Below are 1,153,433 nucleotides of genomic sequence, written 5' to 3'. Positions count from 1 at the left end.
GTGGTTACACCCACTTCCCTTTGTCCAGTTTCGCGCCAGAGCTGGGGCTGGAGTGCCCCAGCGCCGGTTTGAACTGGACTATGCAAGGAACACCTTGTGTGCCCCAGGCATGTCTCATTCCTTTCAGCCCACCCTGCCCCAATACACTAAAGGCTGTCTGGGGAGGTGCTAGCACCTCCCCAAGCAGGAAACCTATTGTCCAGGCCTCCCTGGCTGGGATCACTCCCAGCAGCAGGAGGTCAGACTTGTGTCTGTGGCAGCAGCATCCATTTTGTGATGCTGAGGCTCTGGTCAGAGTTAAACAGCAAAGTAGGATTTTAACATGTCTTTCCCTCTAGAAGGGGGGAATAATATTCTCATGTCCAGAAATGGCATGGGGGTATTATTCCACAGTGTTAGACACCTTACACGACATGTTTCGATAAAGCCAAACCATAGTTACCATAACCGTCTAAGATTATAAGGCACTTTAAGAGTATATGGTAGGCTATATCATAGAACAGCTATAAGGACAAGGTTCCGAAAGCTGCAGACAGGCTCAGCTCATGCTAGAGCACCATCTCACATGTTACCAAGCACTCTGCCTCCAGGATTGTTAAGGCCTGCCATAGGAGTGACTGATAGGTACACATGTGTCTATATATAAGGGTAGATATAGGCATACTATATCTAAGCAAGGGGTGATTACACGACCTTGCCCCAGCTGAGTGATCAGCCAGTTGTGTCTGCTTGGAAGGCCCGACCAGGGGTTGCATAATACATGCTGCAGCCCCTGGGAGGCCTAGGGTACACCTATGCCCTGGGTACCTAGGGTACACTGTACAGGGTCCAATAAGGTGATCCTTACCAATTGGGAATGTACCTAGGGTACATGGAGTCCATTTTAAAGAGAGAGCAGACAGCCGGAGACCCTGAATGGCAGGATCTCAGGCCAACTAAGTCGAAAAACCAGCTAGACACTAGGCAAAAAGTTGGGGGTAACCATAGTCAGATATCCACCTTCCTACAACAGTGGACAGCGGCCACATGTAAAAAACATGCAGGATTGCCCAACAGCTGAGGGGTCCGGGCTGTGTCTGACCTGTGCCACGGCAGGATTTGGGGGCCCGCCGCATTAGTGCGAAAAGGGTTGGTTGCTCTTCACTCTGCCCGGTCTTCTGAATTTGTGCCCCCCTGATGATTTAAGGGCTGGACCACGGGGATGGGACTCTACGCCATATAACTGAAGTGGGCATTATCGGAGACACTGGTTGCCGCCCTGCGCCGCTGCAGAAACACTGCTCACCACGTGGGCTTCATATCCTGGTGCTGCGTCTCCTGGGCCCAGCGTCTGCTCAACCCGCACTCAGAGGCTGAATATACCGGCCCCCTGTGGAGTAAGATACGGAGGGGCCTATTGCGGCAGCATTGAGCGCTACAATCTGACAACGCAGTCAACAGACTTCTGGTGTGCGCTCTAAGTGCGCAGCCGCCATCACGAAACTTGCAGAATTGTGTTCCACCTACGCAGGGATTCTCAGCTGGAGTATACACGATGGGGAAACCGGAAAAAAACCAGCCACGGCTCACGTTTGACTTGCGGAAAGGTGGTAAGTCCACTCTTAATGCGGCGTCGGACTCTGAGTTAGATGCGACATCTCAGGCCCCTACAGCACTCGAAAAATCGCTGGCTGCTATCCAGGCCAGCTTGCAGGCCATAGATGGCAAGATTTAAGCTCGTAATCGAAGAATGGACCATTTTTCAGCGAAATTGGATAGGCAGGCGGTGCGACTTGGAGAAGCCGAGCAGCGCATCTCTGATGCTGAAGATGGACTGCAGCAGGTTGTCACGAAAACATCCGACATCACAAAACTGCTTGCTGTTATCCAGGCGAAGAATGAAGATATTGAGGCGCGGTCCCGGCGCAATAACGTGCGCGTTTTGGGCCTTCCGGAGTCCACCAATGTGGGGCGTTTAGAAGACTACATGGAGACGCTGTTGCGGGACGTCTGTGGCACCGAGAACTTCTCAATCATGTTCGCTGTGGAGAGGGCTCATAGATCCTTGGCGGCGCGCCCCTCGCCTGGCGCTCCACCGCGTCCAATCATTGCCAGGCTGTTAAATTTTAGAGATCGTGATACTGTGCTGCGCATCACACGTAAAAAAGGCACGATTAACTATCAGGGTAATGTTCTCTCATTTTATCCGGACTTCACGGCGACAGTACAAGCGGCCTGGAAGGAATTCCAGAATGTGAAGAAACTACTAATGAAAGAGCAGATCCCGTACGCGATGCTTTATCCAGCGCGGCTGCGCATAGGAGAGGCAGGGGACGCCAAGATCTTCGCCAACCCTAGGCAGGCCATGGACTACGCTAGATCCCTGCTTCGGAGGCGCAGGTCCCCGGCCCACACATCGGATGTTGACAACTGAGTAGTAAGGGGCTTTGAGCCCACTGAATGCATTTTGGATGTTTGTATCTGTGTGTGCAAAGACAATGCCCAGAGACGCGCTACATGTTGTTATGGTGATGCTTACAGTGTATACTGCCTTCACATGACCTGTCCGGAGTGAGACACCCATCCAATCCTTGGCGTACTGATGTGGCCAAGACTGTTAGTATGATAATATGTCATGATGCTACTGGTGAGATCGCGGGGAAGGCCACGTCCCCCCCGTTTCCGCTATGCTTTGCGTGGGGGTACCGTAGAGATCATGAAAGCACCCCGCACAAAGAACTACATTACCCAGCAGGCCCTCAACGAGCCTCAGACGCACCCAGAGCAAGATCGCCACCCAATTGGATGGCTATAAAAGCCCCGCCCCTTCCGCAACACGGGGTTGACAATTTACCACGTACTTCCGAATCTTTACGAGCGCCAGGCGGATGGTGCTTCCCCGCCGGAGGTCGGGCGTTTTGCTACACATTGCTTTCCTCAAGCCGGCCCGAAACCTTTCCAGAGTGTCGTCCTGATTTGCCGAAAAAGCGCCAGGCGGATGGTGTTTTCCCCGCCGGAGGTCGGGCGCCTTCCTGCTACGGATCTCTCTCTCTCTTGCTGTTCCCACACGTCGCACCTGGGATGGTACCGGTGCAGGTAACATTCCGTGCCTAAGCGGCACGCTCTGAATTACTTTGTGATCGCGACCCTTGCTTTCCGGAGTGGTAGCGCTCTCGCTACCTTTCTTTTCAGTTTTGTGATGACCCCATAGTTCTCCCCTGCGCTCAAGGGGCGACACGCCAGGACTAAGCTTCCTCACACATCGTTGTGACGTCAACAACGAGGGGGAAGGACAGACTAGAACTATACTCCTGCCTAATACGGACCCCGTCCCCCAGAGGCACTGGAAAACGATGTCACGTGGCATAGTCCACTTTACAGTTGTGTGTCTAAACTATTATTTCTACTCATAGCATTGGAGACTATTACAGCTTTATCACCAGTAAGTGGGGGAACCAACAGAAGAGAGGGATACTGGGAAGCCTGGGGGTCCTTCTGTTGGGTAATTCATGTTGCTTTCTTTCGCTACAGTTCCTCCGATGAGTGAGACCTAGAGCAGTGATCTTCCAGTGCTATCCTTTCACCACAGTCCAGAGGGGTCGCTCTGTTTAGCCGTCTTCGTTTTCTCCCCCTTCCCTTTTTCCCCGGGGCAACATCGAACGGAGTGGTGTGTATTTCCCTCTGTGAGAGGCGCTCTTCCGGGACGAGGGGAACGCTCTACGAACCATCGCCCCTGCTGCCGTTCCTACCAGGTTAGTGGTTTCTTCCTAGTTGTACCGCTAAGTGGTGCCCTGACATAATGTTGCCAAATGGGGCAGTATGGGGCTCTACCGTAATGTGGTGGATGTGGTGGGATATACCTAATAGTGTGTTGTTGGGACTGCAGGTTTCTATATATACTTGATGCCCTGCATTATATCCCTTGTACAGATCCGGTGGATTGGCTATTGATAGAAGGGCAAAATTGATTAGCGGCGGCCCCCTCCCACCTAGATCTGGGAGTAGACTTCGCCGCTGCGACCCCCCAATGGGCATTCCCCACTTGACATGGGATAAGTTGTGGCTGTTGTGGGGTTGGTTTTTTCATGAGGGTCTTGTCTTTGGCAAATTGGGGTTGCTGAAGTGGGTGGGGCGAGGACTGGGCGGCTTTGGTTTACTACATTGGAGGTACCTCGATTGGAAGTGCAATGCTACTTGTATTGTGTGTAGATACGTGTGCATGTTCTGTATAATATCACGCGCTATAGGTCGCCTTGCTTCTAACTACAGATGACAGGGACAATGTATAAATGTATAACTTGGAATGTCCGGGGGTTAAACACCCCAAAGAAGATTAGACAAGTACTAGCACAACTGGATAGGCACGCTGTGGCGATCGCTCTTTTACAGGAGACCCGCCTGAACAAATACACAGAGGACAAGGTGGCGTGTAGATGGGCAGCCTATCGGTTGGCATCATCACATTCTACCCACTCAAGAAGTGGCCTTATTCTTATCAAAAAGGGTGTATCATTTCAACCTATACATACCTGTGTTGATACGGAGGGCCGATGGGCAATGGTGCAGGGAAAGCTGGGAATGGCGCTGGTGACAGTGGTGAATATGTATGGTCCTGTTGTAGATGATGCAGCGCCTTTTCTGCAAATGCTTACTACACTGCGCACTTGGCCCGAGTCGGCGATCCTTTGGGGAGGTGACCTGAATACCCATCTCAATCCTTTAGTAGATAAATCTAATCCAGCAGGGGCACAAACTCAGAAGGCGGCACAGTGTGTGAGGGACGCCATGGAAGAGATGGGGCTGGTGGACGTGTGGCGACTGCGTAGTGAGGGAGTGCTGGAAGGGCACGCACATAACTCCTGCGTTTAGCAGCTGGTCGCGTTTGGACTACTGGCTGCTGAATGATGAGGCCAATGGGTGGGTGGAAAACGTTTACACACTCCCGCATACATTGTCTGACCATAACCATGTTGTGCTTGATGTGCACATTCCCACTAACCCGCACCGCCCCTTTACGTGGAGGTTTAGTGCAGAGGCTTTGTTAGATCTGATTTATAATGACACTGTTAGAAAGGCTATTGCACAATACTTTAACATAAATGTGGGCTCTGTGGACAGTCAGGCGACTTTATGGGAAGCCTTCAAGGGGACGATTAGAGGGGTGTGTATAGGTACCTCAGCGGGGATTCTTAAGGACCTTAGAGGGCAGTTGTCCAAGATAGAGAGAAAGCTAGGAGAGCTTGAGAAACAGTACCAGCGAGTTCCGACTGCGGCTATATTGCCGCAAATCCACGAGCAATTGGAGGAATATAGGAAATCAGCAGATAGGGAAGTGAGGTATCTCTCTAAACGACATGTGGCCAGAGCTTATGGGGAGGGGGGGGGGGGAGTGGAGACCGGGTAGGAATTTAGCTGGAAAATTGCGTTCTAGAATTGATAATCCCCCAATCAACCACATTATTGACTGTAACGGTACGACACACTACACTCCTCATGCTATAGTGGAACAATTCCAAAGTTTCTATTCAGATATCTATGCCACGCGTGGCGGCATGGATGATGCAGCGATTAATGACTACCTAGAAGACACGGCCTGTGCATGGCTCTCCGACACCCACAGAGAATATCTAAGCCAGCCCATTGATGAGGCCGATGTCAGAGAAGCTATTCTCTCCCTATCCAACAATAAAGCTCCAGGGCCAGATGGCCTGACGGCGGAGTTTTACAAGGCCTAAGCGGACCTCCTCATAACACACTTGCTAGAGATGTATGCGGAAGCTCATGAATCAGGGATTCTCCCTCCTTCCTTGCGCCAGGCCCTAATTATCACTCTCCTTAAGAAAGATAAGTCTCCTGCGCACTGTGACTCATATCGTCCACTCTCACTGAATAACGTGGATGCAAAAATCTTAGCAACAATTCTGGCCACTAAAATACAGCCTTTGATGCCACTCTTGGTGCTCCCAGATCAATCTGGGTTTATTCCGGAACGCTCCACTTCCCATAATTTGCACACCCTCTTTGCCATGTTCCATGTGCTTAACCCTGATCTGTCGGCTGTGGCAGTTTTGTTGGATGCTACAAAAGCGTTCGATTCTATAGAATGGAAATATATGATGTATATTTTACACAGAATGGAATTTCCCTTCATTTTGACTCGCTGGATACAGGTTCTTTACACGGACGCCTCAGCGAGAGTTTGAGTGGGCGGCCTCACTTCAGAACCATTTCAGATAGAACGCGGTACTAGACAGGGCTGTCCCCTGTCCCCCCTTCTCTTTGCCCTTGTATTAGAGCCATTAGCGTGTAAAATAAGGCAGAGGCATAGGGATGCTGCCCTAAATTTTAATCATCGGCCGGTCGGGATCTCCCTATATGCGGACGATATTGTCCTTTTTGTTTGTCAACCCCAGCGTTATCTATCCCAGATTATACGAGAATATATCAAATTTGGCCTCTTTTCAGGGCTACAAATAAATTGGGCAAAATCTGTCATCATCCCTCTAACGCTAGCTACGGCTCCACCACAAGCGGAGTACCCACTGATATGGTCAGAAGAACCGGTCAAGTACCTTGGTATATGGGTGCACCGAGACCCTGAGGTGGTGGTCACGGTGAATTATGGGCAGGCTTATAACACCTTAGTGCAGCAGGTTGATCGGTGAGCCCGCCTGCCTTTGTCCTTGGCAGATCGTATAGCTGTAATCAAGATGGGTCATCCTCCTTAAGTATCTGTATCTTTTTTGCAATATTCCAATCCCACTGACGCAACAATTTTTTTAAACGGTACAAACTCAATTATTGAGGCTAGTATGGGGGAATAAGCAGCCTAGAATTAGCTGGCATACTTTACGCTGACTTATGAGAAGGGAGGGTTTACTGCTCCAGACTTCTATGTGTATTACCTATGCGCGCAGGCGCAGTATGCATATTACTGGTTTAAACCTCATGACTATATTCCACATGTGGCTGTTGAAGACGGAGATGCTCACCCTGTGCCTTTCAGGTGTGTCATCACACATACTCATAGACAAACGCCCAGGACGGAGATCAACACAATAGATACCACTGTCAAGGCCTGGCAGGCGATTGGTAGGCGGACATACAAGCTCCCTTTGTATGCGCCGGCATTGCCTATTGAGGGGCATGTGGCAATATCCGTGGCATGTGAACCTGGGCCTATAGCCGCTCTCAGGGAGGCAGGAATCACACATGAGTGACCTTTACACTGGGGGAAAAGTACATCACGGAGGACAACTTACACTACATCCAAAATCCCACCCCGCTATTTCAGTACACCTGCTATAGATTGAAACGGGCGATGAGGGACCATTATACCACTTTTCCTGCTGAGCTGGCACCACTTAAGGCTCTACAATCCCTGATAGTAGCCCCAACGAGGAAGAATCGGATCACTAAGTTATACAAAGCGGTTCAGGGGGACACAGTCCATAGACCAGACAGGAGTCTGGAGCGCTGGAACACTATACTAACTCCCCCGATCACTGATAGGGAATGGGAACAGATCTGTGCGCTGATGGGTCAGCTGACCTCCAACAGTAATCTGAAAATCATTCACTTTAAGTTTTTGCATCAAGTGTACTATACTCCTGTTAAGTTGCATAAAATGGGTCTTAGGGACTCCGACCCTTGCAGGAGATGTAGACAGGGTGGTGCGGACTTCTTTCATCTTGCATGGCAATGTGCTCCGGTATTCCAGTATTGGGAAGTTGTTGTTACTACCATACATGCTATGACGGGACAGGTTTTACGATGTATGCCATTGGAGTGCCTCCTGGGCTATGTCCCCCAAATCAAGGCTGCGATGGGAAGGTTTGTGCGAGTGGCCCTCTTACTTGCAAGGAGGCGAGTTTTATTTACATGGGAAAGCAGGTTGGTTCCAAAAGTTGATGGGTGGATAAAAGACATGATATATTGTCGAGACCAGTTGGAATTATATGCTGAGGAACTGTCGTCAACTTCCAGACCTACAGATATCTGGACACCTCTGAGAGAATATTTATTGGCACAAAATGATATAGATGCTGTATAAGATGTAATTGTAGGGCAAGATTAATGGGGAACCACAACCTCCAAGACTGGCAGTTTTATTTCTGTTGTGAAGAGAGCAAAGCAAGTCATGTACATGTATGCTATATACTAATCAGAAGAAGGTACCTACCACTTTATTTTTCTGTCTTCAATTGTTATGTTGTTCTTTGAAGCGAGGAATATTATAGCAGTGTATCTTTGGACTGTGATTATGCTGTATAATGTTGCAAAAAATCTCAATAAAAAAAAATAAAAAAAGAAGTTACATGCATAGAGTATTGATTCAAATATACTTCATTTTTCAATCGAATTTTAAGTCAGGACCAGAAGAGAGCATTACTCTTTACCGTCCCCGCTTTAAACCATATAACACATCAACAGGAACCATTATGAGTCTTAACCAAAAAACTTCCTTCCCAAAAATACCCAAGAAGAGAAGACCAACAGTTTTATCCAGTCACAGTTCAGCCACTTCAGCACAGTCCTCTGTGAATGCTCTATGGCCCCTTTTTCTTTGGTGCTCCAGCAGCCAAAAATAAGTGTCTCTAATCAGTCTGTCTTGTCCAATTAATAACGCTGTCTGTTATGTACACATTTTTCAAAAATATCTGCTGAAATGTGCTTTACTTTCTTATACAAGCTGCAGGAATGCTCAGTCCTAACACGGCTAACCCTGCTGACATTTATTGCCTCAAGCGGAACCGCCAAGTGTAGCGCTGTCCTCGGACTGCCTGAAGAAGCTGCATGCACTACTAGAGTCTCACTCTCATTGCTCCAACTGGCGTACAACGTCATTAAACTCCGAGGAGGTCTTAAAGTGGTGCGCACCTGTCATGCTGCACTACTGCCCACACTCCCACTACCGAATGGAGACAGACGCCACAGACGGGGCCCATATTATTGATTCTTCTCTGTGACACCCGTTATTGTCTGTAAAAGTACAACTCACCGTGACTGGGGTGGCTACCCTGATAAAATCAAAGGGGCATAAAGGTCTTCGGGCAAGTTACCCTAATTGAGATCCCAGGACTCCTTGCTCCTGTCCCGAGGACACCCACATCACAACACTGCACCAGTGCTACATAGTTATCTAACATGTAGAGATCAGGTAGTTCTCTCTGTCCTTCCTTCCTTGGGCCGATGAATTCTATGAGGCAATTGATGCCTTTTCATGGAAGCCGGTTTCAGAGGCCATGCCCCCACTTGAAAAGAGATTAATTGGGCAGCTGATAGAATGGACAGTTGCTTTCCTCCCTTGAAGGTAGGTAGTAGAAACAAGTTTTTTTAGACAATTGTCCATAAAACATTATAAAAACATATTTAACAATTGACATTAATAAAAGGGCCCCACCTTAACTACCCGACATCCCCTTCCCACTACAATTCATCATTAAAACTGTTTAACAGACCGTAAAAACTAAGCAATTCCAACTGCCACCTCTAAGTAACGCATTTCTGATAACAGGTCCAAAACTTTCCTCCTATGGAGAGTATCATATTTAAAAAACAAAGGTCTTAAAAACTCAATTAGATTTGGGCAATAAAAAACGCAGTGCATAAGTATATGCAGTAAGGAGCATTTTGCATTCATTGGGCAGGGGCAGAGACCACTGTTATCCTGAACCCTGGCCCAGAATGGGTGGGATTTATAGATTGGATTATATCCCACCCAGACCCTTAATATTTAATTTTGCAACCCCGGATCTGGTAACTGTGACAAGTATGGAAAAACTGTGTCCTGGCCCAGAGTAGAGATTGAGAAACTGATATATGGTTTCTTTCTCAGGTAGAATAGGTCACTGGATTCTGACACCAAAGCAACACTCTTTCAATGCATGCTTGCCTGAGATGTGATTGTACCACTGTCTGAATGGAGGTTCCTAAAGCAACTAATCTAGTTCTTACCTCCTTTGCCCACCTTCTTTCACTACCTTGAATCTCTTCCCAACACAATTTGTAGACTTTAGACACCTCATCATCCTCCAAGAGTGTATTAAAATATCTTAGGGACCAACTAAAGGCATCAGGTTCTGGGAGACCAGATTCCACTCTCCTTATGGCCTGAACCATGGTGCCTTGGGGGAGTAATAAAAGCCTCCTAAGCACTGCCCCTTCTAATCAGTGCCATTCATAGGTTGGATCAAGGAAAAAAAACTCTCCTCCATAGAAACCCAATGGAGGTATCTTCCCTTCGTAAGCCCTTAGTAGTGGAATATGGGAATATGGGAAAGGCCCCCAAATCTACTATTAAATCTTGATAGACAACTGGCCTGCAGTAGGACCTTCTGCTTAGTGCCATCCCAATGCGTGCTCCAGTTCAGGTTCCTCCTGAAGGTCAAATCAAATCAAATCAACTTTATTCGGTTTTACAAATATAAAACCATAAAAGTTGAGAGTTAAAAAAATATCCAAGTTACATCAAAATACATAATTCCATAGATTGACAAATCGAATAGACACATGGTTGGAATACATAACACATCCTCCCTAGACAATCACTGTAAAAAAAAAAAAATACAAGGTTCAATTTCAGATGGTAACACCTTTCAGTCAACAATTTTCATTAAAAATGTATCCCGACCCACAAACATACATATCAGTAATGGTCTAAAATCATTATCCTAAAAGACTACAAGTCGAGACAAGCCCTAGACTTCATCGTGGATTTCAAATAACCAACAATAAATAAAGTACAATCATCCTTCAACAGTTGGAGGTACAGGAGAGCTGGACGAGCCTGCTTAAGCAATAGAAATTTGCGGACGCTAGGATTCCGCAGTTCCAGCTCTTCCCTTTCCAATTTCCTTAAACTGAAGAAGGATTCCCTAGCTATCCCCACATCCTTTTTTATAATTATTTCGGGATTAGTGAATAGGTCAGCCCGCCCAAACTTTTCAAAGCTACTCTTTATATATCTTATGCAGGGTATGCTGAGCGCATTATCAAGGGACATGCACTCTTTTGAAATCAGCGGACTTAATGCTAATACCTTATTCAGCTGGCTGTTTAACCAAAACATGAGGGGGCGCAGTGCCAACGTATCGCTTAAGTAAGACACCCCCAGTACCTCATGTACCAACATGTTAGACGTACCACGAGGAACACACAACAGGCGCTTCAAGAATGTATTTTCAGCCACCTGTAAAACATCTGTAGGGACATGCCCCCATATTTCACACCCATAAGAGGCTAAAGCTTTACTCTTTGCTTTGTAGACTTTCAGCAGGGCAGCAATAGGTCTATTCCCTAGTTTTAAGGCAAAGTTAAAAATGCAGCGTTCACCTGAGCCAGGTCCCCCTTTTTTCTTTGTTTTAGGGGCCCCCATCTCATTTGATCCTCCAATATAACCCCCAGGTAAGAAAAGGCATCTGTGCAGGGAACTTTAGCAGGGCCTACTCTAAATTGAAAAGATTTTTTCGGACGTATCCCCACCTGCATTATGTATGATTTGATGTTGTTGATAGAAAGATCTCATTCCACCATAAAGTTGGAAAAAACGGCCCCTAGCAGTCCTCGGTATAAGAACTGCATCATCCGCATATAGTAAGACGGGAAGACCATGTCGCCCTACATACGGATAATCTACCCCTGTAGCTATTAAAACTCTATCTAGGTCATTTATGTCGAGATTAAACAGAAATGGAGCCAGGAAACATCCTTGGCGTACACCCCTTTTTATATCGAAATTCCGTGACACAAAATGGTCCTGAGAAAATCTAACGTTAGCCTTGGTTGCTCTGTGAAGGTCCTCTAGGAAATTAACGATTTTGTTATCAACCCCGATGTACTTCATGGACTGCCACAATTCTGCCCTATTCACACGATCAAACGCAGAGGACAAGTCCATGAAGGCTAGATAGATAGTGCCAGAGCGTGCAACCATGTATTTGCTAAGTAACATGGTTAGGTTAAGGTATTGGGCCACAGTAGATCACCCTGGTCCGAACCCAAACTGGACATTTGAGATTATATCGTGTTTCGCTGCCCAGGTGGACAATCTTTCCAGTAATACTCGGCCCACCACCTTAACCACTGAGTCAGTGAAATTGGCCTACAGCAGTGTGCTGTTACGATCCCCCTTTTTAAAAACGGGAACTATGGTCGAGATGGCCCAGGACTCAGGGCATCCTTTCCGGACCACTGCGTTGAGTACCGCCACAAGTACCAGGGCCCAAAACGTAGGATAAGATTTAAAAAGATCCAGGGGGATGCCATCCGGTCCCGGTGCTTTGTTGCTGGTTAGCCCAGCAATACCCACCTCAACCTCCCCCTGTTCAAAGACTAATACGGGGGCATCTACCTCTCGGTCTAACTGCGAGGTATGCTCAGGTGGGATTTCAAACATGGATGTAAAATAAAGCACCCATTCGTCCTCGGTGATATGCGTGCCCGCTTCACTACCTACTTCATGCTCTAAAAACGGACTATTCATAATACTCCAGAACCTAGAGCTATTCCTCAGGGTGCTTGTCTCAATCAACTACCGCCAAGCCTCCTCCTTCAGGACAGACTTACGTTTTGCCAGTGTCAGGTTTTTACTCTTTTCGGCAAGCTCTAACCACAGTTTGATTTCTCGGGTTACCATTAAGGGCTTCCCTCAACTTTCTCGCTGCCTGTGCGCAGGTCGAGTCAAACCATCTAGGGGTTGGAATGGCTAATCTACGCGCCGGGGCACTTGAGAGTTTGCCTACTTTAGTTGAAACGATGTTAAAAGTGCTGATAACCTCCCACAGGGATTTGCCTGGAGCGGTACACAGCGTTAGTTCAGGGGCACAAGATTCTTTAATTGTTTGGTAAAAGGCATCTGGGGAAAACTGCGTCCTTCTAGGTCGGCGTCTATCATCTGTTGGTCTTATCGTCCCATTATGCTCCACTCTTTTTTTACTTGTCATAAGCGGACCACACATTTGGGCACAGAGCGGATTATGATTGCTGTAAACGCTTTCCAATATGGTAAATCCGCGAAAAAAAGATTGTAAAGGGGATGAAATTAAAATGAAACCTATAAAAGAGCCACTACCTCTCCCTTTAAGGGAGGGGATAGATGCCTTACTGTGCAGGTCAGATAAAGACATGAGAGACAAGAGGTCGAATTCCTGTAATAGGTTAGTCAATACTTCTCCCTGTACAGAATGTTCAAAATGAACCCCACTCACCCGAGGGCAGCCTAGATCCGCAGTGCTAGTAATCCTTGGGTCTGCGCAAGGGTGGACATTAAAATCCCCCAAGACCATAAGATGTTGTAATTCTGCAGTGCAAAACTGCCTTATAAAAGAACTCAACAGTGTGATGTTACAGCTACCAGGGGGACTTGTTACAGAGTTATAGAAGTTTATAAGACCCCCCCGTCTTAAGATCAGAGATTGTAGGCCAGGACTTGATGACGGCAAGACCTGTATCTGGCAATCTACCGCGAGCGATATATAAATGACAAGACCGCCCTTGGGCCTGCCAGCCGTAAAAGGGGAGGCTGGAACAAAAAAACCCTTATAGCCTTCCAAAAATAGGTTACAATCCACCAACCATGTTTCCTGAAAGCAGATCACCCAATATTGTTTCACAAATTGCGTCCAGGTAGGATCAGTAAACTTATTGGCCACACCTGCAATGTTCCAGGATAATATAATGTTATCAGATGCACAAGGGCCCCCTTGTTCTGCACTGGATGAACCTGCTGGGTTGACACTATCTCTGAGCTCCTCGATGGTTAACTGATAAGTCAATCGCATGCCTCCATCGTTTCTAGAGGGGAAAATCTATTGGATAACTCCAAAGTGGGAGGGACGGGGTACTGTCGACCTGGGAGCAACTGATTTGGGTGAACTGGATGTAAGAATCTATCTAACAGACCATCAGGAGGGGGCCGAGGTGTTGATGCTCCTATGAGTGTACCCTGGTAAATCAGGTTTATAGAAACACCCAAGTGGAAGGACCACAACAGACGACCTGAGGCCGGAAGGAGTGGAATATGAGTCCGTAAACAGGATCCTTTCAGCTAGATGAGGTCTGTTAAAGTTAACAATAACACAATCACCCGAGCCTGATTTACGCAGGCTACCTATCCAGCTAACTCTGCGAACCATGTTGATATTGTTTTCCACCCTTGGACCCAATGTGGTGTTATTCGATAGCCAGTGTAACACTTTGTTCTTCAGCTGGAAACAATCCTCTTTAGTACTCTGTGGGAGAGGTGGATCATTCCCCAAAACCACTACGTAAGGGGTGGATTCCGGTGGTAAATGAATGACTGGTAGGCGCTGCAACTGGACCTCACTTCCCCCCTGAATCCGACTGCCTAGATAGAGATTGAGTCTGTTCCGGAGCCCGAGCCTGCATAGACGTCTCCCTACTATTAGTTAGGCCATGGCTGGTTGTGACTTGCCCCCCCCAGTACTTGAGGCTGTAACTGTGTTTGCTCCCTGGTGGTATTAGACGGGTTTGCCAGGGTGAGGGAGTCTATTACAACACTCTGTCCCGATTGAACACTTATCCCTCTCGGTACAGAGGGTAAAACATTATATTTAAAGGCTGATAAACCTTTCTCTATCAGTGTCAGCCGATCAATTATGGGGCTCAATTTTGAGTCCAGCAAGCTTAACATCGCTGCCTGGAAGGATTCCAACACACCCGTCAAATCCGGAATAGGGGGTAAAGGAAAGGTTGCCGATGATTTAAGGGCCATTTCGAGTCTTAATTTCTTAGCCCTCCCCCCGGTTACCTGAGATTTCCTTTTTGTATCTACACCAGACCGTGACCCCCCCTCCTCGACCAGAGATAGGTTCACATTCCTAGTAGCTGTGGAAGTTTCCGGTTGCATACTGACTATAACCGGGTTCGGTTGTGCTAAAGGAGCTTCTGTACACTCCTTGTTTCTTAACAAAACAATTGGAGAGAGGGGCAAGGGCAGGGACGGGTGGTGGTCTATTGGGTGGCTAGATTCCCCAGCGCTGTCCTGCATGCCCTCAATATACCCAGTATTATTGTACCGGCTCGAAGGTTCATCGCCAGCCCCCAAAAGGGGCTCTTGTGTAACAGCAAGCAGTGGATAAGATGCATTAGTTGGTGACCTGGAGAGGTGTCTATTAACCAACTCGATCTCCTTGTCTAACACCGCTGCCGTCCGCTGTAAAAAGGAATCCATAATAGTCACTGAAGCTTGAACTGTAGTACCAGTCTTAGACCTTGCAGGTGCTAGAGTATTCTTACGCCTGACCATTTCTCAACAGATAATAATCCAATAAAGGTTCAACAGACAATTAAATACGACGTTACAAGCTGTATGATATAGCTCCAAAATTGGTCCGTGGATAACGAAATGACAGTCCGAGATGAGTGTATCAGGTTAGCTTGCAAGGATACACAGAACACCCACGCTGATAAGATCAAAGCAGATGTAAACAAGAGACAGTAAACAACTCCGCCCGTCCTACCTCCTCAGTCGTTGTAGGAATCACAAGAACAACAACCACTACTGGAGAGGTACAAGGCTTCCTCGAAAGGGTGAAACAGCTGGCCTTTCTTTTGAGGGAGGATCAAGTGGACGACCAAGAGGGTAGGCCCAGCCCTGCCTCATCCGGACTCGGATGGGCGCAGAGGGACCCGCCCTTGGCCCGGGCACGCCCGCACGCATCCCGCGCAGCGGGAGCCCTGGCGTTGCTTTAAGCGCCTCCTGGCGCGTCTGGTGACCGGTGCGGCGAGCGCGCCACTAAGGCTGCCGGTAAATGAAGTGCCCGCTCCGCTCGTAGCTCTTGGAAGTAAGCGGCAAGGAAAGCGGGCTTAACAACTGGTGGGCGTCCCGGTAAATAAAGCAGCAGGTAAATGCAGAATGAGCTCCCACGCAGCGGGAGCCCTGACGTTGCTTTAAGCGCCTCCTGGCGCATCTGATGACCGGTGTGGCGTGCGCGCCGCTAAGGCTGCCGGTAAATGGGGGGGCGTGGCTTGGCTGGCTGCAAAAGAGCCGCACTCTAAGTGGGTTCTGCCGGCCAAGCTAAACATCCGACAGAATCCTGCAGACCACAGCATTTATATTGCCTACAACCAGAGTTTCCGGTTGAGTCTTTACCTGAGGCATCGACCGGTGCTGCTCCTGATCCCTGGTGATTCGTGAGAGCTGAGAACTGCTGCCCGATCGCGGTGCCGGGCCCACACCTCGCGGTTGGCGAGGCCCGGCCCTCCTTCCCCTGCTGTCGGGCCGGGTCGCCTGGGGCTCTGTGTCGCCTGAAGGACTTCGGAGGATTCAGAACTGCTCTGTCCGGTGAGTGCCACTGCCGCTGGGGCCCTTTGCGGTGGGACTGGGGACCCACGTGCTGTACCGCCCGGCCCGGGCCTTTCACGATTCCGGCGCCACTTTCCTCTCCTTCTGATGCTCACTCTGACTGCTCCGAATGCGGGGCGGGAGCGGCGTGCCCCCCGCATCTCCCCGCAGCGATTGCCCCAGACTGGCGCGCGCTCCCAGCCACCTCCCCGCTGTGTTGTGCATGGAGCCCTGAGCCCGCACTCATCCCTGCTGCCTCCTCCTACGGCCCAACACGCCTCTACTGCATCGCCCCGGTCTCTGGTGACTGGTGTGATCCCCGCTCCTCGGACGTGCCTGGTCCTGGGCCCCAGCTGCTGCTGCATCCTACCTCGGGCCTGCTCTCCTCTGTCGGCTTTGGGGTCTGCTCTGCGCCAGCGGGTGTGTGCCCCTGTATGGCCCCTGGACGGCCTGCCTGGATTCCGTGAGTCTGCCTCTGCATATACATACCGCAGCGTCGCTTCAGCGCCTTCAGACATCTGGTGATATTTTCTCACTGCTTACATTCCTATGGTGGTGGCTTCTGCAACATAGCCTGTGAATCGTGTGGCGCGCAGTGTGTTCCCCTGCGCTCCCATCCTACTTTGCCACTAGTCAAGCCCTGTGGCCATTGGTCCCGTGGCGCTGGCCCCACGCTGGATAATTGACTGCCCTTCTTGGTGACCTGTGGGCTACTTTGGTGTCCTCTCTGTCTCCAGCCTACAGTGCTGCGCTCTCCCTGCATCACCCTGCTGTGCTGCCGCCCTGGTGCCTTCGCCATCTGCCACGTCCTTTCATCGCCTAACTGCGCACATTACTCGCAGAGGTTGACCGCTGCAACTCACCTGTACTGGTGACCCTGCCATGTTTCCTGTTTTGCCGGTAACTGCTGTGTGGTTGTGGTTCACCTGCCGCGCTCTTTGACGCTGTTCCCATTGGTCGCTATCTCCCCCTTCTGATCTCTGGTGGTATCTCCTGTCTGACTAACCGCCATGGGGGAGGCCTGACCCTAAACAGCCCAAAATTGCCTTTGATCAGCGCAGATCGACACGCCAGGAAGGTGCGGGTTCGGATGGTGGCGACCCTGCGGCCATCATGGAGGCACCCCCTGCACGTAAAGATGGTCTGAAGGCGATTATGCTGGATGTTAAGTCCACGGTCACCGGAATCGCGGTCCAACTCGACCAGTTGTCCGCCCGCCTGGACTCAGTTAATGCCCAAGTGGACTCTCATGACATTCGTCTCCTGCACGTTGAGACCAGGGCCTCCGACGCTGAGGACGCCGCTACTCAAGATTGTCAAAAATTACTGCAGATGGACAAAATACATGACATCATTCAGAATAGAAATAAAGATTTGGAGGCGCGTTCCCGGAGGAGCAACCTCCGCATTACGGGAGTACCTGAATCCACCAATATTTCCCACATGGAGGACAACGTGGAGCAGATCGTCAGGGACCTCTTTGGTGACATCCTCTCCTCCGTCTTCATTGTTGAGCGGGCGCATCGCTCTCTTGGCCCACGCCCTGGCCCCAGATTACCAGCCCGCCCCATCATCGCAAAAATTCGAAATTTCAGAGACCGTGACGCCATTCTTCGGTGCAGCACGAGATAGGGGTAAAATAAATCATCAAGGCAACTCGCTCTCATTTTAGCCTGACTATACTATCGCGGTCCAGGCAGCTCGCCGTGAATTCCTTCCAGCAAAGCGGATGCTCCAAAAACACGAAGTCTCTTACTCATTGGCTTATCCAGCGAAGCTGAGAGTCCGTCAAGGCGCAAAAACGCTTGTATTTCCAGATCCTAGAGACACCCTTGCTTTGCCAAGAAACTCGATAAATCACTTCGTTCCTCACAAGTCTGGCTCTCAGGCCGCTGCACCTGACCACCTCAGTGACAATGATTGACTGGTTGAGTTTTATTGGCTGACTACTATTTGAACGTTGTCTGATGTACTTGCAGCTTGGCCACCCTGCTTCACTGCGGGGGAGTATGCTGAGCTCTGCCATGCCCTCACGGGATAATTCCCTCACTCAACATGGTTTCCCCCCTTCCAAGTTGCAGGTTCCTGGGGTGGGAATGGGTGGTATCTCAGCCTGATTGGGGGGTTGGAGTGGGTGCGGGGTGGTGGGTCTTTCGGAAATGTATTTTGGGATGAGGGGGTGGTGGAGTCGGTGGGGGGGGGGAGGTTGGGGATTGTTGGCCCCCTCTGGGGCTCTGATGGTTGCTTTGACACTGCTTAATGTTCTTGGCTCCTCTTTGACACACACCTATTTTTACGTAGTATTGATTTCCACACCTGATGGCCTTCTCATAGCAATTTCCCTTGCAATGGCTCTGTTTACCGCTCGGAAGTGGACACTGCGCAGTCCTTTCTTGTACCCTCTTGCAGGACCTTTTTTTTTTACAGCATAGGATATGGCACCACCCTGAATAGTCTAGCTTTTCACACTGACCTCACCAATGCGCAACTTGCTACAGCACTCCTCACTTGGGCATACACCGTTTCTCTCCCCCTTTGCCCTGTTCTGTACTTTCCACCTTAATGTAGCATCATGAGTGAGACTGTCCTTTGGCCTTGGAATGTCCGGGGTCTCAACGACCAAAGTAAGGCGCGACTGGTCCATGCTCACCTTATTCGTCACAAAGTGGACATTTGCTTCCTGCAAGAGACCGACCTTACACCCGCCTCCTCCATAAGACTTCTATCCCGACATTGGGGAGAAATTCATTCCTCTTTTTACTCCAATTACTCCCGGGGGGTGTCTATCCTGCTGCGCAGGGGGCTCCCGTGGCAAACCTCACAAGCGATTGTTGATCCTGGGGGAGGCTTTGTAATTCTCCACGGCACACTTCACGCCCAGCCTCTGACACTTATTGCCCTGTATGGTCCCAACTGTGATGACCCTGATTTCTTCACACTGGTCTGGCATCATATCTCTGCTTTTAGCCCTGCAACGCTCCTCTGGGGTGGGGACTTTAACATAACACTCTCCCCCGCCATCGATAGGTCCAGTCCCCGCACTCTTCACCCGCGTGCCACCGCCATTCTTAACTCAATTCTTACTGATAAACGCTCTATATGACGCATGGCGGCACTCCCACCCCGACGCGCGCAAGGGCTCCTGTGTTACAGGCTCCCGTGGCTGCTGGTCCTGTCCAGATTTTTGGATCACTACCCCAGACGCTTTAGCCTGGCTCACCTCTATAGATCACATGGCCCGCACCCTTTCCGACGATGCCCCCGTTCGATTGGGCCTTCGCCTTCCACTCTCCCCTTGCCGTGCTTTTACTTGGCGGCTCCTTCCTAATGCCCTTCGCGATTCAGTATTTTGTGATGCAATTCAGACTGTTATCACCAATTTCTTCGAGACAAACGAGGGCTCAGTTGACTCGCCGTCCATAATGTGGGAAAGTTTTAAAGTCGTGATTCGCGGTGAGTGTATCTCCAAGCAGTCCAGTGTCCTTCGGTCCATACGCGGGACTCTCGACAAATTAGAAAGAGAGATCAAAAATCTTGATTCTTCTCATGCCCAGGATCCCAGCCCAGATAAACTCGCGCAGATCCGGGAGAAACTGACTGAATTCACCGACGAGGCCGATAGAGAGCTCGCCTTCCTCAGCAGGCAAGCTCGGGCGTGCCGTTTTGGTGAGGGTGACCATCCGGGAAAAACCTTGGCCAACTTGCTTCGCCCACCGCGTGCGGCTTCATGTATTAGCGCCCTCCGGGATGGTGGCGCTGATAGGACTACCTCGCCCGAGGAAATTAAAGCGCGCTTTATTTTGTACTACACTTAACTCTACAAGGCTAGCTCAGCTCCCCCGCAAGAGGTCCTTGACGAATATTTTGACACTCTCCAATTGCTTTGTCTGGACAACCACCATCGGGAGTTCCTCGACGTGCCGTTCTCCAAAGAGGAGATACTTGCTGCAATAAATGGCATGCCCGGTGACCAAGGCCTTGATGGCCTGCCAGCCTCCTTCTACAAGGCTTCGCCACTATTCTGGTCCCCACCTCGCCGCAATGTATAATGAGTCCTTTGAGACTGGACAACTCCCTCCATCGCTCCGTGAGGCCTCACTTAATTTACTTGTGAAAGCTGATAAGCCGCCCGAATCGCGGGACTCGTACAGGCCCATGTCCCTCATAAGGAATATGCTACTTACCAGTATGCATCTGTTCTTGGCATGTAGAGCTGCAGATCTATACACTGTGCATAGATCGCCATCTGGTGTTGGGCCCGGATGTTTGCAGTTTGTTTTTCTTCTTGGACAGTCTTTGGAAGTCACGAGTTCGGTGACTCCTCCTTCGGTTCGTACTGCGCATGGGCTTCGGCTCCATCCTCAGATTGTTTTTCGCCAGCAGGGAAAAGATGGAGCGTAGTGATAATAGTAAGAAACCCATGTGTGTTGTATCTAAATAAGATAGACCGGAACGGATACAGGTAGCCGGGGAGGCGTGTATAGATCTGCAGCTCTACATGCCAAGAACAGATGCATACTGGTAAGTAGCATATTCCGTTCGAGGCATATGAGCTGCAGATTATACACTGTGCATAGATTATATAGCAGTACCCAACCCTAGCGGCGAGCACCGGTATCTGTTGCAGTGGTTTGAAACAGTGTCTTTAGTACAGCCTGGCCCACACTAGCTTGTTGTTTGGAGTGCACGTCTACACAGTAATGTTTTGTGAAGGTGTGCGGTGTTGACCATGTGGCTGCTTTGCAGATGTCATCTAAGGGTATGTTCCCTAGAAAAGCCATAGAAGCCCCTATCTTTCTTGTAGAGTGGGCTTTAGGTGGAACAGATAATGTTCTTTTTGCTTTGTGATAGCAAATTTGTATGCACTTTACAATCCACCTAGCTATCCCTGATTTTGAGATGGGGTTGCCTTTATGCGGTGGAGAGAAGGAGACAAACAACTGTTTAGTCTTTCTGAAAGGTTGCGTTCTTTGTATGTAGTACAGTAAAGCCCTTTCAACATCAAGTGTATGTAGAGCCCTTTCCGCAACAGATTGAGGTTGCGAGAAAAAAAACGGTAATTCCACCGATTGATTAAGATGGAAGGGGGAAATGACCTTGGGCAGAAATTTTGGATTTGTGCGAAGTATCACCTTGCTGTGATGTATCTGTAAAAAGGGTTCTTGTATAGTGAACGCTTGTATCTCACTAACGCTTCTAAGGGAAGCGATAGCTACGAGGAAAGCTGTTTTCCAAGTAAGGAACTGTAGCTCACATTTATGCATTGGTTCGAAAGGCGGACCCATTAGTCTTGTAAGAACTACGTTTAGATTCCACACAGGTGAGGGTGGTGCCCTGGGTGGAATTACTCTTTTAAGGCCTTCCATGAAGGCTTTAATAGCAGGTACTCTGAAAAGTGATAAATGCTGTCTGTTTTGCAGGTAAGCAGCAATTGCTGCTAGGTGTAGACGCATGGATGAGTACGCCAGGTTACACCTTTGAAGATGGAGCTGATAGCATATGATGTGCTGTATGGATACATCTAAAGGGATGATTGTATTGTTACGGCAGTAAACAACAAATCTCTTCCACTTTGCGGCATAGCATGCTCGAGTGGTAGGACGTCTGGCTTCCTTGATAATGTTCATGCAATCAGGGGGAAGGTTAAGGTATCCAAATTCTAAGATTTCAGGAGCCAGATCGCAAGGTTGAGCTGAGCTGGGTCCGGGTGCCTGATTTCTCCATGGTTCTGGGTTAGGAGGCATGGGGACAAGTGCAGTTTTTGATGTGGTACCACCGAGAGCTGTAGTAGTGTGGTGTACCACGGCTGCCTGGCCCATGTTGGAGCTACCAGAATGAGTGTGAGGGAGTGCTGTTGTAGCTTCCTTACCACTAATGGAATTAGCGGGAGAGGTGGAAAGGCGTATGCAAATTTGCCTGACCAGTTCATCCATATCGCATTGCCTTTGGACAATGGGTGTGGGTATCTGGCGGCGAAGCTTGGGCATTTTTTGTTTTCGTGGGTGGCGAAGAGGTCTATCTGAGGATGCCCCCACTTGTGAAAGAATGGGTGAAGAACTTGTGGATGCAGTTCCCATTCGTGCATTTGCTACGTTTGTCTGCTGAGCAGATCTGCCATGGTGTTTTGTATACCTGGGACGTGTTGCGCCAGGAGAAAGATTGTTTGTGGGATTGCCCATCTCCATATGCTCTGTGCTAAGCGAGAGAGCTGGGGAGAGTGTGCCCCCCCCTGTTTTTGAATATAATACATTGCAGTCATATTGTCTGTGCGAATGAGGACTGCCTTGGCTGAGATTTGTTTCTGAAACGATTTCAGGGCTAGAAAGATCGCCAATAACTCCAGATGGTTGATGTGGAGTAACCTCTGTTGTGGCGTCCATACACCTTGCACTGTGAGGTGTAATAGGTGCGCTCCCCAGCCGGAGAGCGATGCGTCTGTTGTTAGAATCACCTGAGGAACCGGGTCCAGGAATGGTCGCCCTTTGGAAAGGTTTGTGGTATTCCACCACTGCAGAGAGCGATGGGTGCGACCGTCCACCAACACCAGATCCGTCAGCTGTCCCTGGGCCTGGTTCCACTGGCGTGCTAGGCACTCTTGGAGTGGACGCATGTGAAGTCTTGCATGAGACACTATGAAGATGCAAGATGCCATCATCCCTATTAGTTTCATGAACACTCTTGCTGGGAGAGAGTGCTGAAGAAGGAATCTTTGGCGCAAGGCTTGTATGCTTGCGATTCTGGCTGAGTTGGGCTAGGCTATGGCTCTTGAGGTGTCTATAGTGGCACCGAGGTATTGTTTTGTGTGAGACGGTATCAAGTGGGACTTTTGGTGGTTCACCGTGAAGCCTAGCTGGTGGAGTAGTTGAATGGTAGTGTTTGTATGCTGCACACACTGGCGGTAGGACGCGGCTTTTATGAGCCAGTCGTCCAGATAGGGGAAGACGTGAATGTTCTGTCTTCTGAGGTGTGCCGCCACTACTGCCAGGCACTTGGTAAACACCCGTGGTGCGGTTGTGACCCCGAAGGGGAGAACCTTGAACTGATAATGTTGGCCGTCCACCACAAATCGGAGGTACTTTCTGTGAGCAGGGTGTATTGGAATATGAAAGTATGCGTCTTTCAAGTCCAGTGTAGTGAGAAAGTCGCCCTGACAGAGGAGTGGGAGAACTTGTTGGAGAGTTACCATGTGAAAATGGTCTGAATGGATATATGCATTTAGAGGCCGGAGGTCTAGAATGGGCCGTAGGGCCTTGTCTTTCTTTGGTATTAGAAAGTACAGAGAGTAGACCCCTAAATTTTGCTGATTGACGGGGACCTGCTCTATAGCTTGTTTTTGCAGGAGGGAGAGTACCTCTTGTTTCAGAAGTGTGGTATGTTCTTGTGACATCGCACGGTGTCTGGGTGGAATATTTGGGGGGGGGGGGTAGAAGTTAGTTCGAGACAGTACCCTGACCGAATAATTTGGGTCACCCATTTGTCTGATGTTATGGTCTCCCAGGTTTGAAGGAAGTCTTGTAGTCTGCCCCCGACCGGAGTGGAATGGTCTGGGGGGAGCGGGGGAAAGTCATTGTGTGGGTGGTGTGGCAGAACGGGCGGTGTTGGTTTTGCCCCTGCCTTTATTATTGTTTCCTCGATATCCACCTCTTTGATAGCCCTTTGTGAAGGTATTTTGAGGAGGGGACTTATAGGACGTGGAGGCGTTATCGGAAGAGTAACCTCTGCCAGAGCCTTGAAAGGAGGAACGGCGAAAGGAGCGTCTAGGGGTGTGTGATTGTGGTGCTCCCACAGACCCTATCTGTATCCTTTTTCATTTTTTCCAGGGCTTCGTCTACTTTTGGGCCAAATAAGTGTTGTTGGTCAAAAGGGTGGTTTGGTATAGACGCTTGGGCCTCTGGTTTAAAGCCTGAGATCCTGAGCCAGGCGTGGCGGCGAAGCAGAACACTGGTGTTTATAGCCCTGGAAGCTGTGTCTGCTGCGTCAAGTGCACATTTAATAGAGGTGTTGGTAATAATCTTTCCCTCTTGTATCAGTTCATTAGCCTTATTTTTATATTTCTCTGGGAGATGTTGCATAAGAGCCTCCAGCTCATCATAGTGTGCTCTGTCGTACCGCGCCAGCAGCGCTTGCGTGTTGGCGATGCGCCATATATTGGCAGCTTGCGAGGCAGTGCGTTTGCCTGACGCGTCTAAGAGCTTGGACTCCTTATCGGGTGGCGGAGCTTCACCAGATGACTGAGAATTGGAGCGCTTCCTAGCTGTGGATACCACTAATAAGTCTAGGGGCGCAGGTCCTTTAATATAGGCAGGATCTGTGGGGGCTGCCTTGTATTTCTTTTCTATTCTGGGGTTTAAGACCCTAGCTCTGACGGGGTCTTTGAAAACCTCTGTCGCATGTTTGGTCACCCCTTTAAGCATGGGTAATATAGCGGTAGAATTGTCTGCTATGTCAAAAGTGTCAAGTAGGAAGTCTTCCTCAACTGGATCACTGTGTAACTCCACCCCATGATAATGTGCCGCCCGTTGTAAGAGGTGGTGGAACCCTAGGGAATCCTCTGGTGGAGATGGCCTGGATGGATAAAGATCATCCTGAGGCACATCTGGGACATCTGGATTGTGATAATCCTCCCATGGGTCAGGTGTTCCCGGAGGAGTGGGGTCCTGCGGGGCATCTGTTGGATCATAGAATGGATCACCTTGGTCATCAGGGTCTGGAGATGGGGTTGGAGAGCGATGAGGCAAGGGTGGAGAAGGTGGGGGCGGAGATGGAGGGAGTGGAGGAGGTGGAGGTGGTGGAGAGGGTACTCTGAATGGGGATGTGGCAGAGTCCTTCCGTTTTGGTGGTGGAGGAGGAGTTGGCTTGTCTAAATGTCTTTTCTTGGAAGACAAAGTTAAATGTCCAGTCTTTGGATCCTTTGTTAAAGTCTTTTGAAGAGGATCTGGCGTGAAAAGCTCCTCCGGCACCGATTCCTCTACCGGTGCCGATGTTTTCGGAACCGAGGGCTTCGTTGGTTTATCCGCGCCATGCTTTCTCGGGGCCTCCGATTTTTTGTTTGGCGCCGAGGCAGGCTTCGACACGGAAGCGTCGGTGCCGAGGGACTTATGTTTGGTCGGCACCGAGAGGCCAGGTTTCGACACCGATGGTTTCGGAACGGAGCTTGTTTTCTTCGGTGCCGAAGGGTGTTTTTCGGCGCCGCTAGGAGGCTGGCTCGAGCCTGAGCCGCCAGGAGACTTGTGATGCTTTTTCACCGGGCCCGAAGATGGGGTGATGGAAGCGGTATGCTTGGTTTTCCCTAGGCCCGGAGGTGAAGGGATAACCGGAGTCTCTTTCGGCATGGGCGCGGGAGCGGGAGGGGGTAGAGTACTCACGACCCTCTGCGCCGGTGTGATCGCCTCCACGTCGGAGTCGTCGGCCTCGGAAGCGCTGACGACGTCGTCCTCCTGTTCGGTGTGCTGCTGTCCCGAAGCTCCGGTGTCTTCTCCGAAGATGTCAGGTGGAGCCGAGGTCGATGAGTGCGCCATGGTGCGTCGAGCTCGTCGATTCCGAATAGTCTTTTTCGATCGAAAAGACTTGCAGGCGGGGCAGTCTCAGGCCTCGTGTTCGGGAGAGAGGCAGAGGTTGCACACCTGATGGAGATCGGTGTGGGGAAATTTAGACCCACATTTTGGGCACTTCTTGAAGGGAGTCCTTTCCATCGGCCGAGACCGGAGTCGAGATAGGCCCGAAGGCCGCTGCCGATGCCTGGAATCGAGGAAGTGCCGAAGAGAGAGATGAAGAAGCTGATTTTCGTCTGAAGAATCTCGATGGACGAGGATTTTTCGTCGAAGGTCGAACTGGAAAGGTTCGAAGCCGGAGCACGAAGTATTACATCCGAGCCCGATGGCGGAAAAAAACAATCTGAGGATGGAGCCAAAGCCCATGCGTAGTAAGGACCGAAGGAGGAATCACCGAACTCGTGACTTCCAAAGACTGTCCAAGAAGAAAAACAAACTGCAAACATCCGGGCCCAACACCAGATGGCGATCTATGCACAGTGTATAATCTGCAGCTCATATGCCTTGAACATACAGATAATAAAATCTTTGCCAAGCTGCTCGCCTCGCGCCTTTAACCTCTCATGCCACACATTGCGCGCCCGGATGAGTCTGGTTTCATTCCTGGCCGCTCCACCTCTCATAATCTGTGGGGCATCTTCTCAGTCCTCCATCAAATAAACCCAACCCTCCCGGCGGTAGCTGCCTTGTTGGACGCTACCAAAGCCTTCGACACCTTAGAAGGCCATACCTCTTTTATCTTCTTCCCCGCTTGAGCTTCAATCCAATGTTCATACGAAAAGTGCTACTTCGCTACACTCTTCCCACTGCTCGCCTCCGGCTCAATGGCCAGGTCAATGACCTCATCCCCATTGCGCGTGGCACTCGGCAGGGCTGCCCGCTGTCCCCAATGCTCTTCGCTATCGCAATGGAGAATCTAGCGGCTCGGTTGCGCCAACATCACACCCAGAGGGGCATTGGCTTTGCGGCCCGTGCTCTGCTTATCTCGATGTATACAGACGATATCACCCTTTTCGTCAACCATCCCATGAGAATCTCAACCCTCTGGTCCGGGAGGTGATACGTTTTGGCGGCTACTCCGGCATCCAGGTCAACTGGAATAAATCCGTGTTATTCCCCCTCACTGATGCCACAAAACCATTTGACCCGGAGTATCCTTTCGTGTGGGCGACTGAACCCACCAGGTATCTTGGGATTTGGCTTAGTAGCAACGTTGATGAGCTCTGGAGGGCCAATTTCGGTCACGCAGTGGATTGGTTGGAATCTAAAATTCCTCTTTGGAACCACAGCCAAACTGCAGAAAAGACTCCAACGTATCCAGAACGCCTCCGCACGACTCATCCTGGACATCCCCCGACACAGCCACATCTCCGGACACCTGAAAGACCTTCACTGGCTCCCCGTCAGCAAGAGAATCACGTTCCGACTGCTCACCCACGCACACAAAGCCCTCCACGACCTGGGCCCCAGGTACCTCAACAACCGCCTGACCTTCTACACTCCCACCCGCCAGCTACGATCGTCCAGCCACGCCCTCGCCGCCGTTCCACGCATTCGAAGAGCCACCATGGGAGGAAGATCCTTCTCCTACCTGGCAGCCAAGACTTGGAACTCCCTCCCCATCCACCTCCGTCTTACCCAAGACCACCTCTCCTTCAGGAAGCATCTCAAGACCTGGCTGTTCGAGCAGTAGCGGACCCCCCTTCCCCTAGCACCTTGAGACCCTCCGGGTGAGTAGCGCGCTTTACAAATATCTTGATTGATTGCTTGATTGATGGTTTGCCACTATCTCTGGCCGGACGCATAGCCGTTGCTAAGATGGTGGTGCTCCCGAAGTTCCTTTACTTATTTGCGAACATCCCCATCCACCTCACTGCTCATTTTTTTCGCAGACTCCGTTCTTTAATAATTGCTCTGATCTGGGCCGGCCAGCAACCCAGGATTGCATATGATGTCTTAACACTTCCTATGTCATTCGGTGGCCTCGGCGCCCCTGATTTTAAACTCTATGCCCTTAGCGCCCAGGCCAGCTTTCTGCATTTCTGGCTCCACCCCACCCCGTTTCAGCCTCATGTTGCAGTCGAGGCTGATCTAGCTGCCCCTTGGCCGCTCTCTACTGCTTTATTTGCCCCAGCACTTCCCCCCGCGCGCTGAGATCGACACGGCCGAGACCCTGTGCTGGGCTTGGGACGGGCTCCGGAAAGTTTCGGGCCTGGACTTGCTCTCCGCAGCTGCGATGCCTATTGCCCAACATCCCGCTTTTCCTCCTCTACAATCTTCAGGGAACGCGAAACATGCCACTCATCTCGGGATGTCCACTGTGTCTGATCTTTACCCTGAGAATAAATTCTACACATTGGCTGCTAACTCTGACCCTAGGGACACTCTGCATTATTATCAGTTGAGGGCGATCTGCAGAAAGCTCCATCCAGCTTTCCCCCAGCCCACCCCTCGTTGACCACTCTCAACTTCCTTTATACGTCCTCCTCCTCGCATAAACTGATTACCAGAATCTATGCTACCACGCTGGCGGTCTCCTCCATCTCCACTGACAGGGCGCGTGCCGCATGGGAGTCGGACCTGGATATCACAATACCCCAAGCCGAGTGGCTTTACTGCTGCTTATCCATTTCAAATATCTCCACAGGCTCTACCGGACCCCCATGCAAAATTCTGTGCGGATGCCTCCCGCAAACTGATTGCTATGCTGCTAGTCCTTGCGCGGCGCAGGATTTCCATGTGCTGGGGTCGACGACTCGCACCGAGGGTGGCCCTCTGGTTGGAGGATAATTCCCGTTGCCAGACTCACCTGTCCGAATTCTAGGACTTAATGCCCGCCAGATCCCGCCTGCTAGACATCTGGGGTCCGCTTGTGTCCAATCTTCTAAGTCACAATTCCCAGCACTCAGAGGCCTCTCCCACGCTCCTGCCGGCGATCCGCCGGCGACGGCCGCCGGTGCAGGCCCATGAGTTACCTCCGCCCGGCTTCTCTATCGCCCCCCTGCCTACATTCCCCCCCCCTTACTAGGAGTAGTGCCCTCTCTGATAATTTCTTAGCTGTGCTTTTGGAGAAACTCCGATTCATTTCATGGTCGCCATCTATTGCTGTGCATGTAACCAGCTGTCCCTGATTCTATGTAGCATATGGTATTGCATAAGATTTTGCCATGGTGTCACTTTGTATCTGTGCTGTGTTTAAATCTTCAATAAAGGTTTTTGAAAAATCAAAAAAAGGCTGCCAGTAAATGAAGTGCCCCCTCCGATCGTAGCTCCTGGAAGTAAGCGGCAAGGAAAGCGGGATTAACGTCCCGGTAAAGAAAGCAGCAGGTAAATGCAGAATGAGCTCCCCCGAAGGTCAAACCTAAATATTTATATTAGTCGACTTGCTCCACCTCCCGTGTGTCTAAGTACCAGATGAAATTCTTTACTTTTTCCCCCAAAAACTAAATCTTGGTCTGTTCCAAGTTGATGTGAAGCTGGTTCTGCTTACTATAAGTTGCTAGGGCATCTGGTTTCCTCTGCAGACCAATTGGGGTACAATCCAGTAATACTAGATCATCTGCATAAAGCAGACAGCCAATGTGCTGTTTCCCCACTTTAGGGGAGGAAGACTTGGATTGGGAGATGTAAATGTAAATGTAAATGTGTATGTATTTATATAGCGCCGAATCACCCCTAGGGGTATCTCAGCGCTGTACTCATACCGCTGTAGGAACCCTTCCTGGCTATCCGTGTGAAGTGTCCACTCCTGGGCACCCCCACGGTGAAGCCAGGCATCCCAGCGCTGTTGGGGCCGTTGTGGAGATTAAGCAAGCTATTGCCCAGAGTTGCAGCGTGGGACCCATGATTAGAATAGGCACTGAGGCGAGAATGTCAGGTCCGAGGAATTTATAGCCCGAGACCCTGCCGCGGCGGGAATCGAACCCTGGTCCCGGACCAGTGCTCTACATCGAGGTCTGCCGCTCTAACAATTGAGCCATTGAGGTGAGAAGGTCAGCCAAAAATAGACTAAAGAGCAGGGGTGCTAAAACGCACCCCTGCCGGAAACCATTCTTGATGGAAATTCTTTGAGATAATCGACCCGACTTTTTTAACTCCACCTGAGCCCAATTACCAGAATGCAATGATTGAAGGACACTAAGGAGGTTTGACGGGAGCTCCCAGGCAACAACTTTTCCCCATAGGATATACCTACCACAGAATCAAAGGGTGTTGTGAAGTCTACAAAACAACATCACAGCCTTTGATTTACTTCCAGGGCCTTCCAAATAATGGCATATAATGCAAAGCAATGATCTATGGTGGAGTGACCCTCCCGAAAGCCCCCCTGTTCTATTGGTATTCTCTTGGTTTCAATAGCGCAGTCTTCAAGTTTGGATACATAATTTTAGAAGAGATCTTTAGTGAGATATCAAGAAGGCTAATTAGCCTATAATGTATGAGGCCTGTACCACTCCCTTTTTTTAAAATAGTTTTTACTATTTCCAAGAAAAAGGGTAAAGGCCGGAGGTGGCAATCCAACTAAACAAGGAAGAATAAGCTGAAGCCCACCAAACACTGTTCGTCTTAATTATCACGGCTGGCATGTTATCAGGGCCAGCATCTTGGGAGAACTTTACTCTCTCGATGACAGCTTTTACTTCCTTTATTGAAAAGCAAGTAACAGGGATTTTGTGTCCTAGAATTCTCTGGGGTCTATCTGAGCCAGAAGGTCCTCTATATGGGTCTGTCAAATAAGTAGCCCACTTATCTTCCAGGATCAAAAAAATTAGAGTGCCCCTATTTAAAGCACTAAACTCGTTGACCTTTGCCCAAAACGTTTGCTGATTCTTGAGGGGATAATTTCCTGCATCTCATCCCACTTACTATGGTAGAAGGCGGCTTTGTTCATCTGCACCAGTGATTTATATTGTAGTTTAAGCTTAGCCCGGGCCTGGGAGGCTAAAGAACCTGGATGACGTGTGGCACTTCTCGCTCTCCGTCTCACCAATTGCTTAAACTCTTGGCAGGCAGAATCAAACGAGACCCCCCACCCCCCTTGAGGTGAAGGTCTGCTCGCACACCCTTCTCACTTATGTTTACTGTGATACAACCCAAAACTTGGTGTACAATTCTATTGTACCACACAATAATAATCATTGACATAGATAGGGAGTATATCGATCTTTTCCTCTAATTGAAAGGCGGCTAAATGTTGGAGATGAATAGGATCCAAGCGTGTTGAACGCCTAAGCGGATAGGACATTCATAGGGGTAATATCCTCTCAGGGGACTTCGGCTCGCACAGGTAAAGGACTGTGGTTGTTGTCCAGTGATCACTATCCTCATATTTTGCCACCTCACAATTCTTAAAAAGGTTGAATTGCCAAAGGACGTGAATATATAATCAATGGGGTCTGAAGACAGACACTGCCGGAAAGTTGCTGCTGCTGGTGAATCATTTTTATATTGTATGTTTAAATAAATCAGACCATGATTCGCCAGCCATTGACTGAGCACTTTAGCCACCATTTTAATAACACCAAAGGGAAACTGTGCTGGGGGAATGTAATAAAATTCCAGGACTTCCTCCAGCTGCAGGTCCAACTGTACAGGAAAAAGACGAGTATTAACATATCCAGCCAATATTATGACTGCTTCTGGATATTTTGCTACCAGATGATGTAAGGGGGATTTCGGAACCAATCTGTTTATTGCTAAGGAGTCAGTATACAATAAAACAGCCTCATGCCTACATCCAATAGCCGGCAGAGCACATCTCAAATAGCAATACACAGCTTTTCTGGCCATACCCCGGAGGCCGGCAGCATTGTGGCCCGAATGGCCCCTTGCCTCAATTATAGACTTCTTACTTTTCATGAGAGAGAAACATATTAAAAGAACAAATAGAAGAACACAAAGAAAAAAACAATCCCATCCCTAACCCCCCCAAATCCCCCCAACCGTATTCCACACCAGTCATTGCCTACCTATCGGATCTAATACCCCTGAACAACAGTGTTAATGGGGCGCTGATCCAACATGGTATTCGGCAGGACAGCAGCCTGCGCGTCCTGTGGTAGTAATTTAAGGATTTGCAGATATTTAGGGCAACTGACTTCAATCATGTCTTTAGACAACAACTGCAGAAATGGCGCCCATAATTCTGCGTAAACCTCCCACTTCCCGTCCATAACTAGGGACATACGCTCCATAGCCAAAACATACCACAAGCGGTGTAGCCAATTCGCTACTTCAGGAATGGTCTGCAAACCCCATTGGGCTAAAATAGCTTGTCTTGCCGCTAACAGGGCTAGCACTATTTTCCTACCTTGCATGGAACGTAATGGGAAGACTCCTGAGTGTGAGAGACCAAGGAGAATGTTTTCTGGAAACCGGGGTAAGGTGGTGCTGAACGCTTCGTCAATGTTATTAAGGACCTCAGTCCAGTAGTGCTGGAGTTTGGGGCAATGCCATAACAAGTGTGATAGGGTGACGTACATCCCACAGCCCCTCCAACAGAGTTCAGATTTGCTCTTGTCCCAACTGTGTATTCGCATAGGGGTATAATACCAATATGATAAGACTTTAAGGCGGATTCTGCCCCAGCAGTGTTGTGTGGTGTGATCTGTAAAGTATATGATCCCATTCCTTGGGAGTTAGTGGTCTACCCAGCTCGCTCTCCCAGAGGATTTACGCCTTTGTGCACTGCTCAGTGGGACGTGCGGTAATCATAGCGTATAGTTCAGATATAAGTCGTCGATCGTCGTTTTTGCGAAGCAGCCATTTTTCAAATGTGGTAAGGGGGAGAGACATTTTGTTGTAGTGGGAGGGCATCGTGATCCAGTGATACAATTGGCGGTGGGAATATTCATCAGTCGCTAGGAGATCATAGTCTTTTCTGAGCTGCGCAAACGGGGCCAATCCTTCTGTGTCAAAGAGAGATCCCACCCTCTTGCATCGCACCTCCCGCCAGCGCTGGAACACCACTGAGGCCTGTCCTGGGGGGAAGTCTGGGTTATCCATAATTGGAGTCATAGGTGAAGGAAAGGAGGTCCAGCCCTTCTTAATCGCCATCATATCCCAGACCTTCAGTGTCAGGGAAGTGACAGGGGAGACATATAACCCCCAGGCCCTATGCTTGCAGTGCAACCAGAGCTCTCTCTATATATTAATTCCCGCTACTGTCTGGTCCATAAAATTCCAGTGCTTGCCGGATAGAGGTCTATTCCATTCCACTATGTAGCGAAGGCAGGACGCCTGGTAATAGGCACTAATCAAAGGGAGACCCACCCCACCTGCACTCTTCGGGCGGACCATCTGAGTTACCGAAAGGCACGGCTTTTTCCCCCCATACAAACTTATTGATAAGGGTCTGTAATTGTGCACTTGCCTGTGGCGAGGTGTCATGGGGATCGTTTGAAATATATAAAGAATGCGCTGAAGAACTGTCATTTCACCGCCGCAATCCTCCCAAACCACGTTAATCGCAGTCGCAACCAAGCGTCCAGCGCTTTGGTTGAGTGTTCCAAGAGAGTCGTATAGTTTAAACCAATCGTCCGCATGATGGTCGGCGCAAGGCGGATGCCCAGGTACGATATGTCGTGCTGAGACCATTGGAACGGGAACTGGTGCTGGAGATCATCCACTATAGCTGGGGAGATAGACAAGTTCAGTATGTTTGATTTGCTCAGATTAACTTTAAACCCAGACACCTCTCCAAAGGCGAGCAGTTCTTCAAGGAAAGCCGGTAGGGTCGAGTGAGGATTGGTGAGTGATAGAATCACATCTTCTGCATATAGACTGATCTTGTACACGTCAGCCCCAACTTTCAGACTTTATATACGCGTATTTGCTCGTATACAGTGGGCCAAAGGCTCCATATAGAGCGAGAATAAGAGGGGGGATAGAGGGTCACCCTAGGCAGGTCCCCCGGGATATTGGGAAAGCGGACGATCTGTTGCCATTTACTCTCACAAATGCCTCGGGAGCGGCATAAATGCATTTAATCCACTTGAGGTAGTTCTCCCCAAACTTGAAGCAGCACAGGGTATCAAATAAATAGGCACAGCCCACCCTGTCGAATGCCTTTTCGACATCAATAGAAAAGGAAAAAGGCCTGCCGACCTGATCTGTGTACACTATCCATGAGGTGGAAGAGACGTTTTGTATTGTCTCCCCCTTGTCGTGTGGGGATAAAACCCGCCTGGTCAGGGTCTATTAAGTCTGCCATAAGGGAATTTAAGCGCACCGCTAAAATACTGGCAAAGATCTTCGCATCTATGTTGAGGAGGGATATGGGCCTGTTGGAGCCGCAGTCTCGTGGATCCTTAGTAGGTTTGAGAATGACTGAGATAGCAGCTTCTGACATGGATGGCGTTACTTCCCCCGTCTCCAAAAAGGAATTAAACAATTTGGTTAAAAAGGGAGCCAGCTCTCTACAAAAGGTTTTGTAAAAGGAGGCCTTGAATCCGCCAGGGCCCGGTGATTTGCCAATTTTCGATCTGGATATCACCGTAATCACTTCCTCTATTCGAATGGCAGAATCAAGTAGTTCCGCTGAAGATTTAGAGAGAGGGGAGATCGCACAGGTGTTCAAACATAAAAGAGGATCCCGTGCCGGCGGGTCCTGCCCAGTGTACAGGGTGCGATAGAATGAGCGGAAGGCTTCCACTATGTGTACATCAGCGCTCTGTTCCTCCCCGTTGTGATCCCTGATTGACTGAATCAGAGCCGTCTGCGTTTTAACCTGCAGTTTTTGGGCCAGGAGCCTACCGCATTTATCACTGCTAAGGTAGAATTTATGGCGGAGGCAAAGAAGGGCATACTCTGCTCTACCGAGATCAAGACGCTTCAGCAGGCGTCTACGGTTCTCCAACTTCCTCCATATCCTCGGCGCCCCAGTTCTTTTGTTCCTCTACCCCTGTCTCTAGTTTGCTGCGCTTCTCTTTCCGCAGTTTGTTTTTGGCTGCAGAGATGGCTATAAATTCACCCCTTGCGACCAGTTTCACGGCCTCCCACACCACAGAGAGCGACGCCGAGTCCAAATCATTAAGCTGTAGATAGTCCTCCAATTTTTGTTTAATGTGTTGTATCGTTTCAGCAGAATGCAAGAGACTCTCCTGCAGACGCCACCCCGGGGGGGGGGGATCGCGTGTGAGGTCTGTGGAGGGACATGTACCGCAATGAGAGCGGGATGCAACAGGGAGCGGGGTTCGATCGTGGCAGTGTACAGTTGACACGCCAAGGGAGTGGAAGCCAGAAAATGGTCAAGCCGCGCGTAGGTTTTGTGGGCTGCCGAGTAGTAAGTGTAGTCCCTCACCCTGGGGTGTTGGGAGTGCTAAACATTCTGAAGGCCATTGTCAGTCAGCCATTCCCGACCCTGTGGAGAAAACGCCCCCGTTTGATGTGATCTTTGGCCAGATCTGGCCAGCTCTGTGTACATTACCAGGTTAAGGTCCCCTCCTACCAGAATCACTGCATCTGGCATCGCAAGGATCTCTGTGAGAGCGGTGAGAATGAAGGCTTCTTGTGTGTTTGGAGCATAGAGTGAGGCCAATGTTAAGTGTAGACCCCCCCACTGCACCCTGAGCGCTAGCAGGCGCCCCTTGATTTCTGCCACAGTTGCAATGACTTTGCCTGGAAAGTGAGCACCAACCAAAATTGCTACCCCATTTTTCTTGGACGGACCCGCCGACCAGAATTGCTGCGGGGAAGTGCCTATTGCGCATACGGTGGGTGTCCTTGGAGAGAAGGTGCGTCTCCTGGAGAAGACAAATATCCCCCCCTGAGTTTTCTAGCAAGGATAGGACTGCTGATCTTTTCACAGGGTTGTTTGGCCCCGGACATTAAGGCTAACTATCTGAAGGGCCCTCCCCATTCGATGGGTATAGAGGTGCAACGAACTGCTTAGCCAGTATCCCACTGTCTAGACCTGCAGAGATCCAAAGGCCCCCTTCCTTGTCTCAACGGGGAAGCTGGACGGAAGGACTGACTGGTGTGAAACCCCCCCAAAAAAAGGAACAACAACCCAAGATGTAATCAAAGAGAAAACAAATCTCAGAACAATTACAAAGAGCACAACAAAGACCAAAGTTCGTCTGGAATGGAAAACCAAGGAGGTCATGACTCATGCAGCAACAAAGAGCATGGGCCACCTGCAGGCCGAGAGATTGTCAGCGAACAGCAGTGACAACCACCCGGCTGCCTATCACTTTACCCAATCCGGTGCAGTCCAGTTGTGCAGATCATGGGGTAACCGGGCGTTCCAACGGCTGTGAATGGGAGGAGAGCACCACCTCCCGTTCCTTGGTCATCGTTGCCTGGTCGGGCTTCAGGGTGGAGGCCGGTCTGCCAACTCGCTGCCATTTTGTTGATCGACGAGAAGGACGTTCCCTAGGCTTCTCTACCGGCTCCACTTTCGTCGTGCTATCGAGGCCAAGTACCTCAAGGGCCTCAGTGAGAGAATGGATCTGGTGTAGTTTCCCTTGCAGTTTAAATATGATGCGGAAGGGATGACCCCAGGAGTAGGGGATGCCTTGCTCACAGAGATGGGAAGTGACTGCCCTGAATTCACGCCGTTTGAGCAAAGTGGAAGCTGCCAAGTCCTGGAAAATAGCAGGCGTCTGGCCCCGGAACTGGATGGGGTGGTCCTCCCGCGCCCTCCGAATTATATTTTCTTTCAATTGGAAGTTGGGACGCACACAAGGATATCCGGCGGTGGTGCTTTGTTTCCTCAAGGAAGGCCCACTCGGTCCATCTGTATGTCAGTAGCGTAGTCTTCGCCCAGTATCTGCTGGAACAGAGCCCCGATGTAGGCCCTTAGATCGTCCCCTTACTCTCGCCATGGTACACCTCGGATCTATATATTATTCTGCCGAGAGCCGTTCTCGAGATCTTCGGCATGTGTCTGTAGATCTAAATGCTGCTCTTGGAGACGGAGCATGTCTTGTTGCAATTGGTGAAGATCCTCCTCTCGGCTGAGGTCGTGCTCTTTTAACGTGGCCACACGTTCTCCTACCTCATCTATGTCCCTCCGCACCTCCCAGAGGTGGGCGAAGAGCTGGCCCTTAAGTTCCTGTATATCATCTTTTATGGCAGCAAAGGGTTCCATCATAAAGGCCTTAGTGGCCGGGCTGTCCCCCCTTCCAAGGCCCCATCGGGTCTCTCGCTGGCAGGAGTAGTGGACCCAGATTGCTTCAGAAGCATGTCTTTCAGCGTTTTGTCTTTTTTGGTGCGCGCTGCCGCCATTATGCAAATGCGAAGTGACCGTGCTCCTCTCTCTCCGAGACAGTGACGGAAATCCCAAGTTCACCGGACAGCAGGCGGTAAGAGGATGTTCAGCGCCAACCACCTACTGCGCGTCACCGCCTCTCTACCAGTTTGCCGGCGTCCACCAGTGGGGTTTATCGCAGGGGAGCAGAGCAATCCAGGCTGGGGCTGCGCCACAGAACCCACAGGGACCCCTACGCCGGATGCAGACTCAGTTCAAGCTAGGCTGGGCAAGCCTCAGGGTAACCCTCCAGCTTCTTCGTGTCGTGCTGCTGGGCTTCCCTCCCTCTCATGCATCGGGCTTACGGCTGCTCTGGGCGCAAGCCTTGCAACTCCGCAGGGGCTGTCCAATCACCTCACCATAGAGGAGCAGCGCAGAATCGACTTCACCCCTCACAGATCCCGGCGGGCCCACCCCGCCTCCAGGGCCCACCAGGTACGAATTGGAGTTCTAGGCTGGGCAGCGCTGCTAGACGGCTGGCGCCTCCGTCAGCATCTCCAAGGGGCTATCTCATCAGGGCCCAATGCTCGCCTCACCGCCTCTCCTCACCTCTCTGGCAGTGAAGAGCTACGGGGTCCAGGAAGTCCAGCACACCTCCCGTTCCTTGGGCGCAACCGAGCTCTCGTCCCCTTTCAGTGCTCCGCTGAAAGGCCCCAAATCAATGTTTAGCACCGGGGGGCTCCCACCGCTGTCTTCTGCTGGGAGAGGTCGCCCCCCCCCCACTGAGGTGAACCAGTGACCCACGTCGTGGTGGAGTCTTCTCTCCGTCCAGGTCTCCAAACGAATGCTCTGAGATGGCGGGTCTCCTAAGATGGCGGATCCCGCGGAGCCCTGCGCTCCGGTCCCCACACAATGGCCGTCTCGCACCTGTTTCGGAGCAACGGCTCACTTCGTCTCAGCTCTCAAGGCCCTGCGGGCACCCCCGCATTGCACTGCATCCGACGTCTACACCGCGGCAGCTTCCTGCTCTTCCACCACCGGGCCACACCGCTTAGAAAGCGCCACCTGGCCGCAGGCCGCTCGCTCCACTCGCCGGGCCGTCGCTCCGGCCTCCGATTTCGGCACCAGCAGGGAGCCGCAAGTCGTTGGATAATCAATAGACAGGTGCAGCACGGATCACTGAAGCCGCCTGATCCCGTCACCGTGCACCATGAAACCGGGAATGGGCTCAATCACAAGGCTATAAGGTGGCGGCGCTGGAGGGACACGATCCCACGTCCTATCTAGCCGCCATCTTGGCCACGCCCCCCTGGAAAGGGGATTCAAATAATTCCAGCCAGCCTTTCATTTTTCAATGGTCTTCTTTATGAATATAGACATTTATAAGGAGGAAGTATCTAAGAATGTTATTGCTCAAGCCCATTTCAGCCACAGAAAACTGCAGGCCACTTGACACATTTATAACCTCCAATGATCTCTTAATCACCTTGGTAGATACTAGTGTTGGGACACCTGCAGATGCTCTCTCCTTACCCCAGCTCCAGCCTTCACTATTCAGTGCAATAAAGCCTTCTACTGTATGGTCCTCTCTCAGCCACGACTCCTAAAGGAATACCAAATGAAAGAGTATCGAACTTTCTTTCAGTTCACCACTGTTCCTCAAAGTGTTCGAACCCATGGATATTCCAACCCAGGATTCTCGGGATTAGAGAGGGCCCCTCATTCTAGTGGGAACTGGGCCTTGTATTCCAATCACCATCCTCCAAAAGGTGCTGTAAGGAAGAGAAACTATTACTCTGACCCCATACTAATTGCTCGGCCTGCATGAGTGGTCTATCATTTACTATAACCACTCTTCGATCTTTTGGCGGCTGGCTACTTTTCCATGTACATTCAGGCCTTACGGGCAGTTTATAGGGTATAAACCACTCCCATTGGGTGGAAGATAACCCGCTGTGAATATTTAACATAGCAGCAGGAATAGGAGCTGGAACTGGGGACTAATGTGGGGCAGGCTCTTTTTTTAGAGGGCAGAGGGTTTGTAGTCCTGCCTTAGCTAAGTCCTACTCTGCCTTAAGCACTAGCTGCGCAATACAGGGCAAAATAAAAGAGACTCTAGAAACTTCCTCCCTTGTTCGTCATGTTGAAACCCAACTGAAGTTATATCCAACAAAGATAGCCCTGAAAGGGACGCAATTTGATGAAATATATGGAGAATTAATGAGCGATTCAAAGGTCGAACTTTCTTTGCTTTTTCCCCAGCTGGTAATATCCAACAATAGTTCTAAAGGCACCAACTGTGAGCTGGGGGGAAAATTCAGAAGCAAAAGGGAGTTCTTCATGAGATTTATTCAGAATATAAGGCTTAGTCACCTTGCTACAAGCTAATGTTAGGCCTTTATTATTTGAGGAGGGGAGAGCAACCAGGGGTGAATGGGATCCGAGCTAATTTAAAAAAAAGGTTTTACCTTTGGTTTTGCCTGTTTATTTGAGGACACATCTACATATCTACTACCTGGGGGCCTTGAGTATTGACCTTGGGGGCAAGCACCGTTAATGGCTTTTCCCTTCGTACCCAGGGCCTCCTTTTTGCCTGCACATGGGGCATAAAACCCAGACAATCTATGATGAGTACTTGCCCTCTGTGCACAGCAAAACCTTGAGGTAAATTTAAAAGAATTTAAACAATGGTGCTTTTTCCTCACAATCATAGGGCATTTGGAAATATAAACAGATCCTTCCGAATTTAATTGACATTCACTTTTTCCTGAAAGGGCATTGTAGCCCCCCTGAGACTCAGCGACCGTTACTGCAATGGGTGGCTGGGTGATCAAGGTTTCGCCTACATTGTTTTTAAAGTGCTGAAGTTCATGTTGAATGTCTTTCAAAAATTTTGATTGCTCCACCTGATTTGATCTTATCGACACCAGCATTTCTAAGACACCATGTAAAGTGGTTTGCATAAGCAGCATAACATCCAACAAAGATGACAAGGCGGTAGACTGAATTGTTATGGACCTTCCCTTAGATCCAAAGGTAGAGTTTGGTTCCCCTACCCAGTGGGGCCTTATAGGGTGATGAAATAACTTCATACAGATTGTATTCTCTGCAATTCTGCTGAGAAAGTTCAGGATCATCGGAATGGGAAGATGATAAGGAGATATCCGAACGGGGGGAGGAAGACAGTCTTGGGCCCCTGCCTGTAGTCACAATTGTAGGCTGTGAAGAAGACACCATTGCTGAGCACAATGCGTCTGTTACCCTCTTGAAGGGGAAGACCGACCTAGAACCTCAATTGTCCCTAAACCTCAATGGCAACTGAGAGCCTCAACGTCCAAAATGGGCTACAAACGAAAACTAACCCAAGAGGTTGACTTAAGACGCCTTCAACAGACTCAAAAATGCCTTCATATAACACATTACCGACTCAAACCCTCCTTAGCAAGCAATACATGTGGGGGCCCCATATCCCTGTGTAGGAAAGTGCCCCTTTTTGCATGGTTGCCCCTACTTTTTTGCCTAATGTTGATGTACTTTGACTGAGTGTGCCCTGAGTTCCTGGCAATCAGGGATCCAGGGCGTATGTTCTTATCCAAAATTGCAGTGTTGCAAAACCCAATTGGCAACTCTCTGGCTACATGTAATTCCCTTGCAAAAGGTACCATAGGTACCAAGGGCATTGTGACCGGGGAAGACATCTAAGGGCAGGAGCCCTTATTCAGCCACCCTTAGAGGCCCTGCACCTGTATACACACACACACACACACACACACGCACACACACACTGTCATTGCAGGCTGCATGTTTTGGTGAAGAAAAAAGGGAAGAGTCGACATGGCATACATCCCTGTTTACCATGCCAAAAACCCACTGACCTGGCATAGGTAAGCCACCCCTCTAGCTGGGTGCACTAAACCAGTGGTAAGGGTACAGCTGCATGAGCCCTGTGCCCCTACAGTGCCTAAGTCAATTCTTAGACAATATAAGTACAGTAATGCCATAAAGAGTGTATGGTATGAGATTCTGTCACCACAAACTCCACAGCACTATAATGGCTTTACTGAAAACTGGGAAGTTTGGTATCAAAAGTCTCAGCCCATTAAACCCACAATGATCCCAGTCTGGGATTTAATGAAAAACGACCTAACTCTAGTGTCTTGTCTGAGTGGCTGCTCGCCAGATTCCACCACCGGACATGTTTATGGGCCCCTGGGTCAAGAGCGCACATCCTGGGATGAGGTGCCAAGCCTCCTCCCCCAGGATGGACAGTTTACACGAACGAGAAGCTTCAAAGGCCTACTGCCCTTGTGAGCTACCCCAGCCATTTGCTGCTCCCAGCAACTGGCCCCTACCAGTTCTGACCCCCACTTTGGGTGGGAGAATCAGCAGGAAATCAAGACAGGAAGAGAGGTGTGTCAACCTTTGCCAACACCCCTCCTCCGGTGGGGGAGGCGAGGTGAAGCACAACTCTCAGTCTCCACCATCTTTCAGATGGGGGGACCCAGCCAAGCAGAGTGAGGCTTCTGCCCGCCTCCCACTGAAGAGTGGCATCAATGGGAGTGTACCCACCCCAAGGAAGGGATCCATTGGTCCCACCTGTATCTACCTGTAACACCCTTAAATTCAGTATTTTGGGGCAACACGTAACCTTGCCTTCTCAGACCAGAGCCGAAAATAAGAAACAAGAAGAAGAAGGACCGGTCAGCCGTGCGGAGAGAAAAGGAGGAGGACACTAACTGACTTAGCCCCAGCCCTACCAGCCTATCCCGACCACAGACTCCTCCAACAGAACCTCGGGTGTTCTGCAGCCAGCAGTCCTCGAAAATCCAGAGAACCTGCCCTGCAACTAAAAAGGACTTTCTGGCACATGCATCAACAATGCCATTTGCGATTCCTTATTGGCGAAAAATAAGGATTCACTAATAAGGAATAGCAAAAGGCTATGCATGTAGAAATCGCTTAAAAATAGCGATTTCTAAACATTCCTTAATTGGGACTCGCAAATTGCGAGTTGCAATTAAGGAATACCTCCCCATTCATTCCTATGGGCCAAGAGGCCCATAGGAATGAATGGGAAGACATTCTCAATTTGCGATTCACAATTAGAGAATCGCAAATTGAGAATGCAATTTCAAGAGTGCCAGGGGGTCATAAGGACACCCTGTTGTACCCCTGAAATCTGCATATGAGTTCATCTTGCACACATACATGCCCCAAGGGCATGTGTGTGTGTAAAAGGGAACTTTGAAAAATGCACTTTAGTGCATTTTTCAAAGTTTTTGCAAATTACCATGAAGTTCAACTTCATGGTAATTTGCTCCCCCTATTAGCGAAATCGCTAGTTTCTTTACTTTAATGCATTGAATTTAAGGAATCTCAATTAGCGATTCCTTAAATGCAATGGCAATTTAAGTAATCGCAATTTAGAGATTACTTAAATTGCAATTTTTGCATTTTTGATGATGCATCCCAAATGCAAAAATACCGGTAGCAAAGGGGCAGATTCTGAGAATCTGCCCGTTTGCGACCGGTTTTTGCTTTGATGCATATGGGCCTTTGTCTCCTGTGAGTACCGGGCATGCTCACAAGTAACCGACTCTGACTCCGGCCGACTCCGTGAGTCTCCCCCACTCCGCTGCCGGCGCCATGAGCTCGAGTGAACCAACACCCTAAGGAGGTCCACTCAGCGATTCTAGACTGGATCCCAGTGACTCCTCAACCTCAACAAGCTCCCAAATCAAACTTGCAGCCAATAACTGGAAGGTCCCCTCAACTGCGACCAAAGGCGACACCCTGGCCGACTCCATCACCAAAGCGGTACAGAAAGAGCAGCCGCGTCCGTCCGTCCGTCTGACTCCGTCACTGCACGCTTGTGGTCACAGGACTACGACTCCCAAAGCTTCATTTGCCTCAACAGCAGTTGACCAACTCTGAGGGAACCGCGACCGAATCTACAGAATCAGCCAAGAGCGCATCCTGGCCGTCCCTGTGCCGTTGGTTGTGTAGTTCTTGTGTTGACCATTGGGCCCTACAGTGCTGACCTCGAACCTAGGAGCTTTTTGTTCCCCTATCTGGTGGCCTGCTCACCGCAGTCCCCAAGCCTACGACCGTGCTTAGCCCGTTGGCTAATGCATGGTCCCTGCACTCTGCACCTGGCCACCTCTGTGCCGCTGGCAGTGCGACTGGAATGCCCATTTGACTGAACCCTACCAGCGAACCCGTAAACTCAGTTCTGCCTTTTCAGGACTAAATGTATCTCATGAGTAATACTGTAAACCTGTATTAAGTATGCAAAACGCATTGACAGATGTTTCTCTTCCTCAGTAAATGCACCATCCTTGTATCTAGAGATACCTGGCTGGTAAAGAAAAGTAATTGCAAAGTAATTCTGACAATCTGAAAATACAAATTAATTCGACTGTTACTAATTCTGTCTTTATTTATCCGTATTTATTTTTTGCACATCTGATTGGTATTTATCCATATTTATTTAGGTCGGAGTTCAGTCCTTGAGTGTGTGAAATCATCTCTTGCCTTAGTTGTACAATAAATGCTTAGCACTAACTACCCTCTAATAAGGCATTACTGCTCGCCCACACTACCAAAAAATAGAGATTAAGGTACTGACTACTTTAACCTCTGCCTACCTTTAGGGATCCACTGGACTCTGTGCACACTATACCTTACTTTGTATAGTATATACAGAGCCAGCAACCTACACCCTGCCCATATCCCCCCTCAATACCAGACAGGCTAGATGGTAATGACTCTCATGGGGATTCCAATGGGGATAAGACTCCAACCAAACCTTGGCATCCTGCCGGTGATTCCCTCCCCTAGCAACAGAACCAACCAACACAGACAAACCATCCGACATTTTGGATACAAATGATATTCTCCACCCGCGACTCATCTGAATAGGCTCCGGCAGACAAGGTTGCTGCTTATGTGGCATGTAGTCTACGCAAATCCCTTGACAAACTGATGCAAAGCCCCCTCAGTGTGGATTGCCCCTTGCTCTCTCTAGATGGGAAGTCAACCCTAACACCAAAAATAAACACTAAGATGACCACCTTCTTGGTGAAATATGTAAGGGACCCGAAGAATCCTGCCAAGATAAAGTCTTGGATATCATGGCCCCCTTACAAAGAAAATGGACATGGCCGAGGAGGCCAAAGAATCTGGATGCCTAATATCCACGTAAATCCTGTCTGGCTTAGTTACGAATGTTATAATCTTCAGGGGAAACAACAACTGTGGTCTCTTTACTGAGAGGCGCTGGTCACCCTTGATCAAGGTAGTCCCTAACTTCAGGATCTTGCCTCTTCAGAAGCTTGCTGTAGCCCAAGGAGACTTATTCGGGGACCCCTTTATAAAAGAATTGGGGACATTTGTCATTCCTTAGATAAAGCACAAACATCCATCAAACCTTTGACCCTCATTTTTTCGAAGGAGCCGGCTGTGGCAGAGGCCATTCAGCTAGCTATTTCACCTCTCAACTTCCCTCAAGGGGTCAATGCTCCAGGTGCGTCCAATGGCATGACCAGGCCCAAGTTGGGGCTCTTTTCCCATCCACAGGCCCAAAGAGACAGAAATGAATGAGAGGCAGCTTCAGGGGAAACTAGTAAATTTCATCCACAACTGGCACGCACTGACATCAGATGCCCCGCAAACAGGGATTCCGGATAGAGTTCTGTGGATCCCTACACCTGAGGGTGTGCGCCCCCCCCCCTACTATCATTCTCAGACAAAGACATTCTGAAACTCTGAATCCAATGGACGCGTATCTCACAATTCATATCTTCCTCCCATCACTGCAGATTTCTGCAGTTCATATGAAGGCACCAGACCTTTGGATTCACAACGCTTCCTTTCGGCCTGTCACAAGGGTTCTGAGATCACTAATGGAATACATGATGTGCAGGGGCACATGTCTAATAATATATATGGACAACATTATTTTGATGGACCAATGTCCCAAAACTCTCTTCTTCATCTGCACACAACGGTAAACCTACCCAAAGGCCATGGATTCATCATCAACAAGAAGAAGTCTATGCTGATTTCAGCTCAGAAGACCAAATTACTGAGATTTGTGGTGGAGTCAACGCAACACTGGGTCTCTGTGAGAAATTGGGTTATTGGGTTATTGGTTGGGTGGGTGGGGGGGAGCTAAAACCCTACTCAAGCAACAACCACAAACCTTGTCAGGGTGAACCACAAAAAAATCACTAAATTAACCTGTGCTTTAACCTCTTGTAGCTTGTCCTCAAAGGTTTAACCTAGAGGCAACATGTATAGTATATGCAGCACTTAAACAGCACAAAGGTAAAAACAAAACACAATAAAAATCCAAGTCCAATTCAAGAATGGTATCTTACTCAGCTTTCTAGAATGTTCCTAAATTATGTGTTCCATAATGCATCGAAGCCTATAAAAGCATAATAACGGAGTAATACCCTCTTAGTGATGGGCAGGAATTAATTTCGATCTGAAAACTGTATAAAGCAGTCTCCTTCCTCACCATTGTCAGGGGGCTTTGTTGGGTAATACAGGAAGCTAGCAATGATACTAGAATGTTTGGGGCACATTTAACTCGAGGAGCTATGGCCTCAAAGATATTTTCAAAAGGTGCTCGCTTGGAAGATATTCTAAATGCGTCAGATTGGTCTTCGAATGCCACATTTAAAAGGTTCTATTTCAAACTGATCCTGGATGTGGCTACTGTTGGGTAAATAAGCTTTGAACTAGTGTAATCCTTGCGTCTGGTACCAAGATAGAATGAAAAGTTTCCTAGCTTCATGATAAAGAGTTTTGATTCTATTAAGGACACAGAGGCGAGGATTATCCCACCCTGTGATAGCACATTGCACAACCCTACCCGGGAACATACTCAAATGGTTACAGGACAAACCTAGTGACGGATCTGGTTTGTAACTAATTTACTCTTTATATGGCTACAATTTGTATGGTAGATGTGAATGTTATTATGATGAATTGCCATGTGACATGCAAAGTATGGAATTGTGCTTACTTGGTTCCTTTTTATTGCAAGAAATGATACTTCTAACGAAGAACAAGATGGAGTTTACCATTTGCATCTGTCGCACAAGCAAGAGGAGGCATAGAGCATAACAGAGGAGTACACTGAATAGACTGAACTGTGACTGAATAAAACTTGATCCTCCATTCCAGGGTGTTTCTGGGAATTATAGTTTTTTTGGTTAAGACTCAAAATGGCTGCTATTGATGTTTTATACAGAATAAAGCAAAGAAAGTTAAGCATAATCCTTGCTTTCCTTTATTTACTAGAGTTGAAACCTTCCGTTATGAAAGCTACGAATTTTTTTATTACATTCTGATGGGAGACGTCGTTTGCAACGAATGTGCTACAACGCATTACATTACAACGCAGTTGCTACAATGACTGCATTGTTACAACGCGAACCATTAAATCGTAAGTCATTACAACAACTTGCTGTCCAGCGCGCCCCCTACAGCAAGTCGTTGTAATGACTTGCGATGTAATGGTTCGCATTGTAACAACGCGGTCATTATAACGACCGCGTTGTAATGCAATGCATTGTAGCGCATTCGTTGTAAAGAGATATATTCCTTTCTGATAGCTACATGCAGGTAAAGTTGGCAGATGGTAATAGTTTAACTCCAAAAATAAAAAACAATTGCAATGCAATAGGTCTTGCCATTGTGTCCTTATAAGGATGTAGTAATGCAGCATATTGTGCAGCCTTGGAGCTTTCAGGGTGCCGAGTCGCTTATGAGCAAGATTCTTTCATGCACAACCCTGCTGTCGCACCAAGTTTAAAGCACATTTCCAAACTTCACATGACTCCCATACAAGTCTTACTACAAGGAACACCATTTTATTATTATTATTAGGAGTTTTATATCGCGCACGGTTACCCTTGGGCATCCCAGCGCTTGCATTGGGAACCCGTCCTGGTTTTTCCCTGTGAGATAATCCATACTGGGCATCCCCAAGGTGAAAGCCAGGCATCCCGCCGCGGGGGGGCCGTTGTGGAGATTAAGCAAGCTAGTTGCCCAGAGCTGCCTAGTGTGAACTCATGCTTAGAGTAGGCACCGAAGCGAGAATTATCAAGTCCGTGGACAATTGGGCTCCAGACCCTGCCGCGTCGGGAATCGAACCCTGGTCCCGGGTCTGACCTCTGCTTCAGGGTATGCCTGCTCTAACCAGTGAGCTACACGCACTCCGGACGGTGTCTTCCAAACACTTAATACCAGAGCAGCTGAGAAACTGTCAAGGGCATAAGTGTTAAATCTAGATTACAATATATTTAAAAATGGCATAGGGTGAACAGGCTGCCACGAGCAGGAAACAAGACACAATGGTTAAAATGAAAGCAGCGTCCTGTGATTTTGGGTAAATCGCTTAAAATACAAGCAACAATGTCAGCGGGGTGGTGGGTGCAGGGTGAAGTGGTAGGGAGAGTCGGCACAGGGCAAGCAGGCTGCCACAAGCACGAAACAAGAAACAATGGTGAAAATGAAAGCAGAGTGCTGTGATTTTGGGCAAATCACTTAAAATACAAGCAGCGATCTCGGAGGGGTAATAGGTGTGGGGTGAAGGGGTAGGGAGCAACATAACAGGGCTTGCAGGAAACCAGATGCGATGGTGAAAATGAAAGCAGCGAGGGGTGGGGAGGGACGGCACTCAATGTGACTGGAACAGCATTTGAGCTTATAAATGACCCCATCTGACAACATTTAAAAAACAGCAATGAAACTGCATCAAACATGCTGTAAGGACGTGCGGTCAGTGCTGCCGACTTGGGAGTTTGAGTCTCAGCGTCAGCTCAACATCCTATGATTTTGTGCAAATTACTTAAAACAGAAGCAGCCATTTCGGAGGGGTGGTGGTGGCGGATGAAGGGGTAGGGAAGTATGGAACGGGCAAGCAGACTGCCGAAAGAAGGAAACAAGACGTAATGGTGAAAATGAAAACGGTTTCCTGTGATATTGGGCAAATCACCTAAAATACAAGCAGCAGTCTCAGAGGGGTGGTGGGTACAGGGTAAAGGGGTAGGGAGAGATGGCACAGGGTGAGCAGAAAACAAGACGCAATGGTGAAAAGAACCGCAATGAAATGGCATCAAACATGATATGGAGGACGTGCGGTCACAGCTGCAGACTCGGGAGTTTGAGTCTCATCATTGGCTCAATATCTTGAGATTTTGGGCAAATCACTTACAATACAAGCAGCGATCTGGGAGAGTGGCGGAGTGAAGGGAGAGATGGCACAGGGCGAGCAGGCTGCCACGAGTAGGAAACAAGATGCAATAATGAAAATGAAGGTGAGCACATTGTTTAGGGGGGCACAGCCGCCAGAGTAAAACAATCATTAACCCGCAATACAAATGCCGACTGAAACATCAAGCACAGAGTCCGTGAAGCTGGCGCTGATCTGATACACAAGCTGAGGCAAACAAGAAATTAAAGTGGTCACAACTGAACCTATATAAAACCCAGCATTTGCACATGGGACAAATAACAAGAGCAAACCAGGGGAGCCCAAGAGCAGGGGAGTAGAGCGAGCAGGCCAACAAACAGCAGAGGAAGCAAGGCCACCGTGAATCTGGACCGTGCTGTGTGAAGAGCTGTTCATAGTTCCTGAGCAGAAAGTGAAACAAGTGTTTGCACATGTGAAGAGCAGCTGTAAAAAGAAATAAAAAGTCCCTAACCAGAAAGTAAAAAAGCGGAAGCAGACAAGTCCTGCGGCAATACTCTAGAGCCCACAAAGTACAAACAGATCTTCCTGCAGCGTAAGCGCTGTAGGCTTGACCTAAAAATGGTGAATGGTCCGAAACAGGTATGAATCTTAGTCCGTTTATTATTTTCTTTATACAAGGCTGACTTGCCAGACTTCCTGAATCACACGAACGCATTACCTTCAAAGAATCAAAAAGGATAACTCATCTGGCGTATGCTGCCGACCTTGTTAATATGTGAGTGACCAAGATCTGCCTTCAAAGACAACTAAACTAACTACATAACTATAATATTGACAAATGTCTTCAGATTCATTTAGCTACGACTATAATAATCCCTATCAGTTTATCTCAACCTAGTTTTAAGTGGAGAATTCATTCTCTCACCATTGAACTATCTACACTGCTTACTATCCACACTAAGGGGTAATAATTAACAACAAATTAAGTTGGAGATGCACGTTTTGAACACCATAGCACTTTCAAAAATATTGCAGCACCTACGTGCTTTCTTGACGTTTGTTTTTTCAAACAGGAGTCTTTCTTCAGCCATTTATTCCGGCACTATGAACTTTTTGATTGCCAAAGAACTTTGGAAATTATTATGGTGCCTACTTCCAAGTCTGGGCTGGTTGGTTCTTTCGTTTCTCAATCAAGCCCTGTCTTTTCAAATGGAGTCTTTCTTCACCCGTTTATGACATCTTAGTTAGGTAACCTTCATACTTTCTCTGTTGTAGTACAGTAAGGAACATGACCAGCAAGAGGTCTTTAGGAGTGGGGGTGGTGCATGGAGGCAAGCCTGTCAGCACCCGTCCTTATCTTGACCGGGGCTAGGGCCACACATGCTGACAGTTTGCCTTCTAAGGTTAGTAAAGAACTACTTCTATCACACTATGCTCCTACCTATTACAGTCCTCCCTGCCCTGATCTTCAAGAAATCCTCACTATTTTTCCGTTGGGCACAAACAAGATTACCCCAGCCACATTAAAGGACTCTTATGAGACATTTGAACCTGACTCTTGTAGGCCAAGAGTTAAAATGTGCACTGTTCAATGCTCAAGCGTTGGTTAGGCATCCAAGTCCATTGTTGTTTTGGACACAAATACCACCTCAAATCAGCCCCAGCCATATGCAAATCATCCTTGATCCTGTTCCAGTAGGAGCAGTCCAGCCCGAACTGTCAATCCAGGTCCTCTCTGAAGCGGAACACAAGCAACCTAAGACTGGTTTCCTTCTAGCTGGGGCTCATAGACCAGTGCCTTTTGATTCTAGAGGCAAAGTGAGCACAGGATCAGTTTCTGGGCAATCCTGTCACACTTAGGGCGTTGCACTGAAGTACACATAAATGTGGCAGATGGGATAGTCTCTGCACTGGTAATTACTCGGGTCGCATCCCAGTCCACCATTTTTTTGCCCACAGTGCCACCTCAGATTGGATCCAGCTATATCCAAATTAGCCTTTATCCTGTTCCTATAAGAAAAGTCAAGCCTGAACTGACAAGTCAGGTCCTCTCTGAACCAGAACACAAGCTGTCTAAGACCAATTTCTCCCGAGCTGGGACTCATCAGTCAGGTGCAGCTTGGTTCCAGTGTTAAAGTGAGCACAGGACCCATTTTTTTTTTTTTGAAAAACTTAACCGCAGCTGCGTCTTTTTACAATGTACGTTCACTAACCAAAGTGTCGGATCAGCGAGACAAAGACACACATGTCCGGATGGTGAGACACAGCCATTCAGCCGGCAACCCGGAGGTCCGGCGGCGATATACAGGTGAACATTTGTATAGGAATCAGGTGCGTACATTGTGTAAAAGTGAGTCTATGGTGCTTTTCTGTATTTTGTTGTGGTGCATCTGAAGCGCATTACCTGCAATAGAGGATGGCGCTGTGTTCCAGCCCACATTGCGGCGCCTTCGGTTGACACCCAGGCCCGTAGCGGGAGTCGCACAAGGCACCAAGTTTACCCCCAAATGCCAAGGTCTCCGGGCAGCGGAGCACTGGTGTCCTGTTCATGGTGTAGGCTGGAGCGCGACAAGGAGGTTGCAGTATAGCTCACAAAGACATATATGTCAGCGTTTATATCCGACGAGCCCAGTGTGCAGCTTCGCAGTTCAGCTCTATGTGCGCGGTACGTGGCGCGCTATCGTCCCCCCAGCGGTGTGCTCCCCAAGCCGCCGAGTGCCTGAGTATGTCTGGTATGCAACGCTGTGCGCTTCGAGTGGGATCGTTCCGTGTTTTCCGGGCGTAACCGCCTCCTGCGCGTAGTGCGCGCCATTGCTGCCTCATCAGTATTATTCAGGGCACGCTAGGTAGGGCAGCGCCTCGGGGGCGCCGGATAACACTTCCAACAATTGTTTTCTGTGGTTGGATAGGGATTCGGTCAGGGAGCGTAACCAACAACCAAACTGCTCCCTGTGTGTGTAGTACTATGGGAGGGATCAGGATTAGGGTCGTAAACTCGGGTGGGGTCAAGGGTAAGGGGGGAGGGGGGAGGAGGAGATCATTCTGCGTTAGAGTAGGAGGGGACAGCAGCGCCATTGCCCATAACGTGCAAATATTGGATGACGGTATGCGTCGGAGGTTCCGCCGCCATGTCTCCCCAGGAAGTCGTGAGCGTGTGCATGAGGGAGGCATGTAGGAGGAACTGCCCCGCCGGGAGAGCCGTATCTTCAGCCAGGGCGGCGAACGTAAGCAAGTCGCCATCTACATACAGATCGCTTAGCGTGTCCACTCCCGCCTGTTCCCATCCAGCCAAGTGGGCCTCCGTGAGCAGTCCCATCGGGCCGGGCATGCCCAGGAGTGGCAAACCCGGGGCGTATGGTTTAGTCGCGCGCGTGAGGCGAAGGCACCGCAGGAAACATCTGCGCGCCACCGCCAGGTAGACCTGGGAGGGGCAGGGCGTGCGGGTTATCGGGTGAAACAGTGTATTAATTTGTGTTCGCGTCCAGGCAGCCGCATGCGAGATAGTGTCCTCAAGCTGCTTGCCGCACAGCCATCCCGCCACCCATTGCATCTGCGCCGCGAGGTAGTACAGCTCCATATTAGGGACTGCCAAGCCCCCGGAATCCGTGGGCATGTATAGTTTAGCCAACGCTACTCGCGGTCTCCCCTTGTTCCAGATGAGGCCGCGCAGCAACACCTCCAGGTCGCGGAACAGCTTGGCGGGAACATACAGAGGCAGATTTGCAAAATAATACAGTAAGCGGGGCAGCACTATCATTTTGGTCAGTGCCACCCGACTAGGCACATTAAGGGGTAGGGTGTTCCAGAAGCCAACTTGTGCTCGAACAGATGCGATTGCTCTAAGGAGGTTGCCGTCCAAAACGTCTGCTGGGGTTCTGTAGATTCTGATCCCCAAGTAGCGGAAGGTGGTGGGATGCCACTGCAACCTGTCCCCTCCCAGCCGGACGTCGCATTCAGGCGCCGTTGGGCCAAAGGGATAGGCTCCCGACTTGGCCCAATTAACCCTCAGGCCCGACATCTCCTCAACGGTGCGGAAGACGTCGGTGAGGGAGGCGGGGATGGCAGTTATGTCCCTGACGTACAGCAGCAGGTCGTCTGCATATAGAGATACCGCATGCAGGCCATCCGCCAATGGAATTCCCCATTCCAGTCCGTGCGCCCTGAGAGTCGCTGCCAGTGGTTCCATGGCCAGCGAAAACAGCAATGGCGACAGCGGGCAGCCCTGGCGGGTGCCTCTGCGGACCCGGATGGCATCAGAGAGGAGGCGGCCCGTACGGACTCGGACAGTCGGTCTGCCATAAAGTAGGTCAATCATGGCGTTGTATCCCCCCCCCAGCCGGTATTTCTCTGCAACCGCCCTCAGGTACGGCCATTCGACGGAGTCGAAGGCCTTCTCCAGGTCCAGTATCAGACATCCCGCCCTCGGCCACTGTTGCGTGGCGTATTCCTGTACCCTAAAGAGGCGGCGGATGTTGTAGGAAGTGTGGCGTGTGGGGACAAATCCATTTTGGTCCCGGTGCACCAGGACGGGTACATGAGGGGCCAGCCTCCTGGCTAACGCAGAAGCTAGGATTTTATAGTCCGTGTTCAGCAGGGCCAACGGACGGTAAGAGCCCACTCGCGTGCTGTCCTTGCCTGGTTTAAGAATAGAGACCAGTGTGGCCTCATTTAACGTTGGGGGCAAAGCAGCTCCCTCCGCCGCCGCTGCGTACATTCGCAGTAACTCCGGGACGAGGATGTCCGAGCCAGCCTTGTAAAATTCAGCCGGTAGCCCGTCCGGGCCCGGGGTTTTGCCATTGGATAGATTAAAGATGGCTTCTCTGAGCTCGTCTGTCTCCAGCAGGGCTCCAAGCTCGTCTTGCTGCGCAATAGTCAGTTGCGGTATTGGCAGGGGGGAGAGATAGTCGGCTATATCAGAATAAGGGACTGATAGGCGAGAGCGATACAATGCGTCATAGTGGGTAGTGAAAGCGTCATGTATGCCAAGTTGCGTGTACACTAGTTCCCCCCCCCCCTCCCCCTGCACGGCCGTCACCGGGGTTGAGCAGGCGTCCCGCGAGATCAGCCACGCTAAGAGTTTGCCTGGTCTGTCGCCTAGGTGATGTGTTCTCGCCGAGTGCGCGGCGTAGTTGACAATCCGAAGTCGCTCCAAAAAGCGCGCATGCTCCGTGTGAGCCTCGTGTAGTGGGTCCCCGTCCCCATCCACAGCCCCCTCCTCCCGTGCAAGCAAGTCCGATTCCAGCCTAGTTAAGTCTCTCTCCAGCTGGTGTCTCACATGCCCCTGGGCATGCAGGAAGTGTCCTCGGATCACTACCTTGAAGGCGTCCCACTCCACCCTTGGATTGGCTGCCGTACCGGCATTATCCTCAAAATATTGCGCGGCGCGCTCGAGCAGGGCATCACGGAAAGCCGCGTCCAGTAACAGCGCAGGCTGTAGGCGCCATGTAGGCACGGGGGGGGTGTGGGCGGGCCCAGGCTATGGACATGATGTGTGGGTTGTGATCCGAGTGCGTGCGGCCCATGTACTGCGTGTCTATCACGTGGGGCAGGAGGTCAGCGGACGCCATGAACCGGTCCAGGCGGACATGCAGGTCGTGGGGGCCAGAGTAATAGGAGTATGTCCGCGTCCCAGGATTGTGCTGCCGCCAAACATCATGTAGATCCCATTGTGCGGCCCATTCCAACAGCGCTTTCGTGGCTCCCCTGGTAGAGGCGTTAGCCGGGGGCGGGGAGGAGCGATCCAATGTGATGTCTAAAGTGCAGTTATAGTCACCCCCTATTATCCACGAAGTTGCATGCCAAGTCGCCATGGTCGCTGATAGCCGCGCCAGGAAGCCGCCATGATCAACATTTGGGGAATAGAGGGATATCAGTGTAATAAACTGGCCATCCAGCCTGCCCTGCGCAGCTGCATATCTGCCCTCCCGATCCACTATAGTGTCAGTGGCTTCCCACGGGGTCCCTGGGCGGACCCATATCAGTGTTCCGCGAGCGAATGAGGAGTATTCCGTAGCATACAGTTGCCCTCGCCATCTACGATGGAGCGCTCGCACCTCAGCTCCGCTCAAATGGGTTTCTTGGAGCAGCGCTATGCTGACTTTATGCCGCTTTAGGTATGAATAGATATGATAACGCCTAGCCGGTGTGTGCATCCCCCTGACATTCCAGGTGCATATTTGTATATTAGCCATAGCGGTCGCGTGTGTGCGCATCTCCCTCATTCCCCCAGGGCGTGGCCCCCATCTCAAGGGTCCCCCAGGCCCAGCAGTCCACTCCCATCGTGCAGCTAAGTTGAGTATTGTGTGCGCAGTGTCTTGATCTCCAGCAGAGTAGGGGGAGAGGGAAGAAAGGGAACATATAAAGCCTTAACATGGCAACAACAAGGTCCAGAATACCAAAAGGTCGGCTGCACAACGGGTCGCCGTCCAAACACTCGAGTGAGCTCATGAACTATACAGTCTTAGGGGGTTCGTGTGGTTTATCTCTTAACAGTAACCAAAACAGTGCAGTCCTGGAAGTGCCCTACATTCCTCCCGGGTGGGGTGTGCATGTCACTGCTGGCCGGCGGGCGTCTAGTGTCTGTTGTTCAAGGCCGTAGCAGCTGTACGCCCAGTTGTCAGTCTAGTGTGGGCGGGGGTGCCAGGGGGGGCATGCCCCCCTCCGAATGGTGCCTGTGGCAGCGAGCCGGTGATTAAGCACCGTGAGGCACATTTGCATGTCTGTGAAGTGGGTGAATGAACCACATGTTTATAATTGGAGAATGTACTTACAGTGTCCAGCTCCGTGGGCGAGCCCCCAGAGTATCGACGGTATGGGCGCAGGGGGCCCCAGGCAGGTCTAGTGGTATGAGGGGCAGCCAAGCAGGAGCTCAGGTAGGCCAGTGTCACGTAACAAGCGGCAGTTCACCACTGGGCCCCCTCAGCCAAAGAGGTCCGCTGTTTGTGGTGTGACCTCCGGGGGCCCCCCAGAGCCCTGCGTGTCCGGGATGCCATAGATCGCCTCATCATCCGTTGAGGACACCGCCGGGCTAGCGTCCGGACGGATCGACGGCGCCAGGGAATTGCTGATTTCCGCCACCCTGCGCAAGGCATCCCGCTGTTCCTGCTGAACGAGGTCCACCGGTGGGGAGTGGCTCATCGCTCCCCGGACCGGCGGCGGCGTGGGCGACCTGCGGCGGTGCCGTCGTCTTGATCCTCTTACACTCTCCGCTGCGGCAGCTCCCAGCGCCCGTCGCGGCGCGTCCGGCATTCCTCCATCGAGCCAGGCCTCCGCTTCCTCGGGACTCGCGAAGAAGTATGTTTTGTCGCGCGCCACCACTCTTAGTTTGGCTGGGAAGAGTAGCGAGTACTTGAGGGCCGCTTTGCGCAGTCTTCGTTTTATCGCCAGGAAGGAGTGCCTCTGCCCTCGCGCCGTGTAGTCAGGGAAGAACATCACCGTTGCGTTGTCAATGGTGATTTCCCCTAGGTGCCTGGCTTCGCGCAGTATGGCATCGCGGTCTCTATAGTTGAGTACCCGAAGTAGAAACGGTCTAGGGTTAGAGCCCGGGGGGAGCGGTCTCGTGGGCACGCGGTGGGCTCTCTCCACCACAAAGTGCGGGGAAAGCGCATTGTCCGGTAGCAGGTCTCGCAGCCAGTCCTCAACCCTGTGGGTAGGGTCCGCCCCTTCCCATTTCTCCAGGATGCCCACTAGGCGGATGTTATTTCTTCGTGCCCGGCCCTTCGCATCTTCAGCCCTACCCTCTAATAATTCCACCCTATTCAGGAGGTCTTGCACCTTTGTTTCCGTCCGTTTCGTCGCTGGCTCAATATCCGCCATGGTGTCCTCCAGCGTTTTTGTGCGTGTTTGCAGTTTTTTATGGTCAGCTCGGAGGTGGGTTAAGTCTATTGCCACGCTATCAATTCAGGTCTCCAGGGAGGTGCGTGTCTGCTGCAGGGACTCTTCCATCCTCTCCATGGCTGCCAGAACGCTATCCAGTTTCGCCGGTACGTGTTCGGTATCCATCGAGGGTGCTGCTTTCTCGTGCTTTCCCCTCTCCGCTGCAACTCCCGGTCCGGTGCGCGTTCGCGCCCCTCTAGGCATGGAGCCGGTGGCGTGTGCAAGGTATTCCTCCCTGTCGCAGAGGAGCAGGGGCCCGTTCCGCGCGGCGAAGCGGCTCCGCGTCGTCCAAGCCTTCGTCGTGGATCCTATCCCACTCCAAGGGAGAGGAGTGGCTCACTTCTCCACCTCAGCGCAGCGCCGGGCTCTGTCGCCCCAATCTGCCAGGCCACGTGTTGTACGTCGCAGTCACCGTGGATCTAGGGGTCCCAACCAGCGACAGGTCCAGCTGCAGCCGGTATGGCGCTCGATGACTCCCTCCAAGGTGTGGGTCGCGCCTGCGTCCCTTTTCCACTTCACGTTCGTGGTCGCCCCCCGCAGCGGCCAGAGGCGCAGGGGTTGTGCTGCGTGTGTCCAGAGGGCCCAGCCTAGCGCTCCGGCAGTGGTCTCAGGGCCCACGGGTGGCGGCGATATGTGCTGCTATGCCTTTCAGCGATGTAGCCTCCATCCAGTGCAAGTCCACCCCCTGCGGCTAAAGGCCTGCAGGAAGCCAGGAGAGGGAAAGGCGCCTCAATTCAGCCGCAACCAGGCGAGAGCGCGGGGGGGAAGGCAAAGCCCGTGTGTCCTTTCGCAGGCCCGGAGCCCTCCGTTGCTGCGTGCCAAAGTCCTTCTCAGCCCAATAGTAGCTCGATGGCAGTCTCTTACGTGCGGTAGCGACCAGGCACCGCACCCCTCCGGGTCCACCCCGCCGCTCCCAGGGCCTCAGGCATGCGACTCTCTCTTAATCCGGGTGCCGCCAGCAGCGTCCTCGCGTTTCCTCCGGGTCGTCCCCAGCTTGCCACCACCTTCCATTGGCTCTTCATGGGGGAGGGGGGGCCCCCAGGTGTCCCCAACTGTGTCGTCTGCCTCGCCGGGGCACCCCCGCAGTGGTCGCGGGCCTCCACTCGGCGCCGCAATAGCTCCCCCGCAGGCCGCAGAACGAGGCCCAAGGAACCAGTCAAAGCCGCGGGTTCGCGTAGTCGCGGTCCCCGGCCCCGCGCTCAGCAGGGCGGCCTCAGTCCCGCCGTCAGGGTCGGTGCGGCGCTCCGCCGCCGATGCACTTCAAAGTCGGCCAGGACACGGAGAAGGTCCCGTAGCAGGCCCGCCAGCAATAACGGGCAGTGCGGAGGAGTTTTTGGCGGATAAACGACCCGGGGCAGGAGGGCTCAAACGGGAGCTCTACCCGGGCACGTCTGCTTCCATCGCGTGCTAAGCCACGCCCCCCGTGAGCACAGGACCCATGATTGGGAATACCTCTTGCACTTAGGGAGTTGGCCTGAAGCACAGAAAAAAGTGATGTATAGGATGCTTGAATTAATCTCTGCCACTGGTAATTCCTTGGGCTGCATCCCAGTCCATCATTTATTTGTCTACAATGCCACCTCAGATTAGACCAATTCATATGCAAATCAGCCTTGATCCTCCCCCAATAACAACAAGCTACACCTGACTGAAGAGCCCTAACTAGTGTGAAACTGGTCTTGGGTTACTTGTGTTACGGATCAGAGAGGACCTGGCTTGGGAGTTTGGGCTGGATTGTTCCTGATGGAGCAAGACCAAGACTGATCTGCATATATGGCTCGGCATAATATAAGGTGGCATGGTGGCTAAAAGAACACTAGTTGGAATGCTACCCAAAGCGATTGCCAGTGATTAAACAAATTGCAAGCATTACTCCTATCACCTTTTGTGTGTTGGATATAATCACCCTTTTTAATAATTGTATACCTATTTTCTAGTCAGATCACAAGCTTATTCTTTTTTAAAATATACTTCAAGGATACAGTATTGTTTATTCGAACCTCATGGAAACACTGTCGACCATGGGCCAAATGGAACATGGAGTTCTGGGACAGCAATCTGAACAATTCAAGCCCTTTACTATCTAACACAGATCCATCATCCAATTCCAGAAGATCAATTGATGGTTAACCTCATCCTAGGATACTTCTATTCCTTTCAAGCATACATCACTCAAATGAAGTCACAAGCAGTCCTATTGTATACAGAGGTACTCTGGAAAGGCCGTGGCGAAAAGACTATAATTTAAAGCACCAGGTGAAATACAAAAATGAGTTACACCACTACTATAAACTGGCCAAAAGAACCAAAGCTGCCTACTTTCACAAGTTTATCTCAAACTCTGAAAACCTTACCAAAGAGGAGTTCACATTGTATATAACCATGGCATGCCCACTTGTAGATGCAAATCATATTGCCACATCCCAAGAATAATGTACCACTTCATCCAATTCCTTTCAAAATAAAATGATGTGTTTAACTACTGTCCCATTTCTTTACTGCCGTTATTTGGAAAAATTAAATGAAGCAGTGATTAATAAATAATTCATTAGCTTTTTAAAAGCACAACTTCTTCTCCACCCTGCTCAGTCTGATTCTGAAAAAGTCTGAGCTGTTTTGGCTAATGCCACAAATTACATCCAGCTTATTCTGGACAACTAAGGAGCAGTAAAGCAGATTTCATTAGTTCTATCAGCTGCTTTTGATACTAACTTTCACTCAATTTTACTTGATTGACTTACCAACACTGGTATCGCAGAGACCACTGCCTACAAGTGGTTTGCTTCCTTCCTGCAGGACTGCAGACAATCAGTTTCCCTGGCTAACTATAGGTCCCCTGTTAACATTCATTCTTACAGGTGTAGCTTAACTATCAACCCTTAGCTCTAAGCTTTTTAATTTGCATGTTGCTCCTCTAGTCAAACTCATTTGACTCTTATGGGCTCAGTGTCTTTGCATATTTTTTTTGTCTCATATTTTTTGTGCATTTTAGGTAACACATACATTTTGTAACTCTGCACTGTCGCACAACATGATTTCTCATCATATAACAATCTCATCTCCCCTCGTCCTCCCTCCCCCTTCCCTCCTTACATTGACAGTACACACAATGGTTTCCAGTAATGTCTCATCAACATTAAGCATAGCAAGATCAATACATATAATACTCCTGTAGGCTTTCCACTGGTTTCAAATTTTACCCCACATTTTGGGATATCCTCTGCTCTCGTAAACCCCCCATTTCAGCTAGCATGCACCAACCCATTTCTCATTTCCAATCCTTGAGCAGCGGGGTCTGATCAGCTCCCAATAGTCGCATTTTATTCCTTTTAGCCACCGCCAGGCCCAGCGTCATCCAGGTTTGTTGCATGCCCCCTCTATATGTTTCTCCCCAGACATTTACCACACTCTATTTTGCAGAGACAGCTATAAGACCCCCACCCACAGCCCCTATACATTCGATTACCGCCGTCCAGTATCCTTGTATCTTTGGACATTCCTATAGGATGTGAAAAAACGTTCCCATCAGTCCACATTCCCCACCCATCTGCAGTCCTCCCCATCTTCATCATTGCTGTTCAGGCATAGTAAGAACGATGGAAATCCTTTAATCATACCAGGCAGAAACCTGCCCTTATGGCCACCCCCCTAGGGGATGCCAGGGTTTTGGCCCATTCATCATCCTCCAGTCCCTCCAGGTCTTGGGCCCATTGCTCCCGCAGGTACTGCAGTGCATCAGGTGTGCTGTTCAACACCTTTTGTATGACAATGAGGTGACCTTCCAGGGCATAAACTGTCTAGGAGTCTATCTTCTAGGGGCATCCGAGAGGATTCCAGCGGATCAGTTTCTCTGGGCAACACCACTCGAAGTGAATGAAGGAGCTGTATGAAATAGTAGGTTCCAGAAGGTGCTAGCTGCACTGTGCTCCCCTATCCTTTGCAGCATGCTAGGAAACTGGGAATCATACTTCACTGCTAGCTTTCCTTCGAAGAGCACATCAAGACTCTCTCTAGCACCTGTTTTCATTTACTGAGAATCATCACGAATGGTCTTCCCTTTTTTGCTGCCTGTTCTAAGAAATGTCTGGCACTCCATCTAATAATTGCTAGATTAGATACTGCAATTCATTGCTAGTGGGTCTTCCAAAATATCTACGAAATAAGTTGCAGGTTGTACAAAACACTGCGGCACGTACAGTTTTAAGATTAAACAGAAGTTCTCTCATCTCTTTACGCTTATGTCATTTCCAATGGTTACCTAGTTCAAAAAGAAGCCTATTTAAGGCACTTTGGGCCAGATGAACATAGACTTAGGTTTGCGATTACATAAAAGGACCTTTTGGTGACTCGCTATTAGTAAACTGCAAACAGCTATGTACAACAGTGTGGTTTACACTGTTTGCGATTCACAGTGGGTCGCAAATTGACCTACCTCATTAATACTCATGAGGTAGGTCTCCGTTTTGGTTACCATTGGGAATTGCTAAAATAACAAGGATGGAGGCGGAGCTAGCCTAGCCGTCCATTAGGAGACTCTGCCGGCCGGAGAGAGGATCTGGATTTTATCCTGTATACGCAGAGGTAGCGGGCCGTATGCATAGCAGCATCGAACCAGATACGGCACCTGTTGTCCGTGGATATCTTTTGTGACCTTGGTGAGGCGACCGGGCCTGTGTCACAGTTGGGGCTTTGCGGAGGTCGCTTTTTCTGCAAGGTGGCCGCCACAGACTGCTGATCGGATGGCCACGCTGTGAGCTCTCCTGTCTGCGCTGACTTGTGCGGCTACCCCCTGGGAGTGTGCCACTACGGACCCTGAGGTGCCCAGAGACCTGCTGAACGTGGATACCCTCTGAGGTCCTGCTGAGGTGACCAGGCCTCTGTCACGGACTGCGCTTTGTGGTGGCTATATCTCCCACATGGGGCTGCCGCAGACTGCTGATCGGGCAGCTGCGCTGTGAGCTCTTCTGCCTGCGCCGACTTGCGGGACTGCCCCCTGGAGGTGGGTGTGCCACAGTGGGTCCTGGGGCGCCCGAGGACCTTGAGGGGTGAGTGATCCTGTGGGCCTGGCTCACGCGGGAATGGCCTCTCACTTTTGCCATCTTGCCGGCTTCCCCGGGCTGCGCTGTGTGCCCTCCCCTGCTAACCCCAGGTTCTGCGGCCCCCACTGTCTGCTCCTGTCCCCTGCCACCTGACTCCAGCCCTGGCTGTGTGGTGCCTTCTGTCCCCTATTTGGCCCAGTCGACCAGCACTGATTGGGTCCACAGACTTGAGGAGTTTGGGCCTGGGCAGACTGCCCTCCTCCTGGAGTTGTGACTGTGGCATGAGGCGACCTGGGGCTGTGGGGGGAGGGAGGGGGTCATCACTGGATGCTTGAGTATCTGTCCCTAGCTGGCGACCCTGCTGCGGGACCGCTTGTACCCCCCTCCCTGGGGGTGCACCAGGGCACACGACCCCCATTTGGTTTAGAAGTTGGTGACTCCCCAACACATCATCCTTGCTTGCTGTGTACCCTGGATCTGTCTTCTAAGGTGAGGCTGCCACTGTGGGACCCTATTTCATCAACCCAGGAGTTTGACACTGCGCCCCTTGGTCATCTGCTCGAGTGCGCTCCACACTGTTCCTCCTGGCCTATGCTTCCTATATTTGAATGCTGCTGCAGGCCCAGACTGTGCCCTCCGGTGCGGCCCAAAGTTGAGGAGAGGACTGCTGTTGTTGTCTCCCTTTACCCCTCCAGCCTCCTTTTGAGCATGGATTTGTTGCCCTAAATTCAACTACAGAGACAATGGGGAAATCTGACATTAGTCAGTATAAGCTGGCATCTGAATCTCACAAATCGACACGCTCTGCAGAGCCTGTGAGGGAGGGTTCTGCACGAGATTCTGGACCTGAAGATGACCCAGCCACTGACCCAGATGTTCGCTCCATGCTCTTGGACTTTAAGGAGAGCCTTCACACCATTGACTCTAAAATTGATAAACTGGCTGACCAGTTTGACCGCCTAAAAGAGAAGGTGGACAGACATGAGGAGCGGTTGGACCAGCTAGAGCACCATACGTCTGAAGTGGAAGACTCCCACTCTTCAGCAGGAGAGAGACTAATCCCGATGGAAAAGGTACTGGAAGTCATTTGTGCAAAGAATGAGGATTTGGATGCGTGGCTCGGCACAATTACATATTTTGGGGGTACCAGAGTCGACTGCAATGGGCCAAATGGAACACTTTGTTAAAAATTTGTTACGGATACTCTTCAGAGAGGAGCTGTCCCCATGCTCATTGTAGAGAGAGCACATAGATCAATGGGTCCCTGCCCTCTGCCCGGAGGCAACGGCCAGGCTTCTCACCACTAGGTTACTGAATTACCAAAATAGAGACACTGCATTACACCTTGCCAGAGAGTGCCTACCACTTCAGTTCCAGGGTAACGAGGTTACTTTTTCCCCAGACGTTACCATGGCTGGTCAGTCCATGTGCCATGATTTCCTCCAGGTGAAACATATTTTGCAAAAAATGGCGCCAAATAATCCCTGTTATACCCGGACAAGCTCTTCATACAACACCAGGGCATATCTCATGTTTTCATGGATTCTAAGGAGCGGCTGACAAATTTGCCAGGAGTCTCCCGGCTGCTGGGACTTCCTCCTTCTTCTTCACCTGTGGCTCATGGCCATCTCAGTGACAATGACTGAGTGTTCCAATTTAATCTGCATTGGTGATGTTGATATATGGTGCTTCTGAGCCCTGGAGACTCGATCTAGTACTTTTTCTGCCACATGTTTAACACTTTTATAATTCATGATACTCGGGCAGCCATTCACCACTGCTTAGACTGGTTGGACTCTCGAGCTTTCAGCAATCCTCACCTTTGTTGTTTTTCTCCTCTGGCCAGCCGGCTCACCTGAGCTGGGAGAGTGTTGGGATGTGTTTCAAAGGGGTGTGCAGTTCCTAGGGAAAGGAGGAAGGGAAAAGGGGGTCTTTCTTCCTGATGCCCTCATACACACCGGAGGATGTCATGCTTCATCATTGGGCCTTGCTCCTCGTCGGGCCGACCGGAGCAACTAAGTGCTCTGCCTTTCCTCGTCAGCCTTTGGCCATCCGTAACGCTGGTCTTTCACACCCTAGGACAATTTCCAACTGGGGTCCACTACCGGGTCTGGCTACCCTACTATAAATTGATCGAACCAGCCCCACGGTAGTGCACACCAACAGCACAATTTCACATATGGTCCTGAAGAAGTGCCACTAGACCCGTTAGGAGCTCAACAGGCACAAAACATGTCAACCGATCACACTACTTTAGCCCTTTAGGAACATTACACACTATCAGAGGCTTATTCACATTTTAATTAGGCTAGAGCTACCACAGGAATAAAATACATTCAAGGTGGACCGCTCTAGACTTATTTTATCTCTCTAACCCAGTGAACTACCCAGCCCTCACACCCGCACACACCCAACAGCTTCTTTAAAAGATCTCTGCCAAAGATCCCCCTTTCCCTTCCTCCTTTCCCTAGGAACTGCACACCCCTTTGAAACTCATTACGCCCTGGAGCTTGTGTGCAGAACCTCCCTAAATATAGCTCCTGGATCCCCCTATTTTTGCGACAGAATGTGGGGATGTCTCATTTCTCCCCATGGGATGAGTCCCTTACAGACATTGCTAATTGTTCCTCAGTGTTCATTGGGCGGGTGGGCTGGTCAAACTTGGCCCAATTGGGGTGCCATAGTGGGAGTTGGGGTCTGGGAATGTTCTTTGACATTGTTTCTTGCCTATTTTGCCCCTTGTTTGTTCTGCGACTGACAAAGATCCTTTGTGCTATGTGACTATAATGATAGCTGCTATTATAGGGCTGACTGTTCACTCACCACTCCTTCTGATAGGGTCCATTAAATTTCTGACATGGAATATTAGGGGCATGAATGACAGTCATAAGGCCCGGCAGGTCCTATCCTATCTGCAATGCCATGACATCGAGATTTGTTTTCTGCATGAACTACACTTGAGGACCTAGACAAGTTTGAGGGCCCATTGGCTAGCTGAGAAGAATATGGGTTGCTACTCCAAGTATGCCAGGGGTATGGCTATAGTTCTAATTAGTGATCTGCAGTGGCGAACTCGTTCAGAGTTCTGCGATCCTCTGGGCCGGTATGTTATACTTTCCAGGATCCTTCATGGCCACCCATTCATACTAATATCGGTATATGGTCCTAACACAGACGACCCTGCCTTGTTTGGGGAGGTATGGAGGCTGACAGGCACCATGGAACGCGGTGCTGTGGGGGGGTGACTTTAATGTGGTGCTGGACGCTTCTGCTGACAAGTCTACTGACACACGCTGCCCGCACCCCCAGTCCGCTACGTAGCTCCATACAATCGTAACTGACTGTGATTTGACAGCTATCTGGCGAGCTCACAACACTAATAGCATGGAAGGGACCTGTATTACTTCCACATATAATACATTGTCCCAAATAGACTATTGGGTTGTCACTAAAGACGTCGTTTCCTGGACTCTGGGCGTTCGACATCTTGCTCGGACGCTGTTCCACGTTCCTTTACTTGACAACTACCCCCTCGTGCTTTGCATGACCAGTGATTCCGAGATGAAGTTCGAGAACCTATCATAAAATACTTTGCTCTAAATGCGCGGCCGGTAAAACCCCCCTCCAGCCTCTGGGAGGCCTTCAAGGTGGCCATCCGAGGAATATGTATTGCCAAAAAGGCTGTCCTTTTTAGGGAAATTCGAACGACTCTATCCAGAATCAGAGATCCGTGATCTTGAGCACCGGAAATTTGACTCTGGGCGACCAGACCTTCTTGCACCTATTCCGGGTAAACTGGTGGAATATGAAGAGGAGGCTGTTTGGGAGACACATTATCTGGGAAAGGAGGCTCGGGCCAGATGCCTAGGTGAGGGAGAGAGGGCGGGTAAAACTTTAGCAGGCTTACTCCGCAAGTCCAGGGAGAGTGCTTATGTGGTTGAATTAATTGACGAACACCAAAACCTGAAGGTCGGAAACGCGGCAGTACAGCGCACCATGTTAGATTTCTACGCTGACCTGTACTCTACCTCTCAGTTCTCTCCTCTAGCTGAGCTGGTCGCCTATTTAGATTCTGTCCAGCTATGCTAGCTGGAGGAGTGCCATCCACTTTTTCTTGATCAGCCCTTTACGATCGAGGGGATAACAAAGGCCATTGCGGGATTGCCCGGTGACAAGGCCCCTGGCCTTATAGGCCTTACGGCTCCTTTTTTCAAGGAATTAGCGCCTCTGTTGGCCTTGAACCTACTTGATATGTTCTAGGACTCCATGCAATCGGGCATCCTTCCCCCCTCTCTATGTGAGGCCCTTAACGATTACTATTCACAAGCCTGATAAAGACCCTTTAAAGTGTGATTTCTACTGACCGTTTTCTATGATTAATATCAATAATAAAATACTGGCCAAACTCATCTCCTTGCGCCTTTACTCCCACATATGGTCCGCCCAGATCAATCTGGCTTTGTTCCCGTCCTTAATTTGCGTACCTTTTTACCTTTTACCCTTAATCCAGATATACAGACTGCGGCTGTATTCCTTGATGCTTCTAAGGCCTTCAACTCGCTTGGCTGGCCTTATTTTTTTTTATCTCCTTGAGCGCCCGTCGGAAATTCATTCGCCTAATACGCCTACTGTATATCTCGCCAGCTGCGCGCCTACGAATTAACTGGATGGTATTGCCCCCCCTTCCGGTGGACCGAGGGACGCAGCAAGAATGCCCTTTGTCCCCCATCCTTTTTGCTGTCAAGATGGAGCTGATTGCCGCCCGGTTGCGACAGCACCAGTCCTATCCAGGCCTTGCGTTCTGGCCTCGACAGGTCCTTGTCTCTGAGTACACAGACAATATGACCTTATATATTCAGAATGCGTCTATGGCCCCTTTGGCCAAACAAATGCTTCACTTCCTACTGGAAGATGGAGAGGGGGTCCTTTGTCAGCTGCCCTCCTGGTGGTGGAAGTTGCAGCAGAGTGGAAAGAAACGGATGAGCGTAGCCCTGATGTATATTTTGGAGGACCCACTTGTCTAAACTGATAGCCTACCATATTTGAAGGAAATAGCGGAACCTTCCTACAACAGAGTGGCTGTGTGCCGGCAAGGACACACTAAAGCTGTTTTGCATTCCTTTTGAGAGAACCTCAGCATCATCTGATAAACTGGGCATGTGATTCCTGTAAGCGAACCACACTAAGCTCATGAGCATCTTTCATGGATCTCCTCCTATTACAGGAAGGTAAAGACACACACAGTGAAAACATTTGTTTGCAGTTATGAAGGAAAGGTAAAGTACAAAACCAATTAAAGTCACTTTCCCAGTAAAACATATTTTGAAATAAACTGAGTGGTGTGAAAAGTAATTAAAAAGCAAGAAAGATGTAGGTTCAGAAGGGCATATGGACAGAGCCTGGTGCAGCTGGATACTTTTCATGGGAGCCAGAAGAGAGAACTGAGACCATATTGCAGTAGTGGGAACTTTGGGACACAGGATGTGCTGCTTCCATTAAATTTACAGTGCTCATTACCAGCTTAACAAATATGCTGCCTATCTAGCCCCATTTATCTTTGTTTATGTTGCTTACTTTTCAAAAAGAAATAATGATTTAATGGATAAGCAATCTGAATCCTTTAAAAGTATTTTGGGTACTTGCTTTGGGAAGCATACATTACATTTCCATTTAATGTCAGACCTCACACATGGACAACTAAATGGCAGTATTATGACTGTCAATGTAAATCCCAGTTGCAGTATCAGTAACGCCATAGAGTATGTAAGTTACACCTGCATGTGAAATGCAAGGAACGCAGGGTAGAACTTCGATCCCGGGTTATACCAAAGCGTGAGAATACAGTGAAAGGTGAGAATGATTCAAGTTGCAGAAGCCCTGTGTAGTAAAATTGACCTAATTGCTCCGGGCGACCAATCCAACAGTGAAACACAAGTTTCAGGAATGCAGTTAACCAGAGATCGATGGGTCTGCAATGTTGCAATAAAGTTCAACGACATACCTAGATGTGAAATACATAGAACAGTGAGCAGTACCAAGGTCCTAGAAATTCGCCTACAATAATGCGGACACAATAACCACCTCAGGATAAACACAGAAGTGAGTCGCGGGCATGAGAGGGTCATTGTGGCCACCCAACTTTGTTGGTCTGTGTTTGATAAAGTAGGGAAAATGCAGGCGTAGCTTTATAACATTACATAATTGCATCAGTCATAAGCCATTGGTATGTTGCAGTAACTTGCTCCTTGTAATAATGCGCTAGAAACTGTTACTTTAACATGTTATTGGCTTCTTCATATGAGTAACTGGCAAATGCAGGACCCTGTCAGCAGGTCATGAACAGGGGACGAGCAAGATTGTGTAGCACTAAGAGGGAATCTGGGCAACCTCTAGAAGCCAAAAGGAGCAAGCACCATGCAAGGACATCTATATTTTAAATCGACACCGAACAAAGAAATACAGCAAAAACACAGTTCACCATCAGCTGCTGCAAGTGACAAAAAAGACTGGCACATAATACACAGAACCCAAATCAGCAGAAAACTACAAATTGTATTTGCCTTTCTCAATTTTTAGTCAAATGCACCCTGGTACCAATTGAGCATGGAGTAACAACCTCCTTCATGGATCTGTAAATAAGACAAACAACAAAACGAGCATTGACCTTTTTTGTATCACTGATGGGTGTAGACACTCAATAAGTCATCATACACACTCTCTGTCACTCATCTTCACACTCATGCATCTGTTCAGCAAACAGCAGACTCTTCCTCCCATTTATTCACCCCCATAAAACACTCAAATTCAACAACATGTGCTGGATAAATTAAAATACAAATAGAAAAAAAAGCATGTTGCCTTCTAAACATGACAGTCACATGTTTGTAGTAACAAAACTAAACGTAGCAGCGGGTGTTCATCTTGCAAAGGCATTGTTAACAGTCTATCATTGTTTTAACCCATTAGCCAACACTGGGGAGGGCTTTCAAGCAGCCTTCAGTGCTTGCTCTTGAGGATTTCTTTTTAGGTTGAGCCTGGCTAGCACATGCGCTGCTCTGCGAGGCATGCTGTATTTGAGTATGGACTTAAAGCCCGCCATATTTGTCATGGGCTTGTGTCATTGTCCTTCCTAAATGCTGCCTTCAGACAAAGAGGTAGAGGGCACAACACCTACTGGCAACAACCCTGGCCAAACACATACCAAGGTGGACACATGAATTACCAGGGCCAATTCCCTCCGATACCACCACAGATGGCTCCTCCTATGCTCTATGGCTGGAACCCACATTTTTCTCAACCACCACCTCAATACGGTACCCCCAATCAGCGGTTTCCTTTTTTAGGATCAGGCCGGAGAGGACGCGGGAGACGACCCAGAAGAGGACAAGTACATTGGGAGGAAGATCTGAACCCGAGCGCCAACACACGAAGCAAGACAAAGGAACCCCAGGCGGGACCGAGAGGAAACAAACACTAGTCACGAACCTGTCGGATCATATCCTTACAGAAACAGAGCTAGACGTACTTAACAAAGGCCTAGGCTTTTCACCAACTGCCAAACTCGACAAATTTAAACTTCACTGCGAGCTATCAGAATTCTTTCGGAAGCTAAGACTAAAAGCTTTTTTTGAGAACCAAAGGCGATACCACCCTGAAACTCAAATCTACCTTCAACCCGCCACCACATACAACTCCTGTGGAAATATTAACCTTTGAACAGGCTATCTATAATGGGATTGAAAATACCACTGAAAATCACAATTTCAAAAATACAAGTGCCAAACAGCTTGCCGCCATAAAAGAACTAAAAAATAATGAGGCCATAATCATAAAACAAGCAGACAAGGGAGGGGGCATAGTTTTACAAAACAAAAATGCCTACCATACTGAATGCTTGTGCCTCCTAGATGACACGAAAAATTACCGCAAATTGGAACATGATCCAAGCCTCACCCTCAAGACCAAAATACACATACTGGTAAATGAGGCAGAATCCAATGGAGACATCAGCAAACAAGAAGCTTCTTTCCTGACATCAGGGGGCACCAAGATACCATATTTCTACACAATCCCAAAGATTCATAAGAACAAAATTCCCCCACCTGGCAGACCTATTGTATCAGGAATAGGCTCACTTCTCGAACCACTGTCCCGCTTTTGTGATTTCTTTCTGCAACCTTTGGTCCAGGCAACCCCTGCTTACTAGAGAGACACAAAAGATTTGCTAAACCACATAAACAACCTTCAATTCAACCCCACAACATCTATCCTGGTAAGCATGGATATTGAAAGCTTATACACCAGCCTACCTGAAGATGACACACTTGAGGTATTACGCACCTCACTTGACAATACAGAATGGAACTACAAAACCCCAAAATCATTTGTCCTAGAGTGTGCTGAACTAGCACTAAAAGGTAATTTTTTTGAGTATGAAGGCACCCTATTTTTACAACAATATGGAACTTCGATGGGCAGCACGTTCGCGGCCGAGTGTGGCCGGACTCTAAGTGTCAAATTTTGAAGAAAAACACATTCTCAATCCTCAGTCACCTTTTACAAATGATATAACATTCTACAAGAGATACATGGATGACGTCCTTTTAATTTGGTCCAACACTGAACATAAACTACATGATTTCTTGGAATGGATAAACACCTTAGATCCCAACCTAAAATTCACACACGTCATAAGCCGAGAAAGCACCACCTTCCTGGACCTAGACATAGAGGCACTCAATGGCGGTTTGAGCACAAAAACCCATTTCAAACCAACGGCAAAAAATTCCCTATTGCGCTTTGAAAGTTTCCATCCTAGACCACTGAGGGAAAACTTACCTTACGGCCAATATCCAGACTGAGATGGAATAAAAACTTCCAAGTCACAATCAGAATCACTCTCTTCAAAATTGAGGAATAGAGGATATCCTAATCATATAAAAAAAAAAGCCCAAAAAAGAGCTAGAAACCAGAACCGGGAAAGTCTACTGGAAAGCAGAGAACAAACAGAATCCACGCTCCCTCTAACCTGTGTGACCACATACAATTCTATCTCAAACAAAGTCACCAAACTGATCCAGAGTAAATGGATAATTATCACGTCTGGCAAATTGCAATGGGAAAAACCACTTTTTTCCTACAGAAGGTCACAAAACTTACGAGACAGTTTGGTTTCAACACGTTCCAAAAAGCAGATCCCAACAAACAACACTGTGCTGAATACCTGGGGTCTACCAAACGTCACAGGTCATTACCCATGTGGGAACTGTAGCGTCTGCCACCTAACAAAAACAACGAAAGTCCTACATCTGGAACAAGGGAAAATATGGAACATCAGAGGACACACTAATTGCAACTCGGAAAATGTGGTCTACCTTATTACATGCCCATGTCAACTAAGATACGTAGGCATGACAAGTAGCAAAATAAAGACCAGAATATGTGAACATCATAGCAATATCCGCTGCAAACGCAATAGCACAAAACTGACAGACCATTTCCTAACTGAAGGACACACTACCAATGATATGACCTGGGTTGTCATAGAACAACTGGACTCAAAAATAGAAAACATACAAGATCTGTTGCTAGAAAAGGAACAACGTTGGGTATATAGACTCTCAACACACATCAATGGGCTGAATGATAATGTGCCATGGAATAGCATACAGCGAAAATAGTCAGGCCATGAGATACATTCAGCGAGTGTCTCTTTTTCTCCTGCTAAATCATACTCACTCAAAATAGTTCTATAAACCTCAGAGTACCCCAATTCTAACACACTTGCCAGTGGTTCTTAAATAATCCCTTTAGAAGCACCTACTATTATCCGGCTGGATATTCACAATAGACTCCATGGTGCCCACTCATTTACATTGTCTGTTACAAGACCGACTGCAAATATTTAAATTCATGGCAATGCCCCGCTATCTGTTACCCTGACTACATAACTAATTTAAAAAAAAAAAATCTTTATTGACACACCTCTATTTCATCTAACGGGAGTGCGCATGTACTTTCAAGTCACATATCCAACCTAGGGAGGTCAGCGCACTAGAGTGAGGAAGGAACCTGCTTCCTAGCAGCATTTGACGAATATATTAAAATGCGCCCGCGCCGTGCACCAACAATACCGCAAGTTAGCGCACTAGTACCACGTATGTACTCATGTTCCCACGTGACCCTACTTGTACTATCCACACCTACCGCATCCCACAACGGCGGGATCAGGACTTCAACGTAGGTGGACATGTTTTACAGCCCAGAGACAAATGTGAGTAAATCGAGGCGTTAGCCTCCAAAAGGACACGATTTTGTCCTCGGTTAACTCTCCTCATCGACTTTTCTTCATTTTAACACCCGTAACGATTCCCGCAGTTATTTCCCCGGTACCTTTGTATTTTCCAGGGTCTAAATACGGGTGTAACATTGTAAATCGGATCCATGAGGCAGCTAGCTTTCAGAACTAAAGTGAGGCCACTTCATTTGTTTGTTGTCAGTCAATACGTCCTGTATGACTCTCCATGTTGTATGTGTTCTTTGGACATATAACGCGCTATCACGAGTTGCGTATTTTTTAATAAAAACACACGATGTGCCATAACGCGAACCATTTCTCTGAGCAAAAAACTTTAATGCATTCTGAGTACATAGTGATAAATCTATTGACAGTTCACCACTGCATAAAACGTATTCATCACTTTCATATACCAGTTTGGTGGTCGTATTGTCTACCAAACACTACTGGGGCACATTGTAGCCACGCTTGGTTATTTATCAATAGCCATCATACATGCTTCCACAAAGTCACATGCATGATACTTCCTACAGACCAGTCCCTACTATACGCACATAGGAGCGCTACTTAAGCAAGACATGCATGATATACCTACAGAGAATTAAAGATGTGACAATTCAAGTTTTACTATGTATTTTCTCCTTCACAGGTATTCGCTGCATAGGATCTGTAAGTAATAAGATCCCACTACACTCACAGCGCACTGTAGGGTGTGCGTTGATACTCACACCAACGTGCCCCCTCTTTTGGGTAACGCACTCTTGGTCCTGACGAAAGCCTCTTGAACATTTCTGAAGGCTGATACTGGTAGACCTACACCTTTTTTAAATAATGAGATATAGAGGTTCAATTTAAAAAACCTCCAGTATATGCTGATTACATTTTTTACTCATGTCCTAGGAAACTTTTATTAAAGCTTTCACAAGGGAATTTCCTAGAGACATTTTTAGCACATAATTTCACTGCACATAGCACTGTACACTTTTCACACAAGAACCCGCTCCACTGTAGTTCAGGCGTTGAAGCACAGCTGGATTACACTCAGTAATCCAGGTGGACCCTGATGATGAAGCATGCCACCTACTAGGTAGGTGGGTGAGCAGTGTGGTGTGGCCGTACCTGTTCAGGGTGTTGAGGGGGTTTGGCTTGGGGGACGATTTTGTGCGCTGGACCGGCTTGTTGCATGCCTCCGCTACAGCTAGGGTTCGCACGGGACGTACTATCTCAGCAGCTTGTCGGGTGGAGAGAGGCACTCGTCAGGGCTGCTCCCTCTCCCCACTTTTGTTTGCGCTGGCGATCGAACCTCTTGCGGCGCATGCCCGACGGGGGCGGTTATTTGAGGGTGTTTCGCTGCGTGGGGAGGTCCATCACATATCCTTGTACGCAGATGACCTCCTGTTATATTTGGCTGACGCGGGGGTTCCCTGCAGGGCGCCAGAACTCTGCTCCGGGAATTTGGTACTTTGTCGGGGTTGCAGGTGAATTGGGCTAAGACCTGCCTGTTTCCTTTGTCCCTTGGAGTGCCGGCGCCGGCGACGCTGGGCGACCTGCGGTGGGAACCTGCCTGCCTGCCGTGTTTGGGGGTCCGAATATTTCATGCTCCCGCCGATCTGTTCGAGGGGAACGGGAGAGGAGCGTTGAGAGGGCTCAATGGTAGTATGGCGTTTTGGCGCACTCTCCCTCTCTCGGTAGCCGGGCGGGTAGCGCTGCTGAAGATGTTAGCGCTGCCACGATTGCTTTACTTTTTTCGTACTTTGCCGATATGGATCCCGGCCCCCTTTTTTAAGATGCTGCGGACTTTGATGACAGGGTTTATTTGGGGGACGGGCAGACGGCGGGTGGCTCTGGCCACGCTGATGAGACCCCGAGAGGAGGGGGGGCTGGCAGCCCCAGATTTTGAATGGTACTATTTGGCGGCTCAGCTGCAATGGTTTACACAGGCCGTGGCGCGTGAGTTTAGAGGTCCTGATGGCCCCCAGGGTAGGGTCATCCCTCGTCACGTGTTGTCCTTTATTTTGCTCCAGCAGCGGCTCAGGTTGGATCAGCTTACCCTCGAGGAGCGCACCCTCCGGCTGTGCTGGCTTCGCAGTCAGAGACGGGCAGGCTTTGCGGTCCCATACGCCCCGGAAATTCCTCTGGGCATGTGCACGGCCCTCCCGCATGGTGGGGATTGGTCGGCGTTGGCTGGTTGGGAAGAATGTGGGGTTCATATGATCGGGGATTTATACAGGGAGGGTGTCTTGCTACCTTTCCAGGATTTACAGGAGGCTTATGATTTACCAAGGGGGGATTATCTTTTACACGCCGCCTTGGTGTCGGGGATTCAGAAGCACTGGAAGATGGGCCTGTCGGAGCCCATGACCTCTTTGGGGTGCCAATATATCACTATGGCGGCGGGTACGTTCAGGGCCATCACTTGTCTCTATAGGCGTTTATCTATGGAGAAGCTTCCGCCCTTGGATGCCTTGCGGGGTAAATGGGGGGGTGATCTTGGTAGGCCCATTCCTGAGACGACTTGGCCCCAGCTGCTGCGACGGGCCTGGAAGGGCACACGCAACGCTAGATTTCAATTGGTTCAATTCTTCAATCTTCACAGGGCTTACTTAACTCCGGTAAAATCTTTGCGGTACTTTGGAGGTTCCCACTCCTCATGCCCCCGGTGCAGGGCGGACGGGGCTGATTTCGGCCATATGTTTTGGTCCTGTCGGGGATTGGGCTCTTACTGGACGGATGTGGTGGCGTGTCTGAATCGAGTGACTGAGCGCGAGCTGGATGTGGAAATGGGGACTTGCCTCCTGCTTTGGTTTCCGCACACTCCTTGTACTAAAATCACGAGCAAATTCTATGATCTGGGTTTGATAATGGCAAAGAGGGAGCTCACCATGCACTGGAAGGCACAGGCCGGGCCGAGCTTTCGGAGGTGGAAGGCGAGTTTCTTGTCCTGGGCGGGGAGCGAAGGGACGCTTCGGCTGCAGCTAGCCCAGCGGGCGGCTAATGATAAGGCGCTGGATGCGGCTAGGACATGGGGAGCGCTAGTGGAGGGGCTTCGTGCTTTGGTGGAGTTGGATGAGAAGCACGGGGATCCTGTAGACGTTGGCCGGGGTCTGGGACCCGGGGCGGGGCCCTCTAGGACCGCGGGGGAGACTGCATCGAATGAGGCCCCTTCAGCGTAGTTGGGAGGGGTCTGTGTCTGCACAAAGTATTGAGGTGCACGTGGGTGGTCAGGGCGGGAGCATGAAGTGTATATGGCGGGGGACATGGAGCCTCAGGTCCTTTGAGATTATTCCTGATGTCTTTTCCGTTGCTTAGAGCTGGGCTGTGTCGGACCTCGGGGTGCTTAATGTCTCAATTTACAGGGGTTGGACGCGGGCACGCTGACAGGGGGGGGAGGGGGTAGAGAGGGTTGTAGGGGGGGGGGGTTAGGGTAGAAAATGTTGACGATCTGGTTTCTCCTGATCTGTGCACTGATGACTGGGTCTTATATAGGATACTATTGTATGCAACATTGGTTTATTGGTTCGACGGTTGGAAAACCTCAATAAAATATTTTCACACAAAAAAAATGATAATAAATAAATAAATAGGTAGGTGGGTGAGGGGTTTCCTTAAACAACAAACAGTTGTATACGCTCCTCCTGCGTAGGTACAGGTCACGAACTATGACCTTTACACCTACCGAGGACTTGTCCAATTTGTTTATTCAGTGACTACTCAGGGAACGGGACAAGTAGCCTTTCTATTTTTCCTTACTCTCTTTTTGTTTTGAAGTGGACTTAAAGCCCGCCATATTTGTCATGGGCTTGTGTCATTGTCCTTCCTAAATGCTGGCTTTTGATTCGTTAATAGGCTTGTTAGTCCCTCCTTAGTACCCCCTTGTTTTCATTTGTAACCTCCATAAGGACTGGTCCTTTTAAATTCGGTTGTTACACTGTACTCTTATTTAGTCTATAAGCACTATTTTCTTTAATGAGTTTCTCCTACTGCAGGCTCGACATGCTTTCCTGCAACATTCAGTGGGCCATGCATGCTTTCACTCTTCCACTTTCCAAGCTGCCCGGGACAATGGGGGCCGCTTCTTTGAAATGCAATAGGTCTCGCATTTACAAGTGTATGAGCTATTGGCATTGTAAATGACAGTGCCATTTATTTATGTGTTAGTTATTAAAACAGATAAATAAAAGTCATTGTCATTTACAATTCCAATAGCTTAAACTCTCGCAAATGCAAGACCTATTGTGTTGCAAATGCTTCGTTTTTATATTTGGCATAGTGGCTGTTCAGCTCTACTAAAGGAAATTTGCACTGTATAATACTGTTGTTGAGTGATACATTGTGCTGACCAGATAGGAATCGCGTAATTGCTGTGCATTCGTCTTCACTCCCTTCATACAGTGTGCACCTTTCGTAGGCTGAACCGGTGAGATTGTCCTCTCCTAGTCAGAGGCCCCCTTTTCCGCCTCCTGCTTTCTGATTGTTCACACTGCATCCTGCAGTAACCCGCTTTGGTCATTATGCTGGTTCACGCTATGTCAAGTGGCTTCGTAATTGATGAATAGTTTGTTGATGTAATTGTGTCTTAGGAGCCAGGACTTAGCTTTGATGCAAAAGCATGAAATAGGCCCATTGCTCAAAATTTTCTAGGAAGGACTTAGCAACTTCTTCTCTAAATTGAGTCCTGTAGACATTCTGTTCCTGGAATTAGCAGGACGAAGAAGAGGCTACACTATCAAACACTATTTGACTTGGCGTGCAACACTTTGGAAATAATGGGAAGACGCATTTAGCAACACAAAACCATGGTTGGTCGCACACGTTACCTGCTGCAATAAATGTTTAATCACTCTCAAGCTTGTCGCTAGCAAAGAGCAGTAGAATCTCCTGTGGGTATCTGACCAAAACGGGGTGGGGAAACAAATGGTGTAAAAGTTGATCAGTGGGAAATAATTTGCTATAACGTCAACAGTCTGTAATGTTTTATTCTAAATTAAGGGTGAAGAACGTGAATGTAGTATACATTAGCAGGACGTCATGACAATATTGACAATACCAAAATCGTATGTAAAAGTTCAACGCGTAATTATCCCTTTTATTTTACAGTTTTGTCATTGGAGGCTTGTATTTTATCCCCTAATTTGTCTGAAATTAAATATAAATTAGCATTTCAATGTTTTAATGTTTTTGGTGCACCTTCAGCTTCTGTACAGATGTTGGAGTTTTGGAACTTAATCAAATGCATAGAACTTCTGGTTTGTGTGAAACTTCAGTGCAGTCCAAAGAATCGGATGTTTATGCATTCTGGCCACCTGTCCTCCTGTCTTCCTCTCCTCCCCCAACCTTCCTTGCTCACTGTAAGCAGAGTCGGTATGTGTGGAGAGTAGTGTTGGGAGATGAGAGCTTCGGCCAGAGAAGTTCATTAAATGTTCATGAAAACACATGTACTAACAGAAACAGGTCTACAGAAGTTTCCATCACAGCATTCCCCATTCTGTGCATTATTGGACTTACAAAAGGGCTTAGAGGCTACTCTGTGTGCACCTTATAAAGTCACTGTCTATCACTTAAAATAATAATGCGCTCTAGTTGCAATTAATGTTGATAACGCAGTTTGACATGTCAAGTGTTGTGCAGTGTTGCTCCACAGACATATCTCTTGTCTTTGTCTCAGTGTCCATTTATGTCTCCTTGCATAGGTGCTTGACCAGTACCAAGTGAACTTTCAAATGTACACCAAGATGCACAAATCTCCTGCTGCAAAATGGTCCAAAGATCCCAGAAAACATTTTTTTGTGTTTGGACCACACGCTCCATTCAATGAAGGAAAGCTTCCAATGCATGAACTGCGCCAAGACTGAGGTTCTACCAGTTAGGAAAACTGAGCTCTGTTCACTACCTGATCATTGACTGTTGTGTTACCCATCCATCCATTTCTCAAAAGGTAAGGAATCTGTAGATCCCCATTTGATACCAGTGTCACTTTTGCTCTTCACGTCAATGGCAACATGTGTAAACATGCAGCTCTCTTCTGCAGTCAATATGCACTCTTTTACAGAGAGAACCCAGAGTTGAACAGTGTGGGGCCCTCATCCTGGCACACTTTAACCTTTACATTATCTACTGCAGTCTACCTAACAAACTCTTTGCCATGAGCCATAAACTTCAGAAGTAGGCAGTCAGATGAACCTTAGCCTCCCGACGAGAGACCACATCAAACCTGTACTCAAAGCCCTTCAGTGGTTACCAGTAGACTCTAGGATGAAATATAGGGTTTTGTGCACTCTCCATAAAGCATAGTGGGGCAAAGGTCCTGTAGAAACAGACCCATCACTGCACTCTTGTCAAATCTCTCTCCTCAGGGAGCTGATTACCAGTCGTTAAAAAGAATGAAACACAGGAGCAGTACACTGCGAATATACCAATATAGACTATGAATGACCTCAAACCACTTGAGATGTGAACCCGCTCACCTGTGGTTCAAGAAACCTATGAACACTGAGCTGTGATTTCTCCAGAGGCTCAGCCGAAGTGAATGTCTAATGCTGCTAGAATTGCGATATTTGCACTTTGATTTTAAAAGTTTTAAAAAACGGTTCTTAGTTGCTGCTATTAGTTCTCTTCCCCTACCTGTACTCTACTATTGGCACTCCGTAATCCCGAGCAAAGGTACAGGCAGTCCTGCAGTGGGAGCGTGGGTTCGCCATCTTTAGTCAGTCTCTGGGTCAGCGGGCTAGGCTTTCTGGACCCAGACGATATTTAAACTCAGTCTGGCACGAGCGCACAGCGGACGCGCGCACCGGCGGTGCGCCGAAGGCACGCCAAAGGCAAGCCAGTCTGTGCCCGTCCGTGCTCATTCCGCACTCAGTGCCAGCCCCCCTGCTCAGGGAGCTCAGGTAATCATCTTAAACTGCACTATGATGGTATTTTCTTAAAAAGTCTTAATTTTAATACTAGGGCCCACGTAAGAAAATTGAAGAGTGTTTACACTCCAAATATCGGTTGCACTGCGAAATCCCACCAGTGCATCACAGATGTACCAAGGTAATCCAAATTTACTCCTTTTATTTCAGGTAATCCAAATACTCAACACACTTCATCGTGTTACATGGTAGACTTAGTAGTATGGATAGCTTCTACACGGCAGCTGTGCCTCAAGCCTCTTACTGTTGCATGCCCCATACATAAATCATCTCCTTAGTGGTTCTTCTTGTCCCAATGCATTTCGGGCTCATTCTGTAGCCCTTCTTCAGGGGATCACTATAAGTTTAAAAGACATAGTCATTAGGCTATGCCCCGCCTAAATTAAATATTCAACAATTCATCATTTTGTATAACCCAATTCTCTAATCGACATTTTCCCGCTATGCACGATATCATGCGCAACGACCTCACGCTTAAACCAGGTTCCCATCACTGTCACTAGGTCTTTTTACAGCGTTATGGAAAAAACACATTTTATCACATTGCTCCCCATACTTATGTATTTGTAGTTTGAACTTCTGACTGCAACAACCTGTTTCTACGATTATATCACCCTTAATTTCTTCATACCTTTTAACGTAGTCATTACGACCTCTCGTTTTCAAATCTCATGCTATTAACATCCTCGTTTTTAACTAATGCTCCTCAAAGCTCCTCCCCTCGTTGTGAACCAATGGTAACACCCTGGCTGGTGCGGCCCACTACCCTTTTCAACTCCAACTCCCATAATGCAATGTGTCAATCTGCGCTTCCAACGAAGCTTTAAAATAAATATTGGTCATTCTTAATTTAGACATAATCCAGGTTGGGCGGGGTATACGAGTGAAACGCTTATACAAGGGGTAAGGTAAATTTAGAATGACCGGTATTATTTGGAAAGCTTCGGTGTAAGCGCAAATTGACACATTGCATTATGGGAGTTGGAGTTGAAAAGGGTAGTGGGCCGCAACAGCCAGGGTGTTACCATTGGTTCACAACGAGGGGAGGAGCACTAGTTAAAAACGTAAGATCATTGATCAAACAGAGCACAGAGTGTGCTTTATTCATAGAGGATGAAAACATTAAGATTGCTTTTATCACAGAATTCTGGACTAATAATGCTTCATGCCCGGACCTGGTTAAGGCGACGCCTCCCAACTATGTATGTTATACTCTGAACAGGCCTATCGGAAGAGGAGGCGGATTAGCGGTTATCTACCATTCCTCTCTTATCTCTACCTTTAGTCTCGGTGAGGTGGAAGGCTGCGAGGCGTTAGACTTCTCCTTCTGCTTATCTCTTCATTATACCTTTCAAGGCTCTCTTGTCTACAGACCACCAAGCCCTAGAGGCCACTTCATTGAGCAGGCGGGCAGACTCATGGAAACTGGTATTATTGCCAGCTCTTACACTATTTTAGGCGATTTTAATTTCCATTTGGAAGCCTTCCTAGACCCGGACACAGCCAAACTGCTAGATTTAATGAAGTGAATTGACTTAGAGCAACTGGTGACTGATGCGACTCATCAGGCAGGACATATACTTGATGGTATTTTCTCTAATATTCCCCAGTTGCTAATTACCAATATCAGTACGTTACTCTGGTCTGACCATAAAGCTGTTTTATTTAACCTCACTATCCCCGATCGCCACACTCAGAAGCCAGTTAAAAAAAAAAAAACTGGTGAAAAGAGCGTGGAACAAAGTAGTGGCTGAGGAGTTGTGTGATATTCAACCTCACTATCCCCGATCGCCACACTCAGAAGCCAGTTAAAAAAAAAAAACTGGTGAAAAGAGCGTGGAACAAAGTAGTGGCTTAGGATTTGTGTGATATCCTCAATAAGACTGTAGTCACACCCCCTTCAAATCTTGAAGAAGCAACGCGATCCTACACTAGCTGGCTGGCTAGAAACAGCAGGAAATAATCGAGCTCCTAGAAAAATGTGCTATCCCACAAGACGGCTGCCCTCCACCCCTTGGTACTCACAGGAACTTAGGGAACAAAAACTGATTTGCAAACATCTGGAGAGAAGTTGGAGAAAGGAGTACAAGGATAGTGATAAGGAGGAGTATAAACGAGGCCTTGCCAATTACAAACAGCAGATTCACCACGCAAAGCTTTTATTTTTTTCCACTACGATTAACTAAGCAAATACCTCAGCAAGGGAACTATTTAACACAGTCACTAGTTTGGCCAATCCAGTGGCCATTACATCTACGCCTAGTCAGGAACTCTGTGAAAAACTGGCCAGATTCTTCTATGGGAAAGTGGATGCTATTTTCTCCACTTTCGCTAATGTAACACCTAAGATTACCGTGGGCCAAATGGATGACTTAAATATAGAAAAGAAAGCTCAACTGGACAAATTCGCCCAGCTTACAGTTACAGAAACCTTTAATCTTCTTATGCAGGTTAAATTTGGCTCCCCCTCTGATCTTTGCCCGATAACGATATTAAAGTTAGCAGCGGAACCGGTCTCCCGAGTCTTGGCCCCCATTATTAATACTATGTACTCAGAGGGGTATTTTCCGTTAGAATGGAAAAAACCTCTATTTTGCCCCTTCTAAAGAAACCGAATCTTGACACAACAATTTCAGGCCGATATCCAGACTCCCAGTACCTGCAAAAATTGTTGAGAGAAATTTAAACATGCAACTTAGCCAATTTTTGGAGTTTATGCAAGCTTTGGAGCCAACCCAGTATGGCTTTAGGGGGTCATAGCACCGAATCTGCTCTCTTGAAATCTACTGAAGAGATCCGGACTATTTTAGAACAAGGGGGCAAGGCTGCTTTGATCATGCTAGATCCCTCTGCAGCATTTGATACGGTCCATCACGATTTGCTGATGGACCGGCTGCAGGAGATTGGAGTACAGGGCTCCGCTTGGAGACTTCTAAGATCTTTTCTGTCAAACCGGAGTCAGTTGGTGTCTCTGGGGGAATTCTCATCCAAACCTTTTTAATTGCCATGTGGGGTCCCTCAGGCGTCCTCATTGAGTCCGACACTATTTAACATATATGTGTCCTCTTTGGCGCCCCTTATTCAGTCACTTGGGTTTAGTCTTACCTCTTATGCGGACGATACTCAAATCGTAGTGTCACTTCTACCAGCTGAGTTGAGGAGCACGGCAGTCCGTTTTAAGGACTGTATGAAGGCCGTAGGGATCTGGACGGCCCAAAACTGCCTCAAGCTGAACTCCGGTAAGACGGAGGTGGTATGTTTTGGCAACGATCCTTATTTCTGGACTCCGGAATGGTGGCCAGACACTCTGGGTCCTCTCCCCTCACCCAGCAGGTACAAAACCTAGCTGTGTGGGTGGACCAGAAGCTCAGTTTCAGAAACCAAGTAAACTCAGTGGCCTCTGCTACGTCCTTTGCTCTCAGGTCCTGCAAGAAAATGTTGCCGCTGTTACCTAAAGAATGCCGCAAAACAGTTATCACAGCCCTTACTAGGTCTAGGCTGGATTACTGTAATAGTTTGTATTTTAACATCCACGAAGGTTTAATGCAGAAGTTGCAACTCCTGCAGAATGCGGCTGCTAGATTGGTGTCGGGCATCTCAAATTACGCACCAATCTCGAAGGAGATAGGGAAACTTCACTGGTTGCCAGTTAGGAAGCGTACCCAGTTCAAAGCTCTGTTTCTGGTTCACAAGGCACTTCATGGATCTGGTCTGGCCTATTAAAAAGAGCGACTGTATTGGTATACTCCAATTAGACTATTACGCTCATCTGATGCCAAGCTGGTCTATGTGCCATTTGTAAAAAAGGCCACCTGGGGTGGGAGAAGCTTTGTTGTCAATGCAGCCAAGGCTTGGAATAAGCTTCCTCTATACCTCAGAGGCATGACCAGCTTACTGGTTTTTCGAAAAGCGTTAAAAACTTGGCTGTTTACATGTTAGTTGAACCTCGGCTGTGAACTTTGGGCAAGATTTCACATAGCGCCAGGACACCTACGGGTAACAGTAGCGCTTAACAAATGTTATAATAATAATATTCATATTGGCCATAAGCTGAATTTGGCACAGAAAAGGGGTCGTGGGCCATGAATTTCACACATAGTTATCTTACCGTGTCTGACCTGCCCTCCTATTAATCAAATTTAGCTCTGTCTTGCTCTTGAAATAACTGAAAAGTGACACACATCGCTTTGTAAAACAGATAGATAAAATACATTGTTTTCATCTCGCGCAAGGGAATGGATACATCCAGGTGAAGGGTTTGATTGTTAGTTTGGTGTTCTACATCACCTCTTTTTAGTCTTGAGCTATCAAATATACTGCGTCTTCATTTTAGCTTAATAGACCACATACACTGCACAACCTGATTCAGTGTTTTTGGACTTAAAAAAGTGCATTTAGACTGTGATTGTCGAGCTTGAAAACCAACCCCGAGCGATCTGCTTTCAATGTGATCTCTTGGGGGCAATAGGAAGAATGATTGAATGTCCTTAAAGCTAGGATACTGCATCCCTGGTGATCAAGGCAGTATGCATAGCTGTGGAAACATGTAATATTTGATATTAGCATAAGCAACAGTCATTTTTGCTGTGGTGTCCATTTCGTTTCCTTCGTAATTCTTCCGTCCTCTGCTGCTCGTCTTTTTCACTCTGCTTGTGTTTTCTATTTTAGTTGACTTCCTGACTCAGCTAAAGCAATGTACGTGCTGGAGGTTTTTAGCTGATAGTGCACCTGGTCATAGATGTTAACTGTTGGCCATTTACTGCTGCCATAAGCATTCCTGCTCCCCCTCCCACTTTGCTGACCAAGTGGTTATTCATATGCTCTTGTTTGCGGATAGTGTTTTCTAAAACTGTTCTTTCCATTTCTGTTCACATGCTTACACTGCAACAAAATGGTATAAAAGGGGCGATGGTTTGTGAATTCAGTGTACTACCTCCTGCAGCACTTGAGAGTGTTGTGTGGACATGGTCCCACTCATGAGTGATTAATAAACTTGTTATTTATTCCAACTCCAGTGCCGATCTCTATTTTGTTGGTCTTTGGACCCGTGGACGAGAGGGTCACCCTGCACCAGTGTGCCCACTTTTAGGCACATTTCCACAGTTGGCGCCTGACACGTGGGACCCCATCGGAGACGCGGCCGTCCGAAGAAGTGGTCTCGATGGAGGATAGAAATATTACCGAGGAAGCGCACTGCATGAGGAGATCCTAGTCTTTGCAGGCCGACGTGACTTTTCCGGTTTTCCAGATTTGACCCTCCGGGTGGTGGCCAGTCTCGACTGGGGTTTTCTTTGGCGTAATTTTGCAGTGACCATTAGGTCAACCTGAGATCGGCAGGTGGGAGCTGTAGTGGCACTCTTGAGTTGTTTGGCCTAGGTCTTTTGGTTTGGATTTGTTATTCACTTTTTGCAAAAATTGAAGACAGGAAACGTGGAAATTTTTCTCCTTTTGGAATATTTGTTTGGAGTAGTAATATTTTATAAATATTTGTAAAACATGCCTCTTCTCAGCACACTCCGTAATTGGTGTTTTTGCTCGTGTGGTACCAAAGTGAGCTTGGAACAAAGTCAGCCGGCACCCCCAGAGGGGACACCTAATAGAGACATGTATGTCAAATATGGTATTTCTTTCATAATGTACGGTACACTGTGGAACAAATACACAAAGAAAGATTCTGATCTGCAATGGCCAGTAAATGGGTCATTCGACTCTAAAAAGGTTCAATATGTAGAGCAGTGTTTATTTAAAACAAAAAGTAGACAGGATATGTTTGATTGTGTGCGTATGTGGGAGAAAGAAGTGCGAGAGAGCGAAAAGAGCAGAAGCTATAGCAGAAAAAAACAGCGGGAAACGATATATCAAAAAGCGCTAGAATTAACAAATAAAAAAAAAAAAAGGAAAAAATAGAAAAAGAGGCTAGAGAACGTCGATTAGAGGTAAATGGCCAGCATCCTATTAGGCGCCTTCTCTATTCCCTACTTGATACGTGTCGGGATGATTGCATCCTATTAGAAAGCCTCCCACCCCCATATAAATTTCCCACTCCAAGTTCCCCTGAGGAGGTTTCTGACGACGAGCACTTGTCTTCAGACGAAAAAGAGCAAGATCAGCAAGGTGGGCGGCAGATTCGCTCTACTTTGACTGAAGCAGAAAAGGATAAATTAAAAACCGCTGCTAGAGAGGAGGCTCGTCGGTCTCACACTGCATCTTTCATCGTAGCTATGGTTCAACAGAGGCAAAATATAGAGCAATTTTATGTTGTACAAAAATGTGTTTGGGAAGTAATATTTGATTATAGACAAATTTCTCAGGAATTAGAGCCAAAGGATATAAATACTGATTATAAACGATTAACAGATGGGACTTTCCCTTTTTCGGCCTTATCTGATATGATTAGACGAGTGGTTAAAATACGAGACGCAAAATTGCGTTTACGAAAAGAGCAAGAATTATCTAGAAAACAGAAAGGTGTAGAAACAGTTCAATCCCCAGCACAGAAAGTAGATGCTCCGGTGTATGAGGTTGCACATGTTAGTATTACAGTTGCTATGAAACCTATGCATGAAGCTGCACCCCTGTATGTTCCTCCTAAGGGTGTGGGAACAAATGATGATAAAACTTCGGATGATGCAAAGGGGTATTTTATATATAATGGGGTTTATACTCCTTGGAGTAGAACAGATGAGATGGCTCTTAAGGCTGCTTTTCCCGACCCTCTGGAAAATCCTGCTGCCTTCTATGAGGAGGTGGAAGGAGCCATTAGCTCATGCACTATGACCTTGACAGATATTGATATGTTCTTTGGGTTTATTTTGCCCCCTGATATGTGGAGAACAATACGTAAAATAGATGACAATGTAGCATATGGTGATACCTGGGCACAATTAGAACAAATAGATACGGAAAGGGAGCCTGCGCAGAAACCTCAGGAGGAGATATTATGTAAAAATCTGTTTTATTAAAATTTTTCTCAGGGAGTGCAATAAAAGCATTACACAAGCAACGTGCATTGTAAATACTTTTCGCCCAACTATACAGTTCGCTATTGAAGGATACAGTTTTTGCAAATGGTCCGAGGCGAGTTAACGTTGAAATATACCACAGCATCATCGTGGCATGTTGCTTTCATACCTCTGCGTCTGCATAACAAGCTAACCTCCCTCGAGAGGAACAAAAAAAAGGAAACTTAATTGTGCCTAAGAGAAACTAAAAAAAAAAAAAATCAACTGTGATGTCATGGTGCTATGTTAAGAAAAAAAGACATAAAAGGAAAGACAGAAGGTGAGCGCGGGTAGTGAGTCACCAGGCCTCTACTCAGGTGATCGCCGTGTCAATCGGAGAACCTGCCCGTTTGGTGTAATTAGATAAGGAACAGGTGGAGGGCCCTGAGCCTCCGGTTGCAAGCCGTCAAAAGAAGCCCCTCTGATAAATAGGTGACCAGCGGGGACCAAATGTAATCAAAACTTTTCCTGGTGTCTTCAATTATATCAGTCATGTGCTCCAGAGCTAAAACCCTCCACAGTCTCGCATGCCATTGGGTTAAGGATGGGGCCCCATGTTTTTTCCAGGCCGCAGCTACAGCCATTTTGGCGGCCTCCAAGCAAAGCCACATCACTGATTTGTCCTCCTGCGCCTGTCGTTTCAACGTGGGATCTCGGATCCCAAGTAGAACGTGTTCCATGGAGCTGGGGATGGGGTAGCCTAAGATAAGCTTGATTTTAGACAAGATTTCCTTCCAGAAAGGTTTAATGGCGGGACAGTCCCACCATATATGCCTGAAATCGCCTAACAGCCCACACCCCCTCCAGCACCTATCCGACGAGCCAGGGAAAATCTTGTGAAGTTTCTGTGGGTAGAGGTACCAATCATACATGATTTTATAGTTTGCTTCCCTGAGATAATTTGAGCGGTTGAATTTCACAATGTCCCTACCTCAGTGTTCCCATTGCTGGTCTTCCAGAGGAGCCCTTATAATAGCATCCCAAAAGCGTTTGTAACGCGGCAACGCTCTGGGACTCATCGATTGGATGAGAGCATATAGATAGGAGATACATCCCTTGGAAGAAGATTCAGACTGAGCAATCTTCTCTATAGGGAGCAACTCCCTGGTGGCGGCCAGCCACACCAAGGGCTGTAGCACCCAGTGTTTCAACTACAAGTAGTGGTATTCTTCTTTGGCGGATAATGCAAATTGCTTCTTGCATTCCTGAAATGTGAGGAATTCTCCTGTGTCAAAAAAATGAGAGATCATGTGACAACCGCCCTCCCTCCATGCCTCAAAGGGCCCATATGAAAGTGCGGGGGGAATGCTGCGTTAAAATGTATGGGCGTGTGAGGGGAGGGGAAGGTCGTGAGATGCAATCTGTTAGTAAGGATATCCCAAACCTTAAGTGTGGTGGACGTGGGTGTGCTAAGGGAAGCGTTGAGAGGTCTGTCTTGCTTCGGCTTCCAGAGAAGATCCCAAATGGTGCGCCCTGTAATCTGTCTGTCTATATGAAGCCAATGTTTCTCCGAGGCCCGTAACGACCATTCCGTGATTACTTGCATTTGTGCCGCTCGATAATAGGACTGAAAGTTCGCTAAAGCCAGGCCTCCGTCTTTGCGAGGTCTAATAAGCAAATTATAGGGAAGCCGTGCTTGTTTCCCCAGCCAAATAACTTTGGTGAGCATATGCCGCAGCTCCTTAAAGAGCCCTCCCTCCACCGGAATAGGCAGGCCCTGGAAAAGATAAAGTAAGCGAGGGAGAACATTCATCTTAATGGCATTAATCCTGCCTAACCAGGTGATATAAGCTATACTCCATTTTCCCAAGTCCGACTTTAGTTGTCGCAGGAGAGGGGGGAAGTTGGCTTTGTATAAATCTCGTATTCGAGGAGTAAGCTTCACCCCTAAGTAAGTGATCTCCCTACTAGTACAACAAAACGGTGATCCCTCCTCTATCCGTCGCCATTCGTCGTTTGGAATTGTGAGATTCATAAGGGAGGATTTGGTCAAGTTGACCTTGAATCCCGCCACCCGTTCAAACACCTCCAACTCCGCCTGGACAGCCGGTAGAGAGACAGTAGGGTCTGACACTGGCAGAAGCACGTCATCGGCAAATAACGAAATCTTATGATCTTCGGTGCCAAAACTTATTCCTTGGATCTCTTGATTCTTTCTGATCCTGTGGGCCAGAGGTTTTATGCTCAAGGCAAAAAGGAGGGGGGATAAGGGGCAGCCCTGTCTCGTCCCGTGAGCCAGTCGGAAGGAGGAAGAAGCCACCTCGTTGACCAGGAGCCGAGAGCTGGGAGAATGATAATTAGCGCGTACCATCCCAATATAAGTTTTGTTGAAGCCAAAGCGCTGGAGCACTTTAAAGAGAAAAGGACCCTTCTACGCGGTCAAATGCTTTCGCCGCATCTAATGAGAGAAGCGCTGCTGGGATATTTTTCTTGTGAGCCTTTTCAATGATATGGGTGATATGCCGCAAATTGTCGTGGGTTTGACGTCCCTTAATAAATCCGGACTGATCCAGATCTACTAGACCCGGGAGAATTGTTTCGAGATGAGTGGCCAGGATTTTCGAGTACATTTTTGCATCAAGGTTGAGAAGAGCAATCGGGCAGTAAGCCGAGGAGGCTGAGGGATCCTTACCCGGTTTGGGAATCACTGCCACAATGGCTTCCCCCATGGAAGGAGTGACTTGTTGCATGCTGGCAATGATATTAAGTAAGGTAGTTAAGAAGGGAACAAGTTCCGGTGCGAAAGTACGATAAAAGTGGGCTGAAAAGCCATCCGGCCCTGGAGCTTTCTAGAGTTTGAGAGAATCGATTGCCTTCTGTACTTCTTCAGCTGTTATGGGTTTCGCCAATTCGTCATTGGAGCTAGCCCCTACCTGAGGGAGATATGGAGAATCCAAATACTCTGATGGATCATGCATCTCTGGAAGCTCTGAGGTGTAAAGAGTTCTATAGAAATTCTCAAAGGCCCCTGCTTTCCCCTCCTCTGACCTGTGAGAGAAGCCCCTCTCGTCAACTATTACTTTAACATACTCTTTCGCCTGCTTGGCCCTTAATTAGCGAGCCAACAAGGATCCCACTTTATTCCCACCCTCATAGCCCCAGGATTGTAAGCGTAAGATGGTTTTCTCCGCCCTGTTGGTGTAAATAGCCTGTAGTTTGGCCTTTAGGGCTGTAACTTTCCGTAGGGCCGGAGCCGAGGGGTTGGCCTTATGGGTCTGCTCGGCTGCTGTTAGTTCTCGCTCCAGTTGGAGGCGGTCGGCACATTGCTGAGCTCATAAAGTAGTGGCCAGTTCAATGCACTTGCCTCGAACCACTGCCTTAAGAGCGTCCCAGGTAGTCGCATGGGAAGTAGCCTCAGGGACGTTTAGCTCGAGAAAGTCTCTAATGGCCGTTCTGAGGTCGTCGCGGAGGAGACTATCACTGCAAAGGAAGTTAGGGAAATACAAATGAGCTTGTTTCGGGCGCGGATTGGGCAAAGTGATCGACACCTCTAGGGGGCGTGGTCCGACAGGCAGATTGGGTGAAATTGGGCTTGCAGTACAGAAGGGAGCAAGGTTTGGCTCATAAAAATATGATCGATACGGGAATAAGTCCTGTGGGAGCGCGAGAAGAATGAGTAATGTCACGCCGTTGGATTGGTATCTCTCCAGACATCAACCAACCCCATTAGCTGGAGCTGTGAACGCAGCGCCTTTCCAAACGCCCCTCCCGGAGCCCTGCGTGAGTGTGTCATGTCCATGTCAAGATCCAAGACTAAATTGAAGTCCCCATGAGAATTATGACTCCCTGAGCAAAGATCTCCAGATTCATAAGGAAGGAAAGAACGAAGTCTTGTTGACCTGTGTTAGGAGCATAGAGAACAGCGAACGTACACTGGCGGCCTCTTAGTTCTCCCTTAACCATTAGTAACCTCCTGTCAGAATTCTCAGTTATATTTCTTCAAGAACGTCATGGACATGAAGAAGGGTCCGCGACCTCCCCAAACGACCTATTGCACCCAACAAGAAGTCAAAGTGGCAATGGTAACCTGGGGAAGAAGGGAAACAAAACAAGGAGAGACAAGGGTCCTCGTCAACCTCAGGCTGCAACAAAACCAGGCCAATACGGGGCTATTTCTGCTGTAGACAGAGAGAAAAAACAGAGAAAAAATCTTCTCTCAAACCCCTGTAAAACAAGGTGCTACGCTTCTCCTCGGGCCACCCAGACTCAGCTACCAGTCTATTGAAGGTGGAAATGTATGTGGTTAAATCTTTAGTTCCCTGCTTTAAATTCAAAAGCTCAGTGTCTACCGACTGTGTAAATGTGTGTCTGTCGAATAACTTCCTAAGTTCTCTTTTGAAGGCATTATAGTCCAGTAGCAGGGGATCGTTCCTTTCTAGTAGAGGGATGGTCCAATTAGCAGCAGTTCCCCCTAAATAGGATATAACAAATGCCACCTTTGCTTGGTCTGTTGGGAAGCAAGCAGCCTTACGCAAAGTGAAGCTGGCATTGACTGATGAAGGCTGCGAATTTAGTGGGGTCTCCCAAAAAACGTTCGGGGGGGCCAAGGGAATGGATGGTGGTGCAGAGACTTGAATGACCGGAAAACTAGTATCAGTATTCTGAATTCCTACCCCGGAGTCAGACCTCATGCCCCTCTGCATTGCATCCACCCGTGCTGACAAGGCTTGGGTTTCTTTCTGAAGATTACCCAGCATGTGGGCTAAATCTGCTAAGGACACCTGACTCATCTCCATGGCGCTCAGGCGAAAAAGAAAACTTTTTTTTTTGGGCTTCACGTTCTGTCATAATTCTCAGTTATATTTCCGCAGGAACGTCATGGACATGAAGTAGGGTCCGCGACCTCCCCAAACCACCCATTGCACCCAACAAGAAGTCTAAGTGTCAATGGTAACCTGGGAAAGAACGGAAACAAAACAAGGAGAGACAAGGGTCCTCGTCAACCTCAGGCTGCAACAAAACCAGGCCAATATGGGGCTATTTCTGCTGCAGACAGAGAGAAAAAACAGAGAGGTGGTAAGTATGTAGAGTGGTGTACTGTAATCCCTATTCCTCTGAAGGTGCTATCTCATACCTTAGGCTTCCCTTCTTCTAAGTTATACAAAAGACTGCAATAATAGGCGTATGTCTGAGTCTGGAGGAGGAAACAAAGGCTACCTAGTAAAAGGATGGTCAAATAAGGCATGTAATAATTGAACCCCTGGCGGCTCATGCCCGACAGGGGCAGTGTTACGGGGGCGTCCGACTGCGGGAAGAGCTACATCACATATTACTATATGCGGATGACCTCTTGATGTTTCTGGCCGATGCGGGGGGCTCTCTGCAGGGCGCCAGAACCCTACTTCGGGAGTTTGGTCGATTGTCGGGGTTACAGGTGAATTGGGCTAAGACCTGCCTGTTTCCTCTCCCCTGGCTCCCAGCTGACTTTGGAGCCCACGGACTTGAGGTGGGAGCCTGCCTGCTTGCCGTACCTGGGCGTCCGTATATTCCATGCCCCAGCTGACCTTTTCGAGGGGAATGTGGGCGCTGCGCTGAGGGGGCTCAAGGGTAGCATGGCGTTCTGGCGCACTCTTCCTCTATCGGTAGCTGGGTGGGTCACGCTGCTGAAGATGATAGCGCTGCCGAGATTACTGTACTTTTTCCGTACCCTGCGGTATGGATCCCGATCACCTTTTTTAAGACGCTTCGGACTTTGCTGACAGGATTTATATGGGGAACTGGGAGGCGGCGGGTGGCCCTGTCCACCCTGATGAGGCAGAGGGAGGAGGGGGGACTGGCGGCCCCGGACTTTGAATGGTACTATCTGGCGGCGCAGCTGCAGTGGCTGACACAGGCCGTGGCACGCGAGTTTCGGGGCCCGGAGGGCCCGGGGGGTAGGCTCATTCCGCGGCATGTGCTGTCCTTTATTGTGCTCCGGCAGAGCCTCCGGCTGGATCAGCTTACCCTCGAGGAGCGTACACTCCGCTTGTGCTGGATTCGGAGTCAGAAGCGAGCAGGCTTCGCAGCCCCGTATGCCCCGGAGATTCCACTGGGCATGTGTACGGCCCTTCCTCATGGCGGGGATTGGTCGGTGTTGGCTGGTTGGGAAGAGCGGGGGGTGCACATGATTGGGGATTTATATAGGGATGGCGTATTGTTGCCGTTCCAGGACTTGCAAGGGGCGTATGATTTACCGAGGGGGGATTATCTTCTGCACACCGCCTTGGTGGCGGCGATCCAGAAACAGTGAAGGATGGGGCTTTCGGAGCCCCCAATTTCTTTGGGGTGTCAGTATGTCACTATGGCGGCGGGTACGTTCAAGGCTATCACTTGTCTATATAGGCGGCTGTCCACGGAGAAAGTGCCGCCTCTGGATGCCCTGAGGGGTAAATGGGAAGGGGATCTGGGTAGGCCCATTCCTGAGATGACGTGGGCGCAGCTGGTGCGGCGGGCCTGGAAGGGCACGCGCAATGCCAGATTCCAACTGGTCCAATTCTATACCTTACACAGGGCTTACTTAACTCCGGTTAAACTCCTACAGTACTTCGGAGGCTCCCAATCGCCGTGTCCTCGTTGCAGAGTGGAGGGTGCTGATTTTGGTCACATGTTTTGGTCCTGTGTGGGACTGTGCTCTTATTGGGTAGATGTGGAGGCGTGCCTGAATCAAGTGACGGAGCGAGAGCTGGAGGCGGAGATGGGGACTTGCCTGTTGTGGTTTCCGCACACCCCCAAAACCAAAATTACAAGCAAGTTTTACGATCTAGGATTGATAATGGCGAAGAGGGAGCTCACTATGCACTGGAAGGCTAGATCTGGGCCGAGCTTTCGGAGATGGAAGGCGAGCTTCTTGTCCTGGGCGGGGAGCGAAGGGACGCTGCGCCTGCAGATGGCCAGACGCACGTCTAATGACAAAGCGCTGGAGGCGGCACAGGCGTGGGGAGCTCTGGTGGAAGGGCTTAGATCCTTGGAGGAGTTGAATGAGGAGGATAGGGATCCTGTGGACGGGGATAGGAGTGTGGAACCCGGGGTGGGGCCCCCTGGGGCGACTGGGGAGACCGCCATCAATAGGGCCATTCAGGTACACCTGTGGAGGACTCAGCGTTTGCACAATGTATTGGTAACTGTCGAATAGTTGTGGTGGGCGGCTGGGATCTGGATGGGGGGCGGGGGGGGGGGGGGTCTCCGGTCTCTTGAGAACAGTGGACAGGCTCGTTTGATTGCCCTGGGCTCGGATTTCCTGGACCCCGGGTCCCTCCCAGCAGCAGTGAAGGAGGGGTTGACGCAGGCACACTGGCAGGGGGGGATGGGGGTAGAGAGGGCGGAGGGTTGGGGCATTAGGGAGGAAACGCGGGAAGTACGGATTTCTCCTGATATATATATTGAGGATTGAGTCCTTTATTTTCTTTTCTGTTGTTGGTTTCACTGCACTGATGGAAATTTAATAAAAAATGTTTAAAAAATAAAAATAAAAAAAAATAAGGCATGTAATGAAACAGAAAAAACACTTATATTTACAAGCCCACCTTGTTACATTATCTGCATAATTCATGTGAATCCAATTGAAAGTGTCAATAATAAAAAAAGAAAATAATGTCACCTTATCTTCAGGTGTAAATAACTAATGTTCTTCTAAATTTCCTTTATATCAGGTAGCCAGCCAAACAGGAAGAGCGGAGAACCACAGCATCAGGATAGCCAAATCAGATAAGTATACTCGGGGCACTAAGAACAAATAACTTTGTCGTGTTACCGTATATACAGTCATGCAGCTTTCTTGTTATCTTCTTTATGTTGTAGGTACAAAGGAGTCCAGGACAACATGGCAGATGCAAGTCCTCTGCCCCATCCATCTCTCCAAGTCTTCAGCCATATGTGCACTTTGGAGGGGAATGGTGGGCATGACCACTGCAAAGCGGCGACGTGATCAGTCAGAGGACACTCCGGGCGAGAGCTCATCTAAAGATGCGAATCGAAGGGCCCATGAGACCCTCGTTTGCTCCTGCCCACTGTCCGCCATTGACCCCTATTGCGTCGTTCTGGTCGATCCTTCCCGACTGTGTCTGATGAGGTTGTGGAGAGGTCCAAGCCCAGCAGATCAGCCACTTCTGATAGTTCCACACAGTGGTGTTGTTTATTGTGCCAATGGAGAGCGATTACAAAGGGGTATGTCCAGATGTACCTGACTTTCTTCTCCCGCAAATGATCGGTGATTGGGTGGAACTGCTGGCGTCGCTGTAGGGTGGCCTTGGCTATGGCTTGATACAACGAGCAGGTGGTATTCTGGAAGGTGAGTGTGTCGGAAGCCCTCGCCTTCTGGAGGACCAGTTCTTTGACTTTGAAGGGGTACAAAAGGGGGTGGTGATGGAAGGAGCATCAGAACCAATCAAACACTCACACCCAGTCAACAGATCCGGGTTTGATCCATCACCGTTCTTTAGCCCACTCTGCCACTCCAGTTCAGACATGGCCATATGCAAATCAGTCTGACCCTGTGCCTCATGGGAACAGTCCAGCCCGAACTGCCAAGCCATGCCTTCCCTGGACCGGAAACAAGCTTCCTAGGACCGGTTTCTGGCATTTCAGCCGTCTTCAGCCAGGCTTGCTTGAATCCAGTGGCAAAGTGAGCAAGGGACTCACGTCTGAGCATACCCTGCCAACTTATGGCGAACAAAGCGGTACAAAATGGGGTGGCGATGGACGGAGCATCAGAACCAATCAAACACTCACACCCAGTCAACAGATCCGGGTTTGATCCATCACCGTTCTTTAGCCCACTCTGCCACCCCAGTTCAGACATGGCCATATGCAAATCAGTCTGACCCTGTGCCTCATGGGAACAGTCCAGCCCGAACTGCCAAGCCATGCCTTCCCTGGACCGGAAACAAGCTTCCTAGGACCGGTTTCTGGCATTTCAGCCGTCTTCAGCCAGGCTTGCTTGAATCCAGTGGCAAAGTGAGCAAGGGACTCACGTCTGAGCATACCCTGCCAACTTATGATGAACAAAGCGGTACAAAAGGGGGTGGTGATGGACGGAGCATCAGAACCAATCAAACACTCACACCCAGTCAACAGATCCGGGTTTGATCCATCACCGTTCTTTAGCCCACTCTGCCACCCCAGTTCAGACATGGCCATATGCAAATCAGTTTGACCCTGTGCCTCATGGGAACAGTCCAGCCCGAACTGCCAAGCCATGCCTTCCCTGGACCGGAAACAAGCTTCCTAGGACCAGTTTCTGGCATTTCAGCCGTCTTCAGCCAGGCTTGCTTGAATCCAGTGGCAAAGTGAGCAAGGGACTGACTTTGAAAGAGCTGAACTTAGCCAGGACATCTCTGGGGCATCGGTTCTCCCCCGGCATTCGTAGACCCACTCTGTGAAATCTCTCCAACCGGACTTCAGGGCCATCGTCCCCTATGACTGAGGAGAAGTGGCCCACCATGAATGCCTCCAGGTCCGGGCCTTCACAGTCCTCCATTAGGTCACGGACCCTTACGTTGTCGCGACGAGAGCGATTTTCCAAATTTTTGCACTTGAGTAGTGATTCCCTTAGTTGGCCACGCATTTCCGCGGCTTCGTCTTCTAGAGACTTATTCTTGTCAGACACCTCCTGTTGCTTCGCATCCAGGGAGAGGGCACAAGTACCCACTGAGTCGACATCCGCATGAACTGCTACCAGTTTCTCTCTCACTTCAGCACGGAAAGTTTCAAAGGAGGCCTCCATGTCTGCCTTGATGTCCGCCCTTAGCTCTGACCGCAGCTCCTGTTTGAATTCGCGAAGGGAAGCCATGAGGTCATCACGAGTCAGCGCCATATCTGCCGGTCTTGGCATCGCCTCTCCGTCCGTCTCCTCTGCTCCGGCCGACGCGAAGTAGTTGGAGACCTTGTTATTGGGGGTCTTTTTGGGTGGCAAACGGGGAACCCCCACTCGGACAGCGCTCTGCCGCCCCTACAGATAGTAGGCACCAATACACCACGGCTATCCACTTCTGGGGCCCTTCACCGCTTACTTCGCCGCTCTTGGGCCCCTGGTTCACCTCTCCTCCAGGTGCTCGTCCGGACCCCTCCGACCTGGGTGCCCCCTAGGATGACGGGCACGGGGAGGGCGCTTCCGCCAGATGCCCACTTGGTGCCAGCCAACAGGCGCTCTTGTACTCTCTGGTGGTTTCCCCCGCGATCTCTGCATCCCTCGGATCAGGTCCCTCGTGGCCTCTGCAGGTCGGAAAGGAGTGACTCAGCGGTCATGTTCGGGTCAGACAGCGCTCAACAATTCTCAAATGCGTGGGCCTCCGACCCCTCCACCACCTCCCGGGTCGCTGGCAATTTACCGTACTGTGACTGAATCAGGGAGAGGGATGCATACCTCAAGAAGCAAAAACGTATCTCTCAGTCATTCTCGGGTGGCAGAGCTGGCAAAGAGAGGTCAACGGCAGCCTACTACCTATCTTCCCCCATCCAGGCAGGTGATAAGCTCAGAGCAGGAGCGATAGTCTCTAACAGAGGCGGGCCGCCAGGATCGAGGCCCCCTTCTCTTACAGATTGCAGCCCCCACTCACCGGCAGCCCACCATTTTGCTTGGCGCCGCGTCTGGACCAGGATGGCCCCGTTACGCCCTCCGTCTTACGCCGACGACAGCAGGGGGGCCACAGCGACCGGGTGTGTTCCCCCAGACTGCTCTCCAAAGACCCCGGGGCACCTTTGAAGTGGGGAAATGCCAGGACTCAAAGCCTCCGCGCCTCAGAAGCCGTCACCGGGCGGCCGCCATTTTCTATCCTGTACCCGCTTCGCCGCCTTCCTCGCATTGGAGCCCCATCCGCCCACACTCCGAGACTCTTCACTCGGCGAGCAGCCTGTTTGTTGTCAGCGCCTCCTGGGCAACGCTGGGCAGCGTTTCGGAGGCTGGTAAGATGCCTTGATTCGTGAGTTTCAGCAGGGCCTGGGAAGGAGCCGATCGGATTCACGTCCGATCGGCCATGTTGGTTGGGCACGCATCCCAGAAGGAGATATTAGATCTTCCTAAAGCTATTGTGACTAAGTTAAAGACTCTCATACCCCCTAAGAAAATAGATTGGACTACGTTAGCGTCCTGTAAACAGAAAAAGGATGAGTTAGTTTCTGATTTCTTTTCAAGATTTGAAGAGACATTCCATATTTTAGTGGTCAGTCATTGGCCGATGATACGAGTAAGCATTTGTTTGTTGACAAACTTGTCGCTAATATTTTACCAGAACTAGCTAGTCGCTTAAAGGCCAGCGAGAGTTCTTGGACCACGTCTTCTCCAGTTTCCCTTTTTTCTATGGCCCAATATTATGAACAAAAGGAACAGGAAGCAAAAGGCAGGGAGGATAAGAAGGTTAAAGAATTAAAGACAAAAGTTATGTTGGCTCAAGTAAATGGGGCAACGTGTTCGTACGCAGGGGAAAACCCTGCGCAGGGGTTGACTGATCATCTTACAGTTGCTTATTTGTGTATTTGGTTGCTAAACGAGTACCAATGAGATGAAATCTTTGCCCGCGCAGTATTATCCTGTTTTCAAATCACAAAATATTAAAGTAATACTATAAAAAAATAGTACAGCATTATGCCTGATAATTTGCCTTTTCTTGCTGCATAATTTAGTCAATCCTGCTGCATAATTTAGTGCTCTCCCACCCCATGATTACAGTTACTCTGGGGAGAGCACTGCGAGTTTTCACAAGAAGAACGCCTGTGCACAAAGTTGCTAGGGCTGCTATGTGAATGTCTGCTTCTTAAAGGTAAAGGTAGATTTTTGGTTTCAGAAAATTAATTTTATGCTAACAATGGTGCAGCAGCTCCCCCAGCAATAACGTTTTGCATCAGCCATGAAAGAATAATGCTGTGGTATGTGGCAAGGTGAAGAAATACGGTTTCTTTTTTGTCTTTTATTAGTCTTTGAAGAACTTGCAGCTGCATCCAAAAAAAAAAAAAAAATGTGTCCATTTACTGTTGCACACATCTCACAGACACTCACTGACTGGTTTAGAGCTACACTTCTGCTTTTTACGTAGGACAGCTTCAGCAGAGATGGTGTCTCGTTGGATGATTGCAGCACAGGCCTTAATTCGAGGAATGAAGGATGGGTCTGAGGCAGGATCAGATAGTGCAACAGCATCTGAGGGAGAGGAAAAGGGAGCAGAATCTGGAAGTGAGTTTTCAGTCGGCGGCGTTCCATCCCATCACTAGTCTGACCAGCGAGTCGGATAACAATAGTCATGACAGTCATGATGTCCCTTTGCTAGCCCAGTCTGAGCAGGGGAGCGATCGTAGCAGGGTAGGCCAAACCCTGAGAACAGGCACATGCTAGGGCAAGCACAGAGGGGGTGCTCTCTTGGCAGCCTCCCAGTTTAGTGGAGCCCTGTAATCCTACCTGGGTTTGCGCTGGTGACTTTTCTTTCTTCCCGCTGTGCCTGGTTCCATGCTCGTCCGGTCTCCCGCCGCCGCCTTGACATCCTGAGCGGCCTCGGAGCGGAGACCAGACCACATCCCCCAGTGACCCCAGCGGCCGGAAGACGCCGCTGACGCCGTGCAGCGCGCCAGGAGGCGCATAAGAACTCGGGCAGTCTTCAGTGGAGCGGAGCCCTTTAATCCTACCTGGGTTTGCGCTGGTGACTTTTCTTTCTTCCCGCTGTGCCTGGTTCCGTGCTCGTCCGGTCTCCCGCCGCCGCCTTGACATCCTGAGCGGCCTCGGAGCGGAGACCGGAGACCGGACCACATCCCCCAGTGACCCCAGCGGCCGGAAGACGCCGCTGACGCCGTGCAGCGCGCCAGGAGGCGCATAAGAACTCGGGTAGACTCCCGCGTCGCGGGACGCGCGCGGGCGACGCCGGGAGAAGCCCGGGACAAGGGCGGTCCGTCTGTGGCCGTCATAGGCCGAAGGAGGCCGGGCTGGGCCACATCTTTTGGTCGCGGACACTGGGCCAGTTTGGACTTCTAATCTTCACAGGTCATTAGATTCTTGTTTTTACATGTAGTACTCAGCCATAAGCTGCGCATAGAGTGTTCTATCTTTTAACAAATACTGTTCGTTCTTAGTTACTTGTTGCATAGGGGTTTCTATTTGCACTACACTAGTCTGTTAGTCTGCACCTGAACTATGGGGAAAAACTCTAAACCTTCATCGAGTCGCCCTATGACTAGACAACTCGCCAATTCAAATCCCCCGCTCCCAAGTCTTACAGCTATAGATAAAATGCTGCAGAAAACAATTGGGGTGGTCGCTACAGCCATTGAAAACACGGAAAGACGGCTCTCCATTACCCCTGCATTTACTATGGCACCCCCTTCTGATGGTTTGGCTGATTTGTCTTCATATCAGGTGGACCTGGAAGCTATGTCATCCATGTTGCCCTCTTTTACCCAGCTACCTTGTGCACAGGCGATATTAGACGAGTCTGAGCAAGTGGAAGTTGGCCCATTATCTTCCTCCTTTGTTTCTATAGTGGCCCCCAAGAAGCAGGTAAAGCCAAGGAAAAAAAAACAGAAAACCAAAAAAAGGAGCATACATCCCGCCCCCCCTGCAGCTGGGCATGCCCTTCCAGTTCTGGCCCAACACCCTTCCATTTCTAACCCACCGGTCTGGGCTTCTAATTTAGTAATAGATCTACAGTCGCATATAGACCACTCCCTAAACCTTCTTTTAAAAACCCTGTCATCTAAAATCGACAGGCTGGTATCCTTAATCAATACCAAAGGTATTGGGAAAAAGCAGCCAAATCACGATCTTCTGCATAATCCTGGTAGTATGGAGGGTGCTGGTACCCAAGCCACGATTAACAATGCTACTTTACAGGGTCAGTCTACTTTCTCCTCGCATCCTACCCCTTCTGCTTTAGCTCAGCCACCTTTGGCGCTGCTAACTGCCCCCCCGCTCTCTGCTGGTCCCCCTACGCCCCCGATTATCCCCCGAGTTCCCATTGTTTCATCAGCATGTGTTCAGTCCCACAGTAATAAGGATCATATTCCTCGGAGCCCTGGTGGGGGTAGGCTTCTCTCTAATATGGGTGGGAATTCAGCTCCACGGAACCTGGCCGATTCATCTCCCCTTGTTCTGCTCCCTCCCGAGGCAGCTCCCTATGTGATCGTGCTCACAGGAGTTCCTCCACTAACAAATGCTAAGGGGGAAACATACTATGAACTAAAAAATAAAGTCATCCACTGGTTGTCTAAAAATAGACCATTGAATGGAGTTGGGAGAGGGGAGATCCTCTTTGTTCGCAGGGTTAGCTGGCTAGGGACTCGACCAAAGGACATTGGTGGGGATTGTGTCCTGATTAATTTTAGGGACCTTAGAGTAGTCGGACATATACTGGACCTGGGTGGGAAGTTTAAACTAGGATCCATTGACACCTCTCATTTGGGGTATTTCTTTCCCCATTCCAATGTTCTGAACCCTGTGGAACTTCCCTACTTCTACCAAGCCTCTCATAATTCCTATTTCAATATCCCGGTTGTCAACCGCTTTGATGTGCTCAGGTCCGTGGATTGACCATCATCCCCGAGGCATAACAAGGGAAGGCACATGCATACGGGGGGAGTTTGGGCAGGGATGGCTATGGTGTGGAGATGGAACTCTCCTTGGCTGTACCTGGTACCGGGAGAGGACTCACTTCCACCTCTTCTTTGCTTCTGTACAACAGCTCTACGGAAGGGTTCCCTGAGCTGGGCCCCCGTGAGCATATTGCTTCGCACGGTTCCCCCACCTCTCTCCCCCTGGTGGCTAGTTCCCTCCGCATACCTACACGTAGACCGTTAGTAGGGTCTTGGAATGTGGCTGGATTGGAGTCCAAACTCTCTGACCCTGAGTGGGGAGAGTTAATGGACAATTATGATATTTGTCTATTCCAAGAAACATGGCTACGGCACATTCCAGTGAGGGCGGGCTACGCATCTTTTTTTGTTCCTGCGGTCCAAGGGGCCAGGGGCAGACCCTCGGGGGGGTTAGTTGTTTGGGTTGCAACCCACCTAGGTTGCTCTGTAAAACCCATAGATTCAAAGTCCCCTGATATCTTGTGTCTGTTACTTACCTTCCCTGCCGGTTATTCGCTGGTAGTACTAAATGTCTACCTGCGTCCTTATCCGGGACAGCTGGGTCTGTCGATTTTGGGTGCCCTAGACGATGTATTACATTCCCTTCCCCCTGCGTGTCATAAATTAATAGGTGCGGATTTTAATTGTCACTTTGAACCCCTCCTTGGGATCCCCACGCCTACTTGTGAGGAGGACGAAAACTATAAAATCCCTGATCCTACTATCTATCCTGCCAAACGTCTTCTCCCACTAGCCCTTGAGATCAACAAGCTTGCCATTGCGCATTCCTTGAGGGCTTGCAATGGTAGACTTTGTCCTGATATACCGGGTTCCTTCACCTTTAATAGACCTGGGAGTTGTTCGACTATCGACTATATTCTGGTGAACGTGGAATTTTGGGGCTATTTAACAGCTTTTTCTGTCATTCCGCGGGTCGATAGTGATCATAACCTACTGTCATTGGAACTGGTAAATAATATTGGTGGCAGTGGAGTCCCACGGGGCCTAACACCATCAAATAGTGAGAACTTGGTGCTAGCTGCAGGAGGTAGACGGATTAGGTGGGCAAGGGTTGTGACTGACGAGATAAAGCTTGCAGCATTATATAGTAGTGTCACTCGTTCTCTGGAGGCGGTTTCCTACTTTTTGAGCCCCAATGGGGATATCCGGCAGAACCATCTCCCAGATTTTCAGAATATTCACAAGGAACTCCTCGGCGGCCTGGTTGGCTTTTTCTACAGTTCTACTGTCCCAAGGCTAAGGGCTTCAAGGCCTGAGCATTGGTACAATGGTTCTTGTAGGCTGGCCAAGGCTGCCCTGATTAAAGAGGTAAAAAAGGGCACACAGTCTAGTATCCAGGCTGCGAGGGCCTTTTACAAAAATCTGATTAAGGAGGCAAAATCTGAGTTGGAGGATTTAAGGTGGCAAAATATGAAGCAAGCATTAGCAGATCGTGATTCGAGGGCTTTTTGGAACATCGTTCGAACTGGTACGGCAGCATGCAGCCCCGCTATTATTCCCAATCTTAGCGAGGAGGTCTGGCTTGCCCATTTTAAACCCCTTTACTCTCTTAGTAACCCTAGGGGAGGTTTTGACCTGGTAACCCCGCCTAATGATACTGTAATGAATCAAATGGACCTGGAAGATTCAGTGAGTCGATCCTTCTCCCTTCCAGAAATAGAGTTGGCCCTTAGTACCCTACCAGCAGGGAAAGCTCCGGGGCTCGATAGGATCCCTGGTGATCTGTATAGAAGCGAATTAAAAATTTGGGCCCCTTACATTCGGGTATACTTTAATGCCATTCTGCAGGGCCTTGAGATCCCGGATACCTGGTTGGGAGCAGACATTATACCCATTCATAAAAAATCTTCCCCTTTGGATCCAGCCAACTATCGCCCTATAAGTTTGATTGATGTCCTACAGAAGCTGTTTGCCCGAGTCCTTCTAACAAGACTGCAGACCTGGATGGAGGACCATCAAACCCTAACCTCCCTCCAGGCGGGGTTTCGAGCAAAGGTTTCTACTATTGATCAATTGTTTAGGCTACAGTTGATTTATTGGAAGACAGTCAGTATGGGTGCTGGCAATCTTTACTTGATTTTTGTGGACCTTCGGTCCGCATTTGATATGGTCCAAAGGGAAAAACTATGGGTCTTATTACTAGAGATGGGTGTTCCCCCTACCTTTGCCATTTATTCAAACGTCTGCATGAAGGCACTTATGCAAAGGTGAGATTTGGGAGATGTGGGGAAATTTCAGGGCCATTTCCGTTTGAAAAGGGTGTGAGGCAGGGCTGTGTCCTGGCCCCCACTCTCTTCTCCCTCTTTATTAATGGGTTGATTGAGCATCTCTTGTGCGCCGCCAATCTGGATTCCCCTATCCTAGCGGGGCGTAAGATACCGGCCCTAATGTTCGCGGATGACACGCTCCTGTTGTCTAAATCTTACATGGGCATCCAGCGCACATTAGAGGCCTTTTGCTCTTTCTGCAAAAAAAGGGATCTGGAACTGAACCTATCTAAAACAAAATTTATGGTTTTCAGCTCTAATTCAACCAACTGTCCCCACCCTAAGATGGGAGATGTAGAGCTTGATAGGGTCTCTACTTTTGATTATTTGGGGGTGACCCTTAATGACAAAATGAAATGGGGGTCTCACATGGCGAAGGCAAATTTGAAGCTAGCACAATTAGTGGGGGGTATCCTGAAGGTTTTTAATAACACCTCTTCTAAACCTCTGGGCCCCCCCATGGAAATTTACAAATCCCAAGCAAGAGGGGGTGCGCTTTACGGCGCTGAACTCTGGGGATATTGTACTTGTGCTACCTTATCGTCAATTGAGAATTCTTTTATTAGGCGATTGCTAAAACTACCTGCAAGTACCCCTTTAATTCCCTTGAGATGGGATCTAGGTTTAGTTCCTATAGAAGAGATTACCCTGAATCGCCCTCTCCTGTTCTGGAGACGACTCTGGTCAACGCCCGAGCTTGCAAGCTATAGGCATGATCTCGGTGATATACTGTCAAAAGGGAAAATTGGAAAAAATTCCTTGGTTAACATATGTAAAGAACCTCTGTCATTCCATAGGGATGGGGGACCTATGGTCCGCACCGGAAGAGACTAGCCGCTCACTATCTAAGAAATCACTGCGGGAGGCTTTACAATTGTATCGGAAGGAAATTTTACTGCATTCCTCTCTGGGTAGGCTTACTGACACCTTTCTGGAGATTAAGATTAGTCCCCAGTTTGAAGTTTTCTTGGATGTCATCCAACCCCCTTTGGCAAAGAAACTTTACATTCAGTTTAGACACGGTTCGTTACCATTGAGGGCTTTTACATACAGATGGTCTAATGCATCTGATCCCTTAAGCACGTGTCCTGTATGTATTGATATTTGTGAAACAGAGCTCCATGCTGTTCTTTTCTGCCCCCTATATAACAAGGCAAGGAAGAAGTGGATCATCCAGCTCTGCAAGTCTAGGGGTCTTAGGGACTATCAGGAGGTGTTTAGAATTCTGAAGTATGACACTACCCCATTGATAGTGTTTGCGATGGCCAAATATCTTCTCTCTATGTGGTTCACCCGGTCCAAAAAAATGCAATCTGCCACATAACTCTTTCGATCCTAGTATTGTTATTACTGTTACTATAGAAGTTTGTGGTGTAGCGAGAATTCCTTGGGCCTTGGATACAGTTTCAACAATATGTTTTTATGTCGAAAAATGTTGTTCTTATTTGTCCGTGTAATTTTTTTTTTTTTTTTTTTACTACAAAAATTTTTAATGTTGTGATGGATTATACTCTATGCAATGTCTATTTAATCATGTTTTATTGTACATAATTATTTATGTCTTTTTATGGTATTTTACCGAAATAAAAGCTTTGACTGACTGACTGACTGGCATCCCCAAATTCTCCCTTTCACTTGAGATGTTAGATGTAGTCGCCACAGCAAATGTTTTGCCGATTGACTATATCGATCTCTTTTCAGAGCTTGACTTTCTTGAGGAAATCGTGCAGCAAACAAACTTACCTGCAGAAAAAATTCTGAGGGAGCATGGAGGCACCCTTGGGTCTCATTCTAGAGCACACCTCTGCACTCCCACTTCACTTGAGGAGTTGAAGACATTTGTGGGCCTTATACTCAAAATGAGGTAAGTGCACAAATCAAGCATGCAGCCCTAGTGTTCTAGTCACACAGTTCGAGTAACACCCATCTTTGCACCGTACATGAGCAGAGATGTTTTTGTTATTGCAAGATATTCTGCATTTCATGAACATTTGTCTGCTAGGTTTCCAGAGATGTATACACCTGGAAAGAATATAGCCATTAAAAAGTCCTAGCTCCTATACAAATGAAAGCGGCTGTTCAAGCAGTACATACTAAGCAAAATAACTTGCTATGGCATCAAGTTGAACATGCTGTGTGAGAAATCTCCTGGCTATGTATACAGCTTGAGAGTATGTACAAGGAAGGACACTGCTCTAAACCTTGTAGGGAGCCCTTCCACACAAGCAGCCATGGCAAAGACTGTATGGGAGCTTGTCCAGCCCATCTTTCATAAAAGTTATAACTTTAAGTGGACAACTTTTATACAGGAGTAGAGCTGTTCAGTGGGCTGTACAAAGCTGGCACTGTGGCATGCATTCTAGTTCGATGTCACTGCAAAGGATTCCCACAGGGCATGGTTTGTAAGAAGCTACAAAAATCCCAGAGCACTGCTTTGGGTTTCAATTAACTGCTTGCAGTCAAGTTCTCTGATACACGTGAAGGCTAAATGCTTACTACAATCAATGATGAGAGCACCTCTCCGTCAAGATTTGGGGTCAGTTGGCCGAAGTACACAAGCCCACCTCTATGCTTGATTACAACAAGGACATGGGCGGAGCGGATATGAATGACCAGATTCTTCAGCCATACAATGCGAATCGTAAATCTTGCAGCTGTTGTAAGAAGCTGATTACCCACTTGATCCAAATAGCAGCATACAATGCATATGTTATTTATCGTAAGACCACCAAGGGAAGACCCATACTTTCAGTTGATTGTCATTGAAAGTCATACTGCTACAGAAGCTGCAGCCTCCACTTCATATGCTTTGAAAGACATGGCAAGGCTGCAGGTTCGACACTTTGCCGACCGCCTTCCTGTGAAGCTAGAAAGACTCGACTAAGTTGTTGCTGCAGAGTGTGTTTTAAGCAAGGAAAGAGGCAGGAGACTTGTTGTTACTGTTCCCAGTGCCATCTCAGTCAGCCCTATGTTTTCGTACTAGCTTTGTCTTGTAACATACAAATGTGTAGTATTTGGAAAATGACTAAGGTGGAACTGCCATAACATATATATTTCAATGGATGCGCATGGATACATACCTTCCATGGGTCACTACTTCAATAGGCAAGCAGACGTACAAAATGTTTTCCTCTACTTGAGGAAATCATAGGTTTGCTTATGGCCTGTTTGACATCATTACCCACTGATGAAACATGGTAGGCATTCTGTTTGTTGTATTACAAGTGCATTACAGTCACCACTCATAACAGTAGAAGGAACTTAAGCCAAGTTGTCACGGAGTACCCTTTGTGTGACAAAAATGTAAACTCTTTAGTAGTTTTTGAAGTACTCTTTAGGGAATTTAGAAGGGTATTTCTCAGCATTTTTACCTTAGTTTCAAAGGTTGATATGCTCCCTCAGTTCAGGGAATGCAGGCCTTTTAAGGCAGTTTTGGACAACCCCCCAGCTTGCATCCACAAACTGGAAGGAGTTGAATTTAGCAAAGTGAGTGCTCTAATGGCCATGAAAGACTCATCTTCCTGAGCCTTCTGTGGCTGTCAGGCTGTCATGGGAGCCATTAGTAAAGGTTCAAATGCACATGTTCAGTAATGCACAGAATGTTGATGGAGGCGGATACTTGACAGGTAGTCAAACTTTTTTTGGTTTGTGAAAGTTGCTGATGCGCCAACCGTCATTATCTCTGACCACATAAGTGTGGAGGTTTGCTTGTGAACGTTTTGTATGCAAGTAGGTTGATGAGGGAGCGACATTTTGTTTGATTGGGGACTCTGTCCTGTCGCATATCAATGTGATGGACCTTTGAATGGCGGCGGTATGTTGCTGTGAGTGCACTGATGTGCTGGATTGGGCCCATGGCTGGCAGTATGAAAGTCTTGTGTGTGATGCGTAAATGGCATGTGAATGACCGATAAAGAGGTTGGTGTTCTGTCGTGGCTTTATCACTCACCTTCAGTAGTCTTGGTTTCAATAATTTAATACTGTGATTAAAATCTGTTATTTTAAGCTAGCACTTCTGGAGGTACCAAAACCAGCCTATATGAGGGGTGGTGTATTTTGGAAGTTCAGTAAAAAAGCCTCATTTTCTTTTAAACTGAACACTCACAGGTTTCCAGGGTGGTGTAACTTGCATTGATCCCACTCACTTTCCCATAATGGCCTGCAAAACTTGACTGTTTGCGTAAATGGCCAAGATCAATCCTTTGTTTACATTTTGTGATGGACATTACTGAAATCCGTTATGGTCCACAAATTGCACAACCACACAGGGTTTCCACATATCTCCACATCAAAATGAAAATGAATCCCAATTTTTGTGGCTGGCCCTATCGATCACAATTGGAAAGTGCTAAAAACATGAACACATCACATTTTTCAACTGAAACCACACTGTTTTACAAATGTGGGTAGCTGTGGATTTTGGGCCCTTACTCAGGTAACACCTAGGGAAACCTAGCAAACCTGACTATCCACACAGTTGAGGTGCTATTTTTATCAGACATGGGGGAATATAGAATAGTAGAACATTTGCGATTATCAATTGAATGTTGCTGCATTTGTGCCTTTCAAATGTAAGGCAGTGTGCAAGAAAGAAGACATTTTATAAAATGCCCTCTAATCACATACTTGTATGGTGTCCACAAATTCAGAGATGTACAAATAACCATTGCCCCTAAGCACCACATCTTGTGCCCATTTCAGAACTACATAGGTTTTCTTGATACCCATTTTCACTCTACATATTTTACCATATAAATTGGTCGATACTCAGTACACAATGAAAAACCATGTTACGGTGCAGCCCAGTTGTTGGCTCCGGTGTACCTTGGGTTCTTAGACAACCTACAAACCCTATATATACCCACAGCCAAAAGAGTCTACATGGTGTAATGGTATATTGCTTTTGTAAATCAGCCATTGTGACAAAATGCTACAGATGAAAACATTGTCACAAATGGCTGTTTTTTTTACCTACTAATTTTCAATATTTCTTTATTTCAACAGTTAGTTTCTTTGGGAAACCCTTGAAGGATCTACACATCTTACCTGGATCACCCCAGGGTTTCACACCAGATTCCACCACAAACTGGAAGTAGGTTGAAAGCAGAATAGGAAAAATGGGCTACCTCTTTGAAAAATGCCATAACTTTGGTAACAAATAGTTTTTTTTTTTATCACTTCTGCATGTTGCAGAAAGCTGGGAAGATGATGACTTCAGCACCGCAAATGTTTTATTGATGCCAATTTTAGGGGAGAAAACACAGACACTTTTTTACAGAGCATTTTCTTTACCTATTCCCCCCCCCCCCCCAAATCACAATTGAGTTATATTTTGCCTATTTTCTAGGTCCCCTCCAGGGGTATCCCTAATCCCTGGGAACAGGGTCGGCTTTAGGGCTGGTGGCGCCCTGTGCGGCAATGTTTGTTGGCGCCTCCCCCAAAGACCCCCTCCACTATGGATTCTCTCACTAGCACCCTTTAACAGTGACCATGTCTCCATAATCACACTCTCTCAGATGCTTTGAATTAGTTATATAGCGCCAATCATACCAGTGTAGGGTGTCCGAGCACTTTGCATCACACAAACATTACACAATCAATCATATGTGTGTAAATCAGTGTATAGGAAATGTTACATAAGCCAAATGACTAAAAGTGTAGGAGTCACATGTCATCCATACTGGTAGGCAGTATAGTTTAAGAGTGCTTGGTGTGGAAAAGCACAAACTCAGTCGAAAAAGAAACAGCATAGTTTGGAGTCTTCTTTAATATTAAGAATCGATTTCTAGTCAAATTAACCTTTTATGCAACATTAATCAATGTTCTAATGTATACTTTGCAGTGTGTATGCAGTTCTATGATGAAAGTTAATAGCTCACTGTTGAATATTAGGATTTTAAGTTATAAATTGCAAGTAACAAAAGGATGTTTATTTTAAAAGCAGTAACCTGCTGACCTGTTTACATTATATGCACGCTGTAATCTACTTGGTACACGTTCTTTGCAGCAGGCATATTAACCCGCTGTACTAACTTCACATAAGTCAAAACCTCAACTATACAAAATGCCGATCTCCCTCTGGGGAAGATAATTAATCACACAAGTTATCTTGACATTTTTGTGAGGCCTGGTAATTGCCAGAGGCTGCAGCAAGTGCTTCAAAAACATAATAAACTTGCAAACACGGCACCCACAGGAACCCAGCACCCGGTGCGGGCACACCGGTCGCATAGCCCTAGAGCAGGCCCTGCCTGGGAACCTTTACAATCCCCTGGATATTGTAAAACAGAATGCAAATTTGGTATGGATACCTTATGCTGAAAAAAACGTCATAGAGGCCTAAGCTCAAAGTACCCCAAATAGCCAAAAAAAAGGCTCAACACTGGGGTGAAAATAGCCTCAGCAATTAAGGGGTTCAATTTCGCAGAAGGCTGACACAGTTAGAACCAACGTGTTGGCCATCTTGGAATGGCAAAACAATTATACATTACGGACAACAGCATTCAATAATGATCTCCTGGTCACGTAGAATGTGGTGTACTGCTGATGAAATGAGCAGCATAGCACTGCCTGAAGAACTGTTGTATTATCTTAAGAAACATTAAAATAAAAAGAAGAGAAGCAAAGAAGTCAAAGAGGTTTTTAAATGGACAAAATTCAAAACTAAAGAACTGGCCAACAAGCCGTGCTACCAAAGAGCATTAATTTCCAAGTGGATATGCACACGTTATCACAAAATGCCATCATTCACAGGGCAAAGGAGCAAATGACCGATGCAGAGTGAACCATTACCCCATGCAGTTCGCTGTTACGGACGTAAGCAGTGTGGAAAATGACACACGGACAGACCAATAGTATAACAGAGTGGACCTAAAGGCCTTTATGTGTATCTATTCGGATATATGTTTTTATATATATGGATGCATCTACTATTTAATGATTTATTTTTCAATACAAGATCCTGGCAGACATCTAAGAAGACATTCTAGCAAGAAATATTACAGCACTAATTTTCTTCCCTCTGGTTTGTCAGAGGCAGTAACAAAACACTAAAATCATTCCCTGCAAAGGTAATGTCACATTTTGTATAACAAAATACCTATCTATTGGCTTAAATACAGAAAAATACCAATATCTATAGGCTTTAATACAGAAAAATAACAATCCACCCTTAAGTGACTGTTGGTTTCAACTTGTGCTTATCAAAATATCAAGCCTAATGCGCTCATCATAACTTTAAAAAAACAGATCAGATAACAATGCATCCAAAAATGCCTATTGACTTTAAAATATGCTTTTCACAATCAATAAGTAAGGCCTACTGCCTTTCTTGTAACTTTTCATTTGAAACAAACTAGTATATAGCTCAATTTAAGCTCATTGTACCGAGCGTAAGCTTTTCACAAGGTACCATCCGACCTACAGTCATAAAAATGCAAACGTGTGCAAAATTCCAGTCGGCAAAGCAAAATACTATCTCTCCCTAGAAAGCCTAAAAATGATTATGGTAGACATGCGAACTGTGGGAACTGACCTAAGGCTGTGTTGGGAAGTGCCTGCTTTCTCCTACTGGGGGACTCCAATGCCCGCCGCACATCGCCCAACCCAATGCGCTCTTAAGCGCGATGTTGCCCAGCGGCGTGTGTTGCCGTGCGAACTGTGGGAACTGACCTGAGACCGTGTTGGGAAGTGCCTGCTTACGCCTGCTGGGGGACTCCAAATCCTGCCACACATCGCTCCACTCAATGCGCTCTTAAGCACGACGTTGCCTCGTGGCGTGGGAGGCGCGCTGGCACGTGCCTGGGCAAAGCTCAAGCCAAGGGCAGGCCCGTCCACACCCGGAGGAGGCTGGGCTGGGCCACCCCCCTTTAGTGTGGGCTCTGAGGCTCAGGCACTTGCTCAGCGGACATGGGTAAGAGGAAAAACAAACCTGCCGTACCAGGAGGGGAGTTCATAACCACCTTGGACCCTTGAACTCTTTCCTGATTAGAACGGCAGATGTCCTCTCCAAGGAGATCGAAATTGAATTGGAATCGAATGCAGTTCGGTAACTGAACCCCCCGGAAAAAGGAAGCAGGAAGAGACATTCCAAATATAACCGTCATACCAGCAGCACCCCCTCCCCCTAGAGGATGTTATTTGCCAAAAAATAGAGAAAAGATATTCACACTGCATTACAGCCAATCTAAGACAGGCTAACGAAGATAGAAGAAAGCCTCCAGCTCCTCTTGCAAAAAAGATCAAAGATATGTCCAACCAGACCATCGACGATTACCTCATGGTAACACTGGTCCCTGTGACCCTCAAAATGCTCTAAAGAGCCATGAGGATATAGACTCTACTCAGATGTTGTCATCTAGAGCCCAAGACAGATAGCTAGCAGATAATCCCTTCTTGAATTGCCATTGTGAGGGTGTCACTAATCACCATACTGCACAAGCGCCCTCCCTGTGAGGAGAGGGGAGATGGGGACAGGAGAGGCATGGATCCAACCATGAAGAGAGAAGGAGAACCATCAGAGGTAGCAACGCAGAAACAATTACAGATGATTTTGCGGCAATTGAAAGAGCGAAGTCCATATCGCAAGGCGAGCACCAGGCCTTACCTCCGGCTTCATACCCGTATGTAATTATCTTGGCCAACACGCCCAAACTCAAACTGCACCAGTATGAGTCAACAACACAACTAATGGACAAAGCCCTGTACTGGCTTTTTAAATTTAGCATGGGGAATCTCAGGTTTTACAATCACATCATAGTGGCTAGTCGAGTAAAATAGTTGGGCCATGGCACAAAATCTATTGGGAGGGACTGTGTGGTTATAAATTTCAATAACCATAGGATGGTGGAATATCTACTGAACGTACTGCCAAACGCCCCTTGTTCTGAATTTTTGCATTACCACTTGGTTTCTTCTATAAACCATCAGGGAACATTAATATTTATCAAGGCAGGCCCACCCCCCAATTTAAATCAAAATCGCCAGTCTGACGATTGGTTAGCAGTTCCAACGAAAAACAGATGTGAGCTGCTAATTGACTTAGAAGCCTGTGGATTGGCTTTCCATCCAAACTGTACCACAGGCCCCCAACACTGCATCCACTATTAATATAACTGCCACTCCGGGCCAGAGCAGCACAGCCTAAAAATCATCTTGTGGGAAATAGCGGGATACATGCAGAAAACTCAGGATAATGAATGGCTAACACTTGTAGAAAAATATGATATTCTCGGTCTACAAGAAACATGGGAACCCAACACGATTAGTATAGATGGCTTAGTACCTTTGGGACACCAGCAGTCCCATCCAGAGCAGGTCACGCAAAAGGGGGTCTTGCCACTTTATTAGCATGCAAAGTTGGTGTCAAGGTAAGAAAGTTTATAAATATATAATCATGCTACCACATTCTTTTATGTGAAGGCAGGAACGGAAGGGATTAGCTCTTAATCAATCTGTAAATTAATAACTATGAATGAGACATGGCTGGGGTGATAGAATTGAGAAATGTATTGACCGGCTACAGGAAAGCCACCACATCCCTCTAGATATTTTATGGATGGGTTATTTTAACATCCATGTTTGCAATAGGATAGAGCATCCTGTCTGTGGTATGATGGATGTTCTTGGTTAGCTAATTTCCCACTTCATCCATAATGGCTATGGCACTGCCATAAACAGATTATTACTGATCCACAACCTGGAGATAATAAATTCAGTAGATCCTAGTACAGGACAATTAGATTATACCTTTTTTGCTCAATCCTACCAGTCAACGATTTACTTTATCTTAGTCTCTGGATATATAGGATCATAGGTTTCCTCTTCCAAGACAACAATCCATGCATTTAGTGATCATGCAGCAATTTATTGTCAAATACCTTGGGGTCTGAAGATTAATACGCCGGGTGAACGTGTCCCCAAGCCGACAATTGCAAGGAAGAACGGCATCATTTTGAAGTGGGACAAGCTGGACATATCAAAATGTACCCACAGTATTGTCTCTACCATGTCCCAGGAAGTTTTAAGCTGTTTAGACCCACTGTTATAGCCATAGGATTCCCTCACAGCCTTTGAGCAAATGTTAGCCAAAATTACAGCAAATCCTCTAAGCCCTTGTAAAAGCACAGCCAGGGCCCCAGTATGCTGGTTTAATGATAGCTGTACCAAAGCTTTTAAGAATCTCCGTATGGCCCTGCGAACAAAACTGAGAGATATTCCGCTGGTAAAATCCCTACGCTTCATTAATAAAACAGAAAGAGAGAACAGATTAAAGGCTCTAAAAGAAGAGGAATGGGATAAACTAACTGAAGCAGCTAAACCAAAAAAAGCAGGGATTTCTGGCTCATAATACATTTTCCGTTCCTCAAAGATGAGACAGACTCCCCTTTAGATCAGCATGTGACGGAGGACGATTGGGTGAGCTACTTTATGGGGGTATTTGGTATAGAAGGGGAGGGCCCTGTAGCAATACCACCTAGTCTGACTCGCCCAGAAGGAGCCAAACTATTTTTTACCCTTGATGAAATGAAAATAGCATTAAATCAATCCAGTAGTTTCAGGGCAGCTGGGCCAGGAGCTCTGGGCCCCGAAACTCACCAACAGGTTTAATGCCATATCTGAAACGCATTCTTTACTTTCGTGGAAAAAATCTGTGATCATACAGATCTATAAAAAGGGGGACAAAGCACTAGCGAAAAATTATCGCCCAATATCGCTGCTGCATAGTACGGCAAAATTAATGGTCCGCCTCCTGTTAATTAGGCTAGAGGACGGGGCTAAGGAAAATAAGATATTAATTCAAACCCAGTATGGTTTCAGAAAGAATATAAGGACAGTGGACCAGTGCCTTCATTTAGACTTGCTGATTGCCAAATATACAGCAGCTAATGAAGGCCATTTGGACATGGCTTTTATGGACCTGACAGCCGCTTTCGACCGAGTGTCCCATATGAAGCTATGGTTTATAATGGCCGACATGGGTATAGACCAAACAATAATACGTTTTATCCGGGAGTTGTATTCATCAGCTGTGGCCTGCGTGAGTTTGGGGAGAGAGGGAGAGTGTTCCAGACCCTTACCCCTTGCTCGCGGTCTCAGGCAGGGGTGCGTACTCGCACCTATTTTGTTTTCCCGCTATTTGAATGAGTGATGTTCCAATTGTAATTTCTGCTCCTGTGCCTTTACTCCATTATGCAGATGACACTGTATTGCTGGCTCAGACCCGCAATGTGCTTCAGACGCTTATAGACACCTAAGTAAGATTCATAAATAACTTAGGTTTGAAAGTAAATTAAACTAAATCATTTGTGTGCTTGTGGCAGGAGCGAGATTGAGAAATCCACCTAGTTGGCATATCGAAGGGAGGAAGTTGGAAGAGGTGGAATCATTTTGTTACTTGGGGGTACTTTTCGATTGCAAAAATACGTGGCATAGCATGGTGTCCAATAAAGGTCTTATGATGGAAAGAAGCATAGGGGCAATTTTTTACTTTGGCAAGAAATTGGGGTCTAAACCAATAGAAACAATAAAAAAGATATAGGAAGCGAAAACAATCTCTGTGGCAACATATGGAGAAGCACCTTATCCAGTCTCCAATCTATCGAGAACAAATTTTGGAAACGCTTGATAGGTGTTCCCCAATCTTGCTCCTCCTATAACTGCCACTTGCAACTGGATGTCCCCTTTAAACTGAGCAAATTCATGCTGCCCCCCCCCCCCCGCTTCTGTAGCATTTAGTATGGAGGGGGGAAACTCTGAAATTAACAAACAAAATCCTGTTGGATTGTTTGAAACTCAATGGGTTTTGCAGAATAAAATGGTTGCAATTTGTCAAGAACAGTCTGTATACTATTTGACGACCCAATTACTTGCACTACCATCTCTAGATTAGAACTTAAAAACCTTCTAACTGCAAAACAGAGGAAAACAAGATGGGAAGCCAACTGCTCCAAACCAAGGGTGAGACCATACCACCTAGACCCCAAAATAAATTCTCCTGACCTTAATTATGTATTTGTTGTGACTAACAATCACCATAGATTTTTGTTAACAAGGTCCGAATGAATTATATACCCTAATGCTTGGTTATCCTTCCAATACTTATTCTTTGAATGCCTTGTTGCCTTGCCCATGTGATTCCTTATCAACCCAATGTGATCTTCATCTCTTATTCTTTTATACATTTTATAGTGAGGAGAGAAAGAGATTTGTTTGTTCAATCCTGTGCACTTATGGGCTGAGGCAATGTCGACCAGCACTATTCCTTCTAAAACAATTACCTGATCTCTTTAAGTGTTATTGCTTGGTTCTGTTTTTTCATTGTGCCTTAAATAAACGCAGGCATCGCCTGTAACTAAAAAAATTTACTGCTAGCTCCTTTTCTACTATGCTTTAACTGTTTTATAGCTTTTATTGTAATTTATTTTTAGTATCGGCTTAAAGCATACTATGATCTTAATCTATGTAGAATACTTTTTATGCCGTTTTTATGAACTGGCAAAACAAAGTGATTTTGACTGACTGACTAATTATTGTAGTGCATATCTTCTACCCCCACAGTTTGTTCACATAGATCACCAATACCAAATCCCTTGCCAACTAGAGTAATCTGTGAAATTCTATTTAACTAAGTAACTGCCTACAGGCATTAGCACAGTGTTATAACACTGCATCCCTAAAAGACTAATGTCTTTAACATATGCCTTTCACAACAAGTAAGCTAGGTCTACTGGCTTTGTCATAATGTTTTATATTAGACAGATCAGACCTATGAAATCTGGCATGCTTTTTCAAATTAACTTATGAAGCCTTCACCCTTTAACATTGGCTTTACACTCTAGCCCAACCCCAGCATTTTTAAGTGTACATAAACTAGCAACCATCATGCATACAGTTATAAAATTACAAACATGTTGAAACATACATCTTGCAAAACAATATACGTCACAGGAATCATGACAGTGAAACCACCAGGAATTGTCAGAGTGGGTGGCCAACGTCTTAGAGGTCCATTAGTATGGCGGGCGGATCGCCACCGCCCAAATGGCGGTGGCAATCCGCCTGCCACAAATCACCGCCCACATAGAAATTACCCCCCGCCATATCAGTATGGCGGAGGGTACCGTGGTGGACGGGAAGACCGTCCTCAACTTTTCCGCCCGGTCGATGAGTCAACCGGGTGGAAACGGGTTGAATATGGTGGCGGTGTCTGCTAGACACTGCCATCCATAATATTATGTGGGCGGTAAGCAGCCTTTCCGTGGCGGCGTTGCCGCCACAGAAAGGCATGCAGAGTTTGAAGTTGGGGGCCCGTTGCGGTCCCCCAGGATGTTGGGGGGGTGGGGCACATGTGGGGTACCCAAGGTACCCCCCTGCATTTGCATGCACAACATGGCAGGCACCGCGCGGTGCCTGCCACGTTGTGCATGCAAATGCACAACATGCATTTTTGACATTGCGGGGGGGCTGCTGAAAGCACCGCCCGCTGCAATGTTAATAATGTGGGATGCGCCCGCCATGCTAATTTCACATGCGGGACCGCCGCATGCATTGCGGGCGGTCCCATTTCCCGGGGCTATGGCAGGCGGACAAAGTCCGCCTGCCATACTAATGGACCCCAAAATATTTGCCTGTGAAATTCCATGCAACAAAATTACAAAATATAGGCTTCAATATGGAGTAATTACAATTCACACTTAAAGGTCATGAATTTAGAATGCTACCACTTTAGCTGATCATCAAAGGGCTGTGGTAAAGTTGCAATTGATCACCAGGGAGTTAACCAGCAGTCTGCTGCTGGTGTTGAAAATGCATGTTTCAATTTGCATGTCAAAATGTTTTAATAAAATGGATTAGGAAGATATTTGAGAACTCATTTAAAATGTGTCTTAATTTTGCTTTCTACATCACTAACCATAATCTCTATGACAAAATTATCCCCCTCAATGTATTCCTTTCTAAATGAAATGTTTTAAGTTTTACCATTTTGATTCAATCAAGATTGCTTCAGGACTGCCACACTTTTGTCCAATGGCGGCTGCCATGTCCTGAGGGTGGTGAGGCGGATGGCAAAAACAAAAAAATAATAACATTAAATAAAATTGAAACACACATACCTTCCTGCAACGAGCGCAACGTTTTCAAACATCTTCTCTCCTTGAGGCAGGCTCCCAAGCCAACCCTGGCACTGCTCTCGTGGTGAGGAGAGCAGCGTCCTGAATGGAGGGCGCGGCCTCTGTCTGCTCTACTAAGGGGACTGGATGCCTGCACTTACTCTCAAGCCAGCTGTTTTAAGACAGCTGAGTTGAGAGGTTTAAAGTGCGCATGGTTGGCTGGCGGTCGCAAGATGGCGGGCCAAAGAGACCTGTGCACATAAAATAGGTGCAAAAGGCAGCTCACCCTCCTCCCTGCAGCTGCTGCCTTTCAACAGGCCCCACTCCATTCGGAACAAGGTGATGGAAAATAAATTGGTAATGATTTAACTTCATTACCATTTTATTTTTAGTCTCTGGGGGCATTTCAGTGGGGGGATGCTTATCTGCTATAACAAAGGAGCCTCCCCTGCTTTAGTAATAAGTAAGCATGTAAGCACTCTAGTTGTTCTTTAGTTGTTAATACTCAGGCCGACTGCAGTAGAACATAGGGTAATCAACTGACTGGCTGCTGCTGTTGCTGTTACTCAGAGTGTGAGACTTTACTCTCACATGGCTGAGGAAGATAGTGTGAATTTAAAAAAAATATGCTGTCATTTTACCTTCTGGAGCACCTTCCATAACCTTTATGAGAAAGTAATGAAAGAAAACAGTCTTCTCTCAAATATTATTCATGAAATCCCAGTACAGAGTCAGCATTTTTCACAGGGTAAAATCACCAGAGAACACACCACAATTCCTAAAATTAGTGTGGCACTACCAACAAATGATTTATATTTAACTAAATTGTGTTTTCACCCTTTATACGTGCTCCTTTTTATGACCCTCAAAACCTGCCATTCCCTACAATGCTTTTCAATAGGGACCATGTCCCGGAGGCCTGTAAAGGCTGTCACACCATGTTGTCCATGATGTGGCCAGCCAATAAAGGGGGGTTCCTTTGGAACCCCCCACATACCCTTTGGGGCCCGGTGTGTTGACCCTGCCCCCTTACATATTTTTCTAAATTAATTTACACACACATGCCAACAATTTAGAGTAAGCAAGGGGGAGATTTAAAAAAAATAGTTGGGAGAATATTTATTACCCACTGACATATTAAAGCAGAGACAATTTGCCTGAATAGGGTCTATTGGTATGTATAGTAAGAGACAATCATCAAATGCACAAGAATTTTTCGTTTTGGGACCTCATTCTTTTTCTCTGCCCCCCACCGGATGGATCACCACAGAACTTTCATTGAACAGTTTAGGTAAAGAAGAGCCTTTAAAAAAAAAATGTCATGAAGATCTGTCACATGGCGCCAAAGTCAATTTCTTATGGAGCCGCTGTACACAGTGGTAACTGCCACTGTGTAACACATATATATTCAACCATGAAAAAGCTTCTAATATAGTTCACCGAGATGCCCACAGAAAAGTTACTTACAGGCAGATAGAGAGCTACCAGTAGCTCACAAGGTAATCATGGGAGAAGCTTGCACTAAAGAGTTAAAACTGCTTCTGCATGTCACTCAACAGGGGGAGTGAGTAAGTAGAGCCTAGAGATGCTGTTCTAAGGAGAAGGGTGAGACAGGACTGTCAGCAGCAGCACTTTGTCGCTGTTCACCAGAGCCTTTCCATGCTTGGCCACAGGGTACTTCGTGAGCCTGCACAGTATTGTATGGTACTTTAATTGCATTGATTTAGAACTTACTACACATGATGAGGCGTTGAAAAACTTCATGCCGAGCAGCACCCAACTTCATAAGCAAAGGCTAATGGTTTGTCTAGTGGTTATTAGGATTAGTCTTTTGCACGCAAAAAAAAACATTCCAAGCATTTACTCCAGAATATTTGTAGTGGAATAAATGAATAGTAGTTTGATGTGATCATTAATTAGTGAGGGGTTGGAGAGTCTGAGGTGGTGTTTATGTGCACCTGAATAGGTCAGGTCAGTACAGGGAAAGTATGAAGCCAATGTTAAACATTGAAGGCTTCATCAGTTCATTGGGAAAACCATGCCACATTGCAAAGGTATGATCTGCTTATTATGAAGCGATACGACAAAGCCAGTAGGCCTGACATACTTTTTGTGAAAAGCATGCATTAAAGATAAAAGGCTTTTGGGGATGGATTGTTATTACACTGTGCTAAAACCTGTAGGGATCTACTAAGGGCCCGATTACGATGACGGGGAGACTGCCACCGACAGGCTGTCTCCCCGCCATCCTAACCAAGTTTACCACCAGCCATATTACAATGGCGAGTAGATGTTTAGCGGTCGGAATGACCGACCGCCACGGGTACGACAGTCGGAATAATTCCAATTGCCTGGCAGACCGCTCTCCATCCCAAGAATGGCGGCGGTGCCCGTCAGGCACCGCCGTGGGGATTACAATATCTCTTTCCGCTGGTCGTTCTGCGGTGGTCAACCCGCTGTGAAACGGCTGGCAGAAATGGATTTGGGGGCCCGTAGCAGGCCCCCCTTACCCAATGAGGCTGGTCTATCGGCCCTGGGGGGCACCTATGGTGCCCCTCTACATATCCCTGTACCGTGCGGCAGGCACTGCATGGTGCCTGCCACACAGTGAAGGGATATGTAAACACCCTGATTATTGTATTGCGGCAGGGCTGCTGACCACATCCCCGCTGCAATACAAAATATAGGCAATGCGACCGCCGTGGTGGCAGTCAAATTTTAATTTGAAATGTGGGTTGGCTGCCTCATGGGCGGCCAGTCCCCATTCCGAGACGAAGTCCGTCTGCCATTGTAATGAGGCCCTTAGTTTCATTTCAACCTGAAGGTAGGTGGGGTTACTAGAGGATGTTAGGTATGGGTAGGTTGAAGGTATGAAGTTCAGTGACAGAGAGGTTATTTTTGGAAGTTCTGGAACGAAATAAGGGCAATTTGCAGAAATACCCTAATAAAAATTAAAGCAATCATGCATGTGACTTAAGGTAAATGCAAACAGAACTGATGGATGGAATGCTGAACAATTTCAAACACTCACTCCCATTCAGAGATCTGGGCCTAAATCCATCGTTTTTTGCTCACCACACCATTCCAGTTTGGACCCACCCATATGCAAATCATTTAGTCATTCAATCAGGGGTGTTAAGCCTGTGTGACCCTGACCTATGGCCTCAAAACTCTGACATATAACCTTTTGCATTGTAAAATTCCAGATAACAAAATTACACTTATGTTTTCATACTACCAATTACATTAGTTCTACCTATATGCCATATTTGCATATTAGTGATGCCGACTATTGCAATCCATACAGTAAGCTAGGAGACCAATATAAACGATCTTGGACACAAGTGTATTTCTTGTCCATTGTGTCGTGCTAGGTTCTCACCACATGTCATATTTAAAAGGTCGTCTGCTCACACATCCCACTGATGACTAGTGCAAATAAAGCACAATCTATTCATAACTCGGGTAGACTATTAAAATGATCAACATGGTGCCAACAAAAGCCTTCTTCTGAGATATTTTGAAAAGCTCCAAGTAATCACTAGGGTTTTGTTTTTGGACTATCAACACTAATTGCTACTTATTAAGGTAGGGAACATTACAAAATAATAGGTCAACAATTTTTGTAGGGATCATGTAGTGTTCTGGAAGACAGAGACAGAGTGTCCCTATAGCCCTGATGAACTGAAAAACAGTTTAGACTGTGTGGACTGAATTGCTTATATGAATGCATTCCTTAGTAAAATATTATTAATTTAACAAGCAGTTAAAAATCAACGTACCTAAAGTGGCGCCCGCACCTTACAGTTAAGAGTACTCATTGTTTTCTTGAAGACTTCTCAATCCTGTTAGAACACAATTTACAAAATTAGGACAATATGCAATTGTTTAATAAAATATTTACAGAGTTTCACATTTTCCAAGAATGGTTCGTTGGCCCTTTGTTTTACTCTCTTCTCACATAAAGAAGGGTCCACGCCTGCTAAGGAACACCAATGTAAGAAAAGTTTTAGAAAAATATTGCTGCAAACTCAGATGAAAATAAAAATATCTTTAACATAATCTGACATCAATAAAAGCCTATGTATGCAAGCCACTTGAGGAAAGCACTTACAATGTAATTAAAGAAGCTAAGAAAGAGCGGGAGATTGTGATATCAATAGATAGGATAATATTTTAGAGGTGGAATAGGAACAAAATCAATATGAATACTACTCTGACTTCATACCACAGAACAAAAATATTAATAATAAAAAAAGGGTCGCTCAATATATTTATTTATTGACAGATAAGGAAATTTGTAGGACCAGTTACCATTCATATCAGTATTATACCCACTTCGAAAAGGGTGACAAAAAAGCATCTCACACAGGGAAGCTTTATGTTTCAAGTAAAGTCTCTGAAAGTGAATGCTTTCGGGGTACACTCACACAGGTTTGTTCTAACACCCTCAGCATATGGCATAATGAAACCTAGAGCTGATCAGAGCAAGATAGGACACAACATATATTTCTTTAATTGTAGTTATTAAGATGCAAAAAAAATGATGAAAAACACACATATATGATCAATGCCGTAGAACAATATTAATTATGTGATCCAGCCTGGTGGGTAAGTAGGTTTGCCCCATCTCTCCATACATTTACATATATCGAGCCTATCAAAGGACTCCAAAATTCTCAAACTGTATTATTTCTTTTACCAGAAAATAACACAAATGGATATCCCATGCCAAAATATGAGGCTTTCCTTGTAAACAGCACCCTGCCAATATCAAAAGAAAGACAAAAAATGATTTTCTTTTATTAGATCCTCAACCACTCAAGTAGGGGCATGCTTCATCACCAGGTCTCATCATGATCCCTAAAACACCAAGATTGGCTTGACTGTATTTCAGTGTGCAATTAGGATATTGCAATTAGTATTGGAGTACCTAAAAAGATGACAAATACCTCAAACAAACCTCGGTTTCCCTATATTAATGGTTGTTTGGGTATGGCTACAAAAATTCTCAGTAGGGGGTAAGGATATTATGGTCATGTAACCCTACCAACTCGTCGACATGCCTCAGACCCTACATTAAGGCCACTTGGGTCCAGGGCTTTTTTATCAGGACATCACATACACACTGCCCCAGACACATAATCACTCTACTCGTAAAGCACGAAGCTCTATCTTGCATGCAAGACGAGTTATTACTCGCTTTTCAACAGCCCTAATAGGTTTTGATTCCTATGATAAAGAAAACCGCTGTTTACCAGCAACAAGGTATATTTAAAAAAAGCTACGGCTTGTGTTTGTTTGTGATCTTTCACCATAGGTGGTGATTAACCATTCCATCTCATTCCGTGTCAATACTTTACTTCACTTCAACTTGTATACATGCAATCGTGCAAACAAATAATATCCACGAAAGTTTATTTCTGTGAATACTTCATGCTTCACACTTTGTGTGCTTTCTTGTTTCATACAGCGAGCTCACTCGTTCATACGATGGGACTTATCCTACTGGGGAATCCTAAATTGTCATATGAAGGGAGGGTACCAGTGGCGTAACGAAACTTGAGGGGGCCCCCCTGCAAAACACATGGAGGGGGCCCCCCCCCCGTGGTCCGGACCACTTTGCCCGCCGCCCAAAAATCTGCCATATTTCGATTTGAAACCTCCAAAATGTAAATGAAATACCTCTACATTGTCTTTCTCAAAGTTCTAATGAGAAAGTGGGAAACCCTCTTAACATATAAGCTACGCCATTTGTAACAATAATGTCAAAGGCAGATTATTTAACTGAGGCAGCAATCAGAACGATGCCAAGGAGCGATCCTATTGTCTTAGGAAATGCAGCAATCCGAACAATGCCAAAGAGCGATCCTATTGTCTCTTGAACTGCCTATGGCTGAAGAATAACTATGAATGGTCAGTATTAGAATTGACATTAATGGACAACAACATGAAACTTTGAAAGCCTAACCCAAACCTGGAACTCCATAAAAACTCGACTGACAACCAGTGGTGGCTGGTGACATTTGAAAATGGTGAAGCGTAAACGTTGTGTGGCAGAGCACTATGGCGAGCGAGCGAGCTTGTACCAGTAAAGGGGAGTTTGTGGCGGGTTCTCCCCTGAGAAAATTTTGAAAAAAGAGTGGGTAAATGGTGCATTTTCAAGCAAATGTGAGAAGCAAGAAGGTTAATAAAGAAATTGTGAAAGTGCTGTTATTACATTAATAAAGGCATGTCATGTAACAACAACATGGTAGTTGCTTATTCAGTATAACCACAGAGCTTCATAACAGACTTCAAGATACAATGCAGAGAACCTCACAGATTTAATTTAAACTGCAAACAACTAAACAGAAACATTCAAGAAGAAATATTATGATTAACGTATTGTTCACTTTCTATAGACAAAATCTAGAGAAGTAGTCACTCTGCACTTCAAAAAGTGTTAATCTTTATATAGCGGGAACGCGACCCGAAAGTATTAGCGTGCCAATCAGTACACACGGAGGACACAATCGGTATCAGTCAGTGTCCTCCCTCCAGTCCTCAAACACACAAGCACTTCAAAGAGTGTGTTAACAAAAAAGTATTTAGTTAATTTCATCATGGACTTTGCAAAATCACTAACATTGTTAATAGTGAGTTTGCAAAGTCCACGATGGAACAAAATACACAGGGACTCGGTGTAAAGAACTACATACTTTTTTGTTAGGCACGGGGAGATTAATGATTTTTCCCCAATCCCCAGTATCACAGGATGTTGAGCCAACGACACCACACCGACCTGCTCGAACCACACATCACAAATATTGAAAAAAGCGAAGGAAAGTTGTAAACCAATCTGTTCAAGAATCATTTAATGTCATCAAGGCTAGACTCTACAGAACAGAGCTGAAAGTCTGGGACCCTGGGCCGGAGCCCACTTTGCCCATGCCTCAAAACGTCTCTGGTTGGCATCTGACAGTCTTTTTTGGCGCACCCTACCTCCTCCTTTTCCATGAATTCCCTCACTACCGCTCACCAACAATGCACCTCATCTCTCTATAGCACCTTTCTGACAAACATTTCATTTTTTATAGCTCTACTCATAGTTTACTCACACTCAGTTCTGTGATCTGCATGATACATGTTTTTGTAGCAGGCATATTAACCAAATGCGCTTTGTGGGTGGTTGGAGTGCCCATGTGAGTGCACGGTGAGTGATGAGACAGTGTGAGAGTAGGGTAAGAGGAGTGACTGCAGGGTGAGTGAGGTGACCATATGAATTTGGGTGCAGATGTAAGTGCATAGTGGGACGAAGGAATGCATGGTTAGTGATGGGCTTGTTTAAGTGAGTGTGCAGAATGAGCAGTGAGTGGGACAGCTGAGTGAAGTGTGACATGAGTGCAGGGCGAGTAGTGTGCTCATGTGACTGCAGGGTGAGGTACAGGGTGAACAGCGCAAGTGCATTGTGAGTGCAGAGTGATCACTGTGAGTGCAGGGTGAGCGGGTGAATGGTGGGAGTACATGGTGATCAGTGAGTGGAATGTGATTGCTGTGAGTGCAGGGTGAGCGTAAAAGTGAAGGGCGAGAATGAGGAGTGAGTTGTCTGAATGCAGGGTGCATTCCCAGACACTTGAAGTAACTCAGCATGTTATTGACAGCGGCGTAGGGTTTTCAGATATAAGTTAAACTATTGCTATTATGATGTTAATTAGGGATCAAAGGTTGAGGAAATAAATCATGTGCTGATCCTCCAACAAACTTCCTGTCTTATGATTAGGGTTGCCAGCTCATTATTTTGATGGCCCAGACGGGACAAAAATAAGCAGTCACCTAAAGCTGTATTTTCAGCACCTATCTGTTCATACTTCGAACAACAAATATAAATAGAAAGCACTTTTAATTGTGTTCTAGGGCTGCCTGAATGATCCATGACTGATCATTAAAGTGAACAAAGACAGGAAAGTCACATTACAAATCAATACATACTTTATTTATAACGCTATTTAATGTCAAGACGAGGTCTTTCCAAGTTCTTTAAGCAACACATTGCTGGCATTTTTATTTTGGCAACCTTACTTTATATTCCTTTTCATGAAATGCATTCTCACACTATGGCAGTAAATGTAAAATACAAATGTAAGAAATAGGCAGAAGGGAGGCCCAGGGGGTACTGGAACCAGAAAAAAACTAAGCCTTGGGAACCAGTTTACAAAGGTATGTAAATATGCAAAAGGTCTCTGGCCTCGAAGCAGTTGCCTTCAACCCTCTTGCTTCTGGGCCTGGAAGCTGAGGTCACCTGCACCCACCGCACACGGCACGCACCATTTAATTTATGAGGTAGGACTGTTAAGAAGCAACTCACTGGTGCAACCAAAGCCGGCAAGAGAGTGTAGTGCTACCTGTGTGTGCTACAGTACTGATGGGGCCCCTGGAGGCTGGAAAACGGGGGCTGCTGGGGGCATAGCTGCCAAGGTTTCAGATTGCTTATGTGTGTCATTTTCATAATTTCAGTGTAATTATGAGTGACATTTCAACGACTAGGAGTGACACTTTCTAGTGTGCCAAATCAAGCAATGAAGAAGAGGAAAACATATAAATATCAGAAATTACACCCATTAAAGCAACAAGAAACTCTAAGAAGAGCTTAAAACTGCTACAAAGCACCAGAAATGTAAGGGCACTAACCTAGTGCCCTTACATAGGAGTGCTACATGGAAGCTGTGCTTTGCTGCAGCCAGGTCCCAGAGTCAGTGGTTTGAGGAAAGCGGGAGGTGTGAGAAGGCTCCATGCATTGGGTTGCTACCTGGAGACTGTGTGTTACTGCAACTATGCCCCAGATTCTGGGGTTTTGAGGGAAGCAGAGGCATGTGAGAAGGATACATACACATAGCTGCCAAGTTTTCAGATTGTGACATCACCATGGATTCAGTGCACTTATGAATAAGCCTCAACTGCCAAACGTGAGACACTTAGTGTGACATTTTCCTGCAAGCAAAACCAAGCAATAAAGTGCAACGAAATAAATAAATATTAGAAATTATACTCCTTTGAACAATGAAAAGCCCTAAAATATCTTTCAACTGCTTCAAAACCATGAAATGGAAGGTTAAAATACTGATACAAAACTATTTGTCTACCAAGAACATAGAAAAGTAAAGCAATCATCACCATAAAATGTCTTACATCCAGATGCTATTACATTTTATTACGTCCTATTAGTACAGTGGAGTACATGCTGCTGAGATCGAAAAAACACAGGGTTGATGTGTTGATGTCCCAGCCAGTAAAAGAAAAAGAAAAATCACAGCTGGTACATATTTTGACCGTTTATCTGTATACTTCACACATATAAATAGAAAGCACGCTTAAATGTGTTCTGGCCAACTGATATTTAAAGTAAACAAATACCGAAATTGCACATTACAAATGACTAAATAAGATTTTGTTTCCAGTTAGTATGTAAATGTAAATTGATACTTGTATAGCGCACTACTCACCCGCAAGGGTCTCAAGGCGCTTGTACGAATACCGCTGTGGAACCCATCCTGGCTTTCCCTGTGAAGTGTCCACTCCTGGGCACCCCCAAGGTGGAGGCCAGGCATCCTTAGCGTTGTGGGGGCCGTTGTGGAGATTAAGCAAGCTATTGCCCAGAGTTGCAGAGTGGGACTCCATGATTGGAATGGCACCGAGGCGAGAATTATCAGGTCCGTGGAATTTTTGAGCCCAAGACCGGCCGAGGCGGGGAATTGAACCCTAGTCCCGGGCTAGATCTCTGCATCAGGGTCTGCCGCTCTAATCATTGAGCCACACTTCTCCAGTATAAGGCATGTCCAGGATCCAGGCCTTTGCAGACTCTTAAATTAACAATTAATGGCCGGGAAGTTTCTCTTGGAAAGGTGTGAACTCTGAATGCATGATTCACCCGAGTGCTGCCATTCCAGAGCTGCAGTTTAAAGCTGTCTCAGAGCACACGGCAAGCCACTGGCAGCTCTGCTCAACAGTGCTTGCTCTCGCTGGTGGCAGTTTTCAGTGATTTAAAGATCCCCCTGAATGATGTTTTTTCGGCGGGCCCGCCTTAAGCAGCAGTGATGCCTTCCTGGGGGCAGGCAGGATAGCAGTGGGTTCCAGTTCCTGTCAGCGTGCCAACGACCCTGTGATGGCTTGTTTGTTAGCACAAATAATGCATGTGACCAATAGTGTCACGTGGACTCTCTTGATCTGCGGCGGGCGTGCGCACCATTTAAGTTATTAAGAGGCCAGGCGTGCGCATGAAGAGGCCTGCCATGGCTCCTGCCTCACGCCGGCATCCGCGTGAGGACATGAACGGTGCCTAGCGAGGGCCGAAATCTTGCCCATTGTGTACTTGGCTCAGATGTCTGAAGATGGAGGACGGAGCAGGTGCAGCTCGTCCCCCTAAAGCCCTGGCTACCACCAACTGAGAAGCCTGACCATAGAGGGGACTCCCGATTGCCACGAGAAGACAAAGACAGGCATCAGCGGGCTGGTAGCGGCAGGGCCTATAGGAATGCTGAGGCCTGCTAACCGGGCCCAACTCACAGGACACATGACCTTTGAAGCGAGGCCTGCGCGTCAAAAGCGAAGAGCAGGAGAAATCACGACGGTGCTGCCCGGACACGGCAGTGATTGTATTCTCCCAGCAGCCGCGTGAAGGGGGCACTCACCAGGCGCGCAACACCCATTGGGCTCACCGGGCTTCAGCCCCCCCGTCATGTGTGTCAGCCCGGCTGAGACAGCCTTGCGGGCTGGCGTCCGTCTAATTGCAGCCGCACCAGAGTACTTCACGGGTCTTTACTTTAAAAGACCATTTACTCGTTAATGAGGCTTTTGTTGTATTTTCACCCCTTTTTACAGCCGCTCTGCCTATGGCTGGAAGACTTAGCCCCCCCCCCCCGAAATTTTTTCAGCCCTCCCCGAAATTTGGCTTTAGTTGCCCGCCCGGCACTCACTGGGCAGCGCCTATAGGTAGGCACCTGGTGCGAGACTGAGCTTGGCCAGAGGGATGTGGAGCTTGTGACCTAGAGTGGGGGACAGAGCAAGTGGAGCTCACCCCCGAAGCTTGAACTACCGTACAGCCACCTAAGGTCACTGGAGGGGCACATGAGTCTCATTTAAGGCCTGCGGCCCGAAACAGGATAACACATAGAGCCAACTAGGGCCTGCAGGGACTTACCCAATGGGCATCATACTAGGCTGTGCTTCCACCCTGGATTTGATGCTGGTGGGGCAGATGAAGTGTGGGGCCACTTCCTGGCCACTATGTGATATATAACAAGAGGCCTCCTGTGCTCCTGAGATGCTTGCAATGCGGCGGACAGGTTGCACCCTTCTTCCTTGTCTCACAACAGTAGTTGCTATTTGTGTAGACAATATGAGAGACAACGGGGTGCTCAGCTACTGCACTGCGAAGAAGAGGAGTGTCCCTCAGCGTAGTCTCAGTGTGTGGGGAGGGTGCTCTGGGGGCCTCCGAACAGCTATCACTAATGGGAGTGCACGGGTGAGAGACTGTGGAGGCGGTACTCTTGCTGGGGCTGTGCACCTAGTGGGTCTCCCTAAGGGAACAGAGGGAGGTGGCATGGAGGCATACCTGAAGAAGTGGAGGCAAACAAAGGTGGCCCCCAACACAGCTTACACCCTTCTTTGCCATTAAACAAACACATGGGGTTCTGGTGCCGGGACACACACCTAGGCCTGTGGTGGCCAAACTGTTGCACTATAAAAACTGAGATGTCCTACTACAGCATGTGAGAGCTGGGGGCCCACTTCAGGTTGGCAATAGCTGGGTGTCTCTGTTCCCAGACTTTACTGCAAAGGTACAGGCCAAAAGGGCATCCTTCGTAGAAGTGAAGAAAGCACTGGTTGCGGAGGAACTCCAGTATTCTCTACTGTGTCCAGCAAAAGTAAAAATCATACTGGATGGAAATACCCACTTCTGCTTTGATCCCATGGAGGCTTGAGAGTGGCTGAAAACCTACAGAGCATGGGGGTGGGGGCAGACAGACTGATGGGCAGGCGATCCATCACAAAGCCATGAAACGATCCTGTGAAGCTGCCCGCAGACAGACTAGCAAGAAACCGACCGACTCCAGGCTGACAAAGACATAGTGGTAGCAATCCAGACAACTGCAGAGCGCACAGTGACAAGGCCCTCAGACTAGGAGGGCAGTATCACTTCGGGGCACCACTCTGGGGACTCAAACTCGGATGGCACAGTGCTTGGCAGGGACAAGCTGCCGAGCATAACCCCCCAGACTGCAGATCAACTCTTATACGTTGAAAAGGTCAAATGGGCCTCCAGTGTGTATTAGGAGAACCATTCCTCCCTAGCCAAACATGCTCTTCTATACTGCTGATTTGACTTACATTCTCAACGTTACTGACTCCATGTCTCATGAGGAAATACATAGTACCAGGGACCTGAATATCTTCTACATGCAGATTTGACAGCTATGTCTGCTCAAGACAGTTGAGCCACTATATAACTCAGGCAGAATATCTAGGCAAAGAACTGAGGGACATAGACGGCGTAGTACACAAGCTAGATAACAACCTGGGCACTGACCCAGGGGCTCTCACCAAGCTTTTGGAAGCAAAGGAAAAATATGTCACCCTGGAATACTTGCAGCAACATTATCACAAAGAAGACATTAACAGAGCACATGAAGATTAGGATAGCCCTGGCTACAGCGATTACCCGTCTGTTTACAGCGGAGGGCACCACGTTTTATTCCTCAAAAGATAATTAACGCAGTCCCGCCTGACACCCAGCACTCCTTACTGAGATGGCTCCCATTCCGTACCCTTCCGTCGGAGAAAGCCAAGGAATTGAGGGGGCCCAGTCACTGCCCACTCGAGCTGAGCTGACAAAAATACGATGATCGAGACCAGCGCTCTGGGCAGATGCTGCTCGGGGGAAATGAAGTACCAAGGCACCTAATGGGTGCGTGAAATGGACTCTCTCTCTGGTGCTAAATAATGTATATATAACGCTTCATTCTGTTGCGTAGGTAGCTAGGAAGCACTCCTATACATATTTGGCCACGTTCTAAAATAAGAAGACGGTAAAAAGGAAAGCAAGATGGAACGTTACTCCTGTGTTTCTCTATACTAGTCATCCAACGACGTCTATTACCTGTTTGGTGGTCAGTACTTTGCCCAGATGGTCCACCTCCACATTGCCGTACCGCACGCACAGCGAGTGCTTGGGCTTCTGGTTCACGTGCGTGCGCGCAACAAGAAGTGAAAGTCCCTGGTGGCCCTGCCCGGGCGTGCGCATGCGCACCACCATTACCGACCAATTAGAGGCCGCGGTACCAAAACGGCACCATTTAAATAATGAAAAGGCCGCCTGCCGTGGCGTGCGCGGCGCACACCATTTAATTTATGGGGAGGCCGCCGGCTTGCGCACCATTTAATTCATGATTGAACTTCAATCATGAATTAAATGGTGCGCATGGGCGCACAGACTTGAGGCTTGCATGATGGCAGTGAGGGGGCCCCTGGAGCGGGGGGGCCCCCCCGCACCGCGGGGGCTGCGGGGGCCTGTGTTACGCCCCTGGAGGGTACCGGGGTAACGTTACCCCTGTCGTCACACACTATAAAGAGTTTAGCGTCATCTGTAGAAGAATGTCACGGAGACCCCATATTATGAAGAGTACAAAGAAGATAAGACAGAAATCCGAACATCGGGTTACTAGAATCTAGAGCAGTGATACTCAAAGTACGGCCCGAGGGCCGCTTGCGGCCCTCCTGACCTTTAGATGCGGCCCCTGTTCGAACAGCAGCAGTAGGCTTTTCTTTACAAAGCACTAATACTCTTAAAGAAATTAAATAAATGGCAAGCACTTATTTACATTCGAACTGAAATAAAAAAAGAAGCTGTTCTGCACCACTTAACTTTAAGAGCATTTTAATTTTTAAAGACATCTTGCAACAAACGTGTAAAATCTGATAAGTCCCTTCAAAATTCAAAAAAGCATATTTCACTAACCTGCTGAAGCATTTCACCTTAGTACATACAATTGTAAAAGTGCATTGCATTTCTTTTTTAAAGGAACAATTTCAAACATGAATTTAGAAACATTCATGCCCCCCCCTGACAACAATGCCAATAGGAAAAGTGAAATAAAACAATTGCCTAGGATCACACAGTTTGGTCACGTGTGGAAGCTGGGATTTATCCTAGGTGCAATGAAACCACTAGATCTCCATGTGTAGCTTCCCCTACGCCCACTTTACACCTCCCACGCACTACCGCCACTCTGCTGACATCAATGCGGCCCTCAGTCACAGCACAGATTAACTTTTTGGCTCCGAGGAAAATGTTTGCGAGTACCAGGGATCTAGAGTAACCAATACCCGATAAATAGGGGGTGCCGCACTTACTTCTTCAAGGAGTAGCATGCTGCTTTTTCACCTGCTTGGAAGACCTGGTCGTTCCGCTGTGTCAAAGACCCGGCATTTAAGTCTCCCTGGCTGTGTCTGTGAGTGCAACATGGAGCACACCCGATGACGTGATAACGTCCACAGCGTGGAGAGAATCATGGGAAATGTAGACCAATGTCCTTCCCTCTTGAAGTGGCGAGTCATTCCGTTCAAAATATAAATGTATGTACTCGAGAAGGCCGTATGAAGCACTGACCTTATATATTATAGTGCACGTGTTGATAATGTCTATATTAGGAGATTCATAAGATTTTACAAGGCAAAAAATTAACTCCAAGTAGGTGTATTGATGATGACCAAGGTACGTTCTTACGTAATAGTTATTTTGTATTCGTGAGAAAACCACCGATATTCTGCTGACAACAAATGTTACAACAATCACTAATACTTGGACGGTTAGTCAACTATTCCCATTTTTACTAAAATTCTACATAAGATGAAAGGTTTAGTAATGCAGAATATATATGGATGGACGTATTGACCATTCATAATTAGTAGTGAGGTCTGTGTAGGATTATATAAAGTACCATTGATTATGTCATGGGACAGGCATGACCTGTAAACACATTTTCATTATAAGTTTTTGCTTCCTTAAGATGTAGGATATCCTGTCCCCCAACTCTGCATGAACATACTATGAACGTCCTCAAGGGAACACCAGCTAACAAGTACAAGACACCAGGGGGCATATCAACAAGGGCTTTATCTCTGCTTTTTTGGCTTTAAAAGCCAAAAAAGCAGAGATAAAACTAGCGCCCTATCAACAACAGGGTGCTAACACGCAAATTTGCATGTTAGCACCCTTTTACTCTACGCTTCCCCTTGCATCTCTAATGAGATGCAAAGGGGGCGTTCCAGAGTAAAATAATAGGAGAAATGTCGCTAAGCGACATTTCTCCTATTATCAAGAATGTCGCTAACCCTGTTAGAGACAAAAAAAGCAGCGCTAACCGCGGTTAACGCTGCTTTTTTACGTCTGCTAATTTTCAGACTTAGCCATGATATCCTATGGAAGGAGGATATCATGGCTAAGTTTGCCTGTCCCTATCAACAAGGTAACGTGTGATTATCGCTGGGTTTCCAGCGATAATCTCACGTTAGCCTGTTAGCGTGTAGATTTTTATCGCTATTGAGATAAGCGTTGCTAATAGCACGCTATCTCAGCGATAAAAATTCACGCTAGCCGGCGATAATTATCCTCACGCTAAGAGCGCTGAGCGATAATTATCGCCGGTTGTTGTTGATATGCCCCTAAGTACCTCTAACTTAAAACAAACCTATGTCTCCTGTGCCTTTCTTAGTGTCCTAGTAATATTCAGAAATCTAGCATTCGGAATTCAACTGATTCCACAGGATCACACCAGTGCTGTTCTTTTTTAAGAGAGTCCAAGTCATTTTGTCACTTTTTCTATTTTGGTCCTATGTATCTCCCAGTCCTGAAGTTCTTTTTCAATATGGTGCACTTTCAGTCTGGTCTTTTTACAACAGATGGTGCTTTGGTGATCCACGATTCTATATCAGGACACGAGGCGAGGATTATACCTTCTTTCTTCACTTTTATTTTAACAGCAGCCATCATTTAATAAGAAACATAAACTGCGTTTCCAACAAACACTTGGGAAAAACTAGTCAAAAACATTGAATAAGGAAAGTCCTGCGACCTCCAATCAGGGGGCATATTAGCCCAACATAGTCTGCCTTTACTTGCAATTCTCCCTCTTTCTTCGCTGCTGTGCAGCCGAGATAAGTACCCCTATCGTGTGATTTCTATGACTGTTTGATTAATGGTATTGTGCTTTGGTGTTATTCTGTCATTGATACATGTAGTGTCTTGTTCATTTGTCTTTTGCTTGGCAGCGTTTTTCGCTGACTTTTCCAGCAGGACCACGGGAACGCTCGACGCTCCTACGTGGCCGGATTTGGAGCGACTCATGCGTCTAGACCTCCCACTGCCAGAGGACGTTGGAGGCAACGCGAGACTGCGGCGCTCCTGTTTGAATTCCCCACAGAGGAGTTCAACTGTTCAATCTGTTTGCCGTAGTCCAGGAGCCATGCCGACCTGAAGGAGACGCCAGAAGGGGGCTGTACACCGATTGTGCCGTTCAGGAACAATTAGAGGCCAATCGTGCTTTACAAAGAGTTAAATGCTCTGCTGCTAATTACAAAGAACAACTTGGCAGTTTTTAGGTCTCGCCTGAGCCAGCGCTTTAGCGCTGCTCTGGCGGGAACTATAGAAGGCGGGATTTGGAAGTGCAGACTAGTGGCTTTTCAGGCCTCCAACTACAGTGCATGTGCGCCGGGCGCGCGCACCATTTGTCAGCCTACTGATCACTTTCACGGCCGCTTTGATGTTCTCAGTGAGCCGCGCGGCCACTGAGAACATCAAAGCGGCCGCAAAAGTGCACACCATTTGCCAGCCTGCATGTTGCTTCTCACATCCACCCCTCAAACTTCCCTGTGTTGCTTTAGCACTCACCGCCCCCCCCCCCCCTTCCATGTTACCCCGTGTGGCTCACTTTATCTTTCATGGCCGCGCGGCGTTAATTTCACTGCCGCGCGGCCAATGCTTCTTCCAGTTGGTCGACAGAAACCCAGATTGCAGTCTCTCTCTCTCCTCTTGCTTTCTCTCTCTCTATTTCTCTCTGTCTCTCCCGCTCTCTCTTTCTCTCATGCTCTGTCTCCCCATCTCTCGCTCTCTCTGTCTCTGTACCTTATGTTTTACGTTAAAAGTAAAGCTCGCGGCTCTGCATCCCGACGTTCATATGTTAAGTCATCAAAACAAGACTTGCGCTTACAGTCCCAGCCCGTTAAGATTTCCTTTAACTAATGTTTACATATATAAAACCCGTAACTCACAGCCATGACATCATTACACTGAATTATGGGTTCTCGGTCAATAATAAACATAAAACGCATGCAAACGTCCATTTCTACCAAACACAGCCAGTAAACAGCAGATAAAAACACTTAATCCATTTACGTGAATCGCAAAAAGTATATTTACATAAACCATCGTTTGGTTAATATCACATCAAAATTATATTACAAGTAATGGAATATCCTAGACCCACATCGAAACCGCAGGGATCTGGTGACATTTATTACAAAAAACTCAAACACTGGAATCGTGGTTCGTCCTGCCGTCCGAAACTTTAGGTGACTTTATAGTCCCTGTCATACCGGATTGTAATTGAGGTATTTTACATGTTTTACAGGATTAAAAAAAAAACAAAAAAAACAGGTGCATCTTTACATAGTACTTAAAGTGAAGGGCGCATTTATGCTACAGTTGCTGGGTTTGGGGAAGAAATAGCTTAGTCTGGAACTCCATTATCTCCATTGGGGTTACAATGGAAGAGCTCCACCGTAGACACGCAGATGTAGTCTGGGAAGGCCGGGATCGATAATACAACAATGCATTTTATTAAGATGCCATTGAAATTTGAAGACTTTTTCGTAGCCCAAATATCTCAGGCCGGTATCAGTAAAGTGATGGATCAGGTTCAAGGCTCATAGCATCCAAACCAACTGTCTAGGCCTGTCTAGGCGCTACACTTGTATTTCATAACCACTGAAGTTGGTGGGTGCGACATTGGGCTGTTAACAACATTAAGGCAAAGTTCAGAGCTGGGGTGCAGCTATCAATGGTGCAGCAGGTTGAGTAGCACAGGGGCCCATGGCTTCGAGGAGCCGCCTCCCAATTGCGGCATTTTCTTCCTTTCCTTAGGACCCACGACACCCTTGCTATGGCACTAGTTCAGAGGCATGGATATACTCGCATGAAATTTTGCGCTGGAGTCTGACAGACCTACCAGAGGCGTCTTTGACTTTCTGCTGGCGATTGGAATGGCCAGTTTTTTTTTTTAATTATGTGCAAAGATTCGATATCTAACTATAACTTTATTTTTAGGTCTGGCTTGACAGTGCATCAGTTTATAAGACCTATGGTTAACAATTCTCTACCATATACATAGAAGGGGTCTTTGTCTCTGCCCCACAGAAGTACGGTCAGGACTGTTCAGTGGATCATTTCGCCTCCTATGGGGTGCTTAGACCGCAGTGCAAAAGGGACTATTCTGCATCTTAAAGGGAAATTGAATCTTCAGACATTAAACTGTTTATCTCATACATACGTTGACATGAAAAGCAATTGTTGCATTCTTTGTATTTTCAGCGTAGCAATCATGGGCTCCAAATGCAAGTCAGGCCTATTGGCTTTGTCAATGCTCATTAACAAAATAAAAGTACCTCACTCATTTGCCTTTGTTGCAGATGTTTACAGAAGACTAGTGCAATGATGACTCTGGATGAATATTGTGTACAAACTGTACTGTTGGATGGTCAGTCACAATGTCACTTTTCACTGGTCCAAAAGAGCAGAATTATCTAATCGAGACCACTGAAACCATGCGTGAAACAACTGTAGCATGAACATAAGAGACAATCCGCAGTGTTGTATCAGATGTGGCAGAATGGCAGACCTTGTGAAAATCAATCTTCTGACATATATGTTCGGTTCGGTGTCAGTTTTGTAATTTCTAATTTCCCAGCCCTTGGAAGATTTTCAAGTAAGGTTTCATCCCAGTGACTCACTGTCGGCTTTGCTTTCTGCGATAAATGCAGCCCTTTCCCCACTGGTTTAACGATACAGACTATGGCGCAGCAGAGGAAGATACCATTTATCAAAGATCACAGGGAGAGGGGAAACTAAAGATCAAGAGCCTCGGACAAATGGGTGTCTGCAAGTAGAGGAAGCAGAGAAAAACAACTGAAAGCAGAGAGCAGGAAAGATGAAAGCAACCTATACAGGCACATCAAAGACAGCAAGGCCGGACAAGGGCAGTGGATGTGGTGACTGCCAGCTTTGTCCGACATGCCCTGCGGCAAACACAGAACACAAGTCCGACTCCAGGCCTGCCACAGCCCACTGGAATGATACAGAGGGTCTCGTGACAGTTCCCATGGCTTTACACCGCCCGAGGTAGTAACTCCACACTCCTTTTATAGGTGCAATGATAGATATCGCACAAATGATAGTCCCCGCTTCCCAACAACACACACAACCACACACACAACCACAACCACACACACAACCACACACACACACCCAACCACACAAAAACAAGCACACACACAAGAACACACACAACCACAACACACACAACCCCAACACACAACCGCACACACACAACCGCTCACAGACACAACCACACACACACACAACACACACAACCACACATACAACCACACACAAAACCACACACACAAAACCACACACACAAAACCACATACAACCACACACACAACCACACCGTCAGTGCACACTTTCACCAGGCACAGACACCATCAGTCAGTGCACGCTTTCACCAGGCACAAACACCACCAGCCGTCAGTGCACGCTTTCACCAGGCACACACACCACCAGCCATCAGTGCACAGTTTCTACAGGCACAAACACCACCAGACATCAGTGCACGCTTCCACCAGGCACACACCACTGGACATCAGTGCACGCTTTCACCAGGCACACACACCACCAGCCGTCAGTGCACGCTTTCACCAGGCACACACCACCAGCCGTCAGTGCACGCTTTCACCAGGCACACACACCACCAGCCGTCAGTGCAAGCTTCCACCAGGCACACACACCACCAGCAGGCAGTGCACACTTCCACCAGGCACACACACCACCAGCCATCAGTGCACAATTTCTACAGGCACACACACCACCAGCCATCAGTGCACACATCAATTGTTAACGCATCCACAATTAACTATTGTAGCAATCGCAGTATGGCGCACTTTACTTTTAAACATATTCATCTAAAGCGCAGCATGCCACCATTGATACAAAAATAAATACACATTTTTTTGGCCTACAATTTATAGGCTTTTGTTGCAATTGGTGTTGCAATATTTAGCAATGCCAATAGCTCAAACTTAATTAATGCGAGACCTATTGCATTGCAAATGCTTGTTTTGTTTGATTTCCTTTTTTGGTTTCCTGCCCTACATGCAGCTCTGCAATCTAGGTTATTGTAGCTCACCACTGTATTGTCTAGCTGTTTCTTCTTTTAATTAACAAGCAACAGAATTGCCAAAAGGTCTAGCTCATGAATTAAAGTGCCATTTTTGTCATTCATGGGTTTAGGCACTCAATAAGTCATCATTTATGCAATTTGTCACTCACCTTTGCATCTATTCATCCATATTCTGACTCATTCTTGTATTCAACCTATGACACAACTTTAAAACATACATTCAAACTCAATAACATATGCAAGGTATATTAGGAGAACACAAGTAGAATACAAATGCTGTCATCAAAACACAGCGGGCATGTGCTTGCAATTACAAAATTAATAGCTGCAGGTGTCTTTCTTGCAGTGGTACTGGACATAGTCTATCTTGTTTTAAAGTTTCAGCTTGGCCGCAGCATTAAAACTAATATGTTTGCTATCTTTGATTGGTATAATAAGGACATACTATGGACGGCAGTATTCCATGATGGTCACCTGGTTTAGAGGAAATAGCCACACTAGATGTGGCACACTGCAGATTAAATGCATGGAAAGCAAGCAATGAATTATCCGTATTCTCTTAAGAAAAGATAACAAGCATTTGCAATGCAATAGGTCTCGAATTGGCGCAAGTGTGAGCTATTGGCATTGTAAATGGCACTGCCTTTTGTTTATGTTTTGGTTTTTAAAACATAAATGGCCATTGTTATTTACAATGCAGCACATGGGGAGGGGGGACATCATGTTTTGACAGGAAAGTGCTTGCGTCCATGTGTGATAACGACAAAAAGGAGGTTTGATAAAATTAAGCATTTGCCTAAGATCACACAATTCGGTGATGCACAGAAGCCTGAACTGATCGTAGATTTCCCAATTTCACACTGTGCAATTCAGTCCCTAAACGGGTAGCTCTTCTGACTTCAAAGATTCATGCGTTGTTCTGACTTCCGTAAGGACAATACTACAGAATGGGTGATAGGCAGAATCTGTTATATTTTTGTCAGTTTTACATAGCACAAACTGTGCCCAAGGATTTAGGATCACTTCACAGCAGACTACGTTGCACCTTGTTTTTTTCAGTAAAGGTTTCTTGTTCATTATCGTATACGAAAGTACTTTCAAGTATATGAGCACCACTTGTATGAAAGTATCCCCTTTAGTGAGTACTTCTTTGTGTAGTGGTATGATGTGCCCTTTTAATGTCAAAGACTCCACATGTTAAAGAAATGCACTTTTTGAACTTTAGACAATGATATTTTACGTGATGTTTGTTGCATGGTTCGATTAACGCATTTTCAGGGTTTGGCTCGTGCATGGGCTCTGGGAGCCGAGCTAGACCCTTGGCTCGGCTCTCCCTCTTACTCTGTTGGCTCGCCGACCGCTAGAGGTGCCCCCACCCCAAGGGTGTCTGCTGCACCCCTTATGCTTAAGAGTGAAACAATATTTCCTTTTGGTAATGACTGTGCTGTCATTGTGTTTTATTGCTTGCACGCCACAGTATCAGGGTGACAACATGGATGTGACGGACAGTACCACTAAACGTTGTCTCGATAAATAAATGTTTGTTTTGTTTTCGGTGGCAGACACAGGCACTCTATCTGAACGGGGAAGGCTGGTACGGACTCCTCGACATTGCCACTTCCTGGAAGTCTGAAACGGGCATCGGCTGCTGAGAGTGAAGTGTTTGGCAGGAGCTATGCCAACACAAAAACACTTCAATAAGTTATGATTTGTTGAGCAGGAAACATTTTGTAATCTGATGAAGTGCAGAGGGTGAATTATGAAGCAAACACAGTAAAGGGCAGAGACCCTGCTTGTAGAAAAGAAATGAATTTATATTTCCAGGTAAGTTGTGACGTAGTTGATAACACGCTATGGTGCAGCTTTTATTACACTATGGTGTAGGTTTAGTGGTGTAAGGTTGTACTCTTTGGATATCCTACATTGTTTCAGCTCTTGCTATAGCTTCTGTTGCTCTATAGGTACTGTCCTACGTCCTATTAAAGGTCGCTAGGTTAACGGCGTGACATATGCGGTAGCAGATGCTTAGCGGCGCTTGCACAAAGCAGTGCAGCAAACGAGGAGCAATGGAAGGAAGGGAAACTTGGCGTTATCTGGCCAGTATCTTAACGCGGTCTTTGTGCAGCGCCTCAGAGTGCTCCAAAGCGCTGTAAATTCAACATGAAACAGAGGGAGTACTGTGGAGAGGCAACGAACAAACAGGAGAAAGGAACAATCAGCTGCAGGCTGAGGAAAGACTGGATAAGATCCTCGGTGGGGAATATACACAAACGCGCACACACACACAGCAGGAGCTTCTGAAGGAAATAGAGATACAGGGGCTAACGAGGGTAAAGAGAATGTCTCCGTGAGCCTTGTGCTCGGCTGGCGCCTTGGGGTATGTTTACTACGGGAACACATGGGAATGCAAAGCCATTAATCAAGCAGGATGGCTCTGTCTCCCTTCACGCCCAGGGAGGAGGGAGATGCAAGCAGAGCATCAAAGGGCTGGGTGAGAAGGGAGGGGGGAATGCAAGGGTCAAAGCGGCGAAAGTGAAAGTAATCGAGCAGAGCATCAAAGGGCTGGGTGAGAAGGGAGGGGGGGATGCAATGAGCAGAGGAGCAGCTGTGCACGTGCATGTGATCGTGCACTCAAGGTTTAGGCCAGCCAAAAGACTGTGGGTAGCACTTTGAAAATCCCACATGTAAAATGTCTCTTCGAGCCTTTGGCTCAGCGAGACCTAAAAAGGGAGGCAAAGAAAATAAAGGGGAACTATAAAAGGAGAAAATGTAAAGCTAAAGGACTGGCCAACCAGTAAAACTGAAGTACACTCATTTTCAGGTGGTTGTGCACCTATGGTTAGAAAAGGCTGTCATTCAAGTGGCAAGAGAGAGCCAATGAATGATGCGTTCTGACTCATTACCCCTTGAAGTATACGGTCATGGATAGAAGCAAAGTGTAAATGACACGTCGTCAGACAATGACAGAATAGAGCTGACCCAAAGTCCCCTCTATGTGTCTACGTGGATATATATCGAATATATGGTTATATTCATTATTAAATAATTTACTTTTTTTTATTGCAAGAACCTAGCCGACAGCTACTGCAGAGATGTTAGCAAGAATTATTACAGTGCAAATCTTTTACCCAAGGTTTCTTTTGCTCAAAATTTGTTTATTGAATTTTAAGAAACATCAAGAACAAGTACCAGTCGCTTAATAGTGTATACAAAATCAGTTGCTTAAGAAGCCCATGTAAAGGACTACAGTACAGCACAAGCAAGCTAGAAAAGAGGGACACAAAAAAATGGCCTTTAGGAGAGATTGAGCACTAAGAGTCAATACATGAGAGGGGTGTCCTCCAAGATAATTCTTTTTTAAGAAGAGAGTGGCAAATACTGTATTTGAAATCAAGGTGGTTTATAAAGCACATTATGGCACACTTTTTATTTACGGACCGCTACAAGTCATGATCGGCTGTACTATTCCCAAACTCAGAAAGCTTACATTTTTACAATTGCAGAGAATTTGAAAAGAGCACTGGACAATGTCAAACCCATATCATTCTTACAGCCTCTTTGAATTTTGCATATAATATTTTTGTTTTCAGCATTTTGTTTTTGATTCTACAATTTAATAAGTGGTTAGCTGTCTCAGAACTCCAAACCATAGTGTACAGACACAGAAAATCAATGAGTATAGCAGCAAAGACAGAGCAGGGGACTGAAGGGCTGTCATGTATAGCACTGGACAGAGGAGGAACGACTTGGTAGAACTGGTAGTACAATATCTCAGCATTCATTCATCTTGGTGAAGCCCCAGCCCCCTTTCTAATGGTGCATAATATCTGCAATTGTACTGCGAGCTGCATCATTCACCCCCTCCAGCATCCTTATTAGATTCATATTTGCAAGTATCATTTTCTTCAAGATAGATGTGCAGTGCAATTTATTTTCATAGGAATGGCTTAATGTGATAATAATGCTTGCGACTGACATTAAGGCATTCCCTGGACGCAGACACCCAGTGAACACAAAGCCCTGCCTGCCTTTCATTCTTTAGTAAAATTGCGTGTCTAATATAATACTCACTGACATGGGAAACGTGAGCTGTTGTACTGCTCGATTTTCCCGGCCTTCCGGTGTTGCAGAGCAATCCATATGACTTCAGTCTCTTTCCATCCGAGTCTAAGGACTGGAGTAGTGAGTAGGGCCTATCTATTAGACACTTGTGACACCATCCCGTGCTCCTACCCTTAGCTCAGGGCCTATATACATAGCCTAGGGAATAGATTTGTTAGCCTTGAGGATAATTTGCCCTATAGTGAGGTTGTTTCATGGAGCTGTGTTGAATTCAGGCCTGGTAGGCCTCAAACGGGAGAGACTCCATCTTTCTTTCTGCTCCGGCAGCCCGGGACCTTTCCAGAGGGAGGGGGATGTTTTAGTTATGAGGTGTTATTCGCTCGGAGAGAACCGGTTCAGGCCGGCCCTTATCGAAGGATTGTATTTTTCTTCATGCCGAAGACACTACATCAGGCCGGCCGGCTGGGAAAGTGTCCTTGGTACGGGGAGGTACAGGAATTTGGTGGGCGGCAGGTTTCGAGCTGGAAATTTCCATGAGGGAATGCACTTCTATATTAGTGAAAGTCTGAGTGAGATAAGGGCACTTGCTTCTAGACCATAGGCGGCATCTGGCCGTTAGCAGAAGAGCTATTACTTATTCCAGGGAAGACTGATGATGAACTTGAATCCAAAGAGGAGAGAGTAGCCGATAAGGACGAGGTTCCAGTGACTCGGAGAGGGAGAAGGGAGCAGACCCACAACTGCAGAGGGGTGACTTCCAGGCTAAGCCGAGGCATAGACGAGAAGGGAACCTAGATGACCATTGAGCACGGGCTACGTACCATAAAGGTGAAGTCGACCCCTTTTTCTTTAGAGTATACAACTTAACCTTTCACTTTCCTTGCAGGTTGTCTATATATATAATGTATTCTGCGAATGTGCATGTGGCATTTAAATAAAGTATTTAGCTTGTTGTACGTTAGCATGTGTTGTGTACTTTTGTATAGGAGGATAGCCTATTCTTTAGTCAGAGTTGCCTTAAAATGAACAGAGGTTAATCCTGGTCAGGTAAGTGGTAACTGGATGAGGGGGAAAACAAGCCCCTCGAACTAGAGAACAGGTTGTGCTCAACTAATAGTCTTTGTGTGATCTGATATATGGTAACCCCGATTCCCCTGTTGTGTACCGCAGTAATAATAGGATGAGCTCGTGCTAAGGCTGCCGTGTAGGTAGGAGATTCTGGGTCTGACTGAGGCCGCGAGATCGTGTGTGTGTCGCTGCCGAATGGGTAGGAGATTCTGGACCTGACGGAGGTCGCGAGACTTTGTGTGTTGCTACCGGATGGGTAGGAGATTCTGGGTCTGACTGAGGCCGCGAGATCGTGTGTGTGTCGCTGCCGAATGGGTAGGAGATTCTGGGTCTGACTGAGGCCGCGAGATCGTGTGTGTGTGTCGCTGCCGAATGGGTAGGAGATTCTGGACCTGACTGAGGTCGCGAGACTTTGTGTGTTGCTGCCGAATGGGTAGGAGATTCTGGACCTGACTGAGGTCGCGAGATCGTGTGTGTCGCTGCCGAATGGGTAGGAGATTCTGGGTCTGACTGAGGCCGCGAGATCGTGTGTGTGTCGCTGCCGAATGGGTAGGAGATTCTGGACCTGACTGAGGTCGCGAGACTTTGTGTGTTGCTGCCGAATGGGTAGGAGATTCTGGACCTGACTGAGGTCGCGAGATCGTGTGTGTGTCGCTGCCGAATGGGTAGGAGATTCTGGGTCTGCCTAAGGCCGCGAGACTGTGGTTGCTGAGATTGCGAGGCTGTGAGGTCTTGATATATATATATATATATATATATAATAGGAATTCCCTGTCCTTAGGTGGTACGTATATATGTGGTTATTTGGGTGTAAAAAGACCCTAGGGAGGGGGTAACGTTCTGTTTTGGGTCAGAAGGGCTCTGTAGAGCGGGTTCCACCCGATCCGAAAACCCAAGCAGAACATTTGGCGTCACGAACTGTTTACGTAACCTGTGTGCGTTGTGGTTGTCTTGTGTTTGCTTTCGGCGTGTGCGTGATTTTCTTTTTTGTATATTTGCGTGTATACTTTTTCTTTCTCTTTCTTTCTCTCTTCCTTTCTTTTCTCTGCGTTTCTTTTTCTTTCTTTTTCGCGATGTTTTCTAGGAAATCGAAATCTACTCTTAAATTGTCCGTTGATATTCCCGGATGGGATTCAACGCCTTATGGTGCCTTGGCCCGAGAGTGGGCTGATTCTACTGGTCTGAGTGAAAATTGGAATTCTTCTTTGGAGTCGGCGGAACCGGCTGACGTGGTTACTTGTTTGCAGACGGCACCTGTCTTGAAGGGTGAGGAGGTTCCCGCTTTGGGGCGCAGAGGTTGGGTTATTCTGTCTGCGTATCGGATTCTGCATGAGAGGTTGCTGAAATTGCAGATCTCTTTTAAGGATGCGGAATCACACCTTGTTGAGATTCAGAATTCTAACACTTTATTGCGGTGTCAAAATAAGTTGCTTTCCGACAAACTTGACACTTACCAAACGGTTGCCGAAAGGGCGGCTGTGCGGATTGCTCGTTATAAGTACAAGAACAGGCGTGGTCGTGTTTCGTCGCGTAAAGTGCGTCTGGTCGTGGCGAAAGCTGGACTGGATTGGAATCCTGATGAATGGGATGGTAATATCTGGGACTCGACTACGTCTTGTTCCTCGGGTGAGGAATGTGCTATGCATGAGCTTTCTCGTTCCCGTCCTGACAGTAAGTCTACTTCTCGCACCTCTGATGGTGCACCCCGTGATTGCGCTCGTTCTTCGGGCGGGATTGATACTTTTCACACTGACTGTCCCTCTACTCGTACTGCTCGGGCTCCTTGTGATGCTCGTCCCGTTGTTTCTGCGCACCCGGTTTTTCGTCGGAAGTTGCAGCAGTCTCCCAATGCTCCGCAGGGTGTTTCTTTGGACTGTTTGGAAGATTTTACCCAGCAAGAAATTAGTGATATTTTGCAACGCTTTCGGCAGCGGACTGGTGAGGCTTTGCTCACGTGGATGGTGCGCCTTTATGAACTAGGCGCTGCTGGTATTATGTTGGATACTGGCGATTGTTTGAAGTTTTGTTCTTTGAGTTTGGATTCTACTGTGCAAGATCATTTTCGTAACTATAATGGTGGTGGTCAAATTTCTTTGCTCCAATTGGCAACTGAAGGTTGCAATTTGAAGTATCCTACTGAATCTGACTGGCCTGTCAATGACAAGCCGTGGTATACCTTGCGTGATGCTGCGCAACGTCTTAAGGAGGAAGTGATGAAAACGGCTATTTTTCTGGGCACTGCTGACAGGTTGCTTGATGGGTTGTTGACTTCTTCGGTGCGGAATCGTATCATTCGCTCTTCTCCTGTTGCCTACAAGCAGGTCATGATGACTTTGTTGATTAACCAGACTGGTAATGTACTATCTACGGTGTTGGAGTCGGTACGCCAACTCGGTGAGTTGGGTGAGTGGTTTAAACCTGAACGTCAGTCTCGGTCTGACACTCGTACTCCTGGTGAATATAAATTTACTAGACGTGATATCTTTACTGGTCTTTTGGCTGATGGTGTGCGTCGGGAGGATATTGATGGTGAGACTACTGCTCGTTTGTGGGAAATGTTTCGCAAACGGGGCTTGGACCGGAAGGAGGGTGCCCGGCGTGTTCGGACGACTGAGTGTGATCGTGGTTGTTCTGATGGTAGCGGTGATGATGATCGCCGTGGGCGCTTTGATCGTCGTGATGATCGGCGTCCTGTACGTGATCTGTCCCCTCGTCGAGAGCGGGACAGGGAGAGAGAGGGGGAAAAGGAAAGGGGGAGAAATGATCATGCTTACAGCAGACGTAGAGATGATAGGGATCAATCCCCTGAATTGAGAAGGAGGGAGGATCGATACAGTTTGGCCGATCGAAATTCGCAGTACAATGTAGAGGACAGGAATCCATTTCGTAATAGAGATGGATATGAACAGGAGGTACCGATACCTAAGAAACGTGAGAGTCTTTATCCTGATTTGTCCTGGTACACAGAATGCAGTAAGAATGACTAGGAAATAGGTCAAGCTCCGGTACACAGATGGGCTCACAGAGATAATAGACCCTATGTAGATATTGATATTTTTTGGAGACATCGTAATATCCAAAGGGCCCGAGCATTAGTTGATACAGGAGCGGAGGCCACTCTTATTCATGGAAAATCAAAGAAATTTACAGGGCAGCCTTTCACTATTACCGGATTAGGAGGAAAGGAAACCCCTGCAGTTCAAACTTTGCTTGAAATGAGAATAGGTAGAATCCCTAGAAAGGAATATTCTGTATTAGTGGTGCCACTTCTAGAATTCATAATTGGAATTGATATTTTGAAGGGAATGACATTGCATCTTGATGATGGGTGTTACCAATTTGGAACGACGCATTATATCTCGTCCAGACCTATACGGGTTGGTCGTTTAAGGATGCCCCCCATACAAGTTCCCCAGGCGACCAAAGTGGTTTGTCAGAAGCAGTATCGTATTCCGGGTGGTCATGAAGAGATTAGTACCACCATTCAGGAGTTGGTTGATGCAGGCGTTATAACTCCAGTTACTTCTGCTTGGAATAATCCTGTTTGGCCGGTGCGTAAAAGTGATAATTCTTGGCGCATGACTGTTGATTATCGAGAATTGAACAAACACACGCCCTCTTTGACTGCTGCAGTACCGGATGTTATCACCCTGATTGAAAGAATCCAAACACATCCAGGTACCTGGTATGCGTCCATCGATATTGCTAATGCTTTCTTTTCTATTCCAATTGCCCCTGAGTGTCAGGAACAGTTCAGTTTTACGTGGAACGGGCGTCAGATGACGTTCAGAAGTCTTCCTCAGGGCTATGTGCATAGTCCTACGATTTGTCACCGGCTGGTGGCAGAACACTTGACTGAGGTACCAGCTCATCCCAAAATTCAGATATGTCATTATATTGATGATGTTTTGATCCAAGGCGAAACACAAGAGGATGTTCAGACACAATTAGATAGAGTCATTGAGTGTCTGCGTGGGAAAGGTTGGGAGATCAATCCGGACAAATTACAAGGTCCGTCTCAAGCTGTAAAATTTTTAGGTATTAATTGGCATGAGGGACACCGCGAGGTGATCCCTCAAGTTAAACAGAAGATTCTTGATTTTTCGGTTCCGAGGAATAGGAAGGAAGCCCAGAGCTTCATTGGTTTGTTCGGTTTTTGGCGCCAGCATATTCCTCATTTGAGTCAAATATTGGCCCCTTTGTACAGAGTTACACGTAAAAAGAATGCATTTGAATGGGGTAAGCAACAGCAAGATGCATTTAGTCTGGCGAAAGAGGCAATTCAACATGCTATGGATCTCTGGCCTGTACGTGATGGTGATGTGGATTTGAATGTGTCTGTGCAAGGCCCTTATGCAAACTGGAGTCTGTGGCAGAAACAAGGCAGGTGCAAAGTACCATTAGGGTTTTGGACCAAAAAGCTACCTGATGCTGGTGAGCGTTATACACCCTTTGAGAAACAGCTACTTGCTTGTTATTGGGCTTTGGTGGATACCGAGCAATTAACATTGGGACATGACATATTCTTGCGTCCTGAAATTCCTATTATGCAGTGGGTTTTGAGTTCACCAAAAACTCATCGAATTGGGCATGCTCAGGAGGCGAGTGTGATTAAATGGAAATGGTACATACAAGACAGGGCACGTGTGGGTCCGAAAGGAGTTGCGTCTTTACATGAGCAAGTGGCGCAAGCACCATCGACTGAGACTGAGAGTGAGTGTTCTGTACCTTTAGAACAGGAGTCTCCTGTCAAGTGGGGTAAACCTTTTGATGATTTGTCCGTCGAGGACAGGAACCATGTGTGGTTCACAGATGGGTCAGCAAAATTTATTGGAACTACACGGCACTGGAAGGCGGTGTCTTATAATCCGATCGCACAGAAACTGTTGAGCACAACTGGTGAAGGGAAGAGTAGTCAGTTCGCAGAGCTCTATGCCGTTTATCAAGTTTTGAAACAGGAGTTACCTGGTGTATGCCATATTTTCACCGACTCCTGGTCCACTGCCAATGGACTGGCCGTTTGGTTACCGACCTGGCATTCCCATAATTGGAGGTTACACTCCAAAGAGTTATGGGGAAAAGAGTTATGGCAAGAGATTTGGGAAATGCTCCCACAGAGTACTGTTACCATCTTCCATGTGGATGCTCACACCCCAATAGATTCTCTTGACAAATTTTTTCATAACATTGCAGATGAGCAATCTAAAATTGCCGAGGCAGTGGTGGACAGACAAGATCCTGATATTGCGGGATTGGCGAAATGGGCACACCAGAAGGCAGGACACTTTGGAGAGAAGGCCACTAGCAGGTGGGCTGCTGATAGAGGAATTTATATTCCCCTGGACCTAATCAAAAATGTTATTTTACATTGTCCCGTCTGTCAGCATATCAGACAGCGTAAAGTACCCCAAATTGTTAGAGGTCATTTACATCGCGGGAAATTGCCCGCTCAAATCTGGCAGATTGATTACATCGGACCCCTTCCCATGAGCAGAAATTGCCAATATGTTTGCACAATTGTCGATACATATAGTGGTTTGCTAGTAGCTTTTCCATGTAAGCAAGCCACCCAATTGAATACCATTAAAACATTAGAATTGATTATGATGTATTATGGTGTGCCATTCCAAATTCAATCTGATAATGCATCCCATTTTCGTGGAAGATTGGTACAGGAATTCTGTGCGGAAAATAATATCGAATGGATCTTTCATATACCTTACTACCCGCAGGCCTCGGGCCTGGTGGAGAGATTGAATGGCCTGTTAAAGGATCAGCTACGCAAATTAACAGATGACAAGTATAAAAATTGGCGAGACTTTTTACCCCAAGCACTATTAATCCTGAATAATCGTCCTTTTTTAAATGCTGAATCTCCACTTATGCGTTTGTTCCCCCCAAAGGTTGAGACTATGCCTAATGTAATTAATGAAACTGTGATGTATTGGGAAATTACTTCCGGAGCTCTGGCTCCATGCAGAGCGACCCCAGGGTCGGCAGGCTTAGATTTGCATGCCATGGATGACACCGTTCTAAAAAGCAAAAATCGGGTCATCATTGCTACCGGTGTTGGTATTCATATACCACCGGGGAATTTTGGATTGATCGCCCCTAGATCGGGGCTGGCTGTAAAAGGCATCCAGGTACTTGGAGGGGTAATTGACAGCGACTATCAGGGAGAGATTAAGGTACTTCTGCTAAATAGCAGTGAGAATGACTTGCTGATACACCGCACCGACCGAGTGGCTCAATTACTCATTATGCCTGTTTTCAGTGGTGAAATAATGAAAGGCACTGCCCCAACTTTGCTAACTGTACGAGGCCAGAAAGGCTTTGGCTCTACGGATAACCCTGGAGCCAAGATTTGGGTGCAATCGCCTAAGAATCCCCCTGAACAAGCAGAGGTTATTGCCACCGGTCAGGATAATACCATTTTGGTTATGAGGCCAGGGAAAGATAGCTGGGAAGCTGTCCCAGCTAATAAATGTTATTTACGAGAATGATTAATGCCTGTGTTTGGTTCTTTTTCAGATCATTCTTTGGATTGTTGCTGCAGGATGTGTCGGTACTGGACACCGTTCGGTCTACTTCGGAGAGAGAGAAGGGATCCCATTAACCCGTGATGAATTGGGAACCAGAGTGTTGCGTTCCTTCAATGCGTGGGACTCGTCATCGAACTTTTGGACACTGCTGGCGAAAAGAGTAACTGATGCCCCTCACTTCTGTTTGACACCGATGAGATCTGTGCACGATATCTTAGCGACGTGCCTAGTTGCTGTCCCCGCCTCGCTGGAGACGTTAATAAGCATCTTTAATGTTTCAAAGGCTCGTCCGAATATTATTCTGGGTGATTTTGCTACCCATGCATATTGTCCTTTATGTACTGAACTGCCGAATGAGCAACTTCCCATCCAATCCCAAATAACTACGTATAACATTACACAAGGTGATCTATGCTTTTTCCTCACATGTAATCCTAATGCAATTTCTGAATGTCTACGTCTCAAGTTAAGAGGCGCCACTGTTTTCACATCTCATGAACGAACTCTGTGTTTCCAGAGGACACCGACCACATGTGTTTCAGTCCAGAACAATATGACTTGCAATAGTTTGGTAGTTACTCCCAGTCACTATCGTGCAATATTGCTACCCGCCGGATGGCTTTTCTCATGTGGTAATACTTCCTGGCCCTATGTCCCTGCGAACATTTCCGGAGGCCCGTGTGCCATTACTAGACTCAGTTTACTTATGTTCTCATCACATCCAAATGCCAACTCTCGTGTGCTCCGAGATACAACTACGTTACAGGAGGATTGTGACTCATCTTTGCATTTATATTCCAAGTCTGAATACCTTAGTCTAGCTGTTTCAATTATTGGTGTCCCTGCTTTGGCGGTTTATAATGCTAAATCCATTGGGAAAATGGCTTGCTGGATGGTCAAATCTATTAATCATACTTCCACAGTCTTATCTGACTTACTATTAGACGCCCAGGGTGAACGTAGAGCCATCTTGCAAAATAGAGCAGCCATTGATTATCTTCTGCTTAAACATGGACATGGATGCTCGGACTTTGAAGGCCTCTGCTGTTTTAACTTATCTGATCATACACAATCCATTCGTGCACACATAGATAAATTGCATGACCTAACTAATGAAGTTAGGAAACACATTAATCAGAGCTGGTTTGACTGGCTCTTTAACTGGTTGCCAGACATGAATATGCTACGCCACACATTAGGTGGCATTTTGATTGCTCTTGTTGTTTTAATTTCTATCTGTTGTTTTATTCAGTGTATCCCTTCACTGCATCAATTCTGCACATCTGGTACTAGACATAGATCAGTTAGTTTTGTTTCATATTATTCTTCCACAGATGTTAGTTCCATTTAGTATATATATAATAGACTGAAGTCAAGGGTGGAATGTACTGCTCGATTTTCCCGGCCTTCCGGTGTTGCAGAGCAATCCATATGACTTCAGTCTCTTTCCATCCGAGTCTAAGGACTGGAGTAGTGAGTAGGGCCTATCTATTAGACACTTGTGACACCATCCCGTGCTCCTACCCTTAGCTCAGGGCCTATATACATAGCCTAGGGAATAGATTCGTTAGCCTTGAGGATAATTTGCCCTATAGTGAGGTTGTTTCATGGAGCTGTGTTGAATTCAGGCCTGGTAGGCCTCAAACGGGAGAGACTCCATCTTTCTTTCTGCTCCGGCAGCCCGGGACCTTTCCAGAGGGAGGGGGATGTTGTAGTTATGAGGTGTTATTCGCTCGGAGAGAACCGGTTCAGGCCGGCCCTTATCGAAGGATTGTATTTTTCTTCATGCCGAAGACACTACATCAGGCCGGCCGGCTGGGAAAGTGTCCTTGGTACGGGGAGGTACAGGAATTTGGTGGGCGGCAGGTTTCGAGCTGGAAATTTCCATGAGGGAATGCACTTCTATATTAGTGAAAGTCTGAGTGAGATAAGGGCACTTGCTTCTAGACCATAGGCGGCATCTGGCCGTTAGCAGAAGAGCTATTACTTATTCCAGGGAAGACTGATGATGAACTTGAATCCAAAGAGGAGAGAGTAGCCGATAAGGACGAGGTTCCAGTGACTCGGAGAGGGAGAAGGGAGCAGACCCACAACTGCAGAGGGGTGACTTCCAGGCTAAGCCGAGGCATAGACGAGAAGGGAACCTAGATGACCATTGAGCACGGGCTACGTACCATAAAGGTGAAGTCGACCCCTTTTTCTTTAGAGTATACAACTTAACCTTTCACTTTCCTTGCAGGTTGTCTATATATATAATGTATTCTGCGAATGTGCATGTGGCATTTAAATAAAGTATTTAGCTTGTTGTACGTTAGCATGTGTTGTGTACTTTTGTATAGGAGGATAGCCTATTCTTTAGTCAGAGTTGCCTTAAAATGAACAGAGGTTAATCCTGGTCAGGTAAGTGGTAACTGGATGAGGGGGAAAACAAGCCCCTCGAACTAGAGAACAGGTTGTGCTCAACTAATAGTCTTTGTGTGATCTGATATATGGTAACCCCGATTCCCCTGTTGTGTACCGCAGTAATAATAGGATGAGCTCGTGCTAAGGCTGCCGTGTAGGTAGGAGATTCTGGGTCTGACTGAGGCCGCGAGATCGTGTGTGTGTCGCTGCCGAATGGGTAGGAGATTCTGGACCTGACGGAGGTCGCGAGACTTTGTGTGTTGCTACCGGATGGGTAGGAGATTCTGGGTCTGACTGAGGCCGCGAGATTGTGTGTGTGTCGCTGCCGAATGGGTAGGAGATTCTGGGTCTGACTGAGGCCGCGAGATCGTGTGTGTGTGTCGCTGCCGAATGGGTAGGAGATTCTGGACCTGACTGAGGTCGCGAGACTTTGTGTGTTGCTGCCGAATGGGTAGGAGATTCTGGACCTGACTGAGGTCGCGAGATCGTGTGTGTCGCTGCCGAATGGGTAGGAGATTCTGGGTCTGACTGAGGCCGCGAGATCGTGTGTGTGTCGCTGCCGAATGGGTAGGAGATTCTGGACCTGACTGAGGTCGCGAGACTTTGTGTGTTGCTGCCGAATGGGTAGGAGATTCTGGACCTGACTGAGGTCGCGAGATCGTGTGTGTGTCGCTGCCGAATGGGTAGGAGATTCTGGGTCTGCCTAAGGCCGCGAGACTGTGGTTGCTGAGATTGCGAGGCTGTGAGGTCTTGATATATATATATATATATATATAATAGGAATTCCCTGTCCTTAGGTGGTACGTATATATGTGGTTATTTGGGTGTAAAAAGACCCTAGGGAGGGGGTAACGTTCTGTTTTGGGTCAGAAGGGCTCTGTAGAGCGGGTTCCACCCGATCCGAAAACCCAAGCAGAACAGCTGTACAATAGGTGAATCTTTTCTTAAATCTCGCAGTACTTTCTCAAGTGTGAATATAAAAATAATATGAATTGGTAACAAACACTTTGTGAGTGTAAAATATTTCCGCATAATCCTTCATCGGTGGTGTGTGAACGGAGAACGTGTGGGGCTTCCTGTCGAAAATTGTTCCTAAAGAATGCTCATTTTCTAGCTTCCTAACCATCCCCAGAATCTGTATTTCATATTTCCTTACGCGGTCTCTCACCAGACTTTAGTTTACTAACTCATGCATTTGATACTTCCCCAAATGGATCATGACGACTGCTCATTGTGGGCAATGAAACGAGCTAAAGCAGAAAGAACACAAACCCCTTTTATCTACTTCTCTAGGAAAAGTTGTTTAATAGCATCACAGTGGCATTTGTGTGACCTTAAAGAGAGAGCTGCATCCATCACAGTGGCATGTCTGTGACTGAAACGTCAGACACAATAACTTCGCTTGATAAAGAGCCTGGTCCAGTAGCAGGATAAACAAAAGAGCACATCGAATGGAGGGTAAGCACTCTTTCCGTGGAAGCTCACAGCTTTTGACCAATCAAAGGCAGTACTTGGATGAACCAACATCTGGGTGGAACCACAGGCCCTCTTTGTAGCACCCCTTAAAACTCTTTTGTTATTTTTAAATCACATATGGTCCAGCGCAGGTGCACTGTCAAGCCAGATCTAAAAATGAAAGCATGTGCCACTTAGACGAAAATAAAGTCTTTCATATGAATAGATTTCTTGCTGAGTGTGGTTGGAATTGCATATTCTTTCACTCGGGTTGTTGTTTTGCGATCTTACCTTACGACAGGAGTGATCTGTATTCTTGACAATATACCAGTGGATTTGTTTGCCTTTTTGAAATGATTTGTACTTTGCCGAGGCGAAATTAAAATTATACCGCTGTAATTTGTGTAAGAATGCAAGCAGCTGTTGTTCCGGCTGTTTGTTTTTTTTTGTAACATTTTTTTTTCGCACGAAATGCATCCTTGGTTAAAAAATGGATGTGAGAAAAACTTTTGTTTTAAACTTTTGTAGTAAGGGGCGGATTTGCATTTCACATTATTTTGCCATAGTTTGGCTCAATTACACACAACAGCAAATTATTCGAATTTCGGACACTCCTAATTTATACCCCCAATTTTACTATAAGCAAGTCATTCTAACATGCATCCTTGAAAAATGAAAAGGAAGGGACTGTTCATGATTCCTGCTGCATACCCTAGGTATGGTGTACTTTCACGCGTGCAATTTCCTTCCTTTGAGAATTGCCCCCTAAAGTCTGCAGAGCTGGATTGAGGCAAAATATTCTGGTCAGAGCCTGCCACCCCAACTGTCTGCAGGACTGATGCCAACTGTGGCAGGAATCCTTTTTACTAAAAGATCAGGCTGCCTCATAAAAATATAATTTAGTACATTGCTTTACACTCAATAGCTGGTGACCAATTAACTCATTTATTCAATTGGACTAATCGTACCACATCGTTAATTTGTGATGCTGACGGAAAGCAATCTCTCGATCCATAGAATCCAGGTTGTGCTGTTCTTTTCTGATTCCTCAGACAGGTCATCTCTGTGCTGATTCTGTATATTTCCTGTGGACACAGTTAACGTCATAACAGTAGGCCTAAAGCCAAGGTCTGAAAGTTGAGCATGTTTATTTCAATGCGACTGCCTCCTAGCACCATGAAACCCTCAAAGATTATTGTGCGAGCAGCAGCTTAAACCTCACTCGATGTGGTGAGGAAAGTGTGGGTTAGTGTGCCTGCGGTCAGTCAACAAACACACAGTGACTTAATATAATGTATGAGAAATTGTTGATAAATACGGTGACAAGAATAAAATCTCTTGCAGGCTAAAGCTTTCCTTCAACCAATTGTTGGATGAGAAATATTTCCCATGTTATCTGCTGGCATGGAACATAGTTTTTCATTATATGCTCAGAGTGCATACAAATTTGCTGGTGGATAATTTCACTTACAGATAAATTTAGAATGCAAAATGTTACCTAATTTCGGCAGTTGACTTGGGGTATGTTCTGCATACTAAAAAATATTTCTACAAGGAGGCAGATTTGTTGGTTTAGGCAGGTTTTGCACACCTTCCTTTAGATGCAGCACAGTCTCAAATTAAGACCACTCTGAAAAGGATTCTTAACAAATGGAAATAAACTTTCAAATCGTCAACAGTTTTCTGCGCTGAATCTATTACCACTGCCATTCTAGAGTTGACAGTCAGTGCTAATTGTAAAAAATAAAATGCATCTCGTCTTTCCTACACCATGAACCGACTCATGGGCAGAAGACATGTTGTGATGATAAAAAGACGAAAGGATTACGACAGTTTTCCTAGTCATGAGTTTACAACGAACACAAATAGCATGACCAATGTAACCACCATACCATCCAATGGGATAGTGTTCTAAAATAAGGATTGAGCTCTCCTGGATAGAAGAAACGTTGCAGAGAGAGGTGTTCTGGTTGTTTAAAATCTCAGAATTGTGCTTGCCTACCCCTCAGCTCAAAAAATCATTAGAGTTCTACAAAAATCACATAGTGTTTCTGTTTTCAGAATCAAAAGTTGCTACATTGCAATATTTCTACAAATTCGGTAAAGCAAATGACTGAATTCCATCTACAGTTGGCGATGTCTTGTATATTTGTTTAACATCTTGAAAATATTTAACTCAGTGCAGTTCAATAAGAGGTTGAAACCTATCCCCCCCTCATGGGAATAAGCCACTTTTTCCATTTTCAATCAATCAATTCAAAACTTTATTCGGCAGCATTGTGGCAGCCATAAAAGTTATTCACAAACAGAAAATGATAAAAACATTTTACATCATGATATTTTAAATTAAGATGTAACCAATACATAAAATGCCTCTGCTAGACGGATAAAATATCTCAAACAGTACCACATTTTAACAGCAATTCTCATCAGTGCTTTGAAGTTTGTGCCAGCCTTTAAAAATGCACCCACATTAAAAGACACTTCATCATTATGCAATAGTAATAAGAATCTTAGAGTGGGTCGGCATTGACTTAGGCCGTAACAATACTTCTTTAAAATGGGGAGTTTCCATTTTATTTTGGTTTGGAAATATTAAGTGCTTGTGCATCAAAATATTTTAATGATAAACAGGCCCAGGCAGAGCAGGGCTTGGCACTTTCTCCAGTGGGCTTCTACTGCACCGTAATTAGATCATGGCGGGAGAAGACCCCAGAAGAACACTCCTCCAACCCATTAGGATCCACCTAACTCTAGGTGGGTAGGGCAAGGTGGGTATTCTACCAATCAGTGATGGGGGCAGCTGAACAGCAAAGAGGGATATTTACCACAGCCTTCTAATAGCCACTTGAGTTGGCCTTTAAATGGAGAAGCATGAGACAACACAACCTTGACTGTCATATGTTTTTTTCTTCAGCAAACAATTTTTTTGAAGGAAAGATATGGTGAAACACACCATAACACTGACCGCTAAGATGGTCAGATGGAATTGCTTGGGACTTTCTCTTGATTTTTCTTCCCTCCAGTATTGTTAAGACATTAAGATGTAAAGGGAGGATATTGAGTGAACCATAGAATTAAGAATGGAATGCCAGTCCGCTACTTTATATATTTGAATCAACCTGCCCTGCAATCCTTTAACTATGTTGGTGCCATCCAGCATATTCAAACCACTTCTCAGCTCCCTCGTTCTTTCTCTGAATTATCTATTTCAATGATCCGTTAGTTGTTCTGCCAAGAGCAGACAGATTTTTCATTTGAAAAAAACAACTTTGTTCTGAAGGGGGTGGGGTTTTAAGGAGGTCACTTTTAAAATGTTTACATTTTCTTTCTTTTTTTTATTTTTTCCCCCAGAAAAGCAGTATTTACAAAACTTTGAGTGTTAGAATTATATAATGTATAGTTGACCATATATTTGTTCTTACATAAGAAAAGAAGGGAAAAGCAGAAAGAAAAAAAAAAAAGAAAAAAAAAATCGATGGAGATTATTGGAACCAGCATTTCCTTGAACCTATTAATAATACATTCCAATCTTCATTACAACAAGAATATAACAAGTGTTAAGAAAAGAACAGAATAAATTTATTTCTCAAACCAAATCCATCAACGGGCCCCAAATTTTCCTACCCTGTTTCCTCGCCCTTAGTCCTTTACAGTTATACAGTGCGATTTCAAATCTATATATGCAAAGCAGTGTGGCGTACCATGCTTGATACACCGCAGGATCGGTGTCCTTCCACTTTAAAGCAATCAGCAGTCGTACTACTGCCATTGCCATAAAACAAAAATATACCTGTCTTGATCCTAATTGAGCTCTTTAGTCAAAACCCAATAACATCATGGTTGGGGGAAATAGGCACTGCCTGTCCTAATACCTTATACAGAAATGTTTCAATACCCTTTTTCAATGTGTCTGATATAGCACACTCAAAAAACATATGAACTAGATCTGCTGGGTCCAGCCCGCATCACGGACAGTGATCATTTTCCCTTTTTTTCCCAGCTAAACAGTTTTGCCGGGGTGAAATATAAATGGTAAACTGTTTTGATATGTTGGGCCTTCAGGTTCGCGGAGAGAAAGACCTTCTTAGCGAGAGCCAGGGACCTACTTAGATCCACATCCTGATTCCATACCTTGCCTGCCCAAACAGATTCAGTTTTTACTAGGTCATCCTGAGAAGCTTCTATGAAAAGGCAATATATATCCTTAATTCGGGGGCTTTTATATAAGATGGTTTCTAGCAGCTGGATCCTACCTATGGAGATGATATTAGACAAGAAGTGTCTGATGGTTTCCCCGATTTGGACATACTTAAAATACGATCTTGGGTCAATTTTATACTGCCGCTGTAGCTCTACAAAAGGAATCATTCCATTCCCATCTAAAACATCCCCTATTCTACTGACGCCTGCCTGCACCAATGTTTGCCCATAACATCAAAAAGAGAGGCCGAGAAAACCGGGGAGCGACACAGGAATAGATATTTCTGGAGCCTGGGGATATTTAAGAGCTTAGAAGCTGTGTGCCAAACACTCCAAGCAGCTATAAGAGGCTTGAACCGTGTTTTATTTTATAATATCTGGCCTCCAGCTGCCTGAGTAGGACCCCTGATGCAGCTCCACCTATAGCCAACTCAAAAATTGAGGGGGGGGGCTTCATATTCCTGTGTACCCAAACTGTTAACTGGCCTCATATTAGATTTAAACAAGATAGCCATTTGTTGCAGTGTTATGGCCCAATAGTTAATTGGGGACCGCCCAACCCCCACGATCTTGGGGTAGAGTCAAGAATTTCAGTGATCGCCTAACCTTCTGATATTGCCAGATAAATTGAGAAAAAATTCCGTCCACTTTTAAAAAAAACGCTGGGTCTGGCTCCAGTGGGATGCAACAAAGTAGATATAATATTTATGGAAACATGGTCATTTTGAGTACATTACACCTACCTATTATAGACATGTGTAGTTTATCTATTCTTTTTAGATCTTGACTAATCCTATCAGTATGGGGAGCCAGGTTCGTTGTCCAGATAGAACCCACATCCGCAGAGATGTCGATCCCGAGATAGGTGGCTATCTCGGTCCTACGGGGATCCTACCAAGTAATATTTTTTGTGCAGACAATCCTAGTTTTGTCGGCATTCAAACGATATCCCGATTGCCTACCAAACTCTTTAGCCAAAACTTTGATCCTCGCAATTGCTCCCATTGGGTATGGGGTGACAACAGCTATGTCGTCAACATAAGCTAAAACCTTTGTATTGTAGCCCCTGACCTATTGGTTTAATTAACTGATCTTGCATGATTGACCTAATTAGCGGGTCGATGTATAAAGCAAAGAGAATTGGTGAACAGGGACATCCCTGTCTTGTCCCTCGAGCTACTACAATCTTTTCAGACTCCCTGCTCATCAATTGTATTCTTGCGTATGGTTGTACATACATAGCTCCTATAGCCGATAAAATATGAGGCCCGAACCCATTAGATTTTAAGTTGTTCCATAGGTATGCCCACTCAACTCGATCGAAGGCTTTTTGGGCATCTAGGAGAATCAGAGCCATCTGTTCTTCAGAGAGATCCGCTTAAGTCAAACAGGGAGATTACCTGGCGTATGTGATCGGTGGTGTCTCTCCCTGCGATAAAACCATGTTGCCATGGGCTCACCAATGAGGCGATGACTTTACCTAATCGGAGTGCAAGAATCTTCGAGTATACCTTCTCGTCAGCATTGATCTGGGAGATGGGGCGGTAAGAGGCCGTATCCTTGGCAGGTTTACCTGTCTTCAGAAAAACCACTATGTCAGTGCCTTGCCAAGATTGAGGTGGGAGCCCCTTCTTTTGTACAGCTAAATTTGCTTTCTGTTGTCATTGCTTTCAAATATTTTTTGTGATTCACAACATAAATTACTAAATAATGTTCCTGCTTCCAAGTTTATGATAATTTGATGATACATTTACTGACTGCTGTTCTCTGGTGATGTTATGTCTTACTTTAAATGTGGTCCATAAAATGTTTTTTCTTTTGGCGAAATATTTCTGAAATAGGTGAAGTTGAAAATATGTCAGCGAAAGCGTATAGACTTTGAGTTCACTCACATTATAATTTTTTAAGACTGAACTCCCTACGTTTCCTCAATTGGTTAAAGAGGAGGTTATTGAAGTTGCAAGCTAAGTTAAATCAGGTTCTCCACTTCACCCTGCTCCAATAGATATTCTTTTGAATGGGGGAGATGTTAAGCTTTCTACTTTGACAAATATATGTAATCTGTCCCTGAAAAATTGCAGTGTCCCAGAAGAATGGAAACATGCCATTATTTGTCCTTTACTTAAGAAACCCATACCGGACTCTGAGGTGATAGAAAACTACATACCTATATTATTACTACCTGGAGTCCGTAAGATAGTGGAGAAGACAATAAACAGGCACCTCACAGAATACCTGAAAGCCAATAACATCCTTCACCCCACTCAAACAGGTTTCCTCTCAGACTGCAGCACAGAAACAGCGCTTTTAAAGGCCACTGAAGATCTTAAAATGGTCTTGGATCATGGTGGCTCAACAGCTCTGATTCCCCTTGATCTAAGTGATGCATTTGATAGAATCTCCTATCCTATCCTGTCGCACTGGCTGGAAGGAGTAGGCATTACAGGGAACACCTTAAAATGGTGTGCCTTATTTCTGGAAAAGCGAACTTTTCAAGTGAATGGCCTTTCCTCTCGACTAGTTAACCATTGAATTGTGGGGTGCAACAGGGCTCCTCTTTGAGCCCTACACATTTTAATTTGCATGTCCGCCCTTTGTCTGATGATATGTGCTCTTCTGGCTTTACAATGGTATCTTAGGCAGACAATACTCAAATGATTGTGTCTCTATGGCCAGACATAGGCTCCACCTCCATGAGGTTCAACAGTTATCTAGAGAAGGTCTCCAAGTAGATGGGAGCTAGCTGCTTACAGCTTAATGGGGAGAAAACAGGTATTGGTGGTTGGCAACAACCCAACACTCTGGGACCAGATAAGTTGGCCTCATTCTCTAGGAGAACGCCCACCCCTTAAGCTGGAAGTCAAGAGCCTAACGATCACTTTGGACCAGCATCTCTCCATGGCATCCCAAGTAAAGAGGGTGGCTGGCAGCTGTTTTGGCCTCCTTAAGGAAAACTCTGAAATGGCTCCTGTTGGAGCCACAAAGAACTGTGATTCAAGGATTGATTCTCTCTAGCCTTGACTATGACAGTCCAGTATCGGTCATTAACAAACTTCTAGTCATTCAGAACGCTGTAGCTCAAATATTGTTCGGCATTCCTAAAATAGTGTCAATCCATGCAGCGCTTAAGTCTCCATTGGCTGCCGATAAGTTGTCAAGTACATTTCAAGGAGTTATGCATCACAGTTCCAGCAAAACATAAAGTGGGCCCACAAGTTTTCCATCAGCTGGTCACCTCCCACCAGACCAACAGGGCTCTTGGGTCCAACAATCTCAAGCTTCTTGCTGTTCCCAGAGTTAAGTGAGCTAGCAGTGAAGGTCGTTCCTTCACATTTCTGGCACCCAACCTCTGGAATTTTTTGTCTATCAGCCTGAGAATGGATGACAATTTCATGAGTTTTAGAAAGAAACTAAAACCTTACCTGTTCCCCCTAATCACCATTAATTACCTACACTCCAGTCAGTACTGATAGCGCTGGGGAGCCCGTTGGCGGATACTCATGTGCTTTATAAAACAGGTGAATAGAATAAGATATTTATTTTTAATTTACTATGCACAAATGCAGTAAATAACATCAACAAAAAACACAAGATATGTCATCGATGTCCACCGTAGCAAAAACAGTGAGTGCGGTTACTTAGTACAGACAACCATTCAATGCATGCCCCAGCATAGATCTAGCCATTGTTTATCACAGGTCCTTAGGGTTTACAGACATTGCAGGCGAAGTACCATTTTTATGATTACTCTCCTCCCATGACCGATAACGGCAGGGTATTTCAAAAGCATATTGAATTCTGCAGTCCCTTCATCACCTGTCCCATTTATTAATAATATTGCCTATCTGCTGCTGAAATCACATTTATGCCTAGGTATCTGAACTTGCCCATTTCACACCTGAGCCCCAACTCCAGCTGTTGCACCATTGGGCACCTAGCTAAAATACCCAACTGGTAACAAGAGACTTCTGTCTGTTGACCATGAGCCCTGCTGTTACTCCAAAAGCTTCAAAATGTGACATAAGTTGAAGCACCGATTCTCTGGGTCATTTCAGGTAAAATAATGTATCGTCTGCATATAGGGAAACTATAGGCATGGTGCTCCCCATTCTGAGCCCTAACTCCCTGCTGACTCTTATCGCCAAGGGCTTGAGGGCCAAAGCAGAAAGGGGGCATCCCTGTTCACATAATGTTAATTAAGATTCTACTTGCACAATTTAACTTGGAAGCTGTGGTTGTGTCTTAGTCCTTTATTTATTTATGTTCGAGGCATATGAGTTGCAGATTACACACTATGCATAGATCGCCATCTGGTGTCGGGCCCGGATGTTTGCACTTGTTTTAGTCCTGGAAAGTCTTTGGAAGTCACAAGGTAGGTGACTCCTCCTTTAGATCATAGTACGCATGGGCATCGGCTGCATCCTCAGATTGGTTTTTTTCGCCATCGGGCTCGGATGTGTTTCACGCGCTCCAGTTCGGAACCATTACCGGTTTTCTCTTTCGACGCGCAATCCTTCCCATTTCGACGGTATTGTCTCGATCGCGCTCTCCCAATCCACGCGACTCTCAACAAGTCTTCCGGTCGTCGACGAAGGCCTTCGGGGCTACCTGGGCCTTGCTGGGCCTTCATGGAAAGGACGCCATTTAAGAAGTGTCCTCGATGTGGGTCGAAGTTTCCCCACATCGACCTGCATGAGGTGTGCAACCTCTGCCTCTCACTGGAGCACGAGGCCAAAGACTGTCCAGCTTGCGCCTCTTTCCGCTCCAAGAAGACGATTCGGGACCGACGAGCAAGAAGAACCATGGCTCGCTCGTCATCTTTGATCCCCGATGACATCTTCCAAGAGGGCGTCGATGTGCCAGAGCAGGGGCGGGTCGAAGAAGGCCTCGTCAGTGCCTCCGAAGCCGATGACTCCGACGTCGAGGACATCACTCCAGCACAGAGGGTCGTGCGTACAGACGTCGACCCCGACCCCAACCCCTCCTCGACACCATATAAAAAGGCTTTGGTCACAACTTCACCTTCGGGCCCAGGTGCACACCGAGAGACTGCTTCCCATGCCCCGCCTCCGGGCCCGGTAAAGAAGCCTACTAAGCCTTCAGCTGACTCGGGCTCGAGCCTACCCTCATTGCGGAAAAACATACACAGGCACTGAAAAAGAAGTCGTCCTCTTCCACATCCACGCCGACCACTGCTTCGACATCCAAGCATTCTGTGACGAAGACTGGCACCGGCTCCACGACACCGACAACACACTCGAACCTGCCACTAAAAACTGCCACCAAAGGACCCGACTCCCATGCTTCGAAGCCGAAAAAGACCTCGGAACCGAGGAAAAAGGTTCCATCAGCCAAAGACACTGCAAAATCGCACGGTTCCAAACCCAGAACCACTACCGAGTCGGCTCCGAAGAAGCCTACCGTACCAACACCATCGGTACCGAAGGATCTGCCTCCCACAGAAGAACTGTTTCGTCCAGATCCTACCCAAAAAACTCTTGTAAAGGATCCTAAGACTGGTCATTTGATGCTTAGCTTCAAGAAGCGACCACTAGATACGCCTGCACCGGCTCCACCACCTAAAAAGAGTGACTGCTACCTCTCCATTAAGGATCCCTTCTCCTCTTCCTCCTCCTCCTCCCTCCCTCCCCCACCACACCGCTCTCCTACACCCTACCCATCTCCAGTAGATGATGATGATGAGAACACCTCAGATGATGCAGGGGGAGGTGCGGACGATCAACAACTAGGGGACCCTACCCCTACTGGCTCCCCAGACCCCTGGGGTGATTATAGTATCCCAGACATCCCTTACATCCCACAAGAGGACATCTATCCCTCCAGGCCTTCCCCTCCAGAAGACACTATCGGCTTTAACCAGCTCCTCCACAGAGCTGCCCAGTACCACGGGGTTGACCTACACACAGACCCCGTGGAGGAAGATTTTCTCATGGACACTTTTGACACCACACAAAAGTGCACCTCAATTTTACCCATGCTTAAAGGGGTCATTAAGCATGCACCAGAGGTATTTAAATACCCGGCCAGGGCTCGAGTCATCAACCATAGAATCGAGAAAAAGTATAAGGCCGCCCCTACTGATCCAGCCTACATTAAAGGCCCGCACCACTAGACTCCCTTGTAGTCTCCAATGTGCGAAAAAGAGCCAATTCCCAATCCTCTAAGTCTAAACTTCTGGACACTTCTGGCAAACGAACGACGTCACAGGCGGCAAACATATGGCGCATTGCCAATACTCAAGCGCTGTTAGCTAGGTATGACAGGGCACATTATGATGAGCTTGAGTCCATAATGCAGCACCTCTCAGACAGGTACAAAAATAGGGCCAATGAACTCATACATGAAGGTAAAACCATTACTAACACCTCCATCCGTTGTGCCTTAGATGTAGCAAATACCGCCTCTAGGGCAATAAACACCAGTGTCCTTCTGCGTAGGCATGCCTGGCTCCATTCTCAATCAACCATTTGATGAGCAACACCTATTTTACCCAAATGGTGACGTATACCTTGAAAAAATGAAGAAGGATACCGACACAGCTAAATCTAAGGGAGCCTTGCAGTCGCAAGCTCCCAGACGTTCTTTTCGTCGCTCATCCTTCAGGAGCACCCCCAGAGGCTACTCTTCGGAAAGCCCCTCCACTTCTTACAAGGCTCCCACCCAATCCACCTTTACTAGAGGTTACCAAAGAGGTGGTTACAGGGGGAACAACAACAAAGGCAGAGGCACGACCAACAACTCCCGCTCTGCCTCCACCCCCACCCAATGACTTCCCTCCACTTCCCCCAGACCATTCCACTCCAGTCGAGGAAAGACTCCAACAATTCCTTCCTGTCTGGACCAACATCACCTCAGACAGGTGGGTGCAACAGATAACTCAATCAGGTTACTGCCTCGAACTAACATCTACCCCCCCCAAACATACCACCCAAACAGCGTCCAATATCACAAGAACATTTGTTACTGCTAAATCAGGAGGTAATCTCCCTCCTACAAAAAAGTGCAATAGAACCAGTTCCCCTGCACCAACAAAACAAGGGAGTTTAGTCCCTGTATTTTCTCATACCAAAGAAGGACTGCTCTCTAAGGCATATTCTAGACCTCCGACCCCTAAACATATACATACACTCAGACCATTTCCACATGGTCAAACGCCAACAGGTTCTTCCTCTGCTTTCAAAGGGCGACTTCCTTGCTACCCTAGACCTCAAGAACGCCTATTTCCACATTCCCATTCCCGCTGCTCACAGGATGTATCTCAGATTCGTAGTGGACGGTCAGCACTATCAATTCAAAGTACTCCCATTTGGAGTCACAACAGCACCACAAGTGTTTACCAAGTGCCTAGCGGTGGTCGCAGCACACCTAAGAAGACAGCACATTCACATCTTCCCATATCTGGACGACTGGCTCATAAAAGCCAGCTCATACAGCCAGTGTGTACAACACACTCACGCCACTATCCAACTACTCCACGACTTGGGGTTCACAGTAAACCACACCAAGTCCCGTCTTCAACCGTTCCACACACAACAATACCTCGGTGCCACAATAGTCACCTCAAAAGCGTTAGCCTACCCCAGTCCCGCCAGGATAGAAAGCATACAGGCTCTTCTCACCAAATTTCAACCGCAACACTCTCTTCCAGCACTAGTGTTCATGCAACTCATAGGGTTGATGGCCTCCTGCATATTCTAGTGCCACATGCAAGACTCCAGATGCGTCCTCTCCAAGAGTGCTTAGCACGCCAATGGAACCAGGCTCAAGGTCAGTTAACAGTTCTGGTGTTGGTAGACGGTCGTACTCATCGCTCTCTGCAGTGGTGGAACACCAAGACCCTTTCCAAAGGGTGACCGTTCCTAGAGCCGGTTCCTCAAATAGTTATGACAACGGACACATCACTCTCTGGCTGGGGAGCTCAACTACTACATCACACCATGCTGGGCAGGTGGACACCTCAACAAAAGTTACTCCACATCAACCACCTGGAGTTACTAGCCTTGAAAGCATTTCAACAACAAATATCAGGCAAGACTGTCTTAGTCCGCACAGACAACATGACAGCCATGTACTACATACAAAAACAAGGCGGGACACACTCTCCAGAGCTCTCTCAGCTAGAACAGAACATATGGAGGTGGGCTATACCTCAGAACATTTTTCTCCTAGCCCAACATGTCCCAGGAGTCCAAAACACCATAGCCGATCTGTTGAGCCTTCAAACACAACAGATCCACGAGTGGGAACTTCATCCGCAAGTTCTTCAACTGTTTTTTCAAATGTGGGGGCAACCACAGATAGACCTCTTTGCCACCCACAAAAACGCCAAATGCCTAACCTTCGCCACCAGATATCCACACCCATTGTCCAAAGGCAATGCGATATGGATGAACTGGTCAGGCAGATTTGCGTACGCTTTTCTGCCTCTCCCACTCATTCCACTAGTGGTGTGCAAACTACAGCAACATTAATTGACTCTCATCCTAATTGCTCCAACTTGGGCCAGACAACCATGGTACACCACATTGCTGGAACTCTCCGTAGTTCCGCACCAGAAGTTACACTCTCTCCACGCCTCTTAACCCAGAACCATGGAGAGATCCGGCACCCAGACCCAGCTCTGCTCAACCTTGCGATCTGACTCCTGAGGTCCTAGAATTCGGTTACCTTAACCTTCCCTCTGACTGTATGAATTTCATTAAAGAAGCTAGATGGCCCACCACTAAGAGCATGCAATGCAGCCAAGTGGAAACGTTTTGTAATATATTGTCATAACAACAACACCAATCCTCTAGATGTGTCTATCCAACACATCATCGGCTATTTACTACACCTCCAAAGATGCAACTTAGCTTACACTTCAATTAGACTGCATCCTGCTGCCATAGCAGCACATCTACAAAATAGACATCTATCACTTTTCAGAGTACCTGCCATATAAGCCTTTATAAAGGACACCAAAAGAATAATTCCCCCCAGAATACTACCTTCACCTGTGTGGAATTTAAACATCGTTCTCACAAGATTAATGGGTCCTCCATTTGAACCTCTACATAAATGTGAGCTACAATTCTTAACATGGAAAGTTGCTTTCCTAGTAGCCATTACTTCTTTACAAAGTGTTGGCGAACTACAAGCACTAACCATTCAGGAACACTTTCTGCAGATGCATCATAATAAGGTTGTTCTCCGAACTAATCCTAAATTTCTTCCTAAAGTCATTTCTCCCTTCCACCTCAATCAATCTGTGGAGATGCCTGTATTCTTCTCGCAGCCACAAACAGTCGCAGAAAGAGCTCTTCATACCTTAGATGTCAAAAGAGCATTGCTTTACTACATTGAGAGAACACAACCCTTTCGTAAGACGAAACAACTTTTCGTGTCTTTCTTACCACCACACAAGGGCAACCTCATACCAAAATCTGGGATAGCTAGGTGGATTGTCAAATGCATACAAATTTGCTACCACAAAGCAAAACGTAAATTATCTGTTCCTCCTAAAGCCCACTCTACACGAAAGATAGGGGCTTCAATGGCATTTTTAGGGAACATTCCCTTAGATGATATCTGCAGAGCAGCTACATGGTCTACACCACACACATTCGGAAACCACTATTGTGTAGATGTGCAAACTAAACAGCAAGCTAGTGTGGGCCAGGCTCTACTCAAAACACTATTTCAAACTACTGCAGCAGACACTGGAAGTCGCCGCTAGGAGGGGATATTGCTATACAATCTATGCATAGTGTGTAATCTGCAGCTCATTTGCCTCGAACGGAATATGCTACTTACCAGTATGCATCTGTTCTTGGCATGTAGAGCTGCAGATCTACACATGCCAACCCGCCTCCCCGGCTACCTTTATCTGTTCCAGTATTATCTTATTTAGATACAGCATACATGGGCATCTTTCCTGTTTTCTTACAAAACTCCATCATTTCCCTGCTGGCGAAAAACAATCTGAGGATGGAGCTGGTGCCCATGCGCACTATGATCCAAAGGAGGAGTCACCTACCTCGTGACTTCCAAAGACTTTCCAGGACAAAAACAAGTGCAAACATCGGGGCCCAACACCAGATGGCGATCCATGCATAGTGTGTAGATCTGCAGCTCTACATGCCAAGAACAGATGCATACTGGTAAGTAGCATATTCCTTATGCAACTTTCTTTCGTGCTGCAATTTGTTTCTTAAAACTTCAGTTGAATATGTTAAAGATACTGCTTTAAAAAAGATACCCTTTCTATGATACTCCTTTACACTTCAGAGGAACACATCACACGAGGCAGGTCTTTTCAAATGTGTTAACCTGTCATTCCTGCAAGGGGTTGAAGCAAGCTTATTTTTCTGCCCACGTATGTGCTAGCTAATGATTTAACAGTACACTGGGAATGAGGTGTGACCCCTTTAGCCCTCAGGCTAAAGGAGGGTAGCCGAGAATGAGTAACTGCATGTAGAGAAAATTAAATGAAATTTTGTGAATCGCAATTAAACTACACAAACATATCATACTGGATTATGAACACAGTGCTGCCATGTGTATTGGACAGCCTTTCTGTCCCCACTAAGACGGCTGACAGGAAGCAGAAGCAGTATCACACAACTCAGCAAAGATGGGCATCTGAGCTCCCACAGAACGTACCAGAATGCCTTTAAGAAAAATGTTAAGAGATGCAGGAGTTTTCTGAAACTGGAAATCGGGGGAGGAAAGTGTGATTGCCATTGATAGGAAAGGAGTTGTAGGTCAGGTGTCACAGAGACCTTTGTTAGCCGCAAGACACAATAGCAGCAGGTACTCAGTTGCAACATCATAAAGAAGCAGCTTCATGGCATGAATCGGGCAATACTGAGCTTGCCGGGATTGCCTGCACTGCCATAGTCCCTCATTGAAGGGCCACCCGATAGTCTGCTGCTGCTGCTATGGAGCGAATCTTCTCTCCTTGGTTCTGAACTTCTTGTGCCCCTGGGTTGGTGGACAGATATCCTGAGTTTCTCCTTGACACTGGTGCACAGTAGTAGAAGAGTTAGGTCTAGCGTTACTGTAAGACAACTGGTAAACACGTAGAAAATGCCAGCAAAAAATGGAATGATAAGAAATGTTCTCCTTCTGGTCATTCGGATACCCCAGCTACGGATGCTAGAGTACTGTTCAAATGCTACAGCAGGGGAGTCTGTTTTTTGTGTTTTATATCAGCAGCCTGAAAATGAAGCAATGTTGCTGCACAGTGTGCACTTCTCATGTGCATTATTACATTATGGGGCTGCTTTTAAGCCCAGGTCACTCCATGGGTAAAAACTTGGGATGGTGACCATGGGTGCTGATGTGTGGTAAAAAAAACATTTAGTGATGTTCTGCATTATTGTAGCTGACCTTGGCCAAGCTAAATCTGAAGTTCCCAATTGTTTGGGTCGGTCTTGAAACATATCAGATATTTTACAATTTTTGGTTTGCTCTTTCTGTCTGCCTGTTTGTTTATCTGGTTTACAACACACAGTCCAGACATTACTGTTGAACTTAGGTCCTGGAGTAATATCTATTGTAGTTGGTACTCTGTGAAGATGTGCAAGAAAAGGTTACTTGTTTGTAAAGTGGCTGGCAACACTTTGGTGTGAATAAAATTCACAATTTAGGAATGCATCCCTACCTCTATGATATCGTACGCCTGTACCTCTAGGGAGGTCAGCAATGAGTCTAATTATTTGTACTGCCGGGATTCAGTTAGGATTTCTTTAGACGCGGCTTGTCTACAGAAAGGGGCACGGCCTCCATGAATGTGAAAGCGCCGCATGGGCGCTAGTAATTTGCAGTGCAATAGGTCTCGCATTTGCAAGAGTTTAAGCTATTGCATTTCCAATAGCTCAATCTCTCGTAAATGCGAGACCTATTGCATTGCAAATGCTTGTTTTTCTTATGCCCTGACAGGGTCTGTATTGCTAGGCCTTTGAGGCCTGTTCTGACACGATCCCAGGTCGTCCCCATACATTACTGTGCACCAGGGTGACGTGTCCCAGGGCTTAGACCCCCTGCATAGCGAGTCCCTTGCACACAATATCCGGCTGAAACCCAGCCCCACTAATTAAAGCCTTCTCCAGGAGAGCTCACAGTAAGGCTTTTAGGCTGGCACCCAGCCCCCCTCTGATTGTACCATCCCCAGGTACCCATGGTGCCCTTATCTCCTTTTATAATGGATTATGAAGATGACTCACAAGGGATGGAGGGCCCCCTGGCCAACCTCACTTGGGATAATGACTTATATGATGCGGTGGACGCATCTATCCACAGGGCATTATCGGAGGCCATGGCCCCTTTAGAGGAGCGGCTGTCATGCCAGATAGCCCAAGCATGTGCAAAGATATCAGCTCCCCCCACAGCTCCAGCTCCCCCTTCGGAGGCCCCAGGGGTTCCCCCCTCCGGATCTAGTTCCAGTCCCTGCCAAGCGCCCCCGCAAATCTGGAATGGACTTGGATGCCTTTGACAGGCTCAAGCAGGCTTTCTTGACCAGCCAACCTCCCTTGCCAGTAGGGGATGAGGGTTTCGCGATGCTAATGCCACAGGTAATGATGCAGGGGACCCTGATAATGAACCTGGCCCTTCTAGACCATGGCTCCTCTCCAAGCCACCCAGGGCTCACAGAGTACCTCAGACATGCATGACCCAGATGAAATTAAACATCCCGCTCTTCCAAACGGGCCCTAGCTGACAAGGACGCAATGTATGTGGCGGGCGCATTTGGAGGTCGCTGGAAAAAGAGGCCCGTAATTGCCTCCGGGCCAAGTGCCCTTGCCCCTCCCTCGAGGGGAAAGCGGCTCTCACCCCGGAAATTGACACTCGCATGGCCTCCTTCCTCTAGAAGTTCATGAAAGATCCCAAGAAGTGGATTGATAGGTCCTGGTGGGCATGCCATGATGAGCTCCTGGATACCCTAGGCCCCCTCACAAAAACTCTGGACAAGGCCGAAGAGGCCAAGCTAACAGGTTCCCTTATCTCCCCAGTGACATTATCAGGGTGGGCACAAAGAGACGTAATTTTTTTGGGCAATACAAATTTTCCCTGTCAACAGAGAATCGTCGCTCTCTCCTAATTAAAGTGGACCCTAAGCTGGGAGATCTTGCAGACTCAGAGGCGCGCGCCATTGTCCAGGGAGGCCTTTTTGGAGAACCATTTGTTAAAGAACTTGGCAAATTTTTCAATACCTTTACCTTCCCTGATAAAGTCCAGAGTTCCATTAAAAAAGTTTTCCCTCGTGCTTTCCACGGGGCCGGTCGAGGTAGAAGCCGCTCGACCGGCCGCCTGTCCAAATATTATCCTCCAAGAGGGCAAGGCTCCAGACAAGGCCAGTTCCAAGACCACTCCCGCTTCGGGAATTTCTACTCCATGAGACGTCAACATGGCAGAGGCAGAGGATTCCGAGGAGCGACAAACTCCTCAAGTCCCGGTGAGTCTTCCCTTTTAAAGGTAAGATGGCAAATTATTTTCAGACTTGGACTTCCATCACAGGGGATGCTTGGGTCCTGCAGACAGTACAAGGGTTTCAGATAGAATTTTTGGGCGAACCTTAACAAGGAGTAAGGCTTGTCCCATTCAGTTCTCACAGAAAGAAGCCGCCCTGGTGGACGAGGAAGTCACGTCCCTCCTCACCCAGGGTGCAATTTCCCTCTCAAACCCTCAACCCGGGGATTCATCAGCAATATCTTTCTGGTTGACAAGACCTACGGGGGCCAAAGACCAGTGATAAACCTCAACGAATTCAGCGAGTGGCTGGTTTACTGCCACTTCAAAATAGAGGGTATTCACCTACACAGTGATGTCCTACGACCCTTGGACTGGGTGGTATGGCTAGATCCCAAGGACACCTACCTGGTCATTCCAATTTTCCTGCCTCATTGCCAGTTCCTTCAGTTCATATGGTGGCTACAGACGTACAAGTTCACCGCTCTTTTTTTTGGCCTATCCTCAGCCCCTTGGTGCTTCACCAAGGTACTCAAACCAGTGGTGGAATACCGGAAGGCTCGAGGTATACGAATGATAGTGTATCTGGATGATCTGCTCCTGATGGACCAGTACCCACGCCAGCTGTCCTCCCACATCCAGAGGGCGGTGGATCTCCTTCAGAGCCTAGGCTTTGTAGTGAACAAGAAAATGTTGCTCCTAACACCTGCTCAGAGCTTGACATTTCTAGGATTTGTAATAGACGCCACCACATCCACTCTAAGTCTACCATCCAGGAAGGTGTCAAAGATTCGACACGAGTTGAGGCGCACTCTCATCAGACAACAGGTGTCTCTCTGGCAGCTAGCTCGGGTATTGAGCCTCCTCTCCGCATCGATCCACGCCATTTTTCCGGGGCCCCTCCACTATCGGGCTCTGCAGCGTCTGAAGGCCGCATACCTATGCAGAGGGTTTCCCTACTCCCACAAGGTGGTACTTTCCCAGGAGGCCCGAGAGGAAATCCAGTGGTGGTTAGACCATATGGACTCCTTGAATGGCCGAGCAATCTTCGGATCAGCCCCAGACTTGGTCATAGAATCCGAAGCTAACAGGGCAGGCTGGAGCATCAGATGCAGCGCTTTCTCTACGGGAGGATTGTGGTCTCCAGAAGAACGAAAGTTACGTATCAACTGTTTGGAGATACAAACAGGCTCTTTTGCAGTCCGTTGCTGGACAAAGGATTCCATCCAGTCATGTGTCCTCCTAAAAATGGACAACATCTCGGCGGTCCATTACATTAATCACTACGGGGGCGCTTGTTCCAAAGCCCTCTCGGACCTCAACGCCAGCTTTTGGCAGTATTGCCTGGAACATCACATATCAGTCATGGCAGAGTACCTGCCCTGCCAGGAGAAGCAAGTGGCCTACTTTCATTCCCACAATTTCAGGGACTCCAGTCTTTGGAGGCTAGACCCAGAGGTCTTTGCGATATTGTACGACCGTTGAGGTCCTTTCTTGGTGGACCTGTTTGCCTCGAGATTAGACCGCCAACAAGGGATGATAGTAGGTCTCGGGCCTTTTGAAAAAGGTTGAAGCCTTCATGTACAAGGCTAGGGCTGACAGCACTGTCAAAAGATACAGATCTGCATGGGGCAGATGGTCCAGTTGGTGTATACGATGGAGTCTTAATCCCATGGATGCAGATGTAGTGCACATTCTTAATTTTCAAGCACACTTGGCTTCTAGCGGTTTAGTTTACAGATCAATAAATACCTTCCAGTCAGCCATTTCAGCTGGCATGTGCCGCTAAACAAATGTGGCGATTGGGGATTCTGGGTAGGAAAACGTTGGGGGACCCATGTAAGCCATACCTCACTGAACTCCCCCGGGTGTCTAGTATTCAGAAATGTTTGGGTTTGGTAGTTTCCCAAGATGGCCGCCGAGCCCGGGGACAAAAACCCAGGTTACCCCCCTTGCAAAACCAGGTTGTTTTGTGATAGGTTTGCTAGGTTTACCTAGGTGCCAGCAGAGCTACGGTTGAAAATCAACAGCTAGGCACATTGCAAAAAAAAGGGTCAGTATTCACTGTGAAACTGTGGTGTGTCCAAGTTGTCTTTTGGGATGTTTCCTGTCACAGGCACTACGCCTACCTACACAAGTGAGGTCCCACTTTCTCGGAAGACTTTGGGGAACGCGGGGTGGGTGGAAATTTGTGGATCCACGCAGATTCCAGAACTTTCCACCATAAAAATGTGAGGAAAATGTGTTTTTTGGACACATTTTTAGGTTTGCAAGGGATTCTGGGTAACAGAACATAGTGAGAGCCAGTCAAGTCAACCCATCCTGGGTTTCCCTGCATGTCTTGTTTTCAAAAATGTACAGGTATGCTAGGTTTCCCCTATGTGCCAGCTGCGCTAGGTCCAAAATCCACAGGTAGGCACATTGCTAAAAACAAGTCCGTGCCTACTCATCTTTCTGCCGCCCTGGGGGGGTGCATTGGGGGGTGGGGTTGCCCCGAAATGCCCCCAAGGGGGCAGAAACACTGTGGCTAATTATTTGGGGTGGTGGGGGCATTGGCATGCCCATTCTGGGCAGCCCCCACGCATAAAAAAATCCAGCGTAATGGTTGGCATCTAGTTGGCTTTTTGCTCCCCCTCGGGGGGTAGATTGGGGGCTACTACCCCATATGCCCCCCAGGGGGGGCAGGAAGTCTGTAGTTTTTGCGGGAGGGTGGGGGCATTGGCATGCCCGTTTTGGGCAGCCCCCACCCTAATTAAAATTTACCCAAAAAATCCCTGGCGTCTAGTGGTCTTTTTACCACCTCCCGGGGGGGGCAGATCAGGGGCTACTGCCCCATCTGCCCCCCGGGGGGGCAGAAAGGCTGTCATTTTTGAGGGGGAGAGGGTAGGGGCATGGGCATGCCCATTTTGGGCAGCCCCCACCCTAATTCAAATTTGCCCCCAAAAAATCCCTGATGTCTACTGGGCTTTTTGCCCCCCCCGGGGGGTCAGACTGGGGGCTCATGCCCCCATCTGCTCAGCAGAAAGCCTACTAGACGCCAGGGATTCTTTTGGGCAAATTTTAATTAGGATGGGGGCTGTAAAAAATGGGCATGTCAATGCCCCCACCCTAATTAAAATTTGCCGCAAAAAATACCTGCCGTCTAGTGGTCTTTTTACCCCCCCCCCCGGGGGGGGCAGATTGGGGAGTACTGCCCCATCTGCCCCCCAGAAAGGCTGTAATTTATGGGGCGGAGGGGCATGGGCATGCCCGTTTTGGGTAGCCCACACCCTAATTAAAATTTGCCCAAAAAAAATCCCTGGCGACTATTGGGCTTTTTGCCTTTCCGGGAGGGCAGATTGGGGGCTGCTGCCCCATCTGCCCCCCGGGGGGGCATAAAGCCGGTAATTTTTGCAGGAGAGGGGGAGGGGCATGGGCATGCCCGTTTTGGGTAGCCCCCACCCTAATTCAAATTTGCCCAAAACAAATCCCTGGCGTCTAGTGGGCTTTTTGCCCCCTCGGGGGGGCAGATTGGGGGTTAATGCCCCCATCTGCCCCCGGGTGGCAGAAAGCCCACCAGACCCCAGGGCTTCTTTTGGGCAAATTTTAATTAGGGTGGGGGCTGCCCAAAACGGGCATGCCAAAGCCCCCACCCTAATTAAAATTTCCCCCCAAAAATCCCTGGCGTCTAGTGGGCTTTTTGCCCTTCCGGGAGGGCAGATTGGGGGCTGCTGCCCCATATGCCCCCCGGGGGGGGGGGCAGAAAGTCTGTAATTTTTGCGGGGGAGGGGGTAGGGGCCCGGGCATGCCCGTTTTGGGCAGCCCCCACCCTAATTCAAATTTGCCCCAAACAAATCCCTGGCGTCCAGTGGGCTTTTTGCCCCCCGCCCGTGAGGGCAGATTGGGGGCTAATGCCCCCATCTGCCCACCGGGGGGGGGCAGAAAGCCCACTAGACGCCAGGGATTTTTTGGGGGTGGGTCATTGGCTTGCCTTTTTAGGCAATTAAAAAGGCAAATTTGCTTAATTAAAATTTGTTAAAAAATATGCCTGGAATCTAGTGGGCTTTCCCCCCCCCCCGGGGGGACAGATTGGGGGCTACCACCCCCATCTGCCTGGCAGAAAGCCCACTAGGCGCCAGGGATTCTTTTGGGCAAATTTTAATTAGGATGGGGGCTGCCCAAAATGGGCATGCCAATGCCCCCACTCTAATTTAAATTTGCCCCAAAAAATCCCTGGCGTCTAGTGGGCTTTTTGCCCCCCCGGGGGGCAGATTGGACGCTACTGCCCCCATCGGCGGAGGGGTGGGGGCATTGGCATGCCCATTTTGGGCAGCCCCCACCCTAATTCAGATTTGCCCAAAAAAATCCCTGGTGTCTAGTGGGCTTTTTGCCCTCCCGGGGGGCAGAAAGACTGACTTTTCTCCGGGGGGGGGGGGGCATTGCCTTGCCCTTTTTTGGGCAGCTCCCACCCCAACGTCAATAAAAAACAAATACCCTGGTTTCTAGTGGGCTTTCTGCCCCCCGGGGGGGCAGAAAGACTCTAATTGTGCATGGGCGGTGGGGGCTATGGCATGCCCATATTGGGCAGCCCCCACCCCTGTTTTGTAGTAAAAAAAAAATACCTGGCTTCTAGGGGGCTTCCGGGGGCTACTGCCCCATCTGCCCCCCGGGAGGGGCAGAAAGACTGAATTTGGCCAAAAAAACATGGGGGGAGCAAAGGCCCATGCCCAAGGGGCCGCTCCCCCATCCCTGGTGCTAGTGGGTGAATCCCTGCTTGGGGATCGTCCTCCTGGGGTAATCCCCAAGCAGGGATCCACTAGGGAAGGGTACCATTGGAAATGGGAGATTCTCCCCTTTCCAACGATACCTCTCCCAAGTGTTTCGGTGCTCGGGGGGCTGAGATAGCCCCAAGAGCACTGAAACACGGAACACGGAAACACGGAAACTGAATCAATGACAATAGCGCGCCATGCGCGTGATCGTCATTGCAACAAAAACTAAAAAAAGGCCTGGGGAGGTTGGGGTAGCTCTTCCCCACCTCCACAGGCAAAAAAAAAAGGGAAATCCCTCTGCTTCCTGCAGCAGTGGGAGTCTCTGAGCATGTGCTCATGACGGAATGGTTCCGTCATGAGCACTGAAAGGGTTAACAGGATTCGTGAAGGTGATCCAACGGCTGACTTTCGGGCAATCAAAGAGGGAGAAGGGTCTGTAATGATGGACTATGTTGGGCCAATATGCCCCCTGATTGGACGTCGCAGGACTGTTCCTTATTGGAGGTTTTTCACTATAGTTTTTCCCATGTGTTCATGGGAAATGTAGTTTGTTTCTTATTAAATGATGGCTGCTGTTAAAATAAATGTGAAGAAAGAAGGCCTAATCCTCGCCTCCGAGTTCTTAATAGAACTGAAAATTTCTGTTACGATAGCTAGGACATTTTTCATTCTGATCTTGTTTTTCTCGTAGTCATTCCCACGTATCATAACTTATAGGGGCACTCAATCAGATAGACAACATTTTCGAGTTACATTTAGTGTGTGTGCGTTGCTCCCATATTCACATGCCTAAACCCAAATTCTTTGAATAACTAGTAAAGAACAGGCCGTACACTGACCACAGGGATGATGGCCTGAAACAATAGGGAGATTGCAGAGAGTATTTTGTCAAGGGAGGTTCCTTCTTACAGGTCTAGTATGGACCAAGATGACTCTGAAACGCTTATTATTTTTGGACAAGAAAAAGGTTTTTTGTAAGATAGCTAATTGGATTTCAGGTAATGCCAGTGTTTGTTTATGATTTTCTTAACTTGACTAGAGGAATTATTATATGTGCTGATGAAAATTAAGGCTTTCTTCTCATTTCTCTTACAATCCTCTAATAGAGCCTCTCTCTGATTGTTCGGAGATCATTTCTTTGCCTTCTCAATGATCTGTCTAGGGTATTAATGTTCCAGTAATTTCTCTGTGAGGTTCTCTGCTTCCTTCTTGAAGTTGTTGATCTCTGAGAGATTTCACCCTAATGCATAAAAACGGGCCTACTGGGAGTTTCTCCCTCAGGGCCCGTGAGTGTGCACTTTTGAAATGTAGAAGTCTGGTTTGGATTATAATCTTGTAGAAAACTTGCCATTCTTTGCTCAGATAGTTAAATCCAAGAATGATGCTTTATGATTATTAGAGGTCATCGTGAACTTCAGGAAGTGGTTACGATCATTCAGCCAATGTAAGAATGCTGCTGCTTTTCCATTCCATTACTTTATTTCGGTCTCATGGACCATAAAAGTACATAATCATAACATTTCTCCTAGGGGGATATACACAAATGGATCATAAATAGTACATAACCATACAGTTGATTCATATAAATGAAAATATACTAAAAAAGTGTCCCAATAACAAGAGCTGTACAGTTTGAAACATTTAACGATAATAAAGTGCATTTTAGGTTCTTCCAAGGCATGAGCCTAGGCGTATAATATAGTACAGTGCGGTCACAGTCGCTTTTCCCTCGTCCTCTCCTCATGTCCAATTATGAAGATGACATCAATATATCAACGCCAGAGACGTATTTCTTCTGCCAAGGGGCTGTTGGTCCAAATGTGCTTCTCTTCAAATTGGTGTACATACAGGCAAGCTAAGCTGGGGCAAATGTGCTCCCCATCGAAGTCCCATGTTGTTGCAGGTAAATCTTGTCTTCACAAGCAAAGTAATTTTTTGTCAATGCCAATTCTGCCAATTTCATGATCTACTCAGTAGGGGAGATGAAATTAAATTCCTGTTCTTTTAGAAGGTTGTAGATTACCCTAAGACTTTCCTCTTGAGCGATCCTAGTGCACAGTGCCTCCACAACCAGGCATAACATAATTTTTCTTTGAGGGTCATAATCCTGCTCACTCAAGCGTTTCAGAAGTTGTTTCATATTTTTAACACACAATTTCATTTTTACCACAAGGGGTCTTAAGAACCAATCAACAAACTGGGATAGAGGTTCCAAAATCAATCCTATGCCAGAGACAATAAGGCGTCCTGGTGGCGGTAGTTGCCCTTTGTGTATTTTAGGTAATGTGTAAAACAGGGGTCTTCAAACTGTGGGGCGCGACCCCCAGGGGGGCCGAGGAGCGATGCAAAGGGGGTTGTGCATTCCCAGTCACACTTCTGCCCAGGGCCAAGGGCTTCAGCCCCCTCTTCCCCCGTCCTGTGTCTCAGCCTGGGCTGCTGCAGTGCAACTTGAGCTGCTGAGGGCTCAGCTGGGCAGTGTCTGGAGTCTTATCTCCAGCATGCCCGTCCGAAGTTTTTAACAGGTCTTTAAAGACCATTTGCATATTTACATACCTTTGTAAACTGTTTACAAAGGCTTAGTGTTTTGTTCTGGTTCCAGGACCCCCTGGGTCCCCACTCTGCCTATTCCTTACATTTGTATTTTACATTTACTGCTGTAGTGTGAGAATGCATTTCATGAAAAGGAATATAAAGTCGGGTTGCCAAAAGAAAAATGCCTGTGTGTGTTGTTTAAAGAGCCTGCCGAGACCTCTTGACACTAAATAGACTTATAAATAGAAAAGTATGTATTCATTCATTATGTGACTTTTCTGTCTTTGTTCTCTTTAATTATCAGTCATGGATCATTGAGGCAGCCCTAGAACACAATTAAAAGTGCTTTCTATTTATATTTGCTGTTCGAAGTATGCACAGATAAGTGCTTAAAATACAGCTTTAGGTGACTGCTTACGTTTTGTACCGACTGGGCCATCAAAATAATCTGCTGGCAATCCTAACCATAGGACTGGAAGTTTGTTGCAGGATCAACACATTATTTATTTCCTCCACTATCCATCCCAGAGTAATGCCATAATGGCAATAGTTTAACTTAGATCTTAAACCCTATGCCGCCGTCAATAACATGCTGAGTTACTTCCAGTGTCTGGGAATGCACCCTGCATTCAGACAACTCACTCCTCATTCTCGCCCTTCACTTTCACGCTCACCCTGCACTCACAGCGATCACAATGCACTCACACTGATTACCATGCACTCACACCATTCACCTGCTCACCCTGCACTCACAGTGATCACTCTGCACTCACAATGCACTTGCACTGTTCACCCTATACCTCACCCTGCAGTCACACAAGCACACTACTCATCCTGCACTCATGTGACACTTCACTCACCTGTCCCCCTCACTGCTAAATATGCAACTCACTCAAACAAGCCCAGCAGTAATCATACATTCATTTGTCCCATTCTGAACTTGCATCCGCACCCAAATTCATAGAGCCACCTCACTCACCCTGCAGTCACTCCTCTCACCCTACTCTCACACTGTTGCATCGCTCACCGTGCACTCACATGGGCACTCTTGTCACCCATACAGTGCAGAGGGTTAATGTGCCTGCTATAAAGAATATGTACCATGCAGATCACAGAAATGAGTGTGAGTAAACTATGAGTAGCGCTATAAAAAAATGAAATGTTTGTCAGAAAGGTGCTATAGAGACATGAGTTGCATTGTTGGTGAGTGGTAGTGAGGGAATTCATGGAGAAAAAGGAAACGGGGGTGAGGCACAAAAAAAGACTGTTGCACCGTGTGCAACCAGTGTTAGGGCCAGCCCTGGCTGGGTGTGTTAGCCCCCCTGAAATTCTGGTCTAGTGGCTCCCCTGCTTCTGCCTGTTTTTATTATTTACAATTGTATTGAGCTACTGTTACCAAAAGATGTCCTTGGGATAATAACCATCTGCTGCCTGAAGGCAAATGAGAAACACACAGAAGGAGAACCAGCCAAATGGGGTAACCTACAGAGCATAGAGAAAGGTTTTTATATCTTCCTAAAGGATAATAAATTCTTGGTGGAGCGAAGCAAAGGAGGGTGCAAGTTCCATAACTGCGTGGCCTGCACCAAAACAGCAAGGCAGACAACTCATGCCTTCTTGAATTAGGGAACAATAAGCAGAGTGGCACAGGCTGAGAGGAGCATACGGGTCCGACCCGTATGCTTTGTGAGGAGAGATGAGAGGATGAGAGAGGACAGCAAGGGAGTGAGAGAATTTGATTGAAGAGGTCGGGGATGAGGAGAAATGTGAAGTGCTGAAGAGAAGTGTGGACACGTAAGAAGTGAGTGTGAGCCAAAGGTGAGGGCTTCTGTTAGAACAAAGGGGAGATGTGAAAGATGAATGAAGGGACTGGAGAGGTGTAAGATACAAATAGACAAAAATGTGAATGGAGAGACGAGGTGAATGAGAAGTGCTGAGGGGCACAGGAGGTGACGGGCCAGAGAGGCCATGAGATTAATGCGAGAGACTGTTAGAGATGAGGGCAGTGAAAAGACAGAATGGCAAGAGGCGATTAAAGGTGAAGTGAAAGGTTGAATGGGGAGAGTTCAGAAGTTGTAAAAAGGGGTGAAAGAAAATGGCCTGCAAAGTGAGAGAGGGATCCGGGGTTGGGAGAGGAGCGAGGGATGGAAGGGAGGGGGTGAGAGGAAAACTGCATGTGTAAACTGCTTAACTCTGCACAACACCGCCAGGGTTTTAAGGGACCCCTGCTTCTCCCGGCCAGGGCCATGTGAGCTTCCAATGTAGCAGCACGTATTCCTGCGGAGTGGAAGGCTCTTCACAAAGGTTGACTAGAAATCTTTCTGATTTTAATTGCTGTATTTTGGTTATAAACAGGTACTGATGGGGTGAAATCTTTCCTCAGTGTTACTGTGTGTAAAAAATGAATTTCAAAATAATGAAGCAATGCTATCCCAAAATACGGGGCATCACATAACATCATTTACATTTTCTTCCCAGACAATTTAGTCAAGCCTGTCGCGTAATTTTGGTCCTCACCTGCCTCATAATTCCAGTAGCCCTGCCTACAGGTTTAGACATTTTTGTCAGGAGGTGGTCCTTACTCCTAAAAATGTTGACATGGGGGGTCTCGGCATCCAAAAGTTTGAAGACCTCTGGTGTAGAACAAGGCATTATGGGTTTAGCTGTAATCAGAAACTCAGCCTCTTTTCTGGGTATCTAGTTGTAGGATTTGGCCCCTTCTACCATACAGTTTATAATCTCTTGGAGTCTTTTAGTAGGAGCTGACTGGAGTACCCTGTATTTTCTCTCGTCCCTCGAAGAGATAGGCAGACTTCTTGGTAGTCGTCTTCCTTCATCTGGATGACTAAGGCGCCACCTTTGTCTTTCGATTTAATGATCAAATAAGTCTTCCTATGTAGGGATTCAAGAGCACCTTTCTCCTTCCTACTTAGGGTCTGGAAGGAATCTTTTCCTTTCTTTTGACACTGGCAGGGGATAATCATTTGTCTTTTTTCTGGTTGATGTAGGGAGCCTGTATCCCCTGGTCTGTTGATTACCCTACCTGAGTAGGGCCCCGGCGTGGACCTTGCCTCAACTCTGTTGGTTTAGAAGAAATGAGTTTCTTTACCACCATGCAACTTTCTGATTGGCCATCTACATTGGCAACATCCCTTAGGAGAAATATGTTTTGTTCACTCTATTTTTGAAAGTTGCTGAGATACACAGCATGATTTCAGACCTTCATCTACTAGGCATCAATAAAGGGGAATTTGGAGACTTTCCGCTCAAAGATAAAAATCCTGGCAGCCAGTCGTAGGTGTGATTTCAATCTACCTCCAGGTAGCTCAAGAATTATAAAACGTTTGGTATGACATCGCCTTCCAAGAACACGGATAGACTCAAGGCCCACAAGCTCTTAAATTTGAAAGACAATTTCACTTCAGATGATCTCTACCTTCAGGTAGGACCACAACATGTATTAACACAGAACAAGCTCCAAAAAGTAACTTTGAACAAACTTTGGTATTTCCCTAAATTACACCTCTTCTATAAGAAGTCAATTGCCATGGCAGTGCTTGCAGAGATCTTTCTGCAATTTGTACATATAAATGATCTACCAGCCCTCACCAAAAATATGTTACCACAACACATTCAGAATCTCATTGCGTGTTTCTGAAATCCATGTGTCCACATGCCTATAAGGTTGGAGTGGCACCTGCATAGTATGCTTTAATAAGAGAGAAGAGGCTCTTGCTCACAGTGCCAACTCAACAATTTGCTCACTGTGGTGAGAGTCCATTTCTTTTGGTTCTAACTTATTTTGAATGACACACTGGCTCAAATGCAGGTAATGGAGCAAGTTCGCCTCATCAAGAGTCAATTCAGTCTTACAGGACTAAAGTCAGTTTTAGTCTGCTTCATACATAGCCATCACACAGTGAGATGCCCCGCACCCTCGACAGTTCTGTGGGTTTTCAGGGATTTTGTAAAAATTTGGGGTACTTATATATTGTGTGAGTGGCAAATATTATGCTGTAGCAAGTAGGACCTAACCCATTTGCCCCTGGATCACAGGATAACTATGTCTCTGTAAACATCACATCACTTGCTTTGCTGCATTTCTGCCACAAAATATCAGCTGGTTCAATGCGTACCTGTCCCATCAGTCTAGCCCCTTTCCGTCTATGATGAATTCAAATTCACCAGAGTTAAATGCTGATCCTCCTCAATACCTGCTGGACGAACGTCATCCAATGGCTTTTAAAGTATTTTCGTTTCATTTCTGAGACATTTGACATTCCAAATATGCGTTGTTAATACGTTACCTTCTCTGTTTCCCCTGTCTTGTGAACTAGCAGATCCAACGAGACAGCAAAAATTGGCGAAGAGAGCCAGTAGCACTGACGTGTGCTCCTGCTCTGAGTGACCAGTAAAATTCAGGCAAATCTAAGTAGAAAGTAGGGAATAATGAGCTTTCTTGAAGCATCATAATAGAAATTTATCACAGAACCAGTCCTCTGTAAGACTGTAAATACACACTCCACCCGATTGCAAGCCTTCGCCAAGGCCCTGGATAAAAAATATCATAAGAATTCGAGGTCAAGTCACAAGATTTAGAGAATTCAAGAGCCCTCGGACTCCAACTTATTCCCATGCTTGCTTTTTGTGATTAAAATCTGGATGCGCATGTATGAAAAAAAGTTGAGGGCCATCTCTTCCAGGCGTTAGAGAGAACTTTGCTTATAGCTTCCAATCACAATAGCAGAAATAATTAAAAGCCCTCCCTAGCTATGCTTTTAGCAGGGGAAAATGCATTGCAGAAACAAACAAACATTCTGAAATGGCTATTGTTGGGGATTGTTAGAGATGCAGGACTGGGCAGAGACAGATTTCTTTATTAAAAAAAAGATATTTTTATAGCTTTTTTTGCTTCTTCATACAAAAAGGATCAAACACACAAACAAAGGGGAGACTTTAAATGTAACAGAGATGATGAATATCGCGCCCTTAAGATGGCATATGTGTCCATGGTTACATAATAACAAGTCATGTTTATAAACTGTACTTAACAGCGGATGAAAGAATTATTGTATAAAAAGAAGACAGGAATCAAATAATATCATAATATGTATATAGCGGTTGGGAGGAGGCAGGTTGGAGGATGAGGGATGGTAAGCATATGACCACTTGAGGCATTGTTGTTTAATCGGGGATTCAACTTTCCAATAAAGAAAGTTAGAGTCCAATTTACCCCTTTTTTGTGGGAGGCAGCCCTTTCTTGAGACTCGTATGGGACGTCCCGTGGCTCGGGGCAATGGTGCGTTGGCGAAGTTTGGGGAGTATGGGGGATAGTGTTGTGTTCAGAGGTTTGGAGTGGGGAGGATGTAGTGGAATAATGTTGCAGAGTACGAATATAGGTTCAGATATCCTTTGGACGGGAGGTGGGGGATTGTAATGAAGAGTAAATCTCAGTTTGCATGTCGCAGTACGCCATGCTGTGGAGCCATGCCTCCTTTGTGGAGCGTAGACGGGCCCCCCAGAGCACTGCAATTTCCCTGCTAGCCAGCAACAGTGCAATAGCTGTGAACCAACGGTAGCAGACTGGGATGTCAGGGTTGATGCCCAGCAGTGCCAGCTTGGGGGAATGGTGTGAGGGTATAGATATAATATTTGATAGTACCTGAAACATTGATGTCCAGTAAGTGGATATGACGAATATGTGACGATACAATGTGTGGTGTTACCACGCAGTAGGTAACAACGCGATCGTTACAACAACAGCGTTGTTACCACGCGTGGCTTTACATCGCAAGTTGTTTCTACGACTTGCGCTAGATGGCGCGCTGGACCTAGGAATAGTATAAATTACTAGTCCTACTGCAGTTAGCGCAACAGCAGGGAATGTGTTGGATTTAAAATCCAACATATTCCCTGGTTTTGTACGCCACCTAGCGCAAGGCGTAAAAATGACTTTCGATGTAAAACCACGCGTGGTAACAACGTGGTCGTTGTAATGACCGCGTTGTTACCTACCTGCGTTGTAAACGCTGTTTTCTGGATATGACAGAGCATGTGCAGGTCATGTGGGAGAAGCCTGCTCTTATGTGGTGACATTTAGGGCATTGCGAGGTTTTAGAGGAATCATATTTGGCCAGTTCCGTGGAGGTGATATAAAACCTATGGACAAACTTGAGGTGTATTAGTTTTTGTCGGTGGTTAGGCGAGGCGTGCTTTATTGCACTACTGCAGGCCCAGTCCTTGTCAGTGAGCGGGTATCCCAGGACCTCCTCCGAGTGGCACCGCGCTCTCCTGTCTAGGACATGCTTCAGGGTCATTCATGAGTGATAGAGTTTAGTGACCAAATGTGAGCCGTCATTATCTGCTATGAAGAAAGTGAGTGGTGGGAATTCCTCTGGAGGAAGGGGAAAGGACAGGAGTACCACTCAAAGGGCGTCACACAGTCTAGTGATGATAAATCTGTACATAAGGGATAGTTCCATGTGATTAGAGAGATCTGTGAGTGTTCTAATATGTCTGTCTGAGAAAAGATACCCGAATATGTGGAGATGGAGCTTTTGTAAGGTGTGTTGTACCAATTTCTCAGACGTTAATGGGATCTAAGATTTGTGAAGCACTGGGAGTTTGGCAGAATACAACGAGCCAGGTCCCAAAAGTCGGCTAAGTTTCCGCCAGGCCCAGCATGTAGTGGAGAGGGTTTTGTACATCAGTGGGGTCTATAAGTATGCCTTGCGGGAGTATTGCAGTGAGCGGAATAGGGTCCGCTAGGTCCTGCTCGGGCTTGATATAGGGTATACGGGCATCAGGGTTCAACCAGTTGTATGTGAACTGGGCCTGTGTAACCAAATAATATAAATTGCAGTCAGGAACCACGAATCGTAGGGGAGTGTGAGTGTATCCCATGCTTTACACGGTCTACGGCCAGCCCATATCATGCAGAGCAATTGGCCACGGAGCTGTGAGAAAAACTTCTTTGTCAGAGATTTGGGCATATTTACAAAGAGATATAAGAGCGGGGTAAGACATTCATCTTGATGAGGGCTATGCGGCCGGCCATAGACAGCAGCAGACGGACTCACCGGTCCACTTGAGTAGACAGCTTATTCATGGCGGCCGTAATTCAGACAGATTAACTGATCTTTATTTCTATGGAGTGTGATCCCTAAATATTTAGTGGTATCGGTCGCCCAACGTACGGGACATGTGCTGCTGGAGGGGATTGTTGGGTCTGTCATGGAGAAAAGCTCGGACTTGTCCCAATTTATACGCAGGCCCGACAAGTCTCCAAAACGGACAATCTCATCCATAAGGGGGTTAAGGTTTTCAGCAAGGTGCCTTATGAATAGCAGAATTTCATCAGCATACATGGATATTAAAAGAGGCCCAGGGTGGAACCGAAGGAATATGTGGTGTATGTGGTTCTCCTGCAAATGCCTAACCAGGGGTCCATGGCTATAATGAAAAGTAGCAGAGATATTGGGCAGCCCTGATGCATGCCTCGAGACACTGAGAAGGGGTCTGAAAGAGAGCCGTTTACCTGAAGCCTAGCGCGATAAAATTGTTGGGTATGCCTAATTTGCGAAGTGTTGCAAAGGGGAAGGGCCACTCCAATTAATCGAAAGCCTTCTCAGAATCAAGCAGCGCCACGGGAGTTGAAAGCGATACCCTGTGCAACAGCAAGAAGACAGTTCTGAGGTTGAGTGTGGTTAACCTGTGTGGGATAAAACCGGCCTTTACCGGTGAGAGGATCTGATCTAAAAGTAGTAATAGCCTGTTAGCCAACATCTTGCCCAATATCTTATTGTCAAAGTTTAACAGTGACAATGGTCTATATGAGGCGCATCTGGCGGGGTCCTTACCGAATTTCAGCAGGAGAGTAATTGCTGCCTCCTGCATTGTTGGCGGGAGTATGCCGTTATCAAGGGATTTGGAATACACGTCAAGCAGGTGGAGCATCAGTGTCTGTTTAAATGCTTTGTAGAAGGTTCCGGACAGGCCTTCCAGGCCAGGTGCCTTTGAACCACCGGGAAAGTCTATTGCCTGGCTGAGCTCCTCAGTGGTAAAGGCTTCGCTGAGGAACTGAGCCTGCCCCGTGGTTAGCCACTCCATCGCAACCTCCTCTAAATAAGCCAGATGGGATGCGAAGTTTGCAGGCAGTTTAGTGGTCTTGTAGTATGTTACTAAATCCCTGAGTATATCCACAATATCGGTGGCAACTGTGTCATTCTCCCGGCGCAGGGATGTGATGTGTCCCGCTCCTCTGGGAGGGGGGGCGCAGAAGACGGGACAAGTCCTACCAGGGAGTTCTCCTTTCCTGTATCTGTGTGCTGCCTGGTATTTGCCTAGCAGCGTGGCCTCCCTATCTGCGAGGTCGTTGAATTCTAATTAAAGAGATTCACATTTAAGGGATGTATCTACTGTGCAGTTGGGATTATCTATGGCCGTCACCTCACCTTCCAGTCGGGCCAGGCTGCCTCATATTGCCCACAGCACCCCTGACTGTTTAGAGATGCAGATGCCACAGATATACGCTTTGAAGGTGTCCCATTGTACGGAGTGCTGCATCACTGAGCCTGTATTAAGAGTGAAGTACTCAAGAATTGCGTTGTGTAGCTCCGACCGGAACAATTCGTCCTCCAATGCAGTGGCTGGGAATGTCAATCTGCATTCCCAGCCTGTAGAGTATGGGAACTCAACGTGAAGAAGTACAGGTGCGTGGCCAGAGAATGCAGGGCTGTGTTTCTCCTTTGCGTATCCACTGACATGAAGATGCGTCGCCAAATCAGTAGTCAAATGCATGTCCACACCGAATGGGGGGCACAATGAAATGTGTAGCCTGGGTTCCACGGGTGTCGTGTGCACCACGTGTCATGAAGCTCCGTTGAATCTAGGAGATCCAGGAAGGCCCGCAGGGCCTGAGGCTTGTCACCCTGCCCCGTTCCGGACATGTCACGGCTGGGGTCTAGCCATAGGTTTAGGTCACAACTGATAATGAAGGTGTCGGAATCGTGATGGTCAAGTAATGTAAGTATTCCAGTAAAGAAGGAGGGGTCATCTGTGTTCAGGGCGTATATGTTGAGAAACAGTTTTTCCCCCCAGAAGTGTCCCAGCCACTAGAACGTACCTTCCCTGATCGTCAGCTTTGGTGGAATGGTGCGTGAAGGGGAGGCTGTGATGTACTAGTATACACACTACCCTTGAGTATGTGCTATACCCAGCGAAGAATCTATGCGGCCCCCCAAGAGGCGGCATATGGAGGGGGAGTCTGTGGGGGTAGGTTAATTTCCTGTAGGAAAGCTAACTAAATATGATGTCTGTGCAAATTAGTACAACACCAGCTTACATTTTAGGGGGTTATTGAGGCCAAGGACATTCCAGGTCAGAAGCCGTGTCTCAACATATTTATCAGGGGCTCCCGTCATGTAGGTGAAAGAGTGAAGTTGATCTGGATACGATTGCTGAACGTGTTATATGTCAGGGGGAAAGGTGCGTACAGGAGGGAACGGGGAGAGGAAACAGAAACTGTCAGGTTTACTCACGTTTCTGTTGGAGCGCCATGCACTTGATGAAAGTTCCTCAACCTCCCCATGTCACCTTTTGTACCCAACTAAGTCTAAGTACCAATGGTAACCCAGTGAAAAAGGCAGAAAACAAGGAGGGAAAAAACAAAAGGTTCCACGTTACACCCAACTCTGGGACAGGACCAGCCAGCCAAGAGAAGTCTCTGTTAAGAGAAAGGACAGAAAATGAGGTAAGTATGCAAGATATTTCTACTCCTAGATTTAAGTCTATTCTATGCGTGCTGATATCTACCTGAATTACTCCCTTTTTCCAAGGTTTCTGGTAACTGATGAAAGAGAAAACGACCTGTGCGTCTAGAAAAATTATGCAGAAGAAAAGGTGTACAGAAACTCACCTAAAAATATGCGGTGGCTGACAATATATATTCCAACATAAGATTCTCTATCATGCAATATAATGCATTTTGCGACATCCACCTTAGCTTCAGGTAGACCTAATTATTCCTTGACCTTTCAGGAATCTACAGAACTATATAGAAACAATGTGAGAAATATTAATTAGAATACTCGGCGCTAACGCGCTGTTGCCATAAACGAATTATGCAGCTTTCATCTGTTTAACCTTTGATTTCAGGTAAGGACTTCACCAGAAGCTGCAGCTGATCTAAGCAGGGGCCAGAGAAGAAGTATGGAGCCAGGAGAGGAAACGCCGATCCGATGAGAAGGGCGCTAACGCCGATTCAAGCAGGGACCCAGAGAAGAAGTACGGGACCAGGAAAGGAAAAGCCAATCCGTTGAGAAGGACGCGAACACCGATTCAAGCAGGGCCCTGGAAGTGCAGGTGAGAACCGGAAGAACTACTCTCTATCCCGAAACAGCAACGTGAAGCGACTCTGCTCGGTCGGGATCCACCAGTATTTGGGCTCCCCGTCCGGCTCCCGTGCATGCGTGTTTGCGGGAGCCGGCCATTTTTGTAGCTCGCCGGTTGTACACAACTTGCAACTTTGACAGAAACTTAAGTTAGAGAGAAAGGTGAACCCATCTTAATTATCCCACCCATAACAGGAAGGGAAAACCTGGCAAATTCCGATTGCCTAGTTCCCAAAAACTAAAAATGCAACAGCATAACAATCGGGAGTTATCCGTGGGGTCGGGCAACGCCTCAGGGGACGGGACCCTAAGTACGGATCTACCTGAAAAAAGGGATTAAAGGAGGGTAGCATTTGCATAACAGTTCTAAACATAGGATCGAATTTCAAACATGTAGGTGTTCATAGTAATGCTGATTACAGTGTACATGTACTTAGCAAGTTGAGCTGAATGGAGTGAGAAAGAGCAATCGCTATTCGGAGGGGAAGAGTTCTGCACTGGAAGCCAGCTGTCTGTCCGGCGATGGGTGACAGATGAAGGACGGAGGCTGAGGCAATTGTTATCTTTCTGTGTTTTGCAGATAACCATGGTGTACGCGAGCGAGTCAGAAAAGCGGGGTTCATCTCCTATGCTCACATGCAGTCTTGCTGGGTAAAGTAAGGCATATTTAAGGCCTAGTTTACAGAGCTGCACCTTCACTTCGGTATATTTTCGCCATGCTTCCTAGACTGCAGCAGTGTGATCAGGATAGATGGAGAGTGTAGAGCCTTGGTACTGCAACGGGGTGTTCTCTCGGGCTAATTGAAGAACAGTGACACAATCCCTATAATTTAAGAGTTGGGCTATGATGGGTCAAGGAGGGGCTCCGGGGATGGGGGGTGCGAGGACCCAGGGACCTGTGTGCACTCTCAACAAGGAACGCTTCGGAAAATTGTTGAGACCCAAACAAGTCAGTCAGAAGGGTCTCCACAAATATCTTGGACGCCCTAGATTGGTTGATTCAGCTAGCCCCAAAATCCGTACATTGTTTCTCTGGAATCTGGCCTCTAAATCCTCGCTTTTGACTGCTACCACTTTAAGTAGCCGCTCTGTCTTTTCCAATCAGCGTGCCATGTCTCTCACTCAATCTTCATGTAAGAATATACGTTCCTCGGCTGCGTCCAAGCTGGTGTTGTGTACATCCAGCCGCACCCCCATTCTGTCCAGCCGTGTGGCAAGAGTGTCTAATCTAGTGTCAATGGCCAGGAATCCCTATCTAAGTTCCGCCATGATGGCTGCCACTCCCTCGAGCCATAGGGGGGGGACGCATCCAATCCCATCTCGCCATCTGGATCAAGGCCCTGTCCCGGTTGATCTGTTCCGCCAGGTCAGTCAAACATTAGTCTTCTCTGCTGATGGTCACCTCGGCCCGTGCCTGCTCTGGGGGTCCGTCAGTGAATGATAACCAGGCACCTGGGGGCGGGATTTCGTCCGATGACGGAAGAGAGCGAAAAGGGTGCCAGTGAGGCAACCAGTAGCCCGTAATTGCGTTTTTACTGTAGGGTGGTCTGGTCCCGCTCCTCCGCTGGAAACAGGGCCGCTAATCTCCCATCTGCAACCCCGGCAGGGATAGGTCCCCGCAGGCACCAGCAATGCCGCAGCAAGGCAGACTGAGGGCAGGGTGGTGTCCTCAGGCATCTGGGGCCCAGTCCAATTCTATACCAGCTGCACTGGGCGGTCTGCACCAGCGCGGGGGATCCAAGCTGTGCAGATCAGGTTCCCGGCCCAGGCACCACCCCGCCGCCGCAGGCTCCAAGTACACGAGGCGGGTCAGTGCTAGCCCCAGACCCAGGACCTCACGTAAGAATGTCGCAGTTCTCAAGGCGCGTTTCTTGCTGCCCAGCAGCCAATGATAATCAGTGGTGTAGGTGGTAGGAAGCGAGGGAGCCCAGTGTGGTTCCGCCACCCCTGCCTCAGGCTCACCCGTGGCCCCTGTTACCACAGGGCCTCCGAGGCGGGCTGGGTCAACTCTCCCCCTCGCTGTAGGCAGCTGCACCTTAAGCTGTACCCGACTAGGGCCCCAGAGGCGTCAGGGATGGTTCCCACCGCTGGAGAAATCCCATGGGCCGAGGGAAGGTAATTCAAGGGCCAGCCCCAGCTGTCACAGCTCCCAGCACCTACTGCTGTTTGATGTGGTGGAAGCCACGTCTCAACCAGGTGAGTCGGAGCGCTGCGGTGAACTCCTCAGGCGCTTGTTGGCCCGCCGCGCCAAACGGGGGGCGCAGGCGACGGGGAAGTTGGATCCAGCAGCATCCCACAACTACAGTCCCCTCAGCCACAAAGGATCCAGGTCGAGCGGCGCCCGGTCGAGTGTTCAGGCGAACTACGCTCTCCATCGTGTCAGGCGGGTGGGGGAAGGGTCCAGGGGGAGCCAGCGAGGTCTGCATTTAGAAGTATGTGCCGGTGCAAGGGGGAAGGTGACCACCTAGAAGGCCCCGCAACCGCAGTCACTCATGCCTCTCTCTACCAGCCGGCGGACCACAGCTGCGGCTCTAGGCCTCTCACCTCGGTCAGTCCTCAGCTCTGCCCGGCTTGCGTTGAGATGTCTCCACAGTCCCCCGACCGCCCATCAGGCTGGCATCAGCAGTGGTGATCGCTCTGTGTGGAAGAAGGGGAGGTCGGGCCCTGCGGGGCACTGCAGCAACGGCCTCAGGCTCGCCAGCAGCCACTGTCGCTGCGGGGCCTCCGAGGCAGGCTGGGCCGCCTCCCGCTCTAGCAGCGGCCAACAGCGGCTCGGCGGCACGGAGACCTGCATGGTTGGTGCCTGCACAGGATGCTCACTCTTTCAGCAAGGGTGCATGAGGATTTGGCTTGCTACCTCCAGGATACGGGTGGTGTGCTCCGGAGCTTCAGTGCCATGCGTTCAGTTTGGTCGACTGCTAGGCCTAGGCCCCCGGGCAGATACACATTTCTAACCGTACACTGGATGTGGATGGCCCCTTTAATCTCCTCTGTCGTTATCAGCTGCACTAGTTTCTCAATCTCTCAAAATCATATGTATTATGCAACAGAAACTCCACACCCTCACATATAAGCAAGTCCATTGTGGCAAAAAAACAGGGTACGCTATCTGAGAATTAAGACCAATAAAACGCTATAGCCCTGACCCCTCTGATGCAGCTTACCAAGGAGATTTTGTTCTTGGGAAATACCTACCCTGCTTCTTGGCCATGAGAATGTAAGTCAGTATTATATCAGCTTTGTTTCCTTCCTTTTCTTAGTACATTTCTTTAACAAGAAGTAATTTCTTGGAGGGATGCTTACTTATTTTGGCCATTTCAACGCTGGTGATACAGAGTTACCTGTATAATTGCCTTGTCAGTGACCGTGCTCTTCAAATTTATTAATCTGATTCCCAAATCACTTTACTTCTCATACCTGCACTTTTACTGCTGATATGATCATGGCTTTGTATCCTCTATTCGCTGTTTTGGCACATCCCGGACTGTATTCTCTGGCACCTCTACCATAATATTATTGACAAAATAACTTAAAATTATCTCTGTAATACTTTGCAGAGATCCATGGTCTTCAGGGCCTGTTCATTCAACCTCTTTGTTTTAATTGGTCATAACTTTGAGCAACATTTGCAGAAAAAAACAAATCACTGTATGATCTCTCAAAAGAGCATCATCAATCTTACTCGGTTGTTTTGTAATCTTTGATGCAATAAGGTGTCTGGAACAGAGAAGCATTGAATCGATTCTGTGAGAATGAGAAAAAAGGTGAAGTTCCTCAGTGATGACTAGATCTCCCTCCAGCTATCAATCAATTTAAGATTTTTCATGAAACCAATCAAGGAGGTTGAAGGACTCCTGCTATGTGTATGTGTTGAATTAAAACTTCTTTAAAACTGAATTGAAGTAAAACTAACTGAGGTTGGAGAAACTAAGCAAATACCTCCTCTCAACACTCACTGGGAGCTTTCAGTAAGAATGGTAATCGCTTGTTTCTCAAACTCTTTTCGCCGGATCATCTGCTCCATTCCCCTAAAAATCACTTTCCTCTGTAAATGAATCTCGAAACCAAACAGGATATCCACCGCTATAAATATATCTTGAATGGAGGAGTGGAATTAAAGGGGAAATATCTTCAACCTAAGCCTATGTCCATATCACTGATGAGCTGTGTCTCCCGCATCAAATATCAGATTCTTTGTCAACCGCTGAATCCTTTCTAACATAGACCACCTCTTCATAGGCCAATTTGGCTCCTGTACATCCAAGGATAAAACCTTTACAGCAGGCATATTATTTAAGGTATCCGCATTACTTCTTTTCTAAAATAAGTAGTGAACAAAAAACTCCCCATCTTTTATTTCTGAGAGAACAGACTTACAACTTCAATATCCATAAGAGTTATAGTAGATTAACAACTATAACAAACCAGTAAAGTGACCGAAACTCTACATGACTGCTTCATTCTTGTTTTACCTATGGTGTTACCAAGAAAGACAAAATGCACCGTACTAATTTAACACCCAACACTTTGCCCCTGGTGTCTCCTTCCCAAAGTCATAACAATCAATATCTCACCCCCATGTATCCCAACTACTCTGCCAGAGTCTTAACATAAGATGTGAAGTCAATGAACTGGCAAGACACCTCTTTGCCCAAAATCCTAAAAAATCACCAATGGAACAAAATAATTTACCACTGGACTGGTGATGGACCTTGGAAAATGTCAACCCTAAGTTGCTCAATAGGAGTTTGGGCCTAGGGAGATCAACATCTGTAGGGATGTCGAGTATAACATATTTGGTGTCCATAGGTATCTGCGCCTCTAGTATATTGCTAAGTTCCTTTACTATTTGTGACCAGTAGCTTTGTACATGTTGACATTCCCATAACCTGTGTATGTAGGTGCCTCGGTCTGTTTTACAGCGTAGACAGTTGGGTGTTTCTGCTCTTCCAAATGTGTGTAGTCGAGCCGTGTCATAGTATACCCTGTGGAGGACTTTAAATTGTACCAACCTTAAATGGGAGCTTAATCGCCACCTCTCTTGGGTGCATCAAGGCCCTCTCCAGTCGATGTCCTTGCACGATATTCTTGACTTGATATCCATGTCACTCGATATTTCTGCTTCAATAAACATGTTAACTAGGTCTTTGGCTGTGGGAACCTTAGGAAGTGGAATGAAGTGAGCCAATCCAGAGAAAAGATCAACAATCACTAGAATGTTGGTATGTCCCTGGTCTATCAGGAGATCAGACACAAAATCGATGCTTATAGTGTGCCATGGACAGGAAGGTACTGTTAACGGTTGTAGGAGACCTGTAGGGGCAGTGTGTGAAGCTTTGTTAGCAGCACCAGACCTGACAGCATCACCTCCCCAAAGGCTGACAGACAGGATGGGTCTTAGTGGGGTTGTGAGAATGGAAAAGTCGCACAAGGAAGGGTGAAGGTACATTCTCTGAAGGTTCCCAGGAGCATTCCTCAGAAGGATAACCCTTCAAATTGACCAGGTCTCCCCTGTCTCCTCAGTGAATCCAGAATATGGTTTACTTCATACTTCTCATGGTTCTCAACCAGTATTGTGGGAGGTGGTGGTAAGGGATTGGCAGAGGGAACAAAGAGCTTGAGGAGGGAGGTATGAAACACAGGGTGTATCTGGTATTTTGTAGGTAGTTTGAGCTTCATGGCCACTGGATTTATGATCTTTATTATCTACACATAGCGGGGCCAGAACTTCTTAGATCCTCTAAGCGCAGATGTATACACGCCAACCACACAAGAACGCCGAGGGAATAGGAAGGGGTAGGTAGTCGGTGTTTATCAGCCTGTGTCTTCATGGATTCTTTTGCAGCCTGTAAACATGCCGGTGCTTGTTTCAAGACATCTATCAAAGTTGTACACAGACTGTCAACTGCAGGTAACTTGTTTGTGAGCTAAATTGGTATGGTTTTAGGGTGAAAATCCATAGAACAGAAAAAAGGGGATATGCCTAAGACTGAAAAGTAACTATTGTTATAGGCAAACTCAGTCATGTGTAATGTCCTAACCCAACTACTGGTAGTTGTGGGCAACAGACAACGCAGATACTTTTCCATAGTCTGATAGGTAAGCAGATGATAACCGGAGTTCCATTTTCAGCTCAGAACATACCTTCCTCCAGAATCTTGATACGGATTGAGGGCCACAATCAGAAATCGTGACTGAGGGATACCATGGGCTCCTATTATTTATTGAATAAACATGTTAACCAGGTCTTTGGCTGTGGGAACCTTAGGAAGTGGAATGAAGTGAGCAAATTCAGAGAAAAGATCAACAATCTCTAGAACGTTGGTATATCCCTGGTCTTCCAGGAGATCAGATACAAAATCAATGCTTATAGTGTGCCATGGACAGGGAGGTACTGATAACAGTTGTAGGAGACCTGTAGGTTGTGAAGCTTTGTTAGCAGCACAAACAGAGTAGGCCCTTACAAGATCCTGTACATCACGTGTAAGAGAGTCCCAACAAAACCATCAGGCACAGAGCTCCCTAGTCTTCATGATACCTGGATGACGGGATTAAGATAAGGAATGACACAAGTTCAATACCTGATCTCTATATTCAGGTGGGATGAACATCCCATTCTCATGATACAGGAGTCCCTCCGTGACAGAATATGATGGATCAGAGAGCCATGTGATGTGGTCTATGGTTTCTAGTTTCTTCTTTATTTTATCAAGGAATACATCTGTGGAACAATTATTGATCACCCTCTCAGTGGAAATCATGGGTCTGTTGTGTCTTTCTTGTGTGCGAACTATCAATATGAGACAGAGCATCAGCCTTCACTTGTTGTGCCGCTGGAGAACATGTAACGAGAAAGTCTAATTTGTTAAAGAACAAAACCCACTGCATCTAATGGGGTGTCAAATCTCTTGCCGAGCGGAAAAACTGCAAGTTCTTGTGGTCAGTGTAAATGGTGATCAGGTGTCGAGCCCCCCTCACCCCCCACAAATAATGTCTCCACTCATGGAATACTAGTTTAAAAGCCAATAGCTCCCTTTCCCCGATGGCATAGTTTTGTTCTTCTTGCAATAATGTTTTGGAAAAGTGAACTATAGGATGGATCAGGTCAGATTCTTGGTCTCGTTTCGACGGCACCCTCCAACAGCGTACTGGGATGCGTCAGCCTCCACATAGAAAGGTAATGCAAGGTCTCAGTGTTTTAGGACCAGAGCAGAAGTGAAGATTTCAGAAGATCAAAGGCGTTTTGGGCTTCGGTGGACCAATGAAAGAAAACCCCTTTTTGAGCAGTTTGGTCATAGGCGTTAAAATGTCTAAAAAACATGTAATAAAATGCCTATAAAAGTTGGCGAAGCCCTATAGGGCCTACACATCCTTCACACAGGTGGGTGTAGGCCATGTTAGCATGGCGTCAATCTTGTAATCCATCTGGATCCCAGCAGAAGAAATAAAGGCCAGAAAGTCGACCTGAGTGAAATCAAATCATACTTTTTTCAAGTTTTACAAACAATCTGTGGTCTTGTAGTTTCTGCAAGACTTTTTTGCGTATTGTTTGTGTTACTGTGCAGTATTGGAGAATGTCGTCTATGTAGACAAATACAAACAAATCAACGCACTCTCTAAGACCCTCGTTAATGAAAAACTGAAACGCGTAGGGGAGTTACATAGTCCGAACAGCATCACTAGGTACTCAAATAACCCAAACTTGGTATGAAATGCAATTTTCCACTCATCTCCCTCGCAGATAGGGATAAGATATTATGCCTCACAAAGGTTCAATTTAGTAAAGTCTGTGGCGTGTCAGATTTGGTCAAGTAACACTGGTATTAATGGTAAAGGGATTCTTTATTATTACCTTTTGAGGGCCCTATAATCGATGCACAATGTAAATCCCTCTCCTTTTTTGGCACAAAAAAAGGGGGGATGTAACTGGGGGCGAGGAATGTCTTATCAATCCACAATCCAACTGTCATCCAGATAGGTTCTCAAATGGTGGGTTTCTGACTCCGAAAGTGCACTGATCCTACTGCATGGGAAAGAAGCTCCTGGCACAAGATCTATTCTGCAGTCAAAACTGCGATGGGGTGGTAACTATGTAGCTTTCTTCTTATCAAATACGTCAGCATATTGCTGATAAGGATAAGGGATCCTGGGACTTCCTAAGGTGACACAGGATGCGTACATGAGAGGGGAAGCCCAGCCAATGGTTTCCTGATAACAATGCTGTAAACAATGCTGAGAATCCAAGGTTACAGAACGGGATATCGTAATACAAAGAGAATTAGGGACCGGGAGCGAAGTTAGAAAAAAGGGAGAGGTCCAGTACCCGTGCTCCCACAGGATACAGTGTATGTACTTAGGGGGTAGCTGTTCCTCAGAACTCAAAAGAGATACCAAAGGATGGTGTGAAAGTTTGTCGTGAGGTTGGGTCAGCGTGAGTAGAAGGGGAATTGCTCCTTTAGAATATAGTGCCCTCACACACCCTTGCGAGTGTCATGCTTCATCATCGGGCGCTGCTCCTCATGGGGGTGGCGCTGCAGTCCCTCACGGGCCCCGCAAGAGGGCTCTTTGGCAGAGATCTTTTGAGGAGACGCCGCAGTTGTGCATGGGGGGTGTGGGCCTAAAAAAAGGAAGGTGAGTGAGTGTGTTAAAATTGTTATATGGAACCCAGAACCAAGGTTTTTATTCACGGGTCCATATGGCAAATTAAAAGGAAGTGGATCCTGGAGCTCCTCTTTGGAAAGAATATGGAGGGCAGATGTGTAACTAACCGCTGCTCTCAAGATGGGTGCTGTGGTGAAAAGTCCTACTAAAATGGGGTCAACATGTTTCGTGCTCGCTGTTGGTGCCTAAGGGATCCAGTGGCGCTTTGTCAGGACCGGTATAAAGGTTAAAACAAAGTGAGACAGGTTCCAGGAAAGAAGAGGCCTGTGAACCGGTAGTACCTTAATATTAAAGGAGTTAAGCGTCCAAGCGCTGATAGGAACTCTTTCTGTAAAACTGGAAAACTTTACAATCATTAAGGAAATTACAGATTAAGACAGCCCTACATGCCTTAATAATGACAGAGTACCTCAGGGCAAATATAGCACCTAACGGCCTTCTAGTTACCCTCTCACCGAGAATCTTCTTAGATGACCTGACCTTCCGCACAGAATGGTCCAAAATTGCATGGAAATGCACACGAGACTGGCTCGTGTTGATTATCAACACGGCCAAACGCGCCTCAGACGAACTTCTCATACAGATCACGATAGCTGAAAACGGCCTTAAAACTGGGATCTCAATTACTGCATTCAAATCCAGGCTGGCAGAAATCAACGAAGAAATGAACGAGCATAAAGATTTTCTTACTGAACAGAAGATCACTAAATTACAGAAGGAAATGAAACGCTTCAACAAAGAGAAGGTGTATCCCTACACCAAAGAAGATTACGTATTCCAGAACTACGACACCTCTTCTGATGAAGGAAGCAGCAACCAATCAAGCAGATCAGGATCCTTTGGCAGTGATTCAACCTATGAAGGCAAAAGATACACACCACATGCAAGAGGAACGCAACAACAACCACGCCCTCCACTATTTCAGAATTTTCCACAACAACCCTTCCCACCACCAGTCTACCCAGGACAACGGATGGGACCACCACCGATGTGGAACATACCACCGGCACATCATCTTCAACCACCACATTTTCACCAATTCCCGAACCCCGCTTTTCACAACAGAGGGAGGGGCAAAGGAAGAGGCAGAAGAAGAGGAGGCTACAAGACGGTCCAGTGGCAAGACCAAGAACCGATGACATTACGGAGCCAGACGAGGGGTCAGAGACCTTAGTGGTCAACCTATCATCGAGACAACTTACAACTGGAGAAACAAAACTTTTGGAGAAAGGTTTGGGGTTTGTCCCCACGCCTAAAGAAGACTCTTTTAGGTTACACCAAGAACTGCACCAATTTTTCCGCAAAGTCAGACTTAAAGCTTTCTTCCAAGATAAACCTGATACCCCACCGACGGAAACTGGCCTTAAAAAACAATCGAAGTTCACCCCTACAGCAGCCATGACACCACATGAGATCCTTACATACGAACAGGCCGTCCTTAAAGACGTGGCAGCAATGAACCTGAAGCGACCATTCAACAACCTCTCTAAAGAGGAAAGGACCATCCTCCAGACCATCAAGGAAGACACTGATATCATCATGAAGCCAGCAGGCAAAGGCGGAGCAATCGTTATTCAAGATACCGACATTTACAAAACAGAATGCTCCCGCCAACTGGCTGACATGACATACTACGAACCCATCACTGAGGACCCAACTAAACCCCTGATCACTCGAATAAAGAGTATGATCAGCGAAGCATCTGCAGAAGGCTGGATCTCATGCCAAGAAGCAGACTCCCTTACCAATGAAGACCCACGCACGCCCTATTTTTACACACTACCGAAGATTCACAAAGGGATCAATCCCCCTCCGGGTCTCCGATTGTGTTTGGCATTGATTCAGTCCTGGAACCACTCAGCAAGTTCTGCGACTTTTACCTACGCCCCTTGGTGAGCAAAACTCCTTCATATCTCAGGGACACCACAGAGGTTCTCAACCTCAGAGAAAATGCTCCTGAACCAGACAACATTGACTTTCTTGTCACCATGGACGTAGAAGCCCTTTATACAAACATTCCTCAGGACGCCACACTTGAGGTACTAGAAAATACCCTACGAAACATCGAACCCTGGCCCTATGTAACACCAGTATCATTCATCTGCGGCTGTGCTTCTTTAGCACTCCCCAAAAAATTATTTGCTTTCAAATCACAACTCTTTCACCAAATACAAGGTACCAGCATGGGAAGCACATTCGCTCCTAGTCTGGCCTGCCTGTCCATGGCCCACTTTGAAGAACAACACATTCTATGAGAGACCAACCCATTCGGCCAACACATCTTGCTTTGGCGACGTTATATCGACGACATTGTCCTGTTCTGGAGAGGGGACGAAGAACGTTGCATCTCGTTCTGCGACTGGGTTAACACTCTAGACCCCTTCCTTAGATTCACAAGTACCAGATCACGACATGAGATTCCCTTCCTAGACCTTCTCATCTCTTTGGATAATGGCTGCTTACACACTACAAACTATAGAAAACCCACAGACAGGAACAGTCTCCTTACTTATGAGAGAGGGTAGATTTTATATCATAGGGGGCCCCAGGCCCGTTCTGTCCACACCTGAAGTATGAGACCCTTGTCCTTGCCCTTCCAGCCTAATTTGTAGGCCGTATTAAATTGACTAAATTGACCAGCGGGTCCTGTGTTACTATATGACAAATTCCCTGGGACATCCTTACCACTCAGCCAGCATAAAACCCCTGTGTAGGCCCTTCTGTTCAATATGTAGGCCTCTTTGTTAAATTGACCATAGTTCTGCCATTTTACTGTATAGCAGGCTGAAGGCAGGTCTGACTCAAATCATATATCCAGCTCCTCTTTCTGTGAGGCCTCCTGCTCCAAACTAAGAGCCCCCACCCTACCCGTGTGCCAAGTGCACTAGCGCAAAGTTTAACATCCCCCTGTTCTTTCGACATGCAGCAGACTGCTTTCTGGGCTGGTACATATTTTAAGGAAGTGGCCACTGCAGATGTGTCAAGCTAAAGAACACAGGAGATTTATACATGTATATATAGAATTCCCGTACAATACCCATTTTTCTGCTTGCACATGCAACTTACGACAAGCGATTGGCCTGAGAAACTGACCTTTTCACCTAGTTTACGGTCAGCATTAAGTGGGTAAATGACGAGACGTCTGGTAAAAATTGCAGACAAAGCTTTTTGGGGTAGCCTGACGTAGGTAGAAGTGACGTGAGATGACGTTATTGTAGGCGCTTCTCATAGCCTAGCCTAAAAATCATATAAAAGGGGAGACCACAGAGACATCATTGGACTACCTCGCTGACTGTATGTAGATAACAGGCTGTGCAGGTTTTTCCCCAAGAGCTAAGAGCTCTTGTCTTCTCTTGCTCAAAATGTCTTGCTCTGCTTTGCTTGAAGTATCTTGTTCTATTTTACCTATATGAAATGTCATGTTATGTTTAACCATTGTTCTCTTCACTTTTGCATTTAAAATATTTTGTATTGTAATTGCAGGATTGCTCACTCTTGGGTAAACGTGAATGTTCCTAGGTAGAAGTGTTGTACATTCTGAGAACATTTTCCTTGATGTAATTTATGTTTCTCATAATCCATTTATAAATGTGTCTTTGAGGTTTAGACTTTCGCTCTCTCAGACAGTACAATAGTTTTAATATGGAAATACCAACTAATTCATGTGACTATCTGGATTCTGTATTTTGTATTTTTATGTTTTTTTCTTGATGTTTCTTGAAGTTGCACCTTCTAAATAAATCTGTTAGACTTTCAGCCTCAGTTTCCATGGCTCACATATCTGTTTCCTTCGTTTTTAGAGCGAGCGTTCCCAGACACCCCGGCTCAAATTAAGGTGCCCCTTTTGTCCCTAACTCACTCCCTCGCTCACTCCGTGAAGGCTCCCGGGGCTCTGCGCACAGCCCCCTGCCCTCTTGACCCTTAATAAAGCTTCCCTCCAACACTTACGATAGCCATCATCCCAGGGCACTCAGGAACAATCTACCGGTGGGCCAATTCCTCCGCCTCCTTAGGAACTGTGATACTCTCAAGGAATTTGAGAAACAATCAACTATCCTCAGAGACAATCTAAAAAAACGCCATTACCCCAGTAATATCATTCGTCAAGCACAAAAAAGAGCAAGGAATAACCCTAGGGCCGCTCTCCTAGAGATTAAAGAAAAACCTAAATCAGACATGATTACATGTGTCACCACATTCACGCCCAGTTCCAACAAAATACAAAAAGTCATCAGGAAACACTGGGAAATATTGAACTCAGGTACCTCCCCACCCGCCCCCCCCCCACTCTTTGCATTCAAACGTACTCAAAACCTAAAAGATCACCTAGTGCACACCGGACCCAAATCACAGCTAATACGACAACCTACATTATGGGCCTTACCACCAGTAGTGGGTCACTACCCCTGTGGTTCATGCTCCACATGTGCAGAAACCACCACCTCAAAACAGATTGACTTGGATTTAACCACACCCTGGCGCCAAACTAGACACACCAATTGCAACACCACTAATTGTGTCTATACCATTCTTTGCCCCTGTAAAAAAGATATGTCGGCATGACCACCAGAGCAGTGAAGATAAGAATTGGTGAACATAAGAGTACAATAAGATGGGGTAGAGCCAACACTAAATTACTCACTCACTTTTTGGAGCAGAAACACACTGCAAATAGTTTGAGGTGGACAATCACTGATTCGAACTCCAACTGGACTAAAAGAACCCTGTTCAGGCAGGAACAACGATGGGTCCACAGATTGAAATGCGACACAGTGGGACTCAATGATGAGATCCCATGGGTCGAATTAACCTTCTGACATAATACACTGACGTACCCTAGGAAGCTGTCGCATCTCACCATACTTACACACCATTTTCTGGGCTAATACTTTGAGATAGGTGTGTCCTCCTTCCTGAGTTTCATACTTCTCTGTAGGGCACTCCACCCCTCTCTCCCTTTGTCCATCTCGTGGCATTTTACATCGTCTCCTTTACATGTACAGGAACCACAGCAGAACTGAGCATTTTTATTAGTACGTGCTCTCTCATAGCTGCTCATGCATATCAGTAGCTCCCGTTCAGTGAATTATCCCGTGGGATTCTTTACAATGTGTTACTGTTCGAGAGTCACAAGACAACTCTCTTACTGCATATAACCCCTTCTTCACTTATTTATCACCGCCTCAAACTCGCAGATGAACGTCAATCATTCTGATTTGATTACATGGCACCACATCATCATTTATATAAACAAAGAGGGGGACCCAGGAGCTAATAAAGGTCCAGTATCCATGCTCCATATGCCAATATCAAAACCAAAGGGGGGATACTGTTCCTATTGCATGGTGCAAATAGTCACCATTGCATCAAGGTGCAAAAAGTCACCTATTGATTAAAAAGGAAAAATGAAAGAAGTAAAGGAAAAGGAAAGAAATCCTAGGAAAGAGGGACCCACCAGTGAAGTGAAAGGACACATGTAGTCCTCTGTTGCCCTCACACACCCCAAGGAGTGTCATGCTTCATCATCGGGCGTTTGCTCCTCGTGGGGCCTGTGCTGCAATTCCCCACGGGTTCCCCGAAGGGTCTCTTTGTCGGAGATCTTTTAGGACTGCCGGATGGTGCATGCGGGTGTGTGGGGTGGGGGTCTAATGAGGGTCAAGGTAGTGCGTGCATAGTGATGAGTCGGTGTATAAAGGGTAAACGGGCAGTAGTGGTAAAGATTGTCTACCCTTCACAGACTAGACTCCTGTGTAAAATCTTGCCCCTGCAGCGTATTATGTCTGGGTGTGAGCAAGGTCGTAGGTCAACATGTTTCGCGCCTTTGTCGCCCATGTGGTCGTTGGCGCTTCCTCAGGACCAAAACTGTAAAGTGCACGTGAAATAATAATTATTAAAATGCCCTCTAAATAAGACAGGGCGGGCAGTGAGCCTGTATACCTATAAGCTGGCTGCAACTGCATGATGTATACCGCTCCTGGTCGATGCCTAGGAAAAGAAAACATAATGAATCACAGGAATGAGCATCAGTAACAACTTGATGCTACAGGGTATACCACAGTTGTGTGTATAATAGTTACATAGAAAAACAGAGAGCACATGAGACAACACAGTAAAACATAGATACTCAATGGAACCCGTGTCTAAGGTTGGGTGACTGACCAGGGATGCGGATTTCGTAATTCCAGTGACATTATACTGAGCCTCGCCTCTTCTTTTAAACGTTATAATGATAGGATTTGTAAAAAATCTCCCCCTTGAATTATCAAGTACTGGCACCCCCTTCTCAGCCTCCTTTATTACCTGGATAGGCTGAGGTAGAACACAATATGTCCAATTGGACGCTTACACAGTGATTAAAAAGCGATTAGTTATGGGGTGCCCATTACCTCGAGAACACCATGCTTTTAATTTGAGGAATTTGCTGGCAATACATCGAGGTGTACGTATTGTCCACACCAGCATCCATCTAGTTAATTCCTCAGCAAGGTTCTGCGCAGGGCATGTAAAGTAGTCTTCCACATTTCAGCACATGCGCACTGTACTCCTCCCCTTACGCATGCGCACCTCTCCCCACTCCGTCAGGTTATTCCGGAAAGGGTTACCGCCCATACTCCCCCTTATTAGTACCGCGTCCCACTACCTTTTGGCTCATAACTGGCAGACGCAGGGACGGGGTAGGTGGACAGGAGTCAACATCCCGGCAAAAAATGTAAGTCCCTTAACCTAGTAGGGAGTAGCGTTGGCTCGCTAGCATGTATTCTACTTCTTATCATGTCCATTTTTAATTGCTTTCCAGCCCGACATTGCGCGGGCGTCCATAGCTCGAGCCAGAGAAGAACTACTTTTGTCAGTGGAAGGTATGTGCCCGTGGAGACCCAACAGTTTCCATTAGTGTTTTGATATCGAGCATACACGTTACTTTATTTTCAGTGGAGCACAAATTGGCCGGTTTTTAACGGTGTGCAGCCAGGACACGTTACATACTCTTACTACGTTGCCAGAACTCTTTGCTTATCATGACTACTTTGATAGGACACGGTCCACTTACTTCTGGGGTCTCAATTGGACCTGGTCAGTCACCCAACCTTAGACACGGGTTCCATTGAGTATCTATGTTTTACTGTGTTGTCTCATGTGCTCTCTGTTTTTCTATGTAACTATTATACACACAACTGTGGTATACCCTGTAGCATCAAGTTGTTACTGATGCTCATTCCTGTGATTCATTATGTTTTCTTTTCCTAGGCATCGACTAGGAGCGGTATACATCATGCAGTTGCAGCCAGCTTATAGGTATACAGGCTCACTGCCCGCCCTGTCTTATTTAGAGGGCATTTTAATAATTATTATTTCACGTGCACTTTACAGTTTTGGTCCTGAGGAAGCGCCAACGACCACATGGGCGACAAAGGCGCGAAACATGTTGACCTACGACCTTGCTCACACCCAGACATAATATGCTGCAGGGGCAAGATTTTACACAGGAGTCTAGTCTGTGAAGGGTAGACAATCTTTACCACTACTGCCCGTTTACCCTTTATACACCGACTCATCACTATGCACGCACTACCTTGACCCTCATTAGACCCCCACCCCACACACCCGCATGCACCATCCGGCAGTCCTAAAAGATCTCCGACAAAGAGACCCTTCGGGGAACCCGTGGGGAATTGCAGCACAGGCCCCACGAGGAGCAAACGCCCGATGATGAAGCATGACACTCCTTGGGGTGTGTGAGGGCAACAGAGGACTACATGTGTCCTTTCACTTCACTGGTGGGTCCCTCTTTCCTAGGATTTCTTTCCTTTTCCTTTACTTCTTTCATTTTTCATTTTTAATCAATAGGTGACTTTTTGCACCTTGATGCAATGGTGACTATTTGCACCATGCAATAGGAACAGTATCCCCCCCTTTGGTTTTGATACCACATCATCATTTCCCTTTGAGTTATACTACCTACTCCATTGCCTACTATCCATTCCAAGATGGCCGCCCGTTCTACATTGTGCTCACAACATTATACTGAAGCGCCTTTCACACTACGCTCCAGCCCACACTGATTCGTTGTACGAATGCATCATTACGCATTGACTCGACGCTTAGTACCGCCCAGACCATACGGACGATGTCACTTAGGACGAGTATATATCAACCATACTCAAAACCCCCCTCTCCGATTCTGGCACACCATGGAGGAGGGGTAGGTTTCCATACCCGTGACAGGCAAGCACATGTGAGTACTCGTTGCACTGACGCTGTTGTTTTTTCAAAAGACATTTTGTCAACGGGTTCCACTCCCGGCGGCATTCACTACTTTCTGACACTCAGCTTGTAACCTCTGAGGTGCCGACGGAGCCCAATCCCCGGACTATAAGGGTAGGCGCGCTGAGACATATGTGTGTGTGTGTGAGTGTGTATGCACAAACGGTTCCACCACGGCCGTTTTCCTGCCATCACGAGCGAGTTACGAACTAACTCTTGCACAGCCCATTTATAACCTGTAAGCGGGATTGATGATATCCGACAGACCCGCCACACCATCACTACCTGCCCACCAAACGAGACTTCGCTCTGCGAACACTAGCGTTAATAGCCCTCAACTACGCTGTTCTTCTACTTAACTCGACCCCCCTTTTTTTAATCTAGATGACACTAGCCATACAGTTGGCAATATGCGGGGATAATTTATAAGGCACACTATCACTGATAACGCCTATAGATAATATCCCACTGCACAATGGTCAGCTGCACAGGGGTTACTATACCGCTCCATCAGGTTGAATTAATTGCATGGATAGACAGTGTGCATGCTTGATTAACATAGCACACTTCTGTGTTTATTAGCAATATGAACACAACATGTTAATTGTATTCGACCAACATACTACGACAACTTTATTGTGTGTCTGTCTTGTTTTTTCTCTCTCCAAACTTGTTTTTATTTCAACAGGCTGGGCATAGGTTCCTACAGAAAGAGTTTCTATCAGCGCTTGGAAGCTTAACTCCTTTTAATATTAAGGTACTACAGGTTCACAGGCCTCTTCTTTCCTGGAACCTGTCTCACTTTGTTTTAACCTTTATACCGGTCCTGACGAAGCGCCACTAGATCCCTTAGGGACCAACAGCGAGCGCGAAACATGTTGACCCCATTTTAGTAGGACTTTTCACCACAGCACTCACCTTCCTTTTTTTAGGCCCACACACCCCCATGCACAACTGTGGCGTCTCCTCAAAAGATCTCCGCCAAAGAGCCCTCTTGCGGGGCCCGTGAGGGACTGCAGCGCCACCCCCACGAGGAGCAACGCCCGATGATGAAGCATGACACTCGCAAGGGTGTGTGAGGGCACTATATTCTAAAGGAGCAATTCCCCTTCTACTCACGCTGACCCAACCTCACGACAATCTTTCACACCATCCTTTGGTATCTCTTTTGAGTTCTGAGAAACAGCTACCCCCTAAGTACATATACAGTACGGGATACCCAATCAATCCTTGGATTGTGTAACTACACCCTAAGTACTCCTAAGATGGCGCCAAATGTGGGGGTATCAATCAGATCAAAACCGATGGACTCAGAATGTCCATCGTCAAATATTAGGGTGATGAGTTTAGCATGAACGGTAATCAATCCTGATGATAATTCCAGCCCATCTACTGCTTGGACTGTTTCATGTTACTTCTTATGTAGACAAGGTATACTCAATGTCCTGGCTAATGCAATATCCATAAAGTGAGAGGTTGCCCCACAGTCCAACAGGATGGGTAGCACCCTTCAGTGGGAGTTGTTAATGACCATGGTAACCGTGATGGTGAAATGCCTTGGAACATGAGTAGCTATGTTGGCTGGAACACCAAGACTATAACTAGCCGTAACCCTTGGATGGTCGTCCGCACCTATCTCCTTTCCTTCTGTGGTGCCCCCAACATCCACCATGGCTATGGATTGCTTAGGAGGAGGGATCTTTGATTTAGCAGGACATTCACAAGCATAATGCCCACCATTACCACAATAAAGACAAAGATTGAGAGTAAGTCGCTTGTCTTTCTCTTCTTTAGTGAGAGGCCCTTGTATCCCTCCTATTTGCATATGTTCTGGAATATTACTGGATTTTTGATCCTCCTTTTTATCCCTTCGAAACAAATACACCCACGAGATATCATGCCTACTCTTTTTTCCCCCCGGCATTCACTTAAGTGGTTTAGTTTCACTCCCAGATCGATAAAGTCAGAACAATCATCGGGGGGGGGGGGGGGGGGGGGGGGACTACCACTTGTGACAGGATGTCCTCCAATTCTTCATATAGTCCTCGATAGAACAAGGAGGCTCTCTTTTCTGAAGGCCAATGTGTTCCAAACACTAATCTATTGAAATTAGTGATGTATGTCAACAAGTCATTTTTTCCCTGTCGAAGGTTTAGGAGCTCTGTATCGCTAGCCTGCATGAACTTATGTTTAGCAAACAGGTATTTCATTTGATCCTTCAATGCTGTGAAATTGTAGAGAACCGGATCATCCTGCTCAACCAGGGGACCAACCAGTCAGCCACAGTACCAGCTACATATGAGATAAACAGCACCTTTGCAGTGTCTTCCGGGAAGGCTGTGGGTTGGCATAGAGACTGTAGGTAGCATTCGTTCATGAAGATACTAAATTTGTTTCTAGCCCAACTCAACCGTTCAGGGGTGGCTAAAGGGACAGGAACTGGGGTCACCACTTTGAGGCTAACAGGAGGACTGACACTAGTGGGTGGGGTTTTATCTAGTAGAAAAGTAGCGGTTGTAGGATAGGCTTTTGTTTTTTAGGAATGGCACTAGATGGATCACCCAAAGGTTCCCCCTAAGTTTATATCTAGTTATTTCCTCTTTTAGTCTTTGCAGTGAAAGTTTCTTTAGAAACTGGGAGAGAGTTGTAGAGGCCCGCTGTATGTTCCACAAAGGATACACTATTGACATAGGACTTACTGAAGCAAGCGATGATCAGAAGTAGACCAGTCTGGATCTGGGCGGCATTCATGGTGCTGGCTGCTGAGTTTGTGCTGTAAGAAGACTAATCTTGGGCAATGGATGGCCCAGCAGGCGACACAGAGTGCCGCAAAGGAAATATGATGGACCACATTTAGCCAATGAAAATCTTGAAGGTAGTGGTAATATGAAGTAAAGTGATCATCTGGTGTCACATGGTCAGGATAGGCCTAGTTAGAAACGCTGACATTTTACACGCTCACGTTTCTTATGTTGCCTTCTCTTTTTCACACAGTAACTTTTGAAATACATTTGTGTGCATGACCATACAGGATAACATTCTCTCAATCCACATTGCGTCTATTTCCACTTCCTCTTTGTAGGTACTCTATCACAATACCTTGAACGTTTAGTACAAGGGATGCATTTTACAGCGCAATTGTTATTTATGTTACTGTCCAAAAAAACGACGATCCTATGCAACTAGAATAAACAATTACAGCCCGACAGAGTTGCGACATGGCCACAAGAGTTCTATTGTTATAAATATACAACCACTTCCTTGTTTAGACATAGGAGCACTCAGCTGACACTATGGGTTCCATATGTCGGAATTCTAGCTCATCTGATTTCCGCATACCAACACGAGAGATGTCCAGCTCTACACTAAGACCGACAACCTGATGACACTTACCCACAGGTAACAGGAAGTTAGTACACCCTGGCAAGGATTTGGCTAATCACCCACCCTAGGAAATACTGAGTTAGGAAGCGCTAGGTAGGACTATACACAGTACTTTTATGTTTCAGATATTCACTGTCTTAGTGCAATGGTGGAAATGTTCATCTTTTTTACTGTTCTTGTAATGCTAATTACTCTAATCTGTTTAGTTCTACTAATTATTGCAGCACACGTATCGCAGCTCATTAAGTTTTTGCAAGAATCACAGCTCTACAATAGCTATTGAAAAGCCTTGCTAAGTATTTCTTGTGTACTTCTTTGGGTATGCATGAGAGTCCAAATGAAAAGGTTCTAGATCTGTTACCACGGTTTCCTTGAGGAATCAGAGTTGCAATGTTCTGAGGTTGCACACACATTTGTTGCTCTGTTAGGTTAGGGGTACTGATGGTGCACTGTGGCTAACAGGGACATAGGCCAACATATCCTGAAGGTATGCATGGAATCAGTCTGGCACAATCCTGATGTTTATGTTGTCCAACAAATGCACAGTTTTAATGAGGGAGATACAAACTGTACGACATGGCGCTGCCAAAGTTACAGTTTGGGCTCTGATGTAATAGATTGCCGGAGTAGTTTTCTTTTGTATACCCAAAATCCTCTACTCGCCTCTTAATAGGAGACATCTTTGGTGTTAGGGAAAAATCCTCCTCAGCTGAGTAGGATAGCTATGCATTGGCTGTAGGTTGTTCATCTTGAACATTTCGAAGGATTTCCCATAGGAGTACCCTCTCTGATTCTACGTATCCAAAAATGTCTGAAACTGTAGACAAAGCTATCAAAATACCAGGTTACTGCAGACATGCGGTTACACAAATGTTACAACGTGGTCTGCGACAGATGAGTGGAAACGTTACCTTTGTGGTGGAGGCCCACAACGCATTCAGGACAGAGTTATTCTATTCATGGGTTACATTCCCAGTAGTAAATGCAATTACAAGACTGTTTCACACATACACTGAAGACACAGTACCTAACACCGAACTACACAGCTTATGAAGCTCTAGAAGTACCATTAACTTACCAAAAACATCAAAATTGGTTTGAAGGTACCCTACCACATACATATAGCAATGTTAAACTAGGTCCCCTTAGTAATGAGGGAGTAACATGTTCAAATTTAGCAGGTTACACACCATATCCAGATTTAGATAGACTGGATACTCCAGAACTGCGTGCATTGTACACAGATTTGGTCCAGACATATAGGGCCCGATTAAGATGTCGAGCAGACCCCCACCGACAGGCCGTTGGTATCGGTCCGCCCGACAGACAGGATAGCGGTCCGACAGCCGCATTAAGATGTGGTCAGTCGGAACGCAGTGGTCGGAGGGACTGACCGATGCTTCCGACAGGCTCGAGGAGCCCGTCGGGACGACAGTAATCCCTACAATGGGGTGGTGCCTCCACAGGGATTATAAAGTCCCTTTCCCTCTGCCTTTACATGGCGGTCCGACCGCCACGTAAAGACAAACGGAAAGGGACTTTCAAGGCCCCTAGCAGGGCTTTTATGCCCGTAGGCCTCCGCTATGGGATCAGGGGGCACATGTGGTGCCCCCCCAACATCCATGCACTGTGTACCAGGCACCACATGGTGACTGGCACACGATGCATGGATGTTTGCAAAATGCCTTTTTCCATTGAGGCTTGTGCTGCAGTCCTTTTCCGGTCTACAGCACAAGCCACAATATAAAAGTAAATGTTCACGTTCGCCTACACGGTGGTTGCATCATAATTTGGTGAGAGGAACCGCTGACTACATGTCGGGTGGTTCCATTCCTGCGGTGATGGTGGTCGGACACTCGTTCAATCGCAATCAGGCCCAATGATGTTTAACACAATTTTTCATGCAAACAATGACAGTAAATCCTGTGAAGGCTGCTTAAGCAGCACAACCACAATTGGCTACACCATGCACTAGTCTACAGACTATCATTGCTATTATGGGTAAGATTCCTACCAGATGAGAGGAAATTCTGTTCTGGATTGCACAAAAAACAAAATAGCTTGAAGCAGTCTTTCCCCATATGGGACCTCTGGAAAAACAGAGAATGCTTACCATTTGCTTGCCAATGGGGGTGGCTCCCCCGGTGGATGACTGCACCAAATGCGGTACAGTCTTTGTTGCAGTGCATACCAGAACTCCTGGTACAACCTAATTAGCTGTTTTGCCAGAAGTGCTTAAACAGGATTCAAAATAAGTACCGAGCAGCCCATGCCCTGGATTTGGGGATAAAGCTGATGGACAATTTTGCTGCAGTCTCCACCATTACGTTAAGTAATGTTAAAGGAGGGGCATGGCTAGCCGTCTAAGATGGCGGTCGAGTCCTGGTAGAGCTCCGGACCCTTGGGGGGGTTTACGTATCCTGAGCCACCTTCCCCGGCCACCAGACGACCGGGGACCACGAGACGGACACACCAGAGTCCCCTGCTTCACTGAGTGCCCGGGAGGGGCCACCGGGCAGGGGTGCGGCGGAGTTGGAGGCCGGGCCGGCCCACCGTGGTGCTCGGGCAGGCACCGTGGCCTTGAGTGCAGGGCGGGCTCACACGCGATGCGACCAGCCCGGCGCGCTGTGGGGTGAGGCCCGCCCACAGAGCGAAGTCATCGTATGAGTGGAGGGACCGGGCAGAGCGCGGTGCCGGCTGAAGAACACTGCCCTTAATCGGCACCCAGCCTCTTGTGGGGCCCGAGCTACATTGTGGAGGCACTGTGGGAGGACTGACGAGCTGCGCGGCGTCTTCCGCGAGGCGATCGCGGGTGGCGTCGCGGCCTGGGCCCGGATCGCCCCCTGAAGCACCCGGCAGTCTGTATATCTCACCGGTGCTCCAGAAGGACCCATCAGGATCTGGCTGGTGAGTGGCAACGCTTGCTGTGGCCCGTGTTGGCGTGAACACTCTGCCCCCGTGTTCTGTGACGGGGGATGCCTCTGAGTCCCGCTTTCACGCTCGGGGGCCGGGGGCAGCCTCGTGGTGCTGCGCGTGGGCCGACGGCCCCGTTCGGAGTGACTGTGTGCCCTGGATTTCGCCCCACTGAAACTGATGATTTCTCACCCCTTCACAACAGGCGACTGGGGCCCTGCATCGTTTCAGGACTGGCCCGCTGACCGCGTAAGCGCGCGCCCGGAGCTGGGGCCTACATTGCCGCGGCTGGGACTCGGTGCCGGCTTGAGCACACAAGGGAAGCCCCGTTGCACACCCCGGGCTGTGTGCATGGGGGGAAGAGAGCGACTGGGTTGGTCGACCGGCGTCATCAGAGGGAGGCCCCTTTCGGGCTAGTGTCTGGATCTGAGACCTGCACTGGACAGCTGGACATTGCCAGCTATAGCGCGTTACCTTGGCCGGTAGCTCAGCTGGGGGTGCACCCTCACCGCCACCCCCGTGGAACCTTCCCAATTGACTCCAGCGGGGGCTTGAACCTCTCCCCATAGTCACACAGAGCACAGCTAACACCCCCTTCTGCTCACCCACCTGGAGGAGATTACCATACCCCAACGCTGTAGAATCGCATGGGTCAAGGCCAGGACACTAGAGGGCCAACGGGGACCGGGCCCCTCCTCTGCCACGGCGGGGCCCTCCGGCCGGCCTGCCTCACCAAGGGCCGTGTCTTCGGAGCTCATGGAGGGCGCTCCTGACAAATTGGATCTTATTCTCAAGGAAATCCGCGATTTCAGGGCTGCACTTGAACTACAGATTGGTACGCTCACCACGGGTCTTACCTTAGAGCGGACCACGGAAAATTGGCCGACACCGTCAAGGACCACGGACAATCCCTCACGGACTTGGACCCCTGAGTCACTGTGAACTCCACGACAATCCCGCAACTACAGCAACAGATGACTGGCCTCCTGGACAGGGTGGAAGATGCGGAGGGCAGAAATAGACGCAACAACATCTGCGCCCTTGGTTTGCCGGAACGTAGTGAAGGTGCCAGGGCGGCAGACTTCATGGAGGCATGGTTCAGAGACAATGTGGACTCTCCACTTTCTTTTGTGTTGAACGGGCCCACAGAATACCAACCCGACCCCCCAGACAGGGCACGCCACCTTGACCATTGTTAGACTCCTGAATTATAGGGACCGCAATGTGCTGTTACAGAAAGCAAGGGAAAAATCCCTGATCCAGTTTGAAAACCACCGCATTTCGTTGTATCCCGATTACACCATCCTGGTTCAGAGGCAGAGGTCATCCTACCAAGAAGTAAAGAAGAAACTCCAAAATGCGCAACTCAAATATGCACTCCTGTACCCTGTCTGGCTGAAGGTTATTTACGACAAAAAGACTCACTTCTTCGAGAGCCCCGCTGATGCTGAAGAATGGCTCGAGGTTATGTGCATTGGATCTAGTCAGCGCAGCCACTCTGAATCCTCCTCGCAGGGCTCCGGCAAACTTTCACGCCCGGAATCTCGCCGATCTCAGACTTCAAACCAGGGTAAAGGGAGTGCAAGGACCTTCACAAGAACAGCAACGTCAGGACCAGAAAGAGGCTCTGGCTGTTGCCGGGGCTTTACGTGAAGACTCCAATAAAACCCCTATGGACTCGGATGACAGCGCCCTGAATTCGGATTCCGAACACAGTATAACTCTTTTCCCCACAGTCACCCCCAGGGCAGCGGACGATATCCTTGATAATTGATAGCCACAGTGTTCACCCGACGATCTTGGAATACTCCCTGAACAGCCTCGACATGTTCTTATGCAGATGCCATAGAACGCAACTCCCAGGGTCCACCATATCCTTTTTCTCTGAACTCCTTCATTTGATCACTGTCATCATGTCATGTCAGAAAAGCTTTATTCGATTTTCAACGCAAAATAATAAAAGCATACATTAAAAAGTACAGTAAACATTAAATACAATTAAAAACAGTCGGCTGAGTTGAGAGTATTATTAATATAAGTGTCATGTATAAGTCATAAAAATTCATTTAAGAAAAAGCTAAAATTCCTCGAGGAGGAACAAAGTCTAAAATGTAGGGTTAGTACTCAAAATGATTGCATTGAGTTCCGAAACCTGATGACCAGTTTTAAGAAGCTAGTTACGGCAGAGATGACAGATTCGTTTTCTAGCTGTAATAGCCTGATCATAGCTGGTCTACTCGTACGGATGCCCCAAGCCTTTAAAATTGGTTTCAGAAGAGCCCCCCTTGGTATCTGATAAAATTTACAAAATAAAACACAGTGGATATTTGATTGAGCAGAGATATCGTCACAAGGGCATGCTAAGATTTCATTTGACCAATTGTTGCAAACAGGAAAGGTGATCATACGAAAGAAAGTGCCTAATCTAAGACGGGTCAATAACATTCGGGCATAGCAACTTGGCTGAATCGACAGGTACCCTTGGAGCCCTTCATGAACAGTTATTTGCTGGTATTCAATGACTGTATTTTTAGTTTTTTCCAGATTCCACCTGATATTTGATAGATGGTTAAGGGCCAGGTCTCTTAGCGACTTTCTGGACACCATGTCCATACTTGATGGCCTCACAAAAAACTCTGGATGTCCGAGGTCCGTTAACATGTTCTTTACATAAGAGAGCCATTTGATGTTACTTATTCCATCAAGTTTGAGGCAGTCAGTGATTAAATCTCTGTTCAAAGAAGTCTCAGGGGTAACCCAAATTTTATGCCACAATAATATAGGCGTGATTTTAATAACATCAGAAATATACAATAAACCCAGCTCAATATGTACGATGTAGGTAGCTGATGATTTGGGGACCCCTAATAAATAGCGAAGGAACTGATTTTCAGTTTTTTGTATCAATTGTGGGTTTTCAATGCCCCAAAGGCCAGACCCATAAATAGCGGTAGAGATACATTTTGCTTTGTAAATGGAGATCAGTTCTTTCACGGGTCTACCACCTAGTTTGGCTGCAAAGTTTTTCAGGGCGCCTATTGCTCGGGTGAAAGCTAGATGTCTGACATTTATTGCTGCATGCCAGTTACCCTTCCTATCGAAGTTTATTCTGAGGTAAGAAAATTGATCCTTGGTCTCAATCCTCTTGCCATCAAGGAAAATTGGACAGGGTGCTTTCTTTGTCCCGGGACCACAAGCCATGGTGTATGTTTTTGTAATATTAATTTTTAGCCCTCTGTCTCTCATGTAGTTAGCAAATTTCAGGACGGCCCTCTGTAGGCCTATCCTAGTTCGGGACATGATGGCGGCATCATCAACATAGAGGAATAGTGGTGCCGATGTTCCCAGGATAGTTGGGTAATCGTGCTGTGACTCCTTTAAGTATTGACCGATGGAGTTTATATATAGGGTAAAGAGAAGGGGTGCTAAAATGCACCCCTGTCGCACCCCTCTTTTAATAGGAAACTTGTCAGAGCACTCACCCTTATTGCCATAACGTACCCTGGCACCCGCATCTCTGTACAGTGCTTTTATGAACTGGAGAATATTAAAATCTATACCCATTTCCGATAATGTGGACCATAATTTCTCATGGTCCACACAATCGAAAGCAGAACTCAGGTCCACAAAAGTAACAAGGAGGTTTCCCTTTTTTGCCTTAGTATACTTAGATAAAACTAAGGCCAAATTTAGTCCCTGCTCTATGGTGCCTTTACCCGATCTAAATCCGTACTGTAAATTTGATACTACGTTATTCTCTTCTGCCCAAAGTTGTATCCTATTTAAAATTACCCGGCCAGCTACCTTCATTAATGCATCTAATAGTGATATTGGCCGGTAGCAGGTGGGGTAATTTCTGTCTCCTTTTTTAAAAATTGGAAAAACTATAGCTTCGGACCAGGACGATAAAAACCCATATCGATTTGAATGGTTAAAAACATTTGTTAACAAGGGGGCCCAAAGGTTAATCTCAGCTTTATAAACGTCTATCGGGACTCCGTCCGGGCCCGGTGCTTTACCTGAAGGGCTATCTTTAATTGCCTTAGTGACCTTCCTACAAGTAAAAGTTATACCTAGGGGGAATATATTCAGTAAATTTATAGTATGTTGGGTACCTGTCCCATCAATCATGGGGTTAACATGGTCAGAATAATTAACTTTGTCATACAGATGTTTAAAATGGTTAACCCAGATTTCCCCGTTAATGGCTGTATCTATAATGTCTGTTTGTCTATTCTGTAGATAAGGAGCATTTACCGCTTTCCAAAAAGCTGTATTGTCCTTAGATTTAGAGGCTTCATGCAGGGCCGACCAAGCCTCTTTCCTCAGGGCTAGTTTCCTTAATTTTACAGCCAGCTGATATAGCTTTCTGGCTTGGCGAATCTCCGCAGGGCATTTTGTTGTTGCACTGTCATCATGTTTTGATCTTTATAAATACTGTTGTGAGTTGAGAGCGGGGTTAAGAATGCATAACCAGATTACCTCTATCTACAGTCCAATGCGTTTTGCTTTGCAGGGACTCCGGCTTTAGTATAGTTTCTATATGTTCATTTACTGCGGAACTACTGTCTATGACAGGTCTAATTGCACCCCCCCCCGATTGGGCACCGTAGAGCCGCCAGGCAACCGCTCTTACTGTAAACACGTCCATGACCGGTGGTGATGACCCCCCTAACAGCGTATGCACCGTTATTTGTTCTATGATTTTTGTGATTTGTTGTTGGGCCCAGTGTAGTTCAGGCGATGAGCCATGTTTTGTTTTTGTTCATAGGGGAGGGGGCTCCTGGTCGATATCGGTTTACTGGCTCCATACACACGGGAGCCGCTTCCTATACACAGTACCACGCCAGGTACAAATACCACCTTACAACCTAATTATGTGGAATGTACGGGGGTTGGGGGCCATCCAGAAGCGACATCGGGTCCATGCGTATCTCCTTAGGCGTAGTGCACACATAGTGTTTCTACAAGAATCCCACTTAACCAAATCGGAAACACTAAAAACTCGGGAAAAATGGAGAGGACAGATTTACTCCACTAACTACTCGCCATTTGCCAGGGGAGCGACTATTTGGGTACGCCATGGGGTCCCATTCGTTGAACTGGAACGCCGGGTCGATGACCAGGGGAGGTACATACTGCTAAAGGGCACACTAGACGGTTCCCTGGTGATCCTAGGCAGTGTTTATGCCCCTAACTTTGAACAGGACCGCTTCCTACACCGGCTAGGCGCTGCACTGGTAGACTGGGATGGCATCCCCTGGGTGTTGGGGGGAGATTGGAACGCTACATTGGACATTACCCCAGACAGATCTCATCCTCCCCTTCACGGTACGAATGCCAGTAAACTGACTGAACTGTTTGCTACCTGGGCTGACGGCTGGCCGCTCACAGACGTGTGACGATGTCTACATCCTACTCATAAGGAATACTCATTTTGTTCCCCAGTACATGGTCTCCATACGAGAATTGACAGAATCCTCTGCTCTAGATCCCATGTCATTCAGGCCAGCCAATCCACATACTTAGCTAAGACCTTCTCAGACCACAACCCCCTAGAGCTTACACTTAACTGGGGTACGGTGCCCACTCCTGTGCCCACCTGGAAACTACACCCGCAACTACTAGATATCCCATTTCGAACGGCCCTTTCTAACACCAACACAACTTATATAGCTGAAAACATGAACACGGCCTCCTCTATTTTGATCGAATGGGATGCATTGAAGGTAGTGGTACGGGGAGCATCGATTGGACAATTAGTAGGGGCCCGACAGGAAACACACCAAAAATTACTCAGGGTCGAAAACCGGATGGCTACGCTAGAACAGGAAGCAGTGAGAGACCATGACAAAAAGGAGGAATTGCAGGCCGCCCGTATTGAACATGACGAAACTCTCGAAACATTACGAATTATTGATCATAGGGCTTTCCTGCAACGCAAACACACTGAGGCTGATAGGTTTAGCACACTGCTAGCCCGTATAGTTCGTGACAGGCTTGACCCACCGGTCATCACTAGCATCCGCACACCTAATGGACATAAGGCCCACACCCAACGAGAAATAAACTCAGCCTTCCATGATTACCTTAACATGCTTTATTCCGCACCCACACCTGTGGAACACTCCTCCATTGAGGACTTCTTGCAGGATCTACCTATTCCAGTACTTGCCGACGAGATACAAAAGGGTATAGATGGTCCCATAACACAATCAGAAATTGGTGCTGCGATAAAAGGACTAAATCGTAATGAAGCGCCTGGGATAGACGGGCTACCTATTGAATTCTACCACACATATTCGGAGGCCCTGGTGCCCACACTGGAATTAGTATATAAAGCCTTCGAAGCTGGCCATCTCTCACACTCCACCATGCAAACACTGGTCACATCCCTACCTAAGCCTGGGCGCGATGGCGTAGAATTGTCCAATTATAGACCCCTCTCCCTGCTAGCGACAATATAAAATCTTAAGTAACGCCCTTGCCAATCGCATACAGCCCTACCTCAAAACACTCATACATACTGACCAGTGCGGATCCCTGCCGAACCGTAGCACGTCTCTCAACATCAGACGACTGCATTATGTAATGACGGCCACTCCACAAGCATTTCAGTATGCGGGATGCATAGCACTAGATCTCCGACAGGCCTTCGATTCTCTCTCATGGGACTTTATGTTTGCGGCTCTCCAACGGTTTGGGTTCCCAGACACATATCTTAAGTGGGTACGCCTATTATACACCGTCTGAGCCCGTACGGGGCGTTACATCTCTCACCAATATACGATCCATAGGGGCACGCAACAGGGATGTCCGTTATCTCCTTTATTATTCGTTCTTGCACTGAAACCCCTGGCAGTAGCGCTCAGGAGGTCAGCGGAACGGCTTGGCATACCTATCGATGGTGAGACCCACCTAACTTCCATTTATGCTGATGACATCCTTCTGTACCTAAGGAACCTGACAACCGAGAATGCTCCCCTTCCCGATATTTTTACCACCTTCGAGTGTCTCTCGGGTCTGGCCATAAACCCGGGAAAATCTGTGGCCTTTTTTTTCAGGTGAAGAAAACGGGGCCCCTCTAGAGCCCCGAACCAGATGCACTGCCGAATTACGCCAATTTTTGGCAACCGTTTATTCTTTTCCCAAGTTTCTAATGCCCAACATGTGTCGATTCGGACCTCTTTAGTTGAACACGACTGAGGCAATGGTTCATAAAAAGCAGTGTTTTATTCCGAAAATACCCAATGCATTTCGGGCTTCAAGCGCCCTTCGTCAGGGGTCACTGCCGTGAACGTTAAAAATCAACCCTCTTTGTCGGTATTACAGCAAGGAATCTTTTTTTCAGGGACACACAATACAATTCAGTGACTATGCTTTGCCAGTGGCCCCCACCACCTTTAAATACTTAGGTATCCAAGTTTACAGAACACAGGCAGACCAAATAGAAGGTAATATAGCGTGAGCCATAACAGCCTTTCGTGCTAGTGTGGCCTTCTGGTCATCCCTGCCATTGTTGGTGATGGGATGTATTGCTATTTCAAAGATGGCGATGCTCCCTCGCCTATTATACTATTTTGTAAACTTGCCGGTGATGGTCCCGCAATCTATTTTTAATACATTGAATACCTTACTGGTAGAGCTTATCTGGGGAAAGAGCCGCAGACGACGAAGCCTACGGAAACTCCAACTGGAGGCCGGCGGTGGTGGCCTGGGAGTTCCTGACTTTAAGGCCTACTATTATGCTGGTCAACTCCAATGGCTATCCTTCTGGACCGCTGGGAGAAACTTAGGAGAAATTGGGTACACACCGAGGGAACTAGACCAGGGAGCACTACACTCCCTACTCTTACCTAAGGCCAAAATGCCCATGGCATGCCCCCCCCTATTAAAGACGGCCCTGCACTGTTGGAAGAAGGTGTTATCTTATACCTCCTTGACGGTCCCCTACTCGACTAATATCCCCCTCCTAGGTATCCCCACCCCACAAGGTAGACTCACGAAGACCAGGATACAAGATTGGATAGAGTCGGGAGTGGAGGACATTGGGGCGTTCTTTGTTGACGTGGTCTGCTAGACCACGACTCCTTTTTACAGAGTACTGGCGCACTGACACAACTATATTTATTACACGCTACCGTATCCCATTACATAAAAAACACATGGGCCCCACAGCGCAGCGAACCCCCACAGCACAACCTAGTACACCTCCTATACTACATGGGCAATGGGGGACACCTGGTCCACTGGCTATATACGGGTATAAGGGCACACGCCGCGACCACACTTACTTCGCTTCGAAGACAATGGTCACAGGACTCCACCACCGAAATCACAGATAAAGCATGGCAGGGTATGCTAAAGTACCCAAAAAGAGTTTTCCGTAATGCTAAATTAAAGTTCATTCAGGCTATGATCCTTCATAGGTCATATCTCACCCCCAAACGGATACACCGCATGTTCCCAGGCGCTTCACATTGCTGCCCCCGCTGTAAATGGGACGAGGCGGACTTTCTCCACATGCTGTGGTCCTGTCCGTGTCTCCGGGACTACTGGGAGGGAGTACGCAATCCCTGAGCGAAGTCACACAGCTCCCCGTACCGGATGATGCCCTGACCTGCCTCATGGGCCTCCGTAGACGCTCGAAGGTCAAGAAGGTACGACTGAGGTTTGTGGATCTAGCCCTCATCTTAGCGATACGAGCTCTCACCATGAGGTGGAAATCCCCTAGATGTCCAGCGGTATCCAGCTGGCAACATTACATGATTCAATGGGGAAAGGCCGAAGGTGCAGCCCTTCCGAGGGAAGAAGAGAGGGGGCTCCGTAAACAACACATTTCACTGGAATGGGAGGCCATGCTGCATGAGCTTGAATCACTTGACTTATTACCCCCACAGGGTACCCCAACCTCATAACACAGAGTTCATGCGTGACTCTTTCATAGTAGGTTTCAGGACTTAGACCCGTACATTGTACTCCATGCTCACTACGGATCCCCCAGTACGGCACTGCTGGCATCCCCCATTAGGTTACAATAGACACTGTAGACACCGACCGACCAGGAGCGGGGGGGTGGGTTAGGGAAGGCGGGGACATGGTTGAACCTGTTTAATGTTTTATGATAAATGGAAATATTACTACTTTGTGATGTACATTCATCTGCATGACTGCAATGATTTGAAATTTACATTGGCTACTGAGACCATTTATTCTTAGTTTCCTGTCCAATTAAGGAGACTCACTAAACGTATATGTTGTATCCATTATAAGGAAAAAAAGACTGTTTACTTTGTAATTTTCATTGCATCGGCTTTGATATGAAGGTCACTAATAAAGTATGTTTAAAAAAAAAAAAAGTAATGTTAAAGGGGAAGCAGCAGCGTTGGCTATATGCCAACATCTACGGGATACGGCTCCGCGATAACAGGAGCGTGAATTATCAAAAAAATTAACGCATCAAAGGGTAGAGATAATTTGGGAGCCAGACCAAGTAAACCTCAAATAACGAGTAATTCTGAAAAGACATGCACCTGACTCTTCTACGAAGAAGTGAGATAATAAGAAACATAAAGAAAAGACGGAGGCCCTGATTACAATGGCGGTTGACCGCTCACCGACAGGTCGTCAGTGACGGTCTGACTGTCCTTTGGTCTGACCGCTGGATTACAATACCGACAGTTGACCCACAGTGGTTGGGGGGAAGACAGCCGCTCCCGCCAGGATCTGTGATCCCAGTGGGTCAGCAGTTGGAATTGTATTCCTGAACAGCGGTGGTACAGCGGCAGGCACCGCCATCGGGATTACGATATCCCTTTCCGACACCCATTTCATGTCAGGAAGACCACCAAGCAAAGGCTATCAGAAACGGAATTTGGGGGCCCCATCTGTTGTGGGCCACTGTAAAGTAGTCCTGGGGGCACATGCAGTACCCCCATTCACCTCCATGCACTTTGTGACATGCACGACATGGTGCATGGCACACAGTCCATGGAGGTACAGGATGTGCTCCTTATCACGGCGGCTTGTGCTGCGGCCCTTTGTCTTGGCCGCAGCACAAAGCATTGTGATAAGGAGAACTTTCCAACCGCCAGCACAGTGCTCCCATCATAATGTGGAGTGGGACTGCTGACTGCCACATTAACGGGCGGCGGTCCACCCGACCCCCATCTTAATCAGCCCCTAAGTCACGGGTGGATCTCCTCAAGAGGAGGCTACTGAAAAATGCTACAAGCAGTGTAACCGCAATAATATTAAATCACCTGACAGGTATCAGAATACTGATACGCTTTCATCTCGTTCCTTTCAGGATACATCCGAAAAATGCTCGGAGAGAGGTGGACGGTCAGAGTGCAGATCAGAAGAGTACGTGCTGTATACTATGGTGGCGTCTAAGTACCCTGAAGAATACTCCAAGTGTTGTTTTAAGAGGGTATCCATGAGTCTTTGAAAACGAGCGGGGGCACCGTGCAGGCCAAACGATAGCACAGTGAAATGATATGACCCGTCTGGAGGGGAGAAAGAAGTTTTTTCTTGGTCATCGTTAGGTCGATTGTGGAGATATAACGAGCCTCGCCCAAGCATTCGATCAGCTCTAGGAAGGGGGTACCCGTCTTGTTTGGATATGCGGTTTACGGCCCTGAAGTCAATACAGAAACGAGTACTCCCGTCCGGTTTTTGGCACCAGGACAATGGGAGAGCACCAATTACTCTTGAAGGGCACCACCACACCTAAATCTAGCATCTGTGCGACTTCTTTCTGGAGGGCAACCCTACGGGCTTCGGGAACCCTATATGGTTTCTGCTTGATGGTGACCCCCTCTATGGTGGGTATGGAATGGATCGCCAAATGGGTTTTACCGGGCTGGTCTGAAAATATGTCAGAGAAGGAATACAGAAGGTTCGTTAGCTCCTGTTTTTCGTCTGTTGTCAGGTCAGGACTAAAGAGAGTGACAACAACTGTGTTAGCGGAAACGGTTGCCACAAAAACCGTACAGGGTTTTCTTTGGGGTGGACCCAATATCTTTTTCAACAGATTGACGTGGTACATCTGGGTTTTTGTTGGTGGAGGCACAATATGTAAGTGGTTTTCCCTATCTTCTTTGTGATCTCGTACGGCCCTTGCCACTCTTTTTTTAACGTATGGGTAGATGAAGGAAGGAGGACCAGAACCCATTCGCCAATTTGGAATTCTCTCCATCTTTTACCTTTATCGTAATGGTATTTTTGCTGGTTCTGTGCTCTTTCTAGGTTATCATGGGCGAGGGACCATAGTTTGTGGAGACGCACCTTTACTTGATTGGCGTAGTCCAGTAGGGCCTGGGCTTCTGTTATTCCCTCCTTTTCCCAGCTCTCTTTTGCGATCACTAGAAGGGTGCGTGGTTTCCGCCCAAAGAGAAGCTCGAACGGAGAAACACCCAAACTGCTTTGGACTGTACTTTGGATGACAAACAAGGCCAACAGAAAGAGCTGGTCCAAGTTCTTTCCGTCCCCTGTTAACAGTTTTTTTAGGGTGAGTTTTAGATTACTGTTGTACCTCTCCACAAGGCGGTCCATTTGAGGATGGTACACAGAAGTTTTGATATGCCTGATATCCAACTGTTTGCACACTTCCCTCAGTCAAGATACGAATGGAATCCCTTGATCCGTGAGATCTCACGTGGAAACCCCATGCTGGAAAATACCTCAATTAGCCTCTGCGCTATGGTTGTAGTGGTGGCTGTTCAAGGGAAGGGCCTCGGACTATCTGGTTGAGTAATCCACAATCACTAGGACATATTGGTAACCCCTGGAAGATTTAGGGTCCATTCCTATTCTCTCAAACGGTTTACCCATTATGGGCAGGGGTTGTAAGGGTACCTTTGGAGGGAGGTATGGATTCCGATTTTGGCATATAGGGCACTCCTGGCAGTATTTTTTTATCAGGAGATAAATACCTGGCCCAAAAAATAGTTCAGAATCGACTGACTGGTTTTCTCTGGTCCACAATGGCCTGCCGAGAGGTGGAAATGGGCAAAGAACAGGATTTGCTCCCTAAAAGCAGGCGGGACCAGTAGCTGGGGTTCTGCTCCTTCTTTGGCTATACGGTAAAGGGGGCCGTTGAACTCCAAAAACAGAGATAGGTTTTTCTGGGATTGTCTTGTCTCCCGGGCGCTCTGCCAGGCATTACTAAGGATACTGTGGTTTATCTGGGCTGCCCTGAAGTGATTGTCCATTGCCCACGGTTCGGAAGTCAGCAGGCTATTGTGGGTCGTCCTTTGTAGGGAATACACCTTCAGGTTGTTGACTAAGAGACTAGAGAAACAGGGGTTATCTACACTTAGGATGAGCTGTTCTGGGAGAAAAGGTAGAACCCCTACGTCTGCTGTGGTTTCTAGGCCTGTTTCGGTTCTAAGGGTTAGCCGGGCTACAGGATAGTCTTTAACATTTCCATGTACACAACATATACTAACGGTCCTCTCGGGGATGATATGGGACACAGGGACTACCTATCCCCTTGCTACCGAGTATTTGCAACCTGAGTCAAGGAGAGCTGTCACCGTTTGGTTATTTACCCTAAGACTTACATAATAAAAGGGTCACATTTCTGTGTATAGAGAACAGGTCTGGTGCATAATTAACATCCATTGGTTCTTCTTCTTGTTCTTCCTTTTTTTTTCTGCAGAACCTGGTGATATGGTCCCACTCACCACACTCGAAGCATTGGGGACCAGATGAAGAAAACCCTTCGGTTCGTCCTATTCGAGCCCTAAAAGGCTCAACAGATGTTTTTACCGGTTTATTCTCATTTCTTGCCCTTTTGTACCCTCTCTGGCTCCTTAAGTGTATTACGGTTTTGGGCCGTGTATAGGAAGTGGCCATCTTCACCGCATGGTCCAGGGTCAGGCCCACGTGTTGACGTTGCCACCTCTGAGTCCCATAGGGTAAGGCGTCAAGGTATTGCTCTAGGTAGATTTTGTTCATTATTTCTTCTTTGCTGGATTCCAATGGTTTGAGCCACAGATCGGTGGCGTCCTTCATTTTGTAGAACAGGGTTTTGGGGGTATCTCCTGGTGCTCCCCGCTCTTGCCTAAATTTAAGATGATGGGTTTCGTCCTCTACCCCTAATCGGTCCAATATATACTGTTTCACCAGGCCATAGGCAGAAGTACCATCCTTATTGACGACCTGATAGGCGGCTTGTGTATCACCTGTGAGTAAGGGGGCCATATAAAAAGGCCAGCAATCCACGGCCATGCGCTAGCCCTTGCTGCTCTCTCGAAATTCAGAAAGAATGGTATGGGATCCCCTCCGGGCACATACTTTTACAGGGGGATTACTGTTCCAGGAAGTACAGGCCCCTCCCTTGCCCTAGGCCCATGAGGAGCTGCGTCTGCCCTTCCATTAATTTGGTCATGTTGTCAGCTTGGGTCTGGATGGCAGAGGAAAAGCGCAGCCCATCTCTGCTTGGTTCGTGCTTTTCTCCATGGCCCATTCTAGCTTGCTTTGTCCTTTTTTCAGCTAATATACAAGGTTTTCCATCCTGTATCGGTTGGGATATCCCTGCATTCTCCACTACTTTTGTCACAGGACCTCCTTAAACAGCTATACCGTCGCGTTAATAAGGCTATGGAGACCAGTTATTTTTAGATGCTATGAACTGTTTCTTTATTTGGGTTACACGATGGCACAACAGTCAGTTGATTTATCATTTGGCTCTTGGTTAGGGCGCTCCCGTAGTCACCAAGGATCCACAGGGGGTAGGGCAGGTGCACTTGCTTCCAGCGTTCTCCTGTCGTATGAAACCGAAAGAAAACAAAACAAAGCTAAAGTCAGGGGAAGGAAAATAAAACATTCATTGTAGAGGGTAGGGATTGTGAGGGTAGCATCACCCGGTTCCAGCACCTTGTAAAACGGCGTTTTGTAAACAAACATGACCTCCCTCTATCTCGTACCCGACCCCTCCCAGTGCCCTGAAAAGCCCCGCAGCCTTGCCCGTCCCTTGTCTAGCCACCCTCCTTCAGGAGAGTGGCGGGGTGGTGCGCGGTCTCGTTCGCCTCCTGGCATGCGGTTCTCATCTGGGACGGGGTGTTCGGCTACGGTTTTCCTCTCTTTCTGGAGGCTTGTTCCACCTGGTAGCTTCGGCGTCTTGCGCTTCTCTACTTCCGCCTTTTCCTCCACTTCCCGATTCATCACGGCGTCGACCCCTGCCTGTTGCGGTCCTCCACTGATAGGGCCGTCAAAGCCAGCGTCATCGGCCACGCCTCTCGGGGCTCCTCCTGGTGGTTGCTGGGGTGATTCTTAAAGGGCTCCTCCACCGCCTGTATACGGAGTGACAGTACGCCAATCATGTTATCGATAGGGGAGTAAGGTACAATAGTCAATTGTTCTTCTTCCGTCTCCTGACAAGCACGCGGTCGTGTTCTCACACTGCACCTGTCCTCCGTGGAGTCCCTACTTACTCACCTTGGGTGGTTCCTTGGGGTCCCAGCGTTTCTACATCCTCTGAACACTGTCTTGACTCGAGTCGTGATTCTTATACCACTATTTTAGTCTATGGTTTGGTCTCCCCCTGGAGCCCACTGTGTATTAGTGCTACTTACAATTGTTTCTGTGCTACAGTATTGTGTGCTTTGTGTTTATCAGCATGTAGCAGATACTGTGAGGTATACAAGGTGTGTTATATTAACAAATCCATATTTTTATAACTACTGTGTGGTTCTCCTTTCATTTAACCAATACAATAAGGTTGCATTCTGGTAAAATAAGCTGCTTAACATTCCTTCAAGACTAAGCCTGAACGCTGCTCTCCACAGCTACCACTTGGATAGCTTTTTAAGGTTATCTTTGACCTCTTAAATCACCATAAGGGTTTTTTGGATTGGTGCAATGTGCCCACTTTAATTAGTTGACATCATATAACAGGCCAACTTCTCACAATTGCCCAAACGGGGAAACAGTAATTTTACCTGCCTTCTCCGACCTTATTCCAGAATCAGTTAAACATTCATACCCCAAGGAGTGGGTGTTAGCGCTAGCTACTGCGTTAAACCACGTGGGGTGGAATGATGGTTCCCCTTATAATGAAATACCATTGAGGTCAGCACCACAACCTCAAAGCAATACCCCATTAAAAATGAGGCTAAAAAACAAGTTAGAGAGATTCTCCCACAACTTGAATAGCAAGTGATAATAGAGAGTTGCACATTTTCTATGAATAATCCCTTGTTTCCAGTTATGAAACCTATTCATATTGTCTAGTATTAGATTGTAGACATTAAAACACAGCTACACATACATTTGCAGTACAAAATGTGCACAGCGCAGCACTGGTGAACAATATAGTGTGTAAAAAATACAAAACAACACTAGATATCTCAAATTAAGTTTTCTGCCAAATATAGCACCTGGAAGCAGGTATTTGACTGCAGTTTCCACGATGGGCTCTCAGAGACAGTTCTGTTGATTGCCCCACGGGTATAAGAACAAACCGGGGTTGTTTTCAGCCCGGGTTACAAAATTTCTACAGGAATTCGACAATAAGGCATTGGCCTATGTTGATGACATTTATTTGATGGATGATGACCTTTCCACACAGTTGATAAGAGTAGATCGCATTGAACTGCGATTTGCTCATCTGAGCTACAAATTTAACTTTAAAAAATAAAAAATTGCCCATCTCAATGTCCTGTTTTTGGGACACGAGCTGTCAATAGAAGGCAAAAGCCTTGTGATGCACTTCTTAGAGAAGTGTGCGCAGCTGCAACCACCAAACACATTGAAAAAAACTTCAATCCATCATGGAATTCCCTATTTTTGGCAGAACATACATTCCAGATTACACAGAATGAGTTAAACCACTTTGCAACTTTATTCATCCAGACTTTTCACGTACACATTTGAGACCAATACACACAGGGCCCGATTCACAGAACAAACTTAAGACAAAATCCTAAACTTAGTACCATTTTGGTATTCACAGAATGCACTTACTAATTCTGGTATTCACAGAATGAACTTACTATTTTTGCGATTCACAGAATAAACTTACTACTTTTGCTATTCACAGAATGGATTTACGACTCCTAACTTTACGTCCGCACTCGGGCCGGAATTTCCGGCCTGGAGGCGGAGCTTCCGGCCTGGAGGCGGAGCTTCCGACCCGGAGGCGGGGCTTCCAGGCCGGAGGCGGAGCTGTCGGCCCTGAGGTGGGGATTCCGGCCAGTGGCGGATCCGCCACTGGCCGGAATCCCCACCTCCGGGCCAGAAGCTCCGCCTCCGGCCCGTAAGCCCTGCCTCCGGCCCGTAAGCTCCGCCTCCAGGCCGGAAGCTCCGCCTCCGGGCCGGAAATTCCGGCCCGAGTGCGGACGTAAAGTTAGGAGTCGTAAATCCATTCTGTGAATAGCAAAAGTAGTAAGTTTATTCTGTGAATCGCAAAAGTAGTAAGTTCATTCTGTGAATACCAGAAGTAGTAAGTGCATTCTGTGAATACCAAAATGGTACTAAGTTTAGGATTTTGTCTTAAGTTTGTTCTGTGAATCGGACCCACAGACTTGAGTGTACAGCTGATAAGCTAAAATACTAGCTTCATAACACCTACATGCATATGTACACACCACAAACCTGGCCATACGTATCACTGTGGGTGCATCAGGGTACCTGTGTTACATTCAATGAAGGTGACACTGTACCAATTGCATATGAATCGCATTTATACACCAATGCTGAGATGCGTTTTGCACAGACAGAAAAAATCTTGGCTATAACAACACAAAAAGATGAAGGATGGAATGCTGAACATCGTCAAACATTCACCCCCAGTACAGAGATCCGGGCCTAAATCCATCGTTTTTTTGCTCGCCATGCCATTCCAGTTTGGACCCAGCCATATAAAAATCAGTCTTGAACCTGCTCCTCATGGTAACAGTCCAGCCCGAACTGCTAGGCTAGGTCCTCCTTGTACCAAAAACAATCTTCCTGAGACCATCATCTTTTTGCTTTATCAGGAATAATCCTGAGGGCGGTACAGACTGCTGTGGTGAGAGAGAGAGAGCATTGGCTAAGGGAAAACAAATAATTGTTGTGACTCCAGTGCCAGCCTTAGTGGCTGTCATGAAGGCTAGCGTTCTTATCTCAAAAGGATCAAATCTGAGATGGATACAGGGGGCCAACTCTCTCACCGCAACAGATGTAGACTACAGATTTGACTGTACACTACAAACACAAGCATTTCAGCATTATGAACAAGAATATCCTCTGCCTAATGAAGTCATGCCTCTTGATCAGTATGATTACATCATCTATACTGATGGTTCTGCCAAGCCTACAGAGGGGACAAAGCACCAATACTTGGCAGAGTGTGCTGGCGTGAAGTGTTGCATGCAGGATGGAGAATTCCACCCTGAAAAACCTACACATAGTCACCCAGTGATTGCACTACACAGCTGGCAGAAATCAGGGCTCTAATTCTGGCACTGGAGAATACAAATCCCGAATTCCCCACATTTATTGTGTGTGATTCGTATTACTTTGTCCAGTATTATAACAAGCATCTACACTATTGGAGCCAGAATGTATTCACAGATTCCAAAGGGTACACTATTCAGCACAAAGCGCTTTGGCGAAAAGTGGCTAAGCTGAAAGAGTGCTTGCCACAGACTCATGTGATTCACATATCGAGTCATAAGCATGTAGGGATACACACTGTAGGGAATTTCATGGCTGACGAAGCCTGAAAAGCAACAGTACAATTACTCATGTCAGTACAAAAGTAGTTAGAGACATCATGATGGCTGTCAACAGTGCACATGAAGACACCCATTTGCCAAAAGGCTTTCCAGCAAGTACTCCTACCAAATAAGTGCACAAAACATACCATTTCCTCATATTCTCGAAGTGGGGATAGAGAAATACCAAATTTAGTTTTCAGGTTAGTTTTGATCCCAGCAGCACATGAGGGCCAGGCATCTGCTCATGCAGGAGTGGCAGCTACAATTTAATTACTGCAGCAATGCTACTGGTGGCCAGGTCTTTACAAACAGACTACAGACTTTGTCCTTAAGAGTGAAATCTGACAGCAGATGAGGGATTCCACCATTGTGTGGCCACCACAGACACCTCTTTTGAGCCTCTGGCTTGTGTTTAATTGGAACACAGTGGCCCCATACAATTGGATGGGGCTTACAAATACATCTTGGTTGCAGTAGATTCCAACTCTCGATTCCTATGGGTATGGCCACAGTGATCCGCTGACGCCCAAACTGTTATCAAAGACTTGCGGGGCGTGTCCGAGCCTGCCGTGATGGCGGACACTTCTGCCTAAGGTTCCGTGTGTCATCTCAACCATCGCCATCCATCTGCACTGGTGGGGCCTCATGGAACAACAGTCTGATGGGAGAACACTAGCAGCACACCAGCAGAACCCCCAAAAACTGTCGGTGCAGGGCACATGAGAGGCTCCATGATGTGAGGCGATAGCAGCAGGGAGCGCAACCGCATCCAACATGGCGGCGCCCGGGAGCCAGCCACCCACACCCCGAAAAAGAGGCAGTAAGCCGAGGTGCACCGACCAGCATACCTGGACCCAGGAACAGGGCAGGTACCTTGGCAGAGTAGGGAAGGCAGTACCGAGACTGGCACGGGAATCTGGTCGACTCGTGGAGGCAGACCCCGGTGATGGGAGGCCCGTAAGATGGTGTCAAGTTACTCATGTTTCCGCAGAAATGTCATGCAAGGATGAGAGGCCCCAACTTCCCTAGGCCACTGCTATACCCAACCAAGTCAAAGCACGACAGTAAACCGGGCGAAGAAGGGAAAGTAGGGCTGAAAAGAAAACGTGTCCCATGTCGTACCACACTCAAGGACAGGAACATGCAACCAGGCAAAAAGCCCTACCTGAAAAAAGATAAACAGTTTAAGTTACAATGTTCAATGTGTAATGTAAAACTTCTATAAACAGTTTACGATCAATAAGTACCTAATTGTTCCCTCCTTCCGCTAAATGATAACCTTTTCGGCAGCGTGCACTAGTCTGGGTCTAAGACTAATAACTCTGCATTCAGGAATCGTGAACTGAAGTCTTCTTAATGCCCCAATACCTGAGTTACTAAATGTATACACCAGCTTTAGTATCCGTAAAACAATTCAAATGATAATAATGTGGTATTCCTTTTGTCTGCAGGAACACAATGGGTCAAAGTAAACAGAAAAGAAAAAACAGATCTCCAGGGACCTGGTTCCCATCAGATGAGTATAGTTCACTTATAACACAAGTACTACTCTTTAGCATGAAAGCTGATTTTCTCTTACTAACTAATTAACTTTTTCTTTTATGGCTTCAGTGAATTGAGAGTTCAATCCGCAAGAAGGAGGCAGAAACCTACTGCAGGGCTCGTGCACCCCTGAGGGACTCGCAGGATCAACGCGAGCAGGAGACTCCGGAATCTCGTACAATGAACCGGATGAACAACAGGAAGGACCTGGAAGTGAGGTAAGCAGAATCCTGAACACTAGAACGCAAAGCGTCCTAGTCGAGGATCAGATGCACTTTATACTCCTCTGCCGGTACCCCCGATTCTTCACAATGGGACCGGCAAGCATGACAGATGGCGGCCTAGCCATGAACACTAGGAGCGGCCTGCCCCACACGGAAGAATGAGGCGGCGCATCGCGGGAGGCGGGGCAGTCTATATCAACCGCGTATCATGCCACCCAGTTCACCAGAAAGCCCCCACTGTGATCCGACCCAGGGAAGAAGCCACGGTTGGAATTACTCAGACCTTCTCCCCAGGGGCCGGTCTTCCACCCCCTGGGGACAGCAGACCTCCTCCACCAGAGTGGTCAGGCGCGGGCCCACACAACCGAGGGAGCTCAAGAGACGACTTTGAAAGATTAGCCCAACACCCTCAGGCCAACGGCTTGGCACTGGGCCTCGAGGTGGAGGGAGGAGAATTGAGGCCCCCTAAAGACAAGAACTGAGGAGCGGGGTTCCCAAGAGGGAAGACCCGGGGACTCATGACTCCACTCCTCCCCCACATAGACGCCCTTAACCCTTGCATCCTTGGAGCGGAAGGCCCGAACATAATCACCGATACCACACAGGCAAAGCAATAAAGGAGACTCCCTAGGCCGGACGGGACCACCAGGGTAGAACCGACCCACCCACAAACAAGTCACGAGACACCGGTCCTCCCCCCACGGCGATGCAGCATGCAGAAGAGCCTGAATGCAAGTGTGACCCCTCACCGAGGATTAGGACTCCCAGAAGAACTCCGTGCAGAGACTGGGCCCTGGCATTCCCCCTGAACCGGCTGCCACCCCAGAGACCCTGCTCATTAGTAGCATGAAACAAGCAATACGATACCCTCCATGGGAAGAACCAGGCCCAGCACCTCAAGCCAGTGAGGGGACACTGTCAGAGGGCATTGTGCCAGAAGACGGAGTGCCCCCATCAGTGCTGTTACGCAAAAAACCGCGTCGCTCGGACCCACATGGGACGGCTACTAGCAACCAGGTCCACAGACACTGCATCGGAAAAACCACCCAACCCATCGATAGTGACTGGCGCGCAGGCTGGGAACTCGGCGCTCAAAGGGTCAACCGAAAGCAAAGGGCCCACCCCGGGAGAAAGGAGTGCGCTTAAAAGCAGTAGAGCATCGGCGAATAACTCCCCTGCATCCTCCGCAAACCATAGGGAGACTGCGCTCGAATGTGGGACTGCAGACATCAAATTCAACACAAAACTCTTCCCCAGCAGCCGATGATCAACTCACGGATATGGGAACCGCTACCACCCTCTCAATGTCTGGCAAACTGGACAGGGTGCTGGCCGCAGTGGAACACACTCAATGGCCACCATGGAGGATCGATTTGAAGCCCTAGCCACAGACCTCAATCTATTAAGAGACGACCATCACAAGCTGGCAGACAATGTCGCGGACAGGGAGAAAGCCCTCTCCACGCTGCAGCCCCTAGCTAAGAGACAGCAGGAAACCCTGTGAGATATCCAGTCCCGGGTCTTGCTGTTGGAAGGGACAGCGGACGATCTGGAAGGGTGCTTCAGAAGGAGCAACATCCGGCTGTTGAACCTGCCTGAGGGGGTGGAGGGGTCAGACCCCCATTAGCTATGTGGAGACCTGGCTTAAAACATTCAGACCAGCCTCAGAACTAACAACCTTCTTTTCCACGGAGAGAGGAAATGAGTACCGGTACGGCGGTCACCCCCGGGGTCCCATCCTCAGCCGCTGTTAGCGAAGCTCCCCCACTTCCAAGACCGAGACGCTGTACTGCGAGCTGCTAGGCAAAACGGGCCCATTCACGTGGAAGACAAGCATGTTATGCTCTTTCCTGACTAATCTCGGGCAGTGCAACGCCAACGATCATCATTCCTAGAAATAATGCATCATCTCTGCCAAAAGGGGATACAGTACTGCCTGATATTCCCAGCGCACCTCAAGATAATACACTAAGACGTCACAACCTTCTTTACGGACCCAAAGGAGGCGTACGACTGGATGGAACTTTATCAACAAGATAAACCACACCTGGAGACCACTCGGAAAGCACGAGCGTGAGAATCCCCTGAACAAACGCCACAACAGTAACAAAACCCAACAACGATCCAAGTCTCAGCCTCGTGGCTCAATCACAGGGTCCTCCAATCTGTAACAAATCATTGCAGTGTGCAGGAGGGCACTACAGGCGGCTGCGGGCCTGGGTCCCGCCACAGTGATCTCAGATGAGGAGAGAGGTCCCTATATCTACATGTCCAAAGAGGACCCTAGCGCCTCAATGTACCTCTTGTGCGGAAGTAGTGACCCCACTATTGGTGGCCCCACAAACAGCAGACACACTGTGAGAAGGTGGCTTGGTATTTGGGGCACTCTTATGTAAGAGGGCATCCTGCACCAATTCAGCCTACCCTTATGGTGATTTTAGTCGTATTAGACAACCTTAGAAAGCTCTCTAAGGGGTAGCTGTGGAGAGCAGCCTTCAGGCTTAGTCCAGAAGGAGTGTAAAGCAGCTTGTTTTACCAGAACATAATCTTATTGGTCTAGATTACGTGAAAAAGAACCACACAATGTATTTATAAAAATATGTATTTATTATACGACACTCACTAGCACATACAGATATCTCCTAGCTGGAGAAATACACAATTCACACAATATTTTTCAATAGAAACAGGTAAGTGGAACGAATACACAGTGGTCGACAGGGGGATACCAAACCATATACTAAAATAGTGGTATGCGAACCACAATTCGAGTCAAGACTGTACCCAGAAGACAAAGAAGTACCGGGGACCCAAGGCACCACCCAAGGTAAGTAATCAGGAACCCCACGGAGGCCGTGTGCAGAATGGGAACATGAGCGTGGGCTCAATACAAGTCAAGGGGTAAGTCGCAGTTGCAATTTTAAAGAAGGACGCTTCACAGTGGACCCTGAAGAAACCCTGTGGAAGACAGATGGTTGGAGAGCCACCCCACTCGTGGATACCCTAGAAACCATGATACCTAGACCAGGGAAGCAGGAAGATGCCCTGCTGGAGAAGGTGAAGGTGTCCGGTGGAATCCAAAGGTGGATTCAAGTTAAGAAGTACCTGCAAGCATAGGAGAAAGAGTCTATGCCACTCAGGAGTTACCAGGAGGCACGCCCACCAATGTGGAGTGTTGCAGGAGAGCTGACGGTGACCTTGAAACTACAGCTGTGCGGACCAGGCGACCCTGTGGAAGACCAGAAGCTGTGAACGAGCTGTCCCACGTCGGATGTCGAGAGTTGAGGGGTCGGTGTCTGTCGGAAGCACCAACAAGCCTTTGCAACTGCAACCAACGTAGAAAGGTACAGTGCTAGGACCAGCAAGGTCCAGGTGACTCACCACAAGCAGGGGAGTCAGGGCAGGCCCTGAGCAATCAGTTGAGCCTGCTGAAATCACAGGAGACCCTCAGGAGGACCCACAGGCACTGGAGTCGCAAGAGGACCTCGAGAGGCTCACCTAGGAAGCAGGCCCACAGTGCAAGTGATGCGGTGAGGACGAAGATCTTGGTCACAGGAGATGCTTGAGGTTGGGGCTACTAGGAGCCCGAAGATTTTGGTGGTAGGAAGCCAACAAGCCTTGCTGCAGCAAGCTGATGCGGCTACAACGAGATATACTGGCCTCAAACTTGGTGAGAAGACAGGGCAGGCCTCGAGGATGTGAAGAACCACCACTTGTGTTACTGAGCTTTTCGGTGTCCGTGGGAACCCCAGATCAGTAGACCGGTCAGCTTAGTTGCGGTGCCCGTAGATGCAGGGAAGTGACCCCTTCACTTCAAGGGAGATTCCCTGAGGTGTCTTGGATGCCCACAGGCCTTGGAAGGTTACTGTGTGGAGCACAGGTACGGATATTGCAGCAGACGGGCAGGGCGACTAGATCAGGAGTAGCAGGAGTCTTCCCAGTTACAGCCTTAATGCCCAGAGCGAAGTCCAGAGAGCCCAGACGGTTGAAGAAGTGGTGTCTTGAAATTAATTTTGTCCCGCAATGAATCTAGGGACCCACCCTCAGGTAAGCCCTTAAGTACCCTAAGGAAAGGGTTGTGATGATTCAGTGTTCTCTCCAAGTGGAGGGGTGGGGCAGTGAGGAGGATACTCCGGTGTCCTTTGTCCAGTTTCACCCCAGAGCAGGAGCCAATGGCACCCTGAGCTGGTTTGAACTGGACTTTGCAAGGAGGGCCCTAAATGTGCCCCTCAAGCAAACTGAGTGTCGCTAAACCCTGTCTGGGAGGTGGTCACACCTCCCTGTGATAGACTACCTATTGTTCTGCCTTCCTCTGCTCGAGCTTGATACAGCAGCAGGAGGGCAGAAACAGGTCTCTGGTCGGCAGCAGCCAGCTTGTGCTGTCCGGGTCTTGAAGACTGGTGCTGGGAGCACTGAGGGCTTTCCGGAGGAGCTTTACAGTGCATGGAATCATACCTCTCAAACCGTTTACAGTGTGGGGGTATGATTCCAACATGTTTGATACCAAACATAACAGGGTTCGTTACAGCCAGTTTGGAGATGGTCATCGTGCAATGACGCATGGCCACTCTAAGTATCGTAATGGCTGATGCACTTAGAACCCGGGAGAATGGACTCCAAAGGTTGTAGGGGTGCCCTGCTCATACAGGGGCACCTTCACACTTAGAACGGATCACCCTGCCTCCAGGATTGAAAGGCCTGCTTTAGGGGTGACATATCGTTTTTAAGGGAAGTGACCTTAGATATAGAGAAACCTATATCTTTCGTAAGTGGTGCTAGCACCAACTTACACAGGCTGCAATGGCAGGCATGTAATTATAGTTGGAGTGATCTCCCATGGGTGGCATAATACATGCTTCAGCCCATGGGGGACCCCTGGTGTACTTATGCCCTGGGTACCTCAGTACCTTATACTAGGGACTGATAACGATACACCAGTGTCCAGTCTGGGATGTACCCAAGTACTTACCATACCAATTTAGGGCAGAAAGCACAGAGACTGGTGTCCTGGTTAGCAGGATCCCAGTCAGACTAGTCAGAAACAGCATAGCACCAGGCAGAAAGTGGGGGTAACCACAAAAGCAGATCCTACTTTCCTACACAACCCCCCACAAAACGTAAGGAGATGAGACTAACCTTGCCCAGTTGAGTCTTCATTTTCTAAGTGGAAATATCTGGAGAGTCCATCTGCATTGGCATTGTTACTCCCAGGTCTATGTTCCACTGTATAGTCCATCCCCTGTAGGGAAATGGACCACCTCAAAAGTTTGGGGTTTTAACCCTTCATCTGTTATAGCCATAGGAGGGGCTTATGGTCTGTCTGAACAATAAAGTGAGTGCCAAACAGGTATGGCCTCAGCTTCTTCAGGGCCAGACCAACATTTCTCTCTGGGGGTCAACCTTCTGCTGATAAAAGCTACTGGTTGATCCTAACCCTCTGCATTAAGTTGTGACAACACAGCCCCTACCCCCAACTCAAATGCATCTGTTTGTACCATATATTGCTTGGAGTAGTCAGCACTCTGTAGAATGGGAGGAGTGCACATGGCCTGATTGAGATAATCAAATGCCTTCTGACAGCTAACTGTCCACTGAACCTTCTTGGGCATTCTTTTAGATGTAAGATTGTTCAAAGGAGTCACTATAGACACATATCCTTTCACAAATCTGTAGTACCCAGTCAGGCCTAAGAAAGCTCTGACCCGAGTCTGGGTAGTGGGAGCAACCCAGTCCATGATGGTCTGGATTTTGCTCTGTAATGGTTCAACATGGCCTCTACCCACAAGGTGGCCCAGGTACACATGTATACACAAGAGGCTATTGAAAGATGTTTTCATTGCCTAGAGGGTGGAGAGGATTCTGGGTCAGAGTAATTCCTCCCAATTTTAATTAGTTAATCACACACAAATTACTCTAACTGACCATCCAGTGGTCAGTGTAGGTGCACTATGATGGGAAGATGTGAAGGATATAGTAAGGGGATGTTTGACTTCACCAATAGGTGAGCAAGGAAGCACTTCCTTTTGGTTTAGTTACCCTCACACACCCTAGTGGTGTCATGCTTCATCATCGGGTCACCCCGACGCCTATAAGTCGGAGTGGGCTCGACCACAGTGTTGGGAGCTCTTTGAAGAAATTAGAGACCAGGGGGGGCTGAAAGATTAAAAAACCTCAGGCAGATCCCCAATTTCCCTTTATTTTTGGGTCTGTCCGGGTTACTAAAATTACTTAAAATATGGGTCTTTTTGGGAGTATTATGGTCCTAAGACCCTGGTGCCAACACGTTTCAGTCCGTGCGAGGCCGTAAAGGTCCAGGACTTTCTTCAGGGCAAAATAGGCCACCCTGGGTAGCAGAAGTGGGAATTCCCTATCCTGTCTGTGAGACAAGGGCAGAGTAGCTGCTCCTTGTGTAAGTGACTGATTATTTAATCTGTCATACGTCGTACTCCATCCGAAATTCGGAGAGTTCCCGTGTCTCAGGGGACCGCAGGGCTTGTAGGGGTAGCTCTATAGTCGAACCTTCGTCAAGAGTCCTGCCCCGCCTGTCCACCTAGTTGGTTACGATCCCCTGGCCCAGGTACACAACCTTGTTCTGCCCTATCTGTCACTTAGTAGCCTTGATAGTGATGCCTGCTTTCTACAGAGCCCCCAAAACATTCTTCAGGTGGACCAGGTGATCCTCCCAGGTGGAGCTAAAGACAGCTATATCATCAAGATATGCTGCACTATAGGCTTCCAGGCCTGTAAGGACTTTATTCACCAGCCTTTGGAATGCGGCAGGTGCATTCTTCAAACCAAAGGTCATTACAATAAATTGATAATGCCCCTTTGCAGGAAACTTTTGGGTATCCAAATCTCTACCCCACAATATATTTGCCACAGAGAACTCAACCTTAATTTTATATCGGATTTTATACGTGCCCGTCCTGCCCTTTTTTGGCTATCGGTATGGAAGAACCAGGCTGCCTCCCTCACTAGCGAGATTATTAATGACTGCCTTATGTGTGAGAAAGGGATGGAAATTCCTTGGTTGAGTGGAGTACACCGAAGCCTTTGCAGTGTTGACAAAGAAAGTATTTTCTCAAACCCAAATATAGCTGACACCGTGCCAAAAAAGGAGCTTAGGGATGCTCTTTACTCTTTATATAACATAGAAAGGATTGGTCAGGAATCTAAGAAATCTTCTCTTCTTAGTTATATGTCTATTGAACAGCATCACCATCCCCTACCTATATATCTCACCCTACGCATGAGCCATTGGGAAAGGAGCCTATTATTCCGTCTTAGAGCAGGAACTGTCAGATTAGCATTGTGATTTCCTCTTGGCTACCACCCTAATCTTGATCACGTACCATGCCCTTGTGATGGGGTGAGTGGCCAATCAATTTTACATTTTTTATTTTTTTTGTAAGCATTACATAAAATATACAAAGTGGCTTTTAAATCCATTTTTTAAAAAGAGAAGACCCATTAGCCTGGACAACGCTTATTCATGCTTAGTTTCCCTGGCCGATGAAGAGCTGATTCTCCGCATAAGCACCTTTTTGAGAATCGCCACCAGAGCACGTAAGACTATGCCCGATCCCTGAGTTCTTATTTTTGATTGACTATCTCTGTGTAATTGTTAGTTGACAATGTTTTACTAATAGTAAATTATTTATTTATTACCAATGAAGTTCTTTTTTTAACTGGTCACTAAATTTATCAAATGCTATAGTTATATCACTACAAATGTCTTATCACCATGTACTGTCAACCCTCCATTTGTTATTTACTTTGTTATGATGTTGTGCTTTTATGGGTACCAAGTTACCGGATTATGCACTGAACTGAACTGATAATGCCCACTAGGGGTTGAAAATGTTGTTTTTGGTTTGGCATCCTCACCTAGTCTGATTTGCCAATAGCCAGCAGTGAGGTCAAATGTGCTCAAGAACTTGGCTGAGGCCAAACTGTCAATAAGCTCATCTGCCCTAGGAATTGGATGAGCATCAGTCCTAGTGACTGCATTGAATTCCCTGTAGTCAACACAAAACCTCCCCTCTCTTTTACCAAGACCACTGGACTAGCCCAAGGGCTATCTGAGGGCTCAATAACTCCCAACTCTAGTGTTTTTTGGACCTCAGTCCTGATGCAATCTCTGACATGTTAAGGCTACCTTTAAATATTATTTTTTTTTTGATAAACAAATTTATTGTGTTTTGCAGCATAAAGGACAATATCAAGAAAGATATACAACAGTGCATTGAACATGGCATCAGTACCTGCAATCAGGAAGGTATCGACAAACGAATGTAAACACCCCCCCTTCCCCCCCAGCCCCCGTCCCCACCCTCTGCGCCCCCACCCCTCAAAGCAGTCCCCCCAGCCATTTCCCCCATATTTTGCGGAATTTTTTGGGGCAGCCCCGGGCAGCGTACAACGACCGCTCTTGGGCCGCACACCAATCTACCCCTCTACTCCAGGTAGCCCTTCTGGGCGGGTCTGGCTGCGACCATGCGGCTGCTATGTCCCTCTTGGCCACCATTAGGGCAGTAGTGAGGAAGTACTTGTCGTTACGGGACCCATCCATCCCGTCCGTGATGCCCAGCAGGGCCATTCTAGGCTCATGGGGGACCTCCCATCCCAGAACCTCCGCCAGGTCGGCTTCAATCGCTGCCCAGTAGTCTGCCAGGCGGGGACAAGACCACACCATATGGAAAAAATCCGCCGGAGCCATCCCACAGCGGGCACAGGAGGCATCCACGCGGAGGCCCGCACGGTATAGGCGGTCCGGGGTCAGATAAGCGGTGTGGAGGTAGTAGAGTTGGATGAGCCGCAACCTAGCGGAGGTGGTAAGCGACCGAGGGGCCATAAGGGCGTCCCTCCAGTCCGCGTCATCTAGGGGTCCCACCCAGGCCTCCCATCGCTGTTTTAGTCCGCTCCAGTCTACCGGGGTATTGTTAATCAGGGATTTGTAAATGCGGGATATGCCCCCCTTCCCCAGACACCCTAACATCACCTGGGCTTCAGGCGGGCTATGGGAAGGCAATCTAGAGTCAAGAGGGACGTGGGTCCGGACCGCATGGCGCAATTGAAGGTAGAGATAAAATTGAGAAGGCCGCAGCGAGAAGCGGGCCTGAAGCTCCTGGAAGGAACACATGTGGCTCCCACGCCATATATCGCCCAGAGTGGAGATCCCGAGAAGATCCCACTGCCGAAAGCCCACCAGTCCCACCACCTCCCGCAACCATGTCCCGTGCCAAAGCGGTGTGAGTTGCGTGTTCGTCCCCGACCACCGGGTGTGCCTCAAAGCCGCGCGCCACGCGAGGAAAGGGGCCCGCACGACGCCGGGGAGCGACAGGGGAACCGCTGCTCCATAGAGCATGTTTTGGATAGAGGAGAACCCGAGGCAATGCACCTCGAGTCGATAAGCCGGATCGCCCCATCCACCCGAGAACCAGTCGTGGATCACCAGTAGCTGGGTGGCCAGATAGTAGAGATATAGGTTTGTCATGCTCAGGCCGCCGTCGTAGGAGGGGACTCTGCAGCGATCTAAGGCCAGCCGGGGCCTGCCGCCGCCCCAGAGAAATTTAGTCACCATCTTATCCAGTTCCCGGAACCACGGGCGCGGAAAGGAGCACGGAGTGTTTTGCAGCATGTATAGAAATTTGGGGAGGACCATCATTTTATAGAGGGCAACTCTCCCCAGCGGATTCAATGGGAGCGATTGCCACCGGAGCATGTCTGATCTGGTCTTGTTGACTACAGGAGCCACATTGAGGGCCCAACAGAGTTCCGGAAGGAGGGTGACCCAGATCCCCAAGTATTTAAAGGAGAGTCTCCGGAGGGGAATATCCGATTGCCAGTCGAAGCAGTCCCGGGACGGGTGCAGCGGGACTAGAACGGACTTTTTAGGGTTCAGGTGGAGACCCGATGCTTGGCCAAACCGGCGGAGAATCCGGCGGACCTGGGGTCCCGAGGTCGCTGGATCAGAGAGATAGAGGAGGACGTCGTCCGCGTAGAGGGCGATCTTATCAGGGGCCAGGCCTGGCCAATCCCATCCGCGAAGAGCGGGATCCGAGCGAATCAGTACCGCCAGGGGTTCCATGGCCAGAGCGAACAGGAGGGGCGAGAGCGGACATCCCTGACGCGTACCTCGACCGATGGGAAACGGGCGAGACAGAGCCCCATTGACCAAAACACGGGCCCGCGGGCTCGCGTACAGGACCGCAACCATGGCACGGAACCGGGGGCCGAAACCCATGTGCTCAAGGACCTTACCCAAGTATGCCCACCCCACTGAGTCGAAGGCCTTTTCAAAGTCGACCAGCAGGAGGGCCAGATAGGGGGAAAGGCGGCCGCGGTGCGCCATCGCGAGGTGCAGGCGCCGCAGGCAGTGCCTGGTCCCCCGGTCCGGCATAAATCCGCATTGATCCGGGTGGACCAGAGAAGCAAGAGATGGGCGCAACCGCTGTGCGAGGACCGTGGCATAGATTTTGATTTCGGTGTTGATGAGGGATATTGGCCGATAGTCCGAGCAGGACCGCGAGGGGGGCTGCGTCTTGGGGAGGACAACTATGGTCGCTGTGTCCGTTTCAGGCCGGAACGAGCCCGTCTCCACCACGTCCGCGAACAGGTCCCGAAGCCTCGGGGCCAGAGTCTCACGATAGTGAGCGTAGTACTCCTGAGGGAACCCGTCGGGTCCCGGGGTCTTCCCGGGCGCCAGGCAGCCGATCGCCTCCTCAATCTCCTGCAGCTCTATAGGTGAGTCGAGGCTCTCAGAGACCGCAGGTTGCAGCCGCTCGAGCATCTCCCCATTCGTCCCTAGCAACTCCTCTAGGGAGAGCGTGGACTTCCGGAGTCGGTACAGCCGGGAATAGTAGTCGGCGAACGCCTGGGCCATCGCCACCGAGGCTGTGTGGAGGCCCCCCGTCGAGTCCGCGATGGCCGGAATGATCCTACCTGCCCGGGGGTAAGTAGCCAGCCGGTGGAGAAGCGTGCCATTTTTGTCTCCCCAGCCGTATACACGGGCCACCGAGGAGCGCCACAGAGTCTTTGCTGCCTCCAAGGAGTGTTAGCGAATCTCTTCCCGCAGGAAAGCCAGGCGACGAGACCGTGTGTTGTCGTCCAACCCCCCCAGGTTGCGCTCCAGGTCCAAGGCCTGAGCCTCGCAGTCCGCGAGCTTCTGAGATTGGGCCCGCCGTTGCCGTTGCAGATGCCCCTTAGCGGCGCCCCGAATAGTCGCCTTGCCAGCCTCCCACAGGACGGCAGGGGAGGGGACAGAGCCCTCGTTGTGAGAGTAGTAATCGGCTATCTCGCCCCCGACCACCTTCCGGAAAGCCTTGTCGTGGAGGAACCAGGCGTTCAAACGCCACATCGGACGGGCGGAGAGGGGGGGGGGCCAAGAGCAAGGAGTACTGGTGAGTGGTCCGAGAGGCCCCTCGGGAGAATGCGCGCATCCTGCACCCCTGCGCAGTCGGTGGACGGTACAAAGATGAGGTCGATCCGGGCATGGGAGTGATGGGCCGCCGATGTGTGGGTGTATTGGCGAGCCTGCGGGTGCCAGATCCTCCATACATCGCAGAGGCCCTGAGATTCAGCCCAAGACGAGAGCTGCTTCGCGCGGGCGGCGCGGGCCGGGGATATCGGACCCGTCGAGTCCAGATGGGGCGTGTAGACAGCGTTAAAATCCCCGCCGAGAATGAGGGAACCCGCCGGAAGCGTCGGGAGGAGGCCCGCGGTGTAGGAGAGGGCCGACGGCAGGAGGGACGGCGCCGCGTAAAGGGACGTCAGGGTGAGGGGTCGCCCCTCAAGAGTACCACACACCACCACTACCATGCCCTGGGGGTCCAAGTGCACCTGGGTCAGGACAAAGGGAAAGGACTTGCGGAGCAGAATAGCTACCCCCCGGGATCCCCTTGTAAAACCTGAGTGCCACACCCTGTCATAACCATAGCGGCCAAGAAAGGGACAGTTATTGCCCAAGAGGTGAGTCTCCTGGAGGAGGAGTACATCAATCCCCGCACGTTGCGCGTATTTGAGGACCGCCATGCGTTTGAAACGGTCCAGAAGACCATTGACGTTCCAGGATAATATGCGCATGGCGGCCCTAGGGACAGGAGGGTCAGCCATAGCCCAGGACAGAAAAGGGGGCCAGTGGAGGCGCGGCTAAGCAGGCCCCCAAAGAGGAGGGACAACGGGACATCGGGCCAGGGAGCAGGTCAAAGAGTACAAGATGCCGTGGTACAACAAATAAAGGGGAGTCACCCCCAACCAACAAAGCCTCCCCAACGAGGAAGAAACAACCCCAAACCAACCCCAATCCCCCACCCCCCACCCTATACTTCGAAAACAGAAGCATCTGTCGCCCGAACCAAATGGAAGAACCACCAAGCTAAAACGCTCGGGCTTGAGTGCTAGTGGACCCCTGGTACAATTGAAATCACGCCTGAATCATCTGCCCTGGCCAAGAGCGACACTGACAGCGGGGCATTCCAACCCCCAGCCCGGGCGTCCCCCACCCCCCCCCCTCAAAGAAACATAGAGAGTCAAATGTTAGGGCTGCGAGAGAGGTCCGAAGTGTCCACCAATTTGGCCGGCTGGGTTGCAGGGCCTGTGAGCCGGGGGGACATGGCCCGCCGCCCGTCAGCCGCGGGACTGGCGTGTGCGGCCGAGGAGGCCGAAGAAGCTCTCGATCCCCGGCGCGGCCGTCCCCCAGAGCGCGTGGTGACCGCCTCCTCTGCCGTGCACTCCCGGGGTAACGTGCGATGCCGCCGGCGGGTCCTCGATGTCCGGGGCCTCCCCCGTCCCCCCCGTGCCCCCGTGGGCGAACCGCGCCCAGAGCGGCGCAGGGGGTGCTCCTCTGTCAACCAGGACCAGGCCGCACGTGGCGTATCGAAAAACAGTGTCTTATGCTGGAAGATGACCCGGAGGCGGGCCGGGAACTGGAGCTGGTATTGGAGGCCCAGGGAACGTAGCTTTTGTTTCACTTCAGTGTAGGAGCGGCGTAGTTCCTGGACCTCGCGAGTGTAGTCCGGGAAAACCATGATTTTGTGGTTCTGGTAGTGGAGGGTTTCCGTGCGCCGGGCCTCGCGGAGAATAGCGTCCCTGTCTCTGAAATTCAAGAGCTTGAGGATGAACGGCCGGGGGGGCGCACCGGGGGGCCTGGGGGCCAGGGAGCGATGGGCTCTCTCCACCACGAACGAGGCAGATAAGCTGTCCGCCGGCATCCAGGATCGGAACCAGCGCTCCATAAAGTCGTCCGCCCGGCCCGATTCGACTCCCTCCGGGAATCCCACGAGGCGCAGGTTGCTGCGCCGAGCGCGGTTTTCTGCATCTTCGACCCGGCGGTGTAGCTCCTTAGAGTGGGTGGTCAGCTCCCGAACCTGGTCCTGTAACTGGCGGATGTCGTCCTCAGCAGTGGATATCCGGGATTCGGCTTCCGAGATGCGGGCGGTGGCATTCCGCAGATCCTGCCGGAGAAGCGCCACATCCACCTTGACCTCTCCCACCATGCCCTCGAGGGAGGCGCGGGATGAGTTGATGGCCTGCAGGATGGCGGCAAGGTCCGTAGCGGGGGTCGGGGCCAGTTCGCCCGTGGGGCCGGACCCCTTCTCAGAGGTCGTGAATTTGTCCATCCTGGTTTGGGTGGCCCCGGACGCCGGCTTCGTGGCTCTGTCCTTACCCATGTCTGGAGTGGCAGTCAGCTAAGCAGGGCAACAGGGTGCGAGACACTCCTGCGGGATGTCAACGGGTGTTCGGGCTGACAGGGACTCCGCAGGAGGTATGGCCAGGGGGTCCCACGGCTGGAAATGGTCGGGCGCCACCAGCCCCCGCGGGCAAGCTCCGGCGGGCCACTCAGCAGGAACTCCAGTCCAGCCCTCGGCCACAGTCGCACCCACAGCCTCCCACCGACACTGCGAGGTCCAGCAGCGTGGAGCACGGTCCCAGGTCCCTGGAGAAACTTCCGAGAGTGCCTCAATCGATAGTCGCTAAGGCCGCAACTCCTGCGTGCAGCCCGCCTCTCCGAGGGTACTGTCGGCGCACTGCCCGATGTGGCAGCCGGTAATCTCAGGGGGCCGTCACCAACCCCCAGCCCCGGTCCTGCAGGGAGGTGCGTCACCCTCCGCCGCACACCGCAGCCAAGGCTAGGTCTCTCCGCTCCAGCCAAAATCACGGGGCACTCAGCCAAGCTTCAGGCCTCCTCCCGGTGGGTCCGCCGCCACCACGGCTCGTATGCAGCCCGAGACCGCGGGCTCCTAGGGCAACTCAGGTCAATCCTCCCCTGGGGGTTCGGGCAGCCGCCCGCTCAGCACCCGGAGCGCCCTAGGCGAAAGGGGGGAGGAGGGGGGGGGGAAGGGAGGCCGCACACCCCCCCGACCGCCGGCCTGCGGCCCGATCCCCACAGGTGGCTCCGCACCCACCAAGGCGTCCCCGCAGGCCGAAGAGACCAGGCCCGGGGTCCGCGATGTGGGCGGGGGGGGGGGGAGGGGGGGAGCCGGCCCCTGACCGTCGACACCCGGCCCGATGGGGGGGCGTCCCCACCACCTCCAGTCCCCCAACAAATCAAGGAGCCCTGCTGGTGCGCTTCCCCGCTGCCGCACTCACCGCCTGTCATGCGGCGCAAATCGGATCCTCTGGACCAGCCCCGCACCTCCACGGACTCCACAGGATGGCCTCAGCAAGGGGCCTCCGTTTCTCTCTCGGGGGGGGGGGCCGCAACCGCAGCAAAGACGCCTCGTGTAGGTCGCCGGCAGATCAGGGCCCAGACACCTCGTGGGCGCCGCGGGCTGGAGTGGCAGCTCGCCCGCGCCCCAGGACCGGGACCACAGCCTCCTCCCAGCGGTCAGCCACCGAGACGCCGGGACGAGCGCCGAGGGGGCAGATTCGCTCCGGATCCACGCCAGGGAGAGCAGGAGGGTTCCGGGCTTCAGCGCGCCCGGGAAAGCATCGGCCAGGGCAGCTGAGGACGGAGCAGGAAGGATTGGCGGGGTCCGGCGCCCGGAGCTTCACCGCGGAGCGGCCATGCTGGTCAGGCGCCACCTAGCGCTCCTTAAATATTATTTTTAACAGGTAGACTCTCACCTGTGTCCACTTCTTGGGTATACCAGGTGGTCTGACTAGGAGTCAGAGAGAACATGTGCCTATTTGATTGAGGACCTTCCTACAATCAATCTGCTGTTGGTCAGTGAGGCTCCCTGCCAAAGCTACACCATCAACTGACCCATCATCAGGATTCTGAAAGAGGAGACCAGGGAGAGGGTCACTCTCTTCTTCCCTCCCTCGTCAGTTGCCATGAGAAGGCCATTGTCAGTCCTTTCTATGTATGGCTTGAGCCTGTTCACATGGAGCACCTTGTGGGGGCTGCAGGGAGTACCAAGGTCCACCAAGTAGATGACCACTCCCTTCTGCTCAAGAATGGTAGGGGGTCCTCTCCACTTGTCCTGGCGAGCTGCTGGAGCCACATGCTCCAACACCCAAACCTTCTGCCCTGGCTGATAAACATCCAGCACAACCTTTGGTCATGCCAAGCTTTTGCAATTCTTGACTTACCTCAAGGTTTTTACAGGCCTTCTTCATGTACTCAGCCATCCTGGAGCAGAGACCAAGTATATAGTCCACTATGTCTTGTCTAGGAGGTTTGAGAGGTAACTCCCATCCCTCCTTCACCAAACACAAGGGACCCCTAACTGGATGCCCAAACAGAAGTTCAAATGGACCTCTCTGTAGGCAAAGGGAAGGCAGGGCAATGGGACATCTCATTTTCGCCTAAGATTTTCTGGGAGGCCTATGATTATGCCCTTGAGGGTTTTGTTGAACCTTTCAAACAACCCATTGCATTGTGGGTGATAAGGTGTGGTGAATTTGTAGTTCACTCCACACTCCTTCCACATAGCAGTGATGTAACTTGAGATGACGTTTGTACCTCTGTCAGTTAAGACCTCCTTAGGGAAACCCACTCTGGAAAAGATTCCCTGAAGGGCCCTGGCCACCACCAGAGCTGTGGTGGTTCTAAGGGGTATGGCCTTTGGATACCTAGTGGTATGGTCCACTACCACTAGTATGTAACTGTGTCCAGATGCTGTAGAAGGGTTCATAGGACCAATGATATCAATCCCAACCCTCTCAAAGGGAACCCCAACCACAGATAGTGGTATGAGGGGGGCCTTTGTGGTACCACCTGACTTACCACTGGCTTGACAGGTGGTACACGAGCAACAAAACTCCTTTGTGTCCTCTGACATGTGAGGCTAGTGAAAGTGAGGGACAAGCCTGTCCCAAGTCTTACTTCGGCCTAGGTGTCCTGCTAAGGGAATGTCATGTGCCAAGGTGAGTAGGAAGCCCCTAAACTTCAGAGATATGTCCAACCTCCTGGTGGCACCAGGCTTGGGGTCTCTACTCTCCGAGTACAGGAGTCCCTCAACTCAATAGATCCTGTGGGATCCACTGACACTTCCAGCAGCCTCAGCAGCAGCTTGCTATCTGAGGGGTTCAAGAGAGGGGCAGGTTTGCTGCTCTAAACTCAGGTCTCCCCTGGAAGGGCCCCCTGTCCCCAAGAACTCAACCTGATCAGGTTCCAGTTCTTTCACAGGGACGGCGATCATCTCCCTAAAGAGACCGATCTTCACACTGAGTCTGGGGGAAGCCACAGCCTTACCCCTCCTGCTCTTTCTCTGTGAAAACCCTTGGTCCATTGTTGCAGGCTCCAGGGCCTGTTCAGTGTTAGCCAGTTTGGCCTGTGACCTGGTCACAACAAACACATCTGCAGTGATGCCCAGCATTGCTGCATGAGTCCTTAGTTCCACCTCAGCCCAAGATGAAGTTTCCAAATCATTGCCCAATAAACACTCCACTGGAAGGTCTTAGCTAACCACTCCCCAGCTGAAATTAACAAATGCCAAGGAATGATCAGTCCTGACCTTGTTACAATTGGTCACTTGGTACACTTGGTACATTTCTCAATGTATGATTTGGTCCTGTGTCCCTGTATGCCATGGCCTCCTTACCACTGATCAAAGGCTGCTGTTTGTATTTGCCCAGGTTACTAAGACTGACGAATAAGGTGGCAAGATCCATGCCACCATCACAGACAAGCACAGCCTGAGCTGGAATTCTGACTAGGTCAGAACCCATCTCAGAGCCCAAGGTTAACCCTACTAATCCCTCGTTCCCTGTATCACCACCTGTACTTGTGCTAGGGGGCGCAGTTGCCTTAGGGGCAGTGGTGGTAGGAGGATTTTCCTTGGCTTTTGGATAGTCAGCATCTCTTGTCCAATGTGTCTTCTGTTTACAGAGATAACACCAAGGTTTCTTTTTGCCTTTACTTTTGTTAGATTGGGACTCCCCCCCAGATGCAGGTTTTTGGGGCCCTGATGAAGACTTCTGATCTTTACCCTTGTTACCACTATTGTTCTGATTTTTCTGTTTCACCCTGGTTCTGACCCACTTATCTGCCTTCTTTCCCAATTGTTACAGAGACGTCAGATCAGAGTCAACCAGGTACTGATGCAACAACTGATTTTGGCAATTATCAAGGATCTGCTCCCTCATAATCAAATTGTACAATCCTTTGAAATTATTCACTTTGCGGCCAAGCAACCAGCCTTCCAGAGCCTTCATGGCACTATCCACAAAGTCTACCCAATCCTGATTCTGTGTCTTCTGGGTGTCTCTGAACGTAATCCTATACTGTTCAGTGGTTAAGCCAAAACCATCAAAGAGAGCACTCTTCAAGATTGAGCCGTTGTCAGCATCCTCTGTTCTAACAGTGAGGAGCTTATCTCTACCTTTGTCAGCAATTGAGAGCCACAAGATAGCTGCCCACTGCTCTTGAAGGACCCTCTGAACTTTACAGGCCCTTTCCAAAGTAGTTATCCACTTACGGATGTCATCTCCAACATGGTTGGGAGGGACAAACTTGCTCAGGTGCCTATTATCAAAGGAATTTTTCCTTAATTCTACGGACACTGTTGCTGCCACCATGGGACTCTAGTCCCAACTATTTTTCTAGCTCTCTGGACTTCTAGGGACTCTATATCAAGGGCCAAATACTCTTGCCTGAGAGTAAGCCTAAGCCTAGCTTTCTCAAGTTCATGCGATTGGTACTCCCTATCATAAGAGTGGTCCCTCTTGCTGGATACAGAGGTCCCTACAGACTGTGATTAGACTCAGCAGAGGGAGCTCTAGATCTCCTTGGTAAACTCTGTACTCTTCCAGGACGAGTAAAGAGAAGGCCTTCCTAGCCTCCTCCATCCTTCTCTTTAAGATCGGAGTTATACAGGTGAGAACTATCAGGTTCTCCCTGGTCAGGGTTAGATTCCAGGTCATAAAAGGTGACACCTCCTAACCTGTCCTCATTCCCTGTCCCACCCACTCTGTCCTGCTCATCTGAACCAGGAGTCTTCCTTAGGTCATCTAACAGTGACATCTCTATCAGACGTTGAGTGTTGGCACTTCTCCCTGTCTTCAACTATCTAGAGGAACACAGAGCTTTCAATTCTTAGAATGAAATCTCAGGGCCCGATTCACAGAACTAACTTAAGACAAAATCCGAAACTTACTACCATTTTGGTATTCACAGAAGGCACTTACTCATTTTGGTATTCACAGAAGGCACTTACTCATTTCGGTATTCACAGAAGTTAGGAGTCCGAACTTTAGGACTCCTAAATGCCTTCTGTGAATACCGAAAGTCTTAAAATTAGGATTTTTTTCAGTTTAGTAGTAGTATAGTTAGTACTCCTAACTTTAGGACTCCTAAATGCCTTCTGTGAATACCGAAAGCCTTAAAATTTGGATTTTTTTCAATTTAGTAGTAGTAAAGTTAGGAGTCTTAACTTTAGGACTCCTAAATGCCTTCTGTGAATACCGAAAGCCTTAAAATTAGTATTTTTCTCAGTTTAGTAGTCCTAAAGTTAGGAGTCCTAACTTTAGGACTCCTAAACTGAGAAAAATCCTAATTTTAAGACTTTCGGTATTCACAGAAGGCATTTAGGAGTCCTAAAGTTAGGACTCCTAACTTCTGTGAATACCGAAGTGAGTAAGTGTCTTCTGTGAATACCAAAATGAATAAGTGCCTTCTGTGAATACGAAAATGGTAGTAAGTTTAGGATTTTGTCTTAAGTTAGTTCTGTGAATCGGGCCCTCACTGTATCTAGAAGGCAGAGCGCCACTGGCATCTCCTTTAGTAGACATACTAAAGAGTGTGCTAACCCTTGACTTACCCAACCCTAAATTCAGTAGAACTTACTTATTCTAACCTAGTATTATATGTACCTAGTACATAGTGGTTTTCAGTTAATCAATACAAAGATGTATCTGGTAAAACAATGCAAGCTTGAATCCCAACCACTGCACACCAAAGTGAGAAGTTGGCCTGGTATGTGCTGTCCACTTATTTAAGTGGGCACCTTGCACCGGTCCAAACTACCCTTGTGGTGATTTAAGAGGTCAAAGATAACCTTAGAAAGCTATCCAAGTGGTAACTGTGGAGAGCAGCCTTCAGGCTTAGTTTTGAAGGAATGTTAAGCAGCTTGTTTTACCAGAATGCAACCTTATAGTATCGGTTAAATGAAAGTAGAACTACACAGTAGTTATAAAAATATGTATTTATTAATATAACGCTCTCTATTATGACACAGTATCTTCTACACGAAGATTATCACAAAGCACACAATACTGTAGCACAGAAACAATAGTAAATAGCACTAATACACAGTGGGCTCCAGGGGGAGACCAAACCATATACTAAAATAGTGGTACAAGAACCCCAACTTGAGTCAAGACAATGTCTAGAGGATGTAAAATTGCTGGGACCCCAAGGAACAACCCAAGGTGAGTAAGTAGGGACACCACGGAGGACGGGTGCAGTGTGGGAACACGACCGTGTGCTCCGTACAATTCTATGTAGAGGTCGCAGTTGAAGTTTTAATGTTTAAGGACCCTTCTCATTGGACTTTGAAGAAACCCTGTGGAACTTAGGAGGTTGGAGAGCCGCCCCACCCGTGGATACTGTAGTACCAGAGTTACCTATCCCAGGGAAGCCGGGTGCATGAGGCTGAAGTGGCGTCGGAAACCGCTGTCGAACCCAATGCAACCTTATAGTATTGGTTAAATGAAAGTAGAACCACACAGTAGTTATACAAATATGTATTTATTAATATAACACTCTCTAATATGACACAGTATCTTCCACACGAAGATTATCACAAAGCACACAATACTTTAGCACAGAAACAATGGTAAATAGCACTAATACACAGTGGGCTCCAGGGGGAGACCAAACCATATACTAAAATAGTGGTACAAGAACCACAACTTGAGTCAAGACAGTGTCTAGAGGATGTAGAATTGCTGGGACCCCAAGGAACAACCCAAGGTGAGTAAGTAGGGACCCCACGGAGGACGGGTGCAGTGTGGTAACACGACCGTGTGCTCCGTACAATTCTATGTAGAGGTCGCAGTTGAAGTTTTAAAGTTTAAGGACCCTTCCCATTGGACTTCGAAGAAACCCTGTGGAACTTAGGAGGTTGGAGAGCCGCCCCACCCATGGATATTGTAGTACCAGAGTTACCTATCCCAGGGAAGCTGGTGCATAGGTCTGAAGTGGCGTCGGAAACCGCTGTCGAACCCAATGGAGGACTTCGAAGAAGAGCCGCTGCTGAAAGGAAGAAAAGTGTAAGTTGGAATCCAAAGGTGGATTCTTGTTGAAGAGTACCTGAAAGCAGAGGGGACAGAGTCTGGGTCACTCAGGAGTGACCAGGGGCTCGGTGGACGAATGCCCACCGATGTCGGGTGCTTCAGGTGCGTTGAGGGGGTTCGTGAGTCTGCAGCCACAGGGATCAGGAGACGTCGAGGATGACCAGGAGCCGGATGCCAGCTGTCCCACGAAGGCTGTCAAAGGTTGAGGGATTGGTGTCCGGCGGTAGCACCAACAAGCCTTGGCAACAGCAACCCACGCAAAAGGTTACGGTTTGGACCAGCAAGGTCCAGGAGACTCACCAAACACAGGGGAGTCAGGGCAAGCCTGGAGCAACCAGGGGAGCCCAAGAAAAGCAGAGTTGACCCTCAAGTGTACCCACAGGCCGGAGGCACAGAAATCACAAGGGGACCTCGAGCAATTTCACAAAGCAGCAGCCCATGGAGCACTCGGTGTAAGGAGGCTGGAGTTCCTTGTAGGAAATGGTGCCAGAGGTTGGGGCCACTTGGAGCCCAGTGCACTTGTTCAGGAAATGCCAACAAGCATATGCATTTGCAAATGATCGCGGTGCACAGGGGTACGGGTATTGCAGCCCCAACGAGGGATTCTGGCCTCAAACTTGGTGAGAGGGCAGATTGGATCTTCGAGGGACTTGGAAACCCACCTCCTGTGTTGCTGGGGCCTTCGGAGTCCGTAGGAGCTCAGGAGCAGCAGACCGGTTAGTCGAGATGCGGTGCCTGCGGTTGCAGGGGAGTGACTCCTTCACTCCAATGGAGATATCTTTGGATGTCCTTGATGCTCCATAGGTCCTGCACGGAGCCTGTATGGTGCACGGGTACAGATGATGCTTCAGACTGAGAGGGAGACTAAGTCGGGCCCAGCCAAAGTCCAGAGTGTTCAGACGATCGACGTTTAGTGGTTTCTGCTTCAGAAACTTGTCCACGTCAAATCTAGGGTCCTACAGCCAGGTAATACTTTTTTACTCACTGGAGAGGGTTGGACCGGTTCAGGAGACCCTCCCAGGGTAGGGTGTGGACAGTGGGGCGGTTACTCCCATGTCCTTTGTCCAGTTTCGTGCCAGAGCAGGAGCCAACGGTTTCCAGGACTGGTTTAAACTGGACTATGCACAGGGACACCAAATGTGCCCCTCATGCAGACGTTCGGTCACTGGCAAGCGCACCCACCCAGCCGTAATACACTAAATCCTGTCTGGGAGGTGGTCACACCTCCCTGTGACAGAATGCCTAGTGTTCCTAGTGCTCAAGCTTGGCTCAGCAGCAGTTGGGCAGAAACGTGTCTCTGGTCGGCTGCAACCATTTTGTGCTGCCCGGGACTAGAAGGCTGATACCGGGAACACCAGGGACCCCACGAAGCTCGCTTCTGAGGGGTGGAATCATGGGGGTATGATTCCACAATGTTTGACACCAAACACGATAGGGCTACTTTCAGTCATTTTACAGTTGGTCATCACGCGGTAGCATAATGCCACTCTATTTGTCGTAAATGGCTGCTGCACTAACAACCTGGGAGAATGGACTCTGTAAGCTGCAGGGGTGTTCTGCTCATGCAGTCGCACCCTCTCACTTAGAACCATGCACCCTGCCTTCAGGATTGTCAAGGCCTTCTATACGGGTGACTTATATGTTCTAAGTGTAGGGATCCCTAGATATAGTAAACCTATATCTTAAGTAAGTGCTGCGTGTACCACCTTACATAGGCTGCAATGGCAGGCCAGTAGTTCCATTTTGCATGGCCTCTCATGGGTGGCATAATACATGCTTCATCCCATGGCAGGCCTCTGGGGTACCTATGCCCTGGGTACATAGGTACCATATACTAGGGACTGATAAGGTACCCCATTATCCAATCTGGAGTGTACCTAAGTACATGACATAACAGTTTAGGGAGAAAGCAGATAGACTGGGGTCCTGATTAGCAGGATCCCAGTCAGACTAATGAAAAACAGTATTGCATGAAGCAAAAAGTGGGGGTGACCATAAAAAGCAGGTCCTACTTTCCTACACTGGTCTTTTCCTTAAATAAGTGGAGGCCAATAAAAATCTGCTGACACCAAATACAATAAGTTGTGAGCTATCCGATTTCAGAATTCGCAATGCCCCTAGATAATTCCTAATTTTTAAATTCTTACATAACGGTCTAATCCATTTTCTTCTGTGCCTTACGTATGCCGGGCAAAAAAATAAAACATGTGCAATATCTTCATTTGTGCCTAACGAACATAATGTACACTTGGAGTTTCTTCCCAAAACCTGACAATTGGACCACTTAGATGTCAAAGAATTAATCTGCTGCGTCTTGTATCTGAATTTCAGGTAAAGCGTCTTTGCTAGTTGGGGTTCAATCTCGTTCAAGTATGGTTCAAAACTCAGGGTCATTTCAAAGGACAGAAATTGTGTGGTAAGTCTCCCAGACGCACAACTTAAAGTGAGTTTGTGCAAAATGAAATTCCAATAAGTGTACTTAATCTCTCTCTTTGATTCTGGCGTCAGTAGCTGGGATTTACCCCAAACCTACTCAAGCCCAGGTCCAGGAGCCATTAACGGATGTGGGCGAACCAGAGAAAAGTGAGCTGGACATCAAGTTCCTGCCTGTATATTACTAATTATTCAGTGGTCCAAATTCTGACCCAATAGGACAGGCATCTCTAGATTGCCAATTGTTCCAATCTTTTTATACCAATGTCATATGTTAGCAGGGTCACTGTGGTATTTTGGGGGAGAGAATTAAACATTCCCAAAAAGTTGTTTTCCCCAACAATTAAGGGCTGCAGAATTTCACTACCCCATAGCTCATAGAGCCATAAAGGGCAGCAGTTTGGGCCCTAAATTTGTAGACTTCCAGGTCAGGGGAGATGGCCTTGGACACAGTAGAATGTTGTTTCTTTACAATAGGAACAGAATTTTGCATTAAAACTGTCTTCGACTTGTTTAATTGTGGCTTCCATGACAATTTTAGATATACAAAATTAGAAACACACTCCAATGGCACTTCATTCAAGACAATTTTTTTTAACCCCTTCGATGCTCATGACGGAACGGTTCCGTCATGAGCATCGGTTGGGCTGTGCTCATGACGGAACCGTTCCGTCATGAGGACAGCCCCCGGGGGAAGCGCTGGCGCTCCCCCCCTTGTGCAGCGATCTTCACCCCCTTTACGGGGGTGGCAGCGGAAGAGCTTCCGCTGCCACCCCCGAGCCCCCCCGAGCCCCCCCACGCTTTCTGATGACGTCAGCGCGCACAGCGCGCGCCGGCGTCATCAGGAAGCGTTGGACGCGCTGGAATCCATTTCTTCCAGCGCGTCCAAGGGAGCAGAGGTAGGTGTTTGTAGTCCGGTGGGGGCCGCGGCGGTGAAATCTGTAGTATTGAGGCATCGGGGGAGAGGAAAGAGTATTTCCTCTCCCCCGATGTCTCAATACAGGGCATTCCTGCTCCACGATCGCGCACAGCGTCGCGATCGTGGAGTAGGGATGCCCCACTAGACACCAGGGATTTGGTATTTCGAATTTGGGAAGCGACCCCTTGGGCAAGGGTCGCTTCCTTGGGGATAAAAATTTGGCGAAGTCTTTTCTGCCCCCCCTGGGGGCAGATCGGTCCGCTTTCTGCGCGTTTCTGCCCCCAGGGGGGGCAGAAAAGCCCACTAGACACCAGGGATGTCGTTTTTACTATGTAGGAAGCGACCCCTTAGGCAAGGGTCGCTTCCTTGGGGGCAAAATTTTTAGAAGTCTTTTCTGCCCCCCCTGGGGGCAGATCGGTCCGCTTTCTGCGCGTTTCTGCCCCCAGGGGGGGCAGAAAAGCCCACTAGACACCAGGGATGTTGTTTTTACTATGTAGGAAGCGACCCCTTAGGCAAGGGTCGCTTCCTTGGGGGGCCCAATAATTTGAAGACTTTTCTGCCCCCCCTGGGGGCAGATCGGTCTTCTTTCTGCCCGTTTCTGCCCCTAGGGGGGGCAGAAAAGCCCACTAGACACCAGGGATGTCTATTTCGTTATGTAGGAAGCGACCCCTTGGGCAAGGGTCGCTTCCTAGGGTGGTAAAGTGATTAGAAGACTTTTCTGCCCCCCCTGGGGGCAGATCGGTCGTCTTTCTGCCCGTTTCTGCCCCCAGGGGGGGCAGAAAAGCCCACTAGACACCAGGGATGTCTTTTTCTTTATGTAGGAAGCGACCCCTTGGGCAAGGGTCGCTTCCTTTGCGGCCTAATTATTTAGAATACTTTTCTGCCCCCCCTGGGGGCAGATTGGTCGTCTTTCTGTCCCTTTCTGCTCCTAGGGGGGGGGGGGCAGAAAAGCCCACTAGACACCAGGGAATTAGTTCAATTAGAAATAGAAGTGACCCCTCGCTTCCAGGGTGCAATTTGTTATATGTATTTGGCTCACCTGCCCCGGGACTGAATAGCCTTTTTTTTCCTGCTGTTTTCTGCCTGACCTGGCACACAAACCGATTGACCATTTGGGTAGTGACATGGCATGTTATAATGTTTATTGTTATATTTTTTGTGATTTCCAATTGTAATGTTTTTTTTGTTTACTTTTTTGTTCTAGGTGAAGGCTTTTCTTCTGTTCACGGTGACGTTTTGGTTCTGGTGGTTTTGCTGTTTGTGTAGTTTGGTAAGAGACTGTTTTTTTGTACAATGCAAATGTGTTTGATTTCTCTGCCTGTTTTTTTTTGCAAATGGTGTAATAATAGCAGTATGTTTGGTTTTTGAGTTTCAAAAACTTTTTGCATTGGTGCACGATGTGTATTTTGTTGTCTTGTGAGTAATTTGTTTTTTTTTCTTCTTTCTAGTTTGATATCGTTGGTCTTTGCTGTGTCACTGCAGAGTTTGTTTCTGGTGAGTGCAGCTGTCTCTTTTGATTTTGGATTGTATAGTTTTTGAGTACATTGATCTTATTGATATAAGGTACACATTTCTTTACTTACTTGGTTTGCACATTGTTGGTTGTTGTTGACTTGTTTGTGCAGTATTCTATCTTAGTAGGTATAATGGCTAGCCGCAGGATGACTGCTCAGCAGGTTGTTGGTTTGCTGTTTGAGTCTTCCTCTGATATTGGGTCAGAGACTGACTCTGCTTCTGAGGGAGAGGGGGCAGGGGACGATTCTGGCAGTGAGTTTTCTCTCCGTATGGGGTCATCGGATGATGAAGATACTCTTAGTGCGGATGAAGTGCCTGTGTTAGAGGAGGAGACTGATGTGCCGATAGTGCGGCAAGAGGCATCTGGGCTGCAGCCTGCGGCTGCAAGGCTTCCCGTTGGTGTAGTGCGGCAAGAGACATCTGGGCTGCAGGCTGGGACTGCAAGGCTTCCCGTTGGTGTAGTGCGGCAAGAGGCATCTGGGCTGCAGGCTGGGGCTGCAAGCCTTTCCGTTGGTGTAGTGCGGCAAGAGACATCTGGGCTGCAGGCTGGGGCTGCAAGTCTTCCCGTTGAAACTGATGACCTCTGGGTTGCCCCTGGCATGGTGCAGCCGGAATTTCCTGAGTTTACTGGTGTTCCAGGGTCTAGAGTGAATACCGAGAACTTTTTGCCTGTAAATTTTTTTCAGTTGTTTATGGACGATGTGTTTTTGGCAGAGATTGTTGAGCAGACTAATTTGTATGCCGAACAGTTTTTGAGGGACAACAGTGCCAGTCTTAAGCCACACTCTAGAGCTACCCGGTGGACTCCCACAAATGTTGAAGAGATGAAGAAGTTCTTGGGTTTAACTTTTTTGATGGGCTTGCTAAGGAAGCCATCATTGGCTTCATATTGGTCTAGCAGTCCCTTGATGGCAACGTCTATTTTTCCGGCAGTCATGACTCGTGACAGGTATTTGCTTCTGCTTCGGATGATGCACTTTGTAGATAATGGTTTAGCGTTGCCACGAGATCACCCTGATTGTGACCGTCTTTTTAAGATTAGGCCTGTCCTTGATCACTTTGTTGATCGATTTTCTGAGATTTATGCCCCTGGTAGAGAAATTGCAGTGGATGAGTCTTTGGTGTTGTTCAAGGGCCGCTTGGTTTTTAGGCAATACATTCCTAGTAAGAGGGCACGCTATGGAATAAAGCTGTATATGCTGTGTGACAGTAGGACTGGATATGTCTCTAATTTCAGGGTGTACACCGGTAAGGAATCTAGGTTTAACCTCCCTGGTTGTCCGTCCACTTTTGGAGTGACTGAGAAAATTGTTTGGGAACTTGGTAGAGGATTTTTTAACAAAGGCCACCATTTATATGTAGATAACTTCTACACTGGTGTACGGTTGTTCAGGGAATTGGCCAAAGTGGACACTTTTGCTTGTGGCACAGTCCGCTGTAACCGTAAAGGTTTTCCGAAAGAACTTGTTTGTCAAAAGCTTGTGTGGGGACAGTGCGTTGCGTTGCCAGGAGCTTCTTGCTGTGAAGTTTACAGACAGGAGAGATGTCTACATGCTGACTTCCATCCATGATGAAAGCACTGCACCTGTGACTGTTTGGGGTCAGGTCACTGAAGCGCGCAAACCTGTATGTGTTTTAGACTATAATAGGTACATGGGTGGTGTTGACAGAGTAGATCAGAGGTTGGAACCTTACACTGCTCTTCGTAAGGCTTACATTTGGTACAAGAAGTTGGCTATCCATCTTTTCCACTTGGCAATGTTTAATGCTTTTGTTGTGTTCCAGGATTCTTGCCCTGAGTCAAAGATGACTTTTGCTAAGTTTCAGGAGTCTGTAATAGGCAGCCTTGTTGTAGTGGAACAGGCAAGTGTTCCTAGAGTTGGACTGGTGGAGGATGTTGCTAGATTGAAAGAACGCCACTTTCCAGATCACATTCCTCCCACACCCGCAAAAGATTTTCCCAGTAGGAGATGTAGAGTCTGTTGGCGAAGAGGTTTGCGGAAGGAGAGTCGTATGTACTGCCCCGATTGTCCCTCTCATCCTGCACTGTGTCTCTCTGCTTGTTTCCGAGCGTACCACACGCGTAAAAACTTCTGGGAAGATTCATGAGTGGTAAAGTGAACTGCCTGGTCTGTATTCTTTGGAAAATATGATTCTGTTTCAAGGTTGGTGTTAGTGCAATGTATTTAGTTGCTGATTTTCTGTTAGAAGATTTGTATCTATTTGCAATTTGTTTGTGTTTTTATTTTTTTCTAAAAAAATCCAAAATGTGATGGCGGTGTGTGTAGGCTTGCGCTTGGCTGTTGGTGTGTGTGGACTGGCACTTGGTTGGTGGTGTGCGTGGAATGGTGCTTGGCTGACGGTGTGCGTGGACTGGCGGTGTGCATGGACTGGCGGTGTGCGTGGACTGGTGCGTGGCTGGTGGTGTGCGTGGAATGGTGCTTGGCTGGCGGTGTGCGTGGACTGGTGCGTGGCTGGTGGTGTGCGTGGAATGGTGCTTGGCTGGCGGTGTGCGTGGAATGGTGCTTGGCTGGTGGTGTGCGTGGAATGGTGCTTGGCTGGCGGTGTGCGTGGACTGGTACTTGGCTGGCGGTGTGTGTGGACTGGTGGTGTGTGCGGACTGGTGTTTGGCTGGTGGTGTCCGTGGACTGGAGCTTGGCTGGTGGTGTCCGTGGACTGGAGCTTGTCTGGTGGTGTGTGTGGACTGGAGCTTGGCTGGCGGTGTGCGTGGAATGGTGCTTGTCTGGTGGTGTCCGTGGACTGGAGCTTGGCTGGCGGTGTAGGTGGATTGGCGATTGGCTGCCGGTGTGCCTGGACTGGCGATTGGATGGCGGTGTGCCTGGACTGGCGCTTGGCTAGCGGTGTGCGTGGACTGGCGTTTGGCTAGCGGTGTGTGTCGACTGGTGCTTGGCTGGCTGTGTGTGAGTAGTGACTTTCTGCTGGTCACTACACACACTGCTAGCTGAGTGCCACTCCACGCAATCCTTCAGCCTGTGTAGTTGCTGTGTCTGGATTGTGGGCGTGTGAAAGTGATGGGCCCTTGAATGGCGCTGTGTGCTGGTGTGAGTTTTGTTATGTGATGGGCCCGCGGCTGGCGGTGTGAATGGTTTTGTATGTCTCACACGTATGAAAGGTGTATGAATGGCCTGTAAAGAGGTTGGTGCCTTGTCGTGGCTTTACAGCTCACGAGCTGTGAGTCAATGGTTCAGTTTCTTGCCCTTTCAATTATTACCAGTGCATTTCATGTTTTGTGAAATCACTTGGTAATACAATTTTATCTACTGAACCATCACTCACCCTCGTGCCAAATCCAACCAGTATGTGTGTGTGCTTGCGGGTTAGATGACTGTGCAGTAATATTTGTCTTTCTGAAGCAGGGTGTACCTTGTCCCTTTTTGGTGATTTTTGTACTGTGTTGCTTTTGTACCTGGTGGTGCGAATGGTCTTGTTTGTATCACGTATGAAAGGTGTGTGAATGGCCTGTAAAGCGGTTGGTGCCTTGACGTGGCTTTACAGCTCACGAGCTGCAAGTCATTGGTTTGGTTTTTTGTGAATTTAATTATTGACAGTGCATTTCATTTTTGTGAAATCTCTTGTTAATAAAATTTAATACACTGAACCATGACTTGCCCTCGTGCCAAATCCAACCAGTATGTGTGTGTGTTTGAGGAATAGATGGTTGTGCAGGAATCTTTGTCTTTTGTTTCTCTGCCAAGGTACACTTTCCATGTAAGAATAACCCACCAACTGTAGATATTGTCGAAAACCCTTGGGAGTTCATGGTGATGTCTCTCTAGTGATTTGAAAAATATTTTTTATCCCCATTGTCCTGTAAACCTCAAATTGTCTGCCACATTTTCTTTGCAGTATTATTCCTAAATTCTCACGCTGTAGTAACAATAGGTAATCTGGTTTTGCAAGGGGGGTTACTTTGGTTTTTTGCCCAGGGCTCGGCGGCCATCTAGGGAAACCTTTCCAACCCACGCATTTCTGAAAACTAGACACCCGGCGGCTTCCAGGGAGGTATGGCTTGCGTGGATCCCCCAACGTTTCCTTACCCAGAATCCCCTGCAATCCTCATTTTTTGCCCAAAAAATCACTTTTTTCACACATTTTGGGGTGGGAAAGTAGTGGCATCACCGGGCTCACACAAATTTACCACCACCCAGCGTTCCCCCAGGTCTCCCGGTAAAAATGGTGCCTCACTTGTGTGGGAGGCCCAAGTACCCGCGGCAGGCAAGGGCCCCAAACGTAGTGAGGCGACATCAAGATGGCCTATCGCCAAACCACCTGGTTTTGCAAGGGGGGTCACTTTGGTTTTTGGCCCGGTGCGCGGCGGCCATCTAGGGAAACCTAGCAAACCCAGGCATTTTTGAAAACTAGACACCCGGCGGCTTCCAGGGAGGTATGGCTTGCGTGGATCCCCCAACGTTTCCTTACCCAGAATCCCCTGCAAACCTCAAATTTTGCTCAAAAAATCACTTTTTTCACACATTTTGGGGTGGGAAAGTAGTGGCATCACCGGGCTCACACAAATTTACCACCACCCAGCGTTCCCCCAGGTCTCCCGGTAAAAATGGTGCCTCACTTGTGTGGGAGGCCCAAGTACCCGCGGCAGGCAAGGGCCCCAAACGTAGTGAGGCGACATCAAGATGGCCTATCGCCAAACCACCTGGTTTTGCAAGGGGGGTCACTTTGGTTTTTGGCCCGGTGCGCGGCGGCCATCTAGGGAAACCTAGCAAACCCAGGCATTTTTGAAAACTAGACACCCGGCGGCTTCCAGGGAGGTATGGCTTGCGTGGATCCCCCAACGTTTCCTTACCCAGAATCCCCTGCAAACCTCAAATTTTGCTCCAAAAATCACTTTTTTCACACATTTTGGGGTGGGAAAGTAGTGGCATCACCGGGCTCACACAAATTTACCACCACCCAGCGTTCCCCCAGGTCTCCCGGTAAAAATGGTGCCTCACTTGTGTGGGAGGCCCAAGTACCCGCGGCAGGCAAGGGCCCCAAACGTAGTGAGGCGACATCAAGATGGCCTATCGCCAAACCACCTGGTTTTGCAAGGGGGGTCACTTTGGTTTTTGGCCCGGTGCGCGGCGGCCATCTAGGGAAACCTAGCAAACCCAGGCATTTTTGAAAACTAGACACCCGGCGGCTTCCAGGGAGGTATGGCTTGCGTGGATCCCCCAACGTTTCCTTACCCAGAATCCCCTGCAAACCTCAAATTTTGCTCCAAAAATCACTTTTTTCACACATTTTGGGGTGGGAAAGTAGTGGCATCACCGGGCTCACACAAATTTACCACCACCCAGCGTTCCCCCAGGTCTCCCGGTAAAAATGGTGCCTCACTTGTGTGGGAGGCCCAAGTACCCGCGGCAGGCAAGGGCCCCAAACGTAGTGAGGCGACATCAAGATGGCCTATCGCCAAACCACCTGGTTTTGCAAGGGGGGTCACTTTGGTTTTTGGCCCGGTGCGCGGCGGCCATCTAGGGAAACCTACCAAACCCAGGCATTTTTGAAAACTAGACACCCGGCGGCTTCCAGGGAGGTATGGCTTGCGTGGATCCCCCAACGTTTCCTCACCCAGAATCCCCTGCAAACCTTAAATTTTGCTCAAAAAATCACTTTTTTCACACATTTTGGGGTGGGAAAGTAGTGGCATCACCGGGCTCACACAAATTTACCACCACCCAGCGTTCCCCCAGGTCTCCCGGTAAAAATGGTGCCTCACTTGTGTGGGAGGCCCAAGTACCCGCGGCAGGCAAGGGCCCCAAACGTAGTGAGGCGACATCAAGATGGCCTATCGCCAAACCACCTGGTTTTGCAAGGGGGGTCACTTTGGTTTTTGGCCCGGTGCGCGGCGGCCATCTAGGGAAACCTAGCAAACCCAGGCATTTTTGAAAACTAGACACCCGGCGGCTTCCAGGGAGGTATGGCTTGCGTGGATCCCCCAACGTTTCCTTACCCAGAATCCCCTGCAAACCTCAAATTTTGCTCAAAAAATAACTTTTTTCACACATTTTGGGGTGGGAAAGTAGTGGCATCACCGGGCTCACACAAATTTACCACCACCCAGCGTTCCCTCAGGTCTCCCGGTAAAAATGGTGCCTCACTTGTGTGGGAGGCCCAAGTACCCGCGGCAGGCAAGGGCCCCAAACGTAGTGAGGCGACATCAAGATGGCCTATCGCCAAACCACCTGGTTTTGCAAGGGGGGTCACTTTGGTTTTTGGCCCGGTGCGCGGCGGCCATCTAGGGAAACCTAGCAAACCCAGGCATTTTTGAAAACTAGACACCCGGCGGCTTCCAGGGAGGTATGGCTTGCGTGGATCCCCCAACGTTTCCTTACCCAGAATCCCCTGCAAACCTCAAATTTTGCTCAAAAAATCACTTTTTTCACACATTTTGGGGTGGGAAAGTAGTGGCATCACCGGGCTCACACAAATTTACCACCACCCAGCGTTCCCCCAGGTCTCCCGGTAAAAATGGTGCCTCACTTGTGTGGGAGGCCCAAGTACCCGCGGCAGGCAAGGGCCCCAAACGTAGTGAGGCGACATCAAGATGGCCTATCGCCAAACCACCTGGTTTTGCAAGGGGGGTCACTTTGGTTTTTGGCCCGGTGCGCGGCGGCCATCTAGGGAAACCTAGCAAACCCAGGCATTTTTGAAAACTAGACACCCGGCGGCTTCCAGGGAGGTATGGCTTGCGTGGATCCCCCAACGTTTCCTTACCCAGAATCCCCTGCAAACCTCAAATTTTGCTCAAAAAATCACTTTTTTCACACATTTTGGGGTGGGAAAGTAGTGGCATCACCGGGCTCACACAAATTTACCACCACCCAGCGTTCCCCCAGGTCTCCCGGTAAAAATGGTGCCTCACTTGTGTGGGAGGCCCAAGTACCCGCGGCAGGCAAGGGCCCCAAACGTAGTGAGGCGACATCAAGATGGCCTATCGCCAAACCACCTGGTTTTGCAAGGGGGGTCACTTTGGTTTTTGGCCCGGTGCGCGGCGGCCATCTAGGGAAACCTAGCAAACCCAGGCATTTTTGAAAACTAGACACCCGGCGGCTTCCAGGGAGGTATGGCTTGCGTGGATCCCCCAACGTTTCCTTACCCAGAATCCCCTGCAAACCTCAAATTTTGCTCAAAAAATCACTTTTTTCACACATTTTGGGGTGGGAAAGTAGTGGCATCACCGGGCTCACACAAATTTACCACCACCCAGCGTTCCCCCAGGTCTCCCGGTAAAAATGGTGCCTCACTTGTGTGGGAGGCCCAAGTACCCGCGGCAGGCAAGGACAACAAACGTAGTGAGGCGACATTTGGGATAGGCAATGTTGATGTTGTCTCACTACGTTTGTTGTCCTTGCCTGCCGCGGGTACTTGGGCCTCCCACACAAGTGAGGCACCATTTTTACCGGGAGACCTGGGGGAACGCTGGGTGGTGGTAAATTTGTGTGAGCCCGGTGATGCCACTACTTTCCCACCCCAAAATGTGTGAAAAAAGTGATTTTTTGAGCAAAAAATGAGGTTTGCAGGGGATTCTGGGTAAGGAAACGTTGGGGGATCCACGCAAGCCATACCTCCCTGGAAGCCGCCGGGTGTCTAGTTTTCAAAAATGCCTGGGTTTGGTAGGTTTCCCTAGATGGCCGCCGCGCACCGGGCCAAAAACCAAAGTGACCCCCCTTGCAAAACCAGGTGGTTTGGCGATAGGCCATCTTGATGTCGCCTCACTACGTTTGGGGCCCTTGCCTGCCGCGGGTACTTGGGCCTCCCACACAAGTGAGGCACCATTTTTACCGGGAGACCTGGGGGAACGCTGGGTGGTGGTAAATTTGTGTGAGCCCGGTGATGCCACTACTTTCCCACCCCAAAATGTGTGAAAAAAGTGATTTTTTGAGCAAAATTTGAGGTTTGCAGGGGATTCTGGGTAAGGAAACGTTGGGGGATCCACGCAAGCCATACCTCCCTGGAAGCCGCCGGGTGTCTAGTTTTCAAAAATGCCTGGGTTTGCTAGGTTTCCCTAGATGGCCGCCGCGCACCGGGCCAAAAACCAAAGTGACCCCCCTTGCAAAACCAGGTGGTTTGGCGATAGGCCATCTTGATGTCGCCTCACTACGTTTGGGGCCCTTGCCTGCCGTGGGTACTTGGGCCTCCCACACAAGTGAGGCACCATTTTTACCGGGAGACCTGGGGGAACGCTGGGTGGTGGTAAATTTGTGTGAGCCCGGTGATGCCACTACTTTCCCACCCCAAAATGTGTGAAAAGGGTGATTTTTTGAGCAAAAATTGAGGTTTGCAGGGGATTCTGGGTAAGGAAACGTTGGGGGATCCACGCAAGCCATACCTCCCTGGAAGCCGCCGGGTGTCTAGTTTTCAATAATGCCTGGGTTTGCTAGGTTTCCCTAGATGGCCGCCGCGCACCGGGCCAAAAACCAAAGTGACCCCCCTTGCAAAACCTGGTGGTTTGGCGATAGGCCATCTTGATGTCGCCTCACTACGTTTGTTGTCCTTGCCTGCCGCGGGTACTTGGGCCTCCCACACAAGTGAGGCACCATTTTTACCGGGAGACCTGGGGGAACGCTGGGTGGTGGTAAATTTGTGTGAGCCCGGTGATGCCACTACTTTCCCACCCCAAAATGTGTGAAAAAAGTGATTTTTGGAGCAAAAATTGAGGTTTGCAGGGGATTCTGGGTAAGGAAACGTTGGGGGATCCACGCAAGCCATACCTCCCTGGAAGCCGCCGGGTGTCTAGTTTTCAAAAATGCCTGGGTTTGCTAGGTTTCCCTAGATGGCCGCCGCGCACCGGGCCAAAAACCAAAGTGACCCCCCTTGCAAAACCTGGTGGTTTGGCGATAAGCCATCTTGATGTCGCCTCACTACGTTTGGGGCCCTTGCCTGCCGCGGGTACTTGGGCCTCCCACACAAGTGAGGCACCATTTTTACCGGGAGACCTGGGGGAACGCTGGGTGGTGGTAAATTTGTGTGAGCCCGGTGATGCCACTACTTTCCCACCCCAAAATGTGTGAAAAAAGTAATTTTTTGAGCAAAAATTGAGGTTTGCAGGGGATTCTGGGTAAGGAAACGTTGGGGGATCCACGCAAGCCATACCTCCCTGGAAGCCGCCGGGTGTCTAGTTTTCAATAATGCCTGGGTTTGCTAGGTTTCCCTAGATGGCCGCCGCGCACCGGGCCAAAAACCAAAGTGACCCCCCTTGCAAAACCTGGTGGTTTGGCGATAGGCCATCTTGATGTCGCCTCACTACGTTTGTTGTCCTTGCCTGCCGCGGGTACTTGGGCCTCCCACACAAGTGAGGCACCATTTTTACCGGGAGACCTGGGGGAACGCTGGGTGGTGGTAAATTTGTGTGAGCCCGGTGATGCCACTACTTTCCCACCCCAAAATGTGTGAAAAAAGTGATTTTTTGAGCAAAAATTGAGGTTTGCAGGGGATTCTGGGTAAGGAAACGTTGGGGGATCCACGCAAGCCATACCTCCCTGGAAGCCGCCGGGTGTCTAGTTTTCAAAAATGCCTGGGTTTGCTAGGTTTCCCTAGATGGCCGCCGCGCACCGGGCCAAAAACCAAAGTGACCCCCCTTGCAAAACCAGGTGGTTTGGCGATAGGCCATCTTGATGTCGCCTCACTACGTTTGGGGCCCTTGCCTGCCGCGGGTACTTGGGCCTCCCACACAAGTGAGGCACCATTTTTACCGGGAGACCTGGGGAAACGCTGGGTGGTGGTAAATTTGTGTGAGCCCGGTGATGCCACTACTTTCCCACCCCAAAATGTGTGAAAAAAGTGATTTTTTGAGCAAAATTTGAGGTTTGCAGGGGATTCTGGGTAAGGAAACGTTGGGGGATCCACGCAAGCCATACCTCCCTGGAAGCCGCCGGGTGTCTAGTTTTCAAAAATGCCTGGGTTTGCTAGGTTTCCCTAGATGGCCGCCGCGCACCGGGCCAAAAACCAAAGTAACCCCCCTTGCAAAACCTGGTGGTTTGGCGATAGGCCATCTTGATGTCGCCTCACTACGTTTGGGGCCCTTGCCTGCCGCGGGTACTTGTGCCTCCCACACAAGTGAGGCACCATTTTTACCGGGAGACCTGGGGGAACGCTGGGTGGTGGTAAATTTGTGTGAGCCCGGTGATGCCACTACTTTCCCACCCCAAAATGTGTGAAAAAAGTGATTTTTTGAGCAAAATTTGAGGTTTGCAGGGGATTCTGGGTAAGGAAACGTTGGGGGATCCACGCAAGCCATACCTCCCTGGAAGCCGCCGGGTGTCTAGTTTTCAAAAATGCCTGGGTTTGCTAGGTTTCCCTAGATGGCCGCCGCGCACCGGGCCAAAAACCAAAGTGACCCCCCTTGCAAAACCAGGTGGTTTGGCGATAGGCCATCTTGATGTCGCCTCACTACGTTTGGGGCCCTTGCCTGCCGCGGGTACTTGGGCCTCCCACACAAGTGAGGCACCATTTTTACCGGGAGACCTGGGGGAACGCTGGGTGGTGGTAAATTTGTGTGAGCCCGGTGATGCCACTACTTTCCCACCCCAAAATGTGTGAAAAAAGTGATTTTTTGAGCAAAATTTGAGGTTTGCAGGGGATTCTGGGTAAGGAAACGTTGGGGGATCCACGCAAGCCATACCTCCCTGGAAGCCGCCGGGTGTCTAGTTTTCAAAAATGCCTGGGTTTGGTAGGTTTCCCTAGATGGCCGCCGCGCACCGGGCCAAAAACCAAAGTGACCCCCCTTGCAAAACCAGGTGGTTTGGCGATAGGCCATCTTGATGTCGCCTCACTACGTTTGGGGCCCTTGCCTGCCGCAGGTACTTGGGCCTCCCACACAAGTGAGGCACCATTTTTACCGGGAGACCTGGGGGAACGCTGGGTGGTGGTAAATTTGTGTGAGCCCGGTGATGCCACTACTTTCCCACCCCAAAATGTGTGAAAAAAGTGATTTTTTGAGCAAAAAATGAGGTTTGCAGGGGATTCTGGGTAAGGAAACGTTGGGGGATCCACGCAAGCCATACCTCCCTGGAAGCCGCTGGGTGTCTAGTTTTCAAAAATGCCTGGGTTTGCTAGGTTTCCCTAGGTGCCGGCAGGGCTAGGGTACAAAATCTACAGCTTGTCACTTTGCCAAAAAAAGGGTCATTTTTCACTGCAAAACCACGTTGCGTTTTGCGCCGTTTCCTGTCGCGGGCACTAAGCCGACCCGCACAAGTGAGGTACCATTTTTCTCGTAGGACTTTGGGGAACGCAGGGTGGGTGGAAATTTGTGGATCCACGCAGATTCCAGAACTTTCCATCACAGAAATGTGGGGAAAATGTGTTTTTTTTGTCAATTTTTTACGTTTGCAAGGGATTCTGGGTAACAGACCATGGTGGGAGGCAGTCAAGTCACCCCATCCTGGATTCCCCTGGGTGTCTAGTTTTCAGAAATGTATAGGTTTGCTAGGTTTCCCTAGGTGCCGGCAGGGCTAGGGTACAAAATCTACAGCTAGTCACTTTGCCAAAAAAAGGGTCATTTTTCACTCCAAAACCACGTTGCGTTTTGCGCCGTTTCCTGTCGCGGGCACTAGGCCAACCCGCACAAGTGAGGTACCATTTTTCTCGTAGGACTTAGGGGAACGCGGGGTGGGTGGAAATTTGTGGATCCACGCAGATTCCAGAACTTTCCATCACAGAAATGTGGGGAAAATGTGTTTTTTTTGTCAATTTTTTACGTTTGCAAGGGATTCTGGGTAACAGACCATGGTGGGAGGCAGTCAAGTCACCCCATCCTGGATTCCCCTGGGTGTCTAGTTTTCAGAAATGTATAGGTTTGCTAGGTTTCCCTAGGTGCCGGCAGGGCTAGGGTACAAAATCTACAGCTAGTCACTTTGCCAAAAAAAGGGTCATTTTTCACTCCAAAACCACGTTGCGTTTTGCGCCGTTTCCTGTCGCGGGCACTAGGCCGACCCGCACAAGTGAGGTACCATTTTTCTCGTAGGACTTTGGGGAACGTGGGGTGGGTGGAAATTTGTGGATCCACGCAGGTTCCAGAACTTTCCATCACAGAAATGTGGGGAAAATGTGTTTTTTTTGTCAATTTTTTACGTTTGCAAGGGATTCTGGGTAACAGACCATGGTGGGAGGCAGTCAAGTCACCCCATCCTGGATTCCCCTGGGTGTCTAGTTTTCAAAAATGTATAGGTTTGCTAGGTTTCCCTAGGTGCCGGCAGGGCTAGGGTACAAAATCTACAGCTAGTCACTTTGCCAAAAAAAGGGTCATTTTTCACTCCAAAACCACGTTGCGTTTTGCGCCGTTTCCTGTCGCGGGCACTAGGCCGACCCACACAAGTGAGGTACCATTTTTCTCGTAGGACTTTGGGGAACGCGGGGTGGGTGGAAATTTGTGGATCCACGCAGATTCCAGAACTTTCCATCACAGAAATGTGGGGAAAATGTGTTTTTTTTGTCAATTTTTTACGTTTGCAAGGGATTCTGGGTAACAGACCATGGTGGGAGGCAGTCAAGTCACCCCATCCTGGATTCCCCTGGGTGTCTAGTTTTCAGAAATGTATAGGTTTGCTAGGTTTCCCTAGGTGCCGGCAGGGCTAGGGTACAAAATCTACAGCTAGTCACTTTGCCAAAAAAAGGGTCATTTTTCACTCCAAAACCACGTTGCGTTTTGCGCCGTTTCCTGTCGCGGGCACTAGGCCGACCCGCACAAGTGAGGTACCATTTTTCTCGTAGGACTTTGGGGAACGCGGGGTGGGTGGAAATTTGTGGATCCACGCAGATTCCAGAACTTTCCATCACAGAAATGTGGGGAAAATGTGTTTTTTTTGTCAATTTTTTACGTTTGCAAGGGATTCTGGGTAACAGACCATGGTGGGAGGCAGTCAAGTCACCCCATCCTGGATTCCCCTGGGTGTCTAGTTTTCAGAAATGTATAGGTTTGCTAGGTTTCCCTAGGTGCCGGCAGGGCTAGGGTACAAAATCTACAGCTAGTCACTTTGCCAAAAAAAGGGTCATTTTTCACTCCAAAACCACGTTGCGTTTTGCGCCGTTTCCTGTCGCGGGCACTAGGCCGACCCGCACAAGTGAGGTACCATTTTTCTCGTAGGACTTTGGGAAACGCGGGGTGGGTGGAAATTTGTGGATCCACGCAGATTCCAGAACTTTCCATCACAGAAATGTGGGGAAAATGTGTTTTTTTTGTCAATTTTTTATGTTTGCAAGAGATTCTGGGTAACAGACCATGGTGGGAGGCAGTCAAGTCACCCCATCCTGGATTCCCCTGGGTGTCTAGTTTTCAGAAATGTATAGGTTTGCTAGGTTTCCCTAGGTGCCGGCAGGGCTAGGGTACAAAATCTACAGCTAGTCACTTTGCCAAAAAAAGGGTCATTTTTCACTCCAAAACCACGTTGCGTTTTGCGCCGTTTCCTGTCGCGGGCACTAGGCCGACCCGCACAAGTGAGGTACCATTTTTCTCGTAGGACTTTGGGGAACGCGGGGTGGGTGGAAATTTGTGGATCCACGCAGATTCCAGAACTTTCCATCACAGAAATGTGGGGAAAATGTGTTTTTTTTGTCAATTTTTTACGTTTGCAAGGGATTCTGGGTAACAGACCATGGTGGGAGGCAGTCAAGTCACCCCATCCTGGATTCCCCTGGGTGTCTAGTTTTCAGAAATGTATAGGTTTGCTAGGTTTCCCTAGGTGCCGGCAGGGCTAGGGTACAAAATCTACAGCTAGTCACTTTGCCAAAAAAAAGGTCATTTTTCACTGCAAAACCACGTTGCGTTTTGCGCCGTTTCCTGTCGCGGGCACTAGGCCGACCCGCACAAGTGAGGTACCATTTTTCTCGTAGGACTTTGGGGAACGCGGGGTGGGTGGAAATTTGTGGATCCACGCAGATTCCAGAACTTTCCATCACAGAAATGTGGGGAAAATGTGTTTTTTTTGTCAATTTTTTACGTTTGCAAGGGATTCTGGGTAACAGACCATGGTGGGAGGCAGTCAAGTCACCCCATCCTGGATTCCCCTGGGTGTCTAGTTTTCAGAAATGTATAGGTTTTCTAGGTTTCCCTAGGTGCCGGCAGGGCTAGGGTACAAAATCTACAGCTAGTCACTTTGCCAAAAAAAGGGTCATTTTTCACTGCAAAACCACGTTGCGTTTTGCGCCGTTTCCTGCCGCGGGCACTAGGCCGACCCGCACAAGTGAGGTACCATTTTTCTCGTAGGACTTTGGGGAACGCGGGGTGGGTGGAAATTTGTGGATCCACGCAGATTCCAGAACTTTCCATCACAGAAATGTGGGGAAAATGTGTTTTTTTTGTCAATTTTTTACGTTTGCAAGGGATTCTGGGTAACAGACCATGGTGGGAGGCAGTCAAGTCACCCCATCCTGGATTCCCCTGGGTGTCTAGTTTTCAGAAATGTATAGGTTTGCTAGGTTTCCCTAGGTGCCGGCAGGGCTAGGGTACAAAATCTACAGCTAGTCACTTTGCCAAAAAAAGGGTCATTTTTCACTCCAAAACCACGTTGCGTTTTGCGCCGTTTCCTGTCGCGGGCACTAGGCCAACCCGCACAAGTGAGGTACCATTTTTCTCGTAGGACTTAGGGGAACGCGGGGTGGGTGGAAATTTGTGGATCCACGCAGATTCCAGAACTTTCCATCACAGAAATGTGGGGAAAATGTGTTTTTTTTGTCAATTTTTTACGTTTGCAAGGGATTCTGGGTAACAGACCATGGTGGGAGGCAGTCAAGTCACCCCATCCTGGATTCCCCTGGGTGTCTAGTTTTCAGAAATGTATAGGTTTGCTAGGTTTCCCTAGGTGCCGGCAGGGCTAGGGTACAAAATCTACAGCTAGTCACTTTGCCAAAAAAAGGGTCATTTTTCACTCCAAAACCACGTTGCGTTTTGCGCCGTTTCCTGTCGCGGGCACTAGGCCGACCCGCACAAGTGAGGTACCATTTTTCTCGTAGGACTTTGGGGAACGCGGGGTGGGTGGAAATTTGTGGATCCACGCAGGTTCCAGAACTTTCCATCACAGAAATGTGGGGAAAATGTGTTTTTTTTGTCAATTTTTTACGTTTGCAAGGGATTCTGGGTAACAGACCATGGTGGGAGGCAGTCAAGTCACCCCATCCTGGATTCCCCTGGGTGTCTAGTTTTCAAAAATGTATAGGTTTGCTAGGTTTCCCTAGGTGCCGGCAGGGCTAGGGTACAAAATCTACAGCTAGTCACTTTGCCAAAAAAAGGGTCATTTTTCACTCCAAAACCACGTTGCGTTTTGCGCCGTTTCCTGTCGCAGGCACTAGGCCGACCCGCACAAGTGAGGTACCATTTTTCTCGTAGGACTTTGGGGAACGCGGGGTGGGTGGAAATTTGTGGATCCACGCAGATTCCAGAACTTTCCATCACAGAAATGTGGGGAAAATGTGTTTTTTTTGTCAATTTTTTACGTTTGCAAGGGATTCTGGGTAACAGACCATGGTGTGAGGCAGTCAAGTCACCCCATCCTGGATTCCCCTGGGTGTCTAGTTTTCAGAAATGTATAGGTTTGCTAGGTTTCCCTAGGTGCCGGCAGGGCTAGGGTACAAAATCTACAGCTAGTCACTTTGCCAAAAAAAGGGTCATTTTTCACTGCAAAACCACGTTGCGTTTTGCGCCGTTTCCTGCCGCGGGCACTAGGCCGACCCGCACAAGTGAGGTACCATTTTTCTCGTAGGACTTTCCATCACAGAAATGTGGGGAAAATGTGTTTTTTTTGTCAATTTTTTACGTTTGCAAGGGATTCTGGGTAACAGACCATGGTGGGAAGCAGTCAAGTCACCCCATCCTGGATTCCCCTGGGTGTCTAGTTTTCAAAAATGTATAGGTTTGCTAGGTTTCCCTAGGTGCCGGCAGGGCTAGGGTTCAAAAACTACAGCTAGACTCTTTGCAAAAAAAGTGTAAATTTTCAGTGTGAAAATGTGGTGTGTTCACCTTAGGTTTTGAGCCACTTCCTGTCGTGGGCACTATGCCTACCCACACAAGTGAGGTACCATTTTTCTCGGGAGACTTAGGGTAGTTCAAATTTGTAAAGCAACTGTTATTACCTATTGATTTTTGATGCATTTCTCCCTTCCAAATGAAAGACATTGTGTAAAAAAAAAGTCATTTTGAAAAATGACCAATAATTGTCATGCAAATATGAGTATTCCCAATTTCGAAAATGTGCAAATATGCACTGTTTCTGAACTCTGTAATTTGTTCCCATTTCAGAAATACATAGGTGACTTTCATACCGATTTTTCCAAGTATACATTTTCCCACAATAATTGCTATATACCCGGACCAAAAAAAAAAAACATTACAAAATGCTGCTCATTTTTCTACTCTGGGTTCGTTGGGCTCTTGGTGAACCTACAAGTCCTATATGTCCCCACAGCCAGGAAGGTCTACCGGATGTAACGGTACATTGCTTTCAAAGAGATGTCATAATTCGAAGAAGTTACAGGTAAAAACGTTGACTCAAGAGGCTGCTTTTTTCAACAAATTTTTAATTTTTCCTATATTTGCCTGTAAATTTCTATAAAGAAACCTTGATGGATCTACGCAAATGACCCCTTGCTGAATTCAGAATTTTGTCTACTTTTCAAAAATGTATAGCTTTCCAGGATCCATTATTGTTTTGTTACCCTTTTCTACCGTTAACTGGAAGGAGGTTGAAAGCACAAAAAATAGCAAAAATAGGGTATGTCCCAGAAAAATGCCAAAACTGTGTAAAAAATGTTGGTTTTCTAACAAAAGTCTGTCATTCCCTAAAAGCTGGAGAAATTGTGATTTCAGCCCCACAAACCCTTTTTTGATACCATTTGCAGAGAAAAACCCAGAAGCTTTCATTTGCAGCCCGTTTTTCACATTTTTCACAAAAAAAAAAAAAAATTGCTGTATTTTGACTAATTTCTGGGAACCCTCTAGGAGAATCCACAAACCCTGGGTACCTTTAGAATCCCCAAGATGTTGGAAGAAAAGGACGCAAATTTGGCGTGGATACCTAATGTGGTCAAAAAGTTACAGGGGCCTAAGCGCGCACTACCTCAAATAGCCCAAAAAGGGCTTAGCACAGGAGGGGAAAAGGCCTAGCAGCGAAGGGGTTAAAGCTTTTATGTGGTCTGATGGCCATATATTTGGTTTTAGCGGGGTTTATCTCAAGGCCCTTTTGTCAACAATAGTGGCTAAAGCTATCAAGTAGGTTTTGTAGCCCCTCTTGTGTTTGGGACAGTATAATTGTGTCATCCGCAAATGTTAAGGCACAGATGTGGGTCCCTCTGAGTTTTGGTGAATCATTTTTTTGGGGGGGGATTTTTTTATTAGTCCTCATTCTACAAAATATGCTCTTAATTCAAGAATATAAAGATGGTCAAACCGAAAGATATAGCCCAGTATGAAAGAAAAGAAAAGTAGTCTGTCTCTTCTCATTGAAGAAAAGGTGGATGAGACCTCCAAGCAGTGCCTTCAATCGGGCTTATCGGAATTAACCAAAGCTCAATCCCTTTGGTGGTCGGTTCTCAAACTAACCATAGCTGCTTTCTCATCACTTCGACCGGGTGAGCATATTCATAATCATTGGACCACTGGAAAAAAAAAAAAACACCAATCTAGACTAATTAGCCACTGAGAGACTTGAGGCAAAAGCTGAAAACCAGCTATCCCATAGGTCCCAGAATTTTGTTTTTCTACCCCTTTTGCTTACTCAATCAAGGGTTGAAATACGTTGGACTGAGTTTATCCATTCTGATTTAGTGGGTGGGACGGGTGGGATCCATTTAATGCAAATCTCTCTTCGTGCCAGAAGAATCAAAACAAAAAGAAGTGTCTTTTGATTTCTTGTGAAAACTGAGTTAACTGTTTCACTTTCAGGAGTCCCAAAAATGACTGTAGATGGTGTGAGCTCAACCCTACTGCATAAAATTTCAGCCATAATATCAGTCACATAATCCCAGAAAAGCTTAATTGAAGGACACTGCCAGAACATGTGTAGTTCATTTACGTTGATACCATTACATTTCGGGCACTTCTTTGTCACTCCATTCCCTAATTTAGAAAGTTTCAATGGTGTCCAATACGCCTTATGGACAGTAAAAAGATGGTTTCTTTTTAAGGGGGGGGGCGCTTTCACATACGACCAGGGATTAGACATTGATGCTCGCCCGAGAATTTCGAGGTCAACACCCGGCATGTCCTTCTTCCAGCTATCAGCAAATATATTTGATTTTTTGTCTCCAGCCTCGATCATTTGCCAATACCATGCTACTACTTCCTTTTGTGAGGATCTTATAGAAATTGCTTTTACCACATCCCCATTTTCAACTGTTTCATGATTAATTGAGTTGGTCCAACCGAGGATTTGCAAATATTTGAATTTCGATATCGAATTGTTGGCTAGAGCATAGAAGGATTGCCAGGGAATTAACTCATTTCTACTATTAGCTCTCCCCATCTTACTATCCCAGCTCTACGTAAAGGTAGAGACAGGGCATCTTGTAGACATGCTGGAGTACCCGGGGAATCCCAAATCGGCGTTTCTTCATTATAAAAGGGTATGCCTAGTCGTGACCTCACTTGAACCCAAACTCTGGCGGCCGCTTTGAGAATCTTCAGCCTTATCTTTTTAAAGAATTTGGGGTGGCCAAATTTAAGAAGGAAGAAGTCAGCTTGCGTTTTATATATCTGGGTTAGGGCATTAAAAAGAGATGAGTATATCTGTCTATTGTTTAAAAGTTGTCGAAAATTTTTAAGATGGAAAGCACAATAGTATAGATAGAGATCTGGCGTAGCTATACCACCATTAGGTTTTCTCCTCCTAAGTTTTTTCTGAGAGATTCTGGGATTTTTTCTGCCCCAAATGAATGAAGAGAATAGCCCTTGGGCTTTCTTAAACAAAATTTTAGAAAATTCCAAAGGAATGGTGTCAAATAGGAAGGTGAACTTGGGTAAAATACACATTTTCAACAGGTTAGATCTACCTATAATAGATAGAGGGATAGACTCCCAAGCTTGTAGTTGCTGACGAACACTGACCAGAGTCTTATAAAAATTTAGCTTGGTTATCACATCTATATTCTTAGTAATTTGAACCCCCAGATATCTTATTTGCTGTTTTTCAAGATCGCTTTTATATGGAGAGGTCCATAGCATCAGCTCAGTTTTCTGCTGGTTTATAGAATAACCTGATATTTTCCCGAAGTTCTCCAACTGTGACCAGATCTCTGGAAGTGCCTGTTCTAGATCCCCTGTCAGAATCATAAGGTCGTCAGTATATAGGCCAATATTTTTTTCCCAGCCCAGACATTTAAAAGAGGAAATAATCTGGCACGATCTTAATTTGCATGCAAGAGGCTCGATATATAAATTAAAAAGAAGGGGCGAGAGGGGGGGCAGCCTTGCCGGGTCCCACGGGAAATTTTAAGTTGTCTTGTTAAGTTCCCGTTAACAAGGATCCTAGCAGAAGGGTTTTTATATAAAGCCTTTACTGCCTCCACAAATGTTTGTCCCAGATTGGAGCGTTGGATTACTTCTATTAAAAAGGGCCAATTGACCCTATCGAAGGCTTTAGCAGCGTCGAATGTTAGTACTGCCAATGGAACTTGATAGTAGTTTGCCAAATCCATTGCTCCAATGAGATCATGGGTCAATTCCTTCAGTTGCCTCCCCTTCATAAATCCCTTTTGGTCAGGGTGTATTATAGTGCCAACGACTTTGTCTAATCTTTTAGTGAGAATTTGAGTATAAAGTTTGTGGTCGCTATTTAAAAGCGAGATAGGTCTATATGATTCACAGTTAGAGGGGTTTTTATTTGGCTTCAAAATTATAGTAATTGTGGCCTCATTCCAGAATACTGGTAATTCCTCAGCAAAAATATAGACAGAGTTAAAAGGTTGGAGTAAGAATGGAGCTAATTCATCCTTTAGGATAGTATATATTTCATTTGGGATGGCATCCGGGCCAGCGGCTTTCCCTTTTTTCAATGTTTTAATGGCTTGCAGTATCTCCTCTATTTTGATGTGATCGCTCAGGTTATACCTGTCAACTACTGATCGTGTAGGGAGTTGGAGATCTCGGAAGAAAGCCTCTGTATTTTCCTTAGATGGAATTAAGTCTTCAGAGTATAAGTCTGAGAAAAAATTAACAAAGGCGTCTTCAATCTCTGAATCTTCCTCAATAGTCTTTCCTGTATTTGGACATTTAAGACTCTTCACAGTATTTCTAACGTGATCGGATTTAGTTTTTCATGCCAAGAATTTTCCACAACTCTCTCCATAGTCATGATGAGCAAGTCTACTTGCTTCCCATTTTTTTGATTTATTGCCTCTAAGTGATCTGTTAAATTATTTTTAGCTAAGGAAAGTTGTTGTAATTTAATAGGATCCGTAGGTGACTGTTCTAGCACTATAGATTTTTGGGCAATTATTGCTTCCAGTGCTATAATATCTTCCTTTGCTTTCTTATTTTGTGCTATGGAGAGGGAGGTTAATAGGCCTCTTAAAAAGGCCTTATAAGAGTCCCATACAATATGGTGGGCTGCTGAGTTTAAATTAAACAGGAAAAACTCTTTTGTGGCTTTTTTTTATTTATCGATATTTGCGGACTCAAGGAGTATTACACGACTCAGAGTCCATCTTCGCAGAGTGAAAGACTGAGGAAGATTTATTTCTATGAGAACAGCGGAATGATCAGAGAGATGTTCTGGTAAATGGGTGATTTGGAGCGTGTTTTTACTAGTCCTGCGGTTCACCAGGAAGAAATCAAGCCTTGAACGGTGATTGTATTTCTTATTATGATAGGTAAAATTTCCCCCTGCTGACCCCAAAACATGCTTTTTTTCTGCCCATATATCCAGAAGACCGCTGTTTGTCATAAGCTGTTTCAGAATTTTTCGAGATTTTTGAGTAGCTCCCATGGCTTTGTTAGAGGAAGAGTCATGATTGGGGTTTAAGACTATATTAAAATCTCCTCCTATTATTATTTGATCGTTTACATTTTCCATCTGCAGGAAGAGAGACTGGAGAAGGGACGGGTCATCAATATTCGGGCCAACCAAGGCGGATAACGAGAAGGGCTTGGAGTGGGCGAGGGCCTGGGAGATGATAGTACAAGCTCTGCAAGACTACCGGCTGGAGCGTACGGAGCACGAACGTTCGGAGAGCGGGGTTCCTTGAGGCTGGGGAGACTACATGCAAACCCCGATGAATGGCAAACATTAGCGTGAGAACCCACAATTATGGCCCACATCAGCAGCAGTTGGGGGGTGGGTAGGGTGGAGGGGAGTTACTGGGGTATTGTTGTAGTGTTAAGACGAGTGCCGGCAGGAAAGATCTATGATTGCTGACCATTGGGGAACGGGGCTCCTGGGCAGCTCTCCTTGGGCACCTAGAAGGTGATGACTGATAGGCCTTAGGCACTGCTAACACGGGAGGGCGTTGGTGTGGACGGAGGCTGTGGACACGGACAATACTAGTGCCAACCACTCTGAGTGGTTGATTCTGTCTGGCGGTATTTTTTTTTTTGGGGAGGGAGTTTGATGGGTATAAATGCAGATACTATAATAGGTTGTGGACCTGGCATCTCTATGAGGTGATCACCATTATACTCTGAGTCACTGTTCTAGTACGCCGCCCGGCCCCCGGGATGTGGGCTGAACGGCTGTGTGCATTGTTACAACGATGGATGTGATTTGAGACAACAAGCGTGTACAGGTTGACTTAATGGATGCTTTGTTCATAATTCTGCAATAAAAACATGTTTTAAAAAAAAAAATCAATATTCGGGCCATAGTAGCTGACAAAGGTGACCCAAGTTAAGTTAATTTTTGCCCTGACCAATACCCATCTACCATGAGTGTCTGCCAGTACATTCCCAATAACTGCTCTATTATTCCTCCTGAAAATAATGGCCACACCTTTTGTCGGGACTGTCTGTGTTGAACAGAAACAATGTTCTATCCACTTATAGTTTTTTAATATTTCTTCCCACTCTTCTTTTGTAAGATGCGATTCTTGAATGAATATAATATCATAACTTGTGAGGTACAGGTATTCTAAAATCTTCTTCCTTCTGGCAGGAAACCTAAGTCTGTTCACGTTCCAAGATAAAACTTTTAAAACCAGTGGACTAGCCATAGTTATTTGCCGAGCCACATCGATTAAGGGTACTTTTATACCACCATAGCTTCATTTCTAAAGCTGCATTTTGTGAATGAGGACATTTTTAAAAAATTATTTTCCCCCAATGCTCCCCCGCCTTGTGATTGAAAATTTTTCCTTTTACATTTTTGATAAACTTAGTCCCCCTCCCTCCCCCTCCCCCTTCCTCCCTGGGGAACCCTCCCTCATCTCTAGAGGCAAGCTGGAGTGCCTCTATTCTTTGGGCTCTCACCCTCTCTGGGCGGATAGGAACAATAATTGTGATTTTTTAGCGCTAATTAGATGTGCCTTTAATCTGTTGAATCCAAAGGCTAAGCTCTTCCCGATCTCTGAAGTTAAGCATTTTATTCTTCCACATGACCTTCAGGGAAGCAGGGAATTGGAGTTTTGCAGTGGCCCCTAAGCTTTCCAGCTCCTGTATCTGTTTTCCCAATTCCCACTGCCTGTCCTGTGTGGTGCGTGAAATGTCAGACCTAATACGGAAAGACCAGTTCCCTATATTGTATACCCCTCTTTTTAATCCTTGTGCTAAAACAGCTTCTTTTATGGAATATGTTTTAAAATATACTAAGATTTTCCTTGGGGTTTTCTTTCCTGATCGTCTATTGAAAGGGTCTCGGTGAACTCTTTGGATATCATTTTCAAGGGTAGATTTCTCAATCTCGGGATGGAGATCTTTTAAGAGATCTATTACAAAGGATTTAATATCCCCTCCCTCAAGATCTTCTGGGATGTTTAAGATTAGAATATTATTTCTTCTGCCGCTGTTTTCCAAGCTCTCCAGTTTGTCTGCCACTATTCTATCCTTCATTTTCAGTCTCTTGATCTCTGCAGAACTCTCTGTGACTTGCCTTGGAAGATCTTCTACTGAAGCTTCTACTGCCTCCACTCGACCCATTATATCGTTTAATTTTACCTCCAGTAACTCACAAGTCCCATGCTGGTTATTTTCTGAAATTGTGAATTTTTCTCTCATTTCTGTAATCAGATTTAGGAGCAAATTCTCTGTGGTGGAGCTGGCCGTCGCCTGGTCCACTAGACCCTCTCCCTGATTAACAGGCTGTGTCAAAGGATTATCTGGGGTAAAGTCAATTCCAGGAGTAAAGTTAGAAAGCGAGGTGGTAGCTACAAGATTTTGCTGCCCTAAATCTTGTTGAAGGGGGTTGTCTGGTAGTGCAGTAACAGCATCCGTCATTCCTGCTTGGCATGAAAAACTATTCTCCGAAGTCATTTAGTTTCTTTTCTCTGGATCTCCTAGCTCCCCCCTAGATCCTGGGACCCCAATATTGATTCCCTCCAGTACCTCGGGATTTTGCTTATTCTGCGTGGTGGAGGCTTGGGTTAAGGCTTGTATTTTAAAGTAAGTACGTAGGGAAGGGGTGACGCGGGAGCTTACTGAATTGGTGGAGTTAACTTTTTTACTTTTTTCTTTTATAGCTTTTTTCCCCTCTAAATGGGGTCGAACAGACACTTTCCCCACTTCTATTATTTTCGATGAAATATGGTCTGAGAGACTTCCCGTAGGTGGCGGTTCCTGCCCCCAGATGTTTTTGCTGCGAAGAGTGTATCTATTGATACAGTTATTTGATTGGGGGTTACTGTCTCCCCCCTTTCCAGCTACAGGCTCAAGCTCAGGCCCCCTCAATGGCTGTAATGACTGAAATAGTCTATCAACTCTTAACTTGCTCCCACAGGGCTCAGACTTAATATTATTGCCTTCTAATGAAAACCCCCGCACCCCCTTCTTCTTCCTCCTTACCGGAGACATCCGCGGCAGACTGTCATTTCCTACCGTACTGGGCTTCTGCCGGCTCGCCGCTGCTGTTGAGATCAACGCTGAAAGAGGGCTTCCCCCTGTGGGGAAGCCGATTCTAGCAGCCACGCGCCGACCTCTAGAAACCCGCAGCGCCGCCTCTGCCCAGATACCGCCTCGAAGAGGCGGCTCGATAACTCCGACATTCAGCGCTGCAGCCACCGCGAAAGCTTCGTCCGAGGACCCAGCGTTGAACAGGGACGCGCACAGACAAAAACACCACTCGGGAGACAGAAGAGAGAAGCGACGAAAGACCCGGTAGGTTTTTAGCCGAAAATTATTGAAATGACTTTATCTCGGCGCCGGCACCATGTGTTTCGAGAAGCTTGTTCCCATCCAGCGAGAGCGGTGAGAGACCGCGACCGCTCAGCAAGCTCTGCCGGCCGCCATCTTCCCCTCCTTGTCATTTTTTGGTGAATCATGAGAGGATTTTTGCAGATGTTGGAACAAGTCATTTACATTTAATAAGAACAACATAAGAGCCAGGACACAGGGGGGCGTGGCCGAGCCAGCCAAGATGGCGGACTCCTCTCTCTGAGGCTCCCGTTCGGCAGCCCGTGAACGCGACAGTTCTACCTGCCTCGGGCTTCCACCGACCCTGGAAATAGTCGGACCGAGCCCAGAAACGGCGGCGGCACCTCCGACAGGCTTCGAGTCCCCGAGATTGCGGCTGTGGCGGTGCCGGAGTCTCCACACGGGCACTAGCCGGCGGCGGACGGGTGATCGGCTCGAGAGGAGCGGCGGCGAGGCAGGGGGACTGCGGAGACCCCTGTGACACGATCGACCCCGTCGGTGATCGCGGCCACCCGCACCAGAGTCCCGTGGCCGGGGGGCCAAGGTTGGACCCGAGGAGGTGACCTGGATGCTCCAACGGCTGCAGTGACAGAGAGGCGGGAGAGCGCCGATCCCTCCCCCCCCCCCACGGCTGAGCTGCGGCCCGAGGATGCCGGGCTGGATCCATGCGGGGGTACAAGCAGCCCGACAGAGTGATCTACGCAGCAGGTGAGCCCCGACCTGGGCGATCGCTACGTGGCAATAACGAGGGACCCCCGCCCCACATACAGTCTGGGAGGCGATAGACGGCTGATCATCTGGCGGGGCGGGGAGAGCAGCCCGCTACCCTCGGGAGCAGACCGGGGCGAGGGGCCCCGACCACAGTCCAAGATGGCACCAGCAGACATCCAGCAGAGGGTGTGCGGAGTTCTGAACCGGGTCACCAGTGGAGGAACAAGGTGAGCCCCGGACCGTGCACAGCCGCTCAGCTTGCTTGGCGGCGGGAACGGCGGGGAGGCGTGGAGCGCACCACAGAGGGAGCCCGGCCGTGCGCACCCCATCGTGCCTGGGGGACTGTCAGGTTGAGGAGCGCGAGGGGAGTGTGTGGCCTACGGTGCTGCCGCAGCGAGAACAGACGGGCCGCAGGGGACCCGCCCGGGCGTGGGAGGCCTCACGGGGGAACCTCCGCGCTCCAAGGAACGGGCTTGACTCCACCTCCCAGAGACCAGGGACAGCGGAGCACTCACCCCCACACGGAGGGCAGGTCGGGCACGGGGACACTTGGGGGCCACTGACGCCCCGCGAGTGGGGAGCGCCGACGAGCTGACGATCTGGGGGGGGCGCTCACCCACAGGACAGCAGGACCCGGCCAAGAGGAGACCGCCTTCCAGAGAGACCCGCCTGACGAGAGAACGGGCTTGCCGGGCCAACCCAAAGGCGGGAACCAGTAAGCGGACACAACTAACGACGTGGGGAGGGTCCCCCCCCCACAATGGGTCGTCAAAAAACGGCGGGGTGCCGCCAGCCTCGCACCAGCCTAGAATGACCTCATCGGCGGGGCCCCCCCCCGGCACCGAGCCAGTCAAGGATGACCCCACGTCCAGGAAACTAGACCAGGTCAACAATCTAGAGTGGCAATGGAAGGGAAGTTCGGCGAGCTGGCATCTGACCTGGGCCTCCTTCGTGACGACCACAGAAAACTGGCGGACAAAGTTGCGCAAAGCGCACAAACTATCCAGACACTGGAACCGCAGGTGCAACAGCATCGCAACACGCTTCAGGACCTCCAAACACGAATAAAGGCGCTGGAAAACAAGACGGACGACCTAGAAGGACGCTCCAGGCGGAGCAACATGCGCATCATGAATTTGCCGGAAGGAATCGAAGGGTCTAACCCGATCAAATACATCACCGACTGGATAGCCACATTCACGCCAGCAGACGCTCTCACCGCATTCTTCTCCGTGGAGAGAGCCCACAGGGTGCCGGCTCGCAGACCACAGCCGGGCATGCCTCCTCGCCCTTTCTTGCTCAAGCTCCTCCATTATCAGGACCGAGACACTATCCTACGAGCAGCCAGGCAGCAGGGGCGGCTGCAGATAGAGGACAAGCAGGTCATTATGTTCCCGGACTACTCCCTTGCGGTCCAACAGCAACGGGCCACCTTCCTGGCAGTGAAACGCGCCATGCGCCTGAAGAACATATAATATGCGCTCCTCTTCCCGACCCGCCTCAAGATCATCTATGAAGGCGAGACGCACTTCTTTACGGACCCGGGGGAAGCGGAAACATGGGTGGAACAGCATGCATGGCGCCCCAGAGACAGCCCCAGCCCGCGCCCGAAAAAGACACCCGGAGGGCCTCCTCCACGCAGATTAGTGTGCGGACCGGCACTACTACTGCCAGCTCCCCGGACCTCGCACAGATCATCGCGGAGCGTCAGAAGGCTCTCCAAGCGGTGGCCACTCTGAGTCCCCAAGACAGAGGATCAGACTCAGAACGTGGTCCTCACATCTTCAGCTCGGATGACGAGAGGAGTGTCACGCCTAGGTCGCGGGAGGGCTCAATGACGCCCCCCGTGATGACCCCCCAGACCACGGACACACTCATTTGACAAGACATCAACGGATCGGATCAGCGGGGAAAAGGACACGCAAGGCCCTACGGACCGAACTGAGCAGAATAGCCAATGAGCCCGACACCGGGCAGGACACTTATAGACATCAACAATATACGGGCAGCTGCCAGAGCGAGAGTCGGCGGCTACCAGAGCCACCACCCCCACAGTTACGAACTAAAGTTTCACCATGAAAACCAGTTTGGGCACATCGCCTCGCACGATGCGCCCCCAGTATTGGGACTGTTTCCCACTGTTGTTGCAGTTTACCCCCCTACCCTATGTATTACCTCCCCACAATTCCCAGAGCGCGCAAGGCGACCTTCATGGACGATGCAGTACACAGATGGACGGTGGGTGGCGGGCGAGGGGACGGGCGCGACGGCTGTGGGGTCCACCATACCACAAGGACGTATACACCTGACTTCCCACAACATGTCTCACGACTATCCTAACACAGACATAAAATTCCTGACACTGAATGTCCGGGGAATGCATACCGCCCGCAAGCGATACTCTATTTATGCCTACATCAAGAGACAGAAGGCCCAAGTAGCACTCTTACAAGAGACGCATCTGACGACGGGGGAGGTGGACCGGCTACAGAGAAAGTGGCGAGGCATAATATGTGCCACGACCTACTCCGCATTTGCCAGGAGCGCGCTAGTATGGATCAGACCGGGGGTGCCATTTAAAGAGCAAAGCAGACTCGTCGACAGAGAGGGCCGTTACGTGATACTAACTGGGCTACTAGAGGGTCAACAACTACTGATAGGGAGTATATACGCCCCCAACACAGAACAGGAGGGATACTGGGGCAAACTCACACACACATTAGCACACCACACGTCGGTCCCATGGCTCCTGGGAGGGGATTACAATTGCACCCTAGACCCACACCTAGACAGACCACACCCCCCGCAGCCCACTCATCATCATACAAGCAAGCCGCAGGCCTCCGCAGCTGGGCGGACAGATGGGGGCTAGCAGACATCTGGAGGACTCGCCACCCCACCACAAAGCTTTACTCCTTTCATTCGATCCCACACGATCTGCGGGTCCGTTTAGACAGGTTCCTATGCTCAACGTCGCTCTTACCCAAAGTACAAGACTCGGACTACCTAGGCAGAATAGTGTCGGATCACGACGCGCACACTGCGGTCCTCAGATGGAAACCACCTCACCCCTGATCCCAACATGGGGGATGCCCCGGGAGTGCCTCACAGACCCGGTATTCCGCCAAACCCTTGAGGAGTATATGCAGGGCCACTTTCGGCAGAATGACAACACGGCCTCCACGCGCTCGTTAGAGTGGGATGCATTTAAGGTGAGCGCCAGAGGCCACTGCATCCAGCAAGTAGTTGGGGTCAGGAGAGTGCTGGACAGGGCTTTGCAGAGGGCGGAGACCCAGCTCGCAGAACTCTCGAAGAGGGTGGATCAGGGAGACGCCACGGCAGCGCAACTGTCGGCAGCCAAATCCTCCCACGCAGCAATGCTGCGAGACCTGCGTAAATACAACTTTCGGGCATACGCGGCGAGGACACACCGAGAGGGGAATAGAGCGGGATCCCTTCTAGCTTGGCTAGCTAAACAAGACACAACACCACACCCTATAACAGAACTCATGGCCTCAGACGGGCGGCTCAAATATTCGCAGGCTGATATCCTGCACATCTTCCACGGATACTACGCGACCTTATACCGGTCCCCGCGGGTCAGACCATCGGGGGACCTCGTCGGTTTCCTAGGCGGGTCGTCCCTGCCCAAGATTCCCCCCACAATCGGGAAGGAACTAGACAAAAAGATTAAACCAGTCGACGTGAAACAAGCGATTAAGGCCCTAGCGTGCGGGAAGGCGCCGGGTACGGACAGATTCCCCATTGAGTACTACCACACGTTCGCGACACTGTTAGCGCCGCGTCTGGTCTCCATATACGAAGAGGCGGTCGCCCGTAAAAGGCTCCCAGACTCGATGCGGACATCGATCTTGGTGACCTTCTTGAAGCCACACAGAGACCCCACGCTCCCGGCTCGCTCCCGGCTTCCTACCGGCCTATAACGCTTCTGAACACCGACTGCAAGATCCTAGGGAAAATCTTAGCGGAACGCTACAGTCAAATCCTCCCAACATTGGAGCATCCGGACCAGTGCGGGTTCGTTCTCCGGCGTAACACCTCACATAATTTGCGTCGCCATTTTCACATCCAGGATCAGACGAAAGAACGATATCCTCGGGCGACGTGTCTGGTCCTTGACCTGGAGAAGGCATTCGATACCCTGCTGTGGCCTTACCTACTCGAGGTCTTGCGATGCGTGGGTATCGGACCCGTGCTGCTGGCTTACACCCAGCTACTGTACGGGGGCCTCACCTCCAGAATGCGACTCGGCAAACTCATATCGGCTCCATTTTCGGTGACCCGCAGGACCAGGCAAGGATGCCCCCTCTCTCCCTGGCCATAAGGTTACGACGGGAGGGGGAGGCAAGGGGGATTCCCATAGCGGACGTCACCCATTGTGTGTCATTGTATGCGGACGATCTTCTGATATATGTCTGTGACATATCGGCCGACCTCACGTCAATTTGGACGACACTGCAGGAGTACGGGGAGGCCTCGGGACTCAGGGTCAACTGGGAAAAATCGTCCATTTTTCCTTTGGGTACCCACGCAGGGCCCCTAGCGATAACACTAGGCGCTCAGACGTTGATGTGGGATGGGGCGGACCCCAGATATTTGGGGGTGCGCCTATACCACTCCCCCAGAGACCTCTTCGAGGGAAATCACCGAAGGGCGCTGACTAGCCTGCGCTCGGCGGTGGGGTTCTGGAAGACGCTGCCGGTAGCACCTATAGGACGCGTCGCCATTGCAAAGATGATCATGGTACCGAGAATGCTCTACTACTTTGCAAACCTTCCTATAATCCCACCGCGTTCCTTCTTTCGGGAACTAGACACGCTGTTAGCAACCTTGATATGGGGAGGTGGCCGACACCGAGTGGCGTTGCGCACATTGTACCTACCCACAACAGCCGGAGGCCTGGGAGCACCGTCCTTCGAATCATACTTCCTCGCGGCACAGCTCCAGTGGCTGTCCCATTGGACGGCGGAACGGCACGTGGAGGAGACGATCACCGAGAGAGGCAGACTGCCTCTACCTACGATCCGACGAATGCTCTTGCCGGGTTCTAAACCGACGCGCACGCACCCGCTCCAGGTCGCCATAGCCCGCAGATGCATGATGCGGATACACCGTATGTCTAGGGGCCAGCCACTATATTCCCCCCTACTCCCCCTGGTGGGTTTCCCCCAGCGGAGCGGGTACTATACTGCGAGAGCCCTCCAAGTGTGGACGGACCACGACATCACAGAGATGGAGGCGTTGTTCCAGGAGGGGCAATGGAGGACGTACGCACAGCTGGTGGAGTGGTATGACCTCCCCCAGGGACAATTCTTGAGACACAGGCAAATACTGGAAAGTAGTAGCCACTTCTGGAACCCACGCGATGGGGAACCCACGACGCATCCGGTGTTACACACAGTGCTGCGAATGGGAGCAGGCAGTCACCTAATCACCTGGCATTATAAAGCGATCCGGGAACTAGCGGACGTCTCCCTGGACAAACTCCGGGAAACGTGGGAAGACGATGCAGGCCGAGTATTCAAGGACGCAGAGTGGCGCAAAGCCCTGGAATTCCCCAAAAAGGTGTCCAGGAATGCGCAATTCAAAAATATTCAATTCAACATCTTACACCGGGCGTATCTCACTCCGGACAAACTCCACCGGTTTTACCCCGATACACGATTTGAATGCCCCCGCTGTCAACTGGTAGACGCCGACTTCAAACATATGTTTTGGGCCTGTCCATCCATACAACGTTTCTGGGTTGGGGTGCACCAAGCCATTCGAGCTACAACCGAAATCCCGATTGCCTCCACCTGGGAGGAATGTGCGCTGGGGATATCCCCGAGGAAGAAAACCGCGAAGGTGCAATGGAAGTTCATGTCCTTGGCCATTCTCCTTGCGAAGAGGAACATCGCGATGCATTAGAGGGCCCCAGCGGGACCGTCTGGTCCGGCATGGGCGGGTGCATTGCTCAAATGGGGGGCGGCAGAGGAGGAGCTGCTGAGGGAGGAGGAGGCGAAGGGTGCCCGCAAACATCCGATATCTATGGAGTGGGCGCAGCTCCTCATTCTTTTTAAGCAAAAATATGCAACGGGAGACATTCCGGACGCAACACAACCCACCCCCCACGCCTCTTCTGCCTTCCCCGACCACCCCGGACCAGTAGAGGACGCGGACGGCTCAATAGGCAGGTAGCCCACCTAGACGCGAAGGGCGAGTACGGACCCAGTCTCCTGCACCGCGTCGAACAGTAGTCCCGCCCCCCCCTCCCCCCAGTTAGCCCCAGGGCACGCCACACGCACTTGCCATCAGTCCATACACTATCCACCACGGGAACTTCCTATTCGTCAGTCCCGCACCCTTCCCCCCCCTCATGCTTCATTCCCTGCTTCCCCCCCCCTTTTTTTCCCAGTTTCAGGGTCCCCCCCCTCCCTAGGACCCTTCCCAAGCCACCCCGAAGGTGGCAGTCGCCCCCGTTGGCAGTTCACATGCCATTGTCCTAGTTGCACGACCTGACGGTTATACTGGGAAAGAAGGGAACGCTGCATAGACAAAGTTGGGGAGACAGAGCTGACCCCGAACGAGATGGGAAATGTGGGCACCTCCGCGATGATATGCACAGGGGTCTGTCAGAACACACCTGTGGGAGACATGTCTTTCGGGTCATAACAGGAGGATTCAGTAGCTAATGGACTACAGTACCCACCCACTGCAGGCTACGCAAAGGTTCATGGTGATGTGCTAAAATGATTAACTTTTATACCTGTGAAAGTTCAATGTGATAAAATGCATGCAAAATCCTAATAACAAATTTCCATAAAAAAATAAATAAATAAAATAAGAGCCAGGACACAGCCCTGGCGCACGCCCCTCCTGATCAGGATCTCGTCTGTAAGCACCCCTCCATTGCCTCAACGTACCTTAGCGAAGTTTCCCTTGTGGAGCCTTACAATCGATTTTTAAATCTCCTCTGGCACTCCCTGCTGGCGTAAAGTTCCCCATAAAATATCTCTTGGAATTGAATCAAAAGCTGCTTTCAAATCTATGAAATCAACATATAAATGTCCAGAATATACCTTTGTGTACTTCCAGGCTAGGCTTAGAAGTCTAAAAACTTGGTCGATAGTACTTGTTTTTACTTTAAAGCGGGCCTGGCAGGGTGAAAGTATGTCATTCTCCACTATCCAATTGTTTAGTTTGACCAAAATTTGTTTGGCATAGACTTTTTGCAGGGTCTCTATCAGGCTTATCGGCCTGTAGTTTGCAAGGTCATCCCTTCTGCCCTTTTTAGGTCTCGCCTGACCCAGCGCATGCGCTGGTCTGGCGAGACTTATTAAGAGGGCCCCAAAAAGTGCTACCAGGCCAGCCTAGAGCTACAGTGCATGTGCGCGGGCGCGCGCACCGCGTTTGACCGCGATTAATTTCTATTTTGCCGCTTTGATGTTTGATCGCGATCACTTTCGCGGCCGAACGGCCGCTTGGCATAGCCAATAGGTCTCGCTTTTGGGACCTTATAAGTATTTAGTTATGCAACTGTTGCATGGCTAAACACATATAAGGTCCCAAAGGCGAGACCTATTGGCTATGCCAATGCTTGTTGTAAATGGGGACTATCTCTGCCCCTTTCCAGGATTCTGAGATGGGCTCTTCCCTAGCTATTGCATTACTCAAAAGATTAACATATGACACTCATACTTCTGGGGCATGTTTCAGAAGGTCCCCTGGTATTTTATCTGGACCAGGCACCTTTGCTGGCTTGATGGCGGCTACAGCTAGTGCAGTATCCTCGATGCTAAACTGAGAGGTGCATTTTGTGTTGGCGACAGGGGCCCCTCAGTAGAGGCAGTACGGTCTTGGGCAGATGCACCGGGGTGGCATATAAAACAGTAAAATGTTTGTGCCAAGTACAGGGGTCCAGAAAATGGTCTGTAGGCGTCTTGCTTAATTTGCCTCCATGTGCTATTATTCTCCAGAACATATGCTGATCCCTAGTTTTTGCAACTGTTATGAGATCACCCCAGCTAGCGTCCTCCCAATACCTTAGTGCAGTCTTCTGCATTTTTCTGTATTCTGTTCTTTCGTGTCTAATATGGGTTATGTTTTTAGACTTAAGAGCCCATAGGAGTCATCGTTTGACAGAGACACATTCTTTGTCAAACCAGGGATTGGGTGACGGGATCTTGGATCTAGATTTACGTACTCCCACCTGGGGATTGTTTAGGAACATTTTTATTTTCTCTGCCAGTCTGCGGTGGATTTGCAAGAAGGGTTAGATCTTCACAAAAGGCATTATAGATATTGGTGAGGGGCTCGATTTCGTCCACTATGAAATAACATAACATGTGTACTTGTAAAGCGCACGTTCACCACTACGGGTATCTTGGCGCTGAATAACAAATGTTTGTTGTTACCCAACTCAATGGTACTCATTTTATCGACCTCAGATGGATGAAAGGCTGAGTGTACCCGCCGGGAATTGAACCTGTGACCATGAGGTCGAACACAGGCCCCTGCAGTGGACTCATTAGTCCACTGAGCCACCAGACCCCAATATGTTATGTTATGCTATGTTTATGTATTCTGGATAATATAACTGGAAAGAGAGGAAAGATCAATGCTCTAAAGATACTTGAGAGTGATAAATAAATACAGCCCTCTTTGCGGTAAAAGTAAGTCCTGTACCAAGACAAATATTAGAGGAATATTTTTAAACTGGACAAAGAAACAGACTTTCTTCAGAGATTAAGCGTCCATAGATCAACAGTCAAAATTCGGACGGGGGTACAACGTTAAATAGAGGGACACATGAGTGTTCAGCATAAAGCATAAAGGTTACCAGTCACAGTTACAAATTCCCATCACAATTGAAAAGTCTCTGTGGTCCTATGCATTAACTAAAAATCCCAGCGGTCTTCTCGGGCACCTTTATTTTATAGCATGAAAACTTGAGTCCTGTGTCACTGTCCAGGAATAAAGATAGCGGTCAGGCACCATCTTGAGTTTTCTCATTACCAAAAGAATTCATAGAGAGATCCCATATTTGAGATCAGATAAATATTTTATACTATTCTGAGCAACTTCAAAGATTCCAAAGACAAGAAGCATTTGCAATGCAATCGGTCTCGCCTTTGGGACCTTATATGTATTTAGCTATGCAGCACATTAGCCTGGGTGCTGAAACATCTACTGTTCTTTAACATGGATGGAAAGTAAGCACCAAACTGCGTGACACGCCATGTATGGTAACACATGGAGAGAAATATTGCCTTTCAGCGGGAAATTGTATAGTCCAAAGCTGTATTTTTAATATAAAACCAGGGCCTGCGGTGGTCATATCACTGAAAATACAAGATCGGAATATAATCCTTCTGAGAAAAGGGAGAGCAAGATGACTTCTTTAGAGAAAATAAATGCTCACCTTACATCAAGCAGGGGACCATAAGTAAGGAATAAATAAGTATTTCTCCTTAAATAGGAGATTCAGTTTCTTAACTCAATGACCTGGAATTCTTTTCTCCTCAATATAACCAGAACATCCCAAGAAAATAGCTCAGAGACATTAACAAATATGAGAATACTTTAACATAATAGCTGTGTCTGTAATGTGTAGAGTGATTCTCCAGGTCATCCTGGTCGTAAGAAAAGAGTTAGCACTTGCCACAAAACAAAAATGTATCATGAAAGAGCTGAAAGAACCCTCAAGACCACTTATGGTTTCCAAAAAATGTATTCATCTTTTACATATCCTGATGATGACTGGAATAATTTATAACAAAAGAGACCACCAAGCAGACATAATGCTATGGAGATAGAAATGACGTAAACCCTGAACTTTCAGGATCAGAATTTTATATTTAACACAAATCACCCAGAAATAGATGGCAAAACTTACACACTTGCCAATGCTATTCTCCGGTGTTTCCTTTTAAACTCCAGGTAAGTGCTGTATGCCCAAAAGGATCCCCCGAGCTTAAGAGACTTTCCACTTTGGGGCGGCATAGAAGCTTGAAGAATGAGTTTTCCTGCTCTTCTTTCTCCAGAGTAACCTAGGCCTTGAGAAGCTGGACAAGACTAAAAAATATGTGACCCCTGAACTATCGCTGTTCTCTTAAAATATCTTTAATTACCCATATAGGTGGGAGAAGGCCATGCCCACTAGACTGCACAGGAACCAATGGTAGATTTACCACACCACTGATACTGGTGCTTGCGGGAGATGAGAAAATTGGGCCCGGTGCCACTCACAGCCCCAGAATTCACCTGCAGTGGAAGAAGCAGGACTCAAGCACTCGCAGTATCTGGAGGGTTTAAGAAAGGCACTCTTACCAGGCAGCGAAAGGGTAACCTCTCTCACACCTATTTAATTTTTTTGTAGCACTAATCAAATCAGTGTTGCGTATTAGAGCACTTTACTTCCCACCCACATTATACAGAAACAATGAATCACACGTGTACAAATGAGTGTGCATGAAATGTAACATAAGACAAAGAGGACTACAAAGTGTAGGAATTCACAAGACAACCATACTGGTAGGCAGTATATATTAAGAGTGCTTGCTTTTTCAAAACACAGACTCAGGATTTAAAATTTAACACTGTGGATGGATTGGCATTTCTAATAAGAATTTATTTCGAACAAAATTAACCCTTTTTAGGAATTTTAGGATAATGAAAGAGTGGGGAAAACACAATGTTCTAACTTATATCTTATAGTTTGCATGCAACTCTTTGATGACAATAAATAGCAATGCTCTATATTGGGACTGTAACTAATGAAGCGCAAATAACAAACGGATGTGTGTGACTAGGGCAGTTACTCACTGAACTAGCTACGTGTGATTAGCATGGTACACTTTCTTTCCAGCAAGCATAATAAGCCTTTGCGCTACTTTATGATGAGTCAAAACTATCACTAAACAAAACAATCTCACTCTGATTGTTGTCTGGAAATTGCCTGACACAAGACACAAGGAACTCAAGCAATCTAATTTAAAACCATAAAATATTTCAAAACACACTGCCCAGGAGCTCAGTGCCCAGTGCACCGGTGACACAGCCCTAAAGCCGGTCTTGGCTGGCGTGCAATGCAAAGGAAAAGCGATAACTAAGGTGCTGGGAAAATTGAATTCCAGATGCTCGGTGTATATTAATAATTTCTCCCCACACAGGAAAACATTTTTGCTAAGTCGGTAAACTCCTGCATCGTTTTAGCAAGTGACAAAAAGTTCTGAGAGACCAATGCACTCCCTCAAAATATAAAACAATGAAACACAAAACCCGGCCTGATTCAAATCTGTCTGGTCGTACCTAATGCCCACCAGTTCAGCTGAACATCAGCCCCCACTACCCAAACTTAACACATCCTCAGACCAGGCTGATTCTAATGCCTCGGCCAAACCGTCAGGAGCAGGCATGTGGCCTCATAGTCCACCCTGACGGCTCCGCAGTTCTCAGCGTTACCCCTTGGCGGTCGGCACAGCCAGACATGAATGTATCCGCTGGCTTTGCTGTGCCGAAGGGCCTCAGTGACCCCCTCCCCACGTCTATCTGCAGAGACCCTGCCGAGTCCTGCCAGTGGCTATCAAGCCCCACAGCCCAGTGTGTGATGCCGCTCCACACCTCAACATTGCTCCAGCTTGAAGCTATCTAGCCCCAGACTAACAAGCGCAGGTTCTCAGCACCTGGATACAGGGGATACAGGGGGTAAGCCGTGCTTTAAAAGTCCGGTTAGAAGACGACACTCCTACAAGCAGAGTCTGTACAGAAGCCAAGGTCTACCTTACCACTCAGTGTCTGACCAACGCCCACCTCACAGCCCATGGGAGCCCAGTTAGTGATCAATGGCCCCATCCCTCTCACTTCCCCTCTATACCATCACCCTTCACTCAATGACCCCAGTCCACCCGCCTGTGACAAGTAACCCCTTGACACCACTATGTGACAGAGACCGCATGCACTGGTGACAGGTGACCCATTGACACCCCATGTGTGCTTCTTAGCGGGGTCTATAATACACTCACCGGGTGACCCCACGCCTAGTTAATGACGTGATGCCCCAGTACCCCACACACCCCTCTGTGCCCGTGACAGAGACCCCATACACTGGTGACAGGTGACCCTGACACCCTCACACAGTGCCCCCAGGCCTCGTTGGTGAAACGTGACGCCCTCTGTACCCCTCACAGCCCCACTGTGTCCCTTCACCCAGATAGACAGGTGACCTGGCACCTCGTGTACCCATCACTGTGAGCCCTCGTCCCACTCTGTGCCCGTCACCGCGACCCTTCACTCACTCGGTGAATCCCGCCTGGCTCCGTCACTCCTCCTGCTCTCACCGCCCTCTCCCCACCCGGGACTTACCTCGCACCCACCTCTCGCCTTCGCCGCCATCTTCAGCTTGTCCAGACTACGCACAGTAGAAGCGGGAGCCATTCCCACGATCACGTGATCGTAAGGTGCGGACAGGGAAGACAGACTGCTGTCTGCCAGCCCTTTGTCCGTCCCCACGGGGGGCGCCATCATGGAGTCAGGCAGCAAGGGCCTAGACATGGTGCAGGAATTCCCTGCAGTCTGTTGTAATATTAGCGAGGGAGGCACGATGAAATAGGGTACATACCTGCGGTGGCTCCCAAACCTGCTGCCGGTCCTAGCTGTCAAGGCGCACTCTCCAGCTCCCTCAGTTTTATGTAGCGCAAACTCGATTCCAAGCGGGCACTGCAGCACTTTACATGAGCAGCAGTTGTAGAAGGCACAAACGGGAGAGCGCGGGAGGGGGGTAGTGCTTTACATGAGCAGCAGTTGTAGAAGGCACGAACGGGCGAGGGAGGGGGGCGGCGCTTTACATAAGCAGCAGTTGTAGAAGGCACGAACAAGAGAGCGCGGGAGGGGGACAGCGCTTTACATGAGAAGCAGTTGTAGAAGGCACGAACGGGTGAGCACGAGAGGGGGGCGGCGCTTTACATGAGCAGCAGTTGTAGAAGGCACGAACGGGAGGGGGGGAGAGCGGGAAGAAAATAGTGCTGGAGTGAAGGGGCCAGTAGCCATGGAAGGATACAAATGACGTCACGGGGAGGGACTAACAACCCTAAAAGCAATCAGAAGGCAGCATTTAGGACCTAAGCCAATGAAAAAGATGGGTTGGAGACCGGGCGGAGCTTCCACGAAGCTTCCACACTATAGTTTATACTGCATACCTCGCAAAGAGATGGCAGCGCTTTCGTGCTGCAACGCTAGGCGAGATCTACAAAGGGAACTAAAGGACACATGGTAAAAACTGATAATAGGAAAAAACTGATAAAACAAAAGTTAAATGTTATTAATCTAGCCCAATAGGCAAGGTAGTTTAGTGGGCACCATCTTAGGTGTATTATAGGTAACGATCGATGTTGGTTACTAACATCATTTTAAGAGTGATGGGAAAGGTTGGGAAATTAACAGAGAGACTCAACAACATTATGTAGGCTAAGCGCCATATTGACTACCTGCTTGCTTACGTTCATGTCAAGACTGATCCATTAAGGTATTGCCCTTCAATAAGTACGAAAATACGTAATGAAGGATTGGAAGTTTGAGAACACAGAGAAACTACGGTACAAACGAGGAATTTACGAATTTGATCATGCAACTAAAAGTAAAAACCGTGAGGCTCAGAGGCCCCAGACGGTCTCGGCCTGGAAAGAACACATGGACTGGTGCATGTTTCGCGAAAAAGTGGTGTATGTGGCGAGGGGTAAGCCTGGGACATGGGTGAAAGTATGGGGCCCCTGGAACGCCTACCGAGGGGGTATCTGCGCGCCACCGCTGCTGCCTGATCCCTCGCCAGCCCCATCCCCTTAGCCGACTCATTCCCCCGCTGCCGGGCATTGGGTTCCCCCAGTCCTTGCTTTGCTCTCTTCCCCCTCTTCACACTTCTGTGTATAGTTGGGATCCCCCCTCTTGGGGAGCACGTGCTGCTATTTTTGATTGTGGGTTGCCTTGTGGGTGTGGTTTTAATTTTTGTTGTTCTTAATTTAAAATGAAACCGCATAATGGGGCCTGGATGATGTGGTTTTTGACATTGTTATCTACTGAGAAATGCTCCTCCTGTAATACCACGTGTTCCATGAATGTATGTCGTATGTTCCTACCATTGCTAGCGGCCGGCCGGAAGGTTGTGGGCCCATACTTGTATACTTTTAAGACCTGTAATAAACGGTTTAAAAAAAAAACCAAAAAAAAAAAAAACCGTGAGGCTCTATATTTTCAAAGACAACAAGACTGGAAGCAAGCACAAGAAAGCAAGCATGCAAATATCATTCCAAACTGTAACAAGCGCAGTCAACAAATTTACACTGTTTTACCATTTTGACAAACTATAACATAGCTGTAAAGAACATATAATTGTATAGGGAAAGGCAAAAACACACAAAACAGATTGTTATTTAGCAAAGTGGTATGTCCACTTCATAGTAACCAATTATGCAGTTCTGCGTCCTTGTTAGGCCCATGACTAACAGTTTCCAGTCTCAATATCAATTTTCTTTCTCTTTTATGAAGGGCCAATTCCCGATGTTCTCCTTGTGGATTCATTTTAAGTTTCTTAATCCAATAAAAAAAAAACGATGCATTGATTTTGGTGATGTACTTCATAACGTTCCACCAAAGGTGAGGCTTTGTCCATTTTTTAATGTTCTTAGATCTTTTGTTTAAGTGGGCGGATTGTGCTCCCTATATAAGATTGATTACAAGGGCATATTATCACATAAATAATGTGTGTTTTGACATTTAATCCAGTCTTTAATGTAGTACTTATGACCATTATGATAGTTTCCAAGGTTTTGCTTTTTCCCACTTTACAGATCAAGCAATTGGTACAGGTATAATAACCTTTTAGTTTATCCAAGAATGTACCTCCTTTCTTTCTTTTAACCCAAAAAAGTGATTGACATAATTTTTGATGCAGGTTGGGTGCTCTCCTGAAGCTCACCTGGGGATGAGTTTGTAAACTGCTTTGTATTGATGGGTTGTTGCTTAATAGAGACTAGCGTTTGTGCAATGTCTTTCTGATATGATAATGACCATTGGAGTCTTTGATCTCTGTAGTTTGCTCCTGGTAGTTAACCTGTTTGCTGTAATTTCACCTTTAGGGGTATCAGAGATAGTGATCATGGGATGACAACTCGTGGCATGTAGGGCTGAGTTAGATGCAGTCGATTTCCGATGTATTTTATGATTATTTTTTTTTACCACATAAAGAGTTACATCTAGGTATTTCCTTTTGGAGACAGAGGATGTCATGGTGATGCCCCATTTGTTATCTGATAAAGCACCAATATATTCCTTTAAGAGGGAGATAGAGTCTTGCCAAATTAGCAGTATGTCATCAATGTATAGACCCCACTTAGCACTTAGGTTCTCAAACCTCTCTTTTCACAGCCAATAATTTTCGACTTGCCCCATCACTAAGCAGGTGTACGGTGGCACACATTTTGCTCACACCGCCGATCCTTGTCGTTGTAGGTAGATACTGTTGTTTAATATAATAAAGTTATTTGTTAGACAGAATTCCAGCAGCTCAACAATCATTTGGTTTCTTTCAAAGAGGTGTCCAGATGTTGTTGCTAATGCTTTTGTTATTGTTTCTAGAACATCTTTGTGCTTAATGGAGACATATTAACTGACAACATCTATAGTTGCCAAAATATAATCCGGTTGCCAATCAATATTGTCTAGTTTCCTCAGGACATCTTTTGTGTCCAGCATGAATGATGCAAGGTTCTTCACAAATGGTTGTAGAACATTGTCAATATACCCACCTAGACTGGATCAAATTCAATCAATACCTGCAATGATTGGTCTATCTTTCAGTGGGAAGCCTGGTTTGTGCACAATCGGAAATATATACATGGTATATACATGGTTGTCATGACTGGATGTTTGATATATAGATATTGTTTCTCTTCAAGTATTTTAAGCCTTGTCCATACTATCTGTCCAGATTTTCTGATAACCTTTTCTGACTATCTGACATAGGATTCCTAACTAGTTTTTTATAGCAACTGGAATGCTTCAATTATCATTTAACTTCATTTAAGAAGTCTTCAGTCCGTAAGATCACAATATTTCCTCCTTTATCTGCCTCTTTGATTTTTATTTCAGGATTATGAAGTATATCTTCTAGTGCCGTTTGTTTTTCCTGAGTGATATTCTTAGAAAGGTATTTAGTTGTGGAGGTGTACTTTCTATATTCCTTCTCCAAATCATGAAGTATTGTTGTGTGAAATAGATCAATAGAACTTCCAGGAGGCACGATTGTTCTAAAAGTTGATTTTGGCATGAGCTTGCTTGGCAGTCTGTGTGATGTATGTGTTCATATTTCGGCAGCAGTTTTGCTGATTTCCATGGGTGGATCATTTGATAAATTATCATCTGTTTCTGAAAGATGAGTTATAAGATGATTATCTTCCAAATCCTGGTCTGAAAGATCCCTAGTTATTGGTTGTGACAGATGGGTTCTGGTATTGAGAGACTTATCAAAGAATTCTGGGAGTTTCAATCTACAGATGAATTTATATAAATCAATCTTTGTTTGTACAAGATCCCATTTGGCTGTGGGCCAAAAGATAGGCCCTTGCTGAGTATCTCCATTTGAGTAGCCATCATTGTGGTTCAGCATAAGTTAATGACTAATTAGTTGGCTTGGTCTTTTCTTTGGACTGTTTCTTTTTGCGTGCTTATGTCTGAACTCCTGAGGTTGAGGGCTCCTCCATTCTGCTACTTGGTGGTCTTGTCCTTGTAACATGCGTATTTAGATTTCCCATTCAGTGTCTGCAAACTTCTTCATAAAACTCTACAACAATTTTTCTTGTCGGTACTGCCATTTTCTCCCCTTGATATTCCACATCTGATGTTAAAGATGCTTCAGATTGATTGATATTTTCTGATTGAGTATTTCCTGGTTTTATATTATTGATTTTTTTTGCAGAAGAATAACCAGGTCCTAGTTGGTAATCAACTTGGTCATGTCTAAATTTGTGATTTTTTTCTCTTGATTATATCTTCCTCATATTCGTCTATGGCTTTATCTAGGATTTAATAATTTTTCTTTGTGATATTTCCCCAATTTGCTTCCTCAATTTTTCTAGTTAAATTATCTACTTCCTCTCTATTTCTTTCATAGTCTTCTTGAACAATATCTATGAGTTGCCTAAGAATATTATTAGATGCAGTGTGTAAGTTGTCCTCCCATTTGTTATGTTTTTTGGGTGATGTGGTATTAACTGGAGGAAAGATAAGAATTCTTAGACTTCTTGGAATTATGTCTGCTTCTAACCATTATTTTAGGGAAGCACCTTCCCATCACCTTGATGTTTCCTTTTTCAGTGCTTTTTCTAATGCCTGAAAAGTACTCTGCAGATGTGGGTTCAGGTCAATTGTGTTTAGATGTGCCAGTGCTTGTAGTGTCAAAGACTTCATCCACTCTATTATTTCTTTGCTCACTACAATTCATTAGTATGGTTAGGTGCAAATGCAAGAGGGTGAATGTAAAGCGTGCAGTCAATTCTTGAGGCCTTACACACTCTGGAACTCACTGTGAATACTGAGGTTCTGTGTATGGGATTCGATTCAGATGGGTTGTTAGACCCTCATGTAAGGGTTGGGCCAACAACACCTCTCAAATAATAGTCAATACATATCAGTAAGTGTATGAAACCCTTGATTTTTATAGCAAAACATATATTTGTACTGATTGTGAAAAAGAATAGAGTCTCTTCAAAATAGAATTTGGATATATGTTTTCTTTTTTATCCTCCTAACATTTGTTGAAAATCTTAGATTATAGTCCTAAATACGTTATTGGTTTACTTGAAACAAGCATCATATATTGTTGTGTTATTAACTCCTTTAACCCCTTCGCTGCTAGGCCTTTTCCCCCGTGCTAAGCCTTTTTTTGGCTATTTCGGGTAGTTTGCTCTTAGGCCCCCAAAGCATTTTGTCCACATAAGGGATCCCTGCCAATTTTGCGTACTTTTTTTCCAAAATCATAAGGATTCCAAAGTCATCTGGGGTTTGTGGACTCCTCTGGAGGGGACTGGGAAATTAGCCAAAATACAGGTAAACTTGAGGTATGTGGGAAAAAATAGAAAGAAAGTGCTGTAGAAGAAAGCGTCTGTTTTTTTCCCTGGAAATGGTATTAATGAAGGGTTTGCGGTGCTAAATTCACTATCTTCCCAGCTTTCAGGAACAGGCACAGATTTGGCCAAAACCAAATTTTTCTGCACAGTTTTGGCATTTTACTGGGACATTGCCTATTTTTCCACCTTTAACCTCTTTCCAGTTAGTGGTAAAAATGGGTGATAAACCAACAATGGGTCCTAGAAGGCTATACATTTCTGATTAGTAGACAAAATTCAGAATTCAGCAAGGGGTGATTTGTGTAGATCCTTCAAGGTTTTCCTACAGAAAGTAACAGTTGAAATTAAAAAATATTGAAATTGAGTTGGGAAAAACAGGCATTTGTGCCTACATTTTCAGCTGTAACTTCTAACTATGCAGATTTTTGAAAGCCATATATCGTTACATCTGCAGTACCCTTCTGGTTACAGGGATATATAGGGCTTGGAGGTTCACCAAGAACCCGAGGAACCCAGAGCCAATAACTGAGCTGCACCTTGCAATGGTTTTTCATTCTGTACCGGATATACAGCAATTCATTTGGTAAAATATAAAGAGTGAAAAAGAGGTATTAAGAAAATGTATGTATTTTTGAAATGGGAACAAGATTCGGAGTTCAGAAGCAGTGGCTATTTGCACACCTCTGAATATGTGGGTACCCATCCTAGCATGTGAATTAGACGGCATTTTACAAAATGACTTATTTTACATACTGCCTTACATTTGGAAGGCAGAAATGCATAGAAAAACAATTGGTATTAACACTTGTTCTACTATTCTGTGATCCCCTGAGCCTTTCAATGAAAATGGTACCTCACTTGTTTGGGTAGGCCTTGTGCCCGCAACATGAAACGGCCTAAAATGCAATGTGGACACAATACATTTTTCCACTGAAAACGTACCCTTTTTTTGCAATGTGCCTAGCTGTGGATTTTGGATCCTAGCTATGGAAATCTAGCACACCTGTACATTTTTGAAAACTAGACACCCAGAGGAATCCAGGATAGGGTGACTTATGTGGCTCTCACCAGGTTCTGTTACCCAGAATCCCTTGCAAACCTCACAATTTGTCTAAAAAAACACATTTGCCTCACATTTCTGTGATGGAAAGCTCTAGAATCTGAGGGGAGCAGCAAACTTCCTTTCATCCAGCAGTCCCCTAAGTCTCCTAATAAAAATGGTACATCACTTGTGTTGGTAGGCCTAGTAGCCATGATATGAAACAGCCCAAAATGCAACCTGGAAACATTACATTTTTCCACTGAAAACTGACCCTTTTTTTGGTAATGGGCCTAGCTGTGGATTTTGGGCCCTAGCTTAGTCGGCACATAGGGAAACATAGCAAACCTGTACATTTTTTAAAACTAGAAGCCCAGGCTCTTACCATGTTCTGTTACCCAGAATCCTTGCATACCTCAAAATGTGTGCAAATCACACTTGCATCACATTTCTGTGATGTAAAGTTCTGGAATCTGTGGGGAGCCACAAACTTCCATGCACCCAGCATTCCTTCAAGTCTCCCGATAAAAATGGGAAAAAAGTTCCTGTCGCAGGAACTAGGCCTACCCACACATATGAAGTACCATTTTTATTGGGAGACTTGGGGGAATTCTGGGTGGGTGGAAGTTTGTGGCTCCCTGTAGATTCCAGAACTTTCCATCACAGAAATGTGAAGCAAATGTGTTTTTGAGACAGATTTTGAGGTTTGCAAATCATTCTGGGTAACAGAGCCTGGTGAGAGCCGCACAAGTCACCCCATCCTCGATTTCCCAGGGTGTCTAGCTTTAAAAAATGTACAGGTTTGCTAGGTTTCCCTGAGTGTCGGCTGAGCTAGGGCCCAAAATCCACAGCTGGGCACATTGTGAAAAATGGGTCAATTTTCATTAATTATATAATCTGTTTATTGGCATTTATCAAGGTTTACAGCACACATTGAAGTCAGGGCAACTTAAAGCAATAGCAATATCAACTGCATTAACCCAAGTAGAGACACATAAAGTATCGGAAGGCAGGCATATGTCCAACTCTCGTAGCAATAGTCAAGGCGTCTCAGCTACAAGGAACCATATAGTCCCTGTCAAACTCCTGCCGCCGAGAAACCTCCCATAGGGGCCTGTCCAAATTTCGGTTGCCTTTCCCAGATGCCCTTCCATAAACAGTTAGCGAACCCGGACATAATGGGGTAGAACATCAGATACCCAAGCAAAACAACAACAGCCCCAGCAACATCTGACGTATGTTCCAGCGTCACTTAACTCAGTCCCCAATCTCATCCCCCCCGTCTCGTTGCCCCTTGTATGACCCTTCAATCAGCAATGTCATATTCGTTGTGTGCCCCCACCCATGTGAATATACCCTTGTCGCCATACCGTCCGCCCCATCCCTGGGCCGCCCACTTTCCAGCCTCTCTGGGGGAGCGCTCATCCCGCGCCCGTGACCGATCCCTGTACTCTCCTCGGCTAGTCTCACCATGGCTTGCAATAGTGTCTCACACTGATGTGCTATGGGCGTCTTCCTGAGACCCAGTGTCTCCTCCCTTGAAAGAGCCGTACCCTCCGCCTTGGCCCACACTAGGAATGACCCCCGCCATGCGCGCGCGTGAGGTGGATCAGATGCTTTCCATCGCTCAGTGAGCAGTCGCTTCGCCGCCACCATGCCCAGGTCGATAAACCGAGAGGCGGTCTTAGTGGAGGGAGTCCTGCGGAAAAGGTGCAGCAAATAGGTACCCCATTCGAACGGGATGGTATGTCCCGTGCATGTGCAAAGTGCCTCGTGTACCACCCGCCAGAACGAGCTCAGTGCGGGACAGCCCCATAACATGTGAACCAAACCGGCATCCAATTCTGCACAGCGAGGGCAAGCCGCGTCCGCACGATGGAAATATCTGTTGATGGACTCGGGCGTAAGGTACGCTCTATGGAGAATAAAAAATTGTATTTGGCGGAAGCGCATGTTCCGGGGAATCTTCTTCGGGCTCTGCAACACTCTGCCCCACTCTTTATCAGCCATAGGTCGGGCCAGATCCGCCTCCCACTTACAACGCAGTGGAGTCAGATTGATCGCTGCATGAACACGCACATGCAGGGAGGCCGCAAACCATCTGATCAGGTGCCTCCCTCGCCCCATCACATGAAGGTATTACACCGTGAGATGCTGTTCCGGCTCCTCTCGAAGGTCTCCCCACTGACTCGCGAGCGTCTCCACCAGGGACTGGTGGCGAAGGAAGTGGCCAGACGGAAGCCCCGTCTCCTTCGCCAGGGAGGCGAACGGGAGAAGAGCACCATCTCGATAAAGGTCCCCCATCGTTTGTATATCTGCCGCGGTCCAGTCCGCCAGTTCCGAGGCACTAAGCACACTCAGCCCGCTGGGGGAGCCCTCAATCGGTATAGCCGGCGCGTAAGGGGTTCGAGCACGGGTAAGGTAGAGAGCGCGACAGTAGCACTTGTAGGCCACCACCATAAGGAGGGGCACAGGCCTAACTGCTTTCGCTGCCAGATGAAATAGGTTGAGGAGATCAGCCAGAGGGAGGGGAGCCGCCGTGGTCGCCGTATCGTCCCGCCCTCTATCCGCCAACCATCGGGCTATCCATTGCAGCTGCGCGGCTTGGTAATAATGCTCAAAACACGGCATTGCAAGGCCTCCCTGGTCAGTGGGGAGGTATAGCTTAGGCAACGCGACTCTATGACGGGCGGTACCCCATATGAAGTCCCGGAGAGACCGTGTGAGGGTTGTAAAGAAGGAAGCCGGGATATAGGTGCGCAGATTAGCGAAGTAGTACAGAAGCCGGGGTAGAATCACCATTTTGACTATGGCGATTCTCCTCGTGCCCGCCAAGGGGAGGGTGCCCCAGAACCGCATCTGGGCCCTGACCGCTGTTACCGCTCTGCCCAGGTTACCCTCCACAAGATCTACTGGTCGTCTATATATCTGGATACCCAGATAACGGAAGGTGTCCGGCTGCTATTTAACCTGCACACCTCCGAGATGGTAGCTTGGGTCCTGGGTATCGGCTCGAAACGCGTAGAGGCATAATTTAGCAGCGTTCACCCTGAGGCCCGAGAGAGCGGCGAAGTCGAGTAGAATTCGCTCCAGTACGGCCGGAATGTGCGCCACATCCCTGACAAAGACCAGTAGGTCGTCTGCATAAAGCGATAGCTGGTGTGTCGCCTCACCCAGCGGAGCGTGGCGGCAAGGGATTCTATTGCCAGTGCAAACAGGAGGGGTGAGAGCGGGCACCCCTGCCTGATGCCACGACATATTGGAATAGCATCAGATATATATGGCCCTGTTCTTACCCTCACCGTGGGGTCCTTGTACTATAGGGCCGCCATTTGAAGAAACCCGAAGCCCAGCCCGTAGTGCGACAGTGCCGCTACCAGATATCCCCACTCCAGGCAATCAAAGGCTTTCTCAAGATCTAGGACCAGACAGCCTGCCCTAGGCCATTGCTGCGCACTGTCGTGTGCCACCCGAAAAAAACGCCGCAAATTAAGAGAGGTACTATGCTTGGGCACAAAGCCATTTTGGTCCCCATGCACTAGCACCGACACCGTGGGGGCCAGCCGCTCCGCTAGCACCTTAGCCAAAATTTTGTAATCCGCATTAAGCAGAGCGAGGGGGCGATATGATCCCAGGTTGGTGGGGTCCCGTCCAGGGTTGAGCAGGGACACCAAGTGAGCCTCCCGCATAGAGACAGGCAAGGTGCACTCTTCAAGGGCCGCAATGTAAAGAGCGTGCAACCTAGGCACAAGTGACTCCCCATAAGCCTTTTAGTATTCTGCTGGGAGTCCGTCCGGCCCCGGCGCCTTCCCAGAAGCCAGGGAGGACACCGCATCCCCGATCTCCTCTTCTGTGAGGGGGCCCTCAAGCGTTTCCTGTTGCTCCTCAGGGACCGTGGGCAAGCAGGCATCCTCCAGAAACCTGTCCAGGTTCTGTGCCTACCGACGCCCCGTCTAACGGTATAGGGCCGCGTAGTGTTCCGTCATTACCTGATGTATTTCCCACTGCGTGTGCACGAGCGACCCATCGGGCCTGCTGAGTGCGTCTATCGGCGCGTGAGCGGACTCCCGTCTGAGTAACCAGGCCAGCAACGGCCCCGCCCTGTCAGACGTGGCGTGAACGCGAGCCGAGTGGGCAGCGTAATTGTGGCAACGCAAACGCTCCAGCAACTCAGCGTGACGTGCCCGAAGCCGCACCAGTCGTGCCGAGTCGCGACCCCCACCCTCACCATGAAGTTCACAAGGGAGAAGGCGCGTCTCCATGCCCGCAAGTGACAGCACGAGGCGTCTTCGGATGTTCCACGTCGCACCCAGACAGTGTCCCCGGATGGTGGATTTGTGAGCATCCAACTCTACTAATTCATTACTCGCCGTTCCCTCATTCAGGTCAAAGAATTGCTCAATCGCTGTGCCTGGGGAGGCGCGAAATTCAGCGTCCTCTAAAGGCGCCGGTTGAAGCCGCCACATAGGGACAGGGGGCCGCCCGGAGTCCCACGTAAAACGCAACCTAAGAGGGTTGTGGTCTGAGTGGGTCCGACCCAGATACTCCGCCTGGCCCACCAGCGGGGTCAAAGAATGGGAGCCCACCACCCTGTCTATACGAACGTGTAAATCATGCACCACTGAGTAATACGAATAGACGTGGTCGTCAGGGTGTAAAGTGCGCCACATATCGTATAACGCCCAACGTGACAGCCAGTCGGTGAGGGTCCGCGCATTAGAGACCACCTGTGTGTTACGGAGGGGCGGAAAGGACCTATCTAATCGTGTATCAAGGACAGAATTAAAGTCCCCACCCAATAACCAGGGAAAACCCGCATATGGTGCCAGCACTGTGGACAGGTGGGCCAAAAACGACGGCTGGTCGACATTCGGGGCGTAGACTAAGCCTAGTAACATATGCTGGCCGTTTAGTTTCCCACGAACCAGTGTATATCGCCCGGCTGTGTCAACTACTACCTCAGTGCATGTAAACGGAGTGCCCGCCCTCACCCAGATCAATGTACCACGGGCATGTGCGGAGTATGTAGTCCCAAATAACTGGCCCCTCCAACGAGCGCGCAGCCGGTCGAGCTCAGGCTGCGTCATGTGAGTCTCTTGGAGAAGCGCAATGGCCGCTTTATGCCGCTGCAAGTAAGCGAAAATGGAGTATCGGCGTTCAGGGGTGTGCATCCCCCGTGTATTCCATGTGATTACGTCGGTGGCAGCCATCTAGAGCGGTTAAGATCCCCAGCAGTCACTGGGGCAGGGGCAAATCGGACGAAGGGGCGGATATAGGTTCTATGTGTCATGTCAGTGTGCTGTGGCAGAAACCCCCGAACAAAAGAACACTTATGAACTGCTGAGTGCATTGAATGAGGAACAATAACAATAAAACTACCAGGGCAAGCCCCAAAGGAGGCATTCGTCCAAACTTCAAGCTAATCGCTTCTTGAGCAAAACTAGGCCAATGAATGCCTAACGGGTGCGCTATGTGACTGCAGCTAAGGCAACCTGTCCTATCACAAGTGGTGCGAAGTATGTGCGGGTGGCCCCACCACTCCTCCCGACACCGCCCGCCGCCAACCCCCCCACCGCATTCAGTTCCCCCCCTCCCCCCCGAGCAGGAGCTCCCCCCTCCACCCCATCCCCCTAGTATGACCCAGCAGACATGTACATGCTCACGTCCGACACTGCACCACATCTTGCAGGAGGAGAGGGAGAGACCCCCCCAGCTGTCCCCGCTGTGTCCTGCCCCAGTTAGTGCGGCCCTCACTTTAACAGTTGCCACCGCCCCAACACCCTGGGCTCACACAATGTGGTCAGCAGTTTGGGGCGTCACCAGTGGGAGGGCCTGGTCATCTGAAAGTACGGTAGACGGGGAAGACGACCTGCTAGTTTCAGGCTCATTATGTGAATGAACAGCTGTTGTACCCAGGCTGCTCGTGGACTCCAGAGTTGCCACCGCTTCCAGGGCTTCCTGTCATTCTTGCCGCAAGCGCACCATACACCCGATCGTCATTACATTGGGAAAAACATACAAAATTGCCTCTGCGGCTGGAGAAGCTCTTCCTCAGCTCCTGAGGCTGAGAAACCAAAAGGAAATTCCTATGCTGTTCTGCTGTTAACCGCAGAGGGATTTTCTGTCTGGTTGTGTGCAGTGGTCGGAACCGTTCCATTCTCAGCACACAACCACCATGGCTGGGAACATAACTGTTCCATCCTCAGCACGGAACAGGTTAAAGCTAACAAGTGTTTGCCCCTTTAAATTGGTATGCAATCCTGAGCTTTTATTAAGGCTGAAAATACATAAAATAAAAATCAAATCAAAAGTACATTGAGCATTTAGAACATATTCTTCTCATTCTATTTACTTATCGCAATCCATTTCTTTTTTCACTCTCACCTATCAAGTAACTATATACGATAAGGTTAAGGAGCACACAGTCAAGTTTTATACATGGTGTTTTCTCACAGTGTGGCATCAATTTTCCAAATTTGTTATTTTTAGGACAAATGGATGATGATGTCATGATTCGTTTTTCTTTCTGTTTATTGTATGTATTTTCAGCCTGATAAAGCCTCAGGCCTGCTTGCCCATTTAAAGGGGTGAAACAAGTGTTGGCTGCACAGGAGTTAATAACACAATATGATATGAATAGAATATGATAATGATAATAATAATAATAATAATAATATGATGCCTCTTTCAAGAAAACAAATAACTTACTTAGGACTATAACGTACGTTTTCTACAAATTTTTGGAGAATAAAAATGAAAAAATCCATCCAGATTCTATATTGAAGAGACTCTATTTTTATCAGAATCAGTACAACTACATGTTTTTGCTATATAAACCAAGGGTTTCACACACTCACTGACATGTTGTTGGAACTGATACTCGTCAGGTAGTGTTTCCCTAAACTTTCTACTTTTTCCGCCAGGGTTTTGCTGATTCTCTTGTGTGGCCTCCGGGCTCTGGCCACTTTTCCACTGTAAATAGAGTGTGAAAGTGCGTGTGCCCTTCCTACCCATGTTGGGAAGTGGTGTCGACTTGATATTCTGAAACACGGGCTGGTCAGCCATTGAAGACCGGTGGGTGCGCATTGTCAAATAACGTGATTAAACTCATGAGCTGGAAAACACAACAATGGGGGAGGGTCCAAGGGAGAAAAGTTTATAGACCTGCAAGATAGTAATACCCCAATCAAGTTTACTACAAAACACAAAGAACTATCTTGGGTCTAAGAGTGAACAATGATCACAAGTGACAGAGGTTAGTTACGGTAAACTCCCACTAGGAAAAATCCCTTTATAGGACTGGAACCCTCACTCACCCTAGGTGACATGCTTTATCATTGAGTTCTTTCTCCCAATGGAAAAGCCTAGTTCCACCGAGGGCTACATCCCCTCACTGTGAGGGAGGAGTCCAGGGATGTTATATGTAAAGATGAGGCTGTATACAAAGGAGATCCTTTTTAATCCCTTATGCGGTGAGTGGAGTGAGAAAACAGCAGCGCAAACAATAAGCTAATTTAGGAAAAAGAGTGTGGTGAAGTTAAAACTAAGTGGTGAGAACCAAAATATTTTTATTTTGTAGGTTTCACCATCAGGGTTAAAAAGCAGTGCAAATAGAGCAGTATAGAGCTTTAAACTGCTCGATGGAAAAGGTCAACATGTTTCAGCCCTATTGATCTGTAGAGAATCCGGGCGTTCTTCAGGACCGTGTGTAAACAATAAGCTGCTGCTATTTGGTGCATAGACAAACGTAAAAATAAATTTTGATACTACACCAGTAATCAGTTCATATGTCTTCGGTATTACTGGGTATATCCAAATAGTTGGATATCCACCCTCACCTCAACCTGGTAACAACTCAGGGAAGGGGGGCCCGCTCTCCCCGTCGGTACCCCGGACGGTCGTTGAGCTGAGTAAACTCATGAGCTGCCTGCCAGAGCAGGCCACTCTATGTGTGTACCCGCACCTATGGTACCCGTGACTGGTGTGCCACCGGCCATCACAGGCTAGAGAATGAGCACTGACACGTATTAGTTAAACCCGTGGCCAGCCTATGTTGAAGACATGGGCGCGTTCACTTGCACCCCTGGTGCTGGGAACCATGTGTCCAACCTGCCACCGCAGGTCTGTGTGCGAACTAGCGCACATGCGCCCAGGTAGTGAGGAATACGTGTGTGTGTTTTCACTACCTATGAGGCCTGATCTTCCCATTGGTTAACATGGGGAAGTGCCTGACATTACTTCAAGCTGCATAGTGAATTGCAGGAGAGCAGCCTCATGATGTTTCCTATCAATGGATTTGCCATGCCAAACCCTTTCCAATGGAAAAGGGGGTTCTGGCATAACTTGCTTAGAAATGCCACTTATAGAATATGGAAATTTCTATGCTCTAAGAGTCTGGTGTCCAGTGGTGCCTGGCTAAGGTGGACACCAGGGGTAAGGGGAGCACATCTGCAACTCTTCATTTTGTGTGATCAGAATTGCTTGGTGCACCCCATATCAACGTGCACTGGTCATAGTGCCTCATTTCCAGGGAAGTACAGAATTTGCAACTCTTTGTGTTGGAGACCTCAAGTGTCTGGTGTGACTCATATCAACGCACACCAGACCAGTGGTGGCTGGTGACATTTGAAAGTGGTTGGGCACAAAAGTTAGGGATGGGTTTTAAATAGCGAGCAACCGCTGCATTTTCTTTTACTTTCGACTTGTCCGAATTTTGAAAACTGTGTACCCCCATGAAGGGGACCACATCACACCCATTTGCACAGAATCACAATTTCACAATTTCAACTCGTATGTGTGACCACTGCCCTGTGCGCTCTGCAGAGAGGCCAATGATTGGGTGGCCATATATTGTGATCACGTTTTGACCCACTGAGAGAGCCTGTGAGAAACCACAGCTCCAGAGCTCTCAATCATGTAAACAAGTGGTGCCACTCAGTTCATACCATGCACTGTAAAAGAGTAATGTGGTACGTGAAAAAGTACATAAACATCCTGGAAGTAGCTAAAATACTCTACATTATCCTGCATTTTAAATTACACCCATGCAATACCGATAGCCTACCTGAATGACAAAGCTATCAGTAGACTCCTGATGTCCACCTAGCTGTGGTCCAAAATCATGTTGCAGCAGCTGTGACTGCTAGTTATGTGGGCTTTGCAAATCAAATCAAATCAAAAACAACTTTATTCGGTTTTAAGATAAAACCATAAAAGTTACACATTTCCACGTTATAAATAAAACATGCAGTTCCGCTAATATATACACACAATACAGGAATAATAAAAGGAGAGAGAACGGAGAGAGAACAGAATGCCCAATGGCTAAAAATCATCCTCATAGGGTGATGACGGGGAGTGCCTACCATCGTCAAGGGGGAACTAGCTGTCCATACAAGTCCTGAGTTTCAATGTGGATTTCAGGAAACCTACAATCTGATTTCAACAGCTGCAAGTAAAAAAGGGCTGGACGAACCTGGTTAAAATTCAACCTTTTTAAAAGCGGTGTTAAAAAATGTCTATGAGGTACTTCATAAAATGTACAAAAAAACAAAGTGTAGCAAATCCTGTGGAGACAGGCTGTCGCAGCCACAGGATGCTAACACCTGACCTCTACAGCTCCCTTTTAGAACAGCAAGTAATAAATGGAAGAAATCCAATCGGAACCTGGACAGTAAAAAACGCTCGTGGGTCGGCAATGGCCCCAGAAGATATGGCTCTGTAAAAGGGGTTGTTTTAAGCATCACAAATTTACGGACACTCGATTTTCCAATTTCTGACTCATCTCTATCAAACTTTTTTAAGCTGATAAAAGTTTTCTTTACAAACTCCACATCTTTCGGGGTAATAGAATCAGGCTTTGAGAAGAGATCCGGGCGCCCCTGCTCTTCAAAACACCCCTTGATGTATTTCAGCCATGGTATACGTAGCTTGTAATCAAGAGTTAAACACTCCCTTAAAATCTGATGGTTAAGAGCTAAGTCATTGTTTAACCAACATTTGAGCCAAAACGCCAGTGGACGCAAAGCCAGTATGTCGCATAAGTACGGCATCCCCATTTGTTCGTGAACCACCAAGTTTGATGTGCCACTAGGCCCCCCTAAGAGACATTTTAAAAAACTGCTCTCCACCACCTGCAGTGCATCTGTAGCTTTATACCCCCAGATTTCACGCCCATAGCTGGCAGTAGCAATACTTTTAGCCTGATATATTTTCAACATTGCCACTATTGGGGGCTTACCCATTTTGGCAGCGAAGTTGAAAATAGTGGCATTCACCCTTGTAATCGCCCCCTTTTTTTCTGTATGAGGGGCCCGAGTTCAAGCGATCATCCACTAAAACCCCCAAATAAGAAAAAATTGATGTTGTTTATTTATTTATTTATTTTGAAAGTTTTATAGAGCGCGAACAAGACCCTTGCAGATATCAAACCACTTTACAATAAGTGAGGTTAAATTATACAAATAAATGCTGGTAAATCAAGTATACATAACCTCTTGTGCAAAGTAAAGCAGTAGGGTACAAAACAGGAAAGTCCCGTTGAGTCATGACAATGGCAAATATAATGACTGGGTTGTCTAGTTGGGCCCTTGTCATAATAAGGATTACTTGTGAGGGTACGAACGTTCTCAGAATTTCCTTAGTCTATGCTCAGGTGAATTTTGCCATGAGAATCGATTTTACTTCCTTTTTGAAAGATGCAGTAGAGGAGGTCAATCTGGTTTCTGGAGGTAGTGCATTCCATATCCTGGGTGCCATCCCTGAGAAGGATCGTTTATATGTTTTCTTCTTGTTGAATCTTTGCGGTTTCAGTAGTAGGTTATCCGCACTTCTTGTGGATCTTATACCACCAGAGATTGTTAGTTTCTGTGTCAGATAGCTGGATGCATTGTGATGTATGGCCTTGTGCGTCATGCACGCTATTTTCAGGTGAATTCTGGCTTCAGATGGTAGCCAATTCAGGGATTTTAAGCCTGGGGAGATGTAGGAACTTCTTTTCGAGCCAGTGATGAGTCTCGCTGCAGCATTTATTGAGGCTCTTAGGGGTGCTGTTGTAGCTTTTGGAAGGCCACACAGAGAGACACTTCCATAATCCACACGAGGAATAACTAGAGCTTGAACTGCCAGCTTGAAGTCATTAATTGGCAGGAAGGGTGTCAACTTCCTCAATGTGTTTATCTGGAAGTTGGCTCCCTTTGTTGCGTTGCTAATGTGTTTCTGCATATTGAGGTTGCAGTGAAGGGTTATACCCAATGATTTTGCTGAGTGCACAATGGTTGGATGGACGTTGAATGGAGTAAGATGTTTGATCCAGTCATGCATTATGGGGACTTTGGCGGGTGGAGCTATTAGGAGGAATTCGGTTTTTAGAGCGTTCGTTGGTACTTTCTCCTTGCCCACTTTAAAAGGGTACTGTATCTTAGACAGACTCCCGACCTGCAGAATATACGATTTTGAGTTGTTAGTTGCCAAATCACGTGCGTTCATAAAACTCAGGAAGGTATCAAGCAGAGACTGGAGTCCCCCTTGCAGTTCTGGTAATGAGGACGGCATCGTCCGCATAAAGCAGAACGGGTAGCCCTCTTCGCCCCACATATGGGAAGTCGACCCCAGTATTTACCAAAGTTTCACCCAGTTCATTAATATATCAATTGCTTACAAAAAGGGGCCATAATACATCCCTGCCGAACCCCACTCTCAATTTTAAAATTCCTTGATACACGGAGGTCCTGGGCATATCTGATGTTAGCCTTGGTTGCCCTATGCAGATCCTTCAGAAAATTGACAAAATTGTCCTCTACCCCAATGGTCCTCATGGATTGCCACAGCTTCTCCCGGTTGACACAGTCGAAAGCAGAGAAAAGATTCATGAAGGCCATGTAGATCGTGCCTGGACGGGCAATTGTGTACTTCCCCAAGATCATATATAAATTAAGGCATTGGGGCAGGGTCGAACGACCTGGGCGGAACCCATATTGAATGTCAGAGATGATCTTAAACTCCTCTGCCCAGGAAGATAATCTTTCCAATAACACCCCATCACCACCTTTACCACAGAATCAAGAAGGGAGATCGGTCTATAACACAAAGTGCTATTGCGATCGCCCTTCTTGAAAACCGGCACAATGGTTGAGGTGGCCCAAGAGGCCGGACAGCCTTCCTTGGCTGCCGCGTTAAGCACGGTCACCAGCACCGGAGCCCAGAAGGATGGGTTTGATTTAAAAAGGTCTGGTGGAATGCCGTCCGGACCAGGGGCCTTGTTACATGTCAACCCTAAAATACCTGCCTCAACCTCCTTCTGCTCAAAAATCACAGGGGCGGTAACATTGGCCCTATCGTGGTGGTATGATTGATCTATAGGGCACCTGAAGATGGATTTAAAGAGTGCCACCCATTCATCCTCGGTTATATGGGCACCTAATTCACCATCCCTGTCCTTCTCAAACAATGGGCGATTCACAATACCCCAGAATCTCGAGCTGTTCCCTAAGGTACTAGACTCCAATAAGTCTCTCCAAATCTCCTCCTTCACTTTTCCCTTACGGGTGGCCAGGGCCCGTTTATACTCAATTCGACGGGCACGAATTAAGGGTTGATTTCTTGGGGTAGCTTTTAAGGCTTCCTTCAGATTTCTCGCAGCCCTAGAGCAGGAGGGGTCGAACCACCTAGGAACAGTGGACACTATCCTATGTGAGGGGACACTTAAAAGTTCCCCAATTTTAGTAATAATGATATCAAAAGCACTTAAAATATCCCCCGAGGAAGAGCCAGATGAGACACAAAGTGCTAATTCAATTGCACAAGAAACTATTACCTCACCATGGAAAGTGTCCGGGGAAATCTGTGACCATTTTAGGCGACGCTTTCCATCCGTAGGTATTACCAGGCCAGGTACTACCAGCCTATCTTGTGTTAACCACAACCTGCTTCCCAGGTGCACACAAAGGCGGTTGTGGTCACTAAAAGCACTATCCACAATTGAAAACCCGCAAAATTCAGACTGAGAGCAGGAAGAAATCAGAATATGATCAATTAAGGATCCCACACCTCGCCCTTTGAAAGAAGGGACAGAATGTATGCTATGGGGGGCGGACAGGAACATTAATGACATCAGGTCAAATTCATTAAGCAAATTATTGAATACGTCCCCCTGGGTGGAATGCCCAAAATGAAATCCCCGCATCCTTGCACATCCCAGCTCAGCCATACTTACAAGATTAGGGTCTCCACAGGTGTGAGTGTTAAAATCTCCTGCCACCATAAGATTGTGCGTAACAGAGCCGCACGACTGCCTTATATAACAGCCCAACTGGGCAATCTTGCAGTCTCCCTGTGGACTTATTGCGTTATAAAAATTAATAATGCCCATACTATTGTTTCCCCTCCTCAGGACAATAACTTGAAAATCTTTACTGGCAGATGGTAGCTGCTGGATCTTACAGGACACAGCCAGAGTTACAAAAATAACCACTGACGGGGAAGCAGGAACAAAAAAAGCTTTATAGCCCTCTAAAAATAGACACAGTTCACCAGCCACGTCTCCTGGAGGCAAATCACCGAGCGCAGCGGGCGCGACGATTGCGCGCCGAAGGCGCGCTTAAGGCAAGCTCGTCTGCGCTCGTCCGCGCCTCGGACGCAACTGGGGCAACCCTCCCTGCCTTGATCCCTCCGCCAGCCGCCGCCCCCCTCCCACATTTGGCGCGTGAGTCCCTTCTCCATCTGCGAGACTTCGCACATAAGGGTCAGTTATCATTTCTTGATACCGCCTTCCCCCTGCACGAGTTTACCAGTCAGGGCCTTCTAACTTGCGGCCTTCTCAATGTCAGGTCATTACCAAAACATGCCAATGAAATCCAACTGATCATTGACGCCCATCACCTGGACGCGCTATTTCTCACTGAGACCTGGACGCATGCAGATTGCAACGTCGACCTCGGTCTCGCGTGCCCTCAAGATTTTAAAATACTGCATCTCCCCAGGCCAAAGGGCCGTGGCGGGGGAGTGGGGGTCATCTTCCGAGCATCCTGGTCGATTGCCATTCTTGACATAGACCCGGTTGCCGGAACGGAACTCCTTGGCGTTTCGATTAACTGTCACCATGGAGACACCGTGACAGCCATTATCTGCTACCGCCCCCCTGGGGTTTTCAACGCCCAGCAGCAACAATCGCTAATCACTACTCTCACTAATCTGGCCACTTCCCACCACAAACTATTCTTTTTAGGAGACTTTAATCTCTGGCCCAACGGCAGCCTGGATAATGCACTGCACAACTTAGTGCTTTCCTGCGATGGAGTCGGCCTCTCACAATTGGTTAACAAACCCACCCACACTGCCGGGCACCAACTGGATTTAATTTTTGCCTCTCCCCAGTTGGTACACCTGGGTGACATCCTGCCCATGTGTTGGACCGACCACGCACTTATTAAATTTCACATCTTATGTGATAAAGCTAAAAGGCCCCCACGTAGCACTACTTCAGATTTTCTGTATAGAGATTGGAAAGCCCTTGACAAACTAAGAGCGGCGGGCACTGTATTCAATGTTGAAAACAGTTTCTCCCCCACCAACTCGGTTGAGAACAACTTCAAAGCCTTCTGTCTAGCAATCACCTCCACCGTAGACTCGCTTGCCCCCCAGAAGAAAGGCAAAGCAAAAAGCAGAGCTCCTGCCCCCTGGTTCAACGACTCTCTGAAATCCCTTAAACTAGCCTGCAGACAATCAGAGAGGAAATGGAGACAAGGCTACTCCGATTCGAATAAAGTAATCTGGAAAAACCATCTCCAAGCATATAAAACTGCCATTAATCAGAGCAAAGCCAACTATTTCTGCACTACGATCAGCAATGCCCCCAACAGTTCTAAAAGCATTTTTCAGATTCTCAAAAACCTTACCCACCCTGATTGTGCCATAACATCTACCCTTCCTACACAAGCCCTCTGCGATAACCTTGCGCTATTTTTCAAAAACAAAATCGACACCATTATTCTTAATCTGAACTCCTCCCCTCCCCTAGGTGGTATCATTACACCTAGAGCCTGTACTAGTGATCCTGTTTCGGTGCACTCTGATTTTCCTCTCATGGAAAAGCTGCGGGAGTTTCCCCCCATCCCAGAACCTGAATTTGAAAGGCTGGCACTTGGGATCACCTCCGGATCCCCTCTTGACCCGGTGCCTTCTAAAGTCTGTAAGAGTTTTGGTTCTGACCTCTTTGTCACCCTCTGCAGGATCAGCAATCAATCCTTACACTGCGGGCTTGTGCCATCCTCCTGGAAGGAGGCCCTCATCACCCCACTGTTAAAAAAACCTTCCTTGAACCCTGACTGTTTGTCCAATTATCGGCCTATATCCCTCCTGCCTTTCCCAGCAAAAATTGTAGAGCGCTGGGTTAGCACCTGTCTCTCCATTCATCTGGAGAAAAATCAGATTCTGGACGATTTTCAGTTTGGCTTTCGTCCTGCTCACGGGACTGAAACAGCTGTCCTGACAGCTCTGGAGGACCTTCGTATGCGGGCAGACAGGGGCCAGGCAGTAGCCTTGATCCTGTTGGACCTGTCTGCCGCTTTCGATACGGTCAACCATGGGGTCCTGTTGGAGCGACTCCGGACGGCTGGGGTAGACGGCACTGCCCTACTTTGGTTCCACTCCTTCCTATGGGACAGGAGACAGGCGGTGTCTCTCCCCCCTTATCAATCTATTTTCTCTTCTGTCCCCCACGGGGTGCCCCAGGGCTCCTCCATCAGCCCCATTCTCTTTAACGTGTACCTTAGACCTCTGATCACGTTGATAAAGGCGCACAGGTTAAAAACAATCAACTATGCGGATGACACCCAGCTTATCCTCTCTTGGGAGGGAGAAGACTCTACCCCCCTTGCAGCCTTTCATGACTGCTTAAGGGAGACGGCTGGGTGGCTACACAATAACTCGCTGCAATTTAATTCCTCCAAAACGGAGGTTCTGTATTGTGCAGGAAGTCGCATTCCTCGGCAATTCCCCTGCGACTTTTGGCCCTCTGGAAACAGTAGATAAACCTCGGCCAGTTACATCGGTTCGCAACCTTGGGGCCACACTGAATGATAAAATGAACACTGAAACCCAAGTTGCTAAAACGGTGGGAATGTGCACAGCTATCCTGCGCTCCCTGCGCAAAATTATGCCATTGCTACCCGCACAAGCTCGGGAGCAGATAGTCAGGTGCACCATCCTCAGTCGCCTGGACTAGTGCAACGCGCTGTTACTTGAGTCCCCAGTTGCCCTGCTTGACCGACTTCAAAGAGTTCAGTCGGCAGCAGCCAAATTAGTTCTGGGTTGGACTAGGAGATCTTCAGCCTCAGCGGCCCTTGCTGAACTACACTGGCTTCCGCTCAAACAACGTGTGGCCTTCAAGTCCCTCTGCCTTGTTTTTAAAGCGCTCCATGGAGCTGGACCTAAACCTCTGCAGGCCATGTTCACATGGTATACCCCTTCCAGAGCTCTACGCTCAGCCTCAGCCCGTCTGGTGATTGTTCCTAAATATAACAAAGTCAGGACGGGGGGCAGATCTTTCAGAGTCGCAGCGGCTAAACTGTGGAACAGTCTGCCTCCTGATATCCGTCAAATCTCACAGCTCCTCCCTTTCAGGAAACGTATCAAGACGTGGTTATTCCCTTAGAAACAACCCCTTCTTCCTGCTCCTCGCTATCTGTTCCCCTGAGTTAAGAGTATTCACCAGCGCCAGGAAACCTGCAAGGTGTCAGCCGCGCTTTATAAATGTTTTAAATAAATAAATAAATAAATAAATTGTCTGATAAATTTGATCCATAATGGATCCTGAAATTTAGCCGCCAGTCCTGCGATGTTCCACGACAAGACATTATTTAAGACTACATTAGGAATCACCCCATGATTTACTGCCAATGGAGAAACCCTCTGCTGTTGTTCAGTCCCCCCAACCATCTCTGTCCCACAGCCCACCCCACTTAAAATGGGATGGCCGGGGGACCCCTGTCGATGGGAAATCCCTGCACAGAGCTCTACGTTGTTATGAAGTCAATCACACTCGTCCAACCTCGATAAAAGTGAAAATTTATTGGACAGCTCAAGTAGGGGAACGGGATAGTGCCCCGTTGTTTGAGACAAAACCCTTGGAATTTGAGGGTACATGCCAGCTGTACTTGCAAAAGGTCTTTGAGTCCACTTTTCCCATGGAACACTTGAGTTAGGGAGCATAATGGGGTCAACCTTATAGAAAAATCCCAGAGGAAGGATATGAATATCCGAACCCCGATATCTGTGGCTAGAAATGGCATCCCGTAGGATACTATCCATAAGGAAGGATCTGTTGAAGTTCACAATAATGCAATCACCCCCTCCAGTTTTCCTCGAACTCCCTATCCAGCCAACACGACGCACCATAATGATATTGCGTTCCACTCTCACACCCACAGAGGTATTATTCGATAACCAATGAAGAACCTTATTTTTAAGTTGGTTAAAATCCTCGTGGGACCCTGGCGGTAGCGGTGGCACATTCCACAGGATTAATACAAGGGGTGTGGAGGAAGGTTGATAACAGACAGATTCTGGATGACACTTGTTGACTGCCCCTGCATCTCCTCCAATGGGCTGCCTGATCTATGGGGCCCCAGACCCTGATGATGAATTGCTGGAACCTCCCTGGATGCCTGTCTATCTCGGGTATCATCTACTATCCCACCTACTGCTCTGGAGGGCAAACTCTTAAAGTTGGACTGGACTCCACTAGGGGGCCCACGATCAGGGAGGTCTGTGGATGGACAGGGCACAGGTATAGCACTGGGGGCTGTGATGTCTCTGGTCCTGTCTAAAATCACAGGTTGAACGGGTTGAGCAGGCCTGTTACGCTCTGTTAAACATTTCTCAATAGAATCTAACCTATCCATAATTGGACTCGGCTTGGCGTCCAACAAGCTATTCAAAGTTGAATTAAAGACTTCCATCAGAGCCGCATGAGCTATGTTTTCAGCTGTCGATACAGGTGTCAGGTTTTTATTAGCTGCCTTAGCGGATACGTTAGATTTTACTTTTTTGGCTTTACTCCCTAATGGGTGAGATTTTCTTTTTATATTCCCATAGGACCTTGGTGTCACACTTGGATGTTGGGGAGAGTTATCACTACTGGGCACTTCTAAGGGTGGCTTTTTACCAATGCCACCGAGTCCAGATATAGGATAAGAAGCACAACTCCCCCTGTTCTCAATGACAATAATTGGGGATAGTGGTCAATGTGACACCTCATTCAAAGTTCTTCGCAAGAGTGATGGAGCAACATTATCTGGTGAACCAGCCCCCAACCCAAGACTACAAGGCGAACTTGAGGATTCAGAAATTACTTCCCTTAACGGGTCTGTTGGTCCAGCCAAACTAGAAAGAAGGCCTTTTGATGGAGATCTAGAGAGACGCCTATTCACTAGTTCGATCTCCTTGTCAATAACCGATGCAGGTCTTAACAAAAAAGCATCCATAGTTACAACATTAGCCCTCGTAACAGTTTTAGGTCCTTCTTGAGTGGCTTGGGTCTTCCGCCTCCTCATAGTTCGGAAACAAACCAAACCCCCAAAAATATAATTAGTAAGTAACCACTAGCAAGTTACATATGGATGCCAACACAACCTGACACAAAAACCTTGAATATTATAAGATATGCTAGATTAATAAAGTGTTCCCACAATGGTCCCCTGCTGTGTGACTACAGTGGTTCAAATAAGACCCGTTATTATGATGCTCCACCCGCAAAAATAGCACCACACTTATACACATCTGTGGGTTAGCCGGCCTAGAAATTATAGTGTCCCAGTCCCGAATGACCAATGGTACTCTATACACAGTAAATGTTACTCCTAGTTGGTAGGAAAAACCGGAATCAGGGGAGGTGGCCCAGCCCAGCATCTTCCGGCCCGTGACGGCCACAGACGGGCCCGCCCTTCGCCCGGCACGTCCCTCGCAGCAGGGTGCGAGGCAGAGCGATGGGGGAACGCCTCCGCCCTCAGCAGCTGCGGGTAATTTCCAGGGATGCACTCTGGGACACCGAGTTCCACCAGAGTGTGAGCGCCTGTAGGAGAGTGGCATCGAGTGCATACTTGCCCCCAACTTTTTGCTGATGTTTTGACTGTTTTATGACACTAGCCAGGCTGTGGCCCTGCTATCCAGGTCCCCAGCATATCTGCTTCTTCTCTAAACTGATGTGAGTACCCTAGGTACCTTCCAATTGGATACTGGGGACACCCTGTCAGCCCCTTGTAGATGGTACCCTAGGTACCCAGGGCATGGGTCCCTCAGAGGCCAACCAGGGGCTGCAGCACTTATTGTGCCACCCCTGGAACAGCCATACCAAATGACACCACCAGACCACTACTGTAGTCTGGGTAAGGTGGTGCTTGCACTCCTTACAGGGATATAGGTATCCTGTATACCACTTAATACAACACATATATCCTCATAGGTCACCCCTAAAGCAGGCCTTGCTAATCCTACAAGGCAGGGTGCTGAGATATGTGTGACGGGGGACCCCTACCTGAGTAGGGCCCCTCTGCAACCTTCGTAAAACCACTGCTGGGTTGTTTGTAGTGTAGCCATACCATATACTCTTAACCGCATTATAAGTAAATCGTGATAGCGTGATAACTTGAGAATGGCTATACAGAACCATATTGTGTTTGGTGTCAAACAGGTAGGAATCATACCCCCAATCCAGCCATGGGACTGAGGGCATGATTCCCCCCTGCTAGAGGGGCGATATGGGAAAAGCGGCAGAATTTAGACACAATTTAAAAGTGCACACGTAGTACAAAATGGATGCTACCCGCCACCCACACGACTCTGGCTGCCTGTTGCTGGGCAGAACTCCAGCCACTGCAGCTGGACAATAGGGATCTTGTTGCAGGGAGTTGCTCCCACCTCCCCAGACAGACTATGTGGATTGGAACTGGGTGGGTGCACCATAGGATGTCTTTCAGACTTGCACGTAGGCTTCTCCAGTGCCTACTTCTGCATACACCGCCTCAAACCGGTTCAGGGGCATCCTGTCCCCTGCCCAGGCGGGAAACCACACAAAGGGGAGAGGGTGTAGCCACCCTTTCCCTCCTGAACTCTCATTGGTGGGCTCTGATCTGGACACTCCCCTAATCTTTGGATAAAGGTGAATACAGGGTCCCCAGAGCCTCAGATTATTCTTGAACTTCACAGACTTGAACTTCGACTTGCTGCCGACCAGTTGAATCAAGAAATCTCCCTTGGGGTAAAGGAGTTACCCCCCTGCTTGGCAGGCACCTGAAACACTGCAAGTGACCCGGTTGGAACCTCGCTGCCCCTACGGACATCAACGACTCTTTCCTACCTTGAGGTGGGTTTCCAAGCATCCCAGAGGCCAGTGAGGGTGCACAGCAAAGCTCAGCACCGTGGACCCTGTGGGTGCCGAGATCCCCAATACCCCAGGACACCGGCCACCTCTTGCACAGCACCCAACCCCGACGAGAGGGGAAGTTGTGCTTTGGCCCATTATTGAGCCAACCTCTCAGCATCATCTGTGCCAAAGATCGACGCTCTAGCCCGCTCCGGCGACCCGTGGGCGCATCTTTACGCACGCCAAAATGCTGCCTCCCGCGGTCCCTTGTCTCTCGACTGGTGGGCCCTAGCGGAGGTCAATCTTCGATTCCAAGAGTTCCCCTGGTTGCTCCAGGCCTGCTCTTCAGTCTCCTCACTGGAGACCTCGCTCAAACCTCGTGGGTCTGCACCAGTAGCAGTTTTGTGTTTCTTACATGGGTTGCAGTTGCCAAGGCTTAGTGGATCCAATCCGGACACTAACACCGCAGCGACCCTCAACCTTCGTGGGACAGTCGCCCTCCAGAAGGTGGCCTTCCTTGACGCATCCTGGACCCCGTGGCTGACGATCCAAGCTACACCTCTTCTACCTGGAAGCACCCGACATTGAAGGGCTCCTTCTCTTGAGCCCCCTCGTCATTGTGCCGTGACCCAGACTCTGCCCCCTCTGCTTTCAGGTCCTTCTCTTCAAGATCTACATTTTCATTCTTCACGACATCGACGACGCTTCTTGCTAGCAGCAGTTCTTCACGTTTTGCCATTGAAAATCAGCCCGCGACCCGACATCGAAAACGACCTATGCACCTGGCTTCCCTGGGGCAGGTAACAGTGGTACCTCGGTACTCTCGTGGGTGTGGGCCCTTCAAAAGCTTAACTCTAAAGTGTTGAACTTGAACTCCTGCTAGAAGTGTTTTTAATCTTGTAAAATTCAACCATAACATTCTCCATAGGCTTTAATAGAGATCCCAACAGTAGCTTTAGCCACTGCACGCGTCTCCCGTGGGTCCCCTTCCTCCTTACCTTGGGTGGATTCACAAGGGGCCAGCGACCCTAAATGCCCTAGGCATTGTCTGTAGAATTGTCGTGGTTCTTATACCACTTTTTTGATATATGGTTTGGTCCCCCCCTGGGGCCCTGTGATTCCAGTGCTATTTATTGTAACTATCGATGCTTGTTTGAATTGTATCTTCACCTCTAGCCTCATAAAGAGACTAGTGGGGTTATTCCTAGAATAAATACAAATATTTTATATATATACCTGTGTGGACTACTCTTTCATTTGGTTATTCAAGAGGTTATCTATGGTAAAACAATAAGCTTAACACTCCTTCAAGACTTAGCCTGAAGGCTGCTCTCCACAGCTACCACTAGGATAGCTTTCTTTAAAGGTTGTCTTTAACCTATCACCATAAGAGTCGAATTGGACTGGTACAAAGTGTCCCCTATAACTAGAGGACAGCATATGCCAGTCCAACTTCTCACAGCGCCGCAATATCGGGACCAGCAGCATCAGCGGGAGACCCAGCGGGGTCCAGGAACACCTCAAAGCGACCAGGTCAGTTCAAACCACCACGCGAGACCAGGTGATTGTCCCCTACACGCGGGGCGCGAGGCAGCGCTTTGTAGCGCGATGGGGAACGCCTCCACCCTCAGCAGCTGTGGGTAATTTCCAGGGATGCACTCTGGGACACCGAGTCCCACCAGAGTGTGAGTGCCGCAATATTGGGACCAGCAGCAGCAGCGGGAGACCCAGCGCGGTCCAGGAACACCTCAAAGCGACCAGGTCAGTTCAAACCACCACGTGAGACCAGGTGATTGCCCCCCATGGGCTTCGCAATAAAAAAGGTGACTGCAGGAGGAGCAACCAGTTAGGAGGAGCAGACAAGTGTCCCGATGAACAGCTGTAGGAAGTGGCATGGATATACCTCGGGCCACCTAATAACATTCAATCAATCAATCAATCATGTAACTTGTAGAGCGCACTACATACCCGGGCTGGTTTCAAGGCGCTGGGGGGAGGGGGAGGGGGGGGTAGAGCTGTTAGTAGTCGAAGAGCCAGGTCTTGAGTTGTCTCCTGAAGGTCAGCAGGTCTTCGGTTTGACATAGGTGGAGGGGGAGGGTGTTCCAGGTCTTGGCGGCACGATGGGAAAAGGATCTGCCTCCGGAAGTAGTTCTCCGGATGCGTGGGACCGTGGCCAGGGCGTGGTCAGCGCAGCGACAGTTTTCTGTTGGGTACGTAGAAGGAGAGTCGGCTGTTGAGATAGGGTGGGCCGGTTTTGTGGAGTGCCTTGTGTGCGTGGATCAGGAGCTTGAAGGAGATTCTTTTGTCGACGGGGAGCCAGTGCAGGTTCTTCAGGTGGGGGGTAATGTGGTCGCGGCGTGGAACGTCGAGGATCAGGTGTGCAGAGGCATTCTGGATTCTCTGTAGTCTGCTGATGAGCTTGGACGAGGTTCCGGCGTAGAGGGCGTTTCCGTAGTCGAGCCTGCTGCTGACCAGGGCTTGGGTGACTGTTTTCCTCGTGTTTGTCGTGATCCATCTGAAGATCTTGCGGAGCATGCGGAGGGTGTTGAAACAGGTGGAGAAGACTGCGTTGACTTGTTTGGTCTGGGAGAGTTTCGAGTCGAGGATGACTCCCAGGTTGCGTGCGTGGTCGGTGGGGGCCGGGGGGGACCCCAGTGATGTGGGCCACCAAGAGTCGTCCCAAGCGGAGGGGTTGGACCCGAGAATGAGGATTTCCGTTTTGTCTGTGTTCAGTTTAAGGCAGCTGTCCTCCATCCAGTCAGCGACGGCCTTCATTCCCTGGTGGAGGTTGGATTTGGCGGTGAGGGGGTCCTTGGTGAGGGAGAGGATCAGCTGATCAGTTAAACGATTTGCCCAGATTCACAGGATGGTGCTCGGATGCCGGAATTCGAACCTGGATCCCAGTTCTAAAGTGGGCAGCCTATTTATGAATGACCTGAGGATGTAATGTCGTTTTACCGAAAGATGTGGAGCATTGACTGCAAGAGGCCTTATGGCCTCATTTCCTCCGACCAGCTAATTAAACGTGTAGCAATTATCTCTAAGTACGGACGCCGGTTTTGTGTTACAGTCAGAGTTCCCATGATATAATTGCATATTGCTTCCTTTACACTACAGTTAAATTCAGCATGCTAGTGTCTGTATAATTCCTAAGCTTTTTCTTCTCCTTACCGCCGTGTCCTTATCCACTCACAGGGTTGGGAGCTCAGGCTGCACTCGGCATTAGGGAGCCGTTGTGACTGTGACTGCTCCTCAGCTCTTGGCGGCCAGTGCAGGCCCAGTGAAACACAGGCACCACCCGGAACGGTCCTACCATCAACAGCAGCACAGGATTCAGGAAGCAGAACTTGAGTCTGCAGTGGTCTTCAGAAGACCTGATAAACTGCGCAGACTCGACTTTTGGGCTTCCCGCATGCCCGCAGCCTCTGCTACAACCTTTCCCAACTCGTCACAGGGCAGGACCCATCACACCCTGTGAAGAGTTGGGAAAGGGTGGGGTGACCACTCTGTAGTATACTGCTCAGCCAGGTTATGTTTATATTAGAATGTTGAAGTTTAGAATGTTGATGATTGAGTCAGTTGCTGAATGGGCTGAGCAGATACAGACCGCTCCTGGTGGGGCTCTTTTATTATACAACTTGATACCAAATAAACCTACATGAAAACTACCAAGACTGGACTACTTATCTTAACATTACATTTGGCGACGAGGGTGGGATACGAACCCACGCGTGCAAAGCACAATGGATCTGCTTTTCTCAGTGCTTTTCTGTTAAAGGGTTCAAAATGTATTACACTCATAACATGTTTCAAAATGTATTCCTCATTTCTTCTTTTCAAGATATTTTCACTTAAAGTTTTGCTTGTAACATTTGGTTGTGCCTCTTTGAAGTTCTCCCTTCTCATTGCAAAGAAGGGAGAAGATGTAGTATACTGCTCAGCCAGGATGTGTTTATATTAGAATGTTGAAGTTTAGAATGTTGATGATTGAGTCAGTTGCTGAATGGGCTGAGCAGATACAGACCGCTCCTGGTGGGGCTCTTTTATTATACAACTTGATACCAAATAAACCTACATGAAAACTACCAAGACTGGACTACTTATCTTAACATTACACACTCCCTGACTGACGTGCAGCCCCGGTGTTACAGGGCTTAAGATTAAAACGCCCGGGGAGAATTTTACACTCACGTCTTCAGGGGGTGGAGACTGGTCTTTTAGGCTATGTATTTACCAGGCTGATGACCTCACGACCCTCAGGGCTGTGAGATCCTCGGCCCGGCAAACACATTTGGTTGTGGCCCCGGCCACAGACAGCACTTGCAGAATATGTCGCTTGCTGGAAAGCAGTCTGTGCAAAATGCTTTTTTTTTAAACATGGATTTTAAACAGTTTGTTTTTTAATTCTGTGCCAGTGGCTGACTGGGGCTGAAAGTAAAAAGGGTGGAGCCCCGACGCCCTCAGTCAGAAACCGCCACTGCACCAGGCGCTGTGGCCGATTGTCTAGGCATGACCCTGATCATCGTGTACAGCTCACGGTGCCTCCTCCCATCGAGAGGCTCCTCTGTGTTACTATCCATTTATTGGTTGCTCCCTCTCTGACCCTTATTGCGGTGGACCAACTGTCCTCTCCACACCAGGCCCCTCCTGAAGACATCTTGGCGCCAGGTAGTCGAGAGAGAGATTGACTGGGTTGAAAGAATGCTTCCAAGACGATTCGGAAGGGGGTCAAGAGACTTCGTGACTCCATTGTGTTTTAAGACCTGTGGGTGAACTTCCTAAATGACTGCTAAACTTCCCTTGTTTATGTTTACTTCCTGAATAAAACTTGCTAGATATCCCCCCCTGCTTCCGGGGAGCCAGAATAAGTGTGACTTTGGCCGCGTACGGCTTAGTATTCGGGAGGTGGGCTGGTTATCTTCCATCTGGGGATATAGGACAATCGGGGTGCACCACAGTGTGAAGGGAGGCTTGGGCCATGGAGTCTGCAGGGTGTTATCCATTGACGTGCTGGATACCAGTAGCACTGCATTAGGGTGCTGACTGTGTATGAGTGTGAGAGTGTTCTGTAGAGACTAGGCTGGTACCCATTGTATCATGTAGTTCTACGGAATGATTGTGGGAGTGATAGTCAGCGGACCGCCTGTGATTCACGACACTTGCTGGTGGCGGTGCTGCTTTATATGTTGATTTCATGCCAAAAGCACAATACATTTGACATTGGGTTTACCCCCGTAGCTCTGGCCCGTACATATCTTGGATATCGTTGTGACCCGGGGTGTACCATATAACTGTGCGGGACTGTATTAATAGGATTGCTTGGGTGAGCCTGGGGTGGACAGCGTATTGCACTACATAAGGGTGCTCTCTCTCTATTGGGGGGGATTAGATTAGGAATTGTCCACAGTGTGAGTACTATTGCTATCATAACAATACGTGAAGGCCTAGTACTGCTAGTAATATTCCCAAATGTGTTTTATGCCCTGTCGTGCTTTTAATTTGACACAATAGGACACACCTAAACCCTGCACTCCCGAGAGGAGGCAAATGCACTGCAGAACCTTTAAATAACCCATGTAAAACAGCACTCCCAAAAGACGAGGCGATAAACAAGATCCAGCACTCTCTTAAGGTGAGGCAAGAAAACAAATTAAGATGAATTTAAAGTGACACACACATGTTTATTAATTCAATATTTGGAAAGGAAGGCAAAATATATTGGTTGAGGCAGACTCCCAAATTTATAAACTTAGGCAAAAAAACAGAATAACATGTAGCATATATTCATGTAGCAAAGAAACTTAAAAATGATATACACAAAGTAAGTAACACCTCAGCGATCGATCATGCAACATCCTTGCCAACTCAAGTCGGAGGAGCCCTTCGACAGCCCAAGAAGGAGTTCGATTGGGACTCAATTCCAGATTCTTCTTGTGACAGTACATCTAGTCCACAAGTGAGCTCCCAGCTGCTTGCGAAGACTTCCCGCCTTTAATACCTGTTACTCAACGTGAGGCGAAGGTTCTAGAAACCTCAGCCCATTTCTTCTGTTACGTAAAACCGAGCTGACCGTACTGGTTTGTGTCAAGGTCAAGACAGAAGCTGGCCAGGACCCTGTATTTTTACTCCGAGACAGAGCTATACATTCCACTCATTCCGCTGGCAACAACAATCTCTGCCCTGAAACATACCAAGCACGCATCCCACACAAATTTTCCAGCTCACTGATCGGTGAGGAGCAAAAACATCCCCTTCCCACTTCGCAGCTACATGCGAACACAATATGGAGTCTGTTACACAAGACGGAGTCAGCACAGAAAATGGAGTAAGCTATGCCAAATGGAGCCAATGGTCAATATATCATTCTTAATAGCGCTACATGACCGAAAGTATATGATGTTCATGTTATAATGATTGAAAATGTTTGTTGAATATAAACGTTATTCACATACATCCTGTGTGGTCTCTTTTGTTACGCTCAGTGTATTTAACGCAGTGACTGCTGTGCCTTTGCTTTATACATTGCATCTGTGGAAAGCCTGACTGCTCAGTGCCAAGCTACCCAAGGATGAGCACTTTTTATACGGCGGGTGTACTCACCCTCTCTTGAAGGGAGCGGTAGGTTCTGCCTGGCTGCGGGAATCCCTTCAGCAAACCAGGAAGTGCTGGTTCCAACAAATGTATTGACTATAATAGGGGCATGCCTGGAGAATCCTACCAAAGTTGTATTAGCTCTGCTGGAGTGTGCTCAGAAAAGGAAGGTGTTTGGCCCGATGCGAACGCGTAATAATGGGAGATTCAGGAGGCAGACCATCTGGCAATGGTGACTTTGGCAGTGGTGAATATTTTTTGCCTGCAAAGGTCAGGAAAGGTAAGCTCTAGTCTTCCGAAGGTAGAAGCACAAAGTGTGCTTGCCATCCAAATTACATGATGTCTCCACACCCAAAAAAGACATGTGGATACAGAAAAGCTACAAAGAAATATTTTGAAATGGAAATCCCTTTGCACGTCAGGAACAATGAAGGGATGAGTTCTCAAAAACAGCTTAGCAAGCTAAACAATGTACGATCCCTAAGCTTCAATTGCGTTCTAATCGGGCCATAGTTCTGTAGAAAGGCAGTAGAGTCCTCAACTCGTAAGTAATGGGAAAGTGCCTTCATGCTAGTTTTAGGAGTCACTGTAACTCATACCTAAAACCAGATAAAATAATTCATTATACTAAGGATATTACAACTAAAAACAACCAATCCTTTGCTAGGAACAAAGGACACTTTCATGAAACATTTATATCAAAACACAGACCATGCATAACTGACGTGATTACAGACATGCAACTATACAGGCTATTCATAACCAAAATCTGGTTATCTGCAGCTTCCACCTTCAGGAAACAATAGCACCAGGTTGTAAGATCGGCATGAGAAGCCATCGGAATAAAATGGTGGGAATAGTCCAAATTGTGCATAAGGAGTCCTTGTATAGCTTGCATCTAAATAATTTCTATGCACTAGAATCCAACTCTCAATTGGTTAAGAACTAAATGTCCCCCAATAATAGTTTCCTTCTTACTAATTTACTGTCCGCAACCCCAAAACACCTCTTTCACCACGAATTTCTGTGATTCTGTAGCCACCCTCCCCAAACTCACATAGACCTTATTGTTCTGGGCGACTTCAATTCAAGGCTCAACAAATGTAATAACCTTAAAAAAAACAAATATTTTCAATTAAGATGGGTGATCCAGCACCCTGTGCTGGATATACCCTAAGCAGCATTTTCAACCACACTGGCAACATACCAGCTTTCTACCCTGACAGTGCCCCACTGCCCGGACATCCCTTTCAAAATCCCGGTACCAAAATAATACAACTTCAAACAGCAACTCTGTAAATTTGAGATTGTGCATGGAAAAAGCCGAAAATTGACACCATAGATCCTATAATGCAAACCCAAACCCCTCTGCTAAGATCTCCCCCTGCAATGCAACTGTGATTCCAAAATGTAGTCAATATATGTCAGTAATATTTAACACCATCAGCCCACGGAAAAAACATCTCTACTTGCACCTGGTCAGTGATATGGTTCACCAAGAAGCTTGCGTCACCCAAAGTCAACAACAGCACACTCAAACACAGATGGAGGAAAACCCTAGACCAGGACTGTAAAAATCGATACACCTATCAAGCAGCCATCTACAGAATAACTAAGAAAACAAAAGAAATGCTACTCACTTCACTTTTGACAATGTCGACAATGATGGTTTTAAGAAATATCTCAGATTTGAAGAACCCTACAGGATTATTCAATCTAAAAAGCTTTGTGTTGCTTTTACCACTCGTTCAGTGCCAAAAAGTCAAAGACGCACCGTCCTCAACTCAAGGATACCAAGAAACATAGAGAAGGCGGTTTCCTGGACATGTAGGACACTCATTAATAATAAGCCAGCGACTTTGCAGAAGCTGCTGACAAAATAGGAGTCTGAGATGGGTGAGATGGCATACTTAGATTGGGAAATGGCGCTGATGCATCCCCGAGAGGTGGCCATTAGGTCCAGGCTCCGACTGATTCAATTTAAATATCTGCACAGAGCGTATTATGACAGGGCACGATTGCACCGCATAGGGAGAGCGGAAACACCTGATTGTTTGCACTGTAGGGTGTCGGCAGGTGCATTCTTTCACACAGTGTGGGACTGCTCTCAGATCCAACCGTATTGGACCACCCTGTTAGAGGAGCTGGGACATGTCCTGGGTGAGACGATTCCACTCAGTCCTCAGTTTGTTCTGCTAGGAATATCTACCGAAATTGATCTCCCCAAACCAAAGTTAACTCTAATTCAATTAGGATTATAGGTGGCGAAACGCGACTTGGCCAAGGCATGAGGGGCAGTGGCGAACCCATCTCTGATTGAATGGAAAAAGAGCATGGATATGTATGTGTTGGGTGAAAAGACGACTTATACAGCACGGGGTTGCCCCAAAAAGTTTTGGAAAATTTGGAAGCCATGGCTAGCCCATTATGGACTTTCACTCTCTGACTCAGAATAATCCCCTATGGTGGGTGTACGGGTTGCGCAACAGGAAGGGGCCCATAATAATGTATAAGAATATGCTACAATTATTTGACTGTCCACCACTGTCGTTTATGTATGATGCTGACGTCACATTGAATATGCTACTACGTTTTGTTGCTCAACAATATCTTTGTATTGTAATTAAGAAAATGTTAATAAACATATTAAAAAAATAAAATTAAAAAAAAGGATACCAAGAAACAAAAAACACTTCCCTGAAGACACGCATGCCCAAACAACTGAAAGAAGCTATGGAAAGGCCTTCTCCCCATGTCAGATCAATCTTTAAGGAACCAATATCACACAAATTGTAGGCTAACATCAGACTCATCCTGTCGCCCACATCTCTCCACCTCCCACTTTTATCCTCAAAGATATCCTATCTACTGAATCTATCATTCATATCTATTGGGGAGAGGAGTTGGCCTAACGGCTAGGGCAGTCGACCTTGAATCTGGGGAACCGGGTTCGAGTCTCAGCAATTACGCTGAACATCCTGTGATTCTGGACAAATCACTTAATCTCCCAGTACCTAACAAAAATGAACGTGTCCTCATGTAACACAACTGGTGCTATGTAAAGCGCTCTGATACCCGATACCTTCGGGTCGCTACATAAAACTTCATTAAAAAAAATAATTAAAAAAAAAATCATGGAAGCTGCGCAAATGATAACCAATACCTTGTTTATTAAGACAACATGGCAAATAAGATCAAATGCTAATTCAGCTAACCTCTTCTAAAGAAATGTGAACTAGACATTAATAACTCAGACCAATAACAAACAAGTGCTCTTTGGCTCAATGAATAAAAAATGGCGGCCTACATTAGAATTGCTCTAAACAGCAATATCATTTCAGATGCCCAGGTCTACTTCTACCCCTGAAAAGGGTCAGAATCTACTGTAGTTGCTTGGGTGAACAAGCTAAGCACATATTCTAACCCTGATCCTACTAGACTCTTCTACATTCGATATGTACTGCACCTAACACTATTAATTAGACTGTAGGAAGTGGGCATCCAATGAAAAGCATTTGAAGGAATTTCCTCCTTCCTATAAAACAACATCTCCCTATCGCCATGCACTCTGGCTCCTGTTATCTGCATCCGGCCACCCCTCAGCGATCACCCATTTCTCCTCTTCACCATCTAACTCAGCCCTCGCCTAGATTGATTCAACCTTTCAGTCTGTCAGCTACAATTCCACAGATAGCACTAAGAGTCTCCTGAAGTTTATTAACCTTAACAACACCATGAAATTCAGGCTGGCACCATGCTTGGTCAATGTGAAAAACTACAAGACTTCCAACCATCTTAAACTGCACCGAAACAAAACAGAAATATTTAAATGTGAAAAAAGGCCAACAGCATGAGAGATCCCACCCAGACCTGTAAACTTTGAAGAAGCCTTCCATCAAACAAAGAACATAGCGTAGAAATCATCCAGATTCTGATTTTGCTCTAGAACCACAAAGGCACATTGCAGGGAATTGCTCAACCAATATTTTGAATATACATAAAAATATTCCTCTGCTTTGATCTCTCCGACAGAGTTCATGCCACAGCAGAGCATATGCTCTCTTGAGTGGATTATACTGATGGTCTTCACCTATGAGCCTGAAAATAAGTCTCACTCACCAAGTTGTAAAACTCCATAGTCAGGCTATCTATACATTTGAAATCCTGGATTCACATTGCTAAATCCCTTGTGTACTTGCAAAGGTGTCCACTATTTAGCCACATCACATTCAAAGCGCCATTTGTCAGACTGACCAATTCATGGAATACACACTTGTCAACATTTCGAAAGAGGGAAATATGAGAAAATAAAATTGGAAGAATTTATTTTCCTAATTTTTTTTTGAAAACTCTTTTTATTGGCATTTGTAATAAAAACATTGCATACATTTTCACATTCGGAAATACAGTAGGTATGTGCCCGTGAACAGGAGTGTACAGACGCTGCTTTTATGGTCAGCGGAGCTTACAAGCTTAGGGCCCGATTCACAGAACTAACTTAAGACAAAATCCTAAACTTACTACCATTTTGGTATTCACAGAATGCACTTACTGCTTTTGGTATTCACAGAATGCACTTACTACTTTTGGTATTCACAGAATGCACTTACTACTTTTGGTATTCACAGGATGGATTTGCGACTACTAACTTTACGTCCGCACTCGGGCCGGAAATTCCGACCCGGAGGAGGGGCTTCTGGCCCGGAGGCGGAGCATCCGGCACGGAGGCGGGGCTTCCAGGCCGGAGGCGGAGCTTCCAGGCCGGAGGCGGAGCTTCCGGCCCAGAGGTGGAGATTTTGGCCATGGCTAAATCTCCGCCACTGGCCGGAATCCCCACCTCCGGGCCAGAAGCTCCGCCTCCGGCCAGGAAGCCCCGCCTCCGGGCCAGAAGCTCCGCCTCCGGGCCGGAATTTCCGGCCCGAGTGCGGACGTAAAGTTAGTAGTCGTAAATCCATTCTGTTAATACCAAAAGTAGTAAGTGCATTCTGTGAATACCAAAAGTAGTAAGTGCATTCTGTGAATACCAAAAGTAGTAAGTTTAGGATTTTGTCTTAAGTTAATTCTGTGAATCGGGTCCTTAGAGTGTTATGGTCCCCGCCTTATCTCTGAGTTATAAACCGGCTACCGAAGCCTGTGTTTCCTAATTGACTAACATTGAAACAAAGGCAATTTTAGTCAGGAAACAGCTAAAATAAAGTCGTTTTTGGCCTTACAAATCATGTTTCTCCCACCTTAACTGGGTCTGTTGCCAAGCATGGGAGAAGGACCAACATTCCTTCAACAAAACATTTCAGACACACCTCTCTAAACTAAGCTCCCAAACCAATAAACTCTGACAACTTAAAGTGTCTTGCTCATTCTAATTCCAAGCTGACAAATTTGATCTACCTCCCATTCCAGTTATGGAAACTACATAACCACCTCACTTTCCAGTACAACTTAGTTTTCAAGAACTCAAGTGATCTTCAAAAAATGTATAAGACTACACCACTAAACATGGAACTAACGAACCACAAGAGAAAGGACAGGATGGGATACTTTCCATGTGATGACTCGCCAAGTTAGGTAGGTTAAAAAACATCTGCATGAAGCCCGATCGATTATTACGTCTAACATATTACACAAACTGAACATGAATACATGCAAGAGCAAGTTTACCATAGCATGAGCAGGCCACATTACAAGAACTCACTCTCCTATCTCGTCCAACTCTTTCCACATAAGTCAAACTACATCCACACATCTCTCCAACTGAACATACAGATCCATTTACAATAGCTCCTGAAACTTAGTGTGCACCAACGCTACACTAGTGACAGTTAGGCACTACTCAAATACCAGATATCATAAAATATCAAGAAAATTAGGAGTTATTAAAAATTGAGAATAATCTTGACATTCCAAGAAAAGAATCAATAAAAATTATATTCAATCCTTTCCACGAAAAGTATCAATAAACAATGTATACTAAATTAGTACATAATCTTACGGTTCATTTGACTTATTTTGCAGCGCTGCAAGGATATAGCATACAGTGCTGCGTAAAAAAATAAAATAAACTATACAAATAAATTAGGCATTGTTACAATGGGATAAAAACGTCTATGAGTCCTTCTTCCCTAACACACAAGAAATATATGTGTATCTAAGTGGGAATATACATATGCCTGACCTACCAAGTACCACGCATCAGGGGTTACACTAAGGTATTTGAGTACGCACTAAAATTTATTAGTCAGGCATTGTAGCGCCCTGGAACCACCTAACGAGGAATGCCGTATAAAGAGCTGCATTTAAGTAGCGAGCAGGCCGACAGTGAGTGTGCTGCACTGGTTAGACAGCATGCTTTGTTTCACAATACACTGGCATCTCACTGTCTTGTTTACTTCTTTATTATTCTCTATATCCCGCATCAACTCTCCAATTAGGTGACGAAGGGGCGAGAAATCACCTTCAGTCAGTCTGGCTCTGTAAGTGGCCTTCTGTCAGCACGTTATCATAAAAAAGATTTAGAATCAAACAGTGCCCTACACAGATCCGGGTTTTATACAGAAAAACAATGGTATACAGGAATTAATACACTATTTATTTTTGAAAAGAGCACATTTAATTACCCTCTCTCTAGTTTATCAATCTAACAGAAATATATCAAAACATTTTTAGCCATCTTCATGAAACGTGACATCTAATCAGGAGAGAAATAACAAAACATCTATACAAATATATGTACTAAATTACAAAGAGGAAACATAACACCCAACACCTCGTACACATACGTTAACCCCACAAGTACATTCCACTAGTGTCCTCCCACTTATTCAGGGCGGACCACTAGGAGGTAGTCAAGGCAGTATACTGGAAATCTATCCATCAATGTAGACCCTCTCAGAATACTGTTGCGTTGTATGCAATCATAACTTCATATTTGCGACTCCTCCTTCAAGAAAATGTGTCTACGCAATTGCGTTTCGGCCTTAATCTTTCCTTGGCCTCCTCAGGACAGGGTTAATACATGACTGTGCCCACACTACAAAAAAAAAATATATACAATAATTACAATAAAAAATGCATTAATGGTATTGCCAAGACACTCCATGCCTCCCGAGCTGGTGAAAGGTGATGGTAGTTGCCCGCACAATCCCTAGAGAGTCTAGTTCTCCACCAAAAAATCACCGAAAGTGAAGCAGGTAGTGACCAAAAGTGCCCAAGGTTAAAAAGCAGTCTAGCAAAATACTCCCTACTGGGGAGAAAACCGTGAGGTGCTCAGGAATCTAACTCCCAGGTGTCGGCCGAAATGAGCCAGCTTAAGGACTAGGGTGCACGACAGCGACCGGGGCTCTAATCAATCAATCATCGTGATGGAACAATAATCGTGCACGCCTCTACCATGCTCTCGTGTTTATCTCTACTGATGGAAGAAACACATGTACTTACACTTCCGTGTAAGCTCCTCCTGCCACTCAGATAATAGAGGTGGCTCAATTCAAAATGCCTCCGCGACAAAATCAGGGCACCTAAGGGGAAAGTGGATAAGCTCCTTTACATAATAAACCCTCAATGAAGATAACAATCCTGCCAAGATACTTCCGTGACACCCAACTACAGTGCGCGCCATCGCTATACACAGATCCGGGGGCAGCACCTTGACTGTTGTTGTTTTCCGGCAAAGTGCTACTGAAGCGTCAGGCAGCAACTTCATTTTTCCAGAGTAGCACTTTGTCAACATACGACCCTGTTGGAGTAAGCGGAGGTGATACCTGATACCTGATAGCTGAGGTGTGGTGTGGAACATTCCCCCCTGGTGCGTGGCGTGGTCCTCGGCAGCGCGAACGATCTCTGCCCGGACTACAGTCCCCAGCAGCACTCGCGGCGGAACCGGAAGCCGCAGGACACTTTGGCGCGCCCGGAGGCGCTTAAATTGCAGCAACGCCGCTGACAGAGCGGGAGACCCTGTTGGAGTAAGCGGAGGTGATACCTGATACCTGATAGCTGAGGTGTGGTGTGGAACATTCCCCCCTGGTGCGTGGCGTGGTCCTCGGCAGCGCGAACGATCTCTGCCCGGACTACAGTCCCCAGCAGCACTCGCGGCGGAACCGGAAGCCGCAGGACACTTTGGCGCGCCCGGAGGCGCTTAAATTGCAGCAACGCCGCTGACAGAGCGGGAGACCCTGTTGGAGTAAGCGGAGGTGATACCTGATACCTGATAGCTGAGGTGTGGTGTGGAACATTCCCCCCTGGTGCGTGGCGTGGTCCTCGGCAGCGCGAACGATCTCTGCCCGGACTACAGTCCCCAGCAGCACTCGCGGCGGAACCGGAAGCCGCAGGACACTTTGGCGCGCCCGGAGGCGCTTAAATTGCAGCATCGCCACCGCCTCGCGGGTCCGCGCGCGGGGCTGCGCCGGGCTAAGCCCGGGCAAAGGGCGGGCCCTCTTAGGCCCTCAGAGGCCGAGTGAGGCTGGGCTGGGCCCCTCCTCCTTGGCGTGTGATCGTGGGACATCATCTATTATCTGCAAATGGACCTCACCCATTAGGTAAAACCGTGACAATCTCTTTTGCTGTCATTTGAAGTGGAGATTCTAGGGGGCTGGCTGCGTCCCCCAAGGCTCGCATTTGTATTCTATTATAGCGGAGAATGAGCTCTAAAAATTGTAAAAGGACTGGGGGATTGGGGACTCTTGATAGCTACCTAAAACATGCTGAATCTGCCATCGTAAAAGAAATAGCGTCAGTGGAACGTAGACTATCTCTTGAACCCCCCAGGTTAGTTGCATCTTGTACACCTCCTATGACCATTGCAGCTGTTGCACTCCCCAATGACGCTAACCCTTGTACGTCCCAAAATGGGTCTGAAATGGTGGAGACCTCCTCAGCTTTACCAGCCCTGTTATCTAATCTTAGTCCTGCCCCCTCTCCGGTAGCTGTCAGAACTAGACAATCAAGAAGCGCTTCTAATCAGCCATCTAAGGGGGGCAAAACCATGGCAGGTAAAAGAAAGGCTAATAACTCCCTGGGAGCACGGAAACAGGCAAAAATCCCAAGAAAGAGCAATCCTGAACAGGGGCTGCCCCAGGTTAACCTTAGTGTTCCCTGTTTAGTTGGTGAGCCATCGTGCGGGGGAGTCAACCACTGTACAACTCAGGGCTCCGATATTGGTAACAAGTGTATAGGGTCAGATATAGCGTCCATTATTGATGCTCACCTTAAGCTATTAACTGTACCGTTAATGGCTATTTTGAAACGAATAGAGGATCGCATCACCAAAATAGAGTCACACCTTCAAACTAAGGTTTTAAATGCTGACCCACGACCTGCGGTAGTTGATTCCCTTAATGCGTGTACAACCACAGTTGACAACATGCTGGATTCTATGATCAACACACACCAGCATCCTACACTTCCTTGCACTACCCCAGCTTTAGGCTCTTCCACCATTTCCCAACCCCCTATTGTTGAAGCCATATCTCAGGGTAGGAAAATACCTAAGTTGACCCCAAGGGGGAGGATTTGTTCTGCGGATCGGCCCCCAGGGAGGGACTCGACACTACATTTACCTCCTGAGGCCTGCCCCTATTCTATTATTTTAGCTAATGTTCCAAAGCTTGTGGACGGAAACAGCGAACATTGGTCTTCATTAAAGAACAAAGCCCTTCACTATCTGTCAAATAAAACTGTACTGGGGCAACACTTATATAATAACTTTTTGATGATTAGACGTGTGCCTTGGGTGGGCAAGACTAACAAGTGCTTAGATGGTGACTGCATTGTCATTAGTTTTAGATCTCCCAGGTTGGTTGAGGACATTCTGAGGCAGGCAGGTTCTGTCAGAGTTCATTATGATTATGTTAATGTCTTCCCCTTGGGTTTTTTCTATCCCCCCGCTCCTGACCCAAGGACGACCGTTAACTTCCAAAAGAGCTGCGCCCCCCTTGACTATGTCGTACCTATCTTCAACAGATACTCTGCCCTATCCACCTTGGATGATAATGAGTGACTAGGGCAGCTAGAACTAAGTATAGTGCCTGAAACTCAGCCAGCAGTTCCAGATATGGTACCTTTGATAGTCAATAGTGTTTGTAATGGTCCCATGGGCCCTCTAACCAAATTGGTCTCCTGGAATATAGCAGGGCTAAGAAATAAGACAGATGATCCGGCCTGGAGACAACTTATCTGTTCAGGCGAAGTAATCTGTCTCCAAGAGACCTGGGATACGGACAACACTCTGAGTTTAGATGGATATAAAAGTTTTTTTGCACCTGCTGTACCGTCTCATATGGGGAGGGCCAAGGGAGGTTTGGTCACCCTGATCTCAGCTAGCATTCCCGGCTCGCTGACTCAACTCGATACAGGCTCATGTAACTGTTTGGCAGTTCAGATCTCCCTCAATGGGGGTAGTAATTTTTTAATTGTTAATTTTTATAATTCTTTTTATAGAGACACCACGGTTGATCATCTTACCGCATTGCATTGTTTTTTGGCTAATTTTAGAGAGAAAATTGAGACAACTTGTCCTATTATTATCATGGGCGACCTTAATATTCACAGATGCCCAGAAAAATGCTATCTGGTGGATCCCTTAGGCCCAACTGAATCACGGGAGGCCCATTTTGAGCACTCTTCACAGGGTGCACTTTTGGAAACAATTCTTGCTGACCATGGCTTGTTACTCCCTGCCATGGTGGATGAGAATATTCCAACATTTAAAGGGAATGGGAAATATTCTGTGATCGACTATATCTTTATCAGCTCAGGTTTGAGGAACACGACTAAGGAATATTCGGCAGTTTGGACACATTTTAGTGACCATAATCCTGTGGTCCTAATCTTGTCTGATCTTTTCTTACAGCCTGTTATAGTCGCCGACAGAACGGACAAATCTCATATTCGCCCAACTGATCAGGATCGCAGAATCAGATGGGACAAAGTTATCCCCGAGGATTTCTTTGCAAATCTGAAAAAGAAGGTTGGCCCTGAGTTGACCACTTGCCTTGACCTGGAAGCAGGGAACTTGGAAGTATTAGGGGCGTATTCCGCAATCTGCTCCCAGATCTCAGCTGACCTTCGGTGCCCAGCGAAAACAATGGACAAGGCAGATTTAGGCTGGTTTGACAAAAACTGTTCCTTGGCCAACAGAAAACTGAGGGCGGCCTTGAGCAGTAAACCCTTGAACCGGTCTAACATAGCTCAACTTAGGAAAGATTATACTAAAACTTTGGATACCAGGAAAAAGGAGATCCGGGAGGACGCTTGGGAGGAACTTTCTTCCGTTGACGTCCTTCGCAATAGTGCAAAGTTCTGGTCTGTTGTTAATAAACCTTTCTTTCGCGATCCCTGTAATACTCAATTAGATTGCGGTATCGGGGTTCACCAGTGGTACTCTCACTTCAAGTCAGTCTACGAAGTGGGTATGAATGGTGGATCAAATCCCCCCCTTCCCACTACAAAACAATATACTTTATTCGTAACCAAGGGCGAGGTGGCTGAGGCCATCGGCAAGATGACGAGCAATAAGGCTCCGGGTCCCGATGGCGTCCCCTCGGACCTTTTTAAGTCAGACATTGAGACTTGGTCTACAGTTTTGCTGAACATTTTTAATAGGGTCTGTGTCGCAGGCATCCCGGACACTTGGTCCGAGTCTGTGATCATACCCATTTTTAAAAAGGGTAACAGAGGGGACCCTAGTTGTTATCGCCCTATCTCACTCATCGATTCCGCAGTTAAAGTCCTGGGGCGTGTAGTTTTGGGTAAATTAACAGATTGGTTGGAGGATACCAATACCCTTTCGTGCCTACAATATGGGTTCCGTAAGGGCCGTGGCACTATCGACCAAAGCTTGAATCTTTACCTTTTAATAGGCAAATACACTATAGCTAAGAAAGGGACGTTATACCTGGCCTTCATGGACTTATCCTCGGCCTTCGACCGAGTGAATCGGTCGAAACTGTGGGATCTCCTCCTCAAGCTGGGAGTAGACGATAATCTTGTCTATTTCTTAGCAGACCTCCGTAGAGATCTCTCCGCCACTGTCAGATACGACCGATTGGGTAACTGCACTGGTAAGATTGGAATCTCCAACGGTGTAAGGCAGGGCTGTATTTTAGCTCCCCTCCTTTTTACACTCTACATCAATGACCTTGCCACTGCCTTAGAAGAGTCTTGTAAGGATATCCCTAAGGCCGGGAAGTATCAAATTCCTGCACTATTATATGCAGATGATGCTGCATTGTTAGCGCGCACAGCAGTAGGGCTTCAAAGTCTTTTAGATACATTTGCCGACTTCATGAAAAGACTTGACTTAAGCGTGAATTTTTCTAAATCTCACGTTATGACTGTAGGATGTAAACCCAAGAAAATAAAGACCATGCTATGTGAGGGTCATGTTTTATCTAGAATCACCAGCTTCCCATACTTGGGGGTCATCTTTGATGACAAGTCATCCTGGGCCCCTCAATTAGTTGCAAAACGTAATGCCTTTGCTAGATCCATTATAGGCGTTCTGGACTTTGCTCGTAAACTGGGGGTGAAACCCATGCAAGCTATACTGAACATTTATGCAGCCAAATGCATCTCTATAGCTATGTATGGTGCGGACCTGTGGGGTTTCAAAAATGTGAAGGAACTTCAGGTGGTAGAGGACAAGTTTTTAAAATCCATTCTATCGCTCCCCCAGGCCACCTCGGGTTATATTGTACATCAAGAATGTGGGGTTGGTTACCTAACTGATCAGATAGCTTTAGCCCCCCTATTAAAATGGTTATCAATCTGGCTAAATCCGGAACTCGATCTAAATCGTGAAATTATAACTGACTGTTTATCACTTGAGTTCGGAAGGGCTATCCCATGGCTTCGTTATGTTAAGAGCTTAAGTGACGATATAGGTCGCCCAGACATTTTTGATAATCCCAATAATCTTTCTAAGGGAGACCTCAAATGGGTAAAAGATATATATAAGCGCAGAACTACTTTAGCCAGAGAAGAAAAGGAGTTAATAAAACCTACAGTAAGGGCCCATCAGCTATTAATAACTACATGCAGCATAGAACCTTACTTGACCATCGTAAATAATATGAATCATCGCTTTTTATTGACTAGGTTTAGACTGAACAAATACCATCTTTTGTTCACTGATTCCGTAGGATGGATGAAGGACAGGGACTTAGAGATCTGTTCATGTGACAGATATTCTCTCAAGGATACTGTTCATCTTATCTTTTTTTTTGTAAACATTTGTCCCCTCTACGCAGAAAATTCATCATCCCACTTATCAAGAATAAGGGATTCAGACAAGTCAAACCTGCACTTTTGTATCTCCAGCTGCTAAGTACTACCTGGGAGATTTTTAACATTGCAAATTTTTTGACTATTGCGATGAGATTAAGAAAAAAAATCAAGTGGTCTTAGTCTTGTTTAAAATTGATTGTGATTCATGAGCAAACCCGACCTTGTCTTATTTTAATGTAGTGTTTTTAAATCATGTGCACATGCTTATTTTAAATGTAACATATATTGTATTTATTGTGATGCTTTGCACTTTTATGGCTCTTGATATGAGCCGAATAAAGTAATTTTGACTGACTGACTGACTGACTAACATACGACCATGGAGATGGTCTTGCTCATTGGCACTGAGGTAGGACAGTTTTCCAAGTCCTGTGGTCCGGCCCACCTCAGCAGCCCAAGGAACACATTACTGCTGAGCATTGCTGGCCTCAGTGGTGTAGCAAGGGGAGGCGTGGGGAGCGGTCCGCCCCAGGCAGCACAAGTTTTGGAGACGGCATGGCACCCCCCTCCTCCGCTCTTACCTGTGCTGTCCCGGGGCGGCAGACAGCAGGTAGCATCGCCACCATCCCTCCCTCCCCCTCTCACCTGTGGCCGTCGCAGGGCTGCAAATGCCCCAACCGGCAGAGGCGCCAAAAGGTGTAGCTACGCCACTGGCTGGCCTATATTCAGAGAGCGCCCTGAGTGAGATCAAATGGTAGAGGGGAGGGTGAGGGGGCAAGAGAAAGGGGAGCCATGCAGTGGCAGCCAGCACAGATCGGGGTGGCAGGGAAGGCGGTGCAAACAAAAATAAAAAGATCGCAGGACTGCACTCCGTGGAGAGCTGACCACCATCCAGAGGCATGGAAGTGCTCAAATTTGTGTTCAAATATGTGTGGATGTGAAGTTTCGGATACACGGTGGGGGATTTGTACTCCTTGTAATGATGTACGATGTATACCGATACTATGTTGTTAAAAATAAAAATTGTTTCAAATTTTTCTTTTTTTTTAAAAGACAAGGAAAAAAAACTTACCTTATCTCCTCCGTCAGGACTCGGGAACCAGGAAGCACCCAGGCTCCCCTGACCAATCACAATGTTGCACTGGAACAGGGAACCTGGGCATGTTCTCCACGCAGTCTGCAATGCAGCCTGTGTGGAGAACAGGGAAATTGCGCATGACTGTTTGGCCGGCCCAAGAGGGCCAGACAAACAGTCAAGTGCACTTAGAAAGGGGCAAACCACTCCTCTTCTGGCCTGATCTTTCATCGGAACAGCCTAGGCCGTCCCAGCCGCAGTTACAAATAAAATGATCATAATGTTCAGTTATTATGTTTATTTTTTGTTACACTGCTTAAAAACAGTTTGGCGACACTCCTCCGCCTTAGCGGAGGAGCCACCACTGGTAGAATGGAATGGAGAAAAGTTATAGAATGGAGTAGAGAGTCACAGAGTGGAGTATCATGGCGTCAAGTAGAGTAGATTGGAGTGTTGTAGAGTTAAGTGTCAAAGAGTGGCCTAGAGTAAAGTGGCATGGCGTGGAGTGGAATAGAGTGTCACAGCGTGGAGTATTGTAGAGTGGAGTGGCATAGAGTAGAGTGTCGTAGATTGGAGTAGAGTGGCCTAGAGTGAAATGGCTTAGTGTGTCATGGAGTGGCATCAAGTGTAGTGTTGTAGAGTTGAGTATCATAGAATGGAGTATGGTAGAGTGTCGTAGTGTGTCCCGGCATAGAGTGTTGTGCAGTGGACTGGTGTAGAGTGGAGTAGAGTGTCATAGAGGGGAATATGCATGGTTTGGTAGCGAACTTCCATTATAGACAACATAGTTTCAATTGAAATGACAGTTACATTTGCACAGACATACAGTTTTACTGACAAAACTATACAGTGCACAAATGATAATGTGTGGAACTGTCATCACTAAGTATTGATTTTTTTTTTATTGTATAAAACAATTTTTTACACCATACTTCAGAATTACAAAAAAGTGCTTAATTTGTGCTTTCCGTATTCTGATATATTCTGGAATATTTGCACAGTTAATTTACAGACATTTAAATTTTGTTGTGTACTAGAAAAAAATAACATCCTACACCCTTTCATCTCACAGCAAGATTCTCACATAAATCCTCTCACTTTGAAGTCAGAGAAAGAAAAGTAAACACCGTGCTCCCTCAGAAGGCAGAGCCTCAATTTTGACCTCTGTGTTTGCATGCACAGCAAATGTGACAAGATAAGAATCAACATGTAAAGACCTGTTTATAGAAAGTGAGGACTCGAGGAGGAATACAAGGGGTGATGGTGAACAGGCTGTGCTTCTTGTGAAGGATAAGGACATGTTGAACATAATAAACAAAGCCTACAAATAGAAAAGAAGCAAATATGAGTTACAAACCACAAAGGTAATGGTAGGCAATGGGTGTATTGCATTTACAGGGAAGCTTTGAGAATTTGCCCAAGATGTATATGCAAATCAGACAGCAGCGCTGTCTGGTAGGCTTCGACGTAATAGAAAGTGATTGCATTTTGAATGCAATGCATTTATGAGATAAATAGTCAAATGTGACAGAGAGTGTGATTGCGTGTAATTTGCAGCTCTGGAAAAAGTCCAACATGCACTGCAATTGAACCACTACATAGGAGGCAGAATGACCACCAAATACCCAGTAGCATGACTTATGGAGTATATACTCCTCTTGATTGATCAAAAATGTGACTGACGTCTCAAAGCATTGACTGAAGGGGGCTGACAGAATGCTTTCTCGTTGTATATTGTAAACAACAGGTCTTGCACACAACTATGCTGGAAAGTCTGACCTAACGCATATGGCGTAGTCGGTGTTTGTTGCACATTAGGGATGGGGTTGTGTAGACCCCAAATATGAAAATCCAGTCAACTTTTCAGGACATCCCCAGTGAATATGTATGAGGTCAATTTTTATACGATTTCATTGGAGATTATTTCCATGTGTCGGGGTCAGTCTGAAAAGTACGTGTGTTTTAAATGCCAGTGGCTCCAGTGGCCCGACCCTAATACAGGATAAACTCCAAAACACTGCAAGCACTAGGGCATGCCTGGCCTGTCCCTGTGTGGGGTGCTTAGATCATGGGGCAAGGGCATCTCAACATGGTACTGCTGTGACTGGTATTTGATTTCCTACAGTTGCGAATCTGAAAATGAATGTGCAGCCTTGGGAAGGAAAGCAGCCAAAAATCAGACATGAGCACAAGCAGCCTCTAGAAAAACGTGTGTAAATGAACTCTTCTTTGTAGCCACGTCAGAGGAAGACTGTCACAGGCAGCTCCTGCGCCCCTCTAAAGGTGCGCCCTGAGCATGAACCCAACTCGGAGTCCCACGTGCTAAAGGCCGGCACTGCTGCCGAACTCTGCTCTGCTAGAGGACAGCCGAAGGATTTTCATCAGCACTGCACTGAGCTCCCTCCGCAAGAAAGCCTCTGCCTGCCTATGACCTGCGTAATACCAGCAGTGAGTACCAGCAACAATGAGACCTCAATTAGGACACTGCAGTCCTGTCCCAACAGCAGGTTGATCTGGCTTCAAGACCAGGAATGTCAGAGTCCCTGTCCTGGGTGACTACAATTCCTTTCCCGCCTGGCACCAGAGTTCCTTCTGGGTCTTTACAGATTCGCACAAAAAAGATATACTTCCCAAGAGCCATTATGTCACGCAAGTTAGATTGGCTGTAGGGCGTAGAAAGCATGCCTCCGCATTTTCAATGCATTATAGACACAGCGCAGAACAATGGCGCTGCCTCGCCACGCGCATCTGCGCAGTGCGCTGGCGCGTGCGCTGCTTTGGGGCTCCAGCTGAGGTGCGCGCGCTCGCCTCACTTACATTTACTGTCCGGAAGGCGCTTCTTCTTGTTGCGCGGCGGCGGACTGCAGCAGGACTAGGGGAGTCTGTAGAAGGAGGACGGGGCTGTGTAAAGGGGCAGCGGGCTGAGGAGTGAGTGCTTAGCTCTACGCCACTCCCAGGCGCACGTCATAAAGGTGGCTCTGTGACACATAAGAGCCCGTAGAGGTCTCTGAGAGGGTCAGTGACGTCTGTGTCATAGAGTTGGTTCTGTGATACGCAGCCTTCGGCAAAAGGAGAATTCTGTTTTTTATACAGTGAGTTACTCAGTAAACGTAGAGCCGCCCAACTAGCCGTCGCATGGGCCTAGTGACCAGTACTTTCCAGAGGTGTTCGAATTGAAATATTTGGGAAAGTTCGTGAATGAGAAAGCAACACAATGAGATAAAACTAATTAGTATCATGCCTTGCAGACAAGATTGTCGAACCGTGTAACCCTTTGTCTGTTTCTTAGAAAGAAATTAAGGCAGCAGACAATCCCCATAACTGTGATTTGTTTAGGTGGAATACTTGTGTTCAAGTCTAACCCTTACAATTTTTTTGTTTAAATGTAAACAAAACATCGCATTTTTGAAAAGTTGACATCCTTGATATTGCATTTTCATTAGGCACTAGCAAATCACAGGTTTCCTGGTTACTTTGCAGTAAAATGACAAAGCAATTTAGCACACATAGAAGTGGAAGCCTAAATCTTCGAAAGCTAAACCTTTTTTTCATCAAGCTACATAACTGATCGGGAAAAGATGTCAATTGATTACACAAAATAAGATCAACATTGCAGACCGATGAAAGATACTATACTTGTCTGAAGAATAACAGCCAATTGACATTGAAGGAAAAATAAAAAAATAACATTAATTGATTTGTGTCCAATAATTACTGTTACTAGCCCAACCAAAAAACATTGTTTATGTTCAGAAACCACACACTCGTCCCAACTTACCCTTATTTGGTAGGTGACACCCTTGTTTCACTCATCCTCTTGTGGGAGCCAAACCCCAATAATAATCTAATCCCTAATATTTTGAGTACTCCGATTTTTACCTAATAAGTTCCACTTCAAAATCTCCAGTTGATCTAGTGGTTAGAAACTACACTCCTCATCAAACATACATAATTTAGCATGGTAAAACAATACAGAAGCATTAATAACCGAGTTCTAGATCAAAAATAGCATTATTACAGAAATGTTAATAAATATGGTACAGAAGAATTGCATAAATTGCCATGAAGGCCCAAACACAGAAGTACAGAATCATAAAACTTAGTAAAAATCCCTTATTAGGGCAGTCTAGTCCAAAACCTAAAAATCAAATTCATAAAGAGTACTGACAGCATTACAAATCTAGGAATAAACAATAAAGGAACTATTGGGCAGAGTATCAAGAGGAAAATAAATTCCAACAGCCTGAGCCCACAGAAAATAAAGGAAAGAGCTCTCAGATTCCATTACTCAGAGGGTTTTATACAAAACTAGTGCAAACTATTTATAGATTCTGCAATTTCAGCATGGTATGATAATGACAAAAGGTTGAATTGTCAAAGAATGCTTGCCACAAGTTGATGACTGTTTTCCATTGTGCTTCTGTTGGAATCTGGAAATATATTACTGCTGGATTCGTTACCACAAGGAAACATGATTTTAATTATTTTCGAGATCTTTTACAATTTTCCATTTGTGACTCAGCATATTAGTTCCCATCATTTGAGAATTGCAAGGACTACCAAGCGCTTTTCAAGGGAATCCCTGTTCAATCTTTTTCTCAATTTCTGGTTTCATTTCCTCTTCAACCTCATTAGTTAATCTATATTGCCTAGTTTTGAGAGATATTGTATCTGGTTTGACCGTAATCCTAATTGGTTCTGTTGTTTTAATGAAACCAATTTCTTTCCCAGTAAAATCCTATACCTTTTTTTTGACAGTATGTCTTAAATCCAGAGGTAGTTTTTCTTTTGTCATAACTTGGTACATTTCTAGTCTCATGTCTTCTGAACTTAATTTAAAAACGAACTGCATTTCACTGAACCTGAATCACATAATATAAACTGATGTTTATTTTTCATTTGACTTATTTTGACTGGAACATTTGCTGAAACTTGATTAACAATTTGTTTATTACTAATCGGTACAACTTGGACTTCTCTTCCAGAAAGGGATAGGTTTGGGACTTCCACAGAACAAACTGTTGAACGGGTAACTCCTGTGTCAATCAACAATGGAACAGAATGGCCACTGCCTTCTCTGTCAACATATGGACGGATGTGTTCTACCTACGGGACTGCTCCAAATAAGCAACCCTCTTCCTTCTCCAGGGACCGTCATTGTGACCTGCTTCCTGCCATTTCATCAATGAGAATCATAGCATTCTGTTGATAGCCTCTATTATATGGCATTTTATTTCTCAAGTTTTGCTGCATTACTAGGGCGGCTGGCATTGACATTCTAAATGTTTTCTGATTCTGCATATCCAATATCATATTATTTGTCTACGCCAATTGATTTTGTTTTGAAGTTTCTTGAACCCTATCTGGATTTTGTCCACATTCTCTCTTCCAGTGCCGGATCCTCCCACAGAAATGACAAGCTGTACTCTTTTTTAACTTTTCAACATTTCCAATCATACCATTTGCTCTACCCCTTTGCACCAGTTGATTCAACCCTTTCATACAGTTCCTTTGAAAAGTCATATTTGAACCCATTTGATTCTTTGATCCTTTCTCAAATTGTTTTGTTTGGGCAATCATCAGTTTTTACTGCAATTTCTTTTGGTTCTTTTAAAAAGGATTGTTAGATCTCGCATCTCTGGCGTGATTTGCAGTGTCCGTGAGTGTAGTTTTAAACTGCCATTTCCACCTGACAAGTGCACCCACTTGCCAGGCCCAACCCTTTAACTACATGTAAGTCATCCCTAAGGTAAGCCAAAGGCAGACCCATGGACCGGGTACAGTGTATTTAAAAGGTAGGATGGGGGGGCATGGCCAAGATGGCGGCGGAGTAGCACCGTTTGTTTGGGGCTCCGCTCGCCGAGGCCGATTCCAGGCATCCACCGGCAGTAACGAGACCCGGGAGGGGACCAAAACGACCCAGTGCTGTGCTTCAGCTGGAGAGCGTGGCTGGCCGGTGAGCGGGTCCGGCTTGTGACGGTGGTCGTCCGCGGCATCTACGACACGGCACCCGGCCGCGAGGCCTGTGGAGACGAAGAAGTGCCCCGGGGGACCAGGCGCCTGTAGAGACGGCCCCAACGGCGGCGGACCTTGCCATTCCGGGAGCTGTGGAAGCCCTGCCTGCGGCAGGGTGTACGGCTGAGGGGGCGGAGACCACAGGGAGCCCGCGGCCTTTTATCATCAGGGAGCGGAATTGTCCGGGGCCTGCAGCCGGAGTCCACAAGAAGGCCATCTTGGGGGAAGCCTGAGGTTGGATCTGGGAGAAATCGGCACGGCCCTCATCTGAGACTCTCCCTGGGTTGACATTCATGGAGGTACGATTCAGAGCTCAGATTGCGGGGGATTTCGGCGGTGACTGAGGCCGGATCAGGAGGGACAGAGCCACACAGCGCGGCTTACACTGGGTTGGTGCACGGCCTGCTACACTTGCGGCACTTCAGGCCTAGCGGCGGAGCAGGAGTAGGAGGAGGAACGGAGCCGCGTCCTCCACATGGCCGGTATCTACAATGGGAGGCGGAGGCCCTACGCGACGCGGACAAGAAACGACCCCTGGCCCCGCTGTGCCGTGGTGAGTCTCGGGGGCAGATCTGCAAACGCGGCCCAGCTCCTGGGGTGGTCCTGGTCATCTTCGCTGTCGTCCCTCGCGAGGGCTAGGGGTCCCTGCCTAGGACTGCGCCTGAGAAGCAGGGTTCTGGACCCCCCATACGGCTCCCCGGTGCTGTGGGACCCGACTGGGCCCGGCAAGGATCTGGTTTTGTCCACTGGTGTCCCTGACTGCGAGGGAGCATACCCACGGCTGCAGCTGGAGGCGCCCCGTTCTGTGGGGGCGACACCCGGGGGCTCCGAGGGACTGTGTAGTAACTTTGCAGTTGGGTGGCGGCAGGGCCCTGGTCCCGCTTGGCGCCCGCAACACCAGATCTCTGAGTGAAAGGCGGACAGCGGAAATCTTGTATTTGTATGCGGTATTTATAAAGCGCAACTATCACCCAGCGGGTATCTTGGCGCTATAATCCGTGAATCATCAATTAGTGGAAGGCAGTGGAAGTGGGTTTGACAGGAGGTCCTCAGAGCTGTCAGGTTCTGGGGACCAGCCATGTTTTGACCTTCTTCCTAAACTGCAGGAGGTCATGAGACTGTCTAATTTCCACAGGAAGGTTATTCCAGAGTTTGGCAGCAGCTGAGCTAAATGCCCTACCTCCCGATTTGACTCTTCGAATTTTGGGGGCTCTCACCAGACAAGCAGTGGAAGAGCGAAGGCATCTTGTTGGAATATACCATGCAAAGGTCTCCTGAATCCTGGTACCTGGTGTTATGGCACACTGACATGTGGGTGGGGGGAGGGTGTAATTGCATATGGGAGTGCTGGGGGACAGTGACTTACTAGCTGGAAGTGGTTTAGACTGTATTATGCACTGGTTCCTACATACTGGATATGACCAGGGGTGTGATTATCTTTGATGATGGCAATTGTAATCGGGTAAAGCAATAAAAATTGTTTTTGCAAAGGTCTCCTGAAGGGGTTTGGGTCCAAAACCGTGAAGGGCCTTGAAAACCAGGCAGAGAGACTTGAACTGAACTCTCTGCCTTATTGGTAGCCAGTGGAGCTCGCAAGGGCCAAAGAGCCCGATGAGCGACGTGGTTTCATCAGTGTCAATTTGGCCGCTAAGTTTTGGACTCTTTGAAGACGTTCAATCAAAAATTTGGGGGCCTCCAATAGTAGGGCGTTGCAATAATCTAACCTACTTAGGATGATACTTCCAACGATCAGCGCTCTGGCCGTCCTTGGCAACAGTGGGAGGATCTTCCTCAAAACTCTGATCAGGGAAAAACAGTTCCCCACCAACTTGTTTACATGTGTTTCCAGAGTTAAGTTAGCATCAAGCATAACTCCCAGATTAACACGAAGAAAAAAAAGAGACAGAAAATACTACAATTCCGGACCCAACCACAAGATGGCGAAATAATGCACAGCATAGTGAATCCAGAAAGATTCACACAGCAAAACCACGTGTTGGTTACGGGGCGACACCTCATAAAATGGTTTGCGTAATCTATTCGAGAGCACACTATCACTGATCTAACACCCTTGCGTAACAAATGGGAGGTAGACCTGGCACGACCCTGCACACCCAAAGAGTGGGGTATGTTGCTGGAAAGCCCTAGACAAATTCCCTGAAATGCAAGATTTAGGCTGTTTCAATTCTATGTAGTCCATAGGGCCTATCTATTCCCAGATAAAATCAACAAGTTCTTTAACAGGCAGATGCTTGTTGTCCGCATTGCAAAATGGTAGATGCTGACCTTTTACATATGTTGTGGTCATGCCCAGACTGCAAAGCCATTGGTTTGGTGTGATTCAATTATTAAACACATAGGACGCTGCCGAATACATGGGCGGCTTGCATAAGAGAAATATTTCCCAGAAATAAGAAATACAAGGCCCCCTACCGATTTTTAGACTTTGGGCTAGTGGTGGCTAAACGGCTTGTCACACGCCGATGGAAAGCAATTGACCCCTCTTCACGTACAGCCTAGGCCCATTCAATGCTAAACTGGGCCAAAGCTGAGGCGGCCTCACTGCTGAAAGAAGATACGCTGGGGCTTTGTAAGTATTCCATTTCAGCAGCCTGGAATGTGATTCTGACAGCGCTTCAAGTAGCATTGACTCCGGAACACCCTCTGGCTGTTCCTGGCACCAACTAATCCAGTCCACACTCAGGACCTAGGGTGAACTTTTAACAATGTTGTCTGAAATGCGCATATTACATAACATGCAATGGATAAGTTTGCAGAAATATGACATTGAGATTGATACAATTGAGATCGTGTAAATGACACTATAGATGGAGATACGGCTTGTCCCCCCCTCCCTCTCCCCAGCCAACCTTATTCCTTCCAGTTGTCCCTCTTGATTGGATGTTTGCAGTTTCATTGTTATGGATCTGGTAGCTTGATTATCAGCCATGACCTCACGGCATAGCCAGTAGGAGTCACTAGAAATAAAGAGGTGGAATACCTCTGGGTGTGAAAAATTCACCTGTACTGTGCTTAGATATCGAATCAGTAGCAAGCCCTGAATGTTGTTATATAATTATTGTATCAAATGCATATTAGCATGTTGTATGGATATGGTTGAGATAGTGTGAGAAGTTGGCCTGGTATATGATGTCCACTAATTAAAGTGGGCACCTTGCACCAGTCCAAATAACCCTTATGGTGATTTAAGAGGTCAAAGATAACATTAGAGAGCTATCCAAGTAGCAGCTGTGGAGAGCAGCCTTCAGGCTTAGTCTTGAAGGAATGTTAAGCAGCTTGTTTTACCAGAATTTAATCTTATTGTATTGGTTAAATGAAAGGGGAACCACACAGTAGTTATAAAAATATGTATTTATTGTTATAGCACACCCTAAATACCTCAGTGTGTCTGCTACACGCAGATCAACACAAAGCACACAATACTGTAGCACAGAAACAATCGTAAGTAGCACTAATACACAGTGGGCTCCAGGGGAGAGACCAAACAATATACTAAAATAGTGGTATAAGAACCACGACTCGGGTCAAGACAGTTACTAGAGTTTGTAGTATCACTGGGACCCTTAGGAACCATCCAAGGTGAGTAAGGAGGGTTTCCACGGAGGACAGGGTCAGTGTGAGAACACAACCGCGTGCTAAGTACAATTCAATGGGCGAGTCACGGTGGCAGGTTTAAAGTTTAAGGACCCTTCCCAGTGGATTATGAAGAAACTCTTTGGAACCTAGAAAGTTGGAGAGCCACCCCACCCGAAATGCCACTGCTGGAAAGAAGAAGAGTGTCCGGTGGAACCCACAAGTGGATTCTTGAAGGAAGGAACCTGAAAGCAGAGGGGACAGAGTCTGGGTCACTCAGGAGGGACCAGGGGCTCGGTAGACGAATGCCCACCGATGTCGGGTGCTTCAGGTGTGGTGATGGAGACCTTGACTCTACAGCTCCATGGACCAGGAGACGTCGAGGACGACTAGGAGCTGAATACGAGCTGCCTCACGAAGGATGTCGGGTGCTGAGGGGTCGGTGTCCGGTGGAGCACCAACAAGCCTTGGCAGCGGCAACCCACGAAGAAGGTCGAAGAAGGTTACGGTCTTGCCCAGGACCAGGGGACTCACCACAGCAAGGGGAGTCAAGGCAGGCATGGAGCAACGAGGGGAGCCCAAGAAAAGCAGTGTTGTCCCTCAAATGGACCCACAGGCCGAAGGCACAGGAGTCGCGAGGGGACCTCTAGCAGTTTCACAAAGTAACAGCTTGCAGAGCACAGCTTGCGAGGAGGCTTAAGTCCTTTGTACGAAATATGCACAGACGTTGGGGCTATCGATTGCCCAAAGCACATAGTTGGGGGACGCCAACATGCATATGCACTTGCAAAAGTGCACGGAGCACAGGAGTTCAGGTTATGTGGTCCCCACGAGGGATACTGGCCTCAGACTTGGTGAGAGGGCAGCTCGACCTCAAGGAATGTAGGAACCCACCTCCTGTGTTGCTGGAGCCTTCGGAGTCCACAGGCGCTCAGGATCAGCAGACCAGTCAGTTGCGTTACGGTGCATGCAAATGCAGGGGGGTGACTCCTTCACCCCAAGGGAGATAGCTTCAGTTGTCCCTAATGCTCCACAGGTCCTGCATGGAGCCTGTATAGTGAACGGGCACAGACAATCCTTTGGACGGAGAGGGAGACGAAGCCAGGCCCAGTCAAAGTCTAGCGAAGTCTAGAGTGTCTGGACAGTCGAAGGTCAGTGGTTTCTTGATCAGAATCTTGTCCACGTTGAATCTAGGGTCCTGCAGCCAGGTAAACCCTTACGTACCCATGGGAGAGGGTTGGACAAATTCAGGCGACCCTCCCAGGGGAGGGTCAGGACAGTGGGGAGGTTACTCCCATGTCCTTTGTCCAGTTTCGCGCAAGAGCCAACGGCTCCCAGGACTGGTTTGAACTGGACTATGCTCAGGGACACGAAGAGTGCCCCTCGTGCAGACTTTCAAGCACTTTGGAAGTGCACCCTCCCAGCCCCAATACACTAAATCCTAGCTGGGAGGTGGTCACACCTCCCTGTGACAGGATGCCTATTGCCCTGCCTTCCCCTGCCCGAGCTTGGCTCAGCAGCAGGAGGGCAGAAATGTGTCTCTGGTCGGCAGCAACCATTCTGTGCTGCCCGAGTCGAGAAGTCTGGTACGGGGAATACCAGGGACTCCACGAAGCTTGCTTCTGAAGCGTGGAATCATACGGTGTTTGATACCAAACACGACATGGTTTGTTGCAGCCATTTTTGAGATAGCATTTTACGCGAGCATATAATGCACCTCTACCAATATGTCTGGCTGCGTCACCGACAACCCTGGAAAATGGTCTCTGAAGGCTGCAGGGGTGCTCTGCTCATGCAGGGGCACCCTCTCACGTAAAACCCAGCACCCTGTCTTCAGGATTGTCATGGCCTGCTAGAGGGGTGACTGGTAGGTTTTAAGTGTAGTGACTTATAGATGTAGTAAATCTATATCTAAAGTAAGTGGTGCATACACCATCTTACACAGGCTGCAATGGCAGGCCTGTAGTTCCACTTCGCATGGCCTCTCATGGGTGGCATAATACATGCTTCAGCCCATGTGAGGCCTCTGGGGTACCTATGCCCTGGGTACATGTGTACCATATACTAGGACTGACAAGGGTAACCCAGTATCCAATAGGGAGTGTACCTAAGTACATGGTATAACATTTTAGGGAGAAAGCAGATAGACTGGGGTCCTGATTAGCATATCCCAGGCAGACTAGTCAAAAACAGTATAACGTCAAGCAAAAAGTCGGGGTAACCATCAGAAGCAGATCCTACTTCCCTGCACAACCCCCCCCCCCCCCCAAACGTAAGGAGAGGAGACTAACATCGCCCAGTTGAGTCTTTATTTTCTAAGTGGAAATATCTGTTGAGTCCAACTGCATTGGCATGGTTACTCCTAGGTCTATGTATGTTCCACTGCATAGTCCATCCCGTGTAGGGAAATGGACCACCTCAAAAGTTTGAGGTTTTCACCCTCCATCTGTTTTAGCCTTATAAGGGGCTTATGGTCTGTCTGAACAATGAAGTTAGTACAAACAAGTATGGCCTGAGCTTCTTCAGAGCCCAAACCACAGCAAAGGCTTCCCTCTCTATAGCTGACCAACGTTTCTCTCTGTGGGTCAACCTTCTGCTAATAAAAGCTACAGGTTGATCCTAACACTCTGCATTAAGTTGTGATAACACAGCCCCTCCCTCCAACTCAGATGCATCTTTTTGGACAATAAATTGCTTGGAGTAGTCAGGACTCGGCAGAATGAGAGCAGTGCACATGGCCTGCTTGAGATCATCAAATCCCTTCTGACAGATAACTGTCCACTGAACTTTCTTGGGCATTTTCTTGGAGGGGAGATCATTCAAGGGAGTCACTATGGACCCATATCATTTTAAAAATCTCCTGTAATACCTAGTAAGGCCCAAGAAACCTCTGACCTAAGTCTGTGTAGTTGGAGCAACCCAGTCCACTATGATCTGGATTTTGCTCTGAAGTGGTTGAACACAAGGTACACAAGCTTCCTCTGCCCTATTTGGCACTTGGGGCCAAAAGTATCAAAAAAGAGTTTTGCATTTCTCAAATTGTGATTTTTAGCGAATCACAATTAGAAAATCGCAAAATGCAATGTATGCAGGATTTGCAAAACATTTTGTGAATCCTACATATTCCTTATTTGCGAATCGCAAATTGAGATTCGCAATTAAGGAATACCTTCCTATTCATTCCTATGGGCTAGGAGGCCCATAGGAATGAATGGGAAGACATCCTCAATTTGTGATTACCAATTAGAGAATCGCTAATTGAGAATGCACTTTCAAGGGTACAAGGGTGCCAAAAGGACACCCTGTTGACCCCCTGAAATATGCATGTGTGCACATTTTGCACACATGTGCGACATATGGCACTTTAAAAACATCAAAAAAGTGCTTTTTTAAAGAAAATCGAAAAATTACCACCAACTTGAAGTTGGTGGTAATTTGCAATTTCTTAAGGCCAAATAGCAAATTTCTGGTGCTTCCAGAATTGCATTTAAGGAATCGCTATTTGCAATTCCTTAATTGCATTTGCAAAATAGAGAATCACAAATTTTGCAATTCTCTATTTTGCGATGGCCTTTTGGGATGATACATCCCAAAATGCCTTTTACAATTCGCAAACCGTTTGCAAACAGGAAAAAAGCTTGATACATACGGCCCTGTGTACCCCTGATAGTGAGGCCTGCTTTCTGTAGAGCCTCCAAAATATTCTTAATGTGGACCAGTTGATCCTGCCAGATGGAGCTAAAGACAGCTATATCATCAAGATATGCTGCAGTATAGGCTCCCAGACCGGTGAGAACTTTGTTCACCAGCCTTTGGATTGTGGCAGGTGCATTCCTCAAACCAAAGGGCATTACAATAAATTGATAATGCCCACTAGGGGTTGAGAATGCTGTTTTTGGTTTGGCATCCTCAGCTAGTCTGATTTGCCAATAACCAGCAGTTAGGTCAAATGTGCTCAAGAACTTGGCTGAGGCCAAAGTGTCAATAAGCTAGTCTGCCCTAGGAATTGGGTGAGCATCAGTCCAAGTGACTGCATTGAGTCCCCTGTAGTCAACACAAAACCTGATCTCTCTCTTACCACCCTGGGTGTGAGGTTTTGGTACCAAGACCACTGGACTAGCCCAAGGGCTATCTGAGGGCTCAGTTACTTCCAACTCTAGCATCTTTTAAACTTCTGCCTGATGCAATCTTTGACATGGACAGGCTGCCTGTAGATTTTATTCTTGAAAGGTAGACTCTTATCTGTGTCTACTTCATGGGTACACCAGGTGGTATGACTGGGTGTCAAAGAAAACATATGCTTATATTTATTAAGGTTCATCATTGGGGCCCACCAGGAGTGGCTGAATGCCACCCTAGTGTGCTGCAACGCCAGTTTACTGCGGAGCTGGTAAAAACCGTGTAAGGTGAAAGTGATATTGGTGTAATTTAAAAATGCCCAATTGTGTGAAAAAAGACCTTTATTAATTTTGCCAATCAGACATGAATAAAATAATTTTGTGTGGGATAACGAACTGGGATTACAAGTTCATAGTTTATCCCAGAGGTGTGGTCAACATGTTTCTGCCTCCATGAATATTTATCAGGCTTTCATCAGGACCAAGGATGTGAGGTGAGAAGAACCCGGCGGTGTGGGCGCGCTAAGGCCCACCCTGACCATGGGTTCGTAAGTTTTAAAAATATCGAAAAACACTTAAGATAGATTCCGTCAATTATAGAGAGGAACCAAGTTTATTCTGATCAGGACTAAGACGTACAACATCAAGAAACATAAAAGACAAACAAATCAGCGTCAATATGCATCTGATGAATGTCACAAATAGTGGACATGCATACATGCTCATTCCAGGTGCACTTATTATGACCGTAACCGTCCCCATCGTCTTTTTATGCCCCTCCAACCCTTTCGCCGGTTTGAACCTGTTCACATGGAGCACCCTGTGGGAGCTCCTGGGAGTGCCAAAGTTCACCAGGTAGGTGACCTCACTTTTTTGCTCAATTATAGTGTGGGGTCCACTCCATTTATCTTGGAGAGCTGCTAGGGCCACAGGCTCCAACACCCACACTCTCTTGCCTGGCTGGTAAACAGTCAGAACAGCCTTTTGGTCATGCCAAGCTTTTTGCAATCCTTGACTGGCCTCCAGGTTTTTACTTGCCTTGTTCATGTGCTCAGCCATCCTGGAGCGGAGACCAAGTACACAGTCCACTATGTCTTGTTTGGGAGGTTTGAAAGGTAACTCCCATCCCTTCTTCACCAAACACAAGGGACCCGTAACTGGATGCCCAAACAGGAGTTCAAAAGGGCTGTAGACAACTCCCTTCTGAGGGACCGCTCTGGAGGCATAGAGAAGGCAGGGAAGAAGAACACCCCCTTTTTGACTCAGCTTTTCTGGAAGTCCCATGATCATGCCCTTCAGGGATTTGTTGAATCTCTCAACTAACCCATTGCATTGTGGGTGATAGGGTGTGGTGAATTTGTAGTTCACTCCACACTCCTTCCACATTGCAGTGATGTAACTTGACATGAAGTTTGTATCCCCGTCAGTTAAGGTAAGCCCACTCTGGAAATAATTCCTAAGAGGGCCTTTGCCAACACAGAAGCTGTAGTGGTCGTAAGGGGAATTGCTTCTGGGTACCCAGTGGCATGGTCCACCACCACTAGAATATAACAGTGCCAAGATGCTGTAGGAGGGTTCATGGGACGAATTATATCAATCCCAACCCTCTCAAAGGGAACCCTCACCATTGGAAGTGGTATCAGGGGGGGCTTTTTGGTGCCACCTGCCTTACCACTGGCTTGGCAAGTGGCACAGGAGCGACAAAACTCCTTGGTGTCCTCAGACATGTGAGGCCAGTGAAAGTGAGGGACAAGCTTGCCCCATGTTTTACTCTGGCCTAAGTGTCCTGCCAGGGGAATGTCATGTGCTAGGGTGAGTAGGAAGCCCCTAAACGTCAGAGGTATAATCAACCTCCTGGTAGCACCAGGCTTGGTGCCCCTACCCTCTGAATAAAGGAGTCCCTCATCCCAGTAGATCCTATGGGACCCATTGACATTCCCAGTAGCCCCAGCAACAGCTTGCTGTCTGATTGGTTCAAGAGACGGTCAGTTTTGCTGCTCCAAACTCAAGCCTGCCCTGGAAGGGCCCCCTATCCACAATAACTCAACCTGATCAGGCTCAGGTTCATCTGGGACCGTTCCTTCACAGGGACTGAGATCAACTCCCTCCAGAGACTGATCCTCACTCTCAGTCTGGGGGAAGCCATGGCCTTACCCCCCCCCCCCCCCCTTCTCTTGGCAGGCACCTAGTCCATTGTTCCAGGCTCCAGGGCCTGTTCAGTGGATGCCAGTTTGGCTTGTGACCAAGTCACAGCAAACACATCTTCAGAGATGCCCAACATTTCTGCATGAGTCCTGAATTCACCCTCAGCCCAGGATGAAGTTTCCAAATTATTGCCCAACAATCTACTGGTAGGTTTGAACTTACCACAACCTACTTAGGGCCAGTTACCCCTCCGCAGCTTAAATTAACAACTGCCAAGGAGTGGTCAGTCCTGACATTATTTGCATTGGTCACTTGTTACAATTCACCAAGTATGATCTGTCCAGGAGATACAAGTTTCTCTGTCACCATTGTGACACTGGCCCCTGTGTCCCTGTAGGCCATTGCCTCTGTTCCATTGATCAAAGGTTGTTGCCTGTACTTGGCCAGGTTACTGGGACTGACAAGTAAGGTGGCAATATCCATGCCACCATCACAGACAAGCACAGCCTGAGCTGAAGTTCTGACTAAGCTGGAACCCACCTCAGATCCCAAGGTTAACCCCACTAATGCCTTGTTCCCTGTATCACCATTTGTTCTAGGGGGGCAGTTGCCTTAGGGGCAGTGGCGGTATGAGTAGTTTCCTTGGCTTGTGGACAATTAGCATCTTTTGCGCAATGGGTTTTTACCTTATACAAGTAACACCTAGGTCTCTTTTCACCTTTTTCCTTGTTGGATTGTGACCCCCCCCCCCCCTCCCCCAGATTCAGGTTTTTAGGGCCCTGATGAAGGCTCTTTGTCTTTACCCTTGTCCCCACCCTTATCTTAAGCTTTTGAAGAATCTTGCTTCTTCTGGTCACCACTATGGTCCTGGTTTTTCTGCTTCACCCTGGTTCTGACCCACTTATCTGCCTTCCTTCCCAATTCTTGGGGAGAAGTCAGATCTGAGTCCACCAGGTACTGCTGCAATAGCTGATTTTGGCAATTATTAAGGATCTTCTCCCTCATAATCAAATTGTACAATTCTTCAAAATCATGCACTTTGTTGCCAAGCAACCAACCTTCCAGAGCCTTGATAGCACTATCCACAAAGTCTACCCAGGCCTGATTTTGTGTCTTCTGGGTGTCTCTGAACTTAATCCTGTACTGTTCAGTGGTTAAGCCAAACCCATCAATGAGAGCACTCTTCAGTACTGAGTAATTGTCAGCATCCTCTTCTCTACCAATGAGGAGCTTATCTCTACCTTTGTCAGTAAAGGAGAGCCACAGGATAGCTGCCCATTGCTCTTGAGGGCCCCTCTGAACTTTACAGGCCCTCTCTTAAGCAGCTATCCATTTGTGGATGTCAATCCCAACATTGTAGGGAGGGACAATCTTGCTCAGGCTCCTATTGTCAAAGGAATTTTCCTTACTTCTAGGTGCACTATTGCTGCCACCATGGGACTCTAGTCCCAATTTCTTCCTTGCCTTCTGGACTTCTAGGGACTCTCTGTCATGGGTCAACTGCTCTTTCCTGAGCCTAAGCCTAGCTTTCTCAAATTCAAACACTTGGTACTCCCCAACCAAAGAATTTTCTCCTTTACTAGAAATGGAGGTCCCTACTGACTGTCTAGAAGCATTGTATTCTGCAGAGGAGGATCTAGACCTCCTTGGTTCACTCTGCATCTTCCCAGGAGGATCAAAGAGAGCATCTTCTTGTCTCTCTGTGTTCTCCTCTGGGAGGTGTGAATTGTCCAGGTGGGAGCCATCAGGCTCAGCCTGGTAAGGGTTTGATTCTAGGTCCATTCCATGCCCCACCCACTCTGTACTGTTCATCTGACCCAGAGGCTTTCTTCAGGTCATCCAACAGTAACACCGCTACAAGGCGTTGAGTGTTGGCACTTCTCCCTGTCTTCAGCTTTCTAGATGCACACAGTGCTTTTAGTTCTTGGAACAAAAGTTCACTGTATCTGTTAGGCAGAGAGCCACTCCCATCTCCTTCAGTAGACATTCTAAGTAAGGTGTGGTGTTGCACCTACGTAACCTAGTGGGAGCTAAACTCTTAGGTTGGAGAAAGGGTGTGCTAGACCCTTGACTTACCCAACCCCAAATTGGGTAGAACTTACTATTCTAAGATTGCATTTATATGTGCCTAGTGCTAGTGGATTTTCAGTTAATCAATAGAAAGATTTATCTAGTAGAACAACGCAGACTTGAATCCCAACCACTGCACACCAATGTGAGAAGCTGGCCTGGTATATATCCACTAATGTAAGTGGGCACCTTGCACCAGTCCAGACAACCTTTATGGTGATTTAAGAGGTCTCAGACAACCTTAGAAAGCTAAGTTGTGGAGAGCAGCCTTCAGGCTTAGTCTTGAAGGAGTGTAAAGCAGCTTGTTTTACCAGAGTATAATCTTATAGTATAGATTAAATGAAAAAGAACCACACAAAGTATGTAGAAAAATATGTATTTATTATAGAACACTCTCTAATACGTTACAGTATCTCCTACACGGAGATGGACACAAAGCACACAATAGGTAAGCAAAGAAATCACAGTAATTAACACTAATACACAATGGGCCCCAGGGGTGGATCAAACCATATACTAAGAAATTAGTATAAGAACCACGACTCGAGTCAGGTCAATGACGAAAGGACGTAGAATTGCTGGGGACCCACAGAACCACCCAAGGTAAGTAGACAGGGACCCCACAGAGAGCGGGTGCAGTGTATGAACACGACTGTGTGCTCCGTTCAAGTCTATGTGCAAGTCACAGTTAGATTTTTAAAGATTAGGGACCCTTCACAGTGGACCCTGAAGAAACCCTGTGGAAGACAGAAGGTTGGAGAGCCAGCCCACCCGTGGATGCCATGGTACCAAGTTACCTATCCCAGGGAAACTGGGTGCATAGGTGCGAGTCTGAAACCGCTGTCGAACCCAATGGAGGACTTCTGAAAAGTGTCGCTGCTGGAAGAGGAGAAAGTGTCCGGAGGATTCCAAACGTGGATTCTTGAGGAGAAGTATCTGAAACCAGAGGGGACAGTGTCTATGTCACTCAGGAGTGACCAGGAGACTTGGAAGACGGATGCCCTACGATGTCGGGTGCTTCAGCAAGGATGAAGGTGACCTTGACTCTGCAGCTGCAAAGACCAGGCGACACTGAGAACAACCAGGACCCGGATATGAGTTGCCCCACGCTGGATGTCGAGTGCTGAGGGGTCAGTGTCTGGTGGAAGCACCAACAAGCCTTGGCAAATGCAACCCACGCAGGAAATTAAGAAGGTGCATGGTTGTGACCAGCAAGGTCCAGGAGACTCACCACAAGCAGGGGAGTCAGGGCCGGCCCGAGCACTCAGGGGAGCCAAAGAAAAACAAGGATCACCCTCAATTGGACCCATAGGCCGGAGGCACCAGGATCGCGAGAGGACCTCGAGCAGCTCACCAAAAGGAGCTGGCCACGTTGCCCACGAGGAGATGTGGCTGAAGATCTTGGTGGAAGAAGTTGCCAGGGGTTGGGGCTACTTGGAGCCCAATGCACTTGTCACAGAGTTGCCAACAAGAATATGCACTTGCAAAAGTATGCGGTGCACAGGGGTTCAGAAAATGCAGTCCCCATGAGGGATTCTGACCTCAGACTTGGTGAAAGGGCAGCTTGGGCCTCGGGAAAAGTAGATAACCACCACCTGTGTTGTTGAACCCTTTGGAGCCTTCAGGAGCTCAGGATCAGCAGATCAGTCAGCAGTGTTGAGGTGCCTACGAATGTAGGAGAGTGACCCTTCACTCCAAGGGAGATTACTTTGGTTGTCCTTTATGCTTCACAGGCCTTGGAAGGTATCCTGTATGATGCACAGGCACAGACTGGAAGGGAGACGAAGTCAGGCACAAACGAAGTCCAGAGTGCCCAGATGGTAGAAGTGCAGTGGTTTCAGTTCTGAATCTTATCCCACGACAAATCTAGGGACCTACAACCCAAGTAAGTCCTTAAGTAAACTAGGGAAAGGGTTGGGAAGATTCAGAGGACCCTCCCAGGGGAGGGTCTGGACAGGGGGAGGTTACGCCCACGTCCTTTGTCCAGTTTCGCGCCAGAGCGGGAGCCAACGGTTCCTAGGACTGGTGTGAACTGGACTATGCACAGGGACATCAAATGTGACCCTCATGCCGACTTTCAGGCACTGGCAAGCACACCCACCTAGCCATCATTTTTTTGTTCAAATTTGTTATTATTGATTTTAGTTTTTCCATAGTCATGACAGGCAACTTATATGAAAACGTACAGTTTTGCATGAGATCATTCACCAACATCTGGATTTATATTATCTTTGTGTTCACATGCATACTGATTGTACCTTAATTGATAAGGGGAGCACTCACGCAGGAGCGAAGTTAACTTTGATATGTGAGTCATATTACAGAACGCAGAGGTTACAGCTCAGTAGCAGTGTGTTAACATCATGACAGTGTGTGAGGTCCTTTCCAGTTCATTCACTTTGGGCGTTTAAACAGATGGCATACGTAAGAACAAAGAAAACCATAACAAATTCAGCATTGACCGGTATAGATGCATTTAACTCCCTCATCCCCTCCCCACTCCCCACCCCCAGTGTCCATCATTTACTTAGCGATTGTGCATTAGCGGCGACTACTCGTGTGTAGGAGCTCAACTAAACGGTGAAGCCTTACTGGAATATCAAGGCAGTGCGTTGGTGGGAGGCGCATCTCCTCTTGTGTGTTCATTATCCGTTTTCTCAGAGTGTCTCCTTGGTCCCTCCCTCTCCATCTTTTGTAGCGCACAGAGTATTCATTCCCAGTGAGCTGCTATGGGTTCTTTCCGCAGCCCCAGTGTTTCTTCCCTTAGAATGGCAATTCCCTCCGCCTTAGCCCAAGCCAAAAGCGAGTAGCTCCACGCCCGCGTGTGCGGAGGGTCCTGCGCTTTCCACCTCTTTGTTAGGAGACGTTTCACAACCACTATTCCCAGATCTAGGAAACGGGGCAGCACCTTTTCCGCAGGAGACCTCCTGAAGTGGTGCACAGGCCATTCAAATGGTATAGTGCGGCCTGTACAGCCCTGTAACAGCCTGTTGATTGTGTGCCAGTATGTACCTAGCCTAGGGAAACTCCATAACATATGTAGCAGTCCAGCCCCTTGCTCACTACACCTGGGGCACGTCGCATCATTGCGGTGAAAATACCTGTTGATCAGCTTGGGTGTAAGATATGCCCTATGGACAATGAATAACTGTATTTGGCGGAATCTCATGTTTCTGGGTATACGCACCAGGCTTTTCAGTATCCTCTCCCATTCCTTATCCGCTAGCTGCCGCCACAGATCCAGTTCCCATTTGTGGCGGAGTGGGTCTAGGCTTTTTGCTGTGTGTGTTCGAAGCGACGCCGCAAACCAGTGAACAAGGTGTCTGCCTCTCCCCATAACGTGTCAATACTGTATGGTTAGGTGTTGGCTGGGCTCCGTGGTCATATCCCCCCATTTGGCAGTCAGCTTCGCCACTAGGGAGCGGGGTGCTAAAAACTGCCCAGGTGGAAGCCCCTCCTACTCCACCAGGGACTCATATGGTACGAGCGTGCCATCTCGGTATAAATCCCGTGTTTGTATATCAGCCTCCCGCCATTCTGCGAGTGTAGGAACTGTGAGCACTCCTTCTCCGCTAGGGGATCCCTCCAGTGGTATTGCAGGCGCATAGGTTTTGGTGAGATATAGGGCCCTACGGTAGCATTTGTATGCCACCGCTAATAGTTATTTTCTCCAGAGAGCATGGCGGCAGTATTGTTGCCGTGTCCTCTCGACCTCTGTCTGCGAGCCAGCGGGCTACGCATTGCAGTTGGGCGCCAAGGTAATAGTGTTCAAAACAGGGTGCAGCCAGGCCTCCCTGATCTGTTGGCAAATATAATTTCGCTAATGCCAGTATATGCCAAGCGTTACAACAAACAAATGATGGACGGAATGCTGACAATGCAGACATTCTCCCCCAGTCAAGAGATCTGGGTTAAATCCATCGTTCTTTTGCCCACTACACCACCCCAGTTTAGACATGGCCATATGCAAATCAGTCTTGACCCTGTGCCTCATGGGAACAGTCCAGCCCGAACTGCCAAGCCATGTCTTCCCTGGACCGGAATCAAGCATCCTAGGACCGGTTTCTGGCTATCAGCCGTCATCAGCCAGGATAGCTTGACTCCAGTGGCGTAGTGAGCACGGGTCCCACGTCTGGGAATACCCATCCCACTTAGGGCGAAAAGCGTTACAACAAACAAATGATGGACGGAATGCTGACAATGCAGACATTCTCCCCCAGTCAAGAGATCTGGGTTAAATCCATCGTTCTTTTGCCCACTACACCACCCCAGTTTAGACATGGCCATATGCAAATCAGTCTTGACCCTGTGCCTCATGGGAACACTCCAGCCCGAACTGCCAAGCCATGTCTTCCCTGAACCGGAATCAAGCATCCTAGGACCGGTTTCTGGCTATCAGCCGTCATCAGCCAGGATAGCTTGACTTTTTGCGGCGGGAGCACCCTTCTGCATCTTCTACTCTGTCTTCAAGCGCATGTACGCGGTCTATCATGTTTTGTAGGGCAGCAGTATGGCTCTGGGTGACAGGCTGAAGCTCTTGGATGGTTTGACCATGTATCGTAACCGTCTCGGCCAGTTTACGATGGTCTGCGTGGAGGAGGTTGAAGTCTGAGTTGACTTTATCAATCCGTGTTTCCAGGGATGCCTTGGTCTGTTCTAGGGTAGCACCAATCTTTTCAACCGCTGCGAGAACCGAATCCATTTGGGCCGCGAGAGTCGCCGCCTGCGATTCCATCTCTCCGCCTTGTCGCTCGTGTGGCGGGTCTAGGCTTCCAATGCGTGGTTGTCCTAGCTGCGACTTGTCTCGGAGCCGGCCCATTACAAGCTGCTGTGCTGTTGGCATTCGTGAGCAGTCCGTAGTGTGGTTGGTCTCAACTACCGACAGGCTGCTGATCGTGATCTAAGGGACACTGGGGTCGCCCGCAATTGTGGATCACTCGTGCCACTTAATTAGGAATATATTCAGTGGGTGTTCTTCCCTGTGGGTAACATCTCGGTTCCTGGGCAGGCTTCTCAATAGGCAGGCTTCTTGGCCTTGCAGTAGGGGGGGATGCCTGTATCCTGCTGGTGGTGGCCGGTGGGAGCGTCACCAGTGGTCTGCAGTGTTAAGTCCACCCCCTTGCCTCAGTGCGGGGAGCCACTCTAGACTTTCCACTACCCCGGGGGTGTCCCAATGGTGCCCTTGCGGCTCAATTCTGTACTTTACTTTGGACGCTCACCCGGTCCGTCTGCTGTCGCCCTGTCAGACCCGGGGCTCCCGCAGCAGTTCAATAGCACTTTGGCAGGGGTTCCCAGTGTTCTGGTCCACATCTGAGTAGCGGTCAGCTGCCCAGTGACCATCCGCCTCCAGCGTGGGTTACAGGCCTGTGACAGTTCTTTACTTCCCCAGTCTGCCAGGTGGGGCAAGCGGCCTTCGCTGCAATAGGAGACCTCGGCTAGTTCTACCTGGATCTGAATCTCGCCCCGGTCTTGGTACAATCCGTTCTTGGTGTACAGCAGCCACCCACCTCCACTTATGGCCGCTGATCCGTGTTGCTTCACAGTCTCCCAGGGGGGTCACACCACCTCAACTGCCGCCACTGCGGGGTTTGGACGCTGGAGATCTCCTCTTCAGCGCATTTCTCACGTGCACTGCACGGGCTCTCTGCAGTCGGCCGGGTCCCACCAGGGGCCCGTTACTCCCATCTGGTGGCAGGACACCCGTCAATTGCAGGTCCCAGCTCTGGCGCAGGCCGTCTCTACTCGCTCGCTTACAGGTCCGGTGTCCTTCCTGACGCTAGAGGACGCGCTCGGTGTCTGTTGTTAGGGGTGCAGTCGCAGGCTTCAGCCCCTCACCGCGAGTTGCCTCCCCGCTCTCCTTCCTCCTAGGTCTCTCGGCTCCCCCAGGCCTCAGCTTCAACCTCATCCGCTAAATGTACCCTCCGTTAGGCCCCCCGGATGCCTCTCCTCGTTGTCTTACTGGCCCCTTTTGTGTTTAGTCGCCACTGCGCGGGTTGGTCACTGTAGGTCGCCTCTTCAGCGCATTTCTAACTCACACTGCACGGCCTCTCTACGGTCCCACCAGGAGCTCACTACTCCCTTCTGGCGGCAGGGCACTCCGTCAACTGCTGCCTTGGGCCTGTGCTCGCGCTGATCACACTCCTCACCTCCGATGCAATGGCAGGTCCCAGCTCCTGCACCGGCCGCCTCTGCTCGCTCTGCGTTGCTGCTCCCTCGGGCCTGTGCCTCGCGCTGATCACACTCCTCACCTCCGATGTATAAAATGGCGCCCATCCGGCAGTCCAGCGCCTCCTCCCGGCCTGCTGTTATCACCGTCTCCGGGCAACCCTGGGCGCTCGCAGCCGCCCCCGGGGGGCCTCCGCTTTCTTTCTGAAAGCCTCAGGGGTCCGCTCTCCGTCTATGGACCTCGAGGAGCTTTGTTGGTCAGGGCGTCCTTCCCGGCGCTAGCGGTCGCACCAGACATCTGTTGCCGGGGGTGCAGTTGCAGGCTTCAGCTCCTCGCCGCACGCTGCCTCCCAGCGCGCTCACTCCTCCTAGGTCTCTCCGCTCTCCCGGGTCCCGGCCTCAACTGCATCCGCTGAATGTACACTCCAGTAGGCACCCCGGGTGCCTCTCTTAGTTGTCCCACCAGTCCCGTGTAGTTTTAACACGGGTGGCACCTCTTCAGGATCACTTTGCCGGCTAATTAGGGGATTTTGGCCGAAGCTATAGAGACTCGCGTCCGCCATGATGGCTGGCTAGCCACGCCCCCCACGCACCTAGCCCTCATACAATGAATCCTGTCTGGGAGATGGTCACAACTCACTGTGACAGGATTCCTATTGTTCTGCCTTTCCCTGCTCGAGCTTGGCTCAGCAGCAGGAGGGCAGAAATAGGTCTCTGGTCTGCAGCAACCATTTTATGCTGTCTGGTTTTAGAGGGCTGGTACTGGGAACATTGAGAGCCTAAAGGAGGGCTCTCCAGGTGCTTGGAATCATACCTCCCACACCGTTTATGGTGTGGAGGTATGATTCCAACATGTTTGATACCAAACATGATGGAATTTGATGCAGCCATTTTCGAGATGGTCATCATACGGGCTCGCGATGCCCCTCTATATAGGATATGGCTGCTTCACTGAAAACCCTGGAGAATGGACTCCATAGGCTTCAGGGGTGTCCTGCTCATGCAGTGGCACCCTCTCATTTAGAACCAAGCACCCTGTCCTCAGGATTGTAAAGGCCTGCTATAGGCGTGACTTATAGGTTTTGAGTGCAGTGACCCTAAGATATAGTAAACATATATCTTTCGTCAGTGGTGCATGCACCAACTTACACAGGCTGCCATGGCAGGCCTGTAGTTCCATTTTGAATGGTCTCTCATGGGTGGAATAATATATGCTTCAGCCCATGGGAGACCTCTGGGGTACCTATGCCCTGGGTACATGGGTACCATTTACTAGGGACTGACCAGGGTACCCCAATATCCAATCTGGGATGTACCTAGGTACTGAACACAACAGTTGAGGGAGAAAGCAGATAGACTGGGGTCCTGTTTAGCAGGCTCCCAGTCAGACTAGTCAAAAACAGCATCACATCAAGCAAAAAATGGGGGTAACCATAAGAAGCAGATCCTACTCACCTACACCAGGCCTTTACAGAGGCTGACACAAAAAGGTGTGTCAGGTCTGGTACCATGGGATAAAGATTGCTTGGTTGCCTTCCCAGAGCTGAGAGAATGTCTCTCTTGTGCCCCGGCACTGTGAATGCCTGATTGTAACAAAGCTTTTGCACTTTTCTGCAGTGAGCGGGAGGGCTGCACTCTCTTAGTGCTTGCACAGATACATGGAAATACACAAAGACTTGTGGCTGTAGCCACAGGACTGTCCAGATGCCTTAAAGCTGTAGCAGCAGTATGTGTCAGAATAGAACAATGTGAAAGTATTATCATTGGACATCCTCTTACTGTGTTCATTCCCCACTATGTGGAGATTTTGTTGATGCATACACGCACTCAACATTTGACCAACAGCCGCTTGACTAAATATGAACGCATCATACTTGCTGCTGAAAATATAAACCTCAAGCGATGTGCTTCTTTGAATCCTCCTCCACTGTTACCTTTACCTGACAATAATGATGGGGAAGTAGAGCATGCCTGTCTTGATGTAACTGAACTATGCACCACGCCAAGACCAGATATACAAGATCAGCCACTGACAGAGTCTGATTTGACACTGTTTGGTGATAGGTTCTATCTGAGATACGATGGGGGAACCCTAAATGCTGCTTACACAGTCTGTACAGTTAAGGGGCTAGTGGAAGTCTCCTGATTTCGAAGGGTGTCTCCTGCACAAGTGGCTGAAATTGATCGTTCTTACTAGAGTTTGCTGTATTTCTGAACAGCTAAAAGTGATGATTTTCACAAATAGTCAGTATGGCTTTGGGGACGTTCATGACTTCAGTCAGTTATGGTCTCAGAGCAGATTATTGGCATCATCAAGGCCCCCTATTCAAAATGGAGCACACATCATGAAATTGTTAGAGGCACTGCAATTGCCTACCAAAATTGCAGTTGTGAAGATCTCAGCCCATAGAAGTGGAGATGATTATATGACAATTGGCAAACGATATGCTGATGAGTTTGCGCAGTATTGTGCTCCTGGGGCTGAACATTTAATGTCACATATGTAAACAAATCTGAAAATGAGACCAATTATAAGCTTTTGTTAACAACGACTGATGCTTGGAAAGAAGTTAAAAGGTTGCAGGAGGAAGTGCCTGAGGCAGAACAACAGAGTTGGGTCAGGGCAGGCTGTGTCCAAAGAGAAGACAGCATTTTGGTTTCAGCAGATGGAAGAGCTGTATTGCCAGATAGCTTGCGGTCACCAATGGCTAGACGTTTTAAATTGTCCCGCACATGTTGGAAGAGATGCCATGGTCAAATTATTTTGACAGAACTGGTTTAATACCCAATTCAGATTGATGGCTAAAGTAATGTGTCACAGATGCATTGTGTACTAGCAGATGAATATAGGGAAGATAACCACAGTGACACTAAGCCATATAGGGAAATCAGGAGGGCCATTCAAAACGATGCAGTTGGACTTCATTGAAATGCCTATATACAATGGGCCGAGATATGTACTGGCGATTCTGTGTATCTTCTTGTATTTTGGTTGAAGCATACCGCACAAGTAGAAATGACAGCCTCATAGTAGTTAAGTTGTTACTGAGGGAACCAATCCCCAGGTTCGGTTTCCCGACTTTGCTGGAGTCAGAGTGAGGAACTAATTTAAATAATGAGGTCCTCAAAGTGTTGTGTGAAGCATTACAAGTGGAGCAAAACCTACATTGCAGTTATCAGCCTCATGCTTCAGGCATATTTAAGCAATAGCAACTCGCAAAATAGGGTTAACGATTCGCTATTAGGAAGGGGCATTCCAGGGGCGTCCCTTCCTAATAGCGACTCTGAACCCTATGTAAGAATGTTTTGTGACTGCATATGCGGTCGAAAAACATTCACAGTTTACCACCGTCTTCATGAGGGTGGTAAACCATTTCCAAACCCTTTGTGAATGGGTGCGCAAACATTTTTTAAGAGCAGGCAGTGGTCCCAAGGTACCAGCTAATCAGAATAAAGTAAATAGATCTAGATTATAATATCCAATCTCGACAAGTATACAAATACCACAGCTCAATTCTCAGTGAGTCCAGATTAATAGAATGGCATATTCCATCTACCTCCTGAAGTGAAATAAGGGCACATTGTAACTTACCTTATGTTTTTTCCTGTGTGTGTGTATCAAGAGTCACGTCAGGTCTGGTCCTGCAAAAAGAGAGCTGAGTAAAAAATCTTCTCATTTTAAGAATAAAATTCAACATTGCAAGATAAGTAGAAGAAGAGAGGTTTATGTCCAAGGGTATTCAGGTAAGATAAGTTATCCATTTAAAAAGAAATATGCAGTAAGTTTGAATTTGGAATTGTTATTTAGCAATGTGTATGTTTACAGCACTGTAAGAAGAAGACGAGGCAGAACAGGCAGAGTGCCACCAAGCTGTCTCTTCTCTGTCCCAATCCCCTTTCCCCCCTTAGTACTTACCTGTGAAGGATTACAAAACCTAGCAGGTGCATCTTGAGAGGGGCTTTGGGAATTAGCGTTGTTCTGCTCCTGTGCGGTCAAGAGTTCTAGAGACCAGGGTCTTGACAGAGTGAAGTGCCCACGTTGGTACAAGCACCCGAGCAGAATGGCTGAAGGTTTTGATTTAAAAAATTTAGGAGACATCTTGGGTATTATACAAAGAGATCTTGAGGCAGTCAGAGAAGAGAATAACATTCTAAGGTAGGAAATAATTAGTTGTAGGATTGGAGAGTCGGTTTCTGGGGCTAGTCAAAAAACCTCAACCTTTGAGACCCAAAGGCAAAACGCTAGTCCCTTATCCTTTGCCCCCACACAATTTATTTACTCATTATCTCCCGTGATTCCCCTAGCTCCTCCGGAGCGATTTAATGGAGACCCACAAAAAGCACAAATCTTTTTAACCCAGTGCTCCCTGCATTTTATGTGCCGCCCCACGATTTTCCCCGATGCTCAGTCTTGTGTCGCATTCATTTTGTCCTACCTCAGTGGGGACGCTGCCTCTTGGTCCATGCCTCTAGTAACCAAGGATGACCCTATCCTGTATAACTTCGAAGACTTCAAGAAGGAGTTCCTCCGAAATTTTGATAGAAGAAAGGCGTCACAGGCCACAGAAAACGAACTGTTAGAGTAAAAACAGGGCAACCGAGAATTGGTCGCTTATCTAGCCCAGTTCAACAAGCTAGTTGTTGAGACAGACTGGACAGAAAACAAGAGAGTGGCGGTATTCTACAGAGGCTTACGGGAAGAACTAAAAGATGCCTTATCACAAATCCCTAACCGTCCTACAAAAATCTCGGCGCTGATAGACCTGGTCTTGGAAATAGATTTCCGGCAGAACGAACGGAAAGGAGAACGAAGAAGAGAGTTCAGACCTAGTGTTCCTCGTTTTGATCGGAACAAGTCAGAGACCACGTGAGCTGCAGAGAATTCTTCTGGAGTGGAACCCATGCAGATTGACGCCATCCGAGGTCCTTTGTCCAAAGAAGAAAAAGAAAAAAGACGGCAGAACAAGTTATGTATGTACTGCGGAGGCAGCGGACACTTTGTTAAGACATGTCTGAAAAGACCCAGAACGCCAGCGAAAGAGAAGGAAAACTTGCAGCACCACCAGTAATCGGAGTTGGACTGGTAGATAGATGCAAATGGAGAAACAACTCCAGTGAATCACCAATTAGCAAATACTTTGCAAGTCTCCTCACCCCATTTGATTTTGTCTGTGACGTTAAAATTCAGAAGCCTAGTTTTGACAGAAATCATAGTCATGGTTGATTCCGGCGCTACCGGCAACTTCTGCGATCAGATGTTTGCTAGCCACATCGGTTTGCAGGCTATCAAAAAAGAAACAAGCATTTGCAATGCAATAGGTCTCGCAGTTACGAGAGTTTCAGCTATTGGCATTGTAAATAACAATTTATGTTTTTAAAACAAAAACAAAAATAAAATGCATTATTATTTGCAATATCAATAGCTCAAACTCGCGTAAATGTAAGACCTATTGTATTGCAAATGTTTGTTTCTCTTCTCTCAGCTCCAGTTAAAGCGATTTCTCAGCGAAGTTCACTACCAAAGCCCGTATTAATTAGAGGCCATGTGTGAAGCTCGGCCTTCCTCTCGGCAGTGGCAAAAACGCACTGGTACCAGCAAGCAAGCACTGGCAAGTTTAAATACTGTTCCCTGGTATTCGCTTGGGTTTTCGTTTATCGAGCGTGGCGCCTATCCTCTTGGCGCAACAGTTAACAGCACCAGAAAGTTGCATTTCGTGGCACTGTGCAAGAACTTTTACATCACATAGTAATATATGACCATTGCATAACATAACACAATGGTCAGAAGACCCTCAGTTTAATGAAGGTAAATACTACAACTCTTTCACCCAGAAGAGGACAATGAGATTTTTTTTTTAAGTGAGACCCTTAGTTTTCACACCTTCAGCTCCCCCTTGGTCTACATGCCTCGGGAAATAGTTATTGCCCTTTTTTATACTTTGCCTTTCTATGAAGCCAAGCAGATGCCCCTTTAATGAAAGCTCAAACCAGTTTAAGAGGTGGGAGACCCTGCCCATCAACCCTGGAAGCTGACTAAGGTGTAACAAGCTTCAGGCTTATGTGTACAGAATTGTTTTGTTAGACCCCATTTAACCACACTTTAAGTCAAGACATGGGGCCAAATGGCCTGTACACTCTGGTCTTCACTGAGTTGGCCAGAAGTTTCGCCCTGGCAGAGAGCTGCAATTCCTGGCCCCGGTATTGCCATCACCCCCAGTATCAGTAATTCTGGGTAGGGTATTACCACCCGGGCAAATAGGGACCTTAGTGTGGAGCACTGTTCTTCCCCCGTGGACTTTGGGCCCAGTCCAAGCAGATTCTCCACAACTCGCTGGCCAATGTATATCATAATATAAGGTTTCAGAATTTGAAATGAGTAGCTTTCTTTGCAGCTAATGTTGTGATGGTTCATGGTTCAAGAAGATGTGGAACAGCGCAACCATCATTGTCATCTGTTGCAACTCCTCATGGGCCACTCAGGGTGCTTCGAGGCTCCTTTCCTTAACATCTATATGAAGCGTTCTGGAGGCCTTTGCAGGAAATCTCTAATCTCTTCTGTCGTGGCTGCAGAATGAGATGGTCCATGTCATGATATGGCTAAATTGTAAGGAGCGTATCTCGCAAGCAAGAGAGTCACTGCTCTGGCCCCCAATAAAGGAGCAGATCAGATTTAAGGTGACCTGCTCTGGTGTTTCTATCAAATATGTCCCGAATGTTTAAATCAATGGGATTTCCTCATATTTGCCTGCGCGATCCTTACACAGTCAGGATCAAGCAGTACTGACATTCCTTAGGTTCAAGCTTAAATCCAAGGGTCATAGGGCGTTGCCTATGGCAGGGTCCATTGTGCAGAATTCATTTATACAACAGCTTAGAGCTTTGCCCTCTCTCTCCAGCTTTTAGGCAGCTATGACATCCCGTCTGCTCTGGACCCTGCTAAGACCAGCTACAAGAAACTTCCACTGAGGTATTGTGCCCCATAAATGTCGTTCATCCATCCATCCTTCACTCCCATTTCTGACAACTAATTGAGAGGACTTGAAGTGGTAAATTCCCAGTGTTATATACTCTACATGAATAGCACATTTTGCAATCCTCTAAGTTCTAGCTGGTGCTCAGGATATCCAGACAGACACAGGAAATTACTCATTCGCCAGTGCCACAATGCACTTCTAAGCAGGCGGTCGGCACAGCGAAAGGATAGTTTGCTGGCCTCGACATGAATCAGATCGCCTTTTTCCTATATGTATTCCTTCCTGTCTACTGTTTATTTTCTATTCGATGTTAAAGATCCACCTTGGCGGCGGGACTTGCTGGTTCTCTCAATTTGTAGTTCTCTATAGTTTCTCTTTGAAGACGTCCAGGAGGCTTCAAAGAAAGTAGAACTGGGAGCCCTCTTCCCCACCCCGCTTCACCCTAGAATTGAGAGGATAGAATGTCCTGCCGTGTCCTAACTTAACTTCCTTCCTTCCAATAGCAGCAGAATGTGTCTCCTTTAATATGTGTAATAATTCAGCTCCATTGGGTGGGCCGCAGTTAATGAAGGAATGTAATGTAAGGGCGGGGTGGGAGAAGGGTCTTTAGCCTTTTTGCGTTGTTTTAATCACAACTTACGTTATCAAGTCCCTGGTCGCCTGCTGACTGTGTGTGATTTCGGACCGGTCGATGTATTCCGCTGGGCACTTCAGTGTTGACACATACTAGTATGCAGGTGAAAAGCAGGTTTGCCGTGACGCTCTGAAAGTGGTTGATGTACGTGGTGACAGCTGCAAACCAAACTTCGAAGAACAGATGGGAAGATCCGGAGTAATTGAAATGCAAACATCAAGGGGTGACCTGGAAGATATTTCTTTTCCGGTTTCAGAAAATTCCACTGGTTTGAAAGATAAGTAAGGAGAAACAATCTTGATAAGAGTGTAAAATTGAGGTATAAATAATCAGAGAGTGAGCGAAAGAAAGAGAAGAAGCGAGAGGGTGAAAGAAAAAGGAGATGAAATATAAATCGAGAAAGAATACAAGTGCAAAAGCAAAAGATAAACAAGAAAGTGAAACGCAAGCGAGACAGGTGAGCGATAGGCAGCAAGAAAGAGAGAATGTACTAAGGGAGGAGAAAAGAGAGAAAGCGATGAGGGGGGTGCTTAGAGAGGAGGGGGGTGTTTAGAGAGCGCGGGCAAATGGTGGGAGAAAAAAAGACTTGCTCTAGCTTCCGTGGAGAGTGGAGAAATTTACTCCATGAACAAATAAATACGTTGTATTTTGTCTCTTGTTTTCATTGTCAGCTCAGCGGGACCGAGGAATTAAGGTTCTAACTCTAGGTTCTTTTACATATCCGACCTCTGTTTTCCCGGAAAATCACTTTATTTCCCTACTTCTCAGTTGCAATGTTGTCAAACATTGAAGCGCTTAAATCATGGTAAGCCTCCGATAAACACACTCACTAATGTTCCGGAAACACACAGAAGTAAGGTATTTGTTTCAAGGAGCTACAAAGCGCAAACCCCTTTCAAGCACTGGAGCGCTGTACATTGTCTGAAGGGCTGCACAGAGATTATTTTAAAATATAATGCAATCTGCTTGTAAAACGTTCAGTAACACATAGATATCATTCAGGAGCTCATTAGCCGTGGCAGCAAATAAAGACATTCGATTTCAAAATTAACAAGGACCGGTAAGAGGGTGGCTGAAAGACTGCACAGAACGCGATGTGTCGCAGAACAGCCAGAACTAAAACTTGTGGTGGGAGAAGCGAAAGACAGGACGCCATGACAATGAGCAGCTCTGTGCTGCTGTAACTGAGCAAGCAGACAGTGAAAGCGATGCCGTGAGGATGCCCCGTTACCTACTACACAGTTAACGTGACCGTTCGGCCGACACATACACAGGGTAGATAGCGGACTATAATAAAAATTGAATTTTTGTTACCGTTTAGATGCGGGGAAGGTGCACACTGCGGCAGATTAAGGCTGCGTTGATGGTGGTTGCTGTGTGCGTGAGAGAAGAGAGGAGACGCGCCCAGGCAGCAACAAGGACCGGTAAGAGGGTGGCTGAAAGACTGCACAGAGCGCGATGTGTTGCAGAGCAGCCAGAACTAAAACTTCTGGTGGGACAAGCGAAAGATAGGACGCCATAACGGGTTGAGCAGCTCTGCGCTGCTGTAACTGAGCAAGCAGACAGTGAAAGTGATGCAGCCAGAAAAATACATTCCGTGCGCGTGCACATGCCCTGTCCGGGCAGGCACGCCGAACGAAGAAAACCAGTCTGCAACCTCAGCTAACGCCGCCGTACGCGTTCCCAGCTCATGTCTTCAAGAGCGCGTGCACCTATCCTGTCCCGCATCGCTAAGCAAGTTGGCAACAATAGATCTCGCTTACGCAAGCAGCGCATGGTGCTGCATCGCTAGGCGAGACCTAAAAAGCGAGACGGTCAGAGTTGTGGATGGTACTGATTTAACTTCGGGACCTATTACCAGCCATACAGAATAAGTACAAATGATTACCGTCGAAGGACATCAAGAGGTCCTACAATTCAATCTGATAAGACGCCCCCCAATTCCAATTGATTCTAGGATTTACTTGGCTAACTGAGCACAATCCGTCCATTGATTGGGGGGCTCAAACCATTCAACTGAATTCAGAATATTGCACAAAACATTGCTTTGAAGAAACAGAAGCCAAGTCTGAACCCAGTGTAGTCGCTCGGCTCTGTGAGGACGGGGTGTCGGTGTGTGTGATTCAAACCACCGAGATCCCAGAAGAATACCCAGTTTTCGCAGATGTATTTGATGAGATCAAGGCAGAAAAGTTACTTCCTCACAGGTCCTATGATTGTAAAATAGACCTTGAACCAGGGTCCAACCTGCCATGTAGTCGAGTCTACGCCCTAACAGAAAAAGAAAATCTACATTTAAAGGAATACATACAGAAAATTTTTGAGAACGGTTTTATTCAACCGTCCCAGTCTCTTCCCCCTCCTTTTCGTGTCAAAGAAGGGGGGAGGATCTAAGGACTTCTATAGACTACAGGGCAATCAACAGAATAACAGTAAAAAAAGTTACCCTTTGCCCCTTATTTCAGTGTTAATTGACCAGGTGAAGGAGGCGAAGATCTACACCCGATTGGACCTGCGTGGAGCCTACCACTTGATTAGACTCCGGGAGGGAGACGAGTGGAAAAACGGCATTTAGGACCAAATATGGCCTCTATGAATATCTAGTAATGCCGTATGGTCTATGTAACGCGCCAGCATCCTTCCAGTACTTTATCAATGACATCTTAAGTGATTTTATCGATTTATGTGCCATAGTGTACATAGACGACATTTTGATCTATTCCAACACAGAAGAAGAACATCGAAGTCAGGTCCCGGCTGTATTGCAACGTTTAAGAGAGAACTCTCTGTATGTGAAGCTGGAGAAATGTATATTTAATACCAATACGGTAGAGTTCCTTGGCTTCGTGTTATTCCCCTCAGGAATCACAGAAGGTGAAGGCGGTAATGGAATGGAAATCTCCCACAACCATCAAAGAGGTTGAAAGTTTCATCGGGTCTCGAACTTCTATAGACGATTCATTCATGAGTTCTCCCAGAAAATTCTCCCTGTAATACGTCTATTGAAGAAAGGAATACCATTCAAATGGTCTGAGGAAGCAGAGAAGGTGTTTAATTTGCTGAAAGAATGCTTCACCACCGCGCCAGTCTTATTACATGCAGATCCTTCGGAACCCTTTTATTTGGAGACAGACGCTTCAGACTTGGCAATGGGGGGCATACTTTCGCAACGGTACAAGGACACCGGGCAGTTGCATCCGGTAGCTTACCGCTCCCGTAAACTTAACCCAGCTGAATGTAATTATAACATCATGGAAAAAGAACTTCTGGCCATTAAGGATGCCTTTAAAGATTGAAGACACTATTTAATGGGTGCTAAGCACACTGTAACGGTGTTTACTGACCACCGTAATCTGAAATCTTTAAGGTGTTCTCGCAACCTTACTCCCCGCTAACTTCGCTGGTCACTCTACTTCAGAGATTTCGACTTTGTTATCACCTTTCGACCAGGGTCAAAGAATGGAAAAGCAGATGCCCTCTCCAGATTATTATTATTATTTTAATTTATAGGGCGCAACAGCTACCCAAAAAGGGTTTCCCGGCGCCAAGCGGACTAGGTGTAGCTAATAGAAGGCAGTAATAGAAGGAGTTACTGGTTAAATAACCAGGTCTTGAGTGATCTGCGGAAGCGTGTGTAAACAGTCTCTTTGCGTATGGCGAGAGGAAGGGTGTTCCACAGTGATGGACCTAGGTAAGTGAAAGATCTTCCCCCCATCCTGGATAGTTTGAACCTAGGTACTGTGAAATATCCGAGAGTGGTAGATCCTAGATGGCGAGTGGGGGCATAGGGACGGACAAGAGAGTTAAGATACTGTGGTGCCGTTCCCATTTTGATCTTGAACATATAGCTCAGGATTTTAAACTTAATTCGGGTCTCCACCCTGAGCCAGTGTAGGTTACGGAGGTAGCCAGATATCGGGGTGGCTTTGGGAACCTTGCAAAGTAATCTTGATGCAGTGTTCTGTACTAACTGCAGTCTTCGAGTCACTGCTTTGTTTGAGCCAAGGTAAAGGATGTTTCCATAGTCCATAGATTAGGTACAGAAAACCACAAGACAGTCATTGAAAACCAACAGATAATTCCTGAAGATAAAATTATAGGAACCATTTCTCAAGTACCTTTTGAGGATCAAGTTCGGAATGTAACTGATATGGAGAATTGGGCCATGGAAGATCCACAACGACTTATCCAAAATAGATTACCTTACCGAGGAAGCACCTTGTTTTTGCCCACAAAAGATCTTCAACTGAAAGCTATGCAGGAATGTCATGACATTCTTTTGCAGGCCATAAAGCAGTACAAAAAACAGAAGACTTAATCAAGCGACGGTTCTGGTGGCCGCACATGTGTTAAGACATCCGCCAATATGTTTTGGGATGTGGGATTTGTGCACGGGGAAAACCGGACAAGCAGGCTCCTAAAGGCCGCTTACAACCATTGCCTACCCCCAAACCCATGGCCCACAGTTTCCCTAGACCCAATTGTAGATTTACCTTCATCTCATGGTTTTGATACAATCCTCGTATGCGTAAACACCTTCAGTAAGATGACACATTTTGTACCTTTTAAGAGAACACCCACTACTAAACAAATATCCCAACTTTTCAATCAAAACATAATCCGTCTCCATGGTATTCCAAAAGTATTGATCACGGATAGGGACTCTCAGTTTTTGTCACAATTTTGGAAGGCTTACACCAAGGGGTTATGTATAGACCATCGATACTCCACTAGTTTCCACCCCGAAACTGATGGGCAGACTGAGTGGACCAATCAGGAATTAGAACAATACCTCAGACTTTATTTATTGGATGAGGAAGGTGACTGGCCCGATTATTTATGGACGGCGGAGTATGCTCATAATAATGCCCACAATGTGTTCACTGGCTACTCCCCTTTTTTCATGAATTCAGGCAGACACCCTAATTTCCAAGCAGAATTTGGCAGTGTAGAAGTTCCGGCTGTTCAGGAAATCGCACGGCACATAGCTAAAATTCATCATTCCGCAACCCAGAATTTGACGATCGCTAAAGAACGTTACAAACACTTTGCTGATCACAAAAGGAAGAAAGAACCTAATCTCCAAGTAGGGGATCAAGTTTGGCTCTGCACTAAAAATCTCAAGTTAAAAGGTACCCGTAAATTTCAGCCACGTTTCATAGGTCCATATCCTATTGAAAAAGTAATCAACCCAGTAACCTACAGACTATCCCTCCCTAGCACTACCAAAATGTGTCCAGTCTTTCACATCTCCCTCCTCAGACCGGTCTAGCCAGGCTTACGAAAAACTCTCCCTCCTGACCCTCTGGTTATTGATGGCAAGATGGAATATGAAGTAAAATGAATCAAAGATTCTAAAAAGATTCACAATGACCTCTTTTACATTATTGACTGGAAGGGTTATGGACCTGATGAACGATCATGAGAGAAAAGTTCCAATGTCCATGCTCCCCGATTAATCAGAGCCTTCAATGCTAAGTTTCCTGCAAAACCATGATTGGAGAAAACCCCGTTGGGAGGGGGTACTGTCAGGGCTCTCGGGAGGTTTCCTCCTTGTCGTCCCGCTGTGGCTATGGTTTCTCCCCCTCACAACCATCAGCTAAACTCGAGAATCCACTGTCCCCTGAGTTGGTGAGCATGTTGGCGGCGCTGGACTTCAAACATGGCCGCCACCATGCCCGCTGTGCAGCAGCATACCGCTGTTCAGCGGTCTAGTTCTCATTAGTAATCACTGTCTGGAGAGGTGCGCTCCAACGTTCTGTGGCGCACTTCACCGAAGATTTCTCCTGAGCGGCAGCTTATCCCTGGGCGTCAAGTGAGTTAGTCAGGGTAGTTTCGTTTTGGGGAAGTCGCGGTTAGTTCCGGCGGTATTAAAACCTCTCCAGAGCTCAGGTCAGTGATTCTTCTTAGCGTATGCCCTGAGGGTCGAAGAGTTTGGGTACTGCGAATGTCTATCGAAGTAGTGTTCCTGTCAGAGGCGTTCCTTCGTCTCAGCTAATGCAGGCTTATAACCCTTCCCTCCGCATTAGGAATTGACAGGAGAATTTAGGCGCATTAATTGAAAAATGTATTCCAGAGGTTTCAAGAGTCCTGGTGAATGCGGGCGTGACGCTTCCACACGCAGCAAAGAACCATTGACTCCAGAGTTTGTTAAATTAAGTAAGAGGAAACATTAAGTTAAGGTTTCAGAGGGCATAATACAGAGTCTACTACCTTATCTTCCCCTACCAGATAATCAGAATAAAGTAAATAGATCTAGATTATAATATCCGATTTCGACAAGTGTACAAATACCACCGCAATTCTCAGTGAGTCCAGCTTAATAAAATGGCATATTCCATCTACCTCCTTAAGTGAAATAAGGGCACATTGTAACTTACCTTATGTTTTTTCCTGTGTGTGTATCAAGAGTCACGTCAGGTCTGGTCCTGCAAAAAGAGAGCGGAGTAAAAATCTTCTCATTTTAAGAATAAAATGTAACATTGCAAGAGAAGTAAAAGGAGAGAGGTTTAGCTCCAAGGGTATTCTGGTAAGATAAGTTATCATTTTAAAAAGAAATATGCAGTAAGTTTGAATTTAGAATTGTTATTTAGCAATGTGTATGTTTACAGCACTGTAAGAAGAAAGAAGAAGACGAGGCAGAACAGGCAGAGTGCCACCGAGCTGTCTCTTCTCTGTCCCAATCCCCTTTCCCGCCTTAGTACTTACCTGTGAAGGATTACAAAATCTAGCAGGGACGTCTTGAGAGGGACATTGGAAATTAGCGTTGTTCTGCTACTGTGAGGTCAAGAGTAAGAGAGACCAGGGTCTTGACACAGACACTCACCGCCCGTCACAGATCTGGGTTGAATCCATCATCGTTCTTTAGCTCACTTTGCCACCCCAGTTCAGACACAGCTATATGAAAATCAGTCTTGACCCTGTGCCTCATGGGAACAGTCCAGCCCGAACTGCCAAGCCATGTTTTCCCTGAAACCGAAACAAGCATCCTGGGACAGGTTTCGGGCTTACAGCCCTCATCAGCCAGGCTAGCTTAAATCCAGTAGGAAAGAGAGAAAGGGACCCACGTCTGGGCATACCCTGCCAACTTAGAGCAAACAAATCAAACACAAGGAGAGGATGGACGGAGTGCTGAAACTTTTCAGACACTCACCCCCTCGTCACAGATCTGGGTTGAATCCATCATCGTTCTTTAGCTCACTTTGCCACCCCAGTTCAGACACAGCTATATGCAAATCAGTCTTGATGCTGTGCCTCTGGATTCAAGCTAGCCTGGCTGATGAAGGGTGACATACCCTGAAACCGGTCCCAGGATGCTTGTTTCTGGTCCAGGGAGAACCTGGCTTAGCAGTTCAGTCTGGACTGTTCCCATGAAGCACAGGGTCCAGACTGATTTGTATATGTCTAGGTCTAAACTGGGGTGGCATGGTGAGCAAAAGAACGATGGATTCAACCCAGATCTCTTGACTAGGGGTGGATGTATGATTCATTCAGTATTCCGACCATCTTTTCTTTGCGTAGCACTTTTCGCCCTATGTGGGATGCGTATGCCCAGACGTGTGTCCCTTGCTCACTGTGCCACTGGATTCAAGCTAGCCTGACTGATGAAGGGTGACATACCCTGAAACCGGTCCCAGGATGCATGTTTCTGGTCCAGGGAGGACCTGGCTTGGCAGTTCGGTCTGGACTGTTCTCATGAGGCACAGGGTCAAGACTGATTTGCAGATGGCTAGGTCTAAACTGGATTGGCATGATGAGCAAAAGAACAATGGATGTTTATTGAAAATGTTTTACTTTTTTTATATAACTCTTTTTATTGATTATCAAAGCACAGTAAATCAATACAATCGTAGGTGCTCACTGCATAGTTTTGCCAACAAGAAAGGAATCATAGTATTGGAATACAACAAAGAGTCTGTCACAGCTCGATATCAAAAGGAGAAACAATAGCAGCCAGGTAGATAACAATTTGACGGTTAATACAATTTCCAAGGCACCCCCCGTGTCCAGTGTTTGTCCAGTCACCATCTAACATAAAGGCCATGTTCCCACCCTTTCTCAGTCTCAGTGTGTGGAGTCTCCAGGAGGGTCGGGGAACCACTCCACAAGGTGCAATGCTGCCTATGAGGTTATGTTGGTGTGCGGCCTGGACCATCTACCCTATACCTATGGGGACTATGCCCGAACTCAGCGGTGTGGCAGAGGAATTGTTAAGGGCATCCACGTATGCCTTGTAGGGACCCCAGATGTCCTTGGGACGAGAGGAACAAGGCAACGTGCTGGAGTAGACTTCGCTATTGGTGTTGCAGTAGGCTAGACTGCTCAACCAGTTTTGCAAAGTGGGGGAAATCCTACGACCCCAGTGAAGTGCGACTTCCCTCTTGGCTAACAGCAGGCTTAGTGATACAAATCTCCGAAAATTTTTGAGGTAATTTACAGTGTAACCCAGGACTGCCACTTCCGGAGGGGAAACGAGGGAGAGCTGAGTCATGTCACCTAGCACTTTGTGGATTTTTTCCCAGAATTATTGTATAGTGGGGCAGGTCCAGGTGAGATGAGCAAAATCTGCGCGTGGGGCACCGCATTTCCGGCATGTGTGCAGTCTACAAGGATCCAGTCTATGAACTTTAGCCGAGGTAACGTATATTCTGCATAAAAATGTAAAATGTAGCAATTTATGCCGGCTGTTCAATGAGACGTCCTTCGTGACTTTGCAGCATTTAGCCCACTGGTCATCTGTAATAGGGCGACCTAGATCAGCTTCCCAATCCCCACGAACCTTGTCATCTGTAATTGGGATCGTTGTGGAGCAAGCCTTGTAGAGTTTGGATATAAGGTGCACTCCGCACTCACTTTCAATGAGGAGGGAAAGAGGAGCGAACAAGTCTGGCTCCAGAGGGAACCCATGGATCGTCACCCGTAATGCAGAGTGTAGCCGCTTAAGTACAAAGCAGTCCATGAACGTGGCTTCGTGGAAGCGGGCATCTTCTGTTGCCGAAAAAATGTGACCGCTGGGATACAGGTCACCCGAGGTGGAGAATTTGGTCATTGTGCGTTGCATAAGCTTTTCGCCTGTGATAGGAAACCAGCGGGCATTCGGGAGGGGAAGAGCCGAAGAGTAGAGCACCGAAGCGCCTGCGTATCGCTGAAGCTTATACCATGCCCAGCTAGTGGTTAAAACAGTTTGTATATCAGTAGGATCCCTAGGCATGCCTCTAGGTAGGACAGTAGCCAGCCACTCAGGCAGAACCAATTCTCCGGGCGCAGAAACGGAATCCTGGCGTCGGGGTGGTACCACGCAAAGATGTAACTGCATTGAGCTACGAGATATTATTAGTGGAAATCCGGGACCCCAAACCCGCCTCTGTCATATGGTAAGGTGAGAACCTGCCAACGAACGCGCGCCTTTTTACCACCCCAGACCAGCAAAGTGAGATGCGACCATAGTTTTAAAAAGAAACTGATCGGGAGGGGAATGGGGGTATTATTAAAAAGATATAAAAATGTAGGGAGAACCACCATTAATGATGGTGCCTGCAATGGACATCGGGAGTCGCAGCCATTTCTCCACCTGGGTCTCCAGTGCCCCAACTGCCTGCCCATAATTAAGGCGGATAATCTGGTCCGTGTCCAAGTGGACGTAGATGCCCAGATATTTGAGTCGGAGCACCATTCAAGCGGGAATTCACAGGACCAGAGGGTCGGTCTGGGAGTCAAGGGAAAGATAATAGATTTCTGCCAGTTTATGCCTAGACTGGAGTGTTGGCCAAAACGAAGGATCTTTCGACTGAACGGGTCATGGTTTAGTTGGGGTTCTCTCACGTATAGAGTAGTATCATCAGCATACAATGAAACCAAGGGGGCTGTTAAATTGCAGCCCTCTTTGTAGGTGCCTCTCCTGGAAATATCGAATTAAAGGGTCCATGGCCAGAATGAATAAAAGGGGTGAGAGAGAGAGAGAGAGAGAGAATGGGCGGGAGAGCGTACCATTAAGGCGCAGTCTTGCCTTGGGATGGCTGTATAGCAGAGCCATGGTGGCCATAAAGCCAACCGGCATACCCATGTGGCGCATGATAGACATGAAGAAAGGCCATTCCAGCGTGTCAAAGGCCCTTTCCGTATCGAGTAGTATCGCAGCAGGGGGGAACTTCAGGGTTGATCCTGTGTAGGACCGCGAACAGCGTTCTAAGATTTAAAGAGGTCGAGCGGTGAGGGACGATGCCGGACTGCACCGGGGAAATAATGAATTTCATCAATTGAGATAGGCAATTGGCAATTATTTTAGCGAGTATTTTATAATCTAAATTAAGTAGGGACAGAGGCATGTACAATCCGCAGAGGGAGGGATCCTTAACCGCTTGGGGGAGAAGAATAACAACAGCTTCTCGCAGTGTGGGCGGAAGGATCTGTTTCTATAAGGCCTCAGCATACACTTGTTCAATTGTGGCGCTAGGAGGTCCTGGAAGGCCTTGTAAAATTCCCCGGTGAAGCCATCCAGCCCTGGGGCAGAGGAACCGCAAAGAACTTGGATAGCTCCAAGGACCTCAGTTTCAGTGATCGGGTCCGCCAGGAAGTCCTGTATATCTTTTTCTAGATACACCAGAGCAGCCTCAGAGAAATAAGCTTCCTGAGCAGTAGGGTCCCCGCCCAGTTTCAAGGTGTAGAGAGAAGTGTAATATGACCGAAATTTATCGCGAATGTCCGCCGTTGAGTTAAGTATTGTATTCGCGGAAGAGCGAATCTCGGTGATGTAAGCTTTGTTATGGGGGGCCGAAGCATCTGAGCAGTATTCGAGCCGGGCGGTCGCCCTCGCCATAACGTCGGGTGGTTTGGTATTTTCTCAAAAATAGGATCTCACAATCGGCCGTGTTTCTGTAATCAGAGAGGAGGGCCAGCCTCCGGTCTGCCAGAGTAGATGTAGGGGTGTGTCATGCCTCGTTGTCAAGATCTGTGAGCTCACCTTCCAATCTCGTCAATGCGGTACGGAGAGCCTTAAGCACTCCCGCGTGTTTGGAACTGCATACACCTTGTATGTACGCCTTAAACCCCTCCCACAGTACCGCCCAGGTGTCAACCGAGCCGGTGTTAATAGTAAAGTAGTCTTCAATGGCCTCGCGAATCTCATGGCAGAAAAGGGCGTCGAGGAGGGCGCGACCAGGGAAGCGCCATTGCCTCTCAAACCAGAATGGCCGTGGAACTCTGAGAAAGAGCTGGACCGGGGAATGGTTGGAGTATGTCCTGGGGAGCGTCTTCAGCGTGTAATACCATGAGGACCCACCAGGAGAGAGAAACCAATAGTCAATTCCGGTCCAAGTATTGTGCTAACCCGAATAATGTGTGAAGTCAGTAAGGGAAAGGTTAGGCCTGTGCCAAATATTAATCAGAGAAAATTGGTCACACAGTTCAAGGAGTGCACGACGCGCTCGAGGTTGAGTGTCAGGGGAATTGGCCGTGCTATTTAGGTCGGTATTAAGAAGGATATTGAAGACCCCACCCACCAGCAATAAATTGGGCTCCAGTTTGGAGAGTTGTGTGTGCAAAGAATGAAAAAAGCCCGGGGAATCAGTGTTCGGGGCATAAACACACAGTAATGTAACCTTGCGACCCATCAAAGATCCAACTACCATTGTGTATCTACCCTCTCCATCATTGACGACCGACTGGCAGCTAAATGGGACCCTCTTGTGTATAAGAACAGCCGTTCCTCACGCGTAGTTGCTAAAATTCGCAAAATATCTGTGCGTGCCCCAACTAGAAGCAAAGCGAGCAGGGTCTGATGTAGGCAAATAGGTCTCTTGTAGGAAGGCAATGTCTACATTATGTCAGAGTAAATAATGAACAACCGGTCGCCTCTTACGATTATTATTGAGAACCCGGACATTCCAGGACAACAAGGAGAAACTGGAGGGGCAGTCAATCACACCCGGCTGAGCCATCTAGATGTCGTGAAGTGCATGATAGAATCGAGCGCCATTGTGGAAAAATAGACCGTGACAGTGAGCAACTTGAAAGATAATCAACAATTGTGATGTAGGAACAACCATCCCCCCACCCAACCTTACTACAATAAAGGCAAGGCAAATCCATGAGTAAAAACAAGAGACATAGTACCAATTGTCTTTACAGTGGAACAAAATTACCTCAAATCGGTACATTCGAAATGTCATAAACAAACCCAAGGTGTGTACCAAGAGGGGTGGCAACGCCACACCAGTCGACCAACTGTATGTAACATTAAACTGGTGTGTAGTGAAATCCCCACGCAGGCTAGCTAAAGTAAGAAACAGCAGCTCAGCAATGTCAACCAACACCGGAGCCTGAGAAAAGTTCCATGCTTGCGTCTGATCCACTATGCGGAGGAGAGAGCCTGCTTCCACCAGCCGTCGCCTGATCGTTATTGTGTTTATATGTGTGACAGAAGTCCTGTACGTCGGTGGGATTGTCGAAGATGCGCACCCGACCTCCAGCCTCCACCCTAAGCCTGGCAGGATACAGCATGACGTACTTCAGTCCTAGGTTTCTAAGGGTGGCCTTCACCCCATTATACTTGCGACGGGCCATGACAGTAAAGTCTGGATATAAAGCAAGTTTGGAGCCTTGCCATGTGGGGTCCCCGCGTTCTCTGGCCAGGCGCAGTGCAGTGTCCCGATCACGGAAGTTCATGATATGAGCAATGAGAGGGCGTGGGGGGCAGCCCGGTTTGGGCCGTGGCCCCAAGATGCGATGGGCGCGTTCAACCACAAAACCTGGTGTGAAGGACTCCATCCCAAACAGATCAGATAGCAGGGTCTCAATGAGGAGGTCAAGTCGGCCAGTGGCGGTGGATTCCGGCAACCCCAGGATGCGTAGGTTGTTGAGCCAACTGCGCGCCTCGAGGTCCTCGTTTTTGATGGCCACCTCCTTCAGTATACGCTCCACCCTCCCCAGCCTTTTGCAAGATTGAGCGGTGTCGTCCTCGATATCGGAGATACGTGCCTCTGCCACGTCTAAGCGGCCTGTCATGGAGTCGGATCTTGGCCCCCAGTGGCTCTAGATTCTTGTCGAGGGCATCAAAGTGCACATCCAAGGCCCTAAAACCCGTCCTCATCTCCTGGAGTAATGCAACCAAAGGGGCAGGGGAGGTATCAGCACGGTCCGAACTCTGGCCACCCTCCACCATGTTGGAACTCTCCTCCGCAACCTTCTCGACTATTTTCTTGAATGGAAGAGTCTTCCGTTTTGGGTCCTTGCGGCCCATGCCACTGTGCAGTGAGACGAGTCAGGCCGCCAAGTCGCGACCGCTGAATTATATGCAGAGGGGAAGTTGGCTTGGGCCGAGGGCGGAGACAGCCACGGACCACTGCAGCAACTATACAGGCCTACGAGAACGCAATCAGCGAACAATGTTCCTTCTGCGCTGGGCCAACCCACCAGTTCACACATCCAGGTCTTTGGGTGATGTGGGAATGCGTTGCGGTCACTGCTAATGCTGTATCCGGGTTATATAGCACCTCACTTTATGCTGGTGTGGCTTGCATCTTGAGGGATGACATAGAAGCGCTGTAATTCCTATGCAGCGAGGAAAGACACGGCAGGTGTCTGGGAGCAACTGATAGGAGAGGCGCCACAGCACACCGGAGCAGCCGTACTCCAGGTCAGGCACAGTCGCTGCGCGATGTCTCTAGGCAGTGTCACTTGGTGCCGGAGGGTATCAGGGCCTCGCCGCCAGGAGGCGAGCAGCCACGGCGCATGGTCTGCACAGTCCGCGATGACAGGGGCTGTGTGACCACAGGGACAGAGCGGGAGCAGAACCAGGCGCCGGGGCAACAGGCAGCCTCCAACCCCTCCACCCACCATGCTACCCACAACGACCAGGTGGCCACCTCCCGGCCTCACCCGCAGGCCCTGTTCCCGCGGGGCCTAAGGGACAAGGCAGAAGCGCGGTCTGTGACTCGGGGACGATGAAAGTAGGCCCAGCCCCTCACAAGTCAATCGGGAGCCCAATAAAGGGGGGTGGGGAAATGGAGGCAAACCAAACTGGCACCCGGAGCAATCACCGGCAACAAAGGTCCCCGTATCTGGAAGGCTACGGTCTCCGGTGCTCGCCGTCCCCTCCTCTCGCCGCTTCAAATGTAGTAGGCTGCAGGCACCTCGCGCTCCACTTCGTGGATTCAGGTCACCGGAGCGTCGCCATAGATTTGTTTCTCCGAAGTGCACGCATATCAGCGCGTGCAGCAGAACATCAGTGGCACAGCGGCGCATCGATCGTAGCACAAGCTGCTCTGGATGAGGGGGATATTGCGCATGTTGTGGGCCGGCTGGCGGAGCTTCAATGCCGCGCGGCCATTTTGGTCGGCGGCTCGGCTACACCCCCCCCACCAAACAACGATGGATTTAACCCAGATCTCATAACTGGGGGTGGATGTATGATTCATTCAGCATTCCGGCCATCATTTTTTTGCGTAGCACTTTTCGCCCCATGTGGGATGGATATGCCCAGACAGGGGGTCCCTTGCTCACTGTGCCACTGGATTCAAGCTAGCCTGGCTGATGAAGGGCGACATACCCTGAAACAGGTCCCAGGATGCTTGTTTCTGGTCCAGGGAGGACCTGGCTTGGCAGTTCGGTCTGGACTGTTCCTGTGAGGCACAGGGTCAAGACTGATTTGCATATGGCTAGGTCTAAACTGGGGTGGCATGGTGAGCAAAAGAACAATGGATTTAACCCAGATCTCTTGACTGGGGGTGGATGTATGATTCATTCAGCATTCCGTCCATCATTTGTTTGCGTAGCACTTTTCGCCCTATGTGGGATGGGTATGCCCAGACGTGGGTCCCTTGCTCACTGTGCCACTGGATTCAAGCTAACCTGGCTGATGAAGGGTGACATACACTGAAACCGGTCCCAGGATGCTTGTTTCTGGTCCAGGGAGGATCTGGCTTAGAGGTTCGGTCTGGACTGTTCCCATGTGGCACAGGGTCACGACTGATTTGCATATGGCTAGGTCTGAACTGGGGTGGCAAGGTGAGAAAAAGAACAATGGATCTAACCCAGTTCTCTTGACTGAGGGTGGATGTATGATTCAGCATTCCGTACATCATTTGTTTGCGTAGCACTTATTGACAAAGCAGTCCCAGACATGGTGGCCTGCTGACCCCAGCAGGCCACCATCCGTGGGAGTGCCAGCCATTCCCAATGGGGACATAAAATGTGACAGCCTCATTAATATGCATAAGGCATGCATTTTGCAACCCCATTGGGAATCGCAAACAGTGTCTCTGTCACTGTTGTACATTGATATTTGCGAGTCGCAAATTGTGACTTGCAATTTAATGCAATTTGCAAGTAGCAAACATCAATGGTCGTACATCTGGCCCTCTGTGTGATTTCACTCTTGGATGTTTACGGTACCTACAGGATAGTCAGAACGATCGTTGGATCTCGCGTAGGCTGCGGCCATCTTGATGGCCACCTCCTTCAGTATACGCTCCACCCTCTCCAGCCTTTTGACAGATTGAGCGGTGCCGTCCTCGATATCGGAGATACGTGCCTCTGCCACGTCTAAGCGCCTGTCATGGAGTCGGATCTTGGCCCCCAGTGGCTCTAGATTCTTGTCGAGGGCATCAAAGCGCACATCCAAGGCCCTAAAGCCCGTCCTCATCTCCTGGAGTAATGCATCCTAAGGGGCAGGGGAGGTATCAGCACGGCCTGAACTCTGGCCACCCTCCACCATGTTGGAACTCTCCTCCGCAACCTTCTCGACTATTTTCTTGAATGGAAGAGTCTTCTGTTTTGGGTCCTTGCGGCCCATGTCGCTGTGCAGTGAGACGAGTCAGGCTGCCAAGTCGCGACCGCTGAATTATATGCAGAGGTGAAGTTGGCTTGGGCCGAGGGCGGAGACAACCACGGACCACTGCAGCAACTATACAGGCCTACGAGAACGCAATCAGCGAACAATGTTCCTTCTGCGCTGGGCCAACCCACCAGTTCACACATCCAGGTCTTTGGGTGATGTGGGAATGCGTTGCGGTCAGTGCTAATGCTGTATCCGGGTTATATAGCACCTCACTTTATGCTGGTGTGGCTTGCATCTTGAGGGATGACATAGAAGTGCTGTAATTCCTATGCAGCGAGGAAAGACACGGCAGGTGTCTGGGGCTGGATCTAACCCAGTTCTCTTGACTGAGGGTGGATGTATGATTCAGCATTCCGTACATCATTTGTTTGCGTAGCACTTATTGACAAAGCAGTCCTAGACATGGTGGCCTGCTGACCCCAGCAGGCCACCATCAGTGGGAGTGCCAGCCATTCCCAATGGGGTCATAAATTGTGACAGCCTCATTAATATGCATAAGGCATGCATTTTGCAACCCCATTGGGAATCGCAAACAGTGTCTCTGACACTGTTGTACATTGATATTTGCGAGTCGCAAATTGTGACTTGCAATTTCATGCAATTTGCAAGTCGCAAACATCAATGGTCGTACATCTGGCCCTCTGTGTGATTTCACTCTTGGATGTTTACGGTACCTACAGGATAGTCAGAACGATCGTTGGATCTCGCGTAGGCTGCGGCCATCTTGGAGTCAGGCAAGCTCCACCTCCCGACTGTACAGGGTTGTTAACCTGTGTCTGCACAAACTCTGGATTTTGAACCTGATTCTTATTCATTACTCTGTTGGGTTTAAGACTACATTCCCGCTTCCAGTGCCCTTACTTGTTACAATAATAACATGGGATCCATTTCTACAACATTGCAACATGGATCTCAGTACTCGGGTCAGTCAGTACACCATGACCTCTACCCTGTTGCGGGTAACCATTTCTATCCTGCATCACATGAACTCCCTGCTGATACACAACTTGCATAGCACCAACATTCCCTACATACAGTTGACCATGACTTCCTCTCTGTGCTGCTTTCATTTGTGGTAACATCAACTTTTCCTTCAACCGCTTCTGTTTCATTTCCAATTCATCACTGCAATATTTTGCATTCCTCAAGATTTAATCAATTGACTGATTCTGCCAGCAAATTAAGTGCTGTTGAATCATCATGCTAACCTCTGGTTTCAATCCCGTCACAAAGCGTGACACAAAACTTCCCTTATCCTTGGATTCAAGATTTTTCATTCCAATGTGCAGATTAAACACTTGCAACAATGTCTAATAGAAAGAATGCACAGTCACTTTAGACTCCTGAGTTGTTCAATCCATCTTAACTCAATCAATGTCCTTCGCCGGTATTTTCCCTTTCAAAAAGGTAATCACTTGTTGATACTTTTTCATCACCAATGGCGACAAGGCATGAGATGTCGTATTTCTCTATGGCTGCTTCTCTGGCCACTGTACAGCCACTTTACATTCTGCCCACAAGTCTCTCAGTACCACAGTGTCAAAAAGGGCATTCAAATCCACCTCCAATACCTGTGAAATCTTAACAAAATGATCAACCTGGGTGTACCACGCCACTCGCGTATCTTGCAATTCGGGGAAAAGACGCAAGATCACTCTTTTTCCACGATACGTTCGGGCAAAAGACGCAAGATCACTCTTTTTTCACGGTACTTGAACGTAACCTCCAGCTGGCAGATCTCTCAATGGGAAATTTGAAGCACCTTCTCCATCTATCAAAGACGGAGGTGGCTCTCCCTTTGCTTTATTCTGATCTTTCTTCTTGGCCCATCCGCCTTCCCACTCGTCTAATTCACTCCATTTCCAGATGTTACCAATTAATGCTCTAATTTGCATCTTCATTCCTGATGTTCTCATTCTAGGAATATCATTTTCATCAAAGCATACATGGTAACTTGTCTGTAAGGACTTGATTTAGATCTTGGCGGGCAGGTTACTCCATCACAACGGTGACGCATATACTGTCCTCCGAAGTATAAATCCCATAGGATATAATGGGATTTATATTTCGGCGGACGGAAAATCTGTCACCATCATGATGGAGTAACCTATCTACCAAGATCCTAATCAGGCCTTCAGTCCTTCTTAAATCTATATCACACACTCCAGCTGGGGGGTGTGGCTGCCCAGGATGGCGGATGCATAGGAAGAGCTGTCCCGGATCCGGGAATCAGAATCCTTCTAACATCCCTCCTAGCCCGCTGCATTGGGCCGTCGACTGGCCCAAGGCGCTGCCTGAGGGCAGGATGCATCACCTGGTGCAAGCCTGGGACCGATTGTGCTGTTGTGCGGTTGTGCTGTTGATGCTACTGGCCGTGCAGAGAACTGGTGCGCCACTGAGACCTGCAATGTGGAAAGTGGAGTACATTTATTGGCTCCTGGTCCTTGGCGCCTTCCATGCTGGGCGGATCGAGTGTGGAAGGGCAGCAGAGACGGAGTGGGTGCCTTTGGTTGTGCAGACTGATGGTGTGCCGACCCCCCCCTTCTTGCTGCAGCCTGTGTGAGATGTGGCGGCCTGGGCCGCTGTCACGAGGTCAGAAAGGCCTAATTACCATGGCTTATTTACTGCAGAGAGCGTGGAGCGGAGCGAAAGCCCATCTTCCTTTTCCCTACTTGACTGTCTGCAGGGGTGGACGTTTATGGCCTGTAGTCGGCTGGGCCTCCCCCAGGACTTTGTCGAGCACCAGCCAGTGTCATGGCCTGGGTGTGGTGCGGTTCTGCCACCCGCGCCCTGTGCAGTGTCGGGGCCCAGACTCGCTGCCACTCCCTGTTGGCATGGAGTGGATTGGGCGGTGGTATTACTGGAGCCTACTTCCCGCTCTCACTTGGGGGCAGATTGTATTGCAGCGCCCGGAGGCAGTCTGCATGAATGGGAGGGCCTGTGCCTGCCTAGTGCCTTTGTGGGAATATTTTGGTGATGCCTGTGACCAATGAGGGTGCCGCCCGAGCACTTGCGGCGACTCCTGCATTAATGGAGCAGACCAGCCACCTTGGAGGGGAATGAGGATACCCCCTTCAGCCGCGTTGGGAGGATGGTGCAAAAGTCAGGCACACTGTGATTGCAGATCTGCCCTATTACACCGAGGTCTTTCTTTTGAGGTGAGTAGTGGTTCGGGAGGGGGCATCAGTGACCCAAGTTGTTCTGGCAGATAAATAATAGACATTCTGTGAGCCCCTGCACCCCAGTAGTTGACTGTAATTGATTGGGACCACCTCTCTCACTCAGCGAAAAGTATTAGGGCGCTGCCCTGCAAACTGAGTACTTCCAATGAATGGATTCCCCTGCTTCTACCTATACACTACAAGATACTAATAATATATAGACTCTCAGTTCGCTGCAAGGGGCGGTGCCCAGAACTTTTGTCAATTTAAGCAACGGCCAGTGTGTCTAGCGAAGGAGTGCACACGTCATTAACCAAAGTGCAGCTGCATGACTGCTACCCCATCTCTAGTACTGGTTCTTCTGGATAGGGTGCTACCGTGACTTAATCCCTGCAGTACACTCTGTTGCTCTCTAGGGCACATCTTTGCATCTGGACAACAGTAGAAATTGCAGCAGCGAGTGGTCGGGACATTGACTAAAACCGAGGCTACACAGTACATAAAGCGAACTTATCTATATATTCTTTATCTTCCGCCCCTGCGACCAGTCTAGTAGATTCCATCACTCACTGCCTGACAAGTCTGTCGCCTTGGTGGCTATAATGGGGCGTACTAAAACCAAGACTGGAGCCCTCCTGGCCCAGATCCGCTCTCACCCCTCACCGTCAGAGGGCTAACCTACCCACTCTTTGATGGGGCAATTCTTCCCCACCTCCTCCACAAACTAGATGTTATACTTCAGGAGCTCCGTGGGTCTCAAGCAGCTATAGTGCAGCAACTTGGGGTAATCACTACGGACGTTAGCCTGCTGAAGGACGACCACCGTAAATTAGCAGCTCCAGTCAAGGATAATGAATCGGTGCTGGGAACTTTAGCTCTGTGTTCGAAGGAACACAAAGTCCAGATTCTACAACTGTGCCAACAGGTGAAGCATCTCCAGGCGCGTGCAGAGGATGCTGAGGGAAGATACTGCCAAAACAATATATGCATTGTGGGACTACCTGAGGGTTGGAGGGCGTGACACAATATATTAAAGACTGGCTTAGAACAGAGGTGGCCCCTACTGGTCTATCTGAACGGTTCATTGTGGAGAGGGCACACTGGGTCCCCTCCAAAAAACCCATTCCTGGTGCAAATGTACGCCCTATTATTGCTAAAATCCTCAATTTCAGGGACCGCGATGTGCTCCTACAGGCAGCTTGCAACAGGGTTCCCCTCCTGGTCTTAGATACAAGAGTCTCCATATTACCGGACTATACAATGGCTGTTCAACGTAAACGGGCCTCCTTCCAAGACATAAAAACCCACTAACGTACCGCCAGACTCACCTATGCCCTTCATTTCCTAGCCAAACTTAAATTAGTCCATAGTCAAGGCTCCCACATCTTAGCTACACCTAAAAGTGCCTGGGAATGACTGGAGCAGCATTTTCCAGATTTCCCTGGATGAGGCCCTCAAGTTGCGGCACCACAAAGATCGCAGCACACCCCCCCCCCCCGAGGATGTAGGAGGGGGCTTACCACACAAGACAGTGTTGGGGGAGTGCCTTCCCCACGTCAGGCTCTGGAGTGCCAACACGAGGTCTTCCGCTCCACATCTGCACTAAGATCCACCTGGCCACCCATCAGTTCAAGCTCCTCGCAAAACAATGCTTCCGACTCGAATTCCTTTGGAAGTATGACACTGTTCCCCTCAAGTTTCCCCACAACTGAGTAATGATCCTTTGCAATGACCACTGAGGACAGAACTGTTATACACTTGGTGACCAAGTGTAGCCTTCCTCGGGCGCTCAGGTCACTTGGCGTGCGCAACAGTCATTGTTATACTCAGACTTGGCTTCCAATGTGAATGACTCTGCTCATGGTCTAGAAGGGCCATAGTACGCCATGTTCTCTTCCTCTCCTAATTGACACTTGTATGTTAGCTGCAGGGTTGCACCTGGATCCTGCACTTGTTCCGGTCCTGAGTTGGGCTGGTTTGGGTTTTTCCACACATGTTCACACCCCACTTACTCCCCTTAAGGGGATGCTGTCTACCCTCCCCTATGGCAAACGCACATATTATTTTGCAGGTTATATTGCTTCTGGTTGGTTTCAGGTTTGATCGAACGACGAGGAATCGCTGGACCGAGTATTGTGGGGTTGTTTTTTTACTGTTTGGGGTCATCATTTGTTGTAACAACTAGGGGTGGGCGGAATTTGCGTAGTCGCACTACGCAAAGCTCCGTGAAATGGTAAAAAATCTCCGCGAACACGCAGAAATTCTGCGAACGTGCGGAATTGCGTGTTCGCAATGCTTTTTTCCCGTTCGCGATCGCTATTTGCGTGCTCGGGGAGAAATATCTTGCAAACACGCATTTTGAGGATGCGAACAAGCAAATAATTCCGCGAAGCCACGGAACGCAGAATTGCCCAAATTCCGCAAGCGGAACAGAATTTACTGCCCAAGCCTAGTAACAACACCGGGGGGCCAGGTTTGTCTCCGGGTGGTATATATGATATGTATTTCCCCAGTTACGCATGCAACAGTAACTAAGTGGCACATACATCAAGCAATTTTGCGATTGCAATCAGTGCGATTTGCAAAAATCGTCCGTTTGCGATCGCAAAATGGCCATTTCCAATGCATCAATGATAACTAGAACCGCTGGTCTAGACATCATGTGCACTACTATGTCCCCCTCTGGGTTTCTAACCAAATATAACTCGATTAGTCATTGGCAACAGTGGTAAAAATCATTCAACTAGAAGTATGCAGCCATGAGTTGTTTTCAAGATATACAAAATTAAATGAACAAATAGTCCGATGAAATGATGCAAAGAAGACAACAAAGACAACGTGGTTGGTAGTAGGTCGTCCAATTGAAATGTGCTTCTTTTATATTCAAGAAGATTAATGAATCATTTCAAACCCAATGCACTTTGGGCCTCTACCAGGCCCTTCATCAGGGGTATCTATGAACAAAAATACATAATTTGTACCATCAGTATATTAAGAACAATTCTTATTTTAACATTCAAAACAATTATGACCTCATAACAATAAAGCCATAGTTTAGTCCAAAACCAGTCTATTTTTAAACAATGTGCTTATGGTCAGATTGGTGAACAAATAGCGAAAATCAGATTGAGATGGTGCTAACCAACTCCTTCTCGGACTCCTATTCACATCAACTACAGGCGAACCCATACCACCAGCGGAGAACGTGAGCCTATCAGTGAAAATTTAATGCACAATAAAAAGAACAGAGAACGCTCCTGATTATGCAAATGAAACCTGTGATCATCATATATGTACAAGTATTCTCATTGTGAACAGTGAATGGTGTGCAGAGAAAGCATGCTAAGTTAGAATACGTCAGGGCCGGCTTTAGGGCGGTGCGACCAGTGCCACCGCACCGGGTGCTGGCTTCCTGGGGGCGCCCTGCTTGAAAGTTTATTATGCTTTTGAAGCACCTGCTGCAGCGTTTCTTTCCCCCGGCAATTACCAGGCCTCACATAAATGTCACAATAACTCCTGTGATTAATTATTGTCCTGGAGAGAGATCAGCATTTTGCATAGTTGAGGTTTTGACTTATGTGAAGTTAGTGCAGAGGGTTAATATGCCTGCTGCAAAGAACGTGTACCAAGTAGATTACAGAGTGCGTATGATGTAAACAGATCAGCAGGTTACTGCTTTCAAAAGAGACATCCTTTTGTTACTTGTAATTTATAACTTAAAGTCCTAATATAGAATAGTGAGCTATCAACTTTCATCCTAGAACTGCATACACACTGCAAAGTATACATTATTACAACTTTGATTAATGTTGCAAAAAGGATTAATTTGGCTAGAAATCGATTCTTATTATTAAAGAGAACTCCCAACTATGCTGTTTCTTTTTCGACTCTGAGTTTATGCTTCTCCACACCAAGCACTCTTAAACTATACTGCCTACCAGTATGGATGACATGTGACTCCTACACTTTTAGTCCTTTGGCTTATGTAACATTTCCTATACACTGAATTACACACGTATGATTGATTGTCTCTGTGTAATGTGTGTGTGATGCAAAGTGCTCGGACACCCTACACTGGTATGAGTGGCGCTATATAACTAATTCAATGCATCTGAGAGAGTGTGGTTATGGAGACTTGGTCACTGTTAAAGGGTGCTAGTGAGAGAATCCGTGGTGCAGGTGGTATTGGGGGGGGGGGGCGCCAACAAACATTGTCGCACTGGGCGCCACCAGCACTAAAGCCGGCCCTGGAATACGTAAACATGATTCTAACCTTACAGCAGTCCTGGATCAGCAGATATAGTAAGCAAAACGCCGTAGTCCATAAGCAACCGGATTCCTTTACAATCGTGAAACAAAAGAGAAAGTAATGCATGAACAAGACTGGAAAACAAATCGAGAACAGTGCTCTCGAAATATCCTGTCCGTGAATTCTCGCCGTGTACTAACCAAGTTCTTCCCGACACGAGGAGCTGATATGAGCGTAACCCCATCCAGGCGGCGGATCTCCCCTCCCTGCTTCCCCCCCCCTCGTACCATCCTGCTATGCTCTGCTACCTCAAATCACCACTGACAACTTCTGTTGGGTGCCTGAAAAGGTCGCAGTTTATTTATGTCACAAAAAACTTTATACAATTGTAACGCATTGTTCATGGTTATGTACATGTTGCATGGTTATTCTTTGCCCCAGCTTTATCAATTACCTGGGAGGGGAGGGAACCCTGCTTCCGGGTTTAGGCTTCAGCTTGCTACCGATTGGGCGGGTCTCCGTTTGGACCTGTCCGGGCCGCAAGTGCCGTCCCGCTCGCCCTGGGTCCTTACATGGGCCCTCCCTTCTCCCAGAGGCCCCTGCCGGCTGGCATCCCAAGGGCCTTTCTTGTGTATCCACTTTAATTTCTTGTGACTGGGTCCTTTGTTCTTGTCTCCTTCTGAGCCCCTGCCGTGAGGCATCCCAAGGGTCATGGGGAAAGCACTGTCTCTACTCCTTGTTGGCGGCGTGCCGCCCTTTTGGCTCCCTCAGCGCCCCTGCCGTGCGGCATCCCCAAGGCACTGCGAGAGCCTCTCCTCTTTGTTCGCCCTTGGCCCGGGGGGGGGGGGGGGGGGGATTTGTGATCACTCGCCCGGTGACCTCCCTTTTAACCCCCCCCCTGGCCCCTGAGCTCGACCCCTGATTGGGGGGGGGCTCGCTCGCGCCTCCGGGGCCAATCCTGGCCCCCGTCGGCCTAGCCTGTATTCAAATGTTTGCAAGGGGGTGGCCGGGGGAGGGGCGCCGCCCCCGGACGGCGTTTTGCCCGGGCCCCTATTGGGTCCGGCTTCGCCTACCCGGCCCGGGTTCTGTCTCGCGCAAGTGCCGCAGAAAACCAAACCTGGGACCACCAGAAAGTAAAGATTGTGTGAATCATGTCGGATAACGTGCGTGCGTGACGTAAATTTGTGAAAGAAAGGAAAAACAGACTTCCCGAAAACCACGTGTAATGTTAAAGTGACGATGAAGTTTCTCGTAGAGCTTTTTACACAAATGGTTGTGGTGCAACACAAAGATGAAATTCTCACTGAGAGAGTCCTTGACAGATAAATTACATAGATCTGAAAAAACCTGGACGCTGGGGGGTGTGCTGACAAGATATATAATCATCTATCCTAAATCCGTGGGTTAAAATCGCCCAAAATTGCTTCGCACAGTTGCGGAAGACTGTAGGAGGAGGCGCGTGCTGTTCAAAGTGAGCCAGAAGCCGTAGTGATCCCGCTGACCGCTCGCCAAAACTGCGGCCTGCGAAAAGCAGCGCTGCTGACTGGGGCCGCGGCAGACAACGACAGGCCGCTACCCGTAGGAACTGGGAGGCTCCGCCGGGGCAGACCAACCGCCACCAGCTGATATATCTCCTGAGCCACAGCGGCGATTACCCAGGTGGCTAACACAGGTGTAGCGGTCTAGTAGTTCACCGCCAGCCACGCGGGGACCCCTATCCGGAAGCACACGCATACTTTGTAGCACCTTTTGACCAGGCGTGGCCAGGAGGCTTAAATAAACGGGCCGGGGTCGCTCGGGACTTCCAGCCCACATGAGTGCCTTACCTGACGTGTATGCCTCCTTCCTTACAGCACGAAGGCGTTTCTCATGGCGCGACCTGCCGCACGATAATTTGTAAATCCTGACACTGGCGACAAGGATGGGATCCACGAGAAGCTACCATCCCACTGCCACAGAAAGAAGCTGCCCAGTCCGGACCATAAGCCTGCCAACATGGTGACAAAGCGTGACTGGCGTCAGTTAGCGCAGGAGGACGCGATCGCGTCAGGGCGGTTAGACGGGATCCAGAAAAATCCAGGAAAGTCATCGGTCGGTGACTCAAGGTACCGCCTGAACCCCAGCGCCCTCACTGTGAGACAAATCCCGCGCTGGAATCTGAAGCGCGCGCATGCGCAGTCAAGATTGGCTGCGCTCGGCAAGGAAATCTCAAGCCCTGAAGTACACGGTGCAGCGCGCAAAATTGACCAACTGACAGGGGAGCAGATAAACGGTGGACCAGCCCAGGAGCAAGGCACAGACAAGCATTGGCAAAACCAACCACTCTCTTGAAAAAGGATACCAAAACAAAGGGTAGAAATCAACAAATATTGGCGCAGCTCATCACGTCAACTACAAATTCAACCAAGCATTGGCAAAACCAATTTCATTGACTAACGGTACAAACGAGCATTGGCAAAAACCCTCCGCTCAATCTAATATAGAGCCACCATGACTGAACCGGCTACCTCTGCCGCCACTCCACAACCTGCACCTCCGGCGGCACCACCAGCGCATGCACACTCACAAGTCAGTGCACTCCCGCCGTTCAGTGAATTGATTGATCCTGCCATTGCGTCACCGAGGTGGAACGTGTGGATTGGCCGTCTAGACAACTATTTTATCGCAACAAGAGAGACAGACGGCGCGTTAAAGAGATCATTATTAATACACTTCCCAGGTGATGAAATCTACAAACTATTTGCGCATCTGCCAAACACCGGGGAATCCACTGACTACGATGCTGCGGTTCGAGCGCTTAATGCACATTTCGACCCTCAACTGAACCCAGACTATAAATGTTTTAAGTTACGGCAAGCCCGTCAAAGGGAAGGTGAATCCATGGACACATTCCATGCCCGCCTCAGAGAATTAGCCAGCACCTGCACTGAGGATGAACAAGAATAGGAAGTACGAGCACAGGCCATCCAAGGATGCCGCAACAAGACCCTGTGGACCCTCATCCTCAGGCAACCGCGCATCTTCCTGGAAGATATACTAATCCTAGCACGTTCCCATGAACTATCAGAAGTCAGAGCTACGGCCATGGAAGCAGCGCTTAACAAACCAAACGAACCTGCGGTGACTGTCAAGACAGAGTGAGTGGACGCAGCTCGCATCCCCGCTCGTGGAGGCTGGGGACGATGGCCCACCAGAAGACCGCGGCAGTCCCAATGCGGATACTGTGGAAGAGAGGAACATCCCCAACATGAATGCCCAGCAAAAGGCAAGATATGCTGAAAGTGTGGTATCCCCAATCACTTTTCAAGCGTATGTGGAGGCGGCATGCGAAGCAGAGGGACTCCCGGTAGAAGACCCCGGATAGATCAGTGAGACACCTCTCACTAGATGAACCCAACGAGTCAAGGACGCCGAGAACACAGACGCCGCATAGGCCATACATCGAAGATTCATCTACAGATGAAGAGGAGGGGTCCTACCTCATCTCCTTCGCGAGTGACCTGAAGCGGAGGCGGCGTCTCCAGCCTACATGTGCCATAGAAATCGCAGGGTCACCTGTCACGGCCCTCATCGATACCGGAGCATCCGTGAATGTTATGGGGCGTCAGCACTACATGCTAGTACCATCCAAAGTGAGGATACTCACATATAGCAGCCAAACACCACTTCCTCTGAAGGGAAAAATGACCGTACAGGTGAAATCAGAAGACCGCGAAGTCACCACGGCGTTTCATGTGGTTGACAGGGAAGCAGATATATTGGTAGGAAGCCATACCGCCGAAGACTTGAGCCTGATAACATTTGCAAACGCTGTAAAGACTCTACAGACCGAGGACATGTTAGAACTATTCCCACAATTGTTCAAAGGGCTAGGGTGCATAAAGCGGCCACCAGTAAAACTACATATCGACACATCGATAAAACCAGTTGCCCTGCGACACCGGCGTATCCCATTCCATTTGCGCCCACTGGAAGAACAAGAGCTACAAAAACTGGAACAACGAGGAGTGATAGAAAAAGTTACTGGGCCAACTCCCTGGGTGTCACCCATGGTTATAGCCGAGAAACCAAAGCAACCCGGCCAAATCAGACTCTGCATAGATATGAGAATGCCCAACCAGGCAATACGCAGGGAGAGATACTTGACACCAACGGTTGATGACATACTCGCTGACCTCAATGGGTCTCAGTGGTTTTTGAAACTAGACCTCAATGCCGGATATCACCAGTTAAGACTAGCTGAAGAAAGCAGATACATAGCCACATTTTCAACACACCTAGGGCTCCGGCGTTATAAAAGGCTGAACTTCGGGATATCGTCGGCCGCGGAGATTTTTCAAAACGCTGTTAGGGGTGCTCAATGCCAGTGATGACATTTTGATACATTCGGCTACACTTGAAGAACATCACCGACGGCTCAGATCCACTGTCCAGCGTCTGGCAGATCATGGAGTCACCCTCCATAAAGAAAAATGTCAATTCTTCAAGATAACCATCAAATTCTTCGGGTATGTGTTTAGCCAAGAGGGGGTAAAAGTTGACCCCAGGAAGTCTCAAGCCATCCAGCTTGCTCCCGCACCCACAACTGTATCGGAGGTTCGGAGTTTCCTGGGCATGGCGACATACTGTGGGAGGTTCATACCCAACCTCGCCACTATCGCCGAACCTCTGCGAAGCTTGACGAAGAAAGAGGCTGGATGGAAATGGGGCCAAGAAGAAGAAGAAGCGTTTCGCAAAGTGAAGTCAGCTCTGCAAGAGAAGACGACAATGGCCTACTTCGACACCACACGGCAAACAGAACTAATAGTGGACGCCAGCCCGGTGGAGTTAGGAGCCCTACTCACCCAAGAAATGGAACCAGGGACATGGGTCCCACTGGCATTCGCAAGCAAAGCATTGACAGCAACAGAAACCCGGTATTCGCAGATTGAACGAGAAGCGCTTGCTATCAAGTGGGCATGCAACCACTTTCATCTATATATCTCTGGGCACCCATTCCGCGTGGTAACTGACCATCAGCCGCTGCTCCCGCTGTTTAAGGGTACCGCTCCTCACCCGCCACCCAGAATCGAAAGAAGGGCGATCCAACTTAAAAATTATCAATTGGATTTGGTTTACCGACCTGGTGCAAAAAACCCAGCGGACATTTTGTCACGTCATCCGGCTGATCCCACAGACAGAAACTCTGAACATGAGAAACAGACGAAGACTTTATCAACATGATCACACAATGGGCGTGCCCAAAAGCCCTCATAATCCCAGAAATCGAAGCCCACACACGAGCTGACATAGTACTCGAGAAAGTAATGGACGCCTTGAAGAGAGGATCATGGACAGGTTTTCTCCACAATGTCAATGGGTGGAATGAGGCAGACCGGACTCATCTAGGGAAGATCTGGAAAGTACACGAAGAACTAATCGCCACACCCAGTGGCATCGTGTTAAGGGGGTCACGCATCGTAATACCCCTAAGCCTCCAAGAACGAGCTACTGCTCTAGCACATGAAGGAAACCAAGGTACGAAAAGAATGAAGTCCAGAATGAGGGAAAAAGTGTGGTTCCCGGGTCTGGAAGAAGCTGTCGATAATCTAGTGCGCAGGTGTCAAGCATGCCAACGCACTGGAAACCCCGAGTCGCCAGCCCCGGTGATAACTGAAGACCCAGCGCCGTCACCCTGGTCATGGCTAAGTCTCGACTTTGGAAGCTTCCCAGACGGTCGGACCACCGCGCTTCTGATTGACGGCTGCACAAGGTACCCGATCGTGGAAGTACTACCCTCCACTGCATTTAACCACCTACTACCGATGCTGGAAAAGACTTTCGCACTATTTGGGCTGCCACACATAATAAAAACAGATAATGGGCCCCCTTTCCAAGGCAGCGAATTCAAGGAGTTCCTAACACAACTAGGAATAAAACATCACAGCATCACTCCACAATGGCCACAGGCCAACGGGGAGGCTGAACGATTCATGCGGACCCTCAACAAAGTCCTACGCATAGCAGTAGCCGAACAGTCCGACCCGGAAATCGCCCTACAGAGCTTTCTGCGAGAATCCTCATTGCACAACTCAAAGGTCACCGTGGTCGCTGATGCTACCCGGACACCGACGGGACACCATCCCGGTGGCTGAGAGTTGGGAGCCAGAGCCATATAATCCCGCGGACACTCAAGCCCGAAGGTTAGCAACCAATGAGAAGGCCAGTCAGCGGCGAAGAGCACGACCGAGGCTGATGGTGCCTGGATGTACCGTCCAGGTGAGGATAGGGTAAAATTCCGCACGCTCTATGAACCAGGGCTGTGGACCGTCAAGGCAGTTAAGGGAACTGCTGTTACGGCAGAGAAGAATGGAGAAGTAATCACTCGAAATGTTTCTTGGTTCAAAGAAGTACTCACTCCGGAGCGCAGAAAGGTTCGGACCGAGGTGCCCTGCAGCAGTGAACTAGAGTGGGAAATTGCTGAGCCGAACCCCGTTAAAGACCGCTCGACAAGTCCAGCAGCCCCTGAATGACTGGCTGACGCCGGGTCGAGAATTTCATCCAGCGAAGTAGACGCAGCCACGCCACGACAAGCCTAACCCCTCGCCCGCGTCATTACGATTTGAGACTGAACCCAAGTCCGAATCAAAGACTTGCTGATTTTGTGTGCTAATTTGTCTTTTCTTTTTATTTAGTTTTGAACTGATTTGGAATGGGATGTAGCGGTCTAGTTGTTCACCGCCAGCCACGGGGGGACCCCTACCCGGAAGCACATGCATACTTTGTAGCACCTTCTGGCCAGGTGTGGCCAGAAGGCTTAAATAAACGGGCCGGAGTCGCTCGGGACTTGCGGCCCACATGAGTGCCTTACCTGACGTGTCTGCCTCCTTCCTTACAGCGCGTAGGCGTTTCCCATGGCGCGACCTGCCGCGCGATAATTTTTAATCCTGACAATAAGCACAGCGGCAGAGACGGAGATTGCGACTGCACCCGAGCTCTCGATCGCCACGCTGCTCAGCGGCTATCCCGGGGCGGGTGACAGGCACGCAGGGCCGAGGATCGGGGCCTACCTCATGTGTGCAGGGCCTGGAAAGCTGTGCCGGTGCAGATCGACTGGCGCTAGCCGCCACACACTCTAAGCCACGCCAGCGAGTACTCAGGTTGGAAACACAGCGTAATTTCGGTCGGATAGCGAATTGGAGCCCTACCCGAACAAACACCCATACTCTGCCCAGGGGCTATTCAGGAGCGGAGACTGACATGCGAGGCTGTGATTGAGGCCTACCCCGCGTGCACCACTGACAAATCTCACCCTGGAGGGGTTACGGACGCAGCCCGTTACCTACGCATTCAGGTACGGTACATGGATATGGCCATCTGCAGAGTCTGAGGGAAATTACCTGGGGGAACCCCCCCTGAGCCCAGTGACACTGCTCCAACCACGTTCCTGCTGCTCCCCAGGTGGGACAACTGGGACACTGGGCGCCCGCTTTTTTTTGAAGGCCGCACCCGCTTTTTATGACTGCCTGTTGTGAACTTTGGCAATAGGGGACCGTCCTGCCCGCGCATCGCCTGGAGGCTGTCGCTACGAGGGGTCCGCTGTGTGGGACTGGGGATCTCGGGCATCCTGGGTGCCGCCTGTCCTTCCGCAGCGCCCTAGCTGGGGTACAGCCTTTCATGCTCCCATACGGAACTGCCTAACTGCCTCACTGTCAAATACAGACCTTGAGAGAGACCACTAGAGGGGGCCGCTGTGACTCTACCGCTCCCATACAACGCCGCACCTGTGACCCCCCCAGGCACGAGACCGCGGCCTTAAGCGACGCTGCGCAAATGGAGGCCGTAGCCGCCTACATTGACGCCGTGCAACTCCGCAGGTGGGGGGCAAACCAGACCTCACCCATACAAACCCTCTACTCCACTGGAGGGTCGCCCCGGCCTGGGAGTTCCGCACACTATCCTCCAGGAAAGAGGTACAAGGGCATGCCTTTCAGCACCCCGGCCTAAGATCCTTTTACCACATGCTGGATTAGCTTCCCCATTAGGGACATAGACTTACAACCTACCGCGGGCTGGGTAACAAGGGAGACGCAGCACCAGCCCCTACACTACGACACAGTAAGGCGCCATACCAACTAGCGCAACGCGTGCACGGGGGGCGCGGGCCCTGAGAGGCCCTGGCCTTGCAACCTGCTGCACGTCCTGCGCCAATCGACTGACACCTTGAGGCGCTGCAATGTTGGGCTTGCGCGGAGAGCTGCACGAGCGGTGCGTCTGGAGGCCGAAGAGTCACAGCGCACCAGGCACCCGACACAGTCACTGGAGGAGCCGTAACGCACACACACACATCGGCACATAGGACACTGGAACAGAGGTCACTAGCGCCTCTGCCACCCGCCAAGACCGACGAGACAATGGGGAAGCTGGATGGCAAACAACCCAAGCTCACGTTCGATACCCGCAGAACGCCCAGAGAAAGGCTGCCCGAGGCAGAGCAATATGACGCTAGTCAGACGAGCCAAGGCACGGATGTAGTGGACATGAAGACGCTGCTTACCACAATGAAAGCCAGCTTCGCCTCCATTGAGGGAAAAATGGACTCTATGTGCACCAGAATGGATCAGATCACCCAAAAGATTGAAAAGGAAGATGGCAGAATAAAGGAGGCGGAAACGTGGACCTCCACTCTTGAAGATGACCACCAACACCGAACGGCTGGAAGAATACGTTGAAAGGCTGCTCACCACATGCTTCGGCCTAGAGAACTTTTCAAGAATGTTGGTCGTGGAGCGGGCGCATCATACACTGGCAAAGAAACACCCTCCGGGTGCACCGCGCCGACCCATAGTCACGAGACTGCTCAACTATCGAGACCGCGATACAGCTCTACGTAAAGCAAGGGAGATGAAAGACGTTATCTTTGAAAACAAAGCTCTATCACTGTATCCCGACTTCACCCTCAATGTCAAGGAGGCGTGGAAGACATTTGTGCCCATAAAAAAGAAGCTGCAGCAAGAAGGAGTAGAATATGCTATGCTCTACCCCGCACGTCTGCGAATCACCTATGATGGCAAACACTATGTTTTCACTACTCCACAACAGGCGGCGGACTTCTTCAAGAAAACAGTGCTAGCTGCAAAGAGAGCGGAGCGCTCCCCATCGAGCGGAAGGGAGGGTCCAACACATCAGGATGAGGATTGAGACTACTGGGCGAGCGATTACTGATTACTCCTCACAGGTTTGAATGTGAACACTGCAAAAGCGGTTGCACGCTCTGAGCAACAGGTAAAGCTACATGTTGTCATTATGTGACCTTCCAAACTGTTACCAAATCGAACATAGACAGTGAGAACCCTACTGGATATCGACCTTGTATTCCAGGGCCCCCTCCTGCACGGAATGTCAGTGCAGCTGGCGCTGCCATGCCCCCTGAGACACACGCCTCCGAGGGTGTTCCCCTTCTCTCCATTAGTGGGGACTGTATTGTTACTCTGTTGCTTTTACTGTTGTCTTGTGTTTTTTTCTTAAGACAAAAGGCACCAGTGACCTCGGGACCAGAACACTATTTGTTCATGTTATTGTTGGCGCCTACAAGCCATCGTACAATCATGTCATGATGTTGCTGTTGCCTTGTAACTCCACAGCATTGATGGCGCATTGTCAATACGGGCTAGCTATGACACAGTTGAGGCGTTTATTTTTTTAGATACACTGGGAGGGGCTAAGAGGCAGGAATCCGTGCACAGCAAGTTGGGGACGCCGATGTGGGAGGGACGTTGGGAAACTAAGGTAGGCATTTTCAAAACTACAACTGACAACGGGAGCCGTAGGTACAGTGCAAACTCAGTAGCTGGAACACATACTGGATACATGGACACACACGGGGCAATAGGCGATGGTGGGTGAGGGACAGAGACAACACCGCAAAGCCATGGGACTCCTAACATGGAATGTCAGGGGACTGGGTGACCCTAGAAAAAAACCACACATATTAGGCTTCTTGGTCAGGCATCACGTCAGCATAGCCATGCTGCAGGAAACGCACACTCTCCCTACACAGCAGCCCCAGTTCGCTTCTCTCTGGGCCTCCCATAGGTACTTCTCCTCGTACTCAACCTTCTTGAGATGCACTGCCATCCTCGTCAAAAAAACGGTGCCCTACGGTCACGTCCAAGACGGGGGGCTAGCATGGCGCAGAGGCTTAAGAACGCTTCTCCTCGACACGATCGCCTGTTGCCAAGCTGACATGTACCCATAGAGAAACTATGTCGACCCGTACGACCCAAGTTTTAACCCTTAATGTGAAGGGGTTCAATAATCCCATTAAGAGACGTGCGATACTGAACTACTTAGAGAACTCCAGGGCCTTGATATGCCTTTTACAAGAAACACATCTATTGTCCAAAGACTGGCATAGAATGAGATCCCGGGCATTCCCTCATCAATTCTACTACTCCACGGCTGATAAGAAAGGAGGGGTGGCTATATTATTGGCACTACAACAAACAAATGATGGACGGAATGCTGACAATGCAGACATTCTCCCCCAGTCAAGAGATCTGGGATGGGTATTCCCAGACGTGGGACCCGTGCTCACTACGCCACTGGAGTCAAGCTATCCTGGCTGATGACGGCTGATAGCCAGAAACCGGTCCTAGGATGCTTGATTCCGGTCCAGGGAAGACATGGCTTGGCAGTTCGGGCTGGACTGTTCCCATGAGGCACAGGGTCAAGACTGATTTGCATATGGCCATGTCTAAACTGGGGTGGTGTAGTGGGCAAAAGAACAATGGATTTAACCCAGATCTCTTGACTGGGGGAGAATGTCTGCATTGTCAGCATTCCGTCCATCATTTGTTTGTTGTAACGCTTTTTGCCCTAAGTGGGATGGGTATTCCCAGACGTGGGACCCGTGCTCACTACGCCACTGGAGTCAAGCTATCCTGGCTGATGACGGCTGATAGCCAGAAACCGGTCCTAGGATGCTTGATTCCGGTCCAGGGAAGACATGGCTTGGCAGTTCGGGCTGGACTGTTCCCATGAGGCACAGGGTCAAGACTGATTTGCATATGGCCATGTCTAAACTGGGGTGGTGTGGTGGGCAAAAGAACGATGGATTTAACCCAGATCTCTTGACTGGGGGAGAATGTCTGCTTTGTCAGCATTCCGTCCATCATTTGTTTGTTGTAACGATATTATTGGCACGGCACTTTCAAGGCAGAATTGGTGACAAAATAGCGAAGATAAAAGGTCGGTTGCTGGCTTACAGGCTGTGGGTGGGGGACTCCCCTGTCATAATAGGATCCCTCTATGCCCCCAACTCTGGACAGGAGTCCTTTCTTAAGGACTCGCTATCAGAAGTCCTTAACCACCAAGATAGACAGATTTTAATCGGCAGAGACCTTAACCTAGTCATGGATCCGGGAAAAGACAGGTCAGAACATCGCCATGGTTCTACTGGGGCACTATCGAGGGCAGGGAGAGACTGGCTTCAGGGTAGGGCGCTGATAGATCTCTGGCGGGTGGCTCATCCTCAGAGCACACAATACTCTTCCTATTCACATGTACACCACATGTATGTCCGACTCGATCACTTTATCGGGTCATCTGAACTCAACGCCTTGGTCCAAATCGCCGATATCATCCCAGCAGATTTATCTGATCATGATGCTGTGATAGTGACTATTGACATACATCCCCTGTGCAGACCAAAAGGAAGATGGCGACTTCGCGAGTCCCTATTACAACGGCCCGACATATCTCAACAGATACATAAACGCATTACTGACTATCTAACGACTAACGATAACGCTGACACACCTTTGACGGCAGTGTGGGGAGCCCTTAAAGCAGTGGTGAGGGGGGAATTGATCGCTATCTCCACGGCCAACAATAGAACTCGCAAAGAGAAACGGGAATCGCTAGCGGCCAGAGTGGCAGAGCTGGAGAGAGTGCACAGTCGGACTGGTGCCCCGAGAATGTGGCGGCAATTGAAGGCGGCCAGGGCACAGCTAGCGAGTCTCGACTTAGAGCGGAATATGCCGTCCTGCGGCTTAAACACTCATACTACATAGGCGGGGACAAAACAGGGAGGCTCCTCGCGAACAAGCTCCGGACTCGGACTCAACGCTCAAAAATTGCTGCCCTCCACACTTCAACTGGTGAGAAGGTCAAAAGCGATGAGCAGATTGCTGAGGCCCTACGGGACTTCTACGCATTACTATATAGCAAAGACCCACAACTTGATAGTGCTTGAGAGGCATATCTCAGACAGGCGGCGACAACAGCCATCAACGCAACGGGCGCCACAGCGCTCGATGCGCCTAGCAGAGTGGAGGAAGTAATCAGTGCGATTTCCTGTCTTAAACCCTTGAAATCGCCGCGGCCAGACGGCTTCTCAGCCGGTTTTTATAAAACAATTTGTCAATTCCTAGCTCCGATCTTAACTCATCTGTTCAACTCCTTTCAGGGCCCGGATTCCATCCCTGCGGATATGTTAGAGGTGGACATAGTTGTCATCCCCAAACCCGGGAAAGATGCCACTGAGTGCGCTGCATATCGGCCAATCTCCCTACTCAACCTAGACCTGAAGCTCTTTACGGGCGTCCTGGCAGCCAGATTGGGCCTGCTTCTACCTGAAATTATTGAACCCGATCAATCGGGTTTCATACCCAATAGGCAAAGCAGCGACAACATCAAACGGCTACTACACCTAATAGACAAAGCCCACTATATGGGATTAGATGCCCTACTACTCTCAGTCGACGCTGAAAGAGCTTTCGACAGAGTGGACTGGGAATTTTTGGACAAAACACTAGCGCACTTTGGCATAGGGGACAGCTTCCAGGCTTGGGTCGCAAGCGGTTATGACCAACCCAGAGCGACGATACTCGTGAACGGGATCAGCTCCCGGACGTTTGACATCAGGCGAGGCACAAGACAGGGGTGCCCTCTATCACCCCTACTATTTGCGCTTTAAATTGAGCCCCTGACGCAACGGATAAGAGACAACCCCGATATCTCCGGTATCCCCTTTGGCGGGGAACAACACACTATTAGCCTATATGCGGATGACATCTTAGCGACCCTTGACACGCCTCAACGATCTGTCCCGGCTTTTCTACGAGAGTTGGAGGAATTCGGAAATGTTTCAGGTTTTAAAATCAATATGGGGAAATCAATGCTTCTGCCACTGGGTCTAAACGAGACTGCACCTGCAAGCGTATTTCAAGAGTTTGGGGGACTACGACCCCAAACCGAGATCCCCTACTTGGGGATAACCCTGGCCCCCTCAACTGAACAAACAATCACGTGGAACTATGCCAACCTCACCTCCCAAACCCCACAGGATCTACGTCGGTGGCAGACCCACCCCCTGTCGCTGCTAGGCCGCATCGCAGGGATAAAGATGTCCATTTTGCCTAAAATACTATATATCTTTCAGACGATACCAGTGGAGCCCCCCATGTGTTACATTTCCAAACTGCAAAATAAGATACAACACTTTATATGGGCTGGGAAAAGGCCGCGGATCTGTAGAGACCTTTCCTACCGACCCCTGGACGAGGGAGGACTAGGGATTCCCAACTTACTGAGCTATTATAGGGCAACACAACTTCGCTACCTCGTGGGATGGAGCAGACCTGAGTCAGAAAAGAGATGGCTCTTCCAGGACAGGGCGATGGCGCATCTATCCCTCTGGAAAATACCATTCTTGAAACGTTCAGACAGACCAGCATACCTAAACAAATCTCCCATTACCCGCTCGGTAATACAAGTATGGGACACTGTGGCAACTAAACGAGAGCTCACCTCCTTTCCCTCGCCCCTCACACCCCTGTTTGACAACCCAGAATTCCCACCAGGGCTTGAAGTGCGAGCGTTCCCGCAATGGTGGGCCTCGCCATGCAGGTCCGCCGGACACTTATTTGACCTTAATGGGTTCCTCAAATACACCGACCTGCCTGACTGGCACGATATTAAGGACCCCAAGCGGTTCCAATACTTCCAACACCGTCACTGGTTATTACAGCCCGAAATGCGCCCCTACTCAGTTGAAAGCTCACGGCCTACGAGAAATGGCTCCTATCAAACACTCGGACCGCAAACTAATCTCCGAACTCTATCAGTTGTTGCGACCTCCGGCTCCTATGGGGCACTCGGCTGGGCAGCTATGATGGGAGATAGAACTCGGCAGAAGCCTCTCCCTAAAAGAATGGCAACAGGTTTATTATAGGGCGAACCACACTGCCAGGAACACAGCAAGCTGAGAGGCAGTGGTTAAGGTAGCCATCTACTGGTACCGGACTCCAACCCGATTGCACAAAGCTGACCCAGATCGTAGCCCAACCTGCTGGAGAGGCTGTGACGAGGAAGGCACACTAACACACATTCTCTGGGACTGCTGGGAGGTGACAGGGTACTGGACGGCGGTTCTTAACGACATGGGCACCCACTTTGAAACTGAAATCCCCCACTTTCCTTCGTATACACTCCTGGGGCTGCCCAATGCGCTTACCTTCCCATTGAAATCCATGTGTGGGAAACAGATGGGACTGGCTATGGGTGCAGCAGTTCAACACATCTTGTCCTTATGGGGCTCACGGACTCGCCCAACACACACGGGGTGGTTACATAAACTGTGGTACATCATTGGTATGGAACGAATACATGCCAATCTCACACACTCGTCAGCCTCCTTCCGTATTATCTGGTGCCCCGTACTATCGCTGCTGGCACTCGAATTCAATGAAGTCACATGTCCCAAATACCTCCGCTTACTTAGACTCACCGACCCACCGCAGCCAACAGAAACCTCTTAGGGGATAGTACATCTCCATTCCCATAATGCGCACTGGCTTTTAACATGGCACACCGGTTCCGGGGAGGGCGGGAGGGGGAGTTGGGGCATGGGTGGTGGGAGGGGGGGATAGTTGGTGGTTCTTGTTTTTTAGGAAGACCTGCACCTTGCCTACCGAAAGAGACTACAGCCTCAGGCACCACTGTTTGACACTTATCTCGACCAGGCGTTCGTTATCAGCTTCTGTTACGTTGAGATTGTAGATCAGGATTTCAGGAAGGGGAGGGACCTAATGGGACGCAAAAGGGCGATTGTGGGTTCTATTAAGTGTCATTTTGACTGCCTGAAAATCAATAAAATAAAGTTATTAAAGAAAAAAAACGGTGCCCTACATCGAGGAGGGTTATGCAGCTGACCCCCAGGGTAGTTTCTGTATGACATGGGGCAGACTGGCGTCAGCTTCAATCACCCTGGTTTGTAGCTACGGGCCTAATCTAGACGATAAAGACTACTTTATCACCGTATGGGCACACATAGTGAACATAGGCTTGAATCACCTCATATGGAGAGGTGATTTTAACTTAACATTGAATCCTGCGCAACACCACTCTCACGCGATGCCGCAACACTATTCCAAAGCGCATCGCCAATTACAATGAATATTGACGGACAACCTGCTGGTGGACGTCTGGTGCCACCACCATCCCACTAGGCATGAGGGGACATTCCACTCGGCAGTACACAATAACTGGTCTAGGTTGGACCTGTGGCTTGCATCACAAGACATAGCACTACACGCCCTCTCCTCTCGCCATCTAGCGTGCACCTATTCCTCCATGCTTATGTTGCTGAACCGGTCGGGCTTGATGCCTCAACCCCGGCTATGGCGTCTACAACCCACGGCACTTCTCGATGCGGCATTTAGTACGGAACTGGGGGAACATTAGAAGAACATTAGAAGAATTTCTGAGGCTCAACATAGACTCAGTCCCCTCTCTGGCTACTGTTTGGGAGGCGCTGAAGGTTACTATTAGGGGCCACTATATGGCTAAGGCGGGGGGCATACCCAAAGCCATACGTACAGCCATAGCCAACCTGGAGCGTCAGATCAAACAGCAGGAACTAAACGCACATGCAGAATGCGAGGGTCCCTCCCTAGCAACAATTTGCAAACTCCTCACAGAGTATCAGGCTGAAGCGGAAAGGGTGTGCCGATTCCGCTGCAAATACCATATGGTGAGGGTGAACGCCCCGGTAAAGCGATTGCAGAGACTATTCGACCACCAAGGACGGAGAATCATGTGATGGCGGTCCAAGATGGGAAGGGCACGGTACACCGAGATATCCAGGTCATTATGGGGGTCTTCACCACTCATTATCAAACGCTATACACGTCCTGCGCGACACGGCAAGTTGAGACTCTGCAATATTTGCAGCAGATAGAATTAGCCTGGCTCAGTAACAGGCAGCGAGAATTCTTAGCGGCCGATCTTGTCGGTAGACGAAATTCAGGAGGCCATCATGCAAATAAGGAATGGGAAGGTGCCGGGCTCTGTCGGCCTCAGAATTTAATTTTATAAAACCTACATAGACACGCTAGCCCCCTTTCTGAAAGTACTATATGAAGAAGCGGCCCAAATCGGGACGCTCCCGCCCACCATGCGGGAGGCACTTCTGATCTCGCTCTTGAAACCCGGGAAACCCCCAGACGCCCCAGCCTCGTATCTCCCTCTGTCCCTAAATAATTGCGACGTTAAGATATTGGCTAAAGTGCTGGTTAATAGGCTCGCGCTATTAATGGACAACCTCATCAGCCCAGACCAAGCAGGTTACATACCTGGTCGGTCAACTTCCCACAATTTGCGGACCCTCTTTGCCGTAAAGCAAGGTATCGACCAAGATGAACAGGCGGTGGCGGTCTTCCTACACGCCACCAAAGCATTTGAGTCCCTTGAATGGGGGTACCTATTCGCAGTCTTAACGCATATGGGGTTTCCGCCCAGGTTTCTTCAGTGGATTAAACTGCTGTATCATCTTCCCAGCACTTGGCTGCTACTGAAAGGGGAACGCTCCCCTGCCTTTGGTATTTCCAGGGGTACACGACAGGGGTGTCCTCTCTTACCCCTGCTATTCACGATAGCAATGGAGCCGTTGGCTACCATGTTGAGGCAACTCCACAAACAGTACGTGCTTGACTACCCCACTCGACCAGTTTTAATTTCGCTATACGCGGACGAGGCCAAGCTGTATGTGCACGACCCGGTAGACGGGTTGAACGCCATGATCCAAGAAATAATAAAATTTGGGTCTTTCTCGGGAATCACCATTAACGGGCAAATCTCAAGTCCTGCCGCTCACTAGGGCTACCTCCCCTTTCCCAATGGACTACCCACTGCAGTGGTGTGAGAATGAGGTCCGTTACCTAGACATGAACATAACCAAAGATAAAGGCGAACTCTTGAGGGCAAACTATGGTTTGGTCCTCAATAAGGTGGAAGACTTGATTACCAGATGGATAGAACTACCGCTCTCCCTTGCTGGCCAGGAGGCCTTAATGAAAATGGTCATAATGCCCAAATTTTTATATCTGTTCACGAACATCCCCATCTCCTCGGGCCACCACTTCTTCATTATACTGAAGAGACAGCTTATTCGCCTGGCATGGAGTGGGAAGCAGCCACGGATCAAGTAGAGCACTCTCACTCCTCCGTTCGCCCAGGTCGGTTTTGAAGCGCCCGATCCTGAACATTACTATCTCAGCGCTCAGGCACATTATGCAGCGTTTTGGTTGGATCCCCCTCCCTTCTTGACACATCTCATGGTAGAGCAGGGACTTATGGCACCCGTACCCCCCACAGGGTTCCTTGGTGCGGATATCACAACAGCTGGGGGAAACAGTCCACAGTAGCCTGTACTAATAACGCGTGGCGTGCTATAGCTAAGCGGTCCCAAGCTCCCGTGCTATACTCTCCCTCAGAGACCAGCCCAATCTGCCAGTTACGAAAGAAGGTGTCTGTAAGCGCATGCTCCTATAAATAGGCATTAACACCTGGGGAAGGATGTATAAACTAGGAAAATTCAAAAGCGCAGCAGAGTTCTTTGGCACCACTCCCCCCACCGCTATGGACCGCTTCCTCTACATCCGCCTGCGACAGGACATTAAGGCCGCCATGCTGGCGTTCCCAGAGGAACCACCCACACTGCTCCCACTGCACCAAATGATACATGCTGGGGCATCACATGCGGTTTCCCGTATACATAGGGCCACCGTCGGGGCGGAGACGCACAACGCTCAAAAAGCAAAACAAGGGTGGGAAGCGGAGTTAGGCCACCCAATCACGGACGACGCCTGGGCATATTGTTGCCAACAAACTGAGCGCATCACTGCCACCAGCAGGTTTAGGATCATTCACTTTAAATTCCTCCACAGAATGTACTATACCCCTGTGAAAAATGCACAAATTTCAATTACGAGATAGTGACAAATGTGACCGCTGCGGGCAGGAGGGAGCGGGATTTTTGCCCATGGGAGTGCAAGCCCATAGCACACTACTGGACGGAGGTGGGGGCGGCCTTTGGGGACATGGTCGGAGGGCAGCTCAAGCTCACACCTGAAATGGGACTCCTGGGCTACCTCCCCGGGTACAAAGGCTGCACCAAGCGCTTCCTGGGGATAGGCCTCCTACTGGCCAAGCGAAAAATTGCATGTAGGTGGGGAAGGATTCCCAAATTTAAGGACTGGCTAGCAGACCTCACTTACTATCAGGAGCAAAATAACATCTATGCCGAGCTGCTTCCACCCTGCTCACGGCCCTGTGATATCTGGGAGCCTCTCACCACCTACTTGCTACGAGCGGCTGCAAGCGACATTGGGGATAGCGCTGAATGGACATAGACTAGCCAACGACTTAAAGCCGCTAGGCCCAAACTTAGGGGGTCACCCTACAGTAACAACCACTGGGACAATCTGTATGCCTCTCATGCCAACATCAGAGATAATGTATTGTGTCCTACCCCCTTCACCTCGCCTTCCTGTTTTTGTATACACAGTACCAAAGTCTCCATGCAATGCTAGTGTAATGCCTCCCATGTATTACACCTGTAATGTCGCTGAACTAAAAATGGCAATAAACAAAGTTTAAAAAAGACATATACATAAAAAGAAGTCTGTTCCTTAGGACATCATCTAAGAAACTTTAAACAAGTAGCTATGTGTTTATTAAAAATAAAAAAAATAAAAAGATCTGAAAAAATCTACTTACCATCCTATAAAAAAAAACTAAACTCCTTTAGATGGCAACCCACCAATGCATGACAGTTTTTTAAATTCGCAATTTAGGTAATCGCAATTTTTTGAGATTTCCTAAATTGCAAATTCAATTAGAGAATCGCAATTTGTGATTCCCTAATGCACATGCAAGAAGCCTTTCCTAAATGCGACCTGTGCATTTAGGAAACACTAACTAACATCAACTTCAAGTTGATGTTAAACATGTGCATACTTTGAAAAATGCACAAAACTGCATTTTCAAAGTGCCATGTGGCGCACACTTGCCCATAGGTCATGTGTGTGCCTTACAGGTGCACATTTTTTTTTTAGGGGCACCTCAGGGAAGCCTTAGGCCCCCAGGCACCTTTGCCTTTGCATTACCTAATTTGCGATTACCAATTAGGTAATCACAATTTAGGCAATGCAAGACCATTCTCACCTTTGGGCCGTGAGGCCCATAGGAAATAATGGAGTCGCAATTGCAGATAGCGATTCTCTAATTGCGTTTGCAATTCTTAAGGAATCGAAATTAGAGAATTGCTATTTGCTCTCTGTTTTGATTTGATGCATTGCATTTTGCGATGACCAAATAGCGATTTCTAAAAAATTGCAATTTGGTAATCGCAAAATAAAACTTTGATGCATGTGCCCTAAAGCTTATACCCATATCACTAGGAATGTCTGGGGTATGGGGTCAATTCACAAACAGCACAGAATACTTGCTCAATTGCACAGACGCCGCACACAAATAGTGTTTCTTCAGGATTCACACCTGGTGTTCTCTGAAGCACATAAACTAAGTAGACAATGGAGAGGGCAATTATAACATACCTCCTACTCCGCATTCTTGCGAGGTGCGGCTGTGTGGGTATGAGCAGGGGTCCCATCGAAGTGTTGGAATCCAAGATGGACACCCAAGGACGATATGTTTTACTCAGGTGCACACTTGATGGGGAACAGATAGTCATGGGATGTATATACGCACCCAACTCGTACCAAGCTGAATTCCTTGCCCACTTGTCTACCGCATTGGTAGATTGGTCACAATATCTCTGGCTCCTGGGAGAGGACTTCCATGCGGTACTGGAACTCAATCTGGACCGCTCATACCACCCCCTCCATGGTACGACTATAGTACACCAAGCTAAGGATTTGTGCCCTTGGGTGGACGGGTGGGACCTGGTGGATATATGGAGGGACTGTAATATAGGTCTACACGAATACTCCTTTTAATCATACTCCCATGCCTTTCACTCCCATATGAACAGGTTCCTCTCTACACAACACCTATTCTCCTCGGTCACTCACACTACATGTCTCGGCAAAACAATATCTGATCATAACCCTCTTGAACTTACACTCTCTTGGGAACATGTCCCTTCTCCCATACCAACTTGGCACTTGCAACCTCACCTACTAGATAACTCAGTGTTAAGGGACACATTGGCTACAACCATCACTGCATACTTTTCCGAGAACACAGCCACAGCTTCTTCACTATTAATAGAGTGGGAAGCGATCTATGGGGCAGGGGTATGGGGCACAGAACCAACCGACTCCTTACAGAAGTTGGAAAATGGGTTTCTTAAGAGGATCGCTTCGCTACCTCCCTCATTTTCAAACCACATCACTCACCTAAAGCTGGATATGCCCTATGTGTCTGACTTAGTGAGAGTAGCTCCGATTATGCTCTGGCATTCCATATGGAATCGGGACACAGTGGATCTTAACCAATCTATCATACTAAACTGTCTTGCATTGGATAAAGCTCAAAAGATCCCCTGGCTGGAGTACGTTAAAACAACTCTGCATTCACTAGGAGTCCCTAAGCTGTACGTAAATCCCACCTTGTGCTCCAGGTTCCCTAAGGGCACTATCATTGGCAAAGCTAGGACCAGAGAGCCAGATATATTAAGCCTCTTTTAATGCGTCATGATTTTAAGCAGTGCCGCGTTGCCCTGTTTTATCTGAAGAAGCTTCATGATCCTTTCGTATGTTTCTGTGTAGGCCTATTTTTACGGGCTTGTAAGCGCAGGGGACACTTATTAGAATTGGAGACCTACGCTGATTCTTAGTCCTAAATTTATTTGTCTCCTCTCACATAGGATGACAGGCTCTTTCATATTTTTATTTGCGTTTTTTTTTTTATTTATGTTCTTATGGGGTAACTGGGAACCTGCAGTTTAGCATTCATTCTTTTTTTATTATGTTTATTGTATAATTAATAATAGCCATTGAATTGCGAAATTTGCACAGCTCAATTTTATACTCTGTTGCTTTGAGGTTTGAATTTGCACATTGCACTGAGAAGAATGTCACTGTTATTATCTTTTTTTAAAAATTGGATACTTTGATGATCTATGTTCTAAATTAGATCGAATAAAGTTATGGAATCGAGAGTAAGAAGCCTTTAAGGTGGTAGTTGACAATGCGTCGCTTGGCACGGTGGTGGGGGCTAAACGGGAGGTCACTAGGGACCTCGCGAAGCTCGAGGATAGGCAGCACAAGAAAGTGAAGTAAATGCAACGGAATTGAGTGAGGCTAGGATCCTGTTTGCTGAACTCTTAGAGCGACTATGGTTGACAGATCAGAGGGCCTATACACAATGGACACATTCAGAAACTGACAGGTCCAGCACCATATTGGCCCACTTAATTCGACCAGCAACTTCCCCTACACCCATCTTGTCCCTTGCCAAATCCACACAGGGATTTGTAACCACGCAAGTAGAGATCAATAAGGCGTTCCGCGACTACTATGCAGAACTCTACTCAGCGCCACCAATCCCCTGCCCCGGAGGAGCTCTCTGACTTTTTGCTTCGTGCGTTCCTGCCTACAGTTCCGGTCACTGATAGAGAGGACCTAGCGGCCCCTATTGCGGTTAACGAGATGCGTGGGGCCATCAAGGACTTGGCTCATAGCAAAGTGTTGGGCTCGGAGGGCCTCCCAATAGAATTCTATTCCACCTTTGCTTCACAGTTAATGCCACAATTGGAGAAACTTTACAATGTGTCCCTTGTGGAGGGAACGTTGCCCCTACCACTAGGGAGGCTCTAGTGATGTCCCTTTTAAAACCTGATAAGCCGCCTGCTGAATTGACCTCGTATAGACCTCTATTAATCCTTAATACGGAGTATAAAATTCTCAGTAAAATTCTGACCCGCCGACTACTTCCATTCCACCAGCTACTGATATGTACAGACCAAAGCAGTTTTGTGCCTCACTGTAATAGTAATACTTCTCTGAATATACGGTGACTGTTTGGGTTAATGGATGCAGCCTGAAACCCGAAACCCTATGTTGGATGCCTTACTTTAGATATCCGGAAAGCATTTGACACCCTGTGATGGGATTATATGCTTGGACCTTGGTATGTTATGGGATCCCTCCGGAGTATCTTAAAATGAGTTGAACTGTTATATTCCTTACCCACAGGCTAAAATGGGCCACCATATTTCCCAATCTCACCAGATACTTTGCAGGACCTGCAAAGGCTGCCTACTGTCCCTGCTCCTTTTTGTATTGGTGGTGGAACCACTCGTCCAACATCTCCGGCACACTACGACTCATGTTGGAATCCCAATTGGTCATGTCATTCATTTGGTGTCCCTATACGCTGATGATATGCTCCTGTATCTTAATGGTCCAGGGTGAACACAGCTGAATTGGCCCAGCTGCTCTCTCAGTTTGGCCACATGTCCGGGCTACAAATAAATGTTACTAAATTCTGCGGGTACTCCTTCTATAACACTTATAAAGGGCTCACTCTTCAATTTGATGAGCTACAACTAAAAATGGAACCTGATTTCTTCTGTTACTTAGGGATTCAGGTATATAGAGAAACACGTGATATACTGGAAGGGAACTTAGTACGTACGATTAATTCCCTGAGGTCTCAGGTGTCCTTCTGAGTCAGGCTACCCATATCTATTGCAGGCAGGCTGGAACTGGCAAAATGGTGATGCTACCACAGTTACTGTATCATTTTGTGAATCTCCCCTTTTGTGGTCCCGGCCTGGGTATTTAAACTTGTAAACTGTGTGTTGATTGAACTCATCCAGTGGGGAAATGGGGGCTCCTGACTTTAAAGCCTATTCCCTTGCTGGACAGTTGCAATGGTTATCATATTGGTTAGCAGGTCATAACCTGTTTGAAATAGGATACACAACTGTACACCTACAACAGGGGAGGCTCCATACACTTCTATGCCATGAGTCCATGGTATTATGCGTAGATTCACTATTGTTGTTTACTGCCCTGTTTTATTGGGAAATGGCCCTAAAATACTCCAGTACATAAGCACCATATGCCCCAAATATTCTACTCTGTGGTCTTCCTACCTCCACAGACACATTGACAGCCCACAGGCTAGCTCCCTGGGACCAGGCCGGGGTGACGTCAGTTGGTTCGCTGTTCTTGGATGGCGTCCTTATGCCCCATGCGAAGTCCATGGGTTGCCCGACTTGTTGTTCCTGACTCACACTAGTATTCTCGACTATGTGCACAAATATTGGTCAGCAGATAATATGGAACCTGCTATTTATGAGTTGCTCCCAGCACTTCACACAATGGGGCACGGGAGCCACCTGGTACGTTGGCTCTACCGGGGCTTGAGGGAACACCTCATGGTATTGCTCACGCCCCTGAAGCTCATATGGGAAACTGATCTGTCTAGGGAGCTCACTCACAGGGAATGGTCCTACATTTTAGAATGCCCTAAAAACATGTCCCGTAATACCCAATTCAAATGTATTCAATTTTCAATATTACACAGGGCATACTTACACCACGCAAACTGCACGCACTGCTCCCGGCGGCTGCCTCAGAGTGCCTTCATTGTCAGACACCAAATGCGGAAATTATACACATGCTTAGGTTTGGCCCTTCTATGAATGGGTATTAGGGAGGAATTTCGGGGGCACTCTCAGAGCAGCCGAGAGTACACAACTGGACCTTGTTAGAACATTGCATACTGAGTCTGTCCCCGCTACCCAAAACAGATTTTAAAAAAAATATTTTATTTTATTCTGGTCAGTTAAAAAACACAGAGTGCCACTTCATATATACAATTAATTTTCCAACTTCCATACATAGAAGCCACCTGCTGACATGTTTTAAAACAGCGTTATTTCACATGTAAGTAATCTATTTTACACAGCTATCTCTCAGTAGCCTACTCTGAGACCAACCTTAGCAAATTTGGTCTTTAGGTTTTTTACAGTCTGCCCCATCAAGCCTCTGCAGCCCCATCCTCCACCACCTATTTGAATATAGAAGCCCACATCCTGTGAATTACATCTATATACCGCCATGCATGTTCAGTCATCCGTTTGTATGGACGTAAGGTATTGTACAAATGGGTCCCAGAAGTCCCTAGGTCTGGAGGCTTGTGGTAGTTCCTCGGCGTAGGTTTCCAGTCTCTCCCTGCAATATGTCATATCTGTAATCCAGTCTTTGCGCTGTGGTGTGGATCTGCTCCGCCATCTCATAGCTATACGCCTTTTGGCCAGTAGTAATGCCACCGTTAGAAGTTTACGTCTGCGAGCCAGACTGATCTTGTGTATGCCCAGTAGGCACACCAGAGGCGCATTAGGTATCTGTTCCGTCAGCATAATAGTGGGAGTGTTAGTCACTTCTTGCCAGTATGGTTGAAGCTGAGGGCATGCCCATGCCATGTGTAAGAAATCTGCGCCAGGTGAGCTGCATCTGTGACATCTGTCATCCGTTCTTAAACCATACTTATGCAATTGCACCGGTGTATAGTATACCTGATGAAGAAATTTTAAATATATAATGCGCAAATTACAGTTAGGTGTAAGCATTTGCATCTGTGCGCAACTATACTCCCAGTCCTCTTTAGCGATAGGGCTGCCATGTGCTTCCTCCCATCTCCTTTGAGGTTATCTTGTTCTCTGAATTGTTCGCATTGAACTGCGTTATAGAGGCGTGTGACTAAACGTTGACGTGTCGGTGATGTTAATAAAATCTGAAGCGCTTGATGTGTCGGAGGTTCGTCTGGGGATGTGGGCTATAGCTCTTTTACTGCCATACACAGGTGCAGATACGCAAATACCTTCAAAGGTGTGCGGTGTACACTAAGGGATGCGTCGGTTTGTGAAATGAATTGCCCAAGTGGGAATATGTCACCCATTTTACTTAGGCCCATCTCCCCCAGCAAGTTCGTCATTTTCTTTTCTTGCATTACTGTGATTCACGGGTGATGGTGCATGGGCAAAGCTGGTGCATATGTCGGGAGTTTGTGCGCGTGTTTCGCCAGCATGTGCCATGCTCTTGATGTGCAGTAGGCTGGGTGTATTGCAGCACTCGGGGTGTGCCGTCTCGAGTCCGATACTAAAGTGATCAGGGGGGTCGGTTTTACACTCTTGTATTCTACTGCTCTAAGCGGTTTGTGGCCATGTGGATATAACCAGTATTGGGCGTGTTGCGCCTGTGCATAGTAATAGTATAGTTGCAAATCTGGTGCTCCAAAGCCCCCTTGAAATTATGGTCTACTCAGTTCTTTCCACCCTACTCGTGCCTGCTTACCTGCCCATGTCAGCCTGAGCATGGCGGTGCGCAGTTTGGTAAATAGGGATTGTGTAACTCATATCGGTATATTCATGAATAAATAAAGGAATCTAGGCAGCACTATCATTTTCTGGATTGCGATCGGATCGGCTAGTGATAGCGGAAGTTTAATCCATTTATCTATCTGGTCCTCCAGCTTTGATATGGCTCTGCCATAGTTTTCTCGCAACACCAGCTCCGGATCTCGATGTATCCAAATGCCTAAATACTTCACGGGATCTGCCTGCCATTTCAGTGGATAGTCTAATGTCAGTTGTGTTGTAGCAGGAGTAAGCGGGATCACCACTGACTTATCCCAGTTTATGCGGAGTCCTGAATAGTGTTCAAACCGGGTATATTCTTCGATGAGTGTATTTAAATTTACGTCTGTATACCGTGTGTAAAGGACCATATCATCAGCATATAGTGATATACTGACTGGTCTAAGCTGGAACTGCAGTGCAGTGTCTGTGTGCCTTTGCCTTATCTTACAAGTCAGTGGCTCCAGCGAAGTGTAAATAAAAGTGGCAATAGCGGGCATCCCTGCCTTGTCCCCCTATATATGTTTATGGGTTCAGATGTGTTTCCATTCACTCTTATCCATGCAATTTATTGCTTCTACGATCTCATGTCATTATATGGTGGCAAAAATATTCTTGATTTTCGTCAGATAACCACGCTAAGGCGATATCATCCAAATACTGATTTATCTCAGTAGTGGTCGTGCTGGACTCAGTAGAGTATAAGCGTGCATAGTATTCCGAGAAGCAGTCAAGAATGGATGGAGTGTCAAATTTGGGCTTAGCATGCTCATCTACTATTTGAGTGATGTGGGATACTGCATGTGTGGGGCGTATCCTACTAGAAAGCGCACGTCCGGGTCGCCCACCCTCCTCATAATTGCTTGCCGTGTGTCTGTGCGACAGATATTTGATCTCGCTCTCTGCAAATTCATGATAAGTGTCAAGTTTTTGTCTGATGTCTGCCAGTATCTTGGAGTTCAAGGTGTTCATATATTCTGTTTCTAATTGTCTGATTTTGTTTTCAACCATGGACAGCTTTCATCAAATATCTTTCAGTATCCCCTGCATGGTTGCCTATGCAGAAACCACGGATTGTTACCTTGAAGGCTTCCCATAGTGTTTTTGCCCTGCTTACTGATCCTACATTCTGGTCAAAGTAGTCTATTATGGCTTGTTGCAGCTCTACCCAAAATACCTGATCTAGCAGCGCACCCTGTTGTAGAGGCCACGTGTATTGTCGCGGAGTGTGCGTGGGTATTGCAAGCTCAAGGCGAACTGGTGCATGGTCCGATAGTGTTTGTGCTATTGATGATGTCCACGTGCTGACATAATTTGTGGCTATCCAGAAATCAATTCTGGACCATGTATTGTGGGTCATAGATATGCAAGTGCCTTCTCTATGGTTTGGATGTCGTAGATGCCATATATCTATCTTGCATACTCCTCCATACCGTCTCTAAGTGCGTATGTGACCTGTTTCCCATATCTGTCGTTACTAGTGGACATATCCATGGATGGGTCTATACATGTGTTAAAATCACCTCCCCAGATTATTGCGGTCGGTGTTAGTGTGCGCAGTTTAGACCATACCTGTGCAAAGGACGGGTCATCCGTGTTTGGGCCGTATGTTGAGACAATTGTTAGTGTTGTTCCCCCGAAGTTACCCTGAATTATAACATATCTACCCTGATCGTCTTTTATGGAGATAAGCAATGTAAATGGTGTGCCGCGTTTAATCAGAAGCATTACCCCTCTGGCATATGTGGAGTAGGAGGACGCTAAACGGTATGTTGCACATCGTGCACCTATTCTGTTCTCCGTGGCGTCAGTGAGGTGGGTCTCCTGTATACACACTATGTCTACTTTATGGCGATCTAAATATGCAAAGACTTTGCTAATTTTCTGTGGATTCTTCAGTCCTCGGACATTCCATGTCATGAATGTTAAGGTTCTAGTAGGGTGCAGTCTATTATCCACTCTCAGGCAGGTCACCGAGCAGTCGCGTTAGTGTCCAACAGCTTTTGTTACACATATTGTGTATGGCATCTGTCTTCCTGTCACTGACCATATTTCTTAAAGTTTCACCCTTCCCACCCCCCACCCACTTCGCCATCCCAATTACAGCGAAGACAATCCCATAAACCTTGTTCCCTTGCCCCGCACCCCCAACCCATCCCTTAAGGAAACTCTAAAACATTGTGGTGCACATGGGTTGGCGGGAGCTGCCAGCCGGTTACCCCAGTGAGACCGTCACACAGGGGGTCACTTGTCTAAATATAAAACAATGACACAATCGTCCTAACCTGCTATTTCCAGAGTGGCCCTCTGCCCACCAGTCCTTACTGCAGCTCCTATATTGCCTGAACTCTTATACTTAACATATGCTTACTTCGCACTTGCAGCGTTATTTTAATCATTAAACCATACAGTCCCATTTATCACTTATCTGTGTCCATAAGGTGATATAAATGGAGTGGTCTCTGGTTACTGTCCCGGCGTCGTAGAACAGTTCAGTGAGGGCAAGGTTGTCATTCAACATCTGAGATGCTCTCCTGTTCTTCTGGACCTCCTTGTGGTGACTTCCTTCGTGTGCTCTGGGAGCCCTTTTGTTGCAGGTATTTGAGCACCTCCTTGGGCTCATTGTAGACTGTACTCTTTCTGCCATCCGTTACTCGCAGGCGAGCTGGGTAGATCATTGCATATTGGATATTTTGCTCGCGTAGTTTCTTTTTTACTTCCAGGAATTTCTTTCTTGCCTCCTGGACTTGCGGTGTGAAATCAGGGTAAATAGAGATGTCCATCCCTTCATGTTTCAGGCTGCCCAACTCATGGGCCTTGTGAAGAGCCGCATCGCGGTCTCTGTAGTTCAGAATTTTCGCAATGATCACCCGCGGCCGTGCACCTGGCGGCGGCGGGGGGGCTAGGGATCTGTGGGCTCTCTCAATAATGAAGACATTAGAAAAGGTTTCTTTGCCCAGGAGTGTTTCTGAGCATGTTTTCGATGTTGCGTTCCATGTTTCCTGTATTTGTTGTGTCTGATATCCCCATAAAGCATAGATTATTGCGGCGCGATCTTGCTTCTAAATCTTTTGACTTCGCCATTAGTGCTGACAGCGTTTCATCCATTTGCCCTTGTTTAGTTTCCATTCGTTGCTGTGCGTCTTCAGTTTCTGAAATATGACGCTCCACCATGTCTATTCTTTCCGTGTGCTTGTCCAGTTGCTCAGACATGCTGTCTACACAGTAAGTTAAAGAGTCTATTTTGCCATCAATGTTAGTCATGGTGGCCTGTATTGTTGAAAACATGGAATGGGCGCCTCCGCGGCCATTGTAGCCTGTTGAGTTGTATGCCGTTCGTCTGAACTATTTTCGGTCATCTTCTTCGTCTATTCAAAATGCAGCTTTGGTTGGGTTCTGTCTGTTTTCCCCATTGTGCAATATTTAGAGGTGATGGGGTTTGCACTCAAGCTATACCTTGTAGAAGGTGTGTACCACTTAGCCGGTGGAGTGGATGTGGCAGTAACCGCTGTATAGTAGGCACGTTGGGCCTAATTTACACTCTTCAGGTGCTAATCTTAGTTGATGCACTCTCAGGGGGGGTCACAGTGGGGGCTACAGTCCCAGCTTTGCGGTGCAGTCATCCTGCGTTTGCGCAAATCCGTCCACCCCTACCCCCAGCTCCTGGGCCCACTGGGTAGCACAGTATCAGCGCTGTTGGGTAAATTGCACTGTGGGATTGTAGGTTCTATCTACGGGTGTGTGCTGTTTTTTTAAACTCAGCTTTACTATGCCAGGCTGTACACAGTTCGTGGGGCATTGGTTTCAGCCACAGTCCTCCCCCTATAACTTGTGCCTTGGGGTTCCGGTCCTGAAGGGTAGTGTATCGCAGGTGCGTGCTCCTCTCCCGTGCTTAGTTTATGTTGTGGCCCGTGCTGGGGGTGAGCAAGGCCCGGCTTTGCTTGTTGGTTTCATGCTGGGGCACTCTCTTTTTGCTGCATGTGCACCACTTACATTTCTATTCTCTGTGTTGTAGTACAGGTCGTCCCCAGTGGCATCCACCCATAGCTTGAGTGTTTTCCCAGCGTAGGCCAATGCGTGCGCACACACCTTCCCATGCGAAGAAAAAAAAATTGCTTGCTTTGGCTCATGGTGGCCAGATGCAAGGCTGTTGTTTTTAGGTCTCGCCTTGCTATCGCGTAAGCGATCGCAAAGCGAGACTATTGTAAGGGGGTTTTAAAAGTGCTCCCAAAAAGCGGATTGCATGGCTAGCACGCGCACAATCACGCGCATCGTGCCGCCATGCAATCCGTTTGGCATCTCACTTCAAAGGGTCCGCTCCCCCGCCTGGAATGCGCTCCCCCGCCCCCAAGCGCGCGCGCGCCACGCTCCGCCGGGCTTGTCTTGTTTTGAGGGATGTGTTATCATCAGGATTTCATCGATTGTTTATTTCATTTGTCGGTCATGGCGTCAAGAACTTCTTTAATTCGTTAAGGGTTTACTTGCACAGGGACGTGCTTTTTTTCAGTGTTGATTCAGTGTTTTTTTTAATAGAAGCCTTTTTCATATTTGTCAGATTGTAGTTCGTTATAGACTAGGTTAAGATGATAGCTGAATTGGTTAACTAGACGTGCTTACGGTTTGTTTGAGTCCGTCGTCTATTTCAGTGGTGGTTTGTCAGTTTCAAAACGTCGCGCACGCGTTTGTGTGTTAACGCTATTCATCGGGTTCGCATTGGAGAACGTAGTGTCCACATCGGAGTTTTAATTGATAAGAGGAATTTTGGGTTTTCAAGCTGAAATTGAAACAGGGAAGGTCTTTATTTGAAATAGAGTAAGTGTGTTTTTCATACTTTTGCAGAAGCTTCATTGGCTTTGTTGTGACCAGTCATTATTTACGGTCTATGGCAGACGAAGATTTAATGTATGGAGTTTTCTGATTGGAGGTGGTGTTTTGATCCGGGCGGCATGTTTCGAGCTTGCACTAACAGTAAGGGAAGCGCCTTTGCCTTCTCGATGTAACGGGCATGGGTTAGCATTATCAGACATTTCTGGTAACTACTTGTTTTCTTTTCAGAAATCGTATTTTCATAAAAGAATCTGGCGTTCGTCGGGAGGGGTTTCAAATACTCACTTTGGACTACCTTTCGTACGGGGAGGTAAATTCATGTTGATTGCACAGTAATCATTCATTTTTAGATACTAGCGGACTATACACGGAGGGTTCGATAATGTGGATTATATAATTTTTTTCCGATTCTGTGTAACTTCCCAGATCTGGGGCTTGTAACAGTATTGATTGAAAGTGGTACAGACGCTGACAATGATTGTTAAGCTAGTTAATGAGCAGAGTATTAGTGAAAACTATGACTATCACTAAACAGGTTTCAGATTGAGGCTCGAGAAATGTCATGCAACATGACCTAAGAAACATTTTTACTTTTTGACTCATTGCTTTCTCTACCCAAAACCCCAAATTCCAAAACTTAATTTTTGAAGTAAGCAATAACCGGAAACCTCCAGATCGTTAATATAGAAATTAAGCAATTCATCTACAGAGCATAAGATCAGCTTTAAAGTCTCGCGGTTCCTAGCAGCCTCATAACCAAAGACCGTCTGGTTGCAAACAGAGTTCCCCACATACAGATCAGTAGATCTAAACGTTTAGTGTCTGTCTGTAGTTTTACATATAGCTTTGTAAACCCTTTGAGAGCAGGAAATTACTGGCTTGAGGAATACCGCACAACCCACTCAGACCAACTAAGGGATTTCTTTGTTGGTGTAAAAACTGAGAAGTGCTATTTATATAAAACATCCTTTCCTGGGACATGAATTTGTAGAACAATGCTTACAGACAACCCTGATGTCTGTGGTGCTTGTACAGAAGTACTACCCACAAACCGTTTTCTGTGGGCAACCTTCCAAATACCTGCTAGACAAAGCTCAAGCAGGCACAGACAAACTGTTCCCCAAGTTTTACAGTGCTGTACCCCTCCTCTAGATACATGAAAGGCTGTTACTTCGGCAATATAGGCACATATTGCATGAACATGGCATGCTGGCTTCCGTGTATCTATCTGTATTGAGCCTCTTGCTGCAACAACATTTGAATTAATTGCCAGCTTGGCAATTTAGTACAGCACCATTTATCTTCAAGATGGCGGCTACATTTCAACCAGAAAGTGACCAGCCCATACTGGGAATCCATGTACTATTAATGGGAGATAATGTGATGAAAAAGGCGTTACAAGAGCCTGTTCCTGGCTGATCTTCCTTAGGGCCAGACACCTATTTTTTCTCCACAACCAATCAATACATATTCTGAAGAATCAGAAACAACATATCACATGGGTTAAAAGGCCACATTTTAAAACTTTTCTCATACATAATTTAGGGCCAGATGTAGGTAAATGTGAAATACTGATTCCTTAATACCGAATTTTACTGATTCGGTATTAAGAAATCGGTATTTCCGTAGTCTTGTAATTACGACACCAATGACACAAGGATTTACTTGATAATGTGGGGGAGGGAATTCTGTAACAGCAATAGATTATTATTAATTATTATTTTTAGGATATTAAGTGAGGTTCAATTCATCCCATGTGCTAATTAGGGGAGTGGCTTTGCGGCTGCAATACAGTTTGTTGCTTAATTGGGAGGAATGTGTGGCTAATCTTTACGGTTTAAGGTAAAATAAATGAAGGCGGATACAAGGCAAAGTAAATGAAAATGCACGGCAAATATTTACTTCGTTACAAGGTAAAATAAATGAAAGCGGTTACAAGGTAAAAAAAATGAAAAATGTGCCGCAAATATTTACACGGTTACAAGGTAAACAATGCGTGCTAAATCATTGCACTATACTTCTCTTTTTCTAATGTCGCGTCAGGCTTACTGAAATAATTGACTGTGTCTGCTTAGCTACAAAACAAGGACTCGTTGGGGCTAAGTCATACTTTCTGACTGGACTGAAAACGTGTGATTTTGGATAGAGTTCTTTCTTTTTCCATTACCCGATTCCCTTAAGTTGTGTGTGGTTGTGTGTGTTTGGTTGTGTGGGTGGCTGTGTGTGTGTGGTTGTGGGTGTGGTTGTGTGTGTGGTTGTGTGTGTGTGCTTGTGGCTGTGTGTGAGTGTGGTTGTGTGTGTGGTTGTGTGTGTGTGTTGTGGTTGTGTGTGTGTGTTTGGTTGTGTGTGTTTGTGTGGTTGTATGTGTGGTTGTGTGTGTGTGGTTGTGTGGTTGGGTGTGGTTGTGTGTGTGGCTGTGGTTGTGTGTGTGGTTGTGGTTGCCTCTCTGTGGTGTGTGTGTGTGTGGTTGTGTGTGCGTGGTTGTGTGTGTGTTTGTGGTTGTGTGTGTGTGGTTGTCTGTGTGTGGTTGTGTGTGTGTGTGTGTGTGGTTGTGTGTGGTTATGTGTGGTTGAGTGTGTGGTTGTATGTGTGGTTGTGTGTGTGGTTGTGTGTGGTTGTGGTTGTGTGTTGTGTGTGTGTGTGGTTGTGTGTGTGGTTGTGTGTGTGTGGTTGTGTGTGTGGTTGTGTGTGTGTCTGTGGTTGTGGGTGTTGTTGTAGTTGTGTGTGTGGTTGTGGGTGTGGTTGTGTGTGTGTGGTTGTGGTTCTGTGGTTGGGTGTGGTTGTGTGATTACACATCACATAATTACACTGTATTCAATACAACATAAATACACTCCACATACTACTCAGTACTACATAATTGCACATCACATAATTACTCTCTACTTAATGCAAGATAAATACACTCCACACAATACCACTCTGTGCCACATAATAACACAGCACATAATTACACTGTGCTCAATGCAACATAAATACACACCTTTCACTCAAGTTCGTGCTATATAAAAAAAAAACAATTGCAATGCAATAGGTCTCACATTACTGAATCTATGAGCTGCTATTGGTGTTGCATTATTATTAGCAATGCCAACAGCTCAAACTTTAATAATGCGAGACCTATTGCATTGAAAATGCTTGTTATATGGATGTGCGCTTGATGTTTCTAGTCCCGCACTTCAGCCGGGGACGCGCGCAAGGGCCGCTCTCACCTTCACTTGGTAGTGTGCTGCACCCAGGCGATCTCCTCCTGCAGTCTTCCCCAAAGTCTGCACTACTCAGTTGTGTCCCGAAAAGGGCCCCACAGCACCAATGGCAGTCGGGATCCAGCTTTGGGCCCCCTACTGCAGCGGGGTGCCTTGCGCTGGGCCGTTCTCACCTCCTCGCGGTGGTCCATTGCAAGCAGGCAGTCTCCTCGTTCAATCCGTTGCAGGGCCCGCTCGTCCCAGGCGTATATCAGCAGGGGCGGTGGCATCGATGGCAGCAACGACTCTCGGGCGGCAGGTCCGCTCCATACAGCATGAAAACACCGCCGTGGCCCTGTACTCAGCTGCAGCACCACAGATTGCTACACGGGCTGGCGGGCTCTTGTGTGTGCGCGCTCCCCAGGCCACACCTTAGTCGAACAGTCACATGCAGTTTTACCTTGTTTTAAAGTTGTTTCAGGCAGTACGTGCAAGCTTCCCAGGACGCCACTATGTTCCAAAGCCGTTATTTCAGGTTTTTAATACATTTAGCAGGTTAGTGACGTAAGCTAATTGAAGAATTTGCAAGCGACCGAAGGAGCTCACTCAGAAAGCGTCAATCTTCAGGCATGGCTAGCTCCGCCAATCGAAAACAGCTAAAGGTATGAAACGTTTTGCTGGTCTTTCTCTACTGGAGATTAGGGTACCCTGCTCAATCCTGAACCCTCACTTTCTCGTGGAGACCCATTGAAAAACCTAATCAAATCATCTAACTCTTATGAGTATACACCATTTTGGACTCCCAAAGTACTGGACATTATACCTTCCTGGGGACTACTGCTTGAAATACACTGAGGTGGATTCCAAATAGACAGGTGAGAGTTTTGCGATCCCTGAGATAGTTCCTCTTCAGGAGTGAGTCCTGTCTGATTAATTTCTGATGGTACAGGAGCAACATATTGTTAAGTTACCATACTAGGGACCAAAGGAGTTCTTCCCATGCCTCCCCATCCGGTGGCAACAGTGACTCCAGTAGGATCTGTCAAAGCATGTCTCGTGGTTCCTGACAACTCAGGTTTGTACAAGGGGTCTACAGGACCAAAACATATCTGCCAAGATAAAGATTGCTAAGTGTGACATTTTCATAATTTCAGGTGTATTTATGAGTGACGTTTCAATGATTATGAGTACAATTTCTCGCAAGCAAAATCAAGGAATGACGACGAGGTAAACATATAATTATCAGAAAGGACACCCATTTGAGCAACGAGAAATTAAGATGATCTTAATGCAAAACCCTCAATATGGCAGGGCGCTAAGCTAGTGCATGTGTAACCTGACCGGACAGCGGCCGCAGGCAATCAGCATTGGGTAAGCCTCAGAGTGAAGCTGAGTTACAGCCAACCAGGGCGCAACCTATTTATGACAGGAGGAGGACCGGACATTGACCTTTCACATCTACTTTATTGTACCATACTTTATTTTAGTTGGAAACTCAGCACCACCTGCAGGAAGAAGTGTTGACAGCTCCCTAGCCTAGAACAATTTGGTGTACTGACGTACCAGCTTGATTATATAATTAGAATACAGTAGCCTTTATGGCCATGGTACCACCGTATGGGTCTCACTAGTGGAAGGATGCAAAAAAAATACAATATCTGGTAAGTGGCCAGGGTGATCCTCGCCACCTGTAGTGTACCTGTAGAGCGGCAATGGCTGCCTGCGGGGAGAGTATTGAAGCCTCTAAACATTCAACCAGTATGTGGCTAATTGTTTGTTAATTAGCAACCTTTTTTTAAGTGCAGTTTGCTGCTAGACACAAACTGCAGTTACCTGATTGCACGCAGCCATTGGTATGATTTGTCAGTGTCTTAAGAAAACACACAGGTTGGTGGTACTTACTTTGGCCGTGGCCCGGGCGCAGATGAGAGTCAGTCTGTATGAATGTGGCGGGTGGCGCTCCATTGCAGGCAGCGACTCTGGTCTGCAAGGCTGGCTGTATTCAGGTGAGGACGAGTCAAGCTTCCGCAGGCCGCGGCAATTCGGGTTTGCAGCCCGAGGCCTCCACAGTGATAGTAAGGCTGTCCTGACTTCTTTGAGTACCTGTCACTGACTCCTCTAATACAACACCCTCGAGTTGGCTACAGCAATAATTTAGCAGTCGCTAGTGGGGTAAAAAACCAGCAGAGCGACGGCACTGCAGATGCCCAGGCCGGTGCAAGCTCCGTGCAGCAGCGCTGTAAGGGGCAACAACATTACTTAAACTCCCCGCTTCAACTGCCTCCAAGGCGTCTCTTTCTGGTGCTGTTAAGTCGCCATTTAGGATCAGTTGGTGCATAGTACAGGGTTTGTTTCTTTTTGAGTCGGTAGGGTTAGATGGTTAAAGGAGGGCAGAGGGCCTATCCACTTTCTCAACAGGTTCACATGGTAGGTCTGTGTAAGCGAAGTCTGTACCTGTATTTTATAACTGGTTTTTACCACAGTCCCTACTATCTTATATGGACCCAACCAGTCTGACTTGAACTTGCTCGAGGAAGAGGGAAACAGTACCAAAACCCAATCCCCAATGGCCAGATGTCGCCATCTCTTTACTTTGTCGTAAAAGTACTTTTGCTTACTCTGCTTCTTTTCCTGGTGGGAATAGGCGAGGTCCCTCAACTTCCCTATTCTCGATTTTAAACATCTAGTGTATTTTAGGAACCCCCGGGCCTCGTCTGCCTCCTCGTTTTCCCAGGCCTCTTGTCATTTCTAGGAGCGATCTCGGCTGTCTCCCAAAAAGCATCTCAAATGAGTAACAGCCAAGACTGCTCTGGACCTGACTCCTAATTACATATAGGGCTAAAGGAAGGAGCCTATCCCATTCCTTCCCTTCACTTCCCAGCATTTTATTGAGGATCAGCTTCAGGGTCCCATTATACCTCTCAACTAGGCCGTCTGTCTGGGGGTGGTACACTGATGTCTTAATGCGTTTTAGATTCAAGGTTTTGCATACCTCTTTCATTAGCCTCAAGACGAACGGGGTACCCTGATCTGTTAAAATCTCCGGAGGGAATCCCACTCGGGAGAAGAGCTAGATCAGTTTGTCAACGATGTTATGGGTGGTGGGTGCTGACAGAGGGAAGGCCTCCGGATAGCAGGTAGTATAGTCCACCAAAACTAGGGCGTACTGGTGTCCTTTTCGTGTTTTGGGAAAAGGGCCTATCAGATCCATCCCTCCTCAATCGAAGGGAACGCCTATGATTGGTAAAGGCTGAAGGGGAATCGGGGGGTGGTGATAGGGGTTCTTTTTTGACAGGTTTCGCTTGAGCGGCAGTACTTCTTTATATCCCCATATATTCCAGGCCAGTAAAAATATCTTAGGATATTTTGGGGGACCTTCTCCGCACCTAGGTGGCCCGCAATGAGGTGGATGTGTGAAAAGAACAGGATCTGATCCCTGAACGCCAGAGGTACAAGTAATTGTGGATTCCCCTCCTCAGTCCCTTTTCGGTATAACTACCTGCCTATGGTAAGAAAGTGGGGGTAGGTTGTGGGAGGGGTGAAGTCATTGTCCCGTTCGTTTTGCCAAGCATGCTGGAGCGTGGGAATGTTGGTCTGAGCAAATTTATAATTCCTGTCCAATAGCCACGACTCGGAAGAGACAAGGGCTGGTTGGGAGGTACCCTCGCTCGCCTCTCTCTCTCCTGGGTCGGTTTTAATGAGCACGGTTGAGAGGAACATGTTAAAAAACCCCGGGTTGTCAGTCCCTACCCCACCCGAATGTCATAGGTGACCCACCTGTCGGAATGATACAAATGGAGGCAACTGGTAATGGTCGTATGTCCCCGTGTACGCACCTGATGTGTACTAGAACTTCAGGTAGGATTTGTGTGGAAAGTGCCAAATCCCCTTGTATCACAGATTGCCTACACCCAGAATCTAAAAGGGCCTTTATCTTCCTCCCATTCACATCTACACTCACATAAAACGCGCTCCCCAATTCTGCTGCATACATGATGGAGCGAGATATGTACCCAACTTCCATGGGCTCCTCCAAAGACTTTTTGCGGGGACATAGTCGCGGTATATGTCCCCAATCGAAACATTGGGGCCCTTTGTACGGGGGAAGGTCATGTCTCGGTGTACGAGGTTTCTGTGTCTCGGGGGGAGCTCTCTGGTTCCTTTTCTCAAGTTTTCCTGGAGGGGGATGATTAGGCTTCTCAGATTCCCACTGTAGGGCACGGGGTTGGGCCCTAAAAAAGGTAGTGGACATTTTGACTGCTTGTTCAGGGGTCAAGTGGAAATGTAGTCTTAGCCATCTCTGAGTGTTGTAAGGAAGCGCTTCTAGGAATTGTTCGAGATATATATTATTCATTATCTCTTCTTTAGTGCTTTCCGCCGGTTTTAACCATTTGCCTTGAGCCGAAACTACAGTGTTTTGGGGTTTTCTCCAGGGTGACCCCTCTCTTTCTGGAATCGCACCCGGAATGCTTCGGCATCCAGCCTGAGGTGGTCCAGGATGATGTTTTTGATCTCTGCATAGGGTGTGTTCCCCGTGCTGTTGGCCACCTGATAGGTGGCCTGGGCTTTGCCAGTCAGCAAAGGAACCAAAAAAAAGGCCATTTTTCGATGGGCCATCCACAGGCCCGGGCCGCCCTCTCACAATTAAGCAGGAAGGCACCTGGGTCCTCCCTGGCTACCTATTTCTGTAGGAAAACACCTGTGGGTCCTGGTGTGGGTGCTCCCAGGGCCTCCTTTGGTCGCTGTGTGGTTTGTCTACTAGCCAGCCTCTGTATTTCTTCCAACTAGGCGGCCATACTGTTTTTGAAAACATCTCTGTCTGCTTGGGCTGAACTCAGCTGGCGTTCCACGGCCCATCCTAGCTTGTATTGACCAGTGATCAGGTATTGTATCACAACGTCTATTATCTCCGTACTAACTGACAGGTTGCCCGCATTCTCCAGCAGTTGTAGCGGTAAGGAAGGAGCACGTGAGACACCAGGTTGTTTTAGCTTGGGCTTTATTGATATTAGTCTCTTTCTTTGGGAAGCCAGAGTCAATGCGCATGGGATAATTCCTTCTTATCCTCTCTTGTTCAGCTCACAGGGTTGGTTCATGTCCTCCTCTCTCTTGCTTCGGGGCTCGTCTTGGGTTCTTGGGAGGCTCAGGGAGAGAAGAGGGTATGGAAAAAGTGAGGGCCGGTTTTAACGGCGACAACAATAAGGGAGAAAGGGAGTGAGGGACCACCCGTGCTCTTCACACACACTCCGTGACGTGAGGGTTGGTGCTTGGGAATGGATATGTGTGGGTTAACAAGGCGATATTAATCACTGGCAGTCACCTTTCTCCCTACCCACCCCGAGACACGGTCCCGTACCTGTCTAAGCCACGCTCCTCCAGGAATGTGGCGGGGCGCTGAGTAGGAACATAGGCCTCCGGGCTCTCCGGATTCGACTTCTCTGTCCAGGGCCGAATTGCGTAGCGGATGTCTTTCCCGCGGCGTCTCCTTCCGATTCTCCACCCGTTCCACGCTCGCCTCCTCCTAGCGTCTTCTGGGTCTCTCTTCTGCATCGTCAGGGGTGATGTCATGATCCTGGGCAGAGCCTTTGGGAGACCAACTCCAGTTAAAGGGACCAAAGTCATTGCTGTGATGCTCTAAATAAAGTTGGATCTCCTCCTGTCTTTATTGTGTTTTTAAAAAAATGCCAGACAAGAGAGAGAGAACCAATGAACAGCACCTGTTAGCGCTGTTCGTAGTGTTAAGACGTGTTCATTTAATATGACGCAAATACGTTAGGCACGTCAATCAGAGACATAGAGAAACAGTGTTTAAATAGCGTGTGAATCATCCAGGGACGAAAGACTTTCACAAACAATTAGGACGGACTAAGAGGCCGCAGGTTCTGTTATTTAGTAAGGTGAGTTGGGAGAACAATGAGATGATTCTTTTTCTTTGGGAGAGAAGAGACGGATGGGTGTAAGGATAAGGATACTCTAGCCAAGATCACCGTTTATGGCAGAATCTCTTATAATATGCAAGTAACCATATGTCGAGAACAAAGTGATTGATGACAAGAAACGGGAGCAATGTATATGAGTACCAAATTCGTTTTTAATAAATAGCCGTAAAATCACAAGAGGGTTGAATAACAGGATGTGTTCCTGTGTATCTATCCGAAAATAGACGTAGAATAGAATGGATTACTGATCGAGGCTTTTGTTGTGTTTTAGAGCTAGATACAATATGCTCTAACTTGAAAAGGATCTAACGGAATCCATACTGAGTGTAGGAGAGTAGGATCTGCCTCTTATGGTTACCCCCACTTTTTGCTGGTGTTTCACTGTTTTTCGACTTTATACTGGCTGGGGCCCTGCTATTCAGGACCCCAGCCTAGCTGATTCCTCTCTAAATTGATTGCATGTACTTTAGGTACACTCCAGATTGGATTCTGGGGTATCCTTTTGAGTCCCTAGTATATGGTATACTATGTACCCAGGGCATAGGTACCCCAGAGGCCTATCAGGGGCTGAGCATGTATTGGCCCACCCCTGGAAAGCCCTTCAAAATGACACCACAGGTATGCTACTGCAGCCTGGGTAAGGTGGTGCATGCACCCCTTACTGAGGCATAGGTTCACTATACCTCACCTATCACTGCACATAGTAACCTATCAGTCACCCCTATGGCAGGCCTTATCAATCCTGAAGGCAGGGTGCTTGGTTATATGTGAGAGGGTGCCCAGGCATGAGCTGAGCCCCTGTGCAGCCTTCCGAATCTCTTCTCCGGGGTTGTCAGTGGTGCAGCCTGACCATATACTCTTAAGTGCATTATATCTAAAACGGTTAATGCTAACTTTGGACTGGCTGCACGGAAACATGTCGTGTTTAGTGTCAAACACTTTGGAATCATACCCCCACATCAATTCTTGATGTGAGAATATGATCCCACCCTTCTAGAGGGAGAGACATGACAGCACCAGTATACCCGGCACAAACTTAACTGAGCCCTAGCCTCACAAAATGGATGCTGCAGCCACAGTCACGTGTCCGGCAGGGGAGGGATAGATGGGTGTAAGGATAAGGATACTCTAGCCAAGATCACCGTTTATGGCAGAATCTCTTATAATATGCAAGTAACCATATGTCGAGAACAAAGTGATTGATGACAAGAAACGGGAGGAATGTATATGAGTACCAAATTCGTTTTTAATAAATAGCCGTAAAATCACAAGAGGGTTGAATAACAGGATGTGTTTATGTGTTCCTGTGTATCTATCCGAAAATAGACGTAGAATAGAATGGATTACTGATCGAGGCTTTTGTTGTGTTTTAGAGCTAGATACAATATGCTCTAACTTGAAAAGGATCTGAAGGAATCCATACTGAGTGTAGGAGAGTAGGATCTGACTCTTATGGTTACCCCCACTTTTTGCTGGTGTTTCACTGTTTTTCGACTTTATACTGGCTGGGGCCCTGCTATTCAGGACTCCAGCCTAGCTGCTTCCTCTCTAAATTGATTGCATGTACTTTAGGTACACTCCAGATTGGATTCTGGGGTATCCTTGTGAGTCCCTAGTATATGGTATACTATGTACCCAGGGCATAGGTACCCCAGAGGCCTATCAGGGGCTGAGCATGTATTGGCCCACCCCTGGAAAGCCCTTAAAAATGACAACACAGGTATGCTACTGCAGCCTGGGTAAGGTGGTGCATGCACCCCTTACTGAGGCATAGGTTCACTATACCTCACCTATCACTGCACATAGTAACCTATCAGTCACCCCTATGGCAGGCCTTATCAATCCTGAAGGCAGGGTGCTTGGTTATATGTGAGAGGGTGCCCAGGCATGAGCTGAGCCCCTGTGCAGCCTTCGGAATCTCTTCTCCGGGGTTGTCAGTGGTGCAGCCTGACCATATACTCTTAAGTGCATTATATCTAAAATGGTTAATGCTAACTTTGGACTGGTTGCACGGAAACATGTCGTGTTTAGTGTCAAACACCTTGGAATCATACTCCCACATCAATTCTTGATGTGAGAATATGATCCCACCCTTCTAGAGGGAGAGACATGACAGCACCGGTATACCCGGCACAAACTTAACTGAGCCCTAGCCTCACAAAATGGATGCTGCAGCCACAGTCACGTGTCCGGCAGGGGAGGGATAGATGGGTGTAAGGATAAGGATACTCTAGCCAAGATCACCGTTTATGGCAGAATCTCTTATAATATGCAAGTAACCATATGTCGAGAACAAAGTGATTGATGACAAGAAACGGGAGGAATGTATATGAGTACCAAATTCGTTTTTAATAAATAGCCGTAAAATCACAAGAGGGTTGAATAACAGGATGTGTTCCTGTGTATCTATCCGAAAATAGACGTAGAATAGAATGGATTACTGATCGAGGCTTTTGTTGTGTTTTAGAGCTAGATACAATATGCTCTAACTTGAAAAGGATCTGAAGGAATCCATACTGAGTGTAGGAGAGTAGGATCTGACTCTTATGGTTACCCCCACTTTTTGCTGGTGTTTCACTGTTTTTCGACTTTATACTGGCCGGGGCCCTGCTATTCAGGACTCCAGCCTAGCTGCTTCCTCTCTAAATTGATTGCATGTACTTTAGGTACACTCCAGATTGGATTCTGGGGTATCCTTGTGAGTCCCTAGTATATGGTATACTATGTACCCAGGGCATAGGTACCCCAGAGGCCTATCAGGGGCTGAGCATGTATTGGCCTACCCCTGGAAAGCCCTTCAAAATGACACCACAGGTATGCTACTGCAGCCTGGGTAAGGTGGTGCATGCACCCCTTACTGAGGCATAGGTTCACTATACCTCACCTATCACTGCACATAGTAACCTATCAGTCACCCCTATGGCAGGCCTTATCAATCCTGAAGGCAGGGTGCTTGGTTATATGTGAGAGGGTGCCCAGGCATGAGCTGAGCCCCTGTGCAGCCTTCGGAATCTCTTCTCCGGGGTTGTCAGTGGTGCAGCCTGACCATATACTCTTAAGTGCATTATATCTAAAATGGTTAATGCTAACTTTGGACTGGTTGCACAGAAACATGTCGTGTTTAGTGTCAAACACCTTGGAATCATACTCCCACATCAATTCTTGATGTGAGAATATGATCCCACCCTTCTAGAGGGAGAGACATGACAGCACCGGTATACCCGGCACAAACTTAACTGAGCCCTAGCCTCACAAAATGGATGCTGCAGCCACAGTCACGTGTCCGGCAGGGGAGGCCTGGACAATAGGTTTCCTGTCACAGGTGTGTTCACCTCCCAGACAGGATGATGTGTATGGGAGCTGGGTGGGAGCACTCTCAGAGTGCTTTGAAGTCCTTCACTGGGGGCACATTTGGTGTCCCTGTGCATAGTCCAGCTCAAACCGATTCAGGAGCTTCCAGCCCCTGCTCTGGCGTGACACTGGACAAAGGAAATGGGTGTAGCCACCCCTCTTTCCAAACCCTCCCATAGGTGGGTCACCAGAGCTAGTCCAACCCCTTCCTTAGGTATAAGTAAGGAACCCCTGGCAACAGGACTTTAGATATCCTGGACGAAACTCTGCCGCTGAATCCTGGAACTTCGAGGCTCTACTCAAGACTAAAGGACTGAAGAAATCTCCCTTGGGGTCAAGGAGTGACTCCCCTGCTTGGCAGGCACCAACGAAGCATTTTGCCGGTCTGCATCTACGAAGCTCCCGCCGGACTCCGAAGTAATTGCAGCCCAGGAAGAGGATTTCCAGACATCTCACAGGCTGACCCGAGTCCCCAGCAAAGCTGAGACCCGCAGCCCTCGTGAGTAACGTGGAACCGGAACTTCTGGTCACCGTGCACATTTGCAAGTGCATTGACTTCTCGACGTCTCTTGAAGTCGTGCTTGGGGTTACTTGTAGCCCCCACCTCGAGCACCATCTGCACCGAAAGATTGTGGGCCTACACTCCACGAGTGTTCCGTGAGCCCGCTTTTTGCATTTCCGCTTGAGGCTCCTTCGCAATCCCTGGTCCATCAACTGGTGGGTCCCTGAGAAGGCAACTCTGATTTTCCTTGGGCTTCCTTGGTTGCTCCAGACATGCCCTGACTTCCCACTGCGTGGTGAGTCCCTCAGACCTTGGTGGTCTGCACCGAAGCATCTTTCTCCTTTCTGCGTGGGTTGCTGTTGCCAAGGCTTGTTGTGTCCAATCCGGGCACCGATGCTGCAGCACTCGACATCCTTCGTGGGACAGCTCAAATCCAGCTCCTGGTCATCCTCAACGCCTCCTGGTCCTCGTGGCTGAAGAGTCAAGCTTCACCTTTTTCACCTGAAATCACCCAACTTCGGTGGGCATTCGCCTATCGTGCTCCTGGTCACTGGCAAGTGACCCAGACTCTGTCCCCTCTGCATTCAGCTTCTTCTCAACTTCGATCCAGGTTTGGATCTCTTTGGACACTTCGCATCTTCCCGGCAGCAGCACTTCTTTTCCAGCTCCCATTGAAATCAACAACGCGACCTGACACCATTTGACACCTATGCACCCGGATTCCCTGGGTGAGGTAACACGAGTACTCCTGTGCTCCAGTGCTCCTGTGGATGTTGACCCTAGAACTTCCCAAGCCCCAAAGGGTTTGGTCCTGACTCATTTCTAAGTGTCCCTAATCTTTAAAAATCTAACCGCGACTTTCCCCATAGAAGCTAACGGGAGTTCGCGGCTGTGTTCTCACACTGCACATGGTCCCGTGGGTACCCTGTGTCACTACCTTGGGCCTTGTGTCTAGTTAAGTTGTGGTTCTTATACCACTATTTTAGTATATGGTTTGGCTCACCCCTAGGGCCTGACGTGTATTTGTGCTATATTACTGTTCTATTTGAAGTGTAACTTATGTGTTTTGACCTCTAGCCTCATAAAGAGACTAGAAGGGTGTGTTTAGAAATAAATACATATATTTTATATATATACCTGGTGTGGTTGTCTTTCATTTAGCCAAACAAGCTGCTTTCCATTCATTCAAGACTTAGGGCCTCATGTAGGTAAATATAATTTACCGATTCTTAAATACCGAACTTTACCGAATCGGTATTTATGAATCGGAAAGTTATATGTAGGTAATAATTCGGTAATAATTACCGATTCGGTAACATTCGGTATTAAAGAATCGGTATTTACCGAATCGGTATTTACCGATTCGGAAAAACGAAAACACATGACTGGATGAAACAGCCAATCCTGTGCAACCACACCCCACCCAACCAGGAAGTGGCCACACCCAGGCAGGTGCACACAATCAACAGACCCTGGAGAGGCTGGGAGTGCAGAGGAGAGGCAGGGAGCCAGTGCCTGATTGTGCAGCTCAAAACCACTATGTCCAGCCAGAGGACACAGAGAGATGGCGGGGAAAGGAGGAGGAAGCAGAAATTCAGCCCCAGGGAACTCCAGGTGCTAGTGAAGGAGGTGGTGAAGCAGCACCAGAAGCTGTTTGGGAGGCAGTCCCTGCAAGTGCCAGAGTCAGAGAAGCGCAATATATGGCTGGGAATCCAGGCGCAGGTCAATGCGGTTGGAGTGACCCCCAGGGACATTGAGGTCCTGAAAAAGCGCTGGTACGACCTGAGGATCGTCACAAAGAGGAAGATGGGGGAAATACAGAAGGAGGCCAGCCGGACAGGAGGTGGAATTAACAGGGCACCTGCCCTCACCGAACTGGAGGAGCTGGTGGAGGCCACAATAGAGCACGAGAGCGTCGTGGGCCTTGGGGATGCCGACAGCTCTGCCAGAGCCGCCACCCAACAAGGTAAGACGAATGCACAGCAATGTAGCCCCCCCCCTACCCCTATCCCACATCCCCCATAGTGAAATGAGTATCCCACTCCAGTCCATGTGTTAGTGCAGACAGGCAATGCATTATGGGAGATGTAGTCAGGGAAACCCCAACCATGAACTGAATAGCACAGAACAACAATGCATGGTACACACATTAGCCAAAAGGATGCAGGGGACAATGTGAGTGTTACATAAATTTATTGTGATGCTAGCAATGCAGGGCTTCAGGTACACTGAGCTGATGTTGCATTTCTGTCCACAGAAGTAACATCGCGCAGGACTGCACATGCTACAGGAGAGAGGGCACACCGGCAAGACAGGTCAGCTCTGGCCAGCACAAGTTCCGCCCAGGGAGCATTGCCACAGCCACCATCACCACTACCACAGCCCGCATCACCACTACCACAGCCCGCATCACCACTACCACAGCCAGCATCACCTCTACCACAGCCAGCGTCACCTCTACCACAGCCAGCATCGCCACTCATGTTTGAGTCAGTGGCCACATCACCGCCTGCATTTGTGAGGTCGAGGAGGCGTGCTGCTGCCAGGTTGCGTGCGTTAGACACCACATCTGACGACAGCAGGGGCCCGGAGCCAAACACTATGCCCCAGGATGGGAGCCATGCCACTGTGCCCTCCACCTCACAGGGAGAACACACGGGTGCAAGACGGCGCCGCAGGTTGCGGGTGCAGAGTCCACCAGCAGACGTCGACAGCCATGGGGTCTTCTCGGGGCTCGAGGGCAACATGCTGAAGCAACAGCGCCTGCAAACAAAGGCAGTGATGTCAGTGCAGCGACATATGCGTGGACTGAAACCCACTTTTACCAACATGGACAGGAACATCAGCACAATGGCGGTGGGGATGGGTGACATGGCAGCGGGCATTCAGGACATCTCCCAGTCCATCAAGCTGTTGTGCAGCAAATATGATGCTGACAGAGCTGCACGGCGCCGGGAACGGCAGAGGAGGGACAGTCACACCAGGGCACTCAACCGGCTGGCAACTGCCACATCACTACTCTGCCGGCGCTCTGTGTCTATGCAGGAGGGCCTGACACACTGCAGCAGCGACGTGTCTCGGGGGATGGTGCAGGTCACAAGTGCACTTGAGGTGCTATTGACTAGTCAGGCGGCCACAACTGGTGCAGGGGATGCTGCAGAAAGCATCGACACCAGCAGCAGGAGCAGCATAACACCCCCGGTCCCAGATACCCGCAGGAGCAGCAGGCGGCTTGGGGTTGGCAGTAGTGAGGAGGCTCAATCCGTGCCATCCCACACTGTAGCGCGTGGACGCAAGCATTAAAGCAGCACCGCATAGCCAAAGACTATTGGGTGACGTAACCCTGGACTTACTCCTTGTACTTACGCAATGTTGCCAGAATGGCATATTTTTGGTGTTGTGGCGTAGTGCCGCATTAAAACTACGTCATGACATACAACAACTGGCTGTGTCCCCTTACTTACTCAGAAATAGTTGCATGTGATCTCTGCCCGTCTCTCTCTCCCATCTGTTGCTGTTGGCACTCCAGCAGCGTTGGCCTCTGGCTGACCTGAATCATCCTCATTGTCCTCAAAATCTGTTAGTTCCACCTCTGTACCTCTCTTCGTGGCAAGGTTGTGCAGCATTGCACAAGTGGCAATGATCTTGCAACAGATGATGGGTGTGTACTGGCGTGCGCCTCCGCTCTTGTGGAGGCAGCGGAACCTGCTTTTCAATAGTCCAAACGTGCGCTCCACCACGTTGCGTGTAGATTTGTGTGCCACGTTATATCGTCTCTCACTCTGGGTTGTTGGGTGTAGGTAGGGAGTGAGGATGAATGACCGCAAGGCATATGCACTGTCACCTAGGTGAGTAAAAGGGAACCATCAGTCACATGCCTCAATACACTATGATTTGCAAGTTTCATGGGGCGTCACTGTTACTTACCTAGCAGGTATCCCTCTCCAAATTCTCCGGCAAGCAGTCGTGTGTAGATCCCACTGTTCTGGAAGATGTAGGAGTCGTGGGTGCTCCCAGGAAACTTCGCAACAATATCAGTGATGATGTTCCCTGCATCGCAGATTACCTGCACATTGATGGAGTGGGTGGACTTTCTGTTCCTGTAGATGTGCTCAGTGGCAGCTGGTGGGCAGATTGGGATGTGTGTGCCATCAATACAGCCAATGACATGGGGGAACTGTGCCATGTGATAAAAGTCAGTTTTAGTTTTCTGCAGTTCAGCCTGTGTGTTTGGGAAGCTGATGTAGTGGTGCATTCTCTGCATCATGGCATCCAGGAACTTCCTGAAGAAACGGGACAGGCAACTCTGGGATACACCGCCCACCGCAGCTATCACCCCCTGGTAACTGCCAGATGCGAGTAGATGTAGGCTGCAGAGCACCTGCACATGTGGTGGTATGGTATGCGCCCTTCTTGTTGGCTGGTCCAGGAGTGGGTGCAGGTCCCTGATCAGGTCCATGATGGTTTGTGGGTGTAGCCTGTACCTTTCATGTATCTCTGCGTCAGTCTGTTGAAAGAGTGTGATGCGCTGTCTGTAGATGCGTTCCTCCTGTCTCCAAATCCTCAGACCTGCTGCCTGTAGATGTAGGCGCCTTGCAATGACATACAGAGCGGCCATGTTGTCCACGCTGTTGCATTTTGGGATTGCTTATATGCACTGTTGATGCTTACCACCTGCTTTCAATCTGTGTTAATTACCGACTCTTAATTACCGAATTTCATGGATTTCTTAATTACCAAATTTACCTACATGTCTTTTTCAGTTTTACCACTTCATATTTACCACTTCATATTTAACACTTCATATTTAACACTTCATATTTACCGATTCGGTAAATATGTATTCGGTAAATATGAATCGGTATTTTAGAAATCGGTAAATATGAATCGGTATTTACCGCTTCATATTTACCGAAGACTGGTTTTTGGCCTCCTGCATCTCACTTGACTAAATACCGGTCGGTAACGGCATATTTACCGAATTTCGGCCGTTACCGACCGGTATTTAGCTACCTACATATGGCCCTTAGCCTCAAGACTGCTATCCATAGCTACCACTAGGATAGCTTTCAATAAAGGTTGTCTTTAACCTAGCATCAATAAGGGGTTGTTTGGACTGGTACAGGGTGCCTACTATAACTAGTGGACAGCAAATACCAAGCCAACTTCTCAAACTGAGGAACAGACTTTTTAAAGGAAAAGTATTCCCCGACATCCGCTAATAACAATAGCGAATACTTGGAACACTAGCGGGGATACTTTATTATTGTTTTTAATGAGGTATGTATGTTCGTTAGGTAGAAGGGAGAGCCTATAACAAATTAGGAAAATATGTGATTATAAAGAGCCTAACATGTTATTAACTTTATCATCAATATAGCCCAGATTATACATGATGCGAGCGATGGGATCCTAAAAGTTGGGACTGGTTTATCGCATAGCAGCAGGCTCATTTAGGAGATTCATACGAGTAAGTCATTAATGCCTCATATGGGACAGAATAAATACGGAGGGGAGAAAAAAATAGAGATCCCCATAATAATAAAAAACAGAAAGCACATTGAGGTTTGTTTATGTGTGTTCCCAGATCAAGATAATTCCAAGCCTCATACATGGATGGGAGATCCCAGTGATTAAGATTATTTGCATAGCAGAGTGACATACCTTTCACCTGCCTACAAGTAAGTTGCAATACACCATCTGTATATATGATAGATGATAGATGAATATGAATAGCAAATGAGTTGATTGCATTGTAACGAGTGGATGTGTGGCCCTGTGGGATTTTATGAACTCACGGTGATTGGAATGGTCAAATGTTATGGGTAACAAATGGCGAAGTGAAAAAGGGAGTTCAAATGATTTTCTAGTATGGGGAAAAAGCACTGATGGGACTTGGTGGCATGCATGTTCTGGCCCTAAATAATCCTTCATTTTTAGAAAAATTGTGGTCTTTTGATTGTAATTCAATGATGCTTCTCTGACGAAATTCAGATACTTATGACTAAAGAAATGTATTGATGTTTACAGATTTTTTATGAATGATGATGTTAAATGTTATTATTCATTCATATATATATATGTGTTTACATTTATAGGCTTTTAATGGACGGGAGTACATAATATTACGGCCTTGATAAAGAAGGTGGAATGAGATAAAGATTTCGAAACTCATCGACACCCTTTCTCTGTTGCCACAAATCCATCTATACGAACATCACCCTAGATATTGATGATATACAAGGCATCAGGGTGTATGTGTATAAGTTTAACTGTGGAGTATGGCGATTTATGACAAAGATTACTGTCTGTTTTAACTCTCGTGTTATGATTGTTTGAAGTATTGTGAATGTGATTAATTGTTTTTAACATTGTAATACAATTTTCAGGATGATCCTATGGATATATATGATTTTAACTTAGGAAAAAATTCTTTTTTTAACTTTTAAATGAATAATAAATTGTTTTAATAAATTACAATCATTACTACATGAATAAAAAGTGTTTGTGCCAATACATTGTAGCCACCAGTTGAGCGGTGACCTTTATGAGTGGTTTCTCTGTGTATGCAGTCGGGTTTGGTTGTATGAGACAAAGTGTGAACTAAAAAAGAATCCCAGAGGACGTAATTTTTAACTTCTTGTCTTAACCCTAGTCCTTTGGGTATCCAAGGGTTCCTCTCCTTTTTTGAAATAGTCAAAATACACCGTGTCTGTGTCTCGCTGTGCATCCTTTTCCGCGTTCCATCTGTCCGTCTGTAATGAGATGAGTGGGTGTGTTTCAGGAGGCACAGACCACCAGTCCCCCGAGTGGTCCTGTCTCTCCCAGTCCGAGGTGGAATCGTGACAGCATGGTTACTCCCAGGTCTATGTTCCACTGTATAGTCCATCCCCTGCAGGGAAATGGACCACCTCAAAGTTTGGGGTTTTCACCCTCCATCTCTTTTAGCAATAGGAGGGGCGTATGGTCTGTCTGAACAATGAAGTGACTGCCAAACAGGTATGGCCTCAACTTCTACATGGCCAAGACCACAGCAAAGGCTTTCCTTTCTAAAGCTGACCAACGTTTCTCTCCGGGGGGTCAACCTTCTGCTGATAAAAGCTACTGGTTGATCCTGACCCTCTGCATTAAGTTGTGACAACATAGCCCCTACCCCCAACTCAGATGCATCTGTTTGGACAATAAATTGCTTGGAGTAGTCAGGACTCTGCAGAATGGGAGCAGTGCGCATGGCCTGCTTAAGATCATCAAATGCCCTCTGACAGCTAACTGTCCACTGAACCTTCTTGGGCATTCTTTTTGATGTAAGATCATTCAAGGGAGTCACTATAGACCCATATCCCTTCATAAATCTTCTGTAGTACCCAGTCAGGCCCAAGAAAGCTCTGACATGAGTCTGGGTAGTTGGAGCAACCCAGTTCATGATGGTCTGGATTTTGCTTTGTAATGGTTGAACCTGGCCTCCAACCACAAGGTGGCCCAGGTTCACAACCTTGCTCTGCCCTATCTGGCACTTAGTAGCCTTGATAGTGAGGCCTGCTCTCTGCAGAGCCTCCAAAACATTCTTCAGGTGGACGAGGTGATCCTCCCAGGTGGAGCTAAAGGCAGCTATATCATCTAGATATACTGCACTATAGGCTTCCAATCCTGTAAGGACTTTATTCACCAGCCATTGAAATGTGGCAGGTGCATTCTTCAAACCAAAGGTCATTACAATAAATGCCCACTAAGGGTTGAAAATGTTGTTTTTGGTTTGGCATCCTCGGCTAGTCTGATTTGCCAATAGCCAGCAGTTAGGTCAAATGTACTTAGATACTTGGCTAAGGCCAGAGTATCAATAAGCTCATTTGCCCTAAGAATAGGATGAACATTAGTCCTAGTGACTGCATTGAGTCCCCTGTAGTCCACACAAATCCTCATCTCTCTCTTACCACCCTGGGTGTGAGGTTTATGTACCAGGACTACTGGGCTAGCCCAAGGGCTATCTGAGGGCTCAATCACTCCCAGATCCAGCATCTTTTGGACCTCTGTCCTGATGCAATCTCTGACATGGTCAGGCTGCCTGTAGATTTTATTCTTGACAGGTAGCCTCTCACCTGTGTCCACTTCATGGGTACACCAGGTGGTCTGACTGGGTGTCAGAGAAAACAAATGCCTGTATTAATTGAGGACTTTCCTACAACTAATCTGCTGTTGACCAGTGAGGCTATCTGCCAAGACTACACCATCAACTGACCCATCTTCAGGCTTCTGTGAGAGGAGGCCAAGAGGTGGGTCACTCTCTTCCTCCTGTCCCTCATCAGTTGCCACGAGCAAGCCCATGTCAGCCCTGTCAATGTATGGCTTGATCCTGTTCACATGGAGTACCCTGTGGGGGCTCCTGAGATTACCAAGGTCTACCAAGTAGGTGACCTCTCCCTTCTGCTCAAGAATGGTATGGGCTCCACTCCATTTATCCCGGAGAGCTGCTGGGGCCACAGGCTCCAACACCCACACCTTCTGCCCTGGCTGATAAACAGTCAGAACAGCCTTTTGGTCATTCCAAGCTTTTTGCAATTCTTGACTTGCCTCAAGGTTTTTACTGGCCTTCTTCATGTACTCAGCCATTCTGGAGCGGAGACCAAGTACATAGTCCACTATGTCTTGTTTAGGAGGTTTGCGAGGTAATTGCCATCCTTCCTTAACCAAACACAAGGGACCCCTTACTGGATTCCAAAACGGAAGTTCAAAAGGGCTGTAGCCAACCCCCTTCTGTGGGACTTCTCTGTAGGCAAAGGGAAGGCAGGGCAACAGGACATCCCATTTTTGCCTAAGCTTTTCTGGGAGGCCCATGATCATGCCCTTGAGGGTTTTGTTTAAACTTTCAAACAACTCATTGCATTGTGGGTGATAGGGTGTGGTGATCTTGTAGTTCACTCCACACTCCTTTCACATAGAAGTAATATAGCTTGACATGAAGTGTGTACCTCTGTCAATTAAGACCTCCTTCGGGAAACCCACTCACTCAGGAACTGTGGTAGTTCTAAGGGGTATGGCCTCTGGATACCTAGTGGCATAGTCCACCACCACTAGAATGTAACTGTATCCAGATGTTGTAGGAGGGTTCATGGGACCAATTATATCAATCCTAACCCTTTCAAAGGGAACCCCCACCACAGGTAGTGGTATGAGGGGGCCTTTGTGATACCACCTGACTTACCACTGGCTTGACAGGTGGTACAGGAGCGACAAAACTCCTTTGTGTCTTCTGACATGTGAGGCCAGTGAAAGTGAGGGACAATCCTGTCCCAAGTCTTACTTTGGCATAAGTGTCCTGCTAAGGGAATGGCATGTGTTAGGGTGAGTAGGAAGTCCCTAAACTTCGGAGGTATGACCAACCTCCTGTTGGCACCAGACTTGGGCTCTCTACCCTCTGAGTATAGGAGTCCCGCATCCCAGTAGTTCTTGTGAGATCCACTGACACTCCCAGCAGCCTCAGCAGCAGCTTTCTGTCTGAGGGGTTCAAGAAAAGCCAGGTTTGCTGCTCCAAACTCAAGTCTGCCCTGGAAATGCCCCCTGTCCCCAAGAACTCAACCTGATCAGGTTCCAGTTCCTCTAAAACAGTTCCTTCACAGGGACTGAGATCATCTGCCTCAAGAGATTGATCCTCACACTGAGTCTGGGGAAGACACAGCCTTATCCCTCCTGCTCATTCTCTTGGAAGGCCCTTGATCCATTTTTCCAGGATCCTGGGCCTGTTCAGTGTTAACCAGTTTGGCCTGTGACCTGGTCACAGCAAAAACATCTACAGTGATGCCCAGCATTGCTGCATGAGTCCTTAGCACTACTTCAGCCCAAGCTGAAGTTTCCAAATCATTGCCCAACAAACACTCCACTGGAAGGTCTGAGCTAACCACAACTTCCTTAAGACCAGTTACCCCTCCCCAGCTGAAATTAACAATTGCCAGGAAATGATCAGTCCTTACATTGTTAGCATTTGTCAGGGCCCACAAGATTCTCTGTCACCATAGTGACACTTGAACATGTATCACTGTATGCCATGGCCTCCTTATCATTGATTAAAGGCTGCTGTCTGTATTTGCCCAGATTACTGGGACTGACAAATAAGATGGCAAGATCCATGCCACCATCACAGACAAGCACAGCCTGAGCTGGAGTTCTGACTAGACCAGACCCCATCTCAGAGCCCAAGGTTAACCCTACTAATCCCTTGTTCCTGTACCACCACCTGTACTAGTGCTAAGGGGCGCAGTGGCCTTAGGGGCAGTGATGGTAGGAGGATTTTCCTTGGCTTTAGGACAATCATCATCTCTTGTCCAATGGGTCTTTACCTTACACAAGTACCAAGGTTTCTTTTTGCCTTTACCCTTGTTGGATTGTGACACCCCCCAGAAGCAGGTTACTGGGGCCCTGATAAACACTTTTGATCTTTACCCGTGTCCCCACCCTTATCTGGAGTTTTAGTATCTTGCTTCATTTGGTCACCCTCATTGTTCTGGTTATTCTGCTTCACCATGGTTCTGACCCACTTATCTGTCTTCTTTCCCAATTATTGGGGAGAAGTCGGATCAGAGTCAACCGGATACTGATGCAATAACTCATTGTGGCAATTATTAAGGATCTGCCCCCTCATAATCAAACTGTACAATCCCTTGAGATCATTCACTTTGCTGCCAAGCAACCAGCCTTCCAGAGCCTTAATGGCGCTATCCACAAAGTCTACCCAATCCTGATTCTGCGTCTTCTGGGTGTCTCTGAACTTAATCCTGTACTGTTCAGTGGTTAAGCCAAACCCATCAATGAGAGCACTCTTCAAACTGAGTAATTGTCAGCATCCTCTTCTCTAACAGTGAAGAGCTTATCTCCACCCTTGTCAGCAAAGGGGCGCCTCAAGATAGCTGCCCACTGCTCTTGAAGGACCCTCTGTACTTTACAGGCCCTCTCAAGAGCAGTTATCAATTTATGGATGTCATCCCCAACATGGTAGGAAGGGACAATATTGCTCAGGTTCCTATTATCAAAGGAATGTTCCTTAACTCTAGGGACACTGTTGCTGCCACCATGGAACTCTAGTTCCAACTTTTTTCTAGCTCTTTAGACTTCTAGGGACTCTTTATCAAGGGCCTATTGCTCTTGCCTGAGCCTAAGCCTAGCTTTCTCAAGTTCAAGCAATTGGTATTCCCTATCATAAGAGTGGTCCCTCTTGATAAACACAGAGGTCCCTATAGACTGCCCTGAGCGATTCGACTCTGCAGAGGGAGATCTAGATCTCCTTTTTAAACTCTGCACTCTTCCAGGAGGGGTGAAGAGGGGGCCATCATGGCCTTCTCCACTGCCTTCTTGAATATCTGAGTTATTCAGGTGGGAACCATCTTGGTCCCCCTGGTCAGGGTTAGAGGCTAGGTCATAAAAGGTGTCACCTCCTGACCTGTCTTTATTCCCTTTCCCACCCACTGTCCTGCTCATCTGACCCAGGAGTCTTCCTTAGGTCATCCAACAGTAACATCTCTATTGGACGTTGAGTGTTGGCACTTCTCTGTCTTCCGCTTTCTAGAGGGACACAGGGCTTTCAATTCCTGGAATGAAAGCTCACTGTATCTAGAGGGCAGAGAGCCACAGGCATCTCCTTTAGCAGACATACTAAGTGTGGTGAGGTGTTGCACCTACCTAACCTAGTGGGAACTAAACTCTCTGAGGTTGGAGAAAGGGCGTGCTAGACCTTTGACTTACCCAACCCTAAGTTCAGTAGAGCTAGTATTATATGTACCTAGTACTTGGTGGTTTTCAGTCAATCAATACAAAGATTATTCTGGTAAAACAATGTAGGCTTGAATCCCAACCGCTGCACACCAATACGAGAAGTTGACATGGTATATGCTGTCCACTAATTAAAGTTGCCACCCGGTACCAGTCCAAACAACCCTTATGGAGATATAAGGGGTCGAAGACAACCTTAGAAAGCTATCCAAGTGGTAACTGTGGAGAGCAGCCTCCAGGCTTAGTCTTGAAGGAATGTTCAGCAGCTTGTTTTACCAGAATGCAACCTTATAGTATTGGTTAAATGAAAGGAGAACCACACAGTATTTCTAAAAATATGTATTTATTGATATAACACTCTTTAAGTACGACACAGTACCCTCTACACGAGGATACTCACAAAGCACACAATACTGTAGCACAGAACCAATAGTAAATAGCACTAATATACAGTGTGCTACAGGTGGAGACCAACCCATATACTAAAATAGTGGTATAAGAACCACGACTCGAGTCAAGACAGTGTCTAGAGAATGTAGAATCGCTGGGATGCCAAGAACCACCAAAGGCGAGTACGTAGGGACCCCATGGAGGACGGGTGCAGTGTGGGAACACAACCGCGTGCTACGTACAATTCTATGGGAGAGTCGCGGTTGAAGTTTTAAAGTTTAAGGACCCTTCTAGGTGGACTTCGAAGAAACCCCATGGAAGTTAGGAGGTTGGAGAGCCACCCCACCTGTGGATAATGTAGTACCAGAGTTACCTATTCCAGGGAAACCGGGTGCATAGGTCTGAAGTGACATTTGAAACTGCTGTCGATCTCTATGGAGGACTTAGAAGAAGAGCCTCTGATGGAAAGAAGGAAAGTGTCTGATGGAATACAAAGGTGGATTGTTGGTGAAGAGTACCTGAAAGCAGAGGGGACAGTGTCTGGGTCACTCAGGAGTGACCAAGGGCTCGGTAGACGAATACCCGTTGGGTGCTTCAGGTGCGTTGAGGGGGTTCTTGACTCTGCAGCCACGGGGAGTAGGAGACATTGAGGATGACCAGGAGCCAGATACGAGCTGTCCCACGAAGGATGTCGAGTACTGAGGGGTCTGTGTCCGGCTGGAGCACCAACAAGCCTTGGTAACGGCAACCCATGCATAAGGTCGAAGAAGGTAATGGTTTGGACCAGCAAGGTCCAGGAGACTCACCAAACACAAGGGAGTCAGGGTAGGCTGGGAGGAACTAGGGGAGCCCAGGAAAAGCAGTGTTGACCCTCAAGAGGACACACAGGCCAGAGGCACAGGAGTGGAGAGGGGACCTCGAAGTTTCACAAAGCAACAGCCCACAAAGCACTCGGTGCGAGGAGGCCAGAGTTCTTTGGTGGAAATGGTGCTAGAGGTTGGGGCTACTTGTTTTGGAAACGCCAACAAGCATATGCACTTGCAAAAGTACGCGGTGCACAGGGGTACAGGTATTGCAATGATTCTGACCTCAAACTCATTAAGGGGGCAGCTCAGACCTCGAGGGACTTGGAAACCCACCTCCTGTGTTGCTGGAGCCTTCAGAGTCCATAGAAGCTAAGGAGCAGCAGACCCGTGAGTTGAGATGTGGTGCCTGCGGGTGCAGGGGAGTGACACCTTTACTCAAAGGGAGATATCTTCAGTTGTCCTTGATGCTGCACAGGTCCTACATGGAGCCTGCATGGTTCACGGGCACAGACTATGCTTTGGATGGGGAGGGAGATGGAGTCGAGCCCAAACGAAGTCCAGCGAAGTCCAGAGTGTCCAGACAGTTGAAGGTCAGTGGTTTTATGATCAGAATCTTGTCCACGTCAAATCTGGGGTCCTACAGCCAGGTAAGCCCTTTTGTACTCACGGGAGAGTGTTGGACAGATTCAGGGGACCCTCCCAGGGGAGGGTCTGGACAGGGGGGAGGTTACTCCCATGTCCTTTGTCCGGTTTCGGGCAAGAGCAGGAGCTAACGGCTCCCAGGACTGGTTTGAACTGGACTATGCACAGGGACACCAAATGTGCCCCTCATCCCGACTTTCGGTCGCTGGCAAGTGCACCCACCCAGGCCTAATACACTAATTCCTGTCTCGGAGGTGGTCACACCTTCTTGTGACAGGATGCCTATTGTTCTGCCTTACCCTGCTCAAGCTTGGCTCAGCAGCAGGAGGGCAGAAACGTGTCTTTGGTCAGCAGCAACCCTTTTTGGCTGCCCAGGACTGGAAGGCTGGTACCGGGAACACCAGGGACCTCACAAAGCTCATTTCTGAGGGGTGGAATCATACCTCCCACACTGGTTACCGGTGTAGGGGTATGATTCCGCAATGTTTGACACCAAACACGATAGGGTTACTTTCAGCCGCTTTAGAGTTGGTCATCACGCGGTCGCATAATGCCACTCTATATGTTGTAAATGGCTGCAGCACTAACAACCTGGGAGAAAGGACTCCGTAGGCTGCAGGGGTGTCCTGCTCATGCAGTGGCACCCTCCCACATAGAACCAAGCACTCAACCTTCAGGATTGTTATGGCCGGCTATATGGGTTACTTATAGGTTTTAGGTGTAGTGACCCTTGGAGACAGAAAACCTATACCTTAAGTAAGTGGCGCATGCACCAACTTACACAGGCTGCAATGGAAGGCCTGTAGTTCCATTTTGCATAGCCTCCAATGGGTGACATAGTACATGCTTCAGCCCATGGGAGGCCTCTGGGGTACCTATGCCCTAGGTACATGGGTACCATATACTAGGGACTGACAAGGGTACCCCAGTATCTAATCTGGAGTGTACCTAAGTACATAACATAACAGTTTAGGGAGAAAACAGATAGACTGGGGTCCTGATTAGCAGGATTCCAGTCAGACTAGTCAAAAACAGTATAACATGAAGCAAAAAGTAGGGGTTTACCATAAGAAGCAGATCCTTCTTTCCTACAATAGCAAGAACACTTTTGTCTCTAACTTTTGCCCCAGCATTCTGGCTGATGATTGGTAGTACCACGAAACCGGTCTCAGGATGCTTGTTTCCGGTCCAGGGAAGACCCAGCTTGGCAGTTTGGCTGGACTGTTCCCATGAGGGGCAGGGTCAAGAGTGATTTGCATATGGCTGGGTCCAAACTAGGGTGGTGTAGTGAGCAAAAGAACAATTAGTTTAACCCAGATCTCTTGACTGGGGGGAAAGTTGAATGCATTCCGTCCATTATTTGTTGCTGCAGCATTTATTGCCCCAACTGGAAAGGGTATGCCCAGACGTGGGCCCCCTGCTCACTGTACCACTGAATTCAAGCTAGCCTGGCCTATGAGGGATGTTACCACGAACCCGGCCACAGGATGCTTGTTTACTGGATGCTTGTTTTCGTTCCAAGGAGGACCCGGCTTGCCGGTTCGGGCCGGACTCCCATGAGGAGCAGGATCAAGACTGATTTGCATATGGCTGGGTCCAAACTGGGGTGGCGTAGTGTGCAAAAGGAGGATGGAATTGACCCAGATCTCTTGACTGGGGGTGAATGTTTGATTTATTCAGCATTTCGGCCATCTTTTCTTGCCACAGCACTCTATTATAAACACACCACAGCTCTGCAAACTTCTCTTACACAAAGACATTATGCAGCACATGCTACAGCAGTGGATGCTTCCATTGGTATAGAAAGTGCAGCAATAGCACAAGCCACCCAGACATATACAGTAAATATGGAATCAAAGTACAGAACTGGTAATCTCGAGCAAGTATAAGCAAAAATCCTTTTGTCTCTAATTTATGCCCCAGCATTCTAACATACACACATAACCTCTGTCTCTCTGAATCATCCTCTGGCTCCTCATAGTGCAACTAAAATACAGAGGTCCTAATTAACAAAGGTAAACTCACACTTTGTGTAGGTCTACGATTGTTTACTATTCACAAAGATATTTAACTAAATGTATCTTCACGACTGCAGAGTCTCTGCACATAAAAATATTATGTCCTCTTTATGTGCGGAAACTTCACAGCCATAAATATACTACTAGTAGCAAACAATCTTGAATGTACACAAAAATGTACGTTTACCTTTGTGAATCAGGCCCTTCGATTAGGGAGGTAAAACTGGATCCAAAACAGCTTGCTGTAAGCCCCACAGGTGTTCTTCGTCTTTGATTTACACGTTGGAGCTAAACAATGAGAACTAACAAGCACAAATATTTCTCCTCAAATTTTGGGTGTGTTATTGCTCAATTTGTTTTCCGCATGGCCTGGGAAGGTAGTACCAGCTCAATGCCGGTGGTTAGTGCCTGGGCCAACTTAGAGTGTATGTAATTTGCACACCATTCACAGCAGGCCATTGTGTTAAAACAAATGCGTATATGATGCTACCTCAGACAAAGACCTGCAATAACTTTTCCTGAAGTTCATGGGCCTCAGTAAACTCTGCAAGGAACTCACAGCTTCGTGCGGAGAGTCTTACTCATGTGGAGCTGCCTTCCCTCTTGCTCCTGATCTCCTGATAGCTGCTCCTTGTCCCTCCAGCTCCAAAATGACAGTTACCTGTCTGTGAGTCTGGAGCTGCCTTTTGTGTGTGGGGAGTCTGTTCTCTCCACACTTTCAAAGCCACCATTTGCAGGCTGAGGTGTATCGGTATGTCCAGGGTAGCTGAGATCCCATCCTGCACCCCTTTCCAGAAGCCCTGGATCTTCGGGCAGCTCTAGATCATATGGAGTAGTGTCCCTTTGTGTCCACATCCTGTGCGCAAAGGTGTGTCTCTATTTTAACCATACGAAACAGCCTGGTCCTGGTGTAGTATGCCAGATGGAGAATCTTGAGCTTTATCAGCTGGAATCCTGCTCTAATTGCCACCTAAAGGAGGTCATGACATGTCACCCCACCACCAAGTCGTAATTTTACAACCTACCCAGGTCCTCCTCCTGTTTACCCCTTAGGAAGTCGAGCAGGGAGAAACTATTATGTAGCAGGGTAGAGTATATTCGTGACACCACTTGGCTAATCAAGGTAGTCCCTAGGAATCTCTATCCTAGAGGGGTTTCCTCTGGGATCTGTTCCATCAGGTCTCCATAACTCCATAAGATATATGAGTGTTGTAGGTATTGGTGGTACTGAGTGCCTGCCAGTTCAGATTGCTTTTGTAGCTTAGAAAATGGAAAATGTTATCATCGTGCCGGATGTTTCCTACTTTAGAGATACCCAGCAGGTCCCATTTTTTATACCCTTCTATTGTGCGTACCCAATCAAGGACATCCGCCTCCCACAGTGGGGTTTCAGGCGTCACTTTACCCTTCCACCCCAGGGCACTTGTTGACCCTTTTCAGATTTTTACCACTAACTCCATCGGTAAGGGGTAGGGGTGTCCTATCTTTCCTCTAATGCAGGCGGCGGACATAGGCCTCAGGGTCCGTCATTACCGATGGCTCTTGTTGGGATGAGAAAGCCCAATCATTAACCACCTGGAGCTGGGTCACCCAGTAGTAGAGACTTTAGGGGTTTCCTAGTGAGAGTGAGCAGGGCTAGCCTCTGGGTGCCCAGTCTCAATATAAGGTCCTGGCCACATCGTCCATTGCTTTGAAAAACCCTTCTGAAAACTCAAATGGAATGGTTTGTAGGATGTACAGAAATGTTGGCATGTAGATCATCATCTTGTAAAGGGTGGATCCTCCTTGCAGCGCCAAACAGGAGCTTCTGCCAATTACCCTATCCCCTCTGTAGTTGTCCAGGACCCTAGTGAGTGTTTCCCGGATAAATAGCTCCTAGTCCGTCATCACAAAGATGCCTAGGTACCTAAATCCAACTGATTCCCATCAAGGTGCATAGCTCCAGTCTCGTTTCTGTCCCTCTCGTGATAGCGGGTAGGCTATTGAATTGCACCAATTGAAGCAGAGTCCTGAGTAAGACCCAAAGATTGCCAGAACCGCCAGAATCTGGAGGATTCGAGGCATATATATCGTTGACCTAGGGGGATACAACATCTTCCCAATCAGGGTACCACCAGAGCCCTCTAAGGAATGCATCCCTGTGTATCCACATTACTAGTGGTTCAATTGCCGCAACAAAAAGTGAGGAGGATAGCAGAGACCTTTAGCAACTGTCCCTGTTTAGTTTGAATTCCGCCAAGACCGTCTTGTTAACTTATACCCTGGTGATAGGGTCTTTATAGAGAACTGTGAGGAAGGTCCCGCGATTGAACCCCCGCATATGCCCCAACCCCCATCCGGAGCAGTATGGATACCTTATCATCCCGAAGCTGACGAATCTCTGCCGGAACTAAATAAACACTTCTCCCTTCCGCAGGACGAGATCAGCAACCCGGAAGCGGAAAAGGGATTCCCCAGAGGAGGCGGACCGGATATTCCGCTCGACCAATCAACGGCCTGGCACCCAGGTCACGGGAGGCAGAAAAGCGGACGCATGGACACCTTCGGGGGAACAACCAGGAAGAGGCACCCGGAAGAAGAAGACGCTGACTACTGGGGAGACGCCGATACACCGCTTGTCAGCGCCCAAGATACTGAAGTCGGAAACGCCGAGGACCGCGAGGCTCCTGAAGTGTGGTCTGAAGACTGGTGGATCCCGGTGGACGTACGAGCCGCCACAACTCTGGAGAGTTGTGGCATTTAGCGGTACGTGACGGGAAAAGGGGGAGGGAGGGGGAGAAGGGGGAGGAAGACTTTTGGTGATGAGTGATTTGTTTTTTTTGGTCGTTTTCGCTTTTGTTTCAAGACCACACCTTCTGACCACGGCCTCTCTACACCTTCCCTCATTTCAAGTCCCTAATATTAAGAAGTAGACTGTAAATAGAAAAGTGTCACCACCACAGTCACGTCTGTTCTCACCCTTTACTAGAGCCTGCTTACTTAATTTTATTTTTTGTCTGACCACACGTGGCTCGGTGACGGCTCGTAAACAACCTAGAGTATCATACTGACCGCTGCTCTCTCACTTTCTCTCGAGTTTACTCCGGGACCCTGTCTACGTGCCACCGAACTAGCTGTTCCCTGGACTTCACATAAAGACCGGAAGCACTGAGAAGAAATACGCTGTCACCCTGTGCTGGAACAGTCATTTGACAATTCTTTGTTTTGTCCCCTTTGAAGACCGTCATTACTTTCTATATGTTCCTTTGCCCATCCAAATAAATATCACATCATTCAACCCCTACGGCCTCCTCACTTCTGTTTCCGACCGTCCCTCCGACAAGAACCCGCACCCAGGACAGATAGTTTGGCCAAAGCCCATCTTTTGCAATAGTGCCGACAGATAGAGCCATTCAAGAGAGTCACATGTCTTCTTGGCATCTAGGGCTGATAGGATTGCCGGTTCAGCAATTCTATCCCTACGAACTAGGCGCCCCACCAGTCATCTCAGGCTGTGTCTTGTTGCACTGTAGGGTATATATCCAGACTGGTTGGGCTCCACCAGGTAGTCTATCCCTTGCATCAACTTATTTTTAAGGAGCTTTGCCAATGTCTTAGTTTCTAGGTTTAGCAAGGAGATTGGCTGATAGGAGGCACACTTCCCGGGGGTTTCCCCGGTTTGTGAATTATCACTGTTGATGCCTTCCTCAGATCACGTGGGAGGGCCTCAGCCATTCAGGCTGGGTAAAACATATCTCACATTGAATCTGCCACACGAGATCAAACACAGTTGAAGAACTCGACAGGCAGACCACTGGGGTCTGGCGATTTGCACCCTTTCATTTGGCCTACAGCATCCGAGATTTCCATCTCTGTAATCTCGACTTCTAACCTGTCCCTCCTCAACTTAGGGGTTGGGAGGTCTGCTGCAAAGTCTTTCAGATCTTTTTAATCTCCTCCAGCCGGGGATTGGTATAGACCCTTAAAATTGGCAGCAATAGTTGTGCCAGTGCCACTGGAGTTTTCGCCATGTTGCCTGTAGGAGTCCACACCAACGATACCCATTATTTCCCCTTCTCTCTGTGCAACAGACAGGCCAGAAGCTTACCGCCTTGTTGCCCATCTCATATATCCTACCCTGTTGTGCCCAGAATCTTGCCCTCGCTTCTTGTTAAGTGTGTGTGTCCATATGTCTGCCCTCAGCCACTCAATATTATGGGCAAGATCTGGAGAGGGGCCTGCCACGTACTCCTTTTCCCAGGTTGTCAACATAGCCTCCATCAGTCCTGTCTTCTTGTCTCTTTTCTTCCTTTTCCCTGACACATGTACAATTAGTTAGCCCCTTGCTACTGCCTTAAATGCCTTCCTAAGGATCACATCAGAGTCAAACATTCGCTTGTTGTCTGAGAAGTATTTAGTCATAGACTCAGTTTTCGAGTGTTCCAGTCCTTCAGTTCCCAAGGATCAAGTTTCCATTCCTGTGTTGGTCTTGAGGTGGAGGTGGTCAAATACATAGTGATGGGAAAGTGGTCAGATATACCTCTTGACAAAAAGGCCATGTAAACGAATCGTCCATGCTTGCGGTTTGGACCCGCAGGTCATCCAGCCTGGACAAGGAGCGCATCGTCTTAGTAGCATAGGAGTATTGGCGTGTCTCTGTTCCTTTCTCCACAAATCGACTAGCCGCAATGCCTCTAGAATGGTACAGGTGGAGATCTGTTCATAGTCTGTCCCCTGTAGCCATCACGTGATCCATTTCACCTCTGGCTATTAGGTTTAGGTCCCCCAAATGACCAGGAGAGTTTCCGGGAGGCCCACTATTCAGTCACCCAATCTGTTTAGTCTTGCTGATTGCAGGCTTGGTGGCAGGTAACCAGATGCAATCATTAAGTCCTCCCCATTCCATTGTCCCCTGACAGTCATCCTACATCCCTGGTCAGCTGCATAAGTTTGATTAATCTGTAGCAGGAGGGGTCCGCATGCCAGGATTCCCACTCCTATGGACCCTCTTGAATACCCCACGTGGGTCAGTAGTTTGTATTTGCCTCAGCTCATGAACCCACAACAGTTACACACCAGGTGGGTTTTATTGTAGGAGAATTATACCCGGGTCCTGTCTTGACAGATATTTCCAAACTATACCTCTCTTGAGCTTGTTACCCAGTCCATTTACATTCCAGGAGAGGATCTTCAGATACAACCCTTGGCTCATTCATTAGGACATGTATCCTGTCTATCCAGGTTTATGATCCATGGTGGAATGTTTTCTTAGTATAGTTACATTTGTATCCTGAGTCAGCATGCCTAGCGTAAACATCCCTCCCCCTGCCCACTACCTCACACCACAGGCTTTAAACTGTCTGCCCCCCCAATGCCGAAGGAGTCTGTTGCCCCAAAAATATAGATTGTGTGCTGCTTGTCAGCAAACATACACACAGTCTAAAGATAAATTATTGATTTAGTACCTAAGTGTCAATAGCTGGGGCTACAGGGACCCACGGAACTAATACAGACCGCTGTTGGTCAAGCTCCTGCCCCTATGTCTTTCTGCTTAGGCCACTTCCGGTTCAACCCACATGGGCCTGGAGCGGTCCCCCAGCCCTCAGCGTCGGCAGTCATGGGGGTGACTACCCAGGGGCCTCATCTTCTACATCTCCAGTAAAGGCCTGAGTCTTCTTTTGCCAGGGCAGCCCATTGTTTTCCCAGTTTCTGGCACTGGTGCAGTTGAATATCCGGCACCACTCTAGGCCTTTTGCTCTTCGTCTGATCCTATGAGAAGGTAGCTTGCAGCCACCTTCTTGCCATCTCAGTAGTGCCCTCTATCTCGCTACTCTAGGGTTGGATGCCCTTTCCGTTCCAATTCCTCACATACCTCCATTGCTGAGTTAAAGAAGTGTGATCTGTCGTAGTCAGTAATCCTCAGTTTTCGAAGGGAAGAACAGTGCGTATTTTAGATTCAGCGTTCCTAGGTGACGTTTCACTGAACGGAAAGTTTATTTTTCTGGTGTTGTACTGCATTAGTGTAGTCCAGGTATATGCTTACCGTGACTCCCTCCAATTCCCACAGACCTAGCACTCGGGCCACCTGAAGTATATGATCCTGGTCTCTGAAACTGAGATGTCGTTCCACCGCCGGCCAACAGCGCGCCTGGTGCTGGCAGTCAACCTGGCACTCGATGAGCCCATTACACTGTGAACAAGTTGGAAGCCCTGCCCCAGAGCACTGTTGATCTTTGCCATTCTTCCAGGTACAGCTCGATACTTTAATGCCCGCGATGCGCGTAAATTGGGATAAAATATCCGCATGCAAGCAGAAGAAAGATGAGACAGAGTCCGATTTCTTTACAAGGTTTGAAGAAACGTTTATCGACCACAGTGGTCAAGACATGAGTACTGAAGGTGGCCAACGGTTATTTGTGGATAAATTTGTGCAGAATCTACTTCCCGAGTTGTGTAAGAAATGAAAAGATTCAGAGAGTTCTTGGGCTGTTTCCTCTTCAGCGCAAATACTGGCTACTGCACAGTATTACGAAAATAGGGATAAAGACGAGAAGGATAGAACAGACAAGAAAAGAAAGAACTGAAAACAAAGGTCCTTTTACAACAGGCTTATCCGCCACGTGGAGGTCAGAATAATTATAGGCAAACCCAAGGTACCTATCAGCAACCCCAACAGTTTCAGAATAACCAGCAAATGAATGGGTATTATCAACCACGTATCCCTATAGGTCCCAATCAATGTTCATATTGCAGGGAGGAAGGTCATTTTAAGTATAGTTGTCCTAAATTAATGCAGCGTACTAGTAATGCGTATGGCGCAAGAGGTAGAGGTGGTCAGCAAGCTCCTAGAGGTAGAGGGTGTGGAAATGTACCCCAGAACGCGCGTCCTCTTCCGCCTCAAAATACCATAAATAGCTTTGATCAGCAAGCCAATGCAACTGGCAATACAGCTCAGTACTATAATAATGATTATTATGCAGAAGACGACAATGTGGAAGGTAATGATTACTAGGACAGCCATAGACAGAGAGAAGGAGTTGTTTCAGTACCAGTGGATCAGAGTGGACCGTATGTTAAGGTGACTACAGCGGGTGTAACAGAGCCCTTTCTGCTGGACACTGGTGCTGCAAAGAGTTCAATTATGCATTCAAAACTCCCTGGCGCGCCTTTGTCTGGCGAAATGAATGTTTCAGTAGGTTTTTCTGGCGCCCCAGTTAGGAACCCGATTTCTAGTCCTATGCCACTTTCTGTTGGACCTTGCGAGCTAAAAGCACCCCTCATCCTAACGACAGGTTGTGGTGAAAATCTGTTAGGATTGGATTTGTTAAAAAGATTGCATGCAACGCTATATTGTTCTCCCTCAGGAGTACAACTTACATTAGGTAAGGAAGTGATTTCACCGGTGCATTTGTCAAAGAATGCATTGCCGCCTGAATTATCATCCCTTCCGGATGTCCTTTGGGCTACTGGTCCCAATGATGTGGGCCTCTTGGAAATACCGCCATACGTGGTCACTTAAAAAGCCAATGTCAGATTGCCACGTATTCCCCAGTACAAGATCTCCAATGAAGGTCAGAGAGCGTTGTTAGCAATTGTCAGTGATTTGATTCAAAAGGGTGTGATTGAGGAGACAAGAGGCAACGTTTGCAATAGTCCCGTTTTACCTGTTTTAAAACGTACGGACCCTTCACAGCCACCTGTTTACAGATTTGTGATTGATCTTAGAGAGGTAAATAAGATTGTTGTGCCACAGTTTCCAGTCGTCCCTGATATAACTGCCTTGTTAACTATGATTCCAGCCTCCGCTGCATGGTTCTAAGTGATTGATTTAAAGAATGCTTTCTTTAGCATCCCAATTGCAGAGGAGAGTAGGGACATTTTTGGCTTCAGTTTAGGAGGTCGAAGCTTCCGCTTTAAACGCGCTCCACAGGGCTACTGTGAAAGTCCATCAATATACAGTCAGGCTTTAAAAGCGCAGCTTGATGCACTTGTTTTACCTAGTGGCGCTGTTCTTATTCAGTACGTTGACGATTTACTAATCGCCGCGGATACTGAAAGGATTTGCAAAGAAGCTACATTATCATTATTGCGCCAATTCTCTGCCTCTCATCATAAAGTGTCTCTCTCAAAACTGCAATATTGTCGACAAGAAGTGACCTACTTAGGTCATCTCTTATCGAAGGAGGGAAGGAAACTGACCCCAGAAAGAATTCAAGCTATCGCACAATTGAGCGTGCCAAGAACACAGAGAGAAGTGCGTGCTTTTTTGGGCATTACTTCATACTGTAGGCACTGGATACCAAATTTTTCTTTGTTGGCAAAACCTTTGTTAGCATTAACATGCAAAAACATACCGAATCCTGTCCCATGGTCTGAAGAGTGTCAGAAAAGTTTTTTTGAATTACGTGATGCATTATGTTCAGCTCCTGTGTTGGGTACCCCTGACTACAGTAAGCCTTTTACATTGTATGTTCATGAAAAGGGCGGTTGCGCATTATCAGTGTTGACACAGCCTTTTGGCGACAGACCGCGTCCATGCGTGTATTTTTCGTCAACCTTGGACCCGGTAGCTAGGGCATTGCCAAGTTGTCTGAGAGCTACAGCCGCAGCAGCTATGTCTATTCGACAGTCTGCTGGACTAGTAATGGATAACACATTGATTGTTATGGTTCCACATGCTGTGGACACATTGTTAAACAGGACCAAGACACAGCACTTAACTAGTGCGCGATTGTCAGGGTATGAATTGACACTGTTAGCAAACCATATACACATAAAGAGATGCAACACGTTGAACCCAGCTACATTATTGCCGACTCCAGCAGACATAGATGAGATTGAGCAGCATGATTGTCTGTTCAGAAGAAAAGGAGAAGAGACAAAAGGGAGAATAGATCTTAAAGATACTCCCCTAACCGAGTGTGATGGTACCTTATGGGTGGATGGTTCGTGCTTCAAGCTTCCGAATGGTGATACGACTGCTGCATATGCTATCACGACTTTGCACACGATTGTTGAAACTGCACGTGTGCCACATAATTCAGCTCAAGCAGCAGAATTGATTGCCCTTACAAGAGCATGCGTGTTGTCTGAAGGAATGAAAGTGAACATATATACTGATAGCCAGTACGCCTTTGGCGTGGCTCATAGTTTTGGGCGATTGTGGAAAGAACGTGGGTTCCTGACTTCGCATGCAGCTAAAATTCAGAATGGCAAGTTGGTGAATGATCTCCTTGAGTCACTGACCCTACCGTTACAAGTTGCGATTATGAAATGCAGTGCGCACAAGAAAGTCACTGATGATGTTGGTCGTGGTAATGCGTTTGCTGATGAAATCGCGAAAGAAACAGCAAAAGATGTGAAGACTCGAATGTATGTTGCAGGCCCCGCAAGATGGGTTGGTGATGTTGGAATGTGTGAAGACACGATAGAGAGTGTAAAGTCCCTTCAAGCTGAAGCCACAGAGAAAGAGTTGAGCAAGTGGAGAGAAAGTACGGGTAAATTGGATGAAAATGGTTGTTGGGTTGATTAGTCAGAACATCGGCGATGGTTGTTACCTGATGCATATGTGCTTCCAGTGGTTACCATGGCACATGGAATGGCACATATCAGTGTGAAAGGAATCTGTAAGTTGTTGGCTCCAGTATGGCAGAACGCTGGAATTCCCAAGTGTGCAGAGAATGTGGTCAAGAATTGTATGGTATGTTTGAAATATAACCCTGGTAGGGGAACCCCAACTCCAGCTGGTCATTTTGCGCCTCCATCATATCCATTTGAGGTTTTGCAGCTAGATTTTATCCACATGGAGAGGTGCAACAACTTGAAATATGTACCGGGTGTTGTTTGCGCTTTTTCCCAATGGATAGAAGCATATCCCCTAAAAGACAACACTGCTTTAGCCACAGCCAAAGCCCTTGTGAAAGAATTTTTCCCTAGGTTTGGAATGCCAAGAATGGTGTGGAGTGATAATGGGAGTGAATTTGTGGGTCGAGTGATGAAGAATGTGTGTGAGGGATTAGGTATAAAGCAGAAATTTCACGCTGCAAATCACCCCCAATCAGCTGGATTAGTAGAGTGCTACAACGGCACCCTGAAGCTCAAACTGGCCAAAATCCAGGCGAGCTCCGATCTTAAATGGCCTGACGCTCTGCCTTTAGCACTCCTATCCACAAGAATGACTGTGCATTCACGAGTGGGACTTAGCCCATATGAGATCATTTTTGGCCGCCCGGCCAATGTATGGGGTGTGCCAAGACCAACAAAATTCAGCGAGATTGAACATCCAGTACTGCTTGACTACCTGTATGAATTGACGGCTAAATTGCGTGTTTTACACCAACAGGTGCATGATACTCTCCCCCAGGCCTCTGAAGCTCCAGGACACCCTATCGACCCTGGCACGTGGGTCCTCGTGAAAAACTTTCAGCGAAAGAACAACGATGAGCCCCGTTGGATTGGCCCTCACCTTGTACTTCTATCGACAAGATCAGCGGTTCGAGTAAAAGGGAAAAATAATTGGATTCACGGCGCCCACTGTAAACGGATCCCTTTGCCTCTACCATATGACCAGTGGGTCCAGGAGGGTATCGCTGATTCTGAAACCGACGCTGTACCTCGTTTTGTACCATTTAGTGATGCACGCGTAAGAGGCACAACTTCAGAACAAGAAAGTGACGATATTTTGCAAGAAGCTGTGCCACCGTCAATTCGATTGGACACCACAGAGCCTGAACTCTTGTTTCAAGACCAGACAGTACCTGGCAGAAACCGATATAACTTGAGACCAAGGCCTATGGACAAATAAAAATTCCTTTCCCTTACTATTTTTTGATATTATAGCTCTCCCATCTGAAGGACTTTTTGATTTTTTGTTTTTCGAACCACCATCCGGGTTCAGCCGCAGGGTCGCGGTGCCAAGACTTTGGGGTACAGGCCGAAGACGTTAGGTCAACGGTTCTGGTTGGTCTAGGGCGTTCCCTGGACTGACAGGCGTACTCCTTAGCAGAAGATACTCACCCGCCGCGAGCGGCACGATTAGAGGATGGAGTTTTTCAAGATGGAGAGACCCGCTGAGGAAATGAACTTTAAAGCGAAAATATGTAGAATAATGAAGAGCAAACGTTTTATATTATTATGTCTGTTTATACTATGTAGTTTGACGGTGTTTACTGTAGGTTATGTATTCTTCTCCTTTCAAGTGCCATTTGCACCCACTGAACAGCCTATACCTCCTCCTACTGTCTCCTTACACTCTTTCCACCCTCTGCCTAAACACGAACAAGCCAGACGATCCGAGTTCGTAAACAACTCGTTTATCCAGCTCCTGCACCAGCACCAGCTAGTTATGAATACTACCAATTGCTGGGTGTGTGGTTTAATGCCACACACCATTAATAAGGGTATTCCTTATTTAGTGCTGCCGTTTAGCTATAATGGATCGTCGTGGGCATTCCAGACCATGTTTCTTTTTGCATTAGATGCCTACTCCCCGCGACAACCGCGTTCCATCAGACCTAGCACAAATAATAAAGCCTTAATGAGAGGAGTCGCTGATATGAGCAGAGATATCGACGCATACTCATCTATTCCCAAGGATGAATTGCGGGCTTATGTAGGTTGGAACGCGACGGGGTACAGCATTAGTCTGGGTGAAAGGCAGCGGAAAATCTCATCCCCAATTTGGGTCGTACCCCACATAGGTCGGTTCTGTTTACAAGGTAATGGTCAGAATCCAAGAGCTCAACTGGGGAGAAGTGACTGTACTGAAACGTACACTTTTCCATCACAGTTTTCCCCTGCGTTTTTGGCTGCCAAGGGTACATATTTTGTCTGCAATGACCGAGCATATACATGGTTGCCCCCTGACTTCTCGGGCACATGTTATATTGCCAACTTGCTACCGCCAACATTTACTGCTACCTCTGATTATCACATGACCAGAGTTGTAAGAGGCGTGGTTAGTAAGGAGGATACTGCCGGTCAGGAAGCAGGAGACTTCTTTCTGGGTTTCCTGCCGTTTTGGGGACCTATGGTCAATAGTAGGAACCTGAGACAACTGACTCGTGTGGTTGAATCCACTGTTAATGTAACGGCCGGTGCCCTTGGTAATTTGACAGCTGAGCTCCAAGCGGATCGCCTCATGACTTTGCAGAATCGTATAGTTCTAGACGTCATACTTGCAGACCGCGGTGGGGTTTGTAAGGTCATCCAATCTAGCTGTTGCATTTTCATACCAGATAACGCTCCAACAGTTTATCAAGCCATCTCCAAACTGCATAAAGTATCTGAATCTATACACGTGGATAAAGGAGATTGGTCACTGATAGGGTGGTTCTGGGAACTGATATCTGCCTGGGGTTGGAAGATTCTGATGGTCATTGGAATGATCTTAGCCATTCTTTTCCTGTTCTGTCTGTGTATACAGTGTGCTCCTGCGATATGTGGCCTCTGTGCTACATTATGTGTAAGGAAACCTGTATCGAGGGACGAGCTGAGTAATAGGATGATGCTACAGCAACATCTCCATGACTTCATGAATATAGACCTAGACTCGGATTGAAATGAGTATAGTTATTGCCTATGTAAGGGCAAAAGGAGGGTCTGTGGTACTTTAAAATTTGGGACCGCGTAGGAGGCAGGGCCCTACCCTGCCTATTCCGGTATTAGCGAACCGCGAATGGCCAATGCAGTATGTACAAGTGCGTTGCATAACGTTTTATCGATAAATGCACTGTGTATACGATATTATGCATTGACTTCGTGGGTTCCATCTTGGAGCAATGGCCATCTTATGGTTGCCCTCACATAGGCTACACATTACGTACAAGCACAGGCCTTCAGATTACATGTGCCTTCTATTTGACTTCTCTGTGACCTGTGCAGCTCGGCTCCACCGCCCCCGGTCAGTCCGGTCCCACGAGCTCCCCGTCCTACGGCCACCTGTGATTAGCATCAGGGTTTGACACACCATAAAGCCTTTTCATCCCACACAAACCTCCGGCTAATCTCTTTCACACCTGACTCTTCCTGCTTTATGGCTTGTTTTACCAACAGGAGATGCCCGTGTTTATTGGGGGCTGCTGATATCTTATGTGGGATCTGAGCCTCGCTGGGTAAATAATTGTGGGCTGGCTTAACTGGAATGTGGGATGGTCATCATGACTCTGCCTTTTCGTTTGTAATGAATACATGTGAATGACCATATCGTAAAACGAAGAATGTGTGCCTGAAGCATGATATTTTGTATATAAGGAGAAGGCCGTTTCTGTAAGTTTAAGCAGTCTCCTGAGAACATACATTGTGTTGTACTTCTCGGATACCTGTAATTGGTCTGCAGCCAATAAATCGATCTTTGACTTCACCCAGAAGACTCTGTGTTTCTGTAGGTCTGAAACAGGAAGAACCCGAAGTCTTAGGGTGTGTTCCCCTGCACCGCTGGGTATTAAAAACCCAGTACTTCAATAGCTTGGCCACCACATTTTTAGCATCGCTGGAGCTTCCTGTGAAGCAGAATATTTGTCATCTCCAGTAAGACAATGGTATTGTTAATACACTGTGTTTTGCAACTCACAAGTCAGTTCCTTTAGCAGCAGCATGGCATCTATTACGGCATACCCAGTGTTGATGTGTAATTTGGATCACAGCAAATTAATGTGTATACTGTTTTCTTTTGAATTGATAACTTAGTAACTTTGTTTGAAATGTGCTGAACGTTTACTGTCCACACTGGGACGCCTTCCATCCCTCCCTCCCACTGACTGAAGGGGCTATGCCTTGGTGCTGACTCTGGGCCACAGGAATACTGAGGGCTCCCTATTGAAGCCTGGAGCAGTAGGGGCGGAGATCTTTTGTGTGTAGCATGGCTAAAAATAATTTCTAAAAGCGCTTTGACACAGCCAACACGCAAATGCGCTTTTTGTATATTAAAAAAAAAAGGAGGGAGCGCAGGAGAGAAGGACGCAGGTGGAGGTTGAGGACACACTAAAAACAATATAGAAGCACATGGACAGTGGAGGCTGGGTGGGAGGGATTGGGGCCGCAAGATGACACTGGACGTTAGGCAGGAGGGGCTTGGACACCAAGCTGACAACAGAGGGCAGGCAGATGGGGCTGGGGAAGCAAGGAGACAATGGAGGAAGGCCAGGACAGGCTGCGGCACCAAGCTGACAATGGAGGGTGGTCAGAAGGAGTTGGGGCAGTTAGCTGACAACAGAGAGGGGCAGGAAGGCCAAAGCAAAAAGTTGGCAATGGAGGGTGGATGGGAATGGTTGGGGATGTAAGCTGACAATGGACTGTGGGTGGTAGTGGATGGGGCAGCAAGCTAACAACATAGGGCACAGAGGAGGGGCTGGAGGAAGCACACAGACAACAGAGAGTGGATGTCTGAGGAATGGGGGAGCACACAGACAATGGACAGTTGGAAGGAGGAGTTGGGGAAGTAATCAGAAAATAGAGGGACAACTGGAGGGCCTTGACAGTGATGGAGCAGGTAAAACAAAATTTTGTATACCTCCTCTATTTGCATGAAATTAATTACATAATCATTCTAAAAATGAAATCGTACTAATTAGTTTGAAGTGAGAACCATTAACCAACCCTTGCACCTTGATAAACACAAGATACACGTGGGACTAAAACGCTAATTGCATGGCAGAACAACTAAATTAATTAACTGTGGTACGCAAACTAACTTTAGATTGTGGGGAAATAGAGAATTGCATGATTCATGTTGCCTTTGTGATGGTTTATGCTTTCAGCAATGCAGAATGGTGAGTATTATTGCTTTAAGTGTTGCCACAAGCTAGGAAAATACTAATATACATTGGGATTAGAGTGGGATTAAACCTTAGAATCTTCATTTCTATATTCTAATTACTGTTATGTCTGTTTTTGCTTAAGTGGACATTCGGGCCTGCTAGGCCGCAGTACTTAAAATGGAGCTCCTGTGATGCCGCCGTCATGTGAGCGCGATGACTACTGCGCAGAATCGGATGGCTCCGGAGATCTCCAAGTGTCCTCAGTTCCCGCACAGTCGTGTTCCTTGTCAAGGATAGGAGCATGGAGGGTTGCCAAGTGATGAACGGTGTGAACTACCAAGGGGACAATGGCTTGTTATTACTTCGGAACTTTCGCCTGTGAACCAAAGGATACAGGACATCTTTTTTGCGCTTTGCTATGCCAAGTCTCATGGAAAACCAGTGGGTCATGTGAAACTTTTAAGAAATTGCAAGTTGACCCGGACTGGCCAATCAGAACCGTTCCTACCCCAAAAATTTTGCATATTGATCTGAAGTAAGCAGGAAAAAGGGTATAAAGAACCTCATCCGCCCAAGGGGGGTGGTTCACTGGGCTGATCTTCCGTGGCGTTGGGTCTACGTTGAGCTGATGAAGATTTCCATTGTTTACCTTGGGTTTCTTTGATTTTCGGGAAGTTATTCCATCTGATGGTTTGATCATTGCTGTGGGTTGGACAGTTTATCCCGGAGATTGTAGAAGAGACTTTGAATAATCCTCTGTGTGATCGGAGGGTCGCCTACTTTTGCTACCTGGTAACTATCAAGTGAATTTCTAAATCTATGCTTAAGTTCCAAGATTTTCATTTTCTTCTTGAAATAAACCAAATTATGTTATAATCTTTAGTTCTAAAATGCTAATGCAGAGCAAATTAATATTAGATAAACAAATTTGGATTAATACGAAATTAGTTTGTGATTATTTGAGTATTGAAAATTAATCAAATGTTTCCTAGGCTTTAATTGTGTTTTAGCTGGTTCTAAATGACCATCAAACAGTCCAACTAATTGGTCCGTCGACCAAGTGGTGGAGTGCCTTGATGTTAAGGTCAGGATTCTATAGGTGCAGATGTATATAATGTGTATAATGTAAAGAAATTTTAATCCTGATAGGTAAAAAGGTACCCACATATCCAGCGCTTTCTCTCCTGTCTGCAGATTCGCGTAAGACGAGTGCATGTTGGTGTTATGGGCCCCCACCAATGAATGAGTGTATGGATGAGTTAGTTTGATGACGAGTCTGTGACATAGGGAGCATATGTAAATTTGCCTTTTCCGCTGGAGCAGTTTTCTTGGTAGCAGAATGATGGATATTATTGACTAGTTTGGTGATTAGTAATGGTTATTTTACTAGTTTAGTGTATATAAAACCCCTATATTCAAAGGTTTATGTCTAACACTGGATGTTGAGTTTGTGTTGCGTTTTATGGTGTCAAATGTTCTAAAGACTTCCGGGAAGTAGGTTGCCCTGTATGCAGGCAGGGAAATGTGTGGCAAGTGAAATCGCACAGCGCGTTGTCTGATTTTAAGATGGTAACATCGTCGTATGTTATCGGGAGGGACATTTTCCCTGTGAATGTGTGTGAGTGAAATAGCAATAGGTACTCTTGTGAAACTCTGGCCTTAATTCTCAGCAGCATTGTAGTCTCCACATGTATTTTATCCCTGGAGAAACAGTTTGCCTTTTTGCTTGTTAGAAGGGTAAGGTAGAGGGAAGTGCTACTTTATTGGCGTAACCGAAAATTCTGTGGTAGTGTAGAGGTAAGCGCTGCCTACTGGAAAGACAGAATTCTTGTGTGAATGGACAAAACTGTCTTGTTGGTTTAGCGAAACAGGCAATGGAGATGTTTTATGTTTGTTACTAACAGATTTGATTAAAGAAGCGTAAGAAAACGTTTGCTGATAAAATGTTGTAAAGGAGGGGTCAGCAGGAGTAGCGAGAAAGGCTGACGTCAGAAAGACCGCGCTGGGATTGGTCAGCTGTAGAGAGACGAAGCTCTCCCTGATTAGTGCGTTAGTGTGAGTCGCGCTGGAATTGGAGAATTACTGGTGTGACGTAGATGCCCAGGATTGGTGCGTTAGTGTGAGTCGCGCTGGGATTGGACAGAATACGGAGAAGCCGTGAAGGATGTGATTTGCAAAACCTAGTTGATTAAGAACTTAGAAAAATAAAAGTGATGTACTACGATCCACCTGAGAAAGAGAAAAAATCATGGTTTGGAAAAATTAAAAACCTATTTAAGAAGGATAAGCTGATTGTGACTAGGGAAGGGAAGGACAGATACTTCCTCCACCGAAATCACCTGCATCTTTTATGGTAGCGAAATATGGTTATCATACATGTGTCTGGCTGGAGAATTGGGCAAGGTATACCAAAGAGGATGGAGTACTAGCGTTTCGTTTAGTTTGGCTGTATTACGAAAATTTAAGAACAAGAATAATGAGGTTAGAACCGAAACCCAGGCCTACCCAATTCAAGGCTTTGACTGAATGGGAAGAAGAAATGTATGATAGAGAAAGGCATCGGAGTGGAAGAAGGTATAATTACATGTTTGGTAGACATTGTGGTCAAGAAAGTCATGATGACAGAATGAGATGATGGCGGAATGCGAATTTGACTGATAGTATGTTTTCCTCTGAGAAATGCTGAAGAGACGAGTGGCAGGAAATGTACAGAAAAGAGAAATAACACTGGGTCAGAAGGTTATAGAAGATAGATGTTCTATAAAAATCCATCCCCATATCAACCGAATTCTATGTTACTGACGCCGAGTGCGCCGGTAAAAGAAACTGTGATGAATACAAATTTTGAGCACACGCCACCTAATTTGAGAAAAATTAATCCAGTCAAAGATTCTGAACTACACTGGAATTAACTGAGAAAATTAGAGAGTTAACTAACAATATGGAAGCAGTGACCGTACCTGTAACTATAGGGCCGGTGATGCCTGTCTTTGATAAACAGAAAGATAGTGAGCATTGTTTAAAAGTTCCTTATAATTGCAGTAGACAGAAAGAAGCGGTTCTGGAGGGAATGAATGGAAAAATAAGGCAGGAACATCAGGTTTAAGTACTCCTAAAAATGTTACTGTAAACCAAAGTCCGGCAAGTAAGACACTTATGACTCACAACTGAAACCCCAGAGAGAATAACGGATAAAATAAGAATTGAGACAACCCCTGTAGGACCCACATCCGAGGAATTAAGTGATTGGTTAAGAAGTTTACAGAGGAAAGACACAGAACCACAACCTTTAGATGTAGCAAAATTAAAGGTAACATTAGAAGAATTAATTATAGGAACCATTCCAACTGAAAAATTAAAAGCATATCAGGCTGAGGAGCTAATGTTCCCATGTCATAATTGCGGAAAATTGGGGCATTGGAAATCCGAGTGTAAATTGCCACGAGAGCTAATGGTGATAATTCATCATTGAATCCACAGGTGCAGAATGAGGTGAGTTGCCAACCGCCGCGACAGCAGCAGGTTGTTACCCAACAGTGTCAGGTGCCAAAGCCACCTTTTCCACAGCACGTAAATCCTCAGATACAGTAATGAGACAGGATTCTACACCGAGGAACAGGTAACAAAGCTACCGCGCGCTAGTGCTGTTTCGCAGTATTGGCTGCAACGCGATGAGAGTAAGTCAGAAGAGAGTTATTGACGGTGCCTAGGAGAGGAAGAGGAGTGCGTACTTGGCGCAACTCTAGAGTTAGACCAGACAGGACCTTTTGTGGATGGAAAGGTGAATGAAGAGAACATCACTTTCCTAGTAGATACTGGCGCTACTCGTTCAACTGTTAGATCAGCTGACGTTAAAAATCTTCCTCTCTCTGGTGAAACAATCCAAGTAGTTGGAGTCTCAAACAAACAGATAAAAATGTATCTTACGGAACCCATTAAGGTTAAAATAGGGAAATTCACCGACATGCATCGATTTGTCGTTTGTGACACTAGTCCCGTAAATCTGTTGGGGAGAGATTTGTTGTGTAAGATGAATTGCACTATTTTCTGTACCCCTGATGGCATTGCTTTTGAAACTCCTGACGAAGACGTACTGTATAGAATGACAATGGCAAACTTAGAACCTGAAATCACTGAGGCATTTGTTGTATTTGATCTGGAAGGATTGCCTCAAGAATTGAAGAAAACCATAAAACCCGAAGTATGTGATTTCACAGGAGAGGATATTGGATTGATGAAAAGAGTAGATCCTGTGAAAACAATTGTAAAAGAAGGAGTAAATTACCCGAATATTCCTCAGTATAAACTGACACCAGAAATAATTGCAGGAGTACCGCCTGTAATTGACAAAATGATTGAACAAGGAATTCTGAGAGAGATAATGAGCAGTCCATGTAATTCCCCGATCATGGGTTTGAAAAAAACAAATGGGACTTTTAGGATAGTACAGGATTTGAGAAAAGTGAATAAAATCGTTGTTCCATGTTGTCCTATTGTACCGAACCCTTCGGTAATCCTATATCAGATTCCCCATGATGCATAATGGTACATAGTCATTGACTTGTGTCATGCTTTCTTTTCTATCCCATTGCACCCTGACAGCCAACAAATCTTTGCGTTTCGGTTCGGCAAGCGTATTTTGGCATGGTGCCGTATCCCTCAAGGGTATACAGAAAGTCCATCAATATTTAATCAGATTCTAAAGAAATCCCTGGAAGATTTAAAAATGCCCGAAAGTTCTGTGCTTGTGCAGTACATCGATGACCTATTGGTGGCATTGAAGACACGAGAGGCATGTGTGGTGGACACAGTTGCACTGTTAAATCATTTGGCTGATGGAGGACTCAAAGTATCCCCATCGAAATTACAGTTTTGTCAGAAAGAAGTACAGTACTTAGGTCATAGGATTGAAAAGGGTCTGAGAAAGGTGACCGTGGACAGGATTAGAATAGTAAAAGGAATGAGAGCACCAATGACACAAAGGGAAGTCAGAATGTTTCTTGGGATGGTAGGATATTGTCGCGGATCAGCAACTTTTCGCTGATTGCAAAGCCATTGGTACGCTTAACAAAAAGTGATGTGAAAGATCCCCTTGAGCTGAATAAAGAAGAGATGAAGGCTTTTAGACAATTGAGGGACAGCTTGTGTGAAGCACCAGCTCTTGGAATGCCTGATTACGAAAAATAATTTGAGCTCTATTGCAGTGTGAGAGATGGATGTGCACTTTCTGTGTTGGTACAAAGGCATGGAAGATTGAGACGACCGATTGCCTATTTTTCGGCTGTGTTAGATCCCGTAGCTGTAGCTTTACCTGGTTGTTTGAAAGCTGTGGCAGCCACGTGTAAAAGTTTGGAACAGAGTGAAGGAATTGTGATGGGATATCCTGTGAGAGTGTTTGTGCCCCATGATGTGGCAATCCTTTTGACAAGGAGCAAGACTCAATTCATGATGCATAGTCGTCTGGCCAAATATGAAAAGGTCCTTTTGGGTGCTACCAATGTGAGTCTTGTAAGATGCACTAATGTGAACCCATCGACATTACTACCTGATGCTGTGAATGCGGAAGTAAAGGATGATGTTGATCATGACATAAAAGATGTGCCCCTGAAAGAGAGTGACTATGTGATGTTTGTGGATGGGTCATGTCTGCGAACTGGAGAAGGGATTTTGAGTGCTGCATATGCTGTATGTACTGTAGCGGCTGTGTTGGAAGCATCTTGTTTGAGAGGAGTACGATCTGCTCAAGTTGCTGAGTTGTTTGCACTAATTAGAGCATGCAAGTTGGGGAAGAATCTGCGAGTCACTGTGGTTACTGACAGTCAGTATGGGTTTGGAGTGGTGCATGACTTTGGGCAGATTTGGTCCCAAAGAGGTTTCTTGATGTCGAGTGGAACTTCAATCAGAAATGCAGAGATGGTTGGAAAATTACTTGAGGCGATACAGCTGCCTAAACAAATTGCAGTTATAAAATGCGCAGCGCATACCAAAGGAACTGACTATGTGTCAGCCGGAAATGAATTTGCCAATGACATAGCACAATATTGTGAGCGAAATCAAAACTCCTTGAATCTTAATCGGGAGAGGGAAATGGAGTCATGTCCCTTGCTTTTTACTAACACTGTGAATACATGGGATGAAGTGAGGCAGTTGCAGGAAGAGGCAGGAGAAGAGGAAAAGAAGCAGTGGATAAAATCAGGGTGTGCACCACGAGAGGAAGACAGAGTTTGGGTTTATCGCGATGGAAGACCAGTAATGCCGGATAGCATGATCTCTACCATGGTACGGATGTACCATGGGCAGGCTCACATAGGTAGGGATGCTATGATTAGACTCTTCAAACAGACCTGGTATAATGCAAAGTTTCGGGTTTATAGCTGAGAGCCTTTGTCAGAGATGTCTTATATGCTAGCAATATAATCCAGGAAGAAAAACAGTAGTGAGTTTGGGAGCCATAGGACGGGAGGGAGGTCCTGTCACTCGAATGCAGCTTGATTTCATTGAAATGCCCCCATGTAACAGGCTAAGATAAATACTGGTGATTATCTGTCTGTTTTCACATTGGGTGGAGGCTTACCCGACCAGAAGGAATGATGGAGTTACTGTAGCAAAACTCCTACTGAGAGAGTTCATTACTAGGTTTGGTTACCCAGTAACAATTGAATCAGATAGAGGAACGCATTTCCAAAACTAAATTATAAAATTGATTTTTGAAGCATTGAATGTACAACAGAAACTGCATTGTGCTTACCGACCAGAAGCTTCTGGAGTGGTTGAGCAGATAAATGGCACCATAAAGAACAGATTGGGAAAAATGTGTTTGGCCACAGGTCTAAAATGGCCAGATGTCTTGCCTCTTGTACTCATGACAATTAGGTCAATTCCTGATAGGAGCACTGGTCTGAGTCCCCATGAAATTATCATGGGTAGAGCAATGAGACATGTTTTCATTCCTGTCAACAAACTACTGCCTATATCTGATGACTTCGTTTTGGATTATTGCAAAGGATTGGCTGATATGGTACGTTCTGTGTTTCATCAGGTTGGACCAGATGCAACCACTCTCGAAAAGAAGCCAGCTCATGACTTGAGTCTTGAAAATTGGGTACGCATCAAAGTACACAGAAGGAGAAATTGCCTGGTTCCACGCTGGGGGAAACCAAGTCAAGTGATTCTGACAACGACTGCTGTGAAGTGTGCAAAGGTAAAGAATTGGATTCATGCCAGTCACACTCTTCGAGTCCCTGGTCCTGAAAATCGATATGGAGAAGAGCATCTGGAAGCGTCAGATACCAGCTCTGAATCAGAATCAGAAGAAACAAGAACAAGACAAACCCCAAGAGCAGGAGAAGCGGATTTGAGTCAAATTGGGGGGTAAGAGAATATACCACTAAGAAGAAGACTTGAAATTTCTGACACCAATTCTGAATCAGAGACAGAATAAGTGGAAATACAAGAAGGAATAAATGAGAACAAGAAATCTTTGGTAAAGAAGTCCCGAGTACAAGCATAAGACAAATTCCGCCTGAAATCATAGAAATAGAAGGTGAGGGATTAGATACAGAGAGTGAGGGTAAGATCATTGCGGAAGACCCCTGAGGAGGTGTAGGGACACCACACACCCAGGTAGAAGAAGGGACAGTTAGTCAGCAGGAAGATTGCGTGGAAGAAACACGAGGAGGGATAAATGTAGATAGTGAACCTGAGGTCTTGAGGATAAAATCTAAAGAAAGTAAATGCCAGACCGATACAGAATCTGAAGAGAGTGAAGAAGAAAATAAAGGGGAAGAACTTTAAGGAAAAGAGCTTTGAAAACGGAGCGAGAAGGGAAAGGAACAAAATTAAAAATACCATCAAAAGAAGAAATTGGGCCCAACAAACTCAAAAGATTGAGATACCGATTAACAAGAATAAAATCTTCTAATGCTGAACAAGTGAATGAATAGTCTAGTCAAGAAAAATCAGAAGACACTGATCAGAAACGCTTGCAAGGAGCGAAGAGGATAAAGAAACCAAACCAGAAGTACAAGTCACCGGAATGGACATATGTGGCACTTCCTGATATACAAGAGGAAGCGGATAGCTAAGAAAATCTAGGAGTGACTGTGCAGGAAGTGGTTGAAGAAGACGAAGATTCGGAAATCCTGAGAGTTATCTTGTCTGACATCAGAGAAGAAACGGATGATCAGGAAGTTCTGAACAAAGATTGTGAACCTAAAGACAAAGACGATTCATGCCTGGATTGAAATGACAAAAAAAATAACAAGGAATTGAAACTCCGGACGAGACACATGACCAGAAAAGAACCAAGTAGTCAATCAAAGCCTTAGGTTTAGACAAAGGAAAATTGTTAATGAAAAGAGGCTAAGTCAAAAGACACTGATCATTACCGAAATGGCAAACAGAGAAAGTAGAAAACCTACATGTGTTTTGCTCCGAAGAGGGTGTAAAATGTGTTTTTGTTGTACAGGATTACTAATGCTTGTCTGGATCATATTGGCAATAATAATTTCATTTACAATAACATTTGGAGATATAGAAAAACACATCAAGAATAGGACTAACAAGGGAAAGATTGATGACAGTCATGTTACGAAACTGGTAGATAGAACAGAACTTCACAAAGATAAGTCCATAAGTGATTTTTCTAATAATGTTTTTTCAAAGTTACTGTACGAGTATGTAAAGAGTATGGAGGTTAAGAACTGTTACGTTTGCATGCAGTTACCTGCATCTGTGTCAGAAGGTGTCACTTATCATCTTCCTTTGACATATGGGATAACATGTAGTGTTTTAGCTATTTTGTTTTATAAAACAGGGAAATTAGAATACTATTACACTGATGTAGATGATGTTTTCTCACAGATACCTGTAGTTCCTGAACTAAACAGGGTGATTCCTGGTAGAACATTAGGTGAATTCTTTCTGCAAACAAGAGAGTTAACTTCAGAAGAAGTGTTCAAGAATAATCTTACTTGTAGTTTGAGAAAGGAAGAGAAAACCTTCCTGAACATGGTAGAGGAGAGTTAAGATGCAAAGAAAAGTGTCTGGGGAAAAGATGGAAACAACATTTGGGTATGTTGGAAAGGAAAATCATTTAAAGGGAGAAACAAATCCAGCAATGGCTTTAGATTGGTCCCAGAAAGGGAAATTGTGCATCAGTAGAGATAATACGGTCTATGATAATTACTCTGTAGGTGCAAGTGAATGCCATGACTTATGTAAAATCATGGGAGGATGGGGATTTAAAGGAGGAAATGATCCGGTATTCCCTGGAATATATTACATCTGTGGGAACAGAGCTTATTATAGGTTACCGGACCACTGGTATGGAGCATGGTACTTAGGCCTGGTCTTCCCAAAGATATTCCATGTAGGAAGGGGAGAGGACGGTTTGCACGAAATAGGTAGTCAACCAACACGTAGAAGGAGGGAGAGTGGGTCAGAAATTATAGGGGATATTTTTGGAGCACTGATACCAGCAGTTGGAATATCTCTGAATACGCATAAAATTAGAAAATTGTCTACAGTTGTGGATCGTTTATCATCCAGCACAGCTGGAGGGTTCCTAATGGTAAATACCGAAATGGTTGCTATGAGAGCTATGATTATGCAAAATCGACTTGCCCTTGACATTATATTGACCGAAGAGGGAGGAGTCTGTGGAATGCTGAAAGTGCAACATTGTTGTACTTACATTCCTGACGAAAGTCAAAACTTAAAGAAATACATTAAGAATATAACTGATTTGCATGAAGAAATTGTTCCACTGGAGGTTGAAAGTGTTTGGGAGAAACTTGGTAGAAGTTTTTCTACTATTAAGAGTTTATTAACAAAATTAGGTTGTTCGTTTGTGGGTAAAATACTGATACCTCTGACCTTTGTGATTATATTAGTGTTATTATTGAGACTAGGATGTGTGTGCATAAAAAGAAGAAAATAACAAAATGAGATAAAAAAAGAAATTAAGAAAAGAAAAGAGAAGGAAATAAGAGAAAGAGAGGTAGAAGATATAGAATTAGAAGAATTGAAACAAAACATGTACAGGAAAACAAGAGAGAATGATATGGGAAACACTATGACGTAACCTAACAAATGCAAGGGAACTGAGTAACCATTTCCGTAGAAATTTTGAATTTTTTTTTTGTGATTAGTGGTGATGTTAAAAATCACCAAAGGAGGGATTGATGGAGCAGGTAAAACAAAATTTTGTATACCTCCTCTATTTGCATGAAATTATTTACGTAATCATTCTAAAAATGAACTCGTATTAATTAGTTTGAAGTGAGAACCATTAACCAACCCTTACACCTTGATAAACACAAGATACACGTGGGACTAAAATGCTAATTGCATGGCAGAACAACTAAATTAATTAACTGTGGTACGCAAATTAACTTTAGATTGTGGTGAAATAGAGAATTGCATGATTCATGTTGCTTTTGTGATGGTTTGTGCTTTCAGCAATGCAGAATGGTGAGTATTATTGCTTTAAGTGTTGCTACAAGCTAGGAAAATACTAATATACATTGGGATTAGAGTGGGATTAAACCTTAGAATCTTCATTTCTATATTCTAATTACTGTTATGTCTGTTTTTGCTTAAGTTGGCATTCAGGCTTGCTAGGCCGCAGCACTTAAGATGGAGCTCCTGTGGTGCCGCCGTCATGTGAGCGTGATGATTACTGCGCAGAATCGGATGGCTCTCAAGATCTCCAAGTGACCTCAGTTTACGCACCGTCGTGTTCCTTGTCAAGGATAGGAGCATGGAGGGTTGCCAAGTGATGAACGGTGTGAACTACCAAGGGGACAATGGCTTGTTATTACTTCGGAACTTTCGCCTGTGAACCGAAGGATACAGAACATTATTTGCGCATTGCTATGCCAAGTCTCATGGAAAACCAGTGGGTCATGTGAAACTTTTAAGAAATTGCAAGTTGGTCCGGACTGGCCAATCAGAACAGTTTCTACCCCAAAAATTGTTGCATATTGATCTGAAGTAAGCGGGAAAAAGGGTATAAAGACCCTCACCCGCCCAAGGGGGGTGGTTCACTGGGCTAATATTCCGTGGCGTTGGGTCTACATTGAGCTGATGAAGATTTCCATAGTTTACCTTGGGTTGCTTTGATTTTCGGGAAGTTATTCCATCTGATGGTTTGATCATTGCTGTGGGTTGGACAGTTTATCCCGGAGATTGTAGCAGAGACTTTGAATAATCCTCTGTGTGATCGGAGGGTCGCCTACTTTTGCTACCTGGTAACTATCAAGTGCATTTCTAAATCTATGCTTAAGTTCCAAGATTTGATTTTCTTCTTGAAATAAACCGAATTATGTTATAATCTGTAATGCTAAAATGCAGAGCAAATTAATATTAGATAAACAAATTTGGATTAATACGAAATTAGTTTGTGATTCTTTAATTGGGTATTGAAAATTAATCAAATGTTTCCTAGGCTTTAATTGTGTTTTAGCTGGTTTTAAATCACCATCAACCAGTCCAACTAATTGGTTCATCGACCAAGTGGTGGAGTGCCTTGATGTTAAGGTCAGGATTCTATAGGTGCAGATTTATATAATGTGTATAATGTAAAGAAATTTTAATCCTGATAGGTAAAAAGGTACCCACATGTCCAGCGCTTTCTCTGCTGTGTGCAGATTCGCATAAGATGAGTGCGTGTTGGTGTTATGGACCCCACCATTGAATGAGTGTATGGATGAGTTAGTGTGATGATGAGTCTGTGACATAGGGAGAATACGTAAATTTGCCTTTTCCGCTGGAGCAACAGCAAGCTGGCAATGGAGAGGGGGCGGGCTGGGGCAGCAAGCTGACAAAAAGGTCAGGTGATAGGGGAAGGGACAGCAAGCTGACAACAGAGGGCAGGCAGGAGGGGATGAGGATCACACGGATGACAATGGCTGGATGGCCAGGGAATCGGGGGACACACTGACAATGGAGGATGGGCATGAGGGGCAAGAAGAGGAAGCTGAAAACAGAGGGTGGGCTGGAGGGCCTGGGCAGCAAGTTGACAATTGAGGGCGGGAGAATGGGGCTAGGGCAGCAAAGTGACAATGAAAGGGGAGTAGGTGAGGTCAGCAAGCGGGCAACAGAGGGTGGATGGGAGGGGCTTGGGAATTAAGCTGAGAACAGAGAGCAGGAAGGAGGGATGAGGAGCGCACAGGCAACAGGGTAGATTGCCAGAAAATGGTGAGCACACAAACAAGGTGTGTTGGGGGAGGGACTGGTGAAGCAAACTGACAGACAGTGGACAAGAGATAACAGTAAAGAGAGCTGCCAACGGAAGGTGGAGGGGATGCAGAAGCAAGTTGACAACAGAGTGTGGGCAAAGGTGATGGGAAAGCAAGCTAACAGTGCAGGGTGTGTGGGAGGAACTGGGGAAGCAAGCGGTCAATAGAGGGTGGGCGAGAAAGACGGGAAGCAAGCCGGCAAGAAAACATGAGCATGAGGAGCTGCAGAAGCAAGCTGATAACAGAGGGTTAGGAGGGAAGAGCAGGGATAGACAGCGGACAAGAAAGGGCAGGCAGGAGGGGACGAGGAGTGCACAGAAGACAGATGGTGGATGACCAGAGAATAGGGGAGCACGTAAACAACGGAAGATGGGGGAGGAAGGGCTGGGGAAAGCAAGCTGACAATAGATAGTGGACAAGAGGTAATGGTAAAGCCATCATAACAACTGTCAACTGCCAGATGCCAGTGCTTTTCTGGTTGTGAGTTCTCCAATGACCCTTTGGATCTCAGAGAGAGTGAGGGTGCAAGTTGAGATAAATTACCTGCTTATACTTCTGCTCCCTCTCAGCTACCTCTAAATATTCTGTGATCTTGTCCCTTATCTTTGCTAGTGTAGTGCCACATTTATCTTGAATCATTGTCTGGTCTAATCACCTGATGTCCTCTTAGAGGGTGGTTAGTTGTGTGCGGAGAGATCTCAAGACTCCATTCTGCCTGTACTTACACAGTCCCAGGATTGTGACCTTAAAGGCCTCCCGATCTGTACTAATACATTTAACCGATCCCACATAGCACTGGAAGATGTCAGTTATGTCAGTACACAGTTCCTCTGAGAAGGCCTCATCCAGCTAATTTTTTACCCCATCTCCAGTTTAAACGTCGATATGCAGGTGGGAAGTGCTAATTGCAACAAGATTGGGGAGTGGTCTGAAAGCGTATGTTTAATATGCCCAATGTCAGCAACCCAAGACCCTACATCTGGCGTGGACAGACAGAAATCTAGGCATTACACTTCATTATGCACTGCTGAGTAGAATGCTCCTTCTATCTTTTCCAGGTTTCAGTGATGCCAGACATCAAGCAGTTTGAGGTTCATCATAATAGTACACAAATAGGACGCCGCTGCATTCCTCCCTTCTGGTACAGACAAGGATCTGTTTAGACGTTCCTGCTTTGTGCACTTAAAATCCCCTCACCATTTCTAGCATTGTGGTTTGTATCTAGCATAGTTCACCAGAGGGAGGCGTAGAATAACAGGGAATCCACATTCGGACCATAACATGTAACTATGGTTATGTTGACTGTGCCATATCTGCCACAAAGCAGTGCATACCGGCCAAACTTGTCCGGGTGTGGACCCAGTATGTGCAGTGCCATGCACTCTTGATAAGTTTCAGGACACCTGTAGTATAGAACAAGTATGATGAGGTGACTCAGTGTGCAGCCCATTTAGATGCAAATCCCATTTCAGTTCAGTTGGTAAGGTGTGTTTCCTGTAGCAGGGATTCGTTGACGTGGTGTCCATATAGGTATTTAAGGGACTGCCGCATTCTGCATGGGTTATTGAGTTACCGCATATTAATGTTAAGCACTGTAGGGAAAATTGTGTAATCTATTCGGCCTGACTTGCACGAGTATATTGGGTGAGGTCATGTGTGGGATAATGGATCACAGATGAATGCTTTTGAGGGTTGGAGGTGTGTGCGTATTATTCAAGTGCAGGCATCTTCTAAACAAAATGCTAAGCCCCAACCTCCCCCCACCCACACCAGCAGTCCACACTTGCCAGATCAAAACCCAGTTTATCTAAACAAACAGGAACCATACTGCCCAGGGACATTGCCAGGAAGTATAACCGAGGAGCACTCAAGGGGCTATTAACCACTTGTGGTCGCTTTGAGATCCAGCAACCGTAAGAACACAGGGGAGCCAGAGGGGTTGTAAATGCACATTCCATGTTGGTCATACGTCTGGGCATGCGTAGCTCCCACATACAGGGCCGAGAATGGGCACATATATGGGCAATACAAGTGTAGCAAAGTTATAATGACGGAAACATTTCACATCATCATCCCTCACTCCACTCCATAGCATGGGCCAGGTTTAGTCTGAGAAACTGTGGGTGGCACTCAGGGTGCTCAGTTTCAAAGAGTTCCTGTCTGTGGGTGCTACCCTTAACCAGGTTATTCACAAAGTTTGAGGCTTGCTGTGGTGAAATGAAGATGTGGGGCTTACTGTTTACCACAATTTTTAGGTGGGCCGGATATACCATAGAGTATGAGATGTTGGCCTTGAGAAGTTGTTTCTTTACTGTGAGAAATTTCTGCCTGGCTTCTTGCAGCACCAGTGTAAAGTCCGGTAACAGGGATATCTTGTTTCTATCTAGTATAAGCTAGCCATTTTATTCCTTGCCAGTCTATGAGCAATGTGACAATCTCTAAAATCAGTAGGAACATGATGATAGTTCAAGCCGGAGCCCCTGGAGGAGTTCGAACGGACAGGGCACCAGAAGGATTCTGCTCCAAAGAGTGCCAACATTCGTTAATGTACACAGTCTTCCATTTTACCAGTATTGGACTATGGAATGCCCAATATTCGGAGATTATTGCATCTCGAAAACCCCTCTAGGTCTGCATTCTTGGACTCCATGATGTGCAGAACTTTCTCCATATATAGAAGAGTGTCCCATTTTGTGTTGAAGTCATCTTCCAGTTTACAGATTCTCTGCTTGGTCTCCAATAATCTGATATCGTGTTTTTCCAATTTAGGTGAGCTTGCATCCATATGGTTGGTGAGAACATACCTTTTGGTATCAATGGGCACCAGGCTATCTTTCTTGGCAGGCAGCCGTGCCAGTATGTCCAGGGGTTGGGTTTCCTCTGAGGAGGAGACAGTCTGCAATTCAGCCGTCATCTGGCATCCCAGTGCCTTGCCCATGGCAAGTGTCAAATTGTAGCTTGTGTGGATGGTGTCTGATTTTCCCATTGTGGAGGGGCGGCACCCAGCAAGGCCTGTGAAGTCCATTGGTGATGGTTATGCTCAGAAACAGGGCCTATAGAGTAATGACAAAAGGGAGCCCTCACCAAAAGTGGGTCCTCCCCTCTCAGCTGCCAGGGATGGGTAGGTCACACCCACAGCAGCAGATCAGTGAAGTACCAGTATGCTGGGGCCTATGCTAGGCACAGTCTGCCTCCTCCAACCAGGGGACGTTTAAATCCCAGCTGCAAGTGATCTATTTTACAGTGGGCCTCCCCCTCCTCCTGTAGAATGTGAGCAGTTCTCCCCAGAACCCCAAACCATCAATCATGTCGGGCAGCTGCTGCCACCTTGGAGTGGACAGAGCCGCCGATGTAGACTCATCAATGTCTCTCTGTGCAGGAAGGCCAGCTACTCATTTGTACGGTGTGCAATGCGGGCCCTCTCCTATTTAATCCTCTGGTCCACACCATCTGCCTTTGTCCTGACATCCACAATATCTGCATCCACTAGCTACAGCATGCCTGGCACACCACCCATGATCAGTGCGCCACTATCCAGGCAGACAGGATGCAGCTGCTACCCAGTCCCCAGAGGTGCTGGGTGATGATCAACGAGCGTGGCCATGATTCCGATCACAGGATGCACCTCCAAGGTCACAAGTAAAGTAGTTTTTTTGTTCATCTCGCGTAGTCTGGCCACTACAGGGCCACTTAGGTACATTTCGGTGGCATACCCTTCTCAGTGGTGATGTTAGTGTGGAATTTCACCTGGATTATGTCAGACGGAGCTCTCCAACACCAGGAGCCTCACAGCCGTGCAACCACTTTCCACGCCAGCTCTCTGGTAGAAAGAAAATCATACAATTCTATAATATATACAGGAGAGATACAACAAAGGTAGTTAATGGAGTAAAGAGTGACAGTGATGTTAAAGAAAAAGTTACTTACCTTTGGTAACACCTTATCTGGTAGAGACTCTATCTAGCTGCAAATTCCGGATCTTAGAACTATCCCCAGGTGTCTGACTGGATTCAGAAATCTGGTAGGTGGTGTCATGCTGCTCCACGTGGCATTGTTGGCATCATTCATGCCAGAAGTGAAGTATGAGGTGCTTGTATAGGGGCCACCTCAGGGTGCGGACGCCAGTTTCTTTCCATTCAGGAGTGTGGAGATACAAAGAACACTAACAAATGGTGTGGAAAGCTAGTGCCCTGAAAGGGGAAAGCCCTGTCTCTAGAAATTTGTTTGCTGAGGATGGAGGACGGGTGGGTCGGTAAGGAATCTGTGAGACTGTGTCCTCGCTCATGCAGAGATTGAGAAGCTTGCGTGCCGTGGTGGCTGGGCAGGTAAAGACACAACGGGAACCCCCTTCCGTGACCACGAAAGGTGGACTGGGGTTGGTGAGGGGCCATTGAAAAAGCACAAGGACCTAGCCGTAGCTCTGCTAACCTTGAAGTATTCCAGCACGGAGTCTGCCTTGTCTCTGAAGACAGGAGCCATTAATGGGCATGTCCATAAGAGACGCTTGAACATCCCCCAAAAAAGCCAGTAGTCGTCAGCGAGGCATGGTGCTGTTGGTCACTGATTAAGAAACAGCTATGCCTAGCGAGTCGATCATGTCCAGCCCACATCGAATTGTGAACTTAGCTGCATCTCTCCCATCAGCCATGGCTTGGAAGAATATGGCCTGACCCTCCTCTGGGATCATAGGCAGCACCTGCTCAACCAAATCACACAGTGCATGGGAGTAATGGCCCAAAAGGCACGTGGTGTTCACGGACCACAGTGTCAGTCTGGTGGAAAAAAACATTTTGTTTCCTAAAGTATCCAATCTCTTGCATTCCCTGTCCAGTGAAGTGGTAAGGAATGCGCCGGGATGTATACAGGAGGTGTAAGCTTGGACAACCAATCTCTGCGGAGAGGAGTGTTAAGTTAGGAAACGGAGGTCCCCTGAGGCGAACGGGGGCACTGGGCAATTGTCCTGCTCACAGGAGCCCCTGGGCAGGGTTTGGACCTAGTTCCAAGCAGGACATTCATGAGGGCTTCATTGAATGGGCAAAGCGGTTCTGAGGAGGGCACTGCGCATCTGTCAAGATGTTGTTCGTGTCTGCCACTGCGGGTAGACTAAGGTCCGGGACCTCGGCCGCCCTTCTCACCACCATAGCAAAAAAAGGTTCCCTCTTCCATAGCGAAGGTAGTAGGTGCAACCATGCCAGTATCTGGAAAGGTGTTCAGTCTGCTGGCGTCCACCAATTCCTCACGCCAATCCCTTTTAGGGTCTAGGGACTGGTATTCTTCAGGGTCCGTCGACCCCTTCCAGTCTTCTCCAAGTCCCAGCCTATAGGAAAAGGGCTCAGGCTTCAATCTGGAAGGCATGGCTCCAGTTGGCACCAGAGCCACCATCGGTCGACACCACTTTGGCTCCATGTAGGAGTCAGACATGAGAATGGGGATGGTCCCGGCAGTTATAGGAGCTTTGGCATCAGGAGTGGCGCAGACGAATTTCGAGGTGGTACGATCGGCCAAGTCCAGATCAAACCTTGGGTCCAATGGGCCCGATTGGAGCCGGGGATGGAACCGCCAGTGGAAACCCAGTGGGGGCCACTCCCAAACCTACACATCCCGACAGTGAGCCAGTGGGAACAGGCTGCCCAAATATGAGGTGCATGGCCTAATAGAACCCACAAAGTTGGGTGGGAATCGCTCTAGCTCCCAGAAACTTGGGGAGACGCGGTGGAAACCCAGGCGCAGGCTCAATTGTGGAGGCAGGCCTCGACTGATCGCGCTCCCTCTTCTTGTCAGATGACTATGACAGAGATGGCGAAGTCGAAGACCTCTTCGACTTCTTACTTTTTATTCACTTGTGGGACTTACCTGAAGGCAACTGCAAATGCGACCAGGATCTTGGGCTCTGCCACCGATCCCGGGACATTCCTCTCAACCGGCATTGAGACTGTCGCGGCGTTGCACGTCGAGCAGCAAGGAGCTTGAGAGAGTGCTCCCTCAAGGCCTTAGGGTGCATGGTAAGGCAGTTGACACAGGATTTTGCATCGTGGTCGTACTCTAGGTACCAGAGGCAAATAAGGTGCAGGTCAGTCACTGAAATCTGTTGGTGACAGATGGCTCCTGGCTTGAAGCCAGCCTTCCTAATTGACATTGTGCTACATCAGGATCTCAAAAAAGACTGACAAAAAGTCAAAAAAGGTCAGTCAAAAAATTACTTAGGATAGCTCTCTCCAGATCTGCGCTGACTGGCGTGGAACGAAAAGAACTGACATCAGTGTGCTGGGGTGGCGCCTATATAGTCACTGCACACATCACTTATTGCGCCGGTGACACCACCTACTGGCCCGCAGGGGTACTGCTCACAAAAAAAAATCCAGATTCATTCTGACGCCTGGGCATAATTCTTAGGTAAGGAATATGCAGCTAGAAGTCTCTATAAGATGGGCTGTTGTACAATTTCCACACTCATATAGATGATGAATGTTCCCCAACCTCTTGTGGCATGATTCTTTCCTGAGTTCCATATCTTGCACAGGAAGCATTCAAGAGTTCTACTGTTCACTGGATGTACTGTCTCCTAGATATGGGTTCTCTAGTTTAAGTGGGGTATGTCACTTAAATCAACATTTACGTGCCCTTTGTTAAACCGTCAGACCTATATTAACATTTTATGTGGATGAGCTAAACATATTTTTAATGGTGTCTCACGCAACTGAGACCACTTCTCTTTTCAATTAACATATTTTGGTGATTGAATATTGCCGCATGGGCTCAGACGTCTTCACCACAAATTTACATATTTCACATCAATTATTGTGAAAAATAAATCCCTGCACCATTTTGCATGTTCGCCAGCCTTAGGAAGGGGAGGGGAGATGTGGCAGGCCTAGCAACGTGTATTTGGCAAGGTTGTCAACACATGAAGCTTGTTTAGCTGGCTGATACATTGTAATCGTAGCCTCTGCTATTAAACAGGCCATGCCTACCCTACCAAGCCACACTCACAGCTGACTGCATATGAGCAGCGGGAGTTCATAGGTCTTGAGACTGCAAACTTTGCCCACAACACAATAGCATTTCCTGCTTCAATTCCAGCACAAATAGGGCTGTGGTTGTAAGGTAGTGACCACCGGGTCCTATAATTCTTAGCAGCCCAATCAGGATTGTATCCTGACTGTAAACACAGTGCTGTTGAGGCTGAAGAGACCATAGAGGTACAAAGTTTACATAAAAAGTGTATTTTGGATAGTTTCACTTTAGCGCCGTAGATCATATCACTGCACTGAGTGGCCTTTATTAACCCCTTCCCCGCTCATGACGGAGCCGCTCCGTCATGAGCCACGGTTGCCGTGTGCTCATGACGGAACGGTTCCGTCATGTCACGGCCGTTGGCGGCCGCTCCGCCTACGCGGCGCTGTTTCCCCGCCTGTGCGGGGGGACAACGCAACTGGGCGGAGTCATGACGGAACCGTTCCGTCATGAGCACAGCTCAACCGTGGCTCATGACGGAGCGGCTCCGTCATGAGCACAGCGCCACCACGCTGCCCCCCCGCACCCCCCAGCGCTGCGGCGGAATTCCCGCCGCAGTGAAAGGGTTAAAATTAGTGAACCATGCCTTTTCTACTGAGACAATTGTATTCATGACTCAAGAGGCAAGTCAGTAGTCTTGTTCCTATACATAATCCTTTATTTGTTTTATAGATGGAGCAATATTATAGTCATTTAAACCATACACAAGGAGGTTGTTTCTGCAGTGTGCATGCTGACCTATATCAATGCTGACCTATATCAATGTGCTTCCAGCCACAGTAAAGAGAAGTAATTGCCAGCATCACAGTATTTCTTCAAGCATGAAAGCTGGGATTGAAACCGACCTAAAAGAGCCCTGTGCCTTTGTTTATGTTTTAACGTGCATCTGTTATGAATTATCCTGATGGTAACTGCAGTATGAATCATTTCAACAGTCAAACTTAAAAATGATATTACAAAACCATGGAGCATTTTATTTTACTAATATTAAACGTGTGTCATTAATTAAATAATACGGTAGAGCGTTTTTAGTTTCCTTTTCTGTTGAAGTTGCTGGGGTTTCTTTTCCGTTTTGCCACCAGACATGGGCAGAGATGCTGAAGTCATGCAAGGTGTGGCTGGAAGTAAATCGCAGTGCATATTCAGTTTTTGGAGCTAACGATGGTGAGCACTGGCAGGACCAGGGCCAATTAAAGCTGGTGTTATTAAAAAATAAGTTAGAGCATTTTTAGATTCCTTTTATGTTGATGTTGTCGGGGTTTGTTTTCCGTTTTGCCAGCAGGCATGGGCAGAGATGTTGGAGTCATGTAAGGTGTGGGTGGAAGTAAATCGCAGTGCATATGCACTTGTTTCGGCACCAGCTTTTTATAGCTAACGATGGTGAGCACCGGCGGGACCCGGGCCAATTAAAGCTGGGGTTATTAAAAAAAACGTTATAGCATTTTTATTTTTTCTGTTGACGTTGTCAGGGTTTGTTTTCCGTTTCGCCTGTGGACATGGGCAGAGATGCTGGAGTCATGTAAGGTGTGGCTGGAATTAAATCGCAGTGCATATGCACTTTTTAGTGCTAATGATGGTGAGCAGCGGCAGGACCCGGGACAATTAATGCTGGTGTTATTAAAGAATACGTTAGAGCATTTTTAGTTTCCTTTTCTGGATGTTGTCAGGATTTGTTTTCCGTTTTGCCAGGGACATGGGCAGAGATGCTGGAGTCATGTAAGGTGTGGCTGGAGGTAAATCGCAGTGCATATGCACTTGTTTTGCCACCAGCTTTTCAGAGCTAACGATGGTGAGCACTGGCAGGACCCGGGCCAATTAAAGCTGGTGTTATTAAAAAATAAGTTAGAGGGGCGTGGCTTGGGTTCCGAGCATGGCGGACGCTTCCTGCTAGAGCTCCGCCACCTCGGCTACCTAGCCGCCGATTATCCTGTATTTCTCCTCTCCCTGTGCCACCGCAGCGGGAGCGCTTATCTGGGGAGACGGCCGGGAGCACCGGACGCGCTGTGGAGTCGCCCGGGACGGTGGGGCGAGAAGAGCGAGGGGGCCTTCCCGGGCCGGGGAACGCAGCTACGCGAGGCCGTGGCTTGGGGCCCTCTGACGGCGCCCGCCTCGACAGGAGACCGAAGGCGGCTGGTGGCCCGGAGGACGTTGGTGCCCCTGATGCCCCCGGGGATCCTCAGCTGGGGTGCAGTGTCAGTGTTGGGGCCGGTCCTAGCCGAACACCACGGGCAGCAGGGCGCTGGGTCGGCGGTGCTGCCCTGAGCCCGCCGGGTGGGCGCGACGGCTGTCGGGCCGGACCCGTCCCTCCACACCATCTGGGGGTCGGTGGAGCGCCAGTAACGACGGAGGCGGCGTGGAGTGGATAGAAGGGGGCAGCTTGCAGACCCGGGCCTGAGACGGCGGTGGCCGCGGTTTCCGACTGGCCAGTGCAGTGGACGGCGGCGGTCCCTGGTCATCTCGAGGGCGAAGCTGCAGGTGTGGAGACGGGGCCGATCCCAGGAGGAGGCAGAGGAGCGGGCTGTGAAGGTCTGCGGCCGCGGAGGGCCTACGGCGGCGATCTGTGGAGCGTCTCTCCCGGCGGGAGGTGACGCTGGGTGTAGGAGCTGAGTGCCGGGGCCGGGCTGACCACGGGAGGCCCTACATCGAGAGCGGGGTAGCCGGATATCCACTGTGGCTGAGACGCGACAGCTGGGGCAGCAATATCCCTGGCCTCATCGGCGGCACGAGGGTGACCGTCGGTATGGGGAAGGACAGACAGCTGGGGGGCGGCAGCCAAACAGCCTACCCTTGATCATTTCGCAAAGCCACCGACGTCCAAGGACTCCACCGACGGCCTGTCCCACGACTCGGCTACCCTCCTGGCTGCCATTAACAAATCCCACGCGTCCCTTGAGGCCCAGATCGGCGCGGTGGGGTCGGAGGTCTCATTTCTGCGTCAAAACATGCGCAAGGCGGTGGAACGGATCACCGAAGCGGAGAACAGGGTCTCCTCCGTGGAAGATAATGTCGCGTCCCTCCAGGCCACGGTGGATAAACTGACGGCCACGACACGAGACCTGGCCGCCAGAGTGGAGGACGTGGAAGGTTGGGCCCGTCGCAATAACGTGCGCCTGGTGGGCTTTCCAGAAAATTGCGAGGGGACGTCCATGCTTCAGTTTCTGACGGATTGGCTCCTTCAGGTCTTCCCAGCGGAACACAGGTCGCCGTGCTTTGTGGTTGAAAGAGCTCACCGGGCGCTGACCCAAAAACCTCCGCCGGGCGCACGGCCTAGACCGGTGATTGCGCGCTTTCTTAATTATGCAGATAGAGACGCTCTCTTGCGACATGCCCGCTTGCATGGAGACCTCATGCGATACGACTCCCACCCCATCATGATTTTCCCCGACTACACTAGGCTGGTCCAGCAACAGCGGCAGTCCTACGTCGCGGTCAAGAGGCAACTCCGCCAACTGAACTTATCCTATGCCCTGCTCTTCCCGGCTAGGCTACGTGTGATCTTCCAAGAGAAAACTCATTTCTTTGACACGCCGGACAGTGCCCTTAGGTGGCTGGAGGAGCGCCACGGAACTCTGCCCCACACCCCACCGGCCTTGGACTCAGACTCCTCTCAGACTACCAATCGGCAGGCGCAGCAGGATGGGGCCTGTCGCCCTAAACGCCACAGGTCGCACACCAACTGGCGCTCTCGCTCCCCGGCTGCGACGGCTACATAGATTTGGCGCCCGAGAGCTGCATCGATTATCACTTCCCGACGGACTGGTATCGTATGAACAGGCACACAGTGACTCCTAGCGGCTATGGTAGCCCGTCCCTTATTTGGTTGTGGGAGGGAGGGCTTGATGGGGGGGATACATTGGTGGTCGCACATCTGGACTCAAGTTGGAGCCGATGGGAGATTGGCACCGCGACAGATACTTCATGTTTGAGGAAGTATAGGGGGGGGTTAGGGTGTATATGGGGGCTGGGGGTTCGGAGGGGAGGGGCGGGAGTTGTTTTGTTATGAGGGTTGTTGTTCTCGCACACACATCACCACGAAGGGTCCGCATCCCCCCGGGAGGGGGGCTTTTCCGGGTTTGTCGCTTGATTGGCTATGGCACAGAGTTCTACCGCCGGCCCTCTGGCCGTCCTGAATGTTGTGTCCTGGAATGTTCGGGGCCTGCTAGACAAGATTAAGCGAGGGGCGGTGCTGCGGGCGGGCAAGGCATACGGCGCGGATGTTCTTATGTTGCAGGAAACCCATCTTCAGGGGTCCAAGGCGCCGTGCTTGGCTCGCTTCGGCTACACCACCGTCCTGTATTCCGGTTACACTAGGGGTTCCAGAGGAGTAGCGCTCTTAATTCACCGCTGGGTTCCCTTTCAGATTGACAGGCGATGGGTAGATGACGGAGGGAGGTTCATTATTGTGTCGGGAACGCTGGGTGGGGAGCCGGTCGCCCTTGGTAGCGTGTATGCGCCCCCGCCGCTCGGCCAAACGTTTGTGGAAGTTATTACGCGGGTCTGGGGCGGGCTGCCGCAGGGCCTGGTGTTGTTGGGCGGGGACTGGAACGCCACAATGGGTGGGCTGGACAGGCTGCGCATGCAGGGGCGACCGGCAGCTCCCGTGGACTCCCGATTACATTCGCTGGCGACCACCTTGGGCTGGGCCGATTCCTGGCGTGCACTACATCCGACATTGCAAGGTTATACCTACCTTTCGGCGGGCCACCCCACTATGTCCAGATTAGACTACATCTTCATTACCCATACTTATCTCCATAGGGTGTCCCAGGCGGCGATACTGCCCAGAGGTCTCTCGGACCATTCGCCGACGCAGGTACATTTGCGCCTACTGACTCGTAGGACGCCGTATCGATGGCGTATGTCGCCATGGCTCCTCAAAGATGCAGAATATAGTGAAGCTCTAGCCCAGGCAGTCACAGACAACATTCAGCATAACGTGAGTACTGCGTCCTCCCCGGCGGTTTTCTGGGAAGCCATGAAGCCCGTGCTCCGGGGTGTGGATATAAGCTTCCGAACGCACGCTAAGGCGGCCCGGCGGGCAGATATAGAGGAACTGGAGGCCCGGCAGACGCGGCTGCAGGCGCGGCTCCTCCAGTCTTCGGATCCCACCACCCAGCGAAATCTGCTGCATGTCCAGCGTCAGCTGGGCCAGTTGCTGACGGATAATGCTAAGGCGGCGGGGCTTGCCACCCAACACCGCATATATCAATGGGGGGATAAGTCCAGCCAGATGTTGCACCGGCTGTGCCAATCTCGGGATGCCCAAACGCAGGTCCCGTTCCTCCGAGCGGGTGACGGTAGCCTTCACACCTCCCCTGAGGCGGTAGCGCAGACGTTCGCTGCCTTTTACCGGGATTTATATGCAAAGCGGGAGCCCCGTCGATGAGGCGCTTTTTGATGAGTTCCTATCTGATATTCCCCCCGTGCGCTTGACGGATGCCCAGAGGGATGCACTTGACGAGCCCATTACCCTAGATGAGCTTCGCACCGCGATGACAAATCTGCGCCCGGGCCGAGCCCCCGGACCCAACGGCTTTCCGGGAGATTTCTTCGGGCCCCGTGCAGCGGCACTGGGCCCGCACCTTCTTGCGGCTCTGGAGGATGCGGTGGATCACAACTTTCTTCCCCTCGACTGGCGACACGCCGAGATAGTAGTCTTTTTGAAACCGGGCAGGCCCCCGGAGGAGCCAGGCTCATATCGACCTATCTCGCTCTTAAACGTTGAGCCGAAACTGCTAGGGAAGGTCCTGGCGGATCGGCTGCGGACATGCATATCTACTCTAGTCCAACCCGATCAATCCGGGTTCATGCCCAATCGGTCGACCCGACATAATATACGCCGGCTTCACAATGTAACCACCGAGGCCCGGCTATTGGATCGGCCCACTGCTCTGCTCCAGGCTGATATTGATAAAGCCTTTGACTCCCTTAGCTGGACCTACCTGTTCAAGCTGCTTGGGGCGGTGAACTTGGGGCCCAGATTCCTGGCGTATACGCGATTGCTGTACACGGGCATTTCGGCATCGGTTCGGGTGACGGGCGCCTGTTCCCCTTCTTTTCCGATCAAACGGGGGACGCTGCAGGGTTGCCCGCTGTCCCCTCTGCTGTTCGCGTTGGCGATCGAGCCGTTGGCGGCGTGGTGCCGCTCCGATCCGGTTATTCGGGGTATGGACTGGCCCTCGGGCCACTCTGATCGTATCGCATTATATGCCGATGATGTCATCTTCTTCATGGTGGACCCGTGGGCCTCCGGGCCCCGGGTGCTTCAGATTCTGCGGGTGTTCGGCGAGATGTCGGGCCTCGTGGCTAACCCGGCTAAGTCCACTTTATTTCCCCTGTATGGAGACCAGAGAAGCCAGGCTTGGGCCTCCCAGTTAGTGCTGGCCCCGGATCATATCAAATACCTAGGAGTGAGGGTCACTCGCACACCGGATCTTGCTTGGACTTTGAACATCGCGCCCCTGATGACCCAAGTCCGCAATGAAACTATGGTGTGGTCACACCTTCCACTCTCCCTCTACGGCCGATAGGCCATCTTCAAGATGGTGACATTACCGCGTCTCTTGTACCATCTTCAACATTACCCCTTCCAGGTGCCCCAGGCGTGGTTCTGTCAGCTTAATGCGCTTTTGAATGGATTCTTATGGCATGGTGGGCCGGTGAGGGTCGCCTTGGCGACGTGTGTGCAGTCTACCTACTGCGGGGGCATAGCGGTGGCGGACGTTCAGGCATATTACAGGGCCGCGCATCTCCTAGTTATAAATGACTGGTGGTACGCCTCTCCCACGGATCCAGCCTACGCATTGGACCGGGCCGCATTGGCGGAGAAGCCTCTGCTGCTTTTTCTCTATAGCCGCTCCTCGCTGGGACGGTTGCCCCCTGCGTGTGCCACGGTGGTCCGGATCTGGCGGCAATCGGTCAACTCCATCGGATGGCGCGGCAGGCTTACGCGGGCCACCCCGTTGTGGCAGGGTACCCTTCTCAAGGAAACAGCAAGTTTGGAGGGCTTTCGTTATTGGGACCTAATAGGGATCTCCACGCTGGGGGATGTAATGAAGGGGGTGTCGCTTAAATCATTCCAGATGTTGCAGGCGGAATTTGAGCTGCATAAATCCCAGTTTCACAGATATCTTCAATTGAGGCATGCCCTCACACCTAGCATCCAACACCTAGACACTCTGCCAGAGTTCCACCCGCTAGAGGGTAGACTGTTGATGGGGGACCTCGGGGATCACAAAATCCGACAGATTTATCAGACGCTGACAACATTCATGACCACCCCCCTAGATAACACCAAGGAGGCGTGGCAGCGAGATATCCCCACACTCACGGAGGATGACTGGGCGGAAGCTATCGCGGGTCCACGATATGCGGCGGTGGCCACCAAATACCGATTTATACAATTCAAATACTTGCATAGGGCGTATTACACTCGGCACCGCCTTTGGCGCATGCACTTAATTGAGTCCCCCGCGTGTCTCCGATGCGGCGACGGAGACGGCACATTCCTACACACGGTGTGGGATTGTGGGCGGCTGCGCCTGTTCTGGGAGGCGGTTCTGTCCTGCTTGGGGGGGGTGCTGGGTTGGGAGCTTCCCCCCGATCCCCGCTTAACACTATTGCACTTTACCGAGGAGATAGGGGGCAATATCTATAAGCGACACCTCCTGTTTCTGGGTTTGACGCTGGCCAAACGAGATATTGCCCAGCATTGGAAGTCCTCTGCCCCGCCCCCGGTTCAGGCCTGGAAGCAGGCGTTGGACCACTGCATGTCCGCGGAAGAGGCGGTATTCTTGGCAAGGGGTTGTCCGAACAAGCATGGTAAAGTCTGGAAGAGATGGGCGCGATATCGGGGCATTGTATTGTCTGTACGGGAGGATGCAGTGACGTTGGACCCAATAGAGGCTAATCAGAGCCCCGGTGGCTTCCCCCTCCGAGGTATAGTGTACAGTATCCCTCAAGACCTATATTGCTTTGATTATCGTGGGTTCACAATAGAAGAACACAACAACCTATTACATGTATTGTTTTTTGTCTTTTTTATTTAATGTCTTTTGTTCATTATTTTACGTACAGGTAAAATTCATCTCTTATTTTCAAGAAAACATATAAACATTCATTACTATTTTCATATATACAAAGCTATCCAAATTGTAACAAAAAATATAGCAGGCTTTTTATATGATTGTACTTTTAAAAGGCAAAGTTGGTATAAGATGCAATTGAATATTATTTTATACCAGCCTACAGTTATTGGCATTGCTTCAAAAAAGAAAAGATCCCCACACCATTTACACCTCTACACACTCCTCATTCATATCACTAACATACACTCTACCCACCCCAGAACCCGACAACATGCACAGAAAGACCAAAAACAGGGGTGAGCTGCTCAGCCCTCTGTTGCTGTGCTGTGCGCTGGGGTGTGTCATACACACTGGTCGACGCGCGTTTCGATGGCTTATTCTCCTTTACTTGCCATCTTCTTCAAGACCTGTTACTAGTCAATTAGGTAACGGGCATGGATGGGGGAATAAAATTTCTTTGTACTGTTTTAGCCTTATTTCGGATAATTTTTTGGATCCAGAAATTGAGCGAGTCGTTTTTCACGATAGATGTACTTAGATTATTATCTAAGGAGATGCAACTATAAGTGCCAGCCTTCTTGTGTTCGTTTCATATTCATACGCATATAACTGAGAGTTTTCCTTTTATCTTGTTTCTTTTGTTTTCATTTTGTCCTTTCTTTGGGGATGTACCACAGCGTTGTAAATATCGTTTTGTTTTGTTGATCCCTGATTCTCTTCTACCAGGTGGACCTTGAATACCTTGAATAGCTGGTCAATTTCGCACGTAACGCCGTCCACACGTCCAGTCGCTCTGCTAGCAGAAGTACATCTATCGTGAAAAACGACTCGCTCAATTTCTAGATCCAAAAAATTATCCGAAATAAGGCTAAAACAGTACAAAGAAATTTTATTCCCCCATCCATACAATCATATAAAAAGCCTGCTATATTTTTTGTTACAATTTGGATAGCTTTGTATATATGAAAATAGTAATGAATGTTTATATGTTTTCTTGAAAATAAGAGATGAATTTTACCTGTACGTAAAATAATGAACAAAAGAAATTAAATAAAAAAGACAAAAAACAATACATGTAATAGGTTGTTGTGTTCTTCTATTGTGAACCCACGATAATCAAAGCAATATAGGTCTTGAGGGATACTGTACACTATAGTTCGTTGTTCTCTTTTCCCCCTGTTCCCTGACCTTAAATAATTTCCATAGGGGGTTGCCTTTCTTTCACCTTTCCCCTCCGAGGCTCCGGGCCCTATGAACTGAGGGAGAGTAATCAGAGTATGGAGCCAACGCTGATAGGAAATGTTGCATATCTATGTTGGACTGTGGGTTGGTGTGCTGTGCGGGAGGGGGGGAGGGTTTGGGGGTCTGATGTTCTGCAGACCAGGGGGGGGTTGAACAGGGACGCCAATTCTCATTGTTCTTCTATCCATATTGGTACCATGTATGGGGACGAGTTCCCCGGTGTCCTAAAAATGCCAATAAAGTTTGTTGTCAAAAAAAAAAGTTAGAGCATTTTTTGTTTCTTTTTCTGTTGACATTGTCGGGGTTTGTTTTCTGTTTTGCCAGTGGACATGGGCAGAGATGCTGGAGTCATGTAAGGTGTGGCTGGAAGTAAATCGCAGTGCATATGCACTTTTTAGAGCTAACGATGGTGAGCACCGGCAGGACCTGGGCCAATTAAAGCTGGCGTTATTAAAAAATACGGTCGAGCATTTTTAGTTTCCTTTTCTGTTGACATTGTCGGGTTTGTTTTCCATTATGCCAGAGGACATGGACAGAGATGCTGGAGTCATGCAAGGTGTGGCTGGAAGTATAAATCGCAGTGCATATGGACTTGTTTCGCCACCAGCTTTTTAGAGCCAACGATGGTGAGCACCGGCAGGACCCAAGCCAATTAAAGCTGGTGTTATTCAAAAATACGGTAGATCATTTTTAGTTTCCTTTTCTGTTGACGTTGTCGGGGTTTGTTTTTCGTTTTGCCAGTGGACATGGGCAGAGATGCTGGAGTCATGTAAGGTGTGGCTGATGTAAATCGCAGTGCATATAAACTTGTTTTGGCACCAGCTTTTTAGAGCGAACGATGGTGAGCACCGGCAGGACCCGGGCCAATTAAAGCTGGTTCTCTTGGACTCATTAATACAACTATATCAAATAGTCAAACTTAAAAATGATATTAAAAAAACACGGAGCATTTTATTTTAGTAATATTAAGCATTGCGTGTTATTAAAAAATACTGTAGATGATTTTACTTTCCTTTTCTGTTGACGTTGGCGGGGTTTGTTACCGTTTTGCCAGCGGACATGGGCAGAGATGCCGGAGACATGTAAGGTGTGGCTGGAAGTAAGTCGCAGTGCATATGCAGTTGTTTGGGCACCAGCTTTATAGAGCTAACAATGGTGAGCACCGGCAGGACCCGGCCAAATTAAAGCTGTGTCTGTTGGTGTGATTAATACAACTATACCAAACAGTTAAACTTCAAAATAATATTAAAAAACCACGGAGCATTTTATTTTACTAATATTAAGCATTGCGTGTTATTAAAAAATATGGTAGATCATTTATTTTTTCCTTTTCTGTTGACGTTGTCGGGGTTTGTTTTCCGTTTTGCTACCACTGCTCTTTAATACTTTCACTGCTCTTTAATACTTTTTATATACTAAACTCCAATATACGGCGAGACCTAATGGCACTGGCAATGCTCGTTTAAAAAGATGTAGCAACAGCCTTGGAAATACCTCTCTTTATATAAAGCTACACCTTGGGCAGAAACAGTGCAAGCTTCCCTTTTTTAGAGGATCGGTACAGGTAAGGTAACGACAACACAAGTATTTTCCATCACAGGTCAGTTACAAATAGGGCTGCATGCAGTAGTGCAAGCTTTACTTCCTCATAGAATAGGGACAGCATGGCAATAGGAAAGCAACCTTCCCTCTCTGACAGAGTGCAATCTTCAATTTCCAAAGGACAAAATCCAGCAACGTTGTATAAGCTTTCATCATTCAAAGAACACGAACGGTTAAGGTATAAGTGACATGTAGGTTACAGATCGATATCCTGAGCAGATGTTTAATTCCCTGAGAGGAACTTATAAGCGGATGAGTGAGTGAATATGCCATTTCTTACACCATTCTCACTTAGGTGATATGCCATGTCAGCACCCAGAAAATCCTGCAGCTGACATTCCGAGACCTGTTGTTTTTGTTGATTCTTTGATTTCCCACATATTGAGAAATTGCAGGAACATACTAGGTTGTAGCTATTTAGAGCAGCCTCGCCACAGCCTAACTGTGCTCTATCAGGAAAACAGGTATCGACCAAAGGTTTTAAGGTTTCATAAGGTTTTGAATGTTTTTCAGGCTCTGTGTAGTCCTGGTATTGGTGCTGCCCCTGTCCAAAATGGTGAGGGCTGCCAGTGCCCCTTTTCCTTTGGTGCTTACTTACTCTCATGCTGGGCAGTTAAGCATCAATTTAAGTAGGAAAAGGCCGAGTTGAGAAAACCCCCCTGACCGTCTCCGTCTCTGCACAAACAAGCACAGTCTTTGATGCCACCTAGATGGCGGGCAGTTGTTAATACCTACTTGTAGATTCATGTACTTGGCCTAATCCCATGTTACTCTAGCTACATTTTTCAACACAGGGATCTCTGTGCAGATCTCTGTGCAGAGCAGTTTTAATGTCGGAAAGAGGCTATTTCAGCAGGTGTTAGATCCAGAATGTGCGTGACACCTGCAAACTGCCGTAAAATGGATTGCGATAGTGCAGAGGCAACGTGGACATTATGAGGCGTACGGGCTGTGGGCTACCAATGTGAGAGGAGCGGTCCCAGGGTAGGTGGATGCAGGTAGAACTCTCCAGGACACCCCCCCCCCCCTCCTCGTTGAAACACAGATAGGGGCGTCCTTTGGAGTGAAATGCCTACCAGTGGCTTCAAAAAGCTAATCTGTCTTTCACTAAGTGTGTGCCTTTTTCCCAACAGAGCACTGAAAGTAATAGGGCGAACTGTCAGAGTCGGCACTCAGTGCACCCAATTAAAAGTGCATGCAGTGCAGACCGGGGATGTTCACCCTCTGCTCAATATGGCTTCAGACAGCAAGAAACCTACATTGCATATGGATCTGAGCAAGAGGGCAACATTGAGTTCCCCTTAGCTCTTTGGAATCCACCTAGGACAACGATTCCATAAGTAGGAGGTTAAGGCAGTGTTTAACTGCCGAGGCCACAGGAAATGCATCTTTGCGCGGCCACTATATTTTGCATGCAAAAATGAATTTGCTACATGTGCCACAAGACCCAACATCTGCTGCATAATTTACACGTTTTAACGTAGGTGCAAACTCAAAGCTGAGTGGAAGAGGCTGGGTGTTCGGACTTGTAGGCAAGCCATCATCGCGACCCTGAATCCCGAAAATACAGCTTTAAACCTGGGTCTAACAAATTTTATTCAGCGAGCTTACCGTACTCTAAGCAAAAAGGGTCTAGCTAACAAAAATTTTAGGGATGATGTATAGTAATGATTATTATGCTCTGCACTTGGATATGCCAATACACCAAACTCTATTTTTTAGGATACTGCTTTGTTTTTAATACGTATGCTGTACTTTTATAATTAGCGCGTCAAAAATGTCTGAACAGTTTTTTAAACGCTTGTTATTAAGTCTTGAATCATTGATCAAAGATGTGGACAACTTCTACTTCAAATATGGTTATTGAGCTCCTGCTCGTCTTCTCTTCTTCTTTCTGCATTTTAAAATAGTTGTCTTTTAATATCGATTTTGTAATCTCTTTTAAAGATACCTGTGTTATATCTAAATAAAGATTATTATTATTATTATTATTTACACGTTTTAAAAATTATGTTTTGCTTCTGGTTTAAACGGATCAAAGATTATTATTAGAAATGCTGCACACAGTGAGCAATGTCTCACAAACACTTTGCAAAAGCTAACTGTCACCTTCGGTTTTTGATGGCTGTAAATTCGGTATTTAAAGATGTGACAATGTTACCCAGCTATTGAAAACATCGCCATTTGATGGACTTGGGGTAGGTGTTTCGTCTGCATCAGGAAACAAAAACCTTAAAAGTTTAAATGTAAATCAAACAAGGTTAAAAGGAATATTCTTCCCTTCTCTTTTTTCCACTATTGATACAAATTCACGGTCACATCACAGATGCTGATCTTAAACAGCAGGTTCAACAGGGCACTGAGACCTTAGACGAGTTCAAAACACGTTACATCTCTTTTTAGTGGCAAATTTCGAAGCTTAAAGAACTTCTTAGTGAGACAGATAAATATGACATGTACTATGCTGTTCTGCACAGCTGTATTTTGATAGAAAAAGTTGCTTCCAGAGATGCTGTAATGTAACACAAAGTAAACGGAAACACTGAACAAAAATAGGATCTGTTTAAAGAGGAACACCTTTTAATGCAAGAAATCTAAACATGTACGCTTTATTTTCTATTGGTGCAACATTTTCTGTTTCCCAAAGGCTATTTTACTCTGAGAGGTCGAAAGAGCAATGTTAACAAACAATGTTTCCTTGGCTTTCATGCAAGACAAAACTGTGAACGCACTTTTGTTTAGTGATGAACATTTTGAACAGTATTTGCTCAATATTGATACTTAGCTTTCCTTGGAACATATGTATTTATAGCACTGGAAGAACTTTGTATCCAGTAATGTCACAGAATGTGTGGTATATTCTTGTACCTTAAATGCATTATACACCTCAAACGTTACCTTTCCTTGCTGCGATAATTGAGTTACCTGTGTCACATACTTCACTTCTTGACTGGCTTATAATTTGAGTGGTACTAGCTATGGCACATCACGGCTAACTAAGCGAGGTAAATACGTCTTCTGGAAGTGAAGCAGTAGTCTTAGATCAGCAAGAGAAGCTGCTTGATTGCCTTGTCTTGCTCGCCTCTGGTTCTGAAGAGTGATGTCGCTTAGATCATATATTCAAAGTGAACAACTGATCTGGTGTCTCTTAGCTCCAAGTCTATGTATGAGGGAAAAGCGTGTTCTACTCTCAGAGGCTATCCTAAGCTTATCAGTTCCCTTCTCCATCAGGAAAAGGAACCAAAAAAGGCATTCATAGACTATGTATGCCCAAAGAAGTTTTATAACATCTTGTACCCCTGCCCTCACATCTTCAACATGGCAATGAGGTAGCTGCCAACAACGTTCCTGTTGACCCTAACCTCAGCCCTCACATTTTGTTGGAGGTGCGAACTGAAAATCAGTTTAACATCCAGGTGAGGTATAATCATAGGCTCTTTTTTTTACACTACACAGGGCTTATCTGACGCCGGTTAAGATCTTGCAATATTTTGGGGGTACACACTCTCAGTGCCCGCGTTGTGGGGGAGAAGGGGCTGACTTTCGCCATATGTTTTGGTCCTGTGCGCAGTTGGGTGACTATTGGGAAGAGGTTATGGACTGCCTGAATCAGGTGACGGACCGCACTATCGCCCCGGAAATGGGGGCCTGCCTGTTGCTTTGGTTTCCCCACACCCGCCGAACGAAGATTACTAGTAAGTTCTACGACTTAGGGTTGATCATGGCCAAGAGGGAACTGACCATGCATTGAAAATCACGGGGGGGGCCTAGCTTTATGAGGTGGAGGACGGCGTTTGCGCGATGGGCAGGCGCAGAGGGCACACTCCGGTTGCAATTAGCTCTTAGGAGGGATGACGAAAAGGCACTAGCGATGGCCCGGGCATGGGAGGCGCTGGTGGTGGAACTTCAGGGGCTGATGTCTGACGCGGGGGGAGAAGGGAGCCCATCCGATCGACAGGAGGAAGCGGTGAGCGGGGACTAGGAGGGGAACTGTGGTGAGAAAGGGACGCATGAGACGCAGTTAGGCATGGGGGAAGCTCAGGCTGCCTAGGGAAGGTTTGAGCACCCGTACACGATTCATGGCAATGGGGGGGGGCGCACCAGGAGGAGGGCAGGCAGAGGGGGGCACACTGACATGGGTTGTGGGAGGGAGAGGGAGGGGGGCTCCACGCGGGATGGGCGACTTTCCGGCTGTACAATTGGTGGTATGGTTAAATGTACAACTATCCGGGGAAGGGCGGAGGTCGTTGAGCAATTGTATTGTGCTGTTGGTACGAAAATAATAAAAATATGTTTAAAAAAAAAAAAAAAATCATAGGCTCTTACCATACTCTTAATTGACATCGGATGGTAGCTTAGGTATGGCATAAAAATGATAAAAACAGATTGTAAGAAACAGATCAAAATACTTGCAGACATTTATCAATAAACATGGAGTGTATACAAATTATTGTTCTTTTTTCTTATCAACAACGCTTCAGCTAGAACAAATGTTCCATTCTTGCTCATTAACCTTAGCTGTTTTATTGTCAGACTTTCCACCCATAGGATTTCTGCTACCCCACGGATCCATAAAAACGTAGGTAATTTAACTCTGATCCTAAAAATCTACAATACTGCAGCAGCAATCTTATAAAACAATAGCTTTTGCTCTTAAGCACTGATTTTGTTATTGTGTAATCCAAAAATAACCTTAAATACCTTGGTGTCTTCACAAAAAAAGAAAATAACACTAAGGGATCCAGCTCCTAACTTCCACCCTTTTTGGCCAGGGCTAGATGCAAACCTAGATGTGAAGAGGCTTTGCTCTCAATCCCTATTCTTGAAGCCAACAAGTTTCTGTATTTACCAGGGCTAGGAAATTATATGAGTTCAAAGGTAGGAGGGATTGGAAAAAGAAATGGCCTTGTTTATGGGGATTGAATGTACTCTTAGAATCTGTTTGGACAATATATTAATGATGTCAAAGTGCCCAACAGAACTGGAAGGGGATTTATCATTAATTGTCTTTCTTCTTTACGGTTTGGGTTTTATTGTCGACTAAGGAAAGTTGGTTATGGTACCTTTGTAGCATTGTGTGTTTCTGGCCTTGGTAGGGGGCTTGACTGGCTAAGTTTTCAGACTTCCCTCAGACCAACTCAAAATCACACAGGGATAAAGCTTCCTAGACAGTGGCATTGGAGAACTAAGGCAGCACGCAAATGTAATTGACATGCTCTTTTCTGCAGTCTTGCAGTACTCCCAAGTACTTGACTATATAGTATGCTGCAGGCCTGTAAGGCTCTTTACCTACACAGTGGTGCCTAATAGGACCCAAAGGTCCCCTTTTTAATAAAGCAAAGGACGAGCTACTTTGTAAGCACTGCAAGGTGGAAGCAAAGAACAAGTCATCTGTGGCAGATACATTTTATTTTGTGATCAGATGCCAGAATAAAGGCTTTGATCCTTAGCGGGGCCCAAATGCCTGTGATCAGCTAAATAGAGATCAATTCACCTAAAACGACAGCAGTGCCTCTGCACTTACTGTTATGCTACTGAGAAAGAATTAGGAGCAGTTTTGAGTCAAGCTAGTAAAATTGACGACAAAATTATCTACTTAATGTAATGAAAGGGGGTGAAGTTTGAGTATTCACTCAGGAGTGTAAAGTGGCAATGCGCGTGTGGGCAGTAAAAACTATTTTCAAACAATCGTATGAAGCTGGCAATCTTGCTTTGAACAGAGGATGTAGCCTTATGGCTAGAACGGTCGACCTTGAAGCTCGGGAACAGGGTTCGAGTCTCGGCAACAACGCTCAACATACTGCGATTCTGGGCAAATCAGTTAATCTCCCCGTGCCTAACGAAAAAAAAAATGAATGTGCCCATCTGTCACGAAACTGGTGCTCATGTAAAGCGCTCTGATACCCGATGTCTCGGGTCTAGTTTGAGCTATATAAAACTCATAAACCCATTCTTAACATTTTGATGCAAGGAGTATCAGGTAAGGTGTGTGTTGTTGCCAAGTTAGCTTGTAAATCACAATATACTTTTACTGTTGAATAAACTCCAGCAGAATAATTTTAACTCCTGGTTAATTCTCACGAGTGCCTTATGTGGCCTTTAAAGACCTGTTGGAGAATTAATGGAGGATTTACTATATAAACAGATATGAATCAGAGAAAAGATGTCCTTGATGCTCCAGCTGATTTTAGAACAAGAATGATAGAAAGAATGATAGAATCTGCTCACAAGGGGCTCGTGACCATGGCAGGTACCAACAAGCATTGGAGACCGGTGTATTTTCATGGCATGGATATCATAGAAAGGCAGCAAACAAAATTCTTCAAAATGGCATGTGTGCAGCTTAGTTTACTAGTATTGCACGAAGGACCAAGATAAAAAAAAGTGGGTATTGATGTAATGGCCCCCATCTATGCCAGCCAAGCCAAGTAATATGTGCTCTCATTGATTACTTTAGCAAATGGGTGGAAATCACTTTCTCAGCCAGGCATCACCAAAACAATCACAGAATTCCTATGTTTAGAAATGCCTACATTCCTTTAAGTATGTGGCATTGCCCATGTTAAACTTAGATTATGTGACCTGCAGAGCAATGATCAAGTGCAGCAAGCCAACAAACTGATGGAAGAAACAATTGAACTTGTTCAACTGGGTGGTGTTCCAGTCATAGAAGCACTGAGAGCATGTTTTGTGGACGTATTACACCATTCCTACACACCAATGTTAAGACTCCATTTGAGTTTTGTGGGGAAGGTCAGTTATTTCTGTATTTTATCCCCACTTGTTTAGATTGTGGGAGAAGCATGAGAAAATACCAGAAATAAAACAAAGGAATTGATACATTCTACTATGCACCAAAGACAAAGTGTAATGAGGGGACACTGGGATACTAAAAATAACTGGAGCTGAAGTGAAAGTTGCTGTGGGAAACAGTCGGAAAATAAAGGGGAGGATTTTATGGTGGAAATATAGTGAGCCATTGTGCCTAATCAGGATTCGAGGTTCAGCCATGTGCTCTGAAAATGGGCAGTGGTGGTCTGGTCTAACTACAGTGATAATGGATTTACAGCCTACGCTACCTGCACATGCCGAAGGTGAGACCTATTGATTCTAAAGGACAATTTAACCCAAATAATGATGCCAATTTGTCAGAAAATGTAGTAGCAGTATGTGGTGTGGAAGATAATGGTTCATCTCTACAAACATCAACAGTGAAAATGGTAATAGGTGGGGTGAGCTGGGGCATGCATGAAGGTCAGAGTTCTCATAATGTGGGTATACCTGTGAATTTTAAGGACTATTTGATGGTCTAAATTTGCTGAAAGATGAAGGAAATGTACTGCCATGTATTGCAATTGTAGCCTATTTTCCTGTTACTGTGTTTCCTTTCCTGGTTAACCCTGTTTTTCTAATGATGGTGTGTGCAAGGGCATGCTTATGCGTGCATGAGTTTAGGACTTTGGGCACAGCAAAGGAGGGAAGTTTGGAGGACTCGATGGGTAAATACATATATTCCCCCATTGCACTCATATCGAGGGTTAATAAACTTTAAGCACACTCACTTTCCTGTCTCTATATGAATACTGCATTCGCATAGAGGCTGACAAATGGAGGTGCCAGAAGGGAAACGCTTTAAGGCATTTATTTTGGGGCAGATTATTCCCACCTTTTGCCACTGATTGGTCAGTAAAGAGGGAAGCCAGTAAAACACACGCCAACAACGCTCATTTGGCCCCTTAAGATTTAAATGAAATCACTGTAGGCCGCCGTATCAGGATCCACAGAGAGAAAAGCATTAAACGGCGTCTGTGATGTGGCTTTAAAAGCATGAAATTACATTAAAATTATTCTGAAATCATCAGTTTTTGCTGAAGTTCAGGATGAGTCATACACATTTTTCCAGATGTTTCTGTACCTTTTCACTGGTTGTTGATGGTTGTGAGCATTTATCCTTATAATCATAATAGATTTTTAATGTCCAGTGCACTTTTATATTAGTTTATTATAGTTCAAAGCCTTATAAACCATAAAATAAAATAAATGCTAGTTGGGAGTATTTCTCTGAAACTTTGAAATATCAATATTTTTAGGCGTCTATAGGCACAATAAGAATAAATACAGTCTGATACATCAGTAAGGTAAACAGTGAACAAACTGTATTTTTTATGCCTGATAAGTACTGGTTTAAGACCCTATTTACACTCTAACAGACATGAACGGTGTTATACAGAGGAGACCATTATCCTAAGCTTATCCTGTGCTTTTCGTCTTTCTTTTTTTTCGGTATATACGTAGCCACAAAATCGGTACTTGGAACCAGATATATGGTTGGTAAAAATGGTGGCCATACTAGAAACTAGATATTGCTGGTTAAGGATGAGTCCACCTGGTACACTTCTCTCAATTGCCTCTAGTTTTTATGTGAATCAGCATGACTCAATCTAAGACCTCAGCCGCAGCAAGCACCGTGTTACTCAAACTACTTCTATTACAAAAGGGCTCTGCAAGACAATGCAATGCTTTAATAGAGAAATAAATCAGTATTGTAGCACAAATAGTAGGGCAAAGATTATCCGCAACAATATTTAAGACCTTGGCCTGCCCAAATTTAAGTAACTGCAAAAGACTCTAAAGGTGACAACCTGTACCATACAATGTCAACACAAAGTTTTCTTGCCCTGCCTTAGTCTTCTAGAAGTTTTACTTATTTGATGTGCAATCTGGACCAAAACCGCTGTCACAATAGATAACATCCTATACAGATGCTCCCAGTTTATATCCCCAGAAATATAAAGGTTTAGTATTTCATTGTGAAGGCTTTGGTCTTCAAGCTGTCATCTAACAAGCAAACCATAGCAAGACAATAATTCTCAACTGGAAGACCCACAGTTTAGTATGCCCTAACACTCACCACTCATGCAAAACTCAAACTCACACAACTAGATTTTTTTTTTTAAATGATCTACCATGAACAATACGGTTTGATTACAATCATCATTTACTAAATGAATGCAGCAAATGCTTAAATACTTGTGGGTGTAAAGACGACATAAATAGCATACAAATATCAACCATCCACAAAAATACTCTGGAATTGGCATTTCTTGCGGGCAATACCAACTTGAGGTTACATTTTAATGATATTCGAAGGAGTTCTGAAAAAATAAACCCATATCACTTCATACAGACTTACTAAACTCTTAAAATTGTACACAATATTTGTTAGTTTAACTTTTTGCATAATATATGTGGGGTCCCAGGAGTTCTGAAGTTTTTTTGCCGCCCCCTTGAGATAGACAGCTACACTGTTCTCGGAAATTACTTTGTGTTCACTGCTCCAGGCCGATGCTGTGCTCATATATAGGTAATGTCCGGTTCGATGTTTCAATACAAAATGGGTGACAGGATAAGGAATAATCAATCAGCTGTAGATATTTTCATTTTTCTAAACATGACTTTTTCATGTATTAGAAAAGTACTTAAAGTTACATGTCAGGAACGTTATCACATTTGCTCTGTAAAAAGTGATTCACTGATCTAGACCACCCAGGACGTTTTTCATTCTCAATCTTTTTTTCAACCACGGGACAAATTCTTCATGGTGATGTGTAAATCAGCTCAATCCAGCCGAAATTTTTAAATTAATCCCTTTGGCACAAAATCACATACACTGGTACCAGGAATTACATCCTTCCATCTATGAAAAATCCTAATTTATGTTCTCAAAATGTTCTGAAAGATTGCCAACAAGATTTCAACATAGTGAGAAAAAAAATCGAACACATCAGCAAAGCAATGACCTATGGGGTTTTGTCATGTTTCAGTCTAACAAAGTATGGGTTCTTGGCTGATGCAAAAATATACTCCTAAAAGGCAAATCATTCTTCTTTTGAGAAATGGATTTCGCTTCATATTCTTCATATGTTTCATATTCTTCACTTGTTTTCAAAAATATATGCAAGGTATTGTAAAACTATACAGCTTGATACATTTTACGTGGTACTTGGCGCTCCACAGTTTTAAAATGAACTTTACATTCTTCTTGACATTAAATATATAACTGGTGAGCTGCAAGGGTGTCCATGAACGGTTGCACAAGATAATCTGTTGAAAAGTAAAACACCAGTCCGAAAGTGATAGAAATTGGGAGAGCAGGTAATGCCTTCTTGAAAACAGCCAGCAGCAAGAGAGTCAAACATAAACCCTGCCAGAGAAAAGGAAGAGTTTGTCAAATGCAAACTAAATGCGGATATGTATTATCAGAACATAAAATGAAACAAATACGCATTTTACAAATTCCTCTCATAAACCAAAGCATTTATTAGAGTGTAAACAGCTGTCTACAGTAGGATTTCTGAAATACCCTTGCAACAGTATCTCGTGTTACCTGGATATTGCAATGGAAGTACAATACTGCGAAATATGGCTACATATGCAATACTTTACCACTAAATGAAATAAATGCCATGCGTTGTACACCAAGTACATTTAGTAGTACAGCAGTAATACCTGGTTTCCCATCCCGGATGAGCAGATCTTGCCTCAGAAGAAGGCAGATGACTTTCTTGTGAAGAAGATGGAGGATATCTGAAAACGGAACATAGGAAGGCCAGGCTCAGCCCCCCCGGGTGACGGACCACCCAATGATGTCTCTGGCCTTCTTTGGAGGGATGGCGTGAAGAGGTTAATCACCACATGGGAGGAAGATGGCTGTTAGGCCTTGCTCACTTACTGACAAATGTGTTTGCCTATTGCCTCAGAGCCCGACTACAGATACCTCCTTCGCACGTGCGCTCATAAATGAAATCCAGTGACTCCTATATGCTAGGGTCCCCTTTTCTCTGCCTACATGGCAAACCTTTAAAATATTTTTCTCCAATATTAGTGGAGTGAGTGCAGACATGCACTGAATTTCTGTTCCTGAGCAGCACACCCAAATGGCACATGGCATATATCTTGATATCAGACTGCCGACCAAACTGGAAAAGCGGGAAAGAGGAAAGGAAGCAAAATGGAAAGGTCATGAGCAAGGGCACACGATTGTTCATTTCAACTACATAAGAGTTTTTGGGGCGTAAAGAATCAGGATGTTTTATATTTGGATACAGCCATTGGCTCACTTTCACTCACATAATACAAGTATACAATGCCCTAGCAATTATGTTGCCACATGCTCCTGTTTCTGTGGCAACCATGTAGTGAACAACAAATAGGAAGAAAAAAAAAATCAGCACTTAATTTTACTAGTTAAGTTGTTCACAATTTTGGGTTTCTTCAACTAACTGACAGTGCTTGAGTGACAAACGCAACAAAACATAAGTTTACTGGCTTGTTAAGGCTTAAGATGTAAATGTTGGTGGAGCATCAGATAGGTCAAAGGTCATTCAACTTCATATTTAATGTGGACAGAGATCCTGAATCTCACATTAACGGGATCTGTACTACAAACACTGATGTTTAAGTGTCTGTTATATGAGCCGTAGACTCTAATAAGGACATGGGCTTCCATTAGACTCCTTGTAGCAGAGACGTGCAGGGGACAACTACGAGCCCTATCCACGAATACAAAACAAGAGATGATGGTCTAGTATCTTTGTTACTTGATCTGAAGAATGACTTGTATTGAATTTCCAGATTCAAAGGTAACACGGATTATAGCAAATAGGTCACTCTGTCAACAATTACAATTTACCTGCTTTAAAATACTCCCACCAAGTATGACAATTTCATTTTCCCTCACTAAGAAATCATTATTCTCTCACCTTCCTAAAGAAAAGATTAGGTAATTTACACTTCCGATGTTGAGAATGTTACCTTGAGCACTGGTCACGCCCTCCCTTACTCCATCATAGTAAAAATCAAGGCATTTTTTCGATTCTGACATTACTCTGGATCTTCAAATTCTAGAGATGTAAACCCCATGAAGTCATGAAGTGTTTCTCAATGAAGAGGTGATGGAGCAGGGTTTCGCAAAAATGAAACCTGCTCGGATCATGTACCCCCATAATATGTACTAACAAATAAGTAGATGAAGATAAATCTAACATGCACCCACATAAACACAGGGGAATTGCTTTGCGCATGTACTAACCCGTAATCACATTGTATTGTAATAACTGTTGTGTTTTTGAAGAAACTAAGAAATTGCATGAGTAGGCCGCAAGGGTTTCAGTATTTGCATGTTGCATTCTTGCTTCTAAAGTAATGGTTAATGCTGCTTGCTTGCATATTTGCCAAAGCTAGGTAACTTTAACGGGAAGTAGAGAACGGTGGGAAGTAAACAGTGATGGTTTCATTATCACATAATTTATAAATGTTGATTTCTATCCACTTTAGTGTGTTGAGTGAAGACGCCATTTTATTTAACTTAGCCGAAGTGGGAGGGGGGATTGCTAGAAGCGAGTTCGTCCTGCATTGATGGAGAGCAAGTGACGCTGTGCGCAGAAGAATACATAAAGGAGTGAAGGCCAGTGCATGCATAGCCTGCCAATTACTGAACAGGAGCGTGAGACCAGAGACGACCCAGCAAAAGAACTGTGTTTTCTTAATAACATTATATAAATTGTTGCAAGTACATGAACATTTTAATAAAGTTATGTACCAGACCCTGGGGAAGTTTGCGTACACAGGAAATAGTGAATAAAATGCAGACTCATAATGGTGTGACTGTACCACCTCCCCAGCTCACCAATCAGTGTGCAAGTTAGAGCGTAAATGCAACATTTTTAGGGATGGACTGTCATTTTAGACTATATATTTAGGGACTTTAGGGGCGGGGTTAGGCAGGAGGAGATATTATTGCTGTTGGGATGCTGCTAGAGAGAGAGAGAGAAGAGGGGAAGATTCGCCGCCATCTGTCGGTTTTCCTGACAGGCCTAGCTGTTCCCCATCTTATCCTGTACCTGTCCAGATTCTCCACATTTTCCTGACGATTCTTTTGGGAATCTTGGTCATCCCTCAGGACCAGGGGGTGGTTTTCCCAAATTTACCTTCCGTCTACTAGGTTCATATATAGATTAGGGGTCCTATTAAAAATTTTCTTGATTTTATGCATTCGAATTGACCTTTTGTCTCTCCACCTGTCTACTCCAACAATGAATGATTATGTATTTCTTTAAATGAATCTATTGTCTCTTCATCTATCTTTCTGTTCGGTATTATATTAGTTTGGCATAAATCAAATTTTGCTGAACCCTTGTGTCTCTTACTCTATCCACTCCTTCATTGTACAATTTCGTTGAGAATTTGAGTCAAGATCTATGTATTGAACTGTCTTTCCATGAGATTTGGTGTTTATTTCTGTAATTGTGACCTAATGCATTATGAGCATTTACTTTGAAATCTTGGATAAAATTCATTTATTAAAAACTAATCGTATGTTTGGCCCCCCAAAACAGACCACAGATATAAGAGGGCTATCGCGTGTCCTTTGAGCCATCGACTCCATATGCAGAGCAAAGAGGAGGGGAGACAGTGGGCAGTCCTGTCTTGTACCTCTCCGGATTGGGAAGTGGGCGGAGGTATATCCGTTCACCCGCACCGTTGCTCAGGATCCACTGAGTAAACCCATTAGGAAATCCAAAGTGCCGAAGGGTTTCTCTCAGGTAGGGCCAATGGACCCTATCGAAAGCCTTTTCTGCATCGATAGATAACAGTATGCGTTCTGTATCAAAGCGCTGTGCTTATAGATAATATGGAGTAGTCTCTTCGTATTGTCGCCGCATTGGCGATTGGGAAGAAACCCTGCGTGGTCTGGATCTATCAAGCTGGGAAGGAGAGGGGTCCGTCGCGAGGCCAAAATCCCAGTGAACAGTTTTATGGTCAACGTTCAATAAGGAAATCATTCTAGAAAAAGTGCATTGGTGTTTATCCTTGTCGGGCTTGGGTATAATGACAATTGAAGCTCCCAGCATGGTCGGCGGGAGCGCGGCAGAGACCCCACCAGCATTGTAGACTCTGGTGAGTATGGGAGCCAGAATGGGGCAGAATATCTTGTAAGAACACGCGGAGAGCCGGTCTGGGCCAGGGGATTTAAGCAGCGTTTCCTGAGAGAGAGAGCAGACACCACTTCCTCAACTCGGATCTGGGAGTCCAGAGTCGCGGCCTGATCATGCGTTAGTCTGGTGTCCGCGGCCTCCTGGAGGTAACAGGCAGGGGCATCTGGGAGAGGTCTGTGTAGTATTGGCGGAATGTTTCGTCTATATGCAGGCCCTCAGTCTGCTCCGTGCCAGTTGAATCGACCACCGATGAGACCTCAGATCACTGTCGTTGGGCCCGCAGCCGCTCACATCTTAAAACCTATAAGTCACCCCTATAGCAGGCCATTGCAGTCCTGAAGGAAGGATGCTTGGTTCTAAGTGAGAGAGTGCCCCTGCATGAGCAGGACACCCCTGCAGCCTGCGGAGACATTCTCCCGGCCTGTCAGTGAAGCAGCCATATACTATATAGAGGGGCACCGCGTAATTACGAGATGACCATCTCGAAAACAGCTGCAACGAATCCCATCATGTTTGGTGTCAAACATGTTGGAATCATACCCTCACAACGTAAACTGTGTGGGAGGTATGATTCCAAGCACTGCCCTCCATTAGGCTCTCAGTGTTCCCGGTGCCAACCTTCTAGACCCGTGCAAAATAAACAATTGATGTACGGAATGCTGGACAATGCAAACATTCACCCCAGTCACAAGGATCTGGGTTTAATCCATCATTCTTTTTCTCACCACACCACCCAAGTTTGGACCCAGCCATATGTAAATCAGTCTTGACCCTGTTCCTTATGGGAACAGTCCAGCCCGAACTGCCAAGCCAGGTCCTCCCTGGACCGGAAAAAAGCATCCTGGGACCGGTTTTAGGGTATCACCCTTCATCAGCCAGGCTAGCTTGAATCCAGAAACCTTCTAGACCTGGACAGCACAAAATGGTTGCTACCGACCAGAGAAACATTTATACCCTCCTGCTGCTGAGCCACGCTCGAACAGAGAAAAGGTGGAACAATAGGCATCCTGTCACAGGGAGGTGTGACTACCTCCCAGACAGGATTCAGTGTATTGGGACCGGGTGGGTGCACTTGTCAGTGCCAGAAAGTCTACTTGAGGGGCACACTTGGTGTCCCCGTACATAGTCCAGTTCAAACAAGTTCTGGGAGCCGCTGGCTCCCACTCTGGTGTGAAACTGGACAAAGGACATGGGAGTAACCTCCCCCCTGTCCAGGCCCTCCCCTGGAAGGGTCCCTTGAATCCTCCCATCCCTTTCCCTAGGGTACTTAAGGGCTTATCTGGGTGTCGGTCCCTAGATTCGTCGTGGGATAAGCTTCAGATTAGACACCACTTTTTCTTCTACCGTCTTGGCACTCTGGACTTCACTGGACTTCGTTTGGGCCAAACGTTATCTCCCTTCCAGTCTGCTGCATTGTCTGTGCCTGTGCTTCATACAGAAACCTTCCAAGGCCTGTGAAGCATAAAATACACTTGAAGGAATCTCCCTTGGAGTGAAGGAGTCCCTCCCCTGCATTCACAGGCACCGTAACGAAGTCAACCGGTCTGCTGATCCTGAGCTTCTCCAGACTCTGTAAGGTTCTGCAACACAGGTGGTGGTTTTCCACAGCTCCTGAGGCTTGCCTTGTCCTCTCACTGAGTTTGAGGCCAGTATTTCTCGTGGGGGGCTTGCAATAACTGAATCCCTGTGCACCGCGTCCAACTTGCAGTTGCAAAGGTTTGTTGGTTTCCTTCCAAGAAGATCATCGGGCTCCAAGTGGCCCCTACCTCGAGCATCTCCAGTGACCACAATCTTCAGCCATACTGCGTTCATCGTGGCCTGCATCTTTTGGTGAGCTGCTTTAGGTTCTCTCGCGACTCCAGCGCCTCCGGCCTGTGGGTCAATTTGAGGGTCACACTTGTTTCTTTTGGGTTCCCATGATTGCTTGGGGCCTGCCCTGATTCCCCTGCTTTTGGTGAGTCCCCTGGACCTTGCTGGTCAGACGCTGCTCCTTCTTTGATTCCTGCGTTGGTTACATTTGCCAAAACTTGTTGGTGCTCCCGCCAGACACCGACCCATCAGCACTCGACATCCTTCGTGGGACGGCTCGTGCACAGCTACTGGTCCTCCTCAGTGTCGCCTGGTCCTCACTGCTGCAGATATAAGGTCCTCATCACCCATCCTGCAACACCCGACATTGGAGGGCATTTGTCTTCCAAATCTCCTGGTCACTCCTGAGTGATATAGACTCTGTCCCCTCTCATCTAGAATCCTCCTTCGGATTCCACCAGACACTTTCTCTTTCTGCAACGGTGGCACTTTTCTGAAGTCCTCCATTGGGATCGATGGCGGTTTCCGACACCACTTCACACGTATGCACCCGGCTTCCCTGGTGTAGGTAATGTGGGTACTAGGGTAAACACGGGTGGGGTGGCTCTCCAACCTTCTGTCTTCCACAGGAGTTCCTCAGGGTCCACTGTGAAGAGTCATTAATCTTTAAAAATCAAACCGCTAGAGGTGATTCATGTGTTTCCCCAATGAAGGAACTGTGGGGTGCAATAGTAGACATTAATCTTGACTTGAGCCAGGGTTGTTACGAAAATGTGTTCCACTCACGTTATCGTAATTGATTGCTATGGGGTCAATGTCACTTTCAAATGTAGTCAATGTACCTTGCTATATACACTGTCACAGCTGTGCAATAAAAATAATTTATAAAAAAAACAAAAATCTAACTGCTACTTGCACATAGAGTTGTACGGAGCACACAGTTGTGTTTCCACACTGCACACGCTTTCCGTGGGGTCCCTATCTACTCACCGTAGGTGGTTCCTTGGTTCCCTAGCACGTCTACGTCCTCTCGACCCTGTCTTGATCCGAGTCGTGGTTCTTATACCACTTTCTTAGTAAATATTTATCAGTTTCATAATGCCAACATAATATTGTTCCAGCTCCAGTTTCATGACAATGGATATTAATAAATGCCTTGTACATAATGCAAGTAGCACATGACATGCAGACTCTCGGTAATGTTTACAGTTTGATCACACAAAGTACATTTACATTGTGTGCTTCCTCTCTCATTACATCTCCAACACCTTAATTTGCGCATCGAACAGTGCCTAATACTAGTGACAGTTCTATTCGTAACATCCTAAAGTGTGTTTCCAAGTCTATTGTGTGGATAGAACATGATCAGCCAATACCCGCTGGTTCCAGGCCAGCTTCCATCCGTGCATCTGGTGCAGCCTGTGCTATTGCTGTAAACTGTTTGAACGGGCCCCAAATGGCATGTTGACGGGCTGTACTGGGCAGTGTGGAGGCGTATACGTCATAGTTCAGATTACAACATGCCATGCTATTCAGCCAGTCTTCACTTGTCAGCGCAGCCCTCCTCCCCCACTTCAGCGCTATTTCCCTTTTCGCCAAGAGTAGTCCAACAGCGGTGAATTTCCGAACAGCCTTCGGGACATTTTTCACATATCCCAAAAGGGCCACTTCCGGAATTGGGGATAATACTAAGCCCGTCATTTTCCCAAGCAGATGGTGTATGTCGGTCCAGTATGAGCTAATTTTGCTGCAGGTCCATGTAAGGTGAGCTAAGTCCACTTGCGAGGATTTGCATTTTAGTCAGCAGTGGGACCTGTCAGGGTCTAGTTTGTGGGACATCGCAGGAGTAATGTAGATTCGGTGCAGGAATTTGAAATGAATGAGTTTGTGGCGGCTATTTAGTGATAGCGTCTTAGTTTGCAGACAGCATTCAGCCCATTGGTCATCGGTGATTGGATGACCTAGATCCTTCTCCCATGCGGCCCGTACTTTAGCATCCCGTACTGGGACTATCTCCATACAGGATCTATATATTATATTTAGAAATTAAATGTTCCCCAGTATCTCTGTCTAGAACTATGGTTAAGGGGGGGGAAACGGGTCGGGTTCTACCGGGTAACCAGGGAGCTGGGCCTTAACTGCGGCACTAAGTTGCGTAAGTATAAACTGGTCCATAAACAAAGCACCCGCAAATTTGTCTCCATCAGAGATAGAGAAGATTTGTCCATCTATATAAAGGTCCCCAATGGAGGTCATGTCGAACCGTAAAAGAGTGCGCTGCACTATTCCCACCCTTGTGATGGGAATCCACCGTGGATTCGGTAGTGATAGATTCGGGGGAGTATAATGGCGGTGAGCCCAACATCCGGACCACTTTTAGCAAGGCCCAGCTTGTTGTGGACACCATTTAAATGTCGAGTGGGTCACGCGGGTAGCCCAGGGGCAAGACCGTTCGTAGCATGTCCGTTAGGACTAGATCTGCCTCGAGGCGCAAGTAGGGAATTCGGGCGTCTGGATGGAACCAAGTGCAAGCGTAGCTGCATTGTGCGACCAAGTAATACATCTGAAAATTAGGAACACCAAAACCGCCCTTGTGGTTCGGGAGTGTCATGATTTCCCAGTGGACTCTGGGGCGTTTGCCCCCCCCCCCCCCCCCATGTCAGCCTAATAAGATGAGTGCAGATAGTCAAAAAAACGATTTGTCAATGGAATGGGAATGTGGTTGAATAAATACAAAAATTTGGGGAGTACAACCATTTTTATCAGTGCAATTCGCCCAGCAATTGAAAGCGGTAATCTATTCCACCTGTCCACCTGCTTCTCCAGCGTGTGTATCGTTGTACCATACTTTGATAATATTATTTCGTTGGTATGTACATGCATGTTTATGCCCAAATACCTAACCGAGTCCGAGCACCAAGCCAGAGGCTATTCACACTCCCCTCGGGTCGTACTCGAAGTGAGGGGAAAAATTACAGACTTATTCTAATTAATACCAAGGCCAGAAAAGCCGCAGAATCTGATGATTTTCCGGACTAGAGGGTCTAAGTTATCTTGGGGATTCCGGACGTATAAGATAATATTGTCCGCATATAAAGACGCAAGCAGTGGCCCTGTGTTAAACTGGAGCCCCCTATGAAGGTGTCGTTCCTGGAAGTGTCGAATGAGGGGGTCCATTGCTAGAATGAAGAGCAGCGGGGACAGGGTAGCCCTGTCTAGTACCGCGGGAGAGGGTGAAGGACCGGGAAAGCGTGCCATTTAAGTGCAGTATGGCTGTTGGGGCCGAGTATAACAGCATTGTAAGGTTGATGAACCCAAAGGGCATGCCCAGTCTGCGCATGACCGTCCATAGAAGAGGCCACTCAAGGGAATCAAACGCCTTTTCAGCATCTAATAATACTGCCGCGGCCGGAGTGGCTGGGTTAATTCTATGAAGAACCGCTAAAAGCGTACGGAGATTGAGAGAAGTAGATCTGCGTGGGACAAACCCCGACTGAACAGGGGATATGATTTTGTCCATCAGAAAAGCAAGGAGCGGCTAAATAGTTTTCGCTAATATTTTATAGTCAAAGTTCAGGAGGGATAACAGCCTTTACGAACCGCAAAGCAAGGCATCCTTGCCTGGTTTGGGGAAGTAAAACCATCACTGCTTCTCGCAGGGCCGGAGGCAGCTGGTTTCTCTCTAAGGATTCGTGATATACTTCTATAAGTTTCAGGGCTAGGGTGTCTTTATATTGCTTATAAAAGTCCTCTGTGAGGCCGTCAAGGCCGGGGCAGACGTACCATTTAGCGCAGCTGTGGCATCTGTTATTTCGTCTTTCGAAAAAGGTTCTGCGAGGAAATCCTGCATATATTTCTCCAGGTACACAAACGCAATTTCCTCAAAGTATGCTTCGCGTTCCGAGGAGGTGTGTGTTGGTTTGGAGGTGTACAAGCGTGCGTAATATTCTAACAAAGTGTCCCTGATATCGGACGTGCCTGACAGTATAGTCCCTTTGTCAGACAGGAATTCAGTAATGCAAGCCTTGGAGTACGGGGGCCGTAACAGTTGTGCCAACGTGCGCCCTGGATGCTCGCCCTTGCCATATCTGCATGCCACTGCATATTTACTGAGGAAGTGTGTTTCCCATTCTGCTGCCTCCCGGAACTCCACTAGAAGGCCCAGTCGATGCCGCTCATCATCGGCGGAGTTAGGGGAGCAAAGCATAGAGGCTTTGGTAGCTAAAAGCTGCCACTCGATGTTAGCTAATGTCTTCCGCAAATCTCTCAGGACCCCAGCATGCTTAGCGATGGCCAACCCGCTAATGTACGCCTTAAAAGCATCCCAGAGAGTCGCCCATGTGTCCACCGACCCCGTATTTAGTTCAAAATATTCCTCAATGGCATCTCCAATTTCAGAGATAAATAAGTGAATGCCCTCCATTGCCGTTCATGGTCTTCAGATCTAGGGAGACGAAGCTTCAGCACGACTGGGGCATGATCGGAATAAGTACGAGGAAGTATGTCTATGGTATTGTACCAATTGGTGGGGGTGGGGGAAAGTAACCAAAAGTCTAATCTGGTCCAGGTGTTGTGTTGGGCCGAGCAGTGTGTGAACCCCGGATTCGCAGGGTTATGTGTTCTCCATGAATTAGAAAGTTAAAATTCCACACAGATGTCCAACAAAACTTGCCGTGCCCGAGGTTTGGGGGGCGCTACATTTGATGAACTATCAATGGAGCGGTTTAGGAGTAGATTGAAGTCCCCACCCATCAACAACCCACCCGTGTTAGTTTGGCATCTAGCTCATGGAAGAAGTCAGGGCTGTCAAAATTTGGGGCGTAGACACACACAAAAGTGACAGTGTGTCCCATCACCCTACCAACCACTATAGTGTATCGCCCTTCATGGTCAGTCAGGCAGCATGTCAAAGAGAAAGGGAGATGTTTGTGGATGAGGATCGCGGTACCCCTAGCATAATTACTATAGCTAGAGAAAAATCGGTAAGCCCCCCCACCCCGTTGCAAAATGTGTAGAGTCTGCTTTGGGCAAGTGAGTCTCCTGTAAATAGACTATGTCGATATTATGTCGCTGCAAATAGTGTACCACGTGTTTGCATTTTTTAGGGTTGTTAAGCCCACGCACATTCCAAGAGATAAGCAAGAGAAGTGAGTGATCAGCTATTTCAGGGGCAGCGGCCATGTGCGTCTAATGGAAGATGAATGAAGAAAGTCGTAGTGGCTGACCATAGGCGACTGTCATGTTTGGAACTGGAACCATAAGAACTTAGAATGTTGTTGGTAACTTCCCCACCCAACCTCGCGACCCAGCTCACAAGGCAAAAAACCAAACAACCATGTATCGAATGCAAACCAATTGTATAAACAAAAACCAGGACTGACGCTTTACAATCTGTGAAAATAACAATGTGCTACGCATCTAGGGGGGAGGCAACGCTTCGATGGTGCCCAGCAAATTGCAAGATATCAGTGCTGAGCTATGTGTACTGCCCCAATCGTGGTAGTAGCAGAAAATCGAGCCATATTGTACACATATCATGCAACTATTACAGACAATTATTATAACAGTTCCAGCCTGCCAATCATTCACTTGAGAAGAGCTAAACACTGACAACAGATGCGCTGTGTGGGGGTGAAGGGGCTTGTCCAACCTCACTCCGTGGGCCATCTGAAGTCTTAAAGGACCTGCAAAAAGCTTGTGCGTTGGAAGGATTGTCAAAAATTCGGGAACGCCCGTTGACCTCCACCCTTAAACGGCCCGTATACAACATTCCATATCTAAGGCCCAGGTTCTGTAGCGTCGCCTTGACACCTGCAAACTTGCGGCGGGCCTCCTGAACCATGAGGGTGAAGTCCGGGTATAATGAGATTGATGACCCCTGCCACTTCAGCGCACCCCGTTCCCTGGCGAGCCTCAGCGCAGTGTCCTGGTCCAGAAAGCTCATGACGCGAGCTATTATAGGCCTAGGAGGGCTGCCAGGGTTGGGTGTGGGACCCAATGACAGATGTGCCCTTTCCACCACAAATCCGGGGTTGAACTCCTCCTTCCCAAATAAGTCCACCAGCAAGATTCCAAAAACACATCCATTCTCCCGGTGTTCGTCGACTCCGGAACACCAGTAATACGGCGGTTGTTGCGATGGCTGCACGCTTCCAAGTCCTCATTCTTGATGGCAATGTCCTTTAGGATTTTTCCACTCGCTCCAGCCTCTTCGTCGACTGCGCAGAGCTGTCCTCCAGGTCCGATATCCGCCTTCCGCTGTATCCAAGCATCTGTCGTGGATGTCTAATTTGGCACCCCTAGTATCCAAGCGGCTCTCCAGCTTATCAAACCGGTCGTCCAATGCCTTGAACCCAGCCCTGAGCTCTGCCAATAGATCGGGATTGGACGTTGTCGGGTCTGTGGGCGCAGTTGAAACTTGGCCACCCTCAGCCATGTCAGCGCCGCGATCCTGTACTACCTCCGTGGCCACTGGGAACGTGAGCATCCTCTGCTTTGGGTCTTTCCTACCCATAACTATGGCGCCCTGGTATGGGGAAGATTGTGCCACCTACAGCGCCAGCAAGTGCAGCACAAGATAGGGGCACCGTGTGGCGGAGTCAAGGGAGAGCTGGTAAGTCTACTGTAGGCAGCCACGCAGTGGCGAAGATCAGGTAGCAGCCTGTAGTTAATCTGTTGCGGTGCAGAACTGTCGTGAGAGACAGTTTTTGCAGGCCCAGTCCACGGACGGCCAAGATTTGGAGGACACTTCCCTCCGCGGCACTCCGGCAAGGGCCCCAGCAGGGCCGGCACGCAGGCCAACCCCTGGGGGCTGTAGGCTATGCAGTTGAGGAGTGGGCAGGCCGTGATGCAGGATTAGGCCGCAGGCCCAGGCAGATGGTGGAGAGTTTGTCTGGGCGGTGAAGTTGTGGAGCCGGAGGCGGGGTCGTGCTCAGCCGTAACCAGGCAGGTCGTCGCGCTAAGAATAGCTTGCCCGCTGTGCTCTAATTTACTCACTCCCCTCCCACAAGCGATTGCGGACGGATGGCCGCCTCCCAGGCACTCACGAGGACCCTATCACCTCTGAGGCCTCCGGGAGCGCTGCCGATGGATTTCACGGCCCCCCGCTAAGGCCAAAAAATTTTTGGGGGGTGGGCTCGCAGCAGTCATTGTAAGCTGGTAGGCGGGAGGGGGGAGCAGTATGTGCACTCACCGCTTCTGTGGCTGCGCCCAGGATTTCGTTCACCGCCCTTGCGACGGGGTGGGGACGCGCCTCTGGATCGTGAGTGCCGGCACTTCAGGAGGCCGCGCCGGAGGACGCCATCGACTTCACCCCTCCAACGCCCAAAGCGCCAGGCACTCTAGTTGCGGGCATCCTGCAGGGTCAGAATCAGATCCATAGACGCACTAATGGAAGCAGAGTTCGTGCCAAGCATTTTGGCGGCTCGATGGGCTGGTTGTGTTGGAGTCGGACATGATCTTGCAGGGCTACCATACGGAGCTTCAGCGCCGCGCGGCCATCTTGATCCGCGGATTGGCCATGCCCCCTTCTTAGTAAATAGTTTGGTCCCCCCCTGGGGTCCACTGTGTATTTCGTGATATTTACTGTGTTTCTTTGCTAAAGTATAGTGGGCCTTGTGTTTATCTCTGTGTAGGAGATATGTGTACATACTAGAGAGTATTATATAATAAATACAGATTTCTATAAATACTTGATGTGGTTCTCTTCACTTATTTTATACTATAAGATTGCATTCTGGTAAAAAAAAAGCTGCTTTATGCTCCTTCTGGACTAAGCCTGAAGGCTGCTCTCCACAGCTACCACTTAGAGAGCTTTCTAAGGTTGTCTAAGACCGCTTAAATCACCCTAAGGGTTGTCTGGACAGGTGCAAGGTGCCCACTGACATTAGTGGACATCATATACCAGGCCAGCTTCTCACACCCGGCAGTCATGTAAGGAAGTTCTGTGCGTCCAGCGGAACCCCGCCGGAGATAGTGACAGCCGACAGGCCCCGGTTACTCACCTCATGGGGGCTTGCCGCCGCCAATAGGTGGGGTCCTCCCATCATCCAAATGCAGGCGGGCCTCTCAGGTCTGCACCAGGCCGAGGATCCGCCGGGTGCCTTCAGAAGGAATGCTAAATATGGCGTAGATAAACAGTGATGGGGGAGGGACCACACGATCCCAGTAGCTCAGGCCGGCCACATCAAGATATTAGACTGGCCCCGGAGACCCCCGAACGGGAAAAAGTCCATTCCAAAGGGGTGTAAGGTCAAGGGCCACAAGTCAGGCGTCCCCTTCAGTGTCGAAGGGGGGAAGGGAGCAACACAGATCACGGCAGGGCAGCTGCCCAAGAAGCAGGTTGCTCCCCCTGATGGGGATAAGTGCGGGCTCAGGCAGGTCTAGCAGCCGATGTGGCGTTCTGGACAGGTGGGCCCGGTCCACACCCGCTCCCATCTCCTAAGCAGTGCGGCCCGTCGGCTCAGCAGAACCTCAGGGCCCAGTAGGGGTTGCGGCCTCAGGGAGCAATCTGTTGCAGCCCCAACACGTGAGCTGAAATGCCTGTGGGCCCAAGCTGGTCCGGCCACAAGTGTGGCTTCACAACCAAAGGATCCAGAGATGTGGGCTACAGGGCCAGTTCATCGACAGCGCTCGCCTTCTTAACAGCACTGCCCGGGCTGCCCAGCAAATCCCAGACTTCTGCTGTGGTTGCGGCCTCCGGGCAGGCCGTCGCAGCTTCGGCAGTGGGGTCGGGGAGCGAAGGCCCTCATCGAAGGGCACTCTATCTGCCTCCAGACAGTCAGGACCTCCTAGCAGTGGGGAGTGCCGCAGCTGCGCCAGTGACCCAGGGACGCGGCGCGAGGAGGGAACATGGTACAGCAGACTTGGTGAGCCCCCTCTCTCCCCACCTTGGGGTGGCTCCAGAAACAGAATCTCGTCGTAGGGCGGTGGGAACAACGCCAGTCAATCAGCACTCCCACGCAGCCTCGGGAGCCGGCTGGTCATTCGGTTCAGTTCAAAAACTTTATTTGTTATGTATAGAACAACCATAAGAGTATACATACATTGAAAACTGATTGCATTACGCATTAAAAAAAAAGACAAATAGCATCCAGTGCGCAACATGGGGCCAAAATTAATCACATCTAAAAACGTACATATGTTCCACTAAATACATTATATATAAAAAGAATCGGGTATTAAAAAACTAAGCAGGTAACACGTGTACTACGACATGGGGCCAAAGTTAATCACATTTAAAACACTTAAAATATATTTAAAAGACAGCACAAATTCTTAAAAGACGTCGGGGGTTCGTTGCTATAACGATGCAACAATACTCTTGCGTGCATTAAAAGCATTTATAATAATAAGTGCTACATTGAGCAAACCCCGGCACTGTTAAGTTCAGACAGGTATGTTATTGCAGCAAGATGTGAACCACTGCCATACACAAGTAAAAGTGGTTTTAAGTAGTAATTTCTAAAACCTGTGTAAAAACCACAAAACAGTATAAAGTGCACAGTGCTCTGTTTGCTCTGTCTGTCACATGGACAAGGAATCGTGGCTGGAGGACAAATTTTCATATTAGGGAAAGCCACTAAATGGTGAGCGATTCCCAATCGAAATTTAACGAATACAAAACGGTGCATAAGATTGGGAATAAATGATAAGTGATCTTGACAGCCCGCATTGGAGGGAAGTACTAAAAAAAATTTACAGTTGGTTTTCTACATTAACAATCAAGCCGAACTTCCCTAAAGATACTTTAGTAGGGTTTGTCCGTATTGACATCTTGAAAAATTTACTGTACAATGAACAGATATAGCTTAACCAGGGAACTTTGTTGCATTATCCAGGGTAAAACAGTCTAAAATAATTGACTTTGTAAAACTGGTTTCTTCCTTAGACCATATGGAGTGCCAGAGCAATAATGGGCGAGATGCAACTATATCTATATGATACTGTAGCCCCACTTCTTTGTGTATAATTTCTGAAGATGCAGAGGTGGGTAGACTGAGGAGGCGTTTGAGGTAACTATTTTCCTCTGTCTGCAATACAGAACAATTATGCTAGCCCCAAATACCAGTCCCATATGTTGCAATCGATAAGACCCTTGCCCTATAAATAGATGCCATCTCCTTGACCGGCCTAGAGCCCAGTTTTGCTGAAAATCTAAAAATACAGTGGGTACTACTAGTCATTTTGCTCCTGACATTGGTAATTTAACGAGTCCACAACCCGTTACCTGAAAAGTAATGCCCAGGTAGCGAAAGGTATCAACCGGGTTCACAGGCGATTTATCCTTTAAAAATGTTCTACTTTGTTTTTCCTGGGCCCCACAGACCATAGTATAAGTTTTACTTTTATTAATCATTAATTTCCTGGCTGCAATAAAAACACTAAAAGCATTCATTAAACGTTGCAGTCCCACTGGAGTCCTGGCCAACTGGACGACGTAGTCTGCATACAAAAGTACTGGTATGGGGCGCCCAGCTACTTGGGGGGCATCGGCGGGCACTACTTGTAAGGTCTCATCTACCCCATTAATGAACAAGGAAAATAACAGTGGCGCTAATACACAGCCTTGCCGAATGCCTAGCTTAACTACAAAGGGATTGGTGTATTCCCCCCTGGGGCCATAGAGGTCTTTGCTCGTTAGATCCTCATATAATCTGGCCAGGAAATAGATGATTGGCCTGGGTGCCCCCATAGCAAGCAGAGTACTCCAAAGGATGGTATGCTCTACTAAGTCTGAGGCGCTGCTCAGATCAGCAAAGCAGAGATATAATCTGCCGCCTTTGGCACAGGTGTACTTGCCTATGAATAGATCAAGGTTCACACATTGCTCTATGGTCCCCAGGCCTTTCCTGAAGCCGAACTGAGCAGCTGAAAGTATTGAGTAATCCCATGTCCATTCTTCTAGTCTTTTTTGCAAGACTTTACTCATCACTTTCACTGATGAATCTAAGAGTGAAAGAGCCTATAACTTTTGGGGTCTGAATTGTTGTCCTTCTTAAAAATAGGAACTATAACCGATGTTCCCCATGTTGGCAGAATCTTTGTCTCCGCAGCCATATTAAAAACCATGGTTAGAATTGGTATCCATAACACAACGTTGTTTTACAAAACATCCACAGGGACCCCATCCGGCCCCGGGGCGTTGCCCCCTTTGCTTTCTTTCAGAGCCTATGACACTTCTTGTAACGTGATATTTAGGGGTGCATATAAATATAACGATTGTTCCTCATTTCGAATAGTTATCGTTTGTGTCATACCTGAGCTAAATATACTAGAAAGTGGGCAACCCATGTGTCGCAAGTAACACGTGACAGCAATTCGAGGAAGGATTCATCCTTTAAGACAGGAGAGTCAACAGTACCCCAGAAAAGTTTGCTATCTTCTGTATCTGCTTCTTGGGACAGTTTCAACCATGCTCCGTTTTGTAGTTCTTTTTTTCTAGCTAACAGGACCTCTTTGTGTTTAAATCTAAGGGATTTGATCAATAAATTGTCCCTCGGTCGCTTATAGAGAGCCAATTTCAAGTCCCTAGTAGCGGTAGTACAGGCATGGTCGAACCAGCCTTCGCGTTTCGTTGGGCCAGTTCTAATAGGACAAGTCAGAAGGTCATCGATTATAGTAACAATACCACTACTGTTAAGAAGTAACTGGTCAGGGGTAACCACATCATCTAGACAACCCATTATATAATTATAGCACCTAGTACAAATATCTAGTAGAACCGGGTCTGGTACACTACAATCTACTTGATACGGGTCCCATTGGGTCTGAGTGGGGCAATATTAGTACCACGACTAGGGCAAGTAACAGAAGACCTGGCCCAAAAGAAGACTGACAGGATTATACAGTTATGGCCGCTTATGCCTGGGCGTGCAACCCATAATGGGTCACACCACTTACATACGTTAGCTGAGATTAGAGCGTGGTCAATAACACAGGACAAATCTCTCCCTATAAAGGTTGGAATGTGTTTCCCATCACTATACAGGGCATTTATTTTCCAGTGATTGAAGATCAAACTTAGTGATCATAGAATTTAATAAATTACCATATTCATTATGGGGGAAATGCAAATATCCAAGTCTAGCCTCATCTGACATCCCACATACCCGTAGGGGCATGTAAAGAATGTTAAAATCTCCAACTCATAATAGTATAAAACTATTTGTAATGGACTGGACAAGGGCCTCCAGACCTCCTTCGAGGGCTAAAACTACCCTCCCCCGGGTATTATTAGAAACATTATTATAAAAATTAACCAGGACCATGTCCTGACCTCCCCTGAATGACAACCATAGGATTAATAAGTGGGGGCCAATAGATATTTTCCTCTTTAAACTTACAGAAAGTTTGTTTAATATTAAGACCATAAGCCCCCCCTTTAGCTCTCCCTGCTACGGATGGTTCAGCCTCCAACCAGTATGTTGTAAAGCCCTCAAAATAAACAGGCTCGGTACACCATGTTTCTTGGATGCATAATATATCCATGTTGCTTATAAACTCCATCCATCCTAGGGTACCCTGTTACTTTGCTAGACATCCTACATTCGAAGTCGCAATTCTATACCCATTAGCCGTCCCTCCATCACTTCTTCTATGTTGTTCTAAGTTGGATGGGGGAGTTGCTACATGTGTAAGATCTACCGCACCCTCACAAGGAGGCGGTGGGAGGGGGCCAATAAGACGGCAGTATCGCAGTGGCCCCCAGGGGCCAGATGCATATCATCTTCCCCCCCTTCGTGGCCCCTAGGGGCCAAATGTGTATAATCTTCCCACCCTTCACAAAATGAAAGCACCTTCATTGTAGGTTTCGGTCGATTATCATATAGATCCCCACAATGGTGGAGAATACACACTAGTTGTTAAAATACCCCTCACACACCAAAAGGGCCCTTGGTGTCATGCTTCATCATAGGGGTCTTCCCGCCCCTCTACGGGACGGGGCGTGCTACGACCTACGTGTACGTGGGAGCACTGTTATTATGAGACAACTATGTGTATTGTAGGGTGTGAGAGGAAGGGTCAGGGGTGAATGGAGAAACACAGTGAGGTCGTATTAAGGAGGGCAGTGAACCCGGGAGTCATAGCCTATCAGGCACTCCTACGACCCGTGCATCAGGCTCATGACGCTGTAGAAATTACAGATATCAAGTATATTGGCCGTGAAGACCCATTGAGGCATTATATACATAACACTTATAAGATCATTTTTTTCTTTTACACGACAATTCTTTCACGTTATTACACAGCACTGTGAGTTTAGGGAGGGATCCTTATGGTCCTGAAGAAGAAGCTTGGGGAGCTTCGAAACATGTCGGCAGACATAGGAGGCACAGCTCATTGAGGCATATATACCTCCCCCCCCCCACTTTTTATTAATACCAGCTCATAGGTATATTAAAGTCTTCTAGACCGACGAGCCAGGTATTTTTTATTTCACTTTCTCCATTCACCCCTGACCCTTCCTCTCACACCCTACAATACACATAGTTGTCTCATAATAACAGTGCTCCCACGTACACGTAGGTCGTAGCACGCCCCGTCCCGTAGAGGGGCGGGAAGACCCCTATGATGAAGCATGACACCAAGGGCCCTTTTGGTGTGTGAGGGGTATTTTAACAACTAGTGTGTATTCTCCACCATTGTGGGGATCTACACTTTGTCTGGGGAAATTCTAACATACATATACATCTGAGGGTGGATCACTATGTTTATTGATTGAATCTTGGGAGGACGTATCCACCTCCACCACTCGGGTTGAGTGGTACCTCTCTACTCCCCACTTTGTTTTCTTTACGATTATCATATAGCCCATCTCACGTCAATCGATATCCTGGAGGTCACTCAATGCCTGGTATGTGTCGGAGAACACAACTGATTGTGATGGGGGTATGCTCGAGCGGGGTGGTTAATTAGTGGGCTTAGTCTAATTGTGTTAGGTATAGAGGACTGGAGGTGCCTATAAAAAAAAAAACAATGGCTGGAGTGACATGTTCTAATCTGATTGGGCGTGCCATACCTCCCCCATAAGAATACCATTGGCACACCCTGGGTCCCTGAAATTAATTACTATACAATCTCCATTGTGGTTTTTCCTCAAGAGGCCAATCCAGCCTACTCATCTTATGAACAATATTTGTTGAGCGTTCCTTACTGGAAAATGGCAGTTACTGTTAAGCCAATGGATTACCCTATTCTTTAAGGAGTCATAGGGTTCTATTTGGCCCGGCCGTAGTGGGGGGGATGTTAACTATGACTGCTACATAAAGGTATTTGGATAACATAGCCACTATGCTTACAGAGGCAGCTCAAACCCAGGTATTAGTGCAACCCACCCATTTTCTGCTGGGTGCCACAAAGCGCTCCGCTTTGCGTATCGGCCTGAATATGTTTCTAGACCTAGCCCTTGCCAAACGCAAAATAGCCATGACATGGAAAGCCCAGGAAGGCCCTAGCGTGCACTTGTGGCTGCTAGATCTCCAGAAGGAATTGATATCGGAACACACAAACCAGCTAGCACACACTTTGCGGGCGCTGGCGCCCCCACGACAAAGCCCTACCCAATGGAGAGACTACCTGTCCCTAATTGAGACCAAGTTGGCTGAGACAAGTCCTCCTTCTTAGAAAGTGCCCGCAACCCACCCTTCCTCTCTCTTCCTCTTTCTCCCCTTCTTCTTCTCCTCCCTGTCGTTCCCCGCCTCCCCCTTACCCTCGGTGCCCCCACAATAAGTGCTTCACCGCGCATGTCTATCTACATGCATTATAACCATTGACATGCTGCACTGACGGGTGCACTTTGAACTGTACCGACACGTACGGACCGACTTATAGTTCTAGTTCTTTTTTCTCTATATGTTATTTTATATTGATGCCCACATGTGATAATATGTTGGAATAGATCAGTGTCATGGGGAAGGATTCTCCTATAACTTGTGTGTAATGTATGTAAAAGTATTTTACTGTCGACATGTATGGCACCGCAGAGTACAAGATGGAACTTTTTTATCGATGGCTGGGATTATCCGGGTATCCCCCCTAAGCCAATCAAAGTACTGACATTGTAATGTTAAATGTTGGAATATGTTGTTATGCAGATGCTAATAATATTGTGTTGTGGAAAATCAATGAAAATCATTTACCAAAAAAACGGACTGCTACATAGGGGACACATTCTGGGGGTAAATTAATGGTGGTCTTGGCATCTGCGACATTAGCTCTTATTATGTTAGCAGTACTATCCTTTGCTGGTATAGAAACTCGTTTGCTTTCGCTATGTGCTGTATACGTGGTGGTACCATTGATTAATCGGGGTTGGGGCTTTATTTGGGATACAGATACTGGTAGTCCCATGTAATCCCTAGAGGGTGCTTCAGTTAGGGTGCCTACAATCCCTGGCTTTAGAATGTTGACACTTAAACTCATTACATTATCCATTGGTAAGTCAGTCAGTCAAGATAGCTTTATTCGATTTCAAATTTAAAATCATAAAAGCGACACACAAATACATACATATTAAAAAGTAAAATGGAAATCGAAAGTAGATAACAGCTCAAGTACATCATAGTCGGGGTAACCAAGATAAAAACAAACTCTGGACTTAATTCATCGACAATCTGCAGCGAATGGCGAATTTTAAAAAGTTGGATAAGGCAATGATAGTTATTTCATCTTGTAATAAAAGCAGTTTTAAAAAAGCAGGTCTAAACTGCCTTAGACCCCAGGTCTTTAGGAGGGGAATCAAATATTTCCTTCTTCCCCATGTATAAAATTTACAGAAAAGAACACAATGTATTTGCGATTGCATTGCAAGATCATCACATGGGCAATTAATTAGATTTTGAGACCAATCATTTCTATCTGGGAAAGTTATCAACCGATAATAGGTCCCAACTCTCAAGCGAGCTAACAACATTCTGTCGTAGCTGGAGTGATCAGGAGACAAATATAGCTGTAGGCCAGGGGCCTGTAAAAGTAAATTGTGTTGGGATACAGATATCTTACTTTTCTCTTCATGCCATCGTCGACTTTCCAGGAAGTCAAGACAGCATTTTTTAAAGGCCTTCCTGGAAATCGAGGTTAGGGAACAAGGATTATCAAAAAAGGTTGAATGTCCCATGTTGATCATAAACTCTTTTACATAGCCAATCCAGGGGATGTCCTTGCATCTCTCTAATTTAAAGCAATCAATCAAAACAGTTCTATTAAAAACAGTTTCCTCTGTAGTCCATATCTTGTGCCATAGCAATAAGGGACTAACTTTGATTAGATCAGAAATGTAAACCAAATCTAATTCCTTATGGCAAATAAATGTGGAGGTCGAATTGGGAACCGCTAACAAATAACGCAGGAAATAATTTTCTTTTACTTGAATCTCCTGACAGTCAGCGATACCCCATATGCCAGAACCGTATAATGCAGTTGAAACACATTTTGAATTATAAATATCCATTAAGATACGGACAGGCCTACCCCCCCCCCAACTTATTGGCAAACTGTTTTATTGCACCTAATGCACGAGCAAAAGCAAGGTTCCTACTCCTAGTCGCTGCTTTCCGGGTACCTTTTTCGTTAAAAACAATCCCCAAGTATGAAAAAGTACTTGTAAGTCCTATCTTAGACTTTTCAATAAAAATGTTACAAGGAAGTTTTTTCTTCGAAGAGCAGCACATGGAAAATGTTTTCCCTATGTTTATTTTTAGGCCTCTAGAACTCATAAAAGATGAGAAACAAGTTAAAGCTTTTTGGAGGCCCATTTGGGTTCTAGCCATGATGACTGCGTCATCCGCATAAAGTAAAATGGGAACCGCCGTGCCATCAATTTGAGGGTAATCTAATTTTTGTGTAATTAAAAATTCCGCCACACCATTTATATATAGATTAAAAAGAAATGGTGCCAGGATGCAACCCCATTGGTAAGTTAGTTGGTAGAGTTGTGGATGGTGCTATTATCCTGCCAGCCCGGTCAGGCCCTTCCTCAGTTTGTCCCAGAGACATGTTAAAATCGCATGTCTTGATCTGTTTAACTTCGGTGGACAAAGCCTCTAACGTTTCAAGAATTGGTGCTAGCAGGACCTCTAGTCTGGTGGAAGTTTCGTTCAGTAGTGAGGCCCATTGTGAGTCCCCCAAATCACATGGTATGGTCCCAGCCCCTATACTAGAAGGGGCTGGGATCTTAGGGGCGTTTAATCTTCTGGGACCTCCAGGGATAGGAGGGGTCTTTTTGCATTTCCTTTTCGTGGTAGGAGGATTGAAAAGAGTGGTGCTGTTACTAGGGGAACGTGTTGTCTCATTGATTGCGGGGGCGACCAAGCTATCAGTGCCTCTCGGGTCGTTATCTTCCCTAGTTGGGCTTTCATTTGCAGGCAGTATAGCTGCGGCATCCCTGGGGGACGCAGCAATATCACTCCCTTGCCCTCCACCTATAGACTGGCGGCATTCAACAATATCTATCTCTTGAGACATCACATTAACTGCCCTCACCAAAAAAGAATCAATGGTTGATCGACCACTATCAGGCACTGGCGGGGCATTACCTGCCTTACGTTTACCCATGGCTACCTGAATATTAATCCAAACTGTGTGAAGTATAAGCGGACCAGATATAAAAATAGCAACCAGGGAAATCCCAAATAAAGAGGTCTAATGGTTAGTTACGCTAAGGGGAGTATGTTCCACTTTTACTAGTAGGGAGACACAACTTAATACCACGCTGCTACGTGCCTATGTCTCTCCTGCATACTGAACATTGGGGGCAGACAAGTAAACAGTACCTTTTAATAAGAATGGGGTCCAAAATGTCAGAGGGATTGCCCAGCCCGGCCTTCTCCGGTCAGTGACGAGCAAGGACGGGCTTGCCCTTGGCCCGGGCTTTGCCCAGGCACGGCCCGCAAGCGTCTCGCGCCGTGGGGGAGAGGCAGCGCTTTATGCACTTTCCCCTCGCTAGCGGCACTGGGTTGAAGGAGCGTTGCATCCTGGGACTGGTAGTCCCCCACCAGGGTGATGTGTGTTGGGGCTGATACAGGCAGCAGCTGGCAATGGAGAACCCTGGGACTACGGTCCCACCAGGGTTTGTAGGATCCAGGCGATACCCCCAAACAGCAGCGGGATGAACAGAAAGCAGCGTAGCAGGCACCCGCGCCGCGGTGGGTGAGGCAACACTTTGTGCTCGAAGTTGACTCTGGCCCCTCCCCATCGCTAGCAGCACCTGGTTGATGGAGCGTTGCACCCTGGGACGGTTAGCCCCCCCCTTCCAGGGTGATGTGTGTTGGGGCTGATACGCGCAGCAGCTGGCAATGGAGCACCCTGGGACTACGGTGCCACCAGGGTTTGTAGGATCCAGGCGATACCCCCTAACAGCAGCGGGATGAACAGAAAACCACAGAGCAGGCTCCCGCAGGGGTGAGCCAGCGCTTTAAGCGCAAAGTTGACTCTGGCGCCTCCCCCTCGCTAGCGGCACCAGGATGAAGGAGCGTTGCACCCTAGGACTGGTAGTCCCCCACCAGGGTGATGTGTGTTTGGGCTGAAATGGGCACCACGGTCCCACCAGGGTTTGTAGAATCCAGGCGATAACCCCAAACAGCAGCAGGATGAACAGAAAACAGCAGAGCAGGCTGGTCAGTCAAAGAGGGTCCGGTAGGTGAGCATGGACTAACACATCCCTGCTCGCTCCGGCACCAAAGCCGCACCCGGCCTGTAGTTTGCAGGCCCTGTGGAAGCCTCTCCAGTCTCTTTGGAGTATCTATTGCACTGGGCAACTTCTGGGTGCCTTGTTCGGCAAGTCAAGGCTGGTGCAGCATAATGGAGACTCTCTGATCTGGCAACTCAAGGCATGGATGGATGGGCCCTGTCTGCGAGACCAAGTGAAAAGAAGGCACGTCCCACTCCGTTGCCATTTTAACCACACCCCGTAATTTATAGTTAAAAAATAAATGTTAAAATATATATTAAAAGTTTAAAATACAAACAAATGAGCAAACCATAACACAGTCTCTTACAAGGAACACATAAGCCTGTGTGGTGCTGTGAGTTGAATGTTAAAAAATCCCCTAAATGCTCATGAGGAACCATGGCAGAAGTGTAACTGTACATTACTGGATATTTCTTAAAGCGATGATACAATCCACTTTTGTTAAGTGACAGCACGAACATTAAAACATCTAAAGCCTGAAAGCACCATTTAATTTGTGCTGGTGACTATAGGTGGTGGGCACCAGCACAAATCTTTGGGAACTGGCATTATTTTTCATCATCAGAGTCAAACTCAGTGAGTAAGAGAGAATCGGGAGAAAGGAGGAGGAGAAAGGTAATAAAACAGAGCTAAAGGGAGAAATCAAGGATGATTTACATCTTGCAAGGCAGACAGGATGTGAAGAGCACTGGAAGAGGCATTAGGTGGAATCAAGAGTAAGCAAGTCTAGCTATTTAACTACCCTGACATTCGGGAGCAAATGTGGTGGATTCCTGAGAAAATAATTGGGCTCTCGCACTTTTTAAAAACAAATTAAGCACTACCTGCAAGATCTGTGTAACAGATCTGTGCAGTTGAGGTATAGCAATGCTGCCCAAAACCCAAGCCTTCTCCTGTCCAAAACGTGGGCCTTTGAGGTCAGTGCAACCTGACAGATTGCTCTCATGATTGAAGCTTGAGGCATTGATACTCATGTAACCTCTGCTCTGTCTCTTCTTGCTGAGGGCCTCAGCTTGAAATACCTATTTAATCTTGGAGAACATTTTACAGTCTGAGCTTGAGCCAATAAGACATTTGGGAGCCATTAAGAACTTTGGAACCCAATGGAAAAGTCGGCTTTCCAAAGCCAGAATTCGGTAGCATCTGTTTAATCAGATGAATAGATCTCCTGTGTGTACCATCAACTTTGAAATTAGTGTTGTCTAAGGGATAGCTATGATGTCTAAGGAGTGAGCTTACAGTAGCCTAACGATTAACTCTGGTACAGGAGGCATGGACTTTCAAGATTTGCTTTGCCTTAGGGATACATCCCCTGTATAAAACCTTAGAACAAAAGAATTGTGTAACTCAAGGGCCAACTCTGCTTCCACAGCTCTTTAGAGTGACTGCTTATGTACCAAAAATAAGTTTCTGTAAGAATACACCAACACTCGTCAGTTTATCAAAACTCCATATACAACATACATATACATCCACTTAATTTAGCTTCTTAGCAGTTTAAAATCAATGTGTTTCGACCTCCAGAGGACTGCATATCCTACATTTATTTCTGAAATATAGTAAATATAGTACTATAGAGACTGTCAATAAATTTAAGTTTATTTATAGAAACCAATGCATTATTATAATTTAAAATTCTATTGGATCACTACCGATTAAAACATCAACAATATGAGCGGTCCAGATAGTGAGAGCTCGATAAAGTTGGGAAGATTGAGGAAAATTCCTACCCTTAGTGGTACTTACTCCGACGTGTTGTATATAAATTGAGTTATTCTAGAGAGCAGTGAACTCAGAACAAGATCAAAAAAGATACTGTTATTCAGTTTAGCAAACTTCCACGTACGCAATCTTCACAAATGCACACTAATGTACCTGTTTGTTCACCCTAAGTGGTGGACTGAAATGCAATAGGAATTTCTTTTAAGATAAACGTGTTTGATGAAAGATTTTTTTAACCAGATACAAACACAAATGAAAGCGTACATTTCAGTGAAGCAGATTAGAGCTGTCATGGAGTGTTTCCATTAGAAAACATAAAAGAAGAAATTAAGTTGGTTCTAACAGGGGCCCGAATATACTTCTCTGCAACCCACTTAATGAAGTGTACGGACTGATGTGGATATAGGGAATCTTTCTTTTTTTGCTAATGAAACTAGCACCACTTCCTACATCGCCTTAAGAGTATGCTTCTACTAAATCTGTTTTTGGGTGAGTAGACATCCACGAATATAAATATGGAATTTTAAGGTCAATTAGTAAAATGTTCTCCTCTGTGAAGTAGATTAAGAATGAATCCAAGAGCATGGGGTTAATAGCTGGGAAAAAAGAATGCAAGGAGTTGCTCCCATAAAAAAAGACATGATTTCCTAAAGATCCATACATGAGTGCCATGTTGAAATGTCCAGTAGTTAGAGGAGTCGATTTTGGTACAGTGGATCTCCTTGGTTAACCCAGGGTACTAACGAAAGATTAAGCTGTGGAGCTTGGAAGGGACGCCACTCCCTGCTATGAGAACAGGCAGCCAGGTAAAAGCAGAGGAGGCCCTAAAACATGATGTGAAGCATCTGGAGACATGGGGGAAGTGACAAAACCGTCCAGAGTGCAGATTTGCAGTGTTGGTGTGCAGAAAACTCTCTCCTCTTCAACTGCTGAGCAAGCAGATCCTACTGAGAAAGTACAATTTACACTAGGCCTTGTGAGATCTACCACACTGAGCAAAAGAGAACACTAATAAGGCAACTGGTGGTAGAAGTGAAGGGTGCAACAACATTGCCTGAAGCACGAGGAGAAAGGTCAAGAGTGCTAAACAGGCAGTTAGTTATGAGCCATGAACTTCTGATCTATGGACGGAGTCATGCTGTCTATGATTTGTGTCTCCTCTAAAGGTAGTGATGGTAGTGAATGCATCACTTCTTACCCCGGGAGAACAGTAAAAAAGTTACAGGAGGTCACAAGTTGATGCACACTGCACGAGTATATTACAGTGCTCCAAACAGGTGTTCACATATGCACCTAAATAATGCTATGTTACAATGGCCTCTATAGGACATACACAATTAACGGAGTAAAAGTGAGGCTGAAAGAGAATGTGGAACCTGGGTCTAAAATAATGATCATAATATTGATGTCAAGGATGAGACGGTATCTAAAGCTTTGTAGCAGACAGGCAGTTGTGCGGGATTTTGTAATTGAAGGGAACCAGAAGAAAACTGGGAAGCCTGTAGGATAGACGTAAAAATTAAATCCAGGACATATGGCTAGCTGACATTATAATTTGATCTCTTGTTATGCTACGCTGCAACTGCTTGAGCCCACCTTACAGACACTCCGATCTCTAATAGTGCTTGCCTCCCCACCCCCAGACTACCCTGGTGGGATGTGACTTAAATGCAGTTCTGGGACATTTCAGGGGCTAATTGTCCCAACCAGTTCGGCATGTCTAGTAGCTTAGGCAGACTCCATGGGCCTTTGCGACACCCATGGCACCTATCGCTACAGTCATATACACATCAATCTGCAGCCCACAATACAGAATTACGGATTGTCCTGCTGTGGTTGACAGCAACTGATTTCCTATCACTGCGGTCCGTCTAGATTCTCCAGCATAGTATATCCGATCATGCACCCCTCCTTACTGAATGGGGTGCCCAGCTGCAGACTCAGTGACCAGTCTGGAGATTCAGCATGTAGCATCTAATGGACTCCGTGTGTGCCTCCTTCGTAGAGGAGGAGCTGCAGGCCTTTTTTCAAACTAATGTACGCTCCGCATCCTCGGCCACAATGCTGTAATCATCGGGGAAACCCACCCTGAGCGGGGATGCTTAAAGGGTATGTGAGACGACGAGAATCCCTACAACAAGCGCACGTGACATATTTAGAGGCCCAAATTCTTAATTTGGCGCGCCAGGGCTCTAGCACAGATGATACAAACTGTCTCCTGGCAATAACGTGGTCTGAACTGCGACAGCTCTCCCTTGAAGAGGCGAAGCAGAGTTTGAGAGCCTTGACCCAACAGGTCTATAAATCGGGGGGACAAATCCTGCAGGGTGTATGAATTGGGGAGACAAATCCCGCAAGCTGCTGTATTGGCTGGCAACCCGTAATGTCTCCACTAGAACAGTGCCAGCCACTAGAGACTTAGCTGGCAATCTCCAGGAAGATCTGACGGTGACTGCTCAGGTCTTTGCATCATTCTATCGGGACCTCTATGCAATGTGTCCACCACCCCCCTCGGAGACTGATCAATATCTTCTCTGGGACATTCCGCTGTCCTCAATCCCGTGCTCCCTGGCCTATGATTTAGATCAACCTTTAACGGTTGACGAGGTCGACTAAGCCATATCTGTACTCCAATCGGGGAAAACCCCTTAGTCCAGATGGCTTCCCCATTGATTACCATAAAAGATACAGTACCATTCTGACACGCCACTTGCTGGACTTCTGTTCAGAGGCATTAAGACGGGGGTCATTGCCCCCAGACATAGACTGTGCCACTATCGTTGTTATACCTAAGGTGGGGCTTCCTACAGACCGGTGCTCCTCCTACTGCCTGATCTTGCTTATTAATGTGGACATCAAGGTCTTTGCTAAAGTCCTAGCGACTCGGCTGACCCGCACCCTGTTCCCACCTTATTCATCCAGACCAATTTGGTTTCATGCCGGGAAGTTGCATCTGTCACGCTATTAGTTGAGTGCAGTTGGCTCTTTCCCAGGAACATCGTCTGGACTGTAACCTGGCCCTCCTCCTGGTGGACTTTCGGAAGGCTTTTGACACCGTCTCTGGGTCCGTTGTTGACGCTGACCTCCTGCAAGCAGTCTTGGGACCACTATTTCGCAGAATGGTGCATCTCCTGTATAACACCCCCATGGTTCAGTTCCGAGTCAATGGCGTTTTATCCACCTCATTCCTGATCCATAGAGGCACAGCTCAGGGTTGTCCCCTGTCCCCAATACTATTCGCCCTAGCCATAGCTAGGCAAGCCTGTTACGCTGTGATGCATGAATATTGGGCTAGAGGTCAGGGGTGGATTAGAGGATTGGATAACGCTCTACGCTGACTACATTCTCCTCTTCCTCGGTGACCCTCTGGCCCCCGCTGTCTGGAGATCCTTCGTCTGATCTCCAGGTTAATGAGTGTAAACCTTATTTGTTGAGGTGACAGGGGATTCATGTATCACACCTCCCCAACCTGGCCTGGACCCTTAATTTTCAACAGTTAGTCTCATCACTTGACCGTAACCTGTGCTGCTGGTGCCGACTGCCCCTTAACCCCATGAGAAGCATTGCACTCAAGATGATGTCTCCCCTGCTCTATGTATGTCTTAGCGAACTTTCCTTATCCGATCCCCAAAGGTGGTTCAGTCCCTGACCTCCAGACTCACATCCTTTATTTGGGCCAGTAAGTGACATCGGATGGCGGTCAGCTCAGCGCGTAAGTCTACCTTTGACGGTGGTCTTGGTGTGTGGACATTTATGGGTACTATCTAGCGGCGCAACTGGTGCCCATCAATGAGTGGTTTGCAGGAGGTTGGGATGACCCCGCCTATTGCCTGGAACATCACTTACTGGGCTTTGAGGGGCTCCTTAACTTGCTTTACGTGGGGCGAATGCCCCCATCCTGCACCCAGGTGGCAGTACTTTGTTGGAGGATGGCATTGCACTTAATTTGGTGGGACAGCCGCCTGACTGAATTGACACACCCCACCCCACGCCCCTGGGGCAAGACATGGATTCAACAACTCTCAAGCCTCGAGGGCTTTTCCCAATGGGATCGGATAGGAATTAAGTGCTTGGGAGATGTCCATCATGGGGGTAATCTGATATCTTTTCAAGGATTGAGAGATTATTATGCCTTGTCCCACACTCAGTTCCTCCGTTTCCTTCAGCTACGGAATTTCCTGTGGGCCCACCTCCGCCCGGATGCCCAGCTCGCCGACTATAGTCCCCTCAGGCCAAAATCTTCATGGGGCGTTTGGGTAGGTGAGCAATATCTGTGATTTACTGTTCCTTGATTATCAATGCTCCTAATGGCTTCTCTTCCCTTAGACAGAAGTGGGTAGCCGAGCTGGATAATGATAATGATGATTGGAGGGAGGCGTGTCTGGCCCCTAGGGAGCTGGCGATGTCTTTGCGACTGTGCATGGTCCAGATCAACTACCTGCATGAGGCATATCTTTCCCCATGCCGCATCCAACGGATATGCCCAACTGCTCAGTCTACATGTGCATTATGTGCTCTCCTTGCTGCTGACTTCTATCACACTCATGCATCATTCAGCATTGTACTTGTATATTCATTGGCATGATGAGTGGTTGTTGTCAATAAAGCTGTACACAACGCATTGGCAAACTACAAATCCCATGAGCCTTAGTAGCGCAATCACCGCTCGAGCAAATAGTCCTCCACCACTTGAATTAGTTTTGCTGCAAATAAACTACATATCCCAGACTCCGCCTGTGACCAAAGACAGAGCCCTCATATCGTAGCTTTATTACTGCTCGATTAAGCAGTCCGCCACTCCTCTAATTAGCTGTGCTGCGACTAAACTACATTTCCCAGATTCCTCCCGCGACCAAAGACAGGAAGTTTAAAAGAGGATTCCTTCCGGCTGCACTGTGAACCATACCTGCATTGGCGTTACAAACACGGACGACGGGTTCTTTGTTAAAACTTGCTTCGAACTACCTCGGAAGGTAAGAGAATAATTGTACGAGGCACTTACGAGCTTTTGTGGACCACTATATCGCAACCACTACACTCTGCTTTTGATTCATCTATTGCAGACGACAATAGAAGCTTCTCCGATATTTGAATCATCATTGGCAATTGCCGGCATTCAGTCCGAAGGCACGCCAGCAGTAAGATACACGACATCGACAGGCTGACAAGTAAGACGTGATTTTGGGACTAATATCGCCATTACACACACCAGCGCTTTATGCGACATTTTAATTAATTCAAACCCACCCTTTTCTGTCTTTCTAAAGGTCTTTCTTGAAAAGGTCTATACTCCACACTCGCTAGTCTCCCTCTGGGTGGCATTGGCTGCAAGGTAAGATACTGGCACAAGGTTTGCGTTGAGGAAAGTTTAGTGCATAAGGGTACATTGGTCTAATTTAGCTTTTCTGTATTCTCTTTATAGTGAGCATCTGGTCCTGATGAGAATCCCCACAACTTGAGGGATTCGAAACGCGTAGACCTCTTCGCTGTGGGCTAACCGCACAAATTTCAACCTAATTATTTTCAAACTACCATTATTAGGCTGTAAACAAGCTCACGGTGGCCCCCTTTTTCTTTGTAAAGTCATAAAACTGTCATTGATTATTTGTCTTAAATGTCTCACAGTATGATTGAGTAGTATGAATGTATGGTATGAGTGACACTTGTATGCCAGTAGTAGTGTCGTGTATATTTATGTAGGAAATGTATATATTAATATTGTAGTGTTCTTTGCTATTTTCTGTGTAAATAGAACCGTGCTTAAAAATGAGTTAATGAAGCACTGATCCTCTAAAATTGTTGATTAAAACCAAACGGAAAAAGTGGTTTTCAGTGGTACTGTTTTGTTCAGTCCATTATTTGAAGTATTGTGTTGATACTTTGTGCAGCATTGGCAACTGTTTTGGTTTTTGTAATCATATATTGACTTGGCCTTGCTGCCCTTGAAGTCAAAACCCAAGGTTGTTCCTAAGGACTTCTATCATGGGGCATGGGACTGCCTGGCATTGTGCTCCTTCTGGGGAGGGGTAAGTCAGGAGATCGCTACAGTTCTGGGGCACTTGATTGACATGGGCCCCTGGACAGTGTTGCTGGGGTTCCTGGAGGAGCTGGGGACCGCGCTACAAGAGGATCTTTATAGGGGTGGCCTGTCTGGTAGCCAAAAGAGATGTTGCCTGCCTGTGGAGGCAACCTTCACCCCCCTTGATCCAGCTGTGGCGTAAAGGAGTTGACTGGTGCACAACACAGAAAAAAATGATATACGAGGCACATGGCTGTCCTCAAACATGATAAAGTATTGGGTAAGTGGTGGTCTTATTATGGATTACCGTCATGAGGGGTCTGCTTTCTGAAATAACTGTTTCAAATATTGCTGTAGCCCGCAAATGCTTTGCTCTTGACAATTGTATCACTTTGGATGTTGCTTGCTTTGAAAACATAATAAAAATTGGTTATATAAAATAAAAAATAAAAATGTTATCCAAATGAGAAGATAATAAATGTGGAATATATGGGGTAGGATTCTATATAATAAGACTCAAGGTATCCTGAAGGAGAGGAAAAAGAGCCGAATCGCAAGAGGAAAGTTGCAACAAAGTAGGTTCCATTTTAAAGATGATTGGTTAGCCACAAAAGAGCAGTTTATGTAATAGGAAGAAATCAATAAGTGTTAATGAGTAAAGCATCTTTTCTGTATGGAAAATGTGGGAAAACCAACAGAAGGAGAAAAGAAGGAATAAATAGTCAAGTGGAGCAGAAATAATGCATTGCAGAGAAAAGCATCGGTAGGAAGAGGGAAAATATAAGCGTACTGAAATTCACATAACTATTGTCTGTGCAGGGCTGATGCACAGTGGAGCACGGTAGGAGCAGTGTCTCATACACGTTGAGTACTTTTTTTAGCTGGACTCTATAACTTTATCTTAAAAAAAGCAGCACAAAAAGTAGAGTCAAGAATGGGATGCAAGAGAAAAAAATGCTATAACAAGAAAACAACAATAGTGATAGTTTGGTTGAGCAGGATGTCAGCAGAAGAACTGTTGCCAGCTAATACTTCAGACTGACTTCTTCACCAATCAGGTCAGCAAGAAGAAGGGGTGATTCTTTCTTTGATCCATAGTGTTGCCGTATGCCAAGAAATCACAGGATAACTGGTGTCTTCAAGAAACAACCCCAATTCAGGCGGAAAAAACCTACTTCACAGGAATAGTGACACCAGGAAGACTTCTCCGCAAGAAATTGGTGGATTGAGAATTCTGAAGACGGATGAAAACTTCAACTAATAGAAAGGTTGAAATAAAACAAGCTTAGGTTGATGAACACAATACAAAGGTACTTCAAATGTGTTGCAGTGCACAGAAGTTCTCTTCAAACTGCCTTTTATAGTCTACAAACAGGAAGCTATCCCAGAATCTTAACTGCCTCCATCTTGAATTGGGAAAAGGAAATTAAAAGACTCCAGATTATCTTTCCATCATGGATTGGGCGAAAGATGGTGGCTTCCTATTCTTATTTCCTGTGTAGTCATTCTGGGGAAACTTAGATGCCATGACTGCTAATCACAAAAATCCTAAACAAGATCCCACAACTCTAAGTGACTCTCAGCATGGCATGTCGCAGCCGAAAAGGATTTTGCATAGACCCCTGTAACAAAAAACAACTCCCAGGTAAGATAGCCACTATTGCCGCAGAGAAGACAAACTGTTGCCGGCCTGCCAGGAACTGCCCATTTGCGTACTGGTAATTGCTTGTGCTGCTGTTTCCGAGCACCTTCCCCGACAGTGTGGCATGACACAAAAATTAAATGAAGTTAACAAAAGCAGAAAAATCACATAGTAGGAAAGAGGAAGATGAAAGATGTAGTAGGATGAAAAAGATCCCAAATGAATGGCAGCCTTGGACCCCTAATCAAAGGTAGTGGGGATTGGACTGTCGCACTCACTTGGCTACCTTCTTTACTCACCCACAAGGATCACCTCGCTCTTTAATGTCCAACGGGGAGATGAGGTATGTGGGTGGGAGACAGAAAAAAGCAAGTGGGTGAAAGACTGCAATGTGAAACGCAGGGGGGAAAAGCAAACGGGCAAAAAAGAGAGCCATGCGGAGCTAGGGTGAGAAAGCAATGCAGGGGCAACAAAGTCACATGAATGAGCGAATCACAAAGTTAGTCAGGGAGAAGAAAAAGGGTGAGAGAGACCAACAAGAAGCAAAGTGGAGGAGAAGCACACTAGCGAGAAAGCTTTAAAACACATGCATTCTCATAGAGTGCTTAAGACAAGAGATAAACTTTATTCCCTAAAAGTGAGCAGTAGAAGGCTAAAAGTAAATCTGCAATGCTCTAGGGGGCAGACAGACGCAAGATGGACAAAGTAACCCATTGAATAGGAAAGAAGCAAATGAGAGTTACAGAAAGGCCAAGTAATGGTAAGCAATGTGCAGGCTGCAAACCCTTGTATGTTCTTGATAAGCCCACAATATGTCTTTCGCAAAGAGACAGCAGTGCTATCTGGTACACTCTACCAAAAAATGTGGACACCACACCATGCAGCAGCTTCGATCAAATGTTTTCTGGAATGGACTGCTATCTGCCTAGAGCCCACACAAGATGTTGCCAAATACCTTGTACTAAGAGGTTTAAAGGCCCATTTATGCCCGCTGAGCAGTGGGTTACCCTGCTTAAGCAGGCTCCATATAGGTGGTGAAGATGCACGGGCCATCGCAGCAGGATAATCTGGGATCGTGAGATTAATATACAGCTCAGAGTTGAGTTGGACCATGGACAGAAATAAAGTTCTCAACCTTGGTTAGACCAGACTGGACTGAATCGGAGCAGGCACCAGGGCAGTGAGAAGCTGATGCAAGGAGTGCAGGATGGACCAGGTGCCATGGGCCAGGCCAGGCCAGGCGAGGCATCACCCCCATCAAGGAAGCTCTGCCCTCTGCCGCTGTGTGCTTTGAATTTGTTCTGCTTCTTATAGGTAGCCAGTGAAGTTGTTTAACCACGTTGGAGACCGTTTTAAATTTCAGAGTGCCCGACAGCATCATAGCAGCCACATTCTGCACCAGCTGCAGCTTACTAAGAACCATTTCCTGTGCATTAATCAATAAGCTGTTACAGTAATCAACGTTGGACATAACCAAAGCGGATATAATCTTTCTCCTGGCATCAATCGAGATGAAAGGGAACAGTTTCTTCACCATTTTTAGGACATAAAAGGATGAGGATACCACTGCGTTAGCATGACATTTAAACAACAGCTTGTCGTCTAGAATGACACCCAGGTTCTTGGCTTTAGTGAGAGGGATTGGGGGCGATCCCAATTTATCTGGCCACCAGCACATAGACCACACATGAGATAGAGTTCCAAAGACCATAACCTCTGTCCTTGAAGAATTCAATTTGAGACAGTGTCTTGACATCCAGGCGCTGATGTCCAACATGCCATCATGGAAGTTAGCCGAAACAGTGTCCCCATTCTTACGTTCTTAAATGGATGTAACCAGTGTTTTACAGACTCCTATAGTTCTGCAGAAGCAGTGAACGCAGATCTATATAAATGGGACTGGGATTTGTGAAATGCAGTTTACACTTTTTATCTCCAGCAGGCGGTTGTGCAGGCAAGTAGCATTGGTACTTGCTAGACCGATTTTACACTGATTTTAGCTGGTATTTTTACCTTACTTTATGGTGTATGTTATACTCATTTTAAACTCTTCTGTTTTAAAACGTTATTGCTTGCACTTTGCTTGTTTAGACCCACCTGGTCAGCGCTTCTCTCGGCCTCCTTCTGCTCGCTCTCCGTTCCACTGTGGGTTTTCTCCTGTTTGAGTGGAGTAGGCAAGCGAGTCAACTGCAGCCCTTCCTGCTTCCGGTTGTGGTGGAACTGCAGGGTTGACGGGCTAGTCCTCTCAGAGTCGCCTGTATATAAGTAGGATGAATCCGCGGACGCACTGCGGTTGTGCAAGTGAGTAGCATCGGTACTTGCTAGATCGATTTTACACTGATTTTAGCTGGTATTTTTACCTTACTTTAAAGGTGTGTGTTATTCTCATTTTAAACTCTCCTGTTTTTTTGCCCCAATATTGTTTTAAAACTTTATTGTTTTCACTTTGCTGGTTCAGACCCACCTGGTCAGCGATTCTCTCTGCCTCCTCCTGCTCGCTATCCGTACCACCGTGGTATTTCTCCCGTTTGAGTGGAGACAGCGAGCGAGTCAACTGCAGCAATTCTCTCAGCCTCCTTCTGTTTGCTCTCCGTTCCACTGTGGGTTTTCTCCCGTTTGAGTGGCGAGAGTGAGCCAGTCAGCTGCAACCCTTCCTGCTTCTGGTGGAACTGCAGGGTTGACAGGCTAGTCGTCTCGGAGTCTCCTGTATTTAAGTAAGATGAATCCGGAGACGCACAGCGGTTGTGCAGGCGAGTAGCATCGGTACTTGCTAGATCGATTTTACACTGATTTTAGCTGGTATTTTACCTTACGTTAAGGCATGTGTTAATCTCATTTTAAACTCTTCTGTTTTCTTGCCCCAATCTTGTTTTAAAACTTTATTGCTTGCACTTTGCTTGTTCAGACCCACCTGGTCAGTGCTTCTCTCTGCCTCCTCCTGCTCGCTCTCCGTTCCACCGTGGTATTTCTCCCGTTTGAGTGGAGAGAGCAAGCAAGTTAACTGCAGTCCTTCCTGCTTCCAGTTGTGGCAGAACTGCAAGGTTGACGGGCTAGTTGTTTCAGATTCTCCTGTATCTAAGTAGGATGCCTCCGCGGACGTCCAGCGGACGAGCTCAGTGCGAACGCCAAAGGGGAGCCCGTCTGCGCCCAGCCATCGCCAGGACCCCTGTCTCTAAGGCCCCAGCCACCCCTTCTAGACCCATCTACTCAGCTACTGCACTTAAATGGGTCAGACGGCCTGCTAATACTCATGATGCTTCTGATACAGGCTACAGGACTATTCCCGCCCCTAATCTCGAGATACCGTTTGCATGCAAACATTGCCACTTTCAAAGCCTTAAAGAGGGTCAGGAGCCCTTAGATCAGCGTGCTTGTAAGAATGTCCCTGACAAGACTGAGTCAGCAGTAGCCACACCATTGTATATAGGCAGTCCAGCGGCCCATAGCTCTATTCATAACTGGAGAGGTTTTTTAGCGAACGTTAGATCCTTGCCTAAACATGCCACTGAATTATGGGATATAATGAACTCCAATTCCCCTGAACTAGGTTACCTCACGGAGACTGGGCTTGAACCCTCCTCAATACCTGCCATTACCCTAGCTCTTGTGGAAAATTATCATATTTTAAGATTGGACAGGGAGAGTAAAGTGGGCAGAGGCATTGTCATTTTTTATAAAGGATCTTTGAAAGTCTCCACCATGGACTCTGCCTCGGACGATAATATAGAGATTTGAATTTAAGTTCGAATTCCAAGAGACTCTGAATTACTAGATATTGTCTACATTTCTGGGGGCGAAAGATGCCTGGTTAGAGAGTTGCCCTGCTTTGCAGGTATCAAAAGTGGAAGAGAGGCTGAAAACAGTTAAATCTGGTTTACCCCTCGACATTATGCCAGCCAACCTGTTTGCCTTATTAGCTACGCAACTAGCCGCCTACATTCGTACTATATTAAATGCTTCTTTGAATGAAGGAAAACTTCCACATGAATGGAAGGCCGCACATCTGGGTTAAATCCATTATTCTTTTGCTCACTACACCACCCCAGTTTGGACCCAGCCATAAGCAAATCAGTCTTGACCCTGTTCCTTGTGGGAACAGTGCAGCCTGAACTGCCAAGCCAGGTCCTCCATGGACCAGAAACGAGCATCCTGGGACAGGTTTCAGGGCATCACCCTTCATCAGCCAGGCTAGCTTGAATCCAGTGGTGTAGTGAGCACGGGACCCACGTCTGGGCATACCCTTTCCACTTAGGGCGACATATGCAATAGAAACAATTGATGAACGGAATGCTGGCCAATGCAAACATTCACCCCCCAGTCACAAGGATCTGGGTTAAATCTATCATTATGTTGCTCACCAAACCACTCCAGTTTGGACCCAGCCATATGCAAATCAGTCTTGATCCTGTTCCTTGTGGGAACAGTGCAGCCCGAACTGCCAAGTCAGGTCCTCCCTGAACTGGAAACAAGCATCCTAGGACCGGTTTCAGGGCATCACCCTTCATCAGCCAGGCTAGCTTGAATCCAGTGGTGTCATGAGCACTGAACCCACGTCTGGGCATGCCCTTTCCACTTAGGGCGACATATCCAGAAGAAACAATTGATGGACGGAATGCTGGACAATGTAAACATTCACCCCCAGTCACAAGGATTTGGATTAAATCCATCATTCTTTTGCTCACCACACCACCCCAGTTTGGACGATCAGTAAAAAGGCACATGTACCAGCAACGGAGCTAGCAAACTACCGCCCTATTCCACTCCTTCCGCTTAGGAGTTAACTTTTGGAAGGATATATCAATACTAAGCTTATGGAGTACAGAGAACCCCAAGGCTGCCTCGACCCCTCACAGTATGGTTTCATACCTAATCACTCAACTGAAAACACCCTTATAAGTGTCACAGAATACATCAAACTAGCCTTGTACAACAATAAGGCTGTGCTGTTAGTGCTGCTGGATTTGTCAGAAGCTTTTGATACCATGTCTCCTGACAAGCTACTCCAAAGATTGAATAAGAATGGAATCCAGGGACTTGCGCTAAAATGGATTGCGAGTTTTCTGGACCAGCGCACCCCAACTGTAAACCTGGGTCCCTAGATGGCATTTTTTCTAACCATCCTGGGTTCACTGAAGGATTGAGAAACCACAAACTCAAGTGTAAGCGTATTGAGCGTCGTTGGCGGAGAGATTATAAAGATGCTGGTAAGGAGGTATATAAAAAGAGCCTGCAGAGCTATAAACAACATTTGTTTACTGTTAAACAAAAATATTTTGTAAATAAAGTTGACCTGGCTAGAAGTTCATCAAAATAACTTTTCAGAACAATTTCCAGTCTGGTATTACCATCTCCAGAAAAAGTTAATTCTAGTCAGGAACTTTGCGATGATATCGCTAATTTCTTTCTAAATAAAATAGAAACTATTTTTTCAGCATTTAATGATCCAAGTAAGGCTGGTAGGTCTACAGTTAGAGATGTTTTAAATCCATCCTCTACACCTCTTCCTAACCTTGACAAGTTTACACCACTATCTGTGGAATCCACTCGCAACTTGCTTCTGGCAGCTAGATCTGGCTCTCCGGATGACCCCTGTCCAGTGGCAGTGGTCAAGCTTGCTGCAGGGCTGATCTCATGCGCTCTTAGATCAATTTTCATTATGATGATGGAAACAGGTCAATTTCCCAAACCTTGTAAGGTGGCCTCAGTTCTGCCTCTTCTAAAAAAAAGTCCAATTTGGATCCCAAAGATCCAAACTGTTTCCGCCCTATATCGCGACTCACTCTGCCAGCAAAGATGGTAGAGAAGGCCCTAAATACACAGCTCAGTGCTTTTCTCCGAAAGACTAATGCCTTGGATACCACTCAATATGGATTCAGAAAGGGACACAGCACTGAATCAGCCCTCATTAAGGCAACTGAGGAGATCAGGAAAGCTGTGGACCGGGGTGGCGGAGCGGCCTTGGTCCTACTGGATCTGTCTGCGGCTTTTGATACGGTCCATCATGATCTTCTGATGGACCGTTTAAGGGCCTGTGGGATCCAGAACAGAGCGTGGAAACTTCTTCACTCGTTTCTTTTGGACCGAGTTCAAGCTGCGTCTCTGGGCAATTACCACTCTAAACCATTTGTGCTGCCTTGTGGACTCCCACAGGGACCTTCGCTTAGTCCAACGTTGTTCAATGTATACGTTTCCTCACTGGCCCCACTCATTAGTGCTTTTGGGTTTGATCTTACCTCGTACGCAGACGACACCCAAATTGTGGTGTCCCTGCTACCCGGTCAGGAGGTTGGGATGGAAAAACGTTTTCAGGATTGCATTGAAGCAGTAGGCAGCTGGATGGGGGACAATTGTCTAAAACTTAACTCTGGCAAAACAGAGGTAATTCTATTCAGTAATGACCCTAACTTCTGGACCTCCAACTGGGGACCGTCATCCATGGGTTCCCTTCCTTTACCTGCGAAGAACCTAGGTGTAATTGTCGATAACAAACTTAACTTTGGAGACCAAATAAATGCAGTTTCATCTAAAACCACATATGTTCTTAAAACAATTTTAAAAATTCTGCCTTTTCTACCTTTGGGCAGTCGGCGGTTACCGTTTTGGTCCTATCAAAGCTTGACTATTGTAACAGCTTGTACTTAAATATCCAGGAACGCTTCATGAATAAGCTCCAAATGCTGCAAAATGCTGCAGCTAGGCTTCTTACCGGCATACCGAAGTTTGCCTCAATTTCTAGAGAAATAAAAAAACTGCATTGGCTCTCAGTGAGAAACAGAGTTTGCTTTAAGGCGTGGTGTACGGTTTGCAAAGCCCTACATGGAACTGGACCTGACTATCTGATGAAACAGTTCACATGGTATAAACCTAAAAGGAATCTTCGCTCTTCTGGAGCCAAGCTAATTACAGTGCCAGCCATAAAAAAAAGCAACCTGGGGAGGTCGAAGCTTCGAAACTCGGGGCAGCGAAAGCCTGGAATGACCTCCCTGATTATCTCAGACATTCCACTGATTTAATATCTTTCAGGAAAAGTCTGAAAACATGGCTTTTTGACAAATAGGTCTGATAAGTAATGACACATTCGTCTCCCATCACTTCTGCTGTCTGTTTAATGGAAAGGTAACGAGCGCCAGGACACCCCCGGGTAATCGCGCGCTATATAAGCTGCCATAACATCATTAGAGATCATGGGTTCACTCCCTTTTCTTATGCGGACAACACCCAACTTCTTTCATCATTTGATAACAATACGGCTTCAACCAAATCTCTCTTTGCTGGTGGTATGCGTGCAATTTCGGGCTGGATGATGAAAAACTTCCTGTAGCTTAATGCCGATAAAACGGATATCGTTTTATTCGGCGGCCGCAAACTTTAGGGTCCCCTGACTGGTGGCCCCCGGAGTTGGGCTTAGCCCCTACACAAAAAGAGTGGCAAAAAACCTGGGCATCCGCCTGGACCACTCTGTTACTAAGAGAGACCAAGTAATGGCCACTTCAGGTACTTGATTCCACACGTTGAGCCTCCTCCGCACAGTGTTCCATTTTTATCCTCTATCTGTTTGCAGGACCCAGATTCAAGCCTTGGTAATCAGTTGACTAAACTATTGCAACATCCTTCTTATGGCCACAAATGAATCCTTGCTGAATTGACTGCAGGTGGTTCAGAACACGACAGTCCGCCTGGCACTTAACATGCCCCCCCAGCACATCCTCCCTACCATTGCTGAGACATCTTCACTAAATACCCATCTGTCAAAGAATCAAGTTAAAAATTTGTTGTCGAGTCCATAAAACACTCAATGGCAGAGGTCCAGGTTACCTCACAGAAAAACGTAAGTTTTAACAGCTTGGCAGACCTTTTCACTCAGGGGAAAAAGCTTTTCTTGTGATCCACAGTTACAGAAAACTCTGCGCTGGGGGCAAAGCTTTCTCACACCTCTCCCCATGGTACTGGAACTCACTACCTGTACATCTACGTATGTGCCCAGATATCCGCCGCGTCAGGAAGCTACTGAAAACAGAACGTTTCTCTAACTGATCTCTCAGGCCTTGCACACTCGCACCTCTAGCTCGGAGATATCCCTTTGGGGGCGATTCCAGCACTTTACAAATTCCATCATTCACTCATTTGTTCATGCATTCATTCAGGCGCATTAACAGTCAGGGCTGTACTGCTTGGTTTGGAACTTGTGACTGACTCCAGGCCACATATGTGTAGGGTAGAACGGTCTAATTGGGATTAGTACTTGTGACCTATCGAAGGACGCAGTGACCCCCAGCTGATAAAGTTCCAGCCTGATCTGGATTGGAACAGTTGACATGTAGACTGTATAATTATCTGTTGTATGACCAGTGACTACGGAGTTATTGTCCTGGGATTGGCACTGGTTACACATATATATTAACTGAAAAAACCATAGGTTTCAGGCACGTTATAGTTAGAAATTAGCATTTAAAAAACCATAGAAATTAACTGAAAAAACCATAGGTTTCAGGAACGTTATAGTTAGACATTTTACTCGTACAAAACCATAGAAATTCCAGCGTTATAGTTAGTTCAGCTAACTATAACTCGCGCCCCTGCAATGCACTGCTGATGACATCACATATTACATCATTCATGAAATGGTCAGTGACATCACTGATGACATCACTGATGACATCTCAAATGACATCGGGACCAACGTTTTGAAAATTTCGCGAAGATTCGTCAACCAGCGCCAAAGTTATTGGGAAAAGAAAAAATACTTTTTGAATAGACACAAGATCCTAACTATAACTATCTACTGGCCACCGCCAGAAGATAATTAATAAATATATATATACATATATATATATATATATATATATATATATATATATATATATATATTCACTGAAAAAACCTTAGGTTTCAGGCACGTTATAGTTTGGAATTAGCATTTAAAAAACCTTAGAAATTCACAGAAAAAAACATAGGTTTCAGGGGCGATATAGTTAGCTGGACTTTTCACTCGTACAAAACCATTGAAATTCCCCCGTTATAGTTAGTTCAGCTAACTATAACTCGCGCGCCCGCAATGCACTGCTGATGACGTCACATATTACATCACTCATGACATGGTCAGTGACATCACTCATGACATCACTGATGACATCTCAAATGACATCACTGATGACATCCCTGATGACATCATCTAGTGAATGTGTGTTTTTCTGAAAATTACATATTTTTTATATCTGTATATCTCAAGGTCGATGGAAGAATAAATGGGTATATAAGTGTCTAAATGGATGTTTTGTTTTTGAAAAATTGATTGTATAACTGACTGATTAAGTGTATCTTAGTGAATACATGGCTTAGTGAGTAATGTTTAAATATGTAAATATCTGTATCAGTCTCTCACTTTGTGTATAAGTGGTTGCATGGGTTGGTGAGTAGCTACACGAGTGTCTATCTAGGTTATTAGTTGGTTTTTTGAGTATCAGTATGAGTGTCTGAGTGTCTGTATGGTTCGGTGGGGGTATTACGTAGTGCATAGGTGCATGAATGAGTGACTCACTGTTTGTATGTGTTGAAGACAGCGGGGGCGCAGGACTGTATGGGTGGATGAGTGTGTGCATGGGTGTGTTAGTGAGTGAATGACTGTCTCAATAGTGTCTTTATGAGTAACTACATATGTTTTAAACTAGTATATGTGACTATTGGTGTATATAAGTGAGTATATGTGAGAATGAGAGATTGAAAGAGTTCCTGAATGAATAAGTATGTGTTTCTATAAGGGATTGTGAAAAAGACAAAGTATGTGTAAGTTTCTGTAGAAGTAAGTGTGGTGGTGTGCGTATAACTGTATATGCAAGTAAATGGATGTTTGATTCTTTATTAGCATGAGTGACTATGTGTGTGAGTAACTCTATGGATGAGTGGCGTTGTGCAACAGGATGTATAGGTGTAGGAGTACATATGATGAGTGAGTACATGTATGAGTGACTGTATAGGACTGTTGGTGAATGAGTGGATGTGTATGTGGATCTTAGAATTACTGAATAGGTTGTTGTAACTGATATTGGTATGTCCATTGTTTTGAAAATGTTAGTTTCTATTTTTGAATGGGTGTATCAAAGGTTATATTAGGGGGAGATGAGGTCTGCCACTCTATCACAAGGATGATGTCATCAGTGATGTCATTTGAGATGTCATCAGTGATGACATGAGTGATATCACTGACCATGTCATCAGTGATGTAATATGTGATGTCATCAGCAGTGCATTGAGGGCGCGCGAGTTATAGTTAGCTGAACTAACTATAACGGGGGAATTTCAATGGTTTTGTACGATTGAAAAGTCCAGCTAACTATAACGCCCTAGAAACCTATGTTTTTTTCAGTGAATTTCTAAGGTTTTTTAAATGCCAATTCCTAACTATAACGTGCCTGAAACCTATGGTTTTTTCAGTGAATTTCAAAGGTTTTTTTTTTTTAAAATAAACTTTTTATTGTATATGAAGTTTGGCACAAGCTTAGCAAACAGTACATAAAGACAATATATACAAACATCTTTTTTTTTCCAGGCAGCCGCACGGGGACTTTACAGGCATCACAACTGTGAACAACTTCCCATCCCTCAAATTCCAGCCTCTCCATCACTCCCGTCTTCAGAATCCCCCTCCGCCCGCATCTCAGGAGGCTCACAGATAAATCCCCTGAATTTGTTCCACGCCCCCCATACTCTGCTCCATTTCTTCGGACATCCTCGATGGATGAAAACTGCCCTCTCGGCCATCATAGCAGTGTCTAGATCTCCACACCATGCAGCCAGCGTTGGTGACTCTATTGCGCCCCATTTCTGTGCGATGTTGCGCTTTGCTACTAGTATCCCCAGCGTGGCCCATTCCTGCAATGGGCGCGTGAGGTCGTTTGGTTCCCAAACATTTAGCAAGCATCTCCTGGGTTCCGGCGTCAATGACACCTCCACCGCCTGCGATATGGTCCTCATTACTTTTACCCAATGGTCCCTGATCTTAGCACACTCCCACACCGTATGAAAGAATGTGCCCACCTCCCCACAACGCCTCAAGCAGTATGGGTGCGGCGCCGACCCTATCGTGTGAAGAGTTTGTCTCGTGTAGTAGATTCTGTGTAGGATTTTAAGTTGTACTAATTTAAGTGTGGAGGGTATTCCCACCTCCCGCGGTGATGCCAACGCCTCCCGCCATTCGAATTCGTCAAAGTCTCACAGATCCCTGGACCACCTCTCCCTGAGCGCTACATGCGGGTCGGGTAAATTGTTTATTAATTTACGGTAGGTGAAGGAGGTCGCCCGCTTCGGCATGTAGTCCGTCAGCAGCCTATCCTCCAGGGGGGTGGCCTCCGGAACCTCAGTGCCGGCCGGCAAGACCGCTTGCAATGCATGTTTGATTTGCAGGTATCGAAAAAGCTCTGATGGTACTAAGTCATACTGCGTCCGAAGGCGCTCAAAGGGTATCACCTCCCCCTCGTGCCATAAGTCCCCCTCCGTAGAAATGCCAATGGCATCCTATTTGTCGAATCCTTTGCACTGTTTTAGGCCGCCCAAACATTGTGTTTCCCATAAGGGGTTAATTGGGTTATCGTTCCTTTCCAGCCCAGTTTGGCATGTGCCTCATACCACAGGTTGACCGTCTGTTTGGTGGGTCCAATCACCGCCGGTGATCGTCTTCTATTATATAGTGCAGACATCATGCCCTCATTTCCTAGCCCATGCCTGTCTGCCTTGCGGGATCTGCCTGCGGGGCGTGTATCCATTGGTTGATTACTTTCAATTGGGCCGCCCAATAATATAGTTTGTCGGGGAGTGCAATGCCACCATCGTACCACCCTTTAGTCAATTTGCGCTGCGCTATTCGGGCTGGCTTGTTCCCCCATAACAGTCCGGAGACCTGGGTCTCTATCTTTTTGAAGTAGTCAGCCGGCACGGGGTAAGGTGTATTTTCCAGGGCGTACAGGAACCGAGGCAGCGCCATCATTTTAAATAGCGCCGCCTTCCCTAGCAGTGTCAAAGGCAATGTCCCCCAGTGAGTTGCATCCCTCTTTAAGCGCTCCAGGGGGGGCAATAGATTTCTTTTTAGAAAGTCCCCTGGGAGTTGTGGTGGTGGGCCCCGAAGCACAAAGAGCACCGACTTGGACCAGTTTATTGTATATCCAGATGCTCAACCGAACTGGTCACATATATTCAGTAGCACTAGAATGGATCACCTGGGTGAAGTCAAATATAATAGGACATCGTCCGCATACAATGAGATGCGGTCTTCGCAGCTGTCCGTCCACCTAAGACCACGGATCATTGGCTCCCATCTGACCCATGCCGCTAGCGGCTCCAAGACAAGGGCAAATAATAGCGGTGACAGGGGGCAGCCCTGACGCGTGCCCCGGGACAGAGGGAAGTCTTGGGATATGTGACCATTCGCAGTCACATGCGCCAGTGGTTTTGTGTACAAGAGACGCACCCATGCGCAGAACTTTGGGCCAAAGCCCAAGTGTGTCAGCACCGCGAACAAGAAAGGCCACTCCACCATATCAAACGCCATACGGGCGTCCAGCGATAAAAGAACGGCTGGCTCTTGAAGATATGGTATGCGGGCCATCAGTCCATGCAGGCGCCTCAGGTTCAGTGCCGTATTTCTATTGGGCATAAAGCCGGACTGGTCCCGGTGAATTAAGGTGGTGAGGTGTGGGGTCAGCCTAATCGCGAGGAGCTTTGCAAGAATTTTGGCCTCTGCGTTTATTAGGGAAATGGGGCAGTAGGAGGTGCAGTCCTCCGGTGCCTTCCCGGGCTTTGGGATCACCACCACCGTGGCCAAACGCTGATCCGGCAGGAGCTCACCCATCTGCAAGCAATCGCGGTACATATTGAGCAGATGCGGGGCCACCTTCCCCGCCAGCCTTTTATAAAGCTCCATGGGTATACCATTTGGCCCTAACGCTTTTCCAGATTGCAGGTTACCAATTGCCACCTGCAACTCATCAGTGGTAAGGTCCGCCTCTAGTGTAAGGGCCGCCTCTGGTGTTAACTTGGGCATTGCTATATCTTTTATATATGTCAACGCCTCTTCCACGGACATCTCGGAGAGTGATGTGTAAACCTATCGAAAGTGCTGCGCTAACATTTGCACTATAGCGCGCGGATCAGTCACTGTTAGGTTATCCCTTGTGTGAAGCTGCGCTATCCACTTTCGGTCTTGCTCCCGTTTATCGAGCCATGCCAGGAGCTTTCCGGCTTTATCGCCGGTCTGATATACCTTGTGTCTCGTGGCCATGAGTCGGAGACGAGTCCTTTCTGTGAGATACTCCTTATGCCGCGTTTGTTGTAGCTGTAAGTACCGGGCAGTGGCCGAAGTTGGGTTGCGCGAGTGCCGGCCGTCAGCTTTCTGCAATTCTAATTCAATGGTAGTGAGCTCTTGCTCCCGCTCACTCCTATGTCCCGTGATAGCGGCAATAGCCTGCCCCCTCAGCACGGTCTTGTATGCTTCCCACAAGTGGGTCGGGGATTGGACCGACGCGACATTTTCTTGGAAGAAATGGCGCGTTGTAATGACCATAGTTTTTAGGATCTTGGAGACCTCCAGGTAACCTGGGAGGATGGGGAAAACACGCTGCCGTCCCTTTTGACAAGAGGTGTAAGTTAAAAGGACTGGGGAGTGATCTGATATGCCCCGAGGTCTAATTTCAATCTTGTCCACCTTCTTCAATCTATCTGGGGATGCAAGAAAATAGTCTATTCTGGATAAGCTGGTATGCACACCTGAGTGAAAGGTGAATTGACGCGCCGTAGGGTGGCAGTACCGCCACACGTCCGCCAACCCCAATGCATCCAGAAAGCTCCCCAGCTGCGACACCCCTCGAGTTTGCTCCCTCGCGGGGTGTCTGTCTAAAGTCCCATCTATCGTGGCATTGAGGTCCCCCCCTATTAGTAACACTCCTGTCGGTAGGTCAAGAAGGAACTCACTGAGTGCCGGGAGTGTGACTGTATGTAACGCCGGGGGAATGTAAACTGACACTATATTGATAGGGTGCCCTTCCCACTGTCCAACAATAGCTGCAAAGCGACCACCCCTGTCCGTTGCCGTTCTGTGTATTATGAGTGGTGACTGTTTTCGCACTAAAATACCCACTCCTCTGGAGCCAGTTGTAAATTCTGAGTGGACTGCCATCCTGAACCCCCACCTGCCCATTGCCCGACAAGCAGTACCAGTGAGGTGCGTCTCCTGTAACATGACCACCGCCGGGGAGCAGCGCTTAAGATATTGTAGGACTAACCCTCTTTTGATTTTGTCCCCTAGTCCATGCACGTTCCACGTCACCAGCGATAGGGTGGCCATCTGTGTGCTGGGGACGTGTTCTCGCTCAAGGGTCCGTGGATCTGGTGCCGCCATTGCTGATATCGTGTGTATGGAGGGTATCAAGCTTACGTGGACCGTGCCGTTGCCACCCTGTGTCTTGGAAAGTGTTACCTACTTGTGCCTGTGTGGTGCATACTGACAACGAAACTCGTAACCAGAACAACAAATCCCTTCCCTCCGCCCCCCTCCCTGCCTCCCTGCTCAGCGGACTTAAAACTACCCGCCACCCCAACATTGCAGAGCGCTTAGTACCCAACCCCTATAACCGTACTTGCGGTTCGGGGGGTGAGAAGTCCGGGGAACAGCGCAGTCTCCCCCCTCCTTGAAGTATATTGTTCATTTGAGGTTCGCCGCCGCCTCTTAGCTAGGCCACCGGCCTGGGCCCGTCCCCCCGCTGTCAAAGGCAGTCTCGGCAGACGGGGGCCGCCCGGCCGAGCCTCGCTGTGTCCCCCGTGTTAGCCCTTGGGGACCTCCTGGGAGGCCAGTTGTGTCAATCCGTACATTGTCCCTTATGATCAGTCTTTAGCCTCCGATCCAGGTGCGCTATCTTCGTCCTGTTCCTGACTGCTCTCCTCGGGATGCCTCTCCGTCATCCGCCGTTGCTGACCTCTCCCAGATCGCCCGGATCCGTCCCTTCGTCGCCATCCCTCGAGCCACTCATGGGCCTCGTCCGGAGTGTCAAAAAAACAGGTCTTTCCCTCCGCCAGCACACGCAGTTTTGCTGGATATAGCATGGAGTAGGGAACTTCTCTGCGCCGAAGCTCTTTTTTAACCTCTAGGAAGCTCCTACGGCGCTTGGCGACTGCCGCCGTATAGTCTGGGAAGAATGAAACTACCGAGTTCTGGATGCGAAGTGGTGGGGCCACTCTTGCTGCTTGCAGTATAGCATCCCGGTCGCGGAAATTGAATAACCAGGCCAGGATTGATCTAGGAGGTGCTCCAGGTTTAGGCCTGCCGCCCGGCACCCTGTGTGCCCTTTCCACTGAGAAATAGGCCGAAAGCCCCTTTGGCTGGAGTCTTGTTTTTATCAGTTCCTCGACATAAAGGTCCATGGCCGGGCCCCCTTCGCTTTCCGGTACACCCGTAAGGCGGACATTGTTGCAACGGGAATGCCCCTCCTAGTCATCCAACTTCGCCGCCATTAGCTTGTTTTCAGTCTCAAGGAGGCTAACTTTTTTAATTAACGTGGCCGTGTCACCTACCAGAGTTTTTGTTACCTGTCCCACCTCCGTGACTCTCGCAGACATTTTCTGGAAGTCGGCTCGTAGGAAGGAGACGTCTGTGGAGATGGTGCCCACCGTTGACTTTACCTCGGCCAGAGCGGCCATTATGTCTTCCAACGTCACTTTTGCCATTTTTTCTGCTTCCGGGGTTCTATCTGGCACCTCTCCGCGGTCCGCTGAGTCTTTCGTGTAGGCGTACTTGTCCAGCTTGCCCTGGGAGACGGGCGCTGGCCCTTGCCCCCCATTTATGCCTGAATTACTCTGCGCCGGCTGGTAATCGCCGCCGCCAGCCGCTGGAGCTTACCTCCACACGCGGCCTGTCGGTTTTCCCGCCGCGCAAAGTTCTATATGGGGCTGGGGTCTGGTGTCCAAAGGTGTCGTTTTATTTTAGAAATTACTGTCCACGTGGGGGGGGGCACTCCCCCCAATCTGGCGACCCCTGTTAGCTACTCCGGGCGCCTCGACAGCCAAGACTCCGTCCGTAGTTATTAGGCACGGCGGAACCCGGGCTCTCCGGCCTGAACCGCAGCACGCTCCGCGCGCCAATGCAGCCACCACACACCGAGGCCAATGTGGGTCCCCCAGTCGTGGCGACTGTAGCTTTATTTGGCCCCCAGAGTCGCCCCCAGTGTCCCCGGTGTCCCTCAGCAAGGTCCACGGTGCCCAGGTAGAAAAGGGCACTTATTGATGGGGTCCGGGGGGGAAGGGTTTCCCGCTATGTCCACCGGACTCTGCTCCGCCGCAGGTGGGTGCCCTTACACGCTTCTCCAACACCCTGCCAGTTTCAGTTTTCACGTCCACCTGTGGCAGGGGTCCGATTCAACCCCCGATCTGCCCTCACTCACCGATCTGTCCTCTCACTCCATGGGGCACCGCATCAGCAGGGCACATGACCATCCTGTAGTCGGAGCTTCTCTGGGTTTGCCTCCTCACCGGACATGCAGGATCCAGCGTCACAGGAGTTTCTCCCCCAGCCGCTTCTGGATATACTGCCTCCCAAGGGGGGGGGGGTGCCGAGCCGGTACTGACGAGCGCAAGCCCCGCCCGCGCCCCACTGTCTCCCGCCGACGTCAATGCTGCCGCCGGGCACACTTCCACAGCCGAGGGCCGCATGCCTCTCGCCGGGTTCAGGATTCAGGGCAGTCCCCGGCTTCAGTTCCTCCGTTAGGCCGCACCGCCACACCCGGTCCCTCTGGTGTCTTACGCGGCGCAGGCACCCAGGAATCAGACCGATCAGCGCACCGGCGATTCCGGTCGTTGCTGGTCGCCTTCAAGGGCGGATTCTGTCCCGGATCATGTGCGGATGGTGAGGGGAATCTACCTCGTCCCCGGAGCTAGTTATTCCGCGGCCATCTTTAGACGGCGGCAAGCCACACCCCCTCAAAGGTTTTTTAAATGCACATTTCTAACTATGCCTACAGAGATAGGACATGTGAAGAAAGAAGAAAAAACGCACAAAAAGAAAAAAAAGAAATGCAGAAAGAAGCAACAGAAGTCCTAAAAGACGAAGAAAAGTGCAGGAAGAAGGATAACGTGCAGAAAGAACAAACAGAAGAGCAGAAAGAAGCCTTGTTGCAAAATCATCCTGTACCCTCAACTTTTTCAGACGGATACTGGTGGTAACTGAGTCTGACTAACCAGTCCTAGAGCCAGTGCTATGTTAAAAGACACTCAGAATACAGTGAAAACACCTACATACACTAGGGAACACTATGCGTTGGGGTCCCCCTGTAATCAGCATGACCTCCTCTGTAAGCCCCTAGTATATAATAGGGCAGGGGATTAAAACTACCTCTTAAAACGCGCCACAGGGCGTGTTCGCACACGTCACCTCAGGCCCCGTCCCCTCACTTCCCCACTGTGTAAACACGTCCTGTGGCCGTTTTAAGTTGGGAGATTAAGTCTCCTTGAATCCTGAGGGTCCCTAGGGTCCAACTAGCCCACTAGGTACCTCCAGTAAGTGCCAAAGAGCTGCGTTGCAGAGAGGTGTAAAAAGTGGCACGGCCTGGACCACCTCTCTGCAACGCAGCTCAGTGGCGCTTACTGGAAGCACCTGGTGGGCTGGTTAGCCCCCAGGGGCCCTCAGGATTGAAGGGGAATTATTTCCCCAACTTAAAACGCGCTATAGGGCGTGTTTGCACACGTCACCTCAGGCCCTGTCCCCTCCCTTCCCCACTGAGTAAACACGCCTTGTGGCCGTTTTTTAAGTTGGGAGATTAAGTCCCCTTGAATCCTGAGGATCCCTAGGGGCAAAATAGCCCACTAGGTATGTCCAGTAAGCGCCATTGCAGAGAGGTGTAAAAAGGGGCACGGCCTGCACCACCTCTCTGCAACGCAGAGCAGTGGCGCTTACTGGAAGCACCTGGTGGGCTAGTTGGCCCTCAGGGTCCCTCAGGATTGAAAGGGAATTATTTCCCCAACTTAAAACGCGCCACAGGGCGTGTTTGCACACGTCACCTCAGGCCCCGTCCCCTCCCTTCACCACTGTGTAAACGCGCCCTGTGGCCGTTCCAAGTTGAGAGATTAAGTCCCCTTGAATCCTAAGGGTCCCTAGGGTCAAACTAGCCCACTAGGTACCTCCAGTAAGCGCCACAGAGCTGCGTTGCATAGAGGTGTAAAAAGGGGCGTGGCCTCAGAACACCTGTCTGCAACGCAGCTCCCTGGTGCATACTGGAGATACCTGTTGGGCTAGTTGGCCCTCAGGGACCCTCAGTACTGAAGGGGAATTAATTCCCCAACTTACAACTGGCCAGGGGGCGCGTTTGCAGAGTGCTGCAAGGAGAGGGCGTGGCCTCCGGCGCGATGCCGGTCTTTTATTTATTTTATTAAGAAGGAGGGCTGTGTTGCTCCCCTTCTTTTTCTAATTTACTGGCCCTGGGGAACCCATCCCCCAGAGCCTGCACCCTAATTTCTTTTGTTGAAAAAAATAAATTTGGCCCTCCCAAGGCCTTATTCGGTCCCGGGGACCCCAACCCCCGGGTCATAGCCTTTTTTTTTTTATTCTTTAGGAGGGGGCTGCGTTGCTCCCCTCCTCAAGCCACTTATGGCCCCGGGGACCCCATCCCCCGGGGCCGGCCTTTGTTTTTTATTATTTTAAAAAAATATATATTTATAGAAACACCTAGGACATGCTGGACAAACCGTATGTACCTATCACCATGACGATTTGCGTGATATTCATTAAAAGGCGACTATGCATAGAATGAATCCACATGGAATGTATTTACACCGCTAGTGAAGCTCTGATGTGTGGTACTTTAAATTTTGGGACCACGTAGGAGGCATGGCCCTACCCTGCCTATTTCGGTATCAGCGAACCGCGAATGGCCAATGCGGTATGTACAAGTGTTTTGCATAACGTTTCATCAATAAATGCACTTTGTATACGATATTACACATTGACTTCGTGGATTCCATTTAGAGCGGTAGCCATCTTATGGTTGCCCTCACATAGGCTGCACATTAAGGACAAGCACAGGCCCTCAGAACACATGTGCCTTCTATTTACTTCTCTGTGACCTATGCGATTTGGCTCCACCGCCCTAGGTCAGTCCGGTCCCACGAGCTCCCCGTCCTACGGCCACCTGTGATTAGCATCAGGGTTTGACACACCATAAAGCCTTTTCATCCCACACAAGCCTCCGGCTAATCTCTTTCACATCTGACTCTTCCTGCTTTATGGCTTGTTTTACCAACAGGAGGTGCCCGTGTTTATTGGGGTCTGCTGGTATCTGATGAGGGATCTGAGCCTTGCTGGGTAAATAATTGTGGGCCGGCTGAACTGAAATGTGGGATGATCATCATGACTCTGCCTTTTCGTTTGTAATGAATACATATGAATGACCATATCGTAAAAGGAGTAATGTGTGCCTGAAGCATGATATTTTGTATATAAGGAGAAGACTGGTTTTGTAATGTTGAGCAGTCTCCTGAGAACATACCCGTGTGTACTTCTAGGATTGCTGTTACTGGCTGCAGTCAATAATAAAACGATCTTTGACGCCACCGCAAGACTCTGTGTTTCTGTGGTCCAAGACAGGAAGAACTCGGAGTCATAGGGTGCTACCCCTGGCACTGCTGGGTTCCTAAATAACCCAGTATTTCAGTTGGCGCCCAACTCGGGGCGATTTCAGCGGTACTGGTCCAAGCCAGAGGTTCGTGAGGAGCTTCGTGTGGAAATTCTGGAGGAAGGCCGCCACTTCATCGACCCCTGCATGTCGACGTGGTCCGAAAGTCTTTGCTGCGAGGTTCCCCGCTTGCTGACGGCTACGAAGGACTGCTGCCCTGACTATCGCCCTGTTTTGGACCCTTGATAATTTGGTAGAGCGAAACGATTAACCGAGTCTTCTGGTGACGTCATCGATACCTCAGTTAAGTATAAGTGGAGCGTCTCCTAATTCTTAGTTTGGTTCTTAGTTTTGGTATCCCTTCGGGATCGCTTTGATTTGGAGCTTGCAAGCGCCAAAGCCGAAGGACTCGTGTATTCACGAGACTATCGCGTTTTGATAATCCTTTGAAGTTTGAAACTAGACTAGTGAGCAAAGATGCCTGGTTCTAGTATATTTGGAAACTTGTTTTGTTTGGGTTGTAAAAGGGATTCCCAATTAGAGGATTCGTGTCCGGTTCCTCCAATTGGAACTCCAACTTATGAGCTTTATGTAAAACATGGCGTGGGCCCCATTGCATATAATGAAGTATGGATCCGATACACCAGGAAGGACGGTGTTTTAAAATGGCCCCAAAATGGTAGTTTCGACACAGATATCTTAGACAATTTGGAAGTTAAATTATTTAAAAAGAAAGCCCGGCCGGCGATGTTTGATTCTTTCCGCCTATGGCGAAAGGAAGCCAAACAGAAGGAAATCAAGTTAGCGAAGAAAAACAAAAGAGAGAGAGGCATGTCAGTTATGCAAGCAGCTGTACAATTTAAGGATAATGAGGAGGAACAAATGAATGAGCAGTTACATAGACAGCGTAAACTAGGGATCGATAAATGTTACCCAGTTTTACCGCACCTTCAACAGACTGTGTTAAAAGAGAAGGAGAAAGATCCCCTAATGTCACATTTGCGGAGTTCGCCACCTCCGTATGCGCAGAGTGCTACAGCACCTCCACAACCTCTAAATGTACAGCCTCCAGTTAATTTGCCGCAAGCTTTTCCGCAGCCGCCAGCTCCTCCTCAGCTGGCTCCTGTCCCTACAGCGCAGCGCTTTCAAGGGCCGCCAAGTTCGCTACCTGTCTCTTCTGCGCTTCCTGCGACTTTGCCTAGTACATCAGCTGCCTCCCTTGGCGCTCTTCCTGATACTGCCCCTGTACCTTTAACTGCACCCGTTTTTCTTCCCTCTGTCTTTTCCCCCGTTCTTGCCTCAACTTCTCCTTCTGCACGACAACGAATAGCTAGTGTAGTCACTAGTTTAATGTCGCCTCTCTTTGGGTCATCTAGTATGACCCCTGGCTCACAACGTAAGCAGTTGCTTAGTCAACTGCCTGATTCTGGAGAGAAAGAGGTATTAGACCATATGGCACGTAGGTGGATTGTTTTTTCTTCACTCTATGATGTGGAGTCAGTTGTTAATGTTTTTCACCAATGGGAAGCCCCAAAACAGAGGTATGTATTTGAGAAAATGTGTGAATTCCTCTGTGAGGAATTGGAAGATCATGGTAGAGACCCAAACTCACAGGAGTTGTGTCGAGTGCGATTTGATTTTGGAAAAGGTACGATTGTGGGTCCCGATGTAGATAAAGCAGTTGCGACTTTACTGTCCTTCAGGAATGATGATTGTCATCAGTCATTGTTAGAACAGGAGTTACCCGTAGGGATAAAGGTAAAAGCACGACAATACCCCATGAGAGAAGTCCCTCCGGTATGGAAGGAAGCCATTGCGGCTGACGCCGGTCGCGGCATTGCTGCTGCTCCAGCCCATTTCCAGCGTGTTTGGGTGCATGTCCCTTGGAAACGATCTGAAGTAATAGCGCTTAAACAGACGTTGCCTGACCCCCGTAAAAACCCTGCAGGATATTATAAGGAGTTGTCACAGACGGCAGGATCATGTGTCATGAATCTAGCTGACATAGACATGTTGTTTGGAAACGTTGTTCCACAGCCTTTATGGGGATCAATTCGTAATGTAGATCACGATGCAGAACTTGGTGACACATGGGCTAATATCATTGCTGCAGACACTAGACAAGATGGTGGTGCGAAGCCTGAGCCCCTAGTAGCAGAACTCCCTGGTAGAATTATCACCTACATGAAAACTTTAATGCCCGCGATGCGTGTAAATTGGGATAAACTATCGGCTTGCAAACAAAAGAAAGATGAAACAGTGTCTGATCTCTTTACAAGGTTTGAAGAAACATTTATTGACCACAGTGGTCAAGATATGATTACTGAAGGTGGTCAACGGTTATTTGTTGATAAATTTGTGCATAATTTGCTCCCCGAGTTGTGTAAGAAGTTAAAAGATTCAGAGAGTTCTTGGGCTGTTTCCTCATCAGCGTAAATACTGGCTACTGCACAGTATTACGAAAATAGAGATAAGGATGAGAGAGATAAAGCAGACAAGAAAACGAAAGAATTAAAAACGAAGGTTCTGTTACAGCAAGCTTACCCGCCACGTGGTGGCCAGAGTAATTATCAGCAACCGCCACAGTTTCAGAGAAACGTGCAAAGGTATGAGTATTCTCAACCGCACGTTCCTGTAGGCCCTAATCAATGTTCATATTGCAAAGAAGAGGGTCATTTCAAGTATAGTTGTCCTATTCTGTTACAGCACGCTAATGGCGCTTTTAGCACCAGAGGTAGAGGTGGTCGACAAGCTCCTAGGGGTAGGGGACGCGGGAGTGGTCCCTAGAACGCGCGTCCTCTTCCATCTCAAAATACGATTAATAGTTTTGATCAACAAGCAAATGCAACTGGTAGGACAGCTCAGTACTATAACAATGACTATTATACAGAGGATGAAAATGTAGAAAGTAATGATTACTAGGATAGCCGTAGACAAAGAGAGGGAGTTGTTTCAGTGCCAGTGGATCAGAGTGGACCATATGTCAAGGTGACTACAGCGGGTGTGACAGAACCTTTTCTGTTGGATACTGGTGCTGCAAAAAGTTCAATTATGCATTCAAAACTCCCTGGCGCACCTTTGTCTGGCGACACGAATGTTTCAGTAGGTTTTTCTGGCACCCCGGTTAGGAACCCAATCTCTAGTCCTATGCCCCTTTCTGTTGGACCTTATGAACTGAAAGCACCCCTTATCCTAACGACAGGTTGTGGTGAGAACCTGTTAGGATTAGATTTGTTAAAGAGATTACATGCGACATTATATTGTTCCCCCTCGGGAGTACAACTTACACTTGGTAGGGAAGTGATTTCTCCAATGTATTTGTCAAGGAATGAACTGCCAGCTGAATTGTCATCTCTTCCAGATGCTCTATGGGCTTCTGGTCTTAATGATGTGGGCCTTTTGGAAATACCGCCATACGTGGTAACTTTGAAAGCCAATGTTAAATTGCCACGCATTCCCCAGTACAAGATCTCTAATGAGGGCGAAAAAGCGTTGCTAGCGATTATCCATGATCTGATTGAAAAGGATGTAATTGAAGAGACAAGAGGTAACATTTGCAATAGCCCTGTTTTGCCTGTTTTAAAACGTACTGACCCCTCACAGCCACCTGTTTACAGATTTGTGATCGATCTTAGAGAGGTAAATAAGATTGTTGTGCCACAGTTTCCAGTTGTCCCTGATATAACTGCTTTGTTAACTATGATTCCAGCATCCGCTGCTTGGTTCTCAGTGATTGATTTAAAGAATGCTTTCTTTAGCATCCCAATTGCAGAGGAAAGCAGGGACATTTTTGGCTTCAGTTTAGGAGGTCGTAGCTTCCGTTTTAAACGCGCTCCTCAGGGCTACTGTGAAAGCCCATCAATATACAGCCAAGCTTTAAAAGCACAGCTTGATGCAATTGTTTTACCTAGTGGCGCCACCCTTATCCAGTATGTTGACGATTTACTAATCACCGCGGATACTGAGGAGATTTGTAAAGAAGCTACGGTGTCATTGTTGCGTCATTTGTCTGCCTTCCATCACAAAGTGTCTCTCTCAAAACTGCAATATTGTCGACAAGAAGTGACCTACCTAGGTCATCTCTTTTCGAAGGAGGGAAGGAAACTGACCCCAGAAAGAATTCAGGCCATTGCAAAATTGAGCGTGCCAAGAACACAGAGAAGTGCGTGCTTTCTTAGGTATTACTTCCTACTGTAGGCAGTGGATCCCGAGTTTTTCTTTGCTGGCAAAACCTTTAATAGCATTGACATGTAAAGATACACCGAATCTCGTCCCATGGTCTGAAGAGTGTCAGAAAAGTTTTTCTGAATTGCGTGAGGCATTATGTTCAGCTCCTGTGTTGGGCACTCCCGACTACAGCAAGCCTTTTACATTGTATGTTCACGAGAAAGAAGGTTGTGCATTGTCAGTGTTGACACAGTCTTTTGGAGACAAACAGCGCCCATGCGCGTATTTTTCATCGACTTTGGATCCGGTAGCCAAAGCATTGCCAAGTTGTTTGAGAGCCACAGCGGCAGCAGCTGTCTCTATTCGACAGTCTGCTGGGTTAGTAATGAATAACACGTTAATTGTGATGGTTCCACACGCAGTGGACACGTTGTTGAACAGGACCAAGACACAGCACTTAACTAGTGCTCGATTGTCAGGTCATGAGTTGACACTATTAGCGAGTCATGTACACATAAAAAGATGCAACACATTGAATCCAGCTACTTTATTGCCGATTGCAGCAGACACAGATGAGATTGAACAGCATGATTGTCTGTTCAGAACAGAAGAGGAAACAAAAGGGAGGGTGGATCTTAAAGATACGGCCTTGACTGAGTGTGATGGTACCTTATGGGTGGATGGTTCATGCTTCAAGCTTCCGAATGGTGATACGACTGCTGCATATGCTGTCACGACTTTGCACACGGTTGTTGAGACCGCACGTATACCACATAACTCGGCTCAAGCAGAAGAGCTAATTGCACTTACGAGAGCATGTGTGTTGTCGAAAGGTATGAAGGTGAACATATACACCGATAGTCAGTATGCTTTTGGCGTGGCCCATAGTTTTGGGCGATTATGGAAAGAACGAGGATTCCGGACTTCGCATGGAACCAAAATTCAGAATGGTCAGTTGGTGAATGATCTCCTTGAGTCACTGGCCTTGCCGCTACAAGTTGCGATTGTAAAATGCAGTGCGCATAAGAGAGTTACCGATGATGTTGGTCGTGGTAATGCATTTGCTGATGAAGTTGCGAAAGAAACAGCGAAGAACGTCAATAATCGAATGTATGTTGCAGGCCCTGCAAGATGGGTTGGTGATGTTGGAATGTGTGAAGACACGATAGAGAGCGTGAAGTCCCTTCAAGCTGAAGCCACAGAGAAAGAATTGAGCAGGTGGAGAGAAAGTACGGGTAAATTGGATGAAAAAGGTTGTTGGGGTGATTTGTCAGAACATCAGCGTTGGTTGTTACCCGATGCGTATGTGCTTGCAGTGGTGACGATGGCTCATGGAATGGCCCATATTAGTGTAAAAGGGATTTGCAAGTTGTTGGCCCCAGTATGGCAAAATGCTGGAATTCCCAAATGTGCAGAGAATGTGGTCAAGAATTGCATGGTGTGTCTGAAATACAATCCTGGTAGGGGAACCCCAACTCCAGCTGGTCATTTTGCACCTCCAACGTATCCGTTCGAGATTTTGCAGCTAGATTTCATCCTCATGGAAAGGTGCAACAATTTAAAATATGTACTCGTTGTTGTCTGTGCCTTCTCAAAGTGGATAGAAGCATACCCTTTAAAAGACAATACTGCCTTGTCCACAGCTAAAGCCCTTGTCAAAGAATTTTTCCCTAGGTTTGGAATGCCGAGAATGGTCTGGAGTGATAATGGGAGTGAATTTGTGGGTCGAGTGATGAAAGAAGTATGTGAGGGACTAGGCATTAAACAGAAGTTCCACGCTGCAAATCACCCCCAATCAGCTGGGCTAGTAGAGTGCTACAATGGCACTCTGAAACTTAAATTGGCCAAAATCCAGGCGAGCTCCGGTCTTAAATGGCCTGACGCTCTGCCTTTAGCACTCCTATCAACAAGAATGACTGTGCATTCACGAGTGGGACTTAGTCCCTATGAGATCATTTTTGGCCGGCCAGCCAAATATGGGGTGTGCCAAGACCGACAGCTAAATTGCGTGTTTTACACCAACAGGTGCACGATACTCTGCCCCAGGCCTCTGAAGCTCCAGGACACCCTATCGACCCTGGCTCGTGGGTGCTTATTAAAAATTTTCAACGAAAAAACAATGATGAGCCCCGTTGGATCGGCCCTCACCTCGTGCTTCTGTCGACAAGATCAGCGGTTCGAGTGAGAGGGAAGAAGAATTGGATACACGGCGCCCACTGCAAACGGGTCCCTTTGCCTCTACCATATGACCGGTGGGTCCAGGAGGGTATCGCTGATTCTGAAACTGACACTGTCCCCCGTTTTGTGCCATTTAGTGATGCACGTGTAAAGGGAACGACTTCAGAACGAGAAAGCGACGATATTTTGCAGGAAGCTGTGCCACCGTCAATTCGAATAGACACCACAGAGCCTGAACTCTTGTTTCAAGACCAGACAGTACCTGGCCGAATTCGCTATAACTTGAGGCCAAGGCCTATGGACAAATAAAAATTCCCTTCCCTTACTATTTTTTGATATTATAGCTCTCCCATCTGAAGGACTTTTTGATTTTTGTTTTTCGAACCACCATCCGGGTTCAGCTGCAGGGTCGCGGTGCCAAGACTTCGGGGTACAGGCCGAAGACGTTAGGTCAAAGGTTCTGGTTGGTCTGGGGCGTTCCCTGGACTGACAGGCGTACTCCTTAGCAGAAGATACTCACCCGCCGCGAGCGGCACGATTAGAGGATGGAGTTTTTCAAGATGGAGAGACCCGCTGAGGAAATGAACTTTAAGACGAAAATATGTAAAATAACGAAGAGCAAACGTTTTGTATTATTATGTCTGTTTATACTATTTAGTATGATGGTGTTTACTGTAGGTTATGTATTCTTCTCCTCTCAAGTGCCATTTGCACCCACTGTACAGCCTATACCTCCTCCTACTGTCTCCTTACACTCTTTCCACCCTCTGCCTGAACACGAACAAGCTAGACGGTCTGAGTTCGTAAACAACTCGTTTATTCAACTCCTGCACCAGCACCAACTAGTTATGAATACAACCAATTGCTGGGTGTGTGGTTTAATGCCACATACCATTAATAAGGGTATCCCATATCTAGTGCTGCCGTTTAGCTATAATGGATCGTCATGGGCATTCCAGACCATGTTTCTTTTTGCATTAGATGCCTACTCCCCGCGACAACCGCGTTCCATCAGACCTAGCACAAACAATAAGGCCTTAATGAAAGGAGTTGCTGATATGAGCAGAGATATCGACGCATACTCATCTATTCCCAAGGATGAATTGCGAGCTTATGTAGGTTGGAACGCGACGGGGTATAGCATTAGTCTGGGTGAAAGGCAGCGGAAAATTTCATCCCCAATTTGGGTCGTTCCCCACATAGGTCGGTTCTGTTTACAAGGTAATGGTCAGAATCCAAGAGCTCAACTGGGGAAAAGTGACTGTACTGAAACGTACACTTTTCCATCACAGTTTTCCCCCGCGTTTTTGGCTGCCAAGGGTACATATTTTGTTTGCAGTGACCGAGCATATACATGGTTGCCCCCTGATTTCTCCGGCACATGTTATATTGCAAACTTGCTACCGCCAACATTTACTGCTGCCTCTGATTATCACAAGACCAGAGTTGTGAGAGGCGTTTTTAGTCAGGAGGATACTGCCGGTCAGGAAGCGGGAGACTTCTTTTTGGGTTTCCTGCCGTTTTGGGGACCGATGGTTAATAGTAGGAACCTGAGACAACTGACTCGTGTGGTTGAATCTACTGTTAATGTAACGGCTGGTGCCCTTGGTAATTTGACAGCTGAGCTTCAAGCGGATCGCCTCATGACTTTGCAGAACCGTATGGTTCTAGACGTCATACTTGCAGACCGTGGTGGGGTATGTAAGGTCATCCCATCTAGCTGTTGCATTTTCATACCAGATAACGCTCCAACAGTTTATCAAGCCATCTCCAAACTGCATAAAATATCTGAATCTATTCACGTGGATAAAGAAGATTGGTCACTGATGGGGTGGTTCTGGGAACTGATATCTGCCTGGGGTTGGAAGATTCTGATGGTCATTGGAATGATCTTAACCATTCTTTTCCTGTTCTGTCTGTGTGTACAGTGTGCTCCCGCGATATGTGGCCTCTGTGCTACATTATGTGTAAGGAAACCTGTATCGAGGGACGAGCTAAGTAATAGGATGATGCTACAGCAACATCTCCATGTCCTTATGAATATAGACCTGGACTCGGATTAATATGAGTGTAGTTATTGCCTATGTAAGGGCAAAAGGAGGGTCTGTGGTACTTTAAATTTTGGGACCACGTAGGAGGCATGGCCCTACCCTGCCTATTTCGGTATCAGCGAACCGCGAATGGCCAATGCGGTATGTACAAGTGTTTTGCATAACGTTTCATCAATAAATGCACTTTGTATACGATATTACACATTGACTTTGTGGGTTCCATTTAGAGCGGTAGCCATCCTATGGTTGCCCTCACATAGGCTGCACATTAAGGACAAGCACAGGCCCTCAGAACACATGTGCCTTCTATTGACTTCTCTGTGACCTATGCGATTTGGCTCCACCGCCCCAGGTCAGTCCGGTCCCACGAGCTCCCCGTCCTAAGGCCACCTGTGATTAGCATCAGGGTTTGACACACCATAAAGCCTTTTCATCCCACACAAGCCTCCGGCTAATCTCTTTCACATCTGACTCTTCCTGCTTTATGGCTTGTTTTACCAACAGGAGGTGCCCGTGTTTATTGGGGTCTGCTGGTATCTGATGAGGGATCTGAGCCTTGCTGGGTAAATAATTGTGGGCCGGCTGAACTGAAATGTGGGATGGTCATCATGACTCTGCCTTTTCGTTTGTAATGAATACATATGAATGACCATATCGTAAAAGGAGTAATGTGTGCCTGAAGCATGATATTTTGTATATAAGGAGAAGAATGGTTTTGTAATGTTGAGCAGTCTCCTGAGAACATACCCGTGTGTACTTCTAGGATTGCTGTTACTGGCTGCAGTCAATAATAAAACGATCTTTGACGCCACCGCAAGACTCTGTGTTTCTGTGGTCCAAGACAGGAAGAACTCGGAGTCATAGGGTGCTACCCCTGGCACCGCTGGGTTCCTAAATAACCCAGTACTTCAGATGTGTCTGACGCCCTACCGTGCCTAATCCTGGCGCCCCCGCCGGTGGGTACTCTCCAAGAAGACACCCTTGTCGTTTATTCATAAAAACATGGGTAACTATTGACGGGCACATTTAATATACACGCACACCAAGCCATTCAAAGGGGATTCGACAAAAATTAGACCAAACTATGCAAGAAACCCCCCTCACGGTTAATAAAATACACATCCACCGCCGGATGTGTAATACTTTTTATTTTACTCTCTGGAAAGGAGATAAACCTCACTTGAGAGTCACAGCGTGCTCCGGGCTGAGCCCAATGCTGTGTTACACCCACCAGTGCCGGACCAAGTGCCTCACACCTCTGTGTTGTATTCCACCAGCTAGTGCGTATGCTATGACAATCTCTAGCCCATGTGCACTGTAACACCACCTCGTGAATATGTCATGCCACACTTGCCTTCGCACGGGTTATATTGCCCCATCTAAGGTGCCTTCCTCGATGTGTATGTTATAACGCACAGCGCTATGCCATACATATTACAATCTGGGATCCATATCTTTGTCACAGTGCATATGCAATGTTACACTCCCCAGCACATATTTTATATTACAACTTTAGAGACTAGTTAGGTTACACAACACTGCCCTGTGCATATTACACTCCAAGGCGCATATCGCATAGCACACGCTAGTGCCTGTGCTATCTCGCGCTCTCCAATGAATCTGTCATTGCGCACAATGTATTGCATATTATATTTCACGCCCGGTTCATCTTATATCACACTTTTTGGTGCATAGTTTATACCATATACTACATCTAGTTTTCATTTTCAATCGTGCTCTCAGGACTATGTTCTATATAACACTGCGTCCACCTACCCTTTTCACTGGCATTACATTTTGCGATGGGGAATGGAGGGTCAGGGGGTGTTTCTGCCAAGTGAGCCCGGAGTCACAGTCACAAACGTCCTTTTCTTCCTGAATAAAAGTGAGATTATGCTGCCTACTTGTTCATATTTTAAGTAGTTCGCACAGACACACATTTTAAAAACAATAAAGTTCCTAATACCCACCTTCTCTGAACAGTTAGCTTGCTGCCCCATCCACCTCCTCCCTATCCTCTGTTGTCTGAATCCATGGACTAGCCTCCTCCCTCCTGCCATGCATGGTCTGATGTGCTGCCACTGCCCTCCATTTAGCATGATGTACCAGTCCACTCCTCCTGCCCTCCATTGCCCAATTCTATGGCCCATAATTGACCTCCTGCTTAGCCTCTGTGCTTAGCTTGCTGCCCCTATTCTCATTCCCCCTGCCCTCCGATGTCTTTGTGCATGACCCTGCTCCATCCTTTTTGCTCACCATGTTCCATGGACCTGCCACTTCTATCTACACTGAGTGTTCTGTTGAGCTGCCACTCCCCTCCCACCTGCCTAGCATTGTCAGATGACTGTAACCTGTCCCTGCCACCTACACCCTGCCTGTCCACATGCCTTGCCCCTATCCCCTTCCTCCTGTGTTCCATGGTCCATTTTACTGCCACACCCTTCTGCCCTCCCTGGTCTGTTGTGCTGCAACTGCTGCTCCTCCTGCCTGCCCCGCGCGGTCTGTTGTGAGGCCCCTTCCCCTGAACTCTCTTGTCTGTGCCCAGGTCCTGACCCTCCCTTCTATCCTCCATGGTCCTTTGTGCATGCCCCTGCACCCTCCTTCTTGCCCATCATAGCCATTGTGCTGCCACTAACCCTCCCGCTTGCCATGCATGGTCTTCTGTGCTGCCATGGCCCCTCCCACCTTCCCTGTGTGGTCAGCTAGCTGCCCCGACCCCCTCCAACCTTCCCTCCATGGTCTGTGTGTATGCCATCATAGTCTCATTGTTGCTCTCCATGATGTGTCTTGTTTCTAGTGCCCATCCTGCCTGACATCCATGGTCATCTTGCTGCTCCTGCCCTGCCCCCTTACCCCCAGCCCTCTGTTTCCATGTGCAGACCCCTATTCCCTCCCTCTTGGCTTGTCTGTTCCATTGTAATGCCCCTGATCCATCCCTCCTGCCCTTTATGGTCTGTTATGCTGCAGCTTTCACTCCTGTCTGTCCATTATGGTCAGCTAGCTACCATTGCCTCTTTCCCCTCTGTTCTCTGTTGTTCATGTGCATGGTCCTGTCCCCTCCCTATTGCTTTCTATGGATTGTTGTGCTGCATTCCCGTCCCGCATGCGCTGTGTGGTGTATTGTGCTGCTGCAAACCCTGATGCCTGCCCTGTAGGGTCCCTTTGGTGCACCTCTCCATGTCCCTCCTGTCCTCTGTTATCCGAGTCCATGTCCCTACCCCAATTCCTCCTGCCTACCATGATCCAATGTACCATACTTGCGAACATTTTGAACTTGGTAAGAGGGAGATTTTGAAAAAAAACTGGGGTATTGATTTTCCCCTTTGAGTTACATTGAAAAAGAGGAGATTGTAGACAGGAGACAGATCAAATAAAGCCCATTTGAGCTTAAAAACATTGGACGTTTCCTGGCTGAAACGGGTCTGTTGGCATGTATGGTTGTACTACCACTGCCTCTTCCTTATGCCCACAATATTCTATTATATTGCCACAGCCTCTCTTGCCAGTCCTGTATTGTTGGTTTGTTGCCCCTGCCCCCCTTTCCACTGCTCTCCATAGTCTGTTGTGCTGCCACTGCCCTTCCTGCCTGCCCAGTGTGGTAAAATTGTTGCCTCTGCACTCTCCTACCTGCCTTCAATTTTCAGAGTCCGTGCCCCTGGTCTCTGCCTCTCAACAGTATCCCAATGAAAAACTAGATTGCTAACATTCTATATTTATTACAAAAGTGTGGAACGCCTGACGTCATCTTGATGTAATCAAAACTGTAATACCTAGAGTATTTCCTTTAGAAATTACATATATGAGAGGGTCTTATTTGCATCAAAATTATGGTTAGTGCTCTAAAAAACTAATATGAGGACATATTTTCTGAGTTTTCAAATAGCAACAAAGAACTTTTAAATTATTTGTAATCTTTATGTTTTTTTATCCAGTTGACTACTTGATTAAATGTTGCCGCAATATTCATATATAACAGAGGCTGCACCACCTCGCTAATCGCGGATTGCTGCGTAGGGGGTCCTGGTCTGCCCCTTATGATGGACTTGCCTGGAGCTTTCAGGCGTGGATGCCGATATATGGAACATGAATATTGCGGCCCATTGAGGGATTAATTTAAAGACGGCTGTTGACTTTTTTCAAACTACGATGGTTTTGATGAACTACCATGACCAGAATACATCTGGAGGCTATTACTGTGGTTGGCCCAGATGAGGGAGGGGCCAATGACATAAAGGTCAACAGCACAAACATTCACGCAATTTCCCCGAGAAGAAGGTCAGGAGACTGAAACACGTAGGGATATTATCATGTTCCGGCTTAAATAAAATGCAGGATTACTGAAAGCCGAGTGCGCCTCTAATCCTTTGTAGGGGTTTTAGGAGACAAGGGTACCCCGATATGTGAACCTGGGGTGATAATGAAGAGTTAAGAACAATGGTTCAAGGATGGCCCAAAAGGGTCCAATAGAAAAGGTGACCCAGGCAGGGTCACTTGTTTTTTAAGATAAGTGAAATCAATTCCGTAGGGAGCAGGAGACAAAGTACGTAAAGGGTCATGTAGGTCAAAAGATAGCAGGTATTTATTTAAACAAAGTCAATTTTAGAATGCTCACAAAATAAGAAAAGCGTGGTGTGAAATAGTGATAGTAGTTTTTAAAAAGACATCGCATTGACAACAATATAGTAGTTGAATTCCATAATTGATCTTTACAAGTTATAAAGAATTCATGTTGTGGGGTGGTCGACGGCGTTTCGAACCCAATTATTGGGGTTCATCTTCAGGACAGTGGTGAGCATGCTGAAATTAAAGAGGGGGGAAGGGGGATGGGAACACATTTGTTTAAGACCCTGTGTATATGTAAACAAACACATTACTGCATACATTCTAGTAAATACAACAATAGCTCCCTAGAAGGAAAAAAGGAAAATAATTCTTACATTTGGTAGGCATTATAATCATGCATTTAAAACAAATTATCAAGAATTAGTGCTTGGAGTCCATAAAAAAAGACAAAAAATTGAGTCAAAAGGCGAGAGGGCAAAATTGCAAAAGTAGGTATTTGTTTAAATTAAATTAAGGGATGACAACGTATGGCGCTAGATTTTACCAGCTAAGACATGGCATTTCAAAAAGAGTAACAGGTGGTGCTAATTAGATGAAGTCCGGTGCTGAGAGCAGTCACAAAAAGCAGCTAATTAAATAAACTTGGTTTACTACTGGCAGTGAATCCGAAGCAAGCACACTATAAAAAATGAAGGCACAGGGGTGACTTGCTTAATTCTATTCGAAAAAGCTGTCAGTGTTACAGGGATAAGTGAGGGAAAAAGGGGGCTGAATTAATCTGTCTAACATGGATGAAACAGGGAGCACATGTGAAAGCATTCCGGCAAAGAACCATGAAGTGTCTAAGGTCAAGTGAGGGGCAAAACACTTACTATTTTGAAGTTAAACTGCCCGTAAAGTTCCTAGAGTCTCCAAAGTGGGAGGCAGGGGCTTCAAAGGCTGTATTGAATGAGAGCCAGAGTGTGGAAAAATTAACTGTAGTTGGGAAATGAATAATGGGATGGGTGTGAGGGATTTAAACACAAGTGAGAAACTTACTTAATTATTTGAAAACAAGCAGCTTGGCAGTACATAGATCCGCCTGGAGAATGTAATTCTGAAATGTAGAGAGATGTGAAATATGAGCTCCATAGGTGATGTGCTCTGCGAAGTTATTATTAGCTCAGGGGAAGAGACCGGAGAAAACTTACTTCTTTAGAGGGGCGACAGGGCAGTGAATGGGAGCCTGAGGCCGAGCAGTCAGAGACGTCCTGCAGCTGTTGGGGCTGGCTGATGAATGCGGAAATAGCGTTGCTAGCCTGTGTGTTTTATAGTAGGGCTCAGCTGGAGGGAGCCTCGGGGCAAAGCTAATTAGTGAAAGAATAGCGCACGTGAAGTTAATTGTTTAAAGGAACCTGCAGCTGAGTGATTCAAAATAGGTGTGTTGTAATTCTGCCTCTAGTGGATTTATCGGTAGTGAATTAATGAAAGTAAATAAATAGGAGAGTTTAAAGTTTATGCAAGAAGCATGTTAGGGGTTTGTAAACGAAGGATAGTAACAATTAATGAATTTTGGGCTGCAGGGAGGGCCATATGGACTAATCTGAGTCAGCCTGGGTTAAACAGTGACCAAAAATGCACACAATATAAAAAGGGGAATGTAAACATGAATGAAACATAATAGTACATATATTCAGTTTTGCAAGGATTTCTAAGTGATACTAGAATGTGCGTAGTATAAAAGGGAATGTAAACATGAATAAAACATAATACATATATTCAGTTTTGCAAGGATTCTAAGTGATACTAGAATCTGTATGCTGAGAACAAAAACTTGAAGAATGTCTGTCATTCTGTGGAGGGTAGTCTGTAGAGACAAGAGTTTTTTCTAATCCTTTGTAGGACACGTGAGGATTGTTTTCTGATGTTTTGGCGGCGCCGGTCCAGCGCCGTTACGGAAGCTGCACCACCTCGCTAATCGCAGATTGCTGCGTAGGGGGTCCTGGTCTGCCCCTTATGATGGACTTGCCAGGAGCTTTCAGGCGTGGATGCCGATATATGGAACATGAATATTGCGGCCTATTGAGGGATTAATTTAAAGACGGCTGTTGACTTTTTTCAAGCTACGATGGTTTTGATGAACTGCCATGACCAGAATACATCTGGAGGCTATTACTGTGGTTGGCCCAGATGAGGGAGGGGCCAATGACATAAAGGTCAACAGCACAAACATTCTTGCAATTTCCCCGAGAAGAAGGTCAGTAGACTGAAACGCGTAGGGCTATTATCATGTTACGGCTTAAATAAAATGCAGGACTACTGAAAGCCGAGTGCGCCTCTAATCCTTTGTAGGACACGTGAGGATTGTTTTCTGATATATATATATTTATATATATATATATATATATATATATATATTTATATTATCTACTGGCGGTGCGCGCACGGTGAAAAACCTGAAAAAAAAATTAATTAATAAATACATAACTTAGCATTTAAAAAACCTTGCAAATTCACTTAAAAAACCATAGGTTTCACACATGTTATAGTTAGCTGGACATTTCACTCGTAAAAAACCAATGAAATTCCCCCGTTCTAGTTAGTGCAGGCAACTATAACTCACGCGACCGCAATCCTCTGCCGATGACGTCAGATATTACATCACTGATAACATATGTGTCTTTATGAAAAATAAATATTTGTAAGATATGTATAGCTAAAGATTAATGGAAGAAGAGATGGGTAAATAAGTGTCTAAATACTGTGATGTAATATCTGACGTCATCAGCAGAGGATTGCGGTCGCGTGAGTTATAGTTGCCTGCACTAACTATAACGGGGGAATTTCATTGGTTTTTTAAGAGTGAAATGTCCAGCTAACTATAACATGTGTGAAACCTATGGTTTTTTAAGTGAATTTGCAAGGTTTTTTAAATGCTAATTCGTAACTATAACGTGTGTGAAACCTATGGTTTTTTCAGTGAATATATATATAGATAGATATATAGATAGATATATAGATATATTGATATATATATATATATAGATATATATATATCTCTCTCTTTCTCTCTCTCTCTCCTTACCGGTATAAGCTGTCTTGAACACATTTATGAGCTGGTGACTTCCAGGCTGCATACAGATCTACAATAGGATCAGCGACCAGCTATTTCCTAAGACTGTTACTTAAGAGATGTAGTTTATAGACGTACATGGCCCAGTAGTCACGTCAACAGCATGATCTGCCTTGCATAGACCGGTAGCAGGGGGTAAGTCATGCCCTCCCATACCCTCCACACAATGCAGTCACACAGATTAGCTTAACAGATGAATGCACTAACTATAACACATAGTATGGGCTTTCTTTGTGCCTACTTCTTTTACCATCGATCAGCTATGGGGTGGGCTATGTGACAATACTCTCAGAAAAGAATATACCTAAACTGTGGATACACTGGGAGCTCTCAACACAGCATTCTGCTCCAATAATGGAGCAGCACCAGGTCAAGAGTGAAACATAACTGAAAATGGCAGAGTTGTTATATCCAGATGCCAAGAACTGATACAAGCATTTGCACAGCCAATAAACCCATATGTGACTTATAGACTTTGAAGCATGGTTGAAGTTTTTATCCAAAAAAAGCCTTTAACGTGTCTGCTCAAGCCATTTTGTAGGTGCGCCCATCATGAATGCTTGCACCTACAAATGGAAGTGGGCACTTTTTTCCATTCTTAGTTATTGATTTGAGCAGGAACTGTAGCTGAAAATAAAAGTAAGTGTGCAGAAGGGTCTTTTTTGCAGGGTGGCAGGCTGGTACAGAAACAAATGTGGGGGGGGGAAGATAACAATGGGGAGGATGGAGAACAAAGAAACTGAATACAGCGAAACAGGGAGGGGAGTTATGGCGTAGCCACCGAGGTTGGGTACAGTGAAGCCAGGGTGGTATGGATGGCAAACCAACACGAGGGAAGGAGAGACAGAGAAACAACACTGTTGTGAAAAAGTACCACAGAAGTCAAGGGTGGGGGAGCCAACAAGGGGAGAGAAAGATAAACATGGACTGCAGGAGGAGAGACGTACAGGAGGGAGACAACAAAAACACTTGCACTGTCATGGATTGCTTAACACTAAAGAAAAAATAAGTGCTTGAAAAGCAAGTGGTGGAAGGAAAGATGCTAGCCAATCATAGCGATGGTAAAGAGGCAATGTTCGGCAGGGGAGAGGAGTTGGCCTAATGGCTAGGGCGTTCGACCTCAAATCTGGGGAACTGGGTTCTAGTCTAGGCAAGGACGCGCAACATCCTGTGATTCAGGCCAAATCACTTAATCTCCCAGTGCCTGACAAAAATGAATGTGTCCTCATGTAACGCAACTGGTGCTTGTGTAAAGCGCTCTGATACCCAATACCTTTGGGTCAAGTTTGTGCTATATAAAACTCCATAAAATAACAAAAATAAAAAAATTCAAAATGTTCCATGGGATGGACAAACACAAACTGACAAGCTGGGACTCGAATTGGAAGCTGGCAAATGGGAGTAACAAGGAAAGCCAACTAATGGTAAGCAATGGGTAAGCTCCAAGCCCTGCATGTTCTTGGTAAGCACCAATATGCCTTGCAACAGACAGTGCATGTGCTGTCTGGTAGGCTTGACCTAAAAAGAGCCCTTTACAGAGAGTGTACACACAATTTTAGCGTTGCTTTCTTCACATATCTGTTATTTCCTTTCTACCTTGTGCATGTCTACATTCTTTTCAATGAAAGCCCAATGTAGCATTATTTGATTTTGCAAAACTCCCGCTCCCCAAAAAAGAAAATGTTACACAATTTGACTTACGATGAGGATTGCTACAAAGCAAGCCAGTGTAGTGTTCCAGTCTCCATTACCAGTTGCAGCTGCTTTGCCTACCAGCACACTGTAAAATATAAAGTCTCCAAGTCCAAGTTTGACACCTCCTGTTGCAAAAAGAAACATTAAAAAATACATGATTTACAAAGGTTTCTCAGATTTTTCTGGGTTTGCAGAATCCTGGCACCACAACATTTTACACCTATTTTAAAAGAAGAATTGTATATATATATATATTTTTAGATTATTTTTTTTTTTGTGGGATTTTTGTAAGAGGTACGTGAACTGGAGAAGAGCAAGATGCTACGGACGACCAGGTACTACATACTCATCATTAATATTATGCAAACTTTACTATTCCTTAGCACATTTGTTTTTAAGTACCCCATTTGCGTTTTCATGCTCTGTTTAGAACTCTAAAGAAAACGGCAACTTTGTTGAGAGCCTGGCCACAATTTTTGATCCCATTTCAGGATGTTGTCAAACTAGCCTTCTGGCTACAGTCTAGGGCTAAGTCTGAAACTGTCAGCACATTTTTAACCATTTTTCTGCCATGACTCTGCATCCTTCAGTGCCAGACATCCTTTAAAATGTTTGCACCGAGCTTGTTCAAACTTGGCAGGAGCGCTTCCATTAGTATTTTTGCCTATAATCCATATATACCTTGTAGAGGCTTACTTGGTACACATTTATAAGGAGGGGGCAGTGGAGGGGCGTGTGTGTGTGTCTGTCTATATATATGTATATTCAATGAATAAATCAAAAGGTTAAAGATTAGTTATAGTTGGGAAAACTTTGTTTATTCTTTCAACACAAACCAAACGTAAACTACATAAACATTAGAAATTCTGAAGTTATAGTTATACCTTAAATTTATAATTTATACACCACCTTAAAATTACTATAATTGTATTTATTCTTTCTATACAAACCAAACTTAAAGTACACAAACATTAGAAATTCTAATGTTATATTATACCCTAAATGTATAATGTACGCACCATCTTCAAATTACCCTAATTCGTGCACCTCCATACAAAACTCGCTAGCCAAAATACATTAGTTATAACTCACACCTTCTCAGTGACTGCTTATACCCTTTCATATGACATCACTTATAGCATGTTAAAGATAGCATTCCTAACAAGACTCATGCCATGTCTAATGACATTATTTAAAAACCACCGTGCTCGATAGAGTGGTGAGGTATAGTGAGTGGCAAGTGAGTTGACAACCGTGTGTACGGAGGTGTGTGAGTTTTAGTAATTTGAAGATGGCGTTTAAATTATAAATTAAAGGTATAGCTATAACTTTTGAATTTCTAATGTTTGTGTAGTTTAAGTTTGATTTGTAGAGAATGAATAAATAAAGTTTCCCTAACTATTACTAATCTTTAACCTTTGTTTTTTTTCATCGAATTTTAATCGCTTTTTTTTTTTTTAAATTAAAAAAAGGGCTTCAATCATGGAGTGGAGTGTCGTACAGTGTAGTATCATACAGTGGAGTGTCATAGAATGAAGTAGAGTGCAGTGACAGAGTGGAATAGTGTATTGTGGAATAGCATAAAGGAACATACCATAGAAAGGAGTGATGTATAGTACAGTAGACTCGCGTAGAGTGGTGGGGCGTACAGTAGAGTGCCATACAGTGTATAGTGTAGATTTAAATAGCGTAGAATGAAATGGCGTAGAGTGGAGTGGGGTAGGGTGAGTGGCCTAGAGTGGAATGGCATATAGTGGAGTGGCTTAGAGTGGCATAGAGTTTAGTGGCACAGATTAGAATAGTGTACATTGGAGTGGTGTAAAGTTGAGTGGCATAGAGTGGAGAAAAATGGAGTAGAGTAGAGTGAAGTGGCATAGTGTGCAGTGACGTAGAATGGAGTGGCATAAAGTGGGGTGGAGTAGAGTGTAATCGCATACAGTGGACTAGTGTAGCATGGTGTGGAGTGGCATCCAGTATAGTGACATGGTGGAGTGGAATAACGCAGAGTGGAGTTACGTACAGTGTAGAGGCATAGAGTGCAGTGGCAGAGTGGAGTGGAGTGGCATAAAGTGGAGTGGCGTGGAGTGGCATATGGCACAGTGGCATAGAGTAGAGTGGTGCAGAATGGAATAGCTCAGAGTAGAGTAGCAAAGAGTGGAATAGCAGAGTGGAGTAGAAAGGAATAGCTAGGAGTACTGTGGCATAGAGTGGAATAGCACAGAGTGGCGTACAGTATAATAGTGTAGAGTGGACTTTTATAAATCTACGCTTTGCAGTTTTATCACTATGCTATAGATTTTTTGCCAATTCTCAATATCTTACTGTCATCTGAATGAAAATCTACAACAAATCAAACACTAACAGACGTGCTCTTAGTCCTTCACGAATACTCCAGTGGGTTATCTACTTGGCTGAAAATCCACTAGAGTATGTGTTGTGGAAATGGGTATAAGCACACCTTTAATTTTTTTTCTCAATTGGAAATGTCTACATTTACACTCAAGTTACATAAGGAGTTGTGCCCTTACCTTTTCACAGGCATGCCTTAGAACGGGAAACTATCTGAAAATGTTTATGACGCACTACAAAATTACAAGTTCTGGATGTTCACTGTATTTGGCACAGTGAGCTCCAGAAAGCTAATTTTAACTCACTACCCATAAACCTAAGAAGGCAGAAAATCTATAGAACTAGTGGATTTTCCACTCTGGCAAGTGCACTTGCACTTTGAAAACTCTATCAATCTAAGCTATGAACTATGCTGTGCAATTGCTGAGTCCCCTATGGCGGTCTTTGCACACGTGCTTCATTTAAATACTCAAAAATCCTTTGCGATTGTGGCCCTCAACAAACTTGGTCTCCATATTCACAAAGAATTGTATTCCACAGAAAATAGAAATGGCTGCAAAAGCTTGAAAATGTCAATAGATAACCATCATGATGCCAGACAAGAAATGCGGATGACAGCCTACTCTCTATCGAGACTCAGACGTGTGGAAGACGGTATCCAATTCCCTGCAAGCATCCAATGCGCATGTACTCCTTTTCAGTAAAATTAAATAGAAACTGAAGCATAATCTCTGAGATTTAATGGGGAGTACCGTCCGTCACCAAGCTTGAAACGGAGTCAAATACAGAGCTTGTACAGCAGTCAACAACACCTCATGTGAAAGTGCAATGGGGTCACAATTCATCAGAAATATGTCTGACAGAAATTGTCAGCATGATTTGGGCCCTATTATAGGTTGAATGGAGCATATGTCAGGGTGGGAAGTCAACCTCATTATAACTGGTCCAGACCCAGGTGCAGGCACACCCGACATGTTATACGAGCAGGGCTGGCTTCTGTCATGGCCGAGCACCAATTTTCAGAGGCGTAAGATGCTTTGTTAGACCTGGTACCATTGGCGTGAGTCTCCCTTCCATTTTTACTGATTGCCTCCTCTGTTTTTGATCTGTTTGCTGGTTTTAGATGCTTTGGGCACTGTGCCACTGCTATTCAGTGCCACAGTGCAAATGCTCACTATGTTAAATTGATGATTAGTGCAAATGCTCCCTATGTTAAATTGATGTATTGATTAGTGTCTCCATGATTGGGTTATTTGATTTACATGTCAGCCCCTAGTATAGTGCACCATGTGTGCCCAGGGCTTGTACATCAAATGCTGCTGGTGGGCTTGCAGCACTGGTTGTGCCACCCACAGAAGCAGCTTGTAAAGTGTGTCTCAGGCCTGCCATTGCAGAGCCTGTGTACAGTCTAGAACTGCCATGCTGACTGGGTAAATGCACCCACTTACCAGTCCCAAAACCTTCCCTTTTCTTTATATCAGACACCCCTAAGGTAGGCCCAAGGGCACGGTGCATTGTAAGGATAAGGTAGGACATGCCCTGGTGTGTGTGGCATGTCCTAATAGTGCATTTTAGCCATTTTCGTTTTTCACTATTGCAAGCCTACCAGTCCCCATTGGCCACAATGGGCAGTTTGATTATAACACCTTATAATCCTAACTGACCCAGGAAACATGGTAGAAATTCGAGTTTAGTATGCCTGAACTCAGAATGATAAAATACATCTTTTAGTAAAGTTGGTTTTAACATTCTGTGTTTGAAAATACCACTTTCAGAAAGTAGGTATTTTCTTACCTAACCATCCAGCCTGCCTCTGCTAACTTGTGTATTGTGTGCCTGGGTTTGCGAGTGACAGGGGCTGGGGGATTCCAGGAGGCAGGGTGAGTCAGCACAGGGCTGAATAGACCTATCTGCATGTAGAGTGGTGGGAGGAGATAGCACCTGGGCCTGAATAGGGCTGTGCCTGCCTTTCACAATACTGGCTCCACCTCCTGTGGTGTGTCTGATGTCCCTGGCCCACACTGTCAGAGGAAAGAAGGAATCCTGTCAACAAAGTGCTCCAGGACTGCACAGAACTGGTTTGGGCTGGGTACAGGCCCCTCTGCCTCCAGAGGACAAAGGATTTAGTAGTATAAATATGGGGACCCAGACCCCAAGACTTTAGATCACTTCTGGAACAACAAGACAAACCTCTGCCATGGAGAAGAACCAAGGAAGCTGTAGGAGTTGGACTGCCCCCTGCCAGTGTGCTGTGTGTTGGGTTGGCCTGCAGTGGTGTCTTCATTTCCAAGGAGAGTAGAAGGAACATTTGAAGAACTTTCATCATCTAGCAGAATATTACTCCAAGGGCTTGATTTTCCTCCTGACCGAAGTCTCAGGGATACCAGACTTCACTCCTTCTGTTTGCTTGCATCTGGAACTTGCTGTTCTAGTGCTACAGAAAGAATCTGCAACACCGACGCCGGCGAGCGACGCCGTAATCTGCAACGAAGTCCTGAGCGCTGCTCCAACTTGCAACATAGACCCGACACCGGCCGCCGTGCCCCATCGACGCCAGCGAACGACATCGTAAGCCTGACATAGCCATGAGCGCTGCTCCGACATGCGACGCCGGCCCGATGCCTGCTGCTGTGCCGCATCGACTCCGAACTCATCATCTCAGAGCTGATTGTCGACGTGGATGGTCAAGAATCCATTGACATCGTGACATCGTACGGAACCGTGGTTTCGGCACCATTGTGACGTCACCTCCTCTCCGGTCAGGAACCGATGCCTCCCCTGCCTGTGCAAGCATCCAGGTCCCGACGTATCATCTCCCCCGAAGCAAGGAACTGATGCCGCAGCGCCAACGCCGCGGCACCTCCCCGACACCGTGAGCTGTCTTTGTTTTTGCTTTTCCAAGGTACTCTTCTTTGTGGGTCTGTTTTGACTCCGGGCCCGACGCCGGGCACCTCGCGGTGGGCGCCGTACTTTGGGATTTCTTTGATGTCGTGATAACTCCAGTTGGGGTGATCTGTTGCTAAAGGCTGCTTTTAAGTGAATAACGTATTTTTAAACTATTTCTACCATTTTGAAAAATTATTGAGTACAGTATTGTGGATTTTTGTCGTTTATGGTCTTGTGATAAATCTATATAAAGAAAACTTATTTTTATAAAACCTGTGTGGTGTCCATCTCTAGTGTTTTCACTGTATTACTGTATGTGTTCACAAATGCTTAACACACTGCCTCTGAGATAAGCCTGTCTGCTTGTGCCAAGCTACCAAGGGGGTGAGCAGGGGTTATCCAGTAGTGTAATCCCCTTTCCCTGACTTAGAAGCAAGGGTCCCTATTGGGTCAAAGGTACCTACCTCTGCCAACTAGAGACCCCCAGTTCTAACATGCTGTATGCATTAAGTTCATGCAGAAAGACGAGTCCCTGTCACCTGGCTCCAGTGCTGCAGGTGCCGTTTTTAACGCCCCTTCAGCCTGCTTTCTTGCACTACCATCTCCTCTAACCCTCCGCTGCCATCAATATTAACCTCCCTTCAACAAACTCGGCACCAACGTGAAATGCTTATCTGTGCATAATTCAGGTGAGTGGGGGTGGTGCAGAGATGTGTTCCAAGGTCAGTCACTACTTTTCTTTTTTTTTTTTTAAACATTTTTATTTGCATTTTCATTAATTGGTACATTGTTCCGCATATTGAGATAAAAAAAGAACTGTACGTCATTACATATATCCTTATACAAATTGAGTACACCCATTTGCCACGGACGGTATGTGGGAATAAGTCTCGCTCCCCAGTGTTGGGCAATGCTTCGTTTTGCTACCATCAGGCCCAACGTCGCCCATCCTTGGGCCAAATGGTTAAGGTCTGTAGGTTCCCAGATATTCAAAAGACATCTCTTAGGTTCCGGTTCAATGGTAGCATCGCCCAACCGCGAGATGGTGCGCATGACTGTTTCCCAGTATGGTTTGATCCCAGGGCAGTCCCATATTATGTGATCGAAAGTACTCAGCCCCCCCACATCGCCGCAGACAGAGAGGCATGTCAGCGCGTCCCATAGCTGTTTGTGTGTAGTAGAAGAATTTTGAGTTGTACTAGCTTTAATTCAGAGGGGATTGCCACCTCTCGCGGGACACAAGTGCCTCCTGCCAGTCTGTCTCGTCTGGTTCCCCTATGTCGGTCTGCCATCTGTCCCTGAGGGTTTTTGTGGGGTCCGGTTGGTTATTTATAATTTTGCGATATATTTGAGAAATCGCTTTTTTTGTCATGTAGTCCCTCAATCTTTCCTCTAGAGGGGAGGCCTCTGGGAGCTCAGTACCCGGTGGGATGAGTTTCGTCAGTGCGTTGCTGATCTGCATGTATCGGAAAGTTTCAGTCGATGCCATCCCGTATGTTTCCTGAAGCTGAGTGAGTGAAATGATCTTTCCCTTTTTCCACAAATTCCCAACCCAGGAGATACCAATTAGGTCCCATTGTCGAAATCCCTTGCTGTTTCGTAATTTGCCTAAGCGTCGGGTTTCCCAAAGTGGTGTAGTTTGTGTCAATACCCCCTCCCAACCAAGTGTGCGGAATGCGATGAACCAGACTCGTACCGTGTGTGCAACTGGTCCTATAAGGTTAGGTCCCCGATGTTTATTGTAAAGCACTCCCATGACGCCCCCCACACAGAGGACGAATCTGTCCATTCGGAATGCCGGTTCCTCCGGTGGGACATGGAGCCATTGGTTTATCACGGTGAGCTGTGATGCCCAATAGTATAGTTCGGAAGAGCGATTCCGCCATCGTAGCAGCTCTTCACTAGTTTATGCATCGCTATACGGGCGGGTTTCCCATCTCAGAGGAGATTGCTAACTTCGGTTTCAATTGCTTTAAAATAGTTATGGGGAACGGAAAACAGGGTATTTTGCAGGGCGTACAGGAACTTAGGGAGCGCCTTCATTTTGAAGAGGGCCGCTCTTCCCAACAACGTCAAAGGCAGGGAGCGCCAGTGCTTCACGTCCTGTCGGAACCTACTCAGGGGTTCAAGGAGATATTTTCCATGAACTGCTCAGGCTGTGGTGTTATATGAAGCCCTAGATATTTAAACCCGTCTTCCGCTATCTGTATTTCACTGCCTCTTGGTAGTCTGGGAGGAGGGCCTCGAAGCACATATAGCAGTGATTTCACCCAGTTAATGGTATACCTAGAAACCTTACCGTATGCTGCGCAAATATCTAGGAGGCAATTAATGGAGCGTGCGGGGGATGCCATGTATAACAATACATCGTCCGCATATAAGGAAATGCGGTCCTCCCATCCCTCCGCCCATTTAAGCCCCCGAATGACCGGATCCCATCTTATCCAAGCCGCCAATGGCTCAAACACCAGTGCAAAGAGGAGTGGTGATAAGGGACAGCCTTATCTTGTCCCCCTGACCAAGGGGAAATATGCTGAGATGTGGCCATTCACCACTACATGCGCCAAGGGTTTCATTTATAACAGTTGTACCCATGCACAAAACTTGGGGCTGAAGCCCAGGTGTCGGAGGACTGCAAAAAGAAAAGGCCATTCGACTAGATCAAATGCCATACATGCATCCAGAGAGAGGATGACAGCGTCTTCTTCTGTAAGTGATATACGTGCCAAGACACCATGCAGCCGCCGCAGGTTAAGTGCCGTATTGCGACCTGGCATGAACCCTGACTGGTCCGAGTGCACAAGCTTTTTGAGATAGGGTAGCAGTCTAGTGGCCAACAGCTTTGCCAATATTTTGGCTTCCTCATTGAGCAACGAAAGTGGCGGGTAAGAGGTCCATTCCTGTGGTTGTTTACCGGGTTTAGGAATGGCCACTATCATCGCCAGACGTTGGTCCCTGGGAAGTTCTTTCCATTTCAGACTGTCTGTGAACATTTCTAGCAGGTGTGGCGCTAGGTGAGTCGCCGCTTTTTGTACATTTCAATAGGTATCCCATTAGGACCTAGAGCCCTTCCTGTGTTTAGTGCACCGATTGCTGGTGTTAGCTCCTCAGCCCTCAGATCTGCTTCTAGTTCCAGTTGTTTGCTAGGGGCAAGTGTAGGCATCTGAATATCTTTGAGAAACGCAAGATTGTCGTCTATTGTGGCTGTGGCGTTAGGCATATTCACTGTCTCGTAGTGACGTGCAAGCGCCTCAGCTATCTGTTGGGGATCTGTTGTAATGAGTCCATTGTCTAGCCTCAGCTGCATCACACAGCGACTAGCAGTCTGCCGATTATCTAACCAGGCTATAAGCTTACCCGCTTTGTCTCCAACCTCATAAATAGTGTGCAGTGTTTTGGTGTGCCTAACCTTCGCATCTTCCTACTCCTGTTTGGCCAAGTTCAATCTGTGTGCAATGGTGTCATTGGCATCCGAGGCGTGTTCTGCTTCCGAGTGGCCCACCTCCCTCGAGAGAGCCTCTAAGCGGCTTGATTGTTCCTGTTTGTGGCTTGTGATCGGTGAGATGGAACCTGCAGTACCGCTTTATATGCCTCTCACAAAGTAGTCGGGGATGTGACTGAGTGCTTGTTTTCCTCAAGGTACTGTCTCGTGGTTGTTTGGAGACCCTTCCATATCTTCGGGTTTTTTAGGAACCCTGGGTAGATTGGAAAAATGCATCGTTGTACTAGTGTTTGAGAGGAGTATTTGAGTAAGACAGGGGAGTGGTCGGAAATGCCCCTGGGCAAATGTGATACCTCTAGTATCCTCTCTAGGCCCGTCGCCAATGTGAGAATATAATCTATTCGCGATAGACTGTCGTGCACTCCTGACCAGAAGGTGCATTGACACTCTTGTGGAAACCGTGATTGCTAAGCATCCACAAGGCCAAAGGCATCAAGGAATTCTGATAGCCGAGGTGTGTCCCACTTCGATCCCGTTTTTTTTTTTGGTCTATGGCAGGGTCTACTGTGGCATTGAAGTCGCCCCCTATTATCAATTCACCTTGTGGGAGTGCAAGCAGGAAGGCATCCAGGGCAGGAAAAAGTCACCTGGTGCAGAGCTGGCAGGATGTAGACAGACACCAGGTTGTATGGACGCCCCTCCCATTGACACGCTACGGCCGCAAAACGGCCTTGAGTGTCGGACCAAGACCAATTACAATGATTGGGAAGCGTTTGTTGACCAGGACACCCACACCTCGAGAACAGGAGGAGAATTCAGAGTGTGCCACCATTTGGAAACCCCACCTGTCCTTGGCTTTGCAAGCCGAGCCAACCAGGTGGGATTCTTGGATCAGAGCCACTGCCGGTGCCTGGCCCTTAAGCCCTCTCTTTATCTTATCCCCCAGGCTGTTTACATTCCAGGATATTCCAGAGAGAGGGGGGCCCTTCGTATCAGAAGTCGTTGAGTGTGTAGCCGAGGAGCTGGCCAGGGCAACCGCCTGCATCATGGATTACGTAGTGTATGGGAGAACAAAAAGAGCATTGTAATACAAACAACATATCAATATTTTGTATGTACCTATTGATCTCGCAGTGTACCTGTAAATTGCAAAAACCCAAAACATGAATCTGATCCCATCCCCCCTCCCTGCTCGGCGGACTTACAACTACCCACCACCCAAACTTTGCAGAGTGCTTTGTCCCCATAACTTGTATTGCGTGCGGGGGGGGGGGGGGGAGAAGAGGATAAGTTCCAAGATCACACCAAACCATCCCCATGGTTAAGACAGAGTGCATCGGCTAAATGGTTCAGGAACCATCTTCAGTCCATGACAGCGGCGACGCCGGGTAGTGCTGGATGTACAATGTTCCTGGCCATGAGCGCCGAGTCTTTGCAAATAGGTCAGTCACCCTATGGGCCTGCATGTCTGGGATATGGAGTCCTACCCCACAACAGTCACAAATCACCAGAGTCAAATTGTGTTCTTAGTGTCCACCCTTCTCCTGCCTTGGGTCCTCTGTTACTTCCAGGTCCTCAGAGTTTGGGGGCGTCTCCCCCCATAGCCGACGCTGCTGTTTCTTTCCCAGTCTTTTAGGTCCAGACGCCGGGCGCCATCCCTCCAGCCAGTCATGAGCCTCTTCAGGAGTTTCAAAGAACCAAACTTTTCCTTCAGCCTCCACCCGCAGCGTCGCCTGGAAGAGCATAGAGTACTTCAACTCTCGGGCCCTCATTTCCTTCTTCACCTCCAGAAAGATGCGGCATTGTTTGTTCACCGCTGCTGTACAGTCCAGAAAAAATGTAACAGTATAGTTCTCAATTCGGATTGGAGGAGCAATACGCGCCGTTTGAAGGATTGCATCTCGATCAAGGAAGTTGAAGATGCGGGCGAGTATGGGCCTGGGGGGCCCCGGGTCGAGGTCTGACTCCCGGTACCCTATGGGCCCGTTCAACGGAGAAGAAGTTTGACAGAGGCCGCAGCTGATTCTTTATGAGGTCCTCAACAGAGAGGTCCAAGGAAGGGCCCCCTGTTGTTTCCGGCACGCCAACAATGCGGACATGGTTACGCCTCGATCGTCCTTCCTGGTCGTCGAGCTTTGCCGCCGTCAGCTTATAATCTGCTTCCAGTTCCTTGACCTGACGCTGTAGAGCAGCTGTGTCCGTGGAGAGGGTTTTGGAAGTCTGCGCGAATCAGTGAGATATCGGTAGAGATTGATCCCACGGAGGTTTGAAGCCGAGTCAAGGTGGTAATAATGTCCTGTAAGGTGACCTCTGCGGGTTTATCAGTCTGAAGGCTTTCCTCTCGTCTAGTTTGTGACCTAGACTGGTCCGGCAAGTCTTTATTATAGGCGTATTTATCTAGTTTAAGTTGCTGCACTGTTCGTTGACCTCGGCCCCCCCATCTTTACCCGGCCTTCGTGATCCACCTTAGACCGCGTGGGTGGGAGGCAGTAAACGCTGCTGCGTGCCTGCGGGACAAACTGCCACTCGCGGCCTTTCTGTTTTCCTGCTGCCCTTCCTTCGCAGCAGGAGCAGAAATATGCTCAATGGAGGTCTGTCGGTAGTGGGCCTGTTCGTGTTCTGGACCCTGCTCAGTGCCCCATGACTCGCTCTGGCAACATATAGATGTGGTTGAGCTGCGACAGGGTTATTTGCTATAGGACTGGTCCCTCTGCTCAAATAGTAGATGTCTCTGCGTTCTTGACCCCTCAGTCGTCCCGTGCCCCCACATAGCCAATTTCATGTGTCCCTGCCTGCAATAAGATGGTCCCTGAACAGGGCGTAGGCCTTCACGTGCCTGGGCCGGTGGTGCGCCGCGTTTGATGCAGTTTTGGTGCTTGTACGGTGGTTGGCGCTCTGGAGATAGTCCCAGCCCCCAGCACAGTCCGCGTCACCCCAGAGAGCAGCTCCACAGTTGCCCCAGGTCCCGATGGTTGTGTGCTGTCTTCACTATGTATGGGTAAACAGGCACGTGCGTGAGCGCCTGGAGGTTCCCCGCCATATGCCAGGGGACTGGGTGGGGGGGTGGTTGGTGGCAAACATGACTTGTGGTCCACGGTACTAGTCCAGCCCTTCCTGGAGGGCATGCATTCAATATCAGCCCCCTCTCCCAGTGAAGCAAGTTTCAAAACGGTCCTCCACCAGCAGGCCACAACCGGAGGGGTTTGCTGTCCCGCTACCGGGCCGGCCCTCAGGCAGACACAGCTCTGGTTTCCCTGCACCTTACTTGATCGGGCAAGTACCCATCTCTCCTCAGAATTCAGTCAGTGTGCAGGCGCCCGCAGCCAGAATGCTTCACGAGCGGCAGCGCGTCTGCTCAATCGCACCACTGATCTCTGCCGTAGCCGCTCGCGGGTATTAGCCTACGCAACACCCCTGCCTCACTGAGTGCCACAGGCCGCGTCTCCTCCCCACGACGTAGGCAGCGTTGTCATCGGGCGCTTGGGGCTCGGAAGCAGATCATTGGAATCCTTGATGTTTCCAACGCTTAATTCACCATCATTGAAGCGTCTTGCGCCATCGGATCTATGGTCGGATTATTAGGGAGGTCATCCCGATCGTGGAGCCTCTCTAGGCAGCGGCCATTTGCTTGGGTCGCTAGCCACGCCCCCAGTCACTACTCTTAATGCAATCCGCCTAGGCCTGACCTCTCTCCACAAAAGAGGCTCCCTGCTGGCTCCTTTAGTTTACCAGCAGAAAGGGTGCCAAATTGCTTTCCACCCATGGCTCTACCCTGGCAAAGGCTGACTCTGTAGGTGTGCACATCTGTGAAAAACGCATCACCCGAATATATCATTTCAAATGCTGATCTGTATGTCTGTGACATCTGGATGTGTATACTCTCATGGGAAATGTTAAAATAGATGGACCAGGGCCTAACAAGCGTTTATAGAGCAAGTTATATAACATATTATATCACTAGCCTTGATTGCGGCCACCGTTGACATCAGGTGTAGGAGAGTAGGATCTGCTTCTTATTGTTACCCCCACTTTTTGCTGATGTTTCACTGTTTTTCGACTTTAGTCTGGCTGAGGCCCTGCTAACCAGGATCCCACCCTAGCTGCTTCCTCTCCAAATAGATTACCAGTACTTTAGGTACACTACAGATTGGATTCTGGGGTACCCTTATAAGTCCCTAGTAAATGGTATACTATGTACCCAGGGCATAGGTACCCCAAAGGCCTACCCGGGCCTGCAGCATGTATTATGCCACCCCTGGGAAGCCTTCCAAAATGACACCACAGGACTGCTACTGCAGCCTGGGTAAGGTGGTGCATGCACCCCTTACTGAGATATAGGTTCACTATATCTCTCCATATCACTGCACATATAAACCTATCAGTCACCCCTATGGCAGGCCTTACTAATCCTGAAGTCAGGGTGCTGGGTTTTATGTGAGAGGGTGCCCATGCCCCTCTGCAGCCTCCGGAACCTTTATTCCAGTGTTGTTTGTGATGCAGCCAAACCATATACTCTTAAGTGCATTATAACCAAACAGTAAATGCTAACTTTGGGATGGCTGCACGGAAACATGTTGTGTTTGGTGTCAAACACCTTGGAATCATACCCCCACAACAGTAACTGCTGAGGGAGTATGATCCCACCTTTCTAGAGGGAGAGACATGACAGCACCGATACCCGGTACCAGCTAACAGAGCCCTGCATTCACAAAATGGATGCTGCCAGCCACAGACACGAGTCTGCCCTCCTGCTGCTGGACGAAACTCCGGCAGGGGAGGCCTGGACAATAGGTTTCCTGTCACAGGGAGGTGTCAGCACTTCCCAGACAGGCTTTAGTGTATTGGGGCTGGGTGGGTGCACTCCAAGAGTGCTTTGAAGTCTGCACTGGGGGTACATTTGGTGTCTCTGTGCATAGTCCAGCTCAAACTGGTTGCAGGGGCTACAAGCCCCTGCTCTAGAGTTTGTCCCACCCCTTCCTTGGGAACCCCTAGCAATAGGACTTTAGATTACACCTTGACAAAACTCTGATACTGAATCCTGGAACTTCGACGATCTACATTGAACTAGATGACTGAAGAATCTCCCTTGGAGTAAAGGAGTTACTCCCCTGCAAGGCAGGCACCAAAGACGCATCTGTCTGGTTTGCATCTCCGAAGCTCCCGCCGGACTCCAAAGAATTTCGCAACACAGGAGGTGGGTTTCCGTGGTCTCTGAGGTCGATCTGTGCACTAAGCAATTCAGAGGCCTGTATCCCTCGTGGAACACCGTGCAACCCGAGCCCCTGGACACTGTGACCATTTGCAGAAGCATCAGCTTTCCAACGACTCCTGCAGCTGAGCTTTGGGTTACTTGTAGCCCTGACCCCGAGCAGCATTTGCACCAAAGATTGCCTGCCTACACTCCACGAGTGTTCCGTGAGCTGGCCCTTTGTGTTTTCTCTCGAGGTCTCTTCGCGATCTCTGGCCCGTCGACTGGTGGGTCCCTGTGAAGGCAACTTTAACTTTAATTGGGCTTACCTGGTTGCTCCAGACGTGCCCTGACTCTCCATCGCTTGGGGAGTCCCCAGGACCTTGATGCTCCGCACCGAAGCATCTTTTCTCTTCCTGCGTGGGTTGCTGTTGCCAAGGCTTGTTGGGTCCAATCCGGGCATCAACACGGCAGCACTCGACATCCTTCGTGGGACAGCTCGAATCCAGCTCCTGGTCACGCCTCCTGGTCCTCCTGGCTGCAGAGTCAAGCTTCACCTTTTCGCACCTGAAGCACCCGACATCGGTGGCCATTCGTCTATCATGTCCCTGGTCACTGGCAAGTGACCCAGACTCTGTCCCCTCTGCTTTCACGTTCTTCTGATTTCCGATCCAGGCTTGGATCACAACGGACACTTCTCTCCTTCCCGACAGCAGCACTTTGCAGTAGATCGCCACTGAAATCAACGACGATTCCAGACACCATTTGACACCTATGCACCCGGCTTCCCTGGGTGAGGTAACTCGAGTACTCCGGTGCTATCGTGGGTGCTGGTCCTAGAACCCCCTAAGTCTAAAGGGGTTTGCTCAAAGTCCTCTCCCAAGTGTCCTTAACTTCTAAAATTCCAACCGCGACTTTCCCATAGAATAGTACGGGGCTCGCGGCTAAGTTCTCACACTGCACACGTTCCCCGTGGGTCTCCTGTGTCACTACCTTGGGTGGTTCCTTGGGGTCCCAGCGATTCTACGTGCTCTAGGCACTGTGTCTAGTCAAGTCATGGTTCTTATACCACTTTTCGAATATATGGTTTGGTCCGCCCCTATGGCCCATTGTATATTGTGCTATTTACTGTTGTTTTAGAACTGTATTATTGTGTATCTTGGACTCTAATCTCATAAAGAGATTAGTAGTGAGTGTTTAGAAATAAATACATATATTTTATGTATACCTTGTGTGGATCTCCTTTCATTTAGTAATTCAAGAGGTTATAATCTGGTAAACCAAGCTGCTTTACACTCCTTCAAGACTTAGCCTGAAGGCTGCTCTCCATGGCTACCCCTAGGATAGCTTTCAATAAAGGTTGTCTTTAAACCTATCATCAATAAGGGTTGTTTGGACTGGTGCAAGGTGTCCACTATAACTAGTGGACAGCATATGCCAGGCCAACTTCTCACCTCAGGACTCTCCCAAATAGGATAGAAACTGCCGCCCTAATTCTCTTGATCTCTCCGCAGCCTTCAACACTCTACCCCACTACACCCTCCTATGCAGACTCCACCAAATGGGGATTAGAGGGAAAGGTCTCAAAGGAATTGCATCCTTCCTCTCTGGAAAAACCCAAAGTGGCTGCCGCCCAACCTACACCTTGAGCCAGAAAAACATGATCTGTGCCGTCCCACTAGGATCCTCTCTGAGACCAACCTTGATCAAAACATACATGGCGCCCCTGGCCACCCTGGTCAGATCCCACAGCATGAACATCATTTCCTATGCGGACGATACTCAGCTCATCCTCTCCCTATCCTGAGACACTGCTAACGCCAAAGCTAACTTCCACAGATGCATGATCATGACCAGTGTCGCAAGCTGGATGCCGAGCAGATGCCTCAAACTCAACACTGTCAAAATAGAGATACTTATTTTCGGGAACAGTGCCTCTCCTTGGGACAACTCCTGGTGGCCAACCAAACTCGACCCCCCCACCCACAGAACACGCATGGAACCTCTGCATCATACTCAACAGCGGGCTCATGATGAGGAAGAAGATAAACGCTGTCCCGTCCACCTGCTTCCTCACCCTGTGATTGCGTAGGAAAATCTTCAAATGGCTCCTCATCAGCACCAGATGCACAGTCACCCAGGCCCTCATCACCAGCCATCTGGAGTGGGGCAACTCCCTCTATGTGGGGATCAGCTCACAACTACAAAACAGACTCTAGACCATTCTGAATGCATCAGCCAGACTCATCCTCGACCTCCCAAGATAGACCCACATTACCCCCCACCTCAAATCTATGCGCTGGCTCCCAGTCAGCAAACGGTGCCAGTTCAAAATGCCCACCCACGCCTACAGGGACTTACACAACAGAGGACTAACATACCTCAACCACAGGATGAACTTCCACCAACTCACCAGACAACTACGCTCTGCCTCCCTCTTCGTAGCCCACACACCCTGCATCCAGAGAAGTGGCAGCCGTGCCTTCTCCTACCTGGCCGCAGAATCATGGAACGCCCTCCCCCTCCATCTCCGAACAGCTCCCAACCTGCAGGAATTCAGGAAAGATCTCAGCAGCAGCATCTACCCCCCCACCCACCTGGAAACCCTCACGGGTGATAAGCAGCGTTATACAAATCCGGTTTGATTTATGGTTGACTGATGAGAACATAGCTTAAAAACAACAAGGATCTCATTATGTAAAACATACTCGTTGTACCAACAAAGTGAAAATAAAATAGACTTCTAAATAGATGTTATGCTCTTGTAGGCCTTACGTTCTTCCTCTGAATCCTCGGGTGTGGATGACTGAGTGGAAACTTGAATCGGAGCTTCTAGAAACACCGAGGTAGATGGTGGAGAACTGGACACATTATTTGTCGCATCTTCAGCTGGCAGACAAGGGGAAATTATACAACCGAAATCAGACAATAGAAGACAACAGTTGCTTATATCAACGAATCATCAAACCAGTTTATAACACCAGAGTGACCTTTACATACAGCTGTTCATTAGTGCACAGCAGAAAACATTCCTAAGAAAAATTGCTCAAAAACGACGAAATATGCATTAGTGCAGTGCAAAAAAACTAAACAGACAAGTGTTCAGTTTGTGCCGTTGGTTTAAGTTGGTGGGCTCACAACTTAATTTTCTCATCAGACTTCGACACATAGCAACAGAAAGACACAGATAGGAAAACAGCAACAAAGAGAACAAGCATTGGAAAAGCCAGTATGTTTCACCTATGAGATAGCTATTGGCCTCATTAATGTTTTTAGACATGTTGTACAGCAGTGAGGCATCTATGCAGCATGGGTGAAAGTAAAATAAAAAAAAGCGCAATGGCGCAATCAGCACTGGCCATGTCATAACAGGTTTTTTTTCCAGCCATGTTGCACAGTCGCCACTCTGTTGTACACATGACTAAAAAACACTGACAAAGCCAATAGCTCTCTGGAGAGGGTGGGAGGGGGGCAAGCAAAACAGACAGCAGGAGGAGAGCAGGAGGGGCAAGCAACAAGACGGACATCAAGAGTGAGAAAGCGGGGGGGCGTGGCTTGCAGCTGCGGAAGATAGCCGCTTGCTGATAGAGCACCACTAGCGGTCAGAGATTAAACCCATCATCTGGCACTATCCGAGGGCAATCTGTGGTGCTTGTTAGTGCTCCGTCACGTTGGAATGCGGCGGCAGGCTGATCGTAATTGAGGCAGCCGCCTAACAGCATTACAATCCGTGAAACAGCGACCTGCGCCGTTCCTCCCGGCAAAGCTAAAATGGCGCCTTCCAGGATATGAGGCGGCGGAGGTTAACTCCTGGTGACTGTGGACGGGGGCTTCGACGCGTGCCCACCCCTACAGCAGGTTGGGGGCGAGAGACTGAGGCGGCGCAGCCCGAGGTGAGAGGCAGAGTAACCCGGAGCAATTGGAGGAAGCCACGGGGTTGAGCCCCAAACCGAGAGGTGTGCCCTCACTCCGGCAGCCGGTGAGTGCGGGACGGACGCAGCGTTGCCGCAGGTAGGACTTCGTCCACTGCAGAAGGTTGGGGCTTTGAGACCCGCAACAGTGTATGAGCCCCCCAGGGTGACTGTCCAGACCATTGGTGGTGCCAAAACAGTGCTGACTTGGAGGTCGGAGCGTGCCCCCCCCCCCGGAAGAAGGAAGCGCTGCGCTTGGCAGTGGGGAGAGCCCGGCATAGAGAGCGTGAGCAGGCGGCCTAAGAAGCTAGAAGCCTTGGGGCCTTTGCATTAGATCTATGGGCCACACTAAACCTCGGTGGCGTGGGCCTGCTGTGGAGAGAGGCCTGGCCCTGTGGAGATGTGGTGTACCTGGATACAGTCTGCATGCTGCTCCTTGCGCCCCGCCGCGATCAGTGTGTTCGTGCAGTGCCCGGCTCCCCCTGAGAATAACAGTCATCAAGGGGGACAACCTCCCACCACACCCCGACTGGACTTTGCCGCGGGTGGCACACCCCTGGACATGGGCCGTAACAGACTGCCAGGCCCGGGCCAGTCAAACCAGATTGATAAGTACACGGTGGCCATGGGGAGAGAGGAAGGGGCTCCGGGTGGGAGCCAGCAGGAAGATCCTGTCGCTAATGGCCCAGACCCCTCCTTGAGGGACATCATGGCAGCTATTCGGGAACTCCTGGGAACCCTGGAACCCAAACTGGACTTCAGGAAGATGTATGAGAAGTTGGCAGTGACGGAAACGGGCGTCGGGAGTCTCCAGTCCAAAACGAAAAGACTTGAGGAACATGTTGTTGCCCTCACCAAAAACCAAACTGACATCTAGCCAGGCGTAACAACATTCGCGTAGTGGGCGTTCCGGAGGGAATGAAGGGGCCCTCCACGGACTGGTTTATAGAGGATCTAGTACTGAACCACTTGAAACCCAAGCGCCTGTCCAACTTCTTCTCAGTCGAGCGGGCCCACCGTGTGTTTGGGGGTAAGCCTAGGCCTCCCTGCGTACCATTATCGCCCGCATTCTGAACTTTAGAGATAGGGATGCCATCTTGTAGGCGACGCGGACAACAGGAGATCTCCAACTTGATAATGCCACAATCCCTTTTTTCCTGGACTTCACTCTTCATGTGCAGCGCCAGCGTCGGTCCTTTGAGGGTGTGAAGTACATGATGCTATTCCCCGCCAGTCTCAAAAACTTGGATGGTGGCAAAGCATACTTCTTCGTGTCACCAGAGGAGGCCAGTGACTGGTTGGAGGGTTGGCGAACAGTGGGCAGGAAAGGCGGCCCGCACAGACCCGACCAGCGACTTAATGGATAGGACATTGTAAGTGACGAGAGACCCTTGCCTGGCAGCCAGGGCCATGAACGGAGAGTAATTAAGTGACCCGTAGATGGGTGGGCAATTGAGTTTTTTTTTTCCTTCCATAGCACCTTAGGAGGTCGCTTGGGTTCTGCTTTGTGGGGGGAATTACTGTTATGAGGAGTTCTGTACGGTATGGACATTGAACTCCCTCGCAATGTTCTGCGATGCTGTGGGTCCATAAGGGTGGGTTGAAGTTGCCGGGAGTGTTTTGGGGGGGCGGGACCAGGTGACGGTTCATCGAGCTGCCCTAATACAGTTTTCAATGTGGGTGGGACATTCGTTAGTTATGTATAATTCTTCTAGCTGACTGCAAGTTCATGATTCCTCGCCTATTTGGACTGTGGGATTAATGGGGCGACAGGCACTCTGCATATTTGGATGGTGGGAGGTGGGGGACCCACCGAGCAGGGAGAGGGTGTTGTGGGGGGGGGGGGGGGTTTGTTTCAGGGGTTGGTAAGTTTAGCTCTAGACCAGTTTAGTTCTTTTGTGTGTGGTAACCTGCCTGACGATACAGTGGGGCCGTACAACTATCCGATACTGATGAGCCTCTCTGGCTTCTATGGGTACTCAAGCTAATATTACGATATGGACATGGAACGTGAATGGGCTTGGCAACAAGATTAAACGTACATTAGTATTACAGCACCTCAAACGACACTCTCCCGATGTAGTTCTTATTCAGGAGACACACCTGCGTGGGAATAGGTGCAAGGCCTTGGACCGTTTTGGTTATAAAATGGTGGCCCATTCGGGGTTCACGTCAGGATCACGGGCAATGGGCATCCTGATCCGCAATGCCCTGCCCGCAGTTCTGTCGGGCAAATGGTCTAATGATGCGGGTTGTATTGACGCCGTGGCAGTCAAATGGGAGGGTCGCACCGTAGTTTTTTGCTCCTACTATGTTTCACCAGGCCTACACTCCTAGACTTACCCACGGCTGGGCTTTTTCCTGGCAGATCTTCCTCAGGGGCTCCTCCTATTAGGGGGTGACACTAATGCAGTTATGGATGCCGACCTAGACCGCTCGGGCGATGGGATGCAGGAGGGAGCGGCGCTTGGATGGCTTTGTCATGGCAATGGGTCTTAGCGACTTGTGGCGCACATATCACCCTTCACATAGACAGTACCTATTCAGCTCGACACGGGACCTTTTCACTACTTGACCACTTTATCAACTCCGACCAGGTGGGCGTCTTTGCTGATCCCCGGATTATGGCCCGTGGGATCTCCGACCACCCGCCCGTCGGCGTCACACTTCAGGGCCCGGTGATTACCAAGGCGTTTTTTCGGAGGATAGACCAGTAGCATCTCTGGGATCAGACTATTGGGGATAAACTCCGGGAGGGTTCTCGGCTCTACTTTGATGAAAACCGGAGCTCGGTGGCATCCCATGTAACATTTTGGGAAGCATATAAAACGGTGTTGAGAGGGCAGGCCCAGGCACTGATAGGTGCCCAGAAAAAAGAGGAATCCCTACAAATCAGTCAACTTAAAAATAAAATAGAGCAGCTGGAGCGCGATGCCAGTATAGCCTCTTCTGTCGGTCTCTGCCACAGACTGACACTCAAGCAGAGGGAATTTCGAGCCCTGGCTGAGGGGGAGGCACGAGCATACGCGCTCGCCACACAACACCAGCTTTATGACGTTGGTGATAAGGCCCTACAGTTGCTTGCTTGGCTTGAGCGGTGCGACAGGGAGCGCTCCTGGGTGGCTGAGGTGCTGGACGTGTCAGGGTCCCCGGTATCCACCAGCATGGAAATAGCGGAGGCATTCGTGTCCCACTTCGAAAGGGTATATTATCAGGTTTGCACCAGGACTGAAAGTGACTGCACTGAATTCCTACAGGATTTTGCGCTGCCCACGTTGTTCCAGGACCAAAGTGACCGCCTGGATGCAGATCTCACAGGGAAGGAAATTGGGAAGGCCCTTAATTTGTTCCAGTCCGGGAAAACGTCTGGACTCAACAGGCTTCCGGCAGAGATTTACAAGAAGCAGGCGAACGTCATTATCAACGCCCTTCTTCAGATGTATTCGGAGGCGTGTGAGTTAGGTAGGCTCCCCCCGATCAACGCGAGGCCACGATTGTGGTAATTCATAAAGCGGGGAAGCCAGTGGACCAATGTTCCTCGTACCGCCCCATTTCACTTATCAACGTAGAGGCCAAAGTCCTGGCCAAGGCCCTAGCGGATAGATTGGTGTCTGTTCTTCCTGACTTGGTGCACGTCGAACATCCTGGGTTTATGCCCCGTAGGAGCACCCGCCAAACCTTGCGACGCTTGTATGGCGTACTATACATGACGGAAGATACTGGGGACGCCCAGACGGCGTTGATGACGTTAGACGCCTCGATGGCGTTCAATAGCATTGAATGGCCATACCTATTTATGGTACTTCGGTAACTTGGTTTTGGCCCGATCTTCTGCCTTCTATATGAACAACCTGTGGCACGGGTCAGGGTGAATGGTGCTATGCCCAGGGTGTTCTCCCTCAGGAGAGGTACCAGGCAGGGTTGCCCCTGTCTCTCCTCCTTTTTGCCCTGGCTCTGGAGACGCTGGCTCATTGGATCAGGGGAGATGGGTCTTTCTGGGGTCTGGCGCTGACTGACGAGTGGGAAGAGCGTATTTCCCTCTACGCCGATGATATTGTGTTGTATATGGCGCGACCATACCATTCGATTGCACAGGCGTTCACCTTTTTGAGTTATTCGGCAGCTATTCTGGCTATACCATTAACTGGGGGAAGTCAGTGATCTTTCCATTGTCGGCCCCCCCACAGATCCCCGCGATTTCCCGCCACCGTAGTCACCGATGGGTGCAAGTACTTGGGGATATATGTCACGAGAGACGAGGAGGACTTCTTCTCTAGGAACCTTGAGCCTCAGCTGGTCTGCCTTGAGGTAGACGTGAGTCACTGGCGATCACTGCCTCTTTCCCTCATGGGCCGGGCGGCATTATTCAAGATGCTCGCTCTGCCGAGGCTTCTATACATCCTACAAACACACCATATCCTGTCCCTCCGGGGGTATTTATACGCATCTCTCAGGTGGTGCGGACGCTGCTGTGGAATGGTGGGAACCCTAGGATAGCGCTACACAAGCTCACCAGAGGGGTATATGACGGGTGTCTGGCGCTTCCAGATGTCAGATTGTATTACTGCGCCTCGCAGCTCCAGGTAGTTAACGATTGGGTATTTACAGACAGCACCGAACCGGCCTACAGAGTAGATAGGATGGTCATGCCGGGGGGGTAACAGCGAGCACTTGCTTTATGCCCGGAGGTCGCGAAGGGAGTGGCCTGCACACAGTAGTAGTTCAATGTTGGAGGGAGGCGAACAAGTTTCTGGGGTGGTCGGATACACTGACAGGTAGAACCCCCTTATGGCTCGGAGATCAACTGAGAGAGGTGACGCATTCGACCGGCTCTAGGGGGTGGAAGCTAATTGGCACTGAATACTTGGGTGACATGTGGAAGGGGACTGCCCCCGTTCCTTTGCTTATCTCAAGAAGGAATATGACCTTCACGACTCACAACAATACCATTACATACGTCTCACACACGCCATACGCTCACACATATGTAGCGACACGTCTATCCCGGAATACTCCCCCTTGGAAGATAGACTGTTGCTGTGTGGTAAATTTTGAAATTACCTGGACTTAATTTGATACGGAAAATTAATAAAACAGCTCAGTAAAATAAGAGGCAGAATCCGTGGTATTAGAGGTTAAGAACGGGCTTTATTCCAATGAACAACTCGAGTTGGTTTCTCCATGTTCCATCACCACGGAGGTTCAGGAAGTGAAGAGCAATACTTTATTAACAAGCAATCGTTTTTATAGAATAATCTTTACAGTGAAGCAGATGCTGGAGGCGTAACAATTGATAGTTACTGATAAACCATACAAACGTAATAAAAAGTGGGTGTAACTGGGTGTAACTAGGAAACGTCATTTAGATGTGATGTCACAAATGGGCGTGTCTATGAAACAATTTCGCAATGTCAGCAGAAATACTTGGCAGAGATGCGCGCGCAGCAGCATGACGTGTGATTGACGTACAACTAGGGGGTGAAGGGGACTTGACATTTAGCTCTACATGTGGAGACAGAAGTCTGGGGGGTCAAGTCAACCTAATCCCAAATCATATCTAACATCCTATGTTTAAAGAACTATGTTATCCAAAAGAGAAGGTCTCTTGGACGGAATCTATTCTATACTGACTGTGAGTGCGTGTACAAGCGTCTAAGTGTCTACATGAAATGCAAGAGTAGAAATCTTCCATAACGTCAGGGCTATGAATTACTTTTCATAAAGACAGAGAAGTCGGGCCCTTTGCTTGGTAGCTGAAGGAAATGTTTACCTAAACTACTAGACAGGAATGCATCGGCTGAGGAGCAAAGCAGATAACTCGAAGGTGAAATACAGTTCTTGGCAGGCAGGCAAAACTGGCCGAGGCAGGCACCGTTAGCCGCACAGGGAGTAGGACAAAGTTCATGGATACAGATGCGAGCTCAAGCTGAAGCTGTCAGATGCAGAGAGCAAGGAAAAGCTTGATGGCAGAATCAGGGCCTACTCGCCTGAATTGCAAAATGAAGTAACTGAGCCATATAAAGTCGGTGGCCTTTCATACTTAGGAATTGAATATCCAGCCCATTCATGGCGAATCTGACAGAGGACATGTTAACGGTGGACGCACATGTGTTTGCGTCTTAAAAACTGGAACTGGAGGGAACATACATGTACTTGTAACATGCATATAGAACCGTTGGGGTCCAAGATAGGGGACATAACTGATCATGAAAATCCATATTTCCACATTCCCTCCTTGTCCCCTACTTGCCCTTCAAGAAATATCAATCTTCATTAATCCATTGATCTGTTCATATAGCATCATTTGTTCTTCTTTCTTCTTTCGGGATCTTGAGTAAAAACCTTGATGTGGAATACACGATGTGGCACACAGACCACAAATCGCTGGTCCACATTGCAGGCATAAGCAGCAACTGAATAGTATAAGAAGGCCAATACCTAGGAAGGATAGAACTCTCCATCCCCAGGCTGATATCACACTCCAAAACCACCCGGACCAAGTCCAAGTGCCTGGATTCTGGTGTATCTGGCTTACAATCTTATGAAGGCGAGTTATAGCTTTATATACAGATGGTGAATTTTCTGGTATGAATATGCAGCAGCTTGATCCGATGACCCTACAGGCTCCGCCCCTATCGGCCAGGATGACGTCAAGGACAAGACGATTTTGAAGGACAACAATCCTCATCGCAGATTGCTCCTCTGTCAAGTTGCCTAAGGCGGAAATAGTTTCATTTACTACGGCTTCAAGAGTCCTAGTTAATCTACGTATCAGCTTGCTATTGGTAACGGTACCTATATAGGGAAAGAGTCCTTTATTAAAATCGGTATATTTTTCCCATGCCGTCTCAGTGTAATCGACAATTGGGAGATCTCTCCGTTCTCTATTGTGTACTAAATGAATATTTCTATGGTAATCAGGGGGAGCTAGAAAAACAGGTGGTAAAAGGAATCCAATGTAACAGGTACCATCCCAATCTAGAGGCAGACGTATATATGTAGTCTGACCACATATGAAATAGGAATGGCGAGAAGCTCTAAATGAAGACTTGCCTTGATCACTGAATTCTATTATAGTGGTGCATCTACTATGGCCCATATGTATGGAACCACTCTTTCTTACACATAATTCACCTTTAACTGGAAATACTGACATAGCGGGCAAAATTGGTGCAGCTTCGGATTCGACATTCAGGATCATGAGATTAAGTGTAAAATTACCTAATCCATATACTTCATTTTCTAGATCAGTTCCTGTTCTTTTGGGACGACCCTCCTTGTCAGGGTAGCAGACTTTGAGTAAAGCTAAGTTCAAGTTTCCCCATACCCAATTATCTTGATAAACTACTGAGTTTGAATCTAAAGGATTAATTAAACTAAACCATGCTCCACAGGAGCCATTGTGTGTGAACGGATATGGAAAGAGGGGCAAGACTCCCTTATAATTCTGATAGGGAGGAAGTCGGCCACATATCCAACAATTTGTAGCATTACTAGTCTGATGGGAATGATGTAACATACTAATGAAAGTGTTATTGCGCAGCGCAAATCTATAGGACAACTCATGCGGCGGTAATTCACTAAAAGAATGTTCAACAGTAACATTGTAAACATGTTTAGAAATAGGATGATATATGTGCAACAATATACTTGCAGTAATTATTATAAGACTTAAGAAAAACAAAATTAATAACGTCACTGTGCAATGACTACGCAGTGATTTACAGTACGCATGTCGTTTCAACATTTTTCGAGTTCTTTCTCTATGCAGGTCCAAGGGATACATGTCAGAGACAATTCAACCGCTTCACCTTGGAGAGGACTTAAACAATCAAATTGTCTGACTGCTTGGACCGCAGTTTTAGTTTATAAGTCTCTTGTTCAGTTTTCTCAACCAGGGGAAGTTTTGAGTCTGTCTGTGAAGAAATGCAGGACGTAATGTTCACATCTGAAGGTAGTCCATAAAATTTCTTGATATGACTTGAATGGACCCAACCTTTTCGGCCCTCAATCTTCACGGCTGTCCTTGTTGTTAGCAAAACAAGCTGGGGTGACCTCCACCTAGGTTCCAGCTGAGTCTTTCGGTCAAAATTCCTCACAAATACAAGATCACCCGGAACTACATCATGGGGTTTCACCTCAGTGTTGTCGGGAAAGGCTGCAGCTACCTGTGAACGACAAGATTGTAGTGCAGACATCAAGGAAGCCAGGTAATCTGTCAGCATATTACAATCAACATCAGTTATTTTACGGGGTATAGGCGTCCCCCACATATTTGGTGGTCTACCAAAGATCACCTCATACGGGGATAGCCCTGTTCGAGAGTGTGCTACCATTCTCATATAAAATAGTGCAACTGGTAAAGCTACTACCCAATCAACTCCTTTCTCCCTACATATTTTAGACAATCTGATTTTCAGAGTTTGATTATGTCGTTCCACGAGACCTGCTGCCTCGGGGTGTCGGACACAATGAAACTTCCACTGATATCCTAGCAAAAGTGAAACGTGTTTCATCAGTTCGGATGAGAACGGCTGGCCGTTATCTGAATAGACGACACGTGGTAAACCGTACCGTGGGAAGAATTCTCGAACTAACTGTTTGGCAGTGGTCGGGGCAGTGTAATCTGAAACCGGGTAGGCTTCTGTCCAACGAGAGAGAGCGCAGACAACTACGAGAACATATTTGAATCCTCGACATCGTTCCATCTGGATATAATCCATCTGGAGGACTTCAAAAGGGTGATCAGGAGGCTGAAATCCACCTTGCTCTACTGGAATGCTTTTACCTGGGTTAAACTGACAACATATCATACAGGTACGGACTTTTTGCTTAGCTGCTGTTCGTAAATGTTTGTTGAACCAAATGTGTTGAATACTGTCTAGCATAGCTTTCTCTCCTAGATGCGCTGGACTGTGTATCGTATTTATGATTACTTGTACCATAGAGTCAGGAAGAAACCATACAGATTTCCCCTTCGTCATCCATCCCTGGTCCGTTTGGATCCCTCCTAATTCAGTCCATTTCTTTATCTCGTCTGGTGTAGCATGTGTCTGTATGTCAATTACGTCAAGAGCGGGATCCTTAATCGTCATACAATGTGTTGGTGTCTGAACTATTGTCTTTGTCATGTCAGATGTGTGAGTCTGAGCAGTCTGTTTAGCTGTTCTGTCAGCTAAATCATTGCCTTGAGAAATGACATCAGTAACTTTCGTATGAGCTTTGCATTTCATAATCGATATTGCAGTGGGTAGATGTATTGCATCTAATAAAGCATGAATGAGGGGTCCGTGCTGAATGTGGGCACCGTGAGAAGTTAGATAACCTCTCTCTCGCCACAGCACGCCGAAGTCATGTACAACTCCGAATGCATAACGTGAATCAGTATATATATTGACTTTCTTATTCGTAGCTTGAATACAGGCTTGTGTCAGAGCAGTGAGCTCTGCTGCTTGAGCTGACAAAGTATTTATACAGTTTGCTTCAATGACTTTAGTGTCTGTGGTGACTGCATACGCGGCCACTAAATCTCCTGTACTTGTTCTCATACATGAACCGTCTACATACAATGTTAAGTCTGGATCTGACAATGGGACATCTGTCAAGTCTTGTCTGGGTTTCGTCGTGACAGTAATAACTTCAATACAATCATGGGCTAGTGGGTCTATTCCGATTACTGGTAAAAGTGTGGCAGGATTTAATGTGTTACAACGTCTGATTTCTATATGTGGCTGAAACAATGTCAGTTCGTACCCTGTAAGTCTTGCTATGGTCAGATGTTGTGTTTGCGTTCTGTTCACAAGAACCTCTACTGCATGTGGGACTTGTACTGTCAATGGATGTCCTAACACTATGGCATCGCTTTGTCTGATTGCTAAAGCTGTTGCTGCCACTGATTTTAGGCACGCGGGCAAAGCTTGGGCTACGGGATCTAATGTACTAGAGAAATAGGCACATGGTTTGTGTGATCCTGCTTGTTCCTGTGTGAGTACTGACAAGGCAGTACCTTCGCGTTCTGTAACAAATAGTGTAAAATGTTTCCTATAACATGGTGTTGCTAAAACAGGTGCTTGACATAAAGCTTTCTTCAAGTGTTTAAAGGCTTGTGTATGTTCTTGAGTCCAAGGGAGGACAGTCGATGTGGCTGCCTCCTGTGTTGTCAACTGAATGAGTGGTTTTGCTAGAAATGCATATTGAGGAATCCACTGTCTACAATATGAAGTGAGGCCTATAAAAGCCCGCACCTCCTTTTGTGTCTTGGGTATCGGCATGTTAGCAATTAACTGAATGCGGTCTGGTGTAAGCTGCCTTCCCTCCTTGGACAGCGAGTGACCAAGGTAAACAACTCGCTGGACACAGAATTGCAGCTTAGAAGGGGACACCTTGTGCCCCTTTTCAGCCAGAAATTGTAAAACTGTCAGTGATGCTTTTTCACATTCTGATTCGCTTCGGGCGGTGATCAGCAGATCATCGACATATTGAAGCAGTGCAGTGTTGACTGGCATGTGTATACTGTCAAGTTCTCGTTTCAGTGCTTGGCTGTAGATACTGGGGCTTTCTGTAAATCCTTGAGGTGCGCGTGTGAATTTAAAACTTCGTCCATTTAAACTAAATCCGAACAGGTATTGGCTTTCCGGATCTATTGGGACGCTGAAAAAGGCATTTTTGAGATCAATTACAGTAAAGAACGTTGCTTCGGAATCAATAGCTGTCAGTAATGACGAGATGTCTGGGACCACAGGAAATTGTGGCACAATGCATTTGTTTAGTTCGCGCAGATCAATAACCAATCGATATACTGGCGGGGCCTTTGGATCAGTTCGTTTAAGAATCGGAATTATCGGGGAATTACATACATTGGAGTCTGTTTCCACAACCACTCCTTGGGCAATAAGCTCGTCAATGATTTGCAGTAAAGCCACTACAGCATCTGGGGGTAACTTGTATTGTCGCATTCGTGGTAGTACCACTCCTGCCTTTAGTGTAACGCGATATGGTGTAATGGTCATGCAACCAACATCAGTGGGGCCTTGTGCCCATAAATGTGTGGGTAAAGTCTGTAGTCGGTGATCCATGTCTCGGGACACATAGTGACCTTTAAAATCACGTAAAAACAATCTTACTCCTTCCGGAGAACAACATATTATAGCTCCTAGAGCTTTCAATGTTTTTATACCTAACAGGTTTTCTGGACATGATTTAGTAAGCAATAAATCTGTAGTTCGTGTCAAGGGTCCAATCGTAAGTGGAAGCGGCTGTGATACTTCATTAACAATAGGTTTTCCTGAAAAACCAAGGGAAATATTCTGTGAGCCTGAGAGGGGTGCCCCTGGGACTTCACTACGTTTTATGGTCGTTCGGCTTGCCCCTGTATCGAGTAAAAATTTTCTATCTTGGCCTAATAATTCACTATGTACATAAGGTCCCTCCTGATCTACAGGGACCTCAATAAGGGGTAAGTCAACTTCCCTCTCTAGGCTGTTTCATGAGTATCGCTGATAATCAGGATAGTCGTACTGTGCGGTCTGGTACAATTGTCGTGTCGTTGTTTGTGCGGCAGTAACAGGCAACGGTGGTGCAGCTGGCACAAACTGTTGTGGAGCTGGCATTGACTGTGCATGCTGCGGAGCTCCGTGTTCATTCTGGTCTGATCTAGGTGGACGCGGTCTCTCTTTTGTTATACCTGAGGCAATATTACGCTTTAAGACTGGACAATCGTGTATATAATGACCTGGCTGTTTACAATAGTTGCATGTCCCTTTCACAGAACTTGCTGAATCACTAGACTGTGTCACTCCCTTTTTATGACTGTCAGCTGGAACTGTCTGGGAAACTAGCATTTTCATTTTCGTGTCTTTCATGCGTCTTTGTTCATGTTCGTGTTCCTCTCTAATTCTATTGTGATGATACTGTAACATTTGTAACATTTGTGACGGGGTGTTACCTTGCCAGGTACTTTCAAATTTCAATACTCTATTCTTCACTTGGGGCAAGGAATTTTCAACTAACTTAGTCACAAACAAATGTGGATATGATTCGCTACTGGCTTTTATGCCACTATTAATACCAAAACATTTTTCGAATCTGGCATAGAAATCACTAGTGTCTTCATCTTGCTTTTGTTTACAGGCTGAGATTGCACCCCAGTCTTCCTTTTTCGTAGTTAATAAACGTGGCAGTACCTGTACTAGTAAACCTGGTAACATTTTAGTCTTTTCCCCAAGTCCTGAACCTGGACCTCGGGCCTTTTCTTCATTTTCTAATGCTGTCCAATCTATCTTTTGATCTCCCACCTCCCACTCTTTTTCCTTGAGTTTTTCATAAATGCCAGCAGGCATTAATACCTTTAATATTGTCATAATGTCGGGATAGGTATATTCTCCCATGAGTAACATATCTTTAATTTCACGGTGGAAACCCGCTGGGTCTTTGTCATGACTGGGTACCACTTTCTTCATTTCTAACAATTCTATTTTAGATATAGGCGTATATACAAATACACGTTTAAACTCATTGTCTTCCCCTTTTATTGGGTGCACTTCTCGTAAGGGATTCTGTCTATCCATGTAGTACGTCGGTCTTTCCTTGATGGGCAGTGGGACAGGGTCTGGACATATAAAAAGGACGTACTGCTTTCTGAATTCTAGTATTTCTCTAATTAACTTAGTACCTGAACCTCTCCATCTATTCGTGAGTAGTTCAGTCAATATATCGGGTAAAGGACCAGGATCGGAATGTTGACTTTTGTATAATATAAGGAGTTGTTGAATCATGTAAATCCCAGCTAAACACTGTTCATCTGGGGTAAGGTTCAAAAACGTGTGTGCTACTGTATTATCACCATATTTTCCGGGACTGTCAACCCAGTGAACGGCTGACCTGGCTAATTCTTGTTCATCCATAGAATCGAGTAAATGATAACCCCTTCGTTCCCGGAGTAATTTGTCAGCGGCCTGGAACGAATGCTCGGGAGACCTTATATTTCTTGTATCTCCCATGTGGGGAACGTCTAGGTTTATTATAGGTGTTTGGAAATTCCTGTTATTATCTGTACATATCGGACGTGTCGGATCAGCAAAACATCTAGTATTATTACCGGATCTTCCTCTGCCTACATAGGCTATGGTTTCTGACTGTCTCGTGGGTAGTTCTGATTCTTCCTCCTCGTTTTGTTCGAACTGGTCTACCGCTAATCTCTCTTCGTGTATGCGTTCTATTTCTTTACGGATCTTTCGGCACATGGCTACTATACATGCTTGCCTATCATGTTTCCCTTCTGATATATTCTGGCTCCATCTGGTAAGAGTTTGCATTGTTTCCGGATCTACCCCCGGTCGGTCTTGATTTCTGATCACACAATTTATGAGGAAACGTAACAGTTCCCCCTGTATCTCTACTTTCTGGTATTCCATAGCTCTGTTAATACATTCAGGATCTCGCCTTGACTGGACGTAATGATATATATTATCTAAGTGTATAGTCATTCCTGGTAGCTTCCCTAAATACATTGCAGCTCGTCGGATACGTAATGATGCCAGGATCATTTCGTCCTCTTGGCCGGGTACAGGATCATATCTGCAATCTACAAGGAGTTCCTTAAGTGTGCAGGAATTTATGAGTTTGGGCGTACGTTGATGTACTGAGTCTTGAAAGGCAAGTTTATTTGTTCTGGGTGGCGTGGAAAAAACCAAAGAGGGTATTGGAGGGACTGTTGTACCTCCGATAGCACCTTCTGGGGTGCTGGACGTGAAAGGATTTCTTGAACGTGATACAGCAACTATGGGTGTGGACACAGCTGTAGAAGCAGCTGTAAGGACGGGTGTGGAAACAGATGTGCTTGCCGGAACTTGTGTTGAAATTTGTTGTTGCTGAGGTACAGACATAGGGTCTTGGCGTTGAACCCCCTCAGCAGACGGTCTATGTGGTACGGGATTAGCATACTCGGGAACTGCATCGTCTAAATATGAGGAAAGAAAAACATCTTCTGCGGTTCTGGGATGCCCTTTGGGGTGTACCTTTATCGGAAACAATGGAGGTGGCAAGTCTTTTGGTATCTCCGGAGTAGCCTTAGGTAATCCTTCGGCCATAAGGGGATACATGCCATTTATGAGGGCATTTCTTTGTCTAACCACTTGTTCTGATTTCACTCTTGTACCTTCTTCAATCAATAGATTTTCTCGGACTCTATTTGAATTCTCCTTACTTTTCCCTTCTTGTCTGAGTGCTTTTTCTGTACGTCTATGAGATTCCTTACGCCATAATTCAACGGCGTCTTTCTGCGACTGTCTAACTTTCCTTTTCCATAACTCTTCTTCGACTTTCATGATGCACTCTGCATCCCAGGTCCCAGCTGCGGGCCACCTGTGACTTTCTGGTAATTCCTTGGTGTAGTCTACCCATAAATCAAGAAATAATATGGCGTCTAAGCCGTGCTTATGATACATGAAGTACCCTGGAGTGTCCCTAGGAGGAATGGGAACAGCTTCTTCGAGTACCCCTTTTCTAGTTGTGATCGGTCTTAATTTCGAAAAGAGCGGCATATTGACAACTGATCTGATACTTAATCTTGAACACACTTAATACAAAAAACACAATAATGAACAGTCATTCATACCACAATATGCAGAACGTATTTAACACATTAAACATTAAACCTTAAACATTTAACTGAAACAACAATGATGATCGTCTGCGTAACTAATCACCAAGCATAATTCTCGACAATAACTAGATACTTCGGAATACTTGATATACTGCTAGACAGTACATATACACTGCTGAAACAGTGCAGACCGGATTTGTGTACCCAAATCCGTCTTGACCGGCACAACCTGTGTGCACGTCAGAACGCCTCCCCAGTAATGGTACTCACCGGGTAGCTCGGAACGGAAGGCCTCGGAGCGGAGCTGAACTGAACTGGACCTGGACCTGGACTGGACTCGACTCGAAAACTTCGGAAGCTTCAGGACATCGGAACTTGGTGGGCCTCTGTATACCTCGGATCTTGCTCTCTCAGCTAGGCTCTGGTCGGGATACTTCGCACTTCTCACCGCCTCGTCTGGGTGTTGATCGCAGCCTCAGTCGCCCCCGCTTGACCGGAGGGAGCTACAGGAAATCCTGCTGGTACGCGTTAGTGTCCGTCCAGCTGTGGCAGGAGACCGGGCCTGCAACGCACCGCCGGCGCGTGAGATGAGAAAGTGTCCCTGTTCGGGCGCCATTTATGTGGTAAATTTTGAAATTACCTGGACTTAATTTGATACGGAAAATTAATAAAACAGCTCAGTAAAATAAGAGGCAGAATCCGTGGTATTAGAGGTTAAGAACGGGCTTTATTCCAATGAACAACTCGAGTTGGTTTCTCCATGTTCCATCACCACGGAGGTTCAGGAAGTGAAGAGCAATACTTTATTAACAAGCAATCGTTTTTATAGAATAATCTTTACAGTGAAGCAGATGCTGGAGGCGTAACAATTGATAGTTACTGATAAACCATACAAACGTAATAAAAAGTGGGTGTAACTGGGTGTAACTAGGAAACGTCATTTAGATGTGATGTCACAAATGGGCGTGTCTATGAAACAATTTCGCAATGTCAGCAGAAATACTTGGCAGAGATGCGCGCGCAGCAGCATGACGTGTGATTGACGTACAACTAGGGGGTGAAGGGGACTTGACATTTAGCTCTACATGTGGAGACAGAAGTCTGGGGGGTCAAGTCAACCTAATCCCAAATCATATCTAACATCCTATGTTTAAAGAACTATGTTATCCAAAAGAGAAGGTCTCTTGGACGGAATCTATTCTATACTGACTGTGAGTGCGTGTACAAGCGTCTAAGTGTCTACATGAAATGCAAGAGTAGAAATCTTCCATAACGTCAGGGCTATGAATTACTTTTCATAAAGACAGAGAAGTCGGGCCCTTTGCTTGGTAGCTGAAGGAAATGTTTACCTAAACTACTAGACAGGAATGCATCGGCTGAGGAGCAAAGCAGATAACTCGAAGGTGAAATACAGTTCTTGGCAGGCAGGCAAAACTGGCCGAGGCAGGCACCGTTAGCCGCACAGGGAGTAGGACAAAGTTCATGGATACAGATGCGAGCTCAAGCTGAAGCTGTCAGATGCAGAGAGCAAGGAAAAGCTTGATGGCAGAATCAGGGCCTACTCGCCTGAATTGCAAAATGAAGTAACTGAGCCATATAAAGTCGGTGGCCTTTCATACTTAGGAATTGAATATCCAGCCCATTCATGGCGAATCTGACAGAGGACATGTTAACGGTGGACGCACATGTGTTTGCGTCTTAAAAACTGGAACTGGAGGGAACATACATGTACTTGTAACATGCATATAGAACCGTTGGGGTCCAAGATAGGGGACATAACTGATCATGAAAATCCATATTTCCACAGCTGGACCCCATATTAGAAAAGCCCACAGCCACCCTTTACCGTATGCTCATAAACAATATGCCAGAACCCTTGGTGGCGCTCCGGGTGGCGTGGGCTTGTGATATTGGTACCCTAGATGATGATGACTGGCAAGACGCCATACAGAGCCCGCGTGAAATAGCAATCCGTCCCAGGTTTAGGTTGGTGCAATTTAAAATCTTGCCCCGCATATACTACCCTCGCACACATCTGTACGCTTGGGGCAGGAGTCAATCGGCTCTCTGCGTGAGAGGTTGCCAAGGGGAGAGCACCTTCTACCACATATTATGGGAGTGCCCTGAGATAGTTCCTTTCTAGGCCAAGGTCACGGACACTATGTCTACAGTTGTGAGCGACACGGTTCCAATGGAGCCAAAGTGGCTGTTGCTGATGATGAGGGGCGACGCCGACTGGTCAAGGGATGTGGTGCTCTGGCTAGCATTGGCGGCGGCGGTAGTGAAAAGAAACATCGCCAGTGGGTGGGGGTCCCAGACGCCTCCGCAATGGGAACAGTGGCGGAGGGACCTGGATTGGTGCCAAAGAGCTGAGGAAACCATATACAGGAGCAGGGGCTGTATTAAGAAATGTAAGAAGATCTGGGGGCCATGGCGGAAGTACAGAGGATCGGTGAGGGAGTCTGGGGAGTTACTATGTAATTGGATATCCCACTTGTGTACTAAGGTGTCTGATTTTGTTCACCACAACACTATTTCCTGATCTGATTCTTGGACCTTGTCTATTGTTTTATGGTACTATGAGCTATGTTAATAAAAAGATTTAATTAAAAAAAAAAAAAAGTGAGAAAGGCACACAACGGACAGAGGAGGAGGTTTGGAGGGGCAAGTAACATGATACACAGTGCAAACACATGCACTCCTATAGAGTGCTTCCACAACCAAAAAAAAGTAGCTCCGAAAGCACGAGTAGTTGAGGAACACTGGGCAAGGAGCAGTACTTGGGCCAAAAACAAGAAGAGGAAGTAAAGTTGGCACACGCTGACTAAAGAGAAGCAAGCAAATGAGTGACGATATAGCCAACCAATGGTGATAAGTGGGCAAGCTCAAAGCCCCCTGTAAGTGAAAACAAATTATCGCTAGCGACATCGCATGCACTGTGTCAAGCAAGACCTAACAATGAGCAATGCTGCAGCAGTGAAAACAGTTCCTTCATGTAAAATGTACAACTAACTAACCTCTACACAGTAAATGTAGTCACAAATACAAGTATTTCATTTGCCTTCTAATGTTTTAAAATGAGTCCTGGACGTTAGTCCTGGCAAACCCCTGCTCATATTAAGCAACTGCATATGGTTAATAACATTTGTAGAACGATCGTTAGTGCAGTTGTACACTGATGAGAAGCTCTGCCCAGTTCCAAATAATTTGGTGAAATTTTAAGGATACATTTTAATAAGGTTTTATTCATGTTCTATGTATATTTCAGTGACAAAAATTTGTTTTATTTTGAGAAGAACTGGATATTATAAAAGGAAATAAATTATATTAGGCGATTAAGTGATTGTAATGGTTTAATCATCCATATACAATAAACTATTTACTTTCTTACTAACTGTTTAAACTCATCTTCGCCCGCACTACACAGGAGCCTACAGATGTGAACATGATATGCCCTTGAAATGGCAGACTGAAGGAAGTAGCATGCAATGACAGATGTTGACCAATCCTGGATCTGTAAATTCCAATTATATTTGTTTTTGCCGATGGGTCCGCTTTACTAGAAGACCAGCGCAGCAGGTCAGTGCACCACCCTGTCTTTCCAAGCTTCTATGTATGTAGTTCAAAGGTCAAAATCATCTTTATTCGGTCATTGTAGGACCATAAAAGCACAGAATAAAAAATTTACATGTTCAGAAATATAAATACCACGTTAAAAGCATCATAAAACAAATAGTCATTAAAGTGCATTGGTTCTTTTCAATTTGATAGCAGCAATTATATAGCTAAGACCAGCAGTGCAAACATCACGTGATTCTAAGGTGTGGAGATAGACCAGGTCCTCTTTATAAGAATTAAGGTGCTTATGCAATAGGGCAGGACTTAAAAAGCGCAATCTAAAAGAGCCATATAGAGTTCAAAAGAACATAAAATGTAAGGTGGATAGGGCAGTAACACAGTCACAGGGGCAATATGGGAGGGAGGGAAACCAGGAACCCACTAGTGGAAAACAACAAGGAAATGAACTGTGCTTAGTCTAAATTTAGTGGGATAAAATCTATACTCTGGATTTGCTATCCAATTCAGATAAGGCTCCATATCAGATGATGTGAATATCTGCATGTATCTTGTAACTGTAGGCATATGGGTTTTTCTAGTCTAATTCTAATTGTAGTTTCACAGCTCCCTTTGGCTTCCATTTTAAAATCAGGGGTTATTATTTGCGGTGACTCAAAAACATGACTGTACCCCAGGCTATTAAAGGTGTTTCGCACATAAGCCAACAATAGGATAGCAGTCATGTTATCTAATTTTAGACAATCTATAAATATCTTCCTCGAGAAGCTCCATAGCACTATCCATAATAATAAATGTGCCATGGTGAACCGGTCCTCCATGAACCCTATATTTCAGATGTGCTTGAAGAGGATTTAGGAATAGCCAGAAGCCTGCACAAAAACCTATTCTCAACTACTTGAAGTTCCGTACGGGCAATGCAGCCCCAGACTCTGGCTCCATAAGGCACTTGCTTTTGTAAAGTTGGACCATTTTGTGGACTGGCTTGTGGCCTAGTCTTTTTGAAAAATCTGAATATTGCATCTGCGCACTCTATTGTGCCCTTTGAGTAAGTATTCTGTGCCACAATTTATTTGCCTCCAATAAAATGCCATGGTAATTAAAAAAGGAACTTTTTCAATTTGTGCCCCCCAATATAAAATGGTATTGACTTGGTTATTTTGGACCACAGGCCATAATAAAAGATTTTGACTGATTTAACTCAAGCTTTAATCTCCGCATAAAATCATTAAGTTAATTTAGAAGCTTTTGGAGAGCATTTGCGGTCAGACCTTAAAGAACCGCGTTATCCGCATAGAGCAGGACGGGCACTGCCTGTATGCCAATCCTAGAGATATCATCACTGCAAGCCCTTAAAGCTGTGTCTAGGGAATTGATGTATAATAAAAAAAAGAAAAGGCCCCAATATGCAATGCTGTCTCATCCTCCAAGTCATTTTATTGGGGCTGTACGATCCCCATTCCGTGTAAAGCGCTCACTCATTGTGGAGTTCCAATGCATGCGTTTTGCCTGATCCACAAGAGGAGGATCAATACTCGCCTGCTTCATAAGTCCCATAATATGCTTCCATCTACAAGGTCAAAAGCACAGGAGAGGTCCATAAACGCCATATGTACGGCCCCTCTCTTGGCTTTGGCATATTTGCCTATGATGAGAGTTAGGTTAAGCGTCTGCTCTCCAGTCCCTAGACCTTGTCGAAAGCTATACTAGGCAGGGCAGAAAAAAGAGCTAGCCTCTGCCCAGTCCTACAATTTGCCCAGGATTACCCTCCCGATGATCTGTTCAGTGGAATCGATCAGCGAGATAGGGCAATAACATACAGAGCAGTTGCAATCCCCTTTCTTATAGATGGGTACAATAATGACTTTGCTCCATGAATCTATCAGGTCGCCTATCACTGCAACCCTTAATACATTTGTGACAAGCGGAGCCCAGAATTCCACGTCATTTTCAAAAGATAAGTTGGCACCCTGTCCAGACCAATTTTAGAAAGTGAGCATTTCTATGTGCTTATGGCTCTTTGTGCTTTGCAGCCTGACTCTAATCCACATCTAGGGTAAAGTGAAAGCTAGGCTTGTGCATATTTTCCAGACAGCCATCACACAGGAAGGGTTGGGTGTGGCAGGATTGCATCTGCATTCATCTGCATACTGAATGGTCTTCCTGGGCTGGGAGAGAGGGAATTGGGCACACCTACATTTGTAAAGGCTGGGCCCTGCCATCACACAAAGGGCTTGTTTAACCCCTATAGATGTCCGGAGCCAGAGCTGGGATTGAAGGGGCGTGTTGTGCACTTCTAAGATTTCTTTGAAGATACCGCCACATCAAAGACATTTTGAGTACAAGTACAGGGGCTCTGACCCCATGCTTTTAGACACTGTGTGGACTTGTAAGCAGATGCTGCTGGCTCTACAAGCTTCACATTGCCAGAAGGAAATGTTATGCTGCCAGGAAGAACCGCCATTGGACTGACTTGGTTGGCTGATCTGTGGCCTGCTGGGATACAAGAAGGAGTACCACTTTGCCTCAACGACCCTAATGTGCTGGCTTGCAGCTTGTTCCCTGCTCTTGTGCTTCCTAACTGTTCTCCAGGGACTGGGTAGTGTGCCCCCTCCCCTATTTAGTTATGTCTATTCCCAGCATGTACTCTGGACTTCCAACACTAGCGCGTGGTGAGAGCTTCATCATGGCTTTAACCCCTTCAGTGCCACGCCCTTTCCCCCTCCTGTGCCGGGTGTTGCACTAGTGGGTGGGGTTCATGACGAGATAGTCTCGTCATGGGCACAGCGCAACCGTGCTCCATGACGAGACTATCTCGTCATGGGCACTGAAGAGGTTAAAGAGGAAGTGCATGGTGAGCACTTGATTACTTTGTTCCCTGGTAGCTCACAGCCCGGGTTGAGTGCTCTCCTTGATTTGAAGACCAGTGGGTCTCTGGTACTTTGCAGGACAGCTGTGAGAGGGGAGCCAGTGAGAGACCTCCGGCATTGCTTATGGAGGTCCTGAGCTTCCCCCAGTGTCGGAGGAAAACATTCTGTGATAAGATAGGAATATGCTTTATTCGATTTTTGTCACATAAAAACCATGAAAGCATACAAATTCATTAATACAAATAGCACAAAGTTTTTGGTTTCCATATTTCAGGGATCATTACAAAAGGACATTTTAAAACATTTCTATTAAAAACTTAAAAGTGTGTTTAAAATAAAATAGACAAAACAGTTTATACAGTACATTATTTTGTTGGGAGCTCTTCAGTCAATGAATTGTATTTATAATACGGAGCATTAATATTCATCTTCAGATTTTCGATCCATGTAAACAGTATTAAAGGGACGCTCTATCAATATTAACAGTGAAATCCAAATCAGGTTAATTCCGGCGTTTGATTATTTTCTTTAAAAAAGAGGCGACATTTATGGTTATACATTCATTTTCTAAAAGTTGAAGGGCAATATAGGCTGGGCGACATTGTCGAAGGCCCCATATTTTTTAAATTGGCACAATCCACTTTCTTCTCAGGTCATTGTAAAATTTACAAAAAAGGTGACATGCATTGTTTATTGTGAAGATAAATTGTCACATGGGCAAGTGGATAAGTTTTTAGACCAATCATTAACCATTGGAAAGGTGACCAATCTGTGAAAAATGTTCAACCTGAAGCGAGTAAGAACAAATCTGTTGTAACACTTTATGGTGTTTTGTAGGTATGGTTGCATGCTAAAAGAGGAGGTTAACATAAGGTTTGAGAGGACAGTAGGTTTTATCGCCTCGTTCACAAATCTTAACTTCTCCATATGTTGCAAGCACTGTTTTTTTAATTCTTTACCTGGGATACCGGAGATTGACTCTGGGTTGTAAAAACATTCAGGTTTTCCTATGTCTGTCATGAAGTCCCTTATATATCTTATCCATTCTATATCTAGAGAATGGTCCAGCTTCAAAGCATCCTGCAACACCAACTGATTGAGTTTGTTACTTTGTGACTTCCAGATACGGTGCCACAGGATTACTGGCTGGATTTTTAGAATGTCAGTTATATAGGGAACTCCTAGCTCAGCATGACAGACATAGGTAGAAGTGGAACAGGGCACGACTAATAAATATCTGAAAAATGCATTTTCCACTTTCTGTATCACAGATACGTTGCGGTGGCCCCAAATCCCTGCCCCGTACAATGCTACACTTGTACACTTAGCCTTATAGATCTTTATTAGTTCGGTTGGAGGCCTCTTACCTATTTTTTGTGAGAAGTTGACAAGGGCTGATGTGGATCTCATAAATAGGAGTTTCCTGGTATTAATCGCTTGGCCCCATGTACCCTTGTCGTCAATTAGTATCCCTAAATATGGATAGGTAGGGGTGTTTGTCAGTTTACTCCCATTTAAAAATAAGTCCTTCCTTTTCTTGCCGCCTCTTCCACAATTCATCACGTATGTTTTTGTGACATTTATCTTTAGGTCAATGTTTCCCATAAAAATATTATAAGAATCTAGTGCCCTCTGCAATGCCATTGGGGTCCTAGCCATAATTATGGCAAAATCCGCATAAAGCAGTGCAGGTATTCGTCTGTTTCCCAAATTCAGATGCAGTTGGGGAACGTCCTGGCTTCCCTCCAACAAGGCCTTTTCAAGGCCATTTGTGTATAAAGTAAACAGAAAAGGAGCCAGGACGCACCCCTGTCTTACACCTCTTCTCACCTGAAATGGCGAAGTACATTCGCCTTTAGGCCCAAACCGTACACATGCTGTGGCGCTGCTATAGAGGGCTTTCAAAAAGTCAATTAGAGATGCCTCTATCTCCATTTTTGTTAGTATGCTCCATAATTTCTCATGGGAAACACAATCGAAGGCCGCGGAGAGGTCTACAAATGCCAAATGTAGTTTCCCCCTCCCAGCCTTCGTGTATTTACCCATTAGAATGGCCAGGTTAAGGCCCTGGTCTATTGTACTCAACCCTTCCCTGAAGCCAAATTGTAGGTCCGAGAGTATGTTCTTTTCTTTCGCCCATGTTTGTAGCCGAGCTAGGAGTATCCTTCCTGCTACCTTTCCCAGTGAATCTAATAGGGAGATTCGTCTGTAGCAGGAAGGATCCTGCCTATCACCTTTTTTGTAGATGGGAACCATGATAGACTCGGTCCAGCTTTTAATCAAACCCATCGAGGTGGCTGCATTAGGGACACGAGTTAGTAATGGGGCCCATAAGTCACTATTATACTTATAAATATCGACAGGGACCCCATCGGGTCCAGGGGCTTTGCTTCCTTTGCTTTCCTTTAGTGCTAATTGCACTTCCTTTAAAGAGAAAAGCACCTCAATCTGATAAGTCACCCTGTCTTCAGGGAAAGGGGATATTGAATCTTCTCTAATTATGGTCGCCTCAGGATGTCCAAAGATTTTAGTAAAGTGACTCACCCACTGGTGTTCGTCAATCGCCACCTCCAATGATGGTTCATCTTCGGGGCAGAGAAGAGGGGATCTAACTACTTTCCAGAACGCCCTACTATCTTTTTGGGTACTAGCCCTATGCATATCTTCCCACAGAGTGTTTTTTAACGCTATTTTTCTTAGTTTTATGGCCTGGTTATATAATTTCCTGGCTTGTTGGATTTCGGATCTATCTATTTCAGTGTTATGTATAGCTTTTTTAAGTGCACGGTGGGCTTTTGTGCAGTTGGTGTCAAACCACCTGATTTTCTTATGATCCCCCCTTTTTATCTCTGTCTTCAAACTGTTTTTTATTATTGCCGTGATATATAGGAAGTTTTCTAGAACCAACTCATGCGGAGTATTTGCATTTAAACATTTCATAATTGGATCCAGGGCCTTACCCACCACTAAATGTGTTATTTTATCGGGATCTATCATTTCCCATTTCAATGAATATCCGTTTGTTCTATCAATATCCAAATTAGTGCAAATAGGATTCAAATTTTTATTCCTGTTCTTATTGTATTGTTTAAAGTTTTTGATTGAAATTGTTACTGTTTGTGGGAAGTGGTCACTTATAGCTATACTATGCACTTTAAATCCCATTACACTGCTTGAGAGATGGTTTGAGACTAAGATAAAATCTATAATAGAACTCAAACCTCTCCCATTGAACGTTTGTGAGAAAGGGATAGGAGGTGTTACCATTTCATTTGCAAAGGCCAGATCTAGCATAAAAATGTTCTCATTCAGGGCATTACCATAAGTTTTATGTGGAAAATGAGTTAAATTACATATTTCATCGTCCATCAGACCACACGTCGGATCATTGTTGTGTGGGCATATGTCAACATTGAAGTCTCCACCCCATACAATCTGTGTGTTTGCGGAGCTATGAATCTGGATATTGTGCAGAACATGTCTTAATTGGTTCATTTTATCTTCCTCTTTTTCCTTAACAATATTGTTGTAGAAATTCCTGTGTCACATGATCCCTTCTGGGGGCTACAGGCCATCCTGGCACCAGTGAAACTCGCTGGGATAGCAAGGCTTCCATCACGGCCAGAGACAGAGTTGGAGTCTGGATAAGGAGTTGAGTGGTGGCGGATGCAGGAGCTGCCTGAACGAGGAGCAACAGAATCATCTGGCAAGTTGACACACTCACCCAACTTGCACCGCAGCCCAGAGAGAAGCCCTGTGTGCTGGGTATCAAGGCCATGTAGCTGCTGAGGAGAAAGCAGGGCAGTGTGTACACCAGCGTTGTTGGCCTCGCCCTCAACGAGGAAGCTCGGTGACAGGCGCTGTGGGTAGATAAAGGCTGCGTTGGTGGCAACGGCTGCACCGCACACTCACGGGCAGCTGCCTTGTACTACACTGTGCACAGAGGACGAAAGAGGTCTCCCCACTGCCAGCACTGTGTGGGCCCCTACCCCCTGTTGAAATACCTTGGGGGCCCTATTCGCATAGGAGGCAATTCAGGGGTGTGTCCTCAGCGGAGGACCCAAGTTTAAATGATCGATGTTCTGGTGACCATTAAAGTTACCAGATTAAATGTGATAGGCACACAGGGGCTCCTGTGCCCCCACAATTAGCGTGAATTACTGTACTGTACGCAATAAACATGCAGGAGATTATGTGCACACTGTGCTTATTTACTACAATGATGTTTGGTGATACTTGTGTTTTCTCCCAATGACCTAACTGCTACATTTCATACCTTAATGTTGTGATATTTGTTGCTTTTGCCTTGCGTTGCGTAGTCATCATAACGAGTATTATTTCAGGACTGACATTTATATGTGCAGTGATGGATGGAGTTTTCATGATGTGTGCAACATACACGTCTTTACCTTATTGCACTAACTGTGATGTTTTGACAATGGCCTAGTTGGCAAATTGATTATTGGTTTATGTGGTCTATGTTAATTTGCAATACAGAAGCTTATTTTCATATAATACTGTGTGGCGTCTCTTTTGTGGTGAATTTATGGGGCCACTGGTTTGTGTGTTGCACAAACGCTTTACACATTGCCTCAAGGATAAGCCTGACTGCTCATGCCAAGTTACCAAAGGGGTGAGCAGGGGGTTTGCTTAGGTGTGTAACTCGGTTACCCAGACTAGAGTGGTGGGTTCCAGGCCGTATGGAGGCAGGTGTCCCTCAATTTGACCGGGTCCCTCCATCACGCCTAAGGAGCATTACTCTGCCTCTCTCAAGAACAGCACTTCTAAGGATTATCCTGGATGTTCGCCTGTGACTGAGATCCAGCCCTGCTGACTCACATCCCTATCCTGCAAAGGACAGTGGCTGGTTCTTCACCAGACTGGCTTCCTGATACGCCATGTACAGCACTAATCATACTTTCTATGGCAAAATTAACCCCCTCATTTTGTTCCTTTTTAAATTAAATGTCGCGCCAATTACCATTGCCAGCACCAGCACTTTTGGAGGACTCTAAGTACCAGGCTGCTCTACTCCCAGGAGGGAGGAGACAACTGCCGCCGTCGCGCTAAAAAGCGCCGAACACCATCGCGGCACGGGACGCGAGCGGGCCGCGCCCGGGCGAAGCCCGGGCCAAGGGCGGGCCCGTCCTTGCCCGTCATCGCCAGGAAGAGGCAGGGCAGGGCCATTTCCCTAACATCTAGGCCCCCGCAACTAACCTGGACTGACGTGCAAGATACTGTGATTAAGCTTTTTGAGTGTTCCACTATCTATAGGTGGCCAAAGACTTTGAACTCTGACATATATTGATGCGACTAAACAAATTGCAATTTGCACCCCAAAGACACTTGCTGCTAGTATATTTGGACCTTGTATCCCTTTGTATATGTACGGTTAACTCTTTTTAATAGTATTTTTTTTAAAAATTGTAATTAGGATATTTTAACAAGGAGTGGATGATAATTGTAATTTACGGGCAATACCTGCATTGTTTTTATTCGGATTTTGATATTTTATCAAAGGGTAAAGCACTTTGCACTTTACATTTAGTTGGGGGTGAGCAAGTGTCTTGCTAGTGCACCGGCTGGGTGATTACTCCTTGAGATTTTTCAAAACATGGTTTTATAAGCCTTATAAATATCGTAGGTAATTGATAGATCATAATGAGGAAAAGGAAGCAGGCGGCGAGTCAAATACCAAAAGTACTAAGTAAACATAGGAAGATTAATATGACTGTTGAATTATTTAACAGGGGCAGTCGGGGATATAGAAAGACAGATTATCTCCGTGGAGGAAACATTAAATATTGAAATGACAGACCCATTATTATCACAACAAAAAACAATGGATAACTCTGTGCCAAGTGAGGTAGGGGTGGTAGAGAAAGATCTCCCTGATAATGTTATCCATACGAACCAAAAAAATGGGTTCATTCAGGAAATTCCCGATGATATTCTGATGGGACAACAGATAGTGACCAATTACCTCCTTCAAATAAAACCTGCAAATTACCTAACCTGACGTTAGCAAATAACACTGCAGAAGATACAGTTGTAACCCACCTGATTCCCACTTCCACCCCCAGACAAACCAAAATCCACCCCAAAAAACCACAAGGGAAATCGCAGGGTGCTAAAAATAAAACGCAGAAGGAAATGGACACTGTAAGCGCCCTGAGGGGGAAAAAGTCTTGTAGTGAACCTAAAAGTAAACCGGTAAACTTGTATACAGCCATTAAAGATCTAAAGGAGTTTGTTACACAATCAATTAATTCCCTTGCGAGCAGGCTGGATAAAATAGAAACAGGCCTGGATAAAGTGCTAGCGGCCCAGCCCAAGGCCACACAAGAAAAGGGTGCAGTAAACCAGAAATTACTGGGCGCTCGTGTACATCCAGAAAAGGTAGTTTTAAAAACGACACCCTGGCTAGACAAAAGAATATCAGCACTAAGTGAACAGGGTGGTGGCCAGGATATGTGTCAAAATGTACCCGTGATTACAGAAAATAGCACCACACTAGACGGTAAGGCATATAGACGCTAAAAGTGTTGGGTGTGGAAGGTCACAAATCAAGTGAAAAGCGGAAGGGTGGGGAAAGTACAACCATAGCAGTGGACAATGCCCCTGGGGAGAGGCATAGCGCACAAACACTCAATCTTCCACCAGCAGCCTTACCGTACACTATCATCTTAGCTAATGTTCCTAAACTAGATTTAGCAGTAACGAAAACCTGGCCTGCCCTGAGAAATAAAACTATAAATTGGCTGGGAAATAGGACAGGTTTAACAAATGTACTTTTTAGGGAATTTAAGATGGTGAGGAGAATTGATTGGGTAGGTAACAGCAGTAAACTTTATGAAGGAGACTGCATAGTCCTCTCGTTAGGATCACCGGCTTTGGTTAGGGAAATTTTATTGAGAATACATCATTCAAACCTAACCAATACTAGTATCCAAGTTCATCAACTGAACTTTTTTTTTTTTTTTTTTTTTTTTTTAATCGACCATCAACCGTAAATACCCCCGAAAATCATGGCCCTCATAGATGGAATAGGGATGGCCCCTGCTATAACTTAGTGTGTCAAACAGATTTGGGCCCCTAACTACTTTGGATGAGAACGAATGACAACCAACTAGTAGGTTTTTGCCTAGGAATAAGAACGTTTTAATCGATGAAAACCCAGGTGTATTAACCATGCAGGACTTGATTTTGGATGAGCAAGTGGATGAAGGGGAAAGTAACCCAAATAGGGACGATGTTTCTGAGGGGGACCTTATGGAAACAATTGACCGCCAGGCAGGAGTATGCAGTATCCTTTTTTGGAATGTTGCAGGCCTAAAGAATAAAGTGAACGATCCGGTTTGGTTGAACTTCATCAGTAATTTTGATGTTCTGTGCCCGCAAGAGACCTGGGTCATTGATAATGTACATATAAAGGGGTTTAAAACGTACCATACACCCGCAATTCAATCACCTAGTGGAAGGCCAAAAGGGGGGCTATGTGTTTATGTTTCAAATTTGCTGGGAGCATATAACATTGAGATGGTCAGTTCAGAAATCTATTATCAAATCATCCTAATACATATGGATCCTAACAGTACATTGGCTTTGATTAACTTTTACAATAATGTGTAAAAGGCCCACTTGGGAGTTATATTAGAGAAGCTTAGTGAGGATGTTAGCAGTTTAAGACTAAAAGGTGACATTGATTTTATTCCTATCTGGGGTGGTGATTTTAACATTAGCCTGTGCCCATTTGCTGAAATAGGGAAGTGTGGCTTAACTCTGGATAAGGATGATTCCCCGATTCACTTCCAACACTCAGACAAAGGAGAGCTGTTTAATGATATTATGTTTAAACATGACTTTGGATTTTCAAACCGCTTATGCACGCCTAAGGCGGATTTTGGTTACACATTTATAGGTAGAGGTGCTAAATCAACTATTGATTTTATTATCATGCCAAATCGCCATGCAAGTTACGTGAAAGGGTATAACATCCATCAAAACGTTATAAGCGATCATTTGGCAATTAGTGTGAACATAGTCACCTCAACATGTGTATCAAGGAAAACTTGTAATAAAGCAGCATGGGTGCAGAATATAGAATTGGGAAGGAAAAATGGTTATGCAATCCGCTGGGCTAGCCGGGACTCTGCAGAGCTAAATAAAGAAATAGTTACAAAGGCATTAGACTCAATTCTAACATGTCTAAGCGATAGTCCAACGCACGAAGATGTTTTAAAAGCCTTTAATTGTATTACTGAAATGGTTAAAAGCACGCTGTCAGTGGAATGTAAAGGCACAGGTAACAACAGGAATTGGATGGTTCGATAAAAACTGCACTAAAAGCTATTCAAATTTAAAGAGTGCCCTACACAGAGTGATAAGAGACAATAGTGAGATCAGGGCCTGTAGGAAGTTGTATAATGCAGCCAGGAAAAATAGGATGAATGTGCTGAAAGATAAGGCATGGAAGAACCTTATTGATGCCGCTGAGAGTAAAGATAGCCTGAAATTCTGGTCGGCAGTGAACGCCCCATTCCTCAATAATAATTTGGATGCACCATCAATTGAGGTGGCCATTGAGGAAAGAACTTGGATAGACTTTTTTACAAATGTCTACTCGAAACAGAGAGACACAGAGGATGTAGACCGGAGTCAAGATATAGAGAGGGCAAAACAGAATTTTACACCTATTAACTTTCATATTTCACTCCAAGATGTTAAAGCGGCAGTAAAGGCAAGCAAGAGTGGCAAGGCTGTCGGCCCTGATGGGATACCTATTGATCTCTATGAGTCAAACCTGGAGGTATGGGGCCCCATTTTAACTAGGGTTTTAACAGTGTGCTGCGAAAAGGGATTTATAGGTACATGGTCTGAATCAATTATAGTCCCCATTTTTAAAAAGGGTGAGTGGGAGAACCCTGCGTGCTACCGCCCAATATCTTTGTTGGACTCCCTAATGAAGGTAGCGGGAAGGATTGTTTTAGATCGATTACAGGCATGGACTGAAGAAAATGGTATGTTAAGTGACGTCCAGTATGGTTTTAGAGCCGGTTTAGGAACCAACGAGCAGATTTTGAACCTTAGTATTTTAATTGGTAAATATACGCAGGCTAAAACAGGGAAATTTTACTTGCCTTTCGTTGACCTCACAGCTGCTTTCGACTGTGTAATTCATAATAAGATGTGGGAAGTCCTTAATGAATTAAAAGTTGACCCTGTTTTAATTCAGTTTTTAAGACAGTTATATTCTGGAGCCACTGCAAAAGTTCGTCATGGAATAAATGGGGAGTGCACCGCGCCATTCAAAGTGGAGAGGGGCGTAAGGCAAGGTTGCGTTCTGGCACCACTCTTGTTCTCATTATATACTGATGCTCTGGAACAGGAGTTGGTGTCACACACTAGGGATCCACCATCTGTAAATATGCGCCCAATAGCCTCTCTCCTTTATGCCGATGATGCGATACTTATGGCTCGCACTCAGATTGGCCTACAGAGGGCACTTTCCTGTAACACCAGTTTTATGGATAGACTTGGCTTAAAACTGAATGCAAAGAAAAGCTTTGTTATGTCAGGTGGGAGAGGGAAAAATAATCATAAGTTACCAGGCGGGGGAGCAGGGTGGAAACCATCAACTCATTTAGTTATCTGGGTGTCCTTTTGAACAGAACTGGCTCTTGGACTCCAGCTGTTAAGGCCAGGAGTCTTCTTTTTATGAAGTCCATCGCGGCTTTAATAAGTTTTACAAAAAAACTGGGGAAAAGGCCACCTGAAATCTTATTAAAAATTTACCAAGCAAAATGCGTGAGCATAGCAGTTTATAGGGCAGGCATTTGGGGTTTCCAAGAATGTACATCAATTCAACGTATTGAAAATGCCTTTTTAAGGTTTATTTTAGCCGTCCCAGCTAGTGCCCCAGTTTTTAATTGTCACAGCGAATTAGGAGTTGTATATACCTCTGATTTAATTAAGGATCAACCAATTTTGGTGTGGGATAGAATTTGGACTTCGGCTAGTACTGGCCTTAACAGGGAAATAATGGATGCTATGAGATTAGATAACGCCGGCAAATGATATGACTTAAATATGTAAAAAAATGTATGCAGGATATCGGACACCCAGAGTTCTTCACCTCACCCGATAACATGAACTCTATTAACCGGAAGGATTTAAAAAAAGTTTGTATGATCCACCTAGAAGAAAATAGGTTAACCCTCGAGATGAACAAACCTATGGTGGTCAAACACCAAATAATCACTATAACATGTGACATCCAACCATATCTATTATGTGTAATGGGCGGATACGATAGATATTTGTTAACGTGATTTAGATTTGGAACTTTTCATCATCTGATTACCCATCCAGCCATTAATGATTGGTCAAAGGAACTTTGCTGATGCCCCTGTGATAATATTTCATTACAATCTACATTACATGCAATCTTATTCTGTAAATTTTACAGCAATGAAAGGCGTAGATGGATAATACCCCTATTAAAACAGGAAGGATGGGGGCAATGTCACCCCGCCCTCGTGCATTTACAGATGTTGGGTAATTTCTACTGTATTGGTTCTGTGGTGGGTTTTCTAAAGAGTGTGTTGCGGACTAGGAAATGCCTAAATAACTAAACCGCAAGATAAGTAACAGGTTGGAATTATTTAGGGTGAGATGGCTCGTTTAAGGAATTACGGATCGTCTATATGCACTTTATGAATTTTTAGGACTTCATACCCATGAGACGTGTATTGATGAATTTTATATGCAATTTATGTTGATATACTTTTTTAATATGCCTGCTTTTATGATTTTAATGTCTAAAATCGAATAAAGCTCGTTTTGATTTGATTTGAGTGGTGGGTTCTGCCTGGCTAAGGTGCCGACCCTAGCAAACCAGAAACCCTATTTCTAACAAATAGCAATTGTGTTTTATTTTGCTTTAATTCTTCTCTTCTGACAGAAAAGCCTCAGCACAACGACCGGTAAGTGTAAGAGGTGCTTCACTTTTAGCCCATAAGTTGTCCTGAATACCAGAGTTCACTGCATGTATTAAATCTGATCTTTACTGAGTTTGTCATGCAGGTTTCCAAACGAGACACAAGTGCCACATTTGTTAATGATGCAATATAGTCTTCCACAGACTTGTTTCCTGTGCTATAATTTATAGCAGTCAATAGCTACACACACCATGGGAGTAAAATACTTGGCTATACCTTCCAAAGCATTTGTGAAGAAATATATGTGACCTGGTTGTCCTATTTTCTTTTCAACTTGATTCTACGTTTTCAACTCCCCCGGACCCGAACAATGCAACATCATTTTCTTTTTCTTTCAGGGGTGAGGTCATCATCATCCTTGAATGCTGAAATATAATTTAGAAAATATTCTCACCATTCTTCCTATTTCATGGAAGGTTCTCCTGATGTCAGCAACAACGACTAAGGAGCAGAAAAGGTCCCAAATATTTCCAGAAACCGTTCTGTACTATATTGGTGAGTGCTTTCAGAAAATCAGAATTTTAGTAGATGAAGCATGGAAAAATATGTACATTTATTGAAAAAACAAGATCCCTTCAAATGGTTAATCTTCACAGAGTGACTATGCAATTTTATTTCATATCTGCAGATCTTATAATCAGGGTAAATGACTCACCTTTGGCAAGCATTAAGGGTACCACGCAACCATGTATGATTATGGTATGTATTTGACCTGAAGAAAAGCACAGCTAAATGCACGCTCTCTTAAGAAATTAATAGAGGAAGGAAATTCTGGTGTCCGTTAATGTCAATTGAAACACCGGTAAAATATTTTTCAATGCACTATGATGGTGACATGTTGTGTGACCCCGGGTCACGTACTGTGGGATAGTTATACTTGAAATATGGTGACAGGCTGTATTAGTGACACTAGTGCTCAGTCTAAGATGATGAGATTGCTATCATAAGCCGTCAGTACGTCAGCTATGTGAAGGCAGAAATGTGCAAGCTCAACAGAAGAGAATGTTGAGGTCATTTTAAATTTCTAATGTATATTTAAAACTCAGAAAGTCATAAATATAAATTTCACAGTCATAGTTGAAGCAGAACATCTTATAAGTGAGGCTATATACTTATTTTTATCTGGAAATGCAAACCTTCAATGTTGTTGGTGCAACAGGATCCAAATCGCAAAAAGCCATATTGTACCAAGGTGTTACGGCAGCTTATGCCTTGTCACCAAATTTATAATGATTTTGCCACACAAAGGTTCATAGGTTTGCTTATTTATCAATACGTGCAGTAAAAACACCCAGGTAAAATGCTGGAGCATCCGTACAACAGCTCCTTCCTACATCAGTATACTCCCTCGAATCTCTGAGGTTCTTTCACTCTACATGCAGTATTCTATATAACATCACAAGCGATACAGTGTCAACAGTGGATGAAAAAGAGTACCCAACATGACATCCTGGTCCCACACGATATGCACCGATGTAGTTATCAGCTGTATGGTATGCATACAGAAATTTTCATTAAAAATGAACCTCCATCTAGCCCGCATCTCATGTTTAGAGAGTACTGAGATGTTATCTACTGTTGATTATAATGCATCCTCCCCATTTATGTTCTCTTCCCTGCTGCTCAACCAGTGAGTGAGGTCATTTGATGGTTGGAATGTTGAGTGTTTGTGCTTGGATGAGTGGACAGTTACAGTGAGAAGGGCTGAGCAACAGGATGCTGCTTCTGGTGGGGCTTTACCTGATTTACTTGTACCCTTCAATACCTAATAAACCTTCATCTTTAATCCATACGACTTGGCAACGCACTATCTTTCATTCATTGTAACATTGGCAACGACTGGAGGAAAAACCTGCGACTGGAAGATAAAGTCTACAAGAAACTAGGTGGAAGTGTTGTGTAGTTCCTACTAATCCGTAGGATCTGCGCACTGTTTGGATAACATAAACTAAGGACTTGGTGTCTAGACTGATTCAGGGCACCCCTGCAGGATATGTTGGCCTATAGATCAGCTACCTCACAGTGCCACCGTAAGCCCCCCTAACCTACCAGGGAGCAAATCGTTTCTGTAGACGTGGTTCAAGTACCAAAAGAGTAAATATATAGTTCTACCATTGTGCTAAACAATGTATATATGCAGGCATATAAACAAGGCAGTAATCTAGCGTACTCCTACTGTGCAAACCCTACTCTAAGTGTACCTAGAGTGTGTGTAAGTGTAGAGCCAAGAATTCCCCCAAGGGATGATCCAACCCTATTACCTGATGGGATAGAGTGAAGGACCCCGTCTTGGTCATGAACTGGTCACCCCTCACGAAATGTCAGACTGCTGCGTGGGGATTTCTCAGCATGCAAGGACCCTTGGTGTCAGTGGAAGTACCTCCTCTACTAATCTATCAGGATGCCCATCTTTTATGATATAAAGCAGCCTTGCAATGTGCGCATGGATTAGTGATGTTATGGATATATGGGTAGCTCTGCCGCCACGTGGATGACGATAGTGATGACATTTGTACGTAGTGCAAAATGAGACCTTGTACATGATGTTCAAGGCGTTGTGATAATGTTGTGAGAAGCTAGATGTAAAAACAAGTTTAGTTTCAGAGAAACTAATCCAACATTGGTGTGCACGCAAATATGTGCAAAAAGTCACAGCTGAACATGTTATTTGTGTGGACAATGTAAGAAATAAGCTGCTTTGCTACATGGGCCTAATTCAGGAATATAACACCCACTCCTCATAGTAAGGGTCCATAACTAAACCGCTACCTAAAAAGCCAGCAGATACATTTAAAAAACATTAATAAACTACACTTAAAAGTATCTAAAAAATGGGCTTCCCAACAAAATTCTTAGTCATTATTTTATTTGAGATCCACGCACTCAGAAAGCCATGGTGCCTAGAAAAAGAAAAGCTGTTTTGGTACATTTTGTTTTAAAAAGAGGCCAAATTGTTCCCACACAGAAAAGGCCAATTGTTTATGTCTTCTGAGTGGTAGATGCAACATTGCTGTTGCACACATCCGCAGACGTTCCCAGAAGTGCACCTCGTAGCATGTTTATGGAGCACAGGTGATTCCATCCAGTTATCACAGCAGCCGCTGATGGGGGCGTAGTATCCCACCATTTTTCTGCAAAGCCTTTGTTCACATCGCTAGGAGCTGAAGCAACCCAGGGAGGCTCTAAGAATGCATTAATCATCAATGGAATACGCTGGGGACAGCGATACACATGGGCCTTTAAGGGGTCATTTAGTACTTCAATGCCCGGTGGCGCAACCTATTTTGAACCAAGACATATCCCGGATGCATTTGTGGCTGCAAAGCAGGCAACGGAAGACAGGTTGTATGCAATCAAGCGAGACGGCCTGAACATCAAGAACTACTGCTCATTCAGTTCTTGAAGCCGAGGTGTGCAGAAGCATTGTGTCATGCGCTCAAGGCAACGCAGCACTAGTGCTGTCCCCATCCCAAGTTGAACTGGGATATCCATTGCAGAGCAGATAAAACAAAATCAATATTCCCGCTACAAGAAGCAGGACAAGCGGGAGCGCTCCAAAAAAGCTTCCCAACATGGTTCCATTCCGCAGCAACCTTGATCATTCAGCATCAAATAGCTTTCATTCAAGGGTAGCCTGAATTCAGGATGAATCACTGCAACTGGGGAACCCTTCAGACAAGTTCGCCATTGAAGCATTGCATACCCTGTGGAGAGAAATGTTCTTGCAAACCAAGGAGCCACTTAAGGCGTCTTTACAGTCGGAGTCACTAAGAGAAACCTGTGCCCTCATTCCTGCATCTAAACCTAAACAGTAATTCCCAATACTTGTGCACATACCCTTCCCCTAGCGCTTCATATCTGCCTACCTGTTGATACAATATTGGAATTGAAAGGTCGTGACCGGTAGGGTGCTGTAACCATGGATTATCCAGTGTGTGGATGGTGTCTCAGCCACAAGGGTAATCGGTCAAATTTTTAAATGTGCAACATGGTATATTTCAAGTCTCTTCGTGCCATTATTATCTGTCTTTCTGTCTTTCTGTCTTTCTGTTAGATCATATGCTAAAAACAGATTTGTTCTGTTGATGTAACGCCAAGGCATGTGGCCAGAACTTAACGTTTGCAACGTCTAGCTCAATATTACTCATGACCATAATTGTGACATTCCATGGTGTAATATAGGCATGTCTTGCTGTATTATGTCAATTGCGGAAGACACTATGTTGCCCAGTGAATACATTCTGGATGATAATGTGGTCATACCGTTGTCGACCACAGCCAAAGACTTTTCTAGATTAACCCTATCAATCTCGTGCAATCTCTCAACAGCTTCCTGTTAGGAAATCTTCTACCACTCATTGTATATTCTATACAAAAAGCGCTATTGACATGGATCCTAACAAAAGATCCCTGAGATCCATGGCATTAGAAAAAAGGGACAAGTGTTGTTTCACCTGGGAGAGTGTCGAAGTTTGTAACTAATCTAGGCATAACTTCCCAACACTATATGACATCCCCACCGAGTGTTCTGCTTGTACATATCGCTGAACAGGCCTATTGATCCTAAACCCTTCGGTGTTACCCAGGAATCTAGATTGACACTTGTTTGTGTCCACAGGCCAAACCAACGAACCCTTCCAATTGGGGTCCGATTAATTGAAAGAACCATTTTGTATCATGGTATCTGGTATATCCTCACTAAAGTGTGTAAAGTGCTGCCAATTCTCAAAACGTGAATGCGGGAATACGTAGTGCGTTCAAATCCCTTGTTTTTTCTATATCCAGACAAGAAGTTTGTTGCACTGTTTTGTTCAGGAAAATCATTTGATGTGGTATGAGGCATAATTTAAATAAGGCCTATGTGTCCTGAACCTGCCAATCTTTTGTTCCTCAGATGAACTTTGCGCCTATCATGTCTTTCCAAAAGTCAAAACCCAGTATAGACAGCTGGGAAATAAAAGAAGCAGAGTATATCAGCTTGGTGTTTGTTAGCATATTTTTCTTAGCAGGTGCAAGTGTAGGTGCAAGCCTATAGTAATATGAGGCTGGGTCTGAAGTTTCAAAACCTGAAAAATAAGCAAACTTCCGTACAAAGGTCTTTGAACTACCTTTCAGCGGTGTTGGGCAGTATTCTCATTGTGTGTAATTATAAACGGCACGTGGGATACTAGCTTTATGTAAAAACTGATGACCATAAATGACCATAATGCTGGTAACCGAACAGGTCTCTAAAATTACCTGTACCATGATATAATTCATCATTAAAAAATGCAGCTGATTGCTCTAAGTCTGGATTCAAATTATGCACAGTTTCAATTTCCAAATCATCAGAGAAAGTACTAGAGGTGAATTTTGAACAAATAAGGAATTTTCAAACGTTCAGTAGGACCATATACATCATACGATACCCTGTCCCATACAATTCCCTCAGGAACTGGACCCACTGTAATGGTCACCAGGGACGAGTCTCTTAGTTCACAGTGTGATAAAACATGTGGTTTGAGAACCAATTTCACGACTTGTAATACGGAGCGTTCTGGGAGAAAGTGCCCATTCAAAAGGAAAAAGACAGTTACTATACCAATCCAAAGTACCAGGAAAAGTAACCGAATTGTAAGCCAAAGCTAGAAAGCATAAACTCAAAGCTTGAAAGGGAGAGGCGGTGTCAGCAGCGGAGGTTCACTTGGATCTGATGAGAAATCATCATAGTGCACGAAGTAGCCAGATGCCGTACGCTCTATTCTTGGCAGCTCAGGAGGTTTTGTAGAACTGGCAGATGACTCGATATGTGGAATGTTGACATAGACATCGTCAATCTTTCAAACGGATATTTCTGTTGATTGTACAGCAGGGAGAAGCATAATTTCATTGTCATTCACATCTTCTCTTTGGAAAGTGGAGTCTTCAGTCGTTATTAAAGCTTCCATCTGAAGAGTGCAGCGGTTACCCAGGAGCCCACATGGCCTTATGTTGAGAATCGGACACATAGTGTGGTATGATCAGATCAATTGAGACAAACCTTTTGTCTCGGCGGCCAGCATGGGGCGGAAGGAGGACAGTTCTGGTTCCTTTGACAGCAAGGACAAGTACAGGCGGCCTGTAAGATGGCCAAAATTCTTTCTTGTCCTCCATTTTCTCTCTGCCCAGGTCCCCAATCTCCGGGAGCAAGGCTGGTTTTGACAATACTTTTTTCACTTCCCCAGTGGCGGAGCGTTTTACCTGGCATTGATGCTCGGTATTCTTTAACGTCCTGTAAAACATCCAAACAATCATTGAGGTCAAATGGGGTTTCAGCCGTCACCATGCTGACACTATCGACACATTCGCACCCCAAACAGGAGTTCATAAGGTGTACGATCACCTAGGGATTTTCTTGCCATGTTAAGTGCTCTCCGGACCCAATATAGGTGATTGACCCAACTGCCGCCTGAGCCTAATACACTTGCTATTAAGGATTGCTTCAAGTCATAGTTTTTCCTCTCGACTACTGAATATTTCTCAGGAATATTAGGGAGGGGGGGGGCACTGCAAGGCCACACCCAAACTTCCCATGGCTTCTTTGTAAGCCCGAGAGCTAAACGCCGGACCCTGGTTGGAATGTAGTGTGCCAATTGCGTATGAGCCAATAAAGACTTGTGATTCCTTTATAACATTTCGAGCGTCAGCCGAGCGCTGGTGCCAAACCCACAGGAATCTACAGCATGATTCTACTGCCACCAAGGTGTACTTGTAAGCCCCATCAGAGTATAAGAGGCCGCAGTGGTCCAAATAGACACACGCAAGAGGGTTGTCTAAGATCAATAAAGGTGTTCGTGGTGGACGTGCTATGGTGGAGCCCTTCATCTGCTGGCAGATGTCACATTTGAGGACCAAGTACTTGGTCTGCTATGTAAAACCTGGCGACCAATAGTGCTGCTTTAGTAGTGAAACTGTGGAAGTAATCCCTGCATGTGCTGAACCCAGACCCTCGTGTGCAGCTAGTATCAATCCCAATCTGCCATCTGTGTTTTGTATTACTCCATGCCCTACTCCTGGAATCTGAGCATACAGAATGTTTTGTGCATCTAACTTGTAGGAGTACTTGAGTGGAAAGCCTTTTGGCAGGGCTGAGCTGTTGCGCATGGCATTGACAGCTATCATTGTTTTTCCATCTATCCGTACTGGGCCAAGTAATTGCACCAATGCGTACTGTTGGCTTGGTGGCTTCGTCCACCATTGATTTTGCTTCTACATGAATGCAACACATTGATGACTCAATGTATGAACAACATGAGCCCGAGGCAGGCCTTCTTTCAGCTTTGCCACTTGTTCCCAAAGCATCTTGTGCTTTACTGTGCAACCTTTGGAATCCCTAAATCCATTCTGGCTCCAATAATGTAAATATTAATTATAGGACTGGACACTGTAAATTGAATCACACACTATGAGTGAGAGGAATTAATGATCCATATTTTGTAGTGCCAGTATCAGGGCTAATAGTTCCGCCAGCTGCACCGTCAAGTCTCCTAGAGACTGTGTGTGTGTTTTTTCAGGAAGAAATGTTCCGTCCTGCATGCGCCCTTTTAAAATTGCACATGCCGCAGAATATTGTTGTTTCATACCTACGGCTGGCTGGGTAATCCATCAGTATAAATGATACATCCATATCGATCTAGAGGCATTATTTAATTCGGCAGAGGATATTCCTGTTCGTACTGCAACGATGCTTGTGTTTGTAATGTAGAATTAAATCTGTAATCTACATCAGTTGCAGTGAGAGAGTTAGCCCATTGAATCCATTGTGGATGCAATGCTTTAGCATTCGGGATGCTTGTCAGTGTAACGGCCTCTAGGGTCGGTAATGGGGTCAAGAGAATTATGCGTTTCCCATGCGCTAGTGCTCTATCACTCACAAAAGCATTCTGTACTGCTGTATTTTTTCTGTTTGAGCAAAACGCATTTCAGCATCTGTGTACAAATGTGATTTGTATGCAATAGGTTCTGTATCACCTTCATTGAATGTGATGTAGCAACCACGCGAATCACCAGGTTAGTTTTGTTGACATGAGTATGTAAATGTTTAGAAGCTATCATGTCAACTTGTATGGAACGTAGGACATCAGTATGTTCCTGTGTCCAATGATGCACAGAAAAATCAGGTCTAATTAGGTCTTAGAAAGGTTTCACCCTTTCTGCGTAATCCAAAATGTATGTTCTGCCAAAATTGAAAAATCCTAAAATAGATTGGAGTTTTTTCAGAGTCGTTGGAGGTTGGAACAGTGCATATTTTTCTAGAAATTGTGCCTCCAGGCGTTTGCCGGCCCTTAACAATTTGTACCCTGAAAATAGGTCACTTAGTTGGGCAATTTTTGATTTTTTCAAATTAAATTTGTATCCCAGGTCGGCGACCCCAAGAATTATGTGGCTCACCCAAGACAAGTGTTCCATTAATTTATTGTCCGTCAGATAGAGGTCATCTACATGGGACAATGCCTCCTCATCAAAATTTGGAAGTAACTCGGTTACCCAGTCTGAAAACAACCAGGGGCTATTCTTATACCCCTGGGGTAATAGCAAAATTGGCATTGAGAGCCTAGCGCCGAGAACGTGGCAAGTATCTGCTTCCAGGCGCTATTTGATAAAAAATCCATTTGAGATATCTAGTGTTTGTACTGCAAATGTGCGTGTGGATGCATTTAAATGTCTATAATCTAAGACCGGACGATTTGAATTATCGGGTTTCATTACTGAAAACAAGAGATTATTAATTGGTGAGGTGCAATTCTCTATCATCTCTTGGTATTCAAGTTGATCTAGGATCTCCCTGACTAGCTTCTCTACCTCATGTTTAATCGGGTATTGTCTTTGTGGTTGAGGAATTTATTTTAATGGAATTTCGTGATGAGGTGGCTCATCATCCCAACCAACATGATTGCAGTAAATTGCAGGAGCTAACGCCCACTCCTGGGAGTATGAATTTTTAACTGATTCTGGTACAAGTTCGGAGAAAGCAGGTAAAATAACTTCTTCTCTCATTGGGCAATCAATTACAAACTCAGGTTGCCAATCCTTTTCGGCCAAAAGGATGTCATAACCATAGGTTAGGGTCTCCTAAAAGAGACCCTTTACTTGCCTGGGTATGTCCCCCCTCCATTTAGAGTTTTATTTTGTATAAACAACGTGGAAGACTTACCCGTGCATTAGGTGTTTCCACCGTGATATGCTCATTCAGGGCGAATACCCCAGATAATCCATCAGGTTCTGGCGAGCAAGTGTGACTTCTGCTGCACTGTCCAGCATCGTCACTGCCCATTCCACGTTCAAAACCCGAGTCCTCAGTAGCCTGGGCATTTATCATTTTAATCCTGGTTACCTTCTTTTTAAATTGAGGTTTTTAAATGTTTTGTTTATCTTCCTGTTTTATGATGTAGTCCGAAGTGCGATGGGTCTTACTTTTCGGCTTGACTCGCTCTTCTGATATGTATTCCAACCGTCCAGTGTGTTCCTTTTGTGGAGACCCACCCCATGACTGTGTTTTGTTTAATTAATTTTTTTATTATCCCATTTCTTCTTTGAAGAATCGGGTGCTTGGTTAAAGTTATCCTTTTCAGAATTGCTCTTAACTATCGGTTTCCAGGATCTGACTCCCAGATTATCTCTGCCGAGTGAGGCATATGTATCTTTGATAATCTTAGGCAATTCTCACTCCTGTTGTGCAGAAGTGAATTCCCTCTGGCGCTGGTGTATAGCTACCGCTGCGGCCTCCCCTTTTATGTTACTCAACATAAAGGCTGATACCTAGGCATTATTGCCCATCAGTTTAATCCCCCAGATCTAAGACAGGCTCTGCCCCGAACTCGTTCTGTATTTGCTTCAGTATATCTGGTATGACTGCTATCTAAGGGGTACCATGTGCTCTGGTATATACGGCAGCGAAGATTGTACCACAAGTGACACAATCTTCTATCGGGGGAGCCATCCCCATTGGCAAACAAATTGTCAGTATTCAGTGTTTTTCCTGCGGGCCTGTATGGGGAAAAACTGCTTCAAGCTGTGCTGGTTTTTTGTGCTATCCAGAATGAGATTTGTTCCCGGCTAGTGGGAACCTTTCCCATAACAGCATTTAGGTGCCGATTACGATCCGGTAAAAACCGGGTACGAACCGTCGGTCGGAGCGTTTTCTCCGTCTGACTCGTACCCGGTTGTAAAACTTTACAAACATGGAATTACGATTCGCACGGAAACACCATTTCCGTACGAATCGTAAAAAACACCGACCGACGAAAATATACATACGAATGTGATCCGGGAATGCTGCGACGTGACGTCGGGACGCTTTCAGGCAGCGTTTCACGACCCAGGAAGTACGATTCGAACCGACAGTAGTCCGGACGGCAATATTTTCACGGCACCCAAAAAGTGCCGGAAAAGCGAAGTACGGCGCGAAACGACCAGAGTAGGTGGCCCGGTACGCGCCGTACCCCCCCCCCCAGCCCCTGTATGTACGCGCCGCCCCCCCAGCCCCCGTACGTTTGAGTCGAACCCCCCAGCCCCCGTATGTACGCGCCGACCCCCCCAGCCCCCGTACGTTCGAGTCGTACCCCCCGTGTATGTACACCCGTGTACGTGTCGTACCCCCGTGTATGTACACCTGTGTACGTGACGAACCCCGTGTATGTACACCCGTGTACGTGTCGTACCCTCCGTGTATGTACACCCGTGTACGTGTCGTACCCCCCCTGTGTATGGGGGGGTACGACTCGAACGTACACGGGTGTACATACACGGGGGGTTCGACACGTACACGGGTGTACATACACGGGGGGTACGACATGTACACGGGTGTACATACACGGGGGTACGACACGTACATGGGTGTACATACACGGGGGGTACAACACGTACACGGGTGTACATACACGGGGGGTACAACACGTACACGGGTGTACATACACGGGGGGGTACAACACGTACACGGGTGTACATACACGGGGGGTACGACACGAACGTACGGGGGCTGGGGGGGTCGGCGCGTACATACGGGGGCTGGGGGGGTCGGCGCGTACATACGGGGGCTGGGGGGGTCGGCGCGTACATACGGGGGCTGGGGGGGTCGGCGCGTACATACGGGGGCCGGGAGGGGGGGATTCGACTCGTACATAGGAGGTCTGGGGGGAGTGTTGGGCTCGTATGCGGGCACATGTCTCCATGGTTGCTATGGGAGTTCGGTGCGGACGGTGTTTTTTCCATACGGTTGTAACACCAGACGCACGGGATGGATCGTAATTCCGCGGTCGGACTTCACTTTTCACATTTGTACGGTAAATCGTCCGGGGATGTGTCGGACACATTTTCTGACCCGAGGACGTGTGGGGAATAATTCCCAATGCGATTCGTATGGACTTTTTCCCATGCGAATCGTAATTGGCAGTTTGTACGGCACTTGTACGATTCGTACGGTAAAAAGACCGGATACGAGTCGTACGGGGAATTTTTTTACCGGATCGTAATCGGCACCTTAGTGTTTGTGGGCTAATACCTGTAGTAGCCATGTGTGACTAGTCCCTTGACGCACAAGAGGTTATGTTTGGGCTTACGCCTTGTAAAAATATACTGGTATAAAATGTTACAAAAAAGTTTGTCTGTATTACTTCCAGCACTGAGGAAGTCGTAGAGTTCATGCCCAAAGACGACGAAAAGCGTTGGTGTAAGGGATTGGAAGATTGTGCATAATAAAGGACCGAACAAGCCCTAAGAAACTGAATCATTTGTTCCTTCATATTAATATACTGCTGTGTTGATATATGTTGCGTGTGCTTCAGAACTTGCTAAACATGTGTGGTTGTGTAGCCTGAGCAGCCCCAGCAGGTTGAACTGTAAATGTTCCCACTACATATTGTGTAAGATTTCTGTAAATTTTTACTAGATCTCTGTAAAGTGTGCGCATTCCTGCTGCTGTTAAGGCAGCAGCGTCTGGATGCGGTGTGTATGGCACTAAGACCGGCCAAGTTGCTCCTCTGCTGAGCAGACGAGATTCACGCGTTCTGTGGTATGGGTTAGGGCTCCTGTAAACTCTTGTAAGTTAACAGGACTTTTAAGTCCACGTATGGGAAATACTCATCAGGTGGTTCATCTTCAATGTATTCATGAAATAACCGTGTGTGTGCGTGCATCTGCAGGTGGGAACTTAACCCAAGAATAGAATACTCCTGGTCTGAATGCTTCGTGTACCTCAACCACAAAGGTAACCTCTCCACCCGTTGCCGGTAGGCCATGTTGTGATAATTACATGGTAAATGCCGGTCTGCAATTTTCTGGAATATTTAGTCCAACTATCTGTTCTCCAACATCCTCATCTTGTTCGGTCATTGTCACAGCAGTAGTATTTAGCTGAAGTCTTATAGAGATAAGGTATGCACAATGTGGGAACCTCGAATCCTCCAAGCTTGATTTAACCTACAGCCAATACATAGGGTATACTTCCTCAGCTGAGAAGGATTTGTTTCCCTTCCCTCTACAGACCTCTCCGGTTAAAGGTGTGAGCAGGGGCTTCTGAGAAAGCACAACTAAACTACTCAGATTTGACCATTAAATAAATGCCTAATCAACACTTGGCGCCATGTTGTGTAGTTCCTACTAATCCATAAGATCTGTACATTGTTCGGACAACATAAACTAAAGGCTTGATGTCTAGACTGATTCCGGACACCCTGCAGGATATGTTGGCCTATAGACCAGCTAGCTCACAGTGCCACCGTAAGCTACCTTAACCTACCAGGGTGCGAATAGTTTCTGGCATCCACTGAACATGACAACTCTGACCCCTCAGGGATCGTGTAAGCAGTACAGAATCTTTCGCTCAGTCACTTGTGCTTACTTATTCACAGAGAATACACAGTGGGACGTTTTCAATAATTTTTACTTAAGCAACATTATTCTTGCATTAAAATACGTGTGCTGCAATGATTAGTAGACAGAAGCAGATAGACGTGATTACAAGCACCAAAAGCATAAACAGTAGATATAGTTCTACCATGATGTTAAACAATGTATACATGCAGGCATATAAACAAGGCAGTAATCTAGCGTACTCCTACTGTGCAAACTCTACTTTAGGTGTACCTAGAGTGTGTGAAGGTGTGGAGCCAAGAATCCCCCAAGGGACGATCCAACCCCATTACCTGGTGGGAGGGAATGAAGGACCCCATCTTGGTCACAAACTGGACACCCCTCATTAGATGTCAGACTGCTGTGTGGTGATTTCTGAGCATGCAAGGACCCTTGGTGTCAGCTGAAGTACTTCATCTACTAATCTATCGGGACTGCAGAAACACGAAGCAACTTGAAAGACAGGAGACTGCCTACTATTTATGACGCCCTCCTTTCTTGACTGCTGGTAACATTACATCCATTTTTAACAGAGGGCTTAGTTGGGTGGCTGATATTCTTGTAGGCCCAAAATCGAATTAAACATCACTTATGGCAACTAAATTTTGAAAACGTTTACCTACTCTCAAAGTATACTGTCTGGGAGAAGAAGGTACAGGTACTTATCTCTTGTTGCAGATGCAAATGGCAATGTACTTTAGTATAAAAGGATGGATGAGATCTGAGCAACACAGTAGCCATGAAAGCCGAGATATCAACGGTTATCACAAATCCTTCACTTAGTTAATGGGGTAATACCAAATAAAAAAAATCAGCATTTTTCAGTTTACCAATCTAAATGCAGATTTAAAATATGCATCATTTATTTACTGAAAGCTTTAGAATAGTGCAAATTACTGTTGCCAGATTGATGACGTTGTGTATCATCCAATATAACATTCGGCAAGTAGCCACAACTCCAAACAGTGTCAAAAGACAGTTTATCAGAGTTTAGTCAGAACTGTCCATATATATAAGTACCTGTAAGAGACATATGTGGGGGATCAACTTGGGAAAATCCATGCACATTCTGTTAACACTATGCCCTAGGGGCTTCTTCCTACAGCAATGATGCATTATGCCAGAAAGCTCTCCTGTTTGCCTAAGTCTAAGCTCACCTATGCTCATTTCTCCTCCTCCGTCATTCTTAATTCCTGTGAAATCTTCTATCATGTTGAGAATGGGAAATATCCAAGATGCAAGAGTGGGAAAAAGTTATCATCGCGGTGACTTTGTTATTCTTGGTCCACATATTCTCGGCCCTCCCTGGAACCAACTTGTCTACCATCGATTAAAAAACACACTACCTCATTCCTTTTTTCAAGGAAGGGACAGGAGAGGGTCCTCATCAAGGCATGCGAAGTATGACATTCATGGGGCAAGACACAATTGCACAAACTTTAAACAAATAGCTTTTGAAGCGCTTTCGTGTCCCGTCATTAATTGGTAGGCTATACAGAAAGGGACTAGGAAAACAATATTACTTGTATGATTTTTAGGTCTTGCGTTAGACAAAACCTTTTGCTTTTACTAAAATTATATATTTAATATACTTAAAGGGGCTTTCAACCAGCCCTCTTCATCCATTGTTCTGTTACTGTATTGTAGACTGTTTTCTTCCACCCACTACGGCATATAGTATAAAGCAGTAGGTCAGCCCACTTTAGCTATTGGCTAACATCGGAGTAAATTATGGCATTCTGCTCTTTCACAAGGAACTCATCCAAACACAAAGTAGGTCACTTCAGTGCCAGCAACTACTAAGGCATTGTGTGCTTTATAGGACTCCAACATATTTTTGTTTTCAGTTAATGTTTGCCTTGGTTTTAGTCAATGTTGTTTGCTTTCTATTTTTTTTTTTTTTTAATTGACAAGGGCTCAGCCACTTCCCCCAACAATAAAGTTTTGCAAAAAACTATAAGGACAAATTGAAACAAGCACTATTATCACTAGGGGAGAGAAAGTGGGCTTGTTAGTTTCCTGGAAGTAGCTCAAAAACCAAAAATCCAGGACCTGATATTATCAAACTAGTTACACTGGAATCCAGTGAACATAGCTACTACTAATGGTTCAGCACATCAAAAAGGAAATCGAGGGATGTGTAGGTCTTATGAGATTTGTTCATGCTGAACAAAATGTTTGTCCGCTCGCCTAAACCATAAGTGCGGCCGGATCCTGCCGCAATAACACAAGAAAGAATGGCAGCCTTGGAAACGGTGTTGAGGAACACCACATCACGCGACAGACTTTGAGCTGCGCAAGGTTGACGTCACTGCACCGAACTATAGCTGGCTGGGTGTGGGTGGTGGTGGCTTGGGGGGGGTCACTTGGACCACAAGTTCACCCCGATTTTTAATTCCCAAATGCCCGTGTCTTGGTATGTTGGGCATTGGACTATGGTTAAACTTGGGGACTGTTCGGTTGGGGTTAGGGAGGGATTGGGGGTACCCAGGAAGTGGAGGCGAAGGGAGGGACACATGGGAAGGGAGGAACGAATTCAAACAAGGGGAAGACGAGGCCCTGGAAAGTTTGAGGAGGGGGAGTTGGGGTTAGGGAGGAGGGATCGAAGGGGAACCGGTGTGCTGCTGGGGAGAGGGCATGGACATGAGTCAGAGTTGATGGTATATGGAATTAGGGCTCTGGGGCACAGACATGCAAGAGGAAAGAGCAGACTCCCAACAACACAGCGGACACTTCTCACGACCACACTATGTCACGACCTACACTTCAGGTGATCACCCTTAATGTGAAGGGGCTCAACAATTCCATCAAAAGGCGGGCCGTATTGTCCTATTTAGAGAACTTCGGGGCGTCAGTGTGCCTTCTACAAGAAACACACCTCCTTTCCAAAGCTGGCACAGAATGAGGTCACGCGCTTTCCCCCAACAGTTTTATTCCTCTACAACAGACAAGAAGGCAGGTGTAGCTATACTGTTTGCTAGACACTTCCAGGTTAAAGTGGGAGATAAAGTAGCAGAGATCAAGGGCCGGTTATTGGCATACCAGGTATGGGTGGGTGGGACCTCTGTGGTGATGGGGTCTCTCTATGCCCCTAACTCAGGGCAAGAGAATTTCCTCAAAGGAGCCATGTCAGAGATTCTCAGTCCTCAAGACAGAAAGATGCTGGTGGGAGGTGACTTTAATCTAGTTATGGATCCGGAGAGAGACAGATCTGGTCAACGCCACGGCCAGACGGGAGCCATATCGAAAGAGGGGAGAGAGTGGCTGAGACTAAGGGGCCTAATAGATATTTGGCAGGAGGCTCACCCCCAGAGCACACAGTTCTCCTTTTATTCCCATGCGCATCACACATATGCCAGACTAGACCATTTTATAGGGTCATCCGAGCTAAACGCTCTAGTAAACACAGTGAAAATGACCCCAGTTGCGCTCTCGGACCATGACGCAGTGATGGTGACACTGGACATACCCCCGACTCATAGTCTGAAGGGGAGGTGGCGACTGGGAGAGACCTTGCTTTACCGCGAAGGGGTAACCCAACAGTTACACAAATGCATCACTGACTATCTTGCGACAAACGACAACACGGACACACCTCTGGCGGCAATATGGGGGGCCCTCAAGGCGGTAGTGAGAGGCGAGCTGATAGCCATCACAGCGACGGAAGCTTGAGAGCGGAAAGATAAGAGAGAAATGCTCACAGCAACGGTGGCGGAGCTCGAGAGAGTACATAGTCGGACTTGCGTCCCCAGAGTATGGCGACAACTAAAAGCGGCTAGAGCGCAGCTTGCAAGCCTGGACCTTGACAGAGCTGAATATGCAGCCCGGAGGCTCAAACACTCGTATTACATAGGAGGAGATAAAACGGGACGTCTCCTAGCGAGTAAACTAAGAGCCTGCACCCAACGCTCTAAAATGAAAGCCCTTCATAACACCACGGGAGAGAGGGTGGAGCAAGACGAGCAGATAGCAGAAGCTCTCTGTGATTTCTATGCCTCTTTATAAAGACTCACGACTGAGTGCGGATGGAGAGGCATATCTTCAACAAGCTGCAACGACGGCTCTGAACACAACAGGGGCAGAAGCACTCGACACACCCATTCGGATTGAAGAAGTGATGGGGCGATGTTCCGTCTCAAGCCACTGAAGGCACCAGGGCCATATGGCATTTTGGCCGGATTTTACAAAACATTTTGCCTACTCCTAGCTCCGCTCCTAACCAGCCTTTTTAACTCCTTTCAGGGCCCTGGATCTATCCCTCCTGACATACTAGCAGCGGATACAATTGTTCTCCCCAAACCTGGGAAGGTCGTAACCCAATGCGCCTCATACCGTCCGATCTCCCTACTCAATCTGGACCTGAAGTTATTTACAGGAGTTCTTGCAGCCAAACTAGGCCCACGCATGCCCGGTATCATGAAACCGGACCAATCCGGCTTTATACGAAACCGACAAAGTAGCGACAACACCATACGCATCATGCACCTAAATTGACCAAGCCCACCGCACCAGGATGGCTGCCCCGCTGCTGTCGATAGACGCCGAAAAGGCATTCGATAAAGTAGACTGGGCCTTCCTGGACAAAACACTGGCACACTCCGGCATCGGTGATTGATTCAGGGCGTGGGTGGCAAGTTGCTATGACAAACCCAAAGCCACGATACGGGTCAACGGGACAACCTCACGGCCCATTAACATCCGACGGGGCACAAGGCCCGTTGTCGCCCCTCCTTTTCGCGTTATACGTGGAGCCCCTAGCACAAAGGATACAAGATAACCCTGACATCCTAGGCATCCCCTTTGGTGGAGAGAAGCACACAATCAGTTTGTATGCGTACGATATCTTGGCGGCCTTAAAGACACCCAAGCGTTCGGTGCCAGCCTTCCTTCGGGAACTGACTGCCTTCAGCAGCGTTTCCGGCTTTAAAACAAATATGGGGAAATCAATGATCCTACCTCTAGGACTCAATGAGAAATTACACGGAGGTGCCCACAGGGAGTTCGGAGAGCTCAAGCCACGATCCCATACCTGGGGATAGTTCTGACCCCCTCTACTGGGCAAACAATTGCACAAAACTACGCCAACCTCCTCTCGCAAATACAGGGGGATCTCCGTCGGTGGCAGAAGCAGCCTCTGTCATACCTGGGCCGCATCGCCGCTGTTAAAATGTCTATATTGCCTAAAGTGCTATACATTTTCCAGACCATCCCAGCTTGGCTCCCCAAGGGAACCATCCATAAGCTGCAAGGAGCAGTGCACCAATTCATCTGGGCCGGAAAGAGGCCGCGGATGCGCAAAGATTTAGCCTACCGTCCCCCTGACGAAGAAGGGCTGGGGGTTCCGAAATTCCTGGAATACTTTCAAGCAACAGAACTTAGATATTTGGTAGAATGGAGCAGGCCAGAATCAGAAAAGAGGTGGCTGTTCCAAGATAGGGCGCTGGCACAGCTATCCCTATGGAAAGTGCCCTTTCTTAAGCTTTCTGATAGACCACCGAACCTGGTAGACTCCCCATGTACACACACTGTGCTTCAGGTGTGGGACATGGTAGCAATTAAACGTGGACTTACTTCCTTCCCCTCACCACTAACGCCCCTGTTTGACAATCCGGAATTCCCACCAGGGCTAGAAAAGCGAGCGTTCCCACAATGGAGGAAGTCGGCTTGCAAGTCAGCCGGACATCTATTTGACCTAGACGGGTTCCTCAAGTTTTCTGATGTGCCACAAGCATATGATATTGAGGAGCCGAAAAGATTCCAATACTTCCAAATTTGTCACTGGCTCTTACACCCTGATGTGCGCCCGATGGTCGGTAGGAAACTAACAGTGTACGAGAAATAGCTCATAACCAAAACCTCGGACAGAAAGATGATCTCTGAACTCTATAGGTTGATACGCCCCACAGCATCTCCAGAGCCCTCTGCCGGACAGAGGCGATGGGCGCGGGAACTGGGGAGAGATCTATCGGAAAACGAATGGCGCGATATTTACTTTAGGGCGAACCATACGGCCAGAAATACAGCAAGTAGAGAAGCAGCGGTCAAGGTGGTAACCTGCTGGTACTTGACACCTGCCAGACTGAACAAGGGAAACCCCGACCGCAGTCCGACATGCTGGAGGAGTTGTGATGAGGTGGGTACGTTGACTCATCTGCTATGGGACTGCAAGGAAGTGAGTGAATACTGGACTTCTGTCCTAGATGACATTGATAAACAATTTGACACCGAAATACCTCGCTTTCCCGCATACACCTACCTTGCTGGGGCTTCCCAACTCGCTTACATACCCACTGAAGTCAGTTAGGGGGAAACGAATGGGCCCGGCGATGGGAGCAGCGGTACAACACATTCTGTCATTATGGGGTACACAGAAGAGACCAACACACACAGAATGGCTACATAAGCTATGGTAAATTATAGGAATGGAGAGAATCCAAGCCAACCTTACACAATCAACAGACGCATTCACCACCATATGACGACCTCTACTATCCCTATTAGCGTTGGAATTCAACGAAATAACGTGCCCGAAATACCTTCGCCTTCTTCGGCTCACTGACAACCAACAAACTGTGGCGGCCTTCTGAGGCGCAGTACGAAATAAATTCTATATGCAACATCCTAACAAGGCACAGACACAGCACACCGGTTCAGGGAGGGGGGAGTTTGAATTTGGGGAAGGGGTGGGTGGGAGTTTTTCTTCTATTTGGCCCCGCATACCGCATAGATAGCTCGGGCATCGACCCTACTCTGCCAGTTCAGGCAACTGATTTCACAACGGAAATGCACAATGACTTTCAATGTTGTGGGGTGGTTGGGCTGGAATGGGGGAGGGAAAGGGACCAAGGGGGCGAAAAATTGGATTATCTGTTGTATGTAATATGCCTTTTCACTTGTTTGAAAACCAATAAAACAAAGTTAAACCTAGAAAAGCAGTAGTTGCCTTCCCCCTTTTGAACAGGACTAGGTTTACTAGGTAATGATCCATTTGCTTTATCATAATGGGAAACAATCCAAGAAACCATCCACCTGGCTATGTTATGTTTAATGGAAGGAACGCACCTCCAAATAGCATCATGAAAGACAAAGTGCAGTTTGACCTTATGAATCGCTCTAAAAATTAGAAAAAAACTAATGGTAGAAAATACATGGAAGTTTTTAATGCTGCTGTTACATTGAAAAACATATAAGGTTAATCGGTACACAGAATTTGAAGCTCACTCACTCTCTTGGCAGATATAATAGGCACTGAAAAGCAACTTTACTTGAAAGGTGCTCTAAATCAGCTTTGTTCGTCGTTTCAAAAGGCGGAAACATTAATTTGGAGAGTATCCCATTCAATTCCAAGGGAGCAGAAGGGCTTCTAAATGGAAACACACTGTCCAAAGACACCCCAGGAAATCCTTAATAACTGGAATAATGTAAAAAGGTATCTGAGAATGAGTCTTATGGAAAGCAGTGATGACAGCAAAATGTACTATATCAAAAGAGAAATGTAAATTGAACTTTGCCAAATAAAGAAGATAAGTAATATAATTTATTTCTGGCATGGTCTGTCTGCTTTCCTATACATAGACAGAGAATCTTACACCTCACTGTACATGCAGACCTTGTGGAATGATGTTTGCCTCTCTCGGAATTACCCATGCACTCAAAAGGAAACTTCAAGTGTCTATACTGCAAGGCATCAGGTGGGAAGCTGTCTAGTTCCCTAATGAACGACTGTGATGAGAGTTTATGCATCATTTCCAGTCACCTGTTTGGCAGAAAAAACATCTGAAAAAGGTCTGGGTACCACAACTGGGAAGGCTAATCCAGAGCAATGAAAACCATCTTTTTCTTGCAGAGCCTGAACTTGAAGATTACCCTTGGAGAAGTGGAAATAGACAAAAAGTGTAAAGAATTCCTCTCGATCGCCTCATCTAATGTGTGTTGCCCACAGAGTGAGGCTCTAGACACCTATAGACATAAACGTAATAAAAGCTTCATTGTCTTTCTTAGAAGAAAATCCTGGAACTAACTCACTGAAGACAATAGAGCAATCAGAGCGAGTCAACATGGCAGCGGATAGGCAGTTTTTACTTTATCAGATGAAGTGTATCGTACTTTTTCCCCATTTCTCTCTTTCTCTAGCAGTTTAGAGGAAGTCAAGCCAGCCACATTATATTTCTTCTTTGCTGACCCATGACAATGGAATTGGTAAGGGGCACCTGCTTCAAGAATATTCCAAGGCATGTTTAACAGCTCGAGCAAAAAAAGGGATTAACAATAGTATACATTATTCCAGCAGAACAATAGCTTGATCTTGAAGTTTTGTTCAAAATGTCTCAAATATAATGGAAGTGCTTACCTCAGGTGTCATAGAACTGCAGAGTACACTTTCTCCCAGCTCTTTTCCAGAATTCCTGGAAAGCAACCATATGTGAGATTCTAGATTGAACTGACTCTGCAGAAACTGGTGAGAGATCACACCAACCTGAAGTCTACCCATTCAAGTCCAAATCTTAAGACAAGACCTGTACCATTTGCCTGGGCCAATCAGGATGTAGGCCAGCAAACTATATTTGCCTATCATGTTCTTTTTCCTCTCTATGCCTCTTATGTGGACGTCCAGGTGGTGAGACATCTCTAAGCTCGTAATGGCGTATATTTGGGAACCTCACAGTTTCTTGAGGAGGTTGGATGACAAGTTCTTCACTCTGTGAATGTACTTGGAATTCTAAAGATAACTGCTGGGGAGGCTTCTGTGGAAGAACCCTCTATGGTGAGTATGGTACAGGAGGATGACATTGGGTATAATCGAACTATAAAGCAACTGCTACATCTTCAGTGTCTGGAGGGGATGGGGAAGATGGAATGATTCTCTTCCAGTTCTTATTGGCAGAGGGTGTCCCAGGTTTCGTAAAAGAGAGAAATATTCTGAGCAATATTGACCCCTCTTCATCCAAACGACCCTCACCTAAACTGGTGACTAGATGCTGACACCAAGATTTTTGAAAAGTTGGAATGTGATGTATAGATGTGTTTTGTTGTCGAACCCCTGCCTATCAAAGTATAGCTCCTTGACCGGGATTGGGAGTGCCTGTGACAACCAGTTGCTGCCAACTCACCTCAGAAGTAGGACATAAAGCATCATGAGAGGAAGAAAGGGTGGACTTCTCCTGTCCGAGGTAGAAGTGGACATTTTAGATGATATCATGCATCCAATTTCCCCTCTCTTTGTCCTGAGGTGACGCTCTTCCCTGTTCCTCAGCCTCTAATATAACATTTTCTGACCAATCCCACAGTCCTTGATGGAATAAGTATCAGGAAGACAATCCACACAGTCACTGTGGTCATTATTCCTAGACATCTTACCGCCACAAGCTAGTAATTTAGCAAAAAGCATCAGCAAAGTGGTCAAACGCAACAGTTAGGTAAAACTGCCAGGGAAAGTCAGGGAAAACTAACTTTGTTCTCAAAAGAAGAGTAAAAGGAAAGATAATACCCCTAGACATTGAATGACGACAACCCCACCACATGCAAAAATATGGTTTAAGTAGCCAAAACATGTTTTTGTTAAAGCAGGATTGTGTTCAGAATCTTCCCCACTAAGTGGGAAAAAAATAACTGTCTAACTGACACTTTGCTAGGCATGATAGGCTAGTGCAGTCCTTCCAAGCCCCTTAAGGAGCAAGATGTAATTCCTACAGTGTTTATGGTGTGAACTGGTGTGAACTGAAGCCCTATTTTCTCAAGGGACATTTTTCTGGAGAGGTGTTCATAGCAAATTGTACAGTTTTGCTTGCATTTTTGGCTAACTGGAAAAACTGTAAATGTTGTCTTTTTAGGGAATGCCTTCTGTCCATTTAGTTTAGAAAACATTAAAAAAATAAAAGTTTTCCAGGTTCTCGCACAAGCATTAACAATCTACTTCAGTGGTTCTTAACCTGTGGCCCGGGGCCCCCTGGGGGTCCGCGTAGTATATTCAGGGGGTCCAATGACTGCTTAAAAATATTAAATATGATAAACAGACTAAAAACATACTACTGACGTTGGGAAGCCGGTTTGTTATCTCACTTCCTTGTTGTTTTGTAACTGAGATAATCCTTGGGGGCTTCCCTCTTCTTCCCTTGACCTATGGTGCAGTCTTTCTCAGTAGGAGCAGTCAAGTCATCTGAAGGAATCAATTGATTTTCATTTTGTAACATTCATTTTCACTCTTCTAGCAGGTAATTGCAAATTCCTTGCCCTGTGAAATTAAACTATAAACTAAATGGATTGAGGCATTTACAACATAAATGTAATCTTTGTAGCTTATTTTTGCTTCCAGACAGAGCTCTTTTCTGCACTGAAGCACTGACACTGAAAGATCTTGGAGCAGAGATATTTGACTATCATAGTGTTGGAAAATACACCTGCGCCTGGCCATGTGTGGTAATGTGATGTTAACTTGTCTTTTTGGGGGGGAAAGGACAACAGGAATAAGTCCTTTTGAGTGGTCTAAAAACCACAAACCGTGTACTATAATAAACCCACCAAGGGTAAATGAGTACAGTCATGGTGAATTCTGTGTGGGGGGGGGGGGGGGGGGGGGGGGGGGCTGATGAATAAAGGAAGAAAAAGTGATATGTTATTTAAAAAAAAAAAAAAAGGTAACATATGAACAACGCAAAGCCGTCAAAGAGGTTGAGATCAAGGTGGATGATAATTTAAGAATTAGACTACCTGCAATGTCAACTGAAAGTCCAAAGTTTAGCAAAGGGTTCAAACTAATCAAAGTGTTTTGCAATGCTGTGAAACTGGATAATGAGCGAATATGGAATCTCAACAGTGTGGTTGTACAGAATTCTTCATGATATAATCTTGCAATTTTGTGGATAGATGTTTTATTGGGGGGGAGGTGTGTGGTAATGTGATGTAAACTAGTGTAATCATAGCTTGTGTATATCCCATTAAGTTAAGCACGTTTATATTTGAGAGATTAGAATTCTACTGTGCTGTTAAGTCTAACGGAAGTTAGAATGCGGAAAAAGGCAGGAAGCTGTGAAGGCTGGAGCTGTGTATGCTGTATGCTGCTGTGCTACGCTGGAGTTTCTTCTATTCAATTAAGTATTCTACTATTTTCACCATATCTACGTGTTCCCGTATTCTTAGTCAACAGAATTTCACACCATGTGAACGATACTATCCTTGAGAAAAAAACTCTGATGTTGGCCACAATATCTTTAGAAAGTCTGGGCACTCGCTGAGCCATGTGGAAACCTATGTGAAACTCAGGAATTTCTTTTAAGGTGCCTCTAAAAATGTCAAAGAATGCATATATCTAAGAATCCTCAGTTTCTTCCTTAAAGTGGTCTATGATTTTAAGTGTGCTACCACTGTGTGTAGGCATTGATCCAGAGCCTTATTCACTTTCAGCTGCCCCAGTGCGCTTCAAGACAATAAGTTGCGGGCTGATTATAAGATTTCAGTTCTGAAATATCTTTTCTCAAGTCTGATGACAGTGCTTAAATTGTTTGTAAGAGTTTTTTCAATGTTATGTTTTAATTTAAGAGTGACAGAACTGAAATGTTGATCATGGTTTTTTTCTGTTTAAAAATATTTTATCTTGGGAAAGGCATATAACTGAGGACACTATTGATTTGCTAGTTCTTAAGATGACGGGGTGTTATCGTATGTTGCAACATACTCGTAACATATCAGTTTATCATAGTAATTTGTGTATTATATTGTGTTAATGTTTCCTCTTGAGACATAAGGATGTCTCAGGCGTCATTGAAGCCTAAGGAGGAGCAGGGATTCTGCCACCTACTCCTGTGCTGTTTCATGGTTGTCTCTCAGTGTCCCAGAGGGTGTCTGATGGCAAGTGTGTGAACAGCGTGCGTAGGGGTTTGATGGTGGGTGTTTCAAGGTGGTTGCATTGTGTCATATAATGAGGTTTGTCATGCTGGACATGATTGGCAGGTCATTAAGTTGCCAGAGCCTCTGCTGCACTCAAATTCTCAGATCTAGCATCTACACCCTGTGCCTTCTAATGTGCTCCACTGCACAGCCCTACTAGTACTTCTGTCAACAAAAAGGAGTATTGTTCACCTAATGTTATTCTAAACATCTGGACAGGTGAGTGGGTATGTGATGGTGGGCATGTGGGTGTTGCATGGTGGGTGTATAGACGTGTGAGTATTTGATGGTGTTTTAAGTGTGTGCACACGCAGGCACTGGGTGTGTGTGTGGGAAGGGGACTTCCGGTAGGTGGGGTTCTTTGATGAGGATTGTATGGGTATCTGAGGAAGTCCATGTTTATATATGATGGCAAGTGTGTGTAGGCATCTGATGGTGTGTGTAAAGATTGTTTTATTTGAACTCTTTTGTTGTCGGAGATCAGAGATTAAAAATAAATAAAAGGACTACCTGCAGAGCAGCGTTTACAGCTCCTTTTCTCACCGCCTTGTACAATGGCTAAGTAGGGGCATTGACCCCATGTAATTCCCCCACCTTCTCTAAGGAAGAGGTTGTAGTTTTTTTAAACCGAATTTTGACCCGTTTCGACCGAGGGTGGAAATAGTATAGCCACCCGCTTTTCCAAGGCCAGTGGGTGTATATATTCCATATACCAGGTTTCTCTACCGAGTAGCTTGTGAGCTACTGGTAGCCCTCCAGCTACATGTGAGTACATTGCATGTGTGCAGACCACCCTACTAAAGTAGAAGCTGTTGCTTGGTTGAGTTAATATATGTATCCCAAAATTGAAAAGTATTTATTCGAGACAGAAATGTGTGTATTTTCAGAACTTATAGGCTTAGCTGATGTTTGGAAACAAATGGCTGGATTTCCAAAATATATTTAATACTGATATTTGAGTGATAAATCATGAGGTGTTGATGGTAAATTACTATAATTATTACCTTGGTGCAAGGGGCCTTGCAGCTTTGGCTGTCATGTATTATCCTGATGAGTTCCAAATTGATAAAAATCATTTTCACATTACTTCTGGCAACCTTGCCGATGCACTGAAGGAATCGCTGCTGGCAATACTGCATGGTGTGGCCACTAATGTAGTCTTGTCTGACATGCTTTCTATTACCACACTAATATTATTAGTAGCTCATTATGATTTTCATTGAAAATATTAAAAACGTTTGGAGACTCCTGCCATATGCCTTGCATAAAACAGGTTCAACAATCGCTGCCCCCCATGGGAATGCCTTCTACTTTGACATGGCCGTTTGCAGATGTCCATGTTTGTAAAACCATTTCCAAATGGAAAACAAAGCAGATCCTGCCTTTGTGAATTAGTTTGTACTTGCCTGCAGGCTGCAGGCAGGGGTGACTTTCACGTGGAAAGTTCTCTGTAATTCAAACACTGAGTTTAACAGGTAATGATCAATGATGTATGTTGAATGCTATAAAGGCAGAACAAAGTTGCTATTTAACCAGGCTACACAAGTAGAAATGGCAAAGCGCAGAATAAATCTGAGATTGGGATTGAAACAGAAAAAATACATATTAGAAATAATCCACTTGGAATAACAACAAGAGTAATGAGCTAAAGGAGGGATTAATTTTTTTAAATAGTTAAGAATGTGATTTGGGAAATAGAAAAGACATATAAAGCAATGCTCCCCAGGAACCAGACGAAGACACAGAAAACAGGGAAATCTGCTGCAGAAGTTTAGTCTTCAGTTACAATGACAGTACCCCCAAAAGAGGAAATTAATTAAAATTGATTTAAAGGGGTGTACTTTTACACAGTAATATTGACCATGAGATATCAGGTAAAATCAATGATGTAAGGGTAAAAATAAAGTGATTAGAACTTTTTAATAACTCCAATTTTTTTTTTAAATACATAAGAAAAATGTGATGCAATGCATAAAAATGGTAAACCCATGGAACACAAATAAAGTAACGAGTGGAAGGACTTAGATTACCTTACTCTTTGAGAAATGTTACAAAAAAGGAAGCTGTCTCATAATATAATATAGGTTAACACGACAGGCTTTATAACAAGGTAACAAGAGGCTTTTTAAAAAGACAAGGACAGTTCCCTTTAAGGGTATATCTATCGAGCTAGTATTGTGTCAGAAGGCGAACTATTAAAGATAAAATAAATAGCTGGAGTTGGACTAAGGGCCTGAATATGATGGGGGTTTGATGACCTGTTGAGAATGGAACCCCCGACTAGCTGTTGGCGGTCCCGCTATAGGGATTATGATTCGACCGCCTTCAAGGCGGTCGCAATGTGTATGTTTTGTATTGCGGCATGTGCTGCAGGCTGCAAGCACGTGCCACAGTACAAAAAAATACAAATTTTGCATATCCTTGCAGTATGTGGCAGACACCATGCGGTGCCTGCCATATGGTGCAGGGATATGTTGGGGGGCACCATAGGTGCCCCAGAACTCACGGCTGAAAGCAAGGAGGGCCCACTAGGGACCCCCAAAGTCCCTTTCCACCTGCCTTTTCATGGTGGGTTAACCGACATTGCAATCCCTACTGTAGGGATTCAAGTCCTTCCGATCCGTCGGATGCGTGGCGGTCAGTCTCTCCAACTGCCAACCATCTGCCTGCCATTGTAATGCAGTGGGTGGACCTCCACGGTCCGACGGCGGTGGGACAGCCGCTGACGGTGGCAGGTCCACTGCCACCATAATCAGGCCCCTAAGTTTCCAAACCTTTAACTTGCAAGTGCACCATTCACATCTCAAGAAATTCATATGTATCGGCTACATGCACAGTAAGGTTCATCAATATTTAAAAGTGGCTGGGAATATAGTAAGGCCGTACCAAAGTATAAAAGTATAAACAACATTAGCAGAGAAAATAGCTGAGTCAGGAAGGTACTGAAAGCACATCTACAAATTTTTATTTCTAGTCAAAAATGTAGGGACAGTTGTGCCAGAACCAAAACAGAATTTGGGAGGTATTAAAATTGGACTAGCAGAACCTAAATTCACTTAAAAGGGTAATACAACTTGAACAGATGCACAACTTTAGTACTTTGATTAACCTACCAACCCCCAATTAATTAAAGACAAATGTGGTTATTTAGAGCTTGGTAACCCACACTCTGTTCTACCAGGACAGGGGAAGCACATACTCCACTGCCCTGGTCCACATACAGTCGACCTTATTTAGAGATCACTGCCTGCCTGGTCTTTACCACTATGTCAGTCCCTCTGGTTGTAATGAAAGTTTGCTGAACGGATGCAGTTCATGTGGCTACTCTGCAAACTCTTTTGTTTAAAAAACAAAAAAAAGAAACCTCATAGAACAAGTGTTGGTTTTGTGAAACAATAAAATGAATAGCGCAGACACCCTGTGAGTTTTCTCCTGTGGTGTTGGTGGGGTAGTATTTCTTTTATTTTCCTGTTCTGGAACCCAGGCTTTTCCTGGTGGTCCGGAACAAAACAAAAGAAAATCCGCCCTAAATAGGGCGGACAGCCTGAGGTAACAAACACCTACAGATCGAAATCGCTGGTGTAACATTTCTGCCAGTGGGGCCAGCAAGGGTACCATCAGCGGAAATATGATGCTCCGCCCAGGTGGGCCATCAGTTTGGTGGACAGCGTGCTCCTCCACATTAATGGTGGAGTGCTCTCTGCCCACCAAACTCTAAATGAGGCAAATAGCCTGTACAGATCATATATCCAGAACCTTCACTGAAGAACAGTACATGTAGTATTCCTTCTGAGATTACTGTGAATATCATGGAGACTACAAAAAAACCTTCGGCAAAAACATGGGCCCCAAGAGAGTTAACAAAGTTATGAGTGTTCACGGTGTGTGGGTGTTAATGCTGCACCCCTACAGTTAAAGATAACAGGTTTCCCATTATTTCCAGGGTAGTGTAATTAAGAGGGATTCTTAGTTAAGCTGAGAAATTAGGACCTCCGCGAGGAGTCTGTAATTCCGGGATCGATCCCCTCTCCGACAGTGAATTTGATATATTTAATACTTTACCTGGTGTAAATGTCTGATGTCTGGATCCGCTCTCTGTCTCATCCATTTTTGCCATGCCAACTGTCCACATCATAGCCGCTAGAATGAAAGATAATAACGTAAAGTTCAATTTACATCAAAGAAGGTAGGATTATAGCTGTTCATAATTTAATGAGGAAGAGTAGTTGTGGAGCATGGCTACTGATGAATAGATAAAAAAAAAAATCAGGTTTTGGTTTAGACTTTAAATGTTCATATGAACTTTTGAATTTCCCTTCACCATTACTCATTACTTTATTTTATATGACATTTGCTCCTGCAGACCTTAGCATATAAAATGCTAACGTTTTTACTTCAGATCGACTAGAGCAGCAAAAATAAAAGTGAGTGTCGGTTTACCCATGTGTCCAGAAGCTTTGGACGTGGAGAACAACATGAAGATGAGTGCCTAGTGTGAGAGAAGGGGTTGACGTTAGGGAGGAAAAGTGGTGGGCATGCTTTTGGCAAGTTGTTATTCTGGGCTGAGTTTTGCATCAGTGCTCAAGGGAACTTCCTTACGGTGGCTGCAGGTGGATTGATCTGTTCGTTTTTTAGCTAGCTACCTTTAAGGTATTGGCCATCTCAGCGATTTATTGCTTCCCCTTTTCGTGACGCTTTGAAAAATCCGACAACTATCTGAGTAAGTAGTCTCTTATGAGGCGTGATAAAGTGTTGTTATGTTTTTCAGATTGAATTAAACTTAAAGCTTTTTCCAGGAGGGACTTTCTGCTCTTTGAATACCATTTGCATTCTAGAGAATGTGTGCAATGTTTTCAATTGATTTCCAAGTTCAAAGGCATTCTGGGTGTTAGGGCATGTGCTATCTTTGACTTCCTTCATGCAAGTCCAACTGGTTGAATCTTGCTAGAGCAAAAATTCTGTGATAGTTCCTGTCTTGCAGGGTGGCAAGATATGGTTGCTGTTGTGGATGTAGCTCGCACATCTTGATCCACAGGATGCTTTTAATCATATTCACATTCTCTTACCATTCTTGGTAGTTCAGTCTCAGTCACTTTTGAGTATGCGAGGTGCTTTATATGGTTGTATAACAGACATGCATGGCCAAAACACCTGTGCCTCTATAACACTGCCCGAACAATGAACGCGTCAACGTATTCCTTACCACGCATGCCTTTACCACACAATTTCATGGTAAAGACATGACTGGTAAAGGGATATATGTGGTAAAGATCACACCCCAGTCCCCCCCTCACCCTGAACCGTGTAAAAAACCACGACCCCCAAGCACTAAACCACAACCCAGAGCCCTAAAAACAACCCGACCCCCACCTTGAGCCCTAAAAACAATTCAGACCACCCCCAAGCCCTAAAAACAATCCTGAACCCTCACCCCAGCCCTAAAAATGACCCGATCCCCAAAAACTACCAGACCGCCTCAGAGCACTAAAAACAATCAAACCCCCCCCCCCCCCGAGTCCTAAAAACAACCCTGAGCCCTAAAAACAACCCAACCCCCCGCACGAGCCCTACAACCTAACCCGACCCATCAAAAGCCCTGATAACTACTCCCCACCCCTTCGACCTACCCCCCCAAACCCCGGTCCCAGCCCTTCTTAGCAGACCTCGTCCCGGAGCTCCCTCTCCGGATCCTTCCTCTTCCTGTGCCCGCCCATCCGCCTATCTAGACCACGCACTGCCTTAACCGCGCATATGCGTGATTAAGGCAGATGTGGTTTCGCTTGCAGGGAAACGGCATGCGTGGCTCAGCCCACATTGTAAAGGCTGTTTCCTGTGCTATTCTTTGCTCTGCACAGTGTCAGCTTCACTCAAAGAGGGTGGTGGTCTAGGTTCAGAATTCTGAATCAGACAGGGAGTAGTTAAGCAAAATTGTATCTTCTTCAAGTAAACAGATATGGGAGATCGGTACAACACATATTGGGCATATAGAGACAAAGGCTGTTAGGCTAAGCTGTTGACACACACAAGTGACTCACTTTGCAAATGTACCCAGTGTTTTCTATTTTAACAAGATGTTATCTCTCCCCTAAAAAGATTCTGTGATCACTTTTACCAACCCAGAAAAGCCTGTGTCTGAAAAGATTTTCAACTAAAGACCTCTACAGGGAGGTTCACAAACATTTCCTGAATCATCTGTAAGTGCAAAACGGTGCTGTGTAATAGGATATTCTAGTACATCCTCCTAAATGATTTTCTTTGATCAGCCAAGGTGATAGCTTGGCCAAGCAAGGGCATCTGTAAATCAAGAACAGAATAAGTTGAGCTAAATCAATTACAGTTCCTAGAAATAGCTATCAAGATCGAGTAAGGAAGTCACCACAGCTATCCACCAGCATTACAGGCAACGGCCAAAATAGCTCCATCACACACCATCTGGTCCAGTGCTTTGGCTTGTATGGATGGGCAAGAATAGTAGTGCGATTTGAGACAGGCCTGCTTAGTTGTGTTCTGAAAACACTGTAGTCTCATTTTGTGTCCCAAGCTAACAGAAAAAAGAGGTTTGCCTGGGTGTGGTTTTAGGCTTGATCTGATTTAAGGATGTTTGATTACAGATCTTCTGCCTTTAAAATCCTTCAGGAGCCTGAGAGAGGTTCCAAGTGCATCCCCCTGCTGAAATGTATTCCCTCTTATTGAAACGTCCATTGTTGGATCTGGCCATTTTTGCAGGGTTATCCCCAAACATTTTGCCTTCTTCTGCCTATTTTTTCTAACCGGTTTTGTTGGTTTTAGGACTCTAGGCACTTTACCACTGCTAACCAGTGCTAAAGCACATATGCTCTCTGTCTAAAATGTACTGGTGATTAGTTTATCCATGATTGGAGATATTTGATTTACTAATACGCCCCATGTAAAGTGCACCAGGTGTGCCCAGGGCATGTAAATCAAATGCTACTGGTGGGCCTGCAGCACTGATTGTACCACCCACACAAATAGCCTTGCAAACATATCCCAGACCTGCCACTGAAGTGTCTAAGAGTGCAGTTTTAAACTGCCATTTCGACCTGGCAAATTCATCCACTTGCAGGCCCAAACCTTCCCTTTTAATACATCTAAGGTACCCCTAAGGGAGATCTAAGGCAGCAGCATGGGCAGGGTGCAGAGTATGTAAAAGGTAGGGCATCTACAGGTGTGTATTACATGTCCTAGCAGTGAAATACTGCTAATTTCGGTTTTCACTATTGCAAGGTCTATCTCTCCCATAGGGTAACATGGGGATTGCCTTGAAATATCTTTTAAGTGTTATTTCCCATTGAGAGCACATAGAGATTTGAAGTTTGGGGTATCTGAACTCTCAATTTAAAAATACATCTTTTGGTGAAGTTAGTTTTTAAATTGCGTGTTTGCAAATGCCACTTTTAGAAAGTAAAACACACAAGATGATGGACTGAATGTTGCACATTGGCAAAACATTCACCCCAGTCACAGATCTGGGTTTAATCCATCGTTATTTTGCTCACCACGCCACCCCTGTTCGGACATGGGCATATGCAAATCAGTCTTGACCCTGTGCCTCATGGGAACAGTCCAGCCCGAACTGCCAAGCCATGTTTTCCCTGGACCGGAATCAAGCATCCTAGGACCGGTTTCAGGGTTTCACCCCTCTTCAGCCAGGATAGCTTGACTTCAGTGGCGAAGTGAGTACGGGACCCACGTCTGGGCATAACCTTCCCACATAGGGCGAACAGCAAAACACACAAGATGATGGATGGAATGTTGCACATTGGCAAAACATTCACCCCCAGTCACAGATCTGGGTTTAATCCATCGTTATTTTGCTCACCACGCCACCCCAGTTCAGACATGGCCATATGCAAATCAGTCTTGACCCTGTGCCTCATGGGAACAGTCCAGCCCGAACTGCCAAGCCATGTCTGCCCTGGACCGGAATCAAGCATCCTAGGACCGGTTTCATCACCCCGAGTGGGACGGGTATGCTGAGACGTGAGTCCCGTGCTCTCCATGCCACTGGAATCAAGCTATCCTGGCTGAAGAGGGGTTAAACCCTCAAACCGGTCCTAGGATGTTTGTTTCCAGTCCAGGGAGGACATAGCTTGTCAGTTTGGGCTGGACTGTTCCCATTGGGCACAGGGTCAAGACTGATTTGCATATAGCTGGGTCCAAACTGGAAAGGCATGGTGAGCAAAAAAACGATGGATTTAGGCCCAGATCTCTGTACTGGGGTGAATGTATGACATTGTTCTGCATTCTGTCCATCAATAGTTCTTTTTTACTTTTAGAAAGTAGACATTTTCTTGCTTAAACTCAAAAAAGGTTTGGGAGGTACCCTAGTACTTGGAAAAGGGATGGGTATAGATACTGAAACAAACACAAAGTTCCCTTCTCCTTCTACTCTGAGAGCATGAGGATTAAATCCTCTAATTAGATTGGTTAGTTTGATTAAACACAGAAATACACTACAATCTAATAAGACAAATTTTACCAGGTTGGTAAATTTACAGACAAATATATAAAATCATACATCAAATAATGAATTTCCAATTAAACATATAAATTCCAAGGAATGTACTATCAATTATATTTTATTCAAAAAATCATGTTTTATACGATTAATATTGACAAAGTTAAAAAACATTAAAATCATACACTCCTCACGTTTTTAAAAAGAAAAACAATATGTGCAAGGAATACATGAAGAACAACTGTTGACGCAGTGTTTTGGTGCTAAGGTGGATCGTCACCTTCTTCAGGACAAAAGTTCAATATTTAAAAATCTTTATCAATCACACTTAGATAGGACCATTTACAAATAAATGTTATACTGTCAGGTCCATCTTGAATCAAAATATTAATCTCAAAATAAAATCTGGTTTATTAAATCCACTCACTTTTTCTTCTTTAGGGGTGATGGTTCCAGTTAATTTAAATTCTGGTCCAGAATTTCTTCAAGTTTGGAGCTATAAAGCATGCGTCTGTCTTGCTGACCTGCCAACTCGAGTTGTTTTGATTCAAGATGGACCTGACAGCATAAAAGTTAATTGCGAACAATTGTCCTGAAGAAGGGGACGATCCACCTTAGCACTGAAACGCCACGTCGACAGTTGTTCTTCATGTATTCATTGCACATATTGTTTTTCTTTTTAAAAATGTGAGGAGTGTATGATTTTAATGTTTTTTAACTGTCAATATTAATCGTATAAAACATGATTTTTTGAATAAAATATAATTGATAGTACATTCCTTGGATTTTACATGTTTAATTGGAAATTCATTATTTGATGTATGATTTTATATATTTGTCTGTAAATTTAGCAACCTGGTAAAATTTGTCTTATTAGATTGTAGTGTATGGCCGTGTTTAATCAAACTAACCAATCTAATGAGAGGATTTAATCCTCATGCTCTCAGAGTAGAAGGAGAAGGGAACTTTGTGTTTGTTTCAGCATTTTCTTGTTTAACCACTCTGTGCCTCTGCCTGTCTGTAGAATACACATCTGGGTTGGCGGACAATTGGGCTCTTGTGCATTTACTCTAGGAAGTCATACAAAGGGAGAGGAGGTATGTCTTGCATATCCTGATTGGCCATCACAAGGCTGATGGCCTTCCTGAGCGATAGTGGTGAGAGGAGTTGTCACTGATACCTGACTAGGGCTGTGCCTGTACTCACACAAATCTGTCTCCACCCCCTGTAGCATGTCTGGAGCCAGGTCAGGAAAAGGCAGATCTTGTGCACTACAAAGACTTTCCTTTTAAGTGTTCCTATGACAAAGGTATAAAGGGGTATACGTACTGGACCTCTGATACTAATCAGAACAGTTCTGGACTGAGGTCATTCTGACAGGAGGAACAGCTGGATACTGTAGGAGGGACTGCAGCTGCTTTGTTGTGCTGTCCTGCTGCTTGCTACTTCTGTCCTGAGAGTGAAAGGACTGGATTTTGCTTTCTGTATCCTGCTTCCAAGGTTCTCCAAGGGCTTGAGTTGAGCTTGCCTCCTGTTAAGAAGTCTCAGGGCCGTCAAAGACTTCACCTGCCTGGGCTATTCTGCTGAGAGTCCTGACTTGCCAAGTGGTGCCAAATCCAGTTCCTGGGCCCTTGGAAGTGAAATCTGCTGATCCTAAGGATAAAATCCACTCATCGACTCCAAGGGCCTGTTTTATTTACGTACTGCTGTAAAAGATCAACACAACGCCGCTGCCTGCCCCGAAGCGCGGTTCCCGCTTGACGCAGCGACCACGGCTTTCACCACAGGCCCCAGCTTGCCATCACAGCGCGTCAGAAAAATCACTGCAGCGTGTGTTTCAAGCACGATGTCACCAATGTCTGTGGCACCAGCTCCAACTCCGACGCAGCCCCTGCTTCGTGGCTGTGGAATCGACGCAGCACCTGTTTTGCCGTTAATGCATTGACGCAGCACGTCTGGATTTTCGACGCATCATCCATGGGTGCTGATTCTTCATCCACACTGCATCATAGTAAGGAACAGAGGCCATGTGTCCAGAAACCGACGCATCAACTCCCCTGCCATTAAGGAACAAATGCATCACCTCCCCTGAAAGCAAGGAAACGACGCATCACCTTCCCTGCCGGTAAGGAACCAAAACATCACCTCCCCTGTGTAGTAAGGGACGGACACAATGCTTTGCTTTTCTGGCACCTCACCTCGCCTTACCCTGCCTCGTCTTTCAATTTTGACACATCTCAGGCACTTTGTGCTAAGAAATGCATCGATTGTTTTCTATAGACTAAAAACTTGCTTAATCTTTTAAAAGTGACATTTTGATTTGTGGAAGTTGGATTTTTGTTGTTTTGATCTTGTTCTATTTCGATAAATAGTGGTTATTTTTCTAAACTGGTGTGGATTCCTTTTGTAGTGTTATAACTGTGTTACTCTGTGTGTGTGAGTGTGTGTACAAATACTTTAAGCATTCCCTGTGAGATAAGTCTGAATGCTCATGCCAAGCTACCAAGGGGGTGAGCAAGGGTTATCTTAACTGTGTGACTCCCTTACCCTGACTAGAGTGAGGGTCCCTACTTGGACAGGGTGCTAACCACTGCCAACTAGAGACCCCATTTCTAACATTCACCTTTAACATGTTGGATGGTTTTGGGAAGGGAAGGTCCCCTTACTAGTAAACAGGTTGTTACCCCCGTCCCGATGCCCAACTGCATGTAAAACTGGTATCCTGAGGTGGGCAGACCCAGCCCTGAAGCGAGATGGCAGCTTGGTGAGCGAGCTCCTCGCATACGCCCACCTATCCTTCAAAAAAACATCCTCTCAACACTGGTCTACAGCACCTTCAACTGGCATGGTCGTGAGAAGCGGAAGCGGGACCTCTGTGGGACTGATTCTGGTTCCAAAAGACACTGGCAAACCATATATTGGCGGGTGGCGATTTGTGGGCCCGGATCAAGAAAGTGAAAGTGAAGCCGGGGAACCCTGTGTGCAAACACACCAAGACGTAGAGCACGCAGCGCGGCCGCGGGAGGTGGAGCGACCCGCTGCGACCGCATCTCTACTGAATCGAAAGCTGGAGGCAGAGAAGCTGGGGGAGCTGGGGCCAGACACTGCCCTCACGGTGCGAGGAGCGCGGCGGAACACCTGCGGAGGACCCGCTGTGGGTGAGAGACCGGTGAGCGCTGCCACATTCCCGCCCGGCCCCGGTCCTCGGGGCTTGCTTCTGCCGGCCTAGCGCGCCTCTGTGGGATGGGAGAGGATCACGAGTGTCCCCGGCACCTGGCGCTGACTCCTGCACTACAACCACACACGAAGGAGGAGGGGGTCTGGCGGTGCGGTCCTGAGGCGGATCGGGAGTGGAGGCTCTGCTACAGGGCACAGCTCGTTTGGCCTGATTACTCTTGAACCAGTGCTCTGCATGAAGGTGAGAGTGGTCCCTGGGGGAAATGAAGACCTGGGAAAGGGTGCAGATTACTCCCCCTAAGCTGGCAGTGCACTGCAGATGCCCAACACCAATAGAGGACTGATTGGCTACACCTTGCCCATTCACCAGCGCCACGGATGGTGAAGATCACCCCCCCCCCCTATTGCTAGTCTGCTGGGAGCCCACGTATAACGAGATACACGTGCGAGAGGCCAGAGGTGTGCGTACAGACGGACAGTGGTGGGCAGCTGGAGGGGCTGGGTGCTATACCTATTGTGATCATAGGGCTTGGACCAAGAGGCGGGTGCGCACTTGCCACCCAGAATACAGTCCAATCAGCATTCAGATATTAAACAGACGGGCATGGGCTAGTGTGGTGCTAACACTGCCCCTATGGTACAAACGAATCCAGTATCTGCACCAGTGTCCACAAGCTATACTTCGCTACACCACTGTGTCCACTGTGAGGGATTGGGTCTCAAACGCCTCTCATGGTATAAACGATCCTCCCGATACGTGCCGGACAGAGAAGGCAAACCCAGGACGCCACTGCCCCAGAGTCGTTGTGACCACCGCGGTATTACGGGACAGCTTCTAGCCTACACAATGGGTAAGACAGACCGTACCCAACCAAAAATCACCTTTGACCAAGCTAAGAAACACCAAGATCATAGTGCTGATGACCATTCGGTGGCGCAAACATCGGCAGGAGCCACAGGTGGAGTGACAAATTATGACATTCAAATTATGTTTGCCACAATACAGACCACACTGTCCAATATCGACGGGAAAATCGACTCTTTGACATACAGAGTTGATAGGATGTCGGAGCGCATGGATAAGCACACAGAAAGGCTGGATATGGCAGAAGACAGAATATCTGAAGCCGAAGATGGTCAAGCACAACTGGTCACGAAACAGACGAATATGGAGAAGCAGCTGGCGGCCATGGCAGCAAAGTCAGTGGACTTGGAGGCTAGGTCCTGCAGAAGCAACGTCCGTTTAATGGGGGTTGTGGAAACAACAAACACGGGCCGGATGGAACAATATGTGGAGCACCTGCTAATCTCCATGTTGGGTAGTGAAACGTTCTCGGAGGTCTTCATCGTAGAGAGGGCCCACAGATCGCTGGCGCCAAAACCTCCCGCCGGAGCTCGTCCAAGACCGATTATCGCGAAACTCCTAAATTACAGAGATAGAGATGCGGCGCTCCGAAAGGCCAGAGAACTCGGTAAGCTATCGCATGAAGGTATGGAGATATCCATATACCCGAACTTCACGTCATCAGTGCAGGAGGCGCGGAAAAAAATCACAGCAGCAAAACAGAAACTGAGAGACCTGAACGTTCCATATGCCATGTTATACCCGGCCAGACTCAAACTCACAGTGGAGGGCAGGACACGGATCTTTGCTGAACCATCGGAGGTTATGAAGTTTCTACAACAAAGGGGCAAATAGGGAGTGCTGAGAAGATCACTGAGGGGACAACGCGGGGAACAATCCACCACGTCCAATGTGGAATGAACATCAACTAGTGGTCGTGCGGCTGCTGAGGCGGTGGAACAGCTGTGTGCTGGGTGGGACCTCTCTCACCGAGCGCCGGACAGTGGCTACTAGTCTATGGGAGTCCTACGACCTGGTGGGTCAGATAAGTTGACCCTCTGCATTTATAGATTATGACTCTGTCTGTTGTTATACCCCTTATGATCCAATACAGGGCGGCTACACGGGCCTCCACTGGGGTGGACTATCGAACGGACACGCTAAGCACCATCGTGCAGTGTTGGGACTTCTGCTACTTCTGCTATAGGCGTTACCCATGTGGCCTAGCCACAAGAAACGGGAGGGCAGCTCCGGCCCCTACGTGTGTACCACACAAATTGTTAAGATTGTTTTTCCTTTAGGCTTCTTTCACTTGAGGGAACATGTTATCTGTAATTGTTGGGAATGTCTCCACTAGACAGGGGAAGGTGGAGTGGGTGGGGGCGGGGGGGAGGAAGGGGGTTACACAGAAAATTCTGACCAGCGGCATAGTGAAGGACAGGCACATGAGAGACACTTTAATCCACCACAGACACTTGCATCAGTTAGAAGGAGGAGAATCAGCGGATGGCTGATACCTTACAACAACACAGACCTCTGACACTCCTAACGTGGAATGTTAGGGGGCTGCACAAACCACAGAAATTCGCAAGGTACTGGCATATTTGGACAGACACAAAGTAGATGTTGCCTGCTTACAAGAGACTCGCCGAACGGAAGTACGGGATTCCCAAATAGGGGCTAAGTGGGCTATATACAGACTGTCATCGTCTTATTCATCCTATGCGAGGGGAGTTCTGATCTGGGTTAAACGCACTACACCTTTCACGCTCATCAAATCTGTGACGGATGACCAAGGGCGTTATGCTATGGTGCAGGGGTGCTTCGGGGGCACAGTACTAACTATTGTAAACGTTTATGGACCGAATACTGACGAGCCATCCTTTTATACACAAATCTGGATGAGACTGCGGGACTTCCAACCTAGCGCTATCCTATGTGGGGGAGACTTTAATACCTCCCTAGATCCCACACTAGATAGGTCAACTGGAACTGACAGATATGGTAAACAATCGACCAAAGTATTGAGGGATGGGATGGTGGACTGGGACATACTAGACATATGGCGACATAGATACCTGGACCGTACAGAGGTCAAGTGCTTCTCCTCATCCCACCTGACGTGGTCCAGACTTGATTACTGGCTGATATCTAGGGATGTAAGCACAAGGACCACTGCTATTGTACACTTACCTAAAACACTCTTGGACCATGCACCGGTTCGTATCACACTACAAATCCCGACACACACCCCAAGGCAATTCACGTGGAGACTAAGACCAACGGCACTACAGGACCAGGTATATAGGGAAGAACTACGCCAAGCCATTGTAGACTACTTCACTCTCAACACAGGTTCAGTGCAGAGCACCAGAACACTATGGGAGGTTTTCAAGGTCACTATAAGGGGTCACTGTATTAGCAAGCATGCTGGTATATTAAAAGATATTCAGGGACAATTAGAAAGAACAGAGGCAGAAATTACCATACTGGAACGTGAATTCGAAGACACAGGCGACGGAACGCTATTGGCCAACATTAGAACACAGATCGATAAATACAATGATTATGCAGACGACGAGATAAAGTATATCTCGCGAAAATTCACTGCTAGGAACTATGGAGAGGGAGGAAGACCTGGTAAAGCGTTATCATACAAAATTAGGCCCACTCACAATTCAACATACATTACACAGATCCAAGATGAGCAGCGTAAAACAGTCTATGACACACCAGTCATGCTAGAATGCTTTACCAAATACTACTCTAAACTATACACTGCCCAAGCTGAGTCCTCCACGACAGAAATATATGATTATCTAAATGAGGTGGCACTGGCATGGTTATCGGACACTCATCGTGAATACTTTTGTCACCATATCACCCGAGAGGAAATCGTAGAAGCCATTAATTCTCTCCCAAATAATAAAGCACCGGGGTTGGATGGACTCCCGGGTGAATTTTATAAAGAATACCGCGATCTGCTGATTCCACACTTTGCAGAAATGCTAGAAGAAGCTTATGATGAGGGCACACTCCCGACCTCACTAAGTGAGGCACTCCTAATAGCACTCCTGAAACCTGGAAAGGATCCCACCGAGTGCGAATCATACAGGCCTCTATCCCTGATAAATATAGACGCTAAGATATTAGCAAAAATAATAGCAAACAGAATACAACCGCTTATATGTGACCTAGTGCTACCAGACCAGGCAGGCTTCATGCCGACACGGTCCACCACCCACAATCTCCACACCATCTTTGCGCTATACCATCAACTAGACCCGGATATACCGGCGGCATTTTTAGACGCTGCTAAGGCATTCGACTCAGTGGAGTGGAACTTCATGTTTGCTACACTTCGGAAAATGGGGTTCCCAGAACCATTCCTGAAATGGATATCGTTACTGTATGCGACGCCCAAGGCTCGGATCAGAATAAACGGCTACACATCCAATCCAATAGAGGTAACACGTGGTACCAGGCAGGGCTGCCCGCTGTCACCAATGCTCTTTGCATTAATCCTGGAACCACTGGCCTGTATGATTCGTCAGAAACACTCAGCCTCGGCACTGCAATTTGGCTTACGCCCCATTGGTATATCGTTATACGCAGATGACATGGTTCTCTACACCACGCACCCAGACAGGCATTTAAACCCACTTATTAGACAATATATTAGATATGAGCAATATGCCGGACTCCAGATAAACTGGGATAAATCAGTCGTGATACCACTGACCGCGGCAACGGTGGCACCCCAGCTGGATTTCCCTTTAAAATGGCAGACGGACCCTATCAAATACTTAGGGGTTTGGATCCATCGTGACCCAGAGTTGGTCACTAGGGAGAACTACGGAACGGCACTGGTGCGATTAGAGATGCAAGTAGACAAATGGATAAAAATGCCTCTCTCAAAGGCGGACAGGATAGCCTTACAGAAAATGATTATACTACCCAGGTTTTTATATTTATTTTGGAATATACCAGTATGGTTAAATGCAGCCTTCTTTGCCAGACTACGCTCAATTCTACAGACACTCACATGGGCAGGGAAACGGGCCAGAACGAGTTGGAAGGTCTTAACTCAACCATATCACCTGGGAGGTTTTGGGGCACCGGATTTCCATTTATATTACCTCTGCGCACAAGCACAGCATGCCCACTATTGGACAAAACCAAACACATACATACCACATATCGCGGTGGAGGAGGACAGCGTTGCTCCCCTACCATTGACCGTGCTTATAGCCGACCCATTAAGCTACACACCGAGGGCTGGGATCCACGCTGCCCAGTGCACCTCAAGGGCGTGGTATGCATTGGCACACAGGGCACACAAACTGCCGGTGTATGCTCGAGCGCTACCTACGGCGTGACACCCCAAATTTACCGTAACATAAGAAAAGAATATGCACACACTACTGACGGAGATGGGACTGACTACTATGGGGCAATTATACCCCCATGGCTCCTTCATTCAGTGGACAGACCCCTCCTTTTGTGCTCACCAACTTCCCGTGAAGCAATTTGCATATTTACGACTACGGGCGGCTGTTCGTTCCTTATATACAACATTCCCAGATGAACCCCCACAGCTGAACACCCTACAAATATTGTTAACGGCCCCCAACCAGAAAAATCTGGTAACACGATTATACAATGCAGCCCAAGAGGAACAGGCCGCAAGACCTACTGCAGCATTAGGAAGGTGGGAGACTGCGCTGGGCGAGACGATAGACGAACAAGATTGGCATTATAGCTGTACACAACTTGCACTCCTCGCATCGAAATGCAACCTGCGCATCATCCATTTCAGATTCTTACACCAAATATATTACACGCCAGCTAAACTACACAGGCTAGGTCTAAGGGAGACAGATAATTGCCAGAGATACAATGCACTGGGCGCTGACTTTTTACATACTTCATGGTTCTGCCCGCAGCTACAGACATATTGGGCTGAGGTCACCACCACGCTGTCCTCAATGCTGTCAGAGTGGATTCCAAATACGCCCTTGGTGTGTATTCTGGGTGCCAAGAAGCTTAAACACGCTAAGCGCAGGAAATTCTTGGCGGTAGCTTTGCTGCTGGCAAAAAGACGCATAGCGATGAGATGGGGAAGCAAGAAACCCCCCAGACTCAAAGACTGGATCACGGACATGACATATTGTAAAACCACACTGGAGACCTATGCAGAAGACATCCCAAAAGCTTCGCGGCCCAGAGACTTCTGGGAGCCACTTGTCCAATATTTACAGATATATTCAGAGCCTGAACCACGACCTGACACATGAAGCACTTTGTTCATACGACAATATGCCTGGGATCCCACACATGTAACAGGGGATGTGAGTAACAGGAGGAGTAGAGAAAAGGGGTGTGCAGAGACACATGTAAGACGAGCCACTGCCTATCGCTGTAGATACTGCGACTGAAATAACTATGTGTACGATACAAGTTGAACTTTCAATGTGACATGTATTACTGAACAATGAGGTTTGAAGTGTATTGAATGCTCTGTAACTGCTGGTTAGATGAAAAAAAAAATAATAATAAAAAAAAACCTGGTATCCTGGCTTTTATTTGGCTATGGCGTCATGATAACCTAGAATTGTGTGTAAAGACCTGACTATGCGTGATCCCGGACCGGTCTTGTGACTGCAGTGGCGCACCAAGCATCCTATGCAATGCACTATTGTAATTGTCTTGTGTCCCTTCTGTAAAGAAGTGGTGGCAGCACACACTGTTTTGTGAAATCTATAGTGTAACTAGACTTTTTTCTCTGTGCCACTGCAAGCTGTCTACTAAGCCCTCTTGTTTAGAGTTTCACAGTGAACTCAGAGCGTTGCTCTGACATCCCATGGGTCTGCAACAACCCCAAACCTTTTCTGAAGGCTTACATAATGGACCCACATACCCTGTCGGGAAAATGTGTATAAAAGTGAGATCCATATCACCCCACATTTTTACAGTACCTGGTTCTTCATTATCAAAGAAAGGAATGCTCCTCAGAGTACTTGAAGGTTGGCTATTTGACCAGGGTTAGTATCTGCATTATTATCAGTCTTATCTCTCAGAGGTTAGGGAACTTCACCTGAAGTTTGTAACCAGTTAATAACCTCCCAAAATGGTCACACTGATCACAGCAGAGCCTCACAGGAGGAAAAGAGTTACAATGTATGAGGGTTTGAAAAGGTGTAAATTATTTGCCAGATGAAATATGTTCTGGATTGATGTGACCATTATCAGTAGTTATTAACCGGTTTATTCACTTTGTTGGCGTGGATGAATGAGGACAAGGATTTAGCAAAAAACTGTTATTTTGACACACTATCTGTGCTGGAATGATAATTCCATTTAACATTTAGGATAGAAATCCTTTAATTTGATATCCCCCTTGACAATGAGATGGAGAGCATTTTCCATTTTAATTATGAAGAACTTACTCTCCTGAAGACGCTGGTGGTCTTTAAGTGACAGTGATTCCACTGAAATATATGTTGACTACATAGTCAACCATAAAAAAAAAGATTTTGACAAGCTCTCGTCTCTGCATTGAGATTTGTTTTGCAAAACGGCATACAATAGGAACATGCATTAACTCTGGCAGCAACCTAGGAAGGGGGTTCTCCATTTAGCAGGCCTTCGAAATGATGACTGCCGATAAGAGACACCTCAAGCTGGAATGCGGGATCTTCATATCACCTTGAAGAGACAGTCATTGATCACTTGGATTTGGGACGCCCAATAGTAAAGTCTCGGGCCAGCCATTGCCATTTCCCGTTTGTAAGTGGCCTGCATGCTTTTGTGAAATGCGTTCTTTTTTTTATTTCCCCAGAGGAAGGCCCGTAAGACATGTAAACCATTTTTGAGGATTGAGGAGTGGTAATTTCTGCAGAACAAAAAACCGCCAGGGCAGAATCATAATTTTAAAGAGGGCTACGCGTCCAAGCACATTGAGATGCAGGCCGCTTACGAAGGAGGCAGAATTGGTGGACTTAGTAGAAAAGTTATTTTCATTGTCTGACCACTCAGTTGTATCCAGCGATGAGGCGTTGAGAAATGGGAAGATACAGATGAATCGGCAAAGGGATGAGCTGAGCGAACATAGCAGTACAGCCCCTGAGGACACGGGAAGGGACTCATCGGAGTGCAGCCCATAGACATTGTGTAAGAATAGAGGGCTGACAGAGGATTTTCGGCATCCAGTTAACTCTTTTTCACCTGAGCTAAATGTAGGGATTAGACCCCCTGATGAGATAGATAGGACAGATTCTTTGATACGGAGAACGACAGAACCAGTAGAAGATGTATCTTTGGTTCTCATATACCAAACGATAATGACGCACAGAGAGGAAACACGGGCAGAGAGCCAAAGGACAGAAAATGTCTGTCGCAAAATGCAAAATTCAGTACGACGCATTGCCAAAACATGTACAGAGTTTACTACAAGGATCACTGAGGCAGAAGCATGCATCTCATGTCTGGAGGATGAGCTGGCAGCACAAAAACCGCTGACAGATACCCTGCATGCAGGGAAGGATGACACGTTGTGGAAACTTACCGATTTAGAGAACAGGGCCTGGCGAAATAATTTGAGAGTCCTGCAAATTCCGGAGGGTCCGGAAGGTCAGGATCCACGTAAATTTATTATTGAACTGTTTACTCAGGCGTTCCCTGAACTAACCCAATGGGACTGGCAGAGAGAGGGGCAGAGGGCACATCGTTTCCCCTTTTCTATTCGGGCCCGGCCGGGTCAAACAGCAGCAGTGCCTAAACCTAGGGCTATATTGATTTTGCTTAACAACTTTTTGGCACGTTAAGCTGTATTTGATTTAGCACAACCTGATAGAAAAAGAGCTGGGAAGGGGTGGAGATTTTTGTCAGACCATATTACTGCCATCAAACAGGAGAAAAGCGCTGGCAACTTCGCCAACTTATTGTACCATTTCAAGCTAAGCGGGCCCAAGCTTTTTTTACTTCAACCAGCCAAACTGAAAATTGTGTATAAAGAAAATACCAGGTTTTTTACATCCGAGATCTTAGCAAAAGAATTTCTGCAATCTCTCAAAGCAGGCTAAGTAGATAGTTTGTTCAAAGAGGTCATTGGGCTGTACATTAGGAGTAACAGTTGTATGTGTCAGAGTCTTTTCGGAGTCTATTTGTCTATGCTTTTTATACTTCTCTGCTTATTATGTATTATAACCCTATGTGTACTACTATTTCATTGATGGTTTCTCTCTCTCCTTTTTTTTTTTCTCTTCCTTTTGTATTTTTTGCTTAATTGGAGTAATTGCGGACTGGCTATTACATGTGGGGTATTACACGGGTGTGGGAGGCACTTTTGGGTGGTGGGAGCATATCATCACTAGGACTATTAGTCCTAAAGCCTCGCTGTAGGGGTAGGGTGGGGGGATGGTGGGGGGGGGCTCGTGGAAGGGAAGGGTAGTAGTGGGGGGATGGTGGGAGGGGCCTTCGAATATGTACATTGAATGTGTGTGGGTTAAATAATTATAATAAGAGGCAGAGGGTGGCTACAGAGCTACAGGTGATCCAGCCTGATGTAGTGTGTCTGCAGGAGACGCATATACCGTGGGGGGAAACGGAAGACTTTGTCAGAGTTAGGCTACGTAGTATTGGTAACCTCACGGCAGTCAAATATGATTAGAAGGGTGGCGATTTTAGCAAGACCTTTTATTCAAACAACTGGACGTATAATGGCTGATATGTATGGACGGTGGGCCATTGTGGAATGTAGGGTAGGGAAAGTAACATTTACCCTATGTACAGTATATGGCTCCAACTTTGACTAAGCCCTGATATGGAATATCTAATTGGCGAACTCGGTACATGGCCCACTCCGTTATTTCTCTGTGGGGACTTTAATATAAATATGACGTATGAAGATTTCCAAAGCTGTGGGCGGAACTATAAAGGCAGGAAACCCAGGGTATGCAAGGCCTTATGTCAACTGTTAACTGACCACGGCTGATGGATGCCTGGAGCCATTTGCATAGGCAAGACCCAGGATATAAGTTTTATTCACACCCACACAATAGGCTTGTACGTCTCGATTATTGCTTTCTGTCCTCACTATTATTTACAGGGCTTAAAATCTGTGTGTACCCAAGGGTGATATCGGATCATGCACCAGTGGTAGCAGAAATTCCAGCACTTGGGTGGTGTGTAGCCCCAAAACCTTTCACTTTTGATAGAAAGCATTTGCTGGATGGTATTTTTGTTGAGCATATGAAGGTCTGGATAAAGGAGTTCTTTCAGATTAATAGGCACTCTGCGTCTTGGGGGGTTATTTGGGAAACATTTAAAGCCGGGTTTAGAGGGGAAACTCAGAGTTATGGGTTTTATAAACAAAAACTAGCTAAGCAGGCATTACAGGTATTATATAATGAACTTAAGACTGCTGAAGAGGAATTGGCTAATGGGCTAACTGCAGGACATAATTCTGCAGCATTACAGATTAATTTAGCTAGGTGTAAGGCTAAAATATATTTAGAATGGAGCAAAGACATTGCCACAAAATATCAAACTTATAAAAAAGAGTGTCATGAATACGAGGAGGCCACTGAACGTTGTTTAGCCCAGAAATTACGCATAAAGGAGGCCGAACAAAGAATAACTGGTATTAAAAATGCGGCCGGGGTCATAGTGTTTCTTTGATTTTTTATACAGAATTATATACAGGACAGGACATGGGGTGTTCTTTGATGGATCTCGGACTTCCAGCCTCATTGTGGGGCCAATTGGATCAGGCGGATGCCGAGATGCTTGATGAGCTTATTACGCTGGGGGAACTGGAACAAGCTATTAGTACTCTTGCAGTAGGGAAAGCCATAGGGCCGGATAATCTGCCGCTGTAAATGTTTAAGACCTTCTTCCAAGACGTTAAATTTGATATGCTTAAAATTTTTCAAACGGCACAAAAAGGGGAGATACCGCGATCCTGGGCTGAGGCCATTATCTGTATTTTTAAGAAAAAGGGGAAGCAGTCTGAGGTACCCGGGTCCTACCGTCCAATTTCGCTTTTTAACTGCAATGGTAAAATTTATGCAAAAATCTTGGCCAAACGGCTGGCAAAAGATATAACACCCTAAGTATCCCTAAAACAACATGGTTTTATACCAGGAAGGGGGACGTTAGACCATGTGAGTAGAGTAGTGACTCTCTTTGATATGGCACAGATAGAAGCTAGAGAATTAGGGCTGATTTTACTCGATGCTGAAAAAGCATTCAACCGTGTGTCTTGGAATTTTTTATGAAGGGGCTTACAACAAATGGGGTTTGGTCAGGGATATATTCACGCTTTACAGGCCCTATACCACCTCCCCACGGCGAAAATATGCTCAATGGGGCACTTTCTGATACTATCGCGATTTCTAGAGGCACACGACAAGGGTGTCCGTGCTCACCGGTTTTATTTGCGTTGTACATTAACCCCTTTATTATTATGTTAGCACGGAGTAAAAAGATTATATCTTTTACTGTAGGACAAGATCAGTTTTGTCTAATGGCATACGCCAATGAAATCGCGATCATTACCTCCAATCCACGCCTTTGCAGTACCCGAAATAGAATATTTAGCGCAGAAATTTGGGGCGGCATCTGGATATAAATTAAACACAGGCAAAACCCAAATTTTATGTACGAGCCAAGTAATAGATAGTGATTCTAGGGTGGTCAGTGAAGCCACATATCTGGGTATTAAGATACGCACTTCTGTAAAAGAGATTGTAGAGGTCAATTGGGGCGACATTATTGTGGGAGTAAAACAGTCACTTGAAAGGTGGGAGAATTTGCATTGGTCATTAGTAGGCAGAGCCAATGTATTGAAGATGAATGTTTTGCCCCGGTTTATGTATTTTTTTAGGGCAGTGCCTTTGGAGGTACCAGGCAAACAAATTCAATATTTACAATCACTCTGTGCCAGATACATGTGGGCCCCAGGGAAACCTCGAAGAGCTGCACGATATATGACCCTCTCTCGAGAAAGAGGAGGGTGGTCGTACCTGATTTTGCTTTTTATTACTATGCCTGTATTCTGGTTAATGCACGTATTTTGTTGACCGGGGAAGAGGTTAGCAATGCGACTGAAGCCCCTTCAATCTATTAGATGGCCTAGACTCTGTGACTAGGACTGCAACCTGCACAGGAATTGAAAATTCTTACATTCAATTCAGTTTAATCCAAATGATTTGCAATAAATTATATGCAATAAATTATAAACATATACATTTCAAAATGTACACAATTCCATGCTTTACAATGGTTTCCATTGACAAACTCAGATTGTCAAAATGACACATTTTCTGTACAAAACAAAATTAATGCGACACCCAATGCATTTCGGGACGCTGGGTCCCTTCGTCAGGGTTATTCTGCAGGAAGAAAAGGAGACCAATTTCAAAGGATGTACATCTGGTATCAGATATTATAATATATGCTGATGTGATATATGGATATGTCGTGCTCCCCTCACCACAGTGATTAGGTGAAATACAATTGATACTACCGGACTTCCACAACACTGGTAGTCTAAATTCCACAAGTTCCAAAACACTATGGGGAGAAATACAATTCTAAGAACAACAGCTATAATATGCCAGAACCACATTAAGAAGAGAAGTCTCACAGAGGTGAACTGTGATTAATAGGCACATACCTGCCAACTGTGCATGTAATTTTTAGTGCAATCCGATCCTGTACTCAACACTGTAGGACGCCTAAAGTAAAAGAAGTTTGATGTGAAAACTGAATTCCTGACTAAACAACACGCAACTAACAGATCTATATAAACGTGGCTCACCTTGGGGTAAGACGAGAGATTAGGAAATACAATCCTTTCAGTAAACTTTGTGCAAAGGCCCCTACCGATCAAAGGAATGCTCCAAGTCACCTGCCAAACGTTAGCGTATTGTTAAAGAGCATGGTGACTGATCACAAAGTCACGGTACAAGCGGAAATATTCTGCCGTTAAAGAAACAAATGGTAATCGATCCTGCTTACCGCGAACAACGTACGGCGAGTCTCATGGTCGGCTGATAGCGTGTGGCGTTCGTGTGTGTAAACCGAAGTTACAGTTATGCGCGTAAGCGTGATGACGTATCAGAAGGATAATAGACAACTACAACAGACTATTTGAAACGCGCTTAGTGAAAATTAGATGATTCTGGGCCCTGAGGTGAAACATTTTTTGTTTAAGAGATTGGATGGCAGCTATTTTAAAAGAACACGCTTTAAAGTGTTAAACGCCGTGTTCAAAGTGTGGAACATGGTTCGGAAAAGCTTTAAGATTCCTGCACTCTCTGTTTATACACCCATTGATGCCACTGGACTGCTACCTTCAATCTTCTGGGATCATTGTGGCCGCAACCTGGAGAGAGAAGGGCATTATCCGACTTGGCGATATGTATCAGGTGGATGGGATTTTATATTCGTTCTTAGAGCTAGAGGGGAAATATCATTTATCTTTAACCCAATTTTTTAAGTTTTTGCCAGTAAGGGATTTTTGGGGAAAACATCCAATTGGTACTATAACTTTTAAAATTGTAGAAATCATTAGATGACAGGGAAACATTGGGTTAATATATAAAATACTGTTAGAGGGAAGAACAGATGATTTGGAAAAGTATAATACTAAATGGGGAACCTGGTTGGGAAACCCCGAAATCTCATTGGAGAAATCGATCGATTTGTCTGGGAGGATTCTAATGGCAGCTAATTTAAAAAGTCAACATAATAAAATGCTATTTAATTGTACCATACTCCTGCCAAGATGATGAAGTGGGGGGGCCAGCATGATGGAAAATGTTTTCGGTGTGGAGCAGATAGTGCAGACATTCTTCACGTTTTTTATGCTTGTACTGCTCTAAATTCTTTGATAGGATCTATAGAGAGATTTCTGTCAGAAATCACGGGGGGCCCCTGTTAAAATTTCTCAATCTATGATGCTGTTAGGGATTGGGGAAGAACTGCGCCAGGGAAAACCAATGTATAAATACCGCTACGGATATCAATAGCGTCCTTTTGGCTACAGCAAGAGGTTCCTTCTTTCAAAATGTGGCGTGCCAAATTGTTTAATGTCTTTAATATGGAATACAGTCCATATGCTGTTAAAGGACATAGAAAAAGAAAACTGGGGCTACAGGTTTGGGGGGGCCTTGAGAGATTATATGGCAGGATAATGCGCTATGGCCAAATGAAAATTGTTATGTTTTAAGTTATTTTGAAGTAATGGTATATCATGTAGGACCATGTTTTTTTGTTCTGGTTTGTAATAATTTGTGATGGATGTCGTTATGTATCTTGCTGCTAGGGATTTAAAAAAAAAAAAAAAAAAAAAGATGCAGGCATGCCCATTTGGCCAAGTTGCACTGGGATTATGTCGTTAGTGGGCGAAGGTTAAGGCTCTAGGTCAGCCCTGGTTCTAGGGAGAGATGGATCCCTGAATAGCCGAAAGTGAAGTGACGGACCAGGAGACAGGGTTGCCAGTTAAGTACCGAGTTGTCACCTTCGAGAGGGACCAGGAGTGACTTAGCCCACTCGCACCGGAGGCATCGCCATAAAGGTGCAGCATTTAATTAATTCGGGGCCAGAGATTTGCGGGCGGCACATAAAGAAGAGAACATTATTAACATAGGGGGTGATTCGATCCTTGAAGCCTCCGCAGCACCCCCAGAACCTGTGCATTGGACCGGATCCACTTCACCAGTGGCTCAATCACCAAGGCGAAAAGCAGTGGCCAGAGGGAGTAGCCTTGCCTGGATCCACAACCCATGGAATTAACAGTAACATGTTTTAAATAATTTTTTGAGTATTTATGGGACTTTGATCTTTTATGACATAAACCTTGGTGGGGGCAATGGTTGTGTAAAGTCAAATATTTGTACACTGTATGATGTATGAAAGTTTTTGTACTTTGTAAAAATTAATTACTTGAAGATTTTTTTCTATAGGAACTGCTTGTATGAAAACAGCTTTCTAGCTAGGAAACTCAACATTAATTTACAAAACTAGGGTTTATGGAGTTCTGTCTATATAGTGTTTGATTTAAGGGTATCGCTAGAACCCAAAAGATTTTAGGATCATCCCTTCCACTTTTTGAATCTTTCACTACCCCCATATTTTTGCCTTTGTGGCATGAGAGAGATCGGGGGTGAAAGCAGGCAATAAAGAGATACAACATTTATTTAGATCCCATATGGAGTATGTAACCCAGCACCTTAACCATCTTTTGGAATGTGAAATATTTCATAACACTGTTTTAATGAAGTACTTTCTTTTAAATATTAGCACTGGGCTGGACAATACTTTATTGTGTCAGTGTATTCACTGTTGAGTTCGGAGTTCTTGCTCACCACCATATACTCCCTGACAAGTCTATGACTGCTTGCCCTCGCAACCATGAGAGTCAAGTTCCATGCCATGTGGCAGAACTGTAGTAGGTTGGACCCCATGATACTAGTGGCAAATAACCTCTGCCACAACAGTCAGGGCCTAGTAACCTTGCTGTCCTGTGTCCCTCTATATGGGGTCTGACAGATAGGTTCTGGATAGGCCACCAACTGGGATTTCTCTAAATGTATATCAGTAGGAAAAATACCTGTTTTTTTAAAGAGTTTGTGAGAGGTTTCTGCTTATGTCGCAATTCAGATTACTTGCCATTTTCCACTGTGATTAAGCATTTTCAGTGTTAACACATTCAGTGCTATGTTGCCTTTCTTGCTATGTAGATAAATACAATGACAGATATATACATATACACACACACACATATATATATATATATATATATATACACACACACACACCACACACACACACACACACACACACATATATATACACATATACTCCCAACACAATCCTCTCACAAGGAAGACGACGCCAGGTGCGATTGCCAATGTTCTTTATTGTCAAGCCGCAATTGAACGCGTTTCGGCTGATCCCAGCCTTGTTCACCAATAGCGAGGCGGCATTTACGGCAGTCTTTTAACTGTGTTCACTTTGTTACGTGAAACTACTCATGTAGATGACATAGATGACAAACCTGTAGTTTTTCAACATTTTCTGCTCAATAACATTACAAAATGATACGCATCCACAATCTTTACCAATTTGTATCTCAAAACAAGCTCTCCTTATTAGGATACTTGTGAAACCCATTTTTACGAATAATTTCCTAAAAGTTACAGTTTATACCTGAACTGGGCTCGTATCAATAGCATACTTGCGAAAACAACTTTTAAAACAATTGCATAAAAGTTATCTAGCGGCACGTGCACTGTCTAAACTTTACAATTCACAAGATTAGCTCTGCATTTTCATTATGTCTGTACTTCTACATGTGTATTAGTAGCCTTTGTGGGCTATACTATTCATACCGCACTTGCCCTAGTGTCCTGCCCAAGTGGGCCTAGTATACATTTGCTCTGCGTTTCAACAGATATTTTTCATCAGTTGCCCCCAAAACATTTTTAAACTGCAAACGGTTACGTGATAATGAATAAAATTCATTTATAAAACCATGATTCATTAAACTTGTTACAGAAAAAAATATTAAAAACACATCAAAACAGTACCATTAGATGGGAAGTTCATATTATTTATAGTAGTACATTAAAGATGTGTGTGCATGTCTTGGCCTATATTCAGGCCGTTCGGGCTCTTTGTGTCGAGCTCTATTATGTATCTGGATTCAACTTTCTTAAGCTCTTCTCTCTATTGCCTCCTCTCACATTTGATTTTACCGCATCTATCACATAGTATGTGAGACCCTTTGCATCTTTGTTATGTTGCTCACCAGAATGGCGTGCAACTGGATAACTCTTGTCGCCATTTTTAATTGCGCGCAAGTGCTGTAAAATGCGCTTATGCACTTCCAAAGTGGTGCTGCCCACATATTTGAGCCCACATGGGCATTGTAGCACATACACTGCATGATCTGTTTTGCTTGTGTGTTTTCCCTTTACTTTTTTAACTCTTGGATTTAGCCCAGATGAATATGTTTCTTTGTTCTTGCCATAGGGGCAAGCCTTAAATTTTGAACACTTTTCAAATCCTTGCTTCCTAGTTAGCCATGCGGTACCCTCCCTGGGTTTTAGCTTCCTTCAATGTATTGCTCACTAGTTCTTGTTTCATTGAGGTCGCCCTTCTGAATGTTATTTGCGGGTTTCGGGGTGCTACCTTGCTTAGGACCGGATCGTTCCTAATCAAATACCAATATTTGTTCATGATGTTTCTTATAGAGGCTTGCTGTTTGTTATATGTTGTTACTAACCTAAAACGCGTTAGAGTTGTTTGCTTTGGATCATTTTTTCTTTTTTCCTGAAAGAGCACTTGCTCTCTTGTATATTCACTTTGTCCAAAGCTTTTTCACCCAATTATCTACATAGCCTCGTGTTTTGAACCTGGATTTAAGTACTTTGATCTCTTTCTCAAATTCTGCACTCTCACTGCAGTTACGCTTTACTCTTAGTCCCTCCCCATAAGGAATACTTCTCATTAAGTTCTTTGGGTGGTAACTTGTAGCATGTAAAAATGTATTCCCCGCTGTAGATTTCCTAAACAGCTTGGTCTCCAGCCTCCCATTAGAAACATACACGGTTAGATCCAAGAAATTCACGCTTTGCGCACTGATAGTACTTGTGAAGTGCAAATTCAAATTATTTACTTCAATTAATCTAAAAAATGATTCAGACTCCTTCCTTGTGCCTCTCCGGACCACAAAAAGGTTATCAAAAAACCTATGCCACTGTACAATATGATTGTCCCATATTTCCTGGTATTGCGATTGGACCACCTGCTCCTTCCACCAGCCCATATGCAAATTCTCATAGCTAGGGCGAAGCAGGTGCCCATTGCTGTGACCCATTCCTGATGGAACAATTCGTTGTTTAACAAGAAATAATTGCTAATAAGACATCTCTCAACCATTTTGAGCAACATCTGTGTATGGTGCCAAAGCTTAAGTGGCCTAGCTCCCAAAAAGTGTCTTACCGCATTTAGATCATCACAGTAGGCAATACTAGTGTACAATGTGGATACCTCAATTGTAATCAATAGGAAGTTCTCTTCCCAGGGGAAATCATAAAGCCTTTTTAAAAAATCTCCCGTGTCCCGAATATAGGACGGGAGATCTCTTGCAAAGCAGTTTAAAAAAAGAATCTACATACTTGGATGTGTGTTCAAAGGCACCGCCTATAGCAGAAATAATTAGGCGTTCAGGAGGGTTAACAGGATCCTTGTGGACCTTGGGAATAAGGTACATCACTGGTGTTGGGGGTGTGTCCACTCTCAGATAGAGATATTCCTCATAACTGATCAGACCTTGTGCTTGCCACCCCTGCAGTTTGATATTATACTCAGCATGAGTTTATCACTACTTCTCTGCTAGATCTTATTTAGCAATTAATATTATTCAATTGCAGGTACGCTTCCTTTAAATATTTCTCTTTAGACCACAACACCACATTCCCCCCCCCTTTTTTTTTTTTTTTTATTGGCATTTTCAGGGTTATTGTAATATAGATCAGATAAATCATTCAATCCATGAGATTGCTTATTACAGTATCCAATATCCCCCATAACTAATCATGTGTACAATGGTTGCTGGATACACAAGTTGTAAACCCTATGGGTCCTGGTAGTGAATATGCCACGTGAACTGGGGTAAAATACAGGAAGAACTAGGGGTTGGGTATGGAAAATCGCGTCCGGGCTCTCTTATCTGCCACTGGGTTAAGCGTGTGTGTGTGTACCGTGTCAATATCTTACAGCTGAGCTGACGTTTACACCAGGCCGGCAGAAGTGCCGACACACGTCACGAGGTTGCTCGCGACGCAATCGGGCCCCCAGAGTAGGGAGAGTTTAGTCGATCACTGACGATGCCTGGATTGACATTCATATCAATTGCAAATTCATCCGAATTGATATGAATGTCAATCCAGGCAGTCATTTTAAACCCAAATCTGTGTTTTTGCCGAATATTGAGTGTGATGCCATCGAAGTGTTCGAGAGGGGTGTTTTAAATGACCTTAAGAAAATGAGATATGGCAAGATTCCAGCTTGTGAAAAAAATCTAAACTGGCATCAAATTCAAGCATTGCTAAATTTAAAAAGTGACAATGCCATCGTTATCCGTCAATCGGATAAAGGTGGCAATGTTGTGATTTTGGACAAATCAGCCTACTTGCGTGAGGGTGTGAGACAACTGAGTGACCAGACATGTTATGCAGTGTCAGACAGAAGGACCATTGCAGCATCTAATGTGAAATACGAGGAACTTCTAGTAGAATGGAGAGAGAAGGGGTTACTAGAGTGGGAGGAATACAACTATCTTAGATGCCCTCACCCTCGGATACCTGTGCTATACTTACTTCCCAAATTGCACAAGGACCCAGTGAATCCCCCTGGTAGACCCATAGTGTCATCAATTGGGTCTCTATTGGAAAACACTTCCCGTTACATCGATCACTATTTACGTCCCTATGTTGTTGCTTTACCGGCTTATTTGCGCGACACTACCCATTTTTTAACGATCATTGATGGGATTCATTGGGAACCTGACTACACCTTGGTTACCCTGGATGTTGGCAGCCTGTATACTAGCATTCAACATCAGCTAGGTCTGCAGGCTGTACAACATTTCCTTAAGACACGTTCCATTTCTTACTTGCGTCACTCAGAAATGATCATGGCTATGATCGAATACTGCCTGACAAACAATTTTTTTCTGTTTGATGATGTCGTCTATCGGCAGTCACAGGGCACAGCGATGGGCACCTGCTTTGCCCCCAGCTATGCCAATCTTCTCATGGGCTGGTGGGAGGAGCAGGTGGCCACACAGCTGGATGATTTCTCCAACTGTGTCCTGTGGCTCCGGTATATTGACGACATCTTTTTAATTTGGAATGGTGATTTAAACTCTGCTACTGCATTTGTGAACACATTGAATGACAATCCATACAATTTGGTGTTCACGGAACACGTCAGTAGGACTTCTGTTGAATTCCTCAACGCTACTGTGGAGATCAAAGACCAATCTATGCACACACATCTGTACCGAAAAAAGACCGCTGGGAATAGTATTTTGAGTGCTTCCAGCTCCCACCCTCGCAAGCTAGTATACAGCATTCCATATGGGGAATTACTGCGTGCTAAGCGCAACTGCAGTACGGAGAGCAGTTATGAAAGTGAAAAAAACAATATGATAAAACGCTTCAAAGATAGGGGTTACAATCCACGTACGATCAAAGAAGCGTGTATTAAAGTAGATGATGTTGCACGTAATGATTTACTGCATCCTGTGCCACGAACACCGGAAACAGAGAGTCTACGTTTTATCACTACATACTCAGGACAAGCGCATGATATGCGCCGTGTTCTAGACAAACACTGGCATGTCTTATTAACTGACAACAATCTCAAAAAATACTTGACTAGCCACCCACAAGTTACATTCAAGAGAAGTAACTCTTTGAGAGATGAGCTGAGTCCCAATGTAATAACTAGCTTAAGACCTCTAAAGATTGCTGGCCGACCAGGATTCCGCTGTTGTAAAAACTGCAAGGCTTGTAGAAACAGTGTGGATTGCATGGAGGTACAATTTTCCAGTATGAATAGCAAGTTTATCATCAAGAAAGCTTTAACTTGTAATACCATGTACTGTGTTTATGCGTTAACCTGTCCATGCAATAAGGCATACATTGGCAGCACAATCCATCGCGCAAAAAAGAGAGTGTTAGAACATATAAGGGCTTTACGCCACAATAACAAACAATATCCTGTTGCCCGACACTTCTTTGAACAACATGCACAGAATGAAGGATTGTTGAAAATGGTGGTGATTGATGCTGTCATTGACACTGTACGTGGGGGTAATAGATTGCTCCATCTCAGACAATTGGAGTCTAGATACATCGTGGACTTCGATACAATGTTATGTTACAAAGCTTTTATAAAGCGCACGTTCACCAAAACGGTTCCTTGGCGCTGGGAGAAACATGAGGCGGCAGAGAAACAGGAGCTAGTTGGCATAAGCCTGGGAGAAGAGCAGAGTCTTCAAAAGTTTCCTAAATAAGGCATAGGTGGGGGCAGTTTTTATCTCCAACGGGAGTGAATTCCAGAACTGTGGTGCCAGTACTCCAAAACGAGCGCCGCCCGTTTTTTTACGCTTGAAGGTGGGGATGACTAGCAGGTTGTGATGAAGGGACCGAAGAAGCCGGTTGGGAACATAGCGTATTATTTTGGATGAGATGAAAGCTGGTGAGCTTCCATACAGAGATTTAAAAATGGTGCACCCCAATTTAAAAAGACCTCGTTTGGCCACAGGTAGCCAGTGGAGTTCCTTCAAGAGAGGCTGGATGCGATGCCATCTAGGCTGATGGAAGATCAACCTGGCCGCCTGATTCTGGACAAGTTGGAGGCGTCTGAGCTGATAAGCTGGGATGCCTATGTAAAGGCAGTTGGAAAAGTCCAGTCGGGAAGTGACCAAAGCTAGAATTACCAAGGTTAAGGCTTCTTGAGATAGGAATCTACTAATCTTTTTGATTCGGCGCAGTTGGAAGAAGCCGGCTGAGACCACGGAGCTGATCTGGGCCTTCATTGAAAGATCGTTGCTGATTAGTATTCCAAGGCTCTTAGCGGAGCTAACAGGAGAGGGGGGGCTACCCAAGTGGTGAGGCCAAAAGTTTGAGTTCCATGGGTTAGCAGGGCCACCCGTGAGAATTAACTCTGTTTTATCAGGGTTAAGTTTCAGCTGATTTCTATTCATCCATTCGCTGATGAATGTCATAGTATCCTGAAAGTGGTTTAACGAAGAGGGGAGGGTATTAATATTAAAGATCAGCTGAAGGTCGTCCGCATAGTTGTAAGTTACGACTTCCCTGTCCCGAAGAGAGGAGATTAATGGGAGTAGATAAAGATTAAACAAAAGCGGGGAAAGGGAGGAGCCCTGAGGGACTCCACAGGCGAGTTTCCTCTTTTTAGACGAGAAATTGGCAAGACGAACTGATTGAGATCTATCGCTAAGAAAAGAGGAAATCCAATCCAGAGCCCGCCCCTGGATCCCGGCATTATTGACACGGTCTAAAAGGATGTTATGATCTACCGTGTCAAAAGCCGCAGACAGATCCAGGAGGACCAGAGCCTGAGTAAACCCTTTGTCAGCACTCCCTCTAAGCTCATCCATCACTGTCAAAATGACAGATTCGGTAGAGTGAGAGGGGCGGAAGCCAGCTTGGTGAGGATCTAAAGTATGATGCAGCTCCACAAAAGAGCTTAGTTGTAAGGAGACATGGGCCTCAAGGACTTTACTAAGGTATGGTAGGAGCGATATGGGACGGTAGTTGCCAGAGATGGAAGGGTCGGCACCTTGCTTCTTCAGTATAGGGATGATTTCCGCATGCTTGAAAAGGTTGGGGACTATGCCCTCTTGGAGTGATTTATTTAAGAGGGAGAGAGAATGGTCAGGACACCTGGAAAGGATCTGCTGGAGGATGTGAGGGGGACAGCAATCTGTTGGGGACCCTGAGCTAACTCTATTTAGTAACCCCAGGAAGGTTTCCAAGGAGATAGGAGGAAGCTGGGTCATCGGAGGTGGCAGGTCCTTAGATTTGGGGGGAATGAAAGGGGTACAGGAGGACGGGATGCTGGCTTTAATGTTCGTAATCTTATCCATGAGATAAGAATTAAGTGAGTCGCAGAGAGATTGAGAGGGAATGATCTTAGGCACTATTCTGTCAGGTTTAGACAGCTCACTGACTATAGAAAAAATGTCTTTAGCTTTATTGGCTGAGTCTAGCACCTTTTTCGAAAAGTAGTCTGTTTTTGTTTGAAGGATGGCGCTTTTATATTCCTTTAATAGGGTAATGTAGAGATTTTTGTCTACTGGGTGATAGTGAAGTCTCCACTTACGCTCAGCTTGTCTGAGAGTAAGTTTCTTAGTTTTTAGGTCTGCAGAAAACCACCGCTGAGTGTCATGTGGTCTACAGGTTTTAGTATACTTAAGCGGGGCGACGTGCTCACTTGCGGATTCAAGCCAGAACTTAAGATTTGTGGCCTGATCGTGGATTGACTCCGAGTTAGAAGGGGCCGTAAGAATAAGATGGGAGCAAAGAAGGTCAATGTTAACATTTTTCCAGCTCCTTGACTTAAGATTTTTGGCCGGTTTAGGTCTAGTGAGTTGAACTTCCGGTAAGGTGAAGGACACAAAATGATGATCCGACCAGGTGCATGGGTAGATCAAAAGGGACGAGGGGGTAATGTTCCCTAAAGGGCTGAATTCTAGTGAAGAATTATCTGTACACTTACATAAGTAGATTGTGGAATTGCCATTATGTGCTTACTGTGGTTCTGTTTGTAATATACTAAATCTTATTTTATTTCGTTTTTTCAGAGAGTGGTATTGAATCATGCTGTGGCACTGCAGAACTTCGATTTATATTTCAAACATCAATTTATTTTTTCATTATGCCCACTGGGGCGATAATGTGGCATATCCTTGACAAGGTTATCAATTTGATTGGGGTGTATACTAATAACATTAGCAGAAACATCAATGGAGGTTTGCCCACTGGGGCTTAATGTCTATACATCACTTTATGTTACGTTGTATTGAGGAATGACAATATGACAGCGCGATTTAGGCTGCACCCCTAATCGAATATTGTATTGGATATAATTATTTTGATAATTGATGTAATTCTGTATCGATTACTATGCATGTAGTGTATTCTTAGATATGCTACTGGGTAATTTATACCCTTTGAGTGAATTTTTGCACTAGGCTAAGATGGCCGCCACTTTTACCAATTCTTTACATTACACATTCTTTGTTGCGAAGAGTCTGTTGTTTATTTTGTGTTCATGAATTGTATTTAACTTTACACAAAAAAAACGTTGATGTAACGTGAACAAGGCGAAAGCTGAAACGCGTTGTTTGTGCAGTCCATTAAACCGATTTTGAAAACTGCAAATCTCCCTGGTGTCCGTGTATACTTCCTGGAGAAGAAGTGTGAGGAGTTTCATATATATATATATATATAAATATATAAATATATATATATATATATATATATATATATAAATATATCAGTATCGAGAAACGAAAAACGCACTCTCAAAGGTCAGTCTTTTTAATCACAAATCGCTACGCGTTTCGACACAACTTGTGTCTTGGTCACACGATTTTTGCTGGGTTCTCAAGCATACATATAGGTATATGTAGACATAGAAAAGGTGCTAACATATTGCTCATTTGTGCTGCAGTACGGCCGCCATTTCTAAACAGGTTCAAACCTTGTGCATGTTAATGAATTTGTACAGGTTTCCTTGAATTTGGACTGCACATCAGCTTAATAACATCAGCTTAATAACATATTTGCAATAGGTTATACACAACAAATTGAGTACAAATACTATCATATTGTCGGATTCCTGTAACGAGTTTACCATACATTTGGGTGCCGACAAAAAATACTTCAACCAACTTTATCAATTACAAGTTGATACTCACAAACAAATGCTCAATTGTTTGGATTTGTTAACAAATCCAAACAATTGAGTTCGTAGTTTGTGAACTACATATATGCATGCCAACACGTTAATAGTAACGAATGCGGCACTAGTCCGCTTGACGCATATACAGTAGAGTCCACATGGCTTCAGTAACCCTTATCACGAGCATTTGTTTGTGAGTATCAACTTGTAATTGATAAAGTTGGTTGAAGTATTTTTTGTCGGCACCCAAATGTATGGTAAACTCGTTACAGGAATCCGACAATATGATAGTATTTGTACTCAATTTGTTGTGTATAACCTATTGCAAATATGTTATTAAGCTGATGTGCAGTCCAAATTCAAGGAAACCTGTACAAATTCTTTAACATGCACGAGGTTTGAACCTGTTTAGAAATGGCGGCCGTACTGCAGCACAAATGAGCAATATGTTAGCACCTTTTCTATGTCTACATATACCTATATGTATGCTTGAGAACCCAGCAAAAATCGTGTGACCAAGACACAAGTTGTGTCGAAACGCGTAGCGATTTGTGATTAAAAAGACTGACCTTTGAGAGTGCGTTTTTCGTTTCTCGATACTGGTAATTGGATTATCCGGCAGTGGGTTCGCCGGACAGCGCACCACCTGACGAGGGCTTGGATCCCGGAAGGACCCGACTGTTATTGATTTGAAACGGAGGGATCACTCGCCGGCCTTCGGAGATACGTGGAGACTTCATTGATAGACGAATCGGGAGAGAAACGTGTGCCTGCGTGTATAGGAGGTAAGCCGGGTCCCGGTGTGTGCTGCGGGGGAGGGTGGCAGGCGGGCACTTGTGCACGAGTGTTTACCCTCCTAACGCGGATGCGAAGGGGCCCGGTACTTGCCTCCGAAAAAATTGGATTGTACTGTATTACAACAACGGAGACAAGCAGACAGGGCCACTTCTAACTCCCATAAGATTCGGGCAGCATTACATCCCAAGGCATCAGGAACCGCGTATGTACAGCGGGGAGGTCTGTCATTATTAATTGAATCGGAGGGTGTAACAGACACCATATGTTCTGTTTGTCCGCTGGTTTCCTAAGTGCAAACAGAAGACACAGAGTGTGTGTTGCATCTGGAAGAAATTGATTTAAGTTATGGAGAGTGACAGTGAGAGACGTAGAGAAGCACAAACCTTGTTCGCAAGGGCTCCAGGCAAGGGAAGCCAATCTGGAGCTTCTATAAATAAACCAGATGTAAATACGTTGAACATTAAAATGCGGAGGTATGAGAAATTAAAGAAACAGGAAGCATCGAAATGGTGGGAGGCAGTCTCACTTCAAGACTACGTTGACAAGGAGATGGTGCCACGTGGTTTGCGTATATACATTACCCCATGACATGAAGCACGGAACCCACGGATGCTCGAAGACTGGGCAAATAATTCAGCCCTGAGTTCTAAGAATATGCTTCTGATCCTCATTAAATACGCATGGGAGGACAGAGAAGAAATAATTAAAGAATTGGAAGCGATCAATGATGAATTCAAAAAAAGTACCGATCAGGATGAGATCAAAAAATTCAAAGAAGATCTTGTAAATAGACTTAAGAGATATGAAGAGGACATTAAATCACGTAAACAGAGAAAGCTGCATAGAGATTGTGCGGACTACGAGAGCGGTCGCATTTAAACGTATAGCCAGAAATATGACCATCTCTATAAGCAGAAAGACAACCAAGGAAACATATCTGAAAATGTGGAGACAGTAACTGAAATACCGACAACAGAAGATTCAGACACAGAACTCTCAGATACCACAGCTAGTACTTCCTCTGAAGTGGAAATAACAAGCAAACCTGCATCTTTTTTAGACGAATTCCGCGTCATGAGGACAAGGCGACAAAAGGAAGATACCCAACCGACCACTCCGAAGAGAGGACGGGGTCGCGGCCGGGGACAAGGAAGAGGAAGAGGAAGAGGCAGGGGCGGTCCAAGCAGAGGAGACTCAGGCTCTGACAAAGGAGAAATAAGCAAGGCACTCATGGGAACCAAAAGAGGAGGCCAAAGGAAAATGTACTAATCATGGATGAAGAAATGGTAAATAGAACAATCATTAATCTATCCTCTAGATTTCTTACACCCATGGAAAAAACCACGCTATGCCTGGGTCTGACTTATTGTCCCACTGAATTATATAATTATGCTAACACCAGAGTGGATATTTTTAAGTTCATAAGGAAACTTAAATTAAAAAAATGGCATAGCTTAAGGAACGCCAGACCACCTGAAAGCGATGATCAACAATTGGATATCTGGTCGCAACCGAATCTCAATGTTGGTGATGTGGATGTCCTGGAAACAATGTATGATCTAGCAGAGCCTGTAGTGGGCACTGGAGGGATCCAGAACTCAGAAGATCTAGAAGGTGTCAATATACATAGGGCAGCTTGCACTACGTTCAAGCCCAGATCCATTTTCTTTCCAATCTTGCCACATGACTCAATAGACACCTTTCATGAAGTGGTAACGAAGGAAATGATAAAGCATAAACACAGAATAGGTACACGTCAGAATTTAGACTCCAATCTTTCCAATCAACAAAGAACCTTTATTCTATCTCTAGCACAAGACAGTAGTATGGTAATTAGACCCTCCGACAAGGGAGGTAACATTGTCTTGTGGGATAAACGTATGTACATTGATGAAGCACTAAAACAACTTTCTGATGCAAACTTTTATTGCAAATGTACCACTGATACATATAATGATAGCATAAACACCACATGGGAAAAACTAGCTAACTGGCAAAAAGAAGGACTCATCACATGGCAGGAATACTGTTTTCTAAAAAAAGATTTCCCCAAACTACCCATCTTGTACTTACTCCCCAAGATACATAAAGACCCACAGGTACCACCAGGGAGACCTATAGTATCGTCACTAGGTAATGTCAACGAGAACATATCTAAATACGTCGACTTCTTTCTTAGAGAGTATGTTACCCAGTTACCCTCACACATCAGGGACACTAAAGATTTTCTGAACAAAATCTCAGATATCATATGGGCAGAAGAATATCTACTCATTGCCCTGGATGTGAGCTCATTATATACCATCATTGATCACACCCAGGGCATTGAAGCAAGTCTCCACTTTCTCAAGGCAAGAAACATCTGCTATCTTGATCACACCAACATGTTAATTGACATGATGAGTCTGTGTCTGAACAATAACATCTTCCTATTTAATGGTGAACTATACAAACAGGTCCGCGGCACGGCCATGGGAACGTGCTTCGCACCTAGTTTTGCGAACCTCTTCCTGGGTAAGTGGGAGGAGGAGCTCCACACCAATAGTGACATGGACTCAGACTTTGAAAAAGTCTTGGTGTGGTTGAGGTATATTGACGATCTTTTCGTCATTTGGAAGGGCAATGAAGAGGAAGCTAGGAAATTCATTAGTAAACTTAACAATAACAAGTACAATATACATCTCACTGCTAACATAAGTAGTAATAAAATTGAATTCCTAGACACCGTCATTACAATACAGGAAGGAAAAATGGTTTCAAGCCTACACCGGAAGGAAACTTCCGGGAACAGCCTGCTCCATGCCCACAGTGCTCACCCAGAGCCACTTAAATGGAGCATCCCCTTTGGGGAGGTGTTAAGAGCACGGAGAAATTGCAGCACGGAGGAAGACTTCCAGAAGGAACTAGGTATCGTACTAGGCAGATTCAGAGAGAGAGGGTACCCGGAATGGGTATTAAATAAGGCCGTAAAGAAGATCAGTGAAATCAGCAGACTACAAGCCTTAGAGTACTCCACCAGGGAGGACCAAGACGAAATGCCAACTAGGGTGATAACTACATTCAATCACGAATCCAAACAGGTCCAGAAAATGTTGGCTGACAATTGGAGGATCTTGAAATCAGATTCTGTCATTGGTGGGACCATCAGTGATAGACCCCTGATAACATATAGAAGAGGGAGGAATTTGAAAGACATTTTGGTCAGAGGAGACATCACAGAAATACCCAATAGGAACCGCTTTAATCTTAAAGGTTTCTATCCATGTGGCCATTGCAAAGCCTGCAAATGTAGCCACATGGTGAAGGATTTTAAGATCCCGGGATCAAGACAGAATAAAACTATCCCGCAGTTCCTTACATGTAGTACCAACTATGTAGTGTATATCCTGGAATGTCCGTGCAGACTCTGGTATGTTGGGAGTACAACTTGCATGGTTAAAAAGCGGATACAGGAACACCTTAGAGCCATAACCAACAAGGACCAGAATTATCCCATTGCACGACATTTCCAGGATGTACACCAGTCCAATAACTCTCTTTTGAAGTACTTCGCCATAGAACAGGTGTATGTTTCCAAAAGAGGAGGTAATAGAGAGCTGGCACTGAGGAAGAGAGAATCCAAATGGATCATGGAGTTAGAAACCAAGTTTCCAGGGGGGCACAATATGGACGAGGAACTTGCAACACATTTACATGATGATTGAACTTTTAATCCTGTAAAGTGATTTCTATCTGTATTTTATCAGTATTGAATGCCTTCCAGATGTATGCCATTTTGAGTAATATGCTAGTACATTTATGTGATTGTTCAGTAATTTAAAGCCATTTGTAATTTTAACCTATGTTTCTCTCACCATCCAGGAGGAAAGGAAGGGACCATTCACTTCTCCACGACACGGCACAGGTTCCCTACCCTTTTCTTCACGAGGATGACACCCCATCGCACTCTCCTTGAGATAAGAATTGCACAGTTTTCATAGAATTTCAGTATATTCATCTATTTTTTCTGTTATGTCACGTACACTCTTGTGACTTTGGTTTTTGCTAACCACCATGTGGTTGTAATTGGATGTGCTAACTGCTCTTGGCTTTTATTTGCCATTTGGCATTCGAGCTATGCATTCTGTTTTAACGGGGGTATTTTGTATATGAGGCACTAGTCCGTTAACAAATCCAAACAATTGAGTTCGTAGTTTGTGAACTACATATATGCATGCCAACACGTTAATAGTAACGAATGCGGCACTAGTCCGCTTGACGCATATACAGTAGAGTCCACATGGCTTCAGTAACCCTTATCACGAGCATTTGTTTGTGAGTATCAACTTGTAATTGATAAAGTTGGTTGAAGTATTTTTTGTCGGCACCCAAATGTATGGTAAACTCGTTACAGGAATCCGACAATATGATAGTATTTGTACTCAATTTGTTGTGTATAACCTATTGCAAATATGTTATTAAGCTGATGTGCAGTCCAAATTCAAGGAAACCTGTACAAATTCTTTAACATGCACGAGGTTTGAACCTGTTTAGAAATGGCGGCCGTACTGCAGCACAAATGAGCAATATGTTAGCACCTTTTCTATGTCTACATATACCTATATGTATGCTTGAGAACCCAGCAAAAATCGTGTGACCAAGACACAAGTTGTGTCGAAACGCGTAGCGATTTGTGATTAAAAAGACTGACCTTTGAGAGTGCGTTTTTCGTTTCTCGATACTGGTAATTGGATTATCCGGCAGTGGGTTCGCCGGACAGCGCACCACCTGACGAGGGCTTGGATCCCGGAAGGACCCGACTGTTATTGATATATATATATATATATATATATATAAATAAATATATATATATAAATATAAATAAATACATACATAAATATAAATAAATACATATATATATATATATATATATAAATATAAATAAATATATATATATATAAATATATATATATATATAAATATAAATAAATATATATATATATATATATATATATATTCACTTAAAAAACCATAGGTTTCACACACGTTATAGTTAGGAACTAGCATTTAAAAAACCTTGCAAATTCACTTAAAAAACCATAGGTTTCACACAGGTTATAGTTAGGTGGACATTTCACTCGTAAAAAACCAATGAAATTCCCCCGTTATAGTTAGTTCAGATAACTATAACTCGCGCGCCCGCAATCCACTGCTCATGACGTCACATATTACATCACTCATGACATGGTCAGTGGCATCACTCATGACATCACTGATGACATCATCCTTGTGATAGAGTGGCGGTCGCGCGAGTTATAGTTATCTGAACTAACTATAACGGGGGAATTTCATTGGTTTCCTGACTTCTAATCTCAAAGAGATTGGTAGAGTGTGTCTAGAAATAAATACATATATATTTGATATATATACCTGTGTGATGTCCTTTCATTTGGTAATTCAAGAGATTATAAGGTAAAACAAGCTGCTTTACATTCCTCTGAGACTTAGCCTGAAGAATGCTCTCCACAGCTACCACTAGGATAGCTTTCTTTAAAAAGGTTGTCTTAAACCTGTCTACCATAATATTCTAATTGGACTGGTGCAAGGTGGCCACTATAACTAGTGACCAGCATATGCCAGGCCAACTTCTCACAGCCTAAATGACCATATTTGAGGACCTCAGGAGCCAAGCTGCCAAGTTCAGTGAGGGAAGGTTGGGGTGATGAAATCTCCCGTTTATCTTCGACAGTAGATCCGGTTTGCACGGCAGCCTCTTGTGTGGGCATATTGACAGACGCAGAAGGTCCGGGTACCACCACTGCCTCGGACAGTCCGGAGCAATCAGAATCATCGTAGTGTCTGAATGCGAGAGCTTGGTCACCACCTTTGGGATGAGAGGAAGGGGTGGAAAGGCGTACACAAATGCCCCTGACCAGTCGATCAAAAGGGCATTCCCCTTCGATCCTGGCCGGTAGTAACTTGAGGCAAAGTCTCGGCATTTTGTGTTTTCGTCCTCGGCAAACAGGTCAATATCTGGACGTCCCCAAGCCTGGAAAATGTCTTTGACCACCTCGTCGTTGAGAACCCAGTCCTGCTGGTCCTCGAAGTGCCGGCTGAGGTCATTCGCTTGAGAGTTCTGCTCTCCCGGCAGGTGAACTGCTGTGATGGATAGATTCCTTGCCAGGAACCAGTGCCAAAGGGTCTGAGCTTCCAAAGAGTGTCCTCGAGCGAGTTCCCCCCTGTTTGTTCAGATAGTACATGGTGGTGGTATTGTCCGTCAGTACTAGGATGGAACTCACCTGAATCGAAGGAAAGAAAGCCTTGAGAGGCAGATGAACGGCTCTTAGTTCCAACATGTTTATGTGGTACAGTTGCTTTTTTGAAGACCATAGGCCTTGCGTCTGGAGAGACCCCATATGAGCCCCCCATCTTTGGAGGGATGCGTCTGTGATCAGAGTCTGTGAAGGAAGAGCTTTAAAAATGCAGGATGCCATTGAACCTAGCAGAGAGGCGATCTGACGTACCGAAGACAGGTTGCTGCCTAAGATCGGTCTGCCTTTCTGTGTGAAGGATAATTGTCTCTCCTCAGAAGGAAACACTTTTCCTAGCTCAGAGTCTATCATAGCCCCCAAGTAGCGGATTCTCTGTGTGGACTGCTATGTCGACTTTTCGAAGTTCACATGGAGGCCCAGTTGAATGCACACATCATGTGTGTCTGACTTGGCCTTCTTTTTGCCACAGGCCGGGCAAGAGTCAAACAAAGAAGGAATTTCTGACAGAAAATTATTCTTTCTGTCACAAAAAAAATGGTTTAAACCTCACTCTAAGGTCAAAAGACGTCGAGTGAAGGCAAAAAACCCACAACAAATCAAGGTATTTTTGACAGAAAAGTAGAAAAAAGAGAGAGCTGTGAATCCAGGGTCCTGACAGAAGGAGCTGGAAAGAACAACTGACCTAACTGTCACCCCTGAGGCATGATGGGAAGCTAGGGGTCATGGCTGCCTTAAAGGCACGGTGCCAGTTTTCTGTACAATGGCTTTCAGTTTCTATGCTACTGCTTTACAATGCAGCCTGTAGTCTAATAATGCTTGCTTTTTTGCGCAGTTATTCATGAGTTTACTCATTAAAAAGAGTTCAAGTGTACTTGTATTCCTGTGGTATATATTTATGTTGTGTATCTGCAAATGCATTTATTTACCTATTATTGCATTGTTTAGCCTCCTATATGGGGCTGCATTGATATGGGAAAAATGATATGTATATATATATATGTATTTTCATACATATTTTCTCATTATTCCCCGGGGTCCCCGCACATGGGCAGGAATATTCAGTGCTTGATGCGGATCCCCTGGAAGAGAAATAACTTGTATAAACTTTTCAGCAGGGCACCCAGAAACCAATTTCACGGAGTTCTAGCTTATCAAGCACAAGACCACTAGCCAAGGATGGCTGAATCAGAACACATTACCAAGAACATATCATCACAGGGTAACTCAGACTCCGGTCTAATATGGAAAACTAGGATCACATGCTGAAGAACCTGTTTTTTTTTTTTTTTAAAACAAACTTTTATTGCTTTTCTGAAAAAGCCATACAAACAGCCTCATGGGCATCATAGAGAAGTAGTTGGAGAGGCGATATGCATTACAATTATAACCATTAGCATTCCTGCGGCCTTCCCAGATGGCTACAAGAAAAAAGTCTCGACAGGGTCCTCAAGGAGCACACTACTGGATCCCCGCCGTCTCCCCATAGTTAGCCTAACATATAGTTCTGTGCACCTCCATGTCTGTTACAGTCCAAAATACAAATTCAAATAGAAAACTCCCAATACCCAACCCACCCCCTATCCCGTAAGCACCTCAACAAAGACCCCCCCCCCCCAAGCATGCCGCTAGCCACTAAAAATACTCCTAGAATCTCCCAGCTCTCCTGCGGCACCCATCAGATTACTTGCCTCGTAGATCTCAACCCAAGGCAGACCGGGAACATCGGGGGGTGGGGAGTCCTTTCCAGGCCCTCATCAGCCTCATCATGCCCCTCTTTCAGCAAGAGTTAGACGCTTCAGAAGGCCTGTGCACCCTCCATCTCACCAAGAGCCCCTTCCTCATCATCAAGGGGGTGCTTAGCCAGTTCCACCCGCGCCACCCACGCCCGAGCTATTTCCATTGATTTCTCACTCACATTACGCCTAGCCATGCATAGCCTGTAGTTCCCTTCACTCTCCGCCCACTTCACAAGCTCCCGTTGCCAGCGCACAAGAGCAGGTCCCCGTCTTGCCTTCCAGTGGGTTGTAAGCTCTCTTTTTGCCAGGACTAACCCCAGATCAATGAACTTGCTGGTGATTTTGGTCTTAGCAGTGTGCGGAAACCCGTGCAGCAAGCAAACCCTTGGTGTTATGGCTATCTCCCTCTCCGTCACAGTCGCCAAGGTAGCCATCACCCCTCGCCAATAGTACCCCAAGTGTGGGCAGTCCCAGAACATGTGTAGAAACTTCGCCCCTCCAGAGTACAACGGGGACAAGCGGACGCCCCCCCAAAATAGTCTTTGATTTTGCCGGGTGTTAAGTATGCCCTATGTAAAACATAGAATTGGATTCGCTGAAAGTGCGCATTCCGGGAGCTCTCCCACACCCTCTTGACAACTTCCCCCCCCCCAAGGTTTTTCCTCAATGGGTTCCCCCAAGGTCTGCCTCCCATTTGAGTCGCAACGCTGTCAGAGGTTGGCGCAAGTCCTGGGTAATCCGCCGATAAAGACAGGTTACCGCTTTAATAGTTCCCGTTGCCAGCACTACATATTGACAGGCGAGGAACGTGTCCGGTTCCACCAGTCCCTTCCGCCAGTGCTTTCTGACAGCAGCCGCCAGGGCCGCATGAAATAGGAAGTCCCCTTGTGGAAGATCATGGCCATCCATGAGATCATTGAAAGGGAGGCGGTTGCCATCCTCACCTAATGTGAGGACCTCCGCTCCTTCCCAGGACTGCAACTTGCTCCAGTCACCCCCATGGGGCAGCACCTCGCACATCTTCAGCGGGATCTTGGGCGCGTACGGGGTCCTGATGTGTGCCCTCCTGGCCCTGCGCGCCCAGCACCGCTGTACCACGCGCAAATCTGGCGGCACTGATCCACCTCCCAGTGGCACCCACAATAGAACACAGGACAAAAGACGCCAACTCGGATTCGACCCCCCAGATCTTCCGGATGCCTGATGTGACCCGGTATCCATTTCGTAAACCATTGGAGTTGCGCAGCATGGTAATAGGCCTCAAGGTCCGGCAGCGCAAGGCCCCCTTCTGCCCTAGGCCGCTGCATAGTAATCAGGGCAACCCTCCTTCTCCCAGATCCCCACAGGAACCCTGTAATTAAAGCGTTAAGCTGCGCAAAGAACTTACTTGGATCCAAATGGGGAGCATCCCAAAGTAATAGAGGAACCTCAGTAGAGTGACCATCTTCACTAAAGCAACCCTACCCGCAACGGATAACGGAAGAGTCCCCCAAAAGTCAAAACAAGTTTTGGCACTGCGCAACGCTCACCCCACATTGCCCTCCAACAGGTCGTCACAGTAATGATTGATCCGGGTCCCTAGGTAAGGCAAGCAACGGGACTCCCATGAGACTTCTCCTGCACTCCGTTGGTCCAGCCTGCCTGGCCTGGTGGGGAACAAACACGACTTGGCCCAATTCACGTGGAGCCCTGCTATTCTCCCCAAGGTCTCTAACAAGCCCTTCGCTCCCCGAAGCGCATCCCCGGAGTCCGGCAGGAACATGAGGAGATCATCCACATACAACGCTATATGCTGCACCTGTCCCTCCACCAACAGCCTGGAATAGAGTCTCCCCGTCCTGGCATGAGCAGCCATGGGCTCCATTGCCAGAGCAAACAGTAGAGGGGACAACGGGCACTCCTGCCTCGTCCCCCGAGCAACTTCACAGGCAGCAGAGATTAAGCCCCCTGTCCTAACTCTGGCAGTGGAAGCACTGTACAGTAGCGTTGACCACCGTATAAATTGCTCTCCCAGACCAAAATGTAGGGCCCCTCCAGGCTATCATAGTCCTTTTCGATATCGACCGCAAAAATGCAGGCCTCCTCTTTATCGTATGTGTCAAACCCCAAGATGCGCATGAGTCTGCGAACATTCATTGCTGTATTCCGAGATGGTTTAAATCCGGCCTGATCCCTGTGAACCAGGGTTGCCATATGGGGCATCAAACGACTAGCCAATACCCGACTTAAGATCTTATAATCCAGGTTAAGCATCGCGAGGGGTCTGTACGAGGAGCGATCCCAGGCGGTTTTGCCCGGCTTGAGAAGGGGGACTATGATAGCTTCACTCGCAGAGGCAGGGAGGACACCCTCATGACGTGCTCTATTATACAGTGCAACCAGACAGGGAACCAGAACATCGGCATAGGCCGCATAAAATTCCACTGGCAGCCCATCAGTTCCCAGCGTTTTGTTTCTGGCTTTATAGCGCTATGCACTTCACCCACCTCAATGTCCCTACCAAGGGCTTCAGCCTCCTCGGGTTCAATTTTAGGGAGGTCAGCACCCGGCAGAAACCCCTCATCATCAGGGAGTCCAGGGTCCAGCCTGCTCCGATACAGCTCGGTGTAATACTGCAAGAATTGGTCATTAATACCCCGCTGGGTGTAGCATACCTCATCTCCCTGGCCTTTCAGTTCTAAGATCACCGTCCCTCTACGCGCTGGATTGGCCTGCCATGCTAGCAGTGCACCAGACTTGTCGGGCTCTGCTTGCGCCCTATCCGTATAGGCCTTCTAATCAAAACAGCGCAATCTCTCGAGTTGAACCACTAGCTCCTCCCGGCCCGCAAGCAGCTCATCATGCTGGTCTGGACGCTCTGGGCGCTCCTGCTCCGAAACGCGTAGCTTCTATTCCGCCTTTAGCACATCCTGGAGCAGCACTCTGCGCACTACCACCACTTCCCCTATACAGCGCCCCCTAACCACTGCCTTAAAAGCATGCCATTCGACCAGCAGAGAGGATGCTGTGTTAGCATTAAGCCTGAAATATTCTTCAATGGCTTAGCCTATAGCATCCCGGAACAGTGGATCTTCCAATGTATCAGGTCTGAGTCTCCACGTGGGAATGGCAGGTCGATCCCGCAATCAATGTAAAATCACTAGCAGTGGGTTATGATCAGATGAGTTCTAGCTAAGTATTCACTGTGCACCTTCCCCCCCATGGACGTCTGGAGAGCAAAGGACCGAGTCAGCCGAACATGCAGGTCATGTAGTGATGAGAAGTAAGAGTAATCCCTGTCAGTCAGGTGATGAGCCCTCCATGCATCAGTCAGCCCTGATTGTTGCTGCCAGGCCCGCCTCACCGCAGCCAGTCTGTGTACCGGGGCATCGACGAGGGGAGGATGGGAGCGGTCCAATGAGACGTCGGTGATGCAGTTGAAGTCACCCCCCAGGAGCACAGACCCGGTCAACAGAGGTGCTAACCTCCCTGAGAGATGCGCAAAAAATGAGGCTTGATCAGTGTTAGGGGCATATATACTCCCTAGGACAATGTCTCTTCCATCTAAGCGCCCCGTCACTACAACATATCTACCCTCAGGGTCAATCAGCAGCCCAGTGCTCTGGGACAGGACTCCGGCTCTGATCCAAATCAGTGTACCCTGCGCAAATACCGAATATGTTGTGCAGAACACCTGCCCTCGCCACCTGCACTGCAAGGCTAAGCCCTCTTGTTTAGTTAAATGAGTCTCCTGCAGGAGTGCAATCTGCACCCCTCTCCTTCTAAGATAGGCATGGATCCTGTGGCGGTGTGTCATAGTATGCATCCCCCTAATGTTCCAGGATAAGCACTTAATACCTACGGTGGTTTCCATGGTGCAGTTATATGTATTCTGTACTCCATAACTCCACCAGCGGCATGCTTGGCCCCAAGAACCCCCTCTCCCCTGACATCCCATAACCCCCAACTCCCATTCCCCAGGACAGGTTCCCTTAAACTAGTTCCCATCCAAACTGGTTTAACCATCAACTGTGCACGAAGAGGCAGTGAAACGTGTGCTGACCCTTTGGGACCCGAAACCCCCCTGTCTCCCCCCCGTTCTGTACCGGTATGGGGATCCCCATCAGCACTGAGCAAGTGGTGCCACCCCTCCCTCTCCGCAGAACATATACCCTGCAGCGGGCAAGCCTGGATAACGTTGCAAGTCTGTCTCACCAAGCCATCGACCGTCCGTTCAGCCAAGTAGGTCCCCCGTTCGCGGAGTGATCACCGGCAGCTCAGAATCAGAGTCTCCATTCATGTCTCCAGGTAGAGAGGTCTCAGATCCACCCAGCACTCGGCTAGTGGAAGCAGAATCCCGCCTGACCTCACCCTAACAGATCTCCGCAACCGCCTGCACAGCTCTATCCCGCTCAAGGCGGTGATCCGGCAACAAGAGTACCCTCAGCGGGCTTGTGTGTTCAGGGGATCTCCTCTCCACGTTGCTCGCTGCACAACTCCGCCTGGACCTTGTCTGACGCATTTCCAGCCGCTGCCATGCATCCTGCGGGGTGGTGAAGAAAAGCGTGTCGGTGCCGTCCACCACTCTTAAGCGCGTCGGGAAGAGCATGGTGTATGGTATGTGACGTTGGTGCAGTTTCCGTTTAAGAGCTGCCTCCGAACCTCCCTAGTGTAGTCCTGAAATATCACTTTGGAGTTCTCCGTTTGTAGCTGTTGCTTCCCCCGGGCCAGCTGCAAGAGGTGGTCTTTGTCACGATAGTGCAATAGTCTGGACACCATCGGCCGCGGGGTGCGCTTGGCTTGGTAGGTCTAGCCGGGACCCTATGGGCTCTCTCAAGGGCAAAGAACGGAGAGTCCCTCTGGGCAACCTCTGTCCTGAGCCACCCCTCCAAATACCAAACAGCGTCGTCCCCTTCCGCTCGTTCCGGAACCCCCACTATGCAGAGGTTATTCCTGCGAGAGCTCTCTTCTGTCTTCTGCTCTCATCTCCAAAACCTGAACATTGTCCTCCACCTGTTTCAAGGAGCTCGGCAAGGTGGCCACTGCATCTGGGACCCCCTCCAGTGTTTTCTCGGTCGCTTTCACTCGCTCCTTTAATTTCCTGTGGTCATCTTTGAGCAAATTGAGGTCAACTCCAATGGCGTCAATTTTCATCTCAAGGGCCTCTCTGGACGAGGTGATGGCCTGCATTATGTCGGCTAACGTAGGGCCTCCCTGGACATCTGTACTCGGCCGCTCCGTCACGTCGTCTTTGTCATCAGTCTGTTGCCCCGCTCCTTCCACCTGGAGGGGCGTAAATCCCTTTTTCCTGGATACTCGCCCCATCGCGGCGGGCCACGAAAGGCTGCGTAGTATCCCACCAGTAGCGAGAACTCACGAGCACCAGTACCGTCGACTCGCCGGATGGGCCTCGTCCAGTGAGCTGGTCACCTTAAGGTGGGTGGGCCCCAGGCAAGGGTGCGTGCTCAGGACAGCGGCGCCCAGCCACGATGACAATGAGGCCCAAAAACATCAGCATCCTGTCCGGGCCCCGCAACCACCCAACAGCCAGGGAGAGTCAGAGAGTGCACTTCCACACAGTACGTCGTTCTTATTGGGCGGTCCAGTAGGAAGAGATCGCCACAGGGAGCTCAGCGCGCTCTCACCGATGTCCTCCAGTCCACTGAGGCTCCCACACCGCACCCCCAGTGCAGCGATGAATCTTATAGATCTGGCCTCTCCCATTCAGCACCTGTCTCCGCTGTCAGTATCTCCCTAATAGCTCGTAACGGCAATCAGAGCACAGGGGAGGGCGTCAGAGCTCTCGGCAGTACACCAGTGTCCTAGGGAGATTTCAGGTGCCACCGGCCTCACAAGCACCGTCCCGCTCATGAGCTGCCGGGCACCCAGCAGGGTCCGATCCCAGCGCTCCGATCCCAGGGCGCCTCCGCTAGCGCCTAGCCAGCAAATTCACCTCAGTCCCAGAGAGCACCCTGTTATCATCAGATTGCCGCTCCAGGAACAGCGATCACCAACACAGCGCCGCGGTCGCTTACCGCCCACACGCTCATCAGGTCTCTCCGCCAGCTCTCAGAGCCGCCATCTTGGGTCCGTCACTTGGTGTCAGGTTTCAGCGCGTTGCCTCATCTGCGCGCTACCCCTACACCTGAGCTGCCATAGACCTCCGCCTCGGGGGTAGATTCAGGGGCCCTCGCGCTGTAATCCATTGAAGACCTCCCAGTCAGGACGCGGCCGCCACCTTAGATCGCCGCAGCCAAAGTACGAGCAGAACATGAAATTGCTTCTTGCTCTGCGTTACAGCCTCCTGGGCCGCCGACAGATGTCCCTCAGGGGCAGCAGGTGTTCCGGCGTAAAATAGGTGACCAGGGGCCCCCTCAGCATATCAGGATTACTTGCAACTGAGGGAGGCCATGGAGGAGCTCCGAGGTCCGCTGCTCCCTACATCGGCGTCAAGCCACGCCCCCATGCTGAAGAACCTGATCACAGCTGATAATGCTACTCGGCCCTACTAATGTGAGATTTTATTATATATCAAGGCAAACATGTGAAATAATAATATTCATCCTTGGCATTAACTGAATTGGATATGGCATAATGATGCAGAGTGCCATGCTGAGGAGTGCCTGTACATGCAATGGATAGTTTTGTATTATACCCTCTTATGGTGAGTTCTGTATTATACCCTCTTATGGTGAGTTCTGATGGGGGAAACAGCCTTTACAACGCAGCATTTACCACGCATCCTTTACCATACAATGACTTTACCACACTTATGCTTTCACAACAAAATGGTATATATAAGGTAAGTGTGTAGACATATTACCTACTAGAGGTTATCAGTCCGTAGTTATAGTTAGGACAATGTTTCCAAAGAAAAAGCGTTTTTTGACTTTCTTATATCGTAGGCGCTGGTTGACGAATCTTCACAAAAGTTCCCCCACAAAGTGCCCAGGTGATTCTTGTTGTGCATGGACTGTTTCGAGGCGATCTGTCAAGTGAGTGTCTAGAAAAAGAAGGGGGGTCAAAGAACGTGCATTTCCAATGTTAATTCCCATAGGAATTACAGACACTATTTGTTTTGAAAAGAGTCCTCGGGAGGGCCGGGGGCATTAAAAAACAAGCATTGGCATAGCCAATAGGTCTCGCCTTTGGGACCTTACAAGTGTTTAGCTATGCAACAGTTGCATAACTAAATACTTATAAGGTCCCAAAAGCGAGACCTATTGGCTATGCAAAGCGGCCGTGAAAGTGATCGCGATCAAACATCAAACCGGCCATGCGGCAAAGAAAGTGAAAGTAATCGCGGTAAAGCGGGCGCTCGCGCACATGCACTGTAGCTCTAGGCTGGCCTGGTAGCACTTTTTGGAGCCCTCTCAATAAGTCTCGCCAGACCAGCGCATGCGCTAGGTCAGGCGAGACCTAAAAAAAACAAGGAGTGGGGAGTATGGGACCCCCTCCTAAGGATCTTGGAACCCTGAGGAAAGCCACCTCCCCGGGGCCTATGAAATATATAATACTGGAAGGGGGGCTGCGCTGCCTCCCTCCCGGCCACATACGGCCCCGGGGACCACCACCTGGGCCAGACTGTTCACAGAGGAGGAGGTCTGCACGGACTCCCTCCTGGAGCCATTAGAAGCCCTGGGGACCCCCACCCCCTAGGGCAGGCTCCTTATGTCCCAGGGTGCCCACCCCCAGGACATAGCTGTTTGCTTTGACTTGGCGGGATATTTGGCAGCTCCCGCCAAGTCAGAGCAAACACTAACTCCGCTCCCAGCAAGTAGGAGCTGTCAAATTGCTCCTGCTTACTGGGAGTGGAGTTTTCGTCTGTTTCCCTACCCGCTGTCAAGTAGCATTAACTTTGTGCATCTATAAAAAGGAGTAATGGTTGATTGGTCTTCAGTGACCTTTTTGGGAATATCGGCTCAAAGTGGATATTACTATTTGAAATGTGAAAATGTAACTCACCAGATATGGCCGCCAGAACCACTGACTTACTATGACCTACTATCAGGACTGCAACAGTCCTTCCTTACGTAGTATGAACAATCCTCCAATGGGAGTGCATTAGATGTGTTTAAAAGCCACCACTTGTTGGCTCAATGCATTTCAAGCAAGCATTGAGAAAGGCCAACACCAAAGGTGTCTGCTTGTAATACAATTTGCCCAGTGGTTCCCTTTGGGAGATATGGAGTCTGATATGCAACATGGGTCCACTCCAACGATGCAAGGGCACCTGTCTTGAGTGCAGAAGGTTTCTTGGTGGACTCAGGAATATATATATATTCACTTAAAAAACCATAGGTTTCGCACATGTTATAGTTAGGTGGACATTTCACTCGTAAAAAACCAATGAAATTCCTCCGTTATAGTTAGTTCAGATAACTATAACTGGCGCGCCCGCAATCCACTGCTCATGACGTCACATATGACATCACTCATGACATGGTCAGTGGCATCACTCATGACATCACTGATGACATCATCCTTGTGATAGAGTGGCGGTCGCGCCAGTTATAGTTATCTGAACTAACTATAACGGGGGAATTTCATTGGTTTTTTACGAGTGAAATGTCCACCTAACTATAACATGTGTGAAACCTATGGTTTTTTTAAGTGAATTTGCAAGGTTTTTTAAATGCTAATTCCTAACTATAACGTGTGTGAAACCTATGGTTTTTTAAGTGAATTTGTACGGTTTTTTAAATTCTAAGTTATGTATGTATTATTATATATTTTTTTTTTTTAAAGGTTTTTCACCGTGCGCGCACTGTGCGCGCACCGTGAGCACACACCGCGATTTTTTGAAAAAAAATTAAATGTTTTTTTCACCCTTCGGGGTCCTTCAGGGACCCCCTGACAAAGGCTAGGGGGTCAGGAACTCTCTACCCTGCCCCCTTTTCACGTTCGCCACCTCTCTTTTTCACTGTCGCACCGAAAAAAACCAAAATGGCGGCCGACACTTCCTGATTTCGACCGATTCGAACGTTGACTGACATGTAACGACCAATCAGAATTACGCTTGCGCACGTTAGGGTGCGCGCACGGTGCGCGGCTATAGATATTTATGTGCTTTAACTGCAATTTTCTCAGGAACTACTGAACAGATTGACACCATAAATGCAAAAGGCACATCCCTGACCTGAGGACTACCTCTCTGCCAAATTTCAAGTAATTCTGGTTCAGCCGTTCGGGCTGTACCTTCGACTAAAGGCCCTATGGGAAAATGCATGGGGAAAACGCGTTTTGGGAACCCCTTTTTTCTCGGCCCCCGCTTGACGAATCACCCCGAGACTTTCAGGGTAGGAGCTGAGCAGAGTGCCCCATTAGTTTTGAAAATTTCGCGAGGATTCGTCAACCGGCGCCAAAGTTATTCAAAATAGAATTTTCAGATTTCCTATGGAAACACGGTCCTAACTATAACTATCTACTGGCGACCGACAGTAGATTATATATATAGAAAAACAAAGGTGGAGAACGTAAAAAGGGGGCAGGGTGGACAGTTCCTGACCCCCTAGCCTTTGTCAGGGGGTCACTGAAGGACCCCCAAGGGTGAAAATTTAATTTTTTTTTATTTACGAAAAAGCGCGGGGTGCGCGCACCGTGCGCACAACGCATCGTGGGCGCTTGGTGCGCGAAGCGCACCGAGTGCCCACAGCGCGCGCACGGTGCGCGCACGGTGAAAAACCTGAAAAAAAAAAATATTAATAAATACATAACTTAGCATTTGAAAAAACTTACAAATTCACTTAAAAAAACCATAGGTTTCACACACCTTATAGTTAGGAATTAGCATTTAAAAAACCTTGCAAATTCACTTAAAAAACCATAGGTTTCACACATGTTATAGTTAGCTGGACATTTCCCTCGTAAAAAACCAATGAAATTCCCCCGTTATAGTTAGTGCAGGCAACTATAACTCACGCAACCGCAATCCTCTGCTGATGACGTCAGATATTACATCACTGTATTTAGACACCTATTTTCCCATGTCTTCTTCCATTAATCTTTAGCTATACATATATTACAAATATTTATTTTTCAGAAAGACACATATGTAATCAGTGATGTAATATCTGACGTCATCAGTAGAGGATTGCGGTCGCGTGAGTTATAGTTGCCTGCACTAACTATAACGGGGGAATTTCACTGGTTTTTTACGAGGGAAATGTCCAGCTAACTATAACATGTGTGAAACCTATGGTTTTTTAAGTGAATATATATATATATATATATATATATATATATATATATATATATATATATATATATATATATATATATATATTATAGTTAGGACCACGTTTCCATAGGAAATCCGCAACATTCTATTTTGAATAACTTTGGCGCCGGTCGACGAATCCTCGCGAATTTTTCAAAATAGGTGGGGCGCTCCGCTCCGCTCCTACCCTGAAAGTCTCGGGGGGATTCGTCAAGCGGGGGCTGAGATAAAAGGGGGGTCCCAAAACGCGTTTTTCCCATGCATTTTTCCATAGGACCTTTAGACAGGGCTACAGCCCGAACGGCTGAACAGAATTACTAGAAATTTGGCAGAGAGGTAGTCCTCAGGTCAAGGAAGTGCCTTTTGTAGGTTTGGTGTAAATCTGTTCAGTAGATTCTGAGAAAATAGCCTTTAAATCAATATATATATCTGAGCCAGCTTACGGTGCGCTTACGGTACGCTTACCGTACGCGTACGGTGGCGTGCGCGAGCGCGATTCTGATTGGCTCTTAGATCTTAGTAAACATTCGAATCGGCCGAAACCAGGAAGCGGCGGCCGCCATTTTCTCTCTCGCACTGAGAGTGATGTTTAAAATATAAAGCCCAAAAACATGTAAAGGGGCTGTTTAGACAGCTCCCACACACATAGCCATGTTGAGGGAGTCCCCAAAGATCCCTCAAGGGCAAAAACGGAATTTTAATTTTTTTCGTAATTTCGCCGATTACGCTTACCGTACGCGTACGGTAAAAAATTATAAAAAAAAAAAAATTATCCACACTCTCCCCACCCCGTGTGCAATTGGTGGCCGAAGGCCACCAATTGTGCATGGCTAATGACACCATGAGATAAACTATAATATTTAAAAAACAAATAATAAAAAAAAAAATTATCCACACTCTCTCCACCCCGTGTGCAAATGGTGCCCGAAGGGCACCATTTGTGCATGGCTTATAAAAATTATGAAAAATTAAAATATTACCTTTCAAAACGAAGTGCATCATATGTCCTCCATGTGCGCACGGTGCGCGAAGCGCATCGTGCGTACATGGCCCATCTAGCGTAACGTGGGCACGCGGTGCGCGTAGCGCACCGCGTGCCCACCATGCGTGCACGGCACTAACTGCGTAAAGTGGCCGCGCGGTGCGCGAAGCGCACCGCGTGCTTACTGTGCGCGCACGGTGCGCGAAGCGCACCGTGCGCGCACGGAACGAACTGCGTTAAGTGGGCGCGCACGCCACGAATGGCGTAAAGTAACTTAGCATTTAAAAAAACGTACAAATTCACTGAAAAAACCATAGGTTTCACACACGTTATAGTTAGGAATTAGCATTTAAAAAACCTTGCAAATTCACTGAAAAAACCATAGGTTTCACACATGTTATAGTTAGCGGAAATTTTACTGATAAAAAACCAATGAAATTCCCCCGTTATAGTTACTGTAGGCAACTATAACTCACGCGACCGCAATCTTCTGCTGATGACATATGTGTCTTTATGAAAAAAAAATATTTGTAATATATGTATAGCTAAAAATGTATGGAAGAAGACATGGGCAAATAAGTGTCTAAATACAGTATTAGCATCAGCAGAGGATTGCGGTCGCGTGAGTTATATTTGCCTACAGTAACTATAACGGGGGAATTTCATTGGTTTTTTATCAGTAAAATTTCCGCTAACTATAACATGTGTGAAACCTATGGTTTTTTCAGTGAATATATATATATATTAGATCTGGGGGTCTCTAGTTGGCAGGGTAGGTACCACTGTCCAAGTAGTGACCCTTGCTTCTAGTCAGGGAAAGGGGGATACACTGTTAAGATAACCCCTGCTCACCCTCTAGGTAGCTTGGCCTGAGCAGTCTAGGCTATCAAAGGCAATGTGTAAAGTATTTGTACCAACACTCACAGTAACAGTGAAAACACCACAGATTTACTCCACACCAGTTTTAGAAAAATAAGGTATCTTTACTAAAAACTTCACAAGACCAAATACTACAGACAAACCAACATATAATTCAAAAAGGTTACTTTAAAGATAGTTCAGAGTTTGCAGAAAGTACTCCAGGATGTAAAAGTCAGTGTCCTGCACAATGCGACTCTCAATGCACAAAATGCGACACTTTCGTGCCCAACCGTACCTGTAGTTGCGATAAGGTTCCCAAAAGCTATAACAAGGAAGCTTGCAAAGGCGATGCGATACTCCTGAGATCCTGGGGAGGCTTTGCAGCAGCCCTGCTTCACGCAGCAGAGGTGGATGCGCCGGCTCCGATCTGTAAGGGGAGGATGCGATGACTTTGGCCTTCGTTGCGTAGGTTTCTTAGGGGGAAGCTTCACGCACAGGTTCGATGCGACACTCTTCGATGTGGTGCGATGCGTGGCTCAGCGTTGCCTTCCGGCGCCGCAACTCTCGATGCGCCATGGAACGGGACTCTGCGTCGACGCACGCAGCGACTGGAGACTTTCACGCACCGGCAGTGGTGCGTTTCGCAAACTGGTTCTGCGACGACCCTCGCAATGCCAGGAATCTTCACGCTTTGGGACGATGCTCGACGCACTCGGCGATGCGGGGACCCTGCGTGTTGCGATGGTGCCGCGATGAAATTTTCCACGCACTCTCGTTCTTGTGACACGCAATCGGATGATGCGTTGGGTACCAGTTGTTTCTTTTCACGCTTCTGCTTTCCAGCTCCCAAACACAGCAAAACGACCTCCTGAGGCCCCAAGACTGGGCAACCACTCCAAGGCAGGTCAGAACTCTCTCAGCAGAGTTCCAGGGGAAGCTGGTGGTGAAGTCCTTTTGTTCCTGGGACTTCTTAACAGGGAGCCAGCTCTTCTCAGGCCCTTGGGGATCAGAATCAAAAGAAGGGGACACAGCAAAGTCCTTCCCCTCTCCTTGGCAGCAAAGCAAAACAGCAAGCAGGCAGTCTTCTCCTCTTCAGTCCTTTTCAGCTTTCTCCTTGGCAGAGGTTTCTTCTTAGTTCCAAAGTGATCTAAAGTTTTAGGTGTCTGGGGTCCTCTTCTTATACCCCTCCAAGCCTTTGTCTCTCTTTGTTCCAGTGGGGGGATTCCCCTGCTCAAACCGGTTCCTGGGTGTGCTCTGCTCTGGAGCACCTGGTTCCTTTCAGAGTGAGGGGCAGGGTCGTTAGACGCTCAGCAGGAGGTGGAGCCTTCTTTGTGCCAGCAGAGGCAGAGTCCTCAGCCTGGCCAGCAGGGGGTGGAGCCAGCTTTGTGTTGGCAGGGGCAGCCCTATTCAAACCCAGGGACTACTCCTCCCACCCATCTAAAGCAGATCTCCCTATTCACCCTGCTGCTGACTCATCCAGGCTCCTGGAGCCACCTAGCCCATCACATGACACCCTTCAGCCAACCAGCACACAGGCACACAGGAAGGTTAAACAGGAGAATAGCTACTTTCTAAAAAGTGCTATTCTCACACAGTGAATTTATAAACCATCTTGCTAAAAAGATGTATAATTAAATTCTGAACACAGAGATACCAAACTTGGATTTTCTATCTTGCCCTTATGGGAAGATAGGCATGTAAACAGCCTTCCCCATTCTATCCTATGGGCAAGATAGCCTCTCAGTAGTGAAAAACGAAAATGGCTGTAACTCACTACCAGGGCATGTTACACACCTCAGTACATGCCCTACCTTTCAGGTACACTGCACCCAGCCCAGGGGGGTACCTAGGGCCACCATAGGGATGCCTGACATGTACAGAAAGGGAAGGATAAGGCCTGGTCAGTGGGTACACTGGCCAGGTCGACATGGCAGTCCTGGACTGCACCTAGGCACTGCAAGCAGGCCTAAGACATTATTTTAGCGCTACTCCTGTGGGTGGCACAATCAGTGCTGCAGCCCACTAGTAGCATTTGAATCACCAGCCCTGGCACACGCAGTGCACTTTACTAGGGGCTAACAGGTGAAACAAATATACCAATCATGGATAACCAATCAATATAACAATTTACCAAGGGAGCACTTGCACTTTGACACTGATCAGCAGTGGCAAAGTGGCCAAAGCATCTAAACCAGCAAAAACGAAATCCAGCATAGCATCAAAAAACACAGGAGGTAGAGGCAAAAAGTCAGGGGTAACCACGCCAAAGATGCCAGGTCTAACAATATATATATAAAAAAACACACTCTTCAAGAAGTAAGGAATGACGACGCCACGTCTTGACAGTCCATATTAGATTCGGCAGTGTCGATGATTAAAATCCAATGTGGACTGTCAAGACGTGGCGTCGTCATTCCTTACTTCTTGAGGAGTGTGTTTTTTGATATTATGGACCTAGCTTGAGAGGTCTGCCTGACGACGCACCCGCTGTTCAGGAGCTGTGGCGGCTGTTTGCAAGCATTTTAGCGCAAATTTTGTAAAACATTTGATTAAGGCATCGCCGAAACGCGTCATGTTTTCTCATGCTCGCAATGCAATAAATGATTAAATAACTGCAGGAGTGTCCCGCTGAGTGCTTTTCCGAGTTCCTGAAAGTGACTGGGAGTGAGCGCGCATTTATAAACGCGATTGCACCTTCGCGTTTCAAAGCACCCGTCTACTGAGTGCGCTGGTTTGAAGGTGCGGACGGAGCAATGATTGTTTTCAACAGCGGCACCGCCAAGGCAAAGGGAAATTACGGTCTGTAGCGTAGACGTGACTGCAGAGTCCAGAGGTGTTCGTAACGTATTTACGGCGATCAACCGACAAGCGACGACCGGTAAGCGAGACACCAATGTTTACTCGCTATTTCCTTGAACCATTTAGGCAAGACGAGGGACCCTGCAGTCTTTCATTAACAAGCAATTTTTATGCGAGCATGTTTAATGTATCGGAGCGCCGCGAAGCGGCTCAAGATATGTTTAAGAGGAACACCTTTACAGATACCACACAGAGAGGTAACAAAGCGTCCCCTGGAGTCACAAATCTGACTACAAAATTCATGGCACTTGAGCGATTATACGAGCGGGAACAACGGAAATGGTGGGAGGCCACCTCCTTGCAAAGCTACATCGACGTGGAACGCATCCCAAGGGGGTTGCGAATCTATACCATCCTGGCTTATGAAAATCCGGACCCAAAGTTACTGGATGAATGTGCCGCGCATACAGCGGAGTCAAGCAAGGGAATGCTGGTGATATTAGTTAAATTCGCTTGGAGCGACAGGGACAAAGCTTTACTTGAGATCGAGAAAATGGAGACGGAGATTGATAAGGAGGACGACAAGAAGAAAATAGAAGAATTAAAGGAGCAAATGAAAAAAAGGCTTGTGAAGTATGAAGCTAAAATCAAACAAAGGAAACAAGAAAAGTTTGAGCGTGATGAGCGCGATTATGCCCTGGGAAGAGTCCTAACGTTTGCTAAGAAATTTGAGGGCCCACGCAAAGAATTAAGAGCGAGACTGAATGAACCGGTCACTACCAGAATTGAGACCTCTGAATCGGACCTCACGGGCGGTGAGTCCTCAGATGATGCAACAGGACAATCTAGATCTATCGCGACTCCTTTTCAAGAGGAATTTCGGATAATGAGGCAGACATGGCTAAGAGGTGGAAAGAGCAGACCGCCCGAGGGGGAAAAAGAAAAAGAAAGACAAGACGGGGCGGCTGGAAACGAAGGATCAAAAGTACCTACCAGAGCTTCACGCAACAGGAGGGGGAAGAAATGGAATTAGACAATATCACCATTATCAATTTAACACCTAGAACTCTTACATCTGTTGAGCAGAAAGTTCTGAAATTGGGTTTAACCTTTTGCCCCTCGAATAAAATAGAATACACACAGACACGGATCGATCTCTTTAAGCTAACAAGAAAATTCAAGCTTCATAAATATTTCAAAATGAAGCCTAATGCCTTGAAGTCTAAAAGACCTTCTAGTCAACCTGAAGCGGTTGACACCCTAACTGGTGAAGATTTGGCCGCTCTTGAAATTATGGAATCACTACGAATGGATAACCAAGAACAAGATCAGGGTGGTAACATCGTGGATGATGATCCAATACAAAGAACCACACATTTGGGTTTTAACCAAGTAAGAGACATCAGTACCTTTAAACCTACTTCACAATTCTTACCGCAATTACCCGTGGATGCGATTGATGTGTTCTCGGAGGCAGTCAATAAAGATCTTTTGGCCCTTCGAGGAAAACTTCAACATTCTGGCACCAAGCAAAACATAACTAAGGAACAACGTAAGGCGATTGACAGTTTGGGGAATGATCACACAGTGATCTGTAAACCATCGGATAAAGGGGGGAACGTGGTTCTCCAAACAAGGGCGAATTATGAGATGGAAGCCATTAGACAGTTGTCAGATGCAGAGAATTATCAGAAAATTTCCAAGGATATATATCTGGACAGCATCAGAAGATATCATGACATGATTAAGATATGGCTTGACAAGTCTATGCTCAGTATGGAAGAGTATCTGTTGCTCCGCTGCTTAAATCCGGTGGCTCTTACATTTTACCATATCCCCAAAGTCCATAAGAATATCGATCACCCCCCGGGCAGACCTATTGTTTCTTCCCAAGGGGGTCTAACTGAACATTTATCTATTTTTGTTGACTCCTTTCTTTTTCCACCAGTAAAAACCTTACCGGCGTACATCAAGGATTCGCAAGACTTTTTGAAGCGTATTGAAAAACAACAATGGAATCCTGATTTCAAACTTGTTGTGCTAGATATCACTAGCCTGTACACCAGGATAAGACATGAACATGGCTTAGAGGCCGTAGCCCATTTTCTGAAGAGAAAACCTTTGAAATTTATGGAACATAATGCAATGATCCTTCAATTTACTGAGTTCTGCCTTAAGAATAATATTTTTGTTTTCTGTGATGATTTCTACCATCAAAGGTCTGGTACTGCGATGGGCACCTGCTTCGCCCCCAGTTACGCGAATTTATTCGTGGGCTGGTGGGAGGAGCAGGTGTCCAGAACACCCGGACTGATTGATCACAACAGGGTGGTCAGTTGGTATAGGTATATAGATGATCTTTGTATTATCTGGGATGGTTCTTTTGAGTCAGCCTCTACCTTCATTGATAGTTTGAACAAAAATGCTGTCAATTCGGAATTTAGTGGGGAAGTTAGTGCGGAAACTGTTAACTTCCTTGATTTAAAGATCAGAGTAGTGAATAACCAATTATCTGTATCACTGTACCGTAAACCCACAGCCGGGAATTCGACCCTGCACGCTACTAGTAATCATCTCCCCGGGCTAGTAAGAAATATCCCCTATGGTGAATTCTTACAGCTGAAGCGAAATAGCACCAGGGTGGATGATTTTGAAAATGCAGCTAAGGACAGTATCAGTAGATTCGTAACTAGAGGGTACAATATAGTATTCCTTGAGAATACTCTCCAGCGAGTCAGAAATATACCCAGGGCCACTCTGCTGAAAGAGGACCAGAAAGGGGATACACAGGAAAGGAAAAAGAGAAGTAAGAAAAGTAAAATGGATGAGTTAGATACCAATAAATTTAGAATGGTAACTACCTTTTCAAATGGTGCCAATCAACTGAAAAAAATTGAGAAAAAATTGGCACATCCTGAAAACGGATCATGTTATTGGTCCAGACATTCCTTCTGCCCCTTTAGTAACTTTTAGGAAAGCAAGATCTTTAAGGGACAGTCTGGTTCAAAGTCATCTATCTACTAGCCCCAAGGTGATGGGAACCCTAAGGGACCTTAGAGGTTTCTTCCCATGCGGCAAATGTAAAGCCTGTGTAGGCAGTAAAAGGACATTAACCTATCAGGTTACTGGTCTAAAGAATCCTCGACCCATCAAAAAGTTCATAACGTGTAACACGAATTATGTGGTTTATTGCCTGGAATGTCCGTGCGGCCTGCGCTATGTGGGCAGTACGATCCACTGTGTTAAGATTCGCATCCTGGAGCATATGCGAGCGATAGCTAAGAATGAAATCACCTACTCTGTCGCGAGACACTACTCTGAGAAACATAATAGCAATAGGGAACTATTACGTTATTATGGTCTGGACCAGGTCCCTATGAGTATCAGGGGGAGACAGAATTAAACAACTGCTCAGGCTTGAGTCACGTTATATCATAGATCTGGGAACTAAAAATCCCGCAGGCATGAATGTGGGCGAGGAATTATGGGTCCATCTCGGAGATTAAATAATAAAAGGCATAATGACAGTGTAGGAGAATGTGGTCAAACTATATGGATCAGGAAGATAAGATTCTGTAAGATTTTGCATTTATTAAGTGGTACTGTTTCTGTGTGATGACTTTTAATGTATTTTTTCTGAATTTATATAACAATTGTGATAGAGGCTTTTGTTTGAGGGTCATGTATTTGCTTGAATGGCAGCGATTATAATGAGGTTCAGGCCGATACACGGCATTATGTTAGCAAATCTTTCTTGCAAACATGGCAACCGATTTACAGTTGTATGCTGTTCCTCTGAAATGGAGGAATATATCCTTTTCATGCTTTGCAGCCGATCATGCAGTGATGGTAGCCGATATACGGCTCAATTATGGTCAAGTTTGAGGGACTTTGTGAGCCGATACACGGCATAATATTTGACAAGCTATTGCTCATATTTATGAGAGTAATTGATTTTTAAATTGAAGGCTGACATTGGGAACCTATTTATGGTGGAATGTTCATCAATTCGAAATTTGTATTTATACACTTTGACAATTGTTTCTCCAAATGTGGCGGCCGATTTTTGAAGGTGATTGTCCTATTTTGTTGTCCATGCAAAGAAATACCATGTGACTCACGTTCTGCCTCTTTAAATATGCCGTTTTCTGGCACGAATTTTGTAAAACATTTGATTAAGGCATCGCCGAAACGCGTCATGTTTTCTCATGCTCGCAATGCAATAAATGATTAAATAACTGCAGGAGTGTCCCGCTGAGTGCTTTTCCGAGTTCCTGAAAGTGACTGGGAGTGAGCGCGCATATATATATATATATATATATATATATATATATATATGAGAAAAACCAGGACCCAGCCTCCTCTCCACAGGAAAAAGGTCAGAGCACACACGGGTTGTGTTTCTTGTCGTTTTTTAATGCACCGGCATGACGCGTTTCAGCATTGCTGCTTTCTTCAGATGCCCCTTACAACAAGTGCTGCAAAGTTTGTGCTTTTGAATGGAACTGGCTCCACTACGATTGGCGGAAATCACAAGAAATCACCAATGCTTGTCATGTTTGGGTCGTGGCCACACCAAACATGACAAGCATTGGCATAGCCAATAGGTCTCGCCTTTGGGACCTTATAAGTGTTTAGCCATGCAACAGTTGCATAACTAAATACTTATAAGGTCCCAAAAGCGAGACCTATTGGCTATGCCAAGCGGCCGTGTGGCCGCGAAAGTGAAAGTAATTGCGGTCAAGCGCAGCGCGCGCGCCCGCTCACATGCACTGCAGCTCTAGGCTGGCCTGGTAGCACTTTTTGGAGCCCTCTCAATAAGTCTCCACAGGAAAAAGGTCAGAGCACACACGGGTTGTGTTTCTTGTCATTTTTTAATGCACCGGCATGACACGTATCAGCATTGCTGCTTTCTTCAGATGCCCTTTACAACAAGTGCTGCAAAGTTCGTGCTTTTGAATGGAACTGGCTCCACTACGATAGGCGGAAATCACAAGTGGGCGTGGCAGAAATTTTACACGATCTCGACACTGCGAGATATCGGGTGTAGCTGTTTCGGTAAGTACCATCCCTAGTGGGCATCGCTTGCTAGTTTTCACCACGTTCACCCATGTCTCTAGTTCCTCATAGCAAGACTAACACAACCCTCGTCCTGCCGCTTGTGTCCCTTTAAATATCAAACCAAAATTGGCTCCAACAAGTGCTGTTATCTTGTATTGTGGGTTAGCGGCGGTCCGGCAGTAACCAAGTTCATTAGTGAATACCAAAAATTTGCCACTCACACTGCCGGACTGCTTAAGGAAGGGTGCTCTCGGTGTTCGTGGCCACACCAAACATGAAAAACCAGGACCCAGCCTCCTCTCCACAGGAAAAAGGTCAGAGCACACACGGGTTGTGTTTCTTGTCGTTTTATAATGCACCGGCATGACGCGTTTCAGCATTGCTGCTTTCTTCAGATGCCCCTTACAACAAGTGCTGCAAAGTTCATGCTTTTGAATGGAACTGGCTCCACTACGATAGGCGGAAATCACAAGTGGGCGTGGCAGAAATTTTACACAATCTCGACACTGCGAGATATCGGGTGCGGGCGTTGTACGAGTGAAATGGCCAGCTAACTATACCACCCCTTCAACCTATGTTTTTTTCTGTGAATTTCTAAGGTTTTTTAAATGCTAATTTCTAACTATAACGTCTCTGAAACCTATGTTTTTTTCAGTGAATTTCAAAGCTTTTTTAAATGCTAATTTCTAACTATAACGTCTTTGAAACCTATGGTTTTTTTCAGTGAATATATATATATATATATATATATATATATATATATATATATATATATATATATATATATATCTTCGTTCCAAGTTGCCCACCGTTGAACCAGTACTCGCACACAGATGGAAAGGTGGCAAACCTTTATTTACAGGGTATGAGTAGTCCACTGTTGGCCGCTTCAATCAAACAGTCAAATGTGCGGTAAGCCTGACGCGTTTCAAAATTGACTTTCTTCCTCAGAGGCAACCGCTCAGATGAATACGTGCACCTGGTCCAGCTCACATAGTGCCGATACCACGGCCCCTGATGGGCCTGCCAAATGACAGAAGGCACCATGGGAACTGTAGTCCAGGTTAGTTTCCTTTTCCAAATGGTGGCACTAATTTCTGTTTTCATTCAAAGCCCACAGATGGGCCACTGCCTGCAGTGACCACTCTCAATCCCTGTTTGATTGAAGCGGCCAGCAGTGGACTACTCATACCCTGTAAATAAAGGTTTGCCACCTTTCCATCTGTGTGCGAGTGCTGGTTCAACGGTGGGCAACTTGGAGCGAAGATATATATATACATTTGGAAGGCTGAGAGGTGGAACAATGCTTAACCTTACAGCGCGGCACTCTGTTGCAAATTAAGCCCGTCTTTCGAATTCCCTTCCCTACTAAAGGTTACAATTGAACTGTGAACATTGTAAATCTGCGCTTGCAAATTAAGCCCGTCTTTCGAATTCCCTTCCCTACTAAAGGTTACAATTGAACTGTGAACATTGTAAATCTGCGCTGAACCTACTTAAGGACATTAACGAATAGCACCCCCAAAGACTACATCTCCCACAACTCTATTGTGCTGACAGGCCACACCCACCATGGGATTTTTACTATAAATAAAGGTGGTCCAAAATGGAGGTGCGTGATCAGTGCATCTTTACTAGCCCATGATGAAGAGGCGTATCAGCCTCGAAACGCGTCAGCAGAGGCATTCTGGTTAATTTTGGGAGTCGGAAGACGAGCTGCAGCGAGGCTTGACAACCTGATGGTGAGAGCGCTGCGGAGTGCTCACTCGCTGCTTTTGGACGTTTTGGAGAAACATATATATATATATATATATATATATATATATACATATCACACAGAGCAGTGTCCCACCATTGAAAGCGCACTCCAGAAGACAATCTAATTCCACCCATTTTCAGTAGATTTCTTTATTTAAAAACCGGCAAGCAGCAGCCTTCACAAATAAAGCCCAACGCGTTTCGGAATCACTTATTCCTTGATCACGGGCGGTTAAATGCAAATGAGGCAGAATGTGCAATGTCCAAGACTCACTGTTTTTAAATCCTCCAGTGGCAGCCCTCCAGTGGGAGTGTTTTCACAAACGGCATTCTGGTACTCGTAGTACATTGGCACAAACAATTATCCCTTCAGTGGGCCCTGCCATCACAAACATCATCCTTTTTAACACATTTAAAAGCTCTCCAGTGAGCTGCAGGCACCTACTTGGAATTTGTAAACCGGCCAGTCCCGGTCGGGAAAGCGCACCGCCATTAATTTTTAGTTCTGTTGCGTGAAGACTGGACTTCAACGCAGTACAGCGGAAAGAACAGTATAATGTAATGAAACCGGAGGCTTCAGTCTAGCTCACTGGAGGGCTTTGTAATCAGTTTTAAATGACAATGTGGTGAGGGCAGGACCCACTTAAGGGAATAATGGTTTGTGCTAATGGACCACAAGCACCAGAATGCTCGTTGTGAAAATACGCCCACAGGAGGGCTGGCCACTAGAGGATTTAAAGATTGAGAAATGGACATTGCACATGCTGCCTCTCCTTCGTTGTAAACGCCCGTGATCAAGGAAGAAGCATTTCCGAAACGCGTAGGGCTTAAATTGTAATGACTGCTGCTTGCCGGTTGAGAAATAAATGAATGTCTACCGAAAATGTGTGGAATTCGACTGTTTTACGGAGTGCGCTTTCGATGTTTGGGGCACCTACTTGGAATTTGTAAACCGGCCAGTCCCGGTCGGGAAAGCGCACCACCATTAATTTTTAGTTCTGTTGCGTGAAGACTGGACTTCAACGCAGTACAGCGGAAAGAACAGTATAATGTAATGAAACCGGAGGCTTCAGTCTAGCTCACTGGAGGGCTTTGTAATCAGTTTTAAATGACAATGTGGTGAGGGCAGGACCCACTTAAGGGAATAATGGTTTGTGCTAATGGACCACAAGCACCAGAATGCTCGTTGTGAAAATACGCCCACAGGAGGGCTGGCCACTAGAGGATTTAAAGATTGAGAAATGGACATTGAACATGCTGCCTCTCCTTCGTTGTAAACGCCCGTGATCAAGGAAGAAGCATTTCCGAAACGCGTAGGGCTTAAATTGTAATGACTGCTGCTTGCCGTTTGAGAAATAAATGAATGTCTACCGAAAATGTGTGGAATTCGACTGTTTCCCGGAGTGCGCTTTCGATGTTTGGGGCACCTACTTGGAACATATATATATATATGTATATCCAAATGCAAAAGCTCCCAATTTTGAAGGCACCACACAGCATCGTGGTAATTTCCTTTTAATTGCAGGACTGCAGAGTACCACAACTTCTCTGTTACAGCATAGATTTCACCAATATAGCCTACGCGTTTCGAGCATTCATCAGCTCTTAATCTCTGGCTTGGCTTCACATATGTATATATATGTATGTCAGAACAGATTCATATTCTATATATTCCAAATATATATATATATATATATATATATATATATATATATATATATTCACTGAAAAAACCATAGGTTTCAGGGGTGTTATAGTTAGCTGGACTTTTCACTTGTACAAAACCATTGAAATTCCCCCGTTATAGTTAGTTCAGCTAACTATAACTCGCGCGCCCGCAATGCACTGCTGATGACGTCACATATTACATCACTCATGACATGGTCAGTGACATCACTCATGACATCACTGATGACATCTCAAATGACATCACTGATGACATCACTGATGACATCATCCAGTGAATGTGTGTTTTTCTGAAAATTAAATATGTTTTATATATGTATATCTCAAGGTTGATGGAAGAATAAATGGGTATATAAGTGTCTAAATGGATGATTTGTTTTTGAAAAATTGATTGTGTAACTGACTGATTAAGTGTATCATAGTGAATACATGGCTTAGTGAGTAATGTTTAAATATGTAAATATCTGTATCAGTCTCTCACTTTGTGTATAAGTGGCTGCATGGGTTGGTGAGTAGCTACATGGGTGTCTATATAGGTTATTAGTTGGTTTTTTGAGTATCAGTCTGAGTGTCTGCATGGTTCGGTGGGGGGTATTACGTAGTGCATAGGTGCATGAATGAGTGACTCACTGTTTGTATGTGTTGAAGACAGCATGTGTGCAGGACTGTATGGGTGGATGAGTGTGTGTATGGGTGTGTTAGTGAGTGAATGACTGTCTCAATAGTGTCTTTATGAGTAACTACATATGTTTTAAACTAGTATATGTGACTATTGGTGTATATAAGTGAGTATATGTGAGAGTGAGAGATTGAAAGAGTTCCTGTATGAATAAGTATGTGTTTCTATAAGTGATTGTTTAAAAGACTAAGTATGTGTAAGTTTCCGTAGAAGTAAGTGTGGTGGTGTGTGTATAACTGTATATGCAAGTAAATGTATGTTTGATTCTTTATTAGCATGAGTGACTATGTGTGTGAGTAACTCTATGGATGAGTGGCATTGTGTAACAGGATGTATAGGTGTATGAGTACATATGATGAGTGAGTACATGTATGAGTGACTGTATAGGACTGTTGGTGAATGAGTGGATGTGTATGTGGATCTTAGAATTACTGAAGAGGTTGTTGTAACTGGTATTGGTATGTCCATTGTTTTGAAAATTTTAGTCTCTATTTTTGAATGTGTGTATCAAAGGTTATATTAGGGTGAGAGGAGGTCTGCCACTCTATCACAAGAATGATGTCATCAGTGATGTCATCAGTGATGTCATTTGAGATGTCATGAGTGATGTCACTGACCATGTCATGAGTGATGTAATATGTGACGTCATCAGCAGTGCATTGCGGCCGCGAGTTATAGTTAGCTGAACTAACTATAACGGGGGAATTTCAATGGTTTTGTACAAGTGAAAAGTCCAGCTAACTATAACACCCCTGAAACCTATGGTTTTTTCAGTGAATTTCTGAGGTTTTTTAAATGCTAATTCCTAACTATAACGTGCCTGAAACCTATGGTTTTTTCTGTGAATATATATATATATATATATATATATATATATATATATATATATATATATATATATATATATATATATATATATGAGACTGCTCCAGTTGCACCAGAAACGAGTCACTCGCGGTCGGGTGCTGTAAATGCGGCGGTGCCTACCGCATAATATTAACGCTCCAAATTCTTTCATATATAAAGAATGCAAGCACTCACGGGTGGCGTGGCAAACGGGTCTTTATTTCCAGAACAGACGCGTTTCGGCGATCTGCCTTCCTCGGTGTTAACGGCACACCGTGAAACGCCATTTTTTATACATGCATCTCAGTGTGTCAAAACATAATAGACATAGACAGAGGACAGCGTAAAGTGTCAGTGGAGTTACTGGCGCCATCTTGTAATGTACCTATATACATATATACAATCCAAAGTATACTAATACAAGAGCGGTACCAATTTAACAAAATTAACATATATGTACAATATTCACTTTGAGTGTGTACCGCACCAATTTGGACATAAATTAAAGAGCTCACAATTAGTATATCACGTGAAGATGGCAGCTTCACCACCCATATACAGGATAATGCCGTGTATCGGCGTTGCACTTCATGATGCCGTGTATCGGCTTACACTGGCTGTCAAACTCATTTGTTTTATTTTTACATTACATTAGATCTAGTCTAAACACGTGTGGCAAAGGGGTAATCGAAGTAGCACAACACAGCAAGTTACCACAATCTGAAGACAAAGTCCATAGACCCTCCATTAGATATCCAGACAAGCATATTAATTTCCCAAATGTACTGACAACTCTTCATTACTATTAAGGCCTGACGGAAACTTAGACTGAAGGTCAATAATGTAACGTGATTCTAACCTTCGCAGTTTCTTCAGGCGGTCGCCACCTCTAATATTTTCTGGGACAAAGTCTAGACCGAAAAACTGTAAAACATTCTTACAATTAGGATGTTTTTCCTCATAATGTCTCGCTACAGGATATGAGGCATCTCCTTTCATTATAGCCCTCCTGTGTTCTAGTATTCGAATTTTTAAAGAATGAATGGTGCTGCCTATGTACAATAGGCCGCACGGGCAAACGAGACAATAGACTGCATAGGGGGTACTGCAAGTTAGAAACTTTTTAATGGGCCTTTTCAGATTAACATTGGGTATAGTGTAAGTTAAGACTCTATGGCTGTTGGAACAAGCCTTACACTTACCACACGGAAAGAAACCTTGCATGTGTTTCAAAGTGCCCTGCTGTGGTGGTTGTTTTGTTAAATGGCTATTAACCAATCTATCCTTTAATGACCTCGCCTTTTTAAAGGTTATCATTGGGTAATCGGGAATGTCCTCCCCTATGATAGCATCACTCTTCAAAATATGCCAGTTTTTGTTTAGCATCTTTTTCAAGAAATTGGACTCTGCAGAATATGTCGTGATCATTCTGAATTTACCTTCATGTAAATCGACGGAGTCTTTTCTTATTTCCGTCTTAAAAATTCGAATACTAGAACACAGGAGGGCTATAATGAAAGGAGATGCCTCATATCCTGTAGCGAGACATTATGAGGAAAAACATCCTAATTGTAAGAATGTTTTGCAGTTTTTCGGTCTAGACTTTGTCCCAGAAAATATTAGAGGTGGCGACCGCCTGAAGAAACTGCGAAGGTTAGAATCACGTTACATTATTGACCTTCAGTCTAAGTTTCCGTCAGGCCTTAATAGTAATGAAGAGTTGTCAGTACATTTGGGAAATTAATATGCTTGTCTGGATATCTAATGGAGGGTCTATGGACTTTGTCTTCAGATTGTGGTAACTTGCTGTGTTGTGCTACTTCGATTACCCCTTTGCCACACGTGTTTAGACTAGATCTAATGTAATGTAAAAATAAAACAAATGAGTTTGACAGCCAGTGTAAGCCGATACACGGCATCATGAAGTGCAACGCCGATACACGGCATTATCCTGTATATGGGTGGTGAAGCTGCCATCTTCACGTGATATACTAATTGTGAGCTCTTTAATTTATGTCCAAATTGGTGCGGTACACACTCAAAGTGAATATTGTACATATATGTTAATTTTGTTAAATTGGTACCGCTCTTGTATTAGTATACTTTGGATTGTATATATGTATATAGGTACATTACAAGATGGCGCCAGTAACTCCACTGACACTTTACGCTGTCCTCTGTCTATGTCTATTATGTTTTGACACACTGAGATGCATGTATAAAAAATGGCGTTTCACGGTGTGCCGTTAACACCGAGGAAGGCAGATCGCCGAAACGCGTCTGTTCTGGAAATAAAGACCCGTTTGCCACGCCACCCGTGAGTGCTTGCATTCTTTATATATGAAAGAATTTGGAGCGTTTATATATATATATATATATATATATATATATATATATATATATATATATATATATATAATTGCCCAGTGCAACTTCTCAGTCCCTTTGATTTCCTTTCAGGGAGTGAAGTACAATAGATCATGTACTGAGAAAGATGCAAATTACAACTGAAGTTGTCCAATCAACATATAATTGTTCATACTGTTTATTCATGTAGTTCACTTACCTGTTATATACTTACCAATTTGTTGTAAAGGCATATGCGTGGTAAAAGATGTGTGGTAAAGGCATGCGTGGTAAAGGAATTTGTTGTAGTGTGTTATAACCACTCTGATGATCTGCATGGTTCACTGACAGAGTACATTACGACCCACAAGTCCTGAACTGTAAAGCAAACCACCATTTTCAAAAGATGTACGCACATGGTAGCGTTTGCCCAGTAACATCCTTTAGGTATTTCTGCAATTTTAAAAAATGTTTGAAAATCCTGTGCATTTCTCTACTGGCGGTGGATTTGAAGGTGTGATGTCTTATACAGCTTTGCTGTATATTCAGCTATCTGACCCAGGTAATATTTTACATAGTGAGGGAGCTAAGTCTCTACTCTGAAGCACAGGGAGGTGCACTGTCAAGTGCTAATTTGTCCAGCAGAAGGGCTAAAGCATGGGTACTCACAAACTTTCTGTCTGGGGCCAAAATTACGGTGGGGTTTATGGCCGAGGGCCGCACCGGTAGAGGTGGGGTCATTGAGAGGCGTGGGGCTAGAGTGAAAAAAATCAAACCTGTTTCAAAACATTAGACAATGCGATAATGCTGTATTTCAAAAGCAGATGTAACTACAAAAAGCACATTTTGATAATACATTTTTATTAGCAGACAATAGCAATCTTAAGAGGCATTGCATAGCTTCATACACACTTTAACCCCAATTTCATCACAGTCTCTTTCTCTCTCTCTCGGTCAGTCTCTCTCTGTCAGTCAGTCAGTCAGTCTCTCTCTGTCAGTCAGTCAGTCTCTCTCAATCAGTCAGTCAGTCTCTCTCAATCAGTCAGTCAGTCTCTCTCAATCAGTCAGTCAGTGTCTCTCTCAGTCTGTCAGTCAGTCAGTCAGTCTCTCTCTGTCAGTCAGTCAGTCTCTCTCTGTCAGTCAGTCAGTCTCTCTCTGTCAGTCAGTCTCTCTCTGTCAGTCAGTCTCTCTCTGTCAGTCAGTCTCTCTCTGTCAGTCAGTCTCTCTCTGTCAGTCAGTCTCTCTCTGTCAGTCAGTCTCTCTCTAGCAGTCAGGCTCTCTCTGTCAGTCAGTCTCTCTCTGTCAGTCAGTCTCTCTCTAGCAGTCAGGCTCTCTCTGTCAGTCAGTCTCTCTCTAGCAGTCAGGCTCTCTCTAGCAGTCAGGCTCTCTCTAGCAGTCAGGCTCTCTCTAGCAGTCAGGCTCTCTCTAGCAGTCAGGCTCTCTCTAGCAGTCAGGCTCTCTCTAGCAGTCAGGCTCTCTCTGGCAGTCAGGCTCTCTCTGGCAGTCAGTCTCTCTCTGGCAGTCAGTCTCTCTCTGGCAGTCAGTCTCTCTCTGGCAGTCAGTCTCTCTCTGGCAGTCAGTCTCTCTCTGGCAGTCAGTCTCTCTCTGGCAGTCAGTCTCTCTCTGGCAGTCAGTCTCTCTCTGGCAGTCAGTCTCTCTCTGGTAGTCAGTCTCTCTCTGGCAGTCAGTCTCTCTCTGGCAGTCAGTCAGTCTCTCTCTCAGTCTGTCAGTCAGTCAGTCTCTCTCTGTCAGTGAGTCAGTCTCTCTCTGTCAGTGAGTCAGTCTCTCTCTGTCAGTGAGTCAGTCTCTCTCTGGCAGTCAGTCTCTCTCTGGCAGTCAGTCTCTCTCTGGCAGTCAGTCTCTCTCTGGCAGTCAGTCTCTCTCTGGCAGTCAGTCTCTCTCTGGCAGTCAGTCTCTCTCTGGCAGTCAGTCTCTCTCTGGCAGTCAGTCTCTCTCTGGCAGTCATTCTCTCTCTGGCAGTCATTCTCTCTCTCTCTGGCAGTCATTCTCTCTCTCTCTGGCAGTCATTCTCTCTCTCTCTGGCAGTCAGTCTCTCTCTCTCTGGCAGTCAGTCTCTCTCTCTCTCTCTGGCAGTCAGTCTCTCTCTCTCTGGCAGTCAGTCTCTCTCTCTCTGGCAGTCAGTCAGTCTCTCTCTGTCAGTCAGTTAGTCTCTCTCTCAGTCAGTCTCTCTCTGTCAGCGTCAGTCAGTCTCTCTCTCTCTCTCTGTCAGTCTCTCTTAGGCAGTATCTCTCTTAGTCAGTATCTCTCTCAGTCAGTCTCTCTCTTTCTGTCAGTCTGTAGTGTAGTGTAGTTCCTATATACCTGATAGGCTCTGCGCATTGGAATAAAATACACTATAGATTTGACATAGGACCAAGGTCAGTATGTCTCTATCGAGTATATTAACCCTAATTACTTGTGTGTACCAGCTAACTCAGAGGTCACTAGAAACTTCTCGAATATACAAGAAGGGATTAGTCTGTGACAACCGCATAAACATGACAACTTTGTTTCCCTTAGAATCAGCACAGCCTCAGAATTGTGGAAACAATAGATAACAGTCAATTGTGCATGCTTCGTTTCTACAGAGTTGCACAGCAATATAGAGACGGGCGTTTCAATAAAAGGGGTTTATTGAACAGTCTTATTTCTCATGCACGAGATATGAATTGCTACAATCGTAAGACAGGCTGCGAAGTACAATATGTACGAGGTTAGCAGTAAGCTAAAATAATACTGCAATAGCATGGTTTGTAGCTATGACATATATTAATCAAAATATATACATAAATAACACAAGCTAAAATGTGATGCTCATCTAATGCTTCTAAATTGTTCTACCCCATCGTACCTAACCTAAGTGTAGTACGAGGTTTGAAGTAGGTGCGGTTTCTAAAGTATAGCTAGCTATATTTTAGTTTAAGCCAAGAGCTGCCAAAAGTTTCTCTAAGTTCTAGTCAGCTCCATACCTTAGAATGAGAGAGGTTTGAATCACTTTTCTGGACTCGATAGTGTAACCCCCCGCAAGGGAAGTCGGAGAGCACTGGAGCTGGTTTCTCTGCGAGGAGGATGGCAGCTTCAGGTCAGTGCATCAGGCTGGAACTCGATCTCCTTCTGAACTTGCCGTGGCGAACCGCGTAGTCTGGCTCGGATTGAATCGTCCGGGAACTGCAATTTGCCAGGGCAAGTGCAGGTATATTTATACCTTGAAGGTGTTTAGGAATGCCAGCATTGACGTAAAAGTCGGGCAGAGGAACGTCATGAATGAACCCCTAAGGAATAGATGTTCATGCATACTTAATGAGTTCTTGGAGAAATTAATATTCAAGCTGAGGGAAATTCCTGAAGGCTTAAGGGTCTGGTTTTCCAAGAATTCGTTGTGACGTGGATGGACGGATGTAGGTGGCCATGCCTGTATTTGGTTTGTACGGACAATGTCTAAATAAGGGCCGAATTTCTATGTCCAAATAAGGGCAATGTGAATTGTACCTATATAAGGGCATAAATCGGGAAACCTATATACGGAATCTAAATTTGCACACAACACCCAATCCAGTTTCGTATGAATGACGTTACTAAATCCTAAACGTTCTAAACATATCTTAAAACAGAGTATCGCATGGGTTGCTAAAATAAGCTAAAAACATATCTAAAACGGGTCTTAAAACTGCATTACAAAACCATAGCTATGCATAAAGTGTTGTACATAGTAAAAGCAATGTTTCATTCTAAGCATAGGATCACATTGGAATGCTAAATGAATGAACCAAAATATATGCATGTGATGAAATGGCTCGTAAATACAGAAGAAAAGGGGCCGAAACCATTTCATATCAGGTTACACAAGTCAATTTGTTGTTCATGACAAGGTGGCATACTGTCCCTGGAAGTATTATCAAATAATTCTGTTCTCTATGAATAGTTCTACTATAAGCAGATTACTGTGCCAAAAAATGAAAAATACAAATTTGGAAAAAAAAATTAATCATAGAAAAAGTTCCAAAGTCAGTATCACGTTTGAAAAAGAATGAAGGCCAAATTCAGAGTCTCTCTGGAACATTGTGTGCTTAAATCAAAAGTCAGTGTGTGGGGATGGAGAAAACATAACATTTTCTAATCCTGTAGACAACAAGTCGTCTACCGTTGTGGGTGAGAGTTGGAATACCTCGTGTAGAAGATCAACAGCACACTGATGTGAACTATCGCCTTCAGCATGACAAGCATCAGCAATGTTCGAATTGGATGTTACCTGCGCGCCTGGTGTTTCCTCTCGTACCTCAGCAGTTGCATGTTGCGTCTGTGAGATCTCAATGAATGCCACCATCGGGATTGGTAGCCGCTGGGGACAACACATAGCATGGGCCGTTATCGGGTCCAGCAGTATATCGATATCCGTAGGCATGACTGATGGGAGTGTCAGACAAATGTCCAGCACGCATTCTTCACCGCATAGCAGGCAGCGTAGAATAGGTAAGATGCAAGCTTGCCAGATTGGTCTGAATGACAGAAACCAAGTGGTGTTTAATTCTCGTAGACGAGGCAAACCCAGAATTTGGACGATGCGCTCACAACACTTCATCTCCAATAGAGTTCTTTCCATGGTGAACTGGGTGTCACTGGTGATTTGACTTGCCATATTGTAGCAGTAGGAGCAAAAATAATATCCCTGCAACGAGTGCTTAAAGGAGCGGCAGTCCGCCAAACACAGAGTGCACGATGTTTGGAAAAATTCCGAGGACTGCTTGAAAAGGTGCTAACAGTCCTGCACACACGTCCTTAAATACATGTACAATACCGCTTGTATCCGACATGTTTAAGATACGACCTAACATTTCTGAGAAGTGCACAGGGCAGTTTGTATACAAAAGGGTATGTATCTCTGCAGAAGTCCTTGCGACTTGGAGATCATAGGTTTCTTTGGCGGAGGTCAAAGGCACAGTTTTTTGTAAAAGAATGGCTTTCATTGTGCTTACAGTATCAACTCGTATAGAAGAGATATTTAGTGAAGGCCATAAAGGCGACTCCCTGACTATGTCTATTTGGGGAAACAAGACTTGCATACAGCAAGTGACCGTGGATGTAACCATTACTAGATATGGGATACCTGGCAGCATGCCACAGCAGCTGTGATCATTCAACATAATGTAACTGCCATTTGAAAGTTGACCAAAGATTGGATTAATCACTGCTACCGGTGAACCATGCAGGTGGCAGGGTAAGTTTGTAGTGGAACCGTCACAGGCCCCGTGTAAGTTAATACCCTGACAAAGGAGAGAACTGCTTAGTTCGTGTTCACAGTTTTCACCGCTAAGAAACACTTCACGTCCCCCATTCCAACATCTGTGTGTGTAAGGTAAACCCCAGGATGTCTTGATGTATTCTTTACCCAAACTTTCATATTTGCCTGCTGGTATATTTTGGAAATCTCAATCTATTTTTACCTTTCCATGCTGCCTATCTGCTCAGCTGTTGTGCTAGAAATCATGAAAAGCAGTATGGACAGTCAACAAGAAGCACACTTTTCTGCATTTTTCCGCTTTTAAAAATAGATACAGACAGGAAACACTTTATTTTCTGTCTGTAATTATCTGTAAAAATCTGTAAAAACGGAAAACCGGGAGCCTTAATTACAAGTCATGATGTTTGTTGGACAGTGTCGTTCAAAAACATAATTTGCTCAGGGATGATACAGGCTCTAAACAAAGCTTCTATTCCCTGTACTTGCCAATCTTTAGTACCCCAGACAGTTTTTGTCTTAATGTTGTCTTTCCAAAAGTCGTAACCCTGTCTAGACAGTTGGGCATTAAAGGCTGTAGAATAAATCTGTTTTGTATTTGTTAATATATTTTTCATTCCTGTCTTGTTGACAGTCCTAAAGTAAAATGTCTCTGCATTTGAGATATTAAACCCTGAAAAATATGGAAATTTCATTGCAAATGTTTTTGAGCTACCCTTTGGTGGCGTAGGACAATGTTCCCATTGGTTATACATAAATACATTTCTAGGTGTTGCAGATTTATGCAAGAAATGATGACCAGAGTGGTTATAACAATACAGTTGTTCATAGTCTGATGAACCTTGTAAATATTCATTATTAGTGAATGCAGTTGACATCTCTAGATCAGACATCATATTATTAACAGTCTCGAAGTCCCAATCATCAGAAAAGGTACTGGAGGTAATAAAGTCACTTAATGAAATTTTAAATAAATGTGGAATCTTCAAAAGCTCAGAAGGACCAAAAATGTCATATTCGTTTTTGTCCCAAACTATACCATCACGTATAGGAATCGCTGTGATGTTCACTGCTGACAAGTCTCTTGCTTCACGATGGGATGATTTGTGTGGCTGGAGAAGTAAGTCCACTCTTTAACTGGCTGTGTCCATTTGAATATATCTTCCATTTATCAGCCTACCCAGAGTTAATACCAGAGCTAACCAAAGTAGAAAGAAGAATATTCCCAAAACAATCCATAGTTCAATCCATGGTGAAACCAGATAAGTCTTTTTGAGGAGATGAAAAAAGTCTGTTGCTTGTTCTTTGAAAGTTTTTCGTACTGGCATCGTTTCAGGCTTGCTGGGATCCTCAGAAAACGTATCAAAGTTCATGAAATAGCCAGAAGCAGTTCTGTCAATGGTTGGAATTGCATCCGAATTTGATGAAATTACTGGAACCAGTTGATCACTTGTTACTTCGTGTGTAGACAGGTGTATCAGGACGAACTGTTATTTGGGTCTCAAGAGGTATAAGTTCCATGGCATTGTTGCTTAGTCCTTTATTTCTCACTGTAGAATCTTCAAAGGTGATGAGTCTCTCAGTTTGATCCTCTTGGATTGTAGCTAGAGGAGTACGTCTGCTACATTGGCGGAGTCCACTTGGCCTACTGTTGAGTATCGGCCACATAGTGTGGTTTGATCAGGTCGATGGACCCAAATCTTTTCTCCTTTTTACCATCAAGGGGCGGCAAAAGTACTGTTCTTGATCCGGGGATTGCTAGGACAGGTACTGGTTGTCTGTATGAAGGCCTAAATTCCTTCTCATCCGCTATCTTTTCTCTGACTAGATCCCCAAGCTTTGGGATCCAGACAGGCCTTGCTGGGACGGCCTGATTTTTCTCAGTGGTGGTTGGCTTCAGGACGTTGCTTTGTTGCGTTCTTAGTTCATTTAAGTTCTGTAAAACAGCCAAACGATCTTTGATATCAAATTGTTTGTTTTCCACCACTGTGCCTTTCATATCTAAGTCCGGAACCAACATTCTAGTCCCAAACAGGACCTCATATGGAGTGACACTCCCCTAGAGAACTTCTTGGCAAGTTGTTTATTGCTCGCTGGACCCCATATAAATGTTTGACCCACCTATCACCCGAACCTAATACCCTAGCTGTTATAGACTGCTTTATGTCCCGTTTTTTCTTTCCACAACAGAATTACCCTCAGGATGAAATGAAGAAGAATACCGCAATGCTACGCCCAGACTGGCGATGGCTTCTTTGTAAGCCCTAGAGCTAAACGCAGGACCCTGGTCAGAATGCGTATGTGCCGATAAAGACTCGCAAATTGTTTATAACAGTTTGAGCGTCAGCCGAGCGCTGAGGCCACATCCATAGGAACCTAGAACACAAATCCACTGCGACCATGATATATTTATAGTTCCCATCCCTTTGTAAGGGACCGCAGTGGTCCAGGTAAACACAAGCTAATGGCTTATCTGAAAGTTATAGGGGCGTCTGCGCAGGACGTTTCACAGTAGAGACTTTCAGCATTTGGCATATCTCACAGTCCAAAACATAGTTTCTAGTCTGTTTCCTAATGCCAGGCCACCAGTACCTTTGTTTTAATAACGCTACTGTGGCTGAAACACCTGCATGAGCAGGGGCGAGCCCTTCATGTGCTGCTAGGATTAGCCCTAGTCTATGTTCCATGTTTGAAATTACTCTGCCCCCCACTCCAGGGATTCGAGCAAACGGAACATTGTTCGCATCAATTATATATGAGTATTTGAGTGGAAACTTTTTAGGTAATGCCACACCGCTGCCTTTGCTTGATGCATTGACAGCCAGCATTATTTCGCTGTCTATTTTCGTTTTTGAATGAGTGATTGCAGCTACGGAAGCCGTTTGCACAGCCCCTTTCGCGGCTTCACCAGCCAATAAATTCCCTTCAACGTGAACGCCATCACATTGGTGACTCAGCGTGTGTATAATGTGAGTGTTTGGTAGTCCGTTTCGCAAATGAACTACTTGTTCCCAAAGCAATTTATGCTTAATTGTGCCACCTTGTGCATCTTTGAAACCATTTTGAATCCAATTCTGTAAATATTAATTGTAAGATTGAACACAGTAAAAAGAATCACATACTATCAGTGTGGGGAATTCACGATCTGTATTTTCAAGGGTCATCTTAAATGCTTATAGTTCAGCTCGCTGAGCTGTACAATCTCCTAGAGATTGCGTTTTTGTGACCATTGGTCTGAATTTGCCATCTCGCATGCGACCTTTAACGATAGCACACGCTGCACTGTAAGCTTGTTTACTCCCCGTAGCGGGCTGTGCAGATCCGTCAGTATCAATTATAAATTCGTACTGGTCCAGAGGGAGAATTTCAGTAGGCAGAGTACATTCGTGTTCATATTGCAGGAATGCTTGTGTTTTCAAATATGGATCAAAAACATATTCAACATCAGTCGCAGCAAGAGAATTAACCCATTGTATCCATCTCGGATGTAAAGATTTTGCATTTGGAATGCTAGCCTTTGCAACTGCCTCTAGGGCTGGTACAGGAGTCACAACCATAAAGCGCTTCCCCTGTGCTAGGGCTCTTTCTTTTGCTACAGCGGTTTGAACTGCTGTCAGAATTTTTTCTGTAGAAGTGAATTTCATTTCTGCTTGTGTATACAAGTGTGGTTTCTATGCAATTGGTACCTTCGTTAAAAGTTAAGTAGGTGAATCTGCATTGACCCGGAATTATTCGTATCACTAAGTTGCGTACGTTTACATGTATTTGCAAGTGTTTCGTTGCTAACATGTCTGTTTGAAGTGAACGCAAAATTTCTGTGTGTTTTTGTGTCCAATGTGTGATTTTAAAAACAGGTTTGATTAATTCGTAGAGAGGTTTAACCCTTTCTGCGTAATTTAAAATGTAAGTTCTTCCAAAATTCAGGAAACCTAGACTCGACTGTAAATTTTTCAGCGTTTTTTGGTGGTTGGAGCAGCGCACACTTTTCTAAAAAGTTGGCTGCCAGGCTTTTGACTTCACTTGATAGTTCATATCGAAGGAAAAGGATGTTGAGGTGGGCAATCCTTGACTTTCTAAAGTTGAATTTGTAACCCTCAGAGGCGAAGCTCAATATAATGGTGCTCACCCTGTTCAAGGGCCTATCCAGGTCATAGTCTGTCATATATATTCATCATAGACATATGACAATGCTTCGTCATCATAAGTTTGTAGTAACTCTGTTACCTCTGCTGAGAATAACCCCAGGCTGTTTTTGAATCCCTGGGGCAGTCGACAAAATTGAAATTGAGTCCCCATTATTGAGAAAGCGGTCAAATATCTGCTTTCTGGTGCAATATTTTGACAAAAGAAATCATTTTAAATGTCTAATGTGGTTTTATATTTTATACGCACAATGTTATTCATTAATGCTGTACTATGTGCATTTTGCACTGCAAATGTTTTGCAACAAGAATTTAAGTGTCTGTAACCCAAAACTAGACGATATGTATTGTCTGGTTTGGAGACCGGAAACAAAGGATTGTTCATTGATGAAGTGCATGTTTCAATCACCCCCTGGTACTCAAGTTGATCTAAAATCTCCCTGACCTGTTTTTTAGCTTCTTGCTTAACTGGGTACTGCCTTTGGGCAGTCGGTTGACTTTTTAACTGGATTTTATGGTGAGGTGAGTCCTTATCCCATCCTACATGATTTTTATACAGCGCTGGAGCTTGGGCTACTGCCCATTTCCTGGCTAATGTATATTTTAAATGTACTGGAACATGGTTGGAGAAGGCAGGTATAATGATGTCCTCGCCATGTGGGCACTCCCTGACAAATTCTGGTGGCCAGTCTTGTTCTGCTAGAAGTATATCATAACCCTTTGAAAGATGCTCCCAAAAGAGTGCTGTCACTTTTCTTGGTATGTCTCCCTCCATCCGGAGTGTTATGTCATATAACCAATGTGGAGCTCTGGTGTCTACAGTCTCAACTTGTATGTCTTCATTCAAGTCCACTGTCTCCAGAAGTCCCTTCAGGTTCTGGCGAGCTATTGTAACTTCTGCTGCACTGTCCAGCATGGTCTGGGCCCATTCTCCTTTCTTGAGTTGAGTTCTCAGTATTCTCGGCATTTCTGATCTTCAGACCTGCTACCTTTTTCTTTGAGCATTGAGGTTTTGTTTTATTTTTCTGAACGTGTTGATCGTCTTTGGACTTCACGCGTTCTTCCTTATTTTCTGACTGTCCTTTTCTTTCAGATGTCTGTGACGATATCTGAAAGGTACGAGAGGAACGTGTATCATTATCTTGATATCTGTCAGGTTTTCTCAAATTATCCCTATTCCTGAACAGATAAAAAAAAAAAACTGTTAAATAGCAGAATTTGCTGAATTACCGGAATCAACGGAAATCGACGGAAACTAATTAGTAGTAGATTTTTAATTACGCATGAGTCTGATAAGGGGTTTGTGTCAGTGTTAAATTTTTTTTTTTTTTTGTTGTTGTTTGGTGGGTAGAGGGAATTGATTAAGAAAAGATAGTTTGATTTGGTTATAAACAGTTAAATACAGTGTGAATACAGAGTGAATCAGGATGAGGTCAGGTCGCCAGCGTTTGGCTATAACAAAGCCTACACAAAGTCAGATAGCTAAAGAATCTTTAGTGGTTCAACCCCAACCGGAGAAATATAAGCAAAATGGGGAAAATTTGGATAAGCAGGAAAATAGCAGTGCAGTCATAGAGGGAAGTTTGTGTCAGTCAGTTGAAGATAAGATCTTATCAGCGCCCGTTAATAAGGTTATGGGTAGTATGGATAGTAGGATCTGTATGAAATCTCCATATGTGGGTCAATCATCTATAAGGAGTTATTTTTTTAAGTACCATCAAAACCTGTCTGACAAATACACAAGTAATATCACCGAAAAGGAAAAGGGTGAGTTTAGTGGGGATACTAGTGATGGTAAGGTGTCTTTAATCTCACCGCTATCATCGTGTAAAAAGGGGGAAAAGAGTTGTGATTTGATCTGTTTAAAGTTGCCTGAAAATCTGAATATTATAATGGATAATCAACGTAGTCAGGATAGGAATACAACTGATGAAGGGATAGGAGTAGGAGTGGGAAAGGTGTCGTTATCTTTGTCCCAGGCGACATCATCCTTAGCTGGCCAGCAAAGGGCGCAGGTTCAGGCACAGATTCACGTGTGCGCCCCTATTGCTGACCAGGTAGAAAATGTCGAAGATGTTATTGTGTTCGATTCGGAAGTCGATTGTGGAATAGTAAATTTGGGTTGTGAAGAAAATATTATTGAACCGATATTGGTCCCAGAAGTCCCAGAAGTTTTAGAGGACTTAATTTTCAGTCCAAATAGCTGTTTGGACAAAAGTGGTAATGTCAGTTTATTTAATCTGGAACAGTCAAGTATAAGTATGGAGAATTGATTTACCACTAATTAATTACTGGTGGAACCAGGTGTGGGTAGTACTGATAATATTATTAATATAAATGATCAACCTAGCATAGAATTAAATGGCCATTTTAATCTAGCAGATATATCTTCGCCAATGAAACTGGAGGAGACAGACAAATCAAACCTAGGTGATCCAAAAGAAAGAGTGGTTAGTCCTGAGAGGGGCGTATGGGATTGTCTTTTATATACCATGGACTCTATCACCAATGCGCTTAATTTCCATTCTGATAAATTGGACGTCCAAGTAGATATCTTAAATAGATTAGCATCCCATGTTGTGGGTATTGATACAAAACTCTTGCAATTAACTAACCTCATAACAAAGGTTCAAGCGGACAAAGAGAACCTGTATATAACATGTACCTGCGCTCAATTGATTGATAAAATTTCCGATTTACCATCTATAGTAAGCTCAATGGTCCACGAAGTAAAAATGTTGTCGGGTGCAAGAGTACAAGGTACGGAAAAAACAACTGATTCATTAGAAAAAAAGAATATCTCAGGTTGTACGTCTAGACAGGGGCTATTGTCATTAGATAATTTGACTCTTTATCAAAAGGATGTATTCAATGGAAATAGTACAAATAGCTCTGATAATAATATTAAGGAACAACTTGTAAAAGATGAAAGCAAAATAAATGCAATAGAAGAACCCCTCAGTAATATGAAGGGTGATTTAAATAAAGATTGTTTGGCAACAGGAAATTTTATTATTGAATATCCTATGTTAACCAAAAAACATAGTAGTGTAAAAAAGTCAGGCCCAAATCAGACCCAGGAAACAAGTGTCCCTTTAAAACCAAAGAACCTTTCAAAAAGGGCAAAAAAAAGGTTAAGGAAGACACGTAATAAGATAATGTACAACTTACAATCACCCATTAAGAATAGTTGTGATAATCCCCCAAAAAATCCTAAAGAAACTAAAACCGAAACTGAAATGAAATTATATTTTCCGATTTTTGGTAATAATAAAAATTCGGGATTAAATGTTAAGAGAAATCATTTGAAGGATTGTGACAGTGATAAGGCTGAGCAGGATGAATGTAAGTTGAGTCCAGGCCCTATACTAGAGCCTTCAAAAATTGAGGGAAGATGGATTGAAACAACTTATAAAGGAAAGGGTGGACACTATAGATGAACCTCTAGGTTATAAACAGAAATTGGTAGGCCATACTGATCATTTAAGTAGTATTAAAAATGAACAGGGGCATACCTTGTGTCTGAAATCTATTAATGATGTAATGGTTGAACAGGGAGTCCAGAAGGTTATCCATCAGCAAGGTGGCAATATGAATGATCAGGTGGCCCAATTGGATGTGCAATATGGAAAATTAATGAAGGATAATGAATTGAACTGCCTAGCAGATATTGTTCGGGTGTCTCCAACCGAGAACAGGTTGTCAACCACCTTTGTAGATGAGGAGGAAATAGAGGTATCAAACTTGTTGATTGATAAGAGGAAAGTAGCCTTTTGTCCTTATTATACAACAAGAGGTCCTCATGATATTTTAAATCGAGGTAATATCTTGAAATTGTTATATGCAATTATAGACCTTAAAGATGTGGTAACGGAGGATCTGGAAGCAGTAGAGTTTAGGCAGGAAGATGTCAATACGAATAGGGAAGCAACAATTACAACTTGGCGAAATACTGAAATTGTTGATAGAATAATGGCCAATGGCACAATATTTGAAAAGTGGGGTATTAGAGTTTGGAGACCGCAAGGTCCACGATATCCAACGCTGCTAATTCCAATCAATCCACCTGAGTTATTGACTCAAAAAAAAAAGAAAAAGGAGGAGAAAAAATTAGTTGAGGTATCACAGATAAGAATATTAAAAGGGGCATCAGGCCCATCGACGGAGTTAAATTTATCTTATGGGATCAAGGTTAGAAGTAGCCCGTCTGGTTTACGAACATGTGAGGCACTGAAAAAATCCCCAGAACTTTTAGACGATTGGAGCTGGCTTCCAGGAATATTAACAAATCCAAATCATGGAAAGAAGGATTGATGTGAACCTCTTTTTGATGAAGTTTCAAATACTCTGAAATTCTGTTCATGGAATACTAATGGCTTAAAATCCCTAATTGAGGATCCAAATGTAATAGATTTTCTAAACTCTTTTAATATTATAATTCTCCAAGAAACATGGAATATGTGTAGCGAACCATTTATTGGTTATTTTGAATACTGCAATATTGCAACACGTGAAGCTCATTCAGGTCGTCCTTGTGGTGGGCTCTCTATATATGTTTCTTTAAGTCTTAGAGTAGAACATTTTGAAATAGACCTTCAGTTAAAATGGTTGCAGTGTATCAAATTAATAGCTGGTCAATCAATCATTTTTGTAAATGTTTATTTAAGTTGTAAAAAGAAGGTTAGATCCACTCAAATTATTCAGTTATGGGGACTGGTAAAAACTTTATATTTTGATCACCTAGATTCAGCATTTATTATCACAGGTGATTTTAACATGCACTTAGTTGCCTCAAAAAAACAGACAGTTGGTTTAAACTGTTTAGCTCAATGGACAGACTGTGAGTTTAAAAAGTACAATTTGAAAATTATGAAAGACTCAGATAATACTCCAACGTTTAATAAAGCTGGTGGTCTATCTGTAATAGACTATACAATAATGTCAAAAAAATTATATAACTTAGTAAGCAGCTATCAGATAGTCCCGAGGATTGAGAGTGACCACAATCCTCAAGTGGTTAAATTTGATTTAGTCTTTGATTGCCTGCCTGAAACTAAAATCCTGAAAACAGCTCCCATAGCTTTTAATCTTAAAAGATTAATATGGAATGAAAAAAATGAGGCAAGTATTTTGGGAGTTCTTACCTGTTTAATACAAGATGTGCAGTCTGCTTATGGTGAAGGGAAACCCATGGTGGAATTGTGGACACATTTATGCAACAATCTCCTGGCTAAATTTGCTAGGGATAAGCCATCTAGGGGTATATTATTGAACCCTAAGAAACCAGAGTGGTATTCGTTCCACCTATTACAACAAAAAAGAAGACTCAATAAAGCAATTAGATTGCTGTACAGAAATAAAAGCAATGTATCGTTTTTTGAGATATCACTTAAAATTAGAGAATTAAAACAGGGCTACAAGAAGGAAATTTGGAGAGCAAAGCAAATGCATTATGAATCAATATGGGCTAAGATGCATTATGCTTGTAAATCAAAAGATCTGCAGTTATTCTGGGGCATAATCAATAACCTTGAAAATGGAAATAATAGAAGCAGTAGTGCTAATGTAGATGAAATAAGTTGGGTGAATTTTTTTAATTCGAAAGTGGATACTCAAGGCCAATTGCATGATAAGTGTATTAGTAATAGTCCTACCTGTAAGTCTAAAATAAAAAATGGAATTAGACAGGAGAGTCCTAATCATCATCCGTATAGTGTAGAAATCAAACCTTGGTCGCTTGAAAAAGTTGAAAAAGCGATAAATAAGATTAAATCCAATGGAGCTCCAGGACCAAATGGTATTCCGAATGCCATATTTAAAGCTAAATTAAGGAATTGGCCGGAGCTTTTAATGCTCCTGTTTAATGATATACTTAAAACAGGCCTTATTCCGTTAACATGGCACGGAAGTATCATACAACCAATCTATAAATGTGGCCCCCAGGATAATCCGGCTAATTATCGATTAATTACACTTACAGATGTAGATGCAAAAATTTTTGCTAGTTGTCTGTTGGATGATTTAGAGGTATGGGCTTTAAAGGAGAAGTTGATTCCCAACTTTCAAACTGGGTTTAGAAAGGGTGAATCAACTCATACTAATCTGATTTTATTAACATTATTAGGTGAAAAAGCTAAAATGAGGAAGCAAACACTGTATGTGTGCTTCATTGACTTAAAAGCTGCGTTTGATTCTGTCCCGCGAAACATTCTTTGGTCGAAGTTAAGGAACTGGGGAATATCGGAAACTTTATTAAAAATGATTACATTACTTTATTCCGATACCTGGGTTCAGATTAAGATTGGCGATGGTAAACATACGACTCGTCGTTTGACTACTAACGTAGGACTAAAACAAGGTTGTGTTTTGGCTCCTTGCCTTTTTAATCTTTTTATGGCCGATCTCCCAGCCCATTTTAATACTATTAATTCGCATTCACCCTCGATATACGGTAATGAAATTAAATATTTGCAATATGCTGATGATACCATCTTAATGAGCCAAACCGCTATAGGCCTAAAAAGGTTAATTGATTCCTTTAACTCCTATGTCGTACAAAATGGACTAACTATTAATATAAAAAAGACAAAAATAATGACTATGGGAAAGGGTAAACCGAGAATAAAAGAATGGAATATTAACGGCCTGGTGATTGAAAATGTTAAAACATATAAATACTTGGGTATTATTTTTGATGACGGACTGATATTTAGGCAGCATTTTAATAAACTTGAAGCCAGGGGTTTATCCCTCGCTTTTGCTTTTAGAAAATTGAGAGACAAATTGGTCTGTCCTAATTATGATCATTTAATGAGGGTGATGAGAGCTAAATTGATTCCATCTTTAGATTATTGTTCTATCATCTTTAGGGGCAAAGACGCAAAATTGCTTGATGATATAGAAATTAGGACATACAAATCTGTTTTTAAGATACCTAAATATATTAGTCGTGCCAATATAAGATTAGAATTTGGTTTGAAGAACCAATTATTGACACGCCAATCTGTATTTTTAAAATCTTTATTATCATTAGTCCGATCAGAGGAAGGATCTTTAGCGAAGTTGTGTTGGCTCGAAATTTCAGAAGGTGAATACTCGAGAAGTTGGCAGTCATATTTAAATGATTGTTTAAGCAATTATAAATGCTTAAAATTAGAAGACGAAGTGAGGAGTAAAACTGTATTTAAGAAAGAAATGAATCAAATGGCTGCTTTGCTTAGCACTATAGTGGACAAGGATGACCTGAGAAAAAAAAACTCATTTTTGGACTATAGCTAACTCTTTTGGTAGGTTGTCCCCTCAACTTTATTTGTCATACCATTTGAGACCTTTGATTAAGAACAAATTTATTCATTTAAGGTTGGGTAGATATCCAACAAAGGATGGAATACCAAAATGGGAAAGTAAATGGTCATCTAATGTCTGCAGGCTCTGTGGGTTAACTGAAGAAACCTTAATGCATATTGTAACAATATGCCCAGGGATAACTGATGCTCGAAAGTCTATCCTTAAACCGGTTTTTAACGAATCGGGAGTTAGAACATGTAGGAATGCAGTTATTGCCTGTTTAAGTGGTGATGATATTAAATTTGTCCATCTCTTTATTAAGTTCATCACTATTGTGGAAAAGAAATTGCAAAAAATAGCTGCTTGAAGAATAATATCATACGACTATAGAGTACCAGCAACTTATATAATTTAGGAGTTTGTAGACAATTATTAGAGATAACATTCTTTTTTTAGTTGGTATGATCTCTTAATGTCTACTTATTGAAATTATGAAATGTGTTATCATTAGAAGTTGCTGTCGCTCACAGGTCATATTATATCAACTGTGTTACTGCTAAAATATCTGATGTTAAAACATGTTACTCTAATTAGATGTAGTTAAAATAATTTTGCTGCTAACATAAAGCACCTTAGTAAGCACAATGCACTTTATAGTAGTTTATAAATGGCTAATAGTAAAAGGATCTCAACTGTAATATCTGCTGCTAATATATGTTACCTTAGAAAGATGTTGCTAAAATATTTTTTGCGGTTAGTAAAAGGTATTATGGTAAGCATAATGCTTTTTTCTTTTTTTCATTTAACATGAAACGATAATAGTGAAATAATTGCAAATTACAAAAACTGCTGCTAATATATGCTGTTTTATTTTGTTGCATTTTAAATGGAAATTATTGGAAGTATAATGTTCTCTACGGATTATAAAGCTTTTTAATTACTGTTTTATGTAAAGGTTTTAACGTTAGGTGGAAAAATGTTTAATTACTAATTTACAAGTAGTGGTTCTATTCAAATGTGTTTTTATTTTATTTTTGTGTGTGTGCACATTATTGTAATGATTTTAATTAATCAACAAATAAATTACTCTCTCTCCCTATTCCTGAGGTTGTACCTTCCTTCAGAGGGCTCCTTCTGTGGAGGAGACCTGCCTCAGGAATGAGAACGCTTCTCTTTGGAATTCGGTTTGCTATTTTCTCATTTGTTTTTAAATGAGGTAGGAGTGTTTTTAGGAAAGACCTTATCAGGACTTTCAGACAGCTGTGGTTTTACTGGTTTCCCTCCCAGACTGTCTCTGCCTAATTCTTCATTGGATTTTTCAATTATTCTGGCTAATTCTTGAGGTTGTTCTGTTATATCAAATTCCCTTAGTTTCGGGGGCATGGCTTGGCAGCCTAACATGGCGGACGTGTGCTGAGTGAGCTCCGTCCAGCCCACCGATCATCCGACATATATCCTTCCTTCCTTGCGATCTATAACGAAGCGGAGACAATCCATTGACGCTGCGCTTCCCTGCATTCGCCCCAAGAGTCATTCGGGTGCCTGAAGACATCCTGAAGGGACCGATTGAGGGGCGCCTGGGAGCGGCCCGCCCGAGAGCGGTGGAGCCGGGGGGTCGCGTTTGGCGCAATCGGCGATGAGCGGGGGACGTGCGGCCCGCGGGGCCTGCCCATTGACGCATGACAGCGGAGGACCTGACTGGCCGGCGGACGGGCTGGGGGCGGCTCAGTAGTTCTGCGGCTGGGCCCGAGATACAGAGGGAAGCGGGGATTCGGCAGTCGGATCAGGCCGCGTAGGTGAGGCGCGAGCGGGGAGCTGTGATTGTGCCTTGCGGTGGTGGAGGCAGCTGGTGGCATGATCGATCGTTGCACCGGCACGCAGGCTCGGGTCCTGTGTTGTGCCCCCTCCTGGGGGCATTGCTCACCCTGTGCGGGGGATCGGCGGTGCAGTCGGCCCGCGGGGGTGGCGAGTGGGGGCTCATCTTTTGTGCTGTTTGCCTGGTCGGGCCGTGCTCAGGGGAGGTGTGAGGCACCTTGGAGGCAGTGGAGGAGTCTGGTGGCTCGAAGGAGCGACTACTAGGTCTACAGGAGAGTGGACCAAGGTGTGGGCCTCCCCCCCCCCCCATAGGGGCGATTGAATATTGATGGGGGATCGACGGTGCGGTCGGCCCGCGGAAGAGGTGCAGGGGTGTCATCGCAGGTTTTGTTCCTTCCTCCTCACCTGGGCTCTGTGAGGGTCAGCTCGCCTCCCACATCGGCGGTCGGGCGGACCGCGTGGGGCTGGTTTGCCGGCTGGGGAGCACCTCCATCTTGCTGGCGGACTGGTGGGGGATCGGCAGCTGAAGCTGGCCGTGGGGGCGGGGCTCCAGTGGCTTGAGTTTGGTTTCTGCTCCCCCCCCTGTGCTGGGTTATTCGATGCGCTGGCCTGGACGGCGGCCTGTGGATCTGCGACCCCAAGTATATCTTCGTCCCGAGAGAGTGCAGGTGGTGGAGGACTGGTGGCGACGTCGAGCCACGAGGGGGGGCTGCAGACTGGCCTTATACGCGGTATTCCCCCCCGGGCACCCATTGGGCCTCAGGGACGGTGGATATTGCCACGAAGGGTGGCAACGCACGGCAGGAGTGCTAGCGCGCCCAATTGTTCCAACGATAGCGGCCGGGCAGTGGCAGCGGATCCAACTAAGAGTCTGGGATCCCCGGAGAGGGGGGGCTGGTTAAACAACAGATAGGCAGGGGGAACGGTTGCGTCTGCTGGCATGCTCCCATTCGGCGGCCGGGCTGGCAGTTTTCGCGCCTGTGCCCTGCTCGGCTCTCCCTGGTGCGGTGCGGGGACGGTGCGGGGACGTCGGGGGCAACCATGCCAAGAGACAAGAGACAAGGGGGGTGGCGGATCGAGCAAGCAAGGCCCCATCGACAAGTTCACAGGTCCGGGGGCGGGGGTCGCCGGGGGCCCACCGGGGGCAACACCGGACAATGCAACTCTCCTGGCAGCCATCACTCAATTTGGAGTGATCACTCAGTCAAGGGACATGCTGGACGCAAAAATTGGGGCGGACGTAATGTTGTTGAGGCAGGATCTGCGCTCTGCGGTGACCCGTATCACGGAGGCTGAAACCCGGAACTCGGTTGTGGAGGATGAAGTTACAGTGTTGAAACAGAAGGTTGCTAAAATGGAGATAGTCCAGAAGGGCCTTGCACTTCGTGTGGAGGATGCGGAAGGGAGGGCTCGACGCAACAACCTGCGGTTTGTTGGTTTTCCGGAGGGCTGTGAAGAGGGCAACACGGAATGATTCCTGATGCACTGGCTAGAGAGCTGGCTCCCTCCGGAGGCCCGGTCCCGGTGTTTTGTGGCGGAGCGGGTTCACAGAGCTCTGGTACAGAAACCCCCGGTGGGGGCTCGCCCGCGGCCCATTATCCCCAAGTTATTAAATTACCTTGACCGGGATGCTATCATGAAGCAAGCTAGGGCGCAGGAATCCCTGCTTTACAATAATGCCCGCATTCTTATATTTCCGGACTACACAAGACTAGTTCAGCAGCAGCGTCAATTGTTCATGGCGGCGAAGGCCCGCTTGCGGGACCTTAAGCTCCAGTATGCCCTGCTCTATCCGGCGGTGTCTCCTCTCGGGGGGGGGGGTGGCTCTATATCAGGGCACCAAACTCTTGAACCCTAAAATAAGATGCTAAGGGGGAATTGTGTGGAAGTGGCAGCTGTTTTCATAGGGGGCGGTACAATGTGGGTGGGTCTCGACCGCGGGGGTGGGGGACACGCTTAGGCGACATGGGCTGTGAGTTGGGGATCCATTGGTCGGGTTGGGTCTCATCCCCCTGTTGGGGATTGGGGCCCGGTCCCGCCGCAACAGATACTTCAGAGTTCTTTGAGGTATCGGGTGGGGGGTTAGTTGGGGAGGGGTTGTTTCAGTTTTCCGATCGCACTTATGCTGGACACTTGTTCATCTCTGCGCCGCCACCATTCTATGCTCGCTGGGCTGGGACATGCGCCATCACATGACAGGAATGCCTAATAATAGTAACCTACACCTGGGCAGTCTTCGTATTATTAGCTGGAATGTGCGGGGGGCCCTGGACAAAATCAAGCGCGGGGGGATACTCCATCAGGCAAACAGGGCTAGGGCGGATGTTTTAATGCTACAGGAAACGCATTTGTTGGGTACAAAGGCCCTTTGCTTACAGCGGTAAGGCTTTCAGCAGGTATTTCACGCTGGCTTGACAAGGGGTTCGCGAGGAGTGCAGATATTGATACATTGTAGGGTCCCGTATGTACACGTACAACAGTGGGCCGATACACAGCGGCGGTATCTATTTTTAGGAGCAGAATTGGGGAGGATTTCCTCATCCTGGGTAGTGTTTATGCTCCCCCTCCTTTACAATGGAACCTGGTAGAGAAACTGCTCTCCTTGTGGGCTGATAGGCCAGATGGATTATCCGTGGTGGGCGGAGATTGGAACGATGTGATGGACCTGACCAAAGATAGGACTAGAGTTGGGGGTTGCATGGGGAGTAGTCTTTCCACGAAACTACACTCGCTAGTTATGGGCTTGGATTGGGTAGATGTATGGCGACGGAAGCATCGCGATCGGCAGGGATACACATACCTTTCGGCGGTTCATCACTCTTTATCTAGGCTTGACTATATCTTTGTTCCTCGGGTGGAAGTGGGAAGGGTGGTGTCAGCGGAAATTCTGCCTTGCGGCCTTTCGGATTGCTCTCCGGTGTCCGTTGAGATATGTATAGGTAGGGGGAAACAATCGTTTCGATGGAGATTATCCACTTGGCACTTACAACATACAGAGTATGGGTCCCATATGAGTGAGGCGATTGCTCGGTATCTGTCGGACAATGAGGGATCTGTCAATGGTGCCACGCTTTTGTAGGAAGCGATGAAGCCCACATTGCGAGGAATTGATATATCTTGGTGCGCGGCGGCCTGTAGGAAGCGCAGGGAAGTGCTGAATCTTGCAGAGGGGTAGGTGGAGGCACTTGAGCGTCGGTGTCAGGGGCTTGGAGGGATCAGAACGCGCGGCAATTGCTCTATGCACAACAGGCCTGTGCAGCCCTGCTGCTGGATGAGGCACGTCAGGTCTGGTTGGCGACGCGTAGCAGAGTATATCAATGGGGGGGTCAAGTATAGTAAAATGTTGCATCGTCTCTGTCAGGGTACCTTCCATGCCCAGGATCTACCGGGTATTTTGGATTCGGCAGGGAGGACGATCACAGATCCCCCAGCCATAGCAGAGAGCTTCGCCGTCTATTTTGCAGAATTGTACGCTCCGCAGGAAGTTTTACTAGGAGCCACCATAGATGGGTTCCTTGCGGACTTGCCTCCCAAAATGGTGTCGGATGAGGTGCGGGACCAGTTGGAGACCCCTTTGACAGATGAGGAGCTGGGGGTGGCACTGGAGGAGCTCAACTCTGGTAAGGCACCGGGACCCAATGGGTTTCCTAGCAATTTTTTCCGAGGGTATAATATGCAATTGGCCCCGTATTACCGAGCAGTAGTGGAGGAGACCCGGGAAAGGGGGGTGCTCCCATTGTATTGGAGGCACGCGGAAGTGGTGGTATTCCACAAGCCGGGATGGCCCCCGTCTCAGCAGGCCTCATATCGCCCCATATCCTTGTTAAACGTGGAGGCTAAACAACTGGTGAAGGCATTGGCAAATCGTCTTTTGCCTCATATCACTGCCTTAGTGCACCCGGACCAAGCGGGATTTATGCCCCAGCGGGCGACTAGACACAACATACGGAGGGCGCACGTCGCAGTGGCGGCAATACGGAAAACAGGAGAGCCGGCGGCTCTACTACTGGCAGATATGGACAGGGCGTTCAACTCCCTTAGCTGGGTTTACCTTTTTGCATTGCTACGTAGACTCAATCTTGGTCCCCGCTTCCTCTCATATATAACGCTCCTCTATACGGAGCTCACGGCGTTGGTTCGGGTGGCTGGAGCGTCCTCCCCCACCTTTTCCATAGGGCGGGGTACAAGGCAGGGGTGCCCGCTGTCTCCATACTTCTTCGCCCTACCCATGGAGCCGTTGGCGAGGTGGGTATGCATTGATGCGCAGGTCCAGGGTATTGAATGGGCCCCGGGACTGTCCGACTGGATTGCGTTATACGCAGATAATGTCCTGTTTTTTCTTACTGACGTGGACAGGACAGGACCGCGGCTGCTGCGCATCATGCAGATTTTTGGGAAAACATTGGGTTTGCATATGAATCCTCACAAGTCTATTGGGCTCTGGGGGAGCGGGCGCGAGTGGGTGCCTGGGCTTCCTCGATCCAATTGGCGGTGGGGGGCCTGAAGTATTTGGGGGTATTCCTGTCGGATGTGCCGACTATCTCCTGGGAACGGAATGTGGCTCCGGTGTGGGAGCGAGTTCGCTCAGACATTAAATCTTGGTCTCGTATGCCCCTGACCCTATCTGGAAGATCATCAATTTTCAAGATGGTGGCGCTCCCTCCGCTCCTTTATCAGCTGCAGAACCACCCATACCGGATTCCGCCTGGCTGGTTTAGGCTGGTGAATTCGGTGCTCGGGCAATTTTTGTGGGAAGGGGGTAGGGTACGTGTGGCAATACGAATGTGCTTTCTGTCCACATATTGTGGAGGGCTGGCGACCTCGGATATTCGCACTTGCTAGTTCTTAATGAATGGTGGTATGGGGAGAGGGGAGATCTTCATATGCGCTGGAGCGGCAGCTTATGGGGAGTCACACCTTACACACGCTCCTATACTCGACTTCGTTGAGCGGTGCGCTGCCACCGGTCACACGGATAGTGTTTCAGATCTGGAGGCAGGCTCTGCGTCGCATGGGATGGTGGAACACCTTGACTCGGGAGACCCCTCTGTGGAATAATGGGCGTCTGCCCCAATTGGCGACACTACAGGGATTCAAGGGCTGGGATGATATTGGCATTTCAACACTGGGAGATGTAATGAGGGGTAGGACACTCAAATCCTTTCAGGATCTACAGCGGGAGTTCCACATGCCACGGGCACAATTTTTTCGATATCTACAGCTCCGTCACGCCCTGTCACCTAGTCTGGTGGGTTTAGAGTCCCTCCCTGAATTTAGCCCACTGGAGGCAAAAGTCTTTATGGGGGTCCTTAAAGAATTTTTTTCCCCAAGATATATCAATCTCTGGTCACACACAGTCCCCCCACACTGAGCAAACTGCGGGGGGATTGGGAGGCAGATGTGGGTGCCCTAGAGGAAGAAGACTTGAGGGAGGCACTGGCAGCGCCGCGGGGTGCAGCTATAGCCATGAGACTCCGACTGGTTCAGTTTTAATCTCTTCACAGGGTATATTTTACAAGAACACGATTGTGGCGGGCGGGATTGATTGCGTCCCTGGAGTGTCTGCGGTGTGGTAGGGAGGAGGTCACATTTCTGCACACAATATGGCAGTGCACGACATTAGATCGTTTTTGGAGGGGAGTGTTGGCATGCCTTTCGGAGGTGCTGGGGTGGGAGCTCCCCCGATCGCCGCGGCTGGCTATACTTCATGTCATGGAAGGCATAGGGGGTAATATTTATAAACAACACCTTATGTTGTGGGGTTTACGCTGGCTAAGCGAAATATTGCTAGGGAGTGGAAGGCTGCACGAGCCCCATCCATGACAGTATGGAAGAATGGATTAGATTTGTGTATGGGACTGGAGCAGCCAGTCTTTGCGGCCAGGGGGTGCCCACGCAAACATTACAATATCTGGAAAAGGTGGGCGGACTATCGAGGAAAATGGTCAGAGCCGCCGGTGGAGGAGGAGACCCGTACGTTGGGGTAGCTGCTAGTAGGGTCCTGTGGCCACGGGGGGGTACGAGCCAGGAGTGTGGGATATATGGTTGGTGGGAGAGCAAAATTAGGCGGCAGTAGTGCGATCACAAGGGAGTTGGGGGAGGGAGGGGGGAGTTCAGGGAGGGGATACTAAGTGTTTTCAAATATGCATTTGTTATGCATCGTGATTTTACCCCTTTTTCTTGTTTATCTTTTGTTTTAATATACATATGTCATTTGCTTGCCGGTATATGTATGATGAATATGGCAGACATCACTGGAGTACAGAGCCCTGCGCTGTGATAGTCAAATTGACACAATAAAATATGTTTAAAAAAAAAAAAAAACAATTCCCTTAGTTTCTGGCGGATCGCCACTGATGCTGCTTCTCCTTTAATATTAGATAATATTATTGCTGACACCTGGTCGAAATTTATAAGTAACTTCATACCTAAATTCAGAGCAGGCTCTGCCCCGTATTCATTTTGAATCTGTTTCAGGACATCAGGTATTACCGCTATTGACGGAACACCATGTGTTTTTATGTAGATAACAGCAAAGACTGTGCCCCAAGATGTGCAGTCTTCTAGATGTGGTGTGATCCCCATTGGTAAACGAATTGTTAGAATTCTGTGTTTTTCAAAAGGGGTAGTATTAGGAAATGCTGCTTCGATTTGAGTAATTGTTTGAGCTAACCGAACGGAATTTGTTTGCGTTTCGCGGGTAATTTACCCATGACTGAGTGTAAAGTGTGTGGAGTAATTTTTAACGTATTCCCCTGATGAGGGGCTGGATTTTAAATTGGTAATAGTTGTTGGACTGTGAAAGTCCGCATGACATATTGAACCAATTGTCTATAAATCTTGATTAACTCCTTGAGTTGAGCAAGTAAATCTACGTCTGACATAGTTTCAATATCAGGATGAGGTGTACAGCCGGCTAAAATCGGCCATGTTGCTCCTGGTCTTCCTAGTGGACCGAGCCTGGTAATGTGATTGTAATGTTTTAGGGCGCCTTTAAACCAGACCTGATGCTCCTGGTATGTGAGTGGAATTTCAATATCCTCAAAAGGCATATATATCTCAGGTGGTTCATCTTTGCAGAAGTGAAACACATGTGTTACTGGATTTGATTCTGGGAATACTATCCATGAATAGAATACCTCTGTCTGGTGAGATTCACATGCCTCTATCACAAAAATTGCTCTACCACCTCTTGGTGTTAGGCCATGTTTTATAAGTTTTAGAGTGATGGCTCTCCTTAAATTTGATGGGATGTGTAGAACACCTACCTCGTCTTCATTAAGACCTGTAAGGTCAGCCGCAGCTTGACCGTTGTTGACGATAGAATCGCCGTTCTCGGACATTGTTTAATAAAAATTGCAGAGCAAGTTTCAAGGAAACAAAGATAAGGTGCACAATATTTTGGAACACTGTATCCTTCAACGTTGAACTAAACCAAACAGCTAATACAAAGGATTTTCGTCCAACTCAGCTATGGCGGATATTGTCCCTACCCACTCCAGACGTCTTATGGAGTTTTATGAGTAGAGGGTCTCTGAGAAAAGCACGACTGAGTTACTTCAGTATCTAGCATTAAATTAGTGCCTTACCAAACCGTTGGGCGCCATGTAGTGTAGTTCCTATATCCCTGATAGGCTCTGTGCATTGGAATAACATACACTATAGATTTGACATAGGACTAAGGTCAGTATGTCTCTATTGAGTATATTAAACTTAATTACTTGTGTGTGCCAGCTAACTCAGAGGTCACAAGAAACTTCTCGAATATACAAGAAGGGATTAGTCTCTGACAACCACATAAACATGACAACCTTGTTTCCCTTAGAATCGGAACAGTCTCAGAATCGTGGAAACAATAGATAACAGTTTTACTCAGTCAATCGTGCATGCTTTGTTTCTACAGAGTTGCACAGAAATATAGAGACAGGCGTTCCAATAAAAGGGGTTTATTGAACAGTCTTATTTCTCATGCACGAGATATGAATTGCTACAATTGTAAGACAGGCTGCGAAGTACAATATGTACGAGGTTAGCAGTAAGATAAAAAAATACTGCAATAGCATGGTTTGTAGCTATGACATATATTAATCAAAATACATGCATAAATAACACAAGCGAAAATGTAATACTCCTCTGATGCTTCTAAATTGTTCTACCCCAATGTACCTAACCTAAGTGTAGTACGAGTTTTGAAGTAGGTGCCGTTTCTAAAGTATGGCTAGCTATATTTTAGTTTAAGCCAAGAGTTGCCAAAAGTTTCTCTAAGTTCTAGTCAGCTCCATACCTTAGAATGAGAGAGGTTGGAATCTCTTTTCTGGATTCGATAGTCTAACCCCCCGCAAGGGAAGTCAGAGAGCACTGGAGCTGGATTCTCTGCGGGGAGGATGGCAGCGTCAGGTCAGTGCATCAGGCTGGAACTCGATCTCCTTCCGAACTTGCCGTGGTGAACCGCGTAGTCTGGGTCGGATCGAATCCTCCGGGAACCGCAAGTTGCCAGGGCAAGTGCAGGTATATTTACACCTTGAAGGTGTTTAGGAATGCCAGTATTGGCTTAAAAGTCGGGCAGAGGAATGTCATGAATGAACCTCTAAGGAATAGATGTTCATGCATACTTAATGAGTTCTTGGAGAAATCAATATTAAAGCTGAGGGAAATTCCTGAAGGCTTAAGGGTCTGGTTTTCCAAGAATTTGTTGTGACGTGGATGGACGGATGTAGGTGGCCATGCCTGTATTTGGTTTGTACGGACAAAGTCTAAATAGGGCCGGATTACTATGTCCAAATAAGCGCAATGTGAATTGTACCTATATAAGGATATAAATCGGGAAACCTATATACGGAATCTATATCTGCACACAACAAGTCAGTCTCTCTTTGTCAGTCTCTCTCTCTCTCTCTGTCAGTCTCTCTCTGTGTCAGTCTCTCTTTGTCAGTCTCTCTCTGTCAGTCTCTCTCTCCCTCCCTCTCTCTCTGTCAGTCAGTCAGCCAGTCAGTCTCTCTCTCCCTACCTTAGTCAGTCTTTCTCTCTCTCAGTCAGTCTCTCTCTGTCAGTCTCTCTCTCTATGTCGGTCAAGTCAGTCAGTCTCTCTCTCTCTGTCAGTCTCTCTCAGTCAGTCAGTCAGTCAGTCACTCTCTCTCTCTCTCTCTCTGTGTCAGTCAGTCTCTGTCAGTCTATCTCTCACTGTCTCTCAGTCAGTCTCTCTCTGTCAGCCTCTCTCTCCCTTAGTCAGTCAGTATCTCTCTTTGTCAGTCTCTTTCTGTCAGTCTCTCTCTCTCTCAGTCAGACTCAGTCAGTCTCTCTTAGTCTGCCAGTCTGTCTCTCTGTCGGTCAGTCTCTCTCTGTCAGTCAGTCAGTCTCTCTCTCTATGTCGGTCAGTCAGTCTCTCTCTCTCTGTCAGTCTCTCTCAGTCAGTCAGTCAGTCTCTATCTCTGTCAGTCTCTCTCTCAGTCAGTCTATCACTGACTCTGTCTCTGTCAGTCAGTATCTCTCTCGGTCAGTCCCTTTCTGTCAGTCTCTCTCTCTATGTCGGTCAAGTCAGTCAGTCTCTCTCTCTCGGTCAGTCAGTCACTCTCTCTCTCTCTCTCTCTCTCTGTCAGTCTCTGTCAGTCTATCTCTCACTGTCTCTCAGTCAGTCTCTCTCTGTCAGTCTCTCTCTCCCTTAGTCAGTCAGTATCTCTCTTTGTCAGTCTCTTTCTGTCAGTCTCTCTCTCTCTCAGTCAGACTCAGTCAGTCTCTCTTAGTATGCCAGTCTGTCTCTCTCTCGGTCAGTCTCTCTCTGTCAGTCAGTCAGTCTCTCTCTTTATGTCGGTCGGTCAGTCAGTCTCTCTCTCTGTCAGTCTCTGTCAGTCTCTCTCTCAGTCAGTCTATCTCTGACTCTGTCTCTCAGTCAGTCTCTCAGTCAGTCTATCTCTGACTCTGTCTCTCAGTCAGTATCTCTCTCTGTCAGTCTCTTTCTGTCAGTCTCTCTCTCTCTCTCTCTCAGTCAGACTCAGTCAGTCTCTTTCTGTCAGTCTCTCTCTCTCAGTCAGACTCAGTCAGTCTCTCTCTGTCAGTCTCTCTCTCCCTTAGTCAGTCAGTATCTCTTTCTGTCAGTCTCTTTCTGTCAGTCTCTCTCTGTCAGTCAGTCAGTCTCTCTCTGTCAGTCAGTCAGTCTCTCTCTGTCAGTCAGTCAGTCTCTCTCTGTCAGTCAGTCAGTCTCTCTCTGTCAGTCAGTCAGTCTCTCTCTCAGTCAGTCTCTCTCTCAGTCAGTCTCTCTCTCAGTCAGTCTCTCTCTCAGTCAGTCTCTCTCTCAGTCAGTCTCTCTCTCAGTCAGTCTCTCTCTCAGTCAGTCTCTTTCTGTCAGTCTCTCTCTCTCAGTCAGACTCAGTCAGTCTCTCTCTGTCAGTCTCTCTCTCCCTTAGTCAGTCAGTATCTCTTTCTGTCAGTCTCTTTCTGTCAGTCTCTCTCTCTCGGTCAGTCTCTCTCTGTCAGTCAGTCAGTCTCTCTCTGTCAGTCAGTCAGTCAGTCTCTCTCTGTCAGTCTCTCTCTCAGTCAGTCTCTCTCTCAGTCAGTCTCTCTCTCAGTCAGTCTCTCTCTCTCAGTCAGTCTCTCTCTCTCAGTCAGTCTCTCTCAGTCAGTCTCTCCCTCAGTCAGTCTCTCCCTCAGTCAGTCTCTCTCTCAGTCAGTCTCTCTATCAGTCAGTCTCTCTCTCAGTCAGTCTCTCTCTCAGTCAGTCTCTCTCTCAGTCAGTCTCTCTCTCAGTCAGTCTCTCTCTCTGCCAGTCTCTCTCTCTGCCAGTCTCTCTCTCTGCCAGTCTCTCTCTCTGCCAGTCTCTCTCTCTGCCAGTCTCTCTCTGCCAGTCTCTCTCTGTCAGTCTCTCTCTGTCAGTCTCTCTCTGTCAGTCTCTCTCTGTCAGTCTCTCTCTGTCAGTCTCTCTCTGTCAGTCTCTCTCTGTCAGTCTCTCTCTGTCAGTCTCTTGGTCAGTCAGTCTCTCTCTTAGTCAGTCAGTCTCTCTCTTAGTCAGTCAGTCTCTCTCTTAGTCAGTCAGTCTCTCTCTTAGTCAGTCAGTCTCTCTCTTAGTCAGCCTCTCTCTCGGTCAGTCAGTCAGTCTCTCTCTCAGTCAGTCAGTCTCTCTAGGTCAGTCAGTCAGTCAATCTCTCTAGGTCAGTCAGTCAGTCAATCTCTCTAGGTCAGTCAGTCAGTCTCTCTCTCGGTCTCTCAGACAGTCTCTCAGACAGTCTGTCAGACAGTCTGTCAGACAGTCTGTCAGACAGTCTGTCAGACAGTCTGTCAGACAGTCTGTCAGACAGTCTGTCAGTCTCTCTGTCAGTCTCTCTCAGTCTCTCTCTGTCAGTCTCTCTCTGTCAGTCTCTCTCTGTCAGTCTCTCTCTGTCAGTCTCTCTCTGTCAGTCTCTCTCTTAGTCAGTCAGTCTCTCTCTTAGTCAGTCAGTCTCTCTCTTAGTCAGTCAGTCTCTCTCTTAGTCAGTCAGTCTCTCTCTTAGTCAGTCAGTCTCTCTCTTAGTCAGTCAGTCTCTCGGTCAGTCAGTCAGTCAATCTCTCTAGGTCAGTCAGTCAGTCAATCTCTCTAGGTCAGTCAGTCAGTCAGTCTCTCTCTCGGTCTGTCAGTCTCTCAGTCAGTCTCTCTCTCGGTCTGTCAGTCTCTCAGACAGTCTCTCAGACAGTCTCTCAGACAGTCTCTCAGACAGTCTCTCAGACAGTCTCTCAGACAGTCTCTCAGACAGTCTCTCAGACAGTCTGTCAGACAGTCTGTCAGACAGTCTGTCAGACAGTCTGTCAGACAGTCTGTCAGACAGTCTGTCAGACAGTCTGTCAGACAGTCTGTCAGACAGTCTGTCAGACAGTCTGTCAGTCTCTCTCGGTCAGTCTCTCTCGGTCAGTCTCTCTCGGTCAGTCTCTCTCGGTCAGTCTCTCTCGTTCATTCTCTCTCTGTAAGTCTCTCTTTGTCAGTCTCTCTCTGTCAGTCTCTCTCTGTCAGTCTCTCTCTGTCAGTCTCTCTCTGTCAGTCTCTCTGTCTGTCAGTCTCTCTGTCTGTCAGTCTCTCGCTCTGTCAGTCTCTCTGTCAGTTAGTCTCTCGCTCTGTCAGTTAGTCTCTCGCTCTGTCAGTTAGTCTCTCGCTCTGTCAGTTAGTCTCTCGCTCTGTCAGTTAGTCTCTCGCTCTGTCAGTCAGTCTCTCGCTCTGTCAGTCAGTCTCTCGCTCTGTCAGTCAGTCTCTCTCTCTGTCAGTCAGTCTCTCTCTCTGTCAGTCAGTCTCTCTCTCTGTCAGTCAGTCTCTCTCTGTCAGTCAGTCTCTCTCTGTCAGTCAGTCAGTCAGTCTCTCTCTGTCAGTCAGTCAGTCAGTCAGTCTCTCTCTGTCAGTCAGTCAGTCAGTCTCTCTCTGTCAGTCAGTCAGTCAGTCTCTCTGTCAGTCAGTCAGTCTCTCTCTGTCAGTCAGTCAGTCTCTCTCTGTCAGTCAGTCAGTCTCTCTCTGTCAGTCAGTCAGTCTCTCTCTCAGTCAGTCTCTCTCTCAGTCAGTCTCTCTCTCAGTCAGTCTCTCTCTCAGTCAGTCTCTCTCTCAGTCAGTCTCTCTCTCAGTCAGTCTCTCTCTCAGTCAGTCTCTCTCTCAGTCAGTCTCTCTCTCAGTCAGTCTCTCTCTCAGTCAGTCTCTCTCTCAGTCAGTCTCTCTCTCAGTCAGTCTCTCTCTCAGTCAGTCTCTCTCTCAGTCAGTCTCTCTCTCTGTCAGTCTCTCTCTCAGTCAGTCTCTCTCTCAGTCAGTCTCTCTCTCAGTCAGTCTCTCTCTCAGTCAGTCTCTCTCTCAGTCAGTCTCTCTCTCAGTCAGTCTCTCTCTTAGTCAGTCAGTCTCTCTCTCAGTCAGTCTCTCTCTTAGTCAGTCAGTCTCTCTCTTAGTCAGTCAGTCTCTCTCTTAGTCAGTCAGTCTCTCTCTTAGTCAGTCAGTCTCTCTCTTAGTCAGTCTCTCTCTGTCAGTCAGTCAGTCTCTCTCTCAGTCAGTCTCTCTCTCAGTCAGTCTCTCTCTCAGTCAGTCTCTCTCTCAGTCAGTCTCTCTCTCAGTCAGTCTCTCTCTTAGTCAGTCTCTCTCTTAGTCAGTCAGTCTCTCTCTTAGTCAGTCAGTCTCTCTCTTAGTCAGTCAGTCTCTCTCTTAGTCAGTCAGTCTCTCTCTTAGTCAGTCTCTCTCTGTCAGTCAGTCAGTCACTCTCTCAGTCAGTCTCTCTCAGTCAGTCTCTCTCTCAGTCAGTCTCTCTCTGTCAGTCTCTCTCTGTCAGTCTCTCTCTGTCAGTCTCTCTCTGTCAGTCTCTCTCTGTCAGTCTCTCTCTGTCAGTCTCTCTCTCAGTCAGTCTCTCTCTGTCAGTCTCTCTCTGTCAGTCTCTCTCTGTCAGTCTCTCTCTCAGTCAGTCTCTCTCTCAGTCAGTCTCTCTCTCAGTCAGTCTCTCTCTCAGTCAGTCTCTCTCAGTCAGTCTCTCTCTGTCAGTCTCTCTCTGTCAGTCTCTCTCTGTCAGTCTCTCTCTGTCAGTCTCTCTCTGTCAGTCTCTCTCTGTCAGTCTCTCTCTGTCAGTCTCTCTCTCAGTCAGTCTCTCTCTCAGTCAGTCTCTCTCTCAGTCAGTCTCTCTCTCAGTCAGTCTCTCTCTCAGTCAGTCTCTCTCTCAGTCAGTCTCTCTCTCAGTCAGTCTCTCTCTCAGTCAGTCTCTCTCTCAGTCAGTCTCTCTCTCAGTCAGTCTCTCTCTCAGTCAGTCTCTCTCTCAGTTAGTCTCTCTCTCTGTCAGTCTCTCTCTGTCAGTCTCTCTCTGTCAGTCTCTCTCTGTCAGTCTCTCTCTGTCAGTCTCTCTCTGTCAGTCTCTCTCTGTCAGTCTCTCTCTGTCAGTCTCTCTCTGTCAGTCTCTCTCTGTCAGTCTCTCTCTGTCAGTCTCTCTCTGTCAGTCTCTCTCTTAGTCAGTCAGTCTCTCTCTTAGTCAGTCAGTCTCTCTCTTAGTCAGTCAGTCTCTCTCTTAGTCAGTCAGTCTCTCTCTTAGTCAGTCAGTCTCTCTCTTAGTCAGTCTCTCTCTGTCAGTCAGTCAGTCACTCTCTCAGTCAGTCTCTCTCAGTCAGTCTCTCTCTCAGTCAGTCTCTCTCTGTCAGTCTCTCTCTGTCAGTCTCTCTCTGTCAGTCTCTCTCTGTCAGTCTCTCTCTGTCAGTCTCTCTCTGTCAGTCTCTCTCTGTCAGTCTCTCTCTCAGTCAGTCTCTCTCTCAGTCAGTCTCTCTCTCAGTCAGTCTCTCTCTCAGTCAGTCTCTCTCAGTCAGTCTCTCTCTGTCAGTCTCTCTCTGTCAGTCTCTCTCTGTCAGTCTCTCTCAGTCAGTCTCTCTCAGTCAGTCTCTCTCTCAGTCAGTCTCTCTCTCAGTCAGTCTCTCTCTCAGTCAGTCTCTCTCTCAGTCAGTCTCTCTCTCAGTCAGTCTCTCTCTCAGTCAGTCTCTCTCTCAGTCAGTCTCTCTCTCAGTCAGTCTCTCTCTCAGTCAGTCTCTCTCTCAGTCAGTCTCTCTCTCAGTCAGTCTCTCTCTCAGTCAGTCTCTCTCTCTGTCAGTCTCTCTCTGTCAGTCTCTCTCTGTCAGTCTCTCTCTGTCAGTCTCTCTCTGTCAGTCTCTCTCTGTCAGTCTCTCTCTGTCAGTCTCTCTCTGTCAGTCTCTCTCTTAGTCAGTCAGTCTCTCTCTTAGTCAGTCAGTCTCTCTCTTAGTCAGTCAGTCTCTCTCTTAGTCAGCCTCTCTCGGTCAGTCAGTCAGTCTCTCTCTCAGTCAGTCAGTCTCTCTCTCGGTCAGTCAGTCAATCTCTCTAGGTCAGTCAGTCAGTCAATCTCTCTAGGTCAGTCAGTCAGTCAATCTCTCTAGGTCAGTCAGTCAGTCTCTCTCTCAGTGTGTCAGTCTCTCAGTCAGTCTCTCTCTCGGTCTGTCAGTCTGTCAGACAGTCTGTCAGACAGTCTGTCAGACAGTCTGTCAGACAGTCTGTCAGACAGTCTGTCAGACAGTCTGTCAGACAGTCTGTCAGACAGTCTGTCAGACAGTCTGTCAGACAGTCTGTCAGACAGTCTGTCAGACAGTCTGTCAGACAGTCTGTCAGACAGTCTGTGACAGTCTGTCAGACAGTCTGTCAGACAGTCTGTCAGACAGTCTGTCAGACAGTCTGTCAGACAGTCTGTCAGACAGTCTGTCAGACAGTCTGTCAGACAGTCTGTCAGTCTCCCTCTGTCAGTCTCCCTCCGTCAGTCTCTCTCTGTCAGTCTCTCTCTGTCAGTCTCTCTCTGTCAGTCTCTCTCTGTCAGTCTCTCTCTGTCAGTCTCTCTCTTAGTCAGTCAGTCTCTCTCTTAGTCAGTCAGTCTCTCTCTTAGTCAGTCAGTCTCTCTCTTAGTCAGCCTCTCTCGGTCAGTCAGTCAGTCTCTCTCTCAGTCAGTCAGTCAATCTCTCTAGGTCAGTCAGTCAGTCAATCTCTCTAGGTCAGTCAGTCAGTCTCTCTCTCAGTGTGTCAGTCTCTCAGTCAGTCTCTCTCTCGGTCTGTCAGTCTCTCAGACAGTCTCTCAGACAGTCTCTCAGACAGTCTGTCAGACAGTCTGTCAGACAGTCTGTCAGACAGTCTGTCAGACAGTCTGTCAGACAGTCTGTCAGACAGTCTGTCAGACAGTCTGTCAGACAGTCTGTGACAGTCTGTCAGACAGTCTGTGACAGTCTGTCAGACAGTCTGTCAGACAGTCTGTCAGACAGTCTGTCAGACAGTCTGTCAGACAGTCTGTCAGACAGTCTGTCAGTCTCCCTCTGTCAGTCTCCCTCTGTCAGTCTCCCTCCGTCAGTCTCTCTCCGTCAGTCTCTCTCCGTCAGTCTCTCTCTGTCAGTCTCTCTCTGTCAGTCTCTCTCTGTCAGTCTCTCTCTGTCAGTCTCTCTCTGTCAGTCTCTCTCTGTCAGTCTCTCTCTGTCAGTCTCTCTCAGTCTCTGTCTCTCTCTCTCTCTCTCTCTCTCTCTCTCTCTGTCAGTCAGTCACTCCGTCAGTCAGTCACTCCGTCAGTCAGTCTCTCCGTCAGTCAGTCTCTCCGTCAGTCAGTCTCTCCGTCAGTCAGTCTCTCCGTCAGTCAGTCTCTCCGTCAGTCAGTCTCTCCGTCAGTCAGTCTCTCCGTCAGTCAGTCTCTCCGTCAGTCAGTCTCTCCGTCAGTCAGTCTCTCCGTCAGTCAGTCTCTCCGTCAGTCAGTCTCTCCGTCAGTCAGTCTCTCCGTCAGTCAGTCTCTCCGTCAGTCAGTCTCTCCGTCAGTCAGTCAGTCTCTCCGTCAGTCAGTCTCTCCGTCAGTCAGTCTCTCTGTCTGTCAGTCTCTCTGTCTGTCAGTCTCTCTGTCTGTCAGTCTCTCTGTCTGTCAGTCTCTCTGTCTGTCAGTCTCTCTGTCAGTCAGTCTCTCGCTCTGTCAGTCAGTCTCTCGCTCTGTCAGTCAGTCTCTCGCTCTGTCAGCCAGTCTCTCGCTCTGTCAGTCAGTCTCTCTCTCTGTCAGTCAGTCTCTCTCTGTCAGTCAGTCTCTCTCTGTCAGTCAGTCTCTCTCTGTCAGTCAGTCTCTCTCTGTCAGTCAGTCTCTCTGTCAGTCAGTCTCTCTGTCAGTCTCTCTCTCTGTCAGTCTCTCTCTCTCTCAGCCAGTCAGTCCCTCTCTCTCAGCCAGTCAGTCTATCTCTCTCAGCCAGTCAGTCTATCTCTCTCTATGTGGTCTCGCTCTATCTCTGTCAGTCAGTCAGTATCTCAGTCTCTCAGTCAGTCAGTCCCTTTCTCTTCACTCGTTCTCCACTGTCTCGCTCTCTCTCTCCACTCTCTCTCTCCACTGTCTCTCACTCTCTCTCTCCACTCTCACTTTACTCCACTCCACACTCACTCTCTCTCTCTCTCTCTCTCTCCCTGGGGGGCCATGGGTACATTACCTGCAAGGTCCGCGGGCCACCAAGGAAGGCCTGCCGGGCCTCTGGCGGCCCGCGGGCCGTACTACGAGTTCCACGGGGCTAGAGCATCTGACAGACAAAACAGTTATTCATACTTTGAAGAAGGGTCGGACTGGCCTATAGGTCAATCAGCTAGTGCCCGATGGGCTCGTCTCACAGGTCAGAGTGTGGGCTGGCTTTTTGACTGTTTCTGGGCCTAATTTATGGGCTGCTTCATTGGTTTTAACTGTTAATGTCCCTGATATTAAAACAATCCCTGACTGTAGCAAGCTCAAATCCATGCAGTCTTCAATACCTTGCACAACACTTTTACAACATGTCTTTAGTAGTTCAAACTGACCCAATTTGCAAACATGGGCCACGTTTTTAGCTTTCTAATTCGATAATGGTGCCATGTATATTTTGGTGCCCAAGCTTATTTTCTGTCCCAGTCAGACCCCGCTTTGAAGGACGGAAATGACTAAGGTCTCGGATGAACATGTGTCTTTTGATCCCTAATGTAGTGCCCTCCCCAGCTTAGGTACCCACTTATGACTACGCCACACACAGAGCTTAGTATAATACATCTTTATTCTTCTGCTTGTAACTGCAAAGTCAACATTCTGAACCTGCTTTCACTTCACTACGCTCTAATGCTTACGTCACAGTCTATGGAGTCCATCAGAAGCCAAAAGTATTCAATCATTGCTAACTCGCACAACACTGCACCTAAGAGCATGTTTTTTTCCTACTATGTTTTCATTACTCCAGCCTGATGGTCACATAGTAACCCATAGTACCAAGAGATCATGAATATCAAATGTACATATTTAGTGATGCCTAATTATGACAAAAAATATGAACCGTTTGAAATTAGCCAGCAACAGGCAAGGCAAACTTCAGAATGCACATGAAACTGGAAATAATACTCACATGAATAAATTAGAGCAGGAAATATGGGCTCATTTCTCTCTTGAGCAGTTTCTACCAACATCCTCAATGGGCCTTTTGGACACAAAACAGCTATCAAATCTGTCAATAAAGAATAAACATAACTGTATCAGTTAGTGCAACTACTAAAGATTTTGAATCTTTTTACATTAAACAAGCAGTATGAGTAGTTACTGGAGTCGATTTAGTCTAAGTAACAGTACCAATAAAACATTAAACTCCGTGCATGCAGTCAAGAAGGAGTATAGAAGTAGCCTGTACGAGGTTTCAAAGACACCAGATAAGAGACATATTGCAATTATTATGCTATCACATGGCTTACTTCTTTTAATTTTAGTTGTAAACATATAGTACTACGTATGTGTGTTAATCCACCACCACTAATCATAGCTACTCCTCAAGTTGATTTCCTTCCTTACAGTCATTAAAGTTTATGAAATCAACGTTTTTGGGCATTTTTGTTTTATTTAGTTCTTTTTTGCATTGTCTCCCCTCAACGGTAGCACAGAAGGGCATCTCCTCCTTCACCACTGCCATCAGTCACAAATCAAACATATCCTGAATAGATCAAAGTACTTCTTCGCTGATGATGTCAAATGTATAAGGCCGGTGCTCAATTTATTAGGGGTTAAACAGCCAGCTACCACATTTCGGTAAGTACAATTTAACCGTTACAATATTTTAATATTCCCTTTCAAAACACATGCAAGGAAACAGGTTATTATAATATCTGCTATTTATCCCTTTAGCTTGAACTATCATTCCTTTACTTTTCAGATGATTTGGCTTGATATGCTAAGAGCCTTTACCGTACATAGCCCATCAAAAGGGGACTCATTGGGTGAGTCCCCTTTTGGACCCTATATGCAGAGACACCAAGGATGACTCCACACTCAAGTGGGATAGACCGAACTTTGACACTGCTCAAAGCATGTCTCAGGTCTCCTACTGGACATATAAATAAACAGCCAACAAAAACAAACGTAAGCATTTGAGATCATACAAATTCAAAACGGAAAAGAAATGAAAAATAAGTTACCAATAGCACTTCGTACACTCAATGCATTCTCTATGTCAGCAAGAGGTCTCTTGCATATTGATTTGTTATGTATGTGAACCATTGTTCACAAATCTGACATTACTAAGAAAAGCAAAACTCATGTTATGGCTTTTAGATCCCAGTGTGGAGCTGCTGCTTCCTCTTTATTTCCCCATCTTGCTTAGGTTACCACAAACACAAGAGAATCAGGGGAAGGGCAGGTGGTGCTTCTTCCCTCTCAGATCAAATACTCTAACAGTGCTTACTGCCCTACCTCAAAGAGTATGGTTACATACCAAACTAGCCTAAGTAGCAAACTACCTTTCACCTACATTTGTCCTACCTTGCTCTGCATAACGGTTCTAGCACTGAACTTTTACCCAGATATGTGCTGAATAAATGTCGGGTTCATAAAACTAGCTTCATTTATTACACATGAGGATTCTTAGAAAAGTCCCTGCACATGACTTCCAGAACAGGATTAACATTCTCTGTTTAAAAGTCATGGTCATTTTCATCCTAGGGCGATAGAACTACTTTGCATAACTGCAGGTATTGATTTAGTCTCATTTACATAATCGCACTCACAACATATGGATTGTGGTAGGAACCCTGAGCTATCTTTTTGGTGTAAAAGAACCATACCGTCACTACATAGACAAAGGATGACGCTTCTACACTGAAACAAGACACTGAGGTCCTGGCCTGCAGAAGCTACCACTCGCAGCGGTCTGACATCCCTTGAGGGGTGTCCAACTCGAGACCAAGACAGGGTCCTTCATTCTCTCCCATCAGGTAATGGGGTTGACTCTTTCCTAGGGAATTCTTGGTTTTACACCTACATACATGCTAGGTACACTTAGGTAAACTTAAGTAGGGTTTGCATCTTAGGAGTACGCTTGATTACTGTCATGTTTGTATGCCTGCATATATTCACTGTTTTAGCACCATGGTAGAATTCTACCTTCTTTTTATTCTGTTGGTATTTGCAATCCTTTACATTTGCTTCTGTCTAATGATTGTCACAGCAAACATGTTTTATACTAGAACGACACAGTTTCAATAAAGGCTTAAAACGTCTCCATCGTTTATTCTGTGTATCTCTCCGAGATTAATTGAGCACGATTGACTGAGCAAAAAGTACTGTACTGTTTCCACGATCCCTGAAGGATCAAGGGTTGTCATGTTCGATAGTTGCCAGAACCTATTTGCTCCTTGGTAAGGTTAGGGGGCTTATGGTGGCACTGTGAGCTAGCTGGTCTAAACGGTAACATATTCTTCGGGGGTGTCCGGAGTCAGCACCAATCACTTAATTTATGTTGTCTAAATGAGCAGATCCTATGTATTTTTAAAAACTACACAATAGTATAGAGCACGCCAATGGGAAACCTGTAACTCACTATGCACCCAGAAGTGGATCTGTTCTAATAAGCCACTGTGAACGTGGTGCCAGAGTGGTAACAAGATCTATATTAGGATGGGAGACATGCTTTCAGGCACTTGGTGGAAGAGCAGCGAGAAGTTAGGGAGTGGATAGCAGAATTAATAATAAATTATCTTGGAAGAACAGGTCAACCTGGAGACGGGCAGGACAGCATATCTTTTTTATTTGTTTAATGTCTATGACTGACAGGGGACACAAGGAAATAGTGTGCAACACCCACTTTAGTCTACCCCCTGCACAGATGATGCACAACATCAGGTTATGAGTGAGAAAGAAGTTTACTCATAGGGAAGCCAGGCAAACATATATTTGTGGATGGGGTAGTTATTAATAACGGAGAGCTTTTTATTTCAGGATTCCAAGAGAGTTCAAAGATAGCCTCAAAGACAACTCAAGCTTTGTTCTTGTTGAATCTAAAAATACCTGGCCAGTCTTTGACAAGTCACTCCATTAACATCAAATGGCGATGGTGTGGGTCAGATTACAAATTCTGTCATGTACAATACAAACAAAAAACCCATAGTGTAAGGTAACATGAGATGCTTAACATACCATAAACAGAGATGGCCCCCAAAATAACCCAGGCAGACCACTCAGGAAGATACTTTATAAAAACTAATGCCATTAGGGCACTAATCATGATGAGGTAGGCCTGTTGCAGCTGCAATGGTCCTTTCCAATGGATGCAGATCATACCCACAGCTCCAAAATTCCAAATCACAATGATGAGTGTAGGATAATCCATGGCAACATTGTAGGTCTTCAGTACCTCACTGGATAAAAAGAAAAAGCTTACAAGATTAGACCATTACGGATCCTGCGTGATAACAGCAAGGTGTTTTGTTACAATGATGTCAAGACACAAAGTAAATTTCACTTAAAGGATCTTTAAAATGAGTAACACAATTAGAAACAAACTCTAGATATTAATGTATCAGAGCCACTTCAGACTGTGCAGCGCTTTTGGAGCAAAAGTGGCTACTTGTTATTATAAATCTTAGCTCTCCATCAGGTGCATATTCTTTGAATTCATATACAATACATTTTTTCCTTTGTATAGAACTGTGGGATTGCAGACTGCTCAAATAAATAGAGCCAATTAAAATGAACACTAAGTACTGAAAATCCCTCTTTCATTCTTCAACAACAAACAAAAAAATAGCACAATATTACATAAAGGCATCACAATTTATATAAAAGAAAAATTGAACTTATTTCTTTAAGGAATACAGGTACAAGTACACACCAGTGTCAGCTATGCAGTTATGTTTGACAGAATGGCCTATGTAGAATCCCGTCAACTAATTATCAACTAAGATTACATTTATGTAATTGAAGATACCCTTAATGGAGAACATTGATTAAAAGGAAGTAACTTGTCCTTATCCATCATGTCATCTTCTCGGACAGTCAGGAATAATAAAACCGAATAACAAGTTCATCACACCAGTCAAGCTGAGGTTAAAGTCAGACAAGGGAGGTGAGAATCTATAATTGCACAGAGAGGCCTCGGGTACAAACCTCTTTTCTCTCATAGTGTTAACTCTACGGATCATGAGCATGTCTAGATCATGGTATAAATATTAGAATATCTACGTTTTATGACGTCTTGCATGTAAATGAAGGGCCCATCAGCTTGACAAAACAATACTGAACCACAGAAGAGGTGCGGTTTCCTTAAAGGAACAAATGTTTACCTGGGGGCGTCTATGAAATGTCATCAATGAACAGTTTGAGGCAGGACGCAGCCAAATATCTAACAGTTTCTCCGGGTATAGTCCTAGCTTAAACTGTTTCTGGAGACACAATAGACAATCTCATCCACTTTACAGAGTACAATGAGTTCGTAAAATGATACTTACCTTCTGTCAAAATGTTCATGCATTTAGAAGACGGATTTAGATGGCCTGTGTGTGGTTAATGGGACAGAGATAAGAGAAGACCTAGATACCAACATTTGGTGGGTTATTTTATGGCAATGAGGGTAATCTTTGTTCTGTTTCAGTTAACCACGCTGGAGAGTTGTACATTTTTTCCCTGCCTGCTCAGGTAATACATTTTTCATTATATTTTCTGTGAAAGCATAAAGCAAAATTTCAGGGAAGGCAAAAGACTTCACTCTAGAATGTCTGCTCTTGCACGCTTTCATTTCATAACTGCTCACAGATCAAAAATTTTCTTTGTACTGTCAGTTAAGCTCTGTATCTTGTTCTCCATCAAAATAAGCTATGGGGCAAGTGTTTTCTGGACAGTGTTCCTCCTACATTGTTGTTACTTAGGCCCGACAAAGGAAATAACTATAGAAACTGTTAGGATAAACTGTCTGTCTTACTAGTTTCTTGTTCTCTTGCACATCTGACTGTTTTGACTCTCATTCCCTCTCATGTGGAGTTTTGCATATAGGGTGATGAAAACGTACAATGCCATGGTACAGAGGAGACAGAAAATATGCCTGTCTGTTTGGATGGCTGGTTGTCAGATGAGGTCTTCTCCAAAGATGATGGCATTTTAGGTAAAAAGAAAACATTATGTGATCTGCAGAATAAACTTTATGACCCATGTCTCCATAACAACCTACAAGCACTGGATCACTTACATTGGAGACCCAGCTCTTGTAATGTTCAAGATACCATCTGTACATTGTGCATTATCTTCTGCGAAGAGGGTGCTTTGGTCGATTAGTCATCCAACCATGGGTACAGTGTGATTTTCTGACACCTCAAAACTGCTGACGTCAATGTGAGAGACATGCCTGGAAACTCTTCAAGCTAAAGGGCAAAACCGGGAGCTGGTTATCACTAGCTACATGCTTTCGAATGAAAAAGCTTCAAATGCTCTCTGATGCCTTGTTTATGGACATTTGTAGCTGGTAAATCTATGGAGCTTATCTTATTTACCTTCTGTAATATGGGGTTACATTTGGGGTAGCAGTAGCATTAGGACTTGTTAGTCTTTGATCCATTTATTCGTTCTTTTGAGATCTTACTTGGGTTAACAGTCTTTGTTGGCACACTTCTTTTTACCCCCATGGCGTACTAGCACGAGTAAATTTCAGTTTTTCATGGTTTTTATTGGCTCATTCTCAACTTTTTTTCCCCAGATCTCAAGATCTACCATATGGACTTGCTAGCGTCAGTTAACAGTTCTGTAGGCCAGTGTTGTAACAGCAGATCTGCAGATCTGCTCTTACCCATCCCACAATTCAAATTCAACAGAAGAAATAGCTCCTCAATGAGCGTTTCCACCACTACAAACAATTACCTGCCCCTGCTTAATTGTTAATGAACAGACTGCAACGTGCCACTGACTGTTCAGCTAGGTTTACACAATACATGTACCACTACATAACTATATTGGATGAACAGCTATTGGAAACCCTACCTTGTAACGAAGCTATACAATTAGACTATCTAGCAACAATCAGTCTTTTGCTTCACTCTACTGTGCTGCAACATACTATCTGTTGTGCTGCAAAGCTATGGTATTGATCACTGGAGTCTGAGTGGCAGCCACAATTTCCAGTTTCACAGTGATTTCCTAGCATTGGTGAGGGTCTTTGGCTTTACTTGCTCCTAGTGGTTTGTCTTTGGTGATAAGGTTTGGCTGTTGCAATTGCTGCTGGAGTTTCGGCAAGTAACATTTGTGAGTCTACTGCTGGGAGTAGTCATCTCCAAGTTTGCGCCAAGGAAAGGGTAGAACTTTAATTTGTTGCCGATTATCCAAAAGAAATGGCCGTCAGACACAAACAAACAAAAAAACAACAGCTCAGGACCTCAACATGGTAATTCCGGTCATGCAAGTCCTGCATATATTGACCTTTTAGAGAATTCCTTTAACCCCTTGCATGCCCTTGACGGAACCACTCCGTCATGAGCCACGGGCGCCGTGTGCTCATGACGGAGTGGTTCCGTCATGCTGCGGCCGTTGGCGGCCGCTCCGCCCACGCGGCGCTAATTCCCCGCCTGTGCGGGCGATTAGCGCAAGTGGGTGGAGTCATGACGGAACCACGCCGTCATGAGCACAGCTCGCCCGTGACTCATGACGGCGTGGTTCCGTCACGAGCATAGCGGCGCCGCAAACCCCCCCAGCGCTGCGGCGGAATTCGCGCCGCAGCGAAGGGGTTAAAGCTCGCAAGCATCTATTCTGTTTCCTATTAAAAAAAAACATTCTCCCACCAATCACCCTACAATAAACAATGAATTGCTCTCCTTAATGTGCATGTATGTTTTACTAAACTCCTAATACAGGAGTTGATGAAAGAAGCTCAGTATACTAATACCATCCCTTTTTAGCAAATGGGATTTCAGCAATAAGATAGTGTTGATTATATTCTGTTTATCTGTGTTAGTAAACTACACTTTTATATTGCCCCTTTATTAATTTCAAGGTACCCCCTGACTGTGAGGACAGGAATCTATTGTTTGCTAAATTGGCAGGCTGGGGTATTTCCTCATCTTTATTGAGATTTATAATTCTAGTTTGCTCTGACACTTGGGTCAAGATAAACTTGGTGCCTCTACAGTCTCAACCATGAAAGTACACTCTAAGAGAAGCCCTAAGCAGGGGTGCATCCTTGCCCTCCCTGCAACTTAATTTACACACAGAATACCTTGGCCTTCATCTGAATAAAGAAAATTCCCTCTGAAATATGTAGTAGAGTTGGTGTTTAATCTACAATATGCGAATGACACTATTCACTTAGATAAAGAATAGATAGGCCTTCAGAGATCGCTGTCTGCCCTGTGGATTAGGCAACAAACAAATTAACTATTATCATATAGAAAACCAAACTCCTGGTGTTTAACTATAAGGTGATGAGAACTCTAGCTGATATCTAGATGGTGTGAGATTGGAGAGGGGTAAGGCTTATAAATACCTAGGAACATAGTTATCCAAAAGGGGGAGGGGGCATCAATATGATCTAGCCTCACTCAAAGTTAGAGCTGCAACCAAGAATATAGCTTCTTCATGCAGGCCTTCACTGTAGCCAATCCTATTGATTTCCACAAAAAATTGTTACCAGCGTTGAGTTATGATTTAGTTGCCTTCCCTGTAAAATTATTGTGATAGATTTACCTGACCCAGCATCATACCTCAAGGCTATATGGTTTACTGTAATCTACCATGTAAGTTTAAATTAGGCTGCAGTTCTCGCTCTCAAAACAGTATCATGCCTCTGAAACCATATCAATAAATCAGTGCTTCCAAATTCGCAATGCTCCCTCGAGCACATCAAAGAGCTTGATATGGAAAGCAATGATTTAAAACAATTCTACATTTTCTTCTGTTATTCTCTTGTCAAACTATCTTGAGAAAGCATTAATTAATTTAGATATAACTGGACTTTAAATTACGCTCAATAAAACAGTTAATGCTCAAAGTAAGGTGATTAGTTTGCAAGGCGTTAATATTGGTGAATGCAATGTCAATGTACGCCTTGATATTGCATGCATAACAACGTAAATACCAGTAAATGCAATGTCAATGTATGCCATAATCTATGCACGTATAGCAATGTCCATACCAGTAAAACGATGTTGATGTACGCTTTGACAAATGTATGCATAATAATGAGAATGTCAGAAAATATGATATCAACGAGCGCCATGTTATATATACACGTAAAAATTAACTCGTATCATTGCTGTCAAATTCACCCCAGAAGACCCCACCATCTACCCAGAGTCAGAGATACGTAGTCAGACAGGCTCTGCGACCCAAGCCTACTGATTTATAGGTCACAGGTGAGGTTACATTGAGCCCAAAGACAAATGTGCAAACAGGGAAACCCTGCTCGATCCCAAAGATAGGCAGTTAACACCACAAACAGGTCAGAGGAGATTGGCCCCAATAAAACACATTTGGCTGAAGGCACACGTTTCCAAAATACCACAAAGTCAGATGCCACATGTAGTTAGGAACATTCAGCCAATCAGAGCACAGCATGCACCTGACACGCAGTGATCAGACACTCCCCATGCCGGACATCGGACACATACACATTGGTCCACACTAGCTCTCCATGAGGTCGAGAGCCACCTATGTCCCCCTTTTCAGTTGGTTGTATCTATGGTTTATGACTAGGCATGGATCTACATGCTTAACAAGAATGTGTAATTGTTTTATTGTACCTCAAGAACTGTATATGTTACCGGCCAATACTTCTGTACATTGAGACCGTTTCAGGCACGACTAGTGAGGCTCCCCCAGCCGCTGCGTTTAATTAAACCTATTTGTTTCTGTTTTGCCAAATGCCTCTTGTCGTTTCATTTTTTCAAGGTAAATTTATATCTGAGCAACAAAGGAAGAGATTATTACTTTTACAGGAAAAATGAACTTATGGCTGACACTGTACTCCTACAGCACTAAGTGCATATGCCGCTGGCTTAGTCCTCAAAGTGAAGTCCTCGAAGTTGCCATTCGGGTCACCTGTTAACATTCAGTATGAGATGGAAGCAAGCATGTAAAGGTTGTGCCTATAGATTGTGCAGCTACGAATATGAATCATTAATTCATAAACTGCGCATCTACCCCGATCTTTTCCTAAAACAGAGACATTTGTTTAGGCTCATTTTCAACAATCTAGGGCTGAGGAGATGCAGACAATCTGTAGTTACATGGTTGCAGGGAATGACCCGCTATTAATTTGCTGCTTTGTAAAATGTATAAACTGTGCTTTGAAATGTTCAATGAATCAATACGTTTTTAATATTTTTGTAATGTATTCATCTGCTTGACTAGCAAATATTTTACATTTTGTTGCAGGGCTGAGAGTTGGGATTTATGTGAACTAGTTGTTCAACTTCTCATTTTGTTTTAATGTCTCTAAATGGTTTTAATTAACAGTGTAGTAAAGATTATTTACTTACTTTCAGTCACTAACAGGACATCTGTAAATTATTCTCCTGTTTCGCATAATACCTTGTAACTCACTGCTCAGAGGAATAAAAACGTTGTCTGACATACCTTCTTGCCAGGAGAATCCTGATGCATGCCATTTATCTAGAGGAGTTGATGAGGATGGAAAAGAAGTCATGACTAGTAGAGATAATTATAAAATTCACAAGGTCGGTTTCCCTCTTGGACAGGAGAGAGTTTGTAGTAATCAGGTTCACATCCAGAATGTAGTTTAAAGCAGATTTATTCAAGTTGGTTACAAGATGTAAGTTCAGTAGTATTCAGCAGTAGATTAGATGTAAATCAGCAGTGAATCAGCCCCACCAGGAGCAGCCAGCCAGGCGCTCAGCCCTTCTCCAACTGTGGGTTTCATAGATGAACATTCCACATTATATCCTCTCCACAGTGTTCCACTGGTGGAGCAGTGAATGGCAAGAACAACACTATACCAAGATACTACAGAGTTATTGGGCAGATTGTCTTGCCACTTCTTGGTTGCTTAGATTGACGGTGGTTGAGATACACTGCCAACCTGGCCTCTAGAGTTCTAGGAGGAACTTGAGGTTTTGCTGATCACTTGGTTTTACAGTCTAAATAATTCCAGATTACATTTCTTGACTTACTGGGAATGATGTACAAAGAGACAAGCCCCAAATAGTGGTTGCAAATTGCATACCGACTATTTGAGATCTATCACTTACTTTGCAATATGATCTATTTACTTATAGATCACATTGCAAAATCTCCAGTTGCGGGGATTTACAGAATGACCTGCCTAATGAACATTATTTAAGCAGGTCACTATTTGCTACTGCCTGCGATTGGCTACAAAGACAGGGAAGAAAGCCATACATGAACAGCATACCATCATCCCTGCATTTACGTACACAAATTGGAACCTTTTATTAAGCAGCCTTGTTGAATAAAGAAACCAGTGCTGCTTTAAAAAACGGAAAAAATCCTGTTTGGGAATTCCTTGGAGGGAGCAGGCAGTAGTCCCAGGGATAACTCCATGACCCCCCGCCCCCCAACAGCACCCACCACAATTCTCAAAGAAGTAGTCGTTCAATGGGGACAGCTTCCTCTTGTGATTGAAATATCACTTCCTTTGAGGAGTTGGTAACTGATCAATAGCTTGTGACTGCATTGTCACCAACCGCTAATACACCTCATTCAGATATATAATTAGGAGGAACTGCCCCCTCCCTAATTGTGTGTCATTATGAGTCAGTAAACCCATTTTGCAATCTCTTATTACTTTGCAAATTGCAAAACAGGTTTAGTAAACACCAAGAAGTCATATTGCAGCCACAACCCCTGTGATTTGGAGAATTCCAGGACTTGAACTGACCAAAAAATGGATCTGTACATCCGGCTCTCGGTTTGATAGGAAGTCAAATAGATGTATCCAAGGGACTAAGGGGATGTCACTCCTCAGACTGGGAATGCACTGGTCGTATCTTAATCTATAGTGTTTCCTTGACCTCATATTCTATTGGTTCCAAGACCTATCATGTCATGGCTATTCTTCCTACCACAGTTATGATACATCTGTCTGCAACCATTTATCTGCCAGTGGTCTGTCTGTGGTGACACATCCATGGGTTATGAGGGGGACAGCTAAGTCAAAGGCAGGAGAAGGCAGAATGTCTGTATACTGACCCTCAGCTGTAACTGACACTTTATTCTTTCATTTCTTTGATTGAGCACTCTCTAACCTTGTAATTCTTTATGTTTAGTCTGATCTCAAAGGATGGCTTACCAAACAACCCCTCAACAATTATGGAGACCTTGATGTTGAAAAGGTCATCGGTACAGCTTTCAAATGTTGAGATCCTTAACAATGAACAACTCCACATTAGATAGGTGTGGAATAGGTGTAGACATAATGGTGTAGTTACTTTAAGGATCACACATGATCTAAGAATGGGCAATACCAAGTTAAGAGGCAGAGGGTTCATCCTCCCATAGCCCTTTGGCAGACGTGGATTCCTAAGGCAGGACAATTTCTTTCCTCTTGCAGAGATTCTCCAGCTTAGCTCACAGTCTATCCTTTTATTCTTACATGGCGTCTTCTAACATGGCATACTCTTGAACTGTTACTAAGTCCAAAAGAAGAAACACAAACTTCTTCCAGGAATTTTTCCCACCAAAGGAGGGACACTTATCATAAAGAGTCAATCAAGTGGCAGAGAGGTCAATCAAGTGGCAGAGAGGATAGCTGAGGAGATACGTTGTGTGTTAAAATATGGAAAATAAAGTTCCTACTCTACAAAAAAGTAATTTCAGCTAGGTGGTAAAAGGATTATAAAAAAGTAAACCAACAGAAAAGGTATAAAGGAATGCTGTGTTCAGGAATGTGTATTCCACAAGAGCAGTGTTAAGAGAATGTGAATTTGATTAAAGACATAGAGGCCAGCATTATGCACTAGCATATTTTACTGCTTGCTTCTCAGTAGCCTCTGGGCATAACCAAACCTCCAGAATTAGAACACCAACATAGTCTAAATGAACCCTCTCATCATCCTTCTTCCTTTTTCCATCTGCTCTGCAACTCCTCAGGTGAAATCAAAACTGAAGCACTCTGTACACTTCAAATTCCATTGACTTTCCGCTGGCAAACGCCTTCAGCATTAATGACTGTTCAAATAAAAAATAAAGACAACAAAAACACATGAAAAATATATTAATCGGCACCCTGAAACAATTAGGATGAATAAATAATCCTAATTGGTACCCAATTTACAATTTAAATATTTAGTCTCAAACAGCCCTCAGAAGCACAGGGGAGGGTTGTGACAGGTAAAGCTAGCCTCCGTGTCTTTAACAAAATACAGATTCTCCTCACACTGCACTTGGAGAATCAACACTTTATGTTAGGACCGGAGGTTATCATTATGCATATTCAAGGATCTGCAAGGCCACACTTGCCACCTGATCCACCATTCTCAAATAAAATGTGGCAAATATTCCTGCATTTGACCAGTCGGCTGCTTTCAAAAGATCTTCAAAATGTCTATTTGCAGGAAAATCCTTGCTCACCATTGGACCCCTTATCGAACCTGCATTAAGCATTTAAATCTAGACCAGTTCACTCATCGCAGATTATACACATGTTGTAATCGCAGTTGAGAAACTGGACCATACACTTCACATATAAGAATAGCAGCTGATGGTCACCATCCTTTTGAAACTCACTAAAGCTACCCTCATACTCTTTCAAAAAACAAATTATACCATAACAAAAATAATCAGCAAACCATGGATAGAAAATTGCAGAAGACAGTCTTGGTCTTTGAAGTCACATGAAACACCACCCCCTCCAGACTGTAAAAACCATTATCAACCTCCAGATCTAGCACATCCGATAGCCTCCTGATAAAAATCAAGCACAATAAGATTACCAACTTAAAAGACAATTGTGGCAATGTTAAAAACGTATTTGATGGCCAATTCTCAAACAACTGGAAGAATAGACTCACATCTCGTACAGAACTGTATCTTGCCTTAGGTGACCTGAACAACATAAAACCTTTCATAACCCTACAATTCAACATGTCTCTACAAACAGATTTACCTTTCGCTACTCTGTGACCCGCTGTCACTGCATACTAATAGCAATTAAGAGTTCTATAACACAAACATTTCTTAAATCATTTCTACAAGAAATTAGCAAAAACTACTGTAGAAGTCTCATATGGATCCACGCTACTTTCCATGCACTAACGAACCCAGGAGTCCCAAGCCCCTGTATCTCTTTCTAGTTACCAGCAACCAAAACTCCTTTCAGAGGACAGCAGCTCCCTGCCAGTGTCCCTCAAACTCTCTGGTTCTCCCGTTTATCTTCAAGACAAGAAAGTTCAGGACCCCGCTGGCATCTAAAGAATGATCCTCTCCTTCTGAACCCTCCAAAAGACCTCACGCAGCTGGAATTGAAAGACGTTATTTCACCACCAATTCCATTACCCCTAGGAACCACTACTCACAAGAACAGGGTTTATCTTCTCTGCAAATGTGTGTTTCCTATAAAGCAGGATACATGCTAACTCCAGCCTCGTAAACAGAGATACATCCACCTCGACTCCTCTGCCATAACCAAGATTCGAACCAACACCCCAACAGTGTCTAGCCTGAAACTGTTTCAAAGCCTGTTCTAGGCCTTTCCTTGGCTCATGGCATAAGCAAACAAAAAAAACTAATGAGATCTGGATTCAAATCTGGCATCACACATACTTTGCCATGAATCACGGACCGGGAACATTCCGCCCTAATGACAATCCTAGCCTACTTCTCCAATAGCCTACAAACCCACTGCCTAATTAATTTACCAATGTGGCAAATGGACCACCAATCGGAGTTTTTTGGGTGGTGAAACATATCCTCACCAAGAGGATCCTTAACAATGCACCCTTATTACAAACTAAATCTTCTACCACAGCGTCCAAATGCCATCCATCATCAGATAAATAAAAAATATATTAATCAAAAACTTTAAACTGTGGCCTCTATCACTGCCATGGGACTCCTCCAATTCATCCGGTCAGGTGACACCTGATTCTTATTTGCGCCGCTAACGACACCTTCATTTGTGCTGCACAGGACACCTCTCGACAACTCTCTCTCCAATTTTTGAAACTCTGTATCAATATAAAATAAATGCCTCATCTTTATTTTTTTCTTGCCACCCACATGTTCATCCCTGCCTTCATCTACCTCTACTAATTAAATACCTCCAAAGATGCCAAATTCCTCATCCAATCTGGTTTTCCACAGCAAAACAGACTTTTGCTTCAGGAACCGTAGTCTGAATTTCCTTTTTAATCATCCTTTTAAAAATGTCCCGCATTCTCTCATTACCGACCTGAGACATAACTGCCTTAGTTTCAGACATCTTAATAACAAACAGTGATTTTAGGCAAACAATTCCTCAGAATCCCTTTTACACAAACTGTAATGGCAGAGGCTTATATCATCAGCTAGAGCTTGCTGTCATGTCAGACATCATCTAAAGTGAACCTCTAGCGCTACAAGGACTACCCCATCTCACATCAATATTCTGGAATGACACGTAATCAAAACAAAGATGGTGCCTAAATCTCACAAAACCCTTACACCACTACGTGATGCAATGATGTACTGGAGCTGCGAAGGTTGCCGAAAGGCCTGCACTGCTGCTCCATGATCGAACTATGAAACAGTGCATGGCCACCAAGCCAGCACTGAAGCAAGCGCCATCCTACAAGTCATCACATGGTAAAGGTTGTACACCTATCTATGCTCTTAGAACATTCAGCATCTATCCAAAATAATCCTGACTGAACAAATAAGCTACATAAAACCTTCTCTATTTTTTAAAATTACTGTTATAAACAAACAAAACACCCATTACACTACAGTTTACAAAATTTGGAAACAACCTCTGTGCTAACACTATTGCCACACACACCCTCAGACATTGACCTACCTGCAAAAAGTGTAATGCCTTAAATATAGTACCAAACATCAAGACTTCACACTCCACAAGAAAAAAAATAAAAGGGGGGACATAGCTGTCAAGGAGCAACAAAGAAAGGAGGAAGAATGGTGATGTTAGGGGGTTTAAATAGGGTATTTTTTAGTTCTAATTCTGGAACGCTGGTTATGGGCAGTGTTTTGATTTTAAAATGCTACTGATGAGTAACCAATGAAAGATGTTTCTGCAATATCATTGCGATACGTACCAAATTGAGGGCTTTCCTGGTAATTGCTGCATCTACGTCTGTATCCCCTCTTTCCAATTTGGTAGAAAGCTCCTCCGCACACCCAGCATTATCTGTTTCCAACATCTGATGGATAACGCTAATAATGTAAGGAGGGCGTGGGCTGGACCATTCAATCGCCTCTGCAACCCCTCTTTTGTTTATGAGGATACATGATACTTCACACAATTCACACATGGTTTTAACCAAAGAATTTCTTTCTGGAACTCTAGATTATTGTTCCGGACGTGCACAAGAAAATGTGGAACCATTATGGACTGCCACTGCTGTGTTTGGTGGTTCTGAAACAATGTTATCCTTTCCATGATCACCTGAACCATCTTAATTTGGAGCTGACTTGGGCAGGCTGGTATACAATCCTGAAGTCCAGTGGTTGTAGCTATATGAGTGCCATGTTGCCAGAGAATCAAGGGATGGAAGAAGCCAAAGTTTCCTTCATCCACCCTATTGCTACTGGAAATAGTTTGGGTGATAGAAAAAACAGAACCACTAAAAAAGATATTTAGACCATCATTTGTGAAATGTTCAATGGTGAAAGAACACTTCCCCTCGTCCAAACCTCAACTTCTATATTGTTTGCTTTTGGTTATGATTGGTACCCCACTATATGGGTGGGCTTTCCTTTACTTGTGGTTTTCATATAGCCGTATTACATGAACCATGTTAGTGAAGCTTGGATTAAGATCTTATTTTTGGATTGGGAAGGCATTTCCTGAATACAGGCAAGAACATGGTTTATTTTTTCTTTAACTGCTGTTTGTTGGAGGCTCTCTCTCTCTCAACTTCTTGTGTCTTCTCCTCTTCCAGTATCAAAGTGTCTTGCGAGGATGTTCACACACATTTCAAAGAGCTCAGTGAGTTTTCAGAATAAAGTATAATGATTAACTCTGATAAAGGGCAGAAACATATGGAATACTTGTGTCAAAAAGGGGTGAGTAGAAGAGTTAAAGATACTAAGGGAGAAGGCAAAATACCTGACTTCCTAATGACCAACCAGTACCCTAGAAAGTCTTTGAAAAGAAAGAAGGAAGAGCTGAGAGCAGATATGTCATTGTTGGGACAGGACTGCTTAATGGGGCAGCAAAGGTAACCAGCTGAAAGTCAAGCCTCTGAATTGGAATATATGGGACAAATTCCTTAAGACACATACCACCGAGTTATCTGTTAAAACTAAAAACCCATAAAACATTGTTAACAATTCAGAAGAAAGGCCTCTTATAAGTAAGTTATGTTCAACATTCCTAAAGTGCCGAGGGGCATAGGAAGATCAGAAGGACGCCCCTGCCTATTACGAGTAAATGTAAAAAAATCTAAATCCAGTATTTGTAAAGCACGAACAATTACACAAAGGTGTCAAGGCACTGGGGGCCGCTGGGAAGACTAAGCGAGCTATTGCCCAGAGTCAAATGGTGCTGGGGTGACCATCCGCTGGCACCGGGGATCGATCCGTGAGCCCCCGTGGTCCGGTGTCAGTCGCCCTCGCTGCTGTGCCACAACTCTTCCCTCTTCCGAGTGTGCTCACCATGTGTACCCCTTATCTCCATCAGATCCACACAGACCAGTAATATTGTACATATGTTCAGGGTGGGTAAACCACTTGCAAATTTCTAGTGAATATCAAACCTACTAGTCTGCAGGTGTAAACTACCAATGGTCTACCCCCACATTGGGGCTACCAATAAACCTGCCATGCAAAGAGATTTGCTCACAAGGAATATTCAATAGACTAGTGGCATTTGTGAGGATACAATACCACAGTTACGGATTCATGGACTCAAGAATGGGAATCTGCTTATGCAGATAAATGTATTTTTGTACTTGATTTGAAGCAGGGGTGCCAATAGCTACGTATATTGGCACTTATATTGGATAAAAGTCTACATTAGTAACATTCACACAGCAAATCTCAAGCATGAAAACCTTCTCTTTAGGTGTTATTAAGATGCAGTGGTCAATGCTATGGGTGGTATTTGGGAGTTTTGCAACTTTATAATGAATCAGAAAAGTGACTAGCACACCACACACACCCAAATAGGACATGTTAACAGATTTGTGAGGTATAATGAGATACTGCCCCCAAGTACACAAAAATCAAGAGGACACATGGTAAATCTGTTAATACCAATTCCTGAATTAATTGTACCCACTCACCATACTATTGTTTGTTTAGCTTGTCTATGCCATTGCAGAAGCAAAGCAAAAATATGCAAATCAGACCTGGTGCTACTCCAACAGGAACTGTGCTGGCTACAACACCACTATGAGAACACGAGGCATCCAAAGCTGGACCGGCCATATTTGGTCTCAGCAGTAAGATGTAACGTGAGTCCTTTTGCCAACACATACATACCCAAATGGAGTATTTAGTAATAGATTAGACACATTATTAGTAATTTGGTGAGGCAGATTATTTTGTTAGTGTGCTTTCACATTACTTCTTTTAGACACATTGCTTTGACTGGAGAGAGGATGCCCCAAAATGCCCACTGGGCAAGGGCAGATAGGGGCCCTACATGATGCAGGATTTAAAGGAGTCTACAAAGGGCAGGTGGGTGTGGGGTGGCCTTTTTAACAAAAGGAAACGTAGGTGGCAGAAGAAGGATATTGGATTGTGTAGCACTTTTTTTTAAGTGGTAAGAGATAACAGAATCAAACAAATTTAAGCTGTATCATAGGTGAATTTGTAACTAAAGTAAGGTGTGGGAAAATACATAGATGACTCCAGTGGAATGTCCGGTCAAACACACGCAGACAACAGGGAAGGAGTGGCAGGGTTTTGGCATGGTTGTCCAAAACCTTACAGTCTGGATTCATTACACCATTTTTCACAGGTAGCTAGGCAGAAAACAAATGCTTTGTATGGAAGAATACGCTTTGTTTAGCTGGAGTGCTACATTTTACACCTGGCCACAGGAAGTAGAAGCTTTAAAAATATAAAAAACAGGATTAAATGTAGAGGGTTAGGTTCATGACATGCTTCTAATGGAATATGCATTCACCTTACATTCCAGAGCATGCTTCTTTTTTTTTTATAGGAGAAAGTGATGCAAGCTAAAAGCCAGTGAGCAATGCCCTGTTCAGACAGAGGTCGACCCCTGTCCGGGCTCCCAAATGAGATGAAGAGTTGGTCAGATGTTCTTATAATTTTAGTTTTGCTCATGAAAATGTGATGCATCTACCACCCTCTAGTGAGTGTAGTGCTCTCCCAGGCGAAGTCAAGTGATATGGATAGAGGGATGTATAACAGGTTTGTTCGACTGGAAGCCCGAGGTACCTTGGGCATGAACCTTGGATTGGTGCACAAGGGGACTTTGGGGATGATTTAAAGTTCGGAGTAACCGTACTTTTGACAAAGATGTCCTCCGCCCTATAGGACATCTGTTACAATGGAAGGAACCGTCGCCACAGCCGTTCCTGTCAATACATTGAAAGTGTGCTGTGCGGCTCCGTCATTATGACGGTGCCGGACAGCACACTTTGAATATATATTTCTATGTAGAAAAATAAAAATACGAAAGCAAGATTTTCTTTTTGACAATAAAAAAAAAGTAATGATCCCCTTGCCATGGGAGTTTTCTTCCATGGTTGGGAGGAAGGTGGGTGGTTTCATAAAAATATTCTTACTTTCTCTTACCACGTTTTGGAAAGTAAAAGTTTGTGTGAAAGTAAAAACTATCTATTTTTCTGCCCACTCTAAATAGGGCAAGGAGACAACTGGCCTAACCTCCAACGCCCTTAATCCATCGGAGGTGTATCTCAGCAACTGAGATGAAGTAGTCTCCCTCGCTGATGTAGTTAAGTTCTACCCATTTGGGGAGAGAGAGAGTAATTCATCAGTGTTGCCAAACTCTAAATTAGTCCCTTTGACTTTCATGAAATGGAGAAACTGTTCCTTATTGTGAAGGCTTGGACCTTCCACACTCTTCTTACTAAAGTCAAGGCCAGGAGGAATGCTGTCTTCCAGCAGAGATATTCCAGATCCACCGAACAGATGCACTCAAAGGGTGGAACCATCAGCTGACTAAACACTGTGTTCAGTTTCAAAGCCAACAGAGGTCTTCTGACTGTGGAGAAGATTGAGGGTGCGAGAGCGAGAGAGCTTGAGGTTCAGCAGAAACTTTTCGTGAACTGTTAAATAATCCGTTGAAAAACACAAGGAAGGACCATTGCTCAATTTTGTAAACCTTGATGCTACTGTCAAAAAGATTTTTACTAAGATATACTTAAGCTCTTTTCTAGCAAGGTGGAGTACATATGACAAAATCTGGTACAGCTATACAGAGATGGGATTCAGGCCTAGCACCATATGCTAAAGTGCTTCCACACAATGCGGTAGGTTTTTGTCGTTGTAGGTGCGCAATCTGCGCAGATGTCTAAAAGTCCATATTTTAGGAGTGTTTTCATGTACTGAAGCAAGATGTGATTGCGGCGTTGTTATGAACTGGGGGACTTTAGAACTGCAGGAGTCAGATTTCTAACCTACAAGCGCAAGGACTTAGTTCAAGGCACTACGCTGAGTAAGAAATACCATTTAAGCCGCAGACCTGACACTAACCTACTGGCCGTTACAGGGAGGATAGTGTTTTCTAGGTTACTAACAGTCCTGTTTAAGTTTCAGGGACATAGTAGTAACCCAAACGATTTTTTATTAATGAGTTACACACCCAAGGACTTTTAGAAAAGTCAAGCCATAATTTGTGATGTAGAGGTTATTAATACAATATACAGTAAGAAAAAGTGGGGAACACAATTAACCCTTGGAGGCTTGGGTAATGCAAGTACTGATAGGTAAATGTGCCTACAACGGATTCATTTAGGTGCACTCAGTTAAACAATTTAAACATACAGCAATGTACAGAGGTTCCAGCGGTAACCTACAGTTCAACAGTACAATTTGTTAATTTCTTCATAAGAGATCTATAGAAGATACTCATGAAACGGGTGTGAATTCTTCAGAAATCAAATTTATATAGTGTGAAATAAAAAGGGTACAAAAGATAGCCACAACACATAAATGACTGAGGTTTACAAAAGATTTCAATATTACGGATACCTCAGGCTCATTAATGCGAACATCTATTCCAAACAAAAATACATAAATAGACCCGTGAGTCTGATCAAAACAGAAATCACTTCCTAAAGGAAAATCCATCAATATGGAAATAGATGAGGTTGTCGACGTTTCGGTCTTTATGGTGTATGTATCCGTTAGACCATCTTCAGGACGATGAGATATGACCCTTCTAAGCATTCCATGAGGAATTTCTAATCATGGCTAAGTCTGTATATGTTTAAAATCTTCCTGGTCCTTTGTACCGAAAAAGAAGCTATTTTAGAGCTCTGTCAAAACAAATTGAAAAACTCTTAAGAAGCAATCATTCAGGATTTGCCGAGAGTCATACTTGCAATAGTCAAGCTTGAAGTGGAGCACTGCAGGTACTGAGGTGCATGCACACAGGGGGCACATGTTGTGTCCCCTTGTTTGCATCCACAAAGTGTGAGGTACCAGGGGGCCCTGTAGGGCCCCCTTTGTTTCCTCTCCGCCACAGTTTTCATGGCAGGCCCATCGTCATGAAAACCATGGCGGAGAGGAAACTTGTAATATGCTTGGCAGGACTGTGGCAGTCCTGCCAAGCATATTGCTGCCTCAGGACTGCTGCACAACTGCCAGGTAATGGTGGTTCCCTGGCGGTTGCTGCGGTCCCAGGGCGGCCCGACCGCCCTAGTCAGAATAGGGCAGTTGGGAGACCGCCACCGTGAGTCTGGCAGTCCATGGACCTCCAAACTCATAATAAGGCCTTAGCTACTGTTATAACGGTCTCATCCGTGGTTAACAGAATGAGTCCTTTACAAGACAACAAAAGGCTCCAGCTCTGATTTGTATGTTCTTCCTGAGACTGCATCACATTGGCAGATGTTTGTAGCCACTGACTGTAGTTTCTCAGTTTGCTTTGCTGCAGGAAAGGCTTTGCGCGTCCATGATTGTTCTCAGTAATTGGAGCTATTTAGTTTGAAAGGTGGAAAATGTTTGCAGGTTGAATGTCCGGTCCCGTTGGTGAAAAATATTGATGTATGCTGCTTTCACTAACCAATCGGCCAGATACAGGAACACCTAGTTGCCTTGTCGCCGAAGATACTGGCTGTGATTCGGTGCTTGGTAATGTGAAAGTAGAAGTTCTGTAGACCCAGGGAGGTAAGGAACTCTCCTTCCTGCAGCAACAGAAGAACTTCTAGAAGGTTGGCCTTCTGCAAGGATTGTTTTTTGAGGAACTTATTGAGTTCTCAGAGGTTCCTGATGAATCTTGAGTAGAAAGCCAGATTTCTTTGGTATTTTTTTGATCACCCCATTTGGAAGATATAAAATTTCGTCCTGAAGGTGAAGGTGTTGTTTCTTTTAAGGAGACTGATGAGATGGCTTTTGTGTGCACTGCAGCGTGATGTCGTGATGTCATGATCTGGAGTACCCAATGATAGGTGGTAATTTTGATACATTTGCAAACAAGGGATTCTCCTCCCGACAGCCTTTAGTGGAGTAGTGGAATAGTCAGGAAGATAAAGAAGTCAGTTGTGCTTGGTATTGTCTTGGATGGGTGACCAAGATGCTTCCTACTTCTTCCTGGCCTGCCTCCGGAAGGTCCGACGTAGCTGGCCTTTGCCTGCTGAATAGCCCTAGTCATCATTTGATCGCATTTAGGTGCAGAAATGACTGTCCTCTATATTGAGTGTAAGTCCTTTGATAAGTCTGTGATCACCTGGGCCCTCAAAAGGATATAAAAGGGGATCAATTGTACTGGAGGGCACTATTGTACCCTTGTTTAAGGGTGCATGGTCTCTGTTTTTATTATTTTCTTTCATTGTTTTAGCTAATTTCCTTTACCAGCTGACATTTTAGTTGCCCATTTGTTTGCCTGGCGACTGCTGTTTTGACGCAAAGCCAGGTTCTCTACCTGCTGCCCCAAGGTGCCCCTTCTGTGTACCTTAAAATGCCAGCCACAACCAGGTCAATGTAATGCTGCACCTGATAAGAGTAAAATCTTTATGCAGCCCCCTTTTCTTTTGTTTGCAGGAAACTCAACCCTCCGTCCTAGGGCTGCCTGGGCCTCACAAACCTCATAATGGCAGTTTAATTAATTTTATTTCTGCTTTTATTTCCTTATACCCATGTTTGAGGGTGCTAGCTCTGTATTTTTATTATTATTTTTGTTCGTTATTTTAACTAATTTTCCTTGCTGGGTGACATTCTATTTGCTCATTTGCTCACTTAATTCTGCCTGTTTTAAGGCAGATTCAGGATTTTCTGCCTCCAGCCCAAGGGGCCTCCTCTGTGTGCCGTAAAAGGATGGCCGCAGCGAAGAAGCTTGTTGAAGGCACACAGAAGGCATGTCAATGGAAAGCCCATCAGCACCCAATCACACCATATGGCCTGCCATCATGCCAGAGTGGAGCTCCAAAGTGTTATTAATAATAGCTGCTTTGCTACCAAGTCTCCCTGCTGCTGAAAAACTAAACCGAGTCTCCTTTAAATAAAGGTGCCACTAGAAGGCTCATAGATCAAGGTATTATTTGGCCCTGCTAAACACCCTTATACAACCACGCAATACTAAATTGAGCAACAAAGAGCTGAAAACATCGCTTTGTAATGTCCGCTCAGCCCTGAATGACCGCACCCTCATCAAAGTTTTCATTACTAATGAGAAGCTGGACTTCCTCTTCTTAACAGACACCTGGTTGTTGTGCAAATCTCTAATTTGGGACCTTTCTAGAAGGTAAAAAGAGATCACTCCAAAGAATGGGGAGGTGGGAGGGCAGAAAGGAATCTGCTGAAAGAGTCTATCAGAAACAATGTTACCACAGGTAGGTAACTCGTACTTCTGATGGATACTTCTAACCGCAGAATCGTCACCATTAGAACAGATACCAAAGCAGTACCACCTCATGTTGAGCGTCTGTAAAATAGGCTCAGACCCTTAGTCCAGCAGGGCTGAACAGGTGAAAAGCCCTTCCTGTTGGACCTGGCTACAAGGTCTTATTGCTTTGTGAGCATGTGCACGAACACCCATGTGGCAGCCTGATAGGTGTCATGGACAGGTACACCGTATGCCAGCCCATTGGTGGCAGCCTTAGCCCCGGTGGACCCTCCAGAGGCTACTTTTTGGACAATGCATAGTAGATCTGAAGGCAGAGGAATATCTACCTTGACAGAATAATTTTCAGCACAGCCTTTGTCTTCACCCCTGAGAACCCCACAAAAACCTGATTGTCTTCTTGATGGTCTTGGTACAATTGATGTAAAGTCTTAAGGATTTTTTGGGGTCCATTCGATAGTCTCTCCTCTTTTCAGGGGTGAGACAGAGCAAAGAACAATGGGACAGTGATGGATTGCCCAATGTGAAAAAGAGTCAAGACATTTAGAAAAAAAAGCCACCCTGGTCCTCAACACTATTTTGGATGGACAAAAAATAGTATAGGGTGGCTGCACCAAAAGAGCTTGGAGTCCACTCACTCAACGGGCTGAAGTGATTGCAGTGAGGAAAATAGTTTTGGGAGTCACAAGACACAGCAAGCAGCTATGCAACGGCTCAAAGGGGGTGCCCATGAGGAATTACAGAACCGAATTGAGATCCTAATGTGGCATCACAAACAGTTTTGGAGGGAACATGTGTGTCTTTCATAGTGCCCACTGCAAGACATGGCAGGGACAAAGAGAAAATAAACAATAAAACATAAGACAGTTTGGTTTGCAAAGGGTCTCTATGACGCACTCCACACGATGCCACAAACTTGTCGCAGCGCCAACATAAGCAGACTTCGTAGACTGGCGTCTGGCACCAAGAATGACATCCACAATTCAGGGGGAGAGCAAATAAAGTCAACTAATGCTTCTCAATCTCCATGCATGGACCGCAAAAGTGAAAGTGATCGTGATCAAACATCAAAGCGGCCGCGAAAGTGAAAGTAATCGTGGTAAAGCGCGGCGCGCGTGCCCGCGCACATGCACTGTAGCTCTAGGCTGGCCTGGTAGCACTTTTTAGGTCTCGCCTGACCCAGCGCATGCGCTGGTCTGGCGAGACTTATTGAGAGGGCTCCAAAAAGTGCTACCAGGCCAGCCTAGAGCTACAGTGCATGTGCGCGGGCGCGCCGCGCTTCACCGCGATTACTTTCACTTTTGCGGCCGCTTTGATGTTTGATCGCGATCGGGGACGCAGGGCCACTTGGCATAGCCAATAGGTCTCGCTTTTGGGACCTTATAAGTATTTAGTTATGCAACTGTTGCATGGCTAAACACTTATAATGTCCCAAAGGCGAGACCTATTGGCTATGCCAATGCTTGTTGGAGCCCTCTCAATAAGTCTCGCCAGACCAGCGCACGCGCTGGGTCAGGCGAGACCTAAAAAGGACCCCACCAGCACACCTTGTGTATGTTCCAAGCCGCTTAGACACAGTTGGCCTGACATCCGGTAGGGCCGTAATGAAGCTAAGCGAGAGTAGGACTCAGAGTAGTGCAATTACTGCTGAGCAGTGTTCCCTGCAAGGTGCGCACCCGCGCACCTTTAAGGCACCGAGCGCGCAGTGTCTAGTGTGCAGCGCGCACACGTTCGCGCCGCCGCCCACTTTTAAAATGCGAGCGGCGAAAAACAGCCATTTCCCGGATGCCTGAGGCCTTTGTGAAAGGATTCCTGGTGATCACAGTGCCCGTCATGCGCTGCAATTAGCAGGAATACTTTCACAAATGCCCGCAATCAGCCCGCAGCCTCGGACTTGCTTCATTTTTTTTCTAAATAGAGCGTGGCTGGGTGCTGATTGTGGGCCATTGTGAAAATATTTCTGTTAATTGCAGCGCATGACAGTGCTGCATTTAACAGGAATCCTTTCACAAAGGTCCACAATCAGCTCCCAGCCGGGATCCATTAAAAATGCAGCAAGTCCAAAAGCACGATGTGTAAAGCACACGTTGTGCGTTTGGACTTTATGCATGTCTTTTCTCAATAGAGAGAGGCTGCGGGCTGATTGTGGGCATTTGTGAAAGTATTCCTGTTAATTGCAGCGCATAACGGGCGCTGTGATTAACAGGAATACTTTCACAAATGCCCACAATCAGCCCGCAGCCTCTCTCTATTAAGAAAAGACACGCAGCATAGACAAGGCAAAAGATCAGTGGTGGCTGGTGACTTTTGAAAGTGGGGTGCGGAAAAATTGGTCAAGAGGTTTTTGTAGTGAGCAAGGCAGGCAAACCCAACGGTCATAAGAGTGGTTTGGGAGGTGCCTTTCCCCATTAAATGTTTTGACAAATAGATGACAAACTGGTGCATTTCAGAGCAAATGGGAAAAACACATGAGGCCCAGGACATGGGCAAAAGCTTCATTCATGTTCTGCTCCCTCTTTAGAGTCAGTCAAGTCAGACCTGGATTCAAAACCCCACTGCATGAGCAGTAGAGGATGCCTCATGGTTGCATATGCTTGAGTTGTGTACATAGACGATGTGTAGAAATACTGCACCTTTTATTCATAGTGAGGCAGACTAAAGACACTCAAATCATAGGCTGCACTGTTGGAATATTGCAAAAGCGCTCGAAGTCCATGGTGGGAAGATGATCCTCTGATGCGAACAATATGATATACTGATGATTGTCAATTTCAACAAGAGTGTGGTTTCAAAAGTCACCAGCTGGCACTGCTGTAATATACATAAATGCATGTATGTTGGTATGTGTGCGTGTATGTATATGAGCACATATTTTGGATACATATTAAATACTGCTGTATTTATAGCTGTATATCCGAGAACAGACATTCCTACAAGGGCCTACACAGCAGGTGTGCAACGCCCATTGGGCTCAACGGGCTTCAGCCCCCCCCCCTCAGCTTCCCGGGCACACACACATCCGCACGCTAGTACTTCACAGGTCTTTAAAAGACCATTCACATGTTAACGAGGCTTTGTTATGTTTTTCTCTCTCCTTCTTGGAGCCTGCATCTCCACTCTGCCTATGACTGGAAGAATCGGACCTTTTTCTGGCCCTGCATGACTCTAGATTTGATACCTGTGTTGCAGACTGCTCTAAAAACACAATGCACATATGCGCCCATAGTCAATTGATGTTAAGATCAGTCTGTTCTTGCAAATCCTGTGCCCTCTCTGCTGATGCACACAAACTTTATCACAAAAGAAAAGGGCTGGTTCCGACCGCGGTTCGCGCAGGTCTGGTCAGCACGTCTGAGCTTCGGCAACTGTCCGGATAAATTAAGGTCATATTTTTCGCTCCCCCGAACATGTTTTTAATGACTGACACGCAGTGAAACTGAATTGGATTAGGGTCCAACTAATTGACAGAAATCGTACATCGCAACCTGTGTGGAAGGGGGGAGTCAGGTGGAAGCCGAGAGAGACTGGCCTATCTCCGACATAAATGTGTGTCATAACAGGAATCACGACGAAGGAACGCAAATGCCAACTTTATCTTTAAGGAAGATTTCTGCCAAAAAGGGGCATGTGCGTGGTTTTTCCATAAAAGCTAATGTCAAGGTTGTGTGAACGTGGGCAGGACTTCGTGGTATTGTAATTAAATGTGCCGCTTATATCTCGATGACAGATATCACATTAATTTATCTCCAGCTTCGCTCGCAATACTCGGGGGGGGAGGGTGAGAGGGGGTATTGTCGCGCGGGGAGGGTTTAAAATAAAAAAATTAACTTACCTGACGGTGTCCGCTCCGCCTCTGCTCTTGGGCCGGGGTCTCGCTTTCTAAACAGGAACTATAGGAACAGGCATACTGCAGCTCACTCTCCTCCTGTAAGCCAATCACAATGCTGAAATGGCAGTGTTGTGTTTACAGCGTTGTGATGGGTGTGATTTCCCGGGCGGCGCCCAGCCGGGCACCAGTAGGGAGGCCATTTTTTCTATGTAGGCTGCATGCAGCCTACATACAGAAAATGTAGAGTGTGCATGACTGCTATGGTCAGTCCCAGGGCCAACCAAGCAGTCAGGGCACTCAGAGTGGTGCAAGCCACTCCTCCTTGACCCGCCCGCCCCCAACCAGGCATACGCTCCCACCCGCCCCCAACCAGGCATATCCCTGCAGTCTGCTTTCTCGCAGCGCGAGATGCAGAAAATAAAATGGCTTGCTCCAACGCCCTAATGGGGCAGACGCCACTGCAAAAGATAGCTATAAGCCATTCTTGAACAAAAGGTAAAGATTTTTGGAAAGCAGGGGAAGGAATTCCATTTTGTAAGGTTTAACTTAAAGAAGAAAGTGCCCCACAGGCACCGTTCTGCAAGGAGGTAAGAGAACTCCCGGATCCGTCATCTGGTAGTAAAAGAGATGGCTGTGGGCCCCTCATGCCTCTGGGCTTAGGGGGCCACTCACCTTAAACCTTTCCCTAGCCAGGTCTTTCAAGGTCTCGCCTATAGACAGCCTTTAGCTGTTGTTGAAGACGTATTATGGACACAGGGGTAGCCAAAAAGCAAACAAAAATAACCCCCCCCAATTCGATTGGTATCTCAAATGCCATCAGAAGAGTGTAGCTAGTAAGGCCTGTCCTCCCTAGAAGAGGTCCTTTCATCCCTCCTTCTATCTATTAATCTCTCAACCCTTTAAGCATTTCATCCAGCGGTTATTTCACCTGTTTATTCCTGCTCCCATCCGTCTGTCTTTTCATTTAATCCATCCATCCAGCCTTCCTTTACCATTCCATCCATCTATCCATCCACCCACCCATCCATCCATCCATTTATCCATTATTTCAACCACCTTTTATCAATCACCCATCATTTCACCCTTCCATCCAGGTTTCCATCCATCTGTTCAAACATTCATCCTTCAATCCATTCTTACGTGCACCCACCCATGCAAATATAACTTTACTCTTCCATCTCTCAAACCTTTCACCTTTCTATCCATCCTTTTATTGACCTCTCTTTGTCGCGATTTCTTCCTTCTTTTCATATTACCTATATTTCATTCTTCATTTCTGCCCTCCCTTTCTCTTTCCCTCTATTTTCCTCATTCTTTCTCCATCTGTTATGGTTTCTACCCCGCATTTAGAAAAGAAATGCAGCAAGTTTTTATATAGTGTGGACTTAACCCAAAAATATTGGAGTGTTTTACATGATTTATTATTACATATTTTTTTTGGATGCATGGGGAGATTAATTGATTTGCCCAGAATCACAGGATGTTAAGCTGATCCGAGACTCAAAATCCATCTCCTAAGTCGACAGCTCGAGCGTTAAGCCACAACCTCAACCACAAGAGCGGAACCATTTTCAATATTATAAACAATTTGATGCAAAAAACAACCATTGACAAAGCCAATAGTCTTGGCTTCTTGTAGGTGTAATGTTACTTGTATTATATATCTGGATGCAATGACAAAAGCAGCAAAATATCAGTTGGGTGGCACACTATCAGATGCACATATTTTTAGCTTAATTGCTTTTAAGCCACACCCTTAATTGCATCGGTTACGCCACTTTGAAAGATCCCAGAGTTTTTTCATCCCACTCAAAGCCCTGGTCTACACACACGGTCAGGTACTTGGCGCACATAGCTTTGGCTGCAGCGCACAGAGACGTTACTCTGCTGCACACAGAGGGAAATATTTAGAGGAAACATTGCTGGTGAGTAGTAGAAGCATTTGAAAGCACTTAAAAACAGAATTGTATTGTATTGTTCTTGTATTTATATAGCGCTTACTACCCCTGACGAGGCGTTGAAGCACTTTTTCGGCGAGTAGCAAGCTACTCTGGAACACATAAAGGATTAGTGGTGAATTAGTATAGTGAAAATATGAAAGTAATTGGAGTGGTGGATATGTTAATCAGTTGTTTGTATTGAGAAGGATAGTGGAGGATGAAATGTGTAATTGTGGTAAAATGTTTCCAAGAAATTACAATATTGACTGCAAGAAAGTGCCCTCTTTTTGCATGGTTGCCCCCATGTTTTGCCAAACTGTTGATGTACTTTGAGTGTGCCCTGGGTTCCTGCCAACCAGGTACCTAAAGCCTATGTCCTTTCCCTAAACTGCATTTATACAAAACCCAATTGACACTTTTTGACCACATGTAAGTCCCTTTTAAATGGTACAATCGGTACCAAAGGCACTGTGGCCAGAGAAGGCCTTGAAGGGCTGCAGCACTTATTGTGCCACTCTTAAAGGGTCTGTACCTTTACACACACTCACTGCCATTGCAGGCTGCGTGTCTTGGTGCAGAACAAAGTGAAGAGTTGACATGGCACACATTCCTGTGTGCCATGCCTACAACCCACTGCCCTAGCATAGGTAAGCCACCCCTCTAGCTGGGTGCACTAAACCAGTGGTGAGGGTACAGATGCATGAGCCCTGTACCCCTACAGTGTCTAAGCCAATTCTTCGACATTGTAAGTGCAGTAATGCCATTAAGAGTATATGGTACTGGGAGTTTGTCATTACGAACTCCACAGCACCATAATGGTTTAACTGAAAACTGGCAAGTTTGGTATCACACTTCTCAGCACATTAAACCCACACTGATGCCAGTGTGGGATTTAATGAAAGATGCACTCAAAGGGCATCTTAGAGTTGTCCCTTGAAAAATGACCTAACTCTAGTGTCCTGGCTGAGTGGCTGCTCGCCAGCGCCACCACTAAACATGTTTCTGGACCCCTGGGTCGAGAGCCTGCTACTCTCAGGGGTCTGAAACAATGCACATCTGGGACAAGGTGCCAAGCCTCCTATCCCAGGATAGGCAGCGTCCACAAAGGCGAAGCTTCAAAGGCTTGCCGTCTTTGTGAGCTACCCCAGCCATTTGCTGCTTCCAGCAACTGGCCCCCACCGGTTCTGATCCCCACTTTGGGCGGGAGAATCGGCGGGAAAACCAAGTGAGGAAGGGAGGTGTGCCCACCTTTGCCAACCCCACCCCTCGGGTGGGGGAGGTGAGGTGAAGCACAACTCTCAGTCCCCGCCAACTTGCAGATAGGGGGGCCCAGCCAACCAGAGAGAGGCATATGCCCCCCTCCCACTGGAGGGTGTCATAATAGGGGGTGTACTCACCACAAGGAGGGGACCCATTGGTCCTGACCTTTACCTACCTGTAACGTCCCTAAATCTAGGGGCAACCCCAAACCTTGCCTCCTCAGACAAGAACCGACCAGAAGAAGGACCTAAGAAGCTGGGCTGAAATAAGAAGAGGAGGACACCCATTGCCTTGGCCCCAGCCCTACTGACTTTGCCCCAGCCCTACCGGCCTGTGCCCACCTCAAACCTGCGTAATCCCGGTGTATCCTGCAGCCAGCAGCCCTCAAGAACCCGAAGGACCTGCCCTGCCTTCCAAAACCAAGACTTTGTCTCCCGTGAGCACCGGATTTGCTCGCACACAAACTCTGGCTCCGGCCAAATCCGTGAGTCTGCAACACTCTGCACCCGACGCCCACAGCCCAAGTTCGAGTAGCCCAACATCCCGAAAAGGTCTCCCCGGCTATCCTTACCTGAGATCTTTGACCTGCCTTGAATCTCCAATCGACTCCTGAAGCCCCTTTTTGAAGAATCCCAACAACCGCAGCTGGTAAGAAAACCGCACAACTAAAGACACCCCTGCACCCGACGTCCCACGGTCTTGGGAGGCCCAACCAACGGTGTCCCAGCATCCCAACTTACCTCTCCAACCGGTGGTCACCTCCAGAAGATTTCCGTCCCCGAGCCTGCAGTGCTTGTTACAACCAGAGAATTCCCATTAAAATCAACAGGGCACCCAACGCCAAAACAGCACTCTGCACCCAGCTGCCCCTGAGGGTGCACTTTGGATGCTAACTCCGATTTCCCTTTGCCCAGAGCTTAACACCAGGAGCTTTGCTACCGCAACCTTGTGGCCTGCTCGTGAGCAGCCACCAACCGAAAGCCCCCTATCCCCGTTGGATAACATTGGGCCTCAGCACTCTGCACCATGCCACCCTAGTGCCGCTGATGGTGTTCTGAGAGTGCATCGTCGACCCTGGGGGACCCTGGTCCTAACCCCAGAATACCAACTCCAACAAATAACTACTTCCCTGTAAACGGATAACTTCATTTCCTTCCGAAGGATTGCATTGTCTGCTTTTCCTTGAAAAATCTTTTAAGTGTGGAGTTGGTTTTTATGAAACATTGAAAAACTGCCAATATATTAAGAGTGAATTAGTTACCTTTTGTCTAGGAAATGGCTCAGTGTGATGTCTAGGCATATCACACTAATTAGCAAAAGTATCTTAAAAAGTAATCTGAAAAAAGTAACATGCACAGTAATCTGTACAGTAACTAAAAAGTAATTTCGAACTGTTGATTTACCTGCAATTCAACCATCTGCATTTGAACCTGCATTCAACTGTAAATTACTGCATAAGATTTTGCAAAGTATTATTTCACTTACCTGCACCAGGCTTGGCTCTAGAAATAAACAGAACTAAATAATATTTGTTATGGGGCGTGGCCAAGCAGCATGGCCGACAGGCTGGGACCCCGCAAGCATTGAGGGCACCCTGGGTGGGGGTGAGCCTGATCGACGGACTGGTACTGGCCATTGCGACTCCGCGCCCGCCTGCCTGATGGGCCGAAATCACGTGAGGCCGGGGATGCAGCCTAAACCCACCTGAGCTGCGCCCGGAGACCAGAGTCGCCAATTCTCTCTCCGGCTGCTCTTGAGAACCCGGCTACTGCTGAGGAGGCGCCTACTGCCCTCAGGGGCCTCCCGGAGTCTGCTGGATCCCTACATAACTGCCTGGCCTCTGGGCAAGCGACGATCTGCGAGCGGTGCAGCAGGGCATCTGGCGTCCCCCTGAGATGTGCCTGAAGGCCGGAGTCGACGGTCCTGTCACCGGCTGCTCCTGGGACCCCAGCGAGTGCGAAGGAGGCGCCCTCTGCCACTGGGGGCCTCCCGGAGTGTGCTGGCTCACTGCGTCGCCATCTGGTCCCTGAGCGAGCGGCAATCTGCGAGGAGGGCCACGAGGTGTCCGGCATCCGCCTGGGGTGCACCTGGGGGACGGAGTCGGCGGTCCTGTCTCCAACTGCTCCTGAGACCCTGGCGAATGCAGAGGAGGCGCCCACTGCCATTGGGGGCCTCCCAGGGTGAACTGGGTTCCTGCTACGCCGTACTGGCCCCGAGGTGAACTGCGGACTGCGGGGTGTGCTGCTGGGCGTCCCCGCGCGGGGGTGCCGGGGAGACAGTGAACAACGCCGGCCGCCCAGGAGCTTCGAGCAGTCGCGTTCTCCCTCCTGCTGTGGCGGTGCATTCTGCGACTAAGAACAGTGGTGCTTGGGCGACAGACGGGGCACGCAAACGTTCGTAACATTTTCCGGCTGACTGCCTTGTAATCTCCCCCTGCGGGGCACCTATGAACCTTCCTGCTGGCGATCGGTGGCCCCCTGGATCCTGGGGGGCCTGGGTGAGGTGATATTGTGGCCTTGCTGGGAGGAGGCTGCTGTGACACAGGGGGACTGAGCCTGCCCTGGGATCGTTGCCTCGGCGGCGACCGGGTTCGGGACGCCTATCCGGACTGCCGCGTTGTCTGCCTTACCTGCCTGAAGAACTCGGGAGTGCCTGCCCATAGTGGAGACCCTCGGGCTGTCTGCATGCCTGCGGACGGCCGCGGAGACGAACTCCGTGTTGGAGAGTGCTGCAGGTGCCATCACTGGCAGGTGAGGGGCAAAGATAACCACCCTGCGACCACATTGAGGGGAGCGGCCCTGGGATATCTCTCGGACCACTTTGTCAGCCCATTCCCTGGAGCTCGACAGGGCTGAGCTTCTCCGCTACGCTAGGTGAGGGTGGCGGACTTTTGGCCCCCGAATTGGACTGCCACGTTCTCTGAGACACTTGAGGGAGGGGCGTGCGCTCAGAGACCTATAGGGTGGGATTGGGTTGTGCGATATCAACACTTGCGGACCCCTGAGTGATGCTCCGGCACCTGTATCATGGGTAAAGACAGGCTATCCCACGCCTCCAACCCCAACACAATCACGCAGTATACCACACAGCGCCTCCCGCCGCAACGGATTACCTGTCAAGCAGGCCTGGAGGGGGAGGACGACACCTCCAACGAGCCATCCCGAGCTGAGCTCCTAGAGGTGAAACAGGGGTCCCGCACCGCCCTGGAAAAGCTAATGGAGACAGTCTCCATTGATGAGAACCTGCTGGGGGCGGATTTGCGGAAAGTGGCGGACAAGGTCTCCACGGCGGAAGGGGACATCATCCAGCTTCAGGGAGAAGTGGCCTCCCTGAAGCAACAGGTCTCCCAGCTCACTAATACTACTGGAGCGCTGGAACATCAGGGTCCTAGGCATTCCGGAGCGCTCTGAGCAGGGCAAAGCGGAGCGATTTTTGGAGAACTGGATACGTACTAAGCTATGCCCTACGGGTCTGTCTTTGTGGTGGAGAGGGCCCACAGGGCGATGGCCCCTCTGCAGCCGCCGGGGGCTCCTCCTAGGGCCCTCATCGCCAAAATCCTGAACTACTGGGACAGAGACTGTATTGTGAAAGCTGCGAGAGAAGCCACACACTTCACCTATGACAATGCTAAGGTATCCATCTATCCGGACTATACTCGCCAGGTTCAGGAACAGAGGAAATCTTTTCTTGGCATCAAGCAAAAGCTTTGTGAACTGCACCTACAGTACATGTTACTGTACCCAGCGAAACTCACGGTGATATCCCAGGGAAAGGCTCATTTCTTTGACTATCCAGAGAAGGTATGGGAGTGGCTCGAAATCAGGGGAGATGCCCTCCCCCAGCGAGAACAGAGGGGATCCCGGAGTACTTGGGGGACCAGACCTCCGAGGAATCGCAGGAGCAGGCGCAGGCATCGATCCGTTTGCAACACCCAGGCAGAACGACAGAGGATCACGGTGGGAGACGACGGTGCCCTGCGGGTGTCGTCATTGGAGTCTGACGATTCCCCCCCCCAAACTGTGACAGATACTCCTGAAGTGGGACTAGTACCAGAAACTCTCCCGCCAACCACCCATGTAGTCCCAGAAACTGCCATGGACCCACCCACATCTACTCCAGACCAGTCCTGAAGATGATATCCTTTTTTACTCTTACTTCCGAGGTAGAGGGGGCCGAATGTTAGTGGCCTAGTGATCATTGACTCACAGGGACTCTAGAGTAGCGCTGTTTGAGACAGTACCTGGGGGTGATTATTTTGGGGAGCCCGAGAAGGAATGTGTATATATGTAGTTATCATATGCATCTCGTGGGGGACGCCCAAAAATCGGGCTGTATTGTACCACATGTATAAAAGTGGGCGGTTCAGGACATTGAAACACGCCATTAGGCGGCAGGTCTGGGTCGGGAGTTAGACCTAGGGGGTTTTTATTATTTTTTTGCAGGTTAGTTGCTGGCCTCTGTTGGGCTAATGGGGCAGCTGTGCACATCCTGGCACCAGCATGAGAAGGGCAATTCTGCATGTATAGTTGTCAGTATATTGCTCGTGGGAGGGGGGAGGGTGTTCTTAGGGGGTTGTTCTTTTTTTATGTATTGTATGTGCAGCATGTGGGGCACAGGGTCTATGTAGCTATTCAGGGCGAGGAACACAGAGATTGGTTGCTCTACCATTTATGGGGTTTAAACTTGTAAGCTGGAATGTGAGGGGGCTGGGTACGTGCACCAAGAGATATAGGGTCCTGTCCTTTCTCCGCAGACATCAGGTCTCGATAGCATGCCTCCAAGAAACCCACCTTACTGTTGAAGGGGCTCAGAAGTTGGCGAAGAAATGGCATGGCAGGTGTTCCACTCTTCACTCTCTACTTATGCCAGGGGAGTCCTTGTGTGGGTGGCTCCGGGGACCCCATTTGCCCTCCAGTATGTAGAAGCTGACATCCATGGGAAAGATCTACTCCTTAGAGCTAAGCTAGATGTTAGAGACGTCGCTATAATGAACACTTATGCCCCAAACACAGACGACCCAGACTTTTTCCAGTCCCTGCAGGAGGTTCTGGTGTCGGAACTAGAAGTTCCACTGTTCTGGATGGGGGATTTTAATTGTGTCCTAGACTCTGACCTTGACAGGTTCCCACCCTGCAAAGGCACGAAGCCAAGGATGACCACGAAGCTACGAGAGGTAATGTGGAATATAGGGGCCCAGGATATATGGCGCCAGAGACACCCAACCCAGAAAGTATACACTTGTTTTTCACCCACCCATAACACGTACAGTCGCCTAGACAGGTTCCTAATTGCAAACCCAGACACGGCAATGTCCTTTGAGGTGACACATCAAGCACGGTTCCTATCTGATCACTCCCCTGTAGCGTGTGTGGTCGACTGGGGGGCCCGACTCGTTGCCCCCAGACTTGGAGGTTGCCGGCGGAGGTACTTGAGGACCAGGTGGGGAAACATCACCTAGAGACTGCCATAACTGATTATATTGATCTAAACTGGGACGGGACAGACTTATCACAGGCCACGAAAAGAGAAGCCCTGAAAGCGGTAGTGAGGGGGGCCTGCTTGAGCCTAACATGTGTGGTCCGGAAGCAGCTTTAACGATAGCTACAGGACGAGGAGCGACGCCTCTTAGAAGTACAGACCTGCGAAGCTCCTGACGTAGAGGGGAGGGCTAGAGAACATGGCGTCCAGTATAGCATCCATGACATTTGGGACAGGCTTGATAAATACACCCTTACACATTATAGACAAAGCCTCTATAGGGAAGGGGATAAATCGAGTCGTCTCTTGGCCTGGATTCTCCAGCGGGAACAAGCCCCTGCCGCAATCGTAGCTCTGCGGGAGCCCGCAGGGGGCCTGGTCCACTCTGAGGTGGGGTTACTGCGGATCCTGAAATCTCACTTGCAGACAGTGTACGCCACGGAACCCGCAATCAGCAAGGTAGCTTATCTCCCTTACCTTCACGACCTGATCCTACAGTCTATCCCTAAATCGGCACAGAAGTAGGTCGACGAACCCCTAACACTGGGGGAGGTGCTATCCGCACTGCAGCACCTACCACGAGCCAAATCCTCGGGCAGTGACAGGTTCCCTCCTGAGTTTTATCAAGCATTTGCAGGCACGCTTTCCCGCCTCCTGTTTTAGGTGTATCAAGAAGACTTTGAACGCGGGGTTCTCCCACCCAGCATGACAGAGGGAAAGATATGTATGATTCTGAAACCGGGAGGGGATGCACATAAGCCCTTGTCATATCGACCGATTACTATGATTAACACAGATGGTAAAAAAATGTATGTAAGCTTTTGGCCACTCGGTTGGGGCCATACATGCCTCACTTGGTCCATGAAGACCAATGTGGGTTCATACAGGGACGAAACACGGCTATGAATCTACGCCGGCTTAACCAGGTCATGCATGAGATACGCGATCGGGAGGAACAGATGGCACTGGTATCCATTGACCTCGCCAAGGCATTTGACATGGTGGATTGGGGGTACCTTCTAGAGGTCCTACGGGCTGTGGGGCTGGGTCCCAAATTCTGTCGCTGGATTTGCATTTTGTACACGGCACCCCGCGCAAGGGTAAAGCTCAGTGGGGGGCGCGATCAGAGGACTGGCAACTTGGAAGGGGCACTCGCCAGGGGTGCCCCTCTCGCCTCTACTGTTCACCCTGGCCATAGAGCCATTCGCGGTCCGAGACCGGGCGTAAATGGAACAGTGGGGAATTAGAGTGGGTGACAAGAGTCATGTTATTTCCCTTTATGCTGACGATGCCCTGTTCTATTTGGCCTCTCCCCGGGACGCAATACCTGTATTGCTGCGTCAATTGGATAGGTTTGGAGAGGTCTCTGGACTGCATCTCAATCACGGTAAGTCCCTGCTCTTTCCACTGGCAGGACTGGTTTCGGTGTCCCTGGTGGATCTCCCAGACATGGGGCTGCGCTGGAAAAAATAGGTTTCCGTTACCTGGGGATACAGGTGGCACTGACAGATGCACAGGCGCTGGTCAGGAACATAGACCGGATTACCGCGTCTTTGCAGCAGTCGGTGACATTTTGGAACACCCTCCCACTGTCATTGATGGGTAGGCTGGCCATCTCCAAGACGGTGAAGCTTCCTAGGACACTATGTCCTCCAGAACTCACTATGCCCATTACCAACGCGCGTCTTCGAAACCCTAAACATGCTCCTCACGTCCCTGCTTTGGGTGGGCCAGCACAGTAGGGTGGCTCTCAACACTATTATATGCAGTTATGAAGAGGACGGCCTGGAAGCTCCACGCTTCGATCTCTATTATTACGCGGCCCAATTACAGCCTGCGGCACGTTGGCTGACAGACGCGGACAACTGGGAGAAACGCCTTTTCTATGGCAGGGTGGACACCCGGACACTGCAGGAAGCACTGATTCAGGGCAGGGGATCGGAGACGACTCTTCCCTATATAGTGAGACATATGGCCGGCATATGGCAGCGGTTTGCCGAGAAAGTCTTACAGAAGGCGCCCTTCTATAGGGAGCTTTCGATCTGGATTCTAGTACGCTTTATAGACATGAGAAGGTACATGTCCTTTCAACCCCGGAGGGAGGGTGGCTGCGAAGTTCTTGCCGACCTTTTTCCCAACTAGAATTTATCACTTATAAACATGCAGAACAGAACTTTGGCCTCGGGCAGGGCCAATTACTACACTATCGGGGACTCCCGGAGGTGGTGAAGATTACCTGGCAATAGTACCCGGACATTCCACCTCCGACGCAAACTCTAGATATCCTGCTAACGTGTGGTACCGGTCGCAAGTTAATCTCTCTCCTCTTCAAAGCAATGAAACTGGACTCCACCGCCCCCCCCCCCCCCCCCCGGTGCCGCCATCCAGGGCTGCCTGGGAGAGGGATCTCGCCGTCCAGCTAGATGAGAAACAATGGGCACACATAGGCTCCCTCATATGCACTGTCTCCTGTAATGCCAGATTTTAACTTGCACACTTTAACTTCTTGCATTGCACCTACCTAGCTCCGGTATCCTTAAAAGGTATTTCATGTGACAGGAGGGATAGATGCCCGAGATGTAGCATGAAGAAAGCATGCATTTTTACATTTGGCCTAGGGATGTTCGGTAGTCAGGCAGTTTTGGGAGGAGGTGGTGGGCAGGATTGCTGCGGCCACGGGCCTTCGGGTGAAGCTGGAACCCTTGAGTTGTCTACTTGCATCTGTTCGGAAGCCTAAGAAAAGGAAACTCCTGTATAAGCTCCTACAATTAATGCTAGTGTTAGCTAAGCGCAGGGTAGCTATAACTTGGATGGGGCAGAGGGGTCCGGAAGTGCCAATATGGCTCAAAGATGTCAGAGAGTGGTCTGCAGCTGAAGAAGCCCATATGAAACTCACCCGTAGGGACGAGAAGCTACAAGCGGACCTAATGATTTGGCGCCAAATGTGTACTTCTGGGTTGACGGAGGGGGAGCCCTCCACCCAAGATGCAACTGACAGCAGGGAGAGTGGGTAAGATGTAGATGACGGCACTAACCATGATGAGGAGCGGGAGGATCGATCCCAGTAATATACACCCTGAGAGTCAGTGACATGTCCCATGCTTCTTCTTCATTGTAATATGCTTACGAATGGATAGGTATCCCCATTGTGCTTTTCTTCCCCCGATGCTACCACCTGTACCACGTATCACTAATAATACCAATGGTATGCCTCTATATGCTGTATCGATGTCAATTTCTTTTTGTATTTGGTAAATGAAAAATAAAGTTTAAAAAAATATATATATATATTTTATACAAACAAATTGGTCTGAGTTCAGTCTTTCAGTGTGTGCGCCATCATTTCTTGCCTGAGTGTGTACAAGAAATGCTTAACACTCCCCTCTGATAAAGCCTCACTGCTCGCCCACACTACCACACATAGAGAGTAAGGTGCTATCTACTTTTACCTTCTGCTTACCTTTGGAGTTCCACTGGACTCTGTGCAAACTATACCTCATTTTGGTATACTATATACAGAGCCAGCTTACTACATTGACCTACTAAAGTTCGATTTGTTGCACATGCCATAAATCACATGTTCTGAATGCTCAAGCTAGTTTTACTTGTGCGAGGTAGTGTGCAAAGCTTTAAAACGTTTGGGAGGAATTGCGAGTGTCCCAACTGCACAAAATTACTCTTCTCACTTGAAATTCATGAAATGACATTTTTATGCCACGTCCAGTAACTGTTCTGTGAAAAATCCTAGTGTGGGAGTACATAACAATGCAAACTAACAGAACGTGAGTGGATGTTATTCACAGCATATGTTTTTTGAGTTATGCTTTTAGCACGAAATGTCGGATTCGCATTGCAAACATTTTTTTAAAAAATGCTTTAGGAAATTACGCAAAATTCACACACCCATAGTGCTTGACCAAAGTGTAGCAGATCAGAGACAGTTGGATTGTGGCAGAGTGGGAAATACCCCTAGCACTTAAGTGAGATGATTGGTAATGTTACTATATCTCTCCAGTGAACTTACACTAAAAACATGTCACAGCAAATTAGTTGCCTTGTTATCATACGAACGCCTGTACACATAATATCTGTAGAGGGATGTTCCTTCTATTTAGTTTGAAATGTAAAGCACAGTTCAGTATTAATGACAATGCAAGACAAATTAAATTACAGTCGAATGTAACCAAACAAATGGTAACATCAGAGAATATGTGTAGTGTTTTTGTATTTTTAATCAATGTTAAGAATAACAAAGACATAAACATAATTATTCTATTAATGAAAAGTCACACTTAAAAGCAAATGCTCAATACATTAAACTGAAATCTGCAATCTCGGGGCCAAGTAACACCAAGACAGTTTAAAAATGTACGGGGCTGCTCATTACATCTTTGTGAGACCCAAGGCAGTTAAAGTTAACCCACAACAGTCACATTCAAAACTCTTGTAATTGATTGTGCGTTTACCACCATATTAGACGAACTTAAAAACAAGAAAAACTTCTAAATAGTATATGTTAAAATATTAGTGCAATGCAATACATAAGAATGATGGCTGCAGAAACAATGCAGAAGGCCAAAGAAGTTATATGGAAACTATCTATAGTGTTCGATTTAACAATAAATAACAGTAGATGAAAATCATTATCTGCTGGAGGTGCTTCATTTTCATTGTATGTACTCTTTTCTGTAGCCATCTGTGATTAAATACACAGCAAATGAAGCCAAAAAGCCAGAATGCATCAAAACCATCTGAACCCCCTTTGAAATGTTGGAATGTGTTAACAAAACCATGAAGAAATCACACACATAGTAGAACCTGGAGCCTACGACAATAAGAAGGTTTAGGGCTGTACACTTACCCAAGATACACAAAAGTGAAAAAGAACAGCAGCATCAATGACGACATGATCAGCCAGCCATGGATAAACTGTTTATAATAAAGGAAAGAAAACAAAATGTGTTGATCTTCATGTTCTAAAGACAAAAGCATTACATAATGACTGGCAGCGAAATCAACCAAGCAGGCCAGATACCTTTGGAATAACGTTAGATTTTATTTAACCTTATCCCCTCTTAAGATCGCTAACTTCTACAGCAAAGTTGGCATGACACCAGGACCCACATACTGACCAGAACAGCTAACAAGGCCCAGACATATTTAAATTTGTATCACAGTATGATTCCAGCTAGGCATCTACCAATAGGGACTGGTTCCACTGGCGAGGCAAAGGTATGAAGGAATTAAATCAACATTTCAAAACACATTATTGAATCTTCTAATTCGAGCATGAGTTCAAATGACTGGTGATGTGTTGGAAATGATTAACTGACAGATGTAATGCTAGGAGGATCAGCTCAAATACGATGTTAGCTCTGGAACGGAAGTTCTGGAGATCTCACAGTTTTGAGAAAAGATTGTCAGCCCTTACTACAAGAGCATGAGAATTTGTCAAAGTTATTCCTGCAAAAATGCTTATGATCATTGTACTTATTTCCTTGTGCCTAGCTTCACATGACTACATGCAAATCTGCCAAAGAAAGAAAACATATGAAATAACATATATTGGATCAATTTAATATAATATCTGAAAATGGTAAAGAATACCAAGACTATAACCTGTGAGAATTTTGATTATACATAATTATCTGTAACCGAACAAAAAGACTTGTGATTCTCACAATATCTATGAGAAATGTGAAACAGCATTAAGGGGCTGATTATGAGAACTGCGTCCCCAAGACTGCCGTACCGTAGGTGGTGGTGCAACCTCCCGATTACGAGCATGGCAGTCGGACTTGGATCCCGTGGCAGCGGTGTTAAAGAAAGCAGTGGGTCATGGAGGCGGTGCCGATGCTGGCACCGCCGTGCTGATTACGACCTGCCTTTCCACCGACCTTTTCATGGCGGGACCCTGCCATGTAGAGGTCGGCAGAAAGGCAGGGAAGGGGCCCCAAATAGGGCCCCTCTGCGTTTTAGCCCATTGGGCATTTGGGCAGGGGGGATATGTTGTGCCTCCATATGCCTGCACTGCTGTGTGCGTACTGTAAGCAATTTATGACAACAGTGTGCGTACGACAGTGTAGGGGCTGCATTGCAACGGCATTGCCTTCAAGCTCTCTCTGTGAGACAAAGCATGCCGTCGCTGCAAGACCACCACCAGCCACAAGGTAAACTCCAAATGCGGCATTTGGGAGGTCGCCGGCTTGGCGGTGTTCTCCTGACCGCCGACGCTGTGGCCGGGTGGTCCAATCACCAAGGTCGTAATCAGGGCCTTAGTAACGTGGCCTCAATAGGAATGAAAAACAAATGAGATAATAAGAAATGCAATCCATGGTTCTCTTTAGGCCATGTGCAATCAAAAGAAACCAACCGCCAGCTGGAAAGAAAATGATGGAAACCAAACCTGACCTGGAAAAAATAACCTGCAATAAAATCACTATCAAGTATGCAAAAGGGCCAGTAGAGTAGCCAAGCGCAGCCACTACTCTAATCAATCTCATGCATCTAGAAACTTCACGCAAGAGTTATTAAAAAATGACAATGAATTAACCAATGCAATAGTGGAGAAGCTAAACACGTATGTAATTTCTCAAACATTTTAAGACAACCTCAGTGTATGCTTTCAGAACAAACTGCTGAATTAAATGTGAAAATCAATGCTGAGTGAGCGGCTTTTAGGGCATTTGCTACTGTATGAACAAAAGCACACATAATTTCGCTATACATGTAGCGGCAGCTTGAGTTGGCGTCTCCTACTCACATTAAACGAACATTATTTAAGTTTTGAAGGTAGGAAATCAAGTAATAATTCAGCATATCAATACAGCCGAGAATTGCTACTCAATGTTGCACTTCATCAAGAGAGATTTACAAGATACAACTTTGAACAGGGGCCTCATTTAAAGCAAATATGTTCCACAGACTCAATGGAGAAAAGGACAAAGAACTTCAGCAATAATCAGTTGAAGGAGAGCTGGAGGGAAGACTGGGCTGGAACACACTGCAAAACCACTGACATGTAGCCTGGGCCTCTTTGAAGTCGACCCGCACCCTTTACATAGGCTCGAAACGGTGCCCATATTTATTTCATTTGCTCATTTTGTTTCATACTGTAGCAGTCCCTTTTCCATTGCATATATTGTCCACAGATTAGATTTAAAGGAGAGAGTGGCTAGGATTATTGACCCATATCCTAGTCGATGGGTGCACGCATTTGACAGCATAAACTAATGAATTGTGTTCTTGGGTATCTGGTACAGGTCTGAATAAATGATCCTATCAAAGGCTTTGTACACCTCTAGCAAGAGAAGGAGCATGTGGGAGTGTGTCAACGCAGTAGCATCAAACAGGTACTGAGCCAAGCCAATTTATCTATTAACTGTCTGTTTTTTAATAAAGCCCAATTGAACTGGATTAACTAGCAAAGGCCATGCATTTTCAAGTTGTGCAGTAAGAATTTTAATGAATCTTTTAAAATCATTATTTAAAAGCACAATAGGGCACTTTACCGGCATGAATGAGGTTTTTGTTGGGTTTGAGTTCTAGAGGTGTCATAGACCCCATCCATCATGGTGTCTGCCACCGATCCTGAAAGTAGAAAGTGACTGAATCCTCAAGCTCCTGATAAAAGGTGACTGTGAAAACGTCTGGGCCTAGTACCTTGTTTTTTTTGGAGTTTCTTAATGACCTACAGCACCTCAGCAGGACTGATGGGCGATTTCACTTGCTCGGTTTCGGTCTGGGAATATCATAACAGCGAGATATTCCTCTTTTTAAATTTTTATTTTTATTTTATTCTGCGAACAAATATAACCAACATTTGGTTCCAGTACATAAAAATTCACTCGAGCACACTCATATAGTACAGATATACATGCGTAGTTGGTAATATCAGTAAAGACATTGAAACATGGCATCGAATAATCATCTGAGGACAGTTGCCCTGCTCATATCTGTTCCTAATAATAATGATGTAGCGAAGGCTTATCCCTGATAACACACGGGGGAAAAAAGTAGCAAGCAAACTATACATCTGGTACACACTCTAGTAAAGTTCAGAGTACAATTACCCAGTGTGGTGCATCTTAGAGTAAACATCCTATTGAGGCAAGGGGTTCGAGGCAGCATCGGGCATTTACGAGTGTTAAACGAGGTACATTTTGAGGGGGGTCCAGAAGTCCCGAGGTCTGTAAGGAGCGGGGATTAATTCAGCATAGGTATTTAGTTGTTCCTGCCAAAGAATCATATCGCTTAACCATTCCTTAAATTTCAGCGCCCTGCCCCACCTGCAAGCCACCCTGCGTGTGGCAAGTAGTATACTAAAGGTGCCAAATTTACGCTGTGCGGCAGGAATCGTTGTCGTGTACCCCAATAATGCCAGCAGTGGGGACTTTGGTATTTCCAGGATTGTCATAAGGTCCAAAGCTTCAAATATCTGCTGCCAATATGAATGTACTGCTCCACAACCCCATGACAAATGTAAGAAATCAGCATTGTCAGACTTGCACCTATCGCAGCGAGAATTGTCACGCAGTCCATAGCAGTGTAATCGGGCGGGGGTATAATATATACGGTTTAAAAATTTGCAGTGTGTGATGCGTAACCGACTGCTCGCGAAGGCAAGTTCAGTCTGTTTGCAGCAATAGTCCCATTGCGGGTCTGTGATTTCGCATCCCAGTTCCGCGCTCCATTTGGTGCGCGCTGGGCACGGAGTGTGTTCTATTTCAGTGTATAGGCTATGGTACATAGTCGACACGAGGTGAGAGGCCGCCGCAGTGCATAACAAATTATGTAACGGGCGACTGTAGAGGGTTCCTTGGGGTATGATGGCGTGTGTTCTTTTATACCCTGCTTCAATCTCACGTACAGGAAGATATCCATGGGGGATTCCTGGGCTTTTTGAAAGAGTTGCACCCTGTCCTTGAATTTACCATTTAGAAAGAGGTCCCCCCAGCATGTGAGTAGGAACTTATTTTTGGTCTTGGAAAAAATTCCCTCTTGGAGTAGCGGCATTCTGGGATGGTAAGTGAGTGGTAGCAGCAGAGAGTAGAGCATCGGCGCCTTAAGTATGTGAGAGAGGCGTTTCCAGGCTTTGACAGTGCAATCAACAGAAGATGGTCCCTCTGGCCGGTTCTCAGGAGTTGACAGGATGATCCCGTCAAACGGAATGGGATGTGCCAGCAGTGCTCCGTAGCCACTTGAGGTGTATATCTGGGGTGGGGGGGGGGGGGGGGGGGGTGAAACCAATAGTGTGCAAAATGTGCCTGAGCGCACAGGTAATAGAATAAAAAATTGGGCACTTCAAACCCCCCCAGGGAGTAGGGGCGAGTGAGTATGTCCTATTGCAAACGTGGTTGCTTGCAGCCCCAGATCAATCGAATAAGCTCCGATCTGAGCATATAAAAAAAAAGGTTTTCCCGGATAAAGTGGTATATTTAAAAAGAAATATAAACATTTGGGGAGGATAATCATTTTTATGAGTATACGCCCCGCAATGGTGAGGGGAGGGGCTATCCATCTATTGACGCAGCTTATGATATTATCAAGCGCGCAGCCATTATTGCAGCGTAGTAGTTCCTCACGATCATTTGTGACATGCACCCCCAGATACCTCACCCCCTCAACACACCACTCGATAGAATAGTCGGTAGCGAATGGCACCGCCACTGAAGTGAGTGGGAAGATTTGGCCCAATTGATAGTAATTCCCGAGAGCCCACCGAATTTCACGAACTCCCGCGAAAGCGGGTTAAGGTTTTGTGTCAGATTTTTTACATATAAGGTGACGTCATCCGCATACAGAGAAACCAATATGGGACGGAGGAAGCACCTAAGAGCTTTGTCCTGATGATGTTGCCCAAGTCTCACCGCGAGGGGTTCTATTGCAAGGACAAAAAGAAGCAGCGAGAGATTGCATCCCTGACGGGTGCGTCGAACAAGTTACTTACCTTCGGTAACGTTTTTTCTGGTGGATACAGTATCTGCCTGTGGATTCCTCACCTTGTGAATATCCCCTGCGCCAGCAACATTCGGAAACTTTTGTAGCAGTCCACGCCGATGAGGTTGAAGACGACGTTACAGAGACACGGCTCCGCTCGCGACTCCGCTGACGTCACTGGCTCCATAAGAAGACCTCGTCGGCGTGATGACGTCAGTTCCGCCCTTTTTTCCGTGTCTTCGAGGCACACGGACGGACTGACCGCAATATATACACAGTATACACAGTACATAATATACAAAGCAACACACACAGTGTGGAGAATAAGTAGAAAGGCAAAAGAAATAACACAATGCCTTTGACAGTAACAAAACACATTTTGAAACACCATTAATAGAATTGCAGGTATAGAAGGATGGACAACGGGGAGGCGGGTGGGTCAGTGAGGAATCCACAGGCAGATACTGTATCCACCAGAAAAAGCATTACCAAAGGTAAGTAACTTGTTCTTCTGATGGATACATCTGCCAGTGGATTCCTCACCTTGTGAATAGAATCCCACAGCAGTCCCCACTCCCGGAGGAGGGTGTCCACCCTTCTATACCAGAAAGTCCTGAAGGACGGAAAGAGCTAAGTGTCCGTCCCTCCTCACCTCGGTGTCCAAGCAATAATGTTTTGCAAAGGTGTGGAGGGACGCCCAAGTTGCCGCCCTAAAAATGTCCTCCACAGGAACGCCCCTAGTCAAAGCAGAAGTGGAAGACTTTGCTCTAGTGGAATGAGCCCTTAAACCCTCTGGAGGTTCCTTATCAGCCAAAGAGTAGCATATCTTGATGCACAAGACAATCCATCTGGAAAGGGTGCGCTTGTGCACCGCTCGACCTTTCCTGCAGCCAACAAAGCCCACGAAGAGCTGGTCATCAACTCTGAAGTCTTTAGTCCTGTCCAGATAGAAGCTCACCGCCCTCTTAGGGTTCAAGCGGTGAAGTCTCTCCTCCTCCTTGGAAGGATGAGGGGGAGGATAGAAGGTAGGAAGGGTAATGGACTGCCCCAGATGGATGGGAGTTACCACCTTAGGCAGAAATGCAGCCCTGGTCCTGAGTATCATTCTTTCAGCATGAATGGTCAAGAACGGGGGTTTTGAACTTAGAGCTTGAAGCTCACTTACCCTCCTTGCCGAGGTGATTGCAATGAGAAAAAACGTCTTTAAAAGACAACAGTCTCAAGGGACACTTGTGTAAGGGTTCGAAGGGAGAACCCATAAGATAAGTCAAAACAAGGTTCAAGTCCCATTGAGGCACAATAAAGGGAGTAGGAGGAAACCTGTTTGTGAGGCCCTTAAGAAAACGAAGAACAATAGGTGATTTGAATAACGACGGCTGATCCGGCAAGCAAAGGAAAGCCGACAAGTATCCCTTCACAGTGGCCACAGCAAATCCTTGCTGAGCAAGAGAAAGGGCAAACTGCAGAATGTCAGATAAACGAGCCTTCAAAGGATCAATGGACTTCTCTCCACACCAGAGCACAAATTTAGACCACCTATAGGAATAGATAGATTGGTGGAATGACGTCTGGCAGACAAAATTACATCTACCACATCAGGTGGGAGAGAAAAAGAGTTCAGGTTGCCCCGTTCAATCTCCAGGCATGAAGGAGTAAGCTCTGGAGGTGGGGCTTTAGAACCTGCCCCTCCGATTGCGAGAGGAGGTCTACCCTCAGAGGGAGACGGAGCGGAGGGCACGAGGAGAGGTGAAGAAGATCTGTATACCACACCCTTTTTGGCCAATCCGGGGCGATCAATATGACTTGGGCCCGGTCTTGGCGAACCTTCCTCAGAACCCGAGGAATCAAGGGTATGGGAGGAAACGCGTAAAGGAGTCGTGAGCTCCAACTCAACTGAAAAGCGTCCCCGAACGCTCCCTGCATCGGATACTGGAGACTGCAGAATGACGGGCAGTGAGCATTCTCGTGAGTGGCGAACGGGTCCAGCCGAGGAGTTCTCCACATTCGAAAGACGTGACGAACCACCTCCGGATGGAGCCTCCACTCGTGGTCGGCGGAGAACTGCCGACTGAGACTGTCTGCACGCACGTTCAGCACCCCGGCCAGATGACTTGCCATCAGACAAATCTGATGATCCTGAGCCCAGGACCATAGACGCAGTGCCTCTCTGCAAAGACAAAGAGACCCCACTCCTCCCTGTTTGTTGACATACCACATCCCAGTAGTGTTGTCCGTCAGGACTTAAACAGACTGACCGCGAAGGGAAGGGAGGAAGGCCTCGAGTGCTAAACGAATCGCCCGCAATTCCAGAAGGTTGATGTGAAGCAACCTTTCCTCTGGAGACCAAAGACCCTTGATCTCCAGATCCCCCAGATGCACACCCCACCCTAAAGTGGATGCATCCGTAATCATTGTGGCCACCGATGGAGGTAGATGAAAGGTCTTTCCTTGAGACAGATTGCCCTCCACGCTCCACCAAGACAGATCTGCCGCAGCTTCTCTGGAGATCCTCACAGACTACCTGAGATCTCCTTTGTGCTGATACCACTGCCTGCGGAGGCACCATTGGAGCGCCCTCATGTGCCAGCGTGCATGGTTGACTAACAGAATTCAGGAAGCAAACAGACCGAGCAGGCGAAGGACCTTCAGAACTGGAACGACCGCTCCATTGTAAAACAAAGGAACCATTTCCTGTATGTCGAGAATCCTTTGAGGAGGAGGGAATGCTCGATACACAGTAGTGTCCAGTACCGCACCTTTGAACAGGTTGCGCTGAGAGGGCACCAGGTGAGATTTGGGCACGTTTATCGAGAAATCCAATTTGAACAACAGCTGAGTTGTATCGTGCAGATGACGCAGCACCTTCTCTGGCGACTCCGCTTTGATCAGCCAGTCGTCCAGATAGGGGAAAACTGAGATCCCCGACCTTCTGAGATGGGCTGCCACCACTGCCATCACCTTCGTGAAGACCCGGGGTGCAGTAGTAAGACCAAACGGCAGGACCGCAAACTGATAATGTTGCGACCCTACCGAAAACCGGAGATACTTCCTGTGCGACTTCAGGATGGGGATGTGAAAATACGCATCCTGCAAGTCGATCGACACCATCCAGTCCTCCTGATTCAGCGCTTGAAGAACCTGAGCAAGGGTGAGCATCTTGAACTTCTCTTGCTTTAGAAAAAGATTCAAGATTCTGAGGTCCAATATCGGACGCAATCTGCCATCCTTCTTCGGAATCCGGAAATACCGGGAGTAGCATCCCTGACCCCTCTCCTGCTCTGGAACCACCTCTATCGCACCTTTTTGAAACAACTTCTGGACTTCCTCCTGTAGGAGAAGACGGTGGTTCTCTGAGCAAGCCCCTTGACAAGGAGGGTAATTTGGAGGGAATTGCCGAAAGGGAAGGGCATACCCATTTTCTACAAGATCTAGAACCCAAAGATCTGTAGTTACAGATTCCCAATCTTGTAGAAAATGGGTAAGCCGCCCCCACAGGACCAACATGATCCAGAATGGCGGATCTAGGGCTGCTTTGCGGTGGAAGGAGGGGCCGAAAAGGAAGAGGAGGAGGAGGAGGAGGAGGAGGAGGAGAGTTGACGGCCACGTGAGCGACCCCTGATTCTACCTCTGTATCCTTTAGACAAAGAGCCTTGCTGCTGCTGCTGTTGGGTCTGCCTGTAGGAACGAAAGGTTGCCCTTCCGAAACCTCTGTATCTTTTAAATGACCCCCTTGACTGGGATTAAAGGCCCAAAGACTTAGCCGTAGCCTTGCTCTCCTTAAAACGTTCAAGAGCAGCATCTGCCTTTTTGCCAAATAAACCAGATCCATCAAAAGGCAAGTCCAACAGAGTCGACTGTACATCCGGGGAAAACTCAGAAGACTTCAGCCACGCACCCCTCCTGGTGGCAACAGAAGACCCCATGACTGTCGCCACTGAATCCGCCGTGTCCAGCCCACTCTGAATCACGTGCTGCTTCCTGGGCATCAGTCAAGACCTCATTAAAGCCAACCCTATCCTCCTCAGATAGTTTTGGTGCCAATTTCTTCGCAGAGTCCATGAGCGCATTTATATAGCGTCCCAAGAGGAAAGTGGCATTTGTTGATTTAAGTGCCATGCTGGCCGATGAAAAGACCTTCTTGGCCGACTGATCTAGCTTTTTAGCCTCTCTGTCACCTGGAACCTGAGGAAAAGCACCCTTGGATTTTCCTGAACAAGCCGCCTGAACCACCAGGCTCTCAGGCGATGGATGCGATGTTAAGAACTCAGGGTCCCCTGGAGCCGCCCTATACCTCCTAGCAACCGTCTTAGAGATTGCGGGAGCAGAAAACAGCTTACGCCACACCTCCAACACAGGGTCAATAATGGCCTCATTAAAAGGCAACAACGGCTCCGAAACTGCAGTGGGAAAATGCAATACTTCAGTCAGAATATTTGATTTGAACTCAGTAGTTGGCAACTGAAGATCTAACAGTTCTGCAGCCTTCCTGATGACTGCATGATATGGAGCCACATCCTTCGAGGGTTCATCGGAAGGTGGAGTAATTTCCCCACTCAGGAGACAAATCCAATCCACTAGCCTCTTTAAGCTCCTCAAACACCTCGTCAGACTCCACCAGCTCTCCTTCTTCTGCTTCTTCCAGAAGGTACCTACGCTCATCAATCACTCTGAGCTTCCCTTCTGGACCGAATCCGTACAAGCGGCGTCGGCGGCGCAGTGTTCGAATCCGACGGCGCCAGCGTCGAACGTGGATCCGCAGGAGCAGCCGGCGTCGAACGAGGTCGAGCCGGCGCCGGTGAAGAAGGAAGCGGCGTCGACGTCCTTGGCGCCGGTAGATGCCAAGACGGCGTCGCCGGAAAAAATGGCATGAAAGGGGCCTGCGGCTAGACTTCCGGCACCCCCAAATTGAAGACCATTGGACCCATCGGACCCGCAGGTGCACCAGTGGTGTACATGGCTCTCGAAAATACCCCGTACATAGCATTTAAATAATGCGAGGGGTCCTGACCTGGTCCAGGGAACGCAGGGTACTGGTCAGGCATCACCGGACTTGGGCCAACCGGCGCCGACGGTGGAATAAGCGACGTCGCAGGCTTACCCGGTACTTGAAGTTCCTCAACCGGGGCCTGAGACTGAGTTGAAACCGGAGCCGGAGATGGAACCGGCGTCGGAGATGGAACCGGTGCCGGAGATGTAGCTGGAGCCGGTGAAGCCACTGGAGAAGAAGGACCAGGAGGCGAATCCGGAACGGGGGAAGGAGACACAGAGTCCTTTCGGCATCGAATTGGTGACTTCGACTTCAGAGCCGAACTCTTGTCAGAGTGATGTCGAGAAGAATGCCTCCTCTTCTTCTTGTGCTTCTTGGATCGTGAAGCATGCCCCGAAGTCGACTTCGACGCCGACCTCGACCGTGGCCTCGACCTCGTCCTCAACTTCCTTCTTCCTCTATTCTCCTTTTTCATCCTAGCGATGAAGAGTTTCGCCTCCCTTTCTTTTAGAGCCTTGGATCTCATCTTGCAACAGCAAGAACAACCATCCACATCATGGTCAGATGATAAACACCATACACAGTCGTCATGTGGATCCGTGATCGACATGTGTTTGCCACATTCACGACAGGGCTTGAAGCCAGATTTCTTTGTCGACATCTTTTTCGAAAGAGAAACCCAGAAGAAACACAAAGTAACAGTGAAGCTACCAACAGCGATTCCCGAAATCCGTTGGCGTCGACGGCGCGGAAAAAACGGAACTGACGTCATCACGCCGATGAGGTCTTCTTATGGGGCCGGTGACATCAGCGGAGTTGCGAGCGGAGCCGTGTCTCTGTGACGTCGTCTTCGACCTCATCGGCGTGGACGGCTACAAAAGTTTCCGAATGTTGCTGGCGCAGGGGATATTCACAAGGTGAGGAATCCACTGGCAGATGTATCCATCAGAATTGTAAGCCGAATAGGGGAGGAAGTATGCCCATTTATTGTCACTCTAGCTGTAGGAGAGGCATAGAGAAGACGTTCCCACGCAAGGAACCCAACAGGGAAACCCATATTTTGGAGAATAGTGAACCGGTAATCCCATTCCACCGAGTCGAAGGCTTCCGTGGCGTCTAGAAAGACCGCCACGAGAGCCAGCTGGACATTGTGCATAATGGAGAATTGCGTACGCAGGTTGTGGGAAGTCGCCCTCCCTGGTATAAAACCTGCCTGATCGGGTAACACTAGTTTCTCCATTAGGAGGCTTAGCCGGTTAGCTAGGAGTTTCACGAGGATCTTTGAGTCTGTGTTAATAAGAGATAGAAGCCTGTACGAATCGCATTGATCCGTAGGCTTACCAGGCTTTAGGAGGGATATGATGAGTGCTTCTCTCATAGTGTCAGGAAGAATCTGAGCCTCCAGAGCTTCCTCATAAACCTCCCGTAATATGGGTATCAACTGCTCAATATAGGCCTTGTGGAAATCGACTGGTTGACCGTCGGATACCGGGGTTTTCCCAGACTTCATTTTCATGATCGCTTCCCGAAACTCACATCGCTCTCAAAAGGCGCAACAAAAAATTCCCGCTGGGAATCCCCCAACCATCCCAAAGCGATCTCGCTAAGCAAGGAACCAAAATCCGGGGGAGAAATGCGCAGGGTGGTGTATAGTTCCTCATAAAAGGAGGTGAACGCTCGGAGAATATCCCGACTGTCTCTGTGGCATGTACCCGATGTATCTGAGACTTCTAGAATGTAGTTAGAGAATCTAGGCTTTTGTACTTCCATAGCAAGTGCCCTGCCCGGCCGTTCCTCCCCCCCCTCCCCGTATCGGCGCACAGTAAAGTATTTCCCCCGGAAATGAAACTCCCGCTCAGCAGTATCAGTATATTCAGTAAGTTTGTCCCGTAGCGCGGTTCTCTGAGTGCCCGATGTCTCGTGCCACAGGTCTGCTTCTAACTGTTTGAGTTCACCCTCTAGTCGATGCAAATTACCCCGGATGTCACGGAGAACCCTGAAACTCTTTGCCATGCAGAAACCGCGAATCGTGACTTTAAAAGCTTCACTGAGAGTGCGCGTACTGCCACGGAACCCCTGTTTCTGCTAAAAAAATCTGAAATCTCATCCTCTACCTCTGCCCGAAAGACCATATCCAAGAGCGCCTAAGGCACCAGCCTCCATCTGAAAGAGGAAGCTATATAATTCAGAGGGGTTATCTGCAAGAGCACAGGCGCATGGTCTTGAGTGTTCTGGCCATGTGGGTGGTGGTGACAATCTAGGGCCCTACTCCACGAGTGACGATCCAGTAGTTAAGGCGTGACCATGCCGCACGGGCCGTGGTGTAGTAAGGGCCCTCTCTCTGCCCCGGGTGACCATACCTCCACACATCAATAAGCCTGTGTGCCGGGAGAAGCTGTGAGAGAGTCTCTTGAGTTTTAGTGTAATTGTGAGGCTGAGAATGAGAGCGGTCTAGTGCAGGACACAATGTCGTATTAAAGTCCCCTCCCCATAGGATATGTGTCGAGCCCACTTTTAGAATTTGCCCCCAAAGAGAAGTGTAATAGTCTGGGTCATCGACATTAGGCCCGTAACAGACCAAGGTGACTGATTGCGTTCCCAGGACGCCCCAAAGTATGCAGTGCCTACCAGATGAATTTCCCAACGAGCCCCCCAAGACGAAAGGAGTACCTTTCTTGATCAAAATCAGTGCGCCTCTTGAATATGACGAGTATGAGGAAAAGACCCTGACCGACGTCCACTTATGTACAAAACATGGCTGCCTGTGGGGGTCAGTGTGAGTTTCCTGGAGATCCGCTATGTGAATATGATGTCTGTCTAAGTATGCCAAAATTTGTCAACACTTGCGGGGGTCAACCAGACCTCTGACATTCCACGTGAGCAGGTTTATGCGCAGAGGGTCAATGTTCGATGCCATAACTGTGATATGGGTGATCTACAGTTGATGCCTTTTGAAGCGAGCTACATGTACATGCATCAATGTATGCCGGTGAATACAAGTGGCGGTGTAGTATGTTGGAACCACTAGGCTGCAATATCAAAACCCCCCCCACAACAGCACCCCAATCGGGCCGGGATTGTCCCACCCATATAAACCCCAATTTGACCATGTTAATGCATGACAAAAAAAAACAGATCGGCATATCAATCCAAAGAAAACCAACAAGAGATAAGGGGGAATGCCCATGCCGAGGGGGGTGGGGTCGCCAGGACAACACGGAAACCTCCCTTCCCACGACCCAGTTCAGTTAGAGTCTCAGTGTCCCAGTAGGGAAAAAAAAAAAACAGGCGGGGGAGAGGGAGGAATGCTTGGCTCTACATAACTTTTTACCATCTGCTATTATGAAGTGTAGTTACATACCAAACTAGAAAAAGGAGATCATATCGCGTCTACACCAGAAGTGGTCACTTATGTGTGTCCATCTGATAGCCGTCAGCACAATAACTCCTGACCTAGGCAGCGTTGGCAACCTGTATAGAAGTCTGACCACAATCATATGAATAAGGAAACAAGTTAAGCAACGTCAGTCCACCGAGGAGTCATGTATGTCATCACTCTGCCCGGCTACGTGAGAGACCCATCAATCCGCTGGAGGAGACGGCGATCTAGAAGTGCGGTCCTCCAATGCACCCCCAGGAGAACGGCGGGGAAGCGATTTTAGAAATTCTTCCACCTGGTGGGGATTCGTGAAGAAGGTGCTTTTCTCCCCGATAAGAGACCCTCAGACGTGCCGGATACAGAAGGTTACAGAGTTTGTGTTGGACTCCCATGAATTTACGGCGCGCCTCCTGCACCGCAACGGTGAAGTCAGGGAAAATGGTGAATTCCACCCCGTTGTATCGCAAGGTCTTATGCTCTCTTGCCAGCTGCAAGGCATCGTCAGGATCAAGATACCTGAGTAGGCGAGCCACAATTGGCCTGGGCGGCCCGCCAGTAGGGGGGTGCGGCACCAGCGAACAGTGGCACGATCCACAATGAACTGAGCAGAGAAGGGGTCGTTGTCACTGGCACCACGCAGCAGCCGCTCGACGTACTCCTCCATGAGGCCCGTGTTGGTGCTTTCTGGTATACCCATGATCCTTATATTGTTCCGGCGGCTGCGGGCTTCAAAGTCTTCATTTTTTCCAGCAATCACTTTAAGTAGTTTGTCCATGTGCGACACCTGCTGTTGTAGTTGTGAAGTAGCATCTTCAGTGTCCGATATGCATAGCTCAGCTTCTTTTCGCTGCCCATCATGTTTGTCTACCTTCTGGACTAAAAAAATCCAGGAGCGTATTCGTAGTGTCTATCTTCCCTAACAAATCAGACATGCTATGCTGCAGGGCAAGAAGTAGCGACTTAACCTCACCCCCCTGGGTTGAGGGCTGAGAGTGCGACATCTCTCGAGATGCCGGGTTTGAATCCTCCGAATTCGAGCGCATGGTCACCCTCTTGGACTCAAACATCAGTTTAGGGTGTCGGCCATCCAGTTTTCCCATTGCAGTAGCCAGACCCCGTAACGTTCAGGCTTGGGCGAGAACTTCTGCACGTTGTAGTTCCGAGAGGCGAGGTCTCAAGAATCACTATTGTACGTTGCCGCTGCGCATAGTGACCCCCAACCTTGCAAGTCCTCAATGGCCCTGCACTTGCACAAGCCTCCAAGTCAGTCACAGTAAGATTGGGTGGAAAACAAGCAAGGGACGTGCTGCCAATGACCGTGGGATCACAGCGCAAACAGCCCCCTGCACCGCCAAGGGCCTAGTCATTCACGCGTCTGCCATGTTGTCACGTATTAGGAGAGATTCATCCAGATAGCAAACCAGCCATGGGCCTAGTTTGAACGGCGTGCCCTGAACCTCTAGGCAACAGCCAAGGTGTCACAGCCCAGATGGCAGACTATGTCCATGCAGGGGTAAGGCAACGGCTGTCCGCTCTGCATCCAGCAGCAACCAAAGGGCCCAGTGTGCAAGAGCGCCCTGAATACAGCACAGCGCGAAGAAGCAGAAGGTTGATGCAGTGCAGGGCCACCCTCTATCACTGTAGACAGAAGTTGATTTGTATGGAGCAGTCAGGGCTAGTACGTGGGGCCCAGCGACAGTGCTAGGACATCCAAATGTAGTGGACAGGCATTTTGTTTTGGGGCCTGGGCAGTCCTGCCACCGGTTGAAACCTGACTATAGCCCCGCATGACGTGTCTCACAGTGCCAGCAATGCACGCGTGGGTTTAAGGGCTCACCACGCGCAAGGATCATCCACCCAGTGAGTCACCAAGGCTGGGCAGGCTGGGAAGTCCAGGTCAGATGAGTCTGCGCCACCGGCCCACACCGTGCGTGTCCCTCAAAGCGGGCCGCGGCAAAGTCCAAAAGCGCTTAACCGGCTCACTCACAGCCTTCACCACGTCGCAGCGATGCAGATATCTTGCAGCAGCAGGCGCAGTGACAGTTGCGGCCGCGCTGCTGTGCGACTCGCACTGGTCCCAATGAGGCCCACCAACCATGTGGGAGCAGTGGCACTCACGCGACCTCCGCAGCCAGACGGAGCTCCAGACGGGATTCCAGCACACCCCGCCTCTCGGTGCATACGGCCCGGCCGCCTCACGGAGCGCCGCCCTCAGCAGAAAACAGCACCGGAGATGGCTGCCTGATTGAGCTGCAGAATCCAGATATGCTTCTTCAGATCCTGTGGCAGAGGCAAAGGATAATTGAAGGATTAGGAGCTAAGCAGCCGGAGCCTCACAGGCGTGCGGCCATCTTGGTCGTGCGCCACCTAGCAAACCCAGCGAGATATTCCTCTTGCTTGGCACTTCTTGTGTTCTCTGCTCGGAAGAGATCTGAGAACAAATAGGAAAATACCTTAACTATACCATCTGAAGAAGTCACAATCCTCTCTGTCAGGGCTGACAAGCAGTTTAATGTATTTTTAGTATCGGCCAGTTTGATTTTATATGCCAAAAGTCTGTCAGCCTTTTCCCCTCTCCCATAATAAAGCTGTATGGTTTAAAGCAATTTGAGGGCTGCCTCCCTCATCAATAACTGTTCAAGCAAACCTCTGACCCTGGGTCGTCGCTATATACACTTCGTGAGCATGTTGTATGTGCTGAAGCTACTGCTGCAGTGTATGCTGCTCTAGGTCTGTTTTCCTGGTTTAATTTTGTCAGACGAATGTGGTAGCGTGAAGGATGAGCTCGCACCTGAGAACAACTTTCACTGCATCCCAAAAGATTGACCAGGAAACCACAGAAGTCACATTCTAGAAGTAATGTTCCCAGGCCTCCCATTCCGATCCTTTCGTAAATCAAGGAATATTGAGGTTATTCCATTTTTGCCGAGAGGTATTACCCTCAGGCTTTACAAAGCATGATTGTCCTACCACTGATGGAGAAAACTGAATTCAAGATAAAGCTGCCAAATATATAGAAGCCAATTTCAACTCCTATTTTCTTAGCTAAAGTCACGGAGTCAATTGTCACTAATCAGCTCCAGGATTACCTAAAAAGACATTTGAAATCCTATGTATCTTGGTACCGCCACTGACTGGGACAAAAAGCTAGGTATTTAACACTGTGGACTATGGGCTTGTGCACAATAGGCTAGACCAAGAACATGGTGAGAGTGTAAAAGCAATACAATGGATCAGGTCGCTTCTAACTAGCAGGATTCAATGTGTTCAACAGGGTCAATATAAACTTGGTACTACAGGTGTCCAGTGTGGAGGTCCTCAATGTTCAGCACTCTCCTCGTTATTGTTCAGTTTCCCGTTTTGCATTGTTAACCAAAGATCCTGGCCTAGGATTCCAGATGTATGCAGATGATGCAAAGCTCTTTGTAGACCTAAGTAATGCTGCCCCAGATGCAAAAGCTGTCATATGTCTGCAAAAAGTCAGTGAATTGTTTTTATCTTACAGCTTGCATGATAGAAATTCTTCATTTGAGTGTTATGGATTCCGTGGTAGGCGCTGTCTGGACAGAATACTTTGGTGTTGTCTCAATATCTGCACAGAATGTTGTAAGAATCATGGTGTTACTTTTGGCTCATGTGTATGTTTTGCCTCCCAGATGTCTGAAGTAACTAAGCTTGTTCAGTTTAATTTGTGTTATTTCTCCAAGTATCCCCACTCTTATATGTTGCAAGCTATATCGATTCAACAATGGTATTCCAAGACTATAGTACTGTTCGGTGGCATCCTTGAGTATGCCACACTAGAATACACAGACATTGCAACCCATTCAGAACCATGTACTTCACATGATATTTGATTTAAATAGATCTGGACATAAAACGCGTTTTTTAAATTCTGCTGGGGTGGTTGCTCATTAAGGATTTCCTTATTTCTGGACTCTGTTTTTTCTTTTTTTAAAGAACTTTGAGGAGTGGCCCCAGTCTACATGCAAGCACTTTTAAAATGTCAAAGACATGAAAGAACCTTAGGATTCCCCGCCAATTCAAAATAGAGAGGTTCCAAATGAAAATGATATACATTTAGAGGCAGGGTGTTGAGTGTGGCTAGAATAAAACCCCGGAATATGCTACCTTTAGACTTGTGTCATGCTGTACCCTTTCAATGTTCGACGGGAAATTGAAAAGGCATTTACTGAATAATAGCACGTAATGAGCTGGATTGTTAACTGTGTTAATACTGACTGTTTTGTTATTTTTTATTTGCATAGTTAGTTTTATTTATGTTTGTATTTTGAATACATGCCTTGAAGCTGAACTTGTTCCAGCATTGTTGACCATTTACAAATACATTTACTAGTCCTATTATTACTCATAAAATATATTGCCAGCGGCTTCTTTCTCGCAAACCATGCAGGGAAAACGTCTTGGCATCTATATAGGTTCAGGCTAGCCCTATTCTTCAAATAGTTTGCGTGGTTACAATAGGATTAAAATGGTCTGTGGGAGTTTCATTACTCAGTTTCACCAATGCACCAGTCTTCTTAGAGTAAATTGGTTATGAATATAGGGCTCCTACTCAAGAAATCGAGGCTTTGAGGTAGAACCTTACCAGCACAGGTCTCCTAGGATACATAATGGAGTGAAGCAATTTTAGTTTAGGGATCTTAATGATCGTTCTGTTCAGACAGCAACCACGTTCCCTTTAGTTATGCAGTAGACAGAGTCTAATGAGCAACGTATATTAAACTAATACAGTAAAAAAGATTACCATTGTCTCAAAGAAGTTTGGCAAAGAGCTTCAAAAGTATGACGAGATTCACTAAGAATGGGTATTCTTTCCATGACCACAGAAACAAGCATTTGCAATGCAATAGGTCTCGCAGTTACGAGAGTTTCAGCTATTGGATTTCTAAATAACAATGCCTTGTATTTATGTTTTTAAGACAAAAACAAAAATAAAAGGCATTATTTGCAATGTCAATAGCTCAAACTCACGTAAATGCAAGATCTATTGCATTGCAAATGCTTGTTTTTGTATTAGAAGGGATTGCTATCTGCACAAAAATCATGCTTACCACAACACAAATTCCCATGCAGTATGGTGCAACAGTGTCTGTGCTGGCACATGGCAGTTAAAAGTGCATAAGTGCAGGGAGAGAGCAGAACACCTCCACATCTTAGTAGATACAGGGCTGTTCTGCTCTCTCAGGTTTTCACAACACAGCGCAGTGACTTTACTGCTGTGTTGCGTTGCGTGATATCTTTGGCAAAACTGTGACCAACTTTATAGGAGGGAGACAAAGTAAAAGCAAGATAGGCAGAAAGAGAAACAAAAAGATGAGGAGAAAGGCGGAGGATGAAGGAGAGTGAGTGTGGTTGAAGGCGAGTGAGTGTGGCATAAGGAGTGAGAGCAAAAGAAAGTGCGAGATTGTGGACGAAAAATAGATAAAAAAGAGTGATGAGGGATGTGGAAAGAAAAGAGCGAAATAGAGGCAGAAAGGAATAGAGGATCCAGTGAAAGAGAGACAGAAGTAGAAAGAGAAGAAGGAGGAAAATAGAGAGAGAGGGAAAGAGGAAGGACGAGGCAGATGTGATATGGAAGAAGAGAAAGTGAGAGAATAGTTACGTGGCGGAGTTTGCCCTAGTTTCGTTCGTGTTGTGGCTCTGACCCATGCTAGACCCCCGTCTTGGCACTGGCTTGGGGTTACCCCTGACATCTCTGGCTCGCCCACCTCTCGGTTACCATAACTAAACTTACACAGTCACTGCCGCTCCCACATATGCAGCAGCCCCTCGGGGGGAGCGCTCCAACCGACATGCTAAGTACAGCGCCTTGGCTGCTTTTCATGTGAACGCCTCCATGGGGTATACTTTAGTGCCTTGGTGTGTTATAATTTCTCACCACAAGAGAGCGCCAAAGACCACTTCAGAATACAAACATTTTAGGAAGGCGAACAAGACCTGGGCTGGGAGTGCGAGTTTAAATAATTCTGGAGGAATGCCAAGGTTAAAGTAACATCTGATATTGGATTCTAGGAGAACCACCATAACGGACTTATGTGAGCCTGTTTTTTCGGTATACTGTGCCTGGTCAGTGATTGGATGCGCTGCAGTCATTCGTTCAGGGATAAAACCGCTGGAGGGTGATACCATAAATATTACCACAGTGCACGGCAAACTGAATAAACTCTCATATCTACTTAACAGACACTGTTAATATGGAAGGAGATGCTGTGGTGGTCGGACCCATCACAAGGGGTGATGGTATCCATTGTGATGATGAAGTCCAGAGTTTCGCCTTTATTATGCGTTGTAAAATCAACAATTGATGGACAGAATGCAGAACAATGTCATACATTCAACCCAGTACAGAGATCTGGGCCTAAATCCATCGTTTTTTTGCTCACCATGCCGTTCCAGTTTGAACCCAGCCATATGCAAATCAGTCTTGACCCTGTGCCTCATGGGTACAGTCCAGCCCGAACTGCCAAGCCAGGTTCTCCCTGGACTGGAAACAAGCATCCTAGGACCGGTTTCGGGGTTTCACCCCTCTTCAGCCAGGATAGCTTGATTCCAGTGGCATGGAGAGCACGGGACCCACGTCTGGGCATACCGTTCCCACTCGGGGTGACAAATGCAAAATCAACAATTGATGGACAGAATGCAGAACAATGTCATACATTCACCCCAGTACAGAGATCTGGGCCTAAATCCATTGTTTTTTTGCTCACCATGCCGTTCCAGTTTGAACCCAGCCATATGCAAATCAGTCTTGACCCTGTGCCCGAAACCGGTCCCAGGATGCTTGTTTCCAGTCCAGGGAAGACATGGCTTGGCAGTTCGGGCTGGACTGTTCCCATGAGGCACAGGGTCAGACTGATTTGCATATGGCCATGTCTGAACTGGGGTGGTCGAGTGAGCTAAAGAAGGATGATGGATTAAACCCAGATCAGTTGACTGGGGGTGAGTGTTTGATTTGCTCAATCGCTCCGTCCAACATCCTCTTTGGTATCGCTTTGTTCGCCCTAAGTTGGCAGGGAATGCCCAGACGTGGGTCCCTTGCTCACTTTGCCACTGGATTCAAGATAGCCTGGCTGAGGAGGGTTATGAACCTGAAACCGGTCCCAGGATGCTTGTTTCCGGTCCAGGGAAGACATGGCTTGGCAGTTCGGGCTGGACTGTTCCCATGAGGCACAGGGTCAGACTGATTTGCATATGGCCATGTCTGAACTGGGGTGGTCGAGTGAGCTAAAGAATGATGATGGATTAAACCCAGATCAGTTGACTGGGGGTGAGTGTTTGATTTGCTCAATCGCTCCGCCCAACATCCCCTTTGGTATCGCTTTGATCGCCCTAAGTTGGCAGGGAATGCCCAGACATGGGTCCCTTACTCACGTCGCCACTGGATTCAAGATAGCCTGGCTGAGGAGGGTTATGAACCCGAAACCGGTCCCAGGATGCTTGTTTCCGGTCCAGGGAAGACATGGCTTGGCAGTTCGGGCTGGACTGTTCCCATGAGGCACAGGGTCAGACTGATTTGCATATGGCCATGTCTGAACTGGGGTGGTCGAGTGAGCTAAAGAATGATGATGGATTAAACCCAGATCAGTTGACTGGGGGTGAGTGTTTGATTTGCTCAATCGCTCCGCCCAACATCCCCTGTGGTATCGCTTTGTTCGCCCTAAGTTGGCAGGGAATGCCCAGACGTGGGTCCCTTGCTCACTTTGCCAATGGATTCAAGATAGCCTGGCTGAGGAGGGTTATGAACCCGAAACCGGTCCCAGGATGCTTGTTTCCGGTCCAGGGAAGACATGGCTTGGCAGTTCGGGCTGGACTGTTCCCATGAGGCACAGGGTCAGACTGATTTGCATATGGCCATGTCTGAACTGGGGTGGTCGAGTGAGCTAAAGAATGATGATGGATTAAACCCAGATCAGTTGACTGGGGGTGAGTGTTTGATTTGCTCAATCGCTCCATCCAACATCCTCTTTGGTATCGCTTTATTATGCGTTGGCCAGTCACAATGTTGAATCAGCTCGTGGACGCTCAAGAAAGATTTGAGGCAAGTTACAGCTTGGTCATTAGGGTTAGACCAGTGGAGGTTTAAGTCACCAAGGTAGATGTGGGACAGAACGGAGTCGACACAGGCAGAGATGATTACCATTGATTGTTCGATGAAGGGGAGGTTGTCCCCAGGGGGGTGATAGAATGTGTGTAATTTGCACACCGGATGATTGTTACTAGAGATGTTGAGACAAAGGTATTCGCAAGATGATGGCGTAGAAGACTCTGAGAGGGAGACCGCGATAGTGCTCCGATGTATACAGGCCAAGCCACCTCCCAGTTTCAAAGCTCTGTCTAGATGAATTATGTCATGAGTCGGGGGCACTAGGAGGTCTAGGATAGGAGTGGAAGAGGGATTGAGCCAAGTTTCAGTGAGGATGATGATGTCTATCTCATTGTGTTGGATGAGGTCGAAGATATCAGAGGAGTGTTTGCTGGCTGACCTGCAGTTGAGTAGTACGCATTTAAGTTGTACCGGAGAAAGGGAGGGAGGAGTCTGTATGATGTTGTATGACGGTTGTGGGAGTTTGTAGTCAGGGTGTAGAAACAGGGGTCCCCCAGGGTCAAGGGTGGACTCTTGTTACACCCTCAGCGGCACTAGGGCGGCTGGGTGCAGAGTGCTGAGGACCAATGTTATCCAATGGGGAATAGGGGATCTTCAGTTGGTGGCTGCTTACGAGCAGGACACAAGGTTGTGGAAGCAAAGCTCCTGGACTTCCGCTCAGGGCAAATGGGGGTTAGTACATGGTAAACACTCTTTTTTCCACCAGTTTTAGGGCATATAAAGGAATTTGCAAAACAAACTAGAGTGGAAATGCCAGCAAAGTTAGGATCGATCTCAGCAGCTTACTTTTAAAAAAGGAGCACTGCAAAAATTAGTCTCTCAAATGTGAGAATTTAATCAGTTAGGATTCCCAAATATTTAAACACCTGCTGGCTTTCGGACAGACACCCATAGAGTCAGGCAGGCTAAAGTCTACGAAGTTGGCAAGGAGGATTTTGGACATGCTGGGAACAACTTTAAAACAGAAGTCACACAGTCATTCCCGATTAGATCATGGACATAAGCAGTCACTGACATCACCATTCATAAAAAACTGGCTCATAGAGATGTAGCAATTTTGCAAGTGGGCACCTCATATTTACAGAATAGCAGAAAAGTAGCAGCATTTTCTTGAAATCCTCAGTTCAAAGGTCCAGAGAATAACTGAAAGGTGGAATGGCAGCAGGTTGCCCATGTGAAGTGATGAAGCACACTCGTGGAGGTAAGGTAAGTAGTACTTTTCACTCGAGGGCAGCACAGGACCGCAAGTCCTCTCAGCTCAGCCGGCTCACCCAACTGCTAGCGCTACATCCACCAACCATCATAGAACCACATACAAACCTAAACACGGCTGGCACGGGAATGCATAGGCACAAGCAAGCTATCGCGAGCCACGACAGATCCCCCTTTCTAAAATAAACAAAAAATAAAAACTGCAACAAGCTTAACAATGCAAAGTATGGAACCCGCCACATTCCCCCTTTAAACAGAAAAATAAAGAGAAATACAGAAAAACAGTATACCAAGTATTTAAACGTTCCACAATAAAATCCTTCAACCATGAAGGAGGTTTACACTTGCGTTTGTCCAACTTATTTTCATCTATATGAGACTGTGGATCTTCAATGTTTTGGGTTGGAGTTCGCATCTCAATTAGAGGTGAATTTACAGAGTATTCTTGTTTTTCATTACTAGATACAGCATCATTCATTACATAAGATGGAGTGTTGACACAAGTATCAGTCCCCTGTTGTTTAATATTAGTTTCAACTTTGTCACTAAGAACACAATTAGTGTCCATTGAGTCATCCAGATTAACATATCTCTTTGCTTGACTAATGTCAATGACCCAATCAGTATGATTCTTGCACAGTGCAACAGGTTTGAGATACTAAACTTTGCAATTATCAAGGCGAACAGCATTCAGTAACACTGAACAGACTTTTGCTGGAGGAAAGAACCTACTTTCACCCTTGGGTATGAAACCTAGTTTAAGTAAGCGTACCCAATCACCAACTTTGATGTTAACAGGTTTGGTACAATTTTTTGAGGCAAAGTAACATTTATTCTTCAATTGAGTACTAGAAATTGTTTTCCTTACTTCTTCCAAAGACCATGGTTCGACAATGGAATTAAATAACTAATTAGGATTACATTTTGCTCTTGGTTTGCGTCCTCTCATTAATACAAATGGAGAAATTCCTGTAAGTTCATTGTCAGTAATTCTATAAGCCCAAACCGCCTTAGACAATTCAATTTCCAATTTTTTGCTATTGATACAAGCAGATAGTATAACCCCTTTAATGACTCAGTTAAACCTTTCTACCATGCCATTTCCGCTCGGGTTGTAAAGAGAGGTAGTCTTCAATGATACTCCGACTCTGCTACAATATTGCATAAAGGTATTGGACTGGAATTGTACGCCATTGTCACTTAATAAGGATAATGGAATTCCTTCTTGGCTAATAATTCTGTCTAAGAAGGATAATACTGCCATAGTGTCAACTTTTTGCACCACCTTGATTATAGGCCATCTTGAAAACAGGTCAATTAAAACAATAATGTAGAGGTGTGATGGTCCGATGGGACCCATGATGCCTAGAGCCGCAGACTCTCATGGGTTCTGAGGATGTTTTCTCACAACCATGGGAGGTTTACATGTTTGCAGGGATTTATCCGCTTTAGAACAATCTATACATTCTCTTACTAACCTCTCAATGGTCAAGTCAACACCTGGCCACCAGAACAATTTTTTAACAATGGATTTAGTGCAACAAATGCCAAAATGGTCTTCGTAGTAGAATGTCATTACATAAACTAATGGGGGGGAATTATCCTCTCTCCTCTTAATAGTATGCCATTATCCACAGTGAGTTCAGATCTCACATCCCAAAAAGGTCTTACACTTACAGGAATATTCCTTCTATTAGGCCAATGATTGCTAACAACATTTTTGATCTCTTGTAATAAAGTGTCTTTCTGATACTCAATTTTCCAATCTTCTTTCTTAAAAGAAGGAATACCAGAGTCATGAACCAATGCAATTTGACATCCATTCCATTTTTTCATCTTCAGATTCTTCTAGTAAGGTAGACATGCGTGACAAGAAATCAGCCACCACATTGACTTTACCAGGTTTGTAAACGATTTTATAAATAAATTTGTGCATTCGCACGGAAATGCGAGTAACTCTGGAAGAAGCACAAGCAGTACCTTCAGTGGTGAGTAATTTCACTAAAGGCTTATGATCCGTATGAATTGTCACAGGCCTACCCCAAATAAAGGCATGGAAATGTTCAAGAACCCAAGCACATTCCAAGGATTCTTTTTCAATGGTTGGGTACTTTTCCTCAATAGAAGACAAGGATCTGGGAGCATTAGCTATAGTATGTTCCTGACCTTGTGTATCCACCTGAGAAAGCATAGCTCCCAGATCCTTATTGCTAGAGTCAGTGGGAATGACACAGAGGGATTAAAGCTGTGGCGTTTAGTGACCTTAGAAATGGAATCCTTGATACTTTTAAAATCACATTCACACTGTGGGGACCATTCAAATTTACACCCTTGATTAAGTAACTGGTGAATATGATAGCACTTCCCAGAAAACCTGGGTATGAATTTAGTACAGTATTCTGCCAGCCCGACGAAAGATCTCACATCATCCTTAGACTTAGGAGTGGTAGTATCAATAATGGCATGAACTAACGTAGGTTTTGGTTAGACTCCCGTTTCATCAATAATGTGTCCTAAATATGTAACACTTTTTTCAGCAAACTTACATTTCTCGTACTGAACGGTAAGTCCTTTGCTCTCAAGAATTGAAAAAGCTTTCATTAATTTGGCATCATGCTCCTCCTTATCTCTCCCAAAAACTAAGATGTCATCCTGAAAAAATAACAAATTGTTTTCTTTCGCAAATAAGTTGAACATTAATCTTTGGAAAACGGCTGCAGCAATTCCAAAGGGCATGCGCTTATATTGGAAACAACCATTTGGAGTAATGAATGCGGTGTAGCAGCTAGAATCAGGCGTCAGAGACACCTGATGATATGCTGAGGGTAGCTTGATGGTGGAAAACCACCGGGCTCCCTTCAGCATAGCAACCATTTAGTTAATCTTGGGGAGAGTGAATTTGTCAATCTTGATATTGTTATTTAGGTAGCGCAAGTCCACACATAATGTGATTTTTAGTTACCTTCCCTTGCTATAACGACCGGAGAAATCCAGACTGAGACTTTCACAGGCTAAATTATATCAGTATTTACCAACATCTCTAATTCCGTTGTTAGTTCCTCGCGTACAGCAATAGGTACATTCCTTAAATTATGTATTTTTGGACATGCATCATTTTTTACATGTATTTTTATGTTCTAAACCAACTAAATTTCCAAGAGTTTTACTGAATACTTTTAGAAATTTCTGTCTAATTTCATCTGCAAGAGACGTACCTTCATCAAGAATGAGAACTTGTTTTTTGCTGTTTGGATCTAAAATTATGTGTAGATCTTTTTGGTCTCGCCAACCTAAAATGGAAGGTCCTGTTTTCGCTATATATAATTTCCCTTGTGAACTTCTGTGCTTGAAATTAAAAGTAAACCAGCGGTAACCAGAGATTTCAATTTTTTCACCGCCAAAACTTTCAAAGGTTGATATTAGTCTCTAACAAATAATGACCTACTTTGTCTAGAAATGTTTCCTTCCTAACATCTTCATTAATAAAAGTATACTGGGACCCTGAATCCGCATACATGTTTAATCCAACACTCCCGATAATCATCCAACATTCAGGCTTACTTTTGCAATGAGATTCACTCACATTAAGGATCAACTTTTCTCTAATATTCAAGACAAAATTTGACATATCATTTTCTTCATCAAACGCATCAACACAGATTTGATCATCATTAATGTATTTGACTCTCCTCTTTTTTCGGCAAAGCTAAGCATAGTGACTTTTTATGCCACAGTTTCCACATTTCACATTGATGACAGGGCAATTCCTACTATGGGCTAGATGTTCTTTACTATCACATCTATAGCACTTGATACCTTCTTGTTTGTTATCGAACTTACTGATACCTTTGTTAGGTGGAACATTACTTTTAGTGCTATAACTTTTTATAACTCTATTAACAGAGGATGACTCCTTCTCTTTAACTTGTAAGGCAACAGCACTTTTTTTCTGAAAATTCAGCTTTCCTAACTAAAGTTAAAATTGTATCTGAAGGAGAATCCTTGTTTATCCAAAGTCTTTCTTGGATAGCTGGATTGCTACAATGCATAACTACTTGGACTTGAATAAAATCATTAAGTAATGTACCAAATATGCAGTCAGCACCTAACTTTTGTAAATCTGCTACATATTCATCAATAGGCTCCACTTTAGATTGTTTATGTTGAAAAGATGTGTATCTGGTGATACCAATGCATACTTTAGGAGAAAAGTGCTTATCAAGATCATTAATGGCATTAGTAAACACGTTACTGTCCCCTGTGACAGAGGTCTTTGAAATGCGAGAAAACATTCTCAACCCAATAGGGCCTAAGGAGTACAATAAGATTCATTTTTTTGTTCATTTGACATTTCTTCTTCAACATTAATTGCATCAATGTAATTGATGAAGTATTCTTTCCACTCAATCCATATGAGCTGAGGTTCATTTCCAGAGACCCAGAATTCTTGCGGAGGGCTGATAGTGAAGTTTGGGGCACTCATAGTTAAATGGACTAGTTCAGTAATTAATAACTGCAATTACACACTATACATTCTTCACAATTTACTATGCAGAATACAAATATAAGGTGAAAAGATCTGATGCGCTGTAAATTTTGCACGAAGACATCTGGTTTTTATTAGCAACAAAGTTGAGTGCACCGGTGCCATGGTGGAGACGCTGTAACTAGGTAGTATGTAGCTAAGCAACTGACAAATGCTTCTCGCGCGTACGTTGATCCGGCATTTCCATGACAACAACATCGCAAGGGAGAGCGTGTCTCATTGCAGGGTGACGTCAAAGTCTCAGGAGGCCAAGCAGAAATAGAAATTCCGAAAATGAATCGCCTAAGAAACAACCACACTGTTGACCAGTAGGGGAGTTAAGAGCTTCGTTGAAAATCCAGTTCCTTTAGGACTGCATCCAGTTCTGTAAACTCGGAACTTCACCAAAAGGAGATCCAAGACGAAGAAACTGCAAAATGCGTGGGCACGGAGGCACCTGAGTTCGCTCGTCGCCAACTTGAAGTGATGAAGCACAGCCGTGGAGGTTAGGTAAGTACTACTTTATTACTCGAGTGCAGCACAGGTCCTCTCAGCTCAGCCGGCTCGCCAAACTGCTAGAGCTACATCCACCAATCAACCTAGAACCTCATACAAACCTAAACATGGCTGGCGCAGGGATGCATAGGCACGGGCAAGCAATCGCAAGCCACAATACCATGCTATGATAAGGAAATGCTATTATGGGTGAGAGTGCTCGGTAATAGAGAGTCTTAGGTGTCGGAATCTATCAGGCATGAGATTGTCCGATCATGATATCTTCGTGACCATACCTGGGCTTGAACTCCAGTAGGTGGTGGACCAATTCCCTCCATTGCAAGAATAACAATGATGGCACTGTAGCCCCGAGAATGTGGTTGAAGGAGGGACAGCAGCATTAAGGCAATTCCAAGAACATCAACTAGGTGCTGAGGCCACTCCCCAACATATAAAGGAGCTAGGCTGCTGCCTGCCTGCCTGAACAACAAGCTCCCAAAGGAACTGGTCCTATGTGGTCCTATGTGACGTTTCAGGTGTGGCAGTACATTGAGCCACAAAGATGAGGGACGGCTGTATGAGGGCAGGTTCAGGTTGATTCTGTCCTACAGAGGTACCCTGTACATAAAGAGTATGTGATTCTCTTAAAGCTTCTCTTAATGCTTTTTAAGTTAGTGGAAATAACAACCGAATTTCCTCATGGCTAAAGTGTTCAGCTGTCTGAATGTTGGTCAATCTTTTGCATACAGAACTGCTTTTTTCTTGTACCTCCTTTCCTTCATGTCCAATGCTTCTGATTATTTTTTCAATGGAGTACTATGATACCATTAGAAATACTGGACGAGAGCCTCCAACCACAGCATAAATACAATGATGAGTTCCAAGTATATAACTGGCCTATATAATGATTATTGGTCCACCGATGTAATGCCGATTGACTGCACTTTATTTTTCACCCAATAAAACATTCAAACTTAAAAGAAAGGAAAGTACAATTAACTTATTCCTGGGGGGCGGAGCTTGCCTGGCTTAAAGATGGCTGCGGCTTAAGTGCTCTCCCTGCTAGCCATCGGAACAATCCGGCAATTATCCTGGCACTCTCGGTCCACCCTGAACACTACAATTGCCGCCGCTGTTAATGGGGAGTATGGGCTTCCATATGAGCCCAGCATAAAGGAAATTGGTGCGGCCTGCCCGCGGAGATGAAGAACAATGACACAGGGCCTTCTGAGCGTGCATGGTGAGATCAGCACCAGTACCCGGCTGTAAGCAGTTGTGGACGCTGGTTTCCCCTGGCGGTGCTTTGAGCTGCGGGACGCGGCGGAGATAGAGGAGTGCTGGCGCGATCCCCTTACAGGAGTACCTGCCAGCGTGATGTTCTTTCAGCCGCAGGGGGGGGGGGGCGAGGGTACGGTGCTGGCTTGATTTGAATGCAGGATGGCCTAGGGGGACGAAGCGGCCTGACCTTGATTTATAGCATGGATAGGCCCTGTAGTGCAATAAGAAACGCTGAAAACAGACTGTTGCAGCCTAGGAGTGCTTATTTTCGAAGTTGCTGCCGAGTAATGAGTGAATATTAGGCTTGCCAGGTAGGCTGTGGGGCATCTGGTTGCAAAGCGTAGTTAGAACAGCGTGCCTCAAGACAGTCTTAACTGATCACTGGATCCTGACGCGGGGGTCTCCCTGGGTGACGCATGAGGCTCCTGGACTATGTAACGATGAACATCAGCAGAGAGTGGCTGGGCTTGCGGGGTACCGTGAGATCTAAACTGGAAGAGTGGCTGACAAGTGGGGGTAGTGAGTGCTTTGGGAGACTGTAACGCCTGGCACTGATTTCGGAGAACCTCACTGAGGCTAAAACCCGAGACAAATTGTGGCCTGCGCACTCCATCGGGCCTACTCTCTAAAGATGGGCAAGGTGGATAAAACACAGCAGAAGCTGCAATCTGAGATGCGGAAGTCACGCCATAGGGAGGAGGAGGTGGATCCGACTGGAGTGGATCAGCTGGTGACCTCAGAAGAACTGGAGGGAGAGCTGAGACAGATTTTAGCACCTATGCAAAACAGCCTGTCCAATATCGACGCTAAAATTGACTCTTTGGCCTACAGAATGGACAGGATGTCGGAGCGCATAAACAATGAAGCAGAGCTAATAAATATGACAGAGAGGAGAGTCGCGGACATCGGAGAGGCGCAAACGGAAGCTGACCCAGCGCAGAAACAGATCCGGAAGATATTAACAACGCTGCAGGAAAAAGCGGAAGATTGAGAAGCGAGATCTAGACACAGCAATATCCGCGTAGTTGGGCTGCGAGAGACCGCGTCGATTGGGCACATGGAGGTCTTCGTAGAAAAGTTGCTTGTCACTCTGCTCGGTCGAGCTACTTTTTTGGATATGTTTAGTGTGGAGCGCGCTCATTGCTCTCTGGGGCCTAGGCCACCACTGGGTGCTACACCTCGCCCAGTGATTGCAAAATTATTGAATTACAGGGATAGAGACGCTGCCCTGAAGAAGGCCAGAGATATGAAAGATCTGCAGTACGAGGGCACATCCCTATCACTATTCCCTGATTTTACCATCAAAGCCCAGGAGGCAAGGAAGCAGTTTGTCACAATGAAGAGGAAATTGAGAGAACTGGGATTAGACTGCGCTATGCTCTACCCGGCCAGGCTTAGGGTCACAATGAATGGCACCTCGAAAATATTTGTTGACCCTAGGTCACTACAAAAGGCCCTTAAGAACTGTACTAAATTGGTCAGACAAGACAACTCGAGTCAAGAACAACAGGACGCAGCAAGTGGTGATCTAGAAGAGTGAAGGTCCTAGGCTGGTGAGACAGACAGTGTGTGAATTACAGTAATATGTATGTTATTCTGCAGGGATGGATCTTGTGGAGTTACCCTGGTGTAATCGGCATGCTGAGACTTTAACTATTATGGTGCCTGCACCCTCAGAAATTTGAAGTGATTCAATATATGTTTTGGATCTATTGTACAAGGATTAGGAGTTATGTTTTGATTATGCTGCTTCATATGCTGCGATGCGGCCTGCCCTGAAGGGATTTATTGTTCACAGTCGGGGGGGGGGTGACTGCTTAATAGAGGTGGATGGCTAGTATTCATTTTACAAGGTTTTAAGTGTATGTTCGTGTAATGCTGGTAACATCCGCCCCTGAGTGTTACCCACTACCTGTTTTGCACACAATTCTCTTATATGCTTATCTACTTGATATGGAATCGCTATGCAATATGGTAAGGTTGAGTTGGCGTGATCTTTACGCTAACCCCCAATGGAAGGCAGAGGTGACAAAGTTAGACTACTCACCTGGAACATAAGAGGTTTGAATTACTATAGGAAGCTGCGTAAGGTGATGGCATACCTTACGAGGCATTGCACTGTTGCAGGAGTCCCACCTACCGGTGGGTAGCAATATGTTAAAGAATCGGGTTCTAAGCGGTCTCATACACTCGGCTGGCTTCACTACACATGCCAGGGGTGTCATCACATGGGTGAACCCCAAGTCAGGTATTAAAATACAAGTTATTGAAACGGACGTACCCAGCAGATATACAATTTCCAGATGTACGGGTAAGGAGATCGACTGCCTTTTAGTTAATATCTATGGGCCTAATTATGAGTGCCCGTTGTTTTATCAGAACTTGCTGGGGCACATGAAGACAAGTGGGGAGGGGGCTTCGCACATTCTCTGGCAGGGGATTTCAATTGCGTGATGGATCCTGCCTTGGACCGCTTGGGTGGGCCGGCGAGGCGCTCTTCTGCTACAGCAAGAGTGGTTTGCAATATAGCCTTGCAGCTTGACTTGCTGGATGTATGGAGAGAAGGGTCCCCGGGGGGGTTCAATCATTATTCTGCACCACATCAATTACACAATAGAACAGATTATTGGTTTGTATCAAGAATCCTGATGCAGAGAGTTCAGGTCTGTAAGGTGCTCCCTCGCTCTCTCTCAGATCACTCCCCGATCCTGCTAGACATAGTTAGCTTAAGGACGAGACCGGCGCCTTGAAGTAGCGCTTCCCGCCATTCTCACTAATGAACAGTGTTTTCCATGCTGATCTTGCTGAGGCAATAGAATCCTTCTTTGACACTAACATAGGATTGCTCCATAAGTTTGCAACTGTTTGAGAAACATTCAAAACGTATATCAGGGGGATAGCTATGTCTTAGCATTCTGGGGTGTTACGCACTATTGGGCAACGCCTGAAGCACCTAGAGGGAAAGCTGGCTGAGTTGGAAACTGAAATAGCGGAGAATGATTGCCCTGCTGCAGCGGAAAGATTGAAAAATATGCTAATTGAATATCATGAAACTGCAGATAATGAAGTTAAACATATGGGGAAATATGCAGTTGCACATATGTATGGTGAACGTGACCATCCTGGTGCTGTTCTGGCTACCCTGATGCGAGGTAGGAGGGAGGTGGCAAATGTGAATGAGATAAGCTGCGAATGGAGGTTTGCTGACTGACACCGCAAAGGTTGCGAATAGGTTTTACCAATATTACACTGATCTATATAGCAAGAAAGTCTCCACTGACGATGCAGCCATTATTGACTATCTTGAACAGATTAAGATGCCCTGGCTTTCAGATGAACACAGGGAGTACTTGATGAGACCTTTGGAAGCCTATGAGATATCGGTGGCTTTGAGCTCGATGAGATCAGGGGGGGGTCTGGGACAGATGGTCTTACTGTGGCGTTCTACAAAGAATTCAAAGACTTACTTATCCCATACCTGCGCACTCTTTTTGAAGAGATGAAAGAGGAGGGAATGATGCCTGCTTCCATGAGAGAGGCACTTATAGTAACTACCCTGAAGCCTGGGAAACCGGAGGATGAATGTTCCTCATTTTGTCCGTTATCGCTTCTCAATGTCGACACAAAATTATTTGCGAAAGTCCTAGCCAATCGCATGGCCCCGCTAGTTCCCCTGCTGGTAGGTTCAGTGCAAGCGGGGTTTGTTCCAGAACTTAACCGTTCTTACAATCTTAGAACAGTATTCGGGGCAATGCAGCAAACAAGACCGGAGATTAAAACGGCCGCGGTCTTCTTAGACACAGAGAAGGCCTTTGACTTTGAAGAATGGCCAGTCATGGATGCAGTCTTGAGTTGACTGGGAGTGGGCGGTATTTTCTTGCGTTTGGTAGAGGTCTTATATAGTTCTCCATCTGCTCGAATTGGTGTGGGAGATATCTTTACATCCCCTATGAAAATATCCAAAGGTACGCAACAGGGGTGTACCCTATCCCCGCTGTTACATGCTCTAGTAGCGGAACCGCTCATTTGTGCTCTTAGGGAATACCACAGCCATCGAGGAATCAGATTCCCCGGGTATAACCTCATTGTGTCTTCATATGCAGATGATACTTTGCTGTAGGTAAGAGACCCAGAGGTGAATCTTAACCCAATTCTTGATGAGGTGGTAAAATATAGGGACAGATCGGGCTAGAAAATTAATTGGGCAAAGTCAACAATTTTTCCCTTGACTCTTGCTAGGATACCGACGGAGCTGGGATATCCGCTACAGTGGTCAACAGATGGTATTAGATATCTCGGCGTCCGAGTACACACGGACTCGTCACTGGTGATCAAGGAGAATTATGGTAGACTGATCTCTATACTGGAGGAAGATATTGAAAAATGGATCCGTCTACCTCTGTCACTCTTGGGACGTATATCCCTTATAAAGATGGTAGTCCTGCCCAGTTTCTATTTATTTTCCTAAACATACCCATGGATCCGCCCGTGCATATCATTAACATTAATCGCTCACTTCTCATTAGACTTGCTTGGGCTAGAAAACAACCGAGAGTACATTGGAATATATTAACACTTCCATATGCATTGGGGGATTTGGGCGCCCCAGACCTCGAGCTCTACCACAGAGCAGCCCAAGGTTCCCACGCCTACCACCGGCTGCGGGAAGACGCGGGCCCTCCGCATTTATTTATAGAAAAGGTTGCTGTTGCTCCGGAGCAGTTGCCTACATGACTGTTCCGGGCGCCGATAAGAAGAACAGGGGTCTTGGATTCTATTAATTCTGTAGTGCATGCTTGGTATAACTTCCTGAAACATCAAGCGTGAGCTATTCTTTATTCCCCTTCGTCCCTAATTAAGTGGTGTGATTGGATGCCACTAAGTCGCGGGAGAGGGGTGATTAAGGCGCTTGATAAAATAGAGGTCTCTAAGATGGAGGATATGTTTGTGGAAGGTAGAGCTTGCGGCTGGACGAGTTGATGGTAGGGGATGTTCCCCTTCACAGTTGGTTTGCTTCCAATTTTATAGAGTTAGACGCAAATTAAGTGAGCTGTTGGGTTCTGAGATGATGGAGCCCCCGGAGTTGTACGCTCTATCTCACCTTTTCAGTTGTAAGACCCCTTGTAAATTGGCTCTATAATATATTCGATAACACAAGATAATAGACAGCATCACTACACCAAAGCCAGATTATAATGGCAAACTGACTTGAGTTGCATTAGACGACAAGATGTGGAGCTACTGCCGTGAAGTCACTAAACACGTGTCGCTAAATGGTAGACACCAGCGAATTAATTTTAAATTCCTCCAAACGGTCTACTACACTCCTGAGCGGCTGTTTAGATATGGTCTGCGAGACTCGGCTACCTGTCAGAGATGTGGGATGGACCTAGCTGGGTGTATGAATCTTCCTGGGCATGCCCCGGTATAGCTAACTATTGGGAACAAATATTCAAATTACTGAGCGAAATTTGTGGCCTCGAACTCTTATTGAATCCATTGATGGCGTTGTTGGGGTACACGTGGCAGTTGCCCAAAGATGCTTGCAGATTAATTGACATTGGATTATTGCTTGCCAAACATAGGATCTTATCAGGTAGGCATGTGGCCCGATTCCTACAACTTCTGATTGGTCTAGGGACATGATATACTGCAATACCCAATCCGAGCTGTACAGTGAGCTACTTTCACCGCTGAATCATCCTAAGAACGTCTGAAGCTTGTTCAAACAATACCTGGTGGGAAAAGAAACAGGGGAAGCGGAGGAAGAAAAGGCTCCAGATAAGGAGTTAATGACTTGAACATGCACTCAGGTACGGGACAGTTATGTTAGATAAGACTTGGTCAATGGGAAATGCGATAATAATCCCTATGCTATAGATGTGAATATTGATAGCTCGTAGTAGTAATGCATTAATTGTGTAATGATTGTATATTCGTGAAGAATGCCTCTTACTGCTCTCTTTGTCAAAGATGCACACTGTAACTCATGTTTTCCCTGCACTGTGTGTACCTTTGCATATTGTTGAATAAAATATAATAAAAAATTTAAATTAAAAAAACAATTAACTTTTTCCTGAGGAATTAGAACCTAAAATACTACTGGAGAGCTATCATTCGACGGATAGGTAATACTAACCTTTCTTATAACCTCACACAATATTTACTGATTATATGACAGAATATCGGCAATAAAAATATTCCAATATAATATAATAGCGCCAAAAAGAATCCAGAACAAAAATATTAACTTTACAGATTCTGTATATAATGTCATTAAAAAGGTGAGTATATGGAATTTTAAACATTATATTAACATTAAAAATATATTAACTTTAAAAATATTTTAACGTAAAAAATAACATATAATATACAAATACCTATAAAATTGTTAGAACTTATAAGCATAAAATACAAATATTGTCTTTAAAATAAATACAAAAATATGCTTGCACAAATACAATTATAAAATAGATATACATAACATTAAATTTGCTAATATTTAAAAATAATTACAAACACTAGATATTACAATTATAACAAAGTACAACTATTAAAATAATTTAGTAAAAATAATACTTCAAAATATATATAAAACAATTATTAAAATCTTTTAAAATTAAATCACAAACAGGTTACTGCCAAAAAAATAAAAATATAAACATAAAAAAGGAGGAGTCAAATTCAGAACTTCCACTGCAATCTGAGCAGGGAAAGGAACGTCTTGGGCTTTGGAGGCATCAGAACGATTATTCTTTACCATAAGCAATGGTATGGAATGGGTTAGACTTTGAAGTGGTCAGATTTCATATTTGCACTCCACCCTGGGCAATAGTAGGAAAAGTGTTGGACATTGGAGGGGTCAGATTTGCTACTCCCAGTCCTATGTAACCAATAGAAGGGAAAGAGTTGGAAATTGTAAGGGTCAGAATTACTCTTCCCGCTCCAACCTGAGCCACAATAGGGAAAGTGTTGGACTTTGGAGGGGGGTCATATGTACTATTGCCACTCCAACTTAACCATCAGTAGGGAAAGTGTTGGTCTTTGGAAAGCTCAGATTTACAATTTCCTTCCTACATTAAGAAAAAATCTACATATAGATAATATAAATAAGCTTAAAATATATTTCAATAAAAAACTATATATATTATAGTTAACATTATATAAGTTATGTAAATATAACATTAAATTATAAAATTAAAAATTAAGAAATATTTCTTGGGATTTACTTCAATCCACTTTTTCAAACTGTCCACTTGTAGGCAACATTTCTTCCATCATGTAACTTCAATGTTAGAGAACAGCTAAATGTTATTGTGATTAATATATAATGTAGCTTTCTTCACCTTATTTACATCCACGAGTTCCTGCCAGATTTTGTTGTTTTTCGTGTGCACACCATTCACTAGAATAACAAGTGGTTCTTCCAAATCTGTCTCTACACTCATAGTTTCATTATAGTGTTTCACATGTAAAGGAAAATACACAACTGTACCTTTATGTCCTTTCAGAAGCTCAGTGGATGGTACCTTTAAAGTTCGAGTCTGCTTCTCTAAAAAGGTAATGTACGTGAGCCCATGGATATTCTGCACAACTCAGGGTACAAACCAAGCTAGTGTTCCTTAATTTCACAACATATACTTAAGGTCAACATTACGGCGATACCAGTACTCATTCGTCCCAATATTTTCAGAGGTAACGTACATAGACAACATAACTGCAAGTACATGGGTGGAGTCCTTCTGTATCAATTAAATCCTAAAAATGCCACTACATTCTCATTTATACACAGCAGCATGTCTAAACCTCACTCGTACTTCTACATCTATTTCTTCTTCTACATTTCTAGGAATCATCTCTTACTTTACTATGGTGCTACTTTTTGTTGTAAAAGTTCAAGTTTCAGTGTGTTTCTGTATTTGTAAATAGCTAAATACGTTATGTTATGTTTGTTTGGTTTAAATTGTATAGTGATACGTTAAAAAATATACTTGTAAAGTTATAAATATATTTACTACTGAGTTAATGTAAGGGTCACAAATGCACCCACACAGATACTCATACATGTACTCACACACCCATACAGTCATTTACACAAGCACAGTAGTACAGAAAATGGAGCCACATAAGACATTTTTACAGTAGCAAACGTGGCATTTCACACAGTGAGTAATCATCTCCCACAAATATTCACAGCCTACTGGGATTCTGATGACCGCAGATGAAGAACGTTCTCCCAAGGGTGCTGTAGTGGTGGAATATTCTGCTGCACTTAGTTTCTCCTGCGTGATTCAGTTGTACACCCTTTCATGCATCACTTTTAGGTGCTTCTAATTGGAACTTATCCCATGTTAATACTTCTTGGCAACGCTGCTGGGTAACTGTAAGCGCAAATATTACACTACACATATTTAGTTATTACCTTCATTTCCCAAGAAGGTATAGTAAGGTGGTTCAAAACATCTCTTTCTTTTGTGGTGTAAAAATATACATGGATGTGTTTGAAAAGATTGTGCAGAACACTATATCTCTAAATAGTTACTAATGTTTAATAATAGTTAGATATGTTGTTTTATGTTTATTTATTTGTAGTGGATGCAATTCACACTCTTCCTTAATTACAATGAGATAGTGTGCAGATTTTTATTTTTTAGTACAATCTTTAAGATTGTGTTTTTCTCACCATTCTATGATGTCTTCTTAAAAAGTACATCGTTTGCGGTGTAGAAGTAAAGTAGCTGAGAACAATAAAGAAGGGAAAATTAAATTCTTATTCATATTAATATATAGCTTTACAGTTAGAGGAATGTCTAGTTATTTCTTAGAATTACGTCTTTATGCATTGTTGAAATTGTATGTTACTTTTGCAATTTTATTAATTGTAAAACTAATAAAAATATATATTTTTTCTTTTTATACAGATCAATGGCACCAATTATTGGGGTGAAGTATTTTACTAATTAGTTCTTGCAGGGTTGTTCCATAACTTATCATTTTGAGGATGCACACCCAAGGATAGAATGCTACAGTTACTAACAGACCTGGGCACACATCAGTACAGCAACACAAACACTCAGCTGTACACAGACAGAGGTATTAACAGACACAGGCTCACACTGATAGAGTCACCTAGACAGACATTGATACAGTCACTAACACACCGAACTACACACTAATACAGCCACTGATACATCCAGCCAAACAATAATGCATCCAATAAAACACAGAGGCATACACCGACGTTTACACTAACACACCCAGGGACATAGCAATGCAGGCACTCACTCACCCAGACACACAGCAATGCAGACACAGACACACCCATCCAAACACAAATGCCTCCAATAGAACAAGTTACTTACATTCGGTAACGATGTATCTGTAAGAAACATTAGTTAGTTAGATTCCTCACCTTAGAATATCCCCAGGCGTCAGGCTGGATCCCGAAAGATTTTTCGTCAGCAATACCCCTTGCGTGTCGCTAGGCGTCATCTGCGGCTCCGCGTCCGTCGTCGGCGTCGTGCGGCGGAATGACGTCATCGGAGTACTTAGATGCCGCCCTCGCGCGCTGTCGTCAGTTCTTGTACATAGCTTTCCACGCCAGGAACGCAGTGCCACTGGTGCCAAAAAATCTAGGGCCCTAGAAAGGATAGCCTTAACCCTAAATGTCGGTTCGCAGAACGGGGAGGATGGGTGGGTCGGTGAGGAATCAAACTAACTAATGTTTCTTACAGATACATCGTTACCGAAGGTAAGTAACTTGTTCATCTGAAAGAAACACGTTAGTTAGATTCCTCACCTTAGAATAGATACCCCAGCAATACCAACCCCGGTGGCGGGTCTGCGAACCAAGATCACACCAGAAAGTCCTGGAGAACAGAACGGCCAAAGAAGCCATCTCTCCGGACTTGGCTGTCCAGGCAATAATGCTTGACAAACATGTGCAGCGAGGCCCACGTTGCTGCCTGACAGATGTCCTGCAAAGGGACTCCCCGTCCCTGGGCAGTAGTAGACGCTGTGGCCCGGGTGGAATGGGCTCTCAGCCCTACAGGAGGATCCTTTTTAGCGAAGGAGTAATAAGCCTTTATACACAATACGACCCACCGTGAGATGGTCCGCTTGTGTACTGCCCTTCCCTTCTTAGCACCCACGTATCCAACAAAAAGCTGGTCGTCCACCCGGAACTGCGTGGTGCGGTCCAAATAAAAGGACAGCGCCCGTTTTGGGTCCAGACGGTGGAACCTCTCTTCCTCTTTCGAAGGATGCGGAGGCAGAAAGAAGGTGGGCAAGGTGACAGATTGCCCGATGTGAAAGGGAGTTAACTCTTTTGGAAGAAAGGAAGGACGAGTCCGGAGGACAACCTTGTCCGGATAAACAGAAAGAAAAGGAGGCTTAGACGATAACGCCTGGAGCTCACTCACCCGTCTAGCCGAGGTGATAGCTACCAGGAAAGCAGTCTTAAGAGTCAAAAGACGAATGGGACAATTGTGAAGAGGCTCAAAGGGAGCGCACATCAGAAAGGTCAAAACTAAATTCAAATCCCACTGAGGCATTACGAAGGGGACAGGAGGAAACATGTGAGTAATGCTCTTAAGGAAACGAGAAACAACAGGGGATTTGAAAAGAGAAGGCTGATCAGGAAGTCGTAAGAAAGCAGAGATAGCTGATAGATAACCTTTCAAGGTGCCCAGAGCAGAGCCCTGCTGGGCTAGAGAGAGAAGAAAGAGGAGAACCTCAGAAAGAGGTTCGGAAAGGGGATCCACAGCGTTTGCTGTGCACCATGCCACAAATTAGTTCCACCTGCAGGCGTATACCGTTTTAGTGGAGAGACGCCTGGCTGCCAGAATAACGTCACAGACTTCAGGAGGCAAGTCAAATGGCATCAAAAGTCGCCGCTCAATGTCCACGCATGGAGGTGGAGACTGGACAGGTTCGGGTGGAGAACCATCCCCTGCTGCTGCGACAGAAGGTCCTCCCGAAGAGGCAGGCGTGTCGGAGGATCGATTGACATACTGAGTAGCTCGGGATACCAGTACCTTCGTGCCCAATCCGGAGCCACTAAGATGACTTGGGCCCGGTCGCGCCTGATCTTCTTCAGCACTCTGGGCAGAAGTGGTATAGGCGGAAAGGCGTACAACAGACCGCAACTCCACTCGTGACGAAAGGCATCCCAGAGCGAGTGCCGCCTTGGAAACTCCAATGCGCAGAACTGTGGACATTGCGCGTTCTCTTCGGTGGCGAATAGATCTAACCAAGGCTCTCCCCACTGCCGAAAGAGGCCTTGCGCCACGTCCGAGTTTAGACGCCATTCATGATCCATCATGCACCGGCGGCTGAGCTCGTCTGCTCTGGCGTTCAGAGAGCCCGCCAGATGTTGAACCACCAGGGTGATGCCCTGGTGTTCCAGCCATGTCCAGAGGCGCAGAGCCTCCTGACAAAGGGTCCACGACCCCACCCCACCCTGTTTGTTGCAATACCACATGACGGTGGTGTTGTCCGTGAACACCTGCACCACACTTCCCCGGACAACAGGAAGGAATGCCTTCAGTGCAAGTCGGATCGCTCTCAGCTCCAAAAGGTTGATATGGAGTAGAGTCTCCGCCAGAGACCAGAGTTCTCTGATCTCCGCCTCCCCCATGTGGCCCCCCTTCCCAGGAGGGACGCATCCGTCACTACTACGTGCTCCGGTTGGGGTAGGGAGAGGGATCTGCCGCTGACCCAATCGCGGTTCGTGAGCCACCACTGCAACTGCTTCGCAGTGCCCTCTGAGATCAAGACATGGTCTGACAGATTGCCACGATGCTGGGCCCACTGAAACTTCAGGTCCCACTGCAGAGCCCGCATTCGCCACCTGGCGTAATGCACCAACAGGATGCAGGAGGCCATCAGGCCCAGAAGCCACAGCACAAACCTGACCGAAACCCAGGATAGAGGCCGAAAGATGGGAATCAGAGCCTGAATATCCTGGACCCGCTGCTCCGGAGGATAGGCCCAGAACTGCGCCGAATCTAGAACCGCTCCGATGAAGAGGAGCTTCTGGGAGGGTCTCAGGTGTGACTTCGGCACTTTGATGGAGAACCCCAGCAAATGCAGGAGGTTGGCCGTAGTCTGGAGGTGGGAGACGACTGCCTGGGGCGAGCCCGCCTTCAACAGCCAGTCGTCGAGCTAGGGGAAGACTGGAACCCCTGATCTGCGCAGATGAGCTGCGACCACCGCCATCACTTTCGTGAACGCCCGAGGGGCACTGGTGAGGCCGAAGGGGAGCACAGTGAATTGAAAATGCTCCTGACCCACCATGAACCGCAGGTAACGCCGGTGGGCCGGCAGGACGGGGATGTGAAAATAAGCATCCTGCAAGTCCAACGCTACCATCCAGTCTTCTGGGTCTAGGGCAGCCAGAACCTGAGCTAAGGTGAGCATCTTGAACCGCTCCTTCCGGAGGAAGGCGTTGATGCTCCTGAGGTCCAAGATAGGGCATAGGCCCCCTTTGCCCTTCTTGGGAACCAGAAAGTAGTGGGAATAGCAACCACAACCTACTTCTGGACCAGGAACACGCTCGACGGCCTCTTTGGCCAAGAGGGCCGTAACTTCATCCCAGAGAAGATTCAAGTGATCCCCCGACATGCGGTGGTACTGTGGTGGCATGGCTGGAGGGGTCGTCTCGAAGGGGAAGGAGTAGCCCCTTCGGACTATTTGCAGCACCCACCTGTCCGACTTGATGGAACGCCAGTGGAGCAGGTGATGGCGAACTCTGCCGCCCACTGGCGTGGAATGGGCCTGAAAGCTCGGACTAGGAGGGCTTTGAGGCGGATGCTGCAGGGGTGGATGTGGACTGACCAGCACGTTGTCCTCCAGTACCGCCTTGGCGGAATCCACGTCCACGTGCAGGTTGGTTTTGCCGCCGGTGGCTAGGCGGACGTGAGGAGGCGCCCCTTCCTTGGCCACGAAAGGGACGAAAGGTGGAAGTTTACGGCCGTGGGGCCGAGAGACCCAAGGACTTGGCCATAGCCCAGGAGTCCTTGAAACGAGCTAGCGCACTATCCGCCTTCTCGCCAAAAAGGTGAGTGCCATCAAAGGGCATATCCATGAGGGTACTCTGGACATCGCCCGAGAAAAACGTGGACCGTAGCCAGGCGTGGCGACGAAGCGCCACCGTGGTCGAAATTGCCCGCCCCAGCGAGTCTGTGGTGTCTAGTCCACACCGTATGGCATGCCGCGCTGCATCTCGCCCATCAGCAAGCGCCTAGGTGAGCCGTGACAGGGCCTCCTCCGGACACAGGGGCAGCACGTCCTCCACCGCATCCCACAGAAAGTGGGAATAACGGTCCAAGAGGAAAGCGGTATTCAAGGACCGCAGACCCAAACTCAGGGAAGAGAACAGCTTCTTTCCGAACTGTTCCAGCCTCTTGGATTCCCGATCCGGTGGAGCGGACAGGAAGGAGGATTGGGAAGTCGAGGCCTGGATAACCAGACTCTCGGGAGTGGGTTGTTGGGACAGAAAACTGGGGTCGCCCGGAGCAGGGCGGTGGCGCCGGGCCACGTTCCGATCCACAGGAGGTACTGTGGAGGGCTTGGACGAGGTGCCCTGCAGAACGTCTACGAGTGCCTCATTGAACTGCAGCAGAGGCTCTGTGGAGCTTGCGGACGGTTGAAGCACTTCTGTGAGGATGTTAGTCCTCACAGCCACAGCAGGCAACTCCAGCCCAAGGGCATCGGCCGCCTTGCGCAGCACCACTGAAAAAGCTGCACCTTCCTCCGAGGCCACAGTCGGAGGAGAGATGAAACCAGCGTCCGGGGAAGTGTCCAGACCACTGGCATCTCCCAGTTCGTCTGCCCAGTCCTATGAAAGGTCGACCTGTCTGGCCATGGGGTCCTCAGACCCCTCCCAGTCGCCCCCATTCCTGATAAACAGGAGGAATAATCGGAGCCGGGCGGTAGATGAATTGCTCATGCATCGGTGTCGGATGCGGCGGCGAGCGGTGCCGCACAGGCGCCAGGCTCGGACCGGGGCTAAACCGGGGAACGGCATCGTCCGGGGACGGCGTCGGGGTTGGAACCGGTGTAGGCGCCGGCGGAGGAGGCGTTGTGAGGTCGACCGGCGCCGGCAGAGATCCAGGCCTGGATTCCTCGGGGACCTGCGGCGTCGGGACCGAAGTCGTCGACGGCGCCGGGGCCGGAGCCGCCAGCTTGCGAGGTCGCCCAGTCGAGTCCGCGGGGCCCGAAGGCGCGCCAGCAGGTGTCGACGGCGGAGCCAGGCCCCTCATGGCCGAGAGGAAGGCGCTGATCTCCGCCGGAGTCGCGTCTGTCCCCGGGACCGGCGGGGGTATGGAGACGGACACGGCTCCTGCGGCTCAGACGGAGCCATGGGGGTGGGACCACCCTGACCCTCGACCGAGTCGCGCGACCGGCGAGGGGAGTACGAAGAGCGGTGTCGCCTCTTGGACTTCTTCGAGCGCTTCGACTTACCCGAAGACTTCGAGCCCGACGAGCGATGATGGTGACTGCGGCTCCGCGACCGGTCCTTGGACCTCCTCCTGGACTGGGACCTTGAACGGCGCGGAGCCGAGTGCCGAAGTTAGATAAGCTTACGGGACCGCTCCCACCTAGCCTTCGAGGTCAAGGCCTGACAGTCGAGGCACGGCTCCGCATCGTGGTCGGGCCCCAGGCAGTAAAGGCACCGGCGATGGTGGTCCGTCACCGATATCAGTCGATGACAGGAGTCACAGGCCTTAAAACCAGGCATCCTACGGGCACCAGAGTCGAGTCGACAGAAGACCAAAAAGAGTCAAAAAAGTTTAGTTAAAAAGTGACTAAGGGGTAAGCTCTTCCCGGATCGGCGCGGTTTGGTGCGGAAAAAAGAAGAACTGACGTCAGCGCGCGAAGGCGGCGTCTAAGTACTCCGACGACGTAATTCCGGCGCACGACGCCGACGACTGACGCGGAGCCGCAGACGACGCCTAGCGACGCGCAAGGGGTATTGCTGACGAAAAATCTTTCCGGGTCCAGCCTGACGCCTGGGGATATTCTAAGGTGAGGAATCTAACTAACGTGTTTCTTTCAGATAAACATCTATGCATACACTGACACACCCAGGGAAAGAACAATGTAGACACTGGCAAGTCAAGGCATACATCAATGTAGACACTGACACACCAAGGTAAACAGTAATGCATTCAATAACACACCCAGGCACACACACACCCAGGGACTTTTCAATGCACACACTAACACACCTAGGCATACTGCAATGGAGACAATGATACAGTCAGCCAAATATTAATGCATCCAATAACACACTCGGGCAGACACTAACGCACCCAGGGACACACCAATGCAAACACTGACAAGCCCAGGCATACAGCAATGCAGACACTGCCACAGGCAACAAAACAGCAATGCATTCACTAACATACCCAGGCACACACCGATGCAGACACTGACACACCCAGGGACTTTTCAATGCAAACACTAACACACCCAGGCATACTGTAATGCAGACGCTGACACAGCCAGCCAAACATTAATGCATCCAATAACACACCCAGGCATACACTGCCGCATACACTGACACACCCAAGGACACAGCAATACAAACATTGACACACCCAGGCATACAACAATGGAGGCACTGACACACCCCAACAAACATTAATGCATCCAATAAGATGTCCAGGCAGACACTGATGCCTATGTTAACACACCAAGGCACATACTGATGCATACAATAACACACCCAGGCACTCACTAAGGCATACACCAACATATACACTAACACAGCTAGGGATACACTCATGCATATACTGATACACCCACTGACACACTAAAAACACAGTTAGCTCTTTGAGTAAATGGTGGTTCTACCCAAAACCTTTTTTTTTTTCTAGAAGGTTTTTTAAAAAAGTGACTTATTTGTCTTGTTTTGGTTTTTTAACAAAAAGTAAAGAAGACAAACATTTTGTAGTCTTTGAAAGCAAAAAAAAAACTAACATTGATGCTTCTTTACTGTATTCAAGAATGCACCCACAGAAGACATTTTTACAGCGACAAGCATGCACATTTTGTGCATTGAGTAACCATGTCAGTTAATTTCTCACAGGCATATGGTATTGTAAAGAGTGCAGCTGAAGATGGTTCTCCCAAGGCTGCTGTAGTGATTGTCTGTCCTGTTGCACCTTCTTTCTCTCGCATCATCTGGTTGTACACCATCTCATGGTATTGTTTTTAGGTGCTTCCACACAGAACTTGTCCCATGCGAATACTTCTTTGCAGTGCTTCTGTATAACTGCTTGCCACAAATTGTGCACTTGACATATTTTGCTGATAACTATACCTTATGGGGAAAATAAGGTAAGTGCTTCCACACATCACTTTAGTTTCTGTGAGGTGGTGTTTCTTTTTCTTCATCCTCAAGAAGCTGTGGATCCTCATCTTGGATAGATGATGTAGCTTTAGCCATTGTCTAAAAGCACAGAACTGCTACTTCTTAATCCTCCTAGAAACTTCACAGATGAAGTAACTATCTTTGGGTGTGGTTTTCTATGTGGAAGCTTGGGGTCCTAATGCATCCAATTAGAAGGCAAGGTTTGCATGTGTAATCACATGAATTTGCCATTCTGATGTGCAAATTTGCTAAACTGGTCAAATCAGTACATTTTTGGAAAAACAGATATAACATGGTTTATATATACTTTTAAATACGTTCACACAGATGTTATTAATGCCAATGGAGGGGGGTACATATGTACAGTATTTTTGTACAGTAATTTGTAAAAATTTTGTTGAATCCATGAATTAGTTCTGATCATGTGAGCAGGTGTAAAAATTTGAAATACCTTAGAAAATAATAACAACAAAAAACGAAGGTTACAGGGACGTTATAGTTAGGCTCACATTTCACTCGTACAAAACCATTGACATTTTTCAGTTGTAGTTACCTGAGCTAACTATAACTTTCGCCCCCGCAATGCACTGCTTATGACCTGGTCATGACATCATTGATTATATCACTGGTGACATCATTGATGACATCATCTAATGTATGTAAGTATTTTCTAAGAGTTTATGATTGTTATACATATATACTAAGCTATTACAAAAGTTAAATTAGTATACTTTGTGTACTACTGAGTGATACTATTCCTACCACATTATGTGAGTGACTGTATATCAGTGTGTGAGTGGGTGTATGGGTAAATGAGTGGCTGTATGGGTGTAGAAGTGGGTGTATGAGTAGCTGTGTGGGTGTGTGAGTAGCAGTGTGGGTGAGTGAGGGGCTGCACATGTAAAGTAAGTGGTTCTGCTGTGAATAGCTGTATAGGTGAGTGAGTGGCTGTATGGGTGGGTGTGTGAGTGAGTGACCTTATGGGTGAGTGATTGGGTATCTGGATGGATGTATGAGTGATTGGGTGTCTGGATGGTTGTATGAGTGAGTGGCTGTATGGGTGGGTGTGTGAGTGAGTGACTGTATGGGTTAGTGATTGGGTGTCTGGATGGGTGTATGAATGAGTGACTGGGTGTGTAAGTAGCTGAATGGGCGAGTGAGTGACTGTTTGAGTGGGTTTTTAGTTCAGTGAGTTTGTGCATGTGTAGCTGTATTGGAGAGCGAGTGTTTGTGTGAATGTCTGTATGGGTGAGTAGGCGGATGTGTGAATGCTTGTATGTGTGAATGGGCATGAATGGGCATGTAAGTGGTTGTGTGAGTGGTTTTATGGGTGAGTGAGCAACTGTTGAGAGGCTGTATGGGTGAGTGAGTGCGTGGGTGTGAGTGGCTCTATGGATGAGTGAGTGAATGGGTGTATGAGCAGTTGTATGGGTCTGTGAATAGGTATGTGAGTTGTTGTGTGGTTATGTGAGTTGTTGTGTGGTTATGTGAGTGGTTGTGTGAGTGGTTGTGTGAGTGGTTGTGTGAGTGGGTGTATGAGAGTGTGTGAGTGGGCGTATAAGAAACTGTACGGCAGTGTAAGTGGGTACGTGTGAGTGGTTTTGTGGATGATGGCATCAGTGATGTCATTAGAGATGTCATCAGTGATGTGGAAATATGGATTTTTATGATCAGTTATGTCCCCTATCTTGGACCCCAACGATTCTATGTGCATGTTACAAGTACATGTATGTTCCCTCCAGTTCCAGTTTCTAAGACGCAAACACATGTGCGTCCACCGTCAACATGTCCTCTGTCAGATCCGCCATGAATGGGCTGGATATTCGATTCCTAAGTATGAAAGGCCACCGACTTTATATGGCTCAGTTACTCCATTTTGCAGTTCAGGCGAGTAGGCCCTGATTCTGCCATCAAGCCTTTCCTTGTTCTCTGCCTCTGACAGCTTCAGCTTGAGCTCGCATCTGTATCCATGAACTTTGTCCTACTCCCTGTGCGGCTAACGGTGCCTGCCTCGGCCGGTTTCGCCTGCCTGCCAAGAAACCGTATTTCACCTTCGAATTATCTACTTCGCTCCTCAGCCGATGCATTCCTGTCTAGTAGTTTAGGTAAACATTTCCTTCAGCTACCGAGCAAAAGGCCCGGCCTCTCTGTCCTCATGCAAGTAATTCATAGCCCCGTTACCATGGAAAGTTTCTGCCCCTTGCATCTCATATAGACACTTAGACGCTTGTACACGCACACACAGTCCGAATAGAATAGATTCTGTCCGAGAGTCCTTCCTTTGTGGATAACATAGTTCTTTAAACATAGGATGTTAGATATGATTTGGGATTAGGTTGACGTGACCCCCCAGACTTCTTGTCTCCACATGTAGAGCTAAATGTCAAGTCCCCGTCACCCCCTAGCTGCACGTCAATCACACGTCATGCAGCTGCGCGCGCATCTATGCCAAGTATTATCTTATAGATCCACCTATATATGACATCATATGACCTCATAACCAATTATGTTTCTTTTTACTCCTCATTACGCCCATTTTTGGTTACGCATGTAAATCGTCACTTTTCTTATCAATTGTTACGCCTTCTGCATTTGTTTCATTGTAATGTACATTCTATAAAAACGATTGACTGTCAATAAAATATTGTACTTCACTTCCTGAACCCCCATGGTGACGGAACATGAAGGCCGCGACTCGAGTCGGCCATTTTGAATAAAGCCCATTCAGAAACCTCTTATACCACGGATTCTGCCTCTTATTTCACTGAGCTGTTTTATTTAGATTCCGTATTAAATTCAGTCCCGGTAATAAAATATTTACCACATGATTGGCGCCCGAATAGGGACACTTTCTCATCTCACGCGCCGGTGGTGCGTTGCAGGCCCGGTCTCCTGCCACAGCTGGACGGACCATAACGCGTACCAGCAGGATTTCCTGTAGCTCCCTCCGGTCAAGCGGGGGCGACTGAGGCTGCGATCAACCCAGACGAGGCGGTGAGAAGTGCGAAGTATCCCGACCAGAGCCTAGCAGAGAGAGAGCAAGATCCGAGGTATACAGAGGCCCACCAGATTTCGAAGTCCCGACGTCCAGAGAGTTCGATGTCCGCAGTGTCGAGTCCAGTCCAGTCCCATTTCGAGGCCTTCCGTTCCGAGCTACCCGGTGAGTACCATTGCTGGGGAGGCGTTCTGACGTGCACTTAGGTTGTGCCGGTCAAGACGGATTTGGGTACACAAATCCGGTCTGCACTGTTTTAGCAGTGTATCTGTACTGTTTAGCAGTATATCAAGTATTCCGAAGTATCTAGTTATTGTCAAGAATTCTGCTTGGTGATTAGTTATGCAGACGATCATCATTGTTGGTCATTTTAAAGGTTAAAGAAAAATGTTTAATGTTTAATGTTTTAAAGTGTTAAACGTCTTGCATATTGTGGTATGAATGATTGTTCATTGTTGTACTTTTTGTACTAAGTGTGTTTCAAGTTCAAGTATCAGATCAGTTGTCAATATGCCGCTCTTTTCGAAGTTAAGACAGATCACTACGAGAAAAGGGGTACTTGAAGAAGCAGTTCCTATTCCTCCTAGGGACACTCCAGGGCACTTCATGTATCACAAACATGGCTTAGATGCCATATTATTTCTTGATTTATGGGTGGACTACACCAAAGAATTACCAGAAAGTCAGAGATGGCCCGTAGCTGGGACCTGGGATGCAGAATGTATTATGAAAGTAGAAGAAGAGTTGTGGAAGAGGAAAGCTAGACAGTCACAGAAAGACGCTGTTGAGTTATGGCGTAAAGAATCGCATAGACGTACCGAGAAAGCGCTAAGACAGGAAGAGAGAAGTAAAGAAAGTGCAAATAAAGTCCGAGAAAGTTTATTGATTGAAGAGGGTACACGAGTAAAAGCAGAGCAAGCCGATAGGCAAAGAAATGCCCTTATGAAAGGTATGTATCCCCTTCTGGCCGAAGGATTACCTAAGGCTACTACGGAGATACCAAAAGACTTGCCACCCCCATTGTTTCCAATAAAAGTACATCCTAAAGGACATCCCAGAACCGCAGAAGATGTTTTTCTTTCCTCGTATTTAGATGACGCAGCTCCCGAGTATGCTAACCCCGCACCACATAGACCGTCTGCTGGGGGGGCTCAACGTCAAGATCAGGTATCTGTCTCTGTGCAACAACAAACTCCGACACAAGCTTCGGCAAGCACATCTGTTTCCGCATCTGTCTCCGCAGCCGATTCTACAGTTGTGTCCACACCTGTAGTTGCTGTAGCACGTTCAACGAATCCTTTCGCGCCCAGTACCCCAGATGGGGCTACCGGAGGTGCTACTAGCATTTATTCTACGCCACCCCGAATAAGTAAACTTACTTTTCAAGAACCAGTACATACACGTACGCCCAAACTTATAAATACTCGCATGCTTAAGGACCTTTTAGTAGATTGTAGATATGACCCGGTGCCCGGCAAAGAGGATGAAATGGTCATGGCATCATTACGTATCAGAAGAGCTGCAGGGTTTTTAGGGAAGCTACCAGGAATGGCTATGCACCTGGATAACATATATCATTTTGTCCAAACAGGGAGAGATCCTGAATGCATTAACAGAGCTATGGAATATCAGAAAGTGGAGATACAGGGGGAATTGCTACGTTTTCTCGTAAATTGTGTGATCAGAAATCAAGACCGACCTGGGGTGGACCCGGAAATAATGCAAACTCTTACGAGATGGAGTCAGAATATATCAGACGGAAGACATGATAAACAAGGAAGTATAGTAGCCATGTGTCGAAAAATAAGGAAAGAAATAGAACGTATACATGAAGAGAGATTGGAGACAGACGATTTTGAACAAAACGAGGTGCCCGAATCAGGGGATCCCGTAAGACAGTCAGATACCATAGCCTATGTAGGTAGAGGAAGGTCCTGCAATAATACTAGATGTTTTACTGACCCGATTCATTCGATATGTCCAGATAATAACAGAACTTATCCGACACCTATCATAAATCTGAAGTCTCCCGAACATTCGTTTCAAGCTGCTGACAAAATACTGCGAGAACGAAGGGGTTACCACCTCCTCGATTCTATGGATGAGCAAGAATTAGCTAGGTCCGCCGTTCATTGGATTGATAGTCCCGGAAAATATGGTGATGACACAGTAGCACACACGTTTTTGAACCTCAGTCCAGATGAACAGCGTTTAGCTGGAATTTACATGATTCAGCAACTTCTTATATTATATAAGAACCAACATTCCGATCCTGGTCCTTTACCTGACATATTAACTGAATTACTCACGAATAGATGGAAAGGTTCAGGTAATAAGTTAATCAAAGAAATACTCGTATCCAGAAAGCAGTACATTCTTTTTGTAAGCCCAGATCCTTTCTCGCTGCCTCACAAGGAAAGAACGCCGTATTACATGGATAGACAGAATCCTTTACGAGAAGTGCACCCAATAAAAGGCGAGGATAATCAGTTTCACCGTGTATTTGTATATACACCCATATCTAAAATGGAGTTGTTGGAAATGAAAAAGGTGGTACCCAGTCACGACAAGGACCCAGCGGGTTTCCACCGAGAAATTAAAGACATGTTACTGATGGGAGAGTATACCTATCCTGACATTATGACGATATTAAAGGTGCTAATGCCTGCTGGCATTTATGAAAAACTTAAGGAAAAAGAGTGGGAAGTGGGCGACCAAAAGATAGACTGGACAGCATTAGAAACCGAAGAAAGAGGTCGAACTGCAGGTTCAGGGCTTGGGGATAAAGTTAAAGCACTACCAGGTTTGCTAGTACAGGTACTGCCACGTTTATTAGCTACGAAAAAGGAAGATTGGGGTGCAATCTCAGCCTGTAAACAGAAACAAGATGAAGACACTAGTGATTTCTATGCCCGATTTGAAAAATGTTTTGGTATAAATAGTGGGATAAAAGCAAATAGTGAGTCATATCCACATTTATTCGTGACAAAATTAGTGGAAAATTCCTTGCCTCAAGTGAAGAATAGAGTATTGAAATTCGAGAGTACATGGCAGGGTAACACTCCGTCACAAATGTTGCAAATGCTACAGTATCATCACAATAGAATTAGAGATGAACAAGAACACGAACAAAGACGTATGAAGGACACTAAAATGAAAATGCTAGTTTCCCAGACAGTACCAGCGGATGGTCACAAAAAGGGTGTGACACATTCCGGAGATTCAGCAGTTCCTATAAAAGGAACATGCAATTACTGCAAACAATTAGGTCATTATGTACACGATTGTCCAGTCCTGAAGCGTAATATCGCTGTAGGTATTGCAAAGGAAAGACCACGGCCACTAAGACAAGATCAGAATGAACAAAGAGCTCCGCAGCATGCACAGGCCATGCCAGCCGCACAACAGCCAATACAGTTTGTGCCAGCTACACCACCGTCGCCTGTTGCTGCCACACAAACAACAACACGACAAATGTATCAGACCGCACAGTATGAATATCCTGAGTATCAGCGTTACGCATGAAAAAGCCTAGAGAGGGAAGTTGACTTACCCCTTATTGAAATCCCAGTAGATCAAGAAGGACCTTATGTGCACAGTGAATTATTAGGTCAAGACAGAAAATTCTTACTTGATACAGGGGCAAGTCGAACAACAATAAAACGTAGTGAAGTTCCAGGGGCACCCCTCTCAGGCTCTCAAAATGTTTCCCTTGGTTTTTCAGGAAAACCTATTGTTAATGAAGTATCACAGCCACTTCCACTTACGATTGGTCCCTTGACACGAACTACAGATTTATTGCTTACCGAATCATGCCCAGAAAACTTGTTAGGTATAAAGACATTGAAAGCCCTAGGGGCTATTATATGTTGTTCTCCGGAAGGAGTAAGATTGTTTTTACGAGATTTCAAAGGTCACTATGTATCCAGAGACATGGATCACCGATTACAGACTTTACCCGCACATTTATGGGCACAAGGCCCTACTGATGTTGGTTGCATGAACATTACACCATATCGAGTCACACTGAAGGCAGGAGTGGTACTGCCACGAATGCGACAATACAAGTTACCACCAGATGCTGTAGTGGCTTTACTGAAAATCATTGATGAGCTCATTGCCCAAGGAGTGGTTGTGGAAACCGACTCCAATGTATGTAATTCCCCGATAATTCCGATTCTTAAACAAACTGATCCGAAGGCCCCGCCAGTATATCGACTGGTTATTGATCTGCGCGAACTAAACAAATGCATTGTGCCACAGTTTCCTGTGGTCCCCGATATCTCATCTTTACTGACAGCCATTGATTCACAAGCTACATTCTTTACAGTAATTGATCTCAAGAATGCCTTTTTCAGTGTCCCAATAGATCCGGAGAGCCAATATCTGTTCGGATTTAGTTTAAATGGACGAAGCTTTAAATTCACCCGCGCTCCTCAAGGATTCACAGAAAGCCCCAGCATCTATAGCCAAGCACTGAAACGAGAACTTGACAGTATAAACATGCCAGCTTGCACTGCACTGCTTCAATATGTCGATGATCTGCTGATCACCGCCCGAAGCGAACCTGAATGTGAAAAAGCATCACTGACGGTTTTAAAATTTCTAGCCGAAAGGGGGCACAAGGTATCCCCTTCTAAGCTGCAATTCTGTGTACAGCGAGTTGTTTATCTTGGTCACTCGCTGTCCAAGGAGGGAAGGCAGCTCACACCCGATCGCATTCAGTTAATTGCTAACATGCCAATACCCAAGACACAAAAGGAGGTGCGGGCTTTTATAGGCCTCACTTCATATTGTAGGCAGTGGATCCCTCAGTATGCATTTCTAGCAAAACCACTCATTCAGTTGACAACACAGGAGGCGGCCACATCGGCTGTCCTCCCTTGGACTCAGGAACATACACTAGCTTTTGAAAGCTTGAAGAAAGCTCTATGTCAAGCACCTGTTTTAGCGACACCATGTTACTATAAACATTTTACACTCTTTGTTACAGAACGTGAAGGTACTGCTTTGTCAGTGCTCACTCAGGAACAAGCAGGATCACGCAAGCCATGTGCTTATTTCTCTAGTACATTAGATCCCGTAGCTCAGGCTTTGCCTGCATGCCTGAAATCAGTGGCAGCAACAGCTTTAGCAATCAGACAAAGCGATGCCATAGTGTTAGGACATCCGTTGACAGTACAAGTACCACACGCAGTAGAGGTTCTTGTGAACAGAACGCAAACACAACACTTGACCATAGCAAGACTTACAGGGTATGAACTGACATTGTTTCAGCCACATATAGAAATCCGACGTTGTAATACATTGAATCCTGCCACACTTTTACCTGTAATAGGAACAGACCCACTAGCTCATGATTGTGTTGAAGTTATTACAATAACAACGAAACCCAGACAAGACTTGACAGACATTCCATTGTTAGATCCAGACCTGACGTTGTATGTAGATGGATCATGTATGAGGACAGGTACAGGAGATTTAGTGGCCGCGTATGCAGTCACGACAGATACTGAAGTCATCGAAACAAACTGTATAGATACTTTGTCAGCTCAAGCAGCAGAGCTTATTGCTCTGACACAAGCCTGTATTCAAGCCACAAGTAAGAAAGTTAACATATACACTGATTCACGTTATGCATTCGGAGTTGTACATGACTTCGGGGTGCTTTGGCGAGAGAGAGGTTATTTAACTTCTCATGGCACCCACATTCAGCACGGGTCCCTCATTCATGCTCTGTTAGACGCAATTCATCTGCCCACTGCTATATCGATTATGAAATGCAAAGCACATACGAAAGTCACTGATATCATTTCTCAAGGCAATGATTTAGCTGACAGAACAGCTAAACAGACTGCTCAGACTCGCACATCCGACATGACAAAGCCAATAGTCCCGACACCAACACATTGTATGACGATTAAGGATCCCGCACTTGACATAATTGACATACAGACACATGCTACCGCAGACGAAATAAAGAAATGGACGGAATTAGGAGGGATCCAAACGGACCAGGGATGGATGACGAAGGAGAGATCTGTATGGTTCCTTCCTGATTCTATGGTCCAGGCTATCATAACTACAATTCATAGTCCGGCACACTTAGGGGAGAAAGCTATGCTAGACAGCATTCAACACATTTGGTTCAACAAACATTTACGAGCAGCAGCTAAGCAAAAAGTCCGTACCTGTATGATATGTTGTCAGTTTAACCCAGGAAAAAGCATCCCCGTAGAGCAGGGTGGATTTCAGCCTCCTGATCACCCTTTTGAAGTTCTCCAGATGGATTATATCCAGATGGAACGATGTCGAGGATTCAAATATGTTCTCGTAGTTGTCTGTGCTCTTTCCCGTTGGACCGAAGCCTACCCAGTATCAGATTACACTGCCCCGACTACTGCCAAACAGCTAGTTCGAGAATTCTTCCCACGGTACGGGTTACCACGTGTTGTCTATTCAGATAACGGCCAGCCCTTCTCATCCGAACTGATGAAACATGTTTCACTCTTGCTAGGATATCAGTGGAAGTTTCATTGTGTCCGACACCCCGAGGCAGCAGGTCTCGTGGAACGACATAATCAAACTCTGAAAATCAGATTGTCCAAAATATGTAGGGAAAAAGGGGTTGATTGGGTAGTAGCCTTACCAGTTGCACTCTTTTACATGAGAATGGTAGCACACTCTCGAACAGGGCTATCCCCTTATGAGGTGATCTTTGGAAGACCACCGAATATGTGGGGGACGCCTATACCACGTAAAATAACTGATGTTGACTGTAATATGCTGACAGATTACCTGGCTTCCTTGATGTCTGCACTACAATCTTGTCGTTCACAGGTAGCTGCAGCCTTTCCCGACAATACTGAGGTGAAACCCCATGACGTAGTTCCGGGGGACCTTGTGCTTGTGAGAAATTTCGACCGAAAGACTCAGCTGGAGCCCAGGTGGAAGACACCCAAGTTGGTCTTGCTGACCACAAGGACAGCCGTGAAGATCGAGGGCAGGAAAGGATGGGTGCATTCAAGTCATATCAAGAAATTTCATGGACTTCCTTCAGATGTAAACAGCCCACCTCGTGTGTCCTCACCTATTGACTCAAAACTACCTTTGGCTGAGGCTACCAGTAAAGAACTCTATAAATTAAAACTTAGGCCCAAACCGTCGGACGATTTGATTGTTTAAGTCCTCTCCAAGGTGAAGCGGTTGAATCTGTCTCCGACATGTATCCCTTAGACCTGAATCATGGAAAATCGCGAAAAATGTTGAAACGACATGCGTATTGTAAATCACTGCGTAGCCACTGTATAGTGACGTTATTAATTTTGTTTTTCTTGAGTTTTATAATAATGACTGCAAGTATATTGTTGCATATATATTATCCTATTTCTAAACATGTTTTTAATATAACTGATGAACATTCTTTTAGTGACCTACCCCCGCATGAATTGTCCTATAGACTTGCGCTGCGCAATAATACTTTCATTAGTATGTTGCATCATTCCCATCAGACTAGTAATGCCACTAATTGTTGGGTGTGTGGCCGACTCCCTCCTTATCAGAATTTTAAGGGAGTTTTGCCTTTCTTTCCACATCCATTTACACATAATGGCTCCTGTGGAGCATGGTTTAGTTTAATCAATTCCATAGACTCAGACACAGCAGTTTACCAAGATCATTGGGTATGGGGAAACCTGAACCTAGTTTTACTCAAGGTCTGCTACCCTGACAAGGAGGGTCGCCCCAAAAGAACAGGAACTGATCTAGAAAATGAAGTATATGGATTAGGTAATTTTACACCTAATCTCATGATTCTGAATGTCGAATCCGAAGTTGAACTAATTTTGCCCACCATGTCAGTATTCCCAGTAAAGGGTGAATTATGTGTAAGAAAAAGTGGTTCCATACATATGGGCCATAGTAAATGCACTACTATAGTAGAATTCAGTGATCAAGGCAAATCTTCATTTAGAGCTTCTCGCCATTCCTACTTTGTATGTGGTCAGACTGCATATATGCGTTTACCTCTAGATTGGGATGGTACCTGCTACATTGCATTCCTTCTGCCACCTGTTTTCCTAGCTCCTCCTGATTATTACAGAAATATTCATTTAGTACACAATAGAGAGCGGAGAGATCTCCCAATTGTCGATTACACTGAGACAGCATGGGACAAGTATGTAGATTTCAATAAAGGCATCTTTCCCTATATAGGTACAATTTCAAATAGTAAGCTGATACGTAGATTAACTAAGACTCTTGAAGCTGTAGTGAATGAAACTATTGCCGCCCTAGGCAACTTGACAGAGGAGCAATCTGCGATGAGGATTGTTGTTCTTCAAAATCGTCTTGTCCTTGACGTCATCCTGGCCGATAGGGGCGGAGCTTGTAGGGTCATCGGATCAAGCTGCTGCGTATTCATACCAGAAAATTCGCCATCTGTATATAAAGCTATAACGCGCCTTCATAAGATTGTGAGCCAGATACACGAGAGTCCAGGCACTTGGACTTGGTCCGGGTGGTTTTGGAGTGTGATATCAGCCTGGGGATGGAGAGTTCTATCCTTCCTAGGTATTGGCCTTCTTATACTATTCAGTTGCTGCTTATGCCTGCAATGTGGCCCAGCGATTTGTGGCCTGTGTGCCACATCGTGTATCCCACATCAAGGTTTTCACTCAAGATCCCGGAAGAAGAAAGAAGAAGAAATGATGCTCCATGAACTAATCGATGGATTAATGAAGATTGATGTCTCTTGATGGGCAAGTAGGGGACAAGGAGGGAATGTGGAAATATGGATTTTTATGATCAGTTATGTCCCCTATCTTGGACCCCAACGATTCTATGTGCATGTTACAAGTACATGTATGTTCCCTCCAGTTCCAGTTTCTAAGACGCAAACACATGTGCGTCCACCGTCAACATGTCCTCTGTCAGATCCGCCATGAATGGGCTGGATATTCGATTCCTAAGTATGAAAGGCCACCGACTTTATATGGCTCAGTTACTCCATTTTGCAGTTCAGGCGAGTAGGCCCTGATTCTGCCATCAAGCCTTTCCTTGTTCTCTGCCTCTGACAGCTTCAGCTTGAGCTCGCATCTGTATCCATGAACTTTGTCCTACTCCCTGTGCGGCTAACGGTGCCTGCCTCGGCCGGTTTCGCCTGCCTGCCAAGAAACCGTATTTCACCTTCGAATTATCTACTTCGCTCCTCAGCCGATGCATTCCTGTCTAGTAGTTTAGGTAAACATTTCCTTCAGCTACCGAGCAAAAGGCCCGGCCTCTCTGTCCTCATGCAAGTAATTCATAGCCCCGTTACCATGGAAAGTTTCTGCCCCTTGCATCTCATATAGACACTTAGACGCTTGTACACGCACACACAGTCCGAATAGAATAGATTCTGTCCAAGAGTCCTTCCTTTGTGGATAACATAGTTCTTTAAACATAGGATGTTAGATATGATTTGGGATTAGGTTGACGTGACCCCCCAGACTTCTTGTCTCCACATGTAGAGCTAAATGTCAAGTCCCCGTCACCCCCTAGCTGCACGTCAATCACACGTCATGCAGCTGCGCGCGCATCTATGCCAAGTATTATCTTATAGATCCACCTATATATGACATCATATGACCTCATAACCAATTATGTTTCTTTTTACTCCTCATTACGCCCATTTTTGGTTACGCATGTAAATCGTCACTTTTCTTATCAATTGTTACGCCTTCTGCATTTGTTTCATTGTAATGTACATTCTATAAAAACGATTGACTGTCAATAAAATATTGTACTTCACTTCCTGAACCCCCGTGGTGACGGAACATGAAGGCCGCGACTCGAGTCGGCCATTTTGAATAAAGCCCATTCAGAAACCTCTTATACCACGGATTCTGCCTCTTATTTCACTGAGCTGTTTTATTTAGATTCCGTATTAAATTCAGTCCCGGTAATAAAATATTTACCACAGTGATATCACTGACCAGGTCATGAGTGAGGTAATATGAGAGGTCATAAGCAATGCATTGCGGGGGTTTAAGATATAGTTGGCTCAGATAACTATAACAGCTGAATTTAAATGGTTTTGTATGGGTGAAATGTGAGCCTAACTATAACATCCCTGTAACCTTTGTTTTTTCAGTGGAGTATATATATATATATATATATATATATATATAAACACTTAATACTTACATATAAAACGCATATGCCTTAACTGTTCATGAAATTTATTGTAAAAGCATGCGTGGTAAAGGCATAATTGTTGTAAAATCCTGCGTGAAAAAGTTAATGCGTGGTAACTGTACCTGCATTGTAACGGTCGTGTTGTGAAGGTATTGCGTGGTAACGGCCTCGTTGTAAATGGCTGTTTACCTTTGGACACACTTAGGAAAACTACTTGGGAGACCCATTTAATAAGTACCCAAACTAGAACGTTGGTGGCATCATGTTGTACGGTCCCTACTTTCTCAGTAAGACTATGTATTTAGGCAACATAAGCTTCAAAACTATGGGGGATTGAGTCCACTCATACCATCAGAATATGGGGACTTTATTCCCGGCTAGGTCACAGTGCGTCATCCCTAAACTGACAGTGCACCGGATGGTGTCTGCAACCTCATAACAGGACAAGCCTAAATCCCCCAAAGAAATCATGAAACAGATCCTACCATTTCATTAGTAGCTCAAGCATGCCCAAACGAGACACAAGAAGTACACAAATTGGCATTTCAAACATTTATTGAGGCAATTTTACTCTTGTGTAAAATAGGTGCGCTGCAACAATTAATAGAATGGTGTACAACAATGTTACCAGCATTTCAAGAATAGCGAACAGAATGAATAATCCACCCATTATGCATTTACATTGGATTATATGAATACATATCATTGCACTCCTACCTAGCACTGCCTATCCAATAAAGCATAGCGTGTGTGGGTCGGCCAGAATACCTTAAAGTGGTCTAACACACCATTTACCTGCAGGTGTGTGTCCTCTGGCAGCTAGTCTTCCTTTTCAGGATTGTGTTGGAATTTAACTGTGCTAGAATTCAAGCATGGGTGACCTTTGGCAGGCCTTTGGGATGCTCCTCTGTCTAAATAGAAGCATAGTACTATTTATGTAATAAACTGGACCCATTCATTCCATGACGGAGTCATTGTTGATACTATAGACCCAGAGCTATCGCCGAACGAACAACAACATTTTGCAAAGGGTACTAAGTCCTTGTACAGAATGTTGTACGGCCAGATAATATGCCTATGAAGAAATATAACTGCAAGCAAACAATTTTAGAGTACATTATCTCATGAGGCAACGCAAGCAAATGTGTGTTAAAAGTCACTGTCTAAAAAGATGTCAATTTTATATGTGAGCATGTAAAATGGCATGGGTTGTCCCAGGACAATTACCCTTGCAGTATCAACGCACAGGTGCTTCACATGGAGGTAGTGGGTTTCCCTCCAAGCCTCCTCGTCGTATGCTGAGAGTTTCTCCCTAATATCAGCTAGGGTCTGTACATTATGTGTTACTTCGAATTCTAGGTCATGGGCATGGATTTTCCGCTCAGGAGAGGCAAATTGTGCTCATATCGCCTTAAGTATTCCCAATTGTTTTGCAATGCAGACTCCGCGAAGTATGACTTTATGACTTCCCACAGAGTCACCGGGGAGGCAACCGAGCCCTCATTGTAGGCGTAGTAATGATCACTGTTTGGACCTCATCTTGGAAGCCGGAGGCACGGAGGGCATTGGGGGCTAAACGCCAGATGAAGGCATGTGGGGTGGCCAGCGGGGAGAGCATCTCTAGCAGGACAAGGGTGTGGTCGGATAAGGTGCAAGGTAAATGCACCACGTCTGGGGCCCAGGGGTTGAGGGCGAGTAGCCAGTAGTCTATTCTGAACCACTTACCATGGGCGGCTGCAATGCAGGTGTCCTTCTTGCTGTCCACATATTTCAGTCGCCCAACATCGGATCTGCAATTGTCACGCATGAAAGGGTGGAGCTGCGCCACGCCATTAGGGTGGGGTTGTCTGGAGGTGCTAGATCAGTATGCTGCCCCAGATAGTGGCTCCAGGGACAAAGATGATGATTAGACTACAGATTTCTGCAAAAAACTCGGGGCTGTCCGTACTGGGTCCAAAAATTGAGACTAAGATGAGTGGGTGAGCGTGCAAAGTGCCTGTGACTATTACATATCGGCCGTCCCTATCGCATAGCACCTGTCACGAGTGCCAGGGTATCCATTTGCAGATAAGTATGGAAGTTGCCAGAGTGTAACTGGAATACAGGCAAGTGTGGGTCTTGGCAATCAATCCAGCACAAAGGCGGGGGTAGGTGCCGTGGTTAAGTGTGGTTCCTAAAAAAAGCAGATGTCTGCGCAGTGTCTATTGATGTATGCATGGACCAGCTGGGTTTTCCGCCAGTCGTTTAGCCCGCAGATGTTCCAGGTCAAGCACCACATGGATGTCATCCAGTATCTAGGGAAGGGATACATGACTTATCAGTGTCGATAAGGGAGCTGTATGAATACCCGTAAGGATAGTGTGGTGTCTCGCCAGATGTGGGTCAGAGTGGAAAAAACAGGGAAAGACAAACAGTCCAACATAGGCATTTCCCTCCCACGTCTACCCCTAAAAACGGTTGAGAAACCCTATCCAACCCTCCTTCACAAATCAGCCCCAAAAACGAGCAAAATACATTGGGAATCATCCCGTGAGGCATCAGAGAGCCATACGGCTGCCCAGTCATGGACCAAGGGGGTGGCCGTCAGACAGTGAAAAGACCCCAAGTGGATGTCGGTGAGGGCGCAGCAATGAATGGTTCAGGGGGTGGAGCAGATCAGGACATCTCATGGATTGTTAGTAACAGCAAGGGCCAGTCGTGAAATCCAAAGGTGTAACAGTTTAAGACACAGTGGTGAAGACTGGATTAAAGTTCTCCAATGATATGAAAAATGTGCTGACTTAGAAGGATTGTTACCTATGAACACTAAAGTAACAAAAGTATCTCTGTGACATAAGCAATAACTTTCTGAGCTATGTACCTAAAATATTTATTTGTGATCTGCATGTCACATGCTCTTGCAGCAGAAACATTAACCCTCTATGCTACTATATAATGAGTCAAAACTGTGGCTAGACAAATGTCAGATGATCCCTCAAGAGCATTAGACACCGGAGTTACATGCTGTAGTAATTATCGCCTGGAAAATGCCAGCACACACAAAGGTCACTGCAGGCTGCTCTTATCTGGGGTCATGTATATGGCGCCCCCTTGACACCGGGTGTGATGGCACTGATCGCATTGCCCTAAAGCCAAACCTGGGTAGCAGCACTGGTACGGCACATTGCAAGATGTCAGCTGCTGGGGAGACGGAGCACTCTTCTCTGGGCCATGCAGCGCCTATGAGCATTGTACTTTTGCCAGCTGGATTACGTTAACAACTGGCATATATGCGGATGGGCATCTCTTTAATCCTCCGTCTGGTCCGCGCAGGCCGAGCACATCAATAAAAGTACCCAGTCAGCATCTGCCATCTCCCACAGCAATTTCACCTCAAACAAATAGAATGTAAGCTGCCCTGGCCAGCCCTAACCACACTAGTGGGTGCCCGGCTGCAGGTGATGAATAGAAGGTCTAACGAGACTTTTGGGAGCACAGTCAGGTGAGTCAAGCACCGACTTTGATAATTACAATATAATCTGCTTTTATCTTTTCATTGACTTCTGGGAAAGCACTGTTTTTTCTTGAAAACACGGTGCAGCTATTGCGTAGTATGGATACATTATGCTGTCTGGCTAGGTTTTTCAGACTAAGTTGCCACCCCAGGCCCTTTTCCTCTGCTGATCACTGCCTGATATAACCCAGCAGTTAGTTTGTATTTTACAATAGAATGCTTCTATTTTCATAAACACCAAAAATAAAACCTTTTTAAGAAAAGCAGTATGAAAAAAAAACACTTCTTCCTTTAAAAACATCCCACTTCGACCTTACAGTACAAATTTTATGATTCTAAATGGTATGTCTCAATTACTGGTACTGCTCGGATGCTCTCCCGGTACAGATCATTTTAGAAAGGGATAGGAGGTTAGTGATCTTCCAATTCAAGGGTTTGCAGAGGTTTCAAGATCTTTTTAGAGCTTATAATTGCTTAAAAGGGAGTAATTTATGATATTTATCTCTTTCCATGGACTTAATTGATGGCATATAACCAAAACAATTACAGAAGAGAAACCATTTAAATACAATTATGTATTTCTTGACCCACAATTATTGTGGCTAGAAATGTCTATAGTATGTGATGTACTGCTAGTGCCCATATTATTTGGCATAATCTCTAAACCACGCACGGTTCCTCCTGTCCCTATAGGATTTAGTGTTTCCCTCAAATGTATTCTCAACGCTATTCTTAGTCGGTTCACTTGGCAGCTCAGTAGATTAGACAGGACAGCCTATCCATGCTCCATGTTTTACCATCATCCAGCACCACTACATTTATCATCACCTGTGTAATGCTTCTGGGCTCAGAATATTGACTGTCCTTGGATCAACAGGAATCAGGTAGTTGTACTACTACTTTGTCTCCAACTTCCCAAGACCTCCTAAGTGCTCTATGTTTTCTGTTATATTATGCACAGTAGTTTTCTTGATGTAGTTTGATTCCATCTCCCACCAAATCCCTTTGGATCGAAACAGGTTTCTCTCCTCTCAACTAATTAGGTTTGAGTTTGGTGCAGGGCACTCTCCCTTTAAGTGATGCGAACGGAGAGATACCCATGACTGCCTTAGGAGTCGTATGGTAAGACCATAGCATGTCATGTAGTGATTTGTCTAGGGATGCACCAGAAATCTTGGCAAGTTGTAAGTTCTCTTTATTCATCCTATTGGCCTGCTCAACCAACTCATTGGCCCTAGGACAGTATAGAGCTGTGGTTAAGTGGGTTATAGACAATTTATTCAAGAAGTTCCTCATCTCCTCGGAGGTAAATTGTACTCCATTGTCAGATATTAACATGTCGGGAACGCCTTCAGTACAAAAAGTGTCCATGAGAAATTCTATCATTACTTTAGTAGTTATTGAGTGCGCCACCCTGGTTAATATCCAATGGGAATGATAAGCAATCAACACAATCATGTGCTTCCCATACCATGTTGTGTGTTTGAGGGGCCCAATTAGGTCTACAGCTAACTTGTGCAATGGTTTACTAGGTGCTTATACGGGAGACATTGGGGTCTTCCTAACTATTTTAGATTTGTCACTCTGGACAAATTTTATGCAGCTCTACACTATATTTTCCATAAGGGTGTCAATGCCTGGAAACCAATAATGTACCCTAGCCTTGCTTTTAGTTAAAACTCCTAACTTGGTCTCCTTCATGTGCTAACTCGGCAACTCTTTCCACAACTACTTAGCGGTATTAACTTATCCCCTCTTTTGATTAACCTTTCGATGTTTAGTTCTTGTCTGACTCCCCAAAAACGTAGCAATTTTTCTAGTAGACCATATGGTTTGCTAGGCCTTCCCTAAACAATTCTGTCTCTTACCGGTGATAAGATATCATCTTCATCACTACCATTTTTCTTTACTGATGCCCGCTAGGGCTACCGCCAATACCAGTCCTGCCTGACAACCTTTGGTGTTTTCGTATTTTCCTATTGGCATCCTTGAGAGGCAATATGCTGCCAAAGTTTTAGTTCCAGAAATCTATTCAATCCTATAATTATACCCCTCAAGTCCTTGCACCCATTTAGAAATTCACGGGGTAGCATTTTTTATACCTTTGGAGGAGAAAATGTGAGACTGAGCTTTATGGTCAGTAAGCAGGGTGAATGGTAGGCCCCACAAGAAGTACTTGAAATGTAGGATGGCCCAATAGAAGGCCAAAGCTACTCTTTCAACTGTGGAATAATTAGTTTCTGCCCCTCTCAGTTCATGGGAAGTGAACACTACAACTTTTTTATCCACAATTTGAGTTAGACTGGCCCCTAACCCCTTGGAACATGTGTCCTTTGTAAGGATAGCTTTACGCATCACATCAAAATTTCCCAGGGTAGGACCAGAAACAATTGCTTATTTTATATTATCAAAAGTATCTTGAAACTGTTCATTCCATAAAAAATGAACCCCCTTTTTTAACAAATCCCTCAATGGTGCAACTCTTTCAGCAAAGTTCTTTATGAACTTAGACATGTATTCAACAAGTTCAAGGAACAATCCGAGTTCATCTTTGTAGGGAGGTGAGGGTGCCTGTCTAACAGCTACATCCAGGTCAACCTTAGGTTTTATTCCATCTTTGGAGATGGTGTGACCGAGGTAGTTGACCAAACCAACACTAATTTGACACTTGTCAAGTTTCAGGGTTAGGCCTGGTTCCATTACATTGTCAAGACGGATATTAAGATACTGTTATGTTCCAATTCTGAGTTGCCGTAGATCAGGAAATCATCTTGGAAGACAACAACATTTTTAAGACCTTATGAAATTTGGTGCATTATTCTTTGGAAAACCGCAGCAGTGGAAGCTAGGCCAAAAGGCATCCTTCTATACCTGTAGGCACCGAAAGGTGATATAAATGAAGAACGTCTATTTAGGGTGAAGCTCCACTTGGTGGCACACCTGTGAAAGGTCAATCACACTAAATTAGCTAGCTCTTCCCATTGTGCACAACATTTCATTTATCCTAGGAAGGGTGAAACAATCCATCTTAAATGCTTGAATTCAGGTCCCTGAAGTGCACACATAATCTGATCCCTTAACCCCCAGCTTTACTAGTAACTACAAAGGAGGGGTAGCCATTCGGAGTTTTCAATGTGCTCAATTATCCCTTGTTCTTCCAATTTCTTAAGTTCCTCCTTTAAAGTTTCTTCCCTAAGATGAGGAATGACCCAAAACGTGCGTACAACAGAGAGTGCTTTACTCTTTAATTTAATCTTGTGTTAGAGATGTAGGATGTCCCTGGGTGATTTAATTTTATCCTCACAGTGACCATACCAAGTAAAGGAATGAAATCCTTGTTATACCCACTGGGATTTATGTCGGCATTTTGTAAACTATACCCTATTTTAGAAAACTTTTCCTAAAACATATTTTTCTCTATAAAAGTGTATGACGAACATGAGTCCGCGAAGACTGTCACTTCTTCCCCATCCAATGCTATTTTGCAAATGGGATATGCCTTCTGTGTTTTTGAAAACCTTGGCATAGTGACCCCTCTTATTACACTTATATATGGAATGTAGGGCTTTGCAATAAGCACTGTTTGCCAGATAGTTTGTGTTCCCACATCTATAACACCTTGTTTTCCCCCTGTAAAGAGTAGGTCAGTATTTACTTTTTCACATAAGTAAATTTCTGTTTAACTTCTAAAACAGTATCTTCTTTTTCCCCTTTATCAAGTACCTTAGGCATTTCTTCATTGGAACTGGGTTGTTTCATTACTTTTATACACTCAGTTGTGTGCTCTATGCTTTTTGTGAGTTCTAAAGTTTCCCTTAGATCAGGGTTATGAGCAAGTAATTTATATATCTTACCAACTGGTCATGTATCAAAGAGTCATCAAACACTCCAAACTCACATGTGTTCGCAAGGCCTCCAAGTACGGGAATATAGCTGATCACCTTTTTTTTCTTTCTCTGCTGGAAGGATCAATAACTGAACATAAAGGGAAGCTCCAAACTGGTTCCACAGCACAACTCCAAATATATGCAAAACAATGAGCTCCTAGAAATTACAGCCAAAACGCCTGTTTAGTTTGCCGTCCATAAAAATGAAAGCAGGCCTTCACTCTTCGTTCCCTTATCCAGCTTACGTTGCGCAATACGATAAAACAGACCTAGCAAGCAGGCTCACGTAGTAGTAGGATTTCTCATGCCGTGGGTGACCTCAATAACAAGGCTAAAGGTGTGAAGCTGTCCCCTGCACAGCAAAGATCCTGTCCTCAATTGCCTGTGACAAATTTCAGAGATGACACAATTACAGTTGGAGAAGGTTTATTAGCCAACTGTCACCTACAAGTCACTTCACAACAATGCCAGCATACTGGACGCAACATTCTAAGGCAGACGCCCAGGCATCCCGTTGTAAATAAAGCACAGGGGTAACAAAGGAGATTAAGTATAGGGAAATACCAAAGGGGACGAAAATATATAATATATAGGCTTATCTTATTATACTAGAAAGATCCACTATATGCAAATACTTTAGAAAGAGGTTAAATACAACAATTCTATTGGGGAGAAGATTCCACTCTTAATTCTAACACATTTGGCAGTAGAATATTACTCATGAATACACTGAAACCACAGAATGTCACACAAAGGCAATATGAAAACTTGGCAGCTAGGAGTAGAACATATTATTGACACTACAGAGTAGTGTGTATGGCACCTGATCTTATAGGTGAAATTGGAGTTCTGACTATGTCCGTTCATTCCTGGAGTTCTAAGCACTGACTAAAATAAGTTGCTTTGATTTTAAAACCATAGCTGCCCATTCCGAAGTGTTATTGAAGGCTGATGAAGAATAACAGATGCTGCTGAGAAACGTACTGCTGATGAAACTGGATGCAGGCAGGTGATGAACTGCGAAATTAACTGGTTTTACATGAGAGTGACAGTACCTTTGACATTGCATTGATGCCAAAATGACTCTGCCATATATGGAATTACATCCTCTGAAGGCATGTAAGAGGCATGCTGGTACATGACACAAAGAAGGAATTAATCAATTAAATATAAGACATTGAAGGACTGGCACTGTGTATAGAGACAATGACAAAGCATTGTGATTGTTGTGGTCCTCAAAATATCAACAAATGAAGTGAAGTGAGTCCAGTAATGAAAAGTGATAAATGTGAAATATTACATTTCAAATGGATTAGCAACTGCATTGAATTTTAAAAGTAGACACTGTTTTCACGCAGGAATTACTGCTTAAATAGCTTAACAACTGACCAACTGACACTTTAAAAACCGATGGCAATGTTTGGATTCCTTGTCCTTCTTTGTCATGAAGCTGTGTTTAAAAGATATACGTGTGTACACTCTCATTAACTGCATATGATTAAGACGCATAAGAGTCGAAACGCGTAATGCTATGAGGCCTGCAAAAATAACAAATCATTGATAATGCACGTCTGGTTGGGCTTATTTGAACAGTACTAAAGGAGGGGTACTTGTTATCTTATGGAACATGTTGGTGTTTGACGCATCCTACAGGCCCCGACCTGAAAGGCTGAGCATCCCTAGGGTTGCATGGTTTTGGAGATATATATATATTTTACATACATATATATATTACCTACTGGTGGTCGCCAGTAGATAGCTATAGTTAGAAACTTGTTTCTATTCAAAAAGTATTTTTTCTTTTGAAATATCTTTGGCACCGGTTGACGAATCTTCGCAGAATATTCAAAACTAATGGCCCACTCAAGTCAGAACCTGTCTTGAATATTTCGGGAGGATTCGTCAAGCGGGTGCCGAGAAAAAAGGGCGGGGTCCCAAAACGTGTTTTCTCAATGTTAATTTGCAATGGAAACTTTAGACAAGGATACAGCCTGAACTGCTGAACGAAATTACACCAAATTTGGCAAAAAGGTAGCTTTTGGTCCAGAAAGCACGCTTTGTTTTTAAATGGTGTAAATCCTTTCAGTAGATTGAGATATTTAAAAGATTTACAAATATCGATATTTGAGAATTGTGAGACCCGATTGGCTGAACCCTCCCAATCACAAGCTTGTTTCTGATTAGCTGTCAACACTTCAAACCAGGAAGAGTTGCAGCCATCTTGTGCCTCGGTATAACCGAGTCACAAGAAAAAAGGTGAAAAACAAGATAAGGGGGCAGGGCAGAAACATCCTGACACCCTAGGCCTGGTAAGTAGGTCCCACAGCATTTTTTGTGAGAAGAATTGAGTCAGGATTCGCGAATCCCACCGGAAACAAAAAACAAAGCGCATGTCGTTTTAAGACGCCCCAGGGTGGGCCAGGTCCCGGGGGCAATTTGACAAATATTTGCGGCGGCTGTTTGGGCCCTAACAGCCCCAGGGACCACCTCCTCCCTGGGGCTTTATTAATTATGCACTAGGGTTACGCGGCCCCCCACGGTCCCGGGGACCGCCACCTCCCTGGGGCTTTTAATAAAATGCGTGGGGGGCTCCTGCCCCCCACGCTGCCCCAGGGACCGCCACCTCCCTGGGGCATTCAGTTATAGGGGGGCCCTTGCGGGACTCCCCCCCCAAGCCTGGGGGACCACCACTTCCCCGGGGCACCCTTTATATAAATACAGGGGTCCGTTGTGGATCCCCGGCCCTGGGGACCACCACCTCCCCAGGGCTTTAAATAGGTTGGGAGAGGGGCCGCGTGGCCCCCCTCCCGGAGTTCTAGATGGCCCTGGGGACTGCCACGACCAAAGCCGGCTCCAGCAATGTCCCGGGCTGCCTACCCCTGGGACATTGCAGTTTGCAATGACAGGGCGGGAGCACATTTCCCGTCATTGCAAACACTGCTTCGCTTCATGGAGCGAGAGCAGAATTGCTTTTGGACAAGGGGAGCTGCATGTCACCAGCTCCCCTAGTTCAAAGGCAATGCCGGCCCCCGCAGGAGACGGGGAGCCGGCTGGGACAGCAGGGGCATTGGGGCTCCCCCCGTGGTCCCTAACATGAGGCCAGGCCCCAGGGGATGGGGTCCCCGGGGCCAAAAATGGCCAAGGGAAGGGGGCCACACAGCCCCCACTCCCGGAATATTAATTTAAATATTGCATAAAAGAGGCAATGCCCTGGGGGATGGGCAATAATGGCCTCAGGAAGGGTGCTTGTGGGCGTTACCAGAAATACTTGGTGGCGGCACCGGCAGGTGGGCGTTGGGAAATTAGCATCCATTCTGTTTCCGTTAGAAATGTTGGAGGTTATCCAAAGAGAATTAGGAGCGGTAAGAGTGGAAAATAAGAATTTATAACAAGACATTATAGCTTTACGTCAAGAAACTGTTTTACTGACTCAGAGGGTAAATGATTTGATAGCTTGAACCACTCCTATGTCCCTGACCACTTCTCATAGTTCCTCATCCAAGTCTAACCCAAGAACAGTAGCGCAGGTGGTTCATTCAGTTTCCCCACTGACTCCCTTGGCTTCTCCTGAAAGTTTTTCTGGCGATCCACAAAAGGCCCAACTTTTTTTGACGCAGCGTTCTCTCCATTTCATGTTTTGACCTACCCTATTCCCTGATGCTCAGTCCAAAGTAGCCTTTATTCTCTCCTATCTAAGCGGCGATGCGGCCAACTGGGCAATGCCCTTGGTGTCTAGATATAACCCATTCCTTCATGACTTGACATGAGCGATTTAAAACGTAGTTCTTAAGGATCTTCGACAGAAGAAAGATTTCTCAGGCTACTGACAATGAGTTGTTAGAATTACATCAAGGTAACAAGGATTTAGTGACCTATTTGACCCAATTTAATAAGTTAATTGTGGAGACCAACTGACCAAAGAGAGCAGCTCTTTTCTACCGAGGGTTACGAGATTAAATAAAAGATACCTTAGCACAAATTCCTAACCGACCTTCTGAATTATCTGCTCTGGTAGATTTAGTTTTGGAAATCGATTTTCGATGGACTGAACGAAACGGAGAAAAGAAAAACGATTTCCGCTTTACTACCACAAGGTTTGGCCGAACCAGATCAGAAGTTGGAAAAACTTCAACCACTTCCCTGGAGGTGGAGCCTGCACACATTAGAGTGGTACGAGGCCCATTAAGTAAGGAAGAAAAAGAACCACGAAGACAGAATAAGTTATGTATGTATGTATGTATGTATTACAGAGCCTCCGGACATTTTGTCAAGGAATGCCCAAAAAGACCAAAGTTTTTTTGATGGGAAATGAGCAAAACCATCAGTAGGTGGGGTCGCTCTGATGGTGCAAGAGAATAAAACGGCTCCAGAATCCTATCACATTTTGAACACGCTGCAAACGTTGGCACCTCCTTTGATTTTGCATATGACTATTAAGTTTCTTTTTCTCCTTTTTTCGTCGTTTTTATGGCCTCGTTGCGGGCGGCTTCCAGGTTCGTTCCCCATCTGCTCTCAGAGAAGCATGTGGGTGGAGGCAGGGGCCGGCGTGCCACCACCAGGATCGGCTTCTGGGGCATCGGGAGCTGCAGACTGGCTGCCTGCTCACAGTAGTGCATTTTCTTGCCTGGTAAAAACCTACTACCCCACGGTAAGGGGGAAAATACGAAAGCAGGATTGGACGATTTCGCCCCAAAGCCTCTGATGACTCCAGTAAGAAGTGAAAACCAAAAACAAAACGACTCAGGCAGAGCTTCCAAATTGTTTAGAGCTTCTTCAAAAGAGGGTGAGGTGAGGGTTTGAGTGAAGCCTGTCCCACAAATAGGTATACCCTGAGAAGCAGGGATATACGGGGGAAGGGTCAAAACTCTCTGGGGCTTTCTGTCAAAAAACTCCTTGCTACCCCCCCAAAAGAGCCTAGATAAAAGGGTTTCCCGTACTCCCCTGCACGCCATTTCAGCTAGTACAACAAAAGGGCCACTGGCAGACAAGTCCATATTGGGAAAAAGGAAGAGGCAATCCAAAAGAAACCCTGAATGTTTAAAAATTACGCCTTCACTCCGCTCTTACTTCAAAGTTCAATCTCAGACAGTGCATCTTGTCCCCCCTCTATTTCTACATCTACACATCCAGAGCATATATACACTTCTGAATTTCATAGCCCTATGTGTTCTATGGAGGGTATAGTCAATATAGAAACCACGGAAAACACTCTAAGCATAGAAAATAGGTTTAGTCCCTTAGTAGCAGTAGTAGAAAGTGAGACAGCAGTTCAAAGAGATGCTAGATCTACGAATTTCTCCAACCAACCACCTGTACAAAGAGAACTATCTACTGCGTTGGTTGGTCAGCTCGACCAAACTGGCATAGAGAAACTGTTATCTACCCTGTTAATGGAAGTCAGGGAAAAGTTTGCCGTCTCTGAGCTAAATAAGCAAAAGATCCAGGGCACTTGTGAGGTATTGGAAAGTAAGACCAATAATTTGATGGACAAAGTTGGGGAAATGGAGAATTCTCTGGAAGACCGCACAAAAAAAGTTGATTCTAATAAAAACAAGATTGTAAAACTGAAGGACAGTGACAAAGAATTCAGGGACAAACTAGAAGTTCTTGAAAACAATGCTAGGAGAAACAACATCAAGATTTTGAATGTCCCGGAGGGTCTCGAAGGGGAAGACATTAGGGGTTTCCCAATTAGACTTCTAAAAGAGTACAATATGGACATTGAGGAGCATACCCTTGAGGAAGACATTCAGAGAGTCCACAAGGGAACCTTGCCTTAAGAGACCGGGGAAAAAAAATCAGAGGAGAATTCTGGTAAACTTTAAAACATACTCCATTAAGGAGAGAATTCTCGCGGCGGGCCTCAAAGCAAGTACATACAAGAAAGGAGACTGGTCCTTCTGTATCAGATCAGACATTTCACGTATCACACAAGATCGACTATGGGAGTTAGGGAAGTTCATCCAAGAGTTGAGAGGATTGGAGGCTACCGCTGGAATAATAAAATGCATAACTTTAGAGACCCCAACAAGTCAGCAACTTGATAGAACATCCAAAATAATTTGTTAGTCCCGTTTGAAGCAATAGAGTTCAAATTAGAGGTACATTGGGAGGGTTCCCCAGGGTGGGGAGGGGTTGGAAGGGGGAGGGTGGGGTCACTGGCAAAAAAGAAAACAAAAAAAGTTTGTTTTATTTTTTCACTTGGTGGGGGGGGAGCATATGGGCTACAAAAAAAAAAATCCTCATTTGTTAATTTAGTTCAAACAAATTGTGGTACAGTCTTGGCCTTCCAGACAGACAACCCATACAATTTAGGTTACCTTACCTACCTCTCATATGATGAACCCAGATAGGCCCATGACACTGACAAATCTGTCCTGGAATGTTAATTACCTTAGAGTTGTCCATAGGAGGAAAAAAATCTTAGAGTACCTGAGACTTTCAGATAGTGAGGTGTTATTAATACGAGTCTCTTTAACAAAGAGGATTGGGCTGAGATACTCAAAGGGCAAAAGTGGGTGGACCACTGTGTGTGTACCACCCAAGCATGCCCATCGAAGGGAGCCGCACTACTATTTACAAAAACTATCCAAGCAACCTTAGGGGACTGTGTGGTCAACCCCCTCGGTAGATGGGCAATTACCAGGGCCAAAACTTATAGATTTTGGCTGACTTTTTTGGGGATATTATGGCCCTAATATAGATGATCAGACTTCTCTATGAACTCTACTCCTTCACCTAGTGGATAAAAAGAATCCTATAATATTAGGTGGAGATTTTAACGTAGTTATAGATCCAAACCAAGACACAACATGTAAGAGGGCAGCTGTTGCAACCCTCGAGATGAGAACTACCTTGAAACAACTGATCATGGATATCGGCCTTGTAGATATATTGAGGTTGATGGGAGACAAGGCAGGGACAAGCGGGGGAGTTTTTACCTTTCATGATAAAAAATGTGGCCATTGATCTAGGATCGATTTCTTTCTTGAGGATTATATTATTAGTAAAAATACCATTAAAGCAACCCATGCCCCAGAACACCTTTCCGACCACTCAGCAGTCATTTTAGAGATTGCTTTAAGGAACAGGCCGATCTCCCGCAGGTGGACCATAAATTGCTCTCTGCTTTTAGAGCCTCAGATAGCGGAGAATCTGAAAAGTGCCACAAGCGACTATTTTCTCGTCAATCTGAATTCGGCCCCACTCCATGTTGTTTGGGACACGTATAAGGCCTACTAAAGAGGCATTCTAATTGGCCTGTCTACTGCACAAAGCAGGAAAGTTAGGGACAACATGAAAAAGCTGGAAACCTTAATACATAGTTACCAGCTAGAACTTGAACAAAATCCCGGAAGCTCCAATGTGTCACAAAATAAGCAAACGCTGCAAATAGCAAAATCTGAGCTTGCTGATTATCTCAAAGTAATCATCAGGAAAAAATAGAAGGCCATCAGGCTGTCGCACCATGAATATGGAGAGGGGGGCTGCAAACTGCTCGCATGGAAGACTAAGGCCAACCACACAAGAAATCAGATTAAGGATCTTAGATGCCAATACTCAGGAGATATATTGTCCGATGAAGGTGAGATTGAGAATTTGCTCGGTTTTTTCAAGACCACTATACAGAAGAAATTAGGGTGGGTGATGAACAAACTGATGACTTTCTTCAGGACTTAGAACTCACTTCACTGCAGGGTTTTGAAAAATACATGCTAAATAGCCCCATTAGCCTTGAGGAAACGTTTCATATTATTTGGGGTCTTAAAAAAGGGAAAGCCGCTGGCCTAGATTCCCTCCCATATGAGATTTACATCATACTGAGGGATGAGCTCGCTCCGATATTATTACAACTTTTTAACTCTGTCTTTATTTGCAGACAGAATCTCCTGTTGTCTTGAGATGTAGCCACTATAACTATACTTTTAAAACCAAATAAAAACTCGAGGGCCTGCGAATCATGCAGACTAATTTCCCCCCTTAACAGAGACTATAAAATATATACTCCGATCCTTACAAAACGACTGGACAAGATCAAAAAGGTTTTATGAGGGGGAGGCAACTTTATGACTTAACCCATGAATTAATTGCCACTATTGACCTGGCGAGGGAATGTTGGAACCCTTTGACAGTGATAACCCTAGACGCTGCCAAGGCCTTCGATAGGGTTAGCTGGCCGTTCCTGTATAAGATGACTGAATGTTTTAACCTAGGAGAAGTTTTCTTGGCAGCAATTAAAGCAGTATACAAACATCCGTCGGCGGAAGTCTTGGTTAATGGGAACCTTACTAAATCGATAAATATTGGTAGGGGGACCAGACAGGGATGTCCCCTTTTCCCCCTCCTGTTTAACATCTATATGAAGCGTTTGGCCTGTAAATTAAGGGCAAGTCGGAACATCTATCCCTTTGTCTGCAATGGCTGGTCGAAAACAATCTATCTGTACGCTCACAATTTGATGATTTTGACTGGAGATTCACCCAACTCCCTTTCGACAATCTGGGAGACTCTGGAACGATTTTCGGAAAGTATCAGGGTACTCCATTAACCAACAAAAAACAAAGTTGATGCAATGGAATGCCCATTATAGGAGTAACCTAGTAAGACAAGAAATAATATATCGGGGAGTCCATTTAGTTCATAACCTGGAAAAGTTAGCTCAGGTGAATTTCGACAAGCTAGCCACAACAGTTAAAAAACAACTTCAGGCTTGGTGAGCACTTCCACTATCGTTCTTTGGTAGATCTAATCTTTTATAAATGTTGATTCTCCCTAAGTTCACTTTTTTGTTTAACACCATCCCACTAGAATTCAAAAAAAGTCTGGTTTAAGAGAGGGCAAGGGGAGTTTACTAGCTTTATCTGGGGAAAATAAAAGCCCTATAAGCTCCATGAAGAAATTACGAAGGGAAAAAGAGCATGGAGGCATTGCTACCCCAGAGCTATATCAATGCTACTGTGCCTTTCATCTAAAGAACATCAGTCAACTTTAAATGGGCAGTGCTTGCTTGTCTCATTTTTTCAGGGACTTATTAATGACGCCCCAGTCCACACAGAATCTTTCCTTCCTAAATTTGGTCACCCCAAATTTTTCCAAAAAGTTAGGCTAAAGATTCCCTTAGCAAATACCATATTAAAGCAATTCTTCCCTCATTTGGGATTCCTCTGGTATCCCCGACTGCCTTTTAGACTCATTAGCAACCCCCCTGTGAGAGTGCGGTATCTATCATTGGGGACAGCTTCTAGAAAATACCAAACTAATTTCGTGGCAGCGACTGTCGGAGATCTCTAGAAACTCGGTCTCAAAATTTAAATATTATAAATTGGCAAGCTGGGCAAACACCCTGGGCAAAGATGGTAAAGGGAAACCGGAACTGGGGGCTAGGATACGCTTACGTCCCCTTCTGCAGAAAGAAGTCGCAGAATGGTACTGGATAATAATTCAGGCAGAAGAAGAGGTTACAAAATGCGCCAATGGAGATTTGGAAGAGGGAACTGCCAGACCAGGACCTTGAAGCATTATGGCAAGTATCTATGTCTTACTTATGCTCATACGTGAAATCTGCTCTACTCAGAAAGAATCATCTGTTCACTGTCCATAAGGCCTACTGGATGCCTTGGAAAATATCGAAGTTGGGAAGTAGGGCAGTGAAGAAGTGTCCCAAGTGTGGAAAAGAAAATGCCACATATTCTGGCAGTGCCCCTCGGTCCAGATCTTTTGGGACAAAGTGGGTAAGACTATATTGGAAGGTCTGGGTCAAGAACTTAAGGTGAGCTTGGATATAGTATTCTTAGGGGTACTGTCGGGAGGGGAGGAAAATGCAAACTTTCTTAAAACTCACAAAATTATAATTTTTGTTTTAATTCTTCTTGCATGCAGGGAGTTGTGCATTAAATGGATACTCCCCTGTCCCCCCTATTGAGGCAGAATGGATTTAATCAATACAAAAGTTAGCGACTCTTGACCGAGCTACTAAGCAGGTTAAGAGAACAAAATTCTGGTAACTGTGGGATAACTGGTTTGAGGTATATGTAACTAACCCAACCCTCCATCTCTGAAATACTCTATCAACACGTGTTTCAAACCGGTTAGGTAAACAACCTAGTCGGTCGTAACATTCCTTTTAGCACTGTTTATTTCTTCTCTTCTGTTTTTCCATGGTCCAATGATTAGTAATATGCTATACAGGTTGTTGTGGTTTCCAGGGCCACCCTTTCTTTACACCTGTTCAGAGTAGTCGGTCCTTTTGTTGACTCGACAGAAGGAAAGCTGGCTAGCCCGAGATGTTTATTACATCCCCTTCTTCTGGAGAGACCGGGCACTCCTTGTCATAGTCGAATGGATCTTCTTTGACATCCTAGCATATATTGACAAATGAGGACAAAAAAATATATATATATTCTCGACTCTAAAAGAACCAAGGGAAAACGTTATTATCTAGTGGACTGGAAAGGTTATGGGCCTGAGGATAGATCTTGGGAATTAGCAGTAGATGTATATATATATATATATATATATATATATATATATATATATATATATATATATATATTCACTTAAAAAACCATAGGTTTCACACATGTTATAGTTAGCTGGACATTTCACTCATAAAAAACCAATGAAATTCCCCCGTTATAGTTAGTGCAGGCAACTATAACTCACGCGACCGCAATCCTCTGCTAATGACATCAGATATTACATCACTGTATTTAGACACTTATTTACCCATGTCTTCTTCCATTAATCTTTAGCTATACATATATTACAAATATTTATTTTTCATAAAGACACATATGTCATCAGTGATGTAATATCTGACGTCATCAGCAGAGGATTGCGGTCGCGTGAGTTATAGTTGCCTGCACTAACTATAACGGGGGAATTTCATTGGTTTTTTACGAGTGAAATGTCCAGCTAACTATAACATGTGTGAAACCTATGGTTTTTTAAGTGAATTTGCAAGGTTTTTTTAAATGCTAATTCCTAACTATAACGTGTGTGAAACCTATGGTTTTTTCAGTGAATTTGTAAGTTTTTTTAAATGCTAAGTTATGTATTTATTAAAAAAAAAAATTCAGGTTTTTCACCGTTTTTCACCGTGCGCGCTCGGTGCGCTTTGCGCATCGAGCTCCCACGGTTCGCCGTGCGCGCACCTTGCGCGCACCTCGCGATTTAAAAAAAAACAAATAAAATGTTTTTTTCGCCCTTGGGGGTCCTTCTGCGACCCCCTGACCAAGGCTAGGGGGTCAGGAACTGTCGACTCTGCCCCCTTTTCAAGTTCTCCACCTTTTTTTTTCACCCCCTCAGACTGCGAGAGACAAAATGGCGGCCGACACTTCCTGGTTTCGACCGATTTGAATGTTTACTGACATCTAACAACCAATCAGAATTGCGCTCGCGCACGGCAGGGTGCGCGCGCACGGTGCGCGCGTATAGATATTGATATGCTTTTAAATGCTATTTTCTCAGGAAATACTGAACAGATTTACACCAGACCTGCAAAAGGCACTTCCTTGACCTTATGGCTACCTCTCTGCCAAATTTCACTTAATTCTGTTCAGCCGTTCGGGCTGTAGCTGCAACTAAAGGTCCTATGGAAAAATGCATGGGGAAAACGCGTTTTGGGACCCCCCCTTTTTCTCGGCCCCCGCTTGACGAATCACCCCGAGACTTTCAGGGTAGGAGCTGAACGGAGCGCCCCATTAGTTTTGAAAATTTCGCGAAGATTCCGCAACCTGTGCCAAAGTTATTCAAAATAGAATTTTGAGATTTCCTCTGGAAACTAGGTTGTAACTATAACTATCTACTGGCGACGGCCAGTAGATATATATATATATATATATATATATATATATTACAAACGCCGTCACGCTTCAATGCATACACAGTGAACAACGTACAGTGACGACAGTCATAGACATAGAAGACATCTTTCTTTTTGTAATTCATTCCATGTTTGAGCCATATAATTAGTTTGTACTCACTAATGTTAAGCCAACATTCTGAACCAATATGGAAGTTACTTCATAATCCTGAAAGACGACTTCTGTGTGGGAAATATAATTAGCGGTGCTGTGACCGCTGCTGGCACCGGCGTCGCAAGAAGGGTGAGCGGCTGTTCACAGCGATCTTCGCAGACAATATATACATATATGTAACTATAAATAAATTAATATACATATAGATACATAAATACCAATAACATCAGGATGAGGCCAAATAAAAATCAATTGGTAAAATATAGCAGCAATTAAACCTTTGGGATAAAAAATGCACTTTATAAATGTTTGTTATATTTCATCCTATATATGGTATTCCATAGGTGCAAGTAGATACTTAAATGTAAAATTACTAGACCAATTTGATAAATGTCTCTTTTGGTTTACATGCTATATTTCTCAATGTTTTAATCACATTAAATTTCTGTGCAAATGTGCTAAAAAGTTTAAAAAAAAGAAGAAAGATTTTTTTTTATATATATCTACAATTCTGTTGTATGACATCACCAATAGTCTTAACCAAAGAATATCGCTATACTAGAGGCGCTAGGAAATATTTCATATCTTAAGGCATGTCAAGGGAATAATCTTGTGCTTGATCTAAAGAGATTAAAACACATCAGCTTTGACTATTCAAAAGAAGAGGCCCAAAATCAGCCTGAATATTGGTGTGGTGGTACATCAAAGGAAAATAGAGCGTGGACGTATCACATTGTGCCTCCGAGATTTTGTTAAAAAGATTCTTTAGAAGGATTTTTGTGGATATGTACAATATAAATCATCAGATGAAAATTTAAATAAAATAAAGACAATTATTAGTACACATTTCATAGATAGGGATCATGTCCGTCAAATAAATAAATAAAAAATAAAAAAATTGTATAAATATGTAAATATATAAATAGTTAAATATGGGTCCACATGTCTCTAAATATGTAAAAATGTGTGAAAAGTGATGACTAAGAAAGTTTCATCTAATGGTAGTGCCAGAGAGTCCTTTGAAAAAGTACAGTTAATAGTAATCATATGCAAGTGTAGAGATCTTCAGTTACATTTGACCCATTAGGCTGTTTAGAATATACTTGGTTTCTAATCTGCAAAGTGCCTCTTCTCTATTGCCGCCTCTGCAGCTAGCTGGAACTGAATCAATAAGATAATATTTCAGATTGGCATTGTTGGAATTATGTGTATCCCTGAAGTGTCAAGCTACAGGATAGGTATTGTCCAGATTGCTAATTACTCGCAGATGTTGTAAAATGTGTTTGTGCCTGTAGTTTGGTACTTCCAATATATTGGAGGCCACATGTACAGACAAGGACATACACTACATATTCCGTTTTACAAGTAAGAAGTTTGTTGACTTTAAACTGCCTAGGGTCAAAGGGAGTCACATAAATTAGAGTATTAATTGCATGTCGGCAGGCTTTGCATGTCTTGCATTTAAGAAAACCTTTATGTGTTGATAGCTAATTACAATTGTCTATGACATCAGAGTTAGTTTTGACTAGAATATCCCTCATTGACTTAGCCCTACTGTAAGTGATGGTTAAGTTGTTAGGCAATTCCGCTCCTATGATTGGATCATCTAAAACCAGTGGCCAATTTCGTTGGAGAATCTTCCGAATCTCTTTATGTTGCTTGTTAAATTCCAGGATTACTCTAAAGTTGGATTGTTTAGGCCTTTGAATGGCTAGTCCTTGAGTATCACTGGAATTGGATAACTGTTTGCCACATAGAAGATCTGATCTTTCTACTGTCATTGATTTGGCAATGGCGCTATCAATTGTATTGGAAGTATAGCCTCTTGCTAAAAATGTGACCTTACTTTCAGTTTGGGCTTGTTTAAGAGTCACAAAATCACTATTGACTCTTCTAAGTCTAAGCATTTCCCCATAAGGAATGCTATTGATGAGATGGCGGGGCTGTGCACTAGTAGCGTGCAAGGTAGCATTGCCTGCCGTTTCTTTAGAATACAATTTTGTTTCGATCTTGTTATTTTTTATATAGACTTGCATATCTAAAAAATTACCCGACTCAGCACTGATTGTTGCTGTCAATTGTACATTCAAAGAGTTGTCATTCAAAGCCTTGATAAAATTGAGTGCAGACTGTTCTGATCCTGACCATGTGACAAAAAGGTCATCGATATATCGCAGCCATACAATAATGTTGTTTTGACATTCAAACTCAAATTTTGTGTGAACCACCAGCTACTCCCACCAGCCCATGTGAAGACATGCGTATCTGGGGGAGAAGCTGGCTCCCATGGCTACGCCCCTGATTTGCTTAAAAAACATGTTGTTGAACATAAATATTATTGTTCAAGCAAAAGGTTACCATGTCAATAAGCATTTTGTTATGTGATGTCAAAGAATCAGATCTCTTGGATAAATAGTGTTGGAGTGCACTTAAACCATCTGTATGCTGTAAAAAGAAAAATATTTTAAAAAACGGGATCGGGAAGAGACCACGCCCCCTCCTTGCACCACTCTGCAAACACGCCCCCTGGTGCGTTTGCAGAGGGGAAACTAAGTCCCCTTGAATACTGGGGGTCCCTGGGGCCAACTAGCCCACCAGGAACCTCCAGTATGTGCCAGGGGGCTGCGTGGCAGAGAGGTGTAATGAGGCCATGCCCCTTTTTACACCTCTCTGCAACGCAGTTCTGTGGCGCTTAGTGGAGGTACCTGGTGGACTAGTTGGCCACCAGGGGACCTCAGGATTGAAGAGGAATTAATTCCCTAACTTAAAACGCGCCACAGGGCGTGTTTGCACACATGTCACCTCAGGACCTGCCCCCTTCCTTCACAATTGTGCAAATATTCCTCTAAAATCAGCCGAACTACGAATTCCGATTTACTCACCTGTTATCAGGAGAGAACCCAGTGCTGCATCTTTTAGCCCAGCACTGACCCTGAAAAGTAATTCTAAGCGTACTTACCAGTAACTTGTATTTCCTTCCATAGGAATCCATTGTGTGGTTTTCACCAGAAAAGTTTCTAAGTGTCGATTTTCACAAACTACAAATATTCCTTATAAATCGCCTGTATGACTTAAACGCATTCTTTCAACTGTTTACAGGAGATGCACCAGTGCTGGATCCAGGATCCACCACTGAGTAAGAAAAAGTAACGATAACACTACTTACCTGCTAAGTGAATTTCCTCCCATAGGATAACATTGGCGATTCTATGTGAAAAAGTTTCTACGTGTCAACTTTTAAAATACAATAATATTTCTTAAAAATCACTACTGTAATCAAAACGCTTTTACTCGACTGTTTACAGGAGACGTCCCAGGACTGAATCTAGGATCCAGTCCCGTGGTTAGAAAAGTAATCCATAAAGTAACTATTTGCATTTAAGTAGAAATTTCCATTAAACTCAATGTTGCATTGTGTTTGAAATTGTGTTGCCAATTGCAACAACTGTAACTACTGTACTTAAGTCTATTGCCTATTTGGAAAGTATTTAAACTAAAGTAATTCATTCTGAGAAAGTATATTTTGTAATGTAATGTATAATGTAATTATAATGTAATTTGAGTAATCCTGAGGAGTGTGGTTTTTGATTATATATTTTCACTCCTCTTCCCCCTCGGTACAGCCGTCGCTCTCCAAACCAACGGGTGCGTCGTCACCAAGGGACCACCCAGGAACAGTCCGTAATATTGCGCTTTCTTTCTCCCACAGGCAAAGATTGACGACGCTATGTTCTGGCCAAATAATTTATTGGGACAGCTTGAAAAGACGCGTTTCGCCTGCCCAGCAGACTTGTTCACCAATAGTTTGACTATTTTCAAATCGGCCATTTTAACCACAGTGTGAGAACCTTCTCACGTGATACGACTACAACATCAGTGTGTTAGACGAAAGACTAGTAGTTCTTTCATAACGAACTTTCCCATTTTCCTGCAATTGTCTTTTTTAACTAAATCATACATTTCTTTAGGTAGATGATAATACAATACGTAATTCAAACTGAATTATTAAGCAGTTTACAAGTGCATATATTTCAATTCATCATTTAGCAATTTGAATAAAACTTTATCCAACCGCTAATGCACACACAGCCCTTATTAGCTGGGGGTCGCATAACTAAATCAAGCGATTGTGTATTTTGACCATGCAACCCTAGTGGGTACAGCAGAATCTGCTCTGTATATAATTATAATTTCTATTCTACCTGACAATTGCTAGCATTTGTTTAAACGAATTCGGCCTCAGTGGGCAAATACAGATTTAGCAATTTCAATCGAACTTTATCCAGCCGCTAGTGCAGACACAGCCCTTATTAAATCACAGCAGCATCTGCTCTACATAGAATTATTATTGCTATTCTACCTTACAATTGCCAACATTTACTTGGGATAATTCAGCCCCAGTGGGCAAATACAGCTCTTAGTCTATTCCAGTCAATCTTACATTTTTAAATATTTGTGTCTACCCGTGAAACAAAAAAATATATTAAAAAATGTGTGAAAAACTATATAAGAAAATAAAATAGTTAAAACAAGATTTCTGAGGGGTGCACTATTTGTCTCTTTTACTTACTGTTAACGTTTCTCGTACCTAAGATTTTACAAGTGTGTAATCAGATCTTCTTCCATATTTAATCCCATAGGGGCTTTTGAATTTAATTCTACAATGTAGCATGACTCCAATCTCCTAAGCTTTTTTTCCGGATTGCCGCCCCGGATACTTGGTGGAACGCAATCTATCACGAAGTAGCTTAGCTCTTGTGAGCTTTTGTCGTGTTAGGATTCAAAATGACGTGCCACTGGGTATGTCTTATCCCCATTCCGGATAGCTCTCAGATGTTGTAATACCCTTATATGTGCTGGGTGAATTGTACTGCCCACGTATTGCAGGCCACATGGGCACCGCAGCACGTAGACAGCATATTCTGTTTTACAGGATAAAAATCCTTTGATCTTTTTCTCTCTTTTGGAGAGTCCAGGTGTATATGAAAATGTGTTCTTCCCATGGCTACAGGCTTTGCATTTTGTACATTTTATAAAACCTTCCTTCCTTTTTAACCATGTTTTCATCTGTACACTTTGCTGCTGTGGAATCATATTATTGACTAGCATTTGCTTGAAAGATCGAGCTCTCCTAAAAGTAATAGCTGGTCTTTTTTGCACTAGCTTACCTAACAATGGATCGTTATAAATAAGGTGCCAGTGCTTGTTAAGTATATTCCTCACTTGGCCGTGCTGTCGATTAAAAGAAGTAATCATTCTCAATTGATTGTTTTGTGTGCTTTTTCTTTTGATCTTACTCTGACTATCATTAAACAATATGTCCTCCCTAGTTCTCTTTTTTGCCTGCTCAATGGAAGCCTGTACATAATCTTCCTTGTAATCCCGCGATTGGAATAGTCGTTCCAAATTCACAAGTTCGTTGTCCAAGATTTCTTGGTCGCTACAGTTACGGATAGTTCTAAGGCATTCTCCATATGGAATACTCTTTATGTTTAAAACGTTTTTATTGAAACAAAAACAAACCATGGGGGAGGGGGATAGGAGGTCAGGATACATGGAATACAGTCAAAGAAAAAGGGTGCAACTCCAGAGGGTTGGCAATAGGTAGCGCAGTAAGTCAGGGGGAAAAACACAGTAAATGAAGGCTAGAAATACAAGCTATGGAACCCCGCCCGCGCATCCGACACCCCAAATCTAAGCAATGAAAGCCATCAGCAACTCAACAGAACACAATCCCCCCCCATCCCCCATCCTCCCAGTAACGAAAAAAAAAAAAACCCACCCCCCCCCCCCGTCCTATGGTCCCGCACCAGAGTAATCCTCACCAGGAAGCCCCGCACCCCCCCCCCCCTCCCTGGGAGGTCCCCGCCTCACATGTAAACTAGTCCGCCGGGGTCACCGGCGGTGTCAGCCTGAGAAGCCTAAGATACCTCGGGCAGGTGAGCTCCCGGAATTCAGTGGACAGCAGCGCTAGAAAGGGTTGCCACAGCTCTTCAAATTGGTCTATCTCCCCCGCAACCGTAAGCGACAGCTTCTCCATCCCCAGCACATGCCAAAGCCTATGCAACCAACCGGTGATGGAGGGGACGGTGGCTGTGCGCCAGTGGATTAGAATGTTCTGAACCGCAGACCCCAGCGCAATTGCGATCTGCCTACCCCTACGGGACTTCAGTGGGTACATTAGGTCATTGGGGAGGCCCAACAGGACATACGCCGGGAGTCGCGGCAGCTCTATCCCAAAGTGCTTATCCACCTCGTCCAGAACTTCCTTCCAGTAGGCGGTCAGCACTGGGCAACCCCAAAGAATGTGTGAAAGGGTACCTTCCTGCCCGCAGCTCCGCCAGCACCCCCTGTCAGTGTGCTTATACATTTCATACAGTCTCTCCGGGGTGTAGTACCAGTATGTGGACACCTTAGTAAAGGTCTCCGTAAGGCCCGTCTGATATGCAGAGTGCCGCGCCCGATACGCAATTTTGTCCCATTCCTTGTGGCTGAGTGTCCTGCCCAATTCCCTGTGCCAGCGCTCCCTCCCCGGGTTGTAATAGTGAAACGGCGGGGGTTGTAGGTATTTGTACAAATCGGTAATTAGCTTAGCGTCGGAGGTCCGAGTAGCCAACCACCTCTCATACGGTGTAATTGGACGGGCGGCGGTGGCACGCACCTGGGGCTGGAGGGCCCAATGCCGAACCTGCATGTAGCGCAATCTGTCCAGCTCCGTCAGGCCGGACTCCTGGCGGAGTTGCTGAAAAGGAACCACTCCTTCCGGGCCATAGATCTGGAAGAGTGCCCTGCAGCCCGCCTGCACCCAGTGGGAGAAAACCCCCGGCTCCATCCCTGGGGAGAAGTCCGGGTTGCCCACAATGGGCGTGAGCGGCGAAGGGAAGGTGGTAAGGCCCCGGGCCTCACAGACCGCGTCCCACACACGCAGGGGGACCCGCATAACAAAGGAAGCGTAAAGATTAGGGGGGCGATGCGCGCGGCGCAGGAATGGAACCTCTTGTAAGGTGCGGCCCGCCACTGCCTGGTCTTGGAAGAGCCAATGTTTGTCGGACTCCCACCTGCTCCACTCCACCAGATAGCGTAGCTGTGCCGCCTGAAAGTACTTACGGAGGTCTGGAATACCGAGACCCCCCGCCTCCGGAGCAAGCATGGAGAGGACCCTCTTCATGCGTGGCCTGCGGCCCTGCCAGACAAAGCGGGAGATGTCAGCCTGCATTTGTCGTATCCAGCCCACCGGGGGCTGGAGCGGGAGGGCCCGGAAAAGATATAGTATCTGGGGCAAAACCGTCATCTTGACCGCCGCGATTCGCCCCAGCCAGGACAGCAGGCCTTTGTTCCAGCGGCCAAGCTCATCCTTGATCTTCCTGCTGAGGGAGGCATAATTGGCCGTAACCATCTCCGGTAATGTAGGCGCCAGTAGGATCCCCAGGTACGGCACCGTGGACGAGGACCACTGCATGGGGAAGAGCCGCTGAAGATCCCTCCTGGTATCAGCCGCCAGGGACACGTCTAACGCCATCGACTTGCTCATATTCATTTTGAAGCCGGCCACCCCCGCAAAGGCGTCCAGCTCCCGGAGGCAGGCAGGCAGCGACCTCCCAGGGTCGTCCAAGGTCAACAGGACATCATCCGCGTAGAGACTGACGGTGTGGACGTACTGGCCCATCCGGACCCCGACAGCATCCGGATTATTACGAATCCTCTGAGCAAACGGCTCCATGTAGAGGGCAAACAAGAGCGGCGAAAGAGGGCAGCCCTGCCGCGTGCCGCGCTCGATGGCAAAGCCACCGGAGCTACACCCATTGACCCGCACCGACGCTGAAGGATGCTTATAGCAGTTAAATACCATGGTGCGGAACTTATCGCCGATTCCCAATTTCTTGAGGACCAGCTCAAGATACGGCCAGTGGACTCTGTCGAAGGCCTTCTCCGCATCGACGGACAGCAACATCCGCTCCCCCGAGATCCTTGAGGCCTTCTCCAGAACATGCGTCACCCGCTTGGTGTTGTCAACCGTCTGTCTGCCGGGCACAAAACCAGCCTGGTCCGCCTCCACCAGACCGGGGAGGTGTGGACTCAGCCTGGACGCGAGAATCCCCGTGTACAACTTTAGGTCGACATTTAAAAGCGAGATGGGTCGGTACGAGCCGCAGAGGGCCCGGTCCTTCCCGGGTTTCGGGATTACCGCGACCGTCGCCCTCAGGAGATCCGGAGGGATGGCTCCCGGTTCGGAGAAAGAGTTAAATAGCCGAGTAAGGACAGGGGCCACAACCGTGCAAAAAGTCTTGTAAAATAGCGACGTGTACCCGTCCGGGCCCAGGGCCTTGCAGTGTTTCAGCCGCGCGATAGCGGAAATCACTTCCTCAACATGGATGTCCCGCTCCAGGTGGTCCGCCTGAGCCGGATCCAGTACCGGGAGGGTCACCGACTCCAAATAGCCGTCGGCATCCCGTGGCGAGGAGGGCTCCTCAGCATACAGCGCCTCGTAGAAGCCGCGGAAAGATTCCGCTACCTCCGCGTCCCCGGAGACAACTCCCCCGTCCGTGCCCACCAATTCTTTCACAACGCTACGCTGTTGCGCGACCCGGAGCCGGTGTGCTAGGAGCTTGCCACATCTGTCCCCCCCAGTGTAGTAGGCTTGTTTCAAGCGTAGGGCGGCATACTCCGCCCTATCAAGATCCAGAGCCGACAGGAGCTTCCTCGCTGCCTTCAACTGCCTCCACACCCTCGGCGCCCCCGTGCGTCGGTGGACCTGCTCAAGCTCCCGGACCTGAGCTGTCAGCTCATCCCTCTTCAGTTGCCGCTCCTTATTTTCAGCTGCAGAGATAGAGATAAATTCCCCCCGGAGGACTGCCTTCAATGCCGCCCACTGTGTCGCCTGCGAGGTGTCAGTGTTGCTATTGTGGGTGAGATAGTCCCGTATGACCTCCCCGATGCGTTGCACCACCGACTTCTTGTGTAGAAGGGTATCCCGGAGGCGCCACACCCCCCGAGAGGGGGAGGCCGCCGGCCACTGGAAAACGCCGGTGACTGGGGAGTGGTCAGACAGGGTCAGGACCCCGATGTCCGCCGCCGTAGCAGCGGCACGCATCGGTCCACTCACCAGGAGGTAGTCCAGCCGTGAGGAGGTTCGGTGTGCGTGCGAGAAATAAGAGTAGTCCCTATCCGTGGGGTGCATGGAGCGCCAGAGGTCGTGCAAGTCCATTTCCGCAATCCGGGCCCTCCCAGCCTGGGACAGTTCCCCCGTCTGCGGGAAGCGCTGCGCCGATCTGTCCATCACAGAATCGAAGACAATGTTAAGGTCCCCCCCCAAGATAATGTGGCGGTCGGGGGAAGCAGTGACATCCACCAGCGCGGAGTCTAGGAAGCGCTCTTGGTGATCGTTTGGGCTATAAACGGAGCCTACCGTAAATGCTATGCCTCCCAGGCGCATGCGATACGCAAGGAGCCTCCCCTTCTGTTCAGCACACTTATGCAAAACCTCCCCCCGAAAGGAGCTCGCTAGGAGAATGGCTACCCCCGCCGTCTTGTTCGCTGCCGAGGAAAAGAACTGGGTAGGGAACCTGGCAGAACGCATTCTATGGCAATCTCGGGGCAATAAGTGTGTCTCCTGCAAAAGGCAAATGTCCGCCTGCGTCCCCTCCAGCAACGATAGAATCGCTCTGCGCTTCACCGGGTTATTCAGACCCTGAACATTAAGGGTCACTACCTTTAGGCCCGGCATTCCTCGCGGGGATCGGGAGCGCCATGCAATGGGCAGGGAATCAGCGGGTGGGGCGCGCGGGGCCGCCGCGCAGGACAAGCCAAAACAAAGCGGGCATAGACAACGGACGGGACCTTCCCAACCCCAAAACAACTCCCTCCCCCCCCCAAACACACCCCTGGCAACTAGCCACCCACAAACTCAAACACCCCATTGTCTCAGTCAAGCCCCAAGACGGGCAAGTCCGTAGAAAAGAACGAAGTGGACGTCCAGCCACTCACCTCCATCCGCTCCCCCCCACCCCCCCGCCCCGTACCAAGCATGTAAAGAAGCTAAAGACATCTCCCCCCGGAGTGTGTGTTAGGCCGTCAAGGCCACGCCAGAGGAGCCGGTCGAGTCCCCGGCCGCCGCCCTCAGAGCGTCGGCCATGTCCGCCCTGATGGTAGGGGAGTCCGGACGCCCCACGCTGGCCGCTGAGCGCCGCCTCGTTGACCTCCGCCGGTTCCGTCTCTCCGAGGACCTCCACGACGGCGTAGCTCCTTCTTCCTCCGCCGCCGTGAGCCCCAGGACACCACAAATGTCTTGCAAGGAGCGTAGCTGGTGTAACACCCCATTCCATCGAAAAATCAGGCGGAAGGGGTGACCCCAAGAGTACTGCGTCTCGTGTTCGCGCAAAAAGTCAGTGGCAATCCTAAAGGACCTGCGTTTCTGCAGCGTGATGGCGGAGAGGTCCTGGTAAAGAGCCACCGGCCGATCCCGGAAAGTCAGGGGCTGTTTCCTGCGGGCCTCAGCCATGATGCGCTCCTTCAGTGGAAAGTCGGGCAGGAAGGCCAGAATGTCCGGTGGAGGTGCCGATGACTGGCGCTGCCGGCCGACCCTATGCGCCCTATCAATGCTGATGGGAAAGTCCGCAGCTTCCCCCAGGATCTCTCGGAACAGGGCCTGCAGGTAGCCCCTCAGATCGGACCCCTCATCCGCAGTCGGCACACCACGCACTCGGATGTTGTTCCTCCGAGATCTGTTCTCAAGGTCCTCAGAGTGGGCCTGGAGCTCCACACACTGCTCCCGGAGGCGGAGAACGTCCTGCTGTAGGTGGACTATCTCCTCCGCTCGATGTTGGCCCTCCGTCTCCACCGCTTCAACACGTTCGCCAAGGCCCTCCACCTCCCTGCGCACTTCTCGGACCTCACTGGCCACCTCCCGCTTCAGTGTCTGGAAGTCCTCCCTGAGGGAGCTAAACAGTTCCTCCATAAAGGCCCTCGTGACGGGTGGCTCCCCCCCAGTCACATCCGCCGGAGCCCGGGAGGACCCCGGTGAGGGTTGCGTCCTGTCCCGCAATTGCTGGGCCCTGCCAAGCATGTCCGGCAGGGTACGGTCCCCTTTCTTCGGGCCGCCTCTTCCAGACATCGCTAACTCCGCAGTCGAGCACAGATCCAGGCGCCCCAGGGGTGCTCAGCCGCCGGCAAGCACTCGACGTGGGTATCCCCCACGAGCGAAGTCGCTGCGTCACAGGTGACAAAATGGCGGCCCAGTCCGGTCACCGTCAGCCGCGGGAGCCCGTGCGAGACAACCAAGGGGGCCGCAGTGGGGGGGTCTCATCAGCACATCCCTCCGAGAGTCAGCCCAGCAGCAGCGGGGGTCACTTGCATCCAGCAGCCAGGACTCCAGCGAAGGCTGCCACCACTGCTCCTTCGGGGACAAAATGGCGGCAGGGCGGAGCAGGCCAAAATGACCAGGCCCGACGACGCCACCGGGGCCCCTGAAGCACCCCAGAGTCAACTAAGTTCCACCACCGGCCCCAGTCCGTCACGCACAGGGCCCAGATGGTCCAACCCCGTCAGGGAGTCCGCTGTACCTCGGCTAGGGGTTAGGGCCCCCCGCAGTGCGAGGTGTCGCCGTCACAAGTCCGAGTGCCGGGGCGCCCGTCCCAAGCCCTCCGCCCCGTCGGGTCCTCTCCCGCAAGGCTCCTTCGATCTCCGTCGAGCGGCGGGCCAGATCCCCTCCAAATCGCAACTTTCAGCACCAGGCCCAACCGAGGTATCCGGACAGCACTCCAATGCGCTCCGCCCCTCGGGCTCGCCGTCGTCTCTTGAACTCGATCGAATTTTTGGGGGGGTTCCCCCGAGGCGATCCGAACCAAAACAGCACCAATATGCACCCCTGATGCTCCGCCACTCTCCTCTCCCGCGCTGAGCCTCAGCAGGGGGAGAAAAGCGTAAGAAAAGGGCTCAAGCTGGGCCGGGCCGGAGGAGCTACGGGAGGAAGCGTCCGCTCACCCCGCCATCTTGGCCACGCCCCCCCATATGGAATACTCTTGATTAAGTTTTGCGGATGGAAACTAGTTGCATGCAGCAACGTGTTCCCTGCTGTTGGCTTACGATACATCTTTGTATGCACTTTAAAGTCTTTTATGTAAATAGTCAAATCCAGAAAATTAACTGAACTACTGCTGACTGAGCTAGTAAACTTCAGATTTAAAGAGTTTGTTTGTATTTTCTTGATGAAACTTTTTACAGAATCCTCAGTCCCTCTCCATACAATAAATAGGTCGTCAATAAAACGACTCCAGTGTAATATGTTTTCTTCCCATTCTTTTTGGAACTCGACCCGGACCACCTGCTCCTCCCACCAGCCCATATGCAAATTAGCGTAACTGGGGGCGAAGCAGGTGCCCATTGCGGTTCCACAGATTTGATGGCAGAAGTCATTGTTAAAGAGGAAGTAGTTGTTTTTCAAACAGACGGAGATCATTTGGAGTAGCATTTGAGTATGCAACCAGAGTCTAATTGGTCGTCCACTCAAGAAATGTTTTATTGCCTTTAGGCCATCATCATGCCTAATGCTAGTATATAGAGTGGTAACGTCAACAGTGACCAACAGCATATCATTTTCCCCAGGGCAGATCGTATATTCTTTTCAAAAAATCCCCCGAATCCTGGATGTATGAGGGAAGTAATTTGATCAATGGACGAAGAAAAGAATCAATATATTTAGAGGTGTTTTCTAGAGCCCCGCCAATTGCGGATATAATTGGACGCTCTGGCGGGTTTTCTGTATTTTTATGCACTTTGGGTATTAAATAAAATACTGGCGTTGTTGGATTTGAGACCCTTAAAAACAGCATTTCTTCCCTTGTGATTAAGCATTTATTGTACCATTTTTCAAGTTGCCCATTGTATAGATCAAAACTACTCTGCATCACAGCCTTTGTTATTGTAACATAGTTGGTTCGATTTTTGAGTTGTTTATGAGCTTCACTCAAGTATTTTTTTTTAAAAATAACTTTTTATTGGTTTTTCCATACCATATATAACAATCTTTGACATTGCATACAGTGAGGATCACTCCACAAATACCTGCAGTTTCATTCCACATCAAATACAGCATTACAATAATTTGCGAATACATTATCTCGGTTCTCCGAGTCAGTGTTCTTTCCAGGACTTCGTCATTACCCACCCGTTTCCCAGATATTCCCTCAGCCTGCCTATTCACTGAGTTCTGAATTTGAGTTCTCCCTTGGGGGTTCGCATTTATCCCCTCGTTAAGTGTTCCATTTCCCCCATATCTGTGTCCATTTCTTGGGGCACCCTCTGTGGATATACACTGCCTTTTCCGCAATCATATTTCGTTTTGCCACCATCATGCCTATTGTTACCCACGTTTGCATTGAGCGGTTAAGATCCGTGGGTTCCCATATGTTAAGGAGGCACCTCCTGGGTTCTGGGAGCGTCGTGGTTTTTGTTACCTGAGAAAGTGTACTTATTACCGCCCTCCAGTATTGGATCACTATGGGACACATCCAAAAGGTGTGAAAGAGAGGCCCCTCCTGTCCGCACTGTCGAAGACATAATGGTGAATCTGTCTGCTTGAGTTTGTATAGGAGAGTTTGGGTATAGTATGTGCGGTGCAGTATTTTCAACTGTATCAGTTTGAGTTTGGATGGTATCGCTACCTCCCTGGGGAAAGATAAGCCCTCCTGCCATTCCGCCTCGTCAAGGTCTCCTAGTTCTTCCTCCCACTTCGCTTTAAGGGCTACCAGGGGGTCCGGCTGATTGTTTATAATTTTACGATATGTCTGATATATGGCTCTTTTGGTAAGATGGTCTGTGAGGAGTCTATCCTCCAGTGGTGAGGCTTCCGCCAGCCGTGTGCCCGGTGCGATCTCTGCCATAAGCGCGTGCCTGATTTGTGTGTAGCAGAATCTTTCGGTGTCCGCCATGTCATAAGCAGTCTGTAATTGATCGAATGTTAGCACCTCTCCCTTCTTCCAGAGGTCCCCGACTCACGAGATCCCTATCAGGTCCCACTGCCTAAATCCTTTAGTGTTACGCAGCCTACCCAGCCTCTTTGCGTCCCATAATGGCATAGCCTGCGTTATCTTTCCTTCCCATCCCAGGTTCCTCTGCGCCTCATGCCACACTTGTATAGTGTGTGCCGTCGGGCCCGTGAGGTTATGCCTCTTACTCTTATTATATAATGCCCCCATGACTCCACCCTCGCCCAGCAGTTGCCGGTCCATACGGTACACTGGATCATCTCCTGGTGCGTGGAGCCACTGGTTTATAACTACAAGCTGCGAGGCCCAGTAGTACATTTTTATGTTAGGGAGGGCAATGCCTCAGTCATAGCAGCCTTTTGTTAATTTATGTAGTGCTATCCGTGGTGCCTTTCCTTCCCATAATAGGCTGGTGACTTCAGCGTTTATTGTTGCAAAATACGCGTGGGAGACCGGAAAAAGCGTGTTTTGTAGTGCTTACAAGAATCGGGGGAGAGCCATCATTTTGAAGAGGGCCGCTCTGCCCAGCAGCGTCAGCGGCAGGGAGCGGCAATGCTTGACATCACGACGATGCCGCGTAAGGGGCTGCGTGAGATTCTCCGCGATAAATTGCGCCCTGTCAGTTGTGACATATATTCCCAGATATTTAAAACCTTCCTCTGCTATCTGTATCTTACATCCCCCTGGAAGCCGCGGTGGGGAGCCCCGGAGTACATAGAGGCGCGATTTCGCCCAATTAATAGTATAGCCGGACACTCGGCCGTAGGACGTACATATATCTAAGAGACAATTGATTGAGCGCGCTGGGGATGCCAGGTATAGCGGGATATCGTCTGCATATAAGGATATGCGATCCTCCCATCCCCTTGCCCATTTCAGACCACGGATAACCTGGTCCTGTCGAATCCAGGCCGCCAAAGGCTCCAGCACCAATGCAAAAAGAAGCGGTGAGAGGGGGCATCCCTGCCTTGTTCCCCGCCCCAGCGGAAAGGTGGTCGACATGTGGCCATTTACTACGACCTGGGCTAGAGGGCGTGTGTAAAGCAATTTGATCCATGCACAGAACTTGGGGCCGAATCCCACATGCTGAAGGACTGCAAAAAGGAAGGGCCACTCCACCAGATCAAATGCCATTTTGGCGTCCAGCGATAGAATAACAGCCTCCTCCTCCTCTATAGTGGGTTTGCTGGCAAGGACACCGTGGAGACGCCGTAGATTCAGGGCGGTGTTTCGATTGGGCATAAAGCCAGATTGGTCCGGGTGTATTATTGTGGCTAGATATGCCTGCAACCTTGTTGCCAACACTTTTGCCAAAATCTTTGCCTCCGCGTTGATCAAGGAGATCGGTCTGTAGGATGCACACTCGTGCGGTGGTTTATGGGGTTTGTGGATAGTCACTATAGTGGCCAACCTTTGATCTCTTGGTAGGATCCCCCTCCCCAAACTGTAAGTGGGACACAAGTTGCGTTGCCGCTTTTTTATAGAGCTCCACTGGCAATCCATTCGGTCCCAGTGGTTTCCCTGTGTGTAGCGCGGCAATTGCCGCCGTGAGCTCCTCAGGAGTCAGATCTTTTTCAAGGGCGGTCACTGCCGAAGGGGCCAAGGTGGGCATAGTTATGTCTTTGAGGAAGGCTAAGTTGTCTTCCATGGTGTTCTTGGCTTCTGGGGTATATATTTCTGGATAATGTAACGCAAATGCCTCCGCTATCCGTTGCGGCTCCGTCGTGGACGTGTCTTCATCTAATTGGATTTGTGCCACCCACCTATTGGCCCGCTCTTTTCGCTCTAGCCATGCTAATAATTTTCCCGCTTTATCTCCCACTTCGTATATAGTGTGCCGTGTTGCGATGATTTTGCTTTTCGCCATCTCCCAGACATACGATTTATATTCCTGTTGTGCCAGTTGCATCTGGTGTGTTGTGTGTTCATCAATCTGCACCGCATGCTCTGCTTCTGCCCGGGACACCCTCTGCTCCAGCCTGTCAACCTCTTTTTTCTGGGACTTCTTGTGATCTGCTACCAGCGAGATTGCCTGCCCTCGAAGGACTGTTTTATATGCTTCCCACAATGTCGTCGGGGATGGAACCGTGTTTTTGTTTTCTGCAAAGTATTGTTTCGTTGTCAAGAGAAGCCGTTTGGCAATTTTCGGGACTTTGAGGTATCCGGGAGACAGTGGGAACACCCTACGTCCCTGAGGGGTAACTGCTGTGTATGTGATTAGGACTGGGGAATGATCAGATATGCCTCTAGGGAGGTGTGCCACCCCTGTAACCCCCATCACCCCGGTCGCTAGCGTAAAGACATAGTCCAGTCTAGAAAGGCTATTGTGTACCCCGGAATGGAATGTATACTGCCTTTCTTTGGGGCATCTAAGTCTCCATATATCTATTAGTCCAAGAGCCTCAGTGAATTCTAGCAGCTGCCTATCTATGGATGCGTCCATTGTCGCATTGAAATCTCCCCCTACTTTTAATTCTCTGTGCGGAAGGTAGAGGAGAAATTCCCCCAGCACACGGAAAGTGGTCTGATGCAATGTAGGAGGGATGTATACCGTCACTATGTTATACATCTTCCCCTCCCATTGGCAGGTTACTGCCGCAAAACATCCCTGGTCGTCTTTCCGGGAGTCAGTGATGATCAGCGGGAAGCGCTTGTTTACCAATATCCCTACTCCTCGTGATCCTGTGGTAAAATCAGAGTGTACCATCATTTTGTAGCCCCATCTATCTAGGGCCTTACAGGGCGAGCCTGTCAAATGTGATTCCTGGAGCAGTGCAATCGCCGGACCTCTGCGCTTGAAATATTGCAATACCAGCCCTCGCTTTATTTTATCACCCAACCCATTTACGTTCCAGGACAGTACTGTGAATAGTGAGGCGGGCGCGCGGGGAGTCTGTATGGTTTTTCCTGTTTCAGCCATTAGGGTCTGTACTCGCATCATGCCTGTCTCCCACTGCACTGGAGCCCCATGAGATGCATGTCGCGCCACTCGCTGCAATGCTGTGGGTGCCATCTGCTATAATCCTATGCGTCACAACAACATTACTAAATAAACCAATAGTAACTCTTAGAAACTGTGCCCTCCCACCTCCCTGCCCGGCAGATTCCGAACTACCCGCCACCCCAACTCAGCAGAGTGCTTAATCCCCATAACTGTATACTTGCGTAGGGGGAAAGAGTCACTTCGTGCCGTTCCGCCATCCCCGAAATGCATCGCGATTCATTGCGAGAACCTGAGAGTCCAAGAAACCATGAGTCTTATACAGTGAAATGTGCGCAGATCCACACACCAGCCCTCCTTCGGCATCACCCTCATCCGGTGCCAGCGCACCGCCGTGTATCAGTCTGCAGTGCGTATCTCCTTCACCTGTATTGCATCGTCTATTTCTGAGCTAGTGTCGCCTGTAGGTTTCGAAAGCTGTGACTGCAGCGTGTGTGCCGGACCTGCACGTCGAACGTCCTTTGCTGGTCGCCAGCCCTCCAGCCAGTCAGAGGCCTCTTCGGGCGTATTGAAGAACCACGTCTTCCCCTCCGCTTCTATACGCAATTTTGCTGGATAGAGCATTGCGTATTTGAGTTCACGACCGCGGAGTTCCTTTTTCACATCCAAGAAATCCCGACGTTGTTTGGTCACCGCAGCCGTGTAGTCCGGGTATAGTGTTATTGTACAGTTGTCCACCCTCAGGGGGGGGGGGGGAGCAGCGCGCGCCCGCTGTAGGATGGCGTCCCGGTCTCGAAAGTTTAATATTCTTGCAAGGATCGGCCGCGGTGGGGCGCCTGGTCGGGGCCTGCCCCCAGGCACTCGATGCGCCCTCTCCACGGATAAGAAATTGGACAATCCACGAGGCTGTAGCTGGTCCAAGATCAGCTTCTCCATGAATAAGTCTAAGGCTGGACCTCGTACGCTTTCCGGCACGCCCACCAGGCGTATGTTGTTCCTTCTGGACCGTCCCTCCTGATCCTCCAGCAATTGTTTCTGCATCGTTTCCAGTGTATGCATCTGTTTTTTGAAAACTGCAGCGTCTTTGGTTAGAGTCTCGGTGGTTACTTCTACCTTCTTGACTCGCGTGTTCATTTTAGAGATGTCTGCCCGAAGCAGCCCCACATCGGTCGAGATCGTTCCCATGGTTCCATTCATCTGAGCCAGTGCGGCCATCACATCTTTGAGGGTGATCTCCGGTGGCGTCTCAGGTGGTGGGCCCGAGCCCGCGGCTTCTTGCGGCGCCAGTGTCTCAGTACGCCCTTTGTGAAATGCATATTTGTCCAGCTTGTTGTGGGACGACACGCGCTGCCCCTTGCTCCCCATCTTGTCCAGTGGGTGAAGGCGGGGTCCAACAGACCCGGGAATTCACCTATATGGGTGGGAACCGGCTGTCGCCGCCTGCCACGGGAGCGTTCCCACCCGCGGCCTGTCGGTTTCACCGGTCCTCAACTAGCAGATCCTGCGGGGTCCAGACCGCCTTGGCCTCTTCTATCCGCCGCGTGCAGCCTGCGATGCAGCAAGCCTCCCGCGATTTCTTCTACTCGTCCCACACAGCCGTCGCATGGGGTGTCCCACAGTTCTTTATATGCAGCGCAGCTTCACCCTGGCGCCTTACATGACCTTGCACTGTCCCCGGAGTTGCATCTGTTCATATCACCCCTCAATCTCTTGGGGGAGGCCCACGCTGACACACACCCAGGCGGCTTCGGATGTTCCCCTGCGCCACTTCCCCGGATCCTGGGCCTAGGGATAGCGCCAGGCCGCAGGGGTCTGCCCCGTCCGAGGGTATTCTGTCTGCAGCGCTACTCTGGATGCCCCTTCGTCGGCGGCGCCTATTCGGACCCAAGCGCCCCCGGGGCACGCGTCTCGAAGCACGATGTCTCCTACCTGCACGCAGGGCGGTGTTTCAGGCCACGGCCCCGCCTATGGATCAGGCCCGGGGAGTGGCCGCCCCGCAACACTGTCGTCCCTCACCGGCTTCTGGGCAGCTGTGTCCACCGCGGCAGGCCCTCGTGCGACACGTCCCCCCCCCCGTCCCGGGTCCGCCTCACCTTTCCGTCGCTTCCTCAGGGGGAGTCTCAGGGCCCTTTTGCAATCTCTCCTCCACCACAGGCGGGTGCACGCCTCAAAGGCCAAGGACACAGTCTGTCCGCCGCCGCGAGTCCCAAGTCGCTCCACCACCGTTCATCCGGATGCATGGAGGGGCCGACATCCCGCCCCATTCCGCGCCCCCAGCCTCGTATCTCCACAGCGCCGCCAGGTCATTCGGGGCACCGCGGGCTGCTTCCGCATGCGCGAGAGTCCCACGCCGCCAAGCGTCTCCCTCAGTCCAGGTGGAATCAAGGCCCCGGCTCCTTCGCCTCCACCAGGCCTAAATATTCAGGTTCCGTTGCGCCGTGTCTGGGTGCTCGCGCGGGGCCGGAGCTTCTCCCACTCGTCACCGCGGCGCCTCCAGATTGCCACCACCGTAGGAACTCTCGGTTTTCGCCGGATTTGTGTCAGGATTGTTCGGCGGGCGGATTTCAGGCACGGAGCTTCCCTAAGCTGCGGCCATCTTCGTTGGCTGCTGGCCACGCCCCCCTCACTCAAGTATTTTGATCTGTCCCAGAGGCCAACATTTACACCTTTATCTGCATTTCTCACAATACAATTTCCTTTAGCCTTCAAATTAGTAATTAATGCAGAATACTCTTTTTCATGCTGGGTGAAATTTTTATATTTAACACTAGTGCACTTTTCCAAGTTTTTCAAGTCATTGATAACTAACTCATTGCGCGCTGGCGTTGTTTGGACCCTTTGTGCCTCTGTTGCCACTGCCTCTTCCTCTTGGTTTGCCTTCGTAGTGTAGTTTGGGTCTTGGTCGAAGGTTGAACTTCCTCTCTTGTGCTAAAAAAACGGAACTCTTCGATGACTGTAGGTGCAATTTTCATTGGTTGCCGATTTTGGCCTTCCTCCAAGTCCGTGTCAATTTCGGAACTCTGCAAGCTGCTCAACTCCGATTGTGCCTCTGCTCTTGCCTGGGGCATCGGGTTAATTCTTTGTTTTCTCAATGTATCAAACTTTTTGGCGAAGGTGTAAATCTGCCCTCGATCATAATCGTTCTCATCTCTTATAAATTTTTTAGCTTTCCTTTCCTTAATCGTCGTTTCCAGTTTCTTTAGGCTTTCCATCATCTCCTTTGTGAATTTGGTAAGGAGTTCCTGATCCGCTTCTTTAGACAGCATTTCTAGAATCTGAGCTATCTCTTCCAAGATTTTCTGCCGGTCCACATCAGCATATTTAATTAGGATTGCAAGCATTTTCCGTGATGCATCCTGGTTGTTTTCCGCCCACTCTAGCAACATATTGGGGTTAGGATCTTCATACGTAGGGGCTACTAGAATACGAAGTCCCCGTGGGATTCGCTTCACTTCAAGATAACGTTGGAGTGATTTCGACTCCCACCACTTCGAGAGCTCACTATGTTTTAATCTCTCTAAACGCCTCAATCGCGTTAAAACATCTGAGACTATTTCGGTGGTCTTCTGGGGTCCTGCTTTCTTGGTAGGTACGCTCGTATCATTGAAAATGGAAAGTGCAGCCTCCTCTCTTTCTTTTAATTCCGCCGCTGACATTTTGTTCTTACAAAACCAGGCACTGGTGCCTATGGCCAGAAACCGCCAGTCTCTAATAGCCCAATGCTATTAAGAAATTTAAATGTTATTGCTGGCTTCCCCGTTTCCTGTCCTTTGCTTTCAGGCGCTCCCTACCTGGGAATACTGTGGCGTCTCGTGCAGGTCCCACGACTCAGCTGCGATCGCTTCCAGAACCCGGTACTTTTCCTGCCATCCAGAGGGTGCTTGCAATCAGCTTCTCCTCGATTCGCAGTGCAGGGGGGGGGCGGCGGGCTCAAACTTTCACTCCTCTTCCCCTCGGTACAGCCGCCACCCTCCAAACCAACGGGTGCGTCGTCACCACCCAGGAACGGTCCGTAATATTGCGCTTTCTATCTCCCACAGGCAAAGATTGACGACGCTATATTCTGGCCAAATATTTTATTGCGACAGCTTGAAAAGACACGTTTCGCCTGCCCAGCAGGCTTGTTCACCAATAGTTTAACTATTTTCAAATCGGCCATTTTAACCACAGTGTGTGAGATCCTTCTCACGTGATACGACTACAACATCAGTGTGTTAGACGAAAGACTAGTAGTTCTTTCATAACAAACTTTCCCATTTTCCTGCAATCGTCTTTTTGTCAGGTAGAATAGAAATGATAATTATATACAGAGCAGATTCTGCTGTACCCACTAGGGTTGCATGGTCAAAATACACAATCGCTTGATTTAGTTACGCGACCCCCAGCTAATAAGGGATGTGTGTGCATTAGCGGTTGGATAAAGTTTTATTCAAATTGCTAAATGATGAATTGAAATATATGCACTTGTAAACTGCTTAATAATTCAGTGTGAATTACGTGTTGTATTATCATCTACCTAAAGAAATGTATGATTTAGTTAAAAAAAGACGATTGCAGGAAAATGGGAAAGTTCGTAGGTTCGTAAGTCACATCTCTGTCTCATTTTAAGGACCTGCTGGAACGTACTGTAGGCCTGAGCCAGCGGGCAGCAATGCCCTACAGCCATGTGGTGTTCGCTTTTGGGGCACTGAAGTGAGCTGATTACTAAGTGCACATGCACACAGGCTTGCGTCACTGCATTGCACGTGCACATTATGCTTCTAGCATGCGCTCTGTTCCTTTGTATGTGAATGTTGGGATAACATTATTATTTACCCTTGTCTATTCTCGTGCACTCCAACTCCTCTTTGAACCACGATTACCACTAACAGTTGGTAGATCGCACTTCAAGAAGGAAGGATGCACTCAACTGGTGTTCTTTCTTAAGCTTGAAATAAACCTTCATTTACCTTAAGACGTTTCCACCATTGTATTATTTCTCCCTTTTCAGACACTGAGTTAGTTGCACGAAAAAGCATGCAGCAGGTGCTCAACCGGTGCTGATACTCTGGCCTTTCTGATGCCTTCCATCGTGGTATCAAGACACCGTCCCAGACCGGAGACCTGCTGTGCCACCCTGAGAAGCACCCCAGAGTCGGAACTCGCACCGGCACGTCGTTGGACACACCGGTAGTGGCAGGTGAGCATTGAAGCCTCTGTGCGCAGGAGCTGGATTTGAGCACAGTGCGGGGGAAGGGCCTGGGGTCCAGCAGCCTGAGTGCACAGGTGCAGGCAAGCGATGTTGCCGTCGATGATAATATAATCTCTGGCCTCATTCATGTCTCTGTTTAATTTTAAAGACTTGCTGGACCGCACTGTTTCTCGCGGACCCCAGCATCCCAGAAACACGGGTGACGGGAGGTGAAGAGTGAGGGCTGGGTGCAGTAGGCCGACGCTCTGTATCCTCCTTCCTCTGTTCTTTTGACTCTCCCTCCCCTTCTCCCTTCCACCCACTCGCTCACGGTCCCATTCTCACTTTCTTCCTTTCATTCCGACTACCTTTCTTCTTTTCTTGGACATGGCACACATACTTATGTTTCTTTTTTCTCTTGCAGGTTTTGTACGCTGCTTCCGGAGGAGTCCCACCCACTTCTTTCATGTTTTACTGTTCGAATAAAGTTACGTTTCCATTTATTTGTGTTTTAATAAAAGTTGTTTTTTTTTACCAATAAACAAGTGAGTGTAGGGGTCTTCTTTTTCTGACAACACTGGTCTGTAGTTTATTGTGAAAATCGGCGGTTGATTGGAGGTTATGAGGGAAAACATTTGTAATTTTGCGGTGCACCTACCAAATATAAACCAACAGACTATTACAGTCAGTCAGTCAGTCAAAGTGGCTTTATTTCGATAAGAAAATATCTTTAAAAGCTTTACAGAAGTAAAAAAACACAACAAAGTTAAAATCTATAAGAAACATAAGACAATAAATAGCTAAAAAGGTCTAAACACAGAGACCATAATTAAACAATTAGTAGAAGCCATTTTGGCCTAATGAGCCATGCCCAGCTTAAGTATTTGGCTAAGCCGCAAACAAACAGCAGCCGAGTATCTGAACTCAAAATTCGCAAGGCCACGCTGCATTGTCGAGTACCCAGCTCCCTACACAGTGGCTTTAGCCACCTGGAGCGGGGTGCTTTGTAGGCAGGGCATACAAACAGAAAATGGGGGATCGATTCTATCTCCTGTGGACAAAAGGGACAGTAGGGTGTAGTTTGGGCCGGAGGTTTCCACCGGGCGGTCAATGATCTTACCGGCAACACACCCACTCTAAATTTAAAAAACAAAGCTCTATCCCTGGGAATTGTAATGAGGTCCAAGTAATGTTCCCAAAGTGCTACGTCTTTTACAAGCAAAAAAATCCCTAGAGGCATGGCACAGACTAGAATCAGTATTTCTTTTATTTGTTACCCAAGACCAGTATAGGTTCTTCAAGACTGATTTGAGAGGAGCAGACCGAGAATGCCAAGCCCCCTCAAGACCAAGCTCAGTCAACAAGCTTTTCACGTCCCTCAACCACCTTATTTTTGCCCATCCTGACAAGCCTAGAATCTTTAGGCCCTCGGCATAACTGGCCAGTTCCGGGACCCTCCACAGGCGAGCCCACAGTAAAAGAGGGCGCAGCCTGATCCTGGATGGGACGACATCCCATATCCAACAGGAGGGGGAGAGTGGGAGTGCTCTTAGGAAGGGACATCAGGTCCCTCAAAAAGTTGTTCTCTGAGCACACCAACTGGCTCATATTCTGGGCGCCCCATAACTCTGCTCCATAAAGTGCCACGCTAACGGCTCTGGCAGCATAAATGTCGAGCACCGGGGCGATAGGTTTCATAGAGGATGCCTTCTGCTCCTTCAGAAGAGCCCCCACCACCCTTTTGTGGCTTAAGATCATTTTAAGGAGGTGGCTGTCCCACTTCATGGTATCAAGGAGGCGTATGCCCAAGTAATCAAATTCCTTGACCCTTTCCAAGGGAGCCATATTAAGCAATGGGGGCCGACCAAATTTTTTAGGAGGGTTCAAGACAAGGAACTTGGTTTTATCAGTATTGATCTTTAAACCTGTTAACCTGCAGAATTGATCAAAACCATCCAAGAGACTCTGTAGGCCAACCGGGGTCTTAGAGATTAGCAGGGTGTCATCGGCAAATAATAGAGTTGGGATCTTCCTCCCTGCCAAGGATGGTGAGTCAGCTGGAATTTTAAGGAGGCGATCCACAACTCCATTTATATAAAGTGAAAAGAGTGTGGGAGCGAGGACGCACCCCTGGCGCACACCTCTGCTAACTTTAATGCGAGCAGTCCTTTGTCCCTGGGTTCCCCACCTCACCTGCACATAATTGTTCTCATGAAGTTTTATTATTAGGCACAGTAGGTACGCGGGCATACCTAACTTTACCAAGACCCGCCACAGGCGCTCCCGGGGTACTAGGTCAAAGGCAGTCCGCAGGTCGATAAATGCCAAATACAGGCTGCCTTTGCCTATAACTACCACCTTCCAGTAAATCATCAGCAGTCGAAATGACTGTTCGATGGTCCCAGTACCAGCCCTGAAGCCTGCTTGGAAGTCAGATAATATTTTATTTTCTTCTGCCCATTGGAGAACCCTACTCAAAATTACTTTCCCTGCCACTTTTTGGTCCGAGTCTATCAAACTTATGGGGCGATAGTTAGATGGGTCATCCCGAGACCCTTTCTTAAAGATCGGGACGACCTCTGCACCCATCCACGACTCTGGGAGTGGAGCTCCTTGCCCAGATGTGTTAAGCAAGGAAGCAATAAGAACCCCCCACTCTCCTGGATTAAGGCGGAAAAGGTCCCCAGGCAAGCCGTCGGGCCCTGCAGCTTTCAGCGGGACAAGGGATTTAATAGAGTGTTCAACCTCCCTAGCTGTGAAAGGGACATCCACTCCTGAGTCATGACAACCAGAAGTGGGTGGGAAGTAGTCTAGTTCATCCTCCATATTCACGGTATAAAGGGAAGAAAAATGCTCAAACCAGGACTCCTCGGGAATGTTACAGGTAATGAGCGAGTCTATGGGCCTATGTTTAGCTCTAATTAAGTGCCAAAATCTCCTCTGATTTTTCTCGGCACTAGCTGATTTCAAGTCACTCCAAAACTTGTCCTCCCAGTCTCTTAGTGGCCTGTTGAGCTAACCTATACTTTTTCCGCGCATCCGCCACTAACCCTCCATCCCCTAACTTCACTGCCATAATTAATTCTCGCTTTGCTTTCCGACAGACTATTACATAAATGAAGCCTGGGTAATTCTACAACGGCGAGGGTTCTATGAGTGTATCACTTTATAACGCCATGAGTACTGCCCGTGTGATTACAGAGCCAATAAGGCACTGCCTAGGGCCACCGAGGCTTCAAGGACTGGCAAAGCCCACCCTGCATATTTAAGTAAAGCCCCGGAGGTTGTCGATCCCCGGTCTTGAGTTGGCCTCGAAGCCCCCCGAACAATTAGTAAATAATACCCGGGGAGGTGTCGATCCCCTAGTCTGCGAAACGTCTCTGTGCCCTCCCGCGCCTAATTTATATGTGAGATTAAGGTCCCCAGTGCTGCAGAGACCCCGCAATATAATAATAGGATTGGCCCCGGAACATTACCCATCAGTGGGATCATTTAAATGAACGTGTGAGACCCTGTTTAATTTTTTTTCTTCTCAATTTTTACCATCCGGATCCGCTTTATTGAAGTGATATGAGGATTTCCTCCTCACGCTTCAACAAGGCAAACAAGAATTTACTATCACAGGGTGGAAGCAATGCTCCCGCCCTGTAATAGCAAACATAAATGTCCCGCGGATGCACACCCCGGGACATTGTATGACCTGCACCTGGGAGGTGGCGCTCCATAGGGCCATGATGCATTGGTTAATCCACAACTACAGAATTAGTATAAACGCATACTAACACTACTTGCACACGTGTAGTACAGCAACCAGTGTGTAGTGAAGAGGCAGAGGAAGCCCAAAATCAAAAAATATAAATCCTACCAGAGGTAGGATCACATAGTTCTATCAGCCGACGACCCTGGGACGAGTAGAAACAGCTTCACCAAGAAAATAGGTCTTCAGCAAAATGCAAGCAAGCTCAAAATCTTGGTGAGTGCTGCCTTCTTTTTACCTTCTCCCGCTCCTCACCAAATGTATGTAGTGAAGAGGAAGACATCAGTGAATCCGATAAGTAGATTTATTGCAGGAAAAAAAGACAGCTTAAACAGCCACCAACAGGACCAGACAGCAAGGCAACCGTCTTCTCCAGCACCGTGTACAAACTCCCCAAGATTCCCCTCATGACAGCCCTACATACTAATATTACATAGTTACATTATAGTAGCATTACATACTAACATTCTACTATGACTTACATTGGAATACTAAATAGAGCACATGACTTTACAGCAATGAGCTCATGGTTTCATCCACGAGTCTTGAGACCGGTAGGGGTGAGTAGTTTGCTTCTCACTCCCTGTATAGTATAAACACATACTAACACTACCTACACAGTTATACTACAGCGGCCAGTATGCTACAGCCCTCAGAGCCCATCACTTTCCAACAATCAGCTCGGTTTGATCCCAGAGTCTTCACACCGGTAGGCGTGAGTACTTCGCTTCCCACTTCCGGTATAGTATAAACGTACGGTAGAGGTCAGTAGTTCGCTTCCCACTCCCTGTATGGTATAAACGCCTACTAACACTACTTCCACAGGTATGCTACTAAGACCAGAGCACATCACTTTACAGCAATGACCTCACGGTTTAGGCTTTCGGTTTCATACCCGAGAGTAGCAATATCTCATCTCAGCACCTGGTCACTCTGAGCAACACCGCACTTTCAGTCCGGTAGGAGTGACTACTTCGCTTCGCACTCCCCCACAGAGGTTACAGTGCTCCTATCCTCCGGTTTCCTACTCTTTTTGCCCTTTTTCCCCCTTACTCGTTTCAACGGAATCACAAAATGGCTGCCAACACTTCCTAGTTGCAACCGCTCGCACCGCTTGCAGCCAATAAGCATCAAGCTCGTGCTCGTAACGCCTAAGCCAATCAGATGGCAGAATTCCCAAATATCGATATCTGCAAATTTTTATATTTCTCCAAAACTACTGAACCGATTTACACCAAATATACAAAAGCATGCTTTCTAGACCAAGACCATTCTTTCTGCCAAATTTGGGGTAATTCCGTTCACCCGTTCGACCTGTAGCCTTGTCTAAAGTGTCCTATGTAAATTAACATGGAGAAAACAGGTTTTGGGACCCCCCCCCCCCCCCTTGACGAATCACCTCCAAACTTTCAACATAGAAGCGGATATGAACAAAGAATTAGTTTGGAACATTTCATGAAGTTTCATCAAACGACGCCAAAGTTATAAGCAAAACAAAAAATGCTCTTCCTATGGAAACTTGGTCCTAACTATAACTACCTACTGGCGACTGCCAGTAGGAGAGAGATATATATCTATATATCTATCTATATATCTATATATATATATATATATATATTATTTTTATTTTTTTTCACTGAAAATCAAAAGGTTAAATTAACATTATAGTTAGGTGAATATATCAGTGAGAACATGAATGTTTTGAACTAAAAAACCCACAGAAAGTCAGCAAAGCCAACTATAACTTGCTACCCATGCCATGCACGGTTTATAACCTCAAATATGACATCACTAGTGGCATCTCAAATGATATCACTGATGATATCTCAAATGACGTAATTGATGACATCACTGATTACATCAGCCAAGATTCTTTTGTACACCTTGCTCTATAAAAGGGCATGGCATTAAAGCTACGAAAGTAAGTGCAAAATAGCTTAGAATAATATAAAGCAATAAAGCATCATAACTGTTATCATACATACATACAACCCCCATAGGTAAAACAAGCATATGTTATGTGCACCACTAACCCTATACCATACACTTCATGGGTATCTCTGAGTTCTTGCGGACTATGAACCACAGATGAAAGGGTTAACCTATCCTGCACATGGTGTTCAATCTATATATAACTGTTCAGGAAAACCAAGTTCTTCAAGTTACTCAAGCACTGTTACATAAGTAATGCCCACTCCGGTAGTGTTTACCTGTATCAAACCCCTGACAGACACTGAAGCTACATCGACAAATGAAGTGGATATGAGTAGAAAAGTGAATACTGTTAAGACTGTTTACTCTATAGAGAGAGTTTTCTCTGTACTACACTGTTTACAGATAATTAACTCTCATGAGAAATGCACGACAGAGTATTAAAAAGTATCTCCTAAGAACAATGTACACTCTAAGCAAAACTTGGCCAAAGGCCGGCTATTCACTTAAAATAACGAAGGTCTGCAGGTGCTAAAGATCAAACTACCTGCAGCGTTCATACAGTGGTGAAAACTTAACAGATAGCCTATTTTCTGAAGCAAAGCAAGCACATGTACATAGGTTACTACGGGGGCTGACAGTCTTCTATGTTATGTATAAATTGCCATACTTAGACAATTCTGTCTAATAACTTAAGGCTGCCTACAATACTTTTTTTTTGTTTTTGTTTCAAGACCTTTATTGACACCGCACATTAGTTAACACAGCAATATGCCTACATCCCAGCGGGCCGGCATTGCGGCAGCCATTAGTCTTAACGTATGACAGCGGGGAAGTGATCACAGCAAGTCGCCTACAACCCCAGGGGGCCGGCCGCGTCAGGTGGGTAGGTATTATAGGCAGTTAGCAATAAAGGCCACAAACAATGATACAACACCATCAAAAAACCATAAGCCACGTTAATGAAGCCAACAGTACCTAGCACACCAAAACTGCCCCATTTCACTATCCAATGATCGTACTCCAAACCAAGTCGTACATCCTCATCTTTACCTAGCACAGTCCCCCAAACACAGGGAGGTAGTCAGTACGGCCCATTCTCCCGGACAGTCCCAGTCTCCCACTGCCCCTCCGCAGCCCCCGCCATATCCCCTCCACTAAGTCGGATCGAGAGTCGTATCCGCTGGTGTGGTGTGAGCTAACAAATATGTATGTAGAGGATCCCAAATATCCCTAGGGCAAGAGGAAGGTGGCATTAGGTCAGCATAAGTGTGTAGCTGCTCCTGGCAATAAATCAAATCGGACAGCCAGTCCTTGAATTTAGGAGCTCGACCTCGTCCCCATTTACTAGCTATTCGTCTCTTCGCCATAAGGATAGCAAATGAGACGTACCTCCGAACCTTAGAGGAGATTCTCTCAGTATAACCGAGAAGGGTCGTGAGAGGGTCATCAGGCACATGTAATTCCGCCATTTCATCCAGTGCGTGTAAAACTTGCCCCCCAATATTCCCTGATCGGCGGGCAGCTCCAGGCCAAGTGTCCAAAGTCCGCCCCCTCAGCTCCGCATCTATCACAGCAGTCAGTGTCTCGTAAGTGCAGGCGATGAAGCAGGGCAGGCATGTAATACAATCTATGGATATATTTATAATGTATAAGTCGCAACCTACTGTTGGCGGAGAGGGTACCAATCTGAAGGCAACAAAAAGCCCATTGTTCAATCGTGATGGAACCTCCCAATTCTGCCTCCCATTTACCCTTAGCCGGAGCCGAATCCCGTTCCCACTCCCCCTGTGTTGTGCGATACCACCCGATCCGGGGAGGGCTGTTGTAACAGAATATGTAGAGGAAGCATAACAGTAGGCTCCAATGGGAAGCACGGCGTCGCAGTGCACATGTCCTGCCTGAGTCGTACATAATAGAATAGTTCTAATGGCGTGGGGGAAGCATCCCCAAAGAACTCCTCACTGGTGATGAATTTCCCATTTTTATACAATTGGCCCCAAGTGAGGCAAGACAATTTGTGCAGCATCCGACGGCACCCCCCTTCCAACATCACTGGTAGGTCGTGCCTCCCCAGCAGCGGTGCCAAAGGAGAGTAGAGTACAGGACATTGCAATTTACCGGCCAATTCCCGCCAGGCACTAGTTGTGCATTGGACTGTGGTAACAGCCATATGCCGGGAGACAGCTGGAGTACTTAAATAGGCTGTGCAGGGTGTGGGCCACATGTAACCATCTTCGATGGCGAGGTGGGGCATGTATGGAGGAGGGTGCATCCAATAGGCTGCAAAGTGAGCCTGAGCGCATATAAAGTATAGCTCTATATCTGGGACCTCGAATCCCCCAGAGTCATAAGGGCGAGTGAGAACATCCCAGGCGAGCCTGGGCTGCTTCCCACCCCAGATTAGCCGGATCAACTGAGTCTTGATGCTTTTTAAAAAAATAATGACTAGGGGCATGGGGAATGTTAGTGAAGAGATATAGAAGTTTAGGCAATACCACCATTTTAGTCAGGGAGATCCTAGCCGCCATTGAGAGAGGCATCGCTATCCATCTGGTGACCTTGTCCGAAATGGAATCAAGCGCTCTAATTATGGACGTACACATCAACTCCTCCCGGCAGCGGGAAATATGAATCCCAAGATAAGTGAGGGTGTCCGCGCACCACCCCAAGGGGTAATCTGGTCTAAACTCTGGGGTGGAGTCTGGGAGGGGGAAGATTTGTGACTTTCCCCAATTCATATTTATGTCAGAAAGGTATCCAAACCGAATCAGCAAACGGAGAATGGGGTTGAGGATAACGGCAAGGTCTCGCAGATATAAGGTAAGATCATCTGCATATAAAGAAATTAAAATCTGTCTCTCAGGGTATATCAATGCATATTCCCGAAAGTGTTGTCGGACCTTAGCCGCGAGTTGTTCGATGGCTAAGGCGAACAGAAGAGGCGATAATGGGCACCCCTGACGGGTGCCCCGTGTGATCGTAAAGAGGGGCGACTGAATACTGTTCACCAGAACTCTCGCTCGCACCCCAGAGTATAATAAATTCACCCAGGCCAGAAATGGGGCGGGGAATCCCATCCGCTGCAACACGAAAGCCAGATAATCCCACTCCAGGGAATCAAACGCCTTAGTGGCGTCAAGAAATATGGCAGCGGCGTTGACGTCAGGGTCAATGTCTTGTAAGGCTGCCTACAATACTTATTATGTTTTACATAGAATCTTAGTCCTGTTGGAAACCTTTGCTACAGAGCCAAAATCCCTGGGAGGAACAAGCTGAATACAAGCTGTCAACTGTCACCTGCACACAGAGTTACTCTTCAATACAAAGATTTATAACGTGTCCAATAACTCAAAACCACTATTATCCGTTAGGAGCACATGCGTTTTGTAAACACTTACACCCATTAGCTGGATACATGCTGTACAATATAAATTAGTTAGAAAAGTGATATGGTAGTTACCCGCCACTATGTAAACTATAAAACAAACTAACACGCTTGTTGGATGATGTAACCAAATGATGTCATCAGTGATGTCATAAATGATGTCATTAGTGATGTAATATGTGAAGTCATAAGCAGTGTATGGCGGGGGCACAAGTTATAGTTAGCCCTGCTAACTAAAGCTGGTGAATTGATGTACTTTTTGTAGTTGAAACTTTAATGTTGTCACTGATCTAATCACTAAGCTATAATGCTACGTTACCCTTCGTTTTTTTCAGTGAATTTCTAGGTTTTGTTTTAATGTAAAGTAATTATGCCTAATTATGTGCCGGGGACAGCATCCCGTGGGCCACAATGTAAATAAAAGGGGAGGGGGACATACGATGCCCCTACCCAAGCCTTTTTGGCCCAGTGACCACATCCCCAGGGCCAAATATTCCTAACCTGTCTCCTCTTGGTTTTTTTGTGGTTTGTTTGGGATTTGGGCTCAGTCCCGAGTCCCAAGATGGCAGCCAACATTTCCTGGGTGAAGTGTTGGCAGCCAATCGGATCTCATTTTAAGATCTGTTGGATCCACAGACCCTCCGCGTCCCTAGATATATAAATTAGTTTTTCCTTTAATAACTCCCAAACTACTTAACAGATTTACACCAAATTACAAAAGGGGCTCTTTCTGAACCAAGATCTACCTTTCTGTAAAATTTTGTGTAATTCTGTTTAGCGGTCGAGCTGTAGTCATGTTTGAACCTGCAAAATCCCCAGGACAATACATAGGGAAAAAGCGTTTGGAAACCCCTACCTTTTTCTCGAACCACCCCTTGAAAAATCACCCGAAAGCTTTCCATACAGCAGCTGACCTAACTGGTGTAATATTTTTTTAAATTTTATCCAGATTCGTCAAACGGCACCAAAGTTATTAGCAGAACAAAAAATGCTTCATCTATGGGAAAAGTAATTCCTAACTATAGATATATATATATATATATATATATATATATATATATATATATTCACTTAAAAAAAACATAGGTTTCACACACGTAATAGTTAGGAATTAGCATTTAAAAAACCTTGCAAATTCACTTAAAAAACCATAGGTTTCACACATGTAATAGTTAGCTGGACATTTCCCTCGTAAAAAACCAATGAAATTCCCCTGTTATAGTTAGTGCAGGCGACTATAACTCACGCGACCACAATCCTCTGCTGATGACGTCAGATATTACATCACTGATTACATATGTGTCTTTCTGAAAAATAAATATTTGTAATATATGTATAGCTAAAGATTAATGGAAGAAGACATGGGTAAATAGGTGTCTAAATACAGTGATGTAATATCTGACGTCATCGGCAGAGGATTGCGGTCGCTTGAGTTATAGTTGCCTGCACTAACTATAACAGGGGAATGTCATTGGTTTTTTACGAGGGAAATGTCCAGCTAACTATTACATGTGTGAAACCTATGGTTTTTTAAGTGAATTTGCAAGGTTTTTTTAAATGCTAATTCCTAACTATAACGTGTGTGAAATCTATGGTTTTTTAAGTGAATTTGTATGGTTTTTTAAATGCTAAGTTATTAAAAAAAAAATTTTTCAGGTTCTTCACCGTGCGCGCGCTGTGGGCGCTCGGTCCGCTTCGTGCACCGAGCACCCATGATGCATTGTGCGTGCCGTGCGCGCACAGTGCGCGCACCCCGCGCTTTTTCGATAAAAAAAAAAAATGTTTTTTCATCCTTGGGGGTCCTTCAGTGACCCCCTGACAAAGGCTAGGGGGTCAGGAACTGTCCACCCTGCCCCCTTTTCACATTCTACACCTTTGTTTTTCACTGCCTCAGAGTGCGAGAGACAAAATGGCGGCAGACACTTCCTGATTTCGACCAACTGGAATGTTTACTGTCATGTAACCACCAATCAGAATTACGCTCGCGCACGTCAGCGTGCGCGTACGGTATGCTTACCGTACGCGCACAGTGCGCGCCTATAGATATATATGTACTTTCAACTGAAATTTTCTCAGGAATTACTGAACAGATTGACTCCAGATATTCAAAAGGCACATCCCTGACCTGAGGACTTTCTCTTTGCCAAATTTCAAATAATTCTGTTCAGCCGTTCGGGCTGTACCTTGGACTAAAGGTCCCTATGGAAAAATGCATGGGGAAAACGCGTTTTGGGACCCCCCTTCTTTCTCGGCCCCCGCTTGATTAATCACCCCGAGACTTTCAGGGTAGAAGCGGAGCGGAGCGCCCCACCTATTTTGAAAAATTTGCGAGGATTCGTCAACCGGCGCCAAAGTTATTCAAAATAGAATTTTCAGATTTCCTATGGAAACACGGTCCTAACTATAACTATCTACTGGCGTCCGCCAGTAGATTATATATATATATATATATATATATATATATATATATATATATATATATATATATATGAACAGCAAGAGACCTCTGAGCCCAGAGGTCAGGAGAACCCGCACTCAAACGGAATCCACTTGTTTAGTTGCAGTTCGTTTTAATCCAAAATCAAATTCATCAGCAAAACAAGCCAAACAACACTGGCCCAACGCGTTTCGGTTCTTACTCGAACCTTGATCACGGGTTACCTACAAAATGACCAGGCATCATTTATTTCTATTGTTACCTTAACTTCCTATTGAAAAAATGGCAAAGCATTCTGGTCATTGTAGAGCATTTAAATTGCACATTGTGCTGGTGAATTACAAAAATTCTAAATTATGTAAAATTACATATGGAGAAAAGAGGAAAAAAAGGGATGAGTTTGTCATTAATACAATTCTTAACAACATACTTTTGCAAATAGCAATGCCCAATTATTGTGATGATTTGGGAACTCAGCTTTTGAACTCCAAATACCATTAAATCTGCAGTTCCAGATTTTAAATACCCTCTAGTGGGTATACCAACGGCATGGCATTAAAACAGTATTTTAAGGCTGCATTAACCCTCAAGTCCGAAATCGAACACAGGGTACTATACATAACCATGGAATTACATCCCTCTAGTGGGTGTTGAGACATTGCGCATTTATGTATACCAAAATTGGCTGATTGAACTCATGTGTACAAGATTCTAGCTAAATACTGTTAAGCCTTGTACTGCTGCGCCATGCATGGATTACAACTACAAAATTAACTGCAAAATTTTTTTTTTTTTTGTATTGCGGTAATTGATGAAAATGGTCTATAACCACCAAATAATGAGTTCACAAATGTACAAAAAGTTCCTCATCCTGATTTAAGCCATAAGGAGTCAGAGTTCTGAATGAAACAATGTGCTTAGACTCCTTCTGACGGAGAAGTTTTTCACGGTTGCCTCCGCGTTCCAAATATGGCACTTGTTCAATGGCGTAGTAACGAAGCAGTTCCCATTTGCTTTCATATATATATATTATATATATATATATATATATATATATATATATATATATGTATATATTCACTAAAAAAACCATAGGTTTCACACGTTATAGTTAGCTGGACATTTCACTCGTAAAAAACCAATGAAATTCCCCCGTTATAGTTAGTGCAGGCAACTATAACTCACGCGACCGCAATCCTCTGCTGATGGCGTCAGATATTACATCACTGTATTTAGACACTTATTTACCCATGTCTTCTTCCATTAATCTTTAGCTATACATATATTACAAATATTTATTTTTCATAAAGACACATATGTCATCAGTGATGTAATATCTGACGTCATCAGCAGAGGATTGCGGTCGCGTGAGTTATAGTTGCCTGCACTAACTATAACGGGGGAATTTCATTGGTTTTTTACGAGTGAAATGTCCAGCTAACTATAACATGTGTGAAACCTATGGTTTTTTAAGTGAATTTGCAAGGTTTTTTAAATGCTAATTCGTAACTATAACGTGTGTGAAACCTATGGTTTTTTCAGTGAATTTGTACGGTTTTTTAAATGCCAAGTTATGTATTTATTATTTTTTTTTTCCAGGTTTTTCACCGTGCGCGCACGGTGCGCGCACGGTGCGCTTCTCGCACCGTGCGCGCTCTGTGGGCACTCGGTGCGCTTTGCGCACCGAGCACCCACAGTTCGCAGTGCGTGCGCGGTGCGCGCACCTCGCGATTTAAAAAAAAAAAAAAAGAAAATTTGTGTTTTTTCTCCCTTGGGCGTCCTTCTGTGACCCCCTGACCAAGGCTAGGGGGTCAGGAACTGTCCACTCTGCCCCCTTTTCACGTTCTCCACCTTTTTTTTTCTCCCCCTCAGACTGCGAGAGACAAAATGGCGGCCGACACTTCCTGGTTTCGACCGATTCGAATGTTTACCGACATCTAACAACCAATCAGAATTGCGCTCACGCACGGCAGGGTACGCGCACAGTGCGCGCACGGTGCGCGCGTATAGATATTGATATGCTTTTAAATGCTATTTTCTCAGGAAATACTGAACAGATTTACACCAGACCTGCAAAAAAAAGGCACTTCCTTGACCTTATGGCTACCTCTCTGCCAAATTTCACGTAATTCTGTTCAGCCGTTCGGGCTGTAGCTGCGACTAAAGGTCCTATGGAAAAATGCATGGGGAAAACGTGTTTTGGGACCCCCCCTTTTTCTCGGCCTCCACTTGACGAATCACCCCGAGACTTTCAGGGTAGGAGCTGAACGGAGCGCCCCATTAGTTTTGAAAATTTCGCAAGGATTCGTCAACCGGCGCCAAAGTTATTCAAAATAGAATTTTTAGATTTCCTCTGGAAACTAGGTTGTAACTATAACTATCTACTGGCGACCGCCAGTAGATAATATACGTACATACACACATACAAATATACATACACACACATATATACATACACACACACACACACACATATATATATATATATATATATATATATATTTTATATATATATATATAATTAAACATTCCTTGATGGCCATTGTGTCAAACGCAAAGTAACTTCTTGTCAACACCTGCATTACGAAGTTCTGGTGAAAAGTATTAAAGTGGAGGTCAAGGAAAATATTCAGTAGGACACAAGAGAGAGACATCCTTCTAAAACCAGAACGGCAAAGCTTCTCTTTCCTCCCCACTTGACCATTAAGAAACCATAATGTGAAATACAACAAGGAAGAAAGAGCACCTCCAAATTGTGTCCCAGACATATGTTCAAACTTTGCTAGGTCGTCAAGAAGAAGCTCCAAGAGTTGCAGGTGTCTAATGTCGCTTCATGGGATCGTAAGCACACTCATTTTGCTAGGGCTGTGCACCATTATGGTAAGAATGCCCACAATATATAAAGAATTAATACCATGATGCCACTGTAAACAGCCCGAAAGTGCACATTGTCATGCCAAGATTGCCACCAATAGGTCCAGAATTAACCGAATTATATCAACAGTGAGCATGTGAGGATTTCCCAGTCCCTTTATTAATCTTGAATGGATGCTTAGATTTGCACTACACTATTTTGACTGCTGGACCAGATTTGAACTATCACTTAGAAGTGTTGGCTGAATGGAGGCATTTGGATTATCGCTCGACCCTCCTGGGTACATTTTCATATTTGCAACACTATGAAGTAATCCTAGTATGTGTTCAGATGTGCCCCATCACTTAAAAATCATTAGTGGTTGGTGCATATTAGCACCATGCCTAAATAATCATCAGCATATGACCAGATTTGCATCATCATCAATAGTCAGTACATGCTACTTTTGCATAAGTATGGTGGGGTCGCACAGAAGGGTGGTTGGAGAGGGAGCAGTGAAGACCACAAGGTGAAGACCAGGAGATCATCTCTCAAGGATACCTCATCAGCTGCCTGTTAGTGAAGCCACCAGTGGTCACTTTGCACTCATCCTCCTATGTGATGCCCTCACCTTCTGTCAGGACCAGAAGATCTTTAAAAAAACACAGACAACATGTTTGTTCATGTAATTCCATGCATCACATACTGGTACCAGAGCAGTGACCAGAAACCGCCCAAGCACTTGTGTAGTCCTTCGCCATTTTCCCACATGCTGACCCTGGGGTCCAGCAGTCTGCATGCTCACTTCCCAAAAAGCACAGTCTGAAAAGACTGAGAGTGCCAGCTCACTTGTACCAGCAATGGGCGCCAGGTGAGCAGTGACGCCTCTTCTGATGAAGCAGGAGAACATGGAATGATACAGTTGGCAAACACTATAGGGTTCTTGGGGAAATCTGCTCTAAGACAATTGCCACATCAATGTGCTTCCCCAGTAGCCTGTGTCAAAGAACAAGCTAGCTGGGCATAGCAAAGCACATATTACACTAGCAGGACCCAGAGCGTCTAAGCATGGTTCCCACATATCACACTGTCGGGACAAAACTCAACAAGTGTCAGTCTGGTGGCTCTCTTATATGTTTGAATGCCAGCTGCCAGAGACAAACTCTTTTGCTCAATCAGCAGTGCTAAATGCAGATATCTGCAAAACGCTTTGGAGAGACCTAAAATGTCAGATAGTTATTTCAAACAATGGCTGAAGGTAGCTGGCCCAAACAAGCTATTGGCTGAATGGGGTGAACTCAAGGACCGCCTTTCTGTATTTTGTGTATTGCACACAGCTAAAGCAATCTGTAGGCAGATCAGCTTCACTTTGCAGCCCTACATTTGAAACAAACCAACTGCCTACGTTTCTAAAAGCGGCACTTTCTCCTTTATATGGTGTCAAAATTATTGGTTACTTGAGGATACATTTACCCAGGCATTTTTAAGTTGGTGAAGTAGTTGGTGAAGTAGTTCTACTTCACATACTCAAAAATGAATTCATGAATGGGCCCCATAACCTTTAAACTAATCAAGGAAAAAGGGATAAATAGTTTGTCTAGTGCCGGGCGCTCTCTAAATGATAGTTAGCCTGCTATTACACATAAAATATAAAACATCTAAGAAAATCGAGAATGCAATTCCATATTCTCAAAATTCATTTTATTAGTTAAAATATATCAAACTCATTAATAGCTAACAATTTTTGTGAAATCATCAACATGTAATAAAAATCTGAATCATGTTTATGATTATTCTTTGAGTACCATTGCATGTATTAATTTGATCAAGAATGAAATAATATTGTACATAAATCATGAAATAAACAAAAACAAAAAGCTGTGCAATGAATTTCGCAAATATGGAATTGCCTTCTTGATTTTCTTAGGTGTCTCTTGTAGGGTTTTTATAATTAATCCTAAATTAAAGTTTACATTTTGGTGGCTTTTTGTAATGATCACTCTTTTAACACATGAAAAACAATTTTCCAACTCATCTATATTGGAAACTATTGGGACAATTCACAAAGGAATTTATTAGTATGTGTTGTAGTACTACAGAAGAAGTGTGTCACATAACGTAAATGCCTTTGTGAATGTACCCCTTAATTTGTAACTATGGCAATTTTTTGCAGTGTCTACAATGTTATGCATCACTCTTGCAGGAACACCAAACATTCTAATAGTAATATGAACAGCAGAAATACAAGGTTGATAGACAAGAAGGAAGGAATGAGAGGAAGGCATAAGAATTATTTTTTGAAGGCTTTGCAATACATTTTTTTTAAATTAGCAATGCTTTCTCTTTTAGCCTAAGAGATACGGTGAAACCAATTCCGGGCAAAGAATATTTCTTTTTAAGAGTATATGTTACTTTGTATACTTTTTTTACAACCTGTACTTAGGTTTGCTCACTATTATGCAAATGTAATCCACCTAATGATCAAATTTACCTTTGAAAGAGACAGAGAACATGAAGAACCAACTCACATGAACATTTAGATAGGACTAGTAAACAGTTGCCCAAAAACAAACTTTAGAGGCATCTTTTATCAAGACATCTAAATTACAAACATGAAATAGTGAAGACAGAAATGAACATCTTACCTTATAGCATCGATACTTGTACAGTAGAACAAGGAAGATAGTCATCACCACAATAACGCTGATCATTATGATTGTATTGAGAACAGAATTTAGGAGGCGCTGACCGACAGAGTTGGTATCTTCAGAGAATGGTGTATAAATTCTGAAAGTAGAAAGGCCTTACTACAGTTAATGTACAAATGCACCACACCTAGAATTATATAATTTGTTTACTCAATCATGCAAGAAACGTTATAAAACATTTCAAACTAAACCAGTTTTCGCATCTAACCCGAGAGACACCACCATTATTGTGCTGTGGTAGTCTGGTCCTGAAATAATTTTTTTCCGGGTGTGGCAACTACACACTTATTATATTCATTTTAGCACAATCATTTTTTTATGTTTGAAAGCATTTACTCGCTCCTTTTGATGAATTAAGCAAGCTATTAAGAGTTCTACCCAGAAGTGCAATTTAAGATATTGTTGGCGTACTGTGAGAATGTGAACTCAACAGTAATATAGACAATACAAGCAGATGAGGAAGCCCAATATGCTATTTATTACCATTGTGGAATGAGTAAGGAGAGGGATCATGACTCAAAAGAGGTGAAGCCTCAAGTGAGTCATGATGTTCCTCCCCCCCCTCAACAATCATAATAGCATTTTATACTCTGCACATCTAAATATATGGTTCATTCTGTGGTATTTTTTTCACCTGTACTTGCCAGGTCTCGTCTACCAAACAGTACAACCGTAGTCTGTGGACGAAAAGACTTACTGTCAGCTCATAATAGGCTCAGAGCACACCCATTGTTTACCATTGGTTGGATTTACAGTCACTCATTTGGTTACTTTTCACTCGATTGCTTGAGTGGGCTTTCCTTCCTCTTATGGCGTTCGTCCCTACCTTAGAGAATGGGCACATTACTTGTGTCTGTCTGCTGCTTGCTTTTCATGCACTACTTTTTTCATTTTATCCTTAGAGTGCATGTGTGTTGGAAACTGGCTCTATATATACCACACCAAAATGAGGAATAGTGTGTATAGAGACCAAGTGACCCCAGAGGTAGGCAGAGGTTAAAGTTAGATAGAACCTTACTCTCTATTTGTGGTAGAGTGGCCGAGCAGTAAGGCAGTATCAGAGGACAGTGTTAGACATTTGATGTACACACTCAGTCAGCAAATGAATTCACACACTCAATAACTGAACTCTCGGCCAATTGTGTTTGTATAAAAATATATACTGTTTTATTTTTTAGAACCAAGCAAGCCTGGCACAGGTAAGCATTAAATACTTTTCAGTAATAAGTTACTGGATATAGAACAGTTTGAAAATGCAATAGAACTTGTACTTTGTTTGATTTACAGGGGATGCAGCAGGTTGCAACACTTAGCAAATACAGTACATTGAAATGAATAGTCTTTTTCAGTAAGTTACAGGTAAGTCACTTTTTACGTTACTTTTCTTACTCAGTACTGGATACCTGGCGTTAGCTCTGGGACATTTCCTGTAAACAGGTAAGTAAATACATTTGGTTTATTTGTGCAATTTTTAAAGAATATTTTTAGATTTCAAAACTCCACACTTAAAAACCTTTTGGAAGAAAATTGCCAATGTTATCCTATGGAGGAAAAACAGGTTATCGGTTCACAGGTAAGTAATAGACTGTTGGAGTTAAGGTTCTGGGGTTAGACTCAGGGGTCCCCCAGGGTCAGTGATGCACTGTTGTTTCACCCTCAGCGGCACTATGGCGGCCGGGTGCAGAGTGTTGAGGCCCAATATTATCCAATGGAGGATAGGGGGCCTCTGGTTGGTGGCTGCTGGCAAGCAGGCCACTGGGTTGTGGAAGCAAAGCTCCTAGGGTTAAGGTCAGGGCAAATGGGGAAACAAAGTAGCACAAAAAGGTGCACCCTCAGCGGCACTGGGGTAGCCGGGTGCAGAGTGCTGTTTCGACGTCGGCCGCCCTGTTTTCTTTGGAGAACCTCCAGTTTGCAAAAGCACTACAGGCAGGGAGACGAAGGACTTCTGGGTGCGACCACCACTTGGAGAGGTAAGTTGGGAAGTTGAGGGTTGGTTAGGCACCGTCAGTTTGGGCACACAAGGCCATGGTGCTTTGGGAGCAGGGGATCCTATTGGGGTCGAATCTTTTTATCAGCTCCTGGTCGGGGTTAGGGGGCCTTCTGGATTTAGGCTGCAGGCCTCGGCTGGACACTTGAGGCAGGTCAGGGGTCGCCGGATCTAGGGTCAGGATCGCTGGGGTGACTTCCTTGTGGTGTTTTTCCACTCGAGCTCGGGCCTGGTTCAGCGGGTGAGGAGTGGGCTGGATTTGTGGTCTCTGGCTGCTGCCAGAGGTTGAAGTTGAACAAATCAAATGTTTACGGAAGAAGCTGTCTTTGGAAGTGAAGGCAGGCAGGTCCTCTGGGGTTTTTGAGGTTGCTGGATGCAGGACACACCGAGATTTCGCAAGAGCAGGTTCGAGGGGAGACAGGCCGGTAGCGCTAAGGCCAAGTCGGTGGGCGTCTTTCTCTTGTTAGCTGGCTGCACGGCTGTTCGGTCCTTCTTCTTTTCTTCTTGTTGTCAGGCTGGATCTGAGGAAGCAAGGTTCAGGGCGCCCACTAAATACTAGATTTAGGGGCGTCACAGGTAGGTAAGGGCAGGGACCAATGGGTCCCTTCCGTGGGGTGGGAACACCCCCTATCGTGCCACCCTTCAGTGGGAAGGGGCAGGGGCCTGTCCCTGGTTGGCTAGGTCCTTCCATCCTCAAGATGTCCGGTACTCAGAGTTGTGCTTCACCTCGCCTCCCCCACCTGAGGGGTAGAGTTGGCAGAGGTGGGCACACCCCTTTCCCTCACTTGTTTTTCCCCACCGGATCCCCGGCCCAAAGTGGGGGGTAGAACTAGTGGGGAGCAGTTGCTGAAAGCAGCAAATGGTCTGGGGAGGCTCACAAAGGCGGCATGCCTTTGGAGCTTCCCCTTCATGAACCCTGCCCATCCTGGGGGAGTTCATCTGAAAGATACTCCTAGTTATAGATTGCTTAACTCAAAATAGATATCCCAGCAATACCAACCTTGGAGGAGGGTCTGCAAACTAAGTTCACACCAGAAAATCCTGGCGGACCGAACGAGCAAAATAGCCGTCCCTCCGGACTTAGTTGTCCAGGCTGTAATGTCTGGTGATTGTGTGCAAGGATGCCCATGTGGCCGCCTGGCAGATGTCAAGAAGTAGAACTGCACGTGCTAATGCAGTGGTTGCTGCCAAAGCCCTAGTGGAATGAGCACGCAGCCACACTGGAAGTTCCCTTTTTGCTAAAGCGCAACAGATTTTAATACAAAGGACAGCCCATCGAGCGATGGCATGCTTTTGAACAGACCGACCTTTCTTGGCACCTACATAGCCAACGAAGAGTTCATCAGCCACCCGGAAATCTTTTGTGCGGTCAAGGTAGAATGACAATGCACGTTGGTGAAGTCTCTCCTCCTCCTTTGAAGGGTGCGGAGGTGGGAAAAAGGTGGGGCAAAGTGATTGTTTGCCCTATGTGAAATGGTGTAACCACTTCAGAAAGGAACGAGGGCCTTGCCTTAAGCACCCCTTTGTCTGGATGCACCAAGACGAAAGAGGGCTTACAAGACAGAGCTTGAAGCTCACTCACCCTGCGAGCAGAGGTGATAGCAACAAGGAAGGGAGTTTTTAGAGAGAGGAGCCTGAAAGGACAGTTGTGAACAGGCTCGAAGGGAGTAAACATAATATATGTTAGAACAAGATTCAAGTCCCACTGGGGCATTATGAAAGGAGATGGATGGAAAGAGATGAGTAATGCCCGTAAAGAATCTATTTATAATAGGAGACTTGAATAAGGATGGCTGATGTAGTAGACGACGAAAAGCAGAGATAGCAGCAAGATAGACTTTAAGAGTGCCCAGAGGAGAGCCCTGCTGGGCCAAAGAAAGTATATACAAGAGAACCTCTGAAAGAGGGGCAGAAAGGGGATCCACAGTCTTTGCTGTGCACCATGCCACAAACTTGTTCCATCTACAGGCGTATATTGTTATAGTGGAGGGACGCCTGGCTGCCAAGATGACATTACAGACTTCAGGTAGAAGGTCAAAAGCTGTCGACATTCGCCGCTCAATCTCCACGCAAGGAAGTGGAGGATGGACAGGTTTGGGTGAAGAAGCATCCACTGCTCCTGCAACAGAAGATCCTCCTGAAGGGGCAGTGTGATCGAAGAATCGATGACCATGTTCAGGGTACCAGACACTTTGTGCCCTGTCCAGGGCCCACAAGAATGACTTGGGCCGGGACGTGCTTGATCTTCTGCAGCACTCGGGGCAGAAGTGGTACAGACAAAAAGGCATACAGGAGGCCGCAATTCCACTCACGATGCAAAGCGCTGCAGAGCAAGCGCCGCCTTGGAAACTCCAACACGAAGAACTGCTGACATTGCACGTTCTCTTTGGTGGTGAACAGATCTAACCAAGGCTCGCCTCACTGCTGAAGGAGACCTTGAACCACCTCCGAGTGGAGACACCATTCGGGATATACCAGGCACCGACGGCTGAGTTTGTCCGCCCTGGCGCTCAGAGAACCTGCCAGGTGTTGAACCACCAGGGTCATGCCCTGATGTTCCGGCCAAGTCTAGAGGCGAAGAGCCTCTTGACACAGGGTCCATGACCCCACCCCACCCTGTTTGTTGTAGTACCACATGGCGGTGGAGATGTCGGTAAACACCTGCACCACTATCCCTTTGGGAGAGGGAAGGAAAGCTTTCAGTGCCAGACGGATCGCCCGAAGCTCCAACAGGTTGATATGGAGCTCGGACTCGGCCTCTGATGTCCACCTCTCCCAAATGGCCAACCCATCCCAGAAGTGACGATTCTGTCACCACTATGAAATCTGTTTGGGGATGGAAGAGGGATCTCTCTCTGAGCCAAGCCTGGTTTGTTAGCCACCACGGTAAATATTGTGCAGTTCCCTGCGAGATATGGATGTAATCAGAGAGATTCCCCTGGTGCTGCGCCCACTGGAACTTCTGGTCCCACTGCAGAGCCCACATATGCCATCTGGCATGATCTACCAGCAGGATGCAGGAGGCAATGATGCTCAGCAGCCTCAGGGTCATTCTCACCAAAATCCGGGATAGAGGCTGGAACATTGGTATCATAGCCCGAATATACCGTACTCGCTGCTCGCGAGCATAGGTCTGAAACTGCACTGTGTCCAGACAGCTCCGATGAAAGGGAGCGTCTGAGAGGGAGTCAGGTGTGACTTCGGCACATTGATAGTGAACCCCAGCGAATGCAGGAGATTCGCTATAGTCTGGACGTGGGAGACGACAGCCTGGGGCAAGCCCTCTTTCAACAGCCAGTCGTTGAGATAGGGGAAGGCTGGAACCCCTGGCCTGTACAGATGAGCTCTGACCACCGGCATCACTTTCGTGAACACCCGAGGGGCACTGGTAGGGTGAACTGAAAATGCTCGTGGCCTACTGTGAACCGTAGGTAGCGTCTGTGGTCTGGCAGGGCAGAAATATGGAAATAGGCATCCTGCAAGTCCAACGTGAGCATTTTGAACTTCTCCTTCCAGAGGAAGCGGTTGAGGGCCCGGAGGTCTAGAAAAGGACACAGGCCTTTGTCCTTTTTGGGCACTAGAAAGTGGCAGGAATAGCAACCAAGATCTACTTCAGGCGTAGTGACTCTCTCGATACCTCCCTTGGCCAAGAGAGCTGAGACTTCCTGATTGAGAAGCGCCAAATCATCCTCCGACATACGATCGAAAGACAGTGGCATGGAGGGAGGGGTAGGCTTGAAGGGGAGGGAGTAGCCCCTGCGGACTATTTGCAAAACCCACCTGTACGGCGTGATGGATTGCCAGTGGGGGAGGTGATGGTGAATCCTGCTGCCCACTGGCCACTGATGGGCCTGAAATGTCAGACTAGGAGGGTTTGTAGGCTGTGGGGGGGGGGGGGGGGGGGAGGGTGGACCCGCAAGGTCACTGAGTCCCACGTCCGTGGCCATGCAGAGACTGGGCAGCTTGCGTGAACAGGTGGCTGGACTGGGCTGGACGTGGCTGGTTTCCCCTTCCCTAGCCACAAAAGGGGCAAAAAGTGGACTGGAGTGGTCGGGAAGACGCAGTGAGGCCAAAAGATCTGGCTGTAGCCCGAGAATCTTTGAAGCGCTCGAAAGCAGAGTCTGCTTTGTTGCCAAAAAGACGATGGCCATCAAAGGGCATGTCCAGCAAGGTTGACTGGACATCCCCTGAAAAGCCAGATGTCCTCAATCATGTGTAGCGCCTAAGGGCTACCGACATTGCAATCTTTCTGCCCAGTGAGTCGGTGGTATCCAGTCCACATCTTATTGTGAATTTGGCTGAGTCTCTCCAATCCACCACTGCCTGGGAGAAAATTGGCTCGACCCTCCCTTCTTTCAGCTGGTCTGCTAAAGGGTCCAGCGACTCCTCCGAGTCCTCATCACCACCTTCTTGCCGGTAGGGAACACCAGGGATGAACAGGGGAACAAAAGTACCCTTCGGCATATGTACGGACGTCAGTCTGGCTCTGGGTCCATCTCGGGGAAGAGGATGGGGAAGGCGCTGTCCGGGGGCGCGTGCTTCGTCACCGGGATCAACGCCAGGAAAGGTCGAGTAGGATCGACCGGCGTCGATCCAGATCCAGGCCTGGATCCATGGGGGCCTCCGGCGCCAGCGCTGCAGGCATTGAAGGTCCAGAGCCCCTACTGGCTCCGCGGGGACCGAAGGCGTGAATGGGGAGTCTGGCTGCCCAAAGACAAGGTGGAGGGCCTTGTAAAACTTGCGAAGTTGGGCAGGGGATGCTCCGGCTCCCAAAAACAGGGGAAGGTGCGGAGTCGTCTCTGAACTAGGCACCGGAGACTAAGCCTAAGAGCGATGATGCTCAGAGTCCCGCGTCGTGTCAACCGACCCGCGGGGAGAAGGCGAAGAGCGCCGGTGCTTCTTCGCCACCTTCTTCTTGGACTTACCAGAAAACCTTGAAGACTTGGAGTGTGACTAGGTGTGGAGGCTTCGCGAGTGGTCTCAAGATCTTCCCCTTGAACGAGACCGGGAACCATGAAGTGCAGACCGCCTGGCCTCCAATAACTTTCGGGACCACTCCCGCAAAGACTTAGGATTCATGGCCCAGAGTTGGAGCACGACTTTATGACGTGGTCGCGCTCCAGACACCATAGACACACAAGGTGCGGATCCGTCACAGACATCAGCTTGTGACGTAAGTCACAATGCATGAACCTAGTCTGGTTTTGGGACATCCCACGCGCACCAGGAGTCGACAAAACAATGAAAAAGGTTTGTCAAAAAGTGACTATGGGGTAGCTCTCTCTGGGTCTGCACTAGGCTGGCACGGAAAAAGAAAGAACCAATGTCAGCGTGCAGGGGCAGCATCTATGTAAGCACAGCAACATCATCTCGGTGACCACGACAGACACGGAGTCGACTGACGCCACCTACCGACTCGCAGGGGTAAAGCTAAGAAAAAAAATTCTCTCAATCCAGTCTGACGCCTGCAGGTAATTCTAGGGTAAGGAATCTAGAACTAACAGTCTCTTTCAGATAGCAGCCGTATGACACCAAAAAAGTATGATGTTTAGATATCATGCTCACTGGTTGTTATTTTTACATGAGTAACTACACTCAGGATTGTATGGTTATTTGTAAATATTGCTATATGTAGTGTTGTAATGTATTTTTACCTGCATGGAAGGCTCATTGTGTTTTTTACATTGTTCATACTACTTATTGTACTTTTATGGCAATTTTATTAGCCAAATAAAGCTTGACTTGACATTAAAGTGTCAAATCCTGCTTGAATGTCACATCCTGTTTCACTGGTCTGATGGGGTTTTTCATATGACGCTTGGGGTGCACTTCAAAGAGGATGCCCTTGTCAAAGGCAAATGTTAGCTGACACATGGTCAGAGCTCTTTTTTGTTCATCCCATCCCACACTGAGCCAGGTAGGTCCCAATCACAGTGAATCTCTTTTTGACAGAGTTTCAAATTACTCTTGCATGCCAAATTCTGTATGGGAGGTCTGCTGGAATATATATATATATATATATATATATATAACACTTGGGGGGGCACGTCAAAGGGAGAAGAAAGGATGCCCAAAAAGATTTGTGTATCCTGTCTTGTTGCTGAAATCGCTGTTCTACCAGACTTCTGTCTCTGATGTTGCTGAGCGTACAGGGTGTCGCCCAAACTGGATTTTAGGGTTAGATGTGAGAGGACACCAGGAGTAAAGTAATACACTCACACATACACCCAGTCCTAAGAGCCCAAGTTTAGAGGGGCCCAAGACTTCAGCCTCCTTGTAAATACCCCAAAGTTGATTGGGTTATCCATAGGAGCCTTTACCCTATAGGTTATGGCATTTCCAGGGGTCACGGTGATCCGCTAGCTTATGCAAGGAATTCATATGCATTTCTTGGCAGCCACTTCGGAATACTTTCAGGACCTATGGAAGTACCGAAGAGAACTGAACCTGCTGTCTGTGACCAGAAAAGAGCCCTGAAAACTAGACCTGCTCTCCTACTTGTATCCAGGACACATACGTGGACTCCAAGGGCCATAAGGCGGACCTCCTATTAAAGCTACAGGGACACAACAAGTTAAAAAAAAGCGCCTTTTCTTTTAACTGCCCAGTGGCTTCTGCCTGTCACTCTGTGTGTCTTTAAGTGGTTCCACTGAGGCAGTGAGGGGCTTAAGAAGTGCACTAATCCGTTGGTTTGGGACTTAGATGACTAAAGTCAGAAGGTAAATTATTTGACCAATGCTAACTGCTTGGTGTATCCGATATTCAGAGAAAAAATAATCCACCCTTAAATGCCTACTGACTTTCATATTTGATTTTCACAATCAATATGTCAGACCTATTGCCTTTGTATTAACTTTTCTGAACAAATATTCAGCCCTATAAACTTTATCATTGGCTTAGTGTTATACCAACTCAGTCCTAATGTGCTTGGCATACGATTTCCCACAAGGCAACCATCAGGTACACCTTAATGAAATTACAAATATTTTCAAAATTACAGCTATCAAAACAATACAAACCTCCTCCTAAAAAAACCTAGTAAGGGTTAACATTCTTATTTTTGTATCCCCATGGTTTGTTCAGGTGGGTCACCAACACCAAAGCCCCTGCCACCCATGATAATTGGTGAAATTCAGTGTAACAAAATACCTGCCTACAGGCTTTAGCACAGTGTAATAATAATCATTAAATGCCTAAAGCCTTTAACACATGATTTTCACAGTAAGTCAGGCCTGCTTGTTTTGTCATAACTTTTCATTATAAACAAATCACACCCAAGAAATCTAACATAACTTTTCCCAGTGAACCCATAAGGCCTTTAGCATTTACCTTTAAGCTTGGTACATAAAGTTTTATGTAGCGCACACTTGACCCAAGAGGGTATCAGAGCGCTTTACATCTTGGATAACATACACATGCCTACTGGAGTATGCGTAAACTGGCAACCATCATGTGTACAGTTCTAATATTACACATATGTACAGTTGGAAAAATATTATACAACCCTAATTATTAGGGTCTAACAAGAATCATCATGGTAACAGTCGGCCTGAGGGAGACAAGCACAGAATCGGATGAAGTGGCAAGCCCACTGACATCCTAAAGCTCATCATACCAGTTATCCTGATCATACTGAGGAACAAAATCGTCCCCGTCATCAATGCTGTTTTCTGAATCCCTGTAAAAGAGACTGTGTAATGTCTGGGCGCCACCATGTGTTGAAGGCAAGTTATCAGAATCAGAGGGGTTGCCCATAGGTGGCGTGCCGGTCACAACTTCGGTCGAAGTCATGGTACATTCAGTTTGGAGTCAACTAGCACTATATGCTGTATATCTTCATCTGGCATCTGCCTCGACACAAGCGGAATCAGTGCGGAAGATGGTGCTGAGGCCAAAGGAGGCACCAGAGTTGGTGCTTAACCAACATCGGTCCAGGAGGCCTTGATGGCATCAAGGACAAACCTGCCAGTGGAAGACTGACTCATGGCCCCTACAGATCCTTAAGACCCAAAGCACACCATAGGGAGCAAGTAAAATGTAGAAAATATGCAGCATGGCCTCTGAGGGTCTCTACTTGCTGCAACGTCGCCGACAAGACTGTTAATTCAAAGTGTGTCATAACCAGACTCGGAATCGGCTCCACTGAAGCTCAGTAGTGAGACAGGGAGGCATGATGGACCCTTGTTCCCTTTCTGGACTCATAGAGTGGCAGAAAGGTGCAATTTCCCACTTGGATTATTTGAATTTTTTCCTTCCACTTACACAACTCCTTCAACTGTGAGGACTACCTGCCGTGGGAACAAATTCGGGAGTGAGAAAAGGACCTTCCTTTGACTTTGACTGGTCACGGCGCGGAGACTTCTTGTGTTTTAGAATTTGGCTTTGTGAGTCCTATATAGCCTATAGATTCATCGGAGTGCAGTCAACGTAGGCCTTGGAGTCGTGGTCTGACCGCAGGCACCACAAACAAACTCTGTGAGTGTCTGTTACAGACATCTGTTTGTGACAGCCCTTACATGGCTTGAATCCTCTGGTTTCAAGGGTTGAGGAGGTGAGATTTCCCTTGGACACTGAATACAATTTTGTCGAAAAAACTGGAAAAGTACCAGAAAGAAGCTGCGACTAAAAGCACAGAAAGAAAGGAACTAATGTCAGTGTGCAAGTGTGGTGCTTATATGTGGCTCCCCTATTCACTTTCGAAGCACAACAACATAGGCATGGAGGCGCACAAAACCACCTTGCGACAGCCAGGAGAACTTCTCTGAAGGTTTCCAAACCTAGTTTGACACCGGGGGATCATTCACAAGGTGAGGGATCTGCGGTTAGAAGTATTCATCAGAGTTAATCTCTTCCGAGTTGGCCCCTACCAAAATCTATCCACTCTTGCTTATTAAAGAATTAGATTTGGTGTTAGTCATTACCCTCTTCTGCTCAGTAACCCTCACAGTTTTCCCAAATCTTATGATGGCCTGGCTTCATAAATTGGAACCTCAAAAACACAGCATTTGTCCATACTCAATTTCCACTTAACAATGCTGGGTGTGTTGATTTCCTACAATTCTGAGCAATATCTTTTTTCCCCAGCACTACTCCTAACTTAAGGAGTGACCTCTCAGACCTTGTAAAGCCCTCATCTTCAGATACATTTAGTAGGGCAAATTTTGGATTCAGTTCAATTGAATGCCCCATGACTCCTGAAACGTAAGGGGTAGCCCCACCCAAAAGGGCCTAACGCATTCATATGATCAGATTTCATTAAAAGATTCCCACGTCCGTCCGACATCAAATGCATTCTGGACCTGGGTCACGCCGAAAACACCACAACCTCTCTGGAGTCAAATATATTCCACAGGTATTTGAACCACATTAATTGATGTCAATTCGAGATTGCTGCATCGCATTGGACCATCAGTGCTAAAGTCCACTCCTAATCCTTTCAGGGGCCACTGTCTTTCTTCCAGACTTTTTTAAGCCAATTGAAGGTGTCTGGAGAGTTTGGATCTAATGATCAGAGTTCTGTAAAAACAGGTTACTTTCCACTATGAGGGAAGTTGGGACATAGTTTAGCTTCCAATGTGCTGAAGTCAGGGAGGTCATACGAAACACTTAAGTATAGCATGATAGAGTGTCAAAAATGGAGATAATTTTACTGCTAAGTATGAATGATCCAAAATTCCTGTTTGATATTAGAGAAAAATTTCAATACAACCCCAGCCACTACATCTCTCAGCAGTGAGATCGCAACACGATCCCAACTCCTAAAGCCCTCTAATGAGGCAACATCTGGGAGTGTTGTTCCCACCCATCGGCTGATTTGACCGGTCGTTTTCCCAGCCCATGTTTGATCGAGGCCTCACATGTTTCCAGCACCATTTTCATTGCAAGATTAATCCTGAAGGGGGGTTTGCACCATATACATAAAGCATTAGAGAGCCCTCATCCAAGGCCCATAGCTCTACAGTGTATTCTTTATCTGGCATGGATCGGACATGGGAGGAGTACGTTTATTCGTTTCCAACAAGCAAGTGTGCGGCTTTATAGTATGTCATTAGATCGATCATGCCCAACCTCCTAGCATACGTTCATTTACAACATTAAGAAAGAGACCCAAGGGTGACCATTGCCCTGCAAGAATGTCCTCAAAAAAGATTTCACGTTATTAAAATGATTCTGTGTTAGAGCAAAGGATAATTACGTAATGTGTACATCATTTTATGGAGGGTAATCATTTTCAATCTTCCAATTCTTTTTCACTCAAAATATGTTTATTACATTTTAACACAGTACATACATACTGGTTGATTGAGGCACAGAGCAGATCACAAAATGGCAAAATTGCTATTTATTGCTTTGCATGTAGAATAAATCAATAGCCAAGGCATGGATATAGGAAATCAACAATTACGATGTGACAGAGCTACTGGGTTGCATGAAAGCAAAAGCAATTGGATGAATTAGCCACAATTCTGCAAAAACATCTATCCTTTGCGTATTCTATCAACTTATTAAAATAGCCTCATACTATTGTTAATCCAATTGGACCTTTAAGAGGATAGATCCAATAGTAGAGAGGAACTTCTTTGGTATTGGAGGAAGTGTGCAGACCAAACAGAATGTAATCTAATTGCCATATAGTGTGCCCGTCACCATGACTTAACACCTCACACAACATCCTTCCATGTGCGTGTCATTACCAATGAGACGTGTCTGTTAATTAATAGAGTAACACCTCTCAAGCCTTGCTCAAACTCAGCCTGTAAAATTGTAAGAAAGCCATGTCTATTAAGGCATCTGCATAAATCATCTTTTAAATGTGTCTCCAGTAACACAAGTATATCAGCACCATAGTGTTTACTCTTCTTATTATCAGCTAATCTCGGCTTCTGCTTGTCGAAGCTGGTTACCACTCTTTTGGTCAAAGTGTTGTCTCTCTTCTCTACTTGGACCACCACTCCGAAAGCAGTCCGGGTGTCCCAACTTTTGGTTGCTTCTCCACCCATTCCCAGGCACCTTGAGGAGAGTCAAAGAAAAAATGTGGTTTCTGAAAAATAGGCTTGACTGGATAGATCAATATATAGAATGTCCATTGCCTTGAATTTCATCTGGACCTCCTCAAACTACTTCCATAGATTTGGACGTTTCTTGAGCAGTCAGGATCATCAGAATTCATGGAGAGTCATATTTCACTGATCTTTTTCTCTGGAGGCAATCAGAATTTCATCCATCTTTGTGTAATTGAGAACCTGCACAATTACTGACTGGGGTGGAAGACCTAATGACAAAGCATTGAGATGGTTTCCCCTCTGGAATCCACTCTCTGATCCACTGCTCCGAAAGTACTCAAACCAGGACTCTTCTGTCTATACATTCTAGGAATCCAAAGAAATTGAGGTTGTACCGACCGACGCACACGACCATCTGCATCTACTGTTCTCAGTTCCAATAATTTGGACACATTTCTTTGAAGAAGTCCTCCACTTCTGTCAGCCTGGACTCTGTTGTGGTGATCTGTTCTATTGCTTGTCTTAAGTCGGAGTAGAGAAACATTAATCCTCACCTCTTCAATCTTTCTTTCCAATGATTCTTCAGAGGATTGAAAGGCTTGTGGTATGATATCAGTAGCATGAGGAGAATTGGATGCCTCTTCCACTCAAGCAGGCACCCTTTCTGTGCCGCTGCCCAAGTACAGGGTTCAAATGAGCTCTTATTAGCAGATTTATCGCAGGTACTGTTAGACCTGTCAGCCTTAAGGTGGTGTTCCCATAATCTTTTTGCCTTTCTCCTCCTTTTTTCTGATCTCATTTTTGTTAGCCTTAGGACTCTGTGCACTTTAACACTACTAACCAATGCTAAAGTGCGTGTGCTCTCTCCTTTAAAAATGCTGAAATTGGCTTAGACCGAATTGGCATATTTAATTTACTTGTAAGTCCCTCACAAAGTAGTACTACATGTGCCCAGGGCCTGTAAATTAAATAGTATGAGTGGGTCTGCAGCACTGATTGTGCCACCCACTTAAGGAGCCTTTTAAACATGTCTCAGGCTTGCCATTGCAGCATGGTTGTGCATTTTACACTGCAATTTCGACCTGGCCAGAGAAACAGCTTGTCAGGCCTAAACTTTCCTTTTTAATATATACAAGTCACCCTTTGAGTATGCTCTAACCAGTCCTAAGGGCAGGTTGTTGTGTATTTAAAAAAGTTGGACATGTACTTTTTAGTTTTACTTGTCCTGGTAATGAAAAACTCTTCAATTTGTTTTCACTACTGCAAGGCCTAGCTCTCCGTTAACGTTGGATTCATGTATTACATTTAATAAGTGATAACTTTCAATTGAGAGCAGGTAGGGATATCAAGTTTTGTGTCTAAAGAGCCCTTAATTTAAATTTAAAGCCATATTTAACGGTAAAGTCAGATGTTAAGTCACAATTCTGAAAACACCACTTTTAGAAAGTTTGCATTTTCTTGCCCCATGGTCTTTTTATATTGCTCTCAGACAGTGAAACAAAGGTGCATAGGTGTTGGCAGATGGACCGTCACTGACTTGATGAGGTGGAGGAGCGGTTACTTACTGCACTTACAAATCGCAATGGTTCTGTCTAAGCACAGTCACAAAGGGTTTGACACTAGTCCGTGTGACCCCAGACAAGTTGGAGCCAGGGCATGGAGGCAGGAAATTCTAAACACCAATAGTGGAAACCTCCAGAACTTTCTCCTACTTCAAAATGGGCACCAGCTATAAATATTGAAGCCTAAGCCCCAACTCTTCAGTACACTTCTGGACCTGTAGAAAACTCAAAAGGACTGCTGTGCTACTATGCCCGAAGGACTACTATTCTGTAGCCTTTCTGCCTGAATAAAAGGACTGGACCTGCATATTGAATCCAGGACCACCAGAGTGATTCCAAGGGCTAGTTGGCTGGCTTCCTGATCAGAGCCTCAGGGAAAGCCAAAGACACCAGCCACCTTGAACCCAGCACCTGGATTCGGTCTGCTTTGAGTCCTACAAGTGGTGCCAACCCAGTCCTGGACCCTTGGAGGTAGGCCTGAAGGTGCTTTGCTACCCCATGTTGTGGTTCTGTGGGGAGAAAAATAACAGCCCGACTCTTCTCTACGCACTCCACTTTGGAACTGCTGCTAGGTGATGCAGGACCTCGCATCGCAGCCAGTAACTCTCCTCGGAACCGCCACAATGTGAAACATCCTCGACGCAGGCTTTCACATTGCAAGCCCCTTGTTGACGGCCTCCTTGACGACGACGATGCAGGATTCCACATCGCAGCCCCACAGCTTCTTTGGAACAGCCGGTGCGTGACACATCCTTGACGCAGGATCTCACAATGCTCCACAACCAGGATTTAAGGGTTTTCAGGGAGCCTAGCTGGAACCCTGTGCCCAGCCCACGCTCTATCGTGGTCAGCCTGAACTTCTGACTTCACCCTGGTCCGGAGTGACCGGATAACCATAGTTAGCGCATTGTGTGTCTAGGCACTATTTTTAACTAAAACTTTAAAATTGCATATCTCCGGTTCTACTGATAGTTTTTTTTGTCATTTTGGCATCAAATAATGCATTAGATTTTACTCTATTTTTCTACATAGGCGAGGGACTTTTTGTGTTGGGTTTTCCCCTTGTTACTGTTTGAAGGGCTGAATAAATACTTTACACATTGCCACTAAGTTAAGCCTGACTGCTTTTGGGGCAAGCTACCAAAGGATTAAGCACATGTTAATTCGGGGTTTGCTTGTGACTTCACCCTTGACAAAAATGGAGGTTGCTGCTTGAGTAGGGTTTCACCCCCCTAAACCAGTAACCCAATTTCCAACATGTACCCTCTCTGGAGGACTGATCGTGCTTATCTCGGACAATGTTCATTTCAGGCACAAAATGTCCCATCAGGGGAAGGACCTGCCAGCATAATCAGAAAAGTGAGGGTGAGACACAGCACGATTCAGACTCCAGAGAGTTTAGTAGTTGGAGACTCCAGACCCGCCAACCCCCAGACATCAATACTCCACCAGCAGCCTGAGACAACACAAGCAGTTTCCCCCCACCAACCAAAAGGGCACACAAGACGCCGGGGACTGCCCCACCAAAGGCTGCAAGAAAGCCAGCTAGCAAGCTCACACCAACCTCTGCTTTAATTCATGTTGTGTATCCTACACTGCAGCATGGTCCAGCATGTAGCCTTCCCATGGACAATGTAGTGTACAGATGGCATACTCTTACAGGGAAGCAGTATATCAATTTGTTCCAGGGGGAAGTCAGGCCTCATCCATGCTCGGTCAGATCTCTAGCCAGTCCAGGACTTCACTATCTAGGATGGGGCCGCCTCAGGAAATAAGGCAGCGCATGGGTGGCCATGTAGTCACCACTTACAGAGAGGCAGGCCAGCCCAGGGCTTCATCATGCTACCTCCTCCAATGTGCTTTCCATAAACCAGAGGGCCAACCGAAAGCTTCCACCTCCACACCTCTAACCTGACTACAGCCAGGGCGAGCAACAGCTACCGCAAGGGACCCGGCCGGCAAGTTTCTAGAGAACACACCATCACAGGCACTGGCATTGCCAGGGAACTCACCTGCAAACCCATGCTCAGAGCATACCCTACTCCAGTAGCAACAGTCAGGTCTCCGCTGCCTCTCTCCATCTCAGGGGGTCCCTCCGACTGGCACAGAGGAACATCAACTGGAGCCCAGAGGTGGGTGAAATGTCAGCCGGTATAGTTTGTCACGAACGTGGCCTAGTTAATCCTATCCCTTTCTCTAAGGGTCAGTCCAATTTTCATGGCATCTTCATCCCTGCATTATGCCATCTGCATTTTAGCAGGAATAGGCCAAAATGTGGAGATTTTTTAAAGGATGTTTTGGGCACCTCACAAAGCTCTACAAAAGAGCATCCACCATCTGCCATCTTGGCTCTTCAAACCCTGCCCCCACACCTACTGCTTTGAGCGAAAGCTTTCTCACAAGGCAAGGAGGAAGCGGCGCTACAAGGCTTTAAGAGGTGGGACTTCAAAAACAAAGAGAGAAAGACCCTTCAATACACAAAGGGAACTGGGTTAAGACAAGTAACAATAAACTGTTCCCTGTGATATTCTTATCAATTCGGGCTATCCTCATCCATACACACTCATTCTAACGTGACCCAATATGTCAAAAAACTGCCTTGCTAGTAATATAGAAAAATATCTCCTTTTATTATTGAAAGATGTTAAAACAAAATTGTTTCGTTTTACACAACAGAAATAAAAATACAATACAATTTTCCTATAAAACACATGTTACTTTAGGGACTGACACTCTGGAGGGAAGCAAGATGGCTGAGGCACCGCTCGCAGCGCTAGTACCCTGATCCACTGAGGCCCCCCCCCCCCCCGGGATAATGCACCCTCCAATGATAGAATTAGGATGTTGAAACAAACCTTGGAAATTTTGTTAGGACTATTGCAAAAACAGACTTACCACTGTACTCCTTCATGCTTGGCAGCAACGAAACAGCAGGAGCTAAGACTTGTCTGCCAGCAGATTTATGGGGACGCTGAGTTCTGGCTCCGGTTCCGGCTGCTGGTGTTCTGGTACGAGGCACGAAGAGACGCTGAGCGATATGAAGCCAAAGCGTACCCCCGCGACGGCGACTCGTGGCAAGACGACGGCAAATATACTAAGTCCAACTGTCAGGGCTGTGGCGCCAGCTAATCGACAGGCATCGGAAGCCTGCACTGCATCGGGAGAAGCTCCGCGGCAACTTGGATGCCGCGGACAAGATATGACCCAGAAGGAGCTTCCCGGGAGGAAAGGGAGAGGAGAGAAACCCCAGTAACGAATGCCCGGCCCCACGATAGCAGAACTGTTTGCTGGCTCTAAGAAGCAGGAGGGATGCGCGGACGCTGGTTCTGGGACACCGGAGCTTGGAGAAAGGTTGGACGTTGAGAGTAATGAGCCGGCAACCCCACAGACTTCACAGGCCCGGCAGGTAAATGCGCAAGTGAGGGGGGGAAGCACTGATGGGACAGCAAGTGCAGACTGAACCTGTAGGATTGGCAGACAGTCTTCCCTTAACGTGGGGCCAGCAAATGGAAGGGAATGAGATCAGAGACTTGCAGTTATTGGCTTATAATGAGCGGTCAGAGGCTGGAAGGGACCATATCATGACTGAGGGTGCTATAGCTGTACCGAATGACACCCCGAGTGATAAAGAGGGGGGAGCAGAAATACCAATACGACCAACTCAACTAACTCATCCATCTGGCATGGCGAACCCCTCTGAAGAGCCTTTGCAAAATGAATTCGAGGAGAATAAAACACTGGCTGCTAAACCCAAGACCAAGATAGGAGGTACTAATCTAAAGCAGAGGGGAATTAATTCTAATAATCCCGTTAAACAACAACATAGTAGACCGCATATGAGGGATATTGATGTATAGGCAACAGACTACTTTTATTCATTATCAGAAGATACGGAGTCAGTAGTAGGCTCCTCTGCTCTGACAAGTTCGAGTGAAGGAGAGAATGAGAGTTTTCCAGACACCAGCGGGAGAGACTCTGCTGTAACTTTGATAAAAGCTAGCAGGGGAGCTGGTCTCCCTGATTTTGGTAGAGGGAAGAAAATGCAGGAGTTAAATTGGAACTACACATCAAATAATTTGCTCATCGGGGGTTGAGGAGACCTAACATCGGCTCCGGAAATCACCTCTACTACAACCTTGGATACCATTTTACAATCAGTTTTGGAGCACCGAGAAGAGACCAGACAAGACAACAGGCGCTCCCAGGCAGCTATCCGTAAGGTCCAGGGGTCAGTCCGGAAAATTGCTAAAGTCTGTAGTGAGATCTCGGATTGGCTAACTGCGCTGAAGACCAGGACTGACAATCTTGAGACGGATATCGCAGCAACCCAGCTTCAGACCGAGGCACATGAGGCTAGACTAACTGATGTTTAATGGAAGCTGGAAGAGCAGGAAAATCGCCAGCGCAGGAACAATCTAAGATTCCTGGGAATACCAGAGGATAAAGGGGGGGCCGATATCCGCCTGTATATGGCTGATTTATTAGCAAAAGCTTTTCCAGAGGTTGTAGGGTGGAACTGGGCTCAGGAAATCCAGCGAGCGCACCGAGTCCCTATGGTAGTGAAACACAACAATGGAATGGATAGACCTAGAGCAGTATTAGTCTACTTTGGAAATTACCTTCTCAGGCAGATTATATTTGACAAGGCTAGACCAGATAAGAAGTGCCAATTGGATGGTGTGGAATTCTTTACGCGACCAGATTTCTGTCATGTAACCGTAGAGAGATGCTGGCGATTACGACAGATGATCAGCTTGTTCCAGGCGAAGGGTGCACAAGCATATCTACTGAACCCAGCCAAATTGAAAATTGTTGTAGGAGATAGATCTTGTTTTTTCACATCCGAAATTAAAGCTAAGGAATTTTTAGACAAATTAAAAGGGAAAGCTTAGGTGGATGTTGGAAATACAATAAGATCAGGTTGCTGGGTAGTGCTTTTTCTTCTCTTATGTAGGCACCGGGATGGGTGCAGAATGGTTTTAGTATTGGTGTTAAGATATAAGTGAAATGGGGGGGGGGGCTACATGGATCACGGCGTAGCATTTTACCAGGCCATCAGTTTGAAAGCTTCCAGGGGAAGGTTGAGTGGGGGGATGGGGGAGAACTGAGGGCACGGGGGATTGAGGTTAGGGGTAGGGGGTACAGGGTGGATGATGAGCAAAACATTTGGAGAGAGCATAAATCACAGACTTGAGAGAGTAAATAAAATCAATCTGGCACAGTCAAAGATGAGAGTCATATTATCTAAATGGGTAAAATCAATATCTGTTCAATTAATGTCGGGGGTCTGAATGATAAAGCAAACCGTATTCGTGTTGCGGAAGCTCTAAGAATGTTAAAAGCCGACATCATATGCCAACAAGAAACGCATATTCCTTGGGGTAAACGAGACATCCTAACAATAAAAGGCTATTCCCTTGTAGCGTGCTCCACTCAAACCTCTACTATTAGAGGGGTAACGATTCATGTAAGGAATAGTATCGGCCCAGCTAAACGAGTCTTGGAGGGTAAGTGGGGGAGATGGGCTATTGCACTTCTTTCCGTTGGATTGACTGTGTACCATATATGGATCAAATCAGGATGATCCCAAAATTTTCAATGATTTAGAGGTGGAATTAGCACTATGGCCAGCCCCACTAATAATATGTGGAGATATGAATATTAATTATGAAGTAAGCAGCGCACAAACTCAAATAGATCAGGGAAGAAAACCACATGTTCATAAGGCTTTATCGGCCCTGATGACCAGTCATGACTTATCAGATGTGTGGGTAGTAAAACATCCCACCGATCCAGGATATACTTATTTTTCAAACCACCATAAGACGTATGTTAGACTAGATTATGTTTGTTTCTTCATCACTACTTGCGACTGTAGCAATAAAGAAACTGCCTAGATTGATATCCGATCACAATCCTTTAATTATGGAACTAGTATCTCAAATTAATGATCAGCCAGAAAAGCAAATGGGACATTTGATAGAACATTATTAACTAACGAGCGATATCTGAAATATATAAGACAGTGGGTGACAGAATACTATGAGATGAATCGTTACAGCTCATCGCGATGTATAGTCTGGGACAGCTTTAAGGCGGGTCTTCGAGGGAAAACAATTAGTTTTGTTAGTAAGGCAAGAAAACTAGAGAAAGAAGATATTAATGTCTTGATCGGAGGTTTGGGGCAATTAGAAAAACAACATACCCATGCTATCAGGCAAAAACAGGAGGCTATGGAGGTATCATTGCGACAGGCAATAAAGCGATAGCAAAAGCCGAAATCAATAGCTATTATAGTAAAAATGGGGCAGCAGCTTTTCAGACATATAAAAACGAGAGCTATCAATATGGGGAATCCATGGGCAAGAGGCTGACTCTAAGGACTAAACAGAGAGGTGCTAGGAATAATATAACGGAAGTCAAAGGGCAGGATGGTGCACCCCTCACAGATATAAAAGACATCATTAAGGTTTTTACGAAATTTTTATTAACAAGATAATTTGGATCCTCTTTTACCCAATGAAAATGAAACAATTTTGGGAAATCAACACAGGGTCAGCGAAGAAATTAAGCAGGAAATGGAAAGAGATCACAATAGAAGAGGTAGTATTAGCCCTACAGTCCTTGGCCCCAGGAAAAGTGTCTGGTCCTGATAAAATTCCTCTGGAATTCTACAAAGCAATCCAGGAGGAAATTGCTCCATTACTTGTAGATTTGTTCCTCGGTATACAATACAACGGGAATCCTGGCGGGGGAGCAGACATTGCGGTCTTTTAAAAAAAGGGGAAACCCCCTGACAATCCTGCTATTACAGACCTATATCCCTTATGAATGTGGATACCAAACTTAATTAAAAATCCTTGCGACTCGATTAGGGGCGGATCATAGCTCATCTAGTCTTACCGTGGCAACAAGGTTTTATACCGGGAAGAGGCACAACAGATCACATCAGACGTGCTATAACCCTGTTCGATATAACCGAGGTAACAGGAGAGAAGATGGCTATGATCCTCCTTGATGCAGAGAAGGCATTCGATTGAGTCTCATGGCAATATCTATGGGCCACTATGGCTCAAAGAGGGTTTGGGCCAGGATTCATAAGGGCACTACAGGCTATGTACCACAGACCGTATGCGAGACTACATATAATAGGTCAAGAATCAAATCATATTGAAGTGGCAAGGGGGACAAGACAGGGTTGCCCTTGCTCACCCATACTATTTGCATTATATATTGATCTATTCATTCAACAAATTCTTCAAGACCAGACGATTATACCAGTCTGTTGTAATGGCCATGATACAAAGATACTGACCTATGCCGACGCTCTGGCTATAGTGACTACTGACCCAGAAAAATCTATTACTAAAATTCAGAAACTCGCCAGTGATTACGGCGGGAAATCGGAGTACTTACTGAACACAGGAAAAACACAGATCATATGCAATTCTAAAACTCCCTGCAATGAACCCCGAAGGCAAGATGAGGTAATTTATCTTGGATTAAAGATTAGCAGTAATGTGGACTCTATCTGGAAAATTAATATGTTGCCCATGATGAACAAGATCAGTATGGATCTACAACTTCTAGATCGACTTCATCTCACACTCATAGAAAGATGTAATGTACTTAAAATGGTCATGTTTCCTAAAATTTTATATAAGTTCAGATCAATCCCGCTAGAAATTGAAGACCTGTTTTTAAAGAAATTGGAAGGTATCTTTAATAATCTCATCTGGAAATACACAAAAATTTGACGATCCCTCAAATTTTTAACATTACCACAAGAACGAGGTGGATGGTCAGCCCCCCAATCTTAGATTTTATTACTTTGCAACTTTTTACAACAAATGACTTTTGTGATTTCATCAGGAAATGGGTATATGACTTATCAACACCTAGAGGTAAATATACGCATCCCTTCCATCTATGAGCTGGCCATAGGTAAATCAGCGCAGGGAGTACTTCTCCGACAAGTCGAGGCCAGTTATTACAAGAAAACTAGGTTTAAGGTCGTAACTGCAATTTGGAAAATTTGGAGTAAGATCATTGGACTAATACCAATCCAGAAGTACAACAGATACACACCTTTGTGGCGAACTCCCCTATTCCCTATATCAATGTATGACAATCTGGGTAGGCAGTGGGAGGAAAAGGGGATCTCAAAAATCGGGGATTTGTTCTTAAATGATCAGAGGCTTTCATTCATTGAACTGCAGCAAAGATATGGTTTAGCGGCTGGGACATATTTTAAATATCAGCAGATTACCTGCTTTTTAAATCAAATACATTGGCAAAAGATCTCCACAAATAAAATACCTATAGTAGAGGCTATGTTTCACTCCTATACTATATATATAAAATATTAATTGATGTACTTTAGGATGATCTGGAAATAGTAGAAACTAAATGGGCCACCAAACTAGGAGACACTGATGTCGATCTTTGCCAATCGTTAGCACTAGGCAAGGGGACATTCCTCTCAGCTAACCTGAAAGCCCAACATTATTATACCATATATGATCTCTACTTTACTCCTGCAAAGCTTTTCCGTTGGGGGAAAAGAGCAGATGACAAATGTCCTCGATGTGATCAAGGACCAGCAGATACAATCCATATGTTTTATGAGTGTGAGAAATTAGGACCTCTTAGAATGGGAATGGAGGAATTTCTATCAGCAGCACCGGCAAAATAATCTGCATAACCCCTACATTAATGTTAGGGTATGATGAAAAAGTACAATGCGACTCACGGAAAAACAAATTTATTTTTGTTTCAGTTGCTGTGGCTCAGCTACTTATAGCTACACAATGGAAGGATGTTGATCCACCTATATATTATGCTTGGCTGGGTCGCCTGCTTGCCATCTATAATCTTGAAAGGTCATTGTATAACTGTAAAGACCGAAGGGCTAGTAAGAGAGGCACGAAGGGTTGTACGTGGCAACAAGGTTTTATACCGGGAAGAGGCACAACAGATCACATCAGACGTGCTATAGCCCTGTTCGATATAACCGAGGTAACAGGAGAGAAGATGGCTATGATCCTCCTTGATGCAGAGAAGGCATTTGATTGAGTCTCATGGCAATATCTATGGGCCACTATGGCTCAAAGAGGGTTTGGGCCAGGATTCATAAGGGCACTACAGGCTATGTACCACAGACCGTATGCGAGACTACATATAATAGGTCAAGAATCAAATCATATTGAAGTGGCAAGGGGGACAAGACAGGGTTGCCCTTGCTCACCCATACTATTTGCATTATATATTGATCTATTCATTTAACAAATTCTTCAAGACCAGACGATTATACCAGTCTGTTGTAAGGGCCATGATACAAAGATACTGGCCTATGCCGACGCTCTGGCTATAGTGACTACTGACCCAGAAAAATCTATTACTAAAATTCAGAAACTCGCCAGTGATTACGGCGGGAAATCGGAGTACTTACTGAACACAGGAAAAACACAGATCATATGCAATTCTAAAACTCCCTGCAATGAACCCCGAAGGCAAGATGAGGTAATTTATCTTGGATTAAAGATTAGCAGCAATGTGGACTCTATCTGGAAAATTAATATGTTGCCCATGATGAACAAGACCAGTATGGATCTACAACTTCTAGATAGACTTCATCTCACACTCCTAGAAAGATGTAATGTACTTAAAATGGTCATGTTTCCTAAAATTTTATATAAGTTCAGATCAATCCCGCTAGAAATTGAAGATCTGTTTTTAAAGAAATTGGAAGGTATCTTTAATAATCTCATCTGGAAATACACAAAAATTTGACGATCCCTCAAATTTTTAACATTACCACAAGAACGAGGTGGATGGTCAGCCCCCCAATCTTAGATTTTATTACTTTGCAACTTTTTACAACAAATGACTTTTGTGATTTCATCAGGAAATGGGTATATGACTTATCAACACCTAGAGGTAAATATACGCATCCCTTCCATCTATGAGCTGGCCATAGGTAAATCAGCGCAGGGAGTACTTCTCCGACAAGTCGAGGCCAGTTATTACAAGAAAACTAGGTTTAAGGTCGTAACTGCAATTTGGAAAATTTGGACTAAGATCATTGGACTAATACCAATCCAGAAGTACAACAGATACACACCTTTGTGGCGAACTCCCCTATTCCCTATATCAATGTATGACAATCTGGGTAGGCAGTGGGAGGAAAAGGGGATCTCAAAAATTGGGGATTTGTTCTTAAATGATCAGAGGCTTTCATTCATTGAACTGCAGCAAAGATATGGTTTAGCGGCTGGGACATATTTTAAATATCAGCAGATTACCTGCTTTTTAAATCAAATAAATTGGCAAAAGATCTCCACAAATAAAATACCTATAGTAGAGGCTATGTTTCACTCCTATACTATATATATAAAATATTAATTGATGTACTTTAGGATGATCTGGAAATAGTAGAAACTAAATGGGCCACCAAACTAGGAGACACTGATGTCGATCTTTGCCAATCGTTAGCACTAGGCAAGGGGACATTCCTCTCAGCTAACCTGAAAGCCCAACATTATTATACCATATATGATCTCTACTTTACTCCTGCAAAGCTTTTCCGTTGGGGGAAAAGAGCAGATGACAAATGTCCTCGATGTGATCAAGGACCAGCAGATACAATCCATATGTTTTATGAGTGTGAGAAATTAGGACCTCTTAGAATGGGAATGGAGGAATTTCTATCAGCAGCACCAGGCAAAATAATCTGCATAACCCCTACATTAATGTTGTTAGGGTATGATGAAAAAGTACAATGCGACTCACGGAAAAACAAATTTCTTTTTGTTTCAGTTGCTGTGGCTCAGCTACTTATAGCTACACAATGGAAGGATGTTGATCCACCTATATATTATGCTTGGCTGGGTAGCCTGCTTGCCATCTATAATCTTGAAAGGTCATTGTATAACTGTAAAGACCGAAGGGCTAGTAAGAGAGGCACGAAGGGTTGTACCTTTATTCCGCTTGCTGAAAGACGATCCTGTTACTATTGCGAGATTGTTTTAGTACTAGTTATGATTGTTGCATTTTGAAAGCACGCGCCACTTTGACTTCGGACACTGTAGTCCGTTATTATGAGATCGTGAAAATCTTTTGCACGGCTATTATTTTAAATTGTATTTGTTGTACTGTTTTTTAACTCTGCTGACCCGCACCATAAAAGAAACTCACCGGAACTCTTTGTTCCTATCTTCTAGCCTTCATCACCGCTATTTTGTACTATCCAATATGGCGCTGTTGTGAATCATTTAGTTGCGGACTCCTACTGGGTCACGTGACTCACAAGCCTATCAGCTTGCCCCGGCTTCTATTTGTTCTGCTGGATGCAAGCGCGCTGTGACGGACCGTCCCCAGACGGACCGCAGGAAGATCCATTTCCCGCTTACCTCTCTCCTTGTCTCCTTTTACAGCCGGGAACGGACTCGTCAGATCTCTTCCCCTTTAACCCAAGGGTACGACGTCAGGAGGAAGCACACCAGCTGACCCGATCACATGACACAGAGGCGGATCCTCAAAACCCGGAAGAGGAAGGAGAAGGAGAGACAACGCGGGGAGCGACGGGGAGAAGAGCCGCAAACGAAGCCATCCAGACCTGGTGGATACCGCCGCGCGCCTGGGACGAGGAAACTGACCCAGAGGTTCAGCAGGACCGCGACGACGACCGGACGATTTCGCTGGGGACCGAGGGACCAGCCGAAAGAAGGGAGCCGGACCTCATCCGGTACCGCCAGCACGCGAGCCATGTCCCTGGAGGGGCATGGCTTGACAAGGTACGGGGGACCCTAGGGGCTCTCTGGAACACACCAGTACGGGGCGGGAGCCAAGGGGTGAGGCGGGGAGCCAAACGGGAGAGCCCTAGTACCCCGTGATCTAGGATCCCCGAGCACATCACTACCCCTACCCCAACCCTTTCACCCACACTCGGTGCAGGGCTAGGAATTTGGTGCTCCCTCACTCCCCCTTCCTAAGGAACAATGCGCCGCTAAACGACGGCCTTTATATAGTTCTCTTGTTCTCTTTTCTTTTTGGGAAATCACCGGCGGACTGCCAAGTCTCCAAGACGCCTCTTTCCCTTTTGGTGTGACAAGACTGAAGACGGAAGCCTGACGTAGATCCCTCCTGGGAAGGAACCCGGAGAGAGACTCGCCCGAGACTTTAAATTTAAGCTTAACTTTGAAAGAAGAGATTTGTTCCGCTTGCCCATTTATGAGTCTTTAATAAACGAAGTATCCAAGAACATAGTGCTCTCCTACTCCTTGCTTCTCCACCTCGTCACACGAGGTGTCAGAAGTGGGATCGCATAACGCCCCATCATGGAGAACTTAATCCAACAATTGATCCGTGGCCAGGAGAAGCTGGAGTGGGCCGTTGAAAAACAGATGACGTCCGCCCAAGCTGATAGGGCCATGTTCAAGGACAGTATGGCAGGACAAGTGGAGCGGCTTCAGAAGGTGGCTGACGACCGTCAAGAGTTGGTTGTGCAATTGCAAAACAAGGCAGGCACTGGGCCACACGTGTCCTTACAGAAGTATCAGCCTGGGGAGGATCCTGATTCCTTCTTGTTGAATTTCGAGAGGGCCGCACGCGCGTCAGGGTGGCCCGAAGTCAAGTGGCCCTTCTTTTTGGCCCCGTTACTTACGGGAGAGGCCCAAGCCGCCTACCAAGTGGCCAACCCCCATGGTAACGCACCGTATCTTGAGATAAAACGGGTCGTGTTGGACCACTTGGGCTTAGACCCTGAGGCGTATCGGGTCCGCTTTAGGAAGGAGCGTTGGTCCGGAGCCGATAATCCCAAGACTTTCTACTTCAAACTAAAGTCAGCTGCGGACAAATGGCTTAGACCGGACCTACACAGTAAAGAGGAGATCATGGAGCAGATCTATTTAGAACAGTTCTTTGAAGCCCTTCCTTATCCCATACAAAAGTGGCTAAAACAACATTCAGGATTGTCCCCAGAAGAAGCAGTTAATATGGCCACGTCCTATTACCGGGCGCAGCCCCGCTCCTACCCCTGGGAAGTCGAGAAATCCTCTCGTGCCCCTACTCCTCACCCGAAACCCGAGAAAAAAACACCTCGACTCGGACCCGAACCCCCACCCAGACCTCGACAGTACCGTCCCGAACCTGTCTCATCAAAGGGTCCACAGTGTTTCGATTGTGGGGAGTGGGGCCACATCGCCCGGCTTTGCCCACGGAGGAAGGTAACAGATGAGCCAATGGATGTGAGCTATCTTCCCCGTCCCATCCTGTACACAGATGAACTGGGTCCAGCCTTTTATGTAAGGGTGACTGTGAACAAAATCCCTATAAAAGCGCTGTTAGACTCAGGCTGCCGCCAGTCTGTCATTCGCACCTCCATCTTGCCTCCGTTAGATCCCTCTCATATGGAAACTGTCCCCATCAGGTGTGTACACGGAGATGTCAAGGTCTATCCCCTCTCTACAGTTCCCGTCAGACTACCCAGCGGGAGGGTGTTGAACGCTAAATTGGGTATAGTCCCTTCCCTCCCTGAGGAGATGATAGTAGGCCAAGACAACCCGGACTTTCTTTCTCTCTTAAGGTGCCATGTACAAGACCCTAGTCTTCGGAGTCCAGTTCCCTCATCATTGCTAACCCAGAGGCCGTGGCTTCAGGATGGTAGTTTTCGGTTCTGTCAGCTGAATGATCCCACCCTCCAGAATGCTTGGACTCAGGCCAAAGAAATAAAAACCAACCCCCCTGTCGTGTACCCCAGGTTCATCATAGAAAAGGACCTCTTGTACAGGCAGGGAGAAAAGGGGGGGATGCTTCAGCTACTAGTTCCCCAAAGCTTCCGAGAGCAAGTACTGTTTTACGCTCACACTCACTTACTAGCCGGACATAGGGGAGCACAGAAAACCACGCAGATGGTCTTGCAACATTTTTATTGGCCAGGCATATTTTCTCAGGTTACAAAATTTTGTCGCGAATGCGAGGTATGTCAAAGGAAAAACCCTTACAGGCCCCAGGGTGTCCCCTTACAACCACTACCAATCATAGGCCGACCCTTTGAGAGGGTAGCGATGGATCTCATAGGACCCCTGCCACGCACCAAGAACGGTTGTTTGTACGCCTTAGTAGTGGTCGACTACGCTACTAGGTACCCCGAGGCTTTTCCCCTACGGACCCCTACTACCCAGAATATCAGCACAAAGCTGATAGTTATTTTCTCGGGTAGGGATCCCCAGGGAAATATTAACGGACCAAGGAACGCCTTTTGTGTCTCGGCTAATGAAACAAATCTGCAAGACCTTAGACATCGCCCACTTAAAGACGTCAGTCTATCACCCCCAAACAGACGGGTTATGCGAGCGCTACAATGCCACGTTAAAATTGACCTTAAAAAAACTCTTGACAGTAGAGGGCAGAGAATGGGCTGCGCTCTAAGCTAAGAAAACTCAGGGAATTTGCTGACTCCAACCTTGAAAAGGCTCAGCGAAAACAACAAACCGTCTATGATAAAGGGAAAAAATGGAGGGTCCTTGAGAAAGGGGACTGGGTCCTGGTCCTGTTGCCTTCTTCACTATCTAAGGTACGGTCCGAATGGCAAGGCCCTTTTAAGATTCTGGAGAAGGTTGGGCTTACCACCTACCGAATACAAATCACGCCCCGTCGTACCCAATTGTACCACGTTAATCTCCTGAAGAAGTGGCTGGGACCTCTCCCCAAGGAGATCCATTCTATCGAACCCCTTACGGGCGATGCCTCCACCCTATGTCACCTAGTGGTGAACCCTGACCTCTTGACAGAACAGAAGTCCTCCCTACACAGGGTCCTATACAAATATTCACACCTCTTTTCTGATCGTCCTGGGAAAACTAGTCTGACTGAGCACCGTATAGACACTGTCCCCGGGAAACGAGTACGACTCAAACCATATCGCATACCTGCAGCCAGACGGGAAGCCATACGGAAGGAGGTAGAGAACATGCTAGAGTTGAAGGTCATCCAACCCTCACAACGCGACTGGTCCTCCCCGATTGTGTTGGTCCCTAAACCAGACGGCTCGGTCAGGTTTTGCATGGACTTCCGGGCGGTCAATGCGATCTCAAAGTGCGACGCCTACCCCCTTCCACGCATAGATGAACTGATAGAGAGGCTTGGAACCGCACAGTACATCACCACCATCGACCTAACCAAAGGATATTGGCAGGTCCCCCTCAGGCCTGAGGATCGGGAGAAAACCGCCTTTTCTACACCCATGGGCCTCTACGAGTTCACCGTCTTACCCTTCGGTCTGCATGGGGCACCTGCCACCTTCCAGCGGCTTATGAATAGGGTCCTAGCAGGTCATCAACACTACTGCTCAGCATACCTAGACGACATTGTCGTTTTCAGTCCCTCCTGGGAGGAACATCTCCTACACCTAGAAAGCGTCCTACAGGCCTTAAACCACGCAGGGTTGCATGTCAACGCAAAAAAATCGACTGTAGGGTTCCAGAAGGTCAGGTTTTTGGGATATCTGTTGGGAGAAGGCCTTATAGAACCACAGGAGGAAAATGTCAGGGCCATCACTGAGACACCCTTTCCCCAGACACGGAAAGAAGTGAGGGCGTTTTTAGGTCTCCTTGGTTATTACAGGAGGTTTATACCCCAGTATTCGGAGATTGCATCTCCCCTCACAAACCTCCTCCAGAAAGGGACACCACCCTCCGCACTCAACCACCCCTCTCCAGCTGTCCTGAACGCCTTTCACCTCCTGAAACAAGCCATAACCTCCAGCCCGGTGCTCCACTCACCAGACTTCACCAAACCGTTCATCCTACACACTGATGCTTCAGAGCATGGGTTGGGGGCTGTCTTGTCCCAACTGTCCGCCAACAACGTGGAGCATCCTGTCATATTTCTCAGTCGCAAGTTATTCCCGAGGGAACAGCGATACCCTGTCATCGAGAAAGAATGCCTGGCTCTGAAATGGGCTATTGATAAACTGCGCTACTACTTGGAAGGCTCCCACTTCATACTTTATACGGACCATGCCCCCTTACTGTGGATGAGCCGCAACAAGGGGCAGAATCCTCGCATCCTGCGCTGGTTCCTTTCCCTGCAACCCTTCTCCTTCGAGGTCAGGCATCGGAAGGGGGTGGACAACGGGAACGCAGACTTTCTCTCCCGCGTCCCTCTGTTCCCCGATCGGGAACATGCTGGGGAAGGGATGTGTGACGGACCGTCCCCAGACGGACCGCAGGAAGATCCATTTCCCGCTTACCTCTCTCCTTGTCTCCTTTTACAGCCGGGAACGGACTCGTCAGATCTCTTCCCCTTTAACCCAAGGGTACGACGTCAGGAGGAAGCACACCAGCTGACCCGATCACATGACACAGAGGCGGATCCTCAAAACCCGGAAGAGGAAGGAGAAGGAGAGACAACGCGGGGAGCGACGGGGAGAAGAGCCGCAAACGAAGCCATCCGGACCTGGTGGATACCGCCACGCGCCTGGGACGAGGAAACTGACCCAGAGGTTCAGCAGGACCGCGACGACGACCGGACGATTTCGCTGGGGACCGAGGGACCAGCCGAAAGAAGGGAGCCGGACCTCATCCGGTACCGCCAGCACGCGAGCCATGTCCCTGGAGGGGCATGGCTTGACAAGGTACGGGGGACCCTAGGGGCTCTCTGGAACACACCAGTACGGGGCGGGAGCCAAGGGGTGAGGCGGGGAGCCAAACGGGAGAGCCCTAGTACCCCGTAATCTAGGATCCCCGAGCACATCACTACCCCTACCCCAACCCTTTCACCCACACTCGGTGCAGGGCTAGGAATTTGGTGCTCCCTCACTCCCCCTTCCTAAGGAACAATGCGCCGCTAAACGACGGCCTTTATATAGTTCTCTTGTTCTCTTTTCTTTTTGGGAAATCACCGGCGGACTGCCAAGTCTCCAAGACGCCTCTTTCCCTTTTGGTGTGACAAGACTGAAGACGGAAGCCTGACGTAGATCCCTCCTGGGAAGGAACCCGGAGAGAGACTCGCCCGAGACTTTAAATTTAAGCTTAACTTTGAAAGAAGAGATTTGTTCCGCTTGCCCGTTTATGAGTCTTTAATAAACGAAGTATCCAAGAACATAGTGCTCTCCTACTCCTTGCTTCTCCACCTCGTCACACGCGCACTCGGTTGTAACTTTATGCCGCTTGCTGAAAGACGATCCTTTTACTATTGCGAGATTGTTTTAGTACTAGTTAAGATTGTTGCATTTTGAAAGCACGCGCCACTTTGACTTCGGACACTCAAGTCCGTTATTATGAGATCGTGAAAATCTGTTGCACGGCTATTATTTTAAATTGTATTTGTTGTACTGTTTTTTAACTCTGCTGACCCGCACACTAAAAGAAACTCACCAGAACTTTTTGTTCCTATCTTCTAGCCTTCATCACCGCTATTTTGTACTATCCAATATGGCGCTGTTGTGAATCATTTAGTTGCGGACTCCTACTGGGTCACGTGACTCACGAGCCCATCAGCTTGCCCCGGCTTCTATTTGTTCTGCTGGATGCAAGCGCGCACTCGGTTGTAACTTTATGCCGCTTGCTGAAAGACGATCCTGTTACTATTGCGAGATTGTTTTAGTACTAGTTAAGATTGTTGTATTTTGAAAGCACGCGCCACTTTGACTTCGGACACTCTAGTCCGTTATTATGAGATCGTGAAAATCTGTTGCACGGCTATTATTTTAAATTGTATTTGTTGTACTGTTTTTTAACTCTGCTGACCCGCGCACTAAAAGAAACTCACCGGAACTTTTTGTTCCTATCTTCTAGCCTTCATCACTGCTATTTTGTACTATCCAATATGGCGCTGTTGTGAATCATTTAGTTGCGGACTCCTACTGGGTCACGTGACTCACAAGCCCATCAGCTTGCCCCGGCTTCTATTTGTTCTGCTGGATGCAAGCGCGCACTCGGTTGTAACTTTATGCCGCTTGCTGAAAGACGATCCTGTTACTATTGCGAGATTGTTTTAGTACTAGTTAAGATTGTTGTATTTTGAAAGCACGTGCCACTTTGACTTCGGACACTCTAGTCCGTTATTATGAGATCGTGAAAATCTGTTGCACGGCTATTATTTTAAATTGTATTTGTTGTACTGTTTTTTAACTCTGCTGACCCGCACACTAAAAGAAACTCACCGGAACTTTTTGTTCCTATCTTCTAGCCTTCATCACCGCTATTTTGTACTATCCAATATGGCGCTGTTGTGAATCATTTAGTTGTGGATTCCTACTGGGTCACGTGACTCACGAGCCTATCAGCTCTCCCCGGCTTCCATTTGCTCTGCCGGATGCAAGCGCGCAGCGCGCGCGCCGAAGGCGAGCCCGTCTGCGCCCGTCCGCGCCCTGCCGTGCCCAGTGCCGGGTAATGCTTGTCTGCCTGCAGTTTCAATGTCTAATATTATAAAATATTCTACCGCCGATCTGTGGTCTTTGCGAGTTCTGGCCTCTCCTTTTTGTAACGTAGCTAAACATCTACCACAAAGATTTGTGTGCGTTAATTACCATTTTGCTTTGGGCCGCGGCCTTAAAAAATGCCAGAAGCCTACTTTAAATGCCTCCGCTCTATTCATCCCAAGGAACAAGTCATTTCCAGGAGCAGACAATGTTTTTTACTTCTGGAGTCTAAACTGTCGCTCTCTCCCGAAAAACAAGGCTCATATTTATGATTTTCTACAATCGAAAAAGCCTGATGCCTTGTTCGTCACTGAAACTTGGCTTCATGATGACTCTGTGCCGGATATTGTTGAGGCCCTTCCTCCCGATTATGTCATTGTCAGGAGCGATAGGAGTACGGGAAGAGGCGGCGGGATAAGGGTATCTTTAAATCTGATTATTCTTGTAAATTTGAACCCCAATCCTTCCCAGGTTGTGAGTCTGCCTTATTCAAACTTGCTATATCTTCGCAACTTACCATCTCTGGACTACTCATTTATCGCCCCCCTGGTTATGCAAGACATTGGTCATCCTCTCTGCCAGATTTCATTGCCCCTTTCATTCTACAAGCAGCTAATTTTTTGATTCTGGGCGATTTCAATCTTCATTTGGAAGCCCCAACGAGTTTGGATAACTCTATTTTTTTAGCTGACTTGGAAGCCCTCGGCTTGTCTCTCCACAATAACGGATCTACACATCAGGCAGGGCATTTACTAGACCCTATTTTTTCTAACTTTTCTTTTGTCTGTAACTGTCCTGCCCTGCCTTTAATTTGGTCTGATCATTTTGCGGTCCAATTCCAACTTATGGCTCTCGATCCCCCCTCGTCTCTGCCAATATCCGACTCTAGGAGCAAGAGACCCTGGCACAAGCTAAATCTTGACTCATTAAACGGTCTCCTTGAACGGAATCCTCCAGATCCGACACTTCCACTTACCTTTTTAAATAAGGCAATTTCGGACTGGTTAATTTCCTCTATTAACCTATGCCTGCCTTCCTCGTTGAAAACTTGCTCCTCCCACCGAACCCCAGTTCCTTGGTTTAATGAAGACCTGGAGATTTTGAAATCTAAATGTAAAGCTCTAGAAAGAAAGTGGCGAAAACTATATGCTCCTAGCTGTAAAGTTGATTACAAGACAGCTCTTCATAAATATCATGCCGCTTGTAAGGCAGCAAGAGCAATGTATATTTCTAAGACCATTACTAATTCGTTGAATAAACCTCAAGTCTTGTTCTCAATGGTTAAAAAATTGGCCAGGTCAAACATTCTCCCCTTACCTCTTGCCCTGGATGCTACCAAATGTAACAACATCGCACATTTTTTCACTGAGAAAGTGAAGACAATTTATAGTAATTTTATTCCCACTTTTTCTCAGGATTCAAATTCGTCTGGTTTAGACACTATGTACATGGATTCCCTTCCCGACATAGCGAAAATTTCACAGTGGCCTCTCCTTGTTGATGAATCATTTAAACACTGTTTATCCAGGGTGAATTCAGGTTCCCCTCTGGATCCCCTACCAGCTAACATTTTAGAACAACTTTCTCCTGTTGCATTGGGATTCTGTAGAGGCCTCCTTAACACCTCGATACGCGAGTCCCAGGTTCCAACTGACTGGAAACACGCGATGGTGGTTCCTCTATTGAAAAAACCCAATGCTGATCCCTCGGTCTTGGCTAATTATCGCCCCATTTCACTTCTACCAGTATTTACCAAAATTCTGGAAAAACACGTCAATTTTCACCTAACTGCTCATATTGAAAAGTCTGGATACCTGCACCCTTCTCAATCGGGGTTCAGAACACACCACTCCACTGAAACTACCCTTTTAGGAGTAACAGAAAAACTTCGTCATTGTTTAGATCAGGGTGAGACCATGGCGCTCATCTTATTAGATTTGAGCGCAGCGTTCGATACTGTGTCTCGCCCTATTCTGTTGTAATCTCTTCAGTCAGCCGGTGTGGAAGGTTCAGCCTTGCTATGGCTGACCTCTTTTCTTAGGGACCGCTCATTTCAGGTCTTTTCTTCAGGCTCCTCTTCCACTTCCCGTGCATCTGCATATGGAGTTCCACAGGGCTCTACTTTGAGTCCATTACTTTTTAATATCTATGTGCGTCCCCTTGCTACCATCGTTGAGGACGCAGGGCTCACCCTATACTCCTATGCAGATGACACTCAAATTATTTTTTCCATTATCTTCTTCTAAAGACAACACGATATCTTCCTTAAGGATTGGTCTGCTTCAAGTCTCGAAATGGATGAATACCAACTGCCTAAACTTAAACAGGGACAAAACGGAGATCATCATCCTGGGCAAAGATAAACATCTCTGGAACCATTCTCATTGGCCTCAAGAAATGGGTTTAGGCTTTATTATCGACAACCAACTTTCCATGCAGCAACAAGCAGTGAGCACTGTTGGCACCTGTTTTTCCATACTAAAATGGTTACGGAAAATAATCTGGATGCTCCCCTCTTCTACACAAAGAACCGTAGTCCAATCTCTTGTTATTTCTCGTTTGGACTACGGGAACATACTCTATTTAGGATGCAATAAGGAACTCTTGAAGAGGCTGCAAAGGTCCAAAACTCTGAGCGCGCCTTCTCTGTCATATTGCAAGGAAAACATCTGTTACTCCCTTTCTTCTGAATCTTCATTGGCTCTGCATTGGTAGCCGCATCAAATTTAAGGCTCTCTGTCATATTTTTAAAATAAAGCAAGGCACAGCTCCAGTGTATCTACGTGAACTCATTTGCCCTTACACGCCGCATCGCGCTTTGCGTTCTTCCACTCTGGGTAACTTGGCGCTTCCCAGATTTAAACTGACAAGAATGGGCGGACGCTCCTTCTCGTACCTTGGACCTAAGCTCTGGAATTCTCTTCCCAATCATGTGAAACAGGAACCATCCTATCTAAAATTCCGTCGCGACATTAAGACCTGGCTCTTCATCCAGCAACTGGCCTAGTTACTTTGTCTAACTTTAGACTCATTTGCGCCGGGAAACCCTAATAGGGTAGCTGTGCGCCTAACAAATGTAATAATAATAATAATAATAATAATAATAATAATAATCTGGGCTCCAATGAATAAATGGCTTACAAAGCAAAATGCAGGGAGGGATTGGTTGGCTTAGGGGTGTTGAATGTACGGGACCAGGCAGTATTTTTTTTTGTGTCTTCTTACTTTTCATATTTCCTATTTCTTTTGTAATTATTGAGCGATGACAAACTCTCTCCGGACTGTATATATATGAAATGCTGAAAAATCTGAACACTGTTTAATAAGTATTAGCTAAAATTATTTTTTATTATATGTATGAACAATTTTTGTACACTGTCTCCAAATAAAATAAAAAAAATAAAAAATAATAAAACACATGTTACTTCATGAATGAAAAGAGCGAGCTTTGAATTCTCAGTCTTGTTCACCTATGTGTGGCTACAGTTTGAATCTCAATACCCAGCAGTGCCCCCGACAGTAAGAGCGTCAATAAATAGAATCCGAGTCCATCACTGAGATCCTCAGCGCCAATGAAAGGCGCGCGACATGGTCCGCCAGCCCCCGCAGGTCCTCTAGTAAGCCCTACAAGTCCATGGATACGTGCTCCAGGGCCACCCAAAGGAGCGCAGAACACTCAATGGGTCACAGTCCGCACGCCCACGCGGTCCGATAGTACCACCGAACCCCCAAGCAGACCTGGGGGGGATGAGTGGGGGAATGAAGGCAGGCGCCCCGAGAAACAAGCGCCAGCCGGACCCAGTCCCCCAGGAAGGAGGCAGCCCCCTGACACCAGGCCTCCACACTATGTTTCACAGCCCCAACGGGGGACACGACCACTCACCACGCATCGGGCAGGCCCTCTCCGCAGGCCGGTCTGGCTGCCGACCATGGAGGAACGGTCCACGAGCAGACCGGGAAGTGCCGGGGGTTCACGGTGGACGGGCGAGACCTCGCCCACGTCCACCCAGGGGTTGTCCCACCGCTGCAGCCCCAAAGTCTACCAAAAGAGCGTATGGGGGGACCACAATCCACACCGCAGTCCCCCAGGCGCCAGCGGGCCTCAACCACAATCCAGGGAAGGCCTCCGGTGTAGCAGGTGCCCAAAGTGACACCACCCCTAGCCCCTACCAGCGTCAAACGTCCTCAGGCTGGACACGGGTCCCAACCGGACAACCACAGGATCACAAGTGGGCCGTGTACTCCCCGGCTGGACTGCCCAAGACAGTGGCGACCACCGCTAGCTCCTCTGCAGGCGGCGTCCCGCTCCCCCTGCGGCCCGATAGACCGACGGTCAGCAGGGGGGATTTGTGCGCTCCACTGGGACACCCAAGCACAGGGACTTGCTCCATCTACAGAGGGACTTCATGCTTGGGTGTCCCAGTGGAGCGCACAAATCCCCCCCGCTGACCGGCGGTCTATCGGGCCACAGGGGGAGAGGTACGCCGCCTGCAGAGGCGCTAGCAGTGGTAGCCACCGTCTTGGGCAGTCCGGCCAGGGAGTACTCGGCCCACTTGTGATCCTGTGGTTGTCCAGTTGGGACCCGTGTCCAGCCTGAGGATGTTTGACGCTGGTAGGGGCTAGGGGTGGTGTAACTTTGGGCGCCTGGATTGCTGTTGAAGCCCGCTGGCACCGAGGTGACTGCGGTGTGGATTGTGGCACCCCATACGCTCTTTTGGTAGACTTTGGGGCGGCATGCGGCGGGACAACCCCTGGGTGGACGTGGGCGAGGTCTCGCCCGTCCACCGTGAACCCCCGGCACTTCCCGGTCTGCTCGTGGACCGTTCCTCCATGGTCGGCAGCCAGACCGGGCTGCGGAGAGGGCCTGCCTGACGCGTGGTGAGTGGTCGTGTCCCCTGTTGGGGCTGTGAAACATAGTGCAGAGGCCTGATGTCAGGGGGCTGCCTCCTTCCTGCGGGCCTGGGTCCGGCTGGGGCGCGTTTCTCAGGCGCCTGCCTTCATTCCCCCCCTTGTCCCCCCAGGTCTGCATGGGGGTTCGGTGGTACTATCGGACCACGTGGGGGTGTGGACTGTGACCCATTGAGTGTTCCGGGCTCCCTTGGGTGGCCCTGGAGCTCGTATCCATGGACTTGTAGGGCTTACTGGAGGACCTGCGGGGGCTGGCGGACCATGTTGCGCGCCTTCCATTGGCACTGAGGATCTCAGTGATGGACTCGGGTTCTATTTATTGACGCTATTGCTGTCGGGGGCACTGCTGGGTATTGAGATTCGCCTGCCTGGAGGCCATGGTCGGGTGGGGCAGAACTGAGCTGTTTGGCGCCCGGGGGTACGAGAAGATCAGAGAGTGCTCCTCGGAGGCCGCCTCGGCAGCAGGACCGGCTGCGCGGCCGCTGCCTGACAGTAGTGCCATCCCTGTCTCGCATATACTGCCCGCCCGGGGGTGAACTTTACTGGTGCCAGCTTATTTAGGAGGGGGGTCATTGAGTACGCTAGATCCACCATTACACGAGACAAAAACGGTGGGAGTCCTCCAAGCAAAGTACACTGGACAAATTTGCTGGTCCTGGGGGCCCCACAGCCGGGGGGGCCCAGGGCGATGTTCTGGATAATGCCGCCCTCCTGGCGGCAATTACACAATCTAGGGACGCCCTTGACTCCAAAATTGGGGCGGTGGGTTCGGGCGTCATGTTGTTGCGCCAGGACCTGCGGAATGCGGTGGCACGTATCACCGAGACTGAGAGACAGATCACTGGGGTGGAGGATGTGGTGACGACCCTGCAAAAAAGAGTGGCATCTCTGGAGAGTACCCAGCGGGGGCTGGCATCAAGGGTGGAGGATGCAGAGGGCCGGGCGAGATGTAACAATCTCCGCTTTGTTCGTTTTCCGGGAGGGATGAGAGTCTGGAGACATGGAGAAGTTTATTGCCCAGTGGCTGGAGGGCTGACTTCCCCCGGACTCCCTGTCTAAATGCTTTGTGGTTGAGCGCGCCCATAGGGCCCTTATGCAGAAACCTCCTCTGGGGGCTCGTCCAAGGCCAGTGATTGCGAGACTACTTAATTACCACGACCGGGACGTGATCCTAAAGCTGGCTAGGGTTAAAGAACCATTGATGTATATTAACACACGTATTTTGACATTCCCAGTCTATACTAAAACGGTCCAGCAGCAGCGGCAATCGTTCCTCGCGGATAAGGCCCGCGAGAACTTGAGGCCCCATATGCATTGCTCTATCCGGCCCGGCTGTTGGTCGTGTATCGTTCTCGCACACATTTTTTTGACTCCCCAGAGGATGTCTTCCAGTGGACGGACGAGACGGAGCGGCTGCGCCCACACTCGCCGCCCGGGAGGGACTCTGACTCGTCCTCGAGTGGAGTGCTACGAAATTTGCCTGGGGTCAGGAGGAAGGGGTCCAGACGCTCCAGGTCCAGGAGGCGGTCCAAATCCAGCGATGTCCCGCCACGTGTGGAATCTGCCTTGGGGAGAGCTTTTTGTGTTCCTGTAACCATGATTCTTAGGGGGGGGGGGGGGGGTAGAATTGGCCGGAGTGGCCCGAAGAGGGCCAGTGTTTCTGTTGGATATGTCCAGACAGGGATGGGGGCCAGAGGACAATGGGCTGTAGTTTAGGGGATCCATTGGCGGGTGGGGCCTCCAGTTGGGGTCTGTCTGCTATGCCAGCCGCGACTGATACTTCATTGTTTTTGAGGTATAGGGTGGGGGTTGGGGAGTTGGTTGGGTTGTATAGAGGAATGGTTGTTGATGTTCTTAATTGCACTGCTCAATTGCATGTTGCGGCCTGGCTACACTACATACTTTGGGCCACCGGGGTTCTTTATGCTCATGATGTCTATGCATGGCCCCCACCGAGGGTAGACTGTTAGACTCCGTGGGGTCCCTTCGCATACTGAGCTGGAATGTCAGAGGGGCGCTAGATAAAATTAAGCGCGAAGCAGGCTTAGCGCGCCGGTGCCAACATCTTGATGCTGCAGGAGACACATCTTCTGGGATCAAAAGCACTGTGTTTTCAGCGCTTCGGATATGTACAAGTGTTTCATGCTGGCTTTGTGAGGGGATCCAGGGGAGTTGCAGTATTGATTCACAAACGAGTTCCATATATTCACAATAGGACGTGGGGCGATGCACAGGGCAGATACCTTTTTCTGCAGGGCACTTGGAGGGGCGAGTCCATGATACTGGGTAGCGTTTATGCTCCGCCACCACTGTCTTGGGGATTCGTAGAGAAACTTGTGACTGTGTGGACGGATGTTCCAGTGGGTCTGGAATGGTGGGTGGGGGATTGGAACGATGGTTTAGATATTGTCCTTGATTGTTGGAGGCTCGGCGGGGCCCCGCTGGTTCGCCACCCCACCAAGCTTCATTCACTAGTAGTGGGCCAGGATTGGGATGACCCATGGCGTAGGCTGCATGGCGGGACGCAGGGGTTCACCTATCTCTCAGTAGTCCACGACTCCTTTTCTCGTATTGATTAGATCTTTGTCTCCCGGGGAGATGCTGGCAGGGTGGTGGAGGCAGATATTCTTCCTCTGGGGCTATCTGATCATTCACCGGTGGCCATTACCCTGCGTGCTTGGCTGGCATGTGGACCTTTCCGGTGGCGTCTCTCCACATGGAATCTCCAAAATGAGGAGTACAGGGAGCATATCGAGGAAGCCATCGATCAGTATTTACTGCATAATGCGGGGTCGGTACAGGCGGCGGAGTCTTTGTGGGAGGCGATGAAGCCCACCCTCTGTGGGGTAGACATCTCCTTCTGCGTGGCGGCCTGTAGAGTCCATAGGAATCTCTTCTTCGAGCGGAAGCAAAAATTCTGGATATGGAAGCACGCAGTAGCGACGACGGGGGGCGGCTGGTCCGCCGCCAGCTGTTGCTGGCACAACAAGACTCTTCGTCCCTCTTACTAGATAAAGCTCGCCAGACATGGTTGGCAACCCGGAGCAGAGTATACCAATGGGGGGAAAAGTCAAGCAAACTCCTCCATAGATTGTGCCATATATAGATGGAATACCGATGTCAGACCAGTTAGCCATCGCCGAATGTTTTTCAGTATACTATGCAGACCTCTATGCTCCTAGGGAATGTCTGTCGTCGGAGGTTATTGGCCGATTTTTAGATGATCTCCCGCTCCGGGCCCTGACTGACGAGGTTAGTGCGGAATCGGACCGTCCATTCTCAGAGGACGAGTTGGGTGCTGCCCTCCAGGAGGTGCGGTCCGGCAAGCCGGGTCCTAATGGTTTCCCGAATTAGTTTTATTAAACTGTACTTTTTACAGCTTGGTCCTCATTATCGTAAGGTGGTGGAAGAGGCCAGGGAGCTTGGCTGTCTGCCCAAGGACTGGCGACACGCTGAGGTTGTGGTATTTCTTAAACCAGGCAGGCCTCCCGAGCACCATGCATCCTACTGCCCCATTTCTCTTTTAAACGTGGAGGCCAAGGTTCTGGTCAAGGCGCTGGCTAATCGTCTCCGTCCTCATATCTCGTCTATAGTTCATCCAGACAAAGCCGGGTTTATGCCCCAGCGGGCGACCCGCCATAACATCCGTAGAGCCCACACAGCGATTGCGGCAGTCGGAAGTCTGGGGGTACCCGCGGCCTTATTGCTTGAGGACATGGATCGTGCCTTTGATTCCTTGAGCTGGGAGTATCTCTTGGCACTTCTACGCCGATTGAACTTAGGACCTCGCTTCCTGTCCTATTTGACTCTACTGTATACGGATATAACAGCGTCTGTGCGTGTGGCGGGTTCTGTCTCGTCGGTCTTCCCTATTGGTCAAGGCACGAGGCAGAGGTGCCCCCTCTCACCATGTTTGTTTGCCTTGGCGATGGAGCCACTAGCCGCATGGGTACGTATCGATGCGCAGGTGGTTTCAAATGGGCTGAGGGACTGTCAGATCACATAGCTCTATACGCGGACGATGTGTTGTTCTTTCTTACTCAGCTAGACAGGACTGGCCCGCGGCTGCTGCCCATCATGCAGGTGTTCAGAGAGACTGCTGGCCTCTTTATGAACGAGCGGAAGTCTACTTTGTGGGTCTTGGGCAGTGGGGCTGATCCTGGTGCCTGGGCTTCCACGGTACAGGTGGTGCGCGGGGGGCTGAAATATCTAGGTGTGTTCCTCTCAGACTCCCGGTCGACAGCCTGGGATAGAAACCTGGCGCGGGTATGGAGCAGGGTGCGCGAAGATATCAAAATCTGGTCCCACATGCCCCTATCCATATTTGGTCGTTCGGCCATCTTTAAAACGGTCTCTCTTCCTCGTCTGCTATACCAGCTACAAAATCATCCCTATCCTATATCTGCAGGATGGTTCCGCCAGATCAATGCGGCCCTGAGCCAGTTTTTATGGGGTGGGAGGGTCGCCAGGGTGGCTCTCCGTACTTTCTTCCAAATCCACGTATTGTGGGGGGCTTGCGACCTCGGACATTCTTTCCAATTATATGGCCTCGCACTTGTTGGTCCTTAACGAATGGTGGTATGGGAAAAGGGCGGATCCGGCATATGCAGTGGAGCGACGGTTGATGGGAGATCACTCGCTATACACGCTCCTCTATTCTGGGCCCCTGCGGTGTTCTTTACCAAGTGTGTGACAGCTGGTGTTCCAGGTATAGCGGCAGGCGTTGGGGATGATGGGTTGGTGGAACCGCCTGACTATGGAGACGCCACTGTGGCAAAATGGACGTCTGCCGCAGTTGGCGGCCTTGCCTGGATTCCGGTATTGGGATGCGATAGGGATCTCTACCCTGGGGGATGAAATGCAGGGGTCGGTCTTGAAATCATTCCAGGGCCTTCAGAAGGACTTTGATGCCGCGTACGCAATTTTTTTCAATATTTGCAATTTCGGCATGGACTTTAGCCCGTTGGAGGCGAAAATTTTCATGGGGGACCTGCAAGACCACAAGATATCTAAAATTTACCAATCCCTGGTTAGGCACTGTTCCCCATCTCTGCAGCGTCTTCGTGGGGCATGGGAGGACGAAGTGGGCTCAGAGGAGGACGACGATGTGGGTTCGGAGGACGAGGACGAGGAGGACGAGGACGTGGGTTCGGAGGACGAGGAGAACGACGTGGGCTCGGAGGACGAGGACGAGGGTTCGGAGGAGGATGACGAGGACGAGGGTTCGGAGGAGGATGACGACGACGTGGGTTCGGAGGACGAAGACGAGGACGACGACGTGGGTTCGAAGGACGAGGACGACGACGTGGGTTCGGAGGACGAGGACGACGACGTGGGTTCGGAGGACGAGGACGACGACGTGGGTTCGGAGGACGAGGACGACGACGTGGGTTCGGAGGACGAGGACGACGACGTGGGTTCAGAGGACGAGGACGACGACGTGGGTTCAGAGGACGAGGACGACGACGTGGGTTCCGAGGACGAGGACGACGACGTGGGTTCAGAGGACGAGGACGACGACGTGGGTTCAGAGGACGAGGACGACGACGTGGGTTCAGAGGACGAGGACGACGACGTGGGTTCAGAGGACGAGGACGACGACGTGGGTTCAGAGGACGAGGACGACGACGTGGGTTCAGAGGACGAGGACGACGACGTGGGTTCGGAGGACGAGGACGACGACGTGGGTTCGGAGGACGAGGACGACGACGTGGGTTCGGAGGACGAGGACGACGAGGACGACGAGGACGAGGAAGTGGGTTCGGAGGACGAGGACGACGACGTGGGTTCGGAGGACGAGGACGACGACGTGGGTTCAGAGGACGAGGACGACGACGTGGGTTCCGAGGACGAGGACGACGACGTGGGTTCAGAGGACGAGGACGACGACGTGGGTTCAGAGGACGAGGACGACGACGTGGGTTCAGAGGACGAGGACGACGACGTGGGTTCAGAGGACGAGGACGACGACGTGGGTTCAGAGGACGAGGACGACGACGTGGGTTCGGAGGACGAGGACGACGACGTGGGTTCGGAGGACGAGGACGACGACGTGGGTTCGGAGGACGAGGACGACGAGGACGACGAGGACGAGGACGTGGGTTCGGAGGACGAGGACGACGACGTGGGTTCAGAGGACGAGGATGTGGGTTCGGAGGACGAGGGTTCGGAGGACGAGGACGACGACGTGGGTTCGGAGGACGAGGATGAGGAGGACGAGGACGACGACGTGGGTTCGGAGGACGAGGACGACGACGTGGGTTCGGAGGACGAGGACGACGACGTGGGTTCGGAGGACGAGGACGACGACGTGGGTTCGGAGGACGAGGACGACGACGTGCGTTCGGAGGACGAGGACGACGACGTGGGTTCGGAGGACGAGGAGGACGAGGACGACGACGTGGGTTCGGAGGACGAGGACGACGACGTTGGTTCGGAGGACGAGGACGACGACGTGGGTTCGGAGGACGAGGAGGACGACGTGGGTTTGGAGGACGGAGGAGGACGAGGACGAGGACGTGGGTTCGGAGGACGAGGAGGGCGACGTGGGTTCGGAGGACTAGGACGTGGGTTCGGAGGACGAGGACGACGACGTGGGTTCGGAGGACGAGGACGACGACGTGGGTTCGGAGGACGAGGACGTGGGTTCGGAGGACGAGGACGAGGACGTGGGTTCGGAGGACGAGGACGACGACGTGGGTTCAGAGGACGAGGATGTGGGTTCGGAGGACAAGGGTTCGGAGGACGAGGACGACGACGTGGGTTCGGAGGACGAGGATGAGGAGGACGAGGACGACGACGTGGGTTCGGAGGACGAGGACGACGACGTGGGTTCGGAGGACGAGGACGACGACGTGGGTTCGGAGGACGAGGAAGACGACGTGGGTTCGGAGGACGAGGACGACGACGTGGGTTCGAAGGACGAGGACGACGACGTGGGTTCGAAGGACGAGGACGACGACGTGGGTTCGGAGGACGAGGAGGACGAGGACGACGACGTGGGTTCGGAGGACGAGGACGACGACGTGGGTTCGGAGGACGAGGAGGACGAGGACGACGACGTGGGTTCGGAGGACGAGGAGGACGACGTGGGTTCGGAGGACGGAGGAGGACGAGGACGTGGGTTCGGAGGACGAGGAGGGCGACGTGGGTTCGGAGGACTAGGACGTGGGTTCGGAGGACGAGGACGACGACGTGGGTTCGGAGGACGAGGACGACGACGTGGGTTCGGAGGACGAGGACGACGACGTGGGTTCGGAGGACGAGGACGACGATGTGGGTTCGGAGGAGGAGTCGGAGGAGGAGGAGGACTGGACAGAGGCCCTTGCCTCCCCTCACGGGGCAGCTGTAGTCATGAGCCTTTGACTTATCCAGTTTAAATACCTCCATAGGGTCTATTTTACAAGAGACAGGCTATACAGGGCGGGCTTAGTGGCTTCCCCGGAGTATCTTCGCTGCCTGCATGAGGAGGGCACTCTGCCACATACCATATGGGGTTGCTCTGCGCTAGCTAGGTTTTGGCAGGGTGTACCGACATGCCTGTCAGAGGTGCTGGGTTGGGATCTCCCTCGTTCCCCTCGGCTGGTGCTCCTGCATGTTATGGAGGACATTGGTGGTAACATCTACAAACGACACCTTATGCTCCTAGGCTTTACCCTGGCCAAGCGCGACATAACTAGAGCCTGGAAGACGACAGATGCACCCTCCGTCTCTGTGTGGAAAGCAGGAATGGATTTTTGCATGGGCCTAGAGGCCTCCATTTTTATTGCAAGGGGATGCCCGCGTAAACATTATAAGATCGGGAAGCACTGGGCAGATTATAGGGGATTGGAACTGGAGCCCGTTCCAGCGCAGGGATCGCATAGGTTGTAGTCTCCCCCTTCCCCTCATTGGGGGGGTCCGTACTATATATGTACCAGGTGGCATAGTGTTCTCTCCAAAATACATTACACTGAGTGTAGGAATGTTGCTCCGACTCCGAATTTTGTTTTTGCGAGATTGACAGTGCGATGGGGTGGGGGGGGTTATGTTATTTGTTCAGGTTTGTTTTATTTTATATGCAAGTCCTTACATTATTCCTCCCTTTTTTCTTCAATAAGAAAATGTCGAAGTCATAATATTGTATATTGATGTCGCAGAAGCCTCTGGGTTACAGAGCTCCGCTCCTTTTGTATTTGTAAATATTTAAAACAACAACAAAAAAAAGGACCGACTTCTCTTTCTTCTGGACAATGGCATTTATACTTAAACTAATGGCGGATTGAGAAAAATTGGCCCCCAAACCATTAATCATTTCATCAAGTAAATGGTAACATGTTGAAAGATGGCTCTCCCCAAATCCAGTATTCCAAAGATGAAAGAAAACTGATGAGAGTTTATGTGCGCTAATATTAATGCACTGAATAAAGAGAAGAAAGAGAGCCAAAATAACTGGGACGGTTCGCATTATATTGAGATGTAGAAATTAGACTTGTCAACTGCTTCATCTAGTAACTATTTATTTTCTAACATATAAATTTAAAGGTTCCATGATAAAAACGAATGGGTTACCAGTAACATCCATTTTGTAACACACAAGAAAGAACGTTGGAACTGATTACAAGTAATCTGTGTAGCATTTGGTAGAATTTTGTCTGACCCATGCATTCCATATGCGAACGTGGGTAGAATTGCCACTGTCCATTCCTCACCAGGACACATATCCATCATTGAAATGTCTAGTCCTTTCGTTTAATAAGTGTCAAACACCAAGAACAGACTATTTAGGAAGCCATCTTGTTCAGACCGAATTCTAACAATATGGAACCTAACTGATTCGTAAAACGAAATGGGTCCCTTTACCTGTTGCAAATTGGAGTACAAGTTTGAGAGGGAGTAAGCAGTGGTCTAGCAGACAAGCCATCTGGCGCTAAAACTTTTCAAAGAGGAAAATTAGCTTTTTTTTTTTTAAAGCAGCATTGATTCCTGTCAGAAGCTCGGGCTGCTTTAAAAATACGTATCAAGGCAAGTCAAAATTACTTTATTCGATTAATACAAATTAATCATAAAACCTCATATGTACATCACAGATATATACAATAAAACACCAAATAAAACCAGTTAATAAAACATTTAAAAACAATTAATCTCAGCAAGTGTGCAATTTCCTAGTTTTTAACGACAGACAAAAAGTAGGCAACACAAAAGGAGGTTAGAGGGTCAGGCAACATTCTTAAAAAAATACACGGCCTGACGACATTGTCTGAAGTTGTGCTTGCGTATGATTAGAAGTAAAAATCTATTACGATGTTCACAATAAAATTTACAAAAAAAGAAAATGTGCAATTCAGATTGGGACGAGGTACCATCACATGGACAGCACAAGAGATCATGGGTAGAATATGTGCCAGGGGGGAAGCCCAACATGCACGGGATGAGGTTTAGGCAAAACCTAATTAAAATGAATCTATTGCGGGGGTTATGTTAGAAATGCCAGATAAGATGGTACCCCCTCACCATGCATTGGGCCCTCATGGTACTCCTGTACCGTTACTTTATTTATCTGGGCAATGAGTCTAGTTTCTGCCATGAATTTTAGGAAGCAGGTTTTTAGGGCTTTTTTCGATATGATCGAGCATTTTTCTGGGGTTTCGAACAGAGTCACTAAGTCCAGTGCGTATAGGGTGTTTTTTAAATAAGTTACCCATGGTAGCCTCTGTGCGTGTTCTAGTGCCATACAGTCTGCAATAAACTGCTGGGTGATGTGAACTGCCATAGGGGAATTGGTGCTGCATATATCTGATCAGTAATATAGGGCATGTTCAACTCATAATGTAAATTAAAATTGGAACAGCTGATGGGGGGAGGGGGGGGGGGGGGGTTCTCATCAGTTTTTCCAGAAAGTATCTTCGATTGATTGTATTGCCTTTAAATGAACATAATCCCATACTCCTGCTCCATAGGAAGCTAGTAAGATAGATTTGGCCCCATATACATTTTTGACCATGTCTATTTGGCTTGAATCCAGCTTTATAGTAAATGAGAGAATATCATTAATGCTCTTTTCTGCCATAATCCCTTGATTCAACACTATATTAGACAATAATGATTAGACAATGATGACATATGGTCAAAAGTCACCCCTAAATATGAGAACAACTCCGTTTTCCAATCAGAGATGAAAAAGGAAGGAGGGGGTTCTTCACCTTACAGCCTGCAACTAAAATGAAGGACTTGGCCTTGTTCGTTTGTGAGTCAGGACTTTGCATATAGTTTACAAAAATATCTAACAATTTCTGTAGGGCCCTTACCGTGCATGTAAATAGGACTTCATTGTCTGCGTATAATAGGATTGGAATACTCATCTTGCTCATCTTAGGGACGTCCAGGGGTGATTCTAACAATTGGGTCTCTACGTATAAGGAGGACAAAAAAAGGGGGGAGAACGCACCCTTGGCGAACCCCTCTGATAATTGGAAACCATCTGGTGTTGTCCGTAACGTACACAGGCTTCGGCCCTCAAATACAACTGCCTAATGAACGTAATTATTGCTTGGTCTACCCCCATTTGCTTCATGATCCCCCAAAGATGGGAATGGGCAACACAGTCGAAGGCTGCACCTAGGTCGATGAAGGCCAAGTATACATTGCCTTGTTTAGCCTGAGTATACTTCGCTATTAGCAGACTCAGGTTAAAATATTGATCATAATAAGCAAATTAGGCCTACAGCTATGATTACTGGCTTGTCACCACAATCAACTCAGTGTTGGTGTTTATAAGCTTTCCCACAAGCAAAAAGTGCAATACAAGCTCTCTTTTCAGTGGAAGCACACAACTTCGGCAGAATCAAATCCTTTACCCAGGAGAACCAACAGTGGGTGGGGCCAAAGCTCTGTGGTACTTCAGAAAGCTCTTTTTTGTAGATCACATAGGAATGGAGCTCACCTAAGGGCTGGCCTTTCGCCTTGGAAATGACATGCCCAGATTAGATGTACTGACGTTAGTGAGTACTAATGTGCACATGTAATTTGGCACAGTCTGATTATATTTTTCAAAATGGTTAATGCACAATGCACTTCTTTCCATGGTCTCATCCTCAGTTCCGAAAATAGGACATCCATGATATCCTCCATCCACTCCGGAGCCCCCACTGTGTCTTCAACCTCAGAAACAAAGCAATCGTACCCCCACTAACCAGCACTGCCACTTTATCGAAATGCTTGTAGCACACCAAAGTAAAACCCCTGCTAAAGAAGCAAACAGTGGACCCATTCGACCTCAAGAACTCCTGTCCCATCTCACTCCTCCCCTTTCCGGCCAAGGTACTGGAGAAAGCTGTCAACCGCCAACTCAAAGACTACCTGGAGTCAAACCACCTGCTCGACCCCTCCAAATCTGGCTTTCGCCCGAACAGCAGCACAGAAACCGCCCTCATAGCTGCCACAGACGACATCAGCAGCCCTGATCCTCCCCGACCTGTAAGCGGCGTTCGACACCGTCTCCGACCATCTACTCATCCAAAGACTCCACCACATCGACATCCAAGACAACACCCTCAAGCTGCTACTCTCTTTTCACACCAGACACGCCCAAAAAAAACACCTCCCACTGTACACCTCCGACCCCGAAAGCATCATCTGCAGTGTACCCCAGGGCTTCTCACTCAGCCCAAAACTGTTAAACGTCTACATGACCCCACTGCCCCCCATCACCCATAGCCAAGGTCTCCGCACAGTCTCCTAAGGCAACAACACCCAGCTCATACTGTACCTCACTGAAGTCACTGACTCAACCAGATCAAGATTCCAGAACATCATGACTGATGTCGCTGACTGGATGAGAGCCTACTGCCTCCAACTTAACACAGACAAAACAGAAGTTCTCCTCTTTGGAAGACCCCCCTCACCGTTGGGTGACTCCTGGTGGCCCTCTGCCCTCAAACCCTCACCCACCCCCACGGAATGCAACCTTGGAATCATTGTTGAAAGTGAACTCTCCATAAGACGCCAGGTCAACTCAACTGCCTCCACCGTTTCAACACCCTCAGAATACTCCGGAAAGTCTTCAGATGGATCCCCACGGACACCAAGAGAACAGTCTACGGGAACACCATCTATGCCGAAACCACCACCCACCTCCTCAATCGCCTCCAAACCAGCCCGAACGCAGCTGTGAGAATCATCCTGGACCTGCCCAAATGGCTCCACATCACCCCCCACCACCACCACCTCCGTAGCTTGCACTGGCTCCCCATAAAGAAAAGATGCCACTTCAAGCTGCTTACAAAAGTCAACAGAGCTCTCCACAACACCGGGCCAGAATACCATAACAACCACCTGACCTTCCACAGGCCCACCAGACACCTGCGTTCTGCCACCCTAGCCCTCACCACCGTCCCAAGCATCCACCACACTCGAAACGAAGGTCGCTCCTTCTCCCACCTTGCAGCCAAAGCCTGAAACGACCTTCCCATCCACCTCCGAACATCAACATCACTTGCCGGATTCAGGAGTGGACTTAAGACCTGGCTGTTAGAATAGACTCACATCATGCTGGTGCCTGGATACCCCACCGGGTGATTAGCACGCTATACAAAACTCTGATTGATTGATGCTTGTACCAGGTGCAACATGCGTCTTCCCATCAGATTTAATGAACAAGGAGAGGAAAATTGTTTTCTATTCCTTATCTTGGTTCAGCAAATAATTAGCATAATTCAGAATTGAGATATAACCACTTTGCATTATTAAAGCTATTTTTGTAGTTAATGCAATACTTTGCTATGTGGCTTTTCATTTACTGCTCTAAGATAGCTAAGCAGAAGTCTGTGTTTCAATCTACAAACATCATTGAACTTTTGGGAATTCAAGTTGAGAGTTATGCCATGGGACCTACGAGGATCAAGGCACTTTATTTCAAACATATGACAAGCAAAACTAACCAAAGACTACCAATTAGAGACAGCATCCTCATTGGTAGTATCAGTTGAAGGGTCATTATTCTCACACCAACTTCTCATTTTGTACGGATTACTTGTTGATTATACTGCGGTCACTTTTTAAAAGAACTCTAAAATTTCCAACCTTACATTCACTCTTACAGCCTTAATTCAAGTGTGAAGATAAATTGGTTGCAGGAAGTGGTCACTAGAAAATGAATGTTGGAATAATCCAGAACTTGTTTACCCAATAATAAAAAGAAATAAGTAGTAAGAATGATCAAAAATTGAGTTTTGGGGGCGTGGCCAAGATTGCGGAGAGCTAAAGACGTGTTTTGTCTTCGCTTCTCCACCCGCCGACTTTCAGCACTGGCCTACGGCCTTAATTAGCACAAGGAACAGCAGTTGTGCTTCCTATCGCACCCAGGATTGTCGGAAGACCTACCGGGTGATTCCCGGGTTCCCGCGACAGTTTCTACGGCTGCCAGGCCCGCCCTGTTCCACGGCGGTGGGGGTGGGGGGAGACGGCGATCGACATGCTGGGCGAGGCGAGTTCGCGGCCCTGAACTCTGGCTGTGGGAGTACTTTGCCCCGCCTGCAACACCCACGGAGGCTGTGGCGCTTCTTCCGCACCAGCTTGCGGACCTGTGGAGCCTCAACGACATCTGTTCCCCCCCGTGAGAGCTGTGACGCCGCTGGTGAACGAGCCGTGCCACGGGTGGCCTTCAGAGATCCAACGCTGCGGGACGTCTCATCGGAGACCAGACGGTGAGCCCTGCGATCTCCCCGCACCTAGCTGAGTGTCTACCACACAGTACCCAAGGACTCGGAACCCACCGAGAGTCCTTTTGATCCCTGACTCTCCGGTCCCGCTTGCACCTGGCTCGGGGGTCCCGGTCGGCCCATCAATTGCTGCGTGGGAGGTGAACAGACTGCGCACTGGGCGCCATCTTGGAGGGCCTCTCATCTTGCTAGCTCTACTGCGACGTCAACTCATCCCCTGTGGCCAATGCCAGCGGCCTTCCCGGGTGAGCAGCGCTATTTCCCTGCGGCTCCTGGGGTGGGCTGGACTTGGAGACTAGCGACCCCCCCCCCGGTTTGTGCTTTCATTTGCCCTCGTGGGACGCAGACGCTGCGGACCCCCACGCCCATCGTCCGGGGGTCTCTTCTGCAGTGGGCTCTCAGGGAGGCACGAGCCCGCCCCATCGCGGCACTGCAGCTTCTGGGCCCATCTGGGGAGATCGCTAATAGCCTAGCAGCGCTGGACACTCTCTACCTCCTCCTATAGCCTGGGCCCGCACCTTCTCCACGACAGCGCCTTCGCCTCCATCCCACTTCTGTCCCTGCACGCTGGGCTCCTGCCAGGTCACAACAACGCAGACATCTGGACGGTCCTCAGAAACCCTCCTTGGCTACCCTGGGACATCCTTGTCACCAGCTAGTGACGACTCCTGCTGGCTCTCCGGGTCTGTGCACTGAGGGGACGGGCCCGACCTGCTGGCCCAGCTGGACACGAGATTGGACAGACCCGGTTCCGTTCTCCCGGTGGCCGACATAGCTGGAGTGGAGGGGACGCCGACCATGACATCAGCCAGGGGTAGGAAGGACAAGTCTGCCACCTGGGAAAAGAACTCGCTGAAGAACATGTTCGCCAAAGCACAGGGCGGGGGGGTGTGGCGACCCGGATCGATCGAGCCCAACTTCGCAGATGGCGACCCCGTAGGAGGCCTCGGTGACGCAGGACTTTTTGGAATAGCTATTCGCCACTCTGCACGAGGACCTCCAAACTGTAAAGCGCGATCTAACAGCAGAGCTTAATGAAGTCCCCAAGAACGTGGATGACATAGGGGAAAGAGTGTCATCTCTAGAAGACAAGAGCGACTCCAGAGACACTGAAATGGCGGCCCTGCAGCAAGAGGTACTCCGCATTCACAAACAAGTGGACGTGCAAACTCATGTGGAGGACTTGGAGAACCGCTCCCGGCGCCATAACATTCGGATCCAAGGGGTTGACACTAATGAGGAAGCCGGGGATATTTTTGCCCACGTATGAGAACTGTTCAACCACCATTCTGGGTAATCCCCTGGACACTCCGTTAAAGTTGGATCGCACCCACAGGGTGGGCCCACCTAGAGCAGCAACAGCGCCCCCCACTGACATACTGGTTTGCGTCCAGGACTTCCATACTAAAGAAGAGATTTTACGCAAAGCCCGCTCCCTAGAACAAATCTCTTTTCGCAACCAGACCCCCACCCTATATCAGGACCTTGCAGCCATCACTCTCCAGAAACGTAGAACCTTCCGACCCATCACAGAGGTCCTTAGTCAACGCAACATCCCCTACTCCTGGGGGAATCCGTTTTGCCTAGTGTTTCGACACAATGGCAAGTTATTCCAACTTTGCTCTTTGTCTGAAGCCAGCAAGCTCCTTGGGATCACTCTCCCGGAGGACACGGACGATGGGGCTCGCTCAGAACAAGGGTCCAGCGATGACAGACCGCAGTGGAGACAGCAGAGGCGGCATCAACGTGCCCGCTGACCGGATCCTGCAGTGATCAAGATGGAACAACAAGAGGCCCTGGAGGCTCTGCCGGGGGCCCTGGCCAAGTCTTCTACTAACTGACCAATCGTGGTTATTTTTGATGTATCCTTTTTCTGATATGCTGGGGGGGAGGGGGGAGGTAGCAGAGCTGACATTGGCCACACGACCGCCCGTTGGACTTCCTCCCTGTTCCTCCCTGGATGACGGACAATGTTTGAACATTGCACTATTTTTGGTGCCTGTTGCGCCTTGTGGGCTTTTTTTTGTTTTTTAAAAATCTTTTTTCCTTTTGCAGTTGGGATTTCTTTCTATTTTAGGCACTCTTCACCCTCCTTCCTCTCCCTTCAGCATGAGACTTCCCTTGGTTTGCAAGGCGCCTTTGCCTCTTCGCCACAAAGCCGTTGCTGTGTATGGCTTTCCTCAGCTAGCTCAGGGTTCTGGCCACGCCAGGTCTCCTACGGGGCGCCCACACCTTCCCCAGAGCTGAATGCCGCCTTCCTCCATTAAGATCCTCACTCTCAATGTGAGGGGCCTTAATAATCCGATCAAGCGGAGAGCACTCCTCTCTTATCTTGAAAGCACGGGGCGGATATCGGTCTCCTCTAGGAAACACATCTTCTCTAAGGATTGTCACAGACTTCGGTCCTGCTCCTTCCCAACCCCATTTCATTTCACCGGACCTGCGAAGAAAGCTGGGGTGGCCATATTGATTTCAAAGAACTTTCAGGGGAGGGTGGCACAAAAGGGGGTTGAAATACGAGGCAGGCTTCTCACCTACCGATTCACCACAGAGGGACACACATTCACAGTAGGGTCCATTTACGCACCCAATGACGGCCAGGAGCGCTTCCTGGGTGAGGCATTGATAGAAGCGATGGCCACTTCAGAATGCAATATATTGCTTGGGGGTGATCTCAACTTAGTATTTGATAATGTCCTGGATCGCTCTGCGCAACGCACTAGCGAGGTCGGCGCCCTTTCCCCAACCGGACAGGCTAAATTGCACAACCTGGGACTCACAGACTTGTGGCAACACTTCCAACCCCGCACAAGAAACTTCACTTTCTATTCCAACGCACATAAAACCTACGCCAGATTAGATTATTTTTTGGGCACTAAACCTATCCTAGACATCACGCTCTCAGCTGACATCCCAGTGGCGACACTTTCCAACCATTCCCCTGTGGTAATCACCTTAGCCTTCCCGCAGGCGCACCCCCCGGTTAGACACTGGCGATTCAGGGATACCCTCCTACACCGGCCAGACACGGTCACACGACTACAGCGAGCACTAGACGAATACTTGCGACAACGATAACTCAGATACAGCTCTCTCCACTAGGTGGGAAGCCCTCAAGGCGGTGATTAGGGGTGAAGTAATAGTATATCTACGGCTGACAATGTAGAACGCAAGCGGAAGAGGGAGGAATTGACTCGAGCAAGCATTGGAGCAGCTGCACCAGTGCACCGGGGCCCCGCGAGCTTGGAGACAATTAACAGCGGCCAGGACGCAACTGGTCGCTCTGGATCGTGATAGGGCAGAGTACGGTGCGATGCACTTGCAACTTTCCTTCTAAGTGGGAGGGGATAAGTGTGGGTGGCTACTTGCGCACAAATTGCGGAAAGTCCGTCAACGAGAGGGGGTCCGGGAAATCAGGGGAGGCTCAGGAACACTTTACACAGACGACGCAGCCATAGCCCAAACATTCTGTGAGTTTTACACGCAACTCTATGATGAACAGCCTCTTGAGGCAACAGACATCGATTCGTATCTGGCTCAGGCTCACCTGCCCAGCTTGACCCCCGACCAAGCCGTGCATGTGGAAAGAGATCAGGGTGGAAGAGGTCATAGCACGCCTGAAATTGGGTAAATTGCCTGGTCCAGACGGTTACACCGCAGCTTTCTACAAGCAATTCTGTGCTACACTGGCTCCCCCCTGCTTACCTGACTTTAACTCCTTTGCCGAGCCCGGAGCAATCCCTGTGTCTATGCTAGAGGCTGCAGTGGTTGTTATCCCAAAGCCTGGGAAAGATAAAACATCCTGTGGATCTTACCGGCCTATTTTGCTCTTAAACATCGACCTGAACCTATATACCGGGATCCTAGCCGCCCGACTAGGCCCTCATATGCAGGGGCTGGCAGACCCCGACCAAGCAGTTTTATACCACAGCGACAAACGAGCGATAACACCAAGCGAGTCACACACCTGATCAAAAAGGCTTCCCGCATCCCTGGAGAGTACAGGTTCTTAACAGTGGACGCGGAGAAAGCCTTTGACCACGTCCACTGGCCATATCTCGAACAAGCACTGATACGCGCTGTTATTCGAGACAAGATGCGGACGCACATCCTGAACTGTTATCGCTCTCCCGCTGCAACTGTCCGAGTGAATGGCCATACCTCTGCGCCATTCCCTATCCGTAGAGGCACTAGACAGGGGTACCCTCTATCGCCCCTGCTTTTTGCTCCATACATGGAGCCCTTGGCTCAGAGAGTCCGGGATCACCCACAGATCACTAGTATCCGCTTTGGAGGGGACACGCATACTATCAGCCTTTATGCAGATGACGTGTTGGCCACTCTTACAAACCCTACGACCACCCTGGGGAGCTTCTTAGAGGAACTAGAGGCTTTTGGGAGAGCCTCCGGGTTTAAGATCAACTTAGCAAAATCCACGGCACTGAATCTGTCTCTGCCGTCGAATGTCATGGCTGACCTTCAGGCCCGATACCCTCTCCACTGGTCAGACGAGGCAGTCCCCTACCTGGGCATACAGCTGGTCCAGACTCCGCAGGCGAGGAGACAAATTAATTACTCCCTCCTGCAGGCACACGTTCGTGCTGCGCTGCTGAAATGGAAACACTACCCTATATCATGACTAGGGCGAATCGCAGCCGTTAAAATGACCATTCTCCCCAAGATCCTGTACCTTTTCCAAATCCTGCCTCTTCTGCCCCCTACTAGATGGCTACAAAGAGTCCAGTCTGACCTCTCCTCTTATCTGGCAGGGACATAGGCCGAGAATGAAGCGACTGGTAAGCTTCCTCCCACCGCATGAGGGAGGCCTCGGAGTTCCAGACCTCACGCTTTATTATAATGGCACGCAACTCCGGTACCTGGTCGAATGGAGCAGAGCGGAATACGAGAAGCACTGGCTCTTCCAGGACCAGGCTTTCACCAGCACGTCTCTAATGAAGGTCCCCTTCTTGCCCAAACCCCATCGCCCACCCAACTTGTACGCTTCTCTTGTAACGCGTTCCATCCTTAAGGTTTGGGACCGGACTCACCACATTCCCTTCCCCGCTCACCCCCCTATTGGACAACCCAGATTTTAGGCCCGGCGTAGGCCCTCGGGCACTCCTGTTCTGGAGAGAAGCGGGTTGTCGCGCCTTAGGTCAACTATTCCACAAAGGCGAAATCGTTCCGTTTTCGCAACTCCAAGCCGACCACAGCTTCCCTGAATCGGAACACATGCACTACCTGCAGGTCCGACACTGGGCCATGCATCCCGATAACCGGGCGCATGCATCGTGGCTCCTTACTCAATATGAACGATGCCCCTCTGACAAACTGATATCGGACCTTTACAAACTGCTCTTGTCCAGATTCAATCTAAAAGTACACAGGTATGCTGTTCCTAAGAAGGCTGTCAATGATTATGGAGATGTACGAGTCAGGAGGAGATTCCTCCTTCAGGAAAGAGACCCTCACACATCCGGCAAACTAGCTGTCATATATCGTCAGCATGTGGCCCAGATGTCATGTTTCATCATAAGGTCTGCTCCGAATCGGGGCGGCGCTGCAATCCCCGATCGGTGACCTTAATGGCGCCTTTTAGTGGAGATCTTTATTCCATTCATTGCCGGTTGGTGAGTGCAAGTGAGGGCCCTACAGTGAAGTGCGTGTGAGACTAAGTGTGTTAAAAGTAAGTAGTGGAGATCCTAAATAACAAATTTTAATGAGAGAGGTCCCACTCTTAATTAAAAACAATAACATGCGTAATCTTCCAGTGAAGGTGTCTGAATTACGCTCTAGTGAATAGTGGTCAACATGTTTCTTGCATCGGTCAAATTGGCCGCAATTCTTCAGGACCAAAAAGTTCACACACTTATTGGTAGTGGTAGCAACTAATACTTACCACTGATACAGCACCCTAATAAGTGGTTACTTTAAAATGTAAGATAATTACGCCTGTATAAAGAAAAGAAAACAGGGGGACAAACATACAAGTCACATAAACATATTTGCTACGAACAATCTTTAAGTCAAATCGCCTCATTAACTGCACCCACAAAGTGTCATGCAGTGTTTGTGATGTGAGGGTACATAATATGATACGGAGTGGCAAACAAACTTCTCAGTGACTAAAGTAAATAGTTACTTATGTCTGATAAGTGCTACTGCAGAAATGGTGTATAATAAAATATTAATACATACTAGATGTAAAAAATAGAGAGAAACCTGATCGGTAAGTACAACTCACCCTGATGTTAAGGGCGTCGGGTTCCAGCGAGAAGGCGCTGTCCAGATTCACTCACTTATCACACCGGGCGGGCACGATGGGAAAGGGACCTGGGGCGGGACCTTACCACCCAGGAATAGGATGGCGCGTGTTACAGGGCACGCCACACAGCTATACAAGTAGGCCTGACCGAAACCTTTACTAAACTCGTATACCACTGGTACTACACCCCAGAGAGATTGCACCAGGCTGACCCTACACATAGTCCTGATTGCTGGAGGGGCTGTGGACAGAGGGGCTCGCTGGTCCACTTCCTATGGGACTGCCCACACATCCAGTCTTACTGGACACATGTATAATAAGCACTTAGATACGGAACTCCCCAGGTTCCCCGCATACGTGTTGTTGGGAGTCCCAAACCCGCTCACTTACCCTCTGAAATCCAGGAGGGGGAAACAGATAGCCATTGCCCTTGGCACGGCCACCCAGAACATGCTCATACATTGGAAATCTACCCGTGGTCCCACACACATGGGGTGGTACCAGCGTATGTGGCACGTGCTGGGCATGGAGAAGATCCCTATTACCCTGGCTGGCAAGGGCTCTTCCTTTAGCGACCTTTGGCAACCCTTTCTGGCCCTACTAGCCCCAGAATTCAGGGAACTATATTGCGCCAAATATCTACGCCTCTTGCACATTACCACCCCAGACACCCACACATGATGCAGCTTCACCTTTCTAGGATAAGCCGCTCCATGCTGTGCCACTCAAAGACAATAACTCTTGGGGGAGGGAAGAGTGATTCTTTTCTTTCTTTTACCTTTCTTTAGTTTCTTCTCCTTTTTAGGTCTCGCCTTGCTATCGCGTAAGCGATCGCAAAGCGAGACTATTGTAAGGGGCTCCCAAAAGTGCTCCCAAAAGCGGATTGCATGGCGAGCACGCGCGCAATCACGTGCATCGTGCCGCCATGCAATCCGCTTTTGGCATCGTGCTCGTACTTCAAAGGGTCCGCTCACCCTCCTCGAATGCGCTCCCCCGCCCCCGTCAAGCGTGCGCGCGCCACGCTCCGCCGGGCTTGTTATTTTTCCTATCAACATGTGGCAGACATCTTCCTAATCAAATCTGTTGCCCTTTCCACACTGGTGCTAAATTCCAGATTGAAATGAAACACACACAGCCACACAAAGCTGCATTCCACTGAAGCACGCATGCACACACAAAGCAGCACTTGAGGACAAGAATTGTTAAAAAAAAAAAAAAAAAAAAAAAAAAAAACCCTTTCCAGTAAATGTCTGTAAACAAGAAGTTCCATTTGTATTTGATGATGGTTGCTTCAGGGAGGCAAACAAAAAAAAACCCTGTGCGTCTTTCCTGTCTTAAAAAATTTAAGAATTTCTTAAGGATGGAAATTGTAAAAAAGAAGATTTACAAAACGATGCTCAATTTACAAACGCATCTGCCTCTCTGGGGCTGTAAAGAAAATATCATTGTTTGAGCAAAATCCCTTCATGCTTTCAGAAAATGCAGCGCACAATTAATGAATTGTAAATGGGGCCTGTTGTTTACTCAAATGGGGCGGGCGAGTATCTGATTACTATCTCCAGAGGGATCCTGTTCTCTGCCTTTGATGTCGGGTAGGTTTGCCATTATTATCCATTAAACGTGATCGTTGTAAAAAACAGAGTTGGTAAGTAAACACATATTTTAAAGTGATATAGTGAAACACATTTACCAACCTTTTCTGGCAAGGTTGGGACGTACTACAAATCCAGTAAACTCGACATCTGGGCATTTAATTCCTAGAAACTGATTTTTATCTTGTGGAGTTTTATATAGCGGGAACTAGACCCGAAGGTATCAGAGCGCTTTACATGAGCACCAGTTACGTTACAGGCTGACACATTCATTTTTGTTAGGTACGGGGACATTAACTGATTTGCCCAGAACGACATAACATTGAGCGTCCCTGCCAAAACTCGAACCTGGTTCCCCAGCTCCAAGACCCACCGCCCTACCCCTTAGGCCACATTCTTTCCTTAACAGGCAGCAGTTCTTAAGAAGGGTAGGGGATGTGGCCTAAAGGCCCGACTTGCAAACTTTGGAGCAGGAGAGCCAGGTGCAGTTCCCGGCCTCTTCTCAACATCCTGTGATTCTGGGCAATTAGACGAATTAGGCACATCTCCCTGTGGCTAACCTAAAAAAAAAAAAAAACACAAGCATTGGCGAAGCCAATAGCTCTCTCCTATGAAAGCTACTGCTTTTGGCAATTTTTTTATTAGCCATGCTGGACAGCAGTGTGGATGCAATGTATTGTGGCTAAAACAAAATTCAACAAGCATTGGCATAGCCAATAGGTCTCGCTTTTGGGACCTTATAAGTATTTGGTTATGCAGCACAATATCCTTGGTGCAACAACATCAACTGTTGCATGGCTAAACACTTATAAGGTTCCAAAAGCGAGACCTATTGGCTATGCCTATGCTTGTTCTATTTAGGCGGCTACGTAGTTTTCCATTGGAGCCCACATACCTTAAAGCATTTCACATTGAATCTGCAGAGCCCTGCGTGGCCCGATGGTATTGCGCCCTTTATTTGTGTTGCTCCATAATAATAATAATAATAATAATAAAAAGAGTTTTGGTCCACAGCACACAAATCAGTTATGCTCCGCTTTGTGGTCCTTTATTAATATATTGTTTAAAGTTCTAAAATCCATATAACTTTTGTTTACCTAGTACTGTCCAAGAACAGAGTGTTCCAAGTTACATCACAAGCATAAAATTCATCTTGATGACAACTGCGCAAAGAAATTGTGTTAGACCTGGCATCCTTAGCATGGGTTTCCCCTGTATTTTTGCCTTTGACTCCTGTGATTTTGCTGTGTGTTGGACTTAGTTTTGCTGGTCTAGATGCTTTGGGCACTTTGCAAATGCTGTTCAGTGCCAAAGTGCAAGTGCTCCCTTTGTACATTGTTGTTATGGATTGGTGTTCTCATGATTGGCTTATTTGATTTACTAGTCAGTCCCTAGTACAGTGCACTGTGTGTGCCCAGGGCCTGTAAATCAAATGCTGCTAGTGGGCCTGCAGCACTGGTTGTGCCACCGACATAGCAGCCTGTAATTGTAACTCAGGTCTGCCACTGCAGTATCTGTGTGCAGTCTAGTACTGCCATGTCGACTTGGCATGTGCACCCCCTTGCCAGGCCCCAACCATCTCTTTTCTTACATGTGAGTCACCCCTAAGGTAGGCCCCAAGGTACCCCTGTGGGCAGGGTGCAGTGTCTGTGAAAGGTAGGACATGCCCTGTTGTGTGTGGTATGTCCTGATAGTAAAATACTGTCAATTTCATTTTCACTATTGCGAGGCTATTTGTTCCTATAGGATAGAATGGGAGTTTGTTTATAGCATCTTATAAACATACCTGCCCATAGGAACCAGATAAGAAAATACAGTTAAGTATGCTTGAACTCAGAATGTTAAAATGCATCTTTTAGTGAGGGTGATTTTTACATTCTGTGTTTGAAAACACCACATTTAGAAAGTTTAGTATTTTCTTGCTTAGCCATCCAGTGTGGCTCTGCTAGGATGTGAATTGACTGTCTGGCTTTGGAGTGGTAGGTGCTGGGGAGGTGCAGTGGCTCCAGAGAATCTGGATGAGTCAGGGCTGGGCTGAATAGACCTTGGCTGCATTTGGAGTAGGGGGGAGGAGATTTCCTTTCCCCTGAATGGGTCTGGTCTGCCTTCCACAATGCTGTCTCCACCTCCTGCCAGGAAGCTGCACCAGAGTGGACAGAACTGCTTTTGACTGGGCACAGGACTTCTATGTCACCAGAGAACAAATGATTTTGCTGTACAAGTATTGGGGCCCAGACCCCTGAAGTTTAGATCACTTTTAGGACCTCAAGAGGAACCACTGCCAAGGAGAAGAGCTGGAGAAACTGTAGGAGGAGTACTGCCCCTTTGATGTGTTCTGTCTAGGGTTGCTTATATGTTTTGCTTATTTTTCCAAATTGGTGTGGTGTCCATTTGTAGAGGTTTGACTGTGTTAATCCACAAATGCTTTACACACTGCCTCTGAGATAAGCCTGTCTGCTCGTGCCAAGCTACCAAGAGGGTGAGCACAGGTTATTTTAGAAGTGTATCCCCCTTAGCCTGACTGGGAGGAAGGATCCCTACTTGAACAGAGGTACCTTCTTCTGCCAACCAGAGACCCCCATTTCTAGCAAGTTGCAATTGAAATGTCAAGTTAGCAGTATCTGTATCTGATTATTAACATACTAATGCAATATTAATTGGATGTTTTGAATCACATTTTAACTAGATTATCCAGATTGTACATACATTTGCAGAAGATGAAAATACTTTTTTTGAGGGAGTATTATTTGGTGCGAACTGCAATGCGAAGATAGTGTCAGGTTATTCTCCAACATGTTTAGCAGTCAGACTTGTAGTTATTTTAAACTAAGTCAAGAAATCACCCTTGGATCTCCTATGAGCCGTGTTCTTTGGTAGGAATTTGAAGATAAAGCCACCAATAATAAGAGCTATTGTTCATGCCACAATTCTTGAAGGGAGATCATGTCATATTACAATAAGCATTCGTCACTGCTGCTCTCCTACCCTTTTTCTAACCTCTTTTACGAGAACTTTAATGCTCCAGGAGGCAACTGAAAAGGAATAAGAATATTTGTCCTGACAGCTTCATAACTGTACGTCAGTTTCCCTATAGAATGGTCTTTGCATAGGCATGCCCCTATTTCAAAACCCACCAATCAAGGACAATTGATCTTTAGAAGGTTCCTCTGTCAACAGGAGTCCTAAGTGTGCAAATACCACGCAATCATTACTATTAAACCGAACCCTTATTTAAGTTGTCAGTCTAAAAGTTTCTCCTTCAGTGAGTAAAACCCTTTCCTTATAGACCTCAGACTGGCTATCACTCTTTCTAAATGACCTTTCTTCCATAAAAGTGGCAGCAGGACATAACAAAATATTGAGGGGAGAAGGCCTGACACTTTTAACATTGATACCCTTTTAAGAAATGTATTGGTTTCTTCACAATTCTCAGCCAGTAATTCCTACAAATGGATGGCCGCCCCAGTCCATGAGTGACACATCTGTCATCACAGTCAGCTCTGGATGAGGAAGGAAGAGAGGTCTGCCACTGACCTGATCAAATTTTTTCAGCCACTACTGTCAGTCTTTTGCAGTTCCCTCTCAGATCTGGACCAGGTCTGAGAGATTCAGCTGATGCTGCACACACTGGGACGTCAGCCCACATATGCTAACAAGCATGCGTCACCAGCAAGATGCAGGCCATGAGAGCCAACAGCTTAAGAGTCAGTCCCACCGAAATCCAGGGTGGAGCCTCAAACATCGGAATCACAGCCAGAATATCCTGGCTTGGTGTTCCAAAGAATAGGCCAGAAATTGCACTGTGTCCAGAACAGTTCCGAAGACGGAGGGCATTTGAGAGGGAGTCGGGTGTAACTTTGGCTCATTGATAGTGAACCCAAACAAATGCAAGAGGTCTGCAGTAGTCTGGAGGTGGGAGACGACTGCCTGGGGAGACCCCGTCTTAAACAGCCAATCGTCAAGGTATAGGAAGACTGGAACCAATGACTTCCGTAGGTGTGTTGCGACCATCGTCATCATCATCATCATCATCTTTGGAACACCCAGGTGGTGCTGGCAAGGCCAAAAGGGAGCACAACTACCTGATAATGCTTGTGGCCTACCGTGATACGCTGTTAACGCTGGAGGTAGGCAGGACAGATATGAAAGCAGGCGTCCTGCAAGTCCAGGGTTGGCATCCAGTCTCAAAGCATCTTAAACTTCCCCTTTTTCAGGATGAAGTTGAGACTTTTTTAGCCCTAGAATGGATGCCTCTGTCCTTTTTGGGCACCAGAAAGTAGCGTGAATAGTAACCATGCCCAACTTCGGATACCGGCACCCTCTCAGTGGCTCCTTTAGCTCCTTTGGGCCCAGGTGCAGGTTCTACAGAGGAAACAAGTGGGGCCTTGATTTGTGTTGTCGCTCCTGTGCATCGCCTGAAGACTTGGACGGGCATGGAGAAGATGAAAAGCGCTTCGACTGTCCTGACGAAGCCTCAAGTGAGATGACGAACGTCGAGTGCAGCTACGGGAGTGGTCCCAGGACCATAAAGACCATATCTAGACTGTCGCAGGCTCATACGATATCAGGCAGTGAGGAGCTTCAAAGAGGACTCCCAGAACGCCTTTGGGTGCACAGCACTTCAGTCCTTGTAAGTCTTGGAGTTGTGGTCCTGCTCCAAGCACCATAGACAAACCAGGTGTGGGTCTGTCAAAAACATTTGGCTGTGACAGGCACCACAGGGTTTAAAACCTACTGGCTTTTTTTTAGGGGACATCCCTATTAGACAAGGAGACAAAGTTTAAAAAAAAAGCTTTGACAAAACTTCGAAAATAACTAGAAGTAGCTCTCTCCTGATCTGTGCTCACTGGTGCTGAAAGAAAAGGACTGCTGTCAGCACACTGGGGTGGCGCGTATACAGGTGCCACATGAGTCAATTCCGGCGCAGATGCTGCAAATGCAAAGCCGAACAATGACACCTATCGGCGTGCAGAGGTAATGCTAAAGATTTCCGGATCTGGTCTGATGCCTGGGGATTATTCCAAGGTAAGGAATGTGCAACTAGAAGTCTCTATCAGGTTGGGCCAGTAACAGGTTGATGTTCTTGGTTAGTAAAAAGTGCTAGAATATCAGCTATTTTGACTTCTACCATGTTCTGGCAGAGGATTTTCTTGCAGCCTCAGAACCTCCAAGTTCTTGGAGAAACAAAGATGTAGAAACATTAATTCCCTAGGAACTAAGCTCTCAATCTGAGGGTGCTATACTTTTCACCTGCCCATAGACAGGGCCTTCTTCTGGGGAGACATATGCGGTCTCTGTCTTTTATATCTCATCCATGTACTTCCCAATCGACATGCAGTTTGTTAGTCTCTGGGCTCTCCCTAATCTTTTGGAAAATCTTTGGTAGCGGAGTAACTGCAGGGAAGGAGTACAGGAATGACCCTGTCCAAACTATATCAGATTGCCCCTTTTTCCAAAATCTAAGCAATTAACTGATCACACCTGGCAAAGGCATGAAATGTAGATGGCTCCAGGCCTGTAGAAAGAGTTAAAGACTTCCTGGTAAATCTCTGACTTGTGATGAGTGGAGATAATTTTGCAGGCAGTCTGCTCTCATGTTGCATAACCCACCATACCCAAGTTACTCCTAACACGCAGAGCCGCAGAGAATGAGCGTCTCCTTTCTTCCTTTCACAAAAAATGGTTATTGTATTGTTGGGGTAATCTATCACTTGTCTGGATCACACCTCTGTCTTACACACTTTCGACGTTAGGAAGCCTGCCTTCAAATCCAATTTGTGTGCAGACATTAATCTGACATACCCTACCAGTCTCTGATGAGGAGGTCTCAATGCTCTGGAGTTGCTTAGCTGTTTGACGGAGCAGTGAAAAATGAGGCAAAAGCAGGACAAAGCACTTAGGAAACCGGAGGAAAGGAAGGAAAGCGCAGTAAAAACTAGGCTAAAGCAGAAAAAACAGGAAGAAAAAAACAGGAAGAGAGAAAGCAGACAGCAGTGAAAAATGAGGAAAAGCTGGAGAAATAATTCAGAAAAACAAGGACGAGGAAGGAGAAAGCAGTAAAAAAATGAGACAAATGCAGAAGAAGGCACTAGGAAAAATGGGGGGGGGGGGAGGAAGGAGAAAGCAGTAAAAGAAAATAGGCAAAAGCAGGAGAAAGCAATCAGAAAAAGAGGGCGAGAAAGGAGAGAGCAGTAAAAACTAGGCTAAAGCAGAAGACAATACTCAGAAAAAAACAGGAAGAAAGGAAGGAGACAGCAGTGAAAAACGAGGAAAAGCTGGAGAAATAATTCAGAAAAACAAGGACGAGGAAGGAGAAAGCAGTAAAAAAAATGAGACAAGCGCAGGAGAAAGCACTAGAAAAATGGGGGAGAGTAAGGAGAAAGCAGTAAAAAATGAGGCGACAGCAATCAGAAAAAGAGGAAGAGGAAGGAGAAAGCAGTGAAAAATGAGGCAACCGTAGGATAAAGCACTCAGAAAAAGGGCAGAAGGAAGTAGAAAACTTCAAAAATGAGGGAAGAGTAGGAGAAAGCGCTCAGAAAAAAAGAGGAGGAAGCACAGCGGTGCAGTAGCATGGGAGAGCTAGGCTACACATGCCATTACCCTACTCTGGGGGATGAACGGCTCTTCCCATGCCTAAGTACAGAACTGCCAATGCAAACTGAATGTTTTTGGATAGTACAATAGAAGATTTTGAGGATCCAAGATTAAACACAAACAAGAGTCAGGGCATGGATTAGCTCACCTAATTCACTTGATATTATCGTCTATAAAAAGCATCCTTCTATGGATAGCATTGGACACACTGCTGCCCTAAAAAGACTGCCATCAAGGCCATCTGAGTGGAGACACTGAAAGAGAATGAAAGTGTCCTCCATTGGTTGCGCCGATTTAATAAGGGTATCGAAAAGGGGTGGAGTTAGCATCCTGAATTTCCATTTAGCACAGGCAACTTTTGAACTTTGCCAGCAGCTGAGCCAAAGTTAGCCTCTTGAACTTCTATGGGGAAAGCAGTGGTTTAGATTACAGAAGCATAAGATAGGTGAGTACATCCTTACTTCATTCTTTGAAGAAAATAGCGGGAATAACATGCCTGTTTTTCTCTCGGGCCGAAGAGACTGAATTGTTCCTAAAAGGCAGAACCTCTCTGCTCTAGTCAGTACCCCAAGAACGTTTTCCAGGTAGTAGAGATGGTCTCTTTGGAAATTGTTAATTTACTTGTAGAGCACAGATGTTTCTCACTGTTGAGATGGCCCAGGCATGAGTAGATATAGATATCTTTATACAGTAGTGACAGTGGAGCGAAAGCCTCCCAGCAACTCGATGTCCTCTCTGTGTGTATTGGGCTTACTGTGATGGTACAGAGAAGAATCAATGATGCTCCAGGAAGTAATTAGGAATTCTTAGCATCCGAGGAGACTGGAGGTAAAACAGTCTTCTAAAACATTCCCTCTATTCAACTGTTAATTTACTGAGGAAGAGGGGAAGGTCCCACATTTTGGAGTAAAATGCCTCTGCATCCTTAAAAGACTGAAGGTGCTTCCGGGCTGAAATTATGGGTTGGTCCTAATAGTACCACTTGTATGGCACTCAATAATTTTGCTATGTCTGCTCTACTGTAACCGTGCCCAAGTTTTGCATGAACTTTTACACCTTCATTTGTATTCCACAATTGGCTATTATGTCATTGACATTAGTACACCTCATGGAGCGATAACTAGATATTTGCATTTTCTTTTCAAATGCATCTAGACACTTGACATCTTGAACCATGTGGAGGACTTCAAGGAAGCTACCATCATCATCACCACAGTGAAGGGTATCTGGAGACAAAGACTGCATATACTTGAGGCACCTAGTACTTGTTGTCCAAGGAACTTACAATTGTAAATTCTAAAAAAGCCTTCTTTCAGATCTCTTCAGACTGCTTGAGAACTTGTAACTCAATTAACAGGGCAGCATTGGGGGCAACAGTTGTTGCTACTGAAGGTTACATGCCCTAGTTCTCCGTCGGGGCTCTGGGGAATCAATAGAAAACACTTCCAAAGACTCAGCTCTCACAGCATTTTAGCATCTAGTCAAATGCGTGCCATGATGGTCATCGATAATGGTCTACAGGTCAGGGTCCGGCTACCTGAGGGTACGGCTCTTGATAAGAGAAAGCCTTTGAGACTGATTAACAGGGAATTGACATTTCACTTAAAGTAATTTGGGGTAGGGACTAGCAACTGAAGAGTGACCAGCATTTGGGATGGGATCAGGTACCTTCGACTGGTGCTTTGGTCTCAGAGGCTGCACCGGAACATGAAGGAGATATACTGGGGATTGCAGGAGCAGTATAAGAATGGAATGGAGCTGCACATCACTTAAGGCTCAGGGATCCTGTGAGGTTCCTAGCCTTTTGTTTTACACTCAAAAGCAGGTAGAAGTTCCACTCACGAAGAGGTCTGCATGAAGACTCTGATCGAAGGGGAAAAGGTAGAGGATTGGAACCCCGACTTGCCTTTACCCAGTTCAAAGGATCAGATTCATCTAATCTATTTGCCACAGAGTCCAATAACCCTAAGGAGGAACACACAGCGGAGAGTAAAAATGGACACAGTCTTGAGATCACAGATGCCCATTACATGAAGACACTGCCGACAGTCCTTCAACTGCTCTGGAGAACCAGCATACGTTACTGCCCTCAAAGAATTTGAATAGTATGCAAGGTGGTTAGGGTACATACAGGAAGCCTCTGATGTTGGGCTGAACTGCAAACAAGACTGCTGCAGTTGGGGGCCTTGAGAAACTAGCTTTGTGAAATCTGTATCACCAAGGCCCTCAATTTTCTTTTATACACCTGTGTTTCAAGGGGGACTACTGATGTGATTGAAGAACAATGTGAGACACCCTCCTGGACTTTTTTAGCTTTAAGGCTCTCAGTCGCTGGCACTCTTCTTCCCTAGTATTGTATAGCACTGGTGCTGGGCTTAATCACTCCGGCTCAGAAAATGGGCCTACCAGCCCTGTCACTCTGGAACACAAGCAGTCCATAGAACAAGCTGGGGTTGACTGCCCCATTATAAGCCTCAAGTCACAGGAGTAAAACAAACTAACTGCACCCAGGGAAAGGGACATTCAGATTCTTGATGCAACAGGCCTGCAGCATCACTCTTAAGAAGTGACCAGTTGAGCTCTTCAGTGCAACAATGTCAACAGCTGTCTCCAAAGTGGAATAGGGCCCGAATGCCAAAGGGCCCTCAATTCCTGAACTGCGATGACAAATTATCTTCTACAGTGGAAAAGTGGACTTGGTACTTTCACCATCCCCATGGTTATTCGCCTCACTCGTGGGATGGTCAGGACGACCTTAACGTGGAAAAGGAAGTGTTCCTAGAGTTAAAGCCTTAGTACCTCACTGGTGAAAAGTATGTTTCTCCATATCTAGTGGACAAGTCCATGTTAATTACTTTCTGACTATTCCAGAGGGACTTCGTCCTGATGGTAGCACAAAGAAGATAGGCATGCACTGAAGAACGCTGCTGCAAATGGTTAGTGACACAACAAGCTAGGCATAATGTTGCAACCAACAGAAAATGGATAGAAGGATACATAACCAGCAAAAATAAACCAAAAGTATCATGGGGAATTAGGAACTCTACAAGTGTAAGGAAAATAGGTTAAGGTCCACATCTTCTGTCAGAAAAAAAGGGGAATTGGTGAAGGTAAACAAGCTTGTGGGTGTGCTAACAATTGCATTGGGTAATCAATCTGAAAGCTATAAATAACCAAGAGTTGTGTGAGAAGTGGGAAGGAAAGGACATCCTCTTTTAAGCACTGAAAACTGTGCTTTTAAACTGCTCTTTATGCTACTGGATTCCACCACCTAGTTCTCAACCACAAAAAGAAACTATTTTGAATAAGAGAGGATTGGGAATTCACATCATCCAAAGTCTAGTCCGACTTTCCAGAAGACTCAAGAAGTTTACGGTGCTTTACAAAAGGCAACATTATTCCACAACTGTACATATGATTACTTTTCGCCCGACTACACACATGTCCAATACTGCTGTTACATTACTACTTCTGTGTTATATAAAACGCATGATGAGAATACTTACAATTGTCCACCTTTCTCTGTGTAGAAACTGACAGACTTTATGGTAGCGACTACAACGACCATACAGAGGGTGACCGGCACAAATAACATAATGACATGTTTTGCCCCATATTTAAGGATTAACTCTTCCTCTTCACTCTCTGATACGAGATCTCTTGGTATGGTTCTTGGGGCTGGTAATTCACTGTTCGCTGCATTGCTAGCTTCACCACTCCATCCAATATCGTGTTTCTGTCGGACAAAAAGAAATGTGGTGGAAAATAAGTCCTTAGCTATTCAGAACTGAGCACACAAATCAAACGAGTGTTATCTTAAAGAAGACCTAATTGGAGTGGAGAGGGCATGAATAACCATTACTTTCAGCGCACAGCCTTGATTTATAAACGTATATAATCTCACGATTCATGAAGCAGTGTTGCTACTATATTCACTGAAATTAACATTTTCTTATGATGGTCTTGTGAAAGAGAGAGTAGCATCTCATATCCTCACGCAGAATTATTGTTGTTCTCAAGAGACACTACGTACTGTAGTAGGTGGGAGCAACAAGGAGCGGGGAGGAAGCAAAGAGGAATGGGTGGAAGGGGGAAAGCAACGAGGAGTAGGCCAGAGGGGATAAAGACATGAGGTGTGGGGAAGGGAGGGGGAAGCAATGAGGAGTGGGGGGGGTGGAAGCAATGAGGAGTGGGGGGGGAAGCAATGAGGAGTGGGTGGGGGAAGTAACAAGGAGTGGGCAGGAGGGGGGGAAGCAGAGGCCTTGGCACATTTTGTCAGACCTGCCCCTATTTGTTGCATAGCGAGCAAGCGAGGCCGACCTCTACAAGGGGAGCTTGGGAGGGAGGGGGGTTCGCCCCCACCCAAGAAAATTTGGGGGGAAATGGCAAAAATTGTGCATTTTCAACACATTTTTCAGTACATATTAAATTGTATTAACTTTTAAAAAAGCATAGTAATTGATGGGTTTGCAGTGCACTAGGATACAACAATCTTTGTTGGGGCTCTTCAATGACTCCTTCACTATCACCCTCCAACAGTGCCCCTCATCTACCCATAGTTCCTCTCTCAGATGTATCTGATTTGTTTTATAGCGCCTCTCCTACCAGATTATTGTGTTGGAGCACTTTACATCAAACACACATAGAGAAAATTAATAATATGGGCGTAAGTCAGTGTACAGAATATGTTACATAAGACAATGGGCACTACAAAATGTAGGCATTTTTTAAGACTGCTTAGACTGGAGAAGCACAAACTCAGGATTAGAAATGTAAGAGTGGTCAGGGTTACATTTACTAATAAGAATTTAACTCAAAAGCAAGAACATTCAATTCTCATTCGTACCACCTGCGAAATTCAAAATAATGGACAAAGGTAAAAAACACTTCTTCACAGACCCCCAGGACCTGCACCGATAACTAGAAGGTCACCCAACACAGGCCATGGACACCTCGCTCCACGGCACAGCAAAGAGAGGCCCCTCGCCGGAGCCTAATACAGGGGGCGCAGCCGGGTGAAACAACCAGCCTAAACAACCGGACACCAAAGCCCATACAACAACACTACCTCACAGAGAAGACTGCCAATTAAAAGCAACAAAATCACCATCTACAAAACCAGCTACCTCGAGCACACAGAAGAAGCGACAGGACAATCAGCAAGCCAGAGCACAAGCGCGGTGGAAGAGACTGCAGACGACAAAGGAAAACTCAGGGACTACAGCGTATCCTTTTTTCTTTGCTTGACGCTTAGGTGTTTCCGAACGCACCAAGAACAATCCTTCAGACTTAAAATAAAAGGGAGTTTACAATCTGACCACACGAGGCTAATACGCTCCAGGAGGCGGAATGGCGATCCTGTCGTCACACCTTCCGTATCCTACTGAAGAAGGGGGAGGGAGGGGGGGGGGAACAGTAGTAGTACATCTCAGGTACCTATTCTATAATATCCATTCTTTCCTTCTTTCAAACCTTGTATACCAACACATGTAACGACCAACCAGTGCAAAACGTCTCTAACCAGGAGACACAACCCCGCACGCAGCAAACAACAACCCAGAGCCTTGAGTGTTGGGCACATAGAACCACCGTACCCCGGTAAGACAAATGACTAGTAACAAAACTCTCACACTGGCGACAGATCTCAAAATAACATCCCTCAATGTCAAGGGCCTAAACCATCCCATTAAACGTAGGAAAATAGTGGAATACCCAGCTAAGTCAAACAGCGATATAGTCCTACTACAAGAAACAAAACTAGACGAGGAAGATGCCAGGTTAGTCAGAGCCAACTGGATAGCGCAGATAGCGGCCTCACCAGCAGACAAAAAGAAGAGGGGGGTCCTGCCCCTAGTATCTAAGAGATCAAAGAGAACGATAGATTCCCACATAAATGACAAGGAGGGCAGATTACTTATAACAAACCTCTCCAGGGGGGAGGAACGGTTTCATGTAGCAAACCTATATGGCCCCAACACAAACGACCCTACCTTCTGGACAGAGGTATCTGACTCACTGGACAAAATCGCACAGGACGAGCTCACTATTGTAGCTGGAGACTTCAACATCCCACTAGACCTTCTGAAAGACAGAAAGTCCTCATGCAAATACCACCCCACCAGCTCCCACGCAGCTCTAAAAAACATGTGCTCCAAATTCAATCTCAAAGATGCATGGAAACTACAACACCCCGTCACGAGAGACTACACTTTCTATTCCAACCCTCATAAATCATTCACAAGGATAGACTACATTCTAATATCAGGGAGTCACACACACTTGATTGAAGAATCCGCGATCGAACCAAGGCAAGTCTCTGACCACTCAGCCATCAACCTAAAACTAAGTGGCTGTCACAATGAAGCAATCCCCAGAAGGTGGCGCCTCAGAAATGACACCATCTTGGACCAGTGCAACAAAAAGGAAATTGAGGAAGCCATAGAGGAATACATAACCAACAAAGACAACCAGGAGGTTAACACTAATACACTATGGGAGGCGCTAAAAGCAACGATCAGGGGCAAAATAATCAGCATTAAACAAGAATAAACAAGAAAACGAACCTCAGGATAACCCAACTAGAGGAGGAGATAAAAAAGTTAGAACTCTAGCACATAAACACCAAGCACAACAATGCACTTCTACTCACCCTGACACAACAAAAGTACGAATATAATAAAATCATAAGCGAGAGAGCAGGAATGTGGTTCAACAAATGCAAAGCTCTTAACCTCTGCGAGTCTAATAGAGCAGGGAAACTTCTGGCCTCCTACCTGAAACACAAAGGTAACCAAGTAGAGATCTCAACAATCACAGACACACACAACAAAACGCACACAAGACACAACGAAATCCTCAGTACGTTCGAAGACTTCTACTCAGAACTATACAAAATGGATAAGATACTAGACAAGGAGGAATGCGCAAGATATCTAGACAGACAGACTCCCTAAACTAGACCAAGCAGACACAACAAAACTAGGACAAGAAATCAGCTGCACAGAGATAGAAATGGCAGTTAAGTCCCTAAAAAAAAACAAGGCCCCCGGCCTGTACGGATACACTGTCGATTTTTATAAAGCCTTCCTACCCCAACTAGCCCCAACCATGAAAAAGGTATTCAACCAAACTGCAACCTCAGGGAGGGTCCAGCTATCTATGACAGAAGCAACAATAATAGTTATCCCGAAAGAAGGCAAAGGCCACCAACTACCGAAAAACTATAGACCCATATCGCTCATCAATGTAGACTGTAAAATCTACACCAAAATCATGGCGGCCAGACTGAATAAGTTTCTACCCAAACTAATAAGGAACACCCAAGTCGGCTTTATGCGAAGCCGTATGGCTAGCGATAACACACGTTTATTCTGCCACGTACTAGAACAAGTCTCAACAAGACCGACTGCAGCAGTAGCCATAGCACTAGACACAGAGAAGGCCTTTGACAAAGTATCCTGGGCTTTCCTAGAGCAATGCATGCATGCCTTTAACCTAGGAGGAGACTACATCAGGATGACAATGGCCCTGTACCAAACCCCCTCAGCCTGCATCATGATAAATGGGACACGCTCTGCCCCTATTCAAGCCCCAACAAGGAACTAGACAAGGGTGCACGCTCTCGCCGCCACTCTTCCTCCTGGCTCTCGAACCCCTAATTCAGGACATAAAACTTAACAACAGCATAAAAGGGGTCGACTTTAATGGATCGGTAGGAAAAACTGGCCGCCTACGGGGATGATATACTGATAATGACAGAACAACCGAAGACTTCAATAAAAGCGCTAATGTCCACAATAAAGAGATCCTCAGAACTTTCAATAAACAAACTTAACAATGAAAAATCAGAATGTAAACCATTAAATGTATACTGCTCTAGAGACGTGCTGGGAGATTCAGGGCTGGCCTGGCAGACAGGTCACATCAAATACTTAGGAATATTCTTTGGTAATGACCTGATAACCACAATACGCCACAATGAGAAACTCCTATTAGGAAAGGTAAAGAAACAATTAGAAGCCTGGTCGCCTAAATTTATGATACGGTGGGGACGAATTGAAACATTAAAAATGATGATTACGCCTCTGATAAACTACCTGTCAGGCATGCTCCCAATCCTCCTAACAGATGAATTCCACCAAAAGATAGATAAAATGTGCACCAAATTCCTTTGGCGCGACAAGAAGGCTAGGATTAGTATTAAGAAACTAAGACTTCCAAAAACGCGGGGGGGGGGGGTGAACCTAGCAGATTTTAAACTCTGGCAACTAGCCTTCCTAGCTAAACAAGGTACACACTGGGTTGCCCAGATACCAGAATACACACCAGTGTGGATACAGGTGGAAAAAGCCATTCTGAACAGTCTGAACCCACTAGCCCTACTAACATCAAACGCATACCCACACGTGAATAACCCAATCCTGAGGAATTCCAAGATTGCGCTCATAAAACTGGACAAAAAAGTTGGAGGTTAGCATTAAAGGGTCCAAATCAGAAGCACTATGGTGGAATAACAATATCAAATACAAGGGGAATACACTCAGATTTGACACATGGATAGTAAAGGGCATTTCACACTTACACCAGCTAGAAAAAGAATCATCACCATTCACATTCTCTGACCTGAAAACATCCCACCGACTAGACGACTTAGACCTGTATAGATTCCTAAAGATAAAAGCAGCCCTATCAAAATCAAAAATAGCAGATACCAAGCCCTCGACCTTCTAATGCGTAGCAAATATAAATAAAATAGGCCACCAAGCATCGCAACTATATAAAATACTCCGACCTCAAAAGTCCAAACTCAACAACAAAACGAAGGATTACTGGGACAAACTTACAACCCACTCTCCCTGTTAAATGAACAGGAGTGGAATAACCTGTGGTCCTCAGCTACCCAAAACAAGATCTCCCCAGTCTTAGCCCAAACTAAACTCTGGCTGCTCCACAAAATGTTTTGGACCCCAGCCCGCTTACATACATTAGGCCTCAAGGATAGACCTCTCTGCTGGAACTGCAACCCAGGGAAGGGGGACCTAGAACATCTCATCTTCCAATGCCCAACACTCAAGGGTTTCTGGGGTAAGGTGTTTGACTTCATAGACAATGTCTTTAAGTGCAAGACTACAAGAGACTTTTCCTCGCTCACCACGGCTTTTATCCGAACCGACCTGCCCGCAGAGGGAGAGAGGGAACTAATGGATCTACTCCTAACAGCGGCAGTCAAACTGGTACTAACGAACTGGAAGGACACATCCAAGACCACCTACAAAGGCTGGCTCAACTGGGTCACCCACCTCAGGGGAGCGGATAATCTGGCTTTGCAATACTCTCCTTGGAAAGCGTCATCCAGGGGATTGTGGGAAGTTCTGGACAAAGCCCTGGTCCCGTACGATCCGCCTTAAGAAACAGCGCCGCACTCGCTTGAGGGCCGTGCTGTACCTACCGTGCAATGCGCATGTCGGGGACTGGAGCAGTCTATCACCAAGTCAGAATGGTATATCTAGCTGTTTGCCTGTCCTATCCTTCTCCTCCGCTTATTCCTAACTCTCCTGTACTTTCCTAACTTAGACCTACCTCTCTACAAAAGTATAGCCAACAAAGGGAGACCCGCCCAAATTGTTACTCTATACTAGGACTATGCCAGCGGTAAACCCAAATAACAAAATATATGTATGATGTATGGAAAACTAAAAAAAAAAAAAAAAAGATATATATATATATATATATCAAAAGCCAGTCCCGATAAAGATGAAGGCTGTCTGTTAGGACGGTCCGTGTCGGGGTAATCGGCAACCCCAATTATGAAACTCCTCACACTTCTTCTCCAGAAAGTATACACGGACACCAGGGAGATTTGCAGTTTTCAAAATCGGTTTAATGGACTGCACACACAACGCGTTTCAGCTTTCGCCTTGTTCACGTTAGATCAAAGTTTTTTTTGTGTAAAGTTAAATACAATTCATAAACGCAAAATAGACAACAGACTCTTCGCACCAAAAAATGTGTAATGCAAAGGATTGGTAAAGTGGCGGCCATCTTAGCCTAGTGCAAAATTCACTCAGAGAGTATAAATTACCCAATAGCATATCTAAGAGTACAATACACGCATAGTAGTATGTATTAAATTGCATCAAATTATCAAAATAAGTATATATCCAGTACAATATTGGATAAAGGGTGCAGACTAAATCGCGCTGCCGTATTGGCAATCCTCAATACAATACAAAGTGATACAAACATTTGGCCCCAGTGGGCAAACCTACAATGATGTTCCAACTAATATTATTAGTATACACCCCAACCAAATTGATAGCCTTGTCATGGATATGCCACAATACCGCCCCAGTGGGCATAATGAAAGAGTAAATTGATGTTGAAAATATAAATCGAAGTTCTGAAGGGCCACAGCATGATTCAATACCAATCTCTGAAAAAACGAAATGAAATAAGGGAACATTGTATCGAAGTCCACGATGTATCTAGACTCCAATTGTCTAAGATAGGGCAATCTATTACCCCCACGTACAGTGTCAATGACAGCATCAATCACCACCATTTTCAACAATCCTTCATTTTGTGCATGTTTTTCAAAAGACAATTGGAGTCTAGATACATCGTGGACTTCGATACAATGTTCCCTAAAGGGTTGAATTCTAGTGAAGAATTATCTGTACATTTACATAAGTAAAATGTGGAATTGCCATTATGTATATACTGTGGTTCTATCTGTGATATACTAAAACTTATCTTATTTCATTTCGTTTTTTCAGAGATTGGTATTGAATCATGCTGTGCTATTGGGTAATTTATACTCTCTGAGTGAATTTTGCACTAGGCTAAGATGGCCGCCACTTTACCAATCCTTTGCATTACACATTTTTTGGTGCGAAGAGTTTGTTGTCTATTTTGCGTTTATGAATTGTATTTAACTTTACACAAAAAAAACTTTGATCAAAGGTGAACAAGGCGAAAGCTGAAACGCGTTCTGTGTGCAGTCCATTAAACCGATTTTGAAAACTGCAAATCTCCCTGGTGTCCGTGTATACTTTCAGGAGAGGAAGTGAGAGGATATATATATATATATATATATATAGATATATATATATATATATATATAAATAAATCACGCTCCTGGGGTGTCCAAAAATCGAGCCGCACTCAACGTGCATGTGCCTTACCCAAAGCATTTCATCTGGTATGGGGAGGACCAATGATTAGATCCTTTAAAAGCATCTTATTGGCCTGACGCGTTTCGCAATTAGCTTCTTCAGCTGCCGTCAGAAAGAGTGCATAAGGGGCAGTGGAAGGTGGGTCTGCCTGTTAAGGCTTTCCATTGCTGTGCGCTGCGGCATTTAGGCGCTGTGCTATATTTTAAAAATACCCCGTTTTTGTCTTCTTAGTTAAATTTATTTTAAACACTTCCCCTGTTTTTAAAAATCACTGTCACTTACTTGCACCATAATTGTGCCCTTCACCGCGGCTTCAGCGGGTCCTTCCTAGCGCGTTTCGCGCTTTCTGGGAATATCGGCGCCATCTTGGGGGTAGGTAGGGGACGCTGACAGGACGCCAGTCCAGGTAGCGCTCTAGCAGTCAGGCTGACTCGCTAGAGCCCTATATAGGCTTAACATGCAGGCGCGCAGCGTGTGCGCGCGCCGTGTGTGCCGCAGTAACGCCGGAGTCCAGCCCGTCTGCGCCCGTCCGTGCTAAGGACGGGCTGGATGGCTGGGAGACTGGACATACCGATGGTGAGTACATAGGGATCAGTTATTCTTGGCAGGACTTGATCACTCTTAAGCCTTCTAAGCTGCCTTGCCACTATAGGAACGCCCCGGAGGCGCTTCAGACCTCCCCCGGCTGTCACTGTTTTCGGTCCTCTTCTATGGTGTCGGCTCCTGTTGCTGTCGCTATACCTGTAGGTCCGAGTTTTAATTCAGGAACTAGCCTGAGGAGTGATAAGGGGTTTCTCGTAAATGTGAGGTCATTAATTAAGAACAATCTCGCATTTAAGGATTTCATACTGGCCAGAAAACCCGCCTGGGTCTTCATTACGGAAACTTGGGCCAAGGACTCCTCGGGACCTGATTTGGTTGAGGCGGTACCAGAAGGCTACACGCTGGTGAGGGAGGACAGAGTGGGACGTATGGGGGGAGGGCTGGGTATCCTTCATAGAGACTGCCTTTCCTGCCATATTATCCCACTATCTGAACCTCAAGACACCTTTCAGGCCCTTCAGTTCTCCATTAACGGATCATATGTAGTTCCGTTTACTGGCTCTCTCATTTATAGACCTCCGGGGACCAGAACAGATTTTGGTTATCACATGCTTAATATTTTAGAGCCACATTTTGGCTGTGAGCACTTTACTGTTCTGGGGGACCTGAATTTCCATTTGGGAAATTTTGAGTCAATTGAAACTCTATCCCTATTGGATATTTTCTCTGGCTGTGGGATGAAACAGCTAGTCAAGGGTCCCACCCATCAGGCGGGCCATACGCTGGATGGGGTCTTTTCGAATGACACTCGGCTGACCATTGAGACTCCCATCCCTCTCTCTTGGTCGGACCATTATGCGATCCCTATAGAATTAATGATCGCTACTGTTAGTAGCAAGGGGATCGAGCCAAGTAAAATGGAATTGAGACGTAACCTCAAAAACATAACCAATGACGTGCTCGCCCCTAGATTGCCCAGTTTGGCGATCTCCCCAGAGGAGGACGTAAGCTCTGCAGTAGGGAGGATGGATAGTGCCATCAAAACAGCTATTGACGAACTGGCTCCAGCCTCATTGCGCTACTCCGCGAGGAAAAGTCCATCGGCCCCGTGGTTCTCAGAATCGTTAAGATTTCTTAGGCAGGGAGTACGGAGACAGGAATGTCTCTGGAGGACTAGTTGGGATTTGCGTGAGAGGGATAGTCATAAAATCCTCCTAAGGAACTATAAGACGGAGGTGATAAGAACTAAGCAAGAGTACTTTACTTCTCTTACCTCCTCACTCTCTTCGCCGAAAGAGCTGTTCAAGATCGTAGACACGCTTACATCATTGAAGGTGCCCGATCCCGTTGTCAGCTCACAGCAGCTCTGCAATGATGTTGCCCAATTTTTTCAATATAAAATTGTGGACATATATTCGGCACTAGAGCTTCAGAGGTCGGCACTATCTACCTCTACATGCTTACCTGTCTCATCGCTAATATCACCCGAGGAGGTGCCTTCAGGGTGTTTGTCCAGCTTTCCACCCCTCTCCCTTCAGGAACTTGAAGTCCTCCTGATCAAGACTAGGTCGGGGTCTCCTCTAGACCCTTGAAACTCCTTAAACAATGTAAGGAGATTCTTCCGCCTCCGTTATTAGATATCATGAACAGGGCAATGAGGGATGGGACTTTCCCCTCACAATGAAAAAGAGCGGTGGTTAAACCTTTGTTAAAAAAGCCCACATTAGACCCGGGGGTTCTCAAAAACTTCCGCCCCATTTCGCTGCTCCCAGCCCCTGCAAAGATGCTGGAAACCCATCTCAACCCGCATCTTGCAGCCTTTCTGGAAACTTCTGGCCTTCTGGATCCCTCGCAGCATGGATTTCGGAGAGAGCATAGCACGGAGTCGGCCCTTAGCATTGTGCTTGACAACATCCGCACTAGAGTGGATAAGGGCCAGACCACTCTCCTTATCCTGCTAGATCTCATGGCTGCGTTTGATACCCTGTCTCCCTCAGTGTTAACATCTAGGCTGAGGGAGATAGGGGTGGAGGGGCCCGCACTTAGTTTGCTGGCCTCTTTTCTCGGCCAGAGGAAACAGAGAGTTAAGCTGGGGGAGTTCCTATCTCCATCCCTTCCTGTGCATTGTGGGGTCCCTCAGGGGTCGGCATTAAGTCCGACCCTTTTCAACATCTATGTGACCCCACTTGCCAGGCTTATTAGATCTGATTTGCAATTCATTGAAGCTTAATGGCGAAAAGACAGAAATTCTGGTGTTCGGAGGAAAGGAGGACATTTGGTCGGCGGAATGGTGGCCTATATCGTTGGGCGTGTGTTCGACACCCACTACCTTGGCCAGGAACTTAGAAGTCATGATTGACCCTACCCTGGGGATGGGTCAGCAAGTAAAGAGGACTATCTCCACATGTTGGGGCTTACTAAACATCTTGCGGAAGATCAAACATTATCTGTCCCTTCAAGCCAGAAAGCAAATTGTAATTGCATTAATAGGCTCAAGACTTGACTACTGTAATGCCTTATATTTAGGCATTAACAAGGGTCTGTTAATGCGACTTCAAATGGTGCAGAATGCCGCCGCCAAGTTTGTACTGAATCTACCTAAGCGGGCTTCTGCTTCGGCTGCTAGAAAGACACTGCACTGGCTTCCAATTGAGGCCAGGATTAATTTTAAGTCCCTATGTTTGATCTATGGGGCTTTGGCTACTAACAGATCTGAAGAACTAAGGGACCTGTTGGCCCCTTATACACCTTCCAGAACTCTGCGCTCCGCCAATAAATCCTTGTTATTAGTCCCCCGTGTTCGTAGAGCCAAGTCGGGTGGCAGAGCTTTTTCTACTTTGGCTCCAAAGCTGTGGAATATTCTGCCGGCTGAGATCAAATCCCTTCCCTCAAAGCAAGCCTTTAGGAGGGCTCTCAAGACGTGGCTATTTGCTAAAGCCTACCCTTAGTTCTGGATTTGCCTTTTATGATTTTCTTTGGTTAGGCGCCTTGATGCCTTCGGGCTTAGTTGCGCGTTTATAAATTTCATTTCATTCATTCATGATAGTGACTCATTACCATTCCTTAAAGCGATATTGTGCGCCCTGGATGGGCAGGTCATATGACAACACATTGCATTTTGGGAAACTGAGTCATATATATATATATATATATATATATATATATATATATATATATATATATATATATATAATACACATATATGAATTTATTTCTACCCAAGCAAACCCTTTTTAGTAAAATTTGAATAACTAAATACTGGAAAACACATTACTTCCTAACCTGTACCATGCAATTTGCATGTAGTTCTTTGATGGAGGTTCATAGATTACTGTGATATATTACTATTGTAACTTATGAACTGCACAGTAGCAATAGGATCTCTGTGACAAAAACAGTAACTTACAGAGCTATGCAAAAAAATAAACGTATGTGATCTGCGTGGTAAACATTCTTCGCAGCAGGCATATTAACTGCCATTAGACAAAACTCAAGCTCACTCCAGCAGGAAGATTAATTACCAGAGATATCTTAACAGTTTTATTATCGCTGAAAAGTGCTCGATACACCAAGAACTCTGCAAAGTGTGCTTTTAAAACTATACTATATTTCATAACACAGGGAGGCTGAAAAAGAGAGTGCTGTGTGAATTATGATGGCCTGCGGATTTTGTTACTGGGGGACGACATTGCAGCAAAACCGGCCCCCCATCCTTCCAACCTCCTAATAGGAAACACCCCATGCCAGGTACGGCCTGTGTGCCTTGCCAGGGGGGGATTAACAAGGAGTGGGTGGGGAAGAAGCAACAGGGGTAGACGGGAGGGTGAAACAACAGGAAATGGTGGGAAAGGGAAGCAACCAGGATGGGCGGGAGGGGCAAGTAACGTGATGTGGGTGGGAGGGGGTCAAGCAACTGGAAGTGGGCAGGGGGAAACAACGGGGAGTGGGCGCAAGGGATGGGTATAGCAACGGAAAGGGATGTTAAGCAACAGGGAGTGGGCCGCTCCATCCATCATCTCCTTGTGTTTGCTTTGTTCACCTTTAGTTGGCAGGGTATGCCCAGACGTGGGTTCCTTGCACACTTTGCCACTAGATTCAAGCTAGCCTGGCTGATGAGGTGTGTTACCCCGAAACCGGTCCCAGGATGCTTGTCTAGTCAAGGGAAGACCTGGCTTGGCAGTTCAAACGAGACTGTTCCCATGAGGGGACTGATTTGAATTTGGCTGGTTCTGAACTAGTGTGGCGAAGTGAGCTAAAGAACGATGATGGATTCAACCCAGATCTGTAACTTGAGGTGAGTGTCTGAAACGTTTCAGTGCTCCGTCCATCATCTCCTTGTTTTTGCAATGCTAGTATCCTTCCACCTCGAAAACTGAAATCCAGATTAAAGCAGGCACTGCATACACAATACACCCAGAGAAATAAAGTCTGGTAGGAAAAAATAAGTGTCCATCAGCCAGCACCAACCAGACAGGGGAGCCAAAAGAATTGTTGTGGCATCCTGTTCTCCCCTTTGAAGTGAGCTCCAAGCGTTACATGTAGCTCAAAACACCTGCCAAATAGGATTTGACAGTATGGTGTCGCAGGATGCTCACAGCCCCCACTCCGAATATTCTGTTGAGTCTAGAGGAGTCTTCTCTGCCCATTCAGGACAGCCTATTGTTTGCTCCTGGAAGGCATGTTACACCTTTTCAAAGCTGAGCACACACAGAGCTGGCAGAGGCTCAGGCAGATAAAGGGTAACTTTCTCAAATTTAATTTCCTTAATTTCTAATAAAATCCCAACTTCACCATTGAATTGGATTTTTATTAAACAATTACAAATAGTGGTTTAATTATTTTTTCTAGCTGGTTCCATCTCAGAGACACCATTAATATTTTAATTTGTCCTCTTTTTTTCTACATATGACAGCTAGATCTGTCACAATGAAAATAGCTGTTAGGCCTGGTTACTGTAGGGCAGTGGTAATATTAATTTTCTACATGTCCCACTTTTAAATACCATGCACTTCAGCTTGTGGACTACAAGGCTTGAAGAGGGGTGTCTTACTAACATAAAGGGTCATTTTACCAGATCATACTGAAGATTTAGGCTGCAGCAGTCAGGTTTCAATGGAGGTCTAAAGACATGTTTCCCTTGTCACACTAATGATGGCACAATAAGTGCTACAGTCTACAGGTGACATTTAACTTGCAGGTCTTGAGTGCACTTTACAGATCATATACTAAGGGCCAACAGGCAAGGTAATAGGCCAATTCAAACTTGTTTAAAAGTTGAGCACCAGCATTTACTACTGGCTAGTAGGGGTAAAATGCACAGAATTCTAAAACCAGCAAACAAAAATAGGCTCCAGCAAAGGCAAATTAATTAGCAATGTAGAAAAGGCAATTTCTTACATGCAGCCTCCTAGCACACCACAGAATCATTAAATAGAGAAAAAGTTTCTATTCAAATATAATTTTAAAGAGCTTAGTCACTTAGGAATACTGAGTCAGCATACCCACAGTGTGACTCAGAGGTGAGCGAGGAATGGGAAGAGACAGGGGAAAGGAAGTGAATCACTAGTAAGAAATACCCTTATTAAGACTCAATTATAATCACTCTGTAATCAAGGGTAAACAAGCATTGGCATAGCCAATAGGTCTTGCCTTTGGGGACTTATAAGTGTTTAGGCAGAGCTATTGACTTTGGCAATGTGTTTAAGCTGTGCTGCAGAGAAGTGTGGCTGCTGTGCAGCATGCTGAAATGTTGGAATAAAAAAGTGCCAGAAGCATATTTGTTACCTTATATATGACCAAGAAGGCATTATGTCCAACAGAACGACCATATTAAAAAAAATGTATGTACAATAAACAATTTCCTCATTTCTCTTTTGTTCTTGCAATGCTTGTTAAAGTTTTTTTTTGAGGGGGCATAAACAATTGGAGGTTGAAGGTTGTGAACTAGTACCTGTATTATAACACTAGCAGTGGCCAGACGCTAGGGGAGAATCAAGAGATGGCAGATTCCGAGAGCAGTCTGAGGTGGTGTTGAGTGATGTTGAGGTGGTAGTGGTGGTGGTGGTGGTGGTGGTGGTGGTGGTGGTGGTGACTGGTGCTGAGACGATGCTGAGGTGATGCTGAAGGATACTTAGGTCTTGCTGAGTGATGATGATGTGGTGGTGTACTATTGCAAAGGCGATGCTGAGTGATACTTATGTGGTGTTGCGTGATGCTGTGTTGGCCCTGAGTGATGCTGTGTTGGCCCTGATGAGTGATGCTGTGTTGGCCCTGATGAGTGATGCTGTGTTGGCCCTGATGAGTGATGCTGTGTTGGCCCTGATGAGTGATGCTGTGTTGGCCCTGATGAGTGATGCTGTGTTGGCCCTGATGAGTGATGCTGTGTTGGCCCTGATGAGTGATGCTGTGTTGGCCCTGATGAGTGATGCTGTGTTGGCCCTGATGAGTGATGCTGTGTTGGCCGTGATGAGGGATGCTGTGTTGGCCGTGATGAGGGATGCTGTGTTGGCCGTGATGAGGGATGCTGTGTTGGCCGTGATGAGGGATGCTGTGTTGGCCGTGATGAGGGATGCTGTGGTGTTGCTGAGGGATGCTGTGGTGTTGCTGAGGGATGCTGTGGTGTTGCTGAGGGATGCTGTGGTGTTGCTGAGGGATGCTGTGGTGTTGCTGAGTCAGTGAGAGAGAGTCAGTCAGAGAGAGTCAGTCAGAGAGAGAGAGAGAGAGTCAGTCAGAGAGAGAGAAAGAGAGAAAGAGAGAGAGAGAGAGAGAGAGAGAGAGAGAGAGAGAGAGAGAGAGAGAGAGAGAGAGAGAGAGAGAGAGAGAGTCAGTCAGTGAGAGTCAGTCAGTGAGAGCGAGAGTGAGTCAGTCAGTCAGAGCGAGAGTGAGTCAGTCAGTGAGAGCGAGAGTGAGTCAGTCAGTGAGAGCGAGAGTGAGTCAGTCAGTGAGAGCGAGAGTGAGTCAGTCAGTGAGAGCGAGAGTGAGTCAGTCAGTGAGAGCGAGAGTGAGTCAGTCAGTGAGAGCGAGAGTGAGTCAGTCAGTGAGAGCGAGAGTGAGTCAGTCAGTGAGAGCGAGAGTGAGTCAGTCAGTGAGAGCGAGAGTGAGTCAGTCAGTGAGAGCGAGAGTGAGTCAGTCAGTGAGAGCGAGAGTGAGTCAGTCAGTGAGAGCGAGAGAGAGAGTGAGTCAGTCAGTGAGAGAGAGAGAGTGAGTCAGTCAGTGAGAGAGAGAGAGTGAGTCAGTCAGTGAGAGAGCGAGAGAGAGAGAGTGAGTCAGTCAGTGAGAGAGCGAGAGAGAGAGAGTGAGTCAGTCAGTGAGAGAGCGAGAGAGAGAGAGAGTCAGTCAGTGAGAGAGAGTGGGAGAGGGAGAGGGAGTCTGTGAGAGGGAGTCTGTGAGAGGGAGTCTGTGAGAGAGTGTCTGTGAGAGGGAGTGAGAGAGTGTCTGTGAGAGGGAGTGTGGAAATGTGGATTTTCCTGATCAGTTATGTCCCCTATCTTGGACCCCAACGGTTCTATATGCAGATTACAAGTACATGTATGTTCCCTCCAGTTCCAGTTTCTAAGACGCAAACATATGTGTGTCTACCGTCAACATGTTCTCTGTCAGATCCGCCATCAATGGGCTGGATATTCGATTCCTAAGTATGAAAGGTCACCGACTTTATATGGCTAAGTTACTCCATTTTTACAGTTCAGGCAAGTAGGCCCGATTCTGTCCTCAAGCCTTTCCCTGCTCTCAGCCTCTGACAGCTTCAGCTTGAGCTCGCATCTGTATCCATGAACTTTGTCCTACTCCCTGTGCAGCTAACAGTGCCTGCCTCGGCCAGTTTTCGCCTGCCTGCCAAGAAGCTGTATTTCACCTTCGAATTATCTATTTTGCTCTTCAGCCGATGCATTCCTGTCTAGTGATTTAGGTAAACATTTCCTCTAGCTCACAAGCAAAGGACTCAGCCTTTCCGTCCTCCTGCAAGTGATTCATAGCCCTGTTGCCATGGAAAGTTTTCTGCCTCTCGCATCTCATATAGACACTTAGGCGCTTGTACACGCACATACAGTTAGTATAGAATAGATTCTGTCCGAGAGTCCTTCCTTGTGGATAACATAGTTCTCTAAACATAGGATGTTAGATATGATTTGGGATTAGGTTGACTTGACCCCTCAGACTTTTCGTCTCCATATGTAGAGTTAATGTCAAGTCCCCTTCACCCCCTAGTTGCACGTCAATTACACGTCATGCTGCTGCGCGCGCATCTATGCCAAGTATTATCTTATAGATCCACCTATGTCTGATAATCCTAACCAATCATGTTTCTTTTATTCCTTATTACGCCTAGTTTCGATTACGTACCTGTTATGTCACTTTTCTTATCAAATGTTACGCCTTCTACATTCGTTTCATTGTAATGTACTTATTATAAAAATGCATGTCTGTCAATAAAGTATTGTACTTCACTTCCTGAACCTTCGTGGTGACGGAACCTGAAGGCCGCGACTCGAGTCGGCCATTTTGAATGGAATAAAGCCCATTTAGAAAACCTCTTATACCACGGATTCTGCCTCTTGTTATTCTGAGCTATTTTACTTTATCTTAAGATTCCGTATGAAATTCAGTCCGGTAAAGAAGATTTTATTTACCACATAATGGCGCCCGAACAGGGACACTTTCTCATCTCACGCGCCGGCGGTGCGTTGCAGGCCCGGTCTCCTGCCACAGCTGGACGGACCATAAACGCGTACCAGCAGGATTTCCTGTAAGCTCCCTCCGGTCAAGCGGGGGCGACTGAGGCTGCGATCAACCCAGACGAGGCGGTGAGAAGTGCGAAGTATCCCGACCAGAGCCTAGCTGAGAGAGCAAGATCCGAGGTATACAGAGGCCCACCAGGTTTTCCGAAATCCCGATGTTCAGAGGGTCCGATGTCCGCAGTCGTCGAGTCCTGTCCATTCTCTGAGGCCTTCCGTTTCAAGGAGCTACTCGGTGAGTACCATCGCCGGGGAGGCGTGTTGACGCGCACATAGGTTGTGCCGGTCAAGACGGATTTGGGTACACAAATCCGGTCTGCACTGTTTAGCAGTGTATATGTACTGTTTAGCAGTATATCAAGTATTCCGAAGTATTCAGTTATTGTCAAGAATTCAGCGTGGTGATTAGTTAAGCAGACTGTCATCATTGTCGACCATTATTAAATGTTTAATGTTTAATGTTTAAAGTATTCAGAAAATGTCTTGCATATTGTGGTATGAATGATTGTTCATTGTTCACTGTTCATTATTGTGTTTTTCTCGTATTAAGTAAGTTCAAGAGTAAGTATCAGATCAGTTGTCAATATGCCGCTCTTCTCGAAGTTAAGACAGATTACTACCAGAAAAGGGGTGCTTGAAGAAGCAGTTCCTATTCCTCCTAGAGACACTCCAGGACATTTCATGTACCATAAGCATGGCTTAGATGCCATATTGTTTCTTGATCTATGGGTAGATTATACCAAGGGATTACCGGAAAGTCAAAGGTGGCCCGCAGCGGGAACCTGGGATGCAGAGTGCATCATGAAAGTGGAGGAAGAGTTATGGAAAAGAAAGGTCAGACAGTCACAGAAAGACGCTGTCGAGTTATGGCGTAAAGAATCTCATAGACGAACAGAAAAAGCACGTAGACAAGAAGAGAGGAGTAAAGAAAGTTCAAATAAAGTTCAAGAAAATCTATTAATTGAGGAAGGTATCCGAGTGAAAACAGAACAAGTAAATAGGCAAAGGAATGCTCTTATGAATGGTATGTATCCCCTTCTAGCCGAAGGACTGCCTAAGGCTGTTACAGAGATGCCAAAAGACTTGCCACCCCCATTATTTCCAATTAAGGTACATCAAAAAGGGCATCCCAGAACCGCAGAAGACGTTTTTCTTTTCTCATATCTAGATGATGCAGCTCCCGAGTATGCTAGCGCCCCACCACATAGACCGACTGGCGGAGGGGTTCAACGTCAGGATCAGGTATCTGTACCCGTGCAACAGCAAGTCCCGACGCAAGCTTCGGCAAGCACATCTGTTTCCGCATCTGTCTCCGCAGTCGATTCTACAGGGGCATCGACACCCATAGTTGCTGTGTCACGTTCGACGAACCCATTCACACCCGACGCCCCAGATGGGGCCACGGGAGGTGCTAGCAGTACCTTTACACCACCTAGAATAAATAAACTTGTCTTTCAAGAGTCAGCGCATTCACGTACACCTAAATTCGTAAGTGAACGTACGCTTAAGGAACTCCTTGTTAATTGTAGATATGACCCGGTGGTTGGTAAAGAGGACGAAATGGTCCTGGCATCATTACGTATCAGGCGAGCCGCAGAGTATTTAGCAAGGTTACCAGGGATGATTACGCATCTAGATAACATATATCATTTTGTTCAAACAGGACGAGATCCAGGATGTATTAACAGAGCTATGGAATTCCAGAAAGTAGAAATACAGGGGGAACTGTTACGTTTCCTCATAAACTGTGTAATCAGAAATCAAGATCGTCCGGGGGTAGACCCGAATGCAATGCTTATTCTTACAAGATGGAGTCAGAATATATCAGAAGGGAGACACGATAAGCAAAATTGTATAATAGCCATGTGCCGAAAAATCCGTAAAGAAATAGAACGTATTCATGAAGAGAGATTGGGAACAGACGAGTTTGAGCAAGATGAAGTGTCCGAATCAGGGAATTCCGCAAGACAGTCAGAAACCATAGCCTATGTAGGCAGAGGAAGATCCTGTGAAAATACTAGATGTTTTTCTGATCCAATACACTCTGTATGCCCAAATAACAGCAGAACGTATCCGACGCCTGTAATAAATCTGAAGTCTCCTGAACATTCGTTTCAAGCCGCAGATAAAATACTACGAGAACGAAGGGGTTACCACCTCCTCGATTCCATGGATGAGCAAGAATTAGCCAGATCAGCCGTTCACTGGATTGTTAGTCCTGAAAAATACGGTGATGAGACCGTAGCACACACGTTTCTCAATCTCAGTACAGATGAACAACGTTTAGCTGGAATCTATATGATTCAGCAACTCCTTATATTATATAAAAGCCAACATGCTGACCCTGGTCCTTTACCTGATATATTAACGGAACTACTCACGTACAGATGGAGAGGTTCTAGTAACAAGCTAATTAAAGAGATATTAGTGTCACGTAAGCAGTATGTCCTTTTTGTAAGTCCGGATTCTCTCTCGCTGCCCCGCAGAGAAAGAGCGCCGTACTATATGGATAGACAAAATCCTTTACGAGAAGTGCACCCAATAAAAGGCGAAGACAATGAGTTTCACCGTGTATTTGTTTACACACCCATATCAAAAATGGAATTATTAGAAATGAAGAAAGTAGTACCTAGTCATGATAAAGACCCAGCGGGTTTCCACCGAGAAATTAAAGACATGTTACTAATGGGAGAGTACACCTTTCCTGATATTATGACGATATTAAAGGTGCTTTTGCCTGCTGGCATTTATGAAAAACTGAAAGAAAAAGAGTGGGAAGTGGGAGACCAAAAGATAGACTGGACAGCATTAGCAGAGGAAGAAAGGGGCCGAACTGCAGGTTCAGGGCTCGGGGATAAAGTTAAACTGTTACCAGGTTTACTAGTACAGGTACTGCCACGTTTATTAACTACAAAAAAGGAAGATTGGGGTGCAATCACAGCCTGCAAACAAAAGCAAGATGAAGACACAAGCGATTATTATGCTCGATTTGAAAAATGTTTTGGTATAAATAGTGGTATAAAAGCAAGTAGTGATTCATATCCACATTTATTTGTGACAAAATTAGTGGAAAATGCATTACCTCCAGTAAAGAATAGAATATTGAAATTCGAGAGTACCTGGCAAAGTAACACTCCGTCGCAAATGCTACAAATGTTACAGTATCATCACAATAGAATTAGGGATGAACAAGAACACGAGCATAGACGCATGAAGGATACAAAAATGAAAATGCTAGTTTCTCAGACAGTACCAGCAGATGGTCACAAAAAGGGTGTGACACACTCTGGTGATTCTGCAGTTCCTGTAAAGGGAACCTGCAATTACTGTAAACAACTGGGCCATTATGTACACGATTGTCCAGTCCTGAAACGTAATATAGCTACAGGTATTGCAAAGGAGAGACCACGATTAGTTAGACAAGATCAGAATGAACAAGGAGCTATGCAGCATGGACAGTCCATGCCAGTTCAGCAACAGTCCATGCCAGCCTCACAGCAACCCATACAGTTTGTGCCAGCTGCACCACCGTTGCCTGCTACTGCCACACAAACTACAACACGACAAATGTATCAGACTGCACAGTATGAATACCCTGAGTATCAGCGTTACGCATGAACCAGCCTAGAGAGGGAAGTTGACTTACCGCTTATCGAGATTCCTGTAGATCAAGAAGGACCTTATGTACATAGTGAATTATTAGGTCAAGATAGAAAATTCTTACTCGATACAGGGGCAAGTCGAACAACCATAAAACGTAGTGAAGTTCCAGGGGCACCCCTCTCAGGCTCTCAAAATGTTTCCCTTGGTTTTTCAGGAAAACCTATTGTTAATGAAGTATCACAGCCTCTACCACTTACGATAGGACCCTTGACACGAACTACAGATTTATTGCTTACTAAATCATGCCCAGAAAATCTGTTAGGAATTAAAACTCTGAAAGCACTAGGAGCCATAATATGTTGTTCTCCGGAAGGAGTAAGGTTGTTTTTACGTGATTTTAAAGGTCATTATGTGTCTAGAGACATGGATCCCCGACTACAGACGTTACCAGTACATCTATGGGCACAAGGCCCTACGGATGTTGGCTGCATGAACATTACACCCTATCGAGTCACACTGAAAGCAGGAGTGGTACTACCACGAATGCGACAATACAAGTTACCGCATGATGCTGTAGTGGCTTTGCTGAAAATCATTGATGAGCTGATTGCCCAGGGAGTAGTTGTAGAAACAGACTCCAATGTATGTAATTCACCTATAATTCCGATTCTTAAACGAACTGATCCTACTGCCCCACCAGTGTACCGATTGGTTATTGATTTGCGTGAACTAAACAAGTGTATTGTACCACAATTCCCTGTGGTCCCTGATATATCATCATTGTTGACAGCAATTGATTCCGAAGCAACATTCTTTACTGTAATTGACCTCAAGAATGCCTTTTTCAGCGTCCCAATAGATCCGGAAAGCCAATACTTGTTCGGATTCAGTTTAAATGGGCGCAGCTTTAAATTCTCACGCGCTCCCCAAGGATTCACAGAAAGCCCCAGCATCTACAGCCAAGCACTGAAACGAGAACTCGACAGTATCCACATGCCAGTCAATACTGCACTGCTTCAATATGTCGATGATCTGCTGATCACCGCGAGAAGCGAGCCAGAATGTGAAAAAGCTTCTCTGACAGTTTTACATTTCCTAGCCGACAAGGGGCACAAGGTGTCCCCTTCTAAGCTGCAATTCTGTGTTCAGCGAGTTATTTATCTTGGTCACTCGCTGTCCAAGGAGGGAAGGCAGCTTACACCAGATCGCATCCAGTTAATTGCTAACATGTCAATACCCCAGACACAAAAGGAGGTGCGAGCTTTCATAGGCCTCACTTCATATTGTAGGCAGTGGATCCCTCAGTACGCATTTCTAGCAAAACCACTCATTCAGTTAACCACACAGGAGGCAGCCACATCGACTGTTCTCCCTTGGACTCAGGAACATACACAAGCTTTTGAAAGCCTAAAGAAAGCCTTATGCCAAGCACCTGTTTTAGCAACACCATGTTATAGCAAACATTTTACACTCTTTGTTACAGAACGCGAAGGTACTGCCTTGTCAGTACTCACTCAGGAACAAGCAGGATCACGCAAGCCATGTGCTTATTTTTCCAGTACATTAGATCCCGTAGCTCAGGCTTTGCCTGTATGCCTGAAATCAGTGGCAGCGACAGCTTTAGCAATCAGACAAAGCGATGCCATAGTATTAGGACACCCATTGACAGTACAAGTACCACATGCAGTAGAGGTTCTTGTGAACCGAACACAAACACAACACTTGACCATAGCAAGACTTACCGGTTATGAACTGACATTGTTTCAACCACACATAGAGATCCGACGGTGTAATACATTGAATCCTGCTACACTATTACCTGTAATTGGAACAGACCCGCTAGCTCATGATTGTGTTGAAATCATTGAAATAAAGACGAAACCTAGACAAGACTTGACAGACGTTCCATTGTTAGATCCAGACCTGACGGTGTATGTAGACGGATCGTGCATGAGAACAAGTACAGGAGATTTAGTGGCCGCGTATGCAGTCACAACAGACACTGAAGTTATTGAGACAAATTGTATAGATACTTTGTCAGCCCAAGCAGCAGAACTTATTGCTCTAACACAAGCCTGTATTCAAGCCACAAATAAGAAAGTTAATATATACACTGACTCACGTTATGCATTCGGAGTTGTACACGACTTCGGCGTGCTGTGGCGAGAGAGAGGTTATTTAACTTCCCATGGTGCCCACATTCAGCACGGACCCCTCATTCATGCCTTATTAGACGCAATACATCTACCCACTGCTATATCGATTATGAAATGTAAAGCACACACGAAGGTTACTGATATCATTTCTCAAGGCAATGATTTAGCTGACAGAACAGCTAAACAGACTGCTCAGAATCGCACATTAGACATGACAAAGCCAATAGTTCAGGCACCAACACAATGTATGACAATTAAGGATCCCGCACTTGACGTAATTGACATACAGGCACATGCCACAGTAGAAGAAATAAAGAAGTGGACTGAACTAGGAGGGATCCAGACAGATCAAGGATGGATGACGAAGGAGAAATCCGTATGGTTTCTCCCTGATTCCATGGTTCAAGCCATTATAGCTACAGTTCACAGTCCAGCACATTTAGGAGAGAAGGCTATGCTAGACAGCATTCAGCACATTTGGTTCAACAAACATTTACGAGCAGCAGCTAAACAAAAAGTTCGTACCTGTATGATATGTTGTCAGTTTAATCCAGGAAAGAGTGTTCCCGTAGAGCAGGGTGGATTTCAGCCTCCTGACCATCCTTTTGAAGTCCTCCAGATGGATTATATTCAGATGGAACGTTGTCGAGGATTCAAATATGTCCTCGTAGTTGTCTGCGCTCTCTCCCGTTGGACAGAGGCGTATCCCGTATCAGATTACACTGCCCCGACTACTGCCAAGCAGCTAGTTCGAGAATTCTTCCCACGGTATGGTTTACCACGTGTTGTATATTCAGATAACAGTCAGCCTTTCTCATCCGAATTAATGAAACATGTCTCACTTTTGTTGGGATATCAGTGGAAATTCCACTGTGTCAGACACCCCGAGGCAGCAGGTCTCGTGGAACGACATAATCAAACTTTGAAAATCAGATTGTCTAAAATATGTAAGGAGAAAGGTGTTGACTGGATAGTAGCCTTACCAGTTGCACTATTCTACATGAGAATGGTAGCACACTCTCGAGCAGGGCTATCCCCGTATGAAGTGATCTTTGGTAGACCACCGAATATGTGGGGGACGCCTATACCCCGTAAAATAACTGATGTTGACTGTAATATGCTGACAGATTACCTGGCTTCCTTGATGTCTGCACTACAATCTTGTCGTTCACAGGTAGTCGCAGCTTTTCCCGACAACACCGAGGTGAAACCTCATGATGTGATTCCCGGTGATTATGTCCTCGTCAGAAATTTTGATCGGAAAACCCAATTGGAGCCCAGGTGGAAACTTCCCAAGTTGGTCCTGCTGACGACCAGAACAGCTGTGAAGATCGAAGGGAGGAAGGGCTGGGTGCATTCCAGCCATATCAAGAAATTTCATGGACTTCCTCCTGACACAAACAGTACTCCCCGTGTGTCTTCCCCCATTGACTCAAAGCTAACCTTGGCTGAGGCCAGTAGCACCGAACTCTATAAGCAAAAACTCAGGTCCAGATCTAAACTGTCGGACGATTTGATTGTTTAAGTCCTCTCCAAGGTGAAGCGGTTGAATCTGTCCCGACATGTATCCCTTAGGTCTGAATCACGTAGAGTCCAGAATCATAATGAAACGACATGCTTATTGTAAATTACTGCGTAACCACTGTATTGTGACTTTATTAATTTTGTTTTCCTTGAGTTTTTTAATAGTTACTGCAAGTATATTGTTGCATATGTATTATCCTGTTTCTAAACGTGCTTTCAATATAACTGGTGAACATTCTTTTAGTGACCTACCCCCACATGAGTTGTCCTATAGACTCGCGCTGCGCAATAACACCTTCATTAGTATGTTACATCATTCCCATCAGACTAGTAATGCCACCAATTGTTGGGTGTGTGGCCGACTCCCTCCCTATCAGAATACCAAAGGAGTTCTGCCTTTCTTTCCACATCCGTTCACACACAATGGCTCCTGTGGAGCATGGTTGAGTTTATTAAATTCCATAGACCCAGACACAGCAGTTTATCAACAACATTGGATATGGGGAAATCTGAATCTAGTTTTATTCAAAGTCTGTCACCCTAATAAGGAGGGTCACCCCAGTAGAACAGGAACTGATTTAGAAAATGAAGTGTATAAATTAGGTAATTTCACGCCTAATCTTATGATTTTGAATGTCAAATCCGAAGTTGAACTAATTCTGCCCACTATGTCAGTCTTTCCAGTTAAGGGTGAATTATGTGTAAGAAAAGTTGGTTCCATACATATGGGCCATAGCCAATGCGTTACTACAGTAGAATATAGTGATCAAGGTAAATCTTCATTTAGAGCTTCTCGCCATTCTTACTTTATATGTGGTCAGACGGCATATATGCGTCTGCCTCTAGATTGGGATGGTACCTGTTACATAGCATTCCTTTTGCCACCTGTTTTCCTAGCTCCCCCTGATTATTATCGAAATGTTCATCTAGTACACAAAAGAGAGCGTAGAGATTTCCCAGTTGTCGATTATACTGAGACGGCATGGGACAAGTATGTAGATTTCAATAAAGGTATCTTTCCCTATATAGGTACAATATCAAATAGTAAGCTGATACGTAGACTAACCAAGACTCTTGAAGCTGTAGTAAACGAGACTATAGCCGCCCTAGGCAATCTGACAGAGGAACAATCAGTGATGAGAATTGTTGTTCTCCAGAATCGTCTTGTCCTTGACGTCATCCTGGCCGATAGGGGCGGAGCTTGCAGGGTCATCGGATCCAGCTGCTGTATATTCATACCAGAAAATTCGCCATCTGTATATAAAGCTATAACACGCCTTCATAAGATTGTAAGCCAGATACACGAGAATCCTGGCACTTGGACGTGGTCCGGGTGGTTTTGGAGTGTGATATCAGCCTGGGGATGGAGAGTTCTATCCTTCCTAGGTATTGGCCTTCTTATGTTCTTCAGTTGTTGTTTATGCCTGCAATGTGGACCAGCGATTTGTGGTCTGTGTGCCACATCATGCATTCCATATCAAAGTTCTCGTTCAAAATGCCGGAAGAAGAAGGAAGAAGAAATGATGCTCCATGAGCAAATCGATGGAATGATGAAGATTGATATCTCTTGAAGGGCAAGAAGGGGACAAGGAGGGAATGTGGAAATGTGGATTTTCCTGATCAGTTATGTCCCCTATCTTGGACCCCAACGGTTCTATATGCAGATTACAAGTACATGTATGTTCCCTCCAGTTCCAGTTTCTAAGACGCAAACATATGTGTGTCTACCGTCAACATGTTCTCTGTCAGATCCGCCATCAATGGGCTGGATATTCGATTCCTAAGTATGAAAGGTCACCGACTTTATATGGCTAAGTTACTCCATTTTTACAGTTCAGGCAAGTAGGCCCGATTCTGTCCTCAAGCCTTTCCCTGCTCTCAGCCTCTGACAGCTTCAGCTTGAGCTCGCATCTGTATCCATGAACTTTGTCCTACTCCCTGTGCAGCTAACAGTGCCTGCCTCGGCCAGTTTTCGCCTGCCTGCCAAGAAGCTGTATTTCACCTTCGAATTATCTATTTTGCTCTTCAGCCGATGCATTCCTGTCTAGTGATTTAGGTAAACATTTCCTCTAGCTCACAAGCAAAGGACTCAGCCTTTCCGTCCTCCTGCAAGTGATTCATAGCCCTGTTGCCATGGAAAGTTTTCTGCCTCTCGCATCTCATATAGACACTTAGGCGCTTGTACACGCACATACAGTTAGTATAGAATAGATTCTGTCCGAGAGTCCTTCCTTGTGGATAACATAGTTCTCTAAACATAGGATGTTAGATATGATTTGGGATTAGGTTGACTTGACCCCTCAGACTTTTCGTCTCCATATGTAGAGTTAATGTCAAGTCCCCTTCACCCCCTAGTTGCACGTCAATTACACGTCATGCTGCTGCGCGCGCATCTATGCCAAGTATTATCTTATAGATCCACCTATGTCTGATAATCCTAACCAATCATGTTTCTTTTATTCCTTATTACGCCTAGTTTCGATTACGTACCTGTTATGTCACTTTTCTTATCAAATGTTACGCCTTCTACATTCGTTTCATTGTAATGTACTTATTATAAAAATGCATGTCTGTCAATAAAGTATTGTACTTCACTTCCTGAACCTTCGTGGTGACGGAACCTGAAGGCCGCGACTCGAGTCGGCCATTTTGAATGGAATAAAGCCCATTTAGAAAACCTCTTATACCACGGATTCTGCCTCTTGTTATTCTGAGCTATTTTACTTTATCTTAAGATTCCGTATGAAATTCAGTCCGGTAAAGAAGATTTTATTTACCACAGGAGTGAGAGAGTGTCTGTGAGAGGGAGTGAGAGAGTGTCTGTGAGAGAGGGAGTCTGAGAGAGGGAGTGGGAGAGTGCCTGTGGGAGAGTGCCTGTGGGAGAGTGTCTGTGGGAGAGTGTCTGTGGGAGAGTGTCTGTGGGAGAGTGTCTGTGGGAGAGTGTCTGTGGGAGAGTGTCTGTGGGAGAGTGTCTGTGGGAGAGTGTCTGTGGGAGAGTGTCTGTGAGAGAGTGTCTGTGAGAGAGTGTCTGTGAGAGAGTGTCTGTGAGAGAGTGTCTGGTGTCTGTGAGAGAGTGTCTGTGAGAGGGAGTGAGAGAGAGTCTGTGAAAGAGAGTCTGTGGGAGAGTGTCTGTGGGAGAGTGTCTGTGGGAGAGTGTCTGTGGGAGAGTGTCTGTGGGAGAGTGTCTGTGGGAGAGTGTCTGTGAGAGAGTGTCTGTGAGAGAGTGTCTGTGAGAGAGTGTCTGTGAGAGAGTGTCTGTGAGAGAGTGTCTGTGAGAGAGTGTCTGTGAGAGAGTGTCTGTGAGAGAGTGTCTGGTGTCTGTGAGAGAGTGTCTGTGAGAGGGAGTGAGAGAGTGTCTGTGAAAGAGAGTCTGTGAAAGAGAGTCTGTGAAAGAGAGTCTGTGAAAGAGAGTCTGTGAAAGAGTGTCTGAGTCTGTGAAAGAGTGTCTGTGAGTCTGTGAAAGAGTGTCTGTGAGTCTGTGAAAGAGTGTCTGTGAGTCTGTGAAAGAGTGTATGTGAGTCTATGAAAGAGTGTATGTGAGTCTATGAAAGAGTGTATGTGAGTCTATGAAAGAGTGTATGTGAGTCTGTGAAAGAGTGTATGTGAGTCTGTGAAAGAGTGTATGTGAGTCTGTGAAAGAGTGTATGTGAGTCTGTGAAAGAGTGTCTGTGAGTCTGTGAAAGAGTGTCTGTGAGTCTGTGAAAGAGTGTCTGTGAGAGTCTGTGAAAGAGTGTCTGTGAGAGTCTGTGAAAGTGTCTGTGAGAGTCTGTGAGAGTCTGTGAAAGAGTGTCTGTGAGAGTCTGTGAAAGAGTGTCTGTGAGAGTCTGTGAAAGAGTGTCTGTGAGTCTGTGAAAGAGTGTCTGTGAGAGTCTGTGCAAGAGTGTCTGTGAGAAAGTGTCTGTGAGAGTCTGTGAGAGAGTGTCTGTGAGTCTGTGAAAGAGTGTCTGTGAGTCTGTGAAAGAGTGTCTGTGAGTCTGTGAAAGAGTGTCTGTGAGTCTGTGAAAGAGTGTGTGAGAGAGTCTGTGAAAGAGTGTGTGAGAGAGTCTGTGAAAGAGTGTCTGTGAGAGTCTGTGAAAGAGTGTCTGTGAGAGTCTGTGAAAGAGTGTCTGTGAGAGTCTGTGAAAGAGTGTCTGTGAGAGTCTGTGAAAGAGTGTCTGTGAGAGTCTGTGAAAGAGTGTCTGTGAGAGTCTGTGAAAGAGTGTCTGTGAGAGTCTGTGAAAGAGTGTCTGTGAGAGTCTGTGAAAGAGTGTCTGTGAGAGTCTGTGAAAGAGTGTCTGTGAGAGTCTGTGAAAGAGTGTCTGTGAGAGTCTGTGAAAGAGTGTCTGGGAGAGAGTGTCTGTGAGAGAGTGTCTGAGAGTCTGTGAGAGAGTGTCTGAGAGTCTGTGAGAGAGTGTCTGAGAGTCTGTGAGAGTGTCAGAGTCTGTGAGAGTGTCAGAGTCTGTGAGAGTGTCAGAGTCTGTGAGAGTGTCAGAGTCTGTGAGAGTGTCAGAGTCTGTGAGAGTGTCAGAGTCTGTGAGAGTGTCAGAGTCTGTGAGAGTGTCAGAGTCTGTGAGAGTGTCAGAGTCTGTGAGAGTGTCAGAGTCTGTGAGAGTGTCAGAGTCTGTGAGAGTGTCAGAGTCTGTGAGAGTGTCAGAGTCTGTGAGAGTGTCAGAGTCTGTGAGAGTGTCAGAGTCTGTGAGAGTGTCAGAGTCTGTGAGAGTGTCAGAGTCTGTGAGAGTCTGTGAGAGTCTGTGACACAGTGTCTGTGAAAGTCTGTGACACAGTGTCTGTGAGAGTCTGTGACAGAGTGTCTGTGAGAGTCTGTGAGAGAGTGTCTGTGAGAGTCTGTGAGAGAGTGTCTGTGAGAGTGTTTGAGAGTCTGTGAGAGAGTGTTTGAGAGACTGTGAGAGTGTCAGAGACTGTGAGAGTGTCAGAGACTGTGAGAGTGTCAGAGACTGTCAGAGTGTCAGAGTCTGTGACAGAGTGTCAGAGTCTGTGAGAGTGTCAGAGTCTGTGACAGAGTGTCAGAGTCTGTGAGAGTGTCAGAGTCTGTGAGAGTGTCAGAGTCTGTGAGAGTGTCAGAGTCTGTGAGAGTGTCAGAGTCTGTGAGAGTGTCAGAGTCTGTGAGAGTGTCAGAGTCTGTGAGAGTGTCAGAGTCTGTGAGAGTGTCAGAGTCTGTGAGAGTGTCAGAGTCTGTGAGAGTGTCAGAGTCTGTGAGAGTGTCAGAGTCTGTGAGAGTGTCAGAGTCTGTGAGAGTGTCAGAGTCTGTGAGAGTGTCAGAGTCTGTGAGAGTGTCAGAGTCTGTGAGAGTGTCAGAGTCTGTGAGAGTGTCAGAGTCTGTGAGAGTGTCAGAGTCTGTGAGAGTGTCAGAGTCTGTGAGAGTGTCAGAGTCTGTGAGAGTGTCAGAGTCTGTGAGAGTGTCAGAGTCTGTGAGAGTGTCAGAGTCTGTGAGAGTGTCAGAGTCTGTGAGAGTGTCAGAGTCTGTGAGAGTGTCAGAGTCTGTGACAGAGTGTCTGTGAAAGTCTGTGACAGAGTGTCTGTGAAAGTCTGTGACACAGTGTCTGTGAGAGTCTGTGAAAGAGTGTCTGTGAGAGTCTGTGCAAGAGTGTCTGTGAGAGTCTGTGCAAGATTGTCTGTGAGAGTCTGTGCAAGAGTGTCTGTGAGAGTCTGTGCAAGAGTGTCTGTGAGAGAGTGTCTGTGAGAGTCTGAGAGAGAGTGTCTGTGAGAGTCTGAGAGAGAGTGTCTGAGAGAGAGTGTCTGAGAGAGAGTGTCTGAGAGAGAGTGTCTGAGAGAGAGTGTCTGAGAGAGAGTGTCTGAGAGAGAGTGTCTGAGAGAGAGTGTCTGAGAGAGAGTGTCTGAGAGAGAGTGTCTGAGAGAGAGTGTCTGAGAGAGAGTGTCTGAGAGAGAGTGTCTGAGAGAGAGTGTCTGAGAGAGAGTGTCTGTGAGAGAGTGTTTGAGAGTCTGTGACAGAGTGTCAGAGACTGTCTGTGAGAGAGTGCCTGTGAGAGAGTGCCTGGGAGAGAGTGCCTGTGAGAGAGTGCCTGTGAGAGAGTGCCTGTGAGAGAGTGTCTGTGAGAGAGTGTCTGTGAGAGAGTGTCTGTGAGAGAGTGTCTGTGAGAGAGTGTCTGTGAGAGAGTGTCTGTGAGAGAGTGTCTGTGAGAGAGTGTCTGTGAGAGAGTGTCTGTGAGAGAGTGTCTGTGAGAGAGTGTCTGGGAGGGAGTGTCTGGGAGGGAGTGTCTGGGAGGGAGTGTCTGGGAGGGAGTGCCTGGGAGGGAGTGTCTGGGAGGGAGTGTCTGGGAGGGAGTGTCTGAGAAAGACTGAGAGAGTGTGCCTGGGAGAGAGAGAGTGCCTGGGAGAGAGAGAGTGCCTGGGAGAGAGAGAGTGCCTGGGAGAGAGAGAGTGCCTGGGAGAGAGAGAGTGCCTGGGAGAGAGAGAGTGCCTGGGAGAGAGAGAGTGCCTGGGAGAGAGAGAGTGCCTGGGAGAGAGAGAGTGCCTGGGAGAGAGAGAGTGCCTGGGAGAGAGAGAGTGCCTGGGAGAGAGAGAGTGCCTGGGAGAGAGAGAGTGCCTGGGAGAGAGAGAGTGCCTGGGAGAGAGAGAGTGCCTGGGAGAGAGAGAGTGCCTGGGAGAGAGAGAGTGCCTGGGAGAGAGAGAGTGCCTGGGAGAGAGAGTGCCTGGGAGAGAGAGTGCCTGGGAGAGAGAGTGCCTGGGAGAGAGAGTGCCTGGGAGAGAGAGAGTGCCTGGGAGAGAGAGAGTGCCTGGGAGAGAGAGAGTGCCTGGGAGAGAGAGTGCCTGGGAGAGAGAGTGCCTGTGAGAGAGTGCCTGTGAGAGAGTGTCAGAGTCTGTGAGAGTGTCAGAGTCTGTGAGAGTGTCAGAGTCTGTGAGAGTGTCAGAGTCTGTGAGAGTGTCAGAGTCTGTGAGAGTGTCAGAGTCTGTGAGAGTGTCAGAGTCTGTGAGAGTGTCAGAGTCTGTGAGAGTGTCAGAGTCTGTGAGAGTGTCAGAGTCTGTGAGAGTGTCAGAGTCTGTGAGAGTGTCAGAGTCTGTGAGTGTCAGAGTCTGTGAGTGTCAGAGTCTGTGAGTGTCAGAGTATGTGAGTGTCAGAGTATGTGAGTGTCAGAGTCTGTGAGAGTGTCAGAGTCTGTGAGAGTGTCAGAGTCTGTGAGAGTGTCAGAGTCTGTGAGAGTGTCAGAGTCTGTGAGAGTGTCAGAGTCTGTGAGAGTGTCAGAGTCTGTGAGAGTGTCAGAGTCTGTGAGAGTGTCAGAGTCTGTGAGAGTGTCAGAGTCTGTGAGAGTGTCAGAGTCTGTGAGAGTGTCAGAGTCTGTGACAGAGTGTCAGAGTCTGTGACAGAGTGTCAGAGTCTGTGACAGAGTGTCAGAGTCTGTGACAGAGTGTCAGAGTCTGTGACAGAGTGTCAGAGTCTGTGACAGAGTGTCAGAGTCTGTGACAGAGTGTCAGAGTCTGTGACAGAGTGTCAGAGTCTGTGACAGAGTGTGAGAGTCTGTGACAGAGTGTGAGAGTCTGTGACAGAGTGTGAGAGTCTGTGACAGAGTGTCTGTGAGAGTCTGTGACAGAGTGTCTGTGAGAGTCTGTGACAGAGTGTCTGTGAGAGTCTGTGACAGAGTGTCTGTGAGAGTCTGTGACAGAGTGTCTGTGAGAGTCTGTGACAGAGTGTCTGTGAGAGTCTGTGACAGAGTGTCTGTGAGAGTCTGTGACAGAGTGTCTGTGAGAGTCTGTGACAGAGTGTCTGTGAGAGTCTGTGACAGAGTGTCTGTGAGAGTCTGTGACAGAGTGTCTGTGAGAGTCTGTGACAGAGTGTCTGTGAGAGTCTGTGACAGAGTGTCTGTGAGAGTCTGTGACAGAGTGTCTGTGAGAGTCTGTGACAGAGGGTCTGTGAGAGTCTGTGACAGAGTGTCTGTGAGATGTCTGTGAGAGTCTGTGACAGAGTGTCTGTGAGAGTCTGTGACAGAGTGTCTGTGAGAGTCTGTGACAGAGTGTCTGTGAGAGTCTGTGACAGAGTGTCTGTGAGAGTCTGTGACAGAGGGTCTGTGAGAGTCTGTGACAGAGGGTCTGTGAGAGTCTGTGACAGAGTGTCTGTGAGAGTCTGTGACAGAGTGTCTGTGAGAGTCTGTGACAGAGTGTCTGTGAGAGTCTGTGACAGAGTGTCTGTGAGAGTCTGTGACAGAGTGTCTGTGAGAGTCTGTGACAGAGTGTTTGAGAGAGTCTGGGAGAGAGTGCCTGGGAGAGAGCGCCTGGGAGAGAGCGCCTGGGAGAGAGCGCCTGGGAGAGAGCGCCTGGGAGAGAGCGCCTGGGAGAGAGCGCCTGGGAGAGAGAGAGTGCCTGGGAGAGAGAGAGTGCCTGGGAGAGAGAGAGTGCCTGGGAGAGAGAGAGAGTGCCTGGGAGAGAGAGAGAGTGCCTGGGAGAGAGAGAGTGCCTGGGAGAGAGAGAGTGCCTGGGAGAGAGAGAGTGCCTGGGAGAGAGAGAGTGCCTGGGAGAGAGAGAGTGCCTGGGAGAGAGAGAGTGCCTGGGAGAGAGAGAGTGCCTGGGAGAGAGAGTGCCTGGGAGAGAGAGTGCCTGGGAGAGAGAGTGCCTGTGAGAGAGTGTCTGTGAGAGTCTGTGAGAGTGTCAGAGTCTGTGAGAGTGTCAGAGTCTGTGAGAGTGTCAGAGTCTGTGAGAGTGTCAGAGTCTGTGAGAGTGTCAGAGTCTGTGAGAGTGTCAGAGTCTGTGAGAGTGTCAGAGTCTGTGAGAGTGTCAGAGTCTGTGAGAGTGTCAGAGTCTGTGAGAGTGTCAGAGTCTGTGAGAGTGTCAGAGTCTGTGAGAGTGTCAGAGTCTGTGAGAGTGTCAGAGTCTGTGAGAGTGTCAGAGTCTGTGAGAGTCTGTGACAGAGTGTCTGTGAGAGTCTGTGACAGAGTGTCTGTGAGAGTCTGTGACAGAGTGTCTGTGAGAGTCTGTGACAGAGTGTCTGTGAGAGTCTGTGACAGAGTGTCTGTGAGAGTCTGTGACAGAGTGTCTGTGAGAGTCTGTGACAGAGTGTCTGTGAGAGTCTGTGACAGAGTGTCTGTGAGAGTCTGTGACAGAGTGTCTGTGAGAGTCTGTGACAGAGTGTCTGTGAGAGTCTGTGACAGAGTGTCTGTGAGAGTCTGTGACAGAGTGTCTGTGAGAGTCTGTGACAGAGTGTCTGTGAGAGTCTGTGACAGAGTGTCTGTGAGAGTCTGTGACAGAGTGTCTGTGAGAGTCTGTGACAGAGTGTCTGTGAGAGTCTGTGACAGAGTGTCTGTGAGAGTCTGTGACAGAGTGTCTGTGAGAGTCTGTGACAGAGTGTCTGTGAGAGTCTGTGACAGAGTGTCTGTGAGAGTCTGTGACAGAGTGTCTGTGAGAGTCTGTGACAGAGTGTCTGTGAGAGTCTGTGACAGAGGGTCTGTGAGAGTCTGTGACAGAGTGTCTGTGAGAGTCTGTGACAGAGTGTCTGTGAGAGTCTGTGACAGAGTGTCTGTGAGAGTCTGTGACAGAGTGTCTGTGAGAGTCTGTGACAGAGTGTCTGTGAGAGTCTGTGACAGAGTGTCTGTGAGAGTCTGTGACAGAGTGTCTGTGAGAGTCTGTGACAGAGTGTCTGTGAGAGTCTGTGACAGAGTGTCTGTGAGAGTCTGTGACAGAGTGTCTGTGAGAGTCTGTGACAGAGTGTCTGTGAGAGTCTGTGACAGAGTGTCTGTGAGAGTCTGTGACAGAGTGTCTGAGAGAGTCTGTGACAGAGTGTTTGAGAGAGTCTGGGAGAGAGTGCCTGGGAGAGAGTGCCTGGGAGAGAGCGCCTGGGAGAGAGCGCCTGGGAGAGAGCGCCTGGGAGAGAGCGCCTGGGAGAGAGAGAGTGCCTGGGAGAGAGAGAGTGCCTGGGAGAGAGAGAGTGCCTGGGAGAGAGAGAGTGCCTGGGAGAGAGAGAGTGCCTGGGAGAGAGAGAGTGCCTGGGAGAGAGAGAGTGCCTGGGAGAGAGAGAGTGCCTGGGAGAGAGAGAGTGCCTGGGAGAGAGAGAGTGCCTGGGAGAGAGAGAGTGCCTGGGGGAGAGAGAGTGCCTGGGGGAGAGAGAGTGCCTGGGGGAGAGAGAGTGCCTGGGGGAGAGAGAGTGCCTGGGGGAGAGAGAGTGCCTGGGAGAGAGAGTGCCTGGGAGAGAGAGTGCCTGGGAGAGAGAGTCTGAGAGTCTGTGAGAGAGTGTCTGTGAGAGTCTGGGAGAGTGTCTGAGAGTCTGTGAGAGAGTGTCTGTGAGAGTCTGGGAGAGTGTCTGAGAGTCTGTGAGAGAGTGTCTGTGAGAGTCTGGGAGAGTGTCTGAGAGTCTGTGAGAGAGTGTCTGTGAGAGAGTGTCTGAGAGTCTGTGAGAGAGTGTCTGTGAGAGAGTGTCTGAGAGTCTGTGAGAGAGTGTCTGTGAGAGAGTGTCTGAGAGTCTGTGAGAGAGTGTCTGAGAGTCTGTGAGAGAGTGTCTGAGAGTCTGTGAGAGAGTGTCTGTGAGTCTGTGAGAGAGTGTCTGTGAGAGAGTGTCTGTGAGAGAGTGTCTGTGAGAGAGTGTCTGTGAGAGAGTGTCTGTGAGAGAGTGTCTGTGAGAGAGTGTCTGTGAGAGAGTGTCTGTGAGAGAGTGTCTGTGAGAGAGTGTCTGTGAGAGTGTCAGAGTCTGTGAGAGTGTCAGAGTCTGTGAGAGTGTCAGAGTCTGTGAGAGTGTCAGAGTCTGTGAGAGTGTCAGAGTCTGTGAGAGTGTCAGAGTCTGTGAGAGTGTCAGAGTCTGTGAGAGAGTGTCTGTGAGAGTCTGTGAGAGAGTGTCTGTGAGAGTCTATGAGAGAGTGTCTGTGAGAGTCTATGAGAGAGTGTCTGTGAGAGTCTATGAGAGAGTGTCTGTGAGAGAGTGTCTGTGAGAGAGTGCCTGGGAGAGAGTGCCTGGGAGAGAGTGCCTGGGAGAGAGTGCCTGGGAGAGAGTGCCTGGGAGAGAGTGCCTAGGAGAGAGAGTGCCTGGGAGTGCCTGGGAGAGAGAGTGCCTGGGAGAGAGAGTGCCTGGGAGAGAGAGTGCCTGGGAGAGAGTGCGCCTGGGAGAGAGAGCGCCTGGGAGAGAGAGCGCCTGGGAGAGAGAGTGCCTGGGAGAGAGAGTGTCTGAGAGTCTGTGAAAGAGTGTTTGAGAGAGTCTGTGAGAGACTGTCTGAGAGACTGAGAGAGTGCCTGGGAGAGAGTGCCTGGGAGAGAGTGCCTGGGAGAGAGCGCCTGGGAGAGAGCGCCTGGGAGAGAGTGCCTAGGAGAGAGCGCTGGGAGAGAGCGCCTGGGAGAGAGCGTCTGGGAGAGAGCGTCTGGGAGAGAGAGAGTGTGAGTGTGAGAGAGAGTGTGAGTGTGAGAGAGAGTGTGAGTGTGAGTGAATGTGTGAGTGTGAGAGAGTGTCTGAGAGTCTGTGAGAGAGTGTCTGAGAGTCTGTGAGAGAGTGTGTGAGTGTGAGAGAGTGTGTGAGTGTGAGAGAGTGTGTGAGTGTGAGAGAGTGTGTGAGTGTGAGAGAGTGTGTGAGTGTGAGAGAGTGTGTGAGTGTGAGAGAGTGTCTGAGAGTCTGTGAGAGAGTGTCTGAGAGTCTGTGAGAGAGTGTCTGAGAGTCTGTGAGAGAGTGTCTGAGAGTCTGTGAGAGAGTGTCTGAGAGTCTGTGAGAGAGTGTCTGAGAGAGAGTGTCTGAGAGTCTGTGAGAGAGTGTCTGGGAGAGTCTGGGAGAGTGTCTGAGAGTCTGTGAGAGAGTGTCTGTGAGAGAGTGTCTGAGAGTCTGTGAGAGAGTGTCTGTGAGAGAGTGTCTGAGAGTCTGTGAGAGAGTGTCTGTGAGAGAGTGTCTGTGAGAGAGTCTGTGAGAGTGTCAGAGTCTGTGAGAGTGTCAGAGTCTGTGAGAGTGTCAGAGTCTGTGAGAGTGTCAGAGTCTGTGAGAGTGTCAGAGTCTGTGAGAGTGTCAGAGTCTGTGAGAGTGTCAGAGTCTGTGAGAGTGTCAGAGTCTGTGAGAGTGTCAGAGTCTGTGAGAGTGTCAGAGTCTGTGAGAGTGTCAGAGTCTGTGACAGAGTGTCAGAGTCTGTGACAGAGTGTCAGAGTCTGTGACAGAGTGTCAGAGTCTGTGACAGAGTGTCAGAGTCTGTGACAGAGTGTCTGTGAGAGTCTGTGACAGAGTGTCTGTGAGAGTCTGTGACAGAGTGTCTGTGAGAGTCTGTGACAGAGTGTCTGTGAGAGTCTGTGACAGAGTGTCTGTGAGAGTCTGTGACAGAGTGTCTGTGAGAGTCTGTGACAGAGTGTCTGTGAGAGTCTGTGACAGAGTGTCTGTGAGAGTCTGTGACAGAGTGTCTGTGAGAGTCTGTGACAGAGTGTCTGTGAGAGTCTGTGACAGAGTGTCTGTGAGAGTCTGTGACAGAGTGTCTGTGAGAGTCTGTGACAGAGTGTCTGTGAGAGTCTGTGACAGAGTGTCTGTGAGAGTCTGTGACAGAGTGTCTGTGAGAGTCTGTGACAGAGTGTCTGTGAGAGTCTGTGACAGAGTGTTTGAGAGACTGAGAGAGCGCCTGGGAGAGAGCGCCTGGGAGAGAGCGCCTGGGAGAGAGCGCCTGGGAGAGAGCGCCTGGGAGAGAGCGCCTGGGAGAGAGAGAGTGTGAGTGTGAGAGAGTGTGTGAGTGTGAGAGAGTGTGTGAGTGTGAGAGAGTGTGTGAGTGTGAGAGAGTGTGTGAGTGTGAGAGAGTGTGTGAGTGTGAGAGAGTGTGTGAGTGTGAGAGAGTGTGTGAGTGTGAGAGAGTGTGTGAGTGTGAGAGAGAGTGTGAGTGTGAGTGAATGTGTGAGTGTGAGAGAGTGTGAGTGTGAGAGAGTGTGTGAGTGTGAGAGAGTGTGTGAGAGTCTGTGAGAGAGTGTCAGAGTCTGTGAGAGAGTGTCAGAGTCTGTGAGAGAGTGTCAGAGTCTGTGAGAGAGTGTCAGAGTCTGTGAGAGAGTGTCAGAGTCTGTGAGAGAGTGTCAGAGTCTGTGAGAGAGTGTCAGAGTCTGTGAGAGAGTGTCAGAGTCTGTGAGAGAGTGTCAGAGTCTGTGAGAGTGTCAGAGTCTGTGAGAGTGTCAGAGTCTGTGAGAGTGTCAGAGTCTGTGAGAGTGTCAGAGTCTGTGAGAGTGTCAGAGTCTGTGAGAGTGTCAGAGTCTGTGAGAGTGTCAGAGTCTGTGAGAGTGTCAGAGTCTGTGAGAGTGTCAGAGTCTGTGAGAGTGTCAGAGTCTGTGAGAGTGTCAGAGTCTGTGAGAGTGTCAGAGTCTGTGAGAGTGTCAGAGTCTGTGAGAGTGTCAGAGTCTGTGAGAGTGTCAGAGTCTGTGAGAGTGTCAGAGTCTGTGAGAGTGTCAGAGTCTGTGAGAGTGTCAGAGTCTGTGAGAGTGTCAGAGTCTGTGAGAGTGTCAGAGTCTGTGAGAGTGTCAGAGTCTGTGAGAGTGTCAGAGTCTGTGAGAGTGTCAGAGTCTGTGAGAGTGTCAGAGTCTGTGAGAGTGTCAGAGTCTGTGAGAGTGTCAGAGTCTGTGAGAGTGTCAGAGTCTGTGAGAGTGTCAGAGTCTGTGAGAGTGTCAGAGTCTGTGAGAGTGTCAGAGTCTGTGAGAGTGTCAGAGTCTGTGAGAGTGTCAGAGTCTGTGAGAGTGTCAGAGTCTGTGAGAGTGTCAGAGTCTGTGAGAGTGTCAGAGTCTGTGAGAGTGTCAGAGTCTGTGAGAGTGTCAGAGTCTGTGAGAGTGTCAGAGTCTGTGAGAGTGTCAGAGTCTGTGAGAGTGTCAGAGTCTGTGAGAGTGTCAGAGTCTGTGAGAGTGTCAGAGTCTGTGAGAGTGTCAGAGTCTGTGAGAGTGTCAGAGTCTGTGAGAGTGTCAGAGTCTGTGAGAGTGTCAGAGTCTGTGAGAGTGTCAGAGTCTGTGAGAGTGTCAGAGTCTGTGAGAGTGTCAGAGTCTGTGAGAGTGTCAGAGTCTGTGAGAGTGTCAGAGTCTGTGAGAGTGTCAGAGTCTGTGAGAGTGTCAGAGTCTGTGAGAGTGTCAGAGTCTGTGAGAGTGTCAGAGTCTGTTTGAGAGTGTCAGAGTCTGTGAGAGTGTCAGAGTCTGTGACAGAGTGTCAGAGTCTGTGACAGAGTGTCAGAGTCTGTGACAGAGTGTCAGAGAGAGTCTGTGACAGAGTGTCTGTGAGAGTCTGTGACAGAGTGTCTGTGAGAGTCTGTGACAGAGTGTCTGTGAGAGTCTGTGACAGAGTGTCTGTGAGAGTCTGTGACAGAGTGTCTGTGAGAGTCTGTGACAGAGTGTCTGTGAGAGTCTGTGACAGAGTGTTTGAGAGACTGAGAGAGCGCCTGGGAGAGAGCGAGTGTGAGTGTGTGTGAGAGTGTGTGTGTGTGTGAGAGTGTGTGAGAGTGTGTGAGAGTGTGTGAGAGTGTGTGAGAGTGTGTGAGAGTGTGTGAGAGTGTGTGAGAGTGTGTGAGAGTGTGTGAGAGTGTGTGAGAGTGTGTGAGAGTGTGTGAGAGTGTGTGAGAGTGTGTGAGAGTGTGTGAGAGTCTGTGAGAGTGTGTGAGAGTGTGTGAGAGTGTGTGAGAGTCTGTGTCTGGGAGAGTCTGTGTCTGGGAGAGTCTGTGTCTGGGAGAGTCTGTGTCTGGGAGAGTCTGTGTCTGGGAGAGTCTGTGTCTGGGAGAGTCTGTGTCTGGGAGAGTCTGTGTCTGGGAGAGAGTGTGTCTGGGAGAGAGTGTGTCTGGGAGAGAGTGTGTCTGGGAGAGAGTGTGTCTGGGAGAGAGTGTGTCTGGGAGAGAGTGTGTCTGGGAGAGAGTGTGTCTGGGAGAGAGTGTGTCTGGGAGAGAGTGTGTCTGGGAGAGAGTGTGTCTGGGAGAGAGTGTGTCTGGGAGAGAGTGTGTCTGGGAGAGAGTGTGTCTGGGAGAGAGTGTGTCTGGGAGAGAGTGTGTCTGGGAGAGAGTGTGTCTGGGAGAGAGTGTGTCTGGGAGAGAGTGTGTCTGGGAGAGAGTGTGTCTGGGAGAGAGTGTGTCTGGGAGAGAGTGTGTCTGGGAGAGAGTGTGTCTGGGAGAGAGTGTGTCTGGGAGAGAGTGTGTCTGGGAGAGAGTGTGTCTGGGAGAGAGTGTGTCTGGGAGAGAGTGTGTCTGGGAGAGAGTGTGTCTGGGAGAGAGTGTGTCTGGGAGAGAGTGTGTCTGGGAGAGAGTGTGTCTGGGAGAGAGTGTGTCTGGGAGAGAGTGTGTCTGGGAGAGAGTGTGTCTGGGAGAGAGTGTGTCTGGGAGAGAGTGTGTCTGGGAGAGAGTGTGTCTGGGAGAGAGTGTGTCTGGGAGAGAGTGTGTCTGGGAGAGAGTGTGTCTGGGAGAGAGTGTGTCTGGGAGAGAGTGTGTCTGGGAGAGAGTGTGTCTGGGAGAGAGTGTGTCTGGGAGAGAGTGTGTGTCTGGGAGAGAGTGTGTCTGGGAGAGAGTGTGTCTGGGAGAGAGTGTGTCTGGGAGAGAGTGTGTGTCTGGGAGAGAGTGTGTGTCTGGGAGAGAGTGTGTGTCTGGGAGAGAGTGTGTCTGGGAGAGAGTGTGTCTGGGAGAGAGTGTGTCTGGGAGAGAGTGTGTCTGGGAGAGAGTGTGTCTGGGAGAGAGTGTGTCTGGGAGAGAGTGTGTCTGGGAGAGAGTGTGTCTGGGAGAGAGTGTGTCTGGGAGAGAGTGTGTCTGGGAGAGAGTGTGTCTGGGAGAGAGTGTGTCTGGGAGAGAGTGTGTCTGGGAGAGAGTGTGTCTGGGAGAGAGTGTGTCTGGGAGAGAGTGTGTCTGGGAGAGAGTGTGTCTGGGAGAGAGTGTGTCTGGGAGAGAGTGTGTCTGGGAGAGAGTGTGTCTGGGAGAGAGTGTGTCTGGGAGAGAGTGTGTCTGGGAGAGAGTGTGTCTGGGAGAGAGTGTGTCTGGGAGAGAGTGTGTCTGGGAGAGAGTGTGTCTGGGAGAGAGTGTGTCTGGGAGAGAGTGTGTCTGGGAGAGAGTGTGTCTGGGAGAGAGTGTGTCTGGGAGAGAGTGTGTCTGGGAGAGAGTGTGTCTGGGAGAGAGTGTGTCTGGGAGAGAGTGTGTCTGGGAGAGAGTGTGTCTGGGAGAGAGTGTGTCTGGGAGAGAGTGTGTCTGGGAGAGAGTGTGTCTGGGAGAGAGTGTGTCTGGGAGAGAGTGTGTCTGGGAGAGAGTGTGTCTGGGAGAGAGTGTGTCTGGGAGAGAGTGTGTCTGGGAGAGAGTGTGTCTGGGAGAGAGTGTGTCTGGGAGAGAGTGTGTCTGGGAGAGAGTGTGTCTGGGAGAGAGTGTGTCTGGGAGAGAGTGTGTCTGGGAGAGAGTGTGTCTGGGAGAGAGTGTGTCTGGGAGAGAGTGTGTCTGGGAGAGAGTGTGTCTGGGAGAGAGTGTGTCTGGGAGAGAGTGTGTCTGGGAGAGAGTGTGTCTGGGAGAGAGTGTGTCTGGGAGAGAGTGTGTCTGGGAGAGAGTGTGTCTGGGAGAGAGTGTGTCTGGGAGAGAGTGTGTCTGGGAGAGAGTGTGTCTGGGAGAGAGTGTGTCTGGGAGAGAGTGTGTCTGGGAGAGAGTGTGTCTGGGAGAGAGTGTGTCTGGGAGAGAGTGTGTCTGGGAGAGAGTGTGTCTGGGAGAGAGTGTGTCTGGGAGAGAGTGTGTCTGGGAGAGAGTGTGTCTGGGAGAGAGTGTGTCTGGGAGAGAGTGTGTCTGGGAGAGAGTGTGTCTGGGAGAGAGTGTGTCTGGGAGAGAGTGTGTCTGGGAGAGAGTGTGTCTGGGAGAGAGTGTGTCTGGGAGAGAGTGTGTCTGGGAGAGAGTGTGTCTGGGAGAGAGTGTGTCTGGGAGAGAGTGTGTCTGGGAGAGAGTGTGTCTGGGAGAGAGTGTGTCTGGGAGAGAGTGTGTCTGGGAGAGAGTGTGTCTGGGAGAGAGTGTGTCTGGGAGAGAGTGTGTCTGGGAGAGAGTGTGTCTGGGAGAGAGTGTGTCTGGGAGAGAGTGTGTCTGGGAGAGAGTGTGTCTGGGAGAGAGTGTGTCTGGGAGAGAGTGTGTCTGGGAGAGAGTGTGTCTGGGAGAGAGTGTGTCTGGGAGAGAGTGTGTCTGGGAGAGAGTGTGTCTGGGAGAGAGTGTGTCTGGGAGAGAGTGTGTCTGGGAGAGAGTGTGTCTGGGAGAGAGTGTGTCTGGGAGAGAGTGTGTCTGGGAGAGAGTGTGTCTGGGAGAGAGTGTGTCTGGGAGAGAGTGTGTCTGGGAGAGTGTGTCTGGGAGAGTGTGTCTGGGAGAGTGTGTCTGGGAGAGTGTGTCTGGGAGAGTGTGTCTGGGAGAGTGTGTCTGGGAGAGTGTGTCTGGGAGAGTGTGTCTGGGAGAGTGTGTCTGGGAGAGTGTGTCTGGGAGAGTGTGTCTGGGAGAGTGTGTCTGGGAGAGTGTGTCTGGGAGAGTGTGTCTGGGAGAGTGTGTCTGGGAGAGTGTGTCTGGGAGAGTGTGTCTGGGAGAGTGTGTCTGGGAGAGTGTGTCTGGGAGAGTGTGTCTGGGAGAGTGTGTCTGGGAGAGTGTGTCTGGGAGAGTGTGTCTGGGAGAGTGTGTCTGGGAGAGTGTGTCTGGGAGAGTGTGTCTGGGAGAGTGTGTCTGGGAGAGTGTGTCTGGGAGAGTGTGTCTGGGAGAGTGTGTCTGGGAGAGAGTGTCTGGGAGAGTGTGTCTGGGAGAGAGTGTCTGGGAGAGAGTGTCTGGGAGAGTGTGTCTGGGAGAGAGTGTCTGGGAGAGAGTGTCTGGGAGAGAGTGTCTGGGAGAGAGTGTCTGGGAGAGAGTGTCTGGGAGAGAGTGTCTGGGAGAGAGTGTCTGGGAGAGAGTGTCTGGGAGAGAGTGTCTGGGAGAGAGTGTCTGGGAGAGAGTGTCTGGGAGAGAGTGTCTGGGAGAGAGTGTCTGGGAGAGAGTGTCTGGGAGAGAGTGTCTGGGAGAGAGTGTCTGGGAGAGAGTGTCTGGGAGAGAGTGTCTGGGAGAGAGTGTCTGGGAGAGAGTGTCTGGGAGAGAGTGTCTGGGAGAGAGTGTCTGGGAGAGAGTGTCTGGGAGAGAGTGTCTGGGAGAGAGTGTCTGGGAGAGAGTGTCTGGGAGAGAGTGTCTGGGAGAGAGTGTCTGGGAGAGAGTGTCTGGGAGAGAGTGTCTGGGAGAGAGTGTCTGGGAGAGAGTGTCTGGGAGAGAGTGTCTGGGAGAGAGTGTCTGGGAGAGAGTGAGTGTGTCTGGGAGAAAGAGAGAGTGTCTGGGAGAGAGAGAGTGTGTCTGTGAGAGAGAGAGTGTGTCTGTGAGGGAGAGAGTGTGTCTGTGAGGGAGAGAGTGTGTGTCTGGGAGAGAGTGTGCGTCTGGGAGAGAGTGTGCGTCTGGGAGAGAGTGTGCGTCTGGGAGAGAGTGTGTGTCTGGGAGAGAGTGTGCGTCTGGGAGAGAGTGTGCGTCTGGGAGAGAGTGTGCGTCTGGGAGAGAGTGTGTGTCTGGGAGAGAGTGTGTGTCTGGGAGAGAGTGTGTGTCTGGGAGAGAGTGTGTGTCTGGGAGAGAGTGTGTGTCTGGGAGAGAGTGTGTGTCTGGGAGAGAGTGTGTGTCTGGGAGAGAGTGTGCGTCTGGGAGAGAGTGTGTGTCTGGGAGAGAGAGTGCGTCTGGGAGAGAGAGTGTGTCTGGGAGAGAGTGTGTCTGGGAGAGAGTGTGTCTGGGAGAGAGTGTGTCTGGGAGAGAGTGTGTCTGGGAGAGAGTGTGTCTGGGAGAGAGTGTGTCTGGGAGAGAGTGTGTCTGGGAGAGAGTGTGTCTGGGAGAGAGTGTGTCTGGGAGAGAGTGTGTCTGGGAGAGAGTGTGTCTGGGAGAGAGTGTGTCTGGGAGAGAGTGAGTCTGTGGGAGAGAGTCTGTGGGAGAGAGTGTGTGGGAGAGAGTCTGTGGGAGAGAGTGTGTGGGAGAGAGTCTGTGGGAGAGAGTCTGTGGGAGAGAGTCTGTGGGAGAGAGTCTGTGGGAGAGAGTCTGTGGGAGAGAGTCTGTGGGAGAGAGTCTGTGGGAGAGAGTCTGTGGGAGAGAGTCTGTGGGAGAGAGTCTGTGGGAGAGAGTCTGTGGGAGAGAGTCTGTGGGAGAGAGTCTGTGGGAGAGAGTGAGAGAGAGTCTGTGAGTGTCTTTGAGAGAGTGTCTGAGAGAGAGTGTCTGAGAGAGAGTGTCTGAGAGAGAGTGTCTGAGAGAGAGTGTCTGAGAGAGAGTGTCTGAGAGAGAGTGTCTGAGAGAGAGTGTCTGAGAGAGAGTGTCTGAGAGAGAGTGTCTGAGAGAGAGTGTCTGAGAGAGAGTGTCTGAGAGAGAGTGTCAGAGAGAGTGTGGTAGAGGTAGAGGGGTAGAAGAGAGATAGAGGGGTAGAAGAGAGGAAGAGTAGAGGTAGAGGGGTAGAAGAGAGGTAGGGATATATAGGCAAATGAAAAGGAAGCTATCAACTTCAGGAATATGAAAGAAAGCTCTCCTATCTTGAAAGCTGATTACTAGCATCTACTGAGAAATGCGGCGAAACTTTCAAACCACGGAGTCGTTTGAAAGTTTCGCCGCGTTTCTCAGGAGATGCTTGTAAACACAAGTAACCGGATTCATTTAATTTAACAGTTGGCTCCGCCCAGGATTGCTTAGTAACGCAAATGACAAGGAAGCTATCGACTTCAGGAATTTGAAAGAAAGCTCTCGTATATTGAAAGCTGATGACCCATGATGAGAGAGGAAAGCCATATGGCGCCTCTGCTCGTAAGCGCGCGCCTGCTCGCGTAAACGCAAGCTCTATGCCACAGTGGTAGCATTTTCTGAAGCCCTTACTAAAAGTCTCGCCAGAGCAGCGCATGAGCTGGCTCAGGCGAGACCTAAAAAGGGACCCAACATCACACAGGTTCATACAATAATATCACAATGCCTCAACTAGGAGTAGGCCCAGGTCTGGATAAACATCTGGTTTTTTTGCTATTCAGAAGGTTCCAAGCAGACAGGTGCTGGGCGAAAAAGTATGTTTTTACCATTCCTATTAAAAAAAAAAATAATTGGGAGAGAATCAGTGGAAGGCATCAAATCAATTTACCAGTAGCTCACAGTTAACAAAAGGCAATGCTTCTCTTCGGGATCGATCAACACAAGCCTGGAAAAATAAACACTTTGGAGCCTCTTAATTAGAATTTTCTCTTCATCATAGCAGTTCTTGTGCTCACCTTTCTCTCTGAAGAGTGAACTAGATTAGAACCACAATCCTAGCACCCACAGGTCTGGATCCTGGTCCTCTTGTAGACGTCCTAGATATTGTATGCACCTACAAGGAACTCTCAGAATGAGTATCCAAAATATTCTCTCGCAGAAAGGAAAATTAAGTGGCCCTAATGTCAGCACCCTGCAAAAGCTGCAAACTAAAAAATTTGAATCCTTGCCACTGTTGGAATGTTGTCTAAACATTTTTAACTTCCTGCTCCAATCTAAGAATACAGGTTATTATGCAAGTTTTGAAACCCTTCTGTCCATACACTAGCTCCCACTACGATCTGATCTGCTTTTCTATGACTGACAGATTTGGGTCAGATGAAGAATTTGTTTTTACCTTTGGCCGACCATCTCCTTAAACTGTTCCAATTGGCTACCATCACCTGTACCTTAAAGTCCATACCATTAATGATGGGATCTAACCTCCTACAGGAGGCTATGAATTATAAATTCATCACAGATCAGTGAGGCCAGGAGGGGGTTAGAAACCTCTCCAGGGTCTGTGAAGCGCTTGCGTGTAGAAGATAGGTGGGGTGAAAAAGTTGGGACTTAGCCCTCACTTTTGTGTGTCATCCATGGGAAGTATGATGGAGCCCATATATAAATCACTACTAATTTATAGATAAAGACCCTAGTAGTCAATGTGGGGAGTCAAAGAATCTTTTACTTGGTCTATAGGTGTAGTTATCAAGAAGGACAGCTAAAGGTTGCTCTGATCCTGACATGAACGCAACCGGTGAACCCACTGCTGTGGCAGATAAGCAGCAGCATTGTTTTTTAATTTGCACCATTTCCACCTAACGGAGCTCTAGAAACATTCAGCATGTGCGCAGCCCGAAGCTTTCTGCAACTCCGCATTAGAAAACGTCAAGAGTTCCAACTGCAGTGTCTGGTGGCTCAAGGCTCTGCTGTCAGTTTGGCTTGCACTGCAGCGACCACCGTTGATCAGTCACTATATGGAAGGATGGGTCGTCATTGAATCTCTCAAATGGAGGGGCTGCATATGCTGGGACCTTCCCTTGTTGACCTCTTTACCTGAACTGGTGGTTCCCATATTTACAGCTCTGATCATCGAGAACCCATTTAGCCCCCATACAGGAGAGCACAGCAACAGAAAGGAAGGTATATCAGATGTCCACAAAGAACCATCCGCACTGCGGAGCTGTATATGCTCTGCCACATCAAACACTTATTATTGAATAGATTTACATGCCGACCGAAAACGGTGCCAACTAGTTTTAGACAGATTGCCCTCCTGGATGCCTCAGGCAAACTATTTGGAAAAAAGCATATTATGCCATTTACAACAATGGGTTTCTGATCAGGATATTCTTCCACCGGAACAAGCTGGTTTTAGAAAGAACCATGGCACCCTGGATAATATAGCTATTGTTCAGACAATTGTAGAGAAATATGTTTTCTCCCGAGGGATGCCAATGTATACAGCTTTTATTGATTTCTCCACGGCGTTTGACAAGGTGGACCGCCAGACGCTGTGGAGAGAACTTGTCTTACTTGGCATACCAAATCATCTTTTGGGTCGGATTATGGAATTGCATACAGACACTTGGTGCCAGGTTCTGATGGGAGGTTCGCGGGGGTTATCATGTAAAATTAGAACGCATAATGGGCTTAAGCAGTGTTGCCTATTAGCACCACTTTTATTTTCATTGTATATCGCTGATCTCCTTGGCGCTCTGAACTCTGTAAGAGGGGATGCCTCCAAAATTGGTACAATGTCCGTTGGCTCTCTATTATATGCAGACGATGTTGCAATATTCGATCTAACGCCCATTGGCCTGCAACGTTGGCTGGACGCCTTAAGTAAATATGCAGAGGCTCACTTTTTGAAAATTAATATTGCAAAAAGCAAGATTTTGGTTTTTCGCAAGAAGGGGCTCAGAATAAAGAGATGTCTAAGATGGATGCTTGGGTCTGAAAAACTGGAACTGGTTGACTCGTATTTATATTTATGGAAGGGTTTTCCAAAACAGGTCGAGACTTGGAGCATATTAAACATTGTGTTAGCAAAGCTGTCTCCCAGGCAAGTGCATTAAACAGATTCTATACCATTTCAGCCATGTCTTATCTGTTTTTAAGGTCAAAATCCCTCCTTCGTTAATATATGCTGCCGAGGTGTTGGACATGAATTACTGGCTCTCGTTCGATAAAGCGGAAGGACGAATCCTGCGTCAAACTTGCAATTTAAACTCTTTGGCTGCCCCACATGTACTGTGCCTTGAATTTGGATTCGTTTTGTCCTTCGTTTGATCCCAGGCAGCGGTTCTCAGGTGGGGTAACTCCCTCTTTTTGGGGGAAGAGGGTACACTTAGGGCCGCCATGAGAATAGAAATCTTTGGCACACCAAAATAACAATCAACGTTATTTAGGTCCTTTGTATGTGCAAATGATACTTTCGGTCTTAGTTTGAATCCTGTTTCTCTTATGTCCCAGTCTTTACTGAAACAGCTCTTAAAGAAGTCTAGCTCCCCTATCAGTTTGGTGAGAGACGCTGCTTTAAGCCAGGCCAGGTCCAGTAATGTGGGGGTCAGTGGGAGTGCTTTGGGGAGTAAACCAGAGCCTTATTTAACTTGGAATATCCCTCACAGGATTAGAAGGCTGAGACTCCTACTGAGATTCGATCTGCTGCCCCTAAGAGAGGTTACTGGCATATGGGATAAAACACCTAGAGAGAAGAGAATTTGTGAATTGTGCCAGCTGCAAATCCAAGATCTAAATCACGTTTTATGTGCATGTTCAAAGCTGCAAAGTGCCAGGCGAGTGTTCCTAAAGCCAGTTTTCACCAAATTCAATATTTACTCTGCTCAGGAGGCACGATCTTTGGTTTTGACCCCTCCGAATGAAATGGTTTGTTTTAAGATATATCAATTTTTTTAAACATTTCTGCCTATTTATCAGAAATTTTTCCAACAGTAGTTTTATTGTCATGACTTAATATCGACTGGTTGGTTATTTGATTGCGTCATGTATTCATAACACTATTTGCACATCTCTTAGTATGTTTGATATAAGAGTTTTTTTATCTGTTGGTTATTTGATTGTCTCATGTATTTATAGTAACACCTTTCAGTATGTTTGATATAAGAATTTTTATAGGAATGTATAATGAAGTATTTTGTATTGTATGTAAAGTGTGTCCTTTTAATTTGCTGGTGTGTTTTTCTGGACCTCCGTAGGAGTTCCAAAACAAAATAAATAAAAAAAATTGTACATGCCTCCTGTTTGTCAGATCATGGACAGTTGTAAAACTGCACAAGCATAGTTTATGTCACCTACTAGCAGATTTCCTGATAACAGGCACAGCCCTAGAAAGGAAAATTAGCGGTAAAAGCAGATGCAAGTGAATAGACCAAAGTTAAAAAACAGGAAAAGGTTGTGGTTTCACAGAAAACAGGCTTGAAATGTTATTATAGCCAGGGAGTTTCCAGGGATTTCAGAAAATCTCTTATCTATCCCTAAAGGTTTTCATCCCTTTTCAACTCTGCTCATCTTCGCAGTTCACCTTTGTCCTCCTCTACCTTTTCACCAGAGGATTTGCTAAAAACTTTGTTGTGTGGCATTCAGAAGCGGATTCTCACCATTTAGTTCTACATAGCACCAATACCATTGCTAGCTGCTAATTTACACTGGATCCTGGAAAATGTTATCTAGGGCAATCAATTGAAGATGCTGGAGAAAAACAAAGCAACATGCAATTAGGGACCTCTCTCACTATGTAGAAATGACCTGCACTGCTAGGGGCAGGGTTTGGCTTGCACTCTGTAGTGGTAATGGAGAATTAAAGGATTATTTTTAAGAAAAACACAATGCAACATAATCATATATTCAGGAAAGTGAGATTAGCTTTTCATACCTAGACCTGGGCACTGGGATACTTAAATAACTCAAATACAAATTAGCTGAAACGGTGGCACAGCCACTTGCTCTAGTCTAGAGAAACCTACCCTATGTGTTGATTCTGTCGTCTGTGTCCCATCCTGATAAAAGGGAAGTGTGGGACTCTCCGCTTTGAGAAGAGATGTTCTTTCATTACACACATCTTCGTCACTCTCTGAACCATCCATGACTGTCTTCAATGAACGTGCTTATGGAGAATCTAAATAAAACAAAAAAACATTTCTTATTTTACTTAAAAAATACTCTAGATAGCATTTATAAAGAATACATAATCTAGTGTCACAAAGTCAACAGTAAAAGAACAAGCATTGAAAATGCAATAGGTCTCGCCTTTGATTAAGTTAAAGCCATCTGCTATGGTATTGTATAGCAAAGCAAATGGCTTTAACTTAATAAAAAGGCGAAACCTATTGCATTTTTAATGCTTGTTCTCAATGCAATTGATTGGAAGCAGGAACATGTACTTAACAGAGACACTAATCAGTATACACCAAGGTCTTCTTGTGTGAAAAATGCAAGACCTTGGGAAGGTAACAAAATGTTCTTGCGTAAAGAGCTGACTCTACTACTTTCTGCAATCCTCGCTTCTTTATGCCAGCTTCATAACGAAGCTGTTCTTTCTAAGGTGGCGTGGTTAAAATGTGCAATGTACAACACAGGACAACAAAATGGCAGTTTTTTAAAAATCCTGTCATTGTTCAGTAATCATAAGGCTTTGCTTGGTGAGCTTCAAACAGATATATAATCAAAATCGCAGTTGATTAAGCAACAGTGTTTTAGCATTGGTTAAGGCACATGTGTAAATTCACGTTATCAATGTGCATTAACAATATGCTGGTTTATGTTCTTAGTATGAAATGTCTGATATGCTGTATTTTTTACCATTGCTGTGTAGGGAGGGAGCAGGATTTATGCGAGGGGGCTCACTGGCTCGTGTGGGGGTTAGAGTTCCAAATGGCCTCCGCTTTGTTTAATAAAAACAAAATTAAAGGGGCAGAGCTTAGGAGATTATCTCAGTCTCCTACAGCTCCGACGTGCTCCCTTTCCTGGGCTGCTTGTGAAGATTCCTTCAACAGCCCAGGGTCTAACTTGCCAACGGAGAAAGTGCAAAGTAGTGGTGCACTCTGGCCTCACCCCAGGCTGCCGTGGGCATAGTGAAATCCATGACTAAGCTGGGAGGTGATTCTGACTGAGGCATGGCGGCCTTTCTAGATGTCGCCACCCAGTAAACTCATACAGTGCGAGGTGGCCAAGTAGGTGGAACAGAGTGTACTCAACTCCTAAGAGAAGACACAGGGAATGTAGAGGACTGCTTCTGTATTCTAGAGTTTCCAAGGGAAGACCTGAGCCCGCTGGAATGGCATAGTATGAAATGAAATGAAATGAAATGAAAATGTAATTTATAGAGCGCTGCAGCTGCCCTGAGGCGTCCAGGCGCTAGAGACAGAGAAAATCCTCAAAAGGTTACTTTCTTAGGCATTAAACAGATAAGTTTTTAGCTGTTTGCGGAAGCTGGTCAGGTAGGGATTGTTTCTCAGCTGCATAGGGAGGGTGTTCCAAAGTTTGGAAACGTTGTACGAAAAGGAGCGTCCTCCTGCTCTGGCTCTATAGATTCTGGGAATTTTGGCTAGATATGCCGTTGATGAACGAAGGGTCTTGTTGGGCCTGTAGAAGGAAATCAGGGAGCGGTTGATGTCTGGTCCCATTTCCCAGAGTGTCTGGTGGGCAATACATAGTGCCTTGAACTTTATTCTGTCTTTGACAGGTAGCCAGTGCAAGGTCTTTAGGCCGGTTTTTATTGAGGTCCTTCGAGGGATTCCCAGCAGCGCCCTGGCAGCACAGTTCTGGGTGCGTTGAAGCTTTTGTAAGGTGTAGTCTGGTGCTCCCAAATAGAGGGCGTTATTAAAATCCAGACGGGATTGGATGAGGCCCTGTATGATTATTTGTTTAGCCTCGAAAGGGAGAAGGGGAAGGACTTTTTTGATCACCCTAAGGAGGCCAAAGCAAGTGGCTGATATCTTGGTGGCCTGTGTATTAAGGCTCAGAGATTTATCGAGCCACACGCCTAGGCTTTTGATGTTGTCTCTGGGGGGTGGGGCTATTCCCATGCTTGGTGGCCAGATCAACTCTATGGTGGCAGGGGAGGCCGGGCCCAGAAGCATGAGCTCCGTTTTATCGTCATTGAGCTTTAGGCATGAGCTCATCATCCAGCTCTTTACGTCTTCCAGGCAGGCCGCTAGGTCTGGTGGTGGCTGGAGGTTGCTCTTCTGTGTAAGGGAAACCACCAGCTGGGTGTCGTCCGCATAGGAGATGATATTGACACCATGCGGACGAACAATCCCAGCCAGCGGCCTCATATATGCATTGAAGAGCGTGGGGCTTAAAGAGGAGCCCTGCGGGACTCCACATCCCAAAGGGCGACTGAATGAGCGGGATGAGCCGTTGAAGACCTGAAATGTTCTGCCTGATAGAAAAGATTCAAACCATGTCAGGGCATCTCCAGTCACTCCTAAGTCGGTGAGGCGGGTTAACAGGATTTTGTGATGTACCGTATCAAATGCGGCACTTAGATCGAGGAGGATCACTGCCACTGACCCTCCTCGATCCAGGATTCGTCTTGCCCCCTCAGTTACCGCCAGTAGGGCGGTCTCTGTCCCATGTTTGGCTCGAAAGCCAGTTTGGGAAGAGTCGAGGAGGTGGTTTTCCTCAAAAAAAGAAGTCAAGATGGTATTGACGTGTTTCTCCAGGATTTTTGACGCCCAAGGAAGTAATGATATCGGGCGATAATTACTGGGGTTGACCGGGTCAAGGGAGGGTTTCTTTAGTAGCGCCTGTACCATGGCGTGCTTCCAGGTCGTGGGAACTGTCCTGCTTACTATAGAGGAGTTAAGTAGATCCACGAGAGTGGGGAAGATGGTTTTGCTGGCCAAGCACAAAGAACCTGGAGGGCCAGGATCGCATGGGGATCCGGTTTTTATTTGTTGTGCTAATTTCTCTAAGGTTTCCAATGTTATCAGGGGAAGGGAGTCCAGCTGCTTGATCGAGTTTGGGGCTAGATGCGGGCCTTGGACAGGCGAATCAGTGGGCGGGTTGGGAAAAGAAAGATAGATTTTGTTGACTTTTTGAAAGAAAAATTCCACCAATTCGTTGCATTTGGACGGTGAATTGTTATTATCTGTAACAGGTGGAGGAAGTTTGATCATGGAGTTAACTATCCGGTAGATTTCTTTAGATTTGGATTTTGATGTAGTTATTTTAAGGTTGTAGTAGGCAGCTTGCGAGGTTTTTATGGCCAGTTTATAATTCCTGATCATTTCCCTATAGGTAGCTTTTTCTTCAGGATCGTATAATGCACGCCACTTTCTCTCCTGTCTTTTACAGAGACGTTTGTGGTTTCTGAGGTCTTCTGTGTACCAAGGTGCAGTTTTGCTATGTCTCTTGGAGTTTGATGAGTGTTCCGGGAGAACCGAGTCAAGAGAGGTGGATATCCACTCATTATATTTTATGTTGTTAGCGGTGGGGTCTTGAGAGAGAGAAGGTCTAGTGGTGCGAAGAGCTTGCGTCCAATTGTCAATGGGAAGTTTGGCCCAATTACGGATTTTCCTTGTATTAAATAAGGAAGGGGGTGATTTGCTTGTGTTCCAGTTGAAAACTATCAAGGAATGGTCTGTCCAAGGCAGTCTGGTAATGTTGCCCACTTTGAGCTGGTCAGAGTTACTGAAAATTGGGTCTAACAGATGCCCCTTTTCATGAGTAGCAGAGGAGACCAGTTGCTCAAGTTGAATTGCTGCCAGGCTTGATTGTATCTCTTGTGCCGAGGAGTCCAGCAGGTTGTCAAAATGGATGTTAAAATCTCCAAGTAGGGTGAAGTTGGAAGGAGAGACAACCGACTGGGAGGTCACCGAGAGTAGGGAGGTGTTGAAATGTCCTATAGGGCCGGGAGTGCGGTATATAAGAATACCGGGCGTGCTCTTGCCTGTAGCTGTCAACCAGTCCTACCTGTGCCCTGGTCTCCTAGCAGCAGTTTTTTGGAGTGCCCACGCCAGCATGCTACGGTGTTCCTCTGCCGCGGTTTGAATCCTCGCGGCCGCAGTGTGCAGACTACACATCCCAGCAACCCTAGCGGGAGACACCCGCCCACGTCATCAACATCGCGCTCGAAGGCGCATAAATTAACCGGGAGACCCGGCAGAGCGGGCGTGCTCTTGCCTGTAGCGGTCAACCAGTCCTACCTGTGCCCTGGTCTCCTAGCAGCAGTTTTTTGGAGTGCCCACGCCAGCATGCTACGGTGTTCCTCTGCCGCTGCCGCGGTTTGAATCCTCACGGCCGCAGTGTGCAGACTACACATCCCAGCAACCCTAGCGGGAGACACCCGCCCACGTCATCAACATCGCGCTCGAAGGCGCATAAATTAACCGGGAGCCCCGGCAGAGCGGGCGTGCTCTTGCCTGTAGCGGTCAACCAGTCCTACCTGTGCCCTGGTCTCCTAGCAGCAGTTTTTTGGAGTGCCCACGCCAGCATGCTACGGTGTTCCTCTGCCGCGGTTTGAATCCTCACGGCCGCAGTGTGCAGACTACACATCCCAGCAACCCTAGCGGGAGACACCCGCCCACGTCATCAACATCGCGCTTGAAGGCGCATAAATTAACCGGGAGCCCCCGCGACGCGGGATCGCGCGCGGGTCGGCGCCGGGAGAAGCCCGGGACAAGGGCGGGACCGTCTGAGGCCGTCCGAGGTCGAGCGAGGACGGGACGGGCCACACCTTTGCCGTCCGTGACTACAAGTTACCTCCTCTGGGACTGCCACACCACAGGTACTGTTACTGGTGAACATATTTGCTGTCTAGGGTTACCATTCCCAGATCCACTTGCAGCTAGTCGTCACACATGGATATAATGTCTAAAACAAGGAACTCTACAATGACAAACACTATGGACAATTATTTGGTCCAGATTGTCAGTAAAATTAACAACGATAGGAGGACATCATTGGGGTTAACATGTTCTCCTAGCTCTCCACCACTGATTCCTTTGTCTGGCTTACCGTTGGATTCTCCCTTACAGGCGACAAGTAGCATGTCCTCAGATTTAATGATTGTGGATAGTGACATACCTGATTCTTGCGCATCTTTAGCTCCTAAATCGCCATTAAATACTGTATTAGATATAGATGAGGCTGATGTAGGAGCTGACTCGCAGTCGCCCGCTCTTCCCTTGAGAAGTAGGTTAGTTAGAGCATGCAGAAAGTCCCAGTTTAAAAGTAATGGGTCTCGTATAGGGAGGAAAAGGACTACCATTGTGAACAAAAGCACTAGTAAAGAAGATGCATCAGGGTCAGTTTCTAACGTAAATCCCGAGACTGAGCTCTCTGAAAAGATAATAGACATGATTGATACTAAAATAGGAGGTATAATAACCCCATTGGTAGCCAAAATTGATCATCTTATGGCAGAGATAGCTAGGTTGAACGCTATAATAAACAGACCTGTGGATGAAGTCACTAGAACCATACCTATATCCCCAAATGTACGTATTTTTAATGGGGTACCCCCGAACGGAGGACAAAGAATTGTAGGAAATGAGAAAGTGAACATCCCAATCCAGCCATCTGGAACTAATAAAAATCTCCCGAAGGCAAGCATAGATACCCCTAAAGCACTAACACTGACAAGCAACCAATTTCAATGTATTTCCCAGGCAGAACCTCTTACATTGGTTCTTGCCAATGTTCCTGCTTTGGCAGCTGATAAAACAGAAACTACATCTTCTCTGATCAGTAAATCCTTGTATTGGCTGGTGAATAACATGAAGATGTCTCCTTGGGGTAAGCAGAAATTAGCCGGAGAAATTATTATGGCAAGAAGGGTCCAATGGCTAGGGCATCATCCGAAAAAATTTAAAGGTGATTGTGTGGTTTTAAATTTTTCCAATCCTGAAGTCCTCCCAAATGTCTTGGCCAATATAAACCCCCCGCAACGAAGACAAGGTGTCATCATCCCGCTAACTCTCAAATATTTCTATTATAAGAGAAATCGAGATACTCACAAAGGATTATCAAGATCAGGGTGGACACCGTCTCCAAGCAAAGGGGGTAGGAGTGTTTCCACTAGCAATTGGAACATTAGCCTAGAGAATAGGTTTGAGGTGTTGTCTGACTTAAACGATTGCGATTGACTTAAAGATGGAACTAATGTGGTGAATACGGATTTAGGGTTGGCCGTATCTGTGGCAGACCCCACAACTTTTGCTAGCTCCAGAGTTGCTGAGGCAATAGGGAATTATCAAGAAATTCAGACTGATGTCATTAAACCATTGGGGCTCAAATCCTCAAATAATCTTGGAGGGGTGTGTTTAGCAATCGATTTATCGGCTAATGTTTTACCAGCTAATCCAAGTGCTACTATAGATTGTCTGGGTAGGACAAAGGGTGAGATACAGGGCCCATTGACTAATAACTTTCCTGATCCCCTAGCACTTGACTCATTGGTAAATGTCGTACCAGATATTTTAAGTTCTACTAGTGATTGCCAGGATAGGGAAACTGGTGAGACCAAAGGACTATTGATTAAACACCCTTTTTACCCTCCTGCAATTGATACAGGTCTGACTATCCTATCCTGGAATCTTGCAGGTATAAATAACAAGCTGCATTCCGGTGTATGGAGTAGTTTTGTTGACCAATTTGACATCATTTTACTCCAAGAATCTTGGTCTCTGGCCCCAGTCTTTCGCCCTGGATTTCTCAACTTTTATATACCTGCCACTAAAAAAGCAAAAGGCCGACCATTGGGTGGTTTGATAATATGGGTACGTCAGTCACTATGTTGTAAAATCACCCAACTCAATCTCCCATCGATAGATATTTTGTCTTTAATCCTTAATTGGCCCAGCAACAAGAGTATGGCTATTTTCAATACTTATGCTCGAGGGATGGTTGGGGGTACTTCGTCAGATGTGATAAATGTCTTGGACCACCAGCTTGCAGTGCTCCCCCCTGAAATGATAAAAATTGTTGGAGGAGATTTTAATACAACCTTTGAGCCTCTTGGTCCGGAGGACCAATTTCTTGCTATTGAAGAGGACAATAGGTGGGGCATTCCCCAGTTGGACCTCCCCCCAGTCAAGAGATGGTCCGCTGCAGCCATCCAACTTAAAGCTCTTTGTCTAGAAAGAGGGCTTAGAGCTGCCAATGGGCGCACTAAATCAGATCGCCAGGGTGCAAGCACCTTTGATAACGGAAGGTCTGCTAGTCGGATTGATTACTTTCTGGTGGATATTAGAGCTTGGAACAGTCTGAATGACATGTCCGTAATCACACGGGATGAAAGTGACCATAATCCCCTGTGTCTGGAATTACATTTATCAAATACCCCTAGAGAATCCAAAACTGAGGGGGGGAAAGTAACTCTGGACATTGTCGCATCGAACAATATGCGACATGTCAAATGGGATAGATTTATCGAGAAGTTGGAAATCTTGGATGACCTCAAGAAAGCGACTATTTGCGAGGTGGCCAATTTAGGCCCTAAATCAACCAACTCCAACTTCCATCTAATTATGCTCGAGGCCCATAACATCTTTTTCACTAAACTCCAAGGGTTCTTCATGAAGCCCCCCAGTAGTGGAAAATTCATCAAGGGTTACCCACCTGAGGAGGGATGGTTTAATAAATCCTGTAAAATAGCCCGTAAGAACTTGAGTGTTGCTCTGAGATCAGGAGTTGCAGAAGATGTGAGGTCAGCCAGGAAGCTATATAGACAAGTTCAGTTAGTAGCTAAGAAGGACTGGGATGAGAATCAGTGGCAGGATCTGAAACACGCATGCTTGGCTAAAGACCAAAAACGATTCTGGGCCACATTAAAGTGGGGCAGAGGTGGCTCCGCACCTTCCCCCCAAAACTATGTGGCAAAAAATCAATGGGTAGACTTTTTTAAACCACAGTATGCTTCTGTTCCATCCGTAGAAGAGCAACCACTTCCCCCCACTGTTTATTTCCAAACACAGGTGTTTTCAATTAAAGAAGTCAACCTAGCTTTGGATAGTATAACAGCGGGCCGTGCACCGGGAATGGATGGGATACCTGCGGATGTGTTTTTAACCGATAGATTATCTTGGTGCCAATACTTTCAATGGCTAGCTAATTCAGTGGCCATGGGTGCACCCATTCCTTCTTCATGGAAAGGGGCAGAAATAATCCCGGTTTATAAAAAGGGTGACAAATCACTCCCAAGTAATTATAGACCTATTAGTCTCATAGACTCAGCACAAAAACTAATAGGTCGGCTGGTACAAAATAAACTCCAATCCTGGGTCGAGGATAACAACATTTTGTCACCATATCAAGCCGGGTTTAGACCTTGCACCAGCTCTATTGACCAAGTTTTTTACTTTTTAGCTCTTTACTGGAGGAACGTGAAGTTGTCCAAAGGGACCCTCTATGCGGTCTTTATAGACCTGAGATCAGCTTTCGACCTGGTGCCTCGCTCTAAACTTTGGAGGGTTCTCGCCCAAGCAGGCATGGCCCCGGAATTACTAACCTTACTCGTCCGCCTACATCAGAACAATTATGCACAAATTAGATGGGGAAGCCAGGGGGAGGTGACGGACCCATTTCCTGTTGAACGTGGTGTTCGGCAGGGATGCGTCCTGGCACCTACGTTGTTTTCCTTGTACATAAACGGGATAGTCGATCACCTTGGCTGTTCCCCTACTGATGCCCCTATATTGGCAGGATCCAGAGTGCCTGTTCTCATGTTCGCGGACGACACGCTGTTGGTTTCACGAACTCCAAGCGGATTACAGAAAGCGTTAAACATATTCGCTGATTTCTGTCATGATCGGGGCCTCGAGATAAATACCTCTAAAACTAAATTCATGTGTCTAAACCAACGACAAAATTTTAGAGGAGTAATAAAATTTAATGGTATTCCATTGGAGCAGGTTGAGGCTTTCACATATTTAGGAATATCCCTCCAGAACAATATGAAATGGTCAAATCACATTGATATGACTGTCTTAAAGTTCCACCAGCTCGCAGGTGCAATTATTTCTAAGCACAAATCTTCATTGACTAAGCCAATTAGGCCTGCCTTGGAAATCTATAATATGAAAGTTATTAGTGCATCGCTGTATGGCTCGGAGCTATGGGGGTTTGCAAATTTAAATTGCTTACGGCTGGCTGAAAATAAGTTCCTACGTAGCCTAACAGGTGTTCCCCAAAGTACCCCAATGATCCCACTAAAATACGATCTAGGGAGGAAAAAAATTGAGGATCTGGCGCAATTACGTCCACTTCTGTATTGGCGGCGGATCATGACAACGCCAGAACTTGCACATTATGCTAGTGCCCTGAAGGACATTATTAGGGCTGACTGTTTTCATTCCATTGCTTGGCTCAAAGAAATCAAGAATCTGCTTATAAAATTGGAGCTAGGGCATTTATGGAATGATATAAACGGTTCAAGCATTCCATCAAAGTCAATCCTCAAGAAATTGTATTGGGATATGACCTTGACATCTGCCTCTCGTGCTGGCCAAGGCTCTAACTTGACTGGCCGTTTCTTTGATACTAAATTTTTACCATCTTGTGAGGCATTCTGGGATATTATAGAGAGGCCCATGGACAGGAAACTGTATTTCCAGTTCAGAATTGGGTCCCTCCCTGTAAGTTTTACCCATAAATGGTCAATCTCCAAGGATGATAAATGTCACCACTGTCTAGATTTGATTGAGGATGCTGGTCACTTGTTGTTTGTGTGTCCGCTATATACTGCCCCCCGCCACAGATGGATAAAGCCAGTATTCCTAAATTTGGGAACACGTAGCTATAAGGAAGCTCTAAGAATTTTAGAATCTGATTGCACCCCCTGTCTGGCAATCGCTGTTGCTAAATTTCTGGGGTGGGCATGGATATTACGCCTTCGTGCCTTGAAATCCACTGAAGCTGATCAATGAGTGTTTTGCCACCAAGAAATGTCTAATTAATTTTTACCCAATGTTTGATCTTTTAAGATCTTTTATTCATTGATGTTGTTTTTATCTGATGTTATCCGCCAGCATAATGATTTAATGTATTTTTAATATATTTTAGTTTAGTATTTATGGAATTATTAGGATGTACTTGCTTTTATGACATGCTGTCGAATAAAGCTTTTGAAACTTGAATACCGGTAAAACAGGCGTTGGGAGTGAACTCAATAGAGAAGGAAAGGTTTTCACAATCCTCCAGGTCTTCCACTAAATGGCGGCAGGTATAGCTTTCTTTGTAGATAATCGCAAGGCCGCCACCTCTGCCCAGTGGTCGGTCAGCCCGCGCTATCTGATATCCCGGGATGATGGCTTGTGCCAGGTCTGGCTGGGAGTCTTGGTTCAGCCATGTCTCGGTCAGAAAGAAAGCATCTGGGGAGTATTCCTCCAGTAGTAACGAAATTTCTAGACAGTGTCTTACTAAAGACCTACAATTAAGAAGGAGCATAGAGTAATTCTTTACCTCAGCTCTGGGTTTCGTAGTGGTAGGGATTAGGTCTGATTTACAGTACTTGCAGCGCCGAGGGATCTCCAAGGGGTGTAACATAGTACCACACTTGGGAGAGACAGGTGGTCGCAGCTGATATAGGACGCTCGGGCTATATACCTGCCTGTCATCTTTGGAGGGGCCAGGGGACATGGCCCTTGGACCCGGCCGAGCGCAGACGAGCTTGCCTTAAGCGCGCCTTCGGCGCGCAGTCGGCGCGCCCGCTGCGCTCGTCCGCTGCGCGTCCTACGAATGGGCATGTTTATGGGGGTGGAAGAGGGAGGGAGCAAGCAAGGGGGCGTGGCCTGTCGGATGGGCGTGTCTCCTCTCAGCGACAGCTTGTAATCAGCTGTGCGAGGTACTGGCTAATCGAGTAGCGACTAGCGAGTGGTGAGTGAGTTTCATAAAAAAAACAAACACACAAGTGAGCACGAAATATACAATTGACAAGTTTAAAAATGAGCAAGGCGGCTCCCGGCTTTTCGCCTCAGGAGGGATTTGTCTGACAAGAGCGCCGCTACGGTCTGCGCGCGCTTATATGTCAGAAGGGGGCGTGGCCTGTCGGATGGGCGTGTCTCCTCTCAGCGACAGCTTGTAATCAGCTGTGCGAGGTACTGGCTAATCGAGTAGCGACTAGCGAGTGGTGAGTGAGTTTCATAAAAAAAAAAAAAAAACACACAAGTGAGCACGAAACATACAATTGACAAGTTTAAAAATGAGCAAGGCGGCTCCCGGCTTTTCGCCTCAGGAGGGATTTGTCTGACAATCAGTGTCAGTGTGGCACGGGGAAGAGCACGGCTGCACTGATACAATAGACTTAAACTAACTCGTGCTGTAGTTATCGGATGAGCAGTCAGTTGAAAAACCTTCTAGCTGCATAACCATGGCAAGACAGAGAGTGGTCGAGTCGACCTCCTTCCGAACTGATTAGAACCTGTGACCTGCAGCAGGGTGCAAACAAATCTGGTAGCAAGTGTTCAACCCACTGAGCTACCCAACTCGCATGGAGTGCTGTGAAAAATATAAACAAATGTAAGCGAGAGCAAAGACTCACCTCACTAAGGAAATCCTGAGCCCTCGGTGTTGGTGCACCTGAAAACCTCTTCAGATATAGACCCGCCCCAGTTTCCTTGCCCGCTCCTCGCGGGAAACTTCGCGCCAGCTCCTGGGGTCGAGCGATGGCTGCGTGCGCCGCGGCGGATTCCTCAACACTGCCGCCAGGCCCTTCAGCCTGCCTGGGAACAGTTCCAAACTCCGACAGGGGGAGGGAGGGAAAATGAAAGCACGTCGCCATGAACGCGTACGGACAAAAAAAAAACAACGTGCGTGTGTGCACATCACTATGCTATTTAAAGTAAACAAAGATGGCGTCGGGATGTCCATATGCGCATGCATTTTTTAGTCCGTACACGTGCATGTTTAGCTTTGTGAATGGCGAGAGCAGCCATCTTTGTCCATCTGTACGCGCATGCATTCAGCTTTGGCTGAATTGATCGCAAAAGGTCCTCGCATAGCGAGAGCAGCGCATGCGCGCTGCTAACGCCAGGCGAGACCTAAAAAGGACTTCAACTATAAATGGGGAAAAGGTCGCCCCTATCACAAGAATGAGGCGAAAGACTAAACTCCTTTAGAAGGTCAAAGAACTTTGCGAGGACTTTCAATATATATATTTTAATTCTAGTTGTATTATATAGAGCTTATTAGCCATGTTGAGTCGTTCAAGCGGTTTGTGGCGAATAGCACACTACTCGGGAACCCAAAGTAAGTAGGTAGATTAGTGATATATGTTTGCTTTTGAACTGTTTGAGCTAGAAACACATTTTTGTGGGTTAAATTCTGCAGATTATGCAGCAGATGATGGATTATGTGGCGAATGCAGCAAATCTATAAATATGTAAAAAACGCAGCAGGTGGACAATCAAATAATTCCAGTGCTTATATATTATCTGCCAATGAAAAAACAAAGGCTTAATATTAGTTATACTTAGGAAGAAATCATTTATTATTTCTATATAAAATAAACTTAAACTACAGAAACCTTGAAAATTCAAAAATTAGGTCTATAGAATTAAAATTTAAAAGTTATAATTTATGCCCACCCTAAAATTATGATAATCGCACACCTCAGAACACAGTGTTGCCAACTCGCTAGGCACACTACACATTAACTATAACTCAGCCCAATACCATACACAGTGTTCTCATAAATTATATAATTTCAGATGTCATGAGTCTAGTTATAAATTCTAGAATTTAACATACTATAACTGATGGGATACCAAAGGGTATAAGCAGTGCATGGAGAAGCAGTGTAGGGTTGGCCACTGGGCACTGAATGCAGCAGGCCTTGTGCCAGACTCCTGTAGGCAGCCAAGCCCCTGCCGAGCCTGGATGTTGGCTGTATGGAGTTCGCCGCAGGTCCAGGCCGGTGGCCAGGCCCTGCACCCAACCCCCGCGGGCAACCAACCCAAGCTGAGCACAGCATGGCATTGGCTGCAGAGACTGGCCTGCGGCCAGGCCCTGTACCCTAACCTCCTGGCTGGTAACCCTCCTGTCACCATCTTGCACACACCAGTGTTCAGACTGCTCTCCTGTCTCCTCAATGGGTGCTGCAGCTGTCTCACCTTCATTACTGCACCATTGCAGGTTCTTTAACACCCACAAATGCACACAAGTGCCGAAGCAATGGCCCAGCGCTTTGAGTCTCAAAGTTTAGCACCAGTCTTGCCCACCTCCAGGCTCTATCATCAACACAGTCTAATCCTTGAACCCTGGCTCTGGATGAAAGACTTCTTGACTTATATGATGCATTATACAGGAAAAGTTACATGATGATGATGATGCCAGTACTCATGACCTTTGCACCCTCTCTGTCCCCACGAGTTGAAGCAAGCTGGAAAAACGTTTCTCAAAAGATGGTGGACAAAAGTGCTTCTAGATCGCTGAAATTAAATACCATACACTGAAGTTCTTCCTTGATGGTGATATGGACATATGCATCTTGGATCCCAAAGGTTGTCATCCAGCCCCCTTGCATAAACCCAACAATCTGAGCCAAAGGGGCGATGTGAAAGGGCTCTAAAGGAGAAATTGATTTAGATCTAAAAGTATTCTCATTGTCCTAGTCTGTTTGGGATATTGAAGTAGCTAGAGCAAAACAACGGCCTCTGTGATTCACTGCCACATGCCCTGTGGCACCCAGGAGATGGCAGCTTAAAAAAACCCTTAAGAACTCTGGGGATGAATTCTGGAATCTTGGAGGATAAGCCAGAGTTTGCTACTGGTGTCGCAGCAAACAACATGTTTACATTACTCTGTACCATAATTTGACCATCAGCCTCTGACTCTATGACGACAGAAACTATACAAATTTTCGTATTTCTTATTATGGCTGTGGATCCCAAGTCCTGAGAAAAGCTCACAAATACTGTAGCCGAAAATCCTTTTAAAGTGCCATTATTCTTTCGAGAAGCTTCCCTGCTTATCTCACAGACGGGTCCTAACCACTTCTTAAGGAGGGAAAGGCCAATGACATGGCATCTGTACCGCAAGTATTAACACACAAAGATGCAGTGTGTAAGTTGATGCAACAAAAATTTAAAGTGATTTATTGCATGCCACCGTTATATTAAACTTTACATTTCAGAAGGTGTGGAACATAACGATAGATGCAGTGAACCTCAGTGGAGCATAAAATACACATTACTTAACAAATATTAGTGACAGACTTTTATACACGGATTACAGGCTTTTTAACAAATCGTAATAATATGCTCGTAGGACACAAACACGAGGACAAACAAAGAACATTTTCTTTCAGGTTCACGGAGTAGAAAGGAGCTTCTTACTGTTCTGTCCTTCCCAACAACATGCTGGCTGAACCACATTCAAGAAAAGGAGATAATGTTGCTTTTGTGCTGTGTGGGGGGCGTTTTGGCAGTGGGCCACAATTTCCAACAGCTTGCATGGTTGCAGGCCAGTCTGTTGCTACGGAAGAGAGTTTATTTAACTGCTGCTGCCACTGTGGAAGTGAAATATAGGAGTAATTTTTTGAGATGTGTCAAAGCAGTGAAAAACGTGCTCCGCTAAACCAAGGTTACTGAACATCTATGCTCTGTAATTCCCTATAATAACCACTTCAGGTGTAATGTAATGCAAGGTGGATTTGCAGAGCGCTGCTTGTCACCCGTGAGGGTATCCAGGCGCTGATTTGAGTAATGATCTCAGAATTATTCAAAAGTACTCATGGTACCAGCCACCAGAGGTAGGAGGCCAATGCCTTTCAGGATGTGATTTTCGGTATACAACGTTTACAACGCAACTTTTACACCGCACTACCATTACAACGAAACTGTAACAACGCGAAATCTGTTACAACGCATGCCATTACAACGCATGCCATTACAACGAAATGCACTAGATGGCGTGCTAACATTAGAAATAGTGTAGTTTTACTATCCAAACACCTTCCCTACTGCAACGTGGACTGGAGTTAGAATAGTAAATTATACATTTCTAATGTCAGCACTCCATCTAGTGTACGTCGTTGTAAAAGCATGCGTTGTAAAGGCTTGCGTTGTAACAGATCTTGCGGTGTAAAAAATGTGTTGTAACGGCATGCGGTGTAAAAGCATGCGTTGTAACGTCATACATCCGTGATTTTCGTATGTGGGTCTGGGGGGGAAGCCGAGTACACATGAAAACAGTCCTAGACTGGCGTTAATGGAGGGATTTATATACATTTCTTGATTTTTTTTTAGTGTTGTTTCAATTGACTTCCAAAGACAAACAATATTTTAAAACAACAGAGTAATGAATACACCTCGAAGAGCAGCATCATCGCATCAACATTTGTAGAATAGCTTGACTTAAGCATAATTCTCAAAGCATCATTATAAGCAAGCTAAGCAGTACGCAGGTTTGAGCATAATTTCATGTTGGATTCAGGTATCAATTTCGAACATAGTCTAAATCTCGTTTAGCTACGTTTCAATGTATTCAGCCCATGACAGCATTAAACATCCTAATCAACCTGTACAAATCACCTTGTCACTAGTGAGGCTAACTTTTCATTGCTTTTAGTGGTTCCTTTAATTTATTTATTATAACCTTTATCATTTTTAACAAAACTCCACAGGTGGACAACATTGATCAGTGCAGGCTGATGCACTATAAAGCAGAGTATCATGATTCGAACAGGACAATTCAAGTTATGGTATAGCAAAATATCGAGAAGCAATGAGCCGGTCATTCTTCTCAATCCATCTCCCCCGCTGCCTTACTCTCACTCCTAAACAAATAGTGTCCCCAGCACACGTAAACAACAGTTATATTGGTTAAATTAGCACGCTGTGAGCATCAAGTGAAACAAAGTGCGATGATTCTTGAGATTTTCTTTCTTTTATTCCTTTGTTCAGCCAACACGTGTTTCGTCACACAGGGTATTACACCCGCGACTTTATCAAGGCTGTACATAAAACAAAAAACATGGAGAACAAGCAATGTAACAACTAGTTTGAATCCGGATATAAAAGTTCATATTCATAGAGCTTACTAAAACACTCCAAAAATTAATACGATGATGTATGTGCACACATGCACAAGGATGAAGTGCGATGAGAAATTCAAGTATTTTAAGGAAGGTGATATAGTCACCAATGAAACCCAAAGGATGGAAGACGCGTCACCAATTGTACACGGTGAATGCGGATGTTAGGCCCATCCACGGTGAAGATAAAAACACACGTATAAACCTAGTTTTAAAAAAACCTGATGGAGAATAGAGGTGGCCTAACGTGACGTGAGAGTGCTTTCGCATTGCATGTCCAATGTGCAGATGAAACGAAAGATAAACGGTGTGTTCTTAAAGAAGCAGCAGCCATATAAATACCTATGTTCTTCTTTAGTTGGATCTGTAAAGATATCAAAACCTCTAGTGAGCTATCTACTCTGATAATTTGTACCCAAAGTCTAACCAACAAGGCGGTAATGGTACCTACTTTATTTACAGTGATAATTCCAACCGCAAAAGGGGTTCTAGTGTAAAGGCGACGTTCGTACTACTCCAGTCACTGGGATCCAAATATGTCCCAATATTCAAAATCCACTCTTCCTGAAAAGGAAGTGAGCTGACGGTTAGCAAAAGGACCACATGTTGATAGATGTCTGGTAACAATCAGTGTAGCCGATTTCTAGGGTGCACTTCCCCATCCACGTTATTGCAATTCTGCGCCTTCCTAACACTATAAGCAGTTGCAAGAGTTTGTAGGCTATCCTGCCTTTTTTGGGGTTTCCGAATGTATCGCAGTAAGCAGTGTAGAGGTGACATCTGCACCCGAAGTCATGTGCACCTCTGAACTTTCTCCAACACCCGCTCCCAGAACGGACTTACCCTCGGACACCTCCACACTAAGTACATAAAATCCGCCCGTTTGTCCGCACCTGGGACATGGGTCTGGGCAATCCGGCACAATGCGGTGCGACTTCACTGGTATCATATAAGTGCGGTGTAGGTAGTTGTAGTGTATCAGTTTGAAAGGTGCATTACAGGATACCGTGTGCGTGTCACCTAGGAATGCTGTCAAGTTAGCATCCCATGTCGCCCGTGCCCTGGGTGGAGGGCCTGTTAAATCAAGCCTCAAAGCATTATAGAGGAGAGAAAGGAGTCTGCACCCAGCGCCACATGTAAGCATTATATCCAGTGTTTGTGTCATCTGCGGGATGGTGGGTTATGTGGGCTATGCCACTTTAAACAATTCTGAGAGTCACGCATAATGTAGGTAGTGGCCCGTCCCAATCCAAAGTCCTCACAGGCCTGTTCATAGGAGATGAACGTTTCGCCTGCTTATAGGTCCGCTGATATTTCGCATCCACCCTCCCTCCACGCCTGGAAGGACATAGTGTCCATCATTTTCCAAACCGGAGCAAGAATACATACTGAGAGTTCTTGATGGAACGGTGCGGGTCTCAGAATTCATTCCACAAAATGTTGCCAGAGGCTCGCAGTCTTTCTAACTACATAGGGCTTGTGATCAGGGACTCCAGCACCCTACATAAGCGCCGTCGGGAGCCTGTCTGGTGGGACACACCCCTTCAGTAGCCTCTTCTCCCAATTAACCCCCTCATCAGCGGTTCCTTTTATTACTAAGATATTTTCATGTGGGACTCCATATGTCTCGAGGTCTGACAGTCCCTGATAATGTCTCAGAGTTGTTATTCCAAACAGCCACGTCTTGCAGCCAGTTTTTCAGGGCTGGGTCCATCATCCATGCCCCAACACCCACCGCTTGGCTAAAAGTAAAAGCAGTGCATTGTGCCTTCTCACATGCAGAATATATCTACCATATATCCAAACAACGCTACTTTGCATGACACAGGTAATGCATATTTGATGACACATGTAGACCTTGGTTCTATATGCATGATATTAAAGCTGAGATCTGTGCCCAGTGTGCCTACTCCAGGGCACTTTGAAGGTTATAAAGTGCACTCCAATTTTAATCCACTTGAGCAATGTTTTAGAGAAAGCTCAAAAACCAGAATCTTGGTGTGCGGATTGGCATGTGCTCTGTCTCAACAGCACAATAGGTAATCCAAACGTAGTAGGTGCGCCATCGTTCACCAATCCCAAAGTGCAATGCCATATAAGCAAGAAACAAGCAACCAATGTAATCCATCTTAATCAACTTTATTCCAATTTCTTCTTTAGTTTCGGAATCTAAACAGAAGCAACGTGGTTCCAATCTTTCAAAGAAGAAATGTCCATCCAGGCTTTTTATTCTAAAACATAGCTGAATTCACTTTGCCTCCTGGTAAATCATAATGGTGTTTACCGAATGCATTTTGGGCTAAGGAATCCTTCATCAGGGATAACTATGATATATAGAAAGGCCCATTAGTAACCATCAAAGATCTCTTAACCATAAAATATCGAGTGGTGGAAAGGCAGCAGTGAAAAACCATCTGCATGTCATTTGAATCATTAATCGTTATTTCTGGAGGATTGTATTTTGGTGTTATGTTGAAATTATTTTTTGATGCAATTTATGTTTTAATTGTTCATGTTTTGTTTATTATGTCTGTGATTATGTTACAGAGTGTTTTACATTTTGTTTAGGGCTTTTAGTTTAGGCAAGTTAGGTGCACTATGGGAATGTTAGGCAGAGTTTCACATCTCTTTTCACATCAGCATGTTTAGAACGAATGGCTTGCACCTGAGGTGTTTCACAGTGTGTCTTGAAATTCAGCTCGTTAGAAGCACAATCTTGCTGGTTTCCTGGAGGTCGGAGAGGGCAGAAATGCTGCCGGTCACAGTGATACAGATTTTGTTGTATTTGCGGACTGAGACATTCTACTTGGTTACATCGTTAGTTTAAACATGTTTTTGTTATGGTGACTTACATTTTCAGTAAGGGTTGGACCATTTGTTTTTGAAGTTATTTTTTTTTTTGAGCAGCACGTTTTCAGTGTTGGGTTTGTACATAGACTGCATGAAATGCATGTTTTACACATTTATGTTTTCGGATTAAGAGCTCTTTGATGGTTACTGATGAGCTGTTCTTTATATCATAGTTATCCCTGACGAAGGGCTCCTTAGCCTGAAATACATTGGGTAAACACCATTATGATTTACCAGGAGGCAAAGTGAATTCAGCTAGGTTTTAGAAAAAAGCCTGGATGGGCATTTCTTCTACTTTGAAAGATTGGAACCACGTTGCTTCTGTTTAGATTCCGAAACTATAGAAGAAATTGAAATAAAGTTTATTACATGGATTACATTGGATGCTTGTTTCTTGCTTAGTGCGCTTTGGGATTAGTGCGCAACGGCGCACCTACTATTTCAGGGCACTGCCAGCAGGGCTGGACCGGGAACTCAAAGCAGCCCTGGCAGTTTTGTCAGTCCAGCCCCCTTTTGCTGTTTTTGTCACTGGGGTCAATAATGCAGCACCACTGCAAAACTGGACCCCAGTGTCAAAACGAGCCCCACTGCTGCAAAACCAGCCCCCGGCCTTCTAGCCTCCTGGGGAAACACCCGATGCCTGTTACGGCCAGTTTGGCCCTGACTGGCCAGGCTAAGAATAAAAATTCCGCCGGCCAGTGGGACACTGCAACTATTCAGGGCTGTATGGGGGGTCAAGTTAATGCTGGTATTTAGGCCTGTCAAATACCAGGTGTATAGACTTGAAGTGTATCAATTAGATCTGCTGTGCTTTGAAACAGTTTCCGTCTGGGTGCCGCTGTAACACCAACAATCATCCGCCATGGTCTCAAATCTCGCTCTCCTATGGTCACCTTTCCTTTAGTCCCTGATTTGTCTACAGGTCAATGGCTGTGGCATATAGACGGGGAACCCAGCATCATGTTGCCAGGTTCAAGATCAGTTTGGTGAGGGTGGGGGGACTCTTTGGGCTTAGCTATAAAGTATGAACACGATTGTTTGAAAGTGTGATTCAGTGGTGCAGCCAAACGTACACAAAAAGGTCCAAGGAGCCAGGACCTCAGTGGAGAACAATCCATGCAATAAACCTATGAGTGCCAATAGAACCTACTCCTGATAAATGGGCATTAGCATTTTGTGCTCTCTGGAGCTAGTATATTTGTTGTGTCTGTCAGGAGAACATAACCCTAGTCTAGTCTGGTGTTTACAATAGTTCCAATTAGGTAGTCCTGTTCAGAGGAAGGGATACATTTGATTATCTTTGGCAACAGTAGAACATTGTACCAAATGTGGCTGGTCACTATCTTGAAGTGAGGCTCTATTGCCATGTGTTATGTTATCAAGATGCCTTAGACTAGAAGGCAGTCTGACTGAGCAATTAAAGCAACAAGAAGGAACAAATGGATTTATTGAGGCCTATTCGAGATCCAAACATAATAACCTGGATTCCAATCTTCATTAAGTAGTAGCCAACTTTTTGCCACCTAGGACTCAGAATAACCTTGCAGCGCCAGGATACCCTCGCAGGTAATAGTGCGCTTTACAAAGTCACACAACGTCAGTCCGACACCGAGGTCCATGTTAGAGTGGTCAATTCTTAAGAGAACCTGTGAATCATTAGAATAAAATAAACTGTAGAAGAGGATTTCTGATGCTGTCCATCGAGGATACAGTGAAAGGGCTTGAAGTAAGAGGTGAGGCCATAAGAACTCTACAGAAAGCATTCGGAACAGAATGGCAGTAGACTAACTATCATCTCTCCTCGTTAAAAAAAAAAAGAGAGATAACCCGCATAGCAGGGGCCTAGTCGACCTTAAGCAAGAAATCATTCGTTGAACAATTATGGTTTGAATAGGTTTCTAGATTAGATGTCAATAACAATCTGAAGTAACATTTAGATTAAGTGTTCAGAGAAAGGAGCCTAGCGCCAAAATAGCTCTCCAATCCTTGAAGAAGTGCAGAGAGCATCCAAGGTTCACATAGTGGAGAAGGAGATACATTTGTGTGGTTCCAGCAGTGAAAGGTCTAGTAAACAATATCAGGACAGGAGGAAGATCTTTTAAGGTTGCAGCAGCTAAACTTTCGAACAGTTTGCCTTTGGATGTCCGTCAAACAAGTGAACTTCTCCCTTTCAGGAAACGGGTCAAAACTTGGCTGTTCCCTAAAAGTTAATTGTTCACTATCCTACTGTTATCTCCCAATGCATCTATTTTAGGAGTTATCTTCAGAGCCAGGATACCTGTAAGGTGATAGCTGCGCTATATAAATGTTTTAAATAAATAAATAAATAAAGTCTTCTAATTACATTTCTATGTCATCAAAATACGTCATATAAATGTCAAAGTTATGCATGGATTAAAACAAATCAAAGAGAACAGTCTTGAAGGCTTGATGCCGGACAGTGACATACTTTACTTGTTCTGGTAGTAGCAATCAGTGAAAAGGCAGGCTGGAATCACGAACATAGAAAACTATAGGCGTGTTAAAGATATTCATAAATAATATGGCTCTTAGCAGTTAATGGTGCATTAGACCAAAGCAGGAAGTGTACTGACCTGTGATTCTGGTAGGTGAGACAATGGACCAGCATATAATATTGGAGGCAAGGACCCAAGGACACTTCGGAAGAAACACCCTACACTTAACTTTAAAGCTATACGAGGACATATGTTGTTTTTAAAGAATGTTGCCTTTTGTCGACTTCAGAGTTATGTGGGTTAGATAAAGTTGATACTAAACGTGTTTAGAGGAACATGGAGTTAAATCGGGTGCTTAGGTGGCACTTTTGTCTAAGTGCTTGGTTATTGGACTTTCTAGAATCTGCATCTATATTTTGCAATCCGACTGGTCAGGTGTGCAGATTAAGGCGCAAAACTGGTGCAAAATCCTGCAAGTTCCCTGGTCTGTTGTCCCAGTAAGCTTTTAAGTGAAATTAATCTTTCGGTCTGCCATAAGACAGTGGAGAGGTTTCATGGCTGGTTTCAAGCAGTCACCTTTCGTAAATCTCAGCACATTGTGGTTTCAAGCTTTGGCAAAGCCAATAGGTTTTGCCTTTAGGACATTTTGGGTCTACGAATACCTTTTGTTCATGCTGTAAATCACTGGCAAAAATTACTAGTGTTGTACAGCATAAAAAAAAATAAAAAAAGAAGAGGGACACAAAAATGCAATTGCACGGCCGAGTTCTTTTGTAGGCGTGTGCATGAATCATAGCCCATGCGCGTGATGTGGGAGCCGTTTTGTTTTTTGTACTTACAAGTCCAAGATGAATGGGTTACATTTATGAAAAAACAGAATGGCTAGGTTGGGGGGGGGGGGGTCATCAAAGGAGTGGATGAGAGGAGTACATTGTAGGGAAGCAACAGGATGTGGGCAGGGGGCACGAGGAAGAGAGCAACATATGGGGCATGAGTGGAGAAGCACATGAGGAAGACCGCAGCAGAGAAAGCAACACAGGAGCCAGGAGACGGGAGAAGTACACAGGAGAGCGAGCGAGCAGCCACGTGGGTAAAAACAAAAAGAGAGCGGGAGGCAGTGGTAGTATTTGGGAGGGGAAAGAAACAAGAGGGAGCGAGATGGGCCACAGATGCACTCTGATGAAGTACATAATCAAAAGAACAAGCATTGGTAAATGCATTAGGTTTCGCCTATGGGATTAATAATAAATTAAGAGGTGTGGGAGCAGTGTACGAGTGCAGGGAGAATGGCGTGAGTGCGCTCTGTGTATGGAGAGTGGTGAATGAACGAAGAGTGATCAGTGTCTGGAGTGCAGAGTGAAAGTTCCTCAATGCATGATGATTGATGTGTGTTCAGTGCAGAATGAGAAGAGATGTTACCCTGTTCAAAGTAAGAGGTGTGCGAGAATAGGGTGAGCGGTAAGCCAGTAGTATAAGTGTTTGTGTTCAGACTGAGAAGTGTGTGTGGAGGGCATGGGGCGAGTAAGCGATCACAGGATGTTGAGCCAAGGCCGGATTTTATATTTCTTTTGTAGCCAATGCTACACCTTCAGTAAGGCTGTTATTTCGACACCAATTTATACTGGCTATGGCCATTTCCAAAGCGCATCCATCTTTGAAAGCTAAGTGGGGGCAGCTTGCCGAGGATCGCATTATTTAGCCAAAGCCAGTGCTAGAATATTGCAAACTTGCTAGCCAAGACCTCAGGCTAACAAATTGATCACAAACGAGTGTTGATGAACATCTTGAAAATTATTTAAAACAATGAGGCACAAAAGTCTACTTTAAGTAAGAGCATTTATACTCGCTCTTAGCAGCATCTTCATGTCTCTTCGAATGCTAGAGCGCGAGCATGGGGGCTCAATCTCAAACAGCACTTCCCAAATGTCAGTTATGTGAACACGAGTGAATACCAAATTGCATTTAATATTCAACCATGGCTTGTGTTTAATTGCGAGAAAAGTGTTAAAAATAAAGCTAGGCCAAAGCCACTTCAGCTGGAAGATTACCACCCATCACATGAAAAGGCCCTACAGTTCCCTCCAAAAGCAACAGCAGGAGAAGAGCGGCACTTTAACAAGCAACCTCACTGCTTCAGCCACCTCGCACCACTAAACGCCCTTGTGCCACCTAACCCAATTCATTATGCTCCAGAAGAACCCACCTTTCACCGCCCCCAATAATCTGCCACAGCTACACCACAGTCAGCCACTGTGCTTTCACCTCTATGGTGCACACCCCAGCTTCCACTGCAGATCAGATAAGAGCAGCTCCTCTTAAATGCACCGTCGCGGTGCAGAAAGTGAAACATAAGAAGGACACCCTCCCTTTCATTCAGATTGGTGCTTTGGGAGCAAACTAGATCGGTGCACAGAAAAGTGTGGGGGCGGCAGCAGGCATACCAGATCAGCAGAGTGTAAGTGGTTGACAAACTATGTTAGCACATGGTTGAGTGACAGCAAACTTGGTAAATGAGACAGGCAACCAGATCAACCCAGGGGTGAGAAAGAGGACTCACAGCGGGGGCCGGGGCACACCTCGGCAATAACAGCCCCAGGCGTCTTTACTGGTCCATGTTCATTAGGTCTTCTAGTCCCAATACAAATTAAGTCTCCTTGCTTGTAACAGAGACACTTGATTGATAATGGAATTGGTCGGTCCCCCTTACTACTCTCTGTATATCTTGTACATATTTATGGATCGTCGTATCACTGATTATATATATAAATAAATAAAACACTTATTCACTTAGGCCATTTGGTCACTTTCTTTACTTTATTCTATGTCACTCATGTTTTTCAAACTTTGACAGCCGTATAAGAATATATGATCTACAGAGGAAAAGTAAAAACGTACTTCTCTGCAAAACTCGTTTGTATTTTGTGTTCCAATTCAATTTGTAAAGGAATTGATGTAATTTAGTTTAAATTGTATTTACAGGATTACGTTTTCTTGACTTTAAAAGCAATTTTCTTACCTCGACAGAACCATTTGTAGCTTTCTATATACAATACCCAGGTTCTGAGGGACACAGGTTCACCCCATTGTTTTTGTACAGCCCCAGCACTGCGGCACTGGGGTGGAATTCGAGAGTTCTGAAGCTTGATTTAGGCCAGATGAGAGAGGTGTGGTGCAGCGGCCAGGGCGGCTGACTTTGGACCGCTGGGCTCACGGTTTGATACCCGGCAGATGCTCAGCATCATGTGACTCTGGGCAATAGCTCACTTAATCTCCCCGACGGCCACCAGCCAGGCGCGGTTCATCCATTGGGGCGTTGCCGCCCTGCCCCCGCGCACCCGCCCGCGCCCGCAGCTCCCTTGGTGTCTCTGAACTTAGTTTACTTAAGTTCAGAGACGCCGAGGGTGGGGAGAACTGACAATGCATGTCAGTCAGCATGAGGTCGGACCGTGGGCGGTCCGGCGTCATGTTGACTGACATGCATTGTCAGACCAGGCAGCACTGCAGCACAAGTGCGCATGAGTGGGCATGGTGAGCTAATTTTTAGCCCGTGCCCAGTCATGCGCACTTGTGTTTTCACGGACTTGCGCATGCCCATTAGGAGCCCCTCGGTCTCCTAGTGGGCAGGCGGCGGGCGAGGAGTAGGCTGTGCCCTCAGCCAGGATTGGCTGAGGAGTTGCCACGCAGTGCTGACGTGCTGTTCCAGTTCGAAGAGGGCAGAGGCGCCAATGCGGACCAGGAGCAGAGGCAGTCAGGTAAGTTTTCCTCTTAATTTTAAATGTATAAGGCTTGTTTGTAGTGTTTATAAAATGTGTCTTTAGTGTTAGACATGGGCGTATTAATAGCATTGGAATTTCGAAATATAACGATGTTCGTACGTGTTTTTTGACGTGGTGTTCGCAAACCCTGATCGCTAAACGGTGTTTACCTGTCACGTTAACGAGATGGTTAACTGCGGCAGGAACTGTTCGCTTGGCTATTCGGATTTGGGGAAAATGAACCGTTATTTGGGTAAGCTTGCGTTGGTTGCTTGAGCCACGTGTGAGCAGAAGCTATAATGGAAATTACATTTTTCTGTTCTTCTAAACTTAAAATTCAATTCCCCGCTGGGCCCCCTCTCTTATTATCAGGACGATAGAGTATTCTGAAGAAAAAGGACTGCGACGTAGAGTACTCATTAGTGCATGATAACCAGGTTTGCCTGGCCTGGCACGGGAAAACAGGGTATTTTATTCAAGCATTTCACTATGCCAGCAGAATCTCCTTATCTCTCGTAATTCTAACTTCCTTTAAGAAATATATTCCAATGCTCACTATTGCTGTTTACTGCAAGCCACTTCTCTTCAGCCCAAACACAATTCTCCCGTGCGACCCCCCCCCCCGCGCCTGACCCCCCCACCTCGCGACTGCTCACACATTCGTTTGCTTCCTTTGCAAGCATTTTACGCCCCGCCACTTTCAAATGTCACCAGCCGCCCCTGCCCCCAGCGCCTTGAGACCCTTAGGTGTGAGTGGTTTGTGCTTTACAAATACTGTATTTAGTTTTTTAGGTGTTTAGCAGAAGAGCTAAACTGTGCCTCGGGGAGAAGAAACTCTGTTCATTTTATTCGCAGTGTGCTGCAGTTCTAAAAGAATGAAACGTTAGCTGGCATGGCCCAATAGGACTTGAACTGAGAAATGTCTTGTGCAGGCAGGGCTCAGGGCTGAAAGCCCATTTGTTCCAAGCCTTGTGTAGTAATAAATGAAAGTTACAAGAACAAGAAAACAAGAAGCTCAGTGGAGCAAAAAGCACACTAGAACACTGACCTTTGTCGGCAACAAGACAGCCACAAAGACATTACATGAAGAGCAGAAGATAAACAAAACAAGGACATCAAGCACTGTGCAGTCAAAACATAAAAAGATTTTCTCCAGAAGCGAATTAACACAGTACTTAGCTGATGGAAAGCTGCTAAGAGAAACACACATAGAAGAACAGGAACTAGAACGCCTATAACCAATAGAAAAGGGAAAGGTAAACTGACAAGCACAAGGACCAATCAAAAGGGAAGGTGGGATGTAAATCCTTTTAAAGATATACTTAATACAATATATTTCACAAGCATTGTGCAAGTGCTGTGCAAGTGAAACCTAAAAAAGCATCTGCCTCAAAGTAAGCAGTTAAAGGACACAAGTCAGCCAGTCAAGAGGAATGTTAATGAGGTAAAGAAGGGAGGGTCAAGCACATTATGGATAAGGCAAACTATCGAATAAGGAAAAAGCACATGGGAATGACAATAAAGCCAATCAAGGGTAAGCAATGGGAGGGCTTTAAGCCGACTGTAAGATCTTGGTAAGCTGACAATAGGTCTTTTGTGATCAGGACAGCTTGCTTTGTCTAGTAGTCTTAACCTAAAAAGCATACCCACATATTCTGTAAGTAAGCAGAGGTCAGGAGCAAAGCAAAAGGGTAAGGGAATGGCCAACCACTTGATTACATGTATGTCTCTTGAGCTTAGGCTTATTAAGCCCAAATTCCGATGTAAAATCTTAAATATTTTCACCATAACTGAATAAAATTAACTGAAAGTGTTGGAGCTGGCAAGAACAACAGAGAGCCTATGGAGATTTGGGAGGTGTCAGTCATCCATAGTGAGCCTGATCCCAACTGGAATGTTCTGAGGAAGGGGGTTTTCAACATGGCCCCTCCTGGCCATGCCCAATTGTGACACTGCACTGCGGCCCAAGGATTAGCGTTCTTTTGCTGCCCTAGAGAAACAGACGAGCACTTGTCAGTGTTACATGCTGCTAGATTGGAGAATGGCTTGCATAGTCAATGAATGAGGGAAGTGGTGAGCATTGTCCAGGGCTCCTGATGGCCGTGAAAAAATAATGATTGGATGGATGACTGGCATGAAAGGTTGGCTTGAGAGGCTAGACCTCTGACCCTCGTTTAGAGAACAGCTCTTCCCCTGAAGCTCCGCCTGACTGCGCACAGCCTACGGTCCCAGCCATGCAGTGTTTGAGACCTCTCTCTGCTGGGTCCTGCTCATATTTTCATTTTTATACTTCTTGGCTTGCTTTTGCCTGCATTTCCCGCCGCAACCAGCCCCGCTCCCGCCTCCCAGCCACACGTCCCTCCCCTACTTAAATAGCGACCGCTGCGGGGAGCGCGAGCTAGACCCTGACCCTCGGTCAGATATCAGCTCTTTCCCTGCAGCTCCGCCTGACTGCGCACAGCCTACGGTCCCAGCCAGGCAGGGTTCGAGACCTCTCCCTGCTGCGTCCTGCGCATATTTTCATTTTTATACTTCTTGGCTTGCTTTTGCCTGCATTTCCCGCAACAACTAGCCCCGCTCCCGCCTCCCAGCCGCACGCCCCTCCCCTACTTAAATAGCGACCGCTGCGGGGAGCGCGAGCTAGACCCTGACCCTCGGTCAGATATCAGCTCTTTCCCTGCAGCTCCGCCTGACTGCGCACAGCCTACGGTCCCAGCCAGGCAGGGTTCGAGACCTCTCCCTGCTGCGTCCTGCGCATATTTTCATTTTTATACTTCTTGGCTTGCTTTTGCCTGCATTTCCCGCAACAACTAGCCCCGCTCCCGCCTCCCAGCCGCACGCCCCTCCCCTCCCCTACTTAAAAGGTAACCGCTGTGCGGTCGCACAGCCGAAGCGTGCAGCGTGCATGCCTAAGGCAAGCCCGTCTGCGCCTGGACTACACCCAGTGCTAGACCCCCTGGTCCTAGCGAGAGCCACGACATCTGACAACGCTACAACGCCGGCTTCCTCCACGGACTCAACACCGGACGACCATCAAACTGCTTCCAGGCCAGCCCGATACTCACCCACGGACCCTTCACCTGCAGAATCTGCAGCTTCACCAGCCGCCGAACAACACCCGCACGTCCGACCCCACCCGTCAGAGCAGAACGCAACCACTTCAGATGCATAATACTCAACACCCGCTCCGTCCACAAGCACGTCATCGAACTCTGGGACCTATTCCACTCAGCCTACCCGGACGTCGCCTTCCTAACAGAGACCTGGATGACCCCTCCTCGGCACCAGACATTGCCATAGCCATCCCAGATGGCTACAGGATCACAAGAAGGGACCGCACCAACAGACCAGGAGGAGGAATCGCCATCGTCTACAAGAATACCCTCAGAGTCTCGACCTGCACAACAGACATCTCCACCACCGCAGAACACCTGCACTTTCAGATCCATACCAACCCCAACTCCAACATCAGAGAAACACTTGTTTACAGTCCCCCGGACCCCGGTCACAGTTCACCGACGCCATCTTCGAAATCGTCAGCACGTACGCTCTTGCTTCCATGGACTACATCCTCCTCGGAGACCTGAATTTCCACCTCGAGAACACAGACAACAACAACTCCGTCGCGCTGCTCGATAACCTCGCCAATCTCGGACTCAAACAGCTCATCACGACCCCCCACCCACACCACCAGACACGCTCGACCCCATCCTCTCCGCCAGCAACCACGTCACCTTCAGCCACACCACCAAACTCCACTGGCCCGACCACCGCTGTGTCCACTTCACCTTCAAGGAACCCACCATTGCACCACTACCCGCAACGGATCCCCTACCGCAGCTGGAACAAGGTCACCGAAGACCAGCTCATCACCACCCTCGCCCGAAACCCACCAACAGACACCGACACAGCCGCCAGCAACCTCAGGAAATGGATCGACAACTGTGCCAACACTCTAGCCCCGATCAAAAAACCCTCAAACAGACGCACCGAGAGAAAGGCCAGCTGGCTCACAACCGACCTCCAGGAATCCAAGCGGACCTGCCGAAGACTCGAGAGAAAGTGGCGCCACGAACAGACACTGGACAACCACGCAGCCCTAAAGAACGCCAGCTGCAAGCACCACTCACTCATCCGAGCCACCAAAAGGACCTCCTTCAAGTAACGCATCGATGACAACGCACACAACATCAAAGAGCTCTTCAACATCGTGAAGGAACTCTCCAACCCCAGCTCCAACGACATCCTGCCGTCGCAAGACCTTTGTGACTCCCTAGCCACCTTCTTTCACCGCAAGATCGCAGACATCCACAACAGTTTCAACACCCAGACCCTCCCGATAGCCGCCGACACCGCAGACTCACAACCTCCCAGCCTCACCAACCACCTGCTCTCCTGGACCCACGTCAACGACGACGACACCGTCAACACCATGAACACCATCCACTCCAGCTCACCACCCGACCCCTGCCCTCACCACATCTTCAACAAAGCAAACCGCATCATCGCACCTCAACTCCGGAAGATCATCAACAACTCCTTCGAGACCGCCACCTACCCGGAAAGCTGGAAACATGCCGAGATCAACGCCCTACTCAAGAAACCTACAGCGGACCCAAAAGACCTCAAGAACTTCCGACCCATCTCCCTGCTCCCGTTCCCAGAGAAAGTCATTGAAAAGATAGTCTACACACAACTGACCCACTTCCGAGGAGAACAACATTCTGGACCCGTCCCAATCCAGAATCCGCAGCAATCACAGCACCGAAACCGCCCTCATCACTGCCACAGACTTCATCAGTACCCTACTGGACAACGGCAAAACCGCGGCCCTCATCCTCCTGAAGCTCTCGGCCGCCTTCGACACTGTCTGCCACTAGACGCTACGCACACACCTACACGATGCAGGAATACGCGACAAAGCCCTGGACTGGACCACCTCCTTCCTCTCCGAAAGAACCCTGAGGGTCCGCCTCCCCCCATTCCGTTCTGCAGCCACCAAAATCATTTGTGGCGTGCCCCAAGGATCATCCCTCAGCCCTACCCTTTTCAACGTCTACATGGCACGGCTCGCCAACATCGTCCACTCGCTTAACCTCAACATCGTCTCCTACACCGACGGCACTCAACTGATCCTCTCACTCACCAAGAACCCCGCCACTGCCAAAACCAACCTCCACGAAGGAATGAAGGCCGTCGCCAGCTGGATGCAGACCAGCAGCCTGAAACTTAATTCGGACAAGACAGAAGTCCTCATCCTCGGCTCCCCCCCTCCGCCTGCAATGACTCTTAGTGGCCAGCCACCCTGGGAGTCGCACCCACAAACAACGCACGCAACCTGGGGTTCATCCTGGACTCATCGCTCTCAATGACCCAGCAAGTCAACGGCGTCTCCTGCTTCTGCTTCAACACCCTCCACATGCTCCGCAAGATCTACAGATGGATCCCCACCGGAACCAGAAGGATGGTCACCCAGCCCCTCGTCAGCAGCAGGCTGGACTACGGCAACGTCATCTACGCAGGAACCACGACCAAACTCCAGAAAAGACTCCAACGCATACAGAACGCCTCCGCACGCCTCATCCTCGACATACTCCGCCACACCCACATCACTGCCCACCTGAAAGACCTTCACTGGCTCCCAGTCAACAAGAGAATCACCTTCAAGCTCCTCACCCACGCCCACAAAGCACTCCACAATGCCGGACCAGCATACCTCAACAATCGTCTCACCTTCTACACCCCAAACCGCCAGCTTCGCTCCGCCAACCTCGCCCTCGCCCCACGCATCCACAGGACCTCCACCCGCGGCAGATCCTTCTCATACCTCGCCGCTACATCATGGAACACCTTCCCCACACAGCTGCGACAGACCCAGGACCTGCTGACCTTCAGGAGACTTCTCAAAACCTGGCTGTTCAAGCAGTAGCTGCACCCCCCCCTCCCCCTGCCTCAGCGCCTTGAGACCCTCACGGGCGATTAGTGCGCTCTACAAATGTTTGATTGATTGATCAATTAATGGAGGCCTGATTAGTTTACGTGCTATTTATCACACAAGAAAAAGGACTATACTACAGTGTTCAAAATTTACCGGGTGAGATAAGTAACACCTATTACCACTTCTTTGGGAATAACCTACAGATTTTGGTGTTTAATACACCAAAATCCACATGATATAGTAAAACACAAGATGTTATTCCCCCATTCAATTTAGTATGGTTTGCCCTGCCGAAATTTAACAAAGGCGGAGTTATTGAACGATAATTATCAGATGCATCAAATACCTTCAAATACGTAATATGACCCATGCATAAATATGGGTCTACACACGGTTTAGAATTAACCGAGCCAATTGTAATTAGGCCCTTAGCCCTTTAGGAAGGTAGGATCTTTCTGCATGTGTACCCCCACTTTTTGCCCGGTGCTGTGCTGGTTTTTAGGTCTCGCTGAGCCAGCGCATTTGCTGCTCTGCGAGACATTTAGTAGGTGGGTTTTCAAAGTGCTACCTCACGCTTTGGCTGGCCTAGCGCTTGCGCTAACGCAAGTGTGCACGCACGCAGCCGCCATCTGTCTTTCACGGGTCATTAAGTGCACTGCGATCGCGATCACTTTCACTTTCCACTTTGTTTTTGTTTATACGCATCTGATCTGGGTGATGATCTTCCACCCAGTGTAAGATACTCTCCTCTGTAATCAATGCAATACACACACCATTCTAACCGCACTTATGTGGGGTCTTCAATTGTCAATATGTAACAAATAGTACGATTAAGTTGCTATCACATCCACCTAGCTTGGATTTGACCAGGAACTAGTCATTAGCTTATGTTGGGAAAATGTTTAAAGCTTGAAAGTTCTAGGGCATTTTAGACGTGCCTGTTAAAGCCTATCTTTGAAGACGTGCCTGTTAAGGCCTGTGCTCAAACATCTATAGAGCGCTTCTATCCACATTTTGCTTAAGTATTTGAAGAGTGACCAGGAGCTAGTGTTTCTATAGTTTTGTAATTTAAATATTATAGAACACTTATTTCGAGGAGTTATTAAATGCTTTATTTTACCTCATATGGAGCACTTCTACAGTCTGCCTGATAAAGACATCTAAAAAAAATACTGATTGAATATGTGGAACGCGTGCTGCGCGCGCGCACACACACAAAACACACACACAGGCGCACAGAGACAAACACATGCTCACACTCACATACAAACCACACACGAACACATGCACGCTCACACACACACATAAAACATGCGCCCGCACACATACAAAGCACACACGCACCTTTACACACACAGCACCACCCCACCCCAAGACCCTATTGATACGTGAAGCTTTTTAAGCACACCAAGAGCGCATTAAGCGCTTTGGGCACTTCCAGGGGGCATTTGCCTGTACACCTTTTCAGTGGGAACGGCTTCTAAAAGTATTTAATATATCCTAGTGAAAAAGGTTCACCAAGTTAATATTTGAAGCGATGGCGCATGCCACGGATGATAAATGTGGAACACCCTGAGGCTGAGGGGATAAACCGCTGTTGGGATGGCGAGCAATGGCAGTCTCCCCGCTGTCAGGGGCGGGCAGCCGGGACGTCACCGCTCTGCCTAGCGCCTAGTTCTTAGGAGTCGTAAAAATGGCAACTAAACGCTTCACAGGCCGCTCCCTCTGTAAAACGGGCGCTACAGCTACTAACAGGGCTCAGTCCTTAACTGAGCTGCTCTTACAGAACAAGAGAGAAAAACAATATCACCTCCAGATAGCGCCAAGGCACCCTCTCCTTTCCCCGTTACACAACACCCCTCTAAGCTCGCCACTTCAAAGCGTACATTTTCGCGAAGTTTATTACCTTCACGGACCTTCATATGCGATTTCAAACTGATAGGATATGTATTTCTGTCCTTTGTAAACTGTTTTTACCGCATTGCATTTTTTCCGCACTTATGCGCTGTGTTAAACTGGTACTAATGAGGTGCAACCAAATGCCCAGTGTTACCATGTTTAACAAGCATTGGCATAGCCAATAGGTCTCGCCTTTGAGGCCTTATAAGTGTTTAACAATGCAACAGTTAATGTCATTGCACCAAGGATATTGTGCTGCATAACTAAATACGTATAAGGTCCCAAAAGCGAGACCTATTGGCTATGCCAATGCTTTTTGACTAGTCTGACTGGGATCCTGCTAATCAGGACCCCAGTCAATCAGCTTTCTCCCTAAATTGGTTGTGTCGAGTAGTTAGGTAACCTCCAGATTGGACACTAGGGTACCCTTGTCAGTCCCTAGTATATGGTACACATGTACCCAGGGCATAGGTACCCCAGAGGCCTCCCATGGGCTGAAGCATGTATTATGCCACCCATGAGAGGCCATGCAAAATGGAACTACAGGCCAGCCATTGCAGCCTGTGTAAGTTGGTGCATGCACCACCTACTGGAGATCTAGGTTTACTAGGGGTCACTACACTTAAAACCTACAAGTCACCCCTCTAGCAGGCCTGAACTATCCTGAAGGCAGGGTTCTTGGTTCTAAGTGAGATAATGCCACTGCAAGAGCAGGACACCCCTGCAGCCAACGGAGTCCATTCTCCCGGGTTGTTAGTGCTGCAGCCATTTACGACATATAAAGTGGCATTATGCGAGCTCGTGATGACCAACTCTAAAATGGCTGAAAGTAACCCTATCATGTTTGGTATCAAACATTTTGGAATCATACCCCCACGCCGGTAACGCTGTGGGAGGTCCGATTCCACCCCTCAGAAATTAGCTTTGTGAGGTCCATGGTGTTCCCGGTACCAGCCTTCTAGTCCCAGGCAGGCAAAAATGGTTGCTGCCGACCAGAGACACATTTCTGCCTTCTTGCTGCTGAGCCAAGCTCAAGCAGGGGAAGGCAGAATAGGCATCCTGTCACAGGGAGGTGTGACCACCTCCCAGACAAGATTTTGTGTATTAGGCCTGGGTGGGTGTGCTTGCCAGCGAGTAAAAGTTTGCATGAGGGGCACATTTAGTGTCCCTGTGCACAGTCAAGTTCAAACCAGTCCTGGGAGCCGTTGGCTCCTGCTCTGGCGTGAAACTGGACAAAGGACATTGGATTAACCTCCCCACTGTCCAGACCCTCCCCTGGGAGGGCCCCCTGAATCTGTCCAACGCTCTTCTGTGGGTAAAAAAAGGCTTACCTGACTGTAGGACCCTAGATTCAACGTGGACAAGATTCTGATCAAGAAATCACTGGACTTCGACCGTCTGGACACTGTGGACTTCATTGGCGCCCGACTTTCATCTCCCTCTCAGTCTGAAGCATTGTTGTGCCAGTGCACCATACAGGATCGGTGTAGGACCTGTGGAGCATCAAGGACAACCGAAGATATCTCCCTTGAGCTGAAGGAGTCACTCCCCTGCATTTGCAGGCACCGCAACACAACTGACCGGTCTGCTGATCCTGAGCTACTGCGGACTCCAAAGGTTCCAGCAACACAGGAGGTGGGTTCCACATCCCTCGAGGTCTGACCTGTCCTCTCACCAAGTTTGAGGTCAGAATCCCTCGTGGGGACTGTAATACCAGAACCCCTGTGCACCATATGCTTGTTGGCATTTCCCGAACAAGTGCATTGGGCTACGAGTAGCCCCAACTTCTGGTATCATTTTCTATAAAGAACTTCGGCCTCTTGGCGCTGAGTGCTCTGCAAGCTGTTTTGTAAAATCGCTAGAGGTCCTCTCGCAACTCCTAATTCTCCGGCCTTGAGGGTCAACTCTGCTTGGGCTCCCCCGGTTGCTCCAGGCCTGCCCTGACTCCCCTTGCTGTGGTAAGTATACTGGACCTTGATGGCCCAGACCGTAACCTTCCTTGACCTTCTTCGTGGGTTGCCGTTGCAAAGGCTTGTTGGTGCTCCCGCCAGACACCAAACCCTCAGCACTCAACATCCTTCGGGAGACAGCTCGTATCCGGCTCCTGGTTGTCCTCGACGTCTCCCCGTGGCTGCAGATTCAAGGTCTCCATAAACACACCTGAAGCACCCGACCTCGGTGGGCATTCGACTACCAAGCCCCTGGTCACTCCTGAGCATCCCAGACTCTGTCCACTCTGCTTTCAGGTTCCCTTCATCAAGAATCCACCTTTGGGTTCCATCGGACACTTTTCTTCTTTTTAGCAGTGGCATTTCCTTGAAGTCCTCCATTGAGATCGACGGCGGTTTTCGACACCACTTCAGCTCTATGCACTAGGCTTCTCTGCGATAGGTAACTCTGGTACTACGGTATCCACAGGTGGGGTGGCTCTTCAAGCTCCTATGATCCAAAGGGCTTCCTCATAATCCACTGGGAAGAGTCCTTAAACACTAAAACTTCAACCACGACTTCCCCATAGAATTCGACAGAGCATGCAGTTGTGTTCCCACACTGCACCCATCCTCTGTGGGGTCCCTATCTACTCACCTTGGGTGGTTCCTTGGGGTCCCAGCGATTCTACGTGCTCTAGACACTGTCTTGACTGGAATCGTGGATCTTATACCACTATTTTCGTATATGGTTTGGGGCCCCCTAGGGCCCATTATGTATTATTGCTGCTTACTATTGTTTCTGTGCTACAGTATTGTGTGCATTGTGATTATGTTTGTGTAGAAGATACTGCGACGTACTAGAGAGTTTTATATTAATAAATACATATTTTTATAACTACTGTGTGGTTCTCCTTCCATTTAGCCAATACTAGAAGGTTGAATTCTGGTAAAACAAGCTGCTTAACATTCCTTCAAGACTAAAGCCTGAAGGCTGCTCTCCACAGCTACCACTTGGATAGCTTTCAAAGGTTATCTTTGACCTCGTAAATCACCATAAGGGTTGTTTGGACTGGTACAGGGTGCCCACTTTAATTAGTGAACAGCATATACCAGGCCAACTTCTCACATGGGCCTGTACCTTCCATGAACAATCTTCATGGCTCCTCCGTTTTGTCTCCCCCCCCCGCCCACCTACAGTGAGCCACTAGGGTGGCCAATCGTGCTGCATTTTGCAGATATGTCTGGCAAGCCTGGCACTACGGAACCCCAAATCTCCCTCTTTCAGCCCTTTTTAGCCAGAAAAAGAGGTGCCTGTAGGTGGCTGGGAGGGAGGAGCTGAAGAACAGTAGGGGTCTTGCACAATTCAACTTAAGAAGTATGTACAATTATAGAGAAGTACGTAGAGTCACCTGCCGTTAAACAGCCCTGAATGTGTGAATGAATTCCATGCAGGGGTCCTATACTGTGAATCAGTCTTCAAAGTTTAATTATTTTATTAAACCCATTTCAAAGAGCTCACAGATGATCAGATTGGAGGAGAGAGGCCCAGGGAAAATATGATTTGGCGGGGGGTAACATTGTGTTGAAGCAGGAGACCAAAGGCTGCAGCATACTGCTGCTTGCTTCAAAGGTGATACATTTACAACTATATTACATTATGTGGAATATACAAGACTGGGTATTGGCCCCACTTCCTTAGGTAAAATAACGTTCAATGTATCTTTTTTAACCAGCAACTTTTACATGGACTGCAAATATTCCCAATCTTGCTATTAAGTGAGCAGAGGAAGAAATCGAAATATGCTGCACACAATTTGGCCGACTGCAAAGGAAGGGATTAAAAACCATGATTCCATGTTCCACAATTTCAATGCAGCGATTATGGTGCCAAGGCAGAGCTATTTAAAGGCATGGGCAAAGGGGGCAATTGTACTGGGTAGCCTCATTCGAGGGTGCATTGAGGTACGATGATTGGGACAATCAGAAGTCTCTCTCTCTCTCTCGTCTGACCTTTTCTTTAGCTCAACCTCTCTCTCTTGCTCTACCCAGTTTCACCACTAACTTGGTCTTTCTGCCTATCCATTAAATCACCCCTCTTTCCCTTACTCTCTACCTTTCTATAACTCACTAATCTCTAGTTCATCTTTACCTCTCTCTACTTCTCTACCTCCCAAGAATTTACTTCCCTCGTCTATCTTACCCACAGTTTCCGTTTTCCCCTTCCTACCCCCATTTCTTAACTTCATGGCTCTCTTCTCTCTATCTTGATGCAACTCATCTCTAAGTCACCAATCACCAAATCTTGGTCCTTCTCTCCAACTCACATCTCTGTCCATCCCACTCTGACTACTTCTAAAGTCACGCTAACACCCTATACCCCTGTTTGACTTTGTCTAATCTAACTCTCCTTAGTTCTAGCTTCTTCTCCCACACCTCTCGGCACCCCAGTGCTCAGTTTCTGTCTCACCCACCTTTATTTCTCCTCCCTCTACTTTGCCTTTCTCTCATCTCTCATTTCATTTCTCCATGTCTCACCTTTCTTTCTCCTCTTTCCACATTCCTCTATTTCTGACTGCTCTCCCTACCTCTTTTCTCTTTACAGTACACATTTCTCTCTGCTACTGTATGACTCATTATCTCTCTTTCTCCAGCCCATTTGTCTCTCAGCTTCCCCCTCTCTCTCTGCATCTAAGCTGACTTTCAAACCTTCAGCCCTTTCTCTGCCTTTCCCACTTTCACTCTACTTTCTTTACCTGTCTCATGGATCTACACCTCACATCTAATTTTGCACTCTCCACCCCACCACTCTCTCTAGCTTGCAACTGACTATGATTTTCTCACTACCTCACCTATCTGCCACTACCATCAACTCATCTCTCTACCATACCTCTATCTCTCACCTCCTGATGTGGCCAATCTTTCACCAGCTCTTAACGTTTTCTTCTCACTGTTGCTATCTCTCTAGCTCACTCTTAAATCTTACCTATAGCTCTACCTGTCCTTGGGTCTGATTTAGAACTTGGAGGATGGGTTACTCCGTCACTAAGGTGACGGATATACCATAGCCGAAATATAAATCCCATTATGTCCTATGGGAATTTATAGTTCGGTGGACGGGATATCGGTCACCGTTGTGACGGAGTAACTCATATGCCGAGATCTAAATCAGGCCCGATTGCTTAACACCATGAAACACTCAGATGAATATATACAAATTTCTGAAAGCTAGTTCGGCTCAGACAATCCAATGCCAATAATAAAACAGAGTTTTAAAAAGTAATAAAACAGCTAAGATTATATCTAAGAACTGTATCGGCAAAAGTCTATACCGTAAGATTTGACGGCATGACCCGTCATGCATGTACAGATTTAAGATTAGTTCAAAGCCAATCAGATAAATATATAAAATCATTTAAGAATATTAAAAAGCATAGAGTTACATCAATTGCATGGTCAATGCGTACCTCCTACTGATCCACATTTTGCCAATAAATTTAGCAACAGCACAGACAATTAATATGCTAGAATCAGATTTTAGGATACGTAACGCATCACTGTGACAGCGTGTGCCTAGCTGTCTACAAGCAGGAGCTATCCACCTAGATCTCAAATAGTGATACCTAGGACATGCAAAAAGGATGTGACTAATGGACTCCGCCGCAAGAGAGCAGCCTGGACAGAGCTGGGATCTGGAAAGTGGAAAACCTGAACAACAGTGCTGACTTTCTGTCTAAACCCGGCTGAAAGGGGGACAGAATGTTGTTGTCTTCTATACAAGTTTGAATTTTCATAAGAAGTGCTCGGGCAAAGACCTTTTGGGCACTGTCAATCAGGCAAATGGGTCTGTAATTCGAAGGCAGTGAGCGATAACCCTTCTTAAACACTGGGATTACCTAAACCCCTTTCCATGAGGATGGAATTGCAGAGCCAGTGGCTATTCCGTTGACCAGGGTCAGAATATACAATGACCAATTCTCAACGTTGCTGAGAAATAAGTCACCAGGGATGGCGTCCGGTCCGGGGGCTTTAGATCTAATAATTGCATTAATACTGGATCTAATTTTGGTTAGGGTGAAAAACCCATCAATCTCAGGACAATCATAAACGACTATTGGGTCATCGTTAGCATGGACAGGCACCCCAGTATATAGAGACGAGAAATGATGATGCCACTCCTCAACGGCAATATTATTGTCAGGTGTCTGGGACCTATTTTCCTCTCCTGTAGTTACTAGAAGCCAGAAACGTTGTGTATCTTTTTTCGCGCAAGCTTCACTGATCAGTAACCAACATTCTACTTCCCAATCCTTTTTGGCATTAGAAATCGCTTTTTTGTAGGATCACCTGGTTTTCCTCACTTTGATCACATTATTTGAACGAACTGCAGCGGCCAGTGGCTTCTAATGGCCCTGCACTCTCGCGTGTACCAAGCAAACTGTGATTTTGGGCTTTTTTTCACCCCTTGTGAGCGGCTTTGGATTATAAAATGAGTAGCCAGCAAGTTAAAAAAGTTAGTGTGACAGTCAGCAATCTTGGCGAGATCACCCGGAGGTTCAAGCAGACTGAGCATCAGTCTATTGCTAGCCTCCAAGTTGGTGTTAATTAGGTCTAACTTCTCCAGGTCCATTGCTTCACATGCCCATTTAAGCCTCCTATTATCGTTGGTGGAATGAACCACTCTGGTGACCCAAGTACTCACAATGGAATGTAGGCGTCTAGCCCAAGGAGAGATTAAAGTTAGCTCGAGGGGATTATGATCGCCGTTTGTAGTGGACCCTACAACCATGTCAATAACTTTGGGCCATAGTCTCAAATCTAACAGAAAATAATCAATTCGGCTAATATTGGTGGTCGGATTAAAAGTATTTGCTCCTGCCCATTGGCAGCCCTCAAACCAAATTTGAGGATTATTGCTTTGAGCTGCAGAGCCGTTTGGGACCATTTCCTAATAGGAGTAAGGTCCAAAGGGAGAATAAGCCATAACTCCTCCTCCTCCCTACTACCACACAGGTCCTCCTGTCCAAGTGGTTTGAAGGTGACATTAAAATCCCCTGCGACTATTAATGGTAATTGGGTATTTCTAGCATCTAAAAGGTTCTCCAACTCCTGGAGGGTGGATGAAGTGCTTCCCGCTATTGCCCCTCTGGCATACACATTGAAAAGATCCACCCCCCAACCCATCCTCTGCCCTCATCTGGACAGCTAGTATATCTGGGCTGTTAGTCTTGAGTTCTTTGACAGAACAGTGAAGATCGATTTGGATTAGAATCAGTAAACCCCCAGCTGGGCACCCAGATTTTTTAGTGATCGCAGGGTGATGGTGTGTGATGTGCCCAGAGATAAAGATGGGCGAAGGGGACCATGTTTCTTGTAGAAGGCAGATGTCATGCTTTTCTATGTATTGGGTCCAAAGGGCAAGTGTGAGTTTTGTTCTCTCCCCAGCAACATTCCATGACAGTAGGGTGAGTTTGGTCACGTGATCTCTATTACCTAAAACTACGGGGTTTACACCCACTCCCATAACTCCTCCCTGAGATCCAATCCGGAGTGCCGCGGGATTGACCCCTCACTGTGGCCAATTGATGCGGTCAAGCACCCTCAGCCGGTCGCAGTGTGCAGGGCAGTGACTAGGGGTAAGATTGAAGCATCAGGGTAGGTGGTCTCAAGAGGATAGGAGAATATAGTGGAAGGATGTAATATAGAGCCTGATGACTAAGTTTGGCATGCAAGTCAATCGAAAATCGATCCAGGGCTCTGCTGATGTGCTAGACCATTAATAGGTGGCAACAGTGGGCGATATTTGATCTGTATCCCCGTGTGAGTAGAAGGATTGAACTTAGCTTCCAATGCGATTTAATCATGGGCAAGGTTTGCATCACCAAAAAGCAGCTCTATAGAGTCTGACAAGGAATTAACTCCATTAATCCTTTTGTCCCCATAGATGTCTTCTCTGATTATTGAGCGACACCCCCTCACACTTTGTATCCAATGTATACTTTTATTGATAAAGGAATCTTCATTTTCATAACACATGGGTGTCGATAATCTGGGAACATTAGTCCGAAAAATACCCTTGGGGGGGCCCTTGTGGTGCAACTTGCCTGCTAGGTATGGCTGGACGGAAGCGAGCATCAATGGGGGGCGGGGGGAGGAAATTGGGAGACCACTGGTTTGCAACAGGCCTGGTGTGTGTCTGCAGGCAATATTAAAATCAGACGTAATATTCCTAGGCAAAGGGTCAGAGGGGTTCTTGCGGGTGGAGTTTACAACCAGTCCGGGAGTTGGAGCCATCAAGCTATCAGTAGTAGTAGTAGTAGTAGTAGTACAGTTTAAATATTTTGCAGGAGGCTGCTTAAAAAGTTGAGCTTCAGTAACACCTTTCTTTATTAGCAATTTAATTTTATCCGTTAACTCTTGGACGGCCTTTTTCAGTAAGTCCACCTTGGACCTCAGATCAACTCAAGACCCCTCAAGACCTGATCAGTGGTGGCAATCTAGCATATGAACCGTGCTAGAGTATCTCTGGGCCCTAGGTCAACTCTCGTTTCCTGACTCCCATTATCTATACTGTGGGACTCACCTAGGACCATCCCCACTATCACCGGAGACTCAAGTATGTGCTGGAGTGGGAGAAACCTATTTGAAAGTATAAGATCAGTAGCTAATCAACTGAAGCATTGTCAGAAACCCTAGGAGGAGGTTCGGAACTTATCACTTCCTCAGCCTCTTCTACAACATAGTTTGAAGTGTGAGACACTAATAAATGGTTAGGAGAAATTTTTTGTGCTGCGTGTTTTAGGCTTTCTAAACTTAGATGGTATATGTTTAGGGTGGCAAGACTTAGCCTTAATAACGTTATTGGGTGAGAATGGAGGGCAAGAGTGACAAGGGGTCAGGGGTAAATCTGCTGATGGGGTTAAAATATCTTCGCATTCAACAAGAAGATTGTCTATGCGATCAAGAATGCAATTACCATCTGCTGAGTTGCGTGCTTTGCTGGTTGTGTTGGATCGGTTGTACCCCTCCGTCCCTATTTACTGGGTCTCTGGTGTTCCTTTTCCCTATAGAGATTATGTGTGGGCTTGTGTATTTAAATCTGTAATGTTGCCAGAGTTACTACCCCGAGCCATTACTTACTGGGAGTCAAAGCTACTATACCCAGCATAAAGCCTAGGTAACCCAGAAATCACAACTGCAATAACCAACAGGAGCTGCTGTAACTGGCCACTGTCCGCGTATCGCTGTACCCAATTAATAAAATGTCAATAAGATGTCAGTTCTGAAATATATCTGCAATGAAATATAGGCGTGGGTCGGTAGTTAGACAGTAAATAGAAAACAAGCTAGCATCAAACAGCCCATGGTATCCAGAAAACAACCCAACTGAGCAAATGGCCCGAGACCAGATGTTCCGACTGGTATTGCAGCTAAAGGGGGCCAAAAATAAAGTCAACATTAGAGTCAGAATCAGGATAGATTGAACTCACAGTTAGTTGGCCCGCAAACTAAAATAAGGTGGTCCTGCCCTGCCTCTTCCTGACAATGACGGGCAAGGATGGGCCTGCCCTTGGCCCGGGCTTTGCCCGGGCGCGGCCCCCACAGCGCAAAGACGTTGGCGCTTTTTAGCGCGTCGGGGCAGCCCCTTCGCCAACCAGTGAGCAAGGCTTCCTGGGGCTTGAAGTCCCCCACTGCTCCAGTGGGGCTGTCGGTGTTTCTGCTGGTGGGCTGGGCAGAAGGAAGAGATTGGCGTTTTTTAGCCCGTCGGGCAGCCCCTCCTCCAACCAGAGGGGAAGGCTTCCTAGGGTTTGAAGTCCCCCACTGCTCCCGCGGTGCTGCCGGTGTTTCTGCTGGTGGCCAAGGTTCACTGATCAGAAACCTGTGCAGCCATGTCCAGGCTCTCTCTTCCTCCTGGGGTGGGCAGGTGCACATTTGGAGCCTGTGAGGTTTGGGCGGGTCTGTGAGTGTCTGAAATAGAAGAAAACTGCACACATAGAGGCCTTCCTCCTCTACACAGACAGACGCTCCTTCCTCCTCTGGACAGACAGAAAAGGGGCCCTTCTTCCTCTGCTGCAGACTGATCAGCATGCAATTTACATTAGTAAAATAACTTTAATGTTCTTTCCACCTTTTAATTTGGGATAATACATAGTTTCTTTTTTATAGTGTTCAAACAATCAGGAAGCCTCTTCAGAGCACCAATTAAAACAAACAATGATCATAAATCTTATAGACCCCTGCATGTGGGTTATATAGGAAACTACCAGGGCTTTAAGTGGGCCGCGTCTTGCCGGTGCTAAGCACTGACAGATTTTTAAAGGGGGCCTCGAGAGGGGTCTCTATCGGGCCTTGTTTTGTGCCCTGGCACAGGCGGTCCGTTTTTTTCTGGAGTGCAGAGACAGCAGGCACATCGATGTGCACGTGCTCACTTCTCACTAGTGAAGAAGTTACGGCATGACGTCAAGCCAGGTAAGGGTTGTAGGGGAATGGAAATGCTTTAAAGAGAGTCATTTTCTCTCTGGATTTCCCTTCTCTTTTTTGAAACTCAAGAGCAGCACATTGTCGCGGTGTCACGGGTTTTTAAGTGGAAGCTTGTTCAACATTCTATACACGCATAGTTGCTGCTTATGTATCTTATGCAACTAACAACCATTGACAAAGCCAATAGCCTGGACTTGTTGTAGGTATGATGTTACTTGTTCTATCATCTATCTGGACGCAATGACAGAAACAGCAAAACACGGGCGGCATACTATGCTAAGCACAGATTTTTTACCTTATGTGTTATAAGACACGTCCTTAATTACATTGTTCACGCCTCTTTTTATTAGGTCTTGGTTCCTGCTTTTGGGCTTCAACGGGTGGCAAGCTTTGGCGCTGAACACTGGTTGGCTTTCACCACGCAGAATTAATGAGGCAGGGCGAGTTATTTTTATTTCAGGGTTTTTTCATGGAAGATCATACTTGTGAGTAAAAGACATTCTGCGGAACACGCTCGTCACTAGTCTCTCCATTGGACTGTTAATATGAAATGGTTTCCACCAATAATTTGGTGAATTTGACTCTTATGCAGGCAACTCACCATATTGCTGCACCTGTGCCATCTCCCTAGTGTGGCAATGGGCATAAAGTAAGGGGGAGTATGCCTTCTAGTTTATGGTTTTTTTTGCAGACTGATATTCGTGGTGCTGCATTTATTTATCATATTAAAGGCACGACTACAAGTACCCGAGCGCAAACAAAAGAATGTATAGATCATCACATTCAACAACGTACAACTTCGGAAATCTGGATGTGTCGTGACCCATAGTATTTCCTGGGTGAGGTTGGAGAGTAGTTAGTATTTGTACCTTACCATTTCTCACTGAAATGTCGGTAGTGGTGGGGGGTCTCTAACTGCCTTCTGTGGTGAAGCAAGTATCGCATCTTCCCTTCCAGAAACAATCCTACCCAAGAGCTCTGCTGGTTAGGTTGCTGACCGGTCTTGTGTGTAGGGAGTACTGGAGCCAGCTGCGACAAAACTCTCGAATTGCAACTCACTCAAATTTGGAAGGCATCACCCTCCTTTAAATCGTATGAAACCACCTAAAGCATATGCTTTTACCGACCTCAAATTACTCACCCTCGCAAGAAAAACGTCGTTTTCACGATCTCTCACAGTCAACAGGTAGTGAGACGTGCGTGCTCAGCAGACGCCACTCGCAGGCCAGAGGCTTCCCCGTATGACTCCTAATCTGCGCCACTTGCCTCACGCGCTGCTTGATTTTTGACAGTAACCGGACCGGCCACTGACACCGTATCGAACACAAAAGTAGTAATCTTTTCTGTTGGAGAAGCATATGATCAGGAAGTTGCAAGCTGTCCTTGCGTTTCACGCCTCCTTTCCAACCTACGTTGCTTAGCTGCAAGGTGAAGCTTGGAATTAGATTGGTGGAGTAAGGAAGGCTTTCAACTCAGAGAGAGGGTTGGATTCGAAGTGAAATGCAAAGATTGAAGAAAAGAAGCACAAGTTCTAAACAAGAAAAGGCCCCAACAAACCTACGCCTACATAACGACGGTGATAAGCTAAACATGAACAATAAACTAAGGGTCATATGTACTATAGTCTTTTTCCCGGCGTAGACACAGAATGGGTTAGACCCTTTGATATATCTGGCCCTAAATTCCTATATAAACGTTATAGTGCTGATTTTATAGGCTATTTTACAGGCTAGACAAGCTAACTTTACTCAGTGCTTTAAGTGGGAAAAAAAAACTGGGGGTGCTCTAAAAGGGGCGTGGTTAATGTCTTGAAGGGGCGTGGCCTATCCGAGTAGGGGCGTGGTCTAAATCAAAATAACTAGCACTGTGTGCTTAAGAAAATCATGAAGTCACATCCAGCAAAGGATAATAGAATAGGCAAAAAGGTATATTTATTAAGTATAACCCATAAAAATACCAAACACTTTAAAAAACATGTAAAGAATATTTATATTACTTAGAAATCTATTGCAGGATTCCCCAAAACCCTCGAAGATATTCAGTGTGTTTGTTTTGCTGGGGTTTCTCACAACAATTTTCTTCAGCAGACCTTCTACCTTTTGCAAGCCAACTCTTTACATACAGCTTTGGGTCAAATGTTTCAAATGGAGGACCATTGAGTTTTATCCATAGGCATGAAGATTTTTCCATTTTCTTTCACACACGGCCAGATGACATAAATTGAGGATTTCTTAACTGTGACCTTTATCTGTCACATGGCTGTAGTCCATAATTATATACTTTAACTCCTGTCAATATTTTAGTAGGAGGACACACACAATTTTCTTTTGTTAAATTCAATTCATGCTAGATGTGACATTAATTTTTGTAAAATTACAGTTTATGAATCTTATCCTTTTTCAGCTCAGTCCAAATGGACTTCAGTACCACCGCCATCGAATCGGGGAATGGGACCGCTGGCCTTCAAGGTGGAGGCCCCACGATAGGCATTACAATGCGACTGCCACTACGGTGTTCGCAGTGCCTATCTTTTACATTGCAGCAGGTGCTGCTGGCTGCATCATCCGCCGCAAAGTAAAAAAAAAGGAACATGTTAAATATATCGGTGCCTGCCACATGGTTCAGTGATATGTTGTGGGGCATCATAGATGCCCCCCAGGACCCATGTCTGAGGGCCAGGGGTAAAGGGGCCTGCTACGGGCCCCCAATGTCCCTTTTGCCAGCATTTCCATGGCAGGTGAACCGCCATTGATAAGCTGGCGGCTAAGGGACATCGTAATCCCTGCTGCAGTGCATGGTAGGCACCACCAGCATTGTAGGAACCACGAGCCCCTCCACCACACCGGCGGGCTCAAGAAGCCCGTCGGGTGCATGGTGGTTGGTCTGTCCGACCGCCAGGTAACCACCCGCCATTGTAATATGGCGGGCTGTGACGCAGTCACCAATGGCGGTGGGACCGCCACCGACGGGGTGACGTGGTGGTCCCACAGCCATTATAATCACCCCCTAAGTTTGGTGTGCATGCAAATCCTACATTGCCAACCCCTGGCAAGTTGCACTGCTAGTGCTGGAAAAAGGCCAATGGAGGTACCAATGGGTGAGGTGGACTGGCCTCAAGGGTCTTGTGACCTCAGTGACAGATTCACTGTCGATCTAGGATGTGCTTCTTCATATGCCTGCCCGTAAGACTGGAATTGAACTGCAGTATGGATTGTGGTGGACAGGTCCACCTGCGGGTGCTAAGACACCTGGGCTTCTAAGGTCTATCGGGCCTTCTAAGGTGTAGCATCGGAATAAGCTCTGTCAGGAGTGTGGTATGGTGAACTGGTCATGAAGGTCTGAACATGGTTCTCCAGTTCCAAATTCAGCAGCTCTGGCCAGAGTGCCACATTCTCTCCCACACTGAACACCATACTGCCCCACTGAGAGAAACTCGCACTGCCTTCAGCACAACTCAATTGTGCTGCGACTAAATTCAAATTATGCACTAAGCAACAGTAAAATGCTGCCTGAAAAAAAAGGAATAACACCCTGGAAAAAGCAAACACTCATAGGGAATGCATGAATAAGCAAAGCATGCGAACTGTAATCAGAAAAAAACATGGTTACATTAACGGTTTTAAACTCATTATTCAGAAATCAGTAAGTGATTTTGCCTGAAAAGTTCAAGACATGGCTACAGGACCAGGAAGGGACCCCTTTCAATGTCCATTGCTTATATCCTTTCAAAATGTATGCAGTTTGGTTTAAAAAAGACCACATCCCCAAACACAGAGCCGCATTTTATAAGCTAAAATAATTAAAAAGTTGGAAACGATCATATTAAACGTTTCCACTCTACCCATCAACCAGGTATTGCAGTCCCTTTAGGAATGGCGCACTTACCCACCCTGGGAAAACAATGTTGTTCAAAGAAAGAAGATAAAAAGAAACTAGCGCTTTCACTGGCAAACTCTGTAAAGTGGCGCTAATGTGTGTGGGTGTAAATAACAGTCTGGCCTTTCTGCTGTCCACTCTGTATTGCTTTATTTAGGTATTTAACTATTTTTTCTCTCCATTCCGAGGATTTCTTTTCAATCGAAAACGGTCAGAAAATGAGGACATTTACAGACAAAGTGTTCAGCCTTTTTTGGATCAATTTCACAGGGGAAAAAATAAAGAAAAGGAGAGGCAAGAGAGAGTACCTTAAGAGCTGCCTCTTGAAATCAGCACGTAAGCAGGAGCGAGACAGAGACAGAAAGAGATGGAGGAATAAAGAGAGGAGGGCAGCCGCCAGAGGCAGGTCAGGAGTAGTGGACACGGTCCTTGCCATGAAGGAAAAGAGACAGCGTTTATTTTTTCTCCGTTCTCTGCCCTTCCCAGAACGGCTGAGCCTTCCTGCAGCAGAACAAAAGGCAGAGGGCGGGTGGCCTCTGACTCCAGGCAGGTCAAGTGCAGGGCCATTAGGTAGCGCTTTCACGTGCTAATGGCCCTGTGATAACAGAAGGGAGAGGGGAAATTCCTTTGTCCCCTCGTCCCCCCCACCCTTGTCCCCCGTGTCCCCCCCACTCCAAAATCTGGGGGGGATATATCCCCCGCGTCCCGCACACTTCCTACGCCCATGAGTGCAGCAACAGTGGGCAGAGTCTGAGCACCGGCAGTTTTTTTTTGGGCCTTCAAAACGGGTCCGAAAAAAAATAAAATAAAGAACGGACTACCTTTAGTAGCCACAAAAATAGAGCCCGATAGAGACCCGTTTCGAGGGCCCCAAAAAAAAACTGCCGGTGCTCAGACCCGGACAGACCCGGCCCACTTAAAGCCCTGACTTTACTGTAATTCAAACTAGCAGTAGAAGCCTTCAATTTCCACTGCAATAGCAAGGCTTCATTTATAAGTGAAAACATCAATTGCGAAAGTGTTAGTCCACAATAATTTGAATTATATCTGATTATCCGCTTATCGTGTAATAAATCCTGTGCATAAATAATCCATTAATCCTGCAGTTTTTCGGTTGCACTAGTAGAATAAAATACCTTCCTTATAAAACAGTATTGAAAAAGCCTGCTGCTCCTTTGAGGTTCAGTGCAACTAAGTTGAGCAGCTCTAAATGGCACATTAGAAATATTTATTCCACTGTAATAAATGCATACTTGCACACAGTTGGAATCAAATGGGCAGTTTTAATAAAATAAATGCAGGGAAAGGGAATTTCTCCCATCGAAAAGCATTGAGGATGAGGATTTTCTTGATGGGAGAAAGCTGAAGGAAAGCCATTTTAAGGTCTCCCATGAAACAGAGGATGGGTTGTCACTAATGAGATATTTTGTTAACTAAAAGGGGCCATTGCTTACCATTCGTTGGCTTCATTGTCACTCATCTTTGCTGGCTCCTGATTGGTCAGTGCGTGCCAGTTTAACTCTTTGTTTCTCCCTTCAGAGGTGCATGGACAAAGCACTGATTGCTTCTTTTTAATTAATGTCCTTCCGCTGCTCACGCTGGGACTGAGGTACTTTTATTTTCTTCCTGTCATCATTATTGTTGCTTCTTCCCCCGTGCTCCTTGTAGTGACTAACCTGGCCCCTACGTAGAAACCCCTGACCCCAAGAACCACACATGAACACTCGGAGCAGGGCACAGAACAAGGTGATAAAAAAAGGGAGCAAGGTCACTCGGGGACTTCGGCCATCAGCAGACATGTCTGTATGTGTTTGTGAGTTTTTCCTCCTCCTGTGCTAGGCCAATTTACGACCCTTCGGCACAGCACCATACTGGTGATGAGGGTGTTGACCTATAGTGCATATACTGCCTCGCACTTCCAGCTGGCATTCTGCCTTCCTCAGGTGACACACGCTCCTGACACCACCACCTCCGCATCCCTCAGCAGCAGCCTCCCTCAGTATTCACGTCCCACCAGTGAGTGGCTGGGCCTCGATCACCCCCACACTTTGGATTTGCTGTGTTTTTGCCAGGTTTCCTACCATTGTCTCATCTGGGCACCCTACCGGCAGTATCCACTCATCTGCGCCAGACCCGTGGAGCCCTGGCCTCCAGTCCTTCTGCACCACCACCTCGCCTAGATCGGTACACTGAGCCGCACCCTTCTTGAGCTGGTCTTACTCCTGCATCCGCAATGTACAACAATGTGTGTCTCAGGTGAGAGAGGGCCCCTCTCAGTGCTTCCCGCCTGCAGCACTCCAGAATCAATCGCCCATTGCACCCAGGGCCTCAGCCATGCCAAGTCTCACCTTGTCCCGTGGGCACTGCTCATCTCCAGCTCCACGTTTGAGTGTCACTCTGCCCTGGTATCATGGCTGATGATACCAATCCCACGCAGAAGGTTGCACCAGCCCTGTCGGTGCTGCAAGCACCAGGAGTCCACACTCAGGCTACAGTCGCCGCGATGCAGCCCTTTAGTGAGCTCGCTGATCTTGCCCCCACCACTCCCTGATGGAAGACATGGTTTGGCTGCCTGATTAACTACTTCAGGCCACTTGTGAGCCAGAAAGTGCAGTGAAGAGATCCCTGCTGCTCCACTACCCAGGGGAGGAGATTTATAAACACTTTCCAGTGAATGGTGCTGTTGATGACTATAAGGCAGTGGTCAGGGCCCTTAACGCCCACTAAACCCCCAGCTCAACCCCGACTTCGAGCGCCTCAAACAGCAACAAGCACGTCAACGCGAAGGGGAATCTAGTAACAACTTTTATGTGTTCCTCAGTGAATTGGCTAGTGTGAGAAGTTGGCCTGGTATATGCTGTCCGCTAATTAAAGTGGGCACCTTGCACCAGTCCAAATAAACCTTATGATGATTTAAGACATCAAAGTGGTAGCTGTGGAGCTCAGCCTTCAGGCTTAGTCTTGAAGGAATGTTAAGCAGCTTATTTTACCAGAATACAATCTTATAGTATTGGTTAAATGAAAGGAGAACCACACAGTTGTTATAAAACGATGTATTTATTAATATAACACTATCTAGTACGACACAATATCTCCAACATGGAGATAATCACAAAGCACACAATACTTGAGCAAAGAAATGACAGTATGTAGCACTAATACACAGTGGGCCCCAGGAGGGGACCAAACCATATACAAAATAAGTGGTATAAGAACCACAACTCGAGTCAAGACAGTGTCGAGAGGCAGTTGAATTGCTGGGAACCCAAGGAACCACCCAATGTGAGTTGATAGGGACCCCACAGAGAGCGTGTGCAGTGTGAGAACACGACTGCGTGTTCTCTACAAGTCTTTGTGGAAGTCGCGGTTGAAGATTTAGAGTTTAAGGACCCTTCCCAGTGGACTTCAAAGAAACCCAGTGGAGGACAGAAGGTTGGAGAGACACCCCACCTGTGGATACCGAGGCACCCAAGTTACCTAGCCCAGGGTAGCCAGGTGCATAGGTCTGAAGTCGCAGTTGAACCCAATGAAGGACTTCTAAGAAGAGCGGCTACTGGAAGGGAGATAAAGGTCCGCTGGAATCCAAAGGTGGATTCTTGTCGAGGAGAACCTGCAAGCAGAGGGGGACAGAGTCTGGGTCACTTGGGAGAGACCAGGGGCTCTTTAGACGAATGTCCACCGATGTCGGGTGTTTCAGGTTGGTTGATGGAGTCCTTGACAATTTTGGACTCTAAGGAGTCATAAACATAAGAGACAACCTCCTCATATACTCCAGGACCATAGAAGAGCACTATTGCCAGCTCTGAACAACACTGAAGCACCTCAGCAAATACAGGCTCACCCTTTACTGGAAAAAATTGCTTGTTCTTCGAAACAAAAATAGAATTCTTTGGATTTGTCTTCATGAAGGATGACATCCAAGGTAACCAGTGCAAGTCACAGGCGATCCGGCAAGCTCCTGCCCAAATGAACACAGCAGAAGTGCGCAGCTTCCTTGGAATGGTGACTTACTGTAGATGCTTTATTCCGAACCTAGCGATGATTGCAAAACCCTTCCAAGCGATGACAAAGGCAGACATGAAATGGACTTGGGGCCCCCAAAGAGGCAGATTGCTTCAAAAAGGTACAGACCACACTATTAGGCAACACTACAATGGTCTACTTAGACCCAGAAACCAACCAAACTAGTTGTAGATGACAGCCCTCTTGGGCTAGGGCCAGTCTTGACCCAGTAAACCAATCCCAGGATGTAAGTACCCTTCACGTTTGCCAGCCAAGCCCTAGCACCAACTGAGGCAAGATACACTCAAATCAAGAGGGAAGCCCACGATCAAATTGGGCGTGGGCATTTCCACCTTCACCTGTGCGGATGACCGTTTCGCGTCATCAGGGACCACCAATCCCTGTTCAAAGGAACTGCACTGCACCCCCCACTTCGCATCAATCATTTGGTGATACAACTGCAACATTACAGATTTAATGTAATTTACAGACAAGTGTTAAGAAACCCTGCCGATTTCTCATCATGACCTGTGCTTTAAATGGGCCAGTACTCACCAGTATGGAGTACTAGCATTTCTCAATTTTTTCTCCTGGAGGACTGGAGCTTCTCCTTAGACAGGGAGAATACCGATGCTCACAGGGTTCCAGCAGCAGTGCAGGTGCTAGCTCCTCCTGGGCTTTTATTTTACTGTAGGTCACCTGGTTGGCAAACAGAGAGCAAGCTCTGCTGTGCAATCATACGCCGCAGAAAGCCAATAAGTTAATTTATTGTGTGCGGCCAGCAAGTTCCCTGTTCAAATGCAAACTAGATTGGGAAATGTATGACTTGACATACCGCACAAAAGAGGAAGAGAAGACATTGCAAAAGTATTGAAATGGAACAGAAACAAGATTTTGTTCATTGTATTCATGAAAAAGCAGAAACGAATAGCTACGAAATTCCGAGCCGCCAATCGCGCATGGGATAAGAGGAAGGAAGGTAGAGTGATGCAGAAGCACGAGGCAGTGAGAGGTAAAGATGGGAAAAAGAGATGAAAGAACCTCTACAAAGTCAAGAGGAAGAGAATAAAGAAAAGCAACTGAGCAAAGGTAGAGAGAAACATTGGAGAGGAAGAGACAGGATAGGGGAGAGTAAGACAGACTAGGCAAAGGAGAGAAAGCGAGAGAAAAATATGAAGATATAAAAACAAGTGTAAGTTTTGAGGGACAGAAAGGAGGAGTTGACATGAGAAAGGTTTAGACATGGGATATGGATAAAAGGCAAGCAGTGAGATTAGATGCCCATGAAAAAGGTTTCATGCGTAGAAGAAGGAAAGACAGCAGAAGAGTGGCGAGAGGACAGGGTGAAAACAAAGGAAAATGTGTGTGGAAACCATGCAGCAATGCGTCACAAAAGGAGTCTCTAGGAATGGATTTTGTTGCTTAGTCTTCTTGCTACTATATCACAACATTTAAGTGGGTCAGTGTTTGTATACGAGTCTTTTAAAACATTTGTAGTGGTGCAATAAATGTATTGTAACATAGATACCTCTCTGAAGCTCCCATTTGAATGTGACCCTGTAAACAAGTATACAGAGGTATACTTGCAGGTATAAATTCAATTGAAAAAGATTCTGTTTTCAAATAGTTCTATTGTCGTCAATAACTATGCCACAGCTTCAACTTCAACCTTCAAAGCAGCTGGTCCTGTACTATGCCATGGCCCTGACCCTTCATCACACACACGCTTAATTGAAGGGATGTGCCTCTGTTTCCATGCTCATGTCTGTGTGCATAACTGTGCCAGTGGGTAGAGCTTTAGCTTGATGCCAGAGCCAAATCTGAAACTAAGGAAAGTAAAAGCTATTGGACATTCTAAATTGTTCAGAACTCCCGGGTCCCACAGGGCCTGCGTTGTCTGCCCCACTTAGGCAGAATTACTTGACCTAATTCAGAATGTCATTAAAGAGTGAACTCATCAATAACATTTTCCAAGCTACCTCCCAATTTGTGATGCCTCTTTCCCACCTCTTAACTATCAGTCCTTAACTAACTTGAATTGAGGCAACTTATCAGTTGCATGTAAGATCTGCCAATCTCCTCACTAGAAAGGGGTTTCTATCAAATGATTTAAGTCCTTTAGATTTATGACTGGTATTTGTTCTTTGCTTTTCTTTTCTACCAGAAAGACATGTGCCCTCCATAATTGCCCTTTTCTTTAATAAGACCTTTACCTCCTGAGAGACCAATTTCTTGTCTTTGGGTGAAAAGGAAATCTCCCGTGGGTGTCTCGTTTGGAAGGGGATGTTGAGGAAATCTATCTTGTAATGTATTCAAGACCCATGGGTCTTGAGTTACTAAGTTTCAATTGCCAGAGAATTGGCGCAATCTCCCTCCCACCCTTGGAGGGGTATCTGAAAGGTCTTTCGAGGTTCCTACCTGATGAAAAGGAACGTTGTCTCCACTCGCCTCTGAAGGGTCGTCCACGGTTCCTCTGCCTTTGTGGATGAAATTGTTGGGTGCCGTAGGTATTTGTGAATTTGCCACCACGGCCCAGGAAGGGTCTTGAGGGAGGTACTCCACGGCCGAGGAAACGACCCCCCATTCTCCCGGCCCATCCAAAACCTCTATCATGGAACACCTTTTTAATTTCCTTCTGCGTCTTTTGAATAGAGCTAAAGGCGTGGTGGAGCAGGTAAAACACCATTTTGTATACCTTCTCTATTTTGCATGATGAAATACTAATTGCGTAACTTTCTAACTATTAACCTGTATTAACTGTTTTGAAGTGATGATATTAATGAACTCTGCACCTTGATAAACACGAATTACACGCGGGACTAAATGCTAAGTGCATGGCAAATAATTATAATGACTAACTAGGGTACGCATATTAATAATAGAATGTGTTGTGATAGAAATTTGCATGATTTATGTTGCTCTTGTAATGGTTTGCGTTCCCGGTATAGCGGAATGGTGAGTATTGTTGCTTTAAGTGTTGCTAGGAGAATACTAATATATAATGGGATTAGTGGGGGTTTAAACAGTAGAATCTTCATTTCGGTATGTTAATTACTCTTTATGTTTGTTTTGCTTAAGTTGGCATTCGGGCCTACTAGGCCATGATATTCAAAATGGAGTTCGGAAGTGGCCACTGTCGTGTGAGTGCGATGTCTACTGCGCAGACTCGGATGGCTCTGAAGATCTCCAGGCATCCTCCGACCAGGGCACAGTGTTCCTCGTCAAGGATAGGAACGTGGAGGACTGCCAAAGCTTAACCAGTGTGAATGACCGAAAAGAACAATGACAAACCTGTCTTTAGAGGCCTGCATATTGATACTTCGGACCCTTTCTCATGAGAACTGTCCAAACCATGGGATAACATCTTCGGTTCCATGAGAACCAAGGAAACTCTGTGAATCTCGTCCTATATTGCAAAATTTGGTGGCTTAGCCAATCAGAATCATCCAAAATTCAGCGAATGTTACATGTTACCCACAAATGTATTATAAAAGGGGGTTAATAGAGGAGGGGCTAGGTTAGTGCGTTCCAGAAGGGTAATCCGAATCTCCGTTGATCGATCCGCTTGCACGATTGCCTGGTACTTTGGATACCTTTGGGACTGTGCCGTGCCGAGCGAAAATAACTGTTCTCCGGACTAATTTGGGTCATAGCCTGCATTCGATCGGATGGTCACATCAGAAGAGACTTGATTTATGCAGGACAGGTTTTCGGGGAAAATAAACGCCAGAATCAGAAATTAGGTAAATATAATTGTCATGTTGATCTGTGCCAATGATTATTAAAATTCTGATTTAATGTAATGCTGATTATGCCAATGAGGGTGAAATTACTTAGATAAACTAAACATTTATTAACTGAAAATGAGGTTGTGATTCTTTAAAGGGTATTGATTAAAGTTTCCGAGGGTTTAAATGTGTTTTAGCTGGTTCTAAATCACTATCAACCAGTCCAACTAATTTGCCCATCGACAAAGTGGTGGAGTGCCTTGATGTTAAAGTTTGGATTCTATAAATGCAGATGTATACTATGTAAATACTGTAAATATTTCTTTCTATAGGTAATAAGGCACCCCCTCACATGTCCAGCGCTTCTCTTCCTCCAGTGTGCAGATTCTAGTGAGACGTATGAGTGTTGGTGTTATGGGTCAATGAATACGTGTGTAAATGAGTAAGTGTTATGACGGATCTGTGATGCCGGGAGGATATGTAAATTTGCCCTTTTCCGTTGGAGCAGTTTTTCTGGTATCAGAGTTATGGTTTTATTGCATTGGTTTGGTGATTATTGATTATTGATTGTTGATTCATGTACTAACATTCTATGTTGAGTCGCGTCACGTTCTATGTTGTTTTTGAAGACTTCCGGGATGTAGGAAGTTGGATACCCTGTAGGTACACGGGGAAAACGTGTGGCAAGTGAAGTTGCAGAACGCATTGTCTGGTTTCAAGTTGGTAACATCGTCGTGTGTTATCGTTAGGGACATTTCGGCATGAAAGTGCGTGGGTGAAGTAGCAACAGGTTCTCTCGTGAAACTCTGGCCTTAAGGAGCAGTGTAGTCTCCACATGTGTTTTATCCCCAGAGAAACGGTTAGCCTTTTTGCTTGAAAGAAGAGTAAGGTAGAGGAAATTGCTACTTTATGGACTAAACGGAATAAGTCTGTGCAGGGGCAGAGGTAAACGCTTCTCTCGAGAAATACGGAATTCTTGTGTAATTGGACAAAACTATCTCTTTGTTTAGCGGAACAGGCAATGGTGGTATTTCTATGTCGTTATTAACAGATTGATTGAAGAGAAACATTAGAAAAGTGTGCCGATAGATTTTGTAAAGGAGGGGTCAGCAGGAGCAGGAGTAGCGAGACAAGCTGACGTCAGAAAAGACCGCGCTGGGATTGGCCAGCCATTGAGAGACAAAGTTTTCACGGATTGGTGTGCTGGTGTATGCCGTGCTAAGCGTGGAGAATTACCGGTGTGACGTAGATGTTCCTGATTGGTGCGTTAGTGTGAGTCGCGCTGGGATTGGACTATTACAGAGTAACGTAGACGCTCCAGATTGGTGCATAAGTGTGAGTCGCGCTGCGATTGGACAGCAAACAGAATAGTCATAGATGAGCGATTCAAGAAGTTCAGCAAGTTGAGAGTAAAGAATAAGAAAATTATGTATTACGATCCTCCAGAAAAAGTAATGGTTTGGAAAAATCAAGAACTTATTTAAAAAGGATAAGCCGATTGTGACTAGAGAGGGACAGTTACTTCCTCCACCGAAATCACCCGCATCTTTCATGGTAGCGAAATATGGGTATATAAACACAACAGAATAGGGGGTCTAATGGTCGACAGCACAAGATTAGAGAAAAGGAAGAGTAGTGTGTGAAATATCAAACCCATACATAGTCAGAGCAGAGCACGGAAAACCATCAAACCGACTCAACCAAAGAGACCAAAATTGAGAGCAAAGTCACCTCTCACGATCAGTTTATATCATGTGGTCTCCACCTAGAGCCGAGGTATGCCTCTTGATCATAGAGACTTCCTCGTTAGTGTAAGGCTCTATTGCTCATTTGGGTTGATAAAGAGAAGTCCAAGAGTCACGTGACAGACTGTGACCACCAGACAGAAGAAGTGCAGTGCAAAGGAAAATGTGAAATTTAAAAGGAGATTGTGTGAAGAGTAGGATATAATTCACTCATTTCTGCACATCTCGATTAAAAAGGTGTGTGAACAAAAAAAATATACCAAGCAGTGCCAACTAGTCACTGTTGAATGAGGGTCAACATGTTTCAGCCTTCACGGGATTATAGCCCACGGCTTTCTTCAGGACCTATATAAATTAATGCTACTGCATTCAATTGATGGATTCCAAATAGTGCATATATAAAATGTGAAAACTTAGCATAAGAAGAAGTAATAAATACAACCTCACTTGGTCCTAATCCTCTATATCACAGGGTGCTAGCATCACCCGGCGTGATCAGGGATTACACCTCACCTACCCTGGAACCTGGCTCAGGTTAAGGAGGCCCCGCTCTGTCCGTCGTTGCCCCTTAAGCCAGGGGCAACGACGGACAGAGCGGGGCCTCCTTAACCTGAGCCAGGTTCCAGGGTAGGTGAGGTGTAATCCCTGATCACGCCGGGTGATGCTAGCACCCTGTGATATAGAGGATTAGGACCAAGTGAGGTTGTATTTATTACTTCTTCTTATGCTAAGTTTTCACATTTTATATATGCACTATTTGGAATCCATCAATTGAATGCAGTAGCATTAATTTATATAGGTCCTGAAGAAAGCCGTGGGCTATAATCCCGTGAAGGCTGAAACATGTTGACCCTCATTCAACAGTGACTAGTTGGCACTGCTTGGTATATTTTTTTTGTTCACACACCTTTTTAATCGAGATGTGCAGAAATGAGTGAATTATATCCTACTCTTCACACAATCTCCTTTTAAATTTCACATTTTCCTTTGCACTGCACTTCTTCTGTCTGGTGGTCACAGTCTGTCACGTGACTCTTGGACTTCTCTTTATCAACCCAAATGAGCAATAGAGCCTTACACTAACGAGGAAGTCTCTATGATCAAGAGGCATACCTCGGCTCTAGGTGGAGACCACATGATATAAACTGATCGTGAGAGGTGACTTTGCTCTCAATTTTGGTCTCTTTGGTTGAGTCGGTTTGATGGTTTTCCGTGCTCTGCTCTGACTATGTATGGGTTTGATATTTCACACACTACTCTTCCTTTTCTCTAATCTTGTGCTGTCGACCATTAGACCCCCTATTCTGTTGTGTTTATATAGTCTTGTTATGGGGATTAGAATTTGGGCAGGTCTTTAAATATTTTTCCCTTAGACCCTTTATCCAGGTGGCAGTTTTGAAGCGAAATATGGGTACCACACATGTATTTGGATAGATAATTGGGCAAAGTATACAAAAGATGATGGAGTTTTAGCTTTTCCAGAAAGTGGTTCATTCAATTTAGCTGTATTAAGGAACTTAAGAGAAAGGATGAAGAGGTTAGAACCGAGACCCAGACCTACTCAGTTTGAGGCTTTAACGGAATGGGAAGATGAGATGTATGAAAGAGAACGACAGCGGAGTGGCGGAAGTTATAATTACACGTTTGGTAGACCGTGTGGACAGGAAAGTCATGAGGATAGGATGAGGAGATGGCGGAGTGCAAACATGGCTGATGGAATGTTCCAGTTGAGAAACGTTGAAGAGACTAGTGGCAGGAAGTGTACGGAGAAGAGAAACAATAAAGGGTCAGAAGGCTACAAGTATGGTGTGAATGAGTCGGAGGATGGTGTGCTCGAGGACATGTTTTATAAAAATCCTCCCTCGTATCAAACAAACTCCACATTGCTGATGCCGAGTGCGCCAGTAAAGGAAGCACCACGAAATAACACTTTTGAGCAAACGCCACCTGATTTAGGGAAAAATAATCCATTTAGAGAGTCTGAAATAGCACAACCTGTTAGGATGGTAAATTAAAATTAAGCTGAATTGGCTAGGACTACTTTGGAACTAACTGAGAAAATTAGGGAATTAACCAAAAATATGGAAGCCGTAACTGTTCCTGTAACTATAGGACCAATGATGCCTGTCTTTGATAAACAGAAGGATAGCGAGCATTGTTTGACAGTTCCTTACCATAGTAATAAACCAGTCGAGACAAAAAAAAAGGATTTGGGAGACAATCCATGGGGAAAATTAGTAGGAACCTCAGGGTTAAGTACTCCTAAAAACCTGACAATGAATCAAAGTCCAGCAAGTAAAACGCTGATGACAACAGTATCCGCACAAGAGATCCCAGAGAGAAGTATAGAGCAATTAAGAAATGAAACAATTCCTGTATGTTCCACTTCTGATGAATTGAGTGACTGGTTAAAGAGTTTACAGTGGAAAGATACAGAACCTCAACCTTAAGATGTGGCAAAACTAAAAATAACACTGGAAGAGTTAATAGTAGGGACGATTCCAACTGAAAAATTAAAAGCATATCAGGACGAAGAGTTAATGTTTCTGTGTACAAGTATAACCTGGAGAGCAAGAAGTTTGCATGAGAAACTAGAAGAGACAGCAAGCGAAATGGGTATTGATTTTGAAAAAATAAGAACATTACAGAAACCATATAGAGTAAATTTTTCTGAAAAGGATATAAAAAATGTAAATACTGCAGGAAGATTAACACAAATTAAAGAACTGATTGCCTTACTAAGGAAATGGGGTGATGCAGATAGATGGAAAAGTAGGTGGTTTCAAAAAAGAGATGAGGCGAAAAATAAGGCCTTTTCAGCGTTCCCAGTAAGAGAAAAGGAGACAGTGGTAACCGAATGTCCCATGAGGGAGATCCCAGGAGGGGGTTATGTGCATGTTCCGTGGACTAGACAGGACATTTTATTATTTACAAATGATTTTCCCAGACTCCGCGAGAAGCCAGTTGAGTGGTACCGACAAGTAGAAACATTTGTCAAATTATCAAAAGTACTGTGGATAGATTTGAATGGTCTATTCAATATAATTGTGCCATCAGATTTATGGGCGGAATGTAAATTTACCGTCGGTTGGCCCACTCAAGAGTATCCTAGGGATCCTAAAACAGGTGCCCCTGATCCAGAAGTAATGAGAAAATATGAGCAGGTAATCACCTTTTTGAAAAATAAAGTGCCCCCGAGAGAAACGGATTGGGTGAAAACTGATAGAACTCACCAGGAAGTAAAAGAATCTGTACATGCCTACTATGAGAGATTACTATTGGCTTTTAAGCAATACATTGGTGATGAAAAATTGAGTGAGAAAGATTTAAGTCATTTTGTATATTGATTTGTGTATGGGTTGAGACCTGAAGTAAGTGAAATGATTAAACAGCATACTGTAGATTGGCAAAATAAAAAGATAGATGAAGTACTGAGGCATGCAAAATATTTTAGTGACGAAAATGAAGCCAAGCAACTTAAGCTAAAAGGGAAGGTCATGTGGGCTCAGGTTCAGTTAGCAGAAAGACAGGAAGCCCAACTGATTGAACAAGCAAATGGCATGAGACATGTAAGACAAAAACCTAATATTGGAAAAGGAAAGGGACAGATTAGTTTAGACGAAGCCAAAAAGAAGTCGCCATGTCATAACTGCGGAAAGGTAGGGCATTGGAAATCCGAGTGTAAATTGCCCCAAGTGCTAATGGCGATAATGCATCATTGAATCCACAGGTGCCGAATGAGGTGAGTTGTCAACCACAGCGACAGCAACAGGTTGTTGCCCAACAGTGTCAGGTGCCAAAGCCACCTTTTCCACAGAGCTTAAACCCTTAGAGATACAGTAATGATGTATAAGCTGAAATAGAAATAATAAGGAATAATACAAATAACACAAGTCTCTGTCAGCACAACTGTTAGCAAGATTTATTGGGGAACAACAAATAAGTACATGCAGCACGGAGGCAGATAATATAGATACTGAATGCCCAAAGATGTGACGTTGGTGACATCTTTTATAGGCCAAAACCACAAAGGATGCGGCATCATCACATACGTAGCACAAATTAAGCCCTATCCATTTGACCAATTAGCAAAGGCCTAGATTGTGCTATACCTTTTAAGGTCCGAAATATACTGTTGCTAACCACATGTCCCAAGTGGACAGCTATGGGGACTTTCCACTGTAATGTAATCTATCAACGTTGCTATCTTCCCAGTTAATTATTGCAACATACTAGAAAGGACCAGACATATTGCAAAATGTGCTATGCTGAAATGTCTGTGTCTACGTGAGCATCTTCCCTGTCACGTATTATTCTTGATCAAACCTTGTGTTACAAAAGCTGTGTCTCTGAAGCAAATGGAAAAGTACAAGCATTTTGTGCACTGCTTTTTATGTCAATTTAGCAGGGCCTAAAAGCTTACAGCATTTGGTATCATACAAGAAAGATGTCTTCTACATTGCCCCATCTGATACCAAATCACTATCTTCTAACCCCTCACCTCCCTGCCGGCCATTGATGAACGGTATTTTAATGTCTTTTGCAAATATTATTATCAGCACAGTCACTATTATCCCTGGGACTGGCGTCAATATTGCTCCTAACACTAATGGCTATTTTCAGTCCGTTCTTCTCGTACTTGGCATTGTTCCTTTCTTTCACTTGTTCAGTTAATGTCTCTGATAAGACCAGATCCGATCTCTTCTATTGCATAAATCACGCAATCCAAATGTCAAGTCGCATGTCTGCGATATCTTGTGCTGTTGTTTGATGTCCAAAAGTGGGGAACAAGATGTCTTGCAAGATCAGGTCTCTTAACCCACTCAATAGCGGAGGATTTGGCACAGTTAGTTCCAGCACACTATTTAATTTTATTCCAGGACACAATAACCTTATATGAATTATTAGTTGTGTATAGATCTAAGCCTTCCAGATCTTGTTTCTGCCATTTGTCGTAATTGTGGTCTACTTAGGTGGTTGCATACCCTTACCCAAATGTTCAATTCAGTTATTTGATGTTCCAAAGCCTTGTCCTTGATATCTAACTAGCGGGTGATGCACCGCTATGTGCCTAATTGGAGCATCACCAGCAACTCTAACTAGCGGGCTCTGCACCTCCTAGGGGTCTATTGGTGCAGACACCAGTCAACCATTTAGAAGAAAACAATGGTGCCTTGATGGTGTACCGTCAGAGGTTACTAGCACATGACAGTTGGCACTCCCTTGGATGGCAGACAGACATCTTTGGAGGAGGAGTGATACCTAGAGGCCTGGACTTATCGTGCGCAACAGGTGACTGCCTCCGATGTCTTCTGTCTTCTGTTGGAGGCCTAGCCTGCCCCGAGCAGGTATCTGCCTCTTATTTCCCGTTGGTCTTGTCTTGCGTGGTGGATCAAAGGTTGTACCTGAGAGGTGCCTCAGATGTCACTGGTGATGCTGGTGGAGCTGATTCTCTGCAGTCTGGCCCTTCTGCTTTCTTGGTGTGGGAGCGGTGAATCCAGGAGGTCAGTCCTTGGCACTTAACTGCTGTTGCTGTAGTTATTATGATCTGGTGTGGTCCCTTCCACCTTGGCTGGAGGCAGTGCCGTCGGGTGTGGGCCTTTACCCAGATCCAATCGCCAGGCTGCAGGTCATGTGGCGGTGGAGTTGCTGCTTCTGGAAGAGCCTGCAGAACCTGGCGGTGAAGATAACGTAAGGTCTCTGTTAATTTCTTGCAATAACATAAAAGCAGGTTGTCTGTTATTGATAGTGGAGCTGTGGACATATGGCCTACAATGTTCATGGGGCGGCCAAATACTATTTTGTGGGGGCTGAGATTTGTTACCCTATCTGGCGTGCTTCTCATTGCCAGCAGGGCTACTGGTAGTGCATCTACCCATGAAAGTTCAGTTGATGCACACATTTTTCCAATCTTATTCTTCAACACCCCATTCTTCCTCTCCACCGCACCCGCTGCGGGTGGGTGATAGGCGCAATGTCATTTCTGTGTGACCTCAAGCCCCTTTCATGGTTCCCCTATCACATGGGAGATGAACGCAAGGTCATTATCTGAGCTCAGGAGGGATGGAATCCCAAATCGCGGAATGAGTTCTTTTAGAAGGCATTTGGCCCCAGTCTGTGCATCACAGTTCTTTGTGGGATACACTTCTGTCCACTTGCTGAACATGCACACTAGTACCAAAACATATTTGTACTTGTGAGTGGGGGGCATCTCTATGAAGTCCATCTGGAGGCTTTCAAATGGTCCGTGGGGAGGAGGGAAATGACCAGGTGCAGTAGGTGCATATTAAATCTGTACACATTGTATCCTTAAAACATCATAATATGAAGCACAGTTATTCAATGCACACTATCCTTCTGCATTGGCATATACTCATTGTAGGAAGGTGGATATCTGACTATGGTTACCCCCAACTTTTTGCCTAGTGTCTAGCTGGTTTTTCGACTTAGTTGGCCTGAGATCCTGCCATTCAGGGTCTCAGGCTGTCTGCTCTCTCTGTAAGATGGACTCCATGTACCCTAGGTACATAACCAATTGGTAAGGATCACCTTATTGGACCCTGTACAGTGTACCCTAGGTACCCAGGGCATAGGTGTACCCTAGGCCTCCCAGGGGCTGCAGCATGTATTATGCCACCCCTGGTCTGGCCTTCCAATCAGACACAACTGGCTGATCAGTCAGCTGGGGCAGGGTCGTGTAATCACCCCTTGCTTAGATATAGTATGCCTATATCTACCCTTATATATAGACACATGTGTACCTATCAGTCACTCCTATGGCAGGCCTTAAACAATCCTGGAGGCAGAGTGCTTGGTAACATGTGAGATGGTGCTCTAGCATGAGCTGAGCCTGTCTGCAGCTTTCGGAACCATGTCCTTATAGCTGTTCTATGATATAGCCTACCATATACTCTTAAAGTGCCTTATAATCTTAAACGGTTATGGTAACTATGGTTTGGCTTTATCAAAACATGTCGTGTAAGGTGTCTAACACTTTGGAATAATACCCCCATACCATTTCTGGTGATGAGGATATTATTCCTCCCTTCTAGAGGGAGAGACATGTTAAAATCCTACTTTGCTGTTTAACTCTAACCAAAGCCTCAGCATCACAAAATGGATGCTGCTGCCACAGACACAAGTCTGACCTCCTGCTGCTGGGAGTGATCCCAGCCAGGGAGGCCTGGACAATAGGTTTCCTGCTTGGGGAGGTGCTAGCACCTCCCCAGACAGCCTTTAGTGTATTGGGGCAGGGTGGGCTGAAAGGAATGAGACATGCCTGGGGCACACAAGGTGTTCCTTGCATAGTCCAGTTCAAACCGGCGCTGGGGCACTCCAGCCCCAGCTCTGGCGCGAAACTGGACAAAGGGAAGTGGGTGTAACCACCCCCTCCCAGGTCCCACCCATAAGGCGTGACCTAGCAGGTATCCCAGCCCCCCAGATTAGTATAAGAGTGGGAGTTGGGCCTCAAGAGACTAGATTATCCTGAACCTGCAAAACTGAACAGAAACTCTGGACCTTCGACATTCGATGAAAGAAGAAGACTGAAGAATCTCCCTTGTAGCCAAGGAGTGGCTACCCTGTGCAAACAGGCACCATCAAGTGACTACCCTTTGCTTTGTGAAACGTTCGACGAGGAACCGACTGCAGAGCCCGACCAGAGCCTTGATTACCAGACTTCTCCGACCCTCATCCACATCTGCAGCAGAGCTGAGATCCGTGGAGGCGACGAGCGACGTGGGACCGGCTACCTGGGAAAAGTGGCTAGTAACTTACAGCGCAGCTTCTGAGGTACCCTCGAAGTTGTGCACCGGGGATTGAGAAGCCCCAACCCCAAGCACCATCTGCACCGAAGACCAGCCCCCCACACTCCACGAGTCCTGCGTGGGGCCCTTCAGCATTTTCCTGCTTGCCGCGTCTGTCCGGTTGCTTGCCCGCTGGCTAGTGGCCTTTGTGACGACGCTCCCTGAAATCTTCTGCGCTGGTTTGGCTCCTCCAGACTGGCTCCCGCTTCTCTGCAAAGAAGAAGCACCCCAGACCTTCCTGGTCTGCACCAGAAGCAAGTCCCTTGTTCTTCGTGGGTTCCGCTTGCCAAGGCTTGGTGAGTCCTAGTCCAACTTCGACGCCGCCGACAGCAAGAGCCTTCGTGGGACAGCTCGCCTCCTGGTCCTGGTCGTCCTCGACGCTTCCTGGTCCTCCTGGCTGCAGCGACAAGCTTCACCTTCACCTGCAACTCTTCACGACATCGCCTGGTTCCTTCCTGGTTCCACGTGGTCACTGGCTAGTGACCTTGACTCTGTCCCCTCTGCTTGCAGGTTTCTTCTCTTCTTGATCCCAGCCTTGGGATCCACCGGACACTCTTCACTGACTGCCTGTCAGCATCTTTCTTCAGGCATCCATAGGAGTCGACGACGAAAACGACGCATCTTCACCCCTATGCACCCGCAGCCTGTGGGCTAGGTAACTTGGGTACTCCGGTGCTCATCAGGATAGTGACTATCCTAGTGTCTAGTTTTCAAGTCTCAACTTCCTAGCTACTCCGGAAGTGTCCTAAATCCATCTATTTCTAAACTGTAATATTGCTATTGACTTTTACGCATTACGCGTGAGTGTTTCCACTCTGCACACGAATCCCGTGGGCCTCCCACTTCCTAACTAACGCTAGTGTAGTGTAGCCCCAGCGATTCCCTAGGCCTAGGCCTATTCTATTTCCGTGACAGTGGTTCTTATACCACTTACTTAGTATATGGTTTGCGTGGCCCCTAGGGCCTAACTGTATTACTTACCTGTGTGACTTACTGTATGCATTAATAAGACTGTGTTGTACTTACCTCTAAACTCATAAAGAGTGCTGAGGGTTTGCTTAGAATAAATACACTTTATTTTATATATATATCTGTTGTGGTGTCCTTTCATTTGGTATTCAAGGGATTATATATGGTATCACAGCTGGCTTCACATGCCATTCAGAGTTTAGCCTAAGACTGCTCTTGTCCATGCTACCACTAGGATAGCTGGTCTATAAGGTTGACTTTACAACCAATCACCATAAGGGTATTTGGACTGATATAAGGTGTACACTATAACTAGTGACATCATACATCAGGCCAACTTCTCACATTGGTGAGCAGCGGTTGGGATCTGAGCTTGCTGTTGTAATACCATTGTAATCTTGAGATACTAAATTGAAAGATCACACAGATATTGTCTAGGTACATATAACATAGATTATTATACTTAAGTCCTACTGGACTTTGTAGTTGTAGGTTGAAGGGAATAACACACCCTGACTACAACTACTAGAAAGGTTTAGTAGAAACAACTAGTGTAGGTAGGTGCACACACCACACCCTCACTAGATCATGCCTCTGGGAGGAGATCAAGTAGATGCTCTCTCAGGAGGGGCAGGTCTGCAGAAGACCCCCTCTAGGTATGATACCTTAACATTCCAGGAGATGAGACATTTGTGTACCTCCAGAGGAATAAAACAGGGTTCCAACCCTACCCTTAGACAGCTAGTGGAGCTTCTGGAGGCCTATGATGCTGAAAGAGCTGCCAGGGATGGTGCCATAGCTGTAGATAAGGGTCTACCCACCACAGATGAGTCAGATGGGACTTCAGAGGAAGAGGTAGACAGCCAGGGCCAAGTAGGAAGACTTAGCCAGGCTAACTTAAGTTTACATGGGAGTTTGCATGGGGTCCCCCCATACAGACCCACAAGTAGGCATTCACAGAGAAGCAGGAGGGACAGATCCCCTTCAAGGGAATCCATCCACTCCCATGGTTCTAGCATCTCTAATGCTTCCTCTCACAGGGGAATGACTTCACCTGAGAGAAAGGAGCATAAAGCCAGAATGAGGGAAGCTAATCTGAGGATTCAGAGGGAAGAAATTGCCCTTGCCAAAGAGAAGCTTGCTCTGGCTAGAGAGCAAAAATTGTGTGGGTCAGAACCCACTGGTGGCAGCAACATTCCTAGAGATAGGGATAGGTTTTATGACCATAGAAACCTAAGCAAGATAGTCCCCCCATATCAGAATGGGGATGACATCCACAAATGGATGACTGCTTTGGAGAGGGCCTGCAAAGTACAGCAGGTACCCCAAAGTCAGTGGGCAGCTATCTTGTGGCTCTCCTTTTCTGACAAAGGTAGAGACAAGCTCCTCACAGTCAGTGATGAGGATGCAAACAATTACAAAGTCCTGAAGAGTGCTCTGATAGATGGGTTTGGCTTAACCACTGAGCAATATAGGTTGTTGTTCAGAGACACCCAGAAGACACAGACACAGGACTGGTCTGATTTTGTGGATTGTGCCACTAAGGCTTTGGAAGGTTGGTTAAATGGCAGCAAGGTGCAGGACTATACAGGATTGTACAACTTGATTATGAGGGAGCAGATCCTTAGTAATTGTCAGAACCAGCTTCTCCATCAACACCTGGTAGACTCAGATTTGACCTCTCCCCAAGAATTGGGAAAGAGGGCAGATAAATGGGTCAGGACCAGGATTAGGCCTAAAAATCAGGGTGGTGACCAAAAGAAAGATACCACCAAGCCTCAAGAGAAGGGTGGGGATAAAGCAAAAGAGAAATCTTCCTCAGGGCCCCAAAACTCCACACAGGGTGGTGGGTCCCAAACTCCCTCCTCTACCACAGTTAAAAAGCCTTACTGCCATGTGTGTAAAACACCTGGGCATTGGAAAACTGACAGCAGTTGTCCACAGGCTAAAAACAAAACTGTTCCTCCAACTACTCCTGTCACACCACCTATTACTGTCAGCAGTAATCCCCCAGGTGGTGGGAGTGCCCCCAAAAATTTGGTTGGGTTTTCTTGGGGAACACAGGGGGATCCTGGCTTAGCCAATTCCCCTACAGCAGCTACTCTTGTCTGTGATGGTGGCATGGGGTTTGCCAACTTCACTGCCTGTCCCAACACTTTGGGTAGGTACAGACAGGAACCCTACATCAATGGTAGAAAAGCTGAGGCCTACAGAGACACTGGAGCTAGCATCACTATGGTGGCCCATAGGCTAGTTCCCTCTGAGCAGCTTTTGCCTGGTTTCTCATACCAGGTAACTAACATTGATGGCAAACAGAACAGTCATCCCATGGCAGAGGTATGTCTCAGCTGGGGAGGTGTCACTGGCCCTAAAAGGGTGGCAGTGTCTCCAACCTTGCCTGTGGACTGCTTGCTGGGGAATGACTTAGAACTCTCAGCTTGGGCTGGAGTTGAACAAGACACCCATTCTAAAATGGTAGGCCTTTCCAAAAAGGGTAGTGGGGTTGTGCCAGTCACAACCCCTGTCCAAGTAGCTTTCCTCCCTGAAAAGGTTGGAAGGGCAGTGGTAGCCACAGCCCAGGCACAGACAGACTTCCCTGTAGAAATTGGCAGAGCTGTGACAGTCACAGCTCAAACACAAACTGAGTGCCTTCCTGAAAAGGTTGGCAAGGCTGTAATGGTCTCAGCCCACACTCAGACTGATATAGGTGTAGTGAAGCCTGAAACTATGGATCACTCCACACAAACAGAGAGTAGTGGGGAGGAAGAAAAGTCTCCCTCTCCCCAGACATTAGGAAAAGGTCAGCCTCCTCAGGGATCTGACCTCACCCCTTGTGAAGGAACTGCCCCAGAGGTAGCCAGGCCTGGCCTGGCAGAGCCTCTGATGTCAGTGGCCCCTTCCAAGGTGGGACCCAGTCTGGTGCAGGTAGCCTGCCTCTCTCTACCCTGCCTCAGTCAGCCCAGGGCTGCAGAGGTCAGGGAGGCCAGTGGACCCCAAGAGGGCCCCTGTCCACAAGAACCCCCCCTTCAAAAGAATGAGGATTGCCTGGTTAGTTGCCCTAGCCAGGTGATGGGTAAAAACATTCCTGAGGGGTCCCCTTCACAGGTAGTTAGGGACCTCCCCCAGAGGGATTCTGTTGGGCACAGGCAAACATGGGACCTTAGGGCCCCAAACCTGACCTGTCCCTCCAGTAAGCCCACAAAAGGGACCCAGCCTCCAGCTTTAGGTAGCCAGAGGCTGACCCTGAGAGCACAGTGCAACTCAGTTAGAGAAAGAAAGGCATCCATGGTGGAGAATGATTGGAGGAAGCTGAGGCCTCACTTGGAGGACACTCACTTCAGTACTCCATCTCAACACCAGCCTTTTACTTTGCAAAGACACACCAAAGGTAGAGATTCCCTATGGTGGAGACCCTATGATATCCTTAGGATGAGGGATTGCTTAGTGGACCATGAGACAGGGGGTAACCATGCCAGTGCTGGTTCTTCCTTATATGGCCACTCAGGCAATAGAGGCTTACCTTGTCAAGGCCAGCCTTATCTCCTTTCGTTTGGGGGGGGGGTTGTGTAGGAAGGTGGATATCTGACTATGGTTACCCCCAACTTTTTGCCTAGTGTCTAGCTGGTTTTTCGACTTAGTTGGCCTGAGATCCTGCCATTCAGGGTCTCAGGCTGTCTGCTCTCTCTGTAAGATGGACTCCATGTACCCTAGGTACATAACCAATTGGTAAGGATCACCTTATTGGACCCTGTACAGTGTACCCTAGGTACCCAGGGCATAGGTGTACCCTAGGCCTCCCAGGGGCTGCAGCATGTATTATGCCACCCCTGGTCTGGCCTTCCAATCAGACACAACTGGCTGATCACTCAGCTGGGGCAGGGTCGTGTAATCACCCCTTGCTTAGATATAGTATGCCTATATCTACCCTTATATATAGACACATGTGTACCTATCAGTCACTCCTATGGCAGGCCTTAAACAATCCTGGAGGCAGAGTGCTTGGTAACATGTGAGATGGTGCTCTAGCATGAGCTGAGCCTGTCTGCAGCTTTCGGAACCATGTCCTTATAGCTGTTCTATGATATAGCCTACCATATACTCTTAAAGTGCCTTATAATCTTAAACGGTTATGGTAACTATGGTTTGGCTTTATCAAAACATGTCGTGTAAGGTGTCTAACACTTTGGAATAATACCCCCATACCATTTCTGGTGATGAGGATATTATTCCTCCCTTCTAGAGGGAGAGACATGTTAAAATCCTACTTTGCTGTTTAACTCTAACCAAAGCCTCAGCATCACAAAATGGATGCTGCTGCCACAGACACAAGTCTGACCTCCTGCTGCTGGGAGTGATCCCAGCCAGGGAGGCCTGGACAATAGGTTTCCTGCTTGGGGAGGTGCTAGCACCTCCCCAGACAGCCTTTAGTGTATTGGGGCAGGGTGGGCTGAAAGGAATGAGACATGCCTGGGGCACACAAGGTGTTCCTTGCATAGTCCAGTTCAAACCGGCGCTGGGGCACTCCAGCCCCAGCTCTGGCGCGAAACTGGACAAAGGGAAGTGGGTGTAACCACCCCCTCCCAGGTCCCACCCATAAGGCGTGACCTAGCAGGTATCCCAGCCCCCCAGATTAGTATAAGAGTGGGAGTTGGGCCTCAAGAGACTAGATTATCCTGAACCTGAAAAACTGAACAGAAACTCTGGACCTTCGACATTCGACGAAAGAAGAAGACTGAAGAATCTCCCTTGTAGCCAAGGAGTGGCTACCCTGTGCAAACAGGCACCATCAAGTGACTACCCTTTGCTTTGTGAAACGTTCGACGAGGAACCGACTGCAGAGCCCGACCAGAGCCTTGATTACCAGACTTCTCCGACCCTCATCCACATCTGCAGCAGAGCTGAGATCCGTGGAGGCGACGAGCGACGTGGGACCGGCTACCTGGGAAAAGTGGCTAGTAACTTACAGCGCAGCTTCTGAGGTACCCTCGAAGTTGTGCACCGGGGATTGAGAAGCCCCAACCCCAAGCACCATCTGCACCGAAGACCAGCCCCCCACACTCCACGAGTCCTGCGTGGGGCCCTTCAGCATTTTCCTGCTTGCCGCGTCTGTCCGGTTGCTTGCCCGCTGGCTAGTGGCCTTTGTGACGACGCTCCCTGAAATCTTCTGCGCTGGTTTGGCTCCTCCAGACTGGCTCCCGCTTCTCTGCAAAGAAGAAGCACCCCAGACCTTCCTGGTCTGCACCAGAAGCAAGTCCCTTGTTCTTCGTGGGTTCCGCTTGCCAAGGCTTGGTGAGTCCTAGTCCAACTTCGACGCCGCCGACAGCAAGAGCCTTCGTGGGACAGCTCGCCTCCTGGTCCTGGTCATCCTCGACGCTTCCTGGTCCTCCTGGCTGCAGCGACAAGCTTCACCTTCACCTGCAACTCTTCACGACATCGCCTGGTTCCTTCCTGGTTCCACGTGGTCACTGGCTAGTGACCTTGACTCTGTCCCCTCTGCTTGCAGGTTTCTTCTCTTCTTGATCCCAGCCTTGGGATCCACCGGACACTCTTCACTGACTGCCTGTCAGCATCTTTCTTCAGGCATCCATAGGAGTCGACGACGAAAACGACGCATCTTCACCCCTATGCACCCGCAGCCTGTGGGCTAGGTAACTTGGGTACTCCGGTGCTCATCAGGATAGTGACTATCCTAGTGTCTAGTTTTCAAGTCTCAACTTCCTAGCTACTCCGGAAGTGTCCTAAATCCATCTATTTCTAAACTGTAATATTGCTATTGACTTTTACGCATTACGCGTGAGTGTTTCCACTCTGCACACGAATCCCGTGGGCCTCCCACTTCCTAACTAACGCTAGTGTAGTGTAGCCCCAGCGATTCCCTAGGCCTAGGCCTATTCTATTTCCGTGACAGTGGTTCTTATACCACTTACTTAGTATATGGTTTGCGTGGCCCCTAGGGCCTAACTGTATTACTTACCTGTGTGACTTACTGTATGCATTAATAAGACTGTGTTGTACTTACCTCTAAACTCATAAAGAGTGCTGAGGGTTTGCTTAGAATAAATACACTTTATTTTATATATATATCTGTTGTGGTGTCCTTTCATTTGGTATTCAAGGGATTATATATGGTATCACAGCTGGCTTCACATGCCATTCAGAGTTTAGCCTAAGACTGCTCTTGTCCATGCTACCACTAGGATAGCTGGTCTATAAGGTTGACTTTACAACCAATCACCATAAGGGTATTTGGACTGATATAAGGTGTACACTATAACTAGTGACATCATACATCAGGCCAACTTCTCACACTCATTACTAAAGATCAATAAATAAACATAATATTACTACTCTTTGTCCAATCCTTTGTAGCCCCTGGCGAATGCACTGCTTTAAAAGCATTTTAGCACATTCCACCTTACAATATAATTAGTTATATTTCCTGCAACTCTGAAGAACCTAGAAATGAAAAACATTAATATACATACGCAATATTTCTTTTAAATGCATACATAAAATAGTATTTGCTCCATTCAATTAGGCAAAACCCTTTAAGAGCTCAATATACCTAGTGCTATTCTATATGTGCTTGTGAGGATGGCGATGTTATGTTAGGCTGCCGTCTGTGGAGTGAGAAATGGGGAAAACAAGCCATCTACCTAACATGACCTAATTGTGTTATCCTGGGCATTTCATTTTCATCTTAGCAACTTACAACATCTTTCTTAATAATGGGAACCCAGGCCACCCAGATCATTCATCTTTTAGCTCAATAGCTAATATATTCAAATGCACACTTTTAAAAACCAGCACTTGAAACAGGGACAATACCTATCAATGCACAGAAATAACCTGATGTACAGAAATGAAACAACTCTGCATGTCTTTAACATTTCTGCTGTAGACTGTTCTCCTGAAAGTGATGCTGTGCAGGGCACTCTGGCTACCTCCCTTCAATTGCGTACCCTGACCTTTAAGCAAATGTTGGCCTCTTTACCCTAACTTCTCTCTTATTCCAGCACTTAGTCGTTGGTGTAAACAGCACACTTCTGCTGTTTATGGGCCCAGATATGACTGGCAGGAGGGTCCTATAGTCCCCCTGCTTTTTCATTAATTAGCTTTTGCGCAATGTAATGGAATCTTTTGTTCTTTAAAATAGCAAATGTCTCCTGTTGTAAATGACTCTGGGAGATGAGAGATGGGGTGGGGGACCTGTGGATGCCATTACTCTGGCCCTCACAATGTCAATTGACAAGACACATACCATGAAGCAAGACACTAAACAGACACGTAGGACAAACATCTTTTCTCTGACGCTCTTGCATCTGAAGATGTTGCACCAAAACTTATTAAAGTGCATATACACAAAATAACACTTCCCTTTATCAATCTATAAATGAACTTTAAACAACTATAAATTGTAACAGTTATTCAATCCTATTTTGGTAATATACATTTAAGAATTTGCATTCCCTTCCATTCTCCGCTGCGAAGAATACATTTCTTTTTTAACCAGTTCTGTTCATACCCACAGAAAACTGTTGTAGTGTGTGGTTCAGTCTTGGCGCAATGCCCAGAATCTGTGGCCAGCCCACGATTGTTATTTCAAAGCTAGTCCAAAAGAGTTTTCTTTAACCCTTTAATGTATCATATCATCAAAGGCCGTGCTGGCCATTTCTCAGGAACTATTCTTTTTTTTTCACTCTTTGTACTCTACAAAATTGTCAGGCATTCCCTTCCACCTATTTGTCTCCCTTCCTGTCTCATTAGTTCTGTGTACCCTCTTCTTTGTTCTACACCTAATTTCAGAAAGTCGTTGGTAAAGGACGAGATCTGCTCTGGACCATGGGACATGTACAAATGCCACTTTATTTTCTTTCTCCCCAGGCGGAGGGGGCACATTTCACAGGGGCATTATCAATGTGGTGCGTTGTGGGCACTTGGAAAGAAATCAGGGAACGTAAATTTGGCCACATCCCAACTATAATATGGAGAGAGGGGGGCTGTTCCCGTATTCTGTGTTTGTCTTAGGGCCATGGCTTGCGGCTCATAAGCACAGTGGGCCTCAGGACCTTAGCCCATTAAGACGCAGTATTGTATTTTATTTTTCTGTGCATAATTTTAATAGCTCATTTTTCTTTCTGCAGAACTTGGAAGGCGCATAGGCTGCGTCCGTTCCCATTGTTACAAGAGAAGCAGTATTTGAAACATCCTGTCGAAAGTTCTATTTCATTAACTTCCCCATTTATGAGTTTGTGCACGAGAAATTTGCAAAAGGTCTGCTCATCATGGGACAGCTTGATACGTTGTCCCCCCTGTGGTAGAGAATACCAGTGCATACATATGTGTTCGGCACGGGCAGATGTATCCTTTCCAAAAACACATTTACTTTGCACTGTAAGGGTAAACACACTTCAGCGCGCCCCCCACTTCCTCACAGAGGAGAAGCGTGCTCACTCATGTACATTAATCTAACTGAAGGGATGTGTCTATTTTAAGATAACAGGGCTGTTGACACTACCTGGGAGCACAGCAAATGGACGTACCACCCAGTCTAGCATGAAAACCAGGTGCCAAGCAGCCGTAAATGTCCCAGGCGAACACACAGGAACCATCCCCTGAAACTAATTCTATCAACCCCTTATGGATGATAGTCGGTGTGGGCCTGCCCGAAATATAATGTGCAAGCTCAGGGTCCAAGAGCTCTGTTGCTAGAGTAGTACAAAACAAACCCATAGTTAATCAAAGACAGCAAGAGACGTGGGAGGCCAGAGATCCCTTTTACCTGGATGGGTTCCAGTCCTTTATTAAATACGCTGTCCCTTCTTCCTCGGGGAGGCCCAGTGGTGGTCTCTTGTTATTATTTAGTCTTAAGCTATTGTATAGCACAGAACTTGTTAAGACTAGTTCACCCAATATTCTGGCGGTTAAGGTTGTAGGTGTCAACCTCCCATCAATGTTAGTTGTGAACTTTTATAATTCATTTACGAGGACGGACGAATTGGAGCATTTAAAGGCTTTATTTACCTTTTTAGAGGATTTCGATGCAAATAATGTTACCCCTTATTATTTGTTATTGTTTGGCGATTTTAATATTCATTTAAGACAATCCAATTGTTTTGGAAATTTTGAGCAGGCTTATTGCCCGCAGGAGGAAGCCCTTTTTGATTTTTCAAAAGGTGGGATGTTTCTAGACAGTATTGTATCTGCTTTTAATTTATTTATGCCATTGCAGAATTTAGTATCTCCTGTGCCTACATTTACTGGTCAGGGTAACAACAGTATTATTGATCATATATTAATTTCCTGTACTATGAAGGGACTGATAGGACCTTTTTGTGTCACGGCTAATGTTCTTAGTGACCACAACCCACTATCTTTGGATTTAAATATTAATGATGTCTTTAGGCCTATTCATATGTCTACAATTTCTAATTCAAACATAGTCCCCACTAAACAGGGAACTCGTTTGAGATGGGAGGTTATTACTCCTAGTGATTTTCTTGAGAAATTGTATCACAGTAATCTGGAGGATTTTAATATTTGCCTAGCGAGAGAATCTAAACCAGGGGATATTCTTGGTGCCTTTGAGCGAATAACCAGCCAGGTTATGGACAATTTAACTCTCGTTGGGAAACCAAGACCTAAGAAGCATAAAAACTGGTTTGATCAGGCATGTAGTAGTGCGCACTCTACTCTCTTACTGGCCTTAAAAGACGGCGCTAAAGATACCAGTAGGATTGTGGAAGCAAGAAGATCCTTCAAGAAAGCACTAAAGGCAAGGAAATCTTGCCTGAAAAAACTGGCGTGGGAAGAATTGTCAGACGCTAGTGTCTTAAAAAGTAGTTCCCAATTTTGGAAAGTAATTAACAGCCCACTTTTTAATGAAACGGAAAATATTATTAATGATTGTCTTATCGCCCCAGATAAATGGGTGTCTCATTTTAGTGGGCTTTATTCTGAGATTCCTGACCAGAATCCTGTAAATTTTGGGGATACAAATCTGTCATCGAAAATTAATTTTACTGAGACTGAAGTTCAAGACGCCATTGAATCAATGGCAAAGGGCAAAGCACCCGGCCCCGATGGTGTCCCGGCGGATCTGTACAAGGCAGATTCCATTTACTGGGCGAAACTTCTAACCTTAGTTTTTAATGCGGCAGCAAAGGAGGGTGTCCCTCGTTCTTGGGGTAAGGCCGTGATAGTACCAATATTTAAAAAAGGTGCAAGAGAGGATCCGGCATGTTATCGGCCTATTTCTCTTCTTGACTCCGCAATAAAAATAATGGGTAAAATTGTCCTAGCACGGTTAACATCATGGCTGGAGGATAACTCCATTATTTCGGACCTACAGTATGGTTTCAGAAAGGGAATGAGCACGGTTGGCCAATGCCTTAATTTGCATCTCATCATTGGGAAGTATACGATTGCGAAGCAGGGGGTCTTACATTTAGCATTCATGGACCTATCGACTGCTTTTGATTTGGTTAATCGCCAAAAACTATGGGCTTCCCTGGCAACCATGGGTCTTGACCCTGTGCTGATTTCCTTTTTGGCACTTATACATGAAGATACTACTGCGGCGGTCCGTTATAATAAGGACGGGAATCTAACTGATGCCTGGCAGGTGAAGCGTGGGGTGAGACAGGGGTGCATTCTTGCCCCCCTGCTTTTCTCACTCTATATTAATAACCTGGGGGATGTTTTGTCTTCATCTTGTAAAGACATCCCAAGAGTAGGTACTAAGTTGATTCCCGCGTTGCTGTATGCGGATGACACGGTCCTATTGGCTAGAACTGCAAGAGGCCTTCAAGCCCTTTTAAATGGTTTTAACGATTTTATGGTCTCTTTGGACTTAGTAATAAATTTTAAGAAATCCCATTCTATGACAATAGGAGATGGAGCTGCAAAAAAGGTTAAATTCTTCTGCAATAAGCAGGTGCTAACAAAAGTCCAGACCTTTCCATATTTGGGGGTCACTTTTGATGACCGAGGATCATGGGTCGCGCAACGCGCGCTGAAACAGAATATCCTCGCCAGGGCAACTGGAGCATTGTTGGGTTTTGCAAAACGGCTGGGATGCAAGCCCTTGCCCGCGATTTTGAAAATATACAACGCTAAGTGTGTGCCTATGGCCCTGTACGGTAGTGAGGTCTGGGGCTATGCACCCGCAGTGGAGATTCAACTAATTGAGAATACCTTTTTCCGGAAACTTTTGTCATTGCCTGTTTCTACTTCAATTTTTAATATCCATGAAGATTTGGGGGCTGAATATCTAGTGGACCAGATTGCCGTTGCCCCTTTAATGGGTTGGCTAAGGGTTTGGGCGCAGCACCCACCAACCCTAAATCAGCTCATTATACAAGATTGTCTGGTCCTTGACAAAGCCATGTGCATTCCCTGGCTACGATATATTAAATCTAAGATGGAGACTCTTGGCTGCCTAGAATTATTTGAGAGACCATGCGAGCTGTCCAAAATGAAAATAAAAGACTTAAAGTCTCAGTTCATCTGCAGGGCAAAGTTGCAGAGAGAAGGCGAGGAAGTGTGTAAACCGTCTGTTAGGAGATTTGTCATGTTAAGTATGGGCAATGAGATTCAGCCATACTTGACTTATATAAATAACCCTTTTCATTTGTTTTTACTGATTAGGTTTAAACATGACATGTTACCCTGGCTCCTAGCACACCCGAAGGGCTTTTTTAAAGAGGGCACTTTGGGCCCCTGTCCATGTGATAACGCCTCCGAACAAAATACGCTGCATATGATTTTTTGCTGCAAATTTTACACTCTGTTACGTAAGAAATTTATTTGCCCAATTTTTAAGAACTGTCACTTTGACCAAGTAAGGCCCGCCTTGGTATTTCTGCAAATGCTGGGCTCTCCTTTTGTCTGTTTTGGAGTTGCCAGTTATCTTTCAGGGGCTATTAGAAGTAGAAATCGAATGTAGTTTAATATATTTTAGCTCTATTCTTTTTATAATGTTGGAGAGTCCGAGACCAGGCCTTTTTTATCTTTTTTCTTTTGAAATCATGAAATAGTCTTTTAAATTTTGGCCTGTTTTATATCTTTTAATGCTCACTTTCGCCAATTATTTGTTTAAACATATTTTTATGTATATTTGTGTACTTTGCATTGTTTGAATTTTCTTTGTTAATTATCTTTATATGTAACTATTTGCAAATGAAATTTTCTGTATGCTTTGATGGTTTTAATTATTAACCGAATAAAGCTATTGTTGACTGACAAAGACAGCATATAAAAAATAAAAGCACTTCAAATAAATGCATATAATACAATAACAGCACTTCAAATGGATCCATATACTGCAATACCAACACCAACACCCTCCTTGGTAGTGGGACACCTATTCACATCTGGAGACCACCCTTGGTATCCAGCAGGAGGCAGTGCACCAGAGCCAACTGCTCTCCGGCAACAACTTCCCAAAAACTAGTCCCACACCGTAATCTTCCATTCCCTTCCTTCCAGGAGAATAATCACAGTCACAAGAAAGATATTGTAATCTAAACGAAACACAATATTCAGTCCTATGTCATAATTGTATTCCCCATTTTCAATAGATGGAAACAGCAATGCAGTTGTGTTACCTGAAAGGAACTCGTACCCCAATTATTGCTCTTTGTAAGTGTATGTGGGATGGAGTCATCTGTCCCTCTTGCAGTAGATAAACTTACAGACAGTGACACAGAAGGTAGTCAGCAGACTATTTCTGGCTGCTCATTCCTGAGGTGTGGGGGTATGGATAATAGATAATACAGATCGATAACAGATACTAATCATGCAGTGATCAAACAGCCAGCTGCGCATTGTTAAAATGAAGCTGAGCAAGCGCCCATCATCAGACAACGTGACATTAAATGTCATTTGCTACAAGTTCACCGAAAATATTCATAGATAGGAAGAAAAGAGACAGAGGCAGAGTAAGATATTTCGTCCCCTTCCTTTCTCTCCGGGCCACACAGACCCACAGAGGTGCTGTTGAACGAAATTTTTAGAATCACATAAAAGGTGAGACAAAAACAGGTGAACTCTGAACTTACACAGGCACAGATATATAACACAAATAGCTGGGGTCTATCCCTAGTTGGTGCAGATCTACACAAGCACCTGTTATCTAATCCCAAAATAGTGTGAGTGTAATGAGTGTAATCATAAGGAGAGCTGGAATCTGACATATCATAATTAGCAGTGCACAGACATAAGGTAATGTGCAATATAAAAACAATGTGAAAGTGTCTATTTGAGCAGTCTAGAAATATTATTGTATGAAAATGGCAACAGAAATCGGTGTCCTCGTGTCAAAGTCAGATCAGTCAAAAATGTAGATGTACAGTCAAATTAACAACAAAAATCATAAAACTCAAGGAACTTATTGATGCAAATCAAGGAAAACAATAAATTACGTATTCCTTCCCTGTGTGAAACAAGGCGTTCACCACCCCTCCTTTTCTCAGCATCTGACACCTTCTACCCTTGGAGCCAGTGAGTGTTGCAGGCAAATCAGGAAACTGCAGAATTTCACCCTCCCTGAAACATCAGTATTCTTGTGCTGCCTATTTTCAGGGAGTTACTGCGTGGTCAAGGAAAAAAGGCAAATATTTGCCCTCACCGAACCCCAGTGGTGAAGGTGACAGTGCATCAAGTATAATCCCAGTACAAAGCACATCATCAAGGAGCGAGGTGAACCCTGAATCATAGACAGCGATAGAATACCAGGGGAGTATATGCAGTTACAATCCCTCACGACGCTGGGTGTGCTCAAATGAGACAGCACTCATGGGCCCCCTTCCGAGAATTCCCACCGAATACTCCTGACCCTGCTCCCACTGAGCAGGGTCCCCGGACCTATTAGTCTGGTTGGAGCACCACTGGCTGCCTAGAAACAGAAATGTAACCCTAATCTAAATTCTGAATGAAGCACCATCTGCAAACAGTTCACACTTATAACTAATATGTAAATCTGGAGGGGATGCTAATCACCAACCCTCCACCAGTCCCTCCAACCAAGGTCCTAAAGGGGCTCGTCAGCCCACTCTTGACTGAGTTCCCTCAGAACTCAGGCTAGCCAATGGGGTGCTCCAGCTGCGATGGCACCCAATCTTCCCTTTTCTGTCCCCTCAGGAACAAACAGATGCAGGCCCCCTAGGGACCAGAAAAGAAAGCTTGGCAAAGAATGCCCACGCACAGGGCAATAAAAAGAATACACAGAACCACTGTGGAAAAATAGTTACCCAGTGGCAACAACAGCAGACGGAAAAAGAGAGGGAATAAAACAGAGGACAGTACAATCAGAGGATACACATGAGAGGAAACTCAAAACCGAGACCAAAACAAACACTCCTCCCCCTTGTAACTGGCCCACCGCCAGGAACAACGGAAGAGAAGTATGCAAGGAGATGGCAACTGTGTCCCTCAGACGCTAGAGGCAACAAGATGGTGCAACATTGGCCCAGCGCCAGAAATGCACACCAGAGAGAGACACAGCCACAACAGAGCCGTCAGTGACAGCGTGGCGAAAAACCTAAAAATACACAGAGGATACATGTGTCAATAAAAATACAAATAAAAACATAACCATGGTACCATATCCTAAGACCAAATATACGATATCGCACCTGCACCTGAACTATGTGCAGCCGCTGCACCTGAACCACGTGCAGCCACAGGGGTGCTTTCACCGCAACCACCTGCACATGGGGAGCGAAGCTGCCACAACTCTAAAACGAGGGGCCACCTGCTGCAACCCAACCTGGAGGATATAAACCCTCAATATGTTCTCACCGAGTGATGACTGGTCTGCCAAAGCGTACCGACCTCAGTTGCCACCAAGGGACCGGGGGCGAAATGGTCATCCACCCCCATAGACTGGAGACTCTCTGCAGGCAAGACAAAGGGGTTGCAGAAGTACGCCCTCCTTGGTCCTAGATACAGCCAAGCGCTGCGTATCACCAGGGAGTGACTGCGTGCATGGAATCGAGCAGAAGGACACCATCGCCGGTCTGGAGGGGTGGAGATGAGGACCAGAAACTACAAAGGAGATCAACATGCACATTAAAAGACAGCTGAGAGTCGGCAGCAGTGTCAGAGGTCAAAACGCAGAAAGAGCTTCGAAGCAGAAACAGAGTGAGTGGCACCGAACAAACGTTGAGAGGAAGCGGAGGAAATGTCACCAGCAGAATGGCGACACAGTGACATGGAAATTATCCGAGATAGAAAAAGGAGAACAAAGAAAGGAATGAGGACGGCCAGTATGACAGTCAAGAAGTAATTCGGTAAACAACCAACGGAGATATACCCTAGACAGAGGCACACCTGCCAAATAAATACTGGCAGGGGCATGAGAAGAGGACCAAGAGAAAAGGAGATAGAAGGAGAGCGCTTAGAATCTGGTAAAAACAGTGCTATACAAATGTGCTGAGAAAGAAAGAGCAGGAGCCAAAGAAATGACACAGGCAACTAACGGTGAAGCACTGGTGTCGTCCTCAAACAGCCAGAGAGCGGAGATAGAGAAGACAAATTGAAATGTCACCACCTCAGGTCTCCGAGCTCCGAGGGGTTGGATTCCAGCAGCCGGTGGCCGTCGAAGCTGGTCAGATGTTTTGGGGCTGCATTCTTCACCAAATGTAGAAGCTGAAATAGAAATAATAAGGAATAATACAAATAACACAAGTCTCTGTCAGCACAACTGTTAGCAAGATTTATTGGGGAACAACAAATAAGTACGTGCAGCACGGAGGCAGACAATATAGATACTGAATGCCCAAAGATGTGACGTTGGTGACATCTTTTATAGGCCAAAACCACAAAGGATGCGGCATCATCACATACTTAGCACAAATTAAGCCCTATCCATTTGACCAATTAGCAAAGGCCTAGATTGTGCTATACATTTTAAGGTCCGAAATATACAGTTGCTAACCACGTGTCCCAAGTGGGCAGCTATGGGGACTTTCCACTGTAATGTAATCTATCAACGTTGGTACCTTCCCAGTTATTTATTGCAACATAATAGAAAGGACCAGACATATTGCAAAATGTGCTATGCTGAAATGTCTGTGTCTACGTGAGCATCTTCCCTGTCACGTATTATTCTTGATCAAACCTTGTGTTACAAAAGCTGTGTCTCTGAAGCAAATGGAAAAGTATAAGCATTTTGTGCACTGCTTTTTATGTCAATTTAGCAGGGCCTAAAAGCTTACAGCATTTGGTATCATACAAAAAAGATGGCTTCTACAATGAGACAGGATTCTACACGGAGGAACAGGTAACAAAGCTACCGCGCGCTAGTGCTGTTTCGCAGTATTGGCTGCAACGCGATGAGAGTGAGTCAGAAGAGAGTTATTGACGGTGCCGAGGAGAGGAAGAAGAGTGCGTACTTGGCGCAACTCTAGAAGTAGACCAGACAGGCCCTTTTGTGGACGGAAAGATAAATTATGAAAATATTACTTTCCTAGTAGATACTGGTGCTACTCGTTCAACTGTTAGATCAGCTGACGTCAAGAATCTTCCTCTCTCGGATGACACAATCCAAGTAGTTGGAGTCTCAAACAGACAGATAAAAACATATCTTACTGAACCAGTTAAAGTTAAAATAGGGAAATTTTCTGACACGCACCGCTTTGTCGTGTGTGATACCAGACCTGTGAATTTGTTAGGGAGGGATTTGTTGTGTAAAATGAATTGCACGATTTTCTGTACTCTTGACGGCATAGCTTTTGAAACTCCTGAGAGGATGTACTGTACAAAATGACCATGGCCAATATGGAACCTGAGGTTACTGAGGCATTTGTTGTATTTGACCCAGAAGAATTGCCTCAGGAATTGAAGAAAACAGTGAAACCTGAAGTATGGGATTTCACAGGAGAAGATATGGGATTGATGAGAAATGTAGACCCTGTAAAGATAACTGTAAAAGAAGGAATAAGTTACCCAAATATTCCCCAGTATAAATTGACACCCGAAATAATTGCAGGAGTCACTCCCATAATAGACAATATGATTGGACAGGGTATTTTGAGAGAGATAATGAGTAGTCCATGTAATTCACCAATCATGGGTTTGAAAACATTCAGGATAGTGCAAGACCTGAGAAAAGTGAATACAATTGTTGTACCTTGTTGTCACATTGTGCCAAACCCTTCAGTGATATTATATCAGATTCCTCATGATGCAGAATGGCACACAGTCATTGACCTGTGTCATGCTTTCTTTTCCATCCTATTGCACCCTGATAGCCAACAGATTTTTGCGTTCCGATTCGGCGAACGTACCTTGGCATGGTGCCGAATCCCACAGGGGTATACAGAAAGTCCATCAATATTTAATCAGATTTTAAAGAAATCCTTGGAAGATTTAAAATTGCCCGAAAGTTCAGTACTAGTGCAGTACATCGATGACCTACTGGTGGCATTGAGAACCCGAGAAGCCTGTGTGGTAGATACAGTTGCATTATTGAATCATTTAGCCGATGGAGGACTTAAAGTATCCCCATTGAAATTACAATTTTGCAGAAAGGAAACACAATAATTAGGCCATAAAATTGAGAAAGGTCTGAGAAGAGTGACTGCAGACAGGATCAGAGTCATAAAGAGAATGAGAGCACCAATGACTCAACGAGAAGTGAGAATGTTTCTTGGAATGGTTGGATACTGGCGTCAATGGATCAGCAACTTTTCACTGATTGCAAAACCTTTGGTGCGATTGACGAAGAGTGATGTGAAAGACCCCCTTGAATTGAACAAGGAAGAGTTGAAGGCTTTTAAACAATTAAGAGACAGTCTGTGTGAAGCCCCAGCTCTTGGAATGCCTGACTATGAAAAAGAGTTTGAGCTTTATTGCAGTGAGAGAGATGGATGTGCACTTTCTGTGTTAGTACAGAAACATGGAAAATTGATACGACCAATTGCATATTTTTCGGCTTTACTAGATCCTGTAGCTGTAGCGTTGCCTGGTTGTTTGAAAGCAGTGGCTGCTACCTGTAAGAGCTTGTAACAGAGTGAAGGAATTGTGATGGGATATCCTGTGAGAGTGTTTGTACCTCATCATGTGGCGATCCTTTTAACTAGGAGCTGCACCTAGTTTATGACGCTTAGTCGTCTAACTAAGTATGAGAAGGTCATTTTGGGTGCAACAAATGTGAGCCTTGTGAGGTGTCTCAATGTGAACCCATCGACGTTGTTGCCTGATGCTGAAAATGTGGAAGTGAAGGATGACGTGGATCATGATTGTCTGGAAGTGCTTGACTTTTGCAGCAAGCCGTGTCCTGACATAAAAGATGTGCCTCTGAAAGAAAGTGATTATGTGATGTTTGTGGATGGGTCATGTTTGAGAACAGACGAAGGGATTTTGAGTGCAGCATACACAGTGTGCACTGTAGCAGCTGTATTGGAGGCGTCTTGCCTGAAAGGAGTGAGATCAACCCAGGTTGCTGCACTGTTTGCATTAACAAGAGCATGCAAATTGGGAAAGAATCTGAGAGTCACTGTCATTAGCGATAGTCAGTATGGCTTTGGAGTGGTACATGACTTTGGGCAGATATGGTCCAAAGAGGGTTCTTGACATCGATTGGAACTCCTATAAGGAATGCTGAAGTGGTTGGGAAGTTGCTTGAGGCGATACAGCTGCCTAAGCAATTGGCAGTAGTAAAATGTGCGGCCCACTCGAAGACTGCTCACTATGTGTCGGCGGGGAACGAGTTCGCAAACGACATAGTGCAATATTGTGCGCGCAGCCAGAATTCGGTCAATCGAAGCAGGGAAAAGGAAATGAACTCATGTCCCTTACTTTTTACTAACACTGTGAATACGTGGGAAGAGGTGAGACAGTTACAGGAAGAGGCAGGAGATGAGGAAAAGAAACAGTGGATAAAATCAGGATGCGCACCCCGAGAGGCAGACCGAGTTTGGGTTTATCGGGATGGAAGACCAGTCATGCCTGATAGCATGGTCTCTACCATGGCACGGATGTACCATGGACAGGTATATGTAGGAAGGGATGCTATGATCAGGCTTTTCAAACAGACATGGTATAATGCCAAGTTTCGGCGTGTAGCTGAGAGCCTTTGTCAAAGATGTCTCATATGTCAGCAATACAATCCAGGAAGAAAAACAGTGGTGTGTCTGGGAACGATAGGTCGGGAAGGAGGTCCCTTCACCAGAATGCAGATTGATTTCATTGAAATGCCCCCATCTAATCGGCTAAGATATGTCCTAGTGGTTGTTTGTCTGTTTTCACGATGGGTAGAGGCGTACCCAACCAGAAGGAGTGATGGGGTTACAGTAGCGAAACTCCTATTGAGAGAATTTATTCCTAGATTTGGTTTTCCAGTCACGATTGAGTCAGATAGAGGGAAGCATTTTCAGAATGAAATCATGAAATTGATTTGCGAAGCATTGAATGTACAACAGAAACTGCATTGTGCCTACAGTCCAGAGGCTTCTGGAGTGGTGGAACAAGTAAAGGGCACCATTAAAAATAGATTGGGAAAAATGTGTTTGGCCACAGGTTTGAAATGGCCTGATGCCTTGCCTCTAGTACTCATGACTATTAGGTCTATCCCTGATAGGAATACTGGACTGAGTCCCCATGAAATTGTTATGGGTAGAGCGATGAGACATGTTTTCATTCCTGTCAACAAACTACTGCCTATATCTGATGACTTCATGTTGGATTATTGCAAGGGGTTGGCTGATTCCGTTCATCCTGTGTTTCATCAGGTTGGATCGGATGCAACGACTCTTGAAAAGAAGCCAGCTCATGATTTAAGTCCAGGAGACTGAGTAAGAATCAAAGTGAATAGAAGAAGAAATTGTCTGGTCCCACGGTGGGGAAAACCACGTCAAGTGATTGTGACAATGACGACCGCTGTGACATGTGCCAGGGTAAAGAATTGGATTAATGCAAGTCATACTCTGCGAATCCCTAGTCCAGTAAATAGACCTGAAGAAGAATATTTGGAAAAATCTGATACCAGTTCTGAGTCAGACTCAGAAGAAACAAGAGCAAGACCAACTCCGAGAAGGGGAGAGTTGGAACCAAGTCAAGTTACAGAACCAGAGAATTTGTCATTAGGAAGGCGATTGGAGATTTCTGATACTAGCTCAGAGTCAGATACTGAACAAGTGAAAGTACAGGAAAACGTAAAGGAGAATATTGAAGAGACTGTCAAGGAAATTCTTGATAAAGAAGCTCCACATGCCAGTACAAAAGAAATTCCACCTGAGGTCATAGAAGTAGAAGGTGAGGAATTAGATACAGAGAGTGAGGGTAAGATTGTTGCGGAAGACCCCCAAGGAGGTGTGGGGAAACCACACATCCAGGTAGAAGAAGGGACAGTTAGTCAGCAGGAAGATTGCGTGGAAGAAACTGGAGGAGGGACAACTATAGATAGGGAACAGGAAGTTGTGAAAGAAAAATCGACAGAAGGTAGAAGTCACACTGAGACCGAATCCGAGGATAGTGAAGGAGAAATACAAGAGGGACGAGTCTTGAGAAAGAGAGCTTGGAAAGCCGAGAGAGGTGAAAAGGGAAATAAGTTGAAAAGGCCAGCAAAGGAGGAAATTTGGCCAAACAAAATAAAAAGACTGAGGTATCGATTGACACGAGTGAAGACATGTAAAGCAGAACAAGTGAATGAGGTGTCTAGCCAAGAAAAACCTGAGGACACTGATCAGACACACTTGAAGAAGGAAAAACGAACTAAGAAGCCCAACCAGAAGTATAAGTCACCAGAATGGACGTATGTGGCACTTCCTGAAGTACAAGAGGAAGCAGACAGCCAAGAAAGTCTAGATGTGGCTATACCGGAAGTGGTTGAGGAGGAAGAAGATTCGGAAATCCTGAGAGTTATCTTGTCTGATATCAGAGAAGAGACGGATGTTCAGGAAATTCTGAACCAAGTTTGTGAAAACAAAGTGAAAGACGATCAAATGCCAGACTGAAGTGACAAGAAGAAGTTGCAGAGAGATTGAATTACTGGATAAGACATATACCCGAAAAGAACCAAGTAGGCGCTCAGAGCCTTGTGCTTAGACAAAAGCTAGTTGTAAGTAGACAAGGCTAAGTCAAAAGACACTGATCATTTCCGAAATGGCAAACACAGAGGGTAGGAAATCTACGTGTGTGTTCCTTCGAAGATGGTGCAAAGTGTGTTGTTGTTGTACAGGATTACTAATGCTTCTGTGGAGTGTATTGGCTTTAATAATTTCATTTAAAGTACCGTTCGAAACAGTAGAAGGTCATACAGAGAACCAGACTAATATAGAAAAGATTTAGGATACTCATGTAACTAGATTGATAGACAGAACTGATTTGCATAAGGATAGGTCTATAACACATTTTTCTAATAATGTTTTTTTGAAATTATTGTATGAATATTGTTGTAACTTTCCCTTTAAGTCTTGGCTACTCATGAGAATGTTATGACATCAGTAAGAATGTACTCAAGTGGGGAGACGGTTATGTTCATGGAGCCAGCTGGAATCGATGTACAGCTGGTGGGTGTTATAAATAAATCAACTTTGAAGTTAGGACGTCTACGAGTTATAATACTGGTGACGATTGATAAAGAAACGCCCACCAAAGAACCTGGCGTGTCAATGTAAGAACGGGCGGAAGAGAAAAGGTCGGTCTGTTTTATTTTCATTTTGAATTGAAGTGCAGTCTGCGGAACTGCTGCGAGGCGAGGCCAGGATAAAGGAAGAATAATCCTTAACGTGAAGTGCATGCCGAGGAGCGTATTTACATATTTTTATTGTTAATGACAACAGATGTTAAAGGTTAACAGTTGCACATGAATTAAAGTGGAGCACGAGATAGAGAATGTTAATGATGCGCGTCAGCCTTGCGCGTGAAGTCTATGTAAACAAAGGTGAAGGAAGTCAGCGCGTGAGACCATTATCGTAATGATCAGCTGTGCAAGGAATGCAGATGATGCATACACTGGCCTAATGTATTAGAGTGCTTCAGCGCCTGAAGCCAAAGTAAACAGAGACGGAGGAAATCAGCGTGTGAAGCCTCTATTCATCAAAGGATTAAAGAAGGAAGGTGGATGATACATGTGCTGGCTCAATGTTTTAAAAGCATTTCTCAAGGAAATAATGGAGTGCAACTCTGATGCCTGTTTCCAGATGCAAAGTTCATGGAAATACAGGAAGGATTAAACTGGCACCATTTTGGAGAAGCTGGTCTTTCTTTAAATTGTTGATGGCGCGATTACAAGAGTGCCAGCAACATTAGGATATAAATCCTTTCACAATCTCATCATTTCATGTGTGCCAAGAGCCAGTTGAAGAAAATTCATTTTTTGTCTTTACAAGAATTTTCAGAACAGCGAGTATTCTGTTAACAGGAGATTAAGACAGTCTCTATGCAGACAGTTTTGGTCAATAACTACTCACATGTAAAATAGAGAATGTTTTGGTTTTGAGGACATAAACTCATTCCTTTATGGCCACTTCTTGACATATAATCTTTTTTTTTTTTTTGCGCTCAAATTGAGATTCCTATATTTTATTTTGAACATCCAGAATAGTATACAAGGAAGTCGGAGGAATTTGTCGACAAGTTTGTTTAACTTGTTATTTTATCTCTTTATGTTAGTGAATTATTTTAGATAATTGTATTAGTTTATTTTCTTAGCTTGTTGTCTTAACTTGATCTTTTAGCATAGCGACATCTAGTGGTATGAGTCAACCTCCACAGTTTTTAAGTGAACGGGGGGAACCTGTACTCCCTTGGAAGAAATGGAAACCGCTCTTTGATTCATATCTTCTGGTCATTGGTGGTGAAAAATTTTCGGCAATTAGGAAACAAGCTATTTTACTTCACAACCTTGGTACTGAAGGAAGAAATATCTACGACAGTTTAGATCCTATACCAATAGGCAGAGGTGCAGGTGAACCAAATGATGTGTATGAAATGAGTTTACTGCAGTTACAGACACATTTTGGACCTCGTATAAATGTAGTTATGGAAAGACATACATTTTTTATGCGGGTGCAAGCAAAAGGGGAGAGAGTTGGCAACTATGTAGCGGCATTAAATTCTTTGGTGCAAACTTGTGAGTTTGAGCAATTAACTGACTCACTTATACTCAACAAACTGCAAACATGGGCCGACGAAAGAGGTATTCTCTCCCAGTTCCAATATGGTTTTAGGGAAGGTCTGGGAACTATTGAGCAAGGATTGAACCTAGCTCTATTAGTAGCCAAATATGTCGAGGCAAAAAACGAGAACTTATTCCTCACATTTGTGGATTTAAGCTCAGCTTTTGACTGCATTAATCACAACAAACTTTGGCTAACTATGCAGGACATGGGAGTGGACCCAAACCTTCTAATTTTTATCAGAGAACTATATCGAGATGCGGGTGCTAGGGTGCGTTTTGGAGATAAGGGGGAGTGCACTTTCAAATTCCCTATAGGAAAGGGTGTGAGACAAGGCTGTATTTTAGCTCCTTTTTTGTTTAACTTATATATCAATTCAGCTGCATCTCACCTCCTGGAAGATAAGCAAGATTACCCAAAAATTGGCAACTCCCATATCCCCATCCTCTTACATGCAGACAATGCTGTAATTATGGCCCGGACTCAAATCGGTCTTCAAAGATCGATTAGCAAATTTTCAGAGTACATGGGCAATAGGGGCCTAAAGATCAATATCAGCAAAACTTTTAATATGTGCTGCACAAAAAAGAAGAACCTTCACTGCAATTCCTTTTTATCCAACACAAAACTTACGACCGTTAATACTTTTTCCTATCTGGGTATTAATTTTGACAAAAAGGGCACTTGGATAGCAGCAAGGGAATCAAGAAAACTAGCTTTCTCACGAGCTATAGGGGCTGTCAAACATTTCTCTAACAAGGTAGGGGGCCGTCCTGTATTAGTGCTGTTAGATATTTATAGAGCCAAATGTGTATCTACAGCACTGTACGGTGCAGGAATTTGGGGTACAGGGAACGTCTCGAGCATCCAGATTTGTCAAAATGCTTTCCTTCGTTTCCTATTGGCAGTGCCTGGGTCCACCTCCTCTTATGTCTGCCATCAAGAGTTGGGCGTACCTTATATCTCAGACCTCATCAACTTAGAGCCCATTTTTTTGTGGCACAAAGTATGGTCGGGAATTGAGACAGGTTTGAATAGGGACATAATCAGGGACTGTCTTGGTCTAGATGGGTCCCCAAGAATTTCCTGGTTCAAATATCTTAAATGTTTTTTTGCTGAGATGGGCCACCCGGAATTCTTTGATTCTCCAGACACCATGGCAGATCTGTCAAGAAAGAAACTTAAGAAATTCTGCCTGCACTTTCTATCAGAGAAACGCTGGTTGCTGGAGAAATGTAAGAGCTCTGTTATGGCCAACCATTTACTTATTCAAAATCAAGGCATACAGCCATACTTGAACCTTGTCCCTAGCTGCTACTCCCGAATGCTTTTAACCCGATTCAGGGTTGATGCCTTTTTTAGACTAGTGACCTTTCCTGTGATGAATTGTTGGTTAAAGGACCTTATTCCTTGTCCCTGTGACGAGGTTTCTGTTCAATCGTCTCTTCATTGTATCCTTTTTTGCAAATATTACTCAGAACCAAGGAAAAGGTTGCTCCGACCCGTTTTAAATAAACTAGGGTTGAGGCAATGTAGAGTGGCGCTGGTCAAACTGCAAATGTTGGATGATGAATTTCTCATTTTTTCTGTTTTAACGTTTCTTAAAACCATTATAAGATTTAGGATCTCCATGAACTAGGTTATTTTTTAATCGGTATAAATTTGTATTGTTTCTTGTTAAAGATGAATTATTATATATGTATGCTTTTATGGTTTTGCTTTTAATATCAAATAAAGCTGTTTTTGAATTTGAATTTGAACGGACTCACTCACCCGCGACCAATTAGTGGGATGAACTAATGACCCGAAAATCCAGTAAAAGTTGGTATCAAAAAATTCAAACCTTAAAAAAGCTATTATGATTGGGGAAAGTGTTGAGCTCACGTCCTTGTGGGTCAAGGAGATGCGGAGCAGCACAACCACTTGTGACTTGGTTTCCAGTGTCAGTAAAGTGGATCAGGAACATGTACCATGTGATACATCTGTTGCAGTGGTTAGTAAAGTAAATACCAACCAGGAAAAGACTGCCACTAAATTTGACAGACAAAAGTTCAATTATAATTTTAATAAGGATAACAAGTTAAAATGTCCTAGGTGTGGTAGCCAAAACCATGGACCGAATTTCCCAAATTGTTTTGCAAAGAGTACTAATTTCAGGAACTGTGGCAAAAGAGGACATTATGCTCGTATGTGTAGGAATACAAAAGTGAATATGTTAAATGATGCTGATGAATTCTCTCTATTAGCGATTCATTGTATCACAGACAGCATGGTTGAATCGGTAAATGATGAAGGAATAGTAGACACTGGTAATGTTAACATGCCTAAGTGTGATGTGTATATTGGAGGTAAATGTGTTCCTGTCTTAGCAGATTCAGGTTCACTTTATACGCTTTTGAGTGATAAATTTTGGTATTCCACATTTGGTTCATGTGATATAAAACTGATATCACCTGACATTAATCCTGTGGGTTATGGAGGACAAAGAATTGATCTAATAGGTTATTCAATTCACCCGATTGTATTCAAAGGTAGAGAAACAGTAGGAAAAATCTATGTTGCAAAGCGAGGGGACAATCTTTTGGGTTGGTGCCATCAAAGGCACCTTGGTATTATTCTGAACCCTAATGCGCCAAATCAAGTTATGCTTGTTTCGCAACAGAGTGATGCTCAAGACATTGTAGGAAAGTTTCCTGAAGTTTTTAGTGATAAACTGGGTTGCCTTAATGGTTTTAATCATAAAACCATTTTTTTAAAAATGCAATACCGATTGTACACAAGGTAAGGAAAGTTCCCAACCTTATGATGAAACCCTTACAAGAAGAAATCAATAAGCTGCTAGATTTGCAAGTGATTGAAGAGATAGAGTCTTCTGAATGGTTGGCTCCCATTGTTTTGGTTCCCAAGGATAATGGAGAAAAAAAATCAGGATGTGTGTGGATTTGAGAAGTTTAAACAACTGTATCTGGGTGGATAGGCAGCCTTTACCCAATATTAATGAAGCTTTATAGAAACTTGGAGGTGCCAATATTTTCAGTGTGATGTTATGTTATGTTATTCAGTTTTGTAAAGCGCGACTAATACCCGAAGGTGTCCTGGCGCTATAGGAAAGAAGTCCATCCTGAGTCTGAGAAACGGCGTCACAGAATTAAGGTGCAAAAAGACTGGTCTTAAGTGCCTTCCTGAATTCCAGATGGTTAGATATATGTCTAAGGCATGGAGGCAATAGGTTCCAGGCCTTGGTTGCTTTTGCCAGGAAGCTACGCCCTCCCCAGTTAGCTTTTTTTACCCTGGGGACTGAGACCAGTTTGGCCTCAGAAGACCGCAAATTTCTTCCAGGTGAGTACCATTGAAAGAGCCTTGTTAAGTAAAGGGGTCCATTCTTATGTAAAGCTCTGTGCGTAATGCACAGAGCTTTAAACAGTACTCGTTTGTTTATTGCCAGCCAATGCAGTTTTTTTTATCTCAGCCGAGATAGAGGCATATTTAGGAGTACCAGATATTAATCTTGCCGCTGCGTTTTGCAGTAGCTGTAATTTTCTCTGGAGTCCTTCCTGGATGGTAAAATAAAGACTGTTGCAGTAGTCTAGTTTTGATAGGGCCAGGGCAGAAATAACCATCCTTTGCGACTCTTTGGGGAGAAGGGGCAGAATATTTTTACAGGATCTCAGGATAAATGATGTCGAGGAGATTACTGCGTTGACTTGGTCCTTAAACAGGAGTTTATTGTCAATGATAATGCCCAGGTTCTTAACTTTTCTACAAGGTATAGGGAGAGGGCCCAGTGAATCTGGCCACCAGGTTGGAGTCCAAAAGCTTGGATTGTTTCCAAACAGGACCACCTCGGTTTTGTTGGAGTTCAGCTTGAGGCAGTTCTGGGTCATCCATCTGCCTACTGCCACTATGCACTCTTTAAAATCTTCTGCTACGTTTGATTTTCCTCCAGGTAGAATGGAAACCACAATCTGAGTATCGTCTGCGTAGGAGATGAGGTCGAATCCAAAGGATTCTACCAGGGGTGCAAGATGTTTTACATACACATTAAAGAGTGTGGGACTGATGGAAGATCCCTGTGGGACCCCACATGTTAAGGAGAAAGCTTTGGCGGTAAAGTTTCCCAGCGTGACTGCTTGTATTCTGTCTGCTAGGAAGGACTTAATCAACCTCCAGGCTTAACCTTTGACTACAATGTCATGTAACCGATCCATCAATAAACCATGATGGACCGTGTCAAAGGCTGCAGATAGATCCAACATGATCATTGCCGCTTTTCCTCCTTGATCTAAAATAGTTCTGATTTCCTCCGTTGACTTAATTAGCGCAGATTCGGTGCTATGTCCCGCTCTAAAACCGTACTGTGTGGGATCTAATAGCTGGGCATCTTCCAGGAATCTACTGAGTTGTGTGTTCATTAGGTTTTCAATTATCTTAGCAGGGAGAGGGAGCCTGGATATTGGTCTGAAGTTATTTGGATCCATGGGGTCCAGCTGTGCTTTCTTTAATAGCGAAAGGATGGATGCTGATTTTCAAATCATAGGGAAATATCCATTGGCGAATATAGTATTAATAATTGACGTAAGGATTTCAGTGACTGGTTCTGGGGCTAGCTTAAGTACGGATAGGGGGCAAGGGTCCATAGGGGAACCAGATTTAGTTGTCTCCAAGAGTTTAAGAACCTCTAAGATGGAGATGGGTGTAAAATTATGTAGCACCACATTGTTGTTAGCAGAACAGTGTGCATCTACCGACCCTGGTATAAATGTATCTTTATCTGAGTGGGTAAAAGTAGAGAAGATATTACCAACTTTCTCAAAGAAAAAATTGGCTATTTTGTCACAGAGTTCTTGGATAGCTTCTATCGGGGGGGGGGTGATAGGGTCAGCAAGGATTTTAACCGGTTTAAATAATTCTTTAGTTGAATTTCCTGCTTCTTTAATTTTTGAGGCATAAAAATCTTGTTTAGTTTTGAGAAGATGTTGCTTGTAGTGGGACAGGCAAGTCTTATACAGGTTTTTGTCCTGTATGTCATAATTGCTTCGCCATATTCTTTCTAATCGTTTACAGCAGCCTTTATGTTCTCTTAGCTCTTGCGTGTACCATGGAGACGACGGTCGAACTCTAAAATTGTGACGTATTTATTAGGGGCCAATTCCATACATGCTGAGTCCAACCACCTGGAATAGTTAAGGGCTGCAGCGTCCAGATCTGCGGGAATATTGGGAAAGGAGTTTACAAGACGATTAGTTAAATCGTCTGCCTTAACTTTTTTCCAGGAGCGATACTCCTTGTGGTTAGCCGTAGTTTTCGTTGCACCGTGCCTAGGGGGTGATACTATAAATTTTACTGCTTTATGATCTGACCAGGTCACCAATAGTGTTTCACTAAAAGTAACATGCGTATTGTTAGTAAAAATGCCGTCCAAGGTGTGACCAGCTTTATGAGTGGGCCCCTTGTATTATATCGATCGTCTTTAGTAGATCAATGAGTTTATTAGTATCTGGGTCCTCTTCGGCTTCTAGATGAAAGTTAAAATCTCCTAGGATCGAGTAAGAGCTTGATCCTAGTTCATTTTCCGCCCAAATACTAGCTTGTGATAAGAACCCGGCTTTGGGGCCGGGAGGCCTATATAAAAGAGTGCCTTTGAACGAGTATTGATACGAAAGGAGAAAGCAAAAATCTAAGGCCTCACAATCTGCGTTAGTGGAACTATTGAAAGTGGCTTTTATGCAGTCTTGATAGATTATAGCTAGTCCACCACCATTCTTATTGAGTCTGTTATGGGTGTGGCAAATATACCCAGGGTGTGTAGCTTTCACAATATCAGGCCCAGAGGCCTCGTCTGTCCATGACTCCGTTATGAAAGCTATCTTGATTCCTTCATTTTCAATGAGGTGGGCACATTCCGTAGTATGTTTTACCAGTGATCTGGCGTTTAACAAAAGACATTTGACATCGTTACTTTGTCCTATCCTAGTTTTGATTTTTATATTGTTGGCCAGCTTGGGTCCAAGTAACTGTATCGTTACTCCACAGTTAGTGCATGTAATACTATCAGAAAAGGTTTTATGTCAGGAAAAATGCATCTACACCGGCAGTTATTCTCCCCGATATTTAGACCATGCAGTGACTCACTTGAGTAGATCTGACGTCTCGTTGGATCAAGGGAGTAACGGACAGGGGAACTGGCGAGGGGCACGGGCCGAGCGCAGATGGGCGCAGACGGGCGCAGATGGGCTTGCCTTGGGCGCGCCTTCAGCTCGCCCGTGGCGCACCCGCTGCACGCGTCCGCTGCGCGCGTCCGCTGCGCGCGTCCGCTGCACGCGTCCGCTGCGCGCTCGCGCTGGCAGCGGTTTAAATAGGTGTAGCAAAGAAAGCCTAGAGCGCCGACCAGAGTTCCTTCAAGATGGCGGCCTTGCTCTTGCGTAAGCTAGTTCCAGTGCAAGGTAGGGGGAGCGATGTGCAAAATAGCAGAAAGCTGAAAGCAATGTGCAAATTAGCAGTCGCAGTTAAAAGTCCCAGCACTCTTAAATAAAATTGTTTAAAACCTTTTGAAGCAACCAAATACCTCACGAACGAACGCGCCTTGTCTTTCACCCGGCTCAAGCCTCAGGTGCCTTCCTAGCGTGCTCGCGCTGGCATCGGTTTAAATAGGTGTAGCAAAGAAAGCCTAGAGCGTCGACCAGAGTTCCTTCAAGATGGTGGCCTTGCTCTCGCGTAAGATAGTTCCAGTGCAAGGTAGGGGGAGCGATGTGCAAAATAGCAGAAAGCTGAAAGCAATGTGCAAATTAGCAGTCGCAGTTAAAAGTCCCAGCACTCTTAAATAAAATTGTTTAAAACCTTTTGAAGCAACCAAATACCTCACGAACGAACGCGCCTTGTCTTTCACCCGGCTCAAGCCTCAGGTGCCTTCCTAGTGCGCTCGCGCTGGCATCGGTTTAAATAGGTGTAGCAAAGAAAGCCTAGAGCGCCGACCAGAGTTCCTTCAAGATGGCGGCCTTGCTCTCGCGTAAGCTAGTTCCAGTGCAAGGTAGGGGGAGCGATGTGCAAAATAGCAGAAAGCTGAAAGCAATGTGCAAATTAGCAGTCGCAGTTAAAAGTCCCAGCACTCTTAAATAAAATTGTTTAAAACCTTTTGAAGCAACCAAATACCTCACGAATGAACGCGCCTTATCTTTCACCCGGCTCAAGCCTCAGGTGCCTTCCTAGCGCACTCGCGCTGGCATCAGTTTAAATAGGTGTAGCAAAGAAAGCCTAGAGCGCCGACCAGAGTTCCTTCAAGATGGCGGCCTTGCTCTCGCGTAAGCTAGTGTTGGATCTATCCCCGGCATATCATCAAATTTTACTTCATGAAGAATCAAACTCACTTACTTCCTTTGTAACTCCTCTAGGTGCTTACAGATTTATTCGGATGCCTTTTGGTTTGGCAAGTGCTGCAGCCTGTTTTCAAAGAGTGATGAAAAATGTTTTGAGTGGTATTGAGCCGGTCTTATTTTTCCAAGATGATATACTTGTTCATGGTCAGGACAAGGATAAACATGATGAAGTTTCATTCCGTGTTCTGTCAAGGTTGAAAGAACGGGGACTCACATTGAAAAGTGAAAAATGCAGATTCAGAGTTACTTCTGTTTCCTACTTAGGGCACACAATTTCTGGTGAGGGGATTAGCCCTAAAGTTGATCTTGCAAAGGCAATTTAGCAGGCACCATCTCCTGCAAATAAAGATCAAGTAAAGGCTTTTTTAGGCTTATCTGAGTATTATTCGAAGTTTGTGTACAATTTTGCAAGTGTAATGCAACCTTTAAGAATACTTTTGAAGAAGGGCACTGATTTTAATTGGTCTGATGATTGTGAAAATGCTCTAAAAAAGGTTAAAAAAGAAATTGCATGTATGCCAACTTAGGGACATTTTGATGTTCAGAAAAGGACCATCTTGACCACAGATGCCAGTGTGCGAGGTTTGGGTGTGGTGTTATCGCAAGTGGTTGATGGCAGTGAGAAAGTTATTGGTTTTGGTTCTCGCTCGTTGAAGGGAGCTGAACAGCGGTATTCCGTGATAGAGCGTGAAGCTCTAGCCTGTTACTGGGCTATCAATCATTTCAGACCTTATTTGTGGGTTCTACCGTTTCTTGTTAGAACGGACCACAAACTGCTTGTGCATATGTTTTCCTGTAGGAATGTTGAGAGCACTACACCTAGAATCAAAAGGTGGGTGGAAGGATTATGGGAATACAATTTTACGGTGGAATATTTGCCTGGATTAAAGAATGTACCAGTTGATTTTCTATCTAGAATGCCTGTAGAAGAAAGTTCAACTAACAATTTTGACAACATTGTTTCTTGGGTGAAAGAGTCAGCCATAGACAAGAGAGAATGGGAATCTAGTTGTGAGAATGATGAGGTCAGAGGTGTAATCATTAATTTTATTATCAATGGTTGGCCTTCTTTGAATGAAGTTCCAAATTCTGTGAAAGGTTTCTGGAATGTTCGTGATGAATTGAATATTTTACAAGGTGAGCTTTTGCGTGGGGAAAGACTGATACCTCCTAATGATATGAGAGAGAAAATCATCACTCTAGCACATGAGGGTCATCTTGGTCGTAGCTTGACCAAAGCAAGAGTTAGAGAGTCTTATTGGTGGCCTGAATTTGATCGACAAGTAGAAGATGTCGTCAGGGATTGTGTAATGTGTGCAGGCAATGACAAGTCGAGGAATGTGAGGACTATTCCTCTTTCTCCTGTTGCAATACCTAAACGTCCTTGGTCAAAGCTTGCTGTGGATATTGTAGGCCCTTTTGACATCTTGTTTGCTTCAGAAAGGTTTGTTGTTGTACTTGTTGATTATACCTCTAAGTGGGTTTCTGCTGCTTGTATGAATTCGGTGGTGACTAAGAATATCATTGACTGGATGCTCACCGTTTAAAAAACTTAAGGGGAGAACAGCTGGTTCAAAGTTAAATCCACTTGGGTTGAGTGTAAAAGACAGGGGCTGAGTTGTGAGCAATTGGAGATTGAATAGATATCAAGATAATTATAAGCGTAGATTTGACACTAAAAATGGAGTACGTCATTCTACCTGGAAAATAGGTGATCTTGTGCTTGTGAAGAAAGCGGTTTGGTCTCCTAAAGGTGAAACAAAATATTTTGGCCCTAGGCGCATTATCAAAGTAATGAGGAATGTGGTAATGCTTGAAGGAGGTGATGTATGGAGTATGTCTCGTTTGTCAAAATATTCAAGGGAGAGTGGTTACAGAAGCTCTTTACCTCAGTCAAGTTTTCCCAAATGTAATGTTGATTGTCCTCGTTCTGATCCACCTACTCATGATTCTAGAGTCAGGAGGCCACCATTGTATCTGCAAGATTACTTTGTAAAATATTAGTAGAAGCAGCACTGTTCTACTTCATTATCTTTGAGCTGTCCAGTATTTAATTAGCCTTTTGGTCTACCAGTTATTTATGTAAACTATCTAAGTTGCAATATCCTGTTTTTTTAATTTTTCTATTTTCTTTGTTATTTTTGTGTATATTTTTTATATAGGGAAGATGTGTTGTAACTTCCCCTGTAAGTCTTGGCTACTCATGAGAATGTTATGACATCAGTAAGAATGTACTCAAGTGGGGAGACGGTTATGTTCACGGAGCCAGCTGGAATCGATGTACAGCTGGTGGGTGTTTTTAAATAAATCAACTTTGAAGTTACGACGTCTACGAGTTATAATAAATATGTAAAAACTATGGATGTTAGAGATTGTTATGTTTGTATGCAATTACCTGCATCGGTGTCAGAAGGTGTTACATATCACCACCTTCCTGTGACCTATGGAATAACATGTAGTGTATTAGCTAGTTTATTTTACAAGACAGGGAAATTAGAATACTATTTCTCGGATGTAGATAACATATTCTCACGAGTACCTGTAGTTTCTGAATTGAATAAGATAAAACCTGGTAAAGGTTTAGGTGAATATTTCTTAGAAACTAGAGAATTAACTTTAGAAGCAGTATTTAAGAATAATCTTACTTGTAGTCTGAAGAGGGAAGAAAAGACCTACCTGGACATGGTATAAGAGAGGAGAATTAAGATTTAGCGAAAGATACCTGAGGGAAAAGGAGAGAAGACAGTTTGCCATGTAAAAAAAGAGAGAAACATTTAAAGGGAGAAACCAGTCTGGCTATGGCTTTAGATTGGCCTCAGAGAGGGAAATTGTGTATTAGAAGAAATGAAACTGTGTATGATAACTATTTTATAGGCGCGAGTGAATGTCATGATACATGTAGAATCATGGGAGGATGGGGATTGAAGGGAGGAAATGATCCGGAATTCCCTGGATTATATTTTATCTGCGGGAACAAATCTTATTATTGGTTGCCGGACCATTGGTATGGAACATGTTACCTAGGCCTGGTCTTCCCCAAGATATTTCATTTGGGAAGGGGAAAGGATGGTGCGCATGAGATAGGTAGACATCTAACACGTAGAAGGAGGTAAAGTTGGACAGAAATTGTAGGGGATATTTTTGAAGCACTGATACCAGCCGTTGGAATATCTCTGAATGCACATAAAATTAGAAAATTGTCTACAGTAGTGGATCGCTTATCGACAAGCACTGCTGGAGGATTCTTACTGGTAAACACCGAAATGGTAGCCATAAGAGCCATGGTTATGCAAAATCGACTTGTCCTTGATATCATTTTGGCAAAAGAGGGAGGAGTCTGTGGAATGCTGAAAGTGCAACACTGTTGTACTTATATTCCTGACGAGAGTCAAGATTTAAAGAAATATATTAAAAATATAACAGACTTGCATGAGGAAATTGTTCCATTGGAGGTTGAAAGTGTTTGGGAAAAGATTGGTAAAGGGTTTTCTACTATTAAAAACTTCTTAATTAAATTCGGTAGTTCATTTGTAGGTAAGATTCTTATTCCAGTAACTTGTGTGGTCATACCAGTATTCATTCTGAGATTAGGGTGTGTATGTATAAAAAGAAGAAAATTACAAAATAAAATAAAAAGAGAAGTTGCCAAGAAAGAGAGAAAGAAAGAAAGAAACGAAAGAGAAATGGGAGATATAGAACTGGAAGAATGGAAAGAAAATATGCATAAGAGAACAAAAGTGGATGAGATGGGGAAACAATGATGTAACGTAACATACTGTAAGGGAACTGAGAAATCATTTCCATAAAATTTAAATTGAAATTTAGTGGGATTTGTGGTGATATTAAAAATCACCAAAGCGGGATTGGTGGAGCAGGTAAAATGAAATTTTGTATACCATCTCTATTTTGCATGATAAAATACTAATTACGTAACTTTCTAACTATTAACCTGTATTAACTGTTTTGAAGTGATCATATTAATCAACTCTGCACCTTGATAAACACGAATTACACACAGAACTAAATGCTAAGTGCATGGCAAATAATTCTAATGACTAACTGAGGTACGCATATTAATAATAGAATCTGTTGTGATGATTTATGTTGCTCTTGTAATGGTTTGTGTTCCTGGTATAGCGGAATGGTGAGTATTGTTGCTTTAAGTGTTGCTATGAGCTAGGAGAATACTAATATATAATGGGATTAGTGCGGGTTTAAACATTAGAATCTTCATTTCTGTATTTGTTTTGCTTAAGTTGGCATTCGGGCCTACTAGGCCATGATATTCAAAATGGAGTTCAGAAGTGGCCACCATCGTGTGAGGGCGATGTCTGCTGCGCAGACTCGGATGGCTCTGAAGATCTCCAGGTGTCCTCCGACCAGGGCACAGTGTTCCTCGTCAAGGATAGGAACGTGGAGGACTGCCAAAGCTTAACTAGTGTGAATGACTGAAAACAACAATGACAAACCTGTCTTTAGAGGCCTGCATATTGATATTTCGGACCCTTTCACATGAGAACTGTCCAAACCATGGGATGACATCTTCGGTTCCATGAGAACCAAGGAAACTCTGTGAATCTCGTCCTATATTACAAAATTTGGTGGCTTAGCCAATCAGAATCATCCAAAATTCAGCGAATATTGCATGTTACCCACAAATTTATTATAAAAGGGGGTTAGTAGAGGAGGGGCTAGGTTAGTGCGTTCCAGAAGGGTGATCTGAATCGCCGTTGATCGATCCCCTTGCACCATTGCCTGGTACTTTGGATATCTTTGGGACTGTCCCATGCTGAGCGAAAATAACTTTTCTCTGGACTAATTTGGGTCATAGCCTGCATTCGATCGGATGGTCACATCAGAAGAGATTTGATTTATGCAGGACAGGTTTTCGGGGAAAATAAACGCCAGTATAAGAAATTAGGTAAATATAATTGTCATGTTGATCTGTGCCAATGATTATTAAAATTCTGATTGAATGTAATGCTGATTATGCCAATGAGGGTGAAATTAATTAGATAAACTAAACATTATTAACTGAGTTTGTGATTCTTTAAAGGGTATTGATTAAAGTTTCCGAGGGTTTAAATGTGTTTTAGCTGGTTCTAAATCACTATCAACCAGTCCAACTAATTGGTCCATCAACCAAGTGGTGGAGTGCCTTAATGTTAAAGTTAGGATTCTATAAATGCAGATGTATAATATGTTATATTGTAAATATTTCTTTCTATAGGTAATATTGTACCCCCCCACATGTCCAGCGCTTCTCTTCCTCCGGTGTGCAGATTCTAGTGAGACGTATGAGTGTTGGTGTTATGGGCCCCACCAATTAATGCGTGTGTAAATGAGTAAGTCTGATGACGGATCTGTGACGCCGGGAGGATATGTAAATTTTCCCTTTTCTGCTGGAGCAGGCGCCAACGTATTTTGCTATTTCTTTGATTAAATCTTCCCCACAGAGAAGACCTTGGGAACTAGGACCTCCATCTTTATTCGCTAATTCTATCAACTTAGGGTGGATCTTGAGTAGCACCCTTTTCTTCTCTCTGTGGAGATGGCAGAATTGGCATTGCCTATAAGGCATATTGTCCTCTAAACCGATTCTCTAAGCTCTTTAGGGTCAACTGGGGTATGCTGACTCGGTCATCTCGAATATGTTTGTAGGTGGGCCTATTGTATCAAGGAGCCGATCTTGGCAGGACTTTAGCCCTTTGTCCATGCCTTTCCTAGGATCTTAAGCATTTTTTGCTATAAAGGCTACCACCTTAGGGTCAAGTTCCAGAGTCATGGCCACTTTATCTGGTAGTGAGGGGCGTGGGCATTCTGAGCATAGTGTGGACCTAACCTCTTTGGGAATTTCTTTTCCCAACCTAAAAGAGAGGTATTCCGCTACATTTTGGGATGGAGTCCATTCTGGTGATAAGGGGTGTTTGATTAATAGAGTATCGAACATTTCCTCTCCAAATGGATCCATGTTTCCCATTTTGGATCCCAAGGTCTTGGATGCCTCCTCAAAGCTTCCCGTTCCGCTTACTTCAACTTCTTCGACATCCGTATCGAACTCAGAAGAGCAAGAGAGCTCGATCTCTGATTCGCAACTTTCATCACTGTCGATGTCAATTGGGTGCTCAGGGCCTTTAACTTGCCCATCTGGGGTGCCCGAGGCACCTGTCTTGTCACCGCCTTGAAATCGTGATGAGGGGATGGAGGTTTTGATTTTCTTTGTACCCTTTCGAACATTTCCTCCAGAAGCCCTCTTCTTTGGAGCCTTAGCTGCTCCTACTTGTTTACTAGTAGAAGGGTGTGATAGATTGGAGATGGAGTCCAATTTCTTATTAATTGTTTCATCAATTGAGCCCAAAATTTTCTCTAGAGTCTTATTAACTAGTTTTCTGTCGCTTGGGGGGGAAAACTTTGCAGCTGCGCAATAGCTTCTAAAATGACCCCTTTAGTAATGTACTAACGCACATGCCGTGCTGAAACTAACCTATGCAAGTTCTACAAAGCTATTAATGCAAAAGATTTATTAAGTAAATGGGGTTAGAGTAGAAGTAAGTGGTATACAGTGAATTCATTTAAGTTTGTATTCTAACGTGTTCTTCTTTGACTTTATTAATAGTTCCCATTTGGGCCTTGGAGGGTGACCACGTCTCTGTTTCCATGTGACTTCTACACATGCGTAAAACATCTGCTTGCTCTGAACAAGTGAACTAAATTGACTGACTGACAAACTCAAGCCCAGCAAGGACATGGGAAACCAACTTTTGACCCTACAAGAGAAAGGAGAAGAAACATTGTAAATTAGACTTACCGATCCATATATGAAATATCTGTGGGAATAAAGCTTGTGGGTATTAAAATGAAGGGGCGGGGAATTAGACAATAGACTAAAGAAAAGTATTGCACTTGGTATAGTGTGATGTCCTCACCCCACTGCTTGGTCCAATCAAAATTGCGGGTGAACATGGAATTGAAACATTTGGGTGTGGATCATACATTTGAATTGGTATAACAGAGGTAAGTTCTAGATAGTTAGACAAACTAGATGCTTAGATGCTGATGCTATGCTGAGATGCTGCCCGATTTTGCTGCAATCTGACTGAAGAATCCAACACTAGGGAAATTTGCGGAACAACCGAGGAGGCACATCTAGGAAGAGGTCCGGACGAGCCCGAGCCGGAGAGAGTAGCACCAGAGAGGGGTGTAACGCTGGTGTTACACTAGAAGAGGTCACTGTTCCCTGTCCCGAATCTGTCCTGAATCCTTGACTCTCTGATGTCAGGGTCCTCACACCATTCTAGGTAAATATATTTGTAGGGTAAATGCTCCGTACTTGCTCTCTGTCCTTTTTTCTCCTCGGGTGCTGTCATTGCAAGAATTTATTAATGCAAACTGATTATAAGCTAACTGTACTGTTTTCCTGATGGAGATTTCTGGTATATTCATGTGTATTTTGATTTGACTCACAAAATCATTAATTCAGATAAACTTTTAAAACTCCTGAGTCTGTGGTTCTTTAAAATAAAGTTAAATGCATTATTTTCTTTCCTCCCTATTCTAAGCTACTACTAGATATTTCTAAAGTGCATTAACTCAGGAGACAGGAATGGTAAGAAAACTGGTGTAAAGGTTTCATAGGGTAAAATAAAATTGATGACCAGTGGATTTTTGCCAGCTCATTGCAAGTATGAATGTATACGGGCCCAAATGAGTGTTGTGTGAAGGAATGTGTAGAGCTGGTAAACTCCGCTGTATCAGTTTTACTTGGTAGCAGAGGCATGGTTAGTATAGTTAGTTAGGTGAGGAGTGTATTTGAAAATTTGCAATGTTGATTTATGTTTTAACCAAAACCCGTTATGTATTGTTTTATGCTGTCTGGAAAATCCCGGGAATATTGAATAGCGGGTGGTGAATGGAAGCCACACTGCAGTGAGGTTATTGGTCTGGATCGAGAACGTGTTGAAAGTTACGCAGGACTGGAAGCACTAAGTTAGGGAAAATGTCTTGTATGTTAGTGAGAATAACTGGTAGCGAGGAGTTCGCTGGTGAAATTTTGGTATTATATCACCTAGAAAGGGTAATACTGAAGGAGTAGCAGGTTCTCTGATGCTTGTGTGAAGAGTAAGCGGAAAGGTTTTACTCGTAGTGTGTGAAGAGTAAGCGGAAGGATTTTACTCGCAGTGAAAGAAATCCTACTATTCTTTAAATTAGTGGGTCAGACACAATAGCAAATGTTTATACGTTGTTAACTAATGAAATTGTGTGAAACGTTTGTGAGAAAATAAGTTTTCACATTACCTTGTGAAGGAGGGGTCAGTTGCGGCTGCAGCACTGACGTCAGCAAGAGCCGCGCTGGGATTGGTTGAAACAGCGGGCGTGTAGTGGATGCGAAAATTGTAAAGGAGGGGTCAGTTGTAAGGAGTGATACTGATGTCACAGAAAAGCCGCGTAAGCATTGGCTGAGTGAGCAAGCAGAGTAAAAGTTGATTGGTCCGCAGACTAGAAACCGCGCTGGTATTGGAGGATTATTAAAATTAAAGCAAGCGTTTGATTGGTCAAAATAGAGATCCTGAGAATAATAATAGATAGAGGAGATTGCATGTACAATCTAACATTAACAGGGACTAGACCAGATAGAAGATTTGCAGGGTTTGCTTACGAGCAGTACCTTACTAAGCACAAGCACGCAATGTACAGAGAGAAGAGAAAAATGGCATTTATGCAAAAAGTTAAGAATTATTTCAAAAAGGACAAACCCATTAACCCCTTGAGTGCCCCGCCCTTTCCACGCCCTGTGCCGGGCGTTTCATTAGCGGGCGGGGCTCATGACGAGATAGTCTCGTCATGGGCACAGCGCAACCGCGGTCCATGACGAGACCATCTCGTCATGGGCACTCAAGGGGTTAAGAGTAGAGAGGGGATTCTCATTCCTCCTCCAAATACGCCTGCATGATACATGATGGTGGAAAGAGGCTATCATACTTGTGTATGGTTAGAAAATTGGGTAGAATACACAAAAGATGATGGAATATTAGCATTTCCTGAGTACGGAAGCTTTAATGTAAGAATATTGTACAATTTAAGAACACAAATGAATGAGTTAGAACCCAGACCTAGATTGACTCAATATAAGGCTTTAGAAGAATGGGAAATGGAAGCCTTTGAACATGACAGGCCCCGAAGCAACAAGACTTTAAGCAAATATTACCCGAAATTTCCCCGAGAGACTAGAGATAGTCAAATGAAACAATGGAGACAGGCCATGGTGGCAGAAGGTTTATATCCTATGTTAACATCAGAAGAGCAGATGGGAAGTAAATGTACAGAGAAGACCAAGCACTTAAACATGATCGATAGTGGAGATACAGAAGAAGGGTACTTAGAGGATGTATTGATGAAAAGTCCTCCACCTTATAATGATGGATTAAATAGAATGACCCCTAGTGCCCCGATGATAGGAACACCTTTGGTTTCACAGATAGTACATGACACCTCAGACAGGGTACTTCAAAAAAAGGAAAAAGAAGCAATAAATAAAAACAGAGATGAATTGATTCAGAGGATAGCTCAGCTAAATGCACATCCTGAAGCATTGACCATACCAGTTACAATAGGTCCAGTAGTTCCATTATATGGAGAGAAATCAAATTGTCCTAAAGTTCCTGTAATGCCTACTCCAAGCATAGAACCTAGAAAAGAAAAGGAAATAATAGATGATCAAGCAAGTGAATGTGAATCAGTAATATCATTTGCCCATACGGGAGCCAATAATGGAAACCCCGAAAAGAAATGTGCCCAGTTAGATTAGAGACATCATCAGGAACTAAAAGTGCCACAATAATAACTCCACAAGATATAGAGAGATGGTCTCAAGAAATAGAGAAGCCAAAATCACAGCCTAAAATATTAGACATTTTTAAATTGAGAGTAGAATTGGAAGAAATGGTTGCTGGAAATGTGGGTCTAGACCGGCTAAACATATACAGTGAAGAAGAATGACTGTTTATTTGTAGAGTAGTAACAAAAACAATATCTCAACAGGGAAATTATGTAAAGGAACCAATAAGTACAAGATTTAATCAAACAGCCAAGGAGGGACAAGGGAGACCAAAGGGAATGGAAAAATAATTTGTAATTAAATACACAATTGGTATATACAGTTTGAAGTAACCATAACAATCATATGTGCACTGATAGTGAAGTGAACAAGTGAACGGCGCAGTGACATAAGTGTTAAAAGGACAACATAGTGCGGCAAAGAACTATTCAAAAATTAATTCAGGGTCAAGACAAAGATATATACAATAGGCAATTTACGAAACAGTATTTTTTAAATCACAGATGGCCCTTTAACAAGCCGCGATTACTGCTGTTAAGTCGACGACGTTTCAACCTCCTTACATTGAGGTCATCATCAGGACTATGGTTACCAGAGTATTAAAAATACCTGTGTAGGAAGTTTTTTAAATCACAGCGTCATGGCTGAATACAAGGGAATATAGATCCAAACGGGGGGAACCACTTCGTCGTGACGACCAGACGCTTTGGTCGTCACGACGAAGTGGTTCCCCCCGGACTGATTCCGTTTTTGAAAATTCAGGCTTGACACCTTGAATTGCTGATTAATACAGTGCCTTAAATTATCACTGCCGATTGTTCCAACTGCCCTTGATTCCCAGACCTCATTTATATTGCTGAAATTATCAGACACGCGCCTCCTTCACCGGCGGACCTCCATTGATGGTTTAATACTTCTCTCTCTCAGCCCCCCGTTTGATAGACAGAACAATTCAACAAAAGGATGAGTCTGTACATGCCTACTACGAACGTCTTTTACAGGTGGTCAAACAGTATAGTGGGTTTGAAAGTTTAGAAAATAAAGACGTGACTCATTTTGTGTATCGATTTGTGTCTGGGCTGAGATTGGATATATCTCAAATGATTAAGCAGCACATGCTGTGCTAGCAGTCAAAGCCCATTGATGAAATTTTAAAATGTGCAAATATTGTGGGGACAAAATTGATAGCAAACGAAAAGCTTTAGAAGAAAAAGTAATGTGGGCTCAAGTAAAATTAGCTGAACAGCAAGAGCTCAAATTAAATAAACAATCAGAAAATCAGGGAAGAGCACAAGGTCAGAGTGACAATAATGGGAAAAGCCACGGGGTAGATTAAATCGGGAAGAGGCAAAGAAAACATTTCTCTGTCACGGGTGCGGGAAGTGGGGGCATTGGAAGAACAAGTGTAAAGCCATACAAATTAATAACACCCTAATCAAAAATTAAATCCACAGACACAGAATGAGGTGTTAATGAGTCATCAGCAACAGGGTATAGATCTTCAGAGTCAATTGCCACCTGCCCCTAAATCAAATTTTGTGAGTCAAGCCAAGGACAGTGTGGACGGCGGATTTCCAGAAGGAAGTGGTAAGAACATTTTTGTAACATCTCAATTTCTTGTGCAGGACCCACTGATTGATTATGACCAGGAATGACAGTGCCCGAGGGGTAGGAAGGAGAGTGCGTACTTGGCGCATCCCTGCCGGTAAATCAGGCAGGGCCTTACATAGAGGGTAAAGTAAAGGGAAATGATATTACCTTCTTGTTAGATACTTGCGCTACCAGGTCTACTGTGAGAACAGCAGACATTCGTAACCTGCCCCTCTCGGGAGAGAACATACAAGTTGTAGGTGTGTCAAACAAATGGATTAGCACTCTAATCACAGAACCCATGGAGGTGCAAATTGGTAATTTTAAAGAAATGCATAAGTTCGTGGTCTGCGACTCAAGCCCTGTAAACTTGCTTGGAAGAGACCTGTTTTGCACACCGGATGGTGTTGCAATACAAACCCCAGATGAAGATGGAGTTTACAAGTTCATGTTAGCTAAACAGGGAACAGAAGTAAATGAATTATATTCGATGATGACACAAAATTAATTACCTGCAGAAGTCAAACTGACTGTAAATGCAGAAATATGGGATTTTACTGGAAAAGAAATAGGATTAATAACAAATGTAGATCCCATAAAAGTGACTGTGAAAGAAGGTGCTGTTTACCCGAACACCCGACAATACAAAATGAGCCCAGAAGTAAAGGCAGGTGTTGCAACAGAGATAGAGCGATTGGTCGAACAAGGTATCATGGAAGAAAATATGAGTAGCCCTTGTAACTCACCCATAATTGGCATTAAAAAACCTAACGGGAAATATAGGGTGGTTCAAGACCTCAGGAAAATTAACAAGATTGTTGCACCATGCTGTCCAGTAGTGCCTAATCCAGCTGTGATTCTTTATCAGATACCATGGAAAGCAGGATGGTTCACAGTGATCGATTTATGTCATGCATTCTTTTCTATTCCATTGCATCCAGATAGCAAGTTTTTATTCTCGTTCAAATTTGAAGCGCATGTTTATGTTTGGAATCGTGTGCCTCCAGGGTACACAGAAAGCTCTTCGATCTTTAATCAGATTCTCAAAAGAAGTCTTGAATCTCTTGTATTGCCCAGAGAGTCAGTCCTGGTGCAGTATATTGACGATCTATTGGTGGCGTCGAACACACAAGATGACTGTGTTACTGATTCAATTGCATTGTTAAATCATTTGGCAAAAGGTGGACATAAAGTGTCCCCTGAAAAACTCCAGTTTTGTAAAAATTCAGTTAAATACCTGGGACATCAAATAGAAAGAGGAGTTAAAAGAGTGACCTCCGAAAGAATCAGAATAATAAGACAAATGCAGTTGCCGCAAACCCAAAAAGAAATAAGAATCTTCCTCGGAGTTGTAGGATATTGTAGACAGTGGATTGTAGGGTTTGCTTTACTAGTCAAACCTCTGATACAAAGACCAAAAAGAGAGCAAAGGATCCTATAGAATGGGACGAGGAAAGTATAGGATCTTTTCGGAAATTGCGTGAATGTTTGTGTGAAGCACCTGCTTTGGGCATGCCCGACTATTTAAAAGAATTTGCATTGTTCTGCTACAAGAGGGGTAATTGTGCGCTTTCAGTCTTAACACAGAGACACGGATTAATGAGAAGGCCAGTGGCATACTTTTCTGCTACCTTAGGTCCTGTGGCCTGCGCATTACCAGGTTGCCTGAAAGCTGTGGCTACAACTTGCGTAAGCATGGAACAGAGTGAGTCAATTGTGATGGGACACCCTGTCAAGGTGTACGTTCCTCATGCAGTGGTGGTTTTACTGACCAGGACCCGAACACAGTACCTAACTCCCAGTAGGTTGACAAAATATGAAAGAATAATACTTGGAGCTGAAAATGTGACAATAATGAGGTGTACTGTTCTTAATCCAGCTACCTTACTACCTGACCCTTATGAAGAAGAAGTGAGAGATGAGGTAGAGCATGAATGTATTGACGTGACTGAACTTAGCACCAAACCGCGTCCTGACATACAAGAGGAACCTTTGAAAAATGCAGAACATGAGCTGTTTGTAGACGGCTCATGCATAAGACACGAGGAGGGATGATTAAGTGCTGCTTACGCTGTATGTACATTAACTGGAATAGTCGAAGCATCCTATTTACCAGAGGTCAGATCTGCACAAGTCTCTGAATTGATAGCTTTAATTAAAGCATGCAAAATTAGGAAAAATTGGAGAGTAGCCATATTTACTGACAGTCAATATGGTTATGGGGTTGTGCATGATTTTGGCCAACTGCGGCTGCAGAGGGATTTCCTGACTTCTTCAGGTACCCCTATTAAAAATGTAATTTTTGTGAAAAAATTACTATTCAATTGCCAAAAGAGGTAGCCGTGGTTAAGTGTGCTGCTCACCAATCAGGAAATGACAGCCAGTAAGCGATATGCTGACCAGGTTGACCATCATTGTGCAAGGCATAAGATTGCCTTAAACCAGAAAATCGAAACTTGTGGAATCAGCTGCCAACTTATGCTACTTGCAGGAGTGTGAACCTGGGAGGAGGTGAAAGGTCTGCAGGATGCAGCAGACATGAGAGAAAAGGAAGAGTGCGTGAAAATAGGATGTCAAAGAAGGGCAGAAGATGGTGTGTGGGTTTGTTTTGATAGCAGACCAGTCATGCCAGACAGCATGCTTGCACCAATGGCTAGAATGTACAATGGAAACACACATGTGGGCAGGGATGCAATGATTCGACTCTTTAGACAAGATTGGTATAACGCAAAGTTTAGGAATGTAGCAGAGAGCATTTGCCAGAGATGTTTAATATGTCAACAAATGAACCCTGGCAGGAAAACTGTGGTCTGCATGGGAAAGATTGGAAAGGCAAAGGGACCTTTTGTGAGACTCCAGTTAGATTTAATTCAACTGCCTGCTTATCGAGGGCTGAAATATGTACTTGTCATAGTTTGTTTATTTTCAAAATGGGTGGAAGCATACCCGACCCGAAGAAATGACAGCTTGACAGTGGCCAAACTTTTATTAAGAGAACTCATTCCTAGATTTGGTTTTCCAGTAACGATTGAATCAGATAGAGGGTCTTATTTTAATAATGAAATAATTCGACTAATCTGTGAAGCATTCAAAGTCGAACAAAAATTGCACTGAGCTTACCGTCCAGTGGCTTCTGGAGTGGTAGAACAATTGAATGGCACAATCAAGTCAAGACTCGGAAAGGTGTGTGCATCCACCCCACTGGAATGGCCTGATGCTTTGCCTCTTGTTCTGATGGGACTCAAAAGTGTTCCAGACAGAAATACTGGATTGAGTCCCCATGAAATACTCATGGGAAGAGCAATGAGACAAGCATGTGTACCAGGACACAAGCTGTTGAATATAACTGATGACTTGGTATTGGAGTATTGCAAAGAGTTGGCTGACAGAGTGCTTTTTATCTCTAATCAGGTTGGGGAAGACACTTTCAACGGACAGCTGAGCCACTCACATGATCTGAATCCCGGTGATTGGGTAGTTGTGAAGAATCACACTCGAGAATCGTGCCTAGCACCAAGGTGGGATAAACCGCATCAATTTATTCTGACTACCTCAACAGCTGTAAAATGTGCAGGGTTGCCTAATTTGATTAATGCAAGCCATACCAAAAGGGTACCAGCTCCTGAAGAAGAAGAATTACAATTGAAACCAGAAATCGGAGGTGCTGAAGGTTGTGCAGCTGAAGAACTTCCTATAGAAGATCCTGAAGTAGCTGCCCAAGATCAACCCAGCACTTATCTGGATGACTGGATCCCAGTGGTGGACATACCTGAAGTACTTATAAAAACTAGAAGTCAAACACAGTCAGATAGAAAGGAGAAGAGTGAGGACCAGACAGGTGTAGAAGAACTCGCTCAGGAAAGTAGGGACACGACTGTTAGGGAGCCTGAGCAGGAACAGCCAAGGAGAGAACAATATACTCAGACAGAGGAAACTCAAAGCACTGTTCTGGAGTCTGAGGAGGGACAGTTAGGACTTAGAGAAAACGATCAGTCAGAAGAAGGTAAAGAGATAAAAAGACCTGAACAGGACCAGATAGGCATAGAAATGCAAGTTCAGGATACAGAAGAAAAACCAGACATCACTAATCCTGAACAGAGTCATATTAAGGTAGATGAACCCATCCGGGCAGACAGGCCGAAATAATAAGCCCTGGACAAGGACAGATAGTGAGGAAATCTGAAGACGAAGCTGATCAAGTTGTGCCAAAATCTAAAGAAAATAAGAGGAGTCTTGAAGAACCTGGCAGTGCAGTGAAGTTTAAGAAAAGTCGAAAAGGTGATAATGGGCCAAGGATTATCAAAAGACTGAGATATCGACTTAAGACAATCAATGAAGAACCTGATCAAGTAAATGAAGTAACTAGTCAATCTAGACCTTCCAAAGTGATACCAAAACGAAGGAGTCAAAGATTGAAGACATTGAATAACAAGTTCAAGGATCCTGAATGGACATATGTTATTCTTGAAGACTGAAAATCTCGATTTAAATGAAGAAAGTGATGAAGAACTGAATGTTGAACAAGTTAAAGAAGTGAGATCGGCCTGAAAGAGAAAAGACGCCTAAGGTGTTATCTCATACAAGGTTTTGAAGTTAAGAAGATATAATCTTCTTGCCCAAGGTGTCTGATAATAATGTTGCTGGAAAACCACAACAAAGCTGTATAGAGAAGTGTTGTACATCTACATGGCCCCCATCGCCACCATCGTCAGACAGCACGGATTCAGCATCGCATCCTATGGTGACGACACCCATCTCATCCTCTCCCTCACCAGTAGCCCAGAAGACACCAGACTCAGCTTTCAGGAAGGAATGAGGAACGTGGCCAGCTGGATGAAGGACAGCTGACTCAAACTCAACGCCGAAAAGACCGAGGTTCTCATTTTTGGACCCTGCCCCTCCGCATGGAGCAACTCATGGTGGCCTCCCGCCCTCGGCCCACCGCCCGCCCCTACGGACCACGCCCGGAACCTCGGCATAATCTTGGACTCCTCCCTCTCCATGAACCGCCAAATCAACGCTATCTCATCCACCTGTTTCAACTGCCTCCGTATCCTGCATAAGACGTTCAAGTGAATCCCCCCTGACTGCAGAAAGACCGTAACACACGCACTCATCACTAGCAGGCTCGACTACGGCAACGCCCTCCACGCAGGAATCAACAAATCCCTACTTCGCAAACTCCAAACCATCCAAAACGCGGCCGCCAGACTCATTTTAGGGATACCTCGCCACGAACACATGACCCCTCACTTGCGAGAACTCCACTGGCTCCCCGTCGAGAAGAGAGTCACCTACAAGCTATTCACGCACGCCTACAAATCTCTCAACAACATCAGACCCAAGTACCTCAACAGCAGAATGAGCTTCCACGCACCCAATAGGAACCTCCGTTCAGCCGACCTTGCCCTGGCAGAGATCACCCGCGTCCACCGAAGCAGATCCGGAGGGAGAGCATTCTCCTACACCGCAGCCACAGCATGGAACGCTCTCCCAGTAGAAATAAGACGCTCACTAACCCTGCACTCTTTCAGACAGTCTCTCTAGACCTGGCTCTTCGACTGACCGGAGCTGCCCTTCCTTTTGCCTCAGCGCCTTGAGACCCTCACGGGTGAGTAGCACGCTTTACCAACCCCTGATTGATTGATTGATTGTAGGATCTGTATGTTTAGTTTAACATTAGTCCTCATAATATGGATAATATTAGCAATAGCTATTCCCTATTTGATGGTTACTGATAAACAAAATAGTACTAACACACATACTGAAGTTGCCAACCTTAAAGAAGATAGAGTAGACTTAGAAACACCAAATGAGCTAGATTTACACCACACTGTAGATAAGAATGAAACTGATTTAAATGTATTTGCAAATCTCTTAGTACATTATGTAGAAACTATGGAAGTTAGTGATTGCTATGTTTGCATGAAATTGCCAAGCTCAGTAGCTGAAGGGGTAACTTATCATCATTTACCCTTGACATGTGATATTTAATGTAGTGTATTAGCTAGTTTATTCTATAGAGCTGGACAACTGCAGTATTATTATTCAAATGTAGATGTAATATGTTCAGAAGTTCCCATGCGAAAGAGCATGAACCCTGTCCTTGGTACTAGACTCACAATTCATGGGTGAATATTTTCTAACAATGAAGACAATAGATATAACTGATGCACATAAACGCAACTTAACCTGTA

The 1,153,433-nt window shown here is 46.5% G+C and overlaps 2 protein-coding genes and 1 long non-coding RNA gene across 5 annotated transcripts in view; 1 reads left to right on the top strand and 2 right to left on the bottom strand.

The window, feature by feature from the left end:
- LOC146821053 (E3 ubiquitin-protein ligase PHF7-like) overlaps nt 1-344,195 on the bottom strand; it is a 1,746,711-nt gene extending 1,402,516 nt beyond the window's left edge. Inside the window, exons 1-2 of the mRNA XM_085611988.1 lie at nt 344,100-344,195; nt 120,067-120,129 (exon numbers count right to left, since the gene is read on the bottom strand). The gene's annotated coding sequence lies outside the window, so the exon portion shown is untranslated. The remainder of the gene's footprint in view (nt 1-120,066; nt 120,130-344,099) is intronic.
- A 91,511-nt stretch (nt 344,196-435,706) lies between these two features.
- LOC146821052 (uncharacterized) lies at nt 435,707-446,211 on the top strand. Its single transcript, XR_014962657.1, has 4 exons — nt 435,707-435,808; nt 445,084-445,173; nt 445,291-445,384; nt 445,802-446,211. It is a non-coding gene; the product is annotated as an uncharacterized LOC146821052 (long non-coding RNA).
- Nucleotides 446,212-509,218: 63,007 nt separating this feature from the next.
- PSEN2 (presenilin 2) lies at nt 509,219-1,084,684 on the bottom strand. 3 transcript variants are annotated; one of them, XM_085611985.1, is made up of 11 exons: nt 1,084,329-1,084,684; nt 1,039,868-1,040,019; nt 991,518-991,747; nt 921,914-922,055; nt 804,816-804,883; nt 767,479-767,699; nt 764,426-764,524; nt 660,161-660,238; nt 598,165-598,278; nt 581,531-581,649; nt 509,219-510,442 (listed from the first exon to the last, which is right to left on the bottom strand). In XM_085611985.1, the coding sequence occupies exons 2-11, from the start codon at nt 1,039,985-1,039,987 to the stop codon at nt 510,287-510,289; spliced, it is 1,347 nt and encodes a 448-aa protein (XP_085468111.1). In that variant the 5' UTR covers nt 1,039,988-1,040,019; nt 1,084,329-1,084,684; the 3' UTR covers nt 509,219-510,286. The 3 variants fall into 3 exon arrangements, with proteins under 3 accessions (XP_085468111.1, XP_085468112.1, XP_085468113.1); XM_085611987.1 differs by lacking the exon at nt 509,219-510,442 and adding an exon at nt 576,713-576,951 and having other exon boundaries at nt 1,084,329-1,084,587; XM_085611986.1 differs by lacking the exon at nt 598,165-598,278 and having other exon boundaries at nt 1,084,329-1,084,584.
- Nucleotides 1,084,685-1,153,433: the final 68,749 nt, after the last annotated feature.

This window comes from Triturus cristatus, chromosome 6 (genome assembly GCF_964204655.1).
Source record: "Triturus cristatus chromosome 6, aTriCri1.1, whole genome shotgun sequence".
Classification (NCBI taxonomy): Eukaryota; Metazoa; Chordata; class Amphibia; order Caudata; family Salamandridae; genus Triturus; species Triturus cristatus.
Note: the sequence above shows the minus strand (reverse complement) of the source record. Positions and strands in the feature narration are given on the sequence as shown.

Excerpts from the sequence above, each read along its gene's own strand:
- PSEN2 (XM_085611985.1), bottom strand. The coding sequence starts at position 1,039,987 with ATGGATGGTTCAGAGAGTGACGAAGATGTGTGTAATGAAAGAACATCT. Across the intron at positions 660,239-764,425 it reads TCCTGCTCTAATTTATTCAT|CGGCTATGATGTGGACAGTT; the intron begins GTGAGTATTATT and ends CTTTCATTCTAG. Across the intron at positions 510,443-581,530 it reads GCTTTGTAGCAATCCTCATC|GGTTTATGTTTGACTCTCTT; the intron begins GTAAGTCAAATT and ends TTTCTCTGGCAG.